This window comes from Ranitomeya imitator, chromosome 3 (genome assembly GCF_032444005.1).
Source record: "Ranitomeya imitator isolate aRanImi1 chromosome 3, aRanImi1.pri, whole genome shotgun sequence".
Lineage (NCBI taxonomy): Eukaryota > Metazoa > Chordata > Amphibia > Anura > Dendrobatidae > Ranitomeya > Ranitomeya imitator.
Window position 1 is genome coordinate 573889870 of NC_091284.1, and position 1133037 is coordinate 575022906.

The following is a 1133037-nucleotide window of genomic DNA, read 5'->3' on the forward strand; positions in this document are numbered from 1 at the left end:
TGAAAGTCCGTGTTGCCAAGCGAAAAGCCAAAAACATCACTGCTCTAGAGGAGATCTGCATGGAGGAATGGGCCAACATACCAACAACAGTGTGTGGCAACCTTGTGAAGACTTACAGAAAACGTTTGACCTCTGTCATTGCCAACAAAGGATATATTACAAAGTATTGAGATGAAATTTTGTTTCTGACCAAATACTTATTTTCCACCATAATATGCAAATAAAATGTTAAAAAAACAGACAATGTGATTTTCTGGATTTTTTTTTCTCAGTTTGTCTCCCATAGTTGAGGCCTACCTATGATGTAAATTACAGACGCCTCTCATCTTTTTAAGTGGTGGAACTTGCACTATTGCTGACTGACTAAATACTGTTTTGCCCCACTGTATAGTGGGCGAATAAAGCAATTCCATACAGAGAAATGTCCTGCACCAAAAAAGATCATACACAGAAGTGTATATATTCAACGCATGATATATAATAGTAAAAAAAATATATAATATAATTGAGACATTTTTCTTCAAGGTGTCCTAGAAAATGGATGGTGAAAAAAGAAACACCAACAGAATCCATCCATCAAGGGTCTTCTCACACCAGCCCATGCATCGCGGGAACAAGAAAAAAGTCCAAGCAACCAATAAGGTAAATAAACTAAAATAAATAGATATAAAAAAATTAATATGAGAGCACACATAATATAAATCCAGCAAAATATCAAAAAGCAATTTTGTAACCATACACAAGAGCCAGTGCGTAAAATATTCTACTGGAAGATTACACACGTAAAGTATGTATACGAGATAAAAAGTCATATTTAAAAGGCTGGAATCACACACAAATAACATCATATGAGCAAACATGAAGCACATATAGAATTATAAAATAATCTGCACATCTACAGAACTAAAAACACATATATTATGTGAAAGAAAAAATCGCTAATAATTATGTGTAAAAAATAAAAGAAGAGAGTAAAAAGACTAAAAACCATTCCGGTACTGGTAAAAGAATGGGTTCACAAAAAAGAAACAAAACTAACATTTTCATTTAAGCCTAGGGGTGAGATTGTTTTGAGGGTTCAGATCCATTTAGATTCCAATCTTGCCAATGGTATACTGATCTCTCCACCTCTAATAGTGGATCTAATTGTGTCAATCCCAATGACTCGTAATAATGACACATCTGAGTCATGGCAGATTTTAAAATGTTTCGGAAGGGTCTTGAGTGTGGATACTGTATATCCTTGGTATCTTTTGCAGCCAGAATCCCCAAGATGTGTTCACAAATTCGAACCTTTAATTGGCGGGTGGTCAAACCAACGTATATTAAGGAACATGGACAGGTAGCATAGACTGATTGATGGTACAGGTTATAGACTGATTGATTTTAAAAGTCTTCAAGCCATTTAAACTTGTAAAGGTCTGAGCTCTCTCAAGATTAGGGCACGCCACGCATTTGCCACAGGGGCGGCAACCAACAGTTCGCTTGGAGGCAGACAGAAACGATGGTCTGATCTCTTCAATATAGTGGCTCTTGACCAGTTGGTCTCCCAAATTCCTTGACCTTCTAAATGTCAAACTAGGTTTCCCCCCAATGTACTGAGAAATAATGGGGTCCGCTTGGAGGATAGGCCAGGATTTTTCCAGGAAATGGCGCATCAGGTTGGTCTGTCCATTATATTGTGCTATGTATCTCACCTGCTGATTGGGCGTCGTGGGCTTAGAAGAATATAATACTTGGTGCCTAGTGGTATTTCTGGCACGATTGTATGCCTTTTTGATGGAACGGCAGCTATATCCTCTATCCAAGAATCTCTGCCTAAGGTCTGCTGCCTGTTTTTCAAAATCCTCATCGGTAGAGCAAATCCTGCGTAGACGCAAGAATTGACCAATGGGTATGGACCTTATAGAAAAGAATTAACTGCGTTGAATTAACTGCAACAATATTCCTTTGCTTGTCATAGACATACTATTATTCAGATTAATATGTCCCTTATTGGGTGTTCATACATTGCATTCATATATATTTATTTTTGATTATTCATTGCATTATTATTTTTTATTTATTTTTTATTTAGTTATTCATTCATTTTTTCTGTTTATTTATTTTTTTCATTAATCTTTTTTTGTTATAATCAATAGGCTCTCTAATGGTTGTCCCTATACTTTATTAATAATTTATTTTTTATATTACTTTATTTTATTTTTTTGTTTTTTATTTAATTATTATTTCATTCATATTTATTTTTATTTATTCATCATTATTTTTCCGCTCTATTTTTATTTTATTATTTTTATATATTTTTAAAATATTTTCTTCATTATTCTTTATTTATTTATTATTTATTCTTCTTTTCCATTTAATTCTCTTGCTGCACACACTCACATTTCTCTTATATACACTCTGCGTATTACATTACATACAATTATATATTTTCCTTTGCATTCTGTTCACTTACACATATAGTCATCCCATTACAGTTATACTTTAGATCGCCTATTTGAAGTATGCTGTGGCGGTGCACATGCGCCGTCTGGGTCTCGGATAGCAGTCATCCTGGGTCTGTGTTGCCATGGCCGCAGCTTCTTTCTGCTGCCGGGTAATGTGACGCAGGCACTGTTCGCTTCCGGGTCCTCCTGACTGCGCATGCGCCGCTAACGCTCCAGCTTTTTCTCATCGGCGCCCACCTTACAGGTATATAAACCCTCCAATCCCACACGTACATCATTCCCTGACGAAGGATTTATTCCGAAACGTGCGTCCGGGTGCTCTGTACTTGGAGGGACAGACTCTATCAGGTATAATATAACAGCTTATTTACTCCCACACTTGGTATAGTTTATTTGTAGGACAGTGGCACATTATAATTATCGGTTGCTCCCAGCCTCTTTTCTCATTATTCCCTCGTTCACACCTTCCCCACATTTGCCCCAAATATACCACTGTACACCCCTTGTTGGTATACATTGCCCTATTTTCACCTTTATGATACATTCACATACCACTTTGTCTTCTTTTTTTATATATTGCTCCAGATATACTATATATGTAAATAAGGTAATATCAATTGCTTTTATATATATATATATATATATATATATATATATATACTAGCTATCGAACCCATTCTATGCCCGGGTGGCGAGCATTTATATTGGTATATGGTCTCCATCCTGATATGTGCTGCTCCATCCTGCGTCCCCATCCTGTCAAGTGGCTGCTCCCATCCTGCGCCCCCATTCTGACATGTGCTACTCCCATCCTGCCCCCCATTCTGACATGTGCTGCACCCATCCTGCGCCTCCATTCTGACATGTGCTGCACCCATCCTGCGCCTCCATTCTGACATGTGCTGCACCCATCCTGCGCCTCCTTTCTGACATCTGCTGCACCCATCCTGCACCTCCATTCTGACATGTGCTGCACCCATCCTGCGCCTCCATTCTGTCATTTGCTGCTCTCATCCTGCGCCCCCATCCTGTCATGTGCTGCTCCCATCCTGCGCCCCCGTTCTGTCATGTGCTGCTGCCATCCTGCGCCCCCGTTCTGTCATGTGCTACTGCCATCCTGCGCCCCCGTTCTGTCATGTGCTGCTCCCATCCTGCGCCCCTGTTCTGTCATGTGCTGCTCCCATCCTGCGCCCCCGTTGTCATGTGCTGCTCCCATCCTGCGCCACCGTTCTGTCATGTGCTGCTCCCATCCTGTGCCCACATCCTGTCATGTGCTGCGCCCATCCTGTGCCCCCATCCTGTCATGTGCTGCTCCCATCCTGCGCCCCCATCCGGTCATGTGCTGCTCCCATCCTGCGCCCCCGTTCTGTCATGTGCTGCTCCCATCCTGCGCCACCATTCTTTAATTTGCTGCTCCCATCCATATGCCCCATACGCTGCTCCATAAAGGTTTATGGCCCCCATAAGATGCTCCATAGTATATGCCCCGTATACTGCTCCATAAAGGTTGATGGCCCCCATAAGATGCTCCATAGTATATGCCCCCGTACACTGCTCCATAAAGGTTTATGGCCCCCATAAGATGCTCCATAGTGTATGCCCCGTACGCTGTTCCATAAAGGTTTATGGCCCCCATAAGATGCTCCATGGTATATGCCCCCGTACACTGCTCCATTATGGTTTATGGCCCCATAAGATGCTCCATGGTATATGCCCCCCGTACACTGCTCCATAAAGGTTTATGGCCCCCATAAGATGCTCCATGGTATATGCCCCCGTACACTGCTCCATAAAGGTTTATAGGCCCCATAAGATGCTCCATGGTATATGCCCCCGTACACTGCTCCATTATGGTTGATGGCCCCATAAGATGCTCCATAGTATATGCCCCCGTACACTGCTCCATTATGGTTTATGGCCCCCATAAGATGCTCCATTGTATACGCCCCCGTACACTGCTCCATTATGGTTTATGGCCCCCATAAAATGCTCCATTGTATATGCCCCCATACACTGCTCCATTATGGTTTATGGCCCCATAAGATGCTCCATAGTATATGCCCCCATACACTGCTCCATTATGGTTTATGGCCCCCGTACACTGCTCCATTATGGTTTATGGCCCCCATAAGATGCTCCATACTGTATGCCCCCATACACTGCTCCATTATGGTTTATGGCCCCCATAAGATGCTCCATACTATATGCCCCCGTACACTGCTCCATTATGGTTTATTGCCCCATAAGATGCTCCATACTATATGCCCCCGTACACTGCTCCATTATGGTTTATGGCCCCATAAGATGCTCCATACGATATGCCCCGTATGCTGCTGCAATGTATTAAAAAAAATACCATACTCACCTATCGTCGCTGGGTGCTGAGTGCTGAGGGGCCTGAGCAGGTGGGGACACCGGTGTGCTGTGGGGGTCAGGTGCCAGTATCGCCGCCAGCTCAGGCCCCCCAGCACTTGCTATATTCACCTGGCCCCGTTCCACCGCTGCGCGCTGTGACTGGTCAGTCAGAGGGCGGCGCCGGCGCGCATTAAGCGCGTCATCGCGCCCTCTGAACTGAACGTCAGGGGCCGAGGACCGGGACACGGAGACGGAGCCGCACGCAGTTAAGTAAACAAGGCAGCACACTGCAGCGCTAAAACATGCAAACTTGAAAACACGAAACTTGAACTGCATTACTGCACTAGAAATATGAAAAATTAGAGCTTTTAGCGCATAAAAATGGCCAATTTTATGTGTACCTGGTAGCCTCTTTACGGCATCTCTCTTATACCAGGTCCTACGCTTGCCTTACCTCGCTGAGAATAAACGTCTCCATCTGAATGGGTACATGTGAAACCTCTTCTTAGACTAAAATTCTCTCTCTCTGTGGAGGGGTATTGGACCTGCTGTAATTAAAACACCTGAAGCTAGGAGGCGGAGTGCACGATCAGAAGGCTAGAGAATACATTTCAAAAACCTGACCTGCACATCCAAACATAGACTCAGTGTGAACAGGTGCTGAACCTAGAGTCGCCAACTCGTATATAGTTAAGTAAACAAGGCAGCACACTGCAGCGCTAAAACATGCAAACTTGAAAACATGAAACTTGAACTGCATTACTGCACTAGAAATATGAAAAATGAGAGCTTTTAGCGCATAAAAATGGCCAATTTTATGTGTACCTGGTAGCCTCTTTTCGGCATCTCTCTTATACCAGGTCCTACGCTTGCCTTACCTCGCTGAGAATAAACGTCTCCATCTGAATGGGTACATGTGAAACCTCTTCTTAGACTAAAATTCTCTCTCTCTGTGGAGGGGTATTGGAGCTGCTGTAATTAAAACACCTGAAGCTAGGAGGCGGAGTGCACGATCAGAAGGCTAGAGAATACATTTCAAAAACCTGACTTGTACATCCAAACATAGACTCAGTGTGAACAGGTGCTGAACCTAGAGTCGTCAACTCGTATATAGTTAAGTAAACAAGGCAGCACACTGCAGCGCTAAAACATGCAAACTTGAAAACACGAAACTTGAACTGCATTACTGCACTAGAAATATGAAAAATGAGAGCTTTTAGCGCATAAAAATGGCCAATTTTATGTGTACCTGGTAGCCTCTTTACGGCATCTCTCTTATACCAGGTCCTACGCACGCTTGCCTTACCTCGCTGAGAATAAACATCTCCATCTGAATGGGTACATGTGAAACCTCTTCTTAGACTAAAATTCTCTCTCTCTGTGGAGGGGTATTGGACCTGCTGTAATTAAAACACCTGAAGCTAGGAGGCGGAGTGCACGATCAGAAGGCTAGAGAATACATTTCAAAAACCTGACCTGCACATCCAAACATAGACTTAGTGTGAACAGGTGCTGGAACGGGGACAGGTGAATATAGCCGATACTTACCCTCCTGGCGGTCCCAGCGTTCTCTGTTGGAGATCGCGGTGTGCATTCAGTGTTTACGCATACCGCGATCTCCTGGGAGCGTCACTCTGTGGGGGCCAGACTGCGCCGGCGCTTGCGCAGTCTATAAAGGTTTCGGACAGAGTGACGCTCCCAGCGTTATATTATAGATATGTGTATATATATATATATATATATATATATATATATGTTCAGCCTCCAGCCTCTGGTTGTCTGGTTACCCCACTATTATTTTTATACCACGCATTTATATTAGCACCTTGCACATATTTATATTAGCACACATTGTTGGTATTACGCATTTGTTGTTTCTCCTTTGCATATTTGCACACTTGCACTTTCTCCCATATGGCTGTGTATTTATGAGTAGTGTTGAGCATTCCGATACCGCAAGTATCGGGTATCGGCCGATATTTGCGGTATCGGAATTCCGATACCGAATTCCGATACTTCCCGCGTATCGGATACCGGAATCGGAAGTTCCCAGAATTCAAACTGCACGCAGCAGCCAATGAGGAATGATTGGAAGTGTGGGCACATCCTGTTTAGCATGGTGGGCATGTAAGTACTGGCAAGGCTGTGATTGGCTGCTGAAATGATGTCACTCTGCACTATAAAAAACGCTGCCGCCATTTTGCGCTCACTCTGCTGTGATTTCAGTTAGGGACAGGACGCTGTGTTCTAACTGAGGGCCAGTTGAGCTAGCTAATTGCTTTATTTTCCTTTCCAAAGGCTAATTTAGCAAAACGCTGTGTGTTCTTCACTGTTCACCTTGCTCTTGCCTTGCAGTGCTGTTTTAACAGCGTTCTGCAAGGTCTCTGTGTGTGTGTGTGTGTGCAGCTCACTCTGTAGTCTGTGTGCAGCCATATACCCGGTTGTATTCAGCTCAGGGGGGGTTCACACTGCCTCACACAGTTGTCCTTTTTTGCTCATAGTGCAGCCTGCTGCACATTTTTTCTCAAATTTCCTATTAGTGTTTTTCCACCCGTCTCCAGCTAAATTGTTGAAAAACACTACATAGGATAACCTAGAGGGGGGTTTTTGGGCCTTGCAGCGCCATTTACGGCTGTCTGCACGGTCTCCGTGTGAGCCCAGCTCGCCCTGTAGTCTGTGTGCAGCCATAGCCGGTTGGATTCAGCTCAGGGTTCGTTACTGGCTCATACCTTGAGAAAAATTTTCCTTTTTTTCAAATAGTGCAGCCTGTTTAAAAATTTAAAAAAAAATTCCCTATTAGTGTTTTTCCACCCGTCTCCAGCTAAATAGTGGAAAAACACTACATAGGATAACCTAGAGGGGGTTTATTGGGCCTTGCAGCGCCGTTTACGGCTGTCTGCACGGTCTCTGTGTGAGCGCAGCTCGCCCTGTAGTCTGTGTGCAGCTCTAGCCGGTTGGATTCAGCTCAGGGTGTGTTACTGCCTCATACCTTGAAAAACAATTTCCTTTTTTTTCAAATAGTGCAGCCTGTTTAAAATTAAAAAAAAAAAATCCTATTAGTGTCTTTCCACCCGTCTCCAGCTAAATAGTGGAAAAATACTACATAGGATAACCTAGAGGAGGGTTTTTTGGCCTTGCAGCGCCGTTTACGGCTGTCTGCACGGTCTCCGTGTGATTTAAACTAGCTCTGTAGCCCGATCTGCACAAAAAAAAAAGTAAAGTTCACCAAACACAACTTAAGACTTGTGTAGGCCACATTTGAAAAATAATAAAGTTTAGTCCACACTTTACAACATTAGTGTTTCTTACACCTGTTAGGAGGAGCATTTCAGGAATAAGCACGCTAAGGCCTTAGTACTTTTCTGCTTATCTTTATCTGTCAACCAAGATGAAGAGGGCAGGGAGTAAGGCACGTGGGTGTGGGCGCGGAGCAGGGAGAGGAGCAGGGAGAGGACGTGGTGATTCTGTGCCTGCTGCGGGCGCCGGTGACTCGTCGTCACTCAGTTTCAGCAGGGAACAGTCCTTCATGCGCAGCTTTGTCGGAGAGCGCCGTGCACCGCTGCTGCGTGAAGACCAAATTGAAGCCGTTGTCGGGTGGATGGCAGCTAACGCCTCGGCATCGACTTCAGTTAGTGCCACATCCTCTCAGGCACAGAGCACTGGAGAGCAGCCATCTGTCTCTTCACCACCTGCCAAATTGGCCAGGCAGTCAGAGAGCCCAGGACAGGAGCCGTCTCTACTTCTGTTCTCTGAATCTCTTGGCTTGGAAACAGGGGGCCAGCCAAGCAGCATTGGAGCAATAGAAGAAGAGGCAGTGTGCAGTGATGCCCAACAGCTTTTTCTCTCTGACTCTGAAGAGGAAGGTGGGCCAGTGCCTCCGGTGAACACAGCGCAGTACGCATCTGATGATGAAACTCAGGTGCCGCTTTCTGATGCGTACTGTGCTGCCGAGACTACCCAGGAGGAGCAGTTGGTGGCAGAGGGTAGTGGAGATGATGAGGTCCTTGACCCATCGTGGCGTGAGGAACAGGAAGGTGGTGGGAGCAGCTCTGAGGAAGAGCTTCCCCTTACGGGCCAAAGAGGGAGAGGGAGGGGGAAGACTGCGGAGCCTGTAGCCTCCACTTTGGCACCCGTTAGGAGCCTGTCTCTTTCCAAAGCCAAAAAGGGCGCTCCCAAGACTTGCAGTGCCTGGTCCTTTTTTGACACAGTTGCAGATGACATTTGTTTTGTCAAATGCAAGCTGTGTCATCAGAAAGTAAAAAGAGGTAAAAGTGTCAGCAACCTCAATACCACAAATATGTGGAAACATGTGCGGACCAGGCACGCGGTGGAGTTCCAGAAACACAGTGAAGACGTAGGCCAACCAACAGCGGCAGCTACCACCTCTTCATCTCGTGTTGCCTCTTCCTCCACTGTTGTCCAGAGACCTAGTGTAATTCCACCCACAGCACCACCTTCCCAGTCATCCTCACACTCCCAGTCTACTCTACAGCCATCGGTAGTACAGGCATGGGAGAAAAGGCGGGCATTCTCGGCCAACCACCCCCGAGCACAGGCTCTGAATGCAGGCATTGCCAAACTGTTGTCCCTGGAAATGCTCTTGTTCAGGCTGGTGGAGACTGACAGCTTCCGTGACTTGATGGCATTGGCAGTCCCACAGTACAAGGTGCCCAGCCGCTTTTACTTCAGCAGGCAGGCTGTCCCTGCCCTGCACAGGCATGTTGAGGCAAACATAAAACATGCGCTACTGAACGCCGTCAGTAGCAAGGTCCACCTCACCACCGATGCGTGGACCAGTCAGCATGGACAGGGGCGATATGTTTCCCTCACTGCCCATTGGGTTAATGTTGTTGAGCCAGGTACAGATCGTGCGATTGGCGCAGGACGTGTCCTGCCCACTCCAAGGATTGCAGGAATCCAGTCTGTACGCATCGACTCCTCCTCTTACACCAGTTCCTCAGATTCCTCTCTGCAGGATCCGTCACAGTCCACCTCCACATGGACCCGTGAACGTTTACCTATGACCGACATGAGCACAGCCGTGGCCAAACGTCAGCAGGCCGTCTTGAAACTAGTTTCATTGGGGCATCGAAGCCACACAGCGCAGGAGCTCTGGAATGCCATCAAGCAGGAGAGCGATGTGTGGTTACTGCCAGCGAATCTCCAGCCAGGCATGGTAGTGTGTGACAATGGCGGAAATCTGGTGGCAGCTTTGGCCCTTGGCAACCTCACTCACATCCCATGTCTGGCACATGTGCTCAATTTGGTTGTGCAGAGTTTTCTGAGGGACTATCCGGATCTTGATGCCCTGCTGCACAAGGTCCGCCTAGAGTGTGCTCACTTGCGGCGTTCCAGCTTGGCCAGATCCCGCATTGCTGCTCTGCAGCGCCGATTCCGCCTTCCGGAACACCGCATCATATGTGACCTACCTACCCGGTGGAATTCCACGTTACATATGTTGGAGCGGTTGTGTGAGCAGCAGCAAGCAGTTATGGAGTACCAGCTGCATCAGGCGCAAAGAAGTCGCAGTCAGCGCCGATCAGACTTCACAACCACAGAGTGGGCCACTATGAAGGACGTCTGCCAGGTTTTGCGTCCTTTTGATTATTCCACGCGGATGGCAAGTGCAGATGATGCACTAGTCAGCATGACTGTCCCCCTTATCTGCCTGCTTCAGCAAACTTTGCAAGGGTTAAGGGATGATGTTGTGGAAGAGGTGGAGGATGAGGAGTCACCTTTTCCATCAGCTTCTGGAGAGTCAGCGCCACGTGGTTCCTCACAAAGGGGTACGCAGGGGCCAATTTGTGAGGAGGATGAGGAGGAGTCAATGGAGGAGGAAGAGCTCCGTCCAGAGGAGGGAGCGACACAATTGTCCAGTGGTCAGTGTGTACAGCGAGGGTGGGGTGATGACGAGCGGGCAGAGATCATGTCTCAAGCAGGGGACAGCGTTTCTGGGCCAGTTGGCACTCTGCAGCACATGGTGGATTTCATGCTGCAGTGCCTGAGAAACGACCGCCGCATCGACCACATTCTCAACATGCCTGATTATTGGGTGTTCACCCTCCTCGATCCTCGCTACCGGGACAACGTCCAAAACCTCATCCCTGCGTTGACCCGGGAGCGTAAATTGCGGGAGTACCACGACACACTGGTGAATTCCATCATCTTCTCCTGTCCAACTGAGAGGAGTGCTGCTAGTGCTTTACAAAGCAGCTCAGTGCGTCGAGGCAGTGGGGGAGGCTCTGCCCAAAGAGGGAGCAGAAGCAGTGCCTCTGCCCAAGGCAAGCCCAGTGTGGCACAACTCTGGCACACTTTTGTGTGCCCGCCCCAAATGTCTACACCATCACCGGCGGCTCCAGTCAGCAGGAGGCAACGGTTCCGTCAGATGGTGACAGACTACATGGCTTGCCCTCTTACTGTACTCCCAGACGGCTCTTCCCCGTTCAAGTTTTGGGTCTCTAAGCTGGATACATGGCCAGAGCTAAGCCAGTATGCATTGGAGGTGCTGGCTTGCCCTGCGGCTAGTGTCTTATCGGAACGTGTCTTTAGTGCCGCAGGTGGTGTACTAACAGACTGTCGCATGCGACTATCCTCCGATAACGTTGACCGGCTTACTTTCCTGAAAATGAACCAGGCCTGGATCTCGCAGGAATTTGCCACTCCTCTGCCTGATTAAGTAATTGGGTGTCATCCAGGTCTCCTGCTGTGTTCATCTTTCTACCACCTGAACTGCTATTCCTGGGCTCCAACACCGCCAGTTGCGGCTCAGAAGTGCAGGCTGCACAGTAAAAACATACGACCCAGTGTTATTGGGTTTCAGTAACGTCAGCTGATCCCCAGCTGTGTAGCCGGCAATGTGTCCTGCGACCGCCACGCTGGCACAACAACCTAAATGTAAGGGAACCTGTCCCCCCCGTCGTTTGTTACTGAAAGAGCCATCTTGTGCAGCAGTCATGCTGCACAAGGAAAAGGTAGCTCTTTTATTTTAGCTCCTTGCACACGCAGAACTTAACACTTATAAAATGTGTTCACTGATACCGTTATACTGTCCCGGAGCTGGGACTTTCCTTCGCAATGTGACGCAGCACAGCCATCATTCCTACCCCCTTGGTGCCATGCGCTGCCTCCTCAGCGTTGTTTTAAGCTGTCACGGAGCCTGCGCTGTTCTGTTATCCCTTGGGCATGCCCTATTTGCGCTGCCTGTCTTCTGACATAATTTGGTGTCAGGCTGGCTGCGCCTGTGCGGCCGCGCTGCCCGAGATCCCGCCTCGCTGTGTCTTCTGATTGAGTCACACTGCGGGCCTGGGATCCATGGCCATGCGCAGTGCATATCTTCCCCTCGGGCTCTCGCTCATTTCCCTCCGCCTTCTTTAGACTGTGCGCCGTCAGCTGATCCCTAATAGCATGCCACGGCCGTGACACCGCACAGTCTGAAGAAGAGGGAAGGAGGGGAGTGAGAGTCGAGGATATGCACTGTGCATGTCCATGGTTCCAAGGCCCGCAGTGGGATTACGTTGGACGAGACTGCGAGGTGGGATCTGGAGCAGCGTGGACGCACAGGCAGTAACAGCCTGACACCAAATTATGTCAGAAGACAGGCAGCGCTAATTGGGCATGGCCAAGGGCTAACAGAACAGCGCAGGCTCCGTGACAGCTTAAAACAACGCTGAGGAGGCAGCGCACGGCACCAAGGGGATAGGAATGTCAGCTGTGCTGTGTCCCATTACGAAGGAAATTCGCACCTCCGGGACGGTTTAACGGTATAAGGGGGACACATTTTTAGTGTTTACTTCGGTGTTTGCAAGGAGCATAATTAAAAGAACCACCTTTTCCTTTTGCATCGTTAGTGATGCACAAGATGGCTCTTTCAGCTACAAACATCTTGGGGGGGGGTTAAAGGTTCCCTTTCAACTTGCTACAATCAGGCTTCGGCCTACACTCTGTTCCTCTGCTCCTCCTGCTGTCCCTGGGCTCCAACACCGCCAGTTGGTGCCTGGAAGTGCTGTGTGCACAGTCAACAGTCGCTCCTCTGTTATTGGGGTTCAGTAACGTCAGCTGATCCCCAGCTGTGTGTGCGGCAATACCTCCAATCTGCTCCTCCTGCTGTCCCTGGGCTCTAACACCGCCAGTTGGTGCCTGGAAGTGCTGTGTGCACAGTCAACAGTCGCTCCTCTGTTTTTGGGGTTCAGTAACGTCAGCTGATCCCCAGCTGTGTGTGCGGCAATACCTCCAATCTGCTCCTCCTGCTGTCCCTGGGCTCTAACACCGCCAGTTGGTGCCTGGAAGTGCTGTGTGCACAGTCAACAGTCGCTCCTCTGTTATTGGGGTTCAGTAACGTCAGCTGATCCCCAGCTGTGTATCCGGCAACGTGTCATGCGACCGCCACGCTGGCACAACTAAAATGTAAGGGGACCTGTCCCCCCCCCCTAGGCGTTTGTTACTGAAAGAGCCACCATGTGCAGCACTAATTCTGCACAAGGGAAAGGTCGCTCTTGAAATTATGCTCCTTGCAAACGCTGAACTACACACTCATGTAATGTGTCCCCTCACACCGTCCAACCGTCCCGGAGGTGGGACTTTCCTTTGTAATGTGACGCAGCACAGCCGTCATTGTTACCCCCTTGGCACCGTGCGCTGCCTCCTTAGCGTTGTTTGATTCCGTCATGGACCCTGCGCTATTATGTTATCCCTTGGCCATGCACAGTTTGCGCTGCCCGTCCTCTGACATCATTTGTTGTCGTCCTGGCTGCGCCTGTGCGTCCACGCTGCCCGAAATCACACCTCGCAGTGTCGTCTAATGTGATCCCACAGTGGGCCTGGTATCCATGGCCATGCACAGTGCATCTACTAGCCTCTCACTCCCCTTCTTCACGCTTCTTCAGACTAGGCGGCGTCAGCTGATCCCTAATAGCATGCCACGGCCGTGACGCCGCACAGTCTGAAGAAGCAGGAAGGAGGTGAGTGAGAGGCGATGATATGCACTGCGCATGCCCATGGATCCCTGGCCCGCAGTGGGACTACATTAGATGACACTGCAAGGTTTGATCTCGGGCAGCTTGGACGCACAGGCACTGCCAGCCTGACACCTACATGATGTCAGAAGACGGCCACCGCTAACTGTGCATGGCCAAGGGATAACATTACAGCGCGGGCTCCGTGACAGAACCAAACAACGTTGAGGAGGTGGCGCCCGGCACCAAGGGGGTTGGAATGACGGCTGTGCTGTGTCACATTACAAAGGAAAGTCCCACTTCCGGGATGGTTTGACGGTGTGAGGGGACACATTATATGAGTGTGTACTTCAGCGTTTGCAAGGAGCATAATTTTCGGAGCCACCATTTTTCATGTGCAGTATTACTGCTGTACAAGATGGCTCTTTCAGCAACAAATGCCTGGGGGGGGGGGTTAAAGGTTCCCTTTCAACTTGCTCCACTGCAGGCTTCGGCCTACACTCTGCTCCTCTTTGATTCCCTGGCTTTCACCACTGTCAGTTGCCACCTGGAAGTGTTGTCTACACAGAAAAAACACTAGGTGATGTGTCAGTGGGGTTCAGCACCGCCAGCTGTTCCCCTGCTGTGTAGTCAGCAATGTGTCCAGCACAAGCCACGCTGGCACAACAGAACAAAAGCTGCCACCAGTGCAGGCTTCGGCCTACACTCTGCTCCTCTCCTCCTCCTGCTGACCCTGGGCTCAAACACCGCTAGTTTTTGCCCGGAAGTGCTAGCTGCACAGAGAAAAACACCAGCCAATGTGTTAGTGGGGTTCAGCAACGCCAGCTGTTCCCCTGCTGTGTAGCCGGCAACGTGACCTGCAAACGCCACGCAGGCACATGAACTGAAATTAAAGGGAACCTGGCCCCACCCCCCTAGGTGTTTCTATGTATAACAGCCACCTAGTACAGCAGTACTGCTGCATTTGTACAAGGTGGCTGACTTTTTCTCCTTGCCCACGTTGAACTCAACACGTACAAAATGTGTTTCATTGAGACCATTCCACTGTCCCTGAGGTGTGACTTTCCTTTCTAATGATACGCAGCACCCCCCTTGGTAGCGTTTCCCGTCTTTTGTCATCATGGTTAGCTGGCTGCGCCTGTGCATCCGCCCTGCTATAAACAACGCCCCTCGTTGTCATATTTATTTTGTCAGCGAGAGTGTGGTTTATGGGCACGAGCAGTGCATATGTTCGCCTGTCTTAACTCATCTCCTTCCGCCTTCTTCAGACTGTGCGGCCTCCTGGCCGTGGTAGGCGATAAGGGATCAGCTGAGGCCGCCCAGTCTGAAGCAGGTGTAAGGACATGTGTGAGCGGCAAACCTATTTACTGCACAAGGCCACGAATCCCAGCCACGCAGTGTGATTTTTTGAAAACACACTGTGGGTCTGGGATTCATGTCCATCGCTAACCGCAACGGCCGACATGAAATGAGGTCAGAAGACAGGAAGCGCTCACAGCGCATGGCCAAGGGATCACAATAGCGCAGACTCCTGTACAGCAAATAACAACGCTCAGGAATCTGCGCCCAGCAGCTAGGTGTAAATTTTGACACCTGTGCTGCATCTCCTTAAAAAGACAAGTCACGCCTCCACTACTGTTTGACAGTATAGTGGGCTAAATAGTGTACGTGTTTTATTCAGCGTGTGCAAGGAGCAAATTAAATAGAGCAACCTTTTACTTGTGCAGAATTAATGCTGCACAAGGTGTGGCTTTTGTACCTTGCAACACCTGAGGGGGGGTTAAAGGTAACCTTTGAAATTGGTTCAACTAGGCTTCGGCCTACACTCTGCTCCTCTCCTGCTGACCCTGGGCTCAAACACCGCTAGTTTTTGCCCGGAACTGCTAGCTGCACAGAGAAAAACACCAGTCAATGTGTTAGTGGGGTTCAGCACCGCCAGCTGTTCCCCCGCTGTGTAGCCGGCATCGTGTCCAGCACAAGCCACGCTGGCACAACTGACCAAAAGCTGCCACCAGTGCAGGCTTCGGCCTACACTCTGCTCCTCTCCTCCTCCTGCTGACCCTGGGCTCAAACACCTCCAGTTTCTGCCCGGAAGTGCTAGCTGCACAGAGAAAAACACCAGCCAATGTGTTAGTGGGGTTCAGCACCGCCAGCTGTTCCCCTGCTGTGTAGCCGGCATCGTGTCCAGCACAAGCCACGCTGGCACAACCGACCAAAAGCTGCCACCAGTGCAGGCTTCGGCCTACACTCTGCTCCTCTCCTCTTCCTGCTGACCCTGGGCTCAAACACCGCTAGTTTTTGCCCGGAACTGCTAGCTGCACAGAGAAAAACACCAGCCAATGTGTTAGTGGGGTTCAGCACCGCCAGCTGTTCCCCTGCTGTGTAGCCGGCAACGTGTCCTGCAAACGCCACGCAGGCACATGAACTGAAATTGAAGGGAGCCTGCCCCCCACCCCCAGGTGTTTCTATGTATAACAGCCACCTTGTACAGCAGTACTGCTGCATTTGTACAAGGTGGCTGACTTTTTTCTCCTTGCCCACGTGGAACTCAACACGTACAAAATGTGTCTCATTAGAGACCATTCCACTGTCCCTGAGGTGTGACTTTCCTTTCTAATGACACGCAGCACCCCCATTGTTAGCGCTGCCCGTCTTCTGACATCATTGGTTGGCTGGCTGTGCCTGTGCGTCCGCCCTGCCCGACACAACGCCCCTCGTTGTCTCATATATTTTGACTGCGAGGGTGTGATTGATGGGCACGAGCAGTGCATATGTTCCCCTGTCTTCACTCCCCTCCTTCCGCCTTCTTCTGACTGTGCGGCCTCATGGCCGCGGCATGCGATAAGGGATCAGCTGAGGCCGCCCAGTCTGAAGCAGGTGTAAGGACATGTGTGAGCGGCGAACATATTTACTGCACAAGGCCACGAATCCCAGCACCGCAGTGTGACTTTAGGAAAAGGCACTGTGGGTCTGGGATTTATGGCCATCGTTAACCGCACCGGCCAACATGAAATGAGGTCATGAGACGGCCTGCACTAACAGGGTATTGCCAAGGGATAACACAAGAGCGCAGTTTCCTGTACTGCAAATAACAACGGTAAGGAATCTGCGCCCAGCACCTAGGTGTAAATTTGTACACCTGTGCTGCGTCTCCTTAAAAAGACAAGTCACGCCTCCACTACTGTTTGACAGTATAATGGGCTAAATAGTGTACGTGTTTTATTCAGCGTGTGCAAGGAGCAAAATTAAGAGAGCAACCTTTGACTTGTGCATCATTAATGCAGTTCAAGGTGTGGCTCTTGTACCTTGCAACACCTGAGAGGGGGTTAAAGGTTACCTTTGAAATTGGTTCAACTAGGCTTCGGCCTACACTCTGCTCCTCTCCTCCTCCTGCTGACCCAGGGCTATAACACCGCCAGTTGTAGCCTGGAAGTGCTAGCTGCACAGAGAAAAACACCAGCCAATGTGTTAGTGGGGTTCAGCACCGCCAGCTGTTCCCCTGCTGTGTAGCCGGCATCGTGTCCAGCACAAGCCACGCTGGCACAACCGACCAAAAGCTGCCACCAGTGCAGGCTTCGGCCTACACTCTGCTCCTCTCCTCCTCCTGCTGACCCTGGGCTCAAATACCGCTAGTTTTTGCCCGGAACTGCTAGCTGCACAGAGAAAAACACCAGTCAATGTGTTAGTGGGGTTCAGCACCGCTAGCTGTTCCCCTGCTGTGTAGTCGGCATCGTGTCCAGCACAAGCCACGCTGGCACAACTGACCAAAAGCTGCCACCAGTGCAGGCTTCGGCCTACACTCTGCTCCTCTCCTCCTCCTGCTGACCCTGGGCTCAAACACCTCCAGTTTCTGCCCGGAAGTGCTAGCTGCACAGAGAAAAACACCAGCCAATGTGTTAGTGGGGTTCAGCACCGCCAGCTGTTCCCCTGCTGTGTAGCCGGCAATGTGTCCTGCAAACGCCACGCAGGCACATGAACTGAAATTGAAGGGAGCCTGCCCCCCACCCCCAGGTGTTTCTATGTATAACAGCCACCTTGTACAGCAGTACTGCTGCATTTGTGCAAGGTGGCTGACTTTTTTCTCCTTGCCCACGTGGAACTCAACACGTACAAAATGTGTCTCATTAGAGACCATTCCACTGTCCCTGAGGTGTGACTTTCCTTTCTAATGACACGCAGCACCCCCATTGTTAGCGCTGCCCGTCTTCTGACATCATTGGTTGGCTGGCTGTGCCTGTGCGTCCGCCCTGCCCGACACAACGCCCCTCGTTGTCTCATATGTTTTGACTGCGAGGGTGTGATTGATGGGCACGAGCAGTGCATATGTTCCCCTGTCTTCACTCCCCTCCTTCCGCCTTCTTCTGACTGTGCGGCCTCATGGCCGCGGCATGCGATAAGGGATCAGCTGAGGCCGCCCAGTCTGAAGCAGGTGTAAGGACATGTGTGAGCGGCGAACATATTTACTGCACAAGGCCACGAATCCCAGCACCGCAGTGTGACTTTAGGAAAGGGCACTGTGGGTCTGGGATTTATGGCCATCGTTAACCGCACCGGCCAACATGAAATGAGGTCATAAGACGGGCAGCTCTAACAGGGCATTGCCAAGGGATAACACAAGAGTGCTGACTCCTGTACAGCAAATAACAACGCTCAGGAAGCTGCACCAAGCACCAAGGCGTTATTTGGGACACCTGTGCTGCGTCTCCTTAAAAAGCCAAGTCACGCATCCACTACAGTTTGACTGTAGAATGGGCAAAATTGTGTACGTCTTTCATTCAGCGTGTGCAAGTAGACAAATTAATAGAGCAACCTTTCACTTGTGCAGCATTAATACTGCACAAGGTATGTCTCTTGTACTTTGTAACACCTGAGGGGGGGTTAAAGGTTTCCTTTGAAATTGGTTCAACTAGGCTTCGGCCTACACTCTGCTCCTCTCCTCCTCCTCCTCCTGCTTCACCACGGGCTCTAACATCGCTAGTTTTTGCCCGCAAGTGCTAGCTGCACAGAGAAAAACACCCGCCATTGTGTTAGTGGGGTTCAGCAACGCCAGCTGTTCCCACACTGTGTAGCCGGCAAAGTGTCCTGCAAACGCAACGCTGACACAAAGCTGCCTCCAGTGCAGGCTTCAGCCTACACTCTGCTCCCCCTGCTTACCCTTTGCTCCAGCACCGCTAGTTGGGGCTCTAGGAAGACAATCTTTAATAGGCAACGCATCTGGGTTCCAGCACCGCCAGCTGGTTCTCGGCAGTGTTCTTGACACAGGTACTCCCTCGTGCCAAGCCTGGTTTCAGCACCGTCAGCTGTTTCCGGGTTGTGTCAAGCTCACTGAGACGCCTATGCTTGCCCCGTCGTGGTGCGGTCGGGTTAGCCAACTCCAGGGTGCCTCCAGTTTAGGAGCTTCCTATGTGGGCTGCGTGAACTGGTAGTCAAGGCTGGTTCTGTAGTGCCAGTAGGCCCAGCTCCCCCTGTAGGACTGTTGGGGTTCGGTAACTGCGGCTGCCTCGCGGCCTAGCTGTTCTCTCCTCTCCTGTGGGCCTTCGGGTCCACCTCCTGGTTCCAGCACCGTCAGCTGGTTCCAGGCCGAGCCTTTGGCTTAGGTGCCTCCTCCTGGGTATCCGAGTTCCGCCAACGTCAGGCGGTCCTTGGTAGTGCTTTTAAGCGCGGGCACCTACAGCTTAGTAACCGGGTTCCAGCACCGTCAGCTGGTCCTCGGTCGTGCCATTGGCTCTTGCACACTGGGGCAACGCATCTGGGTTCCAGCAACGCCAGCTGGTTCTCGGCAGTGTTTTTGACACAGGTACTCCCTCGTGCCAAGCCTGGTTTCAGCACCGTCAGCTGTTTCCGGGTTGTGTCAAGTTCACTGAGACGCCTATGCTTGCCCCGTCGTGGTGTGGTCGGGTTAGCCAACTCCAGGGTGCCTCCAGTTTAGGAGCTTCCTATGTGGGCTGCGTGAACTGGTAGTCAAGGCTGGTTCTGTAGTGCCAGTAGGCCCAGCTCCCCCTGTAGGACTGTTGGGTTCGGTAACTGCGGCTGCCTCGCGGCCTAGCTGTTCTCTCCTCTCCTGTGAGCCTTCGGGTCCACCTCCTGGTTCCAGCACCGTCAGCTGGTTCCAGGCCGAGCCTTTGGCTTAGGTGCCTCCTCCTGGGTATCCGAGTTCCGCCAACGTCAGGCGGTCCTTGGTAGTGCTTTTAAGCGCGGGCACCTACAGCTTAGTAACCGGGTTCCAGCACCGCCAGCTGGTCCTCGGTCGTGCCATTGGCTCTTGCACACTGGGGCAACGCATCTGGGTTCCAGCACCGCCAGCTGGTTCTCGGCAGTGTTCTTGACACAGGTACTCCCTCGTGCCAAGCCTGGTTTCAGCACCGTCAGCTGTTTCCGGGTTGTGTCAAGCTCACTGAGACGCCTATGCTTGCCCCGTCGTGGTGCGGTCGGGTTAGCCAACTCCAGGGTGCCTCCAGTTTAGGAGCTTCCTATGTGGGCTGCGTGAACTGGTAGTCAAGGCTGGTTCTGTAGTGCCAGTAGGCCCAGCTCCCCCTGTAGGACTGTTGGGGTTCGGTAACTGCGGCTGCCTCGCGGCCTAGCTGTTCTCTCCTCTCCTGTGGGCCTTCAGGTCCACCACCTGGTTCCAGCACCGTCAGCTGGTTCTCGGCAGTGTCTTTTGCTCTTGTACCTTCTGCTCCCCATCCTGGTTCCAGTACCGTCAGCTGGTTCCGGGCAGAGCCTTTGGCTTAGGTGCCTCGTTCTGGGTATCCAAGTTCCACCAACGTCAGGTGGCCCTTGGTAGTGCTTTCAGGCACGGGTACTTCCTGCTTAGTAACCGTGTTCCAGTAACGTCAGCTGGTCCTCGGTAGTTCCATTGGCTCTTAGACCTTCGGCTACCCATCCGGGTTCCAGTACCGTCAGCTGGTTCTCGGCAGTGTCTTTTGCTCTTGTACCTTCTGCTCCCCATCCTGGTTCCAGTACTGTCAGCTGGTTCCGGGCAGAGCCTTTGGCTTAGGTGCCTCCTTCTGGGTATCCGAGTTCCGCCAACGTCAGGCGGTCCTTGGTAGTGCTTTTTAGCACGGGTACCTCCTGCTTAGTAACCGGGTTCCAGTAACGTCAGCTGGTCCTCGGTAGTTCCATAGGCTCTTGAACCTTCGGGTAGCCATCCGAGTTCCAGTTCCATCAGCTGGTTCTTGGCATTTTCTCAGCCTTCTTGTACCTTCTGCTACATTTCCAAGTTGAAGACCCTAAAGTCGACGACCCGGAAGACCACCCCGATGCCGACGACGACGACCCGGAAGACCACCCCGATGACGACGACGGCGGAGACGACGGCGGAGACGACGACGGCGGAGACGATGACGGCTGAGACGACGACGGCGGAGATGACGACACTGGAGACGACGACCCTGGAGACGACGACATGGAAGACCGAGAAGCAGAAGAACAAGAGGCTGCAGAACAAAGAGCAGAAGAACATTAAGCATAAGACTTAATATCAGAGCAAAAGATATTATCTAAATTATATGCAGAAGAAGACTAAGCAGTGTATGGGGGTGAGTCCGTTCCTCCTCGTGGTGCCCCTGGATAAAGCCTGATGCTGCAGGCCAAACTGAACGCGGACAAATGTAACTTTTGTGACTGGCAGAACGGAAGGTGTAATCTTCCAACTTTTATAGATAACAACTACGGGAATGCCTGTCACAAATGAGAATATGATGAAGAAGTAGAATAGGAAGAATAATAACAGTGGAATAAAAAGAATATGTAGAATAGGAAGAATAATAATAGTTGAATAAAATGAATATGAAGAATGTAATCAAAAAAAAAAAAAAGGTAAAGGATGAAGAAGAAGATGAATAAGGTGAAGAAGAAGTTGATGTCAAAGATGCTGATGATGATGAAGATGAAAGTGTGGGAAAAGAAAAAAAAAAAAAGAAAAAAAAGAAGGGGAAGGGCGTGGAATAGTGAAACATCAATATCTGACAAAATAAAAAAAAATTTACATAGTCAATATCTTTGTCACTCCGAACGTCTTAAAAAAAAACAAAAAACATGCTATTCTATTTGATTGGGATAAACCTCTATGACTTTAATGTCTCCGCCACCTCCCCAAATACATCCGGCATTATTCTTAGTTGTTTTCCTTCATGTAGAATGAACCTACAAGGAAAGAAAGGGTTCATTTTAATTCCGATATTTTGGTCCCATTGACTTGCATTGGGATCGGGTATCGGTATCGGCGATATCCGATATTTTTTGAATATCGGCCGATCCAATCCGATACCGATACTTTCCGATATCGGAAGGTATCGCTCAACACTATTTATGAGATATTGCTACATACATATATTTATTTTTCTATTTATTCTTTGTCTGTGGGTATATTGTACACTCGTATATATTTATTCTTACACTTATTCTCTGTTTGTGGGTATATTGTGCTCTTTATCCCAAGTCCTACATCAATTTGTATATACTGTTGTCCGTCCTGGTATTTATTATGTTTTAATTACATTTTATATTTCTCCAAGCTATTTTAATTATATATTTCTTTGGCCTTCTTTGTATATTATATATTTTATCATTATTTACTCCTTATTCCGATTTGTTTGTTGTTTTTTCTTGATGGTACTCCGAGTGGTTTGCCACTCAACTATTGTGTATCAGTAATCCCACCCACTTTTATTATCTTATTATTTGTGTGAATGAAGTAATAATTTCTGGTGGGTCAGTCCTTTACTGTGTACATTTTCTTACCAAAACAACAGCAGCCAGGGGTTCTTCTAATCAGCTGCCTAGCACTCTGAAAATGGTGGAAGCCAACAAAGCAGGAGAAGGTTATAAGCGGATAGCAAAGCATGTTCAAGTTTAAATTTCCTCAGTTTGAAATGTTATTAAGAAATGGCAGTTAAAAGAAACAGTGGAGGTCAAGATAAGGTTTGGAAGAGGAAGCAAAATTTCAGTCAGAGCTGCTCATAGGATTGCAAGAGAAGCAAATCAGAACCCCCGCTGCACAAATATGGCCTTCATTGAAGAGTCATCAGAAGAAAACCTCTCCTGTGTCCTCATCATAAAATTCAGCATCAAAAGTATGCAAAAGAACATCTAAAAAAGCTTGATGCATTTTGGAAACAAGTTCTGTGGACCCATGAAGTTAAAGTAGAACCCTTTGACCACAACGATCAAAAGTATGTGCGGAGAAAAAAGGGCACAGAATTTCAGGAAAAGAACATATTACCAACCATTTAGCATGGGGGTGGATCAATTCAATTTTGGGGTTGTGTTGCAGCCAATGGCATGGGTAGCATTTCACGGGTAGAGAGAAGAATGGATTCAATGAAATTTCAACACATTCTTGTTTCATACATAACACCATCTGTAAAAAAAAAAGCTGACGTTGAAAAGAGTAAGGTTTCTACAAATTCATAATGATCCTAAGCACAATAGACAATCCACAATAGACTGCCTCAAAAGGGGCAAGCTGAAGGTTTTACAATGGCTCTCTGTCCCCTGATCTGGACATCATTGAAAATCTGTAGCTAGACCTCAAAATAGCAGTGCAAGCAAGATGACGCAGAGATCTCACAGAACTGGAAGAATTTTCCAAGGAATAATGGATGAAAACCCCTCAAACAAGAATTGAAAGCCTCTTGTCTGGTTACAAAAAGTGTTTACAAGCTGTGATACTATCAAAAGGGGGTGCTATTAGGTACTTCTTTAAGGATTCAACATCGTTATCTACACATTCTTCCCAGACAAAGTTTTAATTGCAAGCTACTCCTGTTTTTTTTTCACCTCCCCATCCAGATGAGGACTGGTTTGATGCATGGACAGGTAGGACAATAGTGGTATCAACCATCAAAATTTAGGTACACCTTGACATGGCTGGATGGCTGTTGCACTCTTTGATTAAAAAAAAAGCTAAATAAGTACCTTATGTTTTAACATCTACAGCAATAGTGGAGATCATGTATTCATTAATGGCAGTGTGCTGAAGCATAGTGTATGTATACCCTTCTGAAATTAGGCATCAACAACTTATATTACCGCTATTGGTGACCAACTACAATTCAGTTTTTTGCTTTGCTTAAACTATCTTGTGCAGTTATGAAATAATTAGGTGTAAGCCCTAACACTCCAACATACCAAGAGGGAGCGAATGTGAGGGTGCTGTAATGGGTTCTGAAAAATCCAATTACAGTTAAGCGTAATTATCATCTTTTCCTTTTACTCATGACAGTATCTCAGTGAGTTAGAGAGAAAGAGAGGGGAATAGCAATCACTAGGGAAGAACCACTGGCTGTAAGACTTTTTATTAACAAAGGCAAGATCCATAGGACAAGAACCCAAGTTTAACCGATAGTATTCATAGAAAATGGATGGGGAAGACCAGGTGGCAGCCTAGCAAACATGCTCCATGGAGATATTGGCCTTTTCAATCCAAGAAGAGGCAATAGCCCTATTAGAATGAGCATTTAAGCCTACTTGGGAACTCTGTCCATTTGTCAAGATTCCTGTTATCCTACTACAGTTTGGCCCCAAGTGACTACTATTATTCACCTTGATAAATTGTGCTACAATTTCATTCCTCACCCCTGGTGGCTGTTGCTGTGTTTGCATTTGCTCTTTACTAAAATGGCAGATTATTATGTTTGGGCCTACTTAAAGCCACATGGATGCCTCAGTCATTACTTGAGTATTGTGTCTAGCAGTTAGTCTAGTTCCAGTCTCCAGCTCCTGAACGGTCTTACAAAGACTGCTCTCTCTTATCTCCGGATTGTTCCCAACTACTCCTTTGCTATCTCCAAGGACTTCCATTATCGCTTGTTGTACATTGCTCATGCTCCTCCAGCCACTTGTATCCCAGCAGTGCAACACCAGTATCGTAACAGGATACTCAAGCTCATGCATCATCATGGAAGGTGACGAGGGAGCAAAATTGGAGGTTTGTGAAACTAAGATGAACTAATTGCTTACCAACATTTATGCAGACATGCAAACAATAAAAAAACAAAATACAAGGCATCTGAAACTCAGACATCCCATAACATTCAAATTTTTGGACAAGCTACACAGGATCTACAGAATATTATACAATATCTAAGCAATAAAATTGCACAACAGTCTGAGAAGATCCTTCAGTTACAAAATTAACATATAGCTCCGACCCTCCAACCTTTCACTCCCACCTTTCAGCAGAGGCGTAGCTAGGGTTTTGGTTCAGGGGGGTGAAGCTTCTGAGTAGGTCCCTAACCAGGTACCCTTGATTACAACTGGGTGACGCACCCGAATAGTGGAGGAGGACCTCAGCAGATGGCAGTGATATTACTGAAAATAATCTCTATATAAAGACCAATATTGATATTACCGCCATATGGTAAGTGGTAAATACCAGTCCTACAGAACATATAAGAGATCACAGCACAGTTATAGATAATGACTTACTGCTGACGTTCTTATTGATGGAGTCGTCACTTTTCACTTCTTTTCCATCTGGCCCAGACCGACACGAAAACGCCTTCCAGCCATGACTCGGCTGCAGAGAAAACAACAAAGACACGTTTCACAGCCCTTATTTTCAGCCATTACCATCTATTCCCAACCTGCACAAACTCCTCATCCTGCTGATACCCCAATGCTGAGCCGCTATGGCCGTATGTGTCCCTATTACTGCACCTGCTGTGTGGTACTATGTGCCTTCTAAATTCTAAAGCAACCCTCTATAATATAGTAATGCCGGGTGCAAGTGCCCTAGAAAACAATGCCCACAATTTGCCCCCCTAGAAAGTAATATTGCCCTGTGTGCCCCTTTCATAGTCACAGTAACCTGAGTTCCCCTATAACAATAAGTGCCCACTTAACATTGAATAATGTCCCGAGTCTCCCCCCTTACAGCTCCCCTATACACAGTATGATGCTCTTTTATACACAGTATAATGCCCCCTCAATGTATAGTACCACCCGCACAGTATACTGGCCCCTTGGTAGCACCCAAACTGTTTTATGGCTTCAACACTGTAAGAAGACCCCTCACTGTAATCTCCACACTGTATGATGGCCCCTAGACAACCTCCATATAGTATAATGCACCAGATAGTCCTCAATATAGAATAATGCACCCACCATAGGACTCCATATAGTATAATGCACTCCCCATAGGCCTACTTTATATTGTATAATGCACCCCCATAGGCAGACTCTATAGCATAAGGCAGCCCCCATAGGCAGATTCTGTAGTATAAGGCAGCCCCCTATAGGCAGACCCTGTAGTATAAGGCAGCACCCCATAGGAAAACTCTGTAGCATAATGCAGCCCCCATAGGCAGACTCTATAGTATAAGGCAGCACCCCATAGGCAGACCCTCTAGTATAACGCAGCACCACATAGGCAGACTCTGTAGTATAAGGCAGCACCCTAGAGGCAGACCCTGCAGTATAATACAGCACCCCATGGGCAGACTCTGTAGTATAAAGCAGCACCCCAGAGGCAGACCCTGCAGTATAAAACAGCACCCCCTAGGCAGACCCTGTAGTATAAGGCATCACCCCAAAGGCAGACCCTGTAGTATAAGGCAGCACCCCCATTAGCAGACTATGTAGTATAAGACAGCCCCCCCATAGGCAGACCCTGTAGTATAAGGCAGCACCCCACAGGCAAACTCTGTAGTATAATGCAGCCCCCATAGGCAGACTCTGTAGTATAAGGCAGCACCCTAGAGGCAGACCCTGCAGTATAATACAGCACCCCATGGGCAGACTCTGTAGTATAAGGCATCACCCCAGAGGCAGACCCTGCAGTATAAAACAGCACCCCATAGGCAGACCCTGTAGTATAAGGCATCACCCCAAAGGCAGACCCTGTAGTATAAGGCAGCACCCCCATTAGCAGACTATGTAGTATAAGACAGCCCCCCCATAGGCAGACCCTGTAGTATAAGGCATCACCCCACAGGCAAACTCTGTAGTATAATGCAGCCCCCATAGGCAGACTCTGTAGTATAAGGCAGCACCCTAGAGGCAGACCCTGTAGTATAAGACAGCACCCCATAGGCAGACCCTGTAGTATAAGGCAGCACCCCATAGGCATACCCTGTAGTATAAGGCAGCACCCCATAGGCAGACCCTGTAGTATAAGGCAGCACCCCATAGGCAGACTCTGTAGTATAAGGCAGCACCCCAGAGGCAGACCCTGTAGTGTAAGACAGCACCCCAGAGGCAGACCCTGTAGTGTAAGACAGCACCCCATAGGCAGACCCTGTAGTATAAGGCAGCACCCCATAGGCAGACTCCGTAGTATAAGACAGCACCCCATAGGCAGACCCTGTAGTATAAGGCAGTACCCCATAGGCAGACCCTTTAGTATAAGGCAGCACCCCATAGGCAGACCCTGTAGTATAAGGCAGCACCCCATAGGCAGACCCTGTAGTATAAGGCAGCACCCCCCACAGGCAGACTCTGTAGTATAAGGCAGCCCTCATAAAGAAAAACAATAAATAAATACTCACCTCTCTTCTTCCTGGTTCCTGCGCTGCTCCCTGCTCCAGCTCATCTCTGGACCGTGGGCGCCAGGCAGTGATGTCATCGCACCCCCTGTCAGTGTCAGCTTTGGTGACATCAGATGCTGACAAGGGGATGATGGAAGAAGGAGCGTAGCTCTCCTTCCCTCATCAATGCGGTCAGCTGCATTGGTTAGATGCCGATACAGCTGACCCTGCAATGACAGGTGGGGAGCCCACTGCTGGCATCGGCCCCCTGCCTGCTCAGGGGCCCCATAGCGGCAGTGCAGCACAGCAGGGAGATCGATTCTCCCTGCTCTGCCGCAGAATGTAACTGTATCGGCACGCTGTGCAGCCCCGGGCCTCTCTACCTTCAAGAGTACCTCCGGGACAGGGATAGTAAGGGTCCCAGTTCCAGAGACAGTTTGAAGCCCTTCTCCCTTACATAAGACTGTCACAGCATGATACAGCAACTCTAATGGCTTTAAGTCAGGGTAAATGCGCTGTTGCAGAGTACGCCACAGAATTCAGATGGTGATTGATACTGAATGGAATAATGCTGCAAAATTATCGTTTAAGAACACAGTCTGCAGGAAACTCAAAGATGAACTAGCCTGGGCCAATGCTCCCACAAATTTTGATGACAATTCACCATTGTATTCGAGCAAAAGACCCGATTATCAGAGAAGATTGGAAAGGTGAATTCAAAGTGGTCCAGTAACAAAAACCATTATCCACCTGCTTTAACCACTAGTCCCAGAGACTTTGAAATAAAGAGTCCTCACATATCTAAAACTGAACCCATGCAGTTTGTCAACCTTTTAAAACATGAAAGTGCTGAGAGAAAAGAATGGAGACCTAGGAAAAATCAGTGTTTTTATTATGGCAAGTCTGACCATTTTCTCATAAATCGTCCTGCTCAACTACGTAAAACACTGGCAGTGGTAGCAGATCTTAACTATTCTGATGAACAATCAATCTTCTCTGAACCAGCGCCTCCAGTGAATGCCGTCATCCATTCAATTCCCGCTATTGCACCCAAAGAAAACAAGGACTCTCACTGCTACATTTCTATTAAGTTTCAAGTTGATTCTCAATATTGCTCCTGAATCTGACATGATTGATTCAGGAGCAAACGGAAATTTTATGGACATTCCTTTTGCAAAAGAACACAGGGTAAAAATTCAAAACAGGTTAGAGTTTGACTGATTAATTGAGTCTGTGGACAGGAGTCTTTTATAAAGGTGACTATGTAAGACAGCTGTCTTTAATGCAGGTAACGAGTTGCCTTTTATGGAAACTCTTGATGGATGATGGATATCCACTACATTCAGGACCAGTGAATCAAAAGAATAAACTCTTAGAGATAATTATGTAACCTAATCACCATGAAGTATTCCTTCTTAACAATTTCATCTCCACATTTTCCAATAATCCTACGGTTGCCACAATCAATTGGGAAACCAAAGAATTGTATTTTCCGCCTGCTGTCCGCTCCTCACAGGCTTTGCCATATAATGAGGTTGTAGAGATCCTGAACAGTCTTCTAAATTACCATCTACAGTGGGGGGAAATAAGTCCCTTGCTGATTTTGTAAGTTTGCCCACTGACAAAGACATGAACAGTCTATAATTTTAAAGGAAGGTTAATTTTAACATTGAGAGATAGAATATCAAAAATAAAATCCAGAAAATCACATTGTATAAATTACATACATTTATTTGCATTTTGCAGTGAGAAATAAGTGTTTGATCCCCTACCAACCATTAAGAGTTCTGACTCCTACAGACCAGTTAGACGCTCCTAATCAACTTGTTCCCTGCATTAAAGACAGCTGTCTTACATAATAGTCACCTTTATAAAAGACTCCTGTCCACAGACTCAATTAATCAGTCAGACTCTAAGCTCTACAACATGGGCAAGACCAAAGAGCTTTATAAGGATGTCAGGGACAAGATCTTAGGCTACGTTCACATTTGCATTGTGCACCGCTGCGTCGGCAACGCAACGCACAACGCAAATAAAAACGCACCAAAACGCACGCAAAAAACGCTGCGTTTTGCGACGCATGCATCATTTTTTGCCGAAATTTGAGAAAAATGCAACTTGTTGCGTTTTCTGCGCCCGACGCTTGCGGCAAAAAACCCGCATGCATCGCACAACGCAGCACAACGCATGTCCATGCGTCCCCCATGTTAAATATAGGGGCGCATGACGCATGCGTCAGCGCTGCGTCGCCCGACGCAAACACGCAAAACGCTAATGTGAACGTACACATAGACCTACACAAAGCTGGAATGGGCTACAAAACCATAAAGCTGGACGCTGGATGAGAAGGAAACAACTGTTGGTGCAATAGGAAACAAATGGAAGAAATGCAAAATTACTGTCAATTGACATTGATCTGGGGCACCATGCAAAATCTCACCTCTTTTGGTATCCTTGATCATGAGGAAGATGAGAGATCAGCCTAAAAATAAACAGGGGGAACTTTTTAATGATCTCAAAGCAGCTGGGACCACAGTCACTAAGAAAACGATTTGTAACACATTACGCCATAAAGGTATAACACCTTAGTCACGGAACCAAATTTTTAAAATCAGACTAGTGTCACTTTATGTGGTAATAGCTCTGGAACGCTTCAACAAATCCCAGTGATTTTGAGATTGATTTTCGTGATACATTATACTGTATGATAATGGTAAATTTAGGTCAATATGTTTCGTATTTATTTATAAAAAATATCATAAATTTTGAATGATTATCCCTTTAATCCATATAGTCATACCACAGCAAAACATTAATAAATAATATTTCCCACATATCTGCTTTACATCAGCACCATTTGCAAAATGTTATTTTATTTTGTTAGCATTTTAGGAGGTTTAAAAATGTAGCAGTAATTTTTCATTTTTTCAAGGAAATTTTAGAAAATTTATTTTTTTAGGGACCTACCCAGGTTTGAAGTGACTTTAGGGGTCCCATATATTGGGAAACCCCCAAAAGTGATACCATTTAAAAAAAAGCACCCCCTAACATATTGAAAACTGCAGTCAGGTAGTTTATTAACCCCTCAGGTGACTTTCAGGAATTAATACAAAGTGGCATGACAGAAATGAAAATGTGTATATTTATCACCTAAATGCCGCTAACTTCTGAACAGGTAACGAAAGCTGTCAGACTCTGAGGCCGCTATTTGGTCATGAATTGCCATTGCAAACATCAGGACCACACAATCATGATCTGAGGGCACCAACTGGGATAAAGAGGAAGCCCCCACACTCTGTTAACCATTTAAATGATGTAGTCACTCTTGACAGTAGCATCTAAGGGGCTAAACAGATTTGGACGGTGCAAACACTGATCGTGGCTGATGTAGCAAGTTGTCAGCTATAGTGTACAGCCTACAGCTGCTGGATTGTCACCTGTATGTGGAGTCTATTCTCTTATATCTCAGGTCAGTTAAAAGACGTATTGGCGGTTTTTAAGCGGTTAAAATCCTGCAGTGCCCACAAGGTCCCCCTCCTCAAGAAGGCACATGTGCAGGCCCTTTTGAAATTTAGAAACTAGATTCCAGCTCACCCAGTTGCTCTATGCTCATCCACCTGGGGGTCAGACACCGGCCTTGCCGTGGCCTCACATCAAGGATATAAATTGGAGTCCGACTCAACAGGATTGGATTTTCCTTTTCTTTTTCTTTTTCAAAAGAAAATATGGTGCATACAAAAGAAAAATTCTCATGGTCGACATGACCCAGTTGACGAGTTTAGATTGCACTAGTCAGTCTTACTCATGACTACATTATGTATCACCATATTTTCTTTTGAAAAATAAAAAGAAAAGGAAAATCCAGTCCTGCTGAGCCAGACTTCAGTTTTTTCTATTGTCCTTCTGAAGTTTGCCAATGAACACCTGGATGTTTCTGTGAGTGATTGGGAGAATGTGCTGTGGTGAGAGGAGACAAAAAGAATACTGTCCCCACTGTCAAGCATGGAGGTGGAAACATTATGTTTTGGGGTGTTTTTCTGCTAAGGGCACAGGACTATTTCACCGCATCAATGGGAGAATGGATGGAGCCATGTACCATAAAATCCTGAGTGACAACCTGCTTCCCTCCGCCAGGACATTAAAAATGGGTCATGGCTGGGTCTTCCAGTAAGATAATGACCCGAAACATAAAGCCAAGGCAACAAAGGAGTGGCTCAAAAAGAAGCATATTAAGGTTATGGAGTGGCCTATACAGTCTCCAGACGTTAATCCCATAGAAAAATTATGGAGTTGAATCTCTGAGTTGCAAAGCGACAGCCTCAAAATCTTAATGATTTAGAGATGATCTGCAAAGAGGAGTGGACCAAAGTTCCATTCCTCCTGACTTGGGCGCAAACCTCATCATCAACTACAAAAAAATATCTGACTGTTGTGTTTGCCAACAAGGGTTTTGCCACCAAGTATTAAGTCTTGTTTGCCAGAGGGATCAAATACTTATTTCTCACTGCAAACTGCAAATAAAGTTATATAATTATACAATGTGATTTTCTGGATTTTATTTTTGATATTCTATCTCTCAATGATAAAATTAACCTACCCCTAAAATTAAGGGGAAAACTTACAAAATCAGAAAGGGATCAAGTACTCCTTTCCCCCTGTATATATAAGAAATTTGCTGATGTATGTGACAAATTAAAGGTAACACTTCTCCTTGCAGAGAGCGACATGTCAAGCCTGACATGCCGATGTGAGGAGACTTTCAGGCCGCAATGTTCTTCTGGGAAATATGAAATTGTCTTTTCAGAGAGGAAGAGATCTAGAACTCTAATGTCACATATAGGAAGTAGCAATCCTAAAAGTGAATATCGACCCTTTAACAAGCCTTGTCACATGACTTAGGATAAAATCCAAAACCATTGTGGCTTAAAAGTCTCATCACCTTGGCATGTCAGGCTTGACATGTCACTTTCCGCAAGGAGAAATAATACCCCTTGGATCCCGGTCAGATGCTTCGTAAACGGTCAATATTGACTTTTAGGATTGCAACTTCCTATAGGAGGCACTAGAGTTCTAGTCCTTTTCTTATCTGATAAAATAAATTAAAATACTTCTTCCTCATCTGCCATATGATTGTCCAATTGATCTATTGCCTGGAGCAGCAATGCCCATGGGAACCATTTACCCACTGGCAGATCAGGAATTAAAAACACTTAGGGGACAAATCTATGAAAATTTAGGTAAACGGTTTATTCTCCCATCTTCAGCACCAGCAGGTGCGAACATACATTTTTTGTAAAAGAAAAAAGGCAGTTCCTTGAGGCCCTGAATTGATTACAGAGAATTGAATAAAATTACTGTAAAGAATCGTTACCATCTGCCTTTGATCCTTGAATTGCTGGACAGAGTTTTTCATGCAAACTTATTCATGAAGCTAGATCTTTGAGGGGCACATAACTTGGTTTTTGTTAGACCAGGTGATTAATGGAATATGGCATTTAGATCACGCTATGTGTGACATGCAGAAGTAGTGTTAACTGCTGTTGCTTCAAAAGCAACCAGCAACTAGAGGGGTTACCAAAGACACAAGAGACAGGGAGTGGTTAGCATATCCCCAGGGAGATTGTGGGAAACTTGTTTACTGTTCTCGCAGCAGCCAAAGGGTTTAGTGTTGTGTGTCAGTGATCTGTCACAAAAACATTCAGGCTAGAGAACCATAGGGACACAGGATTTCATTACAGAGTGGAGCTGGGCTACCCCATATACTGCTAGTTGAGAAAGTCTATCAGGAGCAGGAAGATAAGGACTGGAAGAAGTTGTGTTACAGGGATAATCTCCCTCAGCAAACCCTCCCCCCTCCTCCATTACACTGTGCTAGAAGGAATGTTGTGCACTACTGTGCCCTTGTAAAGAGTCTTGATCTGAGCTGAACTGTGCTATCAAAAGAGACTTAGTCAATGTGCCTCTAAGAAGCGGCTGTACTGTTTAAAAAGCCTGTGCTTAAGAGACTTGAATTGTACTTAATGTGCAGTGACATTAAACTACACTGTTCATGTTCATGAGGACTCTATTAATTGTATTTGTGTGAGAAAGTGGATCCATCTTGTGCCTGAGGAAGCTGCAGTACATGGTCACCCTGAGTAATGGTTCCCCCAGAGTTCCAAAGAATTCATGAGACCTGTCCCACCACTTAACTTAACCTAGCGGCGTGCTCGTAACATATGGATACTATGAGTACTTAGTCATGTCATTTGGCCTTTGGAAAGCTCTTGCAATGTTTCAGCATTTTGTATATTACATTTTCAGAGACTTGCTTGATCAATTTGTAGTCATTCACCTGGATAATATACTAATCTTTTCTAATTCTGCAGAAGAGCATCAGAATTCTGTAAAAACTGTGCTAGAGCATCTATCATTTCTCCTTGTGGAGAGTGACATGATAAGCATGTCGAGGTGAGGAGACTTAAAGCCGCAATGCTCCTCTGGGAAATATGCAATATGTCTCTTCAGAGAGGAAGAGGACTAGAACTCTAGTGCCACCTATTGGAAGTAGCAATCCTAACAGTCAATGTAGACCCTTTAACGAGCCTTGTCACATGACATGATAAGCATTTGCATATTTCCCAGAGGAGAAATGATACTTCTTGGATCCCGGTCAGACGCCTCTCAATCAGCCAAACCAGATCTCCACTTTGCACTGACGAGGGGCAGTACCACGAAATACAGTGTCTGCAAATTGAGATTCTGGTTTGGCTATTATCCTAAGTCATGTGGCAAGGCTCGTTAAAGGGTCGACATTGACTGTTAGGATTGCTACTTCCAATAGGTGGCACTAGAGTTCTAGAGCATCTAAGAACCCATCATCTCCATATTAGGCTGGAGGATTGTGAGTTGCACTAAACAGAAATCCAGTTCTTGGCCTATAAAATATCTACTTAAGGATTACAAATGGACTCTAGAAAGATTCAAGCCATCATTTCGTGACCAATGACAAAAACATGAAAGCGTCCAACAGTTTGTAGAGTTTGCCTTTTTTTTTTCTTTATACAGACTTTTCATTAAGAATTTTTCAGGTATAATAATAATAATAATAATAATAATAATAATTTTTATTTATATAGCGCCAACATATTCCGCAGCGCTTTACAAATTATAGAGGGGACTTGTACAGACAATAGACATTACAGCATAACAGAGATCACAGTTCAAAATAGATACCAAGAGGAATGAGGGCCCTGCTCGCAAGCTTACAAACTATGAGGAAAAGGGGAGACACGAGAGGTGGATGGTAACAATTGCTTTAGTTAATAGTTAGGTATCACTGAATTAACAAAGAAAAGCATATTGTTTCTTTGGTTTCAAGCACAAGATGTTTTTTCTCGCCTCAAGAAGAACTTCACATCCCAATCCTGAAAATGCCATTTTATCACAAAGAACAGGACGAAAAAAATTGCTACATCCTTGAGTCTATTTCTTCCGAAGTTTGACCGTGTCAGAAAAGAATTATGATGTGGGGGAACAAAGAGAACTTAGCTATTGTAATGGTGGCATTTATTTTAGAATAATCACACTGACATTCATGGCATTATGCCCACACAATGTTAATCGGAAGATTAAAATGTAGCCTATAACACGTTTGCTAAAAATGAATATTCAATTACGTAGAAGGTAAAATTATAACCAATCAGTAGTAAGATGTTAATACAACCAAGTTTTTGTATCTTATCTCTTTTTTTTGCCCAAAAAGATAATGTACAAGTATGTATTAACCTCCTCGAATAAACCAGGAATATACAGAAAACTGGTATGTGACCTATGTATCACAAGGCTGATCCCTGCATGGCTGGTCCCCATAGCTGGCGTGACACTATCATTGCTGCTTTCACAGACTGGAGACATCATCTAGAAGGAGCAGCTCAACAAATTGTTGTTCTTACTGACCATGGTAACCTTTAATTTATCAGGTCTGCCAAATGCTTGTTGCCCCACCAAGCTCGATGAAGTCATTTTCTTAACTGTTTCAACTTTGTTATCTCTTACAGACATGGCTCCTGTAATGGTAAAGGTACCGTCACACTCAGCAACTTTGCAAAGAGAATGACAACAATCCGTGACGTTGCAGCGTCCTGGATAGCGATCTCGTTGTGTTTGACACGCAGCAGTGATCTGGATCCCGCTGTGCCATCGCTGGTCGGAGCTAGAAGTCCAGAACTTTATTTCGTCGCCAGGTCGGCGTGTATCGTCATGTTTGACATCAAAAGAAACGACGCCAGCAACGAGCATAGGGCCCCTAGATATGTGTCGGATCGGTACACTCCGGCTGTTTGACATGGAGCTAACAACCAGCGAGAACGAGAAGTGAGTCGCCGTTACGTCACTGGATCGCTCCTGCATCGTTCTGGAGTTGCTGTGTTTGACATCTCTACAGCGACCTAAACAGCGACGCTCCAGCGATCTGGTTTAGGTCGGCTCGTTGTCTATATCGCTGCAGCGTCGCTGAGTGTGACGGTACCTTAAAGGGAACCTGTCACCCTGTTTTTTCAGATTGAGATAAAAATACTGTTAAATAGGGCCTGCGCTGTGCGTTACAATAGTGTATGTAGTGTACCCTGATTCCCCACCTATGCTGCGATATACATTACCAAAGTCGCCGTTTTCGCCTGTCAATCAGGCTGGTCAGGTCAGGTGGCGTGGCGACATCACTCTTTTCTTCCCCAGCTTTCCGTTGGTGGCATAGTGGTGTGCGCATGTCCAAGTTACGAATCCACTGCGCGCACGTGAAGAAACAGCGCGCAATCTGCGCTATTACCCCTGTCATCGGTGGGGGCGGCCATCTTCCTGGATGCTTTATCTAGGATGTTCTCCAAAGATTCTTCTACAGCAGCACCACAAACAACTTTTCTGCCTGAGTCCAGCTTCCTGGGGGTGATACATAACAAAGTCTTGCTGGAAGATATATGGGAACATACAAGACAGACTCAATTCTTCTGGATAAACCAAATGATATTTGTATTACCTTTCAGAATAAAGTATGGACTCATAATCATTGCATCTGTGTTCCAGAAATTATGAGACTAAAGGTACTGAAACTGATGCATGACTCCAAGTTAGGAGGGCACAAAGGAATTTAAAAACAAAAGCATTTGTTTCTCTTCTTTTAATGGCCCAATTGTCTAAAAGATATTAAAGAATATGTGTCTTCCTGTAGCACTTGGGCCATGTATATTAATCCCCGCACATCACCAATGGGATTATATCAGCATCTGAAAATTTGATCACTTCCTTGGGGCTCTATATCTATGTACTTTATTATACTTTATTATATTATTATTGTACTTTATTATATATTATATTTATACTACAGGATCTGCCTATGGGGGTACTGTCTTATACTACAGGGTCTGCCTATAGGGGTACGTCTTATACTACAGGATCTGCCTATAAGGTACTGTCTTATACTACAGGATCTGCCTATGGGGTGCTGCCTTATACTACAGGATTTGCCTATGGGGGTGCTGCCTTATACTACAGGATCTGCCTATGGGGTGCTGCCTTATACTACAGGATCTGCCTATGGGGTGCTGCCTTATACTACAGGGTCTGCCTATGGGGTGCTGCCTTATACTACAGGGTCTGCCTATGAGGGTGCTGCCTTATACTACAGGGTTTGCCTATAGGGGTGTCTTATACTATGAGTTGCTGCCTTATACTAGAATCTGCCTATGGGGTGCTGCCTTATACTAGAGTCTGCCTATGGGGTGCTGTCTTATACTACAGGGTCTGCCTATGGGGGTGCTTTCTTGTGCTATAGAGTCTACCTATAGGTGCTGCCTTGTGCTATAGAGTCTGCCTGTGGGGAGTGCATTATACTATATTGAGGACTATCTGGTGCATTATGCTATATGGAGGCCATCTAATGGGCCGTCGTACAGTGTGGGGATTGCAGTGAGGGGGCCATCATACAGTGCTGGAGCCATCAAACAGTTTGGTGGCTACTAAGGGGTCAGTATACTGTGTGGGGGTGCATTACAGCGAGGAGGCATCATGGTATGTATAAGAGAGCAACATACTGTGTATAGGGAAGCTGAACAGGGGGCAGACTCGGGACATTATTCAAAGTGAAGTGGGTACTTATTGTTATAGGGGAACTTAGGTTACTGTGACTATTAAAGGGGCACACAGGGCAATATTACTTTCTAGGGGGCAAAATGTGGGCACTGTTTTCTTGGGCACTTGCACCCGGCATTACTATATTATAGAGAAGTGCTTTAGAATTTAGAAGGCACAGAGAACCACACAGCAGGTGCAGTAATAGGGACACATACAGCACCAGTGGCTCAGCATTGGGGTATCAGGTGCAGTAATAGGGACACATACGGCAGCAGCAGCAGCTCAGTATTGGGGTATCAGGTGCAGTAATAGGGTCACATAGGGCAGCAGCGGCTCAGTATTGGGGTATCAGGTGCAGTAACAAGAACACATACGGCAGCAGCTCTGTATTGGGGTATCCGGTGCAGTAATAGGGTCACATAGGGCAGCAGCGGCTCAGTATTGGGGTATCAGCAGGATGAGGAGTTTGTGCAGGTTGGGAATAGATGGTGATGGGGCTGGAATATGAGATGTGACATGTGTCTTTGTTGTATTCTCTGCAGGTGAGTCGTTGCTGGAAGAAGTTATGTCGGTCTCGGCTAGATGGAAAAGACGAGAAAAGTGAACGATTCCATCAGAAAGGATGTCAGTGGTAAGTCATTATCTGTAACTGTGCTGTGATCTCCATGTTTTGTAGGGCTGGTATCTACCACTGACCATATGGCGGTAATATCTATGTTGGTCTTGAAATAGAGATTATCTTCAGTAATAGCACGGTCATCTGCTGAGGTTCTCCTCCGCTATTAGGGTGCATCACCGAGTTGTAATCAAGGTTACCTGGTTAGGGGCCCACTCAGAAGTTTCGCACCCCTGAACCAAAACCCTACCTATGCCTCTGATCCTAGCAGTGGTTGACAGACACACCAAAGCAGCACATTTTGTCCCCTGCACTGGTTTGCTTTCTGCTAAAGAGACTGCTTGTCTTGTAACTCAAAATGTGTTTAATCTTCATGGGGTGCCAGACGAAATCGTCTCTGATTGTGGAACACATAGATTCTGGAAGAGTTTTTGATTGTGACTTGTAGGATCGCTACTTCCAACAGGTGGCGCTATAGAGTTTAAGTCCTCTTTTTCTCAGAAGATGCAATTTGCATATTATGTGCAGCTTTGGACATTGATGTTAGCTTATCTGGTGCATTCCATTCCCAATCTAATGGTCAGACTGAACACACAAACCCAACTTTAGAGCAATATCTCAGATGCTTCATTTGCCATCTTTGGGATGACTGGGTTGATTTGCTTCCTATGGCAGACTTTTCATACAACAATTCAAAAACACCGTTCTTCACAAATTTGGGCTACCATCCAAGTTTTCTTCCTAATTTTCCCAGAGAAGACACTTTAAGAATTGCCCAGGAGAAATATAAAAAAGCAGCAAATAAAGGTTGCAGACCTTCCCCCAAGCTTTCAAGTGGGTGATGAAGTATGGCTTTCCACCAAGAATTTGAAACTTCAAATACACTCACCAAAAACTTGGCCAAAAATGTAGAGGTTCTTTCAAAATTATTGGACAAGAGAGCTCCGTAGCTTTTTGTCTTCAAACTCCCAGGACAATGAAGATACATCCAGTGTTCCATGTATCCTTACTAAAGCCATTTATTCCAAATCCTTTTCTAGGGCATCATCTACCTCTTCCTGATTCTATTGAAGTGGATGGACAAGAACATAACACAGGTTAAAATGTCCTGGACTCCCGAATATTCATAAACAAGTTGCAATACTTAAAAAAGTGGCATGGGTACGACACCAAAGATAATTCCTTGGAACCTTTAGAAAATATCAATGCTCCTTGACTCTTTAAAGCGTTTCACAAAAAATACCCCCCTAAACCAAGTCAAGCATTGTCCAGAAGCTGCTGCTAAAAAAGGGAGAGTAATGTCAGTATTTCTGTTTTCCTTCTACAGTTTGACCACTAGTGGCTGCTATTGTTCACCTTTAGAGATGGGCGAACCCGGACAGTAAATTTCGGCGTCCGTACCGATCACCTACTGTTTGGGCACGGACAGTGAACACGGACTTTACCAGGAAGTCCGTGTTACTGTTAGGGTTCAGCGCTCTGAACAATAGGTGTTTCTCATGCTGTCATGTGCATGAAAGCGCAGCAAACAATGCCTCTGATCGGTAAAATCCTTACCACTGGTGTCAAATGTCAGCATGAGCCCTCGGCTGTGATCAGAGGTAAAAAGTTTGCCTCTGGGCACTGGCATCGGCTGATGGAACTACAGTGAGAGCAGGTGGCGGCTGATGGGAGTATTCATCAGCCCGTGCCTGCTCTCTAAATAATTTTTTTTTTAAACGGCATGACTTCCAGGAGGCGGAGCTTGGCTGCATTTTAAGCAGAGCTCCTGAAAGTTGCACCTTTGGACACTATATACCGACATACCGGTACCAGGGATGGCAACCAAAACCGGATAAGACCAGGACAAGTGATCCAGATCATCAGATCCAGCTCTCCTGATAAGCTGGAAGACCCAGGCCACATGTGGGCCGCTGGAGAAGTCACACTGTGGGAGACTGCAGAGCTCTACATAGAGACTGCTGGGTGGAAAGCCCTGCTCGTGTACTCCTGTAGCAGAGATCTCCGTGCTGAGAGGAAACACTCTGGATTAAGGGTCAAAGTCCAGCTTTCCAAGATAGGAAATATGCTATGTGTGCGGAAGTCTCATTTTCAGAAAACAAAGAGAGGTGGCCATTATGATTAATAGAGATATTAAATGCAAAGTGTTACTGGAGGACCCTCAGGGGAGATATTTACTAGTCAAGGCAAACATAAAGGGTGTTGTCTACAGTTTGTAGGCTCCTAACGGGTCGAATGTACAATTTGGGACATGGTTAGTGGAAAATATCGCAACTTGGGATACAAGGAATTTGGTGGTGGGGGGATTTTAATGAAGCCCATGACCCCATCATGGATAGAATGCAGTCTCAGACGACATCAAAGCAAATACCGAGAGGCTGTATACAGTCCTTACTAGATCAATTAGACTTAGTTGACGTGTGGCGGCTGCCACATCCGGTAGATAAGGACTTTACAGATTATTCACATGTACACGGATCACAAAAGCAAGGCTGGATTATTGGTTGTTACGGGCGTCATTACTGCCTTTGCTGACCTTCTCCAAAATATATGACATCCTCAAACTCAAAAAAAGAGGTGGCATGATCACAACAAAAAATGAGGAAATAAGAGAGGAATTTAGCTCTTTCTTTGGTTCTCTTTACAAAGCAGAATCAAATGGGAACCTGGGGAATTCTGAATTTCTGAAACAGGAGATTACCACAATCCTCACTGAGGAACAGAGAAACATGCTTAACAACCCCATTATTCCTACGGAGGTGATCCAGACTATCAATTCATTAAAAATAACTAAGGACCCGGGGACCAGACAAGTTTAGTAATGAGTATTATAAGATATTGGGGCCGTTAATAGGAACTCACCTTTGCACAATGTTTAATGACCCTATCAGAGAGAAAGTATACGAGGGGTTTAATGAGGCAAATATCATAGTACTCCCTAAACCGAGTACAGATCCCTTGCAGGTAGAGGAGTATAGGCCAGTATCCCTACTAAACTCATATTTTAAGGTTCGCACAAAAATCCTTGCAGATAGACTACAACAAATCATACCAAGTCTGATTTTACCACAGCAAACTGGTATCATGCACAGGAAATCCATTACATACAATTTAAGATCGGCTATGGGAGCAATATCAAACAGCAAACTACACACTTGTATGAAACACATAATAGTAAGTTTAGACACTGATAAAGCATTTGATCGGGTATCATGGGAATATCTGCATGGTATACTAGAGACTAGACAATTCGGTCCTTGGTTCCGGGATGCTGTCAAAATGTTATACAAGAACAATCTTTCTAGAATGTTGATCAATAACACCCTCAGAGAGGCACGAGACAGGGACAGGGATGTCCCTTGTCATCTCTCCTTTTCAACATAGCCTTGGATCCCTTGAGAACGCTGCAAAATGTGACAATATATCAGGGACTAGGGATAGGACCAGCAATAGTTAAAATTTTAGCATTTGCAGATGACATCCTACTTTTTATAAAAAATTATTTAGATGTGAGAGTCCTCAATGGTTGATACCTTTAATGGCTAACTGAAAAGATGGTAACAAATTGCAAGCTTTCGAGACTACTCAGACCTCTTCATCAGGCATAGACTAATACAACATCTAAAGAATCACATATTTATACACAACACAGTACAGAACTGTCATTATGGGAAAGTGATAAACAGTTGTGTCCATACATTTTGGAACAGTTCATAGATAAAGAGTGAATGTTTTATTGTCTTCTGATTGGGGTCTGGTTCTGTGTTATGATGCCCCATAAGGTCTGAAGTGCAAATTCCTTAATTGATGTAAAAAGACATAAATCCATGCGACACATTCAGTCCTGCACTAAGTGTGTCAAAGGTTGTCATAAGTTTATACTCCCAGATTCTCCTGTCTCTCTGAGATTTGAAGTTACCTTTCAATACAAGAAAGATATATCTTTGTACCGTGTTAGCTAGTAGATAGAAGATTATTTAGACGTGAGAGTCCTCAGTGGTTGACACCTTTTTAATGACTAACTGAAAAGATGGTAACAAATTGCAAGCTTTCGAGACTACGCAGGTCCCTTCATCAGGCAAAAACTAAAGCAAATTCTGAAGAATCACATACTTATATATAACACAGCACAGAGAGAAAGAAGGCAATAGATAAAACAAGTGACGTGAAGCAGAATTATCATTATGTGAGAGGGATAGCCATAAATATTGGAACAGTTCATAGATAAGGAAGTCTTAATGTTTTATGGTCCTCTGAATGGACCACAGAAGGTCTGAAGAACAAATTCCTTAATTGATGTAAAAAGACATAAATCCATGTGAAACATTAATTTCTGCACTGAGTGTGTCAAGGGTCCTCATGAGTTAAAACTCACAGACTCTTCTGTCTTTCTGAGATTTGAAATTACCTTTCAAAACAAATAATTTCATGTCCATGATGCTATGACCGGGGATACAAAAATGTTTTGCTACTGGTAGGTCCATTCTTTTTTCTCTTATTGTGTAGCGATGAGAATTCATTCTTGTTCTAAGTTTTTGCCCTGTTTCCCCCACATAAGGACCCCCAGTTAGACAACTGGGGGTCCTTTTATCGCTAATCCATCCCAAGCAATCTCGGTTATAATGGAGACACTAAACAGCTTTGGGGAAATATCAGGGTTTAGAATAAACAAATCAGAAGCCCTAGCATTATTCAGGGTGGGAAAAACTGGACTAGAGTCATTCCCATTTCACTGTAGAACTGATTTCATTAAATATTTAGGAGTACACCTCCCAGCTAACCCAATACCACTCTACAGGATTAATTACAAACCCCTAATTACATCCATAATTCAGATTCTTCATTTGTGGAAACATTTTACTTTAACATTCTCGGGCAGATGTCATCTAATTAAAATGGTCATTGTCCACAAACTAATGTATTTGATCCAGACGCTCCCCTTGTTATTTCATAAATCGGACGCTAAGCTACTCAATACTACATTTAGGGGATTTGTCTGGAACAATAAAAAGCGCTCAAGAATAAGCCTAAATCATCTTCAGTTACCCAAAGAGGCAGGGGGAATTAACTTCCCAGATCTTTACAAATATAATCTAGCGGCAAACTTTCATTATGAAATTGACTGGATAAGGGGGAAGTCACACTTTGCTAATGTTCAGGTACAGCAACAACTTTGTCATCATATTTCATTAGCTGCCCTAATACAGCTTACAGCTACATAACGAAGAAATTCCAAATGATGTTAAGGAACACCCAACACTCTGGTCCACAATTCTTACTTGACGTAGGGTTCGAAAACTATGTAGGCTTGATATCTACTCTTCCCCATTTCAGCCATTTGTTGGTCATCCTCAATTTCTGGGAGGGAAATCTTCTTTGACATACAAAGTACTAGAGACACAGGGTTGTACTAAGGTGGTAATTTTATTGAATGACGACTTTTCACTGCTCACTTTCGACAGGGCGTCAGACTCACAAAGGTTTCCAGCACTTGTGGGTAAACCCTTGTAATAAATATATGGGTACTATGGAATCTGATAGCGTGGGATAAAGCCAGTCTAAGAGCAAAGTTGCAGCAAAAGATATATTTAATCAAAACAGATTTGTAAACAGAACTAACAGATATTTCTTCAATTGTTATGAGGTCCTCAGCTCTATATAGTAAATAATAGCAAACAGGATAGCATACAGAACATAATACAGATATTCCTGCAATAGTAAAAAAAAGTGCTCAGCACAATATAGTAAATTACAGCAAACTGAATAGCGGGGCGTGACAGCTAATACGAACCAGCAAGGAAATGACGTGGAAGCGAAGAAGACACTTAAACGAGGAAATCCAATAAGGTTATTAGTGCGAATGCACACAGTACTTAAGTGAGGAAATCCAGCAAAACTTGATCAGTACTTGTTAGTGGGAGTCCAATAATTCGCAGATGGTGCGTTGTGTGAATTAACTCCTGGGAAAGAGAGGACGAGGGGAAAAAGAGGGAGAGCGCTATCTAAGCATAGTAGATGAGTAAATTTTTCTTGGTGAGAAAAGTACAACTTGAATCTTGCTCACCTGGTGTGGTTGTGCAAAGAGGCACAACACTGGGAAAAGTTTTGCAAACAAAGGAGATCCTTCCACTGGTATGCTGCCCATGGCAGCATTTCCATAGGCAAGAGGCAGCTGAATGGGGTGGGGCAGACCACCGAGTAGGGAGCAGCAAAAGCAGGGAGTTCACCAGCAAACAGGCAGAAGCTCAGGAGCCAGCAGCACAAAATACTCAGGAACAGGAGAACACATGACCCGGACTTAAATAATCAGGACAGAAAGGAAGTTGGATCAGGGCGAACAGGCACAAGGAAAATCCGGAATCCTTACATTACTTTATCTTTCTACAGGTGCGTAGCCTGGCGCAGGTGGATAGCACGAAGAGTTCAGAACCCAAATTAGGTAGGCATCTAGACACCTTTATGAAAGGAACTTTATCCCAAATTTCATCCATAAACAAAATCTAATCAATAATAAGGATGCAAGGGTCTTGGGAAGGGAAATTGAAGGGTCCAGGCAAATGGAGAGAGGATATACCAGGGTTTGAAACAGAAGACTTTCTAAAAGCCACAATGACTCAAAAGAAAACAATCCCTTATAATAGCTACACTGACATGGCTTTGCTGATATTCTACAGGGCATATATAACCCCTTACATACCAGCAAAGATGTCTCCTGGGACTACCTATTCATGCTCCAAATGTGGTTCAGATAAAATACTGATATACTCCATCACTTGTGGGGATGCATGCATATCCAGAAATTATGGAAAAACATTTATTCATATATACAAAATACATATTGCATTACTTTTCCATTAACACCACATCCTGGCATATAGTCAACAAAATATATTGAGACAGCTTAGATCATCACTAATTATTTGGGCCTCGGCTACGAAGAAGAGTATCCTCCATCATTGGTTAAACCCAGTGCCACCACCACTAACACTTATTGAATCCAAAATTATGTTTTTGTTTAAAATGGATTGGCTGGACACACTGACAAACAAAGAAAAAATGACCGGTAAATTCTTTGAAAGATGGACATCGTTCATTCCCACAGACAACACTAGAGATAGATTGAGGAAACAATTCAAACATACCTCATAGTACTTACTTAAGACACTTCATAATCGGGTTCCAATACCATAGTCATTGACGTTATGTGAGAGTTCAGTTCGCACACGGGGGGGATGGGAGGGATGGATTGTTTTTTCCTTTTTTGGGGGTTAAAGGGAACCTGTCACCCCCAAAATCGAAGATGAGCTAAGCCCACCGTCGTCAGGGGCTTATGTACAGCATTCTGTAATGCTATAGATAAGCCCCCGATGTATCCTGAAAGATGAGAAAAAGAGTTTAGACTATACTCACCTGGGCTGGTGGTCCGTACGAGGCCTCCCATCTTCTTACAATGACGTCCTCTTCTTGTCTTCACGCTGCGGCTCCGGCTCACTTTGTCTGCCCTGTTGAGGGCAGAGCAAAGTACTGTAGTGCGCAGGCGCTGGGCCTCTCTGATCCTTCCTGGCGCCTGCGCACTGCAGTACTTTGCTCTGCCCTCAACAGGGCAGACAAAGTATGCTGGAGCCGGAGCCACAGCATGAAGACAAGAAGAGGACGTCATCATAAGAAGATGGGAGGCGCTGAAACAGACCGCGAAGCCCATCGAACTGGACCACAGCGGGACCGCCCCTGGGTGAGTATAATCTAACCTCTTTTTCTCATCTTTCAGGATACATCGGGGGCTTATCTTCAGCATTCCAGAATGCTGTAGATAAGCCACTGATGCCGGTGGGCTTAGCTCACCTTTAATTTTGGGGGTGACAGGTTCCCTTTAAGTGTGAAATTCATGGTATGTGTTGGATATCATTGCCTGTATGTACTACTATGCATTTAATAAACAGAGTTCCCCTATATTTTTGATAACCAGCCAGGCAAAATTGACAGCTGGGGACTGCAGCTGTCAACTTTAGCAAGTTTGGTTATCAATAAGAGAGGGCTCCCCATGCCATTCTTTTAAATAATTTAAATAATTTAAAAAAACGGCTTGGGGTACCCCCTATTTTTGACAACCAGCCAAGTTGTCAAAGCTGGGGGCTAGTATTCTAAGGCTTGTAAATGGCCATGGATATTGCCCCCCTCCCAGTCTAAAAATAGCAGCTTGCAGCCACCCAGAAAAGGTGCATCTATTAGATGTACAAATTCTGATGCTTTGTCCGGCTCTTCTCACTTGTCCTGTGGTGGTGGCAAGAGGAGTTCATATTTGTGGGGTTAAAGTCACCTTTGTATTGTCCATCAAGCCCCCGGCTTAGTAATGAAGAGGCATCTATAAGACGCCTCTCCATTACTAATCCTATAGCTATATTGAAAATAAACACACACCCAGAATGCAATGCTTTATTCACCTTGATAAATTGTGTTGCAATTCTACTCCTTACCACTGGAGGCTGCTGTTGTGTCCTGCAATTGCCCTTTACTAAGGTGGAAGATTCTGAACCTGTGGAATCCATTTTGCTTCCTGTTTGGGTCTACATAAAGCCACATGGATCTCTCACTTATTTCTTGAGTATTGTGTCTAGCTGTTAGGCCTCTTTCACACTTCCGTTTTTTGCAATCCATCGCATTCCATCGTTTTGGGCAAAAAACGGATCCTGCAAATGTGCTTGCAGTATGCGTTTTTTGCCCATAAACTTGTATTAGCGACGGATTGCCACACGTCGCGTCCATCATGTAACAGATCCGTCATGTTTTGGCGGACCGTCGTCACAAACAAATGTTCAATGTAACGTTTTTTTGTACGTCGCGTCCGCCATTTTCGACAGCGCATGCACGGGCGCAACTTCGCCCCCTCCTCCCGGACTGCAGAATGGGTAGCAGATGCGTCGAAAAACTGCATCCGCTGCCCACGTCGTGCAAAACTTTCACAACGTCCGTCGGTACGTCGGCCCGACGCATTGCGACGGACCCGTACCGATGGAAGTGTGAAAGAAGCCTTAGTCTAGTTCCAATCTCCAACTCCTCAACTGTCTTAGGCTACTTTCACACTAGCGTTTTTCTGCAGACGTTGAAATGTGTCGTTTTGTGAAAAAACCGCATCCTGCAAAATCTCCCGCAGGATGCGTTTTTTTTCCATAGACTTGTATTGGTGACACATTGCGACGGATTGTCATACGTCGTGTACGTCGTACGACGGATGCGTGGAAATTTGGCGGCATGTCGTCTGGAAAAACTTTGATTTAACGTTTTTTGTCTCCGCCTAAAAAACGTGTCGCGACGCATCCTGTGGCATGCGTCGTTGGCTACAATGGAAGCCTATGGACGCAGGATCCGTCGAGACACATCGGACGACGCAATGCAGCGCTGCAATACGTTTTTTTTACACTGAGCATGCTCAGATTTAGGATTTTGTAGCAAATTCACCAGACATCCCCAAATCTATATAAACCTGGCCTGGGCCTTCAACCCCACATATGCCAGCAAGAAGCCTACATAGAAGAAGCCTCCAGCAAGACTCAGCTTTCCAGCAAGACTCAGCCTTCCAGCAAGACTCAGCCTTCCAGCAAGACTCTGGCCTTCCAGCAAGACTCCGGCCTGCCAGCAAGACTCCGGCTTGCCAGCAAGACTCCGGCCTGTCAGCAAGACTCCGGCCTGCCACCAAGACTCCAGCTGCTGCCAGCAAGACTCCTGCCACACCCAGACTCCAGCCACCATAGAGCCAGTGTGAGTATTGCCCTTTTTGTGTGCGTTTGTGTGCATGTGTCTGCATGTCTATGTGTGCGTGTGCATTTGTGTATGTATGACGCACTGACTACAGCAAGAGCTAAAAACCTGAATATAGCCAGAGGCCTGCCATCGTCCTGCAACAGACAGTGTCCTGCCAGAGTCCAGATCCACCCTGAGGCCTGCCACTGTGAAGATATCCATCTCCAGCCGGAGGCCTGCCAGCTTCCCAGACAGTGTGATTCGTGCCTTTTTTACGTGTGTATGTGTGCGTGTCTGTATGTGTCTTGTGTTTGGGTCTGCCTGTGTGCTTTTGTGCATCTGTGTGTGTTTGCATAAGCCTGTGTGCTTTTGTGTGTGTGCATCTGTGTATTTGCGTACGGCTGTGTGCTTTTGTATGTATGCCTGCACCTTGTGCCTGTGTTATGCTTGTGTTATGCCTGCGCCTCTGTGCTTTTGTGCGTGTGCATGCACCTGTGTGCTTTCAGGCGTGTGTGTGCGTCTTATTGATTGCATGTGCATGCGTCCATGCCTTTTGGTTAATTCCCTTTATCTGATGTATTTACCAAGTATAGTGGTTTGTGCAGCATGTGGTTTCAATGTGTGAGCGTGTGTGTTGCGTGTGTGTTGCGTATGTGTTTTTTTTTTCTCTTTAACCCCTTAGCGACCGCCGATACGCCTTATAACGGCGGCCGCTAAGGGTACTTAAACCACAGCGCCGTTAATTAACGGCGCTGTGGAAAAAGTCAATAGCGCCCCCCACAGGCCGATTTTCTCTGGGGTCTCGGCTGCCGGGGGTAGCCGAGACCCCAGAGAACATGATTCGGGGGGTTTTAACCCACCCCGTATTTGCGATCGCCGGTAATTAACCGTCGATCGCAAAAAAAAAAAAAAAAGCAATCTCTTTTTAATTTCTCTGTCCTCCGATGTGATCGCACATCGGAGGACAGAGAAAAGGGGTCCCAGGTGGCCCCCCAATACTCACCTAGCTCCCCCGATGCTCCTCGTGTCTCCCGATGGGCGCCGCCATCTTCAAAATGGCGGGCGCATGCGCAGTGCGCCCGCCGGCCGGCACTGGGAGAATCTTTGGGGTCTCGGCTGCCGGGGGTAGCCGAGACCCCAAAGAGCATGATCGGGGTCGGTTTTACCGACCCCTGTTTTGCGATCGCCGGTAATTAACTGTTTACCGGCGACCGCAAAAAAAAAAGTAAAGTGTAATTCTCTGTCCTCTGATGTGATCGCACATCAGAGGACAGAGAAATAGGGGGATTCGGGGACCCTACAATACTCACCTGTGTCCCTGGATCCTCTTGCTGCTCCTCCTGGCCGCCGGCAGAAGAACATGGCGGACGCATGCCCAGTGCGCCCGCCATCTGTCTCCATCTGCCGGCCGGCAGGAGAACAGCAGTTGGGGCTAAAATTAGGGTTAGGGGTAGGGTTAGGGTTAGGGGTAGGGTTAGGGGTAGGGTTAGGGTTAGGGGTAGGGTTAGGGTTAGGGTTAGGGGTAGGGTTAGGGTTAGGGGTAGGGTTAGGGGTAGGGTTAGGGTTAGGGTTAGGGGTAGGGTTAGGGGTAGGGTTAGGGGTAGGGTTAGGTTAGGGGTAGGGTTAGGGGTAGGGTTAGGTTAGGGTTAGGGGTAGGGTTAGGGGTAGGGTTAGGGGTAGGGTTAGGTTAGGGGTAGGGGTAGGATTAGGGCTAGGGTTAGGGCTAGGGTTGGGGCTAAATATAGGGTTAGGGTTGGGGCTAAATTTAGGGTTAGGGTTGGGGCTAAATTTAGGGTTAGGCTTCTTTCACACTTACGTCGGTACGGGGCCGTCGCAATGCGTCGGCCCGACATCCCGATGCACGTTGTGAAAATTGTGCACAACGTGGGCAGCAGCTGTAGTTTTTCAACGAATCCGCTGCCCAATCTATGTCCTGGGGAGGAGGGGGCGGAGTTACGGCCACGCATGCGCGGTCAGAAATGGCGGATGCGACGTACAAAAAAACGTTTCATTGAACGTTTTTTTGTGCCGACGCTCCGCCAAAACACAACTGATCCAGTGCACGACGGACGCGACATGTGGCCATCCGTCACGATCCGTCGGCAATACAAGTCTATGGGCAAAAAACGCATCCTGCGGGCACATTTGCAGGATCCGTTTCTTGTCCAAAACGACGGATTGCGACGGAATGCCAAACGACGCAAGTGTGAAAGTAGCCTTAGGGCTAGGGTTAGGGTTGGGGCTAAAGTTAGGGCTAGGGTTGGGGCTAAAGTTAGGGTTAGAGCTGGGATTAGGGTTAGGGTTTGGATTAGGGTTGGTATTAGGGTTAGGGTTGGCATTAGGGTTACGCTTGGGATTAGGGTTAGGTTTGGGATTAGGGTTAAGGTTAGGGTTGTGATTAGGGGTGTATTGGGATTAGGGTTAGGTTTGAGGTTAGGGTTGAGATTAGGATTAGGGGTGTGTTGGATTTAGGGTTTTGATTAGGGTTATGGTTAGGGTTGACATTAGGGTTGTTTTGGGGTAAGGGTTGTGATTATGGTTAGGGTTAGTGATTAGGATTATGGATCAGGTTGGGATTAGGGTTAGGGGTGTGTTGGGGTTGGGGTTGGAGCTAGAATGGGGGGGTTTCCACTGTTTAGGTACATCAGGGGGTCTCCAAACACGACAGCCAATTTTGCGCTCAAAAAGTCAAAGGGTGCTCCCTCCCTTCTGAGCTCTGCCGTGCGCCCAAACAGTGGGTTACCCCCACATATGGGGCATCAGCGTACTCGGGATAAATTGGACAACAACTTCTGGGGTCCAATTTCTCTTGTTACCCTTGTGAAAATAAAAACTTGGGGGCTACAATATCTTTTTTGTGAAAAAAAAATATTTTTTATTTTGACGACTCTGCATTCTAAACTTCTGTGAAGCACTTGGGCATTCAAAGTTCTCACCACACATCTAGATAAGTTCCTTGGGGGGTCTAGTTTACAAAATGGGGTCACTTGTGGGGGGTTACTACAGCTTAGGTATATCAGGGGCTCTGCAATCGCAACATAATGCCCACAGACCATTCTATCAAAGTCTGCATTCCAAAAAGGCGCTCCTTCCCTTCCGAGCTCTGCCGTGCGCCCAAACAGTGGTTTACCCCCACATATGGTGCATCAGCGTACTCGGGATAAATTGGACAACAACTATTGCAGTCCAATTTCTCCTGTTACCCTTGTGAAAATAAAAACTTGGGGGCTACAATATCTTTTTTCTGGAAAAAAAAATATTTTTTATTTTCACGACTCTGCATTCTAAACTTCTGTGAAGCACTTGGGCATTCAAAGTTCTCACCACACATCTAGATAAGTTCCTTGGGGGGTCTAGTTTCCAAAATGGGGTCACTTGTGGAGGGTTTCTACTGGTTAGGTACATCAGGGGCTCTGCAAACGCAACATAATACCCGCAGACCATTCTATCAAAGTCTGCATTCCAAAACGGCGCTCCTTCCTTCCGAGCTCTGCCGTGCGCCCAAACAGTGGTTTACCCCCACATATGGGGTACCAGCATACTCAGGACAAATTGGACAACAACTTTTGTGGTCCAATTTCTCTTGTTACCCTTGTGAAAATAAAAACTTGGGGGCTACAATATCTTTTTTGTGGAAAAGAAAATATTTTTTATTTTCACGGCTCTGCATTATAAACTTCTGTGAAGCACTTGGGCATTCAAGGTTCTCACAACACATCTAGATAAGTTCCATGGGGGGTCTAGTTTCCAAAATGGGGTCACTTGTGGGGGATTTCTACTGTTTAGGCACATCAGCGGCTCTCCAAACGCGACATGGCGTCCGATCTCAATTCCAGCCAATTCTACATTGAAAAAGTAAAACGGCACTCTTTCTCTTCCAAGCTCTGCGGTGCGCCCAAACAGTGGTTTACCCCCACATATTGGGTATTGACGTACTCAGGAGAAATTGCACAACAACTTTAGTGGTCTAATTTCTCCTGTTACCCTTGTGAAAATAAAAATTTGTGGGCAAAAAGATAATTTTTGTAGAAAAAATGCAATTTTTTTTTTCACGGCTCTACGTTATAAACTTCTGTGAAGCACATGGGGGTTCAAAGTGCTCGCCACACATCTAGATAAGTTCCTTAAGGGGTCTAGTTTCCAAAATGGTGTCACTTGTGGGGAGTTTCCACTGTTTAGGCACATCAGGGGCTCTCTAAACGTGACATGGCGTCCGATCTCAATTCCAGCCAATTCTGTATTGAAAAAGTCAAACGGCGCTCCTTCACTTCTAAGTTCTGCTGTGCGCCCATAAAGTGGTTTACCCCCACATATGGGGTATTGGCGCATTCAGGAGAAATTGCGTAACAAAATTTATGGTTACATTTTTGTTTTTACACTTGTGAAAATAAAAAAAATGGTTCTGAATTAAGAGGTTTGCAAAAAAAAGTTAAATGTTCATTTTTTCCTTCCACATTGTTTCAGTTCCTGTGAAGCACGTAAAGGGTTAATAAACTTCTTGAATGTGGTTTTGAGAACCTTGAGGGGTGTAGTGTTTAGAATGGTGTCACACTTCATTATTTTCTATCATATAGACCCCTCAAAATGACTTCAAATGTGATGTGGTCCCTAAAAAAAAATGGTGTTGTAAAAATGAGAAATTGCTGGTCAACTTTTAACCCTTATAACTCCCTAACAAAAAAAAATTTTGTTTCCAAAATTGTGCTGATGTAAAGTAGACATGTGGGAAATGTTATTTATTAACTATTTTTCGTGACATATCTCTCTGATTTAAGGGCATAAAAATATAAAGTTTGAAAATTGCAAAATTTTAAAAATTTTCGCCATATTTCCGTTTTTTTCATAAATAATCGCAAGTAATATCGAAGAAATGTTACCAGTAACATGAAGTACAATATGTCACGAAAAAACAATCTCAGAATCAGCGGGATCCGTTGAAGCATTTCAGAGTTATAACCTCATAAAGTGACAGTGGTCAGAATTGCAAAAATTGGCCTGGTCATTAAGTACCAAATTGGCTCTGTCACTAAGGGGTTAAAATTGTTGTTTTTTTTTTTTTTTTTATCTGATGTATTTACCAAGTATAGTTGTCTGTGCGACATGTGTTTTCAATGTGTGAGCGTGTCTTGCGTGTGTGTGTTTTTTGTTTTCTCTTTAAAATTGTTGTTTTTTTTACTGTTGAAACCATTCCCAGTTGATGTACTTGTATTTAAAATAAAGAGCATTTTAGCTCCTAATTGTGATGCTAAAAAAAAATAAAATAAAAAAGAAATTAATAAACTGTTAAAAAAAAAATGTCCGTTGTATCATTTCAGAAAGGTACATTTAAAACTGGTGTATGTACAAATGGCCACACATGCAATACAGAGTTGGTTGAGGGTTTATTTTTTAATAAAGGTAATTTTTTAAAGGTTTTTTTTGGGTGGGGGGAATTTTTCAAGGGATATTTGAAAATCAAATATGTGGTAAATACCTTTTACATGGTGGGTTGACATTTCAATTTCAATTTTTTTTTTTTTGGGGGGGGTGGGTGGAAATGGTAAGGTACATCGGGTGTATTTGTTTTTGGGTTTGGGTGTTGGCCTGCATGAACATTGCTCACATCATTTAAGCAGGGTGGTTATCGTTAACATTACCTAGTTCGGGTGGTGGGTCTAACTATAAATTCTTTATACCTACAGATTCACCAGGTACCAAAGCCATCCCACAGGGACCACCCAGACGTGCACACATCTGGAATTTTTCCTTAAGTAAGTTTTGAAGACCCTAAATCTGCCAAATCAATGTGTATAGCAGATTACAAGTGTCTTTTTACTTACAGAGCCACCAGGACCTCTGCCATCCCACAGGACCAGGGACCACAGCCACCTCTGCCATCCCACAGGGACCACCCAGACGTCCACACATCTGGAATTTTTCCTTAAGTATTGAAGACCCTAAATCTGCCAAATCAATGTGTATAGAAGACTACAAGTGTCTTTTTACTTACAGAGCGACCAGGGACCACAGCCACCTCTGCCATCCCACAGGACCAGGGACCACAGCCACCTCTGCCATCCCACAGGGACCACCCAGACGTGCACACATCTGGAATTTTTCCTTAAGTAAGTTTTGAAGACCCTAAATCTGCCAATTCAATGTGTATAGCATATTACAAGTGTCTTTTTACTTACAGAGCCACCAGGGACCACAGCCACAATGTCCTCTTCTGACAGCTCTCCTCCAGAGCAACAGCGTGTATCGGTAAGTTACCAAAAATTTTAAAATGTTTTTGTTTTTATACTTTACATTTATGTTAATCACTACATGCATTAATTATGTTTAAACAGGAAGCTGAAGCAGCCAAAGGCCTGTCAGAAGGGGACGAGACGGGTGGAGAGATGCAAGTAGCGGAGGAACCGAGTGTAAGTTGTGGCGAAAAAGTTGCTTCACACATCACAGTGCACCCAACACAAAACTGATCTTCATACATCACTGTACACATAAAACATATGCCTACATTAAAGATTATTATTTTCCTTTTTTTTCAGTCTGCTGCTGCACATTCTAAATGCCGTGAAGGTCCTCCCAGCCGCTCCCAGAGTCGGCGTAATCGCCGCCGCGGTCGGCCAGCAGTGAGTTGTAATTTTTTTTTTCTTCTATTGGTAGTTTTGTGTTTCAGTGTACTAAATTTTTTTATTTTCAGTCTTCACAGCGTGCTCCCGACACAGATGAGGAGGAAGGAATCAATGTGGACAGCCTCATTGAGGAGGTCCGCGAGCGGGAGCCGCTGTGGAACATGGCTGACTGCAGGCATGCTGATACCCATGTGATCCGTCGGCTCTGGGAGGAAGTGTGCCAAAATCTGTTTCCGAGGTGGGAGGACCTTCATCCAAGGCAGCAGATTAAAGAATGTAAGTATTCACTTTTCAGTGATGTTATGAGCTGAATGTAATATATTGTCATTAACAATTTTTTTTTCTTTCATTCTTGTCTTCACAGGTCAAAGGGTTAGGAAGCGGTCACTCAGGGTTCGCTTCAAGAGGTAGTTTAACGAGGAGATGCAGGCCCCGAGTGGCTCAGCAGGGCGGAAAAGGAGTTGCTATAAACACGGCCCTGCCCTGTCCTTCCTCAGGGAAACCATGCTGAGTCGAGTGTAAGTATTCAACAGCCCATTAAATAACCATGTTAACCTGTCTAGCATTGTTTGGTTTCAGTCAGGGCTTTTTCCTATCAATATATTAATTGTTTTTGTTTTTTCTTTCACAGCACCGTCTGCAGCCATCGGGCACCTGCATCGACCTCGGCGCCCTCTGGAGCGATCTCTCACCTCTGACCCCTTGTCTGACCCCTCTGTCCCATCCACTTCCACCGCCCCAAGCACTGGAGCATCATTGCAGCCTTCCTTACTTGCATCTGATGCTCAACAGTTAGCGTTCCCTTTACCCCACCCCTCTGATCCTGCCACCTCTAGACCACCATTAGGTTCGTCGCGGCAGCGACAGAGGGGTCAGGAAAGGAGCTATGCTCCTGAGTTCTTACATCTGAATGCATCCTTCCAAGGCTCTTTCAAAATTTTGGGAGAGCAAGTGACTGCTGGGTTCAACATGATGCAAATACGCATGAGTGAACACAGCAGTCGCTTGGATAGGCTGCATTCAGATGTAAGTCAATCTCCATGCAACTTTTTTTTTTCAATCCATGCTCAGGAGCATGGAAAAGCTTTCTTTTGAGCAGCAGATGCGGGTAATGAATAGCTGCCATGATGCTCTACTTAAGGTCCTGTCCGAACCCCAAACTACCCCCACACCTCCCCACACCGCCACTAGTACATTTCCACCCCAGGCCCCATTTCCACACCATGCCCCATCCCAGGCCCCATTTCCACACCAGGTTCCATCCCAGGCCCGATTTCAACACCAGGCCCCATCCCAGTCCCCATTTCCACCCCAGTCCCCCCATTACCAAACCCAGTCCCAATATCCTCCCCAGTCCCAATACCCAAGCCAGTCCCAATACCCATTCCGGCCCCCAAACCAAATGGCCTTCCCCACTGTTTTCTTCCTTGCCCAGCTTTCCTTCCCCATTAAGTATGCCACCTACCCCAACACCACCCCCTCTGGTCAGCTTCCTGCTTCCCCCCCCCCTTCCACTGCACCCCAACCCAGTAGGCTTTCCCCACCTATTGACGTGGTCCAACTTTCCAGCCCCTCCGCTAGTATCTCCACCCCACACTTTGAAGACCTGTAATGTGTTGTTTTGGACAAATGTAAATATGTTTCTAAAAAGTCTTTATCATCCGGAAAAAAAAGTTTATTTTCTACAAAGAGGATAATAATGTTTTTACTCTAAACAAAAAGGAGAATTTATATAAAATTATTTTGGATTTAAACTCTACTCTTTGTGTCTGTACCTTCATTTAGGTAAGCTGCTATGGTAAATAAAAAAAGGTAAAAAAAAATTAAACACCATACGTTAAAAGGTATAACATATTGGGTTTATTACCAAGAAAACCACACTTTTTGAAACTGATTTTTTTTAGGGAGGAAAACACAATTTGTACAGAAACATAAATCCATGAAACATGACATAAAGATGTCAGACAATGGTGCCTTGCTATGGAACCTGGACGACAGGTGACACAAAATACTCCGTAAAGTGGTCCCTCATTCTGGTAACAGAACCAGCGGAGCGAACAGAGCTGCTGCAGTAATCCCACAAGGTTGTCTCCAATTCTTCATCATCAACAGAAACAGGCTCCTTTGAAAGTACAAAGTTATGGAGCACCACACAGGCCTTCACAAACTCGTCTACTGTTTGGGTGTGCAGTTTGATGGCAGTTAGCAGAACTCGCCACTTTGCAGTTAATATTCCAAATGCACACTCGACCACTCGTCTGGCTCGAGTAAGGCGGTAATTAAATACCCTTTTTGCTCTGGTTAAGTCTCGGCTACCATATGGTTTAAGTAGGTGTGGCGATAACTGGAAAGCTTCATCACCAACACATAGATATGGCATGGGTGGTCCAGTTGTTCCCAGGAGTGGTCTGGCTGGCGGGAAATCATATGTATCTCCATACAAGCAACGGCCCATCGGAGAGTTTTTGAAAACTTGGGAGTCGTTGGACCGGCCATAGGCTCCTATGTCCACAGCCAGGAATCTGCAGTTGGCATCTGCAATAGCCATGAGTACTATAGAAAAGTACTTCTTATAGTTGTAGTACTCAGAGCCAGATCCTGACGGTTTAGCAATCCGTATGTGTTTCCCATCGACGGCACCAACACAATTTGGGAAATGGCAAATTTTCTCAAACAGTTCTGCACTTGTCAGCCAGATGTCTGTTGTTGGTTGGGGGGTGTACTCCTGCTGCAAAGTATCCCAGATCGCCCGACAGGTCTCTTTCACTATTCTGAAAATTGTAGAAATTCCAAGCCGGAATTAGTAATGGAGTGAAGTCAGGGATTCACCAGTAGCAAGGAAGCTGTGAAAAACAAATAAATATGTTAGAATAAATTGCACAGACCAACAACATAAATTTTTTTTTTTTATGGTAAAGTTTCAATAAATGGCACTGTGGAAAGTTTTGTTCTGACTGGACGCACAATAAAAACTGCATTGAACAGGTGTAAAACAGTGGAATGGCCACAAACAATAAAAAAAATTACATGCTGCAGAAAATGCAACGCAATGTTTCAGAGCAGTACTTTCTGCAGCATGTTACATGACATTAAATATGAGCAATGACATAACAAAAAAGAGGCTTACCGCAGTGTCACCATCAGCCGCTCTGCCGGTGTCATGGCAAGCCTCATCCGTGTGTCCTGCCTTTGGATGACATCCCCAACTTGTTCCAGCAAATAATCAAAATGCTCCTGCCTCATCCGAACATAATTGAAAAATTTGTCTGGGTTCTGCCGCAACTCCAGGTAGAGGGTTGACTGGACGCCCCGGGTCATCCGCAGTTAATTTATAGGATGTATCCATAGTCGTCGACGTTGCTGCAGAAGAATCCTCCGTCTTGCTGCTTCCTCCTTCTCCCGCACTATAATATCTAGCCGATTTGTCTCAAAAATAACATCAGTAACCACACTCACAATCCTCCCAAGTACTCCTTCCATCTCTGCCACTTTCTCTTAACCCTTTCAAAGGTGGGCTGTAAATACAGTCAGTATGTAGTTTTCCATATTTTCCAGTAGACAATCACATTTGGGAGACTCCCATTTTAAAAACAGATCCGTCATAAAAACGGATGCAACGGATGGTAAAAACTGATGCAACTGATGCAACGCATACAGTATTTCGAACCGTTTAGCGGATTTGCGACGGATCCTTTGAAATGCTGTATGCATTGCATCCGTTTTTCACTATTTTTGACGCATCCGTTTTTTCACAAAATGACGCATTTCGACGCCTGTAGAGAAACACTAGTGTGAAAGTTGCCTTACCCAGACTGCATTGTTTTCAACAACTCCTTTGCTTCTATTATGGCTTGCTGTACCTTACTCATGCACCTCCAGCCACTGGATTCCAGCTGTGCAGCACCATCATTAGAGAAATATGGTAGAGAAATAGCTAGTCTAAAGGTACCGTCACACTAAGCGACACTGCAGCGATACCGACAACAATGCCGATCGCTGCAGCGTCGCTGTTTAGTCGCTGGAGAGCTGTCACACAGACAGCTCTCCAGCGACCAACGATCCCGAAGTCCCCGGGTAACCAGGGTAAACATCAGGTTACTAAGTGCAGGGCCGCGCTTAGTGACCCGATGTTTACCCTGGTTACCGTTGTAAATGTAAAAAAAAAACCACTACATACTTACATTTCCGGTGTCTGGTCATGTCCCTCGCCTTCAGCTCCCCACACTGACTGAGCGCCGACCGTAAAGTACAGTGGTGACATCACCGCTGTGCTGTACTTTACGGCTGGCCGGCGCTCACCAGTCAGTGCGGGAAGCTGACGGCGGGGGACCTGACCAGACACCGGGAATGTAAGTATGTAGTGGTTTTTTTTTTACATTTACAACTGTAACCAGGGTAAACATCGGGTTACTAAGCGCGGCCCTGCGCTTAGTAACCCGATGTTTACCCTGGTTACCAGAGAAGACATCGCTGAATCGGCGTCACACACGCCGATTCAGCGATGTCAGCGGGAGATCCAGCGACAAAATAAAGTGCTGGACTTTCCCCAGCGACCAACGATCTCCCAGCAGGGGCCTGATCGTTGGTCGCTGTCACACATAACGATTTCGTTAACGATATCGTTGCTACGTCACAAAAAGCAACTATATCGTTAACGATATCGTTATCTGTGACGGTACCTTTAGGCTACTTTCACACTTGCGTTGTGTAACGTACGTCGCAATGTGTTTTTTTGGAGAAAAAACGCATCCTGCAAAGTTGCCCGCAGGATGTGTTTTTTCTCCATAGACCTGCATTAGCCGACGCATTGCGACGTATGGCCCCACAACGCATCCGTTGTGTGACGGTTGCGTCGTGCTTTGGCGGACACTCAGCACAAAAAAAGTTACATGTAACTTTTTTTGTGCGTCGAGTCCGCCATTTACGACCGCATATGCGCTGCCGGAACTCCGCCCCCTCCTCCCCGGACATTACAATGGGGCAGCGTATGCGTTGAAAAACTGCATCCGCTGCCCCCATTGTTCATTTTTTTCACAACCTGCGTCGGTACGTCGGGCCGACGCAAGTGTGAAAGTAGCCTAAACCATCTGGCTAATGTGGCTTTACACACTTTACAACCTTTACTGGGACCATGAAAAGAGACAAAAACATTTAATAAAGGCCCTAGTGGATGAAATGTAATGTGTAAAGCATCAATTTACATCTAAAGTGTAGAAAGCCACTTCTCTTGGGTATTTGTACAAACCTAAGAGATATTTATCTCCTGAGTTCTGTGGAATTTGGAGGTTACCTTCAGAAGGTTGGCAGAATCTGGTTTTAGAACTACTCAATACTCAAACAAATTGGTAAAAAGAAGAGATGTTGACAATGCCTGAAGATCACTAACCCTATGGGCTGACATTAACCCCTTTACCCTCCAGGGTGATTTACACATTAATGACTTGGCTAATTTTTACAATTCTGACCACAGTCACTTTATGAGGTTATACGTTTGGAACGCTTTAACAAATCCCGGTGATTATTTTCATGACATATTGTACTTCATGATAGTGATAACATTTCTTTGGTATGACTTGCGTTTATTTATGAAAAAAACAAATTTGTCGAAAATTTGGAAAATTTCCCAATTTTCAAACTTCAAACATTTCCCACATGTCTACTTTACATCACCACAATTTTGGAACCCAATTTTTTTTTATTAGGAAGTTATAAGGGTTAAAAGTTGACCTGCAATTTTTCATTTGAAGTCACTTTGAGGGGTATATCTGATAGAAGATACCAAAAAGTGACACCAATATAAAACTGCATCTTTCAAGGTGCTCAAAACCACATTCAAGAAGTTTATTAACCCTTCATGTGCTTCACAGGAATATTTTGAAAAATAATATTTACCGTTTATACTCGAGTATAAGGCTAAGACCCCTAATTTTGCCACAAAAAACTGAGAAAACGTATTGACTCGAGTATAAGGCTAGGGTGGGAAATGCAGCAGCTACTGGTAAATTTCAAAAATAAATACCAATAAAAGTCAAATTAATTGAGACATCAGTAGGTTAAGTGCTTTTGAATATCCATATTGAATCAGGAGCCCCATATAATGCTCCATACTGTTCATGCTGGGCCCGATGAGATGCTCCATACAAATTCGCCCCATATAATGCTCCATAAAGGTCATAATGGGCCCCATAAGATGCTCCATATTAAAATATACCCCATATAATGCTGCACAAAGGTTAATAATGGCCCCATAAAATGCTCCATATTACAATATGCCCCATATAATGCTGCATAAAAGGTTAATGATGGCCCCCATAAGATGCTCCATAGAATAATATGCCCCATATAATGCTCCATAAAAGTTGATGGCCCCATAAGATGCTCCATAGAATAATATGCCCCATATGCTGCTCCGTAAAGGTTGATGGCCCTATAAGATGCTCCAAAGAATAATATGCCCCATATGCTGCTTCATAAAAGTTGATGGCCCCATAAGATGCTCCATAGAATAATATAACCCCATATGCTGCTCCATAAAAGTTGATGGCCCCAAAAGATGCTCCACAGAATAATATAACCCCATATGCTGCTGCTGCTATTAAAAAAATGACATACTCACCTTTCGTCGCTGGGAGCCAGGTGCCGGTGTACTGAGCAGGCGGGGACACCGGTGCGCTATCGTGGCCAGGTGCCGGTGTTGCCGCTGGCTCAGGCCCCCAGTACTTGTGATATTCACCTGTCCCCGTTCCACCGCCGCACGCAGCTGTGCCTTCCGGGTCTCTGCTATGACTGTTCAGGCAGAGGGTGCGCTCTAAACATGTCATCGCGCCCTCTGACCTGAACATCACAGCTAGAGGATGTGGAAGACACAGCCCGGTGGTGGAACGGGGACAGGTGAATATCGCATGGCTCACCATCCCCCGTCATACTCATCCCCTCCTGGCGCAGTCTCTCTGTATGTCCCTGCTTCTCCACCGGCATCTTGTTCCTGTGTTCAGTGGTCACAAGGTACCGCTCATTAAAGTAATGAATATGCGCTCCACACATATGGGAGTGGAGTCGAGTCCATATTCATTACTTTAATGAGCGGTACCACGTGACCGCTGAACACAGGAAGAGCTGTGGGCTCCAGAGACCATCTGAGAAGCAGGGAAGTGCAGAGACCGCGCCGAGAGCAGAGGAGTATGATGTGACAGCTGCCACTCCTGCCGCTCCCCCTCCCGCCCCCTGGGATAATGACTCGAGTAAAAGCCGAGAGGGTCACTTTTAGCCTAAAATAATGGGCTGAAAATCTCAGCTTATACTCGAGTATATACAGTATTTGTGGAGAAAATTTTATGTTTTTTTTTTATTTTTACGGCTCAACGTTATAAACTTCTGTGAAGCACCTGAGGGTTCAATGTGCTCACCACACATCTAAATCAGTTCTCTGAGGGGTCTGATTTCCAAAATGATGTCACTTTTGGAAGATTTTCACTGTTTAGGCACATCAGAGGCTCTCCAAATGCAACAAGGCATCCTCCAATTGTTCCAGCAAATTTTGCATTCAAGAAGTCAAATGGCACTCCATCCCTTCCGAGTTCTGCCGTGCACCCAAACAGTGATTTTCTCCCTCATATGGGGAATCCGCATGCTCAGGAGAAATGACACAACAAATTTTGGGGTCCATTTTTTCTTGTTACCCTTGTGAAAATAAAAAAATGGATCTGAAGTCAATTTTTTGTGCAGCATTATATGGGGCATAATATTCTATGGAGCATCTTAGTCTGATTGCCGTATGTGGAGTCGGGAAGGAATTTTTTTCCCCAATGTGGAGCTTACTCTTTGCCACATGGTTTTTTTTTTGCCTTCCCCTGGATCAACATGTTAGGGCATGTTAGGTTAGGCTATGGGTTGAACTAGATGGACTTAAAGTCTTCCTTCAACCTTAATAACTATGTTACTATGTTACTATGTTATGGGGCCATCAACCTTTGTGCAGCATGATATGGGGCATAATATTCTATGGAGCATCTTATGGGGCCATCAACCTTTGTGCAGCATCATATGGGGCATAATATTCTATGGAGCATCTCATGGGGCCATCATTAACCTTTGTGCAGCATTATTAGGGGCATATTTTAATATGAAGCATCTTATGGGGCCCATCATGAACTTTATGGAGCATTATATAGGGCTCCTGATTCAATATGGATATTCAAAAACACTTAACCTACTAATGTCTCAATTAAAGGGAATCTGTCACCCCCAAAATCAACGGTGAGCTAAGCCCACCGACATCAGGCGCTTATCTACAGCATTCTGTAATGCTGTAGATAAGCCCCCAAAGTATCCTAAAAGATGAGAAAAAGAGGTTATATAATACTCACCCAGGGGCGTTCCCATTGCTGGTCCGGGTCGGCGCCTCCTATCTTCATCAGATGACGTCCTCTTCTTGTCTTCAGGTTGCGGCCCCGGCGCAGGTGTACTTTCTCTGCCCTGTTGAGGGCAGAGCAAAGTACTGCAGTGCACAGGCGCCAGGAAAGGTCAGAGAGGCCACCCTAGGCTTATACTCGAGTCAATATGTTTTCCCAGTTTTTTGTGGCAAAATTAGGGGTCTCGGCTTATACTCTAGTCGTCTTATACTCGAGTATATACGGTATGTTTTCAGCACAAAATATTGCATTTTCATAAGGGTAACAGGAGAAATAGCATCATACAATTTGTTGGGCAATTTCTCATGAGTGCCCTAATGCCCCATATGAGGGAGAAAACCAGGGCTTGGAAGGGAAGGAGCGTCATTTGACTTTTTGAATGTAAAATTTCCTGGAATCATTAGTGGAGGTCATGTCCCATTTGGAGAGCCCCTAAAGTGCCTAAACAGTGGAAACCACCTACAAGTGACCCCATTTTGGAAAATAGACCCCTCAAGTAATGTATTTAGATGCATGTTAAGCACCTTGAACCCCCAGGTGCTTCACAGATGTTTATAACGTTGACCCGTGAAAATAATAAAATCACATTTTCCTCACAAAAGTGTTGTTTTAGCCCCAAGATTTTAATTTTTCTGAAAGCTAATAAGAATTTTTTTACAACAAATTGTGGTCCATTTTTTCCTGAGTGCGCCAATACCCTACATGACATCCTTTTGTTTGCCCTTATTCACACTGAGGTCAACATTGACACAATGTAAGGTTTTAATATTAGACAGTGTAGGACTGTCCCGATCAGAGTTACCGTGACGAGGTGGGATGGCTTTTGTGCTATTTTTTGATCAAAAAACAGTATTATTAAAAACTCTGTGTTATTTAAATGCACTTTTGCTTTTTCACTTAGTTACATCAGGGTTTTCGTTTACTTTTTTCTCTTGTAGGTTTCAATGTTTTGTGGCCAATGTGAACATGCGTTTAACCTCTGCATGTGTACCAACTCAATTTAAGCTCAATTTTGTGTTGTTGTTTTTTTTTTCTGTATTGTTGCATTCTGTGCAAGCCGGGGTGTGGCCTCCCTGTTTCTGAGCTAGAGACTATATAAGGCTTCCCCAGTCTAGTGTTTCACTGGTTGGGCCCAGTCCTTTTGTCTGCCCTTATTCACACTGAGGTCAACATTGACACATTGTAAGGTTTTAATATTAGACAGTGAAGAACTGTCCCGATCAGAGTTACCGTGACGAGGTGGGATGGCTTTTGTGCTATTTTTTGATCAAAAAACAGTATTACTAAAAACTCTGTGTTATTTAAATGCACTTTTGCTTTTTTAATTAGTTACATCAGGGTTTTCGTTTACTTTTTTCTCTTGTAGGTTTCAATGTTTTGTGGCCAATGTGAACATGCGTTTAACCTCTGCATGTGTACCAACTCAATTTAAGCTCAATTTTGTGTTGTTGTTTTTTTCCTACATGTAATTGGAAAACATTCTTCAGGCACAGTACAAAGCTCAGAAGGCATGTAGTGGCAGATTTTGCTGTTATGGTTTGTAGGTACCATGACCCTCTGGGAGAGTCCATGAGGTGCCAGAACAGCAGAACCCCCCATAAGTGATCATATTTTACAAACTACACCTCTCAATGAATTAATCTAGGGGTGCAGTGATCATATTAACACCACAGGTGTCACAGAATTTTATACCATTGAGCAGAAAAAATAACTACATTTTTACCATCAAAATTTAGTTTTAGCCCCAGATTTTACATTTTTACATGAGAAATGGGTAAAAATTGCACCAAAATTTGTCCCACAATTTCTACTGAACGCAGGAATACCTCAAACTTGGCTGTACAGTACTGCTTAGCCATACGGAGACACTCAGGAGGAACGTTGCGCTATTTGCCTCCTGGAGCGCAGATTTTCCTATTACATTTTGCGGACTCCATATACAGAGCCCCTAATTACTAGAAGAGCAGATTCCCTCCTCTAGTGACCCCATTTTGGAAATCATACCCCTTTGGAAATGTATCTACAGTTGTATTGATCATTTTGATTCCATGGGTATTTTCCAGAAACAAGCAGCATTGAATGTTGCTCGGTGAAAATTGCAAACTGATGCTGTAATAACTAGTACACTCTAGTGACCAGTAAGCTGCAGTCACCAGTACGTTATGCCCAGACCATGCTTCTGGAGACATGCACCCGTAAGTTAGATGGGCTCCCATCGCTTCAGAAATGCCAAACGTGGATGCTATATGTGGTTTAGGTACACTGTGGGTCTCAGAAGGGAGGGGGCATTTAGATTTGGGAGCACAGAATTTTATGAATTTCTTTTTGAGGGTTATGGAGCCATTTCGCTTTTTCAGAGCTTTTGTGCTACCAGTAACGTGAAAGCCCCCTATTGTTCCATTAACAGATGACAGACCTGAGTGCGGACTTCCTTTTTTTGTGAATTGAGTTGAAGCTTTTATTGGGAACATTTTACATAACGTTTGGGATTACATTTATCTGGTGCTCTTAGCTGAGAACTTACTTTGGGGTTTCCATCTAAATATCTGAGTGACGTGGTTCAGATGAAACCCCCTAGGGATCCATTCACTATAATGAGGCAGCAGAGTTATTCTGGACGCCATATCGCCTCTGTTCAGCGATGTCCTTCTTTTCAGAAGTGCACAAAACTGATGTTGACAGTACTTTTATGCAATCCTAAAAAGACAGACATACAGGTCAGACGGCATTCACAGTGCCTCCATCTGCCTCATTATAGGGAATCTTCCACCCATGGGTTCATCTGAGTCACGAATTTCAGAGATTTACACGGAAACCCCGGTGTAAACGCTCAACTTAGAGCACAGGATAAATGTGTGCCTAGCCTTATTGTGATCTTTGGGAGACAGAATTAAAAAATGAACAGTGGGTGAAGAATTGGTTTTATTTATTTTTTTGATTAAGTGGTTAGGCGACTTTATTCTTGGGTTGATGCGATCATAGCGATATCACATTTATATCGGGTTTTTATTTTTACACATTTTGACCCACAGAGTCATGGGAGGGCTTGTTTTTTGTGGGACCAGTTGACATTTTTATTAGTACCATTTTCAGGCACATGACATTTTTTGATCGCTTTCAAATGCGATTTTTGGGAGGCATAATGAACAAAAATCAGCAATTCAGGAATTTATTTTTTGAGTGGGAATTTATGCTGTGCTATGTGTGGTAAAATTGATAAGACAGTTTTATCCTTCGGGTCAGTACGATTACAGCGATACCTCATTTATTTTTTATGTTTTGGTGCTTTTACACAATAAAAACTATTTTATAGAAAAAATAATTATTTTTGCTTCACATTATTCTGAGAGCTATAACTTTTTTATTTTTCCGCTAATGGAGCTGTAGGGCAGCTTATTTTTTTTGCGGGACAAGATGACGTTTTCAGCGGCACCGTGTTTATTTATATCCATCTTTTTTATCTCGTTTTATTCCACTTTTTGTTCGGTGGGATGCTGATAAAGCATTGTTTTTTATTTTTTTTATGGTGTTCACTAAAGGGGTTAACTTTTATAGACCGGGTCGTTGTGGACATGGCGATACCAAATATGTGCACTTTTATTTTTTTTTTTTCATACAAATATTTATTTATAGATACAATGTCTTTTGATTTTTTGTTATTATTTTTTATTTAAAAAATATTTATTTTTACAATTATTTAACACTAGATGGAGGCCCGATGCTATCGCATCAGGAGGGCGGTAATGTCATGATGGGGGCAGGCTGCGCAGCGTTGAGAATCTCTCCCCCATATGCATTGTTTTTGTCCCAGCGATGCTGTTGCTCTTCAAGAGTCTCATTTGCCCGTTGTTGTCTTCGACGTTGTGCCTTTGCTACTTTCCTTTCATTGTCATTGGTGTACTTTTTAGGAGGAGCCATGTTGGCATTGATATTTGCTTTTTAAAGGGGTTTTCCCACGAGGAAAGTTCATTTTAAAAATTGTCTGTGTCTGATCGTGTACAGAACATACCACAGCTCCTGCGCAGGGGAGGAAGAAAAAGACAATACTGACATTACAGCAGGAGATTGCAGAGGATACATTTTGTGAGGTAAAATATTGTTTGAAAACAGTCAGTGAAATAATTTATCTGACAAAATAAATCCTCTGTGATCCCCTGCTGAAATGTCATTATTGTCTTTTGCTTCCTCCCCTGCCCTGGTATGCTCCATACACGGTCAGACACAGACAATTTTTAAAATTAACTTTCGTTCGTTTGAAAACCCCTTTAATGTGACCAGCTTCCTCTGCCTGTAGACACATCGCGCATGTGCTGCCGGAATCAGCCGAATGATTCACTGCACCTGCACGGAATTCGCGCAGGCACAGTAAATCAGACCGCCGCCATCTTTGTGCAGACAGATTGCGGCGGTCACATTAAAACTGCACATGCACTCCTCCTGTACAAAGATGTCATTGCGTTGTTCCGAGGGTCTCCTCCGTTCTCCTCCCTGCAGGCTCTAGATCCAAGATTGCAACGGGGGTCCTTCCGGGTCCTGCAGGGAGGCGGCTTGTCAGTGCCTGCTAAGAGCAGGCGCCGGCAAGCCTCTAGCACTGCCTGTCAGATCGCTGATCTGACACAGTGTTCTGCAAAGTGTCAGATCAGCGATCTGACACTGCATAGGGATGTCCCACCGTGGGACACTAAAAAGGTTTAAAAAAAAAAATTACACTGTGTAAAAATATTTTTTTTTTAATTCCTAAATAAAGAAAAAAAAATATTGTTCCTATAAATACATACTTTATGTAAATAATAAAAACAAATAAAAGTACACATATTTAGTATCGCCGCGTCCGTAACGACCCAACCTATAAAACTGTCCCACAAGTTAACCCCTTCAGTGAACACCGTAAAAAAAAATGCAAAAAACAATGCTTTATCATACTGCCGAACAAAAAGTAGAATAACACAAGATCAAAAGACGGATATAAATAAACACAGTACCAATGAAAATGTCGTCTTGTCCCGCAAAAAAACGAGCCGCTATACAGCGTCATCAGTGAAAAAATAAAGTGGTTAAAGTGGTTCAAAAATAATTATTTTTTATATAAAATAGTTTTTATTGTATAAAAGCGACAAAGCATTAAAAAAAATAAATGAGGTATCGCTGTAATCGCACTAAGGCCGGCGTCACACTCAGCGTATAAAAATAAGGTCCATAATTTACGGCCGTAATACGCAGAAAAGTCCCCAAAATAGTGGTCCGTAGGCAGGGTGTGTCAGGGTATTTTGCGCATGGCATCCTCCGTATGTAATCCGTATGGCATCCGTACTGCGAGATTTTCTCGCAGGCTTGCAAAACCGACATACGGACATACAATGGATCCATGTGCTCCAAAAAACATAAAAACATATGTACTGTCTATATATAAACATATATATACAGTCATGGCCAAAAGTATTAACACCCCTGCAATTCTGTCAGATAAAACTCAGTTTCTTCCTGAAAATGATTGCAATCATAAATTCTTTGGTATTATTAGCTTCATTTAATTTGTCGTAAATGAAAAAACGCAAAAGAGAATGAAGCAAAAAGCAAAACATTGATCATTTCACACAAAACTCCAAAAATGGGCCAGACAAAAGTATTGGCACCCTCAGCCTAATACTTGGTTGCACAACCTTTAGCCAAAATAACTGCGACCAACTGCTTCCGGTAACCATCAATAAGTTTCTTACAATGCTCTGCTGGAATTTTAGACCATTCTTCTTTGGCAAACTGCTCCAGGTCCCTGATATTTGAAGGGTGCCTTCTCCAAACTGCCATTTTTAGATCTCTCCACAGGTGTTCTATGGGATTCAGGTCTGAACTCATTGCTGGCCACCTTAGAAGTCTCCAGTGCTTTCTGTCAAACCATTTTCTAGTGCTTTTTGAAGTGTGTTTTGGGTCATTGTCCTGCTGGAAGACCCATGACCTCTGAGGGAGACCCAGCTTTCTCACACTGGGCCCTACATTATGCTGCAAAATTTGTTGGTAGTCTTCAGACTTCATAATGCCATGCACACGGTCAAGCAGTCCAGTGCCAGAGGCAGCAAAGCAACCCCAAAACATCAGAGAACCTCTGCCATGTTTGACTGTAGGGACCGTGTTCTTTTCTTTGAATGCCTCTTTTTTTCTCCTGTAAACTCTATGTTGATGCCTTTGCCCAAAAAGCTCTACTTTTGTCTCATCTGACCAGAGAACATTCTTCCAAAACGTTTTAGGCTTTTTCAGGTATGTTTTGGCAAACTCCAGCCTGGCTTTTTTATGTCTCGGGGTAAGAAGTGTGGTGTATATATATATATATATATATATATATGTATATATATATATATATGTCAGTGAGACACACGTATATATATACGTATATATACGTATATATATATATATATATTAATATTTCATCCAGCGCGAGATAGCTTAAAAGCCGGTAATTCAATTGCCGCCTTTTGCTATCTCCTTCCTAAACCCGACATGATATGAGACATGGTTTACATACAGTAAACCATGTCATATCCCCATTTTTTTTGCATAATCCACACTACTAATGTTAGTAGTGTAGACACAGAAGAAAAAAACCCCATTGCATATTTAATATGCCAAAAGTGGGGATACTAAGTAGTATCAACCCACATTCACAATATTTTATTGACTCCGTAATGTAACTATATAAATAGGAGAAAAACTGGAGTAACCAATAAATAAGTAAGAAAGTACAAAATTTATTTAAAAAAATCAAAGAAAAATACATATAATAAAATTGTCAATCAGGACAAGGACACGGAAGTACATACAGTAGTGAGGTGCACATGGGAGTTCAGAGGTAGTACATCTATCTGATTTACATTTGAATGCTTGTCCATGTGCTAGGTAAGTAGAGCCAAAAAATAAGGCACAATAAATAAAGCCCAAGTATTGTATAACAATGCGGGGATCCACAGCAGCAGTGGGAGCTCTATAGCAAGGTTTAAAGCCAAATGTAAGGCAAAAAAAAAAGTCAGGGTAAATCAACATAGATCAAGCCCAGCTGGAGATCCGCAGAGTAAAGGGACTGTATCATAAATCAAGGGCAAAACTTACCAGGCGCAGTGCACAACACTACTCAGATGGTAATGAGCCCCAAATGATGGCGGGTGACCCCTTGACGCACGTTTCGTGTCTATACCAGACACTTCCTCAGGGGGTGTGATGTGTTATGATACGGTGGTCTAGGAGCAACATGGAACGAGCTCTGAAGGAAGTGGTAACTGTACTGACCGCAGTCCCTAAGCTCAACACAACACTAGAAGTAGCCGTGGAATGCTCCTAACTCTCCCTAGGCATCTCGTCACAGCCTAAGAGCTAACTACCCCTAAAGATAGAAGCAGGAAAGCTATCTTGCCTCAGAGAAAATCCCCAAAGGATAGATTAGCCCCCCACAAATAATGACTGTGAGTGGAGAGGGAAAAGACATACACAGAATGAAACCAGGATGAGCACAGGAGGCCAGTCTAACTAAATAGATAGGACAGGATGGAATACTGTGCAGTCAGTATAAAACACTACAAAAATCCACGCAGAGTTTACAAACAATCTCCACACCTGACTAAAGGTGTGGAGGGCAAATCTGCCTCCCAGAGCTTCCAGCAAGACAGAATTAATTCACACTGATAAGCTGGACAAACATAGAAAGCACAGGATGGACAAGTCCACAATCCATGGACAGAAAAGGGCAAGCAAAAACTTAGCTTAGCTGAACTGGTCAGGACAACAGGGAAATCCAAAGAGATGTGAATCCAACCAGGAACCATTTACAAGTGGCACTGGCTGAAGATAGAGCCAGACTTAAATAGCCGAGCAGAAGAGACGATAAGTGGAGGCAGCTGATGACAGCTAACTCCAAGGAGCAGCCATACCACTAGAAACCACAAGAGGGAGCCCAAGAGCAGAACTCACAAAAGTGCCACTTACAACCACCGGAGGGAGCCCAAGAGCGGAATTCACAAAAGTGATGTAAGTGTGAATAGAAGGACCTTATATTGCCATGACAATGGGTCACAGGGTGTATCACATGGTTGTGATCACCCTATGAGAAGCGGCGCTGTCGGCGCGTGTGCAGTGTGTCCCCGCAGGTCCTAGCATCCAGACAGAGCGTCAGGTAAAGACGCCCGACTGAATGCCGGAAGTGGGGGACAACAGCGCACACGCGCATGGCCGCATAAAAACAACCGGAGGTATCTGAACTTACAAAATGTGCCAGAATATCAAATCATGTTGGTACACATAAAATCCATACATATTATCAATATAATAAGGTGGTATACAAATTTTGATATAAAGAGAGAACAGTATACTATATAAATATAATAAAATGATGGCACAATATATTTCTCCGCTTGTTTTTCAGTGATGGGTTGCACGGCAGAATGTTCATAATAGGGTCCAAAAAATAGACGAATAACCACATAAAAATATAACTAAAAATAAAGAGAATACATAGAAAGAGTTAAAACAATAAAAATAAAACCACACACAAAAGAACCATCAATGGGTGAATATATGAGCATAAATCAGGAAAAGAAGAGAGACTAATTATTCATAGAAATGAAGCAAAGCTCAAAGACTCATTAAGGCCCTTGGGGGCACCAGTATCCAGCTTAACAATCCACTTTGCCTCTCTTTGGGCCAGGATTTTCTTGTAATTACCCCCTCTAATACCTAGATGAATAATGTCTATCCCCCTGATTTTCAACGTTTTGGCATCACAATTGTGATATGCCCTAAAGTGGCGGGGGATAGTTTTTAATTGGAGGGGGTCGACTACTGTCTTGGCCGCGCAAATGTCCCGCACGTGCTCACGTACGCGGATGCGTAATTCTCTGGAGGTCAAACCTATATATATTTTAGAACATCCGCAAGTAGCGTAGCATATAACATTACTGCTACTGCAGTATATTCGTTGTCTTATCTGAAATGGTTGTGACCCATCTGAAGATTGAAAAGAAGAGCAGCGCAGGATATTTGCGCAGGCAAGACAGTGACCACAGGGAAAGCAGCCCGGAATAGGGCCCTTAGTACCAAAAGGATTAGCCATTTTAGGTACATAATGGCTATTAACGAGGAGATCTTTCAAATTTTTAGATCTCCTTGATCTGGGAAGTCGCCAATGGCGGGACCCAGGGAGGACTCAGCACCAAGAACAGCCCAATGTTTGGCTAGAATGTCTCTCATTTTATACCATTCGTGGTTAAATGTAGAGATAAAACGAATTTTCTGACAGTCACTGCCAGTTAATGTTTCCTTTTTACGTGGATATAACAAATCACCACGGGGGGTCTTCCTTGCTCTGTCGTATCCTTTCTTTATACACCTGTTACTGTACCCTCTATCTTGAAAGCGAGTTTTCAAGTCGAGGGCTTGTTTCTCAAATCGGTCATTGGTGGAGCAGATCCGCCTCATCCTCAGAAACGGTCCGACCGGGACAGCCCGAATAGTAGCAGGGTTATGTGATGAGTCGGCATGTATAAGAGAGTTTACTGATGTTGGCTTTCTGTAGACATCTGTCTGAACCAATCGATTGGTATCGATCAGTAGAGAGATGTCCAGAAAGTCAATAGTAGCCGAACTATATTTATAACTTAATTTAATATTAAGTGTATTGTTGTTCAAAGATGTATTCCTCGAGCTGATCCACCGTCCCGTCCCACAACAACAGTACATCATCTATGAATCGTAGCCAGCACAGCACATGGGAGGCGGCCTGCGCGCCTTCGCCGCCAAATAAAGATCTTTCCCAGGCTCCCAGGAAGAGATTAGCATACGAAGTCGCACAGGCCGCACCCATGGCTGTGCCACGCCTCTGTTGATAGTAGTTGTCCTTAAATACGAAGAAATTGTGGGTAAGTACAAAGTGCATCAGCTCGAGGATCAAGTTGCACATCGGGCCGTCCAGGTCGGAGGTCCCGAGGAAAAGGCGGACCGCATCCAGACCGTGCTTGTGATCAATACAGGTGTACAAGGACTCGACGTCTGCAGTGACTAGAAGAACATTATCGTCCACAAGGACGCCGTCAACCCGTGCCAGGACGTCCGTTGTGTCACGGATATATGATGGTAAGGACTCAACTAATGGTTTCAGGTAGAAGTCAATAAACTTACAGATTGGATCACAGAGGCCCTCTATTCCGGACACAATGGGACGTCCGGGTGGGCCGAGGGCGTCCATGTGGACTTTCGGCAAAAGATAGAAGGTAGGTATTTTTGGTGATCTGACTGTTAAACCCTCAAGAACTTCCTTTGTAATTACGTCGGTTTCTAAGGCAGAAATTAATATACGTTGGAGTTCACACGAGAAGGAGGCAACAGGGTTATAAGATAATTTTGAAGATGTGAGAGGATCTCTCAATTGGCGAAAGGCCTCACGTCCATATAGAGTGGTAGGCCAGACGACAATGTTCCCTCCCTTGTCCGCCCGTTTGAATACCACATCAGATAATGATTGTAATTCGGCAATAGCCCGACGCTGTACAGCTGTTAAATTATCAAATCTGCGTCTTGTAGACAATTTCTTGAAATCCTCAGTAACAAGTTTAGTGAAAATTTCAATAGCTGGGCTAATGGACAAGGGAGGGAACCTTGTCGATCTGGGTAGAATAGCACGTGGAAACCTACCTTGACACGAAGAGGCCTGTTCGTCAAGGAGACTCTCTAGATTGTGAAGTACCTCCCTCTCGGTGTCATCCAACGGTTCAGGTGATTAATTTTTGTTGTGAAGTTTTCTTAGTAGGAGCTTACGGGAAAATAAATGAAGATCTCTTAAGGCTGAAAAATAATCAAAGGAGTTAGTGGGGAAAACGTCAGACCCTTTTCCAAAACCTGCAGTTGTATGTCAGAAAGAACGTGTGTTGACAAATTAAGTACCTGAAGTCCTCCCCGGGTGCCGCCAGCGGCAGACCCCCCGCCGATGCCTTTGTTCTTATTTTTAGTAGATTGTCGTGTGATTATCCTCTTATTTGACAGGTCAGGAGGAAAAGAATTGTTTGCAAAAAAGAAAAAAAAGAAAAAAAAGAGCATGAACCGCACATCCCAAAATCATACGTTGATCTAAAGCCGCTAGGCAAAAATTAATATAACTGAATATGAGGTTTTCAGTTTAACATTCTGATCAGACTGTATGAAGCCCACTGCCCCTTCACGGCAAACCTCGTAGAGGGTCCTATCGCTCTAACGGAGTGGAGCCATGTGGCGCCCACCGCCACAGCGGCCATGCACCAGCAGGGCGGACGGCCTGTTGCCCCACAGCACCCATGCTGCAAGACTGAGTCCCCAAGACTCCAGACCGCGCCGCCCCACCAGCACAAAGCCACAGCAACAATGGCCGCCACACAGCACCAACACCAAAATGAAAGGAGCACTTAAACTCACCTTCCTCCAGCTCTTCAGTGAGAGCCAAAATGGGCTAGACCCCTTACTTTGCAGTCTCCTGCTAATTAAAATCACCTGAGCCAAATGGGAGGAGTGCTGGTCCAAGAAGAAGACTAGAACATGCTTTGCAAAAAAGAAAAAAAAAGAGCATGAACCGCACATCCCAAAATCATACGTTGATCTAAAGCCGCTAGGCAAAAATTAATATAACTGAATATGAGGTTTTCAGTTTAACATTCTGATCAGACTGTATGAAGCCCACTGCCCCTTCACGGCAAACCTCGTAGTGGGTCCTATCGCTCTAACGGAGTGGAGCCATGTGGCGCCCACCGCCACAGCGGCCATGCACCAGCAGGGCGGACGGCCTGTTGCCCCACAGCACCCATGCTGCAAGACTGAGTCCCCAAGACTCCAGACCGCGCCGCCCCACCAGCACAAAGCCACAGCAACAATGGCCGCCACACAGCACCAACACCAAAATGAAAGGAGCACTTAAACTCACCTTCCTCCAGCTCTTCAGTGAGAGCCAAAATGGGCTAGACCCCTTACTTTGCAGTCTCCTGCTAATTAAAATCACTTTAGCCAAATGGGAGGAGTGCTGGTCCAAGAAGAAGACTAGAACATGCTTTGCAAAAAAGAAAAAAAAAAAAAAGAGCATGAACCGCACATCCCAAAATCATACGTTGATCTAAAGCCGCTAGGCAAAAATTAATATAACTGAATATGAGGTTTTCAGTTTAACATTCTGATCAGACTGTATGAAGCCCACTGCCCCTTCACGGCAAACCTCGTAGTGGGTCCTATCGCTCTAACGGAGTGGAGCCATGTGGCGCCCACCGCCACAGCGGCCATGCACCAGCAGGGCGGACGGCCTGTTGCCCCACAGCACCCATGCTGCAAGACTGAGTCCCCAAGACTCCAGACCGCGCCGCCCCACCAGCACAAAGCCACAGCAACAATGGCCGCCACACAGCACCAACACCAAAATGAAAGGAGCACTTAAACTCACCTTCCTCCAGCTCTTCAGTGAGAGCCAAAATGGGCTAGACCCCTTACTTTGCAGTCTCCTGCTAATTAAAATCACCTGAGCCAAATGGGAGGAGTGCTGGTCCAAGAAGAAGACTAGAACATGCTTTGCAAAAAAGAAAAAAAAAAAAAAAGAGCATGAACCGCACATCCCAAAATCATACGTTGATCTAAAGCCGCTAGGCAAAAATTAATATAACTGAATATGAGGTTTTCAGTTTAACATTCTGATCAGACTGTATGAAGCCCACTGCCCCTTCACGGCAAACCTCGTAGTGGGTCCTATCGCTCTAACGGAGTGGAGCCATGTGGCGCCCACCGCCACAGCGGCCATGCACCAGCAGGGCGGACGGCCTGTTGCCCCACAGCACCCATGCTGCAAGACTGAGTCCCCAAGACTCCAGACCGCGCCGCCCCACCAGCACAAAGCCACAGCAACAATGGCCGCCACACAGCACCAACACCAAAATGAAAGGAGCACTTAAACTCACCTTCCTCCAGCTCTTCAGTGAGAGCCAAAATGGGCTAGACCCCTTACTTTGCAGTCTCCTGCTAATTAAAATCACCTGAGCCAAAGCCACAGCAACAATGGCAAAGTAAGGGGTCTAGCCCATTTTGGCTCTCACTGAAGAGCTGGAGGAAGGTGAGTTTAAGTGCTCCTTTCATTTTGGTGTTGGTGCTGTGTGGCGGCCATTGTTGCTGTGGCTTTGTGCTGGTGGGGCGGCACGGTCTGGAGTCTTGGGGACTCAGTCTTGCAGCATGGGTGCTGTGGGGCAACAGGCCGTCCGCCCTGCTGGTGCATGGCCGCTGTGGCGGTGGGCGCCGCACGACTCCGCTCCGTTAGGGCGATAGGACCCACTACGAGGTTTGCCGTGAAGGGGCAGTGGGCTTCATACAGTCTGATCAGAATGTTAAACTGAAAACCTCATATTCAGTTATATTAATTTTTGCCTAGCGGCTTTAGATCAACGTATGATTTTGGGATGTGCGGTTCATGCTCTTTTTTTTTCTTTTGTGCAAAGCATGTTCTAGTCTTCTTCTTGGACCAGCACTCCTCCCATTTGGCTCAGGTGATTTTAATTAGCAGGAGACTGCAAAGTAAGGGGTCTAGCCCATTTTGGCTCTCACTGAAGAGCTGGAGGAAGGTGAGTTTAAGTGCTCCTTTCATTTTGGTGTTGGTGCTGTGTGGCGGCCATTGTTGCTGTGGCTTTGTGCTGGTGGGGCGGCACGGTCTGGAGTCTTGGGGACTCAGTCTTGCAGCATGGGTGCTGTGGGGCAACAGGCCGTCCGCCCTGCTGGTGCATGGCCGCTGTGGCGGTGGGCGCCGCACGGCTCCGCTCCGTTAGGGCGATAGGACCCACTACGAGGTTTGCCGTGAAGGGGCAGTGGGCTTCATACAGTCTGATCAGAATGTTAAACTGAAAACCTCATATTCAGTTATATTAATTTTTGCCTAGCGGCTTTAGATCAACGTATGATTTTGGGATGTGCGGTTCATGCTCTTTTTTTTTTCTTTTGTGAAAAGAATTGTTTGGTTGAGAGGTTTGAGGTGGAATTTCCTCGTCATATGAAAAATTTGACTTAGTTGAGGCTGACCTTGATCTGGACCGCGAGTAGTTCCTTTGTTGTTGGCGAGAGCGATCGTTCGGATTACGCCACCTATATACTTTACATGATATTTTATCTTGAACATCTCTCTTGAATTTTTTTGTTTTCGTTGTGTGAATTTCATTAGCTAATTTCTGCAGTTCAGCATCAACCTCCTCGTTAAGTTTTTTCAAAGCGTCACCTGTGATATCCTTTTGGAGTGCAGTCTGGAGGGCTTCAATTTCCACTTCTAATGAGTCTAATGAGCATTGATTCATATTCTTAAGGAGATCTAAAAATCCTTTACAGCAGGTATTTGCCAGTTCCTCCCATTTGTCTTTAAAGACGTCATCTTGTATGGGAAAGGCTGGGAAAACCTGAATACGCAATCCATGGGGAATCAGCTACTTCTGAATATATTTGTCTAGGAAAGCATGATTCCACCAGATACGAGTTCTCTTTTTAAGTAAATCTTTAAACTGATATATGCTCTCTTCTAAATCCTTATTACACCCATTGGTACCCGTGCCAACGCTGTCCTGAAAGGCATCATTTATCTGGGTACGCCAGGTATTATCGCGCGCCATGAAATCCATGTATGGACTGGGGTAAACTGTAAAAAATACAGAATAGGTAAATAGACACAGAAGAAAAAAACCCCATTGCATATTTAACATGCCAAAAGTGGGGATACTAAGTAGTATCAACCCACATTCACAATATTTTATTGACTCCGTAATGTATATAAATAGGAGAAAAACTATGCACATGGGAGTTCAGAGGTAGTACATCTATCTGATTTACATTTGAATGCTTGGGATCACCCGCCATCATTTGGGGCTCATTACCATCTGAGTAGTGTTGTGCACTGGGCCTGGTAAGTTTTGCCCTTCATTTATGATACAGTCCCTTTACTCTGCGGATCTCCAGCTGGGCTTGATCTATGTTGATTTACTCTGACTTTTTTTTTTTTTTTGCCTTACATTTGGCTTTAAACCTTGCTATAGAGCTCCCACTGCTGCTGTGGATCTCCGCATTGTTATACAATACTTGGGCTTTATTTATTGTGCCTTATTTTTGGCTCTACTTACCTAGCACATGGACAAGCATTCAAATGTAAATCAGATAGATGTACTACCTCTGAACTCCCATGTGCACCTCACTACTGTATGTACTTCCGTATCTTGTCCTGATTGACAATTTTATTATATGTTTTTCTTTGATTTTTTGAAATAAATTTTGTACTTTCTTACTTATTTATTGGTTACTCCAGTTTTTCTCCTAATATATAATGTTAGTAGTGTGTATGTGCAAAATTTGGGCTGTCTAACTATTAAATGAAAGGGTTAAATGGCGGAAAAAATTGGCGTGGGCTCCCACGCAATTTTCTCCGCCAGAGTAGTAAAGCCAGTGACTGAGGGCATATATTAATAGCCTAGAGAGGGTCCATGGTTATTGGCCCCCCCTGGCTAAAAACATCTGCCCCCAGCCACCCCAGAAAAGGCACATCTGGAAGATGCGCCTATTCTGGCACTTGGCCACTCTCTTCCTACTCCCGTGTAGCGGTGGGATATGGGGTAATGAAGGGTTTATTTCCATTTTCCCATTAGGGAGAGGGTTAGGGTTGGGGCTAAAGTTAGGGTTAGGGCTAAAGTTAGGGTTGGGGCTAATTTAGGGTTAGGGTTGGGGCTAAGGTTAGGGTTAGGGTTGGTGCTAGAGTTGGTGTTAGGGTTTGGTTTACGTTTACTGCTGGGTTAGGGGTGTGTCAGGGTTAGGGGTGTGGATAGGGTTATGGTTAGGGTTAGGATTAGGGTTAGGGGTGTGTTGGGGTTATGGTTAGGGCTGGGATTAGAGTTAGGGGTGTGTTGGGGTTAGGGTTGGAGTTAGAATTGGGGGGCTTCCACTGTTTAGGCACATTAGGGGCTCTGCAAACGCAACATGATGTCCGATCTCCATTCCATCCAATTCTGCTTTGAAAAAATAAAACGGTGCTCCTTCCCTTCCGAGCTCTGCCATGCGCCCAATCAGTGGTTTACCCCCACATATGGGGTATCAGCGTACTCAGGACAAATTGGACAACAACTTTTGGGGTCCAATTTCTCATGTTACCCTTGGGAAAATATAAAACTGGGGACTAAATAATAACTTTTGTGGAAAAAAAAGATTTTTTATTTTCACGGCTCTACGTTATAAACTGTAGTGAAACACTTGGGGGTTCTCATAACACATCTAGATAAGTTCCTTGGGGGGTCTAGTTACCAATATTGGGTCACTTGTGAGGGGTTTCTACTGTTTAGGCACATCAGGGGCTCTCCAAATGTGACATGTCGTCCTATCTCAATTCCAGTCAATTATGCATTGAAAAGTCAAACGACACTCCTTCACTTCCGAGCTCTGCCATACACCCAAATAGTGGTTCACCCCCACATATGGGGTATCTGCATACTCAGGACAAATTGTACAACAACTTTTGGGGTCAAATTTCTCCTGTTACCCTTGGTAAAATAAAACAAATTGTATCTGAAGTAAGTTTTTTGTGAAAAAAAGTTAAATGTAAATTTTTTTTAAACATTCCAAAAATTCCTGTGAAGCACCTGAAGGGTTAATAGACTTCTTGAATGTGGTTTTGAGCACCTTGAGGGGAGCAGTTTTTAGAATGGTGTCACACTTGGGTATTTTCTATCATATAGACCCCTCAAAGTGACTTCAAAAGTGATGTGGTCCCTAAAAAAAATGGTGCTGTAAAAATGAGAAATTGCTGGTCAAATTTTAACCCTTATAACTCCCGAAACAAAAAAAATTGGTTCCAAAATTGTGCTGATGTAAAGTAGACATGTGGGAAATATTACTTATTAAGTCTTTTGTGTGACATATCTCTGTGATTTAACCCCTTTACCCCCAAGGGTGGTTTGCACGTTAATTACCGGGCCAATTTTTACAATTCTGACCACTGTCCCTTTATGAGGTTATAACTCTGGAACGCTTCAACGGATCCCAGTGAATCTGACATTGTTTTCTCGTGACATATTGTACTTCATGACAATGGTAAAAATTCTTTGATTGTACCTGCGCTTATTTGTGAAAAAACGGAAATTTGGCGAAAATTATGAAAATTTCGCAATTTTCCAACTTTGAATTTTTATGCAATTAAATCACAGAGATATGTCACACAAAATACTTAATAAGTAACATTTCCCACATGTCTTCTTTACATCAGCACAATTTTGGAACCAAAATTTTTTTTTGTTAGGGAGTTATAAGGGTGAAAAATTGACCAGCAATTTCTCATTTCTACAACACCATTTTTTTTAGGGACCACATCTCATTTGAAGTCATTTTGAGGGGTCTATATGATAGAAAATACCCAAGTGTGACACCATTCTAAAAACTACACCCCTCAAGGTGCTCAAAACCACATTCAAGAAGTTTATTAACCCTTGTGGTGCTTCACAGGAATTTTTTGAATGTTTAAATAAAAATAAACATTTAACTTTTTTTCACAAAAAATTTAATTCAGCTCCAATTTGTTTTATTTTACCAAGGGTAACAGGAGAAAGTGGACCCCAAACATTGTTGTACAATTTGTCCTGAGTACGCCAATACCCCACATGTGGGGGTAAACCACTGTTTGGGCGCATGGCACAGCTCGGAAGCGAAGGAGCGCCATTTGACTTTTCAATGCTAAATTGACTGGAATTGAGATGGGACGCCATGTTTCGTTTGGAGAGCCCCTAATGTGCCTAAACATTGAAACCCCCCACAAGTGACACCATTTTGGAAAGTAGACCCCCTAAGGAACTTATCTAGAGGTGTGGTGAGCTCTTCGACCCAGCAAGTGCTTCACAGAAGTTTATAATGCAGAACCGTAAAAATAAAAAATCATATTTTTTCACAAAAGTTATCTTTTCGCCCCCAATTTTTTATTTTTCCAAGGGTAAGAGAAGAAATTGGACCCCAAAAGTTGTTGTACAATTTGTCCTGAGTACGCTGATACCCCATATGTGGGGGTAAACCACTGTTTGGGCGGATGGGAGAGCTCGGAAGGGAAGGAGCGCCGTTTGACTTTTCAATGCAAAATTGACAGGAATTGAGATGGGACGCCATGTTGCGTTTGGAGAGCCACTGATGTGCCTATACATTGAAACCCCCCACAAGTGACACCATTTTGGAAAGTAGACCCCCTAAGGAACTTATCTAGAGGTGTGGTGAGCACTTTGACCCACCCAGTGCTTCACAGAAGTTTATAATGCAGAACCGTAAAAATAAAAAATCATATTTTTTCACAAAATATATCTTTTCACCCCCAATTTTTTATTTTTCCAAGGGTAAGAGAAGAAATTGGACCCCAAAAGTTGTACAATTTGTCCTGAGTACGCTGATACCCCATATGTTGGGGTAAACCACTGTTTGGGCGGATGGGAGAGCTCGGAAAGGAAGGAGCGCCGTTTGACTTTTCAATGCAAAATTGACAGGAATTGAGATGAGACGCCATGTTACGTTTGCAGAGCCCCTAATGTACCTAAATAGTAGAAACCCCTCACAAGTGACACCATTTTGGAAAGTAGACCCCCTAAGGAACTTATCTAGATGTGTGGTGAGCGCTTTGACCCACCAAGGGCTTCACAGAAGTTTATAATGGAGAGCCGTAAAAATAAAACAAAAATTTTTTCCAAATAAAAATTATTTTTTAGCCCCCAGTTTTGTATTTTCCCGAGGGTAACAGGAGAAATTGGACCCCAAAATTTGTTGTCCAATTTGTCCTGAGTGCGCTGATACCCCATATGTGGGGGGGAACCACTGTTTGGGCGCATGGGAGGGCTCGGAAAGGAAGGAGCTCCATTTGAAATGCAGACTTAGATGGAATGGTCTGCAGGTGTCACATTGCATTTGCAGAGCCCCTAATGTACCTAAACAGTAGAAACCCCCCACAAGTGACACCATTTTGGAAACTAGACCCCCTAAGGAACTCATCTAGATGTGTTGTGAGAGCTTTGAACCCCCAAGTGTTTCACTACAGTTTGTAACGCAGAGCCGTGAAAATTAAAAAAAAAAATCTTTCCCCCCACAATTACTTTTTAGCCCCCAGTTTTGTATTTTCCCGAGGGTAAGAGGAGAAATTCGACCCCAAAAGTTGTTGTCCAATTTGTCCTGAGTACGCCGATACCCCATATGTTGGGGGGAACCACCGTTTGGGCGCATGGGAGGGCTCGGAAGGGAAGGAGCTCCATTTGGAATGCAGACTTAGATGGAATGGTCTGCAGGCGTCACATTGCGTTTGCAGAACCCCTAATGTACCTAAACAGTAGAAACCCCCCACAAGTGACCCCATATTGGAAACTAGACCCCCCAGGGAACTTATCTAGATGTGTTGTGAGAACTTTGAACCCCCAAGTGTTTCACTACAGTTTATAACACAGAGCCGTAAAAATAAAAAAATCTTTTTTTTCCCACAAAAATTATTTTTTAGCCCCCAGTTTTGTATTTTCCCAAGGTTAATAGGAGAAATTGAACCCCAACAGTTGTTGTCCTATTTGTCCTGAGTACGCTGATACCCCATATGTTGGGGTAAACCCCTGTTTGGGCACACGGGCGAGCTCGGAAGGGAAGAAGCACTGTTTTACTTTTTCAACGCAGAATTGGCTGGAATTGAGATCGGACGCCATGTCGCTTTTGGAGAGCCCCTGATGTGCCTAAACAGTGGAAACCCCCCAATTATAACTGAAACCCTAATCCAAACACTCCCCTAACCCTAATTCCAACGGTAACCCTAACCACACCTCTAACCCTGACACACCCCTAACCCTAATCCCAACCCTATTCCCAACTGTAAATGTAATCTAAACCCTAACTGTAACTTTAGCCCCAACCCAAACTGTAGCCCTAGCCCTAACCCTAGCCCTAACCCTAGCCCTAACCCTAGCCCTAACCCTAGCCCTAACCCTAACCCTAGCCCTAACCCTAGCCCTAATGGGAAAATGGAAATAAATACATTTTTTTAATTTTTCCCTAACTAAGGGGGTGATGAAGGGGGGTTTGATTTACTTTTATAGTGGGTTTTTTAGCGGATTTTTATGATTGGCAGCCGTCACACACGCAAGACGCTTTTTATTGCAAAAAATATTTTTTGCGTTACCACATTTTGAGAGCTATAATTTTTCCATATTTTGGTCCACAGAGTCATGTGAGGTCTTGTTCTTTGCGGGACGAGTTGACGTTTTTATTGGTAACATTTTCGGGCACGTGACATTTTTTGATCGCTTTTTATTCCGATTTTTGTGAGACAGAATGTCCAAAAACCAGCTATTCATGAATTTCTTTTGGGGGAGGCGTTTATACCGTTCCGCGTTTGGTAAAATTGATAAAGCAGTTTTATTCTTCGGGTCAGTACGATTACAGCGACACCTCATTTATATCATTTTTTTATGTTTTGGCGCTTTTATACGATAAAAACTATTTTATAGAAAAAATAATTATTTTGGCATCGCTTTATTCTCAGGACTATAACGGATGCGGCGATACTAAATATATGTACTTTTATTGTTTTTTTGTATTTATTTACATAAAGAAATTTATTTATGTGAATAATATTTTTTTTTTTTTCATTATTTAGGAATATTTTTTTTTATTTTTTTTTACACATTTGGAAAATTTTTTTTTTACTTTTTTACTTTGTCCCAGGGGGGACATCACAGATCAGTGATCTGACAGTTTTCACAGCACTCTGTCAGATCACCGATCTGATAGGAGTGCAGGCTGCTTCACAGTGCCTGCTCTGAGCAGGCTCTGTGAAGCCACCTCCCTCCCTGCAGGACCCGGATCCGCGGCCATCTTGGATCCGGGCCTGGAACAAGCAGGGAGGGAGGTAAGAGCCTCGCAGCAACGCGATCACATCGCGTTGCTTCGGGGGGCTCAGGGAAGCCCGCAGGGAGCCCCCTCCCTGCACGATGCTTCCCTGCACCGCCGGCACATCGCGATCATCTTTGATCGCGGTGTGCCAGGGGTTAATGTGCCGGGGCGGTCCGTGACCGCTCCTGGCACATAGTGCCGGATGTCAGCTGCGATAGGCAGCTGACACCCGGCCGCGATCGGCCGCGCTCCCCCCGTGAGCGCCGCCAATCGCGCTGGACGTACTATCCCGTCCGTGGTCATGGGGGCCCACCCCACCTCGACGGGATAGTACGTCCAATGTCAGAAAGGGGTTAAGAGCATGAAAATTCAAAGTTGGAAAACTGCAAAAATTTTCAAAATTTTCGCCAAATTTCCATTTTTATTTCACAAATATAATGTCAATGAAATTTTACCACCAACATGAAGTACAATATGTCATGAGAAAACAATGTCAGAATCACCGGGATCCATGCAAGCGTTCCAAAGTTATAACCTCATAAAGGGACAGTGGTTAGAATTGTAAAAATTGGCCCAGTCATTAACATGCAAACCACCCTTGTGGGGTAAGGGGTTAAGGGTAATGGACCTAATGGAAACCGAGTCTAAGGGCTCAAAGAGAGCCCAGGTAAGTGCTTTGCAAGTTTAGGTCGCAAAGAGGAACCTTAGGTTTCAGAATTGGTCTAACTCTCGAGCATGACCTTTCGATACCCAGGAGTTCCCTGTCAAATTACAATTATACAGGGCACCTAATGTGGACACTTGTACCATAAGAGTGTCAGAAGCAGGCCCTTCTCAAGCCCCATTTGAAGATAATCTAAAATGACTTTAAAGGGTATGTCTCCCTTCTCCCTGTGATCCAGACCCGAGAACTTCAAGAAATTCCTACAGATTTTGTCGTAAACCTTTGTGGTAATTGGCTTCCTACTTTTCTGCAGTGAGGAGATCAGATTGCCTGAAAACCCTTCACTAGTTAGTAGTTCCCTTTCAAATTCCAAGCTGCTAAATGTAGATTTGGGTTTTAAGTGTGAACCATTTGCCCTTGAGATAATAGATCTGGTATGTTCGTAAATACCCCCCCCCCAAATCGGTGATCAATAGAATTCTTAACTAGGAGGATCAGGCTCTCTTTGGCCAGAAGCAGAAAAGGATTACAAAACTTATAGGGGCTTCATCCTCCTTGAATCAGTGCTATTTGAGGAATCATGTAGGCCAGACTTAAATCCCATTCTAGTAGGATGGAGTACTGCCTCTGATAGAGGGAGTAAAATTTTTCTACCTTTCTGTTTTCAAACAGATGTATCCAGGTACAGACTGGGACTGAAATTCAGCCCTGGCATTTGAAATAACACAGGCCCATGCTGTCCCCATCTACCAGCACCAGATGGGATATATTACTGATATTACCGTGCATGGAGGAAAGTAAGATTTACTACAAGACCACTATTTCTAATGATACCTTTGTCACAACTCATAACAGTATGGGTGTCCTAAGAACACCGATTCTGTTAATAACGTAGCAGACAAAGAGGCCCATGACCAGACAGGCCCTCCTGGCATTTGCCAGAATTGCCAGATGGCCAGTCCGGCCCTGGATGTATCTCTAAGAGCCCCCATAAATTTACAATTCGGTTGAAGATATATTGATTCCATGTCTATTCCTCATGTTTCAATTGAGAGTGACTTAAAAAGTCCACTTTTGTATCTCTGTTTCCTTAATGTAAAGAGACAACAGAAACAGTAAATTTGCTTTCTCCAACAGAGAATTATTTTTGCTTGCCACATGAATTGATCTGGATTTTGCTCCCCCCACCTTGGCAATTTATGTAGGAAATCGCTTTCCTGTTTTCGGATGTTTTTTGACTAAAGAGAGCATTTCCCATAATGACGACTCTATATCTGAATATTCTTTTTCGCTTGATGAACCTGGCTGTTCCGGGTCACTCCAAGCCCTCTGGATAAAAACGTCTCTCATGTAAGCCTCCCATCCCTGCAGATATGCTTCCATCATTATAACTGCTGAATCAGGGCTCTTCAAGGAGATTCACTTGGACAAACTTTCTTCCTGTAACCACCATAGGAGACACTGAAAAGTTGAAGTAAATAGGATTACCTACTTTTCCAGGTGACCCTTTAGAATCCTGAAAGGGTTTCCATTCCCACTGCAGCTCCCTGTCCCTATGGGCAAATCTGGAATACAGGTGATTAGGGTACTCACATGGACTTTCTCAGGAATTTTAGCAGATCTTCCATTAGATCTGAAAACGAGAAACCATTTTCACTATTTGTTTGGGGGCAAAATCTTTTCTGACAGCTAGAATAGAAAGTGATTCCTAAATGGGTTTGCATCTTCCTTGGAATTAGTTTTGACTTCTCCAGGATTATTATCCACCCCAGCCTTATTAATATGGACGTGACCATGTTGAACTTTTTCTGTCATAGATAGCTGGACTTGCCTACTCCCAGAAAGCTGTCTAGGAATTATATAAAAAATAAATTGGTTTTCCCACACATGAGCAGACATCTTAGAAAGTATTTTTGTGGATACTCGAGGTATAATGGAAAATCCAAAGGGAAGTGCTTGAAATTGATAATTACAGAATTTCCTTCCTATTGGATCTGCCACCTTCAGAAATTTTTTAACTTTAACCCCTTCATGACCTTGGGATTTTTCATTTTTCCGTGTTCGTTTTTCACTCCCCTCCTTCCTAGAGCCATAACTTTTTTATTTTTCAGTCAATTTGGCCATGTGAGGGCTTATTTTTTGCGCGACGAGTTGTACTTTTGAACGACATCATTGGTTTTAGCATGTCGTGTACTAGAAAACGGGAAAAAAATTCCAAGTGCGGTGAAATTGCAAAAAAAGTGCAATCCCACACTTGTTTTTTGTTTGGCTTTTTTGCTAGGTTCACTAAATGCTAAAACTGACCTGCCATTATGATTCTCCAGGTCAGTACGAGTTCATAGACACCTAACATGACTAGGTTTTTTTTTTTTATCTAAGTGGTGAAAAAAAATTCCAAACTTTGCTAAAAAAAAAAAAAAAAAAAAAAAAATTGCGCCATTTTCCGATACTCGTAGCGTCTCCATTTTTCGTGATCTGGGGTCGGTTGAGGGCTTATTTTTTGCGTGCCGAGCTGGCGTCTTTACTGATAGCATTTTGGTGCAGATACGTTCTTTTGATCGCCCGTTATTGCATTTTAATGCAATGTCACGGCGACCTAAAAAAACATAATTCTGGCGTTTCGAATTTTTTTCTCGCTACGCCGTTTAGCGATCAGGTTAATGCTTTTTTTTAGTTGATAGATCGGGCGATTCTGAGCGCGGCGATACCAAATATGTGTAGATTTGATTTTTTTTTATTGATTTATTTTGATTGGGGTGAAAGGGGGGTGATTTAAACTTTTATATTTTTTTTTATTTTTTTCAACTTTTTTTTTTTACTTTTGCCATGCTTCAATAGCCTCCATGGGAGGCTAGAAGCAGGCACAACCCGATCACCTCTGCTACATAGCAGCGATCTGCTATGCAGGTGCAGGATTGCAGGTGTGCTGTGAGCGCCGACCACAGGGTGGCGCTCACAGCCACCGGTGATCAGTAACCATAGAGGTCTCTAGGACCTCTATGGTTACCATCCTGACGCATCGCCGACCCCCGATCATGTGACGGGGGTCGGCGATGACATCATTTCCGTCCGCCCGGCCGGAAGCGGTAGTTAAATGCCGCTGTCTGCGTTTGACAGCGGCATTTAACTAGTTAATAGGTGCGGGCAGATCGCGATTCTGCCCACGCCTATTACGGGCACATGTCAGCTGTTCAAAACAGCTGACATGTCCCGGCTTTGATGCGGGCTCACCGCGGAGCCCTGCATCAAAGCAGGGGATCTGACCTCGGACGTACTATCCCGTCCGAGGTCAGATAGGGGTTAAACTTGAACTTTAGGAATCTGCATAGATTTATAATGATGTGGTAAGAGCCATCTGGTTTTCATTCTTAGACAGTGACGAGAATAGTAACCTGTGCTGGAACCAACAACAATACACTTTACCAGTTTTAAGACTTCCTCTTCTAACAGTGATTGTACCATGCGGCAACCCTGACTTCTAGTAAGCATGAATTTTGGAAGTGAGGTAGAGAGAAACTCTAGCTTTAGGCCTATTCTTATTGTACTGAGGATCCAGGAGTGTGCTTATATTTTTGTCTAGGCAGGAACAAAGTTCTTTAAACTTCCTCGTACCTGGTCTATTGCGTCAATGTGGCTTGGGTTTCCTGGTTTTGGAAGAAGGATCCCGAGCATAAAGCCTTTGTTCTTCCTCATAGGGTCCTCACACCTACCCTTATCTTTTGGAAGTTCCCTCTGGCCATACCTCCTTTTTGCCTGTAAAGGGTTTAATAAAAGTTGACAAAAATAGAGTAGGAAATCCTTTCGTCCTCTCCCCTGCCTTCTCTAGGAAGCCATCCAAAGCAGGACCAAAGAGGAACTCCCCCTTGCAATGTACGGAGCACAATATAGACTTAGATTGAATATCCACAGCCCAAAATTTTAACCATAGTCCGGTAGACCTTGCGGTCAGAGATACTGTGTCTGCCAAAGTAGAAAATCTGTTGCTGTATGGATCATCGAGATGACATTATATTTTCTCTAGCAGTGTTAAGGCCCCTTCATATTAAGCGACGCTGCAGCGATACCGACAACGATCCGGATCGCTGCAGCGTCGCTGTTTGGTCGCTGGAGAGCTGTCACACAGACAGCTCTCCAGCGACCAACTATCCCGAGGTCCCCGGTAACCAGGGTAAACATCGGGTAACTAAGCGCAGGGCCGCGCTTAGTAACCCGATGTTTACCCTGGTTACCATGCTAAAAGTATAAAAAAACAAACACTAGATACTTACCTACAGCTGTCTGTCCTCCAGCGCTGCGCTCTGCTTCTCTGCTCTCCTCCTGTACTGGCTGTGAGCCGGAAAGAAGAGCGGTGACGTCACCGCTCTGCTTTCCGGCTCACAGCCAGTACAGGAGGAGTGCAGAGCACAGCGCTGGAGGACAGACAGCTGTAGGTAAGTATCTAGTGTTTGTTTTTTTTTACTTTTAGCATGGTAACCAGGGTAAACATCGGGTTACTAAGCGCGGCCCTGCGCTTAGTTACCCGATGTTTACCCTGGTTACCAGTGAAGACATCGCTGGATCGGTGTCACACACGCCGATCCAGCGATGTCAGCAGGAGTCCAGCGACGAAATAAAGTTCTGGACTTTATTCAGTGACCAACAATCTCCCAGCAGGGGCCTGATCGTTGGTCGCTGTCACACATAACGATTTCATTAACGATATCGTTGCTACGTCACAAATAGCAACGATATCGTTAACAATATCGTTATGTGTGAAGGTACCTTTACTTTTTATCTGTTCCTCCAATTGTTTAAGGCAAATAATCAAGGATCTTGCTATGCAAGTAATCGAGTAATCGGGGCTTCTCTAAGCATACTAGTATACTAGGTAGGTTTATCTTTCTCATGTTTTCCCATCCTACCACCCCCTTCCACCATAACCCCGTATTTGTTTCCGTGATACACTACCTTACCTTTATACGCATACGTTCAATTTGTGCAGCTGTTATATCTCGGCTATCTTGTTTGATGTCTCGCTATTGGAGTTGTGTTTGATTACTCCCAATCATGACTGTATTCTCCCACGTGATGTATATACTTTTGTTTTTTCTGTTTTTTTGTTTATGTTTATTTTCATATTTTGTTTCTTTTTTAATACATTGGATGTTACTTTCTCTGTATATATTTCCCTTCAGCACACTGATGAAGGTCCAGTAACGACCGAAACGTTTGTGTATACTGTATGTAAATAAAAAACCCCACTTTGCATCACAACACTTTTGGAGTGTGCTAGTCACTTGTATTTTATCAGCTGGGACACTGGCGTGGCAGCCCAGGAAATCAGGCACAGGACAGGTACTGGATCAAGGATTCGGGCCTGGATATACCGCCTCCAGGACAGGCGCCAAAATAGGACAAAACAGGAATCAAGGTAAGGACTTTGGTACCAAAACATAGACAGGAGAGGTCCAGGAACACAAACACACATAGCAAAGTTCAAGAGCTTTGTGAGTGTAGCTCAGGCCCCGCCCATAGGGCAGGGGAGCTTTACATATGAGCTGCCCCTCAGCAATTGGCTGGGGACAGCATTTGAAGTACACACCCTAACCCTGATAAAAGCAGGGGAGGTGTGGCCGCGCACGCCCTAAGCACACACAGAAACCATTACAGCACCATCAGTGCAGGATCTGAGGCTCAGGGCACCTGACTGAAACTGCATGCACTGAGCCACGTGGAAAGTCATGCAGCAGCCACAAATGACCTCACAACCCGCGGACAGCTTCACAGTAGCAACCAGGGAATGCACATGAGGAAGGTATGCAGCAGGGCAAATACCTAAATGCCCATGAACGACTGCGCAGCAGAGCAGGGAACTGAGAAGGCTCAATCCAGGTAACAGCCAACAGTATCCCAGCTAAAATTAGGGGGAAAAGAGTAAAGGGTCATGCCGAAAACCAGAAACAGACAGAACGGCATGACAGGCTCCACACAATTCCAGAAATGCATGATTCAACATTGGGTCAGTTTGGCCCCATTTGCCAGGTTCCTTACCCTAGCCAGATGCACGGTATAGTAAAACAAAAGAAAAAGAGGCAAAGCCTCTGCCAGCTCACCGATACCACAGGTGCGCAGAACTCGTCCTGACCCGACAGGCAGTGGATACAATATATGGAATGAAGTGGTAGTTCCAGCTCCTTAAAATTCAAAGTCTTTATTTTCCAAGTTAAAACTTCATAGTCATCAAAGAATCCTTGTACATCATGGATGCATAGGCAGCGAAAAAGAAAGGTATAAGCAACGCGTTTCGATCAACTAAGATCTTTATCACAGCTGTGATGCTTATACCTTTCTTTTTCGCTGCCTATGCATCCATGATGTACAAGGATTCTTTGATTACTATGTAGAATTGAGAGTCCTCAGTGGTTGATACCTTTTAATGGCTAACTGAAAAGATGGTAACAAATTGCAAGCTTTCGAGACTACACAGGTCTTCTTCATCATTGATTACTATGAAGTTTTAACTTGGAAAATAAAGACTTTGAATTTTAAGGAGCTGGAACTACCACTTCATTCCATATATTGTATCCTTACACTAGCAACTGAAGTGACATCTATCAACAGCTTTAGCCATCATGATAGGAATACTATTTCTATTACAAGCAAATTGTTCATATAAAAAGATTTTTTTAATGTATGCTAAGGTCAGTGTATTATTATATTTGCTTTAATCAAATCAGCATTTTTTTGTGACCGGAGGCCACCAATATGAAGCTCAAATCTACTAATAAGCAGAAAATCTAAATTATTTTATATTTCAAATAGAGGACATCTATTAGTATAATGAGTACTCCATGCTAGTTTAGCAATGAACACTTAAATCAAGACCCGAAAATCATTTAGAAGTATTTATCTATTGAACTGTAGTGCAATAGCTCGTTTTCACAGCCAAGTCCACTTTACCCTTCCAATTACAGATAGGTATGCAAGACACACAATTACTCCTTACTAAATAGCTAGGCTGGATAATTGTGTTTCCACTTATACTGCAATTCATGCTAAGGTTTCGTACTTAATAACTGATTTGAAATTAAAAGACATACAGTATACATCAGCATCATAGCCACATCTGATGGATACTCAAATGGAGGCTAAGATCAAGAACCAAGTATCAACATGAAGGGCTCATTAAGACATCCGTTTGTTTCTCATAATGGAAAAAAACGGACAAATTTCCATGAGTCTGCTAGATCACATTTTCTGGGACACTTCTTATTTTCAATAATTTTTTTAAAATTTTATGGCTTAAAAAAAATAACAAATGCAATGTTAAAAACATAATATTTATTTGTCCAATCCAAAGTATTCCTGCATTCCTAATTGATGAGGAACAAAGAAAAAGAAAATTTCTGTTTTGATGCTGCAGGGTCAATATTGTGGTTCCTGGGAAAAAAAAAGGTCTGACTTTGGGAGTCTAAAGGTACCGTCACACATAACGATATCGTTAACGATATAGTTGCAACGTCACGCTTTTCGTGACTTAGCAACGATCCCGCTAACGATCTCGTTATGTGTGACAGCGACCAACGATCAGGCCCCTGCTGGGAGATCGTTGGTCGTTGGGGAATGATCAGGACCATTTTTTGGTTGCTGATCACCCGCTGTCATCGCTGGATCGGCGTGTGTGACGCCGATCTAGCGATGTGTTCACTTGTAACCAGGGTAAATATCGGGTTACTAAGCGCAGGGCCGCACTTAGTAGCCCGATATTTACCCTGGTTACCATTGTAAAAGTAAAAAAAAAAACCAAATACATACTCACATTCTGATGTCTATCACATCCCCCGGCGTCCACTGTGTCAGCTCCGGCCGTAAAGCAGAGCACAGCGGTGACGTCACCGCAGTCAGTGCAGGGAAACTCTCGGCAGCAGCGCGTGCATTAGCAGCGCTCCTGCCGAAAGCAGTTTTAACCCTGTGGATGCCAGCAGGGGACTGACAGACGTCAGAATGTGAGTATGTAGTGTTTTTTTTTTTTTTACTTTTACAATGGTAACCAGGGTAAATATCGGGTTACTAAGCGCGGCCCTGCACTTAGTAACCCGATATTTACCCTGGTTACCCGGGTGCTGCAGGGAGACTTCGGCATCGTTGAAGACAGTTTCAACGATGCCAAAGTCGTTCCCCTGATCGTTGGTCGCTGGAGAGAGGTGTCTGTGTGACTGCTCCCCAGCAACCACACAACGACTTACCAACGATCACGGCCAGGTCGCATCGCTGGTCGTGATCGTTGGTAAGTCATTTAGTGTAAAGGTACCTTAACAGGACTTCCAAAAACACTTTCCAAGAGTCTTGAGACAGATCCAACACCTTCCAGTTGATTATTCAGCTGATAGACTTAAGAGCAAATATTGCTTATATATTTTCTAACATCTTGTCTTTGGATTGGGTGACAATGAGGATGTTGTTCAAGTAGGGAATAATAGTTATAGAGATTTCCCTTAGCTTGGCAGCTACTACTGCAACAACTTTGGTGAAAATCCAAAGGATGGACAACTGAACTGGTATTGGTAATTTTGACCATTGATCTGAAGAGCAAAACAGAGAATTTGTTGAGACTGTGGACAATTAGGAAGATGATAATAGGTGTCCTTCAAGTATATTACTGACATCATGAATTCCTTTCCCATTCATCTCAACACAGAATTGATAGTTTTCATTTTGAACTTCCTGTACCTTACAAATTTGTTTAGGGGGTTTCAGGTTTATTATCATGCAAAACTTCCCATTTGTCTTGTTTTTTACCTGGCTGAAATAAAAAACTCTTCTATTGGGACAGGACATACAGCACCCAGATTAATTACATCTAGAACATTACTTAACAGTAAAGTAGAACATTTTTTAAGTTTTTGTGACAACAAATCAGGAAAGGGGAATAATTAGGAAGTCTACAAGATAACCTTCTCAAATTATGTTAATTATCCAAGGACTTTGTGAGGCCAATTGGATAGGAGCCACAGGTTGTGAGATTTTTAACCTTGCCCTTATACAATTGGTACCATACATTGAAGAACAAAGAGGTTATGGTTTGTATGAAGAGAAAATTATTCCCTTTTCCTCCAGTGGGATAGCTCCAATTGCCTGTTTTATCAGTAAATTTCTGTTTTTCTTGAATATAGCACTCAAGCACAAGAAAAATATTTATTATTTTTTTAAATTATTTTTCTAGGTCATTTCCCCTGAAAAAAACTTTTTTAAGGTCGGATGCTTTTACAATATATTTTCATGGTTTGGAACATAAATAAACTGTTGATAGAATAGCAGAGAGCATAATTTGTTCTTAGATGCCATGTCCCACAATGACAATTTCAAAACCATCCAACGGGTAGAATTGGTAAGAACCACAGTAAGAGTGGGAAGTCTAATATTTAAGTTCTGGCTGCTGCAATCATTCACATCTACTGTTCTGTCACAAACTTTGTACGCTCCCTCCATATCAACCCCTTTCCTCTATTCTCCTTTGTACAGCTCTCATGCTCTCTTCACAATGTTAAGCTACACAGATCGGTTCACACCCACCATACAACTCAAGAAACGCTTTTACAAATCACTCAACCATCTGCTCACTCTCCCTATTCCCCTTCTCCTAGTCGCAGGAGATATCGCTCTTAATCCCGGCCCTTCTTGTAATAATAATACCAACGCCTTCACTGCTACACTCAGAAACCCTGCTAATCTGATTAATATTCCTTGCATGCCTTCTGTCTCTTTGAATTTTGCCCTCTGGAACGCACGGTCAGCGTGTAACAAGCTCTCCTACATCCATGATTTTTTCTTTTCAAATTCCCTTAACCTTCTGTCTCTTACTAACACCGGGATACAGCAGTCGGACACCACTGCCGCTTCTGCTCTTTCATATGGTGAAAACACAAGATAGAAATATCATAAGAAAACACCCTGCAGTAAATAAACAGTAATAGTGCATGAAAATAATATGTGCTGCTTAGTTAAAGGGACTCTGTCACCTGAATTTGGAGGGAACAATCTTCAGCCATAGGGGCGGGGTTTTCGGGTGTTTGATTCACCCTTTCCTTACCCGCTTGCTGCATGCTGGCTGCAATATTGGATTGAAGATCATTCTCTGTCCTCCATAGTACACGCCTGCGCAAGGCAAGATTGCCTTGCGCAGGCGTGTACTACGGAGGACAGAGAATGAACTACAATCTAATATTGCAGCCAGCATGCAGCCAGTGGGTAAGGAAAGGGTGAATCACACACCCAAAACCCCCGCCCCTATGGCTGAAGATTGTTCCCTCCAAATTCAGGTGACAGAGTCCCTTTAGCATAATTTTGATTAAAAAATGCAATAGACATCCCACCACTTCATGGTGTCCTTAATCGGGACAGGCCTAACCTCAAATATTAAAACCTTACCATTTGTCAAGTGACATGCATGTGGATAAGGACTGAGAAGGACTGAACAGGCTAGCAGACACACAGCTATGGGGAACCACATGAATATAATGTCAAGCTCAAAGAAAAGGCAGGCCACAACTTTATATGCACAAGGTGCAAACCAACTGAGAAAAAAACCTTTTCTCACGCTATGAGTGGTGACGTCAGTAAGGTTACCTCAGTTGATCGGCGATTAACTCCTCTCATCTTCTTGACATTAGTGCCCGCATCTCTGCCTGCAGTTCCTCTCTCCCTGAGGAGACGTCAGCATACTCACCACCACAGCCCCAGTCCAGATGCTGCCTGGGATGCATGCACCGCATGCAGGTCCCTGGGCACTGTGCTTAGTATGTGCGCGTGCACTTCCTCTTTCTTAAAGGGGCAGCGCACATTCTTCTAAAGTGTGTCCAGCCAATAGCTGGAGGAGACTTACTATTTAAAGCACCGCCTCCAATATGGAGTTGCCTGTGCAATGTTGTGAGTTTGTTCCCAACACTCTTGTCAGTTTTCAGGTCCCAGTGCTTGTATCTCAGCCTGCTGCACCCGCCTCTACTTTTCTCAATGGCAGCTGAGTCTGCTGCACCCTCCAGCACTCAGCTCAATGGTAGCCAGTCCAATTGCCCTCGCCAGTGCTCACCCAAATGGCAGCCAGTCCATATGCACCCGCCAGTGCTCACCTCAACAGCAGCCGAGCCTGCCGCACTTGCCAGTGCTCATCTCTCTATCAGCCTGTCCTGTCTGCACCTGTGGTTCCTGTCATCTTCTCTGCCTGCCTGCATCTGCTGGACATTCCCTTGGGCCGCCCCAGCTACCTGTTCCTAGGGGTCAACTGCCATCTACCCAAGGTCAGTCCTGGAGTAGCACCTCTCCTCAGATCTCGTTGTCATTAGCCAGTGCGTATCCGGGGTCATATTAGGTGAGGCTCCTAGTCACGCCCCTCCAGATCTTCCTTGAGTTTCGGCACAGTGGTTCCACCACCCAGCCAGTTACATTGATGCTACCACTACTCATGCTACTGTCAGTGAGTTGCGGCTGGCATGCTGAGCAGTGGCATCACGCCACAGCTTAGCAAACCATCTGGATGTAGCAGAGCTGCGGATCGTTGGAGGACATAATTTGCATGGATTATTTACAGACAGGTGATGATTACTTTGTTTTTTTATTTTTATTTAGCTTTTAATAAATGGGTAAAAGAGGGTTATGTGTAATGGGAGTGGTGGAACCACTGTGCTGTGGTTTAAGGAGAGCCCGGGGGTGTGACTAGGTGAGCACTTGACTTTTCACTAGAACCCATGATGGTGGGGTTAGGCTTGGCTCCCGATGAACACCAGGTGCTACTCCATGACAGACCACGGACGCACGGCAGCTGACACCCAAGGGACTAGTAGCAGCAACAACCTGGAAGGTGAGGACAGCTGATGCAGGAAGGAGCAGACTCGTATGGCTGATACACAGGTCGGCACGGCAAGTTCTGGCGGATCTGGCTGATGCACAGACTGGCATGGCAGGTACATTCAGGTCCGGCTGATGTACAGATTGGCATGGCAGGTGCAGGTGGGTTCAGCTAATATACAGACTAGCACGGCATGTGCTGGCAGGTTCGGCTGATATACAGTTTGGCACAGCACGTGCGGGTCATATACAGACTGACAAGGCAAGTATGGGTAAGGAGGTTAGGGATGAACAGACACTAGCAGAAGCTATCAGACTAGGACCTGAGAACTAGCAAGCGTGTTTGGGAACAGACTCGCAATGTTGCACAGACACCTCCACGCAGGTGGAGGTGCCTTAAATAATAAGGGTCTTCCAGGCATTGGCTGGGCACGCTTTAGGATGGTGTGCATGGCCTCTTTAAGAAGGAGTGAGCATGCTTGCACCCTAAGTACAGTGCCCGGGGACCTACGTGCCGTGCGCGCACTTTGGGCAGCAGCAGTCAAGGAAAGAGTAGGAAGAGCAGGACAGGGGCAGCGGTGGTGAGTCGGTGTCCCTGCCATTGGAAGGGGGCAGCATGTAGGCACATCAGCACTACATCAGAGAGTGTTTTGTTCAAATAAAAGACTTTGTGGTATATGATTTGCAACTTAAACTTACGAGGCTAGCAATGTTGGTGTCCTATTGATGTCTCTCCATTACTAACCCCTAGGCTCAATGTCAGCAAACATAAAACAGCTGACATTAACCCCAAAAACATTACCCCACTTGCCAGAGCACCACAGAAAAAGCCAAGGGTAAGCGCCAGAATTGAATCTAAAGGATGCGCCATTTCTTGTGTGGTTGAGGGTTAATGTTATTAGTCTGGGAGGGATCAATATCCCTGGCCCCTACCCAGCCTATTAAGATCAGCCCTCAGCTGTCTGTTTAGCCTTTGCTGTTTATTAAAATTAATGTGACCCCCACGTCATTTGTTGGGGGGTCCCCCCTTTTTAATAACTAGTAAAGGCTATGCAGACAGCTGTGAGCAGTTGTTAAGGAGCTGGGAAGATCCATTGATAGTGGCCCCTTCCCAGAATAATAACACCAGCCCCCAGCTGTCTGCTTTCTCTCAACTTGTTAAGAAAAAAAGAAGATCCTATGCAATTTTTTTCTATAGAACATGTTTAACTATGTAAAACAATGCCAAAAGTGGTAGACTAAACCACACATGAAAAGTCAATATAAGGTCCCAAGTCCTGGTCCAAGTCGATCATCCTATAGACATAATTATGTATTTAAAGTCCCCCTTTCTTCAAATCTAATAATTTTAATTACCCCAAGATTAATGTGAAATTCAGATATTTTTGAACAATACATTTAATTACCTTTTTCTATAAGGTGGCAAAGAAAAAAACAAGCAGGTTTGAACAAACCAAATTTGTATTTCCTACGGTCCATAAAGGTACATTTCTGTCATATACCAAAACATGAAAAACAAAAACACACATTAATTCAAGAAACAAAAAAAGAATAAACAAAAAAGGGAAACAAAACAAACATTGCAAATTATAAGACGGTGCGGAACTGTAATCAGGACCAGGACTGGGGGTTGAAAAAGGTGGGGGAGATGCAACAGGACTGGAGACATAGGGCGTAAGTGAGGGAAGGTCCCGGAGGTTGGGTTGGTATGGCTGGTCCAGGCAAAAGATACCAACCTCCTACTGTGGTTCACATTTATTCAGTGGATGTGATGGCATTTCTGCGCACAAATCCTGAGTCCCAGATCTTCATCTGGCTTTATCTTCTGTGTTTTGGCCACCATGCCAACAAATCAAGGGTGATTATGGCGGGAGACATGGTGGTGAGGGGTTTGTTGGCTGCTGTGATGCTGGTGCTGGAGGTGGCTGCCAAGATGATGTCGCTGGAGGAGGTGGTGTTAGCTACCAAGATGCTCACGCTGGAAGAAGTGGTGGTGGCTGCCGTGATGCTGGCACTGGAGGTGGTTGCGGTGGCTGTTGTAATGCTGGCACTGGAGGTGGTGGTAGTTGCTGCTGTGATGCTGGCCCTGGGGATGGTGGCTGCTGAGATGGTGTGTCTGCTGAGTACCTTTCTTGTGGGTCCAATGGCAATTTTTTTGTTTGCCTCAGAAAGCTGCCTCCTTTCGATGAATTAAAAAATGTCCATTGGTGAATTTAGTGGCGTGGCAGCAGTCAAAGCAATTTGGTGAGCGTCCCTGGTCCACAGCCTCAAAGAAAAGGAAACATGCCTGAAATAATGGGTCAGGCTCAGACCAAAATCCTCTTCCCCATCATCACTCATAGCTAGGCCAGCGTCACGACCGCCTGTGATGGTGGGGGCCCACCTACGGCGGTAGCGTCACTGGCTTATTGGTGCATGGGTGGAGGTGTCGAGGGGCTGTGGTGTTGTGGTGCACTCTGTAGGCTCCTCTTCTTCCTGACCCCCAGCTCTGGCCTCTATGTCAGATTCTTCTCCGGACACCAGCACCTCCGAGCTGGATATATTTCCCTTTTTAGTGGGGTCAGATATGTAAGGTCAGAGATCAGAGAGTAAAAAACATTTTTAGTATGCAAAATCATAATCTGCACCTTACAACAAACAAAGTAAAAAAGGTAGCCACTTACGGCTGAACATGTAGGGCTGGGGCCAAAAACTTGAGCTGGTCATAATATAGGTATGGCCTTTTTCTTAGGGCCACACCACCAATCTTGCTACGCTGTTGTCGCTTGCAGCAGAACTGGTCCTGGCAACTCCTCCATCGTCTTTTCACTACACCCACTGGAAAGTTAAATGTAAGAGATTATATAAAATGTATGTAGTGTAGGTAAAGGATGATGTATGCAAATTACATGTATAGCGTGTATTTTAAGATCACTGCTAGCATGCGTTTTATTTGTATGTGTTGTAGCATGGCTAAAGGGTGTGTAGTCGACGGGAGGTATGTGCCACATAAGTGCCTTGTTGCTGTAATGTAGCCCGGAATATTGCGTTGTTTTATATAACCATATATTTGTGTTTCAGGACCTGTGGTGATGTCAGACCACATGGCTAATCATGTGATAGATTACTGGGTGTGGTTAGTCCTATATAAGACAGGCTAATCCTTTACACAGCAGATATGTGTGGAGGTGAAACCCTCCTGAGTGGGTTCGGCTTCAGGACTGAGCCGGATGAACTGGACCCTTGTTTTCCTTTGCCTGAACTAAAGGCTATTTTGCTTTCTGTTGTTTTGCCACATGGTTTATGAAGCAATAAACCCAGTGAACTTTAAAGGAACACGTCTCCTGAGTGTCAGCCGTCGCAGCTGAGTGAGTGAAATCGCTACAATTGGTGGAGACCTGCGAGCAGCGTTCCCAGCGGAGACGTGAGTTTATTTTTGAATGTCCTGGGTCAAGGCTGTTGCAAGCCAGCAAGCATTGCCGGAGAAAATGGAGGACCTGCTGAAACACTTGGTCCAGCAGGAGCAAAGGCAGCAAGAGACCAACAGGCTGTTGATGCAGCAGATACAACAGAGCCAGCAGCAGATACAACAGAACCAGCAGGAGCAATGGCAGCAGATGCAGCAAAGCCAGCAGGAGCAACGGCAGCAGTTACAACAGAGCCAGCAGGAGCATCAGCAGCAGATGCAGCTTCTGGCAACCGCCATCCAGGGCAAGGCGAGCGCCCCAACCCCAGGTTTGGCTGATGACACCCACGTCCGGAAGACGGTAAGACGCGCATTGCAGAAAATGACTCCCGGGGATGATGTTGAGGCCTTCCTGACGGTGTTTGAGAGGGTCGCTGAGAGGGAAAAACTTCCGCCAGAGCAGTGGGCAGAGGTACTTGCGCCATACCTGACGGGAGAACCCCAGAAGGCGTACTATGATTTGACCTTGCAGGATGCCAAAGAGTATCATAAATTGAAAGCCGAGATTCTCGCACGTCTGGGGGTGACACTGACTGTCAGGGCACAGCGAGTTCACTCCTGGGGCTATCACCGGGACAAACCACCTCGTTCCCAAATGTTTGATCTGTTGCACCTGGTCCAGAAATGGCTGCAGCCAGAGACCTCTGCGCCTGCACAGATGGTAGAACGGGTGATGATGGATCGGTTTGTCCATTCCCTCCCGAGGCCTATACAGTCTTGGGTTGCCCAGGGTGATCCCCAGAATGCCGACGAGCTGATCGGACTGGTTGAGAGATACCAAGGGTTGGAAGGCTCCTTCGGGAGGCAGCCCATGCCGTACTGGGGGTCCCAGAGGGCAGCTGAGTCCCAAAAAGGGGTGGTGCGTCCAAGGTCACAAAGGGCGGGGGAGGTGGTGCCCAAGGTCCCCACGGGTGATGTTATTTGTTGGAGGTGCCACAAGCCAGGACATATAGCTGCCCGTTGTTCCCAAGCCACTGAGCAGATGGACTGCAGCATGGGACGCCGTTGTTCATACTATGCGTATCCAGTCTGTAGTGTGAACTCTCCATCCAACGAGGGACCTCAAGCGTGTCCTGAAAGGTGAACGGTCAAGCAGTAATGGCACTGTTAGACTCGGGGAGCCTAGTGACCCTGGTGAGGGCCACTTTTCCTCTTCACCTGCTCCCAGGAAAGAAGGTCGGAGTGCGGTGCATACATGGTGACGCAAAGGACTACCCTATGGCCAGGGTGGACATTGAAACGGCATGTGGCACTGAATCCCACATGGTCGGCGTAGTTCAGGACTTGTTGCACCCTATAATTATTGGCCGGGATTTCTGTTTGTTTTGGGATTTGTGGGGAAAGGGTTCTGAGCTCCCTGGCAGGGAACCAGTGAACCCTGGAACGGTATCGCCACACCCAGAGGCAGACAGCTTTCCTTTTTGTGTTCTGGTTGGGGATGAGGAGGAAGTATCCCCTACATCTGACATTCTGGAGTTAGAGGTTACCGGTGAAAATTTTGGGACTGCCCAACATAGGGACCCCACTCTGAGGGAAGCCTTTAATAATGTCACAGTTATTGATGGGGTGGTACAGGAGCCGGGGGCAGACAAAAGATTTCCCCATTTTCTGTTGAGGGGGGAATTGTTGTACCGGGTCACGAAAATAAGGGAGGAGTTGGTAGAGCAGTTGATAGTGCCGGGTCCGTATAGACGGAAAGTGTTGGACATGGCCCATTCACACATCTTGGGTGGACACCTAGGGGTGGAAAAAACGCAGGAAAGGGTTGTGCAGAGGTTCTATTGGCCTGGGTGTCACCGGGAAATAGTGAACTATTGCAGGTCCTGCCCTACATGTCAGCTAACTGCTCCTACTCCTCATTTCCGGAACCCCCTTGTGCCACTGCCCATTATTGAGGTACCGTTCGAGAGAATTGCCATGGACTTGGTCGGTCCCTTAGTTAAATCAGCTCGGGGCCATCAGTATATATTAGTCATCCTGGACTATGCCATACGCTATCCTGAGGCAATTCCCTTGAGGAATTCTTCCTCAAAGAGCATAGCCCGCGAGTTGGTCCATGTCTTTTCCCGGACAGGTCTGCCAAAGGAGATCCTGACTGACCAGGGTACACCTTTCATGAGCAAGGTGATGAGGGAGTTATGCAAAGCCCTGAAGATCTCCCAGTTGAGGACCTCGGTGTACCATCCCCAGTCAGATGGTCTTGTTGAGAGGTTTAACAAGACCCTAAAGAGCATGCTGAGAAAAGCTATAGAGAAAGACGGTAGAGACTGGGATTGTCTCTTACCCTATCTGATGTTTTCCATTCGTGAAGTTCCACAGGCCTCCACAGGGTTCTCACCGTTTGAGCTTCTATATGGCCGACATCCACGAGGACTCCTGGATATAGCCAAGGAAACCTGGGAAGCCGAAGTCACGCCCCACAGAAGCGTCATTGAGCATGTGGCCCTGATGCAGCAGAGGATTGCAAAGGTGATGCCTATCGTGAAAGAACACCTTCTCCAAGCACAAGAAGCTCAAGCCAGGGTCTACAACCGGTCTGCAAGAGTGAGGCAGTTCAATCCGGGAGACCGAGTTCTGGTGTTAGTTCCAACGGTGGAAAGCAAGTTCTTGGCCAAATGGCAAGGGCCATATGAGGTTGTCGAGAAACTTGGTGAGGTAAATTATAAAATTCACCAACCAGGAAGACGGAAACCATTCCAAGTTTACCATGTCAACCTCATCAAGCCATGGCAAGATAGAGAGCCGACAGTAACTCCGTCATTATTAAAGGGAACCTGTCATCTGAATTTGGCGGGACTGGTTTTGGGTCATATGGGCGGAGTTTTCGGGTGTTTGATTCACCCTTTCCTTACCTGCTGGCTGCATGCTGGCTGCAATATTGGATTGAAGGTCATTCTCTGTCCTCCATAGTACACACCTGCACAAGGCAAGATTGCTTTGCGCAGGCGTGTACTATGGAGGACAGAGAATGAACTTCAATCCAATATTGCAGCCAGCATGCAGTCAGCGGGTAAGGAAAGGGTGAATCAAACACCCAAAACCTCCGCCCATATGACCCAAAACCAGTCCCGCCAAATTCAGGTGACAGAGTCCCTTTAAGCAACCCAGAAGGTGAGGTTGGAGCGGTTACTATAGCAGAGACGCTATCGAAAACCCAGAAACAGCAGTGCCGGGAGTTACTCCAGAAAAACAGGGACCTGTTTTCAGAATTGCCAGGATACACGAAGGTCATAGAGCACGAGGTCCTAACAGAGCCCCATGTGCGGGTGAATGTGAAACCTTATCGTATTCCTGAGGCTCGTCGAGAAGTTATCTCCAAGGAAGTGGAGCGTATGTTGAGGCTTGGAGTCATTGAGGAATCCAAGAGCGGTTGGTCAAGCCCAATTGTCCTGGTCCCAAAACCTGATGGAGAGTGGAGGTTTTGCAACGACTATCGGAAGTTGAATGAGGTCTCCAAGTTCGACGCTTATCCCATGCCCCGTGTTGATGAGCTCATCGAAAGGCTTGGGCACGCCAGATATATATCCACCTTGGATCTGACAAAGGGGTATTGGCAGATCCCCATGGCGCAGGAAGCCAAGGAGAAGACAGCCTTTTCGACATCTGATGGATGCTTCCAGTATGCCCGGATGCCGTTTGGCCTACAGGGAGCTCCGGCGACCTTCCAGAGGGCTATGGATAGAGTCCTTGCACCCCATAAGGCCTACGCTGCTGCGTACCTAGATGATATCGTCATCTTTAGCCCGGACTGGGAGAGTCATCTGGAGAAAGTCCAAGCGGTGTTGGATGCTATAAGAGAGGCCGGGTTTACTATAAACCCGAAGAAGTGTGCCTTGGGTAAAGAAGAAGCTAAGTACCTTGGATACATAGTGGGTCACGGAGAAATAAAACCCCAAATCAGTAAAGTGGAGGCAATTCAAACGTGGCCAAAACCAGTTTCCAAAAAGCAAGTTAAAGCCTTCCTGGGAATCGTGGGATATTACAGGAGGTTCATCCCAAACTTCGCCACGATGGCTGCGCCTCTGACTGACCTGCTAAAAGGGAAAAAACCAGTAATGGTTAAGTGGTCCGAAGAAACAGAGTCAGCCTTCCAAGAAATGAAAAACGCTTTGTGTAAGCAACCCGTTCTGATGGCCCCAAACTTCAAGAAAGAGTTTATTCTTCAGACAGATGCCTCAGATGTTGGGGTGGGAGCAGTCCTTTCCCAAGAACTACATGGGGAGGAGCATCCTGTTCTCTATCTGAGTAGGAAGCTGTCCTCATCTGAAAAGAACTACTCAGTCGTTGAGAAGGAGTGCTTGGCCATAAAATGGGCAGTGGACACATTACGGTACTATCTGCTGGGACGTAAATTTAGACTGATATCCGACCATGCCCCACTTAGGTGGATGAGGGAAACGAAGGGTAGAAATGCTAGGGTCACCCGTTGGTTCTTATCCCTGCAGGACTTCAGTTTCCATGTGGAACATCGGGCCGGAAAGCTGCACGGTAATGCGGATGCCCTATCAAGAATCCCTTGTTTAGTGGGAGAAAGTGCCAAGCCCCACGGCTTTAGGCAGAGGGGGGAGGTATGTAGCATGGCTAAAGGGTGTGTAGTCGACGGGAGGTATGTGCCACATAAGTGCCTTGTTGCTGTAATGTAGCCCGGAATATTGCGTTGTTTTATATAACCATATATTTGTGTTTCAGGACCTGTGGTGATGTCAGACCACATGGCTAATCATGTGATAGATTACTGGGTGTGGTTAGTCCTATATAAGACAGGCTAATCCTTTACACAGCAGATATGTGTGGAGGTGAAACCCTCCTGAGTGGGTTCGGCTTCAGGACTGAGCCGGATGAACTGGACCCTTGTTTTCCTTTGCCTGAACTAAAGGCTATTTTGCTTTCTGTTGTTTTGCCACATGGTTTATGAAGCAATAAACCCAGTGAACTTTAAAGGAACACGTCTCCTGAGTGTCAGCCGTCGCAGCTGAGTGAGTGAAATCGCTACAGTGTTTACGCTGGTTTGCCAAATGTTTGCGGGGTTTTTTGTGGGAAAAAATTGGACACCATGTTTTAGCTTCAATTGTTATTTCTGTTTGATCTCACCTGCAAAAAATTATATATTCAGATAATTCTAATCTACCGTTTATAATTGCTGAATTTACCTGCTGTGAGCTGCCTTCAAAATTAGGATACAGTTGGCAGCAAATATAGGTCCATGCCAGGTGAGACTGGAATGGGACTGAAATTCAGCCCTGGCATTTTCAAGAACACAGGCTCGCTTCTTGTAAATTCTGTAATCTTGCTCTTTAGTCTAACTACAGATCAGCATCATACAATGAAAATGGTTTGTGCTGCGGACCTGCATAGCAAAGAGCCATTGTATTATGGGAATCTGTAGATGAGCCAATAATCGTGAAATGTGTATTCGTAAGAGCAAACCATACTGACTATTGGCTCATTTAAATAGCTCAGTAATACTCTGATGTAAGAGGAAATGATTCTTAGTCATGTGCATCAATTTTTAGCTGGCTTAAAAATCATGGTTCTTGGTAGCACATTGCTCCTGGCAAACAGGACATGTGTATGCAACAGATACAGACTTAGTTGTGTGCAGGAGGAGTTTACACTTTTCTGACAGTAGGTGGCGATGTTGTTACTGTTATATGCTTCGTTGAATGTAATGCATGTACTTGTCATACTTTGGTTTCACTTTCTCGCTAGTAAAAGGTCTCTCAGACTTCCTGTTAGGCTATATTAAGAAGCTGATGCATGTATCTCATGTTCTGTGTAGATAAAACTTGAATTACCCCATATAACCTACTCTCACAAGATTCCTCTGCGACCAAACTATGCAACAGGTTATGGGCCCAGCATAGAAGACAAAAAGGACTTGGTGAATGCAAAAGAATGCTTCAGAGCAATTCTCTCCAAACAAGTAAGGCTACTTTAACACTTCCGTTTTCTGGGGTCCGTCGTGGTGCAGCAAAATGACGTATCGACGGACGTCATGAAAATAGGTAAAAACGTGTGCGATGGATCCAGTGTAATGACGGATCTGTCATACAGAAATTCCGGGAATTTAATGTCCGGGGACGAGAGAGAGATTTTTCCCGAACTAGAAAATCCTTCAGCGCATGCTCAGCAGGAAAAAACTGGATCCGTCGCTGGATTCCAGTGTGTGAAGGTCGCCGACGACGGGCAGCGCAGGATGTGTCACTGAACGATTTTCCGACATGAACAAAAAACATTACAATGAACGTTTTCTGTGCACGACGGACCGCTATTTTACGACGGATCCATGGCCATCCGTCACAATCCGTCGCTAATACAAGTCTATGGGAAAAAGCAGGATCCGGCAAATTTTTTCTCAAAAATCGACGGATTGTGACAGATCTGAAAAGACAGAAGTGTGAAAGTAGCCTAAGACAAATAAGTTAACCCCTTTACCCCCAAGGGTGGTTTGCACATCAAAGGCCAGGCCAATTTTTACAATTCTGACCACTGTCCCTTTATGAGGTTATAACTCTGGAAAGCTTTAACGGATCCCAGTGATTCTGACATTGTTTTCTCATGACATATTGTACTTCATGATAGTGGTAACATTTCTTTGATATTACCTGCGTTTATTTGTGAAAAAAACAGAAATTTGGCAAAACTTTTGAAAATTTCGCAATTTTCCAACTTTGAATTTTTATGCAATTAAATCACAGAGATATGTCACACAAAATACTTAATAAGTAACATTTCCCACATGTCTACTTTACATCAGCACAATTTTGGAACCAACATTTTTTTTTGTTAGGGAGTTATAAGGGTTAAAAATTGACCAGCAATTTCTCATTTTTACAACACCATTTTTTTTAGGGACAACATCACATTTGAAGTCATTTTGATAGAAAATACCCAAGTGTGACACCATTCTATAAACTGCACCCCTCAAGGTGCTCAAAACCACATTCAATAAGTTTATTAACCCTTCATTTAACTTTTTTCACAAAAAATTTACTTCAGATCCAATTTGTTTTATTTTACCAAGGGTAACAGGAGAAAATGGATACCAAAAGTTGTACAATTTGTCCTTAGTACGCCGATACCCCATATGTGGGGGTAAACCACTGTTTGGGCGCATGACAGAGCTCGGAAGCGAAGGAGGGCAATTTGACTTTTCAATGCAAAATTGACAGGAATTGAGATCTGGCTTTTTAAATGGAAAATTAGCTCCAATCATTAGTGGACACTATGTCACGTTTGGAGAGCCACTGATGTGCCTAAACATTGAAACCCCCCACAAGTGACACCACTTTGGAAAGTAGACCCCCTAAGGAACTTATCTAGAGGTGTGGTGAGCACTTTGACCCACCAAGTGCTTCACAGAAGTTTATAATGCAGAACCGTAAAAATAAAAAATCATATTTTTTCACAAAAATTACTTTTCGCCCCCAATTTTTTATTTTCCCAAGGGTAAGAGAAGAACTTGGACCACAAAAGTTGTTGTACAATTTGTCCTGAGTACGCTGATACCCCATATGTGGGGGTAAACCACTGTTTGGGTGCATGGGAGAGCTCAGAAGGGAAGGAGCGCAGTTTGACTTTTCAATGCAAAATTGACAGGAATTGAGATGGGACCCCATGTTGCGTTTGGAGAGCCACTGATGTGCCTAAACATTGAAACCTCCCACAAGTGACACCATTTTAGAAAGTAGACCCCCTAAGGAACTTATCTGGATGTGTGGTGAGCACTTTGACCCACCAAGGGCTTCACAGAAATTTATAATGCAGAGCCGTAAAAATAAAAGAGAAATTTTTTCCCACAAAAATTATATTTTAGCCCCCAGTTTTGTATTTTCCCAAGGGTAACAGGAGAAATTGGACCCCAAAAGTTGTTGTCCAATTTGTCCTGAGTACGCTGATACCCCATATGTGGGGGGAACAACCGTTTGGGTGCATGGGAGGGCTCGGAAGGGAAGGAGCGCCATTTGGAATGCAGACTTAGATGGAATGGTCTGCAGGTGTCACATTGCATTTGCAGAGCCCCTAATGTACCTAAACAGTAGAAACCCCCCACAAGTGACACCATTTTGGAAAGCATACCCCCTAAGGAACTCATCTAGATGTGTTGTGAGAGCTTTGTACCCCCAAGTGTTTCACTATAGTTTATAACGCAGAGCCGTGAAAATAGAAAATCTTTTTTGTTCTCACAAAAATTATTTTTTAGCCCCTAGTTTTGTATTTTCCCAAGGGTAACAGGAGAAATTGGACCCCAAAAGTTATTGTCCAATTTGTCCTGAGTACGCTGATTCCCCATATGTTGGGGTAAACCCCTGTTTGGGCACACGGGAGAGCTCGGAAGGGAAGGAGCACTGTTTTACTTTTTCAACTCAGAATTGGCTGGAATTGAGATCGGACGCCATGTCGCGTTTGGAGAGCCCCTGATGTGCCTAAACAGTGGAAACCCCCAATTATAACTGAAACCCTAATCCAAACACACCCCTAACCCTAATCCCAACGGTAACCCTAACCACACCTCTAACCCAGACACACCCCTAACCCTAATCCCAACCCTATTCCCAACCGTAAATGCAATCCAAACCCTAACTTTAGCCCCAACCCTAACCCTAACTTTAGCCCCAACCCTAACTGTAGCCTGTATGGTGGCTCTTTTTTACGGGACAAGATGACGTTTTCAGCGGTACCATGGTTATTTATATCTGTCTTTTTGATCGCGTGTTATTCCACTTTTTGTTCGGCGGTATGATAATCAAGCGTTGTTTTTTGCCTCTTTTTTTTTTTCTTACGGTGTTTACTGAAGGGGTTAACTAGTTGGACAAATTTATAGTTTTATAGGTTGGGTCGTTACGGATGCGGCGATACTAAATATGTGTACTTTTATTGTTTGTTTTTTTTTAAATTTAAATAAAGAAATGTATTTATGGGAATATTTTTTTTTTCTTTATTTAGGTTTTTTTTTTACACGTGTGGAAATTTTTTTTTTTACTTTTTTACTTTGTCCCGGGGGGGCATCACAAATCGCTGATCTGACAGTTTGCACAGCGATCTGACTTACAGCACTGCAGGCATACCAAGCGCCTGCTCTGAGCAGGCACTTGGTAAGCCACCTCCCTCCCTGCAGGACTCGGATGCCGTGGCCATTTTGGATCCGGGCCTGCTGCAGGGAGGAGAAGTAAGAGACCCTCACAGCAACGCGATCACCTCTCTCTTCAAAAAGATTTGTGGTGTCATTTCTGTCCAACTCCTCTTTTACATTTGTCCAACCCACACTCCATTACATACAGAGATAGATAGATAGATAGATATTACATAGATAGATATTACATAGATAGATATTACATAGATAGATATTAGATAGATAGATAGATAGATACTAGATAGATAAATAGATAGATAGATATTAAATAGATAGATAGATATTAGATAGATAAATAGATAGATATTACATAGATACAGTTAGGTCCATATATATTTGGACAGAGACAACATTTTTCTAATTTTGGTTATAGACACTACCACAATGAATTTTAAACAAAACAATTCAGATGCAATTGAATTTCAGACTTTCAGCTTTCATTTGAGGGTATCCACATTAAAACTGGATGAAGGGTTTAGGAGTTTCAGCTCCTTAACATGTGCCACCCTGTTTTTAAAGGGACCAAAAGTAATTGGACAGATTCAATAATTTTAAATAAAAGGTTTATTTTTAGTACTTGGTTGAAAACCCTTTGTTGGCAATGACTGCCTGAAGTCTTGAACTCATGGACATCACCAGACGCTGTGTTTCCTCCTTTTTGATGCTCTGCCAGGCCTTCACTGCGGTGGTTTTCAGTTGCTGTTTGTTTGTGGCCTTTCTGTCTGAAGTTTAGTCTTTAACAAGTGAAATGCATGCTCAGTTGGGTTGAGATCAGGTGACTGACTTGGCCATTCAAGAATATTCCACTTCTTTGCTTTAATAAACTCCTGGGTTGCTTTGGCTTTATGTTTTGGGTCATTGTCCATCTGTAGTATGAAACGACGACCAATCAGTTTTGCTGCATTTGGCTGGATCTGAGCGCACAGTATGGCTCTGAATACCTCAGAATTCATTCAGCTGCTTCTGTCCTGTGTCACATCATCAATAAACACTAGTGACCCAGTGCCACTGGCAGCCATGCATGCCCAGGCCATCACACTGCCTCCGCCGTGTTTTACAGATGATGTGGTATGCTTTGGATCATGAGCTGTACCACGCCTTCACCATACTTTTCTCTTTCCATCATTCTGGTAGAGGTTGATCTTGGTTTCATCTGTCCAAAGAATGTTCTTCCAGAACGGTGCTGGCTTTTTTAGATGTTTTTAGCAAAGTCCAGTCTAGCCTTTTTATTCTTGATGCTTATGAGTGGCTTGCACCATGCAGTGAACCCTCCGTATTTACTTTCATGCAGTCTTCGCTTTATGGTAGATTTGGATATTGATACGCCTACCTCCTGGAGAGTGTTGTTCACTTGGTTGGCTGTTGTGAAGGGGTTTCTCTTCATCATGGAGATTATTCTGCGATCATCCACCACTGTTGTCTTCCGTGGGTGCCCAGGTCTTTTTGGATTGATGAGTTCACCAGTGCTTTCTTTCTTTCTCAGGATGTACCAAACTGTAGATTTTGCCACTCCTAATATTGTAGCAATTTCTCGGATGGGTTTTTTCTGTTTTTGCAGCTTAAGGATGGCTTGTTTCATCTGCATGGAGAGCTCCTATGACCGCATGTTTACTTGACAGCAAAACCTTCCAAATGCAAGCACCACACCTCAAATCAACTTCAGGCCTTTTATCTGCTTAAATGAGAATGACATAACAAAGGGATTGCCCACACCTGTCCATGAAATAGCCTTGGAGTCAATTGTCCAATTACTTTTGGTCCCTTTAAAAACAGGGTGGCACATGTTAAGGAGCTGAAATTCCTAAACCCTTCATCCAATTTTAATGTGGATACCCTCAAATGAAAGCTGAAAGTCTGAACTTCAACTGTATCTGAATTATTTTGTTTAAAAATTCATTGTGGTAATTTCTATACCCAAAATTAGAAAAATGTCATCTCTGTCCAAATATATATGGACCTAACTGTAGATATTACATAGATAGATATTACATAGATATTACATATATAGATATTACATAGATAGATAGATAGATACTAGATAGATATTAGATAGATAAATAGATAGATACTAGATAGATAGATAGATATGAGATAGATAAATAGATAGATGTGGGATAGATAGATCGATAGATAGATAGATAGGTACAGATATATCTATTTCCATAGATATGTCCATATCCATGTTTCTAAACCCCTTCACCCCTGGAGCTTTTTTCGTTTATCGCTCCCCTTCTTTCCAGAGCCATAATGTTTCCGTCAGTATGGCCATGTGAGGGCTTATCTTTTGCGGGACAAGTTCTACTTTTGAACGACACCATTGGTTTTACCATGTCGTCGTGTAACAGAAAATGTGAAAAAAATTCAAAGTGCGATGAAATTGCAAAAAAAGTGCAATCCCACACTTGTTTTTTGCTTGCCTTTTTGCTAGGTTCACTAAATGCTAAGACTGTGTGCACACGTTGCGGATTTGATTGCAGATCCGCAGCATTTTTTGCAGTACGGAATTGCATTAAATCCGCAGTGTAGTGCACAACTAATGTAAGTCTATGGGAGACGCAGACTTGTTGTGCACATGCTGCGGAAAAGGCCGCACCGAAACACAGCTTTTTTTTTTCTCCGCAGCATGTCACTTCTTTTGTGCCGAACTGCAGCATTTCTGCACCCTTAGGCCGGGATCACACTACAGTGAGATACGGCCGTGTCTCGCAGGTTAAATACAAGCTCTGGCACCGGCACTCTGGAGCGCAGCGTGCGGCCGCATAGCAATACATGGAGCCGCACGCTCCGCTCCAGAGTACCGGTGCCAGAGCTTGTATTTAACCTGCGAGACTCGGCCATATCTCGCTGTAGTGTGACTCCGGCCTTAGACTTTCATTGAGATGTAAAACATATCTGCAGTTTTGCTGCGGATGTGGGTCCGAGAAACGCTGCAGTTCAGGAGGAGGGAAGTGTGTGGGCGGTGACCAGGGCCGGACTGGCCATCGGGCACTTCTGGCAAATGCCAGAAGGGCCGGTGCCAGTAGTGGGCCGCTGCACTCTTTCCCCCCTACTCCCGCCAGTGCCGCCGCCGCATTCAACTGTACCGGCGTCTATGACGCCGGTATAGTTCAATGCAATGATGGAGGAGAGAGCGTCCGCTGACGCTCCCTCTCCCATCATTCCCCGCTCTGCCTCTGACACTGCGGGTGCGCGATGACGTCATATCATCACAGACCTGCTGTGTCCCGGGCAGACTGCAGCCGCCGAGACAGGAGCAGCGCGGGCAAGAGGAAAGGTAAGGAGAGTGTGGAGCCATTATCGGGGGGATGAGATGTGGGCTGTGCTGTGTATATACCACTGTGTGGGCTGTGCTGTGTATATACCATTGTGTGGGCTGTGCTGTGTATATACCACTGTGTGGGCTGTGCTGTGTATACAGGTCCTTCTCAAAAAATTAGCATATAGTGTTAAATTTCATTATTTACCATAATGTAATGATTACAATTAAACTTTCATATATTATAGATTCATTATCCACCAACTGAAATTTGTCAGGTCTTTTATTGTTTTAATACTGATGATTTTGGCATACAACTCCTGATAACCCAAAAAACCTGTCTCAATAAATTAGCATATTTCACCCATCCAATCAAATAAAAGTGTTTTTTAATAACAAACAAAAAAACCATCAAATAATAATGTTCAGTTATGCACTCAATACTTGGTCGGGAATCCTTTGGCAGAAATGACTGCTTCAATGCGGCGTGGCATGGAGGCAATCAGCCTGTGACACTGCTGAGATGTTATGGAGGCCCAGGATGCTTCAATAGCGGCCTTAAGCTCATCCAGAGTGTTGGGTCTTGCGTCTCTCAACTTTCTCTTCACAATATCCCACAGATTCTCTATGGGGTTCAGGTCAGGAGAGTTGGCAGGCCAATTGAGCACAGTAATACCATGGTCAGTAAACCATTTACCAGTGGTTTTGGCACTGTGAGCAGGTGCCAGGTCGTGCTGAAAAATGAAATCTTCATCTCCATAAAGCATTTCAGCCGATGGAAGCATGAAGTGCTCCAAAATCTCCTGATAGCTAGCTGCATTGACCCTGCCCTTGATGAAACACAGTGGACCAACACCAGCAGCTGACATGGCACCCCACACCATCACTGACTGTGGGTACTTGACACTGGACTTCAGGCATTTTGGCATTTCCTTCTCCCCAGTCTTCCTCCAGACTCTGGCACCTTGATTTCCGAATGACATGCAAAATTTGCTTTCATCAGAAAAAAGTACTTGGGACCACTTAGCAACAGTCCAGTGCTGCTTCTCTGTAGCCCAGGTCAGGCGCCTCTGCCGCTGTTTATGGTTCAAAAGTGGCTTTACCTGGGGAATGCGGCACCTGTAGCCCATTTCCTGCACACGCCTGTGCACGGTGGCTCTGGATGTTTCCACACCAGACTCAGTCCACTGCTTCCTCAGGTTCCCCAAGGTCTGGAATCGGTCCTTCTCCACAATCTTCCTCAGGGTCCGGTCTCCTCTTCTCGTTGTACAGCGTTTTCTGCCACATTGTTTCCTTCCAACAGACTTACCATTGAGGTGCCTTGATACAGCACTCTGGGAACAGCCTATTTGTTGAGAAATTTCTTTCTGGGTCTTACCCTCTTGCTTGAGGGTGTCAATGATGGCCTTCTTGACATCTGTCAGGGCTGTGCTGTATACTACTACACGGGCTGTGCTGTATACTACTACGCGGGCTGTGCTATATTATGTAGGCTGTGCTATATACTATGCAAGTTGTGCTATATTATATGCGGGCTTTGATATATACTATGGGAGGTATATTATATTCTATGGGGGAGGCCGTGTTATATACTATGTGGCAGTGTTATATACTATTGCGGGGGTATATTCTATTCTATGGGGAGGCTGTCTTATATACTATGTGGGGTATATTATATTCTATGGGGAGGCTGTCTTATATACTATGGGGGGCTGCATTATATTCAATGGGGGCTAAATTATATATTATGGGGAGGTGGGCTGCATTATATTCTATGGGGGGCTGTATTAGATTTTATGAGGGATGATTGCATCATACTAATTGATGGGGCTGCATTATATTCTATGGGGAGGTGGGCTGCATTCTATTCGGGGCTACATTATATTCTATGGGGGGCTGTATTATATTTATATTCTATGAGGGGTGATTGCATCATACTCTATGGGGGGCTGCATTATATTATTTGGGGGGTTACATTATACTCTGGGGTGGCTGCATTATACTCAGCAAATTCAGATGTAAGGCTACTTTCACACTTGCGTCGGTAAGGGGCCGTCGCAAACCTTCGGCCAGACGTACCGACGGACGTTATGCTAAATTTAGCACAACATGGGCAGCGGATGCAGTTTTACAACGCATCCGCTGCTCATTGTGATGAGCGTGGAGGAGGGGGCGGAGTTCCAGCCACGCATGCGCCGTTGGAAATGGCAGACGTCGCACAAAAAAAGTTACACTGAACTTTTTTTTGTGCGTTGCGTCCGCCAAAACACGACGGATCCGTTGCTAATACAAGTCTATGGGTACAAAACGCATCCTGCGAGCACATTTGCAGGATCCGTTGTTTTTCGCCGGATATTTTTTTTCCTGCGGGATATTTTTTTTCCGCCGTATCCGTTTTTTACCACCTGATCGTTTTTTTCCGCCAGATCCGTTTTTTTCTCATAGAGTTGTATTAGCGCCGGAGTGCGTCTGATGGCCACACGTTTCATCCGTTTTTTGCTAGATCAGTCGCTGTGCATTTTTTCGTTCCTCTGTATGTGTTTTCCGTCCGGTGGAAACAGCTATTTTGACGGATCCTGCAAAAATGGATTAAACGTGTGGCCACCAGGCGCAATCCGGCGCTAATACAACTCTATGAGAAAAAACAGATCTGGCGGAAAAAAAAACATCCGGTGGAATAAAATGGATCCGGCGGAAAAAAACGGATTCGGTTGAAAAAAAACCGATCTGGCGGAAAAAAAACGATCCGGTGCAAATAAACGGATCCTGCAAATGTGCTTGCAGGATGCGTTTTACCCATAGACTTGTATTAGCGACGGATCGTGACAGCTGGCCAGACATCGCCTCCGTCGTGCTACGGATCCGTCGTGTTTTGGCGGACCATAGGCACGAAAAAACGTTCAATAGAAAATTTTTTTGGCTGTCTCGCCCGCCATTTTCTACCGCGCATGTGCGGCAGAAACTCCGCCCCCCCCTCCCCGCAATTCGGAATGGGCAGCGGATGCATTGAAAAACTGCATCCGCTGCCCACGTCGTGCACAAATTTCACAACGTGCATCGGTACGTCGGCCCGACACATAGCGATGGACCCGTACCGACGCAAGAGTGAAAGATGCCTTAATGAGCGTTGAATTTAAAAAAAAACAAAATAAAGCGAAAAAAAACCGGCGTGTGCTCCCGCGCAATTTTCTGCGCCAGAGGGGGAAAGCCGACGGCCGGGGCCAATATCTGTAGCCTGCTATGAATACCAGCCCGCAGCTGTCTGCGTAGCAGAAAAAATGATGTGGGGTCCCCCTATATTTTATAGCCAGAAAGGCTACGCAGGCAGCTGCAGGCTGATATTCATAGCCTAGAGAGGGGCCATGGATATTGCCCCCCCCCCCCCCCCGGCTACAAATACCAGTCCGCAGCCGCCCCAGAAATGGCGCATCTGTAAGATGCGCCAATTCCGGCACTTAGCCCCTCTCTTCCCACTCCCGAGTAGCGGTGGGATATGGGGTAATAAGGGGTTAATGTCACCTTGCTATTGTAAGGTGACATTAAGCCGGGTTAATAACGGAGAGGCATCAATAAGACGCCTATCCATCACTAATCCAATAGTAAGAAAGGGTTAATAAAACACACACACATTTGGAAAAAAGTATTGTAATATTCTTCATTTAACCATACTTACCATACTTCAGCGCCTGCAAAAAAAAAGTAAAATAATAAACCGTATACTACCTTTCCGCCATAGTCCAATTAATAACGAGTGTCCCACGACGATCTCACCTATAGAACAGTGACATCGGGTGATGTCACTGCTCTATAGGACCCTCAGTGACACACTGACAGGAGACAATGGCTCCTGCAGTGCATCACTGAGGTTACTCTAGTTCACTGGTCTCACTTTATGGCAATTGCTGCGTGGGAAAATGTCTCACCCAGCAATGCCAATAGTGAGCCTAGGGACTATTTTCTCACAGGGCGTAGGAATACCTTGTGAGGAATACATGATGGAAGGATACCTTCCATCATTGTGTTCCTGGAGCCCCTGGAGAGTGGTCGCATCAACTGATGCTCCTGCTCTCCACGGGAGATCGTCGTGGGACACTCGTTTTAATTGGATTTCTGCGGACAGGGAGTATATTGTTTGTTTATTATTTTAATATTTTTTACAGGTGACAATGGCTTCGGGGAACAAAGTGACAAGTGATGGTGAGTATGTAATCTATGTTATATGTACTGTATGTCTGTAGTATGTATGTATGTACTGTATGTCACATGTCTTTGCATGTCGCATGTCGTCGCATGGTACATGTCGTCGCATGGTGCATGTCGCATGTCGTCGCATGGTACATGTCGCATGTCGTCGCATGGTACATGTCGCATGCCGTCGCATGGTACATGTCGCATGCCGTCGCATGGTGCATGTTGTCGCATGGTGCATGTCGTCGCATGGTGCATGTAGCATGTCGCATGGTGCATGTCGCCGCATGGTGCATGTCGTCGCATGGTACATGTCGTCGAATGGTGCATGTAGCATGTCGTCGCATGGTGCATGTCGCATGACGTCGCATGGTGCATGTAGCATGTCGCATGGTGCATGTCGCCGCATGGTGCATGTCGTCGCATGGTGCATGTCGTCGCATGGTGCATGTCGTCGCATGGTGCATGTCGCATGCCGTCGCATGGTGCATGCCGTCGCATGGTGCATGTTGTCGCATGGTGCATGTCGCTGCATGGTGCATGTCGTCGCATGTTACATGTCGCATGGTGTGTGTTGTATGTATGTATGTACTGAGTGTTTTTATTTTTTTTCATTCAACACATTAGCCGGATGAAGGGACTACTACTGTCCCATCATTGGCTAATGTGTCACTCACTGTCAGTGTAGCAGGCAGAGCCCGATGGGACTTGTAGTCCCATCGGACGATGCCTGCACACACACACACACATACATACACACACACACACGACCACACACACACACACATGACCACACACACGACAACCCCCCGCAGCAGACCCCGGCACCTAGCCGCACAGCAGACCCCGGCGCCGAGCGGCACAGGAGACCCCGGCGCCGAGCGGCACAGGAGACCCCGGCGCCGAGCGGCACAGCAGACCCCGGCGCCGGGCGGCACGGGCCGGCACCCAGACCCCGGCGTCAGGCGTCCACACACCAAGTGACCGCTGACTGTGGGGGCTGGTCACGCCTGCTGCTAACGTCACGTCAATTTCTAGAGTCTGGAAATTGACGTGACGTCGGCGGAAATGAGCGGCGGCTGCAGCCTGGGGGTCACGTGACCCGTACCCAGCCGCAGCCATAGCGCCGCTCCCAGGCGAATACGACAACGCAAGGTATTTACACAATTCAATAGGGGCCCTGGGGGGATACATTGGGGGGTTACATGAAAGTAGTGGACAACCCCTTTAAAGATGAGCAGCAGTTCAGAGCTGAGACTCACAGTAGCTAAGCTGAACAATGAGAACTATCAGTTCTGAAAGTTCAAAGTGGAGATGTTATTGTCTAAAGATGATTTATGGGAGGTAATCACTACAGACAGACCCAATGATAATAATCAAACATGGGATAAGAAAAACAGACTAGCAAGAGCTACTATGAGCTTATTAGTGGAGGATGATCAGCTAATCCACATAAGAAATGAGAATACAGCAAAGGAATGTGGGAATTATTGAGAAAGCTACATGAAAGATCCAGCTTAAATTACAAACTATTCCTGCTAAGAAAACTTTACAAAATGAGATTAAGTGCAAGAAAAGACATACAGGAGCATATAAATTCCATGCTGGAGTTGGTAACACAGCTGAGATCAGTCGGTGAAGACATTAAAGAAAGCCATATTATTGTGCAGTTTACCAGATTCATACACTGAAGCAGACATTACACTAGAGCTTGTAAAGACCAAACTTATAGATGAATATCAAAGAAGGAAAGAGCAAACAAACGATTCTACTGAAAGAGATAGTGGAAAAAGCTCTTAAAGCGACAGACAAGAAGCCCCATAATACAGAGACAAGAGAATGTTTCAGATGTAAGAAAAAGGAACATTTAAAGACTGTATTTTATGGTAAGCAGAACAACAGAAATTACACCAAAAGGAGAATAAACAGAAAGTAAAAAGCACAATTTCTAACCCATATGCATATCACTGGAATGGTACATTTAAAGTCATCATCAGGCTGGTTTATTGACTCAGAAGCAACAAGTCACATGACTAGTGATAAAAACTTCTTTACTAGTGCTGAGCGATACCTTCCGATAGCCATAAGTATCGGTATCGGATTGTATCGGCCGATATTAAAAAAATATCGGATATCACCGATACCGATACCCGATACCAATGCAAGTCAATGGGACAAAAATATTGGAATTAAAATAAACCCTTTCTTTCCTTGTAGGTTAATTCTACATGAAGGAAAACAACTAAGAATAATGTAGGATGTATTGGGGGAGGTGGAGGAGACATTAAAGGCATAGAGGTTTAGCCCAATCAAATGGAATAGCAGGAATTAATTTTTTTTTTTAAGACGTTCGGTTTACAAAGATATTGACTATGTTAAGATTTTTTATATTTTGTCAGATTTTTATGTTTCACTACTTCCATGCTGTTCACCTTCTTTTTAACTTCTCCCACACTTTCTTCTTCATCATCCTCAGCAGCAGCATCTTTTTCCATCAACTTCTCCTTCACCTTATTCATCTTCTTCACCTTCTTCCTATTTTTTTTTTTACATTCTTCATATTCTTTTTATTCAACTATTATTCTTCTTCATAATCAACTTCTTCATCTTCTTCATATTATTCTTCTTCATCATATTCTTATTTGTGACAGCCAGGCCTTCCTTTAGTTGTTATCTATAAAAGTTTGAAGATTACACCTTCTATTCTGCCTGTCACGAAAGATTTACAACAGGATTTGTCCACGTTCAGTTTGGCCTGCAGCAGCAGTTTTTTTCCAGGGGCACCACGAGGAGGAACGGACTCACCACCATACACTGCTCAGTCTTCTTCTGCTTATAATTTAGATAATATCCTTTGCTCTGATTTTTAGTCTTATGATTAATGTTCTTCTGCTTTTTGTTCTGCAGCTTCTTGTTCTTCTGCTTCTCGGTCTTCAGGGTCGTCATCTTTAGGGTCTTGAACTTGGAAATGTAGCAGAAGGTACAAGAGCAAAAGACCCTGCCGAGAATCAGCTGACAGTACTGGAACCCGGATGGCTAGCCGAAGGTACAAGAGCCAATGGTACTACCGAGGACCAGCTGATGTTACTGGAACCCGGTTACTAAGCAGGAGGTACCCGTGCCAGAAAGCACTACCAAGGACCACCTGACGTTGGTGGAACTCGGATACCCAGAAGGAGGCACCTAAGCCAAAGGCTCTGCCCGGAACCAGCTGACGGTACTGGAACCAGGATGGGGAGCAGAAGGTACAAGAGCAAAAGACCCTGCCGAGAATCAGCTGACAGTACTGGAAACCGGATGGCTAGCCGAAGGTACAAGAGCCAATGGAACAACCGAGGACCAGCTGTCGTTACTGGAACCCGGTTACTAAGCAGGAGGTACCCGTGCCAGAAAGCACTACCAAGGACCACCTGACGTTGGTGGAACTCGGATACCCAGAAGGAGGCACCAAAGCCAAAGGCTCTGCCCGGAACCAGCTGACGGTACTGGAACCAGGATGGGGAGCAGAAGGTACAAGAGCCAATGGAACTACCGAGGATCAGCTGACGTTACTGGAACCCGGTTACTAAGCAGGAGGTACCCGTGCCAGAAAGCACTACCAAGGACCACCTGACGTTGGTGGAACTCGGATACCCAGAAGGAGGCACCTAAGCCAAAGGCTGACGGTACCAGCTGACGGAACCAGCTGACGGTACTGGAACTAGGATGGGGAGCAGAAGGTACAAGAGCAAAAGACCCTGCCAAAAACCAGCTGACGGTACTGGAACCCGGATGGCTAGCTGAAGGTACAAGAGCCAATGGAACTACCGAGGATCAGCTGACGGTACTGGACCCAGGGGGACCTATTCAAGCTTGTGTTCCTAAGAACCTGCTAATAGTGCTGGAACTCAGATAGGCAGCAGAAGGTCCACAGGAAAAAAAAATTGCTAGGCCGCGAGCCGCCGTAGTTACCGAAAACCCACAGTGCTACAGGGGGAGCTTGTCCTATTGGCACAACATAACCAGCCTTCATTGCCAGTTCCCGCAGCCCACATAGAAAGCACCTAAACTGCAGGCACCATAGAGTCGGCTAACCAGACCGCAACACGACAGTACAACGTATTGGAGGCAAAGTGACCTTGACACTACCCAGAAACAGCTGGCAGGCTAGAACCAGGCTGGGCAGGAGGGAGTATCCATGCCAAAGACACTTCTGAGCAGCAACTGGTGTGTTGGAGCCCAGGGACAGCAGGAGGAGCAGAGTGTAGGCCGAAGCCTGCACTCGAGGCAGTTTAACCCCTTAGCGGCCGCCGATACGCCTTTTAACGGCGGCCGCTAAGGGTACTTAAACCACAGCGCCGTTAATTAACGGCGCTGTGGAAAAAGTGAATAGCGCCCCCCAGAGTTGGATTTTCTCCGGGGTCTCAGCTGCCGGGGGTAGCCGAGACCCTAGAGAACATGATTCGGGAGGGTTTTAACCGACCCCGCATTTGCGATTGCCGGCAATTAACCGTTTACCGGCGATCGCAAAAGAAAAAAAACGCGATCTCTTTTTAATTTCTCTGTCCTCCAATGTGATCGCACATCAGAGGACAGAAAAAAGGGGTCCCAGATAGCCCCCCGATACTCACCTATCTCCCCCGGTGCTCCTCGTGGCTCCCGGTGGGCGCCGCCATCTTCAAAATGGCGGACGCATGCGCACTGCGCCTGCCGGCCGGCACCGGAACAATCTTTGGGGTCTCGGCTGCCGGGGATAGCCGAGACCCCAAAGAACATGATCGGTTTTACCGACCCCTGCTTTGCGATCGCCGGTAATTAACTGTTTACCGGCGACCGCAAAAAAAACAATCAAAGTGTAATTCTCTGTCCTCTGATGTGATCGCACATCAGAGGACAGAGAAATAGGGGGATTCGGGGACCCTATCATACTCACCGGTGTCCCTGGATCCTCCTGCTGCTGCTCCTCCTGGCTGCCGGGGAAAAGAAAATGGCGGGCGCATGCGCAGTGCGCCCGCCATCTATCGCCATCTGCCGGCCGACAGGAGAAGAGCAGTTGGGGCTAAAATTAGGGTTAGGGCTAGGGTTAGAGCTAGGGTTAGGGCTAGGGTTAGGGCTAGGGTTAGGGCTAGGGTTAAGGCTAGAGTTAGGGTTAGGGCTAGGGTTAGGGTTGGGGCTAAATTTAGGGTTAGGGTTGGGGCTAAATTCAGTGTTAGGGTTCTTTCACACTTACATCGGTACGGGGCCGTCGCAATGCGTCAGCCCGACATACCGACGCACGTTGTGAAAATTGTGCACAACGTGGGCAGCGGATGTAGTTTTTCAACGCATCAGCTGCCCAATCTATGTCCTGGGGAGGAGGGGGCGGAGTTACGGCCACGCATGCGGTCAGAAATGGCAGACGCGACGTACAAAAAACGTTACATTGAACGTTTTTTGTGCCGACGGTCCGCCAAAACACAACTGATCCAGTGCACGACGGACGCGACGTGTGGCCATCCATCACGATCCGTCGGCAATACAAGTCTATGGGCAAAAAAACGCATCCTGCGGGCACATTTGGAAGATCCGTTTTTTTTCCAAAACGACGGATTGCGATGGATGCCAAACGACGCAAGTGTGAAAGTAGCCTTAGGGCTAGGGTTAGGGTTGGGGCTAAAGTTAGGGCTACGGTTGGGGCTAAAGTTAGGGTTAGAGTTGGGATTAGGGTTAGGGTTTGGATTAGGGTTGGTATTAGGGTTAGGGTTGGCATTAGGGTTACGCTTGGGATTAGGGTTAGGTTTGGGATTAGGGTTAAGGTTAGGGGTGTATTGCGATTAGGGTTAGGTTTGAGGTTAGGGTTGAGATTAAGATTAGGGGTGTGTTGGATTTAGGGTTTTGAATAGGATTATGGTTAGGGTTGACATTAGGGTTGTTTTGGGGTAAGAGTTGTGATTATCGTTAGGGTTAGTGATTAGGATTATGGATCGGGTTGGGATTAGGGTTAGGGGTGTGTTGGGGTTAGGGTTGGAGCTAGAATTGGGGGGTTTCCACTGTTTAGTTACATCAGGGGGTCTCCAAACACGACAGCCAATTTTGCGCTCAAAAAGTCAAATGGTGCTCCCTCCCTTCTGAGCTCTGCCGTGCGCCCAAACAGTGGTTTACCCCCACATATGGGGCATCATCATACTCGGGATAAATTGGACAACAACTATTGTGGTCCAATTTCTCCTGTTACCCTTGTGAAAATAAAAACTTGGGGCTACAATATCTTTTTTGTGGAAAAAAAAATATTTTTTATTTTCACGACTCTGCATTCTAAACTTCTGTGAAGCACTTGGGCATTCAAAGTTCTCACCACACATCTAGATAAGTTCCTTAAGGGGTCTAGTTTCCAAAATGGGGTCACTTGTGGGGGGTTTCCACTGATTAGGCACATCAGGGGCTCTCTAAACGTGACATGGCGTCCGATCTCAATTCCAGCCAATTCTGCATTGAAAAAGTCAAACGGCGCTCATTCACTTCCAAGCTCTGCGGTGCACCCAAACAGTGGTTTACCCCCACATATGGGGTATTGGTGTATTCAGGAGAAATTGCATAACAAAATTTATGGTTATATTTCTGTTTTTACACTTGTGAAAATAAAAAAATGGTTCTGAATTAAAATGTTTGCAAAAAAAAGTTAAATGTTCATTTTTTCCTTCCACATTGTTTCAGTTCCTGTGAAGCACGTAAAGGGTTAATAAACTTCTTGAATGTGGTTTTGAGAACCTTGAGGGGTGTAGTTTTCAGAATGGTGTCACACTTCGTTATTTTCTATCATATAGACCCCTCAAAATGACTTCAAATGTGATGTGGTCCCTAAAAAAAAAAGGTGTTGTAAAAATGAGAAATTGCTGGTCAACTTTTAACCCTTATAACTCCCTAACAAAAAAAAATTTTGTTTCCAAAATTGTGCTGATGTAAAGTAGACATGTGGGAAATGTTATTTATTAACAATTTTTTGTGACATATCTCTCTGATTTAAGGGCATAAAAATACAAAGTTTGAAAATTGCAAAATTTTAAAAATTTTCGCCATATTTTCGTTTTTTTCATAAATAATCGCAAGAAATATCGAAGAAATGTTACTACTAACATGAAGTACAATATGTCACGAAAAAAAAATCTCAGAATCAGCGGGATCCGTTGAAGCGTTCCAGAGTTATAACCTCATAAAGTGACAGTGGTCAGAATTGCAAAAATTGGCTCGGTCATTAAGTACCAAATTGGCTCTGTAACTAAGGGGTTAATATCTGTTGTGTCAGCATGGCGGTCGCAGGACACATTGCCAGATACACAGCTGGAGATCAGCTGACGTTACTGAAACCCAATAACACGGCAGCTAGTGTTGACTGTGCAGACGGCACTTCCAGGCAGCAACTGGTGGTGTTGAAGCGCAGGGACAGCAGGAGGAGCAGAGTGTAGGCCGAAGCCTGCACTCGAGGCAGTTTAATATCTGTTGTTGTGTCAGCGTGGCGGTCGCAGGACACATTGCCGGATACACAGCTGGGGATCAGCTGACGTTACTGAAACCCAATAACACGGCAGCTAGTGTTGACTGTGCAGACGGCACTTCCAGGCAGCAACTGGTGGTGTTGGAGCGCAGGGACAGCAGGAGGAGCAAAGTATAGGCCGAAGCCTGCACTCGAGGCAGTTTAATATCTGTTGTTGTGTCAGCGTGGCGGTCACAGGACACATTGTCGGATACACAGCAGGGGAGCAGCTGGCATTACTGAACCCCACTGACACATGAGCGAGTGTTTTTCTCTGTGCAGCCAGCACTTCCGGGCACCAACTGGCGGTATTGGTGCCCAGGGAATCCAGGAGGAGCAGAGTGTAGGCCAAGGCCAGCACTGGAGGCAGTTTAATGTCTATTGTTGTGCCAGCGTGGCGGTCACAGGACATTTTGCCGGATACCCAGCAGGGGAGCAGCTGGCATTACTGAACCCCACTGACACATGAGCGAGAGTTTTTCTCTGTGCAGCCAGCACTTCCGGGCACCAACTGGCGGTATTGGAGACCAGGGAATCCAGAAGGAGCAGAGTGTAGGCCGAGGCCTGCACGGGAGGCCGTTTAATGTCTGTTGCTGTGCCTGCATGGCGGTCGCAGGACACGTTGTCGGATACACAGCAGGGGAGCAGCTGGCTTACTGAACCCCACTGACACATGAGCGAGTGTTTTTCTCTGTGCAGCCAGCACTTCCGGGCACCAACTGGTGGTGTTTGTGCCCAGGGAATCCAGGAGGAGCAGAGTGTAGGCCGAGGCCTGCACTGGAGGCACTTTAATGTCTATTGTTGTGCGCGCGTGGCGGTCGGAGGACACGTTGCCGGATACACAGCAGGGGAGCAGCTGGCGTTACTGAAACCCAATAACACGGCAGCTAGTGTTGACTGTGCAGGCAGCACTTCCGAGCAGCAACTGGCGGTATTGGAGCCCAGGGACAGCAGGAGGAGCAGAGTGTAGGCCGAAGCCTGCACTGGAGGAAGTTTAATATCTATTGTTGTGCCAGTGTGGCAGTCGCAAGACACATTGCCGGATACACAGCAGGGGAGCAGCTGGCGTTACTGAACCCCACTGACACGAGCGAGTGTTTTTCTCTGTGCAGCCAGCACTTCCGGGCACCAACTGGCGGTGTTTGTGACCAGGGAATCAAGGCCTGCACTGGAGGCAGTTTAATGTCTATTGTTGTGCCAGCGTGGCGGTCGCAGGACACGTTGCCGGATACACAGCAGGGGAGCAGCTGGTGTTACTGAACCCCACTGACACATGAACGAGTGTTTTTCTCTGTGCAGCCAGCACTTCCGGGCACCAACTGGCGGTGCTCGTGCCCAGGGAATCCAGGAGGAGCAGAGTGTAGGCCGAGGCCTGCACTGGAGGCAGTTTAATGTCTATTGTTGTGCCAGCGTGGCGGTCGCAGGACACGTTGCCGATACACAGCAGGGGAGCAGCTGGCGTTACTGAACCCCACTGACACATGAGCGTGTGTTTTTCTCTGTGCAGCCAGCACTTACGGGCACCAACTGGCGGTGTTTGTGCCCAGGGAATCCAGGAGGAGCAGAGTATAGGCAAGGCCTGCACTGGAGGCAGTTTAATATCTGTTGTTGTGTCAGCATGGCAGTGGCAAGACACATTGCCAGATACACAGCTGGGGATCAGCTGACGTTACTGAAACCCAATAACACGGCAGCTAGTGTTGACTGTGCAGACGGCACTTCCGGGCAGCAACTGGCAGTATTGGAGCCCAGGGACAGCAGGAGGAGCAGAGTGTAGGCCGAAGCCTGCGCTGGAGGAAGTTTAATGTCTATTGTTGTCCCAGAGTGGCGGTCGCAGGACACATTGCCGGATACACAGCAGGGGAGCAGCTGGCATTACTGTACCCCACTGACACATGAACGAGTGTTTTTCTCTATGCAGCCAGCACTTCCGGGCACCAACTGGCGGTGTTTGTGGCCAAGGAACTGAGGCCTGCACTGGAGGCAGTTTAATGTCTATTGTTGTGCCAGCGTGGCGGTCGCAGGACACGTTGCCGGATACACAGCAGGGGAGCAGCTGGCGTTACTGAACCCCACTGACACATGAGCGAATGTTTTTCTCTGTGCAGCCAGCACATCCGGGCACCAACTGGCGGTGTTTGTGCCCAGGGAATCCAGGAGGAGCAGAGTGTAGGCCGAGGCCTGCACTGGAGGCAGTTTAATGTCTATTGTTGTGCCAGCGTGGCGGTCGCAGGACACGTTGCCGGATACACAGCAGGGGAGCAGCTGGCGTTACTGAACCCCACTGACACATGAGCGTGTTTTTCTCTGTGCAGCCAGCACTTCCGGGCACCAACTGGCGGTGCTGGAACCAGGATGGGGAGCAGAAGGTACAAGAGCAAAAGACCCTGCCAAAAACCAGCTGACGGTACTGGAACCCGGATGGCTAGCTGAAGGTACAAGAGCCAATGGAACTACCGAGGATCAGCTGACGTTACTGGAACCCGGTTACTAAGCAGGAGGTACCCGTGCCAGAAAGCACTACCAAGGACCACCTGACGTTGGTGGAACTCGGATACCCAGAAGGAGGCACCTAAGCCAAAGGCTCTGCCCGGAACCAGCTGACGGTACTGGAACCAGGATGGGGAGCAGAAGGTACAAGAGCAAAAGACCCTGCCGAGAACCAGCTGACGGTACTGGAACCCGGATGGCTAGCCGAAGGTACAAGAGCCAATGGAACAACCGAGGACCAGCTGACGGTACTGGACCCAGGGGGACCTATTCAAGCTTGTGTTCCTAAGAACCTGCTAATAGTGCTGGAACTCAGATAGGCAGCAGAAGGTCCACAGGAAGAAAAAATTGATAGGCCGCGAGCCGCCGTAGTTACCGAAAACCCACAGTGCTACAGGGGGAGCTTGTCCTATTGGCACAACATAACCAGCCTTCATTGCCAGTTCCCGCAGCCCACATAGAAAGCACCTAAACTGCAGGCACCATAGAGTCGGCTAACCAGACCGCAACACGACAGTACAACGTATTGGAGGCAAAGTGACCTTGACACTACCCAGAAACAGCTGGCATGCTAGAACTGAGCTGGGCAGGAGGGAGTATCTATGCCAAAGACACTTCTGAGCAGCAACTGGTGTGTTGGAGCCCAGGGACAGCAGGAGCAGCAGAGTGTAGGCCGAAGCCTGCACTCGAGGCAGTTTAATACCTGTTGTTGTGTCAGCGTGGCGGTCGCAGGACACATTGCCAGAAACACAGCTGGGGATCAGCTGACGTTGCTGAAACCCAATAACATGGCAGCTAGTGTTGACTGTGCAGAAGGCACTTCCGGGCAGCAAATGGCAGTATTGGAGCCCAGGGCCACAGGAGGAGCAGAGTGTAGGCCGAAGCCTGCACTCGAGGCAGTTTAATATCTGTTGTTGTGTCAGCGTGGCGGTCGCAGGACACATTGCCGGATACACAGCTGGGGATCAGCTGACGTTACTGAAACCCAATAACACGGCAGCTAGTGTTGACTGTGCAGACGGCACTTCCAGGCAGCAACTGGTGGTGTTGAAGCGCAGGGACAGCAGGAGGAGCAGAGTGTAGACCGAAGCCTGCACTTGAGGCAGTTTAATATCTGTTGTTGTGTCAGCATGGCAGTGGCAAGACACATTGCCAGATACACAGCTGGGGATCAGCTGACGTTACTGAAACCCAATAACACGGCAGCTAGTGTTGACTGTGCAGACGGCACTTCCGGGCAGCAACTGGCAGTATTGGAGCCCAGGGACAGCAGGAGGAGCAGAGTGTAGGCCGAAGCCTGCGCTGGAGGAAGTTTAATGTCTATTGTTGTCCCAGAGTGGCGGTCGCAGGACACATTGCCGGATACACAGCAGGGGAGCAGCTGGCATTACTGTACCCCACTGACACATGAACGAGTGTTTTTCTCTATGCAGCCAGCACTTCCGGGCACCAACTGGCGGTGTTTGTGGCCAAGGAACTGAGGCCTGCACTGGAGGCAGTTTAATGTCTATTGTTGTGCCAGCGTGGCGGTCGCAGGACACGTTGCCGGATACACAGCAGGGGAGCAGCTAGCGTTACTGAACCCCACTGACACATGAGCGAATGTTTTTCTCTGTGCAGCCAGCACATCCGGGCACCAACTGGCGGTGTTTGTGCCCAGGGAATCCAGGAGGAGCAGAGTGTAGGCCGAGGCCTGCACTGGAGGCAGTTTAATGTCTATTGTTGTGCCAGCGTGGCGGTCGCAGGACACGTTGCCGGATACACAGCAGGGGAGCAGCTGGCGTTACTGAACCCCACTGACACATGAGCGTGTTTTTCTCTGTGCAGCCAGCACTTCCGGGCACCAACTGGCGGTGCTGGAACCAGGATGGGGAGCAGAAGGTACAAGAGCAAAAGACCCTGCCAAAAACCAGCTGACGGTACTGGAACCCGGATGGCTAACTGAAGGTACAAGAGCCAATGGAACTACCGAGGATCAGCTGACGTTACTGGAACCCGGTTACTAAGCAGGAGGTACCCGTGCCAGAAAGCACTACCAAGGACCACCTGACGTTGGTGGAACTCGGATACCCAGAAGGAGGCACCTAAGCCAAAGGCTCTGCCCGGAACCAGCTGACGGTACTGGAACCAGGATGGGGAGCAGAAGGTACAAGAGCAAAAGACCCTGCCGAGAACCAGCTGACGGTACTGGAACCCGGATGGCTAGCCGAAGGTACAAGAGCCAATGGAACAACCGAGGACCAGCTGACGGTACTGGACCCAGGGGGACCTATTCAAGCTTGTGTTCCTAAGAACCTGCTAATAGTGCTGGAACTCAGATAGGCAGCAGAAGGTCCACAGGAAGAAAAAATTGATAGGCCGCGAGCCGCCGTAGTTACCGAAAACCCACAGTGCTACAGGGGGAGCTTGTCCTATTGGCACAACATAACCAGCCTTCATTGCCAGTTCCCGCAGCCCACATAGAAAGCACCTAAACTGCAGGCACCATAGAGTCGGCTAACCAGACCGCAACACGACAGTACAACGTATTGGAGGCAAAGTGACCTTGACACTACCCAGAAACAGCTGGCATGCTAGAACTGAGCTGGGCAGGAGGGAGTATCTATGCCAAAGACACTTCTGAGCAGCAACTGGTGTGTTGGAGCCCAGGGACAGCAGGAGCAGCAGAGTGTAGGCCGAAGCCTGCACTCGAGGCAGTTTAATACCTGTTGTTGTGTCAGCGTGGCGGTCGCAGGACACATTGCCAGAAACACAGCTGGGGATCAGCTGACGTTGCTGAAACCCAATAACACGGCAGCTAGTGTTGACTGTGCAGAAGGCACTTCCGGGCAGCAAATGGCAGTATTGGAGCCCAGGGCCACAGGAGGAGCAGAGTGTAGGCCGAAGCCTGCACTCGAGGCAGTTTAATATCTGTTGTTGTGTCAGCGTGGCGGTCGCAGGACACATTGCCGGATACACAGCTGGGGATCAGCTGACGTTACTGAAACCCAATAACACGGCAGCTAGTGTTGACTGCGCAGACGGCACTTCCAGGCAGCAACTGGCGGTGCTGGAGCCCAGGGACAGCAGGAGGAGCAGAGTGTAGGCCGAAGCCTGCACTCGAGGCAGTTTAACCCCTTAGCGGCCGCCGATACGCCTTTTAACGGCGGCCGCTAAGGGTACTTAAACCACAGCGCCGTTAATTAACGGCGCTGTGGAAAAAGTGAATAGCGCCCCCCAGAGTTGGATTTTCTCCGGGGTCTCGGCTGCCGGGGGTAGCCAAGACCCTAGAGAACATGATTCGGGGGGGTTTTAACCGACCCCGCATTTGCGATTGCCGGTAATTAACCGTTTAACGGCGATCGCAAAAAAAAAAAAAAACGCGATCTCTTTTTAATTTCTCTGTCCTCCAATGTGATCGCACATCAGAGGACAGAAAAAAGGGGTCCCAGATAGCCCCCCGATACTCACCTATCTCCCCCGCTGCTCCTCGTGGCTCCCGGTGGGCGCCGCCATCTTCAAAATGGCGGACGCATGCGCAGTGCGCCCGCCGGCCGGCACCGGGAGAATCTTTGGGGTCTCGGCTGCCGGGGGTAGCCGAGACCCCAAAGAACATGATCGGTTTTACCGACCCCTGTTTTGCGATCGCCGGTAATTAACTGTTTACTGGCGACCGCAAAAAAAAAAAAAATCAAAGTGTAATTCTCTGTCCTCTGATGTGATCGCACATCAGAGGACAGAGAAATAGGGGGATTCGGGGACCCTATCATACTCACAGGTGTCCCTGGATCCTCCTGCTGCTCCTCCTGGCTGCCGGGGAAAAGAAAATGGCGGGCGCATGCGCAGTGCGCCCGCCATCTATCGCCATCTGCCGGCCGACAGGAGAAGAGCAGTTGGGGCTAAAATTAGAGTTAGGGCTAGGGTTAGAGCTAGGGTTAGGGCTAGGGTTAGGGCTAGGGTTAGGGCTAGGGTTAAGGCTAGAGTTAGGGTTAGGGTTGGGGCTAAATTTAGGGTTAGGGTTGGGGCTAAATTCAGGGTTAGGGTTCTTTCACACTTACGTCGGTACGGGGCCGTCGCAATGCGTCAGCCCGACATACCGACGCACGTTGTGAAAATTGTGCACAACGTGGGCAGCGGATGTAGTTTTTCAACGCATCAGCTGCCCAATCTATGTCCTGGGGAGGAGGGGGCGGAGTTACGGCCACGTATGCGGTCAGAAATAGCGGACGCGACGTACAAAAAACGTTACATTGAACGTTTTTTGTGCCGACGGTCCGCCAAAACACAACTGATCCAGTGCACGATGGACGCGACGTGTGGCCATCCATCATGATCCGTCGGCAATACAAGTCTATGGGCAAAAAAACGCATCCTGCGGGCACATTTGGAGGATCCGTTTTTTTTTCCAAAGCGACGGATTGCGACGGATGCCAAACGACGCAAGTGTGAAAGTAGCCTTAGGGCTAGGGTTAGGGTTGGGGCTAAAGTTAGGGTTAGAGTTGGGATTAGGGTTAGGGTTTGGATTAGGGTTGGTATTAGGGTTAGGGTTGGCATTAGGGTTACGCTTGGGATTAGGGTTAGGTTTGGGATTAGGGTTAAGGTTAGGGTTGTGATTAGGGGTGTATTGCGATTAGGGTTAGGTTTGAGGTTAGGGTTGAGATTAAGATTAGGGGTGTGTTGGATTTAGGGTTTTGATTAGGATTATGGTTAGGGTTGACATTAGGGTTGTTTTGGGGTAAGAGTTGTGATTATCGTTAGGGTTAGTGATTAGGATTATGGATCGGGTTGGGATTAGGGTTAGGGGTGTGTTGGGGTTAGGGTTGGAGCTAGAATTGGGGGGTTTCCACTGTTTAGTTACATCAGGGGGTCTCCAAACACGACAGCCAATTTTGCGCTCAAAAAGTCAAATGGTGCTCCCTCCCTTCTGAGCTCTGCCGTGCGCCCAAACAGTGGTTTACCCCCACATATGGGGCATCATCATACTCGGGATAAATTGGACAACAACTTTTGGGGTCCAATTTTTCCTGTTACCCTTGTGAAAATAAAAACTTGGGGGCTACAAAATCTTTTTTGTGGAAAAAAAAATATTTTTTTATTTTCACAACTCTGCATTCTATACTTCTGTGAAGCACTTGGGCATTCAAAGTTCTCACCACACATCTAGATACGTTCCTTGGGGGGTCTAGTTTCCAAAATGGGGTCACATGTGGGGGGTTACTACTGTTTAGGTACATCAGGGGCTCTGCAATCGCAACATAACGCCCACAGACCATTCTATCAAAGTCTGCATTCCAAAACAGCGCTCCTTCCCTTCCGAGCTCTGCCGTGCGCCCAAACAGTGGTTTACCCCCACATATGGCACATCAGTGTACTCGGGATAAATTGGACAACAACTATTGTGGTCCAATTTCTCCTGTTACCCTTGTGAAAATAAAAACTTGGGGCTACAATATCTTTTTTGTGGAAAAAAAAATATTTTTTATTTTCACGACTCTGCATTCTAAACTTCTGTGAAGCACTTGGGCATTCAAAGTTCTCACCACACATCTAGATAAGTTCCTTAAGGGGTCTAGTTTACAAAATGGTGTCACTTGTGGGGGTTTCCACTGTTTAGGCACATCAGGGGCTCTCTAAACGTGACATGGCGTCCGATCTCAATTCCAGCCAATTCTGCATTGAAAAAGTCAAACGACGCTCATTCACTTCCAAGCTCTGCAGTGCGCCCAAACAGTGGTTTACCCCCACATATGGGGTATTGGCGTATTCAGGAGAAATTGCATAACAAAATTTATGGTTACATTTCTGTTTTTACACTTGTGAAAATAAAAAAATGGTTCTGAATTAAAATGTTTGCAAAAAAAAGTTAAATGTTCATTTTTTCCTTCCACATTGTTTCAGTTCCTGTGAAGCACATAAAGGGTTAATAAACTTCTTGAATATGGTTTTGAGAACCTTGAGGGGTGTAGTTTTTAGAATGGTGTCACACTTCGTTATTTTCTATCATATAGACCCCTCAAAATGACTTCAAATGTGATGTGGTCCCTAAAAAAAAGGTGTTGTAAAAATGAGAAATTGCTAGTCAACTTTTAACCCTTATAACTCCCTAACAAAAAAAAATTTTGTTTCCAAAATTGTGGTGATGTAAAGTAGACATGTGGGAAATGTTATTTATTAACTATTTTTTGTGACATATCTCTCTGATTTAAAAGCATAAAAATACAAAGTTTGAAAATTGCAAAATTTTAAATTTTTTTGCCATATTTCCGTTTTTTTCATAATCGCAAGTAATATTGAAGAAATGTTACTACTAACATGAAGTACAATATGTCACGAAAAAACAATCTCAGAATCAGCGGGATCCGTTGAAGCGTTCCAGAGTTATAACCCCATAAAGTGACAGTGGTCAGAATTGCAAAAATTGGCTCGGTCGTTAAGTACCAAATTGGCTCTGTCCCTAAGGGGTTAATATCTGTTGTGTCAGCGTGGCGGTCACAGGACACATTGCCAGATACACAGCTGGAGATCAGCTGACGTTACTGAAACCCAATAACACGGCAGCTAGTGTTGACTGTGCAGACGGCACTTCCAGGCAGCAACTGGTGGTGTAGAAGCGCAGGGACAGCAGGAGGAGCAGAGTGTAGACCGAAGCCTGCACTTGAGGCAGTTTAATATCTGTTGTTGTGTCAGCGTGGCGGTCGCAGGACACATTGCCGGATGCACAGCTGGGGATCAGCTGACGTTACTGAAACCCAATAACACGGCAGCTAGTGTTGACTGTGCAGAAGGGAATTCCAGGCAGCAACTGGTGGTGTTGGAGCGCAGGGACAGCAGGAGGAGCAAAGTATAGGCCGAAGCTTGCAGTTTAATATCTGTTGTTGTGTCAGCGTGGCGGTCACAGGACACATTGTCGGATACACAGCAGGGGAGCAGCTGGCATTACTGAACCCCACTGACACATGAGCGAGTGTTTTTCTCTGTGCAGCCAGCACTTCCGGGCACCAACTGGCGGTATTGGTGCCCAGGGAATCCAGGAGGAGCAGAGTGTAGGCCAAGGCCTTCACTGGAGGCAGTTTAATGTCTATTGTTGTGCCAGCGTGGCGGTCACAGAACATGTTGCTGGATACCCAGCAGAGGAGCAGCTGGCATTACTGAACCCCACTGACACATGAGCGAGAGATTTTCTCTGTGCAGCCAGCACTTCCGGGCACCAACTGGCGGTATTGGAGACCAGGGAATCCAGAAGGAGCAGATTGTAGGCCGAGGCCTGCACGGGAGGCAGTTTAATGTCTGTTGTTGTGCCTGCGTGGCGGTCGCAGGACACATTGTCGGATACACAGCAGTGGAGCAGCTGGCTTACTGAACCCCACTGACACATGAGCCAGTGTTTTTCTCTGTGCAGCCAGCACTTCCGGGCACCAACTGGTGGTGTTTGTGTCCAGGGAATCCAGGAGGAGCAGAGTGTAGGCCGAGGCCTGCACTGGAGGCACTTTAATGTCTATTGTTGTGCGCGCGTGGCGGTCGGAGGACACGTTGCCGGATACACAGCAGGGGAGCAGCTGGCGTTACTGAACGCCATTGACACATAAGCGAGTGTTTTTCTCTGTGTAGCTAGCACTTCCGGGCACCAACTAGCGGTGTTTGTGCCCAGGGAATCCAGGAGGAGCAGAGTGTAGGCCGAGGCCTGCACTGGAGGCAGTTTAATGTCTATTGTTGTGCCAGCGTGGCGGTCGCAGAACACGTTGCCGGATACACAGCAGGGGAGCAGCTGGCGTTACTGAAACCCAATAACACGGCAGCTAGTGTTGACTGTGCAGGCAGCACTTCCGAGCAGCAACTGGCGGTATTGGAGCCCAGGGACAGCAGGAGGAGCAGAGTGTAGGCCGAATCCTTCACTGGAGGAAGTTTAATATCTATTGTTGTGCCAGTGTGGCAGTTGCAAGACACATTGCCGGATACACAGCAGGGGAGCAGCTGGCGTTACTGAACCCCACTGACACATGAGCGAGTGTTTTTCTCTGTGCAGCCAGCACTTCCGGGCACCAACTGGTGGTGTTTGTGACCAGGGAATCAAGGCCTGCACTGGAGGCAGTTTAATGTCTATTGTTGTGCCAGCGTGGCGGTCGCAGGACACGTTGCCGATACACAGCAGGGGAGCAGCTGGCGTTACTGAACCCCACTGACTCATGAGCGTGTGTTTTTCTCTGTGCAGCCAGCACTTCCGGGCACCAACTGGCGGTGTTTGTGCCCAGGGAATCCAGGAGGAGCAGAGTATAGGCTAAGGCCTGCACTGGAGGCAGTTTAATATCTGTTGTTGTGTCAGCATGGCAGTGGCAGGACACATTGCCAGATACACAGCTGGGGATCAGCTGACGTTACTGAAACCCAATAACACGGCAGCTAGTGTTGACTGTGCAGACGGCACTTCCGGGCAGCAACTGGCGGTATTGGAGCCCAGGGACAGCAGGAGGAGCAGAGTGTAGGCCGAAGCCTGCGCTGGAGGAAGTTTAATGTCTATTGTTGTCCCAGTGTGGCGTGTTGTGAATTCTGTGGCAGAGCTCCCTCCTGTGGTCACAAGAGGTACTTCGGCTGATTCTCTCTGTGAGCTTCCGTTGGTGGAGGAAAGTGGTACTGCGGCTTCTGAGTTTCCTTCCTCAGGTGATGTGGTGAAGTCGTTAGGTGCTGCTCTATTTCACTCCACCTAGTGCTTTGATCCTGGCCTCCAGTCAATGTTCTAGTATTGGACCTGTTTCCTCCTGGATCGTTCCTGTGGCCTGCTGCTCTGCATAGCTAAGTTCCTCTTTGCTATTTGTTTGCTGTTTTTTTCTGTCCAGCTTGTCAATTTGTTTTTTTCTGCTTGCTGGAAGCTCTGGGACGCAGAGGGTGTACCTCCGTGCCGTTAGTTCGGTATGGAGGGTCTTTTTGCCCCCTTTGCGTGGTTTTTGTAGGGTTTTGTGTTGACCGCAAAGTTTCCTTTCCTATCCTCGCTCTGTTCAGAAAGTTGGGCCTCACTTTGCTAAATCTATTTCATCTCTACGTTTGTCTTTTCATCTTAACTCACAGTCATTATATGTGGGGGCTGCCTTTTCCTTTGGGGTATTTCTCTGAGGCAAGGTAGGCTTATTTTCTATCTTCAGGCTAGCTAGTTTCTCAGGCCGTGCCGAGTTGCATAGGGAGCGTTAGGCGCAATCCACGGCTGCCTTTAGTGTGGTTGGAGAGGATTAGGGATTGCGGTCAACAGAGTTCCCACGTCTCAGAGCTCGTTCTTGTTTTTTGGGTTATTGCCAGGTCACTGTATGTGCGCTGACCTCTATGTCCATTGTGGTACTGAATTACCTTTCATAACAGTACTGGAGGCCCAAAGTACTAATGATTCTCAATAGAGGGAAAAAAGAAGTTCTGAGACCATTTTTTTTTCTCTGCACTGTGTTTTGCCTTTTTTTTCCCCTAGACATTTGGGTGGTTCAGGACACAGGTGTAGCAATGGACATTAATGGTCTGTCTTCATGTGTGGATCAGCTCACGGCAAGAGTACAAAGTATTCAAGACTTTGTGGTTCAGAATTCTATGTTAGAACCGAGAATTCCTATTCCTGATTTGTTTTTTGGAGATAGAACTAAATTTCTGAGTTTCAAAAATAATTGTAAACTATTTCTGGCTTTGAAACCTCACTCCTCTGGTGACCCAGTTCAACAAGTTAGGATCGTTATTTCTTTTTTGCGTGGCGACCCTCAGGACTGGGCATTTTCTCTTGCGTCAGGAGATCCTGCATTAAGTAATATCGATGCGTTTTTCCTGGCGCTCGGATTGCTGTACGATGAGCCTAATTCAGTGGATCAGGCAGAGAAGAATTTGCTGGCTCTGTGTCAGGGTCAGGATGAAATAGAGGTATATTGTCAGAAATTTAGAAAGTGGTCCGTACTCACTCAGTGGAATGAAGGTGCGCTCGCAGCTATTTTCAGAAAAGGTCTCTCTGAAGCCCTTAAGGATGTCATGGTGGGATTTCCTATGCCTGCTGGTCTGAATGAGTCTATGTCTTTGGCCATTCAGATCGGTCGACGCTTGCGCGAGCGTAAATCTGTGCACCATTTGGCGGCATTACCTGAGCTTAAACCTGAGCCTATGCAGTGCGATAGGACTTTGACCAGAGTTGAACGGCAAGAACACAGACGTCTGAATGGGCTGTGTTTCTACTGTGGTGATTCCACTCATGCTATCTCTGATTGTCCTAAGCGCACTATGTGGTTCGCTAGGTCTGCCACCATTGGTACGGTACAGTCAAAATTTCTTCTGTCTGTTAACTTGATCTGCTCTTTGTCATCGTATTCTGTCATGGCATTTGTGGACTCAGGCGCTGCTCTGAATTTGATGGACTTGGAGTATGCTAGGCGTTGTGGGTTTTTCTTGGAGCCCTTGCAGTGTCCTATTCCATTGAGAGGAATTGATGCTACGCCTTTGGCCAAGAATAAGCCTCAGTACTGGACCCAGCTGACCATGTGCATGGCTCCTGCACATCAGGAGGTTATTCGCTTTCTGGTGTTGCATAATCTGCATGATGTGGTCGTGTTGGGGTTGCCATGGCTACAAGTCCATAATCCAGTATTAGATTGGAAATCCATGTCTGTGTCCAGCTGGGGTTGTCAGGGGGTACATGGTGATGTCCCATTTCTGACTATTTCGTCATCCACCCCTTCTGAGGTTCCTGAGTTCTTGTCTGATTACCGGGATTTATTTGATGAGCCCAAGTCCGATACCCTACCGCCGCATAGGGATTGTGATTGTGCTATCGATTTGATTCCTGGTAGTAAATTCCCAAAAGGTCGACTGTTTAATTTGTCTGTGCCTGAGCACGCCGCTATGCGGAGTTATGTGAAGGAGTCTTTGGAGAAGGGGCATATTCGCCCATCATCGTCGCCATTAGGAGCAGGGTTCTTTTTTGTAGCCAAGAAGGATGGTTCACTGAGACCTTGTATAGATTACCGCCTTCTAAATAAGATCACGGTTAAATTTCAGTACCCCTTGCCATAGTTATCTGATTTGTTTGCTCGGATTAAGGGGGCTAGTTGGTTCACCAAGATAGATCTTCGTGGTGCGTATAATCTTGTGCGTATTAAGCGAGGCGATGAGTGGAAAACTGCATTTAATACGCCCGAGGGCCATTTTGAGTATCTAGTAATGCCATTCGGACTTGCCAATGCTCCATCAGTGTTTCAGTCCTTTATGCATGACATCTTCCGAGAGTACCTGGATAAATTCCTGATTGTGTACTTAGATGACATTTTGATCTTCTCGGGTGATTGGGAGTCTCATGTGAAGCAGGTCAGAACGGTGTTCCAGGTCCTGCGTGCTAATTCTTTGTTTGTGAAGGGATCAAAGTGTCTCTTTGGTGTTCAGAAGGTTTCATTTTTGCGGTTCATCTTTTCCACTTCTACTATCGAGATGGACCCTGTTAAGGTCCAAGCCATCCATAATTGGACTCAGCCGACATCTCTGAAAAGTCTGCAAAAGTTCCTGGGCTTTGCTAATTTTTATCGTCGCTTCATCTGCAATTTTTCTAGTATTGCTAAACCATTGACCGATTTGACCAAGAAAGGTGCTGATGTGGTCAATTGGTCTTCTGCTGCTGTGGAAGCTTTTCAAGAGATGAAGCGTCGTTTTTCTTCTGCCCCTGTGTTGTGTCAACCAGATGTTTCGCTTCCGTTCCAGGTCGAGGTTGATGCTTCTGAGATGGGAGCAGGGGCTGTTTTGTCGCAGAGAAGTTCTGATTGCTCGGTGATGAAACCATGCGCCTTCTTTTCCAGGAAGTTTTCGCCTGCTGAGCGAAATTATGATGTGGGCAATCGAGAGTTGCTGGCCATGAAGTGGGCATTCAAGGAGTGGCGTCATTGGCTTGAAGGAGCTAAGCATCGCGTGGTGGTCTTGACTGATCATAAGAACTTGACTTATCTTGAGTCCGCCAAGCGGTTGAATCCTAGACAAGCTCGTTGGTCGTTGTTTTTTGCCCGTTTTGACTTTGTGATTTCATACCTTCCGGGCTCTAAAAATGTGAAGGCGGATGCTCTGTCTAGGAGTTTTGTGCCCGACTCTCGGGGTGTATCTGAGCCGTCGGGTATCCTCAAAGAGGGAGTAATTGTGTCTGCCATCTCCCCTGATTTGCGGCGGGTGCTGCAAAAATTTCAGGCTAATAAACCTGATCGTTGCCCAGCGGAGAAACTGTTTGTCCCTGATAGGTGGACGAATAAAGTTATCTCTGAGGTTCATTGTTCGGTGTTGGCTGGTCATCCTGGAATCTTTGGTACCAGAGAGTTAGTGGCTAGATCCTTTTGGTGGCCATCTCTGTCGCGGGATGTGCGTACTTTTGTGCAGTCCTGTGGGATTTGTGCTCGGGCTAAGCCCTGCTGTTCTCGTGCCAGTGGGTTGCTTTTGCCCTTGCCGGTCCCGAAGAGGCCTTGGACACACATCTCTATGGATTTTATTTCAGATCTTCCCGTCTCTCAAAAGATGTCAGTCATTTGGGTGGTCTGTGATCGCTTCTCTAAGATGGTCCATTTGGTACCCTCGTCTAAATTGCCTTCCTCCTCTGATTTGGTGCCATTGTTTTTCCAACATGTGGTTCGTTTACATGGCATTCCAGAGAATATCGTTTCTGACAGAGGTTCCCAGTTTGTTTCAAGGTTTTGGCGAGCCTTTTGTGGTAGGATGGGCATTGACTTGTCTTTTTCCTCGGCTTTCCATCCTCAGACTAATGGCCAGACCGAACGAACCAATCAGACCTTGGAAACATATCTGAGATGCTTTGTTTCTGCTGATCAGGATGACTGGGTGTCCTTTTTGCCTTTGGCTGAGTTCGCCCTTAATAATCGGGCCAGCTCAGCTACCTTGGTTTCACCGTTTTTCTGCAACTCTGGGTTCCATCCTCGTTTCTCTTCAGGGCAGGTTGAGTCTTCGGACTGTCCTGGTGTGAATACTGCGGTGGACAGGTTGCAGTAGATTTGGACTCATGTAGTGGACAATTTGACTTTGTCCCAGGAGAAGGCTCAACGTTTCGCTAATCGCAGACGCTGTGTGGGTCCCCGACTTCAGGTTGGGGACTTGGTTTGGTTATCTTCTCGTCATATTCCTATGAAGGTTTCCTCTCCTAAGTTTAAACCTCGTTTTATTGGTCCGTATAGGATTTCTGAGGTTCTTAATCCTGTGTCTTTTCATCTGACCCTTCCAGATTCTTTTTCCATACATAACGTATTCCATAGGTCATTGTTGCGGAGATACGTGGCACCTATGGTTCCATCTGTTGATCCTCCTGCCCCGGTTGTGGTGGAGGGGGAGTTGGAGTATATTGTGGAGAAGATTTTGGATTCTCGTGTTTCAAGGCGGAAACTCCAGTATCTGGTTAAGTGGAAGGGTTATGCTCAGGAAGATAATTCCTGGGTCTTTGCCTCTGATGTCCATGCTCCCGATCTTGTTCGTGCCTTTCATATGGCTCATCCTGGTCGTCCTGGGAGCTCTGGTGAGGGTTCGGTGACCCCTCCTCAAGGGGGGGGGTACTGTTGTGAATTCTGTGGCAGAGCTCCCTCCTGTGGTCACAAGTGGTACTTCGGCTGATTCTCTCTGTGAGCTTCCGTTGGTGGAGGAAAGTGGTACTGCGGCTTCTGAGTTTCCTTCCTCAGGTGATGTGGTGAAGTCGTTAGGTGCTGCTCTATTTAACTCCACCTAGTGCTTTGATCCTGGCCTCCAGTCAATGTTCTAGTATTGGACCTGTTTCCTCCTGGATCGTTCCTGTGGCCTGCTGCTCTGCATAGCTAAGTTCCTCTTTGCTATTTGTTTGCTGTTTTTTTCTGTCCAGCTTGTCAATTTGTTTTTTTCTGCTTGCTGGAAGCTCTGGGACGCAGAGGGTGTACCTCCGTACCGTTAGTTCGGTACGGAGGGTCTTTTTGCCCCCTTTGCGTGGTTTTTGTAGGGTTTTGTGTTGACCGCAAAGTTACCTTTCCTATCCTCGCTCTGTTCAGAAAGTTGGGCCTCACTTTGCTAAATCTATTTCATCTCTACGTTTGTCTTTTCATCTTAACTCACAGTCATTATATGTGGGGGCTGCCTTTTCCTTTGGGGTATTTCTCTGAGGCAAGGTAGGCTTATTTTCTATCTTCAGGCTAGCTAGTTTCTCAGGCCGTGCCGAGTTGCATAGGGAGCGTTAGGCGCAATCCACGGCTGCCTTTAGTGTGGTTGGAGTGGATTAGGGATTGCGGTCAACAGAGTTCCCACATCTCAGAGCTCGTTCTTGTTTTTTGGGTTATTGCCAGGTCACTGTATGTGCGCTGACCTCTATGTCCATTGTGGTACTGAACTACCTTTCATAACAGTGGCGGTCGCAGGACACATTGCCGGATACACAGCAGGGGAGCAGCTGGCGTTACTGTACCCCACTGACACATGAACGAGTGTTTTTCTCTATGCAGCCAGCACTTCCGGGCACCAACTGGCGGTGTTTGTGGCCAAGGAACTGAGGCCTGCACTGGAGGCAGTTTAATGTCTATTGTTGTGCCAGCGTGGCGGTCGCAGGACACGTTGCCGGATACACAGCAGGGGAGCAGCTGGCGTTACTGAACCCCACTGACACATGAGCGAATGTTTTTCTCTGTGCAGCCAGCACATCCGGGCACCAACTGGTGGTGTTTGTGCCCAGGGAATCCAGAAGGAGCAGAGTATAGGCCGAGGCCTGCACTGGAGGCAGTTTAATGTCTATTGTTGTGCCAGCGTGGCGGTCGCAGGACACAATGCCGGATACACAGCAGGGGAGCAGCTGGCGTTACTGAACCCCATTGACACATGAGCGTGTTTTTCTCTGTGCAGCCAGCACTTCCGGGCACCAACTGGCGGTGCTGGAACCAGGATGGGGAGCAGAAGGTACAAGTGCAAAAGACCCTGCCAAAAACCAGCTGACGGTACTGGAACCCGGATGGCTAGCTGAAGGTACAAGAGCCAATGGAACTACCGACGATCAGCTGACGTTACTGGAACCCGGTTACTAAGCAGGAGGTACCCGTGCCAGAAAGCACTACCAAGGACCACCTGACGTTGGTGGAACTCGGATACCCAGAAGGAGGCACCTAAGCCAAAGGCTTTGCCCGGAACCAGCTGACGGTACTGGAACCAGGATGGGGAGCAGAAGGTACAAGAGCAAAAGACCCTGCCGAGAACCAGCTGACAGTACTGGAACCCGGATGGCTAGCCGAAGGTACAAGAGCCAATGGAACAACCGAGGACCAGCTGACGGTACTGGACCCAGGGGGACCTATTCAAGCTTGTGTTCCTAAGAACCTGCTAATAGTGCTGCAACTCAGATAGGCAGCAGAAGGTCCACAGGAAAAAAAAATTGCTAGGCTGCGAGCCGCTGTAGTTACCGAAAACCCACAGTGCTACAGGGGGAGCTTGTCCTATTGGCACAACATAACCAGCCTTCATTGCCAGTTCCCGCAGCCCACATAGAAAGCACCTAAACTGCAGGCACCATAGAGTCGGCTAACCAGACCGCAACACGACAGTACAACGTATTGGAGGCAAAGTGACCTTGACACTACCCAGAAACAGCTGGCATGCTAGAACCGGGCTGGGCAGGAGGGAGTATCCATGCCAAAGACACTTCTGAGCAGCAACTGGTGTGTTGGAGCCCAGGGACAGCAGGAGCAGCAGAATGTAGGCCGAAGCCTGCACTCGAGGCAGTTTAATACCTGTTGTTGTGTCAGCGTGGCGGTCGCAGGACACATTGCCAGAAACACAGCTGCGGATCAGCTGACGTTGCTGAAACCCAATAACACGGCAGCTAGTGTTGACTGTGCAGAAGGCACTTCCGGGCAGCAACTGGCAGTGTTGGAGCCCAGGGCCACAGGAGGAGCAGAGTGTAGGCCGAAGCCTGTACTCGAGGTAGTTTAATATCTGTTGTTGTGTCAGCATGGCGGTCGCAGGACACATTGCCGGATACACAGCTGGGGATCAGCTGACGTTACTGAAACCCAATAACACGGCAGCTAGTGTTGACTGCGCAGACGGCACTTCCAGGCAGCAACTGGCAGTGCTGGAGCCCAGGGACAGCAGGAGGAGCAGAGTGTAGGCTGAAGCCTGCACTCGAGGCAGTTTAACCCCTTAGCGGCCGCCGATACGCCTTTTAACGGCGGCCGCTAAGGGTACTTAAACCACAGCGCCGTTAATTAACAGCGCTGTGGAAAAAGTGAATAGCGCCCCCCCAGAGTTGGATTTTCTCCGGGGTCTCGGCTGCCGGGGGTAGCCGAGACCCTAGAGAACATGATTCGGGGGGGTTTTAACCGACCCCGCATTTGCGATCGCCGGTAATTAACCATTTACCGGCGATCGCAAAAAAAAATAAAAAACGCGATCTCTTTTTAATTTCTCTGTCCTCCAATGTGAGCGCACAACAGAGGACAGAAAAAAGGGGTCCCAGAAAGCCCCCCGTTACTCACCTATCTCCCCCAATGCTCCTTGTGGCTCCCGGTGGGCGCCGCCATCTTCAAAATGGCGGACGCATGCGCAGTGCGCCCGCCGGCCGGCACCGGGAGAATCTTTGGGGTCTCGGCTGCCGGGGGTAGCCGAGACCCCAAAGAACATGATCGGTTTTACCGACCCCTGTTTTGCGATCGCCGGTAATTAACTGTTTACCGGCGACCGCAAAAAAAAAAAAAATCAAAGTGTAATTCTCTGTCCTCTGATGTGATCGCACATCAGAGGACAGAGAAATAGGGGGATTCGGGGACCCTATCATACTCACCGGTGTCCCTGGATCCTCCTGCTGCTCCTCCTGGCTGCCGGGGAAAAGAAAATGGCGGGCGCATGCGCAGTGCGCCCGCCATCTATCGCCATCTGCCGGCCGACAGGAGAAGAGCAGTTGGGGCTAAAATTAGGGTTAGGGCTAGGGTTAGAGCTAGGGTTAGGGCTAGGGTTAAGACTAGAGTTAGGGTTAGGGTTGGGGCTAAATTTAGGGTTAGGGTTGGGGCTAAATTCAGGGTTAGGGTTCTTTCACACTTATGTCGGTACGGGGCCGTCGCAATGCGTCAGCCCGACATACCGACGCACGTTGTGAAAATTGTGCACAACGTGGGCAGAGGATGTAGTTTTTCAACGCATCAGCTGCCCATCAGCTGCTGTTTAACTCCATATCAGCATGGGTTTATGAGAAATCGCTCCTGTCAAACCAATCTAATCAGTTTTTATGAAGAGGTAAGCTATAGGCTGGACCACGGTGAGTCATTGGACGTGGTATATCTCGATTTTTCCAAAGCGTTTGATACCGTGCCGCACAAGAGGTTGGTACACAAAATGAGAATGCTTGGTCTGGGGGAAATTGTGTGTAAATGGGTTAGTAACTGGCTTAGTGATAGAAAGCAGAGGGTGGTTATAAATGGTATAGTCTCTAACTGGGTCGCTGTGACCAGTGGGGTACCGCAGGGGTCAGTATTGGGACCTGTTCTCTTCAACATATTCATTAATGATCTGGTAGAAGGTTTACACAGTAAAATATCGATATTTGCAGATGATACAAAACTATGTAAAGCAGTTAATACAAGAGAAGATAGTATTCTGCTACAGATGGATCTGGATAAGTTGGAAACTTGGGCTGAAAGGTGGCAGATGAGGTTTAACAATGATAAATGTAAGGTTATACACATGGGAAGAAGGAATCAATGTCACCATTACACACTGAATGGGAAACCACTGGGTAAATCTGACAGGGAGAAGGACTTGGGGATCCTAGTTAATGATAAACTTACCTGGAGCAGCCAGTGCCAGGCAGCAGCTGCCAAGGCAAACAGGATCATGGGGTGCATTAAAAGAGGTCTGGATACACATGATGAGAGCATTATACTGCCTCTGTACAAATCCCTAGTTAGACCGCACATGGAGTACTGTGTCCAGTTTTGGGCACCGGTGCTCAGGAAGGATATAATGGAACTAGAGAGAGTACAAAGGAGGGCAACAAAATTAATAAAGGGGATGGGAGAACTACAATACCCAGATAGATTAGCGAAATTAGGATTATTTAGTCTAGAAAAAAGACGACTGAGGGGCGATCTAATAACCATGTATAAGTATATAAGGGGACAATACAAATATCTCGCTGAGGATCTGTTTATACCAAGGAAGGTGACGGGCACAAGGGGGCATTCTTTGCGTCTGGAGGAGAGAAGGTTTTCCACCAACATAGAAGAGGATTCTTTACTGTTAGGGCAGTGAGAATCTGGAATTGCTTGCCTGAGGAGGTGGTGATGGCGAACTCAGTCGAGGGGTTCAAGAGAGGCCTGGATGTCTTCCTGGAGCAGAACAATATTGTATCATACAATTAGGTTCTGTAGAAGGACGTAGATCTGGGGAGTTATTATGATGGAATATAGGCTGAACTGGATGGACAAATGTCTTTTTTCGGCCTTACTAACTATGTTACTATGTTACTATAATCTATGTCCTGGGGAGGAGGGGGCGGAGTTACGGCCACGCATGCGGTCAGAAATGGCGGACGCGACGTACAAAAAAACGTTACATTGAACGTTTTTTGTGCCGACGGTCCGCCAAAACACAACTGATCCAGTGCACGACGGACGTGACGTGTGGCCATCCATCACGATCCGTCGGCAATACAAGTCTATGGGCAAAAAAAACCATCCTGCAGGCACATTTGGAGGATCCATTTTTTTTCCAAAACGACGGATTGCAACGGATGCCAAACGACGCAAGTGTGAAAGTAGCCTTAGGGCTAGGGTTAGGGTTGGGGCTAAAGTTAGGGCTACGGTTGGGGCTAAAGTTAGGGTTAGAGTTGGGATTAGGGTTAGGGTTTGGATTAGGGTTGGTATTAGGGTTAGGGTTGGCATTAGGGTTACGCTTGGGATTAGGGTTAGGTTTGGGATTAGGGTTAAGGTTAGGGTTGTGATTAGGGGTGTATTGCGATTAGGGTTAGGTTTGAGGTTAGGGTTGAGATTAAGATTAGGGGTGTGTTGGATTTAGGGTTTTGATTAGGATTATGGCTAGGGTTGACATTAGGGTTGTTTTGGGGTAAGGGTTGTGATTATCGTTAGGGTTAGTGATTGGGATTATGGATCGGGTTGGGATTAGGGTTAGGGGTGTGTTGGGGTTAGGGTTGGAGCTAGAATTGGGGGGTTTCCACTGTTTAGTTACATCAGGGGGTCTCCAAACATGACAGCCAATTTTGCGCTCAAAAAGTCAAATGGTGCTCCCTCCCTTCTGAGCTCTGCCGTGCGCCCAAACAGTGGTTTACCCCCACATATGGGGCATCATCATACTCGGGATAAATTGGACAACAACTTTTGGGGTCCAATTTTTCCTGTTACCCTTGTGAAAATAAAAATTTGGGGGCTACAAAATCTTTTTTGTGGAAAAAAAAATATTTTTATTTTCACGACTCTGCATTCTAAACTTCTGTGAAGCACTTGGGCATTCAAAGTTCTCACCACACATCTAGATAAGTTCCTTGGGGGGTCTAGTTTCCAAAATGGGGTCACTTGTGGGGGGTTACTACTGTTTAGGTACATCAGGGGCTCTGCAATCGCAACACAACGCCCACTGTTGTGAATTCTGTTTTCGGGCTCCCTCCTGTGGTCATGAAAGGTACTTCGGCTGGTTCTGTCCATGGACTTTCTCTGGTGCCTGTGGGTGTTTCTGAGTTTCCTTCCACAGGTGACGAGGCTAATTCGTTAGTGGGCTGCTCTATTTAACTCCACTTAGATCTTTGCACCATGCCAGCTGTCAATGTTGTAGCATTGGTCTAGTTCGCTCCTGGATCTTTCTGGTTTCCTGTTTCCTCCAGCAGAAGCTAAGTTTCGCTTTGCTTTTTTCTTGTTTGCTATTTTTTCTGTCCAGCATGCTTATGTGAATTTTGCCTTGCTTGCTGGAAGCTCTGGGACGCAGAGGGGCGCCTCCGCTCCGTTAGTTGGTGCGGAAGGTTTTTTCCCTGCACTCTCTGTGTGGCTTTTGTAGGGTTTTGTGCTGACTGCAAAGTGACCTTTCCTATCTTCTGTCTGTTTAGTAAGTCGGGCCTCTCTATGCTAAATCTATTTCATCTCTGTGTTTGTGATTTCATCTTACTCACAGTCAATATATGTGGGGGGCTGCCTTTTCCTTTGGGGAATTTTCTCTGAGGCAAGATAGGCTTATTTTTCCTATCGCTAGGGCTAGCTAATTCTGAGGCTGTGACGAGGCGCCTAGGTCATGATAGGAGCGCTCCACGGCTATTTCTAGTGTGCGTGATAGGATTAGGGATTGCGGTCAGCAGAGGTTCCACTTCCCAGAGCTTGTCCTATGTTAATGTACTATCAGGTCTTTCCTGGTGCTCTAACTACCAGGTCCACTATTTGTCCTAACCACCAGATCATAACAGCCCACAGACCATTCTATCAAAGTCTGCATTCCAAAACAGCGCTCCTTCCCTTCCGAGCTCTGCCGTGCGCCCAAACAGTGGTTTACCCCCGCATATGGCACATCAGTGTACTCGGGATAAATTGGACAACAACTATTGTGGTCCAATTTCTCCTGTTACCCTTGTGAAAATAAAAACTTGGGGCTACAATATCTTTTTTGTGGAAAAAAAAATATTTTTTATTTTCACGACTCTGCATTCTAAACTTCTGTGAAGCACTTGGGCATTCAAAGTTCTCACCACATCTAGATAAGTTCCTTAAGGGGTCTAGTTTCCAAAATGGGGTCACTTGTGGGGGGTTTCCACTGTTTAGGCACATCAGGGGCTCTCCAAACGCGACATGGCGTCCAATCTCAATTCCAGACAATTCTACATTGAAAAAGTAAAACGGCACTCCTTCTCTTCCAAGCTCTGCGGTGCGCCAACACAGTGGTTTACCCCCACATATTGGGTATCGACGTACTCAGGAGAAATTGCACTACAACTTTTGTGGTCTAATTTCTCCTGTTACCCTTGTGAAAATAAAAATTTGGGGGCAAAAAGATCATTTTTGTAGAAAAAAATGTGATTTTTTTATTTTCACGGCTCAACGTTATAAACTTCTGTGAAGCTCTTGGGGGTTCAAAGTGCTCACCACACATCTAGATAAGTTCCTTAAGGGGTCTAGTTTACAAAATGGTGTCACTTGTGGGGGGTTTCCACTGTTTAGGCACATCAGGGGCTCTCTAAACGTGACATGGCGTCCGATCTCAATTCCAGCCAATTCTGCATTGAAAAAATCAAACGGCGCTCATTCACTTCCAAGCTCTGCGGTGCGTCCAAACAGTGGTTTACCCCCACATATGGGGTATTGGCGTATTCAGGAGAAATTGCATAACAAAATTTATGGTTACATTTCTGTTTTTACACTTGTGAAAATAAAAAAATGGTTCTGAATTAAAATGTTTGCAAAAAAAAGTTAAATGTTCATTTTTTCCTTCCACATTGTTTCAGTTCCTGTGAAGCACGTAAAGGGTTAATAAACTTCTTGAATGTGGTTTTGAGAACCTTGAGGGGTGTAGTTTTTAGAATGATGTCACACTTCGTTATTTTCTATCATATAGACCCCTCAAAATGACTTCAAATGTGATGTGGTCCCTAAAAAAAAAGGTGTTGTAAAAATGAGAAATTGCTAGTCAACTTTTAACCCTTATAACTCCCTAACAAAAAAAAATTTTGTTTCCAAAATTGTGCTGATGTAAAGTAGACATGTGGGAAATGTTATTTATTAACTATTTTTGGTGACATATCTCTCTGATTTAAGGGCATAAAAATACAAAGTTTGAAAATTGCAAAATTTTAAATTTTTTTGCCATATTTCTGTTTTTTTCATAATCGCAAGTAATATCGAAGAAATGTTACTACTAACATGAAGTACAATATGTCACGAAAAAACAAACTCAGAATCAGCGGGATCCGTTGAAGCGTTCCAGAGTTAAAACCCCATAAAGTGACAGTGGTCAGAATTGCAAAAATTGGCTCGGTCATTAAGTACCAAATTGGCTCTGTCCCTAAGGGGTTAATATCTGTTGTGTCAGCGTGGCGGTCACAGGACACATTGCCAGATACACAGCTGGAGATCAGCTGACGTTACTGAAACCCAATAACACGGCAGCTAGTGTTGACTGTGCAGACGGCACTTCCAGGCAGCAACTGGTGGTGTTGAAGCGCAGGGACAGCAGGAGGAGCAGAGTGTAGGCCGAAGCCTGCACTCGAGGCAGTTTAATACCTGTTGTTGTGTCAGCGTGGCGGTCGCAGGACACATTGCCAGAAACACAGCTGCGGATCAGCTGACGTTGCTGAAACCCAATAACATGGCAGCTAGTGTTGACTGTGCAGAAGGCACTTCCGGGCAGCAACTGGCAGTGTTGGAGCCCAGGGCCATAGGAGGAGCAGAGTGTAGGCCGAAGCCTGCACTCGAGGCAGTTTAACCCCTTAGCGGCTGCCGATACGCCTTTTAACGGCGGCCGCTAAGGGTACTTAAACCACAGCGCCGTTAATTAACGGCGCTGTGGAAAAAGTGAATAGCGCCCCCCAGAGTTGGATTTTCTCCGGGGTCTCGGCTGCCGGGGGTAGCCGAGACCCTAGAGAACATGATTCGGGGGGGTTTTAACCGACCCCGCATTTGCGATCGCCGGTAATTAACCGTTTACCGGCGATCGCAAAAAAAAACAAAAAACGCGATCTCTTTTTAATTTCTCTGTCCTCCAATGTGATCGCACATCAGAGGACAGAAAAAAGGGGTCCCAGATAGCCCCCCGATACTCACCTATCTTCCCCGGTCCTCCTCGTGGCTCCCGGTGGGCGCCGCCATCTTCAAAATGGCGGACGCATGCGCAGTGCGCCCGCCGGCCAGCATCGGGAGAATCTTTGGGGTCTCGGCTGCCGGGGGTAGCCGAGACCCCAAAGAACATGATCGGTTTTACCGACCCCTGTTTTGCGATCGCCGGTAATTAACTGTTTACCGGCGACCGCAAAAAAAAAAAAATCAAAGTGTAATTCTCTGTCCTCTGATGTGATCGCACATCAGAGGACAGAGAAATAGGGGGATTCGGGGACCCTATCATACTCACCGGTGTCCCTGGATCCTCCTGCTGCTCCTCCTGGCTGCCGGGGAAAAGAAAATGGCGGGCGCATGCGCAGTGCGCCCGCCATCTATCGCCATCTGCCGGCCGACAGGAGAAGAGCAGTTGGGGCTAAAATTAGGGTTAGGGCTAGGGTTAGAGCTAGGGTTAGGGCTAGGGTTAGGGCTAGGGTTAAGGCTAGAGTTAGGGTTAGGGCTAGGGTTGGGGCTAAATTTAGGGTTAGGGTTGGGGCTAAATTCAGGGTTAGGGTTCTTTCACACTTACGTCGGTACGGGGCCGTCGCAATGCGTCGGCCCGACATCCCGACGCACGTTGTGAAAATTGTGCACAACGTGGGCAGCGGATGTAGTTTTTCAACGCATCAGCTGCCCAATCTATGTCCTGGGGAGGAGGGGGCGGAGTTACGGCCACGCATGCGGTCAGAAATGGCGGACGCGACGTACAAAAAAACGTTACATTGAACGTTTTTTGTGCCGACGGTCCGCCAAAACACAACTGATCCAGTGCACGACGGACGCGACGTGTGGCCATCCATCACGATCCGTCGGCAATACAAGTCTATGGGCAAAAAAACGCATCCTGCGGGCACATTTGGAGGATCCGTTTTTTTTCCAAAACGACGGATTGCGACGGATGCCAAACGACGCAAGTGTGAAAGTAGCCTTAGGGCTAGGGTTAGGGTTGGGGCTAAAGTTAGGGTTAGAGTTGGGATTAGGGTTAGGATTAGGGTTGGTATTAGGGTTAGGGTTGGCATTAGGGTTACACTTGGGATTAGGGTTAGGTTTGGGATTAGGGTTAAGGTTAGGGTTGTGATTAGGGGTGTATTGCGATTAGGGTTAGGTTTGAGGTTAGGGTTGAGATTAAGATTAGGGGTATGTTGGATTTAGGGTTTTGATTAGGATTATGGTTAGGGTTGACATTAGGGTTGTTTTGGGGTAAGGGTTGTGATTATCGTTAGGGTTAGTGATTAGGATTATGGATCGGGTTGGGATTAGGGTTAGGGGTGTGTTGGGGTTAGGGTTGGAGCTAGAATTGGGGGGTTTCCACTGTTTAGTTACATCAGGGGGTCTCCAAACACGACAGCCAATTTTTGTGCTCAAAAAGTCAAATGGTGCTACCTCCCTTCTGAGCTCTGCGGTGCGCCCAAACAGTGGTTTACCCCCACATATGGGGGATAAATTGGACAACTTTTGGGGTCCAATTTTTCCTGTTACCCTTGTGAAAATAAAAACTTGGGGGCTACAAAATCTTTTTTGTGGAAAAAAAAATATTTTTTTTATTTTCACGACTCTACATTCTAAACTTCTGTGAAGCACTTGGGCATTCAAAGTTCTCACCACACATCTAGATAAGTTCCTTGGGGGGTCTAGTTTCCAAAATGGGGTCACTTGTGGGGGGTTACTACTGTTTAGGTACATCAGGGGCTCTGCAATCGCAACACAACGCCCACTGTTGTGAATTCTGTTTTCGGGCTCCCTCCTGTGGTCATGAAAGGTACTTCGGCTGGTTCTGTCCATGGACTTTCTCTGGTGCCTGTGGGTGTTTCTGAGTTTCCTTCCACAGGTGACGAGGCTAATTCGTTAGTGGGCTGCTCTATTTAACTCCACTTAGATCTTTGCCCCATGCCAGCTGTCAATGTTGTAGCATTGGTCTAGTTCGCTCCTGGATCTTTCTGGTTTCCTGTTTCCTCCAGCAGAAGCTAAGTTTCGCTTTGCTTTTTTCTTGTTTGCTATTTTTTCTGTCCAGCATGCTTATGTGAATTTTGCCTTGCTTGCTGGAAGCTCTGGGACGCAGAGGGGCGCCTCCGCTCCGTTAGTTGGTGCGGAAGGTTTTTTTCCCTGCACTCTCTGTGTGGCTTTTGTAGGGATTTGTGCTGACTGCAAAGTGACCTTTCCTATCTTCTGTCTGTTTAGTAAGTCAGGCCTCTCTTTGCTAAATCTATTTCATCTCTGTGTTTGTGATTTCATCTTACTCACAGTCAATATATGTGGGGGGCTGCCTTTTCCTTTGGGGAATTTTCTCTGAGGCAAGATAGGCTTATTTTTCCTATCACTAGGGCTAGCTAGTTCTGAGGCTGTGACGAGGCGCCTAGGTCATGATAGGAGCGCTCCACGGCTATTTCTAGTGTGCGTGATAGGATTAGGGATTGCGGTCAGCAGAGGTTCCACTTCCCAGAGCTTGTCCTATGTTAATGTACTATCAGGTCTTTCCTGGTGCTCTAACTACCAGGTCCACTATTTGCCCTAACCACCAGATCATAACAGCCCACAGACCATTCTATCAAAGTCTGCATTCCAAAACAGCGCTCCTTCCCTTCCGAGCTCTGCCGTGCGCCCAAACAGTGGTTTACCCCCGCATATGGCACATCAGTGTACTCGGGATAAATTGGACAACAACTATCGTGGTCCAATTTCTCCTGTTACCCTTGTGAAAATAAAAACTTGGGGCTACAATATCTTTTTTGTGGAAAAAAAAATATTTTTTATTTTCACGACTCTGCATTCTAAACTTCTGTGAAGCACTTGGGCATTCAAAGTTCTCACCACATCTAGATAAGTTCCTTAAGGGGTCTAGTTTCCAAAATGGGGTCACTTGTGGGGGGTTTCCACTGTTTAGGCACATCAGGGGCTCTCCAAACGCGACATGGCGTCCAATCTCAATTCCAGACAATTCTACATTGAAAAAGTAAAACGGCACTCCTTCTCTTCCAAGCTCTGCGGTGCGCCCAAACAGTGGTTTACCCCCACATATTGGGTATCGACGTACTCAGGAGAAATTGCACTACAACTTTTGTGGTCTAATTTCTCCTGTTACCCTTGTGAAAATAAAAATTTGGGGGCAAAAAGATCATTTTTGTAGAAAAAAATGTGATTTTTTTATTTTCACGGCTCAACGTTATAAACTTCTGTGAAGCTCTTGGGGGTTCAAAGTGCTCACCACACATCTAGATAAGTTCCTTAAGGGGTCTAGTTTACAAAATGGTGTCACTTGTGGGGGGTTTCCACTGTTTAGGCACATCAGGGGCTCTCTAAATGTGACATGGCGTCCGATCTCAATTCCAGCCAATTCTGCATTGAAAAAATCAAACGGCGCTCATTCACTTCCAAGCTCTGCGGTGCGCCCAAACAGTGGTTTACCCCCACATATGGGGTATTGGCGTATTCAGGAGTAATTGCATAACAAAATTTATGGTTACATTTCTGTTTTTACACTTGTGAAAATAAAAAAATGGTTCTGAATTAAAATGTTTGCAAAAAAAAGTTAAATGTTCATTTTTTCCTTCCACATTGTTTCAGTTCCTGTGAAGCACGTAAAGGGTTAATAAACTTCCTGAATGTGGTTTTGAGAACCTTGAGGGGTGTAGTTTTCAGAATGGTGTCACACTTCGTTATTTTCTATCATATAGACCCCTCAAAATGACTTCAAATGTGATGTGGTCCCTAAAAAAAAAAAGGTGTTGTAAAAATGAGAAATTGCTGGTCAACTTTTAACCCTTATAACTCCCTAACAAAAAAAAATTTTGTTTCCAAAATTGTGCTGATGTAAAGTAGACATGTGGGAAATGTTATTTATTAACAATTTTTTGTGACATATCTCTCTGATTTAAGGGCATAAAAATACAAAGTTTGAAAATTGAAAAATTTTAATTTTTTTTGCCATATTTCCGTTTTTTTCATAAATAATCGCAAGTAATATCGAAGAAATGTTACTACTAACATGAAGTACAATATGTCACGAAAAAACAATCTCAGAATCAGCGGGATCCGTTGAAGCGTTCCAGAGTTATAACCTCATAAAGTGACAGTGGTCAGAATTGCAAAAATTGGCTCGGTCATTAAGTACCAAATTGGCTCTGTCACTAAGGGGTTAATATCTGTTGTGTCAGCGTGGCGGTCACAGGACACATTGCCAGATACACAGCTGGAGATCAGCTGATGTTACTGAAACCCAATAACACGGCAGCTAGTGTTGACTGTGCAGACGGCACTTCCAAGCAGCAACTGGTGGTGTTGAAGCGCAGGGACAGCAGGAGGAGCAGAGTGTAGGCCGAAGCCTGCACTCGAGGCAGTTTAATATCTGTTGTTGTGTCAGCGTGGCGGTCGTAGGACACATTGCCGGATACACAGCTGGGGATCAGCTGACGTTACTGAAACCCAATAACACGGCAGCTAGTGTTGACTGTGCAGAAGGGAATTCCAGGCAGCAACTGGTGGTGTTGGAGCGCAGGGACAGCAGGAGGAGCAAAGTATAGGCCGAAGCCTGCACTCGAGGCAGTTTAATATCTGTTGTTGTGTCAGCGTGGCGGTCACAGGACACATTGGCGGATACACAGCAGGGGAGCAGCTGGCATTACTGAACCCCACTGACACATGAGCGAGTGTTTATCTCTGTGCAGCCAGCACTTCCGGGCACCAACTGGCGGTATTGGTGTCCAGGGAATCCAGGAGGAGCAGAATGTAGGCCAAGGCATGCACTGGAGGCAGTTTAATGTCTATTGTTGTGCCAGCGTGGCGGTCGCAGGACACGTTGCCGGATGTTGTGGATTCTGTTTTTGGGCTCCCTCTGTTGGTTACAGATGGTACTGGGTGACTTGTGTTCTCTGCGGTCTCTGTTGTCCACCTGTTCTATCAGGATATGGGAGTTTCCTATTTAACCTGGCTTTCTTGTCATTTCCTCGCCGGCTATCAATGTAATCAGTGTGTCTTATTACCTCTGCTTTCCGCTTCTGTAATCTTCAGGACAAGCTAAGTTTTTGATTTTCCTGTTCCACGTTTTGCTTTATTTTTGTTTTAGTCCAGCTTGCAGATATGTGATTCCTTGTTGCTGGTTGCTCTAGTGGGCTGATATTACTCCTCATGTTCCATGAGTTGGCACATGAGTTCAAATAATTTCAGGATGGTTTTTTGTAGGGTTTTTCGCTGACCGCGCAGATCACTTTTGTATCCTCTGCTATCTAGCTTTAGCGGGCCTCATTTTGCTGAATCTGTTTTCATAACTACGTATGTGCTTTCCTCTCATTTCACCGTCATTATATGTGGGGGGCTGCTATTTCTGTGGGGTGTTTCTCTGGAGGCAAGAGAGGTCTGTGTTTCTTCTAATAGGGGAAGTTAGTCCTTCGGCTGGCGCGAGACGTCTAGGAATCATCATAGGCACGTTCCCCGGCTACTGCTAGTTGTGTGAATTAGGTTCAGGATCGCGGTCAACTCAGTTTCCATCACCCTAGAGCTCGTTTTGTTTTTTGTGCTTGTCCTTTTGTGATCCCCTGCCATTGGGATCATGACAGTATAGCCGGCCAAAAAAGTGGTAATCGTATTGGCTGAAGTAGGAGGAAAAGTAGTCTGAGGAAGTTTTTTTTTTCTCTCCCCTCAGAGTTTGCTGCCTAGCCTTAATTGCAGCCTGGCTTCGTCTTACCTCCTCTTAATCCTTGAATGGCTCTGACCTCAGCTGTTTATCATGGACGTCCAGAGTTTGGCTTCCAGCCTGAATAATCTTGCTGCTAAGGTTCAAAATATACAAGATTTTGTTGTACATGCTCCTATGTCTGAACCTAGAATTCCTATCCCAGAGTTTTTTTCTGGAGATAGATCTAGTTTTCTGAATTTTAGGAACAATTGCAAGTTGTTTCTTTCTTTGAAATCTCGCTCCTCTGGAGACCCTGCTCAGCAAGTCAAGATTGTTATATCTTTCCTGCGGGGTGACCCTCAGAATTGGGCATTTGCATTGGCACCAGGGGATCCTGCGTTGCTCAATGTGGATGCGTTTTTTCTGGCATTGGGTTTGCTCTATGAGGAACCTAACCTAGAGATTCAGGCTGAAAAAGCTTTATTGGCTCTCTCTCAGGGGCAAGATGAAGCAGAAATATATTGTCAGAAATTTCGGAAATGGTCGGTGCTTACTCAGTGGAATGAGTGCGCTCTGGCTGCAAAATTCAGAGATGGCCTTTCTGAGGCCATTAAAGATGTTATGGTGGGGTTCCCTGCGCCTACAGGTCTGAATGAGTCTATGACTATGGCTATTCAGATTGATCGGCGTTTACGGGAGCGCAAACCTGTGCACCATTTGGCGGTGTCTTCTGAACAGGCACCTGAGACAATGCAATGTGATAGAATTCAGTCCAGAAGTGAACGGCAAAACTATAGGCGGAAAAATGGGTTGTTTTTATTGTGGTGATTCAGCTCATGTTATATCAGCATGCTCTAAACGCACAAAAAAGGTTGATAAGTCTGTTGCCATTAGTACTTTACAGTCTAAGTTCATTCTGTCTGTGACTCTGATTTGTTCATTATCAGCCATTTCCGTCGATGCCTATGTGGATTCAGGCGCTGCCCTGAGTCTTATGGATTGGTCATTTGCCAACCGCTGTGGGTTTAGTCTGGAGCCTCTGGAAGTCCCTATTCCTTTGAAAGGAATTGACTCTACACCTTTGGCTATGAATAAACCTCAGTACTGGACACAAGTGACCATGCGTATGACTCCCGTTCATCAGGAGGTGATTTGCTTCCTGGTACTGTATAATTTACATGATGTCTTAGTGCTTGGTTTGCCATGGTTACAAACTCATAACCCAGTCTTGGACTGGAAAACGATGTCTGTGTTAAGCTGTCTTATTACCTCTGCTTTCCGCTTCTGTAATCTTCAGGACAAGCTAAGTTTTTGATTTTCCTGTTCCACGTTTTGCTTTATTTTTGTTTTAGTCCAGCTTGCAGATATGTGATTCCTTGTTGCTGGTTGCTCTAGTGGGCTGATATTACTCCTCATGTTCCATGAGTTGGCACATGAGTTCAAGTAATTTCAGGATGGTTTTTTGTAGGGTTTTTCGCTGACCGCGCAGTTCACTTTTGTATCCTCTGCTATCTAGCTTTAGCGGGCCTCATTTTGCTGAATCTGTTTTCATAACTACGTATGTGCTTTCCTCTCATTTCACCGTCATTACATGTGGGGGGCTGCTATTTCTGTGGGGTGTTTCTCTGGAGGCAAGAGAGGTCTGTGTTTCTTCTAATAGGGGAAGTTAGTCCTTCGGCTGGCGCGAGACGTCTAGGAATCATCGTAGGCACGTTCCCCGGCTACTGCTAGTTGTGTGAATTAGGTTCAGGATCGCGGTCAACTCAGTTTCCATCACCCTAGAGCTCGTTTTGTTTTTTGTGCTTGTCCTTTTGTGATCCCCTGCCATTGGGATCATGACAGCCGGATACACAGCAGGGGAGCAGCTGGCGTTACTGAACGCCATTGACACATAAGCGAGTGTTTTTCTCTGTGTAGCTAGCACTTCCGGGCACCAACTAGCGGTGTTTGTGCCCAGGGAATCCAGGAGGAGCAGAGTGTGGGCCGAGGCCTGCACTGGAGGCAGTTTAATGTCTATTGTTGTGCCAGCGTGGCGGTCGCAGGACACGTTGCCGGATACACAGCAGGGGAGCAGCTGGCGTTACTGAAACCCAATAACACGGCAGCTAGTGTTGACTGTGCAGGCAGCACTTCCGAGCAGCAACTGGCGGTATTAGAGCCCAGGGACAGCAGGAGGAGCAGAGTGTAGGCCGAAGCCTGCACTGGAGTAAGTTTAATATCTATTGTTGTGCCAGTGTGGCAGTCGCAAGACACATTGCCGGATACACAGCAGGGGAGCAGCTGGCGTTACTGAACCCCACTGACACATGAGCGAGTGTTTTTCTCTGTGCAGCCAGCACTTCCGGGCACCAACTGGCGGTGTTTGTGGCCAAGGAACTGAGGCCTGCACTGGAGGCAGATTAATGTCTATTGTCGTGCCAGCGTGGCGGTCGCAGGACACGTTGCCGGATACACAGCAGGGGAGCAGCTGGCGTTACTGAACCCCACTGACACATGAGCGTGTTTTTCTCTGTGCAGCCAGCACTTCCGGGCACCAACTGGCGATGTTTGTGCCCAGGGAATCCAGGAGGAGCAGAGTGTAGGCCGAGGCCTGCACTGGAGGCAATTTAATGTCTATTGTTGTGTCAGCGTGGCGGTCGCAGGACACGTTGCCGATACACAGCAGGGGAGCAGCTGGCGTTACTGAACCCCACTGACACATGAGCGTGTGTTTTTCTCTGTGCAGCCAGCACTTCCGGGCACCAACTGGCGGTGTTTGTGCCCAGGGAATCCAGGAGGAGCAGAGTATAGGCTAAGGCCTGCAATGGAGGCAGTTTAATATCTGTTGTTGTGTCAGCATGGCAGTGGCAGGACACATTGCCAGATACACAGCTGGGGATCAGCTGACGTTACTGAAACCCAATAACACGGCAGCTAGTGTTGACTGTGCAGACGGCACTTCCGGGCAGCAACTGGCGGTATTGGAGCCCAGGGACAGCAGGAGGAGCAGAGTGTAGGCCGAAGCCTGCGCTGGAGGAAGTTTAATGTCTATTGTTGTCCCAGTGTGGCGGTCGCAGGACACATTGCCGGATACACAGCAGGGGAGCATCTGGCGTTACTGTACCCCACTGACACATGAACGAGTGTTTTTCTCTATGCAGCCAGCACTTCCGGGCACCAACTGGCGGTGTTTGTGGCCAAGGAACTGAGGCCTGCACTGGAGGCAGATTAATGTCTATTGTCGTGCCAGCATGGCGGTCGCAGGACACGTTGCCGGATACACAGCAGGGGAGCAGCTGGCGTTACTGAACCCCACTGACACATGAGCGAATGTTTTTCTCTGTGCAGCCAGCACATCCAGGCACCAACTGGCGGTGTTTGTGCCCAGGGAATCCAGGAGGAGCAGAGTGTAGGCCGAGGCCTGCACTGGAGGCAGTTTAATGTCTATTGTTGTGCCAGCGTGGCGGTCGCAGGACACGTTGCCGGATACACAGCAGGGGAGCAGCTGGCGTTACTGAACCCCACTGACACATGAGCGTGTTTTTCTCTGTGCAGCCAGCACTTCCGGGCACCAACTGGCGGTGTTTGTGCCCAGGGAATCCAGGAGGAGCAGAGTGTAGGCCGAGGCCTGCACTGGAGGCAATTTAATGTCTATTGTTGTGTCAGCGTGGCGGTCGCAGGACACGTTGCTGGATACTCAGCAGGAGAGCAGCTGGCGATACTGAACCCCACTGACACATGAGCGAGTGTTTTTCTCTGTGCAGCCAGCACTTCCGGGCACCAACTGGCGGTGTTTGTGCCCAGGGAATCCTGGAGGAGCAGAGTGTAAGCCGAGGCGTGCACTGAAGGCAGTTTAATATCTGTTGTTGTGTCAGAGTGGCGTTCGCAGGACACATTGCCGGATACACAGTTGGGGATCAGCTGATGTTACTGAAACCCAATAACACGGCAGCTAGTGTTGACTGTGCAGACGGCACTTCCGGGCAGCAACTGGCGGTGTTGGAGCCCAGGGACAGCAGGAGGAGCAGAGTGTAGGCCGAAGCCTGCACTCGAGGCAGTTTAATATCTGTTGTTGTGTCAGCGTGGCGGTCGCAGGACACATTGCCGGATACACAGCTGGGGATCAGCTGATGTTACTGCAACCCAATAACACGGCAGCTAGTGTTGACTGTGCAGACAGCACTTCTGAGCAGCAACTGGCGGTGTTGGAGCCCAGGGAATCCAGGAGGAGCAGAGTGTAGGCCAAGGCCTGCACGGAAGGCAGTTTAATGTCTGTTGTGCCAGCGTGGCGGTCGCAGGACACTTTGCCGCACACACAGCAGGGGAGCAGCTGACGTTACTGAACCCCAATAACAGAGGAGCGACTGTTGACTGTGCAGACAGCACTTCCGGGCAACAACTGGCGGTGTTTGTGCCCAGGGAATCCAGGAGGAGCAGAGTATAGGCTAAGGCCTGCACTGGAGGCAGTTTAATATCTGTTGTTGTGTCAGCATGGCAGTGGCAGGACACATTGCCAGATACACAGCTGGGGATCAGCTGACGTTACTCAAACCCAATAACACGGCAGCTAGTGTTGACTGTGCAGACGGCACTTCCGGGCAGCAACTGGCGGTATTGGAGCCCAGGGACAGCAGGAAGAGCAGAGTGTAGGCCGAAGCCTGCGCTGGAGGAAGTTTAATGTCTATTGTTGTCCCAGTGTGGCGGTCGCAGGACACATTGCCGGATACACAGCAGGGGAGCAGCTGGCGTTACTGTACCCCACTGACACATGAACGAGTGTTTTTCTCTATGCAGCCAGCACTTCCGGGCACCAACTGGCGGTGTTTGTGGCCAAGGAACTGAGGCCTGCACTGGAGGCAGATTAAAGGGACTCTGTCACCTGAATTTGGCGGGACTGGTTTTGGGTCATATGGGCGGAGTTTACAGGTGTTTGATTCACCCTTTCCTTACCTGCTGGCTGCATGCTGGCTGCAATATTGGATTGAAGTTCATTCTCTGTCCTCCGTAGTACACGCCTGCGCAAGGCAATCTTGCTTTGCGCAGGCATGTACTATGGAGGACAGAGAATGAACTTCAATCCAATATTGCAGCCAGCATGCAGCCAGCAGGTAAGGAAAGGGTGAATCAAACACCTGTAAACTCCGCCCATATGACCCAAAACCAGTCCCGCCAAATTCAGGTGACAGGTTCCCTTTAATGTCTATTGTCGTGCCAGCGTGGCGGTCGCAGGACACGTTGCCGGATACACAGCAGGGGAGCAGCTGGCGTTACTGAACCCCACTGACACATGAGCGAATGTTTTTCTCTGTGCAGCCAGCACATCCGGGCACCAACTGGCGGTGTTTGTGCCCAGGGAATCCAGGAGGAGCAGAGTGTAGGCCGAGGCCTGCACTGGAGGCAGTTTAATGTCTATTGTTGTGCCAGCGTGGCGGTCGCAGGACACGTTGCCGGATACACAGCAGGGGAGCAGCTGGCGTTACTGAACCCCACTGACACATGAGCGTGTTTTTCTCTGTGCAGCCAGCACTTCCGGGCACCAACTGGCGGTGTTTGTGCCCAGGGAATCCTGGAGGAGCAGAGTGTAAGCTGAGGCGTGCACTGATGGCAGTTTAATATCTGTTGTTGTGTCAGCGTGGCGTTCGCAGGACACATTGCCGGATACACAGTTGGGGATCAGCTGATGTTACTGAAACCCAATAACATGGCAGCTAGTGTTGACTGTGCAGACGGCACTTCCGGGCAGCAACTGGCGGTGTTGGAGCCCAGGGACAGCAGGAGGAGCAGAGTGTAGGCTGAAGCCTGCACTCGAGGCAGTTTAATATCTGTTGTTGTGTCAGCGTGGCGGTCGCAGGACACATTGCCGGATACACAGCTGGGGATCAGCTGATGTTACTGCAACCCAATAACACGGCAGCTAGTGTTGACTGTGCAGACAGCACTTCTGAGCAGCAACTGGCGGTGTTGGAGCCCAGGGAATTCAGGAGGAGCAGAGTGTAGGCCGAGGCCTGCACGGAAGGCAGTTTAATGTCTGTTGTTGTGCCAGCGTGGCGGTCGCAGGACACTTTGCCGCACACACAGTAGGGGAGCAGCTGACGTTACTGAACCCCAATAACAGAGGAGCGACTGTTGACTGTGCAGACAGCACTTCCAGGCAACAACTGGCGGTGTTGAAGCCCAGGGAAAGCAGGAGGAGCAGACTTTAGTTATTGCCGCACACACAGCAGGGGAACAGCTGACGTTACTGAACTCCAATAACAGAGGAGCGACTGTTGACTGTGCAGACAGCACTTCCGGGCAACAACTGGCGGTGTTGAAGCCCAGGGAAAGCAGGAGGAGCAGACTTTAGTTATTGCCACACACACAGCAGAGGAACAGCTGACATTAATGAAACCCAATAACAGAGGAGCGACTGTTGATTGTGCAGACAGCACTTCCGGGCAACAACTGGCGATGTTGAAGCCCAGGGAAAGCAGGAGGAGCAGACTTTAGTTATTGCTGCACACACAGCAGGGGAGCAGCTGACGTTACTGAACCCCAATAACAGAGGAGCGACTGTTGACTGTGCAGACAGCACTTCCGGGCAACAACTGGCGATGTTGAAGCCCAGGAAAAGCAGGAGGAGCAGACTTTAGTTATTGCCGCACACACAGCAGGGGAGCAGCTGACGTTACTGAACCCCAATAACAGAGGAGCGACTGTTGACTGTGCAGACAGCACTTCCGGGCAACAACTGGCGATGTTGAAGCCCAGGGAAAGCAGGAGGAGCAGACTTTAGTTATTGCTGCACACACAGCAGAGGAACAGCTGACGTTAATGAAACCCAATAACACTGGGTCATGTGTTGACTGTGCAGACGGCACATCTGAGCAGTAACTGGCGGTGTTGGAGTCCCGGGATTACAGTTCAGGTGGTAGAAACATGAACACAACAGGAGACCTGGATACTGTTGCCAACCAATTATTTAATCTGGAAGAGGAGTGGCAAATTCCTGCGAGACCCAGGCCTTGTTCATTTAAAAAAAATAGAGTTGTGACACACATATTACACACATGGAGCACACAGATTATAATACGTAAACACTAATACTAACATTAGTGTACCATGTGTGTATGTTAGGACCAAAAAATAGGGACAACTGTCAAGCAGAAATCCTAACACTCCACAGAGAAACACAGTCCATAAGTCCCATAAAAAATTGCTTTATTAAATATATATATTATTAAAAAACAAGGGAAAAGATACATCGGAACAAGTGGGGCTAGTGAAAAAACTGTACGGCAATACCATAAATACACATAGGGCTACAAGGTACTGCCCACCGTATCAGCACATCATATATTATTAATATAAACCACACAAAGTGGATGAGGCAAATACACATACACTGGTAACTCTACTACGGCCGATCAACAATATATAAAATAAGGTGCAAGTGCACATGTAGTATGAAGTCACTAAGTAACAACCAATTACCATAGTGCGACATATTATGAAGGCATTTACCTGATGTGCACTCAACAGTGGGGGACCTGAGCCCACCCCGACGTGCGTTTCGGAGCCTAACAGGGCTCCTTCCTTAGGGGGTGTGCCAGACAGGTGCCGCAGCATCTTTTAAATATGGTTATACCGGAACTCACCATACACGTGTAGCGCACCGCCCACCTGTGCCGCCAGCCAGAGCACCGCTGCCGTCCGGAACCGGAAACACCCAGGCCCCACGTGATCTGGCGCCACATGACACGGACGACGGCATTGACAAGCTGCAGGCGGGTGCATGCGCAGAGATGAGTCACCGACGCCATACATAGTGAAAGCAAGAGAAAGGGCAAATAACAAACCGCAAACAGGCACCTGCGCAAAGCTAGGTCGCCGACACCATACATGAAAAGGGCAAAAGACAAGGGGTGGAGATAACGCACAAAAATAGAAAGAAACAGTAATAATGACATCCATCGGTCAAATAAAGCATTACCGCCCAGCGAGCGTCTCATCAGGTGTGATAAAACTATATTAATAGAAGAATATCAATAAGGACAAATATGCCCAATATCTAAATACCAAACACCTAATGACACACCAGCTGGTAGCAGAACGCCTCACAGCCGAATACATGATAATAACGTGGAAACAGAAAAGAGATATAAAGATAAATATGAAAAAGAAAAATAAAAAAAACAAAATATACAAAAAAAGAGACACAAATAATACAAAATTCAAAAAATAATAACAAATAACAATACACAATACATAAGGGCAGATAACCTAATATCCGTATATAACACCTAAACAATATTACATAAAACACAAAAATATACATATACAAAATAAAATCAAATCATAATATGTAACAATACATAACAATACATATAACCAAACATATACAGGCGAGACATAAACCCACCCAAACCCACCATAATAGTCCATAAACATATAGAAAAAACACTATTATCCCCAAAAACATAGAATAGCCCCTAACAGTGGTGACTATAATAATACCCAAAACAGTACATAAAAGATAAGACCAAGCAGGAAACAATACTCGACGAAGCGGATGGACATATCAATGCGACAATCCAAATATCCTCGATATCCTCCTTTAGCACGTGCGCAGACTTCACAAATAGATACAAAATATTTAATATCATTATGCTTGGACGGCCACTAAAAAGTCTTGCAATGGCTTTCCGTGTAGCAGTAACCCCAGGATGATCACTCAAGAAGAAATTATGTAACTCCTGTAACACCCGCAATCTTAGGTACACTGGCACAACTAATTTAGGACATGGAGTAGCGGAACGAGCAAATGACTAGACTTTACAAATCTCCTCTTCCAATTCCAAGGATACTATGGAAACCACAATACCCTGAGGAATAATGGAGGATGGAGGAGAAACTGAATCGAGACTACGAGATAATGTGTGAGCTTTCACATTCTCAGACCCTGACCAGAATGTAATCTAAAAATTAAATCTAGAGAAAACAAAGACTATCTGTCCTGTCTAGGAGTTAAGGTACCGTCACATTTAGCGACGCTGCAGCAATATAGACAACAATGCCGATCGCTGCAGCGTCGCTGTTTAGGTCGTTGTGTGGTCGCTGGAGAGCTGTCACACAGACAGCTCTCCAGCGACCAACGATGCCGAAGTCCCCGGGTAACAAGGGTAAACATCGGGTACTAAGCGCAGGGCCGTGCTTAGTAACCCGATGTTTACCCTGGTTACAATTGTAAAAGTTTAAAAAAACCAAACAGTACATACTTACATTCCGGTGTCTGTCACCGCTGTGCTCTGCTTTACGGCCGGCCGGCGCTGACACAGTGCAGGGAAGCTGACGCCGGGGGACAGACACCGGAATGTAAGTATGTACTGTTTGTTTTTTTTAACTGTTACAATGGTAACCAGGGTAAACATCGGGTTACTAAGCGCGGCCCTGCGCTTAGTAACCCGATGTTTACCCTGGTTACAAGTGAAGACATCGCTGGATCGGCGTCACACACGCCGATTCAGCGATGTCAGCGGGTGATCCAGCGACGAAATAAGGTGCTGGCCTTCTAGCTCCGACCAGCGATGTCACAGCAGGATCTTGATCGCTGCTGTGTGTCAAACACAACGATATCGCTATCCAGGACACTGCAACGTCACGGATCGCTATCGTTGTTAAGTTGTTCAGTGTGAAGGTACCTTTAAACTTTTAGCTGATTCAATGTAAGCTAGATTCTTTAGATCAGTGTCCACCGTATCTGGATGAACTGCCCTCTCCCAAACTTGAAGACACAAAAGAGAATAGTAAAACCAAAAACACTCAGTTTGAAAAAATGTTGCAGTAATCCGCAAGTGCTAGTAAAAGATGTAAAAAACAGGGTATTTGGTTGATACGTTTTTTGCAAAAAATGTATACTAAGCTGCACTACCCCTCCCAAACTTGCCTCCATTTCTCAAAGGCCAATTTGACAGCAAGTAACTCCCGATTACCAACATCATAATTTCTTTCTACCTTCAACATTTTTTTTTAGAATAAAAGGAAATGGGCGCAGGTTTGTCAGAGTTTTGGGCCTCTGCGATAAAACTGCCCCCACTACGACACATCCACAATAAACGGATCTTGGGGATCAGGTTGGATCAGAATGTTTAATCCCTTCATGACCCAGCCTATTTTGACCTTAATGACCTTTTTTGCAATTCTGACCAGTGTCCCTTTATGAGGTAATAACTCAGGAACGCTTCAACGGATCCGAGCAGTTCTGAGATTGTTTTTTCATGACATATTGGGCTTCATGTTAGTGGTAAATTTAGGTCGATAATTTTTGTGCTTATTTGTGAAAAAAATGGAAATTTGGCGAAAATGACGCAAATTTCAAATTTTGAATTTTTATTCTGTTAAACGAGAGAGTTATGTGACACAAAATAGTTAATAAATAACAAAATAGTTAATAAATAACATTACCCACATGTCTACTTTACATCAGCACAATTTTGGAAACAAACTTTTTTTGCTGGGAAGTTATAAGGGTTAAAATTTGACCAGCGATTTCTCATTTTTACAACAAAATTTACAAAACCATTTTTTTAGGCACCACCTCACACTTGAAGTCAGTTTGAGGGGTCTATATGGCTGAAAATACCCAAAAGTGACACCATTCTAAAAACTGCACCCCTCAAGGTACTCAAAACCACATTCAAGAAGATTATTAACCCTCAGGTGCTTCACAGCAGCAGAAGCAACATGGAAGGAAAAAATGAACATTTAACTTTTTAGTCACAAAAATGATCTTTTAGCAACAATTTTTTTATTTTCCCAAAGGAAAAAAGAGAAACTGGACCCCAAAAGTTATTGTACAATTTGTCCTGAGTACTCCAATACCCCATATGTGGGGGGGAACCACTGTTTGGGCGCACAACAGGGATCGGAAGGGAAGCGCCATTTGACTTTTTCAATGAAAAACTGGCTACAATCTTTAGTGGACACCATGTCGCGTTTGGAGAGCCCCTGTGTGCCTAAACATTGGAGCTTCCCCACAAGTGACCCCGTTTTGGAAACTAGGCCCCCCAAGGAGCTTATCTAGATGCATAGTGAGCATTTTAAACCCCCAAATGCTTCACAAATTGATCCGTAAAAATGAAAAAGTACTTTTTTTTCACAAAAAAATTATTTTAGCCTCAATTTTTTCATTTTCACATGGGCAACAGGATAAAATGGATCCTAAAATGTGTTGGGCAATTTCTCCTGAGTACACCGATACCTCATATGTGGTCACAAACCACTTTTTGTGCACACGGCAAGGCTCGGAAGGGAAGGAGCGCCATTTGACTTTTGAATGAAAAATTAGCTCCAATCGTTAGCGGACACCATGTCGTGTTTGGAGAGCCCCTGTGTACCTAAAGATTGGAGCTCCCCACAAGTGACCCCATTTTAGAAACTAGACCCCCAAAGGAACTTATCTAGATGCATAGAGAGCACTTTGAACCCCCAGGTGCTTCACAAATTGATCCATAACAAGGAAAAAGTACTTTTTTTTCACAAAAAAATTATTTTAGCCTCAATTTTTTCATTTTCACATAGGCAACAGGATAAAATGGATCCTAAAATGTGTTGGGCAATTTCTCCTGAGTACACTGATACCTCACATGTGGGGGTAAACCACTGTTTGGGCACACGGCATGGCTCGGAAGGGAAGGAGCGCCATTTGACTTTTTGAATGAAAAATTAGCTCGTCGTTAGCGGACACCATGTCGCGTTTGGAGAGCCCCTGTGTGCCTAAACATTGGAGCTCCCCCACAAGTGACCCCATTTTGGAAACTAGACCTCCCATGGAACTAAGGCAGAGCCGTGAAAATAAAAAATCATTTTTCTTTTCTCAAAAACTATTTTTTAGCCCGAAATTTTTTATTTTCACAAGAGTAATAGGAGAAATTGGACCCCAAAAGTTGTTGGCCAGTTTGCCCTGAGTACGCTGATACCCCATATGTGGGGGCAGGGCCGGCTTCAGATTTTTGAGGGCCCCGGGCGAAAGAGCCTCAGTGGGCCCCCCCTTTAACACATACCACGGTTCATGATCGCATATAACACAGCCAACGTAGCATATAACATAGCCACGTAGCATATAACACAGCCACATAGCATATTCCACAGCCACGTAGCATATAACACAGCCATGTAGTATATAACAGCCCACGTAGCATATAACACAGCCACGTAGTATATAGCACAGCCCACGTAGCATATAACAGCCCATATAGTATATAGCACAGCCACATAGTATATAACGCGGCCCACGTATTATATAGAACAGCCATGTAGTATATAGCACAGCCCACGTAGCATATAACAGCCCATACAGTATATAGCACAACCACATATTATATAACACAGCCCACGTAATATATAGCACAGCCCACGTAGTATATAACACGGCCCACATAGTATATAGAACAGCCATATAGTATATAGCACAGACATGTAGTATAAAGCACAGCCCCCCTTCCCCCAAGAATGGCCCCATAGTCCAGTCCAGCACTCACTGTTATAGTTATAGTTAAAAAAAAACACTCCTCACCTCTCAATGTGCACGCGCTACTCCCTGCTCCGGTCTTGGCTGCTGCCACTGCACTGCCTGACACACTGCGAGTGCACGATGATGTCATCGCGCACCTGCAGTGTCAGAGGCAGAGCGGGGAATGATGGGAGAGGGAGTGTCAGGTGACGCTCTCTCCTCCATCATTTGCATTGAACTTTACCGGCAGATGCCGGTATAGTTAAATGCAGCAGGGGAGTCGGCGCTGGCAGCAGGTGGGCCCCCCTGCCTCACAGGGGCCCCATAGCGGCTGCATGATGTGCCACTAGCTGGTGGCCCCTGGTGGAGCGGGGGCCCTAGGCACTGGCAGCTGCCTGCCCCTAATGTTGGCCCTGAATGGGTACCCCTGTCTCGCCAGGGACCCATCGCTTGCCCAGGTACGCCGGGTGCTGACGCCGGCCCTGTGTGGGGTGGAACCACTGTTTGGGTACACGTCGGGGCTCGGAAAGGAAATAGTGACATTTTGGAATGCAGACTTTGATTGAATGGTCTGCGGGCATCTTGTTACAATTGCAGAGCCCCTGATGTGCCTAAACAGTAGAAACCCCCCACAAGTGACACTATTTTGGAAACTAGACCCCCTAAGGAACTTATCTAGATATGTGGTGAGCACTTTGATCCCCAAGTGCTTCACAGAAGTTTACAATGCAGAGCTGTGAAAATAAAAAATCATTTTTCTTTCCTCAAAAATTATGTTTTAGCAAGCAATTTTTTATTTTCGCAAGGGTAACAGGAGAAATTGGACCCCAATAGTTGTTGCTCAGTTTGTCCTGAGTATGCTGGTACCCTCTATATGGGGGTAAACCACTGTTTGGGTGCACGTCAGGGCTCGGAAGGGAGGGAGCACCATTTGACTTTTTGAACGCAAGATTGGCTGGAATCAATGGTGATGCCATGTTGCGTTTGGAGACCGCTGATGTGCCTAAACAGTGGAAACCCCTCAATTCTAACTTCAACACTAACCCCCATACACTCCTAACCCTTATCCCAACTGTAGCCATAACCCTAACCCCAACACACCTGTAACCCTAATCCCAACCCTAACCCTAATCCTAACCCTAATCCCAACCCTAACCACAACTTTAACCCCAACACACCCCTAACCCTATCCATAACCCTAACCACAAGCCTAATCTTAACCCTATTTCCAACCCTAGCCCTAATTCCAACCCTAAATCTAATTCCAACCCTAACCCTAAGGCTATGTGCCCATGTTGCGGATTCGTGTGAGATTTTTCCCCATGATTTTTGAAAAATCCACAGGTAAAAGGCACTGCGTTTTACCTGTGGATTTCCAGTGTTTTTTTGTGTGGATTTCACCTGCGGATTCCTATTGAGGAACAGGTGTAAAACGCTGCGGAATCCGCACAAAATTGACATGCTGCGGAAAATACAACGTAGCGTTTCTGCACGGTATTTTCCGCACCATGGGCACAGCGGATTTGGTTTTCCATAGGTTTACATGGTACTGTAAACCTGATGGAAAACTGCTGCGAATTCGCAGCGGCCAATCCGCTGCGGAACCGCGGCCAATCCGCTGCAGATCCGCAGCCAAATCCGCACCATGTGCACATACCCCAACCCTAGTCCTAACTCTAACCCTAGCCCTAGTTCTAACCCTAACCCTAGTGGAAAAAGAAAAAAAAATATTTTCTTTATTTTATTATTTTCCCTACCTATGGGGGTGGTAAGGGGGGGGGGGGTCATTTACTATTTTTTTTATTTTGATCACTGTGATAGGTTATATCACAGTGATCAAAATATACCTGGAACGAATCTGCCGGCCGGCAGATTCGGCGGGCGGACTTCGCATGCGCCCACCATTTTGGAAGATGGCGGCGCCCATAGAGGAAGACGGACGGACACCGGGAGGCCCGGTAAGTATGAGGGGGGGGGAGATCTGAGCATGGGGGGGTGGATCGGAGGACGGGGGGTGGCATCGGAGCACGGGGGAGCGGGCAGGACGGGGGAGCAGACAGGACGACAGAGGGGAGCGGAGCAGCGGACGGACGACCGGGGAGGTGATTGGTGGCGGTGGGTACATCAGTGTTTCCAGACATGGCCAATGATATTGCAGCATCGGCCATGGCTGGATTTTAATATTTCACCAGTTTTTTAGGTGAAATATTACAAATCGCTGATTGTCAGTTTCACTTTCAACAGCCAATCAGAGCGATCGTAGCCATGGGGGGGGGTTGAAGCCACCCCCCCTGGGCTGAAGTACCACTCCCCCTGTCCCTGCAGTTCGGGTGAAATTAGAGTTAACCCTTTCGCCCGATCTGCAGGGACGTGATCTTTCCATGACATGGCATCACAGGTCGGGTTGGCACCGACTTTCATGACGCCTACGTGGCGTCAAAGGTCGGGAAGAGGTTCAGTGAGCACTTAAGGGTATTTGTTGCTGGAAGGGGACACTTGGGATATTATAGCCTTCAAAGGCCCATACATGTCATTGCACAGTAGGGGCATTACTACTTTCTGTGGGATACTTTAATTTTGGGGGGGGTGGGACTAATCCTAGTAATGACACAATTGATTAAATATTGGGGTCAATGGTCCACACTGCAGGTGCACACAGAGTGGGGAGTTTTTGTAGGTTGGGAATAGATGGGGACGGCGTTAGAAATGTGAGAAGTCAAATGTACCTTTGTTGTAATCTGTGCAGATGACCCCTGGCTGGAGAAGTTGTCATGTTGGTCTGGGCCAGATAGAAATGTGAACGATCCGAATCAGAAAGAACGTCATGTGCAAGTTACTATATATAACTGTACTGTAATAACTTGTTCTGCGGAACTGGTATCTACCAATATACTGTTACTGTTAGGTTGTAATATTGCTCTTTTTAGGTAACATTTTTTTTTTAAATTTAGTAGCAGCTAAATGTAATTCAGTCATAGTAAAGGGTGTATGGTGGTATCATTGGTCTTTGTATAGAATGTAGTTTCATATAGAGGTAATGGTGATATTATATTATGTATTCGCTGTGTAGTGGTGACAGTAGTAGGCACTGTGTAGCCGTATTGTATGTATGTTTGTAAGTGAGCTCTGTTATGTCACCATATCTAAGCAGTAAACTTGGTTCTAGTACTGTATCAATGTAGTAATCTATATTATGGTACCGTATGTATGCCGTAATCTCGGTTCTGCTCCAGTTTCTATGCAGCAGGCTTGGTTCCATGTAGTAGACTTATTAAGCTCGGTTCTGTTCCCTTATCTCTGGCACAATAATATCATTAAAAAGCTTCGGCAAGTATCCAGAATTGCAGAACGGCGTTGGAAGAAAATGCATTCACAAGATGATTTCACTGCACTCAAACAAGCAACACTGGCATTCAAATCAGCTCTCACCTCTGCTAAACAGACCTACTTCACAACCCTCGTATCTTCCTTATCCCACAACCCCAAACAGTTGTTCAACACTTTTAACTCCCTCCTCCGCCCACCACTGCCCCCTCCGAGTTCCCTAATCATTGCCGAGGACTTTGCCACGCACTTCAAAAATAAGATAGACCAAACAAGGCAAGTCTTTGTTGTCCAACCACCACAACCCCTTTGTATGCCAGACCAATGCCCAAACCCCATAACTTCACTCTCTAAAATCTCTGAAGGGGAGCTTGCTCATCTTCTCTCAAAATCACACCTCACCACTTGTGCACTTGACCCCATCCCATCTCCTCCCCAACCTTACCACCACACTAATCCCATCCCTAACCCATCTCTTCAACCTTTCACTAACTTCTGGTACCTTCCCTTCTGCCTTCAAACATGCCACAATCACACCTATCCTCAAAAAGCCATCCCTTGACCCAGTCGCTATGTCCAGCTATCGCCCCATATCTTTGCTCCCATTTGCTTCCAAACTCCTTGAGCAGCATGTCCATGCTGAACTTTCCTCTCACTTTGCATCTAACTCTCTCTTCGACAACCTACAATCTGGCTTCCGTCAACACCATTCCACTGAGACTGCCCTGACCAAAATTACTAACGACTTACAGCCAAAGCTAACAGACAATTCTCTATACTCCTCCTCCTAGACCTGTCATCTGCCTTCGACACAGTTGACCACTGCCTCCTACTACAGATCCTCTCTTCCTTTGGGGTCAAAGACGTTGCCATATCTTGGATATCCTCATACCTTGCCAACCGCACATTTAGCGTTTCCTACTCCGATACTACCTCCTCATCTCGCCCCCTCTCTGTTGGAGTCCCCCAAGGCTCTGTCCTAGGACCTTTACTCTTCTCAATCTATACACTCGGCCTGGGACAACTCATAACGTCCTATGGCTTCCAGTACCATCTATATGCCGATGACACTCAGATCTACCTCTCTGGCCCAGATGTCACCTCTCTGCGCTCCAGAATCCCAGAGTGTCTATCGGCCATATCTTCCTTCTTCACCTCTCGCTTCCGCAAGCTCAATGTGGACAAATCAGAACTCATTATCTTTCCTCCATCACGCATATCTTCACTACCTGATCTATCAAAATAACTGAAATCACACTGTCACGGAGTTACCACGACAGAGCAATACCAGAAGACCACGGTGTCTGACGGCTTCTGCTTCATCGCTGAGAAGAAGCACTTCTCCTGTGTATTAAAGGGACACTGTCACCTGAATTTGGAGGGAATAATCTTCAGCCATGGAGGCGGGGTTTTTGTGTGTTTGATTCACCCTTTCCTTAAACGCTGGCTGCAATATTGGATTGAAGTTCATTCTCTGTCCTCCATAGTACACGCCTGCGCGAGGTAAGATTGCACCTTGTGCAGGCATGTACTACGGAGGACAGAGAATGAACTTCAATCCAATATTGCAGCCAGCATGTAGCCAGCGGGTATGGAAAGGGTGAATCAAAAACACAAAAACCCCGCCTCCATGGCTGAAGATTGTTCCCTCCAAATTCAGGTGACAGTGTCCCTTTAAAGGTGTTTTGTTTTCTTTCAGCAGGACAGGGGTTAATAGGCCATGTGGAAATTCCTGCTTTCAGCTGTGCTCAGTTAGCCACTCCTTTCTCCTATAAAAGCTAGGCTTTCTGATCAGATCCTTGTCTGAAATAACACTTGCTTGATAGACCTGGAGTAGTGAGGAGCTGGTGTTTGGAGAGCTGGAGGAATTTATTGTGCGACAGTTGTATGGTTTGTACGCTTGGAATATTCCTCATCCTTACCTGCTTTATTTACCCTCCCCATCCTACACACCCTGTTGGATACCTTTGTTATTTGTGAGAGCATATTTTGTGTGAGTGGAGTTTTCTTTTTACCCTTGTCTTTGTTCCCGTTTGTCAGGTTGGTGTACTGTTGTACACTGTAGCGCCTCTCTTCCTCGGGTGGGGGAGGGGGACAGACGCAGAGCAGCAGTCAGGAGACAGGGCGAGGGTGGAGGCCCCGGCATCCTCGCCATCTCAGGTGTCACGGGGAACATGGCGAGTTAGGGTGCCCCCTAGAGCTAGGACCAGGAAAGGTGCCCCTGGTCCCAGTTTACTCGCCAGTCCAATCGTGACACACTTTCCCCAAAATCCGCTGCCTCGGAGTAACCCTTGACTCTGCCCTGTCCTTCAAACCGTACATCCAAGCTCTCGCCACCTCCTGTCGCCTCCAGCTCAAAAATATTTCCAGAATCCGTCCTTTCCTCAACCCACACTCTACCAAAATGCTTGTGCATGCCCTAATCATCTCCCGCCTCGACTACTGAAACATACTCCTCTGTGGCCTACCTTCTAACAGTCTCGCACCCCTCCAGTCCATCCTTAACTCTGCTGCCCGACTAATCTCTCTCCTCACTACACTCCTGCTTCAACTCTTTGCAAATCCCTTCACTGGCTCCCAATTTCCCAGCGAATCCAGTTTAAATTACTAACACTGACCTACAAAGCCATCCATAACCTTTCTCCTCCGTATATTTCCACACTAATCTACTATATAATTGTCTAAGGGTCACTTCCGTCTTTCTGTCTGTCCTTCTGTCACGGTTATTCATTTGCTGATTGGTCTGTCCAGCTGCATGTCATGACTAGAAAATGGTCGCTCCTTACTCCCCGCAGTCAGTGCCTGTCGCCCGCATACTCCCCTCTGGTCACCGCTAACACAGGGTTAATGCCGGCGGTAACGGACCACGTTATGCCATGGGTAACGCACTCCGTTACCGCTGCAATTAACCCTGTGTGTCCCCAACTTTTTACTATTGACGCTGCCTATGCGGCATCAATAGTAAAAAATGTAATGTTAAAAATAATAATAAAAAAAAACCTGCTATACTCACCCTCCGTAGTCGCTCGCGCTGGCCGACATCTTCCGTTGCAGGTTCCGGTGGCAAAGATGGTATGGCAGAAGGACCTGCCATGATGTCACGGTCATGTGACCGCGACATCATCACAGGCCCTGCGCGAGAAGGACCTGCCATGACGTCATAGTCATGTGACCGCGCTGTAATCACAGGTCCTGCGCTCATACCAACCCTGGGACCGGAAGCTGCCGTGAACTACAAGGGGCCCTCGGAAAGGAGAGTATATGTTTTTTATTCTTTAACCTGTGACAAACCTGGCTGGGCAATATACTACGTAGCTGGGCAATATACTATGTGACTGGCCAATATACTACGTGGCTCTGTGCTATATACTACTTCGCTATGCAATATACTACGTGGCTCTGTGCTGTATAGTACGTCACTGGGCAATATACTACGTAACTGGGCAATACACTACGTGTCTGGGCAATATACTACGTGGCTCTGTGCTGTATACTACGTCGCTGTGCAATATACTACGTCGCTGTGCAATATACTACGTGGCTGCGCATTATACTACGTCACTAGGCAATATACTACGTAACTGGGCAATATACTACGTGGCTGGGCAATATACTACGTCACTATGCAATATACTACGTGGCTGGACAATATAGTTACATAGTTATTAAGGTTGAATGAAGACTATAAGTCCATCTAGTTCAACCCATAGCCTAACCTAACATGCCCTAACATGTTGATCCAGAGGAAGGCAAAAAAAACCCATGTGGCAAAGAGTAAGCTCCACCTTGGGGAAAAAAATTCCTTCCCGACTCCACATACGGCAGACTAGTTCCCTGGATCAACGCCCTATCAAGGAATCTAGTGTATATACCCTGTAACATTATGCTTTTCCAGAAATGTATCCAGTCCCCTTTTAAAGTTAAGTAATGAATCACTCATTACAACATCTTATGGCAGAGAGTTCCATAGTCTCACTGCTCTTACAGTAAAGAATCAGCGTCTGTTATTATGCTTAAACCTTTTTTCCTCCAAACGTAGACCTGTTTCAGGTCTATGATTAAAAAGATCATCTGAAAGGACTTTGTACTGTCCCCTCATATATTTATACATTAAAATAAGATCACCCCTTAGTCTTCGTTTTTCCAAACTAAATAGCCCCAAGTGTAATAACCTATCTTGGTATTGCAGACCCCCTAGTCCTCTAATAACCTTGGTCGCTCTTCTCTGCACCCGCTCCAGTTCAGCTTTGTCTTTCTTATACACCGGAGACCAGAACTGTATACAGTATTCTAAGTGCGGTCGAACTAGTGACTTGTATAGAGGTAAAATTATGTTCTCCTCATGAGCATCTATGCCTCTGAAAGGGAACCTGTCACCCCGTTTTTTCAGTACGAGATAAAAATACTGTTAAACAGGGCCTGAGCTGTGCGTTACTATAGTGTATTTTGTGTACCCCGATTCCCCACCTATGCTGCCGAAATAACTTACCAAAGTCCCCGTTTTCGCCTGTCAATCAGGCTGGTCAGGTCATATGGGCGTGGCGACATCGCTGTTTCTTCTCCCAGATCTTGCATATATTTCCATTGGTGGCGTTGTGGTTTGCGCATGCCCTTCCCCCAGTCCTCTAATAACCTTGGTCGCTCTTCTCTGCACCTGCTCCAGTTCAGCTATGTTTTTCTTATACACCGGAGACCAGAACTGTGCACAGTATTCTAAGTGTGGTCGAAATAGTTACTTGTATACAGGTAAAATTATGTTCTCCTCATGAGCATCTATGCCTCTTTTAATGCATCCCATTATTTTATTTGCCTTTGTAGCAGCTGCCTGACACTGGCCACTTAATATGAGTTTGTCATCCACCCATACACCCAGGTCTTTTTCATTGACGGTTTTGCCCAGAGTTTTAGAATTAAGCACATAATTATACATCTTATTACTTCTACCCAAGTGCATGACCTTACATTTATCCCCATTAAAGCTCATTTGCCATTTATCAGCCCAAGCTTCTAGTTTACATAAATCATCCTGTAATATAAAATTGTCCTCCTCTGTATTGATTACCCTGCAGAGTTTAGTGTCATCTGCAAATATTAAAATTCTACTCTGAATGCCCCCTACAAGGTCATTAATAAATATGTTAAAAAGAGGGCCCAATACTGACCCCTGTGGTACCCCACTGCTAACCACTATCCAGTCCGAGTGTGCTCCATTAATAACCACCCTTTGTTTCCTATCCCTGAGCCAGCTCTCAACCCACTTACACATATTTTTCCCTATCCCCATTATTCTCATTTTATGTATCAACCTTTTGTGTGGCACCGTATCAAAAGCTTTTGAAAAGTCCATATACACTACATCCACTGGGTTCCCTTTGTCCAGTCCGGAACTTACCTCTTCATAGAAGCTGATCAAATTAGTCTGACATGAACGGTCCCTAGTAAACCCGTGCTGATACTGGGTCATGAGGTTATTCCTCTTCAGATACTCCAGTATAGCATCCCTTAGAATGCCCTCCAGGATTTTATCCACAGTAGAGGTTAAGCTTACTGGCCTATAATTTCCGAGTTCAGTTTTTGTCCCCTTTTTGAATATTGGCACCACATTTGCTATACGCCAGTCCTGTGGTACAGACCCTGTTATTATGGAGTCTTTAAAGATTAAAAATAATGGTCTATCAATGACTGTACTAATTCCTGCAGTACTCGAGGGTGTATCCCATCCGGGCCCAGAGATTTGTCAATTTTAGTGATTTTTAGATGCCGCCAAACTTCCTGCTGGGTTAAGCAGGTGACATTTAATGGGGAATTTTTATCACCGATCATATTGGGATTGGGATGCAAACTCGGCTTTGGGAAAATGGCCGCCGCGATCTCTTCTGCGCACGCGCGGCATCCCGCGGCCATTTTCCTGAAGCCCCGTGCAGCAGAGCACTCCATCTGCGCACGCGCTGCCCCAGGAAGATGGCCGCCCCCACCGATGACAGGGGGTAATAGCCCAGATCGCGCGCTGCTTCTTCACGTGCGCGCAGTGGATTCGTCACTGCGACATGCGCACACCACTACGCCACCAACGGAAAGCTGGGGAAGAAAAGAGCGATGTCACCACGCCCACCTGACCTGACCAGCCTGATTGACAGGCGAAAACGGCGACTTTGGTAATGTATTTCTCAGCATAGGTGGGGAATCAGGGTACACTACATACACTATAGTAACGCACAGCGCAGGCCCTATTTAACAGTATTTATATCTCAATCTGAAAAAACGGGGTGACAGGTTCCCTTTAATTGCACCAAGATCCTCTCTCATCCGTTGGAAATTTGCCCTCCTGAAGTTTAGTGTCCTTGTAACCCCTCTATTACACATCTTTTAAAAGGATACATGAAAACTTATTATTTTGTGATCGCTATTTCCCAAGTAACCCCCAATCCTTATATTTGATATGCGGTCTGGCCTGTTGGTTAATGTTAGGTCTAGCAGTGCCCCCCTTCTTGTTGGGTACTGAACCAGTTGTGAAAGGTAATTGTCTCTCATAGTTGTCAAAAACCGATTACCTTTGCTGGGCAATATACTATGTGGCTGGGCAATATACTACGTGGTTGGGCAATATACTACGTGACTGTGCAATATACTACGTGGGCTGTGCAATATACTACGTAACTGGGCAATATACTACGTCGCTGTGCAATATACTACGTCACTGTGCAATATACTACGTGGCCGGGCAATATACTATGCTGCCGGGCAATATACTATGTGGCTGGGCAATATACTATGTGGCTGGGCAATATACTACATGGTTGGGCAATATACGTGACTGTGCAATATTCTACGTGGGCTGTGCAATATACTACGTGGACATGCATATTCTAGAATACCCGATGCGAATCGGGCCACCATCTAGTCTCTCAATATCTTCCCTCACGTAATCTCCGGTCCTCCCAAGACCACCTCCTCTCCTCCACGCTTATTCGCACCTCACTCAATCGCCTCCAAGTCTTCTCCCGAATATCACCCATCCTCTGGAATTCAGTGCCCCAACACATCCGGTTCTCCACTACTTTTGGATCATTGAAAAGAAACCTGAAAACCCACCTCTTCAAGGAAGCTTACAGCCTTGTAAAGACCACACGGCCAGCTCAACACCATTGGAGCTACTGCAACCCTCGACCTACTGTCTCCTTCCCCATAATCCTGTAAAATATAAGCCCGCAAGGGCTGGGTCCTCGCCCCTCCGGACCAGTCTGCCATTGTTAGTTTGTTTACTGTAAGTGATATTTGTATTTTGATGTAACCCCTTCTCATGTACAGCACCATGGAATTAATGGTGCTATAGTAATAAATAATAAAAAGCAGTCATCAAAGCAAAAGGTGGCTACTTTGAAGCACCTAGAATGACATAATTTCAGTTATTTCACACTTTTTTGTCAAGTATATAATTCCACAATTCATAGTTTTGATGCCTTCAGTGTGAATGTACAATTTTCATAGTCATGAAAATACAGAAAAATCTTTAAATGAGGTGTGTCCAAACTTTCGGTCTGTACTGTATGTGGTATTATTGGTCACCGTATGGTGGTAATATGTGGCCTGGCCATGGTGTGGTGGTATTTGTTTCTTGTATGTGGTATTATAGATCACTATGTGGTGGTATTATGGTGTCTGGTCATGGTGCGGTGGTATTTTTCCCATGTATGTGATATTGGTAAATTTAAAAAAATTGAAAAATAAATAAAAATATACCTAAATTGTATTGGATATTTTCACAACTGTTTCATAGGTTAAAGTAGGGTCCCACCTTGTCGTGGTGGCAGCTTAAAGGGACTCTGTCACCTGAATTTGGAGGGAACAATTTTCAGCTATAGGTGCGGGGTTTTCAGGTGTTGGATTCACCCATCCCTTACCGGCTGGCTGCAATATTGTCTTGTGCAGGCATGTACTACGGAGGACAGAGAATGAACTTCAATCCAATATTGCAGCCAGCATGCAGCTAGCGGGTAAGGAAAGGGTGAATCAAATACCCGAAAACCCCGCCCCTATGGCTGAAGATTGTTCCCTCCAAATTCAGGTGACAGAGTCCCTTTAACCCTCCGTCACATACAACTGATCTGACAGGCGCTTCTCTTTTACTTTCATTTCTCCTTCCTCACCAGATTGTGAGGAAACCCCCTCCCTCCAGGTAATCTCCTGTCTCTTGAAGGTCTGTGAAACCTGATATCACAGTTGGATTTCAGAGCTTCAGGGGAGAGGATATAGCTGCACAAATCTCTCAGGCTCATTGTATGTGAATACGTCACATTCAGTAAGGTTGGTATTTTATGTTTTTATTCATCACAATAGTTTATTTAGCTTGTTTTATGAATGTATAGCACAAAATGTGAGGATATTTCATAGAAATAAGGGAGATTTTATAAAAGAAAGTGTGCTGCTCAGGCATATACAGTAGTTCCCTAACATATTCCTTCAGATTATCTGCTGAAATGGAGAGGAAAATGTACAATTTATCCAAACAACTTGATGTTGAGGAAGTAACAAACATGCTGTTAGATGATAGAGACCTCACACTGAATGAGGATTTAGGAGAGGAAAGTGAGATTGATTCTCATGATGAGGTGGAAGAATGTGTCCTGGATTCTGAAACAGAGCAAGATGGTGACAGTGGTGAGGATGAAGAAGTTGGATCATATTATATTGGAAAAGATAAAAATACTAAATGGAACAAGAAGCCATTTCAGAAAAAACGTAGGGAACCTTTAAACATTATTACTCACCTTCCTGCAGTAATAGGAACTGCACGTAATGCAAAAACTGCAGTTGAATGCTGGAACAGTATATTTACAGATGACATTCTGGACTCTATTGTCACATATACCAACCAATATATAGACATTATAAAGGACAAGTACATCTGCAACAGAACCATCAAGCCCACAGATGAAATAGAACTGCGTGCTTTTTTTGGATTACTGTACCTTGCAGGAGCTTATAGGGCAAATAGACAAAGTTTGGAGGAACTTTGGGGTAAAGATGGGGATGGAGTTGAAAAATTTAGCCTTGTTATGTCCATAAACAGATTCAAGATTCTAATTCGTTGCCTTCGGTTTGACGACAGAACTACCCGAACCGAACGCAAAACACATGACCGACTTGCTCCAATTCGTGATATATTTCAAAGATTTGCTGTAAACTGTAAACAAAGTTATTACCCTGGAGAGAATCTCACTATTGACTAAATGCTCCCTGGTTTTCGTGGTAGATGTGCCTTTCGTCAATATATTCCATCAAAGCCAAACAAATATGGAATAAAAATTTATGCCCTTGTTGATGCCAGTAAGACCTACACTTACAACCTGGAAGTTTATGCAGGAAAACAACCAGAAGGTCCTTACTGTGTGAGCAACAAACCCATTGATGTTGTAAAAAAGACTGGCTGAACCCTTATTTGGATCGGGTCGCAATATTACAGCTGACAATTGGTTTACAAGTTGTGATCTGATTGATTATCTGAAAATTCAGAAGCTGTCATATGTGGGAACTGTAAGAAAAAACAAAAGGGAGTTGCCGCCACAGTTTGTAAGTGTGAAAGAGAGACAACAGTACAGCAGTATGTTTGCATTCCATAATGGAAAGGCTTTAGTTTCCTATGTACCACATGCCAAAAAAATCGTACTTCTTCTATCAACACTTCATGATGATGCTGCCATCGATCCTGGGACTGGGGCAGAAAAAACCCCGGAGATAATTACATTTTACAATGCCACCAAAGGGGGTGTGGATACAGCAGATCAGATGTGCTCCACTTTCAACGTCAGCAGAAACATCAAACGCTGGCCAATGGTCATATTTTTTGCTATGTTGAATTTGGGTGGTATAAATTCACAAGTAATTTATCTTGAAAACAAGCTTGAACCACTCCGTAGACGATTGTATCTGAAAAAATTGGCCCATGAACTAGTACTTGGAGAGCTACGCAGGAGAAGCGTGAAAACAATCGGTATCCCCTCTCGCCTTCAAGTTCAGCTCAAAAGGTTCCGCCCAGAAGATGATGGTGAAAAGTCACCATCTGCACCACCTCACAAAAGAAGGAGATGCACCACCTGCCAAACGGAAAGCCGAACCAGAAGGCTTTCAAATTATGAATGTCTCAAATGTCATAAAGCAATTTGCCTGACACATGCAAAAATGGTGTGTAATTCTTGCTATTTGCTCTGCAAGTGTGACTTTTCTGGGGAAACCTCAGCATCTACTTCTGATTGAATATGTTTTTAATAGTACTTAAGGTACCTTAAAATTAAGTTTGTGTTCAAAAATTTTCTTTGTACATTTTTTTGAGAGAGTCGAACTGGGGACTATTTGGCGGGAGTTTTGAAAAGTTTGTATTTCATAGTTATTAGTTTTATGTTAAGTAAATGTTTTTTTTGCAACTGATTATGTGTAGTCTCTTTTATTACATCCCTATGAAGGTCACTGATCACTTTTAGAGCACTGAAATTGCAAACATTAGATATTATAGGTATTTTTCCAGCAGGCGCCTGACAGGCACATTGTATGTGAACTCGTTAGTCTGTATGTGAACTCGTTAGTCCGAATATTGTATGTGACGGAGGGTTAAAAAAATCTTTTGACTGTGGACAAGTCGAGGGGTGGAGAATGGGCGGAGTATAAAGGGAGTCCCGAAAATGTTGCCGCTGTGGGGTCCCCAAATTCCTAGAGGCAGCCCGACCCCTGTGTCTGTGAGGCATAGATTGTCCTCTGACCTCTGTACTTTCTAGCGGTACGCAGCCCCTCTTCATGTGCAGCCCCTGGTGCTATGCAGTAATTCCCGCCTCAGGCGATCAGTGCACGGAGGCCACATGCAGGATAGAGGAGGAACACTAGCAACCTCTCCCAGCCATGTATAGGCCAGATGTATGCGTCCTACCCACAGGCACAGCAGTCCCCCGTGTCCGCCCGCCACTATGTCCTAGCCATAGGCAGCAGCTCCGCAGTCTGACCGCTCACACTCTCCCGCGCACAGAACGAGAAGACTAGCTGCGCCGTCACATGACTACTCTACTTCACGTGACTTTACGTCACAGCCCGGCTGTGTAGACGCCAGTGATGTCAGGGTCGCTGAGGACAGAGAGACCGCCGCAGCGCCAATCACTTTACGCACGAATTCAAAGGACTGCGCATGCGCGAAAAGGAGAGGCTGTTCTAGGTTTTTCATTCGCTGCTTGCACTGAAGGCCCTCCCATAATCACAGAGGGGAAAGGACAAGTGTGCTCTCCACTGACAAGGATGGCGGCGCTCAGGGTCCTTATAGACGTGCAAAAAGTGCTGAGAAAAGGGCAGGTGAGCAGGAATCGACTCCTATCCTTGTATGTGGGCAAGTCTGTATGTCCTGGGCTCAGGTGTTAGCGTCCACTCTGAGGGCAGCGGGTGAGCACTGCACTGTGACCTCGCTCCTGTCAGTGTTACCTGGCGGCAGTGCAGCTTTGCCTCCCTGCTAGAGGTTTCCTCACAAATCACCTTCATGTCACGTGACCTGCATTCTCTAAATGTAGGCTGATAAGGAGCCCAGTGCTGATCTGAACCCTGCGGAGACGTCAGCGAACCAGTACACACTGTGCTAACCTGTGCGGAGGCTCCACCGGTCCAGTACACACTGTGCTAACCTGTGCGGAGGCGTCAGCGGTCCAGTACACACTGTGCTAACCTGTGCGGAGGCGTCAGCGGTCCAGTACACACTGCTAACCTGTGCGGAGGCGTCAGCGAACCAGTACACACTGTGCTAACCTGTGCGGAGGCGTCAGCGAACCAGTACACACTGTGCTAACCTGTGCGGAGGCGTCAGCGGTCCAGTACACACTGTGCTAACCTGTGCGGAGGCGTCAGCGGTCCAGTACACACTGCTAACCTGTGCGGAGGCGTCAGCGAACCAGTACACACTGTGCTAACCTGTGCGGAGGCGTCAGCGAACCAGTACACACTGTGCTAACCTGTGAGGAGGCGTCAGCGGTCCAGTACACACTGCTAACCTGTGCGGAGGCGTCAGCGAACCAGTACACACTGTGCTAACCTGTGCGGAGGCGTCAGCGAACCAGTACACACTGTGCTAACCTGTGCGGAGGCGTCAGCGGTCCAGTACACACTGTGCTAACCTGTGCGGAGGTGTCTGTGGTCCAGTACACACTGTGCTAACCTGTGCGGAGGCGTCAGCGGTCCAGTACACACTGCTAACCTGTGCGGAGGCGTCAGCGAACCAGTACACACTGTGCTAACCTGTGCGGAGGCGTCAGCGAACCAGTACACACTGTGCTAACCTGTGCGGAGGCGTCAGCGGTCCAGTACACACTGTGCTAACCTGTGCGGAGGCGTCAGCGGTCCAGTACACACTGCTAACCTGTGCGGAGGCGTCAGCGAACCAGTACACACTGTGCTAACCTGTGCGGAGGCGTCGGCGAACCAGTACACACTGTGCTAACCTGTGCGGAGGCGTCAGCGGTCCAGTACACACTGTGCTAACCTGTGCGGAGGCGTCAGCGAACCAGTACACACTGTGCTAACCTGTGCGGAGGCGTCTGTGGTCCAGTACACTGCGCTAACCTGTGCGGAGGCGTCAGCGGTCCAGTACACACTGTGCTAACCTGTGCGGAGGCTCCACCGGTCCAGTACACACTGTGCTAACCTGTGCGGAGGCGTCAGCGGTCCAGTACACACTGTGCTAACCTGTGCGGAGACTCCACCGGTCCAGTACACACTGTGCTAACCTGTGCGGAGGCGTCAGCGGTCCAGTACACACTGTGCTAACCTGTTCGGAGACTCCACCGGTCCAGTACACACTGTGCTAACCTGTGCGGAGGCGTCAGCGGTCCAGTACACACTGTGCTACCCTGTGCGGAGGCTCCACCGGTCCAGTACACGCTGTGCTCACCTGTGCGGAGGCGTCAGCGGTCCAGTACACGCTGCGCTCACCTGTGCGGAGGCGTCAGCGGTCCAGTACACACTGCGCTAACCTGTGCGGAGGCGTCTGCGGTCCAGTACACACTGTGCTAACCTGTGAGGAGGCGTCAGCGGTCCAGTACACACTGTGCTAACCTGTGCGGAGGCGTCAGCGGTCCAGTACACACTGCGCTCACCTGTGCGGAGGCGTCAGCGGTCCAGTACACACTGTGCTAACCTGTGCGGAGGCGTCAGCGGTCCAGTACACACTGTGCTAACCTGTGCGGAGGTGTCTGTGGTCCAGTACACACTGCGCTAACCTGTGCGGAGGCGTCAGCGGTCCAGTACACACTGTGCTAACCTGTGCGGAGGTGTCTGTGGTCCAGTACACACTGCGCTAACCTGTGCGGAGGCGTCAGCGGTCCAGTACACACTGTGCTAACCTGTGCGGAGGCGTCAGCGGTCCAGTACACACTGTGCTAACCTGTGCGGAGGTGTCTGTGGTCCAGTACACACTGTGCTAACCTGTGCGGAGGCGTCAGCGGTCCAGTACACACTGTGCTAACCTGTGCGGAGGTGTCTGTGGTCCAGTACACACTGTGCTAACCTGTGCGGAGGTGTCTGTGGTCCAGTACACACTGCGCTAACCTGTGCGGAGGCGTCAGCGGTCCAGTACACACTGCGCTCACCTGTGCGGAGGTGTCAGTCTTCTGAAGGGTGCTGTGCCGGCCTGTGCAGAGGTGTCAGCTGTTCAGTGGGTGCTATGCGAGACATAAGGGTCATGTGTTGACCTGTTCTCCTGTGATAACTCCTTATCCGAATAGCTCTAGCGCTTACCGAATAGCTGCTTCGGGTGCCCGGATACCTGGAGCGCGCCCTATAATCCGCTGTTTGGCTCCGCAGCTGTATGTGTCGCGGCTGTGTCAGTCACAACACATGTATGGAGAGCCTGTTTTTTGGGCTCTCCACACAGCCGTGACACATGCAGCCGTGGTGCCGAACAGCTGATAATCGGGTGCTTTTGCAAGTACCAGTGCCCTGAGCAGTCGGGGGAGGCCCACTCGTGGGTGTTGGCATCGGGCTCCCATAGCGGAGGGACCCGGTACTTCCACCTTGTGCATCAGTTGCTGATGCCGGCCCTGCATGGAGAACCATATGGCAAGATCATTTTAACCGTATAGTAAATGTGGTAAAAAAAAAAATTCCCAAAAACAATTGTGGAATTGCACTTTTTTCATATTTTCTCCCCACATGGAATTTGTTTCCCGCTTTCCAGTACATCACATGATAAAATTAATGGTGTCATTCAAAAGTACGGTACAACTCGTCCCACAAAAAGCAAGCACTTCTATGGTTATGTCGACCTAAAAATAATGAGGTTATGGCTCTTGGAAGAAGAATCGTAAAAAAAAAAACAAGAATAGAAAATTGCCGTGTCGGGAAGGGGTTAAAAGGCAAACATTACTCCTTCAGTGCCCCACCAATCCAGCGTTAATGCACCTGCTGTTTTTGCTTGATGCGCAGTCACATATGATCACTGGCCATTTTACTGACATCACTGTCCCATGCTGGGTACTTTAAATGTCAGGAATTGTCATAGGATGGTAGCTTGTGTGGGGGGGAGATAACCCACAGTAGAGACCTGCCCCTACCCCTCTTTTTCCTCCCCTCCCAGACCATTCATGCTGGGTTTGCAAGGGATTGAAGTGAATGTTGGATAATATAAGGTAATATATTTGTTACTGGGGTGGCTTTGTTGTTTAGTTATACGGCAGAAAAATGTTTCCTAGCTGTAACCTTTGGCCTAATTCTCAAGGTATGTTATAGTACAAATGACTTAGAGCCTAGTTAGTTGTGCAATTTCCCCTAGTTATAATAGGTGTGCAGATGAGATCTATTGCAAAGTGAGACCAAGATTTATTTTAACAACTTTCTCCGCCACCCGTAAACTTTTTTTTTTTCCCACTTACAGGTACCGTATTTTACATGTTTATATGCCTTCAAGTGGTATTCCCAATCTAAGGCTGCCGTCACACTAGCAGTATTTGGTCAGTATTTTACATCAGTATTGGTAAGCCAAAACCAGGAGTGGAACAAATAGAGGAAAAGTATAATAGAAATATATGCACCACTTCTGTATTTATCACCCACTCCTGGTTTTGGCTGAGAAATACTGATGTAAAATACTGACCAAATACTGCTAGTGTGACGGCAGCCTAAGGCCGGCGTCACACTCAGCGTAAGACAATACGGTCCGTATATTACGGCCGTAATACGCAGAAAAGTCCCCAAAATAGTGGTCCGAATTATGAAGTTACAATATATATACATATATGTGTCTCACTGATATATATATATATATATATATATAATATATATATACCTATTCTATGTGTACACATTTATTCTACCTATTCTTCTGTAAGCTGTCAGTGTGATTTTACTGTACACTGCACTGAATTACCGGCTTTTCTCTCTAACACCGCTGCGTATTTCTCGCAAGTCACACTGCTGGTCCGTGTGTAATCCGTATTTTTCTGGCTTCCATAGACTTTCATTGGCAGTTTTTTTGCGCAATACGGTGACAAACGCAGCATGCTGCGATTTTCTACGGCCGTAGAAAGCCATATAATACTGATCAGTAAAATACGGCAGATAGTAGCAGGGGCATCTAATATATAATTGCCTAGAATACTACTTCCTGCAATTTGTGCCAACTTCCTGTCCGGAGCTAATGTCCGGAGCTAATGTCCGGAGCTAATGTCCGGAGATAAGTGACGTCAACAGTGTCCAGTGTCTGATTGGTTACCGCCTGCTGCGAGCGACCAATCAGAAACGTGCCATACTGTGACACACTCCGCCCGCCATTTTGGTGTGATTTTTGAATTTTTACCTCACAGCAAGTTTCTACTGCGTGGAGGCGGGCCCAGTGACGTTGCTCTTCAAGCTCCTGCCGAATTTCGTCAAAAAAATGATAATACCATTTACCAAAACTATATATATTTAGTTGTGAAGTGGTTCAGTGACATTTTGACACCAATTTTGAACTTTTGTTTGGTGTTTTCTCCATATACTGCCTATTATTCACTGACTGTTATACTGAGACTGCCGTTTATTAACCTCTTCTTTGCCACATTGGGTATATTGCTCTATTATTTGCCACATAAGGACATTGTCCATTATTGCCCAGCAATTTCTCTGCAATATAAACTGCCTATTTATTAATATCTGCATTCCTGCAAAGAACTATTGCCTATTATTAACTGGGTATTTTCCTACTACCTGACATTGTTCTTAAGCAAAGAACCGTTGTTGTGGCATTTGCCACAACACGCAAAGTTGTCGTCTGATGTCTTTCATCCCTCCCCTCATAAGCATGTTCATGGATCCTGTGTAACTGTACCTTAAATAACAAGAATTGTCAAGAGCTGGTGAGTGCAGCCATTTTTTGTTCTTTCTTACTATTATTTATTAATTGTATTATTTTTACATTTGAATAAATAAAGTATATATGGATTCTAGACTCCCGATTCTTTAGAATCGGGCTGCCATCTAGTAGAGAATAATTGGGACATTTGTTAGGCGTGTTTTACGGACGTATTTTATGCGCTCATACGTCTGTAAAACTCGCTAGTGTGACGCCGGCCTAAGACCTCAATGGTTGATGCACACGCACATGTCATTAGCCAGAGGTGGTGGACACTATAGAAGCTGCTGAACTGGCTGTGCTACAGTTTTTGGTAAGGGCCATTGAAGTGTATGGGCATTTCTGATTTCCGTAGTTTTGGCTGCCTCATATAGAGGTATTTCTATCTTGGCCCTAAATGACTGAGATGCAAATATTCCCTTTAGGTGGCCATACACCTTAGGTAGCTGCTGGCTGATAGGTATTTGTGCCAACCCCCCTCCATATGCATTCTTGCCTACTTTGAGGAATAAGTGCCATCATTGTTTGGTGTTGGGTCTGACGTGCATCTTCTGCTCTGTCATGCTTCATGTATTTTAATGTCTATATACAGTTTGAGTCTGTGTATATCTAATGTATCTGTCACATAAATGCATTATATAATAAATCATGCATATATAGTTTGATGTATAATGTGCTTGTATGTAAAATATATTTAATCTATAACTTATTTTTTTGCAACACCAAGATGGAAAAGCTGTGGAATTATGGAAATAACAAGAATATACATACCGTGGTGGGGGAAATAAGTATTTGATCCCTTGCTGATTTTGTAAGTTTGCCCGCTGACAAAGACATGAACAGTCTATAATTTTAAGGGTAAGTTAATTTATTCAGTCTCCATGACAGCACCACAAGAGAGGGGATCCACCCTTCAGAGACAAAAAAACCTACAGACATAAAAGGGTGGCACCTCTCCCGCATCAGTTGGTTTCCTGTCCCTGACAGGTGAGCCTCTTCAGACATAGCTGTTAAGAAGGTAGAAGACTGAAGATATGCCCTAGCCCGGCAGGTCGACTCAGGCAGCGAGGGTCGCCTACTTTGGCCTGTCCGGTGTTCTGGAAGCGCCACAGTTCGTACACGGGACTGCATGTGTGGGCGACAGCAGGAGAAGCAGCCTTCGGGTAGGAGAGTGGGCTTGAAGGTGGTCAATCACCAGGGTGCAGGTTAGTATGTGACTGCAGCGGTGTGCGACCCCTGGGGCTTCGTCTGGGCTTGTAGTGGTGATTCCTCTGGCGGCTGGCGGGCCCAGATGGTGTCTGGCAGCGCTGTTGCCGAGGTGTGTGCTGTGGCATCCAGTGCGCCCTGATGAGTGCACCTGGTCTGGAAGTTGCCATTTGTGCCATGGGGGTCTATCACTGGTGTTGGGTACAGGGTCGCCGCGCATTGGCCAGGGACGCAGTCGTGAGGGGGGGCATGGCCGGCGATCTGCATAGGAAGCACCAGGCAGGCGATATGGAAGATCTGCTGGCCCCGGGCGGTACCGAAAGGGGGAGTGGCCGGAAGTATTTAAGGAGGCCATGGTGGGTGCCAGTTGATTCTAGACCCATAATCCAAGTTGGACATGGAGTCACCAGAGCAGCAAGTGCAGCAGCAGTCACCTGTGCAGCAGCAGCTCACGGAGGAGCCCTACGTAAAAGTCACCCTGCATCGGCCATGTAGTGACGTAGGAGGTAGTCGCGTTGGTGACAGGAGGTCCAGTCAGAGAAGTTTCAGTAGACTGGATAAGTCTTCAGCCCCTAAGGAGGATCCTTCAGCTGAGAGAGATCCCCCGCGGATTACAGTACCATTCAGTTGCACCTCACAGGTAAGTGATCTTCGTGAAAGTTTGCTTGGTGATGTAGTTTTTCCCTTTATCTCTCCATATTTTTGATGGGGAAAGGAATGTACCACTAAGGTCAAAGACAAGGAGTGTGCGGTTTGCGGAGTACCGCTACCAGATTACTATGAGAAAAAGCTGTACCAGCCATGCATTCAGCAGATGGTGGCAGAGGAGATTCGAGACTTTGCATGCAGTTTAAGGCAGATGGCTAGAGCAGAGATCAGTAAGGTCCCTTTCCCAAGAACTGGTCCATAAGGAAAGGATATGGCGAATTTAAAGAACCCGTTGGATAGGAAAGCAGATGTCTTCCTAAAGGGCACCTGGGAAACGTCAGCGGTGTCCCTTAGGCCGGTGGTGGCTGCTAATTGCACAACCAGTTTTTTAATGGTCTGTTTGGACCGGTTGGAGAATCAACTTTAGGATAAGGCTTCTAGAGGGAGTATCCCGTCCTCCCTTCCTATGATCCAGGGGGCTGTAGCTTTTTTTTGTCTGATTATTCAGCAGACTCAGACTTGGCAGCAAGAGCTGCGGCCTTTTCTAATGCTGCACATAGGGCCCTATGGCTGAATTGTTTGCCGGGAGACATCCAGGCCAGATCTAAGTTGTGCAGTATCCCTCGTGAAGGATTACACCTGTTTGAGCCAGTGTTGGACGAGCTGTTGGAAAAGGTAGGGGACAGCAAGAAGAAGTTTCCTAGCTTAGCAGGTCCTTAATACAGACACTACTTCTTCATGAGGTTCCATTTCCATACTAGGGCCCTGCAGTGGGATGTTATATAACGGTCGTCAGCTGGGAGGTTGCCTAGAAAGGAAGTTTTCTTTGTCCCTCTCTACCATAAAGTCCCTGCGTTGGTGGTTACACTTCTAAAGGCATTAAGAGGGCTACTTATGTCCTTACAGGGTCGGCATGTCAGACTGTTTTCAGACAATCAGGTAACTGTGACCTACATTAACAATCAGGGGGAACCAATCCAGGTCTTTGAAGGAGGTGACGATCGTGTTTTTCAGATGGCCAAAACTCATCTGCTATCATTAACATCCTTCATATAAAAAAAAAAGAGAACATCAAAGCTGATTTCTCAAGCAGGGGGAATGGGTGCTGAATCAGACTGTCCTCAAGCAAATTGTGCAGATGTGGGGGTCCCCAGACATCGATCTTTTCGCCAGCAGGGGGAAGAGAAAGGTGCGTCAGTTTTGTAATTTAAACCCCAGAGAAGATCCACATGCTGTGGATGCTCTCCTGATCCCATGGGACTTCAAGCTTGCATACAGTTACGTCCATATATATTTGGACAGAGACAACACTTTTCTAATTTTGGTTATAGACATTAGCACAGCGTCTGGTGATGTCCATGAGTTATAGACTTCAGGCAGTCATTGCCAACAAAGGGTTTTCAACCAAGTACTAAAAATTAACATTTTATTTAAAATTATTGAATCTGTCCAATTACTTTTGATCCCTTTAAAAACAGGGTGGCACATGTTAAGGAGCTGAAACTCCTAAACCCTTTATCCAATTTTAATGTGGATACCCTCAAATGAAAGCTGAAAGTCTGAACTTCAACTGCATCTGAATTGTTTTGTTTAAAATTCATTGTGGTAATGTCTATAACCAAAATCAGAAAAATGTTGTCTGTCCAAATATATATCGACGTAACTGTATACCTTCCCCCCCCCCCCCCCCCGATAGCCCTGATTCCTTCAGTCCTAAGGAAGATACTGGAATACAGGGCACATGTGATTCTAATATCTCCATTCTGGCCCAAAAGACCATGGTTTCCCTGGCTAAGAAATATGTCCGTCACCAACCCGTGGGTTCTCCCGGAGCGCTAAGATCTCCTCTCCCAAAGACCGATCTTCCATCCAAGAGTGTCCAACCTACATCTGACGGCGTGGAATTTGAAAGGGCACTGCTGAGGGAGACAGTGTTTTCTCGGGGCCTAGTAAATACTTTGCTAAAAAGTAGGAAGCCATCCACGACAAGAATATAAGCCAAAACCTGGAGCAAGTTCCTGTCAGTCTCGGGGGCGGAGATTGGGGGAAAGGTTAAGATAAGCCAGGTGTTGGAGTTCCTACAGAGGGGCCTTGAGATGGGTCTGGCCACGAGCACCCTTAAAGTTCAGGTGTCAGCATTAGGAGGCCTGTATAATTGTGATCTAGCAGGTAATTATTGGGTATATAGGTTTATTAGAGCAGCGGCTAAATCTAGCCCCGTCCTTAAGCAGAAGTTAGTACCGTGGAATTTGAATCTAGCACTAACCGCGTTGACGGAGGCTCCATTCAATCCTATTGAGGTGGCCCCGATAAGAATTCTTCTCTGAAGACGGCCCTTTTAGTGGCACTGACATCGGCCTGGAGAGTTAGTGACATGCAGACCCTGTCTAGGCATCCACCATATACCCAGTTTAGGGAAGATGGGGTTGTTTTAAAGTTGGATCCCTTGTATCTGCCAAAAGTAGCTTCTGAATTCCACAGACTGCAGGAAATAGTCCTTCCTTCCTTTTGCTCTAACCTGGCGAATCCAAAAAGAAAGAAAGCTCCATTCATTAGATGATAGGTGTCTACTTAGTTATATTTCGGTAACTGACCCTTGGAAGAAGGAAGAAACTTTGTCTCCTTTCAGGGAGTTAGGAAGGTGCTTACAGTCTCCAAAAGCACTTTAGCTAAGTGGATTAGGGAGGCAATTTCTTTGGCCTACACAGCAAGTGGCATTGCAGTTCTGAAGGACCTGAAGGCTCACTCCACATGAGATGTGATGACAGCCTGGGCTGAGAGATCGGAGGTGTCGATCAAGGACATATTTATGGTGGCTATTTGGTCTTCTCCATCCATGTTCTTCAAACATTATAGGCTGGATATTGGTGCCTCCTCCGATCTCACATTTAGGAGAAGGGTGCGTGAGGCTGTAGTCCCTCCCTAAACTCTTTACATCTTTAATTCTCTCTTGGTGCTGTCATGGGTGACCGAATAAATGCTTAGCTGCTTACCGGTAGCGGTGTTTTTTGGAGCCTCCCTTTACGTGTGGGTGAGCAGTTTTCTGGGCTTTAAGCTTAATCATGTGTGGAAATTATATTCGGTTTAAATTGTATATTTTGCTACTAACCTGGGAGGTCCTCTCATGCTCTGTAATCCAACTGATGCGGGAGAGAGGTCCTTTTTGTCTGTAGGTTTTTTTGTCACTGAAGGGCGGATCTACTCTCTCGTGGTGCCATCATGAGCTCCGAAAAACACTACTACCGGTAAGTAGCTAAGCATTTTTAACATTGAGAGAATATCAAAAATAAGATCCAGAAAATCACATTGTATAAATTTATTTGCATTTTGCAGTGAGAAATAAGTATTTGATCCCCTACCAACCTGTTGTGAATTCTGTGGCTGAATTCACTCCTGTGGTCACATGTGGTATTGCAGCCTCTGGGCTTCCTCCCTCAGGTGTTTTGGTGAGCTCGTTGGCTGCCTTGCTATTTAACTCCACCTGAGTCTGTCTTCCTTGCTCCTTGTCAATGTTCCAGTGTTGGATCTGAGCTACTGCATCTTTCCTGTGGCCTGCTGCTCTGCTAGATAAGTGTTACTTTGTTTTTGTTTCCGTTTTTTCTGTCCAGCTGTGCTATTCTCTTTTGCTGGAAGCTCTGAGACGCAAAGGGTGCACCGCCGTGCCGTTAGTTCGGCACAGTGGGTCTTTTTGCCCCCCTTTGCGTGGTTCTGCTTTAGGGTTTTTTGTAGACTGCATAGTTCTCTTTGCTATCCTCGCTCTGTCTAGAATATCGGGCCTCACTTTGCTGAATCTATTTCATTCCTACGTTTTGTCTTTTCATCTTGCTAACAGTCATTATATGTGGGGGGCTGCCTATTCCTTTGGGGTATTTCTCTGAGGCAAGTCAGGCTTGTATTTCTATCTTCAGGCTAGTCAGCTCCTCAGGCAGTGCCGAGTTGCATAGGTAGTGTTAGGCGCAATCCACTGCTGCTTTTAGTTGTGTGAGGATAGGTTCAGGTATTGCAGTCTGCAGAGATTCCACGTCTCAGAGCTTGTTCTATTGTTTTTGGGTTATTGCCATATCACTGTATGTGCGCTGATTACTGCACACTGTGTTGCCTGATAGCACAGCATAACAGTACAAGGAGCCCAAACCAATGATTCTCAATAGAGGGAAAAAAGAAGTCCTGACATCATTTTTTTTTCCTCAGCTCTGTCTTCAGTTTTTTTTTTTTTTTCCCCCTAGACATTAGAGTGCTTCAGGACACAGCTGTGGACATGGATATTCAGGCTCTGTGCTCCTCAATGGATAATCTCGTTATAAATGTACAAAAGATTCAAGATACAATTGATCAGAAATCTATGCTAGAACCAAGAATTCCTATTCCTGATTTGTTTTTTGGTGACAGAACTAAGTTCCTGAGCTTCAAAAATAATTGTAAGCTATTTCTGGCCTTGAAACCTCATTCTTCTGGTAATCCTATTCAACAGGTTTTGATTATTATTTCTTTTTTGCGCGGCGACCCACAGGACTGGGCGTTTTCTCTTGCGCCAGGAGACCCTGCATTGAGTAATGTTGATGCGTTTTTCCAGGCGCTTGGATTGCTTTACGATGAGCCTAATTCAGTGGATCAGGCTGAGAAAAATTTGCTGGCTTTATGCCAGGGTCAGGATGATGTAGAAGTATATTGTCAGAAATTTAGGAAGTGGTCAGTACTCACTCTGTGGAATGAATCTGCACTGGCGGCTTGGTTCAGAAAGGGTCTCTCTGAAGCTCTTAAGGATGTAATGGTGGGATTTCCTATGCCTGCTGGTTTGAATGAGTCTATGTCCTTGGCCATTCAGATCGGTCGTCGCTTGCGCGAGCGTAAATCTGTGCACCATCTGGCGGTATTGTCTGAGAGTAAACCTGAGCCTATGCAGTGCGACAGGACGATGACTAAAGTTGAACGGCAAGAACACAGACGTCTGAACAGGCTGTGTTTCTACTGTGGTGATTCCACTCATGCTATTTCTAATTGTCCTAAGCGCACTAGGCGGTTCAATAGCTCTGCCGTCATTGGTACTGTACAGTCCAAATTCCTTCTGTCCATTACCTTGATATGCTCTTTGTCATCGTATTCTGTCATGGCGTTTGTGGATTCAGGCGCTGCCCTGAATCTGATGGATTTGGATTATGCTAAACGTTGTGGATTTTTCTTGGAGCCTTTGCGGTGTCCTATTCCGTTGAGAGGAATTGATGCTACACCTTTGGCCAAGAATAAGCCTCAGTACTGGGCCCAGCTGACCATGTGCATGGCTCCTGCACATCAGGAAGTTATTCGCTTTCTGGTACTGCATAATCTGCATGATGTGGTCGTGTTGGGGTTGCCATGGCTACAAACCCATAATCCAGTATTAGATTGGAACTCTATGTCGGTAACCAGCTGGGGTTGTCAGGGAGTACATGGTGATGTTCCATTTTTGTCTATTTCGTCATCCATTCCTTCTGACATCCCAGAGTTCTTGTCTGACTTTCAGGATGTATTTGAAGAGCCCAAGTCTGATGCCCTACCTCCGCATAGGAATTGTGATTGTGCTATCAATTTGATTCCTGGTAGTAAATTCCCTAAGGGTCGTTTATTTAATTTGTCCGTGCCTGAACACACCGCTATGCGCAGTTATGTGAAAGAATCCCTGGAGAAGGGACATATTCGCCCATCGTCATCACCATTGGGAGCAGGGTTCTTTTTTGTAGCCAAAAAGGATGGTTCGCTAAGATCGTGTATTGATTACCGCCTTCTTAATAAGATCACTGTTAAGTTTCAGTATCCCTTGCCATTGATATCTGACTTGTTTGCTCGGATTAAGGGGGCTAGTTGGTTTACTAAGATTGATCTTCGTGGTGCGTATAATCTGGTGAGAATCAGGCAGGGAGATGAATGGAAAACGGCATTTAATACGCCCGAGGGTCATTTTGAGTATCTGGTGATGCCGTTCGGACTTGCCAATGCTCCATCTGTTTTTCAGTCTTTTATGCATGACATTTTCCGTGAGTATCTGGATAAATTCCTGATTGTTTACTTGGATGACATTTTGATCTTCTCAGATGATTGGGAGTCTCATGTGAAGCAAGTCAGAATGGTTTTCCAGGTACTGCGTGCTAATTCCTTGTTCGTGAAGGGATCAAAGTGTCTCTTCGGTGTGCAGAAAGTTTCATTTTTGGGGTTCATCTTTTCCCCTTCTACTATCGAGATGGATCCGGTTAAGGTTCAGGCCATCCAGGATTGGACTCAGCCGACATCTCTGAAAAGTCTGCAGAAATTCCTGGGCTTTGCTAATTTTTATCGTCGCTTCATCTGTAATTTTTCTAGCATTGCCAGACCATTGACCGATTTGACCAAGAAGGGTGCTGATTTGGTTAATTGGTCTTCTGCTGCCGTGGAAGCTTTTCAGGAGTTGAAGCGTCGTTTTTGCTGTGCCCCTGTGTTGTGTCAACCAGATGTTTCTCTTCCGTTCCAGGTCGAGGTTGATGCTTCTGAGATTGGAGCAGGGGCGGTTTTGTCACAGAGAGGTTCTGGTCTCTCAGTGTTGAAACCATGTGCTTTCTTTTCCAGGAAATTTTCTGCTGCTGAGCGTAATTATGATGTGGGCAACCGAGAGTTGCTGGCCATGAAGTGGGCATTCGAGGAGTGGCGTCATTGGCTTGAGGGAGCTAAGCATCGCGTGGTGGTATTGACTGATCATAAGAATCTTACTTATCTCGAGTCTGCCAAGTGCTTGAATCCTAGACAGGCCCGTTGGTCGTTATTTTTTGCTCGTTTTGATTTTGTGATTTCGTACCTTCCGGGCTCTAAAAATGTGAAGGCGGATGCTCTGTCTAGGAGTTTTGTGCCCGACTCTCCGGGGTTATCTGAGCCGGCGAGTATCCTCAAGGAAGGAGTCATTGTGTCTGCCATCTCTCCTGATTTGTGGAGAGTGTTGCAGAAATTTCAGGCTAATAAACCTGATCGTTGTCCGGCCGAGAAACTGTTCGTCCCTGATAGGTGGACTAGTAAAGTTATCTCTGAACTTCATTGTTCGGTGCTGGCTGGTCATCCAGGAATCTTTGGTACCAGAGAGTTAGTGGCTAGATCCTTCTGGTGGCCATCTCTGTCACGGGATGTGCGTGCTTTTGTGCAGTCCTGTGGGATTTGTGCTAGGGCTAAGCCCTGCTGTTCACGTGCCAGTGGGTTGCTTTTGCCCTTGCCGGTCCCGAAGAGGCCTTGGACACATATTTCGATGGATTTCATTTCTGACCTTCCCGTTTCTCAAAAGATGTCGGTTATTTGGGTGGTCTGTGATCGCTTTTCTAAAATGGTCCATCTGGTGCCCTTGGTTAAATTGCCTTCCTCCTCTGATTTGGTGCCTTTGTTCTTCCAGCATGTGGTTTGTTTGCATGGCATTCCTGAGAATATTGTTTCTGACAGAGGTTCCCAGTTTGTCTCGAGGTTCTGGCGAGCCTTTTGTGGTAGGATGGGCATTGACCTATCTTTTTCCTCGGCCTTCCATCCTCAGACTAATGGCCAGACCGAACGAACCAATCAGACCTTGGAAACATATCTGAGATGTTTTGTTTCTGCTGACCAGGATGATTGGGTGTCATTTTTGCCGTTGGCTGAGTTCGCCCTTAATAATCGGGCCAGCTCGGCTACCTTGGTCTCTCCATTTTTCTGCAATTCTGGGTTCCATCCTCGTTTCTCTTCAGGACAGGTTGAGTCTTCGGACTGTCCTGGTGTGGATTCTGTGGTGGACAGGTTGCAGCAGATCTGGACTCAGGTAGTGGACAATTTGACCTTGTCCCAGGAGAAGGCTCAGCTTTTCGCTAATCGTAGACGCCGTGTGGGTCCCCGACTTCGTGTTGGGGATCTGGTTTGGTTATCTTCTCGTCATATTCCTATGAAGGTTTCCTCTCCTAAATTTAAACCTCGTTTTATTGGTCCGTATAGGATTTCTGAGATTCTCAATCCGGTGTCTTTTCGTCTGACCCTCCCAGACTCCTTTTCCATACATAATGTATTCCATAGGTCGTTGTTGAGAAGATACGTGGCACCTATGGTTCCATCTGTGGAGCCTCCTGCCCCTGTTTTGGTGGAGGGGGAATTGGAGTATATTGTGGAGAAAATTTTGGATTCTCGTGTCTCTAGACGGAAACTCCAGTATCTGGTCAAATGGAAGGGTTATGCTCAGGAGGATAATTCCTGGGTTTTTGCCTCTTATGTCCATGCTCCAGATCTTGTTCGTGCCTTTCATGTGGCTCATCCTGGTCGGCCTGGGGGTTCTGGTGAGGGTTCAGTGACCCCTCCTCAAGGGGGGGGTACTGTTGTGAATTCTGTGGCTGAATTCACTCCTGTGGTCACAAGTGGTATTGCAGCCTCTGGGCTTCCTCCCTCAGGTGTTTTGGTGAGCTCGTTGGCTGCCTTGCTATTTAACTCCACCTGAGTCTGTCTTCCTTGCTCCTTGTCAATGTTCCAGTGTTGGATCTGAGCTACTGCATCTTTCCTGTGGCCTGCTGCTCTGCTAGATAAGTGTTACTTTGTTTTTGTTTCCGTTTTTTCTGTCCAGCTGTGCTATTCTCTTTTGCTGGAAGCTCTGAGACGCAAAGGGTGCACCGCCGTGCCGTTAGTTCGGCACGGTGGGTCTTTTTGCCCCCCTTTGCGTGGTTCTGCTTTAGGGTTTTTTGTAGACTGCATAGTTCTCTTTGCTATCCTCGCTCTGTCTAGAATATCGGGCCTCACTTTGCTGAATCTATTTCATTCCTACGTTTTGTCTTTTCATCTTGCTAACAGTCATTATATGTGGGGGGCTGCCTATTCCTTTGGGGTATTTCTCTGAGGCAAGTCAGGCTTGTATTTCTATCTTCAGGCTAGTCAGCTCCTCAGGCAGTGCCGAGTTGCATAGGTAGTGTTAGGCGCAATCCACTGCTGCTTTTAGTTGTGTGAGGATAGGTTCAGGTATTGCAGTCTGCAGAGATTCCACGTCTCAGAGCTTGTTCTATTGTTTTTGGGTTATTGCCATATCACTGTATGTGCGCTGATTACTGCACACTGTGTTGCCTGATAGCACAGCATAACACCAACCATTAAGAGTTCTGGCTCCTACAGACCAGTTAGACACTCCTAATCAACTCTTTACCTGCATTAAAGACAGCTGTCTTGCATAGTCACCTTTTCTAAAAGACTCCTGTCCACAGACTGTCAGTCAGACTCTAACTTCAACAACGTCGGCAAGACCAAAGAGCTTTATAAGGATGTCATGGACAAGATCATAGACCTGCACAAAGCTGGAGTGGACTACAAAACCATAAGTAAGATGCTGGGTAAGAAGGAAACAACTGTTGGTGCAATAGTAAGAAAATAGAAGAAATACAATATGTCAATCGACATCGATCTGGGGCACCATGCAAAATCTCATCTCGTGGGGTATCCTTGATCATGAGGAAGGTGAGAGATCAGCCTAGAACTACAGGGGGTACTTGTTAATAATCTCAAGGCAGCTGAGACCACAGTCATCAAGAAAACCATTGGTAACACATTACGCCGTAAAGGTTTAAAATCCTGCAGTGCCCGCAAGGTCCCCCTGCTCAAGAAAGCACATGTGCAGGCCCGTCTGAAGCTTTCCAATGAACACTTGGATGATTCTGTGAGTGATTGGGACAAGGGGCTGTTGTCAGATGAGACAAAAATTGAGGTCTTTGGCATTAACTCAACTCGCTGTGTTAGTAGGAAGAGAAATGCTGCCTATGACCCAAAGAACGCTGTCCCCACTGTCAAGCATGGAGGTGAAAATATTGTTTTGGGGGTGTTTCTCTGCTAAGGGCACAGGACTGCTTCACATCAATGGGAGAATGGATGGAGTTATGTACTGTAAAATCCTGAGTGACAACCTCCTTCCCTCAGCCAGGACATTAAAAATGGGGCGTGGCTGGGTCTTCCAGCAAGACAATGATCCAAAACATACAGCCAAGGCAACAAAGGAGTGGCTCAAAAAGAAGCACAGTTGGGTCATGGAGTGGTCTAGCCAGTCTCCAGACCATAGAAAACCTATGGAGAGAGTTGAAGCTCCGAGTTGCCAAACGACAGCCTCAAAATCTTAGTGATTTAGAGATGATCTGCAAAGAGGAGTGGACCAAAATTCCTCCTGACTTGTGCGCAAACCTCATCATCTACTGCAAAAAATTTGCTGTGCTTGCCAAAAACGGTTTTGCCACCAAGTATTAAGTCTTGTTTGGCAGAGGGATAATTTCTCACTGCAAAATGCAAATACATTTATATAACTTCTACAATGGTTGTTTTTTTGGGGGATTTTTATTTTTCATATTCTAACTCCTCAATGTTGAAATTTAGCTACCTTTTAAAATTATAGACTGCTCATCTTTGTCAGTGGGCAAACTTACAAACCCAGCAAGGGATCAAATACTTTTTTCCCCCCACTGTATTTGTCACAGGTTTACCGCGACAGGAGCCAGAAGACCTCAGTGTCTGATTTCTCCTACTTATGCACTGTTAAGAAGCACGTCACTGACATTTAAACAATTCAGGTTTATTTTAGCAGTGCAGGGGTTAATCTGCGCATTTGAGAGCTCTTGGAAGATTTCCTGCATTAAGGCTATGTGCACACGATGTGGATTTAGTGCGGATCCGCAGTGGATTTTTCCACGCAGAAACGCTGTAGTTCTGCATTGATTTACAGTACAATGTAAATCAATAGGGGGAAAAAAAAGACGTGCAGATGGTTCGGGAAAAATCAGTGCGGAATTGCTGCGGATTTAAAATACCGTAAGTGCATGTCACTTCTTTTGTGCGGATCTGCAGTGTTTCTGTACCCTTCCAGAAATCCGCAGTAGAAAAACTGCAGAAAATCCGCATCAATTCCGCTCCAAATCTGCATAAAAACCTCAGCTGCGGATTCTGCTAGGAGATGCGGATTTTGTGCAAAAAATTCTGCACCTCATTCCCTACTTGTGCACATAGCCTTAGGCTCTCATCTGTTCACTGTTAGCCCCTTCCCTCTCCTATATATTCTGAGCCCTGGCTAGCACTCATTGCAACCATGCTGCATGGTTAAGAGGTGGTGGTTTGTGGTTCTTTTGAGAAGGCGTGGTGCATTTATCTGAGACTGTTTCCAGGAATTGGGTTTGCGCTAATAAACCCCCCCCCCCCTTCTCCTTCCTTGGTTTTACCCCATCCTCCACTCTCCGGTGTTTTACCTCTGTGTGGGTATATTTATATAATTTTGAATTTTCCTTTATCCCCGTTTGTATTATTACGTTATTAGTCTGGTGTAGTACGGTACACTACTGTTCCCCCTCTTTCCTAGGTGGGGGAAGGGTACAGACTGAGGGCGGATTAACCCCTTCATGACCTTAAGATTTTTCATTTTAGTTTTTCGCTCCCCTCCTTCCCAGAGCCATAACTTTTTTATTTTTCTGTCAATATGGCCATGTGAGGGCTTATTTTTTGTGGAACGAGTTGTACTTTTGAATGACCTCATTGATTTTACCATGTCGTGTACTGGAAAACGGGAAAAAAATTCCAAGTGCGCTGAAATTGCAAAAAAAGGTGCAATGCCACACTTGTTTTTTGTTTGGCTTTTTTGCTAGGTTCACTAAATGCTAAAACTGACCGGCCATTATGATTCTCCAGGTCATTACGAGTTCATAGACACCAAACATGCCTAGGTACTTTTTTTTTATCTAAATGGTTAAAAAAAAATTCCAAACTTTGCTAAAAAAAACAAAAAAACAATTGCTCCATTTTCCGATACCCGTAGCGTTTCCATTTTTCGTGATCTGGGGTCGGGTGAGGGCTTATTTTATGTGTGCCAAGCTGACGTTTTTAATGATACCGCTTTTGTGCAGATACGTTCTTTTTATCTAATGCAATGTCGCAGCGACCCATAAGGCCAGTCTCACACGTCCAGTTAATTCCGGTACCGGAAAAATCGGTACCGGAATTATCCGTGTCCGTGAGCTCACGTAGGCCATGCGTGTGGCACACGTGCGGCAGCCGTGTGCCGACTGGGTACCACACGGAGCGTGCAGGAGACAGCTCTAGAGATAAGCTCTGTCCCCTGCATCTGGTGCTGAAGCCGCCATTCATATCTTCTCTGTAGCAGCGTTTGCTGGAGAGAAGATATGAAAAATCCTTTATTTTAAACACTAAAAAAAAAAAAAAAAAAAAAGTTCCCCTGTGCGCCCGCCCACTGTTACTTAAATACTCACCCAGAAAAAAACGCAACATATGCACAAAAATTGCGGAATGCATTATAAATGATGGGATGCATATGTATGCATTTTTAAATTGTTTTTATCACATTTTTATAGCGAACAAACGCAAAAAATGCGAAAAATTCTGAACGTGTGCACACAGCCTCAATGTGTATCTCCCCATCACACTCCATGTGTCTCACTCATCATACTTCATGCCTCTTTTCTCTTCGCCACGACAGCACCCACTTCAGAGAGGGGATCCGCCCCTAGGAACAGGAAACCCTATGGAGAGAATAAAAGGGGCGGTCCCCCTCGCTCCCACAGTTGGTTTCCTGTTCCTACGGGAGACACCTGGAGAGAAGAGGATGCCCAGCCTGGATGCCGCTTGCGCAGTTTACCTGTATAGGGACGGCAAGGGCTCCAGAGCTGGAAGCAGCATCGGGGGTCCTGTGGCAGCTTCCCCCCTCTGCTGGCAGGTACCATGAGGCCAGGATCGGGGAGTCGCCTGACTCAAGGATGTCCATCCAGCCGACCTGCAGGGACCGGATCGCTGGGGTAAGAGAACCTTTGACGCCATCTTCGGTGGCGTACAGGCAGCGTGTGGCCCGGTGTTTTGTCCCCCGGAAGTATTACTACAACTTCCGGGGTGATACAGGAGGAGGACGGCGCCTGCGCGATCGCTGGATGGAGGCGCAGGTGCGTACAGCAAAGCCGCAACCCGGATGTAGTAGTCACTTCTGGGTGCGGAAGGAAGAAGATGGCGGCCCCCATTACAAAAGGACGCCGGCGCTGATACCCGGCGTCCATCATGGCATCTCCCCAGGACACAGCGTTGCCTTCATCTGAGGTCACCGCTATAACGCCTGGTAGCGAAGCAGCAGCCGCAGGTCGTCTTCTAAGAGCGCCAGAGAAAAAAGATCGGACCGGTCGGCTCCTCCATCTGTGCCTCCGTCTCCTCCTCTTCAGCCGGTACTATGACAACAGCTTCACTGGGGTGAGTGTTTGTCTACCCTATTAGGCTGATTATACTTCCCTCTCTTATCTAATTCCCTAGGCTAAAAGAACAGGGAAATCCAAACATAAGCAATGTGCTTTATGCTCTCAGCCGCTCCCGGATACTTATTTAAAGAAGCTGTGCCAGTCATGCATCGAATCCACCTTACGTGAGGAGTCTTCAGTAAGGTCGGAAGATATAAGAAGTATGATTAGAGAAGAATTACGAGCCTTTCGAAGCTCGGATAAAATTCCTGAGAGTAGGAAAAAATATAATTCTCCTAGATCTGAACAATCCTCTGATGTTGAGGATAAAGATTCGGACGGTTCCCAAGAGTTTATATCCTCAGAGGGTGAGCAGGATACATGCTTTCCTACAGACAGTATTGACAATTTAGTCAAATCAGTATGTAACACCATGGGAATTGAAGATACAAAAACCCTTAAAACACCACAGGACGTGATGTTTGCTGGCCTGTCTGAAAGAAAAAGACCTTCTTTTCCTGTTATTCCAGCAATAAAGGATTTAGTAACAAAAGAGTGGGAAAGCCAGGGGCAAAGAGGGTTGCCGTCTTCGTCAAAAAGACGCTATCCCTTTAATGACGAGGATTTCTCCAAATGGTCAAAAGCCCCGAAAGTAGATGCAGCAGTGGCATCCACTTCTAGAAAATCTTTACTGCCTGTAGAGGATTCGGGATCTTTGTAAGACTCACTTGACCGGAAAGCTGATTCCCTTTTAAAAAGAGCATGGGAGTCCTGTACAGGAGCTTTCAGACCGGCTATTTCGGCTACATGCACTGCTAGGTCCATGCTAGTCTGGTTGAATGATCTAGAAGAAGGTTTGAAAGGTGGCCTTTCCTGGAATAAACTCATGTCTTCCATACCATTGATTAGAGGAGCTACTGCCTTTTTAGCCGATTCTTCAGCTGATTCCATACGATTGGCAGCCAAATCGGCAGGTCTGACCAACGCGGCTCGCCGCGCCTTGTGGCTAAAGGGGTGGAAAGGAGATCCCCAAACGAAGTCTGTTATGTGGTTTGCCATGCCAGGGTGAGTACCTATTTGGTACTCAGTTGGATGAAATTATTACCAAAGCTGGTGAGAGGAAGAAGGGGTTCCCCAATAACACTTATCTTCCATCCTATAGGAGAGCGTTCCGAAAGCCCATGTTCAACAGAAGACGAGACTATAAGAACCAGGACCGTTGGGCTAATAAAGACTTTAAGCAAAAAGGAGCCTTTTTCGGAAAACGCCCTTTCAAAGCTGAGGATAAGCCCCGTTAGGACAGATCTACCCGTTGGTGGTAGGTTGTCCTTCTTCTCTCCACAATGGCTGGCAATAACTTCTAATCCATGGGCAACTAGCCTTATAACTACGGGTCTAAAATTAAAATTTTCTCGAGTCCCTCCGGACTCATTTTTATTGACTTCCTTAAGGTCTCAATCACAACAAGAGGCCTTGGAGCAGGAAATAATAACTCTCCTGTCCAAGGGAGTATTAGTGGAAGTCCCTTTTCATCAAAAAGGAAGGGGGTTTTATTCCCCTTTATTTTTATTTCGAAACCAGACAGGGTGGTTTTGATTTTAAATCTAACTGATTTAAATCACGATTTAAATCACTAGTCAGTTAGCCTTGATTTAAATCAGTGATTTAAATCAAAGTTTCTACCTAACTGAATTTGACTCCGCAGAGGTCCCAGCCTCTTCTTCACGGCAAAAATGTTACAACATGAACAGAGTTGAGAAAAAGACCTTAATCCTATTGTTCTACAAACCTATGAATACAGAATCAACCCCTTCAGTGCCAAGTCCAAGAAGTTAGACACATTCTTCTTGTGTTGTGCAGATCTATTCCACTCCAAACAATCAGAAACATATTGTCTAACTTCTTGGACTTGGCATTGAAGGGGTTGATTCTGTATTCATAGGTTTGTAGAACAATAGGATTAAGGTCTTTTTCTCAACTCTGTTCATGTTGTAACATTTTTGCCGTGCAGAAGAGGCTGGGACCTCTGCGGAGTCAAATTCAGTTTTGAGAACTGCGTAAGTAAAGCGAGCGTCTGTGATAATATAGGAGAGAAACTGCCCACTAATCTTACAGAAACCTCTGGAAGAGCATGGCATTGTGAATGTTGCACATATACAGCCTTTATTCTACTGAGTTAAACAACTCGGCTTTATCTCATGATGGAAGAACCTTTGGATGGTAAAATATTTTCCTCAAAAAGCAGTTTATTGAAAAAAATCCGATTTAAATAAAAAAAAAATCCGATTTAAATAAAAAAAATCCGATTTTTTTTTTTTTTTTTTTTTTTTAAAACATTGATTTTTATCCACCCTGAAACCAGACGGATCATATAGAACAATAATTAACCTTAGGAGACTAAACGTCTTTTTAGAGAACCAAACTTTTAAAATTGAATATATTCGGTCAACTATTAAGCTTCTGTTTCCCCATTGCTTCATGGCAGTTCTTGACCTTAAAGATGTATATTACCATCTTCCAATCTTCAGTGAGCATCAACAATATCTACGGGTGGCAGTTATGATCAAAGGTCAAATACGGCATTATCAATACACAGCAATGCCCTTTGGACTATCAATAGCCCCTAGAGTTTTCACAAAACTAATGTCAGAAGTAATGTCATATTTGAGGTTAAAAGACACCCTCATAATACCATATTTAGATGACCTTTTGATAGTAGGGAACTCCCTTTCTCAATGTCATCAGCGTTTATCTGATTCAATTTCGTCCCTACAGGAATTAGGGTGGTTAGTAAATTGGGAAAAATCTAGATTGTCCCCCACAACTCATCAAAATTTTTTAGGAATTATTCTATATTCTATAAATCAAATGTGCTTTCTTCCCGAGTCTAAACAAATAGCAATCATAAACAAGGTACAATCGGTGATTAACAACCCCCTAATTTCCCTAAGAGAAGGTATGTCCCTTCTTGATTCCTTCACATCTTGTATTCCAGCTGTTCCGTGGGCCCAATTCCATAGTAGAAAAATACAGTATACAATACTACAAGAGGAAGAAAGATTACAGGGCAGGTTAGATAGTCGTATTTCTTTACCAACAGACGTGTTACAATCTCTCACCTGGTGGTTAGATCCGGATCATTTTACCAGTGGGGTTCCCTGGATGGTTAAACCTTCAAAAACTCTTTTCACTGATGCCAGTCCTAGTGGTTGGGGAGCACACTTAGGAGATCAAATAGTGCAAGGTCTGTGGTCTCTTAGAGAACCGGATGATTCTTCTAATAAAAAAGAGCTGAAGGCTATCTATCATGCCTTATCTAAATTCCTTCCGCAGCTACACTGAACGCATACAAGAATCCTTTCAGACAGCAGTTGCATATATAAACCACCAAGGGGGAACGAGATCAGAAGCTCTCAGGTCTATAGCCGACGATATTCTAGCCATTGCAGAGGAACACCTTCTATCCCTATCAGCACTGCATGTGAGAGGAATTGACAATTCAAAGGCAGATTTCCTCAGTCGCCACACCCTCCACCAAGGAGAATGGGTTCTAAGTTGTCGTATCTTTTTCATGATAGTAAAAAAATGGGGCACTCCCGAGATAGACCTTTTTGCGACAAGACACAACAGGCAAGTCAAAAAGTTCGCCTCATTGTTCCGATCCGACAATCCAGATATCTTCAACGCTCTACAAGTGCCATGGGTATTCCAGAAGGCATATGCCTTTCCCCGTTGATACTACTTCCAACAGTAATCAGGAAGATAAGGGAGGACAGAGCAAACGTGATCTTAATAGCTCCGTTCTGGCCCAAGAGGCCATGGTTTTCCTGGCTGAGAGCCATGTCAATCTCAGACCCATGGATCCTCCCGGAGGATCAGGATCTTTTCCAGGGCCCCTTCAACCACCCTCATGTGAAGGGTCTACGGTTAGCAGCCTGGAATTTGAGGCAGCTGCTAAAGATGAGATGGTTTTCAAACAAAGTGATTGACACTCTGCTATTAAGTAGAAAAAGATCCACTACCTCCATCTATGCAAGAGTGTGGAAAAAATTTCTAAACCTCTACCCAACGGCCCTGTCAAACGAAATTCATATTCCTATGATTTTAGAATTTCTTCAAAAAGGGCGCGATTTAGGCCTGGCAGTCAGTACCTTAAAAGTACACATTTCTGCGCTGGGTGCTTTATATGGTCACGATATTGCAGGTAATAAGTGGGTAGCCAGGTTTGTTGCAGCATGCCAGAGGTCAGAGACAGTTCGAATTCCCCATGTACCACCTTGGGATGTTAATTTAGTACTTGAAGCTCTAACAGACCACCCTTTTGAGCCACTACATTCAGCTCATATAAAACAGGTCTCCCTCAAGACAGCTCTTCATGTCGCCTTAGTATCAGCGAGAAGAGTAAGTGACATACAGGCACTATCGATAGATCCTCCTTTTATGTCAATATTCCCAGATAGAGTTGTCCTAAAGACAGACCCTTCATACTTACCCAAAGTATGCACTAAATTTCACAGATCGCAAGAAATTTTCCTTCCTTCTATGATAACCCTACAAATCAGGAAGAACAAAAATACCACACATTAGATGTGAGGAGAGCCATATTAGCCTATTTAGATAGGACTAGTGCCTGGAGGAAGAGCAGGGCTCTCTTTGTTTCCTTCCAGGGTCATAGAAAAGGAGCTGGAATCACGAAGGGTACTTTATCTCGGTGGATTCGAGATGCAATATGTCTGGCCTATTCGTCCAAAGGGGAGAATCTGCCTGAGACCGTAAAAGCACATTCCACCCAGGCGATAGCATCATCCTGGGCTCAACGAGCGAAGGTTCCAATAGAACTGATATGTAAGGCCGCAACCTGGTCTTCTCCTACTACCTTCTATAATCACTATAGATTAGACTTGTCTTCCTCATCTGACTTGTCCTTCGGTAGATCAGTTCTTAACACGGTGATCCCTCCCAAATGACTATCTCTGAAAGTCTCTCAAGTGGGTGCTGTCGTGGCGAAGAGAAAACACCGGATTACGTACCGGTAATGCTTACTATCGCTGCTTGAAGTCTAAAACGGAAAATGCTCCCCCTAGTGGTAAATATATATATTTGTAAAAAAATATATATTTTTCATATAGAAATGTTTGCAAACAGTGCAAACATTGCATTAATACATTTTAATTACTATTTTAAGCTTAATTTCACAAAAACACAAAATGCAAGAAAACTGGTGGCACCTTCCCTTTAATATATATACATATGTGTCTCACTGAAAAAAATAAATATATATATATTTTAGATGGTGGCCCGATTCTAACGCATCGGGTATTCTAGAATATGCATGTCCACGTAGTATATTGCCCAGCCTTGTAGTGTACAGCACAGAGCCACGTAGGATATTGCCCAGTGATGTACTATATTACCGAGCCACGTATGTCACAGGTTAAAAAAATAAAAAATAAACATACTCACCTAACGATCCGAGGGCCCCTTGTAGTTGAACATACTCACCATTCTGGTCGCTGCTCCTCAGCGTCCCGTCTCTCCGCTTTCTGGGATCCAACGGCGCTGTGCAGATGGGCGCGCGGCTGCCGCCATCTTGCATTCCCAGGATGCTTTGCGAAATTACCCATATGACTTATCGGTCTCCCGAGACCGCTAAGTTTTATGGATAATTTCGCAAAGCATCGCTGGGAAAGGAAGATGGCGGCAGGCGCGAGTGGCTCAGCGGACAACGGAGGGTGAGTATAGCAGGTTTTTTTGTTATTGTACTATTTTTAACATTACTTTCTTTTACTATTGATGCCGCATAGGCAGCATCAATAGTAAAAGGTTGGGGACACACAGGGTTAATAGCGGCAGTAACGCTGGAGCGGGCGCCGGGGACACTGAGTGCGGGGAGTAAGCAGCGTAGCGCCGGGGACACTGACTGCGGGGAGCGGAGCGCCGGAGACACTGACTGCGGGGGAGTATAGAGCTGCCATTTTCTTCCGGACTGTGCCCGTCGGTGATTGGTCGTGGCTGTTTTGCGGCAACCAATCAGCGACTTGGATTTCCATGATAGACTGAGGCCACGACCAATGAATATCCGTGACAGAAGGACAGACAGACGGAAGTACCCCTTAGACAAATATATATATATCTCTATCTATATATATATATATATATATATATATATATCTCTATCTATATAATTGTCTAAGGGTTTTTCCGTCTGTCTGTCTTTCTGTCTGTCTGTCTGTCTGTCCTGGAAATCCCGCCTCTCTGGTCGAGGCCGCCAGGCCTCGACCAATCAGTGACCGGCACAGCGACGATGATGTCATAAAGGACGTAGACATCCCGCGTCTCTGATTGGTCGAGGCCTGGCGGCCTCGACCAATCAGCAACGGGCACAGCGACGATGATGTCATAAAGGACGTAGAGCCTAGCGGCCTCGACCAAACAGCAACGGGCACAGCGACGATGATGTCATAAAGGACGTAGAGCCTGGCGGCCTCGACCAATCAGCAACGGGCACAGCGACGATGATGTCATAAAGGACGTAGAGCCTGGCGGCCTCGACCAATCAGCAACGGGCACAGCGACGATGATGTCATAAAGGACGTAGAGCCTGGCGGCCTCGACCAATCAGCAACGGGCACAGCGACGATGATGTCATAAAGGACGTAGAGCCTGGCGGCCTCGACCAATCAGCAACGGGCACAGCGACGATGATGTCATAAAGGACGTAGAGCCTGGCGGCCTCGACCAATCAGCAACGGGCACAGCGACGATGTCATAAAGGACGTAGAGCCTGGCGGCCTCGACCAATCAGCAACGGGCACAGCGACGATGATGTCATAAAGGACGTAGAGCCTGGCGGCCTCGACCAATCAGCGACGGCCACAGTATCGACGTAGATGTCATAATGGTTGCCATGGCGACGATGATGTCATAAAGGTTGCCTCGACCAATCAGCAACGGGCACAGTCTGCCGCGAATTCTGGAATCATCATTGTCCATATACTACGGGGACATGCATATTCTAGAATACCCGATGCGATAGAATCGGGCCACAATCTAGTGTGTGTGTATATATATAGATAGATAGATAGATAGATATAGATATATATCTCTATATCGTATATACTCGAGTATAAGCCGACCCCACTAATTTTGCCACAAAAAACTGGGAAAACTTAATGACTCGAGTATAAGCCTAGGGTGGAAAATGCAGCAGCTACCGGTAAATGTCAAAAGTAAAAATAGATACCAATAAAAGTAAAATTGAGAAATCAGTAGGTTGTGTTTTTGAATATCCATATTGAATCAGGAGCCCCATATAATGCTCCATAAAGTTTGATGGGCCCCATTAAATGCTCCATATTAAAATATGCCCCATATAATCCTGCATAAAGGGTAATAAGGGCCTCATAAGATGCTCCATAGACACATATACCCAATATAATGCTGCACAAACGTTATGGCCCCATAAGATGCTCCATACAGTCACTTGCTCCTTATAGTGCTGCACAAATGTTATGGCACCATAAGATGCTCCATACAGACACTTGCCCCATATAATATTATGCAAAATCCCAAAACCATTGTGACAGTCTTTGTATGGGAGTACTAGAATAGTACACCCCCCGACAAACAAGTCCGCTCCACACAATACATATCAAAGGAGGAGAATAAGGAGCATATCATGGACAATATATAATTAAATATTTATTAATACATAAAAATGATTAAAACATGATCAGTAATAAGTCACAGCATATAAGTTCCAATGAAGGGCCGAAAGAGGACAGTCCCTCCAAAATACCCCTAAACATATGACAGGGAAAGTCCCGCATATAATGGATAAAGCACACAATATGCTTACCAGGAGCACTATACAAGACAGGTAAGTATCAGGTAGAGCAGTAAAATCAATCTAGCTATTCAAAAGCAACACCCATGTGGGCTGCAGATGCATATGGTCAAATAGCACAATACCAGTGTACACTCACCAGACAGTGCAGAAGAGAGACACAGCCGGAAAGAGAGACCCCCGCATGCGTTTTTTTTGCCGCAAACGTAGGGCGCAGAGGACACAGCAAGTTGCATTTTTTTGCGTCCAAAATTCGGCAAAAAAGGACGCATGCATCGCAAAACGCTGCGTTTTAGTATGCGTTTTGTTGCGTTTTTGTTTGCGTTGTGCGTTGCGTCTCCAACGCAACATCGCACAACGCAAATGTGAACGTAGCCTAAGATGCTCCATAGACACATTTGCCTCATACAGTGCTGCACAAAAGTTAACTATGGCCCCATAAGATGCTCCATATAGACACTTGCCCCATATAATGCTGCACAAACGTTATGGCCCCATAAGATGCTCCATACAGTCACTTGCCCCATTTGCTGTGGCTGTGATAAAAAAAAAAATAAATCACATACTCGCCTCTCCGTTGCTCAGGATCCCGGCACTTTCACCTGCTCCTCGTTCGGGTGCGGCTCCATCTAGCACTGACGTTCAGCAGACGGCGCGCACTGACAACGTCACCACGCCCTCTGACCTGAGCGTCACAGCCAGAGGACGCTGATGATGGAGCCGCACCGGAACGAGGAGAGGTAAATATCGTGCAGCGCTGCGCTCCCCCTCCCCGTATACTTACCTGCTCCTGGCACGGTGCAGTCCCTGCTTCTCCCAGCACTGCATATTCTTCCTGTACTGAGCGGTCACCGTTACCGCTCATTACAGTAATGAATATGCGGCTCCACCCCTATGGGAGGTGGAGCCGCATATTCATTACTGTAATGAGCGGTACCATGTGACCGCTCAGTACAGGAAGAATATGCAGCGCTGGAAGAAGCAGGGACGTGTAGGGACCGTGCCAGGAGCAGGTGAGCATAATTAGGCAGCCCCCGCTCCTCTTCCCCTGCCGACCCCTGGATATGACTCGAGTATAAGCCGAGAGGGGCAATCTCAGCCTAAAAAAATGGGCTGAAAATCTTGGCTTGTACTCGAGTATATACGTTGTGTGTATGTATGTATGTATGTATGTGTGTATATATATATATATATATAAATAATGCCTAGAAGTAGAATTCAACCCCCTGCAGATTTAGCCGGTTTAATACGATGCAAATAAGTTAGAGACTTCAAACAAGAGCAGGATTTATTAACAGATGCATAAATCTTACAAACCAAAAAGTTTTGTTGCTCAGTTAAATTTTTATAAATTTTAAACATAAAAGTGTGGGTCAATTATTATTCAACCCCTAGGTTTAATATTTTGTGGAATAACCTTTGTTTGCAATTGCAGCTAATAATCGTCTTTTATAAGACCTGATCAGGCCGGCACAGGTCTCTGGAGTTATCTTGGCCCACTCCTCCATGCAGATCTTCTCCAAGTTATCTAGGTTCTTTGGGTGTCTCATGTGGACTTTAATCTTGAGCTCCTTCCACAAGTTTTCAATTGGGTTAAGGTCAGGAGACTGACTAGGCCACTGCAACACCTTGATTTTTTGCCTCTTGAACCAGGCCTTGGTTTTCTTGGCTGTGTGCTTTTGGGTCGTTGTCTTGTTGGAAGATGAAATGACGACCCATCTTAAGATCCTTGATGGAGGAGCGGAGGTTCTTGGCCAAAATCTCCAGGTAGGCCGTGCTATCCATCTTCCCATGGATGCGGACCGGATGGCCAGGCCCCTTGGCTGAGAAACAGCCCCACAGCATGATGCTGCCATCACCATGCTTGACTGTAGGGATGGTATTCTTGGGGTCGTATGCAGTGCCATCCAGTCTCCAAACGTCACGTGTGTGGTTGGCACCAAAGATCTCGATCTTGGTCTCATCAGACCAGAGAACCTTGAACCAGTCAGTCTCAGTCCTCCAAGTGATCATGAGCAAACTGTAGACGAGCCTTGACATGACGCTTTGAAAGTAAAGGTACCTTACGGGCTCGTCTGGAACGGAGACCATTGCGGTGGAGTACGTTACTTATGGTATTGACTGAAACCAATGTCCCCACTGCCATGAGATCTTCCCGGAGCTCCTTCCTTGTTGTCCTTGGGTTAGCCTTGACTCTTCGGACAAGCCTGGCCTCGGCACGGGAGGAAACTTTCAAAGGCTGTCCAGGCCGTGGAAGGCTAACAGTAGTTCCATAAGCCTTCCACTTCCGGATGATGCTCCCAACAGTGGAGACAGGTAGGCCCAACTCCTTGGAAAGGGTTTTGTACCCCTTGCCAGCCTTGTGACCCTCCACGATCTTGTCTCTGATGGCCTTGGAATGCTCCTTTGTATTTCCCATGTTGACCATGTATGAGTGCTGTTCACAAGTTTGGGGAGGGTCTTAAATAGTCAGAAAAGGCTGGAAAAAGAGATAATTAATCCAAACATGTGAAGCTCATTGTTCTTTGTGCCTGAACTACTTCTTAATACTTTAGGGGAACCAAACAGAATTCTGGTGGGTTGAGGGGTTGAATAATAAATGACCCTCTGAAAAGACTTTTCACAATTTAAAAAAAAAAAATAAAGAAAGAAATAACATTCTTTTTTGCTGCAGTGCATTTCACACATCCAGGCTGATCTACAGTTCAAATGTCACAATGCCAAGTTAATTCCAAATGTGTAAACCTGCTAAATCTGCAGGGGGTTGAATACTACTTGAAGGCACTGTATATATCCTCTATACTATGTGTAGACATTTATTTTAGCTATTCTAACCAAATGCCTTGCATTGCGTGTGTGAATTATGCCATATACAGACTAGTATATTTTATCTTTTTGTGCACTAATGCCAAACAGCCAACACTGGATTGAAAGTGGTTGTTTCATCGGTATTTTTTGCACCTGTTTGTTTGCCATCATTTATCAGGTCCGCTGCGCCCTGCTGGTGCATTTAGTTGGAGGCTTCAGCAGGTAAAACATCTCTGCTTTTTTCTGTGACTTTTTTTAATTTTTTTGGAGGATTTGTAAGTCCTCTTTTTGTGTCGGTGAGCTTTTATTCTAACCTGTCAGTGTAAATTTTACTGTACACTGCACTGAATTGCCGGCTTTTCGCTAGAACACCGCTGCGTATTTCTCGCAAGTCACACTGCTGGTCCATGTGTAATCCGTATTTTTCTGGCCCCCATAGACTTTCATTGGCGTATTTTTTGCGCAATACGGTGACAAACGCAGCATGCTGCTATTTTCTACGGCCGTAGAACACCGTATAATACGGATCAGTAAAATACGGCTGATAGGAGCTGGGGCATAGAGAAGCAATGTACCGTGTGCAATCTGTATTTTCAGCACCTCTCTTACGTCCGTAAAACACGCTAGTGTGAGGCCAGCCTTAAGGTACCTTCACACATAACGATATTGTTAACGATATCGTTACTATTTGTGACGTAGCAACGATATCGTTAATGAAATCGTTATGTGTGACAGCGACCAACGATCAGGCCCCTGCTGGGAGATCGTTGGTCGCTGAATAAAGTCCAGAACTTTATTTCGTCGCTGGACTCCTGCTGACATCGCTGGATCGGCGTGTGTGACACCGATCCAGCGATGTCTTCACTGGTAACCAGGGTAAACATCGGGTAACTAAGCGCTGGGCCGCGCTTAGTAACCCGATGTCTACCCTGGATACCATGCTAAAAGTAAAAAAAAACAAACACTAGATACTTACCTACAGCCGTCTGTCCTCCAGCGCTGTGCTCTGCACTCCTCCTGTACTGGCTGTGAGCCGGAAAGCAGAGCGGTGACGTCACCGCTCTGCTTTCCGGCTCACAGCCAGTACAGGAGGAGAGCAGAGAAGCAGAGCACAGCGCTGGAGGACAGACAGCGGTAGGTAAGTATCTAGTGTTTGTTTTTTTTTACTTTTAGCATGGTATCCAGGGTAAACATCGGGTTACTAAGCGCGGCCCTGCGCTTAGTTACCCGATGTTTACCCTGGTTACCAGCATCGTTGGTCGCTGGAGAGCTGTCTGTGTGACAGCTCTCCAGCGACCAAACTGCGACGCTGCAGCGATCCGGATCGTTGTCGGTATCGCTGCAGCGTCGCTTAATGTGAAGGGGCCTTTAGTGTTAAGGACAGGGAAGGAGCACCTGGTCCTGGGATACCCAACAACAGTCATAACAATGTTAATGATCTGCAATTGATGAATATTGGAATCGCAGTTATCAAAAAATCTCAATGCATTGAGTTTGAGCTGCACGTGCAGAAATAGACGCACTTGCATAACTTGAGGTCATTAATGGTTGTCTGAGGGATTTTCTTCACTGTAGAATGTACTTGGGCACACAAATCATCAGTATCTCCTGCTGATGGATGACTTAGCATCTGTTGACCACTGATGTCCCAGTGTGCTCGATGACAAGTCCGGAGGCACTGCAGACCATGGTAGCACATTTAGGCAGTCTGCTCACAATAGCAAGAGCAACATGCAAACTTGAGTAGTCATGTTGAGAAATTGCCACTATGATTCCTTGGAGAAATGGTGTTGCCACTAGTTTAGCAACCAAATCAAAAGAACACTGAGCTGTTTAGTGTACCTGTGATAGACTAGAGGGGTCTTCTGACTATACATTATATACCACCCCACAACATAATCCCAGGAGTAGGACTGGTGATTCTTTTGAATGGTGTTTGTTGCTACCAAGCCAAAAGTGGGACTTAAGGTACCGTCACACTTAGCGACGCTGCAGCGATACCGACAACGATCCGGATCGCTGCAGCGTCGCTGTTTGGTCGCTGGAGAGCTGTCACACAGACAGCTCTCCAGCGACCAACGATCCCGAGGTCCCCGGTAACCAGGGTAAACATCGGGTTACTAAGCGCAGGGCCGCGCTTAGTAACCAGATGTTTACCCTGGTTACCATCCTAAAAATAAAAAAACAAACGCTACATACTTACCTACCGCTGTCTGTCCTCGGCGCTCTGCTTCTCTGCTCTGGCTGTAAGCGCCGGGCAGCCGGAAAGCAGAGCGGTGACGTCACCGCTCTGCTTTCCGGCCGCTGTGCTCACAGCCAGAGCAGAGAAGCAGAGCGCCGAGGTCAGACAGCGGTAGGTAAGTATGTAGCGTTAGTTTTTTTTACTTTAACGATGGTAACCAGGGTAAACATCGGGTTACTAAGCGCGGCCCTGCGCTTAGTAACCCGATGTTTACCCTGGTTACCAGCAAAGACATCGCTGAATCGGTGTCACACACTCCGATTCAGCGATGTCTGCGGGGAGTCCAGCGACGAAACAAAGTTCTGGACTTTCTTCCCCGACCAGCGACAGCACAGCAAGGGCCTGATCGCTGCTGCCTGTCACACTGGACGATATCGCTAGCCAGGACGCTGCAACGTCACGGATCGCTAGCGATATCGTCCAGTGTGACAGGGCCTTAATCCTCTTGTCGGCTTATCCTCTTGTCGGCTTATCCTCGGGTCGGCTTATCCTCGGGTCGGCTTATCCTCTAGTATATGCGGTACTTACAATTGCTCATTTTATTCTTCTACCCAGCTATTTCTTCTTTTTCATTAGATCTATGACATCACTTGATTAAAAACTGACTAGCTGAATCCTTCTAAACTCTATGTTAAAACAGGAGGTCAGTTTTCCGGTATGAGTCATCACTGCAAAAGATTGGTATGATAAACTAGATGGTGGCCCGATTCTAATGCATCGAGTATTCTAGAATATGTATGTATATAGCAGCCACATACTATATAGCACAGGCGACGTAGTATATAGGAGCCATGTAGTATATAGCATACAAATGGTACGTGGCCTGTGCTATATAGTATGTGGCTGCTATATATATACATACATACATACATACATACATACATACATACATACATACATATTGTAGAATACCCGATGCGTTGTATATAACGCAGCCCACGCAGTATCTAACACAGGCCACGTAGTATACAGCAGCCATGTAGTATATAGCACTGCCCACGTAGTATATAGCAGCCATGTAGTATATAGTACAGGACACTTAGTATATAGCAGCCATGTAGTATATAGTACTGCCCACGTAGTATATAGAAGCCATGTAGTATATAGTACTACCCACGTAGTATATAGCAGCCATGTAGTATATAGTACTACCCACGTAGTATATAGCAGCCATGTAGTATATAGTACTACCCACGTAGTATATAGCAGACATGTAGTATATAGTACTGCCCACGTAGTATATAGCAGCCATGTAGTATATAGTACTGTCCACGTACTATATAGCACTGCCCACGTAGTATATAGCAGCCATATAGTATATAGTACTGAAAAAAAGCTCACCAACACAAAAAGAGGAGAAAGTCACAGAGAAAAAAGCAGAGATGTTTTACCTACTGAAGCCTCTAACCAAATGCACCAGCAGGGCGCAGCGGACCCGATAAATGATGGCAAACACACAGGTGCAAAAAATACCGATGAAACAACCACTTTCAATCCAGTGTTGGCTGTTTGGCATTAGTGCACAAAAAGATAAAATATACTAGTCTGTATATGGCATAATTCACACAAACAATGCAGAGCATCTGGTTTACAGCCTATTAGTAACGCACATACAGGCGGGCTGTCCAGTGCTACAAAATGCATGCTGTGCGAACAGAGGCCAATAGTTTACAGAGCCATCTTGGTCCGACTGCGCCCTGCAAGATAAAGTGCGAAAAGAAAACCACATATCAATGTATGTAAGGTGTTAGTTTATATTGGGGCCTCAATACGTAAGCTGGCAACCCACGTCAAGGGTGCTTACAATTTGCCAGTCCTAACGCTAAACATTGAATAAAAGCTGTTGTGAATTCTGTTGTCGAGCTCCCTCCTGTGGTCATGAATGGTACTTCGGCTGGTTCTGTCCATGGGCTTCCTCTGGTGGTTGTGAGTGGGGCTGCGGCTTCTGAGTTTCCTTCCACAGGTGACTAGGTTAATTCGTTAGCTGGCTGCTCTATTTAACTCCACTTAGATCATTGCTCCATGCCACCTGTCAATGTTCCAGTATTGGTCTAGTTCACTCCTGGATCGTTCTTGTGACCTGTCTTCCCAGCAGAAGCTAAGTTCCTGCTTGTTTTTCTTTAGTTTGCTATTTTTCTGTCCAGCTTGCTATTTTGATTTTTGTCTTGCTTGCTGAAAGCTCTGGGACGCAGAGGGAGCGCCTCCGCACCGTGAGTCGGTGCGGAGGGTCTTTTTGCGCCCTCTGCGTGGTCTCTTTGTAGTTTTTTGTGCTGACCGCAAAGTTACCTTTCCTATCCTCAGTCTGTTCAGTAAGTCGGGCCTCACTTTGGTAAATCTATTTCATCTCTGTGTTTGTAATTTTCATCTTTACTCACAGTCATTATATGTGGGGGGGCTGCCTTTTCCTTTGGGGAATTTCTCTGAGGCAAGGTAGGCTTTATTTTTCTATCTTCAGGGCTAGCTAGTTCCTTAGGCTGTGACGAGTTGCATAGGGAGCGTTAGGAGCAATCCACGGCTATTTCTAGTGTGTGTGATAGGATTAGGGATTGCGGTCAGCAGAGTTCCCACGTCTCAGAGCTCGTCCTATATTATTAGTAACTATCAGGTCATTCCGTGTGCTCTTAACCACCAGGTCCATTATTGTCCTAACCACCAGGTCATAACAAAAAGCTCACCGACACAAAAAGAGGACTTAAAAATCCTCCAAAAAATTCAAAAAAGTCACAGAGAAAAAAGCAGAGATGTTTTACCTGCTGAAGCCTCCAACCAAATGCACCAGCAGGGCGCAGCGGACCCGATAAATGATGGTTGGAGGCTTCAGCAGGTAAAACATAGTATATAGTACATAGTATATAGTACTGCCCACGTAGTATATAGCAGCCATGTAGTATATAGTACTGCCCACGTAGTATATAGCAGCCATGTAGTATATAGTACTGCCCACGTAGTATATAGCAGCCATGTAGTATATAGTACTGCCCGCGTAGTATATAGCAGCCATGTAGTATATAGTACTGCCCACGTAGTATATAGCAGCCATGTAGTATATAGTACTGCCCACGTAGTATATAGCAGCCATGTAGTATATAGTACTGCCCACGTAGTATATAGCAGCCATGTAGTATATAGTACTGTCCACGTAGTATATAGCAGCCATGTAGTATATAGTACTGTCCACGTAGTATATAGCAGCCATGTAGTATATAGTACTGCCCACGTAGTATATAGCAGCCATTTAGTATATAGTACTGCCCACGTAGTATATAGCAGCCATGTATCCCACGTAGTATTTAGCAGTGTGGGCACATATCCATGTTAAAAAAAAAAGAATTAAAATAAAAAATTGTTACGTAATCACCCCCTGGGATCCATCCCAGGATGCATTGCAAAATTACCCAGAAGACTTAGCGGTCTCGCGAGACCGCTAAGTCTTCTGGGTAATTTCGCAATGCATCGCTGGGAACGGAAGATGGCAGCAGGCGCGAGCGGCTCGGCGGACTACGGAGGGTGAGTATAGCAGGTTTTTTGTTTTTTTAATTATTTTTAACATTACATTTTTTTACTATTGATGCCGCATCGGCAGCATCAATAGTAAAAAGTTGGGGACACACAGGGTTAATAGCAGCGGTTATGGAGTGCGTTACCCACGGCATAACGCGGTCCGTTATCGCCAGCATTAACCCTGTGTGAGCGGTGACCGGAGGGGAGTATGCGGGCGCCGAGCACTGACTTTGGGGAGTAAGGAGCGGCCATTTTCTTCCGGACTGTGCCCGTCGCTGATTTGTCGTGGCTGTTTTGCCGCGACCAATCAGCGACTTGGATTTCCATGACAGACAGAGGGCGCGACCAATGAATATCCGTGACAGACAGAAAGACAGACAGAAGGGCAGAAAGATGGAAGTGACCTTTAGACAATTATATAGTAGATGCCGGGACAAGAGACTTCCTGTTTCTTGATAGAGCAGAGAAAAGATAGCAGTAAGCTGGGTAGAAAGGCATAATGAGTACACGGTGCCATATTACCGTATTTTTTGGAACTATTAAGACACATTGGACCATATGACGGATCTAGGTTTTAGAGTGGTTTTAGAAAAAAAAAAAAAGCAAAAAATGTGGTAAATTCTGTACTTAACATCCCCTATCCTGGTATGCATGGCTCCCTCATCTCCATCTTGGTATGCACGACTCCCCTCATCCATACCCTGGTATGCATGGTCCCCCTTCATCCATACCCTGGTATGCATGGGTCCCTCATTCCCATACTGGTATGCATGGCTCTCCTCATCCATACCCTGGTATGCATGATCCCCCTCATCTAAACCCTGGTATGCATGGCTCCCCCCATCCATACCCTGGTATGCATGGCTCCCCTCATCCATACCCTGGTATGCATGGTCCCCCTCATCCAAACCCTGGTATGCATGGCTCCCTCATTCCCATACTGGTATGCATGGCTCCCCTCATCCATACCCTGGTATTCATGGTCCCCCTCATCCAAACCCTGTTATGCATGGCTCCTTCATCCCCCATCCTGGTATTATTGGCCCCAAACCCCGCTCCTGGTATGCATGTCCCTACCTATATACTGGAGTATAAGCTGAGATTTTCAGCCCATTTTTTTTTTAGGCTGAAAGTACCCCTCTCTGCTTATACTAGTCATTGCCTCAGGGGGTTGGCTGGGGAACGACAGGAGTGGCGGCTGTCACATCATACTCACCCCCTCCTGGCGTGGTCTCTGCGAGTCCCTGCTTCTCCGATGGTCTCTGGCGCCGGCAGCTTGTTCCTGTGTTCAGCTGTCACATGGTACTGCTAATTAAAGTAATGAATATGGTCGCGACTCCACTCCCATAGGCGTGGAGCGCATATTCATTGCTTTAATGAGCGGTACCATGTGACCGCTGAACACAGGAACGAGCTGCGGGCGCTGGAGACCATCTGAGAAGTAGGGAAGTGCAGAGACTACACCAGGAGGATGAGTATAACAGGGGAGGGTGATTCCAATGTACTAGAAAAAAAGCGATGTGCACTCACCCATCCCGATGAAAATCTTTCCTTTATTTGGACATGAGGGGTTACAGACAGGGAGAACGTGCAAAAAAAAAACGGACGACAGCTGTTTCGCGGTGTGCCGGGGGTATAGGGAAGCATCGCACAGGGAGGGGGCTCCCCTGATCGCGTTGCTGCGAGGGACTCTTACCACCACCTCCTGGCCGCGGAATCTGGGTCCTGCAGGGAAGGAGCTGGCTTCACAGCGCCTGCTCAGAGCAGGCACTGTGAAGCCTGGAGCTGTGCATGTCAGATCGCTGATCTGACACACTGCACAGCAAAGTGTCAGATCAGCGATCTTACACTATAACATGATGCCCCCCCTGGGGCAATGTTATAGTATAAAAAAAAAAAAATTCCAATGTGTAAAAAAAATAAAAATATTCCCAAAAAAATTCCCCCCCCCCAAAAAAAAAAATATTGTTCCTATAAATACATTTCTTTATCTAAATAAAAAAGAAATACAAGCACACACATTTAGTATCGCCACGTCCGTAACGACCCCACCTATAACACTATATCACTAGTTAACCCCTTCAGTGAACACCGTAAAAAAAAGAGGCAAAAAACAACGCTTTATTCTCATACCGCCAAACAAAAAGTGGAATAACACGCGATCAAAAAGACGGATATAAATAACCATGGTACAGCTAAAAACGTCATCTTGTCCCGCAAAAAACGAGCCGCCACACAGCATCATCAGCAAAGAAATAAAAAAGTTATAGTCCTCAGAATAAAGCGACGCAAAAATAATTATTTTTTCTATAAAATAGTTTTTATCGTATAAAAGCGCCAAAACATAAAAAATGATATAAATGAGGTATCGCTGTAATCGTACTGACCCAAATAATAAAACTGCTTTATCAATTTTACCAAACGTGGAACGCCATAAACGCCTCCCCCAAAAGAAATTCATGAGTAGCTGGTTTTTGGTCATTCTGCCTCACAAAAATCGGAGTAAAAAGCGATCAAAAAATGTCACGTGCCCGAAAATGTTACCAATAAAAACATCAACTTGTCCCGCAAAAAACAAGACCTCACATGACTCTGTGGACCAAAATATGGAAAAATTATAGCTCTCAAAATGTGGTAACGCAAAAAATATTTTTTGCAATAAAAAGCGTCTTTCAGTGTGTGACGGCTGCCAATCATAAAAATCCGCTAAATAACCCGCCATAAAAGTAAATCAAACCTCCCTTCATCACCCCCTTAGTTAGGGAAAAATAAAAAACTAAAAAAAATGTATTTATTTCCATTTTCCCGTTAGGGCTAGGGTTAAGGCTACAGTTAGGGTTGGGGCTAAAGTTAGGGTTTGGGTTTGGATTACATTTACGGTTGGGATTAGGGTTAGGTGTGGCTGGGTTAGAGGTGTGGATAGGGTTACCGTTGGGACTAGGGTTAGGGGTGTTGTTGGATTAGGGTTTCAGTTATAATTGGGGAGTTTCCACTGTTCAGGCACATCAGGGGCTCTCCAAACGCGACATGGCGTCCGATCGCAATTCCAGCCAATTCTGCGTTGAAAAAGTAAAACCGTGCTCCTTCCCTTCCGAGCTCTCCCGTGTGCCCAAACAGGGGTTTACCCCCACATATGGGGTATCAGCGTACTCAGGACAAATTGTACAACAACTTTTGGGGTCCAATTTCTTCTCTTACCCTTGGGAAAATAAAAAATTGGGGGCAAAAAATAATTTTTGTGAAAAAAATGATTTTTTTATTTTTACGGTTCTGCATTATATACTTCTGTGAAGCACTTGGTGGGTCAAAGTGCTCACCACACCTCTAGATAAGTTCCTTAGGGGGTCTACTTTCCAAAATGGTGTCACTTGTGGGGGGTTTCAATGTTTAGGCACATCAGTGGCTCTCCAAACGCAACATGGCGTACCATCTCAATTCCTGTCAATTTTGCATTGAAAAGTCAAATTGCTCTCCTTCGCTTCCGAGCTCTGTCATGCGCCCAAACAGTGGTTTACCCCCACATATGGGGTATCGGCGTACTCAGGACAAATTGTACAACAACTTTTGGGGTCCATTCTCTCATATAGACCCCTCAAAATGACTTCAAATGAGATGTGGTCCCTAAAAAAAAAAAAAATGGTGTTGTAAAAATGAGAAATTGCTGGTCAACTTTTAACCCTTATAACTCCCTAACAAAAAAAATTTTGGTTCCAAAATTGTGCTGATGTAAAGTAGACATGTGGTTAATGTTACTTATTAAGTATTTTGTGTGACATATCTGTGTGATTTAATTGCATAAAAATTCCAATTTGGAAAATTGCAAAATTTTCAAACTTTTCGCCAAATTTCCGTTTTTTTTCCACAAATAAACGCAGGTAATATCAAAGAAATTTACCACTATCATGAAGTACAATATGTCACGAGAAAACATTGTCAGAATCACCAGGATCCGTTGAAGCGTTCCAGAGTTATAACCTCATAAAGGGACAGTGGTCAGAATTGTAAAAATTGGCCTGGTCATTGTCGTGCAAACCACCCTTGGTGGTAAAGGGGTTAAAGAAAAGCAGTTTTATTCCAATGAAGCTAACATTAAATGATTCAGAAATGCACTCTATACCTTGTTAATGTGGTAAATGACTATTCTAGCTGGAAACGTCTGGTTTGAAATGCAATATCTTCATAGGCCCATTTCCAACAACCATCACTCCAGTGTTCTCATGGTACTTTGTGTTTGCTAACTGTGTAAGAAGGCTAATGGATAGATAGAATACCCTTGAAAACCCTTGTGCAAGTATGTTAGCACAGCTGAAAACAGTTTGGCTGATTAGAGAACCTATAAACCTGACCTTCCTTTGAGCTAGGTGAGAATCTGGAGCATTACAGTTGTTGGTTCCATTAAACTCTCAAAATGGCCAGAAAGAAAAAAACTTTCATGTGAAACTCGACAGTCTATTCTTGTTTTTAGAAATGAAGGCTATTCCATGCGAGAATTTGCCAAGAAACTGAAGATTTCCTACAACGGTATGTACTACTCCCTTCAGAGGAGAGCACAAACGGGCTCTAACCAGAGTAGAAAGAGAAGTGGGAGGCCCCGCTGCACAACTGAGCAACAAGACAAGTACATTAGAGCAGTGGTCCCCAACTCCAGGCCTCGAGGGCCGCCAACAGTGCAGGTTTTCAGGATTTCCTTAGTATTGCACAGGGGTTGGAATCATCACCTGTGTAGATGATCACATTACCACCGATGCAATACTAAAGGAGTCCTGAAAACCTGCACTGTTGGCGGCCCTCGAGGCCTGGAGTTGGGGACCCCTGCATTAGAGTCTGTAGTTTGAGAAATCAACACCTCACAGGTCCTCAGCTGGCAGCTTCATTAAATAGTACACAGAAAAAAGGACAGTGTCAACGTCTACAGTGAAGAGGCGACTCCGGGATGCTGTCCTTCAGGGCAGAGTGGCAAAGAAAAAGCCATATCTGAGACTGGCTAATAAAAGGAAAATATTAATATGGACAAAATAACACAGACATTGGACAGAGGATGATTGGAAAAAAGTGTTATGGACAGACTAATCCAAGTTTGAGGTGTTTGGATCACACAGAAGAACATTTGTGAGACGCAGAACAACTGAAAAGAGTTATGGAGGTAATGTGATGGTCTGGGGCTGTTTTGGTGCTGGTAAAGTGTGAGATTTGTACAAGGTAAAAGGAATTTTGAATAAGGAAGGCTATCACTCCATTTTGCAATGCCATGCCATACCCTGTGGACAGCACTTGATTGGAGCCAGTTTCATCCTACATCAGGACAATGACCCAAAGCACACCTCCAAATTATGCAAGAACTATTTGGGGAAGAAGCAGGCAGCTGGTATTCTATCTGTAATGGAGTGGCCAGCGCTGTCACCAGATCTCAACCCCATTGAGCTGTTGTGGGGGCAGCTTGACTGTACGGTACGCAAATAGTGCCCATCAAGCCAAACCAACTTGTGGGAAGGGCTTCTAAAATCATGGGGTTAAATTTCTACAGATTACTTCAGCAATATAAGGGTATGTGCACACGTATTCTTGAGGTCTGCGGATTTTTCTGCAGTGGATTTGTGAAAACCGCAAGTAAAAGGCACTGCGTTTTACCTGCGGAATTACCGCGGATTTACAGCGTTTTTTGTGCGGATTCCACTGCGGTTTTACACCTGCGGTTTTCTATTATGGAGCAGGTGTAAAATCCGCTGCGGATTCCGCACAAAGAATTGACATGCTGCGGAATGTAAACCGCTGCGTTTCCACGCGTTTTTTCCCGCTGCATGTGCACTGCGGATTGCGTTTCCCATGGGTTTACATTGTACTATAAACACATGGGAAGCTGCTGCGGACCCGCAGCTGCGGAGACTCTGCGGATCCGCAGCAAAATCCGCAGCGTGTGAACAGCCTTAATGTCTGCAATGCTGTAATTGCTGCAAAGGGTGCATTCTTTGACGAAAACAAAGTTTGAAGGAGAAAATTATTTCAAATAAAAATCTTTTTTTCGAACCTTGTCAATGTCTGGACTAGATTTTCAATTCATTTGGCAACTCATTTATTACGGTCTGGGTGACCCTAAACTTTAGAACCGTAGTGTATATATTGCATATCAAAAAATTCATTTCAGTTCTTCAATACAAAAAGTGAAACTCGTATATTAGTCATTACAAACAGAGAGATGTATTTCAAGTGTTTTTATTTCTGTTAATGTTGTTGATTATGACTTACAGCCAATGAAAACCCAAAAGTCATTATCTCAGTAAACTAGAGTACTTTATAACACCAGCTTGAAAATTTTTTTTTTACAATCCGTAATGTTGGCCTACTGAAATGTATCTTCAGTAAATGCACTCAATACTTGATAGACGCTCCTTTTTGCATCTATTACAGCATCAATGCGGCGTGGCACTGCTGAGGTGTTATGGAAGCTCAGGTTGCTTTGATAGCAGCCTTCATCTTGTCTGCATTGTTGGGTCTGGTGTCTCATCTTCCTAATGACAATACCACATAGATTCTCTATGGGGTTAAGGTCAGGTGAGTTTGCTGGCCAATCAAGCACAGTGCTGCTGTTTTTTTTAACCCCTTCACGACCTTGCCTTTTTGCGTTTTCGTTTTTCGCTTCCCTCCTTCCCAGAGCCATAACATATTTTTATTTTTCCGTCAATATGGCCATGTGGGGGCTTGTTTTTTGCCAGACAAGTTGCACTTTTCAACAACATCATTGGATTTAGCATATTGTGTACTAGAAAACGGGAAAAAAAATCCAAGTGTGGTGAAATTGCCATTATGATTCTCCAGGTCATTACGAGTTCATAGACCCCAAACATGTCTAGGTTACGTTTTATCTAAGTGGCAAAAAAAAATTCCAAACTTTGCTTAAAAAAAAAAAGCACAATTTTCCAATACCTGTAGCATCTCCATTTTTCATGATATGGGGTCAGGTGAGGGCTTATTTTTTGCGTGCCGAGCTGGCGTTTTTGATACCATTTTGTTGCAGATACGTTCTTTTGATTGCCTGTTATTACATTTTAATGTAATGTCGCGGCGACCAAAAAAAAACGTAATTCTGGGGTTTCAAATTTTTTTTCTCACTACGCCGGTTAGGGATCAGGTTACCGTATATACTCGAGTATAAGCCGACCCGAGTATAAGCCGACCCCCCTAATTTTGCCACAAAAAACTGGGAAAACCTATTGACTCGAGTATAAGCCTAGGGTGGAAATGCAGCATTTACCGGTGAATTTCAAAAACAAAAATAGATCATTATTTCCTCATAGCTGTGCCATATAGTGCTCTGCACTGTTCATATTGCCCCATAGCTGTGCCATACTGTGCTCTGCAGCGTTCATGTCTCCCATAGCTCTGCCCCATATAGTGCTCTGCTGCGTTCATGTCTCCCATAGCTCTGCCCCATACTGTGCTCTGCACCGTTCATGTCTCCCATAGCTCTGCCCCATACTGTGCTCTGCAGCGTTCATGTCTCCCATAGCTCTGCCCCATATAGTGCTCTGCTGCGTTCATGTCTCCCATAGCTCTGCCCCATATAGTGCTCTGCAGCATTCATGTCTCCCATAGCTGTGCCCCATACTGTGCTCTGCAGCGTTCATATCTCCCCATAGAGCTCCACATAAATCTGTGCCATGGCCGCTGCTGCTGCAATAAAAAAAAAACACACATACTCACCTCTCTTGATTGCAGCTCCCAGCGTCCGGTCCCGGCGTCTCTCCGCTCTGACTGATCAGGCAGAGGGCGCCGCGCACACTATATGCGTCATCGCGCCCTCTGACCTGAACAGTCAGAGCGCAGACGCCGGGAAGATGGAGCGGCGCCCGGTGGCTGGAATGTGGACAGGTGAATATAACATACTCACCTAGTCCTGGCGATCCTCGCGCTGTCCCCTCCTGTCACAGCTGGTCTTCGGTGCCGCAGATTCTTTCTCTATCAGCGGTCACCGGCACCGCTGATTAGAGAAATGAATAGGCGGCTCCGCCCCTATGGGAGGTGGAGCCGCCTATTCATATCTCTAATGAGCGGTCCCACGTGACCGCTGAAGAGGGGAAGAAGCTGCAGCACAGAAGCCCGTGGGACGGCAGGGACAGCACGAGGATCGCTGGGACTAGGTAAGTATGCCTCAGCGCCCTCACCCCCTCACCCGCCGACCCCACCGCTACCGTGACTCGAGTATAAGCCGAGAGGGGCACTTTCAGCCCAAAAATTTGGGCTGAAAATCTCGGCTTATACTCGAGTATATACGGTAATCCTTTTTTTTATTGATAGATCGGGCGAATCTGAACGCGGCAATACCAAATATGTATAGGTTTGATTTTTTTTTTTAACTTGTTTTATTTTGAAGGGCGAAAGGGGGGTGATTTAAACTTTTATATTTTTTTCATATTTTTATTTTTAGTTTTTTTTTCCATATTTTTTAAAGCTTTTTTTTTTTTTAACTGTTGCCATGCTTCAATAGCCTCCATGGGAGGCTAGAAGCTGGCACAAGTGGATCGGCTCAGCTACATAGCAGCTATCTCGCTGCTATGTAGCTGAATTGCAGGCTTGCTATGAGCGCCAACCACAGGGTGGCGCTCACAGCAGGCCGGCATCAGTAACCATAGAAGTCTCATGGACCTCTATGGTTACCATCCTGACGCATCGCCGACCCCGATCATGTGACAGGGGTTGGCGATGCACTCATTTCCGGCCTTGTGGCCGGAAGCGCCGGTTAAATGCCGCTGTCAGCGTTTGACAGCGGCATTTAACTGGTTAATAGCGGCGGGTGAATCGCGATTTCACCCGCCGCTATTGTGGGCACATGTCAGCTGTTCAAAACAGCTGAAGTGTCCCGGCCGAAGCCCACATCAAAGCAGGGGATCCGACCTCTGCAGTAATAGTACTCCTCTTGCTGCATTATCGTCCCAGCGCCTGCGTTGTAATTACGAAGGGCAGCGCAACTGCGCATGCCCGGAAGGAAACTTACAGCGCAGGCGTCGGGGACGATAATGCAGCAAGAGGAGGCGGCGCCCGGCGAGCACAAGCCCGGAGTAACGGCTGTGCTGTGTCTAATTAGGAAGGAAAGTCCCACCCCCAGGACAATTTCAGGGTAAGAGGGGGCACATTTTATAAGTGTTTAGTTCAACGTGTGCAGGCGTTTGTAACTAAAAAGCCACCTTGTCAGAATACAGCATTAGTGCTGCACAAGGTGGCTTTTAGTTACAAACGCTTGATGGGGTTGACAGGTTCCCTTTAACACTTGAAATAGATCGCTCTGTTTGTAATGACTCTATGCAATATGATTTTCACTTTATGTATAATATCTATAATGTGTATAATACATATAGTTAAAGGGGAAACAGCACAGCAGACTTCCAGAAAAAAAGTGATGTTTATTGCCCAAATGGAGTGGTGACGTTTTGGATACAATCCCTTCTACTATTGCAAGGAGCCTTCTGAGATTGCTGGCTGGGGATGCGTGCACTTTAAGGTACTGTGTTTGGTGCTGTTCCAAATTTTAAATTATTAATGATATTAATAATAATAATTTTTTAACGTGTGTGTGTTTATATATGTGTATATATATATATATATATATATATATATATATATATATATATATATATATATTTTTTTTTCTCCTAAGGGTTACTTCCGTGTGTCTGTAACTTCCGTAACGGAAATCCTGGGTCGCTGATTGGTCGCGGCCGGCCGCGACCAATCAGCGAGATTGGGGCGGGATTTGAACACCGCTTCACTTTTTACTATTGACGCTGCCTATGCCCATATATATCCTTGCGAAAGTATTCGGCCCCCTGGAACTTTTCAACCTTTTCCCACATATCATGTTTTGCAGACTCCAACAGGTTTTCTTCAAGAATGGTCCTGTATTTGGCTCCATCCATCTTCCCATTAATTTTATCCCCTTAAGCCCCGAGGGTGGTTTGCACGTTAATGACCGGGCCAATTTTTACAATTCTGACCACTGTCCCTTTATGAGGTTATAACTCTGGAACGCTTCAACGGATCTTGGCGATTCTGACATTGTTTTCTCGTGACGTATTGTACTTCATGTTAGTGGTAAAATTTATTCGATATAACTTGCGTTTGTTTGAGAAAAAAACGGAAATTTTGGGAAAATTTTGAAAGTTTCGCAATTTTCCAACTTTGAATTTTTATACCCTTAAATCACAGAGATATGTCATGCAAAATACTTAATAAGTAACATTTCCCACATGTCTACTTTACATCAGCACAATTTTGGAACCAAATTTTTTTTTTTATTAGGGAGTTATAAGGGTTAAAAGTTGACCAGCAATTTCTCATTTTTACAACACCATTTTTTTTTTAGGGACCACATCTCATTTGAAGTCATTTTGAGGGGTCTATATGATAGAAAATACCCAAGTGTGACACCATTCTAAAAACTGCACCCCTCAAGGTGCTCAAAACCACATTCAATAAGTTTATTAACCCTTCAGGTGTTTTACAGGAATTTTTGGAATGTTTAAATAAAAATGAACATTTAACTTTTTTTCACACACAATTTATTTCAGCTCCAATTTGTTTTATTTTACCAAGGGTAACAGGAGAAAATGGACCCCAAAAGTTGTTGTACAATTTGCCCCTGATGTGCCTAAACATTGAAACCCCCCACAAGTGACACCATTTTGGAAAGTAGACCCCTTAAGGAACTTCTCTAGATGTGTGGTGAGCACTTTGACCCAACAAGTGCTTCATAGAAGTTTATAATGCAGAGCCGTAAAAATAAAAAATCATATTTTTTCACAAAAATGATCTTTTTGCCCCCAATTTTTTATTTTCCCAAGGGTAAGAGAAGAAATTAGACCACAAAAGTTGTTGTGCAATTTGTCCTGAGTACGCTGATACCCCATATGTGGGTGTAAACCATTGTTTAGGCGCATGGCAGAGCTCGGAAGGGAAGGAGCGCCATTTGACTTTTCAATGCAAAATTGACTGGAATTGAGATGGGACACCATGTTGCGTTTGGAGAGCCCCTGATGTGCCTATACATTGAAACCACCCACAAGTGACACCATTTTGGAAAGTAGACCCCCTAAGGAACTTATCTAGATGTGTTTTGAGAGCTTTGAGCCCCCAAGTGTTTCACTACAGTTTATAACGCAGAGCCGTGAAAAGAAAAATTCTTTTTTTTTTTCACAAAAATGATTTTTTAGCCCCCAGTTTTGTATTGTCACAAGGGTAGCAGGATAAATTGGACCCCAAAAGTTGTTGTCCAATTTGTCATGAGTACGCCGATACCCAACATGTGGGGGAGAACCAATGTTTGGGCGCATGGCAGAGCTCGGAAGGGAAGGAGCGCCATTTGGAATACAGACTTAGATGGATTGGTCTGCAGGCGTAACGTTGCATTTGCAGAGCCCCTGATGTACCCAAACAGTACAAAGCCCCCACAAGTGACCCCATATTGGAAACTAGACCCCCTAAGGAACTTAACTAGATGTGTTGTGAGAACTTTGAACCCCCAAGTGTTTCACTGCAGTTTACAACGCAGAGCCGCGAAAATAAAAAAAATCGTATTTTTCCCACAAAAATGATTTTTAGCCCCCCTACATTTTTATTTTCCCAAAGATAACAAGAGAACTTGGACCCCAAGAGTTGTTGTCCAATTTGTCCTGAGTACGCTGATACCCCATATGTTGGGGTAAACCCCTGTTTGGGCGCACCGGAGAGCTCGGAAGGGAAGGAGCACTGTTTTACTTTTTCAACGCAGAATTGGCTGGAATTGAGATCGGACGCCATGTCGCGTTTGGAGAGCCCCTGATGTGCCTGAACAGTGGAAACTCCCCAATTATAACTGAAACCCTAATCCAACAACACCCCTAACCCTGACACACCCCTAATTCTAATCCCAACCCTAATCCCAACCGTAAATATAATCCAAACCCTAACTTTAGCCCCAACCCTAGCCCTAGCCCTGATGGGAAAATGGAAATAAATACATTTTTTTAATTTTATTATTTTTCCCTAACTAAGGGGGTGATGAAGAGGGGTTTGATTTACTTTTATATCGTTTTTTTATATCGGATTTTTATGATTGGCAGCTGTCACACACTAAAAGACGCTTTTTTTTATAGCAAAAAAGTTTTTGCGTCTCCACATTTTGAGACCTATAATTTTTCCATATTTTGGTCCACAGAGTCATCTGAGGTCTTGTTTTTTGCGGGACGAGTTGACGTGTTTATTGGTAACATTTTTGGACACGTGACATTTTTTGATCACTTTTTATTCAGATTTTTGTGAGGCAGAATGACGAAAAACCAGCTATTCATGAATTTCTTTTGTGGGAGGCGTTTATACCGTTCCGCGTTTGGTAAAATTGATAAAGCAGTTTTATTCGTCGGGTCAGTACGATTACAGCGATATCTCATTTATATCTTTTTTTTTTTTTTTTATGTTTTGCCGCTTTTATACGATAAAAACTATTTTATAGAAAAAATAATTATTTTGGCATCGCTTTATTCTAAGGACTATAACTTTTTTATTTTTTTGCTTATTATGCTTTGTGGCGGCTCGTTTTTTGTGGGACAAGATGACATTTTCAGCGGTACCATGGTTAGTTATATCTGTCTTTTTGATCGCGTGTTATTCCACTTTTTGTTCGGCGGTATGATAATAAAGCGTTATTTTTTGGCTCGTGTTTTTTTTTTTTTCTTACGGTGTTCACTGAAGGGGTTAACTAGTGGGACCGTTTTATAGGTTGGGTCGTTACGGACGCTGCGATACTAAATATGTGTACTTTTATTGTTTATTTTTTTATTTTATTTTTTTTTTAGATAAAGAAATTTATTTATGGGAATAATATTTTTTATTTTTATTCATTTAGTAATTTTTTTTTCATTTTTTTTTTTTTTTTTTTACACATGTGGAAATTTTTTTTTTTACTTTGTCCCAGGGGGGGACATCACAGATCGCCGATCTTACAGTTTGCACAGCACTCTGTAAGATCGGCATTCATCGCTGCAGGCTTACAGAGCTTCAGCTGCAGCCTGCTCCTGACCCGGAAGTGCTCCTTGCAGGACCCGGATGCAGCCCCTTGGCCATTTTGGATCCTGGGCCTGCAGGGAGAAGACGCTCGGTACAAGGTGAGCATATCACCTTGTACCGATCGTCTCAGGGAAGCACGCAGGGAGCCCCCCTCCCTGCGCGATGCTTCCCTGTACCGCCGGCACACCGCGATCATGTTTGATCGCGGTGTGCTGGGGGTTAATGTGCCGGGAGCGGTCCGTGTCCGCTCCTGGCACATAGTGCCGGATGTCAGCTGCGATAGGCAGCTGACATCCGGCCGGGATCGGCCGCGCTCCCCCCGTGAACGCGGCCGATCGCGTATGACGTACTATCCCGTCGGTGGGAATTAAAGCCCACCCCACCTCGACGGGATAGTATGCGATTAAGGGGTTAACCATCTTCCCTGTCCCTGCTGAAGAAAAGCAGGTACAAACCATGATGCTGCCACCACCATGTTTGACAGTGGGGATGGTGTGTTCAGGGTGATGAGCTGTGTTGCCTTTACGCCAAACATATCTTTCGATTTTGGTTTCATCTGACCAGAGCACCTTCTTCCACATGTTTGGTGTCTCCCAGGTGGCTTATTGCAAACTTTAAACAACACTTTTTATGGATATCTTTGAGAAATGGCTTTCTTCTTGCCACTCTTCCATAAAGGCCAGATTTGTGCAGTGTACGACAGATTGTTGTCCTATGGACAGACTGTCCCACCTCAGCTGTAGATCTCTGCAGTTCATTCAGAGTGATCATGGACCTCTTGGTTGCATCTCTGATCAGTCTTTTCCTTGTTTGAGATGAAAGTTTAGAGGGACATCCGGGTCTCGGTAGATTTGCAGTGGTATGATACTCCTCCCATTTCAATATGATCTTTGCACAGTGCTCCTTGGGATGTTTAAAGATTTGGAAATCATTTTGTATCCAAATCCGGCTTTAAACTTCTCCACAGCAGTATCACGGACCTGACTGTTGTGTTCCTTGGTCTTCATGAGGATTTTTTTTTTTCTAGAACGCTACTAACATGCCAGGCTTCTTACATCTGTCTTTTTTTGGTTTCACATATTTTATATAGTTTGTGGAAGACACCAAAAGAATGGTCAGGTCGCTAGTAACAGTTTTGCACCTTTTGAAACCTGAATCAGTCAGAAGACTAAAACATTTGAACATCAAGTGGTTTTGTCATAGAAATGCATGTTTCCAAACTTGTGAGCATTTTTTGGGCACATATAATGAATTATGTTTGGGTAAAATGTAATGCTTAGGTTCTTTCAGTATGTCTCTCAAGTGATGGTACGTTGGCTCTAGATCCAGTTAATTAGTGGGGGGCACATGGAGAGTCAAATCTCTGTGTTAGGCTATTTGCACACGTTGCGGATTAGGCTTAGAAATTTCTGGTGTGGATTCTGCCTCTCCTGGCAGAAAACGCACCTGCGGATTTGTCACTTTTTTTGTGCGGTTCCGCAGCGTTTTTTGTGCGTTTTTGCTTCGGTTTTCTTGCGGATTTGCTGCGTTTTTTACCCCTGCGGTTTTCTATAATGGAATAGGTGCAAAAACACTGCAGATTCACAAAAAAGTGATATGCTACTTCTTTTTAACCGCAGTGTTTCCGCAGCAGATTTTCCGCAAAGTGTGCACAGCATTTTTTTTTTCTCATTGATTTACATTGTACTGTAAATCAATTGCGGATCTGCAGCATTTCTGCACCTCAAAAAACACTGCGGATCCGCAGAGAATCCGCAACGTGTGCACATACCCTTGAACATGTTCACTTTTGTGCCTGATTTTTAGCATTTTGTACACTGTTGTCAGTCTTATTACAACGTCTTCCCTCCAGAGTATTAGTTTCCTTTTGTAAGAGAACCTATTTTTGAAGTAAACCAATCCTTCTTTATCAGCCAGTGTACGCTTCCACCAATTCATCAAAACATGTAATCCAAGTCAGTTGGCAATAAATCTTTCCTTCCTTCCTAAGCTGACTGAGGTTTTGAAGGCTGTGCTTAGCCTTTGTAGGTAAAAGAAGTAACTGTACAAGTCAAATAATAGGAAGAGTAATACAATGATAGCTTTTCCTTACCTTGACATAATTTTCAGTGAGTGAAAGGTGACCTGCTCCACCTCCCTTAGAGACGTGACGTTCAGTGGACTGTTTTACTGCGCTCTGTAAATAGAATAGCAGCCACTATACTCCAGCAACTTAAATGTATACCATACCTAAAACAGTGGTGTAATTGTAGCCCACTCCAAGTAAAAACTAGTGCATACACTTTTTGTAATACCTTGTCAAAAAGCCCATTTTGTTCACTGAGCAAGTTCCAAGTTTAGGGCTAGCGTGCAAAAGCAGAGCCAGGTGAGCTAATCCTGTTCTAAGGCACTAGACTTTCCCCCTATGGTGCTATATTACGAAGATAGCTTACCATAGAAGCAATCCACTGTCATACTATGTCCAACGCATAACCACACAGTTTCTACATTTTTTTTTTCCTCTCATATTTATCACACACTGCCACAACCTGAGTAAAGGTTATAGACCTGTATTGATTGACATGGGGAATTTTTTTTTAATGTATGTTGGTAGTTACATTTCACTAAGTTTAAGTCTGCAATTTTTATTTCTTTATTAATTTTCATACACCCTGATGAGTAGTTTGCAACCAAATTTAAGCTGCAGATTTTCTCTTCTACGTAATAGGCGGTCTACGTAATTATGGCAGGATAGGAGGTCTGTGTGCATCAAGGTTACTGCTGTGTTCATTAGTTCAAGGATCACACAGCTTCTATCCTTTACTTATTTCCCCTACATGTGTTTTACTCCATCCATGTAGCCTGTTCTGCTCTCCTTGAGACTGTAGATGGTTTCTTTAACCACTTCCTAGCTGTTTATGAAGCCAAATTCACACTTTGGTGTTTGATGGTCTGAGCATGGACTGTGATGCAAAGAATTACCAAGGATTTCAGAAGAAGGAATCCTCTGCAGAGGCGTTAAAACCAGCTATAGTTGCAATGTCTACAGCCAGGTCTATGATGGTCTGGCTTGATCATATGGAAAGTCAACTAAAGAATAAGACCTCAAGGGAAGACCTCATGGCCGATAACCTGTTATTGCACTGAGCAGTGGCATTCCAGGCAGATGCATCAGCAGATTGTGAGATTGCTGGCTAGATTGGCAGTTGTCTCCAATGCAGTGTGAATATCCCTGTAGCTTAAAAGCTGGCCTGATGATATATAATCAAAATCTCAGATTATCTGTTCTGGTCCACCCCTGATGACCTCCTAGACAGGGCTGGGGACAGTAAAAAAAAAAAAAAAACTCCCTAATTGGTCCATCCCTTCGTACGTTGGGTTCTTTCCAAGAAGAAGATATGGTCATAGAAGACCTTTTGAAAAATCAAGGTAAAGAGGAGAACCGTAGAAGGAACAGAGGTTTCATGTTTGGGGGTCCCTCCTTGTAGAATAAGATGTCTTTCTGGTAGTGTCATTCCCCATGGGGGGAGGCTTTCTTTTTTCCTCTGTGCCTGGATTAGAATCTCCTCAAGCAGATGGATTCTGAAATTGAGAGTCAAGCCTGAGACTGGAGTCTTTACCTTTTTGAGGTAACTACCTCTCAAAGGCCTGTGGGGGAACAGTTAGCCCTAGAAACAAGTCCAGGGAATGGTAAAAGAAAATCAGTCCTTATAGAGATTCCAGTAGAAGAGAAAGGTGAGGGTTTCCATTCTGCTCTCTTCCTGATAATATTCATCTTTTAGTGTTTTTTTTATTTCTCTCTTACCACTTTCCATTCCACATAGATCACAAAATCCTTAGTGTCTGTAGCCATAAATGGGAGGATCAGGCATTTCCAGTTCAGGACCCTTCCCTTCGTTTTATCAATGGATCTGCAAGTTTTCACAAAAGTGATAGATGAATTGACATCTCATCTTCGGAAACAGAATATCCTTTTAATTCCATTCTTGGACAATTTCTTGATTATAGGCAAGAAGGATGATTGCTGCAATCCTCAATTAGAATGTGTCAGAACAACCTTAACAAATCTGGGTTGGCTTCTGAACTTGACAAAGTCGACTGATCCCCTTGAGGATCCAAATCTTTTTAGGACTGCGGTTAGACTCTGTAAGTGAATACTGTCACCTTCCAAAGGAAAAGATAGAAAAGTTGTCAGATCAGTTGCTAATGGCGATAAAGAATCCTGCCATTACCCTCAGGAAGGCCATGTCATTGCTGGTTTTCTTGTATTCTAGCGGACCTAAGGGCTCAGTTCCACATTAGGAAACTACAATGGATCATTTTAATAAGCAAAAAACTGCTAAAAGGACATATAGAAGAGTAACCCTTCTTTCACAGTCCAGTCTCTCCATTGGTAGTTAAATACAAGAAATGTATCAAAAGGAGTTCCTTTGGAAAATCCAGTTCAGAGTATTACAAACACGAATGCAAGTACAAGAAGTTGGACCATCGCATTCTCTAATTGCGCTCCCCAAACCCAAAGCGGGTGGACAAGAAAGGAAAAGAGGAGGTCCTCTTATCTAAAGTAGCTAAGGAGAGTGAAACATGCAGTGGGGAGCCTACTCTCAACCTACAAACATGCCGGTCTTGTATCAGACAACAGAGTAACCGTGGCATACATCAACCATCAGGGAGGAATTCGATCCAGTTTGCTGATGGTGGCAAAGCAGATAATCAGATAGCGGTAAACCATCTCTCTTAATTCACTGCATTACACATAAGAGGGAAACAGAACAGCAGGGCAGGCTTCTTGAGCCACGATCTGTTGAGGCAAGCAGAGTGGAGACTAAATCAAGCTGTTTTCCAACAGATTGTAGAATTGACCCCTTAGCGACCGCCGATACGCCTTTTAACGGCGGCCGCTAAGGGTACTTAAACCACAGCGCCGTTAATTAACGGCGCTGTGGAAAAAGTAAATAGCGCCCCCCAGAGTCGGATTTTCTCCGGGGTCTTGGCTTCCGGGGGTAGCCGAGACCCCAGAGAACATGATTCGGGGGGGGGGGGGGGGGGTTTACCGACCCAGCATTTGCAATCGCCGGTAATTAACCGGCGATCGCAAAAAAAAAAAAAAAAAGCGATTTCTTTTTAATTTCTCTGTCCTCCGATGTGATCGCACATCAGAGGACAGAGAAAAGGGGTCCCCGATACTCACCTGTCTCCCCCAGTGTTCCTCGTGGCTCCCGATGGGCGCCGCCATCTTCAAAATGGCGGGCGCATGCGCAGTGCGCCTGCCGGCCGGCCCTGGGCGAATCTTTTGGGGTCTCGGCTACCGGGGGTAGCCGAGACCCCAAAGAGCATGATCGGGGTCGGTTTTACCGACCCCTGTTTTGCGATCGCCGGTAATTAACTGTTTACCGGCGACCGCAAAAAAAAAAAAAAAAAAAAAAGCAAAGTGTAATTCTCTGTCCTCTGATGTGATCGCACATCAGAGGACAGAGAAATAGGGGGATTCGGGGACCCTATCATACTCACCGGTGTCCCTGGGTCCTCCTGCTGCTCCTCATGGCGGGCGCATGCGCAGTGCGCCCGCCATCTGTCTCCATCTGCCGGCCGGCAGGAGAAGAGCAGCTGGGGCTAAAATTAGGGTTAGGGCTGGGATTAGGGTTGGGGCTAAAGATAGGGTTGGGGCTAAATTTAAGGTTAGGGTTGGGCTAAATTTAGGGTTAGGGTTGGCGCTAAATTTAGGGTTAGGCTTCTTTCACACTTACGTCGGTACGGGGCCGTCGCAATGCATCGGCCTGACATACCGACGCACGTTGTGAAAATTGTGCACAACGTGGGCAGCGGATGTAGTTTTTCAACGCATCCGCTGCCCAATCTATGTCCTGGGGAGGAGGGGGCGGAGTTACGGCCACGCATGCGCCGTCAGAAATGGCGGATGCGACGTACAAAAAAAGTTACATTGAACGTTTTTTTGTGCTGACGGTCCGCCAAAACACTGATCCAGTGCATGACGGACGCGACGTGTGGCCATCCGTCACGATCCGTCGGCAATACAAGTCTATGGGCAAAAAACGCATCCTGCGGGTACATTTGCAGGATCCGTTTCTTGTCCAAAACGACGCAAGCGTGAAAGTAGCCTTAGGGCTAGGGTTGGGGCTAAAGTTAGGGTTAGAGTTGGGATTAGGGTTAGGGTTTGGATTAGGGTTAGGGTTGGCATTAGGGTTACGCTTGGGATTAGGGTTAAGGTAAGGGTTGTGATTAGGGGTGTATTGGGATTAGGGTTAGGTTTGAGGTTAGGGTTGAGATTAGGATTAGGTGTGTGTTGGATTTAGGGTTTTGATTAGGGTTATGGTTAGGGTTGACATTAGGGTTGTTTTGGGGTAAGGGTTGTGATTATCGTTAGGGTTAGTGATTAGAATTATGGATCGGGTTGAGATTAGGGTTAGGGGTGTGTTGGGGTTGGAGCTAGAATTGGGGGGTTTCCACTGTTTAGGTACATCAGGGGGTCTCCAAACACGACAGCCAATTTTGCGCTCAAAAAGTCAAATGGTGCTCCCTCCCTTCTGAGCTTTGCCGTGCGCCCAAACAGTGGTTTACCCCCACATATGGCACATCAGCGTACTCGGGATAAATTGGACAACTATTGCAGTCCAATTTCTCCTGTTACCCTTGTGAAAATAAAAACTTGGGGGCTACAATATCTTTTTTGTGGAAAAAAAAATATTTTTTATTTTCACTACTCTGCATTCTAAACTTCTGTGAAGCACTTGGGCATTCAAAGTTCTCACCACACATCTAGATAAGTTCCTTGGGGGGTCTAGTTTCCAAAATGGGGTCACTTGTCGAGGGTTTCTACTGGTTAGGTACATCAAGGGCTCTGCAAACGCAACATAACGCCCGCAGACCATTCTATCAAAGTCTGCATTCCAAAACGGCACTCCTTCCTTCCGAGCTCAGCCGTGCGCCCAAACAGTGGTTTACCCCCACATATGGGGTACCAGCATACTCGCGACAAATTGGACAACAACTTTTGGGGTCCAATTTCTCTTGTTACCCTTGTGAAAATAAAAATTTGGGGGCAAAAAATCATTTTTGTAGAAAAAATGCGATTTTTTTATTTTTTTTTTTCCCCCACGGCTCTACGTTATAAACGTCTGTGAAGCACATGGGGGTTCAAAGTGCTCACCACACATCTAGATAAGTTCCTTAAGGGGTCTAGTTTCCAAAATGGGGTCACTTGTGAGGGATTTCCACTGTTTAGGCACATCAGGGGCTCTCTAAACGTGATATGGCGTCCGATCTCAATTCCAGCCAATTCTGCATTGAAAAATTCAAACGGCGCTCCTTCACTTCCAAGCTCTGCGGTGCGCCCAAACAGTGGTTTACCCCCACATATGGGGTATTGGCGTATTCAGGAGAAATTGCATAACAAAATTTATGGTTACATTTCTGTTTTTACACATAATAAACAAAATAAAAAAAATGGTTCTGAATTAAGATGTTTGCAAAAAAAAGTTAAAGGTTCATTTTTTCCTTCCACATTGTTTCAGTTCCTGTGAAGCACGTAAAGGGTTAGTAAACTTCTTGAATGTGGTTTTGAAAACCTTGAGGGGTGTAGTTTTTAGAATGGTGTCACACTTCGTTATTTTCTATCATATAGACCCCTCAAAATGACTTCAAATGTGTTGTGGTCCCTAAAAAAAATGGTGTTGTAAAAATGAGAAATTGCTGGTCAACTTTTAACCCGTATGACTCCCTAACAAAAAAAAATTTTGTTTTCAAAATTGTGCTGATGTAAAGTAGACATGTTGGAAATGTTATTTATTAACTATTTTTCGTGACATATCTCTCTGATTTAAGGGCATAGAAATACAAAGTTTGAAAATTGCAAAATTTTAAAAATTTTCGCCATATTTCCGTTTTTTTCATAAATAATCGCAAGTAAAATCGAAGAAAAGTTACCACTAACATGAAGTACAATATGTCACGAAAAAACAATCTCAGAATCAGCGGGATCCGTTAAAGCGTTCCAGAGTTATAACCTCATAAAGTGACAGTGGTCAGAATTGTAAAAATTGGCTCGGTCATTAAGTACCAAATTGGCTGTGTCACTAAGGGGTTAAGGAGCCTCCCATAAATAGACCTGTTTGCAAACAAACGCAACAGAAAAGTAAAGCTTTGCTAATCTCTGAGAAAATCCTTATATGGTCGATGCTTTCAAATCAAATGGAACTTCGGTCTAGCTTACGTTTTTCCACCACTAGGGTTGATTCCGGCAATACTGAGGAAGATCAGACAAGATCAAGCAAGGGTAATTTTAAAAGCACCATTCTGGGCCAAAGGACCATAGTTCTCATGACTGAGGTTGATGTTTGTAACTGATCCTTGGATACTGCCAGAGATCCAGGATATTCTCATCCAAGGTCCAGTTGTCACCCCCAGGCAACTGGGCTTCACTTGACGGCTTGGCATTTGAGAGGTCACTATTAGTACAGCAAGGGTTTCACCTAACCTTGTCTCCACATAGCTAAAAGTAGGAAACTAGAAACAACTAGAATCTATGGTAGAACCTGGAAAATGTTCCTCCGCAGCTCAGATATAAGTACAAGTTAGTATTTCTATTGTCTTATAATTTCTCCTAAGGGGATACAAAGGGGGTTATCAGCACCCTCAAAGAACAGATATTAGTATAGCTGACAACCATTTGCTTCTGGTTTACTAAAATCATATACGGTATATGTCCAAAAGTTTTGCTGTGTGTTTTTTTTTTTTTTTTAAAGTTTGATTACTTCTGATCCTCTACATAGAATTGTTGGAATTGTGAATTCTACTATGTACAAGAATGTACTGGAGAATGTAATTCTGCCACTTGGTAAAGCCAAAGAAGGAAAGGGCTGGAAATTCCAACAAGATCTTCAGCACACTACCATGATGATGACAATGTTCCTCACACAGTCAAAACAAAAGAAAGTCAAAACCGCACCCTTTTCTTTATAGATTGAAGGTCTCAGCGGACACAAGGGCGCACGTCCAAAACCAGGGAGCCCATCCCGGACAGTACCAAGACCACAAAGAACAAAAAGACAGCGCCACAATGGATGGTGAAAAAATAAGAGCTTACATTTATTCTGCCTCCTGTAGCGACGTTTCGGTCAACAGACCTTTATCTAGCGACGTTTCGGTCAACAGACCTTTATCAAGTGCTTGATAAAGGTCTGTTGACCGAAACGTCGCTACAGGAGGCAGAATAAATGTAAGCTCTTATTTTTTCACCATGCATTGTGGCGCTGTCTTTTTGTTCTTTGTGGTAATGATCCTCACACATTCCAAAATTGGTTTTGGAAAAAAAATGTTTGCCTGTTGCAATGGCCAAGCCAATCACCTGATTTAAACCATATAGAGCACCTTGTAGATTTGCAAATCGAATGGAGCAAAGATGTCTTAGATACCCTAGTGGTTTTAACCCCTTTACCCCCAAGGGTGGTTTGCATGTTAATGACCAGGCCAATTTTTACAGTTCTGACCACTGTCCCTTTATGAGGTAATAACTCTGGAATGCTTCAACGGATCTTGGCGATTAACATTTTTGTCATGACATATTGAACTTCACGTTAGTGGTATAATTTCTTTGATATAACTTGCGTTTATTTGTGTTAAAAAAAAAAATAAAAAATATTAGCAATTTTTCAAAATTTGTATTTTTATGCCCTTAACAGAGAAATATGTCAAACAAAATAGTTAAATAACATTTCCCACATGTCTACTTTACATCAATACAATTTTGGAAACAATTTTTTTGTTTTGTTAGGAAGTTGTAAGGGTTAAAAGTTAAACAGCGATTTCTAATTTTTACAACTTTTATTTTTGTTTTTTGGGACCACCTTACATTTGAAGTCGCTTTGAGGGGTCTATATGATAGAAAATACCCAAAAGTGACACTATTCTAAATACTGTACCCCTCAAGGTACTCATAACCACATTCAACAAGTTTATTAACCCTTCAGGTGCTTCACAGGAATTTTTTGAATGTTTAAAAAAATATTGAACCTTTTTTTTTACTTTTTTTCACAAATTTAATTCAGACCAAATTTTTATTTTATTTTACCAAGGGTAACAGGAGTAATTGGACCTCCAAAAGTTGTTGTGCAATTTGTCCTGAGTACGCTGATACCCCATATGTGAGGGTAAACCACTGTTTGGGTGCATGGCAGAGCTCGGAAGGGAAGGAGCTCCAGATTTTACTGTTATGGTTTGCAGGTGCCATGACCCACTAGGAGAGCCATGAGGTGCCAAAAACAGCAGAACCTTCCATAAGTGACCCCATTTTACAAACTGTACCTCTTAATGAATTCATCAAGGGGTGCAGTGATCATATTGACCCCATGGGTGTGTCACAGAATTTTATACCATTAGGCAGTGAGGACAAAATAACTACATTTTTACCACCAAAATTTTGTTTTAGCCAATGATTTTACATTTTCACACACAATCCCCATGAGGAAATGTGCTCCACTATTGTTAATGCCACCCAGTGTACATATTGCCACATGTATGCAATCCTTGAGCAGCCGGTCGAGGGTGAATACTGCTGTGCCAGATGTGAGCACGTTGTGCATTTGGAAGCCCAGATACTGGATCTAAATGTGCCGCTGGCATCATTGAGATCCATTGACATTATGAAAAGGAGTCTTCTGCTCACTGAGCAGACCCTCAATGCGATAGATGAGGGGGGATGGTAGGATGGAGCTGCAGGACAGTGAAGTAGCAAGCTGGGTGACAGAAGGCTGGGTAGAGGGAAGAGTGCCAGGGAGGCTAGTCCTGATCTGGCACGCCCCAATAAGTTTGCTAAGTTGGCAGATGAGGGGGGTGCCAGTACAGGGGTAGCACTGCTGCAGCCAGGCATGTCCTCTGAAAACCGGAGGAGTGACTGCTCCAGTAAGGAGGGAAATAGGAGAGCAGGGCAGGCCAGACAGGTGCTGGTAGTGGGGGACTCAATTATTAGGGGAACAGATAGGGCAATCTGTCACAAAGACAGGGATCGTCGAACGGTGTGCTGCCTAACTGGCGCTCGAGTCCGACACATTGCTGATCGAGTGGACCGATTACTGGGAGGGGCTGGTGAGGACCCAGCGGTCATGGTGCACATTGGCACAAATGACAAAGTTAGAGGTAGGTGGAAGGTCCTGAAAGATGATTTCAGGGAATTAGGCTGCAAGCTGAAAGCAAGGACCTCCAACGTGGTATTTTCCAAAATACTGCCTGTACCACGTGCCTCGCCAGAGAGGCAACGGGAGATTAGGGAGGTTAATAAGTGGCTCAAGAATTGGTGTAGGAAGGAGGGGTTTGGGTTCCTGCAGAACTGGGCCGTCTTCTCAGTTGGCTACAGGCTCTACGCTAGGGATGGGCTGCACCTCAATGGGGAAGGTGCAGCTGTGCTGGGGGAGAAAATGGCTAGAAGGTTGGAGGAGTGTTTAAACTAGGGATTGGGGGGAGGGTATTCAATTTATAGGAGGGGAAGATAGTGCAGACAGAGATCTGGGCACAAATAAGGAAGTTGGGGGTGGCGGTGGCATGGGGAGTGGGGTTAGAACAGTTAATAATTTAAGAAAGAATAGAGGTGCAGAGAGGAACATCAAGTGCATGTATACTAATGCCAGAAGCCTCGCCAACAAAATGGACGAATTAGAACTAATGTTGTTGGAGCATAATTATGACATGGTGGGGATATCTGAAACATGGCTGGATGAGAGCCATGACTGGGCTGTTAACTTGCAGGGCTATAGCCTGTTCAGAAATGACCGTACAGATAAGCAAGGGGGTGGGGTGTGTCTATATGTAAAATCGTCCTTAAAACCCATCCTGCGTGATAATATAGGTGAATTTAATGAAAATGTAGAATCCCTGTGGGTGGAGATAAGGAGAGGGGGAAAAACAATAAATTACTGATAGGGGTTTGTTATAAATAGATGAAGCTGCGACTCAAGGAGAAGTAATTATTATGGGGGACTTCAACTACCCTGAAATAGATTGGGAAACAGAAACCTGCAGTTCCAGCAAAGGTAATCGGTTTTTGACAACTATGAGAGACTATTACCTTTCACAACTGGTTCAGGACCCAACAAGGAGGGGGGTACTGCTAGACCTAATATTAACCAATAGGCCAGACCGCATATCAAATATAAGAGTTGGGGGTCACTTGGGGAATAGTGATCACAAAATAATAATTTTTCATGTATCCTTTAAAAAAAAATGTGTAATAGAGGGGTTACAAAGACACTAAACTTCAGGAGGGCAAATTTCCAACGGATGAGAGAGGATCTTGGTGCAATTAACTGGGACGATATCCTGAGACACAAAAATACACAAAGAAAATGGGAGACGTTTATTAGCATCCTGGATAGGACCTGTGCACAGTATATACCGTATGGGATTAAACATATTAGAAATAGGAGGAAACCAATATGGCTAAATAGAGCTGTAAGGGGCGCAATAAGTGACAAAAAGAAAGCATTTAGAGAATTAAAGGAAGTAGGTAGTGAGGAGGCATTAAATTAATACAAAAAATTAAATAAATTCTGTAAAAAGCAAATAAAGGCAGCTAAGATTGAGACAGAGAGACTCATTGCCAGAGAGAGTAAAAATAATCCCAAAATATTCTTTAACTACATTAATAGTAAGGAACTAAAAAATGATAGTGTTGGCCCCCTTAAAAATAGTATTTACAAAAGAAAATCCCATGGTAGACAAAATGACTATTGATAAAAATTCCCAATTAAATGTCACCTGCTTAACCCAGCAGGAAGTGCAGCGACGTCTAAAAATCACTAAAATTGACAAATCTCCGGGCCCGGATGGGATACACTCTCGAGTACTTCAGGAATTAAGTACAGTCATTGATAGACCATTATTTTTAATCTTTAAAGACTCCATAATAACAGGGTCTGTGCCGCAGGACTGGCGTATAGCAAATGTGGTGCCAATATTCAAAAAGGGGACAAAAACTGAACTCGGAAATTATAGGCCAGTAAGCTTAACCTCTACTGTGGGTAAAATCCTGGAGGGCATTCTAAGGGATGCTATACTGGAGTATCTGAAGAGGAATAACCTCATGACCCAGTATCAGCACGGGTTTACTAGGGACCGTTCATGTCAGACTAATTTGATCAGTTTCTATGAAGAGGTAAGTTCCGGACTGGACCAAGGGAACCCAGTGGACGTAGTGTATATGGACTTTTCAAAAGCTTTTGATACGGTGCCACACAAAAGGTTGATACATAAAATGAGAATAATGGGGATAGGGAAAAATATGTGTAAGTGGGTTGAGAGCTGGCTCAGGGATAGGAAACAAAGGGTGGTTATTAATGGAGCACACTCGGACTGGGTAGCGGTTAGGAGTGGGGTACCACAGGGGTCAGTATTGGGCCCGTTTCTTTTTAACATATTTATTAATGACCTTGTAGGGGGCATTCAGAGTAGAATTTCAATATTTGCAGATGACACTAAACTCTGCAGGGTAATCAATACAGAGGAGGACAATTTTATATTACAGGATGATTTATGTAAACTAGAAGCTTGGGCTGATAAATGGCAAATGAGCTTTAATGGGGATAAATGTAAGGTCATGCACTTGGGTAGAAGTAATAAGATGTATAATTATGTGCTTAATTCTAAAACTCTGGGCAAAACCGTCAATGAAAAAGACCTGGGTGTATGGGTGGATGACAAACTCATATTCAGTGGCCAGTGTCAGGCAGCTGCTACAAAGGCAAATAAAATAATGTGATGCATAAAGAGGCATAGATGCTCATGAGGAGAACATAATTTTACCTCTATACAAGTCACTAGTTCGACCACACTTGGAATACTGTGCACAGTTCTGGTCTCCGGTGTATAAGAAAGACATAGCTGAACTAGAGCGGGTGCAGAGAAGAGCGACCAAGGTTATTAGAGGACTGGGGGGTCTGCAATACCAAGATAGGTTATTACACTTGGGGCTATTTAGTTTGGAAAAACGAAGACTAAGGGGTGATCTTATTTTAATGTATAAATATATGAGGGGACAGTACAAAGACCTTTCTGATGATCTTTTTAATCATAGACCTGAAACAGGGACAAGGGGGCATGCTCTACGTCTGGAGGATAGAAGGTTTAAGCATAATAACAAATGCGGATTCTTTACTGTAAGAGCAGTGAGACTATGGAACTCTGCCGTATGATGTTGTAATGAGTGATTCATTACTTAAATTTAAGAGGGGACTGGATGCCTTTCTTGAAAAGTATAATGTTGCAGGGTATATACACTAGATTTCTTGATAGGGCGTTGATCCAGGGAACTAGTCTGATTGCCGTATGTGGAGTCGGGAAGGAATTTTTTTCCCCAAGGTGGAGCTTACTCTTTGCCACATGGGTTTTTTTTGCCTTCCTCTGGATCAACATGTTAGGGCATGTTAGGTTAGGCTATGGGTTGAACTAGATGGACTTATAGTCTTCATTCAACCTTAATAACTATGTAACTATGTAAATTAGTGGCTCAAGAATTGGTGTAGGATTTTGCATCGTGTGCACATACCCTTCCAGGATCCTTCTCAGGTTGCAGTACACACTATCTATCAGGCTCTGTCTTTTTCTCGCCTCTTCTAGACCAGGTGCCTTTTATTAAGCCAGTAAGGCCATGTTCACACAATGCGTTTTTTACTGCGGGACCGCCGCGATTTTGCCGCTGCTGGTCCGCAGCTGTTTTCCATGCAGGGTACAGTACAATGTACCCTATGGAAAACAGGAACCGCTGTGCCCACATTGCGGAAATTCACTAAAAAAGCCGCGCTGAATAGCTGCGGTAAAAAAGAAGGACCATGTCACTTCTTTGTGCGGAACTGCAGCGGTTCTGCACCCATTGACCTCCATTGTGAGGGTCAAACTCGCAGTAAAACCCGCAGACGAAAAAAATATCTGCGGGTTTTCTGCGGTTTGTGGTGCAGAACCGCTGCAGCAGGAAGTGCGTGGGCGGAGTGTGGCTGTCCCCCCGTGCCCCAATCCCACCCCCCATGCTCCGATGCCACCCTCCTGTGCTCCGACGCCCCCCCCCATGCCCTCATCTCCCCCCCCTTATACTTACCGGGCCTCCCGGTCTCCGTCCGTCCGTCTTCTCCCTGGGCGCCGCCATCTTCCAAAATGGCGGGCGCATGTGCAGTGCGCCCGCCGAATCTGCCGGCAGGCAGATTCGTTCCGGGCACATTTTGATAACTGTGATAATCTCACAGTGATCCAAAAAAAAAAAAAAAAAGTAAATGACCCCCCCCCCTTTATCACCCCCATAGGTAGTAACAATAATAAAATAAAGAATTTATTTATTTTTTTCCCCCCACTACAGTTAGAATTAGGGGTAGGGGTTAGGGTATTTTCAGCCATTTTAACCCTAAAAAAACTTCCTAGAAAACACACAGACTCTGCAGAGAAAACTGCATAAAAAACCGCACTAAAAACCGCATCAAAAAACGCATCAAAAAACGCACCAAAAAACGCACCTGCGTTTTCTGCCAAGAGCTGCGGTTTTTAGTGCAGAAAAAACAGCAGGGAAATCAGGAACGTGTGAACATGGCCTAAGATTCGGACTGGACTGTGGGAGCAACTTTTCCCACCCAAGCGCTTTTGGTCACTCCTAAATCCTGGACCCAAAATCCAGCCAAAATAACTATCTTGGTAACACATACCTGCAATCCAGGGCCTTATTTCCTTCCTTCTTATAATTCATATATATTTACACTAATTACTACACTATCCACCTTTTTGTATAACTTTCAAACATAAAATTGTTGTGATGTTTTTATACCCTGGTATAATCTTCAATGCACCGATCTAATATGCTATATGAAGTATGTATGAATTGTAATATATAATCAGAATCATCACTGGTGCACATTTTTAAAATATTTCACTTGTTTAATTGCTTGAGAAAGGTTCACACCCTGACCCAAAGCTTCGCCACCGTGGGCTACAAAAACCTAACGTTTTTTTGGGAGCTTCCTCCATTTGTTCATCTTTAGAAGGTTTGGAAATGTCTTGGAGGGTTGGCACCCAAAATCTATTCTTCTGGTGCACCTCTACATTTCTTACTATATATCAGTGTGACTGATGCATCTTTTCACATGAGCATAATAATATAATTATATTGGCCTATATTATTTCATTCATGAGAGAGGTTGCATTGTATGTAGACACTTCTGGCCCTGTTATTTTTCAGTCATTGGTTTTAAATTTTAAAATGTCAGCATCACCATATTAAATATAATATATTCATCCCTTCTATTCATTATATTGGCTTAACCCCTTTACCCCCAAGGGTGGTTTGCACGTTAATGACCAGGCCAATTTTTACAATTCTGACCACTGTCCCTTTATGAGGTTATAACTCCGAAACGCTTCAACGGATCCTGGTGATTCTGACATTGTTTTCTCGTGACATATTGTACTTCATGATAGTGGTAAAATTTCTTTGATAGTACCTGCGTTTATTTGTGAAAAAAACGGAAATTTGGCGAAAATTTTGAAAATTTCGCAATTTTCAAACTTTGAATTTTTATGCAATTAAATCACAGAGATATGTCACACAAAATACTTAATAAGTAACATTTCCCACATGTCTCCTTTACATCAGCATAATTTTGGAACCAATTTTTTTTTTTGTTAGGGAGTTATAAGGGTTAAAAGTTGACCAGCAATTTCTCATTTTTACAACACCATTTTTTTTTAGGGACCACGTCTCATTTGAAGTCATTTTGAGGGGTCTATATGATAGAAAATGCCCAAGTGTGACACCATTCTAAAAACTGCACCCCTCAAGGTGCTCAAAACCACATTCAAGAAGTTTATTAACCCTTCAGGTGTTTAATAGGAATTTTTGGAATGTTTAAATAAAAATGAACATTTAACTTTTTTACACAAAAAATTTACTTCAGCTCCAATTTGTTTTATTTTACCAAGGGTAACAGGAGAAATTGGACCCAAAAAGTTGTTGTCCAATTTGTCCTGAGTACGCCGATACCCCATATGTGGCAGTAAACCACTGTTTGGGCGCATGGGAGAGCTCGGAAGGGAAGGAGCGCTATTTGACTTTTCAATGCAAAATTGACAGGAATTGAGATGGGACGCCATGTTGCGTTTGGAGAGCCACTGATGTGCCTAAACATTGAAACCCCCCACAAGTGACACCATTTTGGAAAGTAGACCCCCTAAGGAACTTATCTGGATGTGTGGTGAGCACTTTGACCCACCAAGTGCTTCACAGAAGTTTATAATGCAGAACCGTAAAAATAAAAAATCATATTTTTTCACAAAAATTATATTTTTGCCCCCAATTTTTTATTTTTCCAAGGGTAAGAGAAGAAATTGGACCTCAAAAGTTGTTGTCCAATTTGTCCCGAGTACGCTGATACCCCATATGTGGCAGTAAACCACTGTTTGGGCGCATGGGAGAGCTCGGAAGGGAAGGAGCGCAGTTTGACTTTTCAATGCAAAATTGACAGAAATTGAGATGGGACGCCATGTTGCGTTTGGAGAGCCACTGATGTGCCTAAACATTGAAACCCCCCACAAGTGACACCATTTTGGAAAGTAGACCCCCTAAGGAACTTATCTAGAGGTGTGGTGAGCACTTTGACCCACCAAGTGCTTCACAGAAGTTTATAATGCAGAACCGTAAAAATAAAAAATCATATTTTTTCACAAAAATTATATTTTTGCCCCCAATTTTTTATTTTTCCAAGGGTAAGAGAAGAAATTGGACCTCAAAAGTTGTTGTCCAATTTGTCCCGAGTACGCTGATACCCCATATGTGGCAGTAAACCACTGTTTGGGCGCATGGGAGAGCTCGGAAGGGAAGGAGCGCCGTTTGACTTTTCAATGCAAAATTGACAGGAATTGAGATGGGACGCCATGTTGCGTTTGGAGAGCCACTGATGTGCCTAAACATTGAAACCCCCCACAAGTGACACCATTTTGGAAAGTAGACCCCCTAAGGAACTTATCTGGATGTGTGGTGAGCACTTTGACCCACCAAGAGCTTCACAGAAGTTTATAATGCAGAGCCATAAAAATAAAACAAAATTTTTTTCCCACAAAAATTATTTTTTAGCCCCCAGTTTTGTATTTTCCCTAGGGTAACAGGAGAAATTGGACCACAAAAGTTGTTGTCCAATTTGTCCTGAGTACGCTGATACCCCATATGTGGGGGGGAACCACCGTTTGGGCGCATGGGAGGGTTCGGAAGGGAAGGAGCGCCATTTGGAATGCAGACTTAGATGGAATGGTCTGCAGGCGTCACATTGCGTTTGCAGAGCCCCTAATGTACCTAAACAGTAGAAACCCCCCACAAGTGACACCATTTTGGAAAGTAGACCCCCTAAGGAACTCATCTTGATGTGTTGTGAGAGCTTTGAACCCCCAAGTATTTCACTACAGTTTATAACGCAGAGCCATGCAAATAAAAAATATTTTTTTTTCCACAAAAATTATATTTTAGCCCCCAGTTTTGTATTTTTCCAAGGTTAGCAGGAGAAATTGGACCCTAAATGTTGTTGTCCAATTTGTCGTGAGTACGCTGATACTCGATATGTGGGGGGGAACCACCGTTTGGGCGCATGGGAGGGCTCGGAAGGGAAGGAGCATCATTTGGAATGCAGACTTAGATGGATTGGTCTGCAGGCGTCACATTGCGTTTGCAGAGCCCCTAATGTACCTAAACAGTAGAAACCCCCCACAAGTGACCCCATATTGGAAACTAGACCCCTCAATGAACTTATCTAGATGTGTTGTGAGAACTTTGAACCCCCAAGTGTTTCACTACAGTTTATAACGCAGAGCCGTGAAAATAAAAAATCTTTTTGTTTTCCCACAAAAATTATTTTTTAGCCCCCAGTTTTGTATTTTCCCAAGGGTAACAGGAGAAATTGGTCCACAAAAGTTGTTGTCCAATTTGTCCTGAGTACGCTGATACCCCATATGTTGGGGTAAACCCCTGTTTGGGCACACAGGAGAGCTCGGAAGGGAAGGAGCACTGTTTTACTTTTTCAACGCAGAATTGGCTGGAATTGAGATCGGACGCCATGTCGTGTTTGGAGAGCCCCTGATGTGCCGAAACAGTGGAAACCCCCCAATTATAACTGAAACCCTAATCTAAACACACCCCTAACCCTAATTCCAACGGTAACCCTAACCACACCTCTAACCCTGACACACCCCTAACCCTAATCCCAACCCTATTCCCAACTGTAAATGTAATCTAAACCCTAACTGTAACTTTAGCCCCAACCCTAACTGTAGCCCCAACCCTAACCCTAACCCTAACCCTAGCCCTAACCCTAGCCCTAACCCTAGCCCTAACCCTAGCCCTAACCCTAACCCTAACCCTAGCCCTAGCCCTAACCCTAGCCCTAACCCTAGCCCTAACCCTAGCCCTAACCCTAGCCCTAACCCTAGCCCTAACCCTAACCCTAGCCCTAACCCTAGCCCTAATGGGAAAATGGAAATAAATACATTTTTTTTTATTTTTCCCTAACTAAGGGGGTGATGAAGGGGGGTTTGATTTACTTTTATAGCGAGTTTTTTAGCGGATTTTTATGATTGGCAGCCGTCACACACTGAAAGACCCTTTTTATTGCAAAAAATATTTTTTGCAATACCACATTTTGAGAGCTATAATTTTTCCATATTTTGGTCCACAGAGTCATGTGAGGTCTTGTTTTTTGCGGGACGAGTTGACGTTTTTATTGAAAACATTTTTGGGCACGTGACTTTTTTTATCGCTTTTTATTCCGATTTTTGTGAGGAAGAATGACCAAAAGCCAGCTATTCATGAATTTCTATTGGGGGAGGCGTTTATACCGTTCCGCGTTTGGTAAAATTGATAAATCAGTTTTATTCTTCGGGTCAGTACGATTACAGCGATACCTCATTTATATCATTTTTTTATGGTTTGGTGCTTTTATACGATAAAAACTATTTTACAGAAAAAATAATTATTTTTGCATCGCTTTATTCTCAGGACTATAACTTTTTTATTTTTTTGCTGATGATGCTGTATGGCGGCTCTTTTTTTGCGGGACAATATGACGCTTTCAGCGGTACCATGGTTATTTATATCTGTCCTTTTGATCGCGTGTTATTCCACTTTTTGTTCGGCGGTATGATAATAAAGCGTTGTTTTTTGCCTCGTTTTTTTTTTTTTTTTCTTACGGTGTTTACTGAAGGGGTTAACTAGTGGGACAGTTTTATAGGTCGGGTCGTTACGGACGCGGCGATACTAAATATGTGTACTTTTATTGGTTTTTTTTTTTTATTTAGATGAAGAAATGTATTTATGGGAATAATATTTTTTTTTTTTTTCATTATTTTGAAATATTTTTTTTTTTTTTTTTTTTTACACATTTGGAAAATTTTTTTTTTACTTTTTTACTTTGTCCCAGGGGGGGACATCACAGATCAGTGATCTGACAGTTTGCACAGCACTCTGTCAGATCACTGATCTGATATGAGTGCAGGCTGCTTCACAGTGCCTGCTCTGAGCAGGCTCTGTGAAGCCACCTCCCTCCCTGCAGGACCCGGATCCGCGGCCATCTTGGATCCGGGGCTCGAGCAGGGAGGGAGGTGAGGAGACCCTCGCAGCAACGCGATCACATCGCGTTGCTGCGGGGGGCTCAGGGAAGCCCGCAGGGAGCCCCCTCCCTGCGCGGTGCTTCCCTGCACCGCCGGCACATCGCGATCATCTTTGATCGCGGTGTGCCAGGGGTTAATTTGCCGGGGGCGGTCCGTGACCGCTCCTGGCACATAGTGCCGGATGTCAGCTGCGATAAGCAGCTGACACCCGGCCGCGATCGGCCGCGCTCCCCCCGTGAGCGCGGCCGATCGGCTATGACGTACTATCCCGTCCAGGGTCAGATAAGCCCAGGGCACCTCGACGGGATAGTACGTCTAAGGTCACAGAGGGGTTAATAAATGAGTGCTGTACCATCACAGGATCTTTTAGAGACCTGATGATTAGCTGATGAAAGCAGTGTATTGTTTATGTATACAGTCTATTACCCCAAATTCATGAATTATTTTTGTGCTATTTAGTTTTCAAATATTTTACCGTTAGTTTTCCATTTTAATTCTTGGGACACTATGTGAATAAAGGTCAGACTTTATTTTATTATGCTAATTTTAATTTATTTCTTTACAGCATTCTGCTTCTTGGACAAGATGGTGCTATTTTGCTTCACGTCTCCAATATTCAACGACACATAATCCTGAAGAAAAGGTCAGTAATTTTCGGCATGTGATATTCCCTTTTTATTTGTAAAGTATGCAGAATTATTTTTTCTTTATGCTTTTATTACTTTACTAGATGGTGGCCTGATTCTAACGCATCGGGTATTCTAGAATATGTATAGTTTATTTATGAAGATTTTAGAATCATACAATTAATACACAGGATTCGGCTGGCTGGGCGCGACCAATTAGCGAAGCGTGGTTCAAATCCTGCGCCATTTCGTGGCCGGAGCGCGCCTGTCGCAGATTGGCCGGCCACGTAGAATATAGCACAGCCACGTAGTATATAACAGCCCACGTAGCATATAACACAGCCCACGTAGTATATTGCACAGCCACGTAGTAAATTGCACAGCCACGTAGTATATAACAGCCCTCGTAGTATATTACCCAGTCCACGTAGTATATTGCACAGCCACGTAATATATAACACAGCCCACGTAGTTTATTGCACAGCCCACGTAGTTTATTGCACAGCCCACGTAGTATGTAGCACAGCCCACGTAGTATGTAGCACAGCCCACGTAGTATGTAGCACAGCCCACGTAGTATGTAGCACAGCCCACGTAGTATATAGCAATGTGGGCACCACATCCCTGTTAAAAAAAAAAAAAAAAAATTAAAATAAAAAATAGTTATATACTCACACTCCGGCGGCCCCCCAGGCCTTTCCCGCTCCTCATGCGCCACTCCGGTCCCAAGAATGCATTGCGGCAATAACACGTGATGATGTAGCGGTCTCGCGAGACTGCTACGTCATCTCCGGTCATTGCCGCATTGCATTCTGGGGACCGTAGCGGCGCGCGAGGAGCGGGAAGGGCCTGCGCTGGATCAAGGGGCCGCCGGAGGGTGAGCATATAATTTTTTAGTTTTTTTTATTATTTTTAACATTATATGTTTTTACTATTGATGCTGCATAGGCAGCATCAATAGTAAAAAGTTGTTCACGCAGAGGGTTAATGGCAGCGTTAACGGACTGCCTTACACCACGTTATGCCGCGGTGTAGGGAGGGGCCAATTTGCGGCTGGACTGTGCCCTGCGGGCTGCGACCAATTAGCGACGCGGGATTTCCATGACAGACAAACAGACAGAAGTGACCCTAAGGCCTCTTTCACACTTCCGTCTTTTCAAATCCGTTGCAATACGTCGTTTTGGGAAAAAAAATGGATCCTGCAAATGTGCCCGCAGGATCCATTTTTTCCCCAATAGACTTGTATTAGCAACGGATGGCCACAAGTCGCATCCGTCGTGCGATGGATCCGTCGTGTTTTGGCAGACCATCATCTGGAAAAAACGTTCAATGTAATGTTTTTTTGTCTGCGTCAGGAAAACGTGTTGCGACGGATCCTGCGGCATACGTCGTTGACTAGAATGGAAGCCTATGGACGCAGGATTCGTCGTGACACCTCGTATGACGGAATCCAGCGCTGGATTCCGTTTTTTTACACTGAGCATGCTCAGAATCAGGAATTTGTAGCCAATTGGCCAGACAGGCCCCAAATCTATATAAACCTGGCCTGGGGCGTCACCCCCAAATGTGCCTGCAAGACTCCTGCCAGCCTGAAGACAGCCAGCCAGTCAATATATTGGTTTCCCTATATTCCATTAGCCAACCACATTTCGGAGACTCCCATTTTTAGGCATGGAAAACGGATCTGTCGAAATACTGGATGTGTTGCATCCGTTTTTCACTATTTTTGATGCATCCGTCGATACGTCGCGCTGACGCATTGTGATGGATTCAAAAAAACGGAAGTGTGAAAGTAGCCTTAGACAATTATATATATATATATATATATATATATAATTCTTTACTTTTTTGCGAGTACTTTGGAGAGTTAGTGCTATTTAGGGTATTTCACTGGTATAAATAAGGCATGAAACTTTATATGCCGTAATCGAACGTATTACAAATATGAAAGTATTCTATATTAATGGAGAAATAAGATCCTGACAACAACTTTAAGTACATTTTTAAACTGCTTTTTGATGAAGTCGCAGCGTATCAGGCCATGTACCTTATCCTATCTCAAGTTCTATTTTTATTTGTGCATCAACAAGTGTTGAAGGAGCATTTATTGCTTTAGTGTTCGTGTTGGCTGTCATCCCTTGTGAGCATTGATGAATTATTAGCTTTGAGACCAAGAACAAACATGATGTGAATACGAAGTCAATAACCACGAAGCATGAACAGTAGAAAAGCCAATCCCAGCAAACCTAAACTCAATGTGCAAGTGTGCCTGAATGACTGCTTGACCGGCGACCGCTACATTATGGAGTTCAACATATTCATTTTTTTCCAGCTTTGTCACAAAACATGGCCATGTCATATTTGCACAATAATTTGCAACTTTTCTCTGTACTTGCCAGTTTTGATAAATGGGCATGCAGAAAATGGTGCACATTTTAGTGTAAACCTTTGTTTATACCAGTAATACAAACAAACTTTGCATGACGTGAGAAATAAGAGATGGCATAGGTTTACTTTGTTTTCATTTTTTTTTCTTGTTTTATAGTGGTTATTTAACCCCTTAGTGACAGAGCCAATTTGGTACTTAATGACCGAGCCAATTTTTGCAATTCTGACCACTGTCACTTTATGAGGTTATAACTCTGGAACGCTTCAACGGATCCTGCTGATTCTGAGATTGTTTTTTCGTGACATATTGTACTTCATGTTAGTGGTAACATTTCTTCGATATTACTTGCGATTATTTATGAAAAAAACGGAAATATGGCGAAAATTTTTAAAATTTTGCAATTTTCAAACTTTGTATTTTTATGCCCTTAAATCAGAGAGATATGTCACGAAAAATAGTTAATAAATAACATTTCCCACATGTCTACTTTACATCAGCACAATTTTGGAAACAAAATTTTTTTTTGTTAGGGAGTTATAAGGGTTAAAAGTTGACCAGCAATTTCTCATTTTTACAACACCATTTTTTTTTAGGGACCACATCACATTTGAAGTCATTTTGAGGGGTCTATATGATAGAAAATAATGAAGTGTGACACCATTCTAAAAACTACACCCCTCAAGGTTCTCAAAACCACATTCAAGAAGTTTATTAACCCTTTACGTGCTTCACAGGAACTGAAACAATGTGGAAGGAAAAAATGAACATTTAACTTTTTTTTGCAAACATCTTAATTCAGAACCATTTTTTTTATTTTCACAAGTGTAAAAACAGAAATGTAACCATAAATTTTGTTATGCAATTTCTCCTGAATACGCCAATACCCCATATGTGGGGGTAAACCACTGTTAGGGCGCACCGCAGAACTTAGAAGTGAAGGAGCGCCGTTTTACTTTTTCAATGTTGAATTGGCTGGAATTGAGATTGGATGCCATGTCGCGTTTGGAGAGCCCCTGATGTGCCTAAACAGTGGAAACCCCCCACAAGTGACACCATTTTGGAAACTAGACCCCTTAAGGAACTTATCTAGATGTGTGGTGAGCACTTTGAACCCCCAAGTGCTTCACAGAAGTTTATAACGTAGAGCCGTGAAAATAAAAAAATCGCTTTTGTTTACACAAAAATGATCTTTTTGCCCACAAATTCTTATTTTCACAAGGGTAACAGGAGAAATTAGACCACAAAAGTTGTTGTGCGATTTCTCCTGAATACGTCGATACCCCATATGTGAGGGTAAACCACTGTTTGGGCGCACCGCAGAGCTTGGAAGTGAAGGAGCGCCGTTTTACTTTTTCAATGTAGAATTGGCTGGAATTGAGATTGGACGCCATGTCGCGTTTGGAGAGCCCCTGATGTGCCTAAACAGTGGAAACCCCCCACAAGTGACACCATTTTGGAAACTAGACCCCTTAAGGAACTTATCTAGATGTGTGGCGAGCACTTTGAACCCCCATGTGCTTCACAGAAGTTTATAACGTAGAGCCGTGAAAAAAAAAAAATCGCATTTTTTCTACAAAAATGATCTTTTTGCCCACAAATTTTTATTTTCACAAGGGTAACAGGAGAAATTAGACCACAAAAGTTGTTGTGCAATTTCTCCTGAGTACGCTGATACCCAATATGTGGGGGTAAACCACTGTTAGGGCGCACCGCAGAGCTTGGAAGAGAAGGAGTGCCGTTTTACTTTTTCAATGTAGAATTGGCTGGAATTGAGATCGGACGCCATGTCGCGTTTGGAGAGCCCCTGATGTGCCTAAACAGTAGAAATCCCCCACAAGTGACCCCATTTTGGAAACTAGACCCCCCATGGAACTTATCTAGATGTGTGGTGAGAACCTTGAATGCCCAAGTGCTTCACAGAAGTTTATAATGCAGAGCCGTGAAAATAAAAAATATTTTTTTTTTTCCACAAAAAAGATATTGTAGCCCCCAAGTTTTTATTTTTACAAGGGTAACAAGAGAAATTGGACCCCAAAAGTTGTTGTCCAATTTGTCTTGAGTATGCTGGTACCCCATATGTGGGGGTAAACCACTGTTTGGGCGCACGGCAGAGCTCGGAAGGAAGGAGCGCCGTTTTGGAATGCAGACTTTGATAGAATGGTCTGCGGGTATTATGTTGCATTTGCAGAGCCCCTGATGTACCTAACCAGTAGAAACCCTCCACAAGTGACCCCATTTTGGAAACTAGACCCCCAAGGAACTTATCTAGATGTGTGGTGAGAACTTTGAATGCCCAAGTGCTTCACAGAAGTTTAGAATGCAGAGTCGTGAAAATAAAAAATATTTTTTTTTTCACAAAAAAGATTTTGTAGCCCCCAAGTTTTTATTTTCACAAGGGTAACAAGAGAAATTGGACCCCAGAAGTTGTTGTCCAATTTATCCCGAGTACGCTGATGCCCCATATGTGGGGGTAACCCACTGTTTGGGCGCACGGCAGAGCTCAGAAGGGAGGGAGCACCATTTGACTTTTTGAGCGCAAAATTGGCTGTCGTGTTTGGAGACCCCCTGATGTACCTAAACAGTGGAAACCCCCCAATTCTAGCTCCAACCCCTAACCCTAATCCCAACCTGATCCATAATCCTAATCACTAACCCTAACCATAATCACAACCCTTACCCCAAAACAACCCTAATGTCAACCCTAACCATAACCCTAATCAAAACCCTAAATCCAACACACCCCTAATCCTAATCTCAACCCTAACCTCAAACCTAACCCTAATCCCAATACACCCCTAATCACAACCCTAACCTTAACCCTAATCCCAAACCTAACCCTAATCCCAAGCGTAACCCTAATGCCAACCCTAACCCTAATACCAACCCTAATCCAAACCCTAAACCTAATCCCAGCTCTAACCCTAACTTTAGCCCCAACCCTAGCCCTAACTTTAGCCCCAAACCTAACCCTAGCCCTAAGGCTACTTTCACACTTGCGTTGTTTGGCATTCTGTCGCAATCCGTCGTTTTGGACAAGAAACGGATCCTGCAAATGTGCCCGCAAGATGCGTTTTTTGCCCATAGTATTGCCGACGGATCGTGACGGATGGCCACACGTCGCGTCCGTCGTGCACTGGATCAGTTGTGTTTTGGCGGAGCGTCGGCACAAAAAAACGTTCAATGAAACGTTTTTTTGTACGTCGCATCCGCCATTTCTGACCGCGCATGCGTGGCCGTAACTCCGCCCCCTCCTCCCCAGGACATAGATTGGGCAGCGGATGCGTTGAAAAACTACAGCTGCTGCCCACGTTGTGCACAATTTTCACAACGTGCGTCGGTATGTCGGGCCGACGCATTGCGACGGCCCCGTACCGACGTAAGTGTGAAAGAAGCCTAACCCTAAATTTAGCCCCAACCCTAACCCTAAATTTAGCCCCAACCCTAACCCTAAATTTAGCCCCAACCCTAGCCCTAACCCTAGCCCTAACCCTACCCCTAACCCTAGCCCTACCCCTAACCTAACCCTACCCCTAACCCTACCCCTAACCCTACCCCTAACCCTAACCTAACCCTAGCCGTAACCCTACCCCTAACCCTAACCTAACCCTACCCCTAACCTAACCCTAGCCCTAACCCTACCCCTACCCTAACCCTACCCCTAACCCTACCCCTACCCCTAACCCTACCCCTAACCCTACCCCTAACCTAACCCTAGCCCTAACCCTAACCCTACCCTACCCCTACCCCTAACCCTAATTTTAGCCCTAACCGCTGTTCTCCTGCCGGCCGGCAGATGGAGACAGATGGCGGGCGCACTGGGCATGCGTCCGCCATGTTCTTCTGCCGGCGGCCAGGAGGAGCAGCAAGAGGATCCAGGGACCTAGGTGAGTATGCTAGGGTCCCCGAATCCCCCTATTTCTCTGTCCTCTGATGTGCGATCACATCAGAGGACAGAGAATTACACTTTACTTTTTTTTTTTTTTTGCGGTCGCCGGTAAACAGTTAATTACCGGCGATTGCAAAACAGGGGTCGCTATAACCGACCCCCGATCATGCTCTTTGGGGTCTCGGCTACCCCAGGCAGCCGAGACCCCAAAGATTCTCTCGGTGCCGGCCGGCGGGCGCACTGCGCATGCGCCCGCCATTTTGAAGATGGCGGCGCCCACCGGGAGACACGAGGAGCATCGGGGGAGCTAGGTGAGTATTGGGGGGCCACCTGGGACCCCTTTTCTCTGTCCTCCGATGTGCGATCACATCGGAGGACAGAGAAATTAAAAAGAGATCGCTTTTTTTTTGCGATCGCCGGTAAACGGTTAATTACCGGCGATCGCAAATGCGGGGAGGGTTAAAAACCCCCTGAATCATGTTCTCTGGGGTCTCGGCTACCCTCGGCAGCCGAGACCCCGGAGAAAATCGGCCTGTGGGGGGCGCTATACACTTTTTCCACAGCGCCGTTAATTAACGGCGCTGTGGTTTAAGTACCCTTAGCGGCCGCCGTTAAAAGGCGTATCGGCGGTCGCTAAGGGGTTAATAGACAAATCTTGGCCAAAAGTGACCAACTAATGTGTACGAGGGGTGTCATGATTTTCCTCCAATGGAATATGTCAGGAGAAAGCAGAAGGTTTGGGCATGTTGGATTTCAACATTTCTGGTCCTTTGTTGAAAGCAACTGTTGTCCCCCATTTTATATCAATAACACATGCTCAGCCAAGTGTGCATATATTTAAGGGTTGAGAAAAATGGCTATCAGCCGAACAAGCAACAGAAATGTGTTACATACAGTCACCATCACAGACAAGTTGCTTTTCTACTTAGTAGTGACAGCATAGTAATGGGCAGTGGGGTTCATAGTTGCTACTGAGTCATAGCACTGTATGTGTAAGGGGGAGATATATGATATCAAGGAAAAATGTTTTAGTTACCCATGGCAGCCAATCAGGTGCTTCTAAAGGTACCTTCACTCTGAGCGACTTTAGAACGATAACGATAGCGATCCGTGACGTTGCAGCGTCCTGGATAGTGATATCGTTGTGTTTGACACGCAGCAGCGATCAGGATCCTGCTGTGAGATCGCTGGTCGGAGCTAGAAGGCCAGCACCTTATTTCGTCACTGGATCACCCGCTGACATCGCTGAATCGGCGTGTGTGATGCCGATCCAGCGATGTGTTCACTTGTAACCAGGGTAAACATCGGGTTACTAAGCGCAGGGCCGCACTTAGTAACCCAATATTTACCCTGGTTACCATTGTAAATGTAAAAAAAAAAAAACACTACATACTTACATTCCGGTGCCTGTCGCGTCCCCCGGCGTCCGCTTCCCTGCACTCCTCCTGCATCCTGTGTCAGCGCCGGCCGGCTGTAGAGCACAGCACAGCGGTGACGTCACCGCTCTGCTTTACGGCCGGCGCTTACACAGGATGCAGTAGGAGTGCAGGGAAGCGGACGCCGGGGACGTGACAGGCACCGGAATGTGAGTGTGTGTTTTTTTTTTTAACATTTACAATGGTAACCAGGGTAAACATCGGGTTACTAAGCACGGCCCTGCGCTTAGTAACCCGATGTTTACCCTGGTTAACCGGGGACTTCGGCATCGTTGGTCGCTGGAGAGCTGTCTGTGTGACAGCTCTCCTGCGACCACACAGCGACGCTGCAGCGATCGGCATCGTTGTCTATATCGCTGCAGCGTCGCTTAATGTGACGGTACCTTTAGAAAGGGCCTCCATTACCATAAAGGGCACCAATTCTGTATCCCAGTCCTCTGATGGGCCAACGCAATACTTGCTCTAATTGCAAAAAAGAAACTTTTAATGGCGCTATCTGAATATGCCACTCACCCTGACTAGTCCTTTGGGGGGGGGGGACGGTGATGGGCATGATTAGGATTCAGGATTTGCCATCTCAATGTTATTTGGAGTTATTTGTGGGCCTGACAGGTTCTCCACACTGTTCACAATACTTTTTTGTTTAGGAATCTATAATGTTAATGTATATGTATACCTTGGATCTCTGTGACAGCTGTCATATACTGGCATCCGCTACCATTGTAAATCTGTGTAAGGCCTCCTTCACACGTCCTGGTGACATAAGTACTGATAAAACCTGTACTGGTGAGATCCATGATCTGTGTACGTATGCAACATCTGTGAGCTGTCCGTGTGGAATGAAATGCAGCATGGAAATTAGAGTGTTGTGTATTAAAGATGTTCAAAGATAGAGATAGTGATGAGCAACATGATACATTGAAATGTCAGTGTGCCATATAGTCAGTGCTTTGTGTGTCTTTTTTTTTGTTGCGTTTTTTTTTTTCTTTAAATAAATAAAACGGCGTGGACTCCCACATAAACTAGCAGAGGGAAAGCTGACTGCTGGTATAATCTGGTTAATGGACTTTTAGCCCTAACTGTTCCCAGGCTATTAATAACATCTCCTGTTTGCTTAGCCGCTACTAGACCCCAGAAAAAAAGAGGTAGGGTCCCCCTATAAATTCTAACCAGCAAAGGCTTAGCAGACAGCTGTGGGCTGATATTTATTCAGGGAAGGTAACATGGTATATTTGCCCCTGCCCAGGCTAAGATCAGCTCTGATGAGCCCCAGAAATGGCGCATTAATAAGATGCGATTTAGTCTCACTCTTCCCACTTGCTCTGGTGCGGTGGCAAATTGGGTAATATGGGTGGGGTTGATGTCGACTATTTTATGGCTGCTGACATCAAGCCCAGGGGTTAGTAATGTAGAAGGGCATCCCGATTACTAACCGGTCATATTGTTAAATATACATAGCCAGAATAATTAATTTATTTGAAATAAACACTCCCCAAGCTCTTAACCTATTTATTAGTGTAAAATTAAACAAAAAAAACTACATTCCTCACCGATCCAACGATAATCTCTTTTCCACGCCGTAATCCATCTTTGCTTTATGTGGATCCCTTGCTGAACTGTGGCATGATGCGACTATTCAGCCCGGCATCCAGGAGACGCTGAGCATCAGAGCGCAGCTTCAGTAACCAGCTGTTGTTCCCATGGGCAGCTCTTTTTGAGCTGCCCAATGAACTGTGGTTACCTCATTGAGATCAACACTAGCACCTTGAGAAAATTATCACACTGCTACCGGTGATGTAATGAATAGTGATGAGCGAGTGTACTCGTTGCAGCTGCATCAACAAAAACTAAATCTCTGAGCAGTTACAAATACTCGGAGACCACCCGAGCAACGAGTGCACTCGTTCATCACTAGTAATGAAGGTTACCGCAGTTCATTAGCTGGGTCACAGTGATCTGAGCATCGGCACAGCTGGCAGTAACCGGCGGTAACTTCTATGACGTTACCGCCCGACACTGAAGTTGCTCAGCTCAGTGTGTCCTGGATTCATGGCTGAACAGTCACATCATGCCACTGCTCAGCCATGTAATCCAGATAGGACAAATTGAATGTCGTCGGACAGGTGAGTAATATGGGTTTTTATCATTTTTCATTTTTATAGTAATAAATCGGAAAATGAGTGGGGTGTGTTATATTTAAATTTAAAGGACTTTATTCTTGCTATCTCTCTTACAATATAACGATGGGTTTAGTAATGGGGGCGTCTTTTATACATGCCTCTCTATTACTAACCCTTGCGATTGATGTCAGCTGACGATACAAAGCTAACATCAACCTCAACCCTATTACCCCACTTGCTACCAAGTGGGAAGAGCATCTTATGCATGGGCCATTTCTGGAGCGGCTGAGGATTGATGTTGGTAACCTGGCAGGGGGGCAAAATCTCTGGCCACTTCTCAGGCTATTAATATCAACCCACAGCTGTCTGTTTTGCTTTTGTTGGTTAAAATTTATAGGGGGGGCCTATGTCTCTTTTTTTTTTTTTTGTGGTCCCCCATAAACCAACCAGTAAAGGCTAAGCAAATGGCTGTGAGCAGTTAACGGGCTGGGAACCTTTTGGGATATTATCCCCTTTCCCAGATTAGTAACATCAGCCCCCAGCCATCAGCTTTCCCTCTGCTGCTTATCCAAATTATGTGGGAGCCCATGCCAATTCTTAATTTTACACACGGTGTACAGCGGGTGATGAATACAGCTCCCATTGTCACATGTCAGTTTTGTTTCACACGGATTCACTGTCACTGTGAAAATCCTGACCTGTGCGCACCACCATTGAATACAATGAGTGTGCGTGTGTCTGCATTTGCGGTCCTTAAAAAACGGACCCCATGCAGACAAAAAACTGATGTGTGAATGGGGCTTTAGAACACCTTTTTTTTATTGTAATATACAATGGATTACTATGGTGATGGATGATACTGTTTGGCATCCATGTAGGATATCTGTTTAATGTATAAGCTGACCGGACATCTAAATATGATGTGCACATAGTTTTGTTCTGTTGAAGACTAAATATCCTGTAAGGTTTTAGATTTTTGTATTTTTCATTGAATGAGTAACTAGTGCGAGCGTCTCTTTCATTGTACATGATAATATAAATATGTGTAACTGTTGCTAAAAAAAAACCACTGCATTATGTTATCTACATCAAAAATGCATATTTATTTGCACAACCAAATATTTCCTTTTCTAGTTTTGACAACTTGTTTCATGTTTGGAGACTCAGATCTATGTTTGTATAGTATCCGAAGTATAAAATACAATAACAAGCTATGCAAGCTCTTTTAACAGTCTCAGGAAGTCTGCTTGAAAGATATCTTTCAAAGGAGAAAACATTGCTTGGGTGCCTTTTTATGAGCCAAGTAAGTTTCCTAAAAACACCCAAATGAACGTAGACCTTTTAGAAGGGAAAGGTTTTTTTTGAAGGTCTATAAGGCAACATTGACTAGTTCTGTTTTGCGTTTGTGTGTGTTCTCATATTGCTTGTGACTTAGGCTACTTTCACACTAGCGTTGTACGTCGCAATGTGTCGTTTTGCAGAAAAAACGCATCCTGCAAAGTTGTCTGCAGGATGCGTTTTTTCTCCATAGGCTTGTATTAGCGACGCATTGCGACACATTGCCACACGTCGCAACCGTTGTGCGACGGTTGCGTCGTGTTGTTGCGGTCCGTTGGCACCAAAAAACGTTGCATGTAACGTTTTTTGGTGTGTTGTGTCTGCTATTTCCGACCGCGCATGCACGGCCGGAACTCCGCCCCCTCCTCCCCGGAGCTCACAATGGGGCAGCGGATGCGTTGTTAAACTACATCCACTGCCCCTGTTGTGCTGCGCTTTCACAGCATGCGTCGGTACGTCGCCACGACGCATTGCGTCGTGCATCGTACGACGCTAGTGTGAAAGTAACCTTAGGCTGCTTTCACACATCAGGTTTTTGCCGTCAGGCTCAATCCGGCGACGTTTGTAAAAACCGGATGCCGCCAGATCCGTTTTTTTCTCATAGACTTGTATTAGCGCCGGATTGCCTCACGTTTCGTCTGTCTTTCGCTGGATCCGGTGAAAATTGTTTGTCCGTTGTCTGGAAAAAAACGTTCAAAGTTACGATTTTTGTCTGCGGTGAAAAACCGGCGCTTCCAGCTTTTTGCTAGAATGGAAGCCGATGTGCCCCGGATCCGTCAATGTTTAACTGAGCATGCTCCAATACAATTGGCCAGCCCCCAATTAGGAAACAGATAAAAAGCCTGCCAGGTAGGCCTTCACTCATCCATTTACCAGCCAGCCAGCAAGACGCTGAACCTGCCGCCCCAGGCCAGCCAACCATAGCCATCCAGCAGCCTGCCAGCAGCCAGCCGTAGCCTGCCAGCAGCCAGCTTTAGCCAGACATGTCGTCTTCAGGGAGCCCTCCCCCACGTCGTCAGCACTGTGAGGTAAATATATATATTTTTTATATATATTTTTTTGGTGATGTTTATGATCTCCAAACAGGCTTCATTAACAGGCTTCACAGTGTACTCCTGACTCGGATGGTGAGGAGGCCGGGCTAGACATCGACCTCCTCATCAATCTAATACGAGAGCGGGAGCCACTGTGGAATATGGGGGACCAAGGCCACGCAGATCTTGGTGTTACCCGTCGGCTCTGGGAGGAAGTATGCCATCAAGCTGCTGGTGAGGATATAGCTTTTCCTTTACCCCACCCCTCTGACACTGCTGCCACCTCTAGAATACCTGTGGGTTCTGGGTGGCAGCACCAGAGGTGTTAGGAAAAGAGCTATGTGTTTGAGTTCTTGCATCTGAATGCAGCCTTCCAGAACTGTCTCAAACTGTTGTCTGAGCATATGACTGCAGGATTTAATTTGCTCAACAACAGTATTCTTAAGTTACACACACGTCTGGATCGGATGCATTCAGATGCAAGTAAATCGCCAAATCACTCCTTTTTCCACGCAGTACTCGAGCGCATAGACAAGATATCTCCTGACCAGCAGATGCATGTAATGCAAGCCTGCCAGTTTGCCTTAGTGCATGTTACCTCCTAAGCCCCTCCACCCGCCACGGTAGTTACTCCCGTACCTGCCCCCCCTCCAGCCACTGTCCCTCCGCCCCTTCCTATACAATACCAGCCTCAATCACTGTACCAGTTTCCAACCACATCATCTGTTCCTCCACTCCCTGCCCAGCCTCTACTACCTGCCCACTACCACCAGTCTCCTTCCACACCCATCATGCCCCAAACACAGCCCTCTTCTCCACCCACCACCTCTTCTTCCTCCCATTCCCTCCACTTCACCCCTCAAACTTTCCAAATTCCCAACACTACTCCCGGTTTTAAGTCCACCCGTTCTTTCTTCCTCCACTTCTTCACCTTCTGTTTTACATCCTGATCAGTCACCACCACAATCCTCTCTCCACACTCCCACTGTCAGTGTCCCACTCTGACAGCCCCTCCAGTATTATCTCAACCCCACACTACATGAATTTATAAATTTTTGAAAACATTTGTGAATAAAAAAACAATTTTTTGGTTTAAAATTTTTTGTCTTTCATTTATTAAATTATAAGGTTAAATACTTTGGGTAAAACAAGGTACAATACTTTGGTTAAAACAAAACTAGGTACAATACTTTGGGTACAAAAGGTGCAAGACTTTGGGTAAAACAAGGTACAATACTTTGGGTAAAACAGGTACAAAACTTTGGGTAAAACCCAACCAGATATGATACTTTGGGTACAGCAGGTACAATACTTTGGTTAAACCAAACCATATACAATACTTTAAGTAACTAGGGTCAAGATTAATATATATCAAACTATCTCATCGTGCCAGTGTACTCTTCCTTGAGGTGAAATAAAGTATTCAGCAAATTTGTCCCTCATTCTGGAAACGGATACAGAACTTCTATAAGTAATGTTCTGATAATCATGCATGGTGGTTTCTTCAAAGTGGTCATCAATGGATATCTGTTCTTTGCATATAATAAAATTCTGCAGGACCACACAAGCTTTCACCACCTCTTCAACAGTGTCAGTCTTCAGGTTTATAGCGGTCAACAGAACTCGCCATTTGGCTGTTAGAATCCCAAAAGCGCACTCCATCATTCCTCGTGCTCGTGTAAGGCGGTAATTAAAAACTCTTAGTTGGCGTCAATCAATTCACTACTTGAGTATGGCTTCAGCAGGTGTTCCGAGAGTTGGAATGCTTCATCTCCAACACATACAAATGGCGTTGGTGGCCCAGCAGTTTCAAGATTTGGTCTTGGTGGGTGGAAATTGGAAGGTGTTTCCATAGAGATAACACCCCATTGCAAACATTTTAAAAACTTGCGAATCATTGGAGCTGCCATAGGCCCCAATATCAACCGCTATAAATTTGTATTGTGCGTCTGCGATGGCCATGAGCACAATGGGGAAATATTTTTTATAGTTAAAATATTCAGATCCAGATGCAGCAGGTTTGACGATGCGGATATATTTCCTGTCCACTGCACCCAAACAATTGGGAAACTGAAAAATTTTGGGGAAATTTTCTGCTACTTCCAGCCAACTCTCCGTTGTGGGATGTGGTATAAATTTACCATGTCAGAGTCCCACAATGCACGACAGGTGTGCTTCACAATTCCCGATATAGTGAAAATTCCAAGTCTAAACTGAAAATGGAGTGACAAAATGGATTCTCCAGTTGCAAGGAATCTGTGAAACAAAAGCAAGGCAAAAATTAGTGCAAAATACCAGCAATGACATCTACTATATCATTGTCTAAGGGTCACTTCCGTCTTTCTGTCTGTCTGACCTTCTGTCTGTCACGGATATTCATTGGTCGCGGCCTCTGTCTGTCATGGAATCCTAGTCGCTGATTGGTCTCCCCAGCTGCCTGTCATGGCTGCCGCGACCAATCAGTGACGGCCACAGTCCGATTAGTCCCTCCCCTGCAGTCGGCGCCCGCTCCATACTCCCCGCAGTCACCGCTCACACAGGCTTAATGCCAGCGGTAACGGACCGCGTTATGCCGCAGTAACTCACTCTGTTACCGCCGCTATTAACCCTGTGTGACCAAGTTTTTACTATTGATGCTGCCTATGCAGCATCAATAGTAAAAACATCTGTTAAAAATAATAAAAAAAATAAATCATTATATACTCACCCTTCGCGACGCTCCGGTGACAGCTCCATGCAAGCGGCAGGTTCCGGTGCCGTGTCTCCCGAAGGTCCTGCCATGACGTCATGGTCATGTGACCGCGACGTCATCACAGGCCCTGTGCGCCTGCGCGAGAAGGACCTGCCATGACATCACGGTCATGTGAACGCGACGTCATCACAGGTCCTTCTCGCGCAGGCGCGCAGGGCCTGTGATGACGTCGCGGTCACATGACCGTGACGTCATGGCAGGTCCTTCTCGCACAGGCGCGCAGGGCCTGTGATGACGTTGCGGTCACATGACCGTGACATCATGGCAGGTCCTTCTCGCGCAGGGCCTGTGATGACGTCGTGGTCATGTGACCGAACCACAAGGGGCCCTCGGAAGGTGAGTATTTGCTTATTTCTTATTTTTTAACCTGTGACATATGTGGCTGGGCAATATACTACGTGACTGGCCAATATACTACGTGGCTCTGCTGTATACTACGTCGCTGTGCAATATACTACGTGACTGGGCAATATACTACGTGACTGGGCAATATACTACGTGACTGGGAAATATACTACGTGACTGGGCAATATACTACGTGGACATGCATATTTTAGAATACCCGATGTGTTCGAGTCGGGCCACCATCTAGTTACAGTTAAAAGTGTGCTTTAACTGTAGGATATACAATAATAATGGCTTACCTAAGAGTCACCATCAGACGCTTCGCCGGTGAAACTGAGAAGCGGCAATATGTATCACTTCTTGCGATGTTGTTGGAACTGATTGGACACCTCAAGTCGAAGTTCTCCACTTTCATCCACACGTAGCTGAAAAACTTCTAACTCCATGTATAAAGTAGAATACACCCCACGTGTCATTCTCCGTGCTGTGATTGGCTGGATCCAAAAACGTCAGTGGCGCAGACGCATGATGCGCTGTCTCTCTCGCTCCTTCTCCGGAACAAACGCTTTCAAACGATTCACCTCAAAAGTTAAATCCACAAATCTTCAGAATGTTTGCCATCACGCCTTCCATCTTTGCATATACAGAAACACTGTATATTTGGGTTTTCAGTAGAGAATCACGTTTGGGAGCCTCCCATGGGCGTTTTTAAAAACCGGATCCGTCGCAAAACGGATAAAAAACCAGACGAAACGGATGAAAAACTGATGCGACAGATCCGCATCCGTCGCATCAGTTTTTCACAATTTACGCCGGATCCGTCGCGCCGCCGGATTCAGCCTGACGGTAAAAACCTGATGTGTGAAAGGAGCCTACACTGTGTGCAGAATTATTAGGCAAGTTGTATTTTGATCACATGATCCTTTTTAAACATGTCCTACTCCAAGCTGTTTAGGCTTGAGAGCCAACTACCAATTAAGTAAATCAGGTGATGTGCATCTCTGTAATGAGGAGGGGTGTTGTTAAATGACATCAAAACCCTATATAAGGTGTGCTTAATTATTAGGCAACTTCCTTTAATTTGGCAAAATGGGTTAGAAGAGAGATTTGGCGGGCCCTGAAAAGTCCAAAATTGTGAGATGTCTTGCAGAGGGATGCAGCAGTCTTAGAATTGCCAAACTTTTGAAGCGTGATTACTGAACAATCAAGCGTTTCATGGCAAATAGCCAACAGGGTCGCAAGAAGCGTGTTGGGCAAAAAAAGGCGCAAAATAACTGCCCATGAATTGAGGAAAATCAAGTGTCACGATGCCATTTGCCACCAGTTTTGCCGTATTTCAGAGCTGCAACGTTACTGGAGAAACAAAAAGCACAAGGTGTGCGATAATCGGGGACATGGCAAAGGTAAGGAAGGCTGAAAAACGACCACCTTTGAACAAGAAACATAAGATAAAACATCAAGACTGGGCCAATAAATATCTTAAGACTTTTCAAAGGTTTTATGGACTGATGAAATGAGCGTGACTCTTGATGGGCCAGAAGTTGGATCAGTAAAGGGCACAGAACTCCGCTCCGACTCAGAAGCCAGCAAGGTGGAGGTGGAGTACTGGTATGGGCTGGTATCATCAAAGATGAACTTGTGGGACTTTTTCGGGTTGAGGATGGAGTGAAGCTCAACTCCCAGGCCTACTGCCAGTTTCTGGAAGACAACTTCTTCAAGCAGTGGTGCAAGAAGAAGTTGGTATCGTTCAAGAAAAACATGATTTTCATGCAGGACAATGCTCCATCACATGCCTCCAACTACTCCACAGCGTGGCTGGCCAGTAAATGTATCAAAGATGAAAAAATAATGACATGGCCCCCTTGTTCACCTGATCTGAACCCCATAGAGAACCTGTGGTCCCTCATAAAATGTGAGATCTACAGGAAGGGAAAAAAGTACACCTCTCCTCTCGGAACAGTGTCTGGGAGGCTATGGTCGCTTCTGCACGCAATGTTGATCGTAAACAGATCAAGCAACTGACAATCTATGGATGGAAGGCTGTTGAGTGTCATCATAAAGGTGGCTATATTGGTCACGACTCACTAATTTTTGGGGGTTTTGTTTTGGCATGTCAGAAATGTTTATTTCTAAATTTTGTGCAGTTATATTGGTTTACCTGGTGAAAATAAACAAGCGAGATGGGAATATATTTGGTTTTTATTAAGTTGCCTAATAATTCTGCACAGTAATGGTTACCTGCACAAACAGATATCCTCCTAAGAGAGCCAAATCTAAAAAAAAACCACTCCAACTTACAAAAATAATAAGCTTTGATGTTTGAGTCTTTTGGGTTGATTGAGAACATAGTTGTTTATCAATAATTAGAATAATACTCTAAAATACAACTTGCCTAATAATTCTGCACACAGTGTAAGATAAAAAAACTAATCAATTTGAGTTGAAATGAAGTGCACTAAAATTTTTAGATACTATACAGAATGACACAAAAATCTTTCTTTTGCCCCAAATCTCTCACTTTTGCAAGAGGTAATACCATAAAGTGAAGTGGACCCCAGTTTGTTACCCATGTTTTCATGAGCGAGGTAATACAAGACATATAGTCAAAAAGTTTTGTTAGGACAAATATCAGGGCTCTGAACAAAAGGGGAAACCCTTATAATTTTGGAATAAATTGGCATATTTTCAGAGCTCCGTTGTTCAAGAGCAACAGAAATCTCCCATAAAGGTACAGTGCCTACAAGTAGTATTCAACCCCCTGCAGATTTAGCAGGTTTACACATTTGGAATTAACTTGGCATTGTGACATTTGGACTGTAGATCAGCCTGGAAGTGTGAAATGCACTGCAGCAAAAAAGAATGTTATTTCTTTCTTTATTTTTTTTTTAAATTGTGAAAAGTCTTTTCAGAGGGTCATTTATTATTCAACCCCTCAACCCACCAGAATTCTGTTTGGTTCCCCTAAAGTATTAAGAAGTAGTTCGGGCACAAAGAACAATGAGCTTCACATGTTTGGATTAATTATCTCTTTTTCCAGCCTTTTCTGACTATTTAAGACCCTCCCCAAACTTGTGAACAGCACTCATACATGGTCAGCATGGGAAATACAAAGGAGCATTCCAAGGCCATCAGAGACAAGATCGTGGAGGGTCACAAGGCTGGCAAGGGGTACAAAACCTTTTCCAAGGAGTTGGGCCTACCTGTCTCCACTGTTGGGAGCATCATCCGGAAGTGGAAGGCTTATGGAACTACTGTTAGCCTTCCACGGCCTGGACAGCCTTTGAAAGTTTCCTCCCGTGCCAAGGCCAGGCTTGTCCGAAGAGTCAAGGCTAACCCAAGGACAACAAGGAAGGAGCTCCGGGAAGATCTCATGGCAGTGGGGACATTGGTTTCAGTCAATACCATAAGTAACGTACTCCACCGCAATGGTCTCCGTTCCAGACGAGCCCGTAAGGTACCTTTACTTTCAAAGCGTCATGTCAAGGCTCGTCTAGTTTGCTCATGATCACTTGGAGGACTCTGAGACTGACTGGTTCAAGGTTCTCTGGCCTGATGAGACCAAGATCGAGATCTTTGGTGCCAACCACACACGTGACGTTTGGAGACTGGATGGCACTGCATACGACCCCAAGAATACCATCCCTACAGTCAAGCATGGTGGTGGCAGCATCATGCTGTGGGGCTGTTTCTCAGCCAAGGGGCCTGGCTATCTGGTCCGCATCCATCGGAAGATGGATAGCACGGCCTACCTGGAGATTTTGGCCAAGAACCTCCGCTCCTCCATCAAAGATCTTAAGATGGGTCATCATTTAATCTTCCAACAAGACAACGACCCAAAGCACACAGCCAAGAAAACCAAGGCCTGGTTCAAGAGGCAAAAAATCAAGGTGTTGCAGTGGCCTAGTCAGTCTCCTGACCTTAACCCAATTGAAAACTTGTGGAAGGAGCTCAAGATTAAAGTCCACATGAGACACCCAAAGAACTTGGAGAAGATCTGCATGGAGGAGTGGGCCAAGATAACTCCAGAGACCTGTGCCGGCCTTATCAGGTCTTATAAAAGACTATTATTAGCTGTAATTGCAAACAAAGGTTATTCCACAAAATATTAAACCTAGGGGTTGAATAATAATTGACCCACACTTTTATGTTTAAAAGTTTATAAAAATTTAACTGAGCAACAAAACTTTTTGGTTTGTAAGATTTATGCATCTGTTAATAAATCCTGCTCTTGTTTGAAGTTTGAAGGCTCTAACTTATTTGCATCTTATTTCACATGTAAAGCACCATGGAATAAATGGCGCTATAAAAATGTATAATAATAATAATCTTATTAAACCTGCTAAATCTGCAGGGGGTTGAATACTACTTGTAGGCACTGTATGTAGGGAGGTAGTGAGTAGTTTGATACTACCATTTTTTTATGCAGTTGATGCTTCACAGGTTTGAAAAATCACAATTTGCATTTTTTTTACTGTCCCTTTCATTAATCTTTTTTGTGTGTTCTGAGGGACACACATCAAATTTTATTCTAGTTTTTGTAGTAATTGTCTGTATACACTTGGTACCCTTGGTGAACAAATGGCGTTAAGTTCCCAGATAATTTTACCTGGGATGCCCATTACAGGGAGCGGTTTGGTGGGTTTATTTGGCGGTCCCTACCTTCATATATTAGAAAGGTGCATGTGTGGGTGGTGTGGTTTGCAGGGGATAGGAGTGGACGTGCTTTACAGAGCTCCTGAAAATCCCCTAGTTTAAGCTATTTAAGCATACATTAAAGTGGATTATCTAACCCCAAAATCTGTTGGAAACATGCCAGGACTGAAATCCAATAAGAAAAAAGCTGACACAAAGAAGAAATTCCTTTTACAGTGTCGGAAGGTGCCTGCATGGAGACCTAATGGAGGCCTGCTTCCCTCAGAGAAAAGAAAAATTAGTCCCTTAAAGGAGACACAAGATACCGACCGAAAACTGAGGGAGTTGAGACATCAAAATATGCAGAAGATCAGCCAGATACCTATAAAGAAGAAAACTAGAGCTACAATGCCAAATAACCGAGACCCAGAGAGATTCCGGGGGTCTACAGTGGACTATGATGATGGGATGTGGTGGAGGAATACTATGATCGGACTCCCAGCGTTAAAGTTACCTGCGACGGAGATTCCTGTTCTGACCGACGCTATGGTGCTGGATGAAGGTAATCAAGGGAATGCCGGAAAGCAGCGGGGAGGATCACCGGCTTTGAAGATGAAGGACTGCGGAGGGATCTTCTCTGCGCCCGAGAACTCGCAAGTGGACTCCATCATGACGCGCCGGTGTTTGTGCCGGCGGGGGGAAGCGATGAGGATGCTCCATTATCGACAGACGGGAATGCGGTGAGTGTGCAGCATTACTTGGCGGGGTGCTCCGCTCTCACCGCATCTCGTGTACCGACTGTCTTATACACTTCAGCGGCGTCTGGGTCTGTCGCCGCTGCTATACCAAGCTGAAGGGGAGCGCTCATCCCCAGAACAGAGAATACTGCTCAGTACTGATCTAGATGCTGGGAGCATGAGAGAGGATTCTCCATTTATACAGCGGGAGGCCCCCTTTAGCTATACAGTAGCTGAAGAATCAAAGGGTCATTCAGTCACAGCCCGACGCTGAGCCCTACCTCTTGCGTTTTGTTGACAGGGTTCAGTCTCTGGTTAATGAAAGATTTGCTAAACTTCCTATTAAACTTCACCCATGTCTTTCTACTGGAAACTCATCCAGGGATGTCTTATGCAGTGATTTCGACAGGGATATGCAGCCGAACGACATAGATCAGGGTCTGAATGAGAAAAATGCACTATCTAGTTCACAAAAAGAAGGGGAGAATTTTGACTCTGACAACCCTTTTGATACTTCAACTTCCTCTGACCTGGACGAAAATGACTCTTCTAACGATTTTGACTCTGAGGAAATGGCCTCTTCAAATCTGTTTTCAGAGGGGTCCATTAAATCTGAGAATTCAAACTATTCAGGAAAAGTTTCAAAAAATTAAAATAATGGTAATGATAATCTTGAACAGAAGCAACCTTGCAATGAGACTAGTGATTATTTACCAGAATTGACGATATTTCTGCTTCTGAAATTTTACTGATGAATATATGCAAAGCCCTATTAACTTCAATTGACACTATAAGAAACAAACATGTGTATATGGGGAAAATAGACTTGTTGAAACCCGATTCTCTAAAACCTGATGAACTGAATCTACTGAGATCTTCATAAAGAGGCTCTTAAAGAACTATTGCTACTATTACCTAAAACAACTGATTCTATCCGTTTATTGCTCCGACTTCATTCCCACACACACACTCAATGACCTGATCACTAACGCAAAAAATAGTAAGACCCCCTTGCTTACAATTCCTCAAGATCTATTTGTTTACTCAGATTCTCTGAAACAAATTCAAAATGACATATCGTCCTTTAAAGGTACCTTCACACATAACGATATTGTTAACGATATCGTTGCTATTTGTGACGTAGCAACGATATCGTTAATGAAATCGTTCTGTGTGACAGCGACCAACGATCAGGCCCCTGCTGGGAGATCGTTGGTCGCTGAATAAAGTCCAGAACTTTATTTCGTCGCTGGACTCCCTGGAGACATCGCTGGATCGGCGTGTGTGACACCGATCCAGCGATGTCTTCACTGGTAACCAGGGTAAACATCGGGTAACTAAGCGCAGGGCCGCGCTTAGTAACCCGATGTTTACCCTGGTTACCATGCTAAAAGTAAAAAAAAAAAAAACACTAGATACTTACCTAACGCTGTCTGTCCTCCAGCGCTGCGCTCTGCACTCCTCCTGTACTGGCTGTGAGCCGGAAAGCAGAGCGGTGACGTCACCGCTCTGCTTTCCAGCTCACAGACAGTACAGGAGGAGAGCAGAGAAGCAGAGCGCAGCGCTGGAGGACAGACAGCGGTAGGTAAGTATCTAGTGTTTGTTTTTTTTAACTTTTAGCATGGTATCCAGGGTAAACATCGGGTTACTAAGCGCGGCCCTGCGCTTAGTTACCCGATGTTTACCCTGGTTACCGGCATCGTTGGTCGCTGGAGAGCTGTCTGTGTGACAGCTCTCCAGCGACCAAACAGCGACGCTGCAGCGATCGGGATCGTTGTCGGTATCGCTGCAGCGTCGCTTAATGTGAAGGGGCCTTAAGGCTTGTCTCGCCGGCTACAAGGACATAAAGAGGGAAAATAATCGCAAAGTTAGAGGTGTCCCAGAGTTAATCCACTCTTCCCAATTAGCAAACTACTTTACAAAAATGATTTCTCACCTTCTCCCACAAGCGAAAGGAAAAAATTTGATAGAAAAGACTTTTAGAATCCGCAAACCGATCAATCTCCGACCAAATACAACACGAGATGTGATATTGTCGTTCCGATCAACTCGAGTAAGAAATGAATTAATGGCGCTAACAAAAGACTCTAAAAAAAACCTCCCAGCTCCCTACCATGACAATTGTAGGACTACTGGGGTAACTAAAATATGGAAAAATTCAAAGGGGGAAAAAAAAATTGGTGACATCAAATTTTATTCCAAGGACTGCTAAAAAGAAAAAGAAAAAAATGCATTTTCTGGATATGACAATGGAGGGGGGATTGCGGAACTTGGTCCTGCCTCTGTCAATTCAGCAGTGACGACTGACTCCATTATCATCAGGCTATAAGATCCCATGGAGGAAGAGGATTCGTCACTGGCTGACCACTGTTCTGCTTCAGAAGGAGATTGTTTCACTGTCAGAGCAAAGCAGGGTGTACGCCTCCTCCGCGCAAATGCCTAACAAAACATACAAACCTAACTTAACAGTAGCAATTTTTATTTTTTTTAGTTTATTTATAAGTTTTATATTTGTTTATTTATACAACCCTAACCAAAGAAAGAAAGAAATTCTAAAAAAAAAAAAAAAAATCTGACTAGGGGATGACAAATATTGGGCTTTTGATCACTGTGAGTCAGGGATCAATGGAAAAAATCCCTGCTGTTACCAGGTGCCGACTGGCAGATTTCGTCAGGTGCTCTGTGCATGTGGCCTCCATTTTGCTCCAGGAATAGGGGGAGGTGGGCTGGGGAATATCGTCAGTACAGAGGTAGCGTGGAGGGGGGAAGTGACATCATTTCTTTTTAATCTGACTTTTTTTTTTTTAAACCGTGATCACCATTATTTGGCTAATAACTGCGATCACGTAACACAGGACCGGAAAAAACGGCCCTGATCACGTTCCCAAGAGTCTCAGCTACACCTAGGTAGCTGAAACCCCAGAGATTTTCTGACGCTAGAGGGCACTATTGACTTATTTCTCAGCGCCATTAAAAGGTGTGTCAGCGGTCGTTAAGGTGTTAATACTTTCCTGTCCTATAGAGAAGCCTACAACAGTACCATAGACCTGTGGAGGCATTTACATACCTGCTTCAAAACCATTCCAATAAGCAATAAACCTTCAGAGTTTAAAGGGAACCTGTCACCCCGTTTTTTGAGATTGAGCTATAAATACTGTTAAATAGGGCCTGCGCTGTGTGTTCCTATAGTGTATGTAGTGTACCCCGATTCCCCACCTATGCTGAGAAATAACTTACCAAAGTCGCCGTTTTCGCCTGTCAATCAGGCTGGTCAGGTCGGGAGGGCGTGGTGACATCGCTGGTTCTTCCTCAGCTTTACGTTGGTGGCGTAGTGGTGAACAAGCAGCGCGCGATCTGCGCTGTCATCCCTTTCGTCGGTGGGGGCGGCCATCTTCCTGGGGCCGCGCGTGCGCAGATCGAGTGCTCTGCTGCACGGGGCTTCAGGAGAATGGCCGCGGGATGCCGCGCGTGCGCATTAGAGATCGCGGCGGCCATTTTCCCAAAGCCGAGTTTGCATCTCGGCTTTGGGAAAATGGCCGCCGCGATCTCTAATGCGCACGCGCGGCATCCCGCGGCCATTTTCCTGAAGCCCCGTGCAGCAGAGCACTCGATCTGCGCACGCGCGGCCCCAGGAAGATGGCCGCCCCCACCGACGAAAGGGATGACAGCGCAGATCGCGCGCTGCTTGTTCACCACTACGCCACCAACGTAAAGCTGAGGAAGAATCAGCGCTGTGAACACGCCCTCCCGACCTGACCAGCCTGATTGACAGGCGAAAACGGCGACTTTGGTAAGTTATTTCTCAGCATAGGTGGGGAATCGGGGTACACTACATACACTATAGGAACACACAGCGCAGGCCCTACTTAACAGTATTTATAGCTCAATCTCAAAAAACGGGGTGACAGGTTCCCTTTAATTAATTGGGAAGAATATTCTAGCTCATAAAAATTGAGTTCCTGTGTTCAAGCTGATCATGCACGGATGTAAAATCTCGGCCACATGGATGACCAAAAACAGGTGAAAACAAGATCCAACAAAATAATTGGTACATGTTTATTTTACAAGAAAAAAAGATGCCAAATGTATATTTTTTTTAAAAAAAAAACTTTTTAATTCTTTTATTTTTTACTGATGTTGATGTCCTATCAAGTTCAGCCTGTGGTAGCTACAATGGCCTCTAAGTACTTCCCATGCATCTCCTTTCTCTGCATTATTCCCCACTCGTAGTCTGCATGACCGACAGCTCCCGGATTGTGTAGTCAAGCCTTGTGCCTTCAGTCATGCAGAGGAAGTTGGGGGCTGGGCGTAAGGCTGTGTGCACACGTTGCGGTTTTTTTGCGGTTTTTCCTGATAAAAACGCTATAAAACCGCAAAAAAAAGCATACAATAAGCATCCCATCATTTAGAATGAATTCCGCATCTTTTGTGCACATGATGCATTTTTTTCCGCAAAAAAAACGCATTGCGGTAAAAAACGCAGCATGTTCATTAATTTTGCGGTATTTTTGCAGATTTCCCACTAAAAACTGCATTGGGAAGTGTCCGGAAAAAAACGCGGCAAAAACGCATGCGGTTTTCTTGTGGATTTCTTGCAGAAAATGTCAGTTTCTTCTCAGGAATTTTCTGCGAGAAATCCTGAACGTGTGCACATAGCCTAAAAGTCGCATGTTCTGCATTTGTCGCAATTGCTGAACTAGCCACAACTTCTGGAAACTATTTCCAAAATGACTAATTAAAAAAAAAAAAAAAACAGACAGAAAGCGAACACATAAAATAGACTTTAAAAAGGTGCAAATTGAAAGACTTGAGAGCACAAAAAAACAGGCGGAAAACAAAAAAAGGTACAAATCCGATAATGAATCTGTCCCTAGGTGTCTTACCATAGCAGACCTTTTATTCACAAATGCCCTGTGAACTAATAAAGGTCAAGTCATGCAGAACCCAGCACAAGCATATGATTTATTGAAGAAAAAAAGTATGCATGCTCTGATATACAATATCAGTAGATACAGGTCCAGAGTATACTTTTGGCCAAATCACTAATTTCAAGTAGCTGAAATATTGTTAGTATTTATATGGCCATTGGATTTTCAATTTTAAAAAAATCTGTGACCATTGTTTTATATAATCTTGAACCTGATCGTAATATGATTTGTAATTATAGCTACAATTCATACAATGCATTTGGATATTTTGGCCATGATGGCTGTCACACTGCCGACATTAGTTTGGTGCTCCTGGTGGACATGCTGCTTGGTATCATACGGTAGAATGACATGGTATGATTCACTTTTTGTGTATTTTGTGTGAGATTAATAATTTTTGCACTTTGGGATAAGACTGAGTTTACTATAATCTAAATAAGTTGTTTTTTTTTCATCATATGTCCTAAGGTTTGCATCTCTGCAATGGCGTAGATTGTTGAATTGCATTAAAGAGTTCTCTTGTGGCAAGATTATTATATATCTTATATATTGGATGCATTTTTATTTATGACATTTATTATAGCCCATACAAATGTAACAGCGTGTCATCAGATCTTGCTCCACATCATGTATCCCTTCTTCCTGCTCTTACTCATTTTTTTCATGTCTTTGTATTGATAATATACCGTAATTAATAATTACTTTTTTGATAGATCATAGTGAATTTAGAATTTAGCGTCTAATATTTCTGAAAGGTGCACTAAGCAAAACATCTTTTTGATTAATTTGACAATTTGTACAATTTAAACATATTAAAATTATACTACATCATTTTTATTAAATTAATATATATATTTTTTTTTTACAAATTCTTTTTACTTTAAATCTTGAGACTAAATCCTAGTAGTCAATGCACATTGGCATGTTAGGGCATTTTTTTTTGTTACTATCAATATTGTGGGGGTACTTATAGGATCAAAGTATCTGCTTTTTTTTTTCATTGTGTAATTAGAAAAAACTACCAAAGATGTAAAGTCTTTGAATAATGCTGCATCTTGTTTCACTAACATTTAGTGATCGCATTACTCGTGTATATTCTCTAGCATATTCTTCATGATGAATAGATGGCTTTTTATTTTTTGTTTCAAAGTAAAAATTAACTTTTTTTTTTCTTCTTTTATAGACATTTGAAAAAATTTTGATAGCTAACAGAGGAGAAATTGCTTGCAGGGTAAGTGTCTTCACTACAATTTTAAAGTTACTGGGCCGATCTATAGCTACACTGTAACCAGGAGCTGCAAAATGATGATTGCCTGTTACTTTGCTGCTCTTAAAGGGAAGCCATCATCCGAAAATGACCTGTTGTGTAAATTAGGTTTTTGTGCTACATGTATTTCTAAAAAAAAGTTTCATTTTTTTGTTAATGTATTTCGATTATTATTAAAAAAAAAAAAAAAATATCGGAATCTTGCAATCTTTAATGCAAACCACTTTGTCTGTTTTTTTTTTTAAAGCCCTTTAATAGTTTAAAGTAGGTTTCTCTGTGTCAGATGTATATCTGACAGCCCTGATTTTCTAACCTCATGGATTATTAGAAAGTGCTTGGAGTAACACGCAGATGACTAACACCTTTTAGATAGTCACAGCAGTCTGGTAGGAAGGGTCAGCACAGCTGAGTTTAGCTGTATTACATTACAAACCCTTCTATTGGCTCTTCTCCTCTCCTAGCACTGTAACCTCTGCTGTATTGCCCCTCTCATCACACTGCCTGTCTGCAGTTTGGAGCTCAGAGATGTCATTAATCACACTTGAGTCTGTCGTGCTCAGCCAGCTTGTACTCGCTCTGCAGTGAGAACAGAAGCGGGAATTCATTATGTCTCACAAGAGTTACCTGACTATTCTGGGATACTCCTGCGTTAGATTTAATGGCGCCCTACTCTGATCTCACTTCCGAGCAATAACTAGTTGTACCAGAACTTTCTAATCACTCACAAGGTTAGAACTAGAGATCAGGGTATACACTGTATTTCCATTTCAGCAGGAAAAATATGATGAAAGATCCTCTTCAATAGTGATGGGCAAATCAATTTGCAGGACCTTAAAAGACCAAAAGGTATATAAATAACAGTGCGCACTAATGGGTATCATTTTAAAATAAAAAATTTATTAAAGCTTCAATGCAAAACACAAGAACCAATGCATATCGGTAAGGCACCACAAAGATTTCATAGACTCGCATTGAGACGATTGGCTCTGACTTCTGGCTTATCAGAAACTGCGGACTCAAAATGCTGGAATGGCGCTGGGAAGAGCAGAAGACCGCAGCTGACAAGTATTTTACTAGGGGCAGGAAATAGACATTAGTGATGCCACTCTGACTGTGAAATAATAAAAAATGCTGAAGTGGTGCTTTAAAAACCAATTAAAGCACACCAATTTGTCACACTCAAAAATCACTCGCTAAAAGTGGCCAGAGAAACTGCTAGCAAACAAACATTCATGGCCAATGCAAAAAATATAATTGGACTACATGTCATAAAGTGCAATTGTATAGTGTAACAAAGCAGATGTATATATTAAAACTAATATGCTTTATTGCTTGACGTTGGATTTTATATTTCTGCTGTGGTGTTGCAAAAAATAAAATGCCATATAAAATCACAGTAACCTTAGTGAAAGTAGGAAGTCTACATGTCCCCAGGCGTTTTTGCCACATCACGTGTGGCTTCTTCAAGGTGAAATAAAAAGTCACTGGAGTTCCTTCTACAAGCTTTATGACCAAGATTTTAAAGGGATCGTATCACAATGTACATACAATCCTACCGGTAGTCAGCAAATTACTATGTAGTTTTGTGGGAGGCATTCAGTATTACTTGTGTTTAATCTACAACCACAATTGCAAAAAAGTTGTGGTCCATGTCCTCCACTCCTCCTTGGAGCTATGTGGGAGTACTTCCTCTCCCAAGACATCACCCAGACTGTCTCACAAGTCCAGGTATTTAACCAGGACTATGTGATGATCACATGATTGTGACATCACCGCAGGTCCTGCTAGTACACTTGCCGGTGTCAGCTGCAGGAAGAGATATGATATGGTGAGCACTCTCCCTCACACTGAGTGCTCATATAAAACCAGCCCATGTATGCAGCCAGCTTACTTTAACCCTCCCAACACTTAGTGTGCTGGAGGAAAAATATCCTGGTTTCATACCACTGACATCAACATGTGCAGTGACACATATCTCCCCTCTTACACTGTGCTAGTGACCCTGTCACACATCCCAAAGTATTGGGATTTGGGGTAATGCTTAAATAGCTTCTCTTTCTTTACCTAGGAAACCAGTGGTGGTTCCTACTTGTTGAACAGCTTTCTTTGTAACCATAGTCATACTTTATCAATCATTCAGTAAGCCTGTCTACTGGAATCCTATTCATTGAGTAGTTTTAATGCTATGCTGAGTATATTTCCACAAAACTACCGTATATAATAATCTGCTCCGTTCCTCATGCTCCAGAACTCTCTGCTTGCAGATTAGACCCCATGATCTTTTAGCAATTTTTTATTCCATAGTTTTGAAGCCCAAAGAATGGTAGCTAGTATTTATTTTGCAGCGTTCTTGACCATAGCAACATCCTAAGTTTTGGCTTTCCGTGATGCTTAGTTAGGTCTAAAGGTACCATCACACTGAGAAACTTTTGAACGATAACGATAGCGATCCGTGACGTTGCAGCGTCCTGGATAGCAATCTCGTTGTGTTTCACACGCAGCAGCGATCAGGATCCTGCTGTGACATCGCTGGTCGGAGCTAGAAGGCCAGAACTTTATTTTGTCGTCAGGTCACCCGCTGTCATCTCTGGATCGGCGTGTGTGACGCCGATCCAGCGATGAGTCCCCGGGTAACCAGGGTAAACATCGGGTTACTAAGCGCAGGGCCGCGCTTAGTAACCCGATGTTTACCCTGGTTAGCATTGTACAAGTATAAAAAAAAAAAAAAAACACTACATACTCACTCACATTCCGGTGTCTTGTCACGTCCCTCGCCGTCAGCTTCCCGCACTGACTGTGAGCGCCGGCCGTAAAGCACAGTGGTGACGTCACCGCTGTGCTCTGCTTTACGGCCGGCGCTCACACAGTCAGTGTGGGAAGCTGAGGGCGAGGGACGTGACAGACACCGAAATGTAAGTATGTAGTGTTTTTTTTTTTTTTTTTTTTACTTTTACAATGGTAACCAGGGTAAACATCGGGTTACTAAGCGCAGCTCTGCGCTTAGTAACCCGATGTTTACCCTGGTTACCCGGGGACTTCGGCATCGTTGGTCGCTGGAGAGCTGTCTGTGTGACAGCTCTCCAGCGACCACACAAGGACTTTCCAACGATCATGGCCAGGTCGTATCGCTGGTCGTGATCGTTGGAAAGTTGATCAGCGTGGAGGTACCTTAAGAACAAGGAGTACTGAGTAATCTATCACAGTAGCATAAGTAATTAACACTTTTTTTTTGCCATATCTTAATATATTTATGCTGAAATTATGCCTACATGCTAAAGAAAATCAATCTCTATACCACCAGGTAATCAAGACTTGCAGAAAAATGGGTATAAAAACAGTGGCTGTACACAGTGATGTGGATTCGGCAGCAGTGAGTAACCTTTTTCTGCTTTAATTGTAACATTCAACTTAGACTGGATCTATCACAAAATGACACAACATAAGCATACACATGATTATAAGGATCCATTAGACCTGATGACACTACCCTTTTTTTTTTTTTTTTTATACGTAACCTCTTCTGAAAGGTTTACGGTTTGTTATAAATAAAGATGAACTAGACCTAATGTTTGCAAGGTATTATGTTTTGGGTGATAGAGCTTCCTTCCCTTGTGAACTATGTAAGTTCTATTCATACTGCATTTATCTAGTTTTGACTAGAAGAAAAACACAAACTAAGTCAATTTGATCTCCATTTGTGTCTTTGGTCTCAGAACCTGTGGCTTTTAAGGAAAACCTGTCATCTGACTTTATTTGGAATAATTTTATTGAAAGACACCCGATGTCATAGTGGCTGCAGAGCGGAATAACACTTTTTTTTTCATTATTATTTTTGTTGATCTGTAGTGAATAAAACAAAAAAGTTCTCGTTAGGTGCCAAATACTTTGATTGCGATATCTAAGTGGGTGTTTTTACTGGAGGTGTATACTTTTTCTTCCTATTTGCTGCTGACTAATCATAAACAGACAGCAAGGGTCAAAGCTAAGAAGAACACACCCCACCATAGCTCGGGGTAGGTTTGTCAATATGTGAGATGTAATGAAATCGCTCTAATCTCTTGGTCTAACCTCCTGAATGGTTAGAAACACACGTGACAAACGCCTTTCAGAGAAGGTTCTTGTGGGGGGAGGGGCAGCACAGCTGAGTTTTGCTGTGGTACATTACTCACCCTTCTATCAGCTCTCTTCCTCTCCTAGCACTGTCTGTTCAGCTGTATTGCCCTCCCCTTTACTGCCTTGCCGCCCCCAAAATCGAAGATGAGCTAAGCCCACCGGCATCAGGGGCTTATCTACAGCATTCTGTAATGCTACAAATCATATAAGAAAAAAGCACTAATAAATACCAAATATAAAAGCAACAAAGTTTATTAAATATATTTAGAGTAAGAACACAAAATAAACAAAAAAGGGAATGTGACAGGGTGAGCCAGAAGCAGGTGGCACCAAACAGAGACAGGTTCCCTCAGGTATGTACATACACATCAGTAAATTATGCTCAGGACTAGATAAACCGATACAATGTGCAGAGATACATATATGCACAAAGAGAGTGTGGGGGGCTGTATACCACCTGTCTCGGTGTACAGGTGGTATACAGCCCCCCACACTCTCTTTGTGCATATATGTATCTCTGCACATTGTATCGGTTTATCTAGTCCTGAGCATAATTTACTGATGTGTATGTACATACCTGAGGGAACCTGTCTCTGTTTGGTGCCACCTGCTTCTGGCTCACCCTGTCACATTCCCTTTTTTGTTTATTTTGTGTTCTTACTCTAAATATATTTAATAAACTTTGTTGCTTTTATATTTGGTATTTATTAGTGCTTTTTTCTTATATGATTTGTGTTATTAGTGGCACTTACCTCTATACTTTTGCACCATTCCTGACGTGGTAGTGGGTGCAGACCTTATCTTTTTTGCTCTAGCATTCTGTAATGCTGTAGATAAGCCCCTGATGTATCCTGAAAGATGAGAAAAAGAGGTTAGATTATACTCACCCAGGGGCGGTCCCGCTGCGGTCCCGTCCGATGGGCGTCGCGGTCCTTTCCGGGGCCTCCTATTTTCTTACGATGACGTCCTCTTCTTGTCTTCATGCTGCGGCTCTGGCGCAGGCGTACTTTGTCTGCCCTGTTGAGGGTAGAGCAAAGTACTGTAGTGCGCAGGCGCCGGGAAAGGTCAGTACCCCACATGTACTTTACAAATGTAAATCATTCAGCTGCGGCAATAAAAACGAAATTTCCAAGGACTAAAAAATACTTGAAGGACCCCCGAGCGTGCTCGAGAAATCACGAGTAACGAGTATATTCGCTCTTCACTGGTAGTAACTCTCAAGTATTCCACTGATTGAGATTTTTTTGTGACATGTTGTACTTCACTTTAATGGTAAAAGGTCTTCAATATCACTTGCATTTAATTGTAAAAATTAAGTTAATGTGACAATTTTGGAAAATTTAGCAATTTTCAAACTTTGAATTCTTATGCCCTTAAATCAGAGCGTTATATCGCACAAAATAGTTTAAAAAATAACATTTCCCACAAGTCTACTTTACATCAGCACAATTTTTGAAACCATTTATTTTTTTTTGGTAGAAAGTTATAAGGGTTAAGGGTATGTTAACACGTTCAGGTTTTTTCGCGTTTTTTTTCGCGATAAAACCGCAATAGAAACCGCAGACATATGCATCCTATCATTTAGAATGCATTCTGCAATTTTTGTGCACATGATGCGTTTTTTTTCCGCGAAAAAAACGTATCGCGGTAAAAAAAAGCAGCATGTTCATTAATTTTGCGGATTTTCTGCGTCTTTCCCGCAGTTCTATGCATTTGAGAAAAAACGCACCAAAAACGCGTCAAAAAGGCGAAAAAAATGCATGCGGATTTCTGGGTATGTGCACACGTCAGGTTCTTGCAGAAATTTTCCCGACAAAAACCGGACATTTCTGCCAGAAATGCATTTTTTACGCGTTTGTGCGTTTTTTTCCCAAATGCATAGAATTGCGGGAAAAACGCAGAAAATCCGCAAAAATAATGAACATGCTCATTTTTTTTACCGCGATGCTTTTTTTTCCATGTGCACAAAACATGCAGAATGCATTCTAAATAATAGAATGCAAAATGTATGCATTTTTAATGAGTTTTTATAGCGTTTTTAGCGCGAAAAAACCTGAACGTGTGCACATGGCCTAAGTTGACCAGCGCTGTCTCGGTTTCTCCCTTCCCCTTAAACATTTTTCTTCAGCTCACAGGACAAAGCATCTTCCATGACCTGGCTTGCATGTGAGACCCCCTGTGGTGATGGCTCCCTTGGGTCTAATATCTCCATCCACACAATGGGCCTAGGCTGGTAGAACAATGGATTGATAGGATGATTGCTTTAAGGTACCATCACATTAAGCGACGCTGCAGCGATATAGACAACGATGCCGATCGCTGCAGCGTCGCTGTGTGGTCGCTGGAGAGCTGTCACACAGACAGCTCTCCAGCGACCAACGATTCCGAGGTCCCCGGGTAACCAGGGTAAACATCGGGTTACTAAGCGCAGGGCCGCGCTTAGTAACCCGATGTTTACCCTGGTTACCTAAAAAAACAAACACTACATACTTACATTCCGGTGTCTGTCGCGTCCCTCGCCATCAGCTTCCCGCACTGACTGTTAGGGCCGGCCGTAAAGCAGAGCACAGCGGTGACGTCACTGCTGTTCTTTACGGTCGGCGCTCACAGTCAGTGCGGGAAGCTGACTGCGAGGGACGCGACACACACCGGAATGTAAGTATGTAGTGTTTTTTTTTTTTTTAAGGTAACCAGGGTAAATATCGGGTTACTAAGCGCGGCCCTGCGCTTAGTAACTCGATGTTTACCCTGGTTACCAGTGAAGACATTGCTGAATCGGCGTCACACACGCCGATTCAGCGATGTCAGCGGGTGATCCAGCGACGAAATAAAGTTCTGGCCTTTCTGCTCCGACCAGCGATGTCACAGCAGGATCCTGATCGCTGCTGCGTGTCAAACACAACGATATCGCTATCCAGGACCAGGACGCTGCAACGTCACGGATCGCTATCGTTATCGTTCTAAAGTCGCTCAGTGTGAAGGTACCTTTACATGTACCTTTAGCAATCTACTGTCTGGCCTTAGGTTTACATAGGATCTAGCCTGCTTGTCTGCATCTGCTTACTGTCACTGAATGTAAACATTGATTCCTGAGGATGAACTGAGGAGCAAGAAAATATCTAATAAATCACAAGAAGAAGATATCTAATAAAACACAACAATATCGACGCTACTGGTGCTCCGTGCTGGAAAATGTCTCTCTCTTAGAGCTGTGGACTCTACGTCCTATAGTCTTTAGTAAGCGACCATATCCTCACTCTCCTCCCCCACTTTTTTCTCTACGGACACGAATGTAAGAGGTTTCACCTTCATGAGAACGAAATTTTGTATCATCCATTTTCCCCAAGGCATATTCCATGTCCTTGCGAATAAACTCCAGTCCCCATTCCACCCTGGTGTACATCGACATAGTAGTCATCCCCAGCTTGTCTCATATGATCTTTCAGATCCTGCCAACTCCCCGATGAGGGGGGAAGCCCTGAGACAAGGACTCTGTATTTTAGATAGCTGGGACAGGGGTCTGTTTCTCCTGTGGGGTCCTCAATATTCTCCCCTGATTCACGGTTGGACATGGGAAACGCCATACGTCCCCGATGAGAACCGAACATGTATCCATTACGTCCAACACCAGAGTGCTGACCCCCAGCTATGGGGATGGTCACTTGGTGGCTTGGTAAATAATGTTCTGGGGGCACAGTATTTGGGCAGGCCAGGGTGATGGTAGACCCAGTGTCTCGAAGTCCTTGGGCCTCCTCCCTGATGTCATTTACCTCCCCCAGGTCACATTCCTTCATGGTAAGTCATTAAATTTTGTGCATTACTCACCACTGGTAGGGAAATAATCGGCATGTTGAGATTGCTCTGTTCCCTCTCGGCTGACGCAGTGTGAACTGATCCTTAGCTTTCGGTTATGACATTGACTCAGTAGCACATCAACCCTGCTCCTAAGTTGTTTCCCAGCAACACATCTACTGGTAGGTGCCGCACTACTACATCCACCATTCCGCTACTGTGACCCCAGCCTAAATGTAGTCAAGCCTGTTGTGAATTCCGCTCTTGGGCACCCTCCGATGGTTGTAAGTGGCACTTTTGTGAGTTCTGCTCTTGGGCTCCCTCCGGTGGTTTTAAGTGGAATGGCTGCTCCTTGGATTTAGCAGTCTGCAGCTGCTTCCACTGATTGTCTTTCTGCTCGGCTATTTATGCCTGGCTCTTCCCTTCAGCCAGTGCCACTTGTCAATGGTTCCTGGTTGGATTCACATCTCTGCTTGGATTTCCCTGATATCCTGACCAGTTCAGCAAAGATAAGTCCTTGCTTTGCTCTTTTCTGTCCACATGTTGTGGACTTATTCGTTCTGTGCATTCTATGTTTTGTCCAGCTTGTCAGTATGGATTAAATCCGTTAAGCTGGAAGCTCTGGGAAGCAGATTTACCCTCCACACCTTTAGTCAGGTGTGGAGATATTTGTAAACTCTGTGTGTATTTTTGTAGTTTTTAATACTGACCGCACAGTATTCTATCCTGTCCTTTCTATCTAGCTAGACTGGCCTCCTGTGCTACATCCTGGTTTCATTCTGTGTATGTCTTTTCCCTCTCCACTCAGTCATTACTTGTGAGGGGCTATCTATCCTTTGGGGATTTTCTCTGAGGCAAGATAGTTTTCCTGTTTCTATCTTTAGGGGTAGTTAATTCTCAGGCTGTGACGAGATGTCTAGGGAGTGACAGGAACATCCCACGGCTACTTCTAGTGTTGTGTTGAGCTTAGGGACTGCGGTCAGTACAGGTACCACCTCCTTCAGAGCTTGTCCCATGTTGCTCCTAAACCACCAGTTCATAACACAAGCCCATCGAATGTTCAGAGATTCTCCGGCTACTTTGACTAACATCCGGCTGCTGGGAACAATACACTGGCCCGGTACTAGATGTTCTTTGATCAGTGTAACAGAAAGTCACGGAGCCCCGCAGCCTCCACGCTCTCTACCTAAACTCGCTGCAGATGCTGTTTCATGGTTGCTGAGGTCTCCCATCTAGTCTGGGACTCTTGTCCTTGTACCGCATAAGCATCTTCCAGTCGAGGGAGTGGGATCATCTGTCCTTCAGCATTCCAGCCCCATTGTAGCACAGTGTTCACTGGTTGGGGACGTGGATGATGTGGACTAGAGCGTTCCAGGCATTCCCTGGCAAAGTATCCCATGCGTCCACAGTTACGGCGGCTTAACCCTCCTCGCCCCAACCTGGGCCAGTGGAACTACCGTTCTCAGATAGGGAACTTGTGGACTCAGGACATTGTATGTTGGCCATCTACCTGGATTTGTTGTACAACCATGGATGTATGGAATAAAAAAAATAGTTGCATCGTTAAAAAAAAAAAAAAAGTTGACAAGCGATTTTTCTCATTTTTCCACCTAAATTTTTTACGGACCTCATCACATTTGATGAGACTTATGACATGAAATACCCAAAAGTGACACCATTCTAAAAACTGCACCCCACAAGGGGCTCATCAACACATTTAAGAAATGTATTAACCATTCAGCTGCTTCACAGGAATTAAAGGGAACCTGTCAGCAGGATTGTGCACCGTAACCTACAGATAGTGTCAGGCTGGCGCTGTTATACTGATTTAAATTATATCTTGATTGATGAAATTCGTCTTTTGGTTGTTGTTTAATCTTCATTTTCTGTTTTCAGTTAATGGTATGCTCATGCTTTGGGACGGCCGGTGTGAGGGTGGGGGATGGGCGTCATGTGGTTCTCTGATTAGGTATTCATGTGTATGGCTTCTGACAGGTCACTGACCTGCACCCTAGTTTACATAATGAATATACCAATCTGTGTATTTGAAAGAAAAATAACTCCATCATAATGGTGGCGGCGCCTGCGCACTATCACATACAGTCATGGCCAAAAGTATTGACACCCTTGCAATTCTGTCAGATAATACTCAGTTTCTTCCTGAAAATGATTGCAAACACAAATTATTTGGTATTATTATCTTCATTTAATTTGTCATAAATAGAAAAACACAAAAAGAATTGTCCTAAAGCCAAATTGGATATAATTCCATACTAAACATAAAAAAGGGGGTGGACAAAAGTATTGACACTGTTCGAAAAATCATGTGATGCTTCTCTAATTTGTGTAATTAACAGCACCTGTAACTTATCTGTGGCACCTAGCAGGTGTTGGCAATAACTAAATCACACTTGCAGCCAGTTGACATGGATTAAAGTTGACTCAACCTCTGTCCTGTGTCCTTGTGTGTACCACATTGAGCATGGAGAAAAGAAAGAAGACCAAAGAACTGTCTGAGGACTTGAGAAACCAAATTGTGAGGAAGCATGAGCAATCTCAAGGCTACAAGTCCATCTCCAAAGACCTGAATGTTCCTGTGTCTACCGTGCACTGTGTCATCAAGAAGTTTAAAGCCCATGGCACTGTGGCTAACCTCCCTAGATGTGGACGGAAAAGAAAAATTGACAAGAGATTTCAACACAAGATTGTGCGAATGTTGGATAAAGAACCTCGACCAACATCTAAACAAGTTCAAGCTGCCCTGCGGTCCGAGGGTACAACAGTGTCAACCCGTACTATCCGTCTGCGTCTGAATGAAAAGGGACTGTATGGTAGGAGACCCAGGAAGACCCCACTTCATACCCCAAGACATAAAAAAGCCAGGCTGAAGTTTGCCAAAACTTACCTGAAAAAGCCTAAAACGTTTTGGAAGAATGTTCTCTGGTCAGATGAGACAAAAGTAGAGCTTTTTGGGCAAAGGCATCAACATAGAGTTTACAGGAGAAAAAAAGAGGCATTCAAAGAAAAGAACACAGTCCCTATAGTCAAACATGTCGGAGGTTCCCTGATGTTTTGGGGTTGCTTTGCTGCCTCTGGCACTGGACTGCTTGACCGTGTGCATGGCATTATGAAGTCTGAAGACTGCCAACAAATTTTGCAGCATAATGTAGGGCCCAGTGTGAGAAAGCTGGGTCTCCCTCAGAGGTCATGGGTCTTCCAGCAGGAAAATGACCCAAAACACACTTCAAAAAGCACTAGAAAATGGTTTGAGAGAAAGCACTGGAGACTTCTAAGGTGGCCAGCAATGAGTCCAGACCTGAATCCCATAGAACACCTGTGGAGAGATCTAAAATGTCAGTTTGGAGAATGCACCCTTCAAATATCAGGGATCTGGAGCCGTTTGCCAAGAAGAATGGTCTAAAATTCATCAGAGCATTGTAAGAAACTCGTTGATGGTTACCGGAAGTGGTTGGTCAGTTATTTTGGCTAAAGCTTGTGCAACCAAGTATTAGGCTGAGGGTGCCAATACTTTTGTCTGGCCCATTTTTGGAGTTTTGTGTGAAATGATCAATGTTTTGCTTTTTGCTTCATTCTCTTTTGTGTTTTTTCATTTAAGACAAATTAAATGAAGATCATAATACCAAAGAATTTGTGTTTGCAATCATTTTGAGGAAGAAACTGAGTATTATCTGACAGAATTGCAGGGATGTCAATACTTTTGGCCATGACTGTATCAGTTTGTGCATATTATATTGCCTTGTTTATAAAATATATATAATTTTTTTTCTCAAAATGGCGGTGCTTACGCAGTAGCATCTATCGGAACGCGATAGATGCTACTGCTCAAGCGCCGCCACCGGCTTTTTTTATCCCAACAAAATGACGCTGTAGACGGCACATGCTCAGTATTATCGGTAGTCAATCCTGTCAATCTGCGCATTCAGGACCAGTACGCAGGAGCACGTTCAAATAGGGAATCGCCACTGATCATAACTGATCATAACAGTAAAAGTTTTCAACTGTAGAATGTTTTCAACCCCAGTGTGCCACCAGTATATTAAAATATATAATGACTATTACTAAACTGGATGGCTACATAATAAGATAGTAATAGGGTGAAATAGTATAGGTATATACAAGTGCTTCTCACAAAACTGTAATATCATCCAAAAGTTAATTCATTTCAGCTCTTCAATACAAAAAGTTAAACTCGTATATTATATAGTCATTACAAACAGAATTATATATTTCAAGTGATTATTTCTGTTAATGTTGATGATTATGGATTACAGCCAATGAAAACCCAAAATTCATTATCTCAGTAATTTAGAATACTTTATAACACTAGCTTGGAAAATTATTTTAAAATCCAAAATGTATGTTCTGCAGATGCACGCAATACTTTGTCAGGGCTCCTTTTGCATCAATTACTGTATCAGTGTGGCGTGTCATGGAGGCAATCAGCTTGTGGCACTGCTGCAGTGTTATGGAAGCCCAGGTTGCTTTGATAGCAGCATTTAGCTTATCTGCATTGTTGGGTCTGGAGTCTCTCATCTTCCTCTTGACAATACCCCATAGATTCTCTATGGAGTTAAGGCCCCGTCACACATAGCGACGCTGCAGCGATACTGACAACGATCTGGATCGCTGCAGCGTCGCTGTTTGGTCGCTGGAGAGCTCTCACACAGACAGCTCTCCAGCGACCAACGATCCCGAGGTCCCCGGTAACCAGGGTAAACATCGGGTAACTAAGCGCAGGGCCGCGCTTAGTAACCCGATGTTTACCCTGGTTACCATCGTTAAAGTAAAAAAAACAAACGCTACATACTTACCTACCGCTGTCTGTCCCCGGCGCTCTGCTTCTCTGGTCTGGCTGTGAGCACAGCGGCCGGAAAGCAGAGCGGTGACGTCACCGCTCTGCTTTCCGGCTGACCGGCGCTCACAGCCAGAGCAGAGAAGCAGAGCGCCGAGGACAGACAGCGGTAGGTAAGTATGTAGCGTTTGTTTTTTTATTTTTAGGATGGTAACCAGGGTAAACATCTGGTTACTAAGCGCGGCCCTGCGCTTAGTAACCCGATGTTTACCCTGGTTACCAGCGAAGACATCGCTGAATCGGCGTCACACACGCCGATTCAGCGATGTCAGCGGGACCTCAACGATCAAAAAATGGCCCAGGCCATTCCGACACGACCAGCGATCTCACAGCAGGGGCCTGATCGCTGGTACGTGTCACACATAGCGAGATCGCTACTGAGATCGCTGTTGCGTCACAAAACTTGTGACTCAGCAGCGATCTCGCTAGCGATCTCGCTATGTGTGACGGGGCCTTTAGGGTAAGGCGAGTTTTCTGGCTAATTAAGTACAGTGATAGTTGTTTTTAAACCAGGTATTGGTACTTTTGGCACTGTGGACAGATGCCAAGTCCTGCTGGAGAATGAAATTTCCATATCCAAAAACCTTGTCAGCAAAGGGAAGCAAGAAGTGTTCCAAAATTTCCTGGTAGACGGCTGCGCAGACTTTGGTCTTGATAAAATATAGTGGACCCTACACCAGCAGATGACATGGCTCCCCAAACCATCACTGATTGTGGAACCTTCACAGTAGACCTCAAGCAGCTTGATTTCCAAATGAAATGCAAAATTTACTTTCATCTGAAAACAACACCTTGGACCACTGAGCAACAGTCCAGATCTTTTCCTCCTTGGCCCAGGTAAGACGCTTCTGGTGTTGTCTATTGGTCATGGGTGGCTTTTCACAAGGAATGCAACACTTGTAGCCCATGTCCTGGATACATCTGTGTGTGGTGGCTCTTGAAGCAATGATTCCAGCAGCAGTCCACTCCTTGTGAATCTCCAAATTTTTGAAAGACCTTTTCTTAACAATCATTTCAAGGCTGCGGCTATCCTGGTTGCTTGTGCACCTTTTTCTATCACACTTTCCTTCCACTCAACCTTCCATTAATCTGCTTAGATACAGCACTATATGAACAGCCAGCTTCTTTAGCAATGACCTTTTTTGTGGCTTACCCTCCTTGTGGAGTGTGTCAATGACTACCTTCTGGACATCAGCAGTCTTCCCCATGATTGTGGAGCCTACTGAAACAGACTAAGGGACCTTTTTAAGTGCTTAGGAAGTCTTTGCAGGTGTTTTTGTTAATTATTCTAATTTACTGAGATAATGACTTTTGGGTTTTCATTGGCTGTAAGCCATAATGATCCACATTAACAGAAATAAACACTTGAAATGGATCACTCTGTTTGTAATGACAGTATATAATATATGCATTTCACTTTTTGCATTGAAGAATTGAAATAAATTAACTTTTTGATTGGTATTTTAATTTAGTGAGAAGCACTGGTACACAGGGCTATTTAGTATAGGATTCATCATACACCATATGTATGACGCCTTTGGCGCCATTTTGATGAAGTGATTTTTTATTTTTATTTTTTTTTATGTAAACAAGGCAATATAATATTGCCTCTGCAATTCTCCCTGGCATGCTCTCAATCAATTTCTGGACCAAATCCTGACTGATAGCAGTCCATTCTTGCATAATCAATGCTTGCATTTTGCCAGAATTTGTTGGTTTTTGTTTGTCCACCCGTCTCTTGTTGATTGACCACAAGGTCTCAATGGGATTAAGATCTGGGGAGTTTCAAGGCCATGGACCCAAAATCTCTATGTTTTGTTCCATGAGCCATTTAGTTATCACCTTTACTTTATGGCAAGGTGCTCCATCATGCTGGAAAAGGCATTGTTGGGCGCCAAACTGCTCTTGGACGGTTGGGAGAAGTTGCTCTTGGAGGACATTCTGGTACCACATTCTGGCACACCTCACCACCTGCACGCTTGACCCGCTTCCATCCCACCTCATCCCTAACCTTTCCACGGTCTTCATCCCAACCCTAAAGCACCTCTTCAACCTCTCACTCACAACAGGTGTCTTTCCCTCATCCTTCAAGCATGCCAAGATCACACCCATCCTCAAAAAGCCCTCCCTCGACCCATCCTCTGTGTCTAGCTATCGCCCAATATCTCTTCTCCCTTATGCCTCCAAATTGCTGGAGCAACACGTCCATCTTGAACTGTCCTCCCACTTCTCCTCCTGCTCCCTCTTTGATCGGTTACAATCAGGCTTCCGTTCCCATCACTCAACTGAAACTGCCCTAACTAAAGTCACCAATGACCTACTAACTGCCAGGAGCAAGCGACACTACTCTGTCCTCCTTCTCCTGGACTTGTCTTCTGCCTTTGACACTGTAGATCACTCCCTTTTGCTACAAATCCTCTCATCCCTTGGCATCACAGACTTGGCCCTTTCCTGGATCTCGTCATATCTGACAGACCGAACATTCAGTGTCTCCCTCCCCCACACCACCTCCTCACTTCGCCCCTTGTCAGTCGGTGTTCCTCAAGGCTCTGTTCTAGGACCCCTACTCTTCTCCATCTACACTTTCGGCCTGGGACAGCTCATAGAATCCCACGGTATGCAGTACCATCTCTACGCTGACGACACGCAGATCTACCTCTCCGGACCTGACCTCTCCTCCTTGCTTACCAAAATCCCGCACTGTCTGTCTGCCATTTCAGCCTTCTTTTCTGCTCGCTTTCTACAACTGAACATGGACAAAACAGAATTCATCATCTTTCCCCCATCTCACTCTACCCCCCCACCAGACCTATCCATCAATGTCAATGGCTGCTCACTATCCCCAGTCCCACACGCCCGGTGCCTCGGGGTGATCCTCGACTCTGCCCTCTCTTTCAAGCCACATATCCAAGCCCTTGCCTCCTCCTGTCGTCTCAAACTCAAAAATATTTCCCGGATCCGTGCTTTCCTTGACCGCAACACTGCAAAAACGCTAGTGCATGCCCTTATCTCCCGCCTCGACTACTGCAACCTCCTACTCTCTGGACTCCCCTCTAGCACTCTGGCACCACTCCAATCCATCCTACACTCTGCTGCCCGACTAATCCACCTGTCCCCCCGCTATTCCCCAGCCTCTCCCCTGTGTCAAGCCCTTCACTGGCTTCCTATCGCCCAGAGACTCCAGTTCAAAACCCTCACACTGACATACAAAGCCATCCACAACCTGTCTCCTCCATACATCTGTGACATGGTCTCCCGGTACCTACCTACACGCAACCTCCGATCCTCCCAAGACCTCCTTCTCTACTCCCCTCTCATCTCTTCTTCCCATAACCGCATCCAAGACTTCTCCCGTGCTTCCCCCATACTCTGGAACTCTCTACCCCAACACATCAGACTTGCGCCTACCATAGAAACATTCAAAAAGAACCTGAAGACTCATCTCTTCCGACAAGCCTACAGCCTGCAGTGATCCTCAACCTACTGAACAGCCGTACAGCCAGCTCTTCCCTCTCCTAGTGTATCCTCACCCACCCCCTGCAGACTGTGAGCCCTCGCGGGCAGGGTCCTCCCTCCTTATGTACTCGTGTGCCTTGTTATCTGCTCATGTTTAATGTATTTGTCTATATTTGCCCCGTATTCACATGTAAAGCGCCATGGAATAAATGGCGCTATAAAAATGTATAATAATAATAATAATAATAATATTCATGGCTGTGTTTTTAGGCAAGACTGTTGATTGAGCTGATTTCCCTTGGCTGAGAATCAACGCCACACATGAATGGTTTCAGGATGCTTTACAGTTGGCATGAGACAAGACTGGTGGCAGCGCTCACCTCTTCTTCTCCGAATAAGCTGTTTTCCAGATGTCCCAAACAATCAAAAAGGGGATTCATCAGAGAAAATGACTTTGCCCCAGTCCTCAGCAGTCCACTCCCTGTACCTTTTGCAGAATATCAGTCGGTCCAGGATGTTTTTTCTGGAGAGAAGTGGTTTCTTTGCTGCCCTTTTTGAAACCAGGCCTTGCTCAAAGAGTCTCCGCCTCACAGTGCTTGCAGAAGCACTCACACCAGCCTGCTGCCATTCCTGAGCAAGCTCGGCACTGCTGGTAGTCCGATCCCGCAGCTGAAACAGTTTTAAGATACGGTCCTGGCGCTTGCTGGTCTTTCTTGGGCGCCCTGCAGCCTTTATGAAAACAATGGAAGCTCTCTCCTTGAATTTCTTGATGATGCGATAGATTGTTGACTGAGATGCAATCTTTGTAGCTGCGATACTCTTCCCTGTTAGGCCATTTTTGTGCAGTGCAATGATGGCTGCACGTGTTTCTTTAGAGATAACCATGGTTAACTGAAGAGAAACAATGATACCAAGCACCAGCCTCCTTTTAAAGTGTCCAGTGATGTCATTCTAAAGGTACCGTCACATTTAGCAACGCTGCAGCGACCTAGACAACCATGCCGATCGCTGCAGCGTCGCTGTGTGGTCGCTGGAGAGCTCTCCAGCGACCAACTATGCGAAGTCCCCTTGTAACCAGGGTAAACATCGGGTTACTAAGCGCAGGGCCGCGCTTAGTAACCCGATGTTTACCCTGGTTACCAGTGTAAATGTAAAAAAAACAAACACTACATACTTACATTCCGGTGTCTGTCCCCCGTCGCTGTGCTTTCCTGCACTGACTGTGAGCGCCGGCTGTAAAGCAGAGCGGTGACGTCACCGCTGTGCTTTACGGCCGGCTGGCGCTGACAGTGCAGGGAAGCAGAGCGCCGGGGGACAGACACCGGAATGTAAGTATGTAGTGTTTGTTTTTTTTTTACATTTACACAGGTAACCAGGGTAAACATCGGGTTACTAAGCGCGGCCCTGCGCTTAGTAACCCGATGTTTACCCTGGTTACCAGTGAAGACATCGCTGAATCGGCGTCACACACGCCGATTCAGTGATGTCTGCAGGAGATCCAGCGACGAAATAAAGTTCTGGCCTTTCTGCTCCGACCAACGATGTCACAGCAGGATCCAGATTGCTGCTGCGTGTCAAACACAACGCTATCGCTATCCAGGACGCTGCAACGTCACGGATCGCTAGCGATATCGTTGTTAAATTGTTCAGTGTGAAGGTACCTTTACTTAATCATGCCTGATTGATCGCCAGCCCTGTCCTCATCAACACCCACACCTGTGTTAATGGATCAATCACTAAAACAATGCTGGCTGCTCCTTTTAAGGCAGGACTGCAATGATGTTGAAATGTGTTTTGGGGGGTTAAAGTTCATTTTCTGGGCAAATATTGACTTTGCAAGTACAGTAATTGCTGTTAAGCTGATCACTCTGACATTCAGGAGTATATACAAATTGCCATTAGAAAAAATGAAGCAGTAGACTTTGGAAAAATTAATATTTGTCTCATTCTCAATTTTTGTCCATGACTGTACAGCCCGTGTTAACGTGTAGTATGAGATGGAGGGGTTCGGAAACCAATGGCCTATTGTGTTTTGCTGAGAATCCAATACAAACTAGATTTGCAGTCTGAATTTAGTTCAGGGCATGTTCTTGCTGTTCTCCCATGCTGCCTTGTCTTGTCGATGACCTGCTGTTCTGTATGTCTGGCTCCTGGTGTGTAGTGTACTCTTGGCCTCAGGATTCAATAATAGTATCTTACATAAGAATTCCTGCTTGACTGACACAAGGTGAGGCGACTCATCACTTATCAGATATTATCATGCTCACCCCTGATAATTCCTCCCTGCTGTCTGGGGAGATGAAGAGGACAGATATGATTTTGTGATGTTGAAGCAAAACGTGTTTGCGGCTTTACGGCTGAACTAACCTGAAGGTAATGATCAGGTAAATTAAGATGGAGTACATTAGTGTCAGCTCAAGTGTCCAGACCCCCTGACAATGTTGCTTGTTTTATTATAGTCTATGTATTAAGGGCTTTTTTATATTTATTTTGACATTTTTCTCTGCCTTCCATTATCAGACTTGAATTTCTTTATTTTTAATACTTTGAAGACCCGAATAAACGCAAAGTCAAGTCAGTTTTGTCTTAGGGTACCGTCACACAGTGGCATTTTGATCGCTACGACGGCACGATTCGTGACGTTCCAGCGATATAGTTACGATCTTGCATTGTCTGACACGCTCCTGCGATCAGGGACCCCGCTGAGAATCGTACGTCATAGCAGATCGTTTGAAACTTTCTTTCGTCGTCTAGTGTCCCGCTGTGGCGGCATGATCGCATGGTGTAACAAAGGTGTGCACGATATTGTATACGATGTGCGCATAGTAACCAACGTCTTCTACATCGCACATACATCATGAAATTATCGCTCCAGCGTCGTACATTGCAAAGTGTGACAGCAGTCTACGACGCTGGAGCGATATTGTTATGATGCTGGAGCGTCACAAATCGTGCCATCGTAGCGATCAAAATGCCACTGTGTGACGATACCCTTAGGAAACTGTTATATGTTTGCTTCAAAAAATTGTTGCATTGGTGTTTTGGTTGGCAGAATTTTAACTTCTCATCCTCCTTTTGCCCAATATTATGAATATTTTTTACAATGTTACCATGCACCTCCAATTTCTAGAAGTTGTTTTTTCATGTGCGTTAGTAGGAACGGGAACCTTGCACTGACCAGTATGACCACAGTGGTTGTTGCCTTGCAATTTTTGGTTGTTAGATGAACATCTCTGCGGTGGATTGTATTGGTGCAGATAGAAATACATCTGTTTCAGAATGGCACACCATTTTTCTGTTTAAAGAGATACTTTTTTTTGCAAAGCTATAGAATAGGCTAGCGTTTTACTATTGGTGGGACACTAATCTCTAGGTCTCCCATCAATCCTGATTATGAAGAAGATGACATTGCCTCATACTGTGGCAATTGCAACCACCCGAATGTGCAGGGACTCTGAAATGTGCCCCATTAACTTAAATGGAGCTGTGCTGCACTTTCCCATACAGGCAGGTGACTAAAATGCCACTGTGCAGTGATTAACATCAGTTCTGGTGGGTGGGTTCCCAGCGGTCAATCCCCCAATAAAGTGATTGCATAGCCTACAGGTACCTTCACACTAAGCGACGCTGCAGCGATACCGACAACGATGTCGATCGCTGCAGCGTCGCTGTTTGGTCGCTGGAGAGCTGTCACACAGACAGCTCTCCAGCGACCAACGATGCTGAGATCCCCGGGTAACCAGGGTAAACATCGGGTTACTAAGCGCAGGGCCGGGCTTAGTAACCCGATGTTTACCCTGGTTACCAGCGTAAAAGTAAAAAAAACAAACACTACATACTTACCTTCTGTCTGTCCCCGGCGCTCTGCTTCTCTGCACTCCTCCTGCACTGACTGTGAGCACAGCGGCCGGAAAGCACAGCGTTGACGTCACCGCTCTGCTTTCCGGCTGACCGGCGCTCACAGCCAGTGCAGGAAGCAGAGCGCCGGGAACAGACAGCTGAAGGTAAGTATGTAGTGATTATCTTTTTTACTTTTACGATGGTAACCAGGGTAAACATCGGGTTACTAAGCGCAGCCCTGCGCTTAGTAACCCGATGTTTACCCTGGTTACCAGTGAAGACATCGCTGAATCGGCGTCACACACGCCGATTCAGCGATGTCTGCAGGGAGTCCAGCGACGAAATAAAGTTCTGGACTTTCTGCAGCGACCAACGACATCACAGCAGGATCCTGATCGCTGCTGCGTGTCAAACACAACGATATCGCCAATTCTGCATTGAAAAAGTAAAACAGTGCTCCTTCCCTTCCGAGCTCTCCCGTGTGCCCAAACAGGGGTTTACCCCAACATATGGGGTATCGGCGTACTCAGGACAAATTGGACAACAACGTTTGGGGTCCAATTTCTCCTGTTACCCTTGGGAAAATACAAAACTGGGGGCTAAAAAAATAATTTTTGTGGGAAAAAAAAAAGATTTTTTTATTTTCACGGCTCTACGTTATAAACTGTAGTGAAACACTTGGGGGCTCAAAGTTCTCACAACACATCTAGATAAGTTCCTTTGGGGGTCTAGTTTCCAATATGGGGTCACTTGTGGGGGGTTTCTACTGTTTAGGTACAGTAGGGGCTCTGCAAACGCAATGTGACACCTGCAGACTATTCCATCTAAGTCTGCATTCCAAATGGCACTCCTTCCCTTCCGAGCCCTCCCATGCGCCCAAACAGTGGTTCCCCCCCACATATCGGGTATCAGCGCACTCAGGACAAGTTGGACAACAAATTTCGGAGTCCAATTTCTCCTGTTACCCTCGGGAAAATACAAAACTGGAGGCTAAAAAATAATTTTTGTGGGAAAAAAAGTTTTGTCTTATTTTTACGGCTCTGCATTATAAACTTCTGTGAAGCACTTGGTGGATCAAAATGCTCACCACACCTCTAGATAAGTTCCTTAGGGGGTCTACTTTCCAAAATGGTGTCACTTGTGGGGGGTTTCAATGTTTAGGCACATCAGTGTCTCTCCAAACCCAACATGGTGTCCCATCTCAATTCCTGTCAATTTTGCATTGAAAAGTCAAACGGCGCTCCTTCCCTTCCGGGCTCTCCAATGCGCCCAAACAGTGGTTTACCCCCACATATGGGGTATCAGCGTACTCAGGACAAATTGTACAACTTTTGGGGTCCAGTTTCTTCTTTTACTCTTGGGAAAATAAAAAATTGGGGGCAAAAAGATGATTTTTTGTGAAAAAATATGATTTTTTATTTTTACGGTTCTGCATTATAAACTTCTATAAAGCACTTGGTGGGTCAAAGTGCTCACCACACATCTAGATAAGTTCCTTAGGGGGTCTACTTTCCAAAATGGTGTCAATTGTGAGGGGTTTCAATATTTAGGCACATCAGGGGCTCTCCAAATGCAACATGGTGTCCCCATCTCAATTCCAGTCAATTTTGCATTGAAAAGTCAAATGGCGCTCCTTCGCTTCCGAGCTCTGTCATGCGCCCAAACAGTGGTTTACCCCCACATATGGGGTATCGGTGCACTCAGGACAAATTGTACAACAACTTTTGGGGTCCATTTTCTCCTGTTACCCTTGGTAAAATAAAGCAAATTGGAGCTGAAGTAAATTTTTTGTGAAAAAAAGTTAAATGTTCATTTTTATTTAACCCCTTAGCGACCGCCGATACGCCTTTTAACGGCGGCCGCTAAGGGAACTTAAACCACAGCGCCGTTAATTAACGGCGCTGTGGAAAAAGTGAATAGCGCCCCCCAGAGTCGGATTTTCTCCGGGGTCTCGGCTGCCGGGGGTAGCCGAGACCCCAGAGAACATGATTCGGGTTTTTTTTTTACCCACCCCGCATTTGCGATCGCCGGTAATTAACCGTTTACCGGCGATCGCAAAAAAAACGCGATCTCTCTTTAATTTCTCTGTCCTCCGATGTGATCGCACATCGGAGGACAGAGAAAAGGGGTCCCAGGTAGCCCCCCAATACTCACCTATCTCCCCCGGTGCTCCTAGTGGCTCCCGGTGGGCGCCGCCATCTTCAAAATGGCGGGCGCATGCGCAGTGCGCCCGCCGGCCGGCCCCCGCGAGAATCTTTGGGGTCTCGGCTGCCGGGGTTAGCCGAGACCCCAAAGAGCATGATCGGGGTCGGTTTTACTGACCCCTATATTGCGATCGCCGGTAATTAACTGTTTACCAGCGACCGCAAAAAAAAAAAAAAGTAAAGTGTAATTCTCTGTCCTCTGATGTGATCGCACATCAGAGGACAGAGAAATAGGGGGATTCGGGGACCCTGTCATACTCACCTGTGTCCCTGGATCCTCCTGCTGCTCCTCCTGGCCACCGGCAAACGAAAATGGCGGGCGCATGCGCAGTGCGCCCGCCATCTGTCTCCATCTGCCGGCCGGCAGGAGAACAGCAGTTGGGGCAAAAATTAGGGCTAGGGTTAGGGTTAGGGCTATGGTTAGGGTTAGGGCTAGTTTTAGGGCTAGGGTTGGGGCTAAATTTAGGGTTAGGGTTGGGGCTAAATTTAGGGTTAGGGTTGGGGCTAAATTTAGGGCTAGGGTTGGGGCTAAAGTTAGGGTTAGAGTTGGGATTAGGGTTAGGGTTTGGATTAGGGTTGGTATTAGGGTTAGGGTTTGAATTAGGGTTACGCTTGGGATTAGGGTTAGGTTTGGGATTAGGGTTAAGGTTAGGGTTGTGATTAGGGGTGTATTGGGATTAGGGTTAGGTTTGAGGTTAGGGTTGAGATTAGGATTAGGGGTGTGTTGGATTTAGGGTTTTGATTAGGGATATGGTTAGGGTTGACATTAGGGTTGTTTTGGGGTAAGGGTTGTGATTATGGTTAGGGTTAGTGATTAGGATTATGGATCAGGTTGAGATTAGGGTTAGGGGTGTGTTGGGGTTAGGGTTGGAGCTAGAATTGGGGGGTTTCCACTGTTTAGGTACATCAGGGGGTCTCCAAACACGACAGCCAATTTTGCGCTCAAAAAGTCAAATGGTGCTCCCTCCCTTCTGAGCTCTGCCGTGCGCCCAAACAGTGGGTTACCCCCACATATGGGGCATCAGCGTACTCGGGATAAATTGGACAACATCTTCTGGGGTCCAATTTCTCTTGTTACCCTTGTGAAAATAAAAACTTGGGGGCTACAAAATCTTATATATATATATATATATTTTTTTTTTTTTCATGGCTCTGCATTCTAAACTTCTGTGAAGCACTTGGGCATTCAAAGTTCTCACCACACATCTAGATAAGTTCCTTGGGGGGGGTCTAGTTTCCAAAACAGGGTCACTTGTGGGGGGTTACTACAGTTTAGGTACATCAGGGGCTCTGCAATCGCAACATAATGCCCACAGACCATTCTATCAAAGTCTGCATTCCAAAAAGGCGCTCCTTCCCTTCCGAGCTCTGCCGTGCGCCCAAACAGTGGTTTACCCCCACATATGGGGTACCAGCGTACTCGGGATAAATTGGACAACAACTATTGCAGTCCAATTTCTCCTGTTACCCTTGTAAAAATAAAAACTTGGGGGCTAAAAAAATCTTTTTTTGTGGAAAAAAAAATATTTTTTATTTTCACGACTCTGCATTATAAACTTCTGTGAAGCACTTGGGCATTCAAAGTTCTCACCACACATCTAGATAAGTTCCATGGGGGGTCTAGTTTCCAAAATGGGGTCACTTGTGGGGGATTTCTACAGTTTAGGCACATCAGGGGCTCTCCAAACGCGACATGGCGTCCGATCTTAATTCCAGCCAATTCTACATTGAAAAAGTCAAACGGCGCTCCTTCACTTCCAAGTTCTGCGGTGCGCCCAAACAGTGGTTTACCCCCACATATGGGGTATTGGCGTATTCAGGAGAAATTGCATAACAAAATTTATGGTTACATTTATGTTTTTACACTTGTGAAAATAAAAAAAAATGGTTCTGAATTAAGAGGTTTGCAAAAAAAAGGTAAATGTTCATTTTTTCCTTCCACATTGTTTCAGTTCCTGTGAAGCATGTAAAGGGTTAATAAACTTCTTGAATGTGGTTTTGAGAACCTTGAGGGGTGTAGTTTTTAGAATGGTGTCACACTTCATTATTTTCTATCATATAGACCCCTCAAAATGACTTCAAATGTGATGTGGTCCCTAAAAAAAAATGGTGTTGTAAAAATGAGAAATTGCTGGTCAACTTTTAACCCTTATAACTCCCTAACAAAAAAAATTTTTGTTTCCAAAATTGTGCTGATGTAAAGTAGACATGTGGGAAATGTTATTTATTAACTATTTTTCGTGACATATCTCTCTGATTTAAGGGCATAAAAATACAAAGTTTGAAAATTGCAAAATTTTAAAAATTTTCGCCATATTTCCGTTTTTTTCATAAATAATCGCAAGTAATATCGAAGAAATGTTACCACTAACATGAAGTACAATATGTCACGAAAAAATCTCAGAATCAGCGGGATCCGTTGAAGCGTTCCAGAGTTATAACCTCATAAAGTGACAGTGGTCAGAATTGCAAAAATTGGCTCGGTCATTAAGTACCAAATTGGCTGTGTCACTAAGGGGTTAAACATTCCAAAAATTCCTGTGAAACACCTGAAGGGTTAATAAACTTCTTGAATGTGGATTTGGGCACCTTGAGGGGTGCAGTTTTTAGAATGGTGTCACACTTGGGTATTTTCTATCATATAGACCCCTCAAAGTGACTTCAAATGAGATGTGGTCCCTAAAAAAAAAAAAATGGTGTTGTAAAAATGAGAAATTGCTGGTCAACTCTTAACCCTTATAACTTCCTAACAAATAAAAAATTTGGTTCAAAAATTGTGCTGATGTAAAGTAGACATGTGGGAAATGTTACTTAAGTATTTTGTGTGACATATCTCTGTGATTTAATTGCATAAAAATTCAAAGTTGAAAATTTTTTTTCACAAATGAACGCAGGTAATATCAAAGAAATTTTACCACCATCATGAATTACAGTATGTCACAAGAAAACAATGTCAGAATCACTGGGATCCGTTGAAGCGTTCCAGAGTTAAATCCTCATAAAGGGACAGTGGTCAGAATTGTAAAAATTGGCCCGGTCATTAACGTGCAAACCACCCTTGGGGCTGAAGGGGTTAAGGTCGGGTGCACACTATCCGGAAGTGGCAGCACTATCAATGCAGCATCCAAAGCGCTGCCGTCTATTGAATGTGGGTGAATCCGCATATGTTACTGAACCATTCGGATTCACCGCGCCCAATAAATTCTATTGGTGAAATTTCTCTTGCTGAGACTCGCGTCTCGCGTCTCCACAAGAGAAATTGACATGCTGCGGTCTGGAGAGATGCGCTGCAAGTCAGTCTCCGCGAGTGAGCCCCAAGCGTCTTTGGGCGCATAGTGGGCATGGGATTTCTTGAAATCACGTCCACTATGCTGTAACATCTGGATGCTGCGGGTTAGATGCTGCAGAAGCACACAACGTCCAACCCGCAGTGTGTACTGATCATCTGCACATACCCTAAGTCACTTTTTTGTGATTTTTTTTTTTTTTTGGCCATAGTTTTGTGAATCTTTCTTTACTATGTGCCGTTCTTCATTTTGAAAGGCACATGTACGGTCTAAACTCTAAATGCCATCTTTGTTATGGGTGTTTTGCCCATATCTGTGTTTCTGAAACCTGAAAAGACTGAACATATCTCCATTGCTCTCTTTAAGGGTACCGTTACACAGTGCAATTTTGATCGCTACGACGGCACGATTCGTGACGTTCGAGCGATATAGTTACGATCTCGCAGTGTCTGACACGCTCCTGCGATCAGGGACCCCGCTGAGAATCGTACGTCGTAACAGATCGTTTGAAACTTTCTTTCGTCGTCTAGTGTCCCGCCGTGGCGGCATAATCGCATGGTGTACCAAAGGTGTGCATGATATTGTATACGATGTGCGCATAGTAACCAACGTCTTCTACATCGCACATACGTCATGAAATTATCGCTCCAGCGTCGTACATTGCAAAGTGTGACAGCAGTCTACGACGCTGGAGCGATATTGTTACAATGCTGGAGCGTCACGGATCGTGCCGTCGTAGCGATCAAAATGCCACTGTGTGACGGAACCCTAACTATTACCGTAATTTACATTCTCTTTAGTAATTAGACATAGAGGTTGATTGAGCTGTAGTCTGAAACCCCCATTTATATCTTCCTGACACTTGGCTATAACAAAAATAATGGCATCTTTGTAATGGAAGCTTATACTTCGTTGAGACTTCTGTTTGACTCTTGGCCAATTTTGTGTCCCTCTTCTAAGCGCATGCATATGACATTGCAATTTTATGTCACAATGTAATTCTATAGCACTACCAGCAGCATTACATCCTCTGCATGTGAGGCCGGTTTCACACGTCCAGATAATTCCAGTGCCGTATAAAATCGGTACTAGAGTTATCCGTGTCCGTGTGCTCACGTGGCACATCAGTGTGGCACACGTGTGCCGCCTGTGTGCCCACTGGGTACCACACGCACCGCGCAGGAGACAGCGCTAAAGTTTAGCGCTGTCCCCTGCATCGTGCTGAATCCGCGATTCATATCTTCCCTGCAGCAGCGTTTGCTGCAGAGAAAATATGAATAAGTGTTTAAAATAAAGCACATAGATCTTTATTTTAAACACTATTATTCATATTTTCTCTGCAGCAAACGCTGCTGCAGGGAAGATATGAATCGCGGATTCGACACCAGTGGGGGGGACAGCGCTTAATGTAGCGCTGTCCCCTGCATGGCACACGGACAACGTCCATGTGCGGTACGTGTTTTACACGGACCCATTGACTTTATTGGGTCCGTGTAATACGTGCGCTCCCACGAACACTGACATGTCTCCGTGTTTGGCACACGGAGACATGGTCCGCAAAAAATCACTGACATCTGAACAGATGCAGTGATTTTTATGTGTCTACGTGTGTCAGTGGCTCCGGTACGTGAGGAAACTGTCACCTCACGTACCGGAGCCACTGACATGTGAAACCGGCCTGAAGTAGTCTGGTGAACGCCCCTCTTGGTGGAAAATGAAAGTACCTGTGCTTCCACTGATTAGCTAAGTATATAAAACAAATGTTTCTGAATGTCACCAGCACCCCGTGGAGGCTGGTCACCTGCCAGCGATACGCTTTATTTTTTCTTTCCACTTCACTTCTGTGTACACTCATGGAGTATCACTTTACTATGCTCTGAGCCAGCATTCATGTACTAGCGGTATTTCTTTCACTGCAGGTAAGTGTTCACACTAGGCAGTCAGCTCAGTTACCCATCCGTTCTGAGATCACCTTGACGATTGGTGGATGGGCTCACAATTTTTGGCCAAATCTTGTGCTAAGAATCTCATGTGTTTTTTCATATATTTCACAAGCCATTATGCTATTCCCATTTCAAGTATTACACATTTCCTTGCTCTAGCACAGATTAATTTTGAGTGCAGCCATTAATCTATTTGCTATATGACTTTTTTGGTTATGCACCAGTTCAGATTATATTGCTGTTCAGTCAGTTTTTCTATATCCCCTGGGTGGTTGTGGCGCTGCATTGATGTACACATGTAGCAATCCATAACATGTTTCATGGCTATTTTGAAACTTAAAGGGAACCTGTCACCTGAATTTGGCGGGACTGGTTTTGGGTCATATGGGCGGAGTTTTCGGGTGTTTGATTCACCCTTTCCTTACCCGCTGGCTGCATGCTGGCTGCAATATTGGATTGAAGTTCATTCTCTGTCCTCCATAGTACACGCCTGCACAAGGCAAGATTGCCTTGCACAGGCGTGTACTATGGAGGGCAGAGAATGAACTTCAATCCAATATTGCAGCCAGCGGGTAAGGAAAGGGTGAATCAAACACCCAAAAACTCCGCCCATATGACCCAAAACCAGTCCCGCCAAATTCAGGTGACAGAGTCCCTTTAAATTGTGTCAAAACTTAGAGATTTGCAATTGAGGAAGATTTGACCAGATTCTGCTCCGAAAAACTCTGCCTGTGCCCACACTGATTTTGTTTTTTGGAGCAGAAACTTTCCAAATCCTTCTCAAATTCTTCTAAATCCTTCTCAATTCCTCAACTTGATTCCGGTGCTGTATTAATGCACTGATAGTTGTTCTGGTGATGTATTTATGTAACTACACTTTTTCAATGATGTGGGACCCTTGGGATGGCAGTGTTGCAGGGTATTATAGGAACAATCAAACAGTAATTTAACAAAATACCATATTTCCTTTACTAAATATTTTTAATTTGGTAAAAATGACCGTAATGACTCAAACTATAAAACTATGACATCATTTCTCCTGCATGGTAACAGCAGAAAAAAAATGAATTTAAAAAATGATTGTGTAATTTTTTTTTTTTTACAATCATCCTGCCTTAGATGTTTTATGATTATCATAGAGTTCTCATATTGAAAAACAAAATAATATAATATAGAAGTGGAGCAGTGATATTGTTTGATCAATTGACACTTTGCAATCTAAAAATTAAACTTTTTTTTGACCGAAAGGCAAAAATAAAATAAAGGGATAAAAAAAAAAAAAAATGGACCTATAGATTTAAAACTTTAGGAGTTTTCAGCGTAATTTGTCATGTTTTCCCTGTAAAGAGCAGATGATGTAGCTGTTATTTTAAGTGAATATGGACAACTGATTAGCTGGAATCTGCCCACATAATGCGGCTCTTTAATTGGAGAGCCTGTGGTACCGTAGCAGAACACTGAAGGGAATTATTTAGCTTTAGGGATGACTCCTCATGGGAATTGTGGGCTAATCAAGTGTCGTGTGTTAGCTGTGGGATGGAGGGCATTATGACGATTATGACATGTTAGCACACGCCTGTATTACAAGTGGACAGGCAATGAGTTAATCAAGTGTTTTATCTGCCCCATTATAGCAGATTTCAGTATTGGTTCTGTCATAGGTTCGTGAAATGTATAGTAAATGGGAAGGAGTGGAGCACGTCCTTATGATACAGGCTCTAAATATCCTTCTTACCCTTATGGCCTACAGTGTACAATTTACATGTAGAGCTATATTGGGGAAGTGCATATAATTAGATCATCCATTATCCAGGCCATATTTACACTGATAGATTTTCACTTCCACAATATTTTATACATCTTTGTGAAAGCCTTTTTTTCTTTTTAAATCCAATTTTTGGTGGTTGTCTCAGTGGTTTCACTGTCTGGAGTGCTCATGTCAAATATAATTTATTCATCTATTTGCACCAGTTTTCTATTCTGGCCATGTAATGCACTATGTTGCCAGGGCAGGTTTTCCAGAAATTAGATTTTTCACTCCATAAGCTTTAAATTTTTTAAACCGCTTTCCACGCCTGCTGGTTCAGCTCTCCACTGCTGCACCAATCTTGGTTGATAGGTGACCTTAGGCGTCAATGCTGAATCCGGTCCATAAAGACCTAGGCAGTGGCTGAGATCTGGTGCTGGGGATGGTTACTAAATCCCTGTATTGTTAATTTTATCCCCTTAGTGACGGAGCCAAATTTTTGAAATCTGACCAGTGTCACTTTATGTGGTAATAACTCTGCAATGCTTCAACAAATCCCAGTGATTTTGAGACTGTTTTCTCGTGACACATTATACTTTATGATAATGGTAAATTTAGGTCAATATGTTTTGTGTTTATTTATAAAAAATATCACAAATTTGAAAAAAATGTTAAAAAAAATTGCAATTTTCAAAATTTGAATTATTATCCCTTTAATCCAGATGATCATACCACAGCAAACCATTAATAAATAACATTTCCCACATGTCTGCCTTGCATCAGCATAATTTGTAAAATGTTATTTTATTTTGTTAGCATTTTAGGAGGCTTAAAAATGTAGCAGCAATTTTTCATTTTTTTCAAGGAAATTTACATTTTTTTTTTGTGCACTTATCCATGTTTGAAGTGACTTTAGAGGTCTCATATATTGGGAAACTCACAAACGTGATACCATTTTAAAAACCGCACCCCCTGACATATCGCAAACTGCTGTCAGGTAGTTTATTAACCCTTCAAGTGCTTTACAGCAATTAATGCAAAGTGGTATGACAGAAATGAAAATGTGTATTTTTACAACCTAAATGCCTCTAACTTCTGAACAGGTTACAACAGCCGTCAGACTCTAAAGGTACCTTCACACTGAGTGACTTAACGATATCGCTAGCGATCCGTGACGTTGCAGCGTCCTGGATAGCGATATCGTTGTGTTTGACACGCAGCAGCGATCTGGATCCTGCTGTGACATCGTTGGTCGGAGCAGAAAGTCCAGAACTTTATTTCGTCGCTGGATCTCACGCAGACATCGCTGAATCGGCGTGTGTGACTCCGATTCAGCGATGTCTTCACTGGTAACCAGGGTAAACATCGGGTTACTAAGCGCAGGGCCGCGCTTAGTAATGCGATATTTACCCTGGTTACCAGTGTAAATGTAAAAAAAAAAAAACAAACACTACATACTTGTATGTAGTGTTTTTTTTTTTTTTACATTTACAATGGTAACCAGGGTAAACATTGGGTTACTAAGCGCGGCCTACCAGGGGACTTCGGCATCGTTGCTCGCTGGAGAGCTGTCTGTGTGACAGCTCTCCAGCGACCACACAACGACGAAACAGCGACGCTGCAGCAATCGGCATCGTTGCCTATATCGCTGCAGCGTCGCTTAATGTGACGGTACCTTAAGGCCGCTATTTGGTCATGAATTGCCATGGCAAACATCAGGACCACACAATCATGATCTGAGGGCACCAATTGGGATAAAGAGGAAGCCCCCACACTCTGTTAACCATATATAATGATGGAGTCACTATTTACAGCAGCATCTAAGGGGTTAAACAGATTTGGATGGTGCAAACACTGATTGTGGCTGATGCAGAAAGTTGTCAGCTATAGTGCACAACCGACAGATGCTGTATTGTTACCTGTATGGGGAGGCTATTCTCTTATATGTCAGGTCAGTTAAAAAAACGTATTGGCTGTCATTAAGGGGTTAAATAGTTGAGAGTTTATAGGGTAAAAAAATGTAATTCCTGGAAAACCTGTTTTAAGGGTATGAGCACACCTTAAGGGTATGTTCACACTATGCGGTTTTTACTGCGAATCGCCGCGATTTTGCCGCTGCGGGTCCGCAGCTGTTTTAAATGCAGGGTACAGTACAATGTTACCCTATGGAAAACAAAAACCGCTGTGCCCACATTGCGGAAAATCCCGAAAAAAACCGCGCTGAATTGCTGCGGAAAAAAAGAAGGACCATGTCACTTCTTTGTGCAGAATCGCAGCGATTTTGCACCCATAGAAATGCATTGATCCGCTTACTTCCCGCATGGTGCTGTGCACACCATGCGGGAAGTAATGCGGATAATGTGCGGGTTATACCCGGGGTGGAGGAGAGGAGACTCTCCTCCAGGCCCCGGGAACCATATTTGAGTAAAAAAAAAAAGAATTAAAATAAAAAAATCATGATATACTCATCTCTGAAGTCTCAGCGCTGCACGCGGCCGTCCGGTCTCAGGTTTGCTATGCGACCAGGACCTGCGGTGACGTCGCGGTCACATGACCGTGACGTCACGAAGGTCCTGGTCGCACAGCATCTTTGGAACCGGACCGCCGCTTGCAGTGCCGAGGAGATTGGGACGTCAGAGGGTGAGTATATCATCATTTTATTATTTTTAACACTACTATTGATGCTGCATATTGCTGCATATGCAGCATCAATAGTAGGGGTAAAATCACGCAGCGGAACCCGCAGGACAAACCGCGATAAATCTGCAGGGATAACCGCAGCGGGTTTGCCCTGCAGATTTATCAAATCCGCTGCGGGAGAACCCGCAGGACAGAACGCAACGTGTGAATGTGGCCTAAGTATTTGATGCAGAAAGGTCTTAACCATCTTCTCAGGAAATATGCACCCACACCACACACGCACCCACACCACAGACACCCACACCACACACCCACACCACACACACCCACACCACACACACACACCCACACCACACACACCCACACCACACACACACACACACACACACAACACACCACACACCACACCACACACACACACACCACACACACACACCCACCCCCACACACACTACACACACTACACACACACGCTACACACACACGCTACACACACACGCTACACACACACGCCACACACACACGCCACACACACACGCCACACACACACACACACTACACACACACACACTACACACACACACACTACACACACACACACTACACACACACTACACACACACACCCACTACACACACACCCACTCACTACACACACACCCTCACTCCACACACACCCACACTCCACACACACTCCACACGCACCCCCACTCAACACGCACCCCCACTCCACACGCACCCCCACTCCACACGCACCCCCACTCCACACGCACCCCCACTCCACACGCACCCCCACTCCACACGCACCCCCACTCCACACGCACCCCCACTCCACACGCACCCCCACTCCACACGCACCCCCACTCCACACGCACCCCCACTCCACACGCACACCCACTCCACGCACACCCACTCCACGCACACCCACTCCACGCACACCCACTCCACGCACACCCACTCCACGCACACCCACTCCACGCACACCCACTCCACCACACACACCACCCCCCCGACCACACCACACACCCCCACACCACACCACACACCCCCACACCACACCACACACCCCCACACCACACACTGTTGAGTTCTTAATAGATGTTCAAGTAATTGGTTGTGTTATGTCCATAGAGAAATAAGAAAATTAAAGAGCAGACCCATCATCACCTATTCCTCTGTTACTCTGCCTAGAAATGTGTAAATAATTTGACAACTGGGTGTTAGCATTACTCCGGTCAAATAAGTATGTTTCTGCATAGTTTGCTGCGTTCAGCGTTGATTAGACAATGTGTGCATTTACAGGACTCACTCTCAATTGGTAACATAGAGCTCTCTGTTTATTAAAAAATGTCCAAAGAGAATAGCAGAGGAGCAGTACAACATGGAGTTTTAGTAAATGTCCCAATTCCTAATAACTCTGTTGTGCGGTTTCACAGTTTTTTCAGACATACTGATAGGGAATTTAGTGTGAGCCCCATCGAGGACCGTGATAATGTGTGCAAAATGTAAAGCGCTGTGGAATATGTTAGCGCTATATAAAAATAAAGATTATTATTATTATTTGGCATTATATCAATAATTTGACAACTGGGTGCTACCAGTTAGTGGGTGTGTCCCTACACACTCTGACATTATCCAATCATCGCTGCCAGTGTGTTGAGACGCACCCCTTTGACAACTGTGCTACAATTCCCATTGTCAATGTATTTATAGATTCCTCTGGATCTGTTTTGTATTGTCTCTGTTATGCACTAAAGCAGACATGTCAGGGGAAGTACTGGGTCCTCTTTTTAAAGGGAATCTGTCACTAGGTTTTTGCTCCTTCCTCTGAATGCAGAATGAGGTAGAGACAGACCCCCTGATTCCAGTAATATATCACCTACTTGGATGCATGTAGGCATTTTTGATAAAAATCCTTTTCTCTGCTGCAGATCTAGCAGTTCTCTGAATGCTTTGCTCTGTATAACCCGCCCACATCACTGGCAGCTTTTTGTGTACACTGTGCATAGACAGAAAGCTCACAATCGGTAATGGGGGCAGGTTTATACTTTTAGCTTGCATGTAATATGATAAATAGAAGAAAGCTCTATAGGTAGGATATCTATACATGGCATTTTACATATAAAATACTAAATATTAGAGACTTCCATTTTCTGTTACAAAAATGGGAATGATATATGTTCTTAGAAAAAGCAAAGTTGCCAATTTCCTTCCTGTTTTGTACGATGATGGTAATTGCTTTACTGTGAGCATCTGTCAATTCTGAATTTTTCTCTCTACAGGTTCACGTGAAAATGGCGGATGAAGCGGTCTGTGTTGGCCCTGCTCCCACTAGCAAAAGCTACCTCAACATGGATGCCATCATGGAAGCCATTAGGAAGACGGGGGCCCAAGCTGTGAGTCTGAATGGCTCGATCTGCCGCAGCTGTTCCAGATATAGCAGGCAGAATAGCCAGAATTTGTATTAAAATTAGCAGAAAGGAGCTGAATATTCTATTCTTGTTTGGTTCATGTCACACGAGTTAAATGTGGCCGAAATCTCCACTGGAAATCAAAGGCTTCTGAAGCATCTGGCAAGGCTGGTGGCAGTTCCTGCAGGTGGCGGCTGGATTCACAAATCACACCAGGGAGCAGCTTCAGTTCATTCCCAAATATGCTGGGGGGGGAATCCCAATTAGCTTTAACCCTTTCCCAGTTTCTTTTAATTCCTTTTTCTTTGCTACATGATAACTAAGGATAAATAATTAAATTCCTTTTCACGGACCATGCCTTTTACCGCAGTTACAATTAATATTGAATAGTGTGTGTATGTATATGTATGTGTGTGTGTATATATAGTAATTTAATATAATATTTCTTCACGTTTATTTCTATTTTAGACACAAAATAGCATTTTATTTGAATAGTCATATTGCAGAGAAATTTTATTTTATTTTTTAAATTGGCAATTATTATAATGTGTTATATTTTATAGCTATATTTTTTGGGGCAGTTCTTCGATCAGCTGGCTTAAAATCTTTTTGGCTGTGGTGGGGTTAAGAATTGAATCTAAGCAATGACCGAGTGCCTATTATGATAACACCCTCTGTTTTTATTTTCCAGGTCCACCCAGGATATGGGTTTCTTTCTGAAAACAAAGAATTTGCCCGACGTCTGGTAAGTTGAGCTGTATTGTGGCGTCTACTGAATCTTTAGGCTAAGCAGCGGAGCAGCCCTGTGTAGTGGCTGCATTCAACAGTGAAAGGTGTCTGATTATGGCCATGGCTGAAAGCGCCGCTGTTAGGGCCCATTTATGGCTTAACCTGCCCTCATTACTGGATATTGTTCGATTAATAATCAGAAAAGTGAAATTGCCATCAGTGTGTTAATACTAGTCATTCTTCATTGTGCTGCCTATTCTTTTATAACGTAATCCTGTGTAACCGAACATTGTAATATACATCGGTTTTTACATAATACATCTGTTAATTTGTGAAAAGATTTAGATTTTTACGTTGATTTATTTTTATCCTGCATATCTTTATTCTATGCTTATCTCCAGTAGAATGAATGAATTGTGGTCCTCGGCTTGGTAATTACCATCTTGTATTCACTGCGATCCTCCTGTCTCACGTAACTCACAAGTTACTCGACACTACGTCCAATTGCGTTAACATACGTGACGTAGCGCCCAAAATTATAAATTTGTTTCAAGAGGCAGATCAGGGCACCAACGGATTTGTGGCAAGGTTTATTAAGTGGTTCTTAATCTGTGAGCCATATATATGTGAAATGATCCAAAATCGTGTTCCCTTTGAACAGTTAACAGCCTATTACACTTGGATAAACTGAGGCATTGGGGGGTAAAACAAGTGATCTGTAGGTCAATCGTGGTCACTCACATAGCAAAAAAAGTTCAGAATTGACTTTCCTGCAAAATGGCTTGTCTGTGAAATATTTATTTAGCATATTGTACAATAATTTTGAGCAATGTAATGTTTTAGATTTGCTTTTTCATTTTTTTTTCAAATGTTAAATTGTAATGTAAATGTAATATAGGTTCTTAACATTTTTTTTTTAATGAAAATATGAAGAAATTTTTTTTTTTGTCCCTAGTTATTAAAAAAAAAAAAAAAAAGGTATATGCATAAATAATGTATTATTACTTTGTGATTCTATGGGAAAAAAGTAATTTCGGGTACTTCTATCAGGTTTGTCTAACATACCCTTCAGACTTCTGAAAATGGTAGGTCTTATGACCGTTGTGCCCCAGTGTATGAGTGTACGTTTAGAACAGGGGTGGGCAATTAATTTTGCCATGGGGCCGCATGAGAAATTTGGATGGTTTTAGAGGGCCGGACTAATATAATTAACTAATTTTTACCCAATACTGTAGTATACATATGCTAGCAGATAATAACCCAGTGCACAAGTACTGAGGAGCAGATAATAACCCAGTGCACAAGTACAGAGGAGCAGATAATAACCCAGAGCACAAGTACTGAGCAGATAATAACCCAGTGCACAAGTACAGAGGAGCAGATAATAACCCAGTGCACAAGTACTGAGGAGCAGATAATAACCCAGAGCACAAGTACAGAGGAGCAGATAATAACCCAGAGCACAAGTACAGAGCAGATAATAACCCAGTGCACAAGTACAGAGGAGCAGATAATAACCCAGTGCACAAGTACTGAGGAGCAGATAATAACCCAGAGCACAAGTACAGAGGAGCAGATAATAACCCAGAGCACAAGTACTGAGCAGATAATAACCCAGTGCACAAGTACAGAGGAGCAGATAATAACCCAGTGCACAAGTACTGAGGAGCAGATAATAACCCAGTGCACAAGTACTGAGGAGCAGATAATAACCCAGAGCACAAGTACTGAGGAGCAGATAATAACCCAGTGCACAAGTACAGAGGAGCAGATAATAACCCAGAGCACAAGTACTGAGGAGCAGATAATAACCCAGAGCACAAGTACTGAGCAGATAATAACCCAGTGCACAAGTACAGAGGAGCAGATAATAACCCAGTGCACAAGTACTGAGGAGCAGATAATAACCCAGTGCACAAGTACTGAGGAGCAGATAATAACCCAGAGCACAAGTACTGAGGAGCAGATAATAACCCAGTGCACAAGTACAGAGGAGCAGATAATAACCCAGAGCACAAGTACTGAGGAGCAGATAATAACCCAGAGCACAAGTACTGAGCAGATAATAACCCAGTGCACAAGTACAGAGGAGCAGATAATAACCCAGAGCACAAGTACTGAGGAGCAGATAATAACCCAGAGCACAAGTACAGAGGAGCAGATAATAACCCAGTGCACAAGTACAGAGGAGCAGATAATAACCCAGAGCACAAGTACAGAGGAGCAGATAACCCAGTGCACAAGTACAGAGGAGCAGATAATAACCCAGAGCACAAGTACAGAGGAGCAGAGAACCCAGAGCACAAGTACAGAGGAGCAGATAACTCAGAGCACAAGTACAGCGGAGCAGATAACCCAGAGCACAAGTACTGAGCAGATAATAACCCAGTGCACAAGTACAGAGGAGCAGATAATAACCCAGAGCACAAGTACTGAGCAAATAATAACCCAGTGCACAAGTACAGAGGAGCAGATAATAACCCAGTGCACAAGTACTGAGGAGCAGATAATAACCCAGTGCACAAGTACTGAGGAGCAGATAACCCAGAGCACAAGTACTGAGGAGCAGATAATAACCCAGTGCACAAGTACAGAGGAGCAGATAATAACCCAGAGCACAAGTACTGAGGAGCAGATAATAACCCAGAGCACAAGTACTGAGCAGATAATAACCCAGTGCACAAGTACAGAGGAGCAGATAATAACCCAGAGCACAAGTACTGAGGAGCAGATAATAACCCAGAGCACAAGTACAGAGGAGCAGATAATAACCCAGTGCACAAGTACAGAGGAGCAGATAATAACCCAGAGCACAAGTACTGAGGAGCAGATAATAACCCAGTGCACAAGTACTGAGGAGCAGATAATAACCCAGTGCACAAGTACAGAGGAGCAGATAATAACCCAGAGCACAAGTACTGAGCAGATAATAACCCAGTGCACAAGTACAGAGGAGCAGATAATAACCCAGAGCACAAGTACTGAGGAGCAGATAATAACCCAGAGCACAAGTACAGAGGAGCAGATAATAACCCAGTGCACAAGTACAGAGGAGCAGATAATAACCCAGAGCACAAGTACTGAGGAGCAGATAATAACCCAGAGCACAAGTACTGAGGAGCAGATAATAACCCAGTGCACAAGTACAGAGGAGCAGATAATAACCCAGAGCACAAGTACAGAGGAGCAGATAATAACCCAGTGCACAAGTACAGAGGAGCAGATAATAACCCAGAGCACAAGTACTGAGGAGCAGATAACCCAGAGCACAAGTACAGAGGAGCAGATAATAACCCAGAGCACAAGTACAGAGGAGCAGAGAACCCAGAGCACAAGTACAGAGGAGCAGATAACTCAGAGCACAAGTACAGCGGAGCAGATAACCCAGAGCACAAGTACTGAGGAGCAGATAATAACCCAGAGCACAAGTACTGAGGAGCAGATAATAACCCAGAGCACAAGTACTGAGGAGCAGATAACCCAGAGCACAAGTACAGAGGAGCAGATAACCCAGAGCCCAAGTACAGCGGAGCAGATGACCCAGTGCGCAAGTACTGAGGAGCAGATAACCCAGAGCCCTTACCACCGACCACCGGCACCGTCCGACTCCACAAGTGACCTCAGTACAGCGCTGCAGTGCCACACAGAACACCGGCGTCCGGCGCAACGGAGCAGAGCAGCAGCATGTGTCACGCTGAGGGACGTCACCTGCTGCTGGCGCTTCGCTGATGCGGAAGTGCCAGCGGCGGTCAGCGCCTCTCAGCGGACAGGAGTTTGAATGCAGGGCGCACAGGCGCAGGCGTGGCTGAAGGGAAGGGGAGCCAAGCGGTGCCTGGGGCGGCGGGCGGCAAGGGAAGGGGAGCCGAGCGGTGCCTGGGGCGGCGGGCGGCGGGCCGTTTACAACAGTCAGGTGGGCCGGATGCGGCCCGCGGGCCGCATCTTGCCCAGGTCTGGTTTAGAAGGTTTATTTTTTCTGAAGATAAAAAAATGGATGATCTGAAACGAGCACAAATGCTGCTTCGGCTCTGATGTGTATTTCATTGTAATCAACCTTAATGCAACCAAACTCATCAAAGGAGTTGACGTAGAAAAATATACTGTTGCCTACTGGGGGGGAGGGGGGGGGGGGGAGGATGGGTATGTACAGATAACAAACCCTCATGATACTCTCCTACCAGCACCTGCCTGAATCCAGCGCAGGTCACTCTGTACTCTGTAGACTGCATAGAAACAGAAAGTGGTAATGTCACTGTTTCGCCAGACCGTTACAACTTGTGCATGTCTGGTAGTTTACACGGCGCTCAATCACATGACCTCTGTTTTATTTTGTCCAAGCAGCTCCTAAAAAATTAATTAGATGTTAAGTGTTTAAAAGGACCATGCCGGGACAATTTTAGTAATCAAACTAGTGGAATGTATGTAGAGGACTAGTACAACGTTGAAAGTGATGCCAATCTTGTAATCCGATGTGCCATCTCCAAAAAAAAATAAAGCTTTGAAATCACATGAAATCAGCTCGGAATAGAATAGTGGGGGTGTTCATGCACTTTAAGTGCATCGCCGCCACCCAGTGTCCTTCCAGGCTACTTTGCATATATATGACTTCAAAGATAATTATTAAGTGGTTACACATCATGTTTTGTCAAGACAAGTCTAATTTGTTTATTCTACAAGTTATACAACAATTCTGCTAGTTTCATTAGTAAAATTGCACAGGTTCCCTTTTGTATACAGTGGGGGAAAAAAGTATTTAGTCAGTCACCAATTGTGCAAGTTCTCCCACTTAAAAAGATGAGAGAGTCCTGTAATTGACATCATAGGTAGACCACAACTATGAGAGTCAAAATGAGAAAACAAATCCAGAAAAATCACCTTGTCTGATTTGGCAAGATTTATTTTGCAAATTATGGTGGAAAATAAGTATTTGGTCTTTAACAAAAGTTAATCTCAATATTTTGTTATATCCTTTGTTGGCAAAGACATAGGTCAAATGTTTTCTGTAAGTCTTCACAAGGTTGGCACACACTGTTGGTGGTATGTTGGCCCATTCCTCCATGCAGATCTCCTCTAGCGCAGTGGTTTTGGGCCTGTCGCTGGGCAACACGGCCTTTCAACTCCCTCCAATGGTTTTCTATGGGGTTGAGATCCGGAGACTGGCTAGGCCACTCCAGGACCTTCATATGCTTCTTATGAAGCCACTCCTTCGTTGTCCTGGCGGTGTGCATGGGGTCGTTATCATGCTGAAAGACCCATCCACGTTTCATCTTCAATGCTCTTGCTGATGGAAGGAGGTTTGCCCTCAAAATCTCATGATTCATGGCCCCATTCATTCTTTCATGTACACGGATCAGTTGTCCTGGTACCTTTGCAGAGAAACAGCCCCAAAGCATGATGTTGCCACCCCCATGCTTCACAGTAGGTATGGTGTTCTTTGGATGCAACTCTGCATTCTGTCTCCTCCAAACACAATGAGTTTTGTTTCTACCAAACAGTTCTACTTTGGTTTCATCAGACCATATGACATTCTCCCAATACTTTTCTGGATAATCCAAATGCTCTCTAGCAAACTTCAGATGGGCCCGGACATGTACTGGCTTAAGCAGGGGGACACGTCTAGCACTGCAGGATCTGAGTCCCTGGTGGCGTAGTGTGCTACTGATGGTAGCCTTTGTTACGGTGGTCCCAGCTCTATGCAGGTCATTCACTAGGTCCCCCGTGTTATGGGACTTTTGCTCACCGTTCTTGTGATCATTTTGACCTCACGGGGTGAGATCTTGCATGGATCCCCAGATCGAGGGAGATTATCAGTGGTCTTGTATGTCTTCCATTTTCTTATTATTGCTAGCACAGTTGATTTCATCTCACCAAGCAGCTTGCCTATTGCAGATTCAGTCTTCTCAGCCTGGTGCAGGGCTACAATTTTGTTTCTGGTGTTCTTCGACAGCTCTTTGGTCTTCACCATAGTGGAGTTTGGAGTCAGACTGTTTGAGGGTGTGCACAGGTGTCTTTTTATACTGATAACAAGTTTAAACAGGTGCCATTACTACAGGTAATGAGTGGAGGAAAGAGGAGACTCTTAAAGAAGAAGTTACAGGTCTGCTAGAGCCAGAAATCTTGCATGGTTTTTAGGTGACAAAATACTTATTTTCCACTATAATTTGCAAAATAAATCTTGCCAAATCAGACAAGGTGGTTTTCTGGATTTGTTTTCTCAATTTTGACTCTCTTAGTTGTGGTCTACCTATGATGTCAATTACAGGCCTCTCTCATCTTTTTAAGTGGTAGAACACCTGCACAATTGGTCACTGACTAAGTACTTTTTTTTCCACTGTAGCTGCAGCAAAAACTAAAATAATTTGCCCTACTGTTATTGAAATGCTAAATTCATAAGTATCAGAGTTTGATTGCCATTTATACAAATGGCCTAATTGTACTATAGATACGCCACATGCCATGTGACTTGAGGAACCTACAGTTTTTAACTTTCAGTGCATTGGTAAAGCTCTCATGTTGGATTGAGATGTTAATAGTTTGAGTACTTGTGTGTGTATAGATTTTCTCCTTAGATGAACACTGGGTATCAGGACTATAATGTGTATAAAAAAAAAAAAAATCAACTTAAGAAATATTCTTGCCTTCACCTTTTGTTAGACTGCAGGGATTTCTGCATGGTGCTGTCCCCTGGCTAAAGCCATGCCTTCTTGACCAGGGGCATTGCGTTATAATCTATTGTCCTACTATGCAAGACACAGCTGGGAGGCTCCGGCCACTTGTCTTACATAGACGCAGGACAGTGCGTTCTCATAGATTTATTTTCACACGTTGCGGTTTTTACCGCAGATCCGCGGCGTTTTTGACGAGTTTTTTACCATGTAAACCTATGGAAAACCAAATCCGCAGTGCACATGCTGCGGAAAAAAATGCGCGGAAACGCAGAGTTTTTTCTGCAGCATGTCAATTCTTTGTGCGGATCTGCAGGGTTTCTGCACCCATTGACTTGTATTGAGTCGGGCACTTCCGCAGCAAAACCGCAGATGTAAAAAAAGACCTGCGGTTTAGCTGCGGGTGAAACGCTGCAGATCGGGAGGGGGGGAGTGTGTGTGCGGGCCTGTCGGGGGTCTGTGCGGGTCTGTGCAGGCTGCCGGGGATCTGTGTGGGCCTCTCGGGGGTCTGTGCATGCTGCCGGGGGTCTGTGTGTGTGTGTGTGTGTGTGTGTGTGTATGCAGGCATCGTCCGATTGGACTACAAGTCCCATCGGGCTATGCCTGCTACAATGACAGTGATTGACACATTAGCCAATTATGGGGAGGAGTAGTAGTAGTCCCATCATCTGGCTAATGTGTTGAATGTAAAAAAAAAAAAAAAGCAAACAAAACATATAACATACAACATAAAACATACAACATATAACAGAACATACAGCATATAATATATAACATACAATACATAAATACATACAGTACATTCATACATTACAGACAGACATACAGTACATATTATTATAGCGCCATTTATTCCATGGCGCTTTACATGTGAGGAGGGGTATACATAATAAAAACAGGTATAATAATCTTGAACAATACAAGTCACAACTGGTACAGGAGGAGAGAGGACCCTGCCCACGAGGGCTCACAATCTACAAAATTAACATATAACATAGAGTACATACTCACATCACCTTGTCACTTTGATCCCCGAAGCCAGTGTCACCTGTAAAAAATATTAAAATAATAAACAAACACGATACTCCCTGATCCGCATAAATCCAATTAAAATGAGTGTCCCATGGCGATCTCCCGTGGAGAGCAGCATCAGCTGATGCGACCGCTCTCCAGGGGTTCCAGGAATATAATGATGGAAGGTATCCTTCCGCACTGTATTCCTCCGCCACTGTAAAAAATAGTCCCTAGTCTCGTGGCACTGCTGTTTGAGAAAGTTCCCATGCAGCAGTGCCATAAAGTGAGACCCTGAACTCAGGTAACCTCTTCAGTGATGCACAGCAGGAGCCATTGTCTTCTGTCATTGTGTCACTGAAGGTCAATAGAGCAGTGACATCACCCGATGTCACTGTTCTATAGGGAAGATCGTCGTGGGACACTCATTATTAATTGGACTACGGCGGAAAGGTAGTATACGCTTGGTTTATTATTTTTAATTTTTTGCAGGTGATCGAGTATGGTAAGTATGATTAAATTATGAATATTAAAATACTTTTTTCTGGCTGTGTCTTTATTTTTTTTTTAACTCTTTCACTACTATTCGATTAATAATGGATAGGCGTCTTATTGACGCCATTTCCATTATTAACCTGGCTTAATGTCACCTTACAATAGCAAGGTGACATTAACCCCTTATTACCCCATATCCCACCACTACACGGAAGTAAGAAGAGAGGGGCTAAGTAACGAAAAATGTGCATGATTTCAATGGAAAAACTGCATGAAAAAACGGATTTGGGGGCCGGATTCATCATTTCACATCTGTTTCATACGTTTTTCGCCGGATCCATCGCTGTGCGTTTTTTTTTGCAGGACAGAGAAAACTTTCCTCTGTACGTTTTCTCCGTCCGCCGGAAACAGGTATTTTTTTTACAGAGCCGGCAAAAAACAGATGAAACGTGAGGCCATCAGACGCAGTCCGGCGCTAATACAACTCTATGAAAAAAAAACGGATCCGGCGAAAAAAAACCCAACTTATCCGTTTTTTTCTTAACTCGACGGATTATGCCTGACAGCAAAAACCTGATGTGTGAAAGTAGCTTAACTATCCATATATCTATCTACATCTATCTATCTCATTCCGTCTATCTGTCTGTCTGTCTATCTATCTATGTGTGTAATGGAGTGTGGGTTGGACAAATGTAAAAGTGGAGGTTGGACAAGACATGACCTCACAAATCTTTTTTTTTTTTTGTTCAATAGTGCATTTTGATCACTGAGATGGGTTATATCTCAGTGATCAAAATAAAAAAAATAGTAAATGACCCCCCCCCCCCTTTGTCACCCCCATAGGTAGGGACAATAAAAAAATTAAGAATTTTTTTTTTTCCCCACTAAGGTTAGAATAGGGGTAGGGTTAGGGTATTTTCAGCCATTTTAACCCTAAAAAACTTCCTAGAAAACACACAGACTCTGCAAAGAAAACTGCATTAAAAAAAACGCATCAAATAACGCACCAAAAAAGCACCAAAAAAAGGACCTGCGTTTTCTGCCAAGAGCTGCGGTTTTTAGTCCTGAAAAAAAATGAGGGAAATCAGGAACGTGTGAACATAGCCTAATGGGGGCTCTCTGTATCAGTGCAGATACATTCTCTGCTGGGAAACATTTTCATTTGGATCTTTGATACATCTGTTTGCCAATGAAATTCTTTCTGCAGGTATACTTACTTGGTGGTGTGAAGATTTCTGGATGAGGAATAATGACTTGTTACCATTTTGATTCTAATGAACTCTCCAGGAGAAAATCTTGTCTAGCATCGTTATGACACTGCCCACGTGCAGAAATCGTATGGTACAGAAGAACTTGGGAAGCTCGACCCTAACTTCAACCTCAGCAGATTTCTTTAACCTCAGTTAGCACAGTGGTTACAATAATGTTTTTCTTGCCAAACATTAAAGGGCTTTTCTTATCTTGATTTTAAGAGTGGTCCACTCCCCAGCCTCCCTGTTTGACGAGGGTCATTTCAGACCAACTTTGCACTTCCTGATGCTGCAAGCATAGGCAGCTATTACCTCTGCAACATCAGAGGAGTACAGTGGCAATGGAGATGGGCAGATCCAGCAATCCAGACAGGTTCTGAGCAGAGCTTACAAACTCTATAAAAAACAAAGTGCTTGTAAGCACTTGGATACTGGCCACTTGTGATGGACTGTTGAAGTGACCGGTGAACTAGGCACTGAGAATTAAAGAATATTAATATTAACATATACCGTACTAGTACTGCGCATGTCGCGTCTCCCCCTTTGATGTGGGCTCCGGCGCTGAGCCCACATCAAAGTCGCGACATGTCAGCTGTTTTGTACAGCTGACATGTGGGCGCAATAGCGGCAGGTGAAATCGCGATCCACCCACCGCTATTAACTAGTTAAATGCCACTGTCAAACGCTGACAGCAGCATTTAACTAACGCTTCCGGCCATCGGGCCGGAAATGCGCGCATCGCCGACCCCCATCACATGATTGGGAGTCAGCGATGCATCGGCATGACAACCTGAGGTCTCCTTGAGACCTCTATGGTTGTTGATGCCGGCTTGCTGTGAGCGCCACCCTGTGATCGGAGCTCATAGCAAGCCTGTAATTCCGCAACATAGGTGCGATCTGAGCTTCGCCTCTATGTAGCAGAGCCAATCAGGCTATGCCAGCTTCTAGCCTCCCATGGAGGCTATTGAAGCCTGGCAAAAGTTGAAAAAAGTCTTTAAAAAATATGAAAAAGATTAAAAAAAAAAGTTTAAATCGCTCCCCCCCCCCCTTTCGCCACATTCAAAATAAAACAGTAAAAAAAATAAACATACACATATTTGGTATCGCCGTGTTCAGAATCGCCCGATCTATCAATTAAAAAAAGGATTAATCTGATCGCTAAACGGCGTAGCAAGAAAAAAAATTCAAAACGCCAGAATTACGTTTTTTTGGTCGCTGCGACATTGGATTAAAATGCAATAACGGGCGATCAAAAGAACGCAAAAGTGGTATTACAAACGTCAGCTCGGCACGCAGAAAATAAGCCCTCACCTGACCCGAGATCCCGAAAAATGGAAACGCTACGAGTATCAGAAAATGGCTCAATTTTTTTTTTTTTTAATCAAAGTTTGCAGTTTTTTTTCCCCACCTAGATAAAAAATAACCTAGACATGTTTGGTGTCTATGAACTCGTAATGACCTGGAGAATCATAATTGCAGGTCAGTTTTCGCATTTAGTGAACCTAGCAAAAAAGTCAAACAAAAAACCAGTGTGGGATTGCACTTTTTTTGCAATTTCACCGCACTTGGAATTTTTTTTCTCGTTTTCTAGTACAAGACATGGTAAGACCAATGGTGTCATTCAAAAGTACAACTCGTCCCGCAAAAAATAAGCCCTCACATGGCCATATTGATGGAAAAATAAAAAAAAGTAATGGCTTTGAGAAGGAGGGGAGCGAAAAACGATAATGCAAAAACGAAAAAGGGCTGCGCCTTGAAGGGGTTAAATATATTTTAATTAATATTAATTTAATAATAATATCAATTATTGATAACTAGAGGATTTTTAATAACTGGTAAGTTGCAGCGTTATTTGTATATACATATTTATGTTGGAGACAACCCCCTAAATGTTTCAGTGCAATTTGTCATTATATGGACAAATGGAGGAATTGTATCCAAAAACTGTTTGATACAATGTAATAAATATTCGATTTTGGCACCATTCTTCTGGTACCCAACCAAATTCTGATCTGTGCAGGTGCAGTATGTCTGGTTTGAAGGACATGGTAAAGTAAAAGTCCCACATTATGAGAGTAATAATGAGCCAAAAGCTATTAACACATGGTGGGCTTAGTTTGCATTTAATCCCACTTGGGTGATCAAGTGATTATCTGCTTGTTCTTTATACACTAAATGAGTCTAAGAAATTTTGCTGTAGTTTTGTAGGGGAAAAATGATAATGTACTTCATACCTATTTTTTAATTGCTTCATTCCAAAAAGATCCTTTCAAAAATGTATTGTTTGTATATAGTTACCTTGTTTTAAAGCAGGGATGTCAAACTCAAATACACAGAGGGCCAAAATTAAAAGCCTCATGTGGTAACCTTGATATTTGTAAAAAAAAAAATGTCTGCAATTGAGGAAGTTTTGTCCTTATCGAATGTAACAATTAACTTTTTCTTATAGAAACTAACTTAACCCCTTCAAGTCGCAGCCTTTTTGCGTTTTCGTTTTTCGCTCCCCTCCTTCCCAGAGCCCTAACTTTTTTTATTTTTTCGTCAATATGGCCATGTGAGGGCTTATTTTTTGCAGGACGAGTTGTACTTTTGAACGACACCATTGGTTTTAGCATGTCTTGTACTAGAAGACGGGAAATAAATTCCAAGTGTGGTGAAATTGCAAAAAAGTGCAATCCCATACTTGTTTTTTGTTTGGCTTTTTTGCTAGGTTCACTAAATGCTAAAACTGACCATCCATTATGATTCTCCAGGCAATTACGAGTTCATAGACACCAAACATGTCTAGGTTATTTTTTATATACCGTAAGTGGTGAAAAAAAATTCCAAACTTTGCTAAAAAAAAAAAAAAAATTGCGCCATTTTCCAATACCTGTAGCATTTCCATTTTTCGGGATCTTGGGTCGGGTGAGGGCTTATTTTTTGCGTGCTGAGCTGACGTTATTGCATTTTAATGCAAAGTCCCGGCGACCAAAAAAACATAATTTTGAAGTTTTTTATCTCGCTACGCCATTTAGCGAACAGGTTAATCCTTTTTTTTAATTGATAAATCGGGCGATTCTGAACGCGGCGATAAAAAATGTGTAGGTTTGATTTTTTTTATTATTATTATTATTATTATTATTATTATTGTTTTATTTTCAATGGGACGAAAGGGGGGTGATTTAAACTTTTTATATACAGTGGGGCAAAAAAGTATTTAGTCAGTCAGCAATAGTGCAAGTTCCACCACTTAAAAAGATGAGAGGCGTCTGTAATTTACATCATAGGTATACCTCAACTATGGGAGACAAACTGAGAAAAAAAATCCAGAAAATCACAGTCTGTTTTTTTTAACATTTTATTTGCATATTATGGTGGAAAATAAGTATTTGGTCAAAAACAAAATTTCATCTCAATACTTTGTGATATATCCTTTGTTGGCAATGACAGAGGTCAAACGTTTTCCGTAAGTCTTCACAAGGTTGCCACACACTGTTGTTGGTATGTTGGCCCATTCCTCCATGCAGATCTCCTCTAGAGCAGTGATGTTTTTGGCTTTTCGCTTGGCAACACGGACTTCCAACTCCCTCCAAAGGTTTTCTATAGGGTTGAGATCTGGAGACTGGCTAGGCCACTCCAGGACCTTGAAATGCTTCTTACGAAGCCACTCCTTCGTTGCCCTGGCGGTGTGCTTTGGATCATTGTCATGTTGAAAGACCCAGCCACGTTTCATCTTCAATGCCCTTGCTGATGAAAGGAGGTTTGCACTCAAAATCTCACGATACATGGCCCCATTCATTGTTTCATGTACCCGGATCAGTCGTCCTGGCCCCTTTGCAGAGAAACAGCCCCAAATCATGATGTTTCCACCACCATGCTTTACAGTAGGTATGGTGTTTGATGGATGCAACTCAGTATTCTTTTTCCTCCAAACACGACAAGTTGTGTTTCTACCAAACAGTTCCAGTTTGGTTTCATCAGACCATAGGACATTCTCCCAAAACTCATCTGGATCATCCAAATGCTCTCTAGCAAACTTCAGACGGGCCCGGACATGTACTGGCTTAAGCAGTGGGACACGTCTGGCACTGCAGGATCTGAGTCCATGGTGGCGTAGTGTGTTACTTATGGTAGGCCTTGTTACATTGGTCCCAGCTCTCTGCAGTTCATTCACTAGGTCCCCCCGCGTGGTTCTGGGATTTTTGCTCACCGTTCTTGTGATCATTCTGACCCCACGGGGTGGGATTTTGCGTGGAGCCCCAGATCGAGGGAGATTATCAGTGGTCTTGTATGTCTTCCATTTTCTAATTATTGCTCCCACTGTTGATTTCTTCACTCCAAGCTGATTGGCTATTGCAGATTCAGTCTTCCCAGCCTGGTGCAGGGCTACAATTTTGTTTCTGGTGTCCTTTGACAGCTCTTTGGTCTTCACCATAGTGGAGTTTGGAGTCAGACTGTTTGAGGGTGTGCACAGGTGTCTTTTTATACTGATAACAAGTTTAAACAGGTGCCATTACTACAGGTAATGAGTGGAGGAAAGAGGAGACTCTTAAAGAAGAAGTTACAGGTCTGTGAGTGCCAGAAATCTTGATTGTTTGTTTCTGACCAAATACTTATTTTCCACCATAATATGCAAATAAAATGTTAAAAAAACAGACAATGTGATTTTCTGGATTTTTTTTTCTCAGTTTGTCTCCCATAGTTGAGGTCTACCTATGATGTAAATTACAGACGCCTCTCATCTTTTTGTGGTGGAACTTGCACTATTGCTGACTGACTAAATACTTTTTTGCCCCACTGTGTATATATATATATATATATATATATATATATATATATATATATATATATATATATATATATATATATATATATAGCACAACTGGTTCGCCTCAGCTACATGGGAGCGATCATGAGATCGCTGCTTTGTAGCTGAATTACAGGCTTGCTATGAGCGCCGACCATAGGGTGGTGCTCACAGCAAGCCGGCATCAACAATGATAGAGGTCTCAAGGAGACCTCTGGTTGTTATGCCGACGCATCGCTGACACCTGATCACATGACTGGGGTCGGCGATGCGCGCATTTCCGACCCGATGGGCGGATGCGTTAGTTAAATGCCGCTGTTAGCGTTTGACAGTGGCATTTAACTCGTTAATAGCAGCGGGTGGATCGCGATTCTACCTGCTGCTATTGCGCGCACATGTCAGCTGTACAAAACAGCTGACATGTCGCGACTTTGATGTGGGCTCAGCGCCGGAGCCCACATCAAAGGGGGAGACACGACATGCGCTGTACTAGTACGGCGCATGTCGGGAAGGGGTTAAAGGTGTTGTCCCACAAACAAAGTACCTTTAAAATAATAGATTAGAATAAAAAATTGGAATAATATGTTGACGTAAAAGGCAAAAATTGCCTCATTTAAATATGTATTAACAGGATAAAAACCTTGAAAAATACAGATAAAGTAATGTGCAACAAAAGTGCTCCCAAACACAGTATGATGCCCCCACAATGAATTCCTCCACAGTACCCTCCAAACGCATGCTATGATTACGTTACTGTACCCACCCCAATCTCCACGACAGAGTGATGGCTCCATCACAGTATAATTCCCCACACAGCCTTCCATACAGTATAATGGCCACAAAAATGATCCATACAGTATAATTGGCCCACACAGTGTTCCATACAGTATAATAGGACTAACATAGTGCTTAATAGTGTATAATGGGCCCACATGGTTCTCCATACAGTAGAATAGGCTCCACATAGTGTGCCATGCAGTATAATGGCCTCCCAACTATCACCCCACTTGCCGCCACACTAAGACGTCTTTTTGGGGGCGACTGCCAGCTGACGTTTTTGTCTGTGATGGGGCCAATATCACCCCCCTTTTTAGGCTACTAATATCAGCCCACTACTGCCTGACTAGCCTTTGACGGTTATTAATTATAGGGGGACTCTGTCTTTTTTTTGGGGGGGGGGGGGTCGTGTCCTCCATTTTAATAACCAGGAAAGGCTAAGTATACAGCTGTGAACTGTTGTACTAATAGTCTGGGAAGCTTCATGGGTATTACCCCATTCCCTGGCTATAAACATCTGCCCCCAGCTGTCCACTTTCCCTCTGCTGGTTAATAAAATGTCAGTGGATCCAACGCCATTTTTTTTTTTTCCCCCAGAAAATAATTTGGTAAGAAAATACATGCTACACAAGAACTGTGCTAATTATATATGTCACTGACATCTTTATCTATGCTATGTGTATATATCCTATTCTGCCCAGTCACGCTGTGATTTTATTGTATGCGGCAGATGAATTGCCGGCCTTTCAAAGGACATGTGTGTGTAAAAATCAGACTGCTCTTGCATGGTCTGAGATACGAGGACAATCGCAGCATGCTGCAATTTTTTTCTCAGTCTGTATGTCAGCTGAGAAAAAAATTGACAAATGTAAAGTTCCCTGCTCATCTGCAGAGTGTAATCTGATTTATTTATTTATTTTTTTATCGGATTGCACTATTCTGTTTTCCTGGCAGATGAGAATGAGCCCTAAGAGAATAAGCACCACCAGAAAAGCGTCAGTTTTCTACTATGAACATGTGGATTTTACTTTTATAGTCTAAATGGATTAAAGGGAACCTGTCACCCCAAAATCAAAGATGAGCTAAGCCCACCGGCATCAGGGGCTTATCTACAGTATTCTGTAATGCTGTAGTTAAGCCCCCGATGTATCCGGAGAGATGAGAAAAAGAGGTTAGATATACTCACCCAGGGGTGTTCCCGCTGCGGTCTGGTCCGATGGGCGTCGCGGTCCGGTAAGGGGCCTCCCATCTTCATACGATGACATCCTCTTCTTGTCTTCCTGCCGCGGCTCCGGCGCAGGAGTTCTTTGTCTGCCCTGTTGAGGGCAGAGCAAAGTACTGCAGTGCGCAGGCGCCGGGCCTCCCTGACCTTTTCCGGCACCTGCGCACTGCAGTACTTTGCTCTGCCCTCAACAGGGCAGACAAAGTACACCTGCGCCGGAGCTGAGGCGTGAAGACCAGAAGAGGACGTCATCGTAAGAGGATTGGAGGCCCCGGACTGGACCGCGACGCCCATCAGACCGGACCGCAGCGGGAACGCCCCTGGGTGAGTATAATCTAACCTCTTTTTCTCATCTTTCAGGTTACATCGGGGGCTTGTCTACAGCATTACAGAATACTGTAGATAATTCCCTGATGCTGGTGGGCTTAGCTCAACTTCCATTTTGGGGGTGACAAGTTCCCTTTAAAGCATGAAGATTTTATCTATCTCTGGATGTGCTGATACACTTTTATTCCTGCTACATACAATGGGTACATGTTATATCTGTGAATAGCACAGAAAGAACACTTCCATGCAACACGGAGGATACTTTTAAATGCATCCTCTCCCGATTAGTTCTGACTCCTAAGCCTGCCAAGTCTCCCCAATTCCATGCAGCAAGCTGTCCAGGATATTCTTGATGACTTATTTTTGTAAAACTGAACTGTCAACGACAACCTTCTTAGGTTAGGTACCCACATTTATATTTGTTTTGTTTGGTTTTGAAACTAAAGCCAAGAGTGCATTTAAAAAAATATATACATTTCACCAGGTGACTTCCGTTTATGATCAATTTCCAATGTAAAGTTTTGTCTGCAAATTCTCTGCACTTATCCAGAGTTATAGAACAATTCTGATTTAGATTAGCAGACAGACCAAAGAACTTTTTTTTACAGTATGCCATGAACTGACCGTAGCCTTTATGGTCTCTGGGTGCCTGTACCATGCAGACAATGCTGAGTAGAAAATACCGTTAAAATTGAGTGCAATAATAGCATAGTATGCATTAATGATGCGAATAGTGGTGGCTACAGCCTGCTAGCCAGCATGCCATTTCCCCCATGTATGAAGCTTAAAAAAATCACCTGAAAGCCTTTGACTCTTTAGTCTAAAAATATATAAAAGTGGTTGTCTAGTTTCTTTTTCAATCATTTTTATTAAACTTTTTTATATGACAAATATGGGAAAATAAGAAGGAAAGGATGGAAAAAATGGGAAGGATAATGAGTATTATTTATAAAGGAAAGGGAATAGGGGAGAACTCAATTGTTCACAAAGTTAACATAAAAGTATTTTAGCACAAACTGGTCAGCGATAACAAACATGAGTACAGGTATATTAGGAGTATAAATAACAATACATTTCACACAGAAATGAGATACAAAACTAAGCACAAATAATAAAATGTAGCTTAGAGACCCAGTGTTTCGGTTGTCTAGTTTCAAGAAAAGTTAGATCCAAAGCTGTTATTGCTTTGAAGTATCAAAATAAGCAGCATTTGCATACTGAAGGCAGCAAGGGCTTCAAAATACAGGCACCCATGACTCTATTTAATGACAACAGACAATGCCTGAGTGGGGTCAAATATTGATTATTTTTGTCGGCTATTTTAGTTAATGGAACTACAGTCTTGTTTTTCCATAAACATTACCGTATATATTCGAGTATAAGCCGAGATTTTCAGCCCATTTTTTGCGGCTGAAAGTCCCCCTCTCGGCTTATACTCGAGTCATACCCAGGGGTTGGCAGGGGAGGGGGAGCAGGGGCTGTCTAATTATAGAAGAAAGGAAAAGGGAATATCCAGCACGTCCATCCAGTGTAAGTAAAATATACAAAATTTATTAGAGCATTTTAAAAAACAATATTAAAAAAGAGAGAGAGAGAGAGAGACCCTCTCTGCCTGACGCGTTTCTGGCGCACCACGGCGCCCTTAGTCATAATATTTTACTTACAATGGATGGACGTGCTGGATATTCCCTTTTCCTTTCTTCTACTTCAGCTGAAATCACCAGCAGGTATGGCACCCACCAGCTACATTCATTTGCAACGGCTTACAGATGCATGTCTCGGCGTGTCAAGCTCCTACCCTTCCCTCTCCCCCCTCCTCTTTTTCTTGGCTGTCTAATTATACTCACCTGCTCCTGGCGTGGTCCCTGCACGTCTTTTCCCCGGCGCCAGCAGCTTCTTCCTGCACTGAGCGGTCACCCCATAAGGGTGGAGCCGCATATTCATTACTGTAATGAGCGGTAACTGTGACCGCTCAGTAGAGGAAGAAGCAGCAGCGCCGGGGAAGCAGGGACTGCACCGCGCCAGGAGCAGGTGAGTATAACGGGGAGGGGAGCGCTACGCAATATTCACCTGCTCCTCATTCCAGCCGCCGCTCTGTCTCTTCAGCGTCTTCTGCAGTGATGCTCAGGTTAGAGGACGCGGTGACGTGGTTAGTGCATGCCCTCTGCCTCAACGTCAGTACTGAAGATGGAGCGGTGCCGGAACGAAGTCAGGTGAATATTGAAAGTGCCGGGGGCCTGAGCGGCGGAGAGGTGAGTATGTGATTTTTTTTTTTGATCGCAGCGACAGCAAATGGGGCAAGTGTCTTTATGGAGCATCTTATGGGGCCATAACATTTGTGCAGCACTATATGGGGCAAGTGTCTGTATAGAGCATCTTATGGGGCCATAACGTTTGTGCAGCACTATAATGGGGCAAGTGTCTGTATAGAGTATCTTCTGGGACCATAACGTTTGTGCAGCACTATAATGGGGAAAATGTCTGTATGGAGCATCTTATGGGGCCAGAACGTTTGTGCAGCACTATATGGGGCAAGTGTCTGTATAGAGCATCTTATGGGGCCATAACGTTTGTGCAGCACTATATGGGGCAAGTGTCTGTATAGAGCATCTTATGGGGCCATAACATTTGTGCAGCACTATAATGGGGCAAGTGTCTGTATAGAGCATCTTCTGGGGCCATAACGTTTGTGCAGCACTATAATGGGGCAAGTGTCTGTATAGAGCATCTTCTGGGACCATAACGTTTGTGCAGCACTATAATGGGGAAAATGTCTGTATGGAGCATCTTATGGGGCCATAACATTTGTGCAGCACTATATGGGGCAAGTTTCTGTATAGAGCATCTTATGGGGCCATAACGTTTGTGCAGCACTATATGGGGCAAGTGTCTGTATAGAGCATCTTATGGGGCCATAACGTTTGTGCAGCACTATATGGGGCAAGTTTCTGTATAGAGCATCTTATGGGGCCATAACGTTTGTGCAGCACTATATGGGGCAAGTGTCTGTATAGAGCATCTTATGGGGCCATAACGTTTGTGCAGCACTATATGGGGCAAGTGTCTTTATAGGGCCATAATCAACGTTTGTGCAGCACTATATGGGGCAAATATTTGCCGCAAATATCTTTATGGAGCATCTTATGGGGCTATAATCAACATTTGTGCAGCATTATATTGGGCAAATGTGTCTATGGAGCATCTTACGGGGCCATCATAAACTTTATGGATCATTATATGGGGCTTCTGATTCAATATGGATATTCAAAAACACTTAACCTACTGATGTCTCAATTAATTTTACTTTTATTGGTATCTATTTGTACTTTTGACATTTACCGGTATCTGCTGCATTTCCCACCCTAGGCTTATACTCGAGTCATTTAGTTTTCCCAGTTTTTTTGTGGCAAAATTAGGGGGGTCTGCTTATACTCGAGTATATACGGTATATACATTATTATAATAATAATGAATAAGTAAATTTGCATCGTACACTCCACATTTAAATTAGCAACACCAAGTAGGAAAAGTCATTACGGAAATTAGAGGATCAGTAGACGTTAATAATATGCAAATTATTAAAACTATCTTTATGTATTGAGTATGAGTGTCACATGCAGAAATAAAGCTATCAATGAGATTATTAACCACTTCCCGACATTTGATGTGTTTGTATACCATGATCAGCATGGTGTTTCCACAAACTGATGCACATTTATGTCATGATGATTGTGCAGGCACAGGAGTTGTACCTGCACAATCAACGCTGGGAGCTCTGCTGAAGTGGATGTTTAACCCGCTAGATACCACAATCAGCTATTATTGCAACATCCAGTGTGTCGTGAGAGGGAGAGTGCTCCCTCTCTCAACCCATTGGCACCCCCGCAACACGATTACAGAGAGCAGATGGTTGTCATGTCTCCTGGCAGGTACAGTGGCAGTTAGGCTTTGTGATTAACAGACTTCTACAGTAAAATGCGTTCTGTTGGTGTGAAACTGATAAGCCTAATACCCTAATACCTAATACAGAGCAGGATTGCATGGTATTAGACCAGCGATTAAAGAAAAAAAAGTGAATAGATTGCGAAAACCAAAAAAATACAGTATGAAGAATGGGGGGGAAAAAAGCATTTTTTTGTATGTGAAAACAAAAGTAAACTAATAAAGTACACCTATTTGGTATTGCTCTATAGATCTCATTTACAGTAATGAATATGCGGCTCCACCCCTATGGGAGTTGGAGCCGCATATTCATGACTGTAATCGGCGGCCCCACGTGACCGCATACAGTAGAAGGTGCGGCCAGGACAGGAAGCAGCGACAGCCAACGAGGGAGCTAGGTGAGTATTTTCAGAACAGCGGGGGGGCGCACAGGGGGTGGCAGGGCAGTGGGCACATAGATCTTTATTTAAAACACGATTATTCATATCTTCTCTACAGCAAACGCTGCTGCAGGGAAGATATGAATTGCGGCTTCAGCACCAGTGGGGGGACAGCGCTTAATGTAGCGTTGTCTCCTGCACGGCACACGGACTGCACACAGACAACGTCCGTGTGCGGTATGTGTTTTACACGGACCCATTGACTTTAATGGGTCCGTGTAATCCGTGCGCTCCCACGAACACTGACATGTCTCCGTGTTTGGCACACGGAGACACGGTCCGCAAAAAATCAATGATATCTGCACAGATGCATTGATTTTTATGTGTCTGCGTGTGTCAGTGGCTCCGGTACATGAGGAAACTGTCACCTCACGTACCGGAGCCACTGACGTGTGAAACCGGCCTAAGACTGGAGCAAGACTGATTGAGGGTGGAATAGCGTTCTATGTTCTTCTTTAATGAGGCCCTCACTAAGGAACTGGTCCTACTCCCACGATTATGGTATGAGGTGACATAATGTACAGCGGCTAGACCACTCTAATCTTCATTCCAGGTACACCAACAGCTTGGCATTACATTGATTTGGGGAAATGGCCATGCCTCTGGTTCAATGACCAGCGAATTCCAGGAGCTTTTTTTCAATACATCAGGCTTCGTGTTTGTGTTACAGATTGTGCTGTTATGGCCTACAGCATCCTTATACTTGTCTCTCATTGAACACATTTGAGATGTCATTGGTTTGCAGTTGCAAAGGGAGCCAACAGCAGTGGATCTTGATGATTTGTGTGAGAACGTGCATTCCTCATGGCAGAACATTCCTCAGACACCCATTAATAACCTCATTGACAGCAGCTAAGGCATGTTAGTTTGTGTATTTCTGTGCATGGCACTCATACTCAGAATTAGAATATTTCGAGAAGTTTTGTTTCAATTTTTTCATCATTGGTATAGAAGTAACATGTTTATCCATCCCATGATTTTTGCAATTACATGATTTTCTGGTTTTGCAATTTCATTGTTGAGTGCATGTTAATACATAGGTGTGAGGCTTAGTTTTACAAGACAGTTACTGCAAACACTTTGTAAAGTTACTTTTTCACACCCTACACTTTACAATTGACAAACAAAACATTATATTCATGAAAATCTTTTTATTATGACAACTTCCACTAAATATTGAAAACTTGCAACCGCTATGTTTGCGATAACTGAGAATTGCTTCTTGTGTATTTCTTTGGCAGTTATAAATATTTCTCGCAATGTGGGCCTTATTTAAAATGGCAGTGCTAATGTATTATGTCATATTATGTGGATTTTCCAGGTCACAAGTTTGTTTGCAGGCTAATAAAAAATGGATACAATCAATCATGACTACAGGGGTCGTCCAGTGGGATATTTCAGCGCTATGCTTTGATGCTTTTCCTTGTACTAAGATAAAGAGTCAATGAGATGAGTCTCTATTGATTTAAGTCTTCATATTGGAAGGAATGCAAAGCTTGAACTGTTGCGAGGATTTTTTTTATTTATAGAACTGGTTAACAAAAGGGGAGAAAGGAGCAGCGGGTATCTTTTGCTGTGTGTGTGCATACTAACTGTGGGACCAAACGCGCACCCTACTTTTTACAATAACAATCGGTGGTTGTAACGTGCGGTCCCTAAATATGCTAAGATCTGCAGCTCTGGAGCACAAACTACTGGTTTAATAAAAATGAACGATATACAGTAGACAAAAAGAATGTGGTCCTCCCAACTCTCCCCCAACAATTGGTAGAGAAGGATCGGACTGTTGCAATTTCAATGGATACTTTTTTTTTTTCCGGAGGAAATAAGATGTGCCTACAGGAATTTAAAATAGTCACTGCCAAGTACTGGTGCAGGAAATGCTGAAAAACTTGAATTTAATTGTAAACTCTGCCTTGTTTTTTTTTTTTTAGGGGGAAAGTTAAGGTGGGATAATTTTAGAGAAGTTGTGCCACCATGATATTTATAGATAATTATGATATACAGTACAGACCAAAAGTTTGGACACACCTTCTCATTTAAAGATTTTTCTGTATTTTCATGACTATGAAAATTGTATATTCACACTGAAGGCATCAAAACTATGAATTAACACGTGGAATTATATACTTATCAAAAACTAGATGGCAGCCCGATTCTAAAGAATCGGGAGTCTAGAATCCATATATACTTTATTTATTCAAATGTAAGAATAATACAATTAATAAATAATAGTAAGAAAGAACAAAAATAATAGGCAGTATATGGAGAAAACACCAAACAAAAGTTCAAAATTGGTGTGAAAATGTCACTGAACCACTTCACAACTAAATATATATAGTTTTGGTAAATGGCATTATCATTTTTTTGACGAAATTCGGCAGGAGCTTGAAGAGCAACGTCACTGGGCCCGCCTCCACGCAGTAGAAACTTGCTGTGAGGTAAAAATTCAAAAATCACACCAAAATGGCGGGCGGAGTGTGTCACAGTACGGCACGTTTCTGATTGGTCGCTCGCAGCAGGCGGCAACCAATCAGACACTGGACACTGTTGACGTCACTTATCTCCGGACATTATCTCCGGACATTAGCTCCGGACATTAGCTCCGGACAAAGCCACGGAAGTTGGCACAAATTGCAGGAAGTAGTATTCTAGGCAATTAATCTCCGGACATTAGCTCCGGACAAAGCCACGGAAGTTGGCATAAATTGCAGGAAGTAGTATTCTAGGCAATTATATATTAGAAGTGTGAAACAACTGAAAATATGTCTTATATTCTAGGTTCTTCAAAGTAGCCACCTTTTGCTTTGATGACTGCTTTGCATACTCTTGGCATTCTCTTGATGAGCTTCAAGAGGTAGTCACCGGGAATGGTTTTCACTTCACAGGTGTGCCCTGTCAGGTTTAATAAGTGGGATATCTTGCCATATAAATGGGGTTGGGACCATCAGTTGTGTTGTGCAGAAGTCTGGTGGATACACAGCTGATAGTCCTGCTGAATAGACTGTTAGAATTTGTATTATGACAAGAAAAAAGCAGCTAAGTAAAGAAAATGAGTGGCCATCATAACTTTAAGAAATGAAGGTCAGTCAGTCCGAACAATTGGGCGAACTTTGAAAGTGTCCCTAAGTGAAGTGGCAAAAACCATCAATCTCTACAAAGAAACTGGCTCACATGAGGACTGCCCCAGGAAAGGAAGACCAAGAGTCACCTCTGCTTCTGAGGATAAGTTTATCTGAGTCACCAGCCGCAGGTTAACAGTAGCTCAGATTAGAGACCAGGTCAATGACACACAGAGTTCTAGCAGCAAACACATCTCTACAACAACTGTTAAGAGGAGACTTTGTGAAGCAGGCCTTCATGGTAAAATAGCTGCTAAGAAACCACTGCTAAGGACAGGCAACAAGCAGAAGAGATTTGTTTGGGCTAAAGTTTTTTAAATAAGGCAGCACACTGCAGCGCTAAAACATGTAAACTTTAAAACACGAAATTTGAACTGCATTACTGCACTAGAAATATGAAAAATGAGAGCTTTTAGCGCATAAAAATGGCCAATTTTATGTGTACCTGGTAGCCCCTTTACGGCATCTCTCTTATACCAGGTCCTAAACTTGCCTTACCTCGCTGAGAATAAACGTCTCCATCTGAATGGGTACATGTGAAAACCTCTTCTTAGACTAAAATTCTCTCTCTCTGTGGAGGGGTATTGGACCTGCTGTAATTAAAACACCTGAAGCTAGGAGGCGGAGTGCACAATCAGAAGGCTAGAGAATACATTTCAAAAAACCTGACCGGCACATCCAAACATAGACTAAGTGTGAACAGGTGCTGAACCTAGAGTCGCCAACTCGTATATAGCCAATTAATTGGCTATATACGAGTTGGCGACTCTAGGTTCAGCACCTGTTCACACTTAGTCTATGTTTGGATGTGCCGGTCAGGTTTTTTGAATTGTTTGGCCTAAAGAACACAAGGAATGGACATTAGACCAATGGAAATCTGTGCTTTGGTCTGGTGAGTCCAAATTTGAGATCTTTGGTTCCAACACTGCGTCTTTGTGCGATGCAGAAAAGGTGAACGGATGGACTCTACATGCCTGGTTCCCACCGTGAAGCATGGAGGAGGAGGTGTGATGGTGTGGGGGTGCTTTGCTGGTGACACTGTTGGGGATTTATTCAAAATTGAAGGCATACTGAACCAGCATGGCTACCACAGCATCTTGCAGCGGCATGCTATTCCATCCGGTTTGCGTTTAGTTGGACCATCATTTATTTTTCAACAGGACAATGACCCCAAACACCCATCCAGGCTGTGTAAGGGCTATTTGACCAAGAAGCAGAGTGATGGGGTGCTACGCCAGATGACCTGGCCTCCAGTCACCAGACCTGATCCAAATCGAGATGGTTTGGGGTGAGCTGGCCCGCAGAGTGAAGGCAAAAGGGCCAACAAGTGCTAAGCATCTCTGGAAACTCCTTCAAGATTGTTGGAAGACCATTCCCAGTGACTACCTCTTGAAGCTCATCAAGAGAATGCCAAGAGTGTGCAAAGCAGTCATCAAAGCAAAAGGTGGCTACTTTGAAGAACCTAGAATATAAGACATTTTCAGTTGTTTAACACTTTTTGTTAAGTACCGTATATACTCGAGTATAAGCCGAGATTTTCAGCCCAAATTTTTGGGCTGAAAGTGCCCCTCTCGGCTTATACTCGAGTCAAGGTGGGCGGCAGGGTCGGCGGGTTAGGGCGCTGAGGTATACTTACCTAGTCCCAGCGATCCTGGCGCTCCCCCTGCCGTCCCACGGTCTTCGGTGCTGCAGCTTCTTCCCCTCTTCAGCGGTCACGTGGGACCGCTCATTAGAGAAATGAATAGGCGGCTCCACCTCCCATAGGGGTGGAGCCGCCTATTCATTTCTCTAATCAGCGGTAATGGTGACCGCTGATTAGAGAAAGAAGCTGCGGCACCGAAGACCAGCTGTGACAGGCAGAGGGAGCCGGACGTCGGGACCAGGTAAGTATGTAATATTCACCTGTCCGCGTTCCAGCCGCCCGGCGCCGCTCCATCTTCCCGGCGTCTGCGCTCTGACTGTTCAGGTCAGAGGGCGCGATGACGCATATAGTGTGCGCGGCGCCCTCTGCCTGATCAGTTAGAGCAGAGAGACGCCGGGACCGGACGCTGGGAGCTGCAAGCAAGAGAGGTGAGTATGGCTTTTTTTTTTTACTGCAGCAGCGGCAATGGCAGAGCTTTCTATGGGGAACTATGAACGGTGCAGAGCACTATATGAGGCACAGCTATAGGGAACTATGTACGGTGCAGAGCACTATATGGGGCACAGCTATAGGGAACTATGTACGGTGCAGAGCATATATGGGGCACAGCTATAGGGAACTATGAACGGTGCAGAGCACTATATGGGGCACAGCTATAGGGAACTATGTACGGTGCAGAGCACTATATGGGGCACAGCTATAGGGAACTATGAACGGTGCAGAGCACTATATGGGGCACAGCTATAGGGAACTATGTACGGTGCAGAGCACTATATGGGGCACAGCTATAGGGAACTATGTATGGTGCAGAGCATATATGGGGCACAGCTATAGGGAAATAATTTATAGAAGACACAATGCACCCAATATTCATAAGAATACTAATAATTACTTATTATATAAAATATAATATAGCCAAGACCATCAGGGTGCACTGTGAGAAAGTGCAATGGCAAAAAACCACTGCGAAAGGAGAACCAACAACCAACGTATTACACCATGGACTAAATTAAAACTTTAATAAAACCGAGGCGAGGAATATGAAAAACATACGGCTTTATTATTTAAGGTGCCTATGATTACATATCAAAAATAAAAGAGTTTTTATATTAATCCATTATACAAAAAATAAATAAATTTTTCCATAAAAATATATATCAAAAGTAATTAATAAGATGCGCACACTGACAAAATATATATGACGAACAAAATTATATATATATATATATATATATATATATATATATATATATATATATATATATATATATATATATATATATATATATATATATATATATATATCTTTACAGTACTGGAACCACCAACAGGGTAAAATATGGTAAAATATATGTCTCCAGCAAAAATTATTTTATAGCTGCACCAGAAGTTTAAATGAAAAAAAGGGGGGTAATAAAAAAGAAGGGGGAGTCGGTTCAGTATTAATGTAATAATATGGGAAAACAAAAAGAGGAATATATGGTTGTATACACAACTGTGTTCTATATAGTAACTAAAGTGATAATTGCGACCACTTGGCTGTTTACAATACCATTACAGTATCTCACAACCTATGTGTAAAAAGCAAAATCCTATTTTGGATAAAAAACTAAACCAAGTATTGTGTATATGTCACATAATGTGACCAATAATGTGACCAAGTGCAAAATATATAAAAAAAGGGGGAACCAATCAATCTAAAACCACATTCCAACCACTACGCTCAATCACTATCTGTTACAGGGAGCCTAAAAACCAAGTGAAAGCAATCCCGCCAGAGTTATGGATACTATAAGTAAAGTGTGCCTGTGCAATAAAATAGTTAAACTGTCATGGTGCTCACAATCAGAGATTAGGTGGTGCCACACTAATAATCGCTGTGTTACCTGAGGTGGTCCTGCCAGTGTGCGCGGTACCCGACGCGCGTTTCGGAACGTGTGTCCTTTCCTTCGTCAGGGGTTCTGATCTCTGATTGTGAGCACCATGACAGTTTAACTATTTTATTGCACAGGCACACTTTACTTATAGTATCCATAACTCTGGCGGGATTGCTTTCACTTGGTTTTTAGGCTCCCTGTAACAGATAGTGATTGAGCGTAGTGGTTGGAATGTGGTTTTAGATTGATTGGTTCCCCCTTTTTTTATATATTTTGCACTTGGTCACATTATTGGTCACATTATGTGACATATACACAATACTTGGTTTAGTTTTTTATCCAAAATAGGATTTTGCTTTTTACACATAGGTTGTGAGATACTGTAATGGTATTGTAAACAGCCAAGTGGTCGCAATTATCACTTTAGTTACTATATAGAACACAGTTGTGTATACAACCATATATTCCTCTTTTTGTTTTCCCATATTATTACATTAATACTGAACCGACTCCCCCTTCTTTTTTATTACCCCCCCTTTTTTTCATTTAAACTTCTGGTGCAGCTATAAAATAATTTTTGCTGGAGACATATATTTTACCATATTTTACCCTGTTGGTGGTTCCAGTACTGTAAAGATATATATATATATATATATATATATATATATATATATATATATATATATATATATATATATATATATATATATATATATATATATATATATATATATATATATATATATATAATTTTGTTCGTCATATATATTTTGTCAGTGTGCGCATCTTATTAATTACTTTTGATATATATTTTTATGGAAAAATTTATTTATTTTTTGTATAATGGATTAATATAAAAACTCTTATTTTTGATATGTAATCATAGGCACCTTAAATAATAAAGCCGTATGTTTTTCATATTCCTCGCCTCGGTTTTATTAAAGTTTTAATTTAGTCCATGGTGTAATACGTTGGTTGTTGGTTATAGGGAAATAATGAACGGTGCAGAGCACTATATGGGGCACAGCTATAGGGAACTATGAACGGTGCAGAGCACTGTATGGGGCACAGCTATAGGGAAATAATGAACGGTGCAGAGCACTATATGGGGCACAGCTATAGGGAACTATGAACGGTGCAGAGCACTATATGGGGCACAGCTATGGGGCAATAATGAACGGTGCAGAGCACTATATGGCACAGCTATGGGGAAATAATGATCTATTTTTATTTTTGAAATTCACCGGTAAATGCTGCATTTCCACCCTAGGCTTATACTCGAGTCAATAAGTTTTCCCAGTTTTTTGTGGCAAAATTAGGGGGGTCGGCTTATACTCGGGTCGGCTTATACTCGAGTATATACGGTATATAATTCCACATGTGTTAATTCATTGGTTTTGATGCCTTCAGTGTGAATGTACAATTTCATAGTCATGAAAATACAGAAAAATCTTTAAATGAGGTGTGTCCAAACTTTTGGTCTGTACTGTATATTTTTATTTTTGTAATTTTTAAAATCAATACATGATTAGAAAATGTATGTTTTTACCACTAGGGTGGTTCCAAATGTAGTTATTTACCCCTTCCCGACCTGTGACACAGCGTATGCGTCATGAAAGTCGGTGCCAATCCGACCTGTGACGCATATGCTGTGTCACAGAAGGATTGCGTTCCTGCGGGCCGGGTGACCGGGTTTAATGAAAGTTCACCCGACCCGCAGGTGCAGGGGGACCTATACTTGACCCCAGGGGGGGTGGCTTTGCCCCCCCGGGTCTACGATCACCGCTGCTGACCTTTTTTTCACCCCCCTCTGATCTGATTGGAGCTAGCGTCCATGTGACGCTAGCCCTCCAATTAGATGTGGAGGGGCGGAGAAAAACAATGTCTGCCTCGCTCCTCAGCTTCATCCCATCCGTGGAAGCTGAGGAGCGAGGTGCCTGACTGCCCACCTGTGCCCCCAGACACCGCGATCGCCGCCGCAGCCGCCGCACACCTCTTCACAGTGTCGGCGCCGGCGCTGCCACCGCCTCCCCCACTGCCACTGCCAGTACCGCAGCTGCTGCTGCAGACAGGTAACTCCCCTCTCCTGTCCTCCACTCCCCCCAACCTCCGCTCCCTCCCCCCTGCACCCCTGATCGCCCCCCTGCTCCGGTGATCACCCCCCTGCCCCCCTTTGTCACCTGCAGCTGCAGTGTTTTTCTGCTCTCCTACCGCCCCCTGTGCCGGTCTGCCCCTCCTCCCCTGGTGATCACTCTCTGCAGTGATCACCACTAATCACACCCGGCCCCCCCTGATCACCCCCTGCCCCCCCCCTGAACACCTGATCACCCCCCTGCACCCCTTTATCACCTGCTGCTGCCTGCTCCGTTTTCTCCTCTCCTACCCCCCACGCCTGTCAGCCCCTCCTCCCCTAGTGATCACCCTCTTTAGTGATCACCCCCTGATCACCCCCAACCCCCCCGCGCCCCCCCCACCCCCCTGATCACCCCCTGCCCACCACTGATCACCCCCTGCCCCCCTTTATCACCTGCAGCTTCTGTGCTTTTTTTCTGCTCTCCTACCGCCCCCTGCGCCTGTCAGCCCATCCTCCCCTGGTGATCACTCTCTTCAGTGATCACCGCTAATCACCCCCTGCCCCCCTGATCACCCCCTGCCCCACCTAATCACCCCCTGCCCCCCCCCTGTCCACCTGATCACCCCCCTGTGCCCCTTTATCACCTGCTGCTGCCTGCTCCATTTTCTCCTCTCCTACCCCCCACGCCTGTCAGCCCCTCCTCCCCTAGTGATCACCCTCTTTAGTGATCACCCCCTGATCACCCCCAACCCCCCCGCACCTCCCTGATCACCCCCTGCCCCCCACTGATCACCCCCTGCCCCCCTTTATCACCTGCAGCTTCTGTGCTTTTTTCTGCTCTCCTACCGCCCCCTGGGCCTGTCAGCCCATCTTCCCCTGGTGATCACACTCTTCAGTAATCACCGCTAATCACCCCCTGCCCCCCTGATCACCCCCTGCCCCCCCTGTCCACCTGATCACCCCCCTGCCCCCCTTTATCACCTGCTGCTGCCTGCTCCGTTTTCTCCTCTCCTACCCCCCACGCCTGTCAGCCCCTCCTCCCCTAGTGATCACCCTCTTTAGTGATCACCCCCTGATCAACCCCAACCCCCCCGCGCCCCCCCTCCCCCTGATCACCTCCTTCCCCCCACTGATCACCCCCTGCCCCCCTTTATCACCAGCAGCTTCTGTGCTTTTTTCTGCTCTCCTACCGCCCCCAGCGTCTGTCAGCCCTGTCATGATCCCAATGGCAGGGGATCACAAAAAGGACAAGCACAGATACAAACAAGCTCTAGGGCGATGGAACCTGAGCTGACCGCGACCCTGAACCTAACACACAAATAAAAGTAGCCGGGGAACGTGCCTACGATGATCCTAGACGTCTCGCTCCAGCCGAAGATCTAACTTCCCCTATTAGAAGAAACACAGACCTCTCTTGCCTCCAGAGAAATACCCCACAGCAATAGCAGCCCCCCACATATAATGACGGTGAAATGAGAGGAAGGCACATACGTAGTATGAAAACAGTTTCAGCAAAATGAGGCCCGCTAAAGCTAGATAGCAGAGGATACAAAAGTGAACTGCGCGGTCAGCGAAAAACCCTTCAAAAAACCATCCTGAAATTACTTGAACTCATGTGCCAACTCATGGTACATGAAAAGCAATTTCAGCCCACTAGAGCAACCAGCAGCAGAGAATCACATATCTGCAGGCTGGACTAAAAACCAAATCAAGCAAAACACAAAACAGGAAAATCCAAACTTAGCTTGTCCAGAAGGTTCTAGGAGCAGGGAGCAGAGGTAACAAGACACACTGGATACATTGATAACCGGCGAGGAAATGCCAGCAAAGCCAGGTTAAATAGGAAACTCCCATATGCTGATGGAACAGGTGGAACCCAGAAACCCAGGAAAGACAAGTCACCCAGTACCATCAGTAACCACCAGAGGGAGCCCAAAAACAGAACTCACAACAGTACCCCCCCCTTGAGGAGGGGTCACCGAACCCTCACGAGAACCACCAGGGCGACCAGGATGAGCCCTATGAAAAGCGCGAACCAAATCATCAGCATGAACATCCGAGGCAACCACCCAAGAATTATCCTCCTGACCATAACCCTTCCACTTGACCAAATACTGGAGTTTCCGTCTGGAAACACGAGAATCCAAGATCTTCTCCACAACATACTCCAATTCTCCCTCCACCAGCACTGGAGCAGGAGGCTCAAGAGAAGGAACAACAGGTACCTCATACTTCCGCAACAACGACCGATGAAACACATTATGAATAGCAAACGATGCCGGGAGATCCAAACGAAACGACACAGGGTTAAGAATTTCCAAGATCCTATAGGGACCGATGAACCGAGGCTTGAACTTAGGAGAAGAGACCTTCATAGGAACAAAACGAGAAGACAACCACACCAAGTCACCAACAAGAAGTCGAGGACCCACGCGGCGACGGCGATTAGCAAACTGCTGAGCCTTCTCCTGGGACAACTTCAAATTGTCCACCACATGACTCCAAATCCGATGCAACCTATCCACCACCATGTCCACTCCAGGACAATCAGAAGGTTCCACCTGACCAGAGGAAAAACGAGGATGAAACCCCGAATTACAAAAGAAAGGAGAAACCAAGGTAGCAGAACTAGCCCGATTATTAAGGGCAAACTCGGCCAGCGGCAAAAAGGTAACCCAGTCATCCTGATCAGCAGAAACAAAACACCTTAAATAAGTTTCCAAGGTCTGATTAGTTTGTTCAGTCTGGCCATTCGTCTGAGGATGGAATGCAGACGAAAAGGACAAATCAATGCCCATCTTAGCACAGAACGTCCGCCAAAATCTAGACACAAACTGGGATCCCCTGTCAGAAACGATGTTCTCAGGAATCCCATGCAAACGAACCACATTCTGAAAAAACAGAGGGACCAACTCAGAGGAGGAAGGCAACTTAGGCAAGGGTACCAGATGAACCATTTTAGAAAAGCGATCACACACAACCCAGATGACGGACATTTTTTGAGAGACAGGGAGATCCGAAATAAAGTCCATGGAAATGTGCGTCCAAGGCCTCTTCGGGATAGGCAAAGGTGACAACAATCCACTGGCCCGAGAACAGCAAGGCTTAGCCCGAGCACAAACCTCACAAGACTGCACAAAAGAACGCACATCCCTCGACAAGGAAGGCCACCAAAAAGACCTGGCCACCAAGTCTCTAGTACCAAATATTCCAGGATGACCTGCCAACGCAGAAGAATGGACCTCGGAGATGACTCTACTGGTCCAATTATCCGGAACAAACAGTCTCTCAGGCGGACAACGATCAGGTTTAGCCGCCTGAAACTCCTGCAAAGCACGTCGCAAGTCTGGGGAGACAGCAGACAAAATCACCCCATCCCTAAGGATACCAGAGGGCTCAGAATTTCCAAGGGAGTCAGGCACAAAACTCCTAGAAAGAGCATCCGCCTTCACATTCTTTGAACCTGGCAGGTATGAAACCACAAAATTGAAACGAGAGAAAAACAGTGACCAACGAGCCTGTCTAGGATTCAGACGCCTGGCAGACTCAAGGTAAATCAAATTTTTGTGATCAGTCAAGACCACCACACGATGTCTAGCACCCTCTAGCCAATGACACCACTCCTCAAATGCCCACTTCATGGCCAAAAGTTCCCGATTACCAACATCATAATTCCGCTCAGCCGGCGAAAACTTTCTAGAAAAAAACGCGCATGGCTTCATCACTGAGCCATCGGAGCTTCTCTGTGACAAAACCGCCCCCGCTCCAATCTCGGAAGCATCAACCTCAACCTGAAAAGGGAGCGAAACATCTGGCTGACGCAACACAGGAGCAGAAGAAAACCGGCGCTTAAGTTCCTGAAAGGCCTCCACAGCCGCAGGAGACCAATTAGCAACATCAGCACCCTTCTTAGTCAAATCCGTCAAAGGCTTAACAACACTAGAAAAATTAGTTATAAAACGACGATAGAAATTAGCAAAGCCCAAGAACTTCTGTAGACTCTTAAGAGATGTAGGCTGCGTCCAGTCACAAATAGCCTGAACCTTGACGGGATCCATCTCAATAGTAGAAGGGGAAAAAATATACCCCAAGAAAGAAATCTTCTGGACTCCAAAGAGACACTTTGAGCCTTTTACAAACAAGGAATTGGCCCGCAGGACCTGAAACACCTTCCTGACCTGCTGAACATGGGACTCCCAGTCATCAGAAAAAAACAAAATATCATCCAAATACACAATCATAAATTTATCCAGATATTCACGGAGAATATCGTGCATAAAGGACTGGAAGACTGAAGGAGCATTAGAAAGTCCAAAAGGCATTACCAAATACTCAAAATGGCCCTAAGGCGTATTAAATGCGGTTTTCCACTCATCACCTTGCTTTATTCGTATAAGATTATACGCACCCCGAAGATCAATCTTAGTGAACCACCTAGCCCCCTTAATGCGAGCAAACAAATCAGTCAACAATGGCAAAGGATACTGATATTTTACGGTAATCTTATTCAAAAGACGATAATCTATACAAGGCCTCAAGGAACCATCTTTTTTGGCCACGAAAAAAAAAACCTGCTCCCAAAGGGGACAAAGATGGACGGATATGTCCCTTTTCCAAGGACTCCTTAACATAATCCCGCATAGCAGTATGCTCTGGCACTGACAGATTGAACAAACGACCTTTAGGAAATTTACTGCCTGGAATTAAATTTATAGCACAATCGCAATCCCTGTGAGGAGGAAGCGAACTGAGCTTAGGCTCCTCAAAAACATCCTGATAGTCAGACAAAAACACAGGAATCTCAGAAGGAGTAGATGAAGCGATAGAAATCGGAGGTGCATCATCATGAACCCCCTGACAACCCCAGCTTAACACAGACATTGATTTCCAGTCAAGGACTGGATTATGAGTTTGTAACCATGGCAGACCAAGTACAAGAACATCATGCAAATTATACAGTACCAGGAAGCGAATCACCTCCTGATGAACGGGAGTCATACGCATGGTCACTTGTGTCCAGTACTGAGGTTTATTCATAGCCAAAGGTGTAGAGTCAATTCCCTTCAAAGGAATAGGGACTTCCAGAGGCTCCAGACTAAACCCACAGCGATTGGCAAATGACCAATCCATAAGACTCAGGGCAGCGCCTGAATCCACATAGGCATCGACGGAAATGGATGATAATGAACAAATCAGAGTCACAGACAGAATGAACTTAGACTGTAAAGTACTAATGGCAACAGACTTATCAACCTTTTTTGTGCGTTTAGAGCATGCTGATATAACATGAGCTGAATCACCACAATAAAAGCACAACCCTTTTTTCCGCCTATACTTTTGCCGTTCACTTCTGGACTGAATTCTATCACATTGCATTATCTCAGGTGACGGTTCAGACGACACCGCCAAATGATGCACAGGTTTGCGCTCCCGTAAACGCCGATCAATCTGAACAGCCATAGTCATAGACTCATTCAGACCAGCAGGCGCAGGGAACCCCACCATAACATCTTTAATGGCCTCAGAAAGGCCATCTCTAAACTTTGCAGCCAGAGCGCACTCATTCCACTGAGTAAGTACCGACCACTTCCGAAATTTTTGACAATAAATTTCTGCTTCATCTTGCCCCTGAGAGAGGGCCAACAAAGCTTTTTCAGCCTGAATCTCTTGGTTAGGTTCCTCATAGAGCAAACCCAATGCCAGAAAAAACGCATCCGCATTAAGCAACGCAGGGTCCCCTGGTGCCAATGCGCAAATACCCAATCCTGAGGGTCACCCCGCAGGAAAGATATAATTATCTTGACTTGCTGAGCAGGGTCTCCAGAGGAGCGAGATTTCAAAGAAAGAAACAACTTGCAATTGTTCCTAAAATTCAGAAAACGAGATCTATCTCCAGAAAAAAACTCTGGGACAGGAATTCTAGGTTCAGACATAGGAGCATGTACAACAAAATCCTGTATATTTTGAACCTTAGTGGCAAGATTATTCAGGCTGGAAGCAAAACTCTGGACGTCCATGATAAACAGCTGAGATCAGCGCCATTCAAAGATTAAGAGGAGGAGGAAGTAGCCAGGCTGCAATAAGGCTAGGCAGCAAACTCTGAGGGAAAGGGAAAAAAAAAAAAAACTTCCTCAGACTACTTATCCTCCTACTTCAGCCAATACAATTAACACTTTGTGGGCCGGTTATACTGTCATGATCCCAATGGCAGGGGATCACAAAAAGGACAAGCACAGATACAAACAAGCTCTAGGGCGATGGAACCTGAGCTGACCGCGACCCTGAACCTAACACACAAATAAAAGTAGCCGGGGAACGTGCCTACGATGATCCTAGACGTCTCGCTCCAGCCGAAGATCTAACTTCCCCTATTAGAAGAAACACAGACCTCTCTTGCCTCCAGAGAAATACCCCACAGCAATAGCAGCCCCCCACATATAATGACGGTGAAATGAGAGGAAGGCACATACGTAGTATGAAAACAGTTTCAGCAAAATGAGGCCCGCTAAAGCTAGATAGCAGAGGATACAAAAGTGAACTGCGCGGTCAGCGAAAAACCCTTCAAAAAACCATCCTGAAATTACTTGAACTCATGTGCCAACTCATGGTACATGAAAAGCAATTTCAGCCCACTAGAGCAACCAGCAGCAGAGAATCACATATCTGCAGGCTGGACTAAAAAACAAATCAAGCAAAACACAAAACAGGAAAATCCAAACTTAGCTTGTCCAGAAGGTTCTAGGAGCAGGGAGCAGAGGTAACAAGACACACTGGATACATTGATAACCGGCGAGGAAATGCCAGCAAAGCCAGGTTAAATAGGAAACTCCCATATGCTGATGGAACAGGTGGAACCCAGAAACCCAGGAAAGACAAGTCACCCAGTACCATCAGTAACCACCAGAGGGAGCCCAAAAACAGAACTCACAACACAGCCCATCCTCCCCTGGTGATCACTCTCTTCAGTGATCACCGCTAATCACCCCCTGATCACTCCCTGCACTCCTTTATCACCTGCAGCTGCTGCACTAATTTCTCCTCTTACCGCCCCCTGCGCCTGTCAGCCCCTCCTCACCTAGTGATCACCCTCTTCAGTGATCACCACTAATCACCCCCTGCCCCGCTGATCACCCCCTGCCCCGCTGATCACCCCCTGCCGCCCCGTCCACCTGATCACCCCCCTTTATCACTTGCTGCTGCCAGCTCCATCTGACGCTGCATCTCCTCAGCCCCTTCCTGCCCCCCCGCGCCTGACAGCCCCCCCCGCGCGCCTGACAGCCCCCCCCGCGCCTGACAGCCCCCCCCCGCGCCTGACAGCCTCCTCCTGCAGAATAGTTTCACCAAACACTCGCACATACACACGCACATACACACGCACACGCAACACCATAATAAAGTTTAGATTTTTTTTTTTACACACGCACACACCCCACACACAATGTCCCGTTCATCCCAGTCATCAAGGCTGTACTCAGCTGAGGAGGCATATTCCTTTCTTGCCTCCGAAGCTGATAGTGAGGGAGAGGACCCCACTTTTCTGTATTCCTCCCACTCTTCCTCCTCTAGTGACACGGACTCGCCACCCCCAAGACGTCGCAGGACGAGAAATCGTCAGCAGTCCAGGGGAGGAGAGCCCGAGCCCAGGGGAGAAGACACACAGCCAAGGGTAAGTAACCCCCAACCTAGTGCTAGTCACGCCCAACCTAGCACTAGTGCCCCCGTCTGGACCCCCGTCCCTGAAAATTTTGCTCCACGGATTCCTGATTTCATTCCCCAATCAGGAATCCAATTTGAGACTGCCAACCTCCGGGAAATAGACTTTTTCAAAGTCTTTTTCTCGGAGTCAATCGTCAGTCTCATGGTGGAGCAAACAAATTTGTACGCCCTGCAATTTTTTTCCCAAAAGCCAGTTTCATCATTTTCTCCTTGGAGTCCCGTTGACTCTGCAGAAATGTTGAAATATTGGGGACTGGTCCTTCACATGGGGATTGTGAAGAAACCAGAAATTCGTCAATACTGGAGTACTGATATTTTATATCAAACTCCAATATATGGCATGGTTATGAATCGCAAACGTTTTGAGGCGATTCATAAATTTCTCCACTTTAGGGACAATACGGACATCCTTCCTCGCGATGACCCGAATTTTGATAGGCTGTTCAAAATTCGGCCAGTTATCGAACACTTCAGCAACAAGTTTGCTGAAGTGTACATTCCCCAAAGGGAAATTTGTGTGGATGAATCCCTCATCCACTTCAAAGGGAGTCTTCAGTTCCGTCAGTACCTGCCCAGCAAGAGGGCGAGGTACGGGATTAAGCTCTATAAGATCTGTGAGAGTACCTCCGGGTACACTCTCAGCTTTAGAGTTTATCAAGGAAAGGACACCAGGATCCAGCCCCCAGAATGTCCACCTGCTCTGGGGGTGAGTGGGAAAATAGTGTAGGATTTGGTCCACCCACTGCTTGATAAAGGTTACCATCTGTACGTTGATAACTTTTATACAAGCATCCCACTCTTTCAATCCCTCTCTGCCAGAGCTACCGTCGCTTGCGGTACCGTGCGCAGAAACCAGAGGGGTCTCCCTTTGTCACTAATTGAGCAGGCTCTCCCAAAGGGTGAGAGCCGGGCCCAATGTAGTGGCAACATGCTTGTGGTCAAGTTCAAAGACAAAAGGGACGTCTTTTTCTTGACAACAATCCATGGTCCCGGCACCACGGCCACCACCGTTCGAGGTACCCCAGTACAGGTCCAAAAACCGGACTGTGCCCTGGGGTACAACAAACACATGGAGGGAGTTGATCTTTCTGATCAAGTCCTCCAGCCCTATAGTGCCATGCGGAAGACGAAGGTGTGGTATAAAAAACTGGCTGTGCACATCGTACAAATGGCACTGTATAACGCATACGTGCTATCACGATGTGCAGGCCAGACCAACACCTTCCTTCAGTTCCAGGAGGCGGTGATAAAGGCCCTGATGTTTGGAGGTGAGGAAGGAGCGGGCCCCAGCACCTCTGGAACTCAAGTTTCCCGTATGGTACCGGGGCAACATTTTCCCAGAGAGGGGATAAGAAAAAGGTGCCGAGTGTGCTATAAAAGGGGGACAAGAAAAACAACTCGTTTCCAATGTGAAACGTGTCCTGACAAACCTGGACTGTGTTTGAATGAATGCTTCAAAATTCATCAAACGTCCATTGACTAAACACATCCTGACATGGACTCACCCACACCAGGCTGACATACACAACACCCGCACACCAACCTGACGTACACTATACCACACCACACACCAACGTGACGTACACTACGCCACACACACCAACCTGACACACTACGTCAGGTAGGTGTGTGTGGTGTAGTGTATTTCAGGTTGGTGTGTGTGGTGTAGTATACACCACACACACACCAACCTGACGTACACTACACTACACACACCAACCTGACGTACACTACACCACACACACCAGCCTGACATAGCGTGTCAGGTTGGTGTGTGTGGCGTTGTGTACGTCAGGATGGTGTGTGGGGTGTATACTACACCACACGACGTACACTACACCACACAACAACCTGACGTAGCGTGTCAGGTTGGTGTGTATAGTGTATGTCAGGTTGGTGTGTGTGTGTACTACACACACACCAACCTGACGTACACTACACCAACCTAACGTACACTATACCACACACACACCAACCTGACGTACACTACACCACACACACCAACCTGACGTACACTACACCACACCAACCTCACGTACACTATACCACACACCAACCTGACGTACAGTACACCACACACACCAACCTGACGTAGCGTGTCAGATTGGTGTGTGTGGCGTTGTGTACGTCAGGTTGGTGTGTGTGTGTGTATACTACACCACAAACACCAACCTGACGTACACTACACCACACCAACCTCACGTACACCATACCACACACCAACCTGACGTACAGTACACCACACACACCAACCTGACGTAGCGTGTCAGGTTGGTGTGTGTGGCGCTGTGTACGTCAGGTTGGTGTGTGGTATAGTGTACGTCAGGTTGGTGCGTGTGGTGTATACTACACCAAACACACCAACCTGATGTACACTACACCACACCACACACACCAACCTGACGTAGTGTCAGGTTGGTGTGTGGTGTGGTATAGTGTATGTCAGGTTGGTGTGTGTGTGGTGTATACTACACAACACACACCATCCTGACGTGCACTAAACCACATACCAACCTGACATATACTACATACTTTCATTACGCAACGTGTCTGCTAATGATTGGAGCTAATTTTCCATTCAAAAAGTCAAATGGCGCTCCTTCCCTTCCGAGCCTTGCCGTGCGCCCAAACAGTGGTTCACCCCCACATGTGAGGTATCGGTATACTCAGGAGAAATTGCCCAACAAATTTTAGGATCCATTTTATCTTGCTGCCCATGTAAAAATTAAAAAAATTGAAGCTAAAATAAAATTTTTGTGGAAAAAAAGTACTTTTTCATAATTACGGATCAATTTGTGAAGCACCGGGGGGTTCAAAGTGCTCACTATGCATCTAGATAAGTTCCTTAGGGGGTCTAGTTTCCAAAATGGGGTCACTTGTGGGGGAGCTCCAATGTTTAGGCCCACAGGGGCTCTCTAAGCGTGGCATGGTGTCCGCTAACAATTGGAGCTAATTTTTCACTCAAAGTCAAATGGCGCTGCTTCCCTTCCGAGCCATGCCGTGCGCCCAAACAGTGGTTCACCCCCACTTGTGAGGTATCGGTATACTCAGGAGAAATTGCCCAACAAATTTTAGGATCCATTTTATCTTGCTGCCCATGTAAAAATTAAAAAAAATGAAGCCAAAATAAATTTTTTGTGGAAAAAAAGTACTTTTTCATTTTTACGGATCAATTTGTGAAGCACCTGGGGGTTCAAAGTGCTCACTATGCATCTAGATAAGCTCCTTGGGGGGGTCTAGTTTCCAAAATGGGGTCACTTGTAGTGGAGCTCCAATGTTTTTGCACACAGGGTCTCTCCAAACGCGACATGGTGTCCGCTAACGATGGAGATAATTTTTCATTCAAAAAGTCAAATGGTGCTCCTTCCCTTCCGAGCCTTACCATGTGCCCAAACAGTGGTTTACCCCCACATGTGAGGTATCGGTGTACTCAGGAGAAATTGCCCAACAAATTTTAGGATCCATTTTATCCTGTTGCCCATGTGAAAATGGAAAAATTGAGGCTAAAATAATTTTTTTGTGAAAAAAAAGTACTTTTTCATATTTACGGATCAATTTGTGAAGCACCTGGAGGTTTAAAGTGCTCACTATACATCTAGATAAGTTCCTTGGGGCGTTTAGTTTCCAAAATGGGGTCACTTGTGGGGGAGCTCCAATTTTTAGGCACACGGGGGCTCTCCAAATGTGACATGGTGTCCGCTAAAGAGTGCAGCCAATTTTTCATTCAAAAAGTCAAATGGCGCTCCTTCCCTTCTAAGCCCTGCCGTGCGCCCAAACAGTGGTTTACCCCCACATATGAGGTATCAGCGTACTCAGGACAAATTGGACAACAACTTTCGTGGTTCAGTTTCTCCTTTTACCATTGGGAAAATAAAAAAATTGTTGCTGAAAGATAATTTTTGTGACTAAAAAGTTAAATGTTCATTTTTTCCTTCCATGTTGCTTCTGCTGCTGTGAAGCACCCGAAGGGTTAATAAACTTCTGGAATGTGGTTTTGAGTACCTTGAGGGGTGCAGTTTTTAGAATGGTGTCACTTTTGGGTATTTTCAGCCATATAGACCCCTCAAACTGACTTCAAATGTGAGGTGGTCCCTAAAAAAAATGGTTTTGTAAATTTCGTTGTAAAAATGAGATATCGCTGGTCAAATTTTAACCCTTATAACTTCCTAGCAAAAAAAAAATTTGTTTCCAAAATTGTGCTGATGTAAAGTAGACGTGTGGGAAATGTTATTTATTAACTATTTTGTGTCACATAATTCTCTGGTTTAACAGAATAAAAATTCAAAATGTGAAAATTGCGAAATTTTCAAAATTTTCGCCAAATTTCCGTTTTTATCACAAATAAACGCAGAATTTATTGACCTAAATTTACCACTAACATGAAGCCCAAGATGTCCCGAAAAAACAATCTCAGAACCGCTAGGATCCATTGAAGCGTTCCTGAGTTATTACCTCATAAAGGGACACTGGTCAGAATTGCAAAAAACGGCAAGGTCTTTAAGGTCAGAATAGGCTGGGTCATGAAGGGGTTAATACTAACTGCCTGGTAGCTTTTTGTGCAGGCTCAGCCACCTAATAACAGTTATGGTACATAGTCATTCATTATTTTTCTCTTTGTAGCTATACGTAATAATAATAATACGTAATAATAATTATAATAATAATAATCTCTTATTTTTATATAGCGCTAACATATTCTGCAGCTCTTTACAGTTTGTGCACATTATCATCACTGTCTACGATGGGGCTCACAATCTAATTTCCCTATCCGTATGTCTTTGGAGTGTGGGAGGCAACTGGAATACCCAGAGGAAGCCCGCGCAAGCACAAGGAGAACATACAAACTCCTTGCAGATGTCCTTGGTTTGAACACAGGACTGCAAGGCTGCAGAGCTAACCACTGAGCCACCGTGCTGCCATTTGGCTATATATGCATGATCCTTTGTCCCAGCCAGCTCTCCTACTGCAGGGGATAGTACTGGTGCATCTCACAAAATTAGAATATCATCAAAAAGTTAATTTATTTCAGTTCCTCAATAACAAAAGTGAAATTCGTATATTAGTCTTTCCAAACAGAGTGATCTGTTTCAAGTGTTTATTTCTGTTTATGTTAACGATTATGGTTTACAGCAAGGCAATAGTAAATGAAAGGCAGATAATACTGGAAATATTCTACTTCTCTTTTTTAATCCACTATTTGATTTCTAAAACTGTAACAAAATGGCATGTTTAAAAGCACCCGAAGGGTAAGACCACATCTTTTTCTGGCTGTTGTTCAGATATCAAGACTTTTATTTACGTACCTGTTGCCTTGGAGACCGACCACCATTGATTGCAGACCATGCTCAATGTCTGTCTCCTAAGCACCAAGCAAAGAACAGATGAAAGGCAGTGTTACTATTGCAAGATGGTAAGCAGTGAATTGCAAATGTTCTTGGTTTTTATAAGCACTATCTGACAATACCCATTTGTGAAGATGGGAATAACCCTTTTAATGTAGTAATTGAATATTTAGATAATTTTTACAATTTGTTTGTGTTGCATTGGTAACCTCCTGGCTCCATAGTTGTTCTATTTCAATAAGTCTGGTGGGAACCTATAAGTTATTCTGTCTTCTTGCAAAGAAAAAATAATTATTTTACAGTCTCCTGTTACCTCAAACTGTTGCCTCCCATGGAGGCACCCTATGTTTACTTTTTCCTCATAATGTAGTCTGCAATGTTCCGAGTTTTAAAATGACTTTGAAGACCACTTGAACAACCCCTTTAGTATGTACTAGATGACAGCTAAGATTTGTAAATACCTCTGTTATCAAACAGAAATTCCCTATGAAAAGCATTTAAGCTCAATAATAGTAAATGCATGTCATGAATTGGGGGTCTGTGTATGATGGAAATGCCCCGGGCAGCCCCCTCAACTGACTGTTTCATTGTATTAATCAACTTAGTCAAGTAGCAATGAGTCTGTTTAAAAACTTTACATCCCCATTAAATATGAAATCAATGGAACTTAATTGCTTTATCATTGATAAGTAATTTCAGTAGTCCAGATTCTCTGCACTCGCCTTCTCTCTGTATTGGAGTTATGCACATAACTAATGTACTTTTTCAGCAGTGAAGCCGTTCTGGGGAGTGCTGCAGAATGTTAGCTGGTGCATTGTGCATGATGATGTTTCTTTTCATTCCACTGCTCATCACAGACCTGCTTTCCATAAATGATCACACAGCTAACTGTAGTCTGTTATACTTCAGCAGAAAAAAAACTCAAATACCCTATTAATTTTATTATTTTCTATTCTGTCATTTTAAATGAAATGCTTGCAGTTACCGTGCTATGACTTTGATCTGTAATTGGAAGTGAATTGTTGTATTCAGTGAACACCGAATTAAGTGGAAATGGTTATCATCCATTGAATATTTTCTCTTGGCCACTGCTAATGAGCACTTTCATGTTTAGCTTCTTAGCACATGTCAGTAATTTACTTTTCATTGTTGAGTAGTGGTTCTTGAAGAGCTGTTTCCTTGACTGATGAAAGAGTGTGTATTATTTTTATATATACACTGCTTAAAAAAATATCCCATATCCTAGATATCACTGAATTAAATATTCCAGTTGCAAATCTTTATTCATTACTTATTGGAATGCTTTGAGAAGAATAAAGCATAAAAATGATAACATAACATGACAACATATCAGACTCTCACCTACCATCGAAACCTTCAAAAAGAACCTGAAGACCTACCTCTTCCGGCAAGCCTACAACCTGCAGTACATGTAGAAAAACCGCGGAGACACCATCACGTGTTTCTCAATGCAGTCATCCAGAACACTGCCCCCCATCCCTTATGGGAAATATGCAAATGCATGTAGAAAAGCCGCGGAGACACCATCACGTGTTTCTCAACGCAAGCAATAAATAGCCAGGTCTTTCACCGGGAAGGAACAACCACGGGAAGGGCAGCATCCATAAAGGAAAACCACCTATGCCAAAACATGGTATCCATCCACAGACAGCTGTTTCCGGGTATTTGCCCCTCATCAGTGTGGAGTAGGAAACTGGCTGAGGTCATTCATCCTTATGTTTATAGTCCTTTTACTAGGTACTGCTCCTAATAGCCTGTTTCCTACTCCACACTGATGAGGGGCAAATACCCCGAAACAGCTGTCTGTGGATGGATACCATGTTTTGGCATAGGTGGTTTTCCTTTAAGGATGCTGCCCTTCCCGTGGTTGTTCGTTCCCGGTGAAAGACCTGGCTATTTATTGCTTGCGTTGAGAAACACATGATGGTGTCTCCGCGGCTTTTCTACATGCATTTGCATATTTCCCATAAGGGATGGGGGCAGTGTTCTGGATGACTGCGTTGAGAAACAGGTGATGGTGTCACCGCGGTGTTGGATGTTTTGATCTCCCCGAGGTCATTCATCCTTATGTTTACAACCTGCAGTAATCACCGATCGACCAAACCACTGCACGACCAGCTCTATCCTTACCTACTGTATCCTCACCCATCCGTTGTAGATTGTGAGCCCTCGCGGGCAGGGCCCTCTCTCCTCCTGTACCAGTTGTGACTTGTATTGTTCAAGATTATTGTACCTGTTTTTATTATGTATACCCTCCTCACATGTAAAGCGCCATGGAATAAATGGCAAAAAAATTTGAAAAAAGGGGTGCTCACTGTATAATCGGGTGCTCAGGAGAAAAAAATAGAAATATCACAAAAGAGAAATCCAAATGAATGATAAAGTTTATTTATATACCTGTATCTTATATTGGGCAAATGTCCGGGTGATCAATCCATGGTGCCGTCATGGAATAAATGACGCTATAATAATAAATAATAATGATCAATGTAAATCAAAATTAATATCCCATGGAGGTCTGAATTTGTAATGATACTCAAAATCAAAGTGGAAAATCAAATTACAGGCTTATCCAACTTCAGTGGAAATGCCTCAAGACTAGGAAATGATGCTCAGTAGTGTGTGTGGCCACCAAGTGCCTGTATGACCTCCCTACAATGCCTGGTCACGCTCCTGATGAGGCTGTGGATGGTCTCCTGAGGAATCTCCTCCCAGACCTGGATTAAACCATCCGCGAACTCTTGGACAGTCTGTGGTGCAACGTGATGTTGGTGGATGGTGCGAGACATGATGTCCTAGATGTGTGCAATCGGATTCAGGTCTGGGGAACCGGCGGGCCAGTCCATAACTTCAATGCATTCATCTTGCAGGAACTGCTGACACACTCCAGCCACATGAGGTCTGGCATTGTCCTGCAGTAGAAGGAACCCAGGGCCAACCTCACCAGCATATGGTTTCACAAGCGGTCTGAGGATGTAATCTCGGTACCTAATGGCAGTCAGGCTACCTCTGGCGAGCACATGGAGAGCTGTGCTGCCCTCCATAGAAATGCTACCCCACACCATTATTCACCCACTGCCAAACCGGTCATGCTGAAGGATGTTGCAGGCAGCAGATAGCTCTCCACAGCGTCTCCAGACTCTGTCACGTCTGTCACATGTGCTCAGTGTGAACCTGCTTTCATCTGTGAAGAGCAGAGGGCGCCAGTAGCGAATTTGCCAATCCTAGTGTTCTGTGGCAAATGCCAATCGTCCTGCATGGTGTTGGGCTGTTAGCACAATCCCCATCTGTGGATGTCGGACACTCAAACCATCCTCATGGAGTCTGTTTCTAACCGTTTGTGCAGACACATGCACATTTGTGGCCTGCTGGAGGTCATTTTGCAGGGCTCTGGCAGTGCTCCTCATGTTCCTCCTTGCACAAAGGCTGAGGTAGCGGTCCCGGTAACGCCTCCAGACACAGCAAACCTTCTTGCCACATCTCGCATTGATGTGCCATCCTGGATGAGCTGTACTACCGCCACTTGTGTGGGTTGTGGAGTCTGTCTCATGCTACCGTGAGTGTGAAAGCACAACCATCAACAACCAAAACATCAGCCAGAATGCATTGGTAGTGAGATGTGGTCTGTGGTCCCCACCTGCAGAACCACCCCTTTGAAGTGTCTTGATAGTTGCCAATAATTTCCATCTGTTGTCTATTCCATTTGCACAACAGTATGTGAAATTGATTGTCAAACAGTGTTGCTTCCTAAGTGAACAGTTTGATATCACAGAAGTTTGATTTACTTGGAGTTATATTCTGTTTGTGTTCCCTTTATTTTTTTGAGCAGTGTATATATAGATAGATAGATATTAGATACATATTTTTTTCTGTATGTATGTGTATATAATATATATTTCACTGTGGTGGATCGGCTCACTTGGATGCACACACAGGTAGTCACGGGAACAATGCAGTTTTAAAGATGCACTTGGTTTATTAGACACAGCATAAACCAATGCTTCTACAAAACTAAGCATGTTCCCCTGGGCAAAACTGCAAAGCAAAACGGTAGCACTAGATATAGTCCTTGCATTAGTGGGGATCAGCCCACTCAGGGTTCTTATGACTCATGGTTCAGGCATAAAAAGATACAAACCACTTCTCTGGAGTGTTCCTTCCCAGCCACTGACATCCTCCTGCCTTTGGAGGTGCCATAAAAAAATTAAAAACATTTCCAGCAATTGAAAAAAATGTAAAGAATTAATGTTTACTTTATCTTAAAAAAAAAAAAAAAAAAAAATATCATTTGTTTACAATTTAGTAAAATATGAAAAATAATTTTAAAAGGTTTGGCATTTCCACTTTTAAACACTAGGGGGAGCGGCTACTGAAATTTGACAAAAACCTAGTGTACAACTAGCTCACATAACTGCACTGCAGCAATTATGGGCGGAGTTTGGTGACATGGGTGTGATGTCTCCTTACCTCACCTTCTGGGTGTTTGCTAAGGCTACTTTCACACTAGCGTCGTACGACGCATGTCGCAATGCGTCGTTTTGGTGAAAAAACGCATCCTGCAAAGTTGTCTGCAGGATGTGTTTTTCCCCATTGACTAACATTTGCGATGCATTGCCACACGTCGCAACCATCGTGAGACGGTTGCGTCGTGTTGTGGCGGACCGTCGGAACAAAAAAAATGTTCCATGTAACTTTTTTTGTGCTTCGTGTCCGTCATTTCCGACCGCGCATGCGCAGCTGGAACTCCGCTCCCTCCTCCCCGCAACTCACAATGGGGCAGCGGATGCGTTGTAAAACTGCATCTGCTGCCCCCGTTGTGCTGCGTTGTCACAGGATGCGTTGGTATGTCGGCCCGACGCACTGCGACGGGCCGACGCTAGTGTGAAAGTAGCCTAAGGGATACGAGGATGAGATTTAGGAACACATTGAGCAGCCATTTTGTTGGTGACTGCAAAGTTATACTGACAAGTAGACAGTCGCAGAGGATGGCAGGCAGCTAGGATTCTGGGAGATACATGGTGGGGGGAGCAGGGTGACAGCAGCCCAGAGTATTTCAGGAGAGCAGTGTGCTGGTCTATGGGGGCACCCTGTTCGGTGCATGGAGCAGCCAGGGATTTACATTGAGTGCTGTTCTTCATACACATGGATGGGCCGTCTGATCCACAGAAATCCAGGAAACATTTCTGCAGATTGATGGCCTGTTCTGATCCAGACATTACATGTAAAGACCCCATTCCCCTCCTCAGATCTTGTCCTGTTGATGTGTGAAAGCGAGGCGACAGGCGCAGTCCGGGGTAACACTGGGATGGAAATGTAGCCATATAGTAATGATAGAAATGAGACCCCTCTCTTCAGCTGCCTCACCAGCCTTCCCCTGATGGCACCTAACTGGAGGTCATGCAGCCCCCTCTATTACCCTAGACTTGTGTGCAGGTGGTCTGCCAGAACCACCCTAGAATGGGTCCCCTTTCTGAAGATAATACCGCCATATACTTCTCACATAATACCGCCATATACTTCTCACATACTGTCATATAGATCACACATAATACTGCCATATAGATCACACATAATACTGTCAAATCACACATAATACTGTCAAATAGATCACGCATAATACAACAAAATGCCCGCGATCTCCTCCCACAGCTGTGACCTGGGCAGCCCAGTGGGCATGCCCAGGTCACAGCTAAGAGGCAGGAGGAGCCGCCTCAATGTAAGGCATGCGGTCAGAGTCCGACCACAGTCTCTTATGCGCATGGCTGCCGAAAGTGAGGTGTGCAAATGTCGTGCCCAGACACTTATTCCCCCACTAACGAAAATGGCAGCCTCCAGTGGCAAAAATAAAAGGGAATAAATAGAAAACTATGAAAGTAGTTAATTTAATTTTGTATTAAAAATAATTGATTATATAATCAATAATTATTAATACAAAAACTAAAATCACGGCACCTTTCCTTTACGGTATGTGCACACGTCAGGATTTCTTGCAGAAATTTTCCTGGCAAAAACCGGACATTTCTGCCAGAAATCCGAATGCTGTTTTTTTCGCCTTTTTTATGCATTTGACGCTTTTTTGGTGCGTTTTTTCCCAAATGCATAAAATGGCAGGAAAAACGCAGAAAATCCACAAAATTAATGAACATGCTGCTTTTTTTTTACCGCGATGCGTTTTTTTCACGGTAAAGAAACGCATCATGTCCACAAAAATTGCAGAACGCATTCTAAATGATAGGATGCATATGTCTGCAGTTTGTAATGCGTTTTTATCGCGAAAAAAAACGTGAAAAAAACGCAAAAAAACCTGTACGTGTGCACATACCCTTAAACCCCAGACCATCTGACTCCTCCACCCATGTGACTAATCACATGACTAAAGGTACCTTCACACTGACCAACTTCACAACGATATCGCTAGCGATCCGTGACGTTGCAGCGTCCTGGATAGTGATATCGTTGTGTTTGACACGCAGCAGAGATCTGGATCCTGCTGTGACATCGTTGGTCGGAGCAGAAAGTCCAGAACTTTATTTTGTCGCTGGATCTCCCGCAGACATCGCTGAATCGGCGTGTGTGACGCCGATTCAGCGATGTCTTCACTCGTAACCAGGGTAAACATCGGGTTACTAAGCGCAGGGCCGTGCTTAGTAACCCGATGTTTACCCTATTTACCAGTGTAAATGTAAAAAAAAAAAAAAAAAACACTACATACTTACATTCCGGTGTCTGTCGCGTCCCTCGGCGTTCTGCTTCCCTGCACTGTCAGCGCCGGCCAGCCGTAAAGCAGATTACAGCGGTGACGTCACCGCTGTGCTTTACGGCCAGCCGGTGCTCACAGTCAGTGCAGGAAAGCACAGCGCCGGGGGACAGACACCGGAATGTAAGTATGTAGTGTTTGTTTTTTTTTTACATTAGCACTGGTCACCAGGGTAAACATCGGGTTACTAAGCGTGGCCCTGCGCTTAGTAACCCGATGTTTACCCTGGTTACCAGTGGACTTCGCATAGTTGGTCGCTGGAGAGCTGTCTGTGTGACAGCTCTTCAGCGACCACACAGCGACGCTGCAGCGATCGGGATCGTTGTCTAGATCGCTGCAGCGTCGCTAAATGTGACGGTACCTTAACACCACACAGGTCCTGTCAGCACATGGCGGTGCCTGCTCTGCAGGTGGAGATAACGTTGATATCCTCCCACCCATTCTATGGATGTCCACATAAAAACCAGCCCATTCTGCAACTTGGCTTAAAGGGAAGGTGCCACCAGTTTTCTTGTATTTTGTTTTTTGTGAAATTAAGCTTAAAATAGTAATTAAAATGTATTAATGCAATGTTTGCACTGTTTGCAAACATTTCTATATGAAAAATATTATATATTTTTCTACAAATATACATATTTACCACTAGGGGGAGCATTTTCCGTTTTAAACCTCAAGCAGCTATAGTAAGATTTAGCAGCTCTGCCCCAGGGATATTAGACCAGCCAAAAGGGGAGGGAAATGGTGATGTCAGCAGTTACTGCCCCAATTTTGCTGCTAACAGTAAGAATGAAGAGCAGCATCACAGGGCAGCACCATTTTGTGTGTGACTGCCCTGTGACCTGCTATCACCAGCAGTTACTGCATCAGAGGCACAGCTTGTTTACAGAGCAGCAGAACACAGTGGGCTCAGCAGCGTTTTTTGTGAATAACATTCTTGCCATCCCCCTTCCCCCACCTTAATCCCTGTCCTGTCAGCTGCCCTGCTCTCTCTCTCCAGGTGTCACCTCCCTCTCTGCAGGCTGTGAGTGCAGCTTACTGGAGATCACAGGGACTGTGTGTGAGGGGGAGGCGGAGACACAGCAGGAGAAGCACACAGGGCAGCGTGTGAGGAGCAGAGGATGTGTGCCTGCTTGGAGTACAGAGGAGCAGTGAGGGCTTCTTCTGTCCTGCGATTGAGAGCACAGGGCTATAATAAAATGGCAGCTAGTCACACCTACCGCAGTGAGTTGTGCAGCCCACAGAGGCGTGCCCAGCTCACTGCTAATGCTGCTGCAATGTTACAGATAGGGTCCGTGCTGGTCTATTATCTCCTATGTCCATGGGGTGCCGTAAAATGACACTGATAGTGCCCTGCTACTGCTGCAAAACCAAGATGTCAGCCACCAGTGCATTCTTTAAACTCATATAACACATGAAATCTGTTTCACATGCATTTCAAACTTGCTTATAGCAGCATGTTATGCTACATTACAGTGATTTATTAATGACCTACAAACGCGGTACCTTCCCTTTAATCCTCACAGCATGTAGTATGCTAGAGGGAAATACTCTGGATTTCACTTGCGCCATTAAAGCATAGTGACACATATCTACCCTCAATTACTTTTATAGTGGTGCTTATAGGTTTGTGAACCCATCTGAAGTTTCCATTTTTTTTTATAATAAATTTGATCTAAAGCAGCATCAGATTTGAACACAAGTTCTAAACGTAGATAAAAAATAAAGTTAAATGATTTTAAGTTGAAATTAGTCTTCTGTTTTTCATCAATGGGATGACTAGTGTAAGTGGGCAGCCTGTTTTTTTTTTTTTTTTTTTTGGTTTCTATCAAAGTCTGATTTTCACAAAACCAGTTTGTGGAAGTGTATGCTCATCAGGCTGGAAAGGGTCACACAGGCCATTTGAGTTTAAACACAAATCCAATCAGGCAATTTTTTTTTTCTTTTTCAAATTTACATTATTTGATGCTAATTTTCACGAAGACACTAAGTATCAATAGTGTGTGTGGCAGGATTGCAAGGAGAAAGACCTTGCAGATGTGTAATAATGTGGTGGGTTTATTTATTATTTATATTTATTTATTATTATTTATTTATTATTTATTTATTTATTTATTTTTTTTGGGGGGGGGGGGGGGGGGCAGTTTGTTGGATGTCATCTGACAAGCCAAAAGGCTATTGAATAATGTTGTGAGTACAGGTCAAAGTCCTGACCTTAATTCTATAGAAATGTTGAGGAAGGGCCTGAAGTGAGCAGTTCATTTGAGAAAACCCTCTAACATAAGAGTTAGATTTAGATTAATGTTATAGTCCTGCCTAAGAACTTGTGTTTTTAGGTTATGCTTTAAGCTGAATATTGTGAATTAAGCTGATGGTGTGCAATTTATACAAATGTATAGCTGGCTATGCGTTCAGCTGTATGATTCATTTGATACAGTACTCTGCACTTAATAAAAAACAGTGAATTAAATTTACGCTTAGGAATTGGGGTTAGTGAAAGTGATTGTCCATTACTTTTACTTTGATGACCTATCCTTAGGATAAATCTTCTATGTCTGTCACTCGGCACCCCCACTGATCAGCTGTTATCGATGTCTGCGGTGACCACCGCCACCCAGAAGTCGTCATTTGCTGAGCTGCTCCTTCTACTTGTAGTAAGTGCCGCAGGTTACTACACATCCACCAACTATTGAGTTGAATAGGTGGAGGATGTATAGTACCAAGTTCCGGCCACTACAAGTAACCGGAGCAGCTCAGCAAGTGAGGATTTTTGGGCCAGCGGTGGTCACCGCAGACCTCGATAACAGCTGATCAGTGGGGGTGCCGAGAGTCACTCCTGGGATCAGACATTAATGACCCGTCATAGGTCATCAGTGTAAAAGTAGTGGACATCTTTTATAGCTATATGTAACCGAAATACAAATGCAATGAAAATCAGATCTCTGCTGTACATGTCCATGTTGAAGAATTGAATTTGGAATAGGAGTATGGTATATCAGCTATAATAATTAGGGATCATAAGATTGGATTTTAAAAAATAATAAAAGCCATTTCTGAAATAACAGAAATTGAAACAAAATTTCAATGTTTTAGATATGCAATATTAGACCCTACAACAATTGTAGTCTTTTCTGTGATCTGCTTTATAATTGGTTAAGGATAATGTATTTATTCTTAAATGATATGTAATATTGTAACTATGCCCTTAATAATTGATGGGTGCAAGAGAAAGTCCTAGACTCTTATTATCCTAAATATAAATCCTTGTGCCATACACTGTCACATTCCTCTTTGTACTTTTCCAATATAAATCTAAGCGTATGCATCATTACAGACTATCACATCTGTGACCTTATAATTCTCTGTACTCGCAAACTGAAGCTTGAATTCGTTACATTTACCACTGAACTTTTTATATATTTTTTTCATAACAATTCTCAATATCCATCTTTGTCTGTTACAATCTGTATTGTAAACTCGTTTGTATTTTTTCAATTTTTAGTTTTTGTCACTATTAATTTTACAACATAGTTTACTGGAAAACGGGTAAAAAAAAAAAATTCAACGTGCGGTGAAAATGCAAAAAAAAAGTGCAATTTAACATTTTTTTTGTTTTGGTACCATGTTCACTATATGGTAAAATTGGCCTGAAAATATGTATCCCCAGGTCAGTATGAGTACAGAGATACCAAAATATGTATAGTGTTTTTTTTTTAAATTTGTATTTGCGTTTATCTATATTTTCCAAGACCCGTAGCATTAACATTTTTCGGGATGCCATGACTTATTTTTGCACCCCGAGCTGACGTTTTTAATTATGCCATTTTGGGGTAAATACGATGTTTTGATCGCCTGTTTCAATGTTGAAGCAGCCCCCCAAAAAAAGGAATTATGGCCATTTAGATGTTTTTCTTGTTTTGCCACTTACTGATCGGATTTATTTTATACTAGCTGAAGACCCCGACGTTGCCTGGGCATAGTAAATATCTGTGGTTAGTTATAGCACCTCACTTCTCTTATTTTCCCATTACGCCTCTCATTTTCCCAATCACATCTTTCATTTTCCCCCTCACATCTCTCCTTTTCTCCCTCACACCTCTCATTCCCCCCTAACACTTGTCATTTCGACCTCACATCTGTCATTTTCCAATTACTCCCCTATTTTCCCTCACTCCTCTCATTTTTTACTCGCACCTTTTCATTTTCACCTCACAACTCTCATTTTCACCTCAGTATATACAGGTTTGTCATCTCCCTTATATATAGTATACACCTGTATGTCCTCTCCTGTATATAGTATATACCTGTATGTCATCTCCCCTGTATATAGTATATACCTGCTGTGTGTCATCTCCCCTGTATATAGTATATACCTGCTGTGTGTCATCTCCTATATATAGTACATACCTGTATGTCATCTCCTTCTGTATATAGTATATACCTGTGTCATCTCCCCTGTATATAGTATATATGTGTGTAATCTCCTCCTGTATATAGTATATATCTGTGTGTTATCTCCTCCTGTATATAGTATATACCTGTATGTCATCTTCTATATATAGCATATATCTGTATGTCATCTCCTGTATATACTATATACCTGTAGGTCATCTGCTCCTGTATATAGTATATACGTGTGTCATCTCCTCCTGTATATAGTATATACCTGTATGTCATCTCCTCCTGTATATAGTATGTACCTGTATGTCATCTCCTCTATATAGTATATAACTGTGTGTCATCTCTCCTGTATATAGTATATATCTGTGTGTCATCTCCCCTGTATATAGTATATACCTGTGTGTCATCTCCTCCTGTATTAGACCTCGTTCACAAATTATTTGCTTAGTATTTTTAACTCAGTATTTGTAAGCTAAATTGGCAGCCTGATAAATCCCCAGCCAACAGGAAGCCCTCCCCCTGGCAGTATATATTAGCTCACACATACACATAATAGACAGGTCATGTGACTGACAGCTGCCATATTTCCTATATGGTACATTTGTTGCTCTTGTAGTTTGTCTGCTTATTAATCAGATTTTTATTTTTGAAGGATAATACCAGACTCTTGTGTGTTTTAGGGCGAGTTTCATATGTCAAGTTGTGTGTCGAGTTGCGTGTGGCGACATGCATGTAGCGACTTTTGTGAGATGAGTTGTGTGGCGACATGCGTGTAGCAACTTTTTGTGTGTCGAGTTGCATGTGACAGGTTAGTGTAGCAAGTTGTGTGCAGCAAGTTTTGCGCATGGCGAGTTTTGCACATGGCGAGTTTTATGTGTGGTGCCTTTTGAGTATGTGCAAGTTTTGTGTGAGGCAACTTTTGCATGTGTTGCAACTTTTGTGCATGTGGCAATTTTTCCGCGTGTGCAAGTTTTGCGTGTGGCGAGTTTTCCATGAGGTGAGTTTTGCACTTGTGGCGAGTTTTGCGTGAGCCTAGTTTTTCCATGTGGCAAGTTTTGCGGGTGGCGAGTTCTGAGCAGCGACTTTTGTGTTTCGATTTTTATGTGGCGAGGTTGGTGTATGTGTGGTGAAATGTGTGCTGAGGGTAATATGTGTTCAAGCACGTGGTAGTGTGTGGCGCATTTTGTGTGTTTGTTCATATCCCCGTGTGTGGTGAGTATCCCATGTCGGGGCCCCACCTCGCTCTCACTCTTTAAGTCCCCCTTGTTCACATCTGGCAGCTGTCAATTTGCCTCCAACACTTTTTCTTTCACTTTTTTCCCCATTATGTAGATAGGGGCAAAATTGTTTGGTGAATTGGAATGCGCGGGGTTAAAATCTCGCCTCACAACATAGCCTATGACGCTCTCGGGGTCCAGACGTGTGACTGTGCAAAATTTTGTGGCTGTAGCTGTGACGGTGCAGATGCCAATCCCGGACATACATACATACATACATACATTCATACACACACACACACACACACACACACACACACACACATTCAGCTTTATATATTAGACTAGCTGAAGAGCCCGGCATTGCCTGGGCATAGTAAATATCTGTGGTTAGTTATAGCACCACACTTTTCTTATTTTCCCATCACTCCTCTCATTTTCCCAATCACATCTTTCATTTTCTCCCTCACACTTCTCATTTTCTCCCTCACTCCTTATTTTCCCCCTCACTCCTTATTTTCCCCCTCACTCCTTATTTTCCCCCTCACTCCTTATTTTCCCCCTCACTCCTTATTTTCCCCCTCACTCCTTATTTTCCCCCTTACTCCTCATTTCCCCCCTCACTCCTCATTTTCCCCCTCACTCCTCTCATTCCCCCCTAACACTTGTCATTTTGACCTCACATCTGTCATTTTCTGATCACTCCACTATTTTCCCTCACTCCTCTCATTTTGCACTCACACCTTTTCATTTTCACCTCACACCTCTCATTTTCACCTCACACCTCTCATTTTCACCTCAGTATATACATGTTTATCATCTCCCTTATATATAGTATACACCTGTATGTCATCTCCTGTATCTAGTATATACCTGTATGTCATCTCCTTCTGTATATAGTATATACCTGTATGTCATCTCCTTCTGTATATAGTATATACGTGTGTCATCTCCCCTGTATATAGTATATATCTGTGTCATCTCCTCCTGTATATAGTATATACCTGTATGTCATCTTCTATATATAGCATATACCTGTATGTCATCTCCTCCTGTATATAGTATATACCTGTAGGTCATCTGCTCCTGTATATAGTATATACCTGTATGTCATCTTCTTTATATAGCATATACCTGTATGTCATCTCCTCCTGTATATAGTATATACCTGTATGTCATCTCCTCCTGTATATATATACAGTGGGGCAAAAAAGTATTTAGTCAGTCAGCAATAGTGCTAGTTCCACCACTTAAAAAGATGAGAGGCGTCTGTAATTTACATCATAGGTAGACCTCAACTATGGGAGACAAACTGAGAAAAAAAAAATCCAGAAAATCACATTGTCTGTTTTTTTAACATTTTATTTGCATATTATGGTGGAAAATAAGTATTTGGTCAGAAACAAAATTTCATCTCAATACTTTGTAATATATCCTTTGTTGGCAATGACAGAGGTCAAACATTTTCTGTAAGTCTTCACAAGGTTGCCACACACTGTTGTTGGTATGTTAGCCCATTCCTCCATGCAGATTTCCTCTAGAGCAGTGATGTTTTTGGCTTTTCGCTTGGCAACACGGACTTTCAACTCCCTCCAAAGGTTTTCTATAGGGTTGAGATCTGGAGACTGGCTAGGCCACTCCAGGACCTTGAAATGCTTCTTACGAAGCCACTCCTTCGTTGCCCTGGCGGTGTGCTTTGGATCATTGTCATGTTGAAAGACCCAGCCACGTTTCATCTTCAATGCCCTTGCTGATGGAAAGAGGTTTGCACTCAAAATCTCACGATACATGGCCCCATTCATTCTTTCATGTACCCGGATCAGTCGTCCTGGCCTCTTTGCAGAGAAACAGCCCCAAAGCATGATGTTTCCACCACCATGCTTTACAGTAGGTATGGTGTTTGATGGATGCAACTCAGTATTCTTTTTCCTCCAAACACGACAAGTTGTGTTTCTACCAAACAGTTCCAGTTTGGTTTCATCAGACCATACGACATTCTCCCAAAACTCCTCTGGATCATCCAAATGCTCTCTAGCAAACTTCAGACGGGCTCGGACATGTACTGGCTTAAGCAGTGGGACACGTCTGACACTGCAGGATCTGAGTCCATGGTGGCGTAGTGCGTTACTTATGGTAGGCCTTGTTACATTGGTTCCAGCTCTCTGCAGTTCATTCACTAGGTCCCCCCGCGTGGTTCTGGGATTTTTGCTCACCGTTCTTGTGATCATTCTGACCCCACGGGGTGGGATTTTGCGTGGAGCCCCAGATCGAAGGAGATTATCAGTGGTCTTGTATGTCTTCCATTTTCTAATTATTGCTCCCACTGTTGATTTCTTCACTCCAAGCTGGTTGGCTATTGCAGATTCAGTCTTCCCAGCCTGGTGCAGGGCTACAATTTTGTTTCTGGTGTCCTTTGACAGCTCTTTGGTCTTCACCATAGTGGAGTTTGGAGTCAGACTGTTTGAGGGTGTGCACAGGTGTCTTTTTATACTGATAACAAGTTTAAACAGGTGCCATTACTACAGGTAATGAGTGGAGGAAAGAGGAGACTCTTAAGAAGTTACAGGTCTGTGAGAGCCAGAAATCTTGATTGTTTGTTTCTGACCAAATACTTATTTTCCACCATAATATGCAAATAAAATGTTAAAAAAAACAGACAATGTGATTTTCTGGATTTTTTTTTCTCAGTTTGTCTCCCATAGTTGAGGTCTACGTATGATGTAAATTACAGACGCCTCTCATCTTTTTAAGTGGTGGAACTTGCACTATTGCTGACTGACTAAATACTTTTTTGCCCCACTGTATGTACCTGTATGTCCTCTCCTCTATATAGTATATACCTGTGTCATCTCTCCTGTATATAGTATATATCTGTGTGTCATCTCCCCTGTATATAGTATATACCTGTGTGTCATCTCCTCCTGTATTAGACCTCGTTCACACGTTATTTGCTCAGTATTTTTACCTCAGTATTTGTAAGCTAAATTGGCAGCCTGATAAATCCCCAGCCAACAGGAAGCCCTCCCCCTGGCAGTATATATTAGCTCACACATACACATAATAGACAGGTCATGTGACTGACAGCTGCCGTATTTCCTATATGGTACATTTGTTGCTCTTGTAGTTTGTCTGCTTATTAATCAGATTTTTATTTTTGAAGATAATACCAGACTTGTATGTGTTTTAGGGCGAGTTTCGTTTGTCAAGTTGTGTGTGTTGAGTTGCGTGTGGCGACATGCATGTAGCGACTTTTGTGGGATGAGTTTTGTGTGGCAACATGCGTGTAGCAACTTTTTGTGTGTCGAGTTGCATGTGGCAGGTTAGTGTAGCAAGTTGTGTGCAGCAAGTTTTGCGCATGGCGAGTTTTGCGCGTGGTGAGTTTTATGTGTGGTGCCTTTTGAGTATGTGCAAGTTTCGTGTGAGGCAACTTTTGCATGTGTTGCAACTTTTGTGCATGTGGCAATTTTTCCGCGTGTGCAAGTTTTGCGTGTGGTGAGTTTTCCATGAGGTGAGTTTTGCACTTGTGGCGAGTTTTGCGTGAGCCTAGTTTTTCCATGTGGCGAGTTTTGCGCGTGGCGAGTTTTGAGCGGCGACTTTTGTGTTTTGACTTTTATGTGGCGAGGTTGGTGTATGTGTGGTGAAATGTGTGCTGAGGGTGGTATATGTGTTCAAGCACGTGGTAGTGTGTGGCGCATTTTGTGTGTGTTCATATCCCCGTGTGTGGTGAGTATCCCATGTCGGGGCCCCACCTTAGCAATTGTAAGGTATATACTCTTTGGCGCCATCTCTCTCATTCTTTAAGTCCCCCTTGTTCACATCTGGCAGCTGTCAATTTGCCTCCAACACTTTTCCTTTCACTTTTTTCCCCATTGTGTAGATAAAGGCAAAATTATTTGGTGAATTGGAACGCGCGGGGTTAAAATTTCGCCTCACAACATAGCCTATGACGCTCTCGGGGTCCAGACGTGTGACTGTGCAAAATTTTGTGGCTGTAGCTGCGACGGTGCAGATGCCAATCCCGGACATACATACATACACACACACACACATATACACACACACACACACACACATTCAGCTTTATATATTAGACTAGCTGAAAAACCCGGCGTTGCCTGGGCATAGTAAATATCTGTGGTTAGTTATAGCACCTCACTTGTCTTATTTTCCCATCACGCCTCTCATTTTCCCAATCACATCTTTCATTTTCTCCCTCACACCTCTCATTTTCTCCCTCACTCCTCTCATTCCCCCCTAACACTTGTCATTTCAACCTCACATCTGTCATTTTCTGATCACTCCACTATTTTTCCTCACTCCTCTCATTTTGCACTCACACCTTTTCATTTTCACCTCACACCCCTCATTTTCACCTCATCACCTCAGTATATACATGTTTGTCATCTCCCTTATATATAGTATACATCTGTATGTCATCTCCTGTATATAGTATATACCTGTATGTCATCTCCCCTGTATATAGTATCTACCTGCTGTGTGTCATCTCCCCTATATATAGTATATACCTGAATGTCATCTCCTTCTATATATAGTATATACCTGTATGTCATCTCCTCCTGTATATAGTATATACCTGTGTCATCTCCCCTGTATATAGTATATATCTGTGTGTCATCTCCTCCTGTATATAGTATATAGCTGTAGGTCATCTGCTCCTGTATATAGTATATACGTGTGTCATCTCCTCCTGTATATGTATGTACCTGTATGTCATCTCTTCCTCTATATAGTATATACCTGTGTCATCCCTCCTGTATATAGTATATATCTGTGTGTCATCTCCTCCTGTATTAGACCTCGTTCACACGTTATTTGCTCAGTATTTTTACCTCAGTATTTGTAAGCTAAATTGGCAGCCTGATAAATCCCCAGCCAACAGGAAGCCCTCCCCCTGGCAGTATATATTAGCTCACACATACACATAATAGACAGGTCATGTGAATGACAGCTGCCGTATTTCCTATATGGTACATTTGTTGTAGTTTGTCTGCTTATTAATCAGATTTTAATTTTTGAAGGATAATACCAGACTTGTGTGTGTTTTAGGGCGAGTTTCGTTTGTCAAGTTGTGTGTGTTGAGTTGCGTGTGGCGACATGCATGTAGCGACTTTTGTGAGATGAGTTTTGTGTGGCAACATGCGTGTAGCAACTTTTTGTGTGTCGAGTTGCATGTGACAGGTTAGTGTAGCAAGTTGTGTGCAGCAAGTTTTGCGCATGGCGAGTTTTGCGCGTGGCGAGTTTTATGTGTGGTGCCTTTTGAGTATGTGCAAGTTTTGTGTGAGGCAACTTTTGCATGTGTTGCAACTTTTGTGCATGTGGCAATTTTTCCGCGTGTGCAAGTTTTGCGTGTGGCGAGTTTTCCATGAGGTGAGTTTTGCACTTGTGGCGAGTTTTGCAAGAGCCTAGTTTTTGCATGTGGCGAATTTTGAGTGGCGACTTTTGTGTTTCGACTTTTATGTGGCGAGGTTGGTGTATTTGTGGTGAAATGTGTGCTGAGGGTGGTATATGTGTTCAAGCATGTGGTAGTGTGTGGCACATTTTGTGTGTGTGTTTATATCCCCGTGTGTGGTGAGTATCCTATGTCGGGGCCCCACCTTAGCAAATGTACAGTATATACTCTTTGGCGCCATCGCTCTCATTCTTTAAGTCCCCCTTGTTCACATCTGGCAGCTGTCAATTTGCCTCCTACACTTTTCCTTTCATTTTTTCGCATTATGTAGATAGGAGCAAAATTGTTTGGTGAATTGGAAAGCGCGGGGTTAAAATTTCACCTCACAACATAGCCTTTGACGCTCTCGGGGTCCAGACGTGTGACTGTGCAACATTTTGTAGCTGTAGCTGCGACGCCTCCAACACCTTTCCTTTCACTTTTTTCCCCATTATGTAGATAGGGGCAAAATTGTTTGGTGAATTGGAACGCGCGGGGTTAAAATTTCGCCTCACAACATAGCCTATGACGCTCTCGGGGTCCAGACGTGTGACTGTGCAAAATTTTGTGGCTGTAGCTGCGACGGTGCAGATGCCAATCCCGGACATACACACATACACACACACACACACATACACACATTCAGCTTTATATATTAGACTAGCTGAAGAGCCCGGCGTTGCCTGGGCATAGTAAATATCTGTGGTTAGTTATAGCACGTCACTTCTCTTATTTTCCCATCACGCCTCTCATTTTCCCAATCACATCTTTCATTTTCTCCCTCACTCCTCTCATTCCCCCCTAACACTTGTCATTTCAACCTCACATCTGTCATTTTCTGATCACTCCACTATTTTTCCTCACTCCTCTCATTTTGCACTCACACCTTTTCATTTTCACCTCACACCTCTCATTTTCACCTCATCACCTCAGTATATACATGTTTGTCATCTCCCTTATATATAGTATACATCTGTATGTCATCTCCTGTATATAGTATATACCTGTATGTCATCTGCCCTGTATATAGTATCTACCTGCTGTGTGTCATCTCCCCTATATATAGTATATACCTGAATGTCATCTCCTTCTATATATAGTATATACCTGTATGTCATCTCCTTCTGTATATAGTATATACCTGTGTGTCATCTCCCCTGTATATAGTTTATACCTGCATGTCATCTTCTATATATAGCATATACCTGTATGTCATCTCCTCCTGTATATAGTATATACCTGTATGTCATCTCCTCCTGTATATATATGTACCTGTATGTCATCTCCTCCTCTATATAGTATATACCTGTGTGTCATCTCTCCTGTATATAGTATATATCTGTGTGTCATCTCCCCTGTACAGGTCCTTCTCAAAAAATTAGCATATAGTGTTAAATTTCATTATTTACCATAATGTAATGATTACAATTAAACTTTCATATATTATAGATTCATTATCCACCAACTGAAATTTGTCAGGTCTTTTATTGTTTTAATACTGATGATTTTGGCATACAACTCCTGATAACCCAAAAAACCTGTCTCAATAAATTAGCATATTAAGAAAAGGTTCTCTAAACGACCTATTACCCTAATAGTGTATCCTCACCCACCCCCTGCAGACTGTGAGCCCTCGCGGGCAGGGTCCTCCCTCCTTATGTACTCGTGTGCCTTGTTATCTGCTCATGTTTAATGTATTTGTCTATATTTGCCCCGTATTCACATGTAAAGCGCCATGGAATAAATGGCGCTATAAAAATGTATAATAATAATAATAATAATAATCATCTTCTGAATCAACTAATTAACTCTAAACACATGCAAAATATACCTGAGGCTTTTATAAACTCCCTGTCTGGTTCATTACTCAAAACCCCCATCATGGGTAAGACTAGCGACCTGACAGATGTCAAGAAGGCTATCATTGACACCCTCAAGCAAGAGGGTAAGACCCAGAAAGAAATTTCTCAACAAATAGGCTGTTCCCAGAGTGCTGTATCAAGGCACCTCAATGGTAAGTCTGTTGGAAGGAAACAATGTGGCAGAAAACGCTGTACAACGAGAAGAGGAGACCGGACCCTGAGGAAGATTGTGGAGAAGGACCGATTCCAGACCTTGGGGAACCTGAGGAAGCAGTGGACTGAGTCTGGTGTGGAAACATCCAGAGCCACCGTGCACAGGCGTGTGCAGGAAATGGGCTACAGGTGCCGCATTCCCCAGGTAAAGCCACTTTTGAACCATAAACAGCGGCAGAGGCGCCTGACCTGGGCTACAGAGAAGCAGCACTGGACTGTTGCTAAGTGGTCCCAAGTACTTTTTTCTGATGAAAGCAAATTTTGCATGTCATTCGGAAATCAAGGTGCCAGAGTCTGGAGGAAGACTGGGGAGAAGGAAATGCCAAAATGCCTGAAGTCCAGTGTCAAGTACCCACAGTCAGTGATGGTGTGGGGTGCCATGTCAGCTGCTGGTGTTGGTCCACTGTGTTTCATCAAGGGCAGGGTCAATGCAGCTAGCTATCAGGAGATTTTGGAGCACTTCATGCTTTCATCGGCTGAAATGCTTTATGGAGATGAAGATTTCATTTTTCAGCACGACCTGGCACCTGCTCACAGTGCCAAAACCACTGGTAAATGGTTTACTGACCATGGTATTACTGTGCTCAATTGGCCTGCCAACTCTCCTGACCTGAACCCCATAGAGAATCTGTGGGATATTGTGAAGAGAAAGTTGAGAGACGCAAGACCTAACACTCTGGATGAGCTTAAGGCCGCTATTGAAGCATCCTGGGCCTCCATAACATCTCAGCAGTGTCACAGGCTGATTGCCTCCATGCCACGCCGCATTGAAGCAGTCATTTCTGCCAAAGGATTCCCGACCAAGTATTGAGTGCATAACTAAACATTATTATTTGTTGGTTTTTTTGTTTGTTATTAAAAAACACTTTTATTTGATTGGATGGGTGAAATATGCTAATTTATTGAGACAGGTTTTTTGGGTTATCAGGAGTTGTATGCCAAAATCATCAGTATTAAAACAATAAAAGACCTGACAAATTTCAGTTGGTGGATAATGAATCTATAATATATGAAAGTTTAATTGTAATCATTACATTATGGTAAATAATGAAATTTAACACTATATGCTAATTTTTTGAGAAGGACCTGTATATAGTATATACCTGTGTGTCATCTCCTCCTGTATTAGACCTCGTTCGCACGTTATTTGCTCAGTATTTTTACCTTAGTATTTGTAAGCTAAATTGGCAGCCTGATAAATCCCCAGCCAACAGGAAGCCCTCCCCCTGGCAGTATATATTAGCTCACACATACACATAATAGACAGGTCATGTGACTGACAGCTGCCGTATTTCCTATATGGTACATTTGTTGTAGTTTGTCTGCTTATTAATCAGATTTTTATTTTTGAAGGCTAATACCAGACTTGTGTGTGTTTTACGGCGAGTTTCGTTTGTCAAGTTGTGTGTGTTGAGTTGTGTGTGGCGACATGCATGTAGTGACTTTTGTGAGATGAGTTTTGTGTGGCAACATGCGTGTAGCAACTTTTTGTGTGTCGAGTTGCATGTGACAGGTTAGTGTAGCAAGTTGTGTGCAGCAAGTTTTGCGCATGGCGAGTTTTGCGCGTGGTGAGTTTTATGTCTGGTGCCTTTTGAGTATGTGCAAGTTTTGTGTGAGGCAACTTTTGCATGTGTTGCAAATTTTGTGCATGTGGCAATTTTTCCGCGTGTGCAAGTTTTGCGTGTGGCGAGTTTTCCATGAGGTGAGTTTTGCACTTGTGGCGAGTTTTGCGTGAGCCTAGTTTTTGCATGTGGCGAGTTTTGCGCGTGGCGAGTTTTGAGTGGCGACTTTTGTGTTTCGACTTTTATGTGGCGAGGTTGGTGTATGTGTGGTGAAATGTGTGCTGAGGGTAATATGTGTTCAAGCACGTGGTAGTGTGTGGCGCATTTTGTGTGTGTGGTCATATCCCCGTATGTGGTGAGTATCTCATGTCGGGGCCTCACCTTAGCAACTGTACGGTATATACTCTTTTGCACCATCGCTCTCATTCTTTAAGTCCCCCTTGTTCACATCTGGCATCTGTCAATTTGCCTCCAACACTTTTCCTTTCACTTTTCCCCATTATGTAGATAGGGGAAAAATAGTTTGGTGAATTGGAAAGCGCGGAGTTAAAATTTCACCTCACAGCGTAGCCTATGACGCTCTCAGGGTCCAGACGTGTGACTGTGCAAAATTTTTGTGGCTGTAGCTGCGACGCCTCCAACACTTTTTCTTTCACTTTTTTCCCCATTATGTAGATAGGGGCAAAATTGTTTGGTGAATTGGAAAGCGCGGGGTTAAAATTTCGCCTCACAACATAGCCTATGACGCTCTCGGGGTCCAGATGTGTGACTGTGCAAAATTTTGTGGCTGTAGCTGCGACGGTGCAGATGCCAATCCCGGACATACACACACACACACACACACACACACACACACACACACACACACACACACACACACACACACACACACACACACAGCTTTATATATTAGATTTTGATAGATTGGACATTTCTGAGTGAAGCAATTCCAAATATATGATTTTTTTTTATGAAAAAGGTGGGTGTTTTATTTTGTATATGTTTTCACAGGCCAGCGTTCACAGGAGGATAGTGATGACAGACAGGGGGCTCTTCAGCAGATCCTCGGCTGTCATGACAACCTATCAGCGCCCTGTGATCGCATGAAAGTGGTGCCGATGGGTGGGATCAATGGCGTGCTTGTGGCTGGTGCGTGTTAAATGCTGTCAGCGGCATTTAACTGGTTAACAGCCATGGGTGGATCGCTGATCCACTTGCGGCTGTAAGAAGCACTTGATGGCTGATTAAATCAGCCATCAGGTGCAGGGAAAGATGCAGGCTCCGCGTGTGAGCTCGCATCAATTGTAGCGACACTTCCAATGATGTAAATAAACGTCATCGGTTGTGAAGGGGTTTAAGATGATTTCACCTGATGAATTAGCGTTTTTCTTGTTTATCTGGTGAGATCATTGTGACACAAGCGACTTTTTAACACTAATTCACGATTATTTTACAGTGAAAATGCACCTTCAAATGTTAACATGGCACGAAATGGTGGTATCGATATTTTTGACATGTTGCCTAAGGCCGGGGTCACACTTGCTAGTGCAATGCGAGAAACTCACACGAGTCTCTTGCATCAATACCTGGCACTGCCGCAGGCACTCGGGACCCAGGCGTGCGGCTGCAGGTATTTCTGTGCCGTGTATTTATGTGAGAGACTTGTGCGAGTTTCTCGCATTGCACTAGCAAGTGTGACCCCGGCCTAATAGGTAGTCTGTCCTTTTGCACTATGAATTGGTAGCTAAGTTTCCACCTTTAGCAGGTAACCAATTCAGATTAAAAACTTTGCAGAGTACACCATGGACTCAAACCCTGAGGATTCGAGGGGACATTCAATAGATAAAATATTGGTTAAAAGACAATAAACACCTTTTCCCACTGAGTTTTGCATATAAAATCATCACCCTAGAAATTAGGTGATCGGATATGTCTCCAGGTCCTGGTAAGTGGTGCCTTCAACTACCCACTTTAAAAAATTCAAGATATACTAGACATTCTGAATAAAGTCATCATAATGTTTCCTTATGAGAATTATAAATCTATGGCCCTAATGATAATTCAAACATCCTATATTACACCTGAGACAGGCCAAGATAAATCCTTCACATTACTACTACTGTTCAAATGTCGGATCTCACAGGCAGATATTTTCCATTACTCGTGGAAATGTTCTCTAACCCAAGAATTGTGACAAAAGTTACCCAATTTTATAGGGATACTTTTGATACCTCTATATAGCTAACTACAGAGAGGTCTCTTTTTAACATTTTAGAACACTCTAAACACCTCATTGAACAGAAGATAAAACTCTTATTACGGTATGTATCTGGGCTTCAGCCGCTCCAAACTGCAATTTACATTGCTGGACGCAGAATACTCCTCCATTTGCTCTTAGTAGAATCAAAATGGAGTTCTTGTTAAAATGGGCTGGCTAGATACCTTAATAGAAAAATAGAAAAACAAAGCATTTCTTCTTGGGGGACATTTCTAGCCACTTTACCACTAAGTGTGAAAAAAGCTCTTTACTCTTGCTTTCCATGTATTAATCCTTATAAGAAGGATCAATTAATTGGCAAACGCCCTATCCACGAAGTTAAATCTATAAATCACATTTTGACATTATTTCTATAAAGTAAATGTGCATTTTTCTTGTTCTTCTGTTAAGTGCACTAGAGTCTGAACACTTTTGTTAAGGAAGTGGGGGGATAGTTTTAAATGTTTTATTATATAAAATAAAATATGGTCATTAACATGAAAGCTGGTTGGTTCCCTAATAAAGGACCATCTCATTTCTTTGTATTTTATGTATTGAATTGTGATCAGCGAGCGTGCTCCAATAAGGTGTTATTGAACCTTTGCTCTAATAAAAATATAAAAAATGAAATATGTTTTGCGTTATTTACAATGAAGAATGTATTTACCTTCTGTGGGATTTTTTTTTTTAATTTGCATACACTTGGCGGAAAAAAATCATATTTTTTTTTTTCAATTTGGGTTCATTAAAACTAGCATAGTCTGTCTTCTTTATCCTCTGTTGCAAAGTGTATTGCTGGCCACAGATTGAGAATGGAATCTGGCGATGATCTGACAATATTTATACCCTGAAACGTTCATTCCAATTTTTGCGTAGGAGTGCTATGCGCACCTGTGATAGTCTGTGGGGCCATTTACATGACTTTGTTTTTTCACGGACTGAGTGGTCCGCAGAAAATCTTGGAGATATGCCTGATTGTAATCATAGGGTTGACTCAAAATCTGAAGTGCAAGTCTATACATTCGTGTAAAAATCAGACTGCACTCTTGTGCCATGTATGTATGAGAAAACTGTATGACACTAGGACCACTCTCTGATCAAAGTCCGATCAAAATAATCTGTCTGTTTTTCTTGTACGTGAGAAAAACTGACATCTGAATGAGGCCAAATGCAGGCATTCATTTTTTTTTCCATTTTTGAAATAAAAAGAACAATATTCCTCAGTGTTCTGGATTAGGCTGGGTTCACAGTACGTTATGGGCGTCAGTCAGACGGACTACGTTACACCGCGGCATAAACGCGGTGTAACGTAGTCCGTTAAGGCCACCATTAATTCCTATGTCGGACACATCGCTAGCGCACGACCCACAATGGGTGTGCGCTAGGGTTGTGCCGTCATTGAGTGACGGACTCTGAGACGCGGGCTGCAGCGTTTCCGGGTCCGTCACTGCTAGCGCAGATAGAGCTGGCAGATGCTCTATCTGCGCTAGCGCGATGGAGAATGTCGGCACTTGCGTCAGCAGCCCGTTCACGTATGTGTTGAACGGGCTTCTGTGTAACGCAATGTGAACCCGGCCTTAGACTTCAGCATTGAAAATGTCAGTGTCATTTCTCACCATCAGTCTTTTCAGTTTTTCTCCTATGCAAAGAAAAATCTAATGGCTTCATCAAGCGTCTCCTAGCAATCAATGGAAAAACGTCCTGCACCAGGGTGCAACTTGTACAGCCACCACGGTTATACATATTTTTTTAATTTTTTTTTTTACCTAGAGACTTCAATGTGCAATTTTGATACATGATTTAAGTCAAAACCGACAGCACAGTGACCCTCTGACTGTGTTCCCACATTGGATTCTTGACACTACACATTTACGCTGGGTCAGAAACACCGCTTCTTATAGTTCAGGCAAAGTAGATGGAAATTACAGAATCTCCTGCCCACTGTGCTTTTTTTTTTCTTTCTTTACACTGTGTAACCTGACATGCAGTATATATTGCAAGTTTAAGTGATTAGTAGTGATGAGCGAATATACTCGTTACTTGAGATTTCCCAAGCATGCTCGGGGGTCCTCTGATTATTTTTTTAGTGCTTGGTGATTTAGTTTTTAGCGCTGCAGCGCTAAATGATTTACATCTGTTAGCCAGCATAAGTACATGTACTTATGCTGGCTAACAGATGTTAGGCTATATTCACACTTTGCGGATTTTGCTGTGGATCCGCAGCGGATTTGACCGCTGCGGATCTGCAGCAGTTTCCCATGAGTTTACAGTACAATGTAAACCTATGGGAAACAAAAAACGCAGTGCACATGCTGCGGAAAAAACGTGCGGAAACGCTGCGGTTTACATTCCGCAGCATGTCACTTCTTTTCTGCGGATTTTCACCTGCTCCAATAGGAAACTGCAGATGAAAATCCGCAGAAGAAACCGCAGTAAAAACCCGCAATAAATCTGCAGTAAAAACCGCGACGGGTTTTCACTGCAGATTTTGGAATTCCACTGCGGAAAAAATCCGCAGTGGATTCTGCAAAGTGTGCACATAGCCTAAATCATTCAGCTGCGGCAAGAAAAACTAAATCTCCAAGCACTAAAAAATACTCGGAGGACCCCCGAGCGTGCTCGGGAAATCTCGAGTAACGAGTATATTCGCTCATAATTAGTGATTAGACATTTGCAGGTTCAAGTTTCCTAAGGGAACCAAAAACTAAAGGAAAATATTATATTTAAAAAAGAATATATAAAAACAAAGTTTTGAATTCCCAACCGTTCCCCATATTACAAATAAATCCATTAGGTTTCCTATGTAGTAAATACCGTAGAGTGAAAAAATACAATCAAAAAGCCAAAATTACGGTATGTTTTTTCAGTCACCAAACTCACTCCAGACCAAAAGAAAAAAAAAAGCTATAAAAAAAAAGTTTGAAAACCTAGTATTCACCCCGAATTGGTGTAAATGAAAACCTTATTTTCACCACACAAAAAAACAAGCCCTTTATCAGCTTCAGGCGACCGATAAACAAAGGACCCAACATGGAACTCCGAAAATGGCAATGCAAATACTACCGTAAATTTTTTTTTTTTTCTTCACCATCATAATGACCTGGAAAATCATGTTTTGAGGTGGTCATTTTTATCTCACATAGCATGAATACAATAAAAACAAAGCAAAAAAAAAAACAACCATGGCTGCATTCTATTTTATTTTTTCACCATTTTCAGCTCACTTTGAATTTTTTTCCCTCATTTTCCAATACAATGTGTGGTAAAATAAATGGTGTCATTAAAACTTTAGGAGAAAGGGAAGTCTGCTCACCAACTTGAATCCTCCAGGTGCACGGAACTCCATCTTTTGTCTATACAATACATCTGATCAGAATGAAGACCGCAGTTGTGGTTGAAACGCGTCACTTTTTCTTGTAACCATGCCTAGTGCCATGCTGTTTTAACATTTATCAAATAAAAATACTTTTTATATTTTATTCTGGAGGTGGACAGCAATTCTTCTCTTTTCTATACAATACATCATTGAATACTACAACTCGTTCCGCAAAAAAATTCTCATACGGCTGTGTCAACTGAAGAATGAAAGTTATGCATTTTGGAAGAGGTGGAGGGAAAAATGCAAACGTAATAAACTAGCAGCAGAGGCAACAAGGAGTCAAAAGAAAAGCCCACAAAGCTGTCCATATCCTTTTACCGGTGTTAGTTCCATCACTTCTCATTATTTATTTTTTAAAGCACTATGTCCAGTTGAATATTTTTGGTTCTCCAGGGAGGGACAGTCCTTTGAGCTATGCTGCCGTACCCTGCACTGTAAGTGGCATAACCACTATTCTGTGAGGGGGAAATGGCACTAGATCGGCATTGCAGCCCCTTCAGTATTCGGTTCTGTAGGAGTTTTGGCCGTTGGGCGCTCACTGATTACACACCATTGGCATCTACTAGTGATATTGTGTCACTATATAGAAACAGAATAGTTCTTTATGCGTGACTGTTGAATTGGTGAAAAGTAACTAAGGTGGTTCACTTTAATCTGGAAGGCCCACTTACTGATGCCGTGCTGGATACCCTTGACATTTGGAAAATTGGTATCACTTCTGCTTCATAGTTTGTGTTTTTTTTTTTATATAACAAATTTGCCTACTATAAGCAGTAGCCTTATTTTGCTCTTGCCCAATCTCTACAGTCTTGTGTCTTTGTTAGTGTCATATAAGATTGGTCGCAAATCCGAATCCTAGTTGGACACCCTAGTTAATTTGGGGTGATCTGATTTTTGCTGTTGAATGCTGTGCAGGCATTTGATGGCTGTTCCCTTCATAGATTGACCATCAAGTAAAATAATTGTATATGTCTGTTCAATAACTGCTTCACAATGTGGTTGACAAAAGAGCTAAACCAAACCCCATGGCTTGTGCAGGTTCTGCTGTGTAATGTTACATCCCTGTTTAATTGATGTGGTTCTTACAGAGAATTATTTGTGCTGAAAGTTAAGCTCTACACAAAACACTTTTATCGTCATTTCAGTGCCGGCTATCTTCAGGGTTCATTGCCTTGAACAATTTTTTTTTTAAATTATTAGCTTCTTAATGCATGAGGCTTCAATTTACCCCCTACTGGCTGCTTTAAATGGTTTTTTTTTAGACATTTTGTAAGTGGGCTACTACAGTTCATGGCAGCTGATAAACCGCTGGCTCAGTTATTAAATGAGGAAATTATGACGGTGATTTAATTTTCTTGTTTACTTTTCAAGTGGCCGGTCTTAATTCTCTACAATATAGTTATTTGTGGTGGTTAAACATTAGGGAGAGTGTTGTCAAAAGAAAAAAAAACAGTAATTTTAAATATCTATATCTTCATTCTTGCATATTTGTTATACAGAATGATTATTGATATATATAAAAAAAAGTGACACTAAAGAAGGAAAACTCAAGTAATCGCGTAACAATTTGTGAATTATTGGTTGTGTTCGATTTTATCCAATTTTTCTTACTGTGGAGTCATGAACACTGACTATCTGAGGAAAAAAAAGAGCAAAAAAACCTCCCTATGCTGTCCTTGCTGAAATAAAGTGTTTGCCCACTACCTGGTTAACCAGATTTCCAGTAAAGTAGTGTCTCTTATAAAATTAAGAAAAATAAAAAGCAACTTGCTTGTCTCCGCCGACACCGACGCTGTTCCCGAGATGTCAGCGCCGGGTCTGCGATGTCATTGGCTGCAGGGTTCCCTAGGCATAACAATCAGACACAATTTTGGCTGCAATTTTCTAACTTCTTCCAATAGTCTGACTTCATCTATGGAAAGGAAGAGCACAGCAGCCCAATAGTGGCCGCTGATTGACTGCAGTGCTCACGTGGCCTAAATATGCTATGCAAACACTGGCAATCACATTGCTTACAGCGCTGGTGCGGCAGGTGTGTGTTTTATGTTGTTGTTTTTTTTCACAAGGGGTGCTTCATCGTTGATAGAACAAAATTAGTGGACAACCCTTTTTAATTTTTGTTATACCCCTTTTAACAGACTTTCCACCCTGAGATAAATGGATGAGAATCCAGTGGGCATGTTACCGCAAGTATGCCAAGCTCATGATGACCGCTCAAACCAGCTAGAAGAGCTAAATCGTAACCTTATTATTATTATTATTATACATTTTTATAGCGCCATTTATTCCATGGCGCTTTACATGTGAATACGGGGCAAATATAGACAAATACATTAAACATGAGCAGATAACAAGGCACACGAGTACATAAGGAGGGAGGACCCTGCCCGCGAGGGCTCACAGTCTGCAGGGGGTGGGTGAGGATACACTAGGAGAGGGAAGAGCTGGCTGTGCGGCTGTTCAGTAGGTTCAGGATCACTGCAGGCTGTAGGCTTGTCGGAAGAGATGAGTCTTCAGGTTCTTTTTGAAGGTTTCTATGGTAGGCGCAAGTCTGATGTGTTGGGGTAGAGAGTTCCAGAGTATGGGGGAAGCACGGGAGAAGTCTTGGATGCGGTTATGGGAAGAAGAGATGAGAGGGGAGTAGAGAAGGAGGTCTTGGGAGGATCGGAGGTCGCTTGTAGGTAGGTACCGGGAGACCATGTCACAGATGTATGGAGGAGACAGGTTGTGGATGGCTTTGTATGTCAGTGTGAGGGTTTTGAACTGGAGTCTCTGGGCGATAGGAAGCCAGTGAAGGGCTTGACACAGGGGAGAGGCTGGGGAATAGCGGGGGGACAGGTGGATTAGTCGGGCAGCAGAGTGTAGGATGGATTGGAGTGGTGCCAGAGTGCTAGAGGGGAGTCCAGAGAGTAGGAGGTTGCAGTAGTCGAGGCGGGAGATGATAAGGGCATGCACTAGCGTTTTTGCAGTGTTGCGGTCAAGGAAAGCACGGATCCGGAAAATATTTTTGAGTTTGAGACGACAGGAGGAGGCAAGGGCTTGGATATGTGGCTTGAAAGAGAGGGCAGAGTCGAGGATCACCCCGAGGCACCGGGCGAGTGGGACTGGGGATAGTGAGCAGCCATTGACATTGATGGATAGGTCTGGTGGAGGGGTAGAGTGAGATGGGGGAAAGATGATGAATTCTGTTTTGTCCATGTTCAGTTGTAGAAAGCGAGCAGAAAAGAAGGCTGAAATGGCAGACAGACAGTGCGGGATTTTGGTAAGCAAGGAGGAGAGGTCAGGTCCGGAGAGGTAGATCTGCGTGTCGTCAGCGTAGAGATGGTACTGCATACCGTGGGATTCTATGAGCTGTCCCAGGCCGAAAGTGTAGATGGAGAAGAGTAGGGGTCCTAGAACAGAGCCTTGAGGAACACCGACTGACAAGGGGCGAAGTGAGGAGGTGGTGTGGGGGAGGGAGACACTGAATGTTCGGTCTGTCAGATATGACGAGATCCAGGAAAGGGCCAAGTCTTGTGTTTATTGTACACTTTTTAGTATTTGGCAAGTTGCACTACTTCCCGATCGTTTGCCCTAGGGTGGAGAACCCCTTCTAGCAGTTAAAAAATGCATTATTTTGTGGATGATTCACTACTTCTCAGCAAAGTTCCAAAGAAAAGCAGGTGAAAGTGCGGTCTTAAATGAAATGACTATTGCAAGAGGTTTGTCCCTGCCACTGCTCTTCACCTTCTCATGTAGACTGACAGGTCTCTCCGTGTGTGTGTACATATGTAAGGCTACTTTCACACTAGCGTCGGAATCTCCCCGTCGCAATGCGTCGGGCAGAGATTCCGACGCTAGCGCTTATCGCACTGCACAACGGAGGCAGCGGATGCATTTCTCCGGCGCATCCGCTGCCCCATTGTGAGGTGCGGGGAGGCGGGGGCGGAGTTCCGGCCGCGCATGCGCGGTCGGAAAAAGCGGTCCGTCAGGAGCAAAAACGTTATATGTAGCGTTTTTTGCTCCCGACGGTCCGCCAAAGCACGACGCATCCGTCGCACAACGGATATGCGATGTGTGGCAATTCGTCGCAATGCGTCAATACAAGTCTATGGGGAAAAAACGCATCCTGCAAGCACTTTTGCAGGATGCGTTTTTTCTGCAAAACGACGCATTGTGACGGATTGCAGTTAACGCTAGTGTGAAAGTAGCCTTAGCGACCTGTCGGTGTATCTGTGTTGTGTAGGCAATCCAGTAACACAGTGTGCAGTAATCAGGGCACATACAGTGATCTGACAATAACCCAAAAACAATAGAACGAGCTCTGAGACGTGGAATCTCTGTAGACCGCAATACCTGAACCTATCCTAACACAACTAAAGGCGGCTGTGGATTGCGCCTGTCACTACCTATGCAACTCGGCACAGCCTGAGGAGCTGACTAGCCTGAAGATAGAAATACAAGCCTGACTTACCTCAGAGAAATACCCCAAAGGAAAAGGCAGCCCCCCACATATAATGACTGTTAGCAAGATGAAAAGACAAAACATAGGGATGAAATAGATTCAGCAAAGTGAGGCCCGATATTCTAGACAGAGCGAGGATAGCAAAGAGAACTATGCAGTCTACAAAAAACCCTAAAGCAAAAACCACGCAAAGGGGGCAAAAAGACCCACCGTGCCGAACTAACGGCACGGCGGTACACCCTTTGCGTCCCAGAGCTTCCAGCAAAAACGAATAGACAAGCTGGACAGAAAAAACAGCAACAAAAGCAAAGAAGCACTTATCTAAGCAGAGCAGCAGGCCACAGGAAAGATCCAGGAGCTCAGATCCAACACTGGAACATTGACAAGGAGCAAGGAAGACAGAATCAGGTGGAGTTAAATAACAAGGCAGCCAACGAGCTCACCAGAACACCTGAGGGAGGAAGCCCAGAGGCTGCAGTACCACTTGTGACCACAGGAGTGAATTCAGCCACAGAATTCACAACAATCTGAGCCTGTAGCAATAAGCCAACATGTCGTTGCTTCTTCGACTTATCGCCTTGTCCACAGCACTTTCAACTATGCTTTTTCTGAGATGCTGCGGCATTTCAGAGTGAAACCAAGATGTTCAGAATGCCAGAGCCAGATTCATGTTAGCTGTGTTTGGGGCAGCACGAATATCTAACAGGCTCCCTATACATATCAGCTGAAACTGCAGCTCAATGAAATTAAGTATCAAGAAGAATAAAACCATTATCTACACTGGTCTGAGGATTATTTCCATACCGTAGATGCTAGTAACCATAGCAATTTGTTGAAGAACTTCACCAGGTATTGTAGCTGAAATAAACAGCCTTGCAATTACTCTGTTATCTCCTTTTACAGTGTTTTAAGCAGTCCTGTAAAGTGTATTTCCCGTGCACCACCTCTTTTCGTATTGTACAAGAAAGAATGGAAAGAATGGCTGGGTGAATGGTAGCTACACAGAGCCGGCAATAGCCAACATCCTCATAAAGCTGCTAGACGCTGAATGTGGACATTCCCCCTGTTGAGCAACTATATATGAATGCTGTTAATCTCTAGAACACAACAGTCCACTGCTGTGGCGCAAACAGGGAAACAGTAGGAAACTTCCTCCATTACATGGAAGGTCCAGTTGCTGCGTGTTGGCCATTACTTTGTGCCCTGTTATTACTCACCTTGCTACCACGCATCATGGCTCTTTTAAGGACAATACTTCTTTGTTTTGTTGGTTGCTTTTTGTTTTTTGGCTTTTAGGAAAGCAGAGTCATGCCAAATGGAAGATGCTTATTTAAAACCACTTTTGTTATCTGCCTCTTTTTTTTTTTTTTTTTGGGTGAAGGCGCGAGTGGTAATCCTTAGAGCAGTACCTCCTTATACCATCTCTTTTGTTTGTGGAGGGGAATACCGTAAGTTAAGTTTGATGGAGATAAGCTTTAGATATAAAATAATTATTTTCTTTTAACCTATTGGTGCCCTGCTATCACATTGCAAACTGGATGCTGTGATTCACTCACTTTAGTAGTTATGTTTGTTACGTGTTACGGAACCCTACAGCACCCAGAATATGTTGAGTTATATGTATGTATAATAGGTTCCATGTGAGATGCATCAGCCCACAGTCTGCGCCCCTGGGCAGAGGGGACAAGATATCCCCCTTCTGTCCTCCTTCTGTCCTCTGGCCCCCAGCGGCTATTGTAATGTATGTCTGGCCTGCTGCTTTTCTATTGGTCTGCCCTCTGTATCTGTGTGACATATTCTGTGTTCTGTGAATAAAGTGTTGTCAGACTGGAAATACGTGGAGAAGCAGTGATCTTCCAGCCAGCATCCTTTATTCAGACTCCAGCCAAAGCAGAGTGGACCTCCTGAAACACGGGGTGGTACTGAAAGAGGTACCCCAGCTTGGTATACCCCGTCACACTGGTGGCAGACAGTGGGATATGATACCCCTTCTACAGGAGGAAAGGAATGAATGGAAAACAACTACCAGAAGTTAAAGAGGACTACATTAAGGCTATGTGCACACGTTCAGGAATTCATGCAGAAAATTCCTGAGAATTCCGGACATTTTCTGCATGAAATCCGCAAGAAAACCGCATGCGTTTTTGCCGCGTTTTTGCCGCGTTTTTTTCCGGACACTTCCCAATGCATTTTGGAGTGGGAAATCCGCAAAAAAACCGCAAAAAGATAGAGCATGTCCGGATTTTGTGCGGTATGCGTTTTTTTTGCGGAAAAAAACGCATCATGTGCACAAAACATCCGGAATTCATTCTAAATGATGGGATGCTTATTATATGCGGTTTTATTGCGGTTTTATAGCGTTTTTATCGGGAAAAACCACAAAAAAAACGCAACGTGTGAACACAGCCTAAAAGATCTGGTGGAAGCCCGAGGGTTAATCACCAGCAACAAAACAAAAGCGGATTTGATAGCAGCCATCATGGAACACGACAGTGCAGCGTCCCCCAATGTGACCGTGGAGGAGACTGAATTGTAGAGGGAGGTAAAGAACAGACTGGCGTTCTATGGCCCAAACCCTGCAGTAGAGATCATACGAGAGGTGATGGCTGATGTGCGTACTGATCTGAAGGAAAAGAAGGCTGAGCGGACCAGGATAGAGCTAGCCAAGTTGGAGATGGCAGAGCGGAGTGAGGAGAGTCAGTGAGCAGGGGGAGCTCTAGCCTCTGACCAGGTACCTTCAACAGTAAGCCACAAAAAGATCCAGTATAATGCCTTCCAACAGTTGGAAGAGGCAGAGGAAGACATTGATGGATTTCTGCAGGACTTTGAGCGGCAGTGTGCCCTTCATCAAGTGAAGCCGGGGAACGGGTTCAGATTCTGGCCAGCAAGCTGACAGGCCGGGCAGCGGACGCCTATCGCACGGTACCTGATGAGGACTGTATGGACTACGAGTGGATCAAAGAAGTGATCTTGGCCCGGTATGCGCTGACACCAGAGGCATACCGCCAAAAGTTCCGCAGACTTATAAAACGAGTAACCGATACCCACGCTGAATGGGCCTGTAAATTACCGCGGTCACTGCTACAGTGGGTGCAAGGGAACTAAGCAACCACTAAGGAGGACATCCTCCAGTTGGTCTTGTTAGAACAATTCTTTAATGGACTAGCCCCCGAGACACAGGAATGGCTTCGGGACAGGCGGCCAATGACTCTTGAGGAAGCCACTCTTCTGGCCGATGAAGATCATGTTGCCAGGAGGCAAAGATGGTCACTAGGGGTCCGCCCATGGACCTGGAGGGGCCGAAACCACTGAAGATTGTAGGGGGACCAGCTAGAAACCCGGCCTACCACAGTTCTCCTGGGGCACAATGCCACATCTGTCGTCAGCTAGGCCACCTGCAAAGACAATGTCCCAACCGGACTCAGCATACCCAGTGGCCAAAGGCGGGAACAGCTACCTTCAGCCGGGCCGCTGTACACTGCTACCAAGGCGAAGCTGACCCGACATTGGGGGCTACGACTGACTAAGGGGTGGAAGAGATCGAGGAAGTGCTGCATGAAGTAGACCCCGTGCAGGTAGCTCGGGCAAATAATCGACAACAGCATCGACAGGTCGTGTGGGTTAATGGGAAACGTATGCAGGGACTAAGAGATTCCGGGGCAACTTTGACCCTTGTGAAGCCTCATCTCGTCCGGGACCAAGAGAAGACGGACCGGACAGTGGCAGTCCGTGTAGCAGGGGGAGCCATACATCGACTGCCCACTGCCAGGATTCACCTGAACTGGGGAGTCTGGGATGGCCTTGTTGAGGTCGGCTTGATGGAGGATTTGCCCGCAGACGTTTTGCTGGGAAATGACTTGGGGCCCATGTTGTCTGCCTTCTCGGTTGCCCCTCTGGCTGAGACATATCCTGTGACCACCCGGAGACAAGCTCGAGCTGCGGAGGCAGAATCACACTCAGAGGAGGCCCAGGTAAGACATCCCAGCCCTACACGTATTCCCATAGCCAGGCACATTTTTTGGACCACCCCAGATGAATTTAAGAGGGAGTTACTTGAGGATCCTTCATTGGAGGGATATCGTGGGAAGGCACAGGAGGGGAGAGGGGTACTGGAAGGGGAACAGTTTGTATGGAAGCAGGGACTCCTCTACCGGATCAAAGAGCAGCACCACACAGGGACGAGCCCCACTATAAAACGACAGCTGGTAGTTCCCAAGAAGTGTAGGCAGGAGTTACTGCGAATCTCTCATGACATACCCTTGGCCGGGCACTTCGGCGTCAGTCGCACCAGGCATCGTCTGACACAAAACTTCTTTTGGCCGGGGTAACCTATGATGTTTGTCAGTACTGCCAGACCTGTGACAGTTGCCAGCGCATTGGCAAGAGGGGAGATCGATGCAAGGCCAAATTACGCCCCCTCCCCATTGTGGAGGAACCATTTAGCCGAGTAGCGGTCAATCTGATAGGGCCGTTAGCGAAACCCAGTCCGTCAGGGAAAAGGTATATATTGACAGTGGTAGATTATGCTACACGGTATCCAGAGGCGGTTGCGTTACCTAACATACTGGCAGAGACGGTGGCAGCCGCCCTGCTCCAGGTTTTCTCACGGGTTGGATTTCCCCGGGAGATTATCTCGGACCAGGGTACCCAGTTTACAGCAGAGGTGACCAACCAACTGTGGAAGCTGTGCGGCGTAAAGTCCATTAGAAGCGCCCCGTACCACCCGCAAACCAGTGGGTTGTGTGAACGCTTTAACGGGACGTTAAAACAACTCATTGGGACTTTTACCAGGACCTACAGGGACTGGGAGAAATTCTTGCCTCACCTCCTGTTTGCCTATCGGGAGGTGCCCCAAGAATCCACGGGGTTCTCCCCGTTCGAACTGGTATACGGGAGATGGGTAAGGGGACCCCTAGACTTAGTGCTAGAACACTGGGAAGGGGAGGGCATCGTAGAAGGGGTACCTATTGTACCCTATGTGCTGGAATCCCGGGACCGCCTACAGGAGCTGACCCAGGCTGTACGTGAGAACATGCAGGTGGCCCAGTGGCGCCAGCGCGTATGGTATGTTCGGAGGGCCAGAGAGCGCACCTTGGAAATAGGACAGAAGATCCAGGTGTTAGATCCCACTAAGCAGAACAAGTTCCAAGCTGCATGGCAGGGGCCCTACCAGGTAGTGGGGAAAATAGCCGACACCACCTATAATGTCACCGATTGTGACGACCCCAGGGTTATCCGCATGTTCCACGTGAATATGCTGAAGCCCTACCGGGAGCGCACTGAAGAGGTAGTGGCCATCTGTGCACCTGAAGCAGAGGATTTAGCCAGACTTCCCTTGCCGGATGTCTTAGGGGAAATGACACAGTCTAAAACATGGGACCAGGTACACTTGGGTGAAGACCTAGGCCCCCGGGAGAGACAGCAGGCGGAGGAGTTGTTGAGGCAGCGACAGAGGATGTTTTTGGGGAGACCAGGGTACACTCGCCTGGTACAACACAAGGTTGAGACCCAGGATCAGACCCCCCTGCGACAAAACCCCTTCCGCGTCCCTGAGTCTGTACGAGAGGGTATGCGACAAGAGATGTTGCGTTTAGGGGTCATTGAAGAGTCAGTTCCTGGGCATTCCCCGTAGTGTTGGTGCCCAAGAAGGATGGGACTACACGTTTTTTTGTAGACTATCGTAAGCTCAATGAGAAAACAGTGACGGATGCGTATCCCATGCCGCGTGTGGATGAGTTGTTAGACCGACTGGCGGGGGCAAAGTATTTGACCACCATCGATCTATGCAAAGGCTACTGTCAGATTCCCCTTAGTCCTGACGCTATTCCCAAGTCGGCATTTGTCACCCCGTTTGGCTTATTCTAGTTTCGAGTTATGCCATTCGGGATGAAGAATGCCCTGGCGACCTTCCAGAGGCTGGCTGACTGGCTTCTGGGTGGTCTCCAGGACAATGCTTGTGCCTACCTGGACGACATCGCCATCTACAGCGCGACATTGGAAGAGCAACTAAATCACATAGAGACAGTATTGGACAGGATCCACAAGGCCGGAATCACCCTGAACCCAAACAAGTGTCACGTGGGCAAAGCGGAGGTTCAGTATTTAGGGCATTGGGTGGGAAGTGGGAAACAGAGACCAGAACCAGCCAAGATTGAGGCCATAGCCAAATGGCCCACCCCACGCACTAAAACCCAGGTCATGGCGTTTCTAGGGACAGCGGGGTATTACAGGAAATTCGTTCCCAATTACAGCAGCGTAGCCAAGCTCCTCACTGATCTGACCCGTAAGAACCAACCCCGCCAGGTAACCTGGACCCCAGAGTGTGAGGAAGCCTTCCGCCAGCTAAAGGACGCCCTAACCAATACCCCTGTATTGGCTGCACCCGATCCAAGTAAGCGTTTCCTTGTTCACACAGACGCTTCTATGTTTGGATTGGGGGCAGTACTGAGCCAAGTCGGGCCAGACGGCCAAGAACACCCGGTAGCTTACTTGAGTCGGAAACTACTGCCCCGCGAAGTAAGCTATGCGGCCATCGAGAAGGAGTGCCTGGCGGTAATATGGGCACTCAAAAAGTTGCAACCATATTTGTATGGACGACAGTTTTCCCTCCTAACGGACCATAATCCCCTAGTCTGGCTTAATCGGGTTTCCGGAGACAAAGCCAGATTGCTGCGGTGGAGTTTAGCCCAACAACCTCTGGACTTCACCATCCACTACAGACCCGGCAAGCAAAACGGTTACGCCGATGGACTAAGTCGACAAACGGAACTTGTACCAACCCCATAAACTTTGGACATCCCCAAACCGATCCATTAAGGATCAGACTGTGTATGCCGATCGCATCGCTGAAAAGCGGAGCCGCGTGTTAAGGAACCCCACAGGACCCAGAATGTTATATGTATGTATAATAGGTTCCATGTGAGATGCATCAGCCCACAGGCTGTGCCCCTGGGCAGAGGGGACAAGATATCCCCTTCTGTCCTCCCCCCACCTTTGTAATTCCCACGGTAAATATCGGCAGGCTTTGGCCCCCTGCGGCTATTGTAATGTATGTCTGGCCTGCTGCTTTTCTATTGGTCTGCCCTCTGTATCTGTGTGATATATTCCGTGTCCTGTGAATAAAGTGTTGTCAGACTGGAAATACGTGGAGAAGCAGTGATCTTTTATATGCACTCATGCAACCAAGCGATTCCAGCCAGCGTCCTTCATTCAGACTCCAGCCAAAGCAGAGTGGACCTCCTGAAACACGGGGTGGTACTGAAAGAGGTACCCCAGCTTGGTAGACCCCGTCAGTGTTCGTTGCTTGTTAAAATTTAGTAAGAGCTTTTTACCTGCCACAGCAACAAAAACATAGTTTTCAAGCATGGCAAAGAGACTCAATTAGCACACGAGCGTGCTCTGATAACGCCTTATCATGTTCACTCATTAGTAACTAGGATCAGTGAACTTAAATTAGTAGCACCACTGCAGTGCTGATTTAAAAAAAAAAAAAAAAAAAAAAACACTGGCATGCTAGGACCTAATGAGGCTGGTGTACTAGCTTTGAAAATCTAAGTCAGAATGGCTGTATAATTGTGATGGTAAGATGGGCATTTTGTTTGTTCAGGTAGAACTTGGACTTATAAATTGCATAGGACCCACAGACAAAAAAAATGGCTGAATTACTAAGATTCATTCAAGAAAAATCGTTGTTTTCACCTTCCTGGCCAAATTTCTGACTGCGGTTGCTTTATGAGGTAATAACTCTAGTATGCTTCAACGAATCCCAATGATTCTGGGACTTTTTTTTTCACGTCACATTGTTCTCACTTAAACTACTTTCACACTTCCATTTTTTTAAATTCGTCACAATGCGTCGGCGCAACGTATCGACGGATGCATCAAAAATAGTGAAAAACAGATGCAACACATCCAGTATTTAAACGGCTCCGCTAGACGTTCCTTCGAAAAACTGGATCCGTTGCATCCGTTTTGTCCGTTTTTACCATCTTTCATCCGTTTTTACCATCTGTTTCATCCGTTTTTTTGACGGATCTGTTTTCCATACCTAAAAATTGGAGTCTCCCAAATGCGATTGGCTACTGGAAAATAGGGAAACCAATATATTGACTGGCTGGCTGTCTTCAGGCTGGCAGGAGTCTTTCTGGCACATTTGGGGGTGACGCCCCAGGCCAGGTTTATATAGATTTGGGGCCTGTCTGGCCAATTGGCTACAAATTCCTGATTCTGAGCATGCTCAGTGTAAAAAAACGGATTCCAGCGCTGATTCCGTCATATGACGTGTCATGACGGATCCTGCGTCCATAGGCTTCCATTCTAGTCAATGACGTATGCTGCAGGATCCATCGCGAAACGTTTTCCTGACGCAGACAAAAAACTTTACATTGAACGTTTTTTCCAGACGACGGTCCGCCAAAACATGACGCATCCGTCGCACGACGTATGCGGCATGTGGCCATCCGTCGCGATCTGTCGCTAATACAAGTCTTTGGGGAAAAAAAAACGGATCCTGCGGGCACATTTGCAGGATCTGTTTTTTTTTCCCCAAAGCGACGGATTGCGACGGATCTGAAAAGACGGAAGTGTGAAAGAAGCCTTAGCGGTAATTTTTAAGAAGAATTTTTTTTTGTCTATTTGAGAAAATGGTGGAATTTTGGCAAAAATGTAACTATTTGAAAAATGTAAATTATATCCTTAAACCAGTTACTCATGCTATACAAAATATATAAATAACATTTCCTATGTCTACTTTACATAACCATCTTTTTTTAAGCATATAATTTTTTTTTTAATAGGAAGTTAAAAGGGTTAAAAGTTGATTAGCAATCTCTACTTTTTCCAACAAAATTTACAAAATTATTATTTTTAGGGACCACATCATGTGTGAATGTTACTTTAAGGGCCTATATGACAAATAACAAAAAGTGACACCATTTAAAAAACTCTGGAACTTTAAAAGGCTCTGGAAAAGCTCTATATCTCCTCGACCAGCAAAAGAATTCTCTCCCAAATCCAAATGCCCCTCTCCCTTCTGAGCCCCTGTGTGCCTAAACCACATGTAGTGTCCACATGTTTGGCATTTCTGAAGCGATGAAAGCCCGCCTAATTTACAGGTGCATGTCTCCCAGAAGTAGGAGTTGTGCACTACAAAGTATTGAGCACTACAATGGCAGTTTGCAACATCCCCTGCTGCTTGTTTCTGGAAAACACCCATGGAGTCAATATTGTCACTACACCTGTATATTAATCCCCAAAGGGGTATAATTTTCAAAATGTCACCACTTGAGGGGGGATTCTGCTCTTCCAGCACTTGGGGCCTCTGTATATGGAGTCCGCAAACTATTTTAGGAAAATCTGCCAATAGCACTCCGTCCTCCCAGGTCTCGATAGTGTGGCTAAGCAGTACTGTACAATATCATGTGGGGTATTTCTACATTCAGCAGAAATTGTGGGACAAATTTTGGTGCCATTTTTCCCCATTACCCTGTGTGAATGTAATGTAAAATCTGGGGTTAAAGCAATTTTTTTGGGTGGTAAAAATGTAATTATTTTTTCTTTGCTGCTCAATGGTATAACATTCTGTGACACTCTTGTGGTGTCAATATGATCACTGCACCCCTAGATGAATTCAATGAGAGGTTTAGTTTGTAAAATGGGGTCACTTATAGGTGATTCTGCTTGTCTGGTACCTCAGGGGCTCTACCTATGTGACATGGCACCCTCAAACCAGTCCAACAAAATCTGAACTCAAACATGGCGCTTCTTTTTTGAGCTTTGCACTGTGCCTCAAAAATAATTTTCGGCTACATACAGTTAGGTCCATATATATTTGGACAGAGACAACATTTTTCTAATTTTGGTTATAGACATTACCACAAGGAATTTTAAACAAAACAATTCAGATACAGTTGAAGTTCAGACTTTCAGCTTTCATTTGAGGGTATCCACATTAAAATTGGATGAAGGGTTTAGGAGCTTCAGCTCCTTAACATGTGCCACCCTGTTTTTAAAGGGACCAAAAGTAATTGGCCAATTGACTCCAAGGCTATTTCATGGACAAGTGTGGGCAATCCATTCGTTATGTCATTCTCAATTAAGCAGATAAAAGGCCTGGAGTTGATTTGAGGTGTGGTGCTTGCATTTGGAAGATTTTGCTGTGAAGTAAACATGCGGTCAAAGGAGCTCTCCATGCAGGTGAAACAAGCCATCCTTAAGCTGCGAAAACAGAAAAAAAAAAACCATCCGAGAAATTGCTACAATATTAGGAGTGGCAAAATCTACAATTTGGTACATCCTGAGAAAGAAAGAAAGCACTGGTGAACTCATCAATGCAAAAAGACCTGGGCGCCCACGGGAGATAACAGTGGTGGATGATCGCAGAATAATCTCCCTGGTGAAGAGAAACCCCTTCACAACAGCCAACCAAGTGAACAACACTCTCCAGGAGGTCGGCGTATCAATATTCAAATCTACCATAAAGAGAAGACTGCATGAAAATAAATACAGAGGGTTCACTGCACGGTGCAAGCCACTCATAAGCATCAAGAATAAAAAAGCTAGACGGGACTTTGCTAAAAAACATCTAAAAAATCCAGCACAGTTCTGGAAGAACATTCTTTGGACAGATGAAACCAAGATCAACCTCTACCAGAATGATGGAAAGAGAAAAGTATGGCGAAGGCGTGGTACAGCTCATGATCCAAAGCATACCACATCATCTGTAAAACTCGACAGAGGCAATGTGATGGCTTGGGCATGCATGGCTGCCAGTGGCACTGGGTCACTAGTGTTTATTAATGATGTGACACAGGACAAAAAAAAACAGCCGAATGAATTCTGAGGTATTCAGAGCCATACTGTGTGCTCAGATCCAGCCAAATGCAGCCAAACTGATTGGTCGTCGTTTCATACTACAGATGGACAATGACCCAAAACATAAAGCCAAAACAACCCAGGAGTTTATTAAAGCAAAGAAGTGGAATATTCTTGAATGGCCAAGTCAGTCACCTGATCTCAACCCAATTGAGCATGCATTTCACTTGTTAAAGACTAAACTTCAGACAGAAAGGCCCACAAACAAACAGCAACTGAAAACCACCGCACTGAAGGCCTGGCAGAGCATCACAAAGGAGGAAACACAGAGTCTGGTGATGTCCATGAGTTCAAGATTTCAGGCAGTCATTGCCAACAAAGGGTTTTCAGCCAAGTACTAAAAATGAACATTTTATTTAAAATTATTGAATCTGTCCAATTACTTTTAGTCCCTTTAAAAAACAGGGTGGCACATGTTAGGGAGCTGAAACTCCTAAACCCTTCATCTAATGTTAATGTGGATACCTTTAAATGAAAGCTGAAAGTCTGATCTTCAACTGCATCTGAATTGTTTTGTTTAAAATTCATTGTGGTAATGTCTATAACCAAAATTAGAAAAATGTTCTCTCTGTCCAAATAAATATGGACCTAACTGTATGAGGTATCTGTGTACTCAGGAGAAATTGCACAACAAATTTCAGGGTCCATTTTCTCCTGCTATCCTTGTGAAAATGAGAAACCATTCAGCTAAAACAAGAATTTTTGTGGTAAAAATACATATTTTTTCATTTTCACAGATCAACGTTGTTAAATTCTGAGAAGCACCCGTGGATTCAAAGTGCTCACTTTACATCTAGATAAGTTCCTTGAGGGGTGTAGTTTCCAAAATGGGGTTACCGTATATACTCGAGTATAAGCCGACCCCCCTAATTTTGCCACAAAAAACTGGGAAAACTTAATGACTCGAGTATAAGCCTAGGGTGGAAAATGCAGCAGCTACCGGTGAATTTCAAAAATAAAAATAGATGCTCCATACTGTTCATTATGGCCCCATAGCTGTGCCATATAGTGCTCTGCACCGCTCATTATTTCCCCATAGCTGCCATATAGTACTCTGCGCCGTTCATTATTGCCCCATAGCTGTGCCATATAGTGCTCTGCACCTTTCATTATTGCCCCATAGCTGTGCCATATAGTGCCCTGCGCCATTCATTGTTGCCCCATAGCTGTGCCATATAGTGCTCTGCACCGTTCTTTATTGCCCCATAGCTGTGCCATTTAGTGCTCTGCGCCGTTTCTTATTGCCTCATAGCTGCCATATAATACTCTGCGCTGTTCATTATTGCCCCATAGCTGTGCCATATAGTGCTCTGCGCCGTTCATTATTGCCCCATAGCTGTGCCATATAGTGCTCTGCGCCGTTCATTATTGCCCCATAGCTCTGCCATATAGTGCTCTGCACAGTTCATTATTGTCCCATAGCTGTGCCATATAGTGCTCTACACCGTTCATTATTGCCCCATAGCTGTGCCATATAGTGCTCTGCACCGTTCATTATTGCCCCATAGCTGTGCCATATAAAGCTGTGCTATTGCTGCTGCAATAAAAAAAAATGCCATACTCACCTCGCTGCTTGCAGCTCCCGGCATCTCTCCGCACTGACTGATCAGGCAGAGGGCGCCGCGCACACTATATGTGTCATCGCGCCCTCTGACCTGAACAGTCAGAGCAAGAGGACGCGAAGACAGAGCGGCGCCCGGCGTGTGGAACGCGGACAGGTGAATATTACATACTCACCTAGTCCTGGCGGTCCTGACGCTCCCTCTGCCAGTCACACGGTCTTCGGTGCCGCAGCCTCTTCCTCTCAGCGGTCACCGGCACCACTGTTTAGAGAAATGAATATGCGGCTCCACCCCTATGGAAGGTGGAGCCGCATATTCATTTCTCTAATTAGCGGTCCCACGTGACCGCTGAACAGGGGAAGAGCTGCAGCACCGAAGACCGTGTGACGGGCAGAGGGAGCGTCAGGACCGCCGGGACTAGGTGAGTATGCCTCAGCGCCCTCTCCCCCGACCCTGCCGCCCACCGTGACTCTGATTTGGGCTGAAAATCTCGGCTTATACTCGAGTATATACTGTACTTTTGGGGATGGTTTCCACTCATTAGGCACAACAGGTTCTCTTCAAATGTGACATGGGGTCCTCTAATGCAGAGGTCCCCAACTCCAGTCCTCAAGGCCCACCAACATGTCATGTTTTCAGGATTTCCTTAGTCTTGCCCAGGTAATAATTGCATCACCTGTGCAATGCAAAGGAAATCCTGAAAACATGACCTGTTGGTGGGCCTTGAGGACTGGAGTTGGGGACCTCTGCTCTAATGATTCCAGAAAATTTTGCATTCAAAAAGTCAAATGCCGCTCCTTCCCTTCCGAGCCCTGCCATGTTCCCAAACAGTTTTTTTTCCTCCACATATTGTGTATCTGCTTACTCCGGAGAAATTGCACAGCACATTTTCTTTTTTTTGGAGGTCTAATGTAATATTTTTGTGAAGCAAAAAAAAGTTCAATTTTTTTCTTCCACATTCCATTAATTCCTGTGAAGCACATGAAAGGTTAATGAACTTCTTGAATATGGTTTTAAGCACCTCGAGTTGTGCAGTTTTTAGAATGGTGTCAATTTTGGGTATTTTTTGTCATATAGACCTCTCAGTCACTTCAAATGGGATGTGGTCCATGGGGAAAAAAAAAAAAAAAAAAAAATCGCTGGTCAACATTTAACCCTTAGAACTTCCTAATAAAAAAAAATAAAAAGTTTCAAAAATTGTGGTGAGTAGAAATTTAAAATAGACATGAAGGAAATGTTACTTAACTATTTTAGGTGACCTAACTGATTTAAGGGTATAAAAAAAATAAAACGTTTAAAAATTGCTATATTTTCAAAATTTTCTCCAAATTTCCGATATTTTCACAAACGCAAGTCATATTGAAGAGATTTTACCACTATGATGAAGTACAATATGTCACAAGAAAACCGTCTCGGAATCAGTGGGATTTGTTGAAGCGTTCCAAAGTTATCACCACATAAAGTGACAGTGGCCAGGTCAGGAAGGTGAAAACAGGCTTGGGGTGAAAGTGTTAAAGAGGACGTGACTGCAGAGTAGAATAAAATGTTTTGATTTTTTTGTTTGATTGCCCATATCCAACGGGGAGGCAATATTAATCAAAGTATCAAGTGAAAAAGAAAGTTAGCAGCACTCGCCAATGTCCATAAAAAGTTTTTCTTGTTTTTAGCTCTTAAAATCATCTCTGTGAGGCCATTTTCACACGTCAGTGGCTCCGGTACGTGAGGTGACAGTTTCCTCACGTACCGGAGACATTGGCACACGTAGACACATTAAAATCAATGCATCTGTTCAGATGTCATTGTTTTTTTGCGGACCGTGTCTCCGTGTGCCAAACACGGAGACATGTCAGTGTTCGTGGGAGCGCACGTATTACACGGACCCATTAAAGTCAATGGGTCCGTGTAAAACACGTACCGCACACGGACGTTGTCCGTGTGCAGTCCGTGTGCCGTGCAGGAGACAGCGCTACTGTAAGCGCTGTCCCACCACATGGTGCTGAAACCGCGATTCATATCTTCCCTGCAGCAGCGTTTGCTGTAGAGAAGATATGAATAATAGTGTTTAAAATAAAGATCTATGTGTACGCCCCCCCACCCCCTGTGCGCCCCCCCGCTATTCTGAAAATACTCACCCGGCTCCTTCATTGGCTGTCGCTGCTTCCTGTCCTGGCCGCACCTTCTACTGTATGCGGTCACGTGGTGCCGCCGATTACAGTCATGAATATGCGGCTCCACCTCCCATAGGGGTGGAGCTGCATATTCATTACTGTAAATGAGCGGCCCCATGTGACCGCATACAGGAGAAGATGCGGCCAGAACAGGAAGCAGCGACAGCGAGGGAGCGAGCCGGGTGAGTATTTTCAGAACAGCGGGCGGGCGCACAGAGTGTGGGAGGGCGGGGGGCACATAGATCTTTATTTTAAACACAATTATTCATATCTTCTCTACAGCAAACGCTGCTGCAGGGAAGATATGAATGGGGCTTCAGCACCAGATGCTGGTACGTGTGGTACCCAGCACGGTGCGTGTGGTACCCAGTGGGCACACGTGTGCCGCACGTGTGCCACACTGATGTGCCACAGAAACGTAGGGGCACACGGACACGGATAATTCCGGTACCAGAATTATCTGGACGTGTGAGACTGCCCTGACAGTGTGAGAGGGGCAAGGCGGCAGGTGCATCAGAGGAAACGGCCATTTCGCGCTGGAGTGCGCGTGAACAGGTCTGCGAGTACACACAGGAGTTTAGACAGGAGTTTCACATTTTAAGTATATGATGGTGCTGAGTCAATTCCCCTCATTGTCGAAAAATTCAACAAAGTATTTGTCTCCTAAATAGTTACTTTTCATTTAAGTCCAAGTTGGAGTTATCAGAGTGGGGGTGTACTTCTTCTCCCTGCATGATATTGCCCAAACATAAGCAGGCACCAGCAGACAGAGAAAAATAGCACGCCCCACAATTACTTAAAGCAGGGTACTAATAATACTGCTCTGATCTAATTCTCTAATCTTGTGCATGATTAGAAAGTGCTGGAAGTAGAGCACAGATGATTAATGCTTTTCAGATAAGGTCAGGCAACCTGTGGGGGTGGATGGCCAGCACAGCTGAGGTTAAGGTACCGTCACATTTAGCGATGCTGCAGCGATCTAGACAACGATGCCGATCACTGCAGCTCTCCAGCGACCAACGATGCGAAGTCCCCGGGTAACCAGGGTAAACATCAGGGCCGCGCTTAGTAACCCGATGTTTACCCTGGTTACCAGTGTAAATGTAAAAAAAACAAACACTACATACTTACATTCCGGTGTCTGTCGCGTCCCCCGGCGTTCTGCTTCCCTGCACTGTGTGAGCGCCAGCCGTAAAGCAGAGCAGTGGCGTTACTGCTGTGCTTTACGGCCGGCCGGCGCTCACAGTCAGTGCGGGAAGCTGACGGCGAGAGGACAGACACCCGGAATGTAAGTATGTAGTGTTTGTTTTTTTACATTTACACTGGTAACCAGGGTAAACATCGGGTTACTAAGCGCGGCCCTGCGCTTAGTAACCCGATGTGTACCCTGGTTACCAGTGAAGACATCGCTGAATCGGCGTCACACGCCGATTCAGCGATGTCTGCGGGAGATCTAGCGACAAAATAAAGTTCTGGCCTTTCTGCTCCGACCAACGATGTCACAGCAGGATCCAGATCGCTGCTGCGTGTCAAACACAACGATATCGCCATCCAGGACGCTGCAACGTCACGGATCGCTAGCGATATCGTTGTTAAGTCGCTCAGTGTGAAGGTACCTTTAAAGTTTGTGATGTGGCACAGCTATCAGCTTTTCTCCTCTCATAGTACTGTTGCTTCTGCTTTACTGCCCCTCCCAGCACACTGTTGGTCCAGATATTAGAGCTCAAACATGTCAGTAATCATTTGTTTGCTGTACTCTTGGCAACTTGTAATCACTCTGTCTTGAGAGCAGAGGTTTCCTTACTAGAGTTGAGCGACCTTGACCTTTTTAGAGTCGAGCCGGGTTTCGCGAAACCCGACTATCTCAAAAGTCGGGTCGAGTGAAATCGCCCGATTATGACGTAAAGTCGGGATCGACCGAAACACGAAACCCAATGCAAGTCAATGGGGCAGCATAGTCGGCAGTGAGTGGGGGGCCAGGAAAACACCTAGAGTGCCCATTTTAATGTCAAAACCATCCATTCTTCTTAATGAAGCGTAATTTACCTTATAATAATTGGAAGGCATTTGAAATTGGGGGTCATTTGGCTAAAGTTGTGGTGGGTAGGGCTGGTTCAAGTAATTAGTGGGCCCAGGAAATCTGGACCACGTCACGGCAGTGGAGCAGGGAGAGGTAAGTATTTCAACTTTGCAAGTGCTGTGAACCTGAGCAAGCAGGGGGGGCCCACTCGTTGGCATTGGCACTGGCACAGGGCCCCTCAAAGTACAGCGGTGTGTTTGCACGGCGGGGGCGCCTCCCACCGGCAGCAACACTTTTGCGTACCATGAGAGGCCCTGTGCCAGTGACGTCGCCAACTAGTATTCCTCCCCCCACCTGATGAAGGAACCTACACTTTCATCTGCACCTTCCTGTTTGTCCCAGTGTAAGGTGGTATGGTATGCGGGAAGGGGGACCTGACTTTCAGCAGGGTCACAATCTTGCAGTGTAGCGTGCACGGGAAATGTTGCGTTATGGGTCAATGTACCAGCAGACTCATCTATCACTGGCTGGGCAATGGGCAGGATGAGGAGGAAACACAGATATAGGCCCAAAGAATAAAGTGGGCTAAATGCAGTTCAAAATTGGTAACACAGGACTAATCAGGGGGCATTGCAGTGGAGGACAACTGGAATGAGAGGCTGACACAGAGAGTAGGCCCAAATCAGTAAGTAGTCGAAATGCAGTTCAAAATTGGCAACAGTAGTAAACAGGCGGCACAGCTTTGTTCAGTGGAGGAGAACAGCAAGGAGTGGCAGACACCGATAGTAGGCCCCAACCCAACTAGTAGGCCAAATGCAGACTAACATTAACAACTACTTAACGAGCGCCTGAAAACGGAATTTCAGGACAGGAAACCAGGAGAACAGCAAGGAGCGGCAGACACCGATAGTAGGCCCCAAACCAACTAGTACGCCAAATGCAGTTGTTCCGTTTAACCACAATTTAATGAGAGCCTGAAGATAGAAGTTCAGGAAAGGCAACCTGGAGAACACCTTGGAGTGGAACACACCATCTCTCTACACCCCATACCCAATTTGTAGGCCTAATGCAGCGTAGTTTCCAACAACTACTAAACGAGAGCATGATGATCGAAGCATTGGCGAGGAAACCTGGGGAACACCTTGGGAGTGGAACACACCATCTCTCTACAGTGGAACACACCATCTCTCTACACCCCATACCCAATTTGTAGGCCTAATGCAGCGTAGTTTCCAACAACTACTAAACGAGAGCCGGAAGATCAAGGCAATGGAGAGGAAACCTGGGGAACACCTTGGAGTGTAACACACCATCTCTCTACACCCCATACCCAATTTGTAGGCCTAATGCAGCGTAGTTTCCAACAACTACTAAACGAGAGCCGGAAGATCGAAGCTCAGGAAAGGCAACCTGGAGAACACCTTGGAGTGGAACACACCATCTCTCTACACCCCATACCCAATTTGTAGGCCCAATGCAGCGTAGTTTCCAACAACTACTAAACGAGAGCCGGAAGATCGAAGCAATGGAGAGGAAACCTGGGGAACACCTTGGAGTGTAACACACCATCTCTCTACATCCCATACCCAATTTGTAGGCCTAATGCAGCGTAGTTTCCAACAACTACTAAACGAGAGCCGGAAGATCGAAGCAATGGAGAGGAAACCTGGGGAACACCTTGGAGTGGAACACACCATCTCTCTACAGTGGAACACACCATCTCTCTACACCCCATACCCAATTTGTAGGCCTAATGCAGCGTAGTTTCCAACAACTACTAAACGAGAGCCGGAAGATCGAAGCTCAGGAAAGGCAACCTGGGGAACACCTTGGAGTGGAACACACCATCTCTCTACACCCCATACCCAATTTGTAGGCCCAATGCAGCGTAGTTTCCAAGAACTACTAAACGAGAGCCGGAAGATCGAAGCTCAGGAAAGGCAACCTGGGGAACACCTTGGAGTGTAACAAACCCTCTCTCTACACCACGGAAGGGCTGATTCTTAGGAAGGAAGGCTGTCGGAAAGAAGCAGGGCGCGTCCGAGGGTGATTATATTCTTATTAGGTATATACTCACCCTCGGACGCGCCCTGCTTCTTTATTTGTAATGAATGTTTATTTGCAATGTGGTTTTGACTTACTCTATTTTTTTGGTAAATAATGATTTTATTATTTTCATTGTTTTGCATCTTCTTGGCAATAATATAAAGAAGACGCGACAGGACAACACTCGGTGGTGGTTTTGACTTACTCTATTTTTTTGGTAAATAATGATTTTATTATTTTCATTGTTTTGCATCTTCTTGGCAATAATATAAAGAAGACGCGACAGGACAACACTCGGTGGATGCCATATCTGTGTTTAAAATTGAAAAAACCTTTCAGTTAACTACTTGCAGGAGAAAGTTATTGTAGCTGGTGGCCATTTTTAGTACTGTACCAGATTTTTGTTGTATGTGTTTGTTTTTAATGTTAAAATGTCTGCATTTGATATCTCTCCAGTATTTTCTTTTTTATAAGCAAAATACTTATTTTTATATTTTCTGATGTTGGTTCCAGGGGTACACGGGCAGCAGTGGTGTGGTCAGTGGAGGCCTAGTGGAAGGAGTGACCGCAGACAGGCATCGAAGGCCTAAAATAATAACACATGGCTGTAGGCAATTTTAAATTGGTTCCAGGGGTACACGGGCAGCAGTGGTGTGGTCAGTGGAGGCCTAGTGGAAGGAGTGACCGCAGACAGGCATCGAAGGCCTAAAATAATAACACATGGCTGTAGGCAATTTTAAATTGGTTACAGGGGTACACGGGCAGCAGTGGTGTGGTCAGTGGAGGCCTAGTGGAAGGAGTGACCGCAGACAGGCATCGAAGGCCTAAAATAATAACACATGGCTGTAGGCAATTTTAAATTGGTTCCAGGAGTACACGGGCAGCAGTGGTGTGGTCAGTGGAGGCCTAGTGGAAGGAGTCACCGCAGACAGGCATCAAAGGCCTAAAATAATAACACATGGCTGTAGGCAATTTTAAATTGGTTACAGGGGTACACGGGCAGCAGTGGTGTGGTCAGTGGAGGCCTAGTGGAAGGAGTGACCACAGACAGGCATCGAAGGCCTAACATAACAAAAATGTCAATACAATGGTATTGTCAGTGGCAGGCATTGAAGGATGTCAGCGCATAGACTAAACATTGGTGGAGCTGTGAGATAATTTTGCAAGTGGTAGAGCACTGTTTGAGCTGGGGTGGGGGGAAACTGTCTTGTGGCCGGCGGTACAGGCCCAGGGCCCCTCATATTACAACGGTGTGTCTGACGTTGGGTGCACACCACCACCGCCAGAGACACTTTATTGTACTAGGAGGGACCCAGTGGCAGTGCCGTCGACCAAAAGCGGGCTCACCCACCTCTTCAGACAAACTGCACTCTCACGGGTGCTGTCGCCAAGTGTCGATACCACGGCCCCGTGTGGGGAGTTTGGCCATTTAGTGAGGTGTAAACATGTCGTATGCTGGACAATCAGGTGCAGAAAATTACGAGATTGGAAAAGGCATTCAGAATAGTCCACAGGCAAGACCTTTTCATAGGAAAGCTAGGTGTCAGCCGGGCAAGGTGGGGCAAAAGATTTCGAAATCCAGTTGTGGTTCATTTTAATGAAGGTTAGATCATCTACATTTTGGGTAGCCAGACGAGTCCTTTTTTCTGTTAGTATTGAACCTGCAGCACTGAATACTCTTTCTGATAGGACACTAGCTGCCGGGCAAGCAAGCTCCTGCAATGCATATTCTGCCAATTCTGGTGTCTAATTTTGATGCCCAGTAATCAAATGGGAATGACGGTTGAGGGAGAACATCGATAAGGGATGAAAAATAGTTTGTAACCATACTGGACAAATGTTGTCTCCTGTCACTTTGAATTGATGCTGCAGTACCTGTCCTGTCTGCGGTCATAGCAAAATCACTCCACAACCTGGTCAGAAAACCCCTCTGGCCAACGCCACTTCTGATTTCTGCCCCTCTAACTCCTCTGGTCTGCTGGCCCCTGCAGCTCGTGTGAGAACGATCACGGGCGCTGTGTGCAGGGAATGCCAGAAGCAAACGGTCAACAAGAGTTGATTGTTTGGTTGCTAATATTAGTTCCAAGTTCTCATGTGGCATTATATTTTGCAATTTGCCTTTATAGCGAGGATCAAGGAGGCAGGCCTACCAGTAATCGTCATCATTCATCATTTTAGTTATGCGTGTGTCCCTTTTGAGGATACGTAAGGCATAATCCGCCATGTGGGCCAAAGTTCCAGTTCTCAAATCTGCGGTTGTGCTTGGTTGAGGGGCAGTTTCAGGCAAATCCACGTCACTTGTGTCCCTCAAAAAACCAGAACCCGGCCTTGCCGCGCCACCAATTTCCAGTGGCCCCGGAAAAGCTTCCTCATTAAAAATATAATCATCCCCATCATCCTCCTCGTCCTCCTCCTCCTCTTCGCCCGCTACCTCGTCCTGTACACTGCCCTGGCCAGACAATGGCTGACTGTCATCAAGGCTTTCCTCTTCCTCAGCTGCAGACGCCTGATCCTTTATGTGCGTCAAACTTTGCATCAGCAGACGCATTAGGGGGATGCTCATGCTTATTATGGCGTTGTCTGCACTAACCAGCCGTGTGCATTCCTCAAAACACTGAAGGACTTGACACATGTCTTGAATCTTCGACCACTGCACACCTGACAACTCCATGTCTGCCATCCTACTGCCTGCCCGTGTATGTGTATCCTCCCACAAAAACATAACAGCCCGCCTCTGTTCACACAGTCTCTGAAGCATGTGCAGTGTTGAGTTCCACCTTGTTGCAACGTCTATGATTAAACGATGCTGGGGAAGGTTCAAAGAACGCTGATAGGTCTGCATACGGCTGGAGTGTACGGGCGAACGGCGGATATGTGAGCAAAGTCCACGCACTTTGAGGAGCAGGTCGGATAACCCCGGATAACTTTTCAGGAAGCACTGCACCACCAGGTTTAAGGTGTGAGCCAGGCAAGGAATGTGTTTCAGTTGGGAAAGGGAGATGGCAGCCATGAAATTCCTTCCGTTATCACTCACTACCTTGCCTGCCTCAAGATCTACAGTGCCCAGTCACGACTGCGTTTCTTTCTGCAAGAACTCGGACAGAACTTCCGCGGTGTGTCTGTTGTCGCCCAAACACTTCATAGCCAATACAGCCTGCTGACGTTTGCCAGTAGCTGCCCCATAATGGGAGACCTGGTGTGCAACAGTGGCAGCTGCGGATGGAGTGGTTGTGCGACTGCGGTCTGTGGACGAGCTCTCGCTTCTGCAGGAGGACGAAGAGGAGGAGGAGGGGGTGCGAACGGCTACAGCCAATTGTTTCCTAGACCGTGGGCTAGGCAGAACTGTCCCAAACTTGCTGTCCCCTGTGGACCCTGCATCCACCACATTTACCCAGTGTGCCGTGATGGACACGTAACGTCCCTGGCCATGCCTACTCGTCCATGCATCTGTTGTCAGGTGCACCTTTGTGCTCACAGATTGCCTGAGTGCATGGACGATGCGCTCTTTAACATGCTGGTGGAGGGCTGGGATGGCTTTTCTGGAAAAAAAGTGTCGACTGGGTAGCTCGTAGCGTGGTACAGCGTAGTCCATCAGGGCTTTGAAAGCTTCGCTTTCAACTAACCGGTAGGGCATCATCTCTAACGAGATTAGTCTAGCTATGTGTGCGTTCAAACCCTGTGTACGCGGATGCGAGGCTAAGTACTTCCTTTTTCTAACCATAGTCTCATGTAGGGTGAGCTGGACTGGAGAGCTGGAGATCGTGGAACTAGCGGGGGTGCCGGTGGACATGGCAGACTGAGAGACGGTGGGAGATGGTATTGTTGCCACCGGTGCCCTAGATGCAGTGTTTCCTACTACGAAACTGGTGATTCCCTGACCCTGACGGCTTTGGCCTGGCAAAGAAACCTGCACAGATACTGCAGGTGGTGCGGAAAATGGTGGCCCTACACTGCCGGAAGGGATGTTGCGTTGCTGACTAGCTTCATTGGCCGAGGGTGCTACAACCTTAAGGGACGTTTGGTAGTTAGTCCAGGCTTGCAAATGCATGGTGGTTAAATGTCTATGCATGCAACTTGTATTGAGACTTTTCAGATTCTCTCCTCTGCTTAAGGTAGTTGAACATTTTTGACAGATGACTTTGTGCTGATCAATTGGATGTTGTTTAAAAAAATGCCAGACTGCACTCTTCCTAGCATCGGATACCTTTTCAGGCATTGCAGACTGAGCTTTAACCGGATGGCCACGCTGTCCTCCAACAGGTTTTAGCTTTGCCACGCGTTTTGGGCAAGATACGGGCCCGGCAGATGGAACCTGTTGCGATGTTGATGCCTGCTGCGGCCCCTCCTCCTCCGCTTCAGAACTGCTGCCGCCTGCACCCTGTTCCCCCAATGGCTGCCAATCGGGGTCAAGAACTGGGTCATCTATTACCTCTTCTTGTAGCTCGTGTGCAACTTCGTCTGTGTCACCGTGTCGGTCGGTGGTATAGCGTTCGTGATGGGGCAACATAGTCTCATCAGGGTCTGATTCTTGATCAGCACCCTGCGAGGGCAATGTTGTGGTCTGAGTCAAAGGACCAGCATAGTAGTCTGGCTGTGGCTGTGCATCAGTGCACTCCATGTCAGATTCAACTTGTAATGGGCATGGACTGTTAACTGCTTCACTTTCTAAGCCAGGGACGGTATGTGTAAAGAGCTCCATGGAGTAACCCGTTGTGTCGCCTGCTGCATTCTTCTCTGTTGTTGTTTTTGCTGAAGAGGACAAGGAAGCGACTTGTCCCTGACCGTGAACATCCACTAACGACGCGCTGCTTTGACATTTACCAGTTTCACGAGAGGAGGCAAAAGAGCTAGAGGCTGAGTCAGCAAGATAAGCCAGCAAGATAAGCCAAAACTTGCTCTTGCTGCTCCGGTTTTAAAAGCGGTTTTCCTACTCCCAGAAAAGGGAGCGTTCGAGGCCTTGTGTAGCCAGACGACGAACCTGGCTCCACAGCTCCAGACTTAGGTGCAATATTTTTTTTCCCACGACCAGCTGATGCTCCACCACTACCACTACCCTCATTACCAGCTGACAATGAACGCCCCCGGCCACGACCTCTTCCACCATACTTCCTCATTGTTTTAAAAACGTAAACAAACTAACGGTATTTGTTGCTGTCACACAAATTACACGGTGAGCTATAACTTCAGTATGATTTAGCTACCCCTTTACAGGTGAGTGAGACCACAACGAAAATCAGGCACAATGTTACACACTCTGTTGTTGGTGGCAACAAATGAGAGAGATGCCACACACGCAGGACTGTCACTGAAGCACAAATGTAAATATTAATCTCCCACTGATTTTGATTTTTTTTTTTTTTCAGGGAGACTTTAGGAAAAAAAAATAGAATAAAATGATTTTTTCAGGAAGAATTTAGAAACCAAATAAAATAAAATGATTTTTTCAGGGAGAATTTAGAAAACAAATAAAACAAAAAAAGGCTTTCTATGGCCCACTGAGTGAGAGATGACGCACACAGGAGTCAGGAGTGGCACACAAGCCCAGAGGCCAATATTTATCTCCCACTGATTGATGTAGTGATTTTTTCAGGTAGATTTTGGAACCCAAATCAAGCTAAAAAAATAATAGGCTTTCTATGGCCCACAATTGGAGAGAGAGAGAGAGATGGCACACCCAGGAGTCAAGACTGGCACACAAGCAGAAAGGGCAATATTAATCTCCCACTGATTTGTTTTTTTTTGTTTTTTTTTTCAGGGAGACTTTAGGAAAAAAAAAATAGAATAAAATGATTTTTTCAGGGAGAATTTAGAAAACAAATAAAACAAAAAAAGGCTTTCTATGGCCCACTGAGTGAGAGATGACGCACACAGGAGTCAGGAGTGGCACACAAGCCCAGAGGCCAATATTTATCTCCCACTTTTTTTTTTTTGTTCCAGGGAAAATTTATAAACCCAATAAAAAAAATAATAAATAGGCTTTCTATGGCCCACTATCTGAGAGACAGAGAGAGATGGCACGCTTAGGACTGGCACACAAGCCCAAAGGCCAATATTAATCTCCCACTGATTGATTTATTGATTTTTTCAGGTAGAATTTAGAACCCAAATAAAGCAAAAAAAAAAATAAAAATGGGCTTTCTATGGCCCACTGAGTGAGTGATGATGCACACAGGAGTCAGGAGTGGCACACAAGCCCTGAGGCCAATATTTTTCTCCCACTGATTGATGTAGTGATTTTTTCAGGTAGATTTTAGAACCAAAATCAAGCAAAAAAATAAATAGGCTTTCTATGGCCCACTGAGTGAGTGATGATGCACACAGGAGTCAAGAGTGGCACACAAGCCCTGAGGCCAATATTTTTCTCCCACTGATTGATGTAGTGATTTTTTCAGGTAGATTTTATAACCCAAATCAAGCAAAAAAATAAATAGGCTTTCTATGGCCCACTGAGTGAGAGATGACACAGACAGGGATGGCACTCTAGCAGAAATGTCAATCTTAATCTCCCACAAAAAAAAAAAAAAAAACAGGGAGTGTCCTTCAATTACTATCTCCCTGCAGTAATCTCAGCCAGGTATGGCAGGCAGCAATAAGGAGTGGACTGATGCACAAATTAAATAAAAAGTGTGTACAAACCAAAAAGATAGCTGTGCAGAAAGGAAGGAACAAGAGGATTTGTGCTTTGAAAAAAGCAGTTGGTTTGCACAGCGGCGTACACACAGCAATGCAGCTATCAGGGAGCCTTCTAGGGCAGCCCAATGAGCTACAGCGCTGAGGGGGGGGGAAAAAAAAAAAAATGTAGCTTCCACTGTCCCTGCACACCGAAGGTGGTGTTGGGCAGTGGAAATCGCTACAGCACAAGCGGTTTGGTGGTTAATGGACCCTGCCTAACGCTATCCCTGCTTCTGACGAAGCGGCAGCAACCTCTCCCTAAGCTCAGATCAGCAGCAGTAACATGGCGGTCGGCGGGAACTCCCCTTTATAGCCCCTGTGACGCCGCAGACAGCAAGCCAATCACTGCAATGCCCTTCTCTAAGATGGTGGGGACCAGGACCTATGTCATCACGCTGCCCACACTCTGCGTTTACCTTCATTGGCTGAGAAATGGCGCTTTTCGCGTCATTGAAACGCGACTTTGGCGCGAAAGTCGCGTACCGCATGGCCGACCCCGCACAGGGGTCGGATCGGGTTTCATGAAACCCGACTTTGCCAAAAGTCGGCGACTTTTGAAAATGAACGACCCGTTTCGCTCAACCCTATTCCTTACATTTCACACAGGAGGAGCTTAGTCTATTATGGGACATGTTCTTTTACTCCTGTGTGTAGCTGCCTGCCTGTGATTGGGCAACATCATACAGGGAGGAAGAAGTACACTTCCCCAGTAAAATCTCCCTGATAATAGCCATGTGGACGTAACCAAAATTAACTAATTTGATGACAATTACTATGCTTTTATCCCAGCAACAGAGAGGTGAAATTTAAACCATTATTTTTTCTGCTTTGCAGTCAGTTACATTGTGTTCTATTCAATATGGAAACATTTGGTGACGGGTCCTCTTTAAATTGATATGATTTTAGAGTCCCCTAAAAACTGTGGACGCTGATTATCCTAATTTACAAGAGGTAAAACTTTTCAGAAGAAAAATAGTAATTTTTGCCAGAAGAAAAAGTGCTGCATGTTTTTTTTTTTTCTTTTATTCTAATGAAAGTGTGGTCCTAGCCTAATGTAATGTATATAGTGCTAGTTGGTTTCAATTAAATTCTCTATTTTTTTTTAGTTGAATTAATGTTCATTTTAAAATTTTTGCATTTTGGTGTTGGGATTTTTTGTAATTCACCCGTTAAATGAGCAGCATGCACATTTACCGGTATTTTTGTAATTCAAGATACTATCCTACACCTGTTTTTTATTTTACTTGGGGATACATCTTGCTTTAAATGTAAGTCACGGTTCTGATTAAAGTTATTACTTCCAGATTTCAGCTGCAGACTTTCCATGTTTTATAAGAACATGTACTGTAAGTTGGATCATAAGACCCTACATGTTGACATGATTTTCATAAGCCATCTGCACTTTTAACGAAGCGATCCTGCTAAAATTACTACTTGCTCATAAATGTATTGTGGAGAGAGCACAGCACTAAAAACACGTGCCCTTGTCTGTCAGTTGCCTTTTAACTTTTGAAAAATAAAGGTAAATTCTATGTTTGACCCAGTTGGCAAGTTTCAGATGTTTTTAAAATGTTTCAATACTATTTGAGAAAATTAAATTAGACGTGACTGAAAGGGTTGGCACCCTTTAAATTGTTTCAGAAAATGAAATATTACTCCCAGAAAATAATTGCAGTTACACATGTCTTGTTATACATACGTTTATTTACTTTGTGTGTATCAGAACAACACAAAGAAAAATGAAAAAAAAAACAGTTTGTTTGGACATCTTTTTGGTCTTCATGGTGTTTTTTGGTTAGGCTACTTTCACACTTCTGTCTTTTCAGATCCGTTGCAATGCGTCGTTTTGGGGAAAAAAACGGATCCTGCAAATGTGCCCGCAAGATCCGTTTTTTTTCTCATAGACTTGTATTAGCGACGGATTGCCACACGTCGCATCCGTCGTGTTTTGGCGGACCGTCGTCTGGAAAAACTTTGAATGTAACGTTTTTTGTCTGCGTCGAAAAAAACATACAGCGATGGATCCTGCGGCATCTGTCGGTGGCTAGAATGGAAGCCTATGGGTGCAGGATCCGTTGCTGTCTATCAAATGACGGAATCCAGCAACAGATTCCGTTTTTTTACACTGAGCATGCCTGGAAGGATTTCTATTCCTTTAATTTACCCATTTTTCCTGCAGCTGCTGCATCGACGGATCCATCAAAAAACAGGATCCAGTGCATCCGTTTTTTACAATCTGCACAGGATCCGTCTTTTCAACACTTTGAAGGATTGTGACTGATTCTGAAAGACGGAAGTGTGAAAGTAGCCTTAGGCTGCTTTCACACATCAGGTTTTTGGTTTCAGGCGAAATCCGGCAAATTTGCTAAAAAAACGGATCCGGCGTAAATTGTGAAAAACTGATGCACCGGATCTGTTTTTTTTGCTGTATCCGGCTCTCTGTATTGTGCATGGTTTTGGACTGCCTGGTGGGCGGGGGTGAAGATGGGGGGGTGACGAAGAGAGAGAGAGAGAGAGATATTGCAGGAGACGTTTTTTTGTGTCCGGCAAAAAAGCCTGAAGGGACGGATCCAGCACAAAACTGATGAAACGCATGTCCTTCAGGCACAATCTGGCGGTAATACAGCTCTATGGAAAAAAACGAATCCGGATTGTGCCTGAAAGAAAAAAACCTGATGTGTGAAAGCAGCCTTAGTGATGCCTCTTGCTTAAAGGTGTTGCAGCCTCTGTGACCTTTCAGAGAAGGTGTGTATACACTGACAGACTATGAGACACTAAGATTACACACATGTAGGCTTCCTTTCACTAAGCAATGTGACTTATGAAGCTGATTGCTTGCACCAGAATTTAGCTGCTTCATAGCACAAGAGGTGAATACGTATGCACATGCCAATTTTTAGTTATTTCATCCCATACATTTAATTACGCCTATATTTTTCTCCCTTCACCTACTTAGACTATTTAGTGCTGATGCATCACACATAAATCTGATTACATAAATATTTAAACACAGGTTTTAATGTAACAAAAAAGGTAAAAAGCCACATGGGTGAATACTTTTGCAAGTTACTGTATATGTATATATTTATAGAATATGTTCTTCCCTAAAGCAATGGAAGACCGGCCTGCCTGAGATTATACTTGTCAGGTTTGTGTCACTTCCTCTGCAAGTTCCAGTTATCTCCTTTTTTCTGACTGCAATGAACAGCTATATCCATTTCCAGAGATAATTGAATGTAATGATGGAGGAGGCTGCCCCAGAAGGCTTTGCATTCTCTGCTCTTTGTACTGGCCCTAGAACTAAAGGGCCAAGTTAACATAAACCTGAGCTGGCTGTTTAACCTTCATTCTCTTCTGGACATGTAGATGCAATAACATTTGCAGCTGAAAAGGTCCTTTCTCAGATTGTAATGTTTTGGGATGTAAATGAAGCATTTTGTCTCTTGACTAGCCTGGAGGTGTTATGCAGGAAAACACAAGAAGTTACTGGGATTAGCTCCACACATCTCTTTTCTTATGGAAAATGCCGGAGCAGCTTTTAGAGCCATAAAGTAAAGTAAAGGTACCTTCACACTAAACGACGCTGCAGCGATCCAGACAACGATCCGGATCGCTGCAGCGTCGCTGTTTGGTCGCTGGAGAGCTGTCACACAGACAGCCCTCCAGCGACCAACGATGCCGGTAACCAGGGTAAACATTGGGTTACTAAGCGCAGGGCCGCGCTTAGTAACCCGATGTTTACCCTGGTTACCATCCTAAAAGTAAAAAAAACAAACACTCTGCTTTCCGGCCGCTGTGCTCACAGCCAGAGCAGAGAAGCAAAGCGCCGGGGACAGACAGCGGTAGGTAAGTATGTAGCGTTTGTTTTTTTTACTTTTAGGATGGTAACCAGGGTAAACATCGGGTTACTAAGCGCGGCCCTGCGCTTAGTAACCTGATGTTTACCCTGGTTACCAGTGAAGACATCGCTGAATCGGTGTCACACACGCCGATTCAGCGATGTCAGCAGGAGAGCCAGCGACCAAAGAAAGGTCTGGCCCTCTAGCCCCGACCAACGACATCACAGCAGGATTCTGATCGCTGCTGCGTGTCAAACTAAACGATATCGCTAGCGAGGACGCTGCAACGGATTGCTAGCGATATCGTTTAGTGTGAAGGTACCTTTAGAGCAGTGTGGACAACATCCAGGGAGATTGCTTACATTTTTATTTGTTTGCCTTGCTCTTTATCTTGCAACCATTAAAAGTGATTCCCTCAATGCAGCTGCAGCCTCCAGTCTTGTTTGAGAATGCAAACCCTCCTCTCCAAAATTAAAGAAATGATTAACCCTACTTATACCCCGGGTCATGAAAATATTGAAAATATGTTTTGATGTGCTAAATAAATAGTGATGCTGGAGAACACCGACATCTTTATTTGTATTCTCCTATAATCAGTCAATTGACCCGATTGCATTTGTGCCTTTTTGGCCGGCGTCACACTTGCGAGTTTTACGGACGTAAGAGCGCAGAAACTACGTCCGTAAAACTCGCAAAAAATACGGCACAATTTTTCTCTATGCCCCTGCTCCTATCTGCCGTATTAAACTGATCAGTATTATACAGCTTTCTACGGCTGTAGAAAATCGCAGCGTGCTGCGTTTGTCACCGTATTGCGCAAATAAAACGTCAATGAAAGTCTATGGAAGCCCCAAAAATACGGATTACACACAGACCAGCAGTGTGACTTGCGAGGAATACGCAGCGCTGTTAGAGAGAAAAGCCGGTAATTCAACTACCGGCTTTTGCTTTCTCCTTCCTAAACCCGACATGATATGAGACCTGGTTTACATACAAGAAAAAACACCAAAAAACAGGCAAAGATGCTTACCTGTCTAAATAGGCCTCAATACAAATGCACAAGCAGGGTGCAGCGGACCCAAACAAAATTGCAAATGCACAGGTGCAATACCTAATGAAACAGCCAGCCTTCAATAAGGGTTTGGCCACACGCCACATACAGAGTATTTTATCTTAGTGCATTGGTGTACCACACGGCCAAACCCTTATTGAAGGCTGGCTGTTTCATTAGGTATTGCACCTGTGCATTTGCAATTTTGTTTGGGTCCGCTGCACCCTGCTTGTGCATTTGTATTGAGGCCTATTTAGACAGGTAAGCATCTTTGCCTGTTTTTTGGTGTTTTTTCTTGAATGTGTCCTTTTTTGGTGTTTTTCATGTTAGAGTAGGACTAGCAATACGTAAGGACCCTTGGCGTGGGTTGCCAGCTTCCATATTATGGCCCTAATATCAACTAATACCTTACATATATTTATATGTTTTTTTTTGCACGTATATTTTTTGCAGGGTGCAGCTGGGCCCAAATTGTTCTGTACACTGTGGCCTCTGTTCACACGGGATGCATTTTAGCACTGGGCAGCCCGCCATAGGGCGTTATTAATAGGCTGTAGCCAGATGCTTTGTATTCCTTGTGTGTACACGCCACATACAGAGTATTTTATCTTAGTGCATTGGTGTACCACATGGCCAAACCCTTATTGAAGGCTGGCTGTTTCATTAGGTATTGCACCTGTGCATTTGCTATTTTGTTTGGGTCCGCTGCACCCTGCTTGTGCATTTGTATTGAGGCCTATTTAGACAGGTAAGCATCTTTGCCTGTTTTTTGGTGTTTTTTCTTGAATGTGTCCTTTTTTGGTGTTTTTCTGGTTTACATACAGTAAACCATCTCATATCATCATTTTTTTTGCATATTCCACACTACTAATGTTAGTAGTGTATATGCAAAATTTGGCCGTTCTAGCTATTAAAATAAAGGGTTAAATGGCGGAAAAAATTGGCGTGGGCTCCCGCACAATTTTCTCCGCCAGAGTAGTAAAGCCAGTGACAGAGGGCAGATATTAATAGCCTGGAGAGGGTCCATGGTTATTGCCCCCCCCCCCCCTGGCTAAAAACATCTGCCCCCAGCCACCCCAGAAAAGGCACATCTGGAAGATGCGCCTATTCTGGCACTTGGCCACTCTCTTCCCATTCCCGTGTAGCGGTGGGATATGGGGTAATGAAGGGTTAATGCCACCTTGCTATTGTAAGGTGACATTAAGCCAAATTAATAATGGAGAGGCGTCAATTATGACACCTATCCATTATTAATCCAATACTAGTAAAGGGTTAAAAAAAACACACACACATTATTAAAAATTAATTTATTGAAAAAATCACAAAGGTTGTTGTATTAATTTATTCTACTCTCAATCCACTCACTGAAGACCCTCGATCTGTAAATTAAAAAAAAATAATAAACCAACAATATACTTACCTTCCGAGGATCTGTAAGGTCCAACGATGTAGATCCATCTGAAGGGGTTAAAATATTTTGCAGACACGAGCTTTGCTAATGCAGGCTGCTCATATCTGCAAAACCCCAGCGAATGAAGGTAAAGTAGGTCATTGACCTATATTTCGCTTCATTTGCGGTGAGGCGCCCTCTGCTGGCTGTTCCTAGATCGTGGGAACTTTCCTAGAAAGCTCCCTTGCTCGAGATCATATGAGGACAACCAGCAGAGGGCGCCCTCTTATGGTGGCATTAACCCTTCATTACCCCATATCCCACCGCTACACGGGAATGGGAAGAGAGTGGCCAAGTGCCAGAATAGGCGCATCTTCCAGATGTGCCTTTTCTGGGGTGGCTGGGGGCAGATGTTTTTAGCCAGGGGGGGGGGGGGGGCAATAACCGTGGACCCTCTCCAGGCTATTAATATCTGCCCTCAGTCACTGGCTTTACTACTCTGGCGGAGAAAATTGTGCGGGAGCCCACGCCAATTTTTTCCGCCATTTAACCCTTTATTTTAATAGCTAGAACGGACAAATTTTGCATAGACACACTACTAACATTAGTAGTGTGGAATATGCAAAAAAAATGATGATATGAGATGGTTTACTGTAGAGGTCTCATATCATGTCGGGTTTAGGAAGGAGAAGGCAAAAGCCGGTAATTGAATTACCGGCTTTCTGCTATCTCGCGCTGTATGAAGTAATAATATATATACATATATACTATATATAGACAGTATATATGTTTTTTTTTTTTTTTAACACATGGATCCCTTGTATAGCCGTTTGTCGGTTTTGCAGGCCTGCGATAAAAACACGCAGTACGGATGCCATACGGAGGATGCCATGCGCAAAAAACGGTGACACACCCTGCCTACGGAGGAGCTACGGACCACTATTTTCGGGACTTTTCAGCGTATTACGGCTGTAATATACGGACCGTATTTTCATACGCTGAGTGTGACGCCGGCCTTTATCTGTTTTACTAGTTTAGTGTTTTTAAATAGTATTTAATTTGCACTAAATTCCTCTTTAAGTTGCACATTTTATGAATTGTTTTTGTGTTCGCTTGTTTTTTTTGTTTTTTTGTTTTTAGTATGCCCCAATGTGGGTGTATTTTTCCCCCATGTACCAATTCATTAAATGTGACTTTTCGAAAAGTTGCATCTTTCTTCTTGCACATATATATTCCTATACCCACCTGGAGTGATTTTATGTTTTCCTTCAATAAATCCACCCTGAACTTTTTTTTTTTTCTTTAGATTTATCTTTTATTGAGGAGAAGGGAAAGGGTTAAAAAAAAAAAAAAAAAACACACCACATTTGTTTACTTTTTTTTTTTTTTTTTTTTTTTTTTTTACGCTGGGACAAAACAAAAAAAAAAGTGACTTAAAATGCAAATGATAATTCGAGCCCTATATTTTATTCCAAACTATGTCTGTGGCTATTGGTAGCCTGCCATAGAAATGCTAATTTGTCCTCAGTGTAAGAAATAGAAACGTGCACATATTGGATATTAAACATCTCCAGAATAAAGGTACCGTCACTCAGCGACGCTGCAGCAATATAGACAATGAGCCGTTCGCTGGAGCGTCGCTGTTTAGGTCGCTGTAGAGACATCAAACATGGCAACTCCAGAACGACGCAGGAGCGATCCAGTGACGTAACGGCGACTCACTTATCGTTGTAGCTGGTTGTTAGCTCCATGTAAAACACTGCTGGCATCGTTGCTTTTGCTGTCAAACATGACGATACACGCCGACCTGGCGACAAAATAAATTTCTGGACTTCTAGCTACGACCAGCGATATCACAGCAAGATCCTGATCGCTGCTGCGTGTCAAACACAACGAGATCGCTATCCAGGACGCTGCAACGTCACGGATCGCTGTCATTCTCGTTGTAAAGTTGCTGAGTGTGAAGGTACCTTAAATGAATGTGTGACTATGGCTTTTAATCAGACTGTGTGGGTCAATGAATGTAATTGAAGATTCCACTCACCCACTCCTGTCCCGGCACTGGAAGAACAGGCAGGATGCCTGTATGCCGGCCTTCAGGGTGTGGAAGCGCCGTTCGCAGGTCCTGGGGCCTTAGCGCACGTGCGGGCGTTTGGCAGCGCAGTCCGGAGTCCTGTGGCTCTTCTGCGGCTGCCACGCCGCTCTCTTCCCCCACTGCTGCCGCTGGCTCTGATTTCCGGGTGCGCGGCGGTGATGCGCGGGGCACGCTGGGAGTAGGCGTGGCCTCGTGACGTCGCTGCTGCGCGCCGGATCCAAGATGGCGGCGCCCATGGACAAGCGCTGCGGCGTCACAGGAATCCCCTGGCGGTCTCCTGGTGGGCGCAGAGGTGGGGGAGGGGCAGAAATTGGTACCGGGTGAGGCGGTGAGCAGAGTGGATCATCCTTTAAAAAGGAGTGGATCCACAGGGAATGTGCTCACATATACAGAGCTCAGCTATGGAGGACTGTATGGAGCAACACTCACATCAGTCATCACCACAGCAGCAGCAGCAGCAAGATAGCCTATCAGGAGCTATGTCTGCTCACCAGCATGCTAGGAGGAGAACCAGCAGTCATCCGGATCGGAAGTCACAGGACTCCTCAGCTTCTAGGAGGGACGTTATCCGTACTCCAGATCAGCCTCAAAAGCCGGTACCCTTGAGTGTCAGCGGGTGGTGAGTGATCTTCGTGAATGTCACATGGTGTTAATGGGCTGCATATCTCTGCTTGCTTGTCAGGTGCCGAGGAAGGCTAGTGCCAAGTCCAAGAACAAAGAATGTGCCCTCTGCAAAGCCCCGCTAGCAGTCCAATGGCAGAAAAGCCTCTGTGCGGACTGCATTCAAAAAACTATTCAGGATGAATCCCCTGACTTTGCCGCTAGTCTCAGGGCCATGATTAGGGCAGAGGTTAAAGGGTCTTTAAAATCAGCCCTTAAAAAGAGGAGTAGCAAGGTCTTAGAGACTGTTCCAGATTCTGATACCCCTCAATCTGACGAGGAATATCAAGAAGGACCTCTGTCTCCATTTTCGTCCTCTTCAGTGTTCTCTGGCTCCTCTTCGGATAGTGATGTTGGGGGCCGACCATGCTTCCTAACTGAGAATACAGATAAACTGGTTAAATCTGTTAGGGCTACAATGGGCCTTAAAGATGAGAAGGAGTCCAGATCAGTAGAGGACGTTATGTTTGGTGGTTTGGAGGAGAAGAGGAAGCGTACCTTTCCCGTAAATACTAGAGTTAAAACCCTTATAGAAAAGGAGTGGAAAAAGCCTGAAAAGTCGGGTAGTCTTCCCTCAGCTTCTAAGAGACGTTATCCTTTTGAGGACAAAGATTCAGAAATATGGGATAAAGCCCCTAAAATTGATGGTGCGGTGGCCAGATCTTCTAAGAGATCATCCCTACCCTTGGATGATTCAGGCGTCCTAAGAGACCCTTTAGATAAAAAGGCTGATGCTTTTTTAAAACATACCTGGGAGGCAGCCGCAGGAGGTTTAAAACCGGCAATAGCTGGAACATGTGTTGCCCGCTCCCTTATAGTCTGGCTGCAACAAATAGAGGATCAGTTAAAATCAAGAGTGCCGAGAGATGAAATCCTAGCCAATATGGCAATGGCACAAGGAGCAGCGGCCTTTATAGCAGATTCCTCAGCAGACTCTGTAAGACTTGCAGCTAGGGCAGTGGGATTGTCTAACGCGGCAAGACATGCCTTGTGGTTGAAGGGGTGCCCAGGGGACTTACCCTCAAAAAATAGACTCTGTTCCATTCCGTGCGGCGGCAAATTCCTCTTTGGTCAGAAACTGGAGGACATTTTAGAAAAAGCTGGCGACAAGAAAAAAGGTTTTCCCTGTTTTCCAGTGGATATCAGACGGCCTTATTTTCGGAGAGGAAAATTCAATAGAGATCGCCCTCCGGGAGATAGAAGAAACTGGGATTATAGAGATAGGAAAGGATCGGGGTACATGTCTAAGGGCCCCTCCACATCCACAAAAAAGCCCCCCCAATGACGCCAAGCTAGAAGTAGGGGGAAGGCTTTCTATCTTCACGCCTGGTTGAATATTTCCCCCAGTCGTTGGGCGTTGAATGTTGTCAACGACGGACTAAAAATAAAGTTTATTCATCCACCTCGACAGACTTTTGTGTTAACACCATGCAGGAAACTTCCAGAAGAACAGCTATCTCTGGAAACAGAGGTATTGGGGCTAGTTCTAAAACAGGTCCTAGTAGAAGTTCCAAAAGTAGAGGAAGGAGAAGGGTTTTATTCCCCTCTCTTCTTAATACGAAAACCAGATGGCTCACTAAGGACTATTGTCAACCTAAAAAAACTAAATCGGTCAATAAAAAAATTACTCCTTCAAGATGGAGTCGGTAAGCTCAGCGATAAAGATGCGGTTTCCAGACTGCTTCATGGCAGCTATAGACTTAAAGGACGCGTACTACCATGTCCCAATTCATCAAGACTTTCAAAAATTTCTGAGGGTAGCAGTGTTTGTCCAAGGTCATCTCAAACACTACCAGTATGCTGCCCTTCCATTTGGTCTATCAATAGCGCCAAGGATATTTACAAAATTAATGTCAGAGGTCATGTCCTTCCTCCGTTCCCGGGACATAGTCATTGTCCCGTACCTAGACGACTTCCTGATAATAGGCAGATCAGTGGATCACTGTCTTGCGCAAATAGAAGAAGTGACTACGACCCTAGCAGTATTAGGTTTGGAGGTAAATGTCGCCAAGTCGAGATTAACACCAGTGAAAATTCAATCCTTCCTGGGGTTGATTCTGGATTCCACGCGTCAACTCTGTCTCCTGCCGGAGAACAAAATTTCCAAAATACAAAGTCTTGTGGAACTGGCGATAGTGATGACACTAAGAAAGGCGATGTCCCTGCTAGGGTCACTAACATCCTGTATTCGTGCTGTAAAATGGGCACAACTTCACCTGAGGCAATTACAGTGGGAGGTCCTGTCAACCCAGAGGTTGTTAGAAGGGCATTTGGAGGGAAAAATTCACCTCTCAATACGCGTCAGAGATTCCCTAGTCTGGTGGTCAGTAAGGGATCACTTGAGCTCAGGGGTTCAGTGGCTGACTCCAATAGAGGACGTGATCACAACGGACGCGAGTGGTACAGGATGGGGTGCACATCTGGGGTCCCTTTCCGTTCAGGGGTCCTGGTCCCATACAGAAAGACATCAAACATCCAATATAAGAGAATTATGGGCTGTAGAAAGGGCAGTAAAACATTTCCTTCCAATTCTTCAGGGTCGTCATACCAGAGTAATGTCCGACAATTACGCGGTAGTAGCCTATATCAATCATCAGGGGGGAACGAGATCCCTTTCACTCATGAAGGCAACATCGGCGCTCCTTCAATTAGCAGAATCTCACCTACTGTCCCTCACAGCTCTACACATAAAGGGGGTCGAAAACACAAAGGCGGACTACTTAAGTCGCAAAAAGCTTAGGCAGGGAGAATGGTCACTGAATCCCAGGGTATTCCGACAAATAGTGCAGGCCTGGGGAGAACCGGTAATAGACTTGTTTGCCACGCTTCACAACAGGAAGGTGAAGAAGTTCTGTTCGCTAGACCCGAGGGGGAACCCGGTTGCAGTAGATGTCCTCCGCATACCGTGGAAGTTCAGTCTCGCTTACGTGTTTCCCCCAATAGCATTAATTCCGGTTGTAGTGAGGAAGATCAGGACGGAGCAGGCAAGAGTGATTCTGATTGCTCCATTCTGGCTGAAAAGGCCATGGTTCTCTCTCCTAAGACAAATGTCGGTAACCGATCCATGGATCCTACCAGAGGTCCCGGACCTGCTTACCCAGGGTCCAGTATGTCACTCTCAAGTGAAGGGCTTCCATCTGGCAGCCTGGAATTTGAGAGGGCACTACTAAGAGTTTCTGCAAGCAGGCTTACAGCTAGGACTTGCTACCAATACACTTAAGGTTCAAGTGTCAGCATTAGGAGCTTTATATCACTGTAATTTAGCTTCCAATAAATGGGTTGCCCGTTTCATTAAATCATGTAGTAGGTCCAGACCTGTAGTAATTCAGAAAATTCCTCCCTGGGATTTAAATCTCGTTTTAGATGCTCTAACTAAGAATCCTTTTGAGCCCTTGTAAGAATTATCAATAAAATTTCTCACTCTAAAAACCGTGCTATTGGTAGCCTTGACGTCCACACGTAGGGTTAGTGATTTGCAAGCCCTGTCTGTTTGTCCTCCATACGCTCATATATGACGACAGGGTGGTTCTAAGACTAGACCCGGCTTACCTACCTAAGGTAGTCCTTAAATTTCATAGGAGTCAGGAGATAGTATTACCCTCTTTTTGTGTTAATCCAAAAAATCCAGGTGAGGAGAGGTTTCACACTCTCGATGTAAGAAGGTCTATGTTACAGTACATATCCTTGATCAGTCAGTGGAGGAAGGATCAGTCTCTATTTGTAGCTTTCCAGGGTAGCAGGAAAGGTCATGGGGTGTCCAAAGGTACTATTGCCAGGTGGATTAGGGAGGCCATTAGCTTATCCTATACTGCATGTGGCGTTCCGATCCCTGAAGGCATCAAGGCTCACTCCACCAGGGCCGTGGCTACTTCCTGGGCAGAAAAAGCAGAGATATCGCTTGATCAGATATGTAAGGCTGCTACCTGGTCCTCACCATCTACCTTTTTTTAAACACTACCGACTGAACTTATCTTCCTCTACTGACCTTACCTTTGGTAGAAGGGTGCTGGAAGCGGTGGTCCCTCCCTAAGGTGTTCCTTTCTCCAAAAATCTCTCATGTGTGCTGTCATGGGAGACGGGAAAACACCAAGGTTACTTACTGGTAGCCGGTTTTTCCGGAGCCCATGACCGCACCTGTATATTCCCTCCCTTCTTTTTCACCCTTTGGTGTGCACTTTTAGTTGGGTGTTTTTGTTATTATAATGTGGTGGTGGATTACTATGTGTACTAACCAAGGAGGCCTCTCATGCTCTGAAAACCAACTGAAGCGAGGGAGAGGTACCGCCCTTTTATTTCAGTAGGTTTCCTGTCCTGACTGGGCAGATCCCCTCTCTCATGTGTGCTGTCATGGGCTCCGGAAAAACCGGCTACCAGTAAGTAACCTTGGTGTATTTCAATAAGTTACCTTTACAATTTTATTTTTTTTACAAAGAGTAGTAGAAAAAAATATTTTGTTTTGCAATATTGTATAGCTTTAGCGCCAACATTTTTTACTACTGCAATAGGTAATAAAAAAAAATGTACCACGTAATTTGTCATTTCTCCAGTGTACTGTAATACTCTGTATGTGATTGGACACCTGGCTAGTGAGGGAGTGCAAATTTTGCTAGAATGGATATCTGTCGCCATACCTAATTCGCTGAGTTATTAATGCAGAGGAAACAACCCAAGAACTGACCAACTGTGGAAGGTACACTTCTCAAGGCCTTTATCTATGAGTGTAGTAACCACTTGGACGCTAGATGCATCTCCAGATATTTTACAGCAAATGGCAAAAAGTGTAAATGGTGTTTATTTATTTTTTTACAAATCCAAAATATGTATAGTTTTTTTTTTTTCACACGCACATGCACTTTGTTTTACAAAGTTTTTATTCTGCAAGAAAAGTTAGCAATATAACAAATTTTTAAGTTTTATTATTTGTCTTCTGTCTCTCTGTTGTCTAAGCTGTATGAGGGCTCAGCTTTGCTTTGACGAATTGCAGTCTTTATTGCTACCAATTTGGATGTGACTTTATTTTGGAAGCTTTTTAGTATATCTTTTGTAAGATCATGAAATATATAAAAAAAACAGCGATTCTGACTTATGGCCATAACAGTGGGATAAAAGGCACGCTCATTTGTATAGAATATTCACTGCTCAAAAAAATAAAAGGAACACTACAATACCACATCCTAGATATCACTGAGTGAAATATTTCAGTTGCAAATCATTACACAGGGGAATGGGTTGAGAACAATAAAACATAAAAAATGATCAATGTAATAAAATGAATATCCTATAGAGGTCTGGATTTGGCATGATGCTCAAAATCAAAGTGGAAAATCAAATTACAGGTTGATCCAACTTCAGTGGAAATGCCTCAAGACAAGGAAATGATGTTCAGTAGTGTGTGGCCTCAACGTGCCTGTATGACCTCCCTACAACGCCTGGGCATGCTCCTGATGAGGTGGCGGATGGTCTCCTGAGGGATCTCCTCCCAGACCTGGACTAAAGCATCCGCCAACTCCTGGACAGTCTGTGGTGCAGCGTGACGTTGGTGGATGGTGCGAGACATGATGTCCCAGATGTGTTCAATCGGATTCTGGTCTGGGGAAAGGGCGGGCCAGTCCAAAGCTTCAATGCCTTCATCTTGCAGGAACTGCTGACACACTCCAGTCACATGAGGCCTGGCATTGTCCTGCATTAGGAGGAACCCCGGGCCAACCGCACCAGCATATGGTCTCACAAGGGGTCTGAGGATCTCATCTCAGTACCTAATTGCTGTCAGGCTACCTCTGGCGGGCTGTGCGGCCCTCCAAATAATGCCACCCCACACCATTACTGACCCACTGCCAAATCGGTTATGCTGAAGGATGTTGCAGGCAGCAGATCGCTCTCCACGGCGTCTCCAGACTCTGTCACGTCTGTCACATGTGCTCAGTGTGAACCTGCTTTCATCTGTGAAGAGCACAGGGCGCCAGTGACAAATTTGCCAATCCTGGTGTTCTGTGGCAAATGCCACGCGTCCCTCACAGTGTTGGGCTGTGAGCACAACCCCCATCTGTTGATGTCGGGCACTCAGACCATCCTCATAGTCGGTTTCTAACCGTTTGTGCAGACACATGCACATTTGTGGTGTGCTGGAAGTCATTTTGCAGGGCTCTGGCAGTGCTGCTCCTGTTCCTCCTTGCACAAAGGCTGAGGTAGCGGTCCTGCTGCTGGGTTGTTGCCCTCCTACGGCCCCCTCTACGTCTCCTTGTGCTGGCCTGTCTTCTGGTAGCACCTCCAGCCTCTGGACACTACACTGACAAACACCGCAAACCACCTTGCCACAGCTTGCATTGATGTGCCATCCTGGATGAGCTGCACTACCTGAGCCACTTGTGTGGGTTGTAGAGTCCGTCTCATGCTACCACGAGTGTGAACGCACAACCAACATTCAAAAGTGACCAAAACCTCAGCCAGAAAGCATTGGTACCGAGATGTGGTCTGTGGTCCCCACCTTCAGAAAAACTCCTTTGAGTGTGTCTTGATAATTGCCAATCTTTTCTATCTGTTGTCTATTCCATTTGTACAACAGCATGTGAAATTGATTGTCAAATAGTGTTGCTTCCTAAGTGAACAGTTTGATTTCACAGAAGTTTGATTTACTTGGAGTTACATTCTGTTTAAGTGTTCCCTTTATTTTTTGAGTAGTGTATAATATATGTGTGTGCGTGTGTGTGCTTCTCACAAAATTAGAACATAATAAAAAAGTTAATTTATTTCAGTTCTTCAGTACAAAATGTGAAATTCATATATAGAGTCATTGCAAACAGCACGTCACGACAAGGACGTGATAATGCGCAGTGTCCTCCCAGAGACGATCCTAACTTTGATTGTCTATATAAAATTCGGACAGCAGTTGAACACTTCACAGAAAATTTACTGATGCATAGAACCCCCAAAGGGACATTCTCTGGTTCATTTCAAAGGGAGGCTAAAGGTACCGTCACATTAAGCGACGCTGCAGCTATATAGGCAACGATGCCGATCGCTGCAGCGTCGCTGTTTTGTTGTTGTGTGGTCGCTGAAGAGGTGTCACAGACAGCTCTCCAGCGACCAACGATGCCGCAGTCCCCTGGTAACCAGGGTAAACATCAGGTTACTAAGCGCAGGGCCGCGCTTAGTAACCCGATGTTTACCTTGGTTACCATTATAAATGTAAAAAAAACAAACAGTGCATATTTACATTCCGGTGTCTGTCCCCTTGCCGTCAGCTTCTCGCACTGTGTCAGCGCTGGCCGGCCGTAAAGCAGAGCGGTGACGTCACCACCGTGCTTTACGGCCGGCCGGCGCTCACAGTCAGTGCGGGAAGCTGACGGCGAGGGGACAGACACCGGAATGTAAGTATGTACTGTTTTTTTTTTTTTTTTTTTTACATTTACAATGGTAACCAGGGTAAACATCGGGTTACTAAGCGCGGCCCTGCGCTTAGTAACCCGATGTTTACCCTGGTTACCAGTGAAGACATCGCTGAATCGGCGTCACACACGCCGATTCAGCGATGTCTGCGGGAGATCCAGTGACGAAATAAAGTTCTGGCCTTTCTGCTCCGACCAACGATGTCACAGCAGGATCCAGATCGCTGCTGCGTGTCAAACACAACGATATCGCTATCCAGGACGCTGCAACGTCACGGATCGCTAGCGATATCGTTGTTGAGTGTGAAGGTACCTTTACATTTCATCAATACTTGCAACATTTTTCTTGGAAAAAAAATGAAATTTTTCAATATCAAGACCTAATTTTATTAAATTCTTTGTAGTAACTGTGCGTTCAAAATGCTCACTATACCCCTGGATAAAATCCATAAGGGGTGTAGTTTACAAAATGGGGTTACTTGTGGAGGGTCTTCTTCAGTATAGGCACCTTAGCGGCCCGGCAAAGGCGACCTGGTGCCCACAATCTATTTCAGCCAAATTTGTGTTCCAAAATTCAAATTGTACTCCTTGCCTTCCGAGCCCTGTCATTTGTCCAAACGGGTTTATAACTAAATAACTAAATGTGGTGTATCTACACAAGCATAATTACTGGGTAACAAATTGTGCGTCCATTTTCTCATACTATCTCTTGTAAAAGTGAAAAAATTGATGCTAAAGCAATATTTTAAAGGAAAAATTATTATTTTTTTATATTCCACTTTGCATTAATTCCTGTTTAGCACCTCAAGGGTTGAAAAATTTACTGAGAGCAATTTTGAAGGTTTTGAGAGGTGTGATTTTTTTTTTTTTAAAAATATCACTTTTGGGGAGTTTCCAATATATAGGCCCCTCAGTCCATTTTAGTCTGAATAGGTCCCTAAAGAATCAGGTTTTGTAAATTTCTGCTAAACCTTTAACCCTTCTAACATCCTAACAAAATGAAATGTTTGAAAAATGATGCAGATGTAAAGTAGACATGTGGGAAATGTTAATGAAAGTTTAACATTTAATTTGAAAACTGCAAATTATTCAAAATTTTTACCATAATTCCAATATTTTCACAAATATACATAAAGCATAATGACCAAATATTTACCACTAAGATAAAGTTCAGTGTGTCATGGAAAACTAGTGGGATCAGTTGACGCATTCCAGAGTTATAACCAAATAAAGTGACACTGGTCAGATTTCAGATATTTGACTTGATTAAGGTAAAAAAAATTGGCTAGGTCACTAAGGTGTTAATTTTTTTTTTTTCAGCAGTGTTCTAGATGTTTGCCTTGGTCTTGTTAATGGTGTTATCCGCTTTATGTAATAAACAAATAATTTCATGTTTGTTTTTGTTCTAGTTTACATTTTATTTTAATTTTAACTTTATTTAACTTGTACACTTTAATCAAGGCTAGTAATATAACCAATGGAATGTGAGTAAAACTTAATTTTTTTTCATTGACCCTTAAGGTACCGTTACACTAAACGACTTACCAACGATCACGACCAGCGATACGACCTGGCCGTGATCGTTGGTAAGTCGTTGTGTGGTCGCTGGGGAGCTGTCACACAGACCGCTCTTTCCAGCGACCAACGATCAGGGGAACGACTTCGGCATCGTAGAAACTGTCTTCAACAATGCCAAAGTCCCCGGGTAACCAGGGTAAATATCGGGTTACTAAGCGCAGGGCCGCACTTAGTAACCTGATATTTACCCTGGCTACCAGTGAACACATCGCTGGATCGGCGTCACACACGCCGATCCAGCGATGACAGCGAGTGATCAGCGACCAAAAAATGGTCCTGATCATTCCCCAGCGACCAACAATCTCCAAGCAGGGGCCTGATCGTTGGTCGCTGTCACACATAACGAGATCGTTAGCGGGATCGTTGCTACGTCACAAAAAGCGTGACGTTGCAACGATATCGGTAACGAAATCGTTATGTGTGAAGGTACCTTTCGGCTTGAGGTAAATCATTGTGACATAATGGCAGATAACCTTTGACATGTTGCATTCATCAGTGCAGATGAACAGAAGGCAGTGGTCTTGATCTCTGTGTAATTAGGAGTGCTGCCACTCATGAGCATTGTTCTTTGGTGATAAGAGCAGTGAAGTGTGTTATACAACATCCTTATCATGCTTGTAACTGTTCCACACAAGTGCTAAGCATCCTGGTAGGTAGCTACTGCTAGTAGGTAAATGTAATTGAGGGAGAAGGACAGAATTGTCAATTACAGGAATTTGACATAGTGATCATGTCCTAGTTAAACCTGTCTTTGGGCAAGTTAAAAGCCATGACTAGATAACTAAATCACTGATCATCTTGGGTATACTTAGGCTAAGTGCACACGGTGCAGAATTTCAGCGGAAATTTCCACGGCAATTCCGCAACTCCTGCTACGGGTATATCGCATGCGTATTCCCGCTAAACACTAGTGTTTTGCAAACGTTTTTAGTTTGCAGGAGGCTAGCGTTTTCCAAGCGATCTGTAGGACCACAGGTTCTCTATGGGGTTCAGATTAGATGAACAAGGGGTCCATGTCATTATTTTTTCTTCTTTGAGACATATACTTGCCAGCCACGCTGTGGAGTAATTGGAGGCATGTGATGGAGCATTGTCCTGCATGAAAATCATGTTTTTCTTGAATGATACCGACTTCTTCCTGTACCACTGCTTGAAGAAGTTGTCTTCCAGAAACTGGCAGTAGGTCTGGGAGTTGAGCTTCACTCCATCCTCAACCCGAAAAGGTCTCACAAGTTCATCTTTGATGATACCAGCCCATACCAGTACCTCACCTCCACCTTGCTGGAGTCTGAGTCGGAGTGGAGCTCTCTGCCCTTTACTGATCCAGCCTCTGGCCCATCCATCTGGCCCATCCAGTGTCACTCTCATTTCATCAGTCCATAACACCTTTGAAAAGTCAGTCTTAAGAGATTTCTTGGCCCAGTCTTGACTTTTTATCTTTTGTTTCTTGTTCAAAGGTGGTCGTTTTTCAGCCTTCCTTACCTCGGCCATGTCCGAGTATCGCACACCTTGTGCTTTTTGATACTCCAGTAACGTTGCTGCTCTGACAGATGGCAAAACTGGTGGCAAATGGCATCTTGGCAGCTTCACGCTTGATTTTCCTCAATTCATGGGCAGTTATTTTGCGCCTTTTCTGCCCAACACGCTTCTTGCGACCCTGTTGGCTATTTGCCAAGAAATGCTTGATTGTTCGGTAATCACGCTTCAAAAGTTTGGCAATTTCAAGACTGCTGCATCCCTCAGAAAGACATCTCACAATTTTGGACTTTTCAGAGCCCGTCAAATCTCTCTTCTGACCCATTTTGCCAAAGGAAAGGAAGTTGCCTAATAACTAAGCACACCTTATATAGGGTGTTGATGTCATTAGACAACACCCCTCCTCATTACAGAGATGCAAATCACCTGATTTACTTGATTAGTAGTTAGCTCTCAAGCTTGAACAGCTTGGAGTAGGACAACATGTATAAGAAGTATCATGTCATTAAAATACAACTTGCCTAATAATTCTGCACACAGTGTATGTAGCAGTAAAAGGAAAAATCTTTGATATCACAGAAAAAGAGCCAACTAAAATTTTCACTGTCAGAATCAAAATCATTAATAAATGGTTCATTTCATTCCTGAACCTGACAACTTTTGAAAATATGTAGGACCATGTAATCTCCCCAGTCTCTTATTTTTGCTTTTAAGCTTGGCATGAAGATCATATATTTATAGTGATGTATAAGTAACCGTGAAAAAAGCTACTGTATATGCTTCAAGTTCACTGGCTCACCAGTAATAATGCTTACTTACTTGATGTATATCTTTTTATAGCTTGTGTATTTTTTTAACCAATAATCACATGTCCTTTTGTTGAAATTGCTTACAAGTAGTAAAATGACTGATGTAATCTGCATCCCCATTTAGTCAGGCATTTAAGTATGCCATATTTGTCAATCACATAGCTGGCACTTGACAGGAGCAGTCATCCCTGTTGGATACTTGCATCCTAATGAAGCACTGAAAACAAGGATTTCAATGCATGTACAGTAGTTTTAAGTGGTCACATCATGCAAAATGTGCATTTAATGAATGGGCTGGCTGGCCTGTTTCTAAACAATTTTGTTTGCAGAGTGTCTAACCTTAATTACATTACTCTCCACATGCTCTCTTTTAAAGGGTCCTCTGAAGTGTGAAACCACAGATAACACTTAATATGTTTCTTTAGTAAACATAAAACCTTCATTGTCTCCACAGGCAGCAGAAAGCGTCACCTTTATTGGACCTGACACTCATGCAATCCAAGCTATGGGAGACAAGATTGAAAGCAAGCTTTTAGCCAAGAAGGCAAAGGTCAACACCATCCCTGGCTTTGATGGGGTGGTCAAGGTGAGGAGCGACTTGTGGCACCACTATTAACTTTTTGGTTGTTATGCTAGATTTACAACCTGTTTTATTTTCTTAGTTGCTCTTAGGGCCCACTTAAATCTTATATAGAATTGTTTACATTTTTTTAGACCTAAATATCTGGCATGTTTCCTCCTCTGCAAAACAATCATAAGGAAATGCAAAAATTCAAGGACATGACTTTGCAGGAAACCAATTCAGTAGCCAAGGACATATAAGATGTCCCCTGCATACTAGTGGCCATTCTCAGTCTAGATCGATTCTACAGCTGTGAGTCTCTTAAGGATACATCTCGAGATTGCGATATTCAGGTGCACCTCAGAAAATTAGAATATCATCAAAAAGTTAATTTATTTCAGTTTTTCAGTACAAAAAGTGAAACTTGTATATTATATAGAGTCATTACAAACACAGTAATCTATTTCAAGTGTTTATTTCTGTTAAGGTTGATGATTATGGCTTACAGCCAATGAAAACTCAAACGTCATTATTTTTTTATTATTATTATTATTATACATTTTTATAGCGCCATTTATTCCATGGCGCTTTACATGTGAATACGGGGCAAATATAGACAAATACATTAAACATGAGCAGATAACAAGGCACACGAGTACATAAGGAGGGAGGACCCTGCCCGCGAGGGCTCACAGTCTGCAGGGGGTGGGTGAGGATACACTATTAGGGTAATAGGTCGTTTAGAGAACCTTTTCTTGATATGCTAATTTATTGAGACAGGTTTTTTGGGTTATCAGGAGTTGTATGCCAAAATCATCAGTATTAAAACAATAAAAGACCTGACAAATTTCAGTTGGTGGATAATGAATCTATAATATATGAAAGTTTAATTGTAATCATTACATTATGGTAAATAATGAAATTTAACACTATATGCTAATTTTTTGAGAAGGACCTTTATCTCAGTAAATTAGAATACTTTATAACACCAGCTTCAAAAAAATGATTTTAAAATCTGAAATGTTGGCCTATTGAAATGTATGTTCAGTAAATGCACTCAATACTTGGTCATGGCTCCTTATGCATCACTTACCACATCAATGCAGCATGGCATGGAGGCGATCAGCTGGTGGTACTGCTGAGGTGTTATGGAAGCCCAGGTTACTTTGATAGCAGCATTCAGCTCGTCTGCATTGTGGGGTCTGGTGTCTCATATCTTCCTCTTTAGGCTATGTGCACACGTTCAGGAAAAAAACGCTAAAAAAACGCTTACATTAAGCATCCCATCATTTCAATGCATTCCACAGTTTTTGTGCACATGCTGCGTTTTTTCGGCGAAAAAAACAAACATCGCAGTAAAAAGCGCAGCATGTTCATTAATTTTGCGGATTTTTTTGCATTTTTGCCGCTATATTATTGCATTGGGAAGCTCCGACAAAAAAAAAACGCGAAAAATCTGCAAAAATAAAAGCGCACAATAAATGCGCAAAAAAACGCGAGCTGATTTCCTGCAGAAAAAGTCCGGTTTTGTTCAGGAAAATTCTGCAAACATTCCTGAACGTGTGCACATAGCCTTACAATACCCCATCTATGGGCTTGAGGTCAGGCGAGTTTGCTGGCCAATCAAGCACAGTGATACTGTGGTTTTTAAAGGGACACTGTCACCTGAATTTGGAGGGAACAATCTTCAGCCATGAAGGCGGGGTTTTCGGGTGTTTGATTCACCCTTTCCTTACCCGCTGGCTGCATGCTGGCTGCAATATTGGATTGAAGTTCATTCTCTGTCCTCCGTAGTACATGCCTGCACAAAGCAATCTTGCCTTGCACAGGCGTGTACTATGGAGGACAGAGAATGAACTTCAATCCAATATTGCAGCCAGCATGCAGCCAGTGGGTAAGGAAAGGATGAATCAAACACCCCAAAACCCCGCCTCCATGGCTGAAGATTGTTCCCTCCAAATTCAGGTGACAGTGTCCCTTTAAACCAGATATTGGTACTTTTGGCAGTGTGGACAGGTGCCAAGTCCTGCTGGAGAATGAAATTTCCATCTTCAAAAGCTTGTCGGCAGGGGGAAGCATGAAGTGCTGTAAAATTTTCTGGTAGACGGCTGCGCTGACTTTGGTCTTCATAATATAAAGCAAAAAAATAGAGGGCACCATCAACCAATATAAGACAAAGGGATCTACCTAAAGCATCAATATTGGAACAACAGAAGAGACGGGGAAAGAAACATGCTATATATAGGGACCACCATTAATATAAGAAATAAGTAAAACATTTTTTTTTTCATTGAGTCAACCAAAGCACTACACCGCAAAAACATATTAAAAACACTTAAAAACAATCTCATTTTGTGGAACCCGTAATGGGATCTTCCCCACCGGACATGGCAGCACCAAAAAATAAAGTGCATACAGTGCTATAAACTGTGAAAGTTACATGCAAAATTACCGAAGCACTATGCACAGTGGCAAGACAAATATAAATCTTCTTTATGGCCCACTAACATGCAGTTCAAATCAAGAAATACGTATTAATGACAAAAAATATAAGAAGTGGTATCTCAGCATGCTCAAAGTCTCCACACAAACTGAGTAAAAACCTGTAGTAGTCAATATCTATAAATGGAGTATAATAGGGAGGATCAATGTGTAATAAAACACTCAAAATTTGGAATAAGAGTTTAGAAATGCCCTAACACAGAGTAGAAATACCTCCCAACAACAACCAATGGTACAAATTATGCATGAAGATCCAAGGACAAATGTGTGAATCTCCGAATATACAGGTTACCTGGACAGCCTGGAGCTGAGCTTCTGCTAAACAATTCCGCAAGTAGCAGAGAAAGGATGTGGACCAAAACAGGAGAGACTAAGGCTAGGTTCCCATTGCGTTAATGGGAACGCGCTAACGGACAGCGTTGCACGGCGAAATTAACGCCGTGCAACGCGTCCGTTAGCGCGCCCATTCACGGCAATGGGAACGCACAGCACTAGCGCGTACCATGTTCGGCACGCGCTAGCGACGCGCCGGTGTTTTGTGGCGCGCCGCGGACGCTGCTTGCAGCGTCCGAGGCGCGCCCGCGGTCCGTTCCCCGCTCTCGCAGATCGGGGATCTGCGAGAGCGGGGACGTTACCGCGACCCCGGAACGCGGCCCCGGTAAAAACATTGCGTTAGCGCAATCTGCTAGCGCTAAACGGATTGCACTAACGCAATGTGACCCTAGCCTAAGCCAGGCACCCCGGTGGTATAGGGGTAACCGGGCTTGATGAAAAGCCGCCACAGACAACCATATTTAAAGTGGGGATCTCAAGAAAAATCTGCATAAGCGAGATCACCACATGTGTGCAAACCAGAGGTCCAGGGGCAGGTGTGTCCAGACTTTGGTCTTGATAAAACACAGTGGACCTACACCAGCAGATGGCATGGCTCCCCAAACCATCACTGATTGTGGAAACTTCACACTAGACCTCAATCAGCTTGGATGGTGGCCTCTCCACTCTTCCTGCAGACTCTGGGATCTTGATTTCTAAGATCTAGTGTGAAGTTTCCACAATCAGTGATGGTTTGGGGAGTCATGTCAACTGCTGGTGTAGGTCCAGGTCCACTGTGTTTTATCAAGACCAAAGTCAGCGCAGCCATCTACCAGGAAATTGTAGAGCATTTCATGCTTCCCTCTGCCGACAAGCTTTTTGGAGATGGAAATGTAATTCTCCAGCAGGACTTGGCACCTGTCCACACTGCCAAAAGAACCAATACCTGGTTTAAAACAACAGTATCACTGTGCTTGATTTACCTATTTACCTATGTATAAATATCTATTCTTTCCTATTCAGTCGGATCACGCTGTGATTTTACTGTACGCGGTTGATTAAATGTCGGGTTTTCAAGGAGATGGGTGCATAAAAATTGGATGGCACACGTATGGTCCGTGTGCTGCGCAAATTTTTTTTTCTCACACATTGACTTGCATTGGCGAGTCTCGTCCGATACACGAGGACAATCGTAGCATGCTGCAATTTTTTTTCTCAGTCCGATCTGAGTAAAAAATTGCAGATGAGCAAGGACTCATAGAATAATCTACTCAGAGTGCAATCCATTGTTTCATCGTATTGCACTCGTCCGTTTTTCTCGCGAATGAGTATGAACCCATTCCTGCGAGAGGATCAGAGCACTGACACTCGGCTCTCATTCCCAGCAAAACTGGAGCCAAGGTTCATTAGCATATCGCATCCCATGCTCTAGCATCAGATGCCATACGCTACTGTGATTTGGTCAGACTTTTTTCAGGGTGGCATCAGTTTTTCTCGAATGTGGAGAGAATTAAAAAAAAAAAAAGTTTAGTCATCTTTTCCATTCTGCCAGTACAAAAGTTCTAAAAAACACAGATGGAGCTCTTATGAGAAAATTGGTTGTGTGCCCCAAAAATGAGCCCTGAATTGCTGCTGTAGCTGTGATCCAGGTTTAAATACAGCTTGTTAAAAATCCCCCCTACTGATTTTAGCCATTGTGAAGGAGGGGGGAAGAGGGGGGCCGCGCTTAGTAACCCGATGTTTACCCTGGTTACCATCGTTAAAGTAAAAAAAACAAACGCTACATACTTACCTACCGCTGTCTGTCCCCGGCGCTGTGCTTCTCTGCTCTGGCTGTGAGCGGCGGGCAGCCGGAAAACAGAGCACAGCGGTGACGTCACCGCTCTGCTTTCCGGCCGCTGTGCTCACAGCCAGAGCAGAGAAGCCCAGCGCCGGGGACAGACAGCGGTAGGTAAGTATGTAGCGTTTGTTTTTTTTACTTTAACGATGGTAACCAGGGTAAACATCGGGTTACTAAGCGCGGCCCTGCCCTTAGTAACCCGATGTTTACCCTGGTTACCCGGGGACTTCGGCATCGTTGAAGACAGTTTCAACGATGCCGAAGTCTTTCCCCTGATCGTTGGTCGCTGGAGAGCGGTCTGTATGACAGCTCTCCAGCGACCAAACAGCGACGCTGCAGCGATCCGGATCGTTGTCGGTATCGCTGCAGCGTCGCTAAGTGTGACGGTACCTTAAGGGGGATTCTGGAGAGATGTCTTTTGAACATCCATAGTCTGAAGAGTAGAGCCACCCTGAGGTTGGCTATAGATGGCTGTTGGCCGAAAAATACATACACAGGAGCACTCTCTTGGCCTACTGCTCATGTGTGCTCTTTGAGAAAGCCGCTGTTTGACACGTCTGCCGGCGTCCTATATTTTGTATATGTGTGTTTTTTTGAGGAAAAGTAAATGCGATAATTGAGCAGAACTAAGCCAAGTTTAAATCTGCACACATATCATTATACGTATAAAAGATTTAACATGAAGAAAAATAATTGTAATTAAATACACCTCCTAAAAGCTTAAATTGACTTGGTGATTATGGGTGGTAATGGGGAATTCTCGTGGAATGTTTAACTACTTATTTTGTTTGCCTAAGCCCTGATAATATTTGCCATGCAATGCTCATTTTGCCTAATTTCCATGCCTGATTAATTTTGCACATCACTAAGAAATGAACTAATTGTAAATTAGGATTGTGTGTATATGATAATTCCTGTTTAATGTGGTTGTACTATTGCTAACTGTGTCAGGATTCGTGACATTTCCATCCTGTGTAACTGCTGTAATTATCTCTTGGGCATCTGCCATAACTAAAGGTAAAAAAGGAATGTCCTTGAATTATTTTTGTATACTCATTTATTGTTCCTGAAAACAAGCGTTCAACTAGGAATCTCCATACGCTTCATGGATAATCTTTTCAAACATTTAAAATTATGGACATATTAGATATATGTAAGTTTTTTTTAACGTCTTTCTATTGCCTTTTTGATAAATCAAGCTGTTATTAGCTGTGCTTGCAGTGCGGCTGCAGATCATCCTATAAATCCTATAAATCTCTTACTAATGAGACCAGATAAATGAGGTAAAAACCATAACACTCACCTGCACCTCTGTACTCAGCAGAGCTGCTTTTCTTGATGAACCCCCATGAACATCCAGAGCGGTCATCACATGAGCACTGAAGCTGCAGGTGATCAGCTTCCGCATTCACATTTTGTCACAAACTAAATGTGAACGCTGCAGCCAATCGACGGTTACGGAGCAGCTGCAGTACACACACAATAACTCCGCTGGATGTTGATGCCAGGAGGATTCAGAAATGAGTATGTAGTAGCAGCACTGGTCCAGGACGTAAATATTGTTTTCCTTTTCAATTTAAATATTTAATTTATTTCAAATGTTTTTGGTCCCAGTAGTAGATGCTTGAAAGTTTTTGTAAGGACTGTGGCTACTGGTGTAGTATTAAAAGCTTAATTCCAAATATTATATATATAATATATATATTTTACACTGTATTTTCTGGCGTATAAGACTACTTTTTAACCCTTGAAAATCTTCTCAAAAGTCCGGTATTGTCTTTTACGCCAGGTGTCGTCTTATAGGGCAGGTGCGGAGTAATCTGCGGTCGCCGCATATTGTGGGGGGAGCGGTCCCAATGACGAGGTGAGGGGGCGCCTCACCGGGAAGGTGTAAGTGAAGCAGATAATAGGATACAAGGGTGAGCCAGATGAGTGAGAAAGGAGTGTTTTTCTAGGCACAGCACCGCGCTCTCTCTCTCTTATTTGCATAACCCTGGCATCCCAGACGCTGACAGTTTGCTTCACTTACACCTTCCTGGTGAGGCGCTCCCTCACCTTGTCATCGGGACCACTCCCCCCACTGTATACTTGGACCGCAGATTGCTCCGCACCCACCCTATAAGACGACACCCGGCACATAAGACAACCCCCGACTTTTGAGAAGATTTTATATTTTAACTGGAAAAGTTGGTTGGTCGTCTTATACGCCGGAAAATACTATGTATGTATGTGTGTATGTGTATATATATATATATATATATATATATATATATATGTATATATATATATATATATATATATATATATTACATACAAGTGATGCTTGGGAGAATAATCTGCATTATGTATTAGCTTGAGGCGATAAGTATATAAAAATGAATACATCTATTTTTCACAAATCTATTCTATCCATATTTTCCATGATTCCAAAATGTACCTATTAAAGTCCATTGGGCTGTTCACATGTCTGTCGTCTTGCTGTGCATGTGTCTGCAAAAAAAATCCTGCAGAATTGTCTGTTTTTGATCCGAGTCACAGATAAAAATCATCCACACAAGTGTATGGGTCAATGAAAATTACAGACTGCACACGGATGCGATCTGTGTACAATGCAGGTGCTGTCTGTGATTAAAATTGTAATGGGTAGAAGTGAAGACAATTTTTTTTTGTTTTTTCTAATTTGGACATATGAGAAAATCATTGATGGTAAAAATGGGGTCCAGCACACTGATGATAATTTTTTTTTTAAATAGATTTATAGTAAAAAAACCAAACCAAGGGAAAGCACAGAATACAATTTTACCTATTTCAGCATCATTGGTGTCTGTAATGGACAGCCATGCCAGATTATTAGTTGCTTGATTAATGAAACATGCCATTAAAGATAGAGCTCAAATAACCTTTTTGTGTGACTTTCACAAAATCTCTTTATTTTCTGTTATTAGACAATTTCCTTACCTAACTATAAATTGGCTTGCTAATTGCGTTTTCCCAGCACAATCAAATTTGCAAGCAAAAAGAAATTCAGAAAGTTCTCAACTTGTGCTCTAATCACACCTCTTCATCAGTCATTGCTGCATATTGCTGGAGAGGGTCTAATTGTCTGCATTTGGAAGGTTTAACACTTCCTGACAGAGAGGCTATTAGGGGAAGTATTCTCGCATAACTGTCACAGGCAAGAACAAAGGTCCTTGCTACTCAATGTGTACAAACCACTAACTTTCTTAAATGACCCCCTATTCATGAATCTCATTCCTTTAAGCCAACATCCCATAGAAAAAACAAGGTGTAATAAAACAGTAAACCTATACATTCTTGTAAGGGAATTTATCTGTGGCTTAAAAACAATTGTTATTTTGTGGACCAAAAAAAAAAAAAATCTCATTAGCAGATGTGAGCGCTCAGAGTAAAAGGACTTAAAGCTAAGGTTGCTCTTAAGGCTGCTTTGAACTTAACAAGCACCGATTGTGGAGCAGACTAGTTAATGAAAGGAAATTAAATTTTTTGCCAACTTCCCCTGTTGGGTCCTTTTTCTTCAGGAGCCTAACACAGTAGTGAAACTTTTTTTTGTTTTTTTTTCCTTTTGAAAGACATTTTTATATTATCTAAGGAAAAAAATGTACATAATCAATCTTGGGGAAAAAACCTTTGCGTATTAATATAAAATCTGTATATGTATCTGGAACTCTCAGGTGTGTGTGTCTGCGTGTGTATAATATATATGCATCTGTATAAAATATTTGTGTATGTGTAATATATATGTGTTTTTTTAAGTATATAATTATGTATTTATACATATTGATTTAGACTGGATTCAATTTTATTTTATACATTTTTCTACATTGATATATTTTTATACATGTCATTTATTTGATATCAATGCTTTCATGGCTGATGGTATCGTCAATCAACCTGCTTTTTTCTTATATATTCGAGCTATTTGCCTTATTTTTACCAGCTTCTGATTAAAGGACATCACAAACAGCATCTGAAACAATAGAGAATCGTCTCCCCCTGCTGACAGCTTCATGGAAAACATGACAGGCAAGCAGGAGAGGAGACAGGAACAAGCTTTAGCGACAAGGTTTAATACCCTGATTTATGGCCCATTATGGATTGTAAACTCTGAAATTTAATCACTTCATTTCGGCCACTGCAGAAGGCCATCTCTCAGTGGCAGCGCGGCTTCCTGTCAGCTGATTGGATGGCGCTTTGCTTTCTCCTCTGCCAGTATAATAATGATGAGGTTAGAATTTACATTCCACTTATGGTATTAATTTTACATTCCTCTGAATGAACAAGGTCACAAGGTTGTAAAATCAAACATTAAATGAATCGGAGGAGACAGTAGTGCAATATATGACTGCCCTTAGGACACAGTGCAGTGGCTGATGGGATTAACGGGAGTCTCATTTCCTGCTTTTACAGGATGCAGATGAAGCTGTCAGAATTGCAAGGGAAATTGGTAAGTTCTTAAATTAGCTATGGTGGGATTTGTATGCCTCTTAGCAGACATGCTTGACTAAATTAAATGTGTAATAGGTAATCCCTATAGAACAAATAATGTTTTAATAGTTTAAGATCTCATTTGCCCGTGGCTTTTGAAGAACCTAAGTAATGGCTCCTTATTTTTCTTTTAACACCACATGCTATATTAGCAAATCATACAGAAATGTTTCAGGTTTTTTTTTTTTTTGAAGTTCATTTAAGGCAGGTTTACTTTTGGTGCCATATCACCAAATCGTGATCTATAATCATACAGTAGTAGAGCTTTATATGTAGATTATCGTCAGATAAAATGCTTTAGTCTAATGGTATGTGTCTGCATTTCTTCAAAACACTCATTGAAATAAAAACGCCTCTACTAAAGAGCTTTCCAAAAAAAAAAAAAAAACTGTTAAAATTTCCTCTGGTTTTTCTGTTTGGCATGCAGCAGCCAATCATTGATTCTAGCCTTTATGTACCCTGCTTACTGGCATCACCACTATTGGCAATGATTGGCAACATCACCACTGGCATGTAAACAAAGAGCAACAGGGGACCAAGCCAGTGTCAATGCTAGCGCAGTGGCTTTATAAGGTGCAGAATGTGATTTTTTTTAATTTTTTTTTTGTGTGTGTTTCTCTGTTTAAATTGTAGTACACCACAATGCAGAAGTTTTGCAGTGCTGTGTCTGCAGTCAAGCTAATGCTGGTTCCAGTCTTTTAGGGAAGAAATACATAGAAGTGTAAAAGTGAAAAAAAACAAAACAATTTGTCACCCTTCACTTGTTTCCCACCCTGAAAAAAAAAGTAAGAATAAATAGGCAATCAAAAAGTATGCATCTCAAAATTGTACCAATAAAGCTACAACTCCCCCTGTGAAAAGTAAGCTGTTGCAAACTCTTTCATCATAAATTTATAGTTGATTTTTTTCATATATATTGTAAATTTATGGTGCTGTTAAAATAAATAAATAAAAATTGTTATTAAAAAAATACCTTTTTCATAGATCAGCAATATAACTAGGGGTCCAGCACCCATCCAAACATCACCATCTGCACAGCTCTGTACAGTTAAGTTACCGCTGACGGCCCCTGCAGGTCATCTTCTAGTCTCTTCAATAGAGGTAGGCCGATCCTCTTTACCTGGCTGCAGTCACTAAACTTTATGGAGTTGTGCTGTTTTGCTATCTACATCCAACATCTGATTGGTGAGGAGGGAGCACAGATGAGCGAACCCGAACTGTAGAGAGAGAGAGACTCTTGCGGATCTAGTAGGATCAGGTCAGTTCTCTGTGAGAAACAGCTGGGGAACCTTATGAGTAGACAGGAGTGGTTTATTATACTTCTCTCATCCTGTCCTATATAGCGCTCTTATGAGCATTATATACTAAATGGAAACAACTGCACCTCTAATGCTTCTTTATGACCTGACAATCATATGATTTCTCTGTCTCCCTCTCACATATCAGAGCTTCTGGGTCCCAGAAATACCCGATCAGCCCTACCTGGGACTTTGGTCACTGTAGTGGGCTATTTTCTCTCCCTGTGATTTTGGGTTCTTTTGGATGTTTCATTTATAGTGGGAACAAATTTAATAAAGAAAAAATGTTCTCCCTGTGATTTTGGGTTCTTTTGGATGTTTCATTTATAGTGGGAACAAATTTAATAAAGAAAAAATGTGAATAATTGTGGAGTAATCAATAAAAGGCCCCTTCCCCAAAATTAAAATGTTTCTAATTGTTTATTTAAAATACATTTTATTGCATATTTATTACAGTAAAGAAATAAACCTTGGCTTTTTTGTGTTTAATTGTGATGCAAAGAAAAAAAAATCTAAGTTGCATGGTAATTTATATGCATCCCAAACAACGGCAAAAATATAATTAGTGAAAAAAATAAAGTTAGGGCTGTTCAGCGGAGAAGCAAAGATGAAAAAGTAAAGCAGAAATCATTGTGTCTTGATCATTCAGGGGTTAATAAGGCCATGAATACGGTCGTCCATGCAAATACTCAGACATGCCAGTTCTACAAAAATAGTTTTATTCAAGTTATTTTGAAAGGGTATGTAGACTTCAAGTCGTGTGCAGTTCCGATTCTGCACTATTTGAATAGTTCGGTAAATGAGCAATGCAGCCAAACCACCTGAAGTTTCTGGCATACTGCACTGGATGCATGATGCCATTGTCTCCAGCAAATGCATATACAGTTGCACTATCCTTATATTAATGTGCACTTGTACTGAAGCTTCTCATACCAGACCAATGGTGGTTGCTGCTGGCTCTTCTGCACATGTTCTGAACAAGCCCTGCCAAGACCATATGACATAAACCTCTCAAAGACTGGAGGACGCAGTCAAGGGGGCTGGGTTACAGATGAGACACAATCTTAGCATAGGTATGATTCTACTAGAATACCAATATGGTATATAAATTGAATAGAAACAGAGCATATATTGTGTATACATTATTGGACACCAACAGATAAACATGGAAAGTCTAATATGGTAACTGTAAACCCCTCCGCCCAACCATGGAGGCTGATAAAACATTCAGAAACCTGGAAACTACACATTAGTCCTGAAGCTGGAGGGAAGCAGCCATGGATGCTGGTAAGAATAGAGGTTTAGCACACTGCTCCTGGACACTGACCTAGTGTGGAGTGGTGTTGACCGAGAAAAGCCGAAACAGCAGTGCTACGAGACCGTGCATATAGCCAACTCATTTAAAGTTCCATTTGTGGATGAACATTGTACTGTTACATTGGACCATTGTTTGTTAATTCTAGGACTGGAATTGATCTTTGTCTTTTCAACATATTAGAGGCCACAAAGTGTTACTGCAAATAATGACCTAAAGTTATGCATAATTGAGGCAAGTGGAATTTATGGGGTCACCTGTAGTAATAGGGTATATGCACACATTTGTTTTTTGCTGCAGACAAATCTCCTGCAAGTACTCAAGCGTTGGCAGGAATAATGCTGTTTAAAATCTGCTTATTTTTTTACTAGCTTTTCAGAACATTTTTAGGTCTTTGTTTTTTTTCCAATTTATATGAATGGGTGAAAAACATTTGACATGCCTGAAGATTTCTAAAACCACTTTGGTTCAAGGAAAAAATAAGCAAATTTCAGAAATCTGATTAATTTAGCTGGTACTGTAAAATTTAATTTTCTTCTTCGCCCATAACTGCACCACGGAGGGAGGAGATCCGGCCATCAAGGACAGGAACTTACAGATAAAAAGGGCAGCACCTCTCTCCCACATCAGTTGGTTTCCTCTCCCTGCCTGAGAACCTACAGTCGGCATACAAGGAACATGCCTGAGGATTGTCGTGGGATGACAGGCTGATCCAGGCAGTGGGTGTTCCCTGCCTCGGCTGGTTCGGTATCCTGAGATGCCACCGCTGAGGTCATTGGGCCTTTAGTGTGTTCAGGGAGAGGCAGCAGAGAAGAGGACTGCTGCATGCTGCCTCTCCCGGAATCTTCTCCAGCCCGGGTACATGCAGCCGCTGGGGCTGAGACCAGGGGATGCCAGGCTCTGCTAGACCAATCCGGACAGTGATCCCCTGCCACGGCCAATGCGGTATCCTGAGGCACCACCGCTGAGGTCAGTGGGCCTTTAGGGTGTGTGAGGAGAGGCAACAGAGAAGAGGATCGCTGCATGCTGCCTCTGCCGGAATCTTCTTCAGCCAGGGTACAAGCAGCTGACAAGGGTCTGTCATTGGCGTCCGGTAGTGGGTGCGCACGCATTTTATGGGGGCGCCCCCATGCGCAAATGGTGCAGTGGTGCATGACTGGGTAATATGGTCAGGGCGTGCGTGTGGCTCGCCCCTAGGACACGGTGGCACCGCAGTGCATGACTGGGTAATCCAGTCGGGGTGTGCACCCCAAAAATTCCTCGGTGAGGCTCCTGCGGTTGCTACTGCAGCTCCTGCTGCAACTGCATTGCACAGCTCTGTAAACCTCCAGACGGCTTTGCGGACCTCCAGACGACTCTACGTTGAGGATGTTGACCACCTTCGTAACCCCGCCAAGTTACAGCCAGACGCCTTCAGTCTTCATGGCCCCACCGGGCCACAGCAAGTTGCCTTGAAGAAAAAATAAATCATGGACCCGCTCGTCCACAGCAAACACCTGCACACGTGCTTCCTGGACCGTTGCCTGCAGCCTAGCACCAATTGTAACGTCCCACACTATCTGTGGACGGGGATTACTCGCTTCGCTGGTCATTAAGGCATATGCTGGGACACTCTGGGTTTAAAAAAAAAACAAAAACGTCCATTTGGTTGATTAGTAAACATCATAAACCTCAGAAACTTGGTAATATGCAGCAACCAGTACACTGTTCGTTACACGTTCGGCTCTATAGAAAAAACAGTCTCTCGCTGACCCCGGTCAGCATTACATGGATTCCTGTCCGTTATCTGTTGGTGTCGGCCACACAGGTTCCTGGATGCCTCTTAACCTCAAAGGTATCCCACAAACACTTCTCACTGACCCTGGTCAGGATCACTCACGGTTGTCAGACCCTCCACTCTGAAGGTATCTCACTGAACTCCTTCCTCTGGCTCAGACTAGCCAGCACTGCTTCCCAGGATGTGCGATGTCCAGCAAGCAGGTTTTGGTCTCTAGCCACACAAGCAGGAACACTTCTTCACTGCACACAGACCACTCTGTAGTGTCCAGCCTGGACACATGGAAATCTGTCCACACTGACAGACTCCCAAACACTCACACCCATTTGCCAAACACACCTCCATTACATAGTTGTAACCACACCCAGGTACCCATCACATGGCTAGTCAGGTGATCGTGACATCACCGCAGTTCCTCAAACACAACCATCATAGGTGTTGAGACATACCCCTTTGGGCAGGTATGTAGGTGACTGGACCCACCCATCTCTCCACGTCACCTGGAAGCCTCCCAGTGTATAGTAAAACTCTCAGCAGTAGATCTGCTGAGAAAAACACGCCCAGGCTTCCATCACAGGGCCACCCACCTCTGTCATACATACCGCCCATTAATCACATGACAAGTCGCCAAACCCCAGAAGATGGAGGAAAAAAGGAGTCTGGATTCATGTTCGGCAGTCCTTTCTCCACTTTCAAAAAGTCTTCACAATGACATCAGAACAGCAGTAAGGGGGAGGCTTTCCATCTTTGTTCAGGCCTGGGAGAACATCTCCTCCAGCATCTGGGTCCTAAATATAGTGAGGGAAGGATAGAGTTTCACCATCTGCCGTATCAAAAATTTGTAGTAACCCCCATCAGAAGATCGGTAGGAGAACAACTTGCTCTAGAGACAGAGATTCTAGGCCTAGTGGACAAACATGTCTTATGTGAGGTACTGGGCGAAAAAAAAAAAAAGGAAGGGGATTTTATTCCCACTCTTTTTGATAAAAAAAAAAGCCTGATGGCTCATTCAGAACCATCATAGATCTCAGAGGTCTCAATTGCTGGGTAAAAAAATCATACCTTCAAAATGGAGTCAGTGAGTACGGCCATAAAATTTCTCCATCACAATTGTTCTATAGCATAGACATGCCTATGACGAAGAACTTTGTTCGAAATGCATCAGGCGTTTAGGGGCTGTGTACCCGCATGATGTTTTTTTTTCTTTTTTCTTGACCTGAAAATAAAATTGAAGATTTTTATGAAGAGACTCCTGATGCTGGAACTTTTTTCTCCTTTTTTTTGCTATTGCTAATGAATGGTATCCAGCCACTTGTTCCTGGCACTTGTGTTCATCAGGATTCCAGTGATGCACCACTAATCCCTTTCCCTGTTCCCAGTATGATGTACAATTGTTTTATGGTGGTGGTTGACGTAAAAAATGCTATCACTTCTCAATCCATCCGGGCCATCTGAAAAACCTTAGGGTAGCCCTGTACATTCAAGGCGAAGTCAGACATTTTCAGTTCCGAGCTTTGGACGCTCAACCCCAAAAGTATTCAATAAAGTGATAGCGAAGATGACTGCCTAATTCCGTATACAGAACATAGTTATCATTCCTTATCTGGATGACTTTCTGATTGTAGGAAGGTCTGAGGAGCACTGTGCTGCGCAGTTGAAAGAGGTGTCAGTGGCCTTACAAGAAATGGACTGGATGATAACTCTAAATCAAGGCTACGAACCCCTAAGGGTGCAGACCTTCTTGGGCCTTGTCCTGAACTCCAAGCTGCAGGCTTGTTTCTTGCCTGACGACAAGGTAGAGAAGGTGGTGAACCTAACCTCGGCAGACTTAGAACTTCCCCAGATGTCCCTGAGGAATATAATGTCCCTGTTGGGAACCTTATCATCTTGTATCCCAGCAATCAGATGAGGCCAATTCCATACCAGGCAACTGCAATAGGAAATACTGTCCGCACAACGATCGCTATAAGAGCGTTTAGAAGGGACGGTAGATCTTTCTTCAGAGGTCAGAAACTCCCTCAGATGGTTGACAAACTGGGTGAACTTGACATCAGGAGTTCTATTAGAAAGTCCAGTAAGTTACATAATCACGAAAGATGCGATCATCGGTTGGGGGGGTACACCTGAGAGGTCAGGCAATTCAGGGTTTCTTGGGTACCTCCGGAGCTAAAGAAATCCTCAAATCTAAAAGAACTGTGGGCGCTAGAAAGGGCTCTAGAAAACTTTCTCCCTCTCCTCTTGGGTCGCCATGTCCGCATTATGTCAGACAACTGGGCCACAGTGGCATACATCAATCACCAGGGGGGGGACAAGGTTCTACTCCCTAATGGCAGCAGCAAACAACATCCTCCAGGTGGCAGAACAATATCTCTTGTCCCTTACGACACTACACATAAGAGCAGAGAACGTTGAGGCAGACTTTCTAAGCCGCAACATACTAAAACACGGGAATGAGCCCTAAGCCCCAGAGTGTTCCAGCAGATAGTCCATCTATAGATCTGTTTGCCAACATACACAGCAGGAAGGTAAAAAAGTTCTGTCCTCTGAACGCCAGAGAAAACCCATTTGCAGTAGATTCTCTCCAAATTCCCTGGAATTTCAGGATTGCTTACACCTTTCCTCTAGTAGCCATGATTCCAGGGGTCGTGAGGAAAATCGGGGAAGAACAGGCGAGAGTTATTATGATTGCCCCCTTCTGGCCAAAAAGACCATGGCTATCCCTATTAAGGACAATGTTTCTATCAGACCTATGGATCTGGCCGGAGATCCTGGACCTTCTCATTCAGGGGCCAATATTCCACACCCAAGTAAAGGGCTTCCATCTAGCAGCGTGGAATTTGAAAGGGCACTACTGAGTAGCAGTTTTGTTTTTTTTTTTTACCAGGGCTAGTTTCCACCTTGCTAAAGAGTAACCCATAACAATAAAAATCTATGGCAGGACATGTAGAAAATTATTGGAATTTTTAGGAAAGCCATTAGACCAGAAGCCTCCAATTGGTCCTATTCCAGAGTTCCTGCAGTTGGGGTTTGAACTGGGGTTGGCTACTAGTACCCTTAAGGTCCAGGTGTCTGCCTTGGGTGGATTGTATAGTTGTACCATTGTGGCTAATACATGGGTGGCAAGGTTCTTAAATTCCTGCGATAGATCCAGACCAATCCCAATCCTGAGTGTTTCCCCATTGGAACTGAACTTCATGTTAGTGGCTCTAACATCAGCCTGTAAGGTGAGTGACTTACAGGCTTTCTATAAATCCTCCTTATACTCAAATATATAAGAGGACAGAGTTGTGTTAAGACCTGATCCAGCTTATGTTCCCAAGGTGGCTTTAACGTTTCATGGAAGTCAAGAGATTGTGTTACCCTCCTTCTGTACTAGCCCTAAGAATCCGGGAGAGTGGAAGTTTCATAATCTTGATGTTAGAAGGGCACTGTTTGAGTATATATCTGTGACTAGCCAGTGGAGAAAGACTCAGTCCCTATTCATAGCCTTCAAGGGTAGTAGGAAGGGTTATGGGGTGTCAAAGGGTATCATTCCCAGGTAGATTAGGAGGCCATTAGTGTAGCTTACTCTGCTAGTGGTGCTCCGATCCCTGATGGCATCAAGGCTCACTCCATCAAAGCCTTGGTGACCTCGTGGGCAAAGAAAGCAGAGGTATCGATTGCTAAAACCTGTAAGGCCGCTACCTGGTACTCACCATCCACCTTCTTTAGACACTATAGATTGGATCTATCCTCCTCTGCTGACTTAACCTTTGGTAGAAGGGTGCTGCAAGCGGTGTTCCCTCCCTAAGTGGTCTCCAAAAGTCTCTCAGATTGTGCTGTCATGAGTGAAGGGAATACATCATGGTTATTTACTGGTAGCTCATGACAGCACCCGTATATTTCCCCCCCCCCCCCCCCCTTTCACCTTATGGTTGTGCACTATAGTCTGTGTGTGTTTATGATGTGGTGTTGGTTATATTTGTAAAATTAACCGGGAGGTCTTCTCATGGTCTGTAACCAAATAAAGAGGGAGAGAGGTGCTGCCCTATTATTTCAGTAGGTTCTTGTCCTGGCTGGGCGGATCCCTCTCTCAGGTGTGCTGTCATGGATTCTGGTTAAACTTGCTGCCGTAAGTAACCTTGGTGTTTTTGGACCAAGGGATTCTGATCTAGTCCCACCAATAGGTTCCTCCTGCAATTTGCTGTAAGAGAACGTACTGTTGATTGATCCTAGTCTTCTATTAGTGCTTCAAAGTCCTTTGGATAGGAGATGCCAGTGGAATAAATGCATGGTTTCATGTATGCAAATTGCCTCTTCTGAGAAAAAGAGGACTTAAACTCTATAGCGCCACCTGTTGGAAGTAGCGATCCTACAAGTCACAATCAACTTTTTAACGAGTCGTGCAATATGACTTAGGATAAAAGCCAAATTAGTATCTCAATTCGCAGACATGGTGGTCCTCTTTTTCTCAGAAGAGGCAATTTGCATATTATATTTCCCAGAGGAGCATTGCACGGCGAATAAGCCTCCTTACCTTGACAAGCCAGAGATGGTATGTCACTCTCCATAAGGAGAAACGATACCCCTTAGACCCTGGTTTCATGTAGTAATAAGTTGTGGTTATGGTTTTTTTTGCATCTACCAGTGCTGGGGCATAATCTGTCCATCAGGTTTCAGTATTGGGTATTAAAAACCAGACAGGCCAATCGATCACATCCCCCCTCCCACTCATCAGCCCCCCAAAAAAGGCAAAAGCATCAAAAGGTTTATAGATGTGCACTATGGGAAAAGAGTACTAGCACTTGGCACTCGTACTAGTCAGATCACACATTAAAACTACATTAGTGTGCAGAAATAGTTTTGGACACTAACTGATGAGAGAGACTTAGTTTATCTTGTGCAAGTTCAAAGTCAAGTAACAAGAGTAATGGTTAACCCCAAAAAACAAGCCCTCATATAGCTACAAGTTGTATATTTTGGGGTAAATCTAATATAAGCAGTTTTTGGGGATTGGATCTGGAACATAACAGCAATTCTGCATTTTTTTGTGTTTTTTTTTTTTTTTAATTTTATTGCATTCACCAATAATATAACGTTATTCTGCGGAAATGCCAAATTCATATACTGTATACACTCGAGTATTAATCAAGCCACATACAAGGTTATCCTGGAAAAACAGTTGACTCCTTCTGCTCAGGCAATGTTCCCCAACTCTGAGGACTGTTTTTTTTCCAGCAGGACAATGCGGCATGCCACACAGCTAGCTCAATCAAGGTGTGGATGAAAGACCACCACATCAAATCCCTATCATGGCCAGCCCAATCTCCAGACCTGAACCCCATTTGAAAACCTTTGGAATGTATTCAAGAGGAAGATGGATAGTCACAATCCATCAATCAAAGAAGAACTACTTAAATTTTTGTACCAGGAGTGGAATAAGGTCACCCAAATGCAGCGTGGAAGACTGGTGGAAAGCATGCCAAGACGCATGAAAGCTGTGAATAAAAATCATGATGATTCCACAAAATATTGATCTCTGAACTCTTCCTGAGTTAAAACATTAGTATTGCTTTTTCTAAATGATTATGAACTTGTTTTTTTTTTTTTTTTTTTGCATTATTTGAGGTCTGCAAGCAATGAATCTTTTTGTTATTTTGACTTTCTCATTTTCAGAAATTAAGTACAAAATGTATTGCTTGGAACTTCGGAGACATGTTGTTAGTAGTTTATAGAATAAAAGAGCAATTTACATTTTACTCAAAAATATACCTATAAAGAGAGAAATCAGACAAACTGAAAATTTTGCAGTGGTCTTTTAACCCCTTCGCGTCATGCGCCATACTAGTACTGCACATGTCGTGTATCCCACTTTGATGTGGGCTCCAGCGCTGAGCCCACATCAGTCGCGACATGTCAGCTGTTTTGTACAGTTGACATGTGCGCTCAATAGCGGCAGGTGGAATCGCGATACAACCGCTGCTATTAACCAGTTAAATGCCACTGTCAAACGCTGACAGCGGCATTTAAGGCTACGTTCACACTAGCGTTGCGCCGCCCTGCGTCGGCGACGCGACGCACGAAAAAGCGCGTTTTGCGACGCGTGCATCGTTTTTTGACCAAAATCGGACGCACAGAAAATGCAACTTGTTGCATTTTCTTGCGTCCGACGCTAGCGTCGGAAACGACGCAAGTGTCGAAAAACGCCACCCTAAAAACGCACGCGTCCCCTATGTTAAACATAGGGGCGCGTCGCCGCTGCGTCGCCGGCGCAACAGCGACGCACATTGGCGGAACGCCAATGTGAACGTAGCCTTACTAACGCTTCCGGCCATCAGAACGGAAATGCATGCATCGCCGACCCCCATCACATGATTGGGGGGTCAGCAATGCGTCTACATAACAACCAGAGGTCTCCTTTAGACCTCTCTGGTTGTTGATGCCGGCTTGCTGTGTGCGCCACCCTGTGGTCTGCGCTCATAGGAAGCCTGTAATTCTACTGCATAGAGGTGATCTGAGGATTGCTCCTATGTAGCAGAGCCAATCAGGCTATGCCAGCTTCTAGTCTCCCATGGAGGCTACTGAAGCATGGCAAAAAAAAAAATGTTTTAAAAAAATATGAAAAAAATAAAAAAATATAAAAGTTTAAATCACCCCCTTTTCGCCTATTCAAAATAAAACAATAAAAAAATCAAACCTACACATATTTGGTATCGCCCAATCTATCAATAATAAAAAAAAAGGATTAACCTGATCGCTAAACGGCGTAGCGAGAAAAAAATTCAAAACGCCAGAATTAACTTTTTTTGGTCGCTGGGACATTGCATTAAAATGCAATATCGGGCAATCAAAAGAATTAATCTGCACCAAAATGGTATCATTAACCCCTTTCTGACCTTGGACGTACTATCCCGTCGAGGTGACCTGGGCCTATCTGACCCTCGACGGGATACTACGTCATAGCGATCAGCCGCGCTCACGGGGGGGAGCGCGGCTGATCGCGGCTGGGTGTCAGCTGCCTATCGCAGCTGACATCCGGCACTATGTGCCAGGAGCCGTCACGGACCGCCCCCGGAACATTAACCCCCAGCACACGGCGATCAAACATGATCGCGGTGTGCCAGCGGTATAGGGAAGCATCACGCAGGGAGGGGGCTCCCTGCGTGCTTCCCTGAGACCCCCGCAGCAACGTGGTGTGATCGCGTTGCTCCGAGGGTCTCTTACCTCCTCCTCCTCCTTGCAGGCCCGGATCCAAGATGGCCGCGGCATCCGGGTCCTGCAGGGAGGGAGGTGGCTTCACAGCGCCTGCTCAGAGCAGGCGCCGGGAAGCCAGGAGCAGTGCACGTCAGATCGCCGATCTGACACATTGCACAGCAAAGTGTCAGATCAGTGATCTTACACTATAACATGAAAAAAATTATAGCTCTCAAAATGTGGTAACGCAAAAAATATTTTTTGCAATAAAAAGCGTCTTTCAGTGTGTGACGGCTGCCAATCATAAAAATCCGCTAAATAACCTGCTATAAAAGTAAATCAAACCCCCCTTCATCACCCCCTTAGTTAGGGAAAAATAATTTTTTTTATTTATTTCCATACAAAACTGGCGGCTAAAAAATAATTTTCGTGGGAAAAAATTTTTGTTTTATTTTTACGGCTCTGCATTATAAACTTCTGTGAAGCCCTTGGAGGGTCAAAGTGCTCACCACACATCTAGATAAGTTCCTTAGGGGGTCTAATTTCCAAAATGGTGACACTTGTTGGGGGTTTCAATGTTTAGGCACATCAGTGGCTCTCCAAATGCAACATGGCGTCCTGTTATGATACGGTGGTCTAGGAGCAACATGGAACGAGCTCTGAAGGACGTGGTAACTGTACTGACCGCAGTCCCTAAGCTCAACACAACACTAGAGGTAGCCGTGGAATGCTCCTAACTCTCCCTAGGCATCTCGTCACAGCCTAAGAGCTAACTACCCCTAAAGATAGAAGCAGGAAAGCTATCTTGCCTCAGAGAAAATCCCCAAAGGATAGATTAGCCCCCCACAAATAATGAGTGTGAGTGGAGAGGGAAAAGACATACACAGAATGAAACCAGGATGAGCACAGGAGGCCAGTCTAACTAAATAGATAGGACAGGATGGAATACTGTGCGGTCAGTATAAAACACTACAAAAATCCTCGCAGAGTTTACAAAAAATCTCCACACCTGACTAAAGGTGTGGAGGGCAAATCTGCCTCCCAGAGCTTCCAGCAAGACAGAATTAATTAACACTGATAAGCTGGACAAACATAGAAAGCACAGAATGGATAAGTCCACAATCTATGGACAGAAAAGGGCAAGCAAAAACTTAGCTTAGCTGAACTGGTCAGGATAACAGGGAACTCCAAAGAGATGTGAATCCAACCAGGAACCATTTACAAGTGGCACTGGCTGAAGATAGAGCCAGACTTGAATAGCCGAGCAGAAGAGACTATAAATGGAGGCAGCTGATGACAGCTAACTCCAAGGAGCAGCCATACCACTAGAAACCACAAGAGGGAGCCCAAGAGCAGAACTCACAAAAGTGCCACTTACAACCACCGGAGGGAGCCCAAGAGCGGAATTCACAACAGCGTCCCATCTCAATTCCTGTCAATTTTGCATTGAAAAGTCAAATTGCTCTCCTTCCCTTCCGAGCTCTCCCATGCGCCCAAACAGTGGTTTACCCCCACATATGGGGTATCGGCGTACTCAGGACAAATTGTACAACAACTTTTGGGGTCCAATTTCTTCTCTTACCCTTGGGAAAATAAAAAATTGGGGGCAAAAAAATGATTTTTGTGAAAAAATGATTTTTTTTTTTTACTGTTCTGCATTATAATATTCTGTGAAGCACTTGGTGGGTCAAAGTACTCACCACACCTCTAGATAAGTTCCTTAGGGGGTCTAATTTCCAAAATGGTGTCACTTGTGGGGGGTTTCAATGTTTAGGCACATCAGTGGCTCTCCAATTCCTGTCAATTTTGCATTGAAAAGTCAAACGGCGTTCCTTCCCTTCCGAGCTCTCCCATGCGCCCAAACAGTGGTTTACCCCCACATATGGGGTATCGGCGTACTCAGGACAAATTGTACAACAACTTTTGGGGTCCATTTTCTCCTGTTACCCTTGGTAAAGTAAAACAAATTGGAGCTGAAGTAAATTTTTTGTGAAAAAAAGTTAAATGTTCATTTTTATTTAAAGGGAACCTGTCACCCCCGTTTTTTCAGATTGAGATAAAAATACTGTTAAATAGGGCCTGCGCTGTGCGTTACAATAGTGTATGTAGTGTACCCTGATTCCCCACCTATGCTACGAAATACATTACCAAAGTCACAGTTTTCGCCTGTCAATCAGGCTGGTCAGGTGGGCGTGGTGACATCGCTGTTTCTTCCCCAGCTTTCCGTTTGTGGCGTAGTGGTGTGCGCATGTCCAAGTGCCGAATCCACTGCGCGCACGTGAAGAAAAAGCGTGTGACGCTATTACCCTTGTCATCGGTGGGGGCGGCCATCTTCCTGAGGCCGCGCGTGCGCAGATGGAGTGCTCTGCTGCACGGGGCTTTAGGAAAATGGCCGCGGAATGCCGCGCGTGCGCAGATGGAGATCGCGGTGGCCATTTTCCTGAAGCCGAGATGCAAACAGGAAGATGGCCGCCCCCACCGATGTATTTCGCAGCATAGGTGGGGAATCAGGGTACACTACATACACTATTGTAACGCACAGCGCAGGCCCTATTTAACAGTATTTTTATCTCAATCTGAAAAAACGGGGTGACAGGTTCCCTTTAAACATTCCAAAAATTCCTGTGAAACACCTGAAGGGTTAATAAACTTCTTGAATGTGGTTTTGAGCACCTTGAGGGGTGCAGTTTTTAGAATGGTGTCACACTGGGGTATTTTCTATCATATAGACCCCTCAAAATGACTTCAAATGAGATGTGGTCCCTGAAAAAAAAAAATGGTGTTGTAAAAATGAGAAATAGCTGGTCAACTTTTAACCCTTATAACTCCCTAACAAAAAAAAATGTGGTTCCAAAATTGTGCTGATGTAAAGTAGACATGTGGGAAATGTTACTTATTAAGTATTTTGTGTGACATATCTCTGTGATTTAATTGCATAAAAATTCAAATATGGAAAATTGCGAATTTTTCAAAATTTTCACCAAATTTCCGTTTTTTTCCACAAATAAAGCAGGTAATATCAAAGAAATTTTACTACTATCATGAAGTACAATATGTCACGAGAAAACATTGTCAGAATCACCAGGATCCGTTGAAGCGTTTTAGAGTTATAACCTCATAAAGGGACAGGGGTCAGAATTGTAAAAATTGGCCTGGTCATTGACGTGCAAACCACCCTTGTAGGTAAAGGGGTTAAAAACATCAACTCAGCAAGCAAAAAATAAGCCCTCACCCGACCTGAGATCATGAAAAATGGAGACGCTACGGGTATTGGAAAATTGCGCAATTTTTTTTTATAGCAAAGTTTGGAATTTTTTTTTCACCACTTAGACACCAAACATGTCTAGGTTATTTTTTTAGCTATGAACTCGTAATGACATGGAGAATCACAATGGCAGGTCAGTTTTAGCATTTAGTGAACCTAGCAAAAATGCCAAACAAAAAAACGTGTGGGATTGCAATTTTTTTGCTATTTCACCACACTTGGATTTTTTTTCCTGTTTTCTAGTACAAGACATGGTAAAACCAATGATGTCGTTCAAAAGTACAGCTCGTCCCGCAAAAAGTAAGCCCTCACATGGCCATATTGACAGAATAATTAAAAAGTTATGGCTCTGGGAAGGAGGGGAGCGAAAAATGAAAACGCAAAAACGAAAAAGGGCTGCGTCTTGAAGGGGTTAATTTTTGCCAGAGCTGTATATTTAAAAAAAAATAAAAGTAAAGGGGGAGTTAGTCTGACAGTATTTTTTCCAAATGATCTGCTTTCCCCTTTCATGGCCCGATATTAATCAGAGGTTCCATCCAGTAAAACCAAGTGCTCATATGAATTTCTAACTGTAGAGGGGCGCTTTTTTTTTTGGGACTAGTTGCAGTTTTTATAAAATTATTTTTTGGGTAAATATGACTTTTTGATTGTATTTTATTAAATTCCTTATAAGATGAACAAAAAACAGTATTTGAATCATTATACTGATAAAAAAAAATATGATTACCATATATACTCGAGTCTAAGCCGAGATTTTCAGCCCACTTTTTTGGACTGAAAGTCCCCTTCTCGGCTTATACTCGAGTCATAACCAGGGGTCGGCAGGGGAGGGGGAGCGGGGACTGTCTAATTATACTCACCTGCTCCTGGTGCGGTCCCTGCAGGTCCTTGCTTCCCCGTTGCTGCAGCTTCTTCCTGTAGTGAGCGGACACATGGTACCGCTCATTACAGTAATGAATATGCTGCTCCACCTCCCATAGAGGTGGAGCTGCATATTCATTACTGTAATGAGCGGTAACGGTGACCGCTCACTACAGGAAGAAAAAGCGGCATGGGGGAACAGACGTGCAGCCCCAGGAACAGGTGAGTATGACGGGGGCAGTGCGCGATATTCACCTGCTCCTCGTTCCACCGTCGGCGCTGCTGTGTCTTCTGCAGTGACGCTCAGGTCAGAGGGCGCGGTGACGCGATTAGTGTGCGCCGCCCTCTTCCTGAACGTCGGTGCAGAGGATGGGGAAGACCCAGCGGCGGTCAGCAGTGGAACGAGGAGCAGGTGACTATAGCAAGTTCCGGGGGCCGAAGAGGTATGTAATTTTTTTTATTCTTTTAATCGCAGCAACAGCATATGGGGCAAATATCTGTATGGAGCATCTTATGTGGCCACGTGCAGCATTATATGGGGCAAATATCTGTATGGGGCATCTGTATGGGGCCATGTGCAGCATTATATGGGAGCAAATATCTGTATGGGGCCAAATATCTGTATGGGGCCATGTGCAGCATGATATGGGGGCAAATATCTGTATGGGGCCATGTGCAGCATTATATGGGGGCAAATATCTGTATGGGTCCATGTGCAGCATATGGGGGCAAATATCTGTATGGAGCATCTTATGTGGACATGTGCAGCATTATATGGGACAAATATCTGTATTGGACATCTGTATGGGGCCATGTGCAGCATTATATGGGGGCAAATATCTGTATGGAACATCTTATGGGGCCATAATCCACATTTGTGGAGCATTATACGGGGCAAATATCTGTATGGAGCATCTTATGTGGCCATGTGCAGCATTATATGGGGGCAGTTATCTGTATGTAGCATCTTATGGGGCCATGTGCAGCATTATATGGGGCAAATATCTGTATGAAGCATCTTATGGGGCCATAATCCACATTTGTGGAGCATTATACGGGGCAAATGTCTGTATGGAGCATCTTATGGGGCCATAATCAGCATTTGTGCAGGATTATATGGGGCATATTTTAATATGGAGCATCTTATGGGGCCCATCATGAACTGTATGGAGCATTATATGGGGCTCCTGATTCAATATGGATATTCAAAAACACTTACGGATGTCCCAATTAATTTTATTTTTATTGGTATCTATTTTTATTTTTTAAAGTTACCGGTAGCTGCCGCATTTTCCACCCTAGGCTTATACTCAAGTCATTAAGTTTTCCCAGTTTTTTGTGGCAAAATTAGGGGGGTCCGTTTATATTTGGGTCGGCTTATACTCGAGTGTATACGGTAGGAAATTTTTGGTATTATGAAAATCGCAGGGTCAATACTCATGTTAGGTTTTCTAATGATATGCATATGATGAAAACCTAGGATGTAATTTTTCAAAATCTCTTGATTTAGTCAGCATTGAGCATGAGCACTGCTAGCTAAATATGTGCACTTACATGTGTTGACATGCGATCAATGACGTTATTAATAGTTTCTGAGGACTCTTCTGCCACACTGCATGCACTCAGGCAGATAAATCACTAATATTTGTTGATGCTAATCAATGACATCTCCAATGTGCTCAAAAGATGTCAACTAGCTCACGTTATCACAAACAAAATGTAGCCTGGCATTGTGTTGAAAAAAAAGCTACTGGGACACTTTGGAGAAATTGCCTTTCTAATGTTTCCATGACCAAATGAATGTGTATTTGGATTGAAGACTAAAGGAGTCTGGCTACCACACAATATGACACTAGAAAACATGGGACTGGTGTGATGTTTTCTTGTGACGAACTCTTAAGGCTGTGTGCGCACGTTGCGTTTTTTTCGCTATAAAAACGCAAAAAAAAGCATTCATATGCATCCTATCATTTAGAATGCATTCTGCAATTTTTGTGCGCAGTGAAATCTAGCTTAATTAATATGAGTAATTTTAATATTCTTATGTCTGTCAGGCTATCAAACCTGTGACACCTTTAGAAGTAAAAAAAAATATTGTTTACTGTAACATGGGGCATGTGGCAAACTGTCATGTTCATATGACCAAATGATCAAAGCCTGAACTCGTGTTTAATTGCTTCCTGCTGTTAGGCTACCCCGTTATGATCAAGGCCTCAGCGGGTGGCGGTGGGAAAGGCATGAGGATTGCTTGGGATGATGAAGAGACCAGGTGAGCTGTTGTCCACACTGCTAACTTTGATTAATGCTCCCAAATTCTACATCTTTGTGTTGAGGATATGTGCTGGACTATAACTTCAAAGTTATCTAAAGTCTATAATAGCCAGACTCTATACTTATAATTATTTCTTTTTGCTCTGTATATTTAAGCTTCTATTGTCTTTGTGATGAAAACCATATATGGAATGTATTTTTATCCTGATTTGTTTTAAGCTTTACATGTACAAATAGCATATAATATAATTGTTTCCAATTGATTTTATGAAGAGGTGTTATTTTTTATTAGTGCATTTCACTGGTATGAAACCAGGAGTAGAAGCCCTCCACAGATGGACACATAAACTGTACCAATATAACTATTTATTTCTTCTCAGAATGTTTTGGAATACGGTAAGTCCATAATCTACTAAACATTTCCCATGGATCCTTGTGTAGCTCGAGTTTCTATTTAATATTTGGCAAGCTTCTTAAATGTCCATTTTTTCCCTAGATAAGATGTTCAGGAAACAATACATCATATCAGTTTCACTCTTAGAGAGAACCTTTTATCAGGTCTAAGATGGCCAGTTTTTGTTCTTATTTTATTCTTGTTATTCCCATGAGTATTCTGTATGGTTTGTATTTATTTATTTTTTTAATCCAACAAACCGTTCCAGAGATGAATCTTTGTTTTGTTTACTGCTAAATTTACGGCTGTGTGACCTTGATGAGTTTTTATTGTTTTTGGCACTATGCGTTTTCACTGCATTAAAAATGCAGCCTCTTGCAGTTCTAGCAAAGTGGATGGGACTAAATCTCATGCCGACTGTGCTTTTTTTTTTGGGGGGGGGGGGTCAGTGTAAACTGTCTTATGGCGTGTATTTTAAAAACTGCAACATATCAATTCCCATGTACGCTGAGTTTTATGTGCAGATTTTCCCCATAGACCGCAATGAAAACACACTGAAAATGCATGTAATTTGCACATGAAGTTTTGTTAGAGAGAAATACCAGGAAGTATAAAAAGGAAGCAGTATTATTTAAAATGTGGCATACCAACAAGAAGCAAAATACGCAGCATCAAAAATTTAATGACACATAAAAAAGCTCAATCACAATGAAAAGAACGCACGTAGCATAATTTACATAATAGGAGCAGAAATGCTGGAGAAAATCTGCAATATCAAAAACTTACCAAAAGCTTATCGTGAGAACGTATCCTTGTAGTCTTTTTTTACCACTGTGGAGTGTCTAGCATGATTCTCTGGGTGCGTGAATTTAAGCATCTCTGCCGAATTACCCTGTGAGCAACAACCCCTAAATAAAGACCATACAATTAGCCTAAAATAAAAAGGCCCATATCTCTGGAACTGTATGGTGAATTTAAAACAAAACAGGAAAAAAAAAAACTGAATTCAAAGGAATACCCAAGAATAAAATAGTAACATAAACTGACTACTTTATCTGGTGACAGATCCCGTTTAACCACTTAGAGACTACTAATACGTCTTTTTACCTACCTGCGATATAAGAGACTAGCATCCCTCGAAGGGTGACTATCGAGCAGCTGTCTGCTGTACAGTATAATGACAACTTTCTGCATCAGCCATGATCAATGTTGGCACGGACTATGGCTATCTAAAGTAAAGGGATATCATTAAAAGTTAAAAAAAAAAAAATTGCTATTTAAAAAAAATCAAATTTCTGATATTTTTTTTTTTATAAATAAACACTAAACCGATCAACCTAAATGTACCATTATCATAAAGTATAACGTGTAATGAAAAAACAGTCTCAAAATCAATGGGGTATGTTGAAACCTTCGGGTTACTACTAAACAAATTGACACGTCAGATTTAAAAAATTTGGCCTGGTCACTATGGTGTTAAATAAATAACCGCGTGTCCCACAAATAAAGGTGAAAATCTCAATGCCGCATTCCAAAACAAAACTTTTGCTCAGTGTTTAAAACCCAAAACTCATTAAAAGATGAATTATTTTTTTAAAGCCACAATCAGAAGCCAAAATGCTTGAGCTCACAAGAATGGAGGGATTCTTAATTTGTTGTGGTCGTTGTCTGGGTTACTGGCCACCCCTGCCAATCTGTCAGCGTGTCTGAGCATATGCAGCACTTGCAAGATCTTTTCAAAAGAAAACTGATGTAAATCTGACTGTATCGTTGGAGCTCACAGTCCAGACAGTTTGTCGTCCCTGTGCTCTCTGATAGTAATGCAGCCTCAGAGACCGGTCTGAACTATAAATCTTTAGTAGGGCTTATGTAGAGCCATTAAGTCAACAGTGCTTTACAGACAAAAAGTAAGTAAATACAATTTCAGCCATTCTCAAAATTCTGAATTCAGGGATAAAAGTAACATAGTAACATAGTAACATAGTTAGTAAGGCCGAAAAAAGACATTTGTCCATCCAGTTCAGCCTATATTCCATCATAATAAATCCCCAGATCTACGTCCTTCTACAGAACCTAATAATTGTATGATACAATATTGTTCTGCTCCAGGAAGACATCCAGGCCTCTCTTGAACCCCTCGACTGAGTTCGCCATCACCACCTCCTCAGGCAAGCAATTCCAGATTCTCACTGCCCTAACAGTAAAGAATCCTCTTCTATGTTGGTGGAAAAACCTTCTCTCCTCCAGACGCAAAGAATGCCCCCTTGTGCCCGTCACCTTCCTTGGTATAAACAGATCCTCAGCGAGATATTTGTATTGTCCCCTTATATACTTATACATGGTTATTAGATCGCCCCTCAGTCGTCTTTTTTCTAGACTAAATAATCCTAATTTTGCTAATCTATCTGGGTATTGTAGTTCTCCCATCCCCTTTATTAATTTTGTTGCCCTCCTTTGTACTCTCTCTAGTTCCATTATATCCTTCATGAGCACCGGTGCCCAAAACTGGACACAGTACTCCATGTGCGGTCTAACTAGGGATTTGTACAGAGGCAGTATAATGCTCTCATCATGTGTATCCAGACCTCTTTTAATGCACCCCATGATCCTGTTTGCCTTGGCAGCTGCTGCCTGGCACTGGCTGCTCCAGGTAAGTTTATCATTAACTAGGATCCCCAAGTCCTTCTCCCTGTCAGATTTACCCAGTGGTTTCCCATTCAGTGTGTAATGGTGATATTGATTCCTTCTTCCCATGTGTATAACCTTACATTTATCATTGTTAAACCTCATCTGCCACCTTTCAGCCCAAGTTTCCAACTTATCCAGATCCATCTGTAGCAGAATACTATCTTCTCTTGTATTAACTGCTTTACATAGTTTTGTATCATCTGCAAATATCGATATTTTACTGTGTAAACCTTCTACCAGATCATTAATGAATATGTTGAAGAGAACAGGTCCCAATACCGACCCCTGCGGTACCCCACTGGTCACAGCGACCCAGTTAGAGACTATACCATTTATAACCACCCTCTGCTTTCTATCACTAAGCCAGTTACTAACCCATTTACACACATTTTCCCCCAGACCAAGCATTCTCATTTTGTGTACCAACCTCTTGTGCGGCACGGTATCAAACGCTTTGGAAAAATCGAAATATACCACGTCCAATGACTCACCGTGGTCCAGCCTATAGCTTACCTCTTCATAAAAACTGATTAGATTGGTTTGACAGGAGCGATTTCTCATAAACCCATGCTGATATGGAGTTAAACAGTTATTCTCATTGAGATAATCCAGAATAACATCCCTCAGAAACCCTTCAAATATTTTACCAACAATAGAGGTTAGACTTACTGGCCTATAATTTCCAGGTTCACTTTTAGAGCCCTTTTTGAATATTGGCAGCACATTTGCTATGCGCCAGTCCTGCGGAACAGATCCTGTCGCTATAGAGTCCCTAAAAATAAGAAATAATGGTTTATCTATTACATTACTTAGTTCCCTTAGTACTCGTGGGTGTATGCCATCCGGACCCGGAGATTTATCTATTTTAATCTTATTTAGCCAACTTTCCGATTACTGAGAGAGGAGATGGCAGTTATTACTGATAGGATTCTATGTAGGAGGGAGGAGCTAGAGGCAGAGCTCCTCTCCATTCTATCTACACATGTGTATCCATAGCAATTGCTATGTCCCATTTCAGTAATGGGAAAGTCTTCTCTGAATACAGATTTTACTGAAAAACTGCAAATTGTCTCGTCAGCGAGGAGGAGATCTAGAACTCTAGTGCCACCTATAGGAAGTAGCAATCCTAACAATCAATGTTGACCCTTGTCACATGACTTAGGATAAAAGCCAAAACCAAAATCTCAATTTGCAGACACTGTTTCGGGTTACTGCCCCTCATCAGTACCGGCTCGTGGCCCGCGTACACAGGAGATCCTGATTTTTGCTAGCACTGCTTTGTATAGCACAGGCGATCGGACGATCGCAGCTTCAATTCTCTTCAGAGGACTGTTGGAGACAGTAAAATGTTCGAAAAAAAGTTTTTAAAATATAAACAAAAAACAAAGTTCAAATCACCCCCCTTTTTTGCCTCATTGAATAAAAGAACATATTTATCCCTGCATTCAGAAATGTCTGATCTATCAAAATAAAATAAAAAATTCATATGATCAGCGTATCAAGAAAAACCATCTGGGAAGCGTCTGAGAAGCGCAGTGCGCATGCCCAGGAATCCCAGCCCCGCACTGTGCATAATGCATAACACAGTGCGGGGCGGGGATTCAGTAACAGGGTGGCCGCACTGCCCGCACAGGCGCAGAACGGAACCCGGCACCAGTGCTAGGACGGCAAATGCTCTATGCGCCTGCACAAGGCAGAAGAGCAGAGCGCAGGCGCCAGAATTCACACAATAACAGCGCTGAGGGGGCGGCGAAAATCTACACAAGAGATGACTGACGGCAGTTGGGCGCTTCTAAGAGGAGGCTTCAGTCCCGCCTCCATGGACAAAGATAGGTATTTCAGCAGAATTATAAATACATTTATTGTGGGAATAACAGAAACAAAAACTAAAAGAGCCACCTTGTTAGAATGCAGCATTACTGCTGCACAAGGTGGCTCTTTTAGTTTATAACGGCTGGAGGGGGGTGACAGTGGCCCTTTAAAAAAACTCTCAAGGGACGCTTTCTGTTTCTTAAAATGGATGCCTGCACACGTCACAAAACTCGTGAACTATTTTGCCATCAATGTCCGATTTGTTTGTGACAAAAATGAAATAGTTACCAAGACATTGGCAGTAAAGGACACCAAAGCTCATCACACCAGTGAGTTTCTCCAGGTCTTGGTGGAAAAGGTTCTGCAAGACTATGAACTTAAAAGAGAGCAAGTTCTTTCTGTCATAACTGACAATGCTTCAAGTATGATAAGTACTATTAAGCTAATGAATGAGAGTAATGATGGTGACCAGCAGCTAGAAGAACATTCTGGGTCCACAGACACAGAAATGTTTTAAGTAGAGGAATACAGTATTGTAACTGAGGAGCAAACTTAAGTTGCTTGAGATGAACAGCAATATGATAGTTTAGATCTTGTTGAAACTGTCAATACGTTCTTTCATTCATCACGTGCGCTGTGTTGTGCATACGCTACAGCTGGCTATACGAGACAGTCTGCAAGAAGGACATGCTGCTGCACTGATTGGCAAGGTGAGAAAATTGGCTACTCTTGCCAGAACCCCTAAAGTTGACTCAATTTTAAAGAGACATGCTGGAAAAGGGGCAATTATTGATCAAGCCACACGATGGGGCAGTACTTAATGATTCAGCGCTTGGTTGAACTGAAAACCTTTCTTGTAGACATGGCTAACCCTCAACTGACGCTAAATGAAAGTCAGTGGAATCAGGTGACTGAGCTGGAAAAATTGCTGGAGCACCCATTTACAGTGACTAAAAAATTACAAGCAGAGGACTTAACTCCAGGTATTTTCTTAAAGGAGTGGACGAACCTGATGTTTCGCCTGTCCCAAAGAGGAGGGTTAATTGCAAGTGGCATTGCTTCATTAATGAAACGGAGAGAGGAGCTACTATTACAAAATAACATTCTTTTGGCAGCTGTTTATGTAGACCCAATGATCTAAAAGTAAAAAAAAAAAACATTACATACTCATATTCTGGTGTCTGTCACGCCCCCTGCCGTCCGCTTCCCGCGCTGACTGTGTCAGTGCCGGCCGTAAAGCAGAGCACAGCGGTGACGTCACCGCTGTGCTCTGCTTTACGGCCGACGCTGACAGTCAGTGCAGGTAAGCTGACGGCGGGGGACGTGACAGACATCGGAATGTGAGTATGTACTGTTTTTTTGTTTTTTTTTTCTTTTACAATGGTAACCAGGGTAAATATCGGGTTACTAAGTGCGGCCCTGCGCTTAGTAACCCGATGGTTACCCTGGTTACCCGGGGACTTCGGCATCGTTGAAGACCGTTTCAACGATGCCGAAGTCTTTCCCCTGATCGTTGGTCGCTGGAGAGAGCTGTCTGTGTGACAGCTCCCCAGCAACCACACAACGACTTATCAACTATCACGGCCAGGTCGTATCGCTGGTCGTGATCGTTGGTAAGTCGTTTAGTGTAACGGTACCTAAAGACTTTTTAATGAAACCCATTTGTGAAAATGATTTTTTTGCCTAAAATATGTGCATTGCCCATGTCTTTTAAGGTGGTACTTGATGTGAGTGTATGGCCAGGTTCAGACTGCCATATTTTATAGAGGATGGGACCGCAGAGCACATGCCTCATACTCTGCAGCCTTTCCCCTATGAGGCTGGTGAGTTTGGATCAGGAAACCCCTGGTCAGTCCAGAGATTGTAGTCTGTATATGAACCATGAAATACAGTGGTTGAGTTCAAACAAGTTGCTTTAAGAGGCTTAAGGGGGTTCTACCACAAGCAAAAGTACATTTTAATCAATAGATCTTGGAATAATAATAATAACTTCTTCAATTGGATGTGTTTAAATAAAATATTCCTGTGCTGAGATAATCTTATAAAATGTGCCCCTGCTGTGTACTGTGTAATGGCTGTGTCTGACCGTGCAGGGACATCGTCTGATCATACCACAGCTCCTGGGCAGTGAAGGGCGTAAAAGAGTATACAGGCATTACATTATAGGATCACAGCTGATTCTTTCTGTGAGGTAAAATATTGTTTAAAAACAGGCAGTGAAATGTGTTACCTCACAAAAAGAATCCGCTGTGATCCCATAACATCCTGTGTACACTTTTGACCCTGTTCCTGTACGGTCAGACACGACCATTACACAGAACACAGCAGGGACACATTTTTAAGATTATCTCAGCACAGCAACATGTTATTTAGATACATCCAATTGTGGAAGGTATTATTCCGAGATTTGTTGATTAAAATATACTTTTGTTTGTGGCATAACCCTTTTAAGGCCAAACGTGATTTTGGCTTACAAATACTGATGTAAAATACTGACCAAATGAGCGTGTGAACGAGGCCTCAGGGTGACATGTAAATGGAGAGTCATCTGCTAAAAGTTGAATAGGCTTGTGGTTGAGTTGCGAGATGGAAGACAGACCAGCAATACCAGTGTACCCAGTACCAAGCATCAAAGGGAGCTCCACATCTGAATGTCACATGAAGACTGGGCTGTTGAACTTGCCTTTTTGGTGTGATTGGTAATTAAAGCTATTCTGATTGCACATATGCTTTATCCACAATTGTTGCTGCTCGATACTCCTACAATTGAACGCTTTTGATATCATGCTGTTTAACGATATATGTTTCTCCTACAGTGGAAAAGGTTCACATTTGTGATATATCTAGCTTTATTTACTGTCAAAATGTATGTTCTCACTAAATCTGCTTAAGGCTGTTGATGGATTGTGGCTAAGTACTTTCAGTGCAATTCACCACCATTGCCATGTGTTATGCTTCTCCCCAGGGTTCTTCTGTTTAAATCGCATATATGAATGGTTAAATGTGGTAACATATGTCTGAAGTTTACATATTGTCTTTAGATTGTAGATATTCTTTAACTAACTGTATAATGTAGTCCTTGTATTGCCCATAACCCCTTCCCTCCACAGGTAGTTTTCTTTTTGTGATTTTTTTTCCCCCTACTTTTTATTTCAAAAGTAAATTTATAGATACATACAGGTACAAAAGAGTTGTGCTTGGGAAAGGGGTTAGCGTATGCTGTTGCATACTATAGGAAACCATAGAGTTAAGGATGACATTTACCTCTCTAAGTACAAAAATAAAATAATATCCTTGTAGGCTTAACCTACAAAAATATGCTTGGCGGCATTCACTGCTTTACGGCAAGTGATTATAATTTAGTAACCAGCACAGAGGTCTATGTAATAATTATTACATGGACCTCTTTGTTGGTTACTAAATAAAAATCGCTATTTAATTCGGTACTTGTAGAGCCTGGGGTAAAAATAAAATGTGTTCTTTTAATGTGTCTGGTAAATAGTTGGTACTAATAATTCCTTGTAATAATCATATCTCTAGCTGATGGAAAGTATGCCTAATTAGGCAGATTGATTTTTGTGAAATCAGGAATCCCTTTGTAGGTTATCAATAGGCACATGCTTCAGTGCAGAAGCCACTAAGTGTGCGGTCAGTGCCTGGTCTGGTGGCTGAGTTTCAGGATAAAAGTACTTGTTAAACCACTTGGGGAAGGGGTGGAGATTTGGGAGATCTCTAAATACGTTTTTTCAATAGATTTTTCCAGTGTGTATTAAGAATGCCTGTTCCTCATATCCTGTTGTTATGAATTAAGCATGAATTATTTCCCAATATTACATACATTTTGAAGATTTTTGTGTGACGGGTATTTTTATAACTAGTGTTTGGGCTTGAGCAAGATCTCCTCTTCCTTATCGAGGAAAAGCAACTTGCTTGAGGTGGTACAGTTGTAGATACAGTAACCTGTTGTATAATGTACAGTAACTTGCAAAAGTATTCACCCCCTTGGCTTTTCTTGCCTAGTCAAAGCCCAGACCTTCATCCAATTGACAATCTGTGGTCAGAATTGAAGATTGCTGTTCACCAGAGGAAACCATCTAACTTGATGGAGCTGGAGCAGTTTTGCCTTGAGAAATGTTTGCTAGTCCTTGACTTGTTAGCTTTTAGTCTTTCTGGCAGTCCTAATTTTCCTGGGCAGTTGATGTTCATGATCCTTATGGAGAAGTTTTGAGCAATCTTCCTCTTTCTCATACAGTTTCATGGTATTGTTGTAAAGGTCATGACACAACCTGTAGTAGAATAAGAGACTTAAAAAGGTTTTGAAGATTTGGTAAATATGGCCACGAAGCAGAAAATGTAATAAAGTGGTTAAATACCCACCTGGTATCTCCTCCTGGTGGCCCTGAGTGGTCTAAAGGTACCGTCACACTAGACGATATCGCTAGCGATCCGTGACGTTGCAGCGTCCTCGCTAGCGATATCGTCCAGTGTGACAGGCAGCAGCGATCAGGCCCCTGCTGTGCTGTCGCTGGTCGGGGAAGAAAGTCCAGAACTTTATTTGGTCGCTGGACTCCCCGCAGACATCGCTGAATCGGCGTGTGTGACACCGATTCAGCGATGTCTTCACTGGTAACCAGGGTAAACATCGGGTAACTAAGTGCAGGGCCGCGCTTAGTAACCCGATGTTTACCCTGGTTACCATCCTAAAAGTAAAAAAAAACAAACACTACATACTTACCTACAGCCGTCTGTCCTCCAGCGCTGTGCTCTGCACTCCTCCTGCTCTGGCTGTGAGCATCGGTCAGCCGGAAAGCAGAGCGGTGACGTCACCGCTCTGCTTTCCGGCCGCTGTGCTCACAGCCAGTACAGGAGGAGTGCAGAGCACAGCGCTGGAGGACAGACGGCTGTAGGTAAGTATGTAGTTTGTTTTTTTTTTACTTTTAGGATGGTAACCAGGGTAAACATCGGGTTACTAAGCGCGGCCCTGCGCTTAGTTACCCGATGTTTACCCTGGTTACCAGCATCGTTGGTCGCTGGAGAGCTGTCTGTGTGACAGCTCTCCAGCGACCAAACAGCGACGCTGCAGCGATCCGGATCGTTGTCGGTATCGCTGCAGCGTCGCTAAGTGTGACGGTACCTTAAGGCTGCCGTCACACTAGCAGTATTTTGGTCAGTATTTTACATCAGTATTTGTAAGCCAAAACCAGGAGTGGAACAATTAGAGGAAAAGTAGAATAGAAACATATGCACCACTTCTGCATTTATCACCCACTCCTGGTTTTGGCTTACAAATACTGATGTAAAATACTGAGCAAATACTGATAGTGTGACGCCGGCCTTACAGTGATGACATGCCAGGTATATGCACATGACTGCTGCACCCAATCACTGTTTTCACAGGTCGTAGGTCAACTTTGCTGCCTTTAGTACTGAGGACAAGGATTGGTTGCAGCTGTTATTTTGTTCAACACATCATCACTGCAGGACAGTTCACAAGGACTGACTGGCTGAATGGAGCGGCAAGCTGTAGTGGCGGATGATTTACCAGGAGAGTGTAGTATATTTGGATGTTTTAAGCATTTTGTGCTTGAAGGCACTTTTTCAAAATCCATACATGGAGTCAAGAATTGAAACATCATTTCCATTAATCTAAGGCTATGTCCCCACGGTCAGTAATCGGCAGCGCTTTGGACGCAGCACATCTCCGCTGCAGCCAAAGTGCTGCCGGCTTTTGAATGCAAGTGATTCCGCATGTGTTCACTGATCCGTGCAGAATCCTCACGTCCCAATACATTGTACGGGTGAAATTTTATCTTGCGGAAAGACGTGCCGCATGTCCGTCTCGGCAGGTAAGCCAGGGGCGTCGATGCACACATAGTGTACATGGGATTTATAGAAATCCCATCCACCATGGTGTAACTTCTGGATTCTTTGGATGTAAGCAGCGTCCAACCCGCAGCATTTACTTACCGTGGGAACATACCCTAATGCTGCTTTGTGAGATAGGGGAAAGTGATGTAAATCCAGTTTTCTACAAAAAATAATGTAATTGTCAAAAAAATGTATAAATGGTTGATTGCAATTCTTTTCTCAATATGTTTTTATTTCACAACTTTTAGGGATGGGTTTAGATTTTCAACACAAGAGGCGGTGTCGAGCTTTGGAGATGATCGCCTGCTTATAGAAAAATTCATTGACAACCCCCGCCATATAGAAATCCAAGTAAGTTCTTATATTGGTTGTTCAGATATTGACCACCATAGCTTGCATAAGTTTACCTCTGAATGTTATGTTTTGAACCCTTAAATAAGAACTGCTTACACTGTAAGTCTTGTGACAATAACATTCACAAAAATGATATCTTATCAACCTTTGATAATAATAGGCAGACAATTTGGCATCTAATGTAGTATCATTGAAATGTTTATTCCATAATCAGTCCTAATAATGTAATGGTGTTATGTAATGAAAATTCCCCATTTCTTTGTTTTAGGTGCTAGCAGATAAACATGACAGTGCACTCTGGCTTAATGAAAGAGAATGCTCTATTCAAAGAAGGAACCAGAAAGTAGTTGAGGAGGCACCTAGGTGAGTTGTAAACTTCATCTTGACTTGTGCTGCATGTACATGTGATGTCTTCCTGCGGGAATGCTTGACTGAAGCCGATGTTTGTTTTCCACCACCACTCAGGAAGATCTGAACGTGGTTTTTGTTTTTCTTTTTATTTATGATACTGCTGCCAGGACAATCTGAACACTTTTTGATAAACACAAAATCTGTTTCCAAAGAGGGGTCACTTGTGGGGGGTTTCTACTGTTTAGGCACATCAGGGGCTCTGCAAACGCAACGTGACGCCCGCAGACCATTACATCAAGTCTGCATTTCAAAAGTCACTACTTCCCTTCCGAGCCCCGACGTGTGCCCAAACAGTGGTTTACCCCCACATATGGGGCATCAATGTACTCAGAACAAACTCGGCAACAACTATTGGGGTCCAATTTCTCCGGTAACTCTTGTGAAAATAAAAAAATTGTGGGCTAAAAAATAATTTTTAAGGAAAGAAAAATGATTTTTTATTTTCACGGCTCTGCGTTATAAACTTCTGTGAAGCACTTGAGGGTTTAAAGTGGTCACCGCACATCTAGATTAGTTCCTTGGGAGGTCTAGAAATTGAGGCTAAAAGAATTTTTTTGTGAAAAAAAAAGTACTTTTTAATTTTTACGGATCTATTTGTAAAGCACCTGGGGGTTCAAAGTGCTCACTATGCATCTAGATAAGTTCCTTGGGGGGTCTAGTTTCCAAAATGGGGTCACATGTGAGGGAGCTCCAATGTTTAGGCACACAGGGGCTCTCCAAACGCGACATGGTGTCCGCTAACGATTGGAGCTAATTTTTCATTCAAAAGTCAAATGGCGCTCCTTCCCTTCCGAGCCCTGCCGTGTGCCCAAACAGTGGCTGGTGACCACATATGAGGTATCGATGTACTCAGGAGAAATTGTCCAACACATTTTAGGATCCGTTTTATCCTGTTACCCATGTGAAAATGAAAAAATTGAGGCTAAAATAAATTTTTTTGTGAAAAAAAAAAAAAAAAGTACTTTTTCATTTTTACGGATCAATTTGTGAAGCACCTGGGGGTTCAACGTGCTCACTATGCATCTAGATAAGCTCCTTGGGGGGGGTCTAGTTTCCAAAATGGGGTCACTTGTGGGGGAGCTCCAATGTTTATGCACACAGGGGCTCTCCAAACGTGACATGGTGTCTGCTAAAGATTGGAGCCAATTTTTCTTTGAAAAAAATCAAATGGCGCTCCTTCCCTTCCAAGCCCTGTCATGCGCCCAAACAGTGGTTTCCCCCCCACATATGGGGTATCGGCGTACTCAGGACAAATTGTATAATAACTTTTGGTGTCCAGTTTCTCTTTTTTTACCCTTGGGAAAATGAAATTGTTGCTGAAACATCATTTTTGCGACTAAAAAGTTAAATGTTTATTTTTTCCTTCCATGTTGCTTCTGCTGCTGTGAAGCACCTGAAGGGTTAATAAACTTCTTGAATGTGGTTTTGAGTACCTTGAGGTGTGCAGTTTTTAGAATGGTGTCACTTTTGGGTATTTCCTGCCATATAGACCCCTCAAACTGACTTCAAATGTGAGGTGGTCCCTAAAAAAATGGTTTTGTAAATTTTGCTGTAAAAATGAGACATCGCTGGTCAAATTTTAACCCTTATAACTTCCTAGCAAAAAAAAAATTTGTTTCCAAAATTGTGCTGATGTAAAGTAGACATGTGGGTAATGTTATTTATTAACTATTTTGTGTCAGATAACTCTCTCGTTTAACAGAATAAAAATTCAAAATTTGAAAATTGCAAAATTTTCAAAATTTTAGCCAAATTTCCATTTTTTTCACAAGTAAACGGAAAAATTATCGACCTAAATTTACCACTAACATGAAGCCCAATATGTCACGAAAAAACAATCTCAGAATCGCTAGGATTCGTTGAAGCGTTCCTGAGTTATTACCTCATAAAGGGACACTGGTCAGAATTACAAAAAACGGCCAGATCTTTAAGGTCAAAATTGGCTGGGTCATGAAGGGGTTAAGTGCGACCGGACGCGGTACCGAGTATCTCCATTGGCACTGGTGGGCAACTCAGATTTGCAGCATCCAACGACCACTGATCTGTAGATATTTACCGTTTGGCGGTCGCTTTATTGCCTGCTTAGACAGGCAGACTGCACTTAACCTTGCAGATTGAACAATATGTAATAGATCATTTAGTGCGCGTAAGTTACCATTGTTCTCAAGTCCTGTTTACACAGGAGGATGTGCTGCTAAGAACCATTTATTTTGCAGCACCAAAGATTTCACCTTATGAAAGAGCGTTTTGAGCAGCCGGTTTACATTATTAAGTGGAACACACATTCACCATAAGCTTTCAGTGGAATTGCTCAACAAACGTAATATGCTGTACTTCAATAGCTGAATGCAGAAAGAGCAGACAGCAACTGAAAGTAGAAGCACATTAGTCCGCATTTATCAAACACTTTATTCTAGTGTGTGGAAAAGAAGTCACAAGTTGTGCAAAAAATATTTTTCAGACAATGTTGCGAATTTTGGTGCAAATCTCCAGCGTTAGGTGTTGTTTTCATTTTTTCCTTTAGGACTGTCTAACAATGTGCAAAATTTATTAGGTGCTGTGCACCTTTAATAGGTGTGGTACACTTTTATTTCATTGATTTCCCCCCCCCCTTTCCTTAACTGGCGTGAAAACATTATAAGCTCTAACGATAAAAATGTTGCCCCCTAAAACTGTTTAAATGTCCGTAATATTGTGTAAGTTGCATTAGAATACCTACCGTTCGCTGTCTTCCCCGGTTTCCAGTGCCACTTAGGCCCTCTTCCGGGTCACATGACTTCAAATTGTACTCAGCAGATTACACGGGGGGGCCGCTGACGTCACCGCTGTGCTTTACGGCCGGCGCTCACAGTCAGTGCGGGAAGCTGACTGCGAGGGACGCGACAGACACCGGAATGTACGTATGTACTGTTTGTTTTTGTTTTTTAGGTAACCAGGGTAAATATCGGGTTACTAAGCGCGGCCCAGCGCTTAGTAACCCGATGTTTACTCTGGTTACAAGTGAAGACATCGCTGAATCGGTGTCACACACGCCGATTCAGCAATGTCAGCGGGTGATCCAGCAAGTAAATAAAGTTCTGGCCTTCTGGCTCCGACCAGCGCTCTCACAGCAGGATCCTGATCGCTGCTGCGTGTCAAAACACAACGATATCGCTATCCAGGACGTTGCAACATCACGGATCGCTATCGTTATCGTTCTAAAGTCGCTCAGTGTGAAGGTACCTCAAGTCTAAATGAGCTCATCCTGAAGGTCCATAGGATTACATTGATGGAAGCTGCTCAATGGTCCCTGTGTGACAAGGCAAACGGGAGGACTGCATTCTTAACCCTGAAGAGGACTGGAGTGGCAGCGTTGGACTCTGGTCAAGATGGCAAGCACTAAATGTTTTGCTACTACAACAATATATTATAGGCCTGTTTAGAAATGTTTAGGCGGTACAATTTTTGTCGGGAATTTTTCTTCAAATAAATGTGCCACAGTATGGAGTGACGTACATGTATTCCACAATCTTTGCAACCATTGACTTGGAAGTTATTTGCACCCAAGCATTAATAATACTTATTTTTTCATTGTTAGTTTGTAGTTTCTAAATGGTTAATGCAATGTTTTTGTAAAACCTCTTGAATTAAAGTTCGAAGACTACACTTCAGGGTACAGTGGGGCAAAAAAGTTTTTAGTCAGTCAGCAATAGTGCAAGTTCCACCACTTAAAAAGATGAGAGGCGTCTGTAATTTACATCATAGGTAGACCTCAACTATGGGAGACAAACTGAGAAAAAAAAATCCAGAAAATCACATTGTCTGTTTTTTTAACATTTTATTTGCATATTATGGTGGAAAATAAGTATTTGGTCAGAAACAAAATTTCATCTCAATACTTTGTAATATATCCTTTGTTGGCAATGACAGAGGTCAAACGTTTTCTGTAAGCCTTCACAAGGTTGCCACACACTGTTGTTGGTATGTTGGCCCATTCCTCCATGCAGATCTCCTCTAGAGCAGTGATGTTTTTGGCTTTTCGCTTGGCAACACAGACTTTCAACTCCCTCCAAAGGTTTTCTATAGGGTTGAGATCTGGAGACTGGCTAGGCCACTCCAGGACCTTGAAATGCTTCTTACGAAGCCACTCCTTCGTTGCCCTGGCGGTGTGCTTTGGATCATTGTCATGTTGAAAGACCCAGCCACGTTTCATCTTCAATGCCCTTGCTGATGGAAGGAGGTTTGCACTCAAAATCTCACGATACATGACCCCATTCATTCTTTCTTTTTTTTAACCAATAGATGTTCATTGAAATTTTGCATGTTAAACAACACATCAGTAAACTTCGGAGGGGGAGGGAGAAAAGGGTAAACAGGGGGGGGGGGGAGGGGGATGTGGGAAAAAAGGACCAGCGCATAAATTAAAGACCACAATATGAACAGTACAATACACACAGATACAGTGTCAAAAATTGAGAAGCAAACGATTTAAATGAGGGCAAGAGCAGACTGAGATATATGTGCCGAGGACACCCAGGGATCCCACCACGAGAGGACCCTAGTTCTCCTCGATAGATCCTGTGCCATGATAACCTCATAGCAGAAGTGTAAGTCAATTCTGGCGATCAGTTCGGCTCTGGAGGGAAGACCCGAGGATTTCCAATGTTTCGCTATACATTGTCTAGCGGCAACTAGGATATTTGAAATTATGGGCCGGAGAGGGGAAGGGAGACCCATGAGGGAAATACCCAGGACAGCTAGTTGACCACTCAGCGCAAGGGGGAGACGTGTCAGATCGACAATCAAAGCCTCGACCTCACGCCAGAAAACCCGGATCTGCAGGCACGACCACCATACATGAGAGGAGGACCCCAAGGCGCCGCACTTCTTCCAACACAGAGGGGAGGAAGACGGGAAAACCTTCGCCAGGCGGACAGGGGTAAAGTACCAATGCAGTTGAATTTTTTTCACCTGCTCCAAGTGGCCAAGACATGTAGAGAACCTGGAAGGGTGCACCATAGCAAATTGCCAGTCCTCCAGGGAGGCCTCGAAACCCAGCGAGGACTCCCAGGCGGTCATGAAAGGGAGCTTGTCAGCAGAACCATAGGAGATGAGAGCTTTATAGATAATGGAGATGCCATGGGGCAATATGGTGGCTGGTCTGAAATATCTATGAGCCGGGTCCTCTGTCAGAGGCGGGGGCACTCCGAATGACCGATGTGACCTGAGAAAGCTACGGAGCTGCAGGTATTGATAGAAGTCAGACCCAGTAAGAGAGAATCTCCCTGAGAGGTCCTCAAACGACAGAAGGCCATTTGAGCCGAAAAGGTCTGCCACCCGGAGCACCCCGCGGTCCGTCCAGGAGGAAAGAGAAATGTGCCCGATAGCATACTCCAAAGCCTGCAAAGAAACATAGTCAAACATAAATATTAGATGGGAAGTGCTGAGTAGCGCCCACAATTTAGAAGCATTCCTAATAGAACGGAGACAAGGGCCAACTAGAGGTACCTTAAGCAGCTGAAACTCCAAGAGCAATCTAAGCGAGTTTTTGGGGGCAAAATGAGATTCAATCAGAAACCAGGGTAAGCATGAGTTCCCCTCCCACCATATTTTAAGGGGCTCAAGGATCGCCGCCCTATAGTATGAAAGCACTGCAGGCGCGCCCAACCCACCCATAGAATACGGTAGGGACATAATCCGACGCCTAATCCTGTGAGGTTTCCCATTCCAAATAAACCGATCTATAAGAGATTGAAAAGCTGAAATAAACTTCGAAGGGATAAAAAGGGGGAGGCATCGGAAGAGATACATTATTTTGGGTAGGAATAGCATTTTCGCCGTTTGTATGCGGGCCATCCAGGAGAGCAGTGCACTCGACAGATGATCCATGCTCTTCCTGACTTCCGCAAGAGTTTCCTCACAATTTACACGAACTATATTATCCAGCCTAGTTATCCTGATGCCTAAGTACGTAAAGCCCAGGGGAGCCCAAATGAACTCGTATTGAGATTGAATTTGAAGGGGGGCCGGGAGAAAAAGGGGGAAAATTGTGGATTTGGTCAGATTAAGTTTATAATACGAAACCGCCGAAAACTCAGTTAAAATAGAGGTAATCGCGTTCAGCGATGCTAACGGTGAGGCACAAGTCAGGACCACGTCGTCGGCATAGAGGCCAATTTTGTGTTCGGTTCCCCCCACCCGGATTCCTTCAATGTCCGCACTCTGTCTGACCATGGAAGCCAAAGGCTCCATGACCAGAGCAAAGATGATAGGGGAGAGGGGGCAGCCCTGACGAGTGCCATTCCGAATAGAAAATGTCCGAGATCTAAATCCCGCCGAACGAACCGACGCGCAGGGATTGGAGTATAATGCCATAACCGCTTTACTAATTTGCCCGGTGAGCCCAAATTTCTCCAGCGTGAGTTCAATATAACTCCAGTGTACCCTGTCGAACGCCTTTTCGGCATCAAGCGAGAGAAATACACTGGGGAGGCTCCCCCTCTCGACCACATCTAAAAGATCTATCAGGCGCCTGGTGCCATCCCTGGTCTGTCTGCCAGGAACAAACCCAACTTGGTCGGGGTGGATGAGACCAGGGAGAACCGAGAACAGTCTGTTGGCCCAGATTTTTGCATAAATCTTAACGTCGCAGTTTAAAAGTGCTATCGGACGAAAGTTCCCCGGGGATGTTGGGGGTTTCCCTTGTTTGGGGAGAGTCGCTATGGATGCCTCCAACCCCTCAGCCCTAATACTGCCCGTCGACAGCCAATTATTAAAAAGGCGCAAGAGGTAGGGGGAGAGGGCAGGGAAGAACTGAGCATAGTAGAGAAAAGAAAAACCATCAGGCCCCAGGGAAGAACCCTTGTTGGCCTCTCTGACAATCTGCGAGAGTTCAGACTCAACAATGGGAGAGTTTAGGAAGGAGAGCTGTTCCTGGGTGACCGAGGGGAGATTAACCTTCTCCAAGAACGCCAAAATTGACTCCCGCGAAGGCTGAGGAATCCCTAGGTCAGACCCGAGGTCATAGAGCGAGGAGTAATAAGATGCAAATTCCTCCGCGATATGAATCGGATTATACACCCGGGAGCCGTCAGGCTTGAGCAAAAATGGGATCTTGGATTGAGCCTCTCTCTTCCTAACACGTCTGGCCAGAACAGCACCCGCTCGATCGCCCATTGTGTAAAATTTAGCCCTAGTTTTCCTCAGGGCCCTCTCAGCCTTATGGAGAAGCAAATTGCGAACATGCATGCGCGCTTTGGAGAGATAGGGAAGAAGCAGAGCAGTCCAAGTCCCTAAACATTGGAGCATTGAAATCACCAGCAATCCGTTTATGACCATGTTGGATATCACGCAAAGTTTCAAAGACCCCCTCCAGGAACCTAAGCTGCCCTACATTGGGGGCGTAGATCGAGGCGATGGTATAGGGGGCGTTATTAATAAGGCATAGGACCACAATAAACCTACCCAACGGATCCGCTATGGAGCGAACCAGCTGGAAGGCGTTGGACCTACTGAAAAAAATGGCTACTCCCGCCTTTTTTGACGGGCCGTTGGCAAAAAATTGATGCGGGTATAAGCCTGACTGCATTCTGGGATTATCACCTTCCAGTAGGTGTGTTTCCTGAAGACACAGAATGTCGTGACGGGATTTACCCAACTGACGCCATACCACAGACCTCTTGCCCGGCGAGTTGAGACCATTAACATTAATTGAATACAGCGATATACTCATAATGAGAACATGTAAACAATTTTGCAAACTTCAGGACACCAATAACCTGTGTAAAAGAGTCTAGTACTTGTGGCAAAAAAAGCTAGAGCATAAGTAGGGGGGGGACCAGAAGGAGAGAAGGGGAAAAAGGGGAGCAAACAAGACATACAACAAGTAAACCAGTGGACCGAGGTCCATCAGGGATACCCTGAGTCCAAGAGGTGAGAATCAGGAAAACAATTCACCTATGGGGCAAACAAATGCTGCGGATACTCTCGAGAGAGGAACCAACGCAGCTTAAAAAAAGAAAAAAGAAAACCAAATGAATCCGTGCGGGAAAATGGCCAGGAACCAAAGTTGCAGTGGGCTCAGGCCACCTCCCAGTCCGGTGTGATGCGGGCCCTGAGACCTCCACCAGCTCCACGCTTAGGAAGGGTCACGGCGGTTGGAGAGTCCGGAGTTGAGAGTCCCCATTTGGCGAAAGCAGTAGCTGCGTGTGACGGAGTCAGGCAGGTGGTGATTGATCCATCTTTACGGATGAGGAGCTTGGTAGGAAACCCCCAGCGGTACAGGATGCCTTTCTCTCTGAGGATGGTAGTGTAGGGGGCAAAGGCCCTCCGTAGAGCCAAAGTGCCCGGTGAGAGATCTGGAAAGACGGAGATGCTTGCAAATCTTTCAGGAAGAGCTGGACCCTTCCTTAGGGCCTGGAGAAAATCCTCCTTCATCTCGAAGAAGTGTATGCGTGCCAGCACATCTCTCGGGATGGAGGGCCCCAGGCCAGACGGTTTAGGGATCCTGTGCACGCGGTCAATTATAATGTCCTTTGGGGCAAACTGCGGGAGAGCTGCGGCCATAAATTCCTGCAGAAATATCTTCAAATCCGCCGCCAGGACAGATTCCTCAATGCCTCTCAGTTTGACGTTGTTTCTCCTGGACCTATCTTCCAGGTCCAGGGCTTTAGCATGGGTTTTAGTGGCCATGATTTGCAGGGTCTCATGAGCGTCCCAGAGTTCATTATGAGAAGAGACCAGCTCCGCCATTTTGCGTTCCAAACGGTCAGTGCGGTTACCCAGCTCAACCACCTCCCCTCTCAGTTCAGCCAGCATAGTGCGTATATCTTCCTGGATGGAGGTTCTAAGGTCTCCAAGCAAACCCTTGAGGAGAGAAGCAGTCACCGGGCCATCAGCCGAATCAGACGCTGTACCGCCTGAATGCAACGCTGCTCCGCCTAAATGCGACGCTGCTCCGCTTGAATGCGACGCTGCAGCGCTCGATTGCGACGCCTGAGCGTTGCGTTGTGAAGAGCGGGAAGATCTGGGGGAGGGCGGCGCCATCTTGGACTCCGGCGGTAGCTGTGAGGAGGCCGCAAAGAAGTCAGGAATTCTCCTGGTGGGGTCACGGGAGCGCGTTTTGGATTTCCCCATACACTCACCACCGTACCAGGGACCGGAATCGAGATCGAGGAGGAGCAGAAGGGCGCCGGAGAGGTAGATAAGAGCCGCTTTAAGATTCCTGGACACGGAGCTCCCACTCTGTGTGACCTACTCCATCAGCAGCTAGGCCACGCCCCTCCCCATTCATTCTTTCATGTACCCGGATCAGTCGTCCTGGCCCCTTTGCAGAGAAACAGCCCCAAAGCATGATGTTTCCACCACCATGCTTTACAGTAGGTATGGTGTTTGATGGATGCAACTCCGTATTCTTTTTCCTCCAAACACGACAAGTTGTGTTTCTACCAAACAGTTCCAGTTTGGTTTCATCAGACCATAGGACATTCTCCCAAAACTCCTCTGGATCATCCAAATGCTCTCTAGCAAACTTCCGACGGGCCCGGACATGTATTGGCTTAAGCAGTGGGACACGTCTGGCACTGCAGGATCTGAGTCCATGGTGGCGTAGTGTGTTACTTATGGTAGGCCTTGTTACATTGGTCCCAGCTCTCTGCAGTTCATTCACTAGGTCCCCCCGCGTGGTTCTGGGATTTTTGCTCACCGTTCTTGTGATCATTCTGACCCCACGGGGTGGGATTTTGCGTGGAGCCCCAGATCGAGGGAGATTATCAGTGGTCTTGTATGTCTTCCATTTTCTAATTATTGCTCCCATTGTTGATTTCTTCACTCCAAGCTGGTTGGATATTGCAGATTCAGTCTTCCCAGCCTGGTGCAGGGCTACAATTTTGTTTCTGGTGTCCTTTGACAGCTCTTTGGTCTTCACCATAGTGGAGTTTGGAGTCAGACTGTTTGAGGGTGTGCACAGGTGTCTTTTTATTCTGATAACAAGTTTAAACAGGTGCCATTACTACAGGTAATGAGTGGAGAAAAGAGGAGACTCTTAAAGAAGTTGTTACAGGTCTGTGAGAGCCAGAAATCTTGATTGATTGTTTCTGACCAAATACTTATTTTCCACCATAACATGCAAATAAAATGTTAAAAAAACAGACCATGTGATTTTGTGGATTTTTTTTTCTCAGTTTGTCTCCCATAGTTGAGGTTTACCTATGATGTAAATTACAGACGCCTCTCATCTTTTTAAGTGGTGGAACTTGCTCTATTGCTGACTGACTAAATACTTTTTTGCCCCACTGTATGTGCACACATTGCGGATTTTGCTGCGGATCCGCAGCGGTTTTGATGCTGCGGATTCGCAGCTGTTTTCCCTGAGTTTACTTTACCATGTAAACCTATGGAAAACAAAATCCGCAGTGCACATAATGTGGAAAAAAATGCGCGGAAACGTAACGTTGTTTATTCCGCAGCATGTCAATTCTTTGTGCGGATTCCGCAGCGGTTTACACCTGCTCCATAATAGGAATCCACAGGTGTAAAACTGCAGGTGTAATCCGCACAAAAACTGCATAAAATCCGCAGGTAAAACGCAGTGCTTTTTACCTGCGGATTTCTCAAAACAGGTGTGGAAAAATCCGCAGAGGTTCTATCTACGTGTGCACATACCCTCAATCACATCTTGATAGCTTTTCTTCAGACCTGTTTATTGATATAGAATCAAGGAAAAAAGGGACCGAACAAATGGTCAAGAAAAATAAAAAATTATAGGACAACTAAAATTAAGGCTAAAAATACCTGTATTAGTGAGGGTAATAAGACCTAGCACTACAAGCAAAAGAGGTGTCCGCACAGGTAGAAAAACATGATTGCACTAAATAGTAAAATATATTAAAAACAAACACGCCAGGTAATGTATGCAAGAAAATAATAATATATACAGGTATAGCAGCATAAATATCTGAAGCTTAAAAAGACTCTTATACTGTCAGTATGATGAGAAATACAGTAATAGTGTGACTGAAATACTATAGTAAACATGTGTCAAAACAATTGTGAATGTGTGCAGTAAAAATGGGAAAGCACTGAAATATAATACTTATATAACAGAAAAAATAGCTCTCTCAAAACTGCACATATGAGAAAGGGAGTATGAATACAGGACCAATCAAAACAATAATAAAAGTTAATTTGTGATTACAATGAATACAATTAATAGATGCACTGAATCTCTCAAAGTGCATGTGCAAAGTGTAAGGTGGTATAGATGCAAGACAAATCAAAATAATAGGGTTAATTTGTGATAACAATAAATGGCATTAGATGGTCACACTGAATCAGCTGCCTATGAACAGAGCGAGTGCAACTGACCCCATGAAATAATCTATATATATAATTGTCTAAGGGTTTTTCCGTCTGTCTGTCTGTCTGTCTGTCCTGGAAATCCTGCGTCTCTGATTGGTCGAGGCCGCCAGGCCTCGTCCAATCAGCAAAGGGCACAGCGACGATGATGTCATAATGGTTGCCATGGCGACGATGATGTCATAATGGTTGCCTCGACCAATCAGCGACGGGCACAGTCTGCCGCGAATTCTGGAATCATCATTGTCCATATACTATGGGGACATGCATATTCTAGAATACCCGATGCGTTAGAATCGGGCCACAATCTAGTCATATAGAACAGTGTTTCTCAACTCCAGTCCTCAAGACCCCACAACAGGACATGTTTTCAGGATTTCCTTAGCATTGCATAGGCGATGGAATTAATGCTTGAGCAGGTGATGAAACTGTCACCTGTGCAATACTAAGGAAATCCTGAAAACATGACCTGTTGTGGGGTCTTGAGGACTGGAGTTGAGAACCTATAGCTGTAGATGGGGATGCAATGCCTGTTGGATATCAATGGTAAGAATTGGGCTAAAGTACTGTGAGCTGGAAGACAATAAATTAAATTACTTGGGTGTATGGTGGTCAATTGTGCGGAGCAAACCCCGACGCGCGTTTTGCTCTTTTGCTTCCTACTGGTATGCAGAGGCTATATTATGGAAACTGTCAGTATACAAATACTTAATAATGCATTTTTAGGTGAAATGACTAATTAGTGGTGAAAGTATGGGGGGTTTATATTATGTATACTTTAAAGGTTCAGTTGTGTAGCTTATTTTACATTGAACTCAATACTTTATATCAATAAACATGTTCTAATGTAATGAAAGATTATCACAGAATAATAAAAAAAATAAACTTCAACTTGTTCATAAAAATTAGAAAAAAGTAGAAAAATGTAGCTTAGACACCTAGACCAGCAAAACTTATTATTTCACTGTATACTCCTCATCGTGTTGCAGCCACAGTGTGGCTAAAATACTGTTCAATATTAAGGTGTTGGGAGTCAATTGACACATGTTGTATTTAAGTACTGCATAATTAGGAAGAGATGATTAAGGAGGTAGAAAGGAAACAGAATAAGTGGTTGGGTGTTGGGCAATAATGTTCACTACAAAATGCATATGAAGTGTTAGGAGGCAGAAAGGAATATGAAAACTTCAGTTAATTAACCTGTCTGATTGCAAAGATAATCCATTCATTTCAGAGTAGAAAGCCTAACTACATGGCAGAGATCAAGTTTAGCAGTGTGACACCTCTGTTCCATTCTTCCGCTGCAGCAGGAGGTGAGCAATGAGAGTGTGAAAGGCGATGCAGAGAGAAATTCTGCAAATCGGGGAAGACCTAACTCTAGAGCAAGGGAGTAGCTGTCCTTTCTTCCATATTAAGAATAATGATGCTTGTTCTGCAATACAGCTGCAAGGTGTAATTCCGTCTTTAAAATCCTTAACCCCTCGTAAAATGTTCAAGCTGTGCTTTCAGTAATGTCTAATCAACACAATCCAGTCTGATTGAAATACGCATTTAGAGCTTTATTGAAGGAAATAAATAATTTTGTAGAAGAAAATCCTTGGTGTTTATGATGAAAATTGTATGTTAAAACGTATTAGGAATTTTTTATGGTGGTGTTAATATTCTCTCTTGTTACCAGTTACCATGTGTACCTATAAAAATATATAAACTTTTTATAATATACTTAATACATATTTAAAATCTCTAGTCCCTCTAAAGGGTCATTCCCTTCAAGTTACTAGTACGGTATATATGGATAACTTTTGCGCTCATAATCTTGGTGAAAAAAGTTTCTATAAAGTATTTATTAAGGAATTACTACTGTCACAATTCTGTTGTCAGAGTACCTGGGGACTGGAGATCTTCCCTGTTCCTAATACTGGGAGCGCCCTAGCTATCCATGCTTACCAGATTACTTCTGATGGCGAAGATGTCGGGGCCACATACTTTGTTGAACTCGTGAATCAGCCCCATATCTGTCCCCCTCCCCACCCAGGGAAGTGGGGAGTAATAGTGTATGTATATACAGAAACCAGACTAACAAGAAAGGACATACAGGGATAAATAAAATACCAGACACACAATTATGCACTCACAGACAGCAGAGAGGAACATCGGGCAGACGAAGACAGAAAACCAAATAGAGGATTAGGACTTGCACACAGCTGAAATACCAAGCAACAGTCAAAGATCAACAGTCCAAATGCCTCTGCCAACAACCAACTCCTCCACTCCACACCAGTCAGTACGAGACTAATACTGGCAATCCAGATTGCCAGAGGCAAGTATATATAGGAGAAAGTAGTGGCCAATAATAAACAGCTGAGATCATCAAAACAGGAAAGCTTCATAGACTCTAAGCTGAACAGTTAAACCCTTGCACTGCTAGTAGGAGTATGTGAAATCAGAGGCTGCGGTCTTCTGGCTCCTCTCTGTTGCGGTAAACCCATAACAACTACTTTATGTAATTCCTTTTGTGAGCTATGGTCTCATAATTCACTAACAAATATAAAACCGTATTCTGCTTTTTTTTCTAAATTTTGCTTTCCTGATATAGCACCATCATTTTCTGAAGAGGTTTACAGACATCATCACTATCCCTATCGGGCCTTACAATCTTAATTCCCTATCAGTATGTCTTTGGAGAGGAAACAAAGGATTTAATTCGGCACACCCATTCTGGTAAAATATGTGGGGATACTTTATTCAAACTAAAACATATTAAAAGAAACCTGTTGCGTCTCTGGCGCAAAAGTCGCTCCCCAGTCATAGGGATGTCTGTCACGCCTCCCGCATTCCCCTCTGGCTCTTCACATACTTACCTGTCCCGATGCGCCGCTGCTGCTTCATCTGCTGGGTCTTCTTCCGGCTCCCGGCATGCATTTCCGGCTCTGCGCGCTCCCAGGATGTCCGCGCACCGCCTGGCCTCCTCTCTTCCTGTTTCCTTGCTGGATCCTGGTCCCCGACGCCGGCGCGTGCGCACTTCACCCTACTGCTCTGGTGGCACACACGCACTCCCATAGGCTGGTCTTCGTTTGCTCCGTTCCTCCCCTTCGTGATCCTGGAGGTTTCCTGACCCGGAAGTGCTGCACTGCCCGTCCTATATCAGGTAGCCTCTCCCCCTGCTCCTTGCCTGATTGTCTATTGTGCTTCACGCTAGCTTCAGGTCCTTTGCTTCCCTGAGCTTTCCTGTTTCTCTCCCACTCAGTCCTGTGTTTTTGCACTGTCTCGTATCCAGTGCTTTCCTGTCCCGGTACCCCTCAGTAGCGCTCTCTGTGTGCCTTCCTTCTGTCACAGTCTGCTCCATGTTTCCCAGTCTCTCCTGAGTTTCCTCCCCTCGTCCTCCTCTGTCTGTATTGTACAGTCCTTCTTGTATCTCCAGTCTCCTGCCTTTCGTGCTTCTCCTACGTCCTGTCCTCAGGTATCCGCATCCGCGGCAATAGTCTCCTTTGGGTCTGCCCCTGACGCTCCCTGTATAGGGCATGGTTTACCAGGCCAGCTTGCCCTTGGGAGATTCGTTGTTGCGGTTCTCTGGGTTCACCTTAGGAGTTCCACAAATCCTACAGTACAATCAGGCCATGGACCCCGCTGGTACTCCGTCTCCCACCCAAAAAGAACTTTTATTTTTACGGGAGAATCAGACAAGGATAATGGCCTTCCTAAAAACCATGGAGTCCCGTTTGTCAGCCCTTCAGACCTCTGACCCAGGGAGCGCTACTCAGTTGGCCAGTTTCCAACAGGAGCTTGCTCAGCAGCGTGATACCCAGGCCCACATTCTAAATTGTGGCATCTATGGATGACCGTCTGCTTACCCTTAAGTCCGCTGCGTCTGTCTCGCCCCAGGCTGCAACTCCTCACCCCTTGCCCCGTTTGGCGAAACCGCCATGGTACAGTGGAGATCCCAAGTTGTTTAGAGGGTTTCTTAATCAGTGCAAACTACATTTTGAGCTGCTGCCTAAGCAGTATCCCACTGACCTAGCAAAGGTGGCCTTTGTTGTGTCTCATTTAGAGGGGGAGGCTTTAGCCTGGGTGAACCCTCTTTGGGAGCGTGATGACCCTCTAGTCTCTCAACTTTCCATCTATCTCGATACATTCCGCAAGATATTCGACAAGCCTGGTCGCCTGGCTTCTGCTACGGAGTCGCTCTTTAATCTCCACCAGGGTTCGCTCTCTGTGGGTCAATACGCCATTCGGTTCCGCACCCTGTCTTCCAAGTTAAGTTGGTACAATGAGGCTTTGGTGGGAGCTTTTTGGCGTGGTCTCTAGGCTCCGATCAAGGACGAGCTGGCTGGACGGGACACTCCTACATCGTTAGAGGGCCTGATCTCCCTGGCAACCCGTATAGACTTACGTTTCCAGGAGCGCTCCCGTGAGGACGCTAGGGAGAAAAGATTTCCCTGTGTTCCCCCGGCTACCTGTAGTCCCTCTCCTTCTTGCCCTGTGTCTACTCCGGCTGTTCCTGCTCCGGAACCTATGCAGGTGGACCGACTCAAGCCTGTAGAGCAGCGTCGTAAAGAGAGACTCACTCAAGGTCTCTGTTTCTACTGCGGCAGTGCTTCTCATTTCCTGCGCTCCTGTCCCCTGAGGCCGGGAAGCGCCTCCACCTAGCACAGGTAAGAGAGTACTCCCTAGGTGTGTCTGATTCCTCTCCACCTTTGACTCTTTCTGTTATTTTGCATTTAGGTTCTAAGCGTTTTTCTGAATTGGCTTATATTGATTCAGGTGCAGCCGGAAATTTCATTCAGCTCGAGGCGGTTAGAAAACTTCAGATTCCTGTCAGGTTCCTGGAGACTCCTCGGCAGATAGCTTCGGTCGACGGTCAACCCCTGCGGGAGTCTGTTACTCAGGTTACTGAAGAACTGGATTTACAGATCGGAGTCCGGCATCGAGAGAGAATTGTCTTTTACGTGCTACCTTCCTTGTCATATGCTATTCTTCTCGGTCTTCCTTGGTTGAGAAAGCACGAGCCTACTCTCGACTGGTGCTCTGGGGACATTCTGCATTGGGGACACCTCTGCCAAAATCAGTGCTTGCTTTCCATCCAGTTTAAAACCTCTTCTCAATCAACTTCTGTGTCTCCAGATTTACCATCTGCCTTTGTGGTCTTCGCTGACGTATTCAATAAGAGAGAGGCAGATATCCTGCCTCCGTAACGTCCATATGATTGCCCGATCAACCTTGTTCCAGGTTCCACTCCACCTAGGGGCCGGATCTACCCCCTGTCCGCTGCTGAGACCCAAGCTATGACCGAATATGTCCAAGAGTATTTAGCCAAAGGCTTTATTTGAAAATCTTCTCCCGCTGGTGCAGGGTTATTTTTTGTCAAGAATAAGGATGGTTCCCTTCGTCCTTGCATCGACTACCGAGGTCTCAACAATATCACGACTAAGAACAAGTACCCACTTCCTCTCATTCCGGAACTGTTTGACTGTCTCCGTGGAGCACGTATTTTCACTAAATTGGATCTCCGTGGGGCCTACAATCTCATCCGTATCCATCCCGGAGATGAGTGGAAGACCACATTCAACACACGAGATGGTCATTACGAGTATTTGGTTATGCCTTTTGATTTGTGCAGCGCTTCTGCTGTGTTCCAGGAGCTTGTGAACGACGTGTTCCAGGATCTACTTGTGTGGTGGTGTACTTAGATGATATTCTCGTATTTTCTCCAGATCTTTCTACCCACAGAGGAGACGTCCGTCAAGTCCTCTTACGTCTTAGGCTATGTGCGCACGTTCAGGATTTCTCGCAGAAAATTCCTGAGAAAAACCAGTTAGCCATTAAAAGGTATCAACCACTGAGGACTCTAAATTCTAAATATTTTTCTATCCACTGGCTAACACGGTACCAAGATATATTTCTTTCCTGTGAGAAAAACCTGAAATTTTCTGCAAGAAATCTGCATGCATTTTTGCTGCGTTTTTGATGCGTTTTTTTTCCGGACATTTCCCAATGCATTTTGTAGTGGGAAATCTGCAAAATTAATGAACATGCTGCGTTTTTTACCGCGATGCGTTTTTTTCGCGGAAAAAACGCATCATGTGCACAAAACATGCGGAATTCATTCAAAATGATGGGATGCTTATTGTATGCGTTTTTTTTTTGCGGTGTTATAGCGTTTTTATCGGGAAAAACCGCGAAAAAACAGCAACGTGTGCACACAGCATTAGAGCAAATCGTCTGTATGCCAAGCTAGAAAAATGCGTCTTTGAACAGTCGTCCCTACCGTTCTTAGGGTATATCATATCTGACTCTGGTCTACATATGGATCCGGGAAGGGTGTCCGCCGTGCTGAACTGGCCGCGTCCTCAAGGCGTTAAGGCGATCCAACGGTTCCTAGGTTTCGCTAATTACTACCGGCAGTTTATCCCACACTTTTCTACCCTGTCCAGCTCCATCTCCGCTTTGATCCGCAAGGGAGCTAACCCTCACTCCTGGTCCCCGGAGACCGAAAACACCTTATAGTCCTTGAAACAAGCCTTTGCTACAGCTTCCATTCTCCATCGTCCAGAGATTAGCAAGCCCTTCATTTCTAGAGGTGGATGCTTCTGCTATCGGAGCCGGTGCGGTTCGTTCCCAGAGGTCTTCCTCCGGTCGGCTTGTCACCTGCAGCTTCTTTTCTAAGACCTCCGCGGCTGAAGGAACGATACCATTGGTGACAGAGAGTTGCTGGCTATCTAATTGGAGTTGGATGAGTGGTGGTATTTGTAGGAAGGAGCTGTTCATCCTTTTAAGATCTACACTGACCACAAGAATCTGGCATACATCCGCTCTGCACAGAGACTTAATCCTCGGCAAGCTAGGTGGTCGCTGTTTTTTGCCCGATTTGATTTTTCAGCTACATTTCCGTCTTGCCAATAAGAACTTCAAAGCTGACACCCTATCCAGAACCTTTCTGACAGCTGATGTTGAGGAGAAACCGTCTCATATCGTATATCCAAGCAAGGTCATCTCGGTTGTTCCCATTACCTTGACTTCATTGCCTCCGAGTAAGACTTTTGTTCAAGAGCGCAACAGGAAGCAAATTTTACGTTGGGGTCATGCTTCCAAGCTGGCAGGCCATGTAGATTTCAAGAAAACCCTTTCTCTGGTGTTGCGGTACTACTGGTGGCCATCCCTTCCTCAAGACTCCCGAAGTTTCGCCGCTTCCTGTCTGTCCTGTGCAAAAAAACAACGTTCCTAGGCATTTACCCTCTGGCCTATTGCATCCGCTTCCGGTTCCCTCGGCTCCTTGGCGACACATTGCAATGGACTTTATCACTGATCTGCCTCTGTCCTCAGGTCATACAGTTATCTTTGTACTCGTGGATCAATTTTCCAATATGGCAAAAATCTCTCCCATTTTAACCCCTCTGTGACCTTAGACGTACTATCCCGTTGAGGTGCCCTGGGCTTATCTGACCCTGGACGGGATAGTACGTCATAGCCGATCGGCCGCGCTCACGGGGGGAGCGCGGCCGGTCGCGGCCGGGTGTCAGCTGCTTATCGCAGCTGACATCCGGCACTATGTGCCAGGAGCGGTCACGGACCGCCCCCGGCACATTAACCCCTGGCACACCGCGATCAAAGATGATCGCGATGTGCCGGCGGTGCAGGGAAGCACCGCGCAGGGAGGGGGCTCCCTGCGGGCTTCCCTGAGACCCCCGGAGCAACGCGATGTGATCGCGTTGCTGCGAGGGTCTCACCTCCCTCCCTGCTCCAGCCCCGGATCCAAGATGGCCGCGGATCCGGGTCCTGCAGGGAGGGAGGTGGCTTACCAAGTGCCTGCTCAGAGCAGGCACTGTGAAGGCTGCAGCGCTGCATGTCAGATCAGTGATCTGACAGAGTGCTGTGCAAACTGTCAGATCACTGATCTGTGATGTCCCCCCCTGGAACAAAGTAAAAAAGTTAAAAAAAAAATTTCCAAATGTGTAAAAAAAATAAAAAAAAAATATTCCAAAATAATGAAAAAAATAAAAAAAAATATTATTCCCATAAATACATTTCTTCATCTAAATAAAAAAAAAAAACAATAAAAGTACACATATTTAGTATCGCCGCGTCCGTAACGACCCGACCTATAAAACTGTCCCACTAGTTAACCCCTTCAGTAAACACCGTAAGAAAAAAAAAAAAGAGGCAAAAAACAACGCTTTATTATCATACCGCCGAACAAAAAGTGGAATAACACGCGATCAAAAGGACAGATATAAATAACCATGGTACCGCTGAAAGCGTCATATTGTCCCGCAAAAAACGAGCCGCCATACAGCATCATCAGCAAAAAAATAAAAAAGTTATAGTCCTGAGAATAAAGCGATGCAAAAATAATTATTTTTTCTGTAAAATAGTTTTTATCGTATAAAAGCGCCAAACCATAAAAAATTGATATAAATGAGGTATCGCTGTAAATGTACTGACCCGAAGAATAAAACTGATTTATCAATTTTACCAAACGCGGAACGGTATAAACGCCTCCCCCAATAGAAATTCATGAATAGCTGGTTTTTGGTCATTCTTCCTCACAAAAATCGGAATAAAAAGCGATCAAAAAATGTCACGTGCCCGAAAATGTTTTCAATAAAAACGTCAACTCGTCCCGCAAAAAACAAGACCTCACATGACTCTGTGGACCAAAATATGGAAAAATTATAGCTCTCAAAATGTGGTATTGCAAAAAATATTTTTTGCAATAAAAAGGGTCTTTCAGTGTGTGACGGCTGCCAATCATAAAAATCCGCTAAAAACTCGCTATAAAAGTAAATCAAACCCCCCTTCATCACCCCCTTAGTTAGGGAAAAATAAAAAAAATGTATTTTTTTCCATTTTCCCATTAGGGCTAGGGTTAGGGCTAGGGTTAGGGTTAGGGCTAGGGCTATGGCTATGGTTAGGGCTAGGGTTAGGGCTAGGGTTAGGGTTAGGGCTAGGGTTAGGGCTAGGGTTAGGGCTACAGTTAGGGTTGGGGCTAAAGTTAGGGTTAGGGTTTAGATACCATTTACAGTTGGGAATAGGGTTGGGATTAGGGTTAGGGGTGTGTCAGGGTTAGAGGTGTGGTTAGGGTTACCGTTGGAATTAGGGTTAGGGGTGTGTTTAGATTAGGGTTTCAGTTATAATTGGGGGGTTTCCACTGTTTCGGCACATCAGGGGCTCTCCAAACACGACATGGCGTCCGATCTCAATTCCAGCCAATTCTGCGTTGAAAAAGTAAAACAGTGCTCCTTCCCTTCCGAGCTCTCCTGTGTGCCCAAACAGGGGTTTACCCTCACATATGGGGTATCAGCGTACTCAGGACAAATTGGACAACAACTTTTGTGGACCAAATTCTCCTGTTACCCTTGGGAAAATACAAAACTGGGGGCTAAAAAATAATTTTTGTGGGAAAACAAAAAGATTTTTTATTTTCACGGCTCTGTGTTATAAACTGTAGTGAAACACTTGGGGGTTCAAAGTTCTCACAACACATCTAGATAAGTTCACTGAGGGGTCTAGTTTCCAATATGGGGTCACTTGTGGGGGGTTTCTACTGTTTAGGTACATTAGGGGCTCTGCAAACGCAATGTGACGCCTGCAGACCAATCCATCTAAGTCTGCATTCCAAATGATGCTTCTTCCCTTCCGAGCCCTCCCATGCGCCCAAACGGTGGTTCCCCCCCACATATCGGGTATCAGCGTACTCAGGACAAATTGGAAAGCAACATTTAGGGTCCAATTTCTCCTGCTAACCTTGGAAAAATACAAAACTGGGGGCTAAAATATAATTTTTGTGGAAAAAAAAATATTTTTTATTTGCACGGCTCTGCGTTATAAACTGTAGTGAAATACTTGGGGGTTCAAAGCTCTCACAACACATCAAGATGAGTTCCTTAGGGGGTCTACTTTCCAAAATGGTGTCACTTGTGGGGGGTTTCTACTGTTTAGGTACATTAGGGGCTCTGCAAACGCAATGTGACGCCTGCAGACCATTCCATCTAAGTCTGCATTCCAAATGGCGCTCCTTCCCTTCCGAGCCCTCCCATGCGCCCAAACGGTGGTTCCCCCCCACATATGGGGTATCAGTGTACTCAGGACAAATTGGACAACAACTTTTGGGGTCCAATTTCTCCTGTTACCCTAGGAAAAATACAAAACTGGGGGCTAAAAAATAATTTTTGTGGGAAAAAAATTTTGTTTTATTTTTATGGCTCTGCATTATAAACTTCTGTGAAGCCCTTGGTGCGTCAAAGTGCTCACCACACATCCAGATAAGTTCCTTAGGGGGTCTACTTTCCAAAATGGTGTCACTTGTGGGGGGTTTCAATGTTTAGGCACATCAGTGGCTCTCCAAACGCAACATGGCGTCCCATCTCAATTCCTGTCAATTTTGCATTGAAAAGTCAAACGGCGCTCCTTCCCTTCCGAGCTCTCCCATCCGCCCAAACAGTGGTTTACCCCCACATATGGGGTATCAGCGTACTTAGGACAAATTGGACAACAACTTTTGAGGTCCAATTTCTTCTCTTACCCTTGGAAAAATAAAAAATTGGGGGCAAAAATATAATTTTTGTGAAAAAATATGATTTTTTATTTTTACGGTTCTGCATTATAAACTTCTGTGAAGCACTTGGTGGGTCAAAGTGCTCACCACACCTCTAGATAAATTCCTTAGGGGGTCTACTTTCCAAAATGGTGTCACTTGTGGGGGGTTTCAATGTTTAGGCACATCAGTGGCTCTCCAAACGCAACATGGCGTCCCATCTCAATTCCTGTCAATTTTGCATTGAAAAGTAAAACGGCGCTCCTTCCCTTCCGAGCTCTCCCATCCGCCCAAACAGTGGTTTACCCCCACATATGGGGTATCAGCGTACTCAGGACAAATTGGACAACAACTTTTGAGGTCCAATTTCTTCTCTTACCCTTGGAAAAATAAAAAATTGGGGGCAAAAATATAATTTTTGTGAAAAAATGATTTTTTATTTTTACGGTTCTGCATTATAAACTTCTGTGAAGCACTTGGTGGGTCAAAGTGCTCACCACACATCCAGATAAGTACCTTAGGGGGTCTACTTTCCAAAATGGTGTCACTTGTGGGGGGTTTCAATGTTTAGGCACATCAGTGGCTCTCCAAACGCAACATGGCGTCCCATCTCAATTCCTGTCAATTTTGCATTGAAAAGTCAAACGGCGCTCCTTCCTTTCCGAGCTCTCCCATGCGCCCAAACAGTGGTTTACTGCCACATATGGGGTATCAGCGTACTCAGGACAAATTGGACAACAACTTTTGGGGTCCATTTTCTCCTGTTACCCTTGGTAAAATAAAACAAATTGGAGCTGAAGTAAATTTTTTGTGTAAAAAAGTTAAATGTTCATTTTTATTTAAACATTCCAAAAATTCCTATTAAACACCTGAAGGGTTAATAAACTTCTTGAATGTGGTTTTGGGCACCTTGAGGGGTGCAGTTTTTAGAATGGTGTCACACTTGGGCATTTTCTATCATATAGACCCCTCAAAATGACTTCAAATGAGACGTGGTCCCTAAAAAAAAATGGTGTTGTAAAAATGAGAAATTGCTGGTTCACTTTTAACCCTTATAACTCCCTAACAAAAAAAAAAATTGGTTCCAAAATTATGCTGATGTAAAGGAGACATGTGGGAAATGTTACTTATTAAGTATTTTGTGTGACATATCTCTGTGATTTAATTGCATAAAAATTCAAAGTTTGAAAATTGCGAAATTTTCAAAATTTTCACCAAATTTCCGTTTTTTTCACAAATAAACGCAGGTACTATCAAAGAAATTTTACCACTATCATGAAGTACAATATGTCACGAGAAAACAATGTCAGAATCACCTGGATCCGTTGAAGCGTTTCGGAGTTATAACCTCATAAAGGGACAGTGGTCAGAATTGTAAAAATTGGCCTGGTCATTGACGTGCAAACCACCCTTGGGGGTAAAGGGGTTAAATGGTTCAGCAGATATCTAGCTGGCTGAGATTCTCATTAAGGGACTCCACGCCTGAGATTATCGGGCGTAACAGTGGAGGAAAAATGCCCTTGTCGGTTTTGGGAAACCCGTAAAAGATTGGGACGATAATCTGGCAATAAACATCTCTGCATTTTATTTGTAATATGAACTGTACATGAGCTCTCATTTAATAATGCTGATAGAGCACATCTAAAAGTAGAGGTGGGGGTCGGCTGTAAGTGATCTGTAAGTGGAAGTATCAGTGAGGATATTATAAGCAAGTAGAATATACTGTTAAGCATCCATAACAATAATACAACCTCCCTTATCCAAATGTCTCATGATCAACCTCAGGCTAAGTGTGATCTCCACAACCGCAGCAGCAATTCTCAACGGCTCAAATCTTCAGTACCCAGTCCTCCCTCTCTGTCTTTGGAGTGTGAGATGAAAAACCACACAAATATGGGGAAAATAGATTTACTCCTTGCAGATGTTGTTATTGGGGGGGATTTGAACTCAGAACTCTAGTGCTGCAAAGCCACAATACTAACCACTGAGCCTATGTGCTGCCCTTATAAACATACGGTATTAATCAAAATGTGTCATGTCCCCAAACTCTATTAGCCTACAGATTTAGGGTTAGCTTGCAGGTTAATAGCATTCCAATGCTGTCATTCCACCTTACTGAAATTCCGGCTACTGAGAGGAAATTAACTTTATTCCTCCCAGAAGGCGCCTGCTTTCAGTAATCGAAGAGTGCATGGAGTGGCTACAGTCCTTCAGCTGTGGATGGACAGCTTTGTTTTGCTTTTAACCTGCAGATTAACCCTATATCTTCAGGTTACTGTTGTTTGGGGACATGACCGGTTCCTTTTTAAATGGATCACAATTGCTTCAACAAACTTTGTAGGAATCAGTACTACAGCCAAATGTAGGATACTTTGATTGGCTAGCATATATATTACAGTCTGTTTCTTTCTCCACTTATAAGACTGGCCTCCCTCCCCTGTACTGTCCGGCTCCTGAACTTATCCACATTTAAAAAACAAGCACTCAACAACTGCCAGCACATTGCGGTGTCTAGTAAGCAGGGCATTTTCTACACTATTGAGGTGAGAAGGGGTCAGTGATTGGAGTTAAGAGCTGAGTGAGAAAATAATAATAATCTTTATTTATATAGCGCCAACATATTCTGCTGCGCTTTACACTTTAACAGTTTCAAACACAATAGTCATAAGTAACAATGTTAACAATAAAATAAATAAGATGACCCTGCACGTGAGAGCTTCCAAACTACAATGAGGTGGGGAGATACAAAGTACAGGTGTGTATTTACAATGATGTATTTACAATGATGGTTCAGCCAACTTGAGGGAGTGGGGGATAGATGGAAGTAGAGAATGGGCTACACTCGCACACTTATACATAAAATGACTTTGATTAGTGAACATGATAGGCCGCTCTGAACAAATGTGTTTTGAGGGAGCGCCTAAAACTGTGCAAATTGTGGATGGTCCTAATATCTTGGGGTAGAGCATTCCAGAGCATTGGCACAGCACAGGAGAAGTCTTGGAATCGGGAGTGGGAGGTACAGATTAGTGCAGAGGTTAGTCGAAAATTGTTTGCAGAGCTCAGCGATCGGCTAGGTCGATAGACAGAAATGAGGGAGGAGATGTAAGGGGGTGCCGCACTGTGGAGAGCTTTGTGGGTGAGAACAAGTACTTTGAATTGGATCCTATAATGAATGAGCAGCCAGTGTAATGACTGGCAAAGAGCGAACGAGTCCGAGTAATGATTAGCCAGATGGACAACCCTGGCTGCTGCATTAAGGATAGCCTGGAGAGGGGAAAGTCGAGTAACGGGAAGGCCAATTAATGGAGCGTTGCAGTAGTCCAGGTGGGAGTGGATCAAGGTGACAGTGAGGGTTTTTGTTGTTTCTATGGTGAGAAAAGGGCGGATTCTAGAGATGTTGTTTAGGTGTAAGCGGCAAGATATTGTATATGGGATGTGAAGGAGAGACTGGTGTCAAACATAACACCCAGACAGCTCGCCTGCTGCCGGGGTGTTATGTACCACCCACGGAGAGGGCAATGTCAGCTTTAGGGAGGTTAGTAGATGGCAGGAGCAGAAGTTCAGTTTTGGAGAGGATGAGTTTCAGATAGAGGGCGAACATGATGTTGGAGACTGCAGACAGACAGTCACTGGCATTCTGTAGTACAGCGGGAGTAAGGTCAGAGGATGACGTGTATAGTTGTGTCTCATCAGCATAAAGATGGAAAGCCAAATCTGCTGATGGTCTGCCCAATTGGGGCCGTGTAGAGAGAGAAAAGAAGGGGGCCAAGGACTGAGCCCTGAGGTACCCCGACAACGAGTGGAATAGGTGATGAAGTGGAGCCAGCGAGATAAGACATGGATTATGATTTACTTAGCCCAGAGCTGGATTCATAGCCACACAGTTTAGTAATCATCATCATGCCGCTGCTTTGAACATGTGTTTAACAGAGAAAGGACAGGAATCCATCTGTTGCTTCTGAATGCTGTGTATAAGACCTCTTTCACATGTACATTAAAAGCTGGTACTGATTCTATCCGTATTTTCCGTCAGTGTCTCTTCCGTGTGTCAGTGTTTGCCCCCAGTGTTTTTCCAGTATGTTTAAAGAATTATTTAAATTACAAAGCCACTCCTATACTTTTCAAAATTAAGCCTGTACAGCATAAGGATGCCATCCGAGTGCTGTACTTGTTTTTCACATACCCATAGACTTGTATTGGCCCTTGTCATCTGTGCTTCCAGGAAAAACTGACATGTCTCCTTGTGGTTTGTATGGACACACGGTCCGTGTAAAAACATGAATATGTGGAAAACCGCATAGATTATAATGGGTACTTATTGTATCCGTGAAAAAAATGGATACAACATGTACTGGCAACATGGACCTATGAAAGAGGCCTTATAGATATTATATTATAGAGATATTATAACAGCTGGTCTCCTCCTACTTAATCAGAGACAACTGAAAATTGGCAATAGATACTGCAGAGATTAAAACTGCAGAATACAAACCATATAATGGGCAGAAACCATACAATGGCTAGAAAGTGTTAATTACTCTGAAATGCAGCAACAGATAAAAATATCAAGGTGTCCATATATTTACATTTCAAAGACCTGCATGCCCATATATGGGCCAGATCTTACTGGCAGATTCCTTTTAGATGCCAGCTGCATATTGTGTAACAGCAATTGATTTATCTTGTTTTGTTTGGGTTATTTTTTTAATTGTGCCCTTAGAATTTGCTGTTCTGCATTTGCCCACTAGAATTTTTCTGTAGCAGCAACTTTAACAGTAAAATTAAATGTAAGCATTTTTATTTTTTCCCTGCAGCACATTTCTTGATCCCGGAACTCGAAGAGCTATGGGGGAACAAGCAGTAGCTCTTGCCAAAGCTGTGAAGTATTCTTCTGCAGGAACAGTAGAGTTTCTTGTTGATTCCAAGAAGAATTTTTACTTTTTGGAGATGAACACAAGACTACAGGTAAAATGCTGGATAAATATGGTAAACCGTTTTTCACATTTTAGCAAACAAAAATCACTGTAATTTTTCACATTGCATTGACGGTGTACATATACCGTATGCAGCTGCATGCACAGTGCTGGTGCAATCAAAATTACTCAACCTCCCTCACTGACAATTAGATTTAGTAGCAACATGTAAACATTCTTCTATAGAGAGTGAGGAGCACTGAGAGATGGTGCTGATCTTTCTACGACAACCACAATGTTTGATTGCCATCTACACAGCAAAGTACTGTTGTATAATATCCTCCATGCTGCTGCTTCTGTGAATGGCAGGAATCCTTCTGTTTACTATGCTTTGTAGGACAGATCTCATAGCAGCTAGCCTTCTCCCATCAGCTTAGCGTTATTTCTAAATTAAGTGATAGAGCGTGAAGAATTTAAAAATTATGAAAATGCAAGATACAAGTCATGTAATGGCCAGAAATAGTGTTGTTCCTCATGACACACACGATAGCCTGTATCAGGAAGTCCTAGGAGAAATCAGGCTTTGCGTGAAGAAGATAGCTTCTGCGTCAGTGGACCTCCCAACAGAACAGTGATCCCAAGGATAGCTCAAAGTCTGGTAAGGCTTGGTTTCAGAAAAAGTCCTGGTAGGCTTTGGATTGACCATAATACTCAATTGACTTGAACCCTAAAGAAAATATTTGATATTGGAGATTTCTCAGGAATGTCCACTCTGGTGAAACTGTGGATGTTGCAGCTGATCAGTGGCTGCTGCTGGACTGTATCATTCCAGTGATATAAACATGGTCACACATTCTATAGGGAACACAGCATTCAGAAGGAGTGAAGTGAATGAGTAGCATCTGTCCCGTAGGTATGTATGCTTTTTATTTTTTTTATTTTTTTTTTTACTTATTTAATATGTTGGCAAAATTTAGAATGGGTGTCCTTTTGTGTTAAATTGGAAAAAGCCACTTATTATATTAGTTGTGTTGAGATATTTAAATTGTTCTTGTGTTATTATTTTTTTTTGCAAACTGCACAAAGTTTGAAAATTTTGCTACCAATTTGCGATGGGGTTGAATAGTTTGTTACAACTGTGTACTATGTTCATGAGGATGTCTCCTAGCACATTCTTTTAAAACATGCATAGATTGTTTGCTCTCTTTACTCTCAATTATATCCACAAGGTCATTAATAAAGTGTCAGTGTTTGCTGATGGCACAAAATTGAGCTTTACAGCACAATATTACAAAACATTCTAGATAAGATGACTGAATGGGCAAACACTTGGCAAATGAGACTTAGTGCAGATAAGTGTAGCGTAATGTACCTAGGACTGAGTAATCCTATTGCTACATATACATTAAATAGGAGAAAAGAAGAGGAGAAGAACCACAACTTCATGAGGAGCATGCCCATATAACAGTAATAACAGAATTAAATATAGTCAAAATTAATCATGGGCCATAAAGGATAGACTACGGGATAATCGCTAACCAAAGATATACTTAAACCATAGAAAATAAACGATCCAATACCCAAGCATAGTATAATAAAAAATAATACTTTATTAAATACATATAAAAACAGGGTATTCAAAGAAAGCCAGGGAGGGAAGAATGAAAGCACTCAGGTCACAATGTGCAATATGAAACGGTCAGGGGTACAGGCATGTGGACCATCCAAAATAAGGCTAGACAATAACTAGGTTCCAACGAAGGAATCCTACAAAACGCCATAGCAGGAATACTAATATCAAATGAAGAAAAAATACGTTTATCTAAACAGAGTACACCATCAACAATCGCTGTTATGTAGGTAAACATCTGTTAGTTACCTGCGTAGGCGCAAAAATCGACCACGGTCCACAGCGTGCACCCACCCCAACGCACGTTTCGGCGTAATGAGCCTTTTTCAAGGAGTATACTCGGGACTACTGATCAGAAGAACTTGGGTATTCTGGTTACAAGTAAGCTGTGCAGTAGTACTCAATGTCAAGAAGCAGCTGTAAAAGTAAACAAGATTTTAGGGTGTACAAAAAGAAAGAGAAAATCCTGTGATCCTAAGTTGCCCCTCTATAAATCACTTGTAAGGCTACATCTTGAACATGGAAGCCAGGTTTGGGTTTGGGTTCCACACTTTAAAAAGGATATTCGGAATATAACCACTTAAAAAACGGGAATTAGATTATTACAAGTGATGGAAGGCCTCTCATATGATGTGAGGTTTGGAACATTAGGCTTGTCTAGCTCAGAAAAAAAACATCTTAACCCCTTAATGACTGCCGATACGCCTTTTCACAGTGCTAGTTAAGGGTGCTTAAATCACAGCGCCGTTAATTAACGGCGCTGTGGAAAAAGTGTATAGCGCCCCCAGTTTCAGAATTTCTCCGGGGTCTCGGCTGCTGGGGGTAGCCGAGACCCCAGAGAACATGATTTGGGTCGGTTTTTACCGACCCCGGGGTTGCGATTGCTGTTATTTACCGTATAACGGCGACCGCAAAAAAGTGCAATTTGACATTTAATTTCTCTCTCCTCTGATGTGATCGCACATCAGAGGAGAGATAAATAGGGTCCCCAATCCCCCCCATTACCTCCGTTGTCCCTGGCATCCTCCCGTGCTGTCCCCCAGGCCTCCGCTTCCGGTAGAAAATGGTGGGCGCAGTGCGCCCGCCGGCATCTGCCAGCCAGCACCCGGCAACAATAGGGAGATTTTTCCTTTTGGTTTATTTTGGTCACTGTGATAGACCATATCACAGTGACCAAAATAAAAAAAATAGTAAATTAACCCCCTTTATCACTCCCTTACTTAGAGAAAAATAAAATAAAAAAAAACTATTTATTTTCATTTTCCCATTAGGGTTAGATTTGGGCTAAAATTAGGGTTAGGACTATGGTTAAAGTTGGGGCTAAAGTTAGGGTTCGGTTTGGGATTAGGGTTAGGGGTGTATTAGAGTTAGGTTTGTGATTATGGTTGTGATTAGTGGTTGGGGTTGGGGTTAGGGGTGTGTTGGGGATAGGGTTGTGGTTAGGATTGGGATTAGGGTTAGGGGTGTGTGGGGGTTGGGATTGGAATTGGGGTTGGAGTTAGAATTGGGGGGGTTTCCACTGTTTAGGTACATCAGGGAATCTCCAAATGCAACATGACACCCCCATTTATTCCAGACAATTTTGCTTTCAAAAAGTCAAATGGTGCTCCTTCGCTTCCAAGCTCTGCTTTCGCCCAAACAGTGGTTTACACCCACATACGAGGTATTGGCATACTCAGGACAAATTGCACAACAACTTTGGGGTGCTAATTTCTCCTGTTACCCTTCTGAAAATAAAAATTTTGTTATGAAAATATCGTTTTTGTGGAAAAAATGATTATTTTTTTATTTTCACGGCTCTACGTTATAAACTTCTGTGAAGCACTTGGGGTTCAAATTGCTCACCACACATCTAGATAAGCTCCTTGTGGGGTCTAGTTTCCAAAATGGTGTCACTTGTGGGGGGTTTCCACTGTTTAGGCACATCAGGGGCTCATGGCGTCCGATCTCAATTCCAGCCAATTCTGCATTGAAAAAGTCAAATGGCGCTCCTTCCCTTCTGGGCTCGGTTGTGCGCCCACACATTAGTTTACCCCCACATATTGGGTATCGGCGTATTTAGGAGAAATCGCACAACAAATTTTGTGGTTCATTTTCTCTTTTTAAATTTGTGAAAATAAAGAAATATGGTTCTGAAATAAAATGTTTGCGAAAAAAGTTAAATGTTAATTTTTTCCTTCCACATTGCTTCAGTTCCTGTGAAGCACGTAAAGGGTTAATTAATAGTGATGAGGGAGTATACTCGTTGCTCAGATTCTCCCGAGCGCGCTCGCTCAGGTGGTCTCTGAGTATTTGTGAGAGATTTAGTTTTGGTCTATGCAGCTGCATGATTTACGGCTGCTAGCCAGCCTGAGTACATGTGGGGGTTGCCTGGTTGCTAGAGAATCCCCACATGTATTCAAGCTGTCTAGCAGCTGTAAATCATGCAGCTGTGTCAACAAAAACTAAATCTCTGAGCACTCACAAATACTCAGAGACCACCCGAGCGTGCTCGTGAAAACCTGAGCACCAAGTATACTCGCTCATCACTATTAATTAACTTCTTGAATGTGGTTTTAAGCACCTCGAGAGGTTCAGTTTTTAGAATGTTGTCACTTTTGTGTATTTTCTGTCATGTACACCCCTCAAAGTGACTTTAAATGTGAGGTGGTCCCTAAAAAAAAATGGTTTTGTAAATTTTGTTGTAAAAATGAGAAAACTCTGGTCAACTTTTAACTCTTATAACTTCCTAACAAAATAAAAATTGTTTCCAAAATTGTGCTGATGTAAGGTACACATGTGGGAAATGTTATTTATTAAGTTTTTTTTGTGTGACATATCTCTCTAATTTAAGGGCATAAAAATTGAAAATTTGAAAATGGCCATATTGCTGTTTTTTTCATAAATAAACGCTAGTAATATCGAAGAATTTTTGCCACTGACAAGAAGTACAATATGTCTTGAAAAAACAGTCTCAGAATCAGTGGGATCCGTTAAAGCGTTCCAGAGTTACAACCTCATAAAGTGACTGGTGACCCCTTCATGATTTGGAATTTTCCATTTTTCTGTGTTAGTTTTTTGCTCCCCTTCTTCCCAGAGCCATAACTTTTTTTATTTTTCCTTCAATATGGCCATGTGAGGGCTTATTTTTTGTGAAACAAGTTGTACTTTTGAACGACATCATTGGTTTTAGCATGTCGTGTACTAGAAAACGGGAAAAAAATTCCAAGTGCGGGGAAATTGCAAAAAAAAGTGCAATCCCACACTTGTGTTTTAATTGGCTTTTTTTTACTAGGTTCACTAAATGCTAAAAAAAAAAAAAAAAATTGCGCCATTTTCGAATACCCGTAGCATCTCTATTTTTTGTGATCTAGGGTCGGGTGAGGGTTTATTTTTTGCGTGCTGAGCTGACGTTTTTAATGATAGCATTTTGGTGCAGATACGTTCTTTTGATCGCCCATTTTAATGCAATGTCGCAGTGACCACAAAAACAATTCTGGCGTTTCGATTTTTTTTTCTCGCTACGCCGTTTAGCGTTCAGGTCAATCCTTTTTTTTTTATTGATAGATCGAGCGATTCTGAACGCGCTGATACCAAATATGTGTAGGTTTGATTTTTTTTATTATTGATTTATTTTGAATGAGGCAAAAGGGGGGTGATTTAAACTTTTTTTTTTTCACATTTTTTTTTTACTTTTGCCATGCTTCAATAACCTCCATAGGAGGCTGGAAGCTGGCACCACTCGATCGGCTCTGCTACATAGCAGCGATCATTAGCAGCGAGCAGCGTTGTTCAAAACAGCAGACATGTCCCTTCTTTGTTGCGGTCTCCCCGCCGGAGCCCTGCATCAAAGCGCGGTATCTGACCTCGGACGTACGATCCCGTCCGAGGTCAGAAAGAGGTTAAGGTAGATCTCATTTAAATGCATAAGCACATGTGTGGTCAAAACAAAGGATTGGCACATGACTTATTCCTTCCAAAGACCAGAGAATATTCATTATGTGTGGAGGAAAGGCGATTCTGGCAGTTAAATAGGATAGGGTTCTTTACAGTTAGAGCAGTCAGACTCTGGAATGCAGATACTTTAACAGCGTTTATTAAAAAGTACTTGATGCTTTTCTTACAACAAATAGTTTTGTGGATTATAAATAGTCTAGCAATAGAGAATGAAGAACAGAAGATCCAGAAAAACGCAGTCATAAGTCCAAATATATAGAAATATACAAAAACTTTATTAAATCATAACAGGTATAAAGCAGCAAAATGGGAAATCCCCCCGTGCCATCAACAGCACGTACAGTCGGACAGAAAAAGTGCACACACCTATATCATATGCTATAAATCATGGCAGCATTGGTGTATAGTAAATATCAAAAAGGCTAAGTATCCACAATCAACTGCAATGCCAACCTGAGATGTCAACAGAGAAAGTATATACATACCAATGGTTAAGTAGCAGAGATGTGTATGCATCAAGCACCCGTCCCCCCGACGCGCATTTCAGCAAATGCCTTTCTCAAGGGGTGTGTAAATGTCTAGCTGGATTAAAATTTATACTCACAAAGCCGGAAGTATTTGCACCAAATATCGTGACTAGTGGTCGCTGGCCCGCACGACCGCATAACCCGGAAACACAGGGACCCCATGTGATCCTAAGGCAGCGGCACCGCGGTATCCAAGGCCGGAAGTTACGTACATGTTATGTGAAATTAAGTAACTACGCCGCCATCTTGGTAAAGACTCAGGCAAACATGCGCAGATGGAACTATGCGGCCATGTTGGTATAGACTTATACAGTTAGGGCCAGAAATATTTGGACAGTGACACAATTTTCGCGAGTTGGGCTCTGCATGCCACCACATTGGATTTGAAATGAAACCTCTACAACAGAATTCAAGTGCAGATTGTAACGTTTAATTTGAAGGGTTGAACAAAAATATCTGATAGAAAATGTAGGAATTGTACACATTTCTTTACAAACACTCCACATTTTAGGAGGTCAAAAGTAATTGGACAAATAAACATAACCCAAACAAAATATTTTTATTTTCAATATTTTGTTGCAAATCCTTTGGAGGCAAACGCTGGGTTTCCTCCTTCTTAATGCTTTGCCAGGCCTTTACAGCCGCAGCCTTCAGGTCTTGCTTGTTTGTGGGTCTTTCCGTCTTAAGTCTGGATTTGAGCAAGTGAAATGCATGCTCAATTGGGTTTATATCTGGAGATTGACTTGGCCATTGCAGAATGTTCCACTTTTTGGCACTCATGAACTCCTGGGTAGCTTTGGCTGTATGCTTGGGGTCATTGTCCATCTGTACTATGAAGCGCCGTCCAATCAACTTTGCAGCATTTGGCTGAATCTGGGCTGAAAGTATATCCCGGTACACTTCAGAATTCATCCGGCTACTCTTGTCTGCTCTTATGTCATCAATAAACACAAGTGACCCAGTGCCATTGAAAGCCATGCATGCCCATGCCATCACGTTGCCTCCACCATGTTTTACAGAGGATGTGGTGTGCCTTGGATCATGTGCCGTTCCCTTTCTTCTCCAAACTTTTTTCTTCCCATCATTCTGGTACAGGTTGATCTTTGTCTCATCTGTCCAAAGAATACTTTTCCAGAACTGAGCAGGCTTCTTGAGGTGTTTTTCTGCAAATTTAACTCTGGCCTGTCTATTTTTGGTATTGATGAATGGTTTGCATCTAGATGTGAACCCTTTGTATTTACTGTCATGGAGTCTTCTCTTTACTGTTGACTTAGAGACAGATACACCTACTTCACTGAGAGTGTTCTGGACTTCAGTTGATGTTGTGAACGGGTTCTTCTTCACCAAATTAAGTATGCGGCGATCATCCACCACTGTTGTCATCCGTGGACGCCCAGGCCTTTTTGAGTTCCCAAGCTCACCAGTCAATTCCTTTTTTCTCAGAATGTACCCAACTGTTGATTTTGCTACTCCAAGCATGTCTGCTATCTCTCTGATGGATTTTTTTTTTTTCAGCCTCAGGATGTTCTGCTTCACCTCAATTGAGAGTTCCTTTGACCGCATGTTGTCTGCTCACAGCAATAGCTTCCAAATGCAAAACCACACACCTGGAATCCACCCCTGACCTTTTAACTACTTCATTGATTACAGGTTAACGAGGGAGACGCCTTCAGAGTTAATTGCAGCCCTTAGAGTCCATTGTCCAATTACTTTTGGTCCCTTGAAAAAGAGGACGCTATGCATTACAGAGCTATGATTCCTAAACCCTTTCTCCGATTTGGATGTGGAAACTATCATATTGCAGCTGGGAGTGTGCACTTTCAGCCCATATTATATATATAATTGTATTTCTGAACATGTTTTTGTAAACAGCTAAAATAACAAAACTTGTGTCACTGTCCAAATATTTCTGGCCCTAACTGTATTTGGGCATGCGCAGTTCGCAGACCGCGGCCATCTTGTTGTAGACAGTGGACAAACATATATAAGTCGCTCATTGTGGCAATCTTGGCAGAGATTTAAAATACAAATAAATATATATCTCTCCCAGCCCCAGTCCCTCTAAAGAAATATGAAGATAAATACAATAGAAAGGTATTTAAAATGGACATATCACTATTCGGCTATTCGGTACAAAAACTAATGGCACAAATAGGGACTTATGCAGCATTCTCTAACACCAGGTACAGAATAAATATCACAACCCCACATAATGAAGAGAAACAGCACCTGCTAACATAAAAAGGTGCAGCATATGTAAAGGCGCACAAGTAAACAGGTAGAAACCTAAAAACTACCCATATACATAGTGGGCCAAAATATCCGACCTATAAGTGACCCACACATATATATGAGGGAATACATATATAATACACACATGCCTTTATATAATCAAGTACAAATATATACATAGGTAAACAGCTCATAATATAATTCAGATTAAATATCATATATACAACATGTCTGAAACGACACATGCATGCCCCCAAATATGTGAATACCACTGTTGTAGTCCTCAAAGAAATATATCCCATTCCATATATACAGGGGCCATTTCCCAACCACATATGTACCCCTATGATTTCAGTCGTATCATCTTCAAAAGCCCTTGATTATAGTCCATAAAGATGTCATCCTCATATTTCATTCACCGCGATAATCTCCGGCTATCACGTATAATGGTCCAAAATGCTAAAAGAAAATAAAATCCATTAAAATCAAATAAAACACAAATATGTGAAAGATACGCACTAGGGAGAGGAGAACAGCAAGCAGTGGATTACAAATATGGGGCAAATGACAAATTTTCATTAAGTCCATCTGGGTGAACAGTTTGGAGACGCCATATCCATTGGGTCTCAAGTTTGGCAAGTCGTTTGGATAGCTGTCCACCCCTGATGTTAACCCCTTTCTGACATGGGACGTACTATCCCGTCGAGGTGGGGTGGGCCCCCATGACCACGGACGGGATAGTACGTCCAGCGCGATCGGCGGCGCTCACGGGGGGAGCGCCGCCGATCGCGGCCGGGTGTCAGCTGTTTATCGCAGCTGACATCCGGCACTATGTGCCAGGAGCGGTCACGGACCGCCCCCGGCACATTAACCCCTGGCACACCGCGATCAAAGATGATCGCGATGTGCCGGCGGTGCTGGGAAGCACCGTGCAGGGAGGGGGCTCCCAGCGGGCTTCCCTGAGCCCCCCGCAGCAACGCGATGTGATCGCGTTGCTGCGAGGGTCTCACCTCCCTCCCTGCTTCCTCCAGCCCCGGATCCAAGATGGCCGCGGATCCGGGTCCTGCAGGGAGGGAGGTGGCTTCACAGAGCCTGCTCAGAGCAGGCACTGTGAAGGCTGCAGTGCTGCATGTCAGATCAGTGATCTGACAGAGTGCTGTGCACACTGTCAGATCACTGATCTGTGATGTCCCCCCCTGGGACAATGTAAAAAAGTAAAAAAAAAAAATTTCAAAATGTGTAAAAAAAAAAAAAATAAAAAAAAATATTCCTAAATAATGAAAAAAAAAAAAAAATATTATTCCCCTAAATACATTTCTTTATCTAAATAAAAAAAAAAACAATAAAAGTACACATATTTAGTATCGCCGCGTCCATAACGGCCCGACCTATAAAATGGCCCACTAGTTAACCCCTTCAGTAAACACCGTAAGAAAAAAAAAAAAAACGAGGCAAAAAACAACGCTTTATTATCATACCGCCGAACAAAAAGTGGAATAACACGCGATCAAAACGACGGACATAAATAACCATGGTACTGCTGAAAACGTCATCTTGTCCCGCAAAAAACGAGCCGCCAAACAGCATCATCAGCAAAAAAAAAAAAAAAGTTATAGTCCTGAGAATAAAGCGATGCCAAAATAATTATTTTTTCTATAAAATAGCTTTTATCGTATAAAAGCGCCAAAACATAAAAAAATGATATAAATGAGGTGTCGCTGTAATCGTACTGACCCGAAGAATAAAACTGCTTTATCAATTTTACCAAACGCGGAACGGTATAAACGCCTCCCCCAATAGAAATTCATGAATAGCTGGTTTTTGGTCATTCTGCCTCGCAATAATCGGAATAAAAAGCGATCAAAAAATGTAACGTGCCCGAAAATGTTACCAATAAAAACGTCAACTCGTCCCGCAAAAAACAAGACCTCACATGACTCTGTGAACCAAAATATGGAAAAATTATAGCTCTCAAAATGTGGTAACGCAAAAAATATTTTTTGCAATAAAAAGCGTCTTTCAGTGTGTGACGGCTGCCAATCATAAAAATCCGCTAAAAAACCCGCTATAAAAGTAAATCAAACCCCCCTTCATCACCCCCTTAGTTAGGGAAAAATTAAAAAAATGTATTTATTTCCATTTTTCCATTAGGGCTAGGGTTAGGGCTAGGGCTAGGGTTAGGGTTAGGGTTAGGGCTAGGGTTAGGGTTAGGGCTAGGGTTAGGGCTAGGGTTAGGGCTAGGGCTAGGGTTAGGGCTAGGGTTAGGGCTATGGTTAGGGCTATGGTTAAGGCTACAGTTTGGGTTGGGGCTAAAGTTAGGGTTGGGGCTAGGGTTAAGGCTACAGTTAGGGTTGGGGCTAAAGTTACGGTTAGGGTTTAGATTACATTTACAGTTGGGAATAGGGTTGGGATTAGGGTTAGGTGTGTGTCAGGGTTAGAGGTGTGGTTAGGGTTACTGTTGGGATTAGGGTTAGGGGTGTGTTTGGATTAGGGTTTCAGTTATAATTGGGGGTTTCCACTGTTTAGGCACATCAGGGGCTCTCCAAACGCGACATGGCGTCCGATCTCAATTCCAGCCAATTCTGCGTTGAAAAAGTAAAACAGTGCTCCTTCCCTTCCGAGCTCTCCCATGTGCCCAAACAGGGGTTTACCCCAACATATGGGGTATCAGCGTACTCAGGACAAATAGGACAACAACTTTTGGGGTCCAATTTCTCCTGTTACCCTTGGGAAAATACAAAACTGGGGGCTAAAAAATAATTTTTGTGGGAAAACAAAAAGATTTTTTATTTTCACGGCTCTGTGTTATAAACTGTAGTGAAACACTTGGGGGTTCAAAGTTCTCACAACACATCTAGATAAGTTCCATGGGGGTCTAGTTTCCAATATGGGGTCACTTGTGGGGGATTTCTACTGTTTAGGTACATTAGGGGTTCTGCAAATGCAATGTGACGCCTGCAGATCATTCCATCTAAGTCTGCATTCCAAATGGCACTCCTTCCCTTCCGAGCCCTCCCATGCGCCCAAACGGTGGTTCCCCCCAACATATGGGGTATCAGCGTACTCAGGACAAATTGGACAACAACTTTTGGGGTCAAATTTCTCCTCTTACCCTCGGGAAAATACAAAACTGGGGGCTAAAAAATAATTTTTGGGGGAAAGATTTTTTTTTTCAATTTTCACGGCTCTGCGTTACAAACTGTAGTGAAACACTTGGGGGTTCAACGCTCTCACAACACATCTAGATGAGTTCCTTAAGGGGTCTAGTTTCCAAAATGGTGTCACTTGTGGGGGGTTTCTACTGTTTTGGTAAATTAGGGGCTCTGCAAATGCAATGTGACACCTGCAGACCATTCCATCTAAGCCTGCATTCCAAATTGAGCTCCTTCCCTTCCAAGCCCTCCCATGCGCCCAAACAGTGGTTCTCCCCCACATATGGGGTATCAGCGCACTCAGAACAAATTGGACTACAAATTTTGGGGTCCAATTTCTCCTGTTACCCTCGGGAAAATACAAAACTGGGGGCTAAAAAATAATTTTTGTGGGAAAAAATTTTTGTTTTATTTTTACGGTTCTCCATTATAAACTTCTGTGAAGCCCTTGGTGGGTCAAAGTGCTCAACACACATGTAGATAAGTTCCTTAGGGGGTCTACTTTCCAAAATGGTGTCACTTGTGGGGGGTTTCTACTGTTTAGGTACATTAGGGGCTCTGCAAACGCAATGTGACACCTGCAGACCATTCCATCTAAGTCTGCATTCAAATGGCACTCCTTCCCTTCCGAACCCTCCCGTGCGCCCAAACAGTGGTTCCCCCCACATATGGTGTATCATCGCACTCAGGACAAATTGGGCAACAAATTTTGGGGTCCACTTTCTCCTGTTACCCTCGGGAAAATACAAAACTGGGGGCTAAAAAAATAATTTTTGTGGGAAAAATTTTTTGTTTTATTTTTACGGTTCTACATTATAAACTTCTGTGAAGCACTTGGTGGGTCAAAGTGCTCACCACACATCTAGATAAGTTCCTTAAGGGGTCTACTTTCCAAAATGGTGTCACTTGTGGGGGGTTTCAATGTTTAGGCACATCAGGGGCTCTCCAAACGCAACATGGCGTCCCATCTCAATTCCTGTCAATTTTGCATTGAAAAGTCAAACGGCGCTCCTTCCCTTCCGAGCTCTCCCATCCGCCCAAACAGTGGTTTACCCCCACATATGGGGTATCAGCGTACTCAGGACAAATTGTATAACAACTTTTGGGGTCCAATTTCTTCTCTTACCCTTGGGAAAATAAAAAATTGGGGGCGGAAAGTTAATTTTTGTGAAAAAATATGATTTTTTATTTTTACGGTTCTACATTATAAACTTCTGTGAAGCACTTGGTGGGTCAAAATGCTCACCACACATCTAGATAAGTTCCTTAAGGGGTCCACTTTCCAAAATGGTGTCACTTGTGGGGGGTTTCAATGTTTAGGCACATCAGGGGCTCTCCAAACGAAACATGGCGTCCCATCTCAATTCCAGTCAATTTTTCATTGAAAAGTCAAATGGCGCTCCTTCGCTTCCGAGCTCTGCCATGCGTCCAAACAGTGGTTTACCCCCACATGTGGGGTATTGTTGTGCTCAGGACTAATTGTACAACAATGTTTGGGGTCTATTTTCTCCTGTTACCCTTGGTAAAATTAAACAAATTGGAGCTGAATTAAATTTTTTGTGAGAAAAAGTTAATGTTCATTTTTATTTAAACATTCAAAAAATTCCTGTGAAGCACCAGAAGGGTTAATAAACTTCCTGAATATGGTTTTGAGCACCTTGAGGGGTGTAGTTTTTAGAATGGTGTCACACTTGGGTATTTTCTATCATATAGACCCCTAAAAATGACTTCAAATGAGATGTGGTCCCTAAAATAAAATGGTGTTGTAGAAATGAGAAATTGCTGGTCAACTTTTAACCCTTATAACTCCCTAACAAAAAAAAATTTTGGTTCCAAAATTGTGCTGATGTAAAGTAGACATGTGGGAAACGTTACTTATTAAGTATTTTGTGTGACATATCTCTGTGATTTAATTGCATAAAAATTCAAAGTTGGAAAATTGCGAAATTTTCAAAATTTTCGCCACATTTCCGTTTTTTTCACAAATAAACGCAGGTAATATCAAACAAATTTTACCATTGTCATGAAGTACAATATGTCACGAGAAAACATTGTCAGAATCACTGGGATCCGTTGAAGCGTTCCAGAGTTATAACCTCACAAAGGGACAGTGGTCAGAATTGTAAAAATTGGCCCGGTCATTAACGTGCAAACCACCCTTGGGGGTAAAGGGGTTATTCTTTAAAGCATCAATACCCCTGACCCTCAATAGTGTCGCATTACACCCATGATATTCCTTGAAATGCCTTGGCAAAGTTTTAAGTGTAGATCCATCCGTGTGGCTAGAGGCCGCCTGTATCCCCAAAACATGCTCTCTAATGCGGACTTTGAACTGGCGAGTGATAAGGCCTACATATATCAGTCCGCAAGGAAACGTAGCATGGTAAATAACATATCTTGTAGTACATGTGATATGCTGTCTAATCGAGTAGGATTTGGTGCCCTTGGAGTTGAGGAAAGAATTACTCCTTTCCACATTGGGGCAGGCGACACAATGGCCACATGGACTACAACCAGGCCTGGGTGAAAATTAATCTAAGAACGTTCTGGGTTGTTGACTAACGTAATGGCTACGGACCAAGTGGTCCCTAAGATTTCTCGCACGTCTAAATGTCAAAGATGGCCGGTCAGGGAGAAACTTTTTGATGGTAGAATCCACCATCAGTATAGGCCAAGCCTTTTGTAATATCTGACGTACCTGATCAGATTTAGCACTATAGGTGGTGATAAACCTCAACTTGCTACAACTTCCCCCCCATTGGATGACCCAAAGTCCCATATATTAGGCTAACGCGTGGTATGTTTAGCTCTCAAGTAGGCCCTTTTGATGGATCCACCGCTATAGCCATGTTCTCTGAATCGTCTCCTTAACTCATCATCTCTCTTTTCAAAGTCACAATCGGTAGAGCAGATCCGTCGTGAGTCGAAGGAACTGCCCCACCGAAATAGATCTAATCATATGCACTGGATGTCCGGAGGAGGCATGTAATAAAGTATTTGTTGATGTTTTTTTGCGGAAAATATCAGTATTTATGATCCCCATAGGGCCTCTCGTAACATCCAAAAGTCTCAGCATCAGATACAAATGTGAGATGGATATTCAGGTCGTTGTCATTCAATCAAGACATATATTGCCCAAGGTCGACGGACGTCCCTGCCAGATGAAGAAGATATCATCAATATATCGTGTCCACAATGAGACACGATCGATTGATCCCCTGTTCATCTGACAGGAGGAGGTCCCTCTCCCACAGCCTCAAGTGTGGGATTGCACTTTTGATGGTGTCTCCGCGGCTTTTCTACATACATCTGCATATTTCCCATAAGGGATGGGGGCGGTGTTTTGGATCACTGCGTTGAGAAACACGTGATGGTGTCTCCGCGGTGTTGGATGGTTTGATCTCCCCGAGGTCATTCATCCTTATGTTTTATAGTCCTTTTACTAGGCACTGCTCCTAATAGCCAGTTTCCTACTCCACACTGATGAGGGGCAAATACCCCGAAACAGCTGTGTGTGGATGGATACCATGTTTTGGCATAGGTGGTTTTTCTTTTTGGATGCTGTCCTTCCCGTGGTTGTTCCTTCCCGGTGAAAGACCTGGCTATTTATTGCTTGCATTGAGAAACACGTGATGGTGTCTCCGCGGCTTTTCTACATGCATTTACCAAGATGGCGGCGTAGTTACTTAATTTCACATAACATGTACATCACTTCCGGCCTTGGATACTGCGGTGCCGTTGCCCTAGGATCACATGGGGCCCCTGTGTTTCCAGGTCATGTGGCCGTGCAGGCCAGCGACTGCTAGTCACGATATTTGGTGCAAATGCTTCCAGCTTTGTGAGTATAAATTTTAATCCAGCTAAACATTTAGGCTACGTTCACATTAGCGTTGCGTCGGGCACAGCCGCGGCGACACATGCGTCATGCGCCCCATATTTAACATGGGGGCTCATGGACATGTGTTGTCTTGCGTTTTGTGACGCATGCGTCATTTTTGGCGCAAGCGTCAGGGCGCAGAGGACGCAGCAAGTTGCATTTTTTTTGCGTCCAAAATCAAGCCAAAAATGGATGCATGCGTCACAAATCAATGCGTTTTTGCATGCGTTGTGCGTTGCGTCGCCGACACAACACACAACAACGCAAATGTGAACGTAGCCTTACACACCTCTTGAGAAAGGCATTCACCGAAACGCGCGTCGGGGGGGGGAGGGGACAGGTGCTTGGTGCATACACATCTCTGCTACTTAATCACTGGTATTGATATATTTTCTCTGTTGACATCTCAGGTTGGCATTGCAGTTGATTGTGGATACTTAGCCTTTTTGATATTTACTATACACCAATGCTGCCATGATTTATAGCATATGATATAGGTGTGTGCACTTTTTCTGTCCGACTGTACGTGCTGTTGATGGCATGGGGGGGATTTCCCATTTTGCTGCTTTATACCTGTTATGATTTAATAAAGTTTTTGTATACTGGTATTTCTAGATATTTGGACTTATGACTGCGTTTTTCTGGATCTTCTGTTCTTCATGAATATGCAGTTTGTCTGATATGGTCCTACCCAGTCTTGTTATTACTTGGATATTAATCCAGCATTTGGATTCTTGATATGACACTGGTATGCTTTCCACTAAGTGCTTTTAGCAATAGCGAATGTACAATTGGTGGAGAACGGTTGAACTTTTTGAACCTGTTTCTTTTTTCAACCTATTAACTAAACATTTTTACTTTAAAACTTGATTGTAGTCCTTTAAAATCAATAAATCTGACCATGTGGCCCTCAGACCATAAAAGTTTGGTGCCACCATTTTATGCCACCATAGGTTCTACTTCATAATCCATAACAGTCGCGTTGCTCTTGTTGGGATGCCTTTTTTAACGTTTAAGAAAAAGAAGCCGGACTGCAAACTTCATCTTCTGTCTTTGTTCCCATGGTGATGTCAATACAGAATGTCTGAAATAACTAGACCGTGTGTAAGCTACCTGCATGCTCCATATCCCGTTCACATCTTCTGCTTTCTCATAAAACGAGAAGAGAAAATGTTTAGGGGCTGCATGATATTCCGAAATGTTATGCAAATCTAAAGATCGTGAATGTTGTGGTTGGAAATGACGTTAAGGGTCGACTTTTCAACCTGTCTGTGCCTGACCATACCGCCATGCGGAGCTATATTAAGGAGTCTTTGGAGAAAGGGCATATTTGGCCATCTTCTTGACCATTTGGAGCGGGGTTCTTTTTTGTTGCTAAAAAAGATGGTTCCTTGAGACCCTGTATTGATTATCACCTCTTGAATAAAATCACGGTCAAGTTTCAATACCCTTTACCTTTGCTTACCGATTTGTTTGCTAGGATTAAGGGAGCTAGTTGGTTTACGAAGATTGACCTTCGGGGGGCATATAATCTTGTTCGTATTAAGCAGGGTGATGAATGGAAAACTGAGTTTAACACGCCCGAAGGCCATTTTGAATACCTTGTGATGCCATTCGGGCTCACTAATGCTCCATCTGTTTTTCAGTCCTTCATGCATGATATTTTCCGTACTTATATTGATAAGTTCTTGATTGTATATTTGGACGATATTTTGATTTTTTCCGATGATTGGGAGTCTCATGTGGAACAGGTCAGGATGGTATTTCAGATCCTTCGTGACAATGCCCTGTTTGTGAAAGGGTCTAAGTGTCTCTTTGGGGTGTAGAAGGTTTCCTTTTTGGGCTTTATTTTTTCTCCCTCGTCTATAGAGAAGGATCCGGTTAAGGTTCAGGCCATTCATGATTGGATTCAGCCCACATCCGTGAAGAGCCTTCAGAAATTTTTGGGTTTTGCTAATTTTTATCGCCGTTTCATTGCTAATTTTTCCAGCGTGGTTAAACCCTTGACCGATTTGACGAAGAAAGGCGCTGATGTGGCGAATTGGTCCTCTGCGGCTGTCTCTGCCTTTCAGGAGCTTAAACGTCGATTTACTTCTGCTTCGGTGTTGCGCCAACCGGATGTTTCTCTTCCGTTTCAGGTTGGGGCAGGGGCCATTTTGTCTCAGAGGGATCCTGTTGGTTCCTTAATGAAACCGTGTGCCTTCTTTTCCCGTAAGTTTTCGCCTGCTGAACGCAATTCTAATGTCGGCAATCGAGAGTTGTTGGCTATGAAGTGGGCGTTTGAGGAGTGGCGACTTTGGCTTGAGGGAGCTAAGCACCGTATTGTGGTCTTGACCGATCATAAGAATTTGATTTACCTCGAGTCTGCCAAACGGCTGAATCCTAGACAGGCTCGATGGGCCTTGTTTTTTTCCCGTTTTGATTTCGTGTTCTCGTACCTTCTGGGTTCTAAGAACATTAAGGCTGATGCCCTCTCTTGGAGTTTTTTGCCTGATTCTCCTGAGGTCTTAGAACCGGTCGGTATTCTGAAAGAAGGGGTGGTCGTTTCTGCCATTTCCCCTGATTTACGACGGGTTCTTCAGGAATTTCAGGCTGACCGCTGTCCTGTGGGGAAACTGTTTGTTCCTGACAGATGGACTACTAGAGTGATTTTTGAGGTTCACTGTTCCATGTTGGCTGGTCATCCTGGCATTTTTGGTACCAGAGACTTGGTTGGTAGGTCCTTTTGGTGGCCTTCTTTGTCGCGTGATGTGCGTTCTTTTGTGCAGTCCTGTGGGACTTGTGCGCGGGCCAAGCCTTGTTGCTTTTGCCATTTCCGGTCCCTGAGAGGCCCTGGACGCATATTTCTATGGATTTTATTTCCGATCTTCCGGTTTCCCAGAGGATGTCGGTTATCTGGGTTGTTTGTGACCGGTTCTCTAAGATGGTTCATTTGATGCCTTTGCCTAAATTGCCTTCCTCTTCGGATTTGGCTCCGTTGTTTTTTCAGCATGTGGTCCGTTTGCATGGTATTCCGGAGAATATTGTGTCCGACAGAGGTTCCCAGTTTGTTTCTAGGTTTTGGCGGGCCTTTTGTGCTAGGCTGGGCATTGATTTGTCTTTTTCTTCTGCGTTTCATCCTCAGACAAATGGTCAGACCGAGCTAATCAGACTTTGGAGACTTATTTGAGATGCTTTGTGTCTGCTGATCAGGATGATTGGGTGGCTTTCTTGCCATTGGCCAAGTTTGCCCTTAATAATCGGGCTAGTTTGGCTACTTTGGTTTCACCTTTCTTTTGTTATTTTGGTTTTCATCCTCGTTTTTTCTTCTGGGCAGGTCCATGCCGCTGATTTGGTTCGTGCCTTTCATCTGGCTCATCCTGATCGGCCTGGGGGCTCTGGTGAGGGTTCGGTGACCCCTCCTCAAGGGGGGGGGTACTGTTGAGAATTCTGCTTTTTGGCTCCCTCCGGTTGTTGTAGGTGGTAATGCAGTTGTCCCTGGCCTGCAGTCCTGGACAGGTGTATCTGCTAATTGCAATTCTGACTGGGATATTTAGGTTTGCAGGACTCATTAGTCCTTGCCAGTTGTCAATGTTTCTTGGGAAGTGTTGGATCTCTGTCTGGCTTCTCCTGCTTAGCTGCCAATTCAGCAAAGATAAGTGTCTGTTTCTTTTTCTATGGCACGCAAGCTGTGTGCTTGTTTTTTGATTGTATTCCTGCTGAGTGTAGGAGTCTCTGGAGTTGCAGATATACGTTCCACGTCTTTAGTTAGATGGAGGAATTTTTTGTATAATCTGCTGTGGATATTTTTGGAAGGGTTTTAATACTGACCGCACAGGACTCTGTTCTATCCTTTCCTATTTTAGCTAGAGTGGCCTCTTGTGCTAAATCCTGTTTTCTGCCTGTGTTGGTCTTTCCTCTCCTTCTCACAGCCAATATTTATGGGGGGCTCCCTATCCTTTGGGGTTCTGCTCGGAGGCAAGATAGTATTCCTATTTCCATCTATAGGGGTATCTAGTCCTCCGGCTGTGACAAGGTGTCTAGGGTTTGTTAGGTACACCCCACAGCTACTTCTAGTTGCGCTGTTAAGATCAGGATTTGCGGTCAGTATAGTTACCACCTACTCCAGTGAAAGTTTTCATGCTGCTCCAACGTCACCAGATCATAACATTTATGGCCCCCATAAGATGCTCCATATTATATGCCCCCGTACACTGCTCCATAAAGGTTTATGGCCCCCATAAGATGCTCCATAGTATATGCCCCCGTACACTGCTCCATTATGGTTGATGGCCCCATAAGATGCTCCATACTATATGCCCCCGTAAACTGCTCCATTATGGTTGATGGCCCCATAAGATGCTCCATTATGGTTGATGGCCCCATAAGATGCTCCATACTATATGCCCCTGTACACTGCTCCATTATGGTTGATGGCCCCCATAAGATGCTCCATAGTATATGCCACCGTACACTGCTCCATTATGGTTAATGGCCCCATAAGATGCTCCATAGGATTATATGCCCCGTATGCTGCTGCGATATATAAAAAAAAAATACCATACTCACCTATCGTCGCTGGGCACCGAGTGCTGGGGGGCCTGAGCAGGCGGGGACACCGGCGCGCTGTGGGGGTCAGGTGCCGGTATCGTCGCTAGCTCAGGCCCCCCAGCTCTCGCTATATTCTCCTGTCTGTCCTGTTCCAGCGCTGCGCGCCGCTCCGTCTTCCGGCTCCTCTGGCTGTGACTGTTCAGTCAGAGGGCGGCGCGCATTAAGCACGTCATTGCGCCCTCTGAACTGTGAACGTCACAGGCAGAGGACCCGGAAGATGGAGCGGCGCGCAGCGCTGGAACGGGGCAGACAGGTGAATATAATACTCACCCTCCTGGCGCGTCCCTGCTATCCGTTGGAGATCGCGGTATGCGTTCAGTGCTTACGCATACCGCGATCTCCTGGGAGCGTCACTCTGTGCTGTCCAGACTGCGCCGGCGCTTGCGCAGTCTATAATGGCTTCGGACAGAGTGACGCTCCCAGCGTTATATGTATATATATATACACACACACGCACGCATACACACACACACACACACACACACACACACATACACACACACACATATATATATATATATATATGCATGTACACACACATATATACATACACAAATATACACACACATATATATATATACACACACACACACACACACACACACACACACACACATACACACATATTTATATATATATGTATGTACACATATATATAATGTATGCAACCTGTAAAGCGCTGCGGAATATGTTAGCACTATATAAAAAAATAAAGATGATTATTATAGGTAGGTCGGGTTGTTACGGACACGGCGATACTAAATATGTGTACTTTTGTTGTTGTTTTTTATTTAGAGAAAGAAATGTATTTATTGGAGCGACATAGATATAATTTTTTTTTTTAAAACATGTAAATATATATTTTATTAACTTTTGCCCCAGGGGGAGAATCACAGTAAAGTAACAGATCGCTGATCTGACACTTTGCAATGCACAGTGTCAGATCAGCTATCTGACAGGCACTGCAGCGAGGCTTCCTGGCACCTGCTCTGAGCAGGCGCTTGAAAGCCACCTCCCTGCAGGACCCAGAAGGCCCCCGTGGCCATTTTGGATCCGGGCCTGCAGGGAGGAGGAGGTAGGAGACCCTCGGAGCAATACGATCACATCGCATTGCTCTGAGAGTCTCAGTGAAGCACTCAGGGAGCCCCCTCACTGCGTGATGCTTCCCTATGCCCACGGAACGCTGGCAGGAGCATTTCGTGACCAGCTGCTACAGTCAGCTGACAACCAGCCGCGATCGGCAGCGCTCCCCCGTGAGCGCTGCTGATCGCGTTAGACCTACTATCCTGTCGGTGGTCATACGGGCCCATACCACCTCGACGGGATAGTATGTCTGTCAGAAAGGGGTTAAAGTGCTGACATCCACACTGTCTAGTCCCAGCACACACAGGAGGAACCTGGCTGTGTGCAACTGACAGCTCCTGCTGTGGATGGCTCCTGCACAACTCTTAAGCAGTGGCATCTCTCATGTTGTATGTCAGATTGCAGGAAATCACGTATATTTACGTCATACACGTATTTACACCATTTTTTTGCCATTTACTGATAAAATAAAGTTAACCTACTGCCATATAGTCCTCCACATTGATGAGCTTTGTATACCCCGCCCACAATACTAGCAAATTTTTGCCTATGCACAAGGTATGCAGAAAGCCGCCAATCAGTGGTGTGGGCAAGTTATACAGAGCTCAGCATTCAGAGAACTGCTAGATCTGCAGTAATTAAAATGTGATTATCAAAAATGTAACCTGCATTTCAGTAAGTGATAGATCACGAGTATCAGGGTCTGTGCCTGTACATAATTCTGCTCTCAGATGGGTATCAAAATCCTGCTGACAGGTTCTCTTTAACCTCCTTCTGCCATTAGACGTACTATTCCGTCCATGTGGGGTGGGCCCTACTTCCCAAGGACGGAATAGTACGTCCAGCGCAATTGGCCGTGCTCACGGGGGGAGCGCGGCCGAACGCGGCCAGGTGTCAGCTGCTTATCGCAGCTGACATCCGGCACTATGTGCCAGGAGCAGTCACGGACCGCCCCCGACACATTAACCCCCGGCACACCGCGATCAAACATGATCGCGATGTGCCGGCGGTGCAGGGAAGCATCGCGCAGGGAGGGGGCTCCCTGCGGGCTTCCCTGAGCCCCCCGCAGCAACGCGATGTGATCGCGTTGCTGCGAGGGTCTCCTATCTTCCTCCCTGCAGCAAGGCCCGGATCCAATATGGCCGCTGCATCCGGGTCCTGCAGGGAGGGAGGTGGCTTCACAGAGCCTGCTCAGAGCAGGCACTGTGAAGCCTGCAGTGCTATAAGTCAGATCGGTGATCTGACAGAGTGCTGTGCAAACTGTCATATCACCGATCTGTGATGTCCCCCCCTGGGACAAAGTAAAAAAAGTTTAAAAAAAATTTCCAAGTGTGTAAAAAATTTTTTTAAAAAAAAATCCTAAATAATGAAAAAAAATATTACTCCCATAAATACATTTCTTTATCTAAATAAAAAAAACAAAACAATAAAAGTACACATTTAGTATTGCCGCATCCGTAACGACCCGACCTATAAAACTGTCCCACTAGTTAACCCCTTCAGTAAACACCGTAAGAAAAAAAAAGAGGCAAAAAACGCTTTATCATACCGCCGAACAAAAAGTGGAATAACACGCGATCAAAACGACGGACATAAATAACCATGGTACTGCTGAAAACGTCATCTTGTCCCGCAAAAAACGAGCCACCATACAGCAACATCAGCAAAAAAATAAAAAAGTTATAGTCCTCAGAATAAAGCGATGCAAAAATAATTATTTTTTTCTATAAAATAGTTTTTATCGTATAAAAGCGCCAAAACATAAAAAAATGATATAAATGAGGTATCACTGTAATCGTACTGACCCGAAGAATAAAACTGCTTTATCAATTTTACCAAACGTGGAACGGTATAAACGCCTCCCCCAAAAGAAATTCATGAATAGCTGGTTTTTGGTCATTTTGCCTCACAAAAATCGGAATAAAAAGCGATCAAAAAATGTCACGTGCCCGAAAATGTTACCAATAAAAACGTCAACTCGTCCCCCAAAAAACAAGACCTCACATGACTCTGGACTCAAATATCGAAAAATTATAGCTCTCAAAATGTGGTAACGCAAAAAATATTTTTTACAATAAAAAGCGTCTTTCAGTGTGTGACTGCTGCTATTCATAAAAATCTGCTAAAAAACCCGCTATAAAAGTAAATCAAACCCCCCTTCATCACCCCCTTAGTTAGGGAAAAATTTAAAAAATGTATTTATTTCCATTTTCCCGCTAGGGTTAGGGCTAGGGTTAGGGCTACGGTTAGGGCTATGGTTAGGGTTGGGGCTAGGGTTAGGGCTAGGGTTAAGGCTACAGTTAGGGTTGGGGCTAAAGTTAGGGTTAGGGTTTGGATTACATTTGCGGTTGGGAATAGGGTTGGGATTAGGGTTAGGGGTGTGTCTGGGTTAGAGGTGTGGTTAGGGTTACCATTGGAATTAGGGTTAGGGGTGTGTTTGGATTAGGGTTTCAGTTATAATTGGGGGGTTTCCACTGTTTAGGCACATCAGGAGCTCTCCAAACGCGACATGGCGTCCGATCTCAATTCCAGCCAATTCTGCGTTGAAAAAGTAAAACAGTGCTCCTTCCCTTCCGAGCTCTCCCGTGTGCCCAAACAGGAGTTTACCCCAACATATGGGGTATAAGCGTACTCAGGACAAATTGGACAACAACTTTTGGGGTCCAATTTCTCCTGTTACCCTTGGGAAAATACATAACTGGGGGCTAAAAAATAATTTTTGTGGGAAAAAAAAAGATTTTTTATTTGCACGGCTCTGCGTTATAAACTGTAGTGAAACACTTGGGGGCTCAAAGTTCTCACAACACATCTAGATAAGTTTGTGGGGGGGGGTCTATTTTCCAATATGGGGTCACTTGTGGGGGTTTTCTACTGTTTAGGTATATTAGGGGCTCTGCAAACGCAATGTGACGCCTGCAGACCATTCCATCTAAGTCTGCATTCCAAATGGCGCTCCTTCCCTTCCGAGCCCTCCCATGCGCCCAAACGGTGGTTCCCCCCCACATATGGGGTATTAACGCACTCAGGACAAATTGGACAACAACTTTTGGGGTCCAATTTCTCCTTTTACCCTCGAGAAAATACAAAACTGGGGGCTAAAAAATAATTTTGAAGGGAAATTTTTTTTTATTTTCACGGCTCTGCATTATAAACTTCTGTGAAGCTCTTGGTGGGTCAAAGTGCTCACCACACATCTAGATAAGTTCCTTAGGGGGTCTACTTTTCAAAATGGTGTCACTTGTGGGGGGTTTCAATGTTTAGGCACATCAGTGGCTCTCCAAACACAACATGGCGTCCCATCTCAATTCCTGTCAATTTTGCATTGAAAAGTCAAGCGAGCTCTCCCATGCGCCCAAACAGTGGTTTACCCCCACATATGGGGTATCAGCATACTCCGGATAAATTGTACAACAACTTTTGTGGTCCAATTTCTTCTCTTACTATTAGGAAAATGAAAAATTGGGGGCGAAAAGATAATTTTTGTGAAAAAAATGATTTTTTATTTTTACGGTTCTGCATTATAAACTTCTGTGAAGCACTTGGTGGGTCAAAGTGCTCACCACACCTCTAGATAAGTTCCTTAGGGGGTCTACTATCCAAAATGGTGTCACTTGTGGGGGGTTTCAATGTTTAGGCACATCAATGGCTCTCCAAACACAACATGGCGTCCCATCTCAATTCCAGTCAATTTTGCATTGAAAAGTCAAATGGCGCTCCTTCCCTTCCGAGCTCTGCCATGCGCCCAAACTATGGTTAACCCCCACATATGGGGTATCGGCGTACTCAGGACAAATTGTACAACAACGTTTGGGGTCCATTTTCTCCTGTAACCCTTGGTAAAATAAAACAAATTGGAGCTGAAGTACATTTTTTGTGAAAAAAAGTTAAATGTTAATTTTTATTTAAACATTCCAAAAATTCCTGTGAAACACCTGAAGGGGTTAATAAACTTCTTGAATGTGGCTTTGAGAACCTTGAGGGGTGCAGTTTTTAGAATGGTGTCACACTTGGGTATTTTCTATCATATAGACCCCTAAAAATGACTTCAAATGAGATGTGGTCCCTAAAATAAATGGTGTTGTAAAAATGAGAAATTGCTGGTCAACTTTTAACCCTTATAACTCCCTAACAAAAAAAATTTTGGATCCAAAATTGTGCTGATGTAAAGTAGACATGTGGAAAATGTTACTTATTAAGTATTTTGTGTGACATATCTCTGTGATTTAATTGCATAAAAATTAAAATTTGGAAAATTGCGAAATTTTCAAAATTTTCGCCAAATTTCTGTTTTTTTCACAAATAAACGCAGGTAATATCAAAGAAATTTTACCACTATCATGAAGTCAATATGTCACGAGAAAACTATGTCAGAATCACCGGGATCCGTTGAAGCGTTCCAGAGTTATAACCTCATAAAGGGACAGTGGTCAGAATTGTAAAAATTGGCCCGGTCCATAACGTGCAAACCACCCTTGGGGGTAAAGGGGTTAACATAATCTCGTGCGCAGACAAGACTTTTCTGAATACCACAGTGTTTTTTAACGCTTTTCATGCACCAGTGAGCACTTTGTCAAGAAAAATCCATTGTCTGCCATAATTGGTTTCCGCACATAATTGTCACTAATATGTAATTGCACAGCAACAATTACCTTGGACTTCAGCTTTGTCTTGACATTTTCTGATTTATATGACTACTAGCAAATTAGAATGCTCTATAAAATAATGAAAAATTATTTTCTGAATCATTATCAACTCTAGAGTGGATAAGGTGGGATTATATGCCGATGATTTAGTACTTTTTCTAGAGAAAGTAGAACAATCTCTTCCAAGGGCAATTGATCCTATTACCGTAATTATTTTGGGGAACTTTCTGGTTTTAAGATTATCTAGAGTAAGTGTGGTATTATGCCATTAATAGATAACATAACTGAACCTGTGCTATGTGGTTTAAAGGTAGTACAAAAATTTAAATATTTAGGCATTGTAATTAATGAAAATCCGATCAGAGACCTTAAAGATAATATATACCCTCTGGAAGATCTAATGAGGAATAAGTTTGGGATATGGTCCTGACTTCCCTTATCTGTTGCGGGAAGAATTTTATTAATTAAAATGATAATTCTTCCTAAATGCTTATATATGCTGGAACACACATCATTAAGGGTTCCTAAAAGTTTCTTCAGGAAAATGCATACCATGATGGCAGCATTTATATGGGGCAGTTCAAGGCCTAAATTGAGTATTGGATCCCTGCAGAGGCCCAGAAACCAAGGTGGGTATGCGGTCCCTGACTTATATTTGTATTATCTGGCTGTTCAGCTGTGTTACTTAAAATATTGAGTAACTCGGGGTGATCTTAACAGTGCAGAAGCCCATCTCGTACATTTTTTGTGTGGAAATACTCCGTGGGCAATATTGGAGGGTTCATATAGATCACCCCAGGGTTTGTTATTTGCGCATAACTTAGCAATATAGGTTTGGCGAGAAAGTAAACACATTTTTTAATTTACTTATCAAATTGGGGAAATTTAGATATGGGATAATTCTGAATTACCGCACCTTCAGAATTTACAGGATCCGATTTTCTGGAAACAAAATGGAATGACGTCACTTACTCAGTTTTTTTAAAATGAAATTTTATTATCGAACAAGTCCATGTCAGGTTTGGAATTCCCCACAGAGATTTTTTATAAATGTCTGCAATTAAGACACGCCATAATGTACCAGTTCCCGTATCCTAGAATGAGAATATCTAAATACCCACTGATAGTTATACTATCGACCCAAGGACCCACAGGAGTAATATCCTCCCTTTATACCTTTTGGTTAAATTCTAAAATCGCATCCACTCAGCTTGCTGTGGAGAGAGTAAGTGGCGACACCTAATACCCATCTATCACTGATGATCAGTGGAGCAATATCCTAGAAGCGCATAAGATGGTGTCACCTGCTGCAAATAACAAATTACGGTAATACTGTACAGTTGTATATTCTTCACCAATCCTTTCTGACCCCAAGTAGACCAAATAAATTTGATAGAGGAGCGACTGATGACTCACAGATGTGGGGGATCCGAGGCTAATTTCTGGCACCTTATTTGGAACTGTAGGATTATACGGAGATATTGGAGTGAGCTCGTAGATACATTGGAACGGATAATGGGGATACTGATCGAATGTGATGTAGTAGGTAAACGTGTGTACAACCTCAGAATGTGGTGCCCAGGTAGGTTCCAACACCTCAATAGTATATAACAAAACCTGGCACTCAACTTATATGCAAGTGGTTATATTTTACAGCGACAAAAACGTTTCCATAAATACCACCCACAAAACGTAACTGATGAAGGTCAAACCTTGTGACCGAAATGTTTTTGTCGCTGTTAACCCCTTCCCGACCCATGACGCCACGTAGGCGTCATGAAAGTCGGTGCCAATCCGACCCATGACACCTATGTGGCGTCATGGAAAGATCGCGTCCCTGCAGATCGGGTGAAAGGGTTAACTCCCATTTCACCCGATCTGCAGGGACAGGGGGAGTGGTAGTTTAGCCCAGGGGGGTTCACCCCCCCGTGGCTACGATCGCTCTGATTGGCTGTTGAAAGTGAAACTGCCAATCAGCGATTTGTAATATTTCACCTATTATAACTGGTGAAATATTACAATCCAGCCATGGCCGATGCTACAATATCATCGGCCATGGCTGGAAACACTAAAATGCCCCCCACCCCACCGATCGCCCCCCCAGCCCCCTGATCTGTCCGGTACACTGCTCCGGCTCCCCTCCGTCCTGTGCTCCGCTCCCCCCGTGCTCTTGTCCGCTCACCCCCATGCTCCAATCACCCCCCCCGTGCTCCAGTCACCCCCCCTGCACTCCGATCCACCCCCCCGTGCTCCGTTCCACCCCCCCGTGCTCCGTTCCACACCCCCCGTGCTCCGTTCCACCCCCCGTGCTCCGTTCCACCCCTTCTGCGCTCCGATCCACTCCCCATGCTCCGATCCCCCCCCCCCCCGTGCTCCCCCCCACCCCATCATACTTACCGATCCTGCCGGGGTCCGTCCGTCTTCTCCCTGGTCGCCGCCATCTTCCAAAATGGCGGGCGCATGCGCAGTGCGCCCGCCGAATCTGCCGGCCGGCAGATTCGTTCCAAAGTGCATTTTGATCACTGAGCTAGATTATATCTCAGTGATCAAAATAAAAAAAATAAGAAATGACTCCCCGCCCCCCCCCCCTTTGTCACCCCCATAGGTAGGGACAATAAAAAAATAAAGAATTTTTTTTTTCCACTAATGTTAGAATAGGGTTAGGGTTAGGGGTAGGGTTAGGGCTAGGGTTAGGGTTTCGGTATGTGCACACGTGTTCTGGTCCTCTGCGGATTTTTCCGCTGCGGATTTGATAAATCCGCAGTGCTAAACCGCTGCGGATTTATGGCGGATTTACCGCGTTTTTTCTGCGCATTTCACTGCGGTTTTACAACTGCGAGTTTCTATTTGAGCAGTTGTAAAACTGCTGCGGAATCCGCAGAAAGAAGTGACATGCTGCGGAATGTAAACCGCTGCGTTTCCGTGCAGTTTTTCCGCAGCATGTGTACAGCGATTTTTGTTTCCCATAGGTTTACATTGAACTGTAAACTCATGGGAAACTGCTGCGGATCCACAGCGTTTTCTGCAGTGTGTGCACATACCTTTAGAATTAGGCTATGTGCACACGGTGCGGATTGGCCGCTGCGGATCCGCAGCAGTGTTCCATCAGGTTTACAGTACCATGTAAACATATGGAAAGCCAAATCCGCTGTGCCCATGGTGCGGAAAATACCGCGCGGAAACGCTGCGTTGTATTTTCCGCAGCATGTCAATTCTTTGTGCGGATTCCGCAGCGTTTTACACCTGTTCCTCAATAGGAATCCGCAGGTGAATTCCGCAAAAAAAACACTGGAAATCCGCGGAAAATCCGCAGGTAAAACGCAGTGCCTTTTACCCGCGGATTTTTCAAAAATGATGCTGAAAAATCTCACACGAATCCGCAACGTGGGCACATAGCCTTAGGGTTAGGGTTGAAATTAGGGTTGGGGTTAGGGGTGTGATTAGGGTTACGGCTACAGTTGGGATTAGGGTTAGGGGTGTGTTGGGGTTAGTGTTGGAGGTAGAATTGAGGGGTTTCCACTGTTTAGGCACATCATGGGGTCTCCAAACGCAACATGGCGCCACCATTGATTCCAGCCAATCTCATATTCAAAAAGTCAAATGGTGCTCCCTCACTTCCGAGCCCCGACGTGCGCCCAAACAGTGGTTTACCCCCACATATGGGGTACCAGCATACTCAGGATAAACTGCGCAACAATTACTGGGGTCCAATTTCTCCTGTTACCCTTGTGAAAATAAAAAAAATGCTTGCTAAAACATCATTTTTGAGGAAAGAAAAATGATTTTTTATTTTCATGGCTCTGCGTTGTAAACGTCTGTGAAGCACTTGGGGGATCAAAGTGCTCACCACATATCTAGATAAGTTCCTTGGGGGGGTCTAGTTTCTAAAATGGGGTCACTTGTGGGGTGTTTCTACTGTTTAGGCACACCAGGGGCTCTGCAAACGCAACGTGACGCCCCCAGACCATTCCATCAAAGTCTGCATTTTAAAACGTCACTACTTCAATTCCGAGCCCCGGCATGTGCCCAAACAGTAGTTTACCCCCACATATGGGGTATCACCGTACTCAGGAGAAACTGGACAACAAATTTTGGGGTCAAATTTCTCCTGTTACCCTTGGGAAAATTAAAAAATTCTGGGCTAAATAATTATTTTTTGAGGAAAGAAAACGTATCTATTATTTTCACGGCTCTGCATTATAAACTTCTGTGAAGCACTTGGGGGTTCAAAGTGCTCACCACACATCTAGATAAGTTCCTTTCGGGGTCTAGTTTCCAAAATGGGGTCACTTATGGGGGGTTTCTACTGTTTAGCCACATCAGGGGCTCTGCAAACGCAACGTGACGCCCACAGAGCATTCCATCAAAGTCTGCATTTCAAAACGTCACTACTTCACTTCCGAGCCCCGGCATGTGCCCAAACAGTGGTTTACCCCCACATATGGGGTATCAGCGTACTCAGGAGAAACTGGACAACAACTTTTGGGGTCAAATTTCTCCTGTTACCCTTGGGAAAATAAAAAATTGCAGGCTAAAAGATCATTTTTGAGAAAATAATTTATTTTTTTTATTTTCATGGCTCTGCGTTATAAACTTCTGTGAAGCACTTGGGGGTTCAAAGTCCTCACCACACATCTAGATTAGTTCCTTTGGTGGATTAGTTTCCAAAATGGGGTCATTTCTGGGGGATCTCCAATGTTTAGGCACACAGGGGCTCTCCAAACGTGACATGGTGTCCGCTAATGATTGGAGCTAATTTTCCATTTAAAAAGCCAAATGGCGTGCCTTCCCTTCCGAGCCCTGCCGTGCGCCCAAACAGTGGTTTACCCCCACATATGGGGTATCAGCGTACTCAGGACAAACTGGACAACAACATTTGGGGTCCAATTTCTCCTATTACCCTTGGCAAAATAGGAAATTCCAGGCTAAAAAATCATTTTTGAGGAAAGAAAAATTATTTTTTATTTTCATGGCTCTGCGTTATAAACTTCTGTGAAGCACCTGGGGGTTTGAAGTGATCAATATGCATCTAGATAAGTTCCTTGGGGGGTCTAGTTTCCAAAATGGGGTCACTTGTGGGGGAGCTCCAATGTTTAGGCACACAGGGGCTCTCCAAACGCGACATGGTGTCCGCTAACAATTGGAGCTAATTTTCCATTCAAAAAGTCAAATGGCGCGCCTTCCCTTCCGAGCCCTGCCGAGTGCCCAAACAGTGGTTTACCCCCACATATGAGGTATTGGCGTACTCAGGAGAAATTGCCCAACAAATTTTATGATCCATTTTATCCTATTGCCCATGTGAAAATGAAAAAATTGAGGCGAAAAGAATTTTTTTTTGAAAATAAAGTACTTTTTCATTTTTACAGATCAATTTGTGAAGCACCTGAGGGTTTAAAGTGCTCACTAGGCATCTAGATAAGTTCCTTGGGGCGTCTAGTTTCCAAAATGGGGTCAAGTATGGGGGAGCTCCAATTTTTAGGCACACGGGGGCTCTCCAAACGTGACATGGTGTCCGCTAAAGAGTGGAGCCAATTTTTCATTCAAAAAGTCAAATGGCGCTCCTTCCCTTCCAAGCCCTGCCGTGCGCCCAAACAGTGTTTTACCCCCACATATGAGGTATCAGCGTACTCAGGACAAATTGGACAACAACTTTCGTGGTTCAGTTTCTCCTTTTACCATTGAGAAAATAAAAAAATTGTTGCTAAAAGATAATTTTTGTGACTAAAAAGTTAAATGTTCATTTTTTCCTTCCATGTTGCTTCTGCTGTTGTGAAGCACCTGAAGGGTTAATAAACTTCTTGAATGTGGTTTTGAGTACCTTGAGGGGTGCAGTTTTTAGAATGGTGTCACTTTTGGGTATTTTCAGCCATATAGACCCCTCAAACTGACTTCAAATGTGAGGTGGTCCCTAAAAAAAATGGTTTTGTAAATTTCGTTGTAAAAATGAGAAATCGCTGGTCAAATTTTAACCCTTATAACTTCCTAGCAAAAAAAAATGTTGTTTCCAAAATTGTGCTGATGTAAAGTATACATGTGGGAAATGTTATTTATTAACTATTTTGTGTCACATAACTCTCTGGTTTAACAGAATAAAAATTCAAAATGTGAAAATTGCGAAATTTTCAAAATTTTCGCCAAATTTCCGTTTTTATCACAAATAAACGCAGAATTTATTGACCTAAGTTTACCACTAACATGAAGCCCAATATGTCACGAAAAAACAATCTCAGAACCGCTAGGATCCGTTGAAGCGTTCCTGAGTTATTACCTCATAAAGGGACACTGGTCAGAATTGCAAAAAACGGCAAGGTCTTTAAGGTCAAAATAGGCTGGGTCATGAAGGGGTTAAATAAAACCACTTGCATATAAGTTGAGTGCCAGGTTTTGTTATATACCGATCGAATGTGGACTGGAATTGTGCATTCTGGGAGTCGTGGATGAGGAGGTGTGGGTCCACCATGATAGCATATTTCTTAGGGAAGCTCTATTTATGGCTAGGAAAGCAACAGTATTGAGGTGGATGGGGAAGGAATCTCCTTCAATTAACCAGTGGAAGAAACTTCTGAATGATGTAATTCCTTATGAAAACATACTATACAGGAACAGAGGATGTCCCCAGAAATTTCAGAAGATTTGGGAAAGGTGGTGAGACTCGCCATTGACACATTTAGCTCCTGGTGCCATGGTCTCTTCGATCTTGCGATATAGTCCCTGATGTGTATATCCCCTGATGTGTATATCTGTTCTAGATTATGAATGTGATGATCTGTGTAGGATTAATAATATGTGTCTATTATAACCTGATCTGATATGAGCTTTAAAACATTCATAAAAACTCCCATTGATTAGGAAGTGCAATGCTTATTGTATGTGCAATGCTTAATGTATTATACTGAATATTATGTTTTGTTTTGTTTGTATATTTTATTATTGAAGGTATTTTGTTATATCTGTTAATATTAATGTTGACATATGGATTATTTTGACGTTATGCGATGATATCATATGTTCGTTATCTTATTTTGTGGCTGGTAACATTTGTAGTGATGTTTGCAAAAAGTATGACTGCACAACAAGTCTATCTTGCATGATTGAAATCTTACAATATAGCTTTTATGGAATATAGTTTTATGGAATAAAATGCACACAAAAAGTGGCCATAAAGCAAAGGTTCAACAGAAATCGGTAGACAGCTAAAATAAAAATTGACTGCTTTGTTACAGATTACAGCAAAAAACAGATAGTATATGTATGACAAAGCTTACTTGTTTGTGTGTGTATATGTGTGTGTATGGTAAAATAGCTGCTAGGAAACCACTGCTAAGGACAGGCAGCAAGCAGAAGAGACTTGTTTGGGCTAAAGAATACAAGGAATGGACATTAGAGCAGTGGAAGTCTGTGCTTTTGGTCTGATGAGTCCAAATTTGAGATCTTTGGTTCCAACCACCGTGTCTTTGTGCGACGCAGAAAAGGTGAGCGGATGGACTCTACATGCCTGGTTCCCACCGTGAAGAATGGAGGAGGAGGTGTGATGGTGTGGGGGTGCTTTGCTGGTGACATTGTTGGGGATTTATTCAAAATTGAAGGCATACTGAACCAGCATCATGCAGCGGCATGCTATTCCATCCGGTTTGCGTTTAGTTGGACCATCATTTATTTTTCAAAAGGACAATAATAATAATAATAATTTTTATTTATATAGCGCCAACATATTCCGCAGCGCTTTACAAATTATAGAGGGGACTTGTACAGACAATAGACATTACAGCATAACAGAAATACAGTTCAAAACAAATACCAGGAGGAGTGAGGGCCCTGCTCGCAAGCTTACAAACTATGGGGAAAAGGGGAGACACGAGAGGTGGATGGTAACAATTGCTTTAGTTATTCGGACCAGCTATAGTGTAAGGCTCAGGTGTTCATGTAAAGCTGCATTAACCAGTTACCTGCCTAAGTATGTAGCAGTACAGACACAAAGGGCTAATACTGCATAAAGTGTATGAGAACATGATGCGAGGAACCTTTTTTTTTTTTTATATTATAAATAGGCCACACAGGGATCGTTAGGTTAATGCATTGAGGCGGTAGGCCAGTCTGAACAAATGAGTTTTTAGGGCACGCTTAAAACTGTGGGGATTGGGGATTAATCGTATTAACCTAGGTAGTGCATTCCAAAGAATCGGCGCAGCACGTGTAAAGTCTTGGAGACGGGAGTGGGAGGTTCTGATTATTGAGGATGCTAACCTGAGGCCATTAGCGGAGCGGAGGGCACGGGTAGGGTGGTAGACTGATACCAGCGAGGAGATGTAGGGTGGTGCTGAGCCATGGAGTGCTTTGTGGATGAGGGTAGTAGTTTTGTACTGGATTCTGGAGTGGATGGGTAGCCAGTGTAATGACTGGCACAGGGTAGAGGCATTGGTGTAACGGTTGGTCAGGAATATGATCCTGGCTGCAGCATTCAGGACAGATTGGAGCGGGGAGAGTTTTGCAAGAGGGAGGCCAATTAGTAGAGAGTTACAATAGTCCAGACGAGAATAAATAAGTGAAACAGTAAGAGTTTTTGCAGAGTCGAAAGTAAGAAAAGGGCGAATTCTAGAAATGTTTTTGAGATGCAGGTAAGAAGAGCGAGCCAGTGATCGAATGTGGGGGGTGAATGAAAGGTCAGAATCAAGGATGACCCCAAGGCAGCGGGCATGTTGCTTTGGAGTAATGGTGGAACCGCACACGGAGATGGCAATGTCAGGCAAAGGTAGGTTAGTAGAGGGAGAGAACACGAGGAGTTCAGTTTTTGACAGGTTTAGTTTCAGATAGAGGGAGGACATGATGTTAGAGACAGCGGTAAGACAATCACTGGTGTTTTCTAAAAAGGTCGGTGTGATATCAGGAGCAGAAGTGTATAATTGGGTGTCGTCAGCATAGAGATGGTACTGGAAACCAAATCTACTGATTGTTTGTCCAATAGGGGCAGTATACAACGAGAAGAGTAGGGGGCCTAGGACTGATCCTTGAGGAACCCCAACAGTAAGGGGAAGGTGAGAGGAGGAGGAACCAGCAAAACATACAGTGAAGGATCGGTCAGAGAGATAGGAGGAGAACCAGGAGAGAACGGTGTCCTTGAGGCCGATGGAACGGAGCATAGTGAGGAGGAGCTGATGATCCACAGTGTCGAATGCTGCAGAGAGATCCAAGAGAATTAGCATGGAGTAGTGACCATTAGATTTAGCTGTTAGTAGGTCATTAGAGACTTTAGTGAGGGCAGTTGACAATGATCCCAAACACACCTCCAGGCTGTGTAAGGGCTATTTGACCAAGAAGGAGAGTGATGGGGTGCTACGCCAGATGACCTGGCCTCCACAGTCACCAGACCTGAACCCAATCGAGATGGTTTTGGGTTAGCTGGACCGCAGAGCGAAGGCAAAAGGGCCAACAAGTGCTAAGCATCTCTGGGAACTCCTTCAAGATTGTTGGAAGACCATTCCGGTGACTACCTCTTGAAGCTCATCAAGAGAATGCCAAGAGTGTGCAAAGCAGTCATCAAAGCAAAAGGTGGCTACTTTGAAGAACTTAGAATATAAGACATATTTTCAGCTGTCACACACTTTTTTGTTAAGTATATAATTCCACATGTGTTAATTCATAGTTTTGATGCCTTCAGTGTGAATGTACAATTTTCATAGTCCTGAAACTACAGAAAAGTCTTTAAATGAGGTGTGTCCAAACTTTCGGTCTGTACTGTGTGTGTGTGTACATATATATATATATATATATATATATATATATATATATATATATGTGTATATATATATATATATATATATATATATATATATATATATATATATATATATATATATATATATATATATATATATATATAATATATATATATTATATATACCTCGTGTGGTAATGTGTGGGGATGGAGCCTCGTGTGGTAATGTGTGGGGACGGAGCCTCGTATGGTAATGAGGTGGAGGCGGAGCTACTGTGCAGGGGGCGGGATTAGCGAGTAATCACGATGCCTCTTATATCTATAATATAACGCTGGGAGCGTCACTCTGTCCGAAGCCTCTATAGACTGCGCAAGCGCCGGCGCAGTCTGGGCCTCACAGAGTGACGCTCCCAGGAGATCGCGGTATGCGTAAACACTGAACGCACACCGCGATCTCCACCGGAGAGGCAGGGACCGCCAGGAGGGTGAGTATATTCACCTGTCCCCCGTTCCAGTGCTGCGTGCGGCTCCGTCTCTCGGGTCCTCTGCTGTGACGTTCCCAGTTCAGAGGGCGCGATGACGCGCTTAATGCGCTGGAACGCGACAGACAGGTGAGTATAGCAAGTGCTGGGGGCCTGAGCTAGCGGTGACTCCGGCACCTGACCCCCACAGCGCGCCGGTGTCCCCGCCTGCTCAGGCTCCCAGCACTCGGCGCCCAGCGACGATAGGTGAGTATGGTATTTTTTTTTCATATATATGGCAGCAGCATACGGGGCATATATAATGGAGCATCTTATGGGGGGCATATAATACAATTGTGGCGCAGGATGGGAGCAGCACATGACAGAACGGGCGCAGGATGGCAGCAGCACATGACAGAACGGGTGCAGAATGGCAGCAGCACATGACAGAACGGGCGCAGGATGGCAGCAGCACATGACAGAACGGGTGCAGGATGGCAGCAGCACATGACAGAATGGGCGCAGGATGGGAGCAGCACATGACAGAACAGGGGCGCAGGATGGGAGCAGCACATGACAGAACGGGCGCAGGATGGGAGCAGCACATGACAGAACGGGGGCGCAGGATGGCAGCAGCACATGACCGAACGAGCGCAGGATGGGAGCAGCACATGACAGAACAGGGGCACAGGATGGGAGCAGCACATGACAGGATGGGAGCAGCAAATGACAGAATGGAGGCGCAGGATGGGTGCAGAACATGTCAGAATGGAGGCGCAGGATGGGTGCAGCACATGTCACAATGGGGGCGCAGGATGGGAGCAGCACATGACAGAATGGGGGCGCAGGATGGGTGCAACACATGACAGAATGGGGGCGCAGGATGGGTGCTACACATGACAGAATGGGGGCGCAAGATGGGTGCAACACATGGCAGGATGGGGGCGCAGGATGGGTGCAGCACATGACAGGATGGGGACGCAGGAAGATGAAACGTGGCTTCTTAAAGAAGAAGTTACAGGTCTGTGAGAGCCAGAAATCTTTATTGTTTGTTTCTGACCAAATACTTATTTTCCACCATAATATGCAAATAAAATGTTAAAAAAAACAGACAATGTGATTTTCTGGATTTTTTTTTTCTCAGTTTTTCTCCCATAGTTGAGGTCTACCTATGATGTAAATTACAGACGCCTCTCATCTTTTTAAGTGGTGGAACTTGCACTATTGCTGACTAAATACTTTTTTGCCCCACTGTATATACACACACATATAAATTTACTTTTGAAATATGATTCTTTTGTCAAACTATCTTACTACAGCTTTGCTGTTGATTTTACGTCACTTGATTTGTATTCAAAACAACAAAAATCTATTTTTTTAAATTTAACATAATGTAACTTAGATTGTGAGCCCCACTGGGGACAGTAATGATGACTGTAGAATGATGTGGAATTAATGGCACTATATAAGGGAGTTAAATAAATAGCCTAGCTAGATAGTATACTTATTATATTGGGCATTCTGCTACTTTTTATCTAAAATACATTTTAATGGCTTGAGGTTGCTCCAACCCACCATATTTGGTGGCCACAGCTGACAAGCTAATTTATGTAGGGTCCTCCAGACTGCCGTGATAACAAATTGGGAAAGAGGAGGACCGGGCATGCTGTATTTCAACCTACCTTATCTCTTGTTTCCTTCCCCCCCCCCCCATTGTAACATACATGGTACAGTTTCATGTGTATGTTCCACTTTAAAGGGAAGGTACCGCGTTTGTAGATTATTAATTAATCAATGTAATGTAGCATAACATGCTGTTATAACCCAGATTTGAATGCATGTAAAACAGATTTTGTGTGATATATGAGTAGAAAGAAGGAACTGGGGGCTGACATCTTGGTTTTGCAGCAGTAGCACGTCACTATCGGTGTCAGATTACGGCACCCCATGGACATAGGAGATAATAGACCGGCTCGGACCCTATCTGTAACATTGCAGCAGCATTAGCAGTGAGCTGGGCACGCCTCTGTGGGCTGAATAACTCACTGCTGTAGGTGTGACTAGCTGCCATTTTATTATAGTCCAGTGCTTTTTGTTGAGCTCCACTTACTCTCTATCTCAGGACAGAAGCACTGACTGCTCCTCTGTACTCCAGGCACTGCAGGTTCTGGGCAGACATCCTCTGCTTTCACATGCTGCCCTGTGTGCTTCCCTCTGCTCTGTCTCCGCCTCCCCACAATCCCAGTGATCTCCGGTAAACTGCACTCTCCCCCTGTGTCGCTCTCCCTCTCTGTGCGGCGTGGGGGGTCTCTGTGCGGTGTGGGGGGGGTCTCTGTGCGGCGTGGGGGGTCTCTGTGCGGTGTGGGGGGGTCTCTGTGCGGCGTGGGGGATCTCTGTGCGGCATGGGGGGTCTCTGCGGCGTGGGGGGGTTTCTGTGCGGCGTGGGGGGGTCTTTGTGTGGCATGGGGGATCTCTGTGCGGCGTGGGGGGTCTCTGTGCGGCGTGGGGGGTCTCTGTGCGGCGTGGGGGATCTCTGTGCGGTGTGGGGGGTCTCTGTGCGGCGTGGGGGGGTCTCTGCGGCGTGGGGGATCTCTGCGGCGTGGGGGGGTCTCTGTGCGGCTTGGGGGGGTCTCTGTGCGGCGTGGGGGATCTCTGTGCGGCGTGGGAGATCTCTGTGCGGCGTGGGGGATCTCTGTGCGGCGTGGGGGGGTCTCTGTGCGGCGTGGGGGGGTCTCTGTGCGGCGTGGGGGGTCTCTGTGCGGCGTGGGGGGGTCTGTGCGGCGTGGGGGGGGTCTCTATGCGTGTATGCAAGCATCGTCCGATGGGACTTGTAGTCCTGCTACAATGACAGTGATTGACACATTAGCCAATTATGGGACAGTAATAGTCCCATCATCCGGCTAATGTGTTGAATGAAAAAAAAAAAAAATACTCCATACATACTCCATATATACTCCATACATACATGCTACATACATGCTACATACATGCTACATACATGCTGCATACATACTCCATGCATGCTACATACATGCTACATACAATACATTACATACTTATAGACATACAGTACATTAAACATAGATTTCATACTCACCATTACTTGTCATTTTGTTCCCTGAAGCCAGTGTCATCTGTAAAAAAAATGTGAAAAAAACAAACAACCAATATACTCCCTGTCCGCAGAAATCCACGAGTGTCCCACGACGATCTCCCGTGGAGAGCAGCAGCATCAGATAATGCGACTGCTCTCTAGGGGGGCTCCAGGAACACAATGACAGCAGGAAGGTATCCTTCCACCACTGTATTCCTCCGCCGCTGTAAAAAAAAAGTCCCTAGTCTCACTTTATGCCATTGCTGTATGAGAATTTTTCCCAGGCAGCAATTGCCATAAAGTGAGACCTTGTCCTAAGGTGACATCAGTGATGTACTGCAGGAGCCATTGTCTCCTGTCAGTGTGTCACTGAGGGTCCTATAGAGCAGTGACATCACCCGATGTCACTGTTCTATAGGGGAGATCATCGTGGGACACTCGATATTAATTGGACTACAGCGGACAGGTAGTATACGGTTTATTATTTTACGTTTTTTGCAGGCGCTGAAGTATGGTAAGTATGGTGAAATGAAGAATATTAAAATACTTTTTTCCTAATGTGTGCGTGTTTTTTTTTAACCCTTTCTTACTATTGGATTAATAACGGATAGGCGTCTTATTGACGCCTCTCCGTTATTAACCCGGCTTAATGTCACCTTACAATAGCAAGGTGACATTAACCCTTCATTACCCCATATCCCACCGCTACACGGGAGTGGGAAGAGAGGGGCTAAGTGCCGGAATTGGCGCATCTTACAGATGCGCCATTTCTGGGGCGGCTGCGGACTTGTAGCCCAGGGGGGGGAACAATATCCATGGCCCCTCTCTAGGCTATGAATATCAGCCTGCAGCTGTCTGCGTAGCCTTTCTGGCTATAAAATATAGGGGGACCCCACACAATTTTTTTTGGGGGGGTCCCCCTATTTTAATAGCCAGTAAAGGCTATGCAGACAGCTGCGGGCTGATATTCATAGCAGGCTACAGATATTGGCCCCCGGCCGTCGGCTTTCCCCCTCTGGCGCAGAAAATTGCACGGGCGCCCACGCGTTTTTTTTTTGTTTTAATTCAACCCTCATAAAGGCTTCTTTCACACTTGCGTCTGTACGAGTCCGTCGCTATGCGTCGGGCCGACGTACCGACGCACGTTGTGAAATTTGTGCCCGACGTGGGCAGCGGATGCAGTTTTTCAACACATCCACTGCCCATTCTGAAGTCTGGAAGGAGGGGGCGGAGTTTTGGCAGCGCATGCGCTGTAGAAAATGGCGGACGCGCTGGACAAAAAAAAGTTCACTTGAACGTTTTTTCGTGCCGACGGTCCGCCAAAACACGACGGATCCGTTGCACGACAGACGCGACCATGCGACGTGTGGCCATCCGTCACGATCCGTCGCTAATACAAGTTTATGGGGAAAAAATGCATCCTGCGAGCACATTTTCAGAATCCGTTTTTTTCCGCCAAATCAGTTTTTTCCACCGGATCCATTTTTTCCCGCCGGATCCGTTTTTTTCCGCCGGATCCATTTTTTCCTGCTGGATCAGTTAATTCCCGCCGTATCCACTTTTTTCCTGCCGGATCCGTTTTTTCCCGCCGGATCCGTTTTTTTCCACAATTTCATTTTTTTTCCATCGGATCCGTTTTTTCCCGCCGGATCTGTTTTTTTCAACAATTTCCTTTTTTTTCTGCCAGATCAGGTTTTTTTTCCATCGGATCCTTTTTTTTCCCGCCTGATCCAGTTTTTTTCCACAAGTTCCTTTTTTTTCTGCCAGATCAGTTTTTTCCGCCGGATCCATTTTTTCCCACCAGATCCGTTTTTTTCCACAAGTTCTTTTTTTTATCTGCCAGTTCCGTTTTTTCCCGCCTGATCCGTTTTTTTCCGCCTTATCCGTTTTTTTTCCACAATTTCCTTTTTTTTCTGCCAGATCAGTTTTTTTTACCATCGGATCCTTTTTTTCCCGCCTGACTGGGGCAGAGCTGCTAAATCTTACTATGGCTGCTTGAGGTCTAAAACGGAAAATGCTCCCCCTCGTGGTAAATATGTATATTTGTAGAAAAATATATAATATTTTTCATATAGAAATGTTTGCAAACAGTGCAAACATTGCATTAATACATTTTAATTACTATTTTAAGCTTAATTTCACAAAAAAACAAAATACAAGAAAACTGGTGGCACCTTCCCTTTAAAAAGCAAAACAAGACGTTTATTTGAACTTCTTAAAGTTTTAGCTCTGGCTGCTATAGGGATGTAAACAAATGGAATAACTACAGGTACCTTCACACATAACGATATCGTTAACGATATCGTTGCTTTTTGTGACGTAGCAACGATATCGTTAAGGAAATCGTTGTGTGACAGCGACCAACGATCAGGCCCCTGCTGGGATATCGTTGGTCGCTGAAGAAAGTCCATAACTTTATTTCGTCGCTGGATCTCCCGTGGACATCGCTGGATCGGCGTGTAATCCAGCCGCGCAGGCAGGGCCGCGCTTAGTAACCCGATGTTTACCCTGGTTACCAGCGTAAAAGTAAAAAAAAACAAACACTACATACTTACCTACCGCTGTCTGTCCCTGGCGCTCTGCTTCTCTGCACTCCTCCTGTACTGGCTGTGAGCGTCGGTCAGCCGGAAAGCAGAGCGGTGACGTCACCGCTCTGCTTTCCGGCCGCTGTGCTCAGTCAGTGCAGGAGGAGTGCAGAGAAGCTGAGCGCCGGGGACAGACAGCGGTAGGTAAGTATGTAGTGTTTTTTTTTTTTTACTTTTACGCTGGTAACCCGGCCCTGCGCTTAGTAACCCGATGTTTACCCTGGTTACCCGGGGACTTCGGGATCGTTGGTCGCTGGAGAGCTGTCTGTGTGACAGCTCTCCAGCGACCAAACAGCGACGCTGCAGCGATCCGGATCGTTGTCGGTATTGCTGCAGCGTCGCTTAATGTGAAGGGGCCTTAAGGGAAATAAAGGCGTTTGTTTTATTTGGCATCTTCTAAATCCCAGCACCATGCACCAGACTTTTTCTGCTTTAGAAAAGAGAAATACCGTAGATGTAATATTACAGCCACCTCACCACCTTTTTGTGGAACGTGGAAGCCATGAGAATTATTGGCAGATTGGCATGTTCCTGAATTGAAGTTTCTGTACTACTCCAAGCGAACCGCATGAATTAAATGTTGTCTTCCCACTACCACATATGCTTCTCCCGACTGCGCAAAATCTACATTGCTAAAACATTTGTTCAGTGGGTGTGCACCCTGCAGAGAGCTAAAACTTGAAACTCCTTTTTTGCCCTTCCTGGCGCTTCCAACAGATGCTGTGAATTTTCAAAGATGCCTCCTTTTACATCCTGTTAATATATAGGTTGTCTCATGATACATTTTAAGATATTCCGTCTGTCCAAAAAAGCAATATTTGCATTGTCTACATTACTTCATCTTACTTACCGTATTTATTTTTTTCCCTCTGCACTTTTCAGTGATTTTACCTTAATTGACAATTCCCATGCAGGTCTTAAAATTAATTCCTCCTTGATAGCATGTCTGGTAGGTATTTCGTCAGTCAGTTTTGCCAGTTATTATTCTTCCCTATGCCACTCAACCTGGTTAGACACTTGTGATGCACCATCTGTTGCTGATTTAACCGTCAAAAGTAGCATATATTGCAAAACTAGTCATTCCAGTCAAAATATGGTTTGACCCGGAACAAATTCCAAGAAAGCGTTTTATGTTTTTTTTTTTTATTACTGTTATATGTGAGGAACAACATATTAAAAGTTTTCAAAAAATTGATCACCACAAAGGTCCTAACTATGACGTCATAAGACGGTGACAGCCATCACACTAAAAATAACAAATATTTCCCTATTTCAAAATCTGTAGCTTTAGGTTACAGAAGAGTTTGCATTTTGTATACTATATATTTTCATATAACAATTTTTATACAAAGTTTTATACTAACTACATGGACAGGCGAGGTCATGATGTCATCAATGATGTCATGACATATATGTGCATTTCTAGAAATTATAGAATTAACCCCTTTACCCCCAAGGGTGGTTTGCACATCAATGACCAGGCCAATTTTTACCGTTCTGACCACTGTCCCTTTATGAGGTTATAACTCCTGGAACGCTTCAGCGGATCCCAGTGATTCTGACATTGTTTTCTCGTGACATATTGTACTTCATGATGGTGGTAAAATTTCTTTGATATTACCTGCGTTTATTTGTGAAAAAAATGGAAATTTGGCGAAAATTTTTATGCAATTAAATCACAGAGGTATCTCACACAAAATACTTAATAGGTAACATTTCCCACATGTCTACTTTACATCAGCACAATTTTGGAACCAAATTTTTTCTTGTTAGGGAGTTATAAGGGTTAAAAGTTGACCAGCTATTTCTCATTTTTACAACACCATTTTGTTTTAGGGACCACATCTCATTTGAAGTCATTTTGAGGGGTCTATATGATAGAAAATACCCAAGTGTGACACCATTCTAAAAACTGCACCCCTGATGTGCCTAAACAGTGGAAACCCCCCAATTATAACTGAAACCCTAATCCAAACACACCCCAAAACCTAATCCCAACGGTAACCCTAACCACACCTCTAACCCAGACACACCACTAACCCTAATCCCAACCCTATTCCCAACCGTAAATGTAATCCAAACCCTAACTTTAGCCCCCCTATTCCCAACCGTAAATGTAATCCAAACCCAAGGTGCTCAAAACCACATTCAAGAAGTTTATTAACCCTTCAGGTGTTTCACAGGAATTTTTGGAATGTTTAAATAAAAATGAACATTTAACTTTTTTTCACAAAAAATTTACTTCAGCTCCAATTTGTATTATTTTACCAAGGGCAAGAGAAGAAATTGGACCCAAAAAGTTGTTGTACAGTTTGTCCTAAGTACGCTGATACCCCATATGTGGGGGTAAATCACTGTTTGAGCGCATAGGAGAGCTCGGAAGGGAAAGAGCGCTGTTTGACCTTTCAATGCAAAATTGACAGAAATTAAGATGGGACGCCATGTTGCGTTTGGAGAGCCACTGATGTGCCTAAACATTGAAACCCCCCACAAGTGACTCCATTTTGGAAAGTAGACCCCCCTAAGGAACTTATCTGGATGTGTTGTGAGCACTTTGACCCACTAAGGGCTTCACAGAAGTTTATAATGCATAGCCGTAAAAATAAAAGAAACATTTTTTCCCACAAAAATTATTTTTTAGCCCCCAGTTTTTTATTTTTCCAAGGGTAACAGGAGAAATTGGACCCCAAAAGTTGTTGTCCAATTTGTCCTGAGTACACTTATACCCGATATGTGGGGGGTAACCACCGTTTGAGCGCATGGCAGAGCTCGGAAGGGAAGGAGCATCATTTGGAATGCAGACTTAAATGGATTGGTCTGCAGGCGTCACATTGCGTTTGCAGAGCCCCTAATGTACCTAAACAGTAGAAACCCCCCACAAGTGACCCCATATTGGAAACTAGACCCCCCAAGGAACTTATCTAGATGTGTTGTGAGAACTTTGAACCCCCAAGTGTTTCACTACAGTTTATAACGCAGAGCCGTGAAAATAGAAAATCTTTTTTTTTTCCACAAAAATTATTTTTTAGCCCCCAGTTTTGTATTTTCCCAAGGGTAACAGGAGAAATTGGACCCTAAAAGTTGTTGTCCAATTTGTCCTGAGTACGCTGATACCCCATATGTTAGGGTAAACCCCTGTTTGGGCACACGGGAGAGCTCGGAAGGGAAGGAGCACTGTTTTACTCTTTCAACGCAGAATTGGCTGGAACTGAGATCGGACGCCATGTTGCGTTTGGAGAGCCCCTGATGTGCCTAAACAGTGGAAACCCCCCAATTATAACTGAAACCCTAATCCAAACACACCCCAAACCCTAATCCCAACGGTAACCCTAACCACACCTCTAACCCAGACACACCACTAACCCTAATCCCAATCCTATTCCCAACCGTAAATGTAATCCAAACCCTAACTTTAGCCCCCCTATTCCCAACCGTAAATGTAATCCAAACCCTAACTTTAGCCCCATCCCTAACTGTAGCCTTAACCCTAGCCCTAAACCTAACCCTAGCCCCAACCCTAGCCCTAACCTAGCCCTAACCCTAGCGGGAAAATGGAAATAAATACATTTTTTAAATTTTTTAATTTTTCCCTAACTAAGGGGGTGATGGAGGGGGGTTTGATTTACTTTTATAGCGGGTTTTTTAGCGGATTTTTATCATTGGCAGCCGTCATACACTGAAAGACGCTTTTTATTTCAAAAAATATTTTTTGCATTAGCACATTTTGAGAGCTATAATTTTTCTATATTTGAGTCCACAGAGTCATGTCAGGTCTTGTTTTTTGCGGGACGAGTTGACGTTTTTATTGGTAACATTTTCGGGCACGTGACGTTTTTTGATCGCTTTTTATTGCGATTTTTGTGAGGCAGAATGACCAAAAACCAGCTATTCATGAATTTCTTTTGGGGGAGGCGTTTATACCGTTCCGCCTTTGGTAAAATTGATAAAGCAGTTTTATTCTTTGGTTCAGTACGTTTACAGCGATACCTCATTTATATCTTTTTTTATGTTTTGGTGCTTTTGTACGATAAAAACTATTTTATAGAAAAAATAATTATTTTTGCATCGCTTGATTCTGAAAACTATAACTTTATTTTTGTTGCTGATGATGCTGTTTGGAGGCTCGTTTTTTGCAGGACAAGGTGACGTTTTCAGCGGTACCATGGTTATTTATATCTGTCTTTTTGATCGCGTGTTATTCCACTTTTTGTTCGGCGGTATGATAATGAAGCGTTGTTTTTTGCCTCGTTTTTTTTTTTCTTACGGTGTTTACTGAAGGGGTTAACTAGTGGGACAGTTTTATAGGTTGGGTCGTTACGGACGCAACAATACTAAATATGTGTACTTTTATTGTTTGTTTTTTCAATTTAGATAAAGAAATGTATTTATGGGAATAATATATATTTTTTTTTCTTTATTTAGGATTTTTTTTTTTTTTTACACATGTTGAAATTTTTATTTTTACTTTGTCCCGGGGGGGGGACATCACAGATCGCTGATCTGACAGTTTGCACAGCACTCTGTCAGATCAGCGATCTGACTTACATCACTGCAGGCTTACCAAGAGCCTGCTCTGAGCTGGCACTTGGTAAGCCACCTCCCTCCCTGCAGGACCCGGATGCCGCGGTCATTTTGGATCCGGGTCTGCTGCATAGAGGAGAGGTAAGAGATCACATCGCGTTGCTGCGGGGGTCTCAGGGAAGCCCGCAGGGAGCCCCCTCCCTGCGCGATGCTTCCCTATACCGCCGGCACACCGCGATCATGCTTGATCGCGGTGTGCCGGGGGTTAATGTGCCGGGGGCGGTCCGTGACCGCTCCTGGCACATAGTGTCGGATGTCAGCTGCGATAGGCAGCTGACACCCGGCCACGATCGGCCGCGCTCCCCCGGTGAGCGCGGCCGATTGCTATGACGTACTATCCCGTCGAGGGTCAGATAGGTCCAGGTCAACTCGACGGGATAGTACGTCAAAGGTCAGAAAGGTGTTAATACACAGTGCATTTTAAGACCTACTTCATCACTGAATAAGCGTGTCAGGTCAATAGTCACTATTTTCATCATCAGACACTGCTTCCTCACTGATATTGTCACAATGCCCTTCTTGACATGGTCCGCATACCCGTGAACAGGTAAGTCCGTGTCTTTTGCAAGTGCATCGAAGTGTTCTACAACCACAAGAACAATTGCAGTGAATTATTTTTAGAAGTGTTTCTGGCACGGTTGAAGTATCCATCATCACTGGAACTAGACTGTTGTTCTGCAATTCCCATCCCCATTCAGTAGTTTCCATGGCCTCATCATTGTCCATCCAAAGCATCACTTCGAGGTAACTCCGAAGGGCATGATAATTCGTTGCAGAGGAGGTCGGTGGCAGTCGTTCAGGTGTAACAAAGATTTTGGCTGAACCAACTTTTTTTGCAGAGAGTAGAATACCTCATTGCAGACAGATTGTCTCCAGGTTTGCCCCCGAACAATGCCACCATCCCTTTACACCCAGCGTCTTCAATCTCAGCTGTTTTGTTAGGTGTGGAAAAGATTTTAGCACAGCTTTTTAAGACAGTCTCCCTTCAAAACCTTGTGTAGTCTGAGTTTTTTTCCGATTCCAAAAACCGGAAGTGGTATCGCAACCCGTGAATGTATGAAGGAACAGAAGACTGCTGCAGACATGGTTTCCAGGAACTTCTTCATAACCTTAATGTTGTATACTGTTGCAGGACTCCCTTTATCCGAGTAGAAATAAAGCTTGTTGCCATCGCTGGTTGACGCAGTGATTAAGTAACAACACCAAAAGATCTGTATCTTCGCCAATGAGACTAGTACTTTTGTTGGATGACATTGACACTGCTGCCTTAACAATCTCCACATCTTCATCCCCCTCTAATTGTATTACGTGGCAACCTCTGTCATTCATGCACTGTGAAACGAGATTGATAAGAGACTGTTTGTTCTCCACATTCGAAAGGAAGTCCTCCTTTTTCCCGACAAATTTTGTTCCTTCAGCAATGTTCACTTTGTTACTTGTTCGTTTTTTTGCGCCGTCACTGATGGGTAATGTCCTTAGTGTTTGGTCCTCCAATGTAACCATCAAATACTATCGTTGCCTTACCATAGTGCTTTAGTGTGAAAGATGCATAGTCATCAGCTATTGAGCAATATATGTTTCCTTCTGACCACTTAAGTCGATGGAGAAGAGAACCTCCGTCAAGAACATAATGTTCCACTTCTGGTACATCCTTGACTACTGCGTCATCTGAACTCTGTTCTTTTACAGCAGCCATCAGTTGTGCTTTGTTTGGTTTGCGTAAGAGATGTTTTGCCTCAAAGAGGGATGGTGGGTATGATGAACGTTCATAGGCCATATATATATATTTATATATATAAATATATATATATAATTGTCTAAGGGGTACTTCCGTCTGTCTGTCTGCAACTTCCGTAACGGAAATCCCGCGTCGCTGATTGGTCTTGCCAGCTGCCTGTCATGGCTGCTACGACCAATCAGCGACGGCCACAGTCCGATTAGTCCCTCCCTACTCCCTTGCAGTCAGTGCCTGGCGCCCGCATACTCCCCTCCAGTCACCGCTCACACAGGGTTAATGCCAGCGGTAAGGACTGCGGTGTAACGCACTCCGTTAACGCAGCTATTAACCCTGTGTGACCAACTTTTTTACTATTGATGCTGCGTATGCAGCATCAATAGTAAAAAGATCTTATATTACAAATAATAATAAAAAATTTATTCTCACCCTACGACGTCACGCCCTGTCCTCGGCAGTGCAAGCGGCAGGTTCCAGTGCCAAGAATGCTATGGGAGAAGGACTTGCCGTGACGTCACGGTCATGTGACCGCAACGTCATCACAGGTCCTGTGCTCATACCAACCCTGGGACCGGAAGCTGACGCGTGCACTGCACACAGGCACCAGGACTTCAAGGGGCCTTCGGAAGGTGAGTATATGTTTATTTTTTTATTTTAAGTCTTTTTTAACCACGCATATAGTGCCCACATTGCTTTATACTATGTGTTACATACTGCGTGGGCTCTGTTATATACTACATCTCTGTGCTATATACTATGTAGCTTCTTGTATATTGCCTATATCGGGTTTTTTCTACGCTTGCGCATCTTGATAGTCGTACCACCTTTTCTGTTCAAGCCTCCGTGATGGGAGTACGCATGCGCCGGTCAGTGACGTCCCTAGACTTCCGTCTCTGCGCATATGGTGTGGTGAAGCGATTTTCGCTCACCCCGCCGGCGCTGAAGACCGGAAGTCACTTTTCGATCGGGGAGTCCGAGTATCTGCGCATGCGCCGCTTTATGCCCATGATGTGGACGCGGCTACAGCTGTTCGGCCATGTATAAAAGGAGAGACAAATGGAGTGTAGACACATATGCCCCCTATTTGAGGAAGCCAGTCAGGCGAAACGGCGCTGTCGGGGTAGCTGTGGAACTTTATTTACCAGATCGCTGACTAAGTAAGTTCACATTGCCTATATGCTATTAGTCAGTATTGTACTAAGTTATGTGCTTAGGATATTGGCGTTTCATCAGGTGGCAGGGATTTTAGCCCTATAGGAATTAGCACTAGGCGATTTGGCAGTATGCATTTTCCATTGCCCCTAACGCTAGAATAAGCATTTTTCTGTACTTTATTCTATATTCAGCTGCTTGAGGATTAGTTTTACAGTGTCATTTCACTAATTATTTATTTATGGACATAGTATTTAACTATTGCTACAATATTCCTCTATAGCTGTTCATGGTTAGTTAAACTATACTATCTGGTATTTATTGTTTTCCACTTTATGTTTTGTAAGCTTTACCCTGCTGTTGTTATATTTGTATGTTTTTATGGTGAATTATTGATTAAAATTTATTTTTTAATGTATTGAATATGCCCTCATTTATTCCTTTCGGATAGTGGGAGGAATATTGGTTTATGAATATGATTTTGAGGTGTGCTTTATACTGGAGGACTTTTGATAAATTTTCCCTTGCAGTCAGTGCCTGGCGCCCGCATACTCCCCTCCAGTCACCGCTCACACAGGGTTAATGCCAGCGGTAAGGACTGCGGTGTAACGCACTCCGTTAACGCAGCTATTAACCCTGTGTGACCAACTTTTTTTCTATTGATGCTGCGTATGCAGCATCAATAGTAAAAAGATCTTATATTACAAATAATAATAAAAAATTTATTCTCACCCTACGACGTCACGCCCTGTCCTCGGCAGTGCAAGCGGCAGGTTCCAGTGCCAAGAATGCTATGGGAGAAGGACTTGCCGTGACGTCACGGTCATGTGACCGCAACGTCATCACAGGTCCTGCGCTCATACCAACCCTGGGACCGGAAGCTGACGCGTGCAATGCACACAGGCACCAGGACTTCAAGGGGCCTTCGGAAGGTGAGTATATGTTTATTTTTTTATTTTAAGTCTTTTTTAACCACGCATATAGTGCCCACATTGCTTTATACTATGTGTTACATACTGCGTGGGCTCTGTTATATACTACATCTCTGTGCTATATACTATGTAGCTGGGCAATATACAACGTGACTGTCCAATATACTATGTGGCTGTGCAATATACTACGTGCCTCTACAATATACTATGTGGCTATGTTATATACTACGTGGCTCTGCTATATACTACGTCGCTGACCAATATACTACATAGCTGTGCAATACACTATGTAGCTGTGCAATACACTACGTGACTGTGTTATATACTGCGTGCCTGTGCAATATACTACGTGGCTCTACAATATACTACGTGGCCCCTAATGTGCCTAAACAGTGGAAACTTCCCAATTCTAACTGAAACCCTAGCCCAAACACACCCCCTAAGCCTAATCCCAACCCCAACCATAGCCGTAACCACACCCTTAACCCAAACACGCCCCTAACCCTAATCCCAACCATACCCCTAACCCCAACACACCCCTAACCCTAATCAAAACCTTAACCACACCCGTAACACTGACACACCCCTAATCCCAACCGTAAATGTAATACTAACCCGAACTTTAGCCCCAACCCTAACTCTAACTGGAAAATGGAAATACATACTTTTTATTTTTATTTTATTATTTTTCCCTAACTAAGGGGGTGATGAAGGGGGGTTTGATTTACTATTTATAGTGGGGGGGTTTTAGCTGATTTTTATGATTGGCAGCTGTCACACACTAATAGACACTTTTTATTGCAAAAAATAGTTTTTGCGTCTCCACATTTTGAGAGCTATAATTTTTCCAGGTTTTGGTCCACAGAGTCATGTGAGGTCTTGTTTTTTGCAGGACGAGTTGACGTTTTTATTGGTACCATTTTTTGGCATGTGACATATTTTGATCGCTTTTTATTCCGATTTTTGTAAGGCAAAATGACCAAAAACCAGCTTTTCATGAATTTCTTTTGGGTGCTTCATTTATGCCGTTCCACGTTTGGTAAAATTGATAAAGCAGTTTTATTCTTTGGGTCAGTACGATTACAAGCAATACCACATTTATATTTATTTATTTTATTTTTTGCCGCTTTTATACGATAAAAACTATTTTATGTAAAAAAAAAATATTTTTGCATCGCTTTATTCTGAGGACTATAACTTTTTTATTTTTTCACTGATGACGCTGTATGGCTGCTCGTTTTTTTCGGAACAAGATGTCGTTTTCAGCTTTACCATTTGTTTTATATCCGTGTGTTTGATCGCGTGTTATTCCACTTTTTGTTCGGCGGTATGATAATAAAGCGTTTTTTTTTTTTGCGGTGTTCACTGAAAAGGTTAACTAGTGGGACAGTTTTATAAGTCGGGTCGCTACTGACGCGACTATATTAAATGTGTACTTTTATTGTTTTTTTTTTTTTTTAGATAAAGAAATTATTTATTGGAACAATATTTTTTTTTCTTTACACATGTAAATTTTATTTTTTTTTTACTTTGTCCACCCTGTGTAAAAAGCACTGTGTCAGATCAGCGATCTGACAGGCAGTGCTGCAGGCTTGCCGGCAAGAGCAGGTGGTTGCAAGCCACCTCCCTGCAGGACCTGGAAGGAGCCCCGTGGCCATTTTGGATTTGGGGCCTGCAGGCAGGAGACGCTTGGAACAACGCGATCACGCGTTGTTCCGAGGGTCTCAGGGAAGCACGCAGGGAGCCCCCTCCCTGCGCGATGTTTCCCTATGCCGCCGGAACGCTGCGATCATGTGACCACTCCTGGCACATAGTGCCCGATGTCAGCTGTGATAGTCAGCTGACACCCGGCCGTGAGCACAACTGATCGGTGATGACGTAGTATCCCGTCGGTGGTCATATGGCCCCAGACCACCTCGCCCGGATAGTACGTCGAATGTCTGAAAGGAGTTAAAAGTATTCTCTAAAAAAATATAATATAATTTTAGATTTTGCCTTATATGCAAGACATTATACCAAAAAAAAAAACATTTTTTTTTCCTTTAAGCTCCAATTTCTTTTCGATTTTGAATGTTTTATTGTCAGTTCTTAAAGTATAGTAAAAGTGTGACACCATTGTTTTCATCAGCAATTTGGGAGTCAGAGATGCTTCCAGAGTCTTCCCTATGCTGTTCTCCTTCCATTCAGCTATTTTTCCATCCATTTGAACATTTCCACTGCCCCCAAATCTCCTTGTCGAGTCCTGATTGCTCATTGACTCCCACTATACTTGTTTCTTGAAATGAGCATCCAAGAATTAGGAATTGATCAGTTTGAGTAACAAGCATCCAAGCATTTTAGTGCTCGCTCATCCAACAGATAACTGGTGAGAGAAGGATCTGGCTTGTTAATTTCCAATGGATTTACTTTTTCTTCTGCCTTTTCTTCCCAGAGATAAACCACTGCCTGAGGAATCTAGCACTGGTTTTCTCATACAGAACACAGAAGCACTCGTCCAAGTGAAGTATACCTGTGTATGGGGTAGTTGGTAGAGAGATCTGTCAGCTGAACAATTGATTGAATGTGAATAAGACTCCTAATAAGAAGAATTTAGTATGGAGGTGGGAGTAGAGCTGGTTTAAATTTTCATATGATAAAGGAAGGATGCCTCTCCAATGAGATAATAGTTGAGAATGGGAGTTCAATGTTGTTGTAATTGATAGCTGAATAAATAAATTCGTTGTTCTAAGTGATAGATTTAAGCAAAATTAAAATGTCCATTAAGCATGAGTTATTTCTTTAAGTTATGTTAATTTGATTTTCTTTCTGTACTGCGCAGAATAACCTACGGTAGTTTAATTTCCATGTTGTCCAACAGTTGAAGTAGAAGTGGGAGACAATTTACCATTTTGATTGTAAACCTTTCAGTTTTTTTTTTTTAGCACAACATGTGTAAAGGTTATGGTGTGAAATTTAATATGCAAAGCTGACTGTGGGATAGAAATACTTGTATTGACAAGATTGTGCTCCTGCTGTGATCACTAGAAAAAATGTTTTGCCTTATTATAAAGGGTACATTTTGGAGAATAAGTAATTTTAGTTCCTTTGTATAACCCATAGGTTCTGTTTTATTTCACTTGTGTTTTAAATTCTTTAGATTTATATGACTAAGTGACATGATTTGCATAGGCTTACATTCTATGTTGTTGGATTTTACATGAATTGTAATAAATTGAGTGACTTATTAGCCATTGGTGACCCCTTCGTATATAAGACAGTGTTGACAGCAGTAGTGATTTGTTCAGTTATTTGATCCCATTTATGATTTAAAGGTGGATTAGTTCCTGTCACGCTCACGCCCTGACTGGTGGGTGTGAGCTAAGGGGTTTGTGGACCCAGTGTGCCACAAACCAGACTACCCTGGAAGGGGCATGACTAGGACAGCTGCCTTGGTGTTGGCTGCAGTCTCTGTTGGTGAGGTCAAGCTTGTGTGGCAGGCAGCTGCCAGGTACCACTCCAAGGCGGTGTCTGGCTGTGGCTGCTGATCCCACTTGAGAGACGGGAACGCTAGGACAGGTGCGGGCGAAAGGCAGGACTGGCAGATGAGCACGGCTGAAACTCGGACGAGTAGGCAAGCAGGCACGGCTGAGACAGCAAGCAGGTACGGCTGAGACACAGGGCGGGTAGGTAGGCACGGCTGAGACACAGGGCAGGCAGGTGTCGTGTATGAAGGAACAGGTAGAGACCTGTTCACACAGCAGATGCTAGTACTGGAACAGACAGACAGGAGTGAGTGGAGTATGAAGGGACAGATTGGGATCTGTTCACACAGGAGGTGCAGGTACGGATGCAAGCTGGAAGGAATGATGTATGATGTAACAGGTTGAGACCTGTTCACACAAGAGGTGCAGGTACGGATACAAGCAGGAAGGAAATAAGTATGACAGAACAGGTTGGGACCTGTTCACACAGGAGGTGCAGGTACCGATGCAAGCGGGAAGGAATGAAGTATGAAGGAACAGGTTGGGACCTGTTCACACAGAAGGAGAACCGGAAGGCTGTGGATAAGAGCTGTAGAGCAGCAAGAGATTCTGCAGCAGCAGAAGTAAAGCAGAGCGGAAGTCCAAGGTATGCGGAGAGGAGCTACAGCAAGAGATGTCTGCAGCAGCAAGAGTGGAACGGAGCAGGAGAGTGGAGTAGAGGTAAAGCTTCAAGAGAGCGGAGCACAGGCAAAGTCACAAGGGTACAGAGCAGGCAGAGCCGCAAGAGTGCGGAGCATAAGCAAACAGAGGACACAAGGAAAGAAGCCACAGACAAGGAGACAGAGATAGGACAAAGTTCAGACAAGGTAATGGAACGAGACAAGGTAAAGGAACAAAGACACGGGGACCAGGATATTCTGCCTCCTGGAGGCGGACAGACAAGAACAAGGCAAAGCATTAACAAAGACACTGAGACCAGGATATACAGCCTCCTGGAGGGTAGACAGAGAATCACCAAGCAAAGCTAGGAGTAGAACCTCCAGAGAAGGAGCAACACAGAGCAAGACCTGGCAGCCCAGTAGCAAGACACTAACTGAGTTAAGACATTGCACAGGCAAGTTCAAAAGGGTGGAGCTGCCCTAAATACTAGAGGACTCTTGGTAATAGGTCAGGAACACATTAGACAGGTGCTCCCTGATTCCATAAAAACCAGAGTTCTGGCGCCGCCCCCCTATGCACACAGCCAGAAAGCAAGCAGAGATCAGAGGCACAGAACATGGAGCCAGCAACAGACAGAGATCACAACATGACATGGAGCAGTGAGAGGGATGGGAGGCCATGCAGTGATGACGGCAGAGTTGTAACCGTTCCTTAATTTTAATATTCTAGTAGATTTAAGTCCTCTATTTTATTCTCTGTTATGTCGGTCTGCATCGTGTACGTTTGTGTATGTAATGTGTGTGTGTTAATATACAGCGGGTGAAATAAGTATTGACCACCTAACTAATTTTCTAAGTAGCTATATATTTCTAAAGGTGTTATACGGTGAGAATTTCATGTAAATATCTGTAACAGTCCATACAATCCACATAAGCAAAGAAATTATACCATAGTGTCCATAAATTGTGTGTAATAATGTGAGATGACACAGAAAATATTTTTCCAGGTCGTCCACATGACAGCACCACAGGAGGTTGCTCTTCATATCCTTGATAGGGACAGGAACACAGAAGAGGTTAAATAGCCCCTCCCAACCTCCACCCCTCAGTGTTTTTCCTGTCCCTATCAGGGACAGACGCAGGAGAGAGTTCTCCAGAAGATTAGATTTTTTTTTTTTTTTCTTTACCTGATCCGAGGTCAGGTCTTGGAGCAGGAGCTCCGGAGTGCGGTCCATCCTCCTGGAGGGGGCTCTGGCCGTGAGAGTCTGGCGACTCCTGAAGTCGCACGATACCGCTGGAGGTCCCTCTGCGACTAGGTCGAGCTGTCTGCTCCCATGCGCTGCCTCATCCCCTCATCAAAGGGGGCGCTGAGGCAGCGGCTGCGGCGGCGGTGTCCGGCGCTCCCTCAGGCTCCACGTGCGGCCGGTGCTGGCGTCGCTCCCCTAACTTCCGGTCCGGCGCTCCAGCCGGGGGTGACAACTTCCGGGGGGGCGTGGCCGGATTCCGGGGGTCGGCGGCGCCGGTTGTTTCCGGGGCGCCTGGGAGCTGCAGGGGGAGATCGGCGCAATGGCTGAGATTATGCGCCGGTTTCCAGGTCCCAGGCTGGTCTGCATGTGTTCCAGATGACGCATGCGCAGTACAGCTGGGAACCTGAAATCACCGTGGAGGCCAGCAGCTGAGCTCGGAAGGAGGACGAATCAGATGTCTTGAAGCCGGGTAAGATTGCTACTTAATGACTGACATCTGACAGCACACTTGACCCAGTAACATGGAAGGTGCTACTCGCCCAGACGTCCAATCCTTAGAGCTGCACACGGACCATGTGAGTAGTATGTGGTACGGGATGCATTCCAAAAAGTTAGTTCTGTACCTACAGGGATCTCCTTTACATTTCAGGATAAGGACATTCCCGAGAGGTCAACTACTAAAAAAAAAAAAGGACTATTAGATGCCCACTGTGCGCCACCAAACTCCCAGAGGGCTATAACAAGAAATTATGCGAAAAATGCATCGCTAAACTTCTCAAAGACGAGCAGGCTTCGCTGTTAGATAATATTAAATCTATGATTAGAGACGAAGTCCAAGCTACAGTATCTACTATGGTGCCACCCCAATCTCCGTGGCCTAAAAGGCCTAGATGGGATATGGATGTGAGTTCCGAGGAAGGAGAGGTCTCAGGTTATTCCGATCCGGGCTCGGACGAAGAGAACAATACATTAACTGTGCTTCCGGAAGAACGGAAGAAATACTTGTTCTCATCCGAAAATACGGATATACTGCTAAAAGCAGTAAGAAGCACTATGAAAATAGAAGACTCGTCTGAGCCTTTATCAGTTCAAGACGAGATGTTTGGGGGCCTGAGAACTCGCAGGAATAGAGTTTTCCCGGTCAACAATCACATAACTGCAATGATAATGGAAGAGTGGGAAGATGTGGGGAAAAAATTAGTAGTCCCGAGAGACTTCAAATACCGTCTTCCCTTTGACCCAGAAGAGACTAAAGTCTGGGAGTCGGTTCCAAAGATCGACATTCCGGTGGCCAAAGTCACAAGGAAAACGGCTATTCCCTTTGAGGACTCGTCAGGGTTAAAAGACCCAATGGATAAGAGGTCAGAAGATCTTCTTAAAAAAGCCTGGGAATCGTCAGCCGCCATTATGAAGACGAATATAGCGGCTACCTCTGTAGCAAGGTCCATGAGTCTTTGGGTGGACGAGCTGGAGAGTCATATTAAAAATAGAACTCCAAGGGAAGAAATCCTTAAATCCTTTTCAGTTTTAAAGATGGCGACTGATTTCATGGCAGATGCTTCAGCGGAATCCGTACGCTTTGCTGCCCGGAATAATGCACTGTCAAACGCAGCAAGAAGGGCCTTATGGCTGAGATCATGGACGGGAGATACCCAATCCAAGAACAAGCTGTGTTCGATTCCATTCTCAGGTTCTCACGTCTTTGGTCCAGTCCTTGACGAGCTACTTGAAAAAGCATCTGATAAGAAGAAAGGTTTCCCTGAGGAGAAGCCAAAGAAACCGCAATTCTTCCGAAAAACTCGCTCCCACCCAAGACAGGACTACAGAGGCAAGGGGAAGTCCGGTAGGTGGAGCTACCCTAAAGGAGGCAGAGGAAGAGGTTCCTTTCGAGACCAATCAACAGGACCCAGCAAACAATGACGCCAACAATATAGGAGGGAGACTACAATACTTCCAAGAAGGATGGCAGAACATAACTCAGAATCAGTGGATTCTACAGACAGTGGCACAAGGTTACAGGATAGAGTTTACTCATCTACCCCCCAAGAGATTCTGCGTAACACAGACAGAGTCATCGGCAGTACATCAAAGGCTGATAACAGACATACAGGAACTCTTAGAATTAAACGTCATAATACCGGTACCCCATCATCAACATTTTCAGGGGCATTACTCCAGTCTGTTCTCCATAAGAAAACCAAACGGAGATTACCGAACAATAATAAACTTAAAACCATTAAACAAATGGGTGGCGTACAAACGCTTCAAGATGGAATCTCTCAAATCAATTACACCGCTAATAAAAAAGAACTCTGTAATGTGCACGCTAGATCTCAAACATGCTTACTATCATGTTCCCATCCATCCCTCAGATCAAAAATTCCTCAGGTTCGCAATAAGAAACCACAAGAAAATACTTCATTTCCAGTTTCAGTGCCTACCATTTGGTCTCTCCTCTGCCCCAAGGATATTTACGAAGCTCATGACGGAGGTCATGGCCTACTTAAGAGAGAAGGAAGTTCTCATCGCACCATATCTGGACGATCTGTTGCTGATCGCAGATTCATCCCAACAGATGGAAGAATCCTTAGGAATTACCACGTCACTCCTGAAACGTCTGGGGTGGGTAATAAATACAAAAAAATCGAGTCTCGAACCAGAGACGCAAAAGATATTTCTAGGGGTACTACTAAATTCCGAACTAGAATACTCCTTCCTGCCAGACCAAAAACAACGGTCAATAAAAAAAGAACTTCAATCAATAAAAAAACGGAAATACATCTCCATCAGGAAAGCAATGAGGATTCTAGGTCTCATGACCTCATGCATTCCCAGTGTACAGTGGAGCCAGTTTCACTCCAGAACGCTTCAAAAGGAAGTTCTTTCGGTATGGAACGGAAGAAAAGATTCACTAGACAACAGGATGTGGTTACCCAGCAGGGTAAAGCAGTCCCTCTCATGGTGGATCAACATAAAAAACCTCAAAAGAGGAAAACCATGGAAAATATCTCCATGCATAAATATAACCACCGATGCAAGCTCAAGGGGCTGGGGAGCCCACATAGAAGGTCGATACCTTCAGGGGACATGGCCACCATTGATACGCGACAGTTCCTCCAACTACAGGGAACTCAGAGCGGTCTGGGAAGCACTAAAAAGGTGCCAGCACGAGCTTCAGGGACACCACATCCGAGTCTTCTCAGACAACTCGACCACGGTAGCTTTTCTCCTACATCAAGGAGGACCAAGGCACCGTCCACTTCAGGCACTAGCAGAAGAAATATTCTCCTGGGCGGAAAATACCGTAAAGTCCATCACGGCAGTACACCTAAAAGGTTCACAGAACCAAATAGCGGACTTTCTCAGCAGAGAGAAGGTACAGCCGTCAGAATGGTCTCTAAACGAAGAAATCTTTACTCAGTTAATCCAACAGTGGGGCACCCCACAAATAGATTTATTCGCCTCAAGGAGCAATACAAAAACGAAAGAATTCTTTTCGCTAAATCCAAGAGACAATCCAACTGGCATAGATGCATTGGCCCAACATTGGGATATGGAACTCGCATACGCGTTCCCGCCACTAGCCCTAATTCCCAGAGTTCTGAGGAAAATCCAGGAAGGTCTAGCGGTAGTGATCCTAATAGTGCCATATTGGCCCAAGAGGAGCTGGTTTCCTCTGCTAAAGTGGATGGCGGTGGAGGACCCAGTGTTACTACCACTGAGACGGGATCTTCTAATACAGGGACCACTGGTCCATCAAAATCTAAAGATGCTACAACTCTCAGCATGGATCTTGAAAGGGAGATCTTGAGATCAAAAGGACTGTCTGAGTCAGTTATCTCAACTATGAAAAAAAGTAGAAAGCCGGTGACCTCGGCTATATACCAGAAGATTTGGAAGAAATTTTGTGCACAGACCAATACTCCAATATCCATTCTCCAACAACCAGATATTCCTCAAATACTAAATTTTCTCCAAACAGGTTTTGATATGGGCTTGAGACCTAGTACTCTAAAGGTACAAATCTCAGCTTTAACTGCCTTTTATGACTATCCACTAGCGAATCATCCCTGGATAATGAGATACATCAAAGCTACACAACGTCTTAGACCAACAATACGAAGCTCAGTACCCTCATGGAACCTCACTTTGGTGCTAAATGAGCTACGGAAAGCTCCGTACGAGCCACTTGATCAGGCAGACTTAAAATCTGTGACATTCAAGACTGTTTTCCTCGTCGCAATAACGACAGCAAGGCGAATAGGCGAAATTCAAGCCCTGTCCATAACAGATCCATACTTAAAGATACAGGAAGATTGCATCGTTTTAAAGTTGGATCCTTCATTTCTTCCAAAAGTTGTGACGGACTTTCACAGAAACCAGGAAATAGTTTTGCCTACGTTCTGCCAGAACTACAATAACGAAAAAGAACGTTCTCTTCATTCCCTGGATGTTAAGAGAACAGTATTGCAGTATCTAAAACTTACAGACAGCTGGAGAATTGACTCAAATCTCTTTATCCAGATGTCTGGGAAAAATAGAGGCAAAAAAGCCTCAAAAGCGACTCTGGCTAGATGGATCAAATCTACCATTTGCGCTGCGTATATTTCAGCCGGTGAATCTCCTCCAGATCACCTAAAAGCCCACTCACTGAGAGCAGTATCTGCTTCATGGGCAGAGAGTGCGGGTGCATCCATGGATCAAATTTGCCGGGCGGCAACTTGGTCTAGCTCAAATACCTTTTGCAAGCACTACAAGCTGGACGTTCTCTCAAAGCAGCAGACTAGCTTTGGGAGAAAAGTCCTCCAAGCTGTAATCCCGCCCTAATAGGAGTTATTTGGTATTTCTCCTGTGGTGCTGTCATGTGGACGACCTGGAAACTAGGAGTTAGTCATACCGGTAATGGTATTTCCAGGAGTCCATCATGACAGCACCCATTATTTGCCCCCCCTTGAACTCTTGTCTAATATGTGATACGAACATGTAGAGAGGAAGTTCAATAAAATTGTGTTGTATCCATCCTGATGTGGTACTTTGTAAAATCACTGAGGGGTGGAGGTTGGGAGGGGCTATTTAACCTCTTCTGTGTTCCTGTCCCTATCAAGGATATGAAGAGCAACCTCCTGTGGTGCTGTCATGATGGACTCCTGGAAATACCATTACCGGTATGACTAACTCCTAGTTTAAACACTACGAGAGGTGCAAAAAAATGGAAAGTCCCGACACAAGCTGAAATCTATCAGTAATTAGAAAGTAAACCTGCTATTTAGTGAAAGATAAAATCAGCTGGTCCAACTGCTGTCCCATTACCAAGATGCCACAAAAGAAGCATCTCATGATGGGTAAAACTAGTTAGCTGTCTCAATCTTTGCTACCTTATTGTTGCAAAACATGCTGATGACATTAGTTTCAGAAAAACTTCAGAAGATTCCACTGTTCCGGAAGTTGAAAGAATATAATTTCAAAGTAAATCGGACATAACCAGGTGCTCCTTCCAAAATGTCAGACCGAAGAGTAAAAAGAATTATCAGAAGAGTTGTCCAAAAGTGAAGGACCACCTGTGGAGAGCTTACAGAATGACCTGGAATCGGCATGTACAATTGTATAAAAGAGAACGATAAGTAATGCACTCAACCTTCAAAGCCTGTGTGCACCCTAACCATGCAAGACTCCATTGCTCAACAAAAAGCATGTTAAGCGCTTTTAACGTTTGCTCAACAACATTTAGACAAGTCTGTGAAATACTGGGAGAATATATTCTGGTGAGATGAGACCAAAATTGAACTCTTTGGATGCCATAAAGCGCACCATATTTTGATGCCAAAAGACAATGCATATCGCCCCCAAAACACCATACCAATGGTGAAGTTTGGAGGTGGGAAGATCATGGTGTAGAGCTGTTTTTCAGCATATGGCACTGGCAAATTTCATATAATAAGGAAAAAATGGAAAAATGTACAAAACACCCTATTGATAAAAATCTGCAGCCTAAACTGGTTCTCATGGTCTCTAAACTCTATATTATCTAGCTTTTCTCTTCCTACTTTCTCCATTCCCTATTTGTGATATCTACTTATATGCAAATTGCTTGATGTTTAAAGGGACTCTGTCACCTGAATTTGGCAGGACTGGTTTTGGGTCATATGGGCGGAGTTTTCGGGTGTTTGATTCACCCTTTCCTTACCCGCTGGCTGCATGCTGGCTGGAATATTGGATTGAAGTTCATTCTCTGTCCTCCATAGTACACGCCTGCACAAGGCAAGATTGCTTTGCGCAGGCGTGTACTATGGAGGACAGAGAATGAACTTCAATCCAATATTGCAGCCAGCATGCAGCCAGCGGGTAAGGAAAGGGTGAATCAAACACCCGAAAACTCCGCCCATATGACCCAAAACCAGTCCCGCCTAATTCAGGTGACAGAGTCCCTTTAAACTGTTATAATATTTATATCACAGTTATTTACTAAATTCAATATAATTTATCACACTCCTGTTCTGATACTCTGTATTAGTCTTATCTTATGTTAATTGCATTAATTGAAAAATCAATAAAAGTTTCAATTAAAAAATTCCTTGCTGCCATCTACCGGGATGATGATGATGAAGATGAAATGAGGGTGGACATTTCAGCAAGACAATGATCCTAAACAAACAGCCAAGGAAACTCTCAATTGGTTTAAGAGAAAATAAAGCTGCTAGAATGGCCCAGCCAATCACCTGACCTAAATCTAAAAGAAAATTTATGGAAGGAACTAAAGCTCAGAGTTCATAGGAGCCCATGGAACGTTCAGGATGTGAAGTGTTTTGTGTGGAAGAACGGGTCAAAATCACACCTGAGTAATGCATGCGACTAGTTTCTCCAGTGTTTTGCGTGTATGTATGTATGTATCTATGTATCTATGTATGTATGTACGATATATATCATATATATATATAGATATATATGTATCTGTGTATGTATATACATACATACATACAGTGGAGTAAATAAGTATTTGATACACTGCCGATTTAGCAAGTTCTCCCATCTACTAAGAATGGAGTGATCTGTAATTTTTTTCATAGGTGCACTTCAACTATGAGAAACAGGATTTTGCATAATTAATTTTCGTTATTCCATGAAATAAGTATTTGATACAATAGAAAAACAAAACTTAACATTTGTTACAGACTCTTTGTTTGCATTACAAACTTTTAATGTAGTTCTTGATTAAGTTTGCACACACTGCAGCAGGGATTTTGGTCCACTCATCCATACAAATCTTTTCCAGATATTTAAGCTTTGGGGGCAGGTGCTGGCCAACATGGTCTGGTCTGGCTAGGCCACTCCAGGACGTTGAAATGCTTCTTACGAAGCCACTCCTTAGTTGGCTTAGTTGAAGCCACGACCCATGTTCAATGCCTTTACTGAGGAAAGGAGGTTGTTGGCCAAAATTTCAGGATACATTACCCCATCTGTCCACTCTTCAATGTGGTGCAGTAGTCTTGTCCCCTTTGCAGAAAAGCACCCCCCAAACTATGATGTTTCCCCCACCATGCTTCATGGATGGGACCGTGTTCTTGGGGTTGTACTTATCCTTCTTCCTCCTCCAAACATGGTGAGTGGAGTGGATATTAAAAAGTTCTATTTTGGTCTCATTTGACCACATAACCTTATCCCATGCCTCCTCTGGATCATCAAGATGGTCATTGGCGAGCTTCAAACGGGCCTGGACATGTGCCCGCCTGGATTTTAATCTATAACGGCATAGTGTGTTACTAATGGTAATGTTTGAGACTGTGGTCAAAACTCTCTTCAGGTCATTGACCAGGTCCTACCATGTAGTTCTGGGCTGATTCCTGACCTTTCCCAGAATCCTCCTTACCCCACGAGGCTCAATCTTTCATGGAGGAGTCCCAGACTGAGGAAGATTGACAGTCATCTTGTGTTTCTTCCATTTTCTAGTAATTGTGCCAATAATTGTTGCCTTCTCACCAAGCTGCTTGCCTATTGTCCTGTAGCCCATTCCAGCCTTGTTCATGTTTACAATTTTGTCCCTGGTGTACTTAGACAGCTCTTTGGTCTTGGTCATGATGGGAGAGGTTGAAGTATGATTGATTGTGTTTGGACAGCTGTCTTTAATACAGGTACAGGTCTGTGAGAGCCAGAATTCTTGCTGGTTGGTTGATGAAATACTTCATGCAATAAAATGCAATTTAATTATTTAAAGGGAACCTGTCACCTGAATTTGGCGGGACTGGTTTTGGGTCATATGGGCGGAGTTTTCGGGTGTTTGATTCACCCTTTCCTTACCTGCTGGCTGCATGCTGGCTGCAATATTGGATTGAAGTTCATTCTCTGTCCTCCGTAGTACACGCCTGCACAAGGCAATCTTTCCATGCGCAGGCGTGTACTATGGAGGACAGAGAATGAACTTCAATCCAATATTGCAGCCAGCATGCAGCCAGCGGGTAAGGAAAGGGTGAATCAAACACCCGAAAACTCCGCCCATATGACCCAAAACCAGTCCCGCCAAATTCAGGTGACAGAGTCCCTTTAATCATACAATGTTATTTTCAGGTTTTTATTTTTCGATTCTGTATCTCACAGTTGAAGTGTACCCACGATAAAAATTACAGACCTCTTCATTCTTTGTAGGTGGGAAAACATGCAAACTTAGTAGTGTTTCAAATACTTACCGTATTTTTTGGAGTATAAGATGCACTTTTTTCCTCCAAAAATGTGGATGAAAATGGGTGGTGCATCTTAGTCAGGATGTACCTGCTCTGGCTGTGGTTGGGAGGTTGGGGAGCGGCGGAACAACTAGTCATAGAAGGCAGGAGCTGGTGGCTGCTGCTAACTCCTGTGGCCTCTGCTAAAGAGTAATTAATATTCACTGCTTTCCACACCCATGGGTGTGGAGGGCAGTGAATATTCACTTCTCTTTAATAATGGACACGCTATTATCTGCTCCCATATGCGTGGAATGCAGTGAATATTCATTCCCTTTAGTAGCGGGCACACGTGAACGTCCTGCAGCTACAGGAAGCCGACGGCTAATGCTGTGCTTGCTATTAAAGGGCAATGAATATTCACTACTCTCAACGTACATAGTCCTGTCTTGGCAGTATTCTGGCAGCTGTCTTCGGCTTGTAAGCAGCGCGTGACGTCCTTGCTATGCACTGCTTACAATCATAAGTCAGCTGCTGGCATCGGAACAAGGTGCAGCAATGGATCTCGGGAAGGTAAGTATAATGGTTTGGGTTATTTTTTAATTTTTTTTATGGGGGTCCTGCATACCAGAATAGGGATGGAGGGGACCATGCCTACCAGGCTAGGGATGACCGGGAGCTATGCCTACCAGGCTAGGGATGAGGGGGCATACATACCAGGATAGGGACGAGTGGGCCATGCATACCAGGATGGGAATGAGGGGGTCACGCATACCAGGATGGTGATGAGGGGACCATATATACCAGGATAGGGGATATTAGTACAGAATTTACTACATTTTTTGCTTCAATTTTTTTTATTTTCTCTTCTAAAACCTAGGTGCGTCTTATGGTCTGGTGCCTCTTGTAGTCTGAAAAATACGGTATTTTCCCCTCTGTATATGTACATATATGGATTTGTGATGATTTTTATTTGTGGAGGGATGGCAATTAATATCCCAAAACTGGTAGTATTGTTTATGCTGCCCATGTGCTAGTCAAAATTTTTGGAGAATATCACACTCTGTAAGCAGGCTACCCATAGGCATGGTGTGGAAAGCTGGGGTTATTCCCACAATGGCATCTTCCAAAACTGTTAGCAATAATTTGCTAATAAGATCTCCAGTCCATGTTTGCTATTGTGCATGCTAAGCACTCCGCAGATAAGTCTAGAGGGAAAAAACCTGAAGAATCCATCTGCTCATTTCTGCTACACTGCGCTGATGTAAGATTACGCTAATCTGGTTGCTTGTCAGGACAGGTTAGTGAAAGCAGGCAAATGGCTAAGATTTAGTAAACTAGTCATACAGGAAATTATAAGCTGCTGCCATGCTTGCCATGTTGAGTATAACAGAACAGCATGATGATAAGCTTTCTCAACTAGTACATGTAAAGTACAACAGATTGCATGATTAATGTAGTTTTTATTCATTCAGCAATTCATCTGGCAATCACTGAATTAAAAAATAAGACTTTTCCTATACAGTGAACAAAATATATAGTCTTGTATCCGAGTACAGTAAACCCTTACAAAATACCGTAGCCACTGGTAAAATATCATTTATAACAGCAACTAAGTGTCTGAGAACAATAACAAAACTATACTGTTTGGCATTTTGGGAAAAAAAGCTGATAAATTGTGCAGTTTATGGTTTTACATTTTTTTTATCAAGTAATTCTATATATAAATAGGATGGTGTATAAAGGCAACCCCTGCTTAATCAATACAGTGTTCCACCAAGAATAAAAACCATGTTCACTCGCCAACAAGTGCGTCGTTCAATTGATGTGGACACTGCTGTTCCCATTGGAACCAAAGCTGCTAATCAGTGACCTTTGATACACTGCTACTTTACTATTTCATCAGAGCAGGCTTCCACTGTGCTATAATACTGATGAGCTGTAGTTGATTAACGACTGCTGATTGGCTTCAGCGGTCATATGACTTGTCACGTCACCCACTGGGGACAGTATTGTTGACATCACTGGTACATTGCCACTGTAGCCGTCAGTATACAATGTTTTTTTTTCTGTGGGACACTGAATTGATTAAGCGGGGATTGTCCAGGAGTGGACAGCTTCTTTAACCCCTTTACCCCCAAGGGTGGTTTGCATGTTAATGACTGGGCCAATTTTTACAATTCTGACCACTGTCCCTTTATGAGGTAATAACTCTGGAACGTTTCCATGGATTCTAACATTTTCTCGTGACATATTGGGCTTCATGATAGTGGTAAATTTTCTGTGATAGTACTTGCGTTTATTTGTGAAAAAAAAACAACAAAATTTTTGCGAAAATTTAGAAAATTTTGCAATTTTCCAACTTTAAATTATCATGCCCATGAGATATATCACTAGTAAATACTTAATAAGTAACATTTCCCACATGTCTACTTTAGATCTGCACAATTTTGGAACCAGAATTTTTTTTTGTTGGGAAGTTAGAAGGGTTAAATTTAAACAGCGATTTCTCATTGTTACACCATTATTTTTTTTTGGGGGGGACCACATCACATTTGAAGACACTATGAAGGGTCTATATGATAGAAAATACCCAAAAGTGACACCATTCTAAAAACTGCACCCCTCAAGGTTCTCAAAACCACATTCAAGAGGTTTATTAACCCTTCTTGTGCTTCATAGGAATTTTTGGATTAAAAAAAAAATTAACTTTTTTTCACACAAAAAATTACTTCAGATCCAATTTTTTTTTTTTTTCCCAAGGGTAACAGGAGAAATTGGACCCCAGAAGTTATTGTGCAATTTGTCCTGAGTGTGCTGATACCCCATATGAAGGGGGGGAAGGGGAAACCACTGTTTGGGCGCATGGCAGAGCTCGGAATGGAAAGAGCGCCGTTTGACTTTTCAGCACACAACTGGCTGGAATTGAGATCGGATGCCATGTCGCGTTTGCAGAGCCCCTGATGCCCCTAAACAGTGGAAACCCTCAAAAGTGACCCCATCTAGGGGTGCAGTGATCATATTGACACCATGGGTGTGTCACAGCATTTTATACCATTGGACAGCCATGTGGAGAGACTTGGGAGGAACGGAGCGCTTTTTACCTATTCAAGTGAATGGGTCTGTGCACATGTCAGTGTTTCCACGGACCGTGTGTCCATGGTTGAAACACGCTGACATGTCTGTTTTTTAATGTCAGCACAGGCTACAAAACATCCAGCACACGTACATACGTATAGCACACATGAATGTCATCCATGTGACATGCATCGGTGTCGGGGAAGAAACGTTACAGTAAGCACTGTTCCCCGACATCGGGTGCTGAACACGGCTCTTATCATTCTCCCTTGCTCTGCCAGCGATTGGCACAAGCAGGGGAGAATGATGAGAGCTGTGTTCAGCACCGGGGAACAGTGCTTACTGTAACGCTCCTTCCCTGGCACCCGTCCTTGTGGTACTGATGTGGCACATGCATGCCACACGTGTGCCACAAGTATTACACGGACATTGACATATCCGGTACCGGAAATATCAGGATGTGTAAGAGGCGTTATAGCGGGTTTTTATGTTTGACAGCTAAAAGACGCTTTTTATTGCAAAAAATAGTTTTTGCATCACCATATTTAGAGAGCTATAATTTTTCCATATTTTGGTCCACAGAGTCATGTGTGGTCTTGTTTTTTGCGGGACGAGTTGACGTTTTTATTGGTACCATTTTAAGGCACATGTCATTTTTTGATCACGTTTAATTCCGATTTTTGAGAGGCCGAATGAACACAAACCAGCAAATCATGAATTTCTGTTTTGGAGGTTGGTTTTTATACCGTTCCCCATGTGGTAAAATTGATAAAGCTGTTTTATTATTCAGGTCAGTACGATAACAGCGATAGCTCACTTATAACATTTTTTTTAATGTTTTGGCACTTTTATACAATAAAAACTTTTATATAAAAAAAATTATTATTTTGGATCGCTTTATTCTGAGAGCTCTAACTTTTTTATTTTTTTCCGCTGATGGAGCTGTATAGCAGCTTGTATTTTGCGGGACAAAATTACTTTTTCAGCCGTTCCATGGTTATTTACATCCGCCTTTTTGATCGCGTGTTATTCCACTTTTTGTTTGGCGATGATAAAGCATTGTTTTTTGCCTTTTTTTATGGTGTTCACTAAGTCTAAGTTCACATTTGCGTTGTGCGCCGCAGCGTCGTCGCCGCAACGCACAACGCAAACAATAACGCAGCAAAACGCATGCACATGCGGCCCCATGCGGCGCCAATGTTAAAGATAGGGCCGCACGACGCATGCGTTTTTTAAAAGGTCGGCGCCGCACAAAAAATCCAACATGTTGCGTTTGCCGCGCCAAGACAGGTGCGCCCTAACGCCGCATGCGGCGTAAAACGCAACACAACGCATGCACATGCGGCCCCATGCGGCGCCAATGTTAAAGATAGGGCCGCACGACGCATGCGTTTTGTTGCGGCGGCGACGCTGCGGCGCAAACCGCAAATGTGAACGTACCCTAAAGGGGATAACCAGTGAGACAGTTTTATAGGTCGGTCATTACGGACGCGGGGATACCAAATGTGTATTTTTATTGTTTAGGTTTTTTTTTTCATTCAAATATTTATTTAGTGATAGTAATAATAAAAAAAATCTATATTTATTCTATTTTCTTAAATATTTTTACAATTATTTAAAAAAAAAATGTTTTATTTCATTCTAAGTTTCCCACATTGTCCCACTATGGGACAATCATTTTGTGCAGGCTGGTCGCTTCTGTAGCATGCAGATGAAGCATCATCTGCATGCTATAGAAATTGTCAGCACTGCAGATACTGCACACTGACCTGAGAGACTTCGTGATCATTACTGGGCATGATAGGAAGTCTCAGCTCTGGAGACCTGGATGTCGTCATGACGACATCGGGTCTCCATAGCAGCGATCGGGACCGCGAGGCGTGGCGCTGGGTCTCTGATCCAAACGCAGAGGGACTGCCAGCCCCTGTGCTTGCTCCGGAACGCTGCGATCATGTTCGATCACAGTGTTCTGGTGGTTAAAGTGCCGGGAGCGCTCTGTGACCACTCCTGGCACTTAGTGCCGTGTGTCAGCTGTAAGAATTAGCTGACGCCCGGCTGCGATCAGCCACACACCACCCGTGAGTGCGGCTGATCGGTGATGACATACTATCCCGTCCATGGTCAGACCGGCCTAGGGCCCATGGATAGGATAGTACGTCTATTAAAGGGAACCTGTCCCATGCCATCCAATCCAGCAGAATACAACTATGTGTGATTAAACTCCCTGCTTAACCAGCATTGTATAACGTAATTTAGTTAAATAAATGCTTTTAAAAAGCATTTATATTGTCCCCCATTTGCCATGCTAATGAGGACTTTGACTAGTGGTTGGGGCGTTACTTCCCCAGACTAGTCAGCCCTCTTGCCATGTTATCATACCCCTGTGGGGGTCATAACATAATTTGTATTAGCTGGCCTCATCGCCAGCTCATGCAAATCTCACGCATGCGTACCGCTCATTTCGGCAGCGTCACTGCGTGTTTGAAGCCGGGTGTACTCTTCGCAGCTTCATGACCCGAAGTTCTGAAGATGGCTTCAAAGACACAGTGACGTTGCCGAAATGAGAGGCGCACGTTCTCAAGATCTGCATGAGCTGGCAATGCGGCCGGCTTGTGCAAATTATGTTATCACGCCCAAAGTGGTGTGATAACATGATAAGAGGGCTGACATGTCTGAGGGCTGCCCTCATTAGCATAGGAAACTGGACATTATAAATGCTTTTTTAAAGCCTTTATTTAACTGAATTATGTTATACAGGGCTGGTGTGGTAGGGAGTTTAATCGCACATAGCTGAATGCTGCTGGGTTGGAGGCAATGGGGGACCTGACAAGTTCCCTTTAAGCACACTACAAGTGTGCATTTTTTACGTCTGGTGTTTAATAACTTCTCCTCCTTCCCCAAACTTTGCATTTTCTAGGTTTATTGTTGTTTGACATGGTTTGCTGACATTTTGACATTTTTCATGTAGCAAATCATTTAATTTCAACAGAAATATTTGGATTGCATGATTTTTAACCCCTTCCCGACCTTTGACGCATACGCTGCGTCATGAAAGTCGGTGCCATTCCGACCCATGACGCAGCATATGCGTCATGGAAAGATCGCGTCCCTGCAGATCGGGTGAAAGGGTTAACTCCCATTTCACCCGATCTGCAGGGACAGGGGGAGTGGTAGTTTAGCCCAGGGGGGGTGGCTTCACCCCCTCGTGGCTACGATCGCTCTGATTGGCTGTTGAAAGTGAAACTGCCAATCAGAGCGATTTGTAATATTTCACCTAAAAAAATGGTGAAATATTACAATCCAGCCATGGCCGATGCTGCAATATCATCGGCCATGGCTGGACACACTAATGTGCACCCACCCCACCCCTCCGATCGTCCCCCCAGCCCCCCGATCTGTGGTCCGCTCCCCTCGGTCCTGTGCTCCGCTCCCCCGTCCTCCTGCCCGCTCCCCCCGTGCTCCAATCACACCCCCCGTGCTCCAATCAAACCCCCCCGCACTCCGATCCCACCCCCCGCACAGCGATCCCCCCCCGTGCTCCGATCCACCCGCCCGCACAGCGATCCCCCACTCCGTGCTCCAATCCACCCCTCCGTGTTCCGATCCACTCCCCCGTGCTCCGACGCCTCCCCCCGTGCCCTGATCTCCCCCCCCCTTATACTTACCTGGCCTCCCGGGGACCGTCCGTCTTCTTTCCTGGGCGCCGCCATCTTCCAAAATGGGCGCATGTGCAGTGCGCCCGCCGAATCTGCCGGCCGGCAGATTCGTTCCAGAGTGAATTTTGATCACTGAGATATAATCTATCTCAGTGATCAAAATAAAACAAAGTAAATGACACCCCCCCCCCCTTTTGTCACCCCCATAGGTAGGGACAATAAAAAAAATAATTTTTTTTTTCCCACTAAGGTTGGGGTAAGAACTAGGGGTAGGGTTAGGGTTAGGGTTTCGGTATGTGCACACGTATTCTGGTCCTCTGCGGATTTTTCCGCTGCGGATTTGATAAATCCGCAGTGCTAAACCGCTGCGGATTTATGGCGGATTTACCGCGTTTTTTCTGCGCATTTCAATGCGGTTTTACAACAGCGATTTTCTATTTGAGCAGTTGTAAAACCGCTGCGGAATCCGCAGAAAGAAGTGACATGCTGCGGAATGTAAACCGCTGCGTTTCCATGCAGTTTTTCTGCAGCATGTGTACAGCGATTTTTGTTTCCCATAGGTTTGCATTGAACTGTAAACTCATGGGAAACTGCTGCGGATCCACAGCGTTTTCTGCAGTGTGTGCACATACCTTTAGAATTAGGCTATGTGCACACGGTGCGGATTGGCCGCTGCGGATCCGCAGCAGTGTTCCATCAGGTTTACAGTACCATGTAAACATATGGAAAGCCAAATCCGCTGTGCCCATGGTGCGGAAAATACCGCGCGGGAACGCTGCGTTGTATTTTCCGCAGCATGTCAATTCTTTGTGCGGATTCCGCAGCGTTTTACACCTGTTCCTCAATAGGAATCCGCAGGTGAAATCCGGACAAAAAACACTGGAAATCTGCGGTAAATCCGCAGGTAAAACGCAGTGCCTTTTACCCGTGGATTTTTCAAAAATGGTGCTGAAAAATCTCATACGAATCCGCAACGTGGGCACATAGCCTTAGGGCTAGGGTTGGGTTGGAATTAGGGTTGTAGTTAGGGTTAGGGGTGTGTTGGGGTTAGGGTTGTGATTAGGGTTATGGCTACAGTTGGGATTAGAGTTAGGGGTGTGTTGGAGTTAGAATTGAGGGGTTTCCACTGTTTAGGCACATCATGGGGTCTCCAAACGCAACATGGCGCCACCATTGATTCCAGCCAATCTTGTATTCAAAAAGTCAAATGGTGCTCCCTCACTTCCGAGCCCCGACGTGTGCCCAAACAGTGGTTTACCCCCACATATGGGGTACCAGCATACTCAGGACAAACTGCGCAACAATTACTGGGGTCCAATTTCTCCTGTTACCCTTGAGAAAAAAAAAATTGCTTGCTAAAACATCATTTTTGAGGAAAGAAAAATGATTTTTTATTTTCACGGCTCTGCGTTGTAAACGTCTGTGAAGCACTTGGGGGTTCAAAGTGCTCACCACATATCTATATAAGTTCCTTGGGGGGTCTAGTTTCCAAAATGGGGTCACTTGTGGGGGGTTTCTACTGTTTAGGCACACCAGGGGCTCTGCAAACGCAACATGACGTCCGCAGACCATTCCATCAAAGTCTGCATTTCAAAAGTCACTACTTCCCTTCTGAGCCCCGACGTGTGCCCAAACAGTGGTTTACCCCCACATATTGGGTATCAGCGTACTCAGGAGAAACTGGAAAACAACTTTTGGGGTCAAATTTCTCCTGTTACCCTTGGGAAAATAAAAAATTGCGGGCTAAAAAATCATTTTTGAGGAAAGAATTTTTTATTTTTTATTTTCATGGCTCTGCGTTATAAACTTCTGTGAAGCACTTGAGGGTTCAAAGTGCTCACCACACATCTAGATTAGTTCCTTTGGGGGTCTAGTTTCCAAAATGGGGTCATTTGTGGGGGATCTCTAATGTTTAGGCACACAGGGGCTCTCCAAACGCGACATGGTGTCCGCTAATGATTGGAGCTAATTTTCCATTTAAAAAGCCAAATGGCGTGCCTTCCCTTCTGAGCCCTGCCGTGCGCCCAAACAGTGGTTTACCCCCACATATGGGGTATCTGCGTACTCAGGACAAACTGGACAACAACATTTGTGGTCCAATTTCTCCTATTACCATTGGCAAAATAGGAAATTCCAGGCTAAAAAATCATTTTTGAGAAAAGAAAAATTATTTTTTATTTTCATGGCCCTGCATTATAAACTTCTGTGAAGCACCTGGGGGTTTAAAGTGCTCAGTATGCATCTAGATAAGTTCCTTGGGGGGTCTAGTTTCCAAAATGGGGTCACTTGTGGGGGAGCTCAATTGCATAGGCACACAGGGGCTCTCCAAATGCGACATGGTGTCCGCTAACAAATGGAGCTAATTTTCCATTCAAAAAGTCAAAAGGCGCGCCTTCCCTTCTGAGCCCTGCCGTGTGCCCAAACAGTGGTTTACCCCCACATATGAGGTATCGGCGTACTCGGGAGAAATTGTTCAACAAATTTTAGGATCCATTTTATCCTATTGCCCATGTGAAAATGAAAAAATTGAGGCGAAAAGAAATTTTTTGTGAAAAAAAAGTACTTTTTCATTTTTACGGATCAATTTGTGAAGCAGCTGGGGGTTTAAAGGGCTCACTATGCATCTAGATAAGTTCCTTGGGGCGTCTAGTTTCCAAAATGGGGTCACTTGTGGGGGAGCTCCAATTTTTAGGCACACGGGGGCTCTCCAAACTTGACATGGTGTCCGCTAAAGAGTGCAGCCAATTTTTCATTCAAAAAGTCAAATGGCGCTCCTTCCCTTCCAAGCCCTGCCGTGCGCCCAAACAGTGGTTTACCCCCACATATGAGGTATCGGCGTACTCAGGACAAATTGGACAACAACTTTCGTGGTTCAGTTTCTCCTTTTACCATTGGGAAAATACAAAAATTGTTGCTGAAAAATAATTTTTGTAACTAAAAAGTTAAATGTTCATTTTTTCCTTCCATGTTGCTTCTGCTGCTGTGAAGCACCTGAAGGGTTAATAAACTTCTTGAATGCGGTTTTGAGTACCTTGAGGGGTGCAGTTTTTAGAATGGTGTCACTTTTGGGTATTTTCAGCCATATAGACCCCTCAAACTGACTTCAAATGTGAGGTGGTCCCTAAAAAAAATGGTTTTGTAAATTTCGTTGTAAAAATGAGAAATCGCTGGTCAAATTTTAACTTTTATAACTTCCTAGCAAAAAAAAATTTTGTTTCCAAAATTGTGCTGATGTAAAGTAGACGTGTGGGAAATGTTATTTATTAACTATTTTGTGTCACATACCTCTCTGGTTTAACAGAATAAAAATTCAAAATGTGAAAATTGCGACATTTTCAAAATTTTCGCCAAATTTCCGTTTTTATCACAAATAAACACAGAATTTATTGACCTAAATTTACCACTAACATGAAGCCCAATATGTCACGAAAAAACAATCTCAGAACCGCTAGGATCCATTGAAGCGTTCCTGAGTTATTACCTCATAAAGGGACACTGGTCAGAATTGCAAAAAACGGCAAGGTCTTTAAGGTCAAAATAGGCTGGGTCATGAAGGGGTTAATGTGGAAAGTGCAAAAAGCCACCAAAAATCACTGGTACTAAAATCTAAAAAAAAAAACAATAAAATAATTACCGGTATGTTTTTTGGTGAAAAAGAAAATATCCATCATCTTTTCAGCAGCTGTGAGTTGAAAGCAATTTAAAAGACTTCTTGAACATATCGGTTTGATAAAACGGAGTTTTCAGGCTCCTGGTATTTCAGGTTTACACTTGAAAAGTAGTAAGATATCTGCCAATCTGTAGTTACTGTGTTTTTGTCATTGCAGGTTGAACATCCCATCACAGAGTGTATTACTGGGCTGGACCTTGTGGAGGAAATGATCCGTGTTGCGAAAGGTTACTCTCTCAGGCATAAGCAGGCAGATATCCCCATAAATGGCTGGGCAGTTGAATGTCGTGTTTACGCCGAGGTAAAATAATGTTGGTAATAGTCTTTATATAATTGTTCACTCTCTTGCTAAACGTCTTAGGAGAAGTCAAGGACTTGGATTTGAAAACTGTTTTTAAGGATCTCTAAGGCTGGTTTCAGACTTGCATGCGGGAGTGCTGTGGATGGCAGTGTACTTCCTCCCTTCTTCCTCCTTGAAGGCACACCTACGCTCCACCTACGCCTCCTTGCGTCCTGCGGTGCCCTGCGTACCTATCTTCAACATTGGGTACGCAGGGACGTGCGCTGTATGCAGATGCCTCCGTATGTGCCGTTTTGGCGCTGCACCGTCCGCAACAAAATGCAACATGTTGCGTTCGGTGCAGCGCCAAAACTGCACATACGGAGTCATCCGCATACAGCGCACGTCCCTGCGTACCCATTGTTAAAGATAGGTGCGCTGGGCACCGCAGGACGTGACGCAAGAAGGCTTAGGTGTGGTTTCTGGGAGGAAAAAGGAAGCAAGTACGCTGCCATCCACAGCACTCCCGTACGCAAGTCTGAAACCAGCCTAAGTTGTTGGGGTTTTTTGGGGTGAGGGGGTAGTTTTGCACTAGTTTTTGAAACTTTTTTTTTTGTATTTTATTTATTTTTTTGAGATACTGATTTGGCTCTTATCCCAAGTCATATTGCAAGACTCGTTAGAGGGTTGATTGTGACTTGTAGGATCGCTACTTCCAACAGGTGGCGCTATAGAGATCAAGTCCTCTTTTTCTCTGAAGAGGTAATTTGCATATCTGTAGTAAGCCGTGCAAACCCAATGTGTGCTCACTCTGCCAAGTCCATACATCAGTCTGCAAGAATAAAACCGTGCAGTTGTTCACAATACCAAATCAAATGCCAACCTTTATTTTTTTGCAGGTTGAAGGAAAATGAGCATCGTCATTCATTTGTGCTGGGCAACATTTCCATGTTTTGTCTGCACTTGTGTATTTACATGAGCAAATCTTTTATTTTTTTATTTTTGTGTTTGATGTTTGCTGTACATCTCAGATCTTTTTACATTTAGCATTATTAATTTTGATGATCCAGTATCGTCCTATTTTAGCTGTGAATGTTGTGAATTTACCAGTGTAGGCTAATTTATTATATTTCATTATCTGTATGAATTACCACTTGGAATTGTCTTAAACTTGGACTTTTTCATTGTGTATATTTTATTTCACTGTTTCAGGATCCATACAAATCCTTCGGCCTACCCTCCATTGGTCGTCTTTCCCAGTATGGTGAGCCACACCATTTGCCAGGGGTATGTTCAAATATCCTTTAGCAAATTAATTCTTATGATTATTTGTATTTGTTATTTTATTTTCCTTATTATTTTATGATTGTTTGTATTATTATTATTATAGCATTTGTCCTTATTATTTTAATGATTATTTGTGTTATTACATTTTGCATGAAGAAAGGCTGCAGTGTTGTGTTAATTAGCATGCCTGCCTAGATATTACTTTATATTGCGCCACAGTCGGCTCACGACTGACAAAGCACTTTTGTCTGTCGAACATTTTGCATAGTGTGTTTGTTCATCAATTTTCTGCTGCGTAAAAAGAACAAAAAGTTCCCCCTTTTCTGTGCAATAAAAGTAAAATTGGTGTAACTGTGACCTCGTGTTTTGCTTGGAAACTGTCAGGGGCTATACCATCTGTGTGTAAGATTACTCACACTGATTACTTACATGGAATAGTGGAGAATTCAAAATTTTAAAGATGTTATTGGATATGTGATTTATTTCACTTCTTAAAATTGTTTTCCCCATATTCTTTCTAATGGGACCTGACCCTTCCTTGGCTCAGAGACTTCATGCTGTGTTCAAAGCCTGTGAATAGAACAAAAATTGCAAGGGTTTAACAGGCATTATGTCTTGCTAAATATTAGCAGAGAAAACATACATTAGAGGCTGTGCTTAAACATCACTTCTGAACGTGGAGCAAGGGGATCATTGAATTAAAATGTTCTTTAATTATTCAGGCTTTTTTTCCCACCCATGTGTTTTTTTTATACATTTTAATAGCTAACAAGATGTCAAACATTTTGCCCTTGCAAGTTTCTGCAATTTGCAGTTTTCAAACGTGAGACCTGTTGAAAGTACAAGTGATAATGGACAAGACCGTACCCCCTACGGACAACGTCCCATCAAACCTTTCTTCAATTAATGCTGCAGCAGGACTTTTGTGTAATAACATTTGTGCTTGCAAGCTATCTGGAGAAAAGGAAAAACTATTCGAATGCCTTAAATATCCCATGTACTGTTGTTATTTGCTTATATGAATGTAGCATGTCAGCTAAATGGACCAATGGATAGATCTGGTGTTTGGGTGCAGGGGAGTGCGCACTAAGCTTTGGCTATCGTTATTGCTGGGAGCAATCAAATTGATGCCAGCAGGACAGTAGACGCGTTGACAGCTGTAATTATGCATCTCCATGGTGATCACTTTTGGCCTGTCATGGAGGCCCACTTGTCCCCTCCCTTGCAAGCATTTAATCAGATTGGGCTGTCACTTGTCAGACATGGCGGGCTGGGAGTTGTATTTTAAGGGAGAGGTGAATTGAAATTTGAGGGGTGGGAGATGCCTGCAAGCTTCACATGGTATGTTACAGTCCACGCAAAACACAGTTTAATTATGCCAGAGGCTCCAGCACTGTGGTAAGGACATCAAGGCTGTTGCTTCATGTTTAGTGTAATGAGAGCAGATATTCTTAGTCAGCAGCATCTTTTGCGTCTAATTGTTGAATTAATTGCAAGTAAGATAATTATGTTTTCACAGGGTTCCTCCTGTAGACAGAGTTTTCAATTAACCGTGGTGTTTTAATGATTTAATAACAAATATGGTCACTCGTAAATGCACACATTCTCGCCTTCTAAAACAACTATGCTCAGAGGAAGTCTTGTCACCCCAAAACTGCTAATTAAGCTACTTATTTATATAGGTGACTGGGCTCCGATAAAAATCATATCATTTACCTAAATTTTAGTGATGTAGTTGCAAAAAAACCCATCACTTTTAATTCATATGCAAATGAGGGCACATCAGTGCACCTTTAGTGGCCAATGTCTCAGTGCACCCTTAGTGCCCAGTGTCTCAGTGCACTCTTAGTGGCCAATGTCTCCATGAACTCTTAGTTGCCAATGTCTCAGTGCACTCTTAGTGGCCAGTGTCTCAGTGCACTCTTAGTGGCCAGTGTCTCAGTGCTCCTTTAGAGTGGCCAGTGTCTCAGTGCACCCTTAGAGTGGCCAGTGTCTGTGCTCCCTTAGAGTGGCCAGTGTCTCAGTGCTCCCTTAGAGTGGCCAGTGTCTCAGTGCTCCCTTAGAGTGGCCAGTGTCTCAGTGCTCCCTTAGAGTGGCCAGTGTCTCAGTGCTCCCTTAGAGTGGCCAGTGTCTCAGTGCTCCCTTAGAGTGGCCAGTGTCTCAGTGCTCCCTTAGAGTGGCCAGTGTCTCAGTGCTCCCTTAGAGTGGCCAGTGTCTCAGTGCTCCCTTAGAGTGGCCAGTGTCTCAGTGCTCCCTTAGAGTGGCCAGTGTCTCAGTGCTCCCTTAGAGTGGCCAGTGTCTCAGTGCTCCCTTAGAGTGGCCAGTGTCTCAGTGCTCCCTTAGAGTGGCCAGTGTCTCAGTGCTCCCTTAGAGTGGCCAGTGTCTCAGTGCTCCCTTAGAGTGGCCAGTGTCTCAGTGCTCCCTTAGAGTGGCCAGTGTCTCAGTGCTCCCTTAGAGTGGCCAGTGTCTCAGTGTTCCCTTAGAGTGGCCAGTGTCTCAGTACTCCCTTAAAGTCGCCAGTGTCTCGGTGCACTCTTAGCGGCCAGTGTCTCGGTGCACTCTTAGCGGCCAGTGTCTCGGTGCACTCTTAGCGGCCAGTGTCTCGGTGCACTCTTAGTGGCCAGTGTCTCAGTGCTCCCTTAGAGTGGCCAGTGTCTCAGTGCACTCTTAGTGGCCAGTGTCTCAGTGCTCCCTTAGAGTGGCCAGTGTCTCAATGCACTCTTAGCGGCCAGTGTCTCGGTGCTCCCTTAGAGTGGCCAGTGTCTGTCCTCCCTTAGAGTGGCCAGTGTCTCAGTACTCCCTTAGAGTGGCCAGTGTCTCAGTGCACTCTTAGTGGCCAGTGTCTCAGTACTCCCTTAGAGTGGCCAGTGTCTCAGTGCACCCTTAGTGTGGCCAGTGTCTCAATGCACTCATAGTGGCCAATGTCTCAGTGCTCCCTTAGAGTGGCCAGTGTCTCAGTGCACTCTTCTTAGTTGCCAATGTCTCAGTGCTCCCTTACATCCTTTTATTTGCATATCGAACACTGGTGTGCTTTTTTTTTCACAGCAAATTTCCCTTAATTGAAATCCCTGAATCTGCACTTGCACACTGACACTGGAGCAGCTCAATTTCGAACTCTGTCATTGCATGCACTTAGTGTGATTGAGGCCATTGTCTGATCTCCAGCTCCTATCTGAATTTGTATGCTCACTACAAGATCTGTGTGCAGTAACAGGGATTTGAGCTTTGGCAGCATGCATTGTGAGAAACCCAGCGCTGTCAAACAAGCTAAGGCAATGTTAGGTATGCAAATCAGAGGGCGTAGCAGTGCACTGAGACATTGGCCGCACAAGTGGTGCACTGAAGCACTGTCATTTGTATATGGATTAAAAGTGAATTTTTCTGCAATTACAGCACTAAAAGTACGTTCCCAGTATGAATTTTTTAGGGGTTAAGTTCTTTATATAAATGTTTGAGTAACTGAATTTGCAGTGTGGCTGGGATTTGCATAAGTAAATAGTCAATAAATATTGATGTCACCAAAAAAGCCCTTACTCAAGATATTAAATCAAATGAAACGGTAAACGAGTATATTCAACCATAAAAGTTTTTTTTATTAAATCACATTAAATCACTTAATTAAAATAGTAGTACTATTAAACAAAGTAACACCACCAAGAAAAAGCAGGACAATGTGTGTGGAATAACGTGAAGGTATAGCAAACGGCCAAAAAATTCATTTACATCAAAAATTAAATAAGTCGTCAATATTCTAGTGACAGCATAAAGGTAAAGTGCAGATATATACGAAAAGCAGCTTAAAAAGCCTAAGCCAGCTCACCAACCAGACCAGCAGTAATGGAGCACGAGAGTCCGTCTTGATCCAAACGTCCAGCAACAGCAAATCCAACAGAAAATAGATACTCCAGCTCCGATAAAAACTTGAAATCTTTAATAATCCAAATGGTTAAAATAGACAATCCTTACAGGTGCAGATGCATAGATCGTATAGGAAAAGACAATATAATATACACGCAGGCTCCTAGTAGCAGTGTGAAGATAAAGTGCAAATGTATTCAAAAGGATCTATTGTAAACTTAAAATCTCCAAAGCAGCAAAGTGCATTCTCATGCGAGATGGAGATTAATAGTGCAATCCAGTGTAACATAATCTGAAGAGTGAAAGGACCCCGACCTGCCGCCACTACGCACGTTTCGCCATGTCTTCATCCACGCCTCCTGACGAAGACATGGCGAAACGCGGCGGCAGGTCGGGGTCCTTTCACTCTTCAAATTATGTAGGTATTAGCCCACACAATTATATTATTTATTCTTTTCTTGTACAGCAGGCACTTCAAATTTAATACGCTGCATTGCACTATTAATCTCCATCTCACATGAGAATGCACTTTGCTGCTTTGGAGATTTTAAGTTTACAATAGATCCTTTTGTAAACATTTGCATTTCCACTTTATCTTCACGCTACTACTAGGAGCCTGTGTGTATAGTATACTGTCTTTTCCTATACGATATATGCATCTGCACTTTACCTTTATGCTGTCACTAGAATATTGACTTCTTATTTAATTTTTGATTAAATTGAATTTTTTGACCCTTTGCTATACCTTCATGTTATTACCCCACACATTGGCCTGCTTTTTCTTGGTGGTGTTACTTTAACAGTGCTACTATTTTAATTAAGTGATTTAATAAAAAAAAAAACTTGTATAGTTGAATATACTCGTTTACCCTTTGATTTGATTTAATATCTTGAGTAAGGTTTTTTTTTGGTGACAATATTATGACTTGAGTTATAATCTATACCTGATATTGTGATGTCCTTTTGTTGGAAACCTTTTGCTTAATAATACATTTTTATAAATGTTGACCACTTCGATTTGATCAATAATTTTGCTTAAGTTGTCTTCTTGCTTTTGGTGCCACTAAACAGTGACACAAAAGATTAGTGACTTATTTTTTCATCCTTTGTCACAAAATCCAAGTACTTGTTACATTTGAGTTTCATGTAGAGACTTATTTTTCCCAGTAGTGTATAATTTTTTTTCTTATGCTTAGTTTTAGTCGGCTTTCATAACAGACGTCTACCCTGGAGACTGCCCCTGAGGAATTCCGCTCAGTAAAGTTTTTGCTCCGGTCGGGGGTTAAGAGTGAAGAGAAATGCCTGTTTTAGTCTTTACATTTCTTGTATCAATCTTTCCTTCTAAAGTGGGTTTATTCTTTTGGGTAGTCTGTCTGTTAAAAGGGTCACTTTCTGATGAGTTATTCAGCGTGTTGTGCTTCTGTCAAGGTTCTCCAATGGTAGAGGCACTTTTTTTTTTATTTTGATAGTTAATAGATGGAGGATCTAAACAAGTTTTGAACTTTTTTGATATGCTATGTAAATACCCAGTTATTTTGGCATGATTTGCTTTATGGAAGCGCTACTTACTGTTGCCAGAAGTGATTCAATAGTTTTCCGTTATTTAACCAAACATCGCTGATGGCTGCTATTGCGCCGGCGCCGCCTTGGAGGAGAAAAAAAATCCTCCAAGATGGCTCCACTTGCGCAATTGAGCTATCGGATCATCGAAAGCTGCTACTGAGTAGGCACGGCCGGCACTATTTTCAAACGGAAGGAGCCCCTGGCCCTGGGACACCCGACATTACAGTCATGACATTAGCTCTGATTGAAACAGTTTTTTTATCCATTATGTATCCTATCACTGCACTGACCGAGCAACTGCAGTAGTGCAGCCTAGAGGTAGCAGATCTATGCACTGTCCTTTTACAGCACCCTAGCACACCAGGACCACGACTCCCAGACAACCCTTAGCGGAGTCCAAGATCGCTTTGTCTGACAGGCTCTCTAAGGGAGTGACAAGTTTGTTGTTTTCAGGGAGGCCTGTAAACAACACTCCAGGTTAAGTCCTTGTTCCTCAGGAACCAATGAGCAACTGGTGGGGATAATAATCTTTTTTTTTTTAGAGTGACCACCAAGCATGGGGATTCTCTCTGTCTGACTCCGTTTCTCCAGGCAGTGGAGGAAGTTTTTTTTGCGTTGGGTCATATATACTATGACCCCGACCGCGTCTCACTGGCTGAATCCACACTACGTCAGCTTCAGCAAGGAGACCGGCTGGTTGGGAGTATTTCTCAGTGTCAGTGGACCACTTTCGAAACTCTTAAGTGGAATGACACGCGCTCTGTAGCCAGTTCTGTGAAGGGTAATCAGTAAGGGTAAATGATGCCTTAGCCCTGTATGAGACTAGTTTCCCTTGAGGCGGCCATGTGTTTGGCTATCCAGGTGGATCGCAGTCTTCACCAGAGACCGAAAGAAACCCCCTAATGTGCGGGAAGTCCGGGTCAAAAGGGAAACCTGGTCTAATTGATCTGAGGAACCTGTGCAGTTGGGTGGTCAGGTCGTTCTGGCAATTTGCCTGTTTGGCGCAAAGGGGGTGTATATTTTTACTGTGGTAGAAAGGGCCATTCCATGGGCTCCTGTCCTTCTCAATCTCACTGTATATAGCTGCCAGAAAACTAAGGAGCCCGAGTTGCGTGGAAGTTAGCAACTCGGGTGTACATATCTCCTCTGTAGGTTGGGCACAATTTTTTATGCCTGCTGAAATCCATCTGGGCAAAAATAAGGTGGTTATTTCTGCCTTTCTGGACAGTGGATGTAGAGGAGCTGCGGAGACACCATCACGTTTCTCAACGCAGGCAGTGAATAGCCAGGCCTTTCCCCGGGAAGGAACAACCAAGGGAAGGGCAGCATCCAATAAAGGAAAACATCCAATAAAGGAAAACCACCTATGCCAAGCATGGTATCCATCCACAGACAGCTGTTTCGGGGTTTTTGCCCCTCATCAGTGTGGAGTAGGAAACTGGCTATCAGGAGCAGTGCCTAGTAGAAAGTCTATAAAGGCACGGATGATTGACCTCGTGGAGACCAAAACATCCAACACCGCGGAGACACCATCACGTGTTTCTCAACGCAGTGATCCAGAACACTGCCCCCAAATATGCAAATGCATGTAGAGGAGCTGCGGAGACACCATCACATGTTTCTCAACGCAGGCAGTGAATAGACAGGCCTTTCCCCGGGAAGGAACAACCAAGGGAAGGGCAGCATCCAATAAAGGAAAACATCCAATAAAGGAAAACCACCTATGCCAAGCATGGTATCCATCCACAGACAGCTGTTTCGGGGTTTTTGCCCCTCATCAGTGTGGAGTAGGAAACTGGCTATCAGGAGCAGTGCCTAATAGAAAGTCTATAAAGGCACGGATGATTGACCTCGTGGAGACCAAAACATCCAACACCGCGGAGACACCATCACGGTGTCATATTTGGGGGCAGTGTTCTGGATCACTGCGTTGAGAAACACGTGATGGTGTCTCCGGTGTTGATGTTTTGGTCTCCACGAGGTCAATCATCTGTGCTTTTCTGGACAGTGGAGCGGGGTTTAACTTGATCGAAGCTAGGTTCGTCCAGGTCCAGGGCCTCAAACCACATACACTGTCCAGACCTATACACATAATCTCTCGACTCAGCACCCTTGAAATTGGTATTTTACTCATATCGTCCAATGGTTACATCTACAGGTAAGGGCCATGCACTCAGAAGGTATTGACTGTTATGTGCTAGAGGGTCTTCCCTCTCCTGTGGTTCTTGGACTTCCTTGGCTCACTTTGCACAACCCTGGCAGACTTGGGAGGTAGTAAAGTGGAGTGAATATTGACAAGGACACTGCTTGGACACTCTGCTTGCAAGGGTGAATACCTAGTCTGTGCCTAAATTCCTGTCGGACTTTGGGGATGTGTTTTCGGAGCTGGGGTTTCAAGAACTTCCTCCCCATTTTCCTTATGACTGTGCTGTTAATGTTGTCCTGCCAAAGAGAAGACTATACAATATTTCTGGTCCAGAGAGGCAGGCCATGAAGGATTATATCGCAGAAAGTTTGGCAAAGGGTCAAATAAGACCATCCTCATCCCCCATTGCTGCGGGGTTTTCTTTGTAAAGAAGAAAGATGTGGAGATACTCCTCTGCCGAGATTTCCGCGAATACAGATCATGGTCCGGGATCCGCTCCCTGTCATCCCGGACATCTTTAATCAGATTGTAGGAGCAAAATAATTTTCTAAACTGGATCTCAGGGGGGTGTATAAACTCATTCGTATTCAAGAGGGGGATGAATGGAAACCGCTTTTAATACTCCTTAGGGACACTGTGAGAACCTTTGGGTTTACTAATGCTCCTGCCATTTTTCAGCACTTTGTAAAACGAAATCTTTCTTTATCACCTGGTCGATAGATGTGTGGTAATCTATCTTAATGACATATTAATTTGTTCACCTGACCGTGAGTCACATCAGGTACATGTCAGGCAGGTCTTACAGATACTTGGAGACAATAAAATATTTGTCAAACCAGAGTAATTGCACTACCCGCTTTACCGAACGCCAAGACCTTGGCTCAAATTTTCATCAGAGATATTGCAAAATTACATGGGATCCTTACCGATATTGTTTCTGACTGGGGTGGGGGGTGCAGTTTATTTACAAATTTTGGAGGGCGTTTTGCACTCATTTGGGGAGCCATCGGTTGTTCTCTTCAGCATTTCACCCACATTCAAAAGGGCAAACTGGGTTAACCAGAGTCTTGAGACTTATCTTAGGTGTTTTGTGTCTGAGAATCAGGAGGATTTAGTTACCTACTTACTATTGATGAGCGAGTATACTCGTTGCTTGGGTTTTCCTGAGCATGTTCGGATGGTCTCCGAGTATTTGTTAGTGCTCAGAGATTTAGTTTTCGTTGCCGCAGCTGCATGATTTACGGCTGCTAGACAGGCTGTGAATACATGTGAGGAATGCCTGTTTGTTAGGGAATTCCCACATGTATTCAGGCTGTTCAGCAGCCATAAATCATGCAGCTGAGGTGACGAAAACTAAGTCTCCGAGCACTAACAAATACTCGGAGATCACCTGAGCGTGCTTGGGGAAAACCCGAGCAACAAGTATACTCTCTCATCACCACTACTTACCTCTAGCTGAATTTGCAGTAAATAATTGTTGTCATGAGTCTACTGTTAAGTTCCCCTTTTTCGGGGCATACGGATTTCATCCTCAGTTCAGCTAATTTAATAGGAATCATTCTTCTGAACTATCTGAAGAACGATTTTCATCATCAACTACATCTGTGCTGCAAGGGATTCTTGTTACTTTGAGGAAGATGGGGGCCAAATATGAATGTGGGTCATCTGAGACGTTTGGTGGGTCTGGACCTGTGTGTTGTTGACTTGGTGTGGTTGTCCTCAAGGAACATTAAGTTGAAGGTTCCCTCTTGGAATCTGGGTCCTAGGTTCAACGGCCCTTATTAAATTGTGACAGTCATCAATCACGTAGCATTCCGCCTTGCTTTGCCACCCACATTTAGGATCCATAATGTGTTTTATCGATCTCCACTCAAAAAATACATTACGTTCTCTATACCATCACCGCTACCGCCATCGCCTGTCATTGTAGATTGAAATTTGGAATTTCAAATATCCAAGATCGTTGTTTCTTGCTTAGTTCGTCGTTCGCTTCAGTATCTGGTACACTGTAAGTTATACGCCCTGAAGAGAGGATGTGTGTACCAGCATCTGACGTCCATGTGGCCAGACTGATTTGGTCTTTTCATGTGGCACGCCCTGATAAACCTGGTTCTGAGGTTCTGGAAGTCCCTTGTAGAAAGGGGGTACGGTCACTGGTTTACCTTGAGATAGAGGAGCCAGAAGACCGCAGTGTCTGATTTTTCCTACTCCTGCACTTTACCTTCATATTAAATGGTGTAAGTTTCTATTAAGAGTGCAGGGGTTATTCTGCTCAGGTGAGATCGCCTGGAAGCTTTCCTGCATTAAGGCTCTCTGCTGTGCACTGTTATCCACTCCCATCTCCATATAAACTGGACTCTGGCTAGCACTCATTGTCTGAGATAGCTTTTGCTGCATGGCTGGTAGTTGTTGGTGGTTGTTTTTGAAGTTGTTTGTGTCACGCTCACACCCTGACTGGTGGGCATGAGCTCGGGGGGGTTTTGTTGCCCCACTGTGCCACGAACCAGACTACCCTGGAAGGGGCGTGACTATGACAGCTGCCTTGGTCTTCACTGAAGCCTCTGATGGTGAGGTCAGACTTGTGCGGCAGGCAGCTGCCAGGTGCTACTACAGGGTGGTGTCTGGCTGTGGCTGCTGATCCCACTTGGAGAACAGGAACACTAGAACAGATGCGGGCATCAGGCAAGACTAGCAGATGAGCACGAATGAAACTCAGACGAGTAGGCTGGCGCGGATGGGACACAGGGCTGGCAGGAACGGCAGAGAAACAGGGCTGGCAGGAATGGCAGAGACACATGGCTGGCAGGAACGGCAGAGACACAGGGCAGGCAGGCACGGCTGAGACACAGGGCAGGCAGGCATGGCTGAGACACAGGACAGGTTGATGTGGTGTATGAAGGAACAGGTAGGGACCTGTTCACACAGGAGGTGCAGATACGGATATGAAGTATGAAGGAACAGGTTGGGACCTGTTCACACAGGAGGTGCAGGTACGGATATGAAGTATGAAGAAACAGGTTGGGACCTGTTCACACAGGAGGTGCAGGTAAGGAAAAAATCAGGAAGGAATGAAGTATGAAGGGAAGAGAACTGCAAGGCTGCAGATAGGAGTGGTAGAGCAGCAAGAGAGAGCAGCAACAGAAGCTAAGCAGAGCGGAACCGCAAGGAATGCAGATGGAAGCTGCAGCAAGAGATTTCTGCAGCAGCAGGAGCGGAGCAGAGTAGAACAGAGCAGAACCGCAGGAGTGCGGAGCAGAGGCAGAGAGGACACAAGGAACGACAACAGGGAAAGAAGCCACAGACAAGGAGACAAAGGTAGGACAAAGTTCAGACAAGGCAACCATGGAACAAGGCAAGGTATAAGAACAAAGACACAGGGACCAGGATATTCTGCCTCCTGGAGGGCGGACAGACCAAAACAAGGCAAAGCAAGGACACAGACACTGAGACCAGGATATACAGCCTCCTGGAGGGCAGACCAACAAGAACAAGGCACAGCTTAGAGTAGATCCTCCAGAGAAGGAGAAACACAGAGCAAGGCCTGGCAGCTCAGAAGCAAAACACTTTGCACAGGCCCAGTCCACATGGTGGCGCTGCCCTAAATTCTGGAGGCCTCTTGGTAATTGGTCAGGAACACATTAGACAAGTGCGCCCTGATTCTGTAAGAACCAGAGAGTTCTGGCGCCGCCCCCCTATGCACACAGCCAGTAAGCAAGTGAAACAGAGCATGGAGCCGGCAGCAGACAGAGACCACAACATGACCTGGAGCAGAGGGTAAGATGGTGTGTAAGAGATGAGAGGCCATGCCGTGATGCCAGCAGAGTTGTTAGTTTGGTGGATTTATCGGTCACTGTTGCTAGGTATTAAGTGTGTGATAATTCCTTTTCTTCTTTTACTTTGGTTTAACCCCGCCCTCCACTTTCTGAAGCATTCCCTCTGTTTTCTGTGTGAGTATATTTTGAATTTTCCTTATCCTTGTTCGTATTACCTTGTTAGTCTGGTTGGTGTATTATGGTACACTACTACTCCACTCTTACCTGGGTGGGGGATAGGTACAGACTGAGGGTGGATTCAGGAGCTAAGACAAGGCATGTGGCTTCGACATCTTCACCATCAGAAAAAATTTGGGGAACAGGGCAAGCTAGGGTGCCCCTAGCGTTAGGAACAGGGAAGGAGGTCCTCGGAGTCGTGACACATTGTTTTGGATAGCTATCTATACCCTTAATTAAAAGGACCTGTTGATGTGATGATTGCCTCTTATTGGGATTCTTGTATCTTAATTATTTTGCTCCTAGGTAATTGTATTTTAATGGATATCTAATAATAGTATATATTTATTTAGTCTTCATTAGGTTTATATTGCGGCCCCCTACCTTTATAACTTTTTTCCACGATACTTTCTTTCACATATGGTTCACACAGAGTTCTTAATACCAGTTTTGTTGGATCGTAGATTCTGTATAATTTCTGAGCTTATCCTGTTTTAAACCAAACCCTGGTATTATTGATTCATTACAAAACATATCCCAAAATGGTTGTAGCAATCGAATGTGCAATAAATGACCTTTATCCTGACTTTTTGGAAGATACAATGGATTATCATGTATTAATCACACCTTGTAAACCATCTATAACAATAGCTTGGTTGGAAAATAAATGCTTTATATGTGAATGGTGTGTGTTTTCTCTCCTTAGGGGTGAATGGCTGCAGAGAAGGCAGCATGTAAATACATTGACAAATCCAAAAACCTTATTTGCTGTTTATTTTAATTTTGTGTTTCAGGCGATTTTATATTTTATACTACTATGATTGTGTTTCATCATTTGATTAGATGTTCTAAATCTGTCATCTCTTTTCCGTCCTGTAGATGCTATAGACAAGGATTCCTATGTGTTCCTTGAATCTAATCCTTATCATCTGTCAGACATGTTGTTGACCCTTTCTGCCTTGGGACAGACAGTTGGGTTGCTGTTTTATTAGGAAGGTTCCTTCCCACAGGTGAAAGTGTCTGTGAGTTTCAAGGCTCCTCAACCCACCCATAGCAATATGCTGCTGTTGAATCCCGCTGCTGTGTAGGTTTCACAGAATTCCTGTGTCCCTTGGATCAGTAGGATATGTCTATCCATCTTGAATATTTTATTAAAGCTTGAATATTCCAGATACCAAAGTTTGACAGAAGCGGTTTAATAAATATTTAGCCCCAGGAACTGCTAATTTTAAAGCATTTTATAAGGGGTAACCCATAAAAAGCCGCACTGATGAAGTCAAACCGAGAGGGAAAACAGGAATCAGCAATATACTAACTAATGTACTGGCTCATTAGCAGCAATCAGTTGTTTGTCCTATGAAATTGCCCCTGCTTTTTCTTCCTACCACATGTTGTTTCAGGATAAAAATTTGTAATAAGTGCATGATTGTAAACCAACCCAGGAGAGAACTAAACAAACTGACAAGTGATTCTAAAGGTTATGACCAGGAAGAAAACCAGGAATGCCAGTACGATCTATGCCCATGCTGTTATAGTCTGTCATTGTACTTCATTGTAAATATATTAAGCCTTAAATCTTTATACTAGTTTTTACTTCCATGCATTGGGAACCAGGGCTGTGAAGTCGGTAAGCCAAGCTCTTACTCAGACTACGACTCCTCAATTTCCATGACACCGACTCCTACTCAACCAAAATGGGCTCCGACTCCACAACTCCGACTCCACAGCCCTGTTGGGAACATTTACATAGAAACAAAAATTCAGAAAGCATAGAAAAATAGTAATGCTGTCTAGAGACATATCTGTACTTGTCTCTCCATTAATAGATGTAAATATTTATAGTGGATTCAATCGTATATCACCTAAAGACGGACACAAGGTATCCATAAACCACTAATGCTCAAAAATAAAATCAATAAAATGTATTGAATATATATATTTAAAAGACATATATCGCAAACAAAAGAAATGGACATATGCATGAGGTTTTTACAAAGAGAATGTGCCAAGCAAAGAGAAAAGCAGTGGTGATACGTCAGAAAGTCATATAGGGTAATAGGATCGCATTGACCCCCAGTAAGGATCAACCAATCATCCTGTGATTAATACAACTGTTTCCAGGACTTTCCGGGGATTGGGCTGGCCACTCCATAACCTCAATTTTGTTGAACTGGAACCAAGATTTTTCTCGTTTCACTATGTACAGACAAAGACAGCATGTTATCATTCATTTAACATACTATCCCATTTGTTATATTGAAGCATATCCAAAGTTGTGAATTTTGGTAATGTAATATTTGCATTTAATGCTGTATTGACATTTTGGCACCAGTTTAATGGTCCCGTCGGGGTTCACGACCAAACCCCCAGCAAAATGGATTTGTACGTTTGCGCCGACGAGCCGAAGACTATAATGGTGGCGACAGAGCGAACGTGTGCGTACGCCTACTAGAGGCGGACACTCAGATGTAGTCTACTACAGCTAAGGGGAGGTGCGCAGCATGTTGACTGAAGGAATGGAATGGTGCACCGAGGAGCCCTCTTTTATATGTGAAATAAAAGTTTTTCTGACCAACTAAAAAAGTAAAATCTATATTGCAGGTATTAGTGTTATATGGGCTAAGTCCACTATAATACTGTGAAAAGAATTGAAATCACTTTTTTGGGGTCATGGACTACCTTTGAAACTGTTAGCTTGTTTAATAAGTTTTATAATAAATGGGGGAGGGGCTGGCTAACAAACTTACAACCAATAGAAATGTACATTATTTTTTTCTTCACATTATCCACTTCTGACTTCGACTTCCATTAAATATAATTGTTTTTTAACAGAACTGTTCTAGAAACTGAGCAGAATTTTGTTCGAGTCTTCCGTAATATGTCCTGAATATATTGCTCTTTCCGTTATAGGCAGGGAAATAACTGACCAGGATTGGAGATTACTAATAGTAACTTGACCGAAGTTTGTGTGCACAAGGACATATTGCACTCTCAATAGTGAACGGTTTTCATAGAATCCTTGTTTATTTTTTTTATACTGATTGTTTATGTGCCAAATGTTTTATTCCCGCTAATCTCAATAATTATGGGCATCTGGTTTTAATTGCAAACTACATGCAAATGTGTTATACCCCATATCAACCAATTAAACAGATGCTTCATTTATCATTTTGCTTGACATCTGAAGGGCCATTTAATGAGGTTTCCCTTTGTTGTTTGCATTATAAGTTTAAATTGAAATAATGCCATTACTTACTAAGCTTGTGTCCACATTGTTATAGCTTAAATAATTATGTGCAATTGTGGATCTACCCGGGGCTGGAAATGTTGAGGATTTTATCAGCGGGTGAATTTTAAAATCCTTAATGTACCAAATTGTGTTGCAGAATTTAACCTCTAAAGTCTCCCCTTTCAATGTAGACGAATGAAATCTGTAGTGAATGCGCATCAAAAACCACATGTCAAAACTGCAAATTTTGCTGCGGATTTGCCACTGAAAAATTTACTGTTTGTGGACATCACTGTATTGCAAAAAACAAACAAAAAGAACTTGATTTTCTTTAGATGGAATAATGTATTATGAATTGATGTCCCATAGGGAGAAAAAAAAAGTGTATCTAATATTGGTAGTTCGGTTATTTTTTTTACTGTAACGCCATATTGTCTGCAAAATGTAATTTCATTCCTAAAAGCATTGTGCCTATTTAGTGTGTCTGACTCATAGATTTCAATTCTTAGAAACTTTTTATTTTTTGTGCCTAAGGTGCGAGTTGACAGTGGCATCCAAGAAGGAAGCAACATCAGCATTTACTATGATCCTATGATTTCAAAAGTAAGTTTCTAATCCTGCTACATAAGGCAAAATTGAATAGCAAGCACATTTCATTTCACTCCTAATATTGGTCAGTCACCTTGAAAAAGGAAGACTACAAAGTGGGGACTAGATGTAGAAGCCTGTTTATGTATGCTTTTTGATTCAAGAAAGCAGTAGGTGAACACAGCTCTTGATTCATAATTGTGTTTAGCTCCAAAATCATTGGCTTTCTCACTCAAACCTATTTTAAATTAATGAGGGATAATAATGTATTCAAAAGACAGAAGGATATCTGAGATTAACTATATGCCCGGAAGCGATGCTGCATTATTTTAAAATATAGTCAATGGTGTGTATAATTTAAAAGCATGAGCATTAAATTACTGGTTATATAGTCACATGCTATTTACTATGTCTTTGCGTGTTTACCGTAATTATTTTCAGTCTCTAGAACTAGAGAAAAAGTGATTTTATAAATTTCGGCTTTACATCTTTGTAACATTGATACGGTTTCTTTCAGTTGGTGACACACGGCAGCAATCGTGCTGATGCCCTAAAGAGAATGGAAGATGCTCTAGATAATTACATCATCCGAGGTAATCTTCAAGAGGTAGAGACGTTTGTCCCAAGAGGCCAATGTATATTGCCAAAGTATTCATTAGCTCACTAAAATATATCTATTAGGCGTAATAAAGGAGGAAGGCAAGAAGTGGCTCATACGAGCAGAAAGAAGCAGAATTCCCTGATAAAACATGGTACAAAGTTTCTTCTATTCACATGTACTATTGATTTATGCAGTTTAACCCTTTAACGACCACCAATACGCCTTTTAACGGCGGCAGTTAAGGGTATTTAAACCACAGCGCCGTTAATTAACGGCGCTGTGGAAAAAGTAAATAGCGCCCCGCAGAGTCTGATTTTCTCCGGGGTCTCGGCTGCCGGGGGTAGCCGAGACCCCAGAGAACATGATTCGGGGTTTTTTTTTTTACCGACCCCGCTTTGCGATCGCCGGTAATTAACCGTTTACCGGCGATCGAAAAAAAAACAACGCAATTTCCCTTTTAATTTCTCTGTCCTCCGATGTGATTGCACATCAGAGGACAGAGAAATGGAGTCCCAGATAGCCCCCCAATACTCACCTGTCTCCCCCGGCGCTCCTCGTGGCTCCCGATGGGCGCTGCCATCTTTTTCCGGCAAAAAAATGGCGGGCGCATGCGCAGTGCGCCCGCCGGCCGGCACCGGGAGGATCTTTGGGGTCTCGGCTGCCGGGGGTAGCCGAGATCCCAAAGATAATCATCGGGGTCGGTTATACTGACCCCTGTTTTGCGATCGCCGGTAATTAACTGTCTACCAGCGATCGCAAAAAAAAAAAAAAAAGTGAGGACAGAGACATAGGGGAATTCGGGGACCCTATTATACTTACCTGTGTCCCTGGGTCCTCCTGCGTCCTCTCCTGCCCGCCAGCGTCTTCTTTGGGAAACAAAATGGCGGGCGTATGCGCAGTGCGCCCGCCATCTGTCGCCATCTGCCGGCCGGCAGGAGAAAGCAGTTGGGGCTAAAATTAGGGTTAGGGTTAGGGCTAAGTTTAGGGTTAGGATTGGGGCTAAATATAGGGTTAGGGTTGGGGCTAAATGCGTCGGCCCGACATACCGACGCACGTTGTGAAAATTGTGCACAACGTGGGCAGCGGATGCAGTTTTTCAATGCATCTGCTGCCCAATCTATGTCCTGGGGAGGAGGGGGCGGAGTTACGGCCACGCATGCGCGGTCGGAAATGGCGGACGCGACGTACAAAAAAACGTTACATTGAACAATTTTTTGTTCCAACGGTCCGCCAAAACACAACTGATCCAGTGCATGTCGCGATCCGTCGGCAATGCAAGTCTATGGGCAAAAAACGCATCCTGCGGGCACATTTGCAGGATCCGTTTTTTGTCCAAAACGACGAATTGCGACGGATGCCAAACGACGCAAGTGTGAAAGTAACCTTAGGGCTAGGGTTGGGGCTAAAGTTAGGGTTAGGGTTGGAGCTAAAGTTAGGGTTGGGGCTAAATTTAGGGTTAGGGTTGGGGTTAAAGTTAGGGCTAGGGTTGCGGCTAAAGTCAGGGTTAGAATTGGGATTAGGGTTAGGGTTTGGATTAGGGTTGGCATTAGGGTTACGCTTGGGATTAGGGATAGGTTTGGGATTAGGGTTAAGGTTAGGGTTGGGATTAGGGGTGTATTGGGATTAGGGTTAGGTTTGAGGTTAGGGTTGAGATTAGGATTAGGGGTGTGTTGGATTTAGGGTTTAGATTAGGGTTGTTTTGGCGTAAGGGTTGTGATTATCGTTAGGGTTGTGATTAGGATTATGGATTGGGTTGGGGTTAGGGCTGGAGTTAGAATTGGGGGGTTTCCACTGTTTAGGTACATCAGGGGGTCTCCAAACACGACAAGTCAAATGGTGCTTCCTCCCTTCTGAGCTCTGCAGTGTGCCCAAACAGTGGTTTACCCCCACATATGGGGCATCAGCGTACTTTAGGATAAATTGGACAACAACTTTAGTGGTCCAATTTCTCCTGTTACCCTTGTGAAAATATAAACTTGGGGGCTACAAAATCTTTTTTGTGGAAAAAAAAATATTTTTTATTTTCACGACTCTGCATTCTAAACTTCTGTGAAGCACTTGGGCATTCAAAGTTCTCACCACACATCTAGATAAGTTCCATGGGGGGTCTAGTTTCCAAAATGGGGTCACTTGTGGGGGATTTCTACTGTTTAGGCACATCAGGGGCTCTCCAAACGCGACATGGCGTCCGATCTCAGTTCCAGCCAATTCTACATTGAAAAAGTAAAACGGTACTCCTCTTCCAAGCTCTGCGGTGCGCCCAAACAGTGGTTTACCCCCACATATGTGGTATTGACGTACTCAGGAGAAATTGCACAACAACTTTTGTGGTCTAATTTCTCCTGTTACCCTTGTGAAAATAAAAATTTGGGGGCAAAAAGATCATTTTTGTAGAAAAAATGCGATTTTTTTTTTTTTTTTTTTTTTTTTTTTTTTTTTTTTTTATTTTCACGGCTCAACGTTATAAACTTCTGTGAAGCACTTGGGGGTTCAAAGTGCTCACCTCACATCTAGATAAGTTCCTTAAGGGGTCTAGTTTCCAAAGTGGTGTCACTTGTGGGGAGTTTCCACTGTTTAGGCACATCAGGGGCTCTCTAAACGTGACATGGCGTCCGATCTCAATTCAAGCCAGTTCTGCATTGAAAAAGTCAAACGGCGCTCCTTCACTTCCAAGCTCTGCGATGCGCCCAAAAAATGGTTTACCCCCACATATGGGGTATTGGCGTGTTCAGGAGAAATTGCATAACAAAATTTATGGTTACATTTCTGTTTTTACACATGTGAAAATAAAAAAAAAATGGTTCTGAATTAAAATGTTTGCAAAAAAAAGTTAAATGTTCATTTTTTCCTTCCACATTGTTTCAGTTCCTGTGAAGCATGTAAAGGGTTAATAAACTTCTTGAATGTGGTTTTGAGGACCTTGAGCGGTGCAGTTTTTAGAATGGTGTCACACTTGGTTATTTTCTATCATATAGACCCCTCAAAATGACTTCAAATGTGATGTGGTCCCTAAAAAAAAAATGGTGTTGTAAAAATGAGAAATTGCTGGTCAACTTTTAACCCTTATAACTCCCTAACAAAAAAAAATTTTTGGTTCCAAAATTGTGCTGATGTAAAATAGACATGCTGGAAATGTTATTTATTAACTATTTTTCGTGACATATCTCTCTGATTTAAGGACATAAAAATACAAAGTTTGAAAATTGCAAAATTAAAAAAAAAAATCGCCATATTTCCATTTTTTTCATAAATAATCGCAAGTAATATCGAAGAAATGTTACCACTATCATGAAGTAGAATCTGTCACAAAAAATAATCTCAGAATCAGCGGGATCCGTTGAAGCGTTCCAGAGTTACAACCTCATAAAGGGACAGTGGTCAGAATTGTAAAAATTGGCTCGGTCATTAAGTACCAAATTGGCTCTGTCACTAAGGGGTTAAGACACTTCAGCAGTTTTGGTTTTTTTTTCGCTGGAATGCTGCTTCTAATCTATTGTGTCTGCTCCAACTCTCATACATACTTGCCGCCATCTTCACAGAGTAGTGTCCTTTTCAAGTGGGGCAGATCAGATTTCCCATAGAGAATCGGCATGAACGAACTATTAATCGTTCAGCAAATCAGCACAATGAAGGGATCCAAGTCTCATATGTAGAGTAAGAGTTCAGATCTATCCAAGGTCCTGATTTGTTGTAACTGCTCTTTTACTGACAAATCACTGGCTGTGTAGTCAAGCCAGTGAGCTGTTAATCAGGCAGAAGAATGTGGTGCTAGGCAGGGGATAGAGCCGGAGATGCAGAGGTTCGGAAACTTCCCCAATCGCCCCCAGAGCATTTCAGTCATTTGCATATGGATTGAAAAGTGGATTTTTCGATGATGGAGCAGCAAATAGTATAAATAAAAGTACACATTGGCTTATCTTTTATTGAGCTACTTGACAATATAAGCAATTTGTGGGTGTTGATTGTGATGATAGATTTCTTTTAGCCTGTACTTAACATTAACAATTTCACGCCGCAACCCATTTTAGTTTTTACGTTTGTTTATTGCTCCCATTCTTCCCAGAGACATAACTTTTTATTTTTACTTCAATATGGCCATGTGAGAGCTTGTGTTTTGCAAGACAAGTAGTATTTTTTCAATTACACCATTTGTTTTACCATATCGTGTACTGGAAGCACAATTCCACAACTGTTTTTTGCGGAGTGGGTTTTGCCATGTTCACCAAATGCTAAAACTGACCTGTCATTATGATTCTTCAGGTCATTACGAGGTCGCAGACACAAAACATACAGTACCTTGTGAAAGTATGCGGCTCCCTGGAACTTTTCAACCTTTTCCCACATATCATGCTTCAAACATAAAGATACAAAATGCAAATTTTTGGTGAAGAATCAACAAGTGGAACACAATTGTGAAGATGAACGAAATTTATTGGTTATTTTAAATTTTTGTGGAAAATCAAAAACTGAAAAGTGGGGCGTGCAATATTATTCGGCCCCTTTAACGTAATACTTTTGTTGCGCCACCTTTTGCTGCGATTTCAGCTGCAAGTCGCTTGGGATATGTCTCTATCAGTTTTGTACATCAAGAGACTGAAATTCCTGCCCATTCTTCCTTGGCAAACCGCTCGAGCTCAGTGAGGTTTGATGGAGATCGTTTGTGAACAGCAGTTTTTAGCTCTTTCCATACATTCTCGATTGGATTGAGATCTGGACTTTGACTTGGCCATTCTAACACCTGGATACGTTTATTTGTGAACCATTCCATTGTAGATTTTGCTTTATGTTTGGGATCATTGTCTTGTTGGAAGATAAATCTCCTTCCCAGTCTCAAGTCTTTTGCAGACTCCCAGGTCTTCTTCAAGAATGGTCCGGTATTTGGCTCCATCCATCTTCCCATCAATTTTAACCATCTTCCCTGTCCCTGCTGAAAAAAAGCAGGGCCAAACCATAATGCTGCCACCACCATGTTTGACAGTGGGTGTGGTGTGCTCAGGGTGATGAGCTGTGTTGCCTTTACACCAAACAGATCGTTTGGCATTGTTGCCAAAAAGTTCGATTTTGGTTTCATCTGACCAGAGCACCTTCTTCCACATGTTTGGTGTGTCTCCCAGGTGGCTTGTTGCAAACTTTAAACGACACTTTTTATGGATATCTTTGAGAAATGGCTTTTTTTCTTGCCACTTTTCCATAAAGGCCACATTTGTGCAGCGTACGACTAATTGTTGTCCTATGGACCTCCTCACCACCTCAGCTGTAGATCTCTGCAGTTCATCCAGAGTGATCATGGGCCTCTTGGATGCATCTCTGATCAGTATTCTCCTTGTTTGAGATGCAAGTTTAGAGGGACGGCTGGGTCTTGGTAGATTTGCAGTGGTATGATACTCCTTCCATTTCAATATGATCGCTTGCACAGTGCTCCTTGGGATGTTTAAAGTTTTGGAAATCATTTAAACTTCTCCACAACAGTATCAGGGACCTGCCTGTTGTGTTCCTTGGTTTTCATGATGCTCTCTGTTCTTCAAACAGAATCTTGAGACTATCACAGAGCAGGTGCATTTATACGGAAACTTGATTACACACAGGTGGATTATATTTATCATCATTGGATCATTCAGAAATCCACAATGATCTTCTGGAGTGATTTCGCTGCACTGAAAGTAAAGGGGCTGAATAATGTTGCACTTTTCAGTTTTTGATTTTACACAAAAATTTAAAATAACCAATAAATTTCGTTCAACTTCACAATTGTGTTCTACTTGTTGATTCTTCACCAAAAATTTACATTTGGTATCTTTGTTTGAAGCATATGTGGGAAAAGGTTGAAACGTTCCAGGGAGCTCAATACTTTCGCAAGGCACTGTATAAAGGTTATTTTTTATTTAAGTGATGAAAATTTTTTTTAATGGTTTGCTAAATAAAAAAAAAAAAAAAAAAAATTTGCGTCATTTTCCGAGACCCGTAGCATCTCGATTTTTCGTAATCCGGGGCCAAGTGAGGGCTTATTTTCAGCGCGAGCTGACGTTTTTAATGATGCTATATTGGTGTAGATACGGTCTTTTGATCATCAGATATTGCATTTTAACCCCTTCAAGACTCAGCCCTTTTTCGTTTTTGCGTTTTTGTTTTTCGCTCTCCTCCTTCCCAGAGCCATAACTTTTTTACTATTCCATCAATATGACCATGTGAGGGCTTATTTTTGCAGGATGAGTTTCACTTTTGAACGACACCATTGGTTTTACCATGTCTTGTACTAAAAAACAGGAAAAAAATTGCAAGTGTGGTGAAATTGCAAAAGAAGTGCAATCCCACACTTTTTTTCTGTTTGGCTTTTTTGCTAAGTTCACTACATGCTAAAACTGACCTGCCATTGTGATTCTCCAGGTAATTACGAGTTCAAAGACACCAAACATGTCTAAGTTATTTTTCACCTAAGTGGTGAAAAAAAATTCCAAACTTTGCTAAAAAAAATAAAAATAAAAAATTGCGCAATTTTCTTTTACCCATAGCTTCTCAATTTTTCGTGATCTGGGGTCAGGTGAGGGCTTATTTTTTGCGTGCCGAGCTGACATTTTTAATGATACCACTTTTGTGCAAATACTTTCTTTTGATCGCCCGTTATTGCATTTTAATGCAATGTCGCTGAGACCAGAAAAACGTAATTCTGGAGTTTTTAATTTTTTTCTCGCTACGCCGTTTAGCGATCAGGTTAATCCTTTCTTTTAATTGATAGAACGGGCAATTCTAAATGTGGCGATACCAAATATGTGTAGGTTTGATTTTTTTTTTTTTTTTATTATTTTGAATGGGGCAAAAGGGGGGTGATTTAAACTTTTTATATATTTTTTGTTTTTTTCATATTTTTTAAAACTTTTTGTTTTACTTTTGCCATGCTTCAATAGCCTCCATGGGAGGCTAGAGGCTGGCATAGCCTGATCGGCTCTGCTGCATAGGAGCGATCCTCCGATCGCCCCTATGTAGTAGAATTACAGGCTTGCTATGTTCGCCGACCACAGAGTGGCGCTCACAGCAGGCCGGCAGCAACAACCATGGAGGTCTCAAGGAGACCACTGGTTGTTATGCCAGCGCATCGCTGACCCCCGATCATGTGACGGGGGTCGGCGATGTGCACATTTCCGGCATTTGGCTAGTTAATAGCGCGCGCACATATCAGCTGTACAAAATGGTGGACATGTCGCGACTTTGATGTGGGCTCAGCGCCAGAGCCCACATCAAAGGGGGAGACACAACATGCGCCGTACCAGTATGGCGCATGTCGTGAAGGGGTTAATGCAGTGTGGCAGCAACCAAAAAAAGTAATTCTGGCGTTGACTTTTTTTTTTTCGCTATGCCGTTTTCCTATCAGATTAATTCTTTTTATCACATTTAATGCCGCTTTCAGAGATTGACAACGAAATTTAACAGGTTAACAGCCATTGGTGGATCACGATTCCACCCGCGGCTCTTAGGGGCACATGTTTGAAACAGCTGACATGTGTCGGAAAAGATGTGGGCTCAGCGCCAGAGCCCACATCATAGGGAGAGACACGACATGCACCGTATATGTACGTCGCATGTCGTGAAGGAGTAATTCTGTATTCACAGGTTACGCAAAAAACTCTGGGATTGTAGATACTGTCCCATGGAATATTTCAAAGGATGACCTGAATAAATTGGTATGAAAATAGTAGATAAGGTTCAATGTTGATGATATACAATTGTGGTAAAAAAAATTTCAACCTCCATTGCAAATTTACAAGTTTTCTGTAGCTTGCAATAAACCAATCAAACAAGAAAAATACAAATTCCTCAGTACAACTAATTTAACAGGTGGTTTGTCAAAATTCAATACAAATTGCCACATTTACGGACTACTGCAGTTTCAGAATTATTTAACCCTTTCATGACAAGAGTCTTTAGCACTTAGCCCTTTGGCTATGCATCACATTTACAGCAGGTCATAACAGCCAAACACCAGCTTATCTTATCACAATAGTCTACAGTGTGCTAATATTATTGGGTTATGAAGAGAGTGCCCCCAAAATTAAGAAAATATCATTGACTTGCACCAACAAGGAAAAGGATTGAAAAAAAAAAAAGTTAAGGGATTGAATTTTCCTAGAGATGCAGTTAGAAATAAACGTCACCGTTAAAGCTGCAATACCTGGACGTGGCATAGAGAGGAAGCTGTCACTGGCTGTTAACCGATTCTTGAGGAGGCAGGTGGTCGTAACCCCTTGAATGGCTGTAAAAGACCTGCAGCAAGATTTAGTTGTAGCAGTCACTGAAGTTTTAGTTTGACAGTAAGGCACATTCTTAACACTGACAGTCTCCATACTCTTAAAGGTAACCTGTCACCAGGTTTGGCCCATACAAGTTACGGCCATCACCTTTTAGGGCTGATATAGAGCATTCTATAATGCTGTATATAAGCCCCCAAACCAACCTGTAAGAGAAGAAACTCACCTGTGGGGTGGTCCGGTCTGAGGGGTGTTGCTCTTCTTGGTCTAACACCTCCCATCTTATGATCGCCATCCTCCTGCTTGGTTCATGTAGATGATGCGTCCATGCATCATCCACACAGTCTGCTCGTCATCACGCTCCTGCGCAGGCGTACTTTGTTTGCCCTGTTGAGAGCAGAGCAAAATCCTGCAGTGCGCAGGCGCTGGACCTCTCTGACATTTCCCGGCACCTGCACACTGCAGTACTTTGCACTGCCCTCAACATGGCAGATAAGCACACCTGCGCAGGAGCGCGATGATGAGCAGGCTGTGTGGATGATACAGGTACATGTCATCCACACGAATCAAGCAAGAGAATGGCAATTGTAAGAAGATGGGAGTCGCCGGACTAAGAAGAGCGACACCCCTCACACCGGACCGACCCGCAAGTGAGTATAAGAAGTTATTTTTCTTCTCTTTCAGGTCGGGTTGGGGGCAGATATACAGCATTATAGAATGCTATATATCAGCCCTGATAGGTGATGGCTGTATCGCTTATCGACAGAACCTGGTGACAGGTTCGCATTACGATGTGAACCTCTTCTTAACCAAAAGCACAAGAAAAATAATCTCCTTCTATATGCTAGAGAATACAAATAAGTCCTGTGAGGTAATGGTGGTGCTGACTGTCCCCTGACTTGAACTCTATATAGCATCTTTGATTGGATTTGAATGAAAGTGGTTGAAACTCGCAAATCTAAAATATTAGTAAATTAGAAGGACATTGCCCTTGAGGAATGCGCTAAGATTCCGCAAGATTTCTTGCTGCTTCTGGAATTGTGGCCTCAGATTACCAGCTACTCCCACTCGCACCTACATCTTATTGTTATTCTTAACATTTTAACTGCTTCTGGACTGCACATTGGCCTCAACCTTTGGGTGCTCCTGCTCCTAAATTACTACATACTAGGGCAGCTGTCTGACAGCCTCTTGACAGCAGGAGTCCTTATAGAGAAGGCACAGATTGTGTATTACGATCTCTGCCTTTTGCCTTTTCGATTGCTGTATGCACAGTACTAAAGGAGTACTGTGCACAAAATAATAGGAAGCGCTGACTTCTTCCTCCATACACAGTGGTCATATGACAGCTGTGCAAAAGAAGTGAGCAGGAACTGCTGGGTCATAGGAGATCCAGACAACTCTGAAATCATCCCTCTCCAAAGGTCTGTTGTGCCTTTATGGGAGGTACATTGTGTAAAATAAATGAGGCATACAATGAATAATTAAAAAAAAAATAGCATGTGAAATGTAAATCCATCCAAATTGCTGTTACTAGCATTGCCCCATAATAGAAAAGTGTTCCAATATGTAAAACTAATTGTTCCATTAAAAACATTTATTCTACATTCTGCTTTTCTGTGGTCCTTTTTGGTCCTAAAACTAAAAAAAAAAAAAAAAAAAAGGGAAAAACACTTACTCCACTTCACTTATTTTCCCAATGATATCGCCTGACATCGGCAAAAAAATAAAATAAAAAAAAAAGAGTGACCTAAAACTGAAGCCCAATATACCATGAAAAGAGACACAAAGCTACCGTACTTAAATATCCAAACAAGGAAAAAAATGTTCAGCTCTTCAAACCGCATGTACGAGAGAACCTGAAAATATGTCTGGTCGGGAACGGTGGATAAATAATAATAATTTTATGTATTGCAAAGAAATTCTGCTGCACTTTGCAATTAAATGGTCCGGTCTTGAACTGGTTAAAGTTATTCTAACTTTCTTGTATGTTTGCATAGTGTTTTTTTTCTAGTTATATACAATAGAAAATGAACTGTTTTATTTTTTAGTGTATACAATTCTTTATCATGTGTAAAATATATGTACTGATTTAAGTGTTGGTAGATATTGTTTTTTAGGAAAAAGAAGTACAGTACATGTGAGAGTGGTTTTCTTGAAGATCGATAGGAAAATATTTGGACAGGCTAATGTGTTGAATTTGCCAGAAATATATCAGATTTTTTTTTTTTTTTTTTAAAGTATATAAATATTTGGCTCTATATTTGTACTTAATTAACATTTGATTATTAATATTTGCCAACACTATGGAAATTTAGTGCTAATTGGCCTTTTGCAGCTTTTGCTTCTGGCAGCTTGACAGCCTGAAACACAAATCTGCATTTATCAGTTTAGTCTTAATTGGAGCCCTACACGCTATACTGTGATATCATGTTCAATATGTGTAATTTGCTAAGAATTTAATTTGTGATAAGTGAATTGGAAAGAGTCATGTTCTCAGGTTAGTTAGTTGTCAAATGCATATCCTTTTCATGTAATCTTTATTTCAAGACCTTGTGGTGAAGCAGGTCTAGTAATGCTTTATTGCTAGGTTGAAGTTATAGTTGATGTACACTATCTATATACAGTAAATAGGTAAATATATATTTAGACCTTTGTGTAGCGTATAAATCTTAAACAATACAAAGTCAGTGTAATTGATGCATTACACTTAATACGTACTATAGCTTCCCGTCAACCATAGACTTTAGTGATGTACCGTAATTACTTTACCGCTGGACCATACATAGTGCCGTACCACTATTCTTTCACTTTTAGTAGTCAGATCACACCCACATCTGAATTGTAGTCATTTTATTAACTTTACCTCCTCCATGCTGAGTTTTCCATGAAATTCATTTTGTGTTGGGCAACATCTCATCTTTGTCCCTCCAGCTTGATATATTTGCACTACACAGAATATATGGGTGACCTAATGAGTGAATAACAAACCTCTTTAGTTTTGACAGTTTTGGTGCTATATTGTGTCTTGTTGTTAGTGGAGATGATAGAGCGTTTCTTTGTGAAGACCACCAAAACCTGTATTGAGAAGTGGTGTACTAGTGAGATGTCTACTCCAAGAAGGTGGCCAGAGTTCTTCATTTATAATAGAGATGAAAATCTGTCACAGGATATCTCGTCTATTAATGTGACATTTCATTGGCATTTAGCGGAAGGATATCTCTAGTATATCAGAATGCAGTGTCCATATAATATATTGTCAAGGTAAATTTTAGATATTTTTTTTAAAAATGGAGGTATTCATGTAAAGGGACTGCCAATCACTGTGTCTGCACGCGACAGCAGAATTGCAGGTTTTACCTACGAACAGAATGTTCTTCGAACTGTTTCATTAACACTAATAGCAAGTTCGGTCACTTTATTGTACTAGCGTGAGGTTGTTACTCTGCAGAAGTTGCATTGTTGCAAGTAAGCCACAACACAGCTCAAAGACTTGAAGGGGTTGTCCAGTACTTTTATATTAATGGCCTATGCTTGGGTAGGTCATCAATATATGATCAGGGGGAGTGCAACACCTGGCATCCCGGCCGATCGGCTGTTCTGATGCTAGTGGCGGCCAGATGTGCTCAGTTGTAGAGTGGACCTACACAGCTCCATTACCTGCATATTGTCCACTTCTGGGTTTGCCAATGTATCGGTAAGATGGCAGTCTGTCTTGTATTGAGCAAGGCAAATTTGTATCTGTTTTTCAGAGAGAAAGAGGAGTTCTGGAGGTGAAGAGTAAGAAGAGTCTTATTAGTGGAGAAAAAACATTTCTAATATAAGATATGTTAAAATGGTTTCTTGTATTCTCTAGTACTTTTGATTTACTGAAAATTTGATGTAAGTACAGTAAAAATATTAGGTGCCAATACCCATAAAATAGTTGTCACCTCTCCAGACTCCCACATACGCACAACACTAGGACAAGCGTTTGTGGTTTCAGTAAGAAGCGAGAAAGCTGCCGCTGATAGTATCCCAATATAATAATCTTTTAACTGTTAGAGTGCAAGATTAATTCAAAATATGAGTGAATGAATTCAAAGGCTCTGGAGTTGTTTGTACACAAGGTTAAAAGCCAGACTATATTGTAGCATATGGGTTATTAAGGAATCAATCATTTTGTAGCGGATATGTGTGTTTTAATTTGGCTGTGAAACTAGTATTTTAGCCATTAGATGTGTGCAATCCCAAAGCACTATACAGATAGACCGTGCTGCATTTTTCATTACTTTAGCAGTGGATATCTTCTCTTCAGAATATCTGTTGAGCCAATTTTTTGGCAGATTTGGCTATCTTTCCACACATTTATTCCTGTTAAGAAATGTTTTTAATCCAGTGTTATCAGTTTCACATAATTGCACACTGCTATCTGATGGTAGCATGTATCCAACTCCTAACTAAATTTTCAGGACTCCTCTAAAATGTAACGTTTGCAATATTTACTGATTTTGCAGATGTTTAATGTAGTTTATTTTTTTAATCTGAAAATGCAAACAAAAAGTATGATTGGGTGCACCAAAAACCTATTGCCGTAATTGTTGAGAAGAAATCATTTTCATTTCTGTGGAACATTGAAACTTGGTTGGAAAGACAATGCAATCCCTTCTTGACCATGACATTTTTCGTATTTGTGCTTTTGTATTCTTCTTTTTTTTCTTTTTTTTTTTTTTTTTTGTAGCCAACATATCTGTATGAGTTCTTGTTTTTTTGTGAAATGAGATAGTTTTAAATTAAAGCATTCATTATACCATATAATGTACTGGAAAATGAGAGCAACAATTATATGTCCAGTAAAATGGTGAATAAACCCCCTCAATTCCACAGTTTTGAGTTTTGCTTTTACGGTGTTCATTAGGTCACAAAAATGACTTGTAACTTCCACTGTACCACATTTATACAGTTTTTGTTTTTGTCATTTTACGTTTTTTCTAAAACTCTTTACAAATGTTTATAAACTGACCCGCATCTACTAGATAAATTCCAGGACATAAAGTGTCATAGTCTTTACAGTACTGTGTAAAAGTTTTACGCAGGTGTGGAAAAATGCTGCTAACTCGGAATGCTTTCATAAATAAAAGTGTTAGTAGTTTATTTTTATCATTTATCAAAATTCACAGCGAATAAACAAAAGAGAAATCAAATCAATATGGGTTGTGACCATTTTTAGCATTCAGGTATCAATTTTTCCTGATAAACTTGCACACGTTTTTTGAAATAACTCAGCAGGGCTGTTGTTCCAAGCATCTTGAAGAATTAACCACACATCTTTTGTGGATGTTGGCTCGCTCAAATCCTTCTGTCTCTGCATGTAATCCCAGACAGAGGTGATGGCAGGCAGATACTTCATGTAATGTCATCAAGGAGGCGTCTGATTGGCTCCAAATTTATTCTGTGAAAGCACAACCGCTCCAAACATACAGCCGATGGTATGAACTACTAGATGGTGGCCCGATTCTAACGCATCGGGTATTCCAGAATATGTATTTATGTATGTATATAGCAGCCACATAGTATATAGCACAGGCCACGTAGTATATAGGAGCCATGTAGTATATAGCAGACAAATACTACGTGGCCTGTGCTACATACTATGTGGCTGCTATATACATACATCTATATACATAATTGTCTAAGGGTCACTTCCGTCTGTCTGTCCTGTCACGGTTATTTGTTCGCTGATTGGTCTCGGCAGCTGCCTGTCATGGCTGCCGCGACCAATTAGCGACGGGCACAGTCCGATTAGTCCCTCCCCTGCTCCCCTGCACTCACTGCCCGGCACCCGCTCCATAATCCCCTCCACTCACCGCTCACACAGGGTTAATGGCAGCGGTAATGGCCCGCGGTGTAACGCACTCCGTTACCGCTGCTATTAACCCTGTGTGTCCCCAACTATTTACTATTGATGCTGCCTATGCAGCATCAATAGTAAAAATAGGTCATGTTAAAAATAATAAGAAAAACAAAAAACCTGCTATACTCACCCTCCGCCGCCTTTGCCGCTGCTCGCCACGCTCCCGGGACCGCTCCATTGCAAGCGGCAGCTTCCGCTCCCAGGACTGGTGTGCGACAAGGACCTGCCGTGACGTCACGGTCATGTGACCACGACGTCATCATAGGTCCTGCTCACACCAGCCCTGGGACCACCGGAAGCTGCCGCTTACAATGGAGCGGTCCCGGGAGCGTGGCGAGGAGCGGCAAAGGCGGCGGAGGGTGAGTATAGCAGGACTTCCAACGGGCCTTTGGAAGGTGAGTATATGTTTTTTTCTATTCGCCACGACAGCACCCACTAGAGAGAGGGGATCCGCCCCTAGGAACAGGAAACCTACAGAGAGATAAAAGGGGCGGCCCCCCCTCGCTCCTCAGTTGGTTTCCTGTTCCCAAGGAGGAAACCCTCAGAGAGAATCTCTGCAGCTAAGAAGAGGAAAAGCTCGCCTGGAACACAGCCTGTACGTCTCTGTTGAGCGACAGGGGCCCCAGAGCGAGCATCAGAGACGGGTGTTCCTGTTGGTTCCCCCCTCATCTGGATACATCAGCAGCATGCCGGGATCACAACAGTCTCCCTGTTGGGAGACCGTTGGTTTTTGCTCCACCGCCTAAAGAATCCCCGTCAGCACATCAAGTAAGTGTCACTATGGAAAGCGCTCACCCTCCGGCCACAGTGGGGCATGAACGGCCGCGGTAGCAGGAGCTTCTCTTCCTCTGCAGCATAGAAGGAAGACGCGCGAGCGCACATGCAGGCGCTGTATGGTCGGCGTACCCGGATGTAAAGAGGAACTTCCGGGTATGCGGGGTCAGCTGAGCGTGCTGGCGTGGACGCCTTGGCGCTCAACAGCGGTGGAGAGGGCCAATAAAGTTGGTCAGGGAAGAAAAAAAAAAAAAAAGGGGGGAGGAAAGATGGGGGCGTGTATCCCTTGTAAGAACGGCTCTATATAAGGCTGAAGACACATGGCACTGTGCGCACCATGTCGTCTCAGGAAGATATTGAGCGCCCACTGGAGGTTGTAATCCTGCCTAGTGGTGATGCTAATAAGAAAATCAGCGGACACTCAAAAATGAGTGATTCCACGGATAAATCAGGGAAAAAATCGTCCCGTTCCAAACCCCAGGCCGACCAGACAACTCTGCAGCCGGTATATATTTTATTTTCCGGATAAGTGTATATATAGCTTCATATCTCTTACAGTAGTCTCCTCTGCTTGTGTCTTTTTTGTAGGCTAAGCGGACGTCAAAATCTAAACATAAGCAGTGTAAGATATGTAATGAGCCCCTACCTGACTCATATATTAAGGAGCTATGTCAACATTGCATTGATAACACTTTACAGCAGGAGAGTTCGGTCAGGATGAATGACATACGTCTCATGATCCGGGAAGAGCTTCAGTCCTTGAGGGGTAGTCCGGCGGTTAATATGGAAAGGAGAAGTAGAAGGACTCTTTCACCTATAGCCGACACATCAGCAGAAAGTGGAGAGGTGGACTCAGACATCTCTCAGAGATTGGATTCCTCGGAGGAGGAAGATTATGTCTGTTTTCCTACAGACAATGTAAATAATTTGGTTAAAGCTGTAAGAGGAACAATGGGGGTGTCAGAGTCTAAAGATCCCCAGACACCACAGGACATCATGTTCGCAGGTTTATCGCAGCGAAAGGGCCAAGTATTCCCTGTGAATCAGGCCATTAAAGACCTTGTTAAAAAAGAATGGGCTAAAGGACAGAAGGGCTTTGTACCGGTATCATGTAAGAGGCGGTACCCCTTTGATGATGAGGACTTGGCAGTTTGGTCTAAAATTCCTAAAGTGGATGCGGCTGTAGCATCAACTTCTCGCCGATCCTCCTTACCCGTAGAGGATGCGGGCTCCTTGCCTGACCCCATGGATAGAAAATCAGACGCTCTGCTTAAAAGGTCATGGGAAGCTTGTGTCACGGCATTTAAACCGGCGATCTCAGCCACGTCCACTAGTAGATCTATGCTGGTCTGGCTGGAGCAGTTGGACCAAAATATTAAGAGTGGTGTATCTAGGGAGAAACTACGTGCCTCTATTCCTTTGATTAAGGGGGCGGCAGCCTTCATTTCTGATGCCTCTATAGACTCTCCGCCTAGCAGCCAGAACAGCCAGCCTCACTAATACGGCACAGCGCGCTTTATGGTTAAAGAATTGGAAAGGGGATGCCCAGTCCAGGGCTAAATTGTGTACTATACCCTGCCAGGGTGAGTACCTCTTTGGAACGGTCTTAGACGAAATTCTCACTAAGGCAGGTGAAAGGAAGAAGGGGTTCCCTAATCCCTTTATTCCTTCTTACAGAAGGGCGTTCAAGAAGCCACCATTCGGAAGGAAGGGAGGCTTCAGGGACCGATGGAATAACAAAGATTTCAAACAAAGAGGAAATTTGTTCAATAAGCGCCCCTTCAAGCCAGCAGATAAATTCCGCTGATTATATTTCACCGGTGGGAGGAAGACTAAAACAATTTAGTAAGCAGTGGAAAAACATAACGGTTAATCCATGGGCCATTGATTTAATATCTTCAGGCCTCACATTAGACTTTATTAGAAGGCCTCCGGACTCCTTCCTCCTTACCACCTTAAGATCCAAGCCTCAACAAGAGGCACTTGAAACCGAAGTTAAATCCCTCTTACTCAAACAAGTCCTGGTAGAGGTTCCATCTTCCCAGATAGGGAGGGGATTTTACTCTCCCTTATTTCTGATTAGTAAGCCTGATGGCTCTTTCAGAACTATAATTAACTTGAGAAAACTGAACTCCTTTATAAGACCCAAAACATTTAAAATGGAATCCATACGTTCGGCCATAAAAAATCTATTTCCAAACTGTTACATGGTAGTATTGGATCTTAAAGATGCTTATTACCATATTCCTATACACCATTTACATCAGCAATTTCTTCGAGTAGCAGTTTGTATAGAAGGGCAAATTCGTCATCTACAATACCGGGCAATGCCCTTCGGTTTATCTATGGCCCCAAGGGTTTTTACTAAATTGCTACTGGAAGTAATGTCCTTTTTACGGGTAAAAGATACCTTGGTCATTCCGTATTTGGATGACCTATTGATTGTAGGTAAGAACTCCCTACAGTGTGAGCAGAGGTTACAGGAGGTAGTGTCATCCTTACAAAACCTGGGCTGGCTGGTTAATTGGGAAAAATCTAGACTCCAGCCAGTAACGTGTCAGAAATTCCTTGGGCTCCTTCTAGATTCAGTTGACCAGATTTGCAAGCTTCCTGAGGATAAGAAAACTTCCATATTCGATAAAGTGTCCTTAGCGATCAGAAAGCGTAGTATGTCATTAAGGAATGTCATGTCACTACTAGGTTCTCTAACATCGTGCATTCCTGCGGTCCAGTGGGCGCAGTTCCATACTAGGCATCTACAAAAATTTGTATTGGATGAGGACATTAAAAATAGAGGATGTCTGGATAGAACAGTTTTCCTAACGTCAGAAGTAGTACACTCCCTTATGTGGTGGTTGAATCGAAAAAATCTTTCGAGAGGGGTTCTATGGGTAATCACCCCTTCTAGTATAGTGACCACAGACGCTAGTCCTGAAGGCTGGGGGGCACATTTTCAGGATCAGTGGGTCCAGGGTCTTTGGTCCAGTTCAGAACTTAATAATTCCTCAAATGTCAAAGAGTTGAGGGCTATATACTACTCCCTACTTCACTTTCTTCCTCAGCTCAGCGGCTCTCACACAAGAGTATTCTCCGACAACACCACTGCGGTGGCGTATCTGAACCATCAAGGAGGTACAAGGTCGGACAAACTCAGAGAAGTGGCTTCAGACATCATGGAGTTGGCCGAAGGTCATCTGCTATCCTTGTCAGCAGTGCACATCAGGGGCATAGACAATTTTCATGCCGATTTCCTCAGCCGTCACACTCTTCATCAGGGAGAATGGATGCTGAACAGGAAGATTTTCAGATTAATAACAGCTCGATGGGGTGTTCCTCAAATAGACTTGTTTTCCACAAGAGCCAACCGTCAGGTCAGGAGGTTTGCCTCTCTATGCAGGGAGGACAAGCCGGACATACTCGATGCCCTCCAGGTACCATGGACATTCGACCTGGCCTATGCTTTCCCCCCATGGAATCTATTACCTATAGTAATAAGAAAAATAAGGGAGGAAGGCGCAAGAGTTCTGTTAATAGCCCCATTCTGGCCCAAAAGGCCATGGTTCTCATGGCTGAGGGCGATGTCAGTGTCAGACCCGTGGATTCTGCCTCAGTCCAAGGACTTGCTCTCTCAGGGACCATTCCTCCATCCTCAGGCAAAGGGCATGAACCTGACTGCCTGGAGTTTGAGAGGCAGTTACTAAGTATAAGGGGGTTTTCTAGTGGGTTAATTAACACTCTTATGAAGAGTAGAAAACCTTCAACTACTAGAATTTATGTTAGAATTTGGAGAAAATTTCTTCAATTCCATACTGCACAACTTTCATCTGAAGTTCCTATATTTCCAGTGTTGGAATTTCTACAAAGAGGTTTGGAGTTAGGACTCTCCGTAAGCACTCTGAAGGTCCAGGTTTCAGCTTTAGGAGCTCTTTTTAATTATGATGTTGCGGGTAATAGGTGGATATCCCGATTTATATCTGCCTGTGAGCGTTCAAGACCAATTAGCATACCGCAGGTTCCTCAGTGGGATTTATCCATAGTCCTGGAAGCATTGACACAGCCACCGTTTGAGCCTCTCCATACAGCCTCACTAAAAAATATTTCTTTGAAAACGGTATTGTTAGTGGCATTAGTTTCTGCTAGAAGAGTGAGTGATCTCCATGCATTATCTATAGATCCTCCCTTTTTATCTGTAACATCAGATAGGATAATTTTGAAAACAGACCCTTGTTATCTTCCTAAAGTAGCCACTACTTTTCATAGAGCCCAGGAGATCTTGTTACCTACCTTTTATGAGAACCACTCAACTCCAGAAGAAGTAAAACTTCATACTCTAGATGTAAAAAGGATTGTGCTAGCCTATTTAGAGAGAACCAGGGACTGGAGGAAGAGTAGGGCTCTCTTTGTGTCTTTCCAGGGTAAAACCAAAGGTACCAGAGTGACAAAGAACACATTATCTCGCTGGATCAGAGAGGCCATAATCTTGGCGTATAAAGCTGGAGGTAGAGATCCTCCAATGCATATAGGAGCACACTCTACAAGAGCCTTGTCGACTTCCTGGGCAGAAAGGGCGAATGTGCCAATAGACCTTATATGTAAGGCTGCAACTTGGTCTTCACCTAATACCTTCTATAAACATTATAGATTAGATCTATCCTCTGCTTCTGATCTGACTTTTGGGGTATCGGTCCTTGACTCAGTAAACCCACCCAGTCTATAGTCTCTGAAATTCTCTCTAGTGGGTGCTGTCGTGGCGAGTAGAAAATACCAGATTACTCACCGGTAATGCTCTTTTATAGAGCCCACGACAGCACCCTTTCACATCCCTCCCTTTTCTGTATATAGTCGCACGTGGTGCTTCTTTGGTGAGGTGTAAATATTAGAAGAAAGTAGCATAAGGTTGTAAATATGTATATATATATATATATGGATATACCTGAACCTGTTAACTAAAACCTGGCGGCGGTTCCTCCTATTCTCTGTAAAACAACTGAGGAGCGAGGGGGGGCCGCCCCTTTTATCTCTCTGTAGGTTTCCTGTTCCTAGGGGCGGATCCCCTCTCTCTAGTGGGTGCTGTCGTGGGCTCTATAAAAGAGCATTACCGGTGAGTAATCCGGTATTTTTTTTTGTTTTTTTTTTTTAAGTCTCTATACTACGTGGCTCTGTGCTGGGCAATATACTACTTGCCTGGGCAATATACTATGTGGCTCTGCTATATACTATTTGGCTGGCCAAAATACTACGTGACTTGGCAATGTACCGTACTACGTGACTCTGCTATATACTACGTGGCTGCGCAATATACTACGTGGCTGGGCAATATACTACGTGGCTTCGCTATATACTACGTGGCTGGGCAATATACTGTGTGACTGTGCAATATACTGTGTGACTGTGCAATATACTGTGTGACTGTGCAATATACTGTGTGACTGTGCAATATACTATGTGACTGGGCAATATACTATGTGACTGGGCAATATACTATGTGACTGGGCAATATACTACGTGACTGGGCAATATACTACGTGGACATGCATATTCTAGAATACCCGATGCGTTAGAATCGGGCCACCATCTAGTATTGTAGAATACCCGATGCGTTAATACAGGCCACACAATATATAACAGTGGCCATGCAGTGTATAACACACACGTACTATATAACACAGCCCACACAGTATATAGCAGCCACATAGTATATAACACTGTCCACACAGTATATAACAGTGGCCATGTAGTATATAGCACGCAGTATAGAACATAGCCCACGTAGTATATAGCACAGCCACATAGTATATAACACTGCCCACATAGTATATAACACTGCCTATGTAGTATATAGCAGCCACGCGGTATCTAACACAGCCCACGTAGTATACAGCAGTGTGGGCACCATATCCCTCTTAAAAAAATAATTAAAATAAAAAATGGTTATATACTCACCCCTGGGATCCAACGAAGCTCCGGCGATACACGCACAGCTGACGCCATCTTCCGTTCACAGGATGCATTGCGAAATTACCCAGATGACTTAGCGGTTTCACGAGACCGCTAAGTCTTCTGGGTAATTTCGCAATGCATCGCTGGGAACGGAAGATGGCGGCAGGTGCGTGCGGCTCGGCAGACTACGGAGGGTGAAAATAGCAGGTTTTTTGTATTTTTGTTATTTTTAACATTACTTTTTTTTTTACTATTGATGCCGCATAGGCAGCATCAATAGTAAAAAGTTGGGGGGACGCAGGGTTAATGGCAGCAGTTACGGAGTGCGTTACCCGCGGCATAACGCGGTCTGTTACCGCCGCCATTAACCCTGTGAGCGGTGACTGGAGGGGAGTATGCGGGCGCCGGGCACTGACTGCAGGGAGTAAGGAGCGGCCATTTTCTTCCGGACTGTGCCCGTCGCTGATTGGTCGTGGCAAAACAGCCACGACCAATCAGCGACTTGGATTTCCATGACAGACAGAGGCCGCGACCAATGAATATCCGTGACAGACAGAAGGACAAACGGAAGTGACCCTTAAGGCCCTGTCACAGATAGCGACGCTTGAGCGATTCCGACAACGATACGACCTGTCAGGGATCGCTCAAGCGTCGCTATGTGGTCGCTGGTGAGATGTCAAACAGTGAGATCTCACCAACAACGCAACAGCGATGCGGCGACCTGTAGCGACCTGTAGAACGATCCTATTTCATGACGATTCAATGGGACGTCCTGTCAGCGAGGTCGTTGGTAAGGTGTCAAACACAGCGATGTGTGCTACCCAGCGGGACCTCAACGATCAAAAAATGGCCCAGGCCATTCCGACACGACCAGCGATCTCACAGCAGGGGCCTGATCGCTGCTACGTGTCACACATAGCGAGATCGCTACTGAGGTCGCTGTTGCGTCACAAAACTTGTGACTCAGCAGCGATCTCGCTAGCGATCTCGCTGTGTGTGGCGGGGGCTTTAGACAATTATATAGTAGATCTTTACTGTAAAGAAGAACAAAATCCCTGAAATATTTATATGCCCCACAGAGGCCTTAATCTCAACATCATCAAGTCTAAATGAGATTACACAAAGAGACAGAAGGATTTACATAAGCTTACATTTACAGAAGATCTGTAGTTCTCCCAGATGTTTGGAACAATCTCCCTGCTAAGTTTTATGAAACACTGTACAAGTGTACCTTGAGAAATTGATGCTTTCTTGCTGTTTGGAAGACAAAAACTGGTCACACAAAACGTTTGATTTGATTTAGATTTTTATTTGCTATATTCACTTTGCATTTTGTTAATTTATAAAAATAAACTATTACAATTTCTGTTTTTGAAAGCATTCTCAGTTTTTTCTCCTGTTTTTTTCTACAACAGGTATTTGATATCCAGTAAGTGGAACAAATCCCAGTTTTTTGTTACATTTCTGGTCCCCATCAACCAGCACTGTGATCTAAGTGCATTTATAGAAATGGGTCTAAGGGGGGGAAATTTCTCTTTGTGGAGAGTGCCAAGTTGGCATAAAGAGACTTCCAGGACATGCAATAGTCCTCTGCAACTTCAAATATGCAAAGAGCCTGTTCAAAGAGTAAGAAGACTTGAATTTTTGGGTCCGTTCTCGCTAGCACAGATCAGGCATCTACGCTAGCGCGATCACTAAACGCGATCCCTTTTTGGACATTGCAGTAACGCAGTCCGTTAGTGCAATCCGTTTAGCGCATACGCTAACGCAATGTGAACCTAGCCTTAGGATAAGAAGTCAAACCAAACACTCATTTTACATATACGTTTTTCCTGGTATTTTCCCCAATCACTGCAATGATGGAGATCTGATTTGGCTCTGTGAGTGCCTGCCGATAGGTGGTTTAATGGTGAACATTTTTTCTTGTGTAGAGCACCAAGCCTACATTAGGAGATTTATAGGCTTTGCAATATTTTTCTGGGAGTTTGAATATGCAAATAGCTTTTTTAGAACTTAAGAGTACTTGAACTCTGCTGCCACCTATTAGAGATGGCAATTGTAAAAATCAATATTGACCCTTTTTACGAGCCTTGCCACGTGACTTGGGATAAGTCAAATCAGATCTCCTGTTTTGCACTGCTGGGGGGGGGCAAACACCCCCCAAAAAACAGGTTTGCTAATTAAGCTTTCAATTTGACTTCTTATGCCACGTCATAAGGCACAGCTCGTTAACGACATATTTGATTGCTGCATCCAATAGGTGATGCTAGAGTTCTAGTCCGCTTTCTCTCAAGAGACATTTGTGGATTGGTAAAAATGAAATTGCATCAGCTGTGTTTTCTACACATAGTTCTACAGAGCATATAGCCTCAATATTAGTTTCATTTGAGGTTATCCGCATGATTAGTAGGGTCATAGTTTGCCCTCTCGTCTAGACCATTTTCCACCAAAATGTCTAGATCAGCCTTGCAGCCAGAGGTTAAGGAAAAAAAATGTACTATTGAAAAGCATAGTCCCATTTAATCTAAACTTTCTATGAAATATGGATATCTTACTGGCCTCAGTTTGATCCTTTGTGTGTGTGGTGGTCATGTCTGCCTAATGTTTTGGTAGCAGCAGGTAGCCTGAACAAGCTGCTCTAGGTTCCTTCTTTATGTAGAGTAGCAGTAATTCACACACAGATGGAAGACCTTATGAACCTTCACAAAGGTCGTGATCCATCTGAGATCTAAGACACTGCTTTTTGTGTGAACTGATGGTGCACTGATTCCTGAATGTAGAAATGAGTTACTATATAAATGCATATTGCATTACAGACACATGATTCTTAGGAGATGATCTGTAAGCCACTCTAATGTACATTACAATGCTTTGCTCATAAATTCAAGACCCACTCATAAAGACGTGATTCATTGTATTTGATCTACACAGTTTCAGTAGTGTAAACGTATCTGCTTCCCTTAGCACATGGTTTGGAATGATTTATAAATTCTTAGCATATTTTAAATTAAAACCATTTGGCAGTCAGGTGAGGGATGAAGATTTCGGTCATCTTTCATCGGCTATCATCTCCTGTGTAATCCGAGAATGGTTTGTAAAGGAAAGCCTGAGTAGTTTTACTATTTTTTTGTCTAATAGAATGGGTGTACTCCAAGGAGGTTTGGCTATATTTCTATTTTGCTTTTTGTAATATCTTTCTCTTAAATGAAAAATAATATTGGTTTAAACTGTAACAATGAAAAAAAACAATTACTATTTTTTACATAGTCCCTTTGATGTGAACTACCTGCCAATCATAAGCACTATTCTTACCTTGCTATTCCAATTCCTGCTGTAATCTGAGCTACTTTCCTAGTCACATGATGCCTGGCTAAGAATCACCTGACTTCCTGTGATGTCATGTCAAAATTTCCCTGAGTTCCTACCTCTGGAAACTGTGGGGATGGCTCTAATCAGCAGAAATTGCATTGCTACTGTTCATGCTCCCTGCAGACCCATGGCAGAATCCGTAAAACTGAGATACTACTTTAACTAGTCATGGACTAGGGCCAGTCATGGACAAATCCATCACACACCCTTGCCCCCTGACCTTTTTGTGAGGTGTAGGGGCGGTACATGCTTTTAATCGCGCTAAGAAAAATTCTCATTTTGGCTTATGTTGCTTTAGTTCTGATATTGGGGGAATAATGTAAAGAAAAATAGGAAATTCATGTCTTTTTTTTTTTTGCAACCACAAAGGACCTTGGAAACATATTTAAACATATTAATACATTCTTTTTATTGCTGGTTTGCTTATAACTCGTATTATTAGCTCCTATTAAAGGAAAAATTCCACCTCTTGCTGCCTAAATAGGTCCTTATCCCTCCCTACACCCAACCATCATATAATTGGTGGGTTCGGAGGAGGAAGCACTGACTTCTTCCAATACTGCATGCACAGTGCGTATTTAGCGCTGCGCATACATCGGTCAGGGAGGCAACGATGGTAATAAACTAGCAGTTCACTGTGCATTGACGTTATGGAATTCAAGTACAGAGGAAAGTGTGCACCGCTCAGATGGTCAAAGTTGATGGGCTGTCCTAAGTGGAGAAATGCCAGAGAGTCAATAATTGGCTCCCAGAAATAAGAACCGTTGATTTATTGAATATTCTTAGGCCACATTCTACTTTCCGTTTCTTACAATTCCACTTACTTTTAATATATGTTTGTTGTTTTTCAGGTGTAACTCACAATATTCCTTTACTTCGGGAAGTTATCACTCACCCTCGTTTCATTAAAGGGGACATTACTACTAAATTTCTCCCTGAAGTTTATCCTGATGGATTTAAAGGTTTGTTTTGTACATTGCAGAATTCTTAATGATTGACTTAAAATGCAGATTTTACCTTTCCCTTAGATCTTTTAAATTCTATTGTGATGCATTCCAATTTACATGTGATAAGTAGATCGTCTAGTTTAACATTCCCTGCTATAGGAGGTTTGACTGTTTAATAGAAAAAATATTCGTATTTTAGCGCAGTGTGCTCTTGAAAACGAAACCTGTGTTGTGATTGCTACTTATGGGCTATGAATGCAGTTTTTCTTTTATATAGTTTTTATCAATTTCCACCAAGTACCATATGTTCCAGGTAGTAGTACTAATGTCATTTTAGGGCAGCGTTGTGCTTTTATTTTGGTTTTTTACTAGGTGAAGAAAAATTATTTGCATTAAGAGACCGTTCTTATTCATAGCTATATCAAAGTAGTTAAATCACAGCTACTCAATCAATTAAAAAATAGAATTTGTTTTTTTATTGTTTCTGAATGTAATATTTATTAGATTCTGCATTTTTCTATTTGAAGCCACATCATTTAACTATTTTTTTGCGATTGTAAGTATAGACTTCTTTGTGTAGTGCTGATAACGTAAGCAATAGGTAAGGACTAAGTAGCACATGCTGGTTATTGACTTGGATGATGTACATGATGAACTCTTGGGAAACACTTTCTCTGCAATAGTGCTAGTGACTGGGCTTATCTCCGATACAAGAATAGTGAGAGATGAGTTGCTGGATGATGAGTGTAAGGGTACCGTCACACTATACGATTTACCTACGATCACGACCAGCGATATGACCTGGCCGTGATCGTAGGTAAATCGTAGTGTGGTCGCTGGGGAGCTGTCACACAGACAGCTCTCCAGCGACCAACGATCCCGAGGTCCCTGGGTAACCAGGGTAAACATCGGGTAACTAAGCGCAGGACCGCGCTTAGTTACCCGATGTTTACCCTGGTTACAAGCGTTAAACTAAAAAAAAACAAACAGCACATACTTACATTCTGGTGTCCGTCAGGTCCCTTGCAGTCTGGTTCCCGCACTCAGTGACTGCCGGCCGTAAAGTGAAAGTGAAAGCACAGCCGCTGTGCTCTGCTTTCACTTTACGGCCGGCAGTCACAGTGCGGGAAGCAGACTGCAAGGGACCTGACGGACACCAGAATGTAAGTATGTGCTGTTTGTTTTTTTTTAGTTTAACGCTTGTAACCAGGGTAAACATCGGGTAACTAAGCGCGGTCCTGCGCTTAGTTACCCGATGTTTACCCTGGTTACAAGCGAACGCATCGCTGGATCGCATCGCTAGATCGCTAGATCGGTGTCACACACACCGATCTAGCGATGACAGCGGGAGATCCAGCGATGAAAGAAATTTCTAAACGATCTGCTACGACGTACGATTCTCAGCAGGATCCCTGATCGCTGCTGCGTGTCAGACACAGCGATATCGTAACGATATCGCTGGAACGTCACGAATCGTACCGTCGTAGCGATCGAAATGTTATAGTGTGACGGTACCCTAAAGGAGCCGGTACTTGGCATACAACTCCTCAAGCCCAGCAAATAGTACGGTCCTCGATCTTGAGTTTGTCATACACCTGGTAGTATTTATAAGCATGTGCAATCTGTGCCGAATGTCACTTGAGATAAGGGCAATACCTGACAACCAGCACTACATGTTGTACGGGGCTGTGCTGTCTCAGCTATGTACACTGTTTACATCCATCTGCTGACATTACAAACACAAGTATCGACCCCCCACTAGGTTTGCTATTGATTACCTACCCTTTAGCCCCTTTAACAATCAGAAAAGGCAGTATAGTCTTTGTGACAATTTGTTCTGAAACGCCACCGAATACATAGGTCACAGAAGTCTACAATTGCTAAAAGAAATGATGATGAGCCATGCATGGGGCTATTCTGCGCTGTACTGCACTGCGGATGAATGCTCATTTCAGAATATGTAAATTGTCCATTGCTGTCAAACCACTAATCCGTGGTATCAATGTGTTATAAAGGAAGGGTTAATTGGAACAATTGCATGAGTGATGTATTATCACATACAGTACTCTCATTAATGTTATTTAAATTACAAAAATCTAGAAAGGGAAAAAAAATCTCGTCCTCTAGCTTTAAAGTTATCATGTGGCATTTTTTTTTCATAAAGTAAGCTATTGATTTAGTGAGCTTTCCTAATATTAATTTCAAGTGACATGGAAGGAACCAGAGGTCATTGATTTCTGCATTCCTTTGCTGACCTCCTTTCACAACCACAAGCCTGTTCTTAGTTTGTGTACACTGTACAAGGTGCCATTGAGGCGCCAAAGCATTAAGTAAAAGCAGCAGCTTTCTTGTTTTATTTTTGTGCTGAACTATATATAGTCTCTTTACTGAATACTTAACCATTTTACCCTGGCATCTGCACCGTCGCAGCTACAGCCACAAAATTTTGGCACAGTCACACGTCTGGACCCCGAGAGCGTCATAGGCTATGTTGTGAGGTGAAATTTTAACCCCGCGCTTTCCAATTCACCAAACAATTTTGCCCCTATCTACATAATGGGGAAAAGTGAAAGGAAAAGTGTTGGAGGCAAATTGACAGCTGCCAGATGTGAACAAGGGGGACTTAGAGAATGAGAGCGATGGCGCCAAAGAGTATATACCGTACAGTTGCTAAGGTGGGGCCCCGACATGGGATACTCACCACACACGGGGATATGAACACACACACAAAATGTGCTTGAACACATATCACCCTCAGCACACATTTCACCACACATACACCAACCTCGCCACATAAAAGTCGAAACACAAAAGTCGCCGCTCAAAACTCGCCACGCGCAAAACTCGCCACATGCAAAAACTAGGCTCACGCAAAACTCGCCACAAGTGCAAAACTCACCTCATGGAAAACTCGCCACACGCAAAACTTGCTACACTAACCTGTCACATGCAACTCGACACACAAAAAGTTGCTACACGCATGTTGCCACACAAAACTCATCTCACAAAAGTCGCTACATGCATGTCGCCACACGCAACTCAACACACACAACTTGACAAACGAAACTCGCCCTAAAACACACACAAGTCTGGTATTATGCTTCAAAAATAAAAAATCTGATTAATAAGCAGACAAACTACAAGAGCAGCAAATGTACCATATAGGAAATACGGCAGCTGTCAGTCACATGACCTGTCTATTATGTGTATGTGTGAGCTAATATATACTGCCAGGGGGAGGGCTTCCTGTTGGCTGGGGATTTATCAGGCTGCCAATTTAGCTTACAAATACTGAGGTAAAAATACTGACCAAATAACGTGTGAATGCAGTCTAATACAGGAGGAGATGACACACAGGTATATACTATATACAGGAGAGATGGCACACAGGTATATACTATATACAGGAGGAGATGACACACAGGTATATACTATATACAGGAGGAGATGACACACAGGTATATACTATATACAGGAGGAGATGACACACAGATATATACTATATACAGGAGGAGATGACATACAGGTATATACTATATACAGGGGAGATGACATACAGGTATATACTATATACAGGAGCAGATGACCTACAGGTAATAGACTATAAACAGGAGGAGATGACACAGGTATATACTATATACAGGAGCAGATGACCTACAGGTATATACTATATACAGGAGCAGATGACCTACGGGTATATACTATATACAGGAGGCTATGACATACAGGTATATGCTATATAGAAGATGACATACAGGTATATACTATATACAGGAGGAGATGACACACAGATATATACTATATATAGAAGGAGAAGACATACAGGTATATACTATATATAGGAGGAGATGACATACAGGTATATACTATATACAGGGGAGATGACACACAGCAGGTATATACTATATACAGGGGAGATGACAAACAGGTAGATACTACATACAGGAGATGACATACAGGTGTATACTATATATAAGGGAGATGACAAACATGTATATACTTAGGTAAAAATGAGAGGTGTGAGGTGAAAATGAAAAGGTGTGATTGCAAAATGAGAGGAGTGAGGGAAAATAGTGGATTGATTGGAAAATAACAGATGTGAGGTCGAAATGACAAGTGTTAGGGGGGAATGAGAGGAGTGAGGGGGAAAATGAGAAATGTGAGGGGGAAAATGAAAGATGTGATTGGGAAAATGAGAGGCATGATGGGAAAATAAGAGAAGTGAGGTGCTATAACTAACCACAGATATTTACTATGCCCAGGCAACGCCGGGCTCTTCAGCTAGTATTTGATAAAAATTGTATTTTAAGATTTTTTTTAATTTTTTTTACATAATGGTATGCAAACTGTTAAGGAACTCTGTGTCATGATATGTACTTTTGCCCTGTATTTGAATAATATGCCATTTGATGTATGTAACTGTTCTCTGGTCTATTAGCTGTAATTTATGTATTTTCTTGGCTGGGAGTTCACCTGTAACAATGTCTCCTTCCCCCAATACTTGCAGCCCTCAGCTATAATGTAATTAAGCTTTGTCAACATCACTAGTGGAGGAATAGCCATTCTTCCTCACAGCAGGTGGCTAGTCAAATGTACATATTACATAGACTGCCTGGAGCCCACCAGTCTAGAATCTTCTGGTGGACCCAACCATTGAATAGAAGGTGTAACCCCTACCCCTTCATGGGCGGATCCCAGGAGCTCAGACAGTCCATTCTTATTTTGAGATCAGATGTGAGTTGATCCTTGAAGGAGAAGGAGTGGGGATTTTTAGCTGAGGCAAGACCCCATGTCCATCTGGGACTGCGGAAGCGAACGGGGCGAGACTTGAGCTGAGGACATATCTCGTCGTTCGTGAGATTGTTTTGGGATCCCTTGGACTAATTGTGGACTATTGCTTTGTTACCTGGCACAAGGATTATCGGGAGGTGCCCCTGAACCTGTTCCATTGGACTAATTGTGGACTCTGTAGATCTACCTGCATGTGTTGTTCCAGCGTTCTTGATAATAAATCTGTTGAATCATCCCTCGGCCTGTTGTCCCTTCTTGCTCTGCCGTACACCCCGTCACAAACTGGTGGCAAGCAGTGGGACCAGAGCAGAAGGAATGGAGGACAAAGGCCCATCAACATCGGGAACCAGCACCGCAGAGTACAAGAACTGGACTGCGGTGAACCTACAAAGGCCCGTGAACTGGGAGTCAGCTACAAGGGACTCTCCAAGGAGCAGCTCATTGAGGCTTTGGAAGGAGTTCGCCTGCAAGATGACGCTGAGGAAGGATCCTCACAGCAAATGGAGGAAAGAAGGCGGCCGAAGGTAAATACCCAAAAAAGTCAGTGGGTTATGTGGTACGAGGAGGAGTTGGCATTGCTGGGAGAAGAGGCCACCATGGACGATAAGAGGGAGGCCATTCACAGAGCTCAGGAGAGGGAGGCCATTCACAGAGCCGAGGAGAGGGAGGCCATTCACAGAGCCGAGGAGAGGGAGGCCATTCACAGAGCCGAGGAGAGGGAGAGGGAGGCCATTCACAGAGCTGAGGAGAGGGAGAGGGAGGCCATTGACAGAGCCGAGGACAGAGCTCAGGAGATGGCATTGCTGGAGAGGCAGATCGCTTTGGAAGCAGCTAGAAGCTCCAGACAGACTAACCTCAGCACCCACCATGAGGGAACTCCCCAGAGTGTCCCGCAAAGACTTCAAGCCCTTTAATGAGGCTGCAGGCGACATTGAGGGCTTCTTCCAGGACTTTGAGCATCAGTGTCGATTAATGGAAGTCCCGGAAAGGGAGCGAGTCCGACATCTGGTGGGGCTCTTAGAGGGTGGAGCTGCCGCAGCCTATAGAGCTATGGATCCTCAGGGGAACTGTGAGTATGCGGAGATTAAACGGACTATTCTAGAACATTATGCTGTTACCCCAGACACTTACAGGGCTCAGTTCCGTACTTTAGCCTGTGATGAGGAAGTGTCTTTCAAGATGTATGCCCACAGACTCAAACAAATATGTCATCGCTGGCTGGAGGCAGAGGAGGCCTTAACCTGGGAGACCTTCCTCCAGATTATTTTAAAAGAGCAGTTTTACTTCAAGTGCCCTGCTGAGATCCGGGAATGGGTGCGTGAGAGGAGACTAGCCACTGTGGAGGAAGCTGCAGCTCTAGCTGATGAGGCTCTCACCATCAAGCCTCAGTGGAGGGTTCTGTTGGAGGATGGAGAGAGGCCTACCAGCTTCACAACACCGGTGGCCCCCTGTTCTTCTGTCCCCATTGTTCCCCGTTCCTCTAAGCCACCACCTCATGCTGATACCCGTGTAAATGTGCATCCAGTTGCTTCTACTGCGTTTTCTGGAATACGACGAGGAGAGGAAGTATCAGAGCGCAGGTGTTATGGTTGTGGGCATCTGGGGCATCTGCAGGCCTCATGCCCAGCCAGCTCATGGAGAAGTCGTCCTCAAACCCCTACAGCACCTTCAGGTGGGAGCCGGCCTCCAGGTTCCCTTACCCCTCGCCCAAGAGGACGCCTTGGATGGAGTGAGACCCAGCAGAGATGCTATCGATGTGGACAGCCGGGGCATCTGCAAGCCTCCTGCCCAGCTGTTCAAATGAGGATTAATCCTGTACCCAGTCGTATTATTAATTATGTACACCAAAGTGCCATGGAGGACGACGTGTCACCACTACGTGAGGACTGGCCTAGTGCCTCACCCACCCATGTTGCACCACTAGGAGTTTATGGTGTGCGACCCGCAGCTATGATGACTTCTGCTCATCGAGGTAAGCACTTGGAGGAGGCCGTGCTGGATGGACAGAGACTTATTGGATTTTGTGACTCAGGGGCTTTCCTCACACTGGCTGATCCCCGAGTGGTTCGGCCTGAGGCAATCCATCGAGGACCTGGGATTGTCATTTGGGGTCAGGCGATGTGTGGTTGGGGTGATGGGTGGTCTGCCTGCAGATGTTCTCCTGGGCAATGATGTGGGAGAGCTAAGATGCCAATTTGTGGCTGCATGAAGCCACATGAATGTTACGCTCTGCCTGTGTGTACTTAACCAGCGACCTGTAGAGGTCCCTGGTACGTACACAAATTGGGAGGGGAAGGGATTGTCATGATATGTACTTTTGCCCTGTATTTGAATAATATGCCATTTGATGTATGTAACTGTTCTCTGGTCTATTAGCTGTAATTTATGTATTTTCTTGGCTGGGAGTTCACCTGTAACAATGTCTCCTTCCCCCAATACTTGCAGCCCTCAGCTATAATGTAATTAAGCTTTGTCAACATCACTAGTGGAGGAATAGCCATTCTTCCTCACAGCAGGTGGCTAGTCAAATGTACATATTACATAGACTGCCTGGAGCCCACCAGTCTAGAATCTTCTGGTGGACCCAACCATTGAATAGAAGGTGTAACCCCTACCCCTTCATGGGCGGATCCCAGGAGCTCAGACAATCCATTCTTATTTTGAGATCAGATGTGAGTTGATCCTTGAAGGAGAAGGAGTGGGGATTCTTAGCTGAGGCAAGACCCCATGTCCATCTGGGACTGCGGAAGCGAACGGGGCGACACTTGAGCTGAGGACATATCTCGTCGTTCATGAGATTGTTTTGGGATCCCTTGGACTAATTGTGGACTATTGCTTTGTTACCTGGCACAAGGATTATCGGGAGGTGCCCCTGAACCTGTTCCATTGGACTAATTGTGGACTCTGTAGATCTACCTGCATGTGTTGTTCCAGCGTTCTTGATAATAAATCTGTTGAATCATCCCTCGGCCTGTTGTCCCTTCTTGCTCTGCCGTACACCCCGTCACACTCTGTGTTAACAAAGTTGCAAGCGTTTCATAGATTTAATATAACAATTATGGTTACAGTAGCCAAAGATGTATTACCCAGTTGGGCAGTCGTAAATATGACCGGTAAAAAATGGCAAGTGAAAATGACCTGTAGAAAAAGCTCTACAAACAGTTATTTCTGAAATTTGATACTCAGTGAAGGGGACAGATTAAATGGGTGACGTAGGAAGATGAACTATTGTTTAAATCAGGTTTTTGTTACATGTGTTTTAATTTTGCCAATGTGTTTTTTTTTTCCATATTATGATCTGTATTTAACCTCCTATCCTTCCTTTCATGAGGAGTTTACAGTAGTTTCCTTGTCATCAGAGGCAGGGATACCATGACTGTCAGCACTTCTTATACACAGCTGATAATACAGTATCGACCAATCACCCAAGGCAATATCACAGCTGACCCCGCTAACCCTCCCATTACAATGACCTTTGCAAGCACTCATGAGATGCTTCAGTAGAAAAGATGAGATCAGAGTCTATCACAGATAATTTACATGTAGATTTCCTAAAACAGTGAACACAGTTCTGAAAAAGACCCAGTGGCTAGAATGAAAATTGGAAGATTTCTATTTTTTGTTTTTAATGAACAAGCAATATATATTTAAAAAAAAAATTTAGCACTAAAATCTGATCTAAGTAATATGTCATTTTCTAATGACACTTTCTTTTTAAAGGGGTTTCCTGGAACTAAACTGCTAATGATCTTCCTGTAGGATAAGTAATCAACATGATATTGTGGGGGTCTGACAGCCAGAACCCCCACTGATCAAATGATATGTGCAGTGGCAGGATGTCAGCAATAAATGGAGCAGAAAACAACTGTCCCATACATAGTATAGTGTACACCGCAGTACTCTGCAGCGGCCACTATTAATGTACCGTATATACTCGAGTATAAGCCGACCTGAGTATAAGCCGACCCCCCTAATTTTGCCACAAAAAACTGGGAAAACTTAGTGACTCGAGTATAAGCCTAGGGTGGGTAATGCAGCATCTATCGGTAAATGTCAAAAGTAAAAATAGATACCAATAAAAGTAAAATTAATTGAGACATCAGTAGTTTAAGTGTTTTTGAATATCCATATTGAATCAGGAGCCCCATATAATGCTCCATAAAGTTTATGATGGCCCCATAAGATGCTCCATATTAAAGTATGCCCCATATAATCCTGCATAAAGGTTAATAATGGCCCATAAGATGCTCCATAGAGATATTTGCCCAATATAATGTTGCACAAATGTTGATTATGGCCCCATAAGATGCTCCATAAAGATATTTGCCCCATGTAGTGCTGCACAAACCTTGATTATGGCCCCATAAGATGCTCCATACAGACACTTGCCCCATATAGTACTGCACAAATGTTGATTATGGCCCCATACAGACACTTGCCCCATATAGTGCTGCACAAACGTTATGGCCCCATAAAATGCTCCATACAGACACTTTCCCCATTTGCTGTTGCTGCGATAAAAAAATCACATACTCACCTCTCCGTCGCTCAGGCCCCCGGCATATTCAATATTCACCTGACTTCGTTCCGGCGCTTCTCCATTTTCAGCGTCTTCTGCACTGACGTTCAAGCAGAGGGCGTGCACTAACCACGTCACCGCGCCCTCTGACCTGAGCGTCACTGCAGAAGATGCTGAAGATGGAGTGGCGCCGGAACGAGGACAGGTGAATATCGCGCAGCGCTCCCCTCCCCGTTATACTCACCTGCTCCTGGTGCGGTGCAGTCCCTGCTTCCCCGGCGCCGCAGCTTCTTCCTGTACTGAGCGGTCACCGTTACTGCTCATTACAGTAATGAATATGTGGCTCCATATGGGAGGTGGAGCAGCATATTCATTACTGTAATGAGTGGTACCATGTGACCGCTCAGTACAGGAAGAAGCTGGGGCGTCGGGGAGCCAGGGACCTGCAGGGACCGCGCCAGGAGCAGGTGAGTATTATTAGACAGCACCCGCTCCCCCTCCCCTGCTGACCCCAGGGTATGACTCGAGTATAAGCCGAGAGGGGGACTTTCAGCCAAAAAAAATGGGCTGAAAATCTCGGCTTATAACCAGGGATTCAAGCTTGAGGAGGCTAATTTGCATATTCCAGGTGCCTTCTGGGAAAAGCGAAGTCTCCCTAAGCTAGAAGATCGTTGGGTACAGCCGGGACCAGCTGCTTGGAAAGCATCGCCAAACCAGGGATTCAAGCTTGAGGAGGCTAATTTGCATATTCCAGGTGCCTTCTGGGAAAAGCGAAGTCTCCCTAAGCTAGAAGATCGTTGGGTACAGCCGGGACCAGCTGCTTGGAAAGCATCGCCAAACCAGGGATTCAAGCTTGAGGAGGCTAATTTGCATATTCCAGGTGCCTTCTGGGAAAAGCGAAGAGTCTCCCTAAGCTAGAAGATCGTTGGGTACAGCCGGGACCAGCTGCTTGGAAAGCATCGCCAAACCAGGGATTCAAGCTTGAGGAGGCTAATTTGCATATTCCAGGTGCCTTCTGGGAAAAGCGAAGTCTCCCTAAGCTAGAAGATCGTTGGGTACAGCCGGGACCAGCTGCTTGGAAAGCATCGCCAAACCTTCATACGTTTGCCTGTAGGATATTATTGCAAGAGAGCTTGGCTGAGTAGATTACACAAGAAGGAAAACACACAGCAAGTCAGCAGGATCTAGGAGCAACATGGCAGATGTGACAACCTACATGGTGAGCTGCAGCATGTGCTACATGTTCACAGACCGACCAGAAGAAGAATCAAATTTCACCTGTCAGAAGTGTAGACTAGTGGCCCTTTTAGAAGAAAAGGTGCGGGGTCTGGAAGAAAGAATAGCAACTTTGAAACTCATCAAAGAGAATGAAGACTTTCTAGACAGAACAGAAGCATCTCTACTGGTCACAGAAGGTGAAAAAAGTGTCAGAGAACCTCCAAAAGCAGATGAGTGGAAGCATGTGACCAAAAGAAGCAAGAAGACCATGGAGAAATCACCAACCACACAACTGAAGAACCGATATCAAATCTTTGTAGAGGATGAAGATGGCACACCTAAGGATGAAGCAATACCAGCAAGCAAAAAAGAAAAGGGCACACAGCAACAAGTGACAGCAAAAAGTACAGCCAAGAAGCAACGAAGAGTGGTGGTGGTGGGAGACTCACTACTGAGAGGCACAGAAGCAGCCATCTGCAGACCGGACATAACTGCAAGAGAAGTATGCTGCCTTCCAGGTGCGATGATCAAGGATGTGACCGATAGGATACCAAAGCTCTTCAGCTCCAAGGACGTCCACCCATTTCTTCTGATACATGTTGGCACCAATGACACGGCAAGGAAAGACCTACCGACAATCTGCAAAGACTTTGAAGAGTTGGGGAAGAAAGTAAAGGAACTGGATGCACAGGTAGTTTTTTCTTCTATCCTTCCAGTAGACGGGCATGGCACCAGGAGATGGAACAGGATCCTTGATGCAAACAACTGGCTAAGACGATGGTGCAGACAACAAGGATTCGGATTCCTGGACCACGGTGTGAATTACTGGTACGATGGACTCCTCGCCAGAGATGGACTACACCTCAACAAACCTGGGAAACACACATTCGCCAGAAGACTCGCTACACTCATCAGGAGGGCGTTAAACTAGAAGACGAGGGGACGGGAAGAAAAACATTAGACTTGAACAAAGAAGACCCAGGAAAACATACTCAGATGGGAGGTAAGAACATTTCTAAAGCAATCCACAGCAAGGAGATTGGAACAAAACAAAAACCTCTAAACTGCATGCTCGCAAACGCCAGAAGCCTGACAAACAAGATGGAAGAACTAGAAGCAGAAATATCTACAGGTAACTTTGACATAGTGGGAATAACCGAGACATGGTTAGATGAAAGGTATGACTGGGCAGTTAACTTACAGGGTTACAGTCTGTTTAGAAAGGATCGTAAAAATCGGAGAGGAGGAGGGGTTTGTCTCTATGTAAAGTCTTGTCTAAAGTCCACTTTAAGGGAGGATATTAGCGAAGGAAATGAGGATGTCGAGTCCATATGGGTCGAAATTCATGGAGGGAAAAATGGTAACAAAATTCTCATTGGGGTCTGTTACAAACCCCCAAATATAACAGAAACCATGGAAAGTCTACTTCTAAAGCAGATAGATGAAGCTGCAACCCATAATGAGGTCCTGGTTATGGGGGACTTTAACTACCCGGATATTAACTGGGAAAGTGAAACCTGTGAAACCCATAAAGGCAACAGGTTTCTGCTAATAACCAAGAAAAATTATCTTTCACAATTGGTGCAGAATCCAACCAGAGGAGCAGCACTTTTAGACCTAATACTATCTAATAGACCTGACAGAATAACAAATCTGCAGGTGGTTGGGCATCTAGGAAATAGCGACTACAATATTGTACAGTTTCACCTGTCTTTCACTAGGGGCACTTGTCAGGGAGTCACAAAAACACTGAACTTTAGGAAGGCAAAGTTTGACCAGCTTAGAGATGCCCTTAATCTGGTAGACTGGGACAATATCCTCAGAAATAAGAATACAGATAATAAATGGGAAATGTTTAAGAACATCCTAAATAGGCAGTTTAAGCGGTTTATACCTTGTGGGAATAAAAGGACTAGAAATAGGAAAAACCCAATGTGGCTAAACAAAGAAGTAAGACAGGCAGTTAACAGTAAAAAGAAAGCATTTGCACTACTAAAGCAGGATGGCACCATTGAAGCTCTAAAAAACTATAGGGAGAAAAATACTTTATCTAAAAAACTAATTAAAGCTGCCAAAAAGGAAACAGAGAAGCACATTGCTAAGGAGAGTAAAACTAATCCCAAACTGTTCTTCAACTATATCAATAGTAAAAGAATAAAAGCTGAAAATGTAGGCCCCTTAAAAAATAGTGAGGAAAGAATGGTTGTAGATGACGAGGAAAAAGCTAACATATTAAACACCTTCTTCTCCACGGTATTCACGGCGGAAAATGAAATGCTAGGTGAAATCCCAAGAAACAATGAAAACCCTATATTAAGGGTCACCAATCTAACCCAAGAAGAGGTGCGAAATCGGCTAAATAAGATTAAAATAGATAAATCTCCGGATGGCATACACCCACGAGTACTAAGGGAACTAAGTAATGTAATAGATAAACCATTATTTCTTATTTTTAGGGACTCTATATCGACAGGATCTGTTCCGCAGGACTGGCGCATAGCAAATGTGGTGCCAATATTCAAAAAGGGCTCTAAAAGTGAACCTGGAAATTATAGGCCAGTAAGTCTAACCTCTATTGTTGGTAAAATATTTGAACGGTTTCTGAGGGATGTTATTCTGGATTATCTCAATGAGAATAACTGTTTAACTCCATATCAGCATGGGTTTATGAGAAATCGCTCCTGTCAAACCAATCTAATCAGTTTTTATGAAGAGGTAAGCTATAGGCTGGACCACGGTGAGTCATTGGACGTGGTATATCTCGATTTTTCCAAAGCGTTTGATACCGTGCCGCACAAGAGGTTGGTACACAAAATGAGAATGCTTGGTCTGGGGGAAAATGTGTGTAAATGGGTTAGTAACTGGCTTAGTGATAGAAAGCAGAGGGTGGTTATAAATGGTATAGTCTCTAACTGGGTCGCTGTGACCAGTGGGGTACCGCAGGGGTCAGTATTGGGACCTGTTCTCTTCAACATATTCATTAATGATCTGGTAGAAGGTTTACACAGTAAAATATCGATATTTGCAGATGATACAAAACTATGTAAAGCAGTTAATACAAGAGAAGATAGTATTCTGCTACAGATGGATCTGGATAAGTTGGAAACTTGGGCTGAAAGGTGGCAGATGAGGTTTAACAATGATAAATGTAAGGTTATACACATGGGAAGAGGGAATCAATATCACCATTACACACTGAATGGGAAACCACTGGGTAAATCTGACAGGGAGAAGGACTTGGGGATCCTAGTTAATGATAAACTTACCTGGAGCAGCCAGTGCCAGGCAGCAGCTGCCAAGGCAAACAGGATCATGGGGTGCATTAAAAGAGGTCTGGATACACATGATGAGAGCATTATACTGCCTCTGTACAAATCCCTAGTTAGACCGCACATGGAGTACTGTGTCCAGTTTTGGGCACCGGTGCTCATGAAGGATATAATGGAACTAGAGAGAGTACAAAGGAGGGCAACAAAATTAATAAAGGGGATGTGAGAACTACAATACCCAGACAGATTAGCGAAATTAGGATTATTTAGTCTAGAAAAAAGACGACTGAGGGGCGATCTAATAACCATGTATAAGTATATAAGGGGACAATACAAATATCTGGCTGAGGATCTGTTTATACCAAGGAAGGTGACGGGCACAAGGGGCATTCTTTGCGTCTGGAGGAGAGAAGGTTTTTCCACCAACATAGAAGAGGATTCTTTACTGTTAGGGCAGTGAGAATCTGGAATTGCTTGCCTGAGGAGGTGGTGATGGCGAACTCAGTCGAGGGGTTCAAGATAGGCCTGGATGTCTTCCTGGAGCAGAACAATATTGTATCATACAATTATTAGGTTCTGTAGAAGGACGTAGATCTGGGGATTTATTATGATGGAATATAGGCTGAACTGGATGGACAAATGTCTTTTTTCGGCCTTACTAACTATGTTACTATGTTATACTCGAGTATATACGGTATGTAGCTGTGGTATTCAGCTACATTCATAGTGTAGATTTGGCCTTTGCTGGATCAGATATCTGCTAATTAGTGGGAATTCTAGGTGTCGGACCTATAGATAGGTAATCAATAATTTAGTCCATGACGACCCCTCTAACGTGGAATTTCTGCAGTTTTACCAAGTGCTCCACCTATGTAGCGATTTCATGTGGCTCTTGTTTATGAGATCACCTGATCCAACCTACCACAAAAAAAAAACAAAAGGCAATATGCCCTAATAGGGTTTTTCAAAGGAGGGGTGTGGTGACTGCGACTACCCCTTTTTTAATTTGGAAATTGATAAAATGAGCAAAGAAAATGACGCATATCAAATCCAGATAAATGTTTTTGTTCTATGTATGAAATGTTATGTTTACTCCTTCTTAAAGTTCTCCAGTATTTCTTTTTATTTTTTAATCCTTGAGTTTTCTCCATAACAGGACACAGTTTGACATCTCAAGAAAGAAATGACCTCCTTGCTACAACAGCCTCGCTATATGTCGTGTCACAGACCAGGTCACATCACTTTCTAAATAACACAAGGTTGGTTTTCAAACATTTGAGAACACAAAATATAAAAATGCGGAAATGTATTGTCATCGTTCCACTAAGATGTATTATGTAAATGTGAAACTACCCACTATTCTTTCAGAAGCCCACACACATTCAAAGACAAAGGGAATATTGCTCAAGTAGCTGAGATTTCCAGCCAATACAGTAGCTTCTGCTGTGCTGATGATTAGGAGATAGTTTACAGAATTTATTCACTCCATGATATTAATCTTTGTCTTCTGCTATCCTCTTTCTCGGTAAACATTCCATGTATGAAACCATATATATGAGTGATAGTTGCTCACACTAAAAGGACATGATGGGCATGATAATTAGTTTGAGGTCAGACGATGCAGTTCACTTGTTGCAAATATTTATCATCGAGCATGTTATCACTACTTGATGGCTGAAAACAATTGTGAAGCTCACTTAAGAAAATAAGTTTATACAAAATCAATTTCATCAGCATCATTTTTTTAAACATATTTTTTTGTTAGGAAGCTAGAAAGGTTAATGGTTTATCAGCAGTTTTTAATTTTTCCAACCCAAAAATTGCTAAACCATTTTTTGGGGGGCGGACAACATCACATTTGAAGGGACGTTAAGGGGCATATGGGTCAAAAAAAATCCAAAGTGACACCATTTTAAAAACTGCACCCCTCAAAGTTCTTAACATGACATTCAAATAATGTATTAACTCTTTAAGTGCTTCACAGGAATTAAAGCGTGTGGAAGGAAAAAAATGAAATTTTTTCCCTGCAAAATTGGTGCGTTAGCTGCAAATTTTTCATTTTCACAAGGGTAACAGGAGAAAATAGACCATACAATTTTTCCTGAGTACACAGTACATATGAGGTAGAAAACTACTACACAGGACAGGGCTCGGAAGGGAAGGAGCACCATTTGACTTTTGGAGGGCAAAATTGTCTGGAATTGGCCTCATTTGCCTAAACAAGGCAACCCCTAGACAAAAGAACTACTGTAAATACTCGAGTATAAGCCGGCCCGAGTATAAGCCGACCCCCCTAATTTTGCCACAAAAAACTGGGAAAACTTATTGACTCGAGTATAAGCCTAGGGTAGGAAATCCAGCAGCTACCGGTGAATTTCAAAAATAAAAATAGATGCTCCATACCGTTCATTATTGCCCCATAAGATGCTCCATATAATGCTGTGCCACATATAATGCTGCATACCGTTCATTATTCCCCCATAGATGCTCTGCATAAAGCTGTGCCACATATAATGCTCCATACTGTTCATTATTGCCCCATAGATGCTCCATATAAAGCTGTGCCACATATAATGCTCCATATTGTTCATTATTGCCCCATAGATGCTCCATATAAAGCTGTGCCATATATAATGCTCCATACTGTTCATTATTGCCCCATAGATATGCCATAGAAAGCTCTGCCATATAGTGCTCTGCACTGTTCATTATGGTCCCATAGATGTGCCATAGAAAGCTCTGCCATATAGTGCTCTGCACCGTTCATTATTGCCCCATAGATGTGCCATAGAAAGCTCTGCCATATAGTGCTCTGCACCGTTCATTATTGCCCCATGGATGTGCCATAGAAAGCTCTGCCATATAGCGCTCTGCACCGTTCATTATTGCCCCATAGATGTGCCATAGAAAGCTCTGCCATATAGTGCTCTGCACCGTTCATTATTGCCCCATAGATGTGCCATAGAAAGCTCTGCCATATAGTGCTCTGCACCGTTCGTTATTGCCCCATAGATGTGCCATAGAAAGCTCTGCCATATAGTGCTCTGCACCGTTCATTATGGTCCCATAGATGTGCCATAGAAAGCTCTGCCATATAGTGCTCTGCTCCGTTCATTACGGTCCCATAGATGTGCCATAGAAAGCTCTGCCATATAGTGCTCTGCACCGTTCATTATGGTCCCATAGATGTGCCATAGAAAGCTCTGCCATATAGTGCTCTGCACCGTTCATTATGGTCCCATAGATGTGCCATAGAAAGCTCTGCACCATTCATTATGGTCCCATAGATGTGCCATAGAAAGCTCTGCCATATAGTGCTCTGCACCGTTCATTATGGTCCCATACATGTGCCATAGAAAGCTCTGCCATATAGTGCGCTGCACTGTTCATTATTGCCCCATAGATGTGCCATAGAAAGCTCTGCCATATAGTGCTCTGCACCGTTCATTATGGTCCCATAGATGTGCCATAGAAAGCTCTGCCATATAGTGCTCTGCACCGTTCATTATGGTCCCATAGATGTGCCATAGAAAGCTCTGCCATATAGTGCTCTGCACCGTTCATTATGGTCCCATAGATGTGCCATAGAAAGCTCTGCCATATAGTGCTCTGCACTGTTCATTATGGTCCCATAGATGTGCCATAGAAAGCTCTGCCATATAGTGCTCTGCACCGTTCATTACGGTCCCATAGATGTGCCATAGAAAGCTCTGCCATATAGTGCTCTGCACCGTTCATTATGGTCCCATAGATGTGCCATAGAAAGCTCTGCCATATAGTGCTCTGCACCGTTCATTATGGTCCCATAGATGTGCCATAGAAAGCTCTGCCATATAGTGCTCTGCACTGTTCATTATGGTCCCATAGATGTGCCATAGAAAGCTCTGCCATATAGTGCTCTGCACCGTTCATTACGGTCCCATAAATGTGCCATAGAAAGCTCTGCCATATAGTGCTCTGCACCGTTCATTATGGTCCCATAGATGTGCCATAGAAAGCTCTGCCATATAGTGCTCTGCACTGTTCATTATTGCCCCATAGATGTGCCATAGAAAGCTCTGCCATATAGTGCTCTGCACCGTTCATTATGGTCCCATAGATGTGCCATAGAAAGCTCTGCCATATAGTGCTCTGCACCGTTCATTATGGTCCCATAGATGTGCCATAGAAAGCTCTGCCATATAGTGCTCTGCACCGTTCATTATGGTCCCATAGATGTGCCATAGAAAGCTCTGCCATATAGTGCTCTGCACCGTTCATTATGGTCCCATAGATGTGCCATAGAAAGCTCTGCCATATAGTTCTCTGCACCGTTCATTATTGCCCCATAGATGTGCCATATAAAACTGTGCTAACGGTATATATAATGCTGCGGCTGCTGCAATAAAAAAAATGCCATACTCACCTCTCTTGCTTGCAGCTCCTCAGCGTCCCATCTCGGCGTCTCTCCGCACTGACTGATCAGGCAGAGGGTGGCGCACACACTATACGTCATCGCGCCCTCTGACCTGCACAGTCACTGCAAGAGGACTCAAAGATGGAGCGGCGCCCGGCGTGTGGAATGTGGACAGGTGAATGTGTAATACTTACCTGCTCCCGGCATCCCGCTCCTTCTCCCGGACAGCTGGTCTTCGGTGCCGCAGCCTCTTCCTCTATCAGCGGTCACCGTTACCGCTCATTAGAGGAATGAATATGCGGCTCCACCACTATGGGAGTGGAGTCCATATTCATAAGTTTAATGAGCAGTCCCACGTGACCACTGAACAGGGGAAGAGCTGCAGCACCGAAGACCGTGGGACGGGCAGGGGGAGCGCCAGGAGCACCGGGAGCAGGTAAGTATGCCTCAGACCTCTCTCCCCCTTACCCGCCGACTCCACCGCCGACCGTGACTCGAGTATAAGCCGAGAGGGGCACTTTCAGCCCAAAAATTTGGGCTGAAAATCTCGACTTATACTCGAGTATATACGGTACATCCCTCAGGGAATTTATCTAGAGTTGGGGGGGGGGGGGGTAAGCACTTTGAATTTACTGGTGCTTTGTTGAATTTTATAACGTTGAGGCATAGAAATGAAAAAAACAAACACATTTCCCACAATAATGTTGCTTTGACCTCAAATTTTTCTTTTGCACAAGGATAACGATAGGAAATGAACCATAGCATTTGTTGTACAGTTTATCCTGAGTACTCCTATGCCCCATATGTTGGGGAAAACAACAGTTCATGCACACATGAGGGCTCCAAAAGAAAAGCGTACCATTTTGGGAAACACACTTTGTATGATTTGCAGGCACAATGCTGCATTTGTAAAGCCAGAAAAGCAGTTTTGGAAACTACACCCTTCAAGGAATTTATCTAGGGGTGTGTTGAGCACATTGAACCCACGAGTGCTTTACAGAATTTTATGCCAGCGGCATCAGAGGCGTTAAACACCTGCGATTTTCAATAGCACCAATTGTGGACATTACTGCAGGGTGTAAGCTATGATGTATACCTAACATCCTCTAATGATCGCTCCGGCTCTGCGACTGAGTTCAAGCAAACTAATTATTAAAGCGTAAGTTTTAATTATAGTTAACATGCTCAAAAACACACTAGATAAAATTAACCCTAACTAAACAGGTGAAAAAAAAGCATCATCCATTCCACGTTGATGGATTCAAAAATATTTCCATTAGTAATGCCAGGCTGCAGTTCATGGGTTTAGATGGTCATTGGTCAGATACACATATCCATCAGCCTGGGCAACAATGATCAACATAACACTGGGAATAAAGAATTAGACTTACAGTGGTCAGATATATAATTTTACCAGTCTTAATGGCAATGATCATATCAGAATAAGGTTTATTGGTTAAACTTCTATTGGTGAGATACAGACATACATCAGCATTAGAAACTAGACACAAAATACCACCTTAACGGGAGAAAAAAAATCAGATTGTTAGACAGGTAAGTAATATATATCTAAACATAAATAAATGTAGATTGGATTGGTATACTTTATCAACCACAAATCCATTTCTATAAATACTTAGCAGATACGCTTTATGCATTTAATAGCCCTCTGTGTCTCTACTGTTACATATGTAGGCTGTTAACTGGTTCATGCAGCTTTACATGAACACCCGTTTCTTACACTATGGCTGGTCCGAACAACGAAAGCACCACCTCTCGTGTCTCCCCTTTTCCTCATAGATTGTAAGCTTGCGAGCAGGGCCCTCACTCCTCTTGGTATCTGTTTTGATCTGTGTTTAGTGTTATGCTGTAATGTCTCTGTACAAGTCCCCTCTTTAATGTAAAGTGCTGCGGAATATGTTGATGCTATATAAATAAAATTATTATAAACTAAATGGTGGCCCGATTCTAACGCATCGGGTATTCTAGAATATGCATGTCCACATAGTTTATTGCACAGCCCACGTAGTATATTGGCCAGTCACGTAGTATATTGCCCAGTCACGTAGTATATTGCCCAGTCATTTAGTATATTGCCCAGCCACGTAGTATATTGCCCAGCCATGTAGTATATTGCTCAGCCACGTAGTATATTGCCCAGCCACGTAGTATATTGCCCAGCCACGTAGTATATTGCCCAGCGACATAGTATATTGCACAGCGACGTAGTATACAGCACAGAGCCACATAGTATATTGCACAGAGCCACGTAGTATATTGCACAGAGCCACGTAGTATATTGCACAGCCCACGTAGTATATTGCCCAGCCTACGTAGTATATTGCCTAGTGACGTAGTATATTGCCCAGTCACATAGTATATTGCCCAGCGACGTAGTATACAGCACAGAGCCACGTAGTATACAGCACAGAGCCACGTAGTATACAGCACAGAGCCACGTAGTATATTGCCCAGTCACATAGTATATAGCACAGCCCACAAAGTATATAACACTGCCTATGTAGTATACAGCACAGAGCCACGTGGTATATAAAAAACAGCCCACATAGTATACAGCAGTGTGGGCACCATTTCCCTGTTAAAAAAAATAATTAAAATAAAAAAAAGTTATATGCTCACCTCTTGGGGTCCAGCGGAGGTCCGGCGATAGGCGCGAGGCTGCCACCATCTTCTGTTCCCAGGATGCATTGCGAAATTACCCAGATGACTTAGCGGTCTCGCGAGGCCGCTACGTCTTCTGGGTAATTTCGCAATGCATCGCCGGGAATGGAAGATGGCGTCCGGCGCGCGTCTATCGCCGGAGCTCCGCTGGACCCCAAGAGGTGAGTATATAACTTTTTTTTATTTTAATTATTTTTTTTAACAGGGATATTCTAGAATATGCATGTCCACATAGTATATTGCCCAGTCACGTATAAAAAGGTATATCACTTTTTTATTTTAATTATTTTTGTTACAGGGATATTCTAGAATATGCATGTCCACGTAGTATATTGCCCAGTCACGTAGTATAATGCTCCATGCAGTTATGGCCCCATAGATTCCCCATATAATGCTCCATGCAGTTATGGCCCCATAGATGCCCCATATAATGCTCCATGCAGTTATGGCCCCATAGATGTCCCATATAATGCTCCATGCAGTTAATTACGGCCCCATAGATGCCCCATGTAATGCTCCATGCAGTTATGGCCCCATAGATGCCCCATATAATGCTCCATGCAGTTATGGCCCCATAGATGCCCCATGTAATGCTCCATGCAGTTATGGTCCCATAGATGTCCCATATAATGCTCCATGCAGTTATGGCCCCATAGATGCCCCATATAATGCTCCATGCAGTTATGACCCCATAGATGCCCCATATAATGCTCCATGCGGTTATGGCCCCATAGATGCACCATATAATGCTCCATGCAGTTCTTTATGGCCCCATAGACGCTCCATACAGCATTGTGCCACATGTAATGCTGCTGCTGCAATAAAAAAAAAATCACATACTCACCTTTCGTCTCTGCTCCTCAGCGTCCCGTCTCTCCGCACTGACTGTTCAGGCAGAGGGCAGCGCGCACACTAATACGTCATCGCGCCCTCTGACCTGAACAGTCACTGCAAGAGGACGGGAAGACGGAGCGGCGCCCAGCGAATGGAACGCAGACAGGTGAATATTAAATACTCACCTGCTCCTGACGCTGTCCCTGCCTGTTCCATGGTACCGCAGCTTCTTCGCGCCTGCGCGAGAAGGACCTGCCATGACGTAACGGTCACATGACCATGACGTCATGGCAGGTCCTTCTCGCGCAGCGCCTGTGATGACGTAGCGGTCACATGACCGTGACATCATGGAAGGTCCTTGTCGCATACTATCCTTAGCACCGAAACGTCGCGAAGAGCGGGAAAGGCACTGGAGGGTGAGTATATGATGATTTTTTTTTTTTTTTTAATTATTATTTTTAACATTAAATCTTTTTACTATTGATGCTGCATAGGCAGCATCAATAGTAAAACCTTGGTCACACAGGGTTAATAGGGGCGGTAACGGAGTGAGTTACCCGCGGCATAACGCGGTCCGTTACCGCCGGCATTAAGTCTATGTGAGCGGTGAGTGGAGGGGAGTATGCGGATGCCGGGCACTGACTGCGGGGAGGAAGGACCGGCCATTTTCTTCTGGACTGTGCCCGTCGCTGATTGGTCGTGGCTGTTTTGCCACGACCAATCAGCGACTTGGATTTCCATGACTGACAGAGGCCGCGAACAACGAATATCTGTGACAGACAGAAGGACAAACAGACGGAAGTGACCCTTTGACAATTATATATATATATATATATATATATATATATATATATATATATATATATATATATATATATATATATATATATATATATATATATATATATATATATATATATAAAACAGCTAAAGTTTAAAGTTTAAAGGATCAGCCAATACCAATCTCCTCCTCTCTTAGGTTTCTCCACTTTGTCTATCCCCAGGAACTTAATATTTTTCTGGCCGCCATGAACCTCATTGACATGTCTTGCAAGAGATGTGTTCCTCTTGTGTTCAGTGTCAACAAGGTGCTCGCTGATCCTCCTTCTAAACACTCTCCTAGTCTTTTATGACATATTCAGATCCACATACATAGGCAGGTTTGTATATAATTCCCCTCTATCGGCAGTATATAAAGCTGGCAATCATAAATTTCTCCAATGTCACATTGAACCTGAAAAAATGTAGTTGGTGATACCACTGAGCAAACTACACAATCTCCGCTCTTAAAAACATCTCTTTGTATCGCCAGTAACCAATTCCAGGGCCCCACTTTACAACGACTTGCGAATGTGGCATTATCCTCAATCACAAATTTATATACCAGTGAACTGGGTAGATTGTGAATTAAATGAATAAGATGCTACCTTTGTCTGCACATAGCCATTCAAGTGTATTGTGCAAGTACTGCTCATAGAGGGTGGTTGCCCACTCTTGCCCAGGAGACCAACGGATGATTCTCCTATGGACCAGTCCAAGCCTGACGGTGGATGTCATGAAGGAGTTAATCGAAATGCTATTCGGTTTTCTACTGATTTCTATTCCTGTGTTGGCCAATATAATGAGGGGGGGTTGTTCTTATTGACTCCAGGTCCATGTGTAGGTTGCGCTCACTCTCTTCATTAGTTCTTCCTAAAATGGTGATTTTCATCTTAACAAACTTTGCATGAACCAATAATACAAGGGAATGTGAAAAACTTTGTAATATACCTTTTCAGATAAATATTCTTCTTTCTGCACTTATAAGCCACTTTTCAGCCATGCTAGATTCATTAAGAGGCGTATACAACTCTTCATATAAGTACTTGTACAGTAGAGATTCCTTACTAGACAATCAGAGCAAGAACTTCAGCATGCTTCATACTGCACCCAATGTTTTTCTCTACCCGTATCAAATGTGCTGCACTAATTGTCTATTCATTGTGGGTATAATTCAAGAATTAGGAAACCTCGTAGAGGGGCAGAGGATGTAACAAAATTAAGACTTGTATTGAATTTCAAATATCTGTTATTCTGTAAACTTGTTTAAAAGTATTAATCAGAGCGATAGAAGGATGCCGAAATAAAGGGCATCACGGAGAGATGGCTGATGGCTCCCTATGGTGAGTAATTAATCAGCCTAGGTTCTGGCACTTTATGTACCTGTATTGCATTGTTATAGTTCATAGTGCTATCAATTCTTACTTAATCAGATGCTATTTTTATTTCTTTTGAGAATTGCCTTTTATGATGTGTAATTTTTTGATGGCTGAGATATCCTGATATCATTCTGGGAATATAACTAATATCGCATTACGATCTCCGCGATTGCAAAGTGTGAGAAACACCATGCATAATATTGCTATCCATCACAGGTCGCAAAATAGTCAGTGCAAGTCTTTTGCGCAATAGAGGTGCAGAAATGCTTGACTGGTTTCATCTTAACAGACCAGCTATATTTTATGCTAAGTTTCTTTCCAGGATTTGGTGAGAAATGGAAACATTTCTTTTGGCTTCAGTGATTTTATGCTTCCTTGATGTAGAGGTGCCAATGAAAAACCATCCAGTGTGTTAATGAATTTGGCTGCATTGTGTTTTTAATTCCATTCTTGGTGGGTGTAACCAAATGACTCTACAGGTGTGGCTACATCATACTATCTCATGGGCATACACATGTAATGTTTGCTTTTCAGAATCCAATTACCTACAGTACTTCCTATGCAATGCTTGGGTTGGCAGTAGTTTGTATTTTCCTAAATTTCTATATTAGAATTGTTCTTTTATCTTTTAATAGTCTTGGCAAAAATGTGCTTGTGTTCCACAACATATAAAAACCGGCTTTACCATTGTGTGAAATATTAATATTTGCGCATATAATAATGATTCTTTCTAAGGTGTTTTTTCCTTCTAGATTTCATCTGACTAATGTACGTGCAGAATGTAAAAGATATATAACTCATGGTAATAAGTTAGGTCTTGATCTTCAGAGTGCAGGACATTTCTCAATTTTTACTATCAATCGTTCCATGAGCCATAGCTTTTTTTGTTTTGTTCTTACAGTTGTGTGAGGTCTTGTTGTAGACACTGGCAACCCTTTCATTTGAATGGGCACTGTGTAATGGTTTATTTTCCCAGTGAGGGCATGAAAGGGAAATTAGAAAGTAGCTAGTAGTTAACCGTTGATTGCTGAGTGTCTCAGGAAAGGGATATTTTGTGAAACGCTTGTCTAGGAAACCTGTTAATGTGTAGGGCTTGTCCAAAAATAGAAAAAGTGTCTGCCTTTTTTTCCTTCCAAAAACGGTTCCACAGGACAGTGTTTGACTTGGCTTCTCTGGGTGTTCCAAAAATAACTATGCACGTTGTGCTAGACGGGACCCTTTTCGTGAAGTGGGACTCACATTAATGGATATGCCATAAATGTCTGAGTTGGCATTACCTTTTTAAGTACCTTTTTTGTATAAATCCTTTTTTCATTTGAGGAGTCAAAGAATAAGTGATTTCAGGGTGTTATTTTGTTTAGACCTCCAGCAATCCGTTTCTGTCTATGGATGAATACAGCAGTAAGATTAAATAGATGAAATTCAGACAAGCCCAATTTTAGTTTCCTGACATTTCCCCGATGGCGGAATGGGTAGAGGTGGAGGCAAAGTTTAAATGTACTGATATCAGACAGCTTAAAAATATGGCCCAGCAATTGTAAAGGCAATTCACACCATGAGATCCTCTACATTAAAATAAGAGTCTCAAACCTAGATACTTTTTAAACATAAAACTATATTGTTTTATTAATACATATATAAAAACATAATACAAAAAAAGGTGCTAGATTCAACAAAATGAGGGACTGCAATGTCCTGGGATAGCCCACAAACTAAACCACTGTTGTAATATCGCCGAATGTACTGGTTACTATCAAATCATGACATAAGTATACCAAAAATAAGTATACTAATGGGATAGGATATTACTATGAATGCATTTTTTAGCCGCCAAAAAGCAGTGTAATCTAATATGCATACAAAAAACCAATGCCCCAAATATGCCTCGATAAATCCTACACAAGTCTACATAAGTACTGGGATGTGAACCCCTCAGAAATAACATCGGCTAAAACATACCAATAGGTGGGTAGGTGGGGGTTCCTGGACGTCGCTCTGCTTCTACGGACACCTCTCATAGAAGCAGAGCGAAACGCGCGTCGCGGCAGAGCGATGTCCGGTAACCCCCACCTACCCACCTATTGGTATGTTTTAGCCGATGTTATTTCTAAGGGGTTCACGTCCCTGTACTTGTGTTGACTTGTGTAGGATTTATCGAGGCATATTTGGGGCATTGGTTTTTTGTATGCATATTAGATTGCACTGCTTTTTGGCGGCTAAAAAATGCATTTATAGTAATATCCTATCCCATTAGTATACTTATTTTTGGTATACTTGTGTCATGATTTGATTGTAACCAGTACATTCGGTGATATTACAACAGTTGTTTAGTTTGTGGGCTATCCCAGGACATTGCAGTCCCTCATTTTGCTGAATCTAGCACCTTTTTCTGTATAATGTTTTTATATAGGTATTAATAAAACAATATAGTTTTATGTTTAAAAAGTATCTAGGTTTGAGACTCTTATTTTAAAGGGAACCTGTCACCCCGTTTTTTCAGATTGAGATAAAAATACTGTTAAATAGGGCCTGCGCTGTGCGTTACAATAGTGTGTGTAGTGTACCCTGATTCCCCACCTATGCTGCGAAATACATTACCAAAGTCGCCGTTTTCGCCTGTCAATCAGGCTGGTCAGGTCAGGTGGGCGTGGTAACATCGCTGTTTCTTCCCCAGCTTTCCGTTGGTGGCGTAGTGGTGTGCGCATGTCCAAGGGCCGAATCCACTGCACGCACGTGAAGAAACAGCGCGCGATCTGCGCTATTAGCCTTGTCATCGGTGGAGGCGGCCATCTTCCTGGGGCCGCGCGTGCGCAGATGGAGTGCTCTGCTGCACGGGGCTTCAGGAAAATGGCCGCGGGATGCCGCGCGAGCGCAGATGGAGATCGCGGCGGCCATTTTCCTGAAGCCGAGATGCAAATGCGGCTTTGGGAAAATGGCCACTGCGATCTCCATCTGCGCACGCGCGGCATCCCTGTTATGACCTGGTGGTCAGGACAATAATGGACCTGGTGGTTAAGAGCACACGGAATGACCTGATAGTTACTGATAATATAGGACGAGCTCTGAGACGTGGGAACTCTGCTGACCGCAATCCCTAATCCTATCACACACACTAGAAATAGCCGTGGATTGCTCCTAACGCTCCCTATGCAACTCGACACAGCCTAAGGAACTAGCTAGCACTAAAGATAGAAAAATAAAGCCTACCTTGCCTCAGAGAAATTCCCCAAAGGAAAAGGCAGCCCCCCACATATAATGACTGTGAGTAAAGATGAAAATTACAAACACAGAGATGAAATAGATTTAGCAAAGTGAGGCCCGACTTACTGAACAGACAGAGGATAGGATAGGTAGCTTTGCGGTCAGCACAAAAAACTACAAAAAGACCACGCAGAGGGCATAAAAAGACCCTCCGCACCGTCTCACGGTGCGGAGGCGCTCCCTCTGCGTCCCAGAGCTTCCAGCAACCAAGACAACAATCAAAATAGCAAGCTGGACAGAAAAATAGCAAACTGAAGAAAAACAAGCAGGAACTTAGCTTCTGCTGGGAAGACAGGTCACAAGAACGATCCAGGAGTGAACTAGACCAATACTGGAACATTGACAGGTGGCATGGAGCAATGATCAAGGTGGAGTTAAATAGAGCAGCCAGCTAACGAATTAACCTCATCACCTGTGGAAGGAACCTCAGAAGCCGCAGCCCCACTCACACCCACCAGAGGAAGCCCATGGACAGAACCAGCCGAAGTACCATTCATGACCACAGGAGGGAGCTCGACAACAGAATTCACAACAGTACCCCCCCCTTGAGGAGGGGTCACCGAACCCTCACCAGAGCCCCCAGGCCGACCAGGACGAGCCAAATAAAAGGCACGAACCAGATCGGCAGCATGAACATCGGAGGCAAAGACCCAGGAATTATCTTCCTGACCATAACCCTTCCATTTGACCAGGTACTGGAGTTTCCGTCTCGAAATACGAGAATCCAAAATCTTCTCCACCACATACTCCAACTCCCCCTCAACCAACACCGGGGCAGGAGGATCAACGGATGGAACCACAGGCGCCACGTATCTCCGCAACAATGACCTATGGAATACATTATGGATGGCAAAAGAAGCTGGAAGGGTCAAACGAAACGACACAGGATTGAGAACCTCAGAAATCTTATACGGACCAATGAAACGAGGCTTAAACTTAGTAGAGGAAACCTTCATAGGAGCATAACGAGACGACAACCAAACCAAATCCCCAACACGAAGTCGGGGACCCACACAGCGCCGGCGGTTAGCGAAACGTTGAGCCTTCTCCTGGGACAATGTCAAATTGTCCACCACATGAGTCCAAATCTGCTGCAACCTATACACCACAGTATCTACACCAGGACAGTCCGAAGACTCTACCTGCCCTGAAGAGAAACGATGATGGAAACCAGAATTACAGAAAAACGGTGAAACCAAAGTAGCCGAGCTGGCCCGATTATTAAGGGTGAACTCAGCCAAAGGCAAAAAGGACACCCAATCATCCTGATCAGCAGAAACAAAGCATCTCAGATATGTTTCCAAAGTCTGATTAGTTCGTTGGGTTTGGCCATTTGTCTGAGGATGGAAAGCCGAGGAAAAAGACAAATCAATGCCCATCCTAGCACAAAAGGCTCGCCAAAACCTCGAAACAAACTGGGAACCCCGAAACTATGTTCTCCGGAATGCCATGTAAACGAACCACATGCTGGAAAAACAATGGCACCAAATCAGGAGGAAGGCAATTTAGACAAGGGTACCAAATGGACCATCTTAGAGAAGCGATCACAAACCACCCAAATGACCGACATCTTTTCAGAGACAGGGAGATCCGAAATAAAGTCCATAGAGATATGCGTCCTTGGCCTCTTGAGGACTGGCAAGGGCAAAAGCAACCCACTGGCACGAGAACAGCAGGGCTTAGCCCGAGCACAAGTCCCACAGGACTGCACAAAAGAACACACATCCCGCGACAAAGACGGCCACCAAAAGGATCTAGCCACCAAATCTCTGGTACCAAAGATTCCCGGATGACCAGCCAACACCGAACAATGAACCTCCGAGATAACTCTACTAGTCCATTTATCAGGGGCAAACAGTTTCTCTGCTGGGCAACGGTCAGGTCTATCAGCCTGAAATTTTTGCAGCACCCGCCGCAAATCAGGGGAGATGGCAGACAAAATTACCCCCTCTATGAGAATACCCGCCGGCTCAGGAACACCCGGAGAGTCGGGCACAAAACTCCTTGACAGGGCATCAGCCTTCACATTCTTAGAGCCTGGAAGGTACGAAACCACAAAATCAAAACGGGAGAAAAATAGTGACCAACGAGCCTGTCTAGGATTCAACCGTTTGGCAGACTCAAGATAAGTCAAATTCTTGTGATCTGTCAAGACCACCACGCGATGCTTGGCTCCTTCAAGCCAATGACGCCACTCCTCGAATGCCCACTGCATGGCCAACAACTCGCGATAGCCAACATCATAATTGCGCTCAGCAGGCGAAAACTTTCTAGAAAAGAAGGCACATGGTTTCATCACCGAGCCATCAGAACTTCTTTGCGACAAAACAGCCCCTGCTCCAATCTCAGAAGCATCAACCTCGACCTGAAACGGAAGCGAAACATCTGGCTGGCACAACACAGGGGCAGAAGAAAAACGACGCTTCAACTCCTGAAAAGCTTCTACAGCCGCAGAAGACCAATTGACCACATCAGCACCCTTCTTGGTCAAATCAGTCAACGGTTTAGCAACACTAGAAAAATTACTGATGAAGCGACGATAAAAATTAGCAAAGCCCAGGAACTTTTGCAGACTCTTCACAGATGTCGGCTGAGTCCAATCATAAATGGCCTGGACTTTAACAGGGTCCATCTCGATAGTAGAAGGGGAAAAAATGAAACCCAAAAATGAAACCTTCTGAACTCCAAAGAGACACTTTGACCCCTTCACAAACAAAGAATTTGCACGAAGGACCTGGAACACCATTCTGACCTGCTTCACGTGAGACTCCCAATCATCCGAGAAGACCAAAATATCATCCAAATATACAATCAGGAATTCATCCAGGTACTCTCGGAAGATGTCATGCATAAAGGACTGAAATACTGATGGAGCATTGGAAAGCCCGAATGGCATAACCAGGTACTCAAAATGGCCCTCGGGCGTATTAAATGCTGTTTTCCATTCATCGCCCTGTTTAATACGCACAAGATTATACGCACCACGAAGATCTATCTTGGTAAACCAACTAGCCCCCTTAATCCGAGCAAATAAATCAGACAGCAGCGGCAAAGGGTACTGAAATTTGACTGTGATCTTATTAAGAAGGCGGTAATCAATACAAGGTCTCAAAGAACCATCCTTCTTGGCCACAAAAAAGAACCCTGCTCCCAATGGTGACGACGACGGGCGAATATGACCCTTCTCCAAGGATTCCTTTACATAACTCCGCATAGCGGCGTGCTCTGGCACAGATAAATTGAACAGTCGGCCCTTAGGAAACTTACTACCAGGAATCAAATTGATAGCACAATCGCAATCCCTATGAGGAGGTAGGGCACTGGATTTGGGCTCATCAAATACATCCCGGTAATCCGACAAAAACTCCGGGACTTCAGAAGGGGTGGATGACGAAATAGACAAAAATGGAACATCACCATGTACTCCCTGACAACCCCAGCTGGACACAGACATAGATTTCCAATCCAATACTGGATTATGGACCTGTAGCCATGGCAACCCCAAAACGACCACATCATGCAGATTATGCAACACCAAAAAGCGAATACCCTCCTGATGTGCAGGAGCCATGCACATGGTCAATTGGGTCCAGTACTGAGGCTTATTCTTGGCCAAAGGCGTAGCATCAATTCCTCTCAATGGAATAGGATACTGCAAGGGCTCCAAGAAAAAACCACAGCGCCTAGCAAACTCCAAGTCCATCAAATTCAGGGCAGCGCCTGAATCCACAAATGCCATAACAGAATAGGATGACAAATAGCAGATCAGAGTAACGGACAAAAGAAATTTCGACTGTACCGTACCAATGGTGGCAGACCTAGCGAAACGCTTAGTGCGCTTAGGACAATTGGAGATAGCATGAGTGGAAACACCACAGTAAATACACAGCCCATTCCGACGTCTGTGTTCTTGCCGTTCAGCTCTGGTCAAAGTCCTATCACATTGCATAGGCTCTGGTCTATGCTCAGATAATACCGCCAAATGGTGCACAGCTTTACGCTCATGTAAGCGTCGATCGATCTGAATGGCCAAAGACATAGACTCATTCAGACCAGCAGGCATGGGAAATCCCACCATGACATCCTTAAGGGCTTCAGAGAGACCCTTTCTGAAGATTGCTGCCAGGGCACATTCATTCCACTGAGTGAGTACAGACCACTTCCTAAAATTCTGACAATATATCTCTACCTCATCCTGACCCTGACACAGAGCCAGCAAGATTTTCTCTGCCTGATCCACTGAATTAGGTTCATCATAAAGCAATCCGAGCGCCAGAAAAAACGCATCAACATCATGCAATGCCGGATCTCCTGGCGCAAGGGAAAATGCCCAGTCTTGAGGGTCGACACGTAACAAAGAAATAATGATTTTCACTTGTTGAACAGGGTCACCTGAGGAGCGAGGTTTCAAAGCAAGAAACAATTTACAATTATTTTTGAAATTCAGAAACTTAGATCTATCCCCAAAAAAACAAATCAGGAATTGGAATCCTAGGCTCTAACATTGGATTCTGAACCACAAAATCTTGAATGTTTTGTACCCTTGCAGTGAGATTATCCATACAAGAGGACAGACCTTGAATGTCCATATCTACACCTGTATCCTGAACCACCCAGAGGTAAAGGGGAAAAGAGAGACAAAACACACTGCAAAGAAAAAAAAAATGGTCTCAGAACTTCTCTTATCCCTCTATTGAGATGCATTAGTACTTTGGGCCACCTGTACTGTTATGACCTGGTGGTCAGGACAATAATAGACCTGGTGGTTAAGAGCACACGGAATGACCTGATAGTTACTGATAATAAGGACGAGCTCTGGGACGTGGGAACTCTGCTGACCACAATCCCTAAACCTATCAAACACACTAGAAATAGCCGTGGATTTTCCTGAAGCCCCGTGCAGCAGAGCACTCCATCTGCGCACGCGCGACCCCAGGATGATGGCCGCCCCCACCGATGACAAGGCTAATAGCGCAGATCGTGTGCTGTTTCTTCATGTGCGTGCAGTGGATTCGGCACTTGGACATGCGCACACCACTACGCCACCAACGGAAAGCTGGAGAAGAAACAGCGATGTCACCACGCCCACCTGACCTGACCAGCCTGATTGACAGGCGAAAACGGCGACTTTGGTAATGTATTTCGCAGCATAGGTGGGGAATCAGGGTGCACTACATACACTATTGTAACGCACAGCGCAGGCCCTATTTAACAGTATTTTTATCTTAATCTGAAAAATCGGGGTGACAGGTTCCCTTTAATGTAGAGGATCTCATGGTGTGAATTATCATTTATGCAGGTACTTTGCCCTCCTTTACACATGGGTTTAGTTATTTGGGTTTGTGATTGAATTGTAAAGGCAAGTAGAATTCTAGAAAAGGAGATAGAAGTATTATATAGTTCTGAAAACTTTGTCTGCATATAGACATTGATAGAAGTAGAATGCATCCATAGACGGGCTACAAAATTGGTGGAATAACCACACAATAAAAAGAACAAAGGCATTAAATGGCCAAAAACAGAAAATATTTTATTAGAGTACATACAAAAATGAACACGCATAGATCTGAAGTATATAGGATGAAAGAAAACAGCACACTGGTTAGCAGATTACAAGGTTATAACTTGGTGAGTTGGGTATATGGAGGTAAAGTGCACATATAATATACTCAATAGTTACGAGGAACGAGACCAGACAATCACTATAAAAATTACCACATCTAGGTTATAGGGAAAAGCACTTTTATCAAATAAAGACCAATGTGGTCATATTAATTGCTTTCCAGTGAGCCACATTTCAGTCCATCTTAACAATCATAAAGTGCACCAAGTCTAGTTGTTAGATATGAAAAGAGCCCCAATGCGTATTTTGCGTATTTATGATGTTGCTTCTTCAGGGATATGGTACATAATGCTAGATCACAGGTCTTTAATGGGTATTCTCATCTCTAAGATCATATCCAAATATGTAGTAGGTTTGTTAATAATAATATTAGGTAATACCTCAAATTACAAATGTAGTATAGTTTTTCTGATTCACTATGTCTCTATGGTTATGCCCACTAGCAACTAGCTAACTCACTATATCAGTGGTCTTAAGTATGGATATCTAAGTCTAAGTTCACATTTGCGTTGTGCGCCGCAGCGTCGTCGCCGCAACGCACAACGCAAACAAAAACGCAGCAAAACGCATGCACATGCGGCGCCAATGTTAAAAGATAGGGCCGCACGACGCATGCGTTTTTGAAAAGGTCGGCGCCGCCCGAAAAATGCAACATGTTGCGTTTGACGCGCCCAGGCAGGTGCGCCCTAACGCCGCATGCGGCGTAAAACGCAACAAAACGCAACACAACGCATGCACATGCGGCCCCAATGTTAAAGATAGGGCCGCACGACGCATGCGTTTTGTTGCGGCGGCGACGCTGCGGCGCAAACTGCAAATGTGAACGTACCCTAAGGTCCTGCAATGGCTGCACACGAGGAAAGAGACATAGCGAGTCAGAATAACTATACTACATTTCTAATTGGAGGAAGTATTTTCTAATATTTTTATTAATATTACACCTATTTGTATAGAATCTTGGAGATGGGAATGCAGCTTTAAATATTATACAATCAGCGGTCAAATGACCACAATTCCTCCAGTAATGTCTGGGTAAGTCGCGGCCACATGGCGGCAATTCCACCCATGAAGTCTAAGGAATCGGCACCTTATCGCATATGCCAACTGCCCGTCCTCAGCCATCAAGGTAGTCTGCACACAGCCGAGAAACCAGGGTGTGTGACCCTGGTTACACCATAGATATGTTGAGGGCAGCGTGTGGCACCCCAGACAACACAAGGAATGAAAAGTACACTTAGAACAAGTAATGGACTGCTTGTGGTTAAAGTGACTGATCTAGTAGTAACTTGTTCTTACTGGAATACTTATGCAACCTACATGTTTAGGGCCTTTTTACTCAATGGGTTGAATATATACTGCATGTCTATAGGCGAACTAGGCTGTCAGGTTTTTTTTTTATTATTATTTCACTTGCATTTTAGAGAACCTGAGTTCAGATGAAAGACCTTATCTGGTTTAGAAAAATATTTAGAATTGAGAGTCCTCAGTGGGTGATACCTTTTAATGGCTAACTGAAAAGATGGTAACAAATTGCAAGCTTTCGGGACAACACAGGTCTCTTCATCAGGCAAAGACTAAAAGAAATACTGAAGAATCACATATTTATGCACAACATAGCACAGAATAAAAACAAAACATGGATAAGACTGGTGACATGAAGCAGAATTACCATGAGTGATAAACAGTTATGTCCATAAATATTGGACCAGTTCTTAGATAAGGAATGTTTTATTGTCCTCTGATTGGGGTCTGGTTCTGTTGTGATGACCCCTCATAGTCTGAGGGGCAAGTTCCTTAGTTGACGTAAAAAAACATAAATCCATGCGACACATTCGTTCCTCCACTAAGGCTGTCAAAGGTCGTCATCAGTTTATATTCCTAGACTCTTCTGTCTCTCTGAGATTTGAAGCTACCTTTTAACACAAGTAATTTCATGTCCATAATGTTATGATTTAGGAGACAAAAATGTATTGCCACAGGTAGATTTATTCTTTTTTCTCTTATTGTGTGGCAGTGAGAATTCATTCTTGTTCTAAGATTTTGCCCTGTCTCCCCCACATACAGACCCCCTGTTGGACATTTAGTACAAATAATTAGGTACACCACATTAGAAGTGATGCAGCTGAAAGTACATGGGATCTTGTAGTCCTGATGTGAATTGGGGATCTTTATCTTGTCCGTGGTCATTATAAATGGACAGGATGTACATTTTTTTTGATTGCAAGGAAAGGTACCTGCAGCTGTTGGAGAGGACAGGGAGCTCTTTACAATGATGCATCTTAGATTTGGGGGCTGCCTAAAACACTTTTTACATCATCTAAGGAACTTGCCCCTGAAGGGTTATCACAACAGAACCAGACCCCAATCAGAGGACAATAAAACATTCCTTATCTAAGAATCGGTCCAATATTTATGGACATAACTTTTTATCACTCATGGTAATTCCACTTCATGTCACATGTCTTATTCCATGGTTTTTTTTTCTGTGCTATGTTGTGCATACATATGTGATTCTTCAGAATTTCTTTTAGTCTTTGCCTGATGAAGAGACCTGTGTAGTCTTGAAAGCTTGCAATATGTTACCATCTTTTCAATTAGCCATTAAATGGTATCAACCACTGAGGACTCTCAATTCTAAATATTTTTCTATCTACTGGCTAACACGGTACCAAGATATATATCTTTCCTGTATCTGGTTTAGGAAACCCATTTTCAAGTGTTCTGTTAGGGAATAATCCTCTTTAGGACCCACCTATTTTGGACTTTAAGTTTATTATTATTATTATTATTATTATTATTATTATTATTATTCTAACAGCCATAACTTTTTATTTTTGTTGATATAGCACTATGTATGATGACCTTTTAGTGTCGTGGGGTGAGTTGTGTTTTTTATGGCACAATTTTTGGAACATATAGCTAATTAACTTTATTAAGAAAAGTTCAGGGGGAAAATGCAGTTTCACAATTTTGTATGTGTGTTTTAAATGTTCACATTGCTGAACATTATAAATAACATGTTAACTTTGTTCTATGGGGCAGTATTATAAATATCAATTTTTAATCTTTACTGCGGTACTTTTGCATGATAATGACAGATTTTGTGGCAAAAAAATATCACAGCATTAAAAGTGCCATTGCTTTATTTTTTTGCTGTCAATGTAGCCATGTACCGTTGCACACAAATTATTGATTAACTTTTATTATTTTAGGGTGGATAATAGAATTTAAACAAAAATCAATCCCAATTATGTTTTTCTGAGTTTTTTTTTATACTGTTCACTGTGTTTTAACGCAAAATGATGTATAGGTATGTTATAGCTGGGGTGCTATGTGTTTAGGAGGCTCAGGAGTTCTGATCATTGGTGAAACCAACTAAATATTGCTGTCAAGTGGTGTTTAACTGGAGAGGTTAATGGTGCCCTCACACAGCTCATCCCAACCGACACAATAGTAACATAGTTAGTAACATAGTTAGTAAGGCCGAAAAAAAGACATTTGTCCATCCAGTTCAGCCTATATTCCATCATAATAAATCCCCAGATCTACGTCCTTCTACAGAACCTAATAATTGTATGATACAATATTGTTCTGCTCCAGGAAGACATCCAGGCCTCTCTTGAACCCCTCGACTGAGTTCGCCATCACCACCTCCTCAGGCAAGCAATTCCAGATTCTCACTGCCCTAACAGTAAAGAATCCTCTTCTATGTTGGTGGAAAAACCTTCTCTCCTCCAGACGCAAAGAATGCCCCCTTGTGCCCGTCACCTTCCTTGGTATAAACAGATCCTCAGCGAGATATTTGTATTGTCCCCTTATATACTTATACATGGTTATTAGATCGCCCCTCAGTCGTCTTTTTTCTAGACTAAATAATCCTAATTTCGCTAATCTATCTGGGTATTGTAGTTCTCCCATCCCCTTTATTAATTTTGTTGCCCTCCTTTGTACTCTCTCTAGTTCCATTATATCCTTCCTGAGCACCGGTGCCCAAAACTGGACACAGTACTCCATGTGCGGTCTAACTAGGGATTTGTACAGAGGCAGTATAATGCTCTCATCATGTGTATCCAGACCTCTTTTAATGCACCCCATGATCCTGTTTGCCTTGGCAGCTGCTGCCTGGCACTGGCTGCTCCAGGTAAGTTTATCATTAACTAGGATCCCCAAGTCCTTCTCCCTGTCAGATTTACCCAGTGGTTTCCCGTTCAGTGTGTAATGGTGATATTGATTCCCTCTTCCCATGTGTATAACCTTACATTTATCATTGTTAAACCTCATCTGCCACCTTTCAGCCCAAGTTTCCAACTTATCCAGATCCATCTGTAGCAGAATACTATCTTCTCTTGTATTAACTGCTTTACATAGTTTTGTATCATCTGCAAATATCGATATTTTACTGTGTAAACCTTCTACCAGATCATTAATGAATATGTTGAAGAGAACAGGTCCCAATACTGACCCCTGCGGTAGCCCACTGGTCACAGCGACCCAGTTAGAGACTATACCATTTATAACCACCCTCTGCTTTCTATCACTAAGCCAGTTACTAACCCATTTACACACATTTTCCCCCAGACCAAGCATTCTCATTTTGTGTACCAACCTCTTGTGCGGCACGGTATCAAACGCTTTGGAAAAATCGAGATATACCACGTCCAATGACTCACCGTGGTCCAGTCTATAGCTTACCTCTTCATAAAAACTGATTAGATTGGTTTGACAGGAGCGATTTCTCATAAACCCATGCTGATATGGAGTTAAACAGTTATTCTCATTGAGATAATCCAGAATAACATCCCTCAGAAACCCTTCAAATATTTTACCAACAATAGAGGTTAGACTTACTGGCCTATAATTTCCAGGTTCACTTTTAGAGCCCTTTTTGAATATTGGCACCACATGTGCTATGCGCCAATCCTGCGGAACAGACCCTGTCGCTATAGAGTCACTAAAAATAAGAAATAATGGTTTATCTATTACATTACTTAGTTCTCTTAGTACTCGTGGGTGTATGCCATCCGGACCCGGAGATTTATCTATTTTAATCTTATTTAGCCGGTTTTGCACCTCTTCTTGGGTTAGATTGGTGACCCTTAATATAGGGTTTTCATTGTTTCTTGGGATTTCACCTAGCATTTCATTTTCCACCGTGAATACCGTGGAGAAGAAGGTGTTTAATATGTTAGCTTTTTCCTCGTCATCTACAACCATTCTTTCCTCACTATTTTTTAAGGGGCCTACATTTTCAGTTTTTATTCTTTTACTATTGATATAGTTGAAGAACAGTTTGGGATTAGTTTTACTCTCCTTAGCAATGTGCTTCTCTGTTTCCTTTTTGGCAGCTTTAATTAGTTTTTTAGATAAAGTATTTTTCTCCCTATAGTTTTTTAGAGCTTCAATGGTGCCATCCTGCTTTAGTAGTGCAAATGCTTTCTTTTTACTGTTAATTGCCTGTCTTACTTCTTTGTTTAGCCACATTGGGTTTTTCCTATTTCTAGTCCTTTTATTCCCACAAGGTATAAACCGCTTACACTGCCTATTTAGGATGTTCTTAAACATTTCCCATTTATTATCTGTATTCTCATTTCTGAGGATATTGTCCCAGTCTACCAGATTAAGGGCATCTCTAAGCTGTTCAAACTTTGCCTTCCTAAAGTTCAATGTTTTTGTGACTCCCTGACAAGTCCCCCTAGTGAAAGACAGGTGAAACTGCACAATATTGTGGTCGCTATTTCCTAAATGCCCAACCACCTGCAGATTTGTTATTCTGTCAGGTCTATTAGATAGTATTAGGTCTAAAAGTGCTGCTCCTCTGGTTGGATTCTGCACCAATTGTGAAAGATAATTTTTCTTGGTTATTAGCAGAAACCTGTTGCCTTTATGGGTTTCACAGGTTTCTGTTTCCCAGTTAATATCCGGGTAGTTAAAGTCCCCCATAACCAGGACCTCATTATGGGTTGCAGCTTCATCTATCTGCTTTAGAAGTAGACTTTCCATGCTTTCTGTTATATTTGGGGGTTTGTAACAGACCCCAATGAGAATTTTGTTACCATTTTTCCCTCCATGAATTTCAACCCATATGGACTCGACATCCTCATTCCCTTCGCTAATATCCTCCCTTAAAGTGGACTTTAGACAAGACTTTACATAGAGACAAACCCCTCCTCCTCTCCGATTTTTACGATCCTTTCTAAACAGACTGTAACCCTGTAAGTTAACTGCCCAGTCATAGCTTTCATCTAACCATGTCTCGGTTATTCCCACTATGTCAAAGTTACCTGTAGATATTTCTGCTTCTAGTTCTTCCATCTTGTTTGTCAGGCTTCTGGCGTTTGCGAGCATGCAGTTTAGAGGATTTTGTTTTGTTCCAATCTCCTCACTGTGGATTGTTTTAGAAATGTTCTTACCTCCCTTCTGAGTATGTTTTCCTGGGTCGTCTTTGTTCGAGTCTAATGTTTTTCTTCCCGTCCCCTCTTCTTCTAGTTTAACGCCCTCCTGATGAGTGTAGCGAGTCTTCTGGCGAATGTGTGTTTCCCAGGTTTGTTGAGGTGTAGTCCGTCTCTGGCGAGGAGTCCATCATACCAGTAATTCACACCGTGGTCCAGGAATCCAAATCCTTGTTGTCTGCACCATCGTCTTAGCCAGTTGTTTGCATCAAGGATCCTGTTCCATCTCCTGGTGCCATGCCCGTCTACTGGAAGGATAGAAGAAAAAACTACCTGTGCATCCAGTTCCTTTACTTTCTTCCCCAACTCTTCAAAGTCCTTGCAGATTGTCGGTAGGTCCTTCCTTGCCGTGTCATTGGTGCCAACATGTATCAGAAGAAATGGGTGGACGTCCTTGGAGCTGAAGAGCTTTGGTATCCTATCGGTCACATCCTTGATCATCGCACCTGGAAGGCAGCATACTTCTCTTGCAGTTATGTCCGGTCTGCAGATGGCTGCTTCGGTGCCTCTCAGTAGTGAGTCTCCCACCACCACCACTCTTCGTTGCTTCTTGGCTGTACTTTTTGCTGTCACTTGTTGCTGTGTGCCCTTTTCTTTTTTGCTTGCTGGTATTGCTTCATTCTTAGGTGTGCCATCTTCATCCTCTACAAAGATTTGATATCGGTTCTTCAGTTGTGTGGTTGGTGATTTCTCCATGGTCTTCTTGCTTCTTTTGGTCACATGCTTCCACTCATCTGTTTTTGGAGGTTCTCTGACACTTTTTGCACCTTCTGTGACCAGTAGAGATGCTTCTGTTCTGTCTAGAAAGTCTTCATTCTCTTTGATGAGTTTCAAAGTTGCTATTCTTTCTTCCAGACCCCGCACCTTTTCTTCTAAAAGGGCCACTAGTCTACACTTCTGACAGGTGAAATTGGATTCTTCTTCTGGTCGATCTGTGAACATGTAGCACATGCTGCAGCTCACCATGTAGGTTGTCACATCTGCCATGTTGCTCCTAGATCCTGCTGACTTGCTGTGTGTTTTCCTTCTTGTGTAATCTACTCAGCCAAGCTCTCTTGCAATAATGTCCTACAGGCAAAAATTCGCGCGCCTTACGGCGCGCAGTTTGGTGATGCTTTCGAAGCAGCTGGTCCCGGCTGTACCCAACGATCTTCTAGCTTCTAGCGAGGCGCCAATGGATTGCCTTCATGGCAGCATGGGTCCGGCCATCTTGGTAATTCTGAGAAGTTGAGCCATAGACTGAGCTTCACATTAGACTGTACATTTTACTATATATCGCAATAATGCGGTATTGTAATATTTAGCATGTGATCAAGTAATCGTGGGTTCAAGTCCCTTAAGGAGACTATAAAAGTAAAAAATGAAATAACAGTTTTTAAAAGTATAAAAAAAATAAAGTATTACAAATATTCATGTCATACCCTTTTTCCCAAGTAAAAAGAATAAACATATTTGACATCACCATGTCTGTAAAAGTCTTGTCTATCAAAATGTAAAATTAATTAGCCCATGTTGTAGAACCTGTAGAAAAGCAATAAATGGCAATAAAAACATTGTATGTAGACAAAATTGGTACAAATAAGTCAGCTACTCATGCAAAACGTGGAAAATTGTCAGTGTATAAAATACTTATCTTCCCCACTGTATGTGCAGTCATATGCCAACTACTCACACAGTTTAAGCTGTGTATAAGAGGAGGCGCCAAACTGAATTTTTGCCCAGGGTGCAGGAAAACAGATTCACCTCTGAATATACTCACCTATTACTGTCTTCTCCAGTGTCTAGCACAGGTTGTATCGTAAATATGAGTTGGTGGCAAGAATCATCAGGTCACTAACATTACTGTGATATCAAACCTGTATATGTATTTTTTTTATTTAAATGGTGAAAAAAAATTCAGAAGTTTGTAAATTAAAAAAAATTAGGCTTGTGCTGCCTATTTCTGAGATTAATTTTTTCCCACCTGCAAAGAATGGAGATGTCTGTAATTTTTATCGTAGGTACACTTTCAACTGTGAGGCTGGTTTCACATTTGCGTTTTTTGCCGCTGTGTTTTAACGCAAAAAAACATGCGTTTTTTTTCCTATATTTAACATTAAAAACGCATGCGTTTTTTTTGTATGGGTTTTGCCGCGTTTGACAACGCATGCGTCGTTTCTATGCTTGCGTTTTGTTAAGGAAATGCAACATGTAGTAATTTCTAGAGGCGTTTTTTTTGCCGCAAAAAAAGCATGCGTTTTTTGCGGCAAAAAAACATATTGCGGTCTATGTAAACGCATGCGTTTTTAAGCACATGCGTTTGGTTGCGTTTTTTAACGCATGCTTTTCCATAGAAAAAAACAAGTCTACACACTGATAAGCCACCCCCACCATCAAGGTGATAAAGGGATCCAAACCCTAAGGGTACTGTCACATTAAGCGACGCTGCAGCGATATAGACAACGATGCCGATCGCTGCAGCGTCGCTGTGTGGTCGCTGGAGAGCTGTCACACAGACAGCTCTCCAGCGACCAACGATGCCGAAGTCCCCGGGTAACCAGGGTAAACATGTTTACCTGGTTACCATTGTAAATGTAAAAAAAAAAAAAAACATACTCACATTCCGGTGCCTGTCGCGTCCCCCGGCGTCCGCTTCCCTGCACTCCTTCTGCATCCTGTGTAAGCGCCAGCCGTAAAGCAGAGCGGTGACGTCACTGTGCTCTGCTTTACGGCCGACTGACGCTGACACAGGATGTACAGGGAAGCGGACGCCGGGGGACGCGACAGACACCGGAATGTAAGCATGTAGTGTTTTTTTTTTTTTACATTTACAATGGTAACTAGGGTAAATATCGGGTTACTAAGCGCGGCCCTGCGCTTAGTAATCCGATGTTTACCCTTGTTACCAGTGAAGACATCGCTGGATCGGCGTCACACACGCCGATTCAGCGATGTCAGCGGGTGATCCAGCGACGAAATAAGGTGCTGGCCTTCTAGCTCCGACCAGCGATCTCACAGCAGGATCCTGATCGCTGCTGCATGTCAAACACAACGATATCGCTATCCAGGACACTGCAACGTCACGGATCGCTATCGTTATCGTTCTAATGTCGCTCAGTGTGAAGGTACCTTAACCCTAGCCCTAACCCCAATTTCATCAAGCTGATAAAGGGATCCAAACCCTAACCCTAGCCCTAACCCATCAAGGTGATAAAGGGATCCAAACCCTAACCCTAACCCATCAAGGTGATAAAGGGATCCAAACCCTAGCCCTAACCCATCAAGGTGATAAAGGGATCCTAACCCTAGCCCTAACCCTAACCCAGCAAGGTGATAAAGGGATCCAAACCCTAACCCATCAAGGTGATAAAGTGATCCAAACCCTAACCCTAGCCCTAACCCATCAAGGTGATATAGGGATTCTAGCCCTAACCCATCAAGGTGATAAAGGGATCCAAACCCTAACCCTAGCCCTAGCCCATCAAGGTGATAAAGGGATTCTAACCCTAGCCCTAACCCATCAAGGTGATAAAGGGATCCAAACCCTAACCCTAGGCCTAACCCATCAAGGTGATAAAGGGATCCAAACCCTAACCCTAGCCCTAACCCATCAAGGTGATAAAGGGATTCTAACCCTAGCCCTAACCCATCAAGGTGATAAAGGGATCCAAACCCTAACCCTAGCCCTAACCCATCAAGGTGATAAAGGGATCCAAACCCTAACCCTAGCCCTAACCCATCAAGGTGATAAAGGGATTCTAACCCTAGCCCTAACCCATCAAGGTGATAAAGGGATCCAAACCCTAACCCTAGCCTTAACCCATCAAGGTGATAAAGGGATCCTAACCCTAGCCCTAACCCTAGCCCATCAAGGTGATAAAGGGATCCAAACCCTAACCCTAGGGATCCAAACTCTAACCCTAACCCTAGCCATTTCTATTTATAGTGGGTTTTCTAGTTGATTTTTATGGTTGGCAGCTGTCACACACTAAAGACGCTTTTTATTCCAAAAAATATTTTTTGCGTTACCACATTTTGAGAGCTACAATTTTTCCATATTTTGGTCCACAGAGTCATGTCACACGCCCTCTGTAGTCCCATTGGCGGTGTCTGGATCTTGATTTTTCTCTTGTGAAATTTCTCATCATGCTTTTAAAAAACGCAAACGTGGTAAAAAACGCATGTAAACGCGTTAAAACGCAGCGTTTTTTTACCGCATACGAAAACGCATGCGTCTAAAAAACGCAGCGTTTGTACGCGTTTACATGCGTTTTTTTCACCACCTGCGGATGCATTTTTAACGCTGCGTTTTTTAACGCAAATGTGAAACTAGCCTGAGAGAGAGAATCTTGAAAAAAATAAAAAATTCCAGGATATCGCCTTGTATGGTTTTTACATAATGATTTGCATTTTATTGCATAAAATATGTATTTGATACAATAGAAAAAGAGAACTAGTATTTGGTACAAAAACCTTTGTTTGCAATTAAAGAGATCAGACGTTTCCTCTAGTTTTTGACCAAGTTTGCACACACTACAGCAGGGATTTTAGCTCACTATACAGATCTTCTTCAGATCATTCAGGTTTCGGGGCTGTCGCTGGACAACATTCATTTTCATATCCCTCCAAAGATTTTCTATTGGGTTCATATCTGGAGACTGACTAGGCCACTCCATGACCTTTAAATGCTTCTTACAGAGCCACTCCTTAGTTCCCCTGGATGTGTGTTTTGGGTGATTGTCATGTTGGCAGACACAGCCACAACCCATCTTCAATGCTCTTACTGAGGAAAGGAGATTGTTAGACAAAATCTCAGAATACATGACCCCATCCATCCTCTCTTCAATATGGGGCAGTTGTCATGTCCCTTTTGCAGAAAAGGACACCTATACTATGATGTTTCCCCTACCATGCTTCATGGTTGGGACGGTGTTCTTGGGGTTGTACTCATTCTTCCGCTACGTCCAAACATTGGGCGTGGAGTTGATTCCAAAAAATGTTGGTCACATCTGACCACATGACCTTCTCCCATGCCTCCTCTGGATCATCCAGATGATCAGTGGTGAACTTCAAACGGTCCTGAATATGTGCTGGCGTGAGCAGGGGGACCTTGTATGCCCTGCAGGTTTTTAATCCATGACAGTGTAGTGTTACTAATGGTAATGTTTGAGACTGTGGTCCCAGCTCTCTTCAGGTCATTGACCAGGTCCTCTTCTGATTTTCTCAGAGTCATCTGTGCCCCACGAGACAAGACTTTACAAGGAGCCACAGACAGAGGAAGATTGACAGTCATCTTGTGTTTCTAATAATTGTGCGAACAGCTGTAGCTTTCTCATTATGCTGCTTGCCTACTGTCTTGTAGCCCATCCCAGCCTTGTGCAGGTCTACAATTTTGTCCCTGGTGTCCTTAGACTGCTCTTTGACCTTGGCCGTGGTGGAGAGGTTGGAGTGTGATTGTGTGTGGACAGGTGTCTTTTATACAGGTAACGAGTTCAAACAGATGCAATTAATGCAGGTAGTGATTGCAGAGTAGGAGGACTTCTTAAAGAAAGACTAACAGGTCTATGAGAGTGAGAATTCTTGTTGGTTGGTAGGTGCTCAAATACTTATTTCATGCAATAAAATGCAGTTTAATTATGTAAAAATCATACAATGTGAATTTCTGTTTTTTTATTTTTAGATTCGGTCTCGCAGTTGGTGTACCTACGATAAAAATTACAGACCTCTTCATTTTTTGTAGGTGGATAAAGTTACAAAATCGGCATTGTATCAAATACTTATTTTCCCCACTGTATGTCATTTGCGTACTTAGTCACGCGCAAGAATCTTCTTATCCTAATTCTCTCAATGTTCAATAAAATATTACAGCCCTTGTTTCATTGAGAGAAACATGAAGATAAGGTATTAGCAAACTTTTCTCCCCCATACTGTCCCCACACCTTTCCTCCCCACTGGCCCCTCACACATTCATTACTCCTCCCCACTGGCCCCTCACACATTCATTACTCCTCCCCATACAGTCTCCACGCATATTCCCACCCCTGCCCATACTGTCTCCTCACAAATCCCCCTTCCAATACTGTCTCATCACACATCCCGACTCGCCTATACTATTTCCTCACACATTTATCTTTGTGCCCATACTGTCTCTTAACACAATCTCCGACCCCTGTAATCACTGTCTCTTCACATATTTCATCCTCTTCCTGCCCATATTTAATTTTCTCCCATTTCCTCTCTCCATACCCATACTGTTTCTTATTAAATTTACTCCCTTCCACCTACTGTCTCTGCACACATTTCCCCATTGCCCATACTGTCTCTGCACATGCTCTCCCATCACATTGCCCATACTGACTCTTCACACATTTCGTCTCCACTTGTGTGGATTGACATCAGCCACGTGTTCAGCTGATTTGAACGTGCTGGCTGTCAGAGCCTGAATTGCACTTGCATTTGAAAGATGCGAGACCAATTGAGTGCTGTGAGCTGGTGTGTTACACCTTCTCTGAGCTGTCTATCAATGTTGCCCAGGGCAAATCCCACACCTTCTTACCCCAGATACGCCCCTGAGTATATTAACACACTGCCAGTACACTGCATGCTCACATTTAGGGGGGGAGCAAGATCATAGGACAGCTTCTTTAAGAAGCTTCTGTGCTTGATCATTGTGGCATAACTGTATAACTTGTAACCATGACTTAGTTAGGGTAAGTTGAGGCTCCAAGACCCTCAATTTTTAGCCAAAGTAGAGAATAATGTCTCTTGCTTGAAAGAACCCAGCATGTTTGTATATTACATATAATTTTGTCAGTTGATCGATTTCACTGGGAAGAGTGTTTTGTGCCACAGAAAATTGAACTACGGTATTTGCCATCAGTTTCCCCCACAAATTACAGCTGATTCTTTGCGTCCCACCAGTGGGTCATCCTGTGATCAGCTTATCACTGAAGGACCCTTTTAACAAAAAGCATTGTCGCAAGCAGACAAGAAATAAAAAACTTAGTTTATGGATTGGCATGACATTTACTTTAAAAAATTGTATACGGTACTCTTATTTGCATCCATATGGAGCAATTTGTCCTGCTGTAAATGAGCTTACAGAACAATGGAATTTACCCCTGACTGTAAATCTCCAGATCAGACCTAAATGCCTCAAAGTGAGACTTCCCGATTATCATTTTCGTGGAAGTGTGTTTAGCATATTTTATTGGCAGACGAATGCTGAATACTACAAAATGCGATGATCATACCCAGAGCTTTTTGTTCTTGCAATTCCCCATTATGTTGTAATCATCAAAACCTTGATATTCTATGCCTTTTGAACCCAACTTTAATAATAGCCTATACTAATATCTTTTGTTATGATATGTTTGTTGTGCATATGAGAAACAATGCATTATCTTCTTATAGACGCTGTCTCAAGTCTCAAAGACAATATCTTTTTTTTTACATTTATGTTGATGTCAAAGACTTTCCAGCATTCTCTGTTGTTTGAACCAGCAACAGGAGCTGGATGGGATCTCGAATAGAATAGGCTCATTATTGCTGGAGGTTTTTTTTTTCTGTGTTCCCTGCAATGATTCCAAATGCTCTTGCACACTTCATCAGTATTATTGTAATTCGTTGGCTGCAGGATATTTGGCAGCTGTTGCACCCCACTGGCAAATCCTATTCATACTTCTTTTCCATTCATGATTGCCATTGGAGAATTGATTTCTCTCTCTCTTACTCTAACCTTTCCTCATCCATTTTGGATTGTTCAACTTGAAACATTTTAATTTCATATCATACATCTATTCAAGTCACAATCTTTTTTTCTTATTTCTTTTTAACTTATCTCCAGGGCAACAGCATAGTGTGATTTTTCGTGGCAATCAAAGTTTTTTTTTTCCCTGCATGCTTATTATACCAATATATTTTTATACTTTGTTTTAAGTATGGGTTCTATAACATTTTGCAAAGCAGCAGTATCGTTGCATGTCAGGGCAGAATAGTTTTGATATGTGCCATTCAGCAGATAGAAGGAACATCTCAAACTGTATTTGGGGAAATGGCAGGGGTATAAGTTGATTCTAAATAAAAATCTCATACTAATAAATGAATGAACATTTTTCTAAAGAGCAGGTTTACAGCCCCTTGCAAAAATTATGTAATCGCCGGCCTTGGAGGATGTTCATTCAGTTGTTTAATTTTGTAGATAAAAGCAGATCACAGACATGGAGCAAAACTAAAGTCATTTCAAATGGCAACTATCTGGCTTTAATAAACACTAAAAGAAATCAAGAACTAAAAATGTGGTAGTCAGTAATGGTAAAAATGATGGAGTCACTCAATTATGAGGGAAAAAATTATGGAATCACCCTGTCAATTTTCATTCCCAAAACGAACACCTACATCAAATTAGATCTGCTTGTTAGTCTGCATCTAAAAAGGAGTGATCACACCTTGGAGAGCTGTTGCAACAAGTGGACTGACAATACGAGAGATGTCAATTGAAACAGAGAGGATTGAGTGGCGTGGCCTGGACCTGGAGCCGAGCAGACGTGCTTCAGACGAGCTCCTCGGTGCCTTTCAGATTAAAGCGCTGAAACCTGCTTTATTGCTCTGCGGACCCCGGATTAAAGGTACCTTCACACTCAGCGACGCTGCAGCGATACCAACAACGATGTCGATCGCTGCAGCGTCGCTGTTTGGTCCCTGGAGAGCTGTCACACAGACAGCTCTCCAGCGACCAACGATCCCGAAGTCCCCTGGTAACCAGGGTAAATATCGGGTTACTAAGCGCAGGGCCGCGCTTAGTAACCCGATGTTTACCCTGGTTACCAGCGTAAACGTAAAAAAAACAAACACTACATACTTACCTTCTGCTGTCTGTCCCCGGCGCTGTGCTTTCCTGCACTGACTGTGAGCACAGCGGCCGGAAAGCAGAGCGGTGACGTCACCGCTGTGCTTTCCGGCTGGCCGGCGCTCACAGCCAGAGCAGAGAAGCACAGCGCCGGGGACAGACAGCAGAAGGTAAGTATGTAGTGTTTGTTTTTTTTACATTTACGCTGGTAACCAGGGTAAACATCGGGTTACTAAGCGCGGCCCTGCGCTTAGTAACCCGATGTTTACCCTGGTTACCAGTGAAGACATCGCTGAATCGGCGTCACACACGCCGATTCAGTGATGTCTGCAGAAAGTCCAGCAACAAAATAAAGTTCTGGACTTTCTGCAGCAACCAACGACATCACAGCAGGATCCAGATCGCTGCTGCGTGTCAAACTGAACGATATCGCTAGCCAGGACGCTGCAACGTCACGGATCGCTAGCGATATCGTTCAGTGTGAAGGTACCTGAAGAGACCCACATCACTCCACACAACCGGGACGACATACCTGACGGAGCCCGGTGCCGACAGGAGCAGGAACGCTCCCACTGTGAGCCGCCATTGCCGCTAGTCGGCCGAAGTCCGGAGGAGGAGGTGCACTGCCCTGGTGGCGGAGGAGCTGCGGCGAGATTGCCGGCGAGAGGGAGTGCGCCCGGGACCGCGGCGCACTTCAGGGAGGACTTGGTGAGTGAGGGAGAGACGGTGGAGCGGGAGGGAAGCTGCCTAAAGAAGACGCAGTGGCCATCTTAGCTCTGGAGCGCTGCAGGGCAGGCGGCCCGCGGCTCCGTCCACCTGCGGTGAGGTCCCGCTCCACTTCTTCAGCAGCCCCTCACCTATTAGTCGCCTACAGCAGCCTTACTTACCCGAGGTGGGGCGACCGGGTACGGCACCAGCAGGGCTTCAGAGGCTCCTGACGCGTCCTCCTTCTCCCTGGTCCCTCTCTTGGCGCCAAATGCCGCCATCTTGCCGAGAGGCAAAGTCTGAGGCCCAGCTCACCCCTTGAGACAACGCTACAGCACGAGATCTGCTGGGCAATTGAAAGCCCCCAGGCCATCTCTTCATATAGGGTGGAGGTCTTACTAGGGGAGAGGAGTATGCTGATGGGGGATCAGGCTGCGTGATGTAGCTGTCCTGGCTCCGTGTACCCCCCCTTCCCCCCGCGGCCAGATGTGACCAGCCAAAACCCACTGATATCTATGGACAGAACCAAAAAACGTGTTGGAAAACCTCTAGATCCTATAGCTCACTCAGAAGACATGGATCGCTTCATAACCACAAAAAAACAGCAAAGGAATACCAGATCCAAGTCCTCTTCCAAGATCCCTGGGGTGTCTTCCCCTTCACAGGACTCCCTAGCTTCTCACAGCTCCCCTGATAGAGCTACATATGAGGGGAATGATAATTCTGAATTTCCAGATAATCTGACTATCCAGGACCTCAGTAAATTTATTAGAACCCTCCCCACTAAAAATGACTTGGAGACATTTGCCTGCAGAATTGAAAACTCTTACAAGAAGGAACTGCAGGTCCTAAAATCAGAATTTACATCTAGAGTAGAAGATGTTGAGAAATCTCAAGAAATTATCTTACAAGAACTTCAAACCCACAGAGAGGTCCTAGCAAATCACACTATGAGACTGGAGGACATGGCTACAGGGTTAGAGGACTTAGGGAACCGCAACAGACGCAACAACATTAGAATACGCGGCTTCCCTGAGTCTATCAGCCCAACTGAGCTAGACATTACAGTCCAAAAACTGTTCCTTGAAATCTTAAATGACAAAGGTGCAAGCTCCATAGAATTTGACCGGATCCACAGATCCCTTGGACCTAAACCGCAATCAGACTCAAGACCCAGAGACGTCATATGCAGAATACACTATTACAAAGTCAAAGAAACCATCATGTTAGCCGCTAGACAGAAAGGCTCCATTACCTTTTGTGGAGTCCAGATCTTAATACTATCAGATTTGTCTAGGCGGACTCTACAACTAAAGGCCCCTTCACATTAAGCGACGCTGCAGCGATACCGACAACGATCCGGATCGCTGCAGCGTCGCTGTTTGGTCGCTGGAGAGCTGTCACACAGACCGCTCTCCAGCGACCAACGATGCCGGTAACCAGGGTAAACATCGGGTAACTAAGCGCAGGGCCGCGCTTAGTAACCCGATGTTTACCCTGGTTAACATTCTAAAAGTAAAAAAAAACAAACACTACATACTTACCTACAGCCATCTGTCCTCCAGCGCTGTGCTCTGCTCTCGTCCTGTACTGGCTGTGAGCACAGCGGCCGGAAAGCAGAGCGGTGACGTCACCGCTCTGCTTTCCGGCTGACCGGCGCTCACAACCAGTACAGGAGGAGAGCAGAGCACAGCGCTGGAGGACAGACGGCTGTAGGTAAGTATGTAGTGTTTGGTTTTTTTTACTTTTAGAATGGTAACCAGGGTAAACATCGGGTTACTAAGCGCGGCCCTGCGCTTAGTTACCCGCTGTTTACCCTGGTTACCAGTGAAGACATCGCTGGATCGGTGTCACACACGCCGATCCAGCGATGTCAGCAGGAGTCCAGCGACGAAATAAAGTTCTGGACTTTATTCAGCGACCAACGATCTCCCAGCAGGGGCCTGATCGTTGGTCGCTGTCACACATAACGATTTCATTAACGATATCGTTGCTACGTCAGAAAAAGCAACGATATCGTTAACAATATCGTTATGTGTGAAGGTACCTTAAGAAGAGCTTTGCGACCACTTTTATCTCTCCTTAAAGAAAGAGACATTCTTTATAAATGGGGATTCCCGTTTCAGCTGATGGCTTTTAAAGGCGGGAAATCAGCAATTTTTCGTAATTTGGGAGACCTGGCCACTTTCCTGGGAACTTTTGAATTACCGCTGACTGAGCTCCCTGACTGGCCAAGGCCCCTTCAGCTTCCAGACATTCCGCCTAGATGGCTGAAAGCCCCTCACTCCAAGCAACTTAAAAAGAATGGTTCAGCTTCCTGTCAAACCTGAGGGGGCACACATGTTCCTTATCTTATATTCAAAGTTTATTGTCCGACATACTCATGTTCCAACAGGATATCCGGACTTTAGGTCCGATGTGTACTTGGTTTGCCCGTGCTTAATTGTACGGTTGGTTGTCGTTTAAATAGACACTCCGGTTTCTTACTTGTGATGTTATAAAAGGTCTAATTTTCTTTCAAACAGTCAATACTGTGTAGTTAGAGCTTAAAGGGAACCTGTCACCCCCGTTTTTTCAGTAGGAGATAAAAATACCGTTAAATAGGGCCTGAGCTGTGCTTTACAATAGGGTATTTTTTGTCCCCTGATTCCCTACCTATGCTGCCGAAATACCTTACAAAAGTGGCCTTTTTCTCCTGTCAATCAGGCTGGTCAGGTCGGGTGGGCGTGGTCACAGCGCTGTTTCTTCCCCCAGATCTTGCTTATGTTCCCGTTGGTGGCGTAGTGCTTCTCGCATGCGCAAGTGCCGAATGCACTGGGCAGCTGTAGAAAAAGACTCGGCTTCAGGAAAATGGCCGCCGCGATGTCCATCTGCGCACGCACGGCATCCCGCGGCCATTTTCCTGAAGCCCCGGGAAGCAGGAGACTCCATCTGCGCACGCGCGGCCTCAGGAAGATGACCGCGCCCACCGAGAAACCGCTGAATAGCGGCAAGCGCGCTCTTTTTCTACAGCTGCGCAGTGCATTCGGCACTTGCGCATGCGAGAAGCACTACGCCACCAACGGGAACATAAGCAAGATCTGGGGGAAGAAACAGCGCTGTGATCACGCCCATCCGACCTGACCAGCCTGATTGACAGGCGAAAAAGGCCACTTTTGTAAGGTATTTCGGCAGCATAGGTAGGGAATCGGGGGACAAAAAATACCCTATTGTAAAGCACAGCTCAGGCCCTATTTAACGGTATTTTTATCTCCTACTGAAAAAACGGGGTGACAGGTTCCCTTTAAATTTGGATTAAGAGGAACTAGAGGTTTATGTTTGTAGACCTAAAACTGTTTACTACCTGTTATTGGGGTGTCTGGGTCGTGGGGGTGGTGGGTGGAGAACGGTTCTGACCATCGGCTTTTCCTCACTCAAATAGACGTGCTTGGTGGATATGGGACACACCACCACATCACGACTTCTTCCTGTAGGTGTGCATTCACCTCACATTGAATTTTTCTTTCTCTCTCTCTATTTGTCTCTATTTCTTCCCCCTCCTCTTTGTTGCTCAATTCTCAATTACCCAGCATATCCCCATCCCTGGATTCACTTATGAGTATCCAAGGGGCCCAGTTTACCTCCCATATTACCAATTTCTTAAAAAACACCTTGACTATGGCTGAGATTTTTGTTCATATAATGTTAAAGGGGCTCTGTCACCTGAATTTGGAGGGAGCAATCTTCAGCCATAGAGGTGGGGTTTTCGGGTGTTTGATTCACCCTTTCCTTACCTGCCAGCTGCAATATTGGATTGAAGTTCATTCTCTGTCCTCCGTAGTACATGCCTGCAGAAGGCAATCTAAATATTTCTTTATCTCCTGCATTAGCTTTTGAGTTACGATCCTTCCCATTTAAATGGCGCTCTGACTCCCTCAGATACTTGGGTATAGCTCTGACTGCCAAGACGTCACAACTATACGAAACTAACCATAAAATGGCCCTTCGTAAAGCTGAGCTTGATCTGGAGAGCTGGAATAAACTACACTTGTCCTGGCTTGGAAGGATCAACACGATAAAAATGGATTTATTGCCACGTCTTCTCTATTTTTTTCAGACCATCCCTATGGTTCTACCTGCTTCCTTTTTCTCCAGACTCAAATGAGCAATTACAAGATATATATGGTCGGGCAAGCGCCCTCACCTATCATATCAATTATTAAGTAGACCTAAACAAGAGGGAGGTCTGAGCCTGCCTAATTTCCTGCTCTATAATCATGCCTCCATCGGAACCTGCTTACTAGATCTATACCATAATAAACTTAAAAAAAAGTGGGTGGACTTGGAGACAAATATTTCAGTGGCCAATCCCAGAGTTAACATCTGGCAGGGTGGGGGTGCTGTGGTTCAGGGGGGGAGCCTTCCCTTTCTTACAAGAAATCTGATTCTTTTTGTTAAACGCAATAATCTAAAGCTTAATATGTCATCTATACCAGGTCCCTTGACCCCGATCGCTGACAACCCTGATAAAATCATATTTCTTCATAAACATAAGGATAGCCATCCAATAGTCCATGATTACATTACCCCTTCATCAGTAAAATCTTTGCACTCCCTTTTCGAGGGATCAGGAACTCCGCCTGGGGTATGGCTACTTTATGAACAAATCAAAAGCTATGTTCTCAAGATATCCAAACAGGTTGACCTATTCCGACCGCTTACTTCTTTCGAGTCGGCTTGCCTGGGTGGGGACCCTCCATCACACACAGTATCACTTATATAAAATGTTCCAGGGGCACCAGATTTCTACACTAGATCCTTCAGCTTTCTTTCAGAAATGGGAAATTGACTTGAATAAATCGTTAGTGCCAGATGACAGGAATAAGAGTCTTCTCTATACACTCAGATCCTCATTATGTGCGGACTATCAAGAGAGAGGTTATAGGCTTTTGTCTCGGTGGTACAAATGCCCAGACAACATTCATACTATGTTCCCAAATACCCCTGACACGTGCTGGAGATGTTGGAAGGAGAGGGGATCGTACACACACATTTGGTGGTCTTGCCCATCCATTAAAGGTTTCTGGGAGGATGTTTTTGATCTTCATAATAAGTTATCTATGCACAAAGCTCGACCCACAATAGAGGTGGCCCTGCTATCTATTTGTGATCTTTCCATAGCCAAATTTAAGAAAGGCCTCCTTAGACATTTTTTGACAGCTGCACGCAATTTAATACCCCGTTACTGGAAGTAGACAAATTTCCCTTCAAGATCCGAGCTTGTAGCAGAATTGAACCACCACTTTAGAATGGAGCAACTAGTTGGTCAGGACACCGGGACTTTGGACAAGGTCCTGAACATATGGGCCCCTTGGATAATGTTTAGGGAGTCTACAGAACTGACCATATGGCTCAGTGGAATCTCTGGCTCAAACCATTAATTTCTTCGGATATGGTCTATTGGACTGTGGACCAATATGCATTAATATTAATTCCAGGTTGAGTTGGATGGAATAGCGGAAACTGGATCCCCCCCCCACCCTCCCCCCTCTTGTTTCTTCTTCTCTCTCTGTTTTTCCTCACTTTCCTCTCTTTGTCCGTTATTTGTTGTATTGGTTAAAATTTTGTTATGGCAATGAATAGGAACCAATTCGGATAACCTACTCTGGCAATATACCCGAATCTAGACGCTAATACGGGTTCCGGAGATATGGATCCTTACTATAAATGTATTTCATCGCCATTGGTAATAACTTAATACACAGTTAAAGGATGGGTGTCCTTGGGTGCCCACTCCAGAATTAACCCACTGATTTATGGTTCTCTGTAAGTGTTAAGGTACCGTCACACTAAGCGACGCTGCAGCGATACCAACAACGATGTCGATCGCTGCAGCGTCGCTGTTTGGTCGCTGGAGAGCTGTCACACAGACAGCTCTCCAGCGACCAACGATGCCGGTAACCAGGGTAAACATCGGGTTACTAAGCGCAGGGCCGCGCTTAGTAACCCGATGTTTACCCTGGTTACCATCGTAAAAGTAAAAAAACAAACACTACATACTTACATTCCACTGTCTGTCCCGGGCGCTCTGCTTCCTGCACTGGCTGTGAGCACAGCGGCTGGAAAGCAGAGCGGTGACGTCACCGCTCTGCTTTCCGGCTGACCGGCGCTCACAGCCAGTGCAGGAAGCAGAGCGCCGGGGACAGACAGCGGAATGTAAGTATAAGTATGTAGTGTTTGTTTTTTTTACTTTTACGATGGTAACCAGGGTAAACATCGGGTTACTATGCGCGGCCCTGCGCTTAGTAACCCGATGTTTACCCTGGTTACCAGTGAAGACATCGTTGGATCGGTGTCACACACGCCGATCCAGCGATGTCAGCGGGAAGTCCAGCGACGAAATAAAGTGCTGGACTTTCCTCAGCGACCAACGATCTCCCAGCAGGGGCCTGATCGTTGGTCGCTGTCACACATAACGATTTCCTTAACTATATCGTTGCTACATCACAAAAAGCAACGATATCGTCAACGATATCGTTATGTGTGACGGTACCTTTACTAGAATAGCCCTTTTTTTCCAAAAGAAGACAATGGAGCCATTGTATGGGATTGTAGGGTAATGTTTACTGCATCTTCTTTTGGTTACAGTGTTAACAATCCAAATGTCATCCTAAGTTGTATCAATCTGCTACTATTTCACTACGATGGTATCTGTATATATGATTTCGTTTAATAAACTTGATTTACACAGAAACAGAGAGGATTATCAAACTCTTAAGAGGGTAAATCATCACACAATGTTGCAAAATATCTTGGTTGTTCATAGTAAAGACCATAAAACATTAGCACTGAATAAAAAGGCCCTCAGTCTGTAACCGTATAGTAGATTTTAAGAAAAGAATGCTAAAAAAAACTGCATACTCAGAGGAGCAGCAAGAATAAAATAAGTGCAAGAACTGTACACTTTCGACTTTGTGAAGCAGGTCATTTTTAGGTAATTTTATGGCTGGCCATACACATTAAGTGGCTGTCTCATCCAAATGATTCTGAGGCCAAGTACTCCAGTATTCTATATGAGAAAGCTGCTGGATGATACATCAGCTAGTAGTTTATATTGGGGGACTATACGATCTGCAGTCCCAATCGGACACATGCAATCCACATCTCCTCTGATGATCAGTTGGCCAGCTCCCCTACACACAGTCGGCCAAACCCATCAATATCAACTTCAGTCTAATATATATGGGGGCTTTAAGTTTTGAGGGGAGGCCTCCATTGTTTCGTCTTGATTTTACAACAGTCAGATCAATTTAGATCAGATTAATATCTGGGGAATTTGAAGGCTAATTTAACACTTTAAGCTTTTCATGCTCCTCAAGCCATTCCTAAATCTTTGTATAGTGTGATAAGAATCATTATGCTACTGCCATCAGTAGTGTTTTCAGTCTGTTAGGCTACTTTCATACTAGCGTCGTTGGACGCATGTCACAATGCGTAGTTTTGAAGAAAAAATGCATCCTGCAAAGTTGCCTGCAGGATGCGTTTTTTCTCCAGATTTTCATTTTTCATTAGCGACACATTGCGACGGATTGCCACACATTGCATCCATCGTGCGACGGATGCAGCGTGTTTTTGCAGTCCGTCAGGACAGAAAAACGTTGCTTGCAATGTTTTTTTGTCCGTCGGGTCCGCTTTTTCCGTCCGCGCATGCGCGGCCAGAACTCCACCCCCTACTCCCCGGACCTTACAATGGGGCAGCGGATGCATTGTAAAACTGCATCCGCTGCCCCCGTTGTGCTTTTACTTCACAGCATGTGTCGACCCGACGCACTGCGACGGGCCCGTACCGACACTAGTGTGAAAGTAGCCTTAGAATAGGTATGTGATCTACATCAGACAGCGTAACAACCATAAATGCGAGGACCCAAGCTTTCCGAAAATAACCTTTTCGAGTGCATCTCAATTCCTTTGCCAGATTGCTTTTTTTTTTTTTTAATAATGCTCCCTGATATCAACTGTTTCTCAGAATAGTGCATCTGGTCATCCATATAATGTAAAGGAGACTTGATCCATCTGACCAGGCTGCCTTCTTTTATTGCTCCGTGGACAATTTCTGATGTTCCTCAGAGCTGGACATGAAATTATCTAGATTTATGTATGTGACAAAAATTATTACTACAGAAATTTAGTCTTGATTCTTTATATTTACTGACTTGCTTGATTTAAAGATTGCATATAGTTTGTTTACCATGAATGGACAAATTTTCTGATGTATTGATTTCACCGAATATTGTATTTTCCAAATTTTCTATTTTCATATTCCCTAAGTGATCTCATTTTTAGCATGCATACATAGACTATATGCTGGCAATATGTAGGTTCTTCTCAAATGATTTGTTAGAAGAAAACTTTCTTATTTGTTTCAACTAGAAATATGTACGTTGCTGTGTTAGGTTGGTTTGAATGGGAATTCACACTGACAAGAACCCCCACCATGAACCCTACTCTCTTAAGAAATTATTAGAACATGACTACATTTTTATGGCCATCAAAAGAGTGAAAACGCATGGTTGGTGGTCTTGAAAGTGCAACTTGTATACCCTGTTCTCCCTCAATGTGAATGAACCCAATTAGAGCTCATATGTTGAAGTTGGAAAACAATTCTCACCCTACCCCCACTTTCATATGGTATAGTTATTTGGAAGGGTATTAAGTGAGGTTGCAGGGTGGTTGTTGTTGTTTTAGGGTAAAGCCCCCGTCACACATAGCGAGATCGCTGCTGAGTCACAAGTTTTGTGACGCAACAGCGACCTCAGTAGCGATCTCGCTATGTGTGACACGTAGCAGCGACCAGGCCCCTGCTGTGAGATCGCTGGTCGTGTCGGAATGGCCTTGACCGTTTTTTGATCGTTGAGGTCCCGCTGGGTAGCACACATCGCTGTGTTTGACACCTTACCAACGACCTCGTTGACAGGACGTCTCGTTGAATCGTCATGAAATAGCATCGTTGTACAGGTCGCTACAGGTCGCCGCATCGCTGCTGCGTCGTTGGGGAGATCGCACTGTGTGACATCTCACCAGCGACCACATAGCGACGCAGCAACGATCCCTGACAAGTCGTATCGTTGTCGGGATCGCTTAAGCGTCGCTATGTGTGACGGGGCCTTAAATGAGACTTTTTACAGACAATCTAAGGCTGGCGATGCCTAAAAAAAAACAGTACATACTCACATTCCTGTCACGTCCCTGTTGTGAATTCGGTTGTCGGGCTCCCTCCTGTGGTCATGAATGGTACTTCGGCTGGTTCTGTCCATGGACTTCCTCTGGTGGGTGTTTCTGAGTTTCACAGGTGACGAGGTTAATTCGTTAGCTGCTGCTCTATTTAACTCCACTTAGATCTTTGCTCCATGCCACCTGTCAATGTTCCAGTATTGGTCTAGTTCACTCCTGGATCGTTCTTGTGACCTGTCTTCCCATCAGAAGCTAAGTTCCAGCTTGTATTTCTTTGGTTTGCTATTTTTCTGTCCAGCTTGCTATTTAATTTGTTGTCTTGCTTGCTGGAAGCTCTGGGATGCAGAGGGAGCGCCTCCGCACCGTGAGTCGGTGCGGAGGGTCTTTTTGCGCCCTCTGCATGGTCTTTTTGTAGGTTTTTGTGCTGACCGCAAAGTAACCTTTCCAATCCTCGGTCTGTTCAGTAAGTCGGGCCTCACTTTGCTAAATCTATTTCATCTCTGTGTTTGTATTTTCATCTTTACTCACAGTCATTATATGTGGGGGGCTGCCTTTTCCTTTGGGGAATTTCTCTGAGGCAAGGTAGGCTTTATTTTTCTATCTTCAGGGCTAGCTAGTTTCTTAGGCTGTACCGAGTTGCATAGGGAGTGTTAGGCGCAATCCACGGCTATTTCTAGTGTGTTTGATAGGTTTAGGGATTGTGGTCAGCAGAGTTCCCACGTCCCAGAGCTCGTCCTTATTATCAGTAACTATCAGGTCATTCCGTGTGCTCTTAACCACCAGGTCTATTATTGTCCTGACCACCAGGTCATAACAGTACAGGTGGCCCAAAGTACTAATGCATCTCAATAGAGGGATAAGTGAAGTTCTGAGACCATTTTTTTTTCTTTGCAGTGTGTTTTGTCTCTATTTTCCCCTTTACCGCTGGGTGGTTCCGGACACTGGTGTAAACATGGACATTCAAGGTCTGTCCTCTTGGATGGATAATCTCACTACAAGGATACAAAACATTCAAGATTTTGTGGTTCAGAATCCGATGTCAGAGCCTAGGATTCCAATTCCTGATTTGTTTTTTGGTGATAGATCTAAGTTCTTGAATTTCAAAAATAATTGTAAATTGTTTCTTGCCTTGAAACCTCGCTCCTCAGGTGACCCTGTTCAACAAGTAAAGATCATTATTTCTTTGTTACGTGGTGACCCTCAAGACTGGGCATTTTCCCTTGCGCCAGGAGATCCGGCATTGCGTGATGCTGATGCGTTTTTCCTGGCGCTTGGATTGCTTTATGACAAACCTAATTCAGTGGATCAGGCAGAGAAAATCTTGCTGGCTCTGTGTCAGGGTCAGGATGAAGCAGAGATATATTGTCAGAAGTTTAGAAAGTGGTCTGTGCTCACTCAGTGGAATGAATGTGCCCTGGCAGCAATCTTCAGAAAGGGTCTCTCTGAAGCCCTTAAGGATGTTATGGTGGGGTTTCCCATGCCTGCTGGTCTGAATGAGTCTATGTCTTTGGCCATTCAGATCGATCGACGCTTGCGTGAGCGTAAAGCTGTGCACCATTTGGCGGTACTATCTGAGCATGGGCCTGAGCCTATGCAATGCGATAGGACTTTGACCAGAGCTGAACGGCAAGAACACAGACGTCGGAATGGGCTATGTTTTTACTGTGGTGATTCCACTCATGCTATCTCCGATTGTCCTAAGCGCACTAAGCGGTTCGCTAGGTCTGCCACCATTGGTACGGTACAGTCTAAATTTCTATTGTCTGTTACTCTGATTTGCTCTTTGTCATCCTATTCTGTTATGGCATTTGTGGATTCAGGCACTGCCCTGAATTTGATGGACTTGGAGTATGCTAGGCGCTGTGGTTTTTTCTTGGAGCCCTTGCAGTATCCTATTCCATTGAGAGGAATTGATGCTACGCCTTTGGCCAAGAATAAGCCTCAGTATTGGACCCAATTGACCATGTGCATGGCTCCTGCACATCAGGAGGATATCCGCTTTCTGGTGTTGCATAATCTGCATGATGTGGTCGTTTTGGGGTTGCCATGTGTCAGGAATCCCCTGACCGCTGGCCCCAATTGTCACGATTCGGGGTGACTTTAGGCCAACAGACAACTATCACATGTGCAGGGGGGCTTATCTTAGTTATCCCTCCACTGCTAGCAATGTGATAAGAAAACACACACAAGGCTATTGACCTCTTAGTTTACAGCAGGGGCTTATGCTAGGTATCCCACTGCTTTCAATATACCACAAACTGCAGGGATTTATGGATTTCCCACTCACAGTTCCACTTAACACTTGCAGCTCTCTCGCGCCCCCCTTACTCTCAGGTCAGATTAGGTACTGCACCCTGGGTAATTAGTCGCCAGAAAGGCTGCCTGCTATGTACTGGCTATTGGGCACGCTGCAGCGACGCGATAACTACTCCCACTCAGGCAGGAACAATGATTATCAACGCCGCAGTCGCTACAGCATCACTCAACAGTCTGCACACGGTATCGCCGCCACCAGCTTCGATTAAACGCGTCCGAAGCTAACCCAACACAACAGTAACAGTAGCGTATTTCCCTTCAGAAGACTTAGGGTACGGTTTAGAACAGGAGAACTAACTAATATTAAATATTATATCCCATAAAAAATTAGGCAGTGCTTTATCAAAAATATTTTATAAAGATATTACAAATGAGACAATTGCAAATATGTACACGGGTAATTATAACATAAAGGGAATAAAGGAGAAAAGATAACACTCACAAGTTCAACGCATGGCAGGCCCCCAGGCTAGGGCAGTTTTCCATACGTCCCAGCTCATGGGATGTACTCAGCTCTTCCAGGAAAAAAAGGACAAGAAGAAAGAGCTGGGGATCTGGGCAGACAGTTATAGCTAAGCCTGTAACATCCCAGAAAGGGGTTGGATCACCTCGTCCCTCCTACCTCTTCAGATAACTCATTTTATCCTAATCTATATCTACTTTTGATAACTCCGCTACAAAACATGTTATAGTCCTAACAAATCCATCATTCATCTCGGATTAACGTGAGCATTCTAATGAGATCAAATATGTCCTATCTGGGATACATATTTACAGAGAAATCCCTACTTCTTTACCAGATGGAGTTAGAAGCCTGGGTTTCGCGGGATGGGTAGATACGCCGCGTCAGAATAAGAATATATATTTTCGTATTTCTAGCTTAAATCGTTTGCCTAATATCTAACAAAAACTAAACAAAGAATCTTTCATGGATCCTCGAAGTTTCTACTTCACTTATAGCTGAACAAGAGCTTACACAGGAAATGCCGGTCGTAAATACTTTTGGCTCTCCTAACCCCCACACTCTCTGAGAAGGAAAGCCAGGAATTTGCAGCTACCAACTGTTGCAGTATCACTCCAAGAAGGGGGGCTTAGCCCACGCAGGCTAGCAAGAGAACTACTTATGATATTTCATACCATATCGTGACACCATGGCTACAGGTTCATAATCCAGTATTGGACTGGAAATCTATGTCTGTGTCCAGCTGGGGTTGCCAGGGGGTACATGGTGATGTTCCATTTTTGTCTATTTCGTCTTCCACTCCTTCTGAAGTTCCAGAGTTTTTGTCGGATTATCGGGATGTATTTGATGAGCCCAAAGCCAGTGCCCTATCTCCTCATAGGGATTGCGATTGTGCAATTAATTTGATTCCTGGTAGTAAGTTCGCTAAGGGCCGATTGTTCAATTTATCTGTGCCAGAACACGCCGCTATGCAGAGTTATATAAAGGAATCCTTGCAGAAAGGCCATATTCGCCCGTCGTCATCACCGTTAGGAGCAGGGTTCTTTTTTGTGGCCAAGAAGGATGGTTCTTTGAGACCTTGTATTGATTACCGCCTTCTTAATAAAATTACAGTCAAATTTCAGTATCCTTTGCCGTTGCTGTCTGATTTGTTTGCTCGTATTAAAGGGGCTAGTTGGTTCACCAAGATAGATCTTCGAGGGGCGTATAATCTTGTGCGTATTAAACAAGGCGATGAATGGAAAACAGCATTTAATACGCCCGAGGGCCATTTTGAGTACCTGGTTATGCCATTCGGGCTTTCCAATGCTCCATCAGTATTTCAGTCCTTTATGCATGACATCTTCCGAGAGTACCTGGATAAATTCCTGATTGTGTATTTGGATGATATTTTGGTCTTTTCGGATGATTGGGAGTCTCATGTGAAGCAGGTCAGAATGGTGTTCCAGGTCCTTCGTGCGAATTCCTTGTTTGTGAAGGGGTCAAAGTGTCTCTTTGGAGTTCAGAAGGTTTCATTTTTGGGGTTCATTTTTTCCCCTTCTACTATCGAGATGGACCCTGTTAAAGTCCAGGCCATTTACGATTGGACTCAGCCGACATCTGTGAAGAGCCTGCAAAAGTTCCTGGGCTTTGCTAATTTTTATCGGCGCTTCATCGCTAATTTTTCTACTGTTGCTAAACCGTTGACTGATTTGACCAAGAAGGGTGCTGATGTGGTCAATTGGTCTTCTGCGGCTGTAGAGGCTTTTCAGGAGTTGAAGCGTCGTTTTTCTTCTGCCCCAGTGTTGTGCCAGCCAGATGTTTCGCTTCCGTTTCAGGTTGAGGTTGATGCTTCTGAGATTGGAGCAGGGGCTGTTTTGTCGCAAAGAAGTTCTGAGGGCTCGGTGATGAAGCCATGTGCTTTCTTTTCTAGAAAGTTTTCACCTGCTGAGCGTAACTATGATGTTGGTAATCGTGAATTGTTGGCCATGAAATGGGCATTCGAGGAGTGGCGTCATTGGCTGGATGGAGCCAAGCATCGCGTGGTGGTCTTGACAGATCACAAGAATTTGACTTATCTTGAGTCTGCCAAACGGTTGAATCCGAGACAGGCTCGATGGTCATTATTTTTCTCCCGTTTTGATTTTGTGGTTTCGTACCTTCCGGGCTCTAAGAATGTGAAGGCTGATGCCCTGTCAAGGAGTTTTGTGCCTGACTCTCCGGGTGTTCCTGAGCCGGCGAGTATTCTCATAGAGGGGGTAATTTTGTCTGCCATCTCCCCTGATTTGCGGCGGGTGCTGCAAAAATTTCAGGCTGATAGACCTGACCGTTGCCCAGCGGAGAAACTGTTTGTCCCTGATAGATGGACTAGTAGAGTTATCTCTGAGATTCATTGTTCAGTGTTGGCTGGGCATCCTGGAATCTTTGGTACCAGAGATTTGGTGGCTAGATCCTTCTGGTGGCCGTCTTTGTCGCGGGATGTGCGTTCTTTTGTGCAGTCCTGTGGGACTTGTGCTCGGGCTAAGCCCTGCTGTTCTCGTGCCAGTGGGTTGCTTTTGCCGTTGCCGGTCCCGAAGAGGCCCTGGACGCATATTGCTATGGATTTTATTTTGGATCTCCCCGTCTCTCAAAAGATGTCAGTCATTTGGGTGGTTTGTGATCGCTTTTCTAAGATGGTCCATTTGGTACCTTTGTCTAAATTGCCTTCCTCCTCTGATTTGGTGCCATTATTTTTCCAGCATGTGGTTCGTTTACATGGTATCCCGGAGAACATCGTTTCTGACAGAGGTTCCCAGTTTGTTTCAAGGTTTTGGCGATCCTTTTGTGCTAGGATGGGCATTGATTTGTCTTTTTCCACTGCTTTCCATCCTCAGACAAATGGCCAAACCGAACGAACTAATCAAACTTTGGAAACATATCTGAGATGTTTTGTTTCTGCTGATCAGGATGATTGGGTGTCCTTTTTGCCGTTGGCTGAGTTCACCCTTAATAATCGGGCCAGCTCGGCTACTTTGGTTTCGCCGTTTTTCTGTAATTCTGGTTTCCATCCTCGTTTCTCTTCAGGGCAGGTTGAGTCTTCAGACTGTCCTGGTGTAGATACTGTGGTGGATAGGTTGCAGCAGATTTGGACTCGTGGACAATTTGACATTGTCCCAGGAGAAGGCTCAACGTTTGCTAACCGCCGGCGCTGTGCGGGTCCTCGACTTCGTGTTGGGGATTTGGTTTGGTTGTCGTCTCGTTATGTTCCTATGAAGATTTCCTCTCCTAAGTTTAAGCCTCGTTTCATTGGTCCGTATAAGATTTCTGAGGTTATCAATCCTGTGTCATTTCGTTTGGCCCTTCCTGCTTCTTTTGCCATCCATAATGTGTTCCATAGGTCGTTATTACGGAGATACGTGGCGCCTGTGGTTCCATCCGTTGATCCTCCTGCCCCGGTGTTAGTTGAGGGGGAGTTGGAGTATGTGGTGGAGAAGATTTTGGATTCTCGTGTTTCGAGACGGAAACTCCAGTACCTGGTCAAGTGGAAGGGTTATGGTCAGGAAGATAATTCCTGGGTTTTTGCCTCTGATGTTCATGCTGCCGATCTGGTTCGTGCCTTTCATTTGGCTCATCCTGGTCGGCCTGGGGGCTCTGGTGAGGGTTCGGTGACCCCTCCTCAAGGGGGGGTACTGTTGTGAATTCTGTTGTCGGGCTCCCTCCTGTGGTCATGAATGGTCCTTCGGCTGGTTCTGTCCATGGACTTCCTCTGGTGGGTGTTTCTGAGTTTCACAGGTGACGAGGTTAATTCGTTAGCTGCTGCTCTATTTAACTCCACTTAGATCTTTGCTCCATGCCACCTGTCAATGTTCCAGTATTGGTCTGTTCACTCCTGGATCGTTCTTGTGACCTGTCTTCCCATCAGAAGCTAAGTTCCAGCTTGTATTTCTTTGGTTTGCTATTTTTCTGTCCAGCTTGCTATTTATTTGTTGTCTTGCTTGCTGGAAGCTCTGGGACGCAGAGGGAGCGCCGTCGCACTGTGAGTCGGTGCGGAGGGTCTTTTTGCGCCCTCTGCGTGGTCTTTTTGTAGGTTTTTGTGCTGACCGCAAAGTAACCTTTCCTATCCTCGGTCTGTTCAGTAAGTCTTGCCTCACTTTGCTAAATCTATTTCATCTCTGTGTTTGTATTTTCATCTTTACTCACAGTCATTATATGTGGGGGGCTGCATTTTCCTTTGGGGAATTTCTCTGAGGCAAGGTAGGCTTTATTTTTCTATCTTCAGGGTTAGCTAGTTTCTTAGGCTGTGCCGAGTTGCATAGGGAGCGTTAGGCGCAATACACGGCTATTTCTAGTGTGTTTGATAGGTTTAGGGATTGCGGTCAGCAGAGTTCCCACGTCCCAGAGCTCGTCCTTATTATCAGTAACTATCAGGTCATTCCGTGTGCTCTTAACCACCAGGTCTATTATTGTCCTGACCACCAGGTCATAACAGGTAGTGTTCGTGGCGCCACCTGTGGTATTCGGTCAGGGTGACCGACGCTGCTTAGGGGTCTTCTGGGGTGATGTTATGGCAGCTAGATGGTATACCTTCCCACAGGTGAAGTATATCCCCAAGGCTTCCCAGAAGTGTAGATGGTGATGGTGGATGGTGCAATGCGCAGTGAATAACGAGGACACAGAGTGCAGTGTCTTTACCTTTACTGAAGGCTTCAGCATCCACGGTCCAGGGTGCCGGATGACAGGGTAGGCAGAGTCTGGCCGGTTTGATGGCAATTCCAGAGTCCCTTATCCAGGTGGAAATCAGTAGCCTTCCCCTTGCGCACAGTAACGTAGTAAGTCCCTACGTGCTTTAGCTCCCATAGGGTCCTCACTCTAGTTACTCTTCTCTCGGTCCCCCAGATGGATATGACCAACCCGTATGATGGTGGTGGCCTGAGGCTATTTTATAGGGACCCTAGCGTCGCCCCTCCTCCACGTTGCCACCTTGTCTGCTTAGGTTCTTAGGTCGGGCAGCCAACTTGGAATTGACTGTCTTGCCGGTCTCTGAAGTAAAGCGTAGAGTCTATTACTCCCTCGGTGTTCCGGCCACCGACACTGCGCTCAGTGGGAGGCAGCCTGTTCCTAGCTTGTCTCCCACTGGTGTTTTACTCCTGTTGCTACGACTTCTGTGCTTACTCACTACGGCACACTTCCTTTCTTGTCCTTTCTTAGGAGTCTGCCGCATGGGTTGCAGGCGCAGCTCCGTGTCCTTCTCTCCTTCCTGGGCCAAGCCCAGTCTGCTCCTCTCCTCTCCTACTGACCTACTCCTTCTCCCTCCAGTCAGCTTCTCCTCCAACTCCAACTGACCTTCTGCCTAACTTCCTAACCAAACCCCCAGTTTTACCCAAGTGTGAGGAGTGGCCTAATAGATAGAACCTTTTCCTCCCCCTGGTGGCCGGCGTGTGAAGTGTGTGTGGCTGTGATACCTGGCAGGGTGAACTCCTTTGTTGCCATCAGACGTAACATCGCTCCCCCTGGTGGAAGAATGACATTACTGCAACGACCAGGACTCTGGGGTGCTGCACCTCCATCTTTGTACAGGAGGAGCTCATGCACAGTTTTAATGTGACCGCCGTTATCTGTCTGCACAAAGATGTCGGTGGTCTGATTTACTGTGCCTGTGCAAATTCCACGCAGGCGCTGTGAATCATTCAGCTGATCCCGGCAGCAGATGCGCAACGTGTCTACAGGCAGAGGAAGTTGGTCACATTAAAGGGGTTTTCCCACGAATGAAAGTTAATTTTAAAAATTGTCTGTCTTACTGTATACGGAGCATACCACATCTCCTTGGCAGGGGAGGAAGCAAAAGACAATACTGACATTACAGCAGGGGATCACAGAGGATTCATTTTGTCAGGTAAAATATTTCACTGACTGTTTTTAAAAAATATTTTACCTCACAAAATGTGTCCTCTGCAATTTTCTGCTGTAATGTCAGTATTGGCTTTTGCTTCCTTCCATGCCCAGGAGCTGTGGTATGTTCTGTACACTGTCAGACACAGACAATTGTTAAAATGAACTTGCGTTCGTGGGAAAACCCCTTTAACCCCTTAGTGACGGAGCCAAATTTTTGAAATCTGACCAGTGTCAATTTATGTAGTAATAACTCTGGAACGCTTCAACAAATTGCAGTGATTTTGAGATTGTTTTTTCGTGACACATTATACTTTATGATAATGGTAAATTTAGGTCGATATGTTTTGTGTTTATTTATAAAAAATATCAGAAATTTGAGAAAAATGTTAAAAAATTAGCAATTTTCAAACTTTGAATGATTATCCCTTTAATCCAGATAGTCCTAACACAGCAAAACATTAATAAATAACATTTCACACGTCTGCTTTACATCAGCACCATTTGTAAAATGTTATTTTATTTTGTTTGCATTTTAGGAGGTTTAATATTGTAGCAGCAATTTTTCATTTTTTCAAGGAAATTTACAAAATATATTTTTGAATATCCATGTTTGAAGTGACTTTAGGGGTCCCATATACTGGGAAACCCCCCAAAGTTATACCATTTTAAAAACAGCATCCCATGACATTTTGAAAACTGCTGTCAGGTAGTTTATTAACTCTTCAGGTGCTTTCAGGAATTAATGCAAAGTGGAATGACAGAAATGAAAATGTATGTTTTTACCACCTAAATGCCTCTAACTTCTGAACAGGTTACTACAGCCGTCAGACTCTAAGGCCATTATTAGGCCGTCAATTGCCATGGCAAACATCAGGACCACACAATCATGATCTGAGGGCACCAATTTGGATAAAGATGAAGCCCCCACACTCTGTTAACCATTTATAATGATGTAGTCACTATTGACAGCAGCAACTAAGGGCTTAACCCCTTCCCGACCCATGACGCCACGTAGGCGTCATGAAAGTCGGTGCCAATCCGACCCATGACGCCTATGTGGCGTCATGGAAAGATCGCGTCCCTGCAGATCGGGTGAAAGGGTTAACTCCCATTTCATCCGATCTGCAGGGACAGGGGGAGTGGTAGTTTAGCCCAGGGGGGGTGGCTTCACCCCCTCGTGGCTACGATCGCTCTGATTGGCTGTTGAAAGTGAAACTGCCAATCAGAGCGATTTGTAATATTTCACCTATTATAACTGGTGAAATATTACAATCCAGCCATGGCCGATGCTGCATTATCATCGGCCATGGCTGGAAATACTAATGTGCCCCCACCCCACCCCACCGATCGCCCCCCCAGCCCCCCGATCTGTCCGGTACACTGCTCCGGCTCCCCTCTGTCCTGTGCTCCGCTCCCCCCCCCCCCGTGCTCTTGGCCGCTCCCCCCAAGCTTCAATCAACCCCCCTTGCTCCAGTCACCCCCCTGCACTCCGATCCACCCCCCTCCGTGCTCCGTTCCACCCCCCCGTGCTCCGTTCCACCCCCCGTGCTCCGTTCTACCCCCTCCGTGCTCCGTTCCACCCCTCTTGTGCTCCGATTCACCCCCCCATGCTCCGATCCCCCCCCCGTGCTCTCCCCCCACCCCATCATACTTACCGATCCTGCCGGGGTCCGTCCGTCTTCTCCCCGGGCGCCGCCATCTTCCAAAATGGCGGGCGCATGCGCAGTGCGCCCGCCGAATCTGCCGGCCGGCAGATTCGTTCCAAAGTGCATTTTGATCACTGAGATAGATTATATCTCAGTGATCAAAATAAAAAAAATAATAAATGACCCCCCCCCTTTTGTCACCCCCATAGGTAGGGACAATAAAAAAATAAAGAATTTTTTTTTTCCACTAATGTTAGAAAAGGGGTAGGGTTAGGGTTAGGGGTAGGGTTAGTGGTAGGGTTAGGGCTAGGGGTAGGGTTAGGGTTAGGGTTTCGGTATGTGCACACGTATTCTGGTCCTCTGCGGATTTTTCCGCTGCGGATTTGATAAATCCGCAGTGCTAAACCGCTGCGGATTTACCGCGTTTTTTCTGCGCATTTCACTGCGGTTTTACAACTGCGATTTTCTATTTGAGCAGTTGTAAAACCGCTGCGGAATCCGCACAAAGAAGTGACATGCTGCGGAATGTAAACCGCTGCGTTTCCGTGCAGTTTTTCCGCAGCATGTGTACAGCGATTTTTGTTTCCCATATGTTTACATTGAACTGTAAACTCATGGGAAACTGCTGCGGATCCGCAGCGTTTGCCGCAGCGTGTGCACATACCTTTAGAATTAGGCTATGTGCACACGGTGTGGATTTGGCTGCGGATCCGCAGCTGATTGGCCGCTGCGGATCCGCAGCAGTGTTCCATCAGGTTTACAGTACCATGTAAACATATTGAAACCAAATCCGCTGTGCCCATCGTGCGGAAAATACCGCGCGGAAACGCTGCGTTGTATTTTCCGCAGCATGTCAATTCTTTGTGCGGATTCCGCAGCGTTTTACACCTGTTCCTCAATAGGAATCCGCAGGTGAAATCCGCACAAAAAAACACTGGAAATCCACGGAAAATCCGCAGGTAAAACGCAGTGCCTTTTACCCGCGGATTTTTAAAAAATGATGCTGAAAAATCTCACACGAATCCGCAACGTGGGCACATAGCCTTAGGGTTGGGTTGGAATTAGGGTTGTGGTTAGGGTTAGGGGTGTGTTGGAATTAGGGTTGTGGTTAGGGGTGTGTTGGGGTTAGGGTTGTGATTAGGGTTATGGCTACAGTTGGGATTAGAGTTAGGGGTGTGTTGGGGTTAGTGTTGGAGGTAGAATTGAGGGGTTACCACTGTTTAGGCACATCAGGGGTCTCCAAACGCAACATGGCGCCACCATTGATTCCAGCCAATCTCGTATTCAAAAAGTCAAATGGTGCTCCCTCAATTCCGAGCCCTGACGTGTGCCCAAACAGTGGTTTACCCCCACATATGGGGTACCAGCATACTCAGGACAAACTGTGCAACAATTACTGGGGTCCAATTTCTCCTGTTACCCTTGTGAAAATAAAAAAATGCTTGATAAAACATCATTTTTGAGGAAAGAAAAATGATTTATTATTTTCACGGCTCTACGTTGTAAACGTCTGTGAAGCACTTGGGGGTTCAAAGTGCTCACCACATATCTAGATAAGTTCCTTGGGGGGTCTAGTTTCTAAAATGGGGTCACTTGTGGGGGGTTTCTACTGTTTAGGCACACCAGGGGCTCTGCAAACGCAATGTGACGCCCGCAGACCATTCCATCAAAGTCTGCATTTCAAAAGTCACTACTTCCCTTCTGAGCCCCGACGTGTGCCCAAACAGTGGTTTACCTCCACACATGAGGTATCAGCGTACTCAGGAGAAACTGAACAACAACTTTTGGGGTCCAATTTCTCCTGAAACCCTTGGGAAAATAAAAAATTCTGGGCTAAATAATTATTTTTGAGGAAAGAAAACGTATTTATTATTTTCACGGCTCTGCATTATATACTTCTATGAAGCACTTGGGGGTTCAAAGTGCTCAGCACACATCTAGATAAGTTCCTTTCGGGATCTAGTTTCCAAAATGGGGTCACTTGTGGGGGGTTTCTACTGTTAAGCCACATCATGGGCTCTGCAAACGCAACGTGACGCCCACAGAGCATTCCATCAAAGTCTGCATTTCAAAACGTCATTACTTCACTTCCGAGCCCCGGCATGTGCCCAAACAGTGGTTTACCCCCACATATGGGGTATCAGCGTACTCAGGAGAAACTGGACAACAACTTTTGGGGTCAAATTTCTCCTGATACCCTTGGGAAAATAAAAAATTACAGGCTAAAAGATCATTTTTGAGAAAACAATTTTTTATTTTTATTTTCATGGCTCTACGTTATAAACTTCTGTGAAGCACTTGGGGGTTCAAAGTCCTCACCACACATCTAGATTAGTTCCTTTGGTGGACTAGTTTCCAAAATGGTGTCATTTCTGGGGGATCTCCAATGTTTAGGCACACAGGGGCTCTCCAAACGTGACATGGTGTCCGCTAATGATTGGAGCTAATTTTCCATTTAAAAAGCCAAATGGCGTGCCTTCCCTTCTGAGCCCTGCCGTGCGCCCAAACAGTGGTTTACCCCCACATATGGGGTATCAGCGTACTCAGGACAAACTGGACAACAACATTTGGGGTCCAATTTCTCCTATTACCCTTGGCAAAATAGGAAATTCCAGGCTAAAAAATCATTTTTGAGGAAAGAAAAATTATTTTTTATTTTCATGGCTCTGCGTTATAACCTTCTGTGAAGCACCTGGGGGTTTAAAGTGCTCAATATGCATCTAGATAAGTTCCTTGGGGGTCTAGTTTCCAAAATGGGGTCACTTGTGGGGGAGCTCCAATGTTTAGGCACACAGGGGCTCTCCAAACGCGACATGGTGTCCGCTAACAATTGGAGCTAATTTTCCATTCAAAAAGTCAAATGGCGCGCCTTCCCTTCCGAGCCCTGCCGAGTGCCCAAACAGTGGTTTACTCCCACATATGAGGTATCAGCGTACTCGGGAGAAATTGCCCAACAAATTTTATGATCCATTTTATCCTATTGCCCATATGATAATGAAAAAATTAAGGCGAAAAGAATTTTTTTGTGAAAAAAAAAATACTTTTTCATTTTTACAGATCAATTTGTGAAGCACCTGAGGGTTTAAAGTGCTCACTAGGCATCTAAATAAGTTCCTTGGGGGGTCTAGTTTCCAAAATGGGGTCACTTGTGGGGGAGCGCCAATGTTTAGGCACACAGGAGCTTTCCAAACGCGACATGGTGTCCGCTAACGATGGAGATAATTTTTCATTCAAAAAGTCAAATGGCGCTCCTTCCCTTCCGAGCCTTACCATGTGCCCAAACAGTGGTTTACCCCCACATATGAGGTATCAGTGTACTCAGGAGAAATTGCCCAACAAATTTTAGGATCCATTTTATCCTGTTGCCCATGTGAAAATGAAAAAATTGAGGCTAAAAGAATTTTTTTGTGAAAAAGTACTTTTTCATTTTTGCGGATCAATTTGTGAAGGACCTGGGGGTTCAAAGTGCTCACTATGCATCTAGATAAGTTCCCTGGGGCGTCTAGTTTCCAAAATGGGGTCACTTGTGGGGGAGCTCCAATTTTTAGGCACACGGGGGCTCTCCAAACGTGACATGGTGTCCGCTAAAGAGTGGAGCCAATTTTTTGATTCAAAAAGTCAAATGGCGCTCCTTCCCTTCCAAGCCCTGCCGTGCGCCCAAACAGTGGTTTACCCCCACATATGAGGTATCAGCGTACTCAGGACAAATTGGACAACAACTTACGTGGTTCAGTTTCTCCTTTTACCATTGGGAAAATAAAAAAATTGTTGCTAAAAGATAATTTTTGTGACTAAAAAGTTAAATGTTCATTTTTTCCTTCCATGTTGCTTCTGCTGCTGTGAAGCACCTGAAGGGTTAATAAACTTCTGGAATGTGGTTTTGAGTACCTTGAGGGGTGCAGTTTTTAGAATGGTGTCACTTTTGGGTATTTTCAGCCATATAGACCCCTCAAACTGACTTCAAATGTGAGGTGGTCCCTAAAAAAATGGTTTGGTAAATTTCGTTGTAAAAAATGAGAAATCGCTGGTCAAATTTTAACCCTTATAACTTCCTAGCAAAAAAAAAATTTGTTTCCAAAATTGTGCTGATGTAAAGTAAACATGTGGGAAATGTTATTTATTAACTATTTTGTGTCACATAACTCTCTGGTTTAACAGAATAAAAATTAAAAATGTGAAAATTGCGAAATTTTCAAAATTTTCGCCAAATTTCCGTTTTTATCACAAATAAAAGCATAATTTATTGACCTAAATTTACCACTAACATGAAGCCCAATATGTCACGAAAAAACAATCTCAGAACCGCTAGGATCCGTTGAAGCGTTCCTGAGTTATTACCTCATAAAGGGACACTGGTCAGAATTGCAAAAAACGGCAAGGTCTTTAAGGTCAAAATAGGCTGGGTCATGAAGGGGTTAAACAGATTTGGATGGTACAAACACTGATCGTGGCTGATACAGCAAGTTGTCAGCTATAGTGGACAGCCCACAGCTGCTGGATTGTCACCTGTATGGGGATGCTATTCTTTTATATCTCAGGTCAGTTAAAAGACGTATTGGCTGTCATTAAGGGGTTAAAAAGCAAATATCAACGCCAACATGGCTCCTCCTAAAAAGTACGTCAATAACAATGAAAGGAAAGCAGCAAAGGGACCACGTCGATGACCACAACGGGCAAATGAGACCCTTGAAGAGCAACAGCATCGCTGCGACAAAAACAATGCATATAAGGCGTCAAGCACATGAGTCCCCTAATGCAAAAATCATTAGATTATCAGAGGATGCCATTAGGAGCACAGGCAGGAGAAGACAGCACATGGGGAAAGAGAGAGTGGATAGGTCGGTCAGCACATGGAGGGGAGAGATTCTCAACGCTGCGAAGCCTGCCCCCATTGTGACACGAAAGCTCCTCACAATGCATGGAGGTCTCCACCATAAGCAACACACAAAGATTGTATACCAACAGAAAGGAGGGTGGTCGAGGCTTGATAAGCATCCAAGCCACCATCATGGATGAAACAAGGAGTATCCAGGAATACATCAGGAAAATGGCACCAAAAGATTAGATGCTGAGAGAAAGCCTAAGGGTATGTGCACACGTTGCGGATTTCCTGCAGATCCGCATCGTTTTTTGCCGTGCAGAAACGCTGCAGATCCGTAAGTGATTTACAGTACAATGTAAATCAGTGAAAAAAAAATTGCTGTGCTAATGGTGCGGAAAATTCAGCGCGGAAACGCTGCGGATTAAAAGAAGTAGCATGTCACTTCTTTTGTGCTGATCTGCAGCATTTTTGTACCCATTCCATTATAGAAATCCGCATGGGTAAAAACGCAAGAAATCCGCACAAAATCCACATTAAAAAAAACACATCAAATCCGCACTTGCGTTTTCTGCCATGAGATGCAGAATCCGCACAACAAATTCCAGAGGCTAATCCACAACGTGTGCACATAGCCTTAGGCAGCAATAACAACAGATCTGGAATGAAGAACAGGAACATGAAGCGCCATGGCAAGACAAGTCGCTGCATGGGACGTACCATCGACAGATAATGGACGTGGCTGACATGGAGAAATCCTAACAATGGCTGGAGAAAGCGGGGCTCTGAGACAGCACAGAGGCACTAATAATAGCGGCACAAGAGAAAAAAAACACATGAGCCAGCGTGATTGGAGGTATAAAGTTTACCTCCAGGTCACTGGTGTCAGAGTGGACTTTTGCTCCTATCAGCCGACGCCGGCTGTTGCTAATAACAGTGAGAGCGGGAGAGGCTGTTGGGAGTATTCATCATCCAACGTCAGCGCTATAAATAAATAATAAAAAAAAATGGTGTGGGTTCCCCTGTATTTTTGATAACCAGCCAGGCAAAACCAACAGCTGGGTGCTGCAACCCTCAGCTGTCAGCTTCAGCAAGGCTGGTTATCATGAATAGAGGGGTCCCTACTACAATTTTTTTTTCATTATTTTAATAAATAATTAAAAAAAATGGTGTGCTGTCCCCCCATTTGGACAACCAGCCTATCTAAAGCATACAGCTGGGAGCTGTGCATAGATGAGTTCACCGGGAGAATTTTACTGCAATGAGTTTAAACTGCGGTGAAGGTGCCTCTGCACCGTTAGACTTTTTCTCACTGTACCAGCAATGATCTCTTGCAGATTTGCTTTGTAATCAAAGCTATTAAATGAAATGCTGTGGTACGCATAGAAAACTTCATTGTGTGAATAAGCATTGTTACTATGTTACTAATTGGTTCTTCTCATAGAGAACATGTAAACGCTCAACCCAGCTAAATGATCTGTGTATGTAGAGAGAACAGAGATTTGCATAGAAGACCAGGTGATTGTACTTAGTCCTGAGCCTGGGGGAACATGTGGTGCTTACTTAGAAGTCTGATCAGAGTCATCATCTTGTATTTTAGGAGCCAACACTGAATTGTGGCTGGATATATTAAAAATTAGTCCATTACTTCCACATCTGTAGTCACATGGTTTAATTCTTCAATTTCTTGCCCCTATATTGCTGTACTCTAAAGGTACAGTCACACTAGACGATATCGCTAGCGATCCGTGACGTTGCAGCGTCCTCGCTAGCGATATCGTCCAGTGTGACAGGCAGCAGCGATCAGGCCCCTGCTGGGAGATCGCTGGTCGGGGAAGAAAGTCCAGAACTTTATTTCGTCGCTGGACTCCCCGTAGACATCGCTGAATCGGCGTGTGTGACACCGATTCAGCGATGTCGTTGCTGGTAACCAGGGTAAACATCGGGTAACTAAGCGCAGGGCCGCGCTTAGTAACCCGATGTTTACCCTGGTTACCATCCTAAAAGTAAAAAAACAAACACTACATACTTACCTACAGCCGTCTGTCCTCCAGCGCTGTGCTCTGCTCTCCTCCTGCTCTGGCTGTGAGCGTCGGTCAGCCGGAAAGCAGAGCGGTGACGTCACCGCTCTGCTTTCTGGCTGCCCGGCGCTCACAGCCAGACCAGAGAAGCAGAGCGCCGAGGACAGACAGCGGTAGGTAAGTATGTAGTGTTTGTTTTTTTTTACTTTTTAGGATGGTAACCAGGGTAAACATCGGGTTACTAAGCGCGGCCCTGCGCTTAGTTACCCGATGTTTACCCTGGTTACCGGGGACCTCGGGATCGTTGGTCGCTGGAGAGCTATCTGTGTGACAGCTCTCCAGCGACCAAACAGCGACGCTGCAGCGATCCGGATCGTTGTCGGTATCGCTGCAGCGTCGCTATGTGTGACGGTACCTTAACCTCCATGCTGTTTATTTACATGGTTTGTAAGTAGCATTAGATTATCCCTTTGTAAGGGGTATACTGGGGAGCTAACTTATGCCTTGCATTCCTTTGCATACTTTTCTAATAAAGTGGGTATGTTTTATATGTAAGTGATGTGTTGTGTGATACTGCTTTATTGTGTATTAATATGTTAAACAATGTACCGATGTTCGGTTGCTGTACAAGTCATATATCTTCATAAAGGTACCGTCACACTCAGCGACGCTGCAGTGATATAGACAACGAGCCGACCTAAACTAGATCGCTGGAGCGTCGCTGTTTAGGTCGCTGTAGAGATGTCAAACACAGCAACTCCAGAACGATGCAGGAGCGATCCAGTGACGTAACGGCGACTCACTTCTCGTTCTCGCTGGTTGTTAGCTCCATGTCAAACAGCCGGAGTGTACCGATCCGACACACATCTAGGGGCCCTATGCTCGTTGCTGACGTCGTTGCTTTTGATGTCAAACATGACGATACACGCCGACCTGGTGACAAAATTAAGTTCTGGACTTCTAGCTCCGACCAGCAATGGCACAGCGGGATCCAGATCGCTGCTGCGTGTCAAACACAATGAGATCGCTATCCAGGACGCTGCAACGTCACGGATTGTTGTCGTTCTCTTTGCAAAGTTGTTGAGTGTGACGGTACCTTAAGACTAGGGTTAGAGATAGGGGAAATATAATGATAGTGTAAAGGTTAGTACTAATAAGGGGTAATTTACGATTTTAAACAGTGGGGGGTGCTGTAGAGTAAGAGATTAGATCGAGTTAGGATAAGATCTGGTTTCAGCCGGAGTAGTGACAGTTGAGAAACTGGGCAGGGCCAGTTTTTCCTGAGGTAATTAGTTGAAGAGTTGTGGCAGAGCAGTCAGGTTCTGAGAAAAATGAGTTCATGAGGAGAAGCTAAAAAGTCCAGGCCCTACGAGCGGGAGGAGACACGATGTGGAGAGAACCAGAGCAGCATAAGTCAGCGGCTAGGCTTAATGATAAATCCCGAAACGTCCAAGACCTACGGTCTGAAATGGATTGGCAGTGGCATCCTTTAGTTTCACCCACAATGGGGAAAATGGACGGGGGCATTAGGAAGAAGCTAGTACAGCTACTCTGGGAGCTGCAGTACAGGAGGATACGGTACAGGAACGAAAAATGTCAGGAAGGACCAGGGACAGTTCAGGGAAGGGAATGTCCTTGATTTATGAAGATTGCGGTGCCGTGTCTGTAATTCAACTGGACAAGCTTAGTAAAGTTGTTTTAATAAAAATTAACTTGGACTCAGACATTCATTGTTTGGTGCTGACGAACTCCGGAATGCTGCAACCTGAGAACAACTTGGGTCACTTGCAGGAGATTTCCAAAGTTTAGGCATAACATGGGCTCTCCAAACTTGACATGGCGTTCGCTAATTATTTCAGCAAATTTTACATTGTCAGTCAAATGGAGCTACTTCCCTACCGAGCCCTGCCGTGTGTAAGAACAGTGGTTTTCCCCCACATATGGGGTATCTGAATGCTCTGGAGAAATTGCACATCAAATTTTGGAGTCCATTTTGTCCTGATACCCTTGTAGAAATAAAAATAAATTTGGGTCTAAAGTTAAATTTTTGTGAAAAAAAAGTTAAATGTTTATTTTTTCCTTTTACATTTCATTAATTCTTGTGATGCACCTGAAGGGTTAATAAACTTCTTGTGTGGTTTTGAACACCTGGAGTGAAGAATGGTGTCACTCTGGGGTATTTTCTGTTATATAGGCCCCTCAAAGTCACATCAAATGTGATGTGATCCCTAAAAAGAAAAAAATTATTTTGTAAATTTTGTTGGGAATATGAGAAATTGATGGTGAACTTTTAACTTATAACTTCCTAACAAAAAAAATTATTGATGTAAAGTACACATGTGGGAAATGTAATTTATTAACTATTTTATGTGACAAAGGGTTATAAGGTCATAATAATTAAAAATTTGAAAATTGCTAAATTTTCAACATCTTGACCAATTTTTTTTCTTCACAAATGCAAGTCATATTGAAGAACTTTTACCACTATCATGGGCTACAATACGTCATGAAAATACTATCTCAGAATCGGTGGGATACATTGAAGCGTAACAGAGTTATTACTTCATAAAGTTCAGAATTGCAAATTTGGCCTGGTCAAGAAGGTGAAAACAGGCTTGGGGGGGGGGGGGGGGAGTTAAAACATCACTCCAACGTGTCTTTTTATTCTAGTTCTGGAGTAGTGCTATAGTGTATTAAAGTGTTTTATCGGATAGCCTTCGGACCGATATCATACTTTGAGGCAGTGCAGATCAGTCATGTGGATTCAGCATGCGAATTGCAGCGCGCTGCTAGTGGCTCTGGAATTCAGATCACGCAACATCTGTGGACAGAGACCGTAGAGAAGATGGGAGAAATGAAGTTCTCCACTCCTGCGTTGCTATTCTCTCATGCAAGAGAATCTCATCACAGTATAATGAAAATCATTTCAAATTCTGACATGAGTTTCAGACTAGTGTCATTGGCATAAAGAACAAAAAGGGTCAGCATCCAGCCCAGGTGATGAAAAAAGAGAAAAGTCTTTATTCCGTCATGACGCGATGTTTCGACCAATATTGGCCTTTATCAAGCATATACAAAACATAACATGGCAGCCTTATATAGTGTGGAGACACATGCACACCAATCACCAATAAAAGGTTCTGCCCATTCGAAATAAATACAAAATTATCACACAATATGCAACACAATTCATATTCATCAAATACAATGCCAATATCTTATAAAGTGAAATGAATTATCAAAAAAGGAAGAAATGCATTAATATAGTATCAACCTCCTACATAATAGCAAACCAATCATGGTAAAGCAACATAGTTGTTATAGAAACCACAATCCAATCCGGACTCCCAATTCATGTAGGATGTGTAAACAATCAGCCTACAGGCTTATACTAGCGTTGGCACTCAATACACCAGATCCGTCAGCTAATCACAAGTACTCACACTGCTATAGTGCTCGCAAAACACTCTACCATTCGCTGATAAACCATAAAATGACAAGCGACCGGCGCTCATGCGCACCAGATCATCAGAACGGGAGGCGATCATGTGACTAAGTCACTGACCACATTCGCAGGCATCGGCACCCAGCGCGCACCTCACTTTCAGCCGAAGACCGAAGAAACTCAGCGTCCAGCCATATCCATGGCAACAAGGTCACATAGTAACTCGACTCCATTCACAGACAACGGTACCCAGCTCACACACATCCCCAACTTACAGCCGAAAACGGAAAGAAAGCAGCGCTCAGTCATATCCATGACAACAGGGTCATGCCTAAAGTGAGAGCAGTTAACTATTTAACTATCCATTACCATTAGTAGGCATATTAGCCATGAATCTGTATTATATTCATTAATATCAACGCTACAAACAAAGAACCAAGCTAATCCCTCACTTATATGGGTCAGTTGAAAAGCTTACCCGATTCATTAGACCTTTAACACACAATTGCATCAGGGAAAAAATATAAATATGTACAACATACAACGCTTGACAATGGGGGAAGGAATAGAGGGCTTTGAAAAATCAAAGCAACACTTTAGCATAATCGACCGGATTCTCTCACATGAGAGAATCGACGGACGGCCTTCTGACCTCGGCCTTATACTTACCATTTGCCATCTTCTGCTGTTATCTGCGCCACTCCGGTCGGTCTATAGCAGTTTGTGACCTGCCAGATCACTCCAATGTTTGCTGGAATTAACTGGAGGTCTTTCTTCAATGCAGGTCTTTGAGAGCCATGTTCTGACAAGGCCTGCTGCAGAAGCATACTAGGGATGATTCTCGTGATATTTTGAGGATCATTGGCACATTTGATGCGCAGCACCAGGATATTAGAAAGGTATTTGCGAAACACTGGGATGTTCTCAGATTCGGCCCTGATTTGACGGACATAGTGGGCGAACGCCCCAACATCACGTTCAAGAAGGGCAGATCTATTATGCTGGTGCATATCCAATACCAGAGACCGAAGTCCGGTAGCACATGGCTGGACAGGAGACCATGTGGTTTCTTTAAGTGTGGTGACTGCAGTCTCTGTAAATGGATGAGACCCTGCAAACAGTTCGAGTTCCACCACGGGAAAAATCTTTTATCAACGTGAATTTTCAAACTGTAAGACAGCAGGTGTAGTGTACTTGGCGTCCTGCTCCTGCCTTAAAGATTACATAGGGAAAACTAAGAGGGAGTTCAGGAGAAGAGTGGGAGAGCACATGGGTGATATCTGTAATAATAGAGATACCCCACTGGCCAAACACATGCATACTTACCATAGCAGAGATCCAACAGAGGTGAGATTCACGGTCATAGAGGTTGTCAGGACGAACCCAAGAGGGGGGAACCTTGACAGGATGATCCTCAGACGTGAATGTGAGTGGACATTTAGGATGGAATCTCTGGAACGGAAGGGAATTAATGAGCAAGTATCCTATGCCTGTTTTCTATAAATGTGTAGAACATATGTCTCCGGTGTATATGATTTGTCTAGTCTATTGGGGTCTTCTTTAGGGTTATTTGGCCATACTGAATTTTCGATGTATTCCTCATATTTGGGGAATAACATGGATCACCATGGAAAATCAAAATTATTATCCTGTTTTCTTTTTATATCGTGTGTGTTCACAACCCTCCCTGCAGCACGTTATTTATGTCTGAATAAATCTGACGAATCATCACCGGTGAGTGCCCGTCATCTTTTTTTCTGCTTTTTTGAGATTTTATATCGTTTATCGTCCTTGGACTATTTACCGACTTTCACTCACATTATAATTGTATATAGCCTTGGGAGAAACTTGAATATGCGTACCCCATACTTTTTTGACCTTTGACATGGGACAATGTGTATCTCGTGGTGAGATGCTTATGGGGATCGCTGATGTATGTTTTATATCTACCAGGTTTATATTTCTGAATTTACATATTATATCATCATTTATTATTATCTTTTCTAAGTATATATTATGGCTAATCTATGATAGGGCCAGTGGAACTTGCCTTATACCCTTATCTTCCTCCCCCTACCCGTGACTCCGTTAAATATATGTAGTACGCCGTCCCTGTGTCATGACTTAGCCGGTGCAGTGTTGTATGCCTCAAGGGTTCATATCAACCTTGAGCATGCGCGCTGTCTTTACATGCACACTGTATGTTTGTATACAGGAGGTGGTTTCAAGGATATCTCCCGTGGGAAACCGTCCGTGGTTGCTTGGCAACCTTTAGCGGGCGCACTTGGGTGACGGGCGTGCTGTGATTTTGTTTCGGAGAGGTGATTTCAAGGAGACATACCGGTAAAGGTCATATTTATGCGTCATAAGATAAGGGTGTGCTTAGTATCTTTGGCGCTCCAGTACAGGCATGTTAATTATGCCGGGGGACTTAAAGCGTGTGCATTCTGATGACGTACACGCTATATCCCGGCAACCAGGGAGTGATCCTGTGTTGTTTAACATAGACCGGAAATGGTCAGAGACATACGTCATTGGGGGAGTGGACGTGCATTATCCTTTGCGCTCCAGCACGGGCATGCACAGTAAAAGGAGTCTGTAAAGGACACCACAGGAAATGAAGGGGAGGTACGTTGATGTTGAGAGTCTGGCGGTAATTATAAAAGGAGGAGAATTTTACTTGGCATTTAGCTATCCAGTATCTGATGTGACACAACTTATGATATCAGGCCTCCTGATGAGCCTAGGCAGGCGAAACGCGTTGAGGCGCTAATTGTAGATGGCGAGTAGTGAACTACAGCCGATCCATCAATAGATGAGTATCAATGATTTCCATATATAATTGTATCTCAGTTGGTTAATGCTGATTTTGATTCGATATCGGAGCCGGAGTCTCTTGCAGGAGATACCTACTGTTGGTTTATGTGCCTGATTGAAGGAAGGGGGGATTCCCGTTTTTGTAAATGTATATGGAAAACACAGGTGGACTAGCCCACACTACATATTTAAGTGGTGGGCTGTTTTTGACATATTTATTGTAACTACATCTATTGGAGTAGCATTGTCCACCTGTAGTGATCATCTCTTATATCGTATATCGCCATATGTGTTCATATATTGTTTTTATACTTATTGGGGACCTAGTTCTTCCTTAGCAAAGTTGTTCATTTGTCTAGTGATAGAGGTGCCTCTAGTCTGTGGGTAGAGTCTCTCACTAGTGGCTGCAGGGTTTATCAGGGCCTGTAAGGTTAACCATCGTGGAGCGGGGGCGCCAGAACGTTCCCCCCTAGCGCGTCTACCTCCGCAGTCAGGGGCAGGTGTAGGTGCCTCAGCTAGGGTTGTCTATTACCCCCCATTAGTTTTGGGGTATGTTTTGAGCACTTTTGTTTTTGTGTTTGTCACTATAGGTGGTTTAGTTTGCCTCGTTTTTAACAATAAAAAGTGTTTTTATATTGAGGGTAGATATATGATTTTGACTTTTGCACCCCGATTTATTAATATATTGTTCTGAGTGTACTGCTTCATGCAATAAGCCCCCAAGTTTTTATAGCTGCTTGTTTGAGAATGTGAAATGGTCACAATACCTGCCTAAAAGCTGTGCATACAGTTTGTGCAATATATATATATATATATATATATATATATATATATATATATATATATATATATATATATATATATATATATATATATATATATATATATATATATATATACATATATATATAATTTATTTTTTGTCAGTTCAACTTTCATAAAATAATTATTTTTTTGCATAGGTAATATGGCTAATACCGGTCAACAATAATTGTAGAGCTCCATTGTCAGGCACTATGTGAATAAAAAAAATATTCCTGTTTTTACATAAATTTAAGAATATGAAGCTAAGCAAAGTCTGACGCTGTATAGGTGATCAATCTTTCTTTTTTCAATTTTTGGGTATGCTTATCAGCCATAACATCATAATCATCTGCCTGTTTTATTTTTGCTAACTTTGAAAGCATTAGGCCATGTTCACACGTTCCTGATTTCCCTGCTGTTTTTTCTGCACTAAAAACCGCAGCTCTTGGCAGAAAACGCAGGTGCGTTTTTTGGTGCTTTTTGGTGCGTTTTTTGGTGTGTTTTTTGATGCGTTTTTTGATGCGGTTTTTAGTGCAGTTTGTGTGTTTTCTAGGAAGTTTTTTTAGGGTTAAAATGGCTGAAAATACCCTAACCCTACCCCTAACCCTACCCCTAACCCTACCCCTAACCCTACCCCTACCCCTGACCCTAACCCTAGTTCTAACTGTAGTGGGGGGGGGGGAATCTTTTTATTTTATTATTGTTGCTACCTATGGGGGTGATAAAGGGGGGGGGCATTTACTATTTTTTTTATTTTGATCACTGAGATAGGTTATATCTCAGTGATCAAAATGCACTTTGGAACGAATCTGCCGGTCGGCAGATTCGGCGGGCGCACTGCGCATGCGCCCACCATTTTGGAAGATGGCGGCACCCAGGGAGAAGATGGCCGGACGGACACCGGGAGGCCGGGTAAGTATAAGGGGGGGAGATGAGGGCACGGGGGGGGGGGGGCGTCGGAGCACCGGGGGTGGCATCGGAGCATGTGGGGTTGGGATTGGGGCACGGGGGGGCAGCCACACTGCAGCGGTTCTGCACCACAAACCGCAGAAAACCCGCAGATATTTTTTTCATCTGCGGGTTTTACTGCGGGTTTGACCTCACAATGTACTGCGGGTTTGACCTCACAATGGAGGTCTATGGGTGCAGAACCGCTGCAGTTCCGCAAAAAGAAGTGACATGGTACTTCTTTTTTACCGCAGCTATTCAGCGCGGCTTTTTTTGGGATTTTCCGCAATGTGGGCACAGCAGTTCCTGTTTTCCATAGGGTACATTGTAATGTACCCTGCATGGAAAACAGCTGCGGACCCGCAGCGGGAAAATCGCGGCGGTTCCGCATTAAAAAAAGGATGGTGTGAACATGGCCTTACAGTTGTGTGCAGACAGATCCCTAAAGTCTCCGACACATTACTGACTGTGTTGCCTTGTCCTAGCCTCTTGTTCTCGCTATCGCACTACATCAATTGGTGTGTAGTTGTAGAATCATAGAATGGTAGAGTTGGAAGGGACCTCCTGGGTCCAAAGCAGGATTCACTAAATCATCCCAGACAGATGTCTGTCCAGCCTCTGTTTGAAGACTTCCATTGAAAGAGAACTCACCACCTCTCCTGGCAGCCTATTCCATTCATTCATCACCCTCACTGTCAAAACGTTTTTTCTAATATCTAATCTGTGTCTCCTCCCATTCAGTTTCATTCCATTGCTTCTAGTCTTTCCTTGTGCAAATGAGAATAAAGATGATTCTTGTACAATGTGACAGCCCTTGAGATATTTGTAGATAGCTGTTAAGCCTCCTCTCGGTTTTTTTTTTTTGCAAGCTAAACATTTCCAGATCCTGTAACCGTTCCTCATAGGACATGGTTTGCAGACCAGTCTCCATTCTGGTCGCTCTTCTCTGAACTTGCTCCAGTTTGTTGATGTCTTTATGAAAATGTGGTGCCCAAAACTGGACACAGTGTTCCAGATGAGGTCTGACCAAAGAGGATTAGAGGGCAATAATGACTTCACGTGATCTAGACTGTATGCTTCTGTTAATACATCCCAGAATTGCATTTGCCTTTTTTGCTGCTGCATCACACTGTTAACTCATGTTCAGTTTATGATCTATTAGTATACCCAAGTCTTTTTCACATGTGCTGTTGCTTAGCCCTATTCCTCCCATTCTGTATATGCTTTTTTCATTTTTATTGCCCAGATTTAGTACTTAGCATTTTTCCTTCTTAAAAACCATTCTGTTAGTTGCTGTCGACTGCTTCAGTTTATTTATATATTTTTGAATCTTCTCTCTCACTTCTCTAGTATTAGTTATCCCACTAGCTTTGTGTCATCAGCAAATTTAATTAGTGTACCCTCAATTCCTTCATCTAAATCATTGATTAACATGTTGTATAATACAGGGCCCAGGACAGAGCCCCGTGGTACCCCACTTGAGACATTATTCCAACTGGATGTGCAGCCATTTACGACCACTCTTTGGGTCCGATCACTAAGCCAGTTATGAATCCACCTAAAGGCCCCTTCACATTTAGCGACGCTGCAGCGATACCGACAACGATCCGAATCGCTGCAGCGTCGCTGTTTGGTCGCTGGAGAGCTGTCACACAGACCGCTCTCCAGCGACCAACGATGCCGATGCAGGGCCGCGCTTAGTAACCCGATGTTTACCCTGGTTACCATGCTAAAAGTAAAAAAAAAACAAACAGTACATACTTACCTACAGCCGTCTGTCCTCCAGCGCTGCGCTCTGCTTCTCTGCTCTCCTCCTGTACTGTCTGTGAGCCGGAAAGCAGAGCGGTGACGTCACCGCTCTGCTTTCCGGCTCACAGCCAGTACAGGAGGAGTGCAGAGCGCAGCGCTGGAGGACAGACAGCTGTAGGTAAGTATGTAGTGTTTGTTTTTTTTACTTTTAGCATGGTAACCAGGGTAAACATCGGGTTACTAAGCGCGGTCCTGCGCTTAGTTACCCGATGTTTACCCTGGTTACCAGTGAAGACATCGCTGGATCGGTGTCACACACGCCGATCCAGCGATGTCAGCAGGAGTCCAGCGACGAAATAAAGTTCTGGACTTTATTCAGCGACCAACGATCTCCCAGCAGGGGCCTGATCGTTGGTCGCTGTCACACATAACGATTTCATTAACGATATCGTTGCTACGTCACAAATAGCAACGATATCGTTAACAATATCGTTATGTGTGAAGGTACCTTAACAGTTGCCTTGTCCATTCCATACTTAGTCATTTTTTCAATAAGGATGGTGTGAGATACTTTGTCAAATGCTTTACTGAAGTCAAGATATACTATTTCTACAGCATTTCGCTGATCCAACCAGTCAGTGATTCTGTCATAGAAGGAAATTAAGTTAGTCTGACAAGTCGTATTAGTTACAAACCAATGCTGACTCTGGTTAATCACTTAATTCTTATCCAGGTACTTACATACATGTTGTTTAATAATTTGTTCAAAGATCTTTCCTGGTGTAGTAGCTTTCTTGCCTACCTACCATTACATTACACTTCTGTTGTCTAAGGAGGGGAGCGATAAGAGAACTAGAGGAACAAAACATTGGGGAAACTCCCTACGAAGTAGCTTTTTCCTCTTCTGGCTTTCTAATTCAGCCATTCCCTTTATGGCACCACAAACTAATGTTTGTGTGCATTTATTGATTGGCAGTCAGTGAATATAGTCCACAGTTTCCTGGACACCAATTGGTATTTGGGACTGCCCCCTGACTCCAACATGTTTGAGGTACATTTCAGGTTCATCTTTTTCTGACGTGTCAAAGTACAGACTCAACAAGTACTTGAAAGTTGTCATGTGGAGCCTCTGATGCCAAGAAGTTAGCAGCAGATCCATCAAACTGTTCTGGTGAATTTGAAGGCCTAGTCATCACTTTAAACTTTTTATCAATAGATTTCTAAATTATTTTTGTACTGTGGGTACATATACAGTGGTTATAAAAAGTCTACACAAACCTGTTAAAATAACAGATTTTTGTCATGAAAAACATCATACCAAGAAGAAACAGTTTGAGAACCTTTTCCAGCTTTTAATGTCACCTACAATCTGTATAGTTCAGTTGATAAATAAACCTAAATCTTTTGGGGTGGAAAAAGAAGAAAAAAACAAACTCTAGAATAATGTGGTTTTATAAATATACATAACCACAAAGGCCAAATTTGACTAAGCAATTGTTTCCTGGTAATTGATTCAGGAAGTAGAAAACAAACTTGTTGGGTGCATGTGTACAATGTGATTGCAATTGTAAACTCTGTAACTCCTCATCACTTTTTCTGTTTCTATAATTCTTTGTTTTTATTCTTCTGCTGAAATATAGCCCTCTTGCTAGAAGAGGAACTTCACAGAAGACAATACTACTTTTGGAAAGATTTTTCTATCCTCTTTCAAATTGAAATATTCATAGGTGACTGTGTCATTGCCTTTAGATTAAGGACACACCGAACAATCTCTAGAAATCAGTTTGATTTTAGTTTTGTGGATTGAGAAGAATAGTGCAAATACCAGACTTTCATCTTTATACAGTGTGATGAACTTTTATGTTGAAAGTAGTTCAATAGCAAAGCTAGTTTTGTGTTGTTTTTGGCTAGTTCGTTTTTCTGTGAAGAATTCCTTTAATCTAGCAATTTCATGTTTTGTATTCATGTAGCTAGTTTAAGGGTCTCTGAAATGTTCTCCATACATATGAATTCATTATCACCAGGGCACAAAAGTCATCTTTATTTTATATTGTATTTCAAAATCGATGGCATATTATTACATGTCTGTTTGTATGTCTTTAACATTTAGGGTGGGGTTGAGAGGAAATAAAAAAGGGTAGATCTAAAGTTTCATTAAAATTACTTATGCCCTATCCCAAGCATTTTAAGTGGGCCATCTGTCTAAACATCTCACCCCCCCAAAACCCCTGATCATTTCCTCGACTTATTCATGAACCATGGGAGGGCTGCTTTGTAGTCATGGTGTAGCTTGGTTCAGTCTACCCCCACTGAATACATCTATGCGCTTGCATAACATATATTTCACAGCTCCAGAAATTCTCTGAACTTAGTTCAGATGAATGGCCCACATACTCAAGGTTCCCCCTCTTTTTATCCCTCTGTCTTTATTCCAACAGGGATTTCTATGTGAAACTGACCTTACTTGCCACAGAACTCTGCACATTATTCTTGATCATTTTACATGCCACCTGCTGCTAGTGCTGTGATGATGAATTTCTTAATGACTGGTTCACTCTTTCCTATTGTTTTAAGGCAATAGTTTGCTTTTATTCCAGCATTCCTAATTGCACCACTTTTATAGACTTCATAATTTGTCTTTGTGTTATGATAATACATATGTAAATAAATTCCACAAAACTAATTCAGAAATTGTGTGGAATGAAAACACGACAGTCATTTTCACCCTATGAGGTTTACATTTTTGAGCACTGTATTACTGTTATGGACTATTAAATCTGTTTTATTTGTATTCTCTATTTGAACCTTGGACTTAAAAATATTCTTCTCTTAGTCATATAGCGATACTGCTAATAAAATACAACTACATATACATTTTTGCCAAATTAAAGCGAAATGAGACTTTATTATATTTATTTATATGTATCTATATTGTGTTGCTGGACGTAATATGGGATTTGATAAAGACCCACTCATAACATCATCATGGTTTATTTGATAGTGAAGATAAATTCAGACCAAAGCCAAACAAGCATTTGGTGATTTTGCAACAAATTAATAACCAGTATTGGGGGACATGACTATCAAAGAGATGTGAGCAGATGTGTCCACAGAAGCTGCTGCTAAAATCCTTCATCTGTCATGATGTCATCATTTAATAACTGGCCATATCCATCTGAAAACACCTCTTTAAGTTATCCCTGTCGACCTTGGTGACCAGAAGGAGGTTGTGGGAATGGAAACCTGTACAATGACTCTGCAGGGAAACAGAGCGGGTTGTGAAGTTGGACTATCTAACGTAGTGGCACCTGTGGAATCATCAGATAAAGACAGAGCATTGGACGTTGCTGTTCGCCTGGAACACTTTGCCTGTGTGTGCCTCTCCAGGGACCTGAGATGGCACTCTTTTCAATTCCAGTAATACCCATCCTGTTCTGTTCCAGTAATGCCCATCCTCAGGGCCGGCTCCAGGTTTTTGTGGGCCCCGGGCGAAAGAGTCTCAGTGACCCCCCCCCCCCCCTTAACACATACCACGATTCATGATCGCATATAAACACAGCCATGTAGTATAGCAGCCCACGTAGTATATAGCAGCTCATGTAGTATATAGCAGCCAACGTAGTATATAGCAGCCCACATAGCATATAGCAGCCCATGTAGTATATAGCACAGCCCACGTAGTATATAGCAGCCCACGTAGTATATAGCAGCCCAGCCCACATAGTATATAGCAGCCCAGTCCACGTAGTATATAGCAGTCCACGTATTATATAGCAGCCCAGCCCATGTAGTATATAGCAGCCCAGCCCACGTAGTATATAGCATCCCAGCCCACATAGTATATAGCATCCCAGCCCATGTAGTATATAGCAGCCCAGCCCATGTAGTATATAGCAGCCCAGCCCACGTAGTATATAGCAGCCCAGCCCACGTAGTATATAGCAGCCCAGCCCACGTAGTATATAGCAGCCCAGCTGCCCATGTAGTATATAGCAGCCCACGTAGTATATAACACAGCCGAGCCAGTATATAAGAGCCCATACCTTGTCCTCCCAGCCAGGGTCTGCATCCCCCCGCAATCCTTTGTTCCAGCCAGGTGGCAGGTGCTGCACACTTCCTGCTTGGGGACGCTCGGCTCATTCTCTGGGCACTGGACGGTCGGAAGTGACTGCTCTGCTCTGCGTATCCATGGCGATGGATTGTGGGCGGCCCTCCAGCAGCTGCAAAAGTCCCAGAGCTCCGTGCTGCCTCCTATCTTCAGTCGTGCACCTCGGACCGCAGATGCCTGCCTCAGGGGCCGCATGCGGGCAGCCTGCCTCTAACGCCAGCCCTGAATGGGCCCCCCTGTCTCGCCAGGGCCCCGGCATTTGCCCGGGTACGCCTGGTGCTGACGCCGGCCCTGCCCATCCTGCCTTTCCTGTAAATCTGCCTGACGACAGTCACAGTGGACTGGTAGATTTTGAATTGAGAAATGGAGATGGTGACTCTCTGTAAGAAGACCGAACTATATGTGATGTACTTGCGACAGTTTCACTCTAATAATATCCTAGCTTCCTTAAAAGTATACATGGGAGGACTTAATGGATATGCCCCTGATGAGACAAGATCTACAATGGGTGAATGAGAGGATGAAAGAAGCTGAAGGTAGAGTGATTACAATAGAAGCTCAACTCGCTATCATCCAAAAGAATGCATAGAATATAGGCATGCTCTTGAATAAAACAGATGATCTGGAAAATAAACTCAGAAATAAAATAAACTCAGAAGAAACAACATACGACTTGTTGGGATTTAAGAAAAGCTGGACAACTGGGACTCTGTAACCTTTTTAGAAACCTGACTTTTAAAGAGTTTTGCAAGGGATATTTGCCATTGAGAGAATGCATAGGGTTCTAATGCACCCATTATCTCTGGGGTGCATCTTCGATCTGTGTTAATTCAACTAAGGAACTGACATCATTTTGAGGAAAGGAATATATCTCAATGTCCAGAGTTTATCACAGAAGTCCAGAAAAAAGAGAGCCCATTTCATGTACCGTATTTTTCGGACTATAAGACGCACCGGACCATAAGACGCACCCCAAATTTGGGGTGAAAATTGCAGAAAAAAAATTTTTTTTATAAGATGGGAGTCCGTATTATTGTCCAAATTTACAGTATCTTACCTGAGGGTTGGCTGTGGCAGAGCAGGGTCACAGGAGGCATGGTGTCAGCAGAGGTGGGGTGATGCGGTACGGCGTGCACCTGAGCAGGGTCCCTTCCTGCTTAGGTGGGCGACGCCACGGCCTGGTGTCCATGGGAGGGTTGCAGCAGTGGTTACCGGCAGAGGTGCGGGGATGAGGAGGCGCAGTGAGCGGGGTCCCTTTCACCGGTGAGATGATGCAGCAGCCTGGCGTGAGCATGGTCCCTTTCACCAGTGAGGTGCGGCGGCAGAGGTGCGGGGATAAGGAGGTGCAGTGAGCGGGGTCCCTTTCACCGGTGAGATAATGCAGCAGCCCGGTAAGCAGCAGAGCCGGGTGAATCATGTTGTTATCGGTGGTGGCGGCCATCTTCCTGAGGCCATGCATGCGCAGATGGAGTGCTCTGCTTCCCGGGGCTTCAGGAAAATGGCCACGCGTGCGCAGATGGAGATCGCGGCGGCCATTTTCCTGAAGCCCCGGGAAGCAGAGCACTCCATCTGCGCATGCATGGCCTCAGGAAGATGGCCGCCACCACCGATAACAACATTATTCACCCGGCTCTGCTGCTTACCGGGCTGCTGCATCATCTCACCGGTGAAAGGGACCCCGCTCACTGCGCCCCTTCATCTCCACACCTCTGCTGCCGCACCTCTGCCACCGCCACCACACCACTGCGGGTAAGCCTGCATTACGACTATTAGATGCACCCCCTATTTTTCCCCCTTTTTTGGGGGGGGGGAAGTGCGTCTTGTAGTCCGAAAAATACGGTGTATTAAAAAAATGTCTAAAAGCTTTGATGGTTTCCTATAACATGTTACATCCTGCACTTATCACATTTAAAGCTATTGGAAAAATGAACTTAGCAGATATACTCTTGTATAAGTCGACCCGAGTATAAGCCGATGCACCTAATTTTGCCACGAAAAACTGGGAAAACTTACGGACTCGAGTATGAGCCGGGTATGCATGGCTTCCCATCTCTGTATGCATGTCTCTTTATCCCCTATCCATGTATGCATGGCTCTCCATCCCTGTCCTTGAATACATGGTTCCTATAAAAAAAGAACAAAAAAACATCCTACTTACATTCCCTGTGTGCCCTCGCTGCATCTCGTTCCGGTGCCAGCAGCTCTTCCGGCCGATCGATCATGTGTCCCCGCTCATTAAGGTAATGAATATTCACTCCACGCCTATGGGGGTTGAGAGAGGTGAATATTAATTTTCTTAATGAGTGGACATCCGTGATAGCCTGGCCGCTGCTGGAAGCTGGTGGCTGCAGCTGTATCTGTGTGAGCTATAAGGGAAATGAATATTCACTGCACTGCCAGTGCAGTGAATATTCATTTCTCTTTAGCAGCGAGCACAGTCTTTAGCCGCAGCCGTCGGCTCTTGCATCTGTGACCCGCTGCTCCGCCCCTCCCCTGCTGTCTTTCTGAGACAATGACTCGTGTATAAGCCGAGGGGTCTTTTTCAGCACAAAAAATGTGCTGAAAAACTTGGCTTATAAACGAGTATATACGGTATTTGAATACCTGCACTATTGGTTTGTTGGGTTGATATTGGTCCAAGGCGTAATAATCTAACATGATCTTGGTGACAATGTCCATCAACTTTATTCTCTATATTAGATACCTCTCAAATTTGTGAGCCAAGGTAATAGATTAATGGGTCATGGTTGTCGTCAGTATTTTAAACTGTACATTATTTTATTGTTGCTGAAAATTACTGATATTTCAGGTTTTATGATAATTTTAGATCCAAATAATATGAAAAGTGTTCAACATTAGCAAGAATAAAACTTCAAGGTTTTATTAGGAACACAGTTTGAGATCCAGAAAAGGTTCTCCTTTGACATGTTTTAGTCTTAAACCTGTCCGTAGTGAATCATTTTAAAGGCAGCGTGTATCAGACACTGGCAGTATGAGTTTAGCCAGGTATATTTAAAGGGGTTGTCCACTACTAGGACAACTCCTTCTTGAACTAAATGTTTGTCCCCAATAAAATAAGAAAAGCTATACTCTCCTCCTGTACTGGCACCGTTCCAGCAATGTCGGCTATCGCGGTCCCGGAGCTCTTAAGTGGTGTTGTGACCCGTAACCCCTGCACACAATAGACGCTGGCATCACTGTCTCCGCCTTCGTATGGATTGAACAGGAAAATGAAGTCCGGGCTGCAGATGATCCCAGTGCTGATTGGGCACCAGGCACCACATGTCACAACACCGCACAAGAGCTCCAGGACCGCAAGTGCTGACACCCCTGGAACAGCGCCAGCATGGGAGGTGAGTATAGGCTTTTCTTGTTTTGCCAGGGCCAAACATTTAGTTTAGTTAGTAGTGGACCGCACCTTTAACTTTGGAGGTGTTTCAGAGAAAACCATACTTTAAATGCTGCTTGGGACCAAGCCACATGAAAGACAATTGGTCAGACAGACAGTACCCGGAGGCTTCTCCCGGGCCTCTCACCTTGAATGAAGAGTATCTTCCTGTGTGTCTCACTCCAGTGCAGCAGGCCAGGAGAAAACACCTGGGACCTGCTTGTACGACTAGTTTCTTTTTGTGGCTTGGTTTTTTGTAACATGTATCAGCTGTCGGGTTCCCTTTAAAGATATTGTCTACCATTGGAAGAGCTGCGTATTTGAGTGGTATTTTGTGCCATCAGTGTGTGTCTCATGACCTTGCCCCGAGAACCACACTGACACCAATCGACAGCTATTTGCAGTTTTATAATATCTATATATATAAAAATGATTAACAATAAATACAATAGAAGTATACCTGAGAACCCCAAAAATATTGAGTACTAAAAGCTAAAAAAAAATATATATATTTATATTATTACCAGGTGTACTCCAAGAAAAAAAGTGGAAACCACTCAATTGAAGTCAAAAGAGGAACTTTCCCCAACTTAAGGACTAAAATATAAATACCGGACCACAACAAATTTAGAGAAAAATACCTTTATTTACATATATATGGCAAAGATACTATTAATACAAGTTTAAAAGAAAGTGCCTGTGCACAGGTAAAAATCAGATAAAAGGGTTAATGCTACAACAATGTGTACTTATGATGGCCCAAAACATACAAGATGTTGAAGGAATACTAGATAGTTTAGATACACGATCCCAAGAGAATTATTCTAAAAAAAATTAATCTAAAAAATTAAAAATATGTGAATAATTGTAACTCATAAAAACCAATGTGTAAATTGCTTAATCTGTGAGGTGCAAGGTGTAATAGGAAGTCACTCAATGTGAGAGCAAAAAAATTAATCAAGTGCAATGCAAATAAGCTATAGTGCAAGTAGAAAATCCAGAGCATTCCAATGGGATCAATATCTATGGTATATACCTTGAAGTCACGTCACAGTCCCGGCACGCGCACTTCCAGATGCGCGTTTTGGTATTACTTCCTTTCTGACGAAGGAAGTAATTCCAAAACGCGTGTCATGATGGGATTGGATACACGGCTCAGCACACAGTATCACACAGGATAGGATTAGATACACAGCTCATCAGACAGTATCACAAACGATAGGATTAGAGACATGGCTCAGCAGACTGTATCACACAGGATAGGATTAGATACACGGCTCAGCAGACAGTAACACACAGGATAGGATTAGATACATGGCTCAACAGACAGTATCACACAGGATAGGATTAGGGACACAACTCAGCAGACTGTATCACACAGGATAGGATTAGATACACGGCTCAGCAGACAGTAACACAGGATAGGATTAGATAAATGGCTCAGCAGACAGTATCACACAGGATAGAATTATATACACAGCTCAGCAGACGGTATCACACAGGATAGGATTAGATACACAGCTCAGCAACAGGATGTGCCAAATGAGAGAGGACCTCTTCATTCCAAGAATTCCTCTCATTTCTTCTGATTTGGCTTTTGATTTTAAACGCCTCCAGTTTCCACTTCAACTGGCATTTGCAATGTCCATTAACAAGGCTCAGGGACAGTCCTTGAAGATAGTAGGGATCAATTTTCAATCTCCATGCTTTTCTCATGGTCAACTTTACGTGGCCTGTTCAAGAGTTGGAACTGCCAAAAAATCTGTTCATCTTTGCATCGGAAGGAAAAACCAAAAATGTTGTTTATCCAAAAGGCTATTGAATGAGTTGAAAATAAAATACTATCAATACTTAGGTAAATGTTTAGTTAATTTGTGTTGCAAATCTGTAGTTTTGAGTATATGATGTGAAATGTTTTTATGTGCAATATAATCATTGTAATTTGTTATAACTAACCACAGTTAGTTACTATGCCCGGGCAACGCCGGGCTTTTCAGCTAGTATATAAATAAAAATGTTACAGCCAGCAGTATACCATGCAAAGTGTTTAATGGAACCCAACTGCAAAAATTATTTTAGACCAATTAAGTGAAAAAAAAACTATTGTTCTCAACTTTGTACAGGCTCCTGTTATAAAGCACTGTAGTTTGAATCCAAACAAATGGACAGATGCTTCTCTTCCAATAGCCTGGATGGATATTATTCCACCAGAACTAGTCCGTGCACTATACCTGTGTATGTTAGCTGGCTGATTGCTTTTCTGTATGAAGTAATGTATTGCACATGAGATCACTTGGGACCGCTGTTTGGGACATCTCTTTTTAAAAGCTGTGTATGCTTATTGAAGAGTTATCTTCATTCTTAAGCTATGTTCACAAGTTGCATTTTTTATGCTTTTTCCACAGACAAAACCTGCTCTCTTGGCAGTAAGAAACTTGTTTCAAAAAAGAAGGTTTTGCTTAGTTCTTGGTGCGTTTTTTTTCTGCATTTTTGTCATGGTAAATTTCTCTTATGCTGATAAAGTTTAGTGTATAAAAAAAACAACCTGATTCTACTTCAGGTTTTGACTCAAAAAATGCAGCGAAAAATGATGCATGTGTTTTTTTCAGCATTTTTTACACCACCCATTGCTTTCAATGCGTAAGAAATGCTAAAAGTGATATGCTGCATTTTACAAAACCCAAGGTATTGATTTTTGGCTGGTACTATAAACACAGCTGAAAATTTGCATTAAAAAGATGCAATGTGTGAACATAGCCTAAAGGTACCGTCACATTTAGCGACGCTGCAGCGATCTAGACAACGATGCCGATCGCTGCAGCGTCGCTGTGTGGTCGCTGGAGAGCTGTCACAGAGACAGCTCTCCAGCAACCAACTATGCGAAGTCCCCTGGTAACCAGGGTAAACATCGGGTTACTAAGCGCAGGGCCGCGCTTAGTAACCCGATGTTTACCCTGGTTACCAGTGTAAATATAAAAAAAAACAAACACTACATACTTACATTCGGTGTCTGTCCCCCGGCGCTCTGCTTCCCTACACTGTGAGCGCCGGCCGTAAAGCAGAGCGGTGACGTCACCGCTGTGCTTTACGGCCGGCCGGCGCTGACAGTGCAGGGATGCAGAACGCCGGGGGACACAACAGACACCGGAATGTAAGTATGTAGTGTTTGTTTTTTTTACATTTACACTGGTAACCAGGGTAAACATCAGGTTACTAAGCGCGGCCCTGCGCTTAGTAACCCAATGTTTACCCTGGTTACCAGTGAAGACATCGCTGAATCGGCGTCACACACGCCGAATCAGCGATGTCTGCGGGAGATCCAGCGACGAAATAAAGTTCTGGCCTTTCTGCTCCGACCAACGATGTCACAGCAGGATCCAGATCGCTGCTGCGTGTCAAACACAACGATATCGCTATCCATTACGCTGCAACGTCACGGATCGCTAGCGATATCGTTGTTGAATTGTTCAGTGTGAAGGTACCTTTAGGATAGTAAATGTTGGTACATGGCTGTGGTATGCCATCACATTATGACTGGCGCTGCTTCTCCGGCATGATTATGCTTCAGATAGTCATCTATGTAGGGAACTGGTTGCTGTATATCCAGAGACTGACACTAGCGAAAAGAAAAATCATCCCCCACCAGTCGTAGCGTGATAACCTGTTGTAGAGGTATTCGTCACATTACAGGATGGGAATCCTCCTGGAAATGGACCAATTTGCAGCAACTGTTCCAGCGATGACTGGTCCAATAGCTGAACTGTATATTTGAGAAGTGGATGGTTCTAGTTCACAGTGTTCCTCCTCCTTTTATCGAGGTTGGTTAGATGAAGAAATGGATGCTTCATTCTGTAAATACAGATTTATTAAAATTGTTATTCAGATGGAAGAGTAGACGTAGAGTTTAAAGGGAACCTGTCAACCCGTTTTTTTAGATTGAGCTATAAATACTGTTAAATAGGGCCTGCGCTGTGCGTTACTATAGTGTATGTAGTGTACCCTGATTCCCCATGTATGCTGAGAAATACATTACCAAAGTCGCCTTTTTCGCCTGTCAATCAGGCTGGTCTGGTCAGGTGGGCGTGTTCACAGCGCTCTTTTCTTCCCCAGCTTTCCGTTGGTGGCGTAGTGGTGTGCGCATGTCCAGAGTTCCGACTTCCCTGCGCCCACGTGAAGACACAGCGCGCGATCTGCGCTGTAATCCCTTGCATCGGTGGGGGCGGCCATCTTCCTGGGGCCGCGCGTGCGCAGATGGAGTGCTCTGCTGCACGGGGCTTCAGGAAAATGGCCTCTGGATGCCGCGCGTGCGCATTAGAGATCGCGGCGGCCATTTTCCCAAAGCCGAGATGCAAACTCGGCTTTGGGAAAATGGCCGCCGTGATCTCTAATGCGCACGCGCGGCATCCCGCGGCCATTTTCCTGAAGCCCCGTGCAGCAGAGCACTCCATCTGCGCACGCGCGGCCCCAGGAAGATGGCCTCCCCCACCGATGCAAGGGATTACAGTGCAGATCGCGCGCTGTGTCTTCACGTGGGCGCAGGGAAGTCGGAACTCTGGACATGCGCACACCACTACGCCACCAACGGAAAGCTGGGGAAGAAAAGAGCGCTGTGAACACGCCCACCTGACCAGACCAGCCTGATTGACAGGCGAAAACGGCGACTTTGGTAATGTATTTCTCAGCATACATGGGGAATCAGGGTACACTACATACACTATAGTAACACACAGTGCAGGCCCTATTTAACAGTATTTATAGCTCAATCTAAAAAAACGGGGTGACAGGTTCCCTTTAAGATTCATTACTCTTGTCTGGGTTGTATGCTCCTCAGCACAGCAAATACTGTAATCATTTTCACCCTGAAGCCAATCTCAGCCTTTCTAATCCAAAAGAGATGCTAAGAGGTGTCACTGAATAGTCATGTCTCCACATTAGAGGAGACTGACCACAGATGACGGACTTGATCCAATCCCAATGCTTACCAGACACCTTTACGCAAGGCTCAGCAGGTGCACAACGCACAACCGTGACTTCAAGGGTTGTCAAGGATACTATGCACTTTGCTCCAGTCTCGCCTGTCAAAAGAGTGATTAAAACTGTTTTTTGCCATTTATCTGCAGCACAATTGATATCTTAGTGTTCATTTATATTTAAATACGTACTTTACACATTCGTTCCTTGATGGTCTCGCATACAACTGGCCAGTATAATGATGCTTCTAATCTGCCTATAGTCTGATTTACAGGTAACAGGTATTACGGTGGCAGCTATACAATGCCTGGAATTTCAATAATAACTGCTGTATTTATGCAGAAATATTTCATACCATATGTATTACCAGTAATGACGCTCTTGCTTAGTGGTTGTTATGAATTAATTAGTATGTTTCTTTTATAATCTTTTAAGACCCCAAATTAATAATGTTTAATGGAACCGCACTGTCTCTTTATTCTAGAGTTCCAGTAGCTAAGAATGATGTGACAAGCTGGGACCTGTCTGTATTCCTATATGATACTGCTCACTCCGTCGGGGTTAAAACGTTAAAGGATCATTTCTCTGTAAGTATTTTAGAACCGATCAGTTATTGGTAACATTGCGGAGAAAATGTTTAAAAAAAAAAAATTTACTGTAAAGAGAATCTTTAGGGAAATGATCTGTGCAAAATGTTATCTATTACGTTTAATGGCTAGCTGAAGAGACCGGTTTCAATTATGTCATTCTTATATCTGAACTGACTCTACACTTCCCCTGCAGTAAACTAGCAAATAGTCAGTGTTCTGCGTCCCGTAGTGTGTAATAACAGTGTGGTGAGCGGGTAGTTACTGTGACATGCTGTCCTTTTATAGGTCATCAATATCTGACCGTGGGGGCGTGATACCCAGCAACCCCACCGATCAGCCATTATTGGCATTGGCTGGTTCTCTGATGTGTCGGGACTCAGCAGCAGTGTCCGGTCATGGCTACTATAGAAATGACGGAGCTGCTGTGTTCCAGCAGCATCCGAGAAAATCACGTCCATGGCTGATAACAGCTGATCGGCAAGGGTGCTAGGTGGCGCACCCCCAATAGACAGATACTGATGGCCTATCATATTAAGAGGTCAACATTGAAAAGGTAGTAGTCAACCACTTTAAGGCTTTGGGTATGCTTAAGCCATCCATGGCAGGTGCTTGATGTAACAGCTACCAGCCAGAATAAGATCTAGCTGTTTGTTCTTTAGATATTTATTGATCACAAAAATTGTTCATTCCTAAAAATGTTTGCAGTATAGTTGTAATATGTAATCAGTTGTTTTACAACTTTGCTCTGTTTCACCTTATGATGAAATGGTTTAGTAACCGTCTCGTGACCATTATAAAGATAGATGCATATATTTCACGGCCATAAATATAAAGAGGATCTCCGTTATAAATTAAACTGTTGATGATGCATTTGTTAAAACTCCTGTGTCCCATATTGATGGCAAAATCAGTAGTTACATTGGTGTCTGAAGGTTTTCTTTCCCTTTTTTTACTTCTGCAGTATGAACGTGCATCATGTGTGACCAAATATTTTGTTACAGCCAACTCAGAAGCGTAACTAGTAGCTTCTCCTTTAATGTGTGAAGGTGTTTCAGGCACAGATCTTCACATGGATTTAATTAGTCTTTCACAGGGATTGGAGGTCCAATTCTCAATGCTGAATTCTCATTTCACCCGCCAATAACGAAAAATACTTCTCTTCAAACGGGCACCTTCAAAGAAAAAGGGTGTTTATGTTTGCTTGTCTCGCAGCTTTTTGATGTTGGTTTCTCTGTTTGTACAACTGTTATTATTGAGAAAATGTAGCTTTGTTCTATAAGGGATCATTTAGTAACCAAATCCACTGATGACTAGTTGAAGCATAGTGTGGCCTTTTGATTAAGATGTTTTGTTATACCATTAATATGGAAGTCATATGCATAATACACTATAATTATGCCAGGTTCAATATATTGCATTAATCCAGATTTTACTTGGATTAGTATTGTCTAAATGTAGTTAACCTTTGAGCATTTCAGCAGTCAGCCTTGATTTTGGTGTATAAGGTAGCCTTTAATGACTTTTCTGGACAAATGTTGCTGTTGACTGGCTTAGAGCAGGGCCACGAGACTGGAGAAGGTTAAGACTGTTACCTGCTTAGCTGAGTTGGCAACCATTATGACAAGAGCACCTAATTATAAAGCAAAGTATCATTTGACATCTTTTTTTAATAATTGTATTTTTTATTGAATTACTTTCATATTCAACAAGAAGCAGACTTGGTGGGGGGGTGGAGGGGTGAAGGAATAAAGATTAAGGTTACGTTCCCACGATCAGGAAGTAGCAGCTCTTTGGAAGCAGAGTATTTTTGCTGGGTCCAAAGTGCTGCTTTCTAATCACACATGTAAATTCGTAAATCTGTTTCTTCTCAACAGAAACTGACATGCTGTGGCTCGTAAATCCGCACCGCAGATGAGTTTACTCAGCGTCAAATAGAAGTGCAATGGGTATGGGCATTCTATAAATCTCAACCACAGTGCTTGTGTCGTAGAACGTAGTGGTTTGGACAAGTGTGCTGCTTCCAAAACGCTGCTGTCCCTGATCTTGGCCACGTACCCTGACAGATTACAATGAAAATAGAGTAAATCAGCTTTGGGGTATACATGTATCATAATATGGCGATATTCAAATTTTTATATATATATATATATATATATATATATATATATATATATACACCGTATATACTCGAGTATAAGCCGACCCGAGTATAAGCCGACCCCCCCTAATTTTGCCACAAAAAACTGGGAAAACCTATTTACTCGAGTATTATTATTATTATTTATTTATATAGCACCATTGATTCCATGGTGCTGTACATGAGAAGGGGTTACATACAAGTTACAAATATCACATACAGTAAACAAACTAACAATGACGGACTGATACAGAAGCCTAGGGTGGAAATGCAGCATTTACCGGTGAATTTCAAAAACAAAAATAGATCATTATTTCCCCATAGCTGTGCCATATAGTGCTCTGCACTGTTCATATTGCCCCATAGCTATGCCATACTGTGCTCTGCAGCGTTCATGTCTCCCATAGCTCTGCCCCATACTGTGCTCTGCAGCGTTCATGTCTCCCATAGCTCTGCCCCATACTGTGCTCTGCAGCGTTCATGTCTCCCATAGCTCTGCCCCATACTGTGCTCTGCAGCGTTCATGTCTCCCATAGCTCTGCCCCATACTGTGCTCTGCAGCGTTCATGTCTCCCATAGCTCTGCCCCATACTGTGCTCTGCAGCGTTCATGTCTCCCATAGCTCTGCCCCATACTGTGCTCTGCACCGTTTGTCTCCCATAGCTCTGCCCCATACTGTGCTCTGCACCGTTTGTCTCCCATAGCTCTGCCCCATACTGTGCTCTGCAGCGTTCATGTCTCCCATAGCTCTACCCCATACTGTGCTCTGCACCGTTCATGTCTCCCATAGCTCTGCCCCATATAGTGCTCTGCAACGTTCATGTCTCCCATAGCTGTGCCCCATATAGTGCTCTGCACCGTTCATGTCTCCCATAGCTGTGCCCCATATAGTGCTCTGCACCGTTCATGTCTCCCATAGCTGTGCCCCATACTGTGCTCTGCAGCGTTCATATATCCCCATAGAGCTCCACATAAATCTGTGCCATGGCCGCTGCTGCTGCAATAAAAAAAAAAACACACATACTCACCTCTCTTGATTGCAGCTCCCAGCGTCCGGTCCCGGCGTCTCTCCGCTCTGACTGATCAGGCAGAGGGCGCCGCGCACACTATATGCGTCATCGCGCCCTCTGACCTGAACAGTCAGAGCGCAGACGCCGGGAAGATGGAGCGGCGCCCGGCGTCTGGAACGTGGACAGGTGAATATAACATACTCACCTAGTCCTGGCGATCCTCGCGCTGTCCCCTCCTGTCACAGCTGGTCTTCGGTGCTGCAGATTCTTTCTCTATCAGCGGTCACCGGCACCGCTGATTAGAGAAATGAATAGGCGGCTCCGCCCCTATGGGAGGTGGAGCCGCCTATTCATATCTCTAATGAGCGGTCCCACGTGACCGCTGAAGAGGGGAAGAAGCTGCAGCACAGAAGCCCGTGGGACGGCAGGGACAGCGCGAGGATTGCTGGGACTAGGTAAGTATGCCTCAGCGCCCTCACCCCCTCACCCGCCGACCCCACCGCAACCGTGACTCGAGTATAAGCCGAGAGGGGCACTTTCAGCCCAAAAATTTGGGCTGAAAATCTCGGCTTATACTCTAGTATATACGGTGTATATATATATATATATATATATATATATATATATATATATATATATATATATATATATATATATATATATGTATATTTATATATATATTTATATATCAAACTAAAAATAGGGATACACATGAGACATACAAATGGATAGTAGGAGAGGAGTAAAGGTGTTAAGGGGTGAGGGGAGATATGTGACCTAGTTCATAAGCTTCCTAAATACTCAGAAGTACCTAAAAGGTGTCAGAGGAACCAAATGAGGTTGAATTTCTTGACTGTTTCTTCATTCAGGGCAGTGCGATATTCAACATTTCTGATCTCTTTAATCCTAGTGTCGAAGTCATAGATAGACGGATGGAGGTTTGTTTCCAATAAGAAGCTATAAAACCTCTTGCAGCCGTCAATATGTGTAGGATAAGTCTAAGGATTATTTTACATATATTCTGCTGTAAAATATTGGTTAAAAAGTGTTGAGGATCTAATGATAGGTCTAAATCATGGACCTGTTTAATCAGTTTATACATTTGTCCAGAATGGTCTTATCAGGGAACAGTCCCAGAATAGGGATAGATCCTGTCAACAAGGCACATCTCCAACATAAGGGGGACATAGATGAATCTCATTTAAGTAGGAGCTCAGGAGTGTGGTACCAGAAGTGAAGGATCTTGTATTGGTTCTCATTTGACATTTTTATGATATTTAGTTTTAATTTTTCTCAGAGATTTTAAGCCTGCAATTCTTTTGCTCAGTAGTTTGTTATTGTTATGATGATGATAATTATAATGATTATTATTATTAACAGTTTTAAGTCTCTCTTGTCTCATCCTGATGACATTTTCTAAAAAATAATTGATAATCTGCAATATTGTTGCATATTAGCGATATATGCCATTATGCATTGTCTGCAAATAGTTTGATTGCAGAGAAATGATGGCAGCATATTAACATAATATGTTACATTTAAAAAGTCAGTAAAGAATGAGGTTAGGTAGTCCCAAGCTTAGCAGGTTCTACAAGGTATAATATTACATGCATAAATAAGCACAGATTGTTTTTTTGGGGATGTCACATTGTTCTTTAAGAGAAAGTCATGACAGTATTGCTTGTGGAACTACTCGTCTCAGTAGGACTAATAGCAGCATTATTGGATTAGGCTGGTTTCACACTTGCGTTTCAAAACGCATGCGTTTTTTTAAAAAAAAACGCATGCTGAAAAAACGCATGTAAACGCGTGCAAACGCTGCGTTTTTTTGATGCATGCGTTTTTGCATGTGGTGAAAAAAAACGCGGCGTTTTGACGCGTTTACATGCGTTTTTTCATGCGTTCGCGTTTTTTAAACGCATGCAGATAAATGTGTGACAGCTGCCAATCATCAAAATAAAGTAAAAAACCCACTATAAACAGAAAGAGCTAGGGTTAGAGGTAGGGATCCTAACCCTACCCCTAACCCTAAAGGGATCCTAACCCTACCCCTAACCCTAAAGGGATCATAACCCTAACCCTAAAGGGATCCTAACCCTACCCCTAACCCTACCCTTAAAGGGATTAGGGGTAGGGTTAGGGGTAGGATCCCTTTATCAATTTTATGGTGTGGGGTGGTTTATCGGTGTGGTTTTTTTTAAAAAACGCATGCGTTTTTAACGCATGCAAACGCATGCGTTTACATAGACAGCAATGCATGCGTTGCAAAAACGCGTCAAAACGCATACAAAAAACGCATGCGTTTTTAATGTTAAACATAGGGGAAAAAACGCATGCGTTTTTTTTTTGCGTTTTTTTACCGCAAAAATGAAAAAAAAAAAAAAAAACGCAAATGTGAAACCACCCTCAATACAGGAAGTCTGATGTGGAAGGAGGATTGGGAAGGTGTAGATTTGCTCTGAAGATCATAGAAGCAGTAAAGTTTATATTTGGAAGGGTTTTGGAACTCCTTATTTAGCTTTGCCTTGCTCCGATCTCACTGGTGTCCTTGTGGTAGATGCAGTATAGTTATGTTTTATCCATTATTCTTTGAAGGCCGAGTTGTTGATATAATGCAAAAGAAAAGATGCTTCAGGCTTCTGTACTTTTTATTCAATAAAATTATTAGGTATAGATAAAATATTCTATGGAGATGTACTATGACCTATATTGCTAACCTAATGTTTTATATTACATGGCATTGTCTTAGATATTTCAGAGTTGAATGTCCAGTAGTGTTATGTCTAGTATCATAGGCCAAAGTCCAAACCAAAGCAATCAAGAAGGGAAAACATTTTTTTTCCAATCACATAACTTAGATCATGTACAAGAATATTGGAAAAAACATTGTAAAAAAAAAGTTTTTGAGCATGAAAATGTGTGTTGGCTACATTGGCTATGTGTGAATGTGTGTTGTAGTTTTATGACAAATTTTTCTCTGTGCACTTTGCAAACTAGGGGAACTTGGCTCCTTGAGGATTTCTTTGTGTCTGCTCTTGTTCTGCAGCTTGTGATATTTCCGGATTTAAAGCTTTCCAAAGCATTTGCTCATCAGTGAACTTTTCAACAAAAACTGTGTAATTATCTGCATCAGTCCAGTCCTCAACATCCTAATCGATGAGCCTGCTGTTGGAATTATTTCTGGAACATCAGAAAGAATTGTGACATTGTTGCCTGAGGAGCGTCTTATTATGTCAAATTCTTTGTGTAAAAAAAAAATAATAATAATAATGAAAAACTCAAAGACAGAATGCATCTTTCTTCATATTGACCTTTAACATCTTTAGATGTTTCAAGCTTATAAGAAACCTAAAAAATGTGCACACAGTGTTCTCTTAAAAAAAACACAAACTGCATCCCAAATGATGCCCTTTCCACCAGTGTACTGGAGAATTGCTCGCTCCTAACATATAAACAAATGTCTGTCTAAAGCTGCAGTTTCCAAGGATATATTTACAAAACCAGCCATGCCATAAGTTCTTCAGGGTTACTGCTAGTGTAATATATTAGAAACATAGGTTTTTGTGCATTTTGTAACTGTTAGATTTGAAGCTTTTGAGTTAATAGACAACATTGTATGGACAAACAATCTGGAATGTTTAATTTTTACATGCCTAAGCCTTCTGTCCCAGCATCTTCTGTTGAGGAAAGGTCTGCAGACACTTTAGAGTCGCTGACTAACAATCTATGTTTTACAAATGTAATAATCCACACATTGAACAAGATGTAGACGCATCATCCTATTGGATTGAATTCAGTAAAAAAAAATGTATAGCAAACACCTACAAAAAAAATCCCATTTTCAGCTTAGTTTTCTTTTTTAATGGATCATATTTCATTAATCACAAGTGTGTCATTCTTCTTGATCATAAAAAAAAACTTTTGAAATCTAAAACAGTAATGGCATGTTGCACAGATGGTTTCATTTTTTGCCACTATTCTTTAATGAAGACAACATCAAGACTGGTGTCATCTGTTTGTACTATTTACCAGTTTTTGTTCTATTTTTAACTAGTACTTGTGTTTTTCCTTGAGGAAATCCAATTTCAAAGAGCTTTATCTAGTCCCCCTTACAATCAAAAGAATGCGTAAAGCCTTTCCATGTCTGAAGGGAGTAGGAGAGCTAGCCATCGGAATAAAGAAGAAAAGACTTGTCAAAAAGTAATGGTTGTGGAATAGTTAGAAAGGGATGATGCCTTTATTTTCTTACTGATGTGTACAAATGAGTACTTGAGAGACATTTTTTTTTCATGATTAATATCCGTTCAACAGTATTTTAAAATTTTACACAAATCTGCAGTAATGGTGTGGAATTCTGCCTCAGGGGTGAATTTTTTTCCCTCGATCTACAATTTTAAAGAATGTAAAAACCAAGACATTTGTAGTCATTACATTCTGTTTTGATGAAGATGAAAAAGGTTCTTTTTTTTTTTTCTTGTGAATTGTTTCCTATTGATGTGTTAAGCCTTTTTTGATCTGGTAGCAGCTGATTATTTCAGAATTATCCCCTAGACTACATGATTTCCTAATTTATATCTCGCCTCCTTTTTTTTTTTCATGGTAGAAGATCATTTGGGACAAAAGGTTTACTTTGTAGGGTTTCTCCTCCATTCAATGCTGTGCTCATTCATATTAAATATTCACTTGGGATTCTGTCATATTTAGAGGATGTACTAAATGAAATGCCTATTGTTTGTCTTTTATGCCTTTTATATGTAGCTATTTATTCTAAATATTACTATTTTCAACAGAAAATACATATTAAAAATACAACATAGATGTACAAACATCAATCAAATTTTACTTTCAGATGGTTCTCTCAACATTTAATTTCAGGAGAGTACTGCTCCCCTGTCTCTGCTCTTCCGGTTTGCCCGGGAGCTTTCGTGCTGCTGATAGGTTGACTGTTCAGACGAGTGGTATCATTGAGCCTCTGGCCCAAATTGTTCATTCTATTATGCTGGAACAATAGGCAGCTTTGCTTCTGCAGCAATGGAGGAGTGTAGTGGCATGGACACTGGCTGGATCCAGCAATTATGCGACGCTTACAAGCTCTATACCATGAAGCTTGCACGCACTGCACTCTTTGTCTAGGAGACCGCACACCATTTATAGACTGCAAGGTGGCTGGAAACCTAAACAACAAGCAGTTAAACAATTTTCCTAAGATCAAAGGATTTTTAATTGCACATTTGTTTGATTTTACAAATAATTTTCAGTTTTACTCAATAAAGAACTAGAGAATAACGATTACCTGGAAATATTGCTATAATTTCTAAGAGATGGTTGCCCATGTTGAAATTTGGACTGCTACATACTTTGGTTCATGGTAAGTGAGAGAACAATAAACCACAGCGACGAAAAACATCGTTGCATCGAGTTTTCTTGCTGACTTGTCGACCCGCTGTTTATCTCCACTACAACATAGAATTGGTGCACGCCTTTCTGCCCATTGGTAGTTTTTTTGGTGCTTGCATTTCAATTCTGCAGAATTCCTTCTTAATTTAACAATGTACAGATACGGTTTGGAGGAGCATGTTTTCATTGTGAAAACTTATTGTAAAACAGAGTCCATAAAGAGGTGCTAAAGTGAGTTTATAAAGAAGTTTGGAGGTTGAAATCTGCCGTGCAAACCATGTATTGAAGCCGTTTTTGATGAGAGATTGATCGCCAAGGGACTGTGGCCACCAAGATTGCCTGATTTAACACCCCCTGATTTTTTTTTTGATTTTTTTTTTTTGGAGCCATTTGAAAGGTGACGTGTACAGTTAACATGCCTCAAACATTACTGGCACTCCGAGAGAACATATAGCGAGAAATTCAGGCTGAGAACCTAGACATCCTGCAAAATATGTTCATCAATATGGAACAACACATGCTGGCATGCTTGGATACGAACGGTGGATATTTTCAAGACCTCTCATGAACCAAAGTATGTACAGGCTGCATTTCAGTGTTATACTGTCTCTGTCTCTTAATTAAGTTACAGCTATTTTTTCAGGTAGTCCGAAGTAACAATTCAATAAATTAAACTTGCAAGCCGCCATTTCTTTATAATAAGTTCTAAAAAAAGCTGAGTGGCAAACATTTTATGCTTGGCAGTCATCTTATATTTTTAACATAGCTTTTCTTTATTTTTTTAACAAATAGTCTACTCAATTGTACCATAAAGCAAGACAAAGAGGTATCACTTCATAACCCAATATTGCCATTTTCGTGTGTGGTTCTACCATAACTCCCAAGCAGAATGCATGCTGCTTGGGGTTATATTTGACTCAGATCTTTCCTTCACTCCCTACATCTGATCACTCGTTTTCTCATGCCACCTGCACCTCAAAAACATCTCTAGAATTTAACCTTTTGACAATGCAAAAACTTTTACTGTTGCTTTTATTCATTGTCATGTGGACTATTGCAACTCTCCACTACCTGATCTCCCTTTTTCTAAACCCTCTCCTATTGATCTTGAATGCAGCAGCCAGAATTATATTACTGTCCATCCGCTGCACTGATGCCTCTACCCTGTGCCAGTCATTGTACTAGTTGCCTATGTGCTTTAGAGTACAATATAAAGTTCTCACTTTCACCCACAAAGTTCTACATAGTTCTGCACCCCTCCCTCATCTTTATCACCTTAGTAGTGATGAGCGAGTGTACTCGTTGCTCGGGTGGTCTCCGAGTATTTGTTAGTGTTGGGAGATTTAGTTTTCATCGTGGCAGCTGAATGATTTACAGCTACTACCCAGCCTGAGTACATTTGGGGGTTGCCTGGTTGCTAGGGAATCCCCACATGTAATCAAGCTGTCTAGTAGCCGCAAATCATTCAGCTGAGGCGATAAAAACTTAATCTCCGAGCAGTCATAAATACTCGGAGACCACCCGAGCATGGTCTGGAAAACCCGAGCAACGAGTACACTCGCTCATCACTACACCTTACCCATTCTCTCCATTCCGCTAATGACCTGAGACTAACAACCTCAATAATCACAACCTCACATTCCCTTCTCCAAGACTTTTTTTATGCTGCACCAGTTCTTTCAAATGAACTTATGCAATTTAATTGATTCCCAGTAACCACAGTTTTAAGCGTGTTCTAAAAACAAAATTTTTTATACTGGCTTATCTCCTCACCTTACTTTAGCCAGTATCTGTACTTGCACAGCTACTGGCTGATGACTGATTCATGCAGCATTATTTGAATACCCTATTTAATGTGTTAATGGCTGAACCATACACTGAAATCATTTTTTACCATCTAACTTTTGTGTCTCCCTTATTTCCTCACAGATTGTAAGCTTGTGAGCACTGCCCTTGCTCTTCTTGATATGTGTTGAATGGTGTTAGTCCCCTTTCACATTGCGTTCTTGCCCACGTTCAGGGATCTCGTCGGGGCTTGTGTCTAAGCCCCTTACACAACACGATTCCATCATATGCGCCAACGGGCCTGTGAAGATCTGAGGTTGTGGGTTGTAGTAATCACCTAGGCAGAATAATGATGCAACTATTTTTTATTGCTTACATTCACGCTCTTACAACATTTACGGTTAGATGGTCAAAATACAATGCCTTCAGTCCACAAGATCACGACTCGAGGCCTGTAGTTCCACTGCCCCCGTACCAGGCTATGTCCACTGTCTCCCCAGATTTCAGTTTTTACCACAGCGTTTGAAGCTCTTGCCATTATAGTTTGTAGTCACAGTCCACGCTCCTCCAGAAGATGGATTCCACGACTGTAGCACTTCTATCTAGCTCCAGCCAGCAATTGATCTCCAAATTCCATAGGACCATCCATACATGGGCACCAGGACCTCAACAACAGATCCTCGACGTCACCGTGCCAGCTCACTCGCTAAACATGTGGCTTATTGTTCTCCCTCTCTTGGGATCATCCCCCTAGATGGGCAGCTTACAGGGGGTGCTGGGCTGCTGGGTAGCCTCTCCGGAGCTGGGGTGCCCCAGATTCCCGGCTGGGGAACATAGGGGCAGATTAAAGGGGCTGCTGGTTAGGCTCTTGTGAGCACTGTCCTTGCTCTTCTTGGTATGTGTTGAATGGTGTCCCAGATCCAGTGTCCCAGCTCCAGTGCCCCAGCTCCGGAGAGCCTACCCAGCAACCCAGTACCCCCTGTAATCTGCCCCTATGTACCACAGCCGGGAATCAGGGGCACCCCAGCTCCGGAGAGGCTACCCTGCAGCCCAGCACTCCCTGTAATCTGCCAAGATGTACCCCAGCTGGGGATCAGGAGCACCCCAGCTCCAGAGAGCCAGCCCAGCACCCCCTGTAAGCTGCCAAGATGTACCCCAGACAGGGATCAGGAGCACCCAAACTCTGGAGACCCTACAGAACATCCCAGCACCCCCTGTAAGCTGCTTGTGTGTACAACAGTGGAGGATCGAGGGGCGCCCTAGCAGTGGAGAAACTACAATGCATCCTGGGACCCCCTATAAGATGCCCCATAGTACCCCAGTGAGAGATAAGGGGCACTGCAGCGCTAAGGGACCTATAGAGCAGCCCAGCACCCCCTGTAAGATGCTCCGATGTACCCCTGCAGAAGATCAGGGGCACCCCAGCACTGGAGAACCTGCAGAGCATACTGGCACCCCTTGTAAACTGCCCCAAAGTCCCACCTTCATCAAATTATTGGGTAAATCCTGCAGTGCACACAGGTGATCGTGGGCATCCCAGCACCGCAGAGCTTACACATCAGCCCACCTTGGATCTAGCATTGCCCTTTGCGGAGGAGCTGTCTCCAGGGAATCCAGCACTGGAAAAAGATGGCATGTCGCCAACAGAGGAGCCCCCACAGCCCGGCACAGCAGCACAGAAGCATTCCATGACTCCGATCTGCTGCTCTGCATCTTCTCTTGGCTCCTGTTCCCAGGATCAGGCACAGACACATAGGGAAGCTGACCCTGACACTCACAAGGTGGAGGATGAGCCGCTACATATTAACCAGCTGCCTCCATCACTGTTACTGAAGATATTTTCTCACCTCTCTCTGAATGAGCGTTGCCTTTGTGTGTCTTTGGTATGTAAATATTGGCGCGATCTCTGCTTGGACTTTCAGTTCTGGAAGCAGCTGGACCTCAGCAGTTGTAGTCAGGTTAAAGATGACATATTGGAAAGAATAGCTTTCAGGTTTTGGAACATTACAGAACTCAACAATTCCGACTGTCTAAATGTGACAAATGCTGGGGTTGAGATGGTGGCGGCCAAATGTTCCGGCCTGGTGAAGTACACCGCCTACCGGTGTAAGCAGCTGTCTGACTCCTCACTCATCTCTATGGCCACTCATAGTGCCGTGTTACAGAAGGTTCATGTTGGCAACCAGGATCGGCTCACCGATGAGGCAATCAAGCAGCTGGGTTCCAGGTGCAGGGATCTGAGAGACATACATTTTGGACAGTGCTACAAGATCTCTGATGAAGGGATGGTTCTTATTGCTAAAGGTTGTCCCAAACTTAAAAAAATTTACATGCAAGAAAACAAATTGGTGTGTAGAAGTTATTGCAAAGGAAGGCCGAAGCCTGAAGGAGCTCTACTTAGTAACGTGCAAGATCACAGATCACGCTTTGATAGCCATCGGTCGATACAGCACTACTATAGAAACCGTGGACGTGGGATGGTGTAAAGAGATTACTGACCAAGGAGCCACATTGATTGCACAGAGCAGCAAATTTATACGATATCTTGGCTTGATGAGATGTGATCAGGTAATTGAAGCTACAGTGAAGCAACTGGTCCAACAATATCCCCACATCACATTCACTACTGTACTACAAGACTTTGAAACCAGCTTCTAACCTTCCCTGGAGACTATTGAAACATGGCAAAAGTTAAAAAAAAATGTTTTAAAAAATATGAAAAAAAAAATACCGTATATAAAAGTTTAAATCACCCCCTTTAGCCCCATTCAAAATAAAACAACAAAAAAAATCAAATATACACATTTTTGGTATCGCCGTGTTCAGAATCACACGATCTATCAATAAAAAAGGAATAACATGATTGCTATACGGCGTAGCAAGAAAAAAAAATTGAAATGCCAGAATTACGTTTTTTTCGTCGCTGCGACATTGCATTAAAATGCAATAACGGGCGATCAAAAGAACGTGTCTGCACAAATGTGGTATCATTAAATGACAGCTCAGCACCCAAAAGATAAGCCCTCACCCGACCCAGGATCACGAAAAATAGAGACGCTGCGTTTATCAGAAAATTGCGCAATTTTTATTTTTTTGGGCAAAGTTTGGATTTTTTTTTCCACTTAGATATAAAATAACCTAGACATGTTTGATGTCTATGAACTCGTAATGACGTGGAGAATCATAATGGACAGTCAGTTTTAGCATTTAGTGAACCTAGCAAAAAAGCCAAACAAAAAACAAGTGTGGGATTGCACTTTTTGTGCAGTTTCAGTGCACTTGGAATTTTTTTTCCTGTTTTTAGTACGCGATATGGTAAAATCAATGATGTTTTTCAAAAGTACAACTTGTCTGGGAAGGAGGGGAATGAAAAGCGAAAACGCAAAACCGAAAAAAGCTGGGGTCATGAAGGGGTTAAAGGGGGTTTCCAATGAAAAAAGTTAATTTAAATCAATAGATCTTGTAATAACAGTAAGTTCCACAACTGAATGTGTTTAAAAAAAAAAAAAGTTACTGCGCTGAGATAATCTTATAAATGTGCCCCTTCTGTGTACTATGTAATGGCTGTGTCTGATTGTGCAGGAACACGGTCTGATCATACCAAAGTTCCTGGGAAGGGACGAAGGGAAAAGAAAGGATACAGACATTACAGTAGGGTTGAGCGACCTTGACTTTTTTAGGGTCGAGCCGGGTTTCGCGAAACCCGACTATCTCAAAAGTCGAGTCGAGTGAAATCGGCCGATTATGGCGAAAAGTCGAGGATCGACCGAAACACGAAACCCAATGCAAAGGCAATGGGATTTTTTTTTTTCTTTTTTTTTTTCTCTCTCTCTCTCTCTCTCCCCCTCTCCCCTCCGTCCGTCCCTGAACTGAAAAGCTGGTGTTACACAGTGCAAATCGCTACAGCGCACAAGCGACAACATGGCGATAGGCGTCCACGCCCCTAAGACCTATGTCATCACTCTGCCCACGCCCCTTCATTGGCTGAAAAAAATGGCGCCAAGCGCGTCATACGAAACGCGACTTTGGCGCGAAAGTCGCGTACCGCATGGCCGACCCCACACAGGGATCGGGTCGGGTTTCATGAAACCCGACTTTGCGAAAAGTCGGCGACTTTTGAAAATGAACGATCCGTTTCGCTCAACCCTACATTACAGCATGGGATAACAGCTGATTTTCTTTGAGCTAAAGCATTGCTTAAAAACAGGCAGGGAAATGTTTTACCTCACAAAAAGAATCAGCTGCGATTCCCTACTGTAAGGGTATGTGCACACGATGCAGATTTAGTGCAGAATTGGTGCAGAACTGCAGCAGATTTTTCTGCTGCAGAAACGCTGCAGAACTGCACTGTGATTTACAGTACAATGTAAATCAATGAGAAAAGAAAAAAGCTGTGCACATGGTGCAGAAAAATCTGCGCAGAAACGCTGCAGATTTCAAAGAAGTGCACGTCGCGTCTTTTGTGCAGTTCTGCAGCGTTTCTGCGCAGATTTTTCTGCACCATGTGCACAGCTTTTTTCTTTTCTCATTGATTTACATTGTACTGCACAGAAACTGCACAGAAACTGCATAGAATCTGCACAAAAACTGCACAAAAACTGCACAGAAACTGCGCAGAAACTGCATAGAAACTGCACAGAAACTGCATCAAATCTGCAGATGCAGATTTATTGCAGAAAATTCTGCACCACATTTCCTACGTGTGCACATAGCCTTATGCCTGTATGTTCTCCTTTGCATCCCCCCTGCCTAGGAACTGTGGTATGATTAGACAATGTCCCTGCATGGTCAGACACAGCCATTACATAGTACACAGAAGGGGCACATTTATAAAATTATCTCAGCACAGTAACTTTTTTTTTTTACATATTTAATTGTGAAAATTTATTTTTATTCAGAGATTTATTAACCCCTTTCTGCCATCAGACAGAATAGTACATCCGATGGCAGAACCTCTGCTTTGATGTGAGCCCGCATGAAAGCCGGGACATGTCATGTCAAACATGCTGTTTTGAAAAGCTGACGTGCCCGCAATAGGCGCAGGCAGAATCGTGATCCGCCCGCTCCTATTAACTAGTTAAATGCCGCTGTCAAACTCTGACAGTGGCATTTAACAAGCGCATCCGGCCGGAAATGCGCGTATCGCTGACCCCCATCATGTGATCGGGGGTCATCGCTATTGAAGCATTGCAAAAAAAAAAATGTTTAAAAAAAAAAATATATAAAAGTTCAAATCATCCCCCCTTTCGCCCCATTCAACATAAAAAAACAAACATACACATGCTTAGCAATACAAGAAATGAGGGCACTCACCAGTCTTCACCGTGATTCGTACTTTATTAATAGATACAACTTGTTAAAAATCCATGGCCGGAGTTGAATGAGGGACCTGTTGAAGCGCAAGCACAGCGCGAAACGATCGTCGTCCTGACCCCCCCTGCTCACACGAGCTACGGCTCATTCAACTCCGGCCATGGATTTTTAACAAGTTGTATCTATTAATAAAGTACGAATCACGGTGAAGACTGGTGAGTGCCCTCATTTCTTGTATTGGATCGTATTGAACACTGTTTTTTCTGAGGAGCACCCGAAGTCAGGATTCGTTGGAGTTGTGCTTCTATTTGTCGGATCTGTTGACACAGCCTGTCAGATGTTTTAAGCCATCGAGGATAGTGCCGCTCGGCGTGTTGTTTCTCCGGCTCTTGTTGTATACACATGCTTAGTATCGCCGCGTTCAGAATCGCACGATCTATCAATTAAAAAAAAGTGGCGTAGCGAGAAAAAAATTAAAAAGCCAGAATTAGGTTTTTTATGTTGCCGTGACATTGCATTAAAATGCAATAACGGGCGATCAAAAGAAGGTATCTGCACCAAAATGGTATCATTAAAAACGTCAGCTCGACACGCAAAAAATAAGCCCTCATCCAACCCCAGATCACGAAAAATGGAGACGCTACAATTTGTTTTTTTGTTTTTTGTTTTTACCAAAGTTTGGAATTTTTTTTCACCACTTAGATAAAAAATAACCTAGACATGTTTGGTGTCTATGAACTCATCATGACCTGGAGAATCATAATGACAGGTCAGTTTTAGCATTAAGTGAACCTAGCAAAAAAGCCAAACAAAAAACAAGTGTGGAAGTGCACTTTTTTTGCAGTTCCACTGCACTTGGAATTTTTTTTCCCATTTTCTAGTACACGACATGGTAAAACAAATGGTGTCGTTCAAAAGTACAACTCGTCCCGCAGAAAATAAGCCCTCGAGTTATGACTCTGGGAAGGAGGGGAGCGAAAAACAAAAGCGCAAAACCGAAAAAAGCTTTGGGGGTTAAGGGGTTAATATATTCTGATATGGATATTCAGCCATTCTGACATGGATATTCAAAGTAAAATAGGTTTGATGGAGCATTTGACTGCAAACATTATTTTGGCCCAGTTTTGCAAAAATCAGTGCAAAACAGCAATCCAAAGATTATTTTACTATACTACAAAGTTTCACAGAAGCACAGAATGTACCGTATATACTCGAGTATTAGCCGACCCGAGTATAAGCCGACCCCCCTAATTTTGCCACAAAAAACTGGGAAAACTTAATGACTCGAGTATAAGCCTAGGGTGGAAAATGCAGCAGCTACCGGTGAATTTCAAAAATAAAAATACATGCTCCATACTGTTCATTATGGCCCCATAGCTGTGCCATATAGTGCTCTGCACCGTTCATTATGGCCCCATAGCTGTGCCATATAGTGCTCTGCACCGTTCATTATTTCCCCATAGATGTACCATAGAAAGCTGTGCCATATAGTGCTCTGCACCGTTCATTATTGTCCCATAGCTGTGCCATATAGTGCTCTGCGCCGTTCATTATTGCCCCATAGCTGTGCCATATAGTGCTCTGCGCCGTTCATTATTGCCCCATAGCTGTGCCATATAGTGCTCTGCGCCGTTTATTATTGCCCCATAGCTGTGCCATATAGTGCTCTGCACCGTTCATTATTGTCCCATAGCTGTGCCATATAGTGCTCTGCGCCGTTCATTATTGCCCCATAGCTGTGCCATATAGTGCTCTGCGCCGTTCATTATTGCCCCATAGCTGTGCCATATAGTGCTCTGCGCCGTTTATTATTGCCCCATAGCTGTGCCATATAGTGCTCTGCACCGTTCATTATTGCCCCATAGCTGCCATATAGTGCTCTGCGCCGTTCAGTATTGCCCCATAGCTGCCATATAGTACTCTGCGCCGTTCATTATTGCCCCATAGCTGCCATATAGTGCTCTGCACCGTTCATTATTGCCCCATAGCTGCCATATAGTGCACTGCACCGTTCATTATTGCCCGATAGCTGCCATATAGTGCTCTGCGCCGTTCATTATTGCCCCATAGCTGCCATACAGTGCGCTGCACCGTTCATTATTGCCCCATAACTGCCATATAGTGCTCTGCACCGTTCATTATTGCCCCATAGCTGTGCCATATTAAGCTGTGCCATTGCTGCTGCAATAAAAAAAAATGCCATATTCACCTCTCTTGCTTGCAGCTCCCAGCGTCCGGTCCCGGCGTCCCTCCGCACTGATTGATCAGGCAGAGGGCGCCGCGCACACTATATGCGTCATCGCGCCCTCTGACCTGAACAGTCAGAGCAAGAGGACGCGAAGACAGAGCGGTGCCCGGCGTGTGGAACGCGGACAGGTGAATATGACATACTTACCTGCTCCCGGCGTCCCGCTCTCTCTGCCTGTCACACGGTTTTCGGTGCCGCAGCCTCTTCCTCTATCAGCGGTCATCGGCACCGCTGATTAGAGAAATGAATATGCGGCTCCACCCCTATGGGAGGTGGAGCCGCATATTAATTTCTCTAATCAGCGGTCCCACGTGACCGCTGAACAGGGGAAGAGCTGCAGCACCGAAGACCGTGGGACGGGCAGAGGGAGCGTCAGGACCGCCGGGACTAGGTGAGTATGCCTCAGCGCCCTCTCCCCCTCACCCGCCGACCCTGCCGCCCACTGTGTCGCGAGTATAAGCCGAGAGGGGCACTTTCAGCCCAAAATTTTGGGCTGAAAATCTCGGCTTATACTCGTGTATATACGGTATTTGCCAGTATTTGGACTCATATACTGTACATGGTGCACATGCACACTCTCTAGTTTGTGTGCGCAAGAATTAACTGGTGGGAAACTATGTAAAAGCAAAAATTATCTGCATTCGTGTCCATTTGCAAACATTGAACAGGATTTAGTATATGGCAATTGGTGAAAAACAATGTTATTCTAGCTGCTATTGTGTACTTTTGTCATTATAAATTTAAAATAATAAATTTAATAAAATTATTGATGTAAGTTTGCAAAATAATTGCACTACCATATAATAGTAATGTCTGGAATCAGCTTGTGTACAGTGTCTTGCGAAAGTATTCATCCCCTTGGCTTTTTACCTATTTTGTTACATTTAACCTGTGTTTACATATTTTTGTAATCCGATTTGTGTGTGATGCATCAGCACTAAATAGTTTTACCCCTTAGTGACAGCCAATTTTGTACTTAATAACTAAGCCAATTTTTACAATTCTGACCACTGTCACTTTATGAGGTTATAGCTCTGGAACGCTTCAACGGATCCCACTGATTCTGAGAATGTTATTTTTTGAGATATTGTACTTCATGGTAATGGTAAAAAATTTATTTGATATGACTTGCATTTATTTATGAAAAAAAAAACGGAACTTTGGCAAAAATTGAGTTTTGCAATTTTTAAATTTTTTAATTTTTGTTCCTTTCAATCATTCATATCACACAAAATAGTTAATATATAACAATTCCCTCATGTCTACTTTACAACAGCACAATTTGGGAAACATCATTTTTTTTGTTAGGATGTTATAAGGGTTAAATGTTTGACCAGCAATTTCTCATTTTTCCAATAAAATTTCCAAAGCCATTTTTTTAGGGACCACCTCACATTTGAAGTGAGTTTGAAGGGTCAATATAGCAGAAAATACCCAAAAGTGACACCATTCTAAAAGCTACACCCCTCAAGGTACTCAAAACCACATTGAAGAAGTTTGTTAATCGCGAGAACTAAAGTAATGTTTACGGAAAAAATTAACAATTTACTTTTTTCACAAAATATTTTCTTTGGAACCAAACTTTATTTTCACAAGGGTATCAGGAGAAATTGCACAACAAATTTTGTGGTCCATGTTGTCCTGAGTACGCCGATACACCGTTTGTGGAGGAAAGTCATTGTTTGGGCGCATGGCTGGGCTCAGAAGGGAGGGAGCACCGTTTGACTTTTTTGAATGAAACAAGGGTGGGCGCCATGTTGAGTTTGGAGACCACCTGATGTACCTAAACAGTGGAAACCCTCCAATTCTAACGCCAAGCCTAACACAGCCCTAATCCCAACACAACCCTAATCCCAACACATCCCTAAACCTAACCCTAGCCCAATCCTAACCTTAATGGAAAAAAATACATTTTTTTATTTTATTATTTTTACTTTACTAAGAGGGTGATAAATGGGGGTTTAATTTAATATTTTTTTTTATTTTGATCACTGTGATGGACCCTATCACAGTGATCAAAATGAACCAATAGGAAAAATCTCCTATTGTTGTCGGGTGCCGGCCGGCAGATATCAGGCTGGGGGACAGGATCACGGGATGCAGGAGGTGCCGGAGGTACCAGGGGGGTCGGGAGACCCCATTTCTCTCTTCTCTGATGTGCTAGATCATTTTAGAGGAGAGAGAAATAAATGGGAAATCAGACTTTTTTTTTTTCTTTGAGGTCGCCGTTGATCAAAACACTGGGAACGGTAAAAACCGACCCGAATCATGTTCATTTTCCGACTCTGCGGGCGCTATACCCTCATTTCTCTAGGCCATTAAAAGCAGATAATATGCGTATCGGTGGTCGTTAAGAGGTTAAATTGGTGAAGTGAGGCAAAAATTCAATTTATGGGATCAAATAAGTAAAAATTGGCATGTCCATATGTATTCACCATTTTTGCTATGAAGCCCCTACAAATTTCTGGTGCAAGCAATTGCCTTTATAAGTCACATGCTTAGTGAAAGGAAGTCCACCTTTGTGCAATCTGTGTCACATGGCCACATAGGCTGCAACACCATTAACCCCTTAAAGATCAAGCCACTTTGCACGTTAACCCCTTACTGACATCGGACGTACTATACCGTCCAATGTCAGCTCCCCTGCTTTGATGCAGGGCTCCGCGGTGAGCCCGCACCAAAGCCGGGACATGTCAGCTGTTTTGAACAGCTGACATGTGCCCGTAATAGGCGCGGGCAGAATCGCGATCTGCCCGCACCTATTAACTAGTTAAATGCCGCTTTCAAACGCAGACAGCGGCATTTAACTACCGCTTCCGGCCGGGCGGCCGGAAATGACGTCATCGCCGACCCCCGTCACATGATCGGGGGTCGGCGATGCGTCTCCATTGTAACCATAGAGGTCCTTGAGACCTCTATGGTTACTGATCGCCGGTGGCTGTGAGCGCCACCCTGTGGTCGGCGCTCACAGCACACCTCCATTTCTGCTACATAGCAGCGATCAGCAGATCGCTGCTATGTAGCAGAGGCGATCGGGTTGTGCCTGCTTCTAGCCTCCCATAGAGGCTATTGAAGCATGGCAATAGTAAAAAAAAAAAAAAGTTGTAAAAAAAAATAAAAAAAATATAAAAGTTTAAATCAACCCCCTTTCGCCCCAATCAAAATAAATCAATAAAAAAAATATAAAATCTACGCATATTTGGTATCGCCGCGCTCAGAATCGCCCGATCTATCAACTTAAAAAAAGCATTAACCTGATCGCTAAACAACGTAGCGGGAAAAAAATTCGAAACACCAGAATTACGTTTTTTTGGTCGCCACGACATTGCATTTAAATGCAATAACGGGCGATCAAAAGAACGTATCTGCACCGAAATGCTATCATTAAAAACGTCATCTCGGCACGCAAAAAATAAGCCCTCAACCGACCCCAGATCATGAAAAATAGAGACGCTACGAGTATCGGAAAATGGCGCAATTTTTTTTTTTTAGCAAAGTTTGGAATTTCTTTTCACCACTTAGGTAAAAAATAACCTAGTCATGTTTGGTGTCTATGAACTCGAACTGACCTGGTGAATCATAATGTCAGGTCATTTTAAGCATTTAGTGAACCTAGCAAAAAAGCCAAACAAAAAACAAGTGTGGGACTGCACTTTTTTTGCAATTTCACCGCACTTGGAATTTTTTTTTCCCGTTTTCTAGTACACGACATGGTAAAACCAATGATGTCGTTCAAAAGTACAACTCGTCCCGCAAAAAATAAGCCCTCACATGGCCAAATTGACAGAAAAATAAAAAAGTTATGGCTCTGGGAAGGAGGGGAGCGAAAAACGAACACGGAAAAACAAAAAATCCCACGGTCATGAAGGGGTTAATGACCGAGCCTCATTTTCCGAATCTGACCAGTTGCACTTAATGTGGTAATAACTCTGGAACGTTTTAACATATCCCATTGATTCTGTTATTTGGTTTTTTTTTCATGACATGTTGTACTTCATGTTAGTAGTAAATTTTGATCAATGTGATTTGTTTACTTATGAAAATATTGAAAATGTCATAAATTAAAAATGTTGCAATTTTCACTTTTAATTTTTATGCCCTGAAAATAGTTATACCACACAAAATAGTAGCATATATAATATAAATAATGGTTCCTATATGTCTACTTTACATATTTTTTTTTAACATAATTTGTTTTTGTTAGGAAGCTAGAAGGGTTAAATTTTTATCAGCAATTTCTATTTTTTCCAACAAAATTTACAAATCCATTTTTTAGGGATCACATCACATTTGAAGTGACTTTTGGATGCCTATATAATCACAAATATGTTGCTTCAGTCCCAAATTTTTCATTTTCACAAGGGTACAGGAGAAAATAGTCCATAAAGTTTATTGTGCAATTTCTCCTCAGTACACGAATACCCCATATGTGGTGAAAAACTATTTAACTTTTTGAGTGCAAAATTGTCTGTAATAGAGGGCACCATGTTGCATTTGCACAACCGTTGATGTGCCTAAACAGTGGAAACCCCCAAGTGACCCCATTTTGGAAAATATACCCCTCAGGGAATTTTTCTAAAGGTGTGGTCAACATCTTGAACTCATAGGTGCTTAGCGGAATTTTAAAACTGTGAAATTTAAAAATGACGTTTTTTCCCCCAGTGGTTTTAGCTCCAAATTTTTTTATTTTCTCAAAGGTAACAGAAGAAAATGGACCCCAGAATTTGTTACTCTCTTTGGCTACGTTCAGACTAGCGTTGTGCGCCGCTGCGTCAGCGGCACAACGCACGCAAATACGCAGAAAAACGCACGGAAAAACGCTGCGTTTTGCGACGCGTGCGTCGTTTTTTGCCGAAAATCGGACACAAGAAAAATGCAACTTGTTGCGTTTTCTTGGTCCGACGCTTGCGGCAAAAAAGACGCATTTGTCGCAAAACGCAACAAACAAAAACGCATGCGTCCCCCATGTTAAACATAGGGGCGCATGATGCGTGCGTCGCCGCTGCGTCGCCCGACGCACACTAGCACAACGCTAGTCTGAACGTAGCCTTTCTCCTGAGTACTTCAGTGTCCCATATGTGCTCAACAACTACATTTTTAGATACAGTGCAAAGCTCAGAAAGGAAGGAGTGCCATATCAGAGAGCAGATTTGCCTAAACTGATTTGCGAGTTCCATTTCACATTGCCATCGCCTCTGTGGTGTCAGGTCAGCAGTACCCTATAAGTGACCTCATTTTATAAACTACACCTCTTAATGAAATCATCTAGAGGGGCAGTGATCATATTGTCACAACATATGTGTGGCAATTTTTTTTTCCTTAACATCGAGCTGTGAAGAAAAAAAAATTGTTTCCACTATAATGTTGTTTTAGACCCAGGTTTTACTTTTTCACAAGCAGAAATAGGTAAAATTCACCACATAATTTGTTACACAACTTCTCATGAACAAGGCAATACCCCATGTATGGCTGTACAATACTGTTTGGCCACACGGCGAGATTCTGGAGGGAAGGAGCGTTACTAGACTCTGACAACAAATTTTCTTAGAAAAGTTTGCAGACTCCATATACAGAGGACCTAAGTGCCAGAAGAGCAGAATTACCCTAAATTGACCCCAATTTGGAAATTACACCTCTCTGGGGATTTATCTACATGTGTACTGATGATTTTGACTCCTTGGGTGTTTTCCAAAAGCAAGCCGCAATGGGTGTTGCTAAGCGAATCTGCAAATTGTAAAGGCTCCCGAGTGAAACTACTGCCAGGAGGCTACTAGCCGCAGTAAGGGAGCCAAGAAAAGAATGGCTGAGAACTCACCAGGTAGCCAGCAGGACCTGAACCATGTGACAGAGAGGGAGTGGCCAAGGGCGGAGCCAGGCACTGGGGTGGAAAGGAGGCGAATGGCGCCGGAGAGTAGTCAAATGTGCCGAGGTCAATATCTAGGGGACAAGCGAGGTACTGGAGGGTGAGACAGAAGGATAGTTGGGTGGAAGCCGGAGGTCAGAAAGTCGAGTATGTGAATGAATAGAAACACAAAGCAGGGAAGCCGAGAGGATCAAACAGACTAGATCAAGCACGGAGATCAAACAAACACAGTATGCACCCCAGCGGGGGGGTCAGGCACAGAGGCAAAATTAAAGTATAACTGACAGAGAATCCCAGTCCAGCATGGGTATAAATATCCCTCCCAGATCTTAAATGAGGCCACAACAATTATCTCTGAGGGGGCAGGGCATTAACCCTGTCCAAACCATGGCACAAATATGCCATTGTTGTACATATACCATTGTAGTGTATGGTACATTGTGCCCAGCTCGTGCTTCTGGAGACACATACCTATAAATTAAGTGAGTTCTCCTTGCTACAGTAAAGTCAAGTATGTGGACGCTAACTGAAGTTTAGCCATACTGTGATGCTCAGCAGGAAAGAGGCATTTGGATTTGGGAGAGGAGTTTTCACTAGATTTCTTTGGTAGGAGCCCGATCACTTTTCCAGAGTCTTTGCGCAATAATTTGGAAGCCCCATATATTTTTGTTAACAGATGTCTAACCTGAGTGTGGTGTTTTTTTTTGTGGGTTAAGTATAAGCTTTTATTGGTTGCATGTTGGGTTACAGAACATTCAGGATCACATTTATACTGTGCTCTACTCTGAGCACTTACATCTGGGTTTCTACAAAAGAAGTGATTCAGATTAAATCTCTGAGGGATTCATTCACTATAATGAGGCAGCAGAGTTACTCTGAACTCCCTCTGGCATTTATTTGGCAGTAACCGTCTTTTCAGCAATGCGCAAAACTGTGTCCGACTGTGCTTTTATACATGCCTAAATAGATAGACACTGCTGGATCATAGGACAGACTGCACCTACAGTGACTACATCTGCTTCATGATAGGGAATATTCTGCCGGGGGTTCCATCTGAATCACATATTTCAGAGATTTACATGGAAACCCTGGTGTAAGCGCTCAGCGTAGAGTGTAGGATAAATGTGAGCAGAGCCTTACTGCAATCAGCAAACAAATCAACAGCAGCTCAAGTTTTCATGTATTTTTTACACGGTTTCTCATGCGGTATAAGTGATTGGAAGACTTTATTCTTCGGATATTTCTGCCGACAGTCATGTGAGGGCTTGTTTTTTGTGGGACGAGTTGAATTTTTTAATTGATACAATTTTCGGGCACATAACATTTTTTGATCGCTTTAAGCGATGAGTGAGTGTACTTGTTGCTCAGGTTTTCCCGAGAACGCTTGGGTGACCTCCGAGTATTTGTTAGTGTTCAGAAATTTAGTTTTCATCATGGCAGCTGAATGACTTACAGCTATTAGCCAGGCTGAGTACATGTGGGGGTTGCCTGGTTGCTAGGCAATCCCCACATGTAATCAAGCTGACTAATAGCTGTAAATCAGGCTGCTGAGGTGATGAAAACTTAATCTCCCAGCAGTCATAAATGCTCGGAGACCACCCGAGCAACGAGTACACTCGCTCATCACTAATCGCTTTCTATTCTGATTTTTGGGAGGCAGAATGAACAAAAAACAGAAATTCAGGAATTGGTTTTTTTAATGCCATTCGCCATGTGGTAAGTGATAAGACGGCTTTATTCTTTGAGTCAGTTCAATTACTGTGATACAACATTTAGGTGATTTTTTATGTTTTCCTCATACACAGTAAAAGCAATTTTATGGAAAAAGAAATATTGATTTTGCATCCCTCTTATTCTCAGAGCTATAATTTTATTTTTCCACTTATGGAGCTGTGTGACAGCCACCTTTTGCGGGACAAAACATTTTCAGCTATACAATTTTTATTTATATTTGTCTTTTTGGTTTAGTTTTATTCCACTATTTTTTCCAGTGGTATGATGAAAAATCAAAGTTTCGTTGCCATTTTTTTTTTTGCGGTGTTCACTAAAGGGGTTAACTAGTGGGACAGTTTTATAGGTCAAGTTGTTCTCGACACAGCGATACCAAATGTGTGCATTTCTATTGTTCATATTTGTTTTTACGTTATACATTGCAATGCTTGAGACCTCTGTGATTACACCTAAAGGTACCGTCACACATAGCGACGCTGCAGCGATACCGACAACGATCCGGATCGCTGCAGCGTCGCTGTTTGGTCGCTGGAGAGCTGTCACACAGACAGCTCTCCAGCGACCAACGATCCCGAGGTCCCCGGTAACCAAGGTAAACATCGGGTAACTAAGCGCAGGGCCGCGCTTAGTAACCCGATGTTTACCCTGGTTACCATCCTAAAAAGTAAAAAAACAAACGCTACATACTTACCTACCGCTGTCTGTCCTCGGCGCTCTGCTTCTCTGGTCTGGCTGTGAGCGCCGGGCAGCCAGAAAGCAGAGCGGTGACGTCACCGCTCTGCTTTCCGGCTGACCGACGCACACAGCCAGAGCAGGAGGAGTGCAGAGCACAGCGCTGGAGGACAGAAGGCTGTAGGTAAGTATGTACTGTTTGTTTTTTTACTTTTAGGATGGTAACCAGGGTAAACATCGGGTTACTAAGCGCGGCCCTGCGCTTAGTTACCCGATGTTTACCCTGGTTACCAGCAAAGACATCGCTGAATCGGTGTCACACACGCCGATTCAGCGATGTCTACGGGGAGTCCAGCGACGAAATAAAGTTCTGGACTTTCTTCCCCGACCAGCGATCTCCCAGCAGGGGCCTGATCGCTGCTGCCTGTCACACTGGACGATATCGCTAGCGAGGACGCTGTAACGTCACGGATCGCTAGCGATATCGTCTAGTGTGACAGTACCTTTACATGGCTCACCAGAAGGTCATTGTTTGAGCTAACACCTGCTCATGACATGCTATGTCCGTCATTAGTCATAAAGGGTTTAAGTGGAAACGTGTAAATGTTTTGGAGTGGCCTAGTCAAAGCACAGACTTTAACCCAATTGAGAATCTGTGGTCAGGCTTGAAGACTGCTGCTCACCAAAAGAAACCATCTAACTTGAAGGTGCTGGAGCAGTTTTGCTTTGTGGAATGGGCAAAAATTCCAGTGGCAAGATGTGATTTACACTTATAATTGCCACAAAAGGAGGCAAGGGGGTGAATAGTTACGCACACTTAAGTTTTAAGTTATTTTGTCCTATGTGTTGGTTTCTGTACTATAAAAAGAAAACCAAATGTTCAGTTGTAGGCATGTTCTTTAAATGAACTGATGCAAAACCTAAAGAAAACTGAAATTCCAGGTAGCAAAACATGGAAAATGTCAAGGGAATGACTACTTTTGCAAGCCACTGTATCTATTTACAAAATTGGTCCCACCACATACAAATTCTTAAGAGAAAATATATCGTAAGCAGGGTTCACATTGCGTTGCTACAGTCCATTCAACGCATGCGTTAAACGGACTGCACCTAACAAAAAGAAAAGACTAGACTAATAGGGGTATGCACAACCACATAATTGTAAAATATCCAAAAACCTTTATCACCTCAGAGAATAAATACAGTGCCTACAAGTAGTATTCAACCCCCTGCAGATTTAGCAGGTTTACACATTTGGAATTAACTTGGCATTGTGACATTTGGACTGTAGATCAGCCTGGAAGTGTGAAATGCACTGCAGCAAAAAAGAATGTTATGTCTTTTCAGAGGGTCATTTATTATTCAACCCCTCAACCCACCAGAATTCTGTTTGGTTCCCCTAAAGTATTAAGAAGTAGTTCAGGCACAGAGAACAATGAGCTTCACATGTTTGGATTAATTATCTCTTTTTCCAGCCTTTTCTGACTATTTAAGACCCTCCCCAAACTTGTGAACAGCACTCATACATGGTCAACATGGGAAAGACAATGGAGCATTCCAAGGCCATCAGAGACAAGATTGTGGAGGGTCACAAGGCTGGCAAGGGGTACAAAACCCTTTCCAAGGAGTTGGGCCTACCTGTCTCCACTGTTGGGAGCAGCATCCGGAAGTGGAAGGCTTATGGAACTACTGTTAGCCTTCCACGGCCTGGACAGCCTTTGAAAGTTTCCTTCCGTGCCGAGGCCAGGCTTGTCCGAAGAGTCAAGGCTAACCCAAGGACAACAAGGAAGGAGCTCCGGGAAGATCTCATGGCAGTGGGGACATTGGTTTCAGTCAATACCATAAGTAACGTACTCCACCGCAATGGTCTCCGTTCCAAACGAGCCCGTAAGGTACCTTTACTTTCAAAGCGTCATGTCAAGGCTCATCTACAGTTTGCTCATGATCACTTGGAGGACTCTGAGACGGACTGGTTCAAGGTTCTCTGGTCTGATGAGACCAAGATCGAGATCTTTGGTGCCAACCACAAACGTGACGTTTGGAGACTGGATGGCACTGCATACGACCCCAAGAATACCATCCCTACAGTCAAGCATGGTGGTGGCAGCATCATGCTGTGGGGCTGTTTCTCAGCCAAGGGGCCTGGCCATCTGGTCCGCATCCATGGGAAGATGGATAGCACGGCCTACCTGGAGATTTTGGCCAAGAACCTCCGCTCCTCCATCAAGGATCTTAAGATGCGTCGTCATTTCATCTTCCAACAAGACAACGACCCAAAGCACACAGCCAAGAAAACCAAGGCCTGGTTCAAGAGGCAAAAAATCAAGGTGTTGCAGTGGCCTAGTCAGTCTCCTGACCTTAACCCAATTGAAAACTTGTGGAAGGAGCTCAAGATTAAAGTCCACATGAGACACCCAAAGAACCTAGATAACTTGGAGAAGATCTGCATGGAGGAGTGGGCCAAGATAACTCCAGAGACCTGTGCCGGCCTGATCAGGTCTTATAAAAGACGATTATTAGCTGTAATTGCAAACAAAGGTTATTCCACAAAATATTAAACCTAGGGGTTGAATAATAATTGACCCACACTTTTATGTTTAAAATTTATAAAAATTTAACTGAGCAACAAAACTTTTTGGTTTGTAAGATTTATGCATCTGTTAATAAATCCTGCTCTTGTTTGAAGTTTGAAGGCTCTAACTTATTTGCATCTTATTAAACCTGCTAAATCTGCAGGGGGTTGAATACTACTTGTAGGCACTGAAGACACAAAAGAGAATAGTAAAACCAAAAACACTCAGTTTGAAAAAATGTTGCAGTAATCCGCAAGTGCTAGTAAAAGATGTAAAAAACAGGGTATTTGGTTGATACGTTTTTTGCAAAAAATGTATACTAAGCTGCTCTACCAATCTTCACGGTATACCCTTATCAGAGCAGTCCTAACTAATGTATGCAATCCCTATCTGATGTATTTAAAAACCTGATCATCTGTATATAACCTGTGTGAACAGGGTTCAGAGAGGGAAAAATCCATGTGTGCATACAGGGTAGAACAGCTTTTGTGCAGATAGCCCAAGAGGAGTGGTGGAACTCCCCAGTCTTGTAGACACAAGAGAACAATTATGGAAACAGGAACACATGGGCTACTTGCACAGTGAACAAGTCTGTATGATCATGTTCACACACCACCAAGAAACCTGAAGACACAAAAGAGAATAGTAAAACCAAAAACACTCAGTTTGAAAAAATGTTGCAGTAATCCGCAAGTGCTAGTAAAAGATGTAAAAAACAGGGTATTTGGTTGATACGTTTTTTGCAAAAAATGTATACTAAGCTGCTCTACCAATCTTCACGGTATACCCTTATCAGAGCAGTCCTAACTAATGTATGCAATCCCTATCTGATGTATTTAAAAACCTGATCATCTGTATATAACCTGTGTGAACAGGGTTCAGAGAGGGAAAAATCCATGTGTGCATACAGGGTAGAACAGCTTTTGTGCAGATAGCCCAAGAGGAGTGGTGGAACTCCCCAGTCTTGTAGACACAAGAGAACAATTATGGAAACAGGAACACATGGGCTACTTGCACAGTGAACAAGTCTGTATGATCATGTTCACACACCACCAAGAAACCTGAAGACACAAAAGAGAATAGTAAAACCAAAAACACTCAGTTTGAAAAAATGTTGCAGTAATCCGCAAGTGCTAGTAAAAGATGTAAAAAACAGGGTATTTGGTTGATACGTTTTTTGCAAAAAATGTATACTAAGCTGCTCTACCAATCTTCACGGTATACCCTTATCAGAGCAGTCCTAACTAATGTATGCAATCCCTATCTGATGTATTTAAAAACCTGATCATCTGTATATAACCTGTGTGAACAGGGTTCAGAGAGGGAAAAATCCATGTGTGCATACAGGGTAGAACAGCTTTTGTGCAGATAGCCCAAGAGGAGTGGTGGAACTCCCCAGTCTTGTAGACACAAGAGAACAATTATGGAAACAGGAACACATGGGCTACTTGCACAGTGAACAAGTCTGTATGATCATGTTCACACACCACCAAGAAACCTGAAGACACAAAAGAGAATAGTAAAACCAAAAACACTCAGTTTGAAAAAATGTTGCAGTAATCCGCAAGTGCTAGTAAAAGATGTAAAAAACAGGGTATTTGGTTGATACGTTTTTTGCAAAAAATGTATACTAAGCTGCTCTACCAATCTTCACGGTATACCCTTATCAGAGCAGTCCTAACTAATGTATGCAATCCCTATCTGATGTATTTAAAAACCTGATCATCTGTATATAACCTGTGTGAACAGGGTTCAGAGAGGGAAAAATCCATGTGTGCATACAGGGTAGAACAGCTTTTGTGCAGATAGCCCAAGAGGAGTGGTGGAACTCCCCAGTCTTGTAGACACAAGAGAACAATTATGGAAACAGGAACACATGGGCTACTTGCACAGTGAACAAGTCTGTATGATCATGTTCACACACCACCAAGAAACCTGAAGACACAAAAGAGAATAGTAAAACCAAAAACACTCAGTTTGAAAAAATGTTGCAGTAATCCGCAAGTGCTAGTAAAAGATGTAAAAAACAGGGTATTTGGTTGATACGTTTTTTGCAAAAAATGTATACTAAGCTGCTCTACCAATCTTCACGGTATACCCTTATCAGAGCAGTCCTAACTAATGTATGCAATCCCTATCTGATGTATTTAAAAACCTGATCATCTGTATATAACCTGTGTGAACAGGGTTCAGAGAGGGAAAAATCCATGTGTGCATACAGGGTAGAACAGCTTTTGTGCAGATAGCCCAAGAGGAGTGGTGGAACTCCCCAGTCTTGTAGACACAAGAGAACAATTATGGAAACAGGAACACATGGGCTACTTGCACAGTGAACAAGTCTGTATGATCATGTTCACACACCACCAAGAAACCTGAAGACACAAAAGAGAATAGTAAAACCAAAAACACTCAGTTTGAAAAAATGTTGCAGTAATCCGCAAGTGCTAGTAAAAGATGTAAAAAACAGGGTATTTGGTTGATACGTTTTTTGCAAAAAATGTATACTAAGCTGCTCTACCAATCTTCACGGTATACCCTTATCAGAGCAGTCCTAACTAATGTATGCAATCCCTATCTGATGTATTTAAAAACCTGATCATCTGTATATAACCTGTGTGAACAGGGTTCAGAGAGGGAAAAATCCATGTGTGCATACAGGGTAGAACAGCTTTTGTGCAGATAGCCCAAGAGGAGTGGTGGAACTCCCCAGTCTTGTAGACACAAGAGAACAATTATGGAAACAGGAACACATGGGCTACTTGCACAGTGAACAAGTCTGTATGATCATGTTCACACACCACCAAGAAACCTGAAGACACAAAAGAGAATAGTAAAACCAAAAACACTCAGTTTGAAAAAATGTTGCAGTAATCCGCAAGTGCTAGTAAAAGATGTAAAAAACAGGGTATTTGGTTGATACGTTTTTTGCAAAAAATGTATACTAAGCTGCTCTACCAATCTTCACGGTATACCCTTATCAGAGCAGTCCTAACTAATGTATGCAATCCCTATCTGATGTATTTAAAAACCTGATCATCTGTATATAACCTGTGTGAACAGGGTTCAGAGAGGGAAAAATCCATGTGTGCATACAGGGTAGAACAGCTTTTGTGCAGATAGCCCAAGAGGAGTGGTGGAACTCCCCAGTCTTGTAGACACAAGAGAACAATTATGGAAACAGGAACACATGGGCTACTTGCACAGTGAACAAGTCTGTATGATCATGTTCACACACCACCAAGAAACCTGAAGACACAAAAGAGAATAGTAAAACCAAAAACACTCAGTTTGAAAAAATGTTGCAGTAATCCGCAAGTGCTAGTAAAAGATGTAAAAAACAGGGTATTTGGTTGATACGTTTTTTGCAAAAAATGTATACTAAGCTGCTCTACCAATCTTCACGGTATAGATTTTTCCCTCTCTGAACCCTGTTCACACAGGTTATATACAGATGATCAGGTTTTTAAATACATCAGATAGGGATTGCATACATTAGTTAGGACTGCTCTGATAAGGGTATACCGTGAAGATTGGTAGAGCAGCTTAGTATACATTTTTTGCAAAAAACGTATCAACCAAATACCCTGTTTTTTACATCTTTTACTAGCACTTGCGGATTACTGCAACATTTTTTCAAACTGAGTGTTTTTGGTTTTACTATTCTCTTTTGTATCTTCAGGTTTCTTGGTGGTGTGTGAACATGATCATACAGACTTGTTCACTGTGCAAGTAGCCCATGTGTTCCTGTTTCCATACTTGTAGGCACTGTATAACAACAATTAAAAACATACAATACATTAAAAACACCCCCCCACTCATTAATAATAAATATTCTGTATCAAAATGTGAGCCCGCTAGAAAAACTATGCAAATATTATAGGGAACTTATTGAAACAATTGCAAGCTGAAAACCGTGTGCATAGTAATAGATACACTAAATAACGCTAGCATTTTAGCCATGACTGGCTTAAATCACACACCAACATATGCATAATATGCATCAAAGGACAAAAAAGGAGCAGTCTGGATAAATACTGTATGTTATGCACCTTTAGAGAGCTCCTATAGTATTGGACACCAGGATACAACCTGGTAATTGATCACAGGAGCATGCACCATAGTCCTGTATTCCTAAGAGGGCTGTATAGGTCAAATAGCCCATGATGCCACCCTGTAGCAGGCTCAAGAGGGATAAAACTCCTGAAAAGAGGAAAATAGGTATGATAACCCTGGAGTGGAAGAGGAGGGGTGAGGTAAAGGCCCCACGCGTATCGCTGCCGCAGCGGCTTCGTCAGGGAAAGTGAGTAGAGGTGAGCAAATATGGTTTTAAATATATTCAAAAATCAAGTAAAGAACATACCGCTGTGTCCAGATTTGGACCGGAAAACATCGGGAGGAGCCCAGGCCACATGGAGATGTGAAGCGGAAGTATATATGGTGTCCATGGTAAAAGCTGCGCGTGCACACCCGCGACTCAGTACAGGGTCGCGTTGCGCCTGCGCTGGATGGAACGGAACGAGAGAGGGAGGGAACGCAAGCGCTGGTACCAGCCGGAGGAGGTGGCCAAGGCAGTGGGCTGAAAACACAGAAGTGAGCCCATAAGAGCCACCCCTTGTATCAGGAATACTCCAAGGGACCAAAAATAAGACCTGGTGGAAAAAATGGCAATATTAATGAAAATAAATATACCTGTATTTTCCGGCGTATAAGACGACTGGGCGTATAAGATGACCCCCAACTTTTCCAGTTAAAATATAAAATCTTCTCAAAAGTCGGGGGTTGTCTTATATGCCTGGTGTCGTCTTATAGGGTGGGTGCGGAACAATCTGCGGTCGAAGTATATCGTGTGGGGGAGTGGTCCCGATGACGAGATGAGGGAGCGCCTCACCAGGAAGGTGTAAGTGAAGCAAACTGTCAGCGTCTGGGATGCCAGGGTTATGCAAATAAGAGAGAGAGAGCGGTGCTGTGCCTAGAAAAACACTCCTCTTTCACTAATCTGGCTCACCCTTGTATCCTATTATCTCCTTCTCTGCCTCTGCTTCACTTACACCTTCCCGGTGAGGTGCCCCCTCTCCTTGTCATTGGGGTCGCTCCCCCACACAATATGCGGGGTCCGCAGATTACTCCGCACCTGCCCTATAAGACGACACCTGGCGTATAAGACGATACCCGACTTTTGAGAAGATTTTCAAGGGTTAAAAAGTAGTCTTATACGCCAGAAAATACAGTAGTTACAGATAAAAATTTGGAGTAGATGTAAAGGTGAATAAAGGGAACACACAGTAATTGTATGTATGCACAATAACAATCAGCTGTAAAGTAGAAGTCCCTATATGACAATAAAGGTAATGCAATATAAAGGTCCCTATGTGGCAATACTAGAAAGCAAAATACAGTGGGGCAAAAAAGTATTTAGTCAGTCAGCAAAAGTGCAAGTTCCACCACTTAACCCCTTCCCGACCTTTGACGCATACGCTGCGTCATGAAAGTCGGTGCCATTCCGACCCATGACGCAGCATATGGGTCATGGCGGAATCACGTTACTGCAGGCCGGGTGAGAGGGTTAACTGTAATTTCACTCGGCCTGCAGGGACAGGAGGAGTTGTACTTTAGCCCAGGGGGGGTGGCTTCACCCCCCCCCCGTGGCTACGATCGCTCTGATTGGCTGTTGAAAGTGAAACTGCCAATCAGAGCGATTTGTAATATTTCACCTAAAAAACTGGTGAAATATTACAATCCAGCCATGGCCGATGCTGCAATATCATCGGCCATGGCTGGAAACACTAATGTGCCCCCACCCCACCGATCGCCCCCCCCAGCCCTCCGATCGGTGGTCCGCTCCCCTCCGTCCTGTGCTCCACTCCCCCGTCCTCCTGTCTGCTCCCCCCGTGCTCCAATCCCACCCCCCGTGCTCCAATTCCACCCCCCTGCACTCCGATCCACCCCGCCGCTCTGCGATCCACCCCCCCGCACTCCGATCCACCCCCCGTTCTCCGATCCACCCCCCGTGTTACGATCCCCTCCCCCATGCTCCGATCCACCCCCCCGTGCTCCGACGCAACCTCCCCCCTCCCCCCCCCCCGTGCCCTGATCTCCCATACTTACCTAGCCTCCCGGGGTTCGTCCGTCTTCTTTCCTGGGCGCCGCCATCTTCCAAAATGGCGGGCGCATGCGCAGTGCGCCCGCCGAATCTGCCGGCCGGCAGATTCGTTCCAGAGTGAATTTTGATCACTGTGATAATAATAGGGGTGTGTTGGGGTTAGGCTTGTGGTTAGGGGTGTGTTGGGGTTAGGGTTGTGATTAGGGTTACGGCTACAGTTGGGATAAGGGTTAGGCGTGTGTTGGAGTTAGAATTGAGGGGTTTCCACTGTTTAGGCACATCAGGGGGTCTCCAAACGCAACATGGCGCCACCATTGATTCCAGCCAATCTTGTATTCAAAAAGTCAAATGGTGCTCCCTCACTTCCGAGCCCCGACGTGTGCCCCCGCATATGGGGTACCAGCATACTCAGGACAAACTGCGCAACAATTACCGGGGTCCAATTTCTCCTGTTACCCTTGAGAAAATAAAAAATTGCTTGCTAAAACATCATTTTTGAGGAAAGAAAAATGATTTTTTATTTTTACGGCTCTGCGTTGTAAACGTCTGTGAAGCACTTGGGGGTTCAAAGTGCTCACCACATATCTAGATAAGTTCATTGGTGGGTCTAGTTTACAAAATGGGGTCACTTGTGGAGGGTTTCTACTGTTTAGGCACACCAGGGGCTCTGCAAACGCAACGTGATGTCCGCAGACCATTCCATCAAAGTCTGCATTTCAAAAGTCACTACTTCACTTCTGAGCCCCGACGTGTGCCCAAACAGTGGTTTACCCCCACACATGGGGTATCAGCGTACTCAGGAGAAACTGGACAACAACTTTTGGGGTCCTATTTCTCCTGTAACCCTTGGGAAAATAAAAAATTCTGGGCTAAAAAATTATTTTTGAGGAAAGAAAACGTATTTATTATTTTCACGGCTCTGCGTTATAAACTTCTGTGAAGCACTTGGGGGTTCAAAGTGCTCACCACATATCTAGATAAGTTCCTTTCGGGGTCTAGTTTCCAAATTGGGGTCACTTGTGGGGGGTTTCTACTGTTTAGCCACATCAGGGGCTCTGCAAACGCAACGTGACGCCCGCAGAGCATTCCATCAAAGTCTGCATTTCAAAACGTCACTACTTCACTTCCGAGCCCCGACATGTGCCCAAACAGTAGTTTACCCCCACATATGGGGTATCACCGTACTCAGGAGAAACTGGACAACAAATATTGGGGTCAAATTTCTCCTGTTACCCTTGGGAAAATTAAAAAATTCTGGGCTAAAAAATTATTTTTGAGGAAAGAAAACGTATTTATTATTTTCACTGCTCTGTGTTATAAACTTCTGTGAAGCACTTGGGGGTTCAAAGTGCTCACCTCACATCTACATGAGTTCCTTTCGGGGTCTAGTTTCCAAAATGGGGTCACTTGTGGGGGGTTTCTACTGTTCAGCCACATCAGGGGCTCTGCAAACGCAACGTGACACCCGCAGAGCATTCCATCAAAGTCTGCATTTCAAAACGTCACTACTTCACTTCCGAGCCCCAGCATGTGCCCTAACAGTGGTTTACCCCCACATATGGGGTATCAGCGTACAACAACTTTTGGGGTCAAATTTCTCCTGTTACTCTTGGGAAAATAAAAAATTGCGGGCTAAAAAATCATTTTTGAAAAAAGAAATTTTTTTTTTTTTTTTTCATGGCTCTGCGTTATAAACTTCTGTGAAGCACTTGAGGGTTCAAAGTGCTCACCACACATCTAGATTAGTTCCTTTGAGGGTCTAGTTTCCAAAATGGGGTCATTTGTGGGGGATCTCCAATGTTTAGGCACACAGGGGCTCTCCAAATGCGACATGGTGTCCGCTAATGATTGGAACTAATTTTCCATTTAAAAAGCCAAATGGCGTGCCTTCCCTTCTGAGCCCTGCCGTGCGCCCAAACAGAGGTTTAGCCCCACATATGGGGTATCTGCGTACTCAGGACAAACTGGACAACAAAATTTGTGGTCCAATTTCTCCTATAACCGTTGCAAAATAAAAAATTCCAGGCTAAAAAATCATTTTTGAGGAAAGAAAAATTATTTTTTCTTTCCATGGCTCTGCGTTATAAACTTCTGTGAAGCACTTGGGGGTTTAAAGTGCTCACTAGGCATCTAGATAAGTTCCTTGGGGGGTTCAGTTTCCAAAATGGGGTCACTTGTGGGGGAGTTCCAATGTTTAGGCACACAGGGTCTCTCCAAACGCGACATGGTGTCCGCTAACGATGGAGATAATTTTTCATTCAAAAAGTCAAATGGCGCTCCTTCCCTCCCGAGCCTTACCATGTGCCCAAACAGTGGTTTATCCCCACATGTGAGGTATCGGTGTACTCAGGAGAAATTGCCCAACAAATTTTAGGATCCATTTTATCCTGTTGCCCATGTGAAAATGAAAAAATGGAGGCTAAAAGAATTTTTTTGTGAAAAAAAAAGTACTTTTTCATTTTTACGGATCAATTTGTGAAGCACCTGGGGGTTTAAAGTGCTCACTATGTATCTAGATAAGTTCCTTGGGGCGTCTAGTTTCCAAAATGGGGTCACTTGTGGGGGAGCTCCAATTTTTAGGCACACGGGGGCTCTCCAAATGTGACATGGTGACCGCTAAAGAGTGCAGCCAATTTTTCATTCAAAAAGTCAAATGGCGCTCCTTCCCTTCCAAGCCATGCCGTGCGCCCAAACAGTGGTTTACCCCCCACATATGAAGTATCAGCGTACTCAGGACAAATTGGACAACAACTTTCGTGGTTCAGTTTCTCCTTTTACCATTGGGAAAATAAAAAAATTGTTGCTGAAAGATCATTTTTGTGACTAAAAAGTTAAATGTTCATTTTTTCCTTCCATGTTGCTTCTGCTGCTGTGAAGCACCTGAAGGGTTAATAAACTTCTGGAATGTGGTTTTGTGCACCTTGAGAGGTGCAGTTTTTAGAATGGTGTCACTTTTGGGTATTTTCAGCCATATAGACCCCTCAAACTGACTTCAAATGTGAGGTGGTCCCTAAAAAAAATGGTTTTGTAAATTTTGTTGTAAAAATGAGAAATCGCTGGTCAAATTTTAACCCTTATAACTTCCTAGCAAAAAAAAATTTTGTTTCCAAAATTGTGCTGATGTAAAGTAGACGTGTGGGAAATGTTATTTATTAACTATTTTGTGTCACATAACTCTCTGGTTTAACAGAAAAATTCAAAATGTGAAAATTGCAAAATTTTCAAAATTTTCGCCAAATTTCCGTTTTCATCACAAATAAACACAGAATTTATTGACCTAAATTTACCACTAACATGAAGCCCAATATGTCACGAGAAAACAATCTCAGAATCGCTAGGATCCGTTGAAGCGTTCCCGAGTTATTACCTCATAAAGGGACACTGGTCAGAATTGCAAAAAATGGCAAGGTCTTTAAGGTCAAAATAGGCTGGGTCATGAAGGGGTTAAAAAGATGAGAGGCGTCTGTAATTTACATCATAGGTAGACCTCAACTATGGGAGACAAACTGAGAAAAAAAAATCCAGAAAATCACATTGTCTGTTTTTTTATCATTTTATTTGCATATTATGGTGGAAAATAAGTATTTGGTCAGAAACAAACAATCAAGATTTCTGGCTCTCACAGACCTGTAACTTCTTCTTTAAGAATCTCCTCTTTCCTCCACTCATTACCTGTAGTAATGGCACCTGTTTTAAACTTGTTATCAGTATAAAAAGACACCTGTGCACACCCTCAAACAGTCTGACTCCAAACTCCACTATGGTGAAGACCAAAGAGCTGTCAAAGGACACCAGAAACAAAATTGTAGCCCTGCACCAGGCTGGGAAGACTGAATCTGCAATAGCCAACCAGCTTGGAGTGAAGAAATCAACAGTGGGAGCAATAATTAGAAAATGGAAGACATACAAGACCACTGATAATCTCCCTCGATCTGGGGCTCCACGCAAAATCCCACCCCGTGGGGTCAGAATGATCACAAGAATGGTGAGCAAAAATCCCAGAACCACGCGGGGGGACCTAGTGAATGAACTGCAGAGAGCTGGGACCAATGTAACAAGGCCTACCATAAGTAACACACTACGCCACCATGGACTCAGATCCTGCAGTGCCAGACGTGTCCCACTGCTTAAGCCAGTACATGTCCGGGCCCGTCTGAAGTTTGCTAGAGAGCATTTGGATGATCCAGAGGAGTTTTGGGAGAATGTCCTATGGTCTGATGAAACCAAACTGGAACTGTTTGGTAGAAACACAACTTGTCGTGTTTGGAGGAAAAAGAATACTGAGTTGCATCCATCAAACACCATACCTACTGTAAAGCATGGTGGTGGAAACATCATGCTTTGGGGCTGTTTCTCTGCAAAGGGGCCAGGACGACTGATCCGGGCACATGAAAGAATGAATGGGGCCATGTATCGTGAGATTTTGAGTGCAAACCTCCTTCCATCAGCAAGGGCATTGAAGATGAAACGTGGCTGGGTCTTTCAACATGACAATGATCCAAAGCACACCGCCAGGGCAACGAAGGAGTGGCTTCGTAAGAAGCATTTCAAGGTCCTGGAGTGGCCTAGCCAGTCTCCAGATCTCAACCCTATAGAAAACCTTTGGAGGGAGTTGAAAGTCCGTGTTGCCAAGCGAAAAGCCAAAAACATCACTGCTCTAGAGGAGATCTGCATGGAGGAATGGGCCAACATACCAACAACAGTGTGTGGCAACCTTGTGAAGACTTACAGAAAACGTTTGACTTCTGTCATTGCCAACAAAGGATATATTACAAAGTATTGAGATGAAATTTTGTTTCTGACCAAATACTTATTTTCCACCATAATATGCAAATAAAATGATAAAAAAACAGACAATGTGATTTTCTGGATTTTTTTTTCTCAGTTTGTCTCCCATAGTTGAGGTCTACCTATGATGTAAATTACAGACGCCTCTCATCTTTTTAAGTGGTGGAACTTGCACTATTGCTGACTGACTAAATACTTTTTTGCCCCACTGTATATAATATAATAATAAAGGGTAAGACCGTATAATGCCACATATATTTTATTATAGTATACAGTAAATACATACGTAGGAGCAAGCATGGGTCAGCCCCATAGCTTCCATGCCCACACTGGATAGGGAACAAGACCATTTGGACATCCTTAAACAACTACCTCATACACCCATATTCATATTGGAATGATCCCATCCTCCAAGATGATCCTGGGTGCTGTGGACACGGTGGACCCAATATACCACACACTACCACCAAGTCCATAGTAGGTATAAACTCTCCATGTATATTCCGGCCGCCAAGTGTAGACAAGTTCCTTAGATCCGTGTTTAAAGAATCCATAGGCGCTGTAAGCAGAGTTCACCAGATATATCCCCGGTAGCCACAAACTTCCTCTCTCGTTTTGATCTTTACAAATTCTTCCCTTGAGCTCATATATTGATACATGGTATTTAATGGGTTGAGTTTGTTATATACAGTAAGAGAAGGGTGCTTGTAAACCAATCATCTCCGAAAAGAACCGTATCATGATTAATTGTCCAAATTCCATCCATGCCAGGAAAGTGTAGCCGGGTACCTCACTGGGGTCACCTAGTATGAATATAGAAAATTAGTGATAATAAATCAGCACAAAGTCATATATGCCATCCTACCATAATTCATCCCAGGAAGCCCGTAAAAAGGAGCTCCTCATTAAGCCCTATAGGTGCCACTGATTGGAGGTCAAAAGTCTACCTGGACTCGGTTCGTAAGAGGTGTTTACATATGTTACCACCCCTCTCGCCAGAGGTCTTCCTTTTGCAATCCCACAATCCTCAGGTTTGCAGGAGAGCCTTTCTGCGCTGTCAAAAAGTGAGCGGCCACAGGAGTAAGGGCCTTGCCTTTCCTTTGATCCATGGCAGCCAAGTGTATACTAGATATATGTTTTTGGGCTGTCTTCCTCAACTCCTGTGAAGTTTGCCGCACATATATCATATCACAGGGGCAAATGAGGGCATAAATCACATCCCTGGATTTGCAGTTTATATAGGCTTTTAATGGATGCCTATTGTGATTAACCGGATGTGTAAATATATCTCGAGTAGGGATCATAAAGGGGAAGATGTTGCAATCCCCACATGGGAATGACCCCCTCAAGATAATGCCCCTGTTCAGCCTCATAGTGGATCTAGAAAAATGGCTCTTGGTAAGCAGACCCCTTAGGTTTAGGGCTCTTCTTGCCTTGAGTAGCGGCCTGTCACTGGTGGCCTCAACTGTTTGGGCATCTGCTTGAAGTATCGACCAATGCCTTGATAAGATCTCTCTCACCTGCTGCCAGTTGTTATAGTCTGTGATGAATCCTATTTGTGACTCCCGGCAGCGTCTTTCAGTCACGCTAGTGCCATACAAAGATCGCGTCATGCGATAGCGCAGATGCTCCATCTGCGCGAAATCGGTGACGGACCCGGAAACGCTGCAGCCCGTGTCCGAGGGTCCATCCTAGAATGACGGCACATCACTAACGCATGCCGAATATGACATGCGTTAGCGATGCGCTACATAGTGGCAGTCAATGGGTGCGCTAACGCATCCGTTACATAGCATTACTGCCGCTGTGTAACGGATGCTGTCAGCGCATTGCCATTGACGCAATGTGGACCTGACCTTAGAGATAAATGAATGAAAGTATTGTTTGTTTTCTGCGGTACTGAATTAAAATGGTATCTAGAATAGTGTGTACTGTATTAGATATACCTATTTTAAGTAAACAGGGTAGAGAGTTGGCATTTAACAAAACTGAGCGTGGAATATGCATAATAGATCTGTGTGATATCTAAGAAAACAAAACATTAACATTGTTAAGTAGACCAAATGGTGGTGTACAAAAATAGGCAAAGCCTAAAGGTACCTTCACACTGAACAACTTTACAACGAGAACGACAACGATCCGTGACGTTGCAGCGTCCTGGATAGCGAGCTCGTTGTGTTTGACATGCAGCAGCGATCAGGATCCTGCTGTGACATCGCTGGTCGTAGCTGAAAGTCCAGAACTTTATTTGTTCGTCAGGTCGGTGTGATTCGTCATGTTTGACAGCAAAAGCAACGATGCCTGCAATGTTTTTTCACAGAGCTAACAACCAGCGAGAACGATAAGTACGTCACTGGATCGCTCCTGCATCGTTCTGGAGTTGCTGTGTTTTGATATCTCTACAGCGACCTAACAGCGACGCTCCAGCGATCTAGTTTAGGTCGGATCGTTGTCTATATCACTGGAGCGTCGCTAAATATGACGGTACCTTAGGCACAAGACCTTTGCATATGGGGGATAGACATCAGATCAGAGATGGTAAGGGTAAACAAATAGGAAGACAGACATATGACAAAGGGGCAAGTTTATAGGAAAACATGAATAGAGGAGAAACAAAGGGGTTAAGATGGATACCGTATCTGAAAGCGGGGCTAAGTTTGGGAGTCCAAAAAAAAGGAAGCCACCTAACGTGGCAGGTAAGAAAAGGAGCAAAGAATAAGCTATTAATGAGCTATGGTAGCATAGTAAACATATAGAATCTGAGTAAAGTTAGTCTACTAGGTCGTTAAGAGATGCAGATATATATGAACTTCTTTAAGTGTAGAATAAAGTTTCTCCATAGAGGGTGGCACAACATTTTTCCATGCAAGGCAATTTTGCTCCACCTAATATATAGAAAAGCTGCCTGACAGATCTTTGTGCAGTGATTGAGAGTGAGTACATGAGACTATCATAAGGGATGATGCCCCTCAGAGCTCAGGGCATATGGGTCTTGACCCAGTTTCAAGAAGGGGATATAATTGAGCAGACTATGAACCTGTGAGAGATTGCCTGCTGCATTTGACATTTCCAGAGTTTGTTTTTGACAGAGAATTTGTAGAGAAGAGCTGGGGTTTGCTGTATGTACATAATTATTTTTTACTGTGGGAAGTTTTAGGGGTACAAGATGTAAGGTTTGCCTTTAGGTGAAAGGAGGTTCCCGAACTAGCTCATTAGACATGTAGGAGTGTCCAATTGGTTGTCAGAAGTAAGGAGGGAAAGAATCACATATATGGCTGCAGTGAAGTCATTCGTAAAAAGACCATGTTTTTTCAAGTGTTCCGAGCGGTTAGGGCTGAAGGGAGCATTGCTGCTGCAGGTACTGATCTTTGGCAGAGGCTGGGAGGTAGGTCATCTTCTATCTGCAATACACTATATGAGAGGATACACTTACTACATGGGCTCTCAGTAAAACGGAGAAAGGTGGTCATTCAACTAGGCTGTGGACATTTTTTTTTTTAAAAACTGGAGGCAGTTAGGTGAAGGTAAATATTAAGGGAACCTGTCATGTTTCCACATGATATCAAACTGCAGATATGGGGTTAATCTGTGTTGCAATGCTGTCCTGCCACCGTTCAGTGTAGCTGCTTCGGACACGCCTGTATAACTGAAAGCCAGCGGCTCTGAGAGCAATACAGTTGTAGCCATGCTTTCAGTGCAGCGGCCAGGCAGCATTATAGCGCTATTTACCTGCAGATTAGCCCAACATCTGCAGGTTGATAGCATGTGAGAACATGATCACTTTAATTCTTATTACCTTGTTCAGAATAGACCCTTCTATTTTTTTTAAACTGCATTTTGTTAAGCTACTAACCTCTCCACTCCACTTAAATTTTTCTTGCCTCCTTGAAGCAATAAGTGCCTTTTTGTTATTGTCCCTCTACAGAAATCTCTTGTTTACCAACATAATTGATTTTGTGCTTATTTTAGCACCTTCATGCCATGGTCAATTTCTCTTTTTGCATCGGTTTTTCCTCCCTCTCTTCCCAGAGCCGTAACTAGGGCTTGTTTTTTGCGGAACGAGTTGTACCTTTGAATGACACCATTCGTTTTACCACATACAGTAGTTTGGGGATACCAAACATGTCAAGCTTTTTTTTTATTATTTGTGATAAGAAAAAAATCTAGAAGCTTGCAAAAAAAAGTACCATTTTGGAATAGATGTGACTTTTGATCGCTTGATACAGCCTTTATGTGAAATTGTGGCCACTCAAAAAACGGTATTTTGACATTCTTGAATTTTTTTAATTTGCTGATCAGGTTACCGTATATACTCGTGTATAAGCCGAGTTTTTCTGCACTTTTTTTGTGCTGAAAACACCCCCCCCCCTCGGCTTATACACGAGTCATTGTCCCAGAATGCCGGTGGGGGAGCAGCGGAGCTGCCGATCACAGAGGTAGGAGCCGGCAGCTTAGAGCGCGCACAGTGACAGCTGCAGCCACAGCCTTTGGCTTTCAGAAGACATCCTACTTACCCTCTAGCATGCCCTCACAGCATCTCGTTGGTGCCAGCTTCCAGTTGCTCTTCTTGTGCTGAGCGTTCATGGGGCACCGCTCATTAAGGTAATGAATATTCCCTCCATGCCTATGGCAGTGGAGATGCGTGGAGACACATTGGTGTCCGGGTGAATTTTATAGAAAAGGAGGTCTGGGCCTAGGGCGGTAGTCCGGCAGCAGAGGTGAGCTGTGATAAAAGGACCGCAGCCAGTGTCTCGGCAGCGCCAGGAGGCCAGGGGTTCCCTACCCTCCCTGAGCAGTTTAAACAGGAGTGTGTTGTGAAGACTCCTGACCCTAGTCCCTGCTCTGGAAGGTGAAGGTCTCCATAGCGGCCCTTCCACTGGGCAGCTGGCGGTGTCAGTATCCGGTGGTTGGCAGGTGCAGCGCTAGTCAGGAGCGCGAGCTGGAAGTGGAGATGGCATGCATCGGATGTGGATTCGGCACGCATCGGAAGGAGAATGCTGGGGTGCCCATGGGCACCAGGATCGTGTGCGTTCGCCCGGAGTGCCGGCACACTATAATGATTCACAGCTTCAGGACATAGTAAGGGGTGGCACCTTCCTGGGAAGTTAGCGGTTCTCGGGGGTACTTAAGGGGCCACTGACATACAGTTAGCTGGCAAGCATGGAGGCTTTCTCACCGGAGCACCTGCAGCCATAGCAGCTGGAGCAGCAAGAGTTTCCCCAGAAAACTGAAAGCACCTGCCGCGCTCTCAGGAGAGGAAAAAGCAGGATCCCCAACAGCAGCGTCGCAGCAGCAGTGGGGGCCGCTTGGGCAGTGTATGGGCGGGTCACCACAGCTCTAGGAAGGAGGGGTCCATAGTCTCTGGAGGAGACATTGCTGACATCATTCATACTCCGGATCCGGTACCCATATGAAATGTCCGAGTGGTGAGTGATCTTTGAGAAAGTACAGTACGCTAATGCTAATGTCTGTTTTTCTTTCTCTCTTCGTGTCTCCTACCCTCTCCTCCTTCTTTGTTTTGGGTGGCGGAGAGCAGGGGGTCCCTAGAAAGATTAAGAAAAAACTAAAGAATAGAGAGTGTCCCCTATGTAAATGACAATTAGCAGCATCCTGGGATAAGAAGTTATTCCAGGACTGTATAGACACGACTATCACAGAGAAATCCCCTACATTCTCTGCAAATCTGAGATCCCTGATCCAATCAGAAGTCCGTAGGACAGTTGGCATGCTGCAGACCCCGACAGACAGTGACAGTAGGGGAAGAGCTAGGTCCAGCCTCTCTTTGGCATCACAGGGAGATTACTCGGTTTCTGAGCCGGGGGACTCTGATCGAACACAGGATTCTTCGTAGTTCTGAGGAAGGAATTAGTTTTCCAGTAGATGCTACAGACAAATTAATAAAGGCAGTTCGGTCCACTATGGGGTTAGTGGATGAGAGAACTAAAAGGTCATCTCAGGACCTCATGTTTGGTGGCCTACAAAAGAAAAAAGGTAGAGCCTTCCCTATTTACAAGCAGTTAGAGACTTATTTTAAAGGAATGGGAGAAACCGGATTAGAAGACACAGGGACTTGGCTCCCTTAAAAGGAAATATCCATTTGATGAGGAGGCATCTTCTTCCTGGAATAAGGCCCCGAGGCTGGATGTAGCAATCTCTAAGATCTCAAGAAAGTCTTCTCTCCCTTTCGAGGACTTGGGGTCCCTGAAGGAGCCATTAGATAGGAAAACAGATAGTTTCCTTAGATCAGCCTGGGAGTCCTCAGCAGGGGCATAAGGCCGGCCATTGCAGCCACTTGTGTGGCTGGGTCCCTAAAAGTTTGGCTGGGTAATCTTGAGGATCAGCTAGAACAGCGAGTCTCAAAAGAAGTTATTTTAGAGGCAGTTTTAGTGGCAGCGTTTTTTTTTAGCAGACACCTCAGCAGATTTTTAAAAGCCTTTGTCTCAGGAGGAAAGGGGCCTGTCATCAAACGTCTGGGAGCTTCTAGCTGTCGAAAGAGCACTGAAAGGACTGCTACCACATCTACAATGACAACATGTAAGGGTTTTGTCGAACAATCCGACTACGGTAGCCTACATAAATCCTCAAGGAGTCACTTGTTCTCGTCCACTAATGGAAATAGCGAAGAAAATTCTTTACTGGCAGAGAAATATTGCCTCTCGTTATCGGCCCTGCATATCTGAGTAACAGCGGACTTTCTAAGTCACAACAAAATAAGACAAGGAGAATTGTCGTTGTTCAACCAGATTGTGGACATGTGGAGCCAGCCCCATATAGACCTCTTTGCTTCTAGGAGCAACAGGAGTGTCCAGAAATTTTGTTCCCTAAGCCCAGCAGACAGCCCATATGCAGTAGATGCCTTCAGGATACAGTATGGATATCAGGACTCATCTATGATTTCCCTCCATTATGCCTCATACCTTCAGTATTGAGAAAGATCAGAGAAGACAGAGCCAGAGTAATTTTAATAGCTCTTTTTTGGCCAAAGAGGCCATGGTGCTACTGGCTAAGGACAATGTCTGTGACGGATCCATGGGTCCTCCCGGGAGACCAAGATCGTCTGACACAGATACCATTCCTTCATCCTCAGATGTCTGGGCTGTATTTAACACACTGGAATTTGTGAGGGCGCTTCTAGAGGGGAAGGGTTTCTCGGCAGGGTTAATCTCCACCCTGATTAATAGCAGAAAGCCGGTAGCCACTAGAATTCACGGGAGAACCTGGAATTTTTTTTATCCTTTTCAGGGCCATATTGGAGTTTCTGCAGAAGGGGCTTGGGCTAGCAGTTAATACCCTCAAAGTGCAAGTACCAGCTCTGGCAGCCTTAAATAATTGTGACCTGGCGAATGATAGATGGGTGGCCAGGTTCATTAGAGCCTGTAGTATGGCAAACTTGGTTCCATATTCTACACCTCCTCCTTGGGATCTGAATTTAGTTTTATCAGCTCTAGCAGAGTGTCCATTTGAGCCATTAGACTTCCTTTTCAGAAAGGATAATTTCATTAAAAACAGCCCTATTAGTTGCACTCACTTCAGCCCTTAGGGTAGGTGATTTACAGGCCTTATCAGCAGACCCCCCTACACTCAAGTCATGGACGATAGAATAGTATTGAGGTTAGACCCAGCTTACCTCCCCAAAGTTGTGTCAAGGTGCCATAGGGCTCAGGAATTCCTACCATCATTCTGTACTTACTCGATCAATCAGAAAGAAGAAGAGGCTTCATTGCCTGGATGTTAGGAGGTGTCTCCTGCATTATTTGGAGGCAACAAAGCCCTGGAGGAAGCAGAGTGCCTTGTTTGTCTCTTTTCATGTGTCGAGGAAGGACCTTAGGGTGTACAAACAGACTATAGCTAGATGGGTGAGAGAGGCGATAAAGTTAGCTTATGTTAGTGCAGGTAGAGCTATTCCTAAAGGTCTGAAGGCCCATTCCACGAGAGCCATGGCGACATCCTGGACGGAGAGAGCAGATGCCTCAATCGACCAAATTTGTAAGGTGGCCACTTGGTCCTCTCCGTCTGCTTCCTTCAGACACTATAGATTAGATCTGTCTGCTTCCTCTGACCTCACATTCGGATGAAGAGTGCTTCAGGCTGTGGTCCCTCCCTAATAAAATACAAGTCTCTGTAATTCTCTCGTGGTGCCAACATGGGTGACTGAAAAACACGGGTATTACTTACCTGGTAATGTGTTTTTTCATAATCCATGACGGCACCCTTATATTCCCTCCCTGTTTGATCATGTCTTTTGTTGGTGTATCGTAATAGTCAGACACTTCCTTGGGTGTTGGTAAATAGAAGTCTAATGTACAGTTGAATGTATTATTTTTTTGACTGTACATTAATCCGTGGAGTTCCTCTCGTGCTCTGTAAAACAATTGATGTAGGGAGAGGAGCCACCCTTTTTATCTTGAAGGTTTCCTGTCCATGAAGGGCGGATCACCTCTCTCATGGTGCCGTCATGGCTTACGAAAAAACACATTACCAGGTAAGTAATACCCATGTTTTTCTTATACTTTCCACTGTTAGTCCCCTTAGTAGACTTGAAGATGCATTGCTGCAGAAATCATGGTCTCCTTTGAAGCTCGACCACAGGCAGGGTTTCAAAGGAGCACCATAATGACAAGCAAAGAGGTCTTCACCTAAAAACCCATCAGCGACCCGTAACCACGCCATAGGCATGCCAATGGGCGAAGAAAATTATGCGCATACATGTCAGCGCGTGTTATATGCCGCTATCAGAAATTGACAGGTAACAGGTTCACGATCGTGGGCAGAGCAGCCCTCAACCTGCGATTGTTAGTGGTAGGTGCTTGCTGTAAAACACATACACATGCTTCTGACATGCACCGTGTATGTACGGTGGATGTAGTGACAGGGGTAATGTTAATCTGGGTTTTACTCTTGTCAAGACATTTGGCTAATAATGCAACTAAAGGCATGAAGAAGGTAAAAAAGTGATTTGCTTTCTAAGGCAGCATTTTTAATGCCACTTGAAAATTTCTTTTCACTTGTCCCTGTTTCCCTTTTGAATTTGGTTTTATCGTATAGTATAGCTCATTTTCTATAAAGTTGGCTTTGTGACACACAAAAAGATGATACATTAGTACTTGCCAATTGACAAGGTACTGAGTTCTCCAAAACTCTATTTATGTACACACACTTTAGTGCAAGCAGTAAATGACAGTAGCGTTTTATGTCAGCCAGCATGTATTTTCTTTCATATGGTGGTTTTATTGAAATCGAGTCATAGTTATTTCTTGGACATAATTTGGGCCTTCAGCTGAAGAACAAATAGTCAAAAGCTCTTGATTTAAACTGCTCGTTTACTGTTTGCAAAGTGTCCAATCTCCATGAAGAAAGTAATTATTCTGCGGAAACTTCAGCCAACTGGCAAAGTAAATTGTACTGTATATTATGTACATTTTATATGAGCTTTAAAAGTGCAGAGTTATGGCTAAATGTAATCTAATGAAACTTGTCATACTGTTGACATGTTTTGTAACTTACTCTAAGGCTAGCAGTAACCATTCCACATGTAATTTCTGCAGCACATTGGCAGTTTGCCCCACAAGTGAGCGATGTAATGTGTTGGTAATAGAAATAGCAAATTAGTATTTAAGCTACTGCACTTAAGTTATTTGGTTTCACATGTGCCTTGACTTGGCAAGAAAAGAACGGAAATTAAACTCTTCAAAAATCTAAAAGCATAAAAGCGCTTGTTCTTTTGATTGAAACCACATACTTAGCTTTTGATTTTAGCCAGCGCCAGTGGTAGGGAAAATTACAGCTGAGAAAAAATACATTGCAAGCTGTGAAAATGGCAATTGGCAATGCATGCCTTCCATCCGATTGCAGTATTTCTGCAAATTCATCGGCAAGAATTCTCTAATGTTTTATCTCTACAGGTATGCAAAATGTTTTTCCTTTATTTGAAGTGGAATTACTTCATAGTCCTTTCATGTAAAACAACGTTCTATCCACTAGTTCCACTCTAAATGTCCTTCTCAGCATATTTCTGCAGGCTGGACATTTTGTCTTTTTTCCTGCAATTTATATAAGGCATTTTGTATTTTTGGTTACAATAATAAGTGACAGAGTAATGTTACCAAAAACACTGGAGAAATGGCTTGTAACATATTACTAATTATTGCAGAGATTACACTGGATGTTTATCTGGATGCTGTATACTTTCCTAATTGGTCATTTAGAAGGTAATACGGGTGTAAGTGTATTGAAATGTAAAACGGTCTTACACCATGTTCATGCATTATTTAATAGGTAGGTGACAATACTTTTAGCGTATTTTGCTTCAAAACTTGTATTTTTCAGTCCAGGTATACTACTTTTTACTGACTAAAATATTTTGATTAGTAGATAACCTAATATAAAGTCACACATTGTTTAGAGAATTATTTACACCACAGCTGTCCAACAAAATTGGGGCAATTGGTGGGGATAATGGAGCAGTATATAAAAAAAAAACAACCTAGTTCGAACATGCTACACGAGAATCCCAAAATCACGAGTAACCACAAGAATGGCGCCAGCACGGGAGGTGAGTATAGGCTTTTATATTTTATTGGTGCCAAGCGTGGGGAATGAGAAGGGATTGTCCAAGTAGTGGACAACTCCTTTAATGACTGCTACAGTCTCATTGTTACTCAACACCTTCATGACAAGTGTCAACTCATTTGTATGTAATAGAGCATCATTTGACTTTTATGAACATGCTACAAAATTGACGCATAGCTGGACTGTATTTTCAAGCAGCATTATTGATGAATCTTAGCCCATTCTCAATTGGCAATGGCCACCAGTCCATTAATATTCTTTGCTTTGGATGCTGCAGCCGCATTCTTCAAATCCCATCAAAGATTTTCTATTAGTTCAAGTCACGTGACTATTAGTGATGAGCGAATATACTCGTTACTCGAGATTTCTCGAGCACGCTCGGGTGACCTCCCGAGTATTTTTTAGTGCTTGGAGATTTACAGCTGATTGATTTACATCTGTTAGCCAGCATAAGTACATGTGGGGGTTGCCTTGTTGCTAGGGAATCCCCACATGTACTTATGCTGGCTAACAGATGTAAATCATTCAGCTGCGGCAAAAAAAACTAAATCTCGAGCACTAAAAAATATTCGGAGAACCCCCGAGCGTGCTCGATAAATCTCGAGAAACGAGTATATTCGCTCATCACTAGTGACTATCACAGTCACTCCAGAGTCTTCCAGGCCTTATTCTAAAAGTACATGATTTGGATTATTGTCCTGTTCGTAGATCCAATAACGCCTGAGCTTCAGCTCCTCACAGGAGACATGACATTTTCTTATGGATTTCTTGACAATTGATTAAATCCATCCATTTTGCCCTCCCATGCTCCAGATTTCCAGTGCCAAATGATGCAAAGCAGCCCCAGATCATCACTAAACCACAGAAGTTCTTCTCTGTATTGACTGTTTTCATTTTAGTGTGTAATTCATTCTTCCTCCTCGAGACATACCGCTGATCCAAAAAGTTACAGATTTTGTTTCATCATTCCACAGAAACGCATAAAAAAACTTATATGACTTACGGTATTGATATGGTTTTGAACATATTTGCACTGACTTTTTTGTTTTCGGGTCAGTAGATTTGTATGTCTTGGAGTTCAGGCATGGAGAGCTTTTAGAGTTTTGTCTGTTGCCATCAAATGTTGCAGTCACATGAGGGTTTTTACTCCCCTTACTCTTCAGGAATTTGGTGGCAGTCAGTGGTTGCTATATTTTTTGATCATATCCAGATAGCATAGCCAGTGTTCCTCTAAGGCTGCCATCACACTAGCAGTATTTGGTCAGTATTTTACATCAGGATTTGTAAGCCAAAATCAGGAGTGGGTGATGAATGCAGATGTGGTGCATATGTTTCTATTATACTTTTCCTCTATTTGTTCCACTCCTGGTTTTGGCTTACAAATACTGATGTAAAATACTGACCAAATACTGCTAGTGTGACGGCAGCCTTACTTTGAATTTGCAAAGTGTACTTGCAAGTTTATCTCAAGGAACATCTATCTGGGCCTGGAAGATTCTGGAGTTTTTGTCACCCTTGCCTGACTTGAACCACCTTTGGTAGGAATTGAAGATGGGTGCAGTATGCAAACCCAATAATATTTGGACATTGAAGTCCATTGAACATGATGAATGGGCTAAGACTTCTGAGAAAGGCTGCCAGAAGCGGATTTCTGGCTATTTATCATGATTGTAGCTGAGGTATAGTTGCTCTACTATGGACACTAGTTATGCAGGGATTGACTAGTTTGAAGACTGCTGTAATCATTAAAAGTGTCATTTCATATTGATTTTGGAGAAACCACTTATTAGTTGGGTTGAGCTTTTGTATATTATAGTTTTGTTTAGTGCATAGTGAAGAAAGTTTTGAAATGTTAATAAAACTAATTAGCAATGTGTGAAATAGTTTTTACTGCAACTGTATAGCTTGGTTGACAAACTCCTCAGCCACAGAGTTCAGAAACTTGGAGAATGTAAAAGACTGTCCGACCAGTAAAAGATTTAAAAAATGTCTTCAAATGTAAAGTAATAACATAAGTAATACTCACTTTACTAATCAACTGCTGCTTCTGTACTGATGCTTCCCTGGTTCCTTCCTGGTCTCTGTACTTTCTGCATGCACATGTGACCTCTGCAGCTAATCGGCCAACCACAACAATGACCTCATGTTTCCCTTGTTCAGATTTGAACTCAGGACCTCAGTGCTGCAAGACAACATTGTCTATATGTTGCCCATTAGATATTACTACAAATATACTATGGTTAGCTGCCCTCCAAATTGAGTTTGTAAGGTCAGTAAAGATTAACTTGTACACCTCTATGAGATGGTTATTGAGACAGTATGCTTTGCACCAGCCATTTTAGTCACCTTTGTACAATTGTTTCAAGGCTAGAACGCAATGGGAACACAATTTCTGCATTGTTAATGCATGCTCATGTCTTGTTCAGTTGCCTGTACAGTAGCCTGAGAGATTTCCGTCCTTTATCAATCAGATATTTTATGAGCTCACATGTCTGGTGATAGAACAGTTAGCAATCAGTGTACCTCCAACTACAGAAGCACTTTATTGTCTGGTTTGGTTTCCCTATAACGTTTTTCCCCTGGCTGAACTGGTCAAATGGAACCTGGAATAACCGATTCATAGACATGAAAGAGAAATGAGATAATATTTTCCACTGTCGTAATGAATAGTGAAAAATGTGACCTGTAAACTAGTGATCCTGTAATGTATCCTGTGTGAAATCAAAGTTTAAAAGGTCATAATAATTCCCACCAGTGATATCACTTCTACTTCTATCACTTTTGCATGTGTTAATAGACTATAAAACTGTTTAACAAAGCCTGGGAGATAAAAAAAAAAAAAAAATAACTGACAATGTAATTGTTCTATTTATGGCCTAAGGATGCCCTTTGTAAATAAAATAAAATATATTTTTTTTTTATTTGGATGAAATAATTTGAGTCTTTTGCTAATAGGAGGAGCATCAGCTTCCAAAAAAGAATCCTATAATTGGTTACTTACCAAAAATGTGTTAAATTGTTTTGAAATCCCATAAAATGTATGTACACTTGATAGATCCTGACTGCATTTTATTATTCCATTCACATACAGTACAGACCAAAAGTTTGGACATCGCTTCTCATTTAAAGATTTTTCTGTATTTTCGTGACTATGAAAATTGTACATTCACACTGAAGGCATCAAAACTATGAATTAACACATGTGGAATTATATACTTAACAAAAAAGTGTGAAACAACTGAAATTGTCTCATATTCTAGGTTCTTCAAAGTAGCCACCTTTTGCTTTGATGACTGCTTTGCACACTCTTGGCATTTCCTTGATGAGCTTCAAGAGGTAGTCACCGGGAATGTTCTTCCAACAATCTTGAAGGAGTTCCCAGAGATGCTTAGCACTTGTTGGCTCTTTTGCCTTCACTCTGCGGTCCAGCTCACCCAAAACCATCTCAATTGAGTTCAGGTCTGGTGACTGTGGAGGCCAGGTTACCTTTCCTTCTTGGTCAAATAGCCCTTACACAGCCTGGAGGTGTGTTTGGGCTCATTGTCCTGTTGAAAAATAAATGATGGTCCAACTAAATGCAAACCGGAAGGAATAGCATGCCGCTGCAAGATGCTGTGGTAGCCATGCTGGTTCAGTATGCCTTCAATTTTGAATAAATCCCCAACAGTGTCACCAGCAAAGCACCCCCACACCATCACACCTCCTCCTCCATGCTTCATGGTGGGAACCAGGCATGTAGAGTCCATCAATTCACATTTTCTGCATCTCACAAAGACACAGTGGTTGGAACCAAAGATCTAAAATTTGGACTCATCAGACCAAAGCACAGATTTCCACTGGTCTAATGTCCATTCCTTGTGTCCTTAGCCCAAACAAGTCTCTTCTGCTTGTTGCCTGTCCTTAGCAGTGGTTTCCTAGCAGCTATTTTACCATGAAGGCCTGCTGCACAAAGTCTCCTCTTAACAGTTGTTGTAGAGATGTGTCTGCTGTTAGAACTCTGTGTGGCATTGACCTGGTCTCTAATCTGAGCTGCTGTTAACCTGCGATTTCTGAGGCTGGTGACTCGGATAAACTTATTCTCAGAAGCAGAGGTAACTCTTCCTTTCCTGGGGCGCTCCTCATGTGAGCCAGTTTCTTTGTAGCGCTTGATGGTTTTTGCCACTGCACTTGGGGACACTTTCAAAGTTTTCGCAATTTTTCGGACTGACTGACCTTCATTTCTTAAAGTAATGATGGCCCAAAGTTTTTCTTTACTTTGCCGCTTTTTCTCCCCCCCCCCCCCCGACGGCACCACGGAGAGAGAGGGATCTGCCCTCAGGGACAGGAAACCTACAGGTGAAAAAGGCAGTACCTCTCTCCCACATCAGTTCGGTATCCTGCCCTTATGGGGATCTGGAGAATTGCTGTGGGATGCCGGGGGTCCATGGGGCTGATATAGGCAGCGGGGGCCCTGTCTCGGACCTGGTGGTTTTATCCTCCCCTCCAAAGGCCACGATCTGGGGTCGGCGGGCTCCGTGCGTAGGCAGGGGGGGAGAGGCATTGAAGCATGATCCAGTCTGCCACTCCCCTAAAAGACTCATATGGCCAGTAATAGGGGATGGCGGTCTCCTGGCGCTATGCTGCCGGACAACCTGGGGCCAGGAGGAGATGTGGCGGCAGCTACCCACATGGAAACGCCACGTACGGGTCATCAGCAGCTGCTCTGCGCTCCCGACGCTCCCTCCTGAGAGCTGGACGCCGGGAAAGTGAGAAACGCATCTTTGGGTAATTCAGAGTGTGCAGGCGCGGGTAGGTGTTTCCGGGGCGGCGCGCTGCATTATGGGCATGCAGTCCCCTCCAAAGAAGCACCACCTACAGCAGCGCCATCGACCGCAGCAGCAAAGAGATTCCTCCTCCCAGCATCGCAGTTCAGAATCCCAGCGCAGCAGAGGCTCCGGTGGATCCGAAATGCCAGCAGTGGTACAAGTAGTAGAGACAACTCCTACACCACAACCAGTATTTCCCTTACAGCAGGAGCGTCAGTGATCTCCGTGAAAGTTCACCTTCTAAAATGGGGTTTATTGTGTCTTCTTAGGGAAAGAAGTGTACCGCAAAAGTTAGGCACAGAGTCTGTATGATCTGATCTTTCTGGGGAAAAGTGCCAAAATTAGACGTTGCTATTGCAAAAGCATCTAAAAAATTTTTCCTTACCTTTTGAAGACATGGGGACCCTGAAGAACCCTATGGACAATAAGACTGAGGTATTCTTAAAGGGTTCTTGGGAGCAGGCAGGAGGAAGATTGAAACCAGCTGTAGCTGCTACATGCACTGCCAGAGCATTAGTGGTGTGGCTAGACCACCTAGAGTCACAGTTAAAACACATATCTCCCAGAGAATCACTTTTTGACTCAATCTCAATAATGAAAGGAGCAGCAATACCCAGATAGATTAGCGAAATTAGGATTATTTAGTCTAGAAAAAAGACGACTGAGGGGCGATCTAATAACCATGTATAAGTATATAAGGGGACAATACAAATATCTCGCTGAGGATCTGTTTATACCAAGGAAGGTGACGGGCACAAGGGGGCATTCTTTGCGTCTGGAGGAGAGAAGGTTTTTCCACCAACATAGAAGAGGATTCTTTACTGTTAGGGCAGTGAGAATCTGGAATTGCTTGCCTGAGGAGGTGGTGATGGCGAACTCAGTCGAGGGGTTCAAGAGAGGCCTGGATGTCTTCCTGGAGCAGAACAATATTGTATCATACAATTAGGTTCTGTAGAAGGACGTAGATCTGGGGATTTATTATGATGGAATATAGGCTGAACTGGATGGACAAATGTCTTTTTTCGGCCTTACTAACTATGTTACTATGTTACTATGTTAGCTGTGTTCCTAGCGGATGCCTCTATAGACTCGGTTAGGCTTGCGGCAAGATCTGCTTCTTTTTCAAATGCATCTAGAAGGGCTTTATGGCTCAAGAGTTGGCTGGGAGACTTGCAAACAATATCCAAGCTATGATCCATTCCCTGTGAAGGGGAATTCTTATTTGGGCCAACCCTAGACGACATTTTTGAAAAAGCAGAGTATAAGAAAAAGGCCTTCCCAGGGTTTCCCAAGCAGTCCTATAGACGGCCCTTTCGGGGCAAAAGATTTATGCGCAGGGAGCCCCCTGGAAACCAAAAAGAGGGTTGGGAAGACAAACGATATAAAGGGAAAGGCTTTATGTTCAACAAACCCGAAAACAAAATACAGCCCCAATGAGGGTGTGCCCCAGGTGGGAGAGAGGTTAACCCACTTTCTTCCAGCCTGGGAAAAGATTTCAGGAAGTGGATCAGTACTAAATATAATAAAAACAGGGTCCACACTGTCCTGTCTCATCACTTTGTCATAACATAAAGGAAAATAGAGGCCAAACAACTAGCCCTTCAGAAAGAAGTACATACTCTTTTGACGAAGAACGTCCTGCAGGAAGTCCGACAAGATGAGAAAGGCACGGGGATTTACTCCCCTCTGTTTCTCTGCAGAAAACCGGATGGAACTTACAGGACAATTATAAACTTGAAAAAACTAAACAAATTCTTGGTGAGGGAAAGTTTCAAAATGGAAACAATAAAAACTTGTGTGAGAACCCTTTATCCATCTTGCTTCATGACTGACATCGATTTTAAAGGATGCATATTACCATGTACCAATTCATTTAGTTCACCAGAGATTCCTCAGAGTGGCGGTAATGATGCAGTGGGAGTTAAAACATTATCAGTTCAAAGCCCTCCCCTTTGGTCTTGCCATAGCCCTGAGAGTTTTTACAAAACTGATGGCGGAGGTCATGGCTCACATAAGAGACCAAGATATAATAATAGTGCCATATCTGGATGACCTTCTGGTAATTGGCAAGTCGTCTCTCCATTGCAGTCAACAGTTGGACAAAGTGATGACATCCCTGACAAGTCTAGGTTGGATGGTGAACCTATCAAAGTCCAAGACTACCCCATCCCAAGTACAGCAGTACTTAGGGATCACGATAGACTCAATCAGACAAGAATGCCGTCTCCCCTAAGGGAAAATTTCAAATATGACAGTTAATAGCACAGCTGAGGGGATCCCCGGTCATCACCTTGCGCAAAGTGATGTCCATACTAAGGTCAATGACGGCCTGCATCCCAGCGGTCCAATGGGCCCAAAGTCTTACCAGGGACCTACAATGGGAGATACTATATGCAGAGCCTCTCGTAAAAGGAAATTTAGAAAAGCGTTTAAAAATCTCCTCAAAAACAATACATTCCCTAGCATGGTGGGTGGATCCGGGCAACCTAGCAAGGGGTGTCCCTTGGGTATGGCCATCATCTATAACTCTGACCACGGACGCAAGTCCCAGGGCTGGGGGGCTCATTTAGACAATCAGATTGCTCAGAGGCCTTGGTCGGAAGAGAAAAATCTTGTCTCCTCAAATATGAAAGAAGTCTTGGCGGTAGAATGTGCTATCAACCATTTTCTAGATTCTCAAATCCCATAATGTGAGAGTGCTCTCAGACAACAAGGTGGTGGTAGCATATTTGAATCACCAAGGGGGCACCAGGTCTCGGTCATTGATGGGGGTAACGAGATCCATCCTGTTATCAGCGGAGTCCAACCTAGCCTCTTTGTCGGCCGTTCATATCAGGGGCACGGAGAATCGAGCCGCAGATTTTTTAAGCTGAACACAGTTGAGGCAAGGGGAGTGGGAATTGAACCAGAGAGTTTTCAACCACATAGTTCAGCTTTGGGGGGCTCCCGGAGATAGACTTATTCGCGAACAGTCACAATCGGAAAACTTGCGCTTTCTGTTCTCGACCCATGGGGAGCCCAGTGACCCTAGACGCCTTTTCAATTCCCTGGGACTTTCATCTGGCCTTTGTTTTTCCCCCAATAGCATTAATTCCCTTAGTGTTGAGGAAGATTCAGGAGGACAGTGCAAGGGTAATTATGATAGCACCCTTTTGGCTGAAAAGAGCATGGTTTCCATGGCTACGGATAATGTCATTAACAGACTCTTGGGTTCTTCCCGACATCCCAAACCTTCTGTCTCAGGGGCCGGTGAATCATCCACAAGTAAAAAACTAACATATGACGGCATGGAATTTGAAAGACAGCTTCTGATTAAGAAGGGATTCTCGGCAAGCCTAGTTTGTACTCTCCTTTCAAGTAGGAAACCTGTCACTAATAGGGCATACGGGAAGGTTTGGAGGAGATTTTTGTCAGTGTCGGGTGCCAGTTTATCCGGGGAGATTTCAATCAAGGAAGTGCTAGAGTTCCTTCAGAAGGGGTTGGAAAAGGAGTTAGCAACAAGCACACTTAAAGTTCAAGTAGCAGCTTTAGGAGCCCTTTACAACTACGACTTAGCAGGGAATCACTGGGTAATGAGGTTTATTAAAGCCTCAGGTAGATCTAGACCCATTTTCCACCGCAATACACCTCCCTGGGATCTAAACTTGGTACTCTGCATTGACTATACCACTCTTCGAGCCGTTGTCACAAGCCTCTCTAAAAATCGTGTCCCTCAAAACCTCTCTGCTTGTAGCACTAACATCAGCTTGCATGATTAGTGATATACAGACTTTGTCAGCTTATCCGCCTTTAACCCAGATACTAGATGACAGAGTGGTTCTTAGGACCGACCCATCCTACCTTCCTAAAGTGGCGTCACGTTTCCATAGATCACAGGAAATCTCTTTACCCTCTTTCTGTCCCAACCCCAGGAATAGAAAGGAAGAACTCCTACATACACTAGATGTTAAAAGGTGCTTAACCCAATATCTGTCAGCCACAAGGGAGTGTAGGAAAGATAGGGTTCTGTTTGTGTGCTTTCAGGGTCCAAAGAATGGACATAAAGCATCAAAAGCCACTCTAGTGAGATGGATAAAAGACGCCATCCTCCTTTCGTATTCCTCGTGTAATGAAGTAATTCCAGAGGGAATTAGAACTCATTCGACCAGATCGGTGGCGACCTCGTGGGCAGAGAGAGCTGGAGCCTCAATTGAACAGATATGTAGAGCAGCCACTTGGTCGTCTCCCTCTACGTTCTTTAATCATTACCGGCTAGACCTAACCTCCACTTCAGACCTCACCTTAGGCAGAAGGGTTCTAGAGGCAGTGGTCCCCCCTAATGTGCATTCTATGAAATTCTCTCCGTGGTGCCATCATGGGGGAAAGAGAAAATTGTAGTTACTTACCGATAACTGTATTTCTCTGATCCCATGACGGCACCCGTACATTCCCTCCCTTCACGTATGGGTGTGCACACTAGGATTAGTTACTAATATTTAGTCATGCGGTGCCTCTTATAAGCTTGAAATTAAGATGAAAATATTTTTTATTAGTCTAACCATTTAAATTACAGCTGAAGTTCTGTTAAGGCTCTGTAAACCAACTGATGTGGGAGAGAGGTACCGCCTTTTCCACCTGTAGGTTTCCTGTCCCTGTAAGAGGATTCCTCTCTCTCCGTGGTTCCGTCATGGGATCAGAGAAATACCGTTATCGGTAAGTAACCATTATTTTTCTTGCCATAATACAAATTCTAACAGTCTATTCAGTAGGACTATCAGCTGTGTATCCACCAGACTTCTGCACAACACAACTGATGATCCCAACCCCATTTATAAGGCAAGAAACCCCACTTATTAAACCTGACAGGGCACACCTGTGAAGTGAAAACCATTCCCGATGACTACCTCTTGAAGCTCATCAAGAGAATGCCAAGAGTGTGCAAAGCAGTCATCAAAGCAAAAGTTGGCTACTTTGAAGAACTAGAATATAAGACATAATTTCAGTTGTTTCACACTTTTTTGTTAAGTATATAATTCCACATGTGTTAATTCATAGTTTTGATGCCTTAAGTGTGAATTTACAATTTTCATAGTCATGAAAATACAGAAAAATCTTTAAATGAGAAGCGGTGTCCAAACTTTTGGTCTGTACTGTATGTTCGTATTATTTCGTGATATTAACTTGACTGTTTAGCAATATGAATCATTATGCAGCGCACATGGCAAGATTCCTCTCCGCTTAATATTAAGTACTCCGGATATACCATATATAGCACCTAATGATTGGTTCAAACTGCCTCCTGCTGCTACAGACCTCTTTAGCAGTGTGCCATTCAAAAGACAGTTAATTATTGAATATTATTTTGTACGCTGACAAAGCATGTGCTATGGATTTTTTTCCCCTCGTTTGCCTACGTGTTTTAGCTCAGGTTATAATTTCTAGTAATAATTTATAACTCACAGCGGTTGGTGAAGCGCCTATTAAATTTTTACACTATGCTATGAAGAAATTAACCACACAATTTCAAGTGTGGGTTAGTCTGTTCACAGTTAGATATTTTAAAATGGGAAATGCATCATGTTTGTACTTTGTAATGTTGGCTTATTTGCAGTAAACGTTATCCAAGAAAGAAAACAAATGTTGAGCTTCTCGGCATGGCAGATATCTCATTTACTTATTGCCAGTTAACACTTATTTATAGTATTGTATTTATTTAGATATTATGTTAGATATTTGATTTTTTTTGTCCGTTCAAAGAGAAATTAAAAAAAAAAAATTATACTATTTATCCTTCCTTTAGCTTCACTCTTGTTGTGACTTTGAAAGAGAAAAAAAAAGAATTGCACCAAAATTGCAAAGTGGGAATTTTGTGTGTGGATTGACCCCCCACCCTCCATCACCTTCCCCCTTAGGTGACTCATCAGTGCTAATTTAAAGGGGCCTTCTCATTTTAAACATTGATATATCTTCAGGATGTGACATGAACATGGAATCATAGAATGTTAAAGTTGGAAGGGACCTCTAGAAAAAAAAATTGTTTTTAGTCTTGTGATGTTGAGAATAGTCCGTCTATCATGTGAACAGGACAGATTACAGATTTAAACACAATTACTGTCAGACACTTTTTTTTCAATTAATGAGAGTAACAAAAAATCCCAATTCTCCTGAAAGGTGAGGGGGCCAGACCATCTATTATAGATGTACCACAAGGCTCTATCCTTCCCCCAGTGTTGTTCAACATTTTCATAAATGATCTAGGTAAGGGAACTCAAGTTAAACTAATCAAATTTGTGATAGCAAAAGAGCCAGTACCCTTTATATCTTTCACTGATTCACCGCTCTACTATTCATGACTAGTGACTGCTGTAGCCAATTACTTATCTCTGCGTATATGACACAAGACCATTGAGGCCGTTGAGTGACTGGAGAAGTCATCTGTGTCGATGGCATGTCATGATCATTTAAGGGATTCCTACCACATTTGAAGTACGGTAACTATTATGCCTCATTTGTCCTCACCACAATGGGATGTAATACTACATGAATAGATCATAATTAATAGCCCAGCTCTTGATGTAAGGGTCAGATTACTGTAGGTGAACTCTCTGGTCTCAGTCATTAATCCACTTGGTTGCTGTAGTAGGTAGGGCTAAAATGTTTGAATTTGAGAATTTTAAGAAAAATAGTGTCTGCCCCCAGCTGCTCCCTCCTCGTCCACTCACCATAGAGTCATTATGAGAAGCAAGTGGACTCTCATCCATCAGTGATAATCTGTCGTAACTGAAGATGGATTTTTAGCAAATGTTCAGTCCATGATGAAAAAGACATTTTATCTAATATTACATATTAGAAAGATTGTTGTCTACACTTGTACTGTTAGTTTCATTTTTTCCCTCATAAATTAACAGATAATCTTTAAATGTTTGTAAATTAGGCTTACTGTGTCAGATGTTTGCATGACAATAGCCCCAGGTCTGCCATTGCTGTAAGCGTATTAGATGGAGGCAGATTCTTGCTGATTATCTTGCTCATTATACATCAACCAAGCAATAAACCGATTCAAGATCCCAAGTGTGAAAGAAAAGTAAAGTTTATTAAAATAAACATTTTTTCTATAAAGCAAAGGTTTTTTTTTTCAATTCCTCATCTTTAGGCCTCATTTAGAAGTCCGTGAATCACGTTTGTAACGGAGAGTAGACATATACATTGTAAGATTGCACTTACTGAGTGTATTGGGGACACTCATTTGGCAGCCGATTAACGTAGTCAGGCACCGGTTTTCACTTTAACAGTCCATGTGGTTTAATAATAATAATAATTTTTATTTATATAGCGCCAACATATTCCGCAGCGCTTTACAAATTATAGAGGGGACTTGTACAGACAATAGACATTACAGCATAACAGAAATCACAGTTCAAAACAGATACCAGGAGGAATGAGGGCCCTGCTCGCAAGCTTACAAACTATGGGGAAAAGGGGAGACACGAGAGGTGGATGGTAACAATTGCTTTAGTTATTCGGACCAGCTATAGTGTAAGGCTCAGGTGTTCATGTAAAGCTGCATGAACCAGTTACCTGCCTAAGTATGTAGCAGTACAGACACAGAGGGCTAATACTGCATAAAGTGTATGAGAACATGATGCGATGAACCTTTTTTTTTTTTATTATTTTTTTTTTTATTATAAATAGGCCACACAGGGATCGTTAGGTTAATGCATTGAGGCGGTAGGCCAGTCTGAACAAATGAGTTTTTAGGGCACGCTTAAAACTGTGGGGATTGGGGATTAATCGTATTAACCTAGGTAGTGCATTCCAAAGAATCGGCGCAGCACGTGTAAAGTCTTGGAGACGGGAGTGGGAGGTTCTGATTATTGAGGATGCTAACCTGAGGTCATTAGCGGAGCGGAGGGCACGGGTAGGGTGGTAGACTGATACCAGGGAGGAGATGTAGGGTGGTGCTGAGCCATGGAGTGCTTTGTGGATGAGGGTAGTAGTTTTGTACTGGATTCTGGAGTGGATGGGTAGCCAGTGTAATGACTGGCACAGGGTAGAGGCATCGGTGTAACGGTTGGTGAGGAATATGATCCTGGCTGCAGCATTCAGGACAGATTGGAGCGGGGAGAGTTTTGCAAGAGGGAGGCCGATTAGTAGAGAGTTACAATAGTCCAGACGAGAATGAATAAGTGAAACAGTCAGAGTTTTTGCAGAGTCGAAAGTAAGAAAAGGGCGAATTCTAGAAATGTTTTTGAGATGCAGGTAAGAAGAGCGAGCCGGTTTATTATGGATTCATAAGCCACAGAAAATATGAACAACAAGCACACCGTCTTTACATCAATCTAAACATCATAGTATACGGCTTTGAAACGTGGTCAGTAAACATGCCAAACCTCTGTGTCCAGTTATCGTGGGTGACCGCACGCCATACTGTTCATTACGGTTGCAGTCCCTAATCATGCTGGACCTTACTCCATCCAGTTACCATGGGTGACTGCACAGTTCCCCATACGCTGGGTTACCTTCCAGGAGCTCCTGCTCCACACGCTGACTCCTGTCAGTACTCTCTCTCTCAGGGAAGCTGCCGAACTGGGATCTCCGTCCCGGGCAATGCCTTGCTCACCAGGCCACCTGACAGTCCAGATCCTCAGATGGGCTGTAGCTTCCCCAAACGCAGTTCCATCACTGACTCTGCACACGCGTCCTCTCTGTGCGCTATTCAGGATGTTCATCCCCATCTGGGACCGTCCAACACACAGGCCCCCAGGTCCAAGGCCTCCCCCATGTGCTCTTCAGGGATCTAGTCCTACTCCCAGGGCCTCCCAACACAGATGCCCTCCAGGACCTGGCACACAGACCACTCAGGTCCATCCATCTTTTTCCCATGTGACCACATGGTCACATTATATACATGTAACCACTCCCATAGGTGGGAGGTGGCTAGTTCAACCATTATAACCACAGATATGCCTCCATGCATATTCTGAGGAGCAAAATGCAGCGCCCCTAGCTGTAACAGGGGTCACTGCATCACAACATTAAAGAGAGAGACACCAACCACCAAAACTGTGGAGTAAACCATAAAAGTCCGGACAAGATTATATAATTTAAAATATATATATCTTTATTGAATATTAGCAACAGTTATACTAAAAATAAAACAGATTATGTGCACATATCAGGACAATTAATTAAAATATCAATGTAGTCAATATTGTAAATGGTGGACTAAAAATTAAAACCTACAGTATATTAGGCCATAATTGGAGTAAATAGGCTCCTAATAAAGATTTTGTAGATCTCCATGAATCAAGTGAAATAAACTTTGCTGCATATGATTATAATTATTTTTCCTAACTGCTTGATCATTTGCTATAAATTTCCACAAGATATTACTTGACTATTTAGGATTACTGTTGATGCACGGATGGCAGCCTACTTTAGTATGCTTAATAAAAGCAGCAAAGCAAATTTTTTTATTGATCACATTAATTGCAAAGTTTATTTATTTTGCACCAACCCCAAATGCGTACAGAAAGCCTCCTCTGAAATTAATATACACTTGTCAAATATTTTGCCTGACATGCTGGGTTTAGTAATTGTAATGGAAAGAGATTTGTGAGGGCTCAAATAATATGATTGGAAAATGTATTTTTTTTCTCTCTGTGGCAAAGGAAGTAGGTAATTTGTTTCCAGTATGAACTATTTCAGGGTGTGCTCTTTGTTCTCCTCTGGAGTTTTTGTTCGGTGGAAAATCCAGTGTTCCAAGCAAATCGTAAATTTCCACTTCATCTTCCTGTTTACTCATATGCGCGCTATTTATTTTATATTAGGCTACGTATTTTATCTTATTACTTTTATGTAAAGCTAAACTGATTTAGGATGGTGATTTGATTTGTTTGCTATACTAATTGCAAATATGTTCTACTAGAAACTTCTGTGTATTCTGCTCATACCCTTAGGTGTATATACTGTACATCAGAGCTTTCATATGAATGCCACTGCAAAGTCATACAAAGTAAAAGTGTAACAGCTCAGCACATAGGGTGGTTTCACATTTGCGGTTTTTTTTTTGCGTTTTTGCGGTAAAAAGCACAAAAAAAGCATGCGTTTTTTCCCTATATTTAACATTAAAAACGCATGCGTTTTTTTGTATGCGTTTTGACGCGTTTTTGCAACGCATGCGTTTTTTTTCTGCTTGCGTTGTGTTGCAAAAATGCAACATGTAGTATTTTTAGCGGCGTTTTTTTTTGCCGCAAAAAAAAACATGTATTTTTTTGAGGCAAAAAAATGCATTGCTGTCTATGTAAACGCATGCGTTTTTAGCCACATGCGTTTGCATGCGTTAAAAACACATGCGTTTAAAAAAAAAAACACACTGATAAACCACCCCACACCATAAAATTGATAAAGGGATCCTAACCCTACCCCTAACCCTACCCCGACCCTAATCCCTTTAAGGTTAGGGGTAGGATTAGGGTTAGGATCCCTTTAGGGTTAGGGGTAGGGTTAGGATCCCTTTAGGGGTAGGGTTAGGGGTACCCCTAACCCTAGCTCTTTCTGTTTATAGTGGGTTTTTTACTTTATTTTGATGATTGGCAGCTGTCACATTTATCTGCATGCGTTTAAAAAATGCAAGCGCATTAAAAAATGCATGTAAACGCGTCAAAACGCCGCATTTTTTTCACCACATGCAAAAATGCATGCGTAAAAAAACGCAGCGTTTGCATGCGTTTACATGCGTTTTTTCACCATACGTTTTTTTTTTAAAACGCATGCGTTTTGAAACGCAAGTGTGAAACCAGCCTGAGTCTTTGCTACAGTATGGAAGTCTAAGGCCTCATTCGGACATCGGTTCTTTTGAACTCTATCCTTGTTTTTTTCACAGATAGAACACTTGCCCATTATAGTCTAGATCTGTCCACATGTTTTGTGTTTTTTTTGTGATCCATGAATAATCGATAGCAATCTGATGCCATTGATACATCATCCAAGTGCTATCTGATTTTTGCTGCATGTTGTGTATGAAAAATGTGTTTTTTTGTTTTTTTTTTGTAGACAAGAAAGAGCTGCCACACTCAGGGGAAATATGGACAAAGATTAAAAATTGGGTTCAGCACACTAGAACAATGGTCTTTTTTGTGTGTATAAATAAAATTAGACGTATAAATCTTCTACCCCAATAGTTTTCTGCAGTTTATTGTTAATTGTACAGTATCTGCCATAAGCTACTTTCACGCTAGCGTCGGCCAGTCGCAGTGCGTCGGGCCGACGTACCGACGCATCCTGTGACAACGCAGCACAACGGGGGCAGCGGATGCATTATTACAACACATCCACTACCCCATTGTGAGTTGCGGGGAGGAGGGGGCGGAGTTCCGGCCGCGCATGCGTGGTCGGAAATGGCAGACACAACGCAACAAAAAACGTTACAAGCAACGTTTTTTGGTGCCGACGGTCCGCCACAACACGACACAACCGTCGCATGATGGTTGCGACGTGTGACAATGCGTCGCTAATACAAGCCTATGGAGAAAAAACGCATCCTGCAAACAACTCTGCAGGATGCGTTTTTCTGCAAAACGACGCATTGCGACGTGCGTCGTACGACGCTAGTGTGAAAGTAGCTTTAGCTTTTTAGATCTCGTAGTACTGCATAGTAAACTTCATCTGTACAAAATATTCAGTCTGGGAGTAGGTTTTCAAGTTGTGGACGTAATCAATGTTGTTTTCCATGGAAACAATTATTGGCCATTGTTCAAATGTACCCACATTTATTAATTGTTCATAATTCATCAAAGTGTTTTTGCCAGAAAACTTGTGTACAACACTTTGAAGTTTTGTGCAACACAGAGTTGTGCAAACATTTTGTAACTTTTGGCTGTTTTTCTATCAGTATGAAGCAGCTCTGACAATATGGGAAGAGGTGGGGATGTGCATGGTTGTGCCCCCTTATCAAATTCATCAAACGAGGTGACTTTCCTGACTCTAGAAATGTTATTCTAGCCCTTGACTGGAGTAATACTTCTGGCAAGGTGTAAAAAGGTGCACACCACTATGAAGATGCACCAAATTAATTAAGTTATGTGCACATCTTGAATTGGTTGTCCAATGAACGAAGTACAAAGGCTTCCTACGTGTTTAAAAAGGTCCCTTAGTCTGTTTCAGTAGGCTCCACACTTGACAGATGTCTAGAAGGTAGTCATTGACACACTCCACAAGGAGGGTAAGCCACAAAAGGTCATTGCTAAAGAAGCTGGCTGTCACAGAATGCTGTATCCAAGCATATTAATGGAAATTTGAGTGGAAGGAAACAATGTGGTAAAAAAAGGTGCAAAAGCAACCGGGATAACTGCAGCCTTAAAAGGATTAAGAAAAGGCCATTCAAAAATTTGTGGGAGATTCACAAGGAGTGGACTGCTGCTGGAGTCAGTGCTTCAAGAGCCACCCTACACAGACATATCCAGGACATGGGCTACAAATGTCGCATTCCTCGTGTCAAGCCACTCATGACCAAAAAAGAGAAAAAAACAGGACTTTTGCTCAGTGGTCCAAGGCGTTGTTTTCAGATGAAAGTAAAATATTCATTTCATATGGAAATCCAGGTCCCAGAGTTTGGAGGAAGAGTGGAGAGGCACACAATCCAAGCTGCTTGAGGTCTAGTGTGAAGTTTCCACAATCCGTAATGGTTGAGGGAGCCATGTCAGCTGCTGGTGTAGGTCCACTGTGTTTTATCACGACCAAAGTCAGCTCAGCTGTCAACCAGGAAATTTTAGAGCACTTCATGCTTTCCTCTGACGACAAGCTTTTTGAAGATGGAAATATCATTCTCTAGCAGGTCAAGGCACCTGTCCACACTGCCAAAAGTACCCATACCTGGTTTAAAAACAACAGTGTCACTGTGCTTCATTGGCCAGCAAGCTCGCCTGACCTTAACCCCATAGAGAATCTATGTGGTATTGTCAAGAGGAAGATGAGAGACGCCAAGCCCAACAATGCAGACGAGCTGAAGGCTGCTATCAAAGCAACCTGGGCTTCCATAACACCTCTGCTGTGCTACACCGCAGTGATGCAGTAATTGATGCAGTAGGAGCCTTGACCAAGTATTGAGTGCATTTACTGAACATACATTTCAGTAAGCCAACATTTTGGATTTTAAAATCCTTTTTCAAGCTGGTGTTATAAAGTATTCTAATTTACTGATATAATGACTTTTGGGGTTTCATTGGCTGTAAGCCATAATCATCAACATTAACAGAAATAAACACTTGAAATAGATCATTCTGTAATGACTATATAATGAGTTTCACTTTTTGTATTGAAGAACTAAAATTAACTTTTTGATAATCTAATTTTGTGAGAAGCACCTGTAGCAGGGGCTCACAGCTGTTGCACCCTGTGGGGTAAAACATTACCCTGCATGTTTTATTACAAGAGTTAGGCTGCCCTCACACTAGCAGTATTTGGTCAGTATTTTACATCAGTATTTGTAGCCAAAACCAGGAGTGGGTGATAAATGCAGAAGTGGTGCATATGTTTCTATTATACTTTTCCTCTAAGGCTGCCGTCACACTTGCAGTATGTGGTCAGTATTTTACATCAGTATTTGTAAGCCAAAACCAGGAGTGGATCAAATAGAGGAAAAGTATAATAGAAACATATGCACCACTTCTGCATTCATCACCCACTCCTGGTTTTGGCTTACAAATACTGATGTAAAATACTGACCAAATACTGCTAGTGTGACGACAGCCTAATTGTTCCACTCCTGGTTTTGGCTTACAAATACTGATGTAAAATACTGACCGCTAGTGTGACGGCAGCCTTAGTGTTTCTGCCGTGTCTTTGGTCCCCTGAGCTAATCATAAATCAAGTCAATCAGGTAGGAGCTCTGGCTACCGCTGAACTCATATGTCACTTGATGAGCTCAAAGGGCTGGAGAAGAAACACTCGCTCATATGATAAAACAAGCAGAGTAATGTTTTACCTCACAGAAAGCAGCAGCTTCAAGACCCTGCTATGTCATTGGTATAATCTCCTCCTCCCATGGCCAGGACTTATATGTGCCGACCATGTCCCTGTAGGGTCAGACACAACCATTACACAGTATATAGCAGGGGTACATAAGATTATCTCAGAACAAAGAACATTTTGTTTTAACACATCCAATTGTGGAACTTATTATTCCAAGATATATTAATTAAAGTGAACTTTGTTTTTTTGTTTTTTTTTTTTAAGGGGCCAACCCCTATAACGTCAGACTTAACAGATCAGCCCAGAGATCTTTTATGATTTTATCATATATACAGATTCACAAATAAAAAAGAAATGTTTTGCTCTTTTTCTGGATTAAGGCAGCGCATGCAAAGTGAAAATGCTGAATCGATTTGGCATTTGTCTCGAAAAGTTTACTAATGGGTTCTCTTTTGTATTAAACAACCAAAAATACCCCAGAGAGCCATATGTAAGCAATGCATAAAATGCGACATTTTTTAAACTATCCTCACAGAATTAACCATTCAACCTTTGATTCTAAATGAAGCCCTGCTGTCAGATATTAATCTGCAGTATGATGATGATTTTCCAAAAGAATGACTAAACCAGGTGTAGCATAAAATTCTCCTGCTCATTAGCGTTTCTTATTAATTAAAACAGCCATGTACAACTCACTTAAATCCTCCTCAGCTCTGTGCCTCAGAGAGTATATTATATGCAAGGCCTGTTTTATAGCTAGCAAAGTGTCACCTCAACGTATTGAAATTACCTGTCTAATTGTATTAAATGTAGCATGTCTACAAATGTCTACAGTGTGGTTGGCGGTTTCTTGTTTGCTGAAAATCACTTGATGCAGCATTATCCAGAGGCAGCTGTTCACAGGTCCTTCACCTCTCCCCGGAGATGACTGGATGCTTACATAGTTGGACCCCATCGTATAGAAGGATTGGTGAACATGACAGGTTGTTTGGAAGCCATCTGTTTAAAATGCCTTTTGCTTTGTGTGCAGTAATGAACTTGCGAGAAGCTGTCTTTATATTAATAGTCTGTTATGATGTCCAAACAGGTGGAAGTTGATGGGACTAAAGTGAATGTGTCCAGCGAGTGGAATCTCTCTTCACCGTTGATGTCTGTCAGCATAGGCGACACTCAGGAGACCGTTCAGGTAAGTGCACTTACTCTATTGAGATTAGCCGTATGACTCACTGCTCACCTGAACATTACAGTTAGCGTACAACCAGCTTAGCTTGGCTTTTAAAACTTTTTCGAACCGGTGGCTGATGAGTGACATGAGGTTCACAACTCCTTGCTGTGCAACTTGCCATTAGGGACAAGATGTCTAAAGGTACCGTCACACTAGACGATATCGCTAGCGATCCGTGACGTTGCAGCGTCCTCGCTAGCGATATCGTCCAGTGTGACAAGCAGCAGCGATCAGGCCCCTGCTGTGCTGTCGCTGGTCGGGGAAGAAAGTCCAGAACTTTATTTGGTCGCTGGACTCCCCGTAGACATCGCTGAATCGGCGTGTGTGACATCGATTCAGCGATGTCTTCGCTGGTAACCAGGGTAAACATCGGGTAACTAAGCGCAGGGCCGCGCTTAGTAACCCGATGTTTACCCTGGTTACCATCGTTAAAGTAAAAAAAACAAACGCTACATACTTACCTACCGCTGTCTGTCCTCGGCGCTCTGCTTCTCTGCTCTGGCTGTGAGCACAGCGGCCGGAAAGCAGAATGGTGACGTCACCGCTCTGCTTTCCGGCTGCCCGGCGCTCACAGCCAGAGCAGAGAAGCAGAGCGCCGAGGACAGACAGCGGTAGGTAAGTATGTAGCGTTTGTTTTTTTACTTTTTAGGATGGTAACCAGGGTAAACATCGGGTTACTAAGCGCGGCCCTGCGCTTAGTAACCCGATGTTTACCCTGGTTACCGGGGACCTCGGGATCGTTGGTCGCTGGAGAGCTGTCTGTGTGACAGCTCTCCAGCGACCAAACAGCGACGCTGCAGCGATCCGGATCGTTGTCGGTATCGCTGCAGCGTCGCTTAGTGTGACGGTACCTTAAGATATTTACAGTATCTTGTGTATCTTAAACACACAACAATTCTAGGTTGGCTAGTATAATACAAGAGTCAAATATCAGAAAATATTTGTAAATTCAATACCTCTTGCTTTTCCAAAATTAAATCTCTCACCATTTTTTTGAGCAAAATGTGGTTATTGATCACCACTCAAAGTTGAATGTGACTCCTAACGTAATAGAGTTTGGGGAACCTTTAGTATATAGGAATAAGTACGTTGTGTTACTAGAGTGCATCACGTCACTTATTTATTTTTATACTCTCAAATATATGCATGTATCAAGTAGTGCAGAGGCGCCCAAACACAAGTGTCATAAAGTTGGTGATAGAGGCCAGACAGACTGGATTACACAACTGACGGTTCACCATTTCTGTTTTGCTAAGCAATATCTCAAATCTTTACAATTGATTTGAGATATAGGGTTATTGAATCTTTACAATTGATTTTCATCAATTGCTTAATGTCAGTTGTATGGAAAATGTTTTGTGTACCTAGTTGGACAGAATTTTCAATGTAAATGGTTTTTCATCACTTAAGTACAGTATGTCATGACCGTATTAAACCTGACTGTTTAAACAGCGTTAACTTGATCCATGACACATACTAATATTTCCACAAGAAAATGTTGGATGTATCCTCTAAACGACATATGACATACAGGTATGGCTGTGGCTGCACAGTGGCTGTGGCTACGCAATATACTACGTCACTGGGCAATATACTACGTGGCTGCGCAATATACTACATGGCTGCGCAATATACTACGTGGCTCTGTGCTGTATACTACGTAGCTGGGCAATATACTACGTGGCTGGGCAATATACTACGTGACTGGGCAATATACTACGTGGCTGGGCAATATACTACGTAACTGGGCAATATACTACATCATTGAGCAATATACTACGTGGGCTGGGCAATATACTACGTCACTGGGCAATATACTACTTCACTGGGTAATATACTACTTCACTGGGTAATATACTACGTGACTGGGCAATATATTACGTGACTGGGCAATATAGTACGTGGTTGGGCAATATACTACGTGGTTGGGCAATATACTACGTGGTTGGGCAATATACTACGTGGCTGGGCAATATACTACGTGGGCTGTGCAATATACTACGTGGACATGCATATTCTAGAATACTCGATGCGTTAGAATCGGGCCACCATCTAGTATGTAATAAGAGGTAATGAAAACATCTACACAAACAGTATGTCAATGAAAACATTGTCTCTGTGCATGAAAAAACAGCCTCACTTATCTCCATATGCCGAGAATCAAAAATGTTACGGTTCTCGGAAAATAGTAACACAAGCAAATTTGTATTTTTATTTTTTTTTTTACACATTTCTCTTTTTTTTCACCACTTAAGTAAAAAAAAAAAAAAAAAAGCATGCATGCTTGGTATGTGTGTAAGCGTGCTAACCTGGAGAATTGTATTGCCAGGTCAGTTTTACCATAAATAAAATAAATAAGCTAAAAGATAATTGCAGAATTGCACTATTTTGCAATTTAGCCACTCTTTAGGCGCTTTAGGTTAACGTGCACTCCTTGAGTAAATGGATGCAGAAATTTCTGCACCACTTCTGCATCTTTTGGAAGGAAAATCACAGCCACAGAAATGTGCGTTTTTGCCAGTGTTTTTTTACTCATTTGATTGAGCTCAGTTGTGAAAAACAAAGGGCAAAAGCACACAGAGAATTGACATGCCGCAGATTATTTTCTGCACCAAATCTGCAAGTCAAAATGACTCATCGTGTTGACACTTCAGATTTCTCATTCGCTTTGCTGGCATCAGGATTGCTTCAGGTTTTGCTAGAAAATCTGCATGGCTAAAACTCACCAAATCTGCAACATATACACAAGCCCTTATAGTACATCACAATCTAAAATGGATGGTGTCATTCAAAAGTACAACTCATCCAGCAGAAAACAAGCTCTCCCTTGGCTATGTCGATGGAAAATGCAAAACCTTAAGGCTTTTGAAATAAGGGAAGGAAGAAACAAAAGCATAAAAATTAAAAAAAAATTGCCCAGTTAAGGAATTCGACGTCCACCTTCGGGACAATTTTTTTTTCTTACCTTCAGTTTCCTATGACCTACATGACCATAAAGAATGCTTAGGAGGGCTGGTCCAACTGACAGATTCCCTTTAAGAAACTCCCCCTATGGCCAATTTCATATTTTTATGACTTGAGAACAAAACAAAGTACCTGGAGGAAACGCATGCAAACAAGTAGAAAGTGCACAGACTCTGACTACTCGTATATTGTCTGTTGATTCCAGTGCTATAGGATGCAATCACCACGATATAAAGCCTATGCAGTTCCAAGATTTTTCAGTCTACATTCACCTTGATAAGAGCAGTCGTTCTGTAATGATAATCGGGAGAGAGATGTTTGCAGCTTTGCCATGTTTATCTCACATAATGTTACCTAGAATTATACCATTTTCAGGAAGTTTGCAAAAGTGATGTATTACACACTTTATTTTAACACCACTGTCAATATGGCTTCAAAGAGGACCTTTCTCCCCATTTGCAAGTTAAGCTGACTAGCTCATAATGAAGTGCTGAATAAAACGTAGTTTTCATTTTTGTTATTTCTCCTCTCTGTTACAGAGATATTGACAATTTCCCCTTCAACCAAGGAGACGTTAACAGAGATTTTTCTCTGAGGGCATTTACTTGTTCCCTTTTATAACACAGCCCAATCATAAGACGGTAGGATCATACAGAAGATAAAAAAAAGGCAAATGCCCATATGGGTTGGGGGACCAACATTATGTGTTTCGGGACCTCAACAGATGATAACCAGGGGAGATTAGGATACGGCATCTTGGCTAATCCTTTTGTTTTTTTACAGATAAGCCACTGCCAGACATCACAGACATAGACAACATACAGTACTGACCGAAAGTTTGGACACACCTTCTCATTTAAAGATTTTTCTGTATTTTCATGACTATGAAAATTGTACATTTACAATGAAGGCACCAAAATTATGAATTAACACATGTGGAATTGTATACTTAACAAAAAAGTGTGAAACAACTGAAAATATGTCTTATATTCTAGGTTCTTCAAAGTTGCCACCTTTTGCTTTGATGACTGTTTTGCACACTGTTGGCATTCTCTTGATGAGCTTCAAGAGGTAGTCACCGGGAATGGTTTTCACTTCACAGGTGCGCCCTGTCAGGTTTAATAAGTGGGATTTCTTAGGCTGCTTTCACACATCAGGTTTTTGGTTTCAGACACAATCCGGCAGTTTCAGGCACAATCTGGATCAGTTTTTTTCTGATGCCTGATCCGTTTTTTCCCCATAGAGTTGTTTTACTGCCGGATTGTGCCTGAAGGACATCCGTTTCATCCGTTTTGTGCCGGATCCGTCCCTTCAGGCTTTTTTGCCGGATTCAAAAAACGTCTCCTGCAACATTTTTTGTGTCCGGCGAAAAAGCCTGAAGGGACGTTTCCGGCAATAAACGCATGGAACTGATGTGTGAAAGAACATTTCCGTCGACCGAATCCGTTTTTAACACACTGAGCATGCCCAAAAGCAAACTGGCTCACCTGAGGATCGCCCCAGCAAAGGAAGACCAAGAGTTACCTCTGCTTCTAAAGAGAAGTTTATCCAAGTCGCCAGCCTCAGAAATCGCAGGTTAACAACAGCTCAGATTAGAGACCAGGTCAATGCCACACAGAGGTCTAGCAGCAGACACATCTCTAAAACAACTGTTAAGAGGAGACTTTGTGCAGCAGGCCTTCATGGTCAAATAGCTGCTAGGAAACCACTGCTAAGAACAGGCAACAAGCAGAAGACATTTGTTTGGGCTAAATAACACAAGGAATGGACATTAGACCAGTGGAAATCTGTGCTTTGGTCTGATGAGTCCAAATTTGAGATCTTCGGTTCCAACTACCATGTCTTTGTGCGACGCTGCAAAGGTGAACGGATGGACTCTACATGCCTGGTTCCCACCGTGAAGCATGGAGGAGGTGTGATGGTGTGGGGGTGCTTTGCTGGTGACACTATTGGGGATTTATTCAAAATTGAAGGCATACTGAACCAGCATGGCTACCACAGCATCTTGCAGCAGCATGCTATTCCATCCGGTTTGCGTTTAGTTGGACCATCATTTATTTTTCAACAGGACAATGACCCCAAACACACCTCCAGGCTGTGTAACGGCTATTTGACCAAGAAGGAGAGCGATGGGGTGCTACGCCAGATGACCTGGCCTCCACAGTCACCAGACCTGAACCCAGTCGAGACGGTTTGGGGTGAGCTGGACCGCAGAGTGAAGGCAAAAGGGCCAACAAGTGCTAAGCATCTCTGAGAACTCCTTCAAGTAGGTTGGAAGACCATTCCCGCTGACTACCTCTTGAAGCTCATCAAGAGAATACAAAGAGTGAGCAAAGCAGTCATCAAAGCAAAAGGTGGTTACTTTGAAGCACCTAGAATATAAGACATATCTTCAGTCGTTTCACACTTTTTTGTTAAGTATATAATTCCACATGTGTTAATTCATAGTTTTGATGCCTTAAAGGGAAGGTGCCACAATTTTGTTTTTGTATTAAAAATGATTGTTTATATAAACAACTATTTTTAATACAAAATTATTTTTTTTAACTTTAATATCTTTTTTTATTATTACCGTAATTATTTTTGCAGCCACTGGGTGCTGCCATTTTGCTTTACAGGAGTGTAAGTGTAGCTGCACGACACTTACACTCTGCAAAAACGGCAGCCCTGGGCATAGGACTCAGCAGTCGGAGTCCGACCGCATATCTATCATTGTGCAATGTGCTGCTTCCTGCTGTGATGTGGCCATGCCCCCTGGGCTGTCTCCACATCACAGCAGAGGCATGAGGTCGGCGCCATCTTTCTTCAGCCACAGTGCAGTGTACCCGTGAGCTCCACTGTGACAGAGCTGCGCTGTTGGAGGGGCAGCTCCATCTGTCTCCCCTCACACTGTCAGCGGCCGTTCCCTGTCCTCTGCTGCCTGTCTGATGTCCTCTTATCATGAGCTGCAGAGGTAACACGAGGGAGGGGGAGAGTCTCTCTGTGCTGCTCGCTCCCTGCCTTTCACTGCAGCCACGGATCAAGGACAACAGACCGTGATGTATCTATGACTATACTGTGTGATACTGTGCTGAGCCTAGTATGTTATCCTCTGCTGTGTGATACTGTGCTGAGCCGTGTATCTAATTCTCTCTTGTGTGATGCTGACTGCTGAACCGAGTATGCAATCCTCTACTGTGTGATACTGTGCTGAGCCGTGTATCTAATTCTCTCCTGTGTGATACTGACTGCTGAGCCGTGTATCTAATCCTCTCCTGTCTGATACTGTGCTGAGCCGTGTATCTAATTCTCTCCTGTGTGATACTGACTGCTGAGCCGTGTATCTAATCCTATCCTGTGTGATACTGACTGCTGAGCTGTGTATCTAATTCTGTCCTGTGTGACACTGACTACTGAGCCGTGTATCTAATCCTATCCTGTGTGATACTGACTACTGAGCCGTGCATCTAATCCTATCCTGTGTGATACTGTCTGCTGAGCTGTGTATCTAATCCTCTCCTATGCAGTCCTCTCTCCCCTGCATGTCTTTCTCCAGTGCACACACAGCTCAGTGCGTGCAATAACAGGAGCAGCTACGGTCATGCTGTATTATGGCATTATGTGTGATCTATGGCTGTATTATATGTGATCTATATGGCGGTATTATTTTTATCTAGTATTGTGGAATGATGTAAAAGCTATACGACGGTATATGAGAACTAGATTGTGGGATTATGTGTGATATGTGGCGGTATTATGTGAAAATTGTATGGTGGTATTGTGTGTGTTCTATGTGGCGGTATTATGGGAGACGTATGTGGTGGTATTATGTGTGATCTATATGGTGGCATTATGTGTGATCTATATGGTGGCATTATGTGAGAACATTATGGCGGTATTATGTGAGAACACTATGGCAGTATTATCTTAAGAAAGGGGACCCATTCTAGGGTGATTGTGGCTGAGCACCTGCACACGGGTCTGGGGTAATAGAGGGGGCAGTATGACCTCCAGTTAGGTGCAGTGAGGGGAAGGCTGGTGAGGCAGCTGAAGAGAGGGATCTCATTTTTATCATTACTATATGGCTACATTTCCTTCCCAGCATCACCCCGTACTTCGCCTGTCACGTCGCTTTCACACATCACCAGGACAGGATGGGGAAGACAGGATCTGAGGAGGGGAATGGGGTCTTTGCATGCAATGTCTGGATCAGAACAGGCCATCAATCCACAGGAATGTTTCCTGGATTTCTGTGGAGCAGACAAGCAGTCGGTCCATCCATGTGTATACATAGTAACATAGTAACATAGTTAGTAAGGCCGAAAAAAGACATTTGTCCATCCAGTTCAGCCTATATTCCATCATAATAAATCCCCAGATCTACGTCCTTCTACAGAACCTAATTGTATGATACAATATTGTTCTGCTCCAGGAAGACATCCAGGCCTCTCTTGAACCCCTCGACTGAGTTCGCCATCACCACCTCCTCAGGCAAGCAATTCCAGATTCTCACTGCCCTAACAGTAAAGAATCCTCTTCTATGTTGGTGGAAAAACCTTCTCTCCTCCAGACGCAAAGAATGCCCCCTTGTGCCCGTCACCTTCCTTGGTATAAACAGATCCTCAGCGAGATATTTGTATTGTCCCCTTATATACTTATACATGGTTATTAGATCGCCCCTCAGTCGTCTTTTTTCTAGACTAAATAATCCTAATTTCGCTAATCTATCTGGGTATTGTAGTTCTCCCATCCCCTTTATTAATTTTGTTGCCCTCCTTTGTACTCTCTCTAGTTCCATTATATCCTTCCTGAGCACCGGTGCCCAAAACTGGACACAGTACTCCATGTGCGGTCTAACTAGGGATTTGTACAGAGGCAGTATAATGCTCTCATCATGTGTATCCAGACCTCTTTTAATGCACCCCATGATCCTGTTTGCCTTGGCAGCTGCTGCCTGGCACTGGCTGCTCCAGGTAAGTTTATCATTAACTAGGATCCCCAAGTCCTTCTCCCTGTCAGATTTACCCAGTGGTTTCCCATTCAGTGTGTAATGGTGACATTGATTCCTTCTTCCCATGTGTATAACCTTACATTTATCATTGTTAAACCTCATCTGCCACCTTTCAGCCCAAGTTTCCAACTTATCCAGATCCATCTGTAGCAGAATACTATCTTCTCTTGTATTAACTGCTTTACATAGTTTTGTATCATCTGCAAATATCGATATTTTACTGTGTAAACCTTCTACCAGATCATTAATGAATATGTTGAAGAGAACAGGTCCCAATACTGACCCCTGCGGTACCCCACTGGTCACAGCGACCCAGTTAGAGACCATACCATTTATAACCACCCTCTGCTTTCTATCACTAAGCCAGTTACTAACCCATTTACACACAATTTCCCCAAGACCAAGCATTCTCATTTTGTGTACCAACCTCTTGTGCGGCACGGTATCAAACGCTTTGGAAAAATCGAGATATACCACGTCCAATGACTCACCGTGGTCCAGCCTATAGCTTACCTCTTCATAAAAACTGATTAGATTGGTTTGACAGGAGCGATTTCTCATAAACCCATGCTGATATGGAGTTAAACAGTTATTCTCATTGAGATAATCCAGAATAACATCCCTCAGAAACCCTTCAAATATTTTACCAACAATAGAGGTTAGACTTACTGGCCTATAATTTCCAGGTTCACTTTTAGAGCCCTTTTTGAATATTGGCACCACATTTGCTATGCGCCAATCCTGCGGAACAGACCCTGTCGCTATAGAGTCCCTAAAAATAAGAAATAATGGTTTATCTATTACATTACTTAGTTCTCTTAGTACTCGTGGGTGTATGCCATCCGGACCCGGAGATTTATCTATTTTAATCTTATTTAGCCGGTTTCGCACCTCTTCTTGGGTTAGATTGGTGACCCTTAATATAGGGTTTTCATTGTTTCTTGGGATTTCACCTAGCATTTCATTTTCCACCGTGAATACCGTGGAGAAGAAGGTGTTTAATATGTTAGCTTTTTCCTCGTCATCTACAACCATTCTTTCCTCACTATTTTTTAAGGGGCCTACATTTTCAGTTTTTATTCTTTTACTATTGATATAGTTGAAGAACAGTTTGGGATTAGTTTTACTCTCCTTAGCAATGTGCTTCTCTGTTTCCTTTTTGGCAGCTTTAATTAGTTTTTTAGATAAAGTATTTTTCTCCCTATAGTTTTTTAGAGCTTCAATGGTGCCATCCTGCTTTAGTAGTGCAAATGCTTTCTTTTTACTGTTAATTGCCTGTCTTACTTCTTTGTTTAGCCACATTGGGTTTTTCCTATTTCTAGTCCTTTTATTCCCACAAGGTATAAACCGCTTACACTGCCTATTTAGGATGTTCTTAAACATTTCCCATTTATTATCTGTATTCTTATTTCTGAGGATATTGTCCCAGTCTACCAGATTAAGGGCATCTCTAAGCTGGTCAAACTTTGCCTTCCTAAAGTTCAGTGTTTTTGTGACTCCCTGACAAGTCCCCCTAGTGAAAGACAGGTGAAACTGTACAATATTGTGGTCGCTATTTCCTAGATGCCCGACCACCTGCAGATTTGTTATTCTGTCAGGTCTATTAGATAGTATTAGGTCTAAAAGTGCTGCTCCTCTGGTTGGATTCTGCACCAATTGTGAAAGATAATTTTTCTTGGTTATTAGCAGAAACCTGTTGCCTTTATGGGTTTCACAGGTTTCTGTTTCCCAGTTAATATCCGGGTAGTTAAAGTCCCCCATAACCAGGACCTCATTATGGGTTGCAGCTTCATCTATCTGCTTTAGAAGTAGACTTTCCATGGTTTCTGTTATATTTGGGGGTTTGTAACAGACCCCAATGAGAATTTTGTTACCATTTTTCCCTCCATGAATTTCGACCCATATGGACTCGACATCCTCATTTCCTTCGCTAATATCCTCCCTTAAAGTGGACTTTAGACAAGACTTTACATAGAGACAAACCCCTCCTCCTCTCCGATTTTTACGATCCTTTCTAAACAGACTGTAACCCTGTAAGTTAACTGCCCAGTCATAGCTTTCATCTAACCATGTCTCGGTTATTCCCACTATGTCAAAGTTACCTGTAGATATTTCTGCTTCTAGTTCTTCCATCTTGTTTGTCAGGCTTCTGGCGTTTGCGAACATGCAGTTTAGAGGATTTTGTTTTGTTCCAATCTCCTCGCTGTGGATTGTTTTAGAAATGTTCTTACCTCCCTTCTGAGTATGTTTTCCTGGATCTTCTTTGTTCAAGTCTAATGTTTTTCTTCCCGTCCCTCGTATAAAAGACAGTGCTCTATGTACAATCCCTGGCTGCTCCGCGCACCAAACAGAGGGCCCCCCATAAACCAGCACACTGCTCTCCTGAAATACTCTGCTCTGCTGTCACCCTGCTCCCTCCACCACATATCTCCCAGAATCCTTGCTGCCTGCCATCCTCGGTGACTGTCTACTTGTCAGTATAACTTTGCAATCACCAACAAAATGGCTGCTCACTGGGTTCCTGAATATCATCCTCTCTAATCCCTTAGCAAACACCAGAAGGGGAGGAGAGGAGACATCACACACGTCAGCAGAGTCCGCCCATAATTACTGCAGTGCAGTAATGTGAGCTAGTTGTACACTAGGTTTTTGTCAAATTTCAGCAGCTGCTCCCCCTAGTGTTTAAAAGTGGAAATGCCAAACCTTTTCAAATTATTTTTCATATTTTACTAAATTATAAACAAATGATAATGTTTTTTAAGAAAATGTGAACATTAATTCTTTACATTTTTTCAATTGCTGGAAAAAAAATTTTTGGGATGGCACCTTCCCTTTAAGTGTGAATGTACAATTTTCATAGTCGTGAAAACGCAGAAAAATATTTAAATGAGAAGGTGTGTCCAAACTTTTGGTCTGTACTGTATGTGCGCTCATCAAAGCAAGTGCTCCAATGTATGGGAGAGTCAGGACGATGGTTGCCAGTGGAACCATCGTTCGACTGACACCTACCGAATGTGTATAGGGGGGACTTTCGAATGTATCATTCTGAAAAGGGGTTAAATTTAAAAGTCTTCGGGTATGTGCACACATTAAGTATTTCCCCTTTTTATTTTGACCACAAGATTGTCTGTGTGTTGGAAGACATCCTGGGGGTATCTTGAATGAGTCAGGATCAACAGTTGATAGACTGGACTAGACGTGTTTGTATGATGTCACATTTGTGGTCCACCTGGACACAGCTGGTAGTCATCTCAACTAGGCCATTATTAGCAGCCTATAGAAAGTACCGCAAATAATGATGTCCCTTTTTGTGCTGGCAAATTCATTTAGGTTTCCAGCCTGATGAAGGTAGTCACCCATTTCAAGCCCCCTCTGCTAAGATCGTACTATGCACTGGTGCACAGTGAATAAGTCATTGATACCCAACTAGGTGGAACTAATTTTCTGTGGCAAGGGAGCAGTGTTAGGAGGAGATGCACTCAAACCTCTGCTTATTTACAAGAAATGACAAATTATATTAATTAGCTGTGAACTGGTGAGAGGTTACATTGATATAGGTGGAATGAGTAATTACTATTAGTCTGAATTTTTATTTCTGTATCATAATCCCTCTTATTTGAATAAGTTTAATCTGTTGTTTGACATTTGTGGCGAGTCAAGCAGAAGTAAACCAAACTGTATACATTTATGCAGCCTCATTTATCACTCCTTTTAATAATGCTGTTCTGTTGGTCAAAAATGACCGACTTTGAACTTCAATATTCTTTAAAATATTCAAGATGCGGCTCTGAAACCCGTGGCCGACCGACCCATCCTCATTTAAGTCAATCAACCACAAGTTTCAGAACCGCATCTTGAACACCCCAAAAAATACCAAAGTTCAAAATAGGTCTCCCCAGACCGAACAGAACAGCAGGGTTTTAATATTTTTTGTTAGAAATACAGAATACACTTGCACAGAAAGAAGTTTTAACTGAACTTTTGAAATTCTTTGGTTAAGAAAGACATTTATATAAATGGACAAAAGCTGCTTCCTTCTGTATTGATTTGAAGGTCATTTTTTTTTCTAGTTCTCAGCTCTTTAGCCCTTTTGTGTGGGTTCTGTGCACCTCGCTCTTCTTGAGCATGCATCGTTAGTATATTACAGGAGTATTCCCTGATGTGTACTCAGCCAGAAGGTCCCAGTGTATGCCATTGTATAGCCATACAGTAGCATATATTGCCTATAAACCATATTATTTAAAAATGGTATACAAAAAAATATACTTTATTGTTGCTTACCCACTGTATAGAAAAGCACAGTTTGTTTTCTTTGTAAAACATATAGGGCAGTAATTTCTTTCCAGATCCACAAGAACACTCTTAGCCTGTATTGGGAGTTTATGGATAAAGCAGAAGTCCTGTTGGTAACTACACAAAATATCATGGAAAAATTATATTTGCATTAATGGGACCGCGCTAACGGACAGCGTTGCACGGCGAAATTAACTCCATGCAACGCGTCCGTTAGCGCGCCCATTAACAGCAATGGGGACGCGCATCACTAGCGCGTGCCATTTTCGGCACGCGCTAGCGATGTGCCGGTGTTTTGTGGCGCGCCGCGGACGCTGCTTGCAGCATCCGGGGCGCGCCAGCGGTCCGTTCCCCGCTCTCGCGCGGGGACGTTTAACGCGACCCCTTTACAACACATTGCGTTAGCGCAATCCGCTAGCGCTAGGCGCTAAACGGATTGCACTAACGCAATCTGAACCTAAGAACTTAAGCGTTCTAGATCTAGGACATTATGATTGTACCTCATTTTTAGTGCACTGCTGCTCATGCAGTTCTTCACACTATATAAAAAAAAAAAGTTAAAAACTCAGGCGTTAAACATATTTTTCTATTGTAAGAAGATCCTAAAAATGGAACATGTCTTAATTATTATTTTTTACACAAGTTACCCAGTGTGCACATATACTCTTGGAAAAGCTTCCTGTGTTTTCTTTGACATTGCCACAGGTCGCCATTTAACAGACTATGGCTAAAAGTTTGTTCTTTGGGACCTGATCTGTCCAGCAATCATTAGCATGTGGTTTATTTAACTGTAAAGGGAAGGAGAGCAGGCAGTATTTTCCTATACAGGTTACCATAGCAGAAAGAAAATAGTGCATGTCTTTAATATATATATATAGTATATATAGTATATATAGTACAGTATATATAGTGTATATATGTATATATAGTATACAGTATATATAGTTATTGCCCAGCCACGTAGTATATTGCCCAGCCACGTAGTATATTACCCAGTGACGTAGTATATTGCCCAGTCACGTAGTATATTGCCCAGTCATTTAGTATATTGCCCAGTCACGTAGTATATTGCCTAGCCACGTAGTATATTGCCCAGTGACGTAGTATATTGCCCAGTGACGTAGTATATTGTCCAGCCACGTAGTATATTGCCCAGTGACGTAGTATATTGGCCAGCCACGTAGTATATTGCCCAGTGACGTAGTATATTGGCCAATGACGTAGTATATTGCCCAGCCATGTAGTATTTTGCCCAGTGACGTAGTATATTGCCCAGCCACGTAGTATATTGCCCAGTGACGTAGTATATTGCCCAGTGACGTAGTATATTGCCCAGTGACGTAGTATATTGCCCAGTCGCGTAGTATATTACCCAGTGAAGTAGTATATTGCCCAGTGACATAATATATTGCCCAGCCACGTAGTATATTGCACAGCGACGTAGTATACAGCACAGAGCCAGGTAGTATACAGCACAGACACCTAGTATATTGGCCAGTCACATAGTATATTGGCCAGCCACATATGTAACAGGTTAAAAAAGACTTAAAATAAAAAAATAAACATATACTCACCCCTCCGAAGGCCAATTGAAGTCCTGGCCCTGTGTGCGGTGCACGCGGCAGCTTCCGGTCCCAGGGTTGGTATGAGCTCAGGACCTGTGATGACGTCGCGGTCACATGGCCGTGACGTCATGGCAGGTCCTTCTCGCATAGCATCCTTGGCACCGGAGCCTGCCGCTTGCACTGCCGAGGACCGAACGTCACGTCGGAGGGTGAGAATAAGGGTTTTTTTTATATTATTTTTAACATTAGATCGTTAGACTATTGATGCTGCATAGGCAACATCAATAGTAAAAACTTGGTCACACAGGGTCAATAGCGGCGGTAACGGAGTGAGTTACCCGCGGCATAACGCAGTCCGTAACTGCTCGCATTAACCCTGTGTGAGGGAAGTATGGAACAGGCACTGACTGCATAGGAGTAGGGAGGGACTAATCGGACTATGGCCGTTGCTGATTGGTTGCGGCAGCCATGACAGGCATCTGGCGAGACCAATCAGCGACTGGATTTCCATGACAGACAGAGGCCGCGACCAATAAATATCTATGACAGACAGACAGACGGAAGTGACCCTTAGACAATTATATAGTAGATATATGTATATATATATATATATATATATATATATATATATATATATATATACACAGTACAGACCAAAAGTTTGGACACACCTCATTTAAAGATTTTTCTGTATTTTCATGACTATGAAAATTGTACATTCACACTGAAGGCATCAAAACTATGAATTAACAGATGTGGAATTATATACCGTATATACTCGAGTATAAGCCGACCCCCCTAATTTTGCCACAAAAAACTGGGAAAACTTATTGACTCGAGTATAAGCCTAGGGTTCATTATTGCCCCATAGATGCTCCATATAAAGCTCTGCCACATATAATGCTCTGCACCATTCATTATGGCCCCATAGATGCTCCATATAAAGCTGTGCCTTATATAATGCTCTATACTGTTCATTATTGCCCCATAGATGCTCCATATAAAGCTGTGCCACATGTAAAGCTCTGCACCGTTCATTATGGCCCCATAGATATATATATATATATATATATATATATATATATATATATATATATATAATGCTTCATACTGCTTATTATTGCCCCATAGATGCTCCATATGAAGCTCTGCCACATATAATGCTCTGCACCATTCATTATGGCCCCATAGATGCTCCATATAAAGCTGTGCCTTATATAATGCTCTATACTGTTCATTATTGCCCCATAGATGCTCCATATAAAGCTGTGCCACATGTAAAGCTCTGCACCGTTCATTATGGCCCCATATAAAGCTGTGCCACATATAATGCTCCATACTGTTCATTATTGCCCCATAGATGCTCCATATAAAGCTGTGCCACATATAATGCTCTGCACCGTTTATTATGGCCCCATAGATGCTCCATATAAAGCTGTGCCTTATATAATGCTCTATACTGTTCATTATTGCCCCATAGATGCTCCATATAAACCTGTGCCCCACATGTAATGCTCTGCACCGTTCACTATGGCCCCATAATGCTCCATATAAAGCTGTGCCCCATATATAATGCTCTGCAGCGTTCATTATGGCCCCATAGATGCTCCATATAAAGCTGTGCCATATACAGTGGGGCAAAAAAGTATTTAGTCAGTCAGCAATAGTGCAAGTTCCACCACTTAAAAAGATGAGAGGCGTCTGTAATTTACATCATAGGTAGACCTCAACTATGGGAGACAAACTGAGAAAAAAAAATCCAGAAAATCACATTGTCTGTTTTTTTAACATTTTATTTGCATATTATGGTGGAAAATAAGTATTTGGTCAGAAACAAAATTTCATCTCAATACTTTGTAATATATCCTTTGTTGGCAATGACAGAGGTCAAACGTTTTCTGTAAGTCTTCACAAGGTTGCCACACACTGTTGTTGGCATGTTGGCCCATTCCTCCATGCAGATCTCCTCTAGAGCAGTGATGTTTTTGGCTTTTCGCTTGGCAACACGGACTTTCAACTCCCTCCAAAGGTTTTCTATAAGGTTGAGATCTGGAGACTGGCTAGGCCACTCCAGGACCTTGAAATGCTTCTTACGAAGCCACTCCTTCGTTGCCCTGGCGGTGTGCTTTGGATCATTGTCATGTTGAAAGACCCAGCCACGTTTCATCTTCAATGCCCTTGCTGATGGAAGGAGGTTTGCACTCAAAATCTCACGATACATGGCTCCATTCATTCTTTCATGTACCCGGATCAGTCGTCCTGGCCCCTTTGCAGAGAAACAGCCCCAAAGCATGATGTTTCCACCACCATGCTTTACAGTAGGTATGGTGTTTGATGGATGCAACTCAGTATTCTTTTTCCTCCAAACACGACAAGTTGTGTTTCTACCAAACAGTTCCAGTTTGGTTTCATCAGACCATAGGACATTCTCCCAAAACTCCTCTGGATCATCCAAATGCTCTCTAGCAAACTTCAGACGGGCCCAGACATGTACTGGCTTAAGCAGTGGGACACGTCTGGCACTGCAGGATCTGAGTCCATGGTGGCGTAGTGTGTTACTTATGGTAGGCCTTGTTACATTGGTCCCAGCTCTCTGCAGTTCATTCACTAGGTCCCCCCGCGTGGTTCTGGGATTTTTGCTCACCGTTCTTGTGATCATTCTGACCCCACGGGGTGGGCTTTTGCGTGGAGCCCCAGATCGAGGGAGATTATCAGTGGTCTTGTATGTCTTCCATTTTCTAATTATTGCTCCCACTGTTGATTTATTCACTCCAAGCTGGTTGGCTATTGCAGATTCAGTCTTCCCAGCCTGGTGCAGGGCTACAATTTTGTTTCTGGTGTCCTTTGACAGCTCTTTGGTCTTCACCATAGTGCAGTTTGGAGTCAGACTGTTTGAGGGTGTGCACAGGTGTCTTTTTATACTGATAACAAGTTTAAACAGGTGCCATTACTACAGGTAATGAGTGGAGGAAAGAGGAGACTCTTAAAGAAGAAGTTACAGGTCTGTGAGAGCCAGAAATCTTGATTGTTTGTTTCTGACCAAATACTTATTTTCCACCATAATATGCAAAAAAAATGATAAAAAAAACAGACAATGTGATTTTCTGGATTTTTTTTTCTCAGATTGTCTCCCATAGTTGAGGTCTACCTATGATGTAAATTACAGACGCCTCTCATCTTTTTAAGTGGTGGAACTTGCACTATTGCTGACTGACTAAATACTTTTTTGCCCCACTGTATAATGCTCTGCACCGTTCATTATTGCTCCATAGAAGCTCCATATAAAGCTGTGCCATATATAATGCTCTGCACCGTTCATTATGGCCCCATAGATGCTCTATATAAAGCTGTGCCCCACATATAATGCTCTGCACCGTTCATTATGGCCCCATAGATGCTCCATATAAAGCTGTGCCATGTATAATGCTGCAATAAAAAAAAATCACATACTCACCTCTCTTTGCTCAGGACGCCGGCGCTTTCAATATTTACCTGCTCCTCGTGCGGCTCCGTCTCCAGCACTGACGCTCAGCAGAGGGCGCGCACTGACTACGTCACCGCGCCCTCTGACCTGAGCGTCACAGCCAGAGGACGCTGGAGACGGAGCTGCACCGGAACGAGGAGCTGGTAAATCTCGCGCAGCGCTCCCCTAGGCTAGACTGGACTTTGCTAAAAAACATCTAAAAAAGCCTGCGCAGTTCTGGAATTACATTTGCTGGCCAGATGAAACCAAGATCAACCTCTACCAGAATGATGGAAAGAGAAAAGTATGGCGAAGGCGTGGTACAGCTCATGATCCATAGCATACCACATCATCTGTAAAACACGGCGGAGGCAGTGTGATGGCTTGGGCATGCATGGCTGCCAGTGGCACTGGGTCACTAGTGTTTATTGATGATGTGACACAGGACAGGAGCAGCCGAATTAATTCTGAGGTATTCAGAAACATACTGTGTGCTCAGATCAGCCAAATGCAGCAAAACTGATTGGTCGTCATTTCATACTACAGATGGACAATGACCCAAAACATAAAGCCAAAGCAACCCAGGAGTTTATTAAAGCAAAGAAGTGGAATATTCTTGAATGGCCAAGTGAGTCATCTGATCTCAACCCAATTGAGCATGCATTTCACTTGTTAAAGACTAAACTTCAGACAGAAAGGCCCACAAACAAACAGCAACTGAAAACCACTGTAGTGTAGGCTGGGCAGAACATCAAAAAGGAGGAAACACAGCGTCTGGTGATGTCCATGAGTTCAAGACTTCAGGCAGTCATTGCCAACAAAGGGTTTTCAACCAAGTACTAAAAATGAACATTTTATTTAAAATTATTGAATCTGTCCAATTACTTTTGGTCCCTTTAAAAACAGGGGTGGCACATGTTAAGGAGCTGAAACTCCTAAACCCTTCATCCAATTTTAATGTGGATACCCTCAAATTAAAGCTGAAAGTCTGTACTTCAACTGCATCTGAATTGTTTTGTTTAAAATTCATTGTGGTAATGTCTATAACCAAAATTAGAAAAATGTTGTCTCTGTCCAAATATATATGGACCTAACTATATATATATATATATATATATATATATATATATATATATAAATTTGTGTGTCTAAAATCACTACTGCCGATCAGACAGCCGTGATTCCCACGCTGTCAAATGACAGCTTGAGCCCGCAGCTGTGATTGGATGTAAAAAGTTTACCTCCGGTCACTGGCGTCTGCTGATGGGACTGCTGCTCTCATTGGCCTACGCCTGCTGCCGCTAATAACAGTGAGAGCAGTTCGCGGCGAATGGGAGTATTTATCAGCCAGCGCCTGCGCTCTAAATAAATGTATATTTTTCTTTTTTTTCAAACGGCTTGGGTTTCCCTGTATTTTTGATAACCAGCCAGACAAAACTGACAGCTGAGGGCTGCAACCCTCAGCTGTCAGCGTTAGCAGGGTTGGTTATCTAGAATAGAGAAGGGTCCCCACACTGTGTTTTTAATTATTTAAAAAACGCCATAGGGTCCCCCATATTTTTGACAACCAGCCTTGTTAAAGCAGACAGCTGAGGGCTGGTATTCTCAGGCTGATAAGGGGCCATGGATATTGGCCCATGGACCCCGCCATTCTAAAAATAGCAGCCCGCAGCTGCCCAGAAAAGGCATATCTATTAGATGTGCCGATTCTGGCATTTTGCCCGGTTCTTCCCACTTGCCCTGTAGCGGTGGTAAGTGGGGTCCATATTTGTGGGGTTGATGTCACCTTTGCATTATCTGGTGACATCAAGTTCACAGTTTATCCGTTACTAGTTCTATAGTTGTTGTATTGTAAATAAAGACACAGCAAAGTATAAAGTCTTTTATTTGAAATAGTACGCTGATGTCGGACTCTCCCTGTTTGGTTGCAGGCTCCGTTGCTGAGCCCGCACCTTTCTGTGCACATGTCAACTGATCTATACAGCTGACATGTGCTCGCGACAGCCGCTGGTGGAATCGCGATCCATCTGCGGCTGTTAACTAGTTAAATGCGATTATCAGTCTTTGACGTCACTAATCTTGCCCATTGGTGACACCGTCACTTGATCGCAGGTCACCGATTGGTCAGCATAACAACCAGGGGTCTCCAGCAGACCTCTATGGTTGTCACTGCCAGATTGCTGTGAGTGCTGCCCAGTGGTCAGCGCACATAGCACATGAGCATATCTGCTACACGCAAGCGACCTGTTCACCACCTGTGTATAGCAGAGCCGATCAGACAGCTGCAGCTTCTAGTCTCCCATGGAGACTATTGGAGCATGCACAAAGTAAAAAACAATTTTTTTAAAAATATAAAAGTTCAAATCGCCCATCTTTCCCCTCATTCAAAAAGCAAAAAAAAAATTTCAAACATACACATATTTGGTACAGTGTGTTCAGAATCACCCGATCTATGAATATAAAAAAAAAAATAACCCGATCGCTAAACAGCATAACAAGAAAAAAAATCAAAACATCAGAATTACGTTTTTCTAGTCACTGCTACATTGTAGTAAAATGCAATCAAAATCAAAAGATCGCATCTACACCAAAATGGTAGCAATAAAAAGCATCAGCTCGGCGTGCAAAAAATAAGATCTCTCCCAGCCCAAGATAATGAAAAATAGAGAAGCTAGGGGTCTCAGAATTTTTTTTTTTTTTGACCAAACTTTGGATTTTTTTTTCACCACTTACAAAAAGAACATAGACATGTTTGGTGTCTATGAACTCATAATGACCTTTATAATCATAATGGCAGATCAGTTTCAGCATTTAGTGAACATGGTAGGTAAAAAAAACAAACTGGAATTGCACTTTTTTTTTGCAATTTCACCAGACTTGGAATTTTTTTCCCCATTTTCAAGTACATGATATGTTAAAAACCAATGGAGTAATTCAAAAGTACAAATTGTCCCGCAAAAAACAAGTCCTCACATGGCCATATTGACTGAAAAATAAAAATGTTATGGCACTGGGAAAAAGGGAAAACGAAAATACCTCCGGTCACAAGGCGATTAAAAATAACAAACGCCATTATACTCACCTAGCGCCCTTTCAATTGAATTCCTCGTCTCCTGTAATAAAACAAAAATAAAAAACAATATCCATAACTTGTCCGACATTCTGTCCCACGCCGTAATCCATGTCTTGGGATTAATGACTTTTTTACCTGGACAGTGCCCTGATGCGACCGTCCAGGCTTTGAAACCACTGATGAATGAGCTGCTGCGAGTGCAGCATCAGCCTGTCAGTGAGGCTGCCTTCACAGCCGCAGCCGGGCCAGTGCACTGTGGTGTCCTCCCTCCAGTGAGGTCACCGCTAACAGTGAGAAAGTCTCATGGTGCAGTGGTGAGTTCACCGCAGTTCATGAGGAGAATTTCACTGCTGTGAATTTGCACTGCGGTAAACTCACCTCTTCACCGTGAGACTTTTTCTCACTGTGCTTGCGGTGATCTCACCAGAGGTAGGTCACTGCAGTTCATTGGGCCGGATTTGAACGCAACCTCAGTGACCGGCTCACTGATGCTGCACTCGCAGGAGCTCATTCATCAGTGGCATTTGAAGGACCCTACTCCTACACAGCCTATTAAATGATCACCAATTAGTAAAGATTCAGCTGATAGGCTGGCTGAACGGACCCTTAGGGTATGTGCACACGTTGCAGATTTGTCTGCAGAATTTTCTGCACAGAATCTGCATCTCTTGGCAAAAAACGCAGGTAAAAATCTGCACGTTTTTTCTGTGTTTTTGATGCGTTTTTTGTGCGGATTTTTATGCGTTCATGCAGGCTAAATAAAGATCTATTATTTAACAAAAAGAAAAGAATTGTGATGTAATTTCTTGTCCAACCTCTTCATTTACATACTCCATTGAAGAATATGTTTTACACACACAGCTAGATAGATAGATGATAGATAGATCTATAGATAGAAGTTAGATCAATAGATAGATCGATCTATCTTTAGATATATCTATTATCTATCTATTGATCTATGTATAGATCTATCTATTATCTATCTGTTATCTATCTATTTATCTTTTATCCATTCTCTATCTATTATCTATCTATAGATATATTTCTCTATAGATAGATGGATAGATATATCTATAGATAGATAAGACCAAGGCCAATGTTTAGTAATAAACATAATAAAATGGTACATAAAGAGTTAAATAAACACACACACACAAAATCTGGGTTAGGCGGGGTCACACTTGCGAGAAACTCGCACAAGTCTCGCACCTCAGTACCCGACACTGCCGCCGGCACTGGGACCGGAGCGTTCAGCTGCATAGGAATGCATGCAGCCACACACTCCGGTCCCAAGTGCCGGGTATTGAGGTGCAAGATTTGTGTGTGTTTCTCGCAAGTGTGACCCCGGCCTCAAACACAATATGTTACATTTTTAAAAAAATAAAAAAAAATAGCATAGGCTCCCGTGCAATTTTCTGCACCAGAGAGAGAAAGTCGATGGCTGGGGGCCGATGTTTATAGCTTGGGAAGGGGTTAATACCTATGGAGCTTCCGAGGCTATGAATCTCAGCCCGCAGCTGTATATTTAGCCTTTAATGGCTATTAAAATAGGGGGACCCCGAAAAAAAAATGACGTGGGGTCCCCCTATAATTAATAGTCAGAAAGGCTATGCAGACAGCTGCAGGCTGATATTCATAGCCTACAAACACCGGTTCCTAGCTGCCTCAGAAATGGCGCATCTGTAAGATGCGCCAATTCCGGCATTTAGCCTCTCCTCCCACTGTCCTGTAGCGGTGGCATATAGGGTAATAAGGGGTTAATGTCACCTTTGATTCTAAGGTGATATTAAGCCCAGTTAGTAATGGAGAGGCGTCAATAAGACACCTATCCATTACTAATCCTATAGTAGTGAAAGGGTTAAATAAAGACACAGCAAGAAAAAAGTATTTTAATATTCTTAATTTCACCATACTTACAACCACACATAATTACCCAAAGCCATCGATCACCTGCAAAAAAATAAACCAACAGTATACTCCCTGTTCCAACGCAGTCCAATTAATAACGAGTGTCCCATGACGATCTCCCCTATAGAACAGTGACATCGGGATGTCACTGCTCTATAGGCCTCCCACAATGCACTGACAGATAATGATAATGGCTTATGCAGTGCATCGCTGAAGAGGTTACCTGAGTTCAGGCTCACTTTACGGCATTGCTGCGTGGGAATTTTCTCACACAGCACTGCCAGTGCGAGAATGAACTCTGGTGACCTCTCTCCCGGCAGCGCTGGAGGGATACATCGTGGAGAATTACCTCCGCCTGTCAGTACATCACGGAGCCCCTGTAATTCACTGACATTGCCCGATGTCACTGTTGTACACGGGAGATCATCGTGGGACACTCATTATTAACTGGACTACAGCAGAAAGGTAATTATAGGTTGATTTATTATGCTATTTTTTTTCCAGGTGACTGAGAGCTTCCAGGCCACCTACATTCATACTAATACTGTCCTGAAGATTTTTGTTTGCTGACACTGTAGCAGGCATAGCTGGATGGGACTAGTAGTCCCATCGGACGATGCCTGCCTACACACAGACACACACACATAGCCCCACACTGCCACGCACACCCATGCACGCACAAAGACACACACAGATACACACAGACATGCACATCTTCTCCGCTCACACACAGTTTCCGCCCACACACAGTCTCCTCCCACACACTTCCCCCACCCGAACTGTAACGTTTCTCGCAGAAAATCTGCAGATCTTTTTTAAACCTGCTGTTTTGCTGCGGATTGGCCTGACACAATGGAAATCAGTGGGTGCACATCTGCAAAAAGAATTGACATGCTGCAGAAAAAAAACGCTGCAATTCCGCGCATTTTTTTCCACAGCATGTGCACACCAAATGTCAATTTCCCATTGACTAACATTGCTTGTGCACTACACTGTGGATTTGATGCAATTCCACGCGTCCAAAAACGCTGCGGATCCGCATCAAAATCCGCAACTTGTGCACATAGCCTTAGTCAATAAAACTTTGGGGGGGGAGGGGGGTTACCATTGTCGAACACGAACACCCCAGCTAGTTGCACATAATCTGTATTAACAAATTGCTCCCTTTATTATAAGTGGCCCAGATTTGGGAAAGGTAGAAAAAGTAGATCCTTATTATTTTCAGCATCGATATGTCAAGAGTAGTGTTGAGCGATACCTTCCGATATCGGAAAGTATCGGTATCGGTTGGGATCGGCCGATATTCAAAAAATATCGGATATCGCCGATACCGATACCCGATCCCAATGCAAGTCAATGGGACCAAAATATCGGAATTAAAATAAACCCTTTCTTTCCTTGTAGGTTCATTCTACATCAAGGAAAACAACTAAGAATAATGTAGGATGTATTGTGGGAGGTGGCGGAGACATTAAAGGCAATGAGGTTTAGCCCAATCAAATAGAATAGCATGTTTTTTTTTTTTTTAAGACGTTCGGAGTGAAAAAGATATTGAGTATGTAATTTTTTTTTTATTTTGTCAGATATTGATGTTTCACTATTCCACGCCCTTCCCCTTCTTTTTTTTTCTTTTTTTTTTTACTTTTCCCACACTTTCATCTTCATCATCATCAGCATCTTTGACATCAACTTCTTCTTCACCTTATTCATCTTCTTCTTCATCCTTTACCTTTTTTTTTTTTTTTATTACATTCTTCATATTCATTTTATTCAACTATTATTATTCTTCCTATTCTACATATTCTTTTTATTCCACTGTTATTATTCTTCCTATTCTACTTCTTCATCATATTCTCATTTGTGACAGGCATTCCCGTAGTTGTTATCTATAAAAGTTGGAAGATTACACCTTCCGTTCTGCCAGTCACAAAAGTTACATTTGTCCGCGTTCAGTTTGGCCTGCAGCATCAGGCTTTATCCAGGGGCACCACGAGGAGGAACGGACTCACCCCCATACACTGCTTAGTCTTCTTCTGCATATAATTTAGATAATATCTTTTGCTCTGATATTAAGTCTTATGCTTAATGTTCTTCTGCTCTTTGTTCTGCAGCCTCTTGTTCTTCTGCTTCTCGGTCTTCCATGTCGTCGTCTCCAGGGTCGTCGTCTCCAGTGTCGTCATCTCCGCCGTCGTCGTCTCAGCCGTCGTCGTCTCAGCCGTCATCGTCGTCGTCATCGGGGTGGTCTTCCGGGTCGTCGTCGTCGTCATCGGGGTGGTCTTCCGGGTCGTCGACTTTAGGGTCTTCAACTTGGAAATGTAGCAGAAGGTACAAGAAGGCTGAGAAAATGCCAAGAACCAGCTGATGGAACTGGAACTCGGATGGCTACCCGAAGGTTCAAGAGCCTATGGAACTACCGAGGACCAGCTGACGTTACTGGAACCCGGTTACTAAGCAGGAGGTACCCGTGCTAAAAAGCACTACCAAGGACCGCCTGACGTTGGCGGAACTCGGATAACCAGAAGGAGGCACCTAAGCCAAAGGCTCTGCCCAGAACCAGCTGACGGTACTGGAACCCAGATGGGTAGCCGAAGGTCCAAGAGCCAATGGAACTACCGAGGACCAGCTGACGTTACTGGAACCCGGTTACTAAGCAGGAGGTACCCGTGCCCGAAAGCACTACCAAGGACCACCTGACGTTGGTGGAACTTAGATACCCAGAAGGAGGCACCTAAGCCAAAGGCTCTGCCCGGAACCAGCTGACGGTACTGGAACCAGGATGGGGAGCAGAAGGTATAAGAGCAAAAGACACTGCCGAGAACCAGCTGACGGTGCTGGAACCAGGTGGTGGACCTGAAGGTCCACAGGAGAGGAGAGAACAGCTAGGCCGCGAGGCAGCCGCAGTTACCGAACCCCAACAGTCCTACAGGGGGAGCTGGGCCTACTGGCACTACAGAACCAGCCTTGACTACCAGTTCACGCAGCCCACATAGGAAGCTCCTAAACTGGAGGCACCCTGGAGTTGGCTAACCCGACCGCACCACGACGGGGCAAGCATAGGCGTCTCAGTGAGCTTGACACAACCCGGAAACAGCTGGCGGTGCTGAAACCAGGCTTGGCACGAGGAAGTACCTGTGTCAAGAACACTGCCGAGAACCAGCTGGCGGTGCTGGAACCCAGATGCGTTGCCCCAGTGTGCAAGAGCCAATGGCACGACCGAGGACCAGCTGGCGGTGCTGGAACCCGGTTACTAAGCTGTAGGTGCCCGCGCTTAAAAGCACTACCAAGGACCGCCTGACGTTGGCGGAACTCGGATACCCAGGAGGAGGCACCTAAGCCAAAGGCTCGGCCTGGAACCAGCTGACGGTGCTGGAACCAGGTGGTGGACCCGAAGGCCCACAGGAGAGGAGAGAACAGCTAGGCTGCGAGGCAGCCGCAGTTACCGAACCCCAACAGTCCTACAGGGGGAGCTGGGCCTACTGGCACTACAGAACCAGCCTTGACTACCAGTTCACGCAGCCCACATAGGAAGCTCCTAAACTGGAGGCACCCTGGAGTTGGCTAACCCGACCGCACCACGACGGGGCAAGCATAGGCGTCTCAGTGAGCTTGACACAACCCGGAAACAGCTGGCGGTGCTGAAACCAGGCTTGGCACGAGGGTGTACCTGTGTCAAGAACACTGCCGAGAACCAGCTGGCGGTGCTGGAACCCAGATGCGTTGCCCCAGTGTGCAAGAGCCAATGGCACGACCGAGGACCAGCTGGCGGTGCTGGAACCCGGTTACTAAGCTGTAGGTGCCCGCGCTTAAAAGCACTACCAAGGACCGCCTGACGTTGGCGGAACTCGGATACCCAGGAGGAGGCACCTAAGCCAAAGGCTCGGCCCGGAACCAGCTGACGGTGCTGGAACCAGGTGGTGGACCCGAAGGCCCACAGGAGAGGAGAGAACAGCTAGGCCGCGAGGCAGCCGCAGTTACCGAACCCCAACAGTCCTACAGGGTGAGCTGGGCCTACTGGCACTACAGAACCAGCCTTGACTGCCAGTTCACGCAGCCCACATAGGAAGCTCCTAAACTGGAGGCACCCTGGAGTTGGCTAACCCGACTGCAACACGACGGGGCAAACATAGGCGTCTCAGCGAGTTTGACACACCCCGGAAACAGCTGACGGTGCTGAAACCAGGTTTGGCACGAGGGAGTACCTGTGACAAAAACACTGCCGAGAACCAGCTGGCGGTGCTGGAACCCAGATGCGTTGCCCCAGTGTGCAAGAGCCAATGGCACGACCGAGGACCAGCTGACGGTGCTGGAACACGGTTACTAAGCTGTAGGTGCCCGCGCTTAAAAGCACTACCAAGGACCGCCTGACGTTGGCGGAACTCGGATACCCAGGAGGAGGCACCTAAGCCAAAGGCTCGGCCCGGAACCAGCTGACGGTGCTGGAACCAGGTGGTGGACCCCAAGGCCCACAGGAGAGGAGAGAACAGCTAGGCCGCGAGGCAGCCGCAGTTACCGAACCCCAACAGTCCTACAGGGGGAGCTGGGCCTACTGGCACTACAGAACCAGCCTTGACTACCAGTTCACGCAGCCCACATAGGAAGCTCCTAAACTGGAGGCACCCTGGAGTTGGCTAACCCGACTGCAACACGACGGGGCAAACATAGGCGTCTCAGCGAGTTTGACACACCCCGGAAACAGCTGACGGTGCTGAAACCAGGTTTGGCACGAGGGAGTACCTGTGACAAGAACACTGCCGAGAACCAGCTGGCGGTGCTGGAACCCAGATGCGTTGCCCCAGTGTGCAAGAGCCAATGGCACGACCGAGGACCAGCTGACGGTGCTGGAACACGGTTAGTAAGCTGTAGGTGCCCGCGCTTAAAAGCACTACCAAGGACCGCCTGACGTTGGCGGAACTCGGATACCCAGGAGGAGGCACCTAAGCCAAAGGCTCGGCCCGGAACCAGCTGACGGTGCTGGAACCAGGTGGTGGACCCCAAGGCCCACAGGAGAGGAGAGAACAGCTAGGCCGCGAGGCAGCCGCAGTTACCGAACCCCAACAGTCCTACAGGGGGAGCTGGGCCTACTGGCACTACAGAACCAGCCTTGACTACCAGTTCACGCAGCCCACATAGGAAGCTCCTAAACTGGGGGCACCCTTGAGTTGGCTAACCCGACCGCACCACGACGGGGCAAGCATAGGCGTCTCAGCGAGCTTGACACAACCCGGAAACAGCTGACGGTGCTGAAACCAGGCTTGGCACGAGGGAGTACCTGTGACCAGAACACTGCCGAGAACCAGCTGGCGGTGCTGGAACCCAGATGCGTTGCCCCAGTGTGCAAGAGCCAATGGCACGACCGAGGACCAGCTGGCGGTGCTGGAACCCGGTTACTAAGCTGTAGGTGCCCGCGCTTAAAAGCACTACCAAGGACCGCCTGACGTTGGCGGAACTCGGATACCCAGGAGGAGGCACCTAAGCCAAAGGCTCGGCCCGGAACCAGCTGACGGTGCTGGAACCAGGTGGTGGACCCCAAGGCCCACAGGAGAGGAGAGAACAGCTAGGCCGCGAGGCAGCCGCAGTTACCGAACCCCAACAGTCCTACAGGGGGAGATGGGCCTACTGGCACTACAGAACCAGCCTTGACTACCAGTTCACGCAGCCCACATAGGAAGCTCCTAAACTGGAGGCACCCTGGAGTTGGCTAACCCGACCGCACCACGACGGGGCAAGCATAGGCGTCTCAGTGAGCTTGACACAACCCGGAAACAGCTGACGGTGCTGAAACCAGGCTTGGCACGAGGGAGTACCTGTGACAAGAACACTGCCGAGAACCAGCTGGCGGTGCTGGAACCCAGATGCGTTGCCCCAGTGTGCAAGAGCCAATGGCACGACCGAGGACCAGCTGGCGGTGCTGGAACCCGGTTACTAAGCTGTAGGTGCCCGCGCTTAAAAGCACTACCAAGGACCGCCTGACGTTGGCGGAACTCGGATACCCAGGAGGAGGCACCTAAGCCAAAGGCTCGGCCTGGAACCAGCTGACGGTGCTGGAACCAGGTGGTGGACCCCAAGGCCCACAGGAGAGGAGAGAACAGCTAGGCCGCGAGGCAGCCACAGTTACCGAACCCCAACAGTCCTACAGGGGGAGCTGGGCCTACTGGCACTACAGAACCAGCCTTGACTGCCAGTTCACGCAGCCCACATAGGAAGCTCCTAAACTGGAGGCACCCTGGAGTTGGCTAACCCGACCGCACCACGACGGGGCAAGCATAGGCGTCTCAGTGAGCTTGACACAACCCGGAAACAGCTGACGGTGCTGAAACCAGGCTTGGCACGAGGGAGTACCTGTGACAAGAACACTGCCGAGAACCAGCTGGCGGTGCTGGAACCCAGATGCGTTGCCTATTAAAGATTGTCTTCCTAGAGCCCCAACTAGCGGTGTTGGAGCTAAGGGTAAGCAGGGGGAGCAGAGTGTAGGCCGAAGCCTGCACTGGAGGCAGCTTTGTGTCTGCGTTGCGTTTGCAGGACACTTTGCCGGCTACACAGTGCGGGAACAGCTGGCGTTGCTGAACCCCACTAACACAATGGCGTGTGTATTTCTCTGTGCAGCTAGCACTTGCGGTCAAAAACTAGCGATGTTAGAGCCCGTGTTGAAGCAGGAGGAGGAGGAGAGGAGCAGAGTGTAGGCCGAAGCCTATTTGAACCAATTTCAAAGGAAACCTTTAACCCCCCCTCAGGTGTTACAAAGTACAAGAGACACACCTTGTGCAGTATTAATGCTGCACAAGTGAAAGGTTGCTCTATTTATTTGTCTACTTGCACACGCTGAATGAAAGACGTACACAATTTAGCCCATTCTACAGTCAAACTGTAGTGGATGCGTGACTTGGCTTTTTAAGGAGACGCAGCACAGGTGTCCCAAATAACGCCTTGGTGCTTGGCGCAGCTTCCTGAGCGTTGTTATTTGCTGTACAGGAGTCTACGCTCTTATGTTATCCCTTGGCAATGCCCTGTTAGAGCTGCCCGTCTTATGACCTCATTTCATGTTGGCCGGTGCGGTTAACGATGGCCATAAATCCCAGACCCACAGTGCCTTTTCATAAAGTCACACTGCGGTGCTGTGATTCGTGGCCTTGAGCAGTAAATATTTTGGCCGCTCACACACGTCCTTACACCTGCTTCAGACTGGGCGGCCTCTGCTGATCCCTTCTCGCATGCCGCGGCCATGAGGCTGCACAGTCTGAAGAAGGCGGAAGGAGATGAGTTAAGACAGGTGAAGATATGCACTGCTCGTGCCCATCAATCACACCCTCGCAGTCAAAATAAGACAACGAGGAGCATTGTTTCAGGCAGGGCGGATGCACAGGCGCAACAAGCCAACCAATGATGTCAGAAGACGGGAAGCGCTACCAAGGGGGGTGCTGCGTATCATTAGAAAGGAAAGTCACACCTCAGGGACAGTGGAATGGTCTCAATGAGACACATTTTGTACGTTTTGAGTTCCACATGGGCAAGGACAAAAAGTCAGCCACCTTGTACAAATGCAGCAGTACTGCTGTACAAGGTGGCTGTTATACATAGAAACACCTGGGGGTGGGGGGCAGGCTCCCTTCAATTTCAGTTCATGTGCCTGCGTGGCGTTTGCAGGACACGTTGCCAGCTACACAGCAGGGGAACAGCTGGCGGTGCTGAACCCCACTAACACATTGGCTGGTGTTTTTCTCTGTGCAGCTCGCATGTCCGGGCAGAAACTGGCGTTGTTTGAGCCCAGGGTCAGCAGGAGGAGGAGAGGAGCAAAGTGTAGGCCGAAGCCTGCACTGGTGGCAGCTTTTGTTCAGTTGTGCCAGCGTGGCTTGTGCTGGACACGATGCCGACTACACAGCAGGGGAACAGCTGGCGGTGCTGAACCCCACTAGCACATTGGCTGGTGTTTTTCTCTGTGCAGCTAGCATGTCCGGGCAGAAACTGGCGTTGTTTGAGCCCAGGGTCAGCAGGAGGAGGAGAGGAGCAAAGTGTAGGCCGAAGCCTGCACTGGTGGCAGCTTTTGTTCTGTTGTGCCAGCGTGGCTTGTGCTGGACACGTTGCCGACTACACAGCAGGGGAACAGCTGGCGTTGCTGAACCCCACTAACACATTGACTGGTGTTTTTCTCTGTGCAGCTAGCAGTTCCGGGCAAAAACTAGCGGTGTTTGAGCCCAGGGTCAGCAGGAGGAGTAGAGGAGCAGAGTGTAGGCCGAAGCCTAGTTGAACCAATTTCAAAGGTTACCTTTAACCCCCCCCCCCTCAGGTGTTGCAAGGTACAAGAGCCACACCTTGAACAGCATTAATGATGCACAAGTCAAAGGTTGCTCTATTTAATTTTGCTCCTTGCACACGCTGAATTAAACACGTACACTATATAGCCCATTATACTGTCAAACAGTAGTGGAGGCGTGACTAGTCTACTAGTCTTTTTAAGGAGACGCAGCACAGGTGTACAAATTTACACCTAGGTGCTGTGCGCAGATTCCTTACCGTTGTTATTTGCAGTACAGGAAACTGCGCTCTTGTGTTATCCCTTGGCAATACCCTGTTAGTGCAGGCCGTCTCATGACCTCATTTCATGTTGGCCGGTACGGTTAACGATGGCCATAAATCCCAGACCCACAGTGGCTTTTCCTAAAGTCACACTGCGGTGCTGGGATTCGTGGCCTTGTGCAGTAAATATGTTCGCCGCTCACACATGTCCTTACACCTGCTTCAGACTGGGCGGCCTCAGCTGATCCCTTATCGCATGCCGCGGCCATGAGGCTGCACAGTCAGAAGAAGGCGGTAGGAGGGGAGTGAAGACAGGGGAACATATGCACTGCTCGTGCCCATCAATAACACACTCGCAGTCAAAATATATGAGACAACGGGGGGCGAGTGAACACAGGCAAACATATGCACTGCACATGCCCATCAATCACACCCTCGCTGTTCAAAAAAATAAGACACCGAGGGGCGTTGTTTCGAGCAGGGCAGACGCACAGGCGCAGCCAGCTAACCAATGATGTCAAAAGACGGGCAGCGCTAACAAGGGTGGTGCTGCGTATCATTAGAAAGGAAAGTCACACCTCAGGGACAGTGGAATGGTCTCAATGAGACACATTTTGTACGTGTTGAGTTCCACGTGGGCAAGGAGAAAAAGTCAGCCACCTTGTACAAATGCAGCAGTACTGCTGTACAAGGTCGCTGTTTTACATAGAAACACCTGGGGGTGGGGGGCAGGCTCCCTTCAATTTCAGTTCATGTGCCTGCGTGGCGTTTGCAGGTCACGTTGCAAGCTACACAGCAGGGGAACAGCTGGCGGTGCTGAACCCCACTGACACATTGACTGGTGTTTTTCTCTGTGCAGCTCGCATGTCCGGGCAGAAACTGGCGGTGTTAGAGCCCAGGGTCAGCAGGAGGAGGAGAGTAGCAATGTGTAGGCCGAAGCCTGCACTGGTGGCAGCTTTTGGTCAGTTGTGCCAGCGTGGCTTGTGCTGGACACGATGCCGGCTACACAGCGGGGGAACAGCTGGCGGTGCTGAACCCCACTAACACATTGGCTGGTGTTTTTCTCTGTGCAGCTAGCACTTCCGGGCAGAAACTGGCGGTGTTTGAGCCCAGGGTGAGCAGGAGGAGGAGAGGAGCAGAGTGTAGGCCGAAGCCTGCACTGGTGGCAGCTTTTGGTCAGTTGTGCCAGCGTGGCTTGTGCTGGACACGATGCCGACTACACAGCAGGGGAACAGCTGGCGGTGCTGAACCTCACTAACACATTGACTGGTGTTTTTCTCTGTGCAGCTAGCAGTTCCGGGCAAAAACTAGCGGTGTTTGAGCCCAGGGTCAGCAGGAGAGGAGCAGAGTGTAGGCCGAAGCCTAGTTGAACCAATTTCAAAGGTTACCTTTAACCCCCCTCAGGTGTTGCAAGGTACAAGAGCCACACCTTGTGCAGCATTAATGCTGCACAAGTAAAAGGTTACTCTATTTGTTTTGCTCCTTGCACACGCTGACTAAAACACGTACACTATTTAGCCCATTATACTGTCAAACAGTTGTGGAGGCGTGACTTGTCTTTTTAAGGAGACGCAGCACAGGTGTCAAAATTTGCACCTAGGTACTGGGCGCAGATTCCTGAGCGTTGTTATTTGCTGTACAGGAGTCTGCGCTATTGTGATCCCTTGGCCATGCGCTGTGAGCGCTTCCTGTCTTCTGACCTCATTTCATTTCGGCCGTTGCGGTTAGCGATGGACATGAATCCCAGACCCACAGTGTGTTTTCAAAAAATCACACTGCGTGGCTTGGATTCGTGGCCTTGTGCAGTAAATAGGTTTGCCGCTTACACATGTCCTTACACCTGCTCCAGACTGGGCGGCCTCAGCTGATCCCTTATCGCCTACCACGGCCAGGAGGCCGCACAGTCTGAAGAAGGCGGAAGGAGATGAGTTAAGACAGGCGAACATATGCACTGCTCGTGCCCATAAACCACACCCTCGCTGACAAAATAAATATGACAACGAGGGGCGTTGTTTCTAGCAGGGCGGATGCACAGGCGCAGCCAGCTAACCATGATGACAAAAGACGGGAAACGCTACCAAGGGGGGTGCTGCGTATCATTAGAAAGGAAAGTCACACCTCAGGGACAGTGGAATGGTCTCAATGAGACACATTTTGTACGTGTTGAGTTCCACGTGGGCAAGGAGAAAAAGTCAGCCACCTTGTACAAATGCAGCAGTACTGCTGTACTAGGTGGCTGTTATACATAGAAACACCTGGGGGGGTGGGGCCAGGTTCCCTTTAATTTCAGTTCATGTGCCTGCGTGGCGTTTGCAGGTCACGTTGCCGGCTACACAGCAGGGGAACAGCTGGCGTTGCTGAACCCCACTAACACATTGGCTGGTGTTTTTCTCTGTGCAGCTAGCACTTCCGGGCAAAAACTAGCGGTGTTTGAGCCCAGGGTCAGCAGGAGGAGGAGAGGAGCAGAGTGTAGGCCGAAGCCTGCACTGGTGGCAGCTTTTGTTCTGTTGTGCCAGCGTGGCTTGTGCTGGACACGTTGCCGACTACACAGCAGGGGAACAGCTGGCGGTGCTGAACCCCACTGACACATCACCTAGTGTTTTTTCTGTGTAGACAACACTTCCAGGTGGCAACTGACAGTGTTGAAACCCAGGGAATCAAAGAGGAGCAGAGTGTAGGCCGAAGCCTGCAGTGGAGCAAGTTGAAAGGGAACCTTTAACCCCCCCCCCCCCCAGGCATTTGTTGCTGAAAGAGCCATCTTGTACAGCAGTAATACTGCACATGGAAAATGGTGGCTCCGAAAATTATGCTCCTTGCAAACGCTGAAGTACACACTCATATAATGTGTCCCCTCACACCGTCAAACCATCCCGGAAGTGGGACTTTCCTTTGTAATGTGACACAGCACAGCCGTCATTCCAACCCCCTTGGTGCCGGGCGCCACCTCCTCAACGTTGTTTGGTTCTGTCACGGAGCCCGCGCTGTAATGTTATCCCTTGGCCATGCACAGTTAGCGGTGCCCGTCTTCTGACATCATGTAGGTGTCAGGCTGGCAGTGCCTGTGCGTCCAAGCTGCCCGAGATCCAACCTTGCAGTGTCATCTAATGTAGTCCCACTGCGGGCCAGGGATCCATGGGCATGCGCAGTGCATATCATCGCCTCTCACTCACCTCCTTCCTGCTTCTTCAGACTGTGCGGCGTCACGGCCGTGGCATGCTATTAGGGATCAGCTGATGCCGCCTAGTCTGAAGAAGCGTGAAGAAGGGGAGTGAGAGGCTAGTATATGCACTGCGCATGGCCATGGATACCAGGCCCACTGTGGGATCACATTAGACGACACTGCAAGGTGTGATTTCGGGCAGCGTGGACGCACAGGCGCAGCCAAGACGACAACAAATGATGTCAGAGGACAGGCAGCGCAAACTGTGCATGGCCAAGGGATAACATAACAGCGCAGGGTCCATGACGGAATCAAACAACGCTAAGGAGGCAGCGCACGGTGCCAAGGGGGTAGCAATGACGGCTGTGCTGCGTCACATTACAAAGGAAAGTCCCACCTCCGGGACGGTGTGAGGGGACACATTACATGAGTGTGTAGTTCAGCGTTTGCAAGGAGCATAATTTCAAGAGCGACCTTTCCCTTGTGCAGTATTAGTGCTGCACATGGTGGCTCTTTCAGTAACAAACGCCTAGGGGGGGGGGGGGGGACAGGTCCCCTTACATTTTAGTTGTGCCAGCGTGGCGGTCGCATGACACGTTGCCGGATACACAGCTGGGGATCAGCTGACGTTACTGAACCCCAATAACAGAGGAGCGACTGTTGACTGTGCACACAGCACTTCCAGGCACCAACTGGCGGTGTTAGAGCCCAGGGACAGCAGGAGGAGCAGATTGGAGGTATTGCCGCACACACAGCTGGGGATCAGCTGACGTTACTGAACCCCAATAACAGAGGAGCGACTGTTGACTGTGCACACAGCACTTCCAGGCACCAACTGGCGGTGTTAGAGCCCAGGGTCAGCAGGAGGAGCAGAGGAACAGAGTGTAGGCCGAAGCCTGATTGGAGCAAGTTGAAAGGAAACCTTTAACCCCCCCCCCCAAGACGTTTGTAGCTGAAAGAGCCATCTTGTGCAGCACTAAGGATGCAAAAGGAAAAGGTTGCTCTTTTAATTATGCTCCTTGCAAACACCGAAGTAAACACTAAAAATGTGTCCCTTTATACCGTTAAACCGTTCCGGAGTTGCGAATTTCCTTCGTAATGGGACACAGCACAGCTGTCATTCCTATCCCCTTGATGCCGTGCGCTGCCTCCTCAGCGTTGTTTTAAGCTGTCACGGAGCCTGCGCTGTTCTGTTAGCCCTTGGCCATGCCCAATTAGCGCTGCCTGTCTTCTGACATAATTTGGTGTCAGGCTGTCAGTGCCTGTGCGTCCACGCTGCTCCAGATCCCACCTCGCAGTCTCGTCTAACGTAATCCCACTGCGGGCCTTGGAACCATGGGCATGCACAGTGCATAACCTCGACTCTCACTCCCCTCCTTCCCTCTTCTTCAGACTGTGCGGTGTCACGGCCGTGGCATGCTAGGGATCAGCTGACGGCGCACAGTCTAAAGAAGGCGGAGGGAAATGAGCGAGAGCCCGAGGGGAAGATATGCACTGCGCATGCCCATGGATCCCAGGCCCGCAGTGTGACTCAATCAGAAGACACTGCGAGGCGGGATCTCGGGCAGCGCGGCCGCACAGGCGCAGCCAGCCTGACACCAAATTATGTCAGAAGACAGGCAGCGCAAATAGGGCATGCCCAAGGGATAACAGAACAGCGCAGGCTCCGTGACAGCTTAAAACAACGCTGAGGAGGCAGCGCATGGCACCAAGGGGGTAGGAATGACGGCTGTGCTGCGTCACATTACGAAGGAAAGTCCCAGCTCCGGGACGGTATAACGGTATCAGTGAACACATTTTATAAGTGTTAAGTTCTGCGTGTGCAAAGAGCTAAAAAAAAAGAGCTACCTTTTCCTTGTGAAGCATTAATGCTGCACAAGATGGCTCTTTCAGTAACAAACGACGGGGGGGGGGAGGACAGGTTCCCTTACATTTAGGTTGTTGTGCCAGCGTGGCGGTCGCAGGACACATTGCCGGCTACACAGCTGGGGATCAGCTGACGTTACTGAAACCCAATAACACTGGGTCGTATGTTTTTACTGTGCAGCCTGCACTTCTGAGCCGCAACTGGCGGTGTTGGAGCCCAGGAATAGCAGTTCAGGTGGTAGAAAGATGAACACAGCAGGAGACCTGGATGACACCCAATTACTTAATCAGGCAGAGGAGTGGCAAATTCCTGCGAGATCCAGGCCTGGTTCATTTTCAGGAAAGTAAGCCGGTCAACGTTATCGGAGGATAGTCGCATGCGACGGTCTGTTAGTACACCACCTGCGGCACTAAAGACACGTTCCGATAAGACACTAGCCGCAGGGCAAGCCAGCACCTCCAATGCATACTGGCTTAGCTCTGGCCATGTATCCAGCTTAGAGACCCAAAACTTGAACGGGGAAGAGCCGTCTGGGAGTACAGTAAGAGGGCAAGCCATGTAGTCTGTCACCATCTGACGGAACCGTTGCCTCCTGCTGACTGGAGCCGCCGGTGATGGTGTAGACATTTGGGGCGGGCACACAAAAGTGTGCCAGAGTTGTGCCATACTGGGCTTGCCTTGGGCAGAGGCACTGCTTCTGCTCCCTCTTTGGGCAGAGCCTCCCCCACTGCCTCGACGCACTGAGCTGCTTTGTAAAGCACTAGCAGCACTCCTCTCAGTTGGACAGGAGAAGATGATGGAATTCACCAGTGTGTCGTGGTACTCCCGCAATTTACGCTCCCGGGTCAACGCAGGGATGAGGTTTTGGACGTTGTCCCGGTAGCGAGGATCGAGGAGGGTGAACACCCAATAATCAGGCATGTTGAGAATGTGGTCGATGCGGCGGTCGTTTCTCAGGCACTGCAGCATGAAATCCACCATGTGCTGCAGAGTTCCAACTGGCCCAGAAACGCTGTCCCCTGCTTGAGACATGATCTCTGCCCGCTCGTCATCACCCCACCCTCGCTGTACACACTGACCACTGGACAATTGTGTCGCTCCCTCCTCTGGACGGAGCTCTTCCTCCTCCATTGACTCCTCCTCATCCTCCTCACAAATTGGCCCCTGCGTACCCCTTTGTGAGGAACCACGTGGCGCTGACTCTCCAGAAGCTGATGGAAAAGGTGACTCCTCATCCTCCACCTCTTCCACCACATCATCCCTTAACCCTTGCAAAGTTTGCTGAAGCAGGCAGATAAGGGGGACAGTCATGCTGACTAGTGCATCATCTGCACTTGCCATCCGCGTGGAATAATCAAAAGGACGCAAAACCTGGCAGACGTCCTTCATAGTGGCCCACTCTGTGGTTGTGAAGTCTGATTGGCGCTGACTGCGACTTCTTTGCGCCTGATGCAGCTGGTACTCCATAACTGCTTGCTGCTGCTCATACAACCGCTCCAACATATGTAACGTGGAATTCCACCGGGTAGGTAGGTCACATATGATGCGGTGTTCCGGAAGGCGGAATCGGCGCTGCAGAGCAGCATTGCGGGATCTGGCCAAGCTGGAACGCCGCAAGTGAGCACACTCTAGGCGGACCTTGTGCAGCAGGGCATCAAGATCCGGATAGTCCCTCAGAAAACTCTGCACAACCAAATTGAGCACATGTGCCAGACATGGGATGTGAGTGAGGTTGCCAAGGGCCAAAGCTGCCACCAGATTTCGGCCATTGTCACACACTACCATGCCTGGCTGGAGATTCGCTGGCAGTAACCACACATCGCTCTCCTGCTTGATGGCATTCCAGAGCTCCTGCGCTGTGTGGCTTCGATGCCCCAATGAAACTAGTTTCAAGACGGCCTGCTGACGTTTAGCCACGGCTGTGCTCATGTCGGTCATAGGTAAACGTTCACGGGTCCATGTGGAGGTGGACTGTGACGGATCCTGCAGAGAGGAATCAGAGGAACTGGTGTAAGAGGAGGAGTCGATGCGTACAGACTGGATTCCTGCAATCCTTGGAGTGGGCAGGACACGTCCTGCGCCACTCGCACGATCTGTACCTGGCTCAACAACATTAACCCAATGGGCAGTGAGGGAAACATATCGCCCCTGTCCATGCTGACTGGTCCACGCATCGATGGTGAGGTGGACCTTGCTACTGACGGCGTTCAGTAGCGCATGTTTTATGTTTGCCTCAACATGCCTGTGCAGGGCAGGGACAGCCTGCCTGCTGAAGTAAAAGCGGCTGGGCACCTTGTACTGTGGGACTGCCAATGCCATCAAGTCACGGAAGCTGTCAGTCTCCACCAGCCTGAACGAGAGCATTTCCAGGGACAACAGTTTGGCAATGCCTGCATTCAGAGCCTGTGCTCGGGGGTGGTTGGCCGAGAATGCCCGCCTTTTCTCCCATTCCTGGACTACCGATGGCTGTAGAGTAGACTGGGAGTGTGAGGATGACTGGGAAGGTGGTGCTGTGGGTGGAATTACACTAGGTCTCTGGACAACAGTGGAGGAAGAGGCAACACGAGATGAAGAGGTGGTAGCTGCCGCTGTTGGTTGGCCTACGTCTTCACTGTGTTTCTGTAACTCCACCGCGTGCCTGTTCCGCACATGTTTCCACATATTTGTGGTATTGAGGTTGCTGACACTTTTACCTCTTTTTACTTTCTGATGACACAGCTTGCATTTGACAAAACAAATGTCATCTGCAACTGTGTCAAAAAAGGACCAGGCACTGCAAGTCTTGGGAGCGCCCTTTTTGGCTTTGGAAAGAGACAGGCTCCTAACGGGTGCCAAAGTGGAGGCTACAGGCTCCGCAGTCTTCCCCCTCCCTCTCCCTCTTTGGCCCGTAAGGGGAAGCTCTTCCTCAGAGCTGCTCCCACCACCTTCCTGTTCCTCACGCCACGATGGGTCAAGGACCTCATCATCTCCACTACCCTCTGCCACCAACTGCTCCTCCTGGGTAGTCTCGGCAGCACAGTACGCATCAGAAAGCGGCACCTGAGTTTCATCATCAGATGCGTACTGCGCTGTGGTCACCGGAGGCACTGGCCCACCTGCCTCTTCAGAGTCAGAGAGATAAAGCTTTTGGGCATCACTGCACACTGCCTCTTCTTCCATTCCTCCAATGCTGCTTGGCTGGCCCCGTTTCCAAGCCAAGAGATTCATAGAACAGAAGTAGAGACGGCTCCTGTCCTGGGCTCTCTGACTGCCTGGCCAATTTGGCAGGTGGTGAAGAGACAGATGGCTGCTGTCCAGTGCTCTGTGCCTGAGAGGATGTGGCACTAACTGAAGTCGATGCCGAGGCGTTAGCTGCCATCCACCCGACAACGGCTTCAATTTGGTCTTCACGTAGCAGCGGTGCACGGCGCTCTCCGACAAAGCTGCGCATCAAGGACTGTTCCCTGCTGAAACTGAGTGACGACGAGTCACCGGCGCCCGCAGCAGGCACAGAATCACCACGTCCTCTCCCTGCTCCTCTCCCTGCTCCGCGCCCAAGCCCACGTGCCTTACTCCCTGCCCTCTTCATCTTGGTTGACAGATAAAGATAAGCAGAAAAGTACTAAGGCCTTAGTGTGCTTATTCCTGAAATGCTCCTCCTAACAGGTGTAAGAAACACTAATGTTGTAAATTGTGGACTAAACTTTATTATTTTTCAAATGTGGCCTACACAAGTGTTAAGTTGTGTTTGGTGAACTTAACTTTTTTTTTGGTGCAGATCGGGCTACAGAGCTAGTTTAAATCACACGGAGACCGTGTAGACAGCCGTAAACGGCGCTGCAAGGCCAAAAAACCCTCCTCTCGGTTATCCTATATAGTGTTTTTCCACTATTTAGCTGGATACGAGTGGAAAGACACTAATAGGAATTTTTTTTTTCAAATTTTAAACAGGCTGCACTATTTGAAAAAAAAGTAAAATTTTTCTCAAGGTATGAGGCAGTAACGAACCCTGAGCTGAATCCAACCGGCTATGGCTGCACACAGACTACAGGGCGAGCTGGGCTCACACGGAGACCGTGCAGACAGCCGTAAACGGCGCTGCAAGGCCAAAAAACCCTCCTCTAGGTTATCCTATATAGTGTTTTTCCACTATTTAGCTGGATACGAGTGGAAAGACACTAATAGGAATTTTTTTTTTCAAATTTTAAACTGGCTGCACTATTTGAAAAAAAGGAAATTGTTTTTCAAGGTATGAGGCAGTAACGCACCCTGAGCTGAATCCAACCGGCTATGGCTGCACACAGACTACAGGGCGAGCTGCGCTCATACAGAGACCGTGCAGACAGCCGTAAACGGCGCTGCAAGGCCCAAAAACCCCCCTCTAGGTTATCCTATGTAGTGTTTTTCCACAATAGAGCTGGAGACTGGTGGAAAAACACTAATAGGAAATTTGAGAAAAAATGTGCAGCAGGCTGCACTAAGAGCAAAAAAGGACAACTGTGTGAGGCAGTGTGAACCCCCCCTGAGCTGAATACAACCGGGTATATGGCTGCACACAGACTACAGAGTGAGCTGCACACACACACACACACACACAGAGACCTTGCAGAACGCTGTTAAAACAGCGCTGCAAGGCAAGAGCAAGGTGAGCAGTGAAGAACACACACCGTTTTGCTAAATTAGCCTTTGGAAAGGAAAATAAAGCAATTAGCTAGCTCGACTGGCCCTCAGTTAGAACACAGCGTCCTGTCCCTAACTGAAATCACAGCAGAGTGAGCGCAAAATGGCGGCAGCGTTTTTTATAGTGCAGAGTGACATCATTTCAGCAGCCAATCCAAGCCTTGCCAGTACTTACATGCCCACCATGCTAAACAGGATGTGCCCACACTTCCAATCATTCCTCATTGGCTGCTGCGTTCAGTTTGAATTCTGGGAACTTCCGATTCCGGTATCCGATACGCGGGAAGTATCGGAATTTGGTATCGGAATTCCGATACCGCAAATATCGGCCGATACCCGATACTTGCGGTATCGGAATGCTCAACACTAGTCAAGAGTTCACTTGTTTCTCGTTTGGTGTTATTTGTTAGGTATAATATAGTCTTTTTTGTGTGTGTTTGATACCTTTATTCTTCTCTTTACTTGTGGGTTATTAATCTGGTCCTGAATGTAGTGCGAGTACATTACAGACTAAACCGAGGGGCATTAGCCAAACTATATATACCAGATATTCTGCGACTTTGAATAACCTTCATTTTAATAAGCAGCAGACATTCACATTTTATCTTATCTGATTCATCTTTGCTCCCCATTCTTTATTCTTGATATCCTTTTGTCTCTCCCTCTCCTGCTCGATGTCGCTGTCAATTTAAGTGTTGAATCTTGGAATTTGTGCTCAGTTGAACGTAGCATACTTCTATGTCTTTTCAGAAACAGCTGCACAGTGTCTGTGTGTCGTATATCTGTGCCCTTCTTTGGTGGCAGAGCAGAGATCAAGTCTTTTAATATGCACAAGTAAAAGGTGTTCCAATTATCTGGTCTTGTTGTGAAGGGGAGACCACCTTGTTCTGGGAGGCTCTTGTTTTGCAGCAAACTCGCTTGTGTCTATCCATAGCAAATATCCTTTATGTAGAATGGAAGAAGGCCTTCTCCTCGTTTTCCTATGTACCAGTGTCTTGACTTTGTCAGCTGGAACATGCAGGGCAAACCTGTCTTATTATCTGTGCTTACTCTTCATGATTAGGTCACACATTCATTGAATGGAGTTTTCTGTTTTTCACCACATGCCCCCAGTTAAAAGAAAAGGGACTGAACAAATGGCATCCTCCAATGACATTAGCAACCTCTCTTCGTTTTGAGCAAAATGTAACACAATAGGCAAAAGTCCACTAATTAGGGTGGAGTGCTAATAAAATGATAAAAGGTCTCTTGTTTTCTTTTTCATCTTGCCACGTACTGACAGCTTATCATGTACTCAGTCCTTGTTTGTCTTGGCACTCGCCCTGTTCATTGTCGGTACTCGGGGATTTGTTCACCTTTGCAGTTTCCAAAAGCATTTGCTTTATTTATTGGAAGCTGTGGGAAAAGCCCATGCTCTCGTTTCCTTTTATGAAAGTAAATGATGGAATTTTTCTTTACTAACCTTGTGTTTGCCGTATTTTCCATCCCATTAATCTGTCATTAAATGATGCTAGTAGCTGGCATCATTTCCTTTTTTCACACCACTTAAGATTTCAGATTAGAATGTTATCTACCACTGTGATCCTAAAGAGAGAGTGCCATTTGCATTATTTGTTAAACGGGTTTTCACATCTCTGACATTTATGGTATATCCACAGGATGTGGCATATTTGTCATATATGTGGGTGCTTCTATCCTCTGTAAATCCTATTAATAATGAGAATACCCATTTTTAAACAAAAGTTGCTCAGCTTTAAAAAAAAAACAACAAAAAAAAAAAACACTTTTCTGGAGTCATGCTTCACTCCTGTGCCGCATCTTCTACTTTGTTGTAGTTTTTCACATTTTTCACGGACTTCCACTGTTCTGTAGTTTCAATGCACTGCGTCAGCAATTTGGACCACCTTATTAAACCATTGCAGAATGTGGGGAACCACATCTTCCTCTCTTGCCTCCCTTCTTTGAAAGACCACTCTGCCAAAGTATGCAGCGGAGATGGTTATGCTGCATCCTTAACACCTGGCCAGTGCAAAGTAAATTTGTCATGTTTCTTTTTTATATGTGTTAATAAAATATTACCGTAATTGGCTATAATACAAATTGCAAAAAAGTCAGGAATATAATAGTCCCATATGCACCTGCTGTGCTGGAATACAACGCTTCTGACCTGATGTAAAAAGCCAATCATTGAAGCTGACCAACAGAATTGTCCAGTCTTGTTTTATCTTGTGCCTACCTCTACTGTCCGAGTCTACAGATTGAGTGACCGAGGATGGCACATAATAGTTTTTTGATGTTCTAATTAAGGTACCATGAATTTGGAAACAATTTTTGCTTTCAGGATACAACAAAGTGCCATAGAAAATTACTGAATTACATTATAATAATAATAATAATAATTTTTATTTATATAGCGCCAACATATTCCGCAGCGCTTTACAAATTATAGAGGGGACTTGTACATACAATAGACATTACAGCATAACAGAAATACAGTTCAAAACAGATACCAAGAGGAGTGAGGGCCCTGCTCGTAAGCTTACAAACTATGAGGAAAAGGGGAGACACGAGAGGTGGATGGTAACAATTGCTATAGTTATTCGGACCAGCCATAGTGTAAGGCTTGGGTGTTCATGTAAAGCTGCATGAACCAGTTAATTAATTTTTTTTTTTTTTTTTAATATAGGCCACACAGGGATCGTTAGGTTAATGCATTGAGGCGGTAGGCCAGTCTGAACAAATGAGTTTTTAGGGCACGCTTAAAACTGTGGGGATTGGGGATTAATCGTATTATCCTAGGTAGTGCATTCCAAAGAATCGGCGCAGCACGTGTAAAGTCTTGGAGACGGGAGTGGGAGGTTCTGATTATTGAGGATGCTAACCTGAGGTCATCAGCGGAGCGGAGGGCACGGGTAGGGTGGTAGACTGAGACCAGAGAGGAAAGAAAAACGAAAAAAAAGCTGAGCCGCCTGTAAATAACAAAGGCTATATTCTAGAATATGCCGATACAGCGATCAATACATTCACATAGCAAGAGTAATTAATAGAGAGGTTTGATATCTGTAATTACAGTATTGCTTGTTTCTACTTTAAGGCTTCTTTTACACTTGCCGTGATATTAGCATGCCGTATCGCCATAATTTTCACGGTCTGCTGAAAAAACGGGCCGCAAAAATCTTGCTGATCGCCGTTTTTCTGGTTTTGAATACTAGTGAAAAAGTATTGAAAAAAAATGGCATTCCGCAAATACGTTATTGACAGTGCACCGCAAAAACAAGCTTCTGTTGTTTTTGCGGCCCCATTGATTTTCAATGGGGGGCCGTGTCCGTAAGCCGTGAAAAATATCGAGCAGGCTCGATATTTTTTCACGGCCGTAAATACGGCCCTCACGGCCATACAGCGTATGGCGCTCCGACGAATTTATGGGGCCCGTTTATGCGGCCCCATGGAAATCTATCGGGGCCGCAAAAACACGGCAAGTATAAAGGAAGCTTAAGTATGATATATGTACTTAACATAGTAACATAACATAGTTAGTAAGGCCGAAAAAAGACATTTGTCCATCCAGTTCAGCCTATATTCCATCATAATAAATCCCCAGATCTACGTCCTTCTACAGAACCTAATAATTGTATGATACAATATTGTTCTGCTCCAGGAAGACATCCAGGCCTCTCTTGAACCCCTCGACTGAGTTCGCCATCACCACCTCCTCAGGCAAGCAATTCCAGATTCTCACTGCCCTAACAGTAAAGAATCCTCTTCTATGTTGGTGGAAAAACCTTCTCTCCTCCAGACGCAAAGAATGCCCCCTTGTGCCCGTCACCTTCCTTGGTATAAACAGATCCTCAGCGAGATATTTGTATTGTCCCCTTATATACTTATACATGGTTATTAGATCGCCCCTCAGTCGTCTTTTTTCTAGACTAAATAATCCTAATTTCGCTAATCTATCTGGGTATTGTAGTTCTCCCATCCCCTTTATTAATTTTGTTGCCCTCCTTTGTACTCTCTCTAGTTCCATTATATCCTTCCTGAGCACCGGTGCCCAAAACTGGACACAGTACTCCATGTGCGGTCTAACTAGGGATTTGTACAGAGGCAGTATAATGCTCTCATCATGTGTATCCAGACCTCTTTTAATGCACCCCATGATCCTGTTTGCCTTGGCAGCTGCTGCCTGGCACTGGCTGCTCCAGGTAAGTTTATCATTAACTAGGATCCCCAAGTCCTTCTCCCTGTCAGATTTACCCAGTGGTTTCCCGTTCAGTGTGTAATGGTGATATTGATTCCCTCTTCCCATGTGTATAACCTTACATTTATCATTGTTAAACCTCATCTGCCACCTTTCAGCCCAAGTTTCCAACTTATCCAGATCCATCTGTAGCAGAATACTATCTTCTCTTGTATTAACTGCTTTACATAGTTTTGTATCATCTGCAAATATCGATATTTTACTGTGTAAACCTTCTACCAGATCATTAATGAATATGTTGAAGAGAACAGGTCCCAATACTGACCCCTGCGGTACCCCACTGGTCACAGCGACCCAGTTAGAGACTATACCATTTATAACCACCCTCTGCTTTCTATCACTAAGCCAGTTACTAACCCATTTACACACATTTTCCCCCAGACCAAGCATTCTCATTTTGTGTACCAACCTCTTGTGCGGCACGGTATCAAACGCTTTGGAAAAATCGAGATATACCACGTCCAATGACTCACCGTGGTCCAGTCTATAGCTTACCTCTTCATAAAAACTGATTAGATTGGTTTGACAGGAGCGATTTCTCATAAACCCATGCTGATATGGAGTTAAACAGTTATTCTCATTGAGATAATCCAGAATAACATCCCTCAGAAACCCTTCAAATATTTTACCAACAATAGAGGTTAGACTTACTGGCCTATAATTTCCAGGTTCACTTTTAGAGCCCTTTTTGAATATTGGCACCACATTTGCTATGCGCCAGTCCTGCGGAACAGACCCTGTCGCTATAGAGTCACTAAAAATAAGAAATAATGGTTTATCTATTACATTACTTAGTTCTCTTAGTACTCGTGGGTGTATGCCATCCGGACCCGGAGATTTATCTATTTTAATCTTATTTAGCCGGTTTCGCACCTCTTCTTGGGTTAGATTGGTGACCCTTAATATAGGGTTTTCATTGTTTCTTGGGATTTCACCTAGCATTTCATTTTCCACCGTGAATACCGTGGAGAAGAAGGTGTTTAATATGTTAGCTTTTTCCTCGTCATCTACAACCATTCTTTCCTCACTATTTTTTAAGGGGCCTACATTTTCAGTTTTTATTCTTTTACTATTGATATAGTTGAAGAACAGTTTGGGATTAGTTTTACTCTCCTTAGCAATGTGCTTCTCTGTTTCCTTTTTGGCAGCTTTAATTAGTTTTTTAGATAAAGTATTTTTCTCCCTATAGTTTTTTAGAGCTTCAATGGTGCCATCCTGCTTTAGTAGTGCAAATGCTTTCTTTTTACTGTTAATTGCCTGTCTTACTTCTTTGTTTAGCCACATTGGGTTTTTCCTATTTCTAGTCCTTTTATTCCCACAAGGTATAAACCGCTTACACTGCCTATTTAGGATGTTCTTAAACATTTCCCATTTATTATCTGTATTCTCATTTCTGAGGATATTGTCCCAGTCTACCAGATTAAGGGCATCTCTAAGCTGGTCAAACTTTGCCTTCCTAAAGTTCAGTGTTTTTGTGACTCCCTGACAAGTCTCCCTAGTGAAAGACAGGTGAAACTGCACAATATTGTGGTCGCTATTTCCTAAATGCCCAACCACCTGCAGATTTGTTATTCTGTCAGGTCTATTAGATAGTATTAGGTCTAAAAGTGCTGCTCCTCTGGTTGGATTCTGCACCAATTGTGAAAGATAATTTTTCTTGGTTATTAGCAGAAACCTGTTGCCTTTATGGGTTTCACAGGTTTCTGTTTCCCAGTTAATATCCGGGTAGTTAAAGTCCCCCATAACCAGGACCTCATTATGGGTTGCAGCTTCATCTATCTGCTTTAGAAGTAGACTTTCCATGCTTTCTGTTATATTTGGGGGTTTGTAACAGACCCCAATGAGAATTTTGTTACCATTTTTCCCTCCATGAATTTCAACCCATATGGACTCGACATCCTCATTCCCTTCGCTAATATCCTCCCTTAAAGTGGACTTTAGACAAGACTTTACATAGAGACAAACCCCTCCTCCTCTCCGATTTTTACGATCCTTTCTAAACAGACTGTAACCCTGTAAGTTAACTGCCCAGTCATAGCTTTCATCTAACCATGTCTCGGTTATTCCCACTATGAGAGGGTCTCTTGCATTTATGTTTAGAAAATGATGTTCTTTTAACTCCAGAATATGTGGTGTGTGAGTATCGACTTCCAACTTGGTGCAGGCTATCTCTAGTATGACTGTTACGTGTTACGGAACCACTCAGCACCCAGAATATGTTGTGCAGTTATATGTATGTATAATAGGTTCCATGTGAGATGTATGTTCCTAATGCATCACCCCCCAGGCTGCGCCCCTGGGCAGAGGGGACACAATATTCCCCTTTTGTCCGCCCCCCACCTTTGTAATTCCCACAGTAAATATCGGCAGGCTCTGGCCACCTATGGCGATTGTAATGTATGTCTGGCCTGCCACTTTTCTATTGGCCTGCCCTCTTTATCTGTGTGATATATTCTGTGTCCTTTGAGTAAAGTGTTGTCAGACTGGAAATACGTGGAGAAGCAGTGATCTTTTATGTGCGCCCATGTAACCAAGCAATTCCAGCCAGCGTCCTTCATTCAGACTCCAGCCAAAGCAGAGTGGACCTCCTGAACCACGGGGTGGAGCTGAAAGAGGTACCCCAGCTTGGTAGACCCTGTTACACTGGTGGCAAACAGCGGGATATGATACCCCTTCTACAGGAGGAAAGGAATGAATGGAAAACAACTACCAGAAGTTAAAGAGGACTACATTAAAAGATCTGGTGGAAGCCCAAGGGTTGATCGCCAACAACAAAACAAAAGCGGATTTGATAGCAGCCATCATGGAACACGACAGTGCAGCGCCCCCCAATGTGAACGTGGAGGAGACTGAATAACAGAGGGAGGTAAAGAACAGACTGGCGTTCTATGGCCAAACCCTGCAGTAGAGATTATACGATAGGTGATGGCTGATGTGCGTACTGATCTGAAGGAAAAGATGGCCAAGCGGACCAGGATAGAGCTAGCCAAGATGGAGATGGCAGAGCGGACCAAAGTGGATCTGGCCAAGATGGAGATGGCAGAGCGGAGAGAGGAGAGTCAGCAAGCAGGGGGAGCTCTGGCCTTCGACCAGGTACCTTCAACAATAAGCCACAAAAAGATCCAGTATAATGCCTTCCGACAGTTGGGGAAGGCAGAGGAAGATGTTGATGGCTTTATGCAGGACTTTGAGCGGCAGTGTGCCCTTGATCAAGTGAAGCCGGAGGAACGGGTGCAGATTCTGGCCAGCAAGCTGACAGGCCGGGCAGCGGATGCCTATTACACGGTGCCTGATGAGGACTGTATGGACTATAAACGGATCAAAAAAGTGATCTTGGCCCGGTATGCGCTGACACCAGAGGCATACCGCCAAAAGTTCCGCGGACTTATAAAATGTGTAACCGATACCCACGCTGAATGGGCCTGTAAATTACGGCGGTCACTGCTACAGTGGGTACAAGGGAGCCAAGCAACCACTAAGGAGGACGTTCTCCAGCTCTTCTTGTTAGAACAATTCTTTAATGGACTAACCCCCGAGACACAGGAATGGCTTTGGCACAGGCGGACAACGACTCTTGAAGCCGCTCGTCTGGCCGATGAACATCATGATGCCAGGAGGCCTCAGTTGTCGGGATCAAAGATGGTCACTAGGGGTCCGCCCATGGACCTGGAGGGCCCCAAACCACCGAAGATTGTAGGGGGACCAGCTAGAAACCCGGCCTACCACAGTCCCCCTGGGGCGCGATGCCACACCTGCCGTCAGCTGAGCCACCTGCAAAGACAATGTCCCAACCGGACTCAGCATACCCAGTGGCCAAAGGCGGGAACAGCTACCTTCAGCCGGGCTGCTGTACACTGCTACCAAGGCAAAGCTGACCCGGCATTGGGGGCAATGACTAACCAAGGGGTGGAAGAGATGGAGGAAGTGCTGCATGAAATAGACCCCGTGCAGGCAGCCCGGGCAGATAATCGACAACAGCATCGACAGGTCGTGTGGGTTAATGGGAAACGTATGCAGGGACTAAGAGATTCCGGGGCAACTTTGACCCTTGTGAAGCCTCATCTCGTCCGGGACCAAGAGAAGACGGACCGGACAGTGGCAGTTCGTGTAGCAGGGAGAGCTATACATCGACTGCCCACTGCCAGGATTCACCTGAAATGGGGAGTCGGGGATGGTCTTGTTGAGGTCGGCTTGATGGAGGATTTGCCTGCAGACGTCTTGCTGGGAAATGACTTGGGGCCCATGTTGTCTGCCCTTCTTGGTTGCCCCTCTGGCTGAGACATATCCTGTAACCCCCCGGAGACCAGCTCGAGCTGCGGAGGCGGAATCACACTCAGAGGAGGCCCAGGTAAGACATCCCAGCCCTACACGTATTCCCATAGCCAGACACATTTCTTGGGCCACCCCAGAGGAATTTAGGAGGGAGTTACTTGAGGATCCTTCATTGGAGGGATATCGTGGGAGGTCACAGGAGGGGAGAGGGGTACTGGAAGGGGAACAGTTTGTATGGAAGCAGGGACTCCTCTACCGGATCACAGAGCAGCACCACACAGGAACGAGCCCCACTATAAAACGACAGCTGGTAGTTCCCAAGAAGTATAGGCAGGAGTTACTGCGAATCTCTCATGACATACCCTTGGCGGGCATTTCGGCGTGAGTCGCATCAGGCATAGTCTGACACAACTTCTTTTGGCTGGGGGTAACCTATGATGTTCATCAGTACTGCCAGACCTGTGACAGTTGCCAGCGCATTGGCAAGACGGGAGATCGATGCCAGGCCAAATTACTCCCCCTCCCCATTGTGGAGGAACCATTTAGCCGAGTAGCGGTCAATCTGATAGAGCCGTTAGCCAAACCCAGTACGTCGGGGAAAAGGTATATATTGACAGTGATAGATTATGCCACACGGTATCCAGAAGCGGTTGCGTTACCTAACATACTGGCAGAAATGGTGGCGGCCGCCCTGCTCCAGGTTTTCTCACGGGTTGGATTTCCCCGGGAGATTATTTCGGACCAGGGTACCCAGTTTACAGCAGAGGTGACAAACCAACTGTGGAAGCTGTGCGGCGTAAAGTCCATTAGAAGCGCCCCATACCACCCGCAAACCAATGGGTTGTGTGAACGCTTTAACGGGACGTTAAAACACCTCATTGGGACTTTTACCAGGACCTACAGGGACTGGGAGAAATTCTTGCCACACCTCCTGTTTGCCTATCGGGAGGTGCCCCAAGAATCCACGGGGTTCTCCCCGTTCGAGCTGGTATACGAGAGACGGGTAAGGGGACCCCTAGACTTAGTGCTAGAACACTGGGAAGGGTAGGGCCTCATAGAAGGGGTACCTATTGTACCCTATGTGCTGAAATTCCGGGACCGCCTACAGGAGCTGACCCAGGCTGTACGTGAGAACATGCAGGTGACCCAGCGGCGCCAGCGCGTATGGTACGATCGGAGGGCCAGAGAGCGCACCTTGGAAATAGGACAGAAGGTCCTGGTGTTAAAGCCCACTAGGCAAAACAAGTTCCAAGCTGCATGGCATGGGCCCTACCAGGTAATGGGGAAAATAGCCGACACAACCTATAATGTCGCCGATTGTGACGACCCCAGGGTTATCCGCATGTTCCACGTGAATATGCTGAAGCCCTACCGGGAGCGCCCTGAAGAGGTAGTGGCCATCTGTGCACCTAAAGCAGAGAATTTAGCCGGACTTCCCTTGCACGAATGTCTTAGGGGAAAGGACTCAATCTAAAACATGGGACCAGGTACATTTGGGTGAAGACCTAGGCCCCTTGGAGAGACAGCAGGCGGAGGAGTTGTTAAGGCAGCAACAGAGGATGTTTTCGGGGAGACCAGGGTACACTCGCCTGGCACAACACAAGACCCCCCTGTGACAAAACCCCTTCCGCATCCCTGAGTCTGTACAAGAGGGGATGCGACAAGAGATACAAGAGATGTTGTGTTTAGGGGTCATTGAAGAGTCAGATAGTCCCTGGGCATCCCCCGTAGTGTTAGTGCCCAAGAAGGATGAGACTACACGGTTTTGTGTAGACTATCGTAAGCTCAATGAGAAAACAATTTAGATTGTGAGCCCCATCGGGGACAGTGATGATAATGTGTGCAACCTGTAAAGCACTGCGGAATATGTTAGCGCTATATAAAAATAAAGATTATTATTATTAAAACCGTGACGGATGCATATCCCATGCCGCGTGTGGATGAGTTGTTAGACCGGCTGGTGGGGGCAAAGTATTTGACCACCATCGATCTATGCAAAGGCTACTGGCAGATTCCCCTTAGTCCTGACGCTATTCCCAAGTCGGCATTTGTCACCCAGTTCGGCTTATTCCAGTTTCAAGTTATGCCATTCGGGATGAAGAATGCCCCGGCAACCTTCCAGAGGCTGGCTGACCGACTTCTGGATGGTCTCCAGGACTATGCTTGTGCCTACCTGGACGACATCGCCATCTACAGTGCGACATGGGAAGATCATCTAAATCACCTAGAGACCGTATTGGACAGGATCCACAAGACCGGATTCACCCTGAACCCAAACAAGTGTCTCGTGGGCAAAGCAGAGGTTCAGTATTTAGGGCATTGGGTGGGAAGTGGGAAACAGCGACCAGCGACTAAGGGGAATCTGCCAGTAGCCAAGATTGAGGCCATAGCCAAATGGCCCACCCCAAGCACTAAAACCCAGGTCATGGCGTTTCTAGGGACAGCGGGGTATTACAGGAAATTCGTTCCCAATTACAGCAGCGTAGCCTAGCCCCTCATTGATCTGACCCGTAAGAAGCAACCCCGCCAAGTAACCTGGACCCCAGAGTGTGAGGAAGCCTTCCGCCAACTAAAGGACGCCCTCACCAATACCCCTGTACTGGCCGCACCCGATCCAACTAAATGTTTCCTTGTTCACACAGACGCTTCTATGTTTGGATTGGGGGCAGTACTGAGCCAAGTCGGGCCAGACGGCCAAGAACACCCGGTAGCTTACCTGAGTCGGAAACTACTGCCCCGTTAAGTAAGCTATGCGGCCATCGAGAAGGAGTGCCTGGTGGTAGTATGGGCACTCAAAAAGTTGCAACTATATTTGTATGGATGACAGTTTTCCCTCCTAACGGACCATAATCCCCTAGTCTGGCTTAATCGGTTCTCCGGAGTCAACGCCAGATTGCTGCGGTGGAGTTTAGCCCTACAATCTCTGGACTTCACCATCCACTACAGACCCGGCAAACAAAACGGTAATGTCGATGGACTAAGTCGACAAGCGGAACTTGTACCAACCCCATAAACTTCGGTCATCCCCAAACCGATCTGTTAAGGATCAGACTGTGTATGCCGATCGCGTCGCTGAAAAGGGGAGCCGTGTTACGGAACAACTCAGCACCCAGAATTTGTTGTGCAGTTATATGTATGTATAATAGGTTCCATGTGAGATGCATCAGTCCACAGGCTGCGCCCCTGGGCAGAGGGGACACGATATTCCCTATTCCCCTTTTATCCGCCCCCCCACCTTTGTAATTCCCACAGTAAATATCGGCAGGCTCTGGCCACCTACGGCGATTGTAATGTATATCTGGCCTGCCGCTTTTCTATTGGCCTGCCCTCTATATCTGTGTGATATATTCTGTATCCTGTGAGTAAAGTGTTGTCAGACTGGAAATACGTGGAGAAACGGTGATCTTTTATATGCGCCCATGTAACCAAGCAATTCCAGCCAGCGTCCTTCATTCAGACTCCAGCCAAAGCAGAGTGAACCTCCTGAAACACTGGGTGGTACTGAAAGAGGTACCCCAGCTTGGTAGACCCCGTTACAATGACCATTGCAATTTATACTGCCAGCAGTGAATTGACAGAAAGGGAGAACAAGGTTCATGTCACATAAATATTTTTACTCTCAAACTGACTATAGTTTTATCTACAATTCTCAACATTGAAATTACAACACCAAGAAGATAAGGTTTTAGAATTCTGAAAATCACATGATTGACGGACATGTTAATGATAAGCAACTGATGAAAAAAAGAAATGGCAGCAAAGTTTAACCCCTTTCTGACATTAGACGTACTATCCTGTCGAGGTTGGGTGGGCCCCTATGACCACCGACGGGAAAGTACGTCATATGCGATCGGCAGCACTCACGGGGGAGCGCTGCCGATCGCGGCCGGGTGTCAGCTGCCTATCACAGCTGACATCCGGCACTATGTGCCAGGAGCGGTCACGGACCGCCCCCGACACATTAAAGATGATCGCGATGTGCCGGCGGTACAGGGAAGCATCGTGCAGGGAGGGGGCTCCCTGCGGGCTTCCCTGAGCCCCCCGCAGCAACGCGATGTGATCGCGTTGCTGCGAGAGTCTGCTCACCCTCCCTCCTTGCTCCAGGCCCGGATCCAAGATGGCCGCAGATCCGGGTCCTGCAGGGAGGGAGGTGGCTTCACAGAGCCTGCTCAGAGCAGGCACTGTGAAGCCTGCACTGCTCTAAGTCAGATCGATGATCTGACAGAGTGCTGTGCAAACTGTCAGATCATCGATCTGTGATGTCCCCCCCGGGACAAAGTAAAAAAGTTTTAAAAATTTTTTCCAAATGTGTAAAAAAAATTTAAAAAAAATTCCTAAATAATGAAAAAAAAATATATATTTTTTCCATAAATACATTTCTTCATCTAAATAAAAAAAAACAATAAAAGTACACATATTTAGTATCGCCGCGTCCGTAACGACCCGACTTATAAAACTGGCCGACTAGTTAACCCCTTCAGTAAACGCCGTAAGAAAAAAATAAAGGCAAAAAACAACGCTTTATTATCATACCGCCGAACAAAAAGTGGAATAACACGCGATCAAAAAGACGAATATAAATAACCATGGTACCGCTGAAAACGTCATCTTGTCCCGCAAAAAACGAGCCGCCATACAGCATCATCAGCAAGAAAATAAAAAAGTTATAGTCCTGAGAATAAAGCGATGCAAAAATAATTATTTTTTCTGTAAAATAGTTTTTATCGTATAAAAGCGCCAAAACATAAAAAAATGATATAAATGAGGTATCGCTGTAATCGTACTGACCCGAAGAATAAAACTGCTTCATCAATTTTACCAAACGCGGAACGGTATAAACGCCTCCCCCAAAAGAAATTCATAAATAGCTGGTTTTTGGTCATTCTTCTTCACAAAAATCGGAATAAAAAGGGATCAAAAAATGTCACGTGCCCGAAAATGTTACCAATAAAAACGTCAACTCGTCCCGCAAAAAACAAGACCTGACATGAGTCTGTGGACCAAAATATGGAAAAATTATAGCTCTCAAAATGTGGTAACGCAAAAAATATTTTTTGCATTAAAAAGCGTCCTTCAGTGTGTGACGGCTGCCAATCATAAAAATCCGCTAAAAAACTCGCTATAAAAGTAAATCAAACCCCCCCTTCATCACCCCCTTAGTTAGGGAAAAATTAAAAAAATGTATTTATTTTCATTTTCCCATTAGGGCTAGGGTTAGCGCTAGGGTTTAGGGCTACAGTTAGGGTTGGGGCTAAAGTTAGGGTTAGGGTTTAGATTACATGTACAGTTGGGAATAGGGTTGGGATTAGGGGTGTGTCAGGGTTAGAGGTGTGGTTAGGGTTACCGTTGGAATTAGGGTTAGGGGTGTGTTTGGATTAGGGTTTCAGTTATAATTGGGGGGTTTCCACTGTTTAGGCACATCAGGGGCTCTCCAAACACGACATGGCGTCCGATCTCAATTCCAGCCAATTCTGCGTTGAAAAAGTAAAACAGTGCTCCTTCCCTTCCGAGCTCTCCCGTGTGCCCAAACAGGGGTTTACCTTAACATATGGGGTATCAGCGTACTCAGGACAAATAGGACAACAACTTTTGGGGTCCAATTTCTCCTGTTACCTTTGGGAAATTACAAAACTGGGGGCTAAAACATAATTTTTGTGGGAAAAAAAAGGATTTTTTATTTTCACGGCTCTGCGTTATAAACTGTAGTGAAACACTTGGGGGTTCAAAGTTCTCACAACACATCTAGATGAGTTCCCTGGGGGGTCTAGTTTCCAATATGGGGTCACTTGTGGGGGGTTTCTACTGTTTAGGTACATTAGGGGCTCTGCAAACGCAATGTGACGCCTGCAGACTATTCCATCTAAGTCTGCATTCCAAATGGCACTCCTTTCCTTCCGAGCCCTCCCATGCGCCCAAACGGTGGTTCCCCCCACATATGGGGTATCAGCGTACTCAGGACAAATGGGACAACAACTTTTGGGGTCGAATTTCTCCTCTTACCCTCGAGAAAATACAAAACTGGGGGCTAAAAAATAATTTTTGTGGGAAAAATTTTTTGTTTTATTTTTACGGCTCTGCATTATAAACCTCTGTGAAGCTCTTGGTGGGTCAAAGCGCTCACCACACATCTAGATAAATTCCTTAGGGGGTCTACTTTCCAAAATGGTGTCACTTGTGGGGGGTTTCTACTGTTTAGGTACATTAGGGGCTCTGCAAACGCAATGTGACACCTGCAGACTAAGTCTAAGTCTGCATTCCAAATGGCGCTCCTTCCCTTCCGAGCCCTCCCATGCGCCCAAACAGTGGTTCCCCCCACATATTGTGTATAATCGCACTCAGGACGAATTGGGCAACAAATTTTGGGGTCCAATTTCTCCTGTTACCCTCGGGAAAATACAAAACTGGGGGCTAAAAAAATAATTTTTGTGGGAAAAAATCTTTGTTTTATTTTTACGGCTCTGCATTATAAACTTCTGTGAAGCCCTTGGTGGGTCAAAGCGCTCAAAACACATCTAGATAAGTTCCTTAGGGGGTCTACTTTCCAAAATGGTGTCACTTGTGGGGGGTTTCAATGTTTAGGCACATCAGTGGCTCTCTAAACGCAACATGGCGTCCCATCTCAATTCCTGTTAATTTTGCATTGAAAAGTCAAACGGCGCTCCTTCCCTTCCGAGCTCTCCCATGCGCCCAAACAGTGGTTTACCCCCACATATGGGGTATCAGCGTACTCAGGACAAATTGTACAACAACTTTTGGGATCCAATTTCTTCTCTTACCCTTGGGAAAACTAAAAAATTGGGGGTGAAAAGATAATTTTTGTGAAAAAATATGATTTTTTATTTTTACGGTTCTGCATTATAAACTTCTGTGAAGCACTTGGTGGGTCAAAGTGCTCACCACACCTCTAGATAAGTTCCTTAGGGGGTCTACTTTCCAAAATGGTGTCACCTGTTGGGATTTCAATGTTCAGGCACATCAGGGGCTCTCCAAACGCAACATGATGTCCCATCTCGATTCCAGTCAATTTTGCATTGAAAAGTCAAATGGCGCTCCTTCGCTTCCGAGCTCTGTCATGCGCCCAAACAGTGGTTTACCCCCACATATGGGGTATCGATGTACTCAGGACAAATTGTACAACAACTTTTGGGGTCTATTTTCTCCTGTTACCCTTGGTAAAATTAAACAAATTGGAGCTGAATTAAATTTTTTGCGAAAAAAAGTTAAATGTTCATTTTTATTTAAACATTCCAAAAATTCCTGTGAAGCACCAGAAGGGTTAATAAACTTCTTGAATATGGTTTTGAGCACCATGAGGAGTGCAGTTTTTAGAATGGTGTCACACTTGGGTATTTTCTCTCATATAGATCCCTCAAAATGACTTCAAATGAGATGTGGTCCCTAAAAAAAAATGGTGTTGTAAAAATGAGAAATTGCTGATCAACTTTTAACCCTGATAACTCCCTAACAAAAAAAAAATGTTGGTTCCAAAATTGTGCTAATGTAAAGTAGACATGTGAGAAATGTTACTTATTAAGTATTTTGTGTGACATATCTCTGTGATTTAATTGCATAATAATTCAAAGTTGGAAAATTGCGAAATTTTCATAATTTTCGCCAAATTTCCGTTTTTTTTCACAAATAAACGCAGGTACTATCAAAGAATTTTTACCACTATCATGAAGTACAATATGTCACGAGAAAACAATGTCAGAATAACTGGGATCCGTTGAAGCGTTCCAGAGTTATAACCTCATAAAGGGACAGTGGTCAGAATTGTAAAAATTGGCCCGGTCATTAACGTGCAAACCACCCTTGGGGGTAAAGGGGTTAAATATCCCGATTTTATTTAGTATTGAGTATGAGCTCTTCATGCAGACATACATGCACTTACATTACTTATCGGTTGGTTTAGCAATGTTGCACTTTGGCATGCAAATCATCAAGATGTGTTTGCAATTGTCAACTAGTGACGTCCCCGATGTCCTCGATGGGAGACACTACAGACCATAGGATCCTGTATGGGCCATGCAGGCTGCTCACAGTTGCATGAGTAGCATGTTGTCTGGCTTTGTTGTGTTGAAAAACTGCTCTTAGAACACTTTGGAGAAATGGTCGTACCATTAGTTCCACGGTTAAATCTATGTAACACCAAGCTGTTATTGTGCCTGGAATGAAGTCTAGAGGGATCCAGTTACCATACATTATGCCATGCCACCGCGTCAGATGGCTTATGCTCCACATTGAGCTAGGAGCCAGATACCCAGCTGCAGGTGTTCCTTTACACCACCTCCCAAGAAGGCTATCATGTTATAGAGCAGTGTTTCTCCACTCCAGTCCTCAAGACCCACCAACAGGTCATGTTTTCAGGATTTCCTTAGTATTGCACAGGTGATAATTTCATCACCTACTCAAGCATTAATTCCATCACCTATGCAGTAGTAAGGAAATCCTGAAAACATGACCTGTTGGTGGCTCTTGAGGACTGGAGTTGAGAAACACTGTTATAGAGCAAGACTGCAGTAAAGACTTTAGACAATGTGGAGGTAACGTCACACTAATTCTACTAGAGTGGTGTGCTATTATGTTTGGTGGCTTAAAATATGGTAGCAGACCCGTCTATTTTTCATTTTAGGTGTATACACTAACAGCTCAGCATTACATTGGTTTGTCAAGGAGAAACTGTTTTAAAACACAACAACGCAAGGCTGCAATTTGTTTGTGCTGTGAGTAGCCTGTGTGGCCTAAACATGCTACCATGGCCTGCAGCGTCTCCTGACCTGTTTCCCTCCAGCACATCTGGGATGTAATTGGATGGCAATTGCAAAGGGATTTGCATGTCCATGTGCATTTACTGTGGCAGAATTTTTCTCGGGCAACCATTTTTAACTTCTTTGATAGTAATCAATCGCTCCTAATCGATACTGAAAAGAACTAAAAATTTTGTTTCAATTTTTTCATCCTTAGAATATCACTTAGGCTACATTCACATTTGCGTTCTGCCGGGCTGCGTCGGTCGCAGCCGCGGCGACGCATGCGCCATGCGCCCCTATATTTAACATGGGGGCGCATGGACATGCGGTTTGCGATGCATGCGTTTTTTTTGCCGCAAGCATTAGGGCGCAGAGGACGCAGCAAGATGCATTTTTTTTGCGTCCAAAATTTGGCAAAAAAGGACGCATGCGTCGCAAAACTATGCGTTTTAGCGTGTGTTTTTGTGCGTCTTTGTTTGCGTTGTGCGTTGCGTCGCTGACGCAACATCGCACAACGCAACTGTGAACGTAGCCTAACACGTCTATCAATCGTGTGATTTTAATATTTCCACAACTTTTCCTTCTTGGCTCAGTAGTTTTAATGTTGAGCCTTTTACACAGGAGTGATGAATCTCTCTTCCGAGAGAATCGTATCGAAATTGTAATGAAACTCGGTTTAAACTCTGATCAGAGTTTGAGCCGAGTGTCGTTCTACTGTGATCTGATTCTCTTGGGTGAAAGAATTGCTGCACAGGTGTGGAGAAGACGCAGAACTTAATTTCTCCATTGCCTGGGTCTACATATATCGGACTGCACTTTGATGACATTCGAGTGCAGTCCAATGTTTTACACGCACCCATACACATGAAAGGTTGCACATGATCCGATGTATATAGCCTTTTTCTCATGCCAAAATGGCGTATGCTATCTGATCAAACATTGGATAGCCCCCGTCCAAGATATATGCTTGTGTGAGCGAGCCCTGAGGAGTGTATATAACATTACTGGGTCACCTTCACATTAAGATATGTACACCAAATTATTGAATACAACAGAAATTATTGGTTGGGATTTGATTCCATCACATACAAGTATATAGTCTGCATTACCATTTGTTTTTGTTTGGTTTTTTTCACAAACACTTTTTACATTTAGGTATGGAGGTCATAAAAATTGAGTAGAAGTGATAAAATTATCCAAATTTTGTGAAGTCTTTTTATCTGTTTGCTTAGAAAAACAGAATTTATCTATGGCATTTTCTCAATTAGCGGAGTATCATAGAAAATAGTTTTGCATTTCAAGCAGAATTTATGTGCTTAGAATTTCTGACTAAACTTTACACTATATATAGCTGTTGACTGAACAACTCTGTCACCAATTGTTTAGACTGGAGCTACCTAGCACAACTCCCCCATACACAGGAGCGCGTTCTCCCATACACAGGAGCGCGTTCTCCCATACACAGGAGCGCGTTCTCCCATACACAGGAGCGCGTTCTCCCATACACAGGAGCGCGTTCTCCCATACACAGGGGCGCGTTCTCCCATACACAGGAGAGCGTTCTCCCATACACAGGGGCGCGTTCTCCCATACACAGGGGCGCGTTCTCCCATACACAGGAGAGCGTTCTCCCATACACAGGAGAGCGTTCTCCCATACACAGGAGCGCGTTCTCCCATACACAGGAGCGCGTTCTCCCATACACAGGAGAGCGTTCTCCCATACACAGGAGAGCGTTCTCCCATACACAGGAGAGCGTTCTCCCATACACAGGAGAGCGTTCTCCCATACACAGGAGCGCGTTCTCCCATACACAGGAGCGTGTTCTCCCATACACAGGAGCGCGTTCTCCCATACACAGGAGCGCGTTCTCCCATACACAGGAGAGCGTTCTCCCATACACAGGAGCGCGTTCTCCCATACACAGGAGAGCGTTCTCCCATACACAGGAGAGCGTTCTCCCATACACAGGAGCGCGTTCTCCCATACACAGGAGCGCGTTCTCCCATACACAGGAGCGCGTTCTCCCATACACAGGAGAGCGTTCTCCCATACACAGGAGAGCGTTCTCCCATACACAGGAGAGCGTTCTCCCATACACAGGAGAGCGTTCTCCCATACACAGGAGCGCGTTCTCCCATACACAGGAGAGCGTTCTCCCATACACAGGAGAGCGTTCTCCCATACACAGGAGAGAGTTCTCCCATACACAGGAGAGAGTTCTCCCATACACAGGAGAGAGTTCTCCCATACACAGGAGAGCGTTTACCCATACACAGGAGAGCGTTCTCCCATACACAGGAGAGAGTTCTCCCATACACAGGAGAGCGTTCTCCCATACACAGGAGAGAGTTCTCCCATACACAGGAGAGCGTTCTCCCATACACAGGAGAGAGTTCTCCCATACACAGGAGAGCGTTCTCCCATACACAGGAGAGCGTTTACCCATACACAGGAGAGCGTTCTCCCATACACAGGAGCGCGTTCTCCCATACACAGGAGCGCGTTCTCCCATACACAGGAGAGCGTTCTCCCATACACAGGAGAGCGTTCTCCCATACACAGGAGCGCGTTCTCCCATACACAGGAGAGCGTTTACCCATACACAGGAGAGCGTTCTCCCATACACAGGAGCGCGTTCTCCCATACACAGGAGAGCGTTCTCCCATACACAGGAGAGCGTTCTCCCATACACAGGAGAGCGTTCTCCCATACACAGGAGCGCGTTCTCCCATACACAGGAGAGCGTTCTCCCATACACAGGAGCGCGTACTCCCATACACAGGAGAGCGTTCTCCCATACACAGGAGAGCGTTCTCCCATACACAGGAGAGCGTTCTCCCATACACAGGAGCGCGTTCTCCCATACACAGGAGAGAGTTCTCCCATACACAGGAGAGCGTTCTCCCATACACAGGAGAGCGTTTACCCATACACAGGAGAGCGTTCTCCCATACACAGGAGAGCGTTCTCCCATACACAGGAGCGCGTTCTCCCATACACAGGAGAGCGTTCTCCCATACACAGGAGAGCGTTCTCCCATACACAGGAGAGAGTTCTCCCATACACAGGAGAGCGTTCTCCCATACACAGGAGAGCGTTCTCCCATACACAGGAGAGCGTTCTCCCATACACAGGAGAGAGTTCTCCCATACACAGGAGAGCGTTCTCCCATACACAGGAGAGCGTTTACCCATACACAGGAGAGCGTTCTCCCATACACAGGAGCGCGTACTCCCATACACAGGAGAGCGTTCTCCCATACACAGGAGAGCGTTCTCCCATACACAGGAGAGCGTTCTCCCATACACAGGAGCGCGTTCTCCCATACACAGGAGAGCGTTCTCCCATACACAGGAGAGCGTTCTCCCATACACAGGAGAGAGTTCTCCCATACACAGGAGAGCGTTCTCCCATACACAGGAGAGCGTTTACCCATACACAGGAGCGCTTTCTCTGTCCAGGGCTCCTGTGTTCTTGACAGACATCTTTGACAGTGGCTTATCTTTTAGATAATAAAACAAAGTCAGTACAAAATGCTGTTTCCTTCTCTTCTTTGACATTTGTCAGATCCAGGATGAGGGAGGAGGGGATCCATACACATCAGTGTGTGTGCCGAACCCCTCGATAACTGCAGGTTTAGGCTATGTTCAAATTTCCAGTAATCATCAGAACAGATCCAGTAGCAATCTTTTTTTGTTCATTTAAAAAAAAAAAAACTTATTTCAGCCGATCCATTTTTTTTTTAAACATTGGAGTCTATGGAAAACCGATCCGTTGAATGAATAGCTATCCGTTGTTCTCCCATTTGAAATGGATCCATTTTTTGCTTACTGGATCAGTTTCAAATAGATTATTACTTGAAGGCTTACTGTCCAGTAGTATATGTTATATCCTTATTTCTCCACCTCCAGTAAGCAAAATAACATTTTCTATAAACTTTCATGCTTAAAAAAAAAATCAAGCTAAAATTTGTTTTTTAAAAAAGGACAAAACGGTTGTGTCTGCACATCTTTTTTTGCCAACGGATTGCTGCTCGATTCGTTCTAACTGATAATTACTGAACATGTGAACATAGCCTTAGGCTACGGTCACACTATCAGTATTTGGACAGTACTTCACATCAGTAATTGTTAGCCAAAACCAGGAGTGTGTCAAAAATACAGACTTGGTGACGTGTTTCTATTATAGCTTTCCCCTCTGCTCTTATAAATACTGATGTAAAATACTGACCACATACTGATGGTGTGACCGTAGCCTCAGTCTGTGTTGTAGGTAGAATAGAGTAATTAGAAAGTCTTTGTGCAGTATATTACAATTGAGTTTGGAATTACCGTTGCCGTCGAACTGGAGCAAGTGTTTTCCTAGCGTTCCATTCATGTTGGGACTGTGTGGAATACCCAAACCCACTTACAGATATATAGACATTTTGAATAATGACAAAGCCTTACTATAAAATTGTAGACTAATGACTTGAAGTTAAAGTGTGGCCCTGACTTTGTACAAGTTTTAACAACGCGATAAAAAATGACTATAATTGCAATCTTAGGAAGTTTGTTTTTCTTCCATTGATAATCCTATCCTAATAAGATGATAAGAAATTTGGGAGGCATGGGAGACCTGACATGGAATAGCTGAATTACACACTCTCTTTTTGCCTGATGTCGTTAAATAAGACCCTTCACCAGTTTTAGCATGGTAAAATGACTATATCATGAATAGATGAATAGTTGCTTGTAAATTTTAGGTTAGAATTTAAGTCTAAAATGGTGTTGCCAGATCTATTTCACTGGGGACATGTACTTCTTCCCCTGCATGATGTTTACCAATCAGAAGTAGATGACCACTTACTGGGGGAAGGCAACACACCCCTTTATTAGCTAAAGCAAGTTTCTAATTGTGAGACATGAAAAGACAGACATTCTGTTCTCCTCACTGGTCTAGGAGAAGAGGGCAGATTACCAACGCCTTTCATCTCATGGCAGGTAATGTGTGGGGGGGGGAGTCAGTGCAGCAAATCTGGGCTTTATCTTATTACAAACACTTCTAGCTGCTCTCCTCTAGTGGGGTAAGCTCTGCTGTACTGACTCACCCCCCACTGACTGAAAGCTGAAAGGTATTAGTAATCACGCTCTGCTCTGATCTACTCATTGAATTTTGTAATCACACATGGCTCTTCAGTGGGATCAGTGAGAACAGACTGTCATTTCATGTTTCTCATTGAAAAACCTACACTAAACTATTGTGGGGGAGGGGGGTGGGGCGTTTTTTCCCCCCACTTTTTCCACATCTCGAGTTAAAAATCTCTGGTAATGCCTCCCTTGTACTTAATATAAATTATAATCTAAAGGTTACAAGCAAATACCTCTGCAATGGAATGGAGAAGTAAAAAAAAATATTTTTTTCCTCAGCTCTGCAGCCACTATTCCATGATGTTACCAGTTTGTCATGCTTAAACTGGTGAAAGGTCCTCTTTAACAGTAGGCAAAAAATATATACTTCTGCAAAACAAAATATGGTGCTATGGATCTCCAATTTGTAGATTAAAACTCCAGTTTTACACATAGTGGTACATTTATTAATGCTTGTAATTTGAATAAGATGATTTGTACAGAATTGATAATAATAATCTTTATTTTTATATAGCGCTAACATATTCCGCAGCGCTTTACTGTTTGCACACATTACCATCGCTGTTCCCAATGGGGCTCACAATCTAGATTCCCTATCAGTATGTTTTTGGAATGTGGGAGGAAACCGGAGAACCTGGAGGAAACCCACACAAATATGGGGAGAACATACAGACTCCTTGCAGATGTTGTCCTTGGTGGGATTTGAACTCGGGACCCCAGCGCTGCAAGGCTGCAGTGCTAACCACTGAGCCACCATGAGATGCAATGATTACCTCTGTCCCCTATATCCATTTTAGACCTGATTTTTTTACATCCTTAATTCACAATAATACTTTTTATAGGCCTTAAGCTTTCTAGCTAAAGACCCAAGTATTCTGTATTTTATTAGTCAGAACTTTCATACTTGAAATAATTCCTAAATTTTGTTTTTCTTTTTCCATTCAGTGCCTTAGTCGTGATGCAGCTGGCAATATTAGCATTCAGTTCTTGGGCACAGTGGTGAGTACAATTTTGCCATGCTTAAATGAAAGTGCTTTTTTGTGTACAATATAACAAATAATCACAATTAACTACTACAGTCAATATATATACTGTGCCTTGTGAAAGTATTCAGCCCCATGGAACTTTTCAACCTTTTCCCACATATCATGCTTCAAACATAAAGATACCATATGTAAATTTTTGGTGAAGAATTAACAAGTGGAACACAATTGTGAAGATGAACGAAATTTATTGGTTATTTTAAATTTTTGTGGAAATTCAAAAACTGAAAAGTGGGGCGTGCAATATTATTTCGCCCCTTTAACTTAATACTTTGTTGCTCCACCTTTTGCTGCGATTACAGCTGCAAGTCGCTTGGGGTATGTATCTTATCAGTTTTGTACATCAAGAGACTGAAATTCCTGCCCATTCTTCCTTGGCAAACAGCTTGAGCTCAGTGAGGTTTGATGGAGATCGTTTGTGAACAGCAGTTTTCAGCTCTTTCCACAGATTCTCAATTGGATTGAGGTCTGGACTTTGACTTGGCCATTCTAAAGGTACCGTTACACTAAACGATTTACCAACGATCACGACCAGCGATACGACCTGGCCGTGATCGTTGGTAAGTCGTTGTGTGGTCGCTGGAGAGCTGTCACACAGACAGCTCTCCAGCGACCAACGATGCCGAAGTCCCTGGGTAGCCAGGGTAAACATCGGGTTACTAAGCGCAGGGCCGCGCTTAGTAACCCGATGTTTACCCTGGTTACCATTGTAAATGTAAAAAAAAAAGAAAAAACAGTACATACTCACATTCCGGTGTCTGTCACGTCCCCCGCCGTCAGCTTCCCGCACTGACTGTGTCAGCGCCGGCCGGCAGTAAAGAAGAGCACAGCGGTGACGTCACTGCTGTGCTTTACGGCCGGCGCTCACAGTCAGTGCGGAAAGCTGAAGGCGGGGGACGTGACAGACACCGGAATGTGAGTATGTACTGTTTTTTTTTTTTTTTACTTTTACGATGGTAACCAGGGTAAATATCGGGTTACTAAGCGCGGCCCTGCGCTTAGTAACCCGATATTTACCCTGGTTACCAGTGAACACATCGCTGGATCGGCGTCACACACGCCGATTCAGCGATGACAGCGGGTGATCAGCGACCAAAAAAAAGGTCCTGATCATTCCCAGTGACCAACGATCTCCCACAGGGGCCTGATCGTTGGTCGCTGTCACACATAACGATTTCGTTAACGATATCGTTGCTACGTCACAAAAAGCAACCATATAGTTAAAGAAATCGTTATGTGTGACGGTACCTTAACACCTGGATACGTTTATTTGTGAACCATTCCATTGTAGTTTTTGCTTTATATTTGGGATCATTGTCTTGTTGGAAGACAAATCTCCGTCCCAGTCTCAGGTCTTTTGCAGACTCCAACAGGTTTTCTTGAAAAATGGTCCTGTATTTGGCTCCATCCATCTTCCCATCAATTTTAACCATCTTCCCTGTCCCTCCTGAAGAACAGCAGGCCCAAACCATGATGCTGCCACCACCGTGTTTGACAGTGGGGATGGTATGTTCAGGTTGATGAGCTGTGTTGCCTTTACGCCAAAGATATCGTTTATCATTATTGCCAGAAAGTTCAATTTTGGTTTCATTTTACCAGAGCACCTTCTTCCACATGTTTGGCGTGTCTCCCAGGTGGCTTGTTGCAAACTTTAAACAACACTTTTTATGGATATCTTTGCGAAATGGCTTTCTTCTTGCCACTCTTCCATAAAGGCCATATTTGTGCAGTTTACAACTGATTGTTGTCCTATGGACAGATTGTCCCACCTCAGTTGTAGATCTCTGCAGTTCATCCAGAGTGATCATGGGCCTCTTGGCTGCATCTCTGATCAGTCTTCTCCTTGTTTGAGATGAAAGTTTAGAGGGACATCCGGGTCTTGGTAGATTTGCAGTGGTGGGATACTCCTTCCATTTCAAGATGATCGCTTGCACAGTGCTCCTTGGGATGTTTAAAGTTTTGGAAATCATTTTGTATTTGTTTAAACTTCTCCACAACAGTATCACGGACCTGCCTGTTGTGTTCCTTGGTCTTCATGATGCTCTCTGTGCTTCAAACAGAACTCTGAGACTATCACAGAGCATGTGCATTTATACGGAGACTTGATTACACACAGGTGGATTATATTTATCATCATTAGGCATTTAGGACAACATTGGATCATTCAGAGATCCACAATGAACTTCTGGAGTGAGTTTGCTGCACTGAAAGTAAAGGGGCCAAATAATATTGCACGCCCCACTTTTCAGTTTTTGAATTTCCACATAAATTTAAAATAACCAATAAATTTCGTTCAACTTCACAATTGTGTTCCACTTGTTGTTGATTCTTCACCAAAAATTTACATTTGGTATCTTTATGTTAGAAGCATGATATGTGGGAAAAGGCTGAAAAGTTCCAGGGGGCTGAATACAAGGCACTGTACCAAGTGAACAAGTGATCTCTGTAGTTCCTTTTAGATCTCAGAATATGTGGTGTGTGAGTATTGGCTTCCATGTTGATGGAGGATTTCTCTAGTGTGATCATCATTAGCATTTTATAGCCAGCGATGAATGAACATAAAGAGCGCATAAGGTTCATGTCACATAGATGTTTCAGGTGCCTGTGCCCGGACTGTAGTAATAACTATATTGCATTGCTTTCACATTTTTCACATTTAAGTGTGTAAAACAAATTAATATGTGATGCAGAGTCTATTAGTCACAAAATGATTAGTGATGAGCCAGTATACTCGTTGCTCGGGTGGTCTCCGAGTATTTGTGAGTGCTCGGAGATTTAGTTTTTGTCAACGCAGCTGCCTTATTTATGGCTGCTAGCCAGCCTGAGTACATGGGGGGTTGCCTGGTAGCTAGGGAATCCCCACATGTATTCAGGCTGTCCAGCAGCCGCAAATCATGCAGCTGCGTCAAGAAAAACTAAATCTCTGAGCACTCACAAATACTCAGAAAACTCGAACGAGTATACTCGCTCATCACTAAAAATGGTCAAAATATGGAGTGTATATCATGCACCAATATTTTTGTTTAATTTTTAAGAATCTTTTTACATTAATGTAAAAAGTTATCTTCTAGAACTGGGTCCATGAACAGGAAATGATAAAAGTAGCCCAATTTTTAATTAATAGGGACACTTTTTGGTGCAGAATATTGCTAGATATGTACACTAGCCTTTAGGCTGCTTTAAAGGGCAGTAGAAGACCTCCTGAAAGGGGAGGGAGTGCACTCTTGCTTTGTCAGTTTTGATCATCGGTATTGTTGAGCTACTGGCCCAAAATGTGTGTCATAACTCTGTTGACGGGCTCCTTCCCTGTCCCTAATGCTAGCAGCACCCTACCTCTCCCTGTTCCCTGCATTAATTCTGATGGTGAAGATGCCATGGCCACATACCTTGCCTTAGCTTCTGAATCTTCCCTCTGTCTGAACTCTTCCTCCACCCACGGAAGAGGGAAGTAGTAGTGTACTGTAATATACCAACCAGACTAACAAGTTAATACGAAGAAGGGTAATGAAAAATACCAAACATACAAATATACTCACACATGAACAGAGGGATGCATCGGGGAGTGGAGTATGGGGTTAAACCATAGTAGGAATAGAATATTCAAATTATCACACACTCAAAACCTAGCAACAGTCACTGATAAACCCACCAACCGCTTTCTAATATAAACGAACAAGAACCTCCAGCCATACAGCTAAGCTACTCTGACAATGAGTGCTAGCCAGGGCAGAGATTATATAGGAGATGGGAGTGGCTAACCGTGCACAGCTGAGAGCCTTAACAATCCAGGAGCTCTCAACTGAGCACATTACCCCCTGCACTGCCAACATAAATTTACACAGTTTAATAAGAAAGTGAAGTGCTTCTAATAGAAGTAGGAGAAATCATATTCTGTGATCTTCTGTCTCCTCTCTGTCGCGGTGACACTGTGCTTTCTTCCGATTGTTGCACAGGCAAAGCTGCCTGATATATAGCACTGAAATTGGCCAGTTCAAGAGTTAATAGTGTACTTCAATGATCCAACCAGCATCAGAGCTTTATTGTAACAAGCTTGTAATTACTGCTCATGATTGGACAATTCTGGTAGACTGGTAAATAAGGCTACAAGCCTATAACTAGTGGTGAGTGAGTGTACTCGTTGCTTGGGTTTTCCCGAGTATGCTCGGGTGACCTCCAAGTATTTTTTAGTGTTCGGAGATTAAGTTTTCATCGCCTCAGCTGAATGATTTACAGCTATTAGCCAGGCTGAGTACATGTAGGGGTTGCCTGTTTGCTAGGGAATCCTCACATGTAATCAAGCTGTCTAGTAGCTGTAAATTCAGCTGCCGGATGAAAACTTAATCTCCGAACACTAACAAATACTTGGAGGTCACCCGAGCGTGCTCGGGAAAACCTAAGCAACGAGTACACTCGCTCATCACTACCAATAACCCATAAAATTAAAAATCAATTCTTTTTTAGCACAGAGAGGATTTTATGACAAGTAACTTGCAATATTGTTTGTTTTTACACTTTGCAATGTTTTACATTGCTCTTTTGTTGGTGCAGTTTTTGCAAATTAAGTTGCCAAAACTTTTCAGCAGGTAGGTTGAAATCCCTCCCCAAAAAAAACCTCCTAGCCTTCTATAAGGATATGCCTGCATGTATATGTGTGTTTTTATACATAAAATCCCAATAAAATACATATACATTTCTGAGTGTAATGTAAAAAAATAAGGAAAAGTTCACGGGGTATGAAAACTCTTCGAAGGCACTGTGTGTATAAAGATATACACATATTCACACATTTACACTATAAATATACTGTGACAGGGTCACTGACACAGTATATGCCGAGAGATATATGTCAATGCACATAATGGCGTCAGTGATGTAAAACCAGAATATTTTCCTCCAGCACACAGTGTTGTGAGAGTTAAATTAAACTTGTAGACATGGGCTGGTTTTAGTGGACACCTATAGATTGGGTGGGAAGGTGTCCACCAGATCTTCACCTGCAGAGTCCGCACAGCTGTGTGCTAACAGGACCTGTGTGGCTGAATTTAAATTGCTGGCCTTGAGAGGCAGTGGCTCAAGACACATGGGGGTCTGAGAGGGCAAATCCCTCACACAACTGGACTTTGGTAGACGTTATCTTTTAGTGTTCCCGTTATGCTAGAAAGACTCTGTTTACTTTGCTGAACCCTGCGATGGTTTATGCTTTACCCTTGGGAAAATACAAAATTGGGGGCTAAAAGATAATTTTTGTGGAAAAAAAATATTTTTTAATTTTCCTGGCTCTACATTATAAACTTTAATGAAACAATTGGGGGTTCAAAGTGCACACCACACATCTAGATAAGATCCGTAGTTGGTCTACTATCCAAAATGGTGTCACTTCTGGGGGGTTTCCACTGTTTAGGCACATCCGGGGCTCTTCAAACGCGACATGGCGTCCTATCTCAATTCCAGACAATTTTGCATTGAAAAGTCAAATGGCTCTCCTTCCCTTCCGAGCACTGCCATGCGCCTAAACAGTGGTTTTCCCCCACATATGGGGTATCGGCATACTCAGGACAAATTGTACAACTTTTGGGGTCCAATTTCTCCTGTTATCCTTGGTAAAATAAAATAAATTGGATCTGAAGTAATTTTTTTGTGAAAAAAAAGTAAATGTTCATTTTTTTAAAACATTCCAAAAATTCATGTGGAGCACCTGAAGGGTTAAAAGACTTCTTAGATGTGGTTTTGAGCACCTGGAGGGGTGCAGCTATTAGAATTGTCACTTTTTTGTATTTTCTATCATATAGACCCATCAAAGTGACTTCAAATGTGATGTGGTCCCTAACAAAAAAAAAAATGGTGTTGTAAAAATGAGAAATCGCTGATCAACTTTTAACCCTTATAACTCCCTAACTAAAAAATATTTTGGTTCCAAAATTGTGCTGATGTAAAGAAGACATGTGGGAAATGTTACTTATTAAGTATTTTGTGTGACATATCTCTGTGATTTAAGGGCATGAGCTTTCAAAGTTGGAAAATAGCAACATTTTCAAAATTTTTGCCAAATTTCGTTTTTATTCACAAATAAACGCAAGTAATGTCGAAGAAATTTTATCACTATCATGAAGTACAATATGTCACGAGACAACAATGTAAGAATCACCGGGATCTGTTGAAGACTTCCAGAGTTATAACCTCATAATAAGACAGTGGTCAGAATTGTAAAAATTGTCCCGGTCATTAACGTTCAAACCACCCTTGGGGGTAAAGGGGTTAATCCCATAGAAAATGTATGGAGGTAGTTGAATCTCCGAGTTGCCAAACGACAGCCTGAAAATCTTAATGATTTAGAGATGATCTGCAAAGAGGAGTGGACCAAAATTCCTCCTGACATGTTCACAAACCTCATCATCAACTAGGGCAACAAGGGTTTTGCCACCAATTATTAAGTCTTGTTTGCCAGAGGTATCAAATACTTATTTCTCACTGCAAAATGCAAATAAAGTTATATAATGTATACAATGTGATATTCTGGATTTTATTTTTGATATTCTATCTCTCAATGTTAAAATTAACCTACCCTTTAAAATTATAGACTGTGCATGTCTTTGTCAGTGGGCAAATTTACAAAATCAGCAAGGGATCAAATACTTATTCCCCACTGTATATACACACTGTTTTTTTGTGGGCACTAAGATGCACCCGAACATCGATGTGCACGAAAGTGCTGCAAGCGCTGCTTCTGATCGACGGTAAAATTATTACCGCCGGTCAGACTGCCACTGTTCCCACGCTGTCAAATTACAGCATTGCCCCACATCTGTGATCGTAGGAAAAAAAAGCTTACCTCCAGCCACTGGCTGCTGCGAACCTGAACAGTAAAGTTCGGCATCTGTACCAAATGCCTACTGTTTTGGCACGGACACTGATCACTGACTTCGCTATGACATATATACGGTGCACAAATATATATATATATATATACATACATACATACATACATACATACATACATACATATATATATATATATATATATATATATATATATATATATATATATATATATATATATCTCATAATATTATCTCCAAACATGTTTTTGGCATTATTCAAATCATTTAATCATTTCCATTAAAGTATTAATTGGGATGTCTATTCAGGCTGTACCTAACACTTAGAATGCTACGTTTGAATCGCTTTTACTCTTTCACCTCCAGGTTTTTATGGATAATTGTCTGGACAACCCATATACTTGTGAAGGGACTTTTTGTATGACGGGATTATATTCGGAAATGTTCTTTTTGAGATGAAAGAATGGTTAGCTGATGCGCATTGGTGAATGTGCCCTTTCAGCAATTTCTCATGGTGACTTAATTAGCAAAGCCATAACAATATTGGTGCTGACTTCCTCCTATTCACATCTTTATTCCACATAACACAGAAGTGCTGGCCTTAACATAGCATCTAACAGGAAACGAGCTGTGTAACGTGTTACAGCTAGTCTGCAAACATTACATCTGGTCAGTAAAATACAATAGTATCATAATATATGCAAAACTTTGTTTAGTTTGTTTGTAGTACCATAATATCTAGGATATCTTTTTGAGTCCTGCAATTTATGGCAAACACTTGTTAATAGTACCTTAAAGAAAATCTGTCAGTATGATCAACCCTCCTAAGCCGTCTATATGGGCATGAAGGTTACAGAGAGTTGAATAAAATCATACATGGATATCTTTGATCCAATGTGTTATTCCAGAGAAACATATGTTTTTCTTATACAGTACAGACCAAAAGTTTGGACACACCTTCTCATTTAAACATTTTTCTGTGTTTCCTTGACAATGAAAATTGTAAATTCACACTGAAGGCATCAAAACTATGAATTAACACATGTGGAATCATATACGTAACAAAAAAGTGTGAAACAACTGAACATATGTCTTATATTCTAGGTTCTTCAAAGTAGCCACCTTTTGCTTTGATGTCTGCTTTGCACACTCTTGGCATTCTCTTGATGAGCTTCAAGAGGTAGTCACCGGAAATGGTTTTTACTTCACAGGTGTGCCCTGTTAGGTTTAATAAGCGGAATTTCTTACCTTATAAATGGAGTTGGGACCATCAGTTGTGTTGAGCAGAAGTCTGGTGGATACACAGCTGATAGTCCTATTGAATAGACCATTAGAATTTGTATTGTGGCAAGAAAAAAGCAGCTAAATAAAGAAAAACGAGTGGTCATCATTACTTTAAGAAATGAATGTCAGTCAGTCCGAAAAATTGAGAAAACTTTGAAAGTGCCCCCAAGTGCAGTTGCAAAAACCGTCAAGCTTTACAAAGAAACTGGCTCACATGAGGACCGCCCCAGGAAAGGAAGACTAAGAGTCACCTCTGCTTCTGAGGATAAGTTTATCCGAGTCACCAGCCTCAGAAATCGCAGGTTAACAGCAGCACAGATTAGAGACCAGGTCAATGCCACACAGATTTCTAGCAGCAGACACATCTCTACAATAACTGTTAAGAGGAGACTTTGTGCAGCAGGCCTTTATGGTAAAATGGATGCTAGGAAACCACTGCTAAGGACAGGCAACAAGCAGAAGAGACTTGTTTGGGCTAAAGAACACAAGGAATGGACATTAGACCAGTGGAATTCTGTGCTTTGGTCTGATGAGTCCAAATTTGAGATCTTCGGTTCCAATCACCATGTCTTTGTGCGACGCAGAAAAGGTGAACGGATGGACTCCTACATGCCTAGTTCCCACCGTGAAGCATGGAGGAGGAGGTGTGGGGGTGCTTTGCTGGTGACACTGTTGGGGATTTATTCAAAATTGAAAGCATACTGAACCAGCATGGCTACCACAGCATCTTGCAGCAGCATGCTATTCCATCCGGTTTGCGTTTAGTTGGGCCATCATTTATTTTTCAACAGGACAAAGACCCCAGACACCTCCAAGCTGTGTAAAGGCTATTTGACCAAGAAGGAGAGTGATGGGGTGCTACGCCAGGTGACCTGGTCTCCACAGTCACCAGACCTGAACCCAATTGAGATGGTTTGGGGTGAGCTGGACCGCAGAGTGAAGGCAAAAGTGCCAACAAGTGCTAAGCATCTCTGGGAACTCCTTCAAGATTGTTGGAAGACCATTTCCGGTGACTACCTCTTGAAGCTCATCAAGAGAGTGCCAAAAGTGTGCAAAGCAGTCATCAAAGCAAAAGGTGGCTACTTTGAAGAACCTAGAATATAAGACATATTTTCAGTTGTTTCACACTTTTTTGTTAAGTATATAATTCCACATGTGTTAATTCATAGTTTTGATGCCTTCAGTGTGAATTTACAATTTTCATAGTCATGAAAATATAGAAACATCTTTAAGTGAGAAGGTGTGTCCAAACTTTTGGTCTGTATGTAAATGAGCTTTTAAGATCAATGAGCTGGAAATAGATCTGCATAATCTGACACCAGAGCTTATTTTAAATAAAAGGGGGCCTCTGAGACATGCAGTGAGTAGCAGTGCTCTCTCGTAATGACACCTAACTCTGCAGTAAGATTAGAGCTAAAACTGTGCAGCAGAGCTAACATCGTAAAGCAGAAGTGAATTTTGTCTTGTTACTAAGGCTAGGTTCACATTGCGTTAATGGCAATGGTTAATCCTGCTTCTAAGGGTTTGCTTGGGGTCTCCATCCTTTTATTACATTCCATGGGTGCATTGGATACTTCATACATATTTTTGTGTACATTGTAAATTTTCTCTGTATTTATGCTATAGTTGTCTCCTGGCATCCTATGTACTGTATATTACATATGGCGGGGGGGGGGGGGGGTGTATGAGTGGGGCTCCTGTTTGTTTTACTTATGTTTTATGCTTTTGTTATGATGTGCCAATTAAAGTTTAGTATTGTTTCATATTATAATTGTCTGGTGTAGTGTGCAGGCATTACGGTAGTCCTTTTCTTTCTTTTCTTGTTACATTGAGATCCAGGATAGGGCCAAATCTGTGATGCCAAAGGATGAGAGGTTCTGCAGTAATAGGGAATGGTCCACTGTGTCAAAGGCAGAGGACAGGTCCAGGAGGAGGAGGATAGAGTAGTGTTGCTTGCTCTTGGCGGTTAATAGGTCATTGGTGACCTTAGTTAGGGCAGTTTCAGTGGATTGGTGTGACCGGAAGCCTGATTGTAAGCGGTCGAAAAGGGAGCAGGAAGATAGATGGGAGGACAGTTCAAGATGGACGTGTTGTTCCAGTAGTTTTGAGGCATAGGGGAGAAGTGATATAGGGCGATAGCTAGATACAGAGGATGGGTCAAGAGAGGGCTTTTTGAGGATAGGTGTGATTGAGGCATGTTTAAAGCTTGAGGGGAAAACCCCAGTTGTTAGTGATAGGTTGAAGAGATGGGTTAGATTTGGGATGAAGACTGTGACGAGGTTTGGGAAAAAGTGGGAAGGGATCGGGTCAAGTGCACAGGTGGTGAGATGCGATCTTGAGAGGAGAGTGGAGAGTTGATCTTCTGTAATAGTGGAGAAGTTGGTTTTGGAGGTGGAGGGCTGGGTAGTTGGGAGGAAGGGCTCTGGGGGTTGTCGACTAAAACTGTCTCTGATGTTCTCAGTAGATGCAATACACCCTGTTTCTAGTCCCGCAGTATATGCTATAATCTTGTTTCTAGTCATCCAGAACATGCACCTGTGCTATATTCCTTATCTTTCTAGTGTAATATATGGCATTTACATGTTTCTAATACCAAAAGCATATAGCATACTCTTTTTCTAGTACTATATGTCTTACATAATGTTTCTCACAGTTTGGTAGCACTGTAATATTATCATATACTTCTAATGAAATAATTATTCTGTTACTATACTCCACTAATGAATAATAATGATTGTGTTGTCACCAGACACAATTATTATTTCTCATATGTTTTCTTTTGCCATTTAATGGGGTGACTAATATTAACATGTGTGACGAAAATATAACTCTAAGGGATTCTTTAATTTGACCCCTCAGTGTCTGCCCAATTTAATGTCAATGCAAGCATTTAAGATTTAACAGAAATTAATGATAACCATCCAAAACAATTTTAAACACAATCAGTTTAACAAGGGAGGATAAATTTAATATGATAATTTAGCTGGCTGAATTGTATCAGCTTAGCAGGGATGTATGCAAATGCATGACCCTTGCTTAGTTTTGTAATGGAAGCTGTGCTGATAGATTTATCAGTTCTATTAAAGAACTTTGAGGAACTTTGGAATTTCAGCAATTGTTCCCTCTGAGGCTGAAAAACAAACCTGATCTCATACTGGGACCATTCTGGTCTGCATATTTCCATAATTTGCCTCTGCAACTAATATGACAGCGAGAGGCAAATAACAGTTTCTAATAATATGAAATGGAGTTGAAGAGGACAGCATTTTAATGTAGTAAAACGACCTCCCTGTGGGGCTGTTATTGCTAATATTGAACAGCAGTTACACAGTTGCAATAGTCGTCTCATAATTGATTTGTTTAATTAGCAAGAGATGGAGCTGGTGCGGTATTTTATCTTCTACCAGTGGTCTGCTGCACAGCAATGAATATTTTTATTTGTCTTGTTTCTCATTAGTAGCTTTGCTTCATTCTGTCGTTTTCTTTGTTTTGAGTTTTATTTTTAAGGAGACATCCCAATTATTTCTTGTTAGACCCAACATATTTAAAGAGAAACTGTCACCTCGTTTTTAGCTATTAAACTGGCCCCCAGCAATAAAATCGCCACCCCTATGACTGAAAGAAAAGGTACGTGAGGGAATACCCTAATGATATAAAGTGGCTTTTAAAGCTAATACTTGAAGCTTTTCTTTGACAACAACATGTTAGTGATGCACATTGCATCAATAACAACACACTGGGGCCAGTTTAATAGGTGAGCGGTTCCCTTTAAGCTCTTCCCGGGTTTTTCTTAGCATTTACTAATTTCTAGGGTCTATCTTGGATCATGCTATATATCCATGAAATTATGGCTATTCCCATTCTATAAGCTTTGTAGTAAGTTAAAAAGCTAAAGGCGATGCCACATTTCTCACAATTTATTCACTGGAGGCAGCAGTTTCATTAAGAATTGTGTGACTTAAAAGGGAACCTGTTGGCAGGATTGTACACATAGTAACATAGTAACATAGTTAGTAAGGCCGAAAAAAGACATTTGTCCATCCAGTTCAGCCTATATTCCATCATAATAAATCCCCAGATCTACGTCCTTCTACAGAACCTAATAATTGTATGATACAATATTGTTCTGCTCCAGGAAGACATCCAGGCCTCTCTTGAACCCCTCGACTGAGTTCGCCATCACCACCTCCTCAGGCAAGCAATTCCAGATTCTCACTGCCCTAACAGTAAAGAATCCTCTTCTATGTTGGTGGAAAAACCTTCTCTCCTCCAGACGCAAAGAATGCCCCCTTGTGCCCGTCACCTTCCTTGGTATAAACAGATCCTCAGCGAGATATTTGTATTGTCCCCTTATATACTTATACATGGTTATTAGATCGCCCCTCAGTCGTCTTTTTTCTAGACTAAATAATCCTAATTTCGCTAATCTATCTGGGTATTGTAGTTCTCCCATCCCCTTTATTAATTTTGTTGCCCTCCTTTGTACTCTCTCTAGTTCCATTATATCCTTCCTGAGCACCGGTGCCCAAAACTGGACACAGTACTCCATGTGCGGTCTAACTAGGGATTTGTACAGAGGCAGTATAATGCTCTCATCATGTGTATCCAGACCTCTTTTAATGCACCCCATGATCCTGTTTGCCTTGGCAGCTGCTGCCTGGCACTGGCTGCTCCAGGTAAGTTTATCATTAACTAGGATCCCCAAGTCCTTCTCCCTGTCAGATTTACCCAGTGGTTTCCCGTTCAGTGTGTAATGGTGATATTGATTCCCTCTTCCCATGTGTATAACCTTACATTTATCATTGTTAAACCTCATCTGCCACCTTTCAGCCCAAGTTTCCAACTTATCCAGATCCATCTGTAGCAGAATACTATCTTCTCTTGTATTAACTGCTTTACATAGTTTTGTATCATCTGCAAATATCGATATTTTACTGTGTAAACCCTCTACCAGATCATTAATGAATATGTTGAAGAGAACAGGTCCCAATACTGACCCCTGCGGTACCCCACTGGTCACAGCGACCCAGTTAGAGACTATACCATTTATAACCACCCTCTGCTTTCTATCACTAAGCCAGTTACTAACCCATTTACACACATTTTCCCCCAGACCAAGCATTCTCATTTTGTGTACCAACCTCTTGTGCGGCACGGTATCAAACGCTTTGGAAAAATCGAGATATACCACGTCCAATGACTCACCGTGGTCCAGTCTATAGCTTACCTCTTCATAAAAACTGATTAGATTGGTTTGACAGGAGCGATTTCTCATAAACCCATGCTGATATGGAGTTAAACAGTTATTCTCATTGAGATAATCCAGAATAACATCCCTCAGAAACCCTTCAAATATTTTACCAACAATAGAGGTTAGACTTACTGGCCTATAATTTCCAGGTTCACTTTTAGAGCCCTTTTTGAATATTGGCACCACATTTGCTATGCGCCAGTCCTGCGGAACAGACCTTGTCGCTATAGAGTCACTAAAAATAAGAAATAATGGTTTATCTATTACATTACTTAGTTCTCTTAGTACTCGTGGGTGTATGCCATCCGGACCCGGAGATTTATCTATTTTAATCTTATTTAGCCGGTTTCGCACCTCTTCTTGGGTTAGATTGGTGACTCTTAATATAGGGTTTTCATTGTTTCTTGGGATTTCACCTAGCATTTCATTTTCCACCGTGAATACCGTGGAGAAGAAGGTGTTTAATATGTTAGCTTTTTCCTCGTCATCTACAACCATTCTTTCCTCACTATTTTTTAAGGGGCCTACATTTTCAGTTTTTATTCTTTTACTATTGATATAGTTGAAGAACAGTTTGGGATTAGTTTTACTCTCCTTAGCAATGTGCTTCTCTGTTTCCTTTTTGGCAGCTTTAATTAGTTTTTTAGATAAAGTATTTTTCTCCCTATAGTTTTTTAGAGCTTCAATGGTGCCATCCTGCTTTAGTAGTGCAAATGCTTTCTTTTTACTGTTAATTGCCTGTCTTACTTCTTTGTTTAGCCACATTGGGTTTTTCCTATTTCTAGTCCTTTTATTCCCACAAGGTATAAACCGCTTACACTGCCTATTTAGGATGTTCTTAAACATTTCCCATTTATTATCTGTATTCTCATTTCTGAGGATATTGTCCCAGTCTACCAGATTAAGGGCATCTCTAAGCTGTTCAAACTTTGCCTTCCTAAAGTTCAATGTTTTTGTGACTCCCTGACAAGTCCCCCTAGTGAAAGACAGGTGAAACTGCACAATATTGTGGTCGCTATTTCCTAAATGCCCAACCACCTGCAGATTTGTTATTCTGTCAGGTCTATTAGATAGTATTAGGTCTAAAAGTGCTGCTCCTCTGGTTGGATTCTGCACCAATTGTGAAAGATAATTTTTCTTTCACAGTAACCTACAGACAGTGTCAGGTCGGCACCGTTAAACTGATTAACATGATACCTTGGTTGATGAAATCTATCTTGTGGTTGTTTAATCTGTATTTTCAGTTTTCAGTTCATGAGATTTTCATGCTTTCAGGTAGCCTGAGGGGGGTCTTTATGTGGTGCTCTGCTTAGATATGCACGTTTATGGGCTTATGACAGGTCACAGATCCTTCTGTGACCTGCCCCTTTTTTTACATACAATATAGAATATTGTTTGAAAAAAAAATAACATTCATCATGCAGGCGGTGGCGCCTGCACTGTAGCATGATATGATGTATAATATGCATATATTCATTTTATGTAGGCATTTTTTGTTGGAGAAAAAAAATGATCTTAATCGAAATGGCGCTGGTGGTCACGCATGCGCCATAGCATCTATTGTGTTCTGATAGATGCTACTGCGCATGCACCATTTTGCTAGAAAAACAAAATGTTTGGCTCCATCAAGATAGCGCTGGAGGCACCTGTGCACTGGTATCTATCGGATTGCCAATAGATGCTATTGCGTAGGTACCACCGCCGGCGCCATTTTGATGGAGCCTAATTTTTTTTATGAAAAATGGCGCCTGCGCAGTAGCATCAATCGTGTTCCTATAGATGCTACAGCGCAGTCATCCCCGACGCCATCTTGATTGAGACAATTTTTTTTTCTCTCCAGCAAAATGGCACCGGCATCGTGTTCCGATGGATGCTACTGCGCAGGCACCATTTTGCTATAGAAAAAAAAAAATTAGGCTCCATCAGGATGATAAAAATAATTAGTTCAAATTCAGAGCAAAAAATATGCATAAAGAGACAGCAATCTCCAAATGACTAAAAGGACAGAAAAACTCCCATAAATATATAAAAAAAAATCTGAAAAATTGGAGTCATAAAGTTTTTCCAAAAAAATTATTTTTATTAGTACAAAGACATGATGTAAATCACAAAATATCCTATCAAATCAATCATTACAAAGGTATTGCAGGTACACTAAAGCGAAGGACACAGGAAAAAAGTTAGTCAGGAAAACATCACTGATTGCCAATAAGTGACCGGTAGGATCAAGTTCATAAAGTAGTCAGGCCTTACTGTGCACTATTATATGCATATAAGTAGTGAGCAATGTAATCTAAGATCATAGACTGATCCTTACCCTTGTCGGTCACTGTGATGTGTCCTGACTGCCAGCCCCTACGCACTGAAGAAGCCTACACGAAACACGCATAGGGGCTGCCAGTCAGGACACATCACAGTGACCGACAAGGGTAAGGATCAGTCTATGATCTTAGATTACATTGCTCACTACTTATAGGCATATAATAGTGCACAGTAAGGCCTGACTACTTTATGAACTCGATCCTACTGGTCACTTATTGGCAATCAGTGATGTTTTCCTGACTCTAACTTTTTTCCTGTGTCCTTCGCTTTAGTGTACCTGCAATACCTTTGTAATGATTGATTTTAAGGATATTTTGTGATTTACATCATGTTTTTGTACTGATAAGAATTGTTTATACAGACTTTGACTCTTATTTTTCAAAATTTTTTATATCCATCAGGATGATGCCTGAGCAGTAGCATCTATCGGATCGCCAATAGATACTATTACACAGGCACCACCGACACCATTTTGATGGAGCCTTATTTTTTCTTTCTGTAGTAAAATGGCGCCTGCGCAGTAGCATCTATCGCGCTCCGATAGATGCTGCGGCGCAGGCCCCGCCACCATCTTGATATAGCCAAATCCTTTTCTCTTCAGAAAAATGGCGCCGATGGCACCTGTGCAGTAGCACCTATCAGAAAGCAATAGATGCTACTGCACAAGAACGGCCGCCAGCGCCATTTTGATTAAAATAATTTTTATTTATTTTTCCAACATAACAAAATGTCTACATAAAATGAATGTGTGCATATTATACATCATATCATGCTAGAGTGCAGTATATTCAGTATGTAAAATTAGGGGGCAGGACACTGAAATATCAGTGACCTGTCAGAAGCCATACTGGTGAATACCTAATCGGAGCACCACATGAAGACCCCCCACAGGCCGCCCCAGAGCACGAGCAGATCATTAACTCAAAACTGAAAATAAAGATTAAACAACAAACACAAGATGGATTTCATCAACTAAGGTATCATTTTATTAGGTATAAAAGCGCCGACCTGACCCTGTCTGTAGGTTACTGTGCACAATCCTGCTGACAAGTTCCCTTTAAAGGTTTCGAGCCAATAACTCATAAATTCATAGACACAAGGTTGCAGTTATGCCAAAGGACCTGGAAACAAAAGTCTTTTGTCTTTGTCTTGTTGTTTTTTCACATTTTGTGTATATGATGTGTGTCTGTGATCATTTTTGGCTGTAAGATTTTCTCGTTTAATGAATATGAAAGTCAGTGAAAAATGTCTACAGATATGACTAGATAATCCTATCTCTACATTTTAAATATGAACAGTACAGCAAGAATATTGGCAGATAAATCTCCTGGAAAGTTGGCACAATACTGTAAAGTAAAGTATGTTCACACGTTGCATCTTGACAGCATTTTTTTATGCAAATTTTCACCTGCGTCTCACAGTACCAGCAAAGTCTGAGATTTCAGAAATGTCATGCACACAACTTGTTTTTTCCTGTTTTGTCTTCAGAGCTTGGTTTTTGCCAAATGCAGCATGTCACTTGTTTCAGTGTTTTTTCAGCTTTTTTCACTCATTGAAAGCAATAGGTAGTCCAAAAATGCTGCAAAAACTAAGCAAAAAGTGCAGGTTTCACTGCGTTTCTGGTGCCAAAACCTGATGAGGTTGAAACACAGCTAAAACTAAGCAAAGCCTGCTTTTTGGAAGCCGCTTAAACGCAGCATAAACTTGACTTTAAGCAAGAAAAAATGCAATGTGTGAACATAGGCTAAGGCTACATTCCCATCCAGTGGTCATTTTGCGGCAATATTAGCAATCAAGGTATTTTGTATTTTATTTTAAGTCCCAGTGGGCATTACCAGAAAAATACTGCTAGTGTGTGCAGCAGTACACTAGGGAAAGAACATTGCTACTCTTCTTCCTTTCTTCCCCCGCTGTGTCTTCTGAAGCTAGCAGCTCATTTCTGTGTCTAAGCAGCAGGAGAGGCGTATGACATCACTGCCATGCGCCCAGTCCCATGTACGCCGATGTTAGATTCTGGCCTCCGATTGGCCTGCAGTGTGTATTGTGGCGCACGGACCCGGTAAGATCCAGCTGAAGCAAGGACTGGCCTCACGTGGCTCCTCACCTGCCGGCCCTGGCCCATCGATTTGGAACGGCGATGGGCCGTGTGCCCACAGGGAGGGCTGTGCATGCCATAGGATTGCTACCTCTGCACAATTACATTGTGTATTCAACGTGAAAAATTTGGCGAAAGGTCCTATTTAATCTTGTATATGAAGCATCCGTTGTCCTGCAAGATTAAATGACAGTGTAAGGAAACAGTGGAAAGCCCGATGTCCTACAGGGATGCTGCGGGTTAAAGCTGCAGCATGTGCATATAGCCTAAACAATATGGCTGATCTGCAAGAGTCATGTTATAGCGCAAGTCAGGCCACATTCATGTTCAGTATTTTTCATCAGTATTTGTTCCCCTCTTGGTTTTGGCCTACAATCAGAGGAAAAGTGTAATAGAAACACATCACCCCTTCTATATTTTTCACCCCCCCCCTGGTTTTGTCTTACAAATACTGAGGTAAAATACTGACCAAATACTGAACGTGTGAATGTGGCCTAAATCCCATATTACGACGACATCCTGTACCTCTGAGCCAAGAAAGAGCAGGGATTTAAATATATAAAATACAAAGTATGCTGAATATTTTCAAACAAAACTATAGATCAGCTCAGCACCTTTTGTTTAACCCCTTAATGACCGCCAATACGTCTTTTAACTGACCTGAGATATAAGAGCATAGCCTCCCCATACAGGTGACAATCCAGCAGCTGTCAGCTGTACACTATAGCTGACAACTTGCTGTATCAGCCAAGATCAGTGTTTGCACCTCCCAAATCTGTTTAACCCCTTAGATGCTGCTGTCAATAGTAACTACATCATTATAAATGGTTAACAGAGAGTGAGGGTTTCCTCTTTATCCAAACTGGTGCCCACAGATCATGATTTTGTGGTCCTGATGTTTGCGATGGCAATTCACGACCAATAGCGGCCTTAGAGTCTGACGGCTGTAGTAACCTGCTCAGAAGTTTGCGTCATTTAGGTGGTAAAAATACACATTTTCATTTCTGTCATGTCACTTTGCATTAATTCCTGTAAAGCAGGGGTCCCCAACTCCAGTCCTCAAGGCCCACCAACAGGTCATGTTTTCAGGATTTCCTTTGCATTGCACAGGTGATGCAATTATTACCTGGGCAAGACTAAGGAAATCCTGAAAACATGACATGTTGGTGGGCCTTGAGGACTGGAGTTGGGGACCCCTGCTGTAAAGCACCTGAAGGGTTAATAAACTATCTGACTGCAGTTTTCGATATGTCTAGGGGTGCTGTTTTTAAAATGGTATCATGTTTGGGTGTTTCACCATATATGGAACCCCTAAAGTCACTTCAAACATGGATAGGTCCTTAAAAAAATTAATTTTGTAAATTTCCTTGAAAAAAATGAAAAATTGCTGCTACATTTTTAAACCTCCTAAAATGCTAAGGAAATAAAATAACATTTTACAAATGATGCTGATGTAAAGCAGACACGAGGGAAATGTTATTTATTAATGGTTTGATGTGGTATGACCATCTGGATTAAAGGGATAATCATTCAAATTTAGAAAATTGCCATTTTTTTAACATTTTTCTCAAATTTTTGATATTTTTTATAAATAAACACAAAACATATTGACCTAAATTTACCATTATCATAAAGTACAATGTGTCACGAAAAAACAGTTTCAAAATCACTGGGATTTGGTGAAGCGTTGCAGAGTTATTACCACATAAAGTGACACTGGTCAGATTTCAAAAATTTGGCTCTGTCACTAAGGGGTTAAAGGGAACCTGTCACCAGAAAGTGCTATTAACATGCAGATATGGGGTTAATCTGCAGGTTAATGGGGTTATTATGCTGTCCGACAACTGCTAGTAGCCGAATGCATCGGGGAGAAAATTAACTTATTCTCCCCAGCAGCATTCAGTCACGGAGGCCAGTGTCAGTCAGGGGCGCATTTACTGCCACCACTCTGTATACTTAAAGCAGTGACTGAACCCGCCCCCAGCCCTTACTGACAGTCATCCCCAATGCAGAGCCAGTGTTAGTCCGGGCCAGGGGCGCGCTTTCTCACGGAGCGGCACTGGTTCAGTAACCCACAGTGGCAGCTGTAACCGTGCTGCCGGCATAAGGGCTGGCTGTCAGTCAGGGGCGCGGTTACAGCCACTTGCTGTCTTCTCATAGCGGAGAATGAAATGGGAACACTTCCGGGGAGAATAAAGTTCATTTTCTCCCCGTAGCGTAAGTATAAGTGTAGATTAATAGTTTTTTTCTGGTGACAAGCTCCCTTTAACATGATGCTAGTAGATCGCCCTTATTGCTAAGGGACAGGTAATGATGTATCCAGTAGTTACACCTCTGTGAACAAACTGCAAATTATTTCTGGAACTGAGAGTTTGAGGGAATATTCCTCAGCAACAGCCATAGTTCACATATTGATTTGCATATTAACACGAGCTTTTTTTTCAACATCTTAAAGTTTTGTATCATAGGTAGGATAGGGGATAACTTCCTGATCGCTGGGGGGTTTCTTTGGGATTCCATTGATCCCGAGAGCTTGGCTCTGAATGATGCAGAGGTTGAGCATGTGGTTCACCGCTCCATTAATTTCCTATGGTACTGCTGGCAAAGCTTAGTGCGCAGCTCAGATTAACTTCAAACATATTCCACCTACAATACCATAGGCAGGCTAGATTTGGTACACGTGCGATGTGTATATATTCCTGAAGTGCATGCTCTGACTTCCTAGTAGCGCCATTATACAGTACTGTCTGGTACTACAAGTGCTATAATACTCTCTAAGTATGCCAGGTGGAACGGATTTTTTTGAACGTGAGAAGCACATCTTTAGTTCTTATTGTCTGTGCCATAAACGACCCCTAAACAAGTGTGAAAAATCAATAGGCGGACAGTTTCCCTGCTTTTCTCTACAATGATAGATATGAACATTATTGGAAAATAATTTCTGTATTTTATAGTCTATTTCAACATGTCTGTATGCACATATACATTTGACTGAACTCGCTACCAAATGCAAATGGTGCTGGAAGGAAGACTGTCAGCTGGAGAATTTGTAGACCAATATGGTGTGATAGAAATTGGGTATTTGTTTTAGATGCAAACCTCAAAACGCGGGTTTAGTTAATTTTCAATTCACAGCCAAATTTCAATATTTAGTAAAAGACAAAGTTGTATTGTCACTTGCAAGAAACTATCTACGATGCTTAGAAATGGGATATGCAGTTTCCCTTGACTTACAATACAATTAGAACAAATATTAAAAAGAAGTGATCACTGAAAAGGCTATTATAAGTGGTTACATGTTGGGATGGTTTGTTTAAAAAAACAAACAAAACAAAACCGTTTTGAAGGGGCATGGAAGCACAATTCCTGAATATCTCTTTGTTTGGCTTGGCAATGTGGTCTTCCTTAGATAAAACATTTTGATGCTAAGCAGTTCCTTACTTTACAGGGCTTGGTTACTTTTTATGGTAACACACACTGGGCAGGAAGGTAATTGTAATGAAGTAAAAAAAAAAAAAAAACCTGAGGCATGAAAGAGAAAGTTAGCAGTTATATGCCTATTTTTATGAGATCTCACAGCTCTTTAATATTCTTGCAAATTTGTTCTTTCGAAGTTCTATAGTTAAATAGTAAACAGCCATTTGTTCAATGTTTCTTTCCCTGTTGTTTAGGTAAATACAATCGTGCTGCCGAACTGTAAGCAGATAATGGGCCTGCAAAAGACACCCCAGTTTTTAGCACGAAATGCCCCATTTTCTGCTCCTTTTTTATGCAGTGTTCCTCTCTGAATTGCTCGTTTGCCGGAGGGGATCTTCATTTCCAATGTTTGTGGCCACTGTGTATGTGTCTTTTGACCTGTTGAGTCATTAAATATTGATTTATCTCCTTGTGAAATGTTTCTATTGTTGTTCTCTACCCTAAGGCATCACTGAGATGGCTGAATAACTTTCTAAGAACTGTAGACTGTTTTTTTATTTTAATAGCTTTTACTACAAAATTTGTCATGTGGAGATATGTTTATCAAGAAAAAGCTATTCATCAAAAGGTATTTTTTATAACACTGCATTTTAACTTTACTGAGGTCAGCATTGAGCCTCATCCTTAATATTACACACAATATTCATTTATACTTGTGTAAAGTTAAAAAATGAATTAGTAGTCTAATAGAAAGTTAACGTTTTATTGTTCTGCTGATTAAAGTTACAGTGGTCTCAGTTTTCACTATATGTTATCACTGTCAAGGTTTAGAAAATTGGGCTAGAAGTAATGAAGCCATTGTAACACAACCCCTTCCTTACTTTTCATCAGTAGACTGTTTTGCTTATAATAAATCCTACATAAAGGTAACACTACAGTAATAAAATAGTTTATCAAAGTTTAAAATATGCACAAATAATTATTAAAAATCAGGGAAATTTCAAATACTTAAGCAGACATGTAAGGGGTAGGGGTGAAAGTTCATATAAAAGTCAATAAATGGAACAATTCATGAGATTATATATACTACACTCAATACAATATATAATAAGTAAAGTGCCTATGCATAAATGTCAGACATTATTGAATATTTTCTACAAAATATGAAACCTGATCATCAGTGCAATGGCAATAATTTACCCTAACCACCACTCACAATCTCCTTGCCCCAAAGCGCGTTTTGCAGTCCACTTTTTCTGTTTTTCTTATGAAGAACTGCATACATGTACCAGTATACAGGACTCTAGTAAGTGTCATGCAGTGTCTTTACAATACTGCATATGTATTCCACATAATATGACCATTGTGGTAGTCACAGGAACACTTTGCGATTAAGTTTTCAACTGGTTTATTAAAAACATACTGCATAAACCAGTCGAAAATTAGGTAAATAAACATGACCCTTCTGGCATAACGGGAATAACTAAATAGCATACAGTACAGTCTGTGTGGTTATAGGAATCCACCCGCTGAGATAGAAAAAAACAAGCAGCTCTCTTTAAAGGGAACGTGTCACCCCCCCAGGCGTTTTTAACAACAGGAGGCATCTTGTGCAGCACTAATGCTGCATTCTGTCACGGTGGCTCTTTTAGTTCGGGTCCCTGCAAACGTTGAAATAATCGCTTTTATAATGTGCCCCTCATACCTGAATTTGTCAGGGGGCATGTCTTTTCCCCCCGACACAAACGCCTCCCACTCGTCACTCAGGGCCTCCGTGCGCGCCTCCATTTCCTTCATGAACATCCCCGGCGCCTGCGCTGTAAGTTGGAAGGGCAGCGCAAACTGCACATGCCCGGAAAAAAAACTTACAGCGCAGGCGCCGTGGATGTTCAAGAAGGAAATGGAGGCGCGCACGGGGGCCCTGAGTGATGAGTGGGAGGCGTTTGTGTCGGGGGGAAAAGACATGCCCCCCTGACAAATTCAGGTATGAGGGGCACATTATAAAAGCGATTATTTCAGCGTTTGCAGGGACCCGAACTAAAAGAGCCACCGTGACAGAATGCAGCATTAGTGCTGCACAAAGATGCCTCTTGTTGTTAACCCCTTTCTGACATGGGACATACTATCCCGTCGAGGTGGGGTGGGCCCCCATGACCACGGACGGGATAGTACGTCCAGCGCGATCGGCGGCGCTCACGGGGGGAGCGCCGCCGATCGCGGCCGGGTGTCAGCTGTTTATCGCAGCTGACATCCGGCACTATGTGCCAGGAGCGGTCACGGACCGCCCCCGGCACATTAACCCCTGGCACACCGCGATCAAAGATGATCGCGATGTGCCGGCGGTATAGGGAAGCTTCCCGCAGGGAGGGGGCTCCCTGCGGGCTTCCCTGAGCCCCCCGCAGCAACGCGATGTGATCGCGTTGCTGCGAAGGGTCTCACCTCCCTCCCTGCTTCCTCCAGCCCAGGATCCAAGATGGCCGCGGATCCGGGTCCTACAGGGAGGGAGGTGGCTTCACAGAGCCTGCTCAGAGCAGGCACTGTGAAGGCTGCAGCGCTGCATGTCAGATCAGTGATCTGACAGAGTGCTGTGCACATTGTCAGATCACTGATCTGTGATGTCCCCCCTGGGACAATGTAAAAAAGTTAAAAAAAAATTTTCAAAATGTGTAAAAAAAAATAAAAAATATTCCTAAATAATGAAAAAAAAAAATATTATTCCCCTAAATACATTTCTTTATCTAAATAAAAAAAAAAAACAATAAAAGTACACATATTTAGTATCGCCGCGTCCGTAACGGCCCGACCTATAAAACTGGCCCACTAGTTAACCCCTTCAGTAAACACCGTAAGAAAAAAAATAAAAACACGAGGCAAAAAACAACGCTTTATTATCATACCGCCGAACAAAAAGTGGAATAACACGAGATCAAAAAGACAGATATAAATAAGCATGATACCGCTGAAAGCTTCATCTTGTCCCGCAAAAAACGAGCCGCCATATAGCATCATCAGCAAAAAAAAAAAAGTTATAGTCCTGAGAATAAAGCGATGCAAAAACAATTATTTTTTTCTATAAAAAAGTTTTTATCGTATAAAAGCGCCAAAACATAAAAAAATTATATAAATGAGGTGTCGCTGTAATCGTACTGACCCGAAGAATAAAACTGATTTATCAATTTTACCAAACGCGGAACGGTATAAATGCCTCCCCCAAAAGAAATTCATGAATAGCTGGTTTTTGGTCATTCTGCCTCGCAAAAATCGGAATAAAAAGCGATCAAAAAATGTAACGTGCCCGAAAATGTTACCAATAAAAACGTCAACTCGTCCCGCAAAAAACAAGACCTCACATGACTCTGTGAACCAAAATATGGAAAAATTATAGCTCTCAAAATGTGGTAACGCAAAAAAAATATTTTTTGCAATAAAAAGCGTCTTTCAGTGTGTGACGGCTGCCAATCATAAAAATCCGCTAAAAAACCCGCTATAAAAGTAAATCAAACCCCCCTTCATCACCCCCTTAGTTAGGGAAAAATTAAAAAAAATGTATTTATTTCCATTTTTCCATTAGGGCTAGGGTTAGGGCTAGGGTTAGGGTTTGGGCTAGGGTTAGGGCTAGGGCTAGGGTTAAGGCTACAGTTAGGGTTGGGGCTAAAGTTAGGGTTAGGGCTATGTTAGGGCTAGGGTTAGGGCTACAGTTTGGGTTGGGGCTAAAGTTAGGGTTGGGGCTAGGGTTAAGGCTACGGTTAGGGTTGGGGCTAAAGTTACGGTTAGGGTTTAGATTACATTTACAGTTGGGAATAGGGTTGGGATTAGGGTTAGGTGTGTGTCAGGGTTAGAGGTGTGGTTAGGGTTACTGTTGGGATTAGGGTTAGGGGTGTGTTTGGATTAGGGTTTCAGTAATATTTGGGGTTTTTCCACTGTTAAGGCACATCAGGGGCTCTCCAAACGCGACATGGCGTCCGATCTCAATTCCAGCCAATTCTGCGTTGAAAGAGTAAAACAGTGCTTCTTCCCTTCCGAGCTCTCCCGTGTGCCCAAACAGGGGTTTACCCCAACATATGACGTATCAGCGTACTCGGGACAAATTGGACAACAACTTTTGGGGTCCAATTTCTCCTGTTGCCCTTGGGAAAATACAAAACTGGGGGCTAAAAAATAATTTTTGTGGGGAAAAAAAAGATTTTTTATTTTCACGGCTCTGCGTTATAAACTGTAGTGAAACACTTGGGGGTTCAAAGTTCTCACAACACATCTAGATAAGTTCCATGGGGGTCTAGTTTCCAATATGGGGTCACTTGTGGGGGATTTCTACTGTTTAGGTACATTAGGGGTTCTGCAAACGCAATGTGACGCCTGCAGACCATTCCATCTAAGTCTGCATTCCAAATGGCACTCCTTCCCTTCCGAGCCCTCCCATGCGCCCAAACGGTGGTTCCCCCCAACATATGGGGTATCAGCGTACTCAGGACAAATTGGACAACAACTTTTGGGGTCAAATTTCTCCTCTTACCCTCGGGAAAATACAAAACTGGGGGCTAAAAAATAATTTTGGGGGGAAAGATTTTTTTTTTCAATTTTCACGGCTCTGCGTTACAAACTGTAGTGAAACACTTGGGGGTTCAAAGCTCTCACAACACATCTAGATGAGTTCCTTAGGGGGTCTAGTTTCCAAAATGGTGTCACTTGTGGGGGGTTTCTACTGTTTCGGTACATTAGGGGCTCTGCAAATGCAATGTGACACCTGCAGACCATTCCATCTAAGCCTGCATTCCAAATGGAGCTCCTTCCCTTCCGAGCCCTCCCATGCGCCCAAACAGTGGTTCCCCCCCACATATGGGGTATCAGCGCACTCAGGACAAATTGGACAACAAATTTTGGGGTCCAATTTCTCCTGTTACCCTCTGGAAAATACAAAACTGGGGGCTAAAAAATAATTTTTGTGGGAAAAAATTTTTTGTTTTATTTTTACGGCTCTCCATTATAAACTTCTGTGAAGCCCTTGGTGGGTCAAAGTGCTCACCACACATGTAGATAAGTTCCTTAGGGAGTCTACTTTCCAAAATGGTGTCACTTGTGGGGGGTTTCTACTGTTTAGGTACATTAGGGGCTCTGCAAACGCAATGTGACACCTGCAGACCATTCCATCTAAGTCTGCATTCAAATGGCACTCCTTCCCTTCCGAACCCTCCCATGCGCCCAAACAGTGGTTCCCCCCACATGTGGTGTATCATCGCACTCAGGACAAATTGGCCAACAAATTTTGGGGTCCACTTTCTCCTGTTACCCTCTGGAAAATACAAAACTGGGGGCTAAAAAATAATTTTTGTGGGAAAAAAAAGATTTTTTATTTTCACGGCTCTGCGTTATAAACTGTAGTGAAACACTTGGGGGTTCAAAGTTCTCACAACACATCTAGATAAGTTCCATGGGGGTCTAGTTTCCAATATGGGGTCACTTGTGGGGGATTTCTACTGTTTAGGTACATTAGGGGTTCTGCAAACGCAATGTGACGCCTGCAGACCATTCCATCTAAGTCTGCATTCCAAATGGCACTCCTTCCCTTCCGAGCCCTCCCATGCGCCAAAACGGTGGTTCCCCCCAACATATGGGGTATCAGCGTACTCAGGACAAATTGGACAACAACTTTTGGGGTCCACTTTCTCCTCTTACCCTCGGGAAAATACAAAACTGGGGGCTAAAAAAATAATTTTTGTGGGAAAAATTTTTTGTTTTATTTTTACGGCTCTGCATTATAAACTTCTGTGAAGCACTTGGTGGGTCAAAGTGCTCACCACACCTCTAGATAAGTTCCTTAGGGGGTCTACTTTCCAAAATGGTGTCACTTGTGGGGGTTTCAATGTTTAGGCACATCAGTGGCTCTCCAAACGCAACATGGCGTCCCATCTCAATTCCTGTCAATTTTGCATTGAAAAGTCAAACGGCGCTCCTTCCCTTCCGAGCTCTCCCATCCGCCCAAACAGTGGTTTACCCCCACATATGGGGTATCAGCGTACTCAGGACAAATTGTACAACAACTTTTGGGGTCCAATTTCTTCTCTTACCCTTGGGAAAATAAAAAATTGGGGGCGGAAAGTTAATTTTTGTGAAAAAATATGATTTTTTATTTTTACGGTTCTACGTTATAAACTTCTGTGAAGCACTTGGTGGGTCAAAGTGCTCACCACACATCTAGATAAGTTCCTTAAGGGGTCTACTTTCCAAAATGGTGTCACTTGTGGGGGGTTTCAATGTTTAGGCACATCAGGGGCTCTCCAAACGAAACATGGCGTCCCATCTCAATTCCAGTCAATTTTGCATTGAAAGGTCAAATGGCACTCCTTCGCTTCCGAGCTCTGCCATGCGCCCAAACAGTGGTTTACCCCCACATGTGGGGTATTGTCGTGCTCAGGACAAATTGTACAACAATGTTTGGGGTCTATGTTCTCCTTTTACCCTTGGTAAAATTAAACAAATTGGAGCTGAATTAAATTTTTTGTGAAAAAAAGTTAAATGTTCATTTTTATTTAAGCATTGAAAAAATTCCTGTGAAGCATCAGAAGGGTTAATAAACTTCTTGAATATGGTTTTGAGCACCTTGAGGGGTGTAGTTTTTAGAATGGTGTCACACTTGGGTATTTTCTATTATATAGACCCCTCAAAATGACTTCAAATGAGATGTGGTCCCTAAAAAAAATGGTGTTGTAGAAATGAGAAATTGCTGGTCAACTTTTAACCCTTATAACTCCCTAACAAAAAAAAATTTTGGTTCCAAAATTGTGCTGATGTAAAGTAGACATGTGGGAAATGTTACTTATTAAGTATTTTGTGTGACATATCTCTGTGATTTAATTGCATAAAAATTCAAAGTTGGAAAATTGCGAAGTTTTCATAATTTTCGCCAAATTTCCATTTTTTTCACAAATAAACGCAGGTACTATCAAAGAATTTTTACCATTGTCATGAAGTACAATATGTCACGAGAAAACAATGTCAGAATCACTGGGATCCGTTGAAGCGTTCCAGAGTTATAACCTCACAAAGGGACAGTGGTCAGAATTGTAAAAATTGGCCCGGTCATTAACGTGCAGACCACCCTTGGGGGTAAAGGGGTTAAAACCACGTGAGGGGGGTGACAGACCCTGCTTGTGGAGATATGGTGAACAGCCTCTCAATCACTCTTCAGCTGTCCACAAAAACCAAGCCCTTAATATTGCCAATTAACCCCACTCAGCACATAGTGCGCGGGATCAGTTTTCCAGGGTAATTTAAGCTTATTTACTTGTATAGCGCTATCATATTCTGCAACGCTTTGCACACATTATCATTGCTATCCCCATTGGGGCTCACAATCTGAATTCCCTATCAGTAGGTCTTTGATGATTGGCAGATAACCCACACAGACTTGGGGAGAACATGCATACTTCTTGCAGATGTCCTTGGTGGAATGCATTGTGGGCACACCTCAGCTGCTTTGTTGCCATAACTGGTCAAATCATTTAGCTCTGTTTTTGCATATGTCACATTTCTTTGTGCTGTAACCTTGTGTTTTGGTGGTTACTTTAGTAAATAGGATTGCTGGACTACTCCCTATAACAATTCCAAGACCTCTACTGTACTGTGTGTGTCCTGTATGTGTATAGTGTGTGCACTGTGTGTGCACTGTGCGTGTACTGTGTGTGTACTGTGTGTGCACTGGGTGTGCACTGTGGGTGCAATGTGTGCACTGTTGACATGTAATTCTCAGGGGGTCACCATTGGATCACAAAGTAATATATCGTGGGAGACTAGGGACAGGATGAATTTAAAAAGCTAAAAACCTTAAGTGCTTATTTACATGAATTAAGCCTGTTTACACTCACTATTTTCCAATGCAGCTTGAGGCTATGTGCACATGTTGCAGACTTTGCTGCGGATCCGCAGCGGATTGGCTGCTGCGGATCCGCAGCGGATTGGCCGCTGCGGATTCGCAGCAGTTTTCCCTGCAGTTTGTAGTAGCATGTAAACCTATGGAAAACCAAATCTGCAGTGCACATGGTGCAGAAAATACCGCGCGGAAACGCTGCGTTGTATTTTCCGCAGCATGTCAATTTTTTTGAGGATTCCGAAGCGGTTTACAATCCGCTCAAAAAATGCAGGAAATCCGTGGTAAATTCGCAGGTAAACCTGCGGATTTTGTAAAAATGGTGCGCAAAAATCTGCACATGAATCTGCAATGTGTGCGTGCACATAGCCTGAATGGCAGAATAACTCCATAGTATGAATATTAAAGAAAGTAAAAACAGCACCACTAGAAGTTAGTAGGGTGCATTAAAAGAAATATAATGGGTCCACTTTATCTGTCAGAGCTGGTTTAAAACTGCAAGCCATTACCGTACATCAGTGTGAACTTAGTTTATATTCGCCTGTGCGAAGCTAGCAGTTTAGATTCACATCTTTCTTCACCAGACCGCAGAACATGCCGCCGCAGAACATGTCGCCATAACATGCATGCGGTGCATTTTATGGAAGACTCTTTAAGCTATGTTCAAATGTAGCATTTTTGCTTTGTTTTTTTCCTGCCAAAACCTGCTTTCTTGGCAGTAAAAACGCTGCATTCAAAACACCCATTTTACTGGATTTTCAATGAGGTTGTGATGTTATTTTCAGCATTTTTGGGTGCAGATTACGTGAGTGCTTTGGCAATAATAAATGTTTAATAAAGCTAGTTTTAGTCACCAAAAATGCTGAGGAAAAAACGCCACAGAAATGTTTCTTGCTTGTCCCACAGCTCCTTCACTTTGTCATTGCTTTCTACAGGTGAATAAAATGCTGAAGGAATTGATATGCTGCAAATTTAACCCCTTAGTGACAGAGCCAATTTGGTACTTAATGACCGAGCTAATTTTTGCAATTCTGACCACTGTCACTTTATGAGGTTATAACTCTGGAACGCTTCACCGGATCCCGCTGATTCTGAGATTGTTTTTTCGTGACATATTGTACTTCATGTTAGTGGTAACATTTCTTCGATATTACTTGCGATTATTTATGAAAAAACGGAAATATGGCGAAAATTTTTAAAATTTTGCAATTTTCAAACTTTGTATTTTTATGCCCTTAAATCAGAGAGATATGTCATGAAAAATAGTTAATAAATAACATTTCCCACATGTCTACTTTACATCAGCACAATTTTGGAAACAACATTTTTTTTTGTTAGGGAGTTATAAGGGTTAAAAGTTGACCAGCAATTTCTCATTTTTACAACACCATTTTTTTTACGGACCACATCACATTTGAAGTCTTTTTGAGGGGTCTATATGATAGAAAATAATGAAGTGTGACACCATTCTAAAAACTGCACCCCTCAAGGTGCTCAAAACCACATTCAAGAAGTTTATTAACCCTTTACGTGCTTCACAGGAACTGAAACAATGTGGAAGGAAAAAATGAACATTTAACTTTTTTTTGCAAACATCTTAATTCAGAACCATTTTTTTTATTTTCACAAGTGCAAAAACAGAAATGTAACCATAAATTTTGTTATGCAATTTCTCCTGAATACGCCAATACCCCATATGTGGGGGTAAACCACTTTTTGGGCGCACCGCAGAACTTAGAAGTGAAGTTGCGCCGTTTGACTTTTTCAATGCAGAATTGGCTGGAATTGAGATCGGACGCCATGTCACGTTTAGAGAGCCCCTGATGTGCCTAAACAGTGGAAACTCCCCACAAGTGACACCATTTTGGAAACTAGACCCCTTAAGGAACTTATCTACATGTGTGGTGAGCACTTTGAACCCCCAAGTGCTTCACAGAAGTTTATAACGTAGAGCCGTGAACATAAAAAATCGCTTTTGTTTACACAAAAATGATCTTTTCGCCCACAAATTTTTATTTTCACAAGGGTAACAGGAGAAATTAGACCACTAAAGTTGTTGTGCAATTTCTCCTGAGTACGTCGATACCCAATATGTGGGGGTAAACCACTGTTTGGGCGCACCGCAGAGCTTGGAAGAGAAAGAGTGCCGTTTTACTTTTTCAATGTAGAATTGGCTGGAATTGAGATCGGACGCCATGTTTGGAGAGCCCCTGATGTGCCTAAACAGTAGAAATCCCCCACAAGTGACCCCATTTTGGAAACTAGACCCCCCCATGGAACTTATCTAGATGTGTGGTGAGAACTTTGAATGCCCAAGTGCTTCACAGAAGTTTATAATGCAGAGTCGTGAAAATAAAAAATATTTTTTTTTTCCACAAAAAATATTTTTTAGCCCCCAAGTTTTTATTTTCACAAGGGTAACAAGAGAAATTGGACCCCAAAAGTTGTTGTCCAATTTGTCCTGAGTATGCTGGTACCCCATATGTGGGGGTAAACCACTGTTTGGGTGCACGGCAGAGCTCGGAAGGAAGGAGCGCCGTTTTGGAATGCAGACTTTGATAGAATGGTCTGCGGGCATTATGTTGCGTTTGCAGAGCCCCTGATGTACCTAACCAGTAGAAACCTTCCACAAATGACCCCATTTTGGAAACTAGACCCCCCAAGGAACTTATCTAGATGTGTGGTGAGAACTTTGAATGCCCAAGTGCTTCACAGAAGTTTAGAATGCAGAGTCGTGAAAATAAAAAATATTTTTTTTTCCACAAAAAAGATATTGTAGCCCCCAAGTTTTTATTTTCACAAGGGTAACAGGGGAAATTGGACTGCAATAGTTGTTGTCCAATTTATCCCGAGTACGCTGATGCACCATATGTGGGGGTAAACCACTGTTTGGGCGCACGGCAGAGCCCGGATGGGAAGGAGCGCCGTTTTGGAATGCAGACTTAGATAGAATGGTCTGTGGGCGTTATGTTGCGTTTGCAGAGCCCCTGATGTACCTAAACAGTAGTAACCCCCCACAAGTGACCCCGTTTTGGAAACTAGACCCCTGTTATGGACCTGGTGGTTAGGAGCACCCGGAACGACCTGATGGTTAAACTCACACAGGGCAAGCTCTGGGAAGTGGGAACTCTGCCGACCGCAACCCCTAATCCTATCACACAACTAGAAATAGCCGTGGAGCGTACCTAACACGACCTAGACGCCTCTTCACAGCCTAAGAGCTAACTAGCTCTAAAGATAGAAAATAAAGCCTACATTGCCTCAGAGAAATTCCCCAAAGGAAAAGGCAGCCCCCCACATATATTGACTGTGAGTTAAGATGAAAGTCACAAACACAGAAATGAAACAGGTTTCAGCAAAGGGAGGGTGTGCAAAAAGACCTCCGCACAGACTCGCGGTGCGGAGGTGCCACTCTGCATCCCAGAGCTTCCAGCTAGCAAAGCAAGTTCATGATAGCCAGCTGGACAAGGAAACAATGAACAAATAATTCACAAACAGGGACTTAGCTCCTGCTGGAGTAGACAGGTCACCGGAAAGATCCAAGAGCGAACTGAACCAGTACAAGAACATTGACAGCTGGCATGGAGTAACGATCTGAGTGGAGTTAAATAGAACAGCCAGCCAAAGAATAAACTACGTCACCTGTGGAAGGAACCTCAGAAGCAGCAGCTCCACTCACAGCCACCAGAGGGAGTCCATGGACAGAACTCGCCGAAGTACCATTCATGACCACAGGAGGGAGTTCGATAACAGAATTAACAACAGACCCCCCAAGGAACTTATATAGATGTGTGGTGAGAACTTTGAATGCCCAAGTGCTTCACAGAAGTTTATAATGCAGAGTCATAAAAAAAAAATATATATATTTTTCCACAAAAAAGATTTTGTAGCCCCCAAGTTTTTATTTTCACAAGGGTAACAAGAGAAATTGGACCCCAGAAGTTGTTGTCCAATTTTCGCGTCCGTCGTGCACTGGATCAGTTGTGTTTTGGCGGACCGTCGGCACAAAAAAACGTTCAATGAAACGTTTTTTTGTACGTCGCATCCGCCATTTCTGACCGTGCATGCGTGGCTGTAACTCCGCCCCCTCCTCCCCAGGACATAGATTGGGCAGCGGATGTGTTGAAAAACTACAGCCGCTGCCCACGTTGTGCACAATTTTCACAACGTGCGTCGGTATGTCGGGCCGACGCATTACGACGGCCCCGTACCGACGTGTGAAAGAAGCCTAACCCTAAATTTAGCCCCAACCCTAACCCTAAATTTAGCCCCAACCCTAACCCTAAATTTAGCCCCAACCCTAGCCCTAACCCTAGCCCTAACCCTAATTTTAGCCCTAACTGCTGTTCTCCTGCCGGCCAGCAGATGGAGACAGATTGCGGGCGCACTGCGCATGCGCCCGCCATTTTCTTTTGCCGGCGGCCAGGAGGAGCAGCAGGAGGATCCAGGGACACAGGTGAGTATGATAGGGTCCCCGAATCCCCCTATTTCTCTGTCCTCTGATGTGCGATCACATCAGAGGACAGAGGATTACACCGGGAGCCACGAGGAGCAGCGGGTGAGATAGGTGAGTATTGGGGGGCTACCTGGGACCCCTTTTCTCTGTCCTCTGATGTGCGATCACATCGGAGGACAGAGAAATGAAAAAGAGATTGCGTTTTTTTTTTTTTTTTTGCGATCGCCGGTAAACGGTTAATTACCGGCGATCGCAAATGCGGGGTGGGTAAAAAAAAACCCGAATCATGTTCTCTGGGGTCTCGGCTACCCCCGGCAGCCGAGACCCCGGAGAAAATCCGACTCTGGGGGGGCGTAATTTACTTTTTCCACAGCGCCGTTAATTAACGGCGCTGTGGTTTAAGTGCCCTTAGCGGCCGCCGTTAAAAGGCGTATCGGCAGTCGCTAAGGGGTTAAAAAACACTGCAGTTCTCAAATTCAGTCATAAAAACATCCGAGCGCGTGCATAAGATGTCTGAAATCTCATAGCTGTTGCTGGTACTATAAAAACCAGCTTTTAATGTTCACTAACCTCTTCAGGACCTTGGTATTTTCCATTTTTGCTTTCCCATTTTTTGCTCACCTTCTTCCAACAGCCATAGCTTTTTTATTTTTCTATTAATATGGCCATGCAAGGGCTTTTATTAGACACAAGTTGTACTTTTGATAGACCACATTGATTTTGTCATATGCAAAAATTACAAATACAGTGAAATTGCAAAAAGTGCAATTTCACAATTGTTTTTTTTTTTTTTTTTCATTTACCATGTTCACTAAATGCTAAAACTGACCTCATGATTCTCTAGGTTATTACAAGCTCTGCAGATAGCAAACAAGCATAGGTTTTTTTTATTTAACGTATATACTCAAGTATAAGCCAATCAGAGTATAAGCCGAGACCCCTAATTTTGCCACACAAAAAAAACAGGGAAAACTTAATGACTCGAGTATAAGCCTAAGGTGGGAAATGCAGAAGCTACTGGTTAATTTCACAAATAAAAATAGATACCAATAAAAGTAAAATTAATTGAGACATCAGTAGGTTGTGTTTTTGAATATCCATATTGAATCAGGAGCCCCATATAATGCTGCATAAAGTACGTGATGGGCTCCATAAGATGCTCCATAATAAAATATGCCCCATATAATGCTCCATAAAGTTCATGATGGGCCCACATAATGCTCCATAAAGTTCATGATGGGCCCACATAATGCTCCATAAAGTTCATGATGAGCCCATATAATGCTCCATAAAGTTGATTATGGCCCCATAAGATTCTTTATAGAAAATATGCCACATGTAATGTTGCATAAAGGTTAATTATTTTTATTTGTTAAAAGTGGGCACCATCAAATATTATTTAAATCAATCAATGGGATCACTGAAATGCATGTAAAATATAGTGTACCAAAAACATTAAGGAGGAAAGGAACATGCATAAAAAAATTCACTATTCACTGCTTGCGTCGAGAAACACGTGATAGTGTCTCCGCAGCTTCTTTACATGCTTCTGCATATTTCCCATAAGGGATGGGGGCAGTGTTCTGGAATCACTGCGTTGAGAAACACGTGATGGTGTCTCCGCGGTGTTGGATGTCTTGGTCTCCCCAAGGCCAATCATCTGTGCCTTTATAGCCTTTTTACTAGGCACTGCTCCTAATAGCCAGATTCCTACTCCACACTGATGAGGGGCAAAAACCCCGAAACAGCTGTCTGTGGATGGATACCATGCTTGGCATAGGTGGCTTTCCTTCATAGGATGCTGCCCTTCCCGTGGTTGTTCCTTCCCGGGGAAAGGCCTGGCTATTCACTGCTTGCGTCGAGAAACACGTGATGGTGTCTCCGCAGCTTCTTTACATGCATCTGCATATTTCCCATAAGGGATGGGGGCAGTGTTCTGGAATCACTGCGTTGAGAAACACGTGATGGTGTCTCTGCGGTGTTGGATGTTTTGGTCTCCCCGAGGCCAATCATCTGTGCCTTTATAAAATAAATACAATGTTACAATGCAGTATTCAATCAAAATATACATATACATACACAACTCCTGGCTGAGCATAAATTTACACCAAGCCTATAGGCTAATAATACCTTGTGATCTTAAATACATTAAATCTATAGGGCTGGTGGGACAACTGAACTAAAGGGGGTATATGTTGTGAATTCTGCTCTTGGGCTCCCTCCGGTGGTTATGAGTGGTAGTGCTGCTGTCTTTGGATCGCAGCATTTATCAGGTGTGTCCACTTATTGCAATTTGGACTGGGCTATTTAGTCTTGCTTGATCCTTTAGTCTGTGCCAGTTGTCCATTGTTTTTGGAGGATTCATATCCCTACCTGGTCTCTCCTGTTTTGCTGTTCTTTTCAACAAAGATAAGTTCTGGCTTTGTTTTTGCTGTCCACATGCTGTGGGCCTTATAGTTCAGTGCATTTACATGTTTTGTCTTGTCCAGCTTTGTCTGTGTAGGGATTTTTTGCAGCCAAGCTGTATCTCTGGAGATGCAGATATACCCTCCAAGTCTTTAGTCAGATGTGGAGATTTGTATTTTCTGTGGTGGATATTTTCTAGTGTTTTAATACTGACTGCATAGTACTCTGTCCTATTCTTTCTTTTTAGCTAGAAAGGCCTCCTTTGCTAAATCCTGATTTCAGTCTGCGTATGTCATTTCCCTCTCCTCTCACAGTCAATATTTGTGGGGGGCTGTCTATCCTTTGGGGATTTTCTCTGAGGCAAGATAGTCTTCCCGTTTCTGTCTTTAGGGGAAGTTAGTTCTTAGGCTGTGTCGAGGTGTCTAGGGAGTGTTAGGTACATCCCACGGCTACTTCTAGTTGCGGTGCTAAGTTCAGGGTCTGCGGTCAGTACAGGTACCACCTTCTCCAGAGTACGTCTCATGCTGCTCCTAGGCCACCAGATCATAACAGGTATAAATAGGTAATGCACCACAAGTAATGTAAATGTGTTTCCTTGTAGTATGGGTTTCCCAGGTTTAGACCTTAAATTGCATGTGTCAATAGCTAGACAAGGTAAACAGGTAGAGACCCAACAAAAGATATGCACAATAATTCACCCTAACAGTCCACTATCGTCGCCCCCTTGGCCCCATAGGCAGTGGTGCAGCCAGGCAGAAGGAAGAATGACCCACGCGTTCCGACACTCTGTGTCTTTCTCAAGGTGAGTGTACCCGGTGTGGGGCTATTCGCCCATTTAAGGGTGTCATAATCATGTTATAAATCTTACCAGCTGAGAGGCGATTTTGGCAGGCATCGCTAGCGTGTCGGAGGATGCCCCAGAATTGAAACCTAAAGGTTATACCCATTGATGCGCTTGCACATAGACCGCGCTTCACAAGTGATCTTGCGCTTGCACGGTAAATGTTCAGTGCTCCATCTCAAATGCGCTTGCGTGTAGGATAGACCAAATGCGCTTGCGCTGTGAGTACTCCAAACACAGTCTTAATTGCGCTTTACATGTATCAAGTGCTGTTGCGCAATGTTAGCTACGGACTCCCCCTCTGGTGCTTTGCTCTTTGCATGCAGCAAAGAGCAATATAGAGTAGGCAGAGCAATCAGTTCAGATCGTCCAGCGCAATGGCTGCCTATATATGCCTGCATACTACATGCACATAATCATGGCACAGAGAGAGCAATGCTATCAATTTGGCATGTAAACGCATGCCGCAACTTAGAGTGGTCCTATACACAATTGCCATCCATATATAAAGATCACTCCAATTTCTCCTACACTATTCATTCCTGACTACCCGCGCAGCAGGTCTACCTGGCTACACGGAATGTCATATAGTTTAAAAAATCCGATTTTTCAAAATGTTTTTGATACACACAGAGTTAAATAAAAATTGAATTGAACAAATGGCTGATATATTAAGATATAGGCTGATGCATATGGATCTCATTGTTTTGGTATTAGTAAATATATTCCCATAGCTTATGAAAAGATAAATAGATAAATTCCTCAATGATGATTAACAGTATAGATAATTATGATCTGCACCTGCAACCTACTATGTAGTATAAGTAGGTTTCTCTCATCGTCATCTAGTTAGGACCAATAAAGCCACTTTTACATCCTATTCAATACACATCAAAGACAGCATATGAAAAAAAAGCTCTTTAAGTTTCTTGATATTATGATGATTATTTTATGCTATGATGATTTTTGTGTGTGGAATTTCTTAAAGTTCATACTTCAAGCCATCAGGCTAAGAGATTTCAACATTCTGTATTTTCTCTAAAAGAATTTCTATAAGTTGATTATGGCCCCATAAGATGCTCCATAGAAAATGTGCCCCATATAATGCTGCATAAAGGTTGATTATGGCCAGTAAGATGCTCCATAGAAAATATGCCACATGTAATGCTGCATAAAAGTTGATTATGGCCCCATAAGATGCAGTTTATGCTGATATGATTAACCGTACTGTATATCTGCTGCTGCAGCAATAAAGAAAAAAAATGAAATATTCACTTCTCGTCGCTGCCCGCTGCTCCTCAGTGTCCCTTCTCTCCGCAGTGACTGTTCCGACAGAGGGCGCACACTTAGGCTGTGTACACACGTTGCGTTTTTTTCGCGGTTTTTCCCGATAAAAACGCTATAAAACCGCAAAAAAACGCATACAATAAGCATCCCATCATTTAGAATGAATTCCGCATGTTTTGTGCACATGATGCGTTTTTTTCCGTGAAAAAAACGCATCGTGGTAAAAACCGCAGCATGTTCATTAATTTTGCGGGTTTTTTTTGCGGATTTCCCACTACAAAATGCATTGGGAAGTGTCCAGAAAAAAACGCGGCAAAAACGCATGCGGTTTTCTTGCGGATTTCTTGCAGAAAATGTCCGGTTTTTCTCAGGAATTTTCGGCGAGAAATCCTGAACGTGTGCACATAGCCTAACACGTTATCGCGCCCTCTGACCTGAATGCCACAGCCAGAGGACGCGGAAGATGGAGCCCGGTGGAGGAACGGGGACAGGTGAATATCTGAATGCTCACCCTCCCTGTTATACTCACCTGCTCCCAGCGCGGTCCCTGCTTCTCATTGACAGATGGTCTCCAGGCGCTGGCAGCTTCTTCCAGTGTTGAGCAGTCACTGGTACCGCTCATTAAAGTAATGAATATACGCTCCACCCCTATGGGAGTGGAGTCGCGTCCATGTTCATTACTTTAATGAGCGTTACCATGTGACCGCTGAACACTGGAAGAAGCTGTCAGCGCCCGGAGACCATCTGTCAGTGAGAAGCAGGGACCGCGCCGGGAGGAGGTGAGTATAATGTGACAGCTGCTGCTCCCCCGCCGACCCCCTGGGTCAATGACTTGAGAATAATCTGGGAAGGGCACTTTCAGCCTAAAAAAAGGGCTGAAAATCTCAGCTTATACTCAAGTATATACGGTAAGTGAAAAATAAACCAAAGTTTGGAAAAAAAAAAAAAAGGCGCCATTTCTGAGACCAATTTTTCCAGATCTGGGGCTGGTTGATTGCTTATTTCATTGTGCTCCAAGCTGACTTTTTCATTGGTAATATTTTGGGGCAGATACCATATTTTGAATGCCTGTTATTGTATTTTATTGCTGTTTCGGTGACCAAAAAAAAAAAAATCTGGCGCTTTGATTTTTTTTTTCGTTACACCGTTTACCTCTTGGATTAATTTAGTTTATATTTTATACCAAACATGCTTTATTTTAATGGGGCAAAGTGGGGTGATTTTAACTTTGGTGTTTTTTTATTTAAATCTGTTTTTAAAACCTTTTTTTTCTACTTTTTACTTGTTTGAATCATCCTCTTAGGAGCCCTACTATCTGTAGAAGAAATCATGTCTCCAATGAACACCACAGGCCAGCATTCATAGATCTGCGATGACCAGCACTTACATTGGTCATGCCAACCCGATCGGCGCCCCGCGATCATATGACAGGGGCACCAATGGGCGGGGTTTGTGACGCGCTTCCGACTGGCTCATGCTAAATGCAACTGTCAGTGATTGACAGCAGCATTTAACATTTTAACTGCCGCAGGTGGATCGCGATTCCACCCGCAGCTGTTAGGGGCACATTGCAAACATAGTAATGTGAGATTGCTTTAACATAGTTATTAAGGTTGAAGGAAGACTTTAAGTCCATCTAGTTCAACCCATAGCCTAACCTAACATGCCCTTAGGCTGGTTTCATACTTGCGTTTCAAAACGCATGCGTTTAAAAAAAAACCGCATGGTGAAAAAACGCATGTAAACGCGTGCAAACGCTGCGTTTTTTTGACGCATGCGTTTTTGCATGTGGTGAAAAAAACTCAGCGTTTTCACGCGTTTACATGCGTTTTTTCATGTGTTTGCGTTTTTTAAACGCATGCTGAGAAATGTGTGACAGCTGCCAATCCTCAAAATAAAGTAAAAAACCCACTATAAACAGAAATAGTTAGGGTTAGGGGTAGGGATCATAACCCTAACCCTAAAGGGGTCCTAACCCTACCCCTAACCCTAAGCCTAAAGGGATCCTAACCCTAATGAGATTAGGGTTAGGGTTGGATCCCTTTAGGGGTAGGGTTAGGGGTAGGGTTAGGATCCCTTTAGGGGTAGGGTTAGGATCCCGTTAGGGTTAGGATCCCTTTATCACCTTTATGGTGGGGGGTGGCATATCAGTGTGTTTTCTGTTTTTTTTTTTAATAAAAACGCGTGCGTTTTTAAAGCAAACAAACGCATGTGCTTAAAAACGCATGCGTTTCCATTGACTCCAATGTATTTTTGACACAAAAAAAATGCATGAAAACGCATGCGTTTTTGTGTCAAAAAAAGCCTCTCAAAAATACTACAAGTTGCATTTCTGAAAAAGAACGCATGCAGCAAAAAAAGCATGCGTTTCAAAACGCAACCAAACGCGTACAACAAAAAACGCATGCGTTTTCAATGTTAAATATAGGAAAAAAAACGCATGCTTTTTTTGTGCAAAAAACGCTGCAGACAAAAACGCAAGTGTGAAACCACCCTAACTTGTTGATCTAGAGGAAGACAAAAAAAAACCATGTGGCAAAGAGTAAGCTCCACATTGGGGAAAAAAATTCCTTCCCGACTCCACATGTGCCAGTAAAGATGTGGGCTCAGCAGCGAAACCCGCATTGAAGGGACGGAAACGACCTATGACGTACCTACGTATGTATGTTCGGGTGCATCTTAGTGTCCACAAAAATAGTGTGTATATACAGTGGGGAAATAAAATATTTGATCCCTTGCTGATTTTGTAAGTTTGTCCACTGACAAAGACATGCACAGTCTATAATTTTAAGGGTAGGTTAATTTTAACATTGAGAGATAGAATATCAAAGATAAAATCCAGAAAATAACATTGTATAAATTATATAAATTTATTTGCATTTTGCAGTGAGAAATAAGTATTTGATCCCCCTGGCAAACAAGACTATATACTTGGTGGCAGGGTGGATTTGATTTAAATCACGATTTAAATCACGATTTAAATCACTAGTCAGTAAGGCTTGATTTAAATCAGTGATTTAAATCAAATTTTCTACCTAAACTAGTTCTTGCTACTTTAACATGCAAGTAGATGAAGATTTTTAGAATCACTTTTTATATTACTTTTTTCTCCCCAGTTTAATGGGTTAATCATTCATATTTGGACACCACTGTTCTGTTGTACTTAGGAAGGAGAAAAATAATCCTTACCTTAATAACAATTTAAATAGATTTATTCAACTGAAACAATAACAACATTACAGCATAAGTTATTTGCTTAAACAAACATCCATGTTTGTTAACTAATTTGGCTAAACAAAATATATATACAGTGCCTACAAGTAGTATTCAACCCCCTGCAGATTTAGCAGGTTTAATAAGATGCAAATAAGTTAGAGCCTTCAAACTTCAAACAAGAGCAGGATTTATTAACAGATGCATAAATCTTACAAACCAAAAAGTTTTGTTGCTCAGTTAAATTTTTATAAATTTTAAACATAAAAGTGTGGGTCAATTATTATTCAACCCCTAGGTTTAATATTTTGTGGAATAACCTTTGTTTGCAATTACAGCTAATAATCGTCTTTTATAAGACCTGATCAGGCCGGCACAGGTCTCTGGAGTTATCTTGGCCCACTCCTCCATGCAGATCTTCTCCAAGTTATCTAGGTTCTTTGGGTGTCTCATGTGGACTTTAATCTTGAGCTCCTTCCACAAGTTTTCAATTGGGTTAAGGTCAGGAGACTGACTAGGCCACTGCAACACCTTGATTTTTTGCCTCTTGAACCAGGCCTTGGTTTTCTTGGCTGTGTGCTTTGGGTCGTTGTCTTGTTGGAAGATGAAATGACGCATCTTAAGATCCTTGATGGAGGAGCGGAGGTTCTTGGCCAAAATCTCCAGGTAGGCCGTGCTATCCATCTTCCCATGGATGCGGACCAGATGGCCAGGCCCCTTGGCTGAGAAACAGCCCCACAGCATGATGCTGCCACCACCATGCTTGACTGTAGGGAGGGTATTCTTGGGGTCGTATGCAGTGCCATCCAGTCTCCAAACGTCACGTTTGTGGTTGGCACCAAAGATCTCGATCTTGGTCTCATCAGACCAGAGAACCTTGAACCAGTCAGTCTCAGAGTCCTCCAAGTGATCATGAGCAAACTAGATGAGCCTTGACATGACGCTTTGAAAGTAAAGGTACCTTACGGGCTCGTCTGGAACGGAGACCATTGCGGTGGAGTACGTTACTTATGGTATTGACTGAAACCAATGTCCCCACTGCCATGAGATCTTCCCGGAGCTCCTTCCTTGTTGTCCTTGGGTTAGCCTTGACTCTTCGGACAAGCCTGGCCTCGGCACGGGAGGAAACTTTCAAAGGCTGTCCAGGCCGTGGAAGGCTAACAGTAGTTCCATAAGCCTTCCACTTCCGGATGATGCTCCCAACAGTGGAGACAGGTAGGCCCAACTCCTTGGAAAGGGTTTTGTACCCCTTGCCAGCCTTGTGACCCTCCACGATCTTGTCTCTGATGGCCTTGGAATGCTCCTTTGTCTTTCCCATGTTGACCATGTATGAGTGCTGTTCACAAGTTTGGGGAGGGTCTTAAATAGTCAGAAAAGGCTGGAAAAAGAAATAATTAATCCAAACATGTGAAGCTCATTGTTCTTTGTGCCTGAACTACTTCTTAATACTTTAGGGGAACCAAACAGAATTCTGGTGGGTTGAGGGGTTGAATAATAAATGACCCTCTGAAAAGACTTTTCACAATTTAAAAAAAAAATAAGCAAAGAAATAAAATTATTTTTTGCTGCAGTGCATTTCATACTTCCAGGCTGATCTACAGTCCAAATGTCACAATGCCAAGTTAATTCCAAATGTGTAAACCTGCTAAATCTGCAGGGGGTTGAATACTACTTGTAGGCACTGTATATTATAAGAAACTTAGACTGTCAGCCCAGCCGACACATGAAAAACTTAAATACTACTGTCCCTGCTGTCCTCTGTAGCTTACTTGTCGTCATCTTCATCATCTTCTTCTTTGTTCCTATTCATAATCTGGAAAAGAAAAACAAGCTTTCCTGCTTTATTGGGTCCCAACCGATTTCTCAATTTAGAATGAATGAGTCCAAAGGAAGAGAATATTCTTTCAACGCCTGCAGAAGAAGCTACTGCTGTTAAAAGTGAAATCATTACTTGAACAGTCTCTAAATCCAAGCGCTTAAGTGACTTCCACCAGTTTACTGGTGTGACCTTCCTTAAAATATCTTCAGCAAACATATTTCTTGAATGGTTCCCCTTAGCTCTGAAGTTTATTATAGTTGGCATTAAAGATGGATGATTGTCATAGCTAACTCCTCTTCCTCAGCACTTAGGTTTTGACCCTGATATTGGATATTGACAATATTTGCCAAAAAATGAGCCAGAGTCAGTGCTTGTCGCATTCGTTTGTTTACTGCTTGTAATTTAATTCTGTCCATGTGTAGTTCTGTTTTTAAGTGTTCACTCAGTTCCTTCCAAATTTCAACAGCATCCGCAATAAAACAGCTATTTTTCTGTATTTTGTTTATAGCTTGAGAGATGGGTTTCAGGAAGCTCAGCATATGTTCAACATTTCTCTTAAGCCCAATGTTGAGGATTTTGGCCGTGACAGTGCCATCTATTTTATCTCGATTTTCTTCACAAAGTGTCATCAGAATAGGCCAGTTTTTGATATACTGCTCAAAACAGTCCACCACAGAGTTCCATCTAACATCTTGTGGGAGCGTTAGCTTGGTTCCACCCATCCTTTTCAGAGCTGCTGCAGCAAAATGATTATTACGGAAGTATTTAGCAATTTCAACAACATTAGCCTTTATTTCTGGAACACTTAAGTCTTTGGCTAAGAGGTGTAGCAAATGAGCACTGCAACCATATGTTATTAGCAGCTTTGTATTCCCTCCCTGCTCTTCTAAATCTCTTCTCATCTTGGATATGTTTGCAGCATTGTCAGTGACCAAACTGCGTACTAGACATTTGAATTTTTGTTCACATGTCGTTATAGCTTTTACTGCCACTTCTTGTAAGTATTCTGCTGTGTGTGCATTTCCTGACGTATCAGTTGTTTGTGCAAGGAAGACTTTACCTTCTTCTGTTATACAAGCACATACAATAGGATCATTGTGGACATTACTCCACCCATCAATACTTAGGTTAACAATTTTACCCTCCAGAGTTGTTGCACATTGCTCCATTTCTCTGTCATACACTTGATCCAGCAGTTTCCCTGCAACATCAGCTCTGCTGGGTGGACTGTATCCTGGTCTCAGTGACTGAACCATATTAATGAAATGTGGGTTCTCAGTCAGACGGAAAGAAGAGTTCGTTGCATAAATAAACTGGGCAATTTTTTCATCAATCAACTCTTTTTCTAATCTGCTAGTTCTTATCACAAACCTATCTATGGTGGTTCCAGGAGGTAAAGGTATTTTCTTCCTTTTGGGTGATGGTGATATGTGGCTGTGGGTGTCTGATGATGATGCTGCTAATGAAGCACTATCCTGGATGGATAACTCTGAAACTGTAGAACAGGATGATGGTGATCTTGGAGGTGGATAGTTTCCAGAATCCATGAATTCCCCTAAACCAAAAAGTCAATGCTATTAGTTTATTGTTTATACAATTTCTGCTTATTATACACAACACATCACTGCCCCTGCCCCAAAAGGAATATTTGTTTTTCTTCATAACTGTACCAAATGACAGTAACATGCAGTAATAATAAGAAATATAATTTTTCTCACACATGACAGTTCAGTCTTTAGAAATAGGATTCAATAAAAATGTTTACCAACCTGAAGATCCTGCCTGTTCAGAAGTGTTTCTTTGGTCATCTTCATCACCGCACTTTTCATGATGTTGCCTCATTCGCGCCACCAGGCCTTGCATCTCTTTGTTGCATCGTTTGCATTTTGCACGCATGCCTGCCTTACCGATAGGCGAAGGAGCTTCATTAAAATATTCCCAAACTGGGTCTCTTTTACGGCCTGCTGCCATTATAAGGAAAGAATGTAATAAACCTCAGATCGTACACGCAAACAGATCCAGACTTGTCTGTCTGTGGCTATGCTGCAGTATTGTGCTCAAAGTTTCACTTTCATTTTATTGTCTGCTTGCCCTTCCTCCTCCTCACACTTAGATTCACATTCTTCTTGTGTTGTGCAGATCTATTCCACTCCAAACAATCAGAAGCATATTGTCTAACTTCTTGGACTTGGCACTGAAGGGGTTGATTCTGTATTCATAGGTTTGTAGAACAATAGGATTAAGGTCTTTTTCTCAACTCTGTTCATGTTGTAACATTTTTGCCGTGAAGAAGAGGCTGGGACCTCTGCGGAGTCAACTTCAGTTTTGAGAACTGTGTAAGTAAAGCGAGCGTCTGTGATAATATAGGAGAGAAACTGCCCACTAATCCTACAGAAACCTCTGGAAGAGCATGGCATTGTGAATGTTACACATATACAGCATTTATTCTACTGAGTTAAACAACTCAGCTTTATCTCATGATGGAAGAACCAGGTAAAATATTTTCCTCAAAAAGCAGTTTATTGAAAAAAATCCGATTTAAATAAAAAAAATCCGATTTAAATAAAAAAAATCTGATTTAAATAAAAAAAATCCGAAATTTTTTTATTTAAAAAAAAAAAAAAAGCATTGATTTTTATCCACCCTGCTTGGTGGCAAAACGCTTGTTGGCAAACACAACAGTCAGATATATTTTGTAGTTGATGATGAGGTTTGCGCACATGTCAGGTGGAATTTTGGTCCACTCCTCTTTGCAGATCATCTCTAAATCATTAAGATTTTGAGGCTGTCGCTTGGCAACTCGGAGCTTCAACTTCCTCCATAAGTTTTCTATGGGATTATGGTCTGGAGACTGGCTAAGCTACTCCATGACCTTAATATGCTTCTTTTTGTGCCACTCATTTGTTGCCTTAGCTGTATGTTTTGGGTCATTGTCTTGCTGGAAGACCCAGCCATGACCCATTTTTAATGTCCTGGCGGTGGGAAGGAGGTTGTCACTCAGAATTTTACCGTATATGGCTCCATCCATTCTCCCATTGATGCGGTGAAGTAGTCCTGTGCCCTTAGCAGAGAAACACCCCAAAAAGATAATGTTTCCACCTCCATGCTTGACAATGGGGACAGTGTTCTTTGGGTCATAGGCAGCATTTCTCTTCCTCCAAACACAGCGAGTAGAGTTAATGCCAAAGACCTCAATTTTTGTCTCATCTGACCACAGCACCTTCTCCCAATCACTCACAGAATTCTCCAGGGTTTCTGGTAACTTGCTGGTCCCAACTGCCTTGAGATCATTAACAAGTTCCCCCTTGTAGTTTTAGGCTGATCTCTCACATTCTTCATTATCAATGATAACCCCACGAGGTGAGATTATACATAGTGCCCCAGATCGATGTCAATTGACAGTCATTTTGTATTTCTTCCATTTTCTTACAATTGCATCAACAGTTGTGTCCTTCTCACCCAGCACCTTACTTATGGTTTTGTAGCCCATTCCAGCTTTGTGCAGATCTATGATCTTGTCCCTGACATCCTTATAAAGCTCTTTGGTCTTGCCCATGTGTAGAGGTTAGAGTCTGACTATATGGGCAGGAGTCTTTTATAAAGATGACTATGTAATACAGCTGTCTTTAATGCAGGTGATGAGTTGATTAGGAACATCTTAACAGGTCTGTAGGAGCCAGAACTGTTAATGGTTGGCAGGGGATTAAATACTTACTTTTCACTGCAAAATGCAAATTTATGTACGGTAATTTATACAATGTGATTTTCTGGATTTTATTTTTGATATTTTTATCTCTCAATGTAAAAATTACCTACCCTTAAAATTATAGATTTGTCATGTCTTTGTCAGTGGGTAAAACTTATAAAATCAGCAAGGGATCAAATACTTATTTACTTATTTCCCCCATTGTATATGTCATAGGTAATGAAGGGGTTAAAAACACAGCAAAAAAGAAACGCATGTGAACATAGCCTTAGGAAAATCTTTTGTTCTTGTAGAGAGAACTTTATTACACGATTTCATTAGGACTTGGAATGTAAAACACTTGGCTTTCTGTAAATGAAAACATTCTCTGTCTCTGAACCTTTTGAGTCATAGCTGCTATTCCAGTAAAGGAAGATGCGCTTCGAAGTTTTTACAAGGCAAATTCTTCCTATACTGCTTTTCTGTAACAGGCAAGAATAAGATGAGGTTTCTCGTTGCTATTCAATATGCCACACTATCTCATCTTCAAAGCGCTAGCTGTTATACAGATGAAAATAAGAAACACTTTGATTTATTTTAAATTAGCATTCAGGAACAATACAAAGTGCCCTTATGAGTGCATCAGTGCTCCACATCATCACTTTCAATATAAGATTACATCCCCCACCGAGAAAGAAATCAGCCTCAAAAAGCCTTTTTATTATATTGTATATATTTATTCAATATAAGTGTGTTCAAATGACAGGCAGTGATCCCAAGGGTATGAACATGTCCCATTTTTTTAAGGTCTGTTGTGTTAACTCTTGAAACTAAAAACCCCAATTTTTTTTTTACTTGACAGTGTATTTTATATATTTAGCTGTTAGCTTTACTTATGAAATGGTGGTATGATTACATATCACTATTATGTATGTATGTACAGTTGTGTTTAAGATGCGATCCGTAACAATGTATGCTTGCTACAGTATTATCTGCAGGGAATGACATCACTGAATAGTGTGGGGCATGGAGGAGTATGGTAGAATTATATGTGGAGAGGAAGGTTATTGTAACACATCAGGTGCCAAAACCGCAGCATCTAAATAAAGAAGAAATGAATAAAATGAAGGATGGGAACCATGTGATTATGACTGTCTATTCATTCCAATATTTATTTATTTATTTATTTATTTATTTATTTATTTGAAAAAAAAATACTTTAGAGATGAATTTGTGTGTAATAAATGAAGACCATATTGGCAAAGCAAAAATATATAGTGACATTAATAGAGATTTCAGATGCTTTTTGGCTTTGCTGTCATCTGTGTCTAGGTAAATCCCAATTAAATAGTACAAAATGATTTATTGGCATAGAGTATTATAATTGTGAAACGTAAATGGTCCCCTCGATAAATTACTTAGTCTGTAATCTGTTAGTGAGTTTCTTAACTACCCAAGCTAACCCTATGAATTAAACATATTGAAAAAGAAAATGACGGGGCATAAAAATGAAAGGAATGAAAGAGAAAAACACCGATACAGGAAAAAGAAATCGGTTTACTTCGAGGATGAAGACCGGTTTCAATTATCTCCTGTGGGTTTTATAGACATAAAGCATCTTTTTCCCATCAAAGCTATACTGTTGTAAGCAATAAAATGTTTACTGGCTGGAAAATGAATTCTATAGAACGGACTCCATACTCTTGAATGATAAAAGCACATATTTCCAATACGTTTTCCTAAGCACTTTCAACCATTCTTCTTAGGCTTCCTCAGGTGACATGACCTCCTACTAAACATCTGTCACACTTGTTCACTTGACTCAAAATAGTAATGCTATGTGAGAAGCAGGATCAATTCATGAGGCATATTGCAAACTCGCTAATAATTCAGACTGAAGTGACAGCTCTTTAGACATGTGTTCTGCAAACAACAGTAAACCACCTGAGACCAGAAAGTACAGGATATGAGCTACTTATAGGAATTCTGGCCTAGTCCACAAGAATTGCAGGAAAACTTCACGTTCTGTTATTTTTCTGTGTAAAACTTCCCTTTGATGTTTGTTATGGATTAAACACTGATACCTAAAACAAAAAAACTTTGAAGGCAGGTTATCCTCTCAAACAGAACCCTTATGTTTCCAAGTGAATTGCTTCCCTTTCCTAACATTTTTTTGCAACCATTGTCTCAAGGAGGTTTTGAAAAAAGTGTGATCGTCGTCCGTTGAAACCATAAAATGTGTTATGCTTTTTTTTCTTTAATCAAGTGAAATGTTATCATAGGGTAATATATGGCCACGTATGTTACACATGTCAGATTATTTTTCCGGGGCAGTATAACTTGTTTAATGATACAATATTCCCTGCCTTAAGAAACAACAGTGTGTGCATGAAGTTCACTTAAAGAGGTTGTCCAGTACTCAGAAAACTCCTCCCTCAATCATATGTACTGTATGTAAAATAATAACACCTTATACTCGCATGCGTTTCTGTCCCTACAATGACGGTACTAGATCTTCCAGGGCTCATGAGACATTGTCTTGTGAGTCCTGCAGCCAAACAGTTGGGGCTTCATATCACTTCCCTTGGATGTAACTGACATCCCCGGGAGGTCAAAGAGCAGCAGCTCTCACTTCCAAATGTCAGTTTCGCCCCTGGGAAGTGAGAGTTAAGCCGCCACTGATTGACTGCAGGACTCGCCGTGACACAACACTGTCACACCAGCCCCAGAGAGCCACTGCCATCATCGGAACAAAAAAAAGTAAATTATCACATGACCATTTGTTAACCAACCAAATTATTTTAAGCCCTTCACGACCTGTGACATATAGGTACGTCACAAGTTGTTTCCTGACATTTGATAGTGGCTGCGGTGCGGGATCAATCCATGGCTGTTAACATGTTAAATGCCGCTATTAATCTGACAGTGGCATTTAACTCCCTTTTACAAATTCCGCTCATCACAACCGGGGGTCTGCAGAAGAAACGCCGGCCCATGGCTGAAGCCCTGCAATGTGTAGCACCAGTGATTGGAAGATCACAACTTCATGTCTCCTAAGGACACTATTGAAGCAAGTAAAAAGTAGAAAAAAATGTTTAGAAAGGGAATCTGTCACATAATTTTTTGCATATAAGCTGCGGCCACCGCCATTAGGGGCTTATCTACAGAATTCTGTAATGCTGCAGATAAGCCCCCGATGTAACCTGAAAGATAAGAAAAACAAGTTAGATTATACTCGCCCAGGGGCGGTCCAGGTCCAATGGGCGTTGCAGGTCTGGGTCTGGCACCTCCCATCTTCATACAATGACATCCTCTTCCTTGCTTCTGTTGCTACTCCTACGCAGGGGTAATTCTCTGCCCTGTTGAGGGCAGCGTAAAGTACTGCAGTACGAAGGCGCCGGGCCTCTCTGACCTTTCCAGGCGCCTGCGCACTGCAGTACTTTACGCTGCCCTCAACAAGGCAGAGGATTACCCCTGCATAGGAGAAGCGAAAGAAACAAGGAAGAGGATGTCATCGTATGAAGATGGGAGTCGCCGGACCTGGACATGCGACGCCCATTGTACCCGGACTACCCCTGGGTGAGTATAATCTAACTTGTTTTTCTTATCTTTCAGGTTACATCGGGGGCTTATCTACAGCATTACAGAATGCAATTGGTAATCGGCGTAACAAGAAAAAAATCAAATTGCCAGAACTACCTTTTTTTGGGTCGCCGCAACATTGCAATAACAGCCAATCAAAACATCGTATCTACCCCAGAATAGTGTCAATAAAAACAGCAGTGGACACAAAAATATGCCCTCACCCAGATACCAAAAAATTGACATGCTATGGGCCTTGTAAATTGTGAAATTGCACTTTTTTTTGCAGTTTCACTGCACTTAGAATTTTTTTTTTCCCATTTTCAAGTACACTATGTGGTAAAATCAATGATAACGTTCAAAAGTACAACTTGTCCCACAAAAAAAACAAGCCCTCATACTGCTATATTGACGTAAAAATAAAAATGTATGACACTGGGGAAAAAGGAAGTAATAACAAGGAAAATGGGAAAACTGAAAATCCCAAAGTCGTGAAGTATTTAAGGAGGTTTTTTTCCTACCCTTTTGGGACTTTGAAAAATTTTGTGCCAAAAAAAAATCCACACAAAGTCCACTAGATTCTTCTTTTCTCTTTTGTTTTGTATTTTGCTTTGTTTCCTGGACCATTCTGGGTCCCCTGTTATACACTTGTTTGTCTACATGTCATAGCTCTATTTATTTTCTGTATTCACAACAATTCACATTGTGCTTAGAGATGGTAACTTGGCCAACTCCAGCAATGCTGACTACACCTCCATGCAATATATGTGATGGAAAAAAAAAGTTCTGACCCAGTTCACTCTTATGGCATCATGAGGGCCAAATAGATATGTAAAAAAAGAAAACCTAGACGCTCAACAATCCATGCAGACACATGGAGAAAATGTATATAATCTCTCCAGAATGGAAAGGGTAAATCCAGCAGTGGAAAAGAGGTTTATTTAGTCGGGTTAAAAAGAATGCCATCTAAGGCTACTTTCACACATCAGGTTTTTGGTTTCAGGCACAATCCGGCAAATGTGCTAAAAAACGGATCCGGTGTACATAGTGAAAAATGGATGCAAACTGATGCACTGGATCAGTTTTATAGCTGGATCCGGCTCTATGTACTGCGCATGGTTTTTGAGAGAGATTTCCATGCCAGAAACAAAAACAAAGCGTCTGGGCATGCTCAGTGTGCAAAAAACGGATTCAGTCGCCGGAAATGTTCATTTACACATCCGTTTCATCCGTTTTGTGCCGGATCCGTCCCTTCAGGCTTTTTCGCCGGACACAAAAAACGTTGCAGGAGACGTTTTTTGTGTCCGGCAAAAAAGCCTGAAGGGACGGATCCGGCACAAAACGGATGAAACGCATGTCCTTCAGGCACAATCCGGCAGTAATACAACTCTATGGGGAAAAATCGGATCAGGCTAAAGAAAAAAACTGATCCAGATTGTGCCTGAAACTGCCGGATTGTGCCTGAAACCAAAAACCTGATGTGTGAAAGCAGCCTTAGCATTTGCAAGGTCAGATGCTGACGGTGAAGGGGTCCTCTGTGCAGGACTTGTCTGGGCTCGACTATCAGCTCCCACCTGCTCGTACACATGTATATGCATATTCACATTAGGCACACACATAAAATGCACACAGTAATACGTTACTCGCACATTTACACATGCATATACATAGTACAAACATACACAACATGTACAAACATGCACACCTGCATATATACTACACACACCGCACATGCATATACACCATGAAACAACTTTTTTTGTTCTTTCATATATAGTTTTAACAGCCATAACTTTTTTATTTTTATATATGCTTCACTATGAGGTCTTTTTTTGCAAGTTGAGTTGTTGGTTTTTTTGTGTAATTTTGCAGGTTAGTGATGTCATTTGTATTAGACCTCATTCATACATCAGAGTTTTTCACATGTATAAAAAAAAATTGTCATTGTTTTGGGTCTGTGTGTCATCAGTGATTTTCATGTATGTATAAATAAATGACAAAGCTTTTTCTATCCTTTGCAACGTTAAATACGGACAGTACATGGCATCTGTCTGCTATTTATGCCTTTCACGTACCCATAGATTTGTGTTAACAATTTTCATCTGTGCTGCTGGAAAAAAAAAGGGACATGTCTCCATTTTTTTTGCATGGACAAAAAAAAAACAGATACCGTATGTGAATAGCAGCATAGTTTATGATGGGTGCATGTTCTATCTGTGAAATATATGGATAGAATACGTATGTACAACACGGACTTTTGAATGAGTGTAGGTGTGCAGATTCATTGATGCAGGCTTATTGGAGGGATTACACTAAGAAAAGAAAATGAATTTCATGACTTGCACCATATTTGCATTTTATACACTTTCTGCTCCTTGGTTAAATTAAATCATATCATCAAAAAATGCGCTTAAGTTTTGACAAAAATTTCTGGCATAAAGTCAGTCAACTAAATAGGATGTGTAGACTTAAACAGTCTAAGGATGCATTAACAGCATGAACCTTATAAATTTGGCACAATTTGAGATTGGTTTATAAATATGCCCAACTGTGTTTGAACTCTGCAACATCTGTAAAAATTAGTATTTATGTATGTGATGCCCTCTAAGTTAATGCATGTAGTGAGGAGGCAGGAAGAAAAGACAAGCACATCAACACAATGGACATTCTCTAAAGACCTGAAAAAACACAAGACATCATTTATTTAACCTGTGTGAGAGCAAGAAAAAAGATATAGCTATTCATGTAACGTTGCCTTAAGAGTCAGGTCTAGTAAAGTTTGTTTATTAGGGTCCAAAAAACTTTTAGGCCTGTCAAAGCTGAGAATATTTTGCATTAAAATAATTCCCTGCACTTGGTTAATGAGGTACTTCATGAAGACGTCACCGCTGTGCTCTGCTTTACGGCCGGCGCTGACACAGTGGACGCCGGGGTACGTGACAGACATCAGAATGTGAGTATGTAGTGTTTTTTTTTGTTTTTTTTTTTACTTTTACAATGGTAACCAGGGTAAATATCGGGTTACTAAGCTTAGTAACCCGATATTTACCCTGGTTACAAGTGAACACATCGCTGGATCAGCGTCACACACGCTGATCCAGCGATGACAGCGGGTGATCAGCGACCAAAAAATAGTCCTGATCATTCCCCAAAGATCTCCCAGCAGGGGCCTGATCGTTGGTCACTGTCACATATAACGAGATCGTTAGCGGGATCGTTGCTACGTCACCAAAACCGTGACGTTGCAACGATATTGTTAACGATATCGTTATGTGTGACGGTACCTTAACAGCTAGTCCACTGATAGCATCACTTTAAATGGGTAGCAAAATCTGGGGCAGGCCACATACCCTGATCTGTGATGTGAAGTCCCAGAATGGAGGGGGAGCACTGAGGAGCTGCTGCACTGTTACAGCGTATAGCAGGTATTGTCAAAATTAGAAAAAAAACACTGGATGTTAGTTTTTTAGTTTGACAGTATGTCCAAGAGAATAGTCATAGCAATGCACACTGCAATCAACTGAGGACAGATGACTCCTACTCCTGACTGGAAGGAAACTAATTTTTAGTGTTTCAATCTGGAGGGATGCAATGCAATATCTGGGTGCTAATGGGCTGCCTAGGCCTGCTACACTGATATAGTATTATAATGTACTTTACAAGCAATCAAATTACTGGAGGTTAAGTGTTGTGAATTCTGTTGTCGGGCTCCCTCCTGTGGTCATGAATCGTACTTCGGCTGGTTCTGTCCATGGACTTCCTCTGGTGGGTGTTTCTGAGTTTCCTTCCACAGATGACGAGGTTAATTCGTTAGCAGGCTGCTCTATTTAACTCCACTTAGATCTTTGCTCCATGCCACCTGTCAATGTTCCAGTATTGGTCTAGTTCACTCCTGGATCGTTCTTGTGACCTGTCTTCCCAGCAGAAGCTAAGTTCCAGCTTGTATTTCTTTGGTTTGCTATTTTTCTGTCCAGCTTGCTATTTTTTTTGTTGTCTTGCTTGCTGGAAGCTCTGGGACGCAGAGGGAGCGCCTCCGCACCGTGAGTCGGTGCGGAGGGTCTTTTTGCGCCCTCTGCGTGGTCTTTTTGTAGGTTTTTGTGCTGACCGCAAAGTAACCTTTCCCATCCTCGGTCTGTTCAGTAAGTCGGGCTTCACTTTGCTAAATCTACTTCATCTCTGTGTTTGTATTTTCATCTTTACTCACAGTCATTATATGTGGGGGGCTGCCTTTTCCTTTGGGGAATTTCTCTGAGGCAAGGTAGGCTTTATTTTTCTATCTTCAGGGCTAGCTAGTTCCTTAGGCTGTGCCGAATTGCATAGGGAGCGTTAGGCGCAATCCACGGCTATTTCTAGTGTGTTTGATAGGATTAGGGATTGCGGTCAGCAGAGTTCCCACGTCCCAGAGCTCGTCCTTTATTATCAGTAACTATCAGGTCATTCCGTGTCCTCTTAACCACCAGGTCCATTATTGTCCTGACCACCAGGTCATAACAGTACAGGTGGCCCAAAGTACTAATGCATCTCAATAGAGGGATAAGAGAAGTTCTGAGACCATTTTTTTTTCTTTGCAGTGTGTTTTGTCTCTCTTTTCCCCTTTACCTCTGGGTGGTTCAGGACACAGGTGTAAACATGGACATTCAAGGTCTGTCCTCTTGGATGGATAATCTCACTACAAGGGTAGAAAACATTCAAGATTTTGTGGTTCAGAATCCGATGTCAGAGCCTAGGATTCCAATTCCTGATTTTTTTTTTGGTGATAGATCCAAGTTCTTGAATTTCAAAAATAATTGTAAATTGTTTCTTGCCTTGAAACCTCGCTCCTCAGGTGACCCTGTTCAACAAGTAAAGATCATTATTTCTTTGTTACGTGGTGACCCTCAAGACTGGGCATTTTCCCTTGCGCCAGGAGATCCGGCATTGCGTGATGTTGATGCGTTTTTCCTGGCGCTTGGATTGCTTTATGACGAACCTAATTCAGTGGATCAGGCAGAGAAAATCTTGCAGGCTCTGTGTCAGGGTCAGCATGAAGCGGAGATATATTGTCAGAAGTTTAGAAAGTGGTCTGTGCTCACTCAGTGGAATGAATGTGCCCTGGCAGCAATCTTCAGAAAGGGTCTCTCTGAAGCCCTTAAGGATGTCATGGTGGGATTTCCCATGCCTGCTGGTCTGAATGAGTCTATGTCCTTGGCCATTCAGATCGATCGACGCTTGCGTGAGCGTAAAGCTGTGCACCATTTGGCGGTACTATCTGAGCATGGGCCTGAGCCTATGCAATGTGATAGGACTTTGACCAGAGCTGAACGGCAAGAACACAGACGTCGGAATGGGCTATGTTTTTACTGTGGTGATTCCACTCATGCTATCTCCGATTGTCCTAAGTGCACTAAGCGGTTCGCTAGGTCTGCCACCATTGGTACGGTACAGTCTAAATTTCTATTGTCCGTTACTCTGATTTGCTCTTTGTCATCCTATTCTGTTATGGCATTTGTGGATTCAAGCACTGCCCTAAATTTGATGGACTTGGAGTATGCTAGGCGCTGTGGTTTTTTCTTAGAGCCCTTGCAGTATCCTATTCCATTGAGAGGAATTGATGCTACGCCTTTGGCCAAGAATAAGCCTCAGTACTGGACCCAATTGACCATGTGCATGGCTCCTGCACATCAGGAGGATATCCGCTTTCTGGTGTTGCATAATCTGCATGATGTGGTCGTTTTGGGGTTGCCATGGCTACAGGTTCATAATCCAGTATTGGACTGGAAATCTATGTCTGTGTCCAGCTGGGGTTGCCAGGGGGTACATGGTGATGTTCCATTTTTGTCTATTTTGTCTTCCACTCCTTCTGAAGTTCCAGAGTTTTTGTCGGATTATTGGGATGTATTTGATGAGCCCAAAGCCAGTGCCCTACCTCCTCATAGGGATTGCGATTGTGCAATTAATTTGATTCCTGGTAGTAAGTTTCCTAAGGGCCGATTGTTCAATTTATCTGTGCCAGAACATGCCGCTATGCGGAGCTATATAAAGGAATCCTTGGAGAAAGGCCATATTCGCCCGTCGTCATCACCGTTAGGAGCAGTGTTCATTTTTGTGGCCAAGAAGGATGGTTCTTTGAGACCTTGTATTGATTACCGCCTTCTTAATAAAATTACAGTCAAATTTCAGTATCCTTTGCCGTTGCTGTCTGATTTGTTTGCTCGTATTAAAGGGGCTAGTTGGTTCACCAAGATAGATCTTCGAGGGGCGTATAATCTTGTGTGTATTAAACAAGGCGATGAATGGAAAACAGCATTTAATACGCCCGAGGGCCATTTTGAGTACCTGGTTATGCCATTCGGGCTTTCCAATGCTCCATCAGTATTTCAGTCCTTTATGCATGACATCTTCCGAGAGTACCTGGATAAATTCCTGATTGTGTATTTGGATGATATTTTGGTCTTTTCGGATGATTGGGAGTCTCATGTGAAGCAGGTCAGAATGGTGTTCCAGGTCCTTCGTGCGAATTCCTTGTTTGTGAAGGGGTCAAAGTGTCTCTTTGGAGTTCAGAAGGTTTCATTTTTGGGGTTCATTTTTTTCCCTTCTACTATCGAGATGGACCCTGTTAAAGTCCAAGCCATTTAAGATTGGACTCAGCCGACATCTGTGAAGAGCCTGCAAAAGTTCCTGGGCTTTGCTAATTTTTATTGGCGCTTCATCGCTAATTTTTCTACTGTTGCTAAACCGTTGACTGATTTGACCAAGAAGGGTGCTGATGTGGTCAATTGGTCTTCTGCAGCTGTAGAGGCTTTTCAGGAGTTGAAGCATCGTTTTTCTTCTGCCCCTGTGTTGTGCCAGCCAGATGTTTCGCTCCCATTTCAGGTTGAGGTTGATGCTTCTGAGATTGGAGCAGGGGCTGTTTTGTCGCAAAGAAGTTCTGATGGCTCGGTGATTAAGCCATGTGCTTTCTTTTCTAGAAAGTTTTCGCCTGCTGAGCGTAATTATGATGTTGGTAATCGTGAGTTGTTGGCCATGAAGTGGGCATTCGAGGAGTGGCGTCATTGGCTTGAAGGAGCCAAGCATCGCGTGGTGGTCTTGACAGATCACAAGAATTTGACTTATCTTGAGTCTGCCAAACGGTTGAATCCGAAACAGGCTCGATGGTCGTTATTTTTCTCCCGTTTTGATTTTGTGGTTTCGTACCTTCTGGGCTCTAAGAATGTGAAGGCTGATGCCCTGTCAAGGAGTTTTGTGCCTGACTCTCCGGGTGTTCCTGAGCCGGCGGGTATTCTCAAAGAGGGGGTAATTTTGTCTGCCATCTCCCCTGATTTGCGGCGGGTGCTGCAAAAATTTCAGGCTCATAGACCTGACCGTTGCCCAGCGGAGAAACTGTTTGTCCCTGATAGATGGACTAGTAGAGTTATCTCTGAGATTCATTGTTCAGTGTTGGCTGGGCATCCTGGAATCTTTGGTACCAGAGATTTGGTGGCTAGATCCTTTTGGTGGCCGTCTTTGTCACAGGATGTGCGTTCTTTTGTGCAGTCCTGTGGGACTTGTGCTCGGGCTAAGCCCTGCTGTTCCCGTGCCAGTGGGTTGCTTTTGCCCTTGCCCGTCCCAAAGAGGCCCTGGACGCATATTTCTATGGATTTTATTTCGGATCTCCCCGTCTCTCAAAAGATGTCGGTCATTTGGATGGTTTGTGATCGCTTTTCTAAGATGGTCCATTTGGTACCTTTGTCTAAATTGCCTTCCTCCTCTGATTTGGTGCCATTATTTTTCCAGCATGTGGTTCGTTTACATGGTATCCCGGAGAACATCGTTTCTGACAGGTTTCCAGTTTGTTTCGAGGTTTTGGCGATCCTTTTGTGCAAGGATGGGCATTGATTTGTCTTTTTCCTCGGCTTTCCATCCTCAGACAAATGGCCAAACCGAACGAACTAATCAAACTTTGGAAACATCTGAGATGCTTTGTTTCTGCTGATCAGGATGATTGGGTGTCCTTTTTGCCGTTGGCTGAGTTCGCCCTTAATAATCGGGCCAGCTCGGCTACTTTGGTTTCGCCGTTTTTCTGCAATTCTGGTTTCCATCCTCGTTTCTCTTCAGGGCAGGTTGAGTCTTCGGACTGTCCTGGTGTGGATACTGTGGTGGATAGGTTGCAGCAGATTTGGACTCATGTGGTGGACAATTTGACATTGTCCCAGGAGAAGGCTCAACGTTTCGCTAACCGCCGGCGCTGTGTGGGTCCCCGACTTCGTGTTGGGGATTTGGTTTGGTTGTCGTCTCGTGATGTTCCTATGAAGGTTTCCTCTCCTAAGTTTAAGCCTTGTTTCATTGGTCCGTATAAGATTTCTGAGGTTATCAATCCTGTGTCATTTCGTTTGGCCCTTCCTGCTTCTTTTGCCATCCATAATGTGTTCCATAGGTCGTTATTGCGGAGATATGTGGCGCCTGTGGTTCCATCCGTTGATCCTCCTGCCCCGGTGTTGGTTGAGGGGGAGTTGGAGTATGTGGTGGAGAAGATTTTGGATTCTCGTGTTTCGAGACGGAAACTCCAGTACCTGGTCAAGTGGAAGGGTTATGGTCAGGAAGATAATTCCTGGGTTTTTGCCTCTGATGTTCATGCTGCCGATCTGGTTCGTGCCTTTCATTTGGCTCATCCTGGTCGGCTGGGGGCTCTGGTGAGGGTTCGGTGACCCCCTCCTCAAGGGGGGGGTACTGTTGTGAATTCTGTTGTCGGGCTCCCTCCTGTTGTCATGAATGGTACTTCGGCTGGTTCTGTCCATGGACTTCCTCTGGTGGGTGTTTCTGAGTTTCCTTCCACAGGTGACGAGGTTAATTCGTTAGCAGGCTGCTCTATTTAACTCCACTTAGATCTTTGCTCCATGCCACCTGTCAATGTTCCAGTATTGGTCTAGTTCACTCCTGGATCGTTCTTGTGACCTGTCTTCCCAGCAGAAGCTAAGTTCCAGCTTGTATTTCTTTGGTTTGCTATTTTTCTGTCCAGCTTGCTATTTTTTTTGTTGTCTTGCTTGCTGGAAGCTCTGGGACGCAGAGGGAGCGCCTCCGCACCGTGAGTCGGTGCGGAGGGTCTTTTTGCGCCCTCTGCGTGGTCTTTTTGTAGGTTTTTGTGCTGACCGCAAAGTAACCTTTCCCATCCTCGGTCTGTTCAGTAAGTCGGGCCTCACTTTGCTAAATCTATTTAATCTCTGTGTTTGTATTTTCATCTTTACTCACAGTCATTATATGTGGGGGGCTGCCTTTTCCTTTGGGGAATTTCTCTGAGGCAAGGTAGGCTTTATTTTTCTATCTTCAGGGCTAGCTAGTTCCTTAGGCTGTGCCGAGTTGCATAGGGAGCGTTAGGCGCAATCCACGGCTATTTCTAGTGTGTTTGATAGGATTAGGGATTGCGGTCAGCAGAGTTCCCACGTCCCAGAGCTCGTCCTTTATTATCAGTAACTATCAGGTCATTCCGTGTGCTCTTAACCACCAGGTCCATTATTGTCCTGACCACCAGGTCATAACAGTTAAGTCTACTAGAAAACTAAAAGGATGAAAAAAAAAGTTGAAAAATTAAAAAATATTTTTTTTTAACTATTTTGAATAAAAAAGTATAAGCATAACAATTTGTCGAAGGAAGGACTTACATGTAGAGAAACAGAAGATCTTAAAAGCATTTGCACACAAATATTTGTGTGAATTTTTGATATATGGTACCATCCAGATTGGCTCTTTTGGGTAGTTGGCATATGTCTGTAATATTATCAATAGCCAGTGCACTTTATTTTTATTCAGGACTCCTATGATTGGCCACATAGCTTGACACTACAAGTCTAGGTGTGGATGTATCATTTATTTAACAGTAGACCCTAACAGTAGCTTGTAGACCTGCTCAGTCAGTAATCTTCTGTTTGTGACATACATTATATATTGTGCCTAATTAGTTACTGTCAAATGACCCAGTAAATCCTGCAAAACTTTTCTTGCGACCTAGCAGAGTTAATTTCTATAAAACATACTTTTATTTCAAGCCTAATTGTAAAAAGTGTAATTACGTATAACCGTAGATTCTCACTTGAGGAAAAATTATTACAGATGTCTTTCACAGGAAGTGTGATAAAAAGGCACATACACACCACAAAAAGGAATGTTTTTGTAGCTAACTTCAGAGTGCTAGTGTTGCTGTTTGTAGTTTGATATTCATGAAGAGCATCTTTCTTTCTGGAGAGTCGTTCAGTCTTAACTATTCCATGCCGTTCGGTTCCACTGGGAGACTTAACTTTCAGAGGGTCAGGAAATCCCAGTGTTCTATCCCTTGGGTTGCACCAAACACTACACATGAAAAAGTTTGAGATATGTGATATGGTTTTAGTTTGACAATTCTAAAACAAAACGAAGAGGTCACAACACAGACAAATGATTCCTTTAAAGCTATTTTAAGAAATGTTAGTACATTAGCATGCTTTTACAATTCAAATGTGAATAACCTGATTGCATTGTGCCTTCTGGAATACGGACAATTGCTAAGTGTAGAGGTAATGTACAGTGTGAACAGCTACATTCTTTAATTTAGAGTTTCACTTGGTCTAATCATAGTAATCATCATTCTCATTTATGTTATATTGTTGAGCTGCTTTATATAAATAATTGTCCCAACCATTGGTTCTACTGTATTCTATCACTTATGTGAATGAATATGCAAAGGAAACCATTGACAGTATTCACAACATTAGTAAAGATGGTACGGTACTATTATGACAATTTCCAATGTCACCTTTCCCTAGCTATTTTTTTTTTTTAAAGCACCACTCCAGCGTTTGGTTTTCTTTATTTCACCGCTGGAGTGGTGCTTAAAATCCAATTTCCCTGTCTTATACTCGCCTTCCAGCGTTTTCATCTGTTTTAACTCGCAACCCCTCCCCCCCCTATCCTTCTTCTGCAGTTTCTGACCTGTTGGTTGCTCCAGTGTTTCATGGAGAGATCACTAATCAGTGTAAGTCTATGAGTCTATGAGAGCCTCATTCTGTCCTCGTTCTTGCTCTCAGAGACTTATATTGAGAGCTTTGTGATGTAGGTTCCGACTTCAGGCTACTCTGAAGCTGCGCTGACAAGATGGCGCCTTGGGACTGGACTGGTACAAAAAATGGTGAAGATGACCCCAGTGGGTGAGTATATGACTGGGGACTTATGTTTAAAGCACCACTCGAGAGGTGAAAAAAAAAATAACAGCTGGAGTGGTGCTTTAATCCCTTTCCAATGTGGTACCTGCATCCTGGTACTTATTAACGCAGGATGGATTATTATGTCCATGTGATTGTTGGCGCACACAGGCTGTGTGTGCTCAATCACTGCCGGGTGTCAGCTAACAGTTAGCACTAAGTTCCAGGAGAGGTCCCGCACCACTCACAGCACTTTAACCCCCTAAATGCTGCAATCAATCTCGATCGCAGCATTTCGGAAGCAAGCACAGGGATGAAAGCCCCTTTGCCCTTGGATCGGAGACTCCGCATTGTCACGTCCATGGTGATCCGATGACATACGGGTCACCAGAGCTAGGAAAGTTTTTTGATCATGTGCAGTGCATGATCAGCAAATTTATCTGGCATCCCCATGCTATACAAGCGATCAGCCTGCACCTGCAAAAAGTTATAGTCCCATAGTGGGACACCTTAAAATTTTTTTTTAAATAATTCTACAAATATTAAAAAAAAAATCTAGAGATATTGATAAATATTTGAATGAAAAAAAAACCAAAAAAACTATATATATTTGGTATTGCCACATCTGGAGCGACCTGACCTATAAAATTGTCCCATTAGTTAACCCCTTTATTCAGCACCATAAAAATAAAAAGGCAAAAAATAATGCTTCATCATCATACCGCTGAGCAAAAAGTGGAATAAAATGCAGTTAAAAAGACTGTTAGAAATAAACATGGTACCGCTGAAAACATTTTCTTGTCCTTTAAAAAACAAGCCGCCATACAGCTCCATCAGCGGTAAAATAAAAAAGGCTATAGCTCTCAGAATAAACCGATGCAAAAATAATTATTTTTCCTAGGAAATAATTTTTGTGTAAAAGTTCCAAAACATTAAAAAAATATATAAATGAGGTATCACTGTAATAATACTACCCGAAGAATAAAGCGGTCTTATTCAGCCTCTCAAAAATCGAAATAGAAAGCGATCAAGAAATGTCATGTCAAGAAATGGTACCAATAAAAGCATTAACTCATCCTGCAAAAACCAAGCCCTTACATGACTCTGTGGGCCAAAATATGGAAAAATTATAGCTCTCCTCAATATATGTTAATGCAAAAAAACAGTTTTTTGCAATAAAAAGCGTCTTTTATTGTATGACAGCAGCCATACCAAAAAACCCAATATAAATCTGGTAGAAATAATTGCACCGACCAGAAAAATAAAGTCATCAAATCACTTATACCGCATGAGAAATGGCGTATAAAATAAATAAAACAAATTCTTCACCTGCTGTTGATTTTTTTTTTTTTCATTCTGCCTCCCAAAGATCGCAGTAAGGCTCGGTGCACATTTATTCTGCACTCTGCGTTGAGCGCTTACATCAGTGTATCCGTGTAAATTTTTGAAATACGTGATTCATACGGAACTCTCTACAGAAGATTCCCTATAATGAGGCAGATGGAGTCACTGTGGCGGTCATCTGACCTCTTATGCAATCCTAAAAAGGACACTGAAGGCATCAAAGTGCCATCGACCACAGTTCTTTTCAGAAATACACAAGACACTGCTAAACAGAGGCCAGACAGAGTTAGAGTAACTCTGCTGCCTCATTATAGTGAATGGATCCCTCAGGGGTATCATCTACATCACGTCACTCAGATTTAGATGGAAACCCTAAAGTAAGTGCTCATCGTAGAGTGCTGGATAAATGTGATCCCAAACATTATGAAAAATATTCCCAATAAAAGCTTCAACTCAATCCACACAAAAAAAGCAAGTTCCCACTCCAGTTTGACATCTGTTAATGGAAATATAGTGGGCTTCCAAATCACTGGTAATATAAAGGCTCTAGAAAAGCGAAATGGCCCATCACCCTCCAAAAGAAATTCAGCAAATTCTCCCCTCACAAATCCAAATGCTCTCTCCCTTCTGAGCCCCACAGTGTACCAAAACCACATATAGCGTCCACATGTTTGGCATTTCTGAAGCTATGAGAGCCTGCCAAACTTACGGGTACTTGTTTCTGGAAATACCTGTGGAGTTAAAATCGTCACTTCATTTGTAGATAAATTCACAAAGGGGTATAACATCCAAAATTGGGTTACTTGAGGGAGGATTCTGCTCTTCTAGCAATTAGGGGCTCTGTATATGGAGTCTGCAAACTGTTCTAGGAAAATCTGTGCTTCCAGAGGCAAAATAATAAAAATGTATTTTTTGTATTCACTGCCCAATGGTATAAAATTCTGTGACATACCCGTGGTGTCAATATGATCCTTACACCCCTAGATAAATTAATTGAGGTATAGTTTGTAAAATAGGGTCGCTTATGGGGGGTTCTGCTGTTCTGGCACCTCATGGCCTCTCCCTGTGGGTCATGGCACCTGCAAACCATAACAGTGAAATCTGGTGCCTCTTGCCTTCTGAGCTTTGCACTGAGCCTGAAAAATATTTCACAATTAACGGAAGGGTATAGGAGTACTTAGGAAAAAAAATGGACCTCAGTTTGTTGTAAAAAAAAATCCTATTAGCCCTTAGAAAAATTTTAAAACTTGGGGCTAAAACAAAATTTTAGTGGTAAAAATGTATTCTTTCTTCACCGCTCAATGGTATAAAATTCTGTGCGGCACATGTGGTGTCAATATGATCACTGCACCCCTAGATAAATTAATTGGAGAGTATAGCTTGTAAAATGATATCACATATAGTAGGTTTCTGTTGTTCTGGCACCTCAGGGGCTCTGCCAATATGACATGGCACCCTCAAATCATTCCAACAAAATCTGAAATCATATATGGTGCCTCTTCTCTTCTGAGCTTTGCACTGTGCCTCAAAAATCATATTCCCTCACATATGGGGTATCGACGTACTCAGGAGAGGTTGCACAACAAATGGTGTAATTTCTCCTGATACCCTTATGAAAATGCAAAATTTGGGACCAAAATAGCAGTTTGTGGGGAAAATGTGATTTTTAATTTTTTTTAATTTTCACGGCTCAACGTTATAAACTTCTATGAAGCACCTTGGAGTTCAAAGTGCTCACCACACATCTAAATACATTCCTTGAGGGGTCTAGTTTTCCAAAATGTGGTCACTTGTGGAGGGTTTCCACTGTTTAGGCACATCAGAGCCTCTCCAAATGGGACATGACGTCCGCTAATGATTTCAGGAAATTTTATATTCAAAAAGTAAAATGATGCTCCTTCCCTTCCGCGCCCTGCAGTGCGCCCAAACAGTAGTTGTCTCCCTCAAATGCGATATCGGCGTACTCAGGAGAAATTGCACTACAAATTGTATGATGTCATTTGTCCTGTTACCCTTATGAAAATGCAAAATTTTGGGCTAAGATAACATTTTTGTGGGGAACGTGTGATTTTATTATTTTCACGGCTCAACGTTATAAACTTCTGTGAATCACCTGAGGATTCAATGTACTCACCACACATCTAGATCAGTTCCCTGAGGGGTTTAGTTTCCAAGATAGTGTCACTTGTTGGGGATTTTCTCTGTTTAGGCACATCAAATTTTGCATACAAAAAGTCAAATGGCGCTCATTCCCTTCTGAGCTCTGCCGTGCGCCCAAACAGTGGTTCTCTCCCTCATGTGGGGTATCGGCATGCTCAGGAGAAATTACACAACAAATGTTGGGGTAATTTTTTTTTCCTGTTTGTCAAAATAAAAAAATGGATCTGAAGTAAATTTTTTGGGAAAAAAAAGTTTAATGTTTATTTTTTTCCACATTCCAAAAATTCCTGTGAAGCACCTGAAGGGTTAATAAACTTCTTGAATATAGTTTTGAGCACCTTGAGGGGAGCAATTTTTAGAATGGTGTCACTTTTGGGTATTTTCTATCATATAGACCCCCTCAAAGTGACTTCAAATGAGATATGGTCTCTAAAAAATGGTTTTGTAAATTTTGCTGAAAAAATGAAAAATCGCTTGTCAACTTTTAACCTTTATAACTTCCTAACAAAAATAATTTGGTTCCAAATTTGTGCTGATGTAAAGTAAACATGTGGGAAATGTTATGTATTAACCATTTTGTGTGGCATATCTCTGTGATTTAAGGGCATGAAAATTCAAAGTTTGGAAATTTTCAACATTATCGCCCACTTTCCATTTTTTTACACATAAATGCTAGTCATATCAAATAAATTTTACCATGGTCATGAAGCACAATATGTCATGAAAAAACATTCTCCGAGTCACCGGGATCGGATCCGTTGAAGTGTTCCAGAGTTATTACCTCATAAATAAAGTAACAGTGGTCAGAATTTTAAAAATTGGCCTGGACATTAATGTGCAAACCACCTTAGGGGGTAAAGGGATTAATAATTATTTAAAAATTATCTTTTACTTTAAAATATTGGGCTGGAAATGACCTTTTTTTTAATCACTATAAGAGGTGTAACCAATGTTTAGAAGCTGAAAGGTGGGACTTGGCCATGAGGCTGGAGCCATAACTCTGAGGCACCAAACGAAGGTTGAAGAATTAAAGGGGAATTTTTGAGATCGTGTTTTGATGCAGTTTTTGTGGCAGTTTCATAAGCTACAGTAGACATACATAGTAGAAAAAATGTTTTGCAAACATTCACATTCTATGTTCACAGCACTGCATGAGGCAAAGTGTAGCCAAAGCTTTAATGTTCATTTCATAACTCAATAATACACATGAAAATAAGCAACTTTGTAATATATCTTATCAGGGAAATTTGCTTCTTTCTCCACCAAAACTGATTGGTCATTATCAGAATTCTCCGTTCTAAGGTAAAATCTGTATTCAGTGCAGACAGACTTTCCCTTTACTGAGATAGAAGATGGCCGCTGCTACTGATAAGAGAGGGAGAGGAGGAGGGGCTGTCTTAAACTCCTCCCATCTGCTGTCATCTATCTCATCAATGGGAACATCTTCACTGAATACAGATGCTATCTGAGAGTTGAGAATTTTGATAAAGACTGAACAATTCTGTAAGGGAAAGAACCAAATTTTCTGACAGTTGCTTTTTTGTTCATGTGTTGATTTGTAAAATAAAAATTAAAACGAAGGTTACGCTTTAAAGCCAAGTATGGGTTTATAAGAGATTTATTCCTTTTTTTTCTTAAAAAAAATAAAATAAGTTTAATTGGCATACAAAGTCATATGCGTACAGAGAATAAAAAGCTATCTCCACCTTCTCCGTTCTATCAGTACATGGAAACTGGTGCGCACTCACATGTCATCAGAGTGCGGTTCAATTTTTTTCACAAACCCATAGACTTCTATTGCCAATTTTGAGCTGATGCTCAGATCAAAATTGGACATGTCTCGGATTTTTTCTGCTGACCACTTGGTCCAAGGAAAACGGATATGTTACATAGCTGTCGAATATCATAGTGCTATCTGTGAAAAACCATGGATAGCACTCAGATGAGAAAATCGGTCGTGTGCACGAGGCCTAACATGGATGTTTAGTATACAACCGATTGGGTACTTCAAATTTACCAGCCTCATGCACATTGACTTAGACCCCAATACCATGCTCAGAGTCAAAGTAGTTTAAAATAGTAAAGAGAATTTAGAACACCTTCCTTCAAGGCACCACCATATCATATGTAATAGATCTGCAGGTCCCTCTCAACACTATGAAACAAAAACAATTGAGTCCTTCAGTGTGCCATGTTTAATTAGATATTAGGTACATTTACTATAACCCTAAATATTTTAGTTGTGATACATCGTTGCAAAGATAAAAGCATGGAACAATATGGTTTCTCGCTACAGTACCTTAAAAAAAGGTAAAAACAAACTCCCATGAGAAATTAATACAGAGTAGTAAAGTGAAGGAATGGTTAAATAAAACTGTTTTAAACCATTCAGTATCTAGAAATTACACATCATTGTAAATTATTTGTATCCTTTGTAATAGTAAGTAAATATCAGAGAATACATCCGTCAATATTGTAGCTGACAGTTTACTGGCACACAATTAACTTCATTGTGTGAATTTTTCTAAAGTTGATTATAATAAAGCGGTTGCTGTATTACAAGTGATAATTTGGGAAGCCTAAATTGCACAATTTGATACAGGTCATTTTAGTTTCTTTTTTGCCTCTGTCGTAGATTGTGAATAAAAACAACAATGTAAAAGATATGATTATATGTCCTGTGGATTCTCGACAGGACTGTCGAACTGTGTAAAGAATGAGGTATAAGTGCTGTGTCAATGACAATTTGCATTTGCTTGTTCGGCACATGATACATTGTTTTTGATTAGAGTCATTTTATGATCATTATTTAGCGGTTTAAAGCTTTTTTCTGTTGGGGTTTGCATGTTTGGTATCTTTTAGAGACTGGCGTACCCGATTTATTTTTGAAGCAGAAGATAATTCATGAAAACGCTGGTGGTATCTGAATTTAACCCCTTTCTGACCTCGGACGGGATAGTATGTCCGAGGTCAGATCCCCTGCTTTGATGCAGGGCTCCGCGGTGAGCCCGCATCAAAGCCGGGACATGTCAGCTGTTTTGAACAGCTGACATGTGCCCGTAATAGGCGCGGGCAGAATCGCGATCTGCCCGCACCTATTAACTAGTTAAATGCCGCTGTCAAACGCAGACAGCGGCATTTAACTACCGCTTCCGGCCGGGCGGCCGGAAATGACGGCATCGCCGACCCCCGTAACATGATCGGGGGTCGGCGATGCGTCTCCATTGTAACCATAGAGGTCCTTGAGACCTCTATGGTTACTGATCGCCGGTGGCTGTGAGCGCCACCCTGTGGTCGGCGCTCACAGCACACCTCCATTTCTGCTACATAGCAGCGATCAGCAGATCGCTGCTATGTAGCAGAGGCGATTGTGCTGTGCCTGCTTCTAGCCTCCCATGGAGGCTATTGAAGCATGGCAAAAGTTAAAAACAATGTGAAAAAAATAAAAAAAATATAAAAGTTTAAATCACCCCCCTTTCGCCCCAATCAAAATAAATCAATAAAAAAATCAAATCTACACATATTTGGTATCGCCGCGCTCAGAATCGCCCGATCTATCAATTAAAAAAAGCATTAACCTGATAGCTAAACGGCGTAGCGAGAAAAAAATTCAAAACGCCAGAATTACGTTTTTTAGGTCGCCGCATCATTACATTAAAATGCAATAACGGGCGATCAAAAGAACAGATCTGCACCAAAATGCTATCATTAAGAATGTTATCTCGGCATGCAAAAAATAAGCCCTCAACCGACCCCAGATCACAAAAAATGGAGACGCTACGAGTATCGGAAAATGTAGCAATTTTTTTTATTTTTTTTATTTTTATTTTTTTAGCAAAGTTTGGAATTTTTTTTCACCACTTAGATAAAAAATAACCTAGTCATGTTAGGTGTCTATGAACTCGTACTGACCTGGAGAATCATAATGGCAGGTCAGTTTTAGCATTTAGTGAACCTAGCAAAAAAGCCAAACAAAAAACAAGTGTGGGATTGCACTTTTTTTGCAATTTCACCGCACTTGGAATTTGTTTCCCGTTTTCTAGTACACGACATGCTAAAACCAATGATGTCGTTCAAAAGTACAACTCGTCCCGCAAAAAATAAGCCCTCACATGGCCAAATTGATGGAAAAATAAAAAAGTTATGGCTCTGGGAAGGAGGGGAGTGAAAAACGAACACGGAAAAACGAAAAATCCCAAGGTCATGAAGGGGTGAAAGTACAATTTGGTCTGAATCCCTTTCAATTTAGTGCCATAATCTAAACCAGTGTTCCCTAACTCCAGTCCTCGTGAGCCACCAACAGGTCGTGTTTTCATGATTTCCTTAGTATTGCACAGGTGATTGAATGATTGCTTGTCCAGGTGATTCAATTATCACCTGTGCAATACTAAAGAAATCCTGAACACATGGCCTCTTGGTGGCTCACAAGGATCGGAGTTGGGGAACACTAATCTAAACTAATTTCTAATATACTTGCAATAAAAAATTCCCTACCTTTCCCTAACTACATTTTTTTTTACTTTTTTTCCCCTGCTACTTTTTTTCTGATGACGCTTCCTTGGAGTATTCCAGTGAATGCTGGGAAACTCGAGCAAAGCGTCATCAGGGTGCCTAGGCTGCTGTCACTGCCGCATCCATTGCCCTCTCCCTGAAATGAAGCATCATCAGAGGCGCTAATTTCGGCTAGTCCCTGTGCGATGTGCACAATCACAGCGTGTGCTATGTTGCCAGCTCAGATCAGCAGTGACGAGCCGGCGAAAGAGCAGTGTTAAAATAACCGGTGTGCAGAGACCAGTGGCTTCACCTGAGTGCTCTGTTGTGATACTGCTCTGTTGTCTGCTCCTCACTGCTGATCTGAGCTGGCAACATAACACTCTTTGATTGTGCACAGTGCACAGCGTTCAAGGAATATTCTCAATTCTGAAACTAGCATCACTTATGAAGTTTCGTTTTGGGGAGGGGACATGAGCTGCAGCAGTAACCGCACCCTCTGTCACCTGATGACACTGAGTATCCCAGCATGCACTGGGATTCTCAAAAGAGCAGTCATCAGAAAGGAAGTAGGGGGAAAAAAGTAGAAAAGCAGTATAGTTAGGGAACAGTAGAGAATTGTTAATGCAAGTATTTTAGAAATTAGTTTAGATTATGACACTAAAAAGGTATTTAGAATTAAATTTTATTTGACTTCGCTCCACCCCTTTAACCCCTCTGTGACCTTAGACGTACTATCCCGTCGAGGTGCCCTGGGCTTATCTGACCCTGGACGGGATAGTACGTCATAGCCGATCGGCCGCGCTCACGGGGGGAGCGCGGCCGATCGCGGCCGGGTGTCAGCTGCTTATCGCAGCTGATATCCGGCACTATGTGCCAGGAGCGGTCACGGACCGCCCCCGGCACATTAACCCCTGGCACACCGCGATTAAACATGATCGCGATGTGCCGGCGGTATAGGGAAGCTTCCCGCAGGGAGGGGGCTCCCTGCGGGCTTCCCTGAGCCCCCCGCAGCAACGCGATGTGATCGCGTTGCTGCGAGGGTCTCAACTCCCTCCCTGCTTCCTCCAGTCCCGGATCCAAGATGGCTGCGGATCCGGGTCCTGCAGGGAGGGAGGTGGCTTCACAGAGCCTGCTTAGAGCAGGCACTGTGAAGGCTGCAGCGCTGCATGTCAGATCAGTGATCTGACAGAGTGCTGTGCACACTGTCAGATCACTGATCTGTGATGTCCCCACCTGGGACAATGTAAAAAAGTAAAAAAAAAATTTCAAAATGTGTAAAAAAAAAATAAAAAAAAATATTCCAAAATAATGAAAAAATATATATATATTATTCCCATAAATACATTTCTTCATCTAAATAATAAAAAAAAAACCAATAAAAATACACATATTTAGTATCTCCGCGTCCGTAACGACCCGACATATAAAACTGTCCCACTAGTTAACCCCTTCAGTAAACACCGTAAGAAAAAAAAAAAAAACGAGGCAAAAAACAACGCTTTATTATCATACCGCCGAACAAAAAGTGGAATAACACGCGATCAAAAGGACAGATATAAATAACCATGGTACCGCTGAAAGCGTCATATTGTCCCGCAAAAAACGAGCCACCATACAGCATCATCAGCAAAAAAATAAAAAAGTTATAGTCCTGAGAATAAAGCGATGCAAAAATAATTATTTTTTCTGTAAAATAGTTTTTATCGTATAAAAGCGCCAAACCATAAAAAATGATATAAATGAGGTATCGCTGTAATCGTACTGACCCGAAGAATAAAACTGATTTATCAATTTTACCAAACACGGAACAGTATAAACGCGTCCCCCAATAGAAATTCATGAATAGCTGGTTTTTGGTCATTCTTCCTCACAAAAATCGGAATAAAAAGCGATCAAAAAATGTCACGTGCCCGAAAATGTTTTCAATAAAATCGTCAACTCGTCCCGCAAAAAACAAGACCTCACATGACTCTGTGGACCAAAATATGGAAAAATTATAGCTCTCAAAATGTGGTATTGCAAAAAATATTTTTTGCAATAAAAAGGGTCTTTCAGTGTGTGACGGCTGCCAATCATAAAAATCCGCTAAAAAACTCGCTATAAAAGTATATCAAACCCCCCTTCATCACCCCCTTAGTTAGGGAAAAATAAAAAAAATGTATTTATTTCCATTTTCCCATTAGGGTTAGGGCTAGGGTTAGGGCTAGGGTTAGGGTTAGGGCTAGGATTAGGGTTAGGGCTAGGGTTAGGGTTGGGGCTACAGTTAGGGTTGGGGCTAAAGTTAGGGTTAGGGTTTAGATTACATTTACAGTTGGGAATAGGGTTGGGATTAGGGTTAGGGGTGTGTCAGGGTTAGAGGTGTGGTTAGGGTTACCGTTGGAATTAGGGTTAGGGGTGTGTTTAGATTAGGGTTTCAGTTATAATTGGGGGGTTTCCACTGTTTCGGCACATCAGGGGCTCTCCAAACACGACATGGCGTCCGATCTCAATTCCAGCCAATTCTGCGTTGAAAAAGTAAAACAGTGCTCCTTCCCTTCCGAGCTCTCCTGTGTGCCCAAACAGGGGTTTACCCCAACATATGGGGTATCAGCGTACTCAGGACAAATAGGACAACAACTTTTGTGGACCAATTTCTCCTGTTACCCTTGGGAAAATACAAAACTGGGGGCTAAAAAATAATTTTTGTGGGAAAACAAAAAGATTTTTTATTTTCACGGCTCTGCGTTATAAACTGTAGTGAAACACTTGGGGGTTCAAAGTTCTCACAACACATCTAGATAAGTTCATTGAGGGGTCTAGTTTCCAATATGGGGTCACTTGTGGGGGGTTTCTACTGTTTAGGTACATTAGCGGCTCTGCAAACGCAATGTGACGCCTGCATTCCATTCCATCTAAGTCTGCATTCCAAATGGCGCTCCTTCCCTTCCGAGCCCTCCCAAGCGCCCAAACGGTGGTTCCCCCCCACATATGGGGTATCAGCGTACTCAGGACAAATTAGACAACAACTTTTGGGGTCCAATTTCTCCTGTTACCCTAGGGAAAATACAAAACTGGGGGCTAAAAAATATTTTTTGTGGGAAAAAAATTTTGTTTTATTTTTATGGCTCTGCATTATAAACTTCTGTGAAGCCCTTGGTGGGTCAAAGTGCTCACCACACATCCAGATAAGTTCCTTAGGGGGTCTACTTTCCAAAATGGTGTCACTTGTGGGGGGTTTCAATGTTTAGGCACATCAGTGGCTCTCCAAACGCAACATGGCGTCCCATCTCAATTCCTGTCAATTTTGCATTGAAAAGTCAAACGGCGCTCCTTCCCTTCCGAGCTCTCCCATGCGCCCAGTGGTTTACTGCCACATATGGGGTATCAGCATACTCAGGACAAATTGGACAACAACTTTTGAGGTCCAATTTCTTCTCTTACCCTTGGAAAAATAAAAAATTGGGGGCGAAAATATAATTTTTGTGAAAAAATATGATTTTTTATTTTTACGGTTCTGCATTATAAACTTCTGTGAAGCACTTGGTGGGTCAAAGTGCTCACCACACCTCTAGATAAGTTCCTTAGGGGGTCTGCTTTCCAAAATGGTGTCACTTGTGGGGGGTTTCAATGTTTAGGCACATCAGTGGCTCTCCAAACGCAACATGGCGTCCCATCTCAATTTCTGTCAATTTTGCATTGAAAAGTCAAACGGCGCTCCTTCCCTTCCGAGCTCTCCCATGCGCCCAAACAGTGGTTTACTGCCACATATGGGGTATCAGCGTACTCAGGACAAATTGGACAACAACTTTTGAGGTCCAATTTCTTCTCTTACCCTTGGAAAAATAAAAAATTGGGGGCAAAAATATAATTTTTGTGAAAAAATATGATTTTTTATTTTTACGGTTCTGCATTATAAACGTCTGTGAAGCACTTGGTGGGTCAAAGTGCTCACCACACATCCAGATAAGTTCCTTAGGGGGTCTACTTTCCAAAATGGTGTCACTTGTGGGGGGTTTCAATGTTTAGGCACATCAGGGGCTCTCCAAACGCAACATGGCGTCCCATCTCAATTCCTGTCAATTTTGCATTGAAAAGTCAAACGGCGCTCCTTCCCTTCCGAGCTCTCCCATGCGCCCAAACAGTGGTTTACTGCCACATATGGGATATCAGCGTACTCAGGACAAATTGGACAACAACTTTTGAGGTCCAATTTCTTCTCTTACCCTTGGAAAAATAAAAAATTGGGGGCAAAAAGATAATTTTTGTGAAAAAATATGATTTTTTATTTTTACGGTTCTGCATTATAAACGTCTGTGAAGCACTTGGTGGGTCAAAGTGCTCACCACACATCCAGATAAGTTCCTTAGGGGGTCTACTTTCCAAAATGGTGTCACTTGTGGGGGGTTTCAATGTTTAGGCACATCAGGGGCTCTCCAAACGCAACATGGCGTCCCATCTCAATTCCTGTCAATTTTGCATTGAAAAGTCAAACGGCGCTCCTTCCCTTCCGAGCTCTCCCATGCGCCCAAACAGTGGTTTACTGCCACATATCGGGTATCAGCGTACTCAGGACAAATTGGACAACAACTTTTGGGGTCCATTTTCTCCTGTTACCCTTGGTAAAATAAAACAAATTGGAGCTGAAGTAAATTTTTTGTGTAAAGAAGTTAAATGTTCATTTTTATTTAAACATTCCAAAAATTCCTATTAAACACCTGAAGGGTTAATAAACTTCTTGAATGTGGTTTTGAGCACCTTGAGGGGTGCAGCTTTTAGAATGGTGTCACACTTGGGCATTTTCTATCATATAGACCCCTCAAAATGACTTCAAATGAGACGTGGTCCCTAAAAAAAAATGGTGTTGTAAAAATGAGAAATTGCTGGTCAACTTTTAACCCTTATAACTCCCTAACAAAAAAAAAATTTGGTTCCAAAATTATGCTGATGTAAAGGAGACATGTGGGAAATGTTACTTATTAAGTATTTTGTGTGACATATCTCTGTGATTTAATTGCATAAAAATTCAAAGTTTGAAAATTGCGAAATTTTCAAAATTTTCACCAAATTTCCGTTTTTTTCACAATTGTAAAAATTGGCCTGGTCATTGACGTGCAAACCACCCTTGGGGGTAAAGGGGTTAAAGCCTCTTTTCTAATGTCTCTTTGAATATCTTTTGTGGTGGCTCTGCGGACTTATTTTTTATTTTTGTGTATTTTTTTTAACCCCTTCATGACCCAGCCTATTTTGACCTTAAAGACCTTGCCGTTTTTTGCAATTCTGACCAGTGTCCCTTTATGAGGTAATAACTCAGGAACGCTTCAATGGATCCTAGCGGTTCTGAGATTGTTTTTTCGTGACATATTGGGCTTCGTGTTAGTGGTAAATTTAGGTCAATAAATTCTGTGTTTATTTGTGATAAAAACTGAAATTTGGCGAAAATTTTGCAATTTTCACATTTTGAATTTTTATTCTGTTAAACCAGAGAGTTATGTGACACAAAATAGTTAATAAATAACATTTCCCATACGTCTACTTTACATCAGCACAATTTTGGAAACAAAATTTTTTTTTGCTAGGAAGTTATAAGGGTTAAAATTTGACCAGTGATTTCTCATTTTTACAACGAAATTTACAAAACCATTTTTTTTAGGGACCACCTCACATTTGAAGTCAGTTTGAGGGGTCTATATGGCTGAAAATACCCAAAAGTGACACGATTCTAAAAACTGCACCCCTCAAGGTGCACAAAACCACATTCAAGAAGTTTATTAACCCTTCAGGTGCTTCACAGCAGCAGAAGCAACATGGAAGGAAAAAATGAACATTTAACTTTTTAGTCACAAAAATGATTTTTCAGCAACAATTTTTTTATTTTCCCAATGGTAAAAGGAGAAACTGAACAACGAAAGTTGTCCAATTTGTCCTGAGTACGCCGATACCTCATATGTGGGGGTAAACCACTGTTTGGGCGCACGGCAGGGCTTGGAAGGGAAGGAGCGCCATTTGACTTTTTGAATGAAAAATTGGCTGCACTCTTTAGCGGACACCATGTCACGTTTGGAGAGCACCCGTGTGCCTAAAAATTGGAGCTCCCCCACAAGTGACCCCATTTTGGAAACTAGACGCCCCAAGGAACTTATCTAGATGCCTAGTGAGCCCTTTAAACCCCCAGGTGCTTCACAAATTGATCCGTAAAAGTGAAAAAGTACTTTTTTTTCACAAAAAAATTCTTTTAGCCTCAATTTTTTCATTTTCACATAAACAACAGGATAAAATGGATCCTAAAATTTGTTGGGCAATTTCTCCTGAGTACACCGATACCTCACATGTGGGGGTAAACCACTGTTTGGGCACATGGTAAGGCTCGGAAGGGAAGGAGCGCCATTTGACTTTTTGAATGAAAAATTATCTCCATCGTTAGCGGACACCATGTCGCGTTTGGAGAGACCCTGTGTGCCTAAACATTGGAGCTCCCCCACAAGTGACCCCATTTTGGAAACTGGACCCCCCCAAGGAACTTATCTAGATGCCTAGTGAGGCCTTTAAACCCCCAGGTGCTTCACAAATTGATCTGTAAAAATGAAAAAGTACTTTTTTTTCACAAAAAATTTCTTTTCGCCTCAATTTTTTCATTTTCATATGGGCAATAGGATAAAATGGATCATAAAATTTGTTGAGCAATTTCTCCCGAGTACGCCGATACCTCATATGTGGGGGTAAACCACTGTTTGGGCACACGGCAGGGCTCGGAAGGGAAGGCGCGCCTTTTGACTTTTTGAATGGAAAATTAGCTCCAATTGTTAGCGGACACCATGTCACGTTTGGAGATCCCCTGTGTGCCTATGCATTGGAGCTTCCCCACAAGTGACCCCATTTTGGAAACTAGACCCCCCAAGGAACTTATCTAGATGCATACTGAGCACTTTAAACCCCCAGGTGCTTCACAGAAGTTTATAATGCAGAGCCATGAAAATAAAAAATAATTTTTCTTTTCTCAAAAATGATTTTTTAGCCTGGAATTTCCTATTTTGCCAATGGTAATAGGAGAAATTGGACCACAAATGTTGTTGTCCAGTTTGTCCTGAGTACGCAGATACCCCATATGTGGGGGTAAACCACTGTTTGGGCGCACGGCAGGGCTCGGAAGGGGAGGCACGCCATTTGGCTTTTTAAATGGAAAATTAGCTCCAATCATTAGCGGACACCATGTCACGTTTGGAGAGCCCCTGTGTGCCTAAATATTGGAGATCCCCCACAAATGGCCCCATTTTGGAAACTAGACCCCCAAAGGAACTAATCTAGATGTGTGGTGAGCACTTTGAACCCTCAAGTGCTTCACAGAAGTTTATAATGCAGAGCCATGAAAATAAAAAAAAAAATTTCTTTTCTCAAAAATTATTTTTTAGCCCGCAATTTTTTATTTTCCCAAGGGTAACAGGAGAAATTTGACCCCAAAAGTTGTTGTCCAGTTTCTCCTGAGTACGCTGATACCCCATGTGTGGGGGTAAACCACTGTTTAGGCACATGCTGGGGCTCGGAAGTGAAGTAGTGACGTTTTGAAATGCAGACTTTGATGGAATGCTCTGCGGGCGTCACGTTGTGTTTGCAGAACCCCTGATGTGGCTAAACAGTAGAAACCCCCCACAAGTGACCCCATTTTGGAAACTAGACCCCGAAAGGAACTTATCTAGATGTGAGGTGAGCACTTTGAACCCCCAAGTGCTTCACAGACGTTTACAACGCAGAGCCGTAAAAATAAAAAATCATTTTTCTTTCCTCAAAAATGATGTTTTAGCAAGCAATTTTTTATTTTCTCAAGGGTAACAGGAGAAATTGGACCCCAATAATTGTTGCGCAGTTTGTCCTGAGTATGCTGGTACCATATATGTGGGGGTAAACCACTGTTTGGGCACACGTCGGGGCTGGAATCAATGGTGGCGCCATGTTGCGTTTGGAGACCCCCTGATGTGCCTAAACAGTGGAAACCCCTCAATTCTAACTCCAACACACCCCTAACCCTTATCTCAACTGTAGCCATAACCCTAATCACAACCCTAACCCCAACACACCCCTAACCACAACCTTAACCCCAACACACCCCTAACCACAACCCTAATGCCTAAACAGTGGTAACCCCTCAATTCTACCTCCAACACTAACCCCAACACACCCCTAACTCTAACCCCAACTGTAGCCATAACCCTAATCACACCCCTAACCACAACCCTAATTCCAACCCTAACCCTAAGGCTATGTGCCCACGTTGCGGATTCATGTGAGATTTTTCAGCATCATTTTTGAAAAATCTGCGGGTAAAAGGCACTGCGTTTTACCTGTGGATTTACCGCGGATTGCCAGTGTTTTTTGTGCGGATTTCACCTGTGGATTCCTATTGAGGAACAGGTGTAAAACGCTGCGGAATCCGCACAAAGAATTGACATGCTGCAGAAAATACAACGCAGCGTTTCCGCGCGGTATTTTCCGCACCATGGGCACAGCGGATTTGGTTTCCATATGTTTACATGGTACTGTAAACCTGATGGAACACTGGTGCGGATCCGCAGCCAAATCCGCACCGTGTGCACATAGCCTAATTCTAAAGGTATGTGCACACGCTGCGGAAAACGCTGCAGATCCGCAGCAGTTTCCCATGAGTTTACAGTTCAATGTAAACCTATGGGAAACAAAAATCGCTGTACACATGCTGCAGAAAAACTGCACGGAAACGCAGCGGTTTACATTCCGCAGCATGTCACTTCTTTCTGCGGATTCCGCAGCGGTTTTACAACTGCTCCAATAGAAAATCGCAGTTGTAAAACCGCAGTGAAATGCGCAGAAAAACCGCGATAAATCCACAGCGGTTTAGCCCTGCGGATTTATCAAATCCTCTGCGGAAAAATCCGCAGAGGACCAGAATACGTGTGCACATCCCGAACCCTAACCCTACCCCTAACCCTACCCCTAACCCTACCCCTAGTTCTTACCCCAACATTAGTGGAACAAAAAAAAAAAATTATTTTTTTTATTGTCCCTACCTATGGGGGTGACAAAGGGGGGGGGGGGGGTCATTTACTATTTTTTTTATTTTGATCACTGAGATATAACCTATCTCAGTGAACAAAACTCACTTTGGAACGAATCTGCCAGTCGGCAGATTCGGCGGGCGCACTGCACATGCGCCCGCCATTTTGGAAGATGACGGCGCCCAGGAAAGAAGACGGACGGACCCCGGGAAGCTAGGTAAGTATAAGGGGGGGAGATCAGGGCACGGGGGGGCGTCGGAGCACGGGAGGGGTGGATCGGAGCACGGGGGGGTGGATCGGAACACGGGGGGTGGATTGGAGCACGGGGTGGGGGATCGCTGTGCGGGGGGGTGGATCAGAGCACGGGGGGGATCGCAGTGCGGGGGTGGATCGGAGTGCGGGGGGTTTGATTGGAGCACGGGGCGTGTGATTGGAGCACGGGGGAGCGGAGCACAGGACGGAGGGGAGCGGACCACAGATCGGGGGGCGATCGGTGGGGTGGGTGCACATAAGTGTTTCCAGCCATGGCCGATGATATTGCAGCATCGGCCATGGCTGGATTGTAATATTTCACCAGTTTTTTAGGTGAAATATTACAAATCGCTCTGATTGGCAGTTTCACTTTCAACAGCCAATCAGAGCGATCGTAGCCACGGGGGGGTGAAGCCACCCCCCCTGGGCTAAACTACCACTCCCCCTGTCCTTGCAGGCCGGGTGAAATGGGAGTTAACCCTTTCACCCGATCTGCAGGGACGCGATCTTTCTGTGACACAGCATATGCGTCACAGGTCGGATTGGCACCGACTTTCATGACGCATACGCTGTGTCACAGGTCGGGAAGGGGTTAATTCTATATATAACAAAATGGCGACTTTCAAGCTGAAGCAACAAGAAAAATGGACTGGTCATTTTCGTTTGGCCACATCACAGCTTTCAAAGCCTGAAGCGGTTAAAAGAACTTGCACAAGATGATCATTTCCATAGAATGTAAGTCCGCAAGGACAGGGTCCTCTCCCCTCTGTACCAGTCTGTCAATGTACACCTTCTTACTGTAATCGATATCTATAACCCTGTATGTAACTCTTTTCTCATGTACAGCACCATGGAATTAATGGTGCTATATAAATAATAATAATAATTTCATGGCATTTCATTAGTGCTTTTTTTTGTGATTCCATGCAGAATCCACCTGAAAAAGAACTAAGGTTTGTAAAGAAAGAAAACATCCACCACATTTTTTCTCTCATCAAGCTGTAACATACAGTTTGGTCCTGAAATATTTGGACAGTCACACAAGTTTTGGAATTTTAGCTGATTATATAACTGTATCTTGAATGTTTTCTTAATGTGGGGTTAAAGTGCAGACTCTTAGTTTTAATTTGAGGTTTTCACATCTTAATTGAAGTAAGGGTTTAGGAAATACAACTCTTTAATTTTTTAAGGGACCAAAAGTAATTGGACAATTATCTCAAAAGCTCTTTAATGGGCTGCATGGGCTATTTCCTTGTTAATCCATTATCAAGCAATTTAAAGGTCTGGGGCTGATTCCAGGTGTGGCATTTAACATTTGAAACCACAACATGCGGTCAAAGGAGGTAAGAGAAATATGCCATCAATAGGCTGAAAAAAAGAGGAAATGCATCAGAGAGATAGCAGAAGTGTTAGAAATGCCCAAATCAACAGATCAGTGCATTCTGCTAAAAATAAAAATTAAAGTGCATCAGTGAGCTTGGGAACTTAATAAGGCCTGGACGCCCATGGAAGACATCAGTGGTGGATCATAGAATCCTTTCCACGGTGAAGAAAACCCCTTCACAAAATCCACCCAAGTGAAGAATGTTCTCCAGAAAGTGTTTTGGCATCTAATTCTAACATAAAGAGAAAACTTCATGAGAGCAAATAGAGGGTTCACCACAAGGTGCAGACCATTAAACAACCTTAGGGCTCGCTCACACCAGCGTATACATCCGACGAATGCTTTCTGAATTTTTCACTTTGAAATCAGATGCCACTCACCCATTTAAGCCTAAAGGTTTGTGGAAAACATCGGACTGCACTCAGATGACAGCCATGTTGCATTTCTTTTTTGATAAGCCAAAAAAAGGCAGCATTTCTGTTATTTTCCCATAGTCTAGGAATGATTCTTTTTCAGTTAATGCAGCACAGGTTTAATTTAAGAATGCATTGTGTTTAACCAGTGTTCGCTTGCATACATAATATTATAAAGTTTACAGACATAGAATTGATCATTAAAATAACTGTGCATAGGAAAAGAATGCGTGAGGAGTGCCGTACACTTATGTATTTTGTCTTTATTTTCAATCAGGTTTTATTGAATTTTGAAAACATGAACAAACATTTATTGGTCACACAGGACTGTTAAAATATAAAAACAACAAAACGAGAACGTAACTCATGTCCCAGTAAAATTACGATCCAATAATGATATACAATAGTCATTGCATATCTAAAACTACATGCAAAAAAACATACATATTCACAATAGATAGTAGGATTGATTCCATGTGAATCAATACATATATTAATGAAAGTTAAACATCCCTTTCCTCCATCTCTAACCATGTAGAATTCAGCTATCATTTAAAGGGAACCTGTCACCCCCAAAATCGAAGGTGAGCTAAACCCACCGGCATCAGGGGCTTATGTACAGCATTCTGGAATGCTGTAGATAAGCCCCCGATGTATCCTGAAAGATGAGAATAAGAGGTTAGATTATACTCACCTAGGGGCGTTCTTGCTGCTGTCCGGTCTGATGGGTTTCGTGGTCCGGTCCAGCGCCTCCCATCTTATGATGACGTCCTTTTCTTTTCTTCACGCTGCGGCTCTGGTGCAGGCGTACTTTGTCTTCCCTGTTGAGGGCAGAGCAAAGTACTGCAGTGCGCAGGCGCTGGGAAAGGTCAGAGAGGCTCAGCGCCTGCGCATTGCAGTACTTTGCTCTGCCCTCAACAGGGCAGACAAAGTACGCCTGCGCCGAAGCCGCAGCATGAAGACAAGAAGAGGACGTCAACATAAGAAGATGGGAGGCCCCGGACCGGACCACGACGCCCATCGGATTGAACTGCCCGCCCAGGGGAGTATAATCTAACCTCTTTTTCTCATCTTTCAGGTTACATCGGGGGCTTATCTACAGCATTACAGAATGCTGTAGATAAGCCCCTGATGCCGGTAGGCTTAGCTCACCTTCAAATTTGGGGGTGACAGGTTCCCTTTAAAACCTGATCCAATCATTGTTTTCCAAGTGAAATGGGTATAAAGGGCATTACCATGTTTACAGCATTTGGCATAGTTATGTTTTTAGTTCCTAAAACTTGCAAAATTCAGCTACTGTGTAGTGATGGGCAAACCCATAGATGTTCGGGTCCGTCAGGTTCAGCCAAGCATTAAAAAAAAGTTTGGTTCGCATACCGGAACGATACATGAACTCAAACCCAAACCCGGACCCCATTCAAATGAATGGGAGGCCCTAACATCCGGAGTTTCTCATGCTGTCCTCTGTATGGTAGCACGAGAAACACCAGCTCTGTTCGGGGTAACATTGCACGTTACCACCGGTCACAGCACTGCGGTTCCCACACTGTCGCACAGATGACAGCGTGAGAGCAAGCAGCTGTAACCGGCAGTGAAAAGATTACCACTGGTCATGGGTGTTGACTGATGAGACTACTACACACATAATCATATGCTTCGTCTCGCTGACAGCAGCTAGAGCAGGCGTATGATGCTGTGTATTCACCAGCCGGTGCCAGTCCACTTAGCAAATAAAAGAAAAAATTTGCATGGGGTCCCCCTTGATCGTCATAACTAGCTGGGGGAAAGCTGATGTTAATATTTTGGGAAGGAGCCAATAGCCATAAAGGTTCACAGGCTATTAATATCATTTCACAGTTTGCTTAGCCTTTTCCCTTACCTCCAATAAAATAACGTGGGGTCCCCCTATAATAACCAGCAAAGGCTAAGCAAGGCAGCTGCGGGCTGATATGAATAGCTTAGGAAGGGGCCATGGATATTGACCCCCTCCCAGACTAAGGACATCAGCCCTCAGCTGCCCCAGAAATCGCGAAGTAGTAGTTGTGACAGTGATGCGACCTCTCACCACACCAACCTGAACACAGTGAGCTGAGCATGAGAACACGGCTACCTGTGATGGTGGTAACCTTAATGACGTAATTGCCGGTTTCGCGCAGTTACGTTCTCATGGTCAGCTCAGCGTACCCTGGATGCAGGACTGAGTGGTACGCATCATGCCACCACTCAAGAATGCATCCAGATGTAACACAGTTGGAGCATGTTGTGAGACATATTGATTATCGGCAGACAGGTGAGGAATACTGTGATTTTCTATTTTTGCAATAATAAATATGTAGAAGAGGGTTATTATGAGGGAGTTTTCTTTTCAATTAAAGGACTTTTCTCCTTTTTTTTCAACTAAAATACTTTTTTCTGTGTGTGCCTCTCTTTTGATTACAGGGTTAGTAATGGATTGGGGGCATCTAATCGATGCCTCTCCATGACGGAGCCCTGGGCTTGATGTCAACAGACATAAAACAGCTGAAAACAACCCCAAAACTATTACCCCACCTGCAACCGAACAACTGGACAAGTGGAAAAAGCCAGGCAAAGGACCATAATTGATGCATGCTGATTAGGCTGGTCAGGGCCAATATCCATGGTCCCAATACCAGCTCCCAGCTTTCTGCTTTAGCTTGGCTGCTTATCAAAAATGAAGGGGACCCACACACCTTTTTAGAATAAAAAATATTTATATAATTAAAAAAACAGCTTTGGGACTGTAGTGCAGCAGTATCCACACTGTGCAATGATGAGGCAGTAACCCAGCAAAGTTCAAAGCAAAATGTGTTTTAATGTTCAACTCACAGCAATATACAGCACAATATCCTCTGGATCGCAGCCGGGAACCATATCCTCTGGATCACTGCTGGGAAACACGCCAGTCCACCTCTGAGACCGGTTGCCGTGGGCAACTGCACCGCTGTGTACGCTGTGGGTCCCAGGCCTTACAGCACCGCTTGCCTATATTGCCTCACACAGGTGGAGCTCTGCAGAGCCTTCTGCTCCCAACCCTCTGTTTCAGGGTTTTTTTTTATAGAGAACCAGCTGCCATAGGCCACATGCAAAACCCGACAGGGAAGGAAACGGACTGCCCTACTACAATCCTGTAGTCCGTTTAAAAAATAAAAGCCCAGAACAGGTTTTCTTAAATCTGCCTTGGACAAATAGCTTGCCCAAGACCAACACTTACTTTTATTTTGCAATGCAATCACAGCTATGCCTGTGACTGCAATGCACTCCCACGGCCTTAATACGCCTCTGTGCGCATCCTGGGGGTACACATAGCGACCCTCGCTTGTGATACCTGTCACTGCCTCACAGGACCCATCTATTCTTCATAACCAGCTAAGATAAAGCTGACAGTTGAGGACTGAAACACATGTCATGATACAGGCCTCTCTCATCTTTTTAAGTGGGAGAACTTGCACAATTGATGGCTGACTAAATACTTTTTTTCCCCACTGTACTTAGACATGTGCTGACTAGTCTCACTTAGATTCAGTTCTTTTAATTCTCTTTTAGTGAGCAAAGCTGATTAGACTAGTTGTAATTTGACAGTGAGTAAGCAAATCAAATCAATGTTGTCACGTGACCCCCTACCCTCATGGGAAATAGAAGGGAATCATGACTGTATGCATCGCATGCTTATGATTCGGAGGGGCTTCTGTCACACACGGACTACAGAATTTTCTTCTTGGACCAGATAACCCCTTTAATTTTATGATTGACTTTAAAAATCCTAGTCATTTTTCAAGAATTATTATGTTTCAGACAGTCTAGAAAGCATTTACTGTCTACAAGCGCGAGTACCATTTAGCTTTTGTATACCTCCGATAGTTCAGGTATGTATCGATTCCAAAATGGCTGTTGCTTGCATTAGTGAAGTAGGTTAGCATGCATCAGAAAGACAAGATATTTGGGCCTGTGAGTCTGAGAGAACACTTATCTTCATATAACATATAGTGTTCTTTTAATGTGTATATGCCTTTGTTCGGTATAGGATATCAAAGTTTTCAATGTATATAAATACATAGACATGTAGGTGCACACCGCAAACAATCTTCATTTGTGAAATGACTAGTGATGGGCGAATATACTTGTTACTCGAGATTTCCAGAGCATGCTCGGGTGTCCGCCGAGTATTTATTAGTGCTCGGAGATTTAGTTTTCATCGCCTCGGCTGAATGATTTACAGCTATTAGCCAGGCTAAGTACATGTGGGGGTTGCCTGGTTGCTAGGGAATCCCCACATGTAATCAAGCAGGCTAGTAGCTGTAAATCATCCAGCTGCGGTGAAAAAAACTAAATCTCCGAGCACTAAAAAATATTCGGAGGACACCCGAGCATGCTCGGGAAATCTCAAGTAACGAGTATATTCGCTCATCACTAGAAATGACATTTATGTCACACAAGGGGTTTCTTCACTAAAACCAGAATACTGTAGGCACATCAGCCAGCTATTCCTTTGCTGTAATATATGGCAACATTATGTGGACGTGTGTCAATGCGCAAATACTAGCAAAGTTTATTATCTACTGGTATTCTTAACTACACAGGGTTGAGTGGACCCTCTCTCTGTAGCCAGCGCTTTTCCTTGTATAGAATCTATAAACGGCTAAACTTCAAAGGTTCACTGTTTTTGTGTGAAAGCTCATTGTATTGTATGGCTCATATATTCCTTGAGGGATAAGCACCAGGAAATAGGGGAAAACACCATCTTAGTGATATAACAGCAATATTCTGTTGTAATTCCCAACAAAGCCTACTCTGTGGCGTAATATTTCATTTATAGACTCAGTTGAGGCTACATTCACATCAAATTTTTCTTACACATTTAGTGTATATGTTGGGGAAATCTCTCAATGTATACAAAGAGTGGCCTTGTCCCACTATGAAAGCCGGGATTAAAACTAGTTCTGATCCCATGTATTTAACCTCTTAGATGTTGCAGCATATTGCTACCACAGCATTTAGTCTTGTCGACAGGATGGGGCTTCCTGTCCTCTATCACCCCAACCTGCGACATGATTGCGGCATCTCGACATTGAATCCTAAGAGCTAACAATGTTCTCTTGGTCTGCAATGGTTGTATGCCTATTGGGCTGTGGCCCAGACATGGCCTAATAGATTACCTGTCAGGTTTGCACTAGTAGGCAATAATGCTGTGGTATACAGAATATAAAAGTAGTATATCTACAATTACATTGTGAAGTCCCTTTTTTCAATAATTTATGTTACAGTAGGATTTCTGTCAGACCACATGTGCTTGCCTTCAGTCTCCGGGTGCTCCAGTAAACCTTGAAAGCCTATGACCCTACCACTGGTTTACCAATGGTCCGTCCTTAAAATAACCAGTGTGTACTAGAAAAACCCTGACCCAAATATTGTGACCCATTGGTCCTGCCATCAAAACTTGGCCCTTTCAAAGTAATATCCTTGCCCATTTTTTATGCGTTCAACAAACCAACTTCTCAAACTGAGCATTATATAGATATATTCCACCCCTTACAAAGTAATTTTTGCTTTCATTATCAATTTTTGTCAATAACCCATGATGGCACCACAAGAGAGGGAATCCACCCTTCAAGGACCGTAAACTTACAGGATAAAAGGGCAGTAACTCTGTCATGGATCAGGGGCTATCAGAAATACCCGATCTTCTCTCGCAGAGACCCGTGCACCATCCTCGAGTGGCCAGTCTACATTTAATGGCATGGAATTTAAAAGGTTGCTATTAAAAGAGAAAGGGTTTTCTCCTAATTTAATTTCCACCCTGCTTCAGAGAAGAAAGACGGTCACTACTAAGATTTAAAGTAGAACCACGTGAAAAATTTCTGGTCACTTCATGTGCAAAAATGTAGGATGGAGTACCACTTAATTCTATTTTAGAGTTCCTGACTACTTCTGATCTCGCCTTTGGAAGAAGCGTTTTGGGGGCTGTGGTCTCTCCCTAAATACTTATTCTCTGTAATTCTATCCATGGTGTTTTCATGGATGATTGAAAAATACATAATTACTTACCACACATTGGGCATAAAGGATATTTGGTGGTGGTGTTTTGAATTGTTGTAATAACCATTGGAGGTCCTCTCGTGCTCTGTAATCCAGCTGTTGGGTGGAAGCGCTACCGCTTTTTTATCCTGTAGGTTTCCTATTCTTGAATGCCGGTTTTCTCTGTGTGGATTATTTAGTCTAGAAAAAATACGACTGGGGGGCGATCTAATAACCATGTATAAGTATATAAGGGGACAATACAAATACCTCGCTGAGGATCTGTTTATACCAAGGAAGGTGACGGGCACAAGGGGGCATTCTTTGCGTCTGGAGGAGAGAAGGTTTTTCCACCAACATAGAAGAGGATTCTTTACTGTTAGGGCAGTGAGAATCTGGAATTGCTTGCCTGAGGAGGTGGTGATGGCGAACTCAGTCGAGGGGTTCAAGAGAGGCCTGGATGTCTTCCTGGAGCAGAACAATATTGTATCATACAATTATTAGGTTCTGTAGAAGGACGTAGATCTGGGGATTTATTACGATGGAATATAGGCTGAACTGGATGGACAAATGTCTTTTTTCGGCCTTACTAACTATGTTACTATGTTACTATGATTTGTCATGAGTTCCAAAAAATTGCATTACCAGTAAGTAATTACGTCTTTTTTCATAAGCCAAAAGTAGATATGAAATGAAGTAACTTGGTAATATCTTATCAGAGAAATCTGTTTCTTTCTCCGCCTGTACTGATCATTCATTTTCAAAATTCTCAATTCACAAGTAAAATCTGTATATAATGAAGCCAGATTGCTACTTTACAGAGAATAGGAGGAGACTGTTGCTACTGATAAGATGTAGACGTGAGGGGAGAAAAGGATGGGCTCTCTCCAGCCACCCACCCAAACCCTACTCTTATCAGCAGCAAATGCCATATCACATCTCAGCAGTGTAATCATTAGTCTTCACTGAATACAGATTTTACTTGCGAATTAAGAATTTTGAAAATGAATGAACAGTCGTGGCGGAGGAAGAAGCAGATTTCTCTGATCAGATACATTACAGAGTTGCTCGTGTTCACATGTATTATTGATTTTATGACACAGAAATTAAAATGACGATTACTCTTTAACAGAAACCATGGTAGCAAAATAATCAGTTATACTCTCTTCATCAGTCAATGAATTTATTCTTTCTGATTGGAATACATGAGGTTTTATATATTTACATCTGGTAATCCTTTATATTTCATTTTTATCCTCCATTTTCTTCTATATGTTTTCATATTCATACTTTTAAAAGTATTCATTCAATGCCTCTGCAATGACTGGGGAAAAAAAAGTAAGAGCATTTGTAAAGTTTGTATTGATACAGTAAATGTAGCAACAAAGGGGACTTTTCTTTCTATAATTTATCTTTAATAATCGCCATCGTCCTGGTTAGTAACCTTATACTGCATTTCCATACCAGACTTCAATTTGGTCTTGTTAATTATATAGGTCTTTGAAATAGTACCTTTTAGTTGGTTTAGTAAGTAGCTTATAAACTTGTAATTACACCAACAACATAAAAAGGACCTAGGTTACAGAATAGGAAGCAGTGGTTCCAGCAGATGGCAGGTCCTGTTATGTAATTAAGTAGAAGGCTTTGAAAAGATCTCTGATACATGTCAGCCTTTTTCTTGTCATGGATTTTTCTTGTCTTGCTCATTACGGCCGTGATAGGTAACAAGGGCTGCCAGCCAAATAGCAAATGCGGCACATGTTCTTCTTTGTGAGAGCTGTACAGTACATTGTGACTGCCGGTGCCTTTGAGGATATGAAAGTGCCACTTATGTCAGCAAATTACTACTGTGTCATATTTACCTATATCTCAGACAGCTTGTGGTCACCTGTCAGGTTCAGCCTCCATTCTTATCTCCTAAACACCTGCACACGGCATCACCACAGACGGCAAGCCGTCGTTGTCATCAAGTCAAACTTTCTCCTTCTGTGACACAATGAGAATCTGCCAACGTATCATTAGCTTTCCCCTGCACTATATGGTAATTATGAGCACAAGTGAGAAGAAGCCAACTCCATGTGTGGTATTTTATTGATATTTGAAGTCATAGGTTTTTTGAGGTTCCTGCTTCATTAAAGCTTCATGTATCAGGCTAGATCATATTTCAGATTTCTATTGGAGGAAAGTGCTGCTTCCTTTTGTTAGGTGTTCGAGGGAAGGCTTTAAAGCCTTTTCTTTTATTTGTAACATATGTCATGAGAATCATTGAGTGACAAGTCCATTGTGTTGTATTTTCGTTTTAGAATGACTTTAGTTAGGCCTTTACCTTTATACTGTACATCTGTAGTGGTTTTAAGTCATTGGCATCAATTGTCTGTTTACACTTTTAATTTTATGACTGCTGGACAAAAATTAGATAACATGAAATTTTGGCATTTACACATTTTTAATGGGGTATATGAAAATTAGGTAAAGTGTTTCATCCCAAAGAGTTTTTATATAATATCACATTTTTCATGTTAACTGTATTTTTATTGAAATTTCTCACCAACACAAGAATAAAACATCTTTGAATCGTTTCAACAGCCTTACATGATCAAAACAGGCTCAAAAGTTCAACTTAATGACATTTTTCACTTCCACAAAGTAATGATTTTGTTATCAACTAATTTTAATGTAATAATGACTCATATTATAACTTACATTCAAGAAAGCCACAGCAGTTAAAAAAGCACTTGCATTAAAATTTGTAGCTTAATATATTGCAACTATTGTATTATATAGCACTGTGTACTTACAATTGCTCATTTTGCCTTTCTGCCCAGTTAATTCTTCTCTTTTCCATTAGGTCTATGACGTCATATGATTAAAAACTTACTAGCTGAATCCTTCTAAGCCCTCTTTTCCCTGCATGAGTCAACACTGGAAAAGTCCCTGGCAAGGGGCAGAGGAGTATAGCAGCTGGGTCAGGAATTGAAGGAGGATGACTCATGCAGGGGAAAAAGAGACTTCCTGTTTCTACATAGAGCAGAGAAAAGACAAGATTTAACTTGGTAAAAAGGTAAAATGAGCACTTGTAAAAATATGATGATTACAATATATTCAGAGGATAGAAACTTTGATGGAAGCGCCTCTTTAAAGTCCAACTCTAGTTTAATGTATATAAACCTCAGCTCTTTAAGATTCACTCCTCTGCTGTATTTTGTAATATGTTCATATTTTGCAATCATGTGTTTTTGTTTGCTGTAACGTTCAATTACTTCAATATTGTTCAATCTGTGCAAAAAAAAGGATATGACCTCAAAGTGTAAGCTTATTATAGGAATGTAAAAATTCTAACGTTTATATATATATATATTTTTTTAATTATACAGCGGTTAAACTTTGCATGATATACAACTACACGCACAGTATACTTGTGTATGTGTGTGAGATATATATATATACACACACACACACAGATATATATATATATACAGTACAGACCAAAAGTTTGGGCACACCTTTTCATTTCAAGATTTTTCTGTATTTTCATGACTATGAAAATTGTAAATTCACACTGAAGGCATCAAAACTATGAATTAACACATGTGGAATTATATACTTAGCAAAAAAGTGTGAAACAACTGGAATTATGTCTTATATTCTAGGTTCTTCAAAGTAGCCACCTTTTGCTTTGATGACTGCTTTGCACACTCTTGGCATTCTCATGATGAGCTTCAAGAGGTAGTCACCAGGAATAGTCTTCCCACAATCTTGAAGGAGTTCCCAGAGATGCTTAGAACTTCTGGCCCTTTTGCCTTCACTCTGTGGTCCAGCTCACCCCAAACCATCTCACCAGCACCCCATCACTCTCCTTCCTGGTCAAATAGCCCTTACACAGCCTGGAGGTGTGTTTAGGGTCATTGTCCTGTTCAAAAATAAATGATGGTCCAACTAAACGCAAACCGGATGGAATAGCATGCCACTGCAAGATGCTGTGGTAGCCATGCTGGTTCAGTATGCCTTCAATTTTGAATAAATCCCCAATAGTGTCACCAGCAAAGCACCAACCCAGCCATCACACCTCCTCATCCATGCTTCATGGTGAGAACCAGGCATGTAGAGTCCATCCGTCACCTTTTCTGCATCGCACAAAGACACGGTGGTTGGAACCAAAGATCTCAAATTTGGACTCATCAGACCAAAGCACAGATTTTCACTGGTCTAATGTCCATTCCTTGTGTCCTTAGCCCAAACAAGTCTCTTCTGCTTGTTGCCTGTCCTTAGCAGTGCTTTCCTAGCAGCTATTTTGCCATGAAGGCCTGCTGCACAAAGTCTCCTCTTAACAGTTGTTGTAGAGATGTGTCTGGTGCTGGAACTCTGTGTGGCATTGACCTGGTCTCTAATCTGAGCTGCTGTTAACCTGGGATTTCTGAGGCTGGTGACTCGGATAAACTTATCCTCAGAAGCAGAGGTCACTCTTGGTCTTCCTTTCCTGGGGTGGTCCTCATGTGAGCCAGTTTCTTTGTAGCGCTTGATGGTTTTTGCCACTGCACTTGGGGACACTTTCAAAGTTTTCCCAATTTTTGGGACTGACTGACCTTCATTTCTTAAAGTAATGATGGCCACTCATTTTTCTTTACTTAGCTGCTTTTTTCTTGCCATAATACAAATTCTAACAGTCTATTCACTAGGACTATCAGCTGTGTATCCACCAGACTTATGCACAACACAACTGATGGTCCCAACCCCATTTAGAAGGCAAGAAATCCCAGTTATTAAACCTGTCAGGGCACACCTGTGAAGTGAAAACCATTCCCGGTGACTATGTCTTGAAGCTCATCAAGAGAATGTCAAGAGTGTGCAAAGCAGTCATCAAAGCAAAAGGTGGCTACTTTGAAGAACCTAGAATATGAGACATAATTTGAGTTGTTTCACTTTTTTTTGTTAAGTATATAATTCCTCATGTGTTAATTCATAGTTTTGATGCCTTCAGTGTGAATGTACAATTTTCATAGTCCTGAAAATACAGAAAAATCTTGAAATGAGAAGGTGTCCAAACTTTTGGTCTGTACTGTATATGTATATATATGTATATATATATATACACATACACATATGAGAATAAAGTGCCGTATGTCAATATCTTAGTGTTGTAATTATTTAAATTCTTGTTTATTTTTCAGCTTTTTATGTATTTTTATTATTGGCTAGGCATTATGTACTGCTAGTAAAGTAATAACTAATCTGAAAGGTAACAGTACAGCACCACAGGAAACACTGGGGCTATGGTAATCACATAGGATTTAGATCAAATGACAAGCATAAAAATCCATTTTTAACCGCATGTTGTTGACTTTCTTAAAAAGTGGTGACAGTGATGCATTACATCTCGGTGACATATTGACATTATCAATTATATGTTATTAAACAGCTCAGCTAACTGAATGATTTACCTTGTGTTTAACTGCCTTTTTCAATTAAATGCAGCAAAGGCTTGGGGGATTGGAGCAGAACAGCACAAGCCATATATTTCCCCTTGTTAACACTGGCACTGCTGACATGCAAGTGACGAGAGAGTTAGCCTTTAGCTCTCCGCTGTAATGGGTTAGTTCTTAAAGGCCTACAGAGTGATTAATGATTTGCAGTGGGGCTGAAACACAGGCTTTCTTTTGCTGTCCATGCCTTGGATTTTCCTTGCTGACAAATAGCAGCACATTTGGGAGGTGTTACTCATTCTTCTGCTGATTGCATTGGTCCCCTTGGTTGTCCAGTCAGAGCTTCTGAAAATAAACGTGGCTTCTAAAAAGGATTATCTGAATGTCTCCTTATTGTGTTGTCCAGGGCCCGAGTTGTTGAACTTCCACAACAACTCAGACTCTTGGGACAGTATGACCTTCATCCTTTTTTTTTCCCCATTACATTGGAGTGTAGAGAAATGCTACAAGGGGTTAAGTGAAACCAATCAAGCATCAAGGTTGTTTAATGCAGCCAGGCATTGAAATTAGCACACATTTTAAATTCAATGAGCCCTGCTGTCACTTGCATTCTACTGCTGCCTTTCTTGCTTGTGCCCATACTAAGGTTACACAATGTTGATTGTGGGAGCATGTTAGGGTACCGTCACACAGTGCAATTTTCATCGCTACGACGGTACGATCCGTGACGCTCCAGCGTCGTAACAATATCGCTCCAGCGTCGTAGACTGCTGTCACACTTTGCAATCTACGACGCTGGAGCGATAATTTCATGACGTATGTGCGATGTAGAAGCCGTTGGTTACTATGCGCACATCGTATACGATATATGTTACACCATGCAATCCTGCCGCCACAGCGGGACACTAGACGACGAAAGAAAGTTTCAAACGATCTGCTACGACGTACGATTCTCAGCGGGGTCCCTGATCGCAGGAGCGTGTCAGACACTGCGATCTCGTAACTATATCGCTCGAACGTCACGAATCGTGCCGTCGTAGCGATCAAAATTGCACTGTGTGACGGTACCCTTACTGTCATTCCTCCAGAGACTTACAGGTGTCAGTAATTGTGTCATCAATGAAGTCAATCAAACACTCATGATGGAGTATGTGCATCTCTCTACTGACCTGGGTCCATTAACACAGTGAAACAGATCAGGGTGAATTCGCACAAGACACTGATGAAAGAACAGCTCATTGAGCTGGCTGGGAATTGCTTAAATCCACACATCTACAAGCAATAAGTGTTTATTTCCAAAGCGTTTGATACCGTGCCACACAAGAGGTTGGTACACAAAATAAGAATGCTGGGTCTGGGGGAAAATGTATGTAAATGGGTAAGTTACTGGCTTAATGATAGAAAGCAGTGGGTGGTTATAAATGGTATATTCTCTAACTGGGTCGCTGTGACCAGTGGGGTACCGCAGGGGTCGGTGTTGGGACCTATTCTCTTCAACATATTTATTAACGATATAGTAGAAGGTTTTCCACTTTAAAATATTGATATTTGCAGATGATACAAAACTATGTAAAGCCGTCAAGAGAAGATAGTATTCTGCTACAAATGGATCTGGATAAGTTTAAAGCTTGAGCCGAGAGGTGGCAGATGCGGTTTAACAATGAGAAATGTAAGGTTATACACATGGGAAGAAGGAATCAATATCACCATTACACACTGAATGGGAAACCACTGGGTAAATCTGACATGGAGAAGGACTTGGGGATCCTAGTTGATGATAAACTTACCTGGAGCAGCCAGTGCCAGGCAGCGGCTGCCAAGGCAAACAGGATAATGGGGTGCATTAAAAGAGGTCTGGATACATATGATGAGAGCATTATACTGCCTCTGTACAAATCTCTGGTTAGACCGCACATGGGAGTACTGTCTACCGTTTTGGGCACCGGTGCTCATGAAGGATATAATGGAACTAGAGCGAGTACAAAGGAAGGCAAAAAAAACGAATAAAGGGGATGGGGGAACTACAATACCCAGAGAAATTAGCAAAATTAGGATTATTTGGTCTAGAAAAAAGATGACTGAGGGGCGATCTAGTAACCATGTATAACTATATAAGAGGACAATACAAATATTTATCCGAGGATTTGTTTATACCAAGGAATGTGACAGCCACAAGGGGGCATTCTGTACATCTGGAGGAGAGAAGGTTTTTCCACCAACATAGAAGAGGATTCTTTACTGTTAGGGCAGTGAGAATATGGAATTCCTTGCCTGAGGAGGTGGTGACGACGAACTCAGTCGAGGGGTTCAAGAGAGGCCTGGATGTCTTTCTAGAGCACAACAATATTTTATTTTACAGTTATTAGGTTCTTTAGCAGAATGTAGATCTGGGGATTTATTCTGATGGAATATAGGCTGAACTGGATGGAGAAATGTCTTTTTTCGGCCTTGCTAACTATGTTACTTTGTTACTGTGTATTTATATGTAAGGTAGGAGAAGACTATCCACATGAAATTGTTATAACTGGTCATCTCAGCTCAGTCTTGTGATCTTGTGAAAGTCACTGTACAAATATATCTATCACTCAACATAGCAGTGTGATGAACAGGAAAGGGCACTTGTGTCTCCGGCAAACAACGCTGAAGTGTTTCCTGTATATTTGTGCTGATGCCCTCTTAGGGATCATTAAAGCACTTAATTTTTCCTTTTACACAATTGTGTGTTAAGATATCTCAATTGTGTAGCTGTTATGTGTTCGGGCTCCCAGTACAGTAATCTGCTGTCACCACTTGGCCATGCTACTTAAGAGAATGTGTTTAATAAATAGTCTGAACAATTTAAGCGTTACTTCCGCTTAGTTTCCTGTACTTGCCTCTTCAGCTACACAATATTAGAGGGCCTCCTGTTCAAGATGCATCCATTTTCTATTCTTCAGCATTAGTTACGGGAAAGTGACTGCTTTCTGAAATGTGGAGTATTTTAAGAATTTCAACTAAGAGACCACTAACAAGTGAATTTGATGGTTATAAGGCTTGCAAAGGGCTCTGTGGTTTAGCTCTATTAAACTGCAAATTGTAACGGCGGAGCTGTACATTCATTTCTTCCACACAATCAGCATACATGTCAGGTCTCTTTTTCCCCCTTCTCTCTCCTCTGTACAAGGGTATTTCAGATCTAAAGTGCCATGCCATTTCTTTTCTTGTCCTCCACACTCAGTACAACAGTTTTTCTGTACTTTTCAGAAGTGCGGCTTTTGGGTAGAATGCAAAGGTTTCAAAAGAGCCTCATCTCCATCTGGTTCCATTCGATAATCCTTTATCCACCATCTCCAGCTCTCTCATTCCATTGCTTTCTTGCCTGTGGCTACATTTCTATCTCTGCATCAATTAGCAGAGTGATTTATACAACAAGCAAGCAGTTTAGTGGTAATGGTACACAATTAACATCTCATTCCTCCATAAAGGGTATGCTAAATACCCCAGTCACTGCTTTCTCTGCCTGGAATTGAAATAAGTGTTTGTCCTAATTCATATGCTATCTGATGTGAAGTGGACCCGCTTTGTACTGCACTACACCATTAATCTAATTATAGATAGCTGCAAATGAAGTGCTGTCTGAACAGAGGCGGATGTTGGAGGGGGGGTGACTAATAGCGCTTTGTCATGACTGCGAAGTGAGATCGCACATTACATAGCATCATGGCAAAGAAACTCACAATCCAGATAACATTGCTACCTGTTGCACGTGTTTTTCTGCTTTCCTATAATTACAGCCGCACTGCAAACACAACTGTCTTCTGGATAGAAATAGAGCTGTAGATGTGCTGTCATGTGGGTTGCAAGGGAAAATCCTTTGAGTACTGTTGAATTAAATGATGCATCCTGATTGACAGCTACCTTGAGACCGCGCTGATGGAGTTGTCAAAGCATTATGCTAACAGGCTAGTCTAGTGAGTGCAGATGTCCACCGCCGTGCGGCTCTCATGGCTTCCCAACAGCTATCTGCTCATTTACCTTGCTCATCTTGCGTGTTATTCCAAGAGAAGGACGTCTACAAGCTTTCACGTTAAATGTTTTTGTGTGGATGTGTTTATTGCTTGGGCTATTCAACTTGTCTACCAGAGCAGAAGGCTGTATCTTGCATTGGTTTTACCCCAGGCACTTTTTTTTTCCAAAGCGCAACATGACCTTCAGCGCAAAAATATGTAAAACTCTGAAGCATTTAAATCTTTAATTGCATTGTGTCGTGGCCCAGGAGCACCTTAGGTGCTTTTGTTATCTTGAATTAGTCTTTTTCTGGTTTATGCTGTTACTGAAGGCTAACATGGTGTAGCAATCTGTTCTCTCTGCATGTCCGCTTTCAGGGGACTGATGTTGCTGCTGATAAAGAAAATGACTAATTTGTGTTGTTCTGTTGTCTTGCTTCCATATTCCTGTTGATGAGAGGTGTTCTATGTTTTAGCTACCAGACTTCTTTTTTTTTCCCCAGCAGAGATATGAGTGGTAAATAAATGCATGGGTTCCACTGCATTGTTTTCATTGGTTTCATTGCTTTTATAGTTGACCTCAATGATTTTTAAGGCAAAAGAAGGGCCAAAGCCAGATAACTGACTGCCACCACAGGTGCACGGAAAACACCGTCCTGATGAGACGTGATGAATAATGTAGAAAGAAAGTTGTAGTTCCAGCTGCTTAAAAATTCAAATCTTTATTAATATACTGTAAAATTCCAGTATTTGTGGGTGTTCCTCATGGCAGGGAAAGGGGGATAGAAGTGATGCGTTTTGATTTAGATGACGATCTTTATCAAAGCTGATAACTTTCTTTCTAATCAGTGATTTTTGACATTGGGGAAAACTTTAAAGTTTTTGTGTAAGACTTTTTAATATCCTATTGTCATATGCCATAAATGTCTATGGTGGGAAAATATTTTGTTTTTCTTCAGAAAACTTTCTATTATGACATGGTAGCCATAAACCTCAGTTCATGAAAGGGGTGGTCCATTGAAAACAAGTTAGAGACCTGCATAGATCGGCTAATGGGATCATTTTTATCCCCGACTGTGGAGTTTTATCTACGGTATGTTACAAAATAGACCCCTTGCCTGTTGCTCCATATATTCTCTATGTAGCTGCCAGAAAAAGCTGAACATAGCATGCCACAGCCCCATGGAGGAAATGAATGGAATGATGGCTGCACATGCACTCCTACTCCATTCCAGCTGGGCTAAAAGTTCACCATTCTGCTAGTCAGTGAGGGTTCCAGCACTTGGACCCACACCGATCAGCAAGTTATCACCTATCCTTTGTGTAGGAGATACCTTCTTTTCACCCTACACCTTTTAAAGATGCAAAAATTTGGATCTCCATTAATGTTAAAATTGGATGGTTTATCATTACTATTAGGTAAAATATAAAAAACTTGTAGTCATTTGCACATATCCAATATTCCCTTTCTAGACCCAATCATGGGAGGCCACAGTAAGCAGAACCACAACTAATTCTCAGAATCACTTAGGGTATGTGCACATGTAGAATGGCCCACTGCGGATTTTTCCGCAGCGGATTTGATAAATCCGCAGGACAAAACCGATGCGGTTTTTCCTGCGGATTTATCGCGTTTTCTGCTGCGGATTTACATCTGCAGTTTTCTATTGAAGCAGATGTAAAAACGCTGCGGATTCCACACAAAGAATTGACATGCTACGGAAAATAAAACGCGTTTCCGTGTGTTTTTTTCCGCAGCATGGGCACAGCGTTTTTGGTTTCCCTAGGTTTACATTGTACTGTAAACTCATGGGAAACTGCTGTGGATTTGCAGCTGCAGAAACGCTGCGTATCCGCAGCAAAATCCGCAAAGTGTGCACATACCCTTAAGGTACCAGCAGCTGTACCACAAATAAATTTACTTAATTGATGTGTCTTAGGCTCCTTTCACACTAGCGTCGGAATCTCCCCGTCGCAATGCGTCAGGGAGAGATTCCGACGCTAGCGTTTGCTGCATTGCACAATGGAGGCAGCGGATGCATTTTTCCGGCGCATCCGCTGCCCCATTGTGAGGTGCAGGGAGGTGGGGGCGGAGTTCCAGCCGCGCATGCGCGGTTGGAAAAAGCGGTCCGTCGGGAGAAAAAAACGTTACATGTAGGGTTTTTTTCTCCCGACGGTCCGCCAAAGCACGACGCATCCGTCGCAAGACGGATGCGAAGTGTGCCAATCCGTCGCAAATGCGTCGTCCATAGAAGTCTATGGGGAAAAAACGCATCCTGCAAAACGACGCATTGTGACGGATTTTAAAAAACGCTAGTGTGAAAGTAGCCTTAAAGTTATTTTAAACAAAGTCCGCATTCCGTGAAAAAAAAAAAAAAAAAATTATATATATATATATATATATATACATATATATATATATATATATAAAGAGTTCTCAACCCTACAGGCCCTTGTTTAAAGGAAGCCTCAGCATTATGCTGTGGGCATGAATCTTAACATCCCAGGTGATCAGCCATTATCACAATGGGAGTTTTAAGTGAATAAGTGAACATATAACACATAGCCAAGTCTGCTGGGGTAAAAGTATTTTCTTTAGTGGTTCTCTTCTGCTATGGCTACTAAAAAGAGTTCCCGAGTGGGAAATGCCCTTCTGTGATGTCCTTTTGGCTTAATTGGGCATATGGCTTCATGGTATGAAAATGGGTTGTCTGTTAACCCCTTAATGACCAGAGGTATTTCAATTTTGAATTTCTGTTTTTCGCTCCCCTTCTTCCCAGAGCCATCTTTCTAATTTTTTGGTCAGTATGGCCATGCGAGGACTTGTTTTTTGCAGGACAAGTCGTAATTTTAAACAACACCTTTAGTTTTAACATATCGTGTACTGGAAAACGGGAAAAAACTTCCAATTGTGGTGAAATTGCAAAAAAAAGTACAATTCCACAATTCTTTTGTTTGTTTTTTTTACCATGTTCACTAAATGCTAAACCTGACCAGCCATTATGATTCTCCAGGTCATTACGTGTTCACAGACACTGAATATGTCTAGGCTGTTTTTTATTTAAATGGTGAAAAAAAATCCAAATTTTGTTAAAAAATAAATAAATAAAAGCCATTTTCCGAGACCTGTATTGTCTCCATTTTTCGTGATCTGGGATTGGGTGAGGGCTTATTTTTTTTGCACACCAAGGTGACGTTTTTATTGATACCATTTTGGTGTAGATATGATCTTTTGATCACTTATTACTACATTTTATTGTACTGTAGCGGCAACCAAAAAAATGTAATTCTGGCATTTTGAATTTTTTTCTCGTTATGTTGTTAAAAAATCTGGTTATTTTTTTTTATATTGATAGTTCGGGAGATTTTGAACCTGGCAATACCAAATATGTGTATATTTGATCTTTTTTTTATTGTTTTATTTTGAATGATGCAAAAGAGGGTGATTTGAACTTTTATTTTTTTTATATGTTTAAAAACTTTTTTTTTACTTTTTGCATGCTTCAATAGTCTCCATGGGAGACTAGAAAGTGCAGTACCTTGAACATCTGTTACACACAGGTAATGATCAGATCGCCTGTGTGTAGCAGAAATGCTCACTTGCTATGAGCACTGACCACGAGGTGGCGCTCATAGCAATCAGCAATGACAACCATAGAGGTGTGGTTCAGACCTCTGGTTGTCATGCTGAACCATCAGTGACCCATGGTCATGTGACGGGGTCACCGATGGGTGGGATTTACGATGCACTTCCAGTAATTGACAGTTACATGTCGCTGTAACGCCGGTGGGTATGTACCTTGTTTATCCGGCGTTACTCTACATGTCTCTGCTTTAACACTTTGCTCCTCTCCCCCTAAGTAGCAGGGATACTGTTGTCTGTTACCTGTATGGATGCTACTCAGTTCCCTGCTCCGCTGCGTAGCTGTACATGTGTTGTGATGTCTTTGCTCCACTGCATGATCATCCGCATGTGCGGTCCCTGGCTGCCACTGTGGAAGCTATCCATGGGTTGCAAAGTTCTCTGCAGCTGGTGCATTACTTTCCACGTGTGTCCAGGATTACAGCTGCTGCCAGGTGCCCTAAGCCTCAGTTCCTGTGCTGACTGTGCTGTAATGGTTTCTGTTTGTGCTTAGGGTGTGCGCTGCCACACCTTCCTACCTATTGCTGATGGCCACTTCCTATATAAACTCACTCTTTCCTGTTGGGCGTTACCAGAGTTTTGCATTAAGCTTGAGTCAAGACACTGTGTGTTTGGTGTTCAGCTCTTGTTGCCTATGTTCAGTTGTAGGAAAGCTGATGCCTGTTCTTCCACCTGCTCTCGAGGCTGAGTACCCAGATCCGTTTCTGTTTGTGTCCATTTTTTCCGCCTGCTCTGGGGGCTGAGTACCCAGATCCGCCTTTCCTGGAGGCTGCATATCCAGGCCCGTTTCTGTTGTGTTTTGTGTTCCTGCCTCCCTGAGGGCTGCATTCTTAGGCCTGAACACTTGATCTTGCATCCGTTCCTGTACCTGACCCTGTCTGAACTGTGTCCTCTGTGTTATGTTCCTGAAGTCTCTCTGTGTCTGGAACCTTGTACCCAGTGATTGTGAACTAACCTGGGTTTGTCTTTTAAAGATGGAGTCCGGTGTTTTTGCTGAGCGTTTACCTGGGCTGCCATGCCTGTGTCCCAGATGTCCTGATGTAACCGATGATTTGGGCTGCCATGCCTGTGTCCCAGATGTCTTTCCTGTGTCCTGATGTCCAGCCTGTGTCCTGATGTCCAGCCTGTGTCCTGATGTCCAGCCTGTGTCCTGATGTCCAGCCTGTGTCCTGATGTCCAGCCTGTGTCCCGATATTCCCCTGGTTCCCCGGGATCCACCCTGGGGTGACATCTGTCCTGAGTCTGTGTTTGATGTTCTCCTGCTGAGCCTGTGCTACGCCTGAGGCCTGAGTAATAGGCCATCCTAGTATGCCCGTGCCAGATGACCCTGGACTGCATCAACCCATGGTGACCCCTGCCATTGTCTGATATCTGTCTGAGGTCGGTGTCTCATGTTCTCCTACTTGAGCCTATGATACGCCTGAGAGAGGCCATCCTAGTATGCCTGCGCCAGATAACTCTGGACTGCATCAACCCGTGATGTCCTCCTGCCTTCGTTTGTTATCCTGAGTCGTGTACCGTTCCTTGATGTGCGGAATCAGAAGCCTAGCATCGTAATGTTCTCTTTATGTACTGTGATTTTGTTTAAGTAAACTTTGTTCCTTCATACCTGAAGTAGTGCGGTGTTATCTAGTTCTGCATGCTACTATCCACAAGCTCAGCTGCCACAGACCCTGTTCGCTGCCCTTCCCTAGTCTGGGTAGGTCCAGGTTCCCTTCTGTGGTCCATTGGGTCCACATTTTGTTCCCACCTGGGACACTCGCCACACGTTATCATGGTCTGGCGACGTGGAGGCATCGGCTGGGCCATGTCTGTGGTCGCTAGCCATAACAGTCGCTGTCCAAGATTGACAGCTGCAATTAACTTAACAAGTTAACAGCTGTGGGTGAATCGTGATTCCACCCTTGGCTGTTGCAGGCACATGTCAGCTGTATAGATCAGCTGACATGTGCCTGGAAAGGTGTGGGTGCTGAGCTGAGGAGGAGTCCGACTTGAGCGTACTATTATGCCCAACGTCGGAGAGGGGTTGCAACAAAATCATTAATAACAAATCTCTTTGTGGCCCCCATCTGAGACCCCTTTTTCAGTAATCAGAATTTCTACTTGTCTCAATAGCAAGAGTCTATCTGCTGTAATGAAATCCTATACTTAAATTCCCCATCATATTGCCTAGTAATGTAATGATTGAACTTTAACTTTTTTTAAGTCAATGCTAATAGTTCATAATAAGGGCTGTTGATTTCGTATCATAATCTACTTTTTGTACCAGTTACCAAGCCAAACAGCCTATGCGTTGTTCGGACTGGCTCATCAAAAACAATTACAAATCTTGAAAAGCAATACAATCTAAAAAAAAATTGTCATTTTAATTTCTAAAGGGGAACATTTTGTTGGAATTTTAGACTGTAAACTACTGATACCAACGGTCACATTGTATATGGCTAAAAATAAGTGTGTTATAGTATATGAAGTAATTTCAAATGGCAGGTCATCTTACAAGTGGAAACTAGACCTTTAAAAAAGCTCATTAAGTTTTTATAGGTCTTATCTACTTTGTCCTCATTTGTAGTCCTCCAGTCCTCCACAAGTAGGTGGTAAACATAATCTGCAAGTAATAGTATTGAGTGAATGTGCTTGGATAAGGTGTTATCTGACCATGCTCGGTTCTTAACAAAGTGTCTTTGGCGTGCTCGAATAATATGTTCTAGTCTCTGTGCCTGGATGTCTTGCGGCTGTTCCACAACCACAATACATGCAGGGATTGCCTAACAAACAGCCAATCCATGTATATGTTGTGGCCGTCGAACAGCCGCCAGACATGCAGCTGCAATGACTCAAACTTATTTTTTGAGCACACCGAAGACACTCTGTTAGCACACGAGCATTCTCGGATAACACCTTAACCCAGCACGTTCGCTCATCACTAGTAAGTAACCTAAAAATGTAGCCCTAGCGTGGAATGTTTACTGCTATAGGAAAAGGGCCCATCAGATACTTGTGACTCTGCCTATCTCTGGGGAACAAGGATCCAGCATATCAATATTTAATATGTCCAGATCATCTTTCAGTAGACCACAGATTCTGGAGGAATATGGATCTTCTGACAATTCGTTAGAGTTTACCATCTTCAATGCAGCAGTGAAAATTCTGCTACAAAGGAAGTATTGGAAATAAAGCTTGATGCACTTGGCATAATTTAGTTTCACCTTTCAAATAAATGTTTAACAAGCTTTAGTAGTTAAATCACAGGTGTAGATAGGAGGAACAACTGGGATATGTGACTTGTATGGAAGAGAAGGGGTGCGTTAAGACACTTTCAGATAGAACATAATTTCACCACTCCCAATATCCCCTCCCATTGTATTTTTCTGCTGCCTAATGCTTCACACTTTTCAGCTTCTTCCTCTTCATGAGGAGCATCTTTGTCATGACTTCGCCTTGCCACCTCAGGATTTTCTGCGCTTTGCTTGCCCAGCACTGTTCCAATGTTACCCAACCATGTGTTGGTGGGAGAGGTAATGAGAAGACTTGCAATCCATATATGCTAACAATGGGGGCACTGATATTTAATAGGGCAGAGTCCCACCACCATTAGATTCTGCTTTTTCAGACTAATGAAAACACTCAGTTGTTTAGGGTATATTCCCACACAGCGGCTGACAGCCATCTAAGGCCCTACCAGAAAACCACACTGAAGTGGGGGCTGGTGTGGTTTTCAGATTGCTAAAATTGATCATTGATTGATTGTTAATAGCTGTGCAGCTCTGCGGGTGAACCTGCAAAACTGCAAGGCCAGTAATAGTCAATCGTTTAACAATCACTTTCTGAAAACCACACCGAGTAACATAATAATGCAGATTTTAGCACATTTTGGCTACCCCATGGCCGCCTACAGTTGCTCTATGGGACTGTACACTTAGGAAAGCCGCTGATGCAGCAGCCGCAGAATCGCCACATTTACAAATGACTGCCGATTATGAATTGGCGGCTTTCTTATATGCCCCTGTTGTCTCTGCAGCCGCCTGCCCCAATGCAAGTTCCAGATGGGCAGATGGCGGTTCACCACAGTCTTATTATGCCTCTGGCTAAACAAAGGTTATATACATTTTAGTGTTCAATTATACAGTATAAATACCAACTACAGGTACTCCCTTTGTATTATTTTTTTAATGCTCACTTAAAATATAAATTTTTGCAGCTGTTGATATCCAATCCTGTTTTTAGCAGATAAATAAAGGGACGTCAGAGGTAAAACTTGTACAGTTTATGTAAATTAGAACTTGTCAACATCTACATACACAAAACGAAATGGCGCATGGTTTTCTACTGGTGAAGGAACCCATTAGCTCACATACTGCAGAGCTTCCAGATACAGGCAGAGGAAACTTCGTTCATGGTGTGATCCTCATATCAGGTGTGTTACCCTCCCTGACAGCTAAGTGTTCCTAGCATGAACACTTTGTGAATGACTCTTGTGGCAGCAGTGACATCAGCACTCGCTAAGGCTCCTCTACTTTCCAGAAGAGATCAGTGTTCTCTGTAATCTCTGTCAGAGGATTAGTTCAGACTTTCACAGTGAACTCACAAATGGTTATACAATATGTACCAGTTGATGTCACATTAATATATTAAACTCTTGCTATATTAGCAGCAGCGAGACGTAATTTCAGTTTGAAGTGAAGTTGCTCATATAAGATTTCTACAGCTTTTAGTGACAAGTTGTGGGAGATTATCTGCTCTTAGTAACACGTTGAGGCAGGACATTATCCATCCAAATTTAGTGTGACACATACAGGATTAGGTTTCTCATTCTGGACAAATATGGTAAATCCAACGAAACCCATCTTACATGGAACAGAAAAAAGACCACTCCAAAGAAGTGTGTTGCCGGTTAGTGTGTAAACGATAAGTATATGTTTATTATTCCATATAATGTGAAGCAAAATGTACCCTCTCCCGGAGGTCTCAGCATCCACACATACATTTTCCATGCCTAATAATTCAATGAAAATAATCCCCACCCCATTTATCTGCTCATCTCCCTCTACCTTTACATTGCGGAGCAGACTGACATGGCCCCCTGGGTTGGAGTAATGCCAGTGAAGTATGCACATTTTCCATTGTACATAACATCATTGCAGGAGGAAAAACTATATTTGCTAATGTATATGTGCACGCGTTCAGGATTTACAACAGAAAGTCCTGATATAAATCCAGATGTGTTAGCAGGACCAACGCTGTTAGATCCGCACTTTTATGATGCCTTTTTTTACAGGCGTTTTTGTTGCACATTTTTCCCCACTCGTTAGTTTGTGTGAAATCTGCATTAAAAATGTTTAAATAGTCGACATGACTGATTTAAATCTGCAAGGAAAATATAAGCCTCATTTACTTTTTTGGAACTAGGCAATACTTCAAGTTTTGTGGCAAATCAAGGGGATAAAAACACGTCAAAAGCGCAGTGTGGGCACATATCCTTTAAATATGAAGGCAAGTCATACAATTTGTACAGGTATTCCTTAGATTTGCAATATTTTCCTCCATTATGCTTCAATATGTATCACAATACTAGTTTTAGTATAATGTACATTATAGTGGCCTCACAATGGCACAATAAACCACATTGCAGTGCCTTTGGTTGACCGCATGTGGCGAGAATGGTCTTGGGTTAGATAAGAGTTCTGCAAACAACATAGATGAAAGTTGAAATTGTTGGAAATAAATTTTGATCGTTGAAGTGCGTTGATATACAGAGATATGTATTTCCCATTGTGACCAGTAAGAACATGACTATGATTATTTGCTTTTGGACATTTTGATAATAGTATATTTCCCTGTACACTATGGAGTATCGGTTAGTAATTAACGTTCAATTATTTTACATCAGTATTTGTAAGCTAAAACCAGGAGTGGGTGATAAATACAGAAGTGGTGCATATGTTTCTATTGTACTTTTCCTCTGATTGTTCCACTCCTTGTTTTGGCTACAAATACTGATGTAAAATACTGACCAAATACTGAACGTGTGAACGTTGCTTTGGGGGTCTAATTTATTGTTTTAGTTTTCCATTTACACCTTATTTTTTTAATGTGTGCCTTTTTTGTAAATTCTATTTTATGTGTTCACCTGTTTTGGGGCTTCCAGATGTTTTCAGCTAAATAATCCATTACGACTTTTAAAAACACATTTTTAATGCAAATGTACTCCAGAGACCCCCTCTTACCCCACTGGGGTGATTCTATGTACTCTTAATATTTTTTTAACACATTTTACATTAATTTAGTGTAACATGTGACACTTTATTCTAAACACATGCGAAAAACAAGGTAAAAGGAAAAAAAAAAAGCTTTTTTTTTTTATTTTGCCCAAATTTCATGAACCACTAGACTTTGAAGGACTTGAACATTGAACATCAAGTAATGTCCCGCAAGACACAAAAAAATGTGATTTATAAAAAAAAAAACTGCAAATGATAAATCGGGCACTTAATTCTTCTCTTTATACCCACTGCCGGATACCCACTTTTCAGGCTGAAGCAGATGGGGAATGATCTTCCTGTGTCTTGTGTATTAAGTATCGAGCATTTTGTATGCAGCATCTTCAGAGTGAAATCATTGCCTTGCGACGGGAGGAGTGTTACCCCGTCACTACAGCCTGTCACAACAAGAGCAATTGAGCACTACAAACAGTAGCTAGAAAAAGTCATTCTCTCGCTCGTAGCCGCATTATGTGACAGATCCGTTTTATATTCCTTGACTAGACAATAGTAACTTTTACATCCATTGCAATTGCCATGAACCATGTCCTGAATAACTATATAAAATTGTTATATAGCGATTATATTATTTCTTGTCTATATTTTGTTTTATATTCAGATATTTAATGTTCACAGATAATTATGCTGATTTATCAGTTAAAAGCATTAACAATTACGTGATTTCTCGCTGTTCAATATACCATCCCATTCGATTTCTGGCACTGTAGCTGGTGTGTGCATGTGGACATGGGATTAGTAAAAATGATAAACCCCAAGCAGAAACAACGCTATCCAGATATTTGCGCAGAGGTCGACTGCCACATGTCAACATAACTTTATATCCTTGTTTTTATCTATTGTTTTGTTTTTTTTGTTGTATCATTCAATTGCGTAATAACAATAACGAATTACTTCCTACGTCTGAAATCGGCACCCATGATGCCACATCCCAACGTGTCTCTATGTTGGGCAGCTTCCTTACTGTCCTCCTGCTTTCAGAGTAATTCTAGCCAATATTGAAGTGACTACTGATACAATCTGGTTTAGGTTAGCCTTCGTTCTGATGTTATGCTGTATTTCTATAATAAACAGTGTTGGATTCCATTCTACTTTTTCCAGGTTTTTTATATATTCTGTAAGTCTGTGAGAAATAGGAATCAGACAAATATATTGGCACTTTGTTACTTGTATTAATTTGTAGCTTTATGTACGAGATTTGGGCACTTAAATAACAAGATTGCATTACACCTCGCAACAATAAAACAAAGATGAGAAAGATCTTAATGTGGCGGCGGTGTAAACCGAACGCCAGCAATTGTGTAATTCACCACCCTTTTTGGAAAGCAGATAGTATAAAGTTGCATGGTGGTTCCAGACCACAGATTCCGGCGTTTTCTATGTATTTTATTATTTAAAAACCATAAGCGGGATTCAGGCGACATCCACAGATCCTGAAACTCTGCAATTTTGTGTAATTATATTTCCCCCCCATAGGTTTAATGATGACTTTTAAGTACAATCTATCTTTGATAAATAGTCCCTCTGCACTGAATGTTTATTAGATTGACAGGAAAATGCACTTGGCTCGCTTTATTTCCCTGCCACTTATGAGTCAGGCAAATTTTAATTGGAGCAAAAAGCTTTTATTTGCACTGTAATTTTACTTAAGGATCATATCCTTCAGAATCTGGCAGATACTTGTATTTCTTGATTGCAAAACACACACTCAAGAGAGGAGAAAAATACATGCCCAAGATGTCATTATTCAGACTGTCAGATTAGGGGAATTGGACAAGCAACACGTTATCAAATCTTAACAGCTTTACCAGCGATTACCCATATTTCTATTTAAAATGTAAGCCTGAGCGATAAATGGAAAAATGTTTCCTTAACATTGTAAAGCTTATTTCATTAAGGAATGTAAATTACCCGCCGTTACTTTGATTAGATGTATTCCATTTTTCTTATACGTTTCAAGCTCTTGACATGACTAGTTGTCAGCATTCCCATGTAATATGTGAGACGGCTGTGTGACATTGTTTAACCTCAGACTACTTTTAGAATTATAAATGACCTATCCCCCCCCCCCAATTATTAGATATCAATAGTAAGAATCGAACAGAAAATAAATTACTCTCAACTGTCACAAAATATCCGCAGCCTAAAATATAAAACCTTTCCAATACTTGGCCAATGTTCAAATACCTAGACACCACAGAAATGTAAATCTGCGTTGCGTGTGCAAACTGCGCGATGTGTGACTTTAGATCTTACGCTGCTGTCAATCTCTCCTTGGCAAATCTTGAGCGAACCAGTGTGTCATCGCAAAGAGACCTACTGCCATCTACTGGTGGAAGGGTAGATTATGGTCAGGGATCTCCCTTTTTTTTCTCCTTTGTGCGTGCATGGTTCTCGAGTTGAAACCATGAACAGACTCCTTGCATATAGCATGAATATCTTACTCATGAATATCCAGCTCCAGAACCCCAGAAACGTATACAGTTAATTTGGAACAATCCCTGTTAATTTCCCAAACTCATTCCCACTAATATAATGGAGAGGGATTTAATATGAATTTTATCGTTGTTATTCATAATATTAATTGCTAATTTTATCAGGTTATATGCTAGAAAAGGATCTCTCACTAATGATTTCTTTTGGATGAGCAACTGTTAGAAATGCTCATTTTAGTGACACAATGTTAATGTGTGCAGCTCAAATGCTGAATGTCTGTTGTGAATGGTGGTGGCTGGAAATGTTTCTTATCGTTTTCCATCCTATAATACTGAATTAAATTTGGAAATGAAAATTGTCTCTTAAAATATAAATATATAAAATATATCGGTATATGTATGTATGTATCAAAATTTATTCTCTATAGCTTTAGATTTTAAGAGGTAAACTTTTTTTTTATAAAATGCCGAAACTATCGCTGTTTCAGCAGTGGATAGAATTCCCTCGCTAATCACATAATGTATGAAGTCAAAGTATCTCATGGTATAAACAAATTAACTGGTGAATTTCTTTTGTTAATTTTAAGTATAAACTGCAAGTGTTGACGAAGCATGCAGCCGAGCTCAGCAAGTACATGCCAGAGAAGGTAGAAGAGGACACCAGTAGCATTCTGAGATCACCGATGCCAGGGTCAGTGGTGGCTGTTTCCGTTAAACCTGGTGATATGGTGAGTGCCACTGACTTATTATATCTATGATGTCAAAAAACTATTTTTTTTAAAATATTTAGCGTTTTTTCATTCCATTAATAGTCACGTAAATACATATCCTATTTGTACCTGTGTATGATTAAGAGACATGAAAAATCATGTTCTTGTATGTAGTCTGTAGAAGGACAAAATCTACTGACATGTATCCAGTGTGCTTTCGGAGGCTCCAGGTCTTTATAGAAAGACATGGAAAGAGCAGGCATATGAGAGGCATTCCGCTTATGTTCTCATACAAATTATTCCAGTGACTTGTCACTACGTTCTTCCAGTAGGCATACGTGTCCTACTGTCAGCACATAGATTTAGTAAATGCTATTATACTAAGATTTGAGATCTGTCTTATTATTACTTGCGCTACTGTTATATACTTCCTCGTGCACCAGGAACTATATATGTATATTATGCTGGGGGTTGTTATAGCACAAATATAATTGTAAACGGATGTTAACTGTTCTGTGGTTAGTACAGACCTATTTTAGTAAAATTACGGTGATATTTTTTCTCCATTTTAAACCAGTTTCATTTTGTCAGAGGTGATCAATCCTTCAGTAAATGCTCAGACAAAATGCAACAAGAAGCCAAGACATTTTTCAGTGAAGGGAAAAGGATATGTTAAAAATAATAAAAAGTTCATATATATCAAAGGTTTCAGCAAGGTACAGGAGGGAAGCAAGAGGTCACCTTCTGAAACTAGAGGGTGGGAGGCTCTCGGGAAATGTGAGGAAGTACTTCAAGGGAAGGGTGATGAATTCATGCTATTTACAGTGAGAGAATTCAGATATGCTCAGAAAAGACACAAAGCTATCCTAAAAGGGTAAGGAACCAAAGGATATGAAATGCTCAGAATTTTCACGGCAGCCTAGGTGGGCCTCTTACATCTGCACTTTTGTATTGTCTCACTGTTTTGTATTCTAGGTCACAGATAAAATATCACCAGGAGAAGTTAACAGTTCAAGTATACTAAAGTCAATTCAGTCTAAGAAAGTTCCATTTCAGTGTGCACACGTTTTATTAATATATCCTAGGATGTCATAATTTGGCACAATTTGTGAAACTGAAGTTTACTTTTGTGCAATCGTATATTTTACCCCCAATATGTTTATGAAAGGTTTAGACAACTGAAATTGTGAAAAAAAAATTGAAATACATATATTTATTAATTCACAGCATTACAAATCCATAAAAAATAAAATATCTCTTCCACTGGACACAGTTTGCATTTCCCAAGGTAGAGTTTAGGGACATGGAACCTTTTTGGTTAAGATACTGCACCATACACAGCCGTGAAAGAGGTACAACACCGGTTGTCTACGGCTTCCTTATGTTTCTGGAATTGGCCATGAATATTCTTGAAGGGAAATCTAAGAATTTTACCACATTTATTATTTCATTTGGAGCAGGATATAGAGTTCAAATGGAATTTTCCCTATTGGAGCCGTGTTAGTGAGTCTTTTACCTGCACAATGATATTCAGTTTATCCATTGATGCGGGATCCTCTTAATTTCACAGATTTTGCGTTTCGACCCCTGGCATACAGTTTAAAAATTTTGAGGGTTTTCTTTGCCAAAATTTATATGGTTTGTCGCTGAATAAAATCCCCCAAAGTTACATTTAAATACTTTGCTTCTGAATACTTCCTGTGAAGGGATAGAAAGCAGACTGTAAAAAATTGATTCACCTTATCTTACATTGTGTGAAACCCATTTCTTCTGCTTATAGACAGTGGGAGATTCAAACAGTCAGCATGCCTGAGTGCAGAAGAACAGAGCGCTTTTGAATTGTTGTTATATTCAAGGCTGTGGACTCCAAGTCGTTCATGGTCTTTAATATCGATTTAATGAAGAAGCACAGTGCATCCAATCGCTGGATTGGGAATGAAGGATATATGTGTGTATGTATGGTTACCACGAATGAGAAACATACATGTCAGACCTTTGAACTATTTCCCTACTGAAGCAATTCAAAGCAAAGTTGTCATTGTAAGAAAGTTGCAGTGGGGGGTTTGAGACCTTCAGCTGTTTCTCTTGTTTCTGGGAAGATTTGGCATGAAGCAATTGGCATTGGTATTTCTTATATTCAGTAAAGCAGCCAGGCCAAAAGTCTTTAATGTACGACAGCTAAAAGCAAGGGTCTACATACTACTTTGGGAACCATAATTAGTTATTTAAGTGGATTAAATTGTATACAACACTTCCCCATCACCCATAATTTAATACATTCCATATTGTAATGACCTGATTTCTGTAAATATGAGTAGACTTAATTCCATAAATGAACCAACATAACTTATCAAAGCTAAAACTACTTATCATTACAAACCCATTTAGTAGCCGAGGAATGCGACTTGATTAAAAATTAAAATATGCTGAAATTAACAAAAAGAAAAATTATCGTAATAGGGTTTTTCTTTTTTGAAGACAATAGATATGAAGGTTCCATAAATGAAAGCCTCTTTACTGTGACAGTACGTACAGCCTTTATAAGAATAAACTCAGAAATAGTATTCTATGTTTGGTTCACATCATTGTTCTGTATCTGAAATCTCATTTGTCTGATTTAATAATTTCTCACTTTTCAATCTTCATTTCTATTTCATTTCATCAATTCTTTTGACACTTTACCTCTCTACATAACTAGTTTTTAACTTTAACATGACTAATTAACTAGGGCTTAGTTCACATTGTATTTTTGTCTGTTCTGTCTGGTTTTAATTGCATCGTGATGGATATAATACTGAAGTCTGCTGTTCTATTAAAACATAAATAAAATTAACATTTGTATCAGTCCATTATACCATAGATTGATCATACCAGTCATGGCTGCTGTAATAACAGCAGTCATTAACAATGACTAAGAAAGTGATGCAATACATTTACATTAATGAGCCTAGGATGAAGCTTGACAGCCAGCTATAGTTTGACCATTATAACGCATACATTTTTTGTTAACTAAATCACTTGAATAATTACAACACTTTGAAATGACTAGAGTAGTAATATCGCTTGATGATACTATACCAATCAAGAACACACAATATATAGCCTTTGCAAGCTTTTCTTTAGACCACAGTTTGTCAAGTCCCACCTTTTCTTTCTTCATGTAAATATGAATATCTCTGAACATGAACTTGCAGGTATTTTATATATTCCATAGGTTGAGATACATACCCTGTAATATATATATATATATATATATATATATATATATATATAAAGTGCCGGTATTTAAAAACCACCCATTGTTTGTACCTGTTTTCCTTTTCAAACTCATTCCAGGAGATTCCTCTCAATATGTTTTCAAACTAGTGTTCAGATATAATTTAGGACTGCCAGAAATGATTTCTGCACTCTTTCTCCGACAGTCCCATAGACAAAGGATGGAGTGGAGGTAGATGGAGCACACTGGCCTCCATTCCATTCAAGAGTAGGCTCTGTGGAACCTGACTTGTGGAATCCAGAGCCTAAGTCTCAAGGATGCTGTGGGTCTTAACAATCAAATCCTCAGCATTCAGTAAGTTATCCTCAATCCTATACATGGCAAAATCCCCCACCTCCTCGCCAAAAAAAATTGTGCTGCAAAGCAACAGTGCTAACCACTGAGCCAGGAAAAACCCATGTTATTCAATAAAGCCTCGGGATTCCTATCCTCTTTTCTATCCTCCATACATTCCATTTCTTCTTTGTGTTGAAGAGTAATCTCTGACAAACTGAGCTCCCAGGGAGGTGCTGTTTGACAAACCCATATGCCTAGCAACTAGTCTGTCTGAGCTGCTTTAGCAGTATACTGACAGAAAAGAAGAGAGAAAAAGAATTTGAATGCAGTTAAAATTTGGCAATCTCATTCTGGAGTACTTTGCTAACGAGTAACCATTGTTTTTTTTTATTTTATAAACCAATAGTACACATAAAATCAATAAACTTTGTAATATATCTTGTCAGTGAAATCTGCTTCGTTCTCCTCCAAGAGTGATAATTTTCAAAATTCTCAATTCCTGATTAAAATTTGTAATCAGTGAAGAACGATTTTTACATTACTCAGAAAGGAGATGACAGTTGGTTTTTATAAGATTCTATGTAAAAGGGAGGGTCGAGATTGGAGCTCTGCCTCTGGTTCCTCCCTCCTCTCTCTCCACTTCATAGAATCTTACCAGTTGCAACTTTCATCTCCTATCTGAGTAAGGTATCAATCTATCTTCTCTAAACACAGATTTAAGGTTCAGTAATCATCCTTTACAACAGATCCAGCAGCAATGTGTTGACAAAAAAAGTTGTGCAGACTTTTTTTGTCCTTCTAAAAAAATATATTACAGCTGGATCTGTTTTTTACACATCAAAGTCTAAGGCTGTGTTCGCATGTTGCATTTTTGCTGCCGTTTTTCTGCAGGCAAAACCTGCTCTCATCAGCTTACAAAAAGCAGGTTTTTGCTGCATTTTTTGCTGCGTTTTTATCAGGTACATTTTTCGTTTGTGCATGCTGATAATGTTAAGTGCATAAAAAAAACATGATGCAACTTCCTGAGGTTTTTACACCAAAAACGCAGCAAAGCATGAAACCTGCGTTTTTGCACATACGCATTGCTTTCTATGGGTGAAAAAACACTGCAAAAACGTTGAAAGAAGTGACATGCTGCAGTTTTCAAAAACACAACAGTTTTCCAATTCAGTCCAGAAAAAAATCCAAGCGTGTGCATGAGATCTGTGAACTCTCATAGTTTTTGCTGGTAGTTTAAAATGCAGCTTAAAATTTGCATAAAAAGAAGCAGCAAAAACACAACGTGTGAACATGGCCTAAGGAAAACAGATCCGTTAGTCATCACACAGTTATTAAATATTATCCCCTTGAATCTGGACTTGTATCATGCTGCCCATATGGCAGCATTGTAGGGGCAGGTTTGATTTAACGTAAATGTTTTGTTTAATAAAACAAAAATAAAGGCGCAGAACCGGTCACAATAATAAAGTGCCAGACCCGGAACCATGAGCTTGGGGAATAAGAGCCTTTAACTATAATCTCAGTCATTACAAATGGTGAGCTCGGGGAGTTCTGCTATGGTCAAACTATCTTTGTGGCACGCTTTCATTTGTAACTAAGAAATTTAGAACGAATAAAAAATGTAGGACACTGGTTATTAGTAAATGTAATTATTAGTTTTTGGGGTCCCGCTGTCGAGTTGATGCAGTATTTATGTGAAACTTCATATATCTACATTATCCTGTTGAAAGTACAACTTCTCCCTCCTCTCTCTACGGCCGTCGTCAGCTTTCCCCTCTAAGTTTTCATCTTATAAATTTGTATATTTGGCCTTGACTCTAAGTAACGCAAAGTGACAGCTGCTTTCTAATCCTGTTAGCAGCCTTCTCAATCGAATGTCATGACAAATCTTGTCCTCCCACCTACTCCTCCTAAGCTAAAGAATAAGACACAGCAACATGTTTAGATGGGACACAAACGGCCTGCGTTCAGCAGACTTTGACATCCAATTATTTAAAGATTTGTGCAGTTTAGCACTTGACAAGCATTCCCAGTTGTAGAACCTCGGAACATCTGTAAGATGGAGGAAAGAACCTTCCTTTCATGTAGTATTTACAGATGTTACGTCTTCATATTCACACTTGTAATAGGCCCTGCATCGTATGAAGAAGTTGTGATTGTACTTTCAATATAAAGGAATAGCAGATTCTTCTCCGGTCAGTTGTGACTGCTTGTTCCTAGGCAACAGGGTATAATTCATAAAAGCCTGAGCAGGTGGATGCAGATAGGAGGCCTTGCAGGAGATCTCCTCAATTCTAGATCTAGCACAAAAAAATCTCACAAGCATGGTGATAGCTTGGAAGGAAAGCAGTGGAACAAGAATTATGTGGGATACAGCCAAAAAGGATGAGATTCTGTGCAGACATCAAGCACCCACAAAGGAAAACTATGTATGATATTCACTGATGACCCCTTTAACTATATACTGTCATTCACTACATTCTATCTAAAATATAACTTTTTGTATGCCATAGTTAATTACATGTAGATTCTCTATGTAATTAGTGCTTTATTTAATACAATATTGATATAGACTATATTACATATTAAAATATGTAAAAATAAAATCTAGTCTATGGTGTGTGTATACACATGCATATAGTGTGTGTGTATATATATATATATATATATATATATATATATATATAAATATATATGTGTGTATATATGTATATTTGTAAGTATGTACCGTACATCGTATATATAATATAGAACGTGTGTATGTGTAAGTGTGTGTATACATATATAGAGATTATATAGAATATATATACATATTTATATATGCATTATATCCACATATATTATATACTCAAGCACTCTCATATTCACACATATATATATATATATATATATATATATATATATATATACATACACACACACACATTGTATATACAACCACTGTATACATGTTCATATACACATTCCTATATATGCATATGGATAAAGTTCATATTTAACTTGATACATTGTATGGTTCCTTTATGTACTTGGTGTGATGTTTGTAAGCTCTAATAGGAGTTATCTCTGCACAACGCAAAACATAGAGAAACTAAACAGACATTGAAATAAAGGAAGACATGAGGGATTGCATCTTTACTACATGAGGCGTTGATGGTGGACTGAATTGTGGCCTAATGATGTGAGTCTATGACCCTGTGCTGAACAAACCAATTATATGTAGTGGTTCATCTTTAATCCTTTGATCTAGACAGGCAGTTGGGGTCAGATCTCTACAAGAGGGAAAAATAGCTTTGTTTAAATTGATGGAATGGGAAATAAAAGCGCCATCAGTGAGTTTTAAACTTTTAAAGTATGACACAATTAGTTTCTCTTTTTGGATATATCAGTTTTATATTTTTCTTTGCTTAATAATTCTTTCCAGTGCGACCCAGGATGCAGGTAATTTAATATCACACAGTGCATGTAATGTTTTTAAATAAGGAAAAAATCAGTTTGTACACAGTTAAATTTAATGCAACACGCTTATGTGAAAATGTGAAAGTTAACTGGAAATCCGGGTAGAGAGTAGAGCTTTTATTCAGAGCCCAAGATGCATATTAAACTCTCACACCTGTGTCCACCCCAAAAAATCTGTAATTGAAGTATTTCCACTTATGAAGGAAAATCAGCAGGGATGATATTGATCCATCTTTTTAGGGGGCCAGAGTGCAGCAGAAGGTGATACTGTGGAAGGGCTCCATACGCCCTCTGTTTTTCTGCCAAATTAGGCAGAAGGTTCAGAGAGTAGGAGAACAAAAGGCTGGTCTTATTCCATAGTGCAGCTTTATCCCAACCATCACCACCCCCTTACTGAAAACTGCTTTTTTCACCTACTTGTTTCATAATGGTGAGCTGCCTGCTTTTGCATTGAAACCGTTACTGTTGAAATAGGCAGGAAACAGTTTTGTTTTAATTGCTAAAATGATTCGGAAGTGCTTCGTGCGCTGCTTCTATACAGCAGGTGCTGTGCATTAATTGGCCTGTGCAGGCCTGACCCAAGGTCCCTTGCAGCGGGCCCAATTTTAGGCAGAGTTTAAATCACTTATTTATTAAATTGTATAACCTGGCGTACATGATGAGCGCTTGCAAGTATTTTATTTCATGGTCTGCAGTTTCTAGTGTCATGTGGGTTTGGAAACTTGTGTTTCTTTGGTAATGTATTATCAGCAGGTAAGCTCTAAATACCATCCATCAGGAGCTAATTTTTTACCTAGATACTCTAATGACTGATGAACCTGTCTTTAGTGCAAATGTTTAGCACAGTAGAGAGCCATATGCCCCTGGCACGGGTTCCTATGCGCTTCTTGAGTAGAACAGATTAAGACAGAAATGAAATTCTAGTAGTCGCTTACATTTTTTGCTCATATACCGTAAATATATATAGCATGGTATTGTAAGGAATCTGATAATTTTTACTGTAAGAAGCTACGAAATATACATGTGACAATTGATATATAGTAGCTATCCTTGCTCAGCCTTGACAGAACGGCATCATGCTTTGTTGCTTTCCGTCTGCTTCGGCCAGACCTTAGCACATTAGAAGTCCCTCCCCTGTGTGGGAAGACCACAGCTGTTACTGTAAATCTCATCCAGTAACTGTATCACCCCATTTTGTGGCTCTGAAGGATGAAATTGAGAAATGGAGCACTGTGCAGTCATCCTTCACGTCTGCAATTTTAGCCTTTGCATTTCATTTTCATGCTTTTATTCCAAAGCAAATGGCACTGGGCGAGCAACAGAGTCCTTGATAAATGTTCGCCATTCCCTTCTATGCTTTTCCTATTCTGTGCCTCATGATTCCAGCCTTGCTGTGTGACATCTTTGATACGCCTATGGACAGAAGAGGCACAGCACAGTCAATGAGAAGTTCTTGAAGTCATGTGTGATTACTCTCTTACCGTGGTATGTGTATTCGGGAACCTTTTCCTAAACTTGACAGGTGCTTTAATTAGATACAAAAATAAGTTTACATCATTAGCACAACAAAGTCAATGATGAGCCTGCAGACAATCCTCCGGGGAAGTGCGTCTTTGAAAATGAAAGGGACTTGATAGATTTCCATATCATTTATAACTCCCCTAATTGCATTTGGAAGGCTTGCCAATAAAAAGGAAAATTGGCAGCCTATATCCATTATAGTAATTTTGCCAACCATGGCAAGCAGCTGGCTTTACTGGATTTTATTTCCCCCACCCATAATTAATCATCAGCTGGAGATGTCTGAAACTTCACATTGGAGCAGAGCTGCGTCACATCCACACTTCCTTTAAAATGCAAAAAAAAAAACGGCTTAGTACATGTACTGACAGCTCCTTAAAGCAAACTCATTTAGGTACAAGGCACACTGCCGCTTAATGAGTGTTACTTTGAAAGTCGGATGTGAATGTGACCTCTGACTTTCCCATGTCAAAGGAAAGAACTCTGCAAGCTGGATGAAAGATACAGGATGGAGGGCTGCAAACTTTACTCCAATTAGACGAGGAGCATAGAAGTACATCAGCACAGATTGGGTTTATCAGAGAGACTTGTAGGGCTTGTGACTATTTAGTAGGAGTAGCAGTGAAAGCCGCCTGTCATATCGATTTGGGTTGTGTTCAGTGATCTATGTTTCTTTGTAGAATATGGCTCAAACGAATCTGTTCTTAAACTGAAGGCAGGTGGCTTGTTTTCATTTACTCTCTTTTCACTAGTTTTATGTCCATGGCTTTAAACTTAAGTCCATTAGGATGTGGGTTAGAATTGTCATATATGTGTACATTTGTAGTCCAGGTCTTGTTAACTTGTGAATATTTCCACCATGTCCTGATTTTTATTCAATAGCAACACACAAACATCATCAAGAGTAAAGTGTAGAATAATTCTTACTACGTCTGACAGGACCATTACAAATTCAGTTGATGACAACATTCTTCTAGCTGAAGAATATAGATTGCAAGCTCTTGGTTGCACAGTTTATTTCTGGGCTATGATTTCGGTTTTCCATCAGAAGCTGAAAGCATCTGTCATCTTTATGTTAGGGGCATCATAGGTTATGACTGTAGCAGATTTGGATCAGAGCAGTGTGGACAAACAACACCTCCAACGTATGTTCACTAAGTCTCATCTTCCAGGACAGCATGATATCTCACATTTCCAACACAAACACCCAGGAAATGCTAATTAAAGCCTCATCCCCAGACATTTTCATAAACTCTTCAATGTGTCACTTCTTCTTGGCTTTAATCCTTTCTCATTCCTTTTTTTATCCATGAGATCATAGTGGTCTTATTGGTTTATTGTTACCATGATTGTGCAACTGGACAGCACTGAAACTGTATGTGTCCCTTCCATATTTACTTACCATATACTCAACAGGACATATCTTTTTACACCCATTGTGTATAAAAATATAGAACACCTTAGTCTTAAAATGGCTATATAAAATACATTGTATTTCTAGCCCATTACACCTTTGTTTTAACTTTTTTCATGTTTACAGTGTATGTGGGTTTTGTCACTTATCCCATTAATACCAGTACTTGTGTTGTGATAGGTTTCTGAGGGACAAGAAATCTGTGTAATTGAAGCGATGAAAATGCAGAACAGCATGACTGCAGCTAAAACAGCAAAGGTACTGTGCTTCCCTCATTTTTAAATTTTGTATTGTGTATTATTGTGCATGATAAGCATGAAATATACCATATATATATATATATATATATATATATATATATATATATATATAGTGGTGTGTAAAGAACTCTATTGGATCTGATTATATAAACTCTATATATAAATATATAAGGTCCGAGATACCTGGGCGTTGAGGAACAATGTAGAATAATAAACTATAGATGTCCATAGATTAAGTTATGTGTTATAATGAGAAATGACCCGGGGAAAAGTATTGAACACATTAATAAAGAGAGGTTCAAAAAGGCCTGGAAAGTCTTGACACCAGCTGAAATCAATCAGTAATTAGAAACCAATCCTGCCACTTAGTGAAAAATAGCTTGTTCAACCCATGGCCTATAAAAAGGTGTTTCATTACAAAGGTACCACACAAGAAACATCTCATGATGGGTAAAACCAGTGAGCTGTTTCAAGACTTTTGCAACCTTATTGTTACAAAACATACTGAAGGCATTGGTTATAGTAGAATTTCGAAACTACTGAAGGTTCCAGTGAGCACTGTTTATCGCAATAATCCGGAAGCACAAAGAACATCATTTCACCATAAACTGGTCACGACCAGGTGCTCTCTGCAAGATTTCAGACCGATGAGTGAAAATAATTTTCAGAACAGTAGATAAGGACTACCTGGAGAGCTACAGAAAGACATGGAATCAGCAGGTATAATTGTTTCAAAGAAAATCATAAGTACTGCACACAACCTTCATGGCCTGTATGCACTCTCATTATGCAAGATTCCATTTCTGAACATACAGCATGTTCAAACATGTTTAAAGTTTGCTCAACTACATTTAGACAAGCCTGTAAAATTTTGGGAAAATATAGTCTGGTCAGATGAGACCAAAATTTAACTCTTTGGAAGCCTTAATACAAACCATGATTGAAAGCTAAAAGGCACTGCACATCACCCAACAAACACCATATTGGCAATGAAGTTTTGAGGTCAGAACATCATGGTGTGGGGCTGTTCTTCAGCATACGCCATGGGCAAACTTTATAGAAATGGACAAATGTACTGAGGCATTCTTGATAAAAATCTGCTGCCATCTACCAGAATTATGAAAATGAAACGAGGGTGGACATTTCTACAAATCAATGATCATAAACACACAGTCACGGAAACTCTCAATTGGTTCCAAAGAAAGAAAATAAAGCTGCTAGAATGGCCCAGCCAATCACCTGACCTGAATTCAATAGAAAACCTATGGAAGGAGCTAAAGCTCAGCGTTCATAGGAGCCCACAGAACCTTCAGGATTTGAAGAGTGTGTGGAAGAATGGGCCAAAATCGCACGTGAGCAATGCATGTTTCTCTATGCAGGAAGCATTTTGAAGCCGTCCTCATCAACAATGGTTTCTGTACGAAGTACTAATTGAATTTTAGTAAGCGTGTTCAATACTTTTTTTTTCTGACATTTCGCATTATTACACATAATTTATAGATATCTATGGTTTGATTTCTTTGCCTGTGTGGATTGGATGGGTTGTTACTTACATCTGGTAAGAATTTCATGTCAATAGCACCTTTAGAAATCTATTTACTTAGCCAATTGGTGACGTGTTCAATACTTATTTCACCCGCTGTGTGTGTATATAGATAGATTTAATAATATATATCATTTTTATTTCCTCTCGTTTGAGTATTACAATGCTTGGACATGTATGTGCGGAAATCCTCATTGTTTGACCATTCCTTATTTTGATACATGTTCTACATTGTTCCTCAACCACAGTGTATCTCTGACCTTCTCAGGTATGTATGTATAGAGTTGACTGTGTGCGTGTGTATATATACAAGCATACAGTTATACCACCTTTTAATGACTTAAGAAAATCAAATAAATGATGGTAGAAAGCAAGCTTTCAGGACTTCTTAGGTCTCTACCTCAGGCATGGTAAGGCTGGGGTCACACTTGCAAGTGTGATGCGAGAAACTCGCGCATCAATGCCCGGCACTCGGGACTGGAGTGTGCAGCTGCATAGAAATACCTGCAGCCGCACATTCCGGTCCCAAGTGCTGGCGGCAGTGCCGGGTATTGATGCGAGAGACTCGTGCGAGTTTCTCGCATTCCACTTGCAAGTGTGGCCCCGGCCTAAGACAAAGTATCTGAAGAAACACAAATATATGCACACAAAAAAGCAAACAAAAGAGAAGCATGGCATAATTTTTTTTGTACATATGTGTTTCTTCAGATACTTTTTAGACCTAAAAAGTTTCAAAAGCTTGCTTTATAACATAATTTATTTTATTTTTGTTAGCCATTAAATGATATCATACCTACAAGATTATCTTGTTTTTCCCACAAATTATCTTGTTTTTTTCAACTGGCTAACACGGTACCAAACCCTTTTGTTTTCAGTAGGTATTTTATTTATTCAGTAGCAGAACATTGCTCCATTAACTGCCTACAATTTTAAGTTTACTTTTTTTTTAATCAAGAAATATAAAATGAATATTTAATAAATGTATCTTCTAAATATTTCACACACATGTTTTGCATGTTGGAAATGTCATTGTACATATAGTGACATAGTTTGTCAGATCATGTCATAATTAGGAACATAATCTGCGTTAGTAACAGAATTTCTTACCTGTTGGCGGTTTTTTTCAGCCATCCAGTTTTTATTACTGTATTTCAGAATATTTTAATACCATACTATGACTATATATTGTAGGCAATAATTGTATAACTGGTTCTATATGTGAGAATGAGAAGTTTACATGTCATGTACTGTATAATAATTAACTGTTTTTGGGACTGATCAAATTGCAGTTTCTGGATGTTCATTAGTTAAGGTACCGTCACACTAAGCGACGCTGCAGCGATACCGACAACGATCCGGATCGCTGCAGCGTCGCTGTTTGGTCGCTGGAGAGCTGTCACACAGACAGCTCTCCAGCGACCAACAATGCCGGTAACCAGGGTAAACATCGGGTTACTAAGCGCAGGGCCGCGCTTAGTAACCCGATGTTTACCCTGGTTACCATCATTAAAGTAAAAAAACAACCACTACATACTTTCCTACCGCTGTCTGTCCTCTGCGCTCTGCTTCTCTGCTCTGGTTGTGAGCACAGCGGCCGGAAAGCAGAGCGGTGACGTCACCGCTGTGCTTTCCGGCTGCCCGGCGCTCACAGCCAGAGCAGAGAAGCAGAGCGCCGAGGACAGACAGCGGAAGGTAAGTATGTAGTGTTTGTTTTTTTTACTTTAACGATGGTAACCAGGGTAAACATCGGGTTACTAAGCGCGGCCCTGCGCTTAGTAACCCGATGTTTACCCTGGTTACCAGCGAAGACATCGCTGAATCGGCGTCACACACGCCGATTCAGCGATGTCAGCGGGAGAGCCAGCGACGAAATAAAGTTCTGGCCTTTCTGCCCCGACCAGCGATATCACAGCAGGGGCCTGATCGCTGCTGTGTGTCACACTGGACGATATCGCTAGCCAGGACGCTGCAACGTCACGGATCGCTAGCGATATCGTCCAGTGTGACGGTACCTTTAGACATCTCCTTGAACTCAAACATTTATTTAGAAGGGGAAAAAAATGAGAATCATAATTGAAAAGAAAAAAATACAACTATTGTTTCTGCGGCAAGATTCATTGATACTGCTCTCCTTTTCAAACATGACAACTAAAAATGTTAATGGCATGTGTAACAAGCTTGTAAGACCATGCAGACCAAAAAAACATTCCTTATCCATTTTAAATAGATGTATAGCTGAAAATCTAAGAAATTCCAAGTTTTCACTTTTCCTAGTGCTGCTCCTCACTACATGAATATTACTTCTACGGTACTTGTAGCAGCTGTGTAAGGTAATCAAGCGTAATGCAAAAATTGCACATAGCTCCATTCTATATCTTCCAGAAGTAACATTTAGGGCAGCTGTGATCTGGTTCATCTATTTCCAATTTCTTTTTGCACTATTTTTTTTTCTTAGTGTATTTTAAACATTTATCTGACTTTTTCATTTACAGGTGACATCTGTACATTGCAAGCCTGGTGATACCGTGGGAGAAGGGGATCTCCTAGTGCAGCTTGAATAAATCCCAATCACTACATGACTCCATTTGACACTTTATGATTATTATGATGATTTCTGATGAACTAGCTCATACTCCTGTTTTGACATAACATTCCTACAAAACAGGTTTTATACAGATATTTATTACAAGTATGGGATGAATAAAACCAATAATTTCAAAAGTTGTTTGTGACTTATGTGTATTGCATTCTAGTATATTATCTATGGTCCTTTTACTAACGTGTTAACGGTTTATGTTCCCTAAGAAATTATCAGTTCTGGTTTTAATGTTCTTTAAAGAAAAAAAAAATATTAAGTGATGGTAATATTTATCACAGAAAGTTATCCAAAGTGTTTTCCATATTCATATCAACTAAACGTACAGTGTATACACTTGTGTTCCAAATTATTATGCAAATTGGATTTAAGTGTCATAAAGATTTAATTGTTTTGTTTTTCAAATAAACTCATGGATGGTATTGTGTCTCAGGGCTCAATGGATCACTGAAATCAATCTTAATGTACCTTCACACATAACGATTTCGTTAACAATATCGTTGCTTTTTGTGACGTAGCAACGATATCGTTAACGAAATCGTTAAGCGTTACAGCGACCAACGATCAGGCCCCTGCTGGGAGATCGTTGGTCGCTGGGAATGATCAGGACCTTTTTTTGGTCGCTGATCACCCGCTGTCAACGCTGAATCGGCGTGTGTGACGCCAATCCAGCGATGTGTTCACTGGTAACCAGGGTAAATATCGGGCTGCGCTTAGTAACCCGATATTTACCCTGGTTACCATTGTAAAAGTTAAAAAAAACAAACCGTACATACTCACATTCCGATGTCTGTCACGTCCCCCGGCGTCCACAGGGTTAAAACTGCTTTCGGCAGGAGCGCTGCTAATGCACGCGCTGCTGCCGAGAGCTTTCCCTGCACTGTGTCAGCGCCGGCCGGCCGTAAAGCAAAGCACAGCGGTGAGGTCACCGCTGCTTTACGGCCGGTGCTGACACAGTGCAGGGAAAGGTCTCGGCAGCAGCGCGTGCATTAGCAGCGCTTCTGCCGAAAGCAGTTTTAACCCTGTGGCTGCCGGGGGACGTGACAGACATCGGAATGTGAGTATGTACTGTTTGTTTGTTTTTTTAACTTTTACAATGGTAACCAGGGTAAATATCGGGTTACTAAGCGCGGCCCTGCGCTTAGTAACCCGATGTTTGCCCTGGTTACCCGGGGACTTCGGCATCGTTGAAGACAGTTTCAATGATGCCGAAGTCTTTCCCCTGATCGCTGGTCGCTGGAGAGAGCTGTCTGTGTGACAGCTCCCCAGCGACCAAACAACTTACCAACGATCACGGCCAGGTCGTATCGCTGGTCGTGATCGTTGGTAAGTCGTTTAGTGTAACGGTACCTTTAAACACATGTGATAATTAGTTTTCCAGGTGATCTAATTAAAGGAAAACTACTTCAAAATTATGTTCCACATTATTAAGCAGGCCACACTAAACAGGATCTCTCCGCTGCTGAAAAGCATTAAATAGTGCAATGCCTTGGACAAGGTATGAAAACATTAGATATTCCAACAGTGGTCATCATACTGTGAAGAGATTTGTGACTGAAACAGAGCACAGACAGAGTTCATGCAGATAAAGGCATAATGAGGAAGGTTTCTGCCAGACAAATTCATGGGATTAAGAGAGCAGCTGCCAAAATACCATTACAAAGCAGCAAACAGTTATTTGAAGCTGCTGGTGCCTCTGGAGTCCCTCGAACCTCAAGGTGTAGGATCCTTCAAAGGCTTGCTGTGGTGCATAAACCTAATATTCAGTCACCCTTAAACAGTGTTCACAAGCAGAAATGGTTAAAGTGGGCCCAGACATACATGAACACTAATTTCCAAATAGTCTTGTTTACTGATGAGTGTCAAGCAACCCTGGATGGTCCAAATGGATGGAGTAGTGGATGGTTGGTGGATTGCCACCATGCACCAACAAGGCTGCGACGTCAGCAAGGAGGTGGAGGAGTCAAATTTTGGGCCAGAATCACGGGGAAACAGCTGGTAGGACGCTTTAAGGTTCCTAAAGGTGTGAAAATGACCTCTGCAAAGTATTTAGAGTTTCTGACTGACAACTTTCTTCCATGGTCTAAAAAGCAGGAACGTGCCTTCAGGAGCAAAATCATCTTCATTCATCACAATGCACCATCACATGCTGCAAAGAATACCTCTGAGTCATTGGCTGCTATGGGCATAAAAGGAGATAAACTCATGGTGTGGCCACCATCTTCACCTGACCTCAACCGTACAGAGAACCTTTGGAGTATCATCAAGCAAAAGATCTATGAGGGTGGGAGGCAGTTCACATTAAAACAGCGGCTCTGGGAGGCTATTCTGACTTCATGCAAAGAAATACAAGCAGAAACTCTCCAAAAACTCACAAATATTTCAATTCAGAGATGAACAATAAAGCCCTGACTCAGGAAAGTATTTTTGCAAGAAATTTGGTATAAAACACTAGTCATTAATTTTTGTGCAACTCAAAGTTGTGCAGAAATATTAGGACTTTTGGCATTTTCATGCCAGTTTCTCCCAGATTTGGGGCGGCAGGATGGTGGGAGAGGTGGAGGTATCATCACAGTCGTCTTACTCATGACCAACTGTTGCACATCTTACGCCAGAAAGCTTACTCCAGTCCCAGACTAGAATAAGATTTGGGTGGGGCTCACAGAGGCGCATGCCACTTTTCAGATGTGCCTGCTTCAATAAGTGACATGCTCTTCTTAATGAATCCGAAACCTCTGACTCCTACACGCTCCCTCATCAAGACTAAAATGAATGACATTGGTCTTGATGTATCGGGGCCTATAAGTTGCTTGTGTATCTAAAAAATCACAGCTAAATACAAAGAAAAAAGTCAACTTCTTAATATCACAGAGGCTATATATAATTGAACTACGCAGTTTAAAGATTTATGCCCAGATTCACCAAGACTGATTACCGTATATACTCGAGTATAAGCCGAGATTTCCAGCCCAAATTTTTGGGCTGAAAGTGCCCCTCTTGGCTTGTACTCGAGTCACGGTCGGTGGGTGAGGGGGAGAGGGCGCTGAGGCATACTTACCTGCCTCCCGGTGCTCCTGGCGCTGTCCCTGCAGTCCCACGGTCTCCGGGTGCCGCAGCTCTTCCCCTGTTCAGTGGTCACGTGGGACTGCTCATTAAAGTAATGAATATGGACTCCACTCCCATAGGGGTGGAGCCGCATATTCATTTCTCTAATGAGCGGTAACGGTGACCGCTGATAGAGGAAGAGGCTGCGGCACTGAAGACCAGCTGTCCGGGGGATGGAGTGCGACGCCGGGAGCAGGTAAGTATTACATATTCACCTGTCCGCGTTCCACACGCCGGGCGCCGCTCCATCTTCCCGGCGTCTCTCCGCACTGACTGTGCAGGTCAGAGGGCGCGATGACGCATATAGTGTGCGCGCCGCCATCTGCATGATCAGTCAGTGCAGAGAGATGCCGAGACGGGATGCTGAGGAGCTGCAAGCAAGAGAGGGGAGTATGGCATTTTTTTTTTTTTTTATTGCAGCAGCAGCAGCAATGGCACAGCTTTCTATGGTACATCTATGGGGCAATACTGAACGGTTCAGAGCACTATATGGCACAGCTATGGGGCAATAATGAACGGTGCAGTGCACTATATGGCACAGCTATGGGGCAATAATGAACGGTGCAGAGCACTATATGGCACAGCTATGGGGCAATAATGAACGGTGCAGAGCACTATATGGCACAGCTATGGGGCAATAATGAACGGTGCAGAGCACTATATGGCACAGCTATGGGGCAATAATGAACGGTGCAGAGCACTATATGGCACAGCTATGGGGCAATAATGAACGGTGCAGAGCACTATATGGCACAGCTATGGGGCAATAATGAACGGTGCAGAGCACTATATGGCACAGCTTTCTATGGTACATCTATGGGGCAATAATGAACGGTGCAGAGCACTATATGGCACAGCTATGGGGCCATAATGAACGGTATGGAGCATCTATTTTTATTTTTGAAATTCACCGGTAGCTGCTGCATTTTCCACCCTAGGCTTATACTAGTCAATAAATTTTCCCAGTTTTTTGTGGCAAAATTAGGGGGGTCGGCTTATACTCGAGTATATACGGTATATAATTTTTATTAAGAAAATTACACTGACATTTTTACAAAAAGAGATTAGGAGAACAAAGAGATTTTCAGTATTACATGGTGTCGTTATTTATTATTGTTATACATAAAATGCAATAAAGTTGTCATCTTCTTCCAAGGATTAAATTTTTTACATTTTAATAAGTTAATACAACCCTTCAACCCCTCTGATAATACTCCGGATGAATCTATATTCATACTACTTTTTTTAATGATGTATATACATTAGAATATCTGCCATTCAGTTATAATAATTAGTTTGCATGTGTAATGACCATACCTACATCGTTTAACCTAGAATGATCATACCACAAGTGTTTCTGAAGCCAGAAATAAGACTTGCGCTTTTAATGCCGATCTTGATGAGAGGGCGAAGTTTGAGCTGTCCCTTATGGTGATTCAAAGTGTTGGTTTTCTGCTAAACATACCTTTTCGAATAATGGCCAAAAACTTCAACCTTGCCCTCATCGGAACAAAAAATGAAAACCTATCCAGCACTTCTACAGAATAAAGCTAGTGTGAACAGGTGTAAGCTACCATGACTGCACATTATACAAACAAGAGAAAAAACAGCAGCACTCTGTAAGCTCCAAGATGTATGCAAACACTGAATACATACATTTGGATTGCATTATAGCTATATTGAATATACTTACAAAAATAAAGGTACTTAGAGCATAAATTGGCCAATTCATGTGTGGCCATCAACCACAGCAAGGTGATCTTTATTTGATGGGACCCTAAACCTAATATTTATCAAACATGCCACTCCCAGGCTACAAGCCTACAAATTTAATGAGCAGGTAGGATCCAGTATTAATTATAAAACACCCTTAGGGTATGTGTCCACGTTCAGGATTGCTTCAGGATTTGGTCAGCATTTTATGCAGGTAAAATCCTGGCCAAATCTGCACCTGAGGTCACTGGCAGGTCACCTGCGTTGTCCTTGCGTTTTGTATGCACTGCAAGAACATGCTGCGTTCTTAAAAGACGCGCCGCATGCGTTTTTTTCTGCATATGGAGACGGGATTTCATGAAATCCCCTCCACTATGCTGTAACATCTGGACGCTGCGTTTTTGACGCTGCGGCTCAACGCAGCGTCAAAAACGCAGCGTTTCCTGAACGTGGAAACATACCCTTAGGGTATGTGCACACGTTCAGGTTTTTTTGCATTTTTTTACGCGATAAAAACGCAATAAAACCGCATTAGAAACTGCAGACATATGCATCCTATCATTTAGAATGCATACTGCAATTTTTGTGCACATGATGCGTTTTTTTTCCGCGAAAAAACGCATCGCGGTAAAAAAAAGGAGCTTGTTCATTAATTTTGCGTTTTTTTTGTGTTTTCCCGATATTCTATGCATTTGGAAATAACGCAAGAAAAAACGCATCAAAAACGCAAAAAAAACACATGCGGATTTCTGGCAGAAATGTCAGGTTTTTGTCAGGAAAATTTCTGCCAGAAATCCTGACATGTGCACATAGCCTAAAGCTGATGGGAGAAGAGCACAGTCAAAAAGGAGGCAGTCACAACCTCCAATAGTAAACTGCAAACAAACAAGAGATTGACCAGTACCTCATCAGAACAAGGCATGTTTTCCCATATGCAGAGTTTATGTAGGTTTTGTCAAACATAGCCAGGCTTGGATGTTTGCCTTTGTTAAAAAAAAAAAAAAAAAAACGTCCATCCTTACCACCTTACCCCACAGGCCAGACATGTGAAGAATGCAGGACATTTTTGTCACATGCAGTACACAAGTAGTTCTTGCCAGAATTTCCTGCAGCTCCTTTAATGTTGCTTTAGGCCTCTTGGCAACCTTTCAGACCACTTTTCTTTTTGCTTTTTCATAAATTTGTGAGGGACATCCAGTTCTAGGTAATATCACTATTGTGACAAATTTAAGCAAATTCTTGATGACTGTCTTGATGGTGTTCCAGGTCTTGGAAATATTTTGGTACCCTTATCCTAAGTAGGCTTGATCGAAACGGATCGGACAATTTCAAAAATCGCCGACTTTTGGCAAAGTCGGATTTTGTGAAACCCGACCCGATCCCACTGTGGGATCGGCCATGAGGTCGGCGATCTGCGCGCCAAAGTCACGTTTCGTATGACGCTTTAACCCCTTTCTGACATTAGACGTACTATCCCGTCGAGGTGGACCACCGACTGCATAGTACGTCATACGCGATCGGCCGCGCTCACGGGGGGAGCACGGCCCGATCGCGGCCGGGTGTCAGCTGCCTATCGCACGTCACGGTCACGGACTGCTCCCGGCACATTAACCCCCGGCACACCGCGATCAATCATGATCGCGATGTGCCGGCGGTACAGGGAAGCATCGCGCAGGGAGGGGGCTCCCTGCAGGCTTCCCTGAGCCCTCCGCAGAAACGCGTTGCTGCAAGGGTCTCCCTCCCTCCCTGTAGCAGGCCCGGATCCAAGATGGCCGCAGCATCCGGGTCCTGCAGGGAGGGAGGTGGCTTCACAGAGCCTGCTGAGAGCAGGCACTGTGAAGCCTGCAGTGCTCTAAGTCAGATCACTGATCTGACAGAGTGCTGTGCAAACTATCAGATCAGTGATCTGTGAAGTCCCTCCCCTGGGACAAAGTAAAAAAGTAAAAAAAAAAAAATTCCAAATGTATATATTATTCCCATAAATACATTTCTTTATCTAAATAAAAAAACAAAACAATAAAAGTACACATATTTAGTATCGCCGCGTCCGTAACGACCCCACCTATAAAACTGGCCCACTAGTTAACCCCTTCAGTAAACACCGTAAGAAAAAAAAACGAGGCAAAAAACAACGCTTTATTATCATACCGCCGAACAAAAAGTGGAATAACACGCAATCAAAAAGACATATAAATACCGTATATACTCGAGTATAAGCTGAGATTTTCAGCCCAAATTTTTGGGCTGAAAGTGCCCCTCTCGGCTTATACTCGAGTCACGGTAGCGGTGGGGTCGGCGGGTGAGGGGGTGAGGGCGCTGAGGTATACTTACCTAGTCCCAGCGATCCTCGCGCTGTCCCTGCTGTCCCACGGGCTTCTGTGCTGCAGCTTCTTCCCCTCTTCAGCGGTCACGTGGGACCGCTCATTAGAAAAATAAATAGGCGGCTCCACCTCCCATAGGGGCGGAGCCGCCTATTCATTTCTCTAATCAGCGGTGCCGGTGACCGCTGATAGAGAAAGAATCTGCGGCACCGAAGACAGCTGTGACAGGCAGAGGGAGTCGGACGTCGGGACCAGGTAAGTGTTATGATCTGGTAATTCAGTACCACAATGGACATAGAAGTCAGAGCACATACAGTGACCTGACAATAACCCAAAAACATAGAACGAGCTCTGAGACGTGGGAACTCTGCTGACCGCAATCCCTAATCCTCTCCAACCACACTAGAGGCAGCCGTGGATTGCACCTAACGCTCCCTATGCAACTCGGCACAGCCTGAGAAACTAACTAGCCTGAAGATAGAAAATAAGCCTACTTTGCCTCAGAGAAATACCCCAAAGGAAAAGGCAGCCCCCACATATAATGACTGTGAGTTAAGATGAAAAGACAAACGTAGAGATGAAATAGATTTAGCAAAGTGAGGCCCGACTTTCTGAACAGAGCGAGGATAGGAAAGGTAACTTTGCGGTCAACACAAAACCCTACAAACAACCACGCAAAGGGGGCAAAAAGACCCTCCGTACCGAACTAACGGCACGGAGGTACACCCTCTGCGTCCCAGAGCTTCCAGCAAGCAAGAAAAAACAACTAAGCAAGCTGGACAGGAAAAAACAAGAAACAAAATAGCAAAAGCGGAACTTAGCTATGCAGAGCAGCAGGCCACAGAAACGATCCAGGAGGAAACAGGTCCAATACTAGAACATTGACTGGAAGCCAGGATCAAAGCACTAGGTGGAGTTAAATAGAGCAGCACCTAACGACTTCACCACATCACCTGAGGAAGGAAACTCAGAAGCCGCAGTACCACTCTCCTCCACCAACGGAAGCTCACAGAGAGAATCAGCCGAAGTACCACTTGTGACCACAGGAGGGAGCTCTGCCACAGAATTCACAACAGGTAAGTATGTAATATTCACCTGTCCGCGTTCCAGCCGCCGGGCGCCGCTCCATCTTCCCTGCGTCGCTGCGCTCTGAATGTTCAGGTCAGAGGGCGTGATGACGCGTATAGTGTGCGCGGCGCCCTCTGCCTGATCAGTCAGAGCGGGGAGACGCTGGGACCTGCAATCAGCGAGGTGAGTATGGCTTTTTTTTTTTTTTATTGCAGCAGCAGCGGCCATGGCACCGATTTATGTGGAGCATCTATGGGGAATATGAACGGTGCAGAGCACTACATGGGGCACAGCCAAGGGGGAATATGAACGGTGCAGAGCACTGTATGGGGCACAGCCAAGGGGGAATATGAACGGTGCAGAGCACTATATGGGGCACAGCCAAGGGGGAATATGAACGGTGCAGAGCACTGTATGGGGCACAGCCAAGGGGGAATATGAACGGTGCAGAGCACTGTATGGGGCACAGCCAAGGGGGAATATGAACGGTGCAGAGCACTGTATGGGGCACAGCCAAGGGGGAATATGAACGGTGCAGAGCACTGTATGGGGCACAGCCAAGGGGGAATATGGACGGTGCAGAGCACTGTATGGGGCACAGCCAAGGGGGAATATGGACGGTGCAGAGCACTGTATGGGGCACAGCCAAGGGGGAATATGAACGGTGCAGAGCACTGTATGGGGCACAGCCAAGGGGGAATATGAACGGTGCAGAGCACTGTATGGGGCACAGCCAAGGGGGAATATGAACGGTGCAGAGCACTGTATGGGACACAGCCAAGGGGGAATATGAACGTTGCAGAGCACTGTATGGGGCACAGCCAAGGGGGAATATAAACAGTGCAGAGCACTGTATGGGGCACAGCCAAGGGGGAATATGAACAGTGCAGAGCACTATATGGCACAGTTATGGGGCAATATGAACAGTGCAGAGCACTATATGGCACAGCTATGGGGAAATAATTATCTATTTTTGTTTTTGAAATTCACCGGTAAATGCTGCATTTCCACCCTAGGCTTATACTCGAGTCAATAGGTTTTCCCAGTTTTTTGTGGCAAAATTAGGGGGGTCGGCTTATACTCGGGTCGGCTTATACTCGAGTATATACGGTAACCATGGTACCGCTGAAAACGTCATCTTGTCCCGCAAAAAACGAGCCGCCATACAGCATCATCAGCAAAAAAATAAAAAGTTATAGTCCTGAGAATAAAGCGATGCAAAAATAATTATTTTTTCTATAAAATAGTTTTTATCGTATAAAAGCGCCAAAACATAAAAAAAATGATATAAATGAGGTGTCGCTGTAATCGTATTGACCCGACGAATAAAACTGCTTTACCAATTTTACCAAACGCGGAACGGTATAAACGCCTCCCCCAAAAGAAATTCATGAATAGCTGGTTTTTGGTCATTCTGCCTCACAAAAATCGGAATAAAAAGCGATCAAAAAATGTCACGTGCCCGAAAATGTTACCAATAAAAACGTCAACTCGTCCCGCAAAAAACAAGACCTCACATGACTCTGTGGACCAAAATATGGAAAAATTATACCTCTCAAAATGTGGTAATGCAAAAAATATTTTTTGCAATAAAAAGCGTCTTTGTGTGTGACAGCTGCCAATCATAAAAATCCGCTAAAAAACCTGCTATAAAAGTAAATCAAACCCCCCTTCATCACCCCCTTAGTTAGGGAAAAATTAAAAAATTTAAAAAATGTATTTATTTCCATTTTCCCATTAGGGTTAGGGTTGGGGCTAGGGTTAAGGCTAAAGTTAGGGTTGGGGCTAAAGTTACGGTTAGGGTTTAGATTACATTTACAGTTGGGAATAGGGTTGGGATTAGGGTTAGGGGTGTGTCAGGGTTAGAGGTGTGGTAAGGGTTACTGTTGAGATTAGGGTTAGGGGTGTGTTTGGATTAGGGTTTCAGTTATAATTGGGGGGTTTCCACTGTTTAGGCACATCAGGGGCTCTCCAAACGCGACATGGCGTCCGATCTCAATTCCAGCCAATTCTGCGTTGAAAAAGTAAAACAGTGCTTCTTCCCTTCCGAGCTTTCCCGTGTGCCCAAACAGGGGTTTACCCCAACATATGGGGTATCAGCGTACTCAGGACAAATAGGACAACAACTATTGGGGTCCAATTTCTCCTGTTACCCTTGGGAAAATACAAAACTGGGGGCTAAAAAATAATTTTTGTGGGGAAAAAAAAGATTTTTTATTTTCACGGCTCTGCGTTACAAACTGTAGTGAAACACTTGGGGGTTCAAAGCTCTCACAACACATCTAGATGAGTTCCTTAGGGGGTCTAGTTTCCAAAATGGTGCCACTTGTGGGGGGTTTCTACTGTTTAGGTACATTAGGGGCTCTGCAAACGCAACGTGACACCTGCAGACCATTCCATCTAAGTCTGCATTCCAAATAGAGCTCCTTCCCTTCCGAGCCCTCCCATGCGCCCAAACAGTGGTACCCCCCACATATCGGGTATCCGCGCACTCAGGACAAATTGGACAACAAATTTTGGGGTCCAATTTCTCCTGTTACCCTCAGGAAAATACAAAACTGGGGGCTAAAAAATAATTTTTGTGGGAAAAAATTTTTGTTTTATTTTTAAGGGCTCTGCATTATAAACTTCTGTGAAGCCCTTGGTGGGTCAAAGCGCTCACAACACATCTAGATAAGTTCCTTAGGGGGTCTACTTTCCAAAATGGTGTGACTTGTGGGGGGTTTCTACTGTTTAGGTACATCAGGGGCTCTGCAAACGCAATGTGACACCTGCAGACCATTCCATCTAAGTCTGCATTCCAAATGGCGCTCCTTCCCTTCCGAGCCCTCCCATGCGCCCAAACAGTGGTTCCCCCCACATATGGTGTATCATCGCACTCAGTACAAATTGGGCAACACATTTTGGGGTCCAATTTCTCCTGTTACCCTCGGGAAAATACAAAACTGGGGGCTAAAAAAATAGTTTTTGTGGGAAAAAATTTTTGTTTTATTTTTACGGCTCTGCATTATAAACTTCTGTGAAGCCCTTGGTGGGTCAAAGCGCTCAAAACACATCTAGATAAGTTCCTTAGAGGTCTACTTTCCAAAATGGTGTCACTTGTGGGGGGTTTCAATGTTTAGGCACATCAGTGGCTCTCCAAACGCAACATGGCGTCCCATCTCAATTCCTGTCAATTTTGCATTGAAAAGTCAAACGGCGCTCCTTCCCTTCCGAGCTCTCCCATGCGCCCAAACAGTATTACCCCCACATATAGGGTATCAGCGTACTCAAGACAAATTGTACAATAACTTTTGGGGTCCAATTTCTTCTCTTACTCTTGGGAAAATAAACAATTGGGGGCGAAAAGATAATTTTTGTGAAAAAATATGATTTTTTATTTTTACGGTTCTGCATTATAAACTTCTGTGAAGCACTTGGTGGGTCAAAGTGCTCACCACGCCTCTAGATAAGTTCCTTAGGGGGTCTACTTTCCAAAATCCTGTCACTTGTGGGGGGTTTCAATGTTTAGGCACATCAGTGGCTCTCCAAACGCAACATGACGTCCCATCTCAATTCCTGTCAATTTTGCATTGAAAAGTCAAACGGCGCTCCTTCCTTTCCAAGCTCTCCCATGAGCCCAAACAGTGGTTTACCCCCACATATGGGGTATCAGCGTACTCAGGACAAATTGTACAACAACTTTTGGGGTCCATTTTCTCCTGTTACCCTTCGTAAAATAAAACAAATTGGAGCTTAAGTAAATTTTTTGTGAAAAAAAGTAAAATGTTCATTTTTATTTAAACATTCCAAAAATTCCTGTGAAGCACCAGAAGGGTTAATAAACTTCTTGAATGTGGTTTTGAGCACCTTGAGGGGTGCAGTTTTTAGAATGGTGTCACACTTGGGTATTTTCTATCACATAGACCCCTCTTCAAATGACTTCAAATGAGATGTGGTCCCTAAAAAAAAAATGGTGTTGTAAAAATGAGAAATTGTTAATTTTGTTAACTCACTAACAAAAAAAAATTTTGGTTCCAAAATTGTGCTGATGTAAAGTAGACATGTGGGAGATGTTACTTATTAAGTATTTTGTGTGACAAATCTCTGTGATTTCATTGCATAAAAATTCAAAGTTGGAAAATTGCAAAATTTTCATAATTTTCGCCAAATTTCCATTTTTTCACAAGTAAACGCAGGTACTATCAAAGAATTTTTACCACTATCATGAAGTACAATATGTCACGAGAGAACAATGTCAAAATCACTGGGATCCGTTGAAGCGTTCCAGAGTTATAACCTCATAAAGGGACAGTGGTCAGAATTCTAAAAATTGGCCCGGTCATTAACGTGCAAACCACCCCTGGGGGTAAAGGGGTTAAGCGCCATTTCTCAGCCAATGAAGGTGGACGCAGAGTGTAGGCAGCGTGATGACATAGGTCTCGGTCCCCACCATCTTAGAGAAGGGCATGGCAGTGATTGGCTTGCTTTCTGAGGTGTCACAGGGGCTACAAAGGGGCGTGCACGCTGACCGCCATTTTACTTCTGCCGATATGAGCATAGGGAGAGGTTGCTGCAGCTTCGTCAGAAGCAGGGATATAGTTATGGAGGGAAGATTAACCCCCAAACTGCTTGTGCTGTAGCGATTTCCACTATCCAACACCACCTTTTCTTTGCAGGGACAGTGGATTTTTTTTTTTGGTGCTTCAGCTCTGTAGCTTTTTAGGCTGCATTATAAGGCTCCCTGATAGCTGCATTGCTGTGTGTACGCCGCTGTGCAAACCAACTGCTTTTTTCAAAGCAAAAATCCTGTTGCTTCTTTCTGCACAGTTCTCTTGTTTCTTTGTCCACACTCTTTTGTGTGCAGCAGTCCTTTTTATTGTTGCCATAATTGTCCTTTGATCATTGTAGGGAGATTGAAATTCTACTACAGCCCTTGTATTTTTTTATATATCTGCCAGCCACGTTCTGCCTTGTACATTGTGTGGTGTAATACACAGGGCCTATTTTTTCCTGCAGTCTCCCCCCTCCCCCCCAAAAAAGGGAGTTTTAAATTGCCACTTAGTGGATCTACGTGAGTTGTGTTTGGCGTACAGTATATCTGCCAGCCACGTTCTGCCTTGTACATTGTGTGGTGTAATACACAAGGCCTGTTTTTTCCTGCAGTCCCCTCCCCCCCCCCCCCAAAAAAAAAAAGGGAGCTTTAAATTGCCACTAAGTGGATATACGTGAGTTTTGTTTGGCGTATATCTGCCAGCCACGTTCTGCCTTGTACATTGTGTGGTGTAATACACAGGGCCTGTTTTTTCCCGCAGTCTCCTCCCCCCCAAAAAAAAGGAGCTTTAAATTGCCACTTAGTGGATCTACGTGAGTTCTGTTTGGCGTATATCTGCCAGCCACGTTCTGCCTTGTACATTGTGTGGTGTAATACACAGGGCCTGTTTTTTCCTGCAGTCTTCCCGCCAAAAATAGGGAGATATAAATTCTCCAAAAGTTAATATACACCTTCAACCTTGTTTAACTGTAGCATATAACGGTTGTTAATTTGGTAACATTTCTGCAAAAATGAGGAAGTCTGGTGGAAGAGGCCGTGGGAGGTCGTTGCCAGCTGGTACTGATGGTGGTGGTGGCAGTGAAGCATCTGGTGGTACTGGGAAAAGCAAGATAGCACCAAAGGCTCGAGGTGTTGAGGCAGCGTCATCGTCTGGCTACACAAGGCCTCGAAGGCTCCCTTATCTGGGAGTTGGAAAACAGCTTTTAAAGCCAGAGCAGCAGGAACAAGTTTTGGCTTTCCTTGCTGACTCAGCCTCTAGCTCTTTCACCTCCTCTTCAAAAGCTTCGAAATCTAAAAGCAGCGAGGAGTCAGTGTCTGCTCCAGGTCCGGAAAAAGTTGCTTCCTTGTGTCCTTCACTACACTTTACTCCATGGAGCTCTTTACACATACCGTGCCTGGGTTAGAGAGGGAAATTGTTAAAAGCCCATTACAGGATGAATCGGACATGGAGTGCACAGATGCACAGCCACAGCTTGATTATTATGCTGTTCCATTGACTCAGATCACTACTTTGCCCTCGCAGTGTACTGAGCCCGAATCTGACCCTGATGAGACTATGGTGCCCAGTCCCGAACGCTATAGCACCTTACACGGTGACACAGAGGATGATGCACATGACATTGAAGAGGAGGTGATAGATGACCCAGTCGTTGACCGAGATTGGCAGCCATTGGGGGAAGAGGGTGATCTTCAGCAGCCATCTACATCACAAAAGCGGTCATCTGGCAGGCCCCCATAAGGCCCAAAACATGTGTCAAAAACCACAAGTTGTAGGACAGCGTTGCAATCCGGTGACAGTAGCACGGCGTGCAAAGCCTGAAAAGGTATTCCATAGTAGGACGAGTGCAGTGTGGCAATTTTTTAACCAAGATGCGAATGATCAGTCCAAAGTTATATGTAAGAAATGCTCCAAGACCTTTAGCAGAGGGAAGAATCTACAAAGTTTAAATACAACGTGCATGCGTAGACATCTAACCAGCAGGCACTTGGAAGCATGGACTAACTACCAAACCTCCCGTACCGTTGATGCACCTGCTCATATTGAAGTTAGTCAGCAACACAACATTGCTTCCCTCACTGGAAGCCCACCGGTTATGACACCACCAGTAACAAATGTGGAGGTATTGTCGCAAGGCCAAAGCAGTCAGGGAATCACAAGGTTCTTGGTTGGAAACACTGTAGGTAGGCCCACATCAAGAATACCATCACCAAGCCTCTCTCAATCTGCCATGTCCACCACCACCCCCGCTAGTTCCACCATATGCAGCTCTCTAGTCCAGCTCAGCCTACAAGAGACTCGCGATAGGAAAAGAAAGTACTCTTCCTCTCATCCGTGTACACAGGGTTTGAACGGCTACATTGCTTGACTAATCTCGTTAGAGATGATGCCCTACTGGTTGGTTGAAAGCAAAGCTTTCAAAGCCCTGATGGTCTACGCAGTACCATGCTATGACCTACCCAATGGACACTTCTTTGCAAGAAAAGCCATCCAAGCACTCCACCAACATGTCAAAGAACGCATTGTCCATGCACTGAGGCAATCGGTCAGTAGAAAGGCGCACCTCACAACTGATGCATGGACCAGTAGGCATGGCCAGGGACGTTACGTGTCCATCACGGCACAATGGGTTAATGTGGTGGATGCAGGGTCTACAGGGGACAGCCATAGTGGCACAGTTTTGTCTAGCCCACGGTCTAGGAAACAGTTGGCTGTAGGCGTTTGCACCTCCTCCTCCTCCTGCAGAAGCGAAAGCTCGTCCACAGAGCGCAGTCGCATGAACACTCCACGCGCAGTCGCATGAACACTCCATCCGCAGCTGCTAGTGTTGCACCCGTGGTGTCCCATTATGGAACAGCTAGTGGTGAGCGTCAGCAGGCTGTGCTGCAAATGAAGTGTTTGGGCGACAACAGACACACCGCAGAAGTACTGGCCGAGTACTTGCAGCAACAAACTCAGTCATGGCTGGGCAGTGTACATCTTGAAGCAGGCAAGGTAGTCCGTGATAACGGAAGGAATCTTATGGCTGCCATAGCACTTTCAGAACTGAAACACATTCCTTGCCTGGCTCACACCTTGAACCTTGTGGTGCAGTGCTTCCTCAAGAATTACCCTGATTTACCAGCCCTGCTCCTGAAGGTGCGCAGACTTTGCTCGCACATCCGCCTGTCGCCCGTACACTCCAGCCGTATGCTTAACCATCAGCGATTGCTGAATCTTCCCCAGCACCGCCTAATAATAGACGTTGCAACAAGGTGGAACTCTACACTGCACATGCTTCAGAGGCTGTGCGAACAGAGGCGTGCTGTCATGTATTTGTGGGAGGATACACATACACGGGCAGGCAGTTGGATGGCAGACATGGAGTTGTCTGGTGTGCAGTGGTCGAAGCTCCAAGATCTCTGTCAAGTCCTTCAGTGTTTTGAGGAATGCACATGGCTGGTCAGTGCGGACGACGCCAACATAAGCATGAGCATCCCACTAATGGGTCTGCTGATGCAAAGTTTCACACACATCATTGAGCAGGCGTCTGCGGCCGAGGAGGAGGGAAGCCTTGATGACAGTCAGCCATTGTCTGGTCAGGGAAGTCTCCAGGACGAGGTGGCAGATGAGGAGGATGATGGGGCTGAATATTTATGGGAGGAGGATGCTTCTCAGGGGGCAATAGAAACTGGTGGCATTGCAAGGTCAGGTACAGGGTTTTTGCGGGCCACAAGTGATGTAGATTTTCAAGAAAGTGCTCCTCAACCCAGCACAAGCAGTGAATTGACACCTGGAACTTTGGCCCACATGGCAGAGTATGCCTTGCGTATCCTAAAACGGGACCCCCACATTATCAAAATGACCGATGACGATTACTGGTTGGCCTGCCTCCTGGATCCACGATACAAAGGCAAATTACAAAATATTATGCCACATGAGAACCTTGAGCAAATATTGGCTACCAAACAAGCAACTCTTGTAGACCGTTTGGTTCAGGCATTCCAAGCACACAGCGGCGCTGATGGTTCTCACACGAGCTGTAGGGGACAACATGGCAGAGGTGTTAGAGGTGCACAAAGCCGAAGTGGCGTTGGACAGAGGGGATTTATGACCAGGTTGTGGAGTGATTTCGCAATGACCGCAGACACGACAGGTACTGCTGCATCGATTAAAAGTGACAGGAGACAGCATTTGTCCAGTATGGTTACCAACTATTTTTTCGCCATTATCGATGTTCTCCCTCACAGGTCATTCCCCTTTGATTACTGGGCATCTAAACTAGACACTTGGCCCGAATTGGCAGAATATGCATTACAGGAGCTCGCTTGCCCAGCTGCTAGTGTGCTATCAGAAAGAGTCTTCAGTGCTGCTGGTTCAATACTGACCGAAAAAAGGACACTTCTGGCTCCCCGAAATGTTGATGATCTAACCTTCATTAAAATGCACCAATCATGGATTTCGAATTATTTTGCCCCACCTTCCCCTGCTGACACGTAGCTTGCCAGAAAAATTTCTTGTTTTTGGCCTCCTCTTACTGACTGCTCCAATTCTGCCATTTGCAGGTGCCAAATGTCCACCATAGGCCATTTGTATAATTCTTTAAATGGGCTGACTCCCCCCACAGGGCCGTGGTCACAACTTGGCGCAAGCACCCGTGCGAGTGTCGTTTGCCTGGACAGGTCTGTGTGTGTCCACTCTTGGGCGACGGCACTGGCACAGGGTCCCACATAGTACAATGAAGTGTCTCTGATGGTGGTGGTGCACAACCAACGTCAGACACACCGTCGTAATATGAGGGGCCCTGTACCAGTACCGCCGCCCACGAGAGTGTGTTCCCCCCAGCCCGAACAGAGCTCTACCACTTGCAATACTTATCTCTCCCTGCTCCACCACTGTGTAGTCTGTGCTGTTAAATCCTTAAATGGCACTGCCATTACAAATTTGTTGCAATGATAGATGATGGTAAAAATATACAGGGGCCCTGGCCTCCATTTAGACCCCTTAATACTTTACGCCAAATACCACTGTCTGCAACTCTGCAGAGGAGCCCACCCCTGTACCTCGCTATGCCACCAGTTTATTTATGAACAATTCCTTGGCAGACATTTTTCCCAATTTAGTATTTTGGCCTACTAACTGTGTCAGCCACTTATAACAGTTGTCCTCCGCTGAACAAAGCTATGCCACCTGTGTACTCTTGTTACCAATTGTGAACTGCATCTAGCCTACTTACTTATTTGTGCCTAGTAACTGTGTCAGCCTCTCATAACAGTTGTCCTCCCACGCAGAACCAAGCTAGTCCACCTGGTTAGTCCTGCTAGCAGTTTTGAACTGCATGAAACCACCTTTTTTATATTAGGCCTCTGTCTGTTTGTCTGGCTGTGCCACACATTACAACTGTCCCCCCTGAAACAAATTAGGCCGCCTGGTTATTCTTGCTAGCAGTTTCGAACCGCCTTTAGCCACCTTTTTTTATTTTAGGCTTCTGTCTGTCTGCGTCACACATTACAACTGGCCTCCCCCCCTCCCCCCCCGAAACAAGCTAGGCCGCCTGGTTAGTCCTGCTAGCAGTTTTGAACTGCATTTAGCCACCTTTTTTTATTTTAGGCCTCTGTCTGTCTGTGCCACACATTGTAACTGTCCTCCGCTGAAACAAGCTAGGCCGCCTGGTTAGTCCTGCTAGCAGTTTTGAACTGCATTTGGCCACTTTTTTTATTTTAGGCCTCTGTCGGTATGTATGTCTGTCTGTGCCACACATTACAACTGTCCTCCGCTGAGCAAAGCTATGCCGCCTATGTACTCCTGTTACCAATTTGGAACTGTATTCAGCCAACTGTTTTATTTTAGGACTACTCAGTCTGTCTGAGCCACTTATTACGGTTGTCCTCCTCTGCTGAACCAAGCTATGCCGCCTGTGTACTCCTCTTACCAATTGTGAACTGAATATAGCCTTCTTTTTTATTTTAGGCCTACTCAGTGTGTCAGAGCCACTAATTACACTTGTCCTCCTCCACTGAACCACGCTATGCCGCCTGTGTACTCCTCTTACCAATTTTGAACTGCAATTAGCCACCTTTTTTAATTGTGGGCCTACTCTGTCTGTCTGAGCCACTTATTACAATTGTACTCCACTGAACAAAGCTATGCCGCCTGTGTACTCCACTTACCAATTTTGAACTGCATTTTGCCTACTTACTTATTTAGGCCTACTAACTGTGCCTGCCTCCCATTACAGTTGTCCTCCACTGAACAAAGCTGAGCCTCAATTTCATCCGGTGTCAGATAGTAAACTGCATTTGGCCTACTTCTTTGGTTGGGCCTACAAATGGTGTGTGCCGCAGCTTGGTGTTCTCCACTGAATAAAGCTGAGCTTGAATTTTCAGGCTTTCAGCCTATATCAAATATTAAACTGCATTTGGCCTACTTGTTTGGTTGGGCCTACTAACGGTGTCTGCCGCTACTTGTTGTTCTCCTCCACTGAACAAAGCTGAGCTTCAATCTTCAGGCTTTCGGCCTATTTCAAATATTAAACTGCATTTGGCCTACTTGTTTGGTTGGGCCTACTAACTGTGTCTGCCGCTGCTTGCTTTTCTCAACTGAACAAAGCTGAGCTTCAATCTTCAGGCTTTCGGCCTATATCAGATATTACACTGCATTTGGGCTACTGGTTTGGTTGTGCCTACTAACGGTGTCTGCCGCTGCTTGTTGTTCTCCACTGAACAAAGCAGTGCCGCCTGTTTACTCCTGTTACCAATTTTGAACTTCATTTGGCCCACTTTATTACTTGGGCCTACTAACTGTGTCTGCCACTCATTACAGTTTTTTTCCACTGAACAAAGCTATGCCGCCTGTTTAGTCCTGTTACCAATTTTGAACTGCATTTAGCCTACTTTATTCTTTGGGACTATATCTGTGTTTCCTCCTCATCCTGCCCATTGGCCAGCCACTGCTACATGAGTCTGCTGGTACATTGACCCAGACCACTACATTCCCCTTACACTCTACACAGCCAGAATCTGACCCTGCTGAAAGTTAGGTTCCCCTTCCCGCATACTATACCACCTTACACGGGGACAAAGAGGAAGGTGCAGATGAAAGTGCAGGTTCCTTCATCAGGTGGGGGTGCATACTCGTTGGCGATGTCACTGGCACAGGGCCCCTCATAGTACGCAAAAGTGTCTCTGCCGGTGGGAGGCGCCCCCGCCGTACTTTGAGGGGCCCTGTGCCAGTGCCAATGCGAACAAGTAGGCCCCCCTGCTTGCTCGGGATGACAGCACTTGCAAAGTTTTAATACTTACCTCTCCCTGCTCCACCGTCGTGACGTAGTCCACGTTTCCTGGGCCCACGAAAAACTTGAACCAGCCCTACCCCCCCACAACTTTAGCCAAATGACCCCCAATTTTCAATGCCTAACTATTATTATAAGGTAAATTAAGATTCACAAGCTTAAGTGACAAGAATTGATGTTTTTGACATTAAAACGGGCACTGTAGGTGTTTTCCTGTCCTCCACTCACTGCCGACATTGATTCCCCATTGACTTGCATTGGGTCTCGATCCTAAAAAAGTAAAAGTCGCTCAACCCTAGTGGTAACTGTACTGACTGCTATGTAACATGACAGACAACAACAATTATATGAAGGTTTGCACTCTTTCGAAACCACATTATTTCAGTTTCGTTATTTTTATTTCCTCCCTCAAAATGATTTCAGTTTCTCAGTGGATTTGTACAGATTATGGATGTCATTAATGGTGGAAGAAGTCCTGAAATGATTCTTAGGTTTTTTTGCATAACAAAAACCTGGAATTTTAACATTCATATGTATATAGTTAATTTTTCTACTTATGAAAGCTTTTTTTTCATTAAAGTTTGTTTTGTGTCATATTCTACGATCCCAATCTTTCTTGGTTGATACAACTGTGTGAGGATTTGTTTTGTTTTTCTTTCTTGCTGGGTGAGCTATAGTTTTTTTTAATTTTTTTTATTGGTACCAGTTAGGGTACATATGACTGTAATAATGACAAGCCTGTTTACACCTTCCTGACAAGCCAACTTTTACACTTCTCACCACTGTCAATTTATGAGATCATAACTCTAGAAAGCTTCAACGGATACCAGTGATTCTGAGACTGTTTTCTTGTGACATATTGTACTTCATGATAGGAGTAAAATTTCTTTGATATGGCTGTTAGGACTGGCGGAACCCACAAAATAATTTCCCCCCCCCCGGGACAATGTTATAGTGTAAAAAAAAATATTTACATGTGTAAAACAAATTTTAAAAAAATTCCTAAAAAAATATATATATATATTGTTCCCATAAATACATTTCTTCATTTCTTTATCTAAATAAAAAAAAGCACACACATTTAGTATTGCCGCGTCCGTGACGACCCGACCTATAAAATTGTCCCACTAGTTAACCCCTTCAGTGAACACCATTAAAAAAGAGGCAAAAAACAATGCTTTATTATCATACCGCCAAACAAAAAGTGGAATAACACGCGATCAAAAAGACGGATATAAATATCCATGGTAGCACTAAAAACGTCATCTTGTCCCGCAAAAAACGAGCCGCCATACAGCATCATCAGCAAAAAAATAAAAAAGTTATAGTCCTCAGAATAAAGCGATGCAAAAATAATTATTTCTTCTATAAAATAGTTTTTATCGTATAAAAGCGCCAAAACATAAAAAATTATATAAACGAGGTATCGCTGTAATCGTACTGACCCGAAGAATAAAACTGCTTTATCCATTTTACCAAACGCGGAACGGAATAAGCCCCCCCCCCCCCCCCCATCCCCTAAAGAAATTCACGAATAGCTGGTTTTTGGTCATTCTGCCTCACAAAAATCGGAATAAAAAGCGATCAAAAAATGTCACGTGCCCGAAAATGTTACCAATAAAAATGTCAACTCGTCCCGCAAAAAACAAAAGCTCACATGACTCTGTGGACCAAAATATGGAAAAATTATAGCTCTCAAAATGTGGTAACGCAAAAAATATTTTTTGCAATAAAAAGCGTCTTTTAGTGTGGGACGGCTGCCAATCATAAAAATCCTCTAAAAAACCCGCTACAAAAGTAAATCAAACCCCCCTTCATCACCCCCTTAGGGAAAAATTTTAAAAATGTGTTTATTTCCATTTTCCCATTAGGGTTGGGGCTAGGGTTAAGGCTACAGTTAGGGTTGGGGCTAAAGTTAGGGTTTCGATTACATTTACGGTTGGGAATAGAGTTGGGATTAGGGTTAGGGGTGTGTCAGGGTTAGGGATGTGGTTAGGGTTACCGTTGGGACTAGGGTTAGGGGTATGTTTGGATTAGGGTTTCAGTTATATTTGGGGGGTTTCCACTGTTTAGGCACATCAGGGGCTCTCCAAACGCGACATGGCGTCTGATCTCAATTCCAGCCAATTCTGTGTTGAAAAAGTAAAACAGTGCTCCTTCCCTTCCAAGCTCTCCTGTGCGCCCAAACAGGGGTTTACCCCAACATATGGGATATCAGCGTACTCAGGACACATTGGACAACAACTTTTGGGGTCCAATTTCTCCTGTTACCCTTGGGAAAATACAAAACTGGGGGCTAAAAAATAATTTTTGTGGAAAAAAAAAAGATTTTTTATTTCCACAGCTCTGCGTTATAAACTGTAGTGAAACACTTGGGGGTTAAAAGCTCTCACAACACATCTAGATGAGTTCCTTAGGGGGTCTACTTTCCAAAATGGTGTCACTTGCGGGGAGTTTCAATGTTTAGGCACATTAGTGGCTCTCCAAACGCAACATGGTTTCCCATCTCAATTCCTGTCAATTTTGCATTGAAAATTCAAACGGCGCTCCTTCCCTTCCGAGCTCTCCCATGCGCCCAAACAGTGGTTTACCCCCACATATGGGGTATCCGCGTACTCAGGACAAATTGGACAACAACTTGTGGGGTCCAATTGCTTCTCTTACCCTTGGGAAAATAAAAAATTGGGGGCAAAAAGATCATTTTTGTTAAAAATATATATATATATATAATTTTTTATTTTTACGGCTCTGCATTATAAACTTCTGTGAATCACTTAATGGGTCAAAGTGCTCACCACACATCTAGATAAGTTCCTTAGGGGGTCTACTTTCCAGAATGGTGTCACTTTTGAGGGGTTTCAATGTTTAGGCACATCAGGGGCTCTCCAAACGCAACATGGCGTCCCATCTCTATTCCAGTCAATTTTGCATTGAAAAGCCAAATGGCGCTCCTTCGCATCCGAGCTCTGCCATGCGCCCAAACAGTGGTTTACCCCCACATATGGGGTATCGTCGTACTCAGGACAAATTGTGCAACAACTTTTGGGATCCATTTTCTCCTGTTACCCTTGGTAAAATAATACAAATTGGAGCTGAAGTAAATTTTTGTGAAAAAAAGTTAAATGTTCATTTTTATTTAAACATTCCAAAAATTCCTGTGAAGCATCTGAAGGGTTAATAAACTTCTTGAATGTGGTTGTGAGCACCTTGAGGGGTGCAGTTTTTAGAATGGAGTCACACTTGGGTATTTTCTATCATATAGACCCCTCAAAATGACTTCAAATGAGATGTGGTCCCTAAAAAAAATGGTGTTGTAAAAATGAGAAATTGCTGGTCAACTTTTAACCCTTATAACTCCCTAACAAAAAAAAAATGTTGGTTCCAAAATTGTGCTGATGTAAAGTAGACATGTGGGAAATGTTACTTATTAAGTATTTTGTGTGACATATCTCTGTGATTTAATTGCATAAAAATTCAAAGTTGGAGAATTGCGAACTTTTCTAAATTTTTGCCAAATTTCCATTTTTTTCACAAATAAACGCAGGTAATATTAAAGAAATTTTACCACTATCATGAAGTACAACATGTCATGAGAAAACAATGTCAGAATCACCTGGATCCGTTGAAGCGTTCCAGAGTTATAACCGCATAAAGGGACAGTGGTTAGAATTGTAAAAATTGGCCCGGTCATTAACCTGCAAACCACCCTTGGGGGTAAAGGGGTTAAAATTTGCTAGTGTTGCGTTCACATTCACTAATTTTACTTTTTTTAGCTGCTCATTCGCTGCCATCTTCGTGCAGAGCTCTAACATTTATGACTTACAAGTTATTTTCTATTCAGCTTGTAAGCACTGCCAGGGAAATGCTCGATTTTTTTGTGATTACACCTCTCTTAACCCCTTCCCGACCTGTGACACAGCGTATGCGTCATGAAAGTCGGTGCCAATCCGACCTGTGACGCATATGCTGTGTCACAGAAAGATCGCGTCCCTGCAGGCCGGGTGAAAGGGTTAACTCCCATTTCACCCGATCTGCAGGGACAGGGGGAGTGGTAGTTTAGCCCAGGGGGGGTGGCTTCACCCCCTCGTGGCTACGATCGCTCTGATTGGCTGTTGAAAGTGAAACTGCCAATCAGAGCGATTTGTAATATTTCACCTAAAAAAATGGTGAAATATTACAATCCAGCCATGGCCGATGCTGCAATATCATCGGCCATGGCTGGAAATACTAATGTGCCCCCACCCCACCCCACCGATCGCCCCCCCAGCCCCCCGATCTGTGGCCCGCTCGCCTCCGTCCTGTGCTCCGCTCCCCCGTCCTCCTGCCCGCTCCCCCCGTGCTCCAATCACACCCCCCCGTGCTCCAATCAAACCCCCCCGCACTCCGATCCCCCCCCGTGCTCCGAACCACCCCCCCTGCACACCGAGCCACCCCCCCTGCACACCGATCCACCCGCCCGCACACCGATCACTCTCCCCCATGCTCCGATCCCTCCCCCCCCCGTGCTCCGACGCCCCCCCGTGCCCTGATCTCCCCCCCCCTGTGCCCTGATCCCCCCTTATACTTACCGATCCTGGCGGGGTCCCGTCCGTCTTCTTCCCCGAGCGCCGCCATGTTCCAAAATGGCGGGCGCATGCGCAGTGCGCCCGCCGAGTCTGCCGGCCGGCAGATTCGTTCCAATGTGAATTTTGATCACTGTGATATAATCTATCACAGTGGTCAAAATAAAAAAACAGTAAATGACCCCCCCCATGTGTCCCCCATAGATAGGGACAATAATAAAATAAAGAATTTTTTTTTTTTTCACTAAGGTTGGAGTTAGAACTAGGGTTAGGGTTAGGGGTAGGGTTAGGGGTAGGGTTAGGGGTAGGGGTAGGGTTAGGGGTAGGGTTAGGGGTAGGGGTAGGGTTAGGGGTAGGGTTAGGGATAGGGGTAGGGGTAGGGTTAGGGGTAGGGTTAGGGTTTCGGTATGTGCACACGTATTCTGGTCCTCTGCGGATTTTTCCGCAGCGGATTTGATAAATCCGCAGTGCTAAACCGCTGCGGATTTATGGCAGATTTACCGCGGTTTTTCTGCGCATTTCACTGCGGTTTTACAACTGCGATTTTCTATTGGAGCAGTTGTAAAACCGCTGTGGAATCCGCAGAAAGAAGTGACATGCTGCGGAATGTAAACCGCTGCGTTTCCGTGCAGTTTTTCCGCAGCATGTGTACAGCGATTTTTGTTTCCCGTAGGTTTACATTGAAATGTAAACTCATGGGAAACTGCTGCGGATCCGCAGCGTTTTCCGAAGCGTGTGCACATACCTTTAGAATTAGGCTATGTGCACACGGTGCGGATTTGGCTGCGGATCCGCAGCGGATTGGCCGCTGCGGATCCGCAGCAGTGTTCCATCAGGTTTACAGTACCATGTAAACCTATGGAAAACCAAATCCGCTGTGCCCATGGTGCGGAAAATACCGCACGGAAACGCTGCGTTGTATTTTCCGCAGCATGTCAATTCTTTGTGCGGATTCCGCAGCGTTTTACACCTATTCCTCAATAGGAATCCGCAGGTGAAATCCGCAGTAAATCCGCAGGTAAAACGCAGTGCCTTTTACCCGCGGATTTTTCAAAAATGGTGCGGAAAAATCTCACACGAATCCGCAACGTGGGTACATAGCCTTAGGGTTAGGGTTGGGTTGGAATTAGGGTTGTGGTTAGGGTTAGGGGTGTGTTGCGGTTAGGGTTGTGGTTAGGGGTGTGTTGCGGTTAGGGTTGTGGTTAGGGTTACGGCTACAGTTGGGATAAGGGTTAGGGGTGTGTTGGCGTTAGAATTGAGGAGTTTCCACTGTTTAGGCACATCAGGGGGTCTCCAAACGCAACATGGCGCCACCATTGATTCCAGCCAATCTTTTATTCAAAAAGTCAAATGGTGCTCCTTCCCTTCCGAGCCCCGACGTGTGCCCAAACAGTGGTTTACCCCCACATATGGGGTATCAGTGTACTCAGGACAAACTGGGCAACAATTACTGGGGTCCAATTTCTCCTGTTACCCTTGAGAAAATAAAAAATTGCTTGCTAAAACATCATTTTTGAGGAAAGTAAAATGATTTTTTATTTTCACGGCTCTGCGTTGTAAACGTCTGTGAAGCACTTGGGGGTTCAAAGTGCTCACCACATATCTAGATAAGTTCCTTGGGGGGTCTAGTTTCCAAAATGGGGTCACTTGTGGGGGGTTTCTACTGTTTAGGCACACCAGGGGCTCTGCAAACGCAACGTGACGCCCGCAGACCATTCCATCAAAGTCTGCATTTCAAAACGTCACTACTTGACTTCCGAGCCCCGACATGTGCCCAAACAGTGGTTTACCCCCACATATGGGGTATCAGCGTACTCAGGACAAACTGGGCAACAATTACTGGGGTCCAATTTCTCCTGTTACCCTTGAGAAAATAAAAAATTGCTTGCTAAAACATCATTTTTGAGGAAAGAAAAATGATTTTTTATTTTCACGGCTCTGCGTTGTAAACGTCTGTGAAGCACTTGGGGGTTCAAAGTGCTCACCACATATCTAGATAAGTTCCTTGGGGGGTCTAGTTTCCAAAATGGGGTCACTTGTGGGGGGTTTCTACTGTTTAGGCACACCAGGGGCTCTGCAAACGCAACGTGACGCCCGCAGACCATTCCATCAAAGTCTGCATTTCAAAAGTCACTACTTCCCTTCTGAGCCCCGACGTGTGCCCAAACAGTGGTTTACCCCCACATATGGGGTATCAGCGTACTCAGGAGAAACTGGACAACAACTTTTGGGGTCCAATTTCTCCTGTAACCCTTGGGAAAATAAAAAATTCTGGGCTAAAAAATTATTTTTGAGGAAAGAAAACGTATTTATTATTTTCACTGCTCTGTGTTATAAACTTCTGTGAAGCACTTGGGGGTTCAAAGTGCTCACCTCACATCTAGATAAGTTCCTTTCGGGGTCTAGTTTCTAAAATGGGGTCACTTGTGGGGGGTTTCTACTGTTTAGCCACATCAGGGGCTCTGCAAACGCAACGTAACGCCCGCAGAGCATTCCATCAAAGTCTGCATTTCAAAATGTCACTACTTGACTTCCGAGCCCCGACATGTGCCCAAACTGTGGTTTACCCCCACATATGGGGTATCAGCGTACTCAGGAGAAACTGTACAACAACTTTTGGGGTCAAATTTCTCCTTTTACCCTTGGGAAAATAATAAATTGCAGGCTAAAAAATCATTTTAGAGAAAATAAAATTTTTATTTTATTTTCATGGCTCTGCGTTATAAACTTCTGTGAAGCACTTGGAAGTTCAAAGTCCTCACCACACATCTAGATTAGTTCCTTTGGGGGTCTAGTTTCCAAAATGGGGTCATATGTGGGGGATCTCCAATGTTTAGGCACACAGGGGCTCTCCAAACGTGACATGGTGTCCGCTAATGATTGGAGCTAATTTTCCATTTAAAAAGCCAATTGGCGTGCCTTCCCTTCCGAGCCCTGCCGTGCGCCCAAACAGTGGTTTACCCCCACATATGGGGTATCAGCGTACTCAGGACAAACTGGACAACAACATTTGCGGTCCAATTTCTCCTATTACCCTTGGCAAAATAGGAAATTCCAGGCTAAAAATCATTTTTGAGGAAAGAAAAATTATTTTTTATTTTCATGGCTCTGCATTATAAACTTCTGTGAAGCACCTGGGGGTTTAAAGTGCTCAATATGCATCTAGATAAGTTCCTTGGGGGGTCTAGTTTCCAAAATGGGGTCACTTGTGGGGGAGCTCCAATGCATAGGCACACAGGGGCTCTCTAAACGCGACATGGTGTCCGCTAACAATTGGAGCTAATTTTCCATTCAAAAAGTCAAATGGCGCGCCTTCCCTTCCGAGCCCTGCCGTGTGCCCAAACAGTGGTTTACCCCCACATATGAGGTATCGGCGTACTCGGGAGAAATTGCCCAACAAATTTTAGGATTCATTTTATCCTATTGCCCATGTGAAAATGAAAAACTGAGGCGAAAAGAATTTTTTTGTGAAAAAAAAAGTACTTTTTCATTTTTACAGATCAATTTGTGAAGCACCTGAGGGTTTAAAGTGCTCAATATGCATCTAGATAAGTTCCTTGGGGGGTCTAGTTTCCAAAATGGGGTCATTTGTGGGGGAGCTCCAATGTTTAGGCACACGGGGGCTCTCCAAACACGACATGGTGTCCGCTAACGATGGAGATAATTTTTCATTCAAAAAGTCAAATGGCGCTCCTTCCCTTCCGAACCTTACCATGTGCCCAAACAGTGGTTTACCCCCACATGTGAGGTATCGGTGTACTCATGAGAAATTGCCCAACAAATTTTAGGATCCATTTTATCCTGTTACCCATGTGAAAATGAAAAAAATTGAGGCTAAAAGAATTATTTTGTGAAAAAAAAGTACTTTTTCATTTTTACGGATCAATTTGTGAAGCCCCCGGGGGTTCAAAGTTCTCACTATGCATCTAGATAAGTTCCTTGGGGCGTCTAGTTTCCAAAATGGGGTCACGTGTGGGGGAGCTCCAATTTTTAGGCACACGGGGGCTCTCCAAACGTGACATGGTGTCCGCTAAAGAGTGGAGCCAATTTTTCATTCAAAAAGTCAAATGGCGCTCCTTCCCTTCCAAGCCCTGCCGTGCGCCCAAACAGTGGTTTACCCCCACATATGAGGTATCAGCGTACTCAGGACAAATTGGACAACAACTTTCGTGGTTCAGTTTCTCCTTGTACCATTGGGAAAATAAAAAAAATGTTGCTAAAAGATAATTTTTGTGACTAAAAAGTTAAATGTTCATTTTTTCCTTCCATGTTGCTTCTGCTGCTGTGAAGCACCTGAAGGGTTAATAAACTTCTTGAATGTGGTTTTGAGCACCTTGAGGGGTGCAGTTTTTAGAATGGTGTCACTTTTGGGTATTTTCAGCCATATAGACCCCTCAAACTGACTTCAAATGTGAGGTGGTCCCTAAAAAAAATGGTTTTGTAAATTTCGTTGTAAAAATGAGAAATCGCAGGTCAAATTTTAACTCTTATAACTTCCTAGCAAAAAAAAATTTTGTTTCCAAAATTGTGCTGGTGTAAAGTAGACATGTGGGAAATGTTATTTATTAACTATTTTGTGTCACATAACTCTCTGGTTTAACAGAATAAAAATTCAAAATGTGAAAATTGCGAAATTTTCAAAATTTTCGCCAAATTTCCGTTTTTATCACAAATAAACGCAGAATTTATTGACCTAAATTTACCACTAACATGAAGCCCAATATGTCACGAAAAAACAATCTCAGAACCGCTAGGATCCGTTGAAGCGTTCCTGAGTTATTACCTCATAAAGGGACACTGGTCAGAATTGCAAAAAACGGCCAGGTCATTAAGGTCAAAATAGGCTGGGTCATGAAGGGGTTAAAAATGAAATAAAAGGAAATCCAAATGTTGTATGTAACACAAACTGTATGAATACTGCCATAGAAAAAAAACAAGCACTCGCACAGCTTCATTAATAACAAAAAAAATTGTATTTATTTTTGTTTTTATACATAATGTTAAAATAATAAAAATATTAATAATAATTAAAAAAAACACTCAAATAATAATAAAGTTAGAAGGGTTAAAAGTTGACCAGCAATTTCTCATTTTTCCAACAAAATTTACAAAACCATTTTTTTAGGGACCAACTCACATGTGAAGAAAGTTTGGGGGTCAATATGACAGAAAATACCCAAAAGTGAAACCATTCTAAAAACTGCACCCCTTAGGGTGCGCTAAACCACATTTAAGAAGTTTATTAACCCTTCAGGTGCTTCATGAGAACTAAAGCAATGTGGAAGGAAAAAATGAACATTTTACTTTTTTCACAAAACATTTGGCTGCTCACTGCTACAGTATATCAAGTAACTCTTTCAGGTTGTGGTGGAGAGGTAGCAGTGGGTGAGAAAAGTTGTTTATTTCTAACAACAGCAAGCCTATGAAATATCGAACAGCATTTCTTTAAAAAAAAACCTTTATAAGCAAAGTCTGCTCACTATTAGCCATTGTCACTAACATTTTTTTACTAGGGTAAGATGTTGACAGACACACATTCTACGGGGAAAGGGGTGGAATAAGACATCACTTGGTAAGCTTGCAAATCAGTGGGCACACATTTAATACAGTGCAGAATTTTTAGAATGTAATAATCTACTTACCGTAATTGGGAAAACCTTTATGTGGCTTTCTCTGAGTGCTTGAAAAAGGATTATTCTTTTTTTTTTTTTTTTTTTTATCAATTACTATTTTGTACAGTTGGCATCTACAGGCATAAGTATATTTTATCGATCTTATGTACAGGTCAGTACCTCTCCACACAACAGCATTTGTTTTGTATTAGCCATGAATATCCCCAAATAAACATTTCTTTTAAATTAAGAAAATGTACTTGGAGGATATAGCATAAAGTTGTGACCTTGATTTTCCTTTGTCTCATTAAATGACACACAATACTTCATTCATATATTATTAATTTTACTAAATCATTCAAGTTCACTTAAAATTAAGTATATTTTTGAGTAAAAAGGTGGAATGTTTTTGATTCACAGTCAATAGGTCTCAAAATCACATTGGAACACTGTATACTGTATTTGTGACAACAGTTATCTGTCCCGATGATTAATATAATGAAGGCCATGTGTCCCATAGGAATCATAACAATCGAGGTATGGTAGATTGAGCCACTCTGGCGGGTAACTTGTAGTGCTGTAGACAAAACACTCTGTGGTGTTAGCAGCTGCTCTCCCCTCAGGTGAATCATCTTTACCTCTCCACTCCAATATTTCAATCCTCTTAATAGTGCGTTGGTACATGTCCGGGCAGCTTTCAAATTCATCCAGGAATTGTAGCATCTGGTCATCAACTGAATATATCTCTCCAGCAATATGGTGGCCGGTGCCTGGGACATTCAAAAGGAATGGTATATTTCCTTTTTCAGCTATCACCAATGGGTACTTATCTGTTGTTCTTCCGATGCCTTTAAATACAGCTTTTCCATTGTTTGGATCTGTCATGACGTGATAGTTTGGCTGTCCCTTCTTAAGAGTTCCATACACAAAGATATCATGCAATTTCTTTCCTATAAATTTAGGAAAATAAAAAAAAAGTTAAAACATCTTTGGACATCTGTCTAACCTTTGAACTAGAAGTCATCAAGTCTTTTGAAATTGGAATTTACCAGTTTTATTAACTTTTTCCCAAAACAATGAGGCACAGCAAATCAAAATACTACAAACATTTACATTTTCCCAACCCATACTGTCGGAATTTGCAGATTTATGCTAAATACAAGACTTTTTGGAATAAGCACTTCTAATGTATAATGAGCAACTTGGTTCGTCTATGGTCTGTGTTAAATATATGGAACTAGATGGTGGCCCGATTCTAATGCATCAGGTATTCTAGAATATATATAGTAATATATAGCACAGCCCACGTAGTATGTAACACAGCCCACGTAGTATAAAACACAGCCATGTAGTATACTGCCCAGCCACGTAGCATATTGCACAGCCACGTAGTATATTGCACAGCCCACGTAATATATTGCCCAGCCACGTAGTATATAGCACAGCCCATGCAGTATATAACAGCCCATGTAGTATATAACACAGCCACGTAGTATATAGCACAGCGATGTAGTATATTGCACAGCCACGTAGTATATATCAGCCTCGTAGTATATAACACAGCCACGTAGTATATTGCCCAGCCACGTAGTATATTGCAGTCACGTAGTATACAACACAGCGCACGTAGTATATAGCACAGAGACGTAGTATAGAACACAGGCCACGCAGTATATAACAGCCCATGCTGTAAATAACACAGCCCACATAGTATCTAACACAGCCCACGTAGTATATAGCAATGTGGGCACCATATCCCTGTTAAAAAAAGAATTAAAATAAAAAATAGTTATATACTCAACTTCCAGCGGTCCCCGGATCCAGCCCAGGCATTTAGCGATGCTCCGGTCCCAAGAATGCATTGCTGCAAGACCGCTACGTCATCATCTCGCGAGACCGCTACATGATTTCAAGTCATTGCCACAATGCATTCTTGGGACCGAAGCGTCGCGAGGAGCGGTAAAGGCGACGGAAGGTGAGAATATAATGATTTTTCTTGTATTATTATTTTTAACATTAAATTTTTAAACATTAGATTTGCTACGTCATCTCACAGGACCGCTACGTGATCTCAACTCATTGCCGCAATGCATTCTTGGGACCAGAGCGTCGCAAGGAGCAGACAAGGAGGTGAGAATATAATTTTTTTTTTTAATTATTTTTTTTAACATTAGATCCAGCGACGCGGAATTTCCGTGACAGACACACAGATGGAAGTGACCCTTAGACGATTATATAGATGAAGATAATAGATTTTGAAAAAAGGAAGTGTTCTGGTTCTATTATTACTGGATGGAGATGTTTATTTCCCAACCATTTATTTTACCAAATAATGTGCTGAAAAAATATTGCAATTGTGATCAAATGGCAAAAAAAAAAAAAAATTGGGGGGGGGGGGAGGGGTTGCTTTTACAACCTATAGTATGTAGTAAAAATGACCTAATAATATGATTCTTCTGCTCAGTACAATTATAGCTATACTAAACTTAATAAAATGTTCTTATATTTTAGTGGTTAAAAATTGTCACCATAAATTTTCTTTTGTTGAATCAGCTGTGTGTTTATTTTTAGGAATTGAGCTGTAGTTTTTATTGATACTATTTTTTCTTTCAATGAATTCATAGTTTTCTATTGCAGATTTTATGCTATGAAGTGGGTTATTTAACCCCTTTCCGACGTTGGGTGTAATAGTACGCCCACGTCGGAATCCCTCCCTTTGATATGGGCTCCGGCGCTGAGCCCACGTTTCTGCCACACGTCAGCTGTTTTGAACAGCTGACATGTGCCTCTTACAGCCGCGGGTGGAATCGTGATCCACCCGCGGCTGTTAACCTGTTAAATGTTGCTGTCAATCTCTGACAATGGTATTTAACTCGTGCTTACTGGAAGTGCTCCGGAAATTCCCCCATCGGTGACCCCATCACGTGATTGCAGGTCACCAATGGGTTGGCCTGACAACCAGAGGTCTCCAGCAGGCCTCTATTGTTGTCATAGCTGGACTGTTATGAGCGCCGCCCAGTGGTTGGTGCTCATAGCAAGTGAGCATTTCTGCTAGACATAGGCGATCTGATCATCGCCTGTGTGTAGCAGAGGCATCAGACAACTGCAGCTTCTAGTCTCCCATGGAGACTATTGAAGCGTGCAAAAAGTTAAAAAAAAAAAAAAAAGTTTTTTAAAATGTAATAAAATAAAAAAGTTCAAATCACCCCCTTTTCGCCCCATTGAAAATAAAACAATAAAAAAAATAAAATATACACATATCTGGTATCGCCGTGCTCAGGATGTTTCCTGATGAAGGAGTCTTGAACTCCGAAACACGTAGAATAATAAAGCCATATGTACGAATAATTCTGGAATTCTAGTGATTTAGCAGCGCAGAAATTTACCACAATTTTCCCAATCTGTATCTAATGTCTATGAACTCGTAATGGCCTGGAGAATCATAATGGCAGGTCAGTTTTAGCATTTAGTGCACATGGTAAAAAAAAAAAAACTGTGGAATTGCACTTTTTTGTAGCACCGCGCTTGGAATTTTTTCCCATTTTACGATATGTGAAAACTAATGTTGTTGAAAAGTACAACTCGTCTCGCAAAAAACAAGCCCGCACATGGCCAATAAAAAAAGTTATGGCTCTGGGAAGAAGGGGAGCAAAAAACGCAAAGCAAAAATACATCCAGTCATGAAAGGGTTAAACTTTTATATATTTTTTCCAGTATTTTTTAGTTACATAAATGGACTTGACGTCCTCTGTCTACCATGGTAACCCATTGACTCTCCACAACTGTTGCCGAAGACTATACTATCTGCTGGAACACTCGAGGGTTTAGGGACCATTCCCCCTGTCTCAATTCCCTGCAACTCAGGAAGTCTGCCTTTGTATTTTCGATGTCCCTCATGTGAAGTGCCGTGAGCGATAGCAGGTGTTGTTCTGCCAACTGAAACAGGATGCTGGCTACCTCCATTAAAGTACGGGATCTTGTCCCCCCTGGCAGTTGATATAAGCCACCACTGCTCGACTGTCCGACTTGACTCGGGTATGGCGGCCTTGATGCAAGGGGAGAAAATATCTCAAGGTCTTTTCCACAGCCCAGTTCCTTTACAATTCGAACCCTGATCTCTTTATAGAGAAGACACGGTTCCCTGCACTGCGTGGGATTTTAGATGTGCTCCCCATCCCATACCACTCGCATCGGTCGTGATCACGTCATCCACTGGTCTTAGCCACTGGACCCCCGATGCCAAATGCTCTCTTCCAGTCCACCATGTTTGGGAATCTCTTACAACCAAGGAAAAATGTATATTTTTCCTTCCAAATGTCCTTTCAATTATCTCTGCGCTGACAGGACCTCCCACTATAGCTGCCTTAGGTGAAACTGTGCCCATCCTACTGCCGGTATACAAGATGTTAGAGAGCCTAGCAGTGACATCGCCCTTCTCAGTGTCATTACCGGCTGCCGTATTGCTGACAGAACCAAACCCCTTATCTTGACAATTTTGCTCTCTGGCAGGAGGCAAAGTTGACGTTCGGAGTCCAGTGCCAACCCAAGGAAGGATTGTACCTTTTCTGGTACTAACTTTGACTTGAGGGTATTCACCACCCATCCTAGCTCCATTAGAGTTAAAATCACTTCCTTCACCTGATCTATTCAGTGACCTTCTGACCTCCCCACTATAATGAAGTCATTCAGGTACGGGATGATATCTATGTCCCGAGAAGAAGGTAAGACATCACCTCTGCCATTACCTTGGTAAACACCCTTGGAGCTGTAGACAGACTGAACAGAAGGGCTGCATATTGGTAGTGCCTGATCTGCCCCTGGACACAGAGCTACCCTCAGGTACTTTTGATGATCCCGATGGATTGGGACATGGTAACAGGCATCCTTTAAGTCCATCACCGCCATGAAGCAGTGGTGGAATAAAATCTTTATAGTCGTGTTTTTTGACACCATATTGAAGGATTAATTCTCTACCCACTGGTTGAGCTTCATCAGGTTGACAATGGTTCTTCAAGAACTGTCTGACTTTTGTATCAAAAAGAGGGGGGAATAAAATACTCTTCCTCTTGCCTCGGGACTTCTTGTAGATTCTGTTTCTGCACCAGTCCCAAGACCTCCGCCTCCAGGGCTAGTTGTTCCTTCTGAGACTTTCTGGGAGGTGTTAACACAAATGTCTGTGGGGGTGGATGGATGAAATCTATTCTTAAGCTGTCTATGATGCCTTTCAGTACCCAACAACTGGGGGAGATATTCACCCAGGAAGGGAGAAAGAGAGAGCATTCCCCCTACCTCTGACCTCACATCATTGGGGGGACTTTTTTGATGATGTAGAGGGCCCTCTGAACATGTAACCAGACCCCTTTCTGTCCTTAAAGTCCCAGCTCTTCCTTTCCCCTGTGGGACAACCTCTATTAAATTTCCTTCTCTGAAAAGGTTTCCTGGTCTCGCCTGGGAAACAGGGAAATCCCTTCTTTCTATCCCCTGCTTTTACCAAAGTATCCTCTAGCTTCTGCCCAAAGAGGATTTGACCATCACACGGGATGGAACAGAGTCTATTCTTTGAAGGCAAATCACTCGGACACCATTTTAGCCACAGGGTGCATCTCGCTGCATTCGACAGGCCTGCCGCCCTGGCTGGCAACCTTACTGAGTCTGCTAAGAAGGCTGCTGCCCCTTGCACCAGAATCATCTGTTGCAGCCAGATCATGAGAGCGAGCAGTACACGTCCCAGCTATCGCTGGTTTCAAGCCCCCTGCGGCTGTCTCCCAGGTGTGTCTCAAGAACCCATCTGTCTTTTTGTCCAATGGGTCTCTTAGCATGCTAGAGTCCTCTAAAGGCAGGGACAATTTTTTAGAGGACCTAGGGATTTTTTTCCCAGCTGTCTTTTTCCTCAAAGGGGTACCCTCTTTTGGAAGAGGAAGGTGCGCTTCTTCTTTTCCTCCAGGCCCCCGAACATAATATCCTCTAAGGATCTAGGTGTTTTGTCCTCTTTTAGGCCCATTGTGGACCTGACTGCTTTAACCAGTCTCTCCATATCCTCCGCTGGAAAGCACAGTCGGCCCCCCTATATCACTGCCTGATGAGGAGTCTGAGGATTGGGAAGAGGAGGGACATGGGGATCTCTCAAGATAATCTCCACCAGAAGTAGAGGCTTCAGAGTCTGTGAGCACTTTATGGCTCTTCTTGCTCCCTTTTCTTACAGCTCAAGTTAGGGAACCTTTTACCTCCTCCACGAGTATGGTTCTAAGGCTTGTGGCGAAGTCGGGAGTCTCATCCCTTCTTGTTTTATGTATACAGTCAGCGCAGAGATCCTTTTGCCACTGAACTGCCAGTGGGGTTTTGCAAAGGGCACACTCCTTATTCCTTGTTTTGGCGCTAGCCTTCCTCGGCCCCTGATGATTAAGCTATGAAAATGACCCCCATTATCGCCAGGGTGACATTCTCGTAGATAACTCACCACCGCTGTCAATCGAGGGTATCAGATTCGGAGGCTGATCAGAGGTACGAACAATGTCCCTCCTGGATACTGAGGAGCCCTGCGACCTCTGGTTGGGACGACTGCCACTCGAGCGGCTGCTTCTCCCGATGCCTGATCCTCTTTGGTGACCAGGCTTAGAAATTGGTAAGAGCTTCTGCTCCACAAACTCTTCCATGTTGAGCATTGGACATGAGCACCTCCTCTGTGGTCATCCCTCCTTTTAAGAGGGATCCAATGCGCTCTCCGCCTCCTCCTGTGCCCCTCTATGCCCATCCCACCTCCGCCACCCTGCCAGGACGCCTGAAAACTCCCCACCCCACTGGCCGGCGATTTCATCATGGGCGCCACCATCTTGGATCCAGCATGTCACATGGGCACGCCCATTCCCAGCATGTCTTGCACGTGACGCCAGCAGCACTACCCAGAAGCAGAGCTCAGCCTGGAGTGATGGACAGCCGGCAGAGGAGGAAGAGCAGCACCTCATCCACAGAAGAATCGCTGGACCACTGACTACGCTGCCCCATGTCCGCACGTACAACAAGGCCCCACAGGACCAGCGGATGGCACTTCACCACCTGAAGGCCGACATACAGGCGCCCTGCCTGTTCTTCCAGTGCCAGAACAGGCGTGGGTGAGTAAAAATAAAAATCTTGAACCGCCGGCACAAGGGTCCCTGGCAGGACAGGAAACTCAACTTAGCCGAGTGAGATTTACCACCCTTTTATTTTCAGTAGGGTTCCTGTCCTGACTGGGTCGATCTCCTCTATTTTACAGCTAGCTCACATTGCAGAATCTTGGTGATGTACATGTACGTCTTGATGTACACAGTTGGCGCAAACTACAATGTACATGGACGATCTGTTGCTGGAAGGGTTTAAACTCTGTTTTGTATTTGCAAGCATGGGTATAATACAAACAATTACCAAACAAATCCTACGCCACCATTAATCCCTACTAGAACCACAAGTTGTCACATTCTGAATATGAACAGCTAAACGTGTACAATATTCGATTTTATATAAATCTACGAGATGTGTATTATACCCAAAAATCAATTGTACAAAAACATGACAATTGTGTCCACTAACAGATCTCTAGAAAACTCGCTTGGCCCCAAATACATTACATGAAAGTTGTTAAAGCCCACTGACTGTTGGGTAAAGTGGGGAAGTCTCCATATTCAACAGATGATTTTGGAGAACAGGATTGAGCCACTAGAATTTCAATGGCCAATTCAGTTGTTTTCAGAGGAGATAAGCCACAGGCAACTGTCTGACAGACTCTCCTGTCTTCTATTTGTATAGGTAAGGCTACTTTCACACATCAGGTTTTTGCCGTCAGGCTAAATCTGGCGAATTTTGAAAAAAAACGGATCCGTCGTAAATTGTGAAAAACTGATGTGATGGATCCGTTTTTACGCCGGATCCGAGTTTGTACATCTGCCGGCTATTTTGGATTCTGGGGAGGAAAGAGAGAGAGAGACAGACTCCAGAATGGAAAATGCATGACTTGTTTAAAAAACAGAATCCTTTGCCGGATTCCATGATTTGACCTCACATTTCACCCATTTTTCGCCGGATCTGTCGCTGTCTGTTTTTTCGATGGACAGAAAAAACGTTCCTATGTCCGTTTTCTCCAGCCGCCGGAAAACGGATTTTCGACGGATCCGGCAAAAAAAGGATGAAACGTGAGACCATCCGGCGCTAATACAATTCTATGAGAAAAAAACGGATCCGTTTTTTTCAAAATTCGCCGGATTTAGCCTGACAGCAAAACCCTGATGTGTGAAAGTGGCCTAAGTTGGTAAAAATAGCAGTCTGTCAAATGAACTTTGTGTATGGCTGCTTTTGTTTTCCAAGATAACAAATCACTTGTGAATCCACCTTGTCTGCATCTCAAACATATCAAATATGTAAAGCAGGAAAGAACATCTTTAAATCTTGTGACTGTGTCCATGACAAAGCTATTGAACGGTCATTCAGTCAGACACTCATGCTTCATTTTTCTAAGACCGCTCAAGAGTAAAAACAGTTTGTACAGCATACTATAGGGAATGTCTATCTGAACATATAGGGTAACTTGACAGCGGTCTTACCATCAAAGGGGTTTTCTACCCTTTTTATATTGTACACTAGATGGTGGCCCGATCGGGTATTCTAGATCGGGTATTCTAGAATATGTAGAATATAGTAGTATATAGCACAACCCACGCAGTATGTAACACAGCCCACGTACTATATAACACAGCCACGCAGTATATTGCACAGCCACGTAGTATATTGCACAGCCACGTAGTACAGGTCCTTCTCAAAAAATTAGCATATAGTGTTAAATTTCATTATTTACCATAATGTAATGATTACAATTAAACTTTCATATATTATAGATTCATTATCCACCAACTGAAATTTGTCAGGTCTTTTATTGTTTTAATACTGATGATTTTGGCATACAACTCCTGATAACCCAAAAAACCTGTCTCAATAAATTAGCATATTTCACCCATCCAATCAAATAAAAGTGTTTTTTAATAACAAACAAAAAAACCATCAAATAATAATGTTCAGTTATGCACTCAATACTTGGTCGGGAATCCTTTGGCAGAAATGACTGCTTCAATGCGGCGTGGCATGGAGGCAATCAGCCTGTGACACTGCTGAGATGTTATGGAGGCCCAGGATGCTTCAATAGCGGCCTTAAGCTCATCCAGAGTGTTGGGTCTTGCGTCTCTCAACTTTCTCTTCACAATATCCCACAGATTCTCTATGGGGTTCAGGTCAGGAGAGTTGGCAGGCCAATTGAGCACAGTAATACCATGGTCAGTAAACCATTTACCAGTGGTTTTGGCACTGTGAGCAGGTGCCAGGTCGTGCTGAAAAATGAAATCTTCATCTCCATAAAGCATTTCAGCCGATGGAAGCATGAAGTGCTCCACAATCTCCTGATATTGACCCTGCCCTTGATGAAACACAGTGGACCAACACCAGCAGCTGACATGGCACCCCACACCATCACTGACTGGGGGTACTTGACACTGGACTTCAGGCATTTTGGCATTTTCTTCTCCCCAGTCTTCCTCCAGACTCTGGCACCTTGATTTCCGAATGACATGCAAAATTTGCTTTCATCAGAAAAAAGTACTTGGGACCACTTAGCAACAGTCCAGTGCTGCTTCTCTGTAGCCCAGGTCAGGCGCCTCTGCCGCTGTTTATGGTTCAAAAGTGGCTTTACCTGGGGAATGCGGCACCTGTAGCCCATTTCCTGCACACGCCTGTGCACGGTGGCTCTGGATGTTTCCACACCAGACTCAGTCCACTGCTTCCTCAGGTTCCCCAAGGTCTGGAATCGGTCCTTCTCCACAATCTTCCTCAGGGTCCGGTCTCCTCTTCTCGTTGTACAGCGTTTTCTGCCACATTGTTTCCTTCCAACAGACTTACCATTGAGGTGCCTTGATACAGCACTCTGGGAACAGCCTATTTGTTGAGAAATTTCTTTCTGGGTTTTACCCTCTTGCTTGAGGGTGTCAATGATGGCCTTCTTGACATCTGTCAGGTCGCTAGTCTTACCCATGATGGGGGTTTTGAGTAATGAACCAGGCAGGGAGTTTCTAAAAGCCTCAGGTATCTTTTGCATGTGTTTAGAGTTAATTAGTTGATTCAGAAGATTAGGGTAATAGGTCGTTTAGAGCAGAGGTCCCCAACCGCCGGTCCGCGGACCAGGACCGGGCCGTTGGGGTTTTTCAGCCGGTCCGCGGCGCCGCTGACAGCTAGCTTCGTGGCCCTGCGCCTGGTCAGAGCACGCTTTGTGACAGCTCGCAGCTCCCGGCAGAGAACATTATGCAGGGCGGGGCGTCAGGCGGGTCTTAGTGACACAGCCCTCCTGCGCAGCATGGTGTGTTCCTGACGGGGTGGGGCGGCAGGCTCTCCTCACTGACACGCCCAGTGGCGTATCTAGGGGGGCGCAGCCGGCAGGGGGGCGCAGTCGGGCCGCCTCATTCGGCGGTCCGCAGTGTCTCCCCCGGCGGCTGCATTCTGCTGCCCCCGGTCAGGGAGTCAGCTGTTCTCTGTGCCGACTGTCAAGCTGACAGCCGGCACAGAGAAGCTGCAGAGCGCCGGCTCCCAACAAGTGCAGAGGTGGAGGGGAGCCCCTGCAGGGTGGCTGTGACGGTCAGGGAGAAATCCCTGCAGCTCCACTGCCCAGCGATCTGTCTTCCTGCTTCCTCTCACACAGACGCGCCGCTGGATGACGTCATCATTCAGTGGCCGGCTGTGTCAGAGGAAGGCAATGAGATGCTGTGGGAGAGTGCGAGGAGAGGTGAGAGGGGTGTGTGAATGTGTGTGTGAGAATGTGTGTGTGTGAATGTGTGTGTGTGATTGTGTGTGTGAGAATGTGTGTGTGTGTGTGTGAGAATCACATTCTCATTATAAATGTCATAATTATATGATAAGTATGCACTAAGCTCCACCCCTCCATAACTCCACCCCCATATGACCAGAGCCCCGCCCCTGCCCCACCCCCACCCCACCGGGCCATGGAAAACTGGTCTTGCTTAAAGTCGGTCCCTGGTGCAAAAAAGGTTGGGGACCTCTGGTTTAGAGAACCTTTTCTTGATATGCTAATTTATTGAGACAGGTTTTTTGGGTTATCAGGAGTTGTATGCCAAAATCATCAGTATTAAAACAATAAAAGACCTGACAAATTTCAGTTGGTGGATAATGAATCTATAATATATGAAAGTTTAATTGTAATCATTACATTATGGTAAATAATGAAATTTAACACTATATGCTAATTTTTTGAGAAGGACCTGTATATATCACAGGCCACGCAGTTTATAACACAGCCCATGCAGTACATAACACATCCCACGTATATAGCAATGTGGGCACCACATCCCTGTTAACAAAAGAATTAAAATAAAAAATCGTTATATACTCACTTTCCGGCGGCCCCCGGATCCAGCCCAGGCGTTTCGCGATGCTCATCGCGACACTCCGGTTCCAAGAATGCATTGCGCAATAACACGTGATGATGTAGTGGTCTTGCGTCAGTCCGGTCATTGCCGCAATGGATTCTTGGGACCGGAGCGTCGCGAGGAGCGGGAAAGGCGCCGGAAGGTGAGAATATAATAATTTTTTTAAATTATTTTTAACATTAGATCTTTTTACTATTGATGCTGCATAGGCATAGGTAAAAAGTTGGTCACACAGGGTTATTAGCAGCATTAACAGACTGCATTACACCGCGTTATGCCGCGGTGTAACGTAGTCCGTTTAACGGACTGCTAAACCGTTATGGGGGCACTGACTGGGGAGTAGGGAGGGGGCACTGACTGGAGGGCAGTAGAGAAGCGCAAATTTGCGGCCGGACTTTGCCCGTCGCTGATTGGTCGCAGCCGGCCGTGATCAATCAGCGACGCGGGATTTCCGTTACAGACAAACAGACGGATGTATCCCTTAGACAATTATATAGATAGTTATTGCATGAGTGAGTTATAAATCAATAGCTCAAACTCCTCTACCAATCCCACGCTGTTTTATCCTCCTCTCCTTCTCCTCCAGCATTGTTGGTCAATGACTGACTGGCTGCAGTGTTAACTTCTGTCTAGAAATCCAACCATCTTTCATAACGATGAGCTGTGAGAGTTATGTTTTTAGTAACCAACAAGGCTGTGTTAGGAAGAAACCTGCCCCAGAAGGAACTGTAGAAGGGTCAGAGGTGATGACTAAAGCATGCAATTAATTCTTGTAAGAGGATTAAGGCACTCATGTTCACTCTGAGTCAGAAAACTGAATTGGGAATAAAATGGTTCAAATCCAAGAGTTTACATGTCAAAACTAATGTGTGAAATGTAGAAGCAAGCATATAGAAAACGAAGTGTGAAAAAGGACAAAGGCATTACATGTAACACAGTACTGATGAACATTAATGTATCCAATTAAGGCTAGTTTCACATTTGCGGTTGAAACCGCAGCGTTTAGGCCGCCACCTGAAACGCACTGTAAACGTGCAAGCGCAGCATTTTTTAGACGCATAATGTACCGCATCCATTAAAAAAACGCAACGTTTACACACTTTTTGATGCGTTTTGCATGCGTTTGCGTTTCCTGTGCGCATGGTGGAAAATCTAAGGCTAGGTTCACATTGCGCTAGTGCAGTCCGTTTAGCGCATATGCTAACGGACTGCGTTAACGCAATGTCCAAAAAGGGATCGCGTTTAGCGATCGCGCTAGCGCAGATGCCCGATCTGCGCTAGCGAAAACGGACCAAAAAACGCTGCAGACAGCGTTCGAGGTCCGTCACAAAATAATGGAGCATCGCTAACGCATGCCAAAAATGCCATGCGTTAGGATGCGTTACATACATTGCGGTCAATGGGTGCGCCAACGGATCCGTTACATTGCGTTAGTGGCGCTATGTAACGGATTCCGTTAGCGGATACCCACTAACGCAATATGAACCTAGCCTAACAGGAGAAAAATCTAGATAAACAGACACCGCCAATGGGACTACAGTGGGCGTATATTATGGGATATCTTTATATATACCCTTGGACTGCTGAAATCTTTAGATTTTGCTACTGTATCCTGTGTCATGGACAGCTTTTATTTCAACCTGGATTTAAGTATCAAGCGTTTTCTTGCCTGTGTGTTTGCTTGAAAGCAACAAAGACATCGAGAAAGACAGAGAAGGACAAGGAGTCGGCGTTTTTGGAGACACCCCATTATTGAACATGCTATATGGCGAGCTTAATGCCAACCCGGACAAATTCCCGGAATATACCAGGATGTCTCAACAGACTTTTCAGGATTTGCTTGGTCGTGTCCAAGGAGCCATCCGGAGACAGGACACCCAGCTCCATAGAGTGATTCCTGCAGAGGAATGTCTCCTGGTCACACTAAAGGTACCGTCACATTTAGCGACGCTGCAGCGATATAAACAACGAGCCGATCGCTGCAGCGTCGCTGTTTAGTTCGCTATGAGACGTCAAACACCGGCAACAGCTGAGCGATGCAGGAGCGATCCAGTGACGTACTTATCGTTCTCGCTGGTTGTTCGCTCCATGAAAAACCATTGCAGGCATCGTTGCTTTTGCTGTCAAACAGGACGAATCACGCCGACCTGACGACCAAATAAAGTTCCGGACTTCTAGCTCCAACCAGCGATGTTACAGCAGGATCCTGATCACTGCTGCGTGTCAAACACAATGAGATCGCTATCCAGGACGCTGCAACGTCACGGATCGCTGTCGTTCTCGTTGGAAAGTTGCTCAGTGTGAAGGTACCTTAAGGTACGTAATAATTCTAAACAAATGCCTGTCATAATTATTGTTGGTCTGCCATGTATTATTTGTATTTTCCTTTATGTGTTTAGCTAAACACCACCATAAATAGAACGGTTAGTAATTTTTCCATTTTTTTTTTCTTTCAGATTCCTGGCTACCAGAGAGAGCTTATCATCGCTCCACTTTCAGTACTGGCTTGTAATTTCCACCTTGTCTGGAATAGTTGCAGACACCTGCTGGGCTTTGTGGAACGTTCTCAGGGATGAATTTATCCCCCTACCCACCGCGGACATGTGGTTGGAAATTGCCGAAAAAATCTGGAGTGTGTGTAATTTCCCCAACTGTTTGGGAGCGGTGGATGGAAAGCACATACGGATTACCAAACCCGCCAGATCTGGATCAGAGTACTTTTACTACAAAAAATATTTTTCTACAGTGCTCATGGCAGTAGCAGATGCGGACTGTTGCTTTATTGCCGTTGACATTGGAGCTTTCGGCCGTGACAATGACTCCCAAACTTTCAAGAACTCGGATATGGGCCGACGTTTGTATGGCAAAAATTTTAATTTTCCCCTGCCACAACCTCTCCCCAACACTCAAGGCCCACCGATGCCATTTGTTATGGTTGGGGATGAGGCCTTTCAGATGTGTGAAAACCTACTGAAGCCATATTCCAGTCGGGACTTGAACCACACTAAGAGGATTTATAATGACAGACTGACCAGGGCCCAAAAAACAGTTGAGTGTACCTTTGGGATTCTTGTCTCAAAATGGCGCATTCTTGGGACAGCCATTAATCTAAAAACGGAGACAGTCGATGAGGTTGTCAAAGCCTGTGTGGTTCTCCACAATTACATAATTTACATAATGGCTAAGGAGCAACCCAACATTGAACTGGATGAACCAGTTGCAAACCCATTGCCAGATTACCAGCATCCCCCGCTGCGGTCAACTGTTGAAGTTGCCCACATGCGGGACCAATTTGCTGCCTATTTTGTTTCTGATATTGGACGTGTGGCATGGCAAGATAATATTGTGTAAAATGTCCTGTTGGGTTTGGGTCTGTACCAGGTATGTTTTAAATGTTACTAATATTTTTTGTTAATAAACAACATGTTTTGATACCTGTACCGAGTCTCATGTCTTTCCTCTAAAAACCACTTACCGTACTTTTCGGATTATAAGACACACTTTTGTTCCCCCAAATTTTGGGGGAAAGTGGGGGGGTGCGTCTTGTAATCCAAATCTGTGTGATGTGATGTGCTGTAGAGGAGGGAGGGCAGCTCTGGAGTGGTGCCAGGGGGCTGGAGTGGGCTGGCTGCAGAATGCAGAGACAGCAGGAGTAGCCTCATGTAATATTCACTGCACTCGCTGTCCATCACCTTGGTGCTGAAGCCATGCCGAGTTGGTTGACAGAGGAGCAGTGCATATTACATGTGCCTGCACTACCCCTCCTCCCATCATGAATATGCCCCCCTGCAGGCATGCACATGATAAAATAATATACACTTAACTCACCTTCTGATGATGGCTACATGCTCCCAGTTCTCCCGTGGCTCTTCCTGTGTCTGTGTGGACATCTGATCATGTGATCGGCACCGCACAGTAATATCATCACTATGTGCCCAGGTCACATGATCTGATGACTGGGAAACAGGCACAGGAAGTGCAACTGAGGAGTTGGGAGCATGGAGCTATCATTGGAAGGTGAGCTAAGTGTTTGTTATTTTATCATGTGCATGCCTGCACGTAGTGACTGGGGGGGCCATGTGTGTGCCTGCAGGGTGGCATATAGTGACACGGGGGGCATGTGTGTGCCTGCAGGGGGGGATGTAGTGACTGGGGGGGGGCCATGTGTGTGCCTGCAGGGGTGTGTGTAGTGACTGGGGGGGCTATGTGTGTGCCTACAGGGGGGCATGTAGTGACTGGGCGGCCATGTGTGTGCCTGCAGGGGTACATGTAGTGACTGGGGGGCCATGTGTGTGCCTGCAGGGGGGCATGTAGTGACTGGGGGGCCATATGCGTGCTATATAGAGGGGGGCCATGTGCGTGCTAGCAGGGTGGCATATAGAGGGGCCATGTGCGTGCCAGCAGGGGGGCTTATAGTGACGGGGGGCCATATCCAGGATGAGATGGGGGGGGCAATGTGCCAGCACAGGGGGGGCCATATGCCAGGATGGGTGTTATATAGATACCAGGGTGAGGGGCATATGATTTGTAAGACGGAAACTGGCATTATAAGACAGACCCCCATTTAACATAAAATCATCTTTTTCTTCACCAAACATGGGGGTGTGTCTTATAATCAGGTTCGTCTTATAAAGCGAAAAATACGGTATGTTGCTAGTGGTAAGGTAGTTGACATCATTACATCCTGATTCTGTTCTGCAGTATCTATTGGACGCAGACTGAAGAGACGATGGAGTTATAATACAAAGCAGATCTATACTCACCAGTTCATGTGTGAGAAATAATGGCTTCAGGAGCACAAAACCCAGCCTCATGATTTCACTATTTCTGACACCTGTCCAGGTGAGTATAGATATGCCTTGTATGACCTCCATCGTCTCTTCAGTTTGTGTGAAATAGATTACGTAGACTGAACAGAAAATGGAGGTTATATAAGGCAGTTCTCTACTCAACAGGTCAGGTGTCATAAATAATGAGTTCAAGACGCAGTTTTGTGCATCATGAACTCACTATTTATGACACGTGACCTGTTGAGTATAGATCTGCTTTGTATTACCGCCATTGTCTCTTCAGTCTGCGACACATAGATTAAGCAGACTGAAGAGATTATGGATAAAATACAAGCTCCATACCAAACACACAAAGCTGCAGTGTTCTACTTAACCCCTTCATGACCCAGCCTATTTCGACCTTAATGACCTGTCCATTTTTTGCAATTCTGACCAGTGTCGCTTTATGAGGTAATAACTCAGGAACGCTTCAATGGATCCTAGCGATTCTGAGACTGTTTTTTCGTGACATATTGGGCTTCATGTTAGTGGTAAATTTAGGTCGATAATTTTTGCGTTTATTTGTGAAAAAAATGGAAATTTGGCGAACATTTTGAAAATTTAGCAATTTTCACATTTTGAATTTTTATTTTGTTAAACCGGAGAGTTATGTGACACAAATTAGTTAATAAATAACATTTCCCACATGCACAATTTTGGAAACAAAATTTTTTTTTTGCTAGGAAGTTAAGGGTTAAAATTTGACCAGCAATTTCTCATTTTTACAACAAAATTTACAAAACCATTTTTTTAGAGACCACTTCACATTCAAGGTGTTCAAAACCACATTCATGAAGTTTATTAACCCTTCAGGTGTTTCACAGAAGCAACATGGAAGGAAAAAATGAACATTTAACTTTTTAGTCACAAAAATGATTTTTAGCAACAATTTTTTTATTTTCCCAAGGGTAAAAGGAGAAAGTGGACTGCGAAAGTTGTTGTCCAATTTGTCCTGAGTACGCTGATACCCCATATGTGGGGGGAACCACTGTTTGGGTGCACGGCAAGGCTCGGAAGGGAAGGAGCGCCATTTTTTTTTTTTATGAAAAATTGGCTCCAATCTTTAGCAGACACCATGTTGCGTTCGGAGAGCCCTTATGTGCCTAAACATTGGAGCTCCCCCACAAGTGACCCCATTTTGGAAATTAAACCCACCAGGGAACTTAAAGTATCTGGATGCATAGTGAGCACTTTGAACCCCCAGGTGCTTCACAAATTGATCTTTTTTTCACATAAAATTCTTTTAGCCTCAATTTTTTCATTTTCACATGGGCAACAGGATAAAATGAATCCTAAAATTTGTTGGGCAATTTCTCCTGAGTACACTGATACCTCATAAGTGGGAGAAACTACTGTTTGGGTGCACGGCAAAGGCTCGGAAGGGAAGGAGCGCCATTTGACTTTATGAATGAAAAATTAGCTCCAATCGTTAGTGGACACCATGTCGCGTTTGGAGAGCCCCTGTGTGCCTAAACATTGGAGCTCCCACACAAGTGACCCAATTTTGGAAACTAGACCTCCCACGGAACTTATCTAGATGTGTGTTGAGCAGTTACCCCCAAGTGCTTTACAGAAGTTTATAACGCAGAGCCGTGAAAGTAAAAAATCTTTTTTTTTTTCTCAAAACTGATTTTTTTAGTCCGCATTTTTTTTATTTTCTCAAGGGTAACCGGAGAAATTGGACCCCAAAAGTTGTTGCACAATTTATCCTGAGTACACTGGTACCCCATATGTGGGGGTAAACCACTATTTGGGCACACGTCGGGGCTCGGAAGGGAAGTAGTGACGTTTTGAAATGCAGACTTTGATGGAATGGTCTGCGGGTGTCATGTTGCGTTTGCAGAGCCCCTGATGTGCCTAAACAGTAGAAAAACCCCCACAAGTGACCTCATTTTAGAAACTAGACCCCCCTAAGGAACTTATCTAGATGTGTGGTGAGCACTTTGAACCCCCAAGTGCTTCACAGAAGTTTATAACGTACAGCCGTGAAAATAATCCTCAAAAATGTTTTTTTAGCCCCAATTTTTTATTTTCCCAAGGGTAACAGGAGAAAATAGACCACCAAATTTGTTGTGCAATTTTTACTGAGTACGCAGATACCCCATATGAATGGGTAAACCACTGTTTGGGCACACGTCGGGGCTCCGAAGGGAGGGAGCATCATTTGACTTTTTGAATGCAAGATTGGCTGGTATCCATGGTGGCGCCATGTCGCTTGGGACCCCCTGATGTGCCTAAACAGTGGAAACCCCTCAATTCTAACTCAAACACTAACCCCAACACACCCCTAACCCTAATCCCAACCCTAAACATAACCCTAACCACAACCCTAACCCCACCACACCGCTAACCCTAATCTTATCCCTAATTCCAACCCTAACTCTAATTCCAACCCTAACCCTATGTGCCCACGTTGCGGATTCGTGTGCGGGTATTTCAGCGTTTTTGAAAAATCCACAGGTAAAACGCACTACGTTTTACAAGTGGATTTACGCAGATTTCCTGCGTTTTTTGTGTGGATTTCACCTGCGGTTTTACACCTGCAGATTCCTATTGAGGAACAGGTGTATAACGCTGCGGAATCCGCACAAAGAATTTACATGCTGCGGAAAATACAATGCTGCGTTTCTGCGTGGTATTTTCGGCACCATGGGCACAGCAGATTTGTGTTTCCATAGGTTTACATGGTACTGTACACCGCATGGAAAACTGCTGCGAATCCGCAGCAAAATCCGCACCGTGTGCACTTACCCTAATTCCAACCCTAATTCTAACCCTAACCCTAGTTCTAACCCTAACCCTAGTGGAAAAATAAAAATAAATATATTTTCTTTATGTTATGATGTTCACTACCTATGGGGGGGGGGCTATTTACTATTTTTTTTTTATTTTGATCACTGTGGTAGAACCTATTACAGTTATCAAAATGAATGAACGAATCTGCCGCCTGCCATTTTGGAAGATAGCGGCGCCCATCCTAGATGCTGGACGGACTCCGGGAGGGACCCCGGAGGTACGGGGGCGGGGGGCGCCGGGCAGGACGGAGGGGAGAGGAGGGCGCGGAGGACAGGACGGAGGGGTAGGAAACACTAGCAGTGGCTGCAGATCGCAGCTGTCAGTCCATGGGGGGTTCAGATCGGGGTCTCCAGCCATGGCCGATGTTATTGCAGCATCGGCCATGGCTGGATTGTAATATTTCACCAAGTTTCATTGGTGAAATATTATAAATTGCTCTGATTGGCTGTTTCACTTTCAACAGCCAATGAGAGTGATCGTAGCCACGTGGGGGCAAAGCCACCCACCCTGAGCTGAAGTACCACTCCCCCTGTCCCTGCAGATCCGGTGAAATTGGAGTTAACCCTTTCACCCAATCTGCAGGGACACGATCCCTCCATGACACCACATAGGCATCACAGGTTGGATTGGCACCAACTTTCATAATGCCTACGTGGCATCACAGGTCGAGAAGGGGTTAATAACTCCTGGAGCTATGAGGTGGCAAAAAAACAAAGTGTGCGGCGCAGTGTGTTCGACGCACAGTGTGTGTTGCCGGCGGCAAAATACACAAATAACCAAACAGTATTGGGGGCAAAAAAACATTAACATTTATTTAAAAAAAAAAATTTACTGCGCCGGCTTGGGGTAGAGTGATGGAACTGGGGGGTGTGTAGCTGTGAGGCTTGCCTAACTGAAAATGACGCAGGGGTTGCAGGAGAAGGGGCAATAAAAGTAGTGGGGTCAGGGAGTTCAGGGATGGTGCTAGAGGCATGGGAAGGCAGAGACACACTGGAAGGGCGAGACAAACCTGACATCACAGACACATTGGGAGGTGAGGGGGGAGGGATAGCGATAGTCCGCTGTTTCTTTTTCCCTTTCCCTTTTTGGGATCGGCGCTGTGGTCTGAGGAGCCTCGGTGGGCTCATTTCTTGTGGCCTGGTCATGGTGGCCGACCTGTCATGGTCCGTGTGCCGCTGCATGGTTGTGGTGGGGAAGGCCATGCCGGGGTCCTGCTGCTGCATTGTAGTGGTGGCGAAAGCCATTCCAGGGTCCGGGTGCTGCTGCATGCTGGTGGTGAAAAGCATGCCATGATCTGGGTGCTGTTGCAACCTGGTGACGGTGGCCGACCTGTCCTGATCCGGGTGTTGCTGCTGCATGGTGGGGGCAGCAGTTGGCATGGTGATGGCGGTGGGCTGTCCAGCAGCACTCGGCATAGTGGTGGCGTTGTAGTGTCCGGCAGTGCTTGGAATGGTGGTGGCCGTGCAGTGGTATGCAGCAGAGCTCGGCATTGAGGTCAAGCGTGACAGTGTTGGCAGAGGTGGCCACTGGCTGCTGAAAATACCGAGTCTGCTGCATAGCCTGCACGTAAGCAGCATTGCAGGCCTCCATGACACTAAAAGATCAGGAGTAAGGTGTTCCGACATGCCCTTTTCTATTCGATAAAAAAAAAAAATAATGTGCTGGCCTCTGGAGGTCGGCTTTCACTTGGTCAAGGCTTCTGGTGACATCCTGGATAAATGTATTCATATGCTTTAGGCCACTATCCAGTCTGTCTCCCATCGCTTTGAGTCCATCATGAAAGACCAAGCTCAAGTGCAAAAACTCGGGCATGAGTGACCTGTCCGAGGCCCTCTGCCGCTGCCAGGAAGAGGCCAAAAAAAAAGAGGCAGAGGACTGGGACAGGGGAACACCTGATGGACCAGCTTCCTGGGCTCCAGTCTGTGTTGCAGGCCCACTTGCTGCAGCGCTGCTGTATGGCTGGGACGGGTCCGTGACTGTTTGATGAAGGACCGCTCCAGGGTCAAGAGTGCTGCTCCAGGTGCTGTGAAAAAAAAAACAACAAAAAAAACATTAGTACCAAAGATTTACAATAGTTAAAGGGGATTGGAAAAATACAGATTAGGCAATACAACACAACCCATTACACCACAAAAGATACTTACGTTCTCTGGGCAAGGACCGGTCTCAAAAATGCTTATATTTTCTGATCCTTGCTCCAGAACCACTGGGAACCCGGCTCTCTTGACGAAGGTCCTTGTTGAAGCGATCCTTCATTGAACGCCAACGTGTTCTGACTTTGAGCACTGTTGAAAACTAAAAATAATGGTTAGACAATGCACTTTTGGCCGTGATCACACAACTGTGTGTGAGTTTCTCTCATCACACACAGTTGTGTGATCCCGGATAAGGTCACTGCTGCATCACACCATATTGCAATACTTACGAAATGCATTGTGGACCCCAGCCATCCCACATCGCTTGGGCCACCTCATTCCATAGCCGCCGAATCGTCACGTTGTCCGAGTTCTGCGGAACCCGGGTGTCCCACAACAGGACTCGCTTATGGACCAGGGAGATGAGGATATCGTTATCAATGAGGTCCTCATCCCGTTCTGGATCCTAGAAATTAAATACATTTAATGTTTGAGACATTAACATAAGGAAAAGAAAAAAAACAACAGAGACAGAAAACAGGCAAGAATATTCAAAGTCAAGAAAAAAAAAGGAGTCAAGAAGAAAAAAGTAAAGAAAGAGCAAAGTAAAGAAATGAACAGTCCAGAATAGTACAGTCAGGATACATTAAACAGAGGACAATCAGTCAGGTATACTTACACACCACCTTGCCACACGACCGTGTCCACGCTGCTCCTGCTCGGCCTCTGCCGCAGTTGAAGAACTGTTCTGAAAATTAAAAGAAAAAAAAATTGTCACATGTGTAGATGTGACAGAGAATATTTACCAATCTGAAGAGGTGAGTACTCACTTCACTGTCATTTCCACCTTGTTCAGGCCCAAGACGCTCCTCAGAAGAAGACGATGACATTTTGATGCATGCAGCAAGAAAAAAAGACAGAAATTATTAGGACATGTAGAGACAGAAAAAATAAAATACAGACATTGGCTTTGATACTCACATTGTTCAAAGTGTAGATTCCTCCCAGGTTCTTTCAATTGTCTGATCTGCTTCCCAATCTGCTGAGTAGTGACCTGCAAATGCCCACTCCCTCCTTCTATCAGTTTGTATGTGGGGGGTGGCTAATCAGTGTCTAGACAGGTTTTCCTGTGTTAAAACGCATGCGTAAACAAACGCATGTGCTTGTGAACGCATTCGTTCTCATAGACTGTAATATGTTTTTTCGCCTGCTTTCCTTCCGATAACAACCGCATATGTATCGAGGCAGCAAATTGACGCCTCTGAAATTACAACATGTAGCGTTTACCGTGCCAAGCCACAGACAACAAAACGATGCATGCATCGTCAAACACGGCAAAACGCATACAATCGCAGGCATCTGCATCCCTAATGTTAAATATAGGAATACACGACGCATGCGGAAAATTGCGGCATAAACGCTGCGGACACAACCGCAAATGTGAAACCAGCTTTAGAAAAGTAAAAACCCAGTGACATTGAATACACTGAAAAAAAAAAATCACAGACTATACAGAACAGTAGGGAACACTTATCTACGGCTGAAAACTGGTGTAAGTGCTAAAATAGACTGGAGCTTTATAACTACAGTAATTTTGATCAAATAACCTCACTGTTGCCTTATAGGTGAAAAAGTAGCACAAGAATAATTAGATAAAATAGATGTGCTATAAGAATTAACGGATAAAGTAACGATTAGAATCTAAGGTTTCGTCTTGCATAAAAAGTTGGAGTCTTGGAGATCAAGAAAGCAGCTAAAAGTATACTATTGCAATTGTCACAATTAATTTGTGTTTTTTCCCTGCGTAAGAAATTATTACAGTCGTATAACTTATTTCATCATGACCAAAAGTCATCCCAGCGTGGATATTTTTTGGCCACTGTTGGCAAAATCTACGCATGACAAATAATAAAGCCTATACTCGCCTCCCGTACAAGCGCCATTTCTGCGGTGTCAGCACTCGCTCTCTCTGGGGCTGACATGTGGTTGTTGTGGCACGTGGTGTCCATTGCCTAATCAGTGCTGGCGTCATTGTCCCCGCCTTTGGACAAATCAATCACGAAGAGTAAAGGTACCTTCACACATAACGACTTTGTTAACGATATCATTGCAACGTCATGCTTTTTGTGACGTAGCAACGATCTCGCTAACGATATCTTTATGTGTGACAGAGACCAACAGATCAGGCCCCTGCTGGGAGATCGTTGGTCGTGGGGAATGATCAGCACCTTTTTTTGGTCGCTGATCACCCCGCTGTCATCGCTAGATCGGCGTGTGTGACGCCGATCTAGCGATGTGTTCACCTGTAATCAGGGTAAACATCGGGTTACTAAGTGCAGGGCCGCGCTTAGTAACCCGATATTTACCCTAGTTACCATTGTAAAAGTAAAAAAAAAAACCAAAACACTACATACTCACATTCCGATGTCTGTCACGTCCCTCGCCGTCAGCTTCCCTGCACTGTGTCAGCGCCGGCCATAAAGCAGAGCACAGTGGTGACGTCACCGCTCTGCTTTACGGCCGGCGCTTACACAGTGCAGGGAAGCTGACGCCGGGGGACGTGACAGACATCGGAATGTGAGTATGTAGTGTTTTTTTTTTTTTACTTCTACAATGGTAACCAGGGTAAATATCGGGTTACTAAGCGCGGCCCTGCACTTAGTAACCCAATGTTTACCCTGGTTACCCGGGGACTTCGGCATTGTTGAAGACAGTTTCAACGATGCCGAAGTTGTTCCTCTGATCGTTGGTCGCTGGTGAGAGCTGTCTGTGTGACAGCTCCCCAGCGACCACACAACGACTTACCAACGATCATGGCCAGGTCGTATCGCTGGTCGTGATCGTTGGTAAATCGTTTAGTGTAACGGTACCTTAAGTCCGGACTGCAGCTGGTCTCTCACTTCCTTTTCATGTTCAATTTGTCTGAAGGCGGAGACAGTGATGTCTTCATTAATTGGGCACCAGCATCACGGGTCACAACAGCATGGGAGCCATGGGACCACGAGTGCCGACACCGCTGGAATGGCACCAGAACAGGAGTTGAGTATAAGTTTTATTATTTTATTGAGCCAAGAGAGGGGTTTGAAAAGAAGTTGTCTAAGCAGTGGAAAACTCCTTTAACCCCTTAGTGACAGAGCCAATTTGGTACTTAATGACCGAGCCAATTTTTGCAATTCTGACCACTGTCACTTTATGAGGTTATAACTCTGGAACGCTTCAACGGATCCCACTGATTCTGAGATTGTTTTTTCGTGACATATTGTACTTCATGTTAGTGGTAACATTTATTCGATATTACTTGCGATTATTTATGAAAAAACGGAAATATGGCGAAAATTTTTTAAAATTTTGCAATTTTCAAACTTTGTATTTTTATGCCCTTAAATCAGAGAGATATCTCACAAAAAATAGTTAATAAATAACATTTCCCACATGTCTACTTTACATCAACACAATTTTTACAACACCTTTTTTTTTAGGGACCACATCACATTTGAGGTAATTTTGAGGGGTCTATATGATAGAAAATAACGAAGTGTGACACCATTCTAAAAACTACACCCCTCAAGGTTCTCAAAACCACATTCAAGAAGTTTATTAACCCTTTACGTGCTTCACAGGAACTGAAACAATGTGGAAGGAAAAAATGAACATTTAACTTTTTTTTGCAAACATTTTAATTCAGAACCATTTTTTTTATTTTCACAAGTGTAAAAACAGAAATGTAACCATAAATTTTGTTATGCAATTTCTCCTGAATACGCCAATACCCCATATGTGGGGGTAAACCACTGTTTGGGCGCACCGCAGAACTTGGAAGTGAAACAGCGCCGTTTGACTTTTTCAATGCAGAATTGGCTGGAATTGAGATCGGACGCCATGTCACGTTTAGAGAGCCCCTGATGTGCCTAAACAGTGGAAACTCCCCACAAGTGACACCATTTTGGAAACTAGACCCCTTAAGGAACTTATCTAGATGTGTGGTGAGCACTTTAAACCCCCAAGAGCTTCACAGAAGTTTATAACGTAGAGCCGTGAAAATAAAAAATCGCATTTGTTTACACAAAAATTATCTTTTCGCCCACAAATTCTTATTTTCACAAGGGTAACAGGAGAAATTAGACCACAAAAGTTGTAGTGCAATTTCTTTTGAGTACGTCGATACCCAATATGTGGGGGTAAACCACTGTTTGGGCACACGGCAGAGCTCGGAAGGGAAGGAGCGCTGTTTTGGAATGCAGACTTTGATAGAATGGTCTGTGGGCGTTATGTTGCGATTGCAGAGCCCCTGATGTACCTAAACAGTAGTAACCCCCCACAAGTGACCCCATTTTGGAAACTAGACCCCCCAAGGAACTTATCTAGATGTGTGGTGAGAACTTTGAATGCCCAAGTGCTTCACAGAAGTTTAGAATGCAGAGTCGTGAAAATAAAAAAATATTTTTTTTCCACAAAAAAGATTTTGTAGCCCCCAAGTTTTTATTTTCACAAGGGTAACAGGAGAAATTGGACCCCCAAAGTTGTTGTCCAATTTATCCCGAGTGTGCTAATGCCCCATATGTGGGGGTAAACCACTGTTTGGGCGCACGGCAGAGCTCAGAAGGGAGGGAGCACCATTTGACTTTTTGAGCGCAAAATTGGCTGTCGTGTTTGGAGACCCCCTGATGTAACTAAACAGTGGAAACCCCCCAATTCTAGCTCCAACCCTAACCCCAACACACCCCTAACCCTAATCCCAACCCGATCCATAATCCTAATCACTAACCCTAACGATAATCACAACCCTTACCCCAAAACAACCCTAATGTCAACCCTAACCATAACCCTAATCAAAACCCTAAATCCAACACACCCCTAATCCTAATCTCAACCCTAACCTCAAACCTAACCCTAATCCCAATACACTCTTAATCACAACCCTAACCTTAACCCTAATCCCAAGGGTAACCCTAATGCCAACCCTAACCCTAATACCAACTCTAATCCAAACCCTAACCCCAAATCTAACCCTAACTTTAGCCCCAACCCTAGCCCTAACTTTAGTCCCAACCCTAACCCTAAGGCTACTTTCACACTTGCGTCGTTTGGCATCCGTCGCAATCCGTCGTTTTGGACAAAAAACGGATCCTCCAAATATGCCCGCAGAATGCGTTTTTTTGCCCATAGACTTGTATTGCCGACGGATCGTGACGGATGGCCACACGTCGCGTTCGTCATGCACTGGATCAGTTGTGTTTTGGTGGACCGTCGGCACAAAAAACGTTCAATGTAACTTTTTTTGTACGTCGCTTCCGCCATTTCTGACCGTGCATGCGTGGCCGTAACTCCGCCCCCCCCTCCCCAGGACATAGATTGGGCAGCGGATGCGTTGAAAAACTACATCCGCTGCCCACGTTGTGCACAATTTTCACAACGTGCGTCGGTATGTCGGGCCGACGCATTGCGACGGCCCCGTACCGACGTAAGTGTGAAAGAACCCTAGCCCTGAATTTAGCCCCAACCCTAACCCTAAATTTAGCCCCAACTGCTCTTCTCTTGTCGGCCGGCAGATGGCGATAGATGGCGGGCGCACTGCGCATGCGCCCGCCATTTTCTTTTCCCCGGCAGCTAGGAGGAGCAGCAGGAGGATCCAGGGACACCGGTAAGTATAATAGGGTCCCCGAATCCCCCTATTTCTCTGTCCTCTGATGTGCGATCACATCAGAGGACAGAGAATTACACTTTGATTTTTTTTTTTTTGCGGTCGCCGGTAAACAGTTAATTACCGGCGATCGCAAAACAGGGATCGGTAAAGCCGACCCCGATCATGTTCTACCCCCGGCAGCCGAGACCCCAAAGATTCTCCCGGTGCCGGCCGGCGGGCGCACTGCGCCCACCGGGAGCCACTAGGAGCACCGGGGGAGATAGGTGAGTATTGGGGGGCTATCTGGGACCCCTTTTCTCTGTCCTCTGATGTGCAATCACATCGGAGGGCAGAGAAATTAAAAAGAGATCGCGTTTTGTTTTTTTTTGCGATCGCCGGTAAACGGTTAATTACCGGCGATCGCAAATGCGGGGTCGGTAAAAAAAACCCCGAATCATGTTCTCTGGGGTCTCGGCTACCCCCTGCAGCCGAGACCCCGGAGAAAATCCGACTCTGGGGGGCGCTATTTACTTTTTCCACAGCGCCGTTAATTAACGGCGCTGTGGTTTAAGTACCCTTAGCGTCCGCCGTTAAAAGGCGTATCGGCGGTCGCTAAGGGGTTAAGTTTAGTCTAGTATGTTGATAGTTAGATCATAATAATCGGCTGCATTTCGTACAAAACTAATTTCATGTGTCAGGTCACTTCTGCATCAGTGTGCCATCTGTGGTTAACATTGCAAAGTATGAGAAAAGCTTTGCAATTAATTTGTTCATCCATCCATGAAAAACACTGATGACAAACTGGTAAAAATGGACACATGGACAACACTGATGACATTGGTACCAGTTTTTCACGTACATGTGAATGAGGCCATAGTGGTGGTCCTCTGTATAGGAATGTACAGACTGCTGCGCCTGGCTATATAGATGAAAAAAAAAATTGACGCACACTGCTGTAACCACTGCATCTGAGGGTTATGTCTGAACCCTTGACTAAGGCTGGTTTCACATTTGCGTTTTTTGCCGCTGCGTTTTAACGCAAAAAAAGCATGCGTTTTTTTTCCTATATTTAACATTAAAAATGCATGCGGTTTTTTGTATGCGTTTTGCCGCGTTTGACGACGCATGCGTCTTTTCCATGCTTGCGTTTTGTTGCATGCAACATGTAGTATGCAACATGTAGTAATTTCTAGAGGCGTTTTTTGCGGCAAAAAAACGTATTGCTGTCTATGTAAACCCATGCGTTTTTAAGCACATGCGTCTGGTTGCGTTTTTTAACGCATGCGTTTCCATAGAGAAAAACAAGTCTACACACTGATAAGCCACCCCCCACCATCAAGGTGATAAAGGGATCCAAACCCTAACCCATCAAGGTGATAAAGGGATCCAAACCCTAACCCATCAAGGTAATAAAGGGATCCAAACCCTAACCCTAGCCCATCAAGGTGATAAAGAGATCCAAACCCTAACCCTAACCCATCAAAGTGATAAAGGGATCCAAACCCTAACCCAGGGGTGTCAAACTGCATTCCTCGAGGGCTGCAAACAGGTCATGTTTTCAGGATTTCCTTGTAATGCACAGGTGATAATTTAATCACCTACACAAATAATGAGTTGGTGATTAAATTATCACCTGTGCAGTACAAGGAAATCCTGAAAACATGACCTGTTTGCAGCCCTCAAGGAATGCAGTTTGACACCCCTGCCCTAACCCATCAAGGTGATAAAGGGATCCAAATCCTAACCCTAGCCATTTCTATTTATAGTGGGTTTTCTAGTTGATTTTTATGATTGGCAGCTATCACACACTAAAGACGCTTTTTATTCCCAAAAATATTTTTTGCGATACCACATTTTGAGAGCTACAATTTTTCCATATTTTGGTCCACAGAGTCATGTCACACGCCCTCTGTAGTCCCATTGGCGGTGTCTGAATCTTGATTTTTCTCTTGTGAAATTTCTCATCATGCTTTTAAAAAACGCAAATGCTGTAAAAAACGCATGTAAACGCGTAAAAACGTGGCATTTTTTTACCGCATACGAAAACGCATGCGTCTAAAAAACGCAGCGTTTGAACGCGTTTACATGCGTTTTTTCACCACCTGCGGATGCGTTTTTAACGCTGCGTTTTTTAACGCAAATGTGAAACTAGCCTAAGCCATAGACTGAGTTGACACAAATGCAGGTAAAAAATTTTTAAAAAAAACATAACGATGAATCCGACAATGTTCCTTTTTTTTTATCTTGTGGTAGAGTTGCCGTTTTATTTTTTGCCAAATTCTTCAAAATGGCACATATAGTTCATGGATATTTTTGCAAAGTCAAAAACAGCTTTTATTTTTGTCTTTGCACCATTCAAAGCAAAAGAAAATTTGCATATTGCACAAATTTGTGCAAAAATGGCTCGAGAACAAAAAAAAGAAAATCTAGGGAAAATGAAGGGGGTCTGCAGTACATTTGTGCCAAAGTTTAGCATCTTTTTAAAAGTTATATTTGATGAAACATTGGCTCCATTTGGGTTTCCAGCGGAGGTCGTGAAAAATGGGATTGAGCCACAACCTCCGAAGGGACTATTGACATTAATGAAGACGGAGTCACTTTGTTCTTGTTCTTATTGTTACTTAGGCTGGGTTCACATTGCGTTAAAGCAGCCTGTTGAACACGTGTTAAATGGGCTGCGTTAGCGCAAGTGCCGAAATGTGATCGCGCTAGGGCAGATAGATGCTTTATCTGTGCTAGCGGAATCACAAAGAGCTATCTGTGCAAGCGGTGACGGACCCGGAAACGCTGCAGCCTGCGTCCCAGGGTCCGACACTCAATGACGGCACATCGCTAGCGCATGCCCATTTTGGACATGGCTAGCGATGCGTCCAACATAGGGCTTAATGGCAGCGTTAACGGACTGCGTTACACCGTGGTGTATCGCAGTCCAGCTAACGGACTGGGGAAACGTAGTGTGAACCCAGCCTTAGTTTCATCACTGCCTATTTCAGGTGGAAAAAAAAAAGGTGACTTGACCACGCTTCTGTGTCAGCCACAAAATGGCGAACAGACCCCAAAGTGTCTCCGTCTGCTTCGTTAGAGTCAATGGCTGGTCACTCGATGAGTCCGAATCCTGTTTTTCAGGGGTCTTCAAGCATACCTCCCAACCGTCCCGGATCCAGCGAGACTGTACTGATTTTGACAGTCCTGCGATCCCGTGCGGGACATTAGTTGTCCCGCACTGGTTGGGAGGTGTGTAATACACCCGGTCTGCTCCCTGAGTCTCTGCACCCGCAGAGCAGCACAACACATATCGGCTGCTCTGTGCGCACAGGACCTGTGATGAGGTCACAGGATGGGAGGAGTCAGGGAGTCACATGATCAGGAGGACCTCCGTGTACAGGACTCTGTGCTGGTTGCCATGGCGCCGGACGAGGGTAAAGGTACCGTCACACATAGCGACGCTGCAGCGATACCGACAACGATCCGGATCGCTGCAGCGTCGCTGGAGAGCTGTCACACAGACAGCTCTCCAGCGACCAACGATCCCGAGGTCCCCGGTAACCAGGGTAAACATCGGGTAACTAAGCGCAGGGCCGCGCTTAGTAACCCGATGTTTACCCTGGTTACCATCCTAAAAAGTAAAAAAACAAACGCTACATACTTACCTACCGCTGTCTGTCCTCGGCGCTCTGCTTCTCTGGTCTGGCTGTGAGCGCCGGGCAGCCAGAAAGCAGAGCGGTGACGTCACCGCTCTGCTTTCCGGCTGACCGACGCTCACAGCCAGTACAGGAGGAGTGCAGAGCACAGCGCTGGAGGACAGACGGCTGTAGGTAAGTATGTACTGTTTGTTTTTTTACTTTTAGGATGGTAACCAGGGTAAACATCGGGTTACTAAGCGCGGCCCTGCGCTTAGTTACCTGATGTTTACCCTGGTTACCAGCAAAGACATCGCTGAATCGGTGTCACACACGCCGATTCAGCGATGTCTACGGGGAGTCCAGCGACGAAATAAAGTTCTGGACTTTCTTCCCCGACCAGCGATCTCCCAGCAGGGGCCTGATCGCTGCTGCCTGTCACACTGGACGATATCGCTAGCGAGGACGCTGCAACGTCACGGATCGCTAGCGATATCGTCTAGTGTGACAGTACCTTAAGTGTATGTGTGAGGTCAGGAGGTGTTTACAGTGTGGATGTAGCAGAGCCGTGTGTGTACGAGGTGTATGGATCGAAGCAGCGTGTGAAAGGTGTATGGAGCAGAGTCGTGTGTGTAAGAGGTGTACGGAGCCGTGTGCATAAGGTGTACAGAGCACAGCCGCGTGTGTACGAGGTGTACGGAGCGGAGCAGCGTGTGAAAGGTGTATGGAGCAGAGTCGTGTGTGTGTAATAGGTGTACGGAGCCGTGTGCATGAGGTGTACAGAGCGCAGCCGCGTGTGTACGAGGTGTACGGAGCGGAGCAGCGTGTGAAAGGTGTATGGAGCAGAGTCGTGTGTGTGTAATAGGTGTACGGAGCCGTGTGCATGAGGTGTACAGAGCGCAGCCGCGTGTGTACGAGGTGTACGGAGCGGAGCAGCGTGTGAAAGGTGTACGGAGCTGAGTCGTGTGTGTACGAGGTGTACGGAGCACAGCTGCGTGTGTACGAGGTGTATGGAGCGGAGCAGCGTGTGAAAGGTGTATGGAGCAGAGTCGTGTGTGTACGAGGTGTACGGAGCAGAGCCACGTGTGTACAAGGTGTACAGAGCAGAGCCACGTGTGTACGAGTTGTGCGGAGCAGAGCCATGTGTGTACAAGGTATACGGAGCGGAGCAGCGTGTGCAATGTGTATGGAGCGGAGCCAAGTGTACGAGGTGTACGGAGTGGTGCCGTGTGTGTGTATGAGGTGTATTGGGAGGAGCCGTGTGTGTATGAGGTGTACCGAGCGGAGCCATGTGTGTACGAGGTGTACGGAGCGGAGCCGCATGTGCAAGGTGTATGGAGCGGAGTCGTGTGTACGAGGTGTATGGAGCAGAGTCGCATGTGTACGAGGTGTACGGAGCAGATGCTGGCTGAGTCGGATCGGAGCAGATATTGCTCCTCGCTCTGACACTGACTGGCACAGGAGACACGGAGAGGTCTTTATCAGTGGCGTATCACAGCTGCAGCGACATGAGCAGTCAGCGGCGCAGCTGGATGACACCATTTAGCGCCGTGGGAGTGGAAGCTGCCGGCTGCTGCGAGGGTGTGCGGTGAAAGGTGTGTGTGTGGTGATGGAGAAGGCAATGATGGGGGTAACCATGTGTGGCCATTATACTGTACCCAGCATCCTGTGGGGCCATTATCCTGTACACAGCATCATGTGGGGCCATTATACTGTATGGACCATCACGTGGGGCAAGTATACTGTACGCAGAATCATGTGGGGTTAGGGTTAGGATCCCTTAGGGATAGGGTTAGGATCCCTTAGGATTAGGGGTAGGGTTAGGATCCCTAGGGTTACTAGGGATCCAAACCCTAACCCTAGCTATTTCTGTTTATAGTGGGGTTTCTTGTTGATTTTGATGATTGGCAAGCTGTCACACACTTCTCATCATGCGTTTAAAAAACGCAAACGCATGAAAAAAACGCATGTAAACGCGTCAAAACGCCGCGTTTGTAATAAAACATGCAAAAACGCATGCGTCTAAAAAACGCGGTGTTTTACCGCGTTTACATGCGTTTTTTTGACCACATGCGTTTGCGTTTAAAACGCTGTGTTTTTAAACGCAAATGTGAAACTAGCCTTATACAGTATGGAGCATCATGTGGGGCCATTATACAGTATGGAGCATCATGTGTGGCCATTATACAGTATGGAGCATCATGTGTGGCCATTATACAGTATGGAGCACTGTGTGGCCATTTTTTTTGTTTATAATTATTGTTTAGGAAACATTGAGATCAGAAGTGCTAAATGGGTGTGGTTGGGGTGTGACTAGTTGTGAAATGGGTGTGGTCAGAGGTGTGGCTTAAAATTTGCCGCGCGCCACTAACTTTATCCCGCTTTCCCTTCCTCAAAAGTTGGGAGGTATGCTTCAAGACGGAAATCATGGTGGAGCAGCTATTGATGTGAACCCGCTCTCAGTCACGCAAAAAACTGGGGGGAATTAATTCTTGTCCCTGTCTGAAATGATGGATAACGGGAAAAAGAAAAACACAAACTGAATCCATCCGAGCTCTGTGTGAAACCGCGCCGTCGGGGTGTGAATGTGAACATGGCAACCACACTAATCACTCCCAGGAGAGACGACTGCGTCATTGCGAGAACTCCGTGTGAGGTAAATAGCGCGCCCAGGAAGTAGTGACTGTAAACTCTAACTTCTGCTGGGGGCTGGTTTCCCGGGCTCTCCTCTCACTAGTATGTGCCGCAGGCAGGACAGAGCAGAGTAGGTCATTACCCGAATCTCCCATCTCTCACGACTGACGGGATCTCCTCAGGCCGCAGCCACTTCTTCCTCCCCGGCCGGCACAGCAGTAGCTGCCGGCACCACGTGACCAGCCGGCACCACGTGACCAGCCGGCACCACGTGACCAGCCGGCACCGTTCGGGCTGCGGTGATTATTGCAGCGTGGGCTGAGGTGGGGATTGGGGGTATCGTGTGGTACAGAGCCCCACACAGCTACCGTACAGCGGGGTGAACTCGTACCGTGCACGGTATAATTGCCTCAGGGGTGACAGGAGACCCTGTGGGCGCCTGGGATCTGACTCTGCCAATATTAATGTCACGTGTTGCAGGCTTTTCAGCTTTGTGGTGCCACATTCAGAGCCATAGCGTAATTTTCTGGAAGTGTTGCTTGTTTTGTTCTTTTTGCAGGTGTGTTGTAGTTTTCCTCATTTTCTGCAACATAAGGTATTTATGTTCTCATTCCGGGAATGATGGAAAAAGGATTTAGGGTCCGATTCCTCAAGACCAGGGTTTTAGCCGTTCTCCAAGAGTGGTGCTGGAGTCAGACGCGCCACTCTCCATTTGTGGCGAATTTCAGAACTCAACAGAGCTGGTCAAGTGCCATGCACCTCCTCACAAATCCTACGCCAGTCCTGCCTGGCATAAGATTTGTGCCACTTGTCAATAATTTGATGAGTGGAGATCGCCACCTCCAAAAATTGTGAAATTTTAGCTCACCCTCATGTTTTAGGCTACTTTCACACTAGTGTCGTTTGGCCTCCGTCGCAATGCATCGTTTTGGAGAAAACCAAACCGTATGATGTAGAAAATTAACAACACATTTTATTAAACACCACAAAAAAAGCACATAAAAACACTTAAAAATACAAACTGTGTATAACACCCTAATACATCCTGATAGAACTGCAGCAAATATACATATATATATATATATAGACAGGCCTAAATAAACATAATAATTACAGTGATATCAACACCACAAATCGCTGGGAGATCAAAGTAATGCTCAAAACCGGGGGAGGCATGCATGAAAGCCCTAAACCCCCTATAAGTAATCAACTACCCCAGAGTGTGGTATGAAGAAAGAACCTATCTCTCAGTTGGTAACGTATAAAATGTCCAGAAAGAAGCCTAGAGAGACCCTATTGAAGCTCCCCTGCAGGAAATAAAAGTGGCATGTGCCAAAAGCATACTCAGCTGAATCTGAGGTATAATTCCTGGGAGCCAAGAGGCCAAAAAAAGGCTGGAGTACTACTGCAGATCCGTATCACATGAATGGACGGCAAATGGCAAGGAGAGGGTGTGGGAAGAAGGCCCCACGCGTATCGCCGCCGCAGCGGCTTCGTCAGGGGAAGTATGGTTGTGTGGTGAGTACAACACCTATATATAGAAACCATAATTATGTAGATAACATACCGGTGTGTCACATGGATCAGGGAGGAGGAGGACGGAAGTGGCGTACAGCCGCACCAGGAGAGAGAGATCGGGCAAAAGCAACGGAGGCCTCCGCAGTACAAAAATGGCGCCTGCGCAGACGCGGCTCAGAAATTGAGCTGCGCATGCGCCGAGCGCCAATAGCCCATAGAGGCCCACAGAAACGAAGTGGGAGAACAAAATGAGCCGCCGTGAGATGGATAAAGGGGAGAATACAATAAAGCCGCACAGGGCCAGCAATGTGCCGTGTCCAGAAAACCTATATGATGGAGGGTAAAAGAATGTTAAGCATGTGAAAATAACATAGTCCAAAATACATTATAATAAAACTGCACATGACTAGCCATATGCAATATCCAAAAAACCTATATATTAAGGAGATAAGGGGATGTTAGACCTGTAGAAATAACACAATCCAAATGTGGAGCATACATACAATGGAGAATAGCCATTGCAGAAGGACACAGGGAAAAAGGGGGGGGGAGGAGATGGGCTCAATGGTACGATAGCCATGTGTGCCAAGGACCAGGGATATGGAGAAAATATATATATATATGTATGACCATAAATTACCCAAAAAAACAAATTTATTCATATATAAATCGGATATCCAAAGACGGCATCATATGACAGTAGATAGTAGAAATATAAATATATAAGGATAGAAATCCCCCTAGCCCCCATTGCCATACACATGGCCTATGCTTATAGCTGTGGAGGACACAAATCACAGCAAATAGGCAAGATGATCAAAGGGTACACCTAAATAGCCGTAGCTAATAGGTTGAGCCACAAAGTGTCAAAATAAAATCAAAATGCACAACGAAGCGAAATGGAAAAAAGTCCAGAATGATGCCAGGTCATGTACAGGAGAAGTCCAACAATCCACATTAGTCCTGGTAGATAAAGTCCATTCAAGATAGGTCCAATCTAGGCATGACCTTCCACCCATGGCATATCTGATAGACGTATCACTTCCTGTAGAATAATCGAGTATAAAAGCCATCTTCAACGCATGATGAAAATAAATCCCAGAGGTCCGTCGGCATAGAGCGGAGAAGTCCAGAATGAACTTATACCCCTTTTCAACAATGGGGTCCTGAGATACAAGGCTGGGCAGATCCAAAAGCCGGCCACTAAAGGTAAAGGAATAAACAAAAGGAATGATCTTAATATCACAGAAATAATGCATACCAAAACAAGGAAGCAAGGATACGATGGTAGCAAAGTAGCCTCAAATGGCTACATTACCCCAGGAAACCTGTGAAAAGGAGCTCCTCATTCAGACCCGAGGGGGTCACTGTTTGTAATTTAAAGATCCATCTGGATTCAATTTGCAAAAGTAGTTTACGTTTATCACCCCCTCTCTCATTGGGGGTGAGCTTTTGCAGGCCCACTACCTGGAGGTTGGCCGAGGAGCCCCCATGTTTGACTTAAAAATGCTCGGCCACCGGGGTAATAACCCTACCCTTCCTTAGATCTGATGCTGCCAAATGCACTGTGGAGAGATGTTTCTGTGCCCGTTTCCTAAGTTCCTGGGTGGTCTGCCCAACATACACCATCCTGCAAGGACAAATGAGGGCGTAAATTACGTCTCTAGACCTACAATTAATATATGCCCTAAGAGGGTGCCTGCTGAGAAGTGTAGGATGCACAAAAAAGTCACGAGTCGGAGTCATATGAGGGCAAATATTGCAATCCCCACATGGAAAAGACCCCCTCAGGGTGATGCCTCTATTTAACTTCACAGTTGGTCTCTTGAAGTGACTTCTGGTGAGGAGATCCCTGAGGTTAGGTGCCCGTCTTGCTGTTAGCAAGGGTCTATTGCTTGTGACCTCCGACGTTTGTGCATCCAACCGGAGGATCTGACAATGTCTAGACAAAATGTCACTGACCTGTCTCCAATTATCATTGAAATCAGTGATAAATCTTGTCTGCGTCTCCTGGCTTTGCCGCTTAGATGATAAGAGTGACTTCTGGTCCTGCCCCCTCGCCCTTGGATAAGCTGTAGAGATTACACGTTTAGGATAGCCTCTGTGTCTAAAACGTTCCGAAAGTTCACGTGCCTGGACTGAAAAATCACAGTCACGGGTACAGTTGCGCCTAACGCGCAGAAACTGGCCCGTGGGTACACCCACCTTTGTATGCCATGGGTGAAAGCTGGAAAATTCCAGAAGCGAGTTGGTTGCCGTGGGCTTGCGGAAGAGGTTCGTCGCCAGATGCTGTTCGTGTGGAAATACCCGCAGATCCAAGAAGGTGACGTCCCTGGCAGAGCAGGAGTATGTAAGAAAAATATTGTGTGGATTGGAATTCAGATTATCAAAAAATGCAACACACTCCTCCTGTGTACCCTTCCAGATAATGAAGACATCATCTATAAAGCGGTACCAGGCGTGTGCGTGGGCAGCGAAGAGTGGAGAGGAATAAACAAAATTATCCTCCCACCAGCCTAAAAAGATGTTAGCATAGGCTGGTGCACACCTCGCGCCCATCGCCACGCCTGATCGCTGTAGATAATGGACCCTGTCAAACAGAAAAAAGTTGTGATGGAGCACGAATGACATCAACTCAAGGAGAAACGAATCGTGACCCCTATCCATGGAGGTCTTTTTATCCAAAAAATAGGCTAACGCCTCTATCCCATCCTTATGGTCGATGTTCGAGTATAGCGATTCCACATCACAGGTAACTAATAAAAAATCGGTAGGAAGTATAACCTGACTGCAAATATCAATGAAATGTGAGGAATCGCGGACAAATGACGGAAGGGATGAGGCAATGGGCTGAAGGAAGAAATCCAGGTACTCACCTGCCCTCTCACACATACTGCCGATGCTGGACACAATGGGTCTCCCGGGAGGCTTGAGGCAGTCCTTATGAATTTTCGGCAACATGTAAAATGTTGCCGTTACCGGGTTGGCCACACACAAATATTGTTTCTTTTGCGGGGAAATGATGGCAAGTTGTAAAGCTCTGATGAGTAGTTGTTCATACTTGGAGAGAAAAATAGAGGTAGGGTCAGATGGAAGTTTTTGGTAATACTGCACATTGTTCAGTTGGCGTTTAGCCTCAGATTCATAAAGCTGAGTAGACCACAAAACCACATTGCCCCCTTTATCCGCCTCTTTGATGGTAAAATTACTGTTGTTCTGTAGGGCCGTAAGGGCACGTTTTTCCTCTATACTCAAGTTGGAAGGCCCACTTACCCGAACAGGCATGGCCATGATATCCCGTTTAACCATCTCAAAGAATATTTTTATGGCCGGTACCAGGGAGAACGAGGGGGCTTTAAGAGATTTGTTCCTATATGGAAACTTCCTTCTATTGGGGTCAACTTCATTCTCCTCCAATAGCTCCAATAGATCTTGAAAAGTCTGACGATCATCTGTAGGAATTGTTTGTAGAATGTCGGGTCCCCTGTACATGACCTGGAAGGTTAACTTTCTGCAAAACAAATAGAGATCTTTAACAAGGGTAAATTTGTCAGCAGTATGCGTAGGCACAAACGATAGACCCTTTTGGAGTACGGAAAATTCCACAGGTGTAAGGACATGATCTGAAAGATTAATAACCTGCAATGTTGTCGAGCTGGATGCAGATTCAGACGTTATGAGATGGCCAGCTTCCACATCCTCTACTTCCGCCTGGTGGGATACTTGTGGCGATGAGGAGAGGTATGGCCCCTGTGTCGCACAAATCGTTTTATTACGTGGCTTGTGTTTTCTCCCCCGTCTGGTCCGTGATCGACCTCGCTGCCGGCGGAGGACAAAAAATCGCTTGCGCTTCCTTCCCTATATGAGGATGTCGGGGCCAATGGAAGAGGATCGCCCCTATAATGTTTAGGCCGACGGGCATTGCCCATATGTTTCCATTTGTACACCAATCCCTGCTCAAAGTCAGCTTTATCTCTCTGGAATTTCTTTCCTTTACGTTGTGTTATTTCAACTTCATATTTGTCCAGAGTGTCCTTTAGTTTATTCTTGAAGGATGTAACCAAGCCCTCATCATGGTTAGCTAATTTAGACTCCAGTTCTTTAATCGTATTTTTAGTCTGTGAAAACAATGTTCTATCATGCTCCAGTAGTAAATTGATCAAAATGCCTGAGCAACGAGTAAGTCCCTGTTCCCAGAGTTGTTGAAAAGCCGCAGAGGGCTCCCAAGCCGGAAAAATAGGTATGCGGAGACCCCTTGGGACAAAGCCCGACTTAGTGTACTCCTCCAAACTCCTCATATTCCACCATAGTCTTACACCTGTCTTATGGGCCCTGGTCAGATCAGAGCAAAGTGTGGAAAAATCATTATCAAAATGTGGTACAGCAATCCCCGCCGTCTCAAAGATCTTAGAGGATTTGGCCAACCAAGCCGCCTCCCTGGCCTCCCAATCCATGTCCACAACCGGTATATCAAAAACAATAAGGTACAAGAATATATATATATAGTCACAGCACCATCCAAATAGATGTGTGCCACCCTTAGGAACAGATGCCCTGGGACACAGGGCTAGATCACTAATACAAATGATAAATTAAGGGTGCACTCCTGCTGTATGTTATGAAATAAGACGGGTGCAGTGCCAAGTCCACTAATATATATAACCAAAAAGAAGAGAAAAGAATGGACTAAACGAGGCCTGCACAACCGTATGATGTAGAAAATTAACAACACATTTTATTAAACGCCACAAAAAAGCACATAAAAACACTTAAAAATACAAACTGTGTATAACACCCTAATACATCCTGATAGAACTGCAGCAAATATACATATATATATATATATATAGACAGGCCTAAATAAACATAATAATTACAGTGATATCAACACCACAAATCGCTGGGAGATCAAAGTAATGCTCAAAACCGGGGGAGGCATGCATGAAAGCCCTAAACCCCCTATAAGTAATCAACTACCCCAGAGTGTGGTATGAAGAAAGAACCTATCTCTCAGTTGGTAACGTATAAAATGTCCAGAAAGAAGCCTAGAGAGACCCTATCGAAGCTCCCCTGCAGGAAATAAAAGTGGCATGTGCCAAAAGCATACTCAGCTGAATCTGAGGTATAATTCCTGGGAGCCAAGAGGCCAAAAAAAGGCTGGAGTACTACTGCAGATCCGTATCACATGAATGGACGGCAAATGGCAAGGAGAGGGTGTGGGAAGAAGGCCCCACGCGTATCGCCGCCGCAGCGGCTTCGTCAGGGGAAGTATGGTTGTGTGGTGAGTACAACACCTATATATAGAAACCATAATTATGTAGTGCCTACACTTCTCAGCAGGCACCCTCTTAGGGCATATATTAATTGTAGGTCTAGAGACGTAATTTACGCCCTCATTTGTCCTTGCAGGATGGTGTATGTTGGGCAGACCACCCAGGAACTTAGGAAACGGGCACAGAAACATCTCTCCACAGTGCATTTGGCAGCATCAGATCTAAGGAAGGGTAGGGTTCTTACCCCGGTGGCCGAGCATTTTTTAGTCAAACATGGGGGCTCCTCGGCCAACCTCCAGGTAGTGGGCCTGTGATGTGGAATCGCTATACTCGAACATCGACCATAAGGATGGGATAGAGGCGTTAGCCTATTTTTTGGATAAAAAGACCTCCATGGATAGGGGTCACGATTCGTTTCTCCTTGAGTTGATGTCATTCGTGCTCCATCACAACTTTTTTCTGTTTGACAGGGTCCATTATCTACAGCGATCAGGCGTGGCGATGGGCGCGAGGTGTGCACCAGCCTATGCTAACATCTTTTTAGGCTGGTGGGAGGATAATTTTGTTTATTCCTCTCCACTCTTCGCTGCCCACGCACACGCCTGGTACCGCTTTATAGATGATGTCTTCATTATCTGGAAGGGTACACAGGAGGAGTGTGTTGCATTTTTTGATAATCTGAATTCCAATCCACACAATATTTTTCTTACATACTCCTGCTCTGCCAGGGACGTCACCTTCTTGGATCTGCGGGTATTTCCACACGAACAGCATCTGGCGACGAACCTCTTCCGCAAGCCCACGGCAACCAACTCGCTTCTGGAATTTTCCAGCTTTCACCCATGGCATACAAAGGTGGGTGTACCCACGGGCCAGTTTCTGCGCGTTAGGCGCAACTGTACCCGTGACTGTGATTTTTCAGTCCAGGCACGTGAACTTTCGGAACGTTTTAGACACAGAGGCTATCCTAAACGTGTAATCTCTACAGCTTATCAAAGGGCGAGGGGGCAGGACCAGAAGTCACTCTTATCATCTAAGCGGCAAAGCCAGGAGACGCAGACAAGATTTATCACTGATTTCAATGATAATTGGAGACAGGTCAGTGACATTTTGTCTAGACATTGTCAGATCCTCCGGTTGGATGCACAAACGTCGGAGGTCACAAGCAATAGACCCTTGCTAACAGCAAGACGGGCACCTAACCTCAGGGATCTCCTCACCAGAAGTCACTTCAAGAGACCAACTGTGAAGTTAAATAGAGGCATCACCCTGAGGGGGTCTTTTCCATGTGGGGATTGCAATATTTGCCCTCATATGACTCCGACTCGTGACTTTTTTGTGCATCCTACACTTCTCAGCAGGCACCCTCTTAGGGCATATATTAATTGTAGGTCTAGAGACGTAATTTACGCCCTCATTTGTCCTTGCAGGATGGTGTATGTTGGGCAGACCACCCAGGAACTTAGGAAACGGGCACAGAAACATCTCTCCACAGTGCATTTGGCAGCATCAGATCTAAGGAAGGGTAGGGTTCTTACCCCGGTGGCCGAGCATTTTTTAGTCAAACATGGGGGCTCCTCGGCCAACCTCCAGGTAGTGGGCCTGCAAAAGCTCACCCCCAATGAGAGAGGGGGTGATAAACGTAAACTACTTTTGCAAATTGAATCCAGATGGATCTTTAAATTACAAACAGTGACCCCCTCGGGTCTGAATGAGGAGCTCCTTTTCACAGGTTTCCTGGGGTAATGTAGCCATTTGAGGCTACTTTGCTACCATCGTATCCTTGCTTCCTTGTTTTGGTATGCATTATTTCTGTGATATTAAGATCATTCCTTTTGTTTATTCCTTTACCTTTAGTGGCCGGCTTTTGGATCTGCCCAGCCTTGTATCTCAGGACCCCATTGTTGAAAAGGGGTATAAGTTCATTCTGAACTTCTCCGCTCTATGCCGACGGACCTCTGGGATTTATTTTCATCATGCGTTGAAGATGGCTTTTATACTCGATTATTCTACAGGAAGTGATACGTCTATCAGATATGCCATGGGTGGAAGGTCATGCCTAGATTGGACCTATCTTGAATGGACTTTATCTACCAGGACTAATGTGGATTGTTGGACTTCTCCTGTACATGACCTGGCATCATTCTGGACTTTTTTCCATTTCGCTTCGTTGTGCATTTTGATTTTATTTTGACACTTTGTGGCTCAACCTATTAGCTACGGCTATTTAGGTGTACCCTTTGATCATCTTGCCTATTTGCTGTGATTTGTGTCCTCCACAGCTATAAGCATAGGCCATGTGTATGGCAATGGGGGCTAGGGGGATTTCTATCCTTATATATTTATATTTCTACTATCTACTGTCATATGATGCCGTCTTTGGATATCCGATTTATATATGAATAAATTTGTTTTTTGGGTAATTTATGGTCATACATATATATATATATTTTCTCCATATCCCTGGTCCTTGGCACACATGGCTATCGTACCATTGAGCCCATCTCCTCCCCCCCCCCTTTTTCCCTGTGTCCTTCTGCAATGGCTATTCTCCATTGTATGTATGCTCCACATTTGGATTGTGTTATTTCTACAGGTCTAACATCCCCTTATCTCCTTAATATATAGGTTTTTTGGATATTGCATATGGCTAGTCATGTGCAGTTTTATTATAATGTATTTTGGACTATGTTATTTTCACATGCTTAACATTCTTTTACCCTCCATCATATAGGTTTTCTGGACACGGCACATTGCTGGCCCTGTGCGGCTTTATTGTAATCTCCCCTTTATCCATCTCACGGCGGCTCATTTTGTTCTCCCACTTCGTTTCTGTGGGCCTCTATGGGCTATTGGCGCTCGGCGCATGCGCAGCGCGGCTCAATTTCTGAGCCGCGTCTGCGCAGGCGCCATTTTTGTACTGCGGAGGCCTCCGTTGCTTTTGCCCGATCTCTCTCTCCTGGTGCGGCTGTACGCCACTTCCGTCCTCCTCCTCCCTGATCCATGCGACACACCGGTATGTTATCTACATAATTATGGTTTCTATATATAGGTGTTGTACTCACCACACAACCATACTTCCCCTGACGAAGCCGCTGCGGCGGCGATACGCGTGGGGCCTTCTTCCCACACCCTCTCCTTGCCATTTGCCGTCCATTCATGTGATACGGATCTGCAGTAGTACTCCAGCCTTTTTTTGGCCTCTTGGCTCCCAGGAATTATACCTCAGATTCAGCTGAGTATGCTTTTGGCACATGCCACTTTTATTTCCTGCAGGGGAGCTTCAATAGGGTCTCTCTAGGCTTCTTTCTGGACATTTTATACGTTACCAACTGAGAGATAGGTTCTTTCTTCATACCACACTCTGGGGTAGTTGATTACTTATAGGGGGTTTAGGGCTTTCATGCATGCCTCCCCCGGTTTTGAGCATTACTTTGATCTCCCAGCGATTTGTGGTGTTGATATCACTGTAATTATTATGTTTATTTAGGCCTGTCATATATATATATATATATATATATATATATATATATATACATATATATATATATGTATATTTGCTGCAGTTCTATCAGGATGTATTAGGGTGTTATACACAGTTTGTATTTTTAAGTGTTTTTATGTGCTTTTTTGTGGTGTTTAATAAAATGTGTTGTTAATTTTCTACATCATACGGTTGTGCAGGCCTCGTTTAGTCCATTCTTTTCTCTTCTTTTTGGTTATATATATTAGTGGACTTGGCACTGCGCCCGTCTTATTTCATAACATACAGCAGGAGTGCACCCTTAATTTATAATTCGTTTTGGAGAAAAAACGCATCCTGCAAAGTTGCCCGCAGGATGTGTTTTTTCTCCATAGACTTTCATTAGCGAGGGATTGCCACACGTCACATCCGTCGTGCGACGGATGCGTCGTGTTTTGGCGGACCGTCGGCACAAAAAACGCTACATGTAACATTTTTTGTGAGTCGTGTCCACCATTTCCGACCGCGCATGCGCGGCCGGAACTCCGCCCCCTCCTTCCCGGACCTTACAATGGGGCAGCGGATGCGTTGAAAAACTGCATCCTCTGCCCCCATTGTGCTTTAACTTCACAGCATGCGTCGGTACGTGAAAGTAGCCTAACTAAAACTGAAACTTTTGAAAGTTTTTTACGGTGCAGCATTTTGGTATAAAAGCTGCGACTTAGACTTTGGGCCATTTACCTTACCTTTAATCCATTGATTGGTGAAATGACCTCGTTATTAATTTTGTAAAGTAATTTTCCATTATCAGTTTGGTACAATAGTAAATTTTCATAAAAGTAATTTTGTGGCTTTTTAGTTTTTCCTTTATTTCTACGTTGTTCACTTGTAATTAAAATAACGTCAACTTTTTTAAACTGATAAAAAAAATTTGTCATGTTAACACGTTTGTAAAATAATTTTTACATGGAAAAATTTTTTTTTTTTTTTTAAATGTATTTGTCTGGCCTTGTTGGGAGCTTTTCTCAACATTTATGCTAAATTCATACGGTTGCAAATTACGGGCGTGACAGGCTCTGTGTGTAGCACCGTTTGCCACATACATCCATAAATCAGACTGGAGCATGTGATTTTTTAAGCTGAACTTTACTATTCCTTCCTGGGTCCAGCGCTGAGTCCCTGCTGTGGTTCCTGGTGTCTGTAAGGCTATGTTCACACGTTCCTGATTTCCCTCCTTTTTTTTCAGGACTAAAAACCGCAGCTCTTGGCAGAAAACGCAGGTCCTTTTTTTGGTGCTTTTTTGGTGCGTTTTTTGATGCGTTTTTTTATGCAGTTTTCTATGCAGAGTCTGTGTGTTTTCTAGGAAGTTTTTTAGGGTTAAAATGGCTGAAAATACCCTAACCCTACCCCTAACCCTATTCTAACCTTAGTGGGGGAAAAAAAAAAAATTCTTAATTTTTTTTATTGTCCCTACCTATGGGGGTGACAAAGGGGGGGGGGTCATTTACTATTTTTTTTATTTTGATCACTGAGATAGATTATATCTCAGTGATCAAAATGCACTTTGGAACTAATCTGCCGGCCGGCAGATTCGGCGGGCGCACTGCGCATGCGCCCGCCATTTTGCAAGATGGTGGCGCCCAGGGAGAAGACGGCCGGACGGACACCGGGAGGCCGGGTAAGTATAAGGGGGGGGAGATGATGGCACGGGGGGGGGGGGTGTCGGAGCACGGGGGGGTGGCATCGGAGCACGGGGGGTGGCATCGGAGCATGGGGGGGGTGGCATCGGGGCACGGGGGGGGCAGCCACACTGCAGCAGTTCTGCACCACAAACCGCAGAAAACCCGCAGATATTTTTTTCATCTGCGGGTTTTACTGCGGGTTTGACCTCACAATGGAGGTCAATGGGTGCAGAACCGCTGCAGTTCCGCAAAAAGAAGTGACATGGTACTTCTTTTTTACCGCGGCTATTCAGCGCGGCTTTTTTCGCGATTTTCCGCAATGTGGGCACAGCAGTTCCTGTTTTCCATAGGGTACATTGTAATGTACCCTGCATGGAAAACAGCTGCGGACCCGCAGCGGGAAAATCGCGGCGATTCCGCATGAAAAAAGGATGGTGTGAACATGGCCTTATTGTCTGCAGTGCTGGAGACAGCGAGCTGCGCGGTTCATGCCAGGAACTTAGACCCGTGGAGATCACTGATTGGCTCTGCTGATGTTAAGTTAGTGCTGCAGACAATAACCGACACCAGGAGACTCCACAATGGACCCAGGGAGGGTGAGTAAGGCCTCCTTCAGACGTCCGTGTTTCCAGTACGTGTGGCATCAATTTTTTTTTCCAAAAGTACCACATAATCTATGAGGCTGCACACATGTCCATGCGTTTGCACAAATCGTGTGTCTGAGCACTCCACACGGGACATGTCCTTTTTTTTTACCAGTATCACGGATGACAAAAGCCAATACGAATCTATAAGTTAGTGTAAAACACGGATGGCATTTGTGTGTAATCTGTGTATTGTACGTATTTAACCCCTTAACGACCGCCGATACGCCTTTTAACGGCGGCCGCTAAGGGTACTTAAAGCACAGCGCCGTTAATTAACGGCACTGTGGAAAAAGTGAATAGCGCCCCCCAGAGTCGGATTTTCCCCCGGCAGCCGAGACCCTAGAGAACATGATTCGGGGGGTTTTGTACCGACCCCGCATTTGCGATCGCCGGTAATTAACCGTTTACCGGCGATCACAAAAAAAACAAAAAACGCGATCTCTTTTTAATTTCTCTGTCCTCCGATGTGATCGCACATCAGAGGACAGAGAAAAGGGGTCCCAGATAGCGCCCCGATACTCACCTATCTCCCCCAGTGCTCCTCGTGGCTCCCGGTGGGCGCCGCTATCTTCAAAATGGCAGGCGCATGCGCAGTGCGCCCGCCGACCGGCACCGGGAGAATCTTTGGGGTCTCGGCTGCCGGGGGTAGCCGAGACCCCAAAGAACATGATCGGGGTCGATTTTTACCGACCCCTGTTTTGCGATCGCCGGTAATTAACTGTTTACCGGCGACCGCAAAAAAAAAATCAAAGTGTAATTCTCTGTCCTCTGATGTGATCGCACATCAGAGGACAGAGAAATAGGGGGATTCGGGGACCCTATCATACTCACCTGTGTCCCTGTGTCCTCATGCTGCTCCTCCTGGCCGCCGGCAAAAGAAAATGGCGGGCGCATGCGCAGTGTGCCCGCCATCTGTCTCCATCTGCCGGCCGGCAGGAGAACAGCAGTTGGGGCTAAAATTAGGGCTAAGGTTAGGGTTGGGGCTAAATTTAGGGTTGGGGCTAAATTTAGGGTTAGGGTTCTTTCACACTTACGTCGGTACGGGGCCATCGCAATGCGTCGGCCCGACATACCGACGCACGTTGTGAAAATTGTGCACAACGTGGGCAGCGGATGTAGTTTTTCAACGCATCCGCTGCCCAATCTATGTCCTGGGGAAGAGGGGGCGGAGTTACAGACACGCATGTGCGGTCAGAAATGGCGGACACGACGTACAAAAAAACGTTACATTGAACGTTTTTTGTGCCGACGGTCTGCCAAAACACAACTGATCCAGTGCACAACGGACGCTACGTGTGGCCATCCGTCACGATCCGTCGGCAATACAAGTCTAAAACGCATCCTGCGGGCACATTTGGAGGATCCGTTTTTTGTCCAAAACGACGGATTGCGACGGATGCCAAATGACGCAAGTGTGAAAGTAGCCTTAGGGTTGGGGCTAAAGTTAGGGTTAGAGTTGGGATTAGGGTTAGGGTTTGGATTAGGGTTGGTATTACGATTAGGGTTACGCTTGGGATTAGGGTTAGGTTTGGGATTAGGGTTAAGGTTAGGGTTGTGATTAGGAGTGTATTGGGATTAGGGTTAGGTTTGAGGTTAGGGTTGATATTAGGATTAGGGGTGTGTTGGATTTAGGGTTTTGATTAGGGTTATGGTTAGGGTTGACATTAGGGTTGTTTTGGGGTAAGGGTTGTGATTATCGTTAGGGTTAGTGATTAGGATTATGGATCAGATTGGGATTAGGGTTAGGGGTGTGTTGGGGTTAGGGTTGGAGCTAGAATTGGGGGGTTTCCACTGTTTAGGTACATCAGGGGGTCTCCAAACACGACAGCCAATTTTGCGCTCAAAAAGTCAAATGGTGCTCCCTCCCTTCTGAGCTCTGCCGTGCGCCCAAACAGTGGGTTACCCCCACATATGGGGCATCAGCGTACTCGGGATAAATTGGACAACAACTTTTGGGGTCCAATTTCTCCTGTTACCCTTATGAAAATAAAAACTTGGGGGCTACAAAATCTTTTTTGTGGAAAGAAAAAAACTTATTTTCACGACTCTGCATTCTAAACTTCTGTGAAGCACTTGGGCATTCAAAGTTCTCACCACACATCTAGATAAGTTCCTTGGGGGGTCTAGTTTCCAAAATGGGGTCACATGTGGGGGTTACTACTGTTTAGGTACATCAGGGGCTTTGCAAACGCAACATAATGCCCACAGACCATTCTATCTAAGTCTGCATTCCAAAACGGTGCTCCTTCCCTTCCGAGCTCTGCCGTGCGCCCAAACAGTGGTTTACCCCCACATATGGGGTATCGACGTACTCAGGAGAAATTGCACTACAACTTTTGTGGTCTAATTTCTCCTGTTACCCTTGTGAAAATAAAAATTTGGGGGCAAAAGATAATTTTTGTAGAAAAAATGCGATTTTTTTTTTATTATTTTCACGGCTCAACGTTATAAACTTCTGTGAAGCTCTTGGGGGTTCAAAGTGCTCACCACACATCTAGATAAGTTCCTTAAGGGGTCTAGTTTACAAAATGGTGTCACTTGTGGGGAGTTTCCACTGTTTAGGCACATCAGGGGCTCTCTAAACGTGACATGGCATCCGATCTCAATTCCAGCCAATTCTGCATTGAAAAAGTCAAACGGCGCTCCTTCACTTCCAAGTTCTGTGGTGCGCCCAAACAGTGGTTTACCCCCACATATGGGGTATTGGCGTATTCAGGAGAAATTGCATAACAAAATTTATGGTTACATTTCTGTTTTTATACTTGTGAAAATAAAAAAAATGGTTCTGAATTAAAATGTTTGCAAAAAAAGTTAAATGTTCATTTTTTCCTTCCACATTGTTTCAGTTCCTGTGAAGCACGTAAAGGGTTAATAAACTTCTTGAATGTGGTTTTGAGAACCTTGAGGGGTGTAGTTTTTAGAATGGTGTCACACTTCGTTATTTTCTATCATATAGACCCCTCAAAATGACTTCAAATGTGATGTGGTCCCTAAAAAAAAAAAAGGTGTTGTAAAAATGAGAAATTGCTGGTCAACTTTTAACCCTTATAACTCCCTAACAAAAAAAATTTTTGTTTCCAAAATTGTGCTGATGTAAAGTAGACATGTGGGAAATGTTATTTATTAACTATTTTTTGTGACATATCTCTCTGATTTAAAAGCATAAAAATACAAAGTTTGAAAATTGCAAAATTTTAAAAATTTTCGCCATATTTCCGTTTTCTTCATAAATAATTGCAAGTAATATCGAAGAAATGTTACCACTAACATGAAGTACAATATGTCACGAAAAAAACAATCTCAGAATCAGCAGGATCCGTTGAAGCGTTCCAGAGTTATAACCTCATAAAGTGACAGTGGTCAGAATTGTAAAAATTGGCCTGGTCATTAAGTACCAAATTGGCTCTGTCACTAAGGGGTTAACATTGCAAAGTATCAATAAAACTTTGCAATTGATTAGAAAGAAAAATAGATACTAGAAGGATAATATATGGCACAGTGGAAGTGTACCTATGAAAAAAATTACAATCCTCTCCATTCTTTGTAGGTGGTAAAACTTGCAAAATCGTCAGCGTATCAAATACTTATTTTCCCCACTGTATATGCACAAAATGGTGGCAAAAATAAGGAGCAGATCTCCAAAACATGGCGTAACAGTTTAACTCCTTAGTGACGGAGCCAAATTTTTGAAATCTGACCAGTGTCACTTTATGTGGTAATAACAATGCAATGCTTCAACAAATCCCAGTGATTTTGAGACTCTTTTCTCGTGACACATTATACTTTATGATAATGGTAAATTTAGGTCAATATGTTTTGTGTTTATTTATAAAAAATATCAAAAATTTGCGAAAAATGTTAAAAAATTAGCAATTTTCAAAATTTGAATGATTATCCCTTTAATCCAGATGATCATACCACAGCAAACCATTAATAAATAACATTTCCCACATGTCAGCTTTACATCAGCATCATTTGTAAAATGTTTTATTTTAAGAGGCTTAAAAATGTAGCAGCAATTTTTCATTTTTTCAAGGAAATTTACTAAATTTATTTTTTTGTGCACTCATCCATGTTTGAAGTGACTTTAGGGGTCTCATATATTGGGAAACCCCCAAACGTGATACCATTTTAAAAACCGCACCCCCTGACATATCGAAAACTGCTATCAGGTAGTTTATTAACCCTTCAGGTGCTTTACAGGAATTAATGCAAAGTGGCATGACAGAAATGAAAATGTGTATTTTTACAACCTAAATGCCTCTAACTTCTGAACAGGTTACAACAGCCGTCAGACTCTAAGGCCGCTATTTGGTCATGAATTGCCACGGCAAACATCAGGACCACACAATCATGATCTGAGGGCACCACTTGGGATAAAGAGGAAGCCCCCACACTCTTTTAACCATATATAATGATGGAGTCACTATTTACAGCAGCATCTAAGGGGTTAAACAGATTTGGATGGTGCAAACACTGATTGTGGCTGATGCAGAAAGTTGTCAGCTATAGTGCACAACCGACAGATGCTGTATTGTTACCTGTATGGGGAGGATATTCTCTTATATGTCAGGTTAGTTAAAAGACGTATTGGCTGTCATTAAAGGGTTAACACTGTATAAATAAATAGCATTTTTTTACCCTTACTCCTTTCTGTTGACATGATGGTTGGATTTAGTGTCTTCTACTTTATATTTAGCTACTCTTGTATGGTGAACCATCCAAAACTTCTTTGCAAAAAGACATGTACAGTACAGACCAAAAGTTTGGACACACCTTCACATTTAAAGATTTTTCTGTATTTTCATGACTATGAAAATTGTACATTCACACTGAAGGCATCAAAACTATGAATTAACACATGTGGAATTATATACTTAACAAAAAAGTGTGAAACTGAAAATGTCTTATATTCTAGGTTCTTCAAAGAAGCCACCTTTTGCTTTGATAACTGCTTTCCACACTCTTGGCATTCTCTTGATGAGCTTCAAAAGGTAGTCACCGGGAATGGTCTTCCAACAATCTTGAAGAAGTTCCCAGAGATGCTTAGCACTTGTTGGCCCTTTTGCCTTCACTCTGCGGTCCAGCTCACCCCAAACCATCTCAATTAGGTTCAGATCTGGTGCAGCAACCCATCAATCTCCTTCTTGGTCAAATAGCCCATACACAACCTGGAGGTGTGTTTGGGGTCATTGTCCTGTTGAAAAATAAATGATGGTCCAACTAAGGCTACTTTCACATTAGCATCGGATTCGGCCCGTCGCATTGCGTCGGGCCGAGATTCCAATGCTAGCGTTTGATGCGCCGCACAACGGGTGCAGCGGATGCATTTATCCAGCGCATCCGCTGCCCCATTGTGAGGTGGGGGCATGCGCGGTCGGAAAAAGCGGTCCGTCGGCAGCAAAAAACGTTACATTTAACATTTTTTGCTCCCGGCGGTTCGCCACAACACGGCACAACCATCGCATGATGGTTGCGACGTGTGTCAATACGTCGCAATGTGTCGGTAATGTTACTCTATGGGGCAAAAACGCATCCTGCAAACAACTTTGCAGGATGCGTTTTTTCCCCTAAACGACGCATTGCGACGTATTAAAAAAACGCCAGTGTGAAAGTAGCCTAAACGCAAACCGGATGGAATAGCATGCTGCTGCAAGATGCTGTGGTAGCCATGCTGGTTCAGTATGCCTTCAATTTTGAATAAATCCCCAACAGTGTCACCAGCAAAGCACACTCACATCATCACACCTCCTCCTCCATGCTTCACGGTGGAACCAGGCATGTAGAGTCCATCCGTTGACCTTTTCTGTGTCGCACAAAGACACAGTGGTTGGAACCAAATATCTCAAATTTGGACTCCTCAGACCAAAACACATATATCAGCTGGTCTAATGTCCATTCCTTGTGTTCTTTAGCCCAAACAAGTTTCTTCTGCTTGTTGCCTGTCCTTAGCAGTGGTTTCCTAGAAGCTATTTTGCCATGAAGGCCTGCTGCACAAAGTCTCCTCTTAACAGTTGTTGTAGAGATGTGTCTGCTGCTAGAACTCTGTATTGCATTGACCTGGTCTCTAATCTCAGCTGCTGCTAACCTGCGATTTCTGAGGCTGGTGACTCAGATTAACTTATCCTCAGAAGCAGAGGTGACTCTTGGTCTTCCTTTCCTGGGGCGGTCCTGATGTGAGCCAGTTTCTTTGTAGCGCTTGATGTTTTTTGCCACTGCACTTGGGGACACTTTCAAGGTTTTCCCAATTTTTCGGACTTACTGACCTTCATTTCTTAAAGTAATGATGGCCACTCGTTTTTCTTTACTTAGCTGCTTTTTTCTTGCCATAATACAAATACTAACTGTTTATTCAGTAGGACTATCAGCTGTGTATCCACCAGACTTCTGCACAACACAACTGATGGTCCCAACACCATTTATAAGGCAATAAATCCCACTTATTAAGTCTGACAGGGCACACCTGTGAAGTGAAAACCATTCCCGGTGACTACGTCTTGAAGCTCATCAAGAGAATGCCAAGAGTGTGCAAAGCAGTCATCAAAGCAAAAGGTGGCTACTTTGAAGAACCTAGAATATAAGACATAATTTCAGTTGTTTCACACTTTTTTGTTAAGTATATAATTCCACATGTGTTAATTCATAGTTTTCATGCCTTCAGTGTGAATGTACAATTTTTATAGTCATGAAAATACAGAAAAATCTTTAAATGAGGTGTGTACAAACTTTTTGTCTGTACTGTACATGATGCCAGGCATCATCTGTCACCACCAACACAGGTCCTCCTATCATGTAACGGTGTGAGAATACGCTTTCAGGTCAGTTCCTCCTTTATTAGTTGCCTCTTTGTATGCTAATCTGTCATACTCTATTATATTACCTGTTTTATTGTACATGGTTGCCTGTATAGCTGTCGTTCTCATGACTGGCAGCTTTACCAATATTGTATGTTAATTGTGACAATGCAAGCATTGAGCAATCACAATCTCTTCCCTAAATCTTTTACTAAATCAGCATCACCTATAGGTCGGGGTCACACTTGCGTGTGCAGTGCAAGAAACTCGCGTGAGTCTCTCGCCTCAAATCCCGGCACTGCTGCCAGCACTCAGGACCGGAGCGTGTGGCTGCATGTATTTCTATGCAACTGAACGCTTCGGTCCCAAGAGACTCGTGCGAGTTTCTCACATTGCACACACAAGTGTGACCCCGTCCATAACAGATCATTTTTCAATAAACATTTACTATTGCAATGAAATTCTACTGACAAAGTACCACAGTTATTAGAATGTCTTATTCCCCATAACAGGTGCTATCTTCACAAAACGTCACTAAATAACATGTAACATGGTACAGTACAGAGAATAATAGCCCTCAACCACTTTTTATAGTTAGTAAATGTGGTAAATGAACTGATTAATCAACGGTAAGTGAACTAATGAAATCAAGTGTATAAGGTCTTTAAGAAAAGAGCATTAATTTCAGTCATGGACTTCACCGCAAACGTAAATGGAGTTGAAACCTATAGTAGAACAAGAAGCTATAAAGCTACGTTCACATTTGCGTTGTGCGGTGCAGCGTCGGCGACACTACGCACAACGCAAATGTAAACGCATGCACAACGCAGCGTTTTGTGACACATGCGTCCACTTTTGCATGGTTTTTGGCGCAGAAAAAACTGCATCATGCAGCGTCCTCTGCGCCCTGACGCATGCGTCACAAAACGCGAGTGCAACGCATGTCCATGCGCCCCCCATGTTAAATATAGGGACGCATGCGTCGCCGCGGCTGCGCCCGGCGCAACGCTGATGTGAACGTAGCCTAAGCTCTTTGTCATGCTATTGTCAGTCTTTATTGCACCAGGCCACTGATTTCAAAGGTAAGACAAGGCCTCAGCTACTCTGATCATCGTCAAATCTTGTTTTAATGTGGGACACAGATTACTATTTTATGGCAAGCTATAACTAGCGATGAGCGGACCTGTGGAAGCTTGGGTTCTGGTACTTGATCCAAACTTTATTCCAAAGTTCGGTTTGGATACCAGAACTGTACCTTAAAAAGAACCTGAACTTTTGACCTAGAAAATTCTCTTTCCTTCCTCCCGGATTTCCGCTGGAGCTCCAAACATTCCAACGGACTTCCGGGAGAAGTACATGTTCAGCGTTTAGCACCAAACACTTAACTGTCCGGTACGAATTCTGAAATTTTAAGTTTGGGTTCGCTCATCTCTTGTTGTAACTTTATAGATGGAATCAAAATTTGTAGGGCGCACACGTAGCATTATAGCTTCACAGGGCAAACGAGCATGATTAGTTTCAAGGAGGCACATAAAATTATTTCTTCCCAGCGGGCAAAAAGAGGGTATTTAGATGGCAACATACATAAGGAGCATTACAGTTTTCTACAGCCATAACGGGAGCATTATTACAATTTAGGAAGTACACAGCAATATTTTCATGGGTGCACAAAGTGGTGTCTACCAGTATGCGTACACTGTATGTTAATAATATTGGTCCTTGTGTTATTTTTGTGTTCAGTAATAGTATGGCTGTTTTTATTCAGTTACTTCATGGTTGTAAGAATTTTTCATGATGTAGCAGTATACTTTGTACCTTTGTATAGCTATTATTGCCCTATGTATAATGTGTTTTGCTTGTAACTTGCTGGCCACTGCAGGTCTGACAATTGGGATTGCAACTGATGCCAAGAACAGGGCTCTAAAATGCCCAGTTGGAGAGGACTGGTGGAAGCCCATGAGCTCTATTCATTGTTTATAGGACACCTGGAGGCACAAAAGCACAGCGAGGCCTTTCAGGGCCTGTATATTACATATACAGTATATCACCTGCAGTGATAACTATAAATCAGTGCCTGTAGAACTGCTTCTGAGGCCTCATCCAGACGGCAGGTTTTTTTTTTTCACGTACGCAAAAAGGTCCAAATTTTAGAATTGTTTAGTTTGTCAGTTTTTACCATTCGTTTCATTAGTGTTTTTCACATATAGGTAGATAAATTACAAAAGTTCTATACTTTGCATTGTTAATCATGGATGGATGCCATAAGTGTGATGTCTGTTATTCTTCAAAGACCAATAGACTTGTATGGGTGATTGATATGGCTAAGTTTTATCCTTGAAGCTAATAAAAATGCACACTGTTATGATCCGGTGACCTTGGAGCAGCATGAAAACTTTCACTGGAGTAGGTGGTAACTATACTGACCGCAAATCCTGATCTTAACACCGCAACTAGAAGTAGGCGTGGGGTGTACCTAACAAACCCTAGACACCTCGTCACAGCCGGAGGACTAGATACCCCTATAGATGGAAATAGGAATACGACCTTGCCTCAGAGCAGAACCCCAAAGGATAGGCAGCCACCCACAAATATTGGCTGTGAGTAGGAGAGGAAAGACAAACACAGGCAGAAAACAGGATTTAGCACAAGAGGCCACTCTAGCTAAAATAGGAAAGGATAGAACAGAGTCCTGTGCGGTCAGTATTAAAACCCTTCCAAAAATATCCACAGCAGATTATACAAAAAATTCCTCCATCTAACTAAAGACGTGGAACGTATATCTGCAACTCCAGAGACTCCTACACTCAGAGCAGGAATACAATAAAAAACAAGCACACAGCTTGTGTGCCATAGAATAAGAAACAGACACTTATCTTTGCTGAATTGGCAGTTAAGCAGGAGAAGCCAGACAGAGATCCAACACTTCCCAAGAAACATTGACAACTGGCAAGGACTAATGAGTCCTGCAAACCTAAATACCCCAGTCAGAATTGCAATAAGCAGATACACCTGTCCAGGACTGCAGGCCAGGGACAACTGCATTACCACCTACAACCACCGGAGGGAGCCCAAAAGCAGAATTCACAACAGCACACATGCTCTCTGATGATTTTGTGAACTTCAAGTAAACACGGACATATGAATAGATCCATAAACTTACAGTGGGGGAAATAAGTATTCGATCCCTTTTTGATTTTGTAAGTTTGCCCATTGACAAAGACATGAACAGTCTATAATTTTAACACTGAGAGAATATTAAAAAAATAAAATCCAGAAAATCACTATGTAAATTATGCAAATTTATTTGCATTTTGCAGTGAGAAGTAAGTACCGTATATACTCGAGTATAATTCGACCCCCCTATTTTTGCCACAAAGAAGTGGGAAAACTTAATGACTCGAGTATAAGCCTATGGTGGGAAATGCAGCAGCTACTGGTAAATTTCAAAAATAAAAATAGATACCAATAAAAGTAAAATTAATTGAGACATCAGTAGGTTAAGTGTTTTTGAATATCAATATTGAATCAGGAGCCCCATATAATGCTCCATACAGTTCATGATGGGCCCCATAAGATGCTCCATATTAAAATACGCCCCATATAATGCTCCATATACATATGTGCCAAAAATAATGCTCCATGCAGCCCATTTTGGCCCCATAAGATGCTCCATATACAAATATACCCCATATAATTCTCCATGCAGTTGATTATGGCCCCATAGATGCTCCATATACAAATATGCCCCATATAATGCTCCATGCAGTTCATTATGGCCCCATAGATGCTCCATATACAAATATGCCCCATATAATGCTCCATACAGTTCATTATGGCCCCATAGATGCTCCATATACAAATATGCCCCATATAATGCTACATTGCTCCATACAGTTCATTATGGCCCCATAGATGCTCCATATACAAATATGCCCCATATAATGCTCCATACAGTTCATTATGGCCCCATAGATGCTCCATATACAAATATGCCCCATATAATGCTCCATACAGTTCAGTATGGCCCCATAGATGCTCCATACAACAATGTGCCACATATAATGCTGCTGCTGCAATAAAAAAAAGACATGCCTCCCGTCGCTGCTCCTCAGCGTCCCGTCTCTCCGCACTGACTGTTCAGGCAGAGGGCGGCGCGCACACTAATACGTCATCACGCCCTCTGACCAGCACAGTCACTGCAGAGGATGCGGAAGACGGAGCGGCGCCGATGCTGGAACGAGGGACAGGTGAATATGAAATACTCAACTGCTCCGGCACGGTCCCTGGTAGCTTCTCCCGGACACATGGTCTCCGGCACCCGCAGCTTCTTCCTCTGTTCAGCGGTCACTGGTACCGCTCATTACAGTAATGAATATGCAGCTCCACCCCTATGGGAGTGGAGTCCATGTTCTTTACTGTAATGAGCGGTACCACGTGACCGCTGAACAGAGGAAGAAGGGGCCGGAGACCTTGGCACACACAGGGGCCGCACCAGGAGCAGGTGAGTATGTGACCGTCGTCGCTCCCCCTCACCCGGCGACCCCCCCCCCCCCGCCATCCACGACTCGAGTATAAGCCGAGAGGGGCACTTTTAGCCCATTTTTGGGGGCTGAAAATCTCGGCTTATACTCGAGTATATACGGTAATTGATCCCCTACCAACCATTAACCCTAGAACGCATACCTGGGGCCTCGCAGGCCTGCCAGGTTACTTGTTTTCTATTTTCTGTAAAAGTACTTTAGTTAGCATTTTGAAAATCTAGGTAATCCTATTATTATATTTTTATGTTGCAGACATTTCGGTATAACAACCTTTTTTTGGGACTACCCCATATGCACGCACCTGGGGCCTTTTAGGCCTGTACTAGGTTTACATGTGATACTCAGTCTTTTTGTCTGTATTGTTGCTGGTGAAGAACTTTTATGACTCTAAAACACTTGCTAAAAACTCTCTAAACACTCTAAAAACACTTGCTCTACCAATTTTCAATTCAGGAAAAAATATTACAATGGATAATTACTTTACCAATTTTGAAATGGCCAACTTTTTGCTTCAAAAGCAACTTACACTTGTTGGTACTATGAGGCCAAACTGCCGCAAAATTCTTCCAATCATGAAGCACAATGCACAGCGAACAATCTACGAGAGTGTATTCGGTTTCTGCAATCAAGCAACAATGGTGTCTTATAAAGCCAAGAAAGAAAAATCTGTGATATTACCGAGTACAATGCATCATGATGGAAGTATTGACACCAATGACAGGGAAAAAAAACCTGAAATCATACTGCATTATAATAAGACAAAAGGAGGTGTCGACAAGATGGACGAAATGATTGGAGAGTATTCGTGCAAAAGGCAGACTAAACGTTGGCCTGTTGCCCTTTTTTCCAATATCCTTGATGTGTCAGCCCTCAATAGCTACATTGTTTATTGTCAAACTAATCCAGAATTCCATGCCAACAGGAAAGACAAGAGACGTCTATTTTTGACAGAACTTTGTTATGAACTTTTGAAGCTTACTATGATGGAGAGAAGCAGCATGATATGCTTATCATGGCAAATTATGGAGGCAATGATCCGATGTGGAATACGCTTTCTGGAACATCCAGAGCAAAGAGAAAAAAAAAGAAAGCGCTGCTATATTTGTCCAGCAAAGAAGGAAAGAAAATCGGAGCGTTTCTGTTCTACTTGTGGAAAAAATGTATGCAAGGAACATTCAGCCGAAAAAATAATATGCGAGAATTGTCAGGGGAATATGTAAAGTTACAAATAAATATTCCTGCACCAAGTTTGCTACAACCAAAAAATGTTTTCATAACAAAATTGCATATAGAATGCCTATATTTGGCGTGCCCGGTTAATATTTTTTTGTTGTTTTATGCACATAATTATGTTTTGAAATATACACATCTTAGGCTGTGTTCCCAGTAGCGCTGGGGTTCGCCAGAAGGGGATCCATAATGGATCTGACCTCCTGGTAACTCCAGCTAAGGCTGTCGGAATGGCGGGATTCCGCCAGCCTTAGCTGGGGTCACCAGGAGGTCAGATCCATTACGGATCCCCTCCTGGCGGACCCCAGCGCTAGTTGTAATGCATCCTTTCCTTGCAATTGTGAAATAAATTTTGAAAAGTATTTTTATTTGAGTTATTCCGTGATATTTGCACACAGGCCTAAAAGGCCCCAGGTGCGTGAATATGGGGTAGTCCCAAAAAAAGGTTGTAATACCGAAATGCCTATAACATAAAAATATATGAACAACTGGAAATTACTAACAACTATATACCTGAGGAATACCTAGAGTTTCAAAATTCTAACAGAAAATAGAAAACAAGTAACTTGGCAGACCTGCGAGGCCCCAGGTATGCGTCCGCCAGCCTTAGCTGGGGTCACCAGGAGGTCAGATCCATTACGGAATCCCATCCTGGTGGACCCCTGCACTAGTGGGAATGCATTCTTACTTTGCAATAAACTTTGAAAAGTATTTTTATTTGAGTTATTCCATGATAATTGTAAACAGGCCTAAAAGGCCCTAGGTGCGTGAATGTGTAGATTTCTATGGGTATGCGTTCTAGGGTTAAGGCTGCCGTCACACTAGCAGTATTTGGTCAGTATTTTACATCAGTATTTGTAAGCCAAAACCAGGAGTGGATCAAATAGAGGAAAAGTATAACAGAAACATATGCACCACTTCTGCATTTATCACCCACTCCTGGTTTTGGCTTACAAATACTTATGTAAAATACTGACCAAATACTGCTAGTGTGAAGGCAGCCTAAGAGTTCCACAGACCAGTTAGACGCTCCTAATCAACTCGTAACCTGCATTAAAGACAGCTGTCTTACATAGTCACCTTTTTAAAAGACTCCTGTCCACAGACTCAATCAGTCAGATTCTAACCTCTACAACACAGGCAAGACCAAGAGCTTTATAAGGATGTCAGGGACAAGATCATAAACCTGTTATGATCAGGTAATTCAGAACCACAATGGACATTGAAGTCCAGAGCACACAAAGTGACCTGACAATTACCAAAAACAAAGGACGAGCTCTGAGACGTGGGAACTCTGCTGACCGCAATCCCTAATCCTAACACACCACACTAGAGGTAGCCGTGGATTGCGCCTAACGCTCCCTATGCAACTCGGCACAGCCTGAGAAACTAACTAGCCCTGAAGATAGAAAAATAAGCCTACCTTGCCTCAGAGAAATTCCCCAAAGGAAAAGGCAGCCCCCCACATATAATAACTGTGAGTAAGATGAAAATACAAACACAGAGATGAAATAGATTTAGCAAAGTGAGGCCCGACTTACTGAATAGACCGAGGATAGGAAAGATAGCTTTGCGGTCAACACAAAAACCTACAAACAACCACGCAGAGGGGCAAAAAGACCCTCCGCACCGACTAACGGTACGGAGGTGCTCCCTCTGCGTCTCAGAGCTTCCAGCAAGCAAGAAAAACCAATAAAGCAAGCTGGACAGAAAAAATAGCAAGCAAAAATAACACAAGCAAAACTTAGCTTATGCAGGATAGACAGGCCACAGGAACGATCCAGGAGGAAGCAAGACCAATACTAGAACATTGACTGGAGGCCAGGATCAAAGCACCAGGTGGAGTTAAATAGAGCAGCACCTAATGACTTAACCTCATCACCTGAGGAAGGAAACTCAGAAGCCGCAGTACCACTCTCATCCACCAAAGGAAGCTCATAGACAGAACCAGCCGAAGTACCACTCTCGACCACAGGAGGGAGCTTGGCCACAGAATTCACAACAGTACCCCCCCCTTGAGGAGGGGTCACCGAACCCTCACCAGAGCCCCCAGGCCGACCAGGATGAGCCACATGAAAGGCACGAACCAGATCGGCAGCATGAACATCAGAGGCAAAGACCCAGGAATTATCTTCCTGACCATAACCTTTCCACTTAACCAGATACTGGAGTTTCCGTCTCGAAACACGAGAATCCAAAATCTTCTCCACTATATACTCCAATTCCCCTTCAACCAAAACCGGAGCAGGAGGATCAATAGATGGAACCACAGGTGCCACGTATCTCCGCAACAATGACCTATGGAACACGTTATGGATGGAAAAAGAAGCTGGAAGAGTCAAACGAAAAGACACAGGATTAAGAACCTCAGAAATCCTATATGGACCAATGAAACGAGGCTTAAATTTAGGAGAGGAAACCTTCATAGGAATATAACGAGATGACAACCAAACCAAATCCCCAACACGAAGTCGGGGACCCACACGGCGCCTGCGGTTAGCGAAACGTTGAGCCTTCTCCTGGGACAAAGTCAGATTGTCCACTACATGAGTCCAGATCTGCTGCAACCTATCCACCACAGTATCCACACCAGGACAGTCCGAAGACTCAACCTGCCCTGAAGAGAAACGAGGGTGGAACCCAGAATTGCAGAAAAACGGCGAAACCAAAGTAGCCGAGCTGGCCCAATTATTAAGGGCGAACTCAGCCAAAGGCAAAAAGGACACCCAATCATCCTGATCAGCAGAAACAAAACATCTCAGATATGTTTCCAAGGTCTGATTGGTTCGTTCAGTCTGGCCATTTGTCTGAGGATGGAAAGCCGAGGAAAAAGACAAATCAATGCCCATCCTAGCACAAAAGGCTCGCCAAAACCTCGAAACAAACTGGGAACCTCTGTCAGAAACGATGTTCTCTGGAATGCCATGTAAACGAACCAAATGCTGGAAAAACAACGGCACCAAATCAGAGGAGGAAGGCAATTTAGACAAGGGCACCAAATGGACCATCTTAGAGAAGCGATCACAAACCACCCAAATGACCGACATTCTTTGAGAGACGGGGAGATCCCAAATAAAATCCAGAGATATGTGTCCAAGGCCTCTTCGGGACCGGCAAGGGCAAAAGCAACCCACTGGCACGAGAACAGCAGGGCTTAGCCCGAGCACAAATCCCACAGGACTGCACAAAAGAACGCACATCCCACGACAGAGACGGCCACCAAAAGGATCTAGCCACCAAATCTCTAGTACCAAAGATTCCAGGATGACCAGCCAACACCGAACAATGAACCTCAGAGATAACTTTATTCGTCCACCTATCAGGGACAAACAGTTTCTCCGCTGGGCAACGGTCAGGTCTATTAGCCTGAAATTTTTGCAGCACCCGCCGCAAATCAGGGGAGATGGCAGACAAAATTACCCCCTCTTTGAGAATACCCGCCGGCTCAGACAAACCCGGAGAATCGGGCACAAAACTCCTAGACAGGGCATCCGCCTTCACATTTTTAGAGCCCGGAAGGTACGAAACCACAAAGTCAAAATGGGAGAAAAACAGCGACCAACGAGCCTGTCTAGGATTCAACCGTTTGGCAGACTCAAGATAAGTCAAGTTTTTGTGATCAGTCAAGACCACCACGCGATGCTTAGCTCCTTCAAGCCAATGATGCCACTCCTTGAATGCCCACTTCATGGCTAGCAACTCTCGATTGCCAACATCATAATTTCGCTCAGCAGGCGAAAATTTCCTGGAAAAGAAGGCGCATGGTTTCATCACCGAGCAATCAGAACTTCTCTGCGACAAAACAGCCCCTGCTCCAATTTCGGAAGCATCAACCTCGACCTGGAACGGAAGCGAAACATCTGGTTGGCACAACACAGGGGCAGAAGAAAAACGACGCTTCAACTCCTGAAAAGCTTCCACACAGCAGAAGACCAATTGACCACATCAGCACCCTTCTTGGTTAAATCAGTCAACGGTTTAGCAATGCTAGAAAAATTAGCGATGAAGCGACGATAAAAATTAGCAAAGCCCAGGAACTTCTGCAGACTCTTCAGAGATGTTGGCTGAGTCCAATCATAAATGGCCTGAACTTTAACAGGGTCCATCTCGATAGTAGAAGGAGAAAAAATGAACCCCAAAAATGAAATCTTCTGAACACCAAAGAGACACTTTGACCCCTTCACAAGCAAAGAATTAGCACGCAGGACCTGGAACACCATTCTGACCTGCTTCACATGAGACTCCCAATCATCCGAGAAGACCAAAATATCATCCAAGTATACAATCAGGAATTTATCCAGGTACTCTCGGAAGATGTCATGCATAAAGGACTGAAACACTGATGGAGCATTAGAAAGTCCGAATGGCATAACCAGGTACTCAAAATGGCCTTCGGGCGTATTAAATGCTGTTTTCCATTCATCGCCCCATTTAATATGCACAAGATTATACGCACCACGAAGATCTATCTTGGTGAACCAACTAGCCCCCTTAATCCGAGCAAACAAATCAGACAGCAGCGGCAAGGGGTACTGAAATTTGACCGTAATTTTATTTAGAAGGCGGTAATCAATACAAGGTCTCAGCGAACCATCCTTCTTGGCCACAAAAAAGAACCCTGCTCCCAATGGCGACGATGACGGGCGAATATGACCCTTCTCCAAAGACTCCTTCACGTAACTCCGCATAGCGGCGTGCTCAGGTACAGATAAATTAAACAGTCGACCCTTAGGAAACTTACTACCAGGAATCAAATCGATAGCACAATCACAATCCCTATGCGGAGGTAGGGCATTGGACTTGGGCTCATCGAATACATCCCGGTAATCAGACAAGAACTCTGGGACCTCAGAAGGGGTGGATGATGAGATAGACAGAGATGGAACATCACCATGTACCCCCTGACAACCCCAGCTGGACACAGACATTGATTTCCAATCTAATACTGGGTTATGGACTTGTAGCCATGGCAACCCCAACACGATCACATCATGCAGATTATGCAACACCAGAAAGCGAATATCCTCCTGGTGTGCAGGAGCCATGCACATGGTCAGCTGGGTCCAATACTGAGGCTTATTCTTGGCCAAAGGCGTAGCATCAATTCCTCTCAATGGAATAGGACACTGCAAGGGCTCCAAGACAAACCCACAGCGCCTAGCAAACCCCAAGTCCATCAAATTCACGGCAGCGCCTGAATCCACAAATGCCATGACAGAATAGGAAGACAAAGAGCAGATCAAAGTAACGGACAAAAGAAATTTCGACTGTACCGTACCAATGGTGGGAGACCTAGCGAACCGCTTAGTGCGCTTAGGACAATCGGAGATAGCATGAGTGGAATCACCACAGTAGAAACACAGCCCATTCTGACATCTGTGTTCTTGCCTTTCAGCTCTTGTCAAAGTCCTATCGCACTGCATAGGCTCAGGTTCATGCTCAGATAATACCGCCAAATGGTGCACAGATTTACGCTCGCGCAAGCGTCGACCGATCTGAATGGCCAAAGACATAGACTCATTCAGACCAGCAGGCATAGGAAATCCCACCATGACATCCTTAAGGGCTTCAGAGAGACCCTTTCTGAAAATAGCTGCCAGCGCACATTCATTCCATTGAGTGAGCACGGACCACTTTCTAAACTTCTGACAATAAATCTCTATCTCATCCTGACCCTGACACTGAGCCAGCAAATTTTTCTCTGCCTGATCCACTGAATTAGGTTCGTCGTACAGCAATCCGAGCGCCAGAAAAAACGCATCAATATTACATAATGCAGGATCTCCTGGCGCAAGGGAAAATGCCCAGTCTTGAGGGTCGCCACGTAATAAAGAAATAATGATCTTAACTTGTTGTACTGGGTCACCAGAGGAGCGGGGTTTCAAAGCCAGAAATAGTTTACAATTATTTTTAAAATTCAAAAACTTTGCTCTATCTCCAGAAAATAACTCAGGAATAGGAATCTTAGGTTCTAACATAGGATTCTGAACCACGAAATCTTGAATATTCTGTACATTTATAGTGAGATTATCCATCAAAGAGAACAGACCTTGAATGTCCATGTCCACACCTGTGTTCTGATCCACCCTGATGTAAAGGGGAAAAGAAAGACAGAACACAGTGCAAAGAAAAAAAAATGGTCTCAGAACTTCTCTTTTCCCTCTATTGAGAAGCATTAGTACTTTGAGCCTCCAGTACTGTTATGATCAGGTAATTCAGAAGTTCAGAGCACACAAAGTGACCTGACAATTACCAAAAACAAAGGACAAGCTCTGATACGTGGGAACTCTGCTGACCGCAATCCCTAATCCTAACACACCACACTAGAGGTAGCCGTGGATTGCGCCTAACGCTCCCTATGCAACTCGGCACAGCCTGAGAAACTAACTAGCCCTGAAGATAGAAAAATAAGCCTACCTTGCCTCAGAGAAATTCCCCAAAGGAAAAGGCAGCCCCCCACATATAATAACTGTGAGTAAGATGAAAATACAAACACAGAGATTAAATAGATTTAGCAAAGTGAGGCCCGACTTACTGAATAGACCGAGGATAGGAAAGATAGCTTTGCGGTCAACACAAAAACCTACAAACAACCACGCAGAGGGGCAAAAAAGACCCTCCGCACCGACTAACGGTATGGAGGTGCTCCCTCTGCGTCTCAGAGCTTCCAGCAAGCAAGAAAAACCAATAAAGCAAGCTGGACAGAAAAAATAGCAAGCAAAAATAACACAAGCAAAACTTAGCTTATGCAGGATAGACAGGCCACAGGAACGATCCAGGAGGAAGCAAGACCAATACTAGAACATTGACTGGAGGCCAGGATCAAAGCACCAGGTGGAGTTAAATAGAGCAGCACCTAACGACTTAACCTCATCACCTGAGGAAGGAAACTCAGAAGCCGCAGTACCACTCTCATCCACCAAAGGAAGCTCGTATCCAGAACCAGCCAAAGTACCACTCTCGACCACAAGAGGGAGCTTGGCCACAGAATTCACAACATAAACCTGCACAAAGCTGTGATGGGCTACAAAACCATAAGTAAGGCGCTGGATGAAAAGGAGACAACTGTTGGTGCAATAGCAAGAAAATGGAAGAAATACAAAATGGCTGTCAATCTTCATCAATCTGGGGCACCATGCAAAATCTCACCTCGTGGGGTATCCTAGATTATGAGGAAGGCGAGAGATCAGCATAAATAAACGGGGAGAACTTGTTAATTATCTCAAAGCAGCTGGGACCACAGTCACCAAGAAAACCATTGCTAACACATTACGCCATAAAGGTTTAAAATCTTGCCGTGCCCACAAGAAGGCACATGTGCAGGCCCTCCTGAAGTTTGCCAATGAACACCTGTATGATTCTGTGAGTGATTGGAAGAAGGTGCTGTGGTCAGATGAGACAAAAATTGAGGTCTTTGGCATTAAATTAATTTGCTGTGTTTGGAGTAAGAGAAATGCTGCCTATGTCCCAAAGAACATCGTCTCCACTGTAAAGCATGGAGGTGGAAACATGTTTTGGGGATTTTTCTCTGCTAAGGGTACAGGACTACTTCACCGCATCAATGGGAAAATGGATGGAGTAATGTACCGTACAATCCCGAGTGACAACCTCCTTCAATCTGCCAGGACATTAAAATGGGTTGTGGCTGGGTCTTCCAGCAAGACAATGACCCAAAACATACAGCCAAGACAATAAAGGAGTCGCTCAAAAAGAAGCACATTAAGGTCATGTAGTGGCCTAGCCAGTCTCCAGACCTTAATCCCATAGAAAACTTATGAATGGAGTTGAGGCTTTGAATTGCCAAGCGACAGCCTCAAAATCTTCATGATTTTGAGATGATCTGCAGAGGAGTGGACCAAAATTCCTCCTGACATGTGCACAAACCTCATCATCAACTACAAAAAAGTCTGACTGCTGTGCTAGCAACAAGGGTTTTGCCACCAAGTATTAAGTCTTCTTTGCCAGAGGGATCAAATAGTTATTTCTCACTGCAAAATGCAAATACATTTATATAATTTATAGAATGCGATTTTCTGGATTTTATTTTTTATATTCTATCTCTCAATGTTTAAATTAACCTATCCTTAAAATTATAGACTGTTCATGTCTTTGTCAGTGGGCAAACTTACAAAATCAGCAAAGGGATGAAATACTTATTTCCCCCATTATAAATGGGTAGCTGTTCTATGAAAACCGTGGGTAGAACACATGTGAAACATGGATATTTGAATGAGACTTCAAAGACTTATCTCCATTAGGGCATGTGGACATCAGAAGGGGCCTCCATCTATGTTCCAGAGCTGCTAAGAAAAAAAAATAGCTGTCTCTTTTGGTATCTGTCCATTTACATGGCTGTTCTTGGCTGCCAAGTGATAAGAGCTGATCCCCATTGGTTGCAGAAAGGGGACCTGCAGTAATAATCTCTTTGAAGTTTTCCTACCTTTTTGTTTTTGTAATATCTACTTCTTACAATTATTTTTCACCCTGGTTCTAATTCACGTTTCATTATATCATTCAGGATAAATAAACACTCTTCTGTACATGTTAGGTCTGATTTTTTTCTTTTCTTTCCAAGACTTGAATTTTCTCTTGAGACAAAAAATGTTTTCTCTTGGCTCAGTGACCACACTTTACATATTCATTCTTTAGAAGTCTGTTATAAGGAAGCAGGTGAAAAAACAAGAATACTGAACTTTGAGTGCTGCCTGTCCCAATGAATTTTTTTTTCCTAGGGCCACTTGTTCCTTTAGTATTAACCATATACTGACTGCACAACCTTCCTGTATTATGTAATGTACAGCCAGTTCCCATAGAGAAGGAAGAGTTAATACGAGTCAACGTGCAAAAACACACTCTTGGAATCACATCCTGTTGGTCCTTTAAAGTTTTCATTTTGTTATGTACAGCTTTTTTTTATGTCACAGACAAGAGTTTCCTGCTTTGAATGACCCTTACGAAACCTTACTGGGTCTCTCAAAAGTTAATGGCAAGCCACCTTTCCAAGCTGCAGCCAAGGAATGAGGTCTTTCTTTGAAATCGAAGGGTTATGGTCCCTTCTCAGCAGTGGCTCTCTCAGAAACTATGAACTCTAGTCTGTAAAAACAAACAAGAGCATCACAGAGTAAATTGCTTGTAGGCTTCTACAAAATTACTCTTTTGATGGTATTTTTAACGCATAAATGAAAAGAGTTTTCTTAAAAGTGTAATCCCTTTAAAATGTTTCTTCTTAAAACACCATGAAATAGAAGTTGCTGAACAATTGTGCAGTGCACCACAGGAAATACTTACAAAGAAATTATCATTAAAAGGACACATTGCCTTTATTTAATGGACAGAATAGTCCTATTATTATTTTTTATTATTGCCAATCCTTCACCCAAAAATTATACCTGCTTGCCAACTACAAACTCCCCAAGCACGGTTTGTTTTATATACTTTCAGCATGCACAACTGATAACAAATCTCTGAATGTCATGCATCAGACTCTCACATTCAAAGCAAAAACTCTATTTTTTGTTACGAATAATTCTAAAGTATACATATAAAAGTTTAAATTATAAGAAGGCAATACGAGGAGATGGCAGCTGTGATTAAATCAAGCTCTGCATGAATGTCATTTTTTTCTCTTTCATTTTTACCTACTTTTAGTTTACCTGAACAAGCAGACTGCAGTTTAAAGCAAGCACAGAAGCAAGAACAGAGCATCAGCCTGAGCCACTAAAGAGACAGTATATATTTAATTCTACTTTTAACTTCTTTTACAGTATAGATTAAATTGATAGAGCACAGCAATAAAATAGTAGTATGGCCAATGGGGGAATTCACAGATCAACAACCTGCATCTTGTAACTTCCTGACAAAAAAAAAGTGTTCCAAAATTGTGCTGATGGGAAGTAGACATGTGTGAAATTTTATTTATTAACTATTTTGTCTTGCATATCTCTGTGATTTAAGGGCATGAAAATGCAGTTTAAAAATTTCCATTTTTTTTTCACAAAAAACGCAAATCATTTTGATGACATTTTACCACTTTCATGAATTACAATATGTTACAAAAACAATGTCAGAATCAGTGGGATCCATTGAAGTGTTCCAGAGTTATAACCACAAAGTGACAGTGGTCAGAATTGTAAAAACTAGCCCGATCATTAACGTGGAAACCACCTTTGGGGGTAAAGGGGTTAAAGGGAATCTGTCAGCAGGTTTTTGCTATTTCATCTGAGAGTAACCTGATGTAGGCGAAGAGACCCTGAATCCAATGATGTATCACTTAGTTTACTGGGTGCAGTGATTCTGACACAGAATTTTTAGATTTAGCATGAAGCAGAGCTGAGAAAGCAAACCTCGCCCAGACCAGGCTCTGTATATACAATGGCTATAGACAGTGAATGGCTTATCACAGAAGAGGTCAGAGTCTGACTAAGAGGCATGTGCTGCTGTGTTCAAGCAATGATAAGCTCCTGGTGTTAAAACAATCATTGCAAGTAAACAAAACCACAGAGCTTGATGAGAGAGGCATGGCAGAAATCTATGTTGAAACACCTACAGCATACTGTCTTTAGATTGTATCGCAAAAGCCTGCTGACAGATTCCCTTTAACTTTGAATCAGGAGACAGACCCATGGTCAGTGCGGAAATTACTACACATATTTAAAGAAGTCCAATACGTGGACAACTTCTCATTCCCCACACTTGGCCCCCATAAAATAATAAAGCTTATACTCCCCTCCCATGCTGGTACCATTCCTGCGGTGTCGACACTTCCGCTCCTGTGCTGTTGTGACACATGACATCGGTGCCCCATCAGCACTGGTGTCACTGTCCCCGCCTCCTGTAGAATTGAGCAGGAAGCTGCAGCCTGGACTTTTTATCACAGGCTGGACAGTGACGCCAATGCTGATTGGGCACCGTCCTCACGTGTCACAACAACCGCCTTGTAGCCCTGGGATTACGAGTGCCAACACCATGGGAATGGCTTCGGCACGTGAGGTGAGTATAGGCTTTTTATCTTTTTGGCACCATTTTGATCAAGAACAGGTTGTCCTTGAAGTGGACAACCCCTTTAAGTCGAATTCAGGCATCCGTAAAAGCAGTTTGTGGGTGAAGCCACACAAGTTTTGTTCAAATGTGTGGACTCCACCTTAAGAAAGTGAATGGGGAAAAAACATGTTACATTCAGTATGATCAGGATGTTTTCAACAGATTTGACCAAATATTACTGAAGACATTCTGATAAAATTATTAATGGAACCAGCACTGATATATGTGTACTCCTAAATTATGTCATTATTACATATAATAGTTCGTAGGCAGAAAGCTTGTTATTGTAACGCAGAGCATGTCAGACATGTTGGCTTATGTTAATGTAAAACGACAGAGGAAAGCATAATCCAGTAGACATTTGCAGCTAAATCCTGTAACAAGGAGTATAGAAAGGCAGCAAGTGCTGATGGTAAGTAGTATACATGTGTAATGGGTAGAGTGGACTATATTACTATGTGTTATTATACTTTGTCTCCTTTCACAGACAGCGCTGACACTCACCTGCCATTCTCCTGTGATCAAACTTGTTTTCAGGCAGTGATCTGTATGTGCACAAGCTGTCTGCAGATCCAACTACTTTTTGTAATAGCATCTTATGCAATATGGGTGTGTGTCTCCCACTAGTGAGAAATGCAAGAGAATTAATGATTTACCATGTACTGTACAGCGCAGCACACACATTCAGTATTTGATTTAGAATCCGTAAATGAATGTAAGAGCCCTGAGTGGCACTACATAGCACAGGGATTCTCCCTTTGATTTTTTGGGGGGGTCCCGGTGTCATGGACCCCCTCAGGTCCTTTGTCGAATTTGCCTGTAGCGTTATTTAATAATTATTTTTTTTCTATGAAACTCATGACTATGATTCAGTTCAAAATGTCCATTTGAGCAATAAACAAAACAAAATGAAAACACAGGTGATTACGTAAATAAAAAACACAAACTTAATGGAAGTACATACCCCAGACTTTCTAAATATTAAAATCATCACCTGTTATGATCCCTGATGTAGAGCATGGAATCAATGGTGCTATATAAATAAATAATAATAATTATACTTGGAAACAACATTCCATGACAGTTTAGTTATTTATTTAGCCTCATTAGCACAAAGACAACATTTTCAAAAATGCCAGTGCAACCTATGCAATTCTACCTCAATTTTGGAAAACTGAGTACAAAATCCGTAGTGTAATCACATTTTGTGAATATAGTCGAACGCTCAATTGCTCCTGCTTCAATAACAGTGTATCTTGCACATCTCTAGCCTACCTACAATAGCAAGGTGACATTAACCCTTCATTACCCCATATCCCACTGCTACACGGGAGTGGGAAGAGAGAGGCTAAGTGCCAGAATAGGCGCATCATACAGATGTGCCTTTTCTGGGGTGGCTGGGGGCAGATGTTTTTAGCCGGAGGGGGGGGGGGCAATAACCATGGACCCTCTCCAGGCTATTAATATCTGCCCTCAGTCACTGGCTTTACCACTCTGGCGGAGAAAATTGCGCGGGAGCCCACTCCAATTTTTTCCGGGATTTAACCCTTTAATTTAATAGCTAAAGACCCCAAATTTGACACAAAGACACTTCTTACATTACTATAGAGAACTATGTAATAAAAGAAGGGATATGAGATGGTTTACTGTATGTAAACCATGTCTCATATCCTGTCGGGTTTGTGAAGGAGATCGCAAAAGCCGGCGATTGAATTACCAGCTTTTCCTGCCATCTAGCGCTGAATTAAATATATTTATATTTAATTCAGCGCTAGATGGCGGAAAAGCCGATAATTCAATTGCCAGCTTTTGCTATCTCCTTCACAAACCCGACAGGATGAGACATGGTTTACATAATATATATATATATATATATATATATATATATATCTATAATTGCCTAAGGGTTTTTCCGTCTGTCTGTCTTTCTGTCTGTCTGTCTGTCTGTCCTGGAAATCCCGGCTCTCTGATTGGTCGAGGCCGCCAGGCCTCGACCAATCAGACCGGCACAGCATCGATGTAGAAATCCCGCGTCTCTGATTGGTCGAGGCCGCCAGGCCTCGACCAATCAGCAACGGGCACAGCGACGATGATGTCATAAAGGACGTAGACATCTCATGTTTCTGATTCAGCGACGGGCACAGTATCGACGTAGATGTCATAATGGTTGCCATGGCGACGATGATGTCATAAAGGTTGCCTCGACCAATCATCGACGGGCACAGTCTGCCGCGAATTCTGGAATCATCATTGTCCATATACTACGGGGACATGCATATTCTAGAATACCCGATGCGTTAGAATCGGGCCACAATCTAGTATATATATATATATATATCTCATTGATATATATCACGGTGGCACAGTGGATAGCACAGCAGCCTTGCAGCGCTGGTTCAAGCCCCACTAAGGACATCTGCAAAGAGTTTGTATGTTCTCTCCGTGTTTGCGTGGGTTTCCTCCGGGTACTCCGGTTTCTTCCCACATTCCAAAGACATACTGATAGGGAATTTAGATTGTGAGCCCCAACGGGGGCCAGCAACGATAATTTGTGCAACCTGTAAAGCGCTGCAGAATATGTTAGCGCTATATAAAAATAAAGATTATATATACCTACCTATACTATGTGTACACATTTATTCTACCTATTCTATTCTGTCAGTGTGATTTTACTATACACTGCGCTGAATTGTCGGCTTTTCTATAGAACACCGCTGCGTATTTCTCGCAAGTCATACGCATGGTCCGTGTGTAATCCGTAATTTTCTCGCCCCCATAGACTTTCATTGGCATAATTTTTGCGCAATACGCTGACAAACACAGCATGCTGCGATTTTCTACCCCCGTAACATACTAATATAATATATGGATGCGTAATATACGGCAGATAGGAGCTGCCCCATAGAGAATCATTGGGCCGTATGCAATGCGTATTTTCTGGACATATTTTCTGCGCTCATACAGTGGGGCAAAAAAGTATTTAGTCAGTCAGCAATAGTGCAAGTTCCACCACTTAAAAAGATGAGAGGCGTCTGTAATTAACATCATAGGTAGACCTCAACTATGGGAGACAAACTGAGAAAAAAAAATCCAGAAAATCACATTGTCTGTTTTTTTTATCATTTTTTTTGCATATTATGGTGGAAAATAAGTATTTGGTCAGAAACAAACAATCAAGATTTCTGGCTCTCACAGACCTGTAACTTCTTCTTTAAGAGTCTCCTCTTTCCTCCACTCATTATCTGCAGTAATGGCACCTGTTTAAACTTGTTATCAGTATAAAAAGACACCTGTGCACACCCTCAAACAGTCTGACTCCAAACTCCACTATGGTGAAGACCAAAGAGCTGTCAAAGGACACCAGAAACAAAATTGTAGCCCTGCACCAGGCTGGGAAGACTGAATCTGCAATAGCCAACCAGCTTGGAGTGAAGAAATCAACAGTGCGAGCAATAATTAGAAAATGGAAGACATACAAGATCACTGATAATCTCCCTCGATCTGGGGCTCCACGCAAAATCCCACCCCGTGGGGTCAGAATGATCACAAGAATGGTGAGCAAAAATCCCAGAACCACGCGGGGGGACCTAGTGAATGAACTGCAGAGAGCTGGGACCAATGTAACAAGGACTACCATAAGTAACACACTATGCCACCATGGACTCAGATCCTGCAGTGCCAGACGTGTCCCACTGCTTAAGCCAGTACATGTCCGGGCCCGTCTGAAGTTTGCTAGAGAGCATTTGGATGATCCAGAGGAGTTTTGGGAGAATGTCCTATGGTCTGATGAAACCAAACTGGAACTGTTTGGTAGAAACACAACTTGTCGTGTTTGGAGGAAAAAGAATACTGAGTTGCATCCATCAAACACCATACCTACTGTAAAGCATGGTGGTGAAAACATCATGTTTTGGGGCTGTTTCCCTGCAAAGGGGCCAGGACGACTGATCCGGGTACATGAAAGAATGAATGGGGCCATGTATCGTGAGATTTTGAGTACAAACCTCCTTCCATCAGCAAGGGCATTGAAGATGAAATGTGGCTGGGTCTTTCAACATGACAATGATCCAAAGCACACCGCCAGGGCAACGAAGGAGTGGCTTCGTAAGAAGCATTTCAAGGTCCTGGAGTGGCCTAGCCAGTCTCCAGATCTCAACCCTATAGAAAACCTTTGGAGGGAGTTGAAAGTCCGTGTTGCCAAGCGAAAAGCCAAAAACATCACTGCTCTAGAGGAGATCTGCATGGAGGAATGAGCCAACATACCAACAACAGTGTGTGGCAACCTTGTGAAGACTTACAGAAAACGTTTGACCTCTGTCATTGCCAACAAAGGATATATTACAAGGTATTGAGATGAAATTTTGTTTCTGACCAAATACTTATTTTCCACCATAATATGCAAATAAAATGTTAAAAAAACAGACAATGTGATTTTCTGGATTTTTTTTTCTCAGTTTGTCTCCCATAGTTGAGGTCTACCTATGATGTAAATTACAGACGCCTCTCATCTTTTTAAGTGGTGGAACTTGCACTATTGCTGACTGACTAAATACTTTTTTGCCCCACTGTACGTCCGTAAAACTCGCTAGTGTGACGCCGGCCTAAATATGCGGTCAGAAAGGTATGAGCCAATCCAGGACAGGGCAAGGCCCTCTTGCTGCCCGGGGCTTCAGGAAAATGGCCGCCGCTATCTCCATCTGCATACGCGCGCATCCCGCGGCCATTTTCCTGAAGCCCCGGGCAGCAGAGGACTCTATATGCGCACGCGCGGCCTCAGGAAGATGGCCGCCCCCACCGATCACCAGGGAAAGAGCAAAGATCACATGTTTTTTCTTTGCCTGCGCAGTGGATTCAGAAGTTGGGCATGCGCAAACCACTACGCCACCAACGGAAAGATATGGAAGATCTGGAGGAAGAAACAGCGATGTCACCACGCCCATCTGACCAGACCAGCCTGATTGACAGGCGAAAACGGCGACTTTGGTAAGTTATTTCGGCAGCATAGTTGGGGAATCAGGGTACACAAAATACACTATAGTAACGCACAGCTCATGCCCTATTTAACAGTATTTTTATCTCATATTGAAAAAACGGGGTGACAGGTTCCATTTAATAATGGAGAGGCGTCAATTATGACACCTATCCATTATTAATCCAATAGTACGAAATGATTAGTAAAACACACACACATTAAAAAGTATTTTAATGAAATAGAGACACATGGTGTTTTAATATTTTATTATATTTTTAATCCACCTGAAGACCCTTGTCTAAGGCTACGTTCACATTTGCGGTTTGCGCCGCAGCGTCGCCGCCGCAACAAAACGCATGCGTCGTGCGGCCCTATCTTTAACATTGGGGCCGCATGTGCATGCGTTTTGTTGCGTTTTACGCCGCATGCGGCGTTAGGGCGCACCTGTCTGGGCGCGGCAAACGCAACATGTTGCATTTTTCGGGCGGCGCCGACCTTTTAAAAAACGCATGCGTCATGTTTGCGTCGTCGATGCGCCTATTCCCCCATAGACTTGTATTGACAACGCAGACGACGCAAGTACCTGCGTTGTGGTGCGTTGTACGACGCATGCGTTTTCCAATAAAAAAATGCAAAACATTGTCTAGACTTTGTCTAGACACAAAAAAAACAACCTATATATATAAACGAAAAAGGGGTTTGCCATTGTCTTTTACAAGTCATCACCCAGGAGAGAATCTGGAGAGAATCTGCTTTCCAAACTTGTAAGTATATATTTCTCTTTGCACATTTTGTATTCTGTGTTTTATTTCTTGATTTTTATTTATTTTTGCAATGTTTGGTCTGTGCTATTTTACGGTTATGGGTTGTTATTGAAAAATTGTTTTTCTGGTTCTGATATTCTTCTGGCTTTATATGATTGCGTTTATTGTCTTTGGCCTTTTTTTTTTTTTTACGTTGGTTTTGTGTTTTGTTCTTGTGTCATGTGGTTGTTCAATGTCTTGATTTTGGCTCATTTTTTCTTGTAAAATTTCAGGTGCATGTTTTTCTGGTTTCTATTGTTGGTGGTAACTGTGTGGCATTTTCTTGGCTCATGTCTTGCTGTGTTTTTATTATGCTGTTGGCTTTATTTTTTCTTTCCTTGAGTGTCTTTTCTTGCTGGTGGGGGGGCTACATTTATGATGTCTCATTTGTATTGTATAGTTCCGTGCTGCTATGCCATTATAGTTTCAATTGTACTTTCCCTTTATTTAAAAAAAAATCTCTGATGTTTTTACGTCGTTTTCCGTATGGCATATATCTTCCTTCATTGACTGTTTGCATTGCCAAGTGTGTAGTATAATTTTTTTTTTTTTTTTTTTTGGGTGGTGCCCTTTTTGAAAATTTCATGTGTTTTCTTTTCTATTTGACTATGGTTTATCTTTGGGTTGCTGTATATTTTTACAGCGGTTGTCCCGTAATGTTTATTGCTTATTATCTAGAATGGTATTTATTGCTTTTTTCTGATGTCTTTCTGTGGTTAGATGTCACCAGATGGTGTTATTTTGGATCATGTCTTGTTGCAATTGTAAAGTATGGCATTCATTATTTTGCTATTTCATTGTCCTTTTTTGTGCCTGTAATGTTTTTTTGGAAAGTTTTGATATGTAAAAATTTGGACATAGGTGTCTATTTTTGCTTAATTTTGCTTGGGTCTATTCTTGTATAGTTTCTTCTATTGTCTTCTCTTGCAATGTATGGCATTGTGGTGTCGCTTTCTGATTTTGCATTGTCCTATCAGTCAACAGTCAATTGTGGTTGTTTACATTTTTGGGCCTATTTTATTGTATGTGCCATAGTTAGGTTTGGATGTGATTTTTTTTCCCATTTTTTCATGGCAGAACAAACTTGCAAGAATGGCGAGTGATTCTGAACATAGCCAATCGGCGCAAGAGAGTGCAGTGAGTAATTATGTCCATTTGCTTACTATTCGCTGTCATTTGTAGTATTGAAAATAATTTCTTTATACAATTTTTACAGGCTTCTTCAAGTGAGGGGGAAGGCAGTCAGCGGGAGCAGCGAGGTCAGGGCCAAGGTGTGGCATCAGGACGGCGAGTGAGTATTTTTTTTTAACAATTTTTTTTTTTTTTTGAGTAGCATCCTGCTGTGCGGAACATTACATTTGAGTAGCATCCTGCTTTCACTAGGGATGTTTAGTAAGCTTACATTATAACTTTTCAGGGTAGCAAGTATTGGGGGAAGGTAACAAAGGTGAAACTTTCAGAACAAAAACATTCCAAAATACAGGTGTAGAAACCATCAATATACATATATCAAATGGCAAAGGATAGGGCCAAGGTACATATCATGACAGGTGCTGGTGGTTGTTAATATTTGCATATTTCTAACCTTTTTGGTTTGTAATTTTTCTAGGTTTCACAACGGGACCAAGGAGTAATTGACGTGGAGCTCCTGATCTCCAGCATCCAGGAGCGTGGCCCGTTGTGGGACAGCCGTGACTCCCGGCACATGGACCAGGTGGTGTTGAGGCGTTTGTGGGTAGAGGTGGCAAAGTCGCTGTGGGAGGGCTTTGACATTGCTCCAGCCAAGGACAAAGCCAACTTTGGTGAGTATTGCTGATACGCCGTGCTGATACGCTGCTATGACCCATCTTTCCAGGATAAACACAACCGTGTGTGATGCAATCAATGCCTAAAGTTTGCATCGCACACGGTTGTTTTATCCTTTTAAAATGCTAAATATGTAACCTTTTTTTTTTCTTTGCATTCACAGTTAAAAGGTTGAGGATCAGATGGCGATCCATGAAGGACCGTTTCAATAAGGGGATCCGGGCTGAGGAGGAGCGATCAAAGAGTGGTGCTGCTGCGGCCAAGTCTGTGCCATACAAATACAGCAAGGCTTTACAGTTCTTAAGACCGGTCCTTGGCCGCCGACAGTAAGTATTTTGTCCACAAACCATATTGCACAGCCACATTACATTGCCCAGCCACATAGCCTACTGCACAGCCACATAGTACATTGCCCAGCCACGTACATTGTGCATCCACATAGTATATTGGCCGGGCACTATATCGCAGCCACATAGTACACGTTCTAGCCACGTATCCACATAGTATATTTCCCAGGCACATAGTGTATTGGCCATCCATGTAGTCAGCGTAACATATTGGCCATCCACGTAAATTTATCCCTAGTGAAATGGTATATAGGCCATTAGTTATTTTTTGGGTTAAGCGTGAGTCCTTGTAGTCCATGACAGGTTAAGTTCTGAGTCAGGGTAGTTCTGATCGCAGGAATAATGATGAAGTCTCGATCACATGATCCTAACGTCATGGTCGTTCCTGCAATCAGATCAGCGAAATCACTGTGTATTTTTTTTTTTTTTTTTTTTATCTTGACATTAAATTTTATACTATTTTTGCGGCATAGGCAGTGTCAAGAAAGAGTTTTAGATTCCAAATTTTTTTTTACCCACAGTGGTATGCGGTCAAAAGGCTTTGGCAGCGGGAATGTCCATGATTATCGTCAGCCATAACGGTCAGCTGGCGATAACAATCAGCAATTTATTATAGGCCACACAGACTGAGAGACAGAGGATTTGTATTGTTGTGTAATGTAATGTTATTTTTATTCCAGGAGTTGGCGTATGGGATAGGTTATTAATTGAAGACTAATTTTTCCATTATCTTTTCACAGGACACACAGCAGCACCCTCGAGAGAGCTCGCCCCGCAGGAGCGGACCTTCATGAATCGCCATCTGACCCATCCCAGCCCTCCCACAGCGACAGCAGGCTTGCACCGCCATCTGGAGAACCGGCAGCCGGTACATCAGGTGTTCCCCTGCCCGAGGCCTCTGGCGCACCTTCGTTTGGGAATTCCCGACAGTGCGAGCGGGCCTCGGACAGGCCAGCCATGCCCGAATTTTTGCATTTGAGCACGGTTTTCCAGAACTGTTTCAAGGCGTTGAGCGATAAAATGGACACTCGTCTGTCCAATATCGACCGGCGCCTTGAAACTATGGAATCCGAGCTCTCGAGTCCGGCCAAACATTTCTTTAGTACCATTGCTAAGGGCATGGTGGAACACCTTACGCCGGAACTCCAGATTTCGGTAATGCAGGCCTGCAACACTACCTACGTGAGGGCTCTCCAGCAGGCTCGGGTCATGCAGTCAGCGACAATGCCTGTAGTGCCGTCACTGGCAAGCATGACTCCGACTCCTGCTGGAGAGCCACTCCAGCCACCCCACCGTGGTCCACGTGCCGAGCGACGCCACCACAGGCACCATAGCATAGTGCCGCCGACTCCTGCTCCTGCCATGCCCTCATCCTCCCGTAGGCGTCATTCTGGGGGAGCTGCCGCAGGAGCAAAAAAAGAAAGAGGACACACACTGAGGCTCTGGCTGCTCCAGTACAGACACCAAGTGCGCGTCGGGGCTCTAGCCGCAGCAGGAGCAGCCAGGGCCAACCAAGAAAAACTCAAAGGCTTGTGTTGCCTCCTCCCTCCCCTACAGAGGTGGCGGTTTCTTCCCCAGTATACCCTGCGGAGGGTTTGGACCTGCCATCGAGCCTCCTGGACTATAGGACATCATCCTCCTCTTCGCCATCATCCTCCTGTTCATCATCATCCTCCCCTTCCTCTCCCCATTCCAAACAAGACACATACCATTCCCCCATGGTGGCACAGGTTGAAACCCCCTAAGTTTATTTCCCCCTTTTTTTTTTTCTGTTTCCCCCCCAATAAAAAATTTTGGTTTAAAAAAACAATATTTGTTCTTAGTTTCCAGAATATTTCTCGGCAAGTCACGCCGTGTGCTGTATACACATATTTTGTGCTTCAAACACCTCATATATGCAATGTCAGACACTATTTTTACAATTGTTAGTTTGCCTTTTTTTGGGTGTCTCTCATTGCTGTATGAGGTGTTCACAAACACTAAAGTGTATGAGGTGTTCACACTTAATGCAGCAGCGAAACAGACAATGATGCAGATCACTGCAGCGTCGCTGTTTGGTCCCTGGAGAGCTGTCACACAGACAGCTCTCCAGCGAACAACGATGCAGAGGCCCACGGGTAACCAGGGTAAACATCATGTTGCTAAGCGCAGGGCCACGCTTCCGATATTTACCCTGGTTACCATTGTAAAACATCGCTGTTATCGTTGCGTTTGCTGTAAAACACAAAGATACACGGCGATCAGACAAACAAATAAATATGTTATGGTATGGTATAAAAATGTTATTTGAATCGGTATAAAATTAGAAAAAAATTTTATTAAACAACAACATTTTAAAAACAACGGGTTCCAGTTTTTTATAGGCACATTAAATTTGTGAACTATAGTTAGATGCCAAATTTGACATATACCCAACCAACCTAAACGGAACATTTATTGCACATTTACTGGAGAATTACTTTATTTTCATATATTTTTAGCACAGTCACAGTAGAGGTATTTATTGGTGTAGTTAAAATCAGAAGACAGTCCAACAGTAACATTACTACACCATTTGATCTTGCCATGACACACGGCCAACATCTGACACAAAATAGGCCGCAAAACGATCCCGCATCTGCGCAATTTCCACACTTGTCCTCAGAGGATGATCATGGTAATCGGGCAATGGGTTGGCTATGGGTTCATCGAGTTCCACATTCAGTCTCTCTTTGGCCATAATGAAATTGTGGAGAACCACACAAGCCTTCACCGCCTCATCCACTGTTTCAATTTTAAGATTAATGGCGGATCCTAATATCCGCCATTTGGAGACAAGGATGCCAAAGGCGCATTCCACAGTCCTTCTGGCCCTGGACAGTCTGTAATTGAAAACCCTTTTTGTATGGTCCAAGCCCCGACTGGAGTAGGGTTTCAATAGGTTGGCAGACATTTGGAATGCCTCATCCCCAACCACAACAAATGGCATCGCAGGGCCTTCGGTGTGGGGAAGAGGTTGTGGCTGTGGGAAATTAAAATTGTTGCCATATAATTTTTGGCCCATATCCGACTCTTTAAATGTGCGCGAGTCATTTGCACGCCCAAATGCACCAATGTCCACTGCGAGAAAACGGCAGTCCGCACCGGCAATTGCCATGAGCACAGTTGAAAAGTATTTTTTGTAATTGTAGAAAAGGGATCCACTTTTCGCAGGCTTGGTAATCCGAATGTGCTTTCCATCCACTGCGCCAATACAGTTTGGAAAAGAACACACTTGCTCGAATTTCTGTGCGTTGGCCTCCCAGATTTCGCTTGTAGGGACGGGTAAAAATTCCTCCCGGAGATTATCCCACAATGCGCGGCATGTCTCAGCAATAATTCCAGAAAGAGTGGAGACTCCAATCCGGAATTGAAAATGAAGTGATCTCAACGTCTCTCCGGTAGCCAGGAAACTGCCAAGAAGATAAAGAAATTTAGATTAAAGTACATTGTAATTTATAAAAGTACATTGACCATTACAATTAAAAACAAAAATTAAAAATAAAATAAAAAGTAAATACATATCACAGTCATTCAAACAGCAACGTACCGAAGAGTCACCAGCAGCCGTTCCTCTGTGGAAATAGCTCTCCGGAGCTGCGTGTCCTGCCTGCTAATGGATCCTTCCACCCGACGCAGAAGATAGCGGAAGCTGTCCTGTGACATCCTGGTATATTCGAAATATTTTTCCCGGTTGTCATTCAGTTCGCCGAACAAGCAATGGTATGCTCCACGGCTCTCCCGGACTTCCACGATAGGGTGTATCCAAAAGCGGCGACGACTCCATCTCCGTTTTTCCCTTTCCCTTTGATTAAAACAGGCAACAGCATAGGCATGAGCCAAGGCAAATTCCATCTCCATATCCATGTAGATACTGTCCATGGGTCGCTCCATCATGAATACCAGCAAAATGGGAGGAATTCATCTCTGCCATGGTATATACACATTTTTAACACCAACCCTCTTCTAGCCATTGGTGGTCCTTATCTATTGTGTAGACACTTTTTTTTGTGGGAGGGGGATGAAGAATGACTCACTGCACTAAAAACGCATGCGGCGCAAAACGCTGCGTTGTGCATGCGTTTTGCTGCGTTTTTGTTTGCGTTGTGCGTTGCGGCGACGACGCTGCGGCGCACAACGCAAATGTGAACTTAGACTTAGACGTCAATAGTAGTGAAAGGATTAAAAATAAAAAGACAGCCAAAAAAAAGTATTTTAATATTCTTAATTTCACCATACTTACCATACTCGATCACCTGCAAAAAATTAAAAATAATAAACCAACCGTATACTACCTTTCTGCCGTAGTCCAATTAATAACGAGTGTCCCACGACGATCTCCCCTATAGAACAGTGACATCGGGTGATGTCACTGCTCTATAGACCTTCAGTGACACACTGACAGGAGACAATGGCTCCTGCAGTGCATCACTGAAGAGGTTACCCGAGTTCAGCATCTCACTTTATGGCAAAGCTGCGTGGTAATTTTCCCACACAGCAGTGCCACAAGTGAGAGTAGGGACTATTTCTCACAGAGGCAGATGAATACATTGCTGAAGGATACCATCCTTCATTGTATTCCTGGAGCCCTTGGAGAGAGGTCACATCAGCTGATGTGGCTGCTCTACATGGGAGATCGTCATGGGACACTCGTTTTAATTGGATTTCTGTGGATCAGGGAGTATATTGTTTGTTTATTATTTTAATATTTTTTACAGGTGACAATGGCTTCGGGATCAAGGTGATGGTGAGTATGTACTCTATGTTATATGTACTGTATGTCTATATGTATGTTGTATGTAGTATATGTGTGCCGTATGGTGTATGTTGTATGTACTGTATGTTGCATGTCACATTGTGTATGTCACATGGTGCATGTTGTATGTCACATGGTGCATGTTGTATGTCACATGGTGCATGTTGTATGTCACATGGTGAATGTTGTATGTCACATGGTGCATGTTGTATGTCACATGGTGCATGTTGTATGTCGCATGGTGCATGTTGTATGTCACATGGTACATGGTGTATGTCGCATGGTGCATGTTGTATGTCACATGGTGAATGTTGTATGTCACATGGTGCATGTTGTATGTCACATGGTGCATGTTGTATGTCACATGGTGCATGTTGTATGTCGCATGGTGCATGTTGTATGTCGCATGGTACATGGTGTATGTCGCATGGTGCATGTTGTGTTGCATGTTTGATGTCGCATGGTACATGTATGGTGCATGTTGTATATCGCATGGTGCATTTTGCATGGTGCATGTTGTATGTTGCATGTTGTATGTCGCATGGTACATGGTGTATGTCGCATGATGCATGTTGTGTTGCATGTTTCATGTCGCATGGTACATGTTGTATGGTGCATGTTGTATATCGCATGGTGCATTTTGCATGTTGTATGTCGCATGTCATATGTTGTATGTCGCATGTTGTATGTCGCATGGTGCAGGTTGTATGTTCACACAGTCTATACGAGTCCAGCTCTGCTACATCTGGATGTCTGACAGTGTTCCAAAGTTATTACTGCATAAAGTGACACTGGTCAGAATTGTAAAACTTAGCCTGGTCAAGGAGGGTGAAAACAGGCTCAGGGCTAAAGGTGTTAGGTAGAACAGGAAATCATGGAAACTTTTGGGCAAATCTGTACTTGCTCACAGATTTAATTTTGCAATAGTCAGAAAATTAAAGACTTCAAATTTCTTAAGGGGTATATTCCTATTAATACATTTGTCTCAAATCATTTCAACTACCAATATTTGTTTACACTTACAGTGGCTTCCAAAAGTATTCATCCCCTAGCATTTTTGTATTTGACTACTTCACAAATTGGAATTTCACTGTGATTTTGAGGGTTTGCATCAGCTCATGTAAAAAGCATGCATACAGCTCTGCACAGTTGTTTTTCTTTTTCTTGTGAAGCAAACAACAAATAGGACAAAATAACTGAAAGCTTCTATGTGCATAACTATTCATCCCCCCCCCCCCCAAAGTCAGTACTTTGTAGAGCCTTCTTTTGCAGCAATTACAGCAGCAAGCCGCTTTGGATAAGTCTCTGTGAGCTTTCCGCATCTTGCCATTGGGATTTTTGTCCATTTCTCAAGGCAAAACTGCTCCAGTACCTTCAAGTTAAATGGTTTCCTCTGGTGAACAGCAATCTTCAACTCTGACCACAGATTCTTAATTGGATTAAAGGGACTCTGTCACCTGAATTTGGAGGGAACAATTTTCAGCCATAGGGGCGGGGTTTTCGGGTGTTTGATTCACGCTTACCTTACCCGCTGGCTGCAATATTGGATTGAAGTTCATTCTCTGTCCTCCGTAGCACATGCCTGCACAAGGGCGTGTATTATGGGATTTCTTTATATAGACCCCTGAACAGCTGTAATATTCAGATTTTGCTCCTGTATCCTGTGTCATGATGGATCTTCGCATGGAGAGCTTTTATTTCAACCTGGATTTAAGCATCAAGCTGTTTCTTGCCTGTGCTTTTGCTTGGGAGCAAGACAGAAATCGCGAAAGATGGAGGAGACAACATCAGCGTTTTTGGAGACACCCCATTATCGAACTACGTGAGAGCCGTGGAGCCTATCACACGCTGTATGGTGAGCTTAATGCCAACCCGGAGAAATTCCATGAATATACAAGGATGTCGCAAGACTCGTTCCAGGATTTGCTTGCTTGTGTCCAAGGAACCATACGGAGACAGGACACCCAGCTGCGTAGAGCGATTCCACCGGAGGAACGTCTGCTGGTTACATTAAGGTACGTTACAAATCTAAACTAATGACAGTCCAAATTTTGTGTTTTCAGACATCGCAAAAACAGCAATATATAATAGTTTAAATGTATCACATGATCCTACCAAAATCTTGAGAACATAGCATAAGCAGGAATTAAAATTATGCATGCTAGTCCCCTGATGATCCTGCTTGCAAAGAAACGCGTTGGGACCTGGAAATAGGGAGAGTGCAGGGTATGTTATACCTTAAGGTACCGTCACACTAGACGATATCGCTAGCGATCCGTGACGTTGCAGCGTCCTCGCTAGCGATATCGTCCAGTGTGACAGGCAGCAGCGATCAGGCCCCTGCTGTGCTGTCGCTGGTCGGGGAAGAAAGTCCAGAACTTTGTTTCGTCGCTGGACTCCCCGCAGACATCGCTGAATCGGCGTGTGTGACACCGATTCAGCGATGTCTTCGCTGGTAACCAGGGTAAACATCGGGTTACTAAGCGCAGGGCCGCGCTTAGTAACCCGATGTTTACCCTGGTTACCATCGTTAAAGTAAAAAAAACAACCGCTACATACTTACCTACCGCTGTCTGTCCTTGGCGCTCTGCTTCTCTGGTCTGGCTGTGAGCACAGTGGCCGGAAAGCAGAGCGGTGACGTCACCGCTCTGCTTTCCGGCTGCCCGGCGCTCACAGCCAGACCAGAGAAGCAGAGCGCCGAGGACAGACAGCGGTAGGTAAGTATGTAGCGGTTGTTTTTTTTACTTTAACGATGGTAACCAGGGTAAACATCGGGTTACTAAGCGCGGCCCTGCGCTTAGTAACCCGATGTTTACCCTGGTTACCGGGGACCTCGGGATCGTTGGTCGCTGGAGAGCTGTCTGTGTGACAGCTCTCCAGCGACCAAACAGCGACGCTGCAGCGATCCGGATCGTTGTCAGTATCGCTGCAGCGTCGCTTAGTGTGACGGTACCTTAAGGGGTAGATATGGACTGTCCTTCTAAGGGCAGGAGCTCGGGGATAGAGATTTATTGATTGCCCTCCAGGGACTGACAGGGAATTGTCTCCTGATGCTGTGGCTTGAAGGATTTCTCCACCTAAGCGAATTGGGGCTCCACCTTACCTATCCTCAGCAATTGGTGAGATTGTTCCAATATTACTTTTTTGTACATGTCTTTTCCAAGTGATCTTACCCCTCCCTTTGCTTTGTGATAACTGCTAATATTAACCCCTTAAGCCCCGAGGGTGGTTTGCACGTTAATGACCGGGCCAATTTTTACAATTCTGACCACTGTCCCTTTATGAGGTTATAACTCTGGAATGCTTCAACGGATCTTTGCGATTCTGACATTGTTTTCTCGTGACATATTCTACTTCATTTTAGTGGTAACATTTATTCGATATAACTTGCGTTTATTTGTGAAAAAAACGGAAATTTGGCGAAAATTTAGAAAATTTCGCAATTTTCCAAGTTTAAATTTTTATGCCCTTAAATCACAGAGATATGTCACGCAAAATACTTAATAAGTAACATTTCCCACATGTCTACTTTACATCAGCACAATTTTGGAACCAAAATTTTTTTTTGCTAGGGAGTTATAAGGGTTAAAAGTTGACCAGCAATTTCTCATTTTTACAACACCATTTTTTTTTAGGGACCACATCTCGTTTGATGTCATTTTGAGGGGTCTATATGATAGAAAATACCCAAGTGTGACACCATTCTAAAAACTGCACCCCTCAAGGTGCTCAAAACCACATTCAAGAAGTTTATTAACCCTTCAGGGGTTTCACAGGAATTTTTGGAATGTTTAAATAAAAATGAATATTTAACTTTTTTTCACACAAAATTTATTTCCGCTCCAATTTGTTTTATTTTACCAAGGGTAACAGGATAAAATGGATGCCAAACATTGTTGTACAATCTGTACTGAGTACGCTGATACCCCATATGTGGGGGTAAACCACTGTTTGGGCGCATGGCAGAGCTCGGAAGGAAAGGAGCGCCATTTGACTTTTCAATGCAAAATTGACAGGAATTGAGATGGGACGCCATGTTGCGTTTGGAGAGCCCCTCATGTGCCTAAACATTGAAACCCCCCACAAGTGACACCATTTTGGAAAGTAGACACCCTAAGGAACTTATCTAGATGTGTGGTGACCACTTTGACCCACCAATTGCTTCACAGAAGTTTATAATGCAGAGCCGTAAAAATAAAAAATCATATTTTTTCACAAAAACGATCTTTTCGCCCCCAATTTTTTATTTTCCCAAGAGTAAGAGAAGAAATTGGACCTCAAAAATTGTTGGCCAATTTGTCCTGAGTACGCTGATACCCCATATATGGGTGTAAACCATTGTTTGGGCGTATGGCAGAGCTCGGAAGGGAAGGAGCGCCATTTTACTTTTCAATGCAAAATTGACTGGAATTGAGATGGGATGCCATGTTGCGTTTGGAGAGCCCCTGATGTGCCTAAACATTGAAATCCCCACAAGTGACACCATTTTGGAAAGTAGACCCCTTAAGGAACTTATTTAGAGGTGTGGTGAGCACTTTGACCCAACAAGTGCTTCACAGAAGTTTATAATGCAGAGCCGTAAAAATAAAAAATCATATTTTTTCACAAAAATGATCTTTTTGCCACCAATTTTTTATTTTCCCAAGGGTAAGAGAAGAAATTAGACCACAAAAGTTGTTGTGCAATTTGTCCTGAGTGCGACGATACCCCATATGTGGGGGTAAACCACTGTTTGGGCGCATGGCAGAGCTCGGAAGGAAAGGAGCGCCATTTGACTTTTCAATGCAAAATTGACTGGAATTGAGATGGGACGCCATGTTGCGTTTGGAGAGCCCCTGATGTGCCTAAACATTGGAACCCCTCACAAGTGACACCATTTTGAAAAGTAGACCCCTTAAGGAACTTATTTAGAGGTGTGGTGAGCACTTTGACCCAACAAGTGCTTCACAGAAGTTTATAATGCAGAGCCGTAAAAATAAAAAATCTTATTTTTTCACAAAAATGATCTTTTCGCCCCCAATTTTTTATTTTCCCAAGGGTAAGAGAAGAAATTAGACCACAAAAGTTGTTGTGCAATTTGTCCTGAGTGCGACGATACCCCATATGTGGGGGTAAACCACTTTTTGGGTGCATAGCAGAGCTCGGAAGGGAAGGAGCGCCATTTGACTTTTCAATGCAAAATTGACTGGAATTAAGATGGGACGCCATGTTGGTTTGGAGAGCCCCTGATGTGCCTAAACATTAAAACCCCCCACAAGTGACACCATTTTGGAAACTAGACCCCCTAAGGAACTTATCTAGATGTGTTTTGAGAGCTTTGAACCCCCAAGTGTTTCACTACAGTTTATAACGCAGAGCCGTTAAAATAATTTTTTTTTTTTCGCAAAAATTATTTTTTAGCCCCCAGTTTTGTATTTTCACAAGGGTAACAGAATAAACTGGACCCCAAAAGTTGTTGTCCAATTTGTCCTGAGTACGCTGATACCCCATATGTGGGGGGGAACCACTGTTTGGGCGCATGGCAGAGCTCGGAAGGGAAGGAGCGCCATTTGGAATGCAGACTTAGATGGATTGGTCTGCAGGAGTCACGTTGCATTTGCAGAGCCCCTGATGTACCCAAACAGTACAAACCCCCCACAAGTGACCCCATATTAGAAACTAGACCTCTCAAGGAACTTATCTAGATGTGTTGTGAGAACTTTGAACCCCTAAGTGTTTCACTACAGTTTATAACGCAAAGCCGTGAAAATAAAAATTCTTTTTTTTTTTCACAAAAATGATTTTTTTAGCCCCCAGTTTTGTATTTTTACAAGGGTAACAGAATAAATTGGACCCCAAAATTTGTTGTTCAATTTGTCCTGAGTACGCTGATACCCCATATGTGGGGGGGAACCACTGTTTGGGCGCATGGCAGAGCTTGGAAGGGAAGGAGCGCCATTTGGAATGCAGACTTAGATGGATTGGTCTGCAGGCGTCACGTTGCATTTGCAGAGCCCCTGATGTACCCAAACAGTACAAACCCCCCACAAGTGACCTCATATTGGAAACTAGACCTCCCACGGAACTTATCTAGATGTGTTGTGAAAACTTTGAACCCCCAAGTGTTTCACTACAGTTTATAACGCAGAGCCGTGAAAATAAAAAATCCTTTTTTTTCCCCACAAAAATGATTTTTAGCCCCCCAAATTTTTATTTTCCCAAGGATAACAAGAGATCTTGGACCCAAAAAGTTGTTGTCCAATTTGTCTCGAGTACGATGATACCCCATATGTTGGGGTAAACCCCTGTTTGGGCGCACGGGAGAGCTCGGAAGTGAAGGAGCACTGTTTTACTTTTTCAATGCAGAATTGGCTGGAATTGAGATCGGACGCCATGTCGCGTTTGGAGAGCCCCTGATGTGCCTAAACAGTGGAAACCCCCCAATTATAAATGAAACTCTAATCCAAACGCACCCCTAACCCTAATTCCAACTGTAACCCTAACCACACACCTAACCCTGACACACCCCTAATTCTAATCCCAACCCTAATCCCAACCGTAAATGTAATCCAAACCCTAACCCTAGCCCTAACCCTAGTCCTAACCCTAATGGGAAAATGGAAATAAATACATTTTTTTTAATTTTATTCCCTAAGGCTAGGTTCACATTGCGTTAGGGAAATCCGTTTAGCACTAGCTGATTGCGGGGTTAATGTGTCGGGAGCGGTCCGTGACCGCTCCTGGCACATAGTGCCGGATGTCAGCTGCGATAGGCAGCTGACACTCGGCCGCGCTCCCCCCATGAGCGCGGCCGATCGCATATGACGTACTATCCCGTCACTGGGAATTAAGTCCCAGGTCACCTGGACGGGATAGTACGTCATATGGGATTAAGGGGTTAATGCAACCAAGGGTATCTGTTTATCTGTATTGGCACTTGATAAATGCTTCTTCTACAGGCATTATCACCATTTAATCAGGTACCTTGGGTTGAGTGATAGGACACTGGACCACTGCCAGCGTCTGCACAAAAATCTTGTATAAGTACAAAATTTTTTATGGCATGTCCCCTGACTGGGTATACCCAGTACTTTTTTATCGATACACCTTTTTTTTGGGTGACAGTTTATTTAATATATTCCTTTATTTGGTTATGCATGTTTTCAGACATGTATGTTTTGGGTATTTTCCAATCTTTCTTTAGCATAAAGACACCATAAATAGAATAGATTAATTTTTTTTGGTTTTGTTTTTCTTACAGATTTCTGGCAACCGGAGAGAGTTTATCATCCCTCCACTTCCAATATTGACTTGGAATATCCACCCTGTCCGGAATAGTTGTGGACACCTGTCGGGCTTTGTGGAATGTACTCCGGGATGAGTTTATACCCCTACCCACCGTGGACATGTGGCTTGAAATAGCTGAAAAATTCTGGAATGTGTGTGATTTCCCAAACTGTTTAGGAGCGGTGGATGGAGAGCACATCCACATTATCAAACCTGCCAGAACAGGATCGGAGTTTTTCAACTATAAAAAATATTTATCTGTTGTGCTCATGGCAATAGCTGATGCGAACTGTCGCTTCATCGCCATGGACATTGGAGCTTTTTGCCGTGGCAACGATTCCCAGACTTTCAAGAACTCAGATATAGGGCTGCGTGTGTATGGCAAAAATGTCAATTTTCCCCCACCACAACCTCTCCCCAACACTCAAGGTCCACAGATGCCATTTGTTATGGAACTTATTTAGAGGTGTGGTGAGCACTTTGACCCAACAAGTGCTTCACAGAAGTTTATAATGCAGAGCCGTAAAAATAAAAAATCATATTTTTTCACAAAAATGATCTTTTCGCCACCAATTTTTTATTTTCCCAAGGGTAAGAGAAGAAATTAGACCACAAAAGTTGTTGTGCAATTTGTCCTGAGTGCGACGATACCCCATATGTGGGGGTAAACCACTGTTTGGGCGCATGGCAGAGCTCGGAAGGAAAGGAGCGCCATTTGACTTTTCAATGCAAAATTGACTGGAATTGAGATGGGACGCCATGTTGGTTTGGAGAGCCCCTGATGTGCCTAAACATTAAAACCCCCCACAAGTGACACCATTTTGGAAACTAGACCCCCTAAGGAACTTATCTAGATGTGTTTTGAGAGCTTTGAACCCCCAAGTGTTTCACTACAGTTTATAACGCAGAGCCGTTAAAATAATTTTTTTTTTTTTCGCAAAAATTATTTTTTAGCCCCCAGTTTTGTATTTTCACAAGGGTAACAGAATAAACTGGACCCCAAAAGTTGTTGTCCAATTTGTCCTGAGTACGCTGATACCCCATATGTGGGGGGGAACCACTGTTTGGGCGCATGGCAGAGCTCGGAAGGGAAGGAGCGCCATTTGGAATGCAGACTTAGATGGATTGGTCTGCAGGAGTCACGTTGCATTTGCAGAGCCCCTGATGTACCCAAACAGTACAAACCCCCCACAAGTGACCCCATATTAGAAACTAGACCTCCCAAGGAACTTATCTAGATGTGTTGTGAGAACTTTGAACCCCTAAGTGTTTCACTACAGTTTATAACGCAGAGCCGTGAAAATAAAAAATCCTTTTTTTTTACAAAAATGATTTTTTAGCCCCCAGCTTTGTATTTTTACAAGGGTAACAGAATAAATTGGACCCCAAAGTTTGTTGTTCAATTTGTCCTGAGTACGCTGATACCCCATATGTGGGGGGGAACCACTGTTTGGGCGCATAGCAGAGCTCGGAAGGGAAGGAGCGCCATTTGGAATGCAGACTTAGATGGATTGGTCTGCAGGCGTCACGTTGCATTTGCAGAGCCCCTGATGTACCCAAACAGTACAAACCCCCCACAAGTGACCTCATATTGGAAACTAGACCTCCCACGGAACTTATCTGGATGTGTTGTGAAAACTTTGAACCCCCAAGTGTTTCACTACAGTTTACAACGCAGAGCCGTGAAAATAAAAAATCCTTTTTTTTTCCCACAAAAATGATTTTTAGCCCCCCCAAATTTTTATTTTTAGCCCCCCAAATTTTTTAAAATTTTTTATTTTTATTTTTTTTTTGTTTTGTTTTTCTTACAGATTTCTGGCAACCGGAGAGAGTTTATCATCCCTCCACTTCCAATATTGACTTGGAATATCCACCCTGTCCGGAATAGTTGTGGACACCTGTCGGGCTTTGTGGAATGTACTCCAGGATGAGTTTATACCCCTACCCACCGTGGACATGTGTCTTGAAATAGCTGAAAAATTCTGGAGTGTGTGTGATTTCCCAAACTGTTTAGGAGCGGTGGATGGAGAGCACATCCACATTATCAAACCTGCCAGAACAGGATCGGAGTTTTTCAACTATAAAAAATATTTATCTGTTGTGCTCATGGCAATAGCTGATGCGAACTGTCGCTTCATCGCCATGGACATTGGAGCTTTTTGCCGTGGCAACGATTCCCAGACTTTCAAGAACTCAGATATAGGGCGGCGTGTGTATGGCAAAAATGTCAATTTTCCCCCACCACAATCTCTCCCCAACACTCAAGGTCCACAGATGCCATTTGTTGGGGATGAGGCCTTCCAGATGTGTGAAAACCTACTGAAGCCATATTCCAGTCGGGACTTGAACCACACTAGAAGGATCTTTAACTACAGACTGACCAGGGCCCGAAGAACAGTAGAGTGTTCCTTTGGCATTCTGGTCTCTAAATGGCGCATTCTTGCATCAGCCATAAATCTAAAAGTGGAAACAGTCGACGAGGTGGTCAAAGCCCGTGTGGTTCTGCACAATTATATAATGGCTAAGGAGCAACCCAACATTTAACTGGATGAAACAGTTGCACACCCACTGCCCGATTTCCAGCATCACCCGCTGCAGTCAACAGCAGCAGTTGGCCACATGCGGTACCAATTTGCTGCATTTTTTGATTCAGATATTGGGCGTGTGTCATGGCAGGACACTGTTGTTTAAATGTCCTGTTGTAATTAGATCTGCAACAGTAATTATCTGAAATGATAACAATATTTCTCATTGATAAACTTTAGTTTTGGTTGTGTTGACCGTGTCTCCTATGTTTTTACTCTACAAACCAAGTCTGTCCTAAAACTAGCAGTATTTGGTCTGTATTTAATATCAATATTTGTAATCCAAAACCAGGAGTGGGTGTTAAAGGCAGAGGTGCTAGTTATTATGTTAATAACATAGTTTGCCTCTAATTGTTCCACTCCTTGTTTTGGCTTACAAATACTGACATAAAACACTGACCACATACTGCTTGTGTTATGGCAGCCATGTTGCTTTAAGCTTGGTGACGTCATTGCGTCCTGATTCTGTTCTGCAGTATCCATTGGACACAGACTGAAGAGACAATGACTGTCACATTAAAGTGATCTATACTCAAGTCAGGTGTCAGAAATAATGAATTCATGATGCACATATAACAGCCTCATGAATTCACTATTTTTGTCACCTGTGCTGGTGTGCATAGATATGCTGTGTGTGACCACCATTGTCCCTTCATTTTGTGTGTAATAGATTATGTACACAGAAGAGAAAATGGAGGTTATACAAGGCAGTTCTCTACTCACCAGGTCCGGTTTCCTAACTAATTAGTTTTTTTGACACCTCACCTGTTCAGTAGAGTCTTGCACTGTATTTCCGCCATTTTCTCTTCAGACTGCAACACTATTCACAGCAGAAAGAAGAGATTATGGAGATAATACATCTATTATTTTTTGGCCCACCTCATATCTTTATACTAAAGACACACAAAGCTGCAGTCTTTTTTTATAACTACTGGAGATATGATGTGGCCCAAAAATTAAGTGTGTGGCGAAGTTTCTTATTTGGCGCACGGTGTGTGTTGCCGGCGGCGATAGACACAATAAACCAAACATAACTGTGGCAAATCAAATTGTATTTACTTTTTGAACAACCAAAAAAATTTATTTAACTGCGCCTTCTTGGGGTAGAGTGATGTAAACGGGGGGTGTAAAGCACTGAGGCCTGGCTAACCGTGAACGACGCAGAGGTGACAGGAGAAGGGGCAATGAAATTAGTGGGGTCTGGTAGTTCGGGGATGGGGCTTGACACATGAGAGGCTTGAGACGCACTGGAAGGGTGAGACAAACCTAACATTACAGACACATTGGGAGGTGAAGGGGGAGGAATGCTAAGCGTTCTCTGGGTTTTTTTGTGTTTTTTTTTTTAGTTTGGCGGGTTCTGGGAGGTATTGGTGGGCTCATGTGGCGTGGTGGTGGGTGACCTGTCAGGGTCCGGCTGCACCATGTCAGAGTCCATAGTGCTCGTAGAGCGTGCAGCCATGCCAGAGTCCATAGTGCTCGTAGAGCGTGCAGCCATGCCAGAGTCCATAGTGCTCGTAGAGCGTGCAGCCATGCCAGAGTCCATAGTGCTCGTAGAGCGTGCAGCCATGCCAGAGTCCATAGTGCTCGTAGAGCGTGCAGCCATGCCAGAGTCCATAGTGCTCATAGAGCGTGCAGCCATGCCAGAGTCCATAGCGCTCCTAGAGCATGCAGCCATGCCAGAGTCCATAGCACTCGTAGAGCGGAAGGCCATGCCAGGGTCCTGCTGCATCATGGTGGTGTCGGTACGGAAAGCCATGCCAGGGTCCTGCTGCATCGTGGTGGTGGCGGTACGGAAAGCCATGCCAGGGTCCTGCTGCATTGTGGTGGTGGTACGGAAGGCCATGCCAGGGTCCTGCTGCATTGTGGTGGTGGCGGTACAGAAGGCCATGCCAGGGTCCTGCTGCATCGTGGTGCCAGTGGAGGAGGTCCAAGCAGGAGCAGCGGTTGTCATGGTGGTGGCGGTGGGATGTCCAACTGCACTCAGCATCGTGCTGGCGCTGTAGTGGTGTCCGGCTGTGGAAGGAATTGAGGTGGCCGTGCAGTGGTATGCAGCAGAGGTCGGCATTGAGGTTAATCGTGACAGTGAAGGCACAGTTGGATATGCCGACACTGTCTGCTGGAAATACCGACTCTGCTGCATAGCCTGCACGTAAGCAGCATTGCAGGCCTGCATGACACTCAGCTGGAGATCAGGAGTAAGGTGTTCCGACATGCCCTGTTCAATTTGGTTAAAAAAATGATGTGCTGGCCTCTGGAGGTCGGCTTTCACTTGATCAAGGCTTTTGGTGACCTCCTGGATACGTGTATTCAAGAGGCTATGTGAAACATCCATTCGGTCACCCAAAGCCTTGATTGCTTCGTGTAAAACCGACCTCAAGTGCAAAAACTCGGGCATGAGTGACCTGTCCGAAGCCCTCTGCCGCTGCCAAGAGGAGCCCAAAAAAAGGGGCAGTGGAAGAGGACTGCGAAAGGGGAAGACCTGATGGACCAGCTCCCTGGTCTCCAGTTAGTGTGGAAGGCCCACTTGCTGCTGTGCTGCTGGATGGCTGGGACGGGTCCGTGGCTGTCGGATGAAGGACCGCTCCAGAACCTGGGCCAACAGTAGTGCTCCATGTGCTGTGAAAAAAGGAAAAAGAAAATTAATACCAAAAATAAACCAGATGCCAAATCCTGTGGAATAGAAACATACATAGTATGGCAATGCAATACAACCTAATGCACATGATAAATACTTACGCTCTCTGGGCAAGGAGCGGTCTTAAAAATACCAGACCGCGATGGTATTTGTACGTTCGGATCCTTGCTCCTGAACCACTGGGAACACGGCTCTCTTGACGCAGGTCCTTGTTGAAGCGGTCCTTAATCGAACGACAACGTGTTTTGACTTTGGCCACTGTTAAAAAAAAATAAAAATGGTCACAAAAAGGACTTTTGGCCGTGCTCACACAACTGTGTTTGATGACAGAAACTCCTGAGAGTTTCCTTCATCACACACAGTCGACTGAGCACGGCCAAGGTCTCTGCTGCTTCACACTGCAGTGCAATACACTGCAGTGCAATACTTAATAAATGCAGTTCGGACCCGAGTCGGGGCATTGTCCCAGCCATCCCACAGCTCTTTGGCCACCTCATTCCATAGGCGCAGCAGCGTGACGTTGTTTGAGTGCAGTGGATCCCCGATGTCCCACAACAGGACTCGCTCCTGGACCAGGGAGATGAGTTCATTCTCAATCAGATCATCTTCTGTTATGACCTGGTGGTTAGGAGCACCCGGAATGACCTGATAGTTAAACCTCATACAGGACAAGCTCTGGGATGTGGGAACTCTGCTGACCGCAATCCCTAAATCTATCACACACACTAGAAATAGCCGTGGAGCGCTCCTGACCAGACCTAGGCGCCTCGTCACAGCCTAAGAGCTAGCTAGCCCTAGAGATAGAAAATAAAGCCTACCTTGCCTCAGAGAAATTCCCCAAAGGTAAAGGAAGCCCCCCATATATATTGACTGTGAGTAAAGATGAAAGTCACAAACGCAGAAATGAAACAGGTTTCAGCAAAGGGAGGCCAGACTTACTAAATAGACAGAGGATAGGAAAGGTAACTTTGCGATCAGCACAAAAACCTACAAAAGACCACGCAGAGTGCAAAAAAGACCTCCGCACCGACTCACGGTGCGGAAGGGCCACTCTGCATCCCAGAGCTTCCAGCTAGCAAGACAAAATCATGGTAACCAGCTGGACAAGAAAACAGTGAACAAATAATGACTATCAGGAACTTAGCTTCTGCAGGAGAAGGCAGGTCACCAGAGAGATCCAGGAGCGAACTGAACAAATGCAAAAACATTGACAGCTGGCCTGGAGTAACGATCTGAGAGGAGTTAAATAGAGCAGCCAACCAAAGGATAAACCACGTCACCTGTGTAAGGAACCTCAGAAGCAGCAGCTTCACTCATAGCCACCAGAGGGAGCCCATAGACAGAACTCGCCGAAGTACCATTCACGACCACAGGAGGGAGTTCGACAACAGAATTCACAACAATCTTCCCATTGTGGAACCTAAAAATTAAATAAAGTAATTAAAGTTTGGTCAATTAACATAAGGAAAAGAAAGAAAAAAGATGCAGAGAAATGGCATGAATAGGAGAGTCAACATACAAAAGCATTCCAGAAGAAAAAAAGTAAAGAAATACGAATGGAAAGAAAGGAAGATTCAAGAATATTACACTGAGGATACATAACAGTCAGCCTTGAATACGTACCCGCTGCCATCTTTCCACCCGACCTTGACTCTGCTGCTCCTGCCCAGTCTCTGCCGCAGATGAAGAAGAGCTCTAAAAAAATGAAAAACAAAAATTGTCCCATGTGTGGATGTGACAGTGAATACTTACCAATCGGACAAGGCAAGTACTCACCTCACTGACATGCTCGACTTCCAACGGCCCAGGAAGAAACTCCTCATGAGAAGAAGCCGAAGAAGACATTCTGCTGCATGTAGAAAGAAAAAAATGGCAGAAATTAGAACATGTAGAGACAGAAAATTTAAAATAAAGGCACTGGCTAGGATATACTCACATTGTTCAGAGTCTGGTTTCCTCCAAGGTGCTTGTGTCTGTCTGCTCTGCTTCAATGTCTGCTTAGTGACCTGCAAATGTCCACTACCTCCCTTTATCACCTACTATCTGGGGGGTGGCTTATCAGTGTCTAGACATGTTTTTTTCAATTGAAATGCATGCATTCACGAACGCAACCAAACGCATGAGCTTCTGAATGCATGCGTTTTATATTGACAGCAATGCGTTTTTTTGGCGCAAACCTTGCGCAGTCGACCACATGCGTTTCCAGGCAGCAAATTGACACCTCTAAAAATTACTACATGTTGCATTTCCGCGCTAAGCCGCAAACAACGAAACGACGCATGCGTTGTCAAACGCGGCAAAACGCGAACAATCACAAATGCATGAGTACCTAATGTTAAATATAGGAATACACAACGCATGCGGATATGTGCGGTAGAAACGCTGCGGACACAAACGCAAATGTGAAACCGGCCTAAAGGAGTGGTTCTGCAGGTGGGAACCACAGACCACATCTCAGTACCAATGCTTTCTGGCTGATATTTTGGTCACGTTTGAATGTTGGTTGTGCTTTCACACTCGTGGTAGCATGAGACGGACTCTACAACCCACACAAGTGGCTCAGGTAGTGCAGCTCATCCAGGATGGCACATCATTGCGCACTGTGGCAAGAAGGTTTGCTGTGTCTGTCAGCGTAGTGTCCAGAGGCTGGAAGCGCTATCTGGAGACAGACCAGTACACCTGGAAATGTGGAGGGGGCCGTAGAAGGGCAAGAACCCAGCAGCGGGACCGCTACCTCAGCCTTTGTGCAAGGAGGAACAGGAGGAGCACTGCCACAGCCCTGCAAAATGACCTCCAGCAGGCCACAAATGTGTATGTGTCTGCACAAATGGTTAGAAACCAACTCCATGAGGATGGTCTGAGTGCCCGACGTCCACAGATGGGGGTTGTGCTCACAGCCCAACACCATGCAGGAAGCTTGGCCTTTGCCACAGAACACCAGTATTGGCAAATTTGCCACTGGTGCCCTGTGCTCTTCACAGATGAAAGCAGGTTTACACTGAGCACATATGACAGACGTGACAGAATCTGGAGATGCCGTGGAGAGCGATCTGCTGCCTGAAACATCCTTCAGCATGACCGGTTTGGCAGTGGGTTAGTAATGGTGTGGGGTGGCATTTCTTTGGAGGGCCGCACAGCCCTCCATGTGCTCGCCAGAGGTAGCCTGACTGCCATTAGATACCAAGATGAGATCCTCAGATCCCTTGTGAGACCATATGCTGGTGCAGTTGGCCCTGGGTTCCTCCTAATGCAGGACAATGCCAGACCTTATGTAGCTGAAGTGTGTCAGCAGTTCCTGCAAGATGAAGGCATTGAAGCTATGGACTGGCCTGCCCATTCCCCAGACCTAAATCCGATTGAACACATCTGGGACATCATGTCTTGCACCATTCACCAACGTCACGTTGCACCACAGATTGTCCAGGAGTTGGCGGATGCTTTAGTTCAGGCCTGGGAGGAGATCCTTTAGGAGAACATCCGCCGCCTCATCAGGAGCATATGCCCAGGCATTGTAGGGAGGTCATACAGGCACGTGGAGGCCCCCCACACAAAATAGAACATAATTTCCTTGTCCTGAGGCATTTCCACTGAAGTTGGACCAGCCTGTAATTTTATTTTCCACTTGATTTTGAGTATCATTCCAAATCCAGACCTCCATGGGATATTCATTTTAATTTACATTGATCTTTTTTATGTTTTATTGTTCTCAACACATTCCACTATGTAATGAATAAAGATTTGCAACTGAAATATTTCATTCAGTGATATCTAGGATGTGGTATTTTAGTGTTCCCTTTATTTTTTTGAGCAGTGTATATTTATCAATCAGTACTTTGTGGGACCATCATACTATACATGGGGGGATTATATGTGTGGGACCATCTTCCTTTACATTGGGGGATATGTGTGGGACCATCTTGCTATACATGGGGGGATTATATGTGTGGAACCATCATACTCTACCTAAGGGATTATATGTGTGAGACCATCTTGCTATACATGGGGGATTATATGTGTGGGACCATCTTGCTATACATGGGGGATTATATGTGTGGGACCATCTTGCTATACATGGGGGATTATATGTGTGGGACCATTTTGCTAAACATGGGGGATTATATGTGTGAGACCATCTTGCTATACATAGGGGGGATTATATGTGTGGGACCATCTTGCTATACATGGGGGGATTATATGTGTGGGACCATCTTGCTATACAGTACAGACCAAAAGTTTGGACACACCTTCTCATTTAAAGTTTTTTCTGTACTTTCATGACTGAATACTGTAAATTCACACTGAAGGCATCAAAACTATGAATTAACACATGTGGAATTATATACTTAACAAAAAAGTGTGAAACAATTGAAAATATGTCTTATATTCTAGGTTCTTCAAAGTAGCCACCTTTTGCTTTGATGACTGCTTTGCACACTCTTGGCATTCTCTTGATGAGCTTCAAGAGGTAGTCACCGGAAATGGTCTTCCAACAATCTTGAAGGAGTTCCCAGAGATGCTTAGCACTTGTTGGTCCTTTTGCCTTCACTCTGCGGTCCAGCTCACCCCAAACCATCTCGACTGTGTTCAGGTCTGGTGACTGTGGAGGCCAGGTCATCTGGCGTAGCACTCCATCACTCTCCCTCTTGATCAAATGGCTCTTACACAGCCTGTAGGTGTGTTTGGGGTCATTGTCCTGTTGAAAAATAAATGATGGTCCAACTAAACGCAAACCAGATGGAATAGTATGCCGCTGCAAGATGCTGTGGTAGCCATGCAGGTTCAGTATGCCTTCAATTTTGAATAAATCCCCAACAGTGTCACCAGCAAAGCACCCCCACACCTCCTCCTCCATGTTTCATGGTCGGAATCAGGCGTGTAGAGTCCATCCGTTCACCTTTTCTGCGTCGCACAAAGACACGGTGGTTGGAACCAAAGATCTCAAATTTGGACTCATCAGACCAAAGCACAGATTTCCACTGGTCTTATGTCCATTCCTTGTGTTCTTTAGCCCAAACAAGTCTCTTCTGCTTGTTGCCTGTCCTTAGCAGTGGTTTCCTAGCAGCTATTTTACCATGAAGACTTGCTGCACAAAGTCTCCTCTTAAGGCTATGTGCTATCATTTAGAATGCATTCTATCATTTAGAATGCATTCTGCATGGTTTTTGCACATGGATGCGTTTTTTTCCGCAAAAAAAAGCATTGCGGTAAAAAAATGAGCATGTTCATTATTTTTGCGGATTTTCTGAGTTTTTCCCGCAATTCTATGCATTTGGGAAAAAACGCACAAAAAATGCATCAAAAACGCGTAAAAAAAGCGTCAAAATCGCGGTAAAAACGCATGCAGATTTCTGGCAGAAATGTCCGGTTTTTGTCAGGAAAATTTCTGCAAGAAATCCTGACGTGTGCACATACCCTAACAATTGTTGTAGAGATGTCTGCTGCTAGAACTCTGTGTGGCATTGACCTGGTCTCTAATCTGAGCTGCTGTTAACCTGCGATTTCTGAGGCTGGTGACTCGGATAAACTTCTCAGAAGCAGAGGTGACTCTTGGTCTTCCTTTCCTGGGGCGGTCCTCATGTGAGCCAGTTTCTTTGTAGCGCTTGATGGTTTTTGAAACTGCACTTGGGGACACTTTCAAAGTTTTCCCAAGTTTTCGGACTGACTGACCTTCATTTCTTAAAGTAATTATGGCCACTCGTTTTTCTTTACTTAGCTGCTTTTTTTCTTGCCATAATACAAATTCTAACAGTCTGTTCAGCAGGACTATCAGCTGCGTATCCACCAGACTTCTGCTCAACACAACTTATGGTCCCAACCCCATTTATAAGGCAAGAAATCCCACTTCTTAAACCTGACAGGGCACACCTGTGAAGTGAAAACCATTTCCGGTGACTACCTCTTGAAGCTCATCAAGAGAATGCCAAGATTGTGCAAAGCAGTCATCAAAGCAAAAGGTGGCTACTTTGAAGAACCTAGAATATAAGACATATTTTCAGTTGTTTCACACCTTTTTTTGTTAAGTATATAATTCCACATGTGTTAATTCATAGTTTTGATGCCTTCAGTGTGAATTTACAATTTTCATAGTCATGAAAATACAGAAAAATCTTTAAATGAGGTGTGTCCCAACCTTTGGTCTGTACTGTACATGGGGGTTATATGCGTGGGACCATCTTGCTATACATGGGGGATTATATATGTGGGACCATCTTGTTATACATGGGGGATTATATGTGTGGTGCCATCATGGACCACTGGTCTAGGCCTCTACAAAACATTTACATATTTTCTCTTTAACACCTTCACAACAGGGCCCATTTTTGTTTTGTTTTTTTTTGTTTCTGTTTTTTTCCTCCCCTTCTTCCCAGAGCCATGAATTTTATTTTTCTGTCCACATCGGATTGTTTTTTGATTGACGAGTTGCACTTTTCAATGACACCATTCATTTTACTACGTAGTGTACTCGAAAGTGTGGAAAAAATTCCAAGTGCTGTCAATTTGTGAAAACACAAAACATAATTCTGATGTTGTTTGGGAATTTTTACTGTGTACATTTTCTCCTAAAAATGACCATGCAATATGATTCTCCTCATCAATATGATTATGGTGATACCAATCTTGTCCAATTTTTTTATTATTTCAGTGGAGAAAAAAAAAATCTGGTCTGCAAAAAAAATTTTTGGGGTTGTGTCCCCATTTTCCGAGACCCGTAAATTTTTTATTTTTCTTCCGAAGGAGCTGCATGATGGCTTATTTTTTGAGGGGCAAGACAAAGTTTTTATTAGTTCCACTTTGGGATAGATGTGACTTTTTGATCACTTTTTACTTTTTTTTTACAATTCCACAAAAAATATTGTAGTTTTTGCGTTCCTTAATTTCTTCCATTTACAGTGTGTAACAATCAGATTGTTATATTTTGATCAGACTTTTCTGAACTCAGCGATACCGCATTTGTTTGTTTTTAAATATCTTTAGTTTGAATGGGGGAAAGAGGGGTGATTTGAACTTTGTTTACTTTTTTCATATTTACATTTTTTTACTGTTCTTGCTAGCTCCCTTAGGAGGCTTGAAGATGCGATAGTCTGATCAAATGCTGCATATAACAGAAATCAGTCTCCTTTCAATGGATCACATCAGCTGACAACCCATCGGCGATCTGCAATCACGTCACGGACGCACTGATGGGAGGAGATAATGACATGTGGGCACTTGGTTGTGTTAAATGCTGCTTTTGGCCTTCCCCCCAATTGTTAGCGGCAGGTCCTGGCTGTAATACACAGCAATCACCTACCAGGTATGGGGCATGAGCCCGCTACAGACATTCGCTTTGACTTGTACCTTCTATATACAGCACATGATGTGAAGGGGATGTGAACCACTCGAGAGTTGCTTTAGCAGTGTGCTTTGGGTCAATAATGTCTTTTTGGAAGGTGAACCTCTATCCCAGTCTCAAATCACTGACAGACTGAAGCATGGTTTTTCTCAAGAACATCCCTGTATTTCACACCATCCATCTTGCCCTTGACTCTGACCATTTTCTCTGTCCCTGCTACCGAAAAACATCCCCACAGCATGATGCTGCCACCACAATGTTTCACTATGGGTATGGTGTTCTTGGGGTGATGAGTTGTGCTGGTTTGGCGTCAGACATAGCGTTTACCTTGGTGGCCAGAACATTCAAGTTTGGTCTCATCTGACCACAGCACATTCCTCCATGCTTTTGAGTCCCCAACATTTCTTTTGGCAAACTCAAAATGACCCTTACATTTTTTGTGTATAAGTATAAAGGCTTTTTTCTGCCAACTCTTTCATTAAGGCCATCTCTATGGAATGTAAGGCTTATTGTGGCCATATTGACAGATACTCCAGTCTCTGGGATCACTGCAGCTCCTCCAGAGTTACCTTTGGTCTCTTTGCTGCCTCTCTGATTAATGCTCTTGTTGCCTAGGCTGAGGATTTTTTTAATTTTTTTAGAACCCAACCGACTTCAACTTTCCACAACTTTGTCCCTGACTTGTTGGTGTTTGGATAGCGGTGCCTCTTGTTTACCCCTTAGTGATCAAGCCAATTTTTACAAGGCTGACCACCACTGTCACTTTGAGGTTATGGCTCTGGAACGCTTCAACGAATTCCATTGGTTCAGAGATTGTTTTTTGTGACATATTGTACTTCATGATAGTTGTAACATTTCTTCGATAGGACTTGCGTTTATTTATGGGGGAAAAAAATAGAAATTTGGCAAAAATTTTGAACATTTTGCAATTTTCAAACTTTTAATTTTTGTGCTCGTGTCACACAAAATAGTTAATACTTTGTGAATGTTTTTCCCAGCAATATGCGCTCCTGAAGGATGATGATAGAACTCGATATCCTCTACAAGGATGATTTTTATTTCAAACTAAAATACAACCGGTTTTGACTTCTTAGGCCTCTTTTCCACTTGTGAGAAAAAAAAGGTCCGATTTACGGACCAAAAAAACGGATGTAACGTATGCGATTGTCATGCGATTTTTTTTTATCGCAACATCCGTATGACATCCGTATTGCTGTCCGATTTTAACGCAGCGCTGTCCTTTGAAAAGCCGGTAATTGAGAGCAGTGTACAGTAAAATCACACTGACAGGTTAGATTAGAGTAGATATATACACATAGAATAGGTATATATATACTGTATATATATATATGTGTCATGGAGACACATTAAATATATATATATATATATAGATATATATATATCTATATATATATATTTAATGTGCAGCGCTAGATAGCTTAAAAGCCGGTAATTCAATTGCCGGCTTTTGCTATCTCCTTCACAAACCCGACATGATATGAGACATGGTTTACATACAGTACACTAATGTTAGTAGTGTGTATGTGCAAAATTTGGGCGCTCTAGCTATTAAATTTAAGGGTTAAATCGGACAAAATTGGCGTGGGCTCCCGCGCAATTTTCTCTGCCAGGATGGTAAAGCCAGTGACTGAGGGCAGATATTAATAGCCTGGAGACGGTCCACGGTTATTGCCCCCCCTGGATAAAAACATCTGCCCCCAGCCACCCCAGAAAAAGCACATCTGGAAGATGCGCCTATTCTGGCACTTGGCCACTCTCTTCCCATTCCCGTGTAGCGGTGGGATATGGGGTAATGAAGGGTTAATGTCACCTTGCTATTGTAAGGTGACATTAAGCCAGATCTTTTTTTTCTATAATTATTTTTGTTTTTATTTGTATTATTGTTTTTATTAGTTATCTGCTCAGGTTTTTCTTTTTTTTTGTTTTTTGTTTCCTTATTATTATAGGAAGAGGGGATAACTAAGGAAGGAGGAGAAAAACCTGAGCAGATAACTAATAAAAACAATAATAAAAACAAAAATAAGGATAGAAAAAAAGATGGGTGGCAGTATAATTTTATCACTGCTTTTAACAGTAGTAATACAGAGATAAGAAACATTTTAAATAAATATTGGTACTTATTGAAAAAAAGATACATTTTTGAAGAAACTTTTACCAGAAAAACCCAATATTACTTTTCGTAGGGGCCAAACAGTGAAGGGTATAATTGCCCCTAGTAATCTCAGAATGACCAAAGATGAGGAATGTGAATGTATAAAGAGAAAAGAAAAAATTAGGATAAACAAAACGGATGCTTCCAAACCGGGTATTTATCGATGTGGTTCCCGAAAATGTTGTACCTGCAAAATTATCTCCCATATGACTCATCACATCACGTCGTATAGTACGGGTGAAACCATAGCGATCACACAAAAACTAACGTGTGATAGTGATTTTGTGATATATGTTATTACCTGTGCCTGTGGCCTGCAATACGTGGGTCGGACTATTCAGTCCTTACGATCCCGTATGAATGGCCACAGACACAATACAAAAAATGGCTTTTTAAAACAGAGCTTATCCCGGCATTTATGTTTGAAGCATAATTAAACATTCAATATTTCTGTAACCCTGTTGGAGCAAATACCTGTGAATTGTACTAATAGGGTACAAAAGTTAAACTGGAAAGCATCATATTGGATCTTCAGTCTGGGTACATTATACCCAGATGGATTAAATGATGTTATAGAAGGTATATAATGTACAAAGCAAATAAATTGACAGGTACAAGATTGCATATTTGTTTTTTCAGTTTTGATATGAATGAAATTTCGAAAATTTGTATTTGGCATTTGGAAATAGTCCCAATATGAAAAAAGGAAGTTTTTTTTTTTTTTGGTTATAATGTATATATTTGTAGGATTTTACATTTCTGTATGAAATCACACTCCAGTATGTTTAATAACATTTTAAAAGAAATTTTATATATAGTATAATTATATTTATAGTGCTCTTAGAAAAGAAAAATTCATTTTAGTGAAGAATTTGTGTAAAAAAATTTTTAGTGTGGAATTTCTTTAACACTTTTTTTTCTTCCTTGTGTGAGGAAAAAAAGAAAAGTCTAAAAATTAATTTGTTATATGAATTTTGTTAGATTCCTCAGAGTGCAAATTCCTGCATATCTGAGTACCTGGGTGTGTCTGACGAATAGATCTGTCAGCCCCCACCCAAATTGACATGCAGGGATATCTGCTATAAAATGTGTTCAGATAGATCTGTTTATATGCACGACATTATACCTGAGGAAGACTCTAAGAAGTCGAAACCGGTTGTATTTTAGTTTGAAATAAAAATCATCCTTGAATCAGAATATCGAGTTCCATCATCCTTCAGGAGCGCATATTGCTGGGAAAAACATTCACAAAGTGTTATCGCCTATGAAAGCACTGTTCAGTGCGCTCATCAGTTCCCAGATCTTTTACAGCAAACTGAGTGGAAAGAGGAATGGAGTGATCCATTATTATTATTATTCATTATTATAGCGCCATTTATTCCATGGCGCTTTACATGTGAGGAGGGGTGTACATAATAAAAACAAGTACAATAATCTTGAACAATACAAGTCACAACTGGTACAGGAGAGAGGACCCTGCCCGCGAGGGCTCACATTCGAGGGATGGGTGAGGATACAGTAGGTGAGGGTAGAGCTGGTCGTGCAGCGATTAGGTCAATCGGTGGTTACTGCAGGTTGTAGGCTTGTCGGAAGAGGTAGGTCTCCAGGTTCTTTTTGAAGGTTTCGATGGTAGGCGAGTCTCTGATATGTTGTGGTAGAGAGTTCCAGAGTAGGGGGGATGCACGAGAGAAATCTTGTATGCGATTGTGATAAGAGGGGAGAAGAGAAGGAGATCTTGTGAGGATCGGAGGTTGCGTGCAGGAAAGTACCGGGAGACGAGGTCACAGATGTATGGAGGAGACAGGTTGTGGATGGCTTTGTATGTCATGGTTAGGCTTTTGTACTGGAGTCTCTGGGTGATGGGGAGCCAGTGCAGGGATTGACAGAGGGGAGAGGCCGGGGAATAGCGGGGGAACAGGTGGATTACTCGGGCAGCAGAGTTTAGAATAGATTGGAGGGGTGCAAGAGTGTTAGAGGGGAGGCCACAGAGCAGGAGGTTACAGTAGTCGAGGCGGGAGATGTGTTGTGAATTCTGTGGCAGAGTTCACTCCTGTGGTCACAAGTGGTACTTCGGCTGATTCGCTCTGGGATCTTCCGTTTGTGGAGGAAAGTGGTACTGCAGCTTCTGAGTTTCCTCCCTCAGGTGATCTGGTGAGCTCGTTAGCTTCTTCTCTACTTAACTCCACCTGATGCTTTGATCTATGCTTCCTGTCAATGTTTCAGTGTGGGACTTGTTTTTTCCCTGGATCATTCCTGTGGCCTGCTGCTCTGCAAAGCTAAGTTTTGCTTATGTTATTTTGTTGCTATTTTTCTGTCCAGCTTGCTTTATTGGTTTTTCTCGCCTGCTGGAAGCTCTGAGACGCAGAGGGACCACCTCCGTACCGTTAGTCGGTGCGGAGGGTCTTTTTGTCCCCTCTGCGTGGTTTTTTATAGGTTTTTGTGCTGACCGCAAAGTTATCTTCCCTATCCTCGTTCTGTTCAGCTAGTCGGGCCTCACTTTGCTAAATCTGTTTCATCTCTATGTTTGTGTTTTCATCTTACTCACAGTCATTATATGTGGGGGGCTGCCTTTTCCTTTGGGGAATTTCTCTGAGGCAAGGTAGGCTTATTTTTCTATCTTCAGGATTAGCTAGTTTCTCAGGCTGTGACGAGGCGCCTAGGTTCTGGTCAGGAGCGCTCCACGGCTACCTTTAGTGTGGTTTGATAGGCTTAGGGATTGCGGTCTGCAGAGTTCCCACGTCTCAGAGCTCGTTCTATTATTTTGGGTTATTGTCAGTTCACTGTATGTGCTCTGACCTCCATGTCCATTGTGATTCTGAATTGCCTTTCATAACAGAGATGATGAGGGCATGGACTAGGGTTTTTGCAGGTTCTTGGTTTAGGAATGTACGGATCCGTGAAATATTTTTGAGTTGGAGGCGGCAGGAAGTGGAAAGGGTTTGGATATGTGGGTTGAAGGAGAGATCAGTGTCAAGGATTACCCCAAGACAGCGGGCTTGTGGGACTGGGGAGAGTGGGCAGCCGTTTACTGTAATGGATAGGTTCGTTGGGGAGGTCGTGTGAGATGGGGGAAAGATGATGAATTCTGTTTTGTCCATGTTAAGTTTTAGAAATCTAGCGGAGAAGAAGGATGAAATAGCGGATAGACATTGAGGGATTCTGGTTAGTAGGGTGGTGATATCTGGTCCAGAGATGTAGATCTGTGTGTCGTCAGCATAGAGATGATACTGAAAGCCGTGAGATTCTATGAGCTGTCCCAGGCCAAAGGTGTAAATGGAGAAGAGCAGGGGCCCTAGAACTGAACCTTGCGGGACTCCGACAGATAGGGGGCGAGGTGAGCAGGTGGTGTGTGAGTGGGAGACGCTGAATGTCCAGTCAGTTGGGTATGACGAGATCCAGGATAGGGCCAAGTCTGTGATGCCAAGGGATGAGAGGGTCTGCAGCAGCAGGGAATGGTCCACTGTGTCAAAGGCAGAGGACAGGTCCAGGAGGAGGATAGAGTAGTGTCGATTGCTCTTGGCGGTTAATAGGTCATTGGTGACCTTAGTTAGGGCAGTTTCAGTGGAGTGGTGTGACCGGAAGCCTGATTGAAAGCGGTCGAAGAAGGAGCAGGAAGATAGATGGGAGGACAGTTCAAGATGGACATGTTGTTCCAGTAGTTTTGAGGCAAAGGGGAGAAGTGATATAGGGCGATAGCTAGATACAGAGGATGGGTCAAGAGAGGGCTTTTTGAGGATAGGTGTGATGGAGGCATGTTTAAAGCTTGAGGGGAAAACGCCAGTTGTTAGTGATAGGTTGAAGAGATGGGTTAGGGTTGGGATGAAGACTGTGGTGAGGTTTGGGATGAAGTGGGATGGGAGTGGGTCAAGTGCACAGGTGGTGAGATGCGATCTTGAGAGTAGAGTGGAGAGTCTGTGTTCTGTAATGGTGGAGAAGTTGGTTTTGGAGGTGGAGGGCTGGATAGTTGGGAGGTAGGGCTCTGGGGGTGGTTTACTAAAACAGTCTCTGATGTTCTCAATCTTCTGCTTGAAAAATGAGGCAAAGTCTTCAGCTGAGATGAGTGGGGAGGGAGGAGGTGCTGGGGGGCGGAGGAGAGAATTGAAGGTGTTGAATAGCTGTTTGGGGTTGTGAGACAGGGAGGATATGAGAGATGAGAAGTAGGTTTGTTTTGCTGTGGTGAGTGTGGTCTTGAAAGTAGTGAGGGACTGTTTGAATGTGGTGAAGTGCTCTTGGGAGTGGGATCTTTTCCATCTGCGCTCAGCAGCCCTGGAAGCTCGCCTCAGTTCTTTGGTCAGGCGGGTGTGCCAGGGCTGTCTGTTGATTTTGCGAGCTTTGGTATGTGTGAGAGGGGCAAGAGATTCCAAAGCTACAGCTATTGAGGTGTTATATAGAGCGGCAGCGTCATCTGCATTGTGTAGGGAGCTTATGTCTCTGAGAGGGAGGAGGGATTCAGAGAGTGAGTGAAGATCAAGGTGTTTGAGATTTCTGCGAGGGTGTGAAAGTTTGTGGGGTGGGGATTGTAGACAAGGAGTGGAGAGGGAACAGAATGTGAGTAGGTTGTGGTCAGAGAGTGGAAAAGGTGAGTTCGAGAGGTTAGATAGGGAGCAGAGGTGGGTGAAGATGAGGTCCAGTATGTGACCATCTTTGTGAGTGGCTGCAGAAGACCATTGAGTGAGGCCGAAGGAGGAAGAGAGAGATAGAAGTTTAGTGTCAGCTGAGAGGGAAGTGTCAATGGGAATGTTGAAGTCGCCCATGATGATAGTGGGGATGTCAGCGGCGAGGAAATGGAGTAGCCAGGTGGTGAAGTGGTCAAAGAAGGTGGTGGCTGGCCCTGGGGGACGGTAGATGACAGCCAGTTGGAGTGGGAGTAGATGCGCACGGAATGCACCTCAAAGGAAGGGAGGGTAACAGAGGGTGGAAGTGGGATTGGGGTGAAGGAGTAGTTATCTGACAGGAGAAAACCAACTCCTCCGCCATTCTTGCCGCTGGGGCGAGGGGTGTGAGAGAGGTGGAATCCACCATAGGAAAGTGCGGCTGGAGAGGCTGAGTCAGAGGGGGTGAGCCAGGTTTCAGTGATGCAGAGGAAGGAGAGTTTGTTATTGATAAAGAGGTCATGGATAAATGACAGTTTATTGCAGACAGAGCGTGCGTTCCATAGTGCTCCAGATAGGGAGATTGGGGGAGTGCGGGCTGGATGAATGGGTATGAGGTTACTGTGGTTGCGAGGACGTGTAGAGGATCGTGGCAGGGGATTAGAAATGTGTGGGGATGTGATGAGGAGGGCCAGGATTTGGGGATATGTCGCCAGCAATGAGGAGCAGCAGACTGAGCGTTAGAAGGTGTGAGCTGGATAGGTCATGATGTGGTCATGTGTGCCTGGAGAGAAAGGATTGTATGTGGAGGAATAGTTCTGTGGAGGAGGTGAGGTGGCTGGGGAGGATGGAGGAAGAAATTACTAGTTCCTTACTGGGTGGAGAGACTGCAGGAGATGGGAAGAAATAAAGTAGTATGGGGGTGAATGTTAAAAGAAACCGAAACATTATAGTGGTTTTCTATTCCTTTACCTTCCAGTCAATTCCAGTCCAATCCTAGTCTAATTCATAGCAATTAAAAATCTGCAATTTAAAAAATCAATCCATGGATTGGATCTATACACAGTATATCAAGACACCAAAAAGGTGAGTGGATTAACACTGAGTACACACCTTGGGAAACTAACTACTACACTCAGAAGTCTGCGCTTCCCATTTCTCTCCCTATAATCCCCTCTTGTTTTACAAAATAGTTAATATATAACATCTCCCACATGTCAACATTCCATCAAAATAATTTTGGAAACAATTATTTTTGTGAGGACGTTATATGGGTTAAAATTTGACCAATGATTTCCACTTTCCAATTTTTCCAACAAAATTGGCAAAACCTTTTTTTTTTAGGGACCACCTCAAATTTTAAATGACTTTTGGGGGGTCAATATGACAGAAAATACCCAAAAGTGACACAATTCTAAAAAACTGCAATCCCTCAAGGTGTGCAATACCACATTCAAGAAGTTTATTAACCCTTCCGGTGCTTCACTAGAACTAAAGCAATATGGAAGGAAAAAATTAAAATTTAACTTTCTTCACAAAAAATGTACTTTAGACCTAAACTTAATTTTCTCAAGGGTATCAGGAGAAAATGGACCACAAAATTTGTTGTGCAGCAGATATCCCGTACATGGGGGGAAAGCCACTGTTTGGGTGCATGGCAGAAGGGAGGGAGCACTATTTGACTTTTTGAACACAATATTGGCTGGAATCAATGGTGGGCACCATGTTGTGTTTGGAGACTCCCTGATGTCCAGTGGAAACCCCCAATTGTTAAAAAGCATCGCTGAGGAATAACTGCCCTTAACTGCTGTCGTTAAGGGGTTAATGGTGTTGCAGCCTCCGTGGCTTTTCAGAAAAGGTGTGTATATACTGACAGACCATGTGACACTTAGATTGCACACAAGTGGACTTCCTTTTACTAAGCATGTGACTTATGATGGGAACTGCTTGCATCAGAAATTTTTAGGGGCTTCATAGCAAAAGGGTTGAATACATATTCATATGCCAATTAATTAAATTTCCGCCTATATTTTTCTCACTTCACATACTTAGACTATTTAGTGTTGATTAGTGATGAGCGAGTATACTCGTTGCTCGGGTTTTCCCGAGCACGCTCAGGTGGTCTCCGAGTATTTGTAACTGCTCGGAGGTTTAGTTTTCGTTGCCTCAGCTTGCATGATTTACAGCTGATAAGACAGCTTGAATACATGTGGAGATTCCCTAGCAACCAGGCAACCCCCACATGTACTCAGGCTGGCTAGCAGCAGTAAATCATGCAGCTACATCAACAAAAACACTGCAGTTATAAATACTCGGAGACCACATGAGCGTGCTCGGGAAAACCCGAGCAATGAGTACTCTCGCTTATCACTAGTGCTGATGCACCACACACAAAGATATTTAAACACAGATTGTAATGAAACAAAATAAGTAATAAGCCAAGGGGAAGAATACTTTCACAAGCCACTGTACAAACTGTTGCATGTCGTTTAAAGGGAATCTGTCACCACAGTTAACCTATGTAAATTACTACTATGGGCATGAGAAATCATCTTTTATCACTTTATGTAAATGATCTCTTCCAGGCTCTGGGGAGGACACTGTCCGGAGGATAATTCTGCCTCCACAGCTTATTTTACATGAAGGGGGAGTTACCAGTGTGATATGTAATGGCCTCCTCTCTACTCTCCTTATCTCACTGCAGAGCTGTGTGCAATTATAACTGCCATATTTGCAGGCTCCTCTCAGCTTCCATCTCACAGACAGGGGTGCATTTTGTTGCAATGCAGAAGAACTGAGAGTGCTGCAAAAAATGTGTTTGCAAGAAAACATTTCATTTCTCCTGTTCTATGGTAGTTACTTGTCTCACACTGGTAACTCCCCATTTATTTAAAATAAGCTCTGGAGGCAGAGTTATCAAAGTGATAAAAGATGATTTCTCAACAACAAAACATTTGATAGGAGGCATAAAGGTAGGATTTTTTTCAGCAGTCTATAAACTGTGTGCCCATATTAAGTTTAGATGGGTATCTGTAACCACTTTTGACCTTTTAAATGCCGGTCTGTTTTACATTTCGAAGTTCTACGTTCACATGATTGCATACTTCTAGTTATTCAGGAGTTGCCAAATTAGATCTGGAAAAAAGGTAGCATGGACAACAGCACAATTACTGATTCCCCCTACACCCAAATTTTTTTTTAACGGTTAGCTGTCATAAATAGAGGAAATGTGATAGTTAGAGCTGTCGTAACATTATATTAAATGGAGAAATAGGTATTCAAGTGCAGAGCTGATAAGAATTAGAGATGAGCGGTGTTCGACTCGAACTGTTCGCCAATTTCAAATTCGAGCAGTTTTGGGTGGTGTTCGAATCGTTCGTCGAACTCAAACAATTTGTTTAAAATTCGGCTGTTCGAGATTCTGTTCGATAACTGTTCGTTCACCAAAAGCCTCACTTGATTTGCACATTAAAACTGTTTATCATTGTTAATAGACTGTTTCAGTGTATAGTGGGTGGGTGGGGGCGGGGGTTATAGATCTGTGCTGAAATAATGCCGATCTCCCTCCATTTTTTTTTTCTTTCCCGCATTTACAGTGGGGCGGTGCAGTCTCTCAGCCTATCAGCAGTGCAAACACACACAGCAATGTGCATGTGATGCACACAAGCAAGGGCATGTGTCATTGGCTGTGTATGTCACATGTCCTTGCCCTATAAGAACCAGCCATTTGCCCCGTCGCAATCATTTCCTCACTGCTGCAGCTAAGTGTTAGACGGCACCGCTGCTGCTGTGGGTGCTATACAGTCTAAGAGTGTTTTTTTGGAGCGAATTTTCAGAGAGATAGGTTTAGGGAGCCGGGACTAGTTGTAATATAAGCCCTTTTCAGGGAAGGTTACAGCAGTTCATAGCACTTTTTGCCAGGCAGGTCTGTGCCAGTACTGTGCAAGTGTTTGTCACAGCATTTGGTGTAATCTAGCTCAGCCATTTCTTTTGGGCTAGTAGCATTGTCTGGTAGTCATCTGAGTAGCCCCCCTGTGAAGCTAGCTACACCGCCTGTGTATCTAAATTTTTACTGCATCTAACCCAGTAAATAGTTTTGGGCCTAAGAGCAGTGTCTGCACGCCTGTGTATCTCAATTTTTACTGCATCTAACCCAGTAAATAGTTTTGGGCCTAGGAGCAGTGTCTGCACACCTGTGTATCTCAATTTTTACTGCATCTAACCCAGTAAATAGTTTTGGGCTTAGGAGCAGTGTCTGCACGTCAGCGGAATAGCCTGCCTGTGAAACTAACTACACCGCCTGTGTATCAATTTTTACTGCATCTAACCCAGTAAATAGTTTGGGGCCTAGGAGCAGTGTCTGCACGCCTGTGTATCTAAATGTTTACTGCATCTAACCCAGTAAATAGTTTTGGGCCTAGGAGCAGTGTCTGCACACCTGTGTATCTAATTGTTTACTGCATCTAACCCAGTAAATAGTTTTGGGACTAGGAGCAGTGTCTGCACGCCTGTGTATCTCAATTTTTACTGCATCTAACCCAGTAAATAGTTTTGGGCCTAGGAGCAATGTCTGCACGTCAGCGGAATAGCGCGCCTGTGAAGCCAACTACACCGCCTGTGAAGCTAACAACACCTCCTGTGTATCTAAATGTTTTCTGCATCTAACCCAGTAAATCCTTTTGGGCCTAGTACCATAGTTTGGCCACTCAGTTCTGCTCGGTTTTCATGCATCGGTTGTTGTGCCAACAACTACAGATACAGAGTTGCCAATTAGTTAAGCACTAAAATGAGTGGCAAAAGGCCTGCTGCTGGTGGAAAAGGGAACTAGGCATGTTGGAAAGGAAAAAAAGGTTGTGTCCGTGGGGTAGGTGGTAAAGCAACAGTAACATCTGCAGAAGAAAGACCATCTTCCAGCCAAAGTAAGATGTCTACTTCTTTTCGTGGACAATCTATGATCCCTTTCTTATGACCATCGCTACGAGCATTGCCAAAAATTCCAGATGAGGCACAAAAACAGCAGGTGCTTGAATGGATATCAAGTGCTCGTTCAAGTGGGCTCTCCTCCATGTCAACTTCAACATCACAACTACTCCAGTCCTCAGAGTTGTCACTCCAATCACACTTGCTTCCTCACAGCTCCCAAGTCTCCAGCCACCCGTCTGAGCATGGGGTAACACACATGGTTGAGTCTGTACAGCTGTTTACACATACTATAGCCTGGGAATCAGAGGTCTGCTCCAGAGCTTCTGTGAATCCAGACGAGGAAATGATCTGCACTGATGCCCAGAATCTTTGAGTCAGATCCAGGCCCAGATGAAGAAGGTTCTTAGCATAATGTAGACCCTCGTTCCCAAACTGTAACTCCTGTTGGTGGAGACAATGAGGAAGATGATGATAAGACTGAGATACCTGATTGCAACGAAAACTTGACTTTTTGGTCAGGGCAGGAAGAGGTTGGCTCTGAGGACTACGGGTGTGAGAACACACAGAATGATGATGATGAGGTTGGAGACCCCACTTACTGTCAACCCACAGTCCGCCAGTCCATAAGGTCAGCAGAGGAGGATGCTAGTGACGAGTCTGACGACGAGGTTACATTGCGCCTTCCTGGACAGAGACGGAGTACTGGAAGCACGTCAACAACTGCATCCTCAACCCCAAATGTGCCTCTGAGCAGAAGTCGTGGTGGCTCTTCAGGTCGCACGGGCTCTAAGCCTTGCATAGTCTGGGCATTTTTTGACATCGCAAAGGATAACCCAACTCATGTTGTCTAAGTTTTGTCAACAAAATCTCAGTAGAGGCCAAAAAATGACTAGCTTGAGTACTTCATGCATGAACTGTCACATGGATGAGGCATAACCACCGTCTGCCCCATCAAGTGCATCCGCGTCCTCTTCATCCTCTGTGACTGTGGGGACAGCAGTCGCACATGGTTTTGGACGCAGACCTTCCACCTCTTTATCCGCAACAGCCAGTGTGATTGGCAGGTCATCAGGACATTTGCAAGTGGAAACACCTGCTGGTGTTGAGCGCTCTCCGACATCAACACCACATTTTGATCAAGGCAACATAACATCTCCGCCTGCACCTTCCTCACAGACCAGCAGTTTGCCGGGGACACCTTACTCAACTCCGTCTAAGCATGGCAGCCAGCCCTCAGTCCCTCAGATGTGGACAAGTAAAAGACCATTTCCTCCTAGCCATGACAAAGCTAAGAGGTTGAATTTCACCATCAGCAAGCTGTTGGCTACAGAAATGCTGCCTTTCCGCCTGGTGGACACAGAGGATTTTCGAGACTTTATGTCCGTCGCAGTGCCCCAGTACCAGATGCCCAGTCGCCACTACTTCTCAAAAAAAGCTGTGCCTGCGCTACACCAGTATGTCGCACACATCATCACCGCTTCCTTGTGTGTGACAGGGTGCATTTCACCACAGACACTTGGACGAGTAGACATGGACAGGGGCATTACATGTCGGTGACTGGGCACTGGGTAACTATGGCGACATCAGGAGAAGGGGCTGCTGTCGAAGTCTTGCCATCCCCACGAGTTGCTCGTCGATCCTCTGTATCTAGAAGTTCCTCCACTGCTTCTGCCTCCACAACCTCCTCTCGGTCCACCTGCACCCAAAGCCTGTCTGGTAATGCCACCCGCATTCTAACTGCGCAGAAGGAATCCTGCACACCTCCTTACTATGCTGTCACCAGGGCTCAACGGCATCAGGCAGTGTTTACATTGACATGTCTGGGAAATGTGAGTCACACAGCTGGAGTTGTAGTCAGCTCTGGAGACCGAGTTCCATGAATGGTTGTCTCCACTCAGCCTGCAGCCAGGGAAGGCTGTGTGCGACAATGCTGCAAACCTGGGTGCGGCCCTTCGCCAGGGCAATGTCACACACACGTGCCTTGTATGGCTCACGTTTTGAACGTGGTTTTCCAGCAATTTTTATCCCACTATCCCGGACTAGATGGGCTTCTGCAGAGGGCAGTCGCTGTGTGCTCACTTCTGCCGTGCGCATCCCGCAGCTCGACGACTTGCATCTCTACAGAAGTCGTTGGGCCTGCCAGTTCACCGGCTGAAATGCGATGTGCCCACACGGTGGAATTCAACTCTGCACGTGACAGCACCGACAAGCCCTGGTGCAATACGTTATGATGTATAGCCTGGGCCAACGAGATCCAGAGGTGGGGCAAATCACGCTGCAGGAGTGGTCTCAGATCAGGGACCTATGCACCCTTCTGCACAGTTTTGAAATAGCAACGAAGATGTTTAGTGCGGACGATGCCATTATCAGCATGACCATTCCGGTGATTTACATGCTGGAGCACACCTTAAACAGTATTCGGAGTCAGGTGGTGGAACAAGAGGAGGAAGAGGAACAGGAGGAGTCGTATGCGGAAGGGATATCTCCAAGGTCCAGACGGTTGGCAGCACCATGGCGGTTGGCATTGGAGGCTGGGGGAGAGGGATTACCGAGGGCGCATGGTAGCAGCAAAACTGTTGAGGAAGGTGCAGGAGGCGAGGAAAAAGTGGAGGACGAACTGGCGCTGGGCATGGAAGACTCATCAGATGAGGGAGACCTTCATCAAATTTCTGTTGTGCGAGGTTGTGGGGAGAGGGCAGAGGAAGGAAGCATGATTCTCACCTCGCCACCACCAAGACAAGGACTTGGTCCTCCTGGATGTGCAAGACACATGAGTGCCTTCTTGCTGCACTACCTGCAACATGACCCTCGGATTGTCAGAACCCGAAGTAATGCCGACTACTGGGTTGCCACACTCTTATATCCCCGGTAGAAAAGTAAATTTGGCGAAATAATTCCTGCCATAGAAAGGGATTCACGCATGCAGGAGTATCAGCAGAGACTGTTACAGAATCTAACATCTGCTTTTCCACAAAAGACCAGTGGTGTACGTAGTGAATCTCTGAGTTCTAAATTGCCAACCGTGGGACTATCGAGTCATCACTCAAACCGTAACAGTAACATCGTATCTGGTTGTAACAGCAAGTTTTTCCAATCGTTTCAAGATTTTTTTAGACCATCCTTTGCAAGGCCACAAAGTCTGACGTACAGCCAACACCTAGAGAGGATGGTACAAGAGTATCTCCAAGTTAACATCGATGCCATGACTGTGGAACTGGACCCTTGCTCATTTTGGGCTTCCAATCTTGAAAAATGTCCTGAGCTTGTCACTCACACCTTGGAGATCTTGTCGTGCCCCGCAGCCAGTGTTCTCTCTGAACGTGTGTTCAGCGCTGCTGGTGGTGTGCTGACCAGTGACAATGTAGACAGACTAACGTTCATCAAGATAAACAAATCCTGGATCTGCATGGACTTTTCTACCCCTGTGTCTTCTTGGGGAGACTAAAAGCTTGATGATTTTTGAAAATCACCTCACCAACCGTTTCAAAAAAAAAACTGGCGAAATTGATGCCACTTAAGTGGTGTCTGTGGCCGAATTTTTGGAAAAAATGGAGACTCTTTATTTAGTCCCCTTGCTGTGTTTTACATGACGTTGCCATCATCAATTCCAGGTGGGTGGGGTCGTCTGCAGAGTTGTTTACTCATACTATGGCCTGGGATTCAGAGGTCTGCTCCAAAGCTTCAGTGTCTGCTAGTCAGCAGAGTAGCCCAGCCACCCACCGCCTGTTTACCTAAGTACTTTTTTGTAACGGCATCTAGCCCAGGAAATCCTTTTGGGCCTAGTAGAATTTGGTGCTACTCAGCAGAGTACCCCACCCATGAAGCAAGCTACACCGTCGTCTTCTTTTCTGAATCTAACCCCTCGGCTCTGGGGTGTCCACTCTCCCTCCAGCTCTCTCCTTCTCACAGGTGGATTACCGTGTGTATTCACACTGTGGTGAATCTTTTGGGCTCAGACATAAGAAGTCGTCGAGGTAATGGATATGTGCCGCCTTACAAATGTCCATGACGACACATTCGAGGAAGCAACTAAACGCCTCAAATAGTGAGCAGGATATGGAGCACCCCATGGGCAAACAGCGATCTATGTAGTATGCTCCTTCACAGAAGCAGCCCAATGGGAGGACACTATTCGGAGGCACAGGTAGTAACCGGAACGCCCCCTCAATGTCTGTTTTGGCCATTAGGGTGCCCCTTCCCAACTTCTTGACCCGCCTGATTGCCTCGTCAAAGGAGGTACAGTACATAGTACTGTACTTGGTTCCGCGTCGATATTGTCATTTACAGACCTGCCCCTTGGATATGACAAATGGTGGATTGGTCTGAATGCATTGGGTTCCTTTTTTGGCACAACTCCCAACGGGGGTTACCACTACGTCTTCTAAGGAAAGTGTTCTGAATGGACCCGCCGCCATTCTACCTAAAGATATTTCTTTTTTAAATTTTTTTTGTCACGACGTCTGGGTGTTGGTAGGGTGATTTTAGATTTTTACTCCAGCCTTTCTTTATTTTAGAAGGGCATGACATGCCTATATCTGTGTCTCCTCCTCCTTTTACTCCTCCACCTCTATTCTTTTCGCATGACTATATGTAGTTGTGATTTTTCCATGTGTTTGTTGTGTCTTCTGAGCAGTTTGGCAGCTTTTGGAAACCTTTTAAGGTATTTTCTATGTGTTTGTATGTGTGTGTTTGCCTGCCATTGGTTTCAATGGAGTTCGACGGTGTTTGTCGAACACATCCCAGTTCGACGAACCGAACTCAAACACTAGGGAGGTGGCTCAACACTAATAAGAATACAATCCTAGTAAACTATTACAGGTGGAGCAGTTTTGTAGTTCCCAGAATTATCTCCTCAGAAAATAATGCTCAAACAATTCCATATTTTATTTTTTTTTTTAAGTACAACGACAGATGGAAAATAGTAACAGTCTAATGATAAATCATATGTAACAATATGAGTATGACAAACCACAAAATTCACACAATGTTTAACGTGCACCCATACAGGTGTGTACAGCTCAACCCCCTATCCATAAAATGTTAAGGTTCATGGTGCAGTTATAAAGTTAAAACATCTGAACAAACAATAAGACTAGCTTTTGTATCCAAATATGGTAAGGAATTGGCTTTGTAGTAAAGATATTTTTTTTTTAATGAAGACCAGGACAAACCACAACTCTCTTTTGAAAAAGGACTTGGTGCTATATAAGGAAGTGTAATAATATCAATCCAACAAGTTCCGCAGCGCTATACAGACACTGAGCCCCAAAGAAGACAGTGATGACAATTTAAATTACCTATCACTATTGTTTGATGTCTGAGACATAACCAGTGCTTGTGTATGAATCAATATGCACAGCCAACCATTCTCTACTACAGTCAGTAATAGACTGGGGCTACTACACAAGTATAGAGATCCAGCTGGATCACCAATTCTGTAGGGTGGCACTAAGCAATGGCTTAAAACAAACATCTTTTAGAGTAACAGTTTGGTTTATAGGCATTTTTATGTTTGCACCAAATTATAGATTTTGCTCCATTTTTAAGCTAGTTTTTCAGTCCTCATGTTTTGTCTCCTCAATATTGTGGGATTGATTTTCATTATTCAGATATTTTTGGGCTAATTAATCTTTTGAAATGTCACAAAATTGTACAGGTGGAGTATAAAGTCTAATAGTTTTAAAGCACAGTAAAATATTTGTGCAATTATCTTTGCATTTGTGGCAAATTCAAACAGTTTGGTATATTTATCAAACTAAATATGCCAGAATACTAGCACTATTTGCAAAAAAAAACAAACCACTATAATGTATGACTTGCACCATTTTTTGTGTGATTTAGACACTTTTTAAGACTTGCCCAACTAGGATGTGTGGTCTAATGTGGTGCACATTTCTGGCACAAAGTAAGCCAACAAACAGGTGAAATAACTGTAGACTAGACAGTACTAGACTTCACAGACTGAAAATTAGACAGATTTGTAAACAGCATGAACCTTTGTAGCATTTTAAAAGGGATCCTGTCATCAGTTTTTGCCGATATAAGATACGGCTATCACTTTTCAGGGCTGATATATGGTATTCTATAATGCTGTATATGTGCCCCCAACCCAACCTGGAAGAGAAGAAAAATTACTTTTTTTATACTCACCTGGGTGCTCCGGTCCGAGGGCTATCACTGATGCTGGTTCGGCGCCACCCATTGTCATGCGAAGCCACCCTCCTGCTTGCTTAGTGTCGCGCTCCTGCTCAGCCAAAATCCTCTGCCCTGTTGTGGGCAGAGCAAAGTAATGCATTGCACAGGTGCCAGGATAGGTCAGAGGCCCTGCAAGAAGGAGGACGGCATCGAATGGAGATGGGAGGCGCCGGCACTGGACCAGGGACACCCCATGGACCGGACCACCCAGCAGATGAGTATAATAAAAGTTATTTATCTTCTCTTCCAGGTCGGGTTGGGGGCAGATATACAGCATTATAGAATGCTGAATATCAGCCCTGGAAGGTGATGGCCGTAACTTATATCGGCGAAAACTGATGACAGGGTCCCTTTAAGTTTGCACTAAGAATTAGGCAGCTCTGATAAATCTACCCCTTTGTGTGCCATTTTTATGAATATGGGGCAAAATATGCTAGTGCAAACAAAATATAGAAATGATGATGAATTGAGGACAAAATATGTATATGTAGAGAGCCTAAAAGTTAATGAGAACTCTGAAAACTTAACAGAAACAAGGCAAGGTTTACAGTACTGTATGTGTCCTGGGTTATATGCATAGCTCATAAGAAATGTTTTTTATTTTTCCAGTGCCATCACACATTTATACTTGACCTGTGCAAGGTGGTTGCATGCCTAAATAAATACATAATTAACTTCCACATCACACAAGGTAAGGCTGGGTGCATGGGATATATAGACTTTGCAACACACAAATTAAAGCTGGTTAAAAATTCTCCTGAAAAAAGTGTTCTTAGGGAAAAATAGAAAAACCATAATGATACATGCAGCATATAATACAAAAGAAATAAATAATACAATAAGAAATCTGTTCAGTTGTGTTCTACATCTACCAGAGTGTAGCAGCGAACAGTCCAGACTGGTGTAAAACATTGACGTAAAAAGATATAAAGAGGTGCACAATATACAGAATATACAGGAGGGCTCATCAGGACAAGACCTTCACGGCTCTGCGCTCATCCTGACCCCTTATTAATAAATAGGAAAAGTAATGTGGGGGCCACCTTACAAATGTTCCTATCTACATCTGGAAAATCTCCATTATTGTACATTTTCTAAGGACTTTTTTTCTGCATAAAGAGGCAGGAGATGTACATCCAATTTGTGTAGAGATCTGGTATGCTCTATAGACTGGTTACATTTGCCTCTTGTTTGCCTGCTGCTCCAGCTTTCGTTTCAGCAAATTGTAGTTCTCCTTAGTCCCAGAGGCAGATGGATCTAACTTCATGGAAATTTCATAGTATTTCTTGGCTAAATCAAGACGCCCCCATCGATGGTAAAGCACGGCTGAAATACATACAGGTTATAATAGTGAATACAAAACTCTGATGAAATGGCACACTTACTCCTTGAATGGGTAGTCTTGCCTTTAACATTTATCCCTTATTCACTGTATGATTTGTGGAGATCTAGCCGCTGGGATACCCACAAATCAGTAAGATGGGAAACTGTGCTCCCTCATCTAAATGACTGCAGCAGTAATCAAGTATGTGCTCTGCTGCCCCATTCAAAGACTACAGCAGTGACGGAAACGGCCGAACCATAAATTGCAAATTGTTCTTAGAAACAGATTTTAAAAATTACGGGATTAAAATGCACAGTTGACATTATGTGAGCCATTCGTTTATTTTGTTGCCATAAAATATTTAAGGTATTGTATTTTCAAATGTTTTAAGAATAATAAAGGCAAATTGGGAATAAAAACAAAAACGGAAATGTGAAAATAATGTGCACCCGTCAAAGCCCGTGTGAACTCTGTCTAAGGGTATCTTCACAGAGGAAAAATGAAAATGCCAACAGTTTTCACACAAAAAAGAAGCAATTACACATTACAATGGATCCTGTTTCTGTGAATTTTTTAGGTTTTTTTTTTCTGTTGCTCAGATGGCAAAAAAAATTGTGTAAAATCCTGAAAGAATTGACATTTTGCTTATGAAAATAAAAATACATCGCAGGTCTAAAATTGGAAAAATTATATGCAGAAAACATTTCAATTTGCTTTTTAGCTCCCCAAAAATTGAGTGGAAAAAAGGTACGTGCGAATAAGGTTTTTATTTGTGTGGTTTCCTGACAGAATACATATGGCCTCATTTTATTTTTGTAGCACGATCCGTGTTCGTCAAACTCCCCGGTACAATGTGGAAGTGAAGCTATGATGAATGCTGAGAAGCGCAGTGTGTATGTAGCCTAATGAGATGTACTACATAGACTGCTGAGCTCGATGGCTTCAATTAAGAGTGCTATTCAAACACAGCTGCACGGCTGATCTGTAGTCCGCTCCTCTCCTCCTGTCTGTTACAGTCTAAGCCTCAAGAGACCTGAGCTCATTCTACCTGGATAGGTGCACAGCATTTGCATATAATCTCTCTATACACATAGTATATGAAGTCTCAGAAATAAATACTCCCTGTTACAAAAAGGATTTGCACTAAGCGGCCTCATCACTGGCTTCTCTAAGAAATCTGATACTTATCGGGATATACTGACCTTTAGCCTCTACCTAATCTGGACAATTCATTGCTGGATGTTCTATGTTATCAGAACTTCTAAGGGAAATGTTAATAATTAACGAAGAAATAAACAAAACTATGACAGTAAAATGTATAACAATAGAAAATTCTCATAAGTGGAGGAATAATATAGAATATGAACTCAGTGCCCTTTTAGCAATATAGGGCTTCTGTATAATCTGCCACCTAATAATACAGGAAATATGTAATAAGTGGAGCTAATCATCTCATCAACAGCTCCAAAAAAAAATATCATGATTGACCCAAGGAGCATCTGTGTTTAGCCATGTCCACTTGCTCCACAATGCTGCTGCCTTTCAACTCAGCGTGCCCTGAAAACTTTGACAGGATTGTGCTATAAGAAAGAGCAGGCCTCAGAGGGGCTCTTTCCATTTTTTAATTCTATTCATGCGGCTCCTAAACAAAGAGTCTGCACAAGGAGGCCTTTACAGTGCTAACAGTCATCTCCTCATAATGGAATGGCTTCTCTCCGATAGGTGGGCCTTTTGTGCCGACGGATTTTTGATTGAAATTGATTTTACCCTTTTCAATTACTACACAGTGAGAATGGACTGTTAAACATATGCCTTTTGACTTTTCATTCTTGACATTGTTTGATAATTAATTTTCCACTCCATCAATAGGAAAAATATCTCGCAGTATATGTGTCGACAGTGTGACAGTTTATTCAGATTTAAAATGTAAATGATGGACTCAGAAAAAGCTCTTACCCAAATTGCCGTGATAACTTGCAGACGAGGGGTTAGCTTCAATGGCTCTGAGGAACAAACCTTCAGACTCCTAGAATAAAACAATACAAAGCCTGTACAGTTAGAAAAAAAAAAATATATATATATATATATATACGTGCATTATTCATAAAGGAGAGTCTGAATATGCTTTCACTTTTATTTTATAATTTATATCCGCTTTATTTATCAGAACCAATATAATGTATCAAATTCTCATCCCAACACAAAGTGCACTATGCTGAACAAGCATTTATGTAATTATCTGCATTTACTACTCAGTCCATACTAGCAATGGAACCTTACCCAACAGACAACAAAAGAACACTGCCCTCATGTGGCCAAAATGTCAGACAAGCGATATTATGGTATGAAATCTACTGTAAAGACTTCCGACTGATAACATAAAAGAACACGTAAAACACACCTTATGGACTAAATGTACTAAAGGACTACAGGAGCCATTAGTAAAGTTATGCCTGTAGAATGCATTAAAAATTAAGGCATATGATCACAGACCAACCTTGTATTTTTGTGCCTTTCCAAGCACATTGGCTAGTGAAAATGTAATTGAATGATCATGTGGTAATAGTTTTAAGGCTTCTTTTCCTATAGCTTCTGCTTGAGCTAGATTGCCTAATCATAGGAGAAAAGAAAAATAACTGTCAAAACAGATTTCAACACAACATATAACAAGTAAATATTTGGAAATGCATATATTCTGTGTTCAGGAAAAGTGCAAAATTAAATTCTATATTAATACAATTAGTTATTAAAGGGATTATCCAGTTACAACAAGTCATCATCTATGTGTTGGTACCTGTACTGATCGGTAGAAACTATTGATGAGCGAGCGTGCTCTGATAAGGTGTTATCCGAGCACGCTCGTGTGCTAAGAGTGTCTTTGCCTTAGCGAACAGGCAATCCCTGCATGTGATGCGGCTGTCCGACAGGACCGAGTCATGCAGCCACGGCAACTTGAACACAGTATTCAAGCACACTAAAAATACTCTATTAGCACACGAGTGTGCTCGCTTATCAGAGAACGCTCGCTCATCACTACTAGAATCGGAACCTTTATCCCCATTAGAATAAAGTGACAGTGGCAAGCTCCACCTGGGCTACAATGCTGAACACTGTAATTTACAGACTGCCGTGAGGCAAATAGACCCTAACTAAAGAATATAACTTATTTTCAAAATTAATAAATTGTGCTATTTAAAATCACAGTGTCTGTATTGGTCATTAGACAGTTGTCCTAGCTGCTATTCATTTTCTTTTTATAGCCTTATTAGAATCGTGATACTATTAGATTCTTCCCCTCTCAATCAAGATTCTAATAATTGGTTTCTATCCACTACCTGTTATAAAACTAACCAGGCTGCCACTGATTTTGAATTATTGGAATGATTGCCATGTTAATGTATGGCTAATCTGGTTGTCTTCATTCATGGGGATATCATGTCTGTAAATCCTGGGACACTACCTTCATATTGTTCTGTTCAATAATTCTTGGCATAGTGTGGCCGCACACCACTATTTTGTACGCGAGTACCAATAGTGACTGAAGTTATATTTTAAAAGCAAATTGTCTCCCCTTGAATATCACAAAAAACACGATTCTAAAAAAGGCTATAAAAAGAAAATAAATAGCAGCTAGGACAACTATCTAATAGCCAATACAGACACTGTGAATTTAAATAGCATAATTTATTAAATTTTTAAAATAAAAGTTATATTTTAGCATCACAGAATCTTTATTTAGGGTCTATTTGCCTCACGGCAATCAGTAAATTAAATTAATAAACCCTACGCTGATTCTTAATTGAACTGTTGTGATATAACCAATGCTGAACACTGCACTCAACTTTTAGGCCTCTTTCAGACGTCAGTGTGAACTGGGTAGTAACAGTTTTCACATGTATCGGAAACATACAAGTAGACCTATTCAAGTGAATGGATCTGTGCAAGTGTGTGTGTCCATGGACCGTGTATCTGTGGGCAAAATAAGCTATGTCTGTTTTTTAACTGCAGCACGGGTTGCAAAATGTCACTCACAAGTGCACATGGATGACACACAGATGTCATCCGTGTGACACGCACTGGCACCTGACAAGCAGTGGTACAATTAGCGCTGTTTCCCGGCGCCAAATGCGGAAGACTGCTCTCATCATTCTCCCCTGCTCTGCCGACGATCAGCGCAATCAGGGAAGAATGAGAACAGTTATATTCAACTGATAACAGAGACAGCACACAACGGCTGATGGGACTATTACTCCCATCAACCAACACCTGTTGCCGCTAATGATCGTGATAGCAGGCGGTGGCTGATGGGAGTATCCATCACCCGATGCCCGCGCTATAAATAAATAAAAAAAACGGCATGAGTTCCCCTGTATTTTTGTTAACCAGCCAGGCAAAACTCACAGCTGGGGGCCGCAACCCTCAGCTGTCAGCATCAGCAAGGCTCGTTATCAAGAATAGAGGGGTCCCACGCTGTATTTTTAAATAAATAATAATAAAAAAAAAAACAGTGGCATTCCCCCACTTTTAACAACCAGCCTTGCTAAAGTAGACAGCTGGGTGCTAGTATTCTCAGGCTGGTAAGGGGCCATGGATATTAACCCACCTACCAGCCTTAAAATAGCAGCCCACAGCAGTCCAGAAAAGGCATATCTATTAAATGTGCCAATTCTGGCGCTTTGCCTGCCTCTTCCCACTTGCCCTGTAGTGGCAAGTGAGGTTCATATTTGAGCGACTACAAGACACCTCTCCATTACTAATCACAGCAAGTATAAAGTATTTTATTTGAAATCAAAACAAAACACACTTTTCTATTTTTATTTAAAAATAAACACAGATATACTCACCTAAAAGCCCATTCCATTGAATACCTTGTCTCCTGTAATAAAACAAAAATAAAAAAACAATATCCCTCACCTGTCTGATGTTCTGTTCCATGCCGTAATACATGTCTGGAAGATTAATAGTTTTGAACCTGGACGGTGCCAAGATGCGACCGTCTAGGCTAAGAACCACTGATGAATGAGCTGCTGCGAGCTCAGCCTCAGTGACTAGCGGTGACCTCACTCAGGCCGTGTTCCCAGCCGGGCTGAACTGCGGTAACCTCAGCACCGTGAGAAAAAAATCACTGAGTTCACCAAAGATCTTTAAAGTACAGGAGCTGGTGGGCCAATCATTTACCTACATCTTCCCTTCTGCTTGGTTTCCATCTATCTCCTCCCTTCTCTGGCCCTATGAAGCCAGAGCTGTCAATCCCCCAAAAAAAAGTGTGAGGTGGAGATTGAGGGAAAACTAGCAGGTGGGAAGCTGTATATAAATAATTGGCCCTGCTGTGAAGCACCGACTGGTGGGGCTTAGAGCAGTCATAATGTGCTGACAGAGTCCCTTTAATGAGTTTACATAGCAAGATCCAAGCCCTATGGTCCCCGCACAGATCTTCTATTTTTGCCAAGCTTCGAGCTGTGATTTTAGCAGCATGAATCAGCTGACTGTTTCCCTCCAAATATTCTTGCACACAGTAAAATAATGATAAGACACGCTTATTTATGGCCCTAGGATCAGAACCGGAAGTTGTGGATACTTACCAGGTTTTCACTAATGACTAAGGAACTCAAGCACTCAACAATATCATAAGGTGAGATCTAAATAAGAGATTAAATCAAGTCCACAATGTAAGACAAACTACTATGCAAGATCAACTGATGCATTATAGAAATACTTATAAGCTTTCTAGCATTCTATTACTCAGGCATAATCTGGACTAATGGAATTGCATACCTGTATTATCAAGCAGTATGATCATGTTATTCCAGGCTAAACTGTGCTGTGGCTTCAAAAATGTGGCATTTCTCCAGGCATTGAGTGCATCCATATGTCTGTTTAAATCTGCATACTAAAATCAAAAAGGAAAAAAAAGTAGAATATATATCTTGAAAACCTAACAGCACAGAAAAACTTTTCTGTGCCCATGTTATTATTTGGTATGTCTGTGTAGCCATTATATTTGGAGTCTATAAAGACTGAACTAAGTTGTTTTCGTGTGAGGAGACGTTTTATCTACTAAGAACGTGCATCGTCGTAAGAACTGTTCTGATTGATTTAGCGAATTTCGGTGCTCCAAATCCGATGCTGATATAGAGTTCATCAATATACTCCTAGAGAACACATTTCTTATATAAACTTTAAACGCAATTGTTTTTGTCCGCCTTTCAAATTTTTGCTGTCTTGTTTGCTTTGAGAACCAGAAATAGTGGTCTACTGAACTTTATTTTAAAGAGCTTATGCATTTTTGACCTGGTGACCTTTTTTTCTCAATTTTAGTCTTACTTGAACATATAGCTATTAACCTGATATTGTACCCCCAATGTACAACCTACAGTGACTTGTGAAAGTATTCACCCCCATGGCTTTTTACCTATTTTGGTACATTACAACCTGTGTTTAAATATTTTTGTAATCCGATTTGTGTGTAATGCATTAGCACTAAATAGTCTAAGTTGGTGAAGTGAAGTGAGAAATATAAAGGCATAAATTACATTTATGGGATTAAACTACTAAAAATTTGCATGTGCATATGTATTCACCCATTTTGCTATGAAGGCCCTAAAAAATTCTGGTGCAAGCAATTTCCTTCATAAGTCACGTGCTTATTGAAGGGAAGCCCACCTGTGTGCAATCTTAGTGTCACATGGTCTGTCAGTATATACACACCTTTTCTGAAAGGCCACAGAAGCTGCAACACCATTAAACAAGAGGCACTACTAACTTAACAACACCACAAAGACCAAACAGATCTCTAAACAAGTCAGGGACAAAGTTGTTGAAAAGTAATACAAAATTCTAATCTCTGATGATACCCAGAACACCAAATCAAATCCATTATCATCAAATGGAAATAACATGGTACCACAACAAACCTGCCAAGAGAGGGCCACTCTCCAAAACTTTCAGCCCGGACAAGGAGGGCATTAATCACAGAGGTAGCACAGAGACAAAACGTAACCCTGAAGGAGCTGCAAAGTTCCCAAGCAGAAACTGGAATATCTGTCCATATGACCAGAATAAGCCATACACTCAATAGAGGTGGCCTTTATGGAAGAGTAGGCAGAAAAAAAGTTTTTACTTCCCACAAAAATTGTAAGGCTCATTTTGATTTTGACAAAAGGTATATGGGCGACTCCCCAAATGTATGGAGAAAGATGCGGTGGTCAGATGAAATCAAAATTGAACTTTTTTGCCAGCAAGGTAAACCCTATGTCTGGCGCCAAACCAACACAGCTCATCACCCCAAGAACACCATCTCCACAGTAAAACATAGTGGTGAGAGCATCATGCTGTAGGATGGTTTTGGGCAGCAGGGACAGGGAAAATAGTTTGAGTTGAGTGGAAGATGAATGTTGTGAAATACAGGGAAATTATTGAGCAAAACCTGTTTCAGTCTGTCAGTGATTTGAGATTGTGACAGATGTTCACCTTCTGACAAGGCAATGACTCAAAGAATACTGCTAAAGCAACACTTGAGTGGTTTAAGGGGAAATGTGTAAATAAGTGGCCTAGTCAAAGCCCAGACCTTTATTCAATTTAGAATCTGTGGTCAGACTTGAAGATGGTGGTCCATCAGAGGAAACCATCTAACAGGCTGGAGCAGTTTTGCCTTGTGGAATGGGTAACAATTCCAATAGCCAGATGTGGAAACCTGAGAGCGACTTATCCAAAGCGACTTACAGCTGTAATTGCTGCAAAAGGAGGCTCTACAAAATACTGGCTTTAGGGCGATGAATAGTTATGAACACTGAAGTTTTCAGTTATTTTGTCCTATTTGTTGTTTGCTTCACAATAAAATGAAAAGCAAATGGTTACAGTTGTAGTCATGTTCTTTAAATAAACTGAGGCAAACCCTCAAAAAAAAGAAAAACTGAAAATACAGGTTGTGAGATAAAACACTATAAAATGTCAAGGGGGTGAATACTACTGCAAGCCACTGTATATTCTTCCAACATGTAGGGGTGTCAAGTAGAATTTCAAGAGAGGTTTCTAACACCTTGGTGTAATGTTTTCTTTCACGTAGCCATAAATGATTAACATGAGTTGTACTGGAGCTGGAAATGTAAAACTGAAAAGCAGTAAAGTTCTGCTCTTTGTTCCATTATTCCTGCTGTTGTAGCAAAACTTTTGCAACTACTGGAATTAATGCGATTAATTGATAAACTTTTGCACTTCACAATGAACTTTGGATGGGGTATCAAGTGTTCAGTTACCCTCAATAAAAAATTAACAACAGGCAAGTCCTAATCAGGAGAATTAATCCTTTCAATCTAAATTTCCTGTTCCGACTTTAGCTTCTTTTCTTTATAAAGTAATGCGAATTTGAAATAATACTTAGAAATACCCAACCAAGTAGGATTGTAAATAGATTAAACCACAAGCGATGTAATGATGCATGAAATGAATTCTAGGTAATAGAAATATGGTTTATCAGTAGCAAGAACACAGTGTTAATCTTCCACTAACAATAGAGAAGGAAGTTGTGGATCATTGCACATATACAATACAGATAACTAGGGATAAGGCGTCTATGGAGTTCTGGGCTACATCAAATCGCGCAGATGCCAGATAAGCCCTTTTCAACAATCTCCATAAGGCTACATTCACACATCTGTGTCTACGATCACACTCGTGTAAAACCGACTGTTTTTTTCCATATTGCAGTTGCTTCTTGTTTATCAGTTTTTAAAAACTGCATTGAATAGACTAAACTGTTTATAATACACTAGATGGTGGCCCGATTCTAACGCATCGGGTATTCTAGAATATGTATGTCCACGTAGTATATTGCCCAGCCACGTAGTATATTGCCCAGCCACGTAGTATATTGCCCAGCCACCTAGTATATTGCCCAGTCACGTAGTATATTGCCCAGCTACATAGTATATTGCCCAGCCACGTAGTATATTGCCCAGCCACGTAGTATATTGCCCAGCCACGTAGTATATTGCCCAGCCACGTAGTATATTGCCCAGCCACGTAGTATATTGCCCAGCCACGTAGTATATTGCCCACGCACGTAGTTCACGTAGTATATTGCCCAGTCACATAGTATATTGCCCAGCTACGCAGAGCCATGTAGTATACAGCACAGAGCCACGTAGTATACTGCCCAGAGCCACGTAGTATTCAGCACAGAGCCACGTAGTATTCAGCACAGAGCCACGTAGTATACACCACAGAGCCACGTAGTATACACCACAGAGCCATGTAGTATACACCACAGAGCCACATAGTATACAGCACAGAGCCACGTAGTATACTGCCCAGTCACGTAGTATACAGCACAGAGCCACGTAGTATATTGCCCAGTCACGTAGTATATTGG

The 1133037-nt window shown here is 43.9% G+C and overlaps 3 protein-coding genes and 2 long non-coding RNA genes across 10 annotated transcripts in view; 3 read left to right on the plus strand and 2 right to left on the minus strand.

Moving 5' to 3' along the window:
* Window positions 1-97491: 97491 nt before the first annotated feature.
* LOC138672213 (uncharacterized) lies at window positions 97492-181279 on the minus strand. 2 transcript variants are annotated; one of them, XR_011319644.1, is made up of 3 exons: window positions 181172-181279; window positions 98742-98895; window positions 97492-98625 (listed from the first exon to the last, which is right to left on the minus strand). It is a non-coding gene; the product is annotated as an uncharacterized lncRNA (long non-coding RNA). The 2 variants fall into 2 exon arrangements; XR_011319645.1 differs by having other exon boundaries at window positions 181168-181260.
* Window positions 181280-181357: 78 nt separating this feature from the next.
* Window positions 181358-972607, plus strand: PCCA (propionyl-CoA carboxylase subunit alpha). Its single transcript, XM_069757971.1, has 24 exons — window positions 181358-181580; window positions 252243-252320; window positions 279084-279131; window positions 282469-282537; window positions 313344-313457; window positions 314164-314217; window positions 434526-434657; window positions 443716-443752; window positions 461673-461751; window positions 472764-472866; window positions 473138-473232; window positions 499963-500113; window positions 574563-574706; window positions 575898-575972; window positions 591292-591360; window positions 591863-591938; window positions 617014-617124; window positions 632063-632165; window positions 714921-715023; window positions 785055-785153; window positions 849000-849053; window positions 958010-958150; window positions 968260-968337; window positions 972375-972607. Exons 1-24 carry the CDS (start codon window positions 181527-181529, stop codon window positions 972441-972443), a joined length of 2136 nt encoding a protein of 711 aa, XP_069614072.1. The 5' UTR covers window positions 181358-181526; the 3' UTR covers window positions 972444-972607.
* On the plus strand, window positions 726659-728253 carry LOC138671490 (F-box/LRR-repeat protein 17-like). Its single transcript, XM_069759665.1, is given in 3 exon segments — window positions 726659-726815; window positions 726868-727701; window positions 727703-728253. Coding segments are annotated over 3 exon segments (1302 nt in total). The 3' UTR covers window positions 728014-728253.
* A 30383-nt stretch (window positions 972608-1002990) lies between the features above and the next one.
* TMTC4 (transmembrane O-mannosyltransferase targeting cadherins 4) overlaps window positions 1002991-1133037 on the minus strand; it is a 253025-nt gene continuing 122978 nt past the window's right edge. For 2 of the 5 annotated variants that reach the window (XM_069757974.1, XM_069757976.1), the window contains 4 exons: window positions 1129443-1129557; window positions 1126165-1126277; window positions 1125624-1125693; window positions 1002991-1003611 (listed from right to left, as the gene is read on the minus strand). In XM_069757974.1, coding sequence (XP_069614075.1) covers window positions 1003136-1003611; window positions 1125624-1125693; window positions 1126165-1126277; window positions 1129443-1129557 — 774 coding nt within the window. In that variant the 3' untranslated portion in view covers window positions 1002991-1003135. Of the gene's footprint in view, window positions 1003612-1035893; window positions 1036001-1072443; window positions 1072550-1121008; window positions 1123670-1125623; window positions 1125694-1126164; window positions 1126278-1129442; window positions 1129558-1133037 lie in introns of those variants that run through there. The other 3 variants (XM_069757975.1, XM_069757977.1, XM_069757978.1) reach the window with 3 other exon arrangements.
* LOC138670553 (uncharacterized) lies at window positions 1043268-1045055 on the plus strand. The gene is made up of 3 exons (XR_011319350.1): window positions 1043268-1043397; window positions 1043531-1043640; window positions 1044400-1045055. It is a non-coding gene; the product is annotated as an uncharacterized lncRNA (long non-coding RNA).

What these genes read in the sequence shown, in the direction of transcription:
- PCCA (XM_069757971.1), top strand. Translation starts at nt 181,527, where the DNA reads ATGGCGGCGCTCAGGGTCCTTATAGACGTGCAAAAAGTGCTGAGAAAA. An exon ending in GGAAGACGGGGGCCCAAGCT is followed by an intron (nt 313,458 to 314,163) that starts GTGAGTCTGAAT and finishes TTTATTTTCCAG; the next exon opens with GTCCACCCAGGATATGGGTT. An exon ending in ATGATCCTATGATTTCAAAA is followed by an intron (nt 591,361 to 591,862) that starts GTAAGTTTCTAA and finishes GGTTTCTTTCAG; the next exon opens with TTGGTGACACACGGCAGCAA.